The sequence below is a fragment of the Pleurodeles waltl genome, chromosome 5, assembly GCF_031143425.1.
Source record: "Pleurodeles waltl isolate 20211129_DDA chromosome 5, aPleWal1.hap1.20221129, whole genome shotgun sequence".
Taxonomy (NCBI): Eukaryota; Metazoa; Chordata; class Amphibia; order Caudata; family Salamandridae; genus Pleurodeles; species Pleurodeles waltl.
The window spans coordinates 1,583,931,243-1,585,084,675 of record NC_090444.1 but is presented as its reverse complement, the minus strand read 5'-3'; positions in this window follow the sequence as shown (position 1 = coordinate 1,585,084,675).

The window sequence follows — 1,153,433 nt, the reverse complement described above, 5'->3', positions numbered from 1 at the left end:
TCCACCTCTACTGATTTGAACACAGAGCGACGCCGGGCTCCGCTTCCACGACGTCAGTGCTACTTCAATTGAGGAGCGACGCCCCTTTGCCGGGGTCGCACCTCCTCCTCACGACGCTGCGCAGATAGCGTGACGTTGTAATTGCGAGCCAGATCCTCTTGTCAGCCAATGGTTCTTCCCCTGGGGTAAAATTCGTCACCTTACCACCAGCAATCAACACCGGCATACAACTCTCAAATTCTGAAATTGACGGAAACAACACGACACACAGGAGCAATGCTTCTCTTCTGGGCGCTCCAGATTGTGGGATCGTGATCCAGGGAAGAATATCGCAACAACTACCTCAGGCCATGTGCGTAGGCAATGAGGCACTCAGAATCATACCTGACAGACACGAAACACCTCAACTTCACTATACCCAGAAAAGTGCTTCACCTCTGGACGCTTCCCGCCTCGTTACAACGGTCCTTTCCTGTAAATACCACCGAGGGTTGAGCACTGCACAGGAACTGCAACACAGTCTCCAAGGATCACCGTTAGGCTCAGAAGAACGAAGCGCCACACTGGAGTTTCTAGACATCCAGCTGAACGATGAAGGTAATCAGGGGTGAGGAGCTTCACTGCCCCCTGCGCAGGCATCCCATCCTCGTCGCCATCAAAGATGTTGTGTTCCACAAGTAAGTTGATTAAATAATAAAATACCCAGGTAAGATTTAGGTATATGTGCTGTTTAATCGCTAAGCTCCTCATACATCGTTCCTTCAACTCCAACTGCCCCCAGTCCTTCCAACATTCTAAAGCGAGCTCCAGGGCATTCCAATGCCCAACATTCTTAGGAGCTGCTGGACTATACCACTACAAGAACTTAATACAAATAAATGAGTTTTCAACTTATACACGGATATTGTTGTTTATCCATTTTGACAATAACTAATAACTATAATACACGTTAATATGAACACAAGTTATACATAATATGTATGGTTACAACAGATACATTAGCAGAAACCTATTGAGGCCTGTAAAATAAGGTAACTCGAAGATTTTCTGGTAGATGGTTAATAGTGTCAGCTGTTCTTTGAAGCTGCTCTGTATACCCTACATAATGGAAACAAACTGGAACAAACATTTAACAAAACATTTTAGAGGCAAGTATCCAGAGAAAGAGGGGTGCAACAAGTCACCTGGGTATAATTATGGAAGCAAGTTAGCCCCGATCGCTGCAGAACAGATCATAAATCTAAGCCGGCGAGATGGTGCACCCGGCCCGAACGGAATGATCCAAGCCATATATAAGAATGACCTGGAGTTTTGGGAAGAGAAACTGAGCATACTGTTTAATTACAGCTTGCAAGTGGAAATAACCCTGGAAACCTTGCATGCTCGAAAAACAGGCCAATATTCAAAGGTGGAGATAGAACAGACCCAGCAAACTATCAACTGATAGCGCTTGTAGACATTGAAGCTAAACAGTTTGTTACAGTCCTCTTGAAAGTTCTTACCAGCTGGATGGAGGAGAAAAAGCTAATTCCAATAAATCAAAGGTTTTGTAAAGGGTACTGGAACAGCTGTAAATATCATGCTGCTTTCCCTCTTAGTTGATAAAATAAGGGAAACCAGTAGAATTTGCGCCTCTGCTTTGTGGACTGCAAGGCAGTGTTTGATTCGGTAGACAGGAATATCCTCTGGGCCAAACTACATAAGTTTGGCATACCAGATCCGCTATTAAAAGCTATTCAGCTTTTTTATTCAAAGACTTGGATCAGAATAAAACTAGGTGCGAGGGAAAGAATGCCGAGAGCAATTCCAACAATGCAAGGCTTAAAACAGGGCTGAGCTATGGCACCGTATTTGTTTAAACTGTTTATGGCTTATGTCTCACAAGCATTGGACAATGCCATCTCACATTCTCCGAGGTTAAATATATGTTGTATTTCCAATCTAGTCTATGCAGATGACGTAGTTCTAGTCAGCCAAACTAGGACTGAACAGCGAACAGCTTTTAGAAGAACATAGGATGTAGATAAGTTGCACAAAGACATGGGCATTTATTATGACCTTGGCGGGTGGCTTCAGTCGCCCGCCAAGATCTGATCTGGGCGGCCGCCAATGGCGTGTGGTTCAGAAGCGCTTTGTGGCAGAGACGCAATGGTCATTGAGCATGACATTCTAAGAACCTATAGATAGTATTGTCTCTTAAAATATGTTTCAACTACACAGATACGCCTAGAGTTTGGAATCCCAAAATAAGTATTTTCAATATACAGGGCTTAAGGGAAGACCTGCCATCAACTGAAATTGGCCTGTAGTGGAAATGTAAGTGACGCTTTATGATCTGCCATTAATGAGAACCCTTTAAACCCACCAAAGATATACCTGGAGGAAGCTATGAATAGACTCAATCTGCTGGAGCTCTGGGGCTTTTAATTCTCTCAGTCCGCTTTTAAAAATATAGTAAATTTGCTAGTTAAGAAGACCTCTCTCCCTGAAGACAAAGCCACGTTAACCACAAAGTTGCATGCTTGGATGATTATTGATAACTACACCACGCTGAAACCGCAAACTTGTTTTGGTGAAATGCAAAATTGAGATACATGAGATACAGATTTGGGGCCATATTTATACTCTTTGACGCAAAACTGCGCTAACGCAGTTTTGCGTCAAAAAAATTAGCGCCGGCTAGCGCCATTCTGAAGCACCACGCGGGCGGCGTATTTAATCAATGACGTTAGCTGGCGTTAACACCGGCGCTGCCGTTGTGCGTGGAAAAAAACGACGTACACCAGGCAGCGCCGGCGTAGGGGGATATGGGGCTTGGGCGTCAAGAAATGGGGCAAGTCAGGTTGAGGCAATTTTTTCGCCTCAACCCGATTTGCGCCATTTCTTTCGACTCCCAACCCCCATAGAAATGACTCCTGTCTTAGCAAAGACAGGAGTCATGCCCCCTTGCCCAATGGCCATGCCCAGGGGACTTATGTCCCCTGGGCATGGTCATTGGGCATAGTGGCATGTAGGGGGGCACAAATCAGGCCCCCCTATGCCACAAAAAAAAAAAAAAAAACACTTACCTGAACTTACCTTAATGTCCCTGGGATGGCTCCCCCCAGCCTTGGGTGTCCTCCTGGGGTGGGCAAGGGTGACAGGGGGTGTCCCTGGGGGCATGGGAGGGCACCTCTGAGCTCCTTCAGAGCCCACAGGTCCCTTAACGCCTGCCTTTTGCAGGCGCTAAAAAACGGCGCAAAAGCGGCCGTACGTCATTTTTTTTGACCCGCCCACTCCCGGGCGTGAATTTTGCCCGGGAGTATAAATACGACGCACATGCCTCGGAGTCGATTTTTTAGACGTGAACACCTACCTTGCATCTCATTAACGCAAAGTAGGTGTCCACGCAAAAAAATTACGCAAACTCCATGGACTTTGGCGCTAGACGCGTCTAACGCCAAAGTATAAATATGGAGTTAGTTTTGCGTCGGAATTGCGTAAAAAAAAATGACGCAATTCCGGCGCAAACGGAGTATAAATATGCCCCTTGGTGTCTCATTGTTAACTTCACCAACCGGAGAGGGGTCAAAGGCTCCGGCTGAGTGCCGTTCATGCAGGGCAGCACAAGAAGACATTATACACTTTCTTTCTATCTGCCCTGCACAAATGGAGGAGAGAAGGAAGCTCTTGAGAATTCCTTTCCTGGTACGGGGCCTACACTCCTGCCGGCAAGCCATGGTTGCTCGCTTTAAGGTAGAGGACACCGTGCACATCAGTAGGCTTGTTACTTTTCTATCATCTGTGGAGTTCGAAATAAAAACTAGGGTCCTGAAGTTTAAAGCTGTTGATGACAGTATCTCACTTAAATGTACACCACGATGTAATTTTATTAATGGATACATTTTAAGTAATTGAGAATTGCACTTTGATGTTTATATATGATGTAATTGTAGATGTTACATATAATAAGTATTTTTTAGTGTTACCTCCAGTAACTATATAAATTTCTTTGACATTACAAAAACATAGAATTAGAGCTATTTTGTTTTTAGAATCTTCGTTTTAGAATGATTTGTGAGATTATTTGTTATGGCTTTAATCAACTAAACAAAAAAATTAATCTGAATAGAGTTGTATGGCGTAGAGTGGTATAGTGTAGTGTGAAGTGAGTGGAATGGAGTGGCATAGAGTTGCATAGTGTAGCATAAGTGGAGTGGCATAGAGGGGCATAGAAAGGCATAGAGTGGCATAGATTAGAGTGGCCTAGAGTGGAATTGTGTAGAGGGGCATACAGTACAGTGCCATGGAGTGGCATAGAGTAGAATGGATTGGCATAGAGTAGAGTGGCATGGAGTGGAATGGTGTAGAGTAGAGGGGAGTGGCGCAAAGTAGTATGGAATATCATAGAGTGGTGTAGAGTGGATTAGAGTGGCATGGAGTGGCGTGCAGTGGTGTAGAGTGGAATGGAGTGGCATAGAGTGGAGTGGCATAGAGTAAAGTGGCGTCCAGGAGAGTGGAGCTGTGTAAAGTAGAGTGGAGTGGCACAGAGTGGAGTGGCACAGAGTGGAGTGGCACAGAGTGGAGTGGCATAGTGTGGCATAAGTAGAGTGGCATAGAGTGGTGTTGAGTGGAGTAGAGTAGCATGGAGCGGTGGTGCGTACAGTGGCGTGTCCATACCATAGAGTGGTATTGTGTTGTTTTGAGTGACATAGAGTGACATTGTGAGGAGTGGTGTAATGTGGCATAGAGATGAGCTGCATAGAGTGGAGTGGAGTGGCCTGGAGGGTGTAGAATGAAGTGGTGTGGTGTTAAGTGGTATAGAGTTGAGTGGCGTAGAATAGAGTGGTGTGCTGTAGCCAAAAGATGCAGGTGAAGATAGAAAATGTTTGAAAATGCATTTGAAAACAGAATGAATGGAGTAAGCAGCACAAAAACTGAAAACAGAAGAAGTGTCCTGAAATGCATACTTCAATCACAGTGCAATCAGCAGATGGACACTAATTAACTTGAATCAATTTGTGGTTGGTCCATGCTCCACAGAAAGAAAGGGAAGTGACACCTGGCATTCAGTGGCCAATTAAGAAGAAACAAAGAAGAGTAAGAATGAGGCCAACAAATGGTAATCAATGGGTGGGCTCCAAGCCCTCTATTGTAAACAATACCCCTCATACGCGAGAACGCATGCAGCACATGCTCTGCCGCAGGCTGGCTTAAAAAGGAGTACAAGATGAGTACACTGCTTTATGAATAATAATAATAGGTAAGCATTTAAAAGCAAAGTGTTACCCAATCAGTAGTTAGTTGTGGCATTTAGAATAAGGTGAAATTGGTCAATGGATTTCTCAGCAAGTCCTAACTAGGCACTATTAATGTACACAAGTCTGGACAATGCTATGATAGTTTTTACTACTTGAATATGGAACTGAGCATCAATGAAAGGTCAAGTCTGCCAGAGAATTTTCAAATGATAAGAATTTGAGCTTATTGCTGCAGCTACGATTATAGGGGAGTTTCTCCTCCAGGGTAATGCCTCATTTACAGAATGATTCAGCTGGGCAGGGTCAATGGGTCACTGAAACAGGCCAATTGATAACATTGCAATAGGGAGAGGGGATAATACATCCATCTGGAGCACCTTAATGTTACATCTGTTTAGTTTCAGAAAATTACCTTACATCCACCAACATACAGCTGTTAAGCTGGAAGTTGTTATTCTTTTAAGACACAAGTGGAATGCTCTGTTGTTTATGTTCTGCCTTGTAACTGTTTTGAGGATTGAGTTTGTAAATTCTGAACCTGGTCAACTGCTTGCTAGCTAGCAATGAAGGACCATGCTTTGGTCATTTCTTCAATAAAATATCTATTCAACTTGTTTATGCTCCAAAGTATTCACAAATTAATTCTGGGGACAATACTTTGCCAGAAACCAAGTTACATGACCCAGGAGGTGGCCCGAGGAAGAGAACCCACTTAATCCTTCTGCTATCTGAATATGCACTGCAACTGGACTATTGCTTATATGGTTATTATGGAGTCCAGCCAGAAGCTAACCAGTGGGTCCACTACAAGATACTAACTCACACTACGAGATTTGAGTATTTGTATGTGTGTGCCCATCAAAATGCACACTGGCCAGCACAAGGCAAAGTAGTGAGAGAAGGCATAAAGAGACTAAACACAAAGTTAACCATATGTGCTCAGTCTTAAAGGGCATGCTACCTCAAACAGTGAACGGTGACTGCAAGGCATTTCAGTGCAAGAAATGTCTGTGCAACGTTTGTGCACAGAAGAGTATTCACATTACTTAACCTTACACGCTCAGTTTCAGGCAATTCAAAGCACCTTCTGCCCTCATTAGTGAATGAAGACAATTTCATTCTTGGCACATCCCTTTAGAATGTAATCTTTTAACACAGTGCACATCAGCTAGATCACCTAGTGGCTCTGACATCTATCTTGCATTCAAATTGAGTATGTTCCTGCTGCTGTGAATCAGTGTTCCTCCTGTGAGGAAATTAGAGGAACAGTCATTGCCAATGGAATAAAATGTTTCTGGGTGATATCGCAGTTACAGACAGGAATGAGGGAGAAGTGACTGTCTCAATCAAGGCTGCAAATAAACCTAGGAGAGATTGCAATGGTTATAAGCAGGGTAGCAAATTGTGCAGTAGATGTGGTAGGAATTACTATGGGTCAGACTAAAAAAATTGTTATGAGATATGAGTTATAAGAAGTTGTATATGATGGTAGACTCAGGCTAAATATATACCATTGTTCCAATGAAGTGGTATGAAGTTGTACTAATTCCAAAAGATATTAACCACGGAAGGTACCAAGGGAAAGACATTAACATTTTGGATACATGTTACAGAATATCATGTTCCAGGCTGGGGAAGTAGTCTATGTGGTGAAGAAAGGCCACCAATCTTTGGTTGGGTCCATTAATATGTTCTCCACATCATCTTTGACCACAGAGTACTGAACCAAATTAAAGGTATTGAAGAAGTTACAGTTGGCAAAATTGTTAAGGAGGGCAAAGAGGGAAAATCTGTGGGAATTTAAAGGTAATATGCACAGAAATGTGGTGAAACCTAATGCAATACCATTCCAAAAGGGTCCCAAATGTTGTGAGAGAGGGAGTTAAAACATTTCAGAAATATAGTTAAAGAGTGAACTATAGCCAATAGAAACATCCAGTTGTATTTCACCAGTAGTAATTGTAGAAAAGGTGGGAGCAGACCTAGATTCTATATAGACTCATGCAACCTAAATCAAAATATAGCTGTTGACAAGCTTCCCTTGCAAAACATTAATCAGCTTATCTTGTTACTCGGAGGTAGTAAATATTTTCCAAATTATATTTAAAGAATGCATATCACCCAATTTGATTGCACAATGACTCTGAAACTGTCACTTCACACAGAAATATGGAAGGCACTTTCCATTTCACAGGGCTGCCATCTGGTCTGTCCTCTGCAGAAAGTGTATTTCAGAGAATGGTGAGAGAAGTTTTCAGAAGGATTGACAGTATCATCTACTTTTAGGATGACATGCTGATGTTTTTTGTCCCCAAGTGTTGCAGGGATCCATTAACACATTTGAAAATTGTATGGTACAGGAATTTCATAGAATTGATAAGAAAAATAAATATGGACATATACATTTAAAAAAATCAATTAGAAGCTATTAGGGAGTTAAAAAGTAACAAGAATATTGTCATAAAACAATCTGATAAAGGTCGCAATGTAGTGTCTGGCCCTTAGAAAAATATCTACAAGAGGGCATTAGTCAATATGAGGAAACAACTAAACAGACATTTTTAATAGCCAATTAAGAGTATCTAGATAAATTAAGTGCTTGGAAAGATGAGGGATTAATTGAGAAAGATGAGTATTTCTTTTTGAGATGTGATTTTCCTAAATTACCGGTATTATATTTATTTCCAAAGTTGCACAAACATCCAATTAATCCGCCGGGGAGACCTATTGTCTCCTCCAAAGGTAGCCTGTTGGAAAACACTTCTAAATATGTGGATTTGTTCCTCTGACCATTTGTACAGTCTCTACCTTCATACATTCGAGATACAAGTGATTTGTTTAGAAGAATCAATGGCCTTACGTGGGAAAGTCAATATCTATTACTGTGTTTAGATGTAGAAACCACATGATTTAGGCATTTAGGTGCATACCACATGATTTAGGCATTAAAGCTAGTAAACACTTTTTGAGAGCCAGATCAATATATTTTTTACAACATACGGAAATGCTCTTGCAGATGACGTATATTTGTCTGACTAACAATTTCTTTATTTTTGATAGGAAGATCTATAGGCAAACTCAGGGGACAGCGATGGGCACATGTTTCGCCCCCAGCTATGCAGGTCTTTACTTGGGCTGGTGGGAGGAGCAGATAGTGTATAACATCTGTCAGTTTGACGAACACGCTATTCTCTGGGTTCGCTTTATCGATGACATTTTTTGCATTTGGAATGGTAGTGAAACTCAGGCTTTAGATTTTGTTAAATTGCTAAATGACAATCAGTTGAATTTAAGATTTACATCTCATATTCATGCATCTAGCATTGAGTTTCTAGATTTAAAATTAGAAGTCCAAGGCTCTAAATTAGTCAGTTCATTGTTTCGCAAACAAACAGCAGGTAATAGTCTATCACATACAAAGAGTTGTCATCCAAAAAACCTCATAGATAACATTCCATATGGGGAATTGCTTAGAGCTAGAAGGAATTGTAGTGAAGACATGGATTTTGCACAGGAGATGGAGACTATGAGGAGCAGATTTTTGGAAAGAGGTTATTCACATAAAGTCATTGATAGTCCTTGTAACAAGGTAATGTCAATTGATCAAGAAGATGCGTTGATTCCAAATGCAGGAGAACATGTAATGCAATGCAACTAGTTAGGTTCAGCACAACTTTCCATAATCAAGAGTGGGAAGTGAGACTCTGTTTAAATTAAAATTGGGATATATTAAGAACATATGAACACTTAGGTGATTTTATTGGAGATAAACCTCAGATGATTTTTAGAAGATGTCTCTCACTAAAAGATCAATTGTGTGACAGTCTGGTGCAATCTATACAAATGGGCAGACAAACATCTATACAAGGTTTCTTTACATGTGGCTCATGTAAAGCCTGTAAATATAGCACCAGTTGTCGTAAGGTGCAGTTGTCTAAAAAAATGAAACCTTTTATGATAAGGAAACACTTGACTTGCAATACAGAATATAGACGGTCATTCTGACCGCGGCGGTCGGCGGTCCCCGCCCGCCAAGCGGTTCCCGCCGAAAGACCGCTCTGCGGTCAAAAGACCGCGGCGGCCATTCCGGCTTTCCCGCTGGGCCTGCGGGCGACCGCCAGAAGACCGCCGGCCGGCCCAGCGGGACAGCCCCTTCAACAATGAAGCCGGCTCGGAATGGAGCCGGCGGAGCTGAAGGGGTGCGACGGGTGCAGTGGCACCCGTCGCGATTTTCACTGTCTGCACAGCAGACAGTGAAAATCTTTGTGGGGCCCTGTTAGGGGGCCCCTGCACTGCCCATGCCAGTGGCATGGCCAGTGCAGGGGCCCCCAGGGGCCCCACGGCAGCCGTTCCCGCCATCCTGGTTCCGGCGGTGGACACCGCCAGAAACAGGCTGGCGGGAAGGCGCTCGGAATCCCCATGGCGGTGCTGCAAGCAGCGCCGCCATGGCGGATTCCCTGGGCCAGCGATAAACCGGCGGGAAACCGCCGGCTCCCCTTTTCTGACCGCGGCTTTACCGCCGCGGTCAGAATCGCCCAGGAAGCACCGCCAGCCTGTTGGCGGTGCTTCCGCCGCCCTCCGCCATGGCGGTCATGGACCGCCAAGGTCAGAATGACCCCCATAATGTCTATGCATTGTGCTGCCCATGTGAGAAATATTACATTGGCAGCACAGTCCATAAAGCTAAAAAACGAGTACTGGAACACATGAGAGTGGTTAAAAATGAGGATAAACAGTATCCAGTTGCCAGGTATTTTGCAATATACCACCAAAAAAATACCAATTTGCTGAAGTATTGTGTCCTAGACAGTATCCCTATTCATATAAGAGGTAGCAACAGGGAACAGGAATTGATGAGATTGGAATCTAAATTAATCATTAAATACAGAACTCTTCATCCTGGAGGAGTGAATTTGGATGAGGAGCTCTCGGTGCACTTGGGTTGATAAATTGGGAACTGCAAGTATGTTTTCAGGTGCTATGAATAACATTGGTTAGTTGTAATAATTTAGAATTCTTTGCTTTTTTAATATGTGTGAATTGTGAGTAGGAATATGACATCGATGTTGATTTTTGTTTTTCATTATAGGGTGAAGATTTGGTCGGGTTCTAATACATGAATGCAGGAGAGCTATTATATCTGAACCCTTCTGGTTGTTCGGAAGGTGCAACAAAGTGAAGTGAAGTAGAAACTGGGTTATTCCTTTAGTTTTTTTGTTTATTGTTGTCTTAATAATTGATAAATGGGTGTTATATGGTTGACCAATGAATTAATTATACTGTATGATTAGTTTAGAAATTGGCATTGTGGCAGGCTGTGCAGCCATATGGCAGTTTTATCATTCATTGATTTGTTAATTGATATGGATGATTATTTTCAGTATTGAAATTAATTTGTATTCTAATTTATTGTATCAATTTTATTTATTTTTTATGTTTTTCAATTTCTAATTTTATCTGCATATGATAAATACATCTGTTGAGTAATATGCAATTATTAATAATTATTATTTATAATTGAACAGCATTTTTCTACTTAGCAAAGTGTTAATGAAACTTTAATATATAATGAGTTTAAAATAATGAGATAGATCTGTAAAGAAGTCTTTGTACTCCAAGATGGCCGTCACGTTTTTTTTCTATGTTGAAGTATATTTGGTTGTCTTTGTTTTGTGTTAATTACATTGTGGGAGTTCACTGAATAAGTAGGGTATATCGGCAAAGAAATGATTTGAGATGAATCTGTACCCGTGAGCAAGGAACGTTTGCTCCGAAACGCGTAGGGTGTATGCTGTCACCTGTATGGAAATAAAATGCTGTGTTTATTGGAGCCGCCGTACGTTGTCTATATCTGCCAATCTAATTTCGGAGGTAGACGACGCTGCTGTGTTTATGTTTAGGGTTCGCCACCCTACCGTGGGCTCACCCCATGCAAGCAGCTGGAATCTGGCGACACAAAAAGATTTATATATCTATATATATCTATATATCTACATATATATATACATATATGTATATTCATGTGGTTAGCTCAAGTAACTATAGCTCATGCCCTAAGGTAAATATAACTTGCGCCCTCGCCATGCACACTTTTCTCGTCAATAATTTTACTGCAAATGTTACATTGATATTATCAATGATGTTATCAAAGATGTCATGAGTGATGTAAATGTGTGTTAATTAGCAGCGCATGGCGGAGACATGAGTTATGGTTACCTTAGGGCATGATTTATAGTTACTTGAAATAACCAGAACTATAACTGCTGAATTTCTATGGTTTTAAACACGCAAATGTAGATCTATAACATCCCTTTAACCTTTGGTTTCTTAAGAGAATTTCTATGTTTTTTCAAATTCTATTTCAGTACCATAACGACCTTGTAACCTTTGTTTTTTCAGTGAATTTGTATGGTTTTTGTAATGTTAAGTAATTTTAATTACTTCATGTTAATCCAACCACAGAGGTGCACGGCCAACTCTGTGCCCATGGCGGGGGTTGACCGGTTATAAGGGGTAGGCTGTAGGGCCTGGCTGCGGCCACGCTCTGTGCCCAAACCCCTATGACCACCCAGCCTTGCGTCAGGCATGGCCTTTGGCCAAGCGTGGTTAGGATTGTCCAAAGGTGCCTGCCCGTTGTCCAGGCCCTGTGGCCAACCCCCATAACCATCCAACCCCACGCCATGGTCGGCCTTTGCCTGTCCGTGGCAGGGTTTGTCTCTAGGGCCTGGCCTGCATCCAGGCCCTACGACCTACCCCTTATGAACAACCAACCCCACACTACTAATAAAGTGCTTCTTTGTTTGGTGGAGATGTGACCATATTCCTGTGCATCAATAACGCGTCTCCAAAATCAGCGGGAAATGGCTCAAAGGATCCTTCTAGTAAGATGTCCATCATCCTGGGAAAATGGCGGGAAGATGTTGCATACCACTAAAGTATATGGGGTGAGGCCAAAAGGGCTTGGCCTTCTAGGCCCTTTTACATACTTATAGTTTTTATAAGGGAGAAGACGACTTCTGGTCTCAGCAGTACATGGCAAGAAAGAACCCACCCCTCACAGTCACTACATAAGATATTGCACTCGAAAAAAGCAAGGATGCAAACATCTCCATCAAGGATTACTGATAACTTTTCAAGGTGGAAATGCAGAGAAAAAGCACGTGTTTCACCTTGACCATGCATAGGAAATTAGGATTATTATTACTTTACAGAAGTGGAGCTTGAACTTGGGCACCTGCTTTGTTTATATCTGTAATTGCTTCCCGTAGAGGTTTGATTTCTGTCAAATCAGCATCAAGAAGAGGTTGCCATTTTGTGTACAATGTCTACCCAACTAGAGTACTTTCTACTAGCTAATTAGTAAGTGCTACCTCATCGGGTATATATCTATAGTGCATCTCCTACACTACAGCTGTGTAAAAGACGCCGCGGACTGGAGTTGTCACAGCTCCCACCAAGCAAAGGCAAACAGCTATCTCCTGAGGGTGAGCACCTGGGGAGATAGCAGGAGCTGGCCTTGGAGGTGGGGGTCTCCAGGGCCATTAATGGCTCCAGGTTTGGGGGGGCAGGTGCCCCCCTCCTTTCTTTTGCGCGGGCCAGCCCTGGGTAGTTGGATGTCCCTGGGGCCATATATGGAGATAAGAAGGTCACGCCGTTCCCCTCTTCCTTTTAAAAGTAGTTTAATTGGCCATGCAGTACTGTTGGATCCACAGAGGATCAGCGTCCCTAGATACCTATTTTTCTTTTTCCTTTTATATCTCCAAAACTACTGAGGGCCATGTCTGACATGAGGGTACAAGAGCACGATGAGAGTGACCACGACCCGTTGATCCTATTGACTAGAGACCTCTTCCCTTCGCTTGAAGCACCCTACTCCAAGGCTTATGCACAACAGCTTGCCCTAACAAACAATAGACGTAATGTAAAATGGGAGTCTGTTATCACATCCCCTGAACACCTCACAACAATATACAACTTGTTAGCTGATCAAATGGAGTGTATGCTCCTATACAATGAGGATGGTGATGGGCTTTTAGCAGCCCACACTGAACTGTTTAACTCTTTAAAGTATCTCTTTACAAAAGAGATTATTAGTATTCCCAAGAAAAAGTGCTGTGCACGGTGGTTTAGCAACTTATGCAGGGAAGCACAGCTTAATCTATTGAGATCACTAAAAGAAGGCCACGTAGAGCTCATAAGAAAAGCAAGGAAGGATTATAAGCAGGAATGTTCTAAGGTGCGCAGAAGCTGGGAAAAGGCCAGATGGGCTGCTATCTTGGAGACTGCCAAATCTAACGATACCTCCAGGTTCTGGAAATTGATAGCAGATGACTGTAGAGATTCTGCTTCTGTACCTGGCACTTCAATTCTCTCTGCAGTATGAGTTGAGCACTTTGGTCAATTATATGAAGGTCCATCTGAAGTATCTCTTAGGACCCTCGACGATCCCATAATCCATGTGGCTACCCCGATTAAATTCACTTTAGCCGAAACAAGAGCTGCAATAGATTCATTGAATTGGGGAAAGGCCCCTGGCCCTGATAAGATTCCGGGCGATTTATATAAGACAAGACCTGATATATGGGCACCTTATCTTAACCTAATCTGCAATGCAATTGCAGCAGGAGCTCCTGCCCCATCTTCCTGGAAAGGTGCTGAGATAGTTCCCATCTTCAAAAAAGGGAGTCCCAATAATCGTGCCAATTACCGACCGATTTGTCTACTTGAAAACTCCCCAAAAATGTATGCAAAACAACTTTTGTTTCACCTTGATGAATGGATTTCGGAGTCCGAAGCCATATCTAATTTACAAGCGGGGTTCAGACCTGCTGTGAGCACCATAGACCAAGCCCTGAGATTCCTGGCAATTAAATGGAAGACCGTGGACCTGGGGGGGGGGGGGGAATCTGTATGTGGTCTTTATAGACCTTAGAGCTGCATTTGACTTGATCCCCAGGAATATGCTTTGGTTAACACTCTCCAATATGGGGGTTCCATCTGGCCTCTTGAAACTCATTACCCGACTGCATGATAACACCTATGCACAAATTAGATGCGGTAAGGAGGGTGAGCTGACAGACCCTGTAGCCATTAAAAGAGGAGTCAGACAGGGTTGTGTCCTGGCCCCCACTCTTTTCTTGCTTTACATAAATAACTGTATTAATTATCTAGAGAACTGTACAAACGACTCGCCCAAATTGGCTGGAAAGAAAATCCTGTGTCTGCTATACGCGGACGATACAATCTTGCTAGCTAAATCACCAATGGGAATTCAAGATCTGGTCAACCAATTTTGTGTCTTTTATAGAGACTATGGGCTGGACATTAATGTCAAGAAAACAAAACTTATTATATACAGTACCTCAAGGAAATGATCTCGTGCAAGAATAGTAGAGAACTCAATCCCGCTGGAGAAAGTGGAAGAGTTTGATTACCTAGGTATCAGGCTATCGAACACAGGTAATTGGGAGGCAGCTATTGACAAAGGGGCACTTATTATAAGCCAAAGAGGTGGGGCCGTAGTACGCAGGTCTAGAAAGGCTCTGAGTCCCCCCCTGAATACAATCGCAGAGATTTATAATGTCCAAATCCGTGCGGCGGCCCTGTACGGAGCGGAACTTTGGGGTTCACACAGAAAATTGGGCATTTTACAAACCAAAGAAAACCATTTCCTCAGATTGGTTTCCAGGTTAGTGATGGGCACACCAATGACCCCTCTCAGGCTCGACTTAGGTCTAAATAGTATTAAAACTACTGCAGGCCTGAGACCACTCTCTTACTGGATCCGTCTATGGAAAACTGTCGAACTTGAACCATTCAGGGTGGCGATAAGAGAACTCATAGCCTCTCCCCAGGGTCCGGAAAAAATCCTTTGGCTGAAGGAGATGAAATCTGCCTGGGACAAAATAGGATTTCCCCATTAAAGGAAACACCCTGAACTGATCCCTAACAACGCAAGGCAACTTGTCAAAAGGAGATATTGGGAGAAAACCAATGAAGATTTCCTGCACCATAACAGGGCGGGCAGGCTAACAATAGAATTTCTTCAACTCAAACACGAACCCCGGCCCGAGAACTTCATGGATCTCCCTATGCCTGCATATGCCCGTGCCTTATTTCTCCAGCTAAGATATGGCACCCTGCCTATTAACAGCTACACGGCTCGTTGGCCATCAAGCAACTCTTTGACTGACAGATGTAGACTTTGCCACCATTGTAAGGAAACAATTGAGCACATGCTGTTTTTCTTCCCCTTATACAAGAGCCCCAGAGGGAGGTGGATCATTCCCCTCTGCAAAAATGTATTACTGCAGGACAGAGCCAACGCCATCAGAATATGTAAATACGATACATCTACACTGGTAGTTAGCTCAGTCACCAAATATCTATTCGAAGCCTGGTCTATCCGCCGTAGGTATATCTCAGCCAAGGGTCCCGGAGTTGGTTAGGCACCTCTCCTGTCTACAGAAGGAGATTTTAATAAGACATATTTTTCTCTGCTTTTAACTTTTAGATGTGTCATGCAATCTGATATTGATGTGAATTTTATTAAACTTTTATGTGGTCTCTTATATGAGCAGTTGAGATCCTATAAGTTTATAGAGATGAACTTCCACCCAAAATTGCCACAACACTTGATATAACATTTTACATATGACAACAACCTCATTAGTTTATAAATCGGCCAAGATACTGAGTAAAGTTCCATGGAAGGCATGTATTTATCTGTATGATGGACACAAGCTTTTTATTTAAGTTCTTTTTTATCTTATTGTACGTCTCTTTTATTGTATTTTAAGTATGATCATAGCCCTAGTTCTAAGGAACGCACTATCAATATTTATCTGATTGCTGGCTATTGGGTTTTATCAGTACTATGTATGATTGTTATTATGAATTTTAACGGCTCAAATTCATCATGTAAGACTGTTATTTTTTTAATTTTAATGGTCTACATTTTTAGAACAAATGAACATAAATAAAAATACTGAATGGATTTACGCCAAATTACAAAAACCACACTTTCTGGACCGAGAGCTAGCTTTCTGCCAAATTTGGTGTAATTTTGTCCAGCGGTTTTGGCTGTAATCTGGTTCAAAATCCCCATGGAAAAATGCATGGGGGAAACACGTTTTGGGACACCCCTTGCTTTTTCTCAGCCCCCGCTTGACAAATCACCCTGAAATTCTCAAGACAGCAGCTGAACTGACTACTGTATTAGTTTTGAAAATTTGGTGAAGATTTGTAAAACGAAGCCAAAGTTGTTAGCAAAAAAAACTGTTTTCCTATAAAAACTAGGTCCTAACTATAACATACCTACTATATATATATATATATATATATATATAACTATGTATATCTATCTATCTATCTATTAGAAATGGGGGCTGTAGTTGGGAGTCAGTTTGCACCTAGATAACCCCTGCTCACCCCCATGGTAGCTTGGCAAGAGCAGTCAGGCTTACCTCAGAAGCAATGTGTAAAGCATTTGCACGGAATGCTCAGTAATACAGTGAAAACACTATAAAAGGACACCACAGCAGTTTTAGAAAAATAGCCGATATTTATCTGGCAAAACAAGATCAAAACAAGAAAAATCCAACATACAGTAATAAAGATATGAATTTTGCAAGAATTACTTAAAAATAAATTTCCATGAAGTCAATAGCTCCGTCTGGGACTATCACAGCATCGTGAACAATAAAGTCCAACAGTACAGGTCGGCTGCGGCGTCGTGGGTCAGCTACGGTGTTGGGAACACTACCTTGGAAATACAGGGTGTCATGATGCTTGCAAAGAGGTCTGGGCCATATTGTTGCTGGCGCTGCAGGTATTGGTTCCAGAGGTCGGTGCAGGGGCTGTCGGGCCCTTGTCACATGCGTTGCAGATCGAACTATTGGCTGATGACAAAGTTAGGAGCGCTGGGGTTGATGATGTTGGGGCTGCGGTGCGAAGCGGGATGATGCAACGTGCTGTGCCCACAGCTCACGTTGCAGGCAGCAACTCAGTGATGATGTCATACGGTGTGAGACCAGGGCTGCAGTGTGAAACGGGGCAGTGAGGTATGCGGTGTCTCCACGTCACGGTGCAGGCAGTGGCAGCATCATTGTTGAAGTGCTGTCATCGGTAGGCCCAAGGCGTCGATGTGGTGCCCAAGGGTCGTGGTGCAGCCAGGGGTGTCTGTTGACGACACTGGAGTTGATAGCACTAGCGTTGGTGGACCGGAGCTGCAGTGTGGGGTGGGATGGTGCGTGGTGTACCTCACAGGCGGTGTCTGCAGTCCAAGGTGCAGGCAGCAGCGTCGGTGTCAGCGTGGAGCATTGTCATCAGGGATGTCAATGCTGTGGCATGAGCAAGGCGCTGCAGAGTGCAGGGCACCCTGTGCAAGCAGCGGCACAGTGACGGCATCAGGTGGCGGCTTCAGTGAGACCAGTGATGTGATGCTACATGGGGTACGGCTACGTGCGGCAACATCAGGTCACGGTGCAGTCAGCGGCGTCATTGACTGCATCACTGTGGCTTTTCTTCTGTTGCAGCACAAAACACACAGGCCTTAATTACAACATTGGCGGTAAATGGCGTCTACTGCTGCGGCGGGGCCGGCAAAAGACCGTTGCTGAGGCTAACATCGACCCCCCAAAATATGACCACAGCCGGATTTCTGCCACAAGAAATACGGGTGTGGCCATGCTGGCGATTGTGTTAAGATGGCGCTGCTACCACCAGCAGCGCCACGGCAGTAGACCGCTACCAGCCGTATTATGACAAATGATACAGCCTTGAGGTGTTCTGCTGGTGGGCGCTGCTGGTGGTAGCACCGCCCGTTCTGTTCCCTGCCAGAAGACCCTCCGGATGTAGGTAAGTTGGACTTCTGACAGGGGAGGAGGTGGGAGGTGTTGTGTGTGTGTGGGGGGTTGTGTGCATGAATGTGTGAGTGTGTGTGTGGATGGGACTGGGTGTGGAGTGTTGTTTGCGTGGGTGTATGCATGTGTGAGAATACGTGTATGAATGGCAATGTGGATGTGTGTCTGCATGTCAGTGTGAATGTGTGTACAGATGTGTACGAGAATGAATAGATGCATGTGTGAATAAATGTGTGTATGCCTGTGTGAGTGAGTGTGTGTATGTGTTGTGCGTGTATGCGAGTGTGCGGGAATTGAGGGTGGTGTCTGGGTAGTGTTGGAGGGGTGAGTCTCCTACCAGTGACAGGGAAGGAATTCTCTGTCTCTTGTAGGGCCTACCGCCATGGTTTTTGTGGCATTGCGAAGGCTCAAAATGCCACGGGCGGTACAATAGTGGCCGCCGGGCAGGAGATTGTTATCTCCAGCCCGGCGGCTGCTACCACCATGGCGGTAGGCATGGTAAATTGGTGGGTGTGCTGCAGCCAACCCGCCAATGTCATAATGTTGGCGGTACTACCGCCACATTATCACCCACGGCCATAATGACCCCCACAGTTCCCAGTGCTGTAGGCAGGTGAAGATGAAATCTTTGATATCCCTGACACTTCCAACAGAGGGCAAGCTCTACTGCAAGCCCCTAGAGAAACTTCACAAGCAGGATACACAGCAAAATCCAGTCTCCACCCTCTTTAAGGCAGAAGCAGCACTGCAGGCTAACCCAGCAAACACACACACACACACACACACACACAGCAAAGAGGCAGTACTCCTCCTCCGGCTCTTCTCCTTGGCAGAGGTTCCTCTTGATCTCAAAGTGTTCTAAGAGTCTGGGCTTTTGGGCCCACTACTTATACCCGTTTTGGCATTTGAAGTAGGCAAACTTCAAAGGAAAGTCTCTGTTGTTTACAAGATCCTGCCTTGCCCAAGCCTGGCCCCAGACACACTCCAGGGAGTTGGAGACTGCACTGTGTGGGGAGAGGCACAGCCCTTTCAGGTGCAGGTGTCAGCTCCTCCCTCCCCACTGTAGCCCACGAGACTCATCAGGGTATGTGGGCTACACCCCAGATCTCTTTGTGTCACTGTCTAGAGGGAATACACAACCAGCCCAACTGTCAGTCTGGACCAAATGTTGATTCCACAGGCAGACAGAGGCACAGAATGGTTAAGCAAGAACATGCCCACTTTCTAAAAGTGGCATTTGCAAACAGACACTCTAAAAACTAACTAAGTTCAGAGACCCCAAACTCCACATCTCTATTCGCTCCCAATAGGAAACTGCACTTAAAAGATATTTAAGAGCAGTCCCCATGTTAACCTATGTGAGAGATAGGTCTTGCAATAGTGAAAACCAAATTTGGCAGTATTTCGCTATTAGGACATGTGAAACACACCAGTACATGTCCTACCTTTTAAATTCAGTACACCCTGCCCATGGGGCTACCTAGGACCTACCTTACGGGTGACTTACATGTAATAAAAGGAAAGGTTTGGGCCTGCAAATTGGCAGTACAAGCCTTCCCATATAGACACTGCAGTGGCAGGCCTAAGACATGGTTGCAGGGCTACTCATGTGGGTTGCACAATCAGTGCTGCAGGCCCACTAGTAGCATTTTATTTACAGGCCCTGGGCACACATAGTACACTTTACTAGGGACTTACCAGTAAATCATATATGGCAATCATGGATAGAGAAACCAATCACCAATACAATTTACATAGGGGGCACTTGCACTTTAGCACTGATCAGCAGTGGTAAAGTACGCAGAGACAATAACCCAGCATACCATAAAAACAGGAGGTCAGAGGGCAAAAAGACAGGGGAAACATGCAAACAGATGCCAAGTTTAACACTATCTATCTTCAAAAACCAAAGGTTAAAATAATGTTATAGTCAAGTGAGAATGTCAGTGACAACATAACGTTTTAAATTCACTGAAATTCACCAGTTATAGTTAGCTCTGGTAAGTATAACTCATGCCCTAAGATAATTATAGCTCATGCTCAATACACAGTTTTCTCATCAATAATGTAATTGCAGATGTTGCAGTGATATTATTAATGATGTCATAGAAGATGTCATGAGTGATGTAATATGTGGGTAATTAGCACATGGACTAATAAGGCTTGGGGATGGGGGCCATGCGACTTTTCTCCTCTGTAATGACATGCTGCCCAGGGGGTTGTTGTCCTTGGGGCCTAATAAGGCTTGCGAACGTGGGTCTGTGCTTTAATGTCAATGTTAATGCCAACTAATAAAAGGGGAGGGTGATCATGAGGCCCCCCTCCCTGGGCATATTTTGGCCCTGGGGCCCAGCCAATTAATATAAGAGGAGGGGCACGCAACCTCCCACCTCAGGCCGATTTTGGCCCGGGGACCTCATCCTCTGGGGCCCACCCAGTTATTAAAAAGGGGAGTGGGTCATCTGGCTTCCTCCTCTGGCCTAATTTGGCCATGGGGACGACATCCCTGGGCTGTGGCCAATTATTTTAAGGGGAAGGGGGGCATGAGGCTCCCCTCCCTGGGATAATTTTGGCTCCCGGGACCACATCCTCCGGGGCCCAGCCAATTATTAAAATGTGCTCCCCACCCCTGGCTGAATTTGGCCCTGGGGCCCATCCCCCAAGGTCTGGTCAATTGTTTTAAGGAGGAGAGGGCTATGCGGCTCCTATCCAAGTGCCAATTTCGGCCCCAGGGACCCCCTCAAGGCCATTTTTAAAATGATGGCCCCCCTTGCTGGGCTGAATTCAAACCTAGGGACCAATCCCCAGGCCTGGGCAATTATTTTAAGGGGGAGAGGACCATGCGGCCACCCCCCCCAGGTTGATTTTGGCCGCAGGGACCCCACTCCAGAGTCTTGGCCATTTGTACCTGGGTGCCTTGCCCCTACCCAGGGCACCCACTGTGCAGGCTTGAGGACCAAGGCTCCCCACCTCCTGTGGGAGCCTGCATTCGGGCACACAGGGAGCAGCAAAAAATGCTTCTTTCTGCTTGCATGAACAATTTTTTCATCTGTTTCCCTGCCCGCTGTCAAGAGGAAAGTAGATGAAAAGTCTGCTCCCAGTGGGCAGGAGAAGTCATAGCTCCCACCAAGCGACAGCAAACTATTATGTGTTGAGAGTGGGCACCTTGAACATAGGGAGCCACCCTGGGGGTGGTGGTCCCCTGGCAATTAATGGTTCTAGGAGGGGGGCCCCATGGCTCCCCTCCTTTAGTATTACAGGGCCTGCCCCGGGGAGGTGGTGGATTCCATAGGCTGAAAATGGCCCTTTATAGGGGCCATATGACCCACCTCCCTTTTTCAAATTTGGTCAAGCCCCAGGCAGTCGTGGTCCCTGGGGCCATTAAGGACCCCAGAGTGGGGACTGTGTTGTCCCCTTCCCTTCTTAATTTAATTGTCCATGCCTCTGGAAGGTTGCAGTCCCCAGAGCCGTAAGCGGCCTATGGAGGGGGCCACATGGCCCTCCCGTGCAATTATAGTTGGTCTGGCCCCTCGGGCTCATATTGGCCATGGGAAGTGGGGGGCGCATGCGCCTCCTCCTCAGATTATTTATATACCTTTGGGACCTGGGGCTGAACTGTAAATATGCGCTTGTTTTTTTTTTAATTTTATTTTCCTGTGATTGACAGATTCTCCGCAATTTCACAGGAACAATTTAAAAAAAACCTTAATGGCCCTGGAGGGCTCCCTGGGGGATCCTACCACCAGGTATTTCTAACCTGCACCCTTTTATTTATTTTTAACTTTTCTTTTGGGACTTGGCTGAGTCCGTGTCCCAAATTGGCTGCCAAAAAATCCTTGTTGAAATGTTAGCAGCCAATCATATCTCAGCATGAGATCTGTCAGATCCACAGAGGATCCGCATCCCTAGATATCTATATTTTCTTACCTTAAATATCTCACCTACTGAATGGATTTACACCAAATAAGAAAAAGAGATCCTTCTGGACAAAGATATACCTTTCTGCCAAATTTGGTTTAATTCTGTTCAACGATTCGGGCTGTAGTCATGTAGAAATCCCTGTTGGAAATTTCTTGGAAAAAACACGTTTTGGGACCCTCTCTTTTTCTCTGTCCTTGCTTGAAGGATCATCCCAAAACTTTCAGGACAACAGCTGAATGAATTTGCGTCCAAGTTGTGAACGGTTTCTGATGATTCATCAAATGGCGCCAAAGTTATTGGCCTAACTAAAACTTACTAAAACTATCTACTGGTGACCTTAAGTAGTGTATGTGTGTGTGTGTGTGTGTATATGTGTGTATATATATATATATATGAATATATATATATATATATATATATAAACATATCCACACTGCAATTCGTCGCTATGCCTTACGCATCTAATACAAACACAAGTCTCTTCTTATTTCAGAAAAAGACTCCAGGCACTCAGTGTGCGTGTGTAACCAATGTCTATTTCAATACAATGGAAACAACAGAACGTGTTTCGGCAATAATGCCTTTTTCTTCGTTGAAAAAGGCATTATCACCGAAACGCGTTCTGTTGTTGGAATCTTCTTCTGAAACTAGAAGGGACCAGGATATATATATATATATATGTATGTATATATATATATATATATATATATATATATATACACACACATATATATATATATAGTCACAAAAGTGCTGATATTCACCGGGGCTGATTGCGGTGATTCAAGCAGGGCTCCGGCTGCCATTACAATAACAAACACACCTCCAGGAAAGAAATGCTCGAATTGCCTGTATGTGGAAAATTTTATATATTCGGGCCTCTCCTGGCATGTTTCGTTCTCAACCGAGCTTTGTCATGGGTATATATCTTCTTTTCTTCTTTCTTCACTTTATTTGATACAATAGCCTTATTGTTAACATTAGGCAACTATCTTTCCAAAAATTCATAGCAAAAAGAAGTAGGTAAAAGTCAACAATTCTCAGTCTGTATTGTCTCTTATAGTGGTGTTTGTAATATTTGTATGTATGTTGTTATAATGTTTTAGGAGTGGGATGCTGAGTTCATAGCGGAAAAGGGTGGAGAGATTTGTAAATATTTTAATAGGATTTTTTTTGTATAATATGCTTTTTTAATGAAGATAGTTTTTAAAATAGAAATACAATTTTTAAATAAAAGTTTACATTTGTGAAATGATGAGAGATGTTTAAATATTTAATAATTGAATTTTAATTTAAATTTTAATAAATAAATATTCAGGTCAGTAGTTGAATAATTTTATGTATTTTATATACGTTAAAACATCATCGGCGCAAGATGCTGAGTATGGGAGAAAGGGTGGAAAGAGTTTTAATTATGTGAATTATGTGAATATGATCATCTTTCTATAGTCATATTTTTTAATTTAACTTTAGAATTTAACAAATATTTAACTTGTATTGTTTCACATTTATATATTTGCTTATTTTATTCTCACTTGATTTGCTTTTAAAATAATTTTTATAATATTTCTAAAGATTAAACAGAATTATGTATATTTGAAGTTATTGTAATGTTTAAATTATTAATGTTTTACTTATAATATTTAAATATAACAAAAATGAATATTATACTTTAATGTATGTATTTGTGAATGTGTTGGTTATTTATATGAAAAGGTTTATAAATATTTGTAAAATTAAAAAAAATATGTTATTTATTTTATAGGTGTGTTGTATAAGTAACTATTTAAAAAAATATTTTAACATAACTTTTTTTTATTTAATTAGCACATTTGGTGAAATGTATTTTACTTATTTATACATAAAGTTTGTAAATCTTATATATGTGTAATGCGTAGAATACAATTATTTTTAACATATTGTTAAAAACTTTAAATACATTTTGGGGAGGAGCCAAGATTGCGACCGGGAAGGACGCTTAAGAAAGCGCTCCGTCTCGGGCTCGCCACCAAAATAACTGCAGGGCGCCCCGGGGACGCCAACATCCTTGCACAGAAGTGGGACCCGCTCTGAGAACCTCTCTCCCCCCGTCGATGGCTACGGGGGCGCTTGTGCGGCCGAGAAAGGAGGTTCCTGAACGACGACGCCGCCTCGGGAACTGCGGCCGCCATCTTGCCTCGTAGCGAGGCCCGGAGCTCCGTCCCTGAGCCCCGAAGGTGAGGTGGGGGTGCAGCGGCGAGGGGATCCCTTGGCGGGAGGACAGCAGGCCCGCCGCTGGGCCCTGCACCGCTTTGGGCTGCTCCCCTCCCCCCACCCCTACCGCTTGATAACTTTTTCCATTGCTGGCGCGGGGCGGAGCGGCGGTGAAGTTGTGGACGGGGACTCTTGGTGGTTCCCCCCCCCCAGCCCGTGGACCGGCTACGAGGCGTGCCCCCCTCCCCTTGACTGTCTGGGGCGCCTGCGGATCGGGATCGGCGGGGGGGCTTGCTCTCCATGCCCCCTGAACATTACTGGTGGCTCCGGCAACTTTTTTGAACGCTCGGGGGCCAAGTGGGAAGCGCTCACTGCAGTACATTATGTACATCATCATTCCCCTGGCACGAGGATTAGAACCCTGCATGGAAGCCCAAATGAAGGAGCGCGCACATGGCGATCGACGTCGTGAGAATGAGGGGCCCACACCCAGACCCTGAATTGTCCAGGTCGACTGCAGTAACACTAGGGGCGAGCGGGCTTCGCCGACCCCCCCCACCCCACCATCCGTCGCCCTCCCGCCGGTGCCGGTGAAGGGGCCTGGAATTCACATCAAAGAATATTGGGCGGTTGGCAACCTAAAGAACTAAAAGCGTATTCCGGTGTGGATCCGAGCGGATATACAGCCCTTCATACCTGTCCAACCCGGGGACCGTGGGAGTTCGCGTGGGTGCAGAAGGAACAGGGACTCACAAACTGAGACAAAATGGCCGGGAGATCAAAATCAGCGAGGAGTCAAGACCGGGGCACCCATGGACCAGCGCCTGGAGATCAACAACCCATACCCACTTTACAATCACTGGAATCTACACTTTTGGCCCACTCCACACAATTTGAGAAAGTACTCCAAGCAATCATGGAAACTAAAATTTCATTGGAAAATAGAATAGACACGGTATCGCAAGACCTAAATATCCTTAGAGCGGACCACCGCAAACTATCCGACAAAGTGAAGTCAACGGAGGTGGTGCTAAACTAAATGAGCCCCAAAGTAACGGACAACCAAAAACAAATTCTCCGCCTGGATCTAGAAGTAAAAACACTGCAGAGAAGAGCAGAAGAGGCGGAGGGAAGATCACGACGCAATAACATTCGGTTTCTTGGATTTCCGGAAAAATCATTAGATCAAAATTCAGAGATTCTATTGGAACAATGGCTAGCCGAAGTGGTCTTGAATGGAGCCCCATCGAAATTCTTCTCAGTTGAAAGAGCATACAGGACTCACGGGCGCCCCCCAGTACCGGGCCAGCCCCCAAGACCGCTGATAACCAGGTTCCTGAATGTTAGAGACCGGGACGCGATATTGCAACAATTTCGCAGTAAAGGCCCATTTCAGTATGAGGACTCAACTGTTCACGCCTATCCAGACTTCACTCAGGAAGTGCAAAGACAACGCAACTCCTTTGCTCAAATAAAACAACGTCTCCGTGAACATGACATAAAGTATGCTCTGCTATTCCCCGCCAAACTAAGAGTACTAACAGATGAGCGCACCCACGTGTTCACATCTCCGGAGGACGCTTGGACATGGCTGCATGCCAAGGGTTTTGCCCAACCCCGAGAAGCAACCGGAATCAACGAAAGCTGGTCCACAGCGTCCCCACGGAAACGCTCCAAGAGGCGACCCGGGGGTCAACCCACGGTGAAACAGGCTGCGGAAGAGAGAGCCAGGGTCCTGAAGGAAACTCCCCTTCTGACACAAAACTCTTTCGAGGCCCTCAGAGCCCAACAGGTGGAGGGCTCCGAATCGGAGTCAATAAGTTCGGATTCCACACTAACCGGGTCGCTGAAGGGCCCGGAGATTACCCCCCGGTCCGCGGACATACTCTAAACGAGCGCCGCTGACCAGCCACCAGGACGAGATCCGCCGCCATAGAAGGAGAACCGAACTGTACATTGTGTGCTTTGTTGGCAGCAGTTGGACATATCGCTTGACATTATGTATCCTTGTTTTGCTGCTCTGAGAGCCAACTCCTGTACTCAACTTGCGAGTAATTGGTGGCAGCGCGCGGCGGGGGGAGGGATGGTTCGCTGCGACCTGGGGACGCCCTACAATACTTGCAGACTGTGTCTGCAGAAGGATGCGAGCCCCTATTATGAGCCGCACCTGGATAGTATTATTGCTCCCCCGCAGACATCCACATGGACACAGCCTAGTTCGCACCCCAACGGGGTGCGCAGTTTTTTGTTGGTTCACAGTTGGGGATGTGATCCAGTTGGGGAGGGTGGGAGGGTAATTACTAGTTCGTGCACCGTGGATCTGCGCATAACACAGGACACATGGCTGGGGGCGGGGAACAGGGTCGATGAGGTGAGGGGGAGGGAGGAAACTGTTCGGATCCTACCAGGGAGCAGAATGTTAGTTGCACCACTACAAAATAAACATGGCCCAACATACAGCCTATAACGCACGCAAATATGACATAGTCACCTGGAATGTCAGGGGCCTCGGGAATCATAGCAAAAGGACCAGGGTGCATGCAAGACTCAAACGCCAGGGCATACACATTGCAATCCTACAAGAAACCCACCTGCGGGATCCAGACCTACAAGAACGGCGGAACAAATGGGGAGGACAGATTGTAGGTACATCTTATTCAACCTTCGCGAGGGGGGTCCTCATATGGATAGCAGGGAGTGTCCCATTTCTTCAAAAATCATACAGGATAGATCAGGGGGGTAGGTACGTAATAGTGGAGGGTAAATTAGACGGCAAACAACTATCACTTATAGGAATATACGCCCCTAACACTGCGCTACCTGAGTTCCTGAACACGCTTACCCCAGCATTATTGGCGAACCCCGCAACATCCGCAATATGGGGGGGAGATTTTAATAATACGCCGGACCCGACATTGGATAGGTCTAGCCCCCCCACCCACCTAGCGGCTAACAGACACCCCAGGCACCCACTGGCAACATGGGCCAGCAATATGGGCCTCTATGATTTGTGGCGTATGAAGCATCCACACCACAGAGAATATTCATTTTATTCAGTACCACACAAGGTGCACACCAGGATAGATCTACTATGGGGCACCCAGGACATTTGCACAGTAACTAACAGGATTGAATACTTAGCTAAAACACTATCAGACCACTCCCCACTCAAAATAACTCTAGACTGGGGCAGGAGGCGTCAAGCGATCCCAACCTGGAGACTACAAGTGGAAGCACTGCAGGACCCTGCATTCACAGACGCCCTGAAAACAGCGCTCAAACTGTACTGGGAATTGAACGCTGATACCACAAACTTAAGAGCAACGGAATGGGACGCACACAAAGTAGTGACTCGTGGGCATCGTATTTCCACTACATGGGGGGTAGAAAGCACGCTCCATGCAGAAGTTAGAAAGCTGGAGAAGAAATTAAGAGCACTAGAAAATGCAGTGGCCCGCAGCGACACACCATACACGTCATTAAAAGATGCGCGCGCAGAATACGCAGCCGCCGACGCCACACTACGCCTTCATGACTATAAATATCACTTGACCAGATTACAAGCGGAAGGCAACAGATCGGGCAGGCTGCTCGCATGGCTCCTGCGGGAGGAACGGCAATGCCCTCCAATTGGGGCAATAGGGTTAGGCGCAGGCGCACTAGCAACCACACAGGAAGAAATAAATGATGCGTTCAGGGAATACTACACACAACTATACACTTCACGCACATCATGCACCCCCCAACAACTCGAGTCTTTTTTGGCGGACTCCTCCCTGCCCCAACTCACACACGCTGACAAGGAGTCACTGGAGGCCCCTATTACACTAGGCGAACTTAACAAGGCTCTAGAACAACTACCTAGAAACAAAGCTCCAGGGACAGATGGCCTGCCATCAGAATATTACTCTACCTTTGCGTCACACCTTACTGCACGTCTCCTAAAAGTTATTGAAGAAGCGGAGGTTAACGGAATTCTCCCCCCCACAATGAGAGAGGCAATGATAGTGGTCCTCCCGAAACAGGGACGAGACCCCACCGACGTTAGGTCCTACAGACCTCTGTCCCTGCTAAATCTAGATTGCAAACTACTTGGCAAAATACTAGCCAACAGGCTAGCTCCACACATGCACACTTTGATACACGAAGATCAGAATGGATTCATTCCAAAACGTAACACCTTCCTCAACATTCGCAGGTTACTGAGCGTAATGGGCGACACCCCCCCGAGTGCATTTGAGGAAGCAGTGATCTCGCTAGACATCAAAAAAGCATTCGACACACTGGAATGGGACTTCCTGTTTACCACCATGCAGCGAATGGGCATAGGCCCAAAATTTATAAGATGGGTACGCATTCTGTACACGAACCCACAGGCCAGGGTGAAGACAGGGGGTGTCATATCAGAGAGCTTCCTGATTAGCAGGGGAACAAGGCAGGGGTGCCCCCTATCCCCCCTGTTGTTCGCCCTGGCGATGGAACCACTGGTCGCGCGTGTCCGAGCAAAAACGGAAGACTGGGGGGTGGTAAGGAACGGCACCTCCCACGTCATATCATTGTACGCAGACGATGCCTTGATATATATACGCAGCGCAGAGGAGGTGCTCCCTCAACTGATGTCATTGCTGTGCGAGTTTGGAGAGATCTCGGGATTGATAGTGAATTGGGGGAAATCCTGCATATTCCCGTTGGTCGGCTGGTCCCCAGCGCGACGTGAGAATACCCCATCAGGCCAATTAAAATGGTGCTTTGACACATTTAAATATTTAGGGGTCAACGTCTACCATAGTGCGGAAGACCTCAGGGATGGCAACCTGGGGAGAGCGGTGACATCTATGAAGAGCTCATTGCGTTTCTGGAATAAACTACCGCTTTCACCACTGGGAAAGGTAGCCATAGCCAACATGCTAGTACTGCCCAGGCTGCTGTATTACTTTGCTGCCCTGCCGATCACAATCCCTAAAAGCTTTTTCAACAGTTTAAATTCTGCAGTGGTGCAGCTTGTGTGGGGTGATGGCAGAAGGCGGGTCGCACTCAACACACTACACCACCCGGTGGCGGCGGGTGGGCTGGGAGCCCCTAATTTTGAGCTCTATTCTGCAGCAGCACAGCTGCAGTGGATATTAAATTGGATCCATAATCCTGGTGCAGCGGAGGCCACCTGGCTGACAACCCGACTCCGGGGAGTCCCTCTGCTTGAGTTGCTCATGAACAGGCAAACCAAAACCACACGCGCAAACCCACTGATGACAGCAGCTCATGCATACTGGAAGAAGTACATTAAAAAAGAAGCCAAAAAACTTCCCTACTCACCTCTCCTACCACTAGAACGAATCCCCGGATGGGTGACAACTGGATCTCACTCGTCCGCAACCTGGATAGATGCGGGCATAAGCACGGTGGGAGAATGCTTCGAGGAAGGAAAACTAATGTCCTTCGAAGCCATACAGGCCCTCACAGAGATCAGCTCGGGGCAATTTCTGACATACCACGCTATATGCCATGCCATTAGAAACACATGGGGGTCTGGGAACGCTGAGCCAAGCATCTCGGCTAACCTGCACCATATGCTGAGCTACGACGCTCGTGAAAAAGTAGTATCAAACACGTATAAACTTCTGAATAAGCACCCGGAGGCTAGCCTGCAAAAAGCTCGGGAGAGGTGGAATGCCGCACTGCCTGCCCCGATTTCAGAGACAGAATGGCCGAAAGCCCTGAGTCACACACGCGAGGTCTCAAGGAACCCCAGATTCTGATACACACAGTTTAATTACTTACATCAGACATATTTAGCGCCAGCCAGGATAAAACGCATGTTCCCTGGATCGGACCCAACATGCCCCAGATGCAAAACCCCAGCAGCACAGTTTTATCATATGGTCTGGGAGTGCCCGCGGGTGCAGGGGGAGTGGGCCGTGCTGACCACTGTACTGTCGGAAATGACTGGCCTGGGCCTAGACGCGAATCCCAAATCCTGTCTCCTTGGCCTTAGGACAAGAACCAAAAGAAGCAAACACATGGATAGATTCGTAGACCTGGCTTATGCAATGTACAAAAGACTAATAGCCATGAATTGGAAGGCCCCCAAGGCCCCCGATCATGGAGCCTGGCTCACTCTCACGCTTCGCTGGGCACGAGCTGAATATCAAGTACTAAAGAAACTGGCGCGGGGTGGACTGCGACACTCGGGCTGTGAAACCTGGGGTACACTGGCCTCCAAATTAGAAGCAAAGAACGAAGAAAAACCCCCTTGAACCGCAGATAGCCGCGACTATACAGTTAATCATGGGCTTCGCCCTGGCTGTAAAGCAGCAGTAAATCAGGAAAAGCGCACACGCCTACCAACAGCACCTCGGCACTGACATCAATACACCACACCCTTAAGCGCATACAAGACAAATAGCACACACAGACCATCATGCCCTATTAGTAGATACAGGCTCTACAGAGGCTAAGCCAAGCCACCCACCCCCCGTTCCCCTCTCCCCCCCCCTCCTCCCATAGGGGGTGCCCTCATCTAGAACCCTAACCGGCAAGTGAAACCCCACACGAAAGAAAGCTTTAAATGTGCGTGCCGGCATTGCCTGAAAGTCTAGACATAAATGCGCGGATTTAGCGGTGCACGGAAGTTATTCGTTGTTTGTTAAGTTTAATAACAAGCGCCCCTCAAATTACTGTAACTGACAACATCCTTGTATTGCTGTTATCTGAGTGCATTGAAATGTATGATACAATTGAAAAATCAATAAAAATATGTTAAAAAAAAACAAAAAAAACTTTAAATACATTTTACAAATTACATGTATGGTTAATTTTTTATATATTTTTATGTATGTGCCTAAATTATTATTACATGTCATATATGTGTTATAATTGTTATATTTTATTCATATTATACATAGTTTATTTATGTTGATGTTAATTGGTTGATTATTTTTTGGTAATGTGCTATGTAATATAGGAAAAGTATTATTGATAATTATGTTATAAATGTTAAATTGTTTCGAAATTGTTATCAATTAGGTGTTTTAAAATTATTTCATTTTTTATGTATTTTTAATTCAACGGCAATATATTTTATATGTTGTAGAAGTGGCAAAAGTTAGAATCAGCTGTTTAATGTTAAATGTCTTCTTTTATATGCATCATATTAGATTTGGAATAGTAATGTTTCACTATTTATTGTTGAACAATTTGTCCAATATTGTTTCAAGTGGAGAAGGACTGGTACATTACATGTTTTATAGTGTCCATCATGTCACCCAAAATAGTTTAGATTGGAGTGGGAATAGTAAATTGTACCTCTTAGTGTCCAACACTTTCTTCAAAGTGGTTTATATTGGAGTAGGAATAGTAAATATCACCCCTTTTTGGGCACAAAACGTCCCTGAATGTATTTTAGAATGGAGTGGGAATAGTACAAGAAGTCTTTTTAATGTCCAACATTTTTCCAAAAGTCGTTTAAATTGGGTGGGAATAGGAAATGTTACTTCTTTACAGTCCACCACTTTATTTAAAGTGGTTTAATTGGGAGTGGGTATTGTAAATGTCACATATTCACTATTGAAAACTTCTATCAAAGATTTTTGTGTGGAGTGAGAATTGAAAATGTTATCCCTTTAGTGTCTAACAGTTTCCTCAAATAGGTTTAGAATAGAGTCGGGATTGTTAATGTCACCCCTCTAGTGTCCAACAGTTTCCTCAAAGTGCTTTACTTTGGAGTACGAATAGGAAACGTCACCCATTATTTAGTGTGGAAAGTGGTTTAGGTTGGAGTAGGAATGGTAAATCATATTTTTTAGTGACCAACATTTTCCCTAAAGTAGTTTAGGTTGGAGTGGAAGTAATATATGCCACCCCTGTAGTGTCCAACACTTTCTTTAAAGTGGGTTACATTTCAGTCTGTTTTCTATATTTTATATCCATTAAAATATATTTGTTTTTATTTAAAAAAACAATAAATAACAGTTTTTCGATTTTTGTTTTCAGAAACTTCTTGACTTTATGTGTATCAATTAAACATAAAGAAACCATTTTTGTACTTTGCATTAATATATATATATTTTTTAATGTTTCATTATTTTCATATTTTTATATACTGTTTTATGCATAATATAAATGATACTTTTTAGTAGTATTATTTATTAAATACTAAACATAAATTATTTGTTATATGCATACAAATGTATACATTTATACATTTTAAAAAACTTTTTGAAATATGGTTTCATTGTTTTCTATAGGGAGATTATTTTTTGTTTATTTCAGTTCAGCGGCCATTTTTTTACTGCTATCTTCAATTTTGTACTCTGTTATATTTTTAGATTGTTGTTATCCTACTGAGTCATGGAAGGTGCTGCTGCTTGTCGAATAAGGTAAGGCTTTCTTTTAATGTTTTTATAGTGTTTTGGAGGTACGGGTTTAGAGATTTGAGTAGATAATAGTTATAGTGCAGCTTTGAAGTGTTTGGGTGTTTCTGTGTATTTTGTATTATGCTGTAAGAAACTGTTTTGCTTTAAGCCTATGAGAGTTTATTACTATTGAAGTGCTATTTTATATGATTCTATGTTACATTTTGTGTTGTCCATTGTTGTATTGCATTAATTTGAATATAGTGTTTTCTGTGGGTGGGTTTGTGTTTTCTTTGACAGGGTTAAAGAACTGAAGTTATGGTTTAAAGCTTTGGAGACTGCATTTTTAAAGGAAATTACTGTGGTGCCTACTAAACCATTGCTTGTATTTTTAATCTCCTTTGGTATTTCAGGTTTTATGGAACATTTCTTTTTTCAATTTTTCAGGTTTTTTAGTGTTACTTATCACATTGGTTTGGTTAATCGGATTTTAATTGGATGCATTTATTTTTGCACTTTTCAGGACATTGTTCCTGCTTTTTCGTTGTTTTTGTTGGATTTATTTTAACAACACGGATATGGAGGAAGCACAGCAGCTTCAAAATAGAAAGGGCCTTATTGCAAGTGTGGTGGTCTGAGGGCTGCCACACTCGTGTTGATAGTCAGACTGTCCTAACTTTGGCAGTCCGACCACCCAATTACAACCCAGGCGGGTGGGCCTGCCATGGGACCACCATCCCTGCCGGGAACATGGTTCTTGGTGGCATGCTGGCGGTCATGCTTGTAACTAGCCTTTTCCTGGTAGGGACCCTGCCATGAAAAGGCTGGCAGAAAGCCAATGCCAAGGCCACAGGGGGCCCCTGCACTGCCCATGGCCCCCATGCCCAGCACCGTCAGAAAGCACAACATTCTGAGGGTACTGGAGTGTTAGGATATTGGCCTTGGCTCCCTTAAAGCAGCAGAGACCAATATCCTAACCATTCCCGCTGGTCAGCCCGGCGGGAATGCGTAATACAATGTTCCCGCTGGTTATCCCAACAGGAAAATTGTAATATGCTCAGGAGGAATGTCACTGCTATGGCGTCCACCCTGTGAGTTTAGTGGCCCTGTGGTGGGAGCGCCAAACTCATAATGAGGCCTGTAGTTATTTTCCACTTTTACTATGTGTTTAAGGGCCTCATTACGACTTTGGCCATCCTGTGATCGCCAAGTTGGTGGTGGCGGTGAGACCACCAACAGGCTGGTGGAGAGGACCGCCAAAATATGGTTTTGGTGGTGATGCAAACAAAACACAGCCAAAGCACTGCCAGTGCAGTCAGACCGCCGCGGTCAATTGGAACCACCAACAGCCTGGCAGAGACCATGTTTCCGCCTTACTCATTACGAGGTTGCAAACCGCCAACAGTTCAACCCAGGTCTGACCACCATGGAAACCCAGGCAGAAATGGACAGGATAAAAGGAGACACTCACCTTCAGGAAGCTATACTCATATGGAGCCACCATGGAACCACAACTAGACATCATCCTGCTGCTCCTGCTCCCCGAGAGACAACAGAACTATCACTGACGAGGACAACAACATCCGTAAGTACACACACTCACCTGTTGTTTACTGTTACATTTTTTACAGTTACATAACATACCATAGGAAAGGGGGTGTGAGAGCTACACACACACACACTCACGTAACAGTACAGTGACACACACACTCACATACAACAACAAAGACACCCACATATACACAGCAAAAACACGGCAGCCAACGCACACACATACACACAGTTTCGCTCGGCAACACAGCACATGCCCAGCCTAACACAATCCCATACAACATACCAATGCATCACAACAACACCACAACTGCACAAATAGAAACACATGTCAAGCACTCACAACCGACAATGGCCAGGTATCCTTTACACAAAGAGCACAATGTACAACCATTTGTGAACGAACACACACAATTACACAATCATGCAAATTAGCAATTGAAACACACATCACACACATACAACACATCGAATCCTATTATACTATGCACAATACACACAGTCTCGCACAGTCAAAGCAGCCACAGCCACATACCAGAACAACAAACACATTTCAACACAAACACGACACAATACCATGACAACAACATATCCTCTACATACACATGCCCATCACACAACACACACTCTATCCCTGGGGGACCAAATTACTGCACACACCCTCACATACTGCTCAAACAATACATGAAGCACAAGCAGCACACACACACAAATACAGGCACACAATCAATGTCAGCCGGAACAAGTCAAACCTAGGAAAGGAAAAGCAAGACAAAGATGTAACCAGAAAACCAACAACTGGTTGGTCAGAATATATTATAAATATTTAAACAAATATAAAATTTCAAAGCCATTGGCCGGTCCATAACAATGATATGGTGTCGCGCAAAAGGCATATGATGCCCCAACTTGACTCCTGACTGCCATGTAACCTCCACAGGTAGGAATATCAAGGGGGCAGGGAGGCACCTCAGGGAGTCTTGGGAGTGGGGAGGGGGGTTTGGGCTTGGGCTGGGAAGTGTGGAGTTGGGCTTAGGCTTGGGAGGGGTTTGGTTTTGGCTTGGGAGAGGGTTGGGTCTTCTTGGCAGGGGGAGGGATATGGGTACAGGCAGGAATGGTAGTAGAGGCTTTGGAGGTAGAACAGATGTCCTTGGGGAGGGAAACGGATCTCTTAGGGGTGTCACAGGAGAAGAGTAGGGAAAAGGTCAAACTCCGAGAGGAAAGTGTTTTTGCACACACAGGGACGGTCATGACAAAAGGGTTTGAGTGTGCAGGGAGAGGGAATGGTTGTAAGAGGTGTTGGTGTGGATGTCTTGAGTGCATGTTTGTGGGTGGTATGCTTGTAGGTGGTGGGTGTCTGTTGGGTGAGTGAGGATGTTTATGTGTTTTGGGCTGAAGAGGGGTGGAGGTGCTGGGGGATACCATGGTAGGTAGGTGACTGCCTGTTGGGGTGGTGACTGCAGGTATGGGGGATATGCTGCATGTAGTTGTGTCATTGACTGTGATATCTGCAGGTGTGGTGACTGGGATGGATGTCTGAAGGTCTGCTGGGGTTATGTCTGTGGGTAGGATAAGTGAGGTGGATAGACCCGTGAATGTTGGTGTGGTGTCTGCAGGTATGTCAGGTGTTGTGTGTGTGATGCTGAGGGAGGTGGGGGTGTCAGGGCAGGTTGTGACTTGCTGTGTGTATAGGTGTATGTTGCTTGTGTGGATGCGGGTGGTGTGTCTTGTGGTGCTTTGGTTTGTCTGCGCTACCCTTGGATGTTGAGGTGGATGCATGCCTGACATTTTGTGTGCTTTGGCTGGGTCGGGGATGGGGGAATTTGGATTGGGAAGATGAAGGAGGAGGGGAGATTGTAGACAAAGGGTGACTGGCTGCTGTCAGTGTGGAGGCCAGAGCCTGAAAAGATCTCTGTAGGCCAGCCAGTGCACCGTGAATGCTATCCGGGAATGCATTACTCTGTTGGATTTGAGTAGCCAGTCCCTGGATGGCATTCACAATGGTCGACTTACCCACAGAGATCAACCTCAGGAGGTCAATAGCCTCCTCACTGAGGGCGGCAGGGCTAACAGGGGCTTGGGCAGAGGTGCCTGCGGCAAAGGAGACATCCACCCTCTTGGAGTGGTGGGCACAGCCAACTGGAAGGGGAGCTACAGGGAGCGCAGTGATAGAAAGGGGTGTGGCGGACAGAGTTGGTGCTGGGGTGGTCCCAGATGGGTCTGCCACCACTAGGGAGTAGCCACTGTAAGATTCTGAAGAAGATGTCCTTGATCCGATCTTCCCTATGTCACTCCCCTCGCCCTCCAGGCCACTGGGTCCCTCGCTGTCGGTGGTGTCATGACTGGTGGTCCCGTGGCCAGAAGCTTCCCCACTCGGCTGTGCCCTGTCTCCTTAGCCTGTCGATACTGATACTGAAAAACAGAACGGGAGGCATGGTCATCACATTCACTAGATATGACTTCCTTCACAAATTACACATTAGTATCATTACATCCAGTTGACTAAAACCCTCAGGTAGTACCAATTAAGTACCAACATGATGTCACAACAAGATACAATGCATCCCTCTCTTTAAAACATTGTTACACATCAGCTAAGCTACCTAAGTGTTACCTACAATGCCATGATATCAGTAGGCCAATCACACTGAACATTCCATGACAAGATGATTTTTACAGTAGATACAGGTATCCAGTCCACAACAACATTGTCAAGCATCCATCTAGCTATAGTTCAGAAATGTGACTGTGATTTCCACATTTCAAATACACAAACTCAACACATACAGACATTTAACCCTGATGTCATGTACTAGGCAATGAAACATATTGTATAGTGAAGTCAAAGCAGCCTAGTTCACGCAAGCCATATCCACTTCATGTCACATAGCTAAGAACATGCACAATGGATGTAGGCAAACTTGTAACTCCTCTAATTGGCATACTAAACAATTTCAAGGTGAAAGAGTCAGAACACATGTCACACATACATGTACCAATAGTGATATATAAAGGATTGTAAACACATTGTGGACCAAGACGTCTAAGTCATTGTCCTCCAGAAAACAAACTTTATCAGTCATATAAGGTCCAAATAGGCTCAGAGCAGTGTCTCACACACAATAACAAGTTGTCTCTCATTTGTTTCTAGTCAATGCACCACTGTCATGTGCAGAAAGGTGACAATCAGCCTTAACGATTCATCAGAGTATTTCATCAATAGCCTACTGACTGGGTCACAACATCACTATCCACACTGCAGGCATGACTAGCTTTACATCTGTCTGTGATTATATCTGAGAGACAAAGCACATGTAATGCTACCATGACAGGTACACCCACCATGATTCAAGTCAAAAGCCTGATTACACTTAATATACCCATCACTTGTGTATGTGAACTACCACACCTGCTCCACATTGGTGTCAGCCAGGACACAGTAAACATTCCTTCATAGCAGCAGAAAGTATATATATGACTATCTACAATGTAGGAGCATCACAGAACCGTTCACTTGACACATGATGTAAGCAAAAAAACTGTTCAGATTGTAACTGTGAAAAATATACCTTTGCCTTTGTATCATGCCTACAACATTATGCCTAAGGACAGTGCTGTGTAGCCACTTCCTACCTCCAGAACATGAACATGGTACTAACATTCATAGTCCTGACACCAATTTATGTTATCCAATATACCTGTTGCAAAAACTCCATGTATGTTGTCAACTCAGATGAGACATCACAAATTTCTATGTACATCACTCACTGCACAAGGGGGATCACCTCGTAGCAGGTCATAAGAAGTCAAGCTAGTTTGTCATGTGAAATTGTCAGATTGACATCACATCCTCAGATGATGCTTTCACTCATCAGAAACCTTTTGAAAAGTAGGAATGACTTTGAAATCTCTGACTCGATGTTGCACATAGACATTGATCAGGGGACATTGCAATGGAGAGAGAGCAAGGGCCTGGCCCTCTTATCTTCATTATATTGGGAGTATTGACTTGTAGATGGGAATGAACAACCACAAGGGTATGACAAGCTGTATATTGGTACACATATGACACACTCATGTGCATCATTATATACTTTTGCACTTAGGAGACAACATAGATGAGTTACATGTCCCTAAACGCATTAGCATGTGCACACCGGTGTGCCATTGTTGGGTACTGTACATCAGTGTGTTGTCAGGACATCAGTGACACTTTGCGCTTACCACATTGTCAGAGCTAACTATCTGTCACATCAGACACTGACCTGGTAAACGGTTGATATTGAGTAAGGTCTTCCGGGCCCAGCATCTCAGGTGCTCACACTTCCTCCTATAGTGGGTGCTCTGCTGGCTGTGGTCCACAATTTCTTGGCAATGGCATGCCAGATCCCCTTCTTTTGATTGGCGTTGACCTGCATGGATGACACAGACAAGAAAAGAATGTCCTGCCCACATGCACCATACAAAAACACTGTCTTCAACATCCACTCCAATGATAGCTGACCATATGCAGTCAGGCCTTGTGTGAGGTTGAAACTGGCTAACAATATGCATGTCCAGTACCAGGTGTTAGCATCTTACCTATGACCAGACTAGAGTCACATCTGTAAAGTTTAGTTTAGTTTAGTTTACTGGATTTACAGAGCGCATGGTTACCCAGAGGCACCACAGCTCTAATGCAGGACCAGGAAGAACCAAAATTAGACTATGCTGAGAAAAATAAAGTCTTCAGTTTTCCACAAAAAGAGAGTTCAGAGTTGTCTAATTGGAGTTCAAAGGGGAGGGAATTCCATGCATTGGCTGCTCTACAAGCAAAGGATCTGCCTCCTCATCTTGCTTTCTTGTTAATTAGAATATCTGATGAGGATCTAAGTGTCCTCTGAGGGATGTAGGGTGTTATGATTCATCTGAGAAAAGCCGGGCCCTTATTATGAAGGGCTCGGTGCACGTTACACATGGCTTTGAAGTTAATCCGTTGTTGAATAGGAAGCCAGTGGAGGGAAGCTAAGGCTGGCTTAGCAGAAAGATGTCTGGGAATGTCCATGAGTAAGTGGGCAGCTGTGTTTTGTACTACCTGCAATCTCTTTAATGCGTAAGTAGGAGAACTCAGGAATAGAACAATCCCATAGTCTAGACGTGACAGTATAAGGGCCTGAATAATAAGTCTTTTGGCGGGAAAAAGAAGAAGCTTAATAGTTTTCCTACGGGTTCTTAATAGATTAAAGCAGGATACAGTGAGTTTTTTGGAGTGGCATTCCACTGTAAGACGAGAGTTCAGCCAAAAACCTAAACCTTTTATATTTTCTTTTGGTGGGGGGCGGTCTTTTAGTCCTTCCGGGGTTGAAGTAGGGGACTTAAGTAAAGAAAAGTTCCCGACCAACATTACCTCTGTTTTTTCATCGTTAAGTTGAAGCTTGCTGTCTGCCATCCATCTGGCGGCATCTAATAGACAGGAAGATAGAGCTGCCTGTTTGGAGTTAGCATTATTAGAGAAAGAGAAGACCAGCTGAGTGTCATCAGCATAGGATATTAGGGATAGACCATAGGGTTCCACGATCTTTGCCAATGGGGACTTATAAATATTAAAAAGGGTAGGGCTCAGGATAGAGCCTTGAGGAACCCAACAAGTGAGGGGGAAAATATTGGGAAAAAATGACCTATCCAAGACTTAGAAGGACCTCTTTTCCAAATAAGAGGAAAGCCAAAGTAAAATCTTGTGATTCACCATGTCAAATGTGGCGTTCAGATCTAGTAAAATGATTGCTGCATATCCACCTATATCTAGATGTTAACAAGTGTCTTCTGTCACAGCCAAGAGGGCAGTTTCAGTACTATGTTGTGGTCTGAAGCCCATTTGGGTGGGATGAAGAAGCTTATGTTCTTCAAGGAAGCCTGTCTCTTGCTCATTGACTTGTTTTTCAATTATTTTGGATGCTACAGGGAGAAGAGCAATAGGTCTATAATTACTAAGTAGAGATACATCCAGCCTAGGTTTTTTCAGTAAAGGTTTAATAACAGCATGTTTCCAATTTTGCGGTAACTGTCCCGCTGTAAGGGAATCATTAAGAACATTGGTTAAGACAGGCACTACGACATTCGCACCTAAGGCTAGTATAAACGTAGTGGCAGCGTCCAGAGGAGCTCCTGATTTTCTATTGCATAGGTAGTTCCCTACTAGTTCTCCAGTCAGTGGCTGAAAGACTGAGAGAGTGGGTCTGAGACGATGAAATTCATCCTGAAGTGCCAGCCTGACCTCTTGGGAGGAATTATTAGAAAAGGTTGTCTGAATGTCAAGCATTTTCTTTTGAAAGAAACACACCAGATTATTAATGTGTTTCTTAGAGGCTTCTGTTAAATTAGTAAGAGATGGTTCATCAATCATTTCTTGAAAGATTAAAAAGATCTCTTTAGGGTTCTATTCTAGAAGCATAAATTGCTGCCTGCGTGGATTAAATTTCCATATGGTAGGATCTAATCGCTTTCCTATGTTCAATTTTGGAGGCATCGTCATAAGTTTTCCTCCATTTCCTTTCTACCTGCTTACACTCCTTTTTTGAGTGCTGCAGCTGGGGAGAAAACCAGGGTGATTTCTTTTGGCCAGCATTTTTAAGAACAGTCTTAGTTGGTAATATGATGTCCAGAGAGTTAGAGATCCATTTATTGACTCTCTCTACTGGGCAAGGATCAATAAGGAAAGAAGTAGTGCCAGAATGTTCTATAATGTCTATTCAGTCCCTATGTCTCAGTTTTGACCACTTGCACAAAGTCAGCTTACTAAGCAGTTGGTGTATCGGGGCAGAGGATGTAGGGAGCGTGAGCAGGATTACAAAATGATCAGACTAGACTAGGGCGGGGAGGGGGCTGAGCAGATAAATTTAGAAGGTTACTAAACACCAGGTCAATTGTGTGATCTTTGGTATGAGTGGGACCAACAATCAGTTGTGTAAGATCTAAAGCTGCCAGATCCATAAGAAGTGTTTTACCAGCAGTATTATGAGCCTCATCTACACAGATATTAAAGTCACCGAAGATGGTGAAGTTGGGGTGACTGCAGGCAAAATCTGCTGCCAATTCTGGTAAAGCCTGTAGGAACTTCCAAAAGGGGCCAGGAGGACTTTATATCAGTATTCCCGAGATAGTGGAAGTAGCACTAAATGCTAAAGAAAAGAACGGGCTTTCACTGTCAGGGATAGCCAAAGATTGAGTGAGGCAGTTAATCGAGTTTTTATAAATAATTGCATGGTAAACATGGCATTTTAAACATGGCATTCCTGGCAAAGTACAGTATACCACCTTCAGTGAACATGTATTAGTCAGCAGGTGGGTTAGGGAACGTACATCACTCACTCTCCACTATGTCTCAATACCCCAAATCTAGCAAAACACATATGCACGTGCCCATGTACCCACACATATTGCCACAACTTTTGAACCGTCCACATTTTCTGGACATAAACACAAACTTTGTCCATCTACCTTTGCTTTGAATACCAAAGAATAGCTGAGCAAATAAGACACTATGCACATGGTGCAGTTACCTGTTTCTCTGGTGCATCATAGAGCTGTCAATACAGGGGTAGGGCCTCCTCCACCAGCTTCTACAGCTCCTCAAGTGAGAAGGCAGGGGCTCTATCACCTATAGGACATGGCATGATTGCTCCCAGGGGCAGTACACAGCACCTCAGGTTGTGGAGGTCCTGCTGGCAGCAGTGTCAGGAGTCAAGTGAGAGATGAAGTATGAGATGGCTGTCACATCCACGACGTAATACACCATCACTGCGGGCGGATATCGCCATTGGCCCAAGACCACCAAAGGCAGGAATGTGTTACCATGACAATATCCACTGCAGTAGTATCTACCTACTGCCATGACGACTTCCGCTGGCAGACTTAGATAATTTCCTATTGTCCAGTAGAGTAGGTGAGGCAGCTGCCATTTTAAGGTGCATTGATGATTGGAAAAGTTAAAATAATTTTGCGTCACAAGCTGTGACTATCTATGGCATAGTTTTCAATGATGGCTTAGAACAACCATGTATGAATATGCAGGTTTAATATTAATGTTGTAAAATTGATGAGATTAAAGTTATGTATCCTTGGTGGCATAGTCAGCACCATCATTGCAAATTGATAGATAGTATTTTTGACTTTTTAATGTGGAACATGGTATGAATGTTAATATCACAGTGACTTTTAGTGACATGCATATCCGTTTCTAAATCTTTATTGGGGAAGGGGGATGTGATTGCAGTAATAAGCCATTAGTTACCTAGGTATGTGCTGTGCAAAATGTTTCTAGAATATCATATGGCATGTCCATGCATTATGTGTTACATATGCAATTTAACACTTACAATGGAGCTGACTGAGTGATACACATACATTCTTTTTTTATTTCACATAGTTACCCAGGCATGAGAAGAAGGAGAAAACTTCCAGTGTACCGTCCACTGGCAGACCTGCAGGCCATGGAGAATTGACACATCATCCAAATCTTCCACCTGGATAGGCAGCCAATCATGGATCTCTGTTGTCAGTAAGGACTAGATCTGATGCCTGCCATCCATTGTATAAGTTATGTCCCTGGCACAGGATCCTTTCAACATACTGTGGCCCTAAATGTAGGGATGTCTCAACCTATGTTCAGTCTGGGCTTGAAGCTGTTCTGTCTGCTTTGTTGAAACACCTGGACAGCTACACTCGATTTCCAGAACATGAAGTTTTGGCCCATGTGAAGGCGGATTTTCATGCATTGGCACACATCCCATATGTGGTGGGAGCCATTGATGGCACCCATGTTGCCTTAGTTCCCCAAAATGCCAATGAACATGTGTATAGGAACAGGACAAACTTCCACTCCATTAATGTCCAAGTAGTCTGCTTGACAGACCTATACATTTCACAAGTTTGTGCAAGGTATCTAGGGTCAGTCCATGATGCCTTCATCATGCAGAACAGCAATATCCCACTTCTGATGACACAACAGTACACAGAGTGGTTTGGATGCCTAAGAATTATGTTTGCACTCCCATAACTAATCCTTACAGGGGACTCTGGCTACCCAAACCGTCCCTGGTTGTTAACATCTGCGAGGTACCCAACCACACCAGGGGAAGTTCGCTTCATTGAGGCCCATGGAATAACAAGACTTGTCATGGAGCGGGCGTTTGGGCTCCTTACGGCAAGATTCCACAGCATCGATAAGTCTGGTGGAGCCCTCCTCTACTCACCCACCAAAGTATGTCACATTATTGTGGCCTGCTGCATTCTCCACATTCTCGCCCTCTGTCGTCAAATCCCATACATACAAGATGAGTGGAAGCCAGAAGTTCCAGAGGGTGAGAGTGCAGAAATGCCAAGTGAGGATGACTGTGATGAGGATGAAGTTGAAACTTTGGGGCAGATCTCATCAATCGGTACTTCACCTGAGTGCAAGTATGTGATGTCCTGTGATTTCACTGACTCAGTGGGGATAGAGATGCTTGATAAGGGTCTTAGTATGACCATCAGACAGGCCATATGTTGCTTCAATATACATAACTCAGATGTGCATGGCTAACAATACATGGAGTAATGTGCTGTTTTGATCACCACAGTCAAAGTTAGTCATAATGCACAATCAGAGTTACCATTGTTGATAGGACATATCTGTATGACGTTTTTACATTCATTCCTGCCTACACCCGATGTATGACATTTCTGTCTTGTAGTTCACTTCACAAGGTCATCTTCATTTGGCAATATCTGACTATGTCACAAGCAGGTGTGATTCGCAAGCTGACAAGTGAAGTGAGCATGGATTGAATCAGGTACTGTTAGGCATGAGATTTGTGGTGTGTGAGGTCTATGCCAAGACTGTCACAACAGAGAAACAGTAGTGTCCTATTCCACACCATAGACTTGTTTGCCATGGAGGTGGACCAAATGGTGCCATGTGTGTGGTCGTGTGTCTCTGACACATGTCATCATGTGCACCCATAACCTCAACCTTCTATGTGGCTTGATTTTAGTTATACCTTATTTGTATGTAGTTGTCAGTCTGTTCCCTCATTTTCAGGCCACTGTGCATGTGTCTCTAAACTGACATAGGTGAGTAGCATGCCTACTGATACCTCTCCATGGTAAGTGGAAGGTTCCATGACTGGGGGTATTTGTATAGATCTCTGTATGTATCATGGGGTATAGTAATTGGGGAGGTATATTATGGGTATTAGATAAGGCTTTAGCTGATGAAACAGAAAACCAATCTGTTTGCACATTTGGATAGTGAAAGACTGCTATGTCTGTAACTTCTGTCGTCTGTGGGGTGCTAGTTATTCACACCTATGCTGAGTCATTAAAGAGAGCAGCTGTACTTTACTGTTTGCATTTTCCCAACATATATGTAGGAAAGTGCAATGAAAGTGATGATAAGTTTGTCCATCAGTGTCATCAAATGCAAATTGTAACCATAATAAACAGTTCATGTGAGATGGAACTTTAAAATTTTAAAACGTTGGTACATTTGTGCATATCTTTTATGTGCAAGAGGTATTACAGTTAACAGTTACATATAGCTGACTGTAATGGGGTGGCACAATGATGACAATCAGCCCGTGGGCAGATTTTACACATGCAGTCTTTATTTTTGGGTGAAGGGTTATTCTGTGCTAGTAGTACGTTATTCAGCTGCTCTTTCACTGATGTTCACGTTCGACTTCTTCTTTACAGGTGGGCTCCACAGAGGCACATGTGGGAAGAAATGGAGAGAGAAAGGTAAGTGGACTGGTGAGTGCTGTTCTTTTCCTCTCTTTCTACTTTTCTTTTTATTGTCTTCTTTCTTTCTCTCTCGTCTGTTTTCTTCCTGTTTGTCCCCTGCTTTCCCTATAGTTTACCTCCTAGCTGTCTTTCTCTGGGTTTATTTTCTTTCTCTTCCTCTGATGTTCCCCTTGTTTCCTTCCTTTTCTTTCCCTTTTCCTGACTGTAGGGACTATAACAACAAAGAAACACTTTTTACTGTGTGAGGTTCTTAATTATTCCTCTTTTTTTAAATTCAGGGTGTTCCGCTTTCCCTGTTCTGTCTGTACCTTTTCTCTCTCTCTTGTGATCTCATGTGCCATAACACCAAAAATAATGAAAAAATAAAATAAAATAAAGGAATATCACTACCGGCCACGTAGCTTACAAAACAAAACAAAAAATACCTTAGTATGCCAATTTTCTAAGAAGAATAATCCCACTTCTATTCTCCCTCCACCTCCTGCCGACCGGTAAGTCTAGTCCATGCACCTGCAGAGGCCACGCTCTCCCCAGAGCGTGGCCGGAGTCCGGGCACACTGCCTCCTGGCCCTCTGCTGATTCCTCGGTGCTGGTGGTCTCGGGATCTCCCTTGCGTGTCACTGGGAAGAACCTGCATCGAACTGCTGCAGCTGGTCCTTCCGCCGCCGTCTCCTTCTCCGCACTCGTCTCCGCCTTCGCTATACGCCTCGCCGTCCTGATCTCCTCTGCCGCTTTCTTCTTCCACCTCCTTCATCCCGAAGTCGCCTTCACTGTCCTTTCTACCCTGGTAATGGCGCGAAGCGGCTGCTGCTGCCGGTCGTCACCCGGAAGCGTCTGCTGAGTGGTTCCCGCCTGGAGGACATCCGGGTCGGGAATCCCTATGGCGTCGGTGCCCCCGGGGTACGACGGGTCCGACTGAAGCGTCAGCCCGTCACACTGACAAAGGACTCTCACACATGACCTGTGGTTTAGAAGTGTTTATTAAGGAGTACACATTCATATGTGGGAAAAGGATCAAATCAGATGACTATAAACAGTGAACGGTTCAATCATGGTGGATGTAATCATCAAGGTAGCTGCTACAACAGTTGGAGTCTCAAGTCCAGTGTTCTAGTACCATTGGAAAGTGGAGGTTGGTTTTGGAACAGTCAACAGACTTTATCAGTGACACAAGGGGAACCAATCAGTATCAGTTCACTTCCTGGCAGTGTTTGGAGTCTTGGCATCTGCTCCTCCTGGGTGTTTAGGTGGACATCCATTTTGTGGGGGGGGTTCTTCAGCTACAGAGGCAGGGGTGTCTGAGGCATGTCCTACCCCTCACAGAGCCTCCATTCCACTGTCTGCCACAGATGTAGAAGGGGCTGATGTTACATGGCTAGTGGAAGGGGTTTCATGTTGTGGCAGACCCTGCTCATTGTGGTGTTGGTGTCTCTCAGCACCCCTGTTAGGGAGACGATGTTGCAATTGAGGGCCTGCTACTGTTGCATTACTTCCTAGTGGTTGTCCCTCTGCAGCTGCTTTATCTCCCCATCATGGCAAGTACCTGACCCATCATGCATTGGGATTGTTGGTAAGCTCCCACGATTTGAGAGATGGTGTCCCGGCCAGCTGTATCCCTAGGAGCCTCCATTTTCTGGCCCACACCATCCCTCACATGCACCCTACCCCCACGTGTCTGTGCCCTTGGCACAAATTATCCACTCCCACTGGTGCCAGGTCCATCATTGTCTGGGATTTGTAGTGGTGCCTCAGGTACCTTTACTGGGGGGCTCATGATGATTGAAACTATCTTTTGAACATAGGATTCGGGGTGAATGGTTAGCTGAGATGGAGAGACAACAGTGCTGGGAGGAGTAGATGTAGGCTGGGTGAGGCTGACAGTTGTCGACTGACCAGGTGGCATAGATGGGCCAGAGTCGTCCTCAATGTCCACACATGCAGGGGTGTTTTCCTCACTGACAGCTTTGTCCAGAGGGGAAGTGGCTGTCTCTGGTGTCCATTCCATGGTCACAATGGCTAGGTTACCTGTAGGGGAAGTGGAACACACAGTTACTAATAGTATTGCAACAAGTGGTATCAAAATTTGACAGGTAGACACGTTGTGTGCCATACACAGTACATCTAAACTTGATCCCCTGATATGACTTTGACACCTGCTTCTAAATCTGGGGCACAGCTAGATGGGTTGCAGAGATTTTCTCTATCATACACCTTGCTATAGGATGTCTGTGACTCTTGGTGGTTAGACGTCTGTTAATAGACTCAAATCTTGCCTGCTGTGTGATTTTACAATTTTCATGTTACCCCCAAGTTAGGAGTTTAGCATCATTGAGTCAATTAACAGCTGCACAATCTACTATGGTAACAGAGCTGGCCATCAGATTAGGAGTGACCATCATACCTGGGTCTCTGTATGAGTTTAATCCAAGTACATCCAACTTCCTATCTGTGTTCGACCCCCAGGTAAATTTATTTCAGTGGTTGTTTGGAGTTTTAGAGGGCAATTTAGCAGAGCACATAGCTGTAGCTGTGCGTTGAATGGTATTGTACTGGCAGATGCCCATTGCATTGTTGTCATTGCCATGGACTGTACAGTTGTGGAGCATTCAGGTGGGTTGAATTGATTGATAATTTAACAAGCAAGGCAAGTTAAATTGTAGTACACTGTTCTGGTTTTCTAACAGGTGGAGCAGTGCCTGCTGGGAGTTGTAGTGCTCTCAGTCCCTGTACTACACATGCTATACACAAACACTGTGGTCCCAGGTGAGTTTATGTGACATGTGGCATGCCAGAGAGGCATATTTGGACAGTTGGACACAGGGGTGGTGACTGGTTTGCCTGTTAAGATGCCATGAGGAGATCTGTGAGCATGCAAGACAGAACATTAGGGTGACATCATTGGTGCAGTGACTTACCTGACACTACTCCCCCAGGTATTCCTGTCAGTTCCTCAGAATGCAGGATGCCCAAGACCTTCTCCTGTGATGATGTGAAAGTAGGGGAGGAGGTTGGGGTCCACCTCCTGCCTTGTGATCCACCAGCTGGTGCCTGGTGGCTATGGAGTGGACGTTCCCCCTGAGGTATTTCCACCTCTTTCTGATGTCCTCCTTTGTGAATCGATAGCTGCCTATAGAACTCACTCTGTCGACTATTCATTGCCACATCTCCATTTTCCTGGCAATTGATGTTTGCTGGACCTGTGCTCCAAATAGGGGTGGCTCTACCCTGATGATTTCGTCCACCATGACCCTCAATTCATCATCTGTGAAACAGGGATGTTTTTGTGGGGACATGGTAGCGGTGGATAATAATTAAATGTTAAAAAAGGGTAATGAGGTGTCGGTGCCATGATGTGAGTGGGTGACGGTTGGTGTGTAATGTGTGGGGTACTACTTTTTGTACTGGTTGTGCTGTGCAGGTGTGTGATGTGTGCTATGTGAAGTGAGTAGGGTGCCTAATCTATGATTTGGTGTGTGAAGGGATGTGTTTTATATTGCAGTGTGTAGGTGTGTTGGGTGTGTTGATGTGTGTCAGGTATAGGGTTTTTTAATTATCCAGTGTGGAGTATTACTGTGGAGGCCGCCGACCACCACGGTTCGGACCTTCATTGGTCTTCCGCCATGGAAGGACCGCTATTGTGATTTGTGGTTGTATTAGGTTCTGAGATATTTTGGTGGGCTGGAGCTGCTGGTGGTGGGACCGTCTCCTTCCTGCCCTCCAGTATCATAGCGGTTTCAGAATTTCGACGGTCTTCGCTGGGTAGCTCGCAACACAGCAGTAGTATGACTCCCAATATGGCGGTCTTTAGGCGGCTGCCAGCGCAGCAGTCTTACCGTCAGACCGCCAAACTTGTAAAGAGGCCCTAATTGTTATATTAGTGGTAGCTGTTTAATTTTTTACATTTGTTGTTATTTGTGGTTCTGTATTTAGGGCCAGATGTTTGAAGCCAGTTTGCATTTCTTAATGGTCCGAATCTCGCTATTTTGGGCCATTAAGAAATGCAAAATGGGTTGTTCCTATGTACAATACCATTTAAGGAATCGCAAATTGCGATTTCTACCCTGTAGAATTCTCAACTTGTGATTCCCTGAATAGCAAATCACAAATAGGGATTTCCTATTTGCAATTCCTATTCTGATGTACCATGCATTTCCTAAATGCGACTTGGGCATTTAGGAGATGCAATTACCATTGACTTGAAGTTGATGGTAACCAGGTGCAATTTTAACCCCAAAGTGCTATTTTTTCAATTGCAATAAAGCACACACATGGCCCTTTGCCATATGTGTGCTGTACAGGTGTACCCCTATTTTTGGGGTGCTTCAAGGGTGGCCTTTTGCCCATTGCCATCTTTGGTTTTGAATTTCCTAAATAGCAATTTCCTAATAAGTAATCACTATTTGGGAAATGCATAACTGGTCCATAGACTCAAATGCAATGGGATTTCTTAATAGAGATTTACTAATGGTGATTCTTACTTTGTAGGAATCACTATTAGGAAATTGGTATCATTTTGCATTTCTTAAATAGCGATTTCTATGAAGTCGCTATTTAACAAATGCAAAATTGTGTTTTTGTACATCAGGCCGTTAGTGATTGGTGATGTGTCTGTTTTTTTAACTCATTAATAAGCATTTTATTTTAATATAAGTGTTTTGTATTTAAGTTATGTCTTATTGTGACTGATACATAATAATAAGTTGTATATTTTTTTTTAATTAAATATGGTTTAGTTGTGTAGGTTTGCAGTTTGTTTCATCTTAAATTGTTAGTGTTTATATAGATTAGACACTGATTGGATTGTGACATTAGTGTTTTGACTATTGTTTCTAAGTAGTGTAATCCTTTGTTGTTAACAAAGATTTTAACTATAAATTTTATCATGCCGTACATTCTTTCATTTTGTTTGCTAATTGTAGGTTTAATGAAGGTTACTGATTGCTCCATTCTTCGTTGTTGGAACATCTGTTCTTTTTGTAGGGTCTTTATGAATTTATAGAGCATAGGTTGGGCTCTCTCTGTTGTAGATTGGAAGGCATTCTGCCATCCTACTGTGTTAAGTGTTTTGGCTTTTTGGGCCATGGTGCTGTCATAGACATTGAATCATGGTAGCTGAAATTTGGGTTAGTGCCTGTGGCCATAGAGGTGCAGTCTGCCAACCCCTGTGTAGTCCCATTATGGTACTTGGGGCCTCATTAGGAGGCTGGCGGTCTTGAGACCACCAGCCTCGTAGTGGCAGTCAAGACCACCGCTCTGTGGCGGTCCGACTACAACATTAAGACCCTGTCAATCAGACCATGAGGATTCCATTGTCTCCGCCGGGAGCGCTGATCCTGGTGGGTTGACGGCAGGTGCAGATCGGAATGAGCCAGAGCCCTGCTGATTACGACCTTGTTCTCCGCCGGCCGTTTCATGCGCTTTTACCGCCATGAAAAGGCTGGCAGAGAACAGGTGCAGGGGGCCATAGGGGGGCCCCTGCACTGCTATCCATTTGGCACTGTTCAGACAGTGAACATTGCGAGGGTGCTGGTGCTCCATGCATGCAACAGCATTGCTGCCGGCTCGATTACGAGCCAGAGACAATACTGCAGCCACTTTCCCGCTAGGCTGACTGGCGGGAAACTCTTAATGGGTCTAGCGGGGAGGTAGTTAGCGTGGCAGCAACCTCCCTGTCGGAAGTTCTGCAGACTGGTCTTCCTGTCCGCCGAACTCCTAATGAGGCCCTTCATTTATGGTCGTTTTGTTGGTAGAATGGACTTTCTATAAGTAAGCTGGAGTGGTTAGCTAATTCTGATACGGGAAACATAGGCTAATGTCATCAGTTTTTAAATTTCTAAGGCAAAACAACTATTTGTAGCACATTCTACAATTAGTGCAAATTGTGGGAGGTGTCTCCAAATGGTTTGATTAAAATGGCAATATTAGCCCTTTAGTATCTTTTAGGGGCAAGAGGGGTGGCACTGGTAGCGCTTTTAATTTGTGATGTTAAGCGTATTAATGTGGGTATAATTAGTAGCTGGGATGTGATGCGTTCTGGTACTTTGGGCAAGTTATCTTTGAGTATTTTATTTTTGGGCTCTTAGGAACCAGTGCTTACCTCTCTTACGTCTTGAAGTACATGCCTAACTTCAATATTTGTCACATTTGGGAGTGGTGGTTGTGTTCTTCCACATTAATATTATCATTTTTTGTAGTAGTTCTCCTATAACAAGCATCAGAATTACATTTTGTACATTTCAAGTTCACATTCACTGTGTTGTACCTTTCTGAGATGTGATGTGTCTAGCTCTTTCTGTCTTTATAGCTGAAAATAATTTATAAGGCAATAAAAGTACTGATAGTAAATATTGACATTTAGAATTTTTTTAAGGAAAACATTACAGCATTTTTCGATTTATACTTACGTAGTTGGTAGTGGTAGTAATTTTCTGATTTTTAGTTAAGTATAGGAAGGCAATATTTTTGATAACAATATTTACTTTTTAATATTTTTTTAATTAATACTAATTGTGATCAATATTATGTCATTGAGGTCTTTTAGTCTATTGTCAGCTCTTATGCCCCTTCTTTCTTTGTGCAACAGTTGCTGACCCAAAATTCTTCTCATTCCTGCATGGAAGACTCATTTCCTGCAATGATAAAGAAGAAGATATAACTGTTTCCCATTCCAAGAATAGGCAACAATTTTAATAAATTTAGCAGTTTCATATACGCTTCATAATATCACTTCTAACATTAACAGAATCCAAAATGTTTAGCCAAAAAACATTACTTCGAGGCTGATTGTGAGTTTGGCGGTTGGACTGCTAGACTGCTACAGTGGCAGTCCCAAGAAGACCGCTGCATCGGCAGGCTCCTGGGCCACTATAATATGATGCATGCAGGTTGAACCGCTGACTCTCTAGACATGTTGCTGCTTGCCAGCAGCGCTCCGGGCTGCAATGTTGGCAGTGCGTACCCCATCGTCGTCATGACTGCAGCCAACAGCTGAGCTTATTACAAAAACACAGCTGTTATGGTAGACCCCATGCGGCTGTTAGCTGATGGCGGTCAGCTATCGCAGTGCGCTCACAGCAAAATACCAAAAGAGTTCCTATTGGATGAATTAAAAAACAACACAACTGACATCCATGGGCCAAGTGGACACACCTGCAAATCACACTCCAAAACACATCCCATCCCACATCCTCTCCACTGCAGCATGTCAGAGATTAACAATACTTTTTGTAATTTTAGTTACATAAGGCAGCCCTTTATTTTACACCTTTCACATACTTGTTCTATTTTTTTGTTCCCTAATATCACTTGTCTTGTTTAGTTAGTCACTGTCACCACTTTAATTTCAGTCATGTCACGTCCCAAAAATCCATGTTTTTCAGATGATGAGTTGAGAGCCATGGTGGATGAAATAATAAGATTAGAGCCATAATTGTTTGGAGCCCAAGTCCAAAATAATATCTCTCAGTAGGAAAATGGAAATGGGGCAAATGATAGTCGACAGAGTGAATGGTGTAGGGACCACCTTGGGCACAAAGGAGGATATTAGGAAGAGGTGGCATGACCTGAGGGGGAAGTTGCGCTCCCTGGTCTACAGGCAGCTTCTGGAGTCCCTGAAGACTGGTGGTGGTCCTCTCAGCGCCACATTACAAATCCTTCCCTAGGACGAGAAGGTCTTTGCCATCCTGCATTCTGAGGGCTTGATAGGAATAGCTGGGGTAGGGGAATCCGGTAATGCACACCACAAAAACTGTCACAAAACTTCAATGTCCTGTATGCTCACATCTCAACTTTTGCCATTGTGTTCATCTACTTTCATAACCTGCAATACTCAAAGTATCAGAGACAGTAGATTGTCAAAGTGTATTGTTCACTCATCATGGAGTTCACCATTTGTCTAGTGTTGGAAGTCAGAAAGTAACACAACTACAACTACCATGAGGCCCTCTTTCTGCAACTCAAAACAGGGAGCCTTGGTGCACTTGCTCAAAGACAATTAGCCATGTCACAACTGATGTTCACTCATCATGGTGTTCACCGTTTGTTCACCATTTGGTCCAATACCCATGTAACTTCTCTACTGTGTTGCCTTAACTGTTTGATAGATGTCATGTTCATTCCTTAATCCAAAACGCCAGTTATCAGCACATATACTGAGCTGCTCAAGTCTAATAGTTTTTGCAACCTCCATAAATGTCTTGTTAACAACTTCAATACCATGGAAATATATCACAATAGGAAACCCTATCTATTAATGTCATCTTTGGTCTCTACTTACTGTGACACTAAACTTTTGGATGTAGATTCCACACTTCCACCAATAACAATGTACTCTATTTCTCAACAGGTCAAACTGGCACTGCACCTGGGCATACATTGCCCACTGAACAGACTCCAAACCCACCCCTGGATGAAGCCCTCAGGTCAAGTAGACGTGAATGATGAACCCGGCACATATGGTCACCCTGGTCAGACAGTGACAGTAAGTATCACTGTGTCCACATCAACAACTCCCACCCCACTTGCTACAACAACTTAGCCAGCAACACATCCCCAACCTATGTACCTAGCACAGTCAGTACAATTTTGGCCCCCCAGTCCTGGATCCTGAAGTGCAAATCATCACCCCTGACACAGAGGGACCAGGACCCAGTTGGAGTGAGCACCCTGGGCCAAGGGCACAGGCTTGTGGGGTTAGGGTCTATGGGAGGGATGCTATGGGCTGGCAGAGTGAGGCCATTGGGGCTATTCATGACCAGGACACCATCAGTCCCACAGCATCACGGATCTAGTATTAACCAAACTCCGGCAAATCAAGCAGCTGCAGAGGGACATGTACCAACAGATGGAGGCCCATAATTCCAACTTGAGCACCCTAACAGGGGTGCTGAGGAGCATCCATACAAACCTTAGCAGGGCTTTTCCACCACCATCTTCCCTTTCCTGTGGTGCAAGTAAATCAAGGCCATCTACATCTGTGGCAGACACAGGAAGGGAGGCCCTGCTAGAGAAAGAAACACTTTCAGACATCCCTGCCTCTGCAGCAATTGAATAACCCCCCACACTCTCACAAGCGGAGATGTACATGGAAATATTTAGGAGGTGTGGATGGCAAAACACCAACCACAGCCAGCCACAAACATCAACCTTAATGTCCTCCTTTGCGTGTCACACATTCACACTGTTGACTAATTCTAGACACTTTTCCTTTCCTGATAGGAGGAGTAATTTGGCCTTTGCAATTCAGATGATTTGGCATCTACAACTATGGTTTTATTCACCATGACTGACTCCTTCACTTTTTATTTATGTTTGTTTTTCGCACTAAGTATGTCTTCACCTTTACCACTTTAATAAATTCACAAGTCATAAACTCATTGTCTACTGCAGTATATTTCACATTTAGCAATTTAGATACGTAAGATCATGTGAACTATACAATGACAAAACAAGCTGGTTGTGTAAGCATGGATATGTTGCATGTACACGCAGCACTTTGCGTGGAAGGGGTGTGCAATGGGTGTTACTGTGGGCATGCCACAGCATCACCCATTGCATTTTGACGTTCCCCCAGATTTACGAGTTTTCATAAGGTGTGGCGTTAGAGTGGCACAATGAGGAGAAATTCTTTCATTTCTCCTTGTTTTTTGCTCTTTCTATGTGTTCTGCATTACGCTGCACTACGCTGCAAGGGTGGGTGCATTGGTGCACGGCTGTAAATTTAGTGCCGGCACCTAAGGAAACATAGGATCCTTATGTTGTGAAAATGACAATGCACAACGTTGCCAAATGTGGTGCAGAGCGTTCACCATTATTTTCCATTAAATGTGGCCCAAAGAGTACAGGTATGAAACCATATATATGACACACTTCACATAGCAAACGTCTGGAGAATGCAGTCCATGACAAAAATCTGACATAAAGAAAGCAACATTTACTAAATGTGAATGTGTCAAAAGCTTTATCACCCAACACCCTTTGCCAGATTTTTCCAGAACTTAAGCCTCCTAACACATCAAAAAATATACTCCTCACATCATCACAAGAGTTCATTCTATAGTCAAAGTCATGACATCTAATGACAGACTTACACTCATGAGAAGACGCTGTCAATGAGGTCTTGTTGCAAGTCAGCTCCTACCTCTTTACCACTATCATCATCATTTGGCATTTCAGGATCCTCATGTGGTGGCACCTCAGTCTCTCCCTCCTCTGTGATGTAAGGTATGTTCCTTCCCATGGCAATATTATGAAGCATGCAGCAGGTCACGGTGATCTGACACACCTTCCCAGGTGAGTAGAGGAGGGCTCCCCCAGTCTTGTCAAGACAGCAAAATCTGGCTTTCAGGTGCCCAAAATCCTGGTTGCCTGGCCGCCATGTTCTTCCATGAGCCTCATTGAAGAAGACTTCCCCTGGCGTAGTTGGATTCCTCAGCAGTGTTAACAACCAAGGACAGGTGGAATATGCTGAGTCTATTGTTTTTTAATACGACATGAGCTACAATGAGTCACACTCTTCCTGATTATAGCACCTGGCATTGCACACACAAAGTTAGGACAGATGTTATTTACCAACAAGCCAGGCTCTCTCCACTTGCAGTTGTGGCATCAGCTAGGGTGTGATGCTGGTATGCATTACAAAGGAATCATGAGCTGAGCCTGGGAACCAGGCACAGACTCTTGAAATGTACAGATCTGGCAAGCAGATAACTTGTACGTTGATAGAATGGAAGTGCTTCCTGTTTCGATAGACATGTTCACTTGCATGTGGTGGCACTAATGTACTTTGTGTGTCATCAATATCTCCCATCACATGTGGAAGGTGAGGAAATCCATAGAAGCCAAGCTTCGCATTGGCTAAATCTTCATGTCTATGGAACCTGATTAAGCTGTCAATGTGTTTCATCATTGCGGATAGTACATGTTTTAAAACACCACTGAATATATGTTGTGACATACCACTACCTGTAGTCACTATATACTGAAAGGTCCCTGTGGCCAGAAAGTGTAATACTGCCATGAGTCTCACAATGGGTGGCATACATGTTGAATTAGTGTTTCGAGGCATGAGATCTGGCTTGAACTGACAACATAAATCTTGTATAGTTTGCCTATTCAGACCAAACTGTTTTATTATATCCCTTTCTTCCATGGTTGGAAGGTCTGGAAATGAATGGTATACTGGAGGTTGTCATCTCCTCCCTCTCCCAGGGTACCTATGTGTGAAATCCAATAAATAGGTGCATCAGACGCAGTGTCCAGAGCTACGTATATGATGAGTAAGACATAAGTAATGTGGCAAAATATTACTGACTGAAAAACCATCATACACATTTCACATTTCAACTGACTATTCCTCAAGCTCCAGCTATAATTCCCATTGTTGTATACATGTGTCTACAACATATATGTGGACATCATACACCTATATGGTCCTCATTTTAACCTTGTTATAGAAAAGTATGCTTTCTCCTCCCAAAATACCTCACCTGCGGTGTAAACTGCACTGCAGTTGTATGGCATTTATGACCAGTAACACACTACACTGATGGTTCTGTACTAGAAATTACACATCAATATAATATTACTTATGTTTACATGTTACGGCACATTTGTAGTGGTAGTGACACATTTATCAGTCAGCAATACTGTAGTTTTAACTGCTAAAATGTTGGATGCTTGACCTCGTATATTGGACTTTTAGAAGCTGTGGGCAGTGGCAGAAGTCAACCGTGCAGTGGACAGTTTCATTGGTGATGGTTCCAGACATAGGCTAACGTTGTTGACTGTGACAGTCGCGGACCAATGGCTGTGCCTGCCTGTTGTGATGACCATGGCGTATATGTATGCCATGGTTTGAAAAATAGCTTACTTGCCTCCTGACACTGTTGCCATCAACACCTCCGCCACTTCAGCTGCTGTCTGCCGCCTCTGGGAGCAATCATGCCAGGCTAAGCAGGTGAAAGGGTCCCTGCCTTCTCTTCAAAGGAGCTGGAGAAACTTGTTGATAAGGTCCTTCCCCTTTATGGTCAGCTCTATGGCTCATTAGAGAAACAGGTAACTACCTCACATACATATTTGACAATGTTCAACACCATCCTTTCCTTTCCCACAGGCTACAATGTGCCTCTGAGTCCCAGATAGTTTTTTGGATGACTGCAGTTACATTTTCTGGTCCATACATAGGATTACATGCCATGGATTGTGGAGCCCTGTTCTTTGTGTATTTCAAATGACCATTGTGTTGTGTGACATGTGATAAGCCCTAGGTCCTCCATCAGTTACATTCACATGTCTATGCAAGTTAACTTTTCAGGGTAAAAATTATATATATGATGATGGTAAATGAGAAAATAAATGTATTGGCATTACAGCATAAGCTGTGTATGTTTACTGTTAGAAGCAGTGGAGGATGATATTAGCAATGCGTACAGTCCTACATATCACATATCACCGAGATCAGGATTAGCAAACTGTTGTCTCAGAGCTAGCTAAACCTCACTGACCCATTCAGAGTGCCTTACAACTTTGAGTTCACTTACAGGATGACCACAAGATGTACTGTTTTGCATTGAAGTGATGGAAATGTGATGCTCATGTTGGTTCGGTATGCTCAGCCTGCAGAAAGCACGGCGTTTCCAAGGTTTTCCCATTAGGGACTATGGCCCAGGCTGGGGCAGAGTTACTGTGGCAATGCAACTGATGCAGACTGTAAACTCCCTGTTGACCTGCAGATCCTTGCATGTTCCCAAATTGGGTCTTCAGAACCAATAATAAACCTGAATGCTTTTACATTGCCTACATTTTGAATGGTCACTGAGGTAACCCCCTGACCTGCTACATATTTCCATTGACCCCCATTGTCAATTTGTGACATTTACTACTGACAGGCCCCTTACTCCCATAGATGTGTTGGCACTTTTTCCCTAAGTCATGTTTGCACTGTACTGACCTCTTGCACAGGTGACAAACATACAGTGCAGATAGGTGGTTGGTTCTGCAGACATCATAGCATGTGAATCACTAGCTTTGTTACATTTCAGAAACCAAGACAACATCCAGCAGGTGACATGTGCCCTTGGCCCCTGGCAACTGACCAATCAGACCACACATACCTTGGTATGTTGAATGTCATCTCTGTAAGTGTGCCACATATGGTAAAAGGTGTGTCCTATGATACCAGTACATACCACACAAACTCAATCAGATGTAGAATGAAATTCCACTATATAGACCATATGTCCACACATCCACAAGGAAGAAGCTGTCAGTGACATCCATGTCAGTCCTTTCGTGGTGAACTAAGTCTTAGGGGGCAGTCTTGACTATGGTAGTAGCCTGTATGGACCATAAGCAACAAATCAATGTGCCTAGATGTAAAGGTGTCTGTACAGTCATGCACAAGTAGTTTACCCTTCAGAAGGTCACAATGGTGTGTTGGATTTCATAATGGCTCACATCACAGTACAGGTTGGTTAGCCCTGAGCTACATAATGTAGCCCAGGGCCAGTCAGTGTAGGTCATAACCAGGGTTGTTGATAGTCAGCAAATGACTACAAAAGTGTGTATGTATGTCTCTGTGCTTATCAGCATGTTCAATTTCCACATTTAGTGTTAACAAATCAAAAATGCTTGTGCTAGGTATCTAGAAAATGTTTGTTGACCAAACAGATATCTTAAAGTATGCAATTATTATCTCTTCATCCATCTATTGTATCCATACAGGTCAATGACCATCAGAAGCAAGCCACTGGGAAAGGCACCACCCGGAAGGTCCAGATCCTGGTGTTCTATCGCCGACGCAACGTCCATTGTCAGAAAAGGTAGGAGGACCTGAGACGCTGGGCCTGGAAGATCACCGAGGTCCAGCTGGGGGCTGTCCTCCCAATGTGGACGTGGTGTGCACCGGACCATATGTTTGTCCTCTGCCGGTTATAAGTTAGCGCTTATCTTTTCTGTTAACTCGTTACTGTCAATTTGCTTAATGTCTCTTATCCAGCATTTCAGTCTGTGCTGTTGCCCTTTGGGCCTATGTAGAGGTGAGGTAAGGTGGAAAAGGATAATACGGGGGTCAGACCAGTCTACTGGCAGCATGAGCTCGAGTGTCAAAGTGTCTACTTTGGCTATGATTAGGTCTAAAATGGCTCCCGTACCTTGGGCCGTTGTTCGACCTGTCAGTCTTAGCATGGTCTTCCCCCAAACATTTTCCCTACCTACCTGTATTTTTGGTGCTGAAATTAGTTTTGTTGGCCTTAGGACTCTGTGGACTTTGCCACTACTAACCAGTGCTAAAGTGCTTGTGCTCACTCACCTAAACATGGTTTAAATAGCTTTCACCTGATTGGCATATTTAATTTACATATAAGTCCATTGTAGAGCGGTATACCATATACCCAGGGTGTAAATTAAATGCTACTAGTGTTTCTACAGCACTTGTTATGCCACCCACTTAAGCAGCACTTTAAAACATGTCCCAGGTCTGCCATTGAAGCCTGAATGCAGTTTTAAACTGCCAATTTGTCTTGGCAATAAAACCACCTTCCTAAGCCTTGATTCTTCATTTATTGCATATAAGCCACCCCTAAGGTAGGCCCTAGGTAGCCCATGGGGCAGGGGACATTGTAATTTAAAAGGTGGGTACGTACTTTTAGGTTTTACGAGTCCTGGTAGCAAGAAACTCCTAAATGTGTTTTTTACTACTGTGAGTCCTACCAGTCCCTTAGGCCAACATTGAGTTGCTTTATTACAGTTAGTAAGTGCTTACCTTTGATTGGGGCCAGGTACCCAGTACATGTTTGTACCTATGAAATTGTAATGGAAAATGCTCTTTGATGGTAAAGTCGGATTTTTTATTACAATTTTGAAAATGCAATTTTTAGAAAGATGGTGTTTTCCTGCCCTTAGCCCTTTTGTGCCTGTAGCCTGTCTTTGGTCACATGACTGCGTGTAGCTGACATAATTTGTGAATTCTTATCAGAAAATCACACAATAGAGCAGTGGTCTCCAAACTCTTTAATTCCGTGCCCCCCAGTTGAAAAATAAAAATCATTGGGCCCCCCCTAAGAATTTTTCACAAATGTTTTATAAAGATGGTAATGTTTATATATGTCTAGACCTATTTAAACATTGCAGTTAAGTACTGTTACCTTTTTAAAAATGCAATAACATGCTTCTGCTTACAACAAAGGCATGTTATCTGTATAATGCTTCTTTTGGCCAGTGTCTGGCGCCCCCCCCCCCCCGGGATAACTTGAGGCCCCCCCTAGGGGGGCCCGCCCCCCAGTTTGAAGACCTCTGCAATAGAGGGATTAGGTGTGCTTCAATGGGCCATCAGATGGTAGGATGAGGGGGCAGAGCTGAGCACAGCCTCACTTGCAACTGAATAGGCTGTGCTCTCCAATCACACAAAGGACCTAACACCTCCACATTGTCACTGTAGCCAGCTTGGAGTCAGGAGAGGCAGGAAATTCCATGCACTTCGAAGAAACTTTCTAGAAGCTTCTCTCACCTTCCAGTAGAAGTGCAGCAGAGTATAAACATAGGACCTTCAGACCCATACTCAGTTCACTTTTAGACCTGCAAAAGGACTCTCAGAGGACTATCTGATGTTGTGACCTGCTATGCACTCTGCAAGGCTGCTTTGCTGTACCTGGAAGGACTGCTTTACTGCCTGGAGCCTGACTTCTATGCTCACAGGCCAACCCTGCTGTTGCGCTCTGCATCTACACCTGCACCCAGCACTACCAGGAGTGACAAGTGACTCTATGGCCTCCTGTTCAAAGCCTCGGGAATATAACAGGATCCCACCATCTTGAACCCGCACCTCGCCTGAGTGAGTCCTGAACATCCAAGAGGTGTCTCCCCAATCCTGGACCCCTGGATGTGGTGCTAAAGGTGCCCAGATGGCCATCTTCCAGAACTGAGGATTTCAACAAAATGTAGCCAAAAAGTGCGCTGATTATGAGAAGGAGACCGGGACCACCCTGCTGGTTTATCCTCCTGAGGTGCATTGCAAATCGGATTGCACTCAGGGCATCTTGCACATGTTCTTCTCAGCAGCACCAAATACGTTTCAGCAGCCCTTCACCAAAGGGTTATCCGACAATGTGGAACTATCTTCGGTTACATCACTCTGCCTCGTCCCGCTGGAGATTTTTGGCTTCCATTTCAGAAACTAAGTCTGAAGGTAAAAATCTTCACTGCTGCTTCGCTTAACTGCCATCCGATGACGATGCTCCCTCCCCAGACACTCCTGTAGACTTGCCCTCCCAAACGTCTACCTTCTCAGACATTTTTCTTCCAAATTTTTCCCAAGTCTGAAGGTTAGCACTGATTTGGCCCAATCCACTTCTTGTATCTGAACCGTGCTCCATCGCGGTCAGCCTTAATTTTCAACTTTGAGCCGGTCTGGTGCAACTAGATATCCACGGTTGGTGCTTTGACCTTTTAGGTTCTAAATTTCACTCAGAACTTTAAAAGTTCATAGCTCTGGTTGTACTGATTTGATTTTTGTCATTTTGGTGTGAAATACTTTATTAAAAAATACTCTAATTTTGTAAATAGTTTTACGATTTTTCTTGTGTTATGTTTTCACTTTATTACTGTCTGTGTGCTGCATAATACTTCACACATTGCTTCTAAGTTAAGACTGACTGCTTTTTGTGCCAAGCTTCCCAGAGATAAACACAAATTAATTTAATGACTTTTGGTGGTCACTCTGTAAGGGATTGTGGTTGTTGCTTGACCAGGGCTCACACCCCAGTCAACCAACAATCCAATTTATCACAAGCCTCCATCCTCTCTACAGTCAAGAGAGCACTCAGAGTGCTGGGGAGACCTCTGGCTCTAGGGCCTCACCACAAGCCATTGTGGCTAAATTTTTTACATTTCAGAAACCAAGATAACATCCAGCAGGTGACATGTGCCCTTGGCATTTTACGGATTACACAACAGCGGTGCAGTGACATAGGGAAACCTTCATATTGGCTACGTGTCAGTAGAAGTATGTCCTCTTTTTCCCTGTAAAATTGAGGATTTTTGATCGCCATGGCACCCATTTCTTCATGTTGGTATCCAAGGCATGTAACTGACTCAAAACCTGGGGCTACCCACTCCCAGATGCACAGGGCACCGACAAGCCTGGGGAGTGGCAGAGTCAGAAACCATGATGGTCACAACGGTGACCAAAAGTGACCCCTATTAAAGACCAAGAAGAATCAGAGAGGCCCAAGGTCATGGCACATATACAGCTCCAGCAGTCGCAGGCCCCCAACAATGGTGGGTGGTGCTCAAAGATGATACCAAGGCACCCGAGAGCAAGGCAGAGGACTCTGAGGGAGAGCAGGATAGGGGGGCCCGCCAGTGACCACCCCATGACATCCGACACTATCATCTAATGGCCATTGTACAGGCCAGTGGACATTTGTTCAACAGACTATGTGTATATGGCTTAAGTGCAGGGGGGTACAGGAGTTGTCTTTGGTGAATAAATGGTCAGTTGGTGGCGACAGACACCTCGAGCTTTGGGGTGGCATGAAGTTTTTAATCCACTGTGCAAGGTAGTGGGGAGGAGGTTGGGGGACTGGCTGAAGTTGGAGGCTTGCTTGACCAGGTGGGGAAATAAATATTTGATGTCAAAGGGGCAGGGACACAAAATGGCTATGTAGATAATAGTCACTATGCCTCATCATGACCCGACAGGGCAGGCCCTCAAGGTGCTTTGGTTGAACATTAAGGACCTTGGTGACAAGTTGAAATGGGGGGGTTGTCTGAAAATACATGAACGGGCAAAAGCTAGACTTAATATTGCTGCAAGGAGTGCATCTCGTGGGAAGTAGATGCAGGTTCCTAGACTGCGGCAGATACAAGCTACTCGTCCACGCACGGTGCTCTTCCGGGTCAAGAGTGCTGTTAATCCTGGTCCTCAGGACACTCCCACTGTTGGTCATGTAACTTTGCACAGATGCAGTGGGGTGTCAAGCGGCAGTATGTGGTAAATGGCAGGAAGAAGACACTTGTGGTGACGTCCTGGTACTTTTTCTGTACCTGTAGTAGGGCTGCCTCGACAAGTTGGGAAACTTGATCGCCAATGTCTCAGAGGCCCTCTTGATAATAGGTGGAGACATAAACCTCAACTTTGTGGACACATGGAGGGAGAAACACCCCAGGGTGTCACAATATACATTTGTCTATAGTTCAGTGTGCTCCATGTCCTGCTTGGACTAACTCCTGGTACAGAGACACCAGAATGGGAGGCTTGGTGGCCATGTCGGTCTCAATCACACACAGGCACAAGACCTGGGTGTCTCCTTGACCCTTTGGAATTAATGCATTGGAAAAGGAAGAGACTAGTTCACAGACAACTATTTTAAGGAGAATACTGTAACTCTGGAGTCTGGGGCGGACCTTTGGGAGGCCCACAAGACCGTAGCAAGGGGACAGCTCATTTGCTAATATCACTGGAAAGCGTGGGGACAGGGAAAGGGATTGTTAGGTGTTGGAGGAAAGACTGACACAGTGGGAAGCAGACTATGTGGCACACCCTTTGCCTACCCTGGTGCATTGTACAGAACAAGCACAATGCAACCATCTCTCCGTAGGTCAACAGTGAATGAGGACACAATATCGGGCAAGAAAGGGTAGGCTTTAAGAGAGAGGGTCGGGAAACTACTGGCATGGCTGGCTAATAAAGAAGAAGGGCAGTGATGGGTGCACTCGGTGCTCAACGCTAGGGGGTGGATAATGGAAATGCCTGCAGTGATTGTCCAGGCCTTTGTGGCGTACTAGGTACATTAAATCAGGCCAAGGGGGCGGGAGTGCAGGGCGAGCTGGCCGACTTTGTCTGGGACATTCTGCCTCTGAGATGAGGGACGGAAGCCTTGCAGGCCCTATAAGCAAATATTACCGAAGCTAAGTATTTGAAGTCGTAGCCAAGTTAAAAGGGGGGATGCACAGATCCAAGAGCTTGATGGGACTCAAAGACGGAGAATGTGAAATATATCACTATACTCGGATGACATTCTGCTATAGTTGGATGACCCAAACTGCTCTGTCCCAAGGGTTCTGCAGATCCTGGGGATCTTCCGTATGTACTCCTGAATGCGCATTAACTGTTGTAAGTCAGTAGCATTCCCACCAACCAACTGGAGACCCCAGGAGGATTGGTGGTGTCCCCTGAACTAGGAGGAAATTGACTTTCAGTACCTCTGGAACTATGTGACCATGGATAAGGTGCAGTTTCTTAGCAGGAACCTATGATGAATCCTTGAGAGGTATAGGGCAAATGTGGGCCATTGACATACCTGCATAAGTTCCTTTACGTTTCACAAAGATTTCCTGTAAGAGGTCCAAGGATAGTTTTTCAGGTTGGTATACAGGACAACAAGAGTGTTGCTGTGGGACAGAGGCTGGCCCAGGATACTGCTGATCACCTTAACCAGAAAGACTATGGAGAGGGGCATTGCCTTACCAAGCCTGAGCCTTTATTACTGGGTGACGAACCTGCTGATGGCCAATGATTGGCCCTTGTCAGCACAGCAAGAGCCGTTGTTGATGGACGATCGGAGAGCAATGGATCTAGAGGGCTAGGTCAACAGTGTCCATGGGGGAGGGGGTGGACAAAGGCTGCTAGGCCCCATGGCCATGGTGGTCAAGACGTGGAAAAAAAGACACTTAGCTCCTAGGGTAAAAGTTAGGCTTACGATAGAGACCCCACTGTGGGAGGTGGAAGCATGAAGAGGTTGCAAGACATGGAGGGCCATAGGAAATGGGACTTCGTGGTAATCTCTAAGGTGGGGGCCATTTGGCAGGATAGGGTGATTATACCATTTCCAGAGATGCAAGAGTTGTATGAGCTTGCTGGGAGCCAATACCTTTGATACCAACAAGTGAAATACCTATTGTGGAGATACAAATCCCAGTTGAGGGAGCTGGAGGAGGAGACTTTGCTCGAATAAACATTACTGGGGGTCCCATTGACTAGCTTCTTGATATCCCAATAGTCTCCCAGTGCTGGATAAGTTAAGGAACAGGTGGGAACAGGACCTCAGCCGTCTTGAAGATGATGACTAGCGGGAAGCCTACAGATACTGATACTGGCTGGCTTTCAGGTCAAATGACAGATATTCCACATGGCCTACTATATGAGGACCAGCCAGTTCAGCATGAGTAGGTGTGATAATGACATATGCCCGAGGGGCTGCAGGCAGAGGGGTTCTCTGATCCATATATTGTGAGGCTGCCCATGGTGCAGAGTTGCTGGGGTGAAGTGCGCTGTGGGTTGTCAGTGGTGTTGGAAATATCAGTAGTTTTCACTCCACAGCTAGTGTAGCTCAGAATCTGGGGAACAGACTCTGGATAAATATACACTATCTTTCTGTAATGTAGCACTCCTGGTGGCTAGACAAGATATTGTAAGACACTGGTGTGAAGGGGTGCTAGAAAAGTCCCATCCATCCAAGAATGAAAATCCAACATGAACTGGTGCATGAGGGTGGAACAGCTGGTGTATGAGCCAGGGAGAGGGGCCGGAGCATGGAAAGGGGTGGAAGAACTGGTAGAGGGTGATGAGTGAGATCCCTATGGCTGCATGGTGGGGACCCAGGAAGATGTCCAAGAGAAGCTACTGAGAATCTGATGACTGGCGGTGGCATATAATAATACCTGTGGTACCCTGCCTCAGTGTCCTTAAATATGATCTGTATCCTTCTTAGAAGCACATCCGAATTGTAAGTCTCAGGTTTAAAGATTTAAGTTTTAAGTTTATACCTGCTTTTATGTTTGCTACCTGTAGCTCATATCGTAAAAATGTATTATAAAACAAGGTAGATTGAAGGAGTCAGATGGAGGATGGAGTGAGAGTGAAAGAAAGTCCGAGTGAGTGAGTGAGGGAAGGAGGAAGAGCAAAGCAAAGAGATAGAGGAGGAGAGTGAAGTGACAATAGAGGCAGTAAGAGGGTCAGGTAGAGTGATAGAGAGAGGCACAAAGAGAGATAGAGAAAGAGAGAGGGCATATGGTCCAGGGGATAGGTATTTTTTAATACTGAAATATTATGTATTGGCAGTGACTGACTGTGAAAGGAAACTTGATCTGTTTATTATAAGAAGTGAGTTAATAAATGAATTGTGACCAAAAGTCCAGATTTTAAATTAATATTAACTGGGCAGTTAATTGAACCATTACAAATATGGTAGCATGTGCAGTTAAAACATTTTTAACAGTCAGAATTGAATCATGATGTCAATCTTTCTTTTTTCTTTTTTATTTCTTCTTTGTTCCATCTTTCAATCCTTTAAATAGGTATTGATAGGAATCTTTCATCAAAGCCCTGAGAAAGCAGAAGATATAAAATTCCACAAACATGTCACCTGTTGTTTACTCATAAAAAAGATGCTTCCAGTGACATGGTTTTATATATTAAATAGGTTTTTGGAATTGAGCTATCTCTAAAGTAACATACTGCAAAAAAGTTTATCATTTTGTAAAATATTACAAATTTTAGAAATTATTTTCTGATTCCCCAGTGGAATGGTACAGTGTAAATAGTGTTTAAACTGAGGCGTGTCAATCAATCAATCAGGGATTTGTACAGTGTGCCTACTCACCCGTGAGGGTCTCAAGGTGCTGAGGGTGGGTGGGGAGTGCTGAGGATTAGTCGAAGAGCCAGGTCTTGAGGTCCTTCCTGAACTGTGACAGGGTGGGAGATTGCCTGAGGTGGATGGGGAGGGTGTTCTAGGTCTTGGCAGAGACGTGGGAAAAGGATCTTCCTCCAGCTGTGGTTTTGCGGATGTGGGGGACGTTGGCGAGGTCCTGGTCTGCGGAGCGGAGTTGTCTGGCAGGAGTGTAGAAGGAGAGTCTGTGGTTGAGGTAGGCTGGTCTGGGATCGTGTAGGGCCTTGTAGGTGTGGGTCAGGAGCTTGAAGGTGATTCTCTTCGATAGGCAACCAGTGTAAGTCTCTTAGAAGGGCAGAGGTGTGGCTGTGTCGTGGGGCGTTCCTGATGAGATGGGCGAAGGCGTTCTGAATGCGTTGTAGTCTTTTCCGGGTCTTGGCGGTGGTTCCGGCGTAGAGTGCATTGCCATAGTCGAGGCAGCTGCTGACAAGGGCCTGGGTGACTGTCCTTCTGGCTTTGGTGGGGATCCACTTGTAGAATTTTCGAAGCATGCACAGAATGTGGAAGCAACCCGATGAGACTGCGCTCACCTGTCGGTCCATTGAGAGCGATGAGTCTAAGATGACACCGAGGTTGCAGGTATGGTCGGTGGGGGTAGGGGCATTTCCGAGGGCAGTGGGCCACCAGGACTTATTCCAGGCAGAGGGTGTGGAGCCGAGGATGAGGACTTCTGTTTTGTCCGAGTTCAGTTTGAGGCAACTATCTTTCATCCAGGTGGTGACTGCTTTCATTCCTTCATGGAAATTGTTCTTGGCGGTGGTCGGGTTGTTGGTGAGGGAGACTATCAGTTGGGTGTCGTCGGCTTAGGAGACGATGTTGAGTGCGTGGCTTTTGACGATGATGGCCAGTGGGGTCATGTAGAGGTTGAAGAGGGTAGGACTCAGCAAGGATCCTTGAGGGACGCCGCAGCTGATCTTGGTGGCTTCTGAGTGAATGGGGGGGAGTCGGACCTTCTGTGTTCTGCTGGGGAGGAACGAGGAGAGCCATTGCAGTGCTGAGTCTCGGATGCCGGCGTCGTGGAGACGGGTGCGAAGCGTGCCATGGGAGACTGTGCCGAAGGTGGCAGAAAAGTCCAGGAGGATGAGGGCGACGGTCTTGCCTCGGTCGAGGAGGTTGTGAATGTCGTCTGTGGCTGTGAGGAGGGTGGTCTCGGTGCTATGGTTGCTTCTGAACCTTGACTGAGAGAGGTCCAGGATGTTGTTGGCTTCCAGGAAGGAGATTAGTTGTTTGTTGACTGCATTCTTAATGACTTAGGCTGGAAAGGGGAGCAGGGAGATGTGCTGGTAGTTCTTGAGGTCTGTCGGGTCGGTGGTGGGTTTCTTCAGTAGAGGTTTGATCTCGGCGTGCTTCCAACTCTCTGGGAAGGTGGCAGTTTTGAAGGAGCGGTTGATGGTATGCTGGAGTTTGGGTGCGATGATGTCGCTGGCTTTGTTGAAGATGTGGTGAGGGCAGGGGTCGGTGGGTGCTCCTGAGTGGATGGCTGCCATGATGTTGCGGGTCTCATTGTCAGTGATGTTGTTCCAGCGGAGGACAGTGGGGGAAGGGTGGTGACGCTTCGGTCGACAGGCTGGCGGTGAAAGTTGTGTGGGAGCCCTGGGTGATGAAGCTGTTGTAAATGTCTGCGATTTTGAGATGGAAGTAGTTGGTGAGGTTTTTGCAGAGTTCTTGTGACAGGGGAATGTTTGTGGAGTTGGAGTTAGTGAACTCTTTGATGACAGTGAAAATGTCCTTGCTGTTGTTGATGTTTTTATTGATGCGTTGTTGCAGGGCGAGTTTTTTGGTGCTCCTAATGAGCTGGTGCCGGTGTATGACGGCGTTTTTGAAGGTTTCATGATTTGCGGGGGTCTTGTCAGTGCGCCATTTCCTCTCTAGACGTCTGCAGACCTGCTTTGATTCTTTGAGTGCAGGGGTGAACCAGTTTGCTTTCTTGGCTGTGCTTCTGTAGTGGGGTGTCTTGAGGGGGGTGAGGGTGTTGCGCAGTCCATGATGCATTTGTGGAGGTTGTGTGCAGCAGTGTTGACGTCGTCGTCAGCTTGAGGGTGTGTTGCGTTGAGGCTGGCGGTGAGCTGCGCTTCAGTGACCTTGTTCCAATTTCTGCGGGGGAGTTGGGGAGCGTGGTGGCGACCGATGGGTTTATTGAAGGTGAAGTGAATGCAGAGGTGATCAGTACACTGGAGTACGGTGGTGTGGCTGATGGAGACGTGGTTCCTGGCGGAGAAAATGGGGTCTAGTGTATGACCGGCCTAGTGAGTGGGTGTGGTGACGAGTTGCTTGAATCCGAGGCTAGCAAGGTTTTCGACCAGGGTGGTGGAGTTTTGGCGGTTTGGGTTTTCCAGGTGGAAGTTGAGGTCCCCCAGTAGGATGTAGTCCTTGGATGTAAGAGTGTGGGTGGTGGCTAGTCCAGCGATGGTGTCGCAGAAAGGGGGACGGGGGCCCGGCGGCCTGTAGATTAGGGTGCCCCGCAGAGTGGTGTTAGGGTTGGTTCCAATCTGGAATTGGAGGAGTTCCATGTTGGTTGTGAAGTCTTTGGTGCTGGTGGATAGGTGAAGGGACTCTTTGTGGACGATGGAGATGCCTCCCCCAGGGCTGTTCATGCGGTCTTTGCGGATAATCTTGTAGCCGTCTGGGATGGCGATGGCGATGTCTGGAGCCGAGGAGGGGTTAAGCCATGTTTGTGTGAGAAAGGTGACGTCCGGGGATGTGGTGTCGATGAGGTTCCAGAGTTCGATGGCGTGCCTGTGGATGGAGTGAGCGTTGGGGAAATGCAGCAAAGAGTGTGGAGAGTCACAGTAGGTGAGCATGTGATATACACTTCAGAGTTTCTGCAAGAAAGTACTGTTGCTAGGTTATAGTGTCTGACTTCAATTTGTAACTATTATTGATATACTTGTAGTGAAGTTATGGTTATGGGGATTCCACTTCCACCGCCTCAGTTCAATCAAAGTAACATATTTTGAGTCAGGGTGTCTGCTTGAATGCTGCCTAATTTGTTCTACTCTGCCTTTGTACAGGACTCAATTTGCGATGAAAACATCAATCTGACAAGTTCTATTCAACCTATAGAGTCACTGTGTCAGGAGAAAGAGACAGAATACGAACCTTGCTCAACATCTGAATATTGCCTGCGAAGTCCATGTGCATAATCTGAAACGCATTTTACCCATAATAAGGCACCTCTGTTCTGTTCCTATTGTGGGCATTTATTCAGAGATAGTGTGAAGTGGGTGTTGCAGGACTCCACCTTTAGCAGTAAAGCACACCCCTTTTTATTCATGTATATATTTGTTGACTGGTGTACTGCAAACCCCATCGAACTGGGTTTCATAGCACTGAACAGATTAGGTGTGAACGACAGCACACGTTGATCATTCAATTGACTGCAGTGCAAGAATAGACAACTACTACATGTAGTACAGAATTGGTCATAATTTTGCAGAGGAAAGTAACATTGCAGCACACAGAACAGACAGAATTTAGATGTGTGTCATCATCATAGAACACAAATTCGCAGCAGTACATTGGTATAATAAAGAAATAACAGAAAACTCGCGATGTCACAACATAAATCATATATTTATGATATATAGAGTAAAACGAGTGTCACTGAAAGAGTAAGGTTTCTAGGAATAATACTAGAGGAGGTATAAACATGTAATTGGTCAGGAGAGCATAAATAAAGAACACACATTTGGTCAGGGAGAAAGAGGGAAGGAAGGATTATAGATGTGTAAAAGCAAAGAGGCAGGGAGACCGGAGCTGAGAACAGGAAGAGAAGAGTAACAGCTAGAGAAAACAAACATGAAAAATAGCAGGTAGGGAAAGCATTAAATTTGCGGTCCAGATGCAGCAGGACTAAAGAATGTTTCTCTGGTCTCAGTGTCCACAGGCAACCATACCAAGTGACAATATGTTGGGTACTGAGCGACCCAGGAAAGTGGAATGAGGCAAGAAGGAAAACAGAGACAATAGATATGGTCAATTGTATGTGCTGCAATTACGTCTACACAGTTGATATCTAAAGATATCAAGAATATTTTTAATAGCTGCGCACTAAGTTGGACCAGCTATCACTTGCTATAGAAATTATATACTTTAAAATATATTTGTGTTTCTGACTTTCTGTGTTTAGTGGAACGTTGATAATCCTGAAACTGCAGAATATAAATCATATTGGGGTTTTCAATGTTATTCAAGCCTTTGACATACTCTCACTTTCTTGCTGGCAAGGTAACTACTTTACGTTTTATGAGTGCTTGCTCTCTGATGCTGATATGCATTTAAGGCAGTCTTTTTGTAACACTGCACTATAACAGACATTTATCAGAATTATATAACTCATAGTGACAATACTAGATAGATAGACATCCCCTCCCGACATCTTGGGCTTAAAGATTAAGGCACTCAAAAGGCTTTGGGTCAATCTTTATAATATCCACAGTTATTCTCTTTCAAATAATAAAGAATTGCTCACTTTAAAAATACTTGATGACCATTTATTGCATGCCGCTTATCAGCAATAATTCTTGTGGTCGATTTTAATGCCTCCTATGAACCACTAAATTGCATTAGTAATTTAACGCAGTGGGAGGACGGTGTCTTAGGGACTCCAGCTCTGGAGGATAACCCCAATAAAAGCTGTTCAGTTGCAGCACTTAACCTACCTTCACCAACCCTATTCTATGGCCTAAATGCTTGCAATGGAAGGTCTAGCTCAGATAAAGATAGATTACATACCTTTGTCAGAGGAGATCAAAAATGTAGAATCAACGGCTTTATAATTGAAACTAGGCTATGGGGAAGTGTGCTTATCGTAATATTGTGGCAAGGCCAGACAGTAATCATAACACCATTGATCTAACCTTTAATGCAGATGTAATTCAAGATCTATCTGTATCCCTCGCAAATACTTACTTGGAGACTAATATTTCCAATAACAGACGAGGAGTAAATGGTCAAGTGTAAAATCCAACCCAGTCACATTAGCGAGTATCTAGAACACTTTTAGTACTACATTAGCTCATGTTGAAAAACTAATTTAACAGTGATGCATAGATCATTGAAATCTATTCAAAATTGTTTATCCCTTTAAAAAGTATTTTTCCAACCATATTACCTTAGCACCCAAGTGAAAAAAAAAAACTGTGGCATGGTACTGTAGTGATTGTTGAAGGGCAAACTCAAAACTAGTTGAAGTCATTAAATCACACAATCGTACTGCTGTAAGGAATGCCAGATCCTCTTACAGGCATACTTTAATGCATAGAAATGAGACTGTAGTGAGGGCCTCTGGCAGGATCTACTAAAGGCTTCTTGAAATACCAACAACACTGTATTTTGGCATATAATAGCTCATGGCAATTTGGCTGGCAAAAGTCTCACTGACCACTGCATATAATTCAACATTTGGGTCAAACTTTTTTCTGACCTTTAGTCTGATTGTGATTTCAGCATAGTTGAATTATTTGACCCTGGACAGATGCTGGCAGCATGAAAGCAGTGTTAGGATTGCCCGAAGTGCCCTGGCTTGGCGCTTCGAGGCAGAGTGGCTCCCAGTGCGCATGTGTGTTTGGTTGGCTCAAGACGGCTGGTCAAACATACATGCGCACTACTCCTCCGTTCTTGTCATCCCCCATGGCCCCACCCTCCAGAAAAATAAAAACAAAAATAAACATAGTTTATTATTGTTTTTATTTTCCGGTTTGCAGCTGCTGCTGCTGGCGTGGGGCGACACTCCACCATAGCGGAGGAGCCGACACTGTCCATTGATGAGGGACTTCTCTGTTGCTAACCAAATTGTTTTTTCTCTGTCCGACATTATTGGAACAATAGAATCTATTTGCCCAGGGAAAACCCCAGGCCCTGATATGACCCCGGGGACCTATATGGAGCAGAGATCAAAGTTAGGGCTTCCTATATTAACTTATCTAACTTGATTTTAGGCAGAGCGGATCTACCAGGTACCTGGGCTGGGGGACATATCATACCAGTCTTCAAAAAGGGCAATAGGGGAGTCCATGTGAATTATAGACCTATAAACCTCCTTGATAACTTAGAGAACGTTTTCTACTAGTTTTCTAGTTTTGGTATAAGTTGCAGGACTGGATTAGTGATGCTTATATCTTGTCCCCCTTCTAGGTTGGTTTCCGTGCTAAGGTTGGCACTATTAACCAAGCCTTTTGGTTTTCACTCTTAACCTAGAAATACATTACACCGTTCAAACATTGCCTGAATGTGGCCTTCATTGGTCTGAGGGCTCTGTTTGACCTGGTTTCTAGAACCAGGTTATGAGAGACCCTTAGATCAGTTGGTGCGCTTCCTCATATCCTGGACATCTTAATTAGGCTCCATAAGCCCAACTATGCTCAAGTTAGATGGGGTGGCTCGGGAGCATTAACTCGCCCTGTTGCAATCCATAGGGGAGTCCGGCAGGGCTGTGTCCTAGAGCTCACCCTATTTTCTTTGTGTACAAATGATGTCACCTTCAATTGTGACTATTGCATAAATGACTCTCCTAAGTTGAATGACAGAAAAGTCCCAAAGCTTATTTTTGTCGACAACACTCTCCAACTATCCCGAACTCTAGTGGGTTTGCAAAATCTTCTTAATAAGTTTGATGAACTTTGCTACAATGGATGACTGGTATTAAGCATTCAGAAAACAGACATTATGGTCTTTCATCCATACAAAGATTATGAGAGCAAACCACAGCTAGCAAATATATCTCTCAAATGTGTTTGATCCTTTTAATATCTGGGTTTAAGATTCAATAGCTTGTGGTCCACAAATCCAAAAGAAGCTGTCTCTTACTTCAGCATGAACCGGCTGCAGTCTTAAAAATGTACAGTATAGGTACACTCAGTAGAGATCATTCTCATCAGTTTTGCAAGTCTATAAGCTCAAGGCCCAAACTGAAGCATTAATTGGAGCTGAAATTTGGGGCATGACTAAGGTGAGAAGTTTGAGCTCAAATAACAACAACTTTTTAAAATCTTTACTAAATCTCCCTCGAAGTTCCCCAAATCTGCCTCTGATATTTGACTTTGGTATTAAGAGTGTAGACCATCCTGCCTCTTGAGGCCTCTCCTTTTTTGGGTTATAACGAGGTGCCAATATGAGATGAAATCTTACAGAGCTTATTTAAAAAGGCCATTGAACTTGATGAAAACCTAAGTTTGAGGTGGTCACACCATGTGACATCCTGACTTCAGAAATTAGGTGTGCAGACGTTGTGACAAGATCATTTACCTATTAGCAAATCAACCATATCCATCTTAAAAACACTAATTGGAACTTTGTTACGGAGTAATGGCATCGAGCAACTGAGAGAGACAACCTTTATGCTCAGTTTTTGCGCCACAAGCTTTCTCTCAAATTGTAATCTTATTCGGATTATATTTATCCCCTTTACACGAAATGTCTTTATTTTATATTTATACTTGGTATTTTCCCTCTAAAAGCTTTTTCTTCCAAATGGATATCTAGACCAGATGATTCTCTCACTTGCAATTACTGTTTCAATACTACTAAGAACATTGAACATTTCTCATTTTTCTGTCTTGTTTATCTCAATCTTAGGTGCAAATGGATTTGCCTATTATGTTTGAATCTCGGCACTAGACACCATCAAGCTGTGCTAAGAATCTTTACACATGATACTAGCAAACATATTGTATTTGGCCTGAGTACATGTTTGTATTTGCTTGGATTTTGAGGAAGGTTGTAGCTCTTTTGTGAACCTTACAGGAGAGCGTTATAGCTTCATTTTAGGTTTTTTATGATAATGTCCATGTATGGGTTATGCCATTTTAAATTGTTTCTATGTGTATTAAATTGTATTTCTGTTGTATGTTTTATGGCGTTTTACCTTAAAATAAACATTTATGATGATGACACTATTTAATCAGTTCCATAAATACCTATCCCTATCTTAGCTGCAATACATGCTTCATTTTATCAATAGTCTTTACATATGAAGAAGATGCTTTCCGTTTTACCACGTTAACAAGATACAACAATGTGCAGCATGTATTTAGTGCAATAGTGCTCCAAGATATCCGAATCAGTATTTAAAACTATTAAAGATCATCTCAAAACATGACTTAAATCTGTAATATACTTCTCGGTATTCAATCTCCAAATATACTTTCAACTTTCAAGGAAAACAAACAATCTCCAAAGTTTCCACAAGTACTGGTATCGAGGTCCTGGCTACAGAAATAAAGTATCGTGATTGCCTAGCAAAGACTCCGTGAATCAAGAGACACTTATAGCCAATGGCTTCAAAATGTCTCTCGCCATTTCCAAACAATGTGAGAGTTCAGCCTACGTATGGGAAATGTAGTTTGTGTTTGGGCACAAATGCTTAGTAGTACTCCAGAGATGCAAAGCCTTTTGTTAGGTGGCACCGATGTCTCAGCACACCTGTCAGTCTTTCCTTTCCTAGAATAAACTCAGCAGGTGTGAGTTTGAAATTCTGCACTTGTGTGTCCATGATTACTGGAAGATGAGCCACAGATTATGACAAGAGGCAGGAATTAAAAGAAGAAGTATGGGAGGTGTGGTTTGGCCACGATCGAAGATGGCTGCCTGACTCCGGAGCTCTGAGTGAGGACGGGCCCCAGACGGAGGTGGGGGCGGCTAGGGAGCTGCACAGATTTCGTGGGGTGCACCAAGGGACTCTGAGTGTGATGTTTCCCGGCTGGGGGGTCTGAAATGAGGCTAGCCCCCCCTGTTGCAGCTGCCTGACGTGGTAGGTGACGGCGTGGGAGAGGCCTAGACAACGTGAAGACACAGTGGCTTAAAGTACTGATCGAGCGCAGGCAGGAGAAGGCGGGGAGTGCCCTGTGGAGTCGGCGCTTTCACGTAGGCTCAGCCACTGCCTACTTGGAAGCCCGAGTGAAGGCCTGAATGCCCTGAGCCCCAGAGAAGAGGCCCGTTTGTACACATGACAGAGAGGAGGGAGGCCGATTGGTCAATCGCGATGGAGCCCGTGTGTTGAGGTGGATGTAGGGCACTGCGTGGAGAAGGCGCACCTCCCCCCTCTTTTGCTGACACTACAACATAGGACACCACAGAGGCCTCTCCCCAGCTGCTATATTACCTGTTCTAAATAATTTGCCCTCCTGCCTCACCTCACCTGCATCAAGACCTCCACCTTTACTAAGGGGCCCAGGAGAGTGGAGGGGATCTTGGTGCGGCAGCTAAGAGACGGCTGAGCTCACCCTTGTCAAGAGGTGGGAGAGAGGCACGCCGTGGGACTGGTGCCCCCCTCCCTCTCCAGCGGCATCACATACCCAGAGTCATGGGGGTTCCTGGATTAGATACCCCCCTTCTTCTGCATTGTGCTGGGGTACATGGCGAGTGGAGCTCCTTGCCCCTGGAGGGAGCTATAGGAAGTGCTGGCGGCCCAACAATGGAGATGGGACCAGAGTGCCCCCACACTTTGTCATAGATAACGCACCCTTCTCAAGCCAGCCTCACTAAGAACCCAGCACCATATGACAGCCTGAAGCGGATCCTGACCAACGGGCAGACCAGTGGAGAAACCGCCATTCGCCTCAACCATTGCCTACATCAGGAGAACCTGAGCCCAAGCTACCAGAGGCAGAACGCAGAGTAAGAGAGTGCTTGTTCCAGGAGTGGGAGGGCAAAGGGACCTCCCGGAGGAGAAGAAATAGTGCTAGAAGCAACAGACCATATAGGAGGAGATTCTACTAGATTCAAAGGTCCGAGACCGGCAGCAATACCCTCTTCTTCCAGCACTCCTGCCTGAGCGGCCCCAAGGGGTGAAGCAACAATCAAACCACTGCCCCCCTCCACCAACAGTGCAGATCTTGGCCCTCATCTATACGGAAGTGCTGTGTAGTAGGGGCCGGGGCTGCGTCAGTGTGCACACTGGGAAGGATTCTACAATCGAGGAGGCTGGAGGAGCAAATCTCTCCCCTCACCTCCTCAGCCCTCTTTCGTACTGAACATAACCCAGGAGCACAACCCCCCAGGCTTTAGATATGCAGACTCCACGCCGGGAACCTGGCCTAGAGATGCCCAAGAGCAAATCTGCTGGCAAACCCACTAGTAAGCCAGTGAGACAACTTCTCTTCTCCGAAGCCCAACAAAATTTGCGCTCAATGTCCACTACCAAGGGACCACAGCAGGCGGACTCGCCCAGTAACTGACGGTCCAAAGCAGGACGCCACAATGGAGCGTATACTCCAAGAAATCTCAGCTGTGGGCCACAGACTGGAAGGGTTGGACTCCAATATATCCTTGCTAGCAGCGGAGACAAAATCCACACAAGTGGACATAGCAGGTTTCCAAACTGAGTTCTGGGGCTGGAGCAGCAAGTCACGGTGGTGGAGGACCATCTAAACACTTCGCTGAATCTGGACCAAGAAATCAAGCGGAAGGAGCAGACATTCATGCCTTTTTTGTGCACCACCCTCCCCACATTAACAGGCTTAACCTTCGACCCCCAGCTGGAATTCCAGAGAGCACCATCTGGGCCCAAAGAGGCAGGATGCTGCATCCCGATCCCGTCCAATCATTGACTGTCTCCTACAACACAGGCAGGCCCGTCAACTCCTCCTAGCAGCCCACTCTCATGGCCCATTCAGGACCGAGGGTTACGAGGTACGAATCACTGCAGACTTCTCGAAGGAGACCAACAACCGCCGCAAAGCATTCTTATCACTTCGACCCCGAGTTTGCCAACTAAAGGTGAAGTGTGGCTTGTTCGACCCAGCACAGATGTGGATCACTAAAGATGGCAAGTCACAAGATTTTTATGAACCAGAGGACCTACGTCACTATCTGGACGAACTCTTGACCCAGGGAATGGACACAACCCCGTCGGACCTCCACCCAGAACAAACCACGGCCTTACAGGATGTATCGCCCGCACTCACTGTATCAGAAGGCAGAAACTACAGTGACAATGACCTCCATCTTAGAGGTAGGAACTCGGGGAGAACCCACAGTCATAGAGACAATGCTCTACAAGTAGTGGCACACCATACCCAAACATCGGAAAGGGACTAGTCTTGCTTCCCTTTGAAACCATTAATATGTTACCACCGGACACTGTGGTAGCCATTTGGGAAATCAGTGACCAATGAGGTGGTAAAGAATTGCAAGGTCTATGGCCCAGCGACAACAGACAGATGAGTACCCTATAATATGATATTGCGTGATATGACCGAGTAATGATATACTCAGGTTCTAGATGCAGAACAATAGCGGAGTGTACGGAATTGTGCTGCTTTGTACTGACTTGCCTTGTACCTGGACAGCCATTATGCAGCTCAAATCCCCTATGGCTGTGGCGGTCTCTGTCATCCCTATATCTTTCCCTTTTCTCTACTTTTCTGTTTATTCCTCACCTGCTGTCCGGTTGGCGCACAAACTTTATGTTTATATTGTGACAGGATACTGTACAGTATTCTGTGAAATGTAAAATGCAATAAGCAAGGTGTAATAGCAATGCATAGTTAATGGATAAGATGCTCCAATACGTACAAATAATGGACTTGTATCTGCTATACCACACAACCAACGCTTAATGTTACATTTGTTCCATGTTGTTATATTGCTTTAATGGTTACAAGAGATGAGGGACCACTGTTACTGTTACTGTTACCACGACTGCTCAAACCCACTAGTATTGCCAACTGTGGCTATAAGTGTGACATTCATCATGTACCAGTTATTCTTTGCTGGTATTATCTGTCTTGTGTCACTGTGCTTTCCCCCATCCCCTGCACCTAGAGGGGGGAGTGGTGGGAGTAGCAGTAGAAGTAGCCACAGTAGAACTTGGAAACTTGGAGGCATGTGCACTTTGCCCCGCCCACCGCCTCCCCAGTGAGCTTCTGTGGCCCACCCTCCCCTTTCAGCTTGTCCCACTTGGTAGTGGACACCATTTCTTATATGGTAACCGCTTGCCGTGGGCACCCTGCCTCCGGCCAGAGCCTCTCCGACGTGCAGTCCACAGACCCAAACCCTCAGGACTCTGCTCCTGTCCATGTTAGGTAGACCCGCGTCCCTTCCAGTCGCCTACTTCTCCCCTTTCCCTCCTGTCTCCCTCTTCCACCTTCCCTCTCTCCTTCTTTTCTTATCCCCTATTCAGCTTCCCCTCCTCCTCCTTTGTTCTGTTTCTCTCTCCTCTCCCTACTCCCTCTTACTCCTCATCCTCTTAACCCTATTCCATCTTACCTCTAGGAACACCCCAAATGGGCACCCGACATCCCCCCGACTGTCCGAGACCTGAGGGTCATAACGTCATCTAGATTCGAACACTAGGCAAACTATCCTTCCCCCCATATCCCCTCCACTACTGCTGCAAACCTCCCCCACCATCCATTCCATCTGCTATCCCAACCACCGTCACCTCCCCATCAATTCCCCCTCTCCCTTCAGTCTACCACATACATCTGCTACGATCATGAATGGCCGGGACCACCCCCCGTACATCCACTCTAGATCTTGTTCTGGAATGTTAATTGCTTAACCCACTATGTGAAGTGAAATAAGGTTCTATCTTACCTACAATCAAAAAGAGCGGATGTGGCTCTCCTTCAGGAGACACATCTGGATGCAGTAGAATCCAGTAATCTGCACAGGGACTGGGTGGGGAAGGCGATAATCAGTTGCTGTTCTACCCCTAAGGCCACAGGGAAGTGGGGCATCAAGGAAATGTGGAGTGGTGATTTTGATATGTAAGACACTATCTGCTACGCTGACTAAAATGTGGAAGGATCCGGAGGGGAGATATGTAGTTGCAAAACTAAAAATAGGTGTTTCCTCCACATGTGTCGGCTCAGTATACACACCCATAGGTCCCAGTCGTTTGTTCTTTCTCCATATCAACCACATCCTCACTGAGATTGGGGCCACACGCTACATCAAAGGAGGTGACTGAAATTTGACCCGAGATGCAGTGTTTGACAGGACCGGACCTATAGACACGTGCAACAACCAAGACAGAGCCCTTCTTACTGACGTTTCCTCAGACCATAGACTAGTGGACCACTGGAGGTTAATGCACCCTTCCAGAAAGGAATACACATTTTTGTCGTTGACACATGGCACTCAGTCCCGCTTGGACTACTTTCTTGTGACACACAACACAGTGGCCTAGATCCGGGATTCTCATATCTTGGAGTGTGGTCTATCGGATCACTCCCTGGTCCTGTTTCCCTGGGACGCAAACCCTTGCACTTTGCAGTGCATCGATATTGCACTCCTCAGGGCAAAGCACAACTGAAGACCCATGTCTCCACTTACATGCAGGAAAATAAAGGTACAGTCTCCTCCCAAAGGGTCCTATGGGCAGCAGCAAAGGCGACCCTTCGCAGGCAAATGATCCGTGATGCCGCACAGGCCAACAAGCAGTAGATAGCACGCCAAACAGAACTAGAGCATGATATCACATACCTCACCCAACAGTACACAGCACAACCCTCTGTCCCAGCCCGTCAGTGTTTAGAACTGGCCCATACTTCCCTCAACGAACTCTACACGTCCCAGGCCGAATAGGCACTGCAGTGCCTGCAAGGATGACACTATGAACATGGGGAGAAGGCTGGTTGGCTCCTAGCGGTTCACCTGCACCAGAGAGAGGCGGCTCAGGCCATACCCGCTATCATGTCTTCCGCCAGGGAGCTCCTTACCCAAACAAAGGACATCGTTAATGAGTTTGTGGACTTTTATCAACGTCTGTATACCCCAGAAGAGGTTGCAAGCCCAGCGAGGGTGATAGCCTTCTTGGAGAAAACCCGTCTCCCCTGGCTCTCAGCCGAGGGCCAAGCCCTGCTCAATGGGGAGAATAATAAGATTGAAATAGCACAGGCCATCTCCAACCTCCCATATCACCGTGAGGACGGTTTCCCCGTGGAATTTTATAAATGGGCCGGCGTGGAAGCGGTCGACTCTCTGTATGAGGCATTCCGGGAGGCCGACTGAGAAGGCTCACTAGGCGCAATCTCGAACTAGGCAATGGTCGCGGTTATACCCAAACCCGGGCGAGACCCCCTTCAATGCGGCAACTATCACCCCTTTTCTCTTTTAAATGGAGATATCAAAATCCTAGCCAGAGTCTTAGTGGCTCGGCTATTTAAAGTCCTTCCGTCCTTAATACATCACACGCAGGTAGGATTTGTCCCAGGATGCACATCCAGAAACCATCTTCGCACTCTCTCCCATGCCCTTTGGGAAGTGAGAAACATGCCAGAAGAAGCTCTAGCCTTATCCCTCGATCCTGAAAAAGCATTTGATTGCATTGAATGGAGCTACCTATTTGCAACTTTGAGAAAATTCATTGCTAAGCTACGCCTACTGTATGATTGTCCCACAGCATGGGTCAATTGTGGAGGCTTTCTCTCACACCCTTTCCCAATACGCAGAGGGAGACAAGGCTGCCCTCTCTTGCCGCTACTATTCCTCTTGGCCCTGGAACTCCTAGCAGTCACCATCCATCTGTCAATCCCCACTGCTCACTGGAACACCTATAAAAGGAGGGATCTCCAAACTCTATCTATATGCAGATGACATCCTACTTACCTTGGCAGACCTAGACAGTTCCCTCCCAGCCTTGATGGAGATCATTGATAGCTTTACAACCCTATCTGGATACCGGGTGAACTGGGATAAATGTGAAGCGCTACCCCTCTCCCTCATCACCACAAGGGCAGCAATACACGGGTTCCCATCCTGCAGAACGCCGCTCCGCCTTAAGTATCTAGGGATCCTTGTTAACCAAGGATTGGAGTGTATGGTGGTGGATAATTTGGACCCACTCATCGCCCGCATGAAGTTGGACTTTGAGAAATGGTCCCACCTGGGTCTCTCCATGTGTGGCAGGTTACAGGCGGTACGGATGGTCACACTGCCGCTCTTCACTTATGTGTTAGGCATGCTTCCCATCCAAGTGCCGTTATCGATTCTGAGACCAATAGATGCTGCAATTAGGTCATTTGTGTGGGGTACCTCCCACCCCGTCTATCATCAGCAAAACTTATGGCTCACTGCTCCTGTGGTGGCATAAGGTTCCCATCGATAGAACATCATGCCCTAGCTCTCCTCCTATCCCAGTTAGCGTATATGCTTCCCGGGACACCAGACCTGCCGCAATGGGTCACAACAGAACAATTGCTACGCTCACATCTAAGCGGACTTAGCGGTCTATATAATATATGTACCGTGCACTCCGGCTCACATCCCGTCAACCTGATGCTGTGGCTGATAAATGCAGCCTGACGTAGTGTACATCACCTCCTGGGCATAAATCCTCTTTTCCATTCTCGAGCCCCCCTTTGGGGAAATACAGGTCTATGGGTTGGAGGAGAAACCCTCCACTGGACGCAATGGAGCGCAGCTGGCACTGAAACCTGGACCAGCTTATTGAAACTGTTCAAGTGCCTAAAAGAGGAATACGGCCTTCTCCCCAACCAAGAATGGCACTGCCTACAACTTAAGCACCGTTTCCAAAGTAGTATGGGGCCCTCTCCCTGGACCCTCCAGGTCTCCCCTGTTGTAGCCTATCCTAATCTTGGGGTCACTCCAAGGGCGTGATGGCGGGCATATATGATGTTATTACACAACATCTCTATTCGCAGCCCCTCCTTGAAGCACTGTGCTTAAAATGGCAGACATGATTCCAAACAGAATTTGATGAAGAGAACTAGACAGAGATAATGATGGCCCTGGCTAAAGGCACCTAGGAAGCCCGGCTGAAATTTTGCCTTTTTAAAATAATCCATGATTGGTATTGGACCCCTGTGAAACCTCACAGGGTGGGTCTTCTTCCACACGCAGAGTACTGGAAATGCCCGGAGACCCGGTGCGATCTGAACCATATCATCAGTGATTGTCCCTTGGTCTGTCCCCTCTGGGATATGGTGGGTACTACCTCTATGACGCTGTGGACATTGCTCTCCTCTTGTCTCATACTTCTTCACGACATGAAGAACCTCCATAAATTGACCCGTCCGCAATGCCGATTATTACACACTGCCCTAGCAATGTTCAAGATTTGTGTCCTATGCCACTGGAGATCCCCTGCCACCCACCCCGGAGGAATGAATGGTGGCAATGGTTCGGATCGCATCCTATGAACATACCATTTATAAAATGCAAGATCAAGTTGACCTATTTAGACAGACATGGGCACCCTTTCTCACCGATGCCTCATAGGGAGTACACCACCAGCTCATCTCCATGCCTGTTACTATCAACAATACGAAATGCCCTTTGACATATATATGACCTGCTCAGGACACCTGAAGACCTTTAGATTCTGAATGTGCTTCACAGCTGTCAAGAAAGAGGGGCACGCTCTGGAATACTGGTACGCTGAAGATTGGGACTTCACTGTTATTATTCTTACTATCCTTTAGATACTGTATATAGCTCTACACGCCATGTGCCTTTAGGCCCTTTTCAGGTGCCTCAGCACACCCCTTCTTTTTCTCCCTTCTCACCTTTCTATTCTTTCTCATCTCCCCGCTTTAGCCTCCTATCCCCCATCCTTCCTTTCGACCCAGCAGATAAACTTCAAATGTTATTTACATGTTACATAATGATACATTGTTCACTGTATCCCAATACTATTATACTTTGTCAATAACAAATTACAACACTAAAAGAAGAAATTTGTAAATTTACGATTGCACAAAGTGGGATGTTTGATTCAGGGCAGACAAGGAACAGAGAAAAGCAGATGCGAAAATAATGTAATCAACATAAAGTATAGGGTAACTGTTACGCTAAAATCGACAAAAGAAAAATTGACACAAAACGAAGCTATAAAAAGAGAAACATTCTTGAGCGGTACTAACAAGTATAGTAATTGGGTAACCAAATTCTAAGGCCACTGCATACAGTGCCGTCTTGTAAAAGTAACACCACCCAAAAGTGATGCTGGTTTAATGATCAACTTGAAAAGGTTGGTACTTGCGGCACCATCCAAAGTGTTTCATGAATTTCTGAATAAAAGGCTTCATGCTCTTTCTATGAGCTTGACCATTTAATAGTTTGTTCCACTTCAAATTGTTTCGATTTCCTAGTTAAATTTTAAAATTACTTGTTAGGTCATTGTCTTCAGAAAATATTGTTTAGTCTTGTTAAACTTAGCATGTCGTTGCCAACAAGTGTTTCGCGACCAGTCACTTCTGAAGACTTGGGCAAATAAGAACATATATATATATATATATATATAAACAAAAAGGTCAATGTATTCTTTAGGGAAAATGCAAGATACAATCACTTAAATTCAGGACAAAACATACTTATAGATAGCTGTAGTTTACCTGACATTTTTTATTACATATTTCTTAGTATCAACATCAATATTCACAGTATTGCGTATTTGTAATTATGTATTTCATCTTTGTTAATTGTTGTGTTCTTAAGTGCAACCTGCCCTCTATCAGATGTGTTTAGACTATTTACTTTGCATTTATGTAGAATATTAGATATATCCTTAGCGTCAATAACTATTTAATTAAATATTTATGGCTCTTTAGCCTAATCTACACAATAAACTCAAGCATAATTCATGTCATAATAAAAACAAATATTAAAAATAAAACACATTTTGTTCAATTAGTATAACATGCTATTAAACTGCACCTGCTTTAGTCAACCATTTAATTATTTATATGGACAACTTTTAAATTCCTGTATCGCACACCATAATGGGCGTATCCCAGGTCGTAAAGGATATTCCCTGTAATAATTTGACAGGTCTCAATATTCGTTCATCTGTATAAGAAAAGCCACCTAATTAATATATAAGAATACATTTCTTCAATTAAGATGGTTTCATATAGCCATAAAGTAATATTTAAATGTTCAGTGTACAATAATACAGTTCCACATTAGTTGCCCACAAAAAACACGAATAGCCACCTTTCATAGTTCACACACTAGAAGCAATTAAACAACTGGGCAATATTATCAGCTTTCTCAAAGAGGTAAGTGCCCAGTGTAGTTGTATACCTAACTACTGAAAGTAGGAGATAATCTCAGATTTGATGTAACATGTTAAATAATTCCCAGAAGAACAGGCAACACAATCATAACTTTGTTCTGGTTAGCAGTTACATCAATGTGTGCTTTTCATACTGCATAGAGTCTTATTTATATTATGCACGTATATTTCATTGCCCCACAGTATGAGGTGGCAAAGCAGCAATATCTAGGGGCAGATTTACTATTATTTCATGTGACACAATGCACTAAGTTACCTTGCTGTGTTGTATTGTGTGAAAGGGAGAAAGATAAAATAAACCATATCTACTAATAAATAACATGCTTCTACTCTCTCCTAGCGCTGGTACACTGTGTCCTATCTAGTGCCAACGCAGGCACTCTTACACTGTGCTGCAAAGGTGCCTGCATTACAAGTAGCAATTTCCTCTATGTGTGATGCAGAATGTATCACACATAAAAAGAGGGGATAACAAGAAGAAATAAAGATATTTCTCCTCATTGCACCTTTCTGTGGTAGGGACTCCATTTTGGTGCAATAGCAGATTTTCTGCCCTTTGTAAATCTGGGATTGTGTCATATTCCATGGGTGGATGCTCCACCCATGTTACACCCTACCACAATGAAATGTAATGCGATGCAGCACAATCCGCTATGTTGCATTTAATTTCTTTCCAAAGTCACACAAGGTTGCATGACTAACCCCTTGCGTGGCTTTGTAAATCCCACTTAAAGAGTTGCGCTGCCTTGTGATGACTTGCATCACCCAAGGACAACACAAGTCCTTAGTAAATCTGTTCACTGGAGTCTGTGTTTCCTCTATTATCCTGTTCCCTTACAATCTCTTGTGGCTACATGGTAGTGTTCTCACTCACCCAAAGTAATGGCTTTTGGCCCTACAACCTTTTGTTAATGGCAACAAGGTAAACATACTCAGGGAGTGGTTCGCCACACATATTTAAAGCCTGTGAAAAATGTACCCCAGAAGACTGCGGGACTAGAAGAACGTGTCATCATTTCAGTAGTTTGATAATTCTAAAAAGACTAAACTCTAAAAATGTTTATCAAGGAGTTGTAGGAAGCTGGCTATCTATGCAGAGTACCAAATGTAGGGGTACACTATGCAGATAGTACTTGTGACCCTTATTGATTTAAAGGGTTAAAAGTGACAATCGCAGAAGCTCTCTTTTGTGGTAGCATGGGCGAGCAGTTAGACTTATCAGAGGGTAGTGCTAAGAATTTGTTGAACTCACAGAGGCAATAAATGAAACACACACTCAAGAAGGAACTCAAGACTAATTGTTAGAAAAATTATTATTTTTGTTTATATTATGTTTTAACACCAGAATTCTATTATGAGAATACATACTGAGGCACTTTTTAAGAACACAGGCAATATAGATGAAATGTCTCTAATGCGGTAATGCAATCCTGTGGAGAAAAACACATATATTGCATACAGGTACCCAGCAGCGACTTACAGGACCAAGTTTCTGGATTTAAGGTAAGTACGGAACAAGGTCCAAGACAGCACTGACAGGCTGCCTCGGGAGGCTCAGGGGTGTTTTGATGCAGAGGTGTATTTTGGCATCAAGTGCCTGTTGGTTTTAATGGGAAACAGTCCTGGGAAAAAGAGGAAGTGTAGTAGGGACTAGGGCCAGCCCAGCTGAACCAACAATGTGGCTCAGCTCTCACGATGCTCAGGGAAGTAGGAACATCTTTGGTCCTCTTCTCTTCGGGTCAGGGCAGCCGGGTGCAGAGGTGTCCTGAGGTGTCGGGTTTTGGTCACCTGCGGCAGTCGCGGAAGAGTAGACCTACACAAAGAGATTTCAGGCGGCATAGGGGAGTCCACTGTTGGAAAATTCAAGGTGGGCTTTGGCTCTGACCACGCTGGCACTGTTGGGCCAGTTCAACTTGGGCTAGGGGGCATGGGTGCAGTGGTGCTGTCCGGTGTCAGGTTTTGCAAGTCCAGAGTCTTCATGAGTCTTCTTTGGTGCCTGCAGGGTACAGGGAAGAAGCTCTAGTACTCTACGGGAGATCCTGGTTACTTCTCGAAGTGCTAGCAGTCCTCCCAGGCTTTTGGAGGCAGAACAGCTGCAGGACAGCAAACAGGCCGGCGGGGCTGGGGAAACGTCAGTTGCTGCTCTTCAGTTCTTACATTTTGCAGCTGTTTGAGTCCTTCTTCCTCTTTAGTACAGCAAATCTGTTCTTCTGCTGTTAGAGGGTGCCTAAAAACTCAATTATGGGGCATTTAGAGGAGAGTAAGGTAGTAGCCAATGGGCCACTTAACCATGCTTTGCCTATACCCACCCCATGACTATATTCTGTGGGGAGTGGGCATATCCATATTCAAGAAGGCCTAGTTCCAACCAAACATAAGATGGTGGAACCCTTCCTCATGTGTCCACTTCAGGTAGCACACCATGGGGTTTGGCTGGTGCAAATGGGGTACACGCCTACTGACTAACTCATTTTCCAGCTTGTCCTGGTGCCAAATGGGCCTCAGGACAGGGAGTGGCTACACCAGAGGTCTCCAAACTTTTTAATGCCGCGCCCCCCCAGTTGAAAAATAAAAATCATTGGGCCCCCTCAGAATTTTTCACAATTATGCTATAAACATGGCAATGTTTAAGTATGTCGAAAACTATTTAAACATTGCAGTTAAGTACTGTTACCTTTTTATAACTGCAATAACATGCTTCTGCTTAAAACAAAAGCCTGTTATCTGTATAATATTTATTTTGGCCAGAGTCTGGGGCCCCCCTGGGATCACTTCAGGCCCCCCTAGGGGGGCCCGCCCCCCAGTTTGAAGACCTCTGGGCTACACCCAGGGCTGGGGGAGCCAGGAGTTTGCATACTAACTCCGGAGCAGGCTTTGTTTCTGACTTCTGAGAGTGTGGGCTCTCACCTCCAGGGGGTCAGAAACCTGTCTGTGGTGGGAGGGTTGTCGAGAACAGTCAGCCAACACACTCAGAAACTAGTGGCGTTCAGGGAGGCACCTCGAAACATTACAAAAAGAGCAAAGCTTCCAACAGCTACAAATGAAGCAATGTTAGCCAAATTGCACCTAAACTCAGCTGACAAACTAAAAGAATCTATCACGGTAGAACATACTACAATTTGAAGTCAAACTCTTCATAAACAACAAAGGAGTAGAGTTACTTCATCACAAATGTGACAGATATCCTGTCCAGCGCATTACGATCTCATATTAACCAATGGAGATCATAATACGGCTGACTGGATATCTGTCAAGTTTGTGATGGAGTAATCCATCCACCAAACTAGAAATAAGGCCCTAAGTCACATGGGCAACACCTACAACCAAGAAAGTACTAACAGAAAATATAATTTGGAAATGTACCAAACATTCTAATGATTGCTATGGGAGGGCCACAAAAAAGATTATGTAATTCATAATCACTCTCCAAATGAGACAGAAATACAAGTAAGGGGGGTATTGCAGGATATAAGTGAGGCAAGCACTAACTCCCAGGAACCCAAACACCATAGGGTTCAGTGAAGCCATTATGTGACTGGGTCACTCGTGATGACAAATGTCCAGCACATTCCTCAAGGTGACTTTCCTGTTAATTTGCAATGCTCAGCAATGGGGCTGGGCATCACAGGGTCTTATCTGCTTGTGCAGATTGGGCCACACATCACATATAATGCACCCTGCCTTAGGGCTCCAAGGCCTGCTTAGGGGTGACTTACATCTACTTAGATGCAGTGCTTGTGACATGGCACACAATGGGTGTACAGCCCAGCCAGCCAATGGGTGTGCCATGTGATATCTTCACCTGGCTTGCACCAGGACAGCAGGTAGAGGAGTATGCCAATTGTACACATTGTTACCTGTTTTTAGGGTAAGAGCTCTGGCACTGAGGACCTGTTTAGCAGGGACCCAGTGCACCTCAATCAAACAACCTCATTACCAGTGAGCAAAAAGTCGGGGTGACCATGTCAAAAGGGCACCTACCCTGTAGGGAGATGGACAACCTCAACAGTTTAGGATTTTCCCCTTTCATTTGCATTTGCCATCTGAGAGGCCTGTGGTCAGTTTGGACAATGAAGTATGGTCTCAGCCTCTTCAGGGACCAGACCACAGCAAAGGTTTTCCTCTTAATGGCACTGCAACGCTGCTCTCTGGGGAGTAACCTCATGCTAATGAAAGCAACAGGCTGGTCCAGGACATCATCATTGGTCTGGGATAGGACCATTCCTATCCCATGTTTAGAGGCACCTGTCTGCATAATTAACTGTTTGGTATAATTTGGGGCCTTTAGAATGGGTGCTGAACACAGCGCCTCCTTCAGGGTGTCAAAAGCCTTTTGACAACTAACTGTCCAGTTTACCTTCTTTGGTTGCTTCTTGGAGGTGAGTTCTGTGAGGGGTGCTACAATAGTGCTATGCCCCTTCCAGTAGTACTCATTTGAGCCAAGGAATGCCCTGATGTGGGTCTGGGTGGTTGGACCCTCTCAGTCCAGAATTGCCTGGATCTTGGGTTGTAAGCATTGCACTTGGCCTCCTCCTACCAGGTGGCCCAAGTAAACAATTGTGCCCTGCTCTAGTTGCCACTTGCTTGTCTTGATAGTGAGGCCTGCCTGCTACAGAGCCCCAAGGACCTGTCCAAGTTGGATCATGTGATCCTGCTAAGGAGACAGCAATATCATCTTGATATGCTTCACTAAAAAGCTCAAACCCAGGTAGGACTTTGTTCACCAACATTTGGAGGGTGGCAGGGGCATTCGTTAATCCAAAGGACAGCACAGTAAACTGATAGTGCCTGTTAGAAATGGGGTTTTTGGTTGGCAGTCAGGTTGCCCTCTGTCCAAGCAAGAACCCTCACTCTAGTCAGGGTAAGTCACACACAATCCAAAATCACCCTGTGCCCACCCTCTGGTAGCTTGGCACGAGCAGTCAGTCTTAACTTAGAAGGCAATGTGTAAAGTATTTGTGCAATAAATCATACAATACCACCATATAGCACCACAAAAATACACCACACAGCGTTTAGAAAAATATATAATATTTATCAGTATAATTGTAGGTCAAAAAGAATCAAGTTGCAATAGGAAATTGTAGAGATATCACTGAAAAGTGATATAAAGTGTCTTAAGTCTTTAGAATATAAACAAAGTCTCTTTCAAGCACAAGTACCTGGTTTAGAGTGGAAAAATCTCCTCAGAGGGCCACAAAAGGAGAGCTGCGTGGAAAAAGAGTGTGTGCGTCGATTTCTCCCCAGCACACACGGACTTGCGTCGTTATTTTCCACGCGGGGAAGTCGTGCGTCGTTTTCCGGCACGCGGACAGTCTCTTTCTGTGGATCGCGGGGATTACCAGATGTCCCGGGTCTGTGCGTGGATTTTCCTGCTTGTTTTCCGGCTGCGCGTCGTTCTGCGGGGCTGCGTGTCGAAGTTTCGATCTCACGGCAGGCGTCGCGTCGATTTCTCCTGGGGAGTCGGGCGGCGTTGTCCTTGCGAGGCCGTGCGTCAAAGTTTTGATCTCACGGCAGGCGTCGCGTCGATTTCTCCTTGGAAGTCGGGCGCCGTTGTCCTTGCGAGGCCGTGCGTCAAAGTTTTGATCTCACGGCAGGCGTCGCGTCGATTTCTCCCGGGAAGTCGGGCGGCGTTGTCCTTGCGAGGCCGTGCGTCAAAGTTTCGGTCGTCCTGAAGGCGTCGCGTTATTCAGCGTCGGTGTGCGGCATTTTTCTTGCCGCAGAACAAGCTGTGCGTCGAAAATTTCGGCGCACGGAGCGTCCAAGTGGAAAAGAGAAGTCTTTTTGGTCCTGAGACTTCAGGGAACAGGAGGCAAGCTCTATCCAAGCCGTTGGAGAGCACTTTTACAGCCAGACAAGAGTTCAGCAAGGCAGCAGGCCAACAGCAAGGCAGCAGTCCTTTGTAGAAAAGCAGACAGGTGAGTCCTTTGAGCAGCCAGGCAGTTCTTCTTGGCAGGATGTAGTTTCTGGTTCAGGTTTCTTCTCCAGCAGGTGTCTCATGAGGTAGGGCAGAGGCCCTGTTTTATACCCAAATGTGCCTTTGAAGTGGGGGAGACTTCAAAGAGTGGCTAAGAAGTGCACCAGGTCCCCTTTCAGTTCAATCCTGTCTGCCAGGGTCCCAGTAGGGGGTGTGGCAGTCCTTTGTGTGAGAGCAGGCCCTCCACCCTCCCAGCCCAGGAAGACACATTCAAAATGCAGATGTATGCAAGTGAGGCTGAGTACCCTGTGTTTGGGGTGCGTCTGAGTGAATGCACAAGGAGCTGTCAACCAAGCCCAGCCAGACGTGGATTGTAAGGCACAGAAGGATTTAAGTGCAAAGAAATGCTCACTTTCTAAAAGTGGCATTTCTAGAATAGTAATATTAAATCCGACTTCACCAGTCAGCAGGATTTTGTATTACCATTCTGGCCATACTAAATATGACCTTCCTGCTCCGTTCAGATCAGCAGCTGCCACTTCAACAGTGTATGAGGGCAGCCCCAATGTTAGCCTATGAAGGGAGCAGGCCTCACAGTAGTGTAAAAACGAATTTAGGAGTTTTACACTACCAGGACATATAACTACACAGGTACATGTCCTGCCTTTTACCTACACAGCACCATGCTCTAGGGGTTACCTAAGGCACACATTAAGGGTGACTTATATGTAGAAAAAGGGGAGTTCTAGGCTTGGCAAGTACTTTTAAATGCCAAGTCGAGGTGGCAGTGAAACTGCACACACAGGCCTTGCAATGGCAGGCCTGAGACAAGGAAAAGGGGCTACTTAAGTGGGTGGCACAACCAGTGCTGCTGGCCCACTAGTAGCATTTAATTTACCAGCCCTATGCACATAAAGTGCACCTTACTAGGGACTTATAAGTAAATTAATAGTCCAATCAGGTATGATTCAAGGTTACCATGTTTTAAGGGAGAGAGCATATGCACTTTAGCACTGGTTAGCAGTGGTAAAGTGCGCAGAGTCTAAAAACCAGCAAAAATGAGGTCGGAAAAAGAAAAGGAGGAAGGCAAAAAGTTTGGGGATGACCCTATCAAAAAGCCAGGTCCAACATGACCCCCTCCCAGCCTAAAGCCAGGGTAGACTAATCAACACTCTGATGGACTTCCCTGCTTAAGGCGATAGAACATGGACAATGGCCCACTACTGCAGGGGCACTCGCCAGTTCTACGCCTTTCTGAACTCAGTGAGGCTTCTTTGTCTATACTCTCTGGGGCCACTGATCTGGCCCATGGGGAACCCTTCTCATCACCTGAGGACCCCATCTGTACAGCTCCTAACTTTAATTGGCTTACAGATGCATCCCAGTATGCAGACAGTATCACCATGGCCAACAAAGTGATGTGGCCCATTCTATTCCTTGGGTCTGACTTCTGTCCCCAACCCAGGGAAAACTCTGCCCACAAGGACAGAAACCAACAGATGCCACTGACAGCTGTCAGTGTTATGAGCCAGGCCCCTGACCATCCACTGCTAGGTGGAGACCCTGAGGGGGGCCGTTGGCTGAGCTTCTCCTCTAACTGGGGGGCTGGTAGGGAGCTCCCAAGGGATTCCTGTAGCATCCCAGAATGGGGGGTAGTAACCCCAGGGGTCTTGCACCCCTTCTCCACTCTCACCAGGCCAGGGTTGGGTCCCTGATACTGGTCCCTCAGCCCAGGGTCTGTACTCTGAGGCTGAACAGAGGACAGGGGTGAGTCCGTCCTCCCCGTGCCTCCCCATTGGGGCTTACATACCCTCCTCTGGGGAGTGGTACTGCCAGACATCTGAACTGTTAGGGCACCCTTGGGGGTTGGCCCTCTCAGCTCTCCTGACACTAAGGGAAACTCATTCCCCAGAATGCAGTCAATGGGCAGCTGGGGACTAACTATGACCCGCCTCTGGGTCACCTCCCCACCCAACTCTAGGGACACCCGGGCCATGGGGCGGAAGAAATCTTCCCCAATGGCTGGAGTCACTCTACACACCTGTCCGGTGTACTGCTCTGGTGACACTAGTCTCTCCACAATCATGGTAAGACTAGCCCCTGTGTCTCTCAGAGCGGTGACTGGGATCCCATTCACTCCCACCTGGTGGAAGCGACGACTCCCACCCTCAGGGATCACCAGTTTACCCTCTGAGTCCACCTCCCAACTAAAGGAGATGAAGGCATGGTCTACGACCTGCCCCTGGGGACTACATTCCCCTAAGGCCACATGGGCCACCCCTGTAGAGGTCCCAATATTGGGTGAGTTCTTTGGACAGACAGAGTCCCCCTTCCTGTGTCCTATCTGGGAACACTCAAAGCAGCGGGGTTGGGAATGGGATGCTTTGGGCCACTGCCCACCAGAACCCCCACCCTGTTTCTCAGATGAGGTATGGGAACCCTTTCTTCCCTCCTTACTCTGGGACTCGTCTGGGTCATTTCTAACCTCCCCCTCACTTTGTTGGGGGGAACCGGAACTACCCTTCTCGGGGTCACTCCCAGATACCTTTTTGGACACTCTGGTGCTTGCCCAGAGGTCCGCCTCCTCAGCAAGCTTCCTGGGATCAGTCAGCTTACTATCCACTAAGTGCTGGCGCAACTCTGTAAAAGTAGTATTAAGCATATGCTCTCTCAGAATCAAGTCATATAAACCTTTATAATCAGCTACTTTGTTGCCCCGCACCCATCCATTCAGTGCCTTACTGGAGAAGTAAAAGAAATCTACCCATGTTTGTGTGGTTTGTTTGGTGCTGTCCCTGAAACTCTGACGGTATCCCTCAGGGGTCAGCCCAAACTTGGCAAGGAAAGTGGCTTTCTGAAGTGGGTATGTGTTTTGATCAGGTTGATCCAATGTGAGGAGTGTATCCCTCCTCAATGGCGGTACATAACCCCACATAGCTACCCCCCATTGCCCTTCAGGAACCTCATGAGCCCTTAGTGCAACTTCATAAGCAGCTAACCATTTATCTATGTCATCTCCCACCACAAAACTGGGCACCACATTTTTGGGTATACAAACCTTCTTTTCTCCAGCAGGTCCTGTCAGTATGCTGCCACCATTATTGCTGGATTCAGACTGTCTTGGCTTGATCTCCAGCTCCTTGAGACTCAGTTCATGAGCCAACAATAGTTTCTTTTCAGCCAAAGCTCTTTCAGCTTCCACCTGTTTGGCTGCTCTTTCAGCTTCCGCTTGTTTGGCTGCCCTTTCAGCTTCTGCTTGAATCTGTTTGGCTGTTCTTTCAGCCTCAGCTTGTTTGGCTTCTCTCTCTGCCCTTCTCTCCTCCTGTTGAGCCTCAATTTTCAGTTTTGCCATTTGCAATTGGAACTCCCTTTCCTCTCTCCTTTCCTCTGCGGTCACCTTTGCATAGAGACACTGCTCCCTGGTCTGGAAGGGGGCACAATTGCAGTGGTAACACCATCCACAGATAGTGAAAATTCCTCTGAGGTGCCATTTTCTGGCTCCTCTTCCTCATCATCCTCTAAATGGGCTTCTGCCCAGGCCCTCAGCGCCACTTGAAAGTCCTCCTTTCTGGAGGCCCCTTGGGTGGGTACCTTCAATGCCCTGCAGAATCCTCTTAGTTGTTTGACCGTATATGTATCCAACTGGACTAGGTCAAAGTCCCCTGTCTGAGACCCAGTCAGAGACATGTTGAGTGAGGATTTAGGGGGTCATTCTGACCTTGGCGGTCCATGACCGCCATGGTGGAGTGCGGCGGAAGCACCGCCAACAGGCTGGCGGTGCTTCCTGGGTGATTCTGACCGCGGCGGTAAAGCCGCGGTCGGAAAATGGGAGCCGGCGGTTTCCCGCCGGTTTCCCGCTGGCCCAGGGAACCCGCCATGGCGGCGCTGCTTGCAGCACCGCCATGGGGATTCCGACCCCCTTACCGCCAGCCTGTTTCTGGCGGTGTCCACCGCCGGAACCAGGATGGCGGGAACGGGTGCTGTGGGGCCCCTGGGGGCCCCTGCACTGCCCATGCCACTGGCATGGGCAGTGCAGGGGCCCCATAACAGGGCCCCACAAAGATTAAGCAGACAGTGAAAATCGCGACGGGTGCCACTGCACCCGTCGCACCCCTTCAACTCCGCCGGCTCCATTCCGAGCCGGCTTCATTGTTGAAGGGGCTGTCCCGCTGGGCCGGCCGGCGGTCTTCTGGCGGTCGCCCGCCGGCCCAGCGGGAAAGCCGGAATGACCGCCGCGGTCTTTTGACCGCGGTGCGGTCTTTCGGCGGGAACCGCTTGGCGGGCGGCGACCGCCGACCGCCGCGGTCAGAATGACCGCCTTCGTTTTTGACAATTGTCAGGAAAAAAAACGGATTTGCAAAAAGAGATAAAAACCAAGTTGACCTTCAACTGTGGGTAGGTAGTGAAATACTTAGCTACTGTATGTCACTGCACAAATACAAGTCCTATCCTCACCGCTGATCACCAATGTTAGAAATTGAGTTTTTGGTTGGCAGTCAGGTTGCCCTCTGTCCAAGCAAGAACCCTCACTCTAGTCAGGGTAAGTCACACACAATCCAAAATCAGCCTGTGCCCACCCTCTGGTAGCTAGGCACGAGCAGTCAGGCTTAACTTAGAAGGCAATGTGTAAAGAATTTGTGCATTAAATCATACAATACCACCATATAGCACCACAAAAATACACCACACAGCGTTTAGAAAAATATATAATATTTATCAGGATAATTGTAGGTCAAAAAGAATCAAGTTGCAATAGGAAATTGTAGAGATATCACTGAAAAGAGATATAAAGTGTCTTAAGTCTTTAGAATATAAACAAAGTCTCTTTCAAGCACAAGTACCTGGTTTAGAGTGGAAAAATCTCCTCAGAGGGCCACAAAAGGAGAGCTGCGTGGAAAAAGAGTGTGTGTGTCGATTTCTCCCCAGCACACACGGACTTGCGTCGTTATTTTCCACGCGGAGAAGTCGTGCGTCGTTTTCCGGCGCGCGGACAGTCTCTTTCTGTGGATCGCGGGGATTACCAGATGTCCCGGGTCTGTGTGTGGATTTTCCTGCTTGTTTTCTGGCTGCGCGTCGTTCTGCGGGGCTGCGTGTCGAAGTTTCGATCTCACGGCAGGCGTCGCGTCGATTTCTCCTGGGGAGTCGGGCGGCGTTGTCCTTGCGAGGCCGTGCGTCAAAGTTTTGATCTCACGGCAGGCGTCGCGTCGATTTCTCCTTGGAAGTCGGGCGGCGTTGTCCTTGCGAGGCCGTGAGTCAAAGTTTTGATCTCACGGCAGGCGTCGCGTCGATTTCTCCTGGGAAGTCGGGCGGCGTTGTCCTTGCGAGGCCGTGCGTCAAAGTTTTGGTCGTCCCGAAGGCGTCGCGTCGTTCAGCGTCGGTGTGCGGCGTTTTTCTTGCCGCAGAACAAGCTGTGCGTCGAAAATTTCGGCGCACGGAGCGTCCAAGTGGAAGTGAGAAGTCTTTTTGGTCCTGAGACTTCAGGGAACAGGAGGCAAGCTCTATCCAAGCCCCTGGAGTGCACTTTTACAGCCAGACAAGAGTTCAGCAAGGCAGCAGGCCAACAGCAAGGCAGCAGTCCTTTGTAGAAAAGCAGACAGGTGAGTCCTTTGAGCAGCCAGGCAGTTCTTCTTGGCAGGATGTAGTTTCTGGTTCAGGTTTCTTCTCCAGCAAGTGTCTCATGAGGTAGGGCAGAGGCCCTGTTTTATACCCAAATGTGCCTTTGAAGTGGGGGAGACTTCAAAGAGTGGCTAAGAAGTGCACCAGGTCCCCTTTCAGTTCAATCCTGTCTGCCAGGGTCCCAGTAGGGGGTGTGGCAGTCCTTTGTGTGAGAGCAGGCCCTCCACCCTCCCAGCCCAGGAAGACACATTCAAAATGCAGATGTATGCAAGTGAGGCTGAGTACCCTGTGTTTGGGGTGCGTCTGAGTGAATGCACAAGGAGCTGTCAACCAAGCCCAGCCAGACGTGGATTGTAAGGCACAGACGGATTTAAGTGCAAAGAAATGCTCACTTTCTAAAAGTGGCATTTCTAGAATAGTAATATTAAATCCGACTTCACCAGTCAGCAGGATTTTGTATTACCATTCTGGCCATACTAAATATGACCTTCCTGCTCCGTTCAGATCAGCAGCTGCCACTTCAACAGTGTATGAGGGCAGCCCCAATGTTAGCCTATGAAGGGAGCAAGCCTCACAGTAGTGTAAAAACAAATTTAGGAGTTTTACACTACCAGGACATATAACTACACAGGTACATGTCCTGCCTTTTACCTACACAGCACCCTGCTCTAGGGGTTACCTAGGGCACACATTAAGGGTGACTTATATGTAGAAAAAGGGGAGTTCTAGGCTTGCCAAGTACTTTTAAATGCCAAGTCGAGGTGGCAGTGAAACTGCACACACAGGCCTTGCAATGGCAGGCCTGAGACAAGGAAAAGGGGCTACTTAAGTGGGTGGCACAACCAGTGCTGCTGGCCCACTAGTAGCATTTAATTTACCAGCCCTATGCACATAAAGTGCACCTTACTAGGGACTTATAAGTAAATTAATAGTCCAATCAGGTATGATTCAAGGTTACCATGTTTTAAGGGAGAGAGCATATGCACTTTAGCACTGGTTAGCAGTGGTAAAGCGCGCAGAGTCTAAAAACCAGCAAAAATGAGGTCAGAAAAAGAAAAGGAGGAAGGCAAAAAGTTTGGGGATGACCCTGTCAAAAAGCCAGGTCCAACAGTGCCCATCTGGGGTTGAGAATGCTGTTTTCTACTTGGCTCCAGGGGTTAGCTCAATCTGCCAGCACCCTGATGTCAAATGAAATCAAAGGTACTGAGAAACTTGGCTGCACCCTGCCTGTCAATTAATTCATCAGTCCTTGGAATTGGTGAGCATCTGTCTTAGTGATAGCATTGAGGCCCCTATAGTGCACACAAAACCTCAGCTCTGGTTTACCTCCATTGCAATGAGGTTTGGGGACTAAGAACACTGGGCTAGCCCCGGGGCTTTCAGAGGGCTCAATCACCCCATGTTCTAGGATCCACCTTACTTCAGCTCTGATGCTTTCCCTGACTTGATCAGACTGTCTGTAGATTTTGCTTTTTGTTCTCCAGTGTCCATATCATGAGTACACCACGTAGTCTGACCGGGGTCAGAAAAAGGAACCCAGCATACTGTCTCAGGACTTGCCTGCAGTCAAATTGCTGTTGGGCAATGAAGGTGTCTGAAGAAGACCACTCCTTCAACTGACCTATCTTCAAGGTTGTGGTAAAGGAGGTCAGGGAAAGGTTCACTCTCTTCTTCCTGGCCCGCATCAGTGACCATCAACATGGTCACATCAACCCTGTAATAGTAGGGTTCAAGGCAGTGCACATGGATGGCTCTGTGAGGGCTCTTAGGAGTAATATAATATAAACAAAGGTACACTGTTCCAAACTACTCTAACATACTAGGAGACCTGGTGACTTAGGCTCTTAGGACTACCAAGGACCACCAGATAGGTGACTTCCCCTTTCTTTCACAAATAGGGTAGGACCCATTCCATTTGTCCTGGAGGGTTTAGGAGCCTCTGGCTCCAAAACTCATACCGTCTGGTCTGGTTGGTACTCTACCAGTGCAGCTTTTTGGTCAAACCTGAGGCTCTTGGCTTGCCTCAAAGTTTTTGTTGGCTTTTTCCATGTACTCAACCACCCTGCAACGTAGGCCAATCACACATGTGGTCATTATGACCTTGCCGGTCCGGTCCCACCCCACCTGCGGTTGCTGTCAGACCATCGACAGAGTGGTGGTGCAGGACCGCCAAATTATGACAGCGCTAGTGAACTGGCTGCATCACAGCCAGTTCACCACCTGTACCGCCAGAGGGGTGGGTCTGCCTGGCCAAAGGTTGACCACCTTCGACCTGGTGGTCCACCTAACACCACCAACGGTATTTTGAGTATCCTTACCATTAGGGATTCAGTGGTGGCAGCCTGCCATGAAATCACTGTCAGTAAGGATACTGGTGACAGGAATACTCATTCCTGTTGTCACAAAAGGACTCCCCAACTGCCCCCTCAATGTAGGAGCCCCCCCACCCCCTGACCCTATCAGAAGCCCCAAATGGCCCCCAAGCAGCGATGCCCCCCTCCCTGATCCCCTCAATCCCCATCCACGCATGCACACACTACACTTACATAATACACCCACACATCCATGCTCACTCATTCACACATACAAGCACATACGGCAATGACACCCCAATCACCCCCCACATACAGGCATTCACACAAGCACACAGACACTTGCACACACTGTGGGAGGTTGGCCTTGTTTGTAGTGGGTACTAAAGGTACTTACACTATATACCAGGTCCAGTTATCCCTTATTAGTGAAATGTAGTCAGTGTCTGGAAGCCAGGCGGTCTAGGGGGTAGCTGCAGCTGAGCAGCCAATGCTTATCTAGCAGACATGCAAAGCTCCTGCAATACCACTGTAGTCACACCGTACTTACACACATGAAAGAAAATCCTCAGTGTTACAAAAATAAAGGCACTTTATTTTTAGTGACACAATGCCAAAAATACCTTAGAGACTGTACTCCCTTAGGAGGTAAGTAATATACACAGTATATACACTAGAATTCAGAAATAGCTGTAAAAACAGTTAGAAAATAGTGCAAATAGTGAAAATCACAATAGGTTGCAATGGGCCTCGGGGAAACACAAACCATATACTAAACTAGTGGAATGCAAAAGTCGGTTTCCCACCTAGGCAAGTGTAGTGTGTAGAGAGGTGCTGGGAGTGTAAGAAAACACCAAAGGTAAGTAATGTAACCCACCCCAGAGCCCAGGAAAACAGGAGTAAATCACAGTAAGTTTCCTAGAACACACAAGAAGTTGTGATAGAAGATAATGCAAGAAGAGACTGCAAGACACCAACAATGGATTTCTGGACCTGAAGACCTGTGGAAGAAGGGGACCAAGTCCAAGAAGCACTGAAGAGTCCACGGAGAACAGGAGCCCCAGCTAACCCAGATGAAGGTGCAAAAGAAGAACCACCAGTGAAGAAGAACAGTCAGTACTGCACCCAAGAAGACAGATGTGGGTTCCCGGTTGGTGCAGATGATGTCCCACACTGGATGGATGATTGCAGTCTGGTTTGCGTTGCTGGATTCCGCCAACAAGCCTTGGCACACGCAAAGCTCGTGGTTAGCAGAAAATGGTGCTGTCTCGGACCAGGAGGGACCTGGTGGCCTCTACCCAGGAGGGTGAGACAGAGAGGTCTCTCAGCAACTCAGAGAGCCCTCAGAAGACCAGGCAGTGCGTACAAAAGTCCCACAGCATTGGGACACAGACGGTGCAAATGGAGACCCACTCAGCATGACACAAAGGGATCCCATGCCGCCGGAGAACCACTCAGGAAGCTGTGCATCACAGGAAGGAGTGCTGGGGCTGGAGCTGTGCTGTGCATGAAGAAGTTTGTGGAAGGTCACACACAAGCCTTGGCAACTGCAAATCACGTGGTGCATGGGGGTACTGTCTTGCTTGGGGATGCAAGCTTTTACCTCCACCAAAGTTGGACAGTTGGACCTTACGACCGTCGGGACAACTTCAGTCCACCACCCATGTTGCTGGAGCCATGCACTTCATCAGGAGAGGGAACCCACGCTACTGGTCGTCGCTGCAGAGGGGTGCCTGCTGAAGAAGGGAACTGGCTTCTTCACTTCAAGGGAGATTCTTTCATTCTTTTGGCGCAGGCTGAAGACAAACAGTCCTTGGAGGATGCCCAACCTGGAAACAGTTGTAGTTGCTGGCAGGAACTGACTGTTGCAGAAGTCGTATTTGCTTCTTTGTTGCTCCAGATGCAGTTTTGTCCATAGAAGGTGAAGTAAAGGATGCAGAGGATTCCTGCTTGAGTCTTGCAATCCGAATCTTAGGTAACACCCAGTTGAGAGACCCTAAATAGCCTTGAAAGGGGGATTGGCTAGCTACATAGGTAAGGACCTATCAGGAGAGGGCTCTGACTTCACCCACTGGCACTGGCCACTCAGATGCTCCCAGAGTGCCCTACCACCTTGGAACCCAAGATGGCAAAGCCCAGGGACACTCTGGAGGAGCTCTGGGCACCACCCCTCGGGTGGTGATGGACAGGGGAGTGGTCAGTCCCCTTTCCTTTGTCCAGTTTTATGCCAGAGCAGGGACTGGAGGTACCTGTACCGGTGTAGACTGGATCATGCAAGGATGACACCATCTGTGCCCTTCAAAGCATTTCCAGTGCCTCTGGGAGGCTACCCCTCCCATGCCTGTAACACCTATTTCCAAAGGGAGAGGGTGTAACACCCCTCTCCAAAAGGAAATGCTTTATTCTGCCTTCCTTGGCTTGAGCTGCTCAAGCAACAGGAGGGCAGAAACCTATCTGTGAGGTCGCAGCAGCTTGGGCTGGTTGGAAAACCTCGGAAGGCTGTTATGGCAGTACTGGGTGTCCACTGTGGAGCCCCCGGAGTGCATAGAATTGTAAAACCAATACTAGAATCAGTATTGGGGTACAATTCCCAGATGTTAGACACCTTACATGGCCATATTCGGAGTTACCATTGTGAAGCTGGACATCGGTATTTACCTATGTCCAGTGCATGCGCAAAATGGTGTTCCCGCACTCACAAAGTCTGGGAAAATGGTCCTGGATGATGTGGCGGCACCTCTGCTAGTGTATGGGTGCCCTCACACACAGGTGCTTTGCACCCAGCCTTCAGGGTTGGAAAGCCTGACATATAGGTGACTTATAATTGACCTGGTGCAGTGTAAATGGCTGTGAAATGGTGCATGCACCATTTCACACAGGCTGCAATGGCAGTCCTGTAGAAGCCTTTGCATGGGCTCCCTACGTGTGGCAAAAGTAATGCTGCAGCCCATAGGGATCCCCTGGAACCCCAATGCCTTGGGTACCTAAGTACCATATTCTAGGGACTTATAAGGGGGCACCAGTATGTCAATTTGGGATGAAATACTGCGTTACCAGTATGTAGTGACAAATCTGAGGGGAGAGAGAGCAAAAGGACTGGGGTCCTGGTTAGCAGGATCCCAGTGGCACAGTCAAACACACTGACATCAGGCAGAAATTGGGGGCAAGATGCCAAAAAGAGGGTCCTTTCCTACACACATGCATGCAAATACACACCAACCCCTCCATTTACACACACACACACCCATTCATGCACACAACACTCAATGCCCCCCCCCGTTGGACGATCACCTTACCTGGTGGTCTCGTTGTTCTTCCAGGAGGGAACGGGATCCATGGAGCTTGCTCTGCCATCAGCGCCATGCCAACACAACACCACTTCGCCGTTTACAATGTTGTAATACGGCAGGTGGTGTTGTAGTGATGTGGCGGTGGCGACAGAGCAAGCTCCACTAAACTGCCGACTGCCAGTATGGCTGCTGGCGGCTTTCCCACCAAGTAGCGGTGGACAGCACCCAGCAGCCATAATATGGCTGTCTGAAGACCGCCAACACTGGCGGTCATATGGCTGCAGTGACTTTGGTGATCTATGGAATAGACTGCCAAAGCCATAATGAGGGCCATAGTCTACTACGTCTTGTCTGTTCTCCATGAGAGGTCTCTCCCAGCTTTCCCTCACCAGACTAACTGGTCCACTAACAGGATGGCCAAACAAAAGTTCAAAAGGACTAAAGCCCACTCCCTTTCGAGGCACCTATCTGTAGGCAAAAAGCAAGCATGTCAAAAGGACATCCCATCTACTTCTGATTTTTTCATATGGGGTTGTGAACTTATAAGTCACACCACATTCCTTCCACATTGCTTTAAGGTAAGCAGACATGAAGTTTGAACCTCTGTCTGAAACCACCTCCTTAGCAAAGCCTACCCTAGTAAAAATACTGACAAGAGCTCTGGCAGCTGCAGGGGCAATGGCAGTCCTAAGGGGAATTGCCTCGGGGACCTGGAGGCATGATCCACTACCACCAGTATAAATCTGTTCCCTGATGCTGTTGGAGGGTCCATTGGCCAACAATGTTGACCCCTACCCTTTCAAAGGGTACCCCAACCACTGTTAGTGGAATTAAGGGGTTCTTTGGTTTGACACCTGTTTTGTCACTGGCCTGAGAGATGATACAGGAGTTGTAAAACTCATTAACTCTCTGAGACATGCTGGCCAGTAGATGTGGTTCACTAACCTACTCTGAGTTTTGGCTTGCCCAGAAAGCCCAGCTAGGGGGATGTCATGGGCCACAGTGAGTAAGAACTCCCTGTACTGCTTAGGCAATACCATTTTCCTAATGGCACAGGATTTGGGGTCTATGGCCTCAGTGTAAAGGAACCCATCCTCCCAATAGGTCCTATGGGAGCCACTGACCTCTCCTTTTTCCTGGTCACCAGTTCGCTGTCTCAGGTTTTCAAGAGTGGGACAGGTCCTCTGCTCTGGCAAAGATCTTCCCTCAAGGGTTTCCTTCGGCCTAGAAGCTCTACCGTTTAAGGCAGAAGTTCCTGAGGCTCAGTTCCCTCAACAGCGGACAGTTCTTTTCCCTGAGGAGATGGGACCTGAACTTGTACGTCCTCAGAACTTGGTTTCCCAGACTTCATGTCTTTTCTCTTGGAGGGTTGGGCCATTACTGCAGATGTCAAAACCTCTTTTTCACCCCAGGCTTTGCTCTGTGCTCTGGTTTTAACACACACCCACTCAGCTATTCCAAGCACGGCGGCATGGGTTTTCATCTCTCCCTCAGCCCATGCTGAGGTCTTCAGATCATTCCCCAACAGGCACTCTACTGGAATTGTAGAGGACACGACCAACTTCTTTTGGCCAGTAACCCCTCCTCACTCCATGGTCACCATAGCCATGGGATAGACTTTGACAATGTTGTCAGTATTGGTAACTGGATACATTTGTCCAACTATGTATTGGTCTGAGGATATCAGAGTTTTAGTCACCATAGTGACACATGCACTTGTATCCCTCAGTGCTTCAACATCAACCGCGTTGATATGTGGCTTTTGTCTGTATTTCTCTAGGTTACTGGGCCAGACAGCCTGAGTAGCTACATCCATCCCACCATCTGAGACTAAGGCTGCTTCTGTGTATTCTCTAACAAGGTCAGAATCCACCAAGGATCGCATCTGGAGACTCACCACCCCAGCAGTAGCTGGGGTTCACTAGAGAGGGCCTTTTTGAGACACGAAGAGTCCCTGGTTTGGTGTCCATTGGCCTTACAATTGAAACACCAGCTCTTGTTGGGATCCCAGTTCTTACCCTGGTAACCACCCTTTGATTGGAAAAGGTCTCATTGCCCACCCTTCTGAGAAGATTTTTGGGGGCCTTTAGAACACTCTTTGGGTTTTGCCCCTTTGTGCCTACTGTCTTTCATTTGGCGGGATTAGCAACCCCTTTCTTTTGGTTACCCTCACCATGGGTCTTCCTGGACACCCTTGTTTTGACCCAGTGATCTGCCTTCTTTTCCTGATCCTGGGGAGAGAGCAGCCCTAAAAGAAAGAAAAAGTGCAATTTTTCGGAGGTACAGTTACTCAACAGATGCTCCATTAGGGGGAGTGGCCTGCCATGAATGGAGTAGGACGTGAGCCCAAATTCGCTGGTGAGCCAGGCCCAAAACGACCCCATCCTGCTCATAATCGGTCCCCCGAACCTGAAATCCGAGGGGACATAAGCTTTCTAAGACTGCCAAAACACGACGATGGGCTGCTCACGCAAACTGAAAGCAATCCTGGCACTAAAGATGCTGGCCGAGGTGGTATACCTGTAATGACAGCTTAGCGGTTCCTACAATATTAATCGTCTGTGAGAAGGAGTAATCACTGCTCTTACTGGAGGGTTGGCCATGACCCCAGCAGCATCCCTGGAGGATGATCGCCTGGTGCCCCTGTCCTGCGGGGCCGGTCGGGAGAGCAATTCCACAGCAGCTGCGGACCCCCGGAATCGGTGCTGCGCAGGGAGCGAGAGAGGCCCGGCAGCTACATGTGAGAGAGGAAATCACTGCGGGAACGGAAGCGGGCCCCCAAGCTGGGCGTCTCTGCATCTGGACTTATCCTGCTGGTGAGGCGCATGCGGTGTTGCAGTGCACAGCAAATTGATTACCCCACCGGCCTCTCTGTGCATTGGAAACTGCAGACGGCACCAGTGCGGCTTAGGGACCCCCTACACATTGTGGTGAGAGCTGTGTGGAGAGTGGGGGGTGGCCTGATTGCCAGGCTGCTGGAGGGGGTGAGCTGAGACTGCAGTGCAGCCGGGGCAGCCCTCTGGATGGCGGGGGGCTTATGCCCAGATGGCAACTGACACCGTGGTCCATACGGAGCTGTAGCAGGAAGAGAATTGATCACCCACCCCTCTCTGTGCCTCTAAAGCCCTGAAAGACACCTGTGCAACCTGAGATCTGAACGGTTGCTGGGGGCTGTGGTGCAACAGGGCAGAGTGGGGATTGGGAGCCCGGACGGACGATGGCAAAGGGCAGCACTTGCTCCCCAGGGATAAAAGAGAGATTCAGCTACAATACCCTGCCAGGTACTGGGCCTGATCTTCCTCTGGCTTGAGTGGCAGCAGGAACCACAGTAGAGGGGGCAGGAACCCACGCTGCCCCAGCATCACTCGAGGCACCTTGACAGCCACAGGGACACCTGCCCCCCCCTGCAGCGGACCCGCTGATTGACCCCTGCGGGTGGTGTGCGCAGGGGACCCAGAGAGGTGGGAAGACCATGCTTCTTGGACGCTGCTTAGACTTAGCCACTGATACGAGGCCCTGAGGCAGCCACAGAGGATGGAGTGCATGTGCATTTTTTGACTGGCCCCGGGCACCATTACTGGAGAGAGACCTGACCCCACAACTCCCTCCCTAACAGTGCCACAGTCAACCAGAACGACGGTGGAAAACACCAAAGACAGATAGCCCAGGTACCGTCCGAGGTGACTGCCCGGCCCACCTGGGCACCCCCGCTGACCGCAGCCTCACTCCCATGGATAGGATACGCAGCTGTGGTGCATGTTCAGGTGGATGGCTAGCCCACATAGAATCTTTTGGAGCCTTCACTCTACCAGACGGAAAGGGTCCCTGGCGACTGTTTCGGAGACTGGCTGGGGTGAGCTTCTCAAACTATTACCTGAGCCATTGAGGACCGCTGGGATCTCTGACTGCCTAGTTAACCCTCCTCAGATCCTTGCCAGCGCAAAATCAGGGCAAATACTCTCGCAAACGACCACTTGATCTTGGAGAGATGCCCCACAGTGGATAGAACAGCGGAATGCAGCAGGACACAGCCCAGTCTAACTCAGAGAGCTCTGCACTAAACTCAACATTACAGGACATACTGCAAGCCATCATGGCCTTGCGGGAGGCCCTTGAAACTAAAATAGATACTCTAGGCTCAGACTTAGGCCTCCTCTATGATGACCATAAGTATCTTGCCGAACGGATCACTACCACCGAGAGAGAACTGATCGATGTATCTCCACCACTGACCGCTACCAAAGTGCAGCTATCCATGCTAGAATTGGCCTGAAAGCCCTCGAGGCCAAGGCTGATGATGCTGAAAACAGATCTCAGCTGAATAATATTTGAATTGTAGGTCTCTCTGAGTCCCTTGAGGGTAACAACATGAACTCCTTTTTAGAAAATTGGCTGTGCACAGAGGTGGCTCCAGCTGGTCCCTTTGCATTTTTTGCACTGGAACGTGCTCATCAGGGTTCGTCGAGACCTTTGCCACCCGGGACACCACCGAGCCCAGTGGTTGCCCACCTGCTGTATTACAAGGACTGCAACCACTTCCTGACACAAGCCAGGCAGCTGGGTACCATCACTCTTGAAAACACCAAAATAACGATCTTTCCCTGATTTTTCCAGTGAGGGCCAGTGCCAATGATCAGTCTTTGTGGAGGAGTAGAAGCAGCTATGTGAACTTGGTGTGTTGTATTCCATACAGTTCCCAGCACGATTGAGGGTGGTTACTCCTGAGGGCACTCATTTTTTCCAAATTCTCCAGGAGGTCTGGTTGTGGATCAGCTGTGAGCCAGACCCAGCGCGGCACTCCGAGTGGGCTAACTGCAGCATCGCCCTTTGCTCCCACTGGCAGAATCCTCTGAAGAATTTACCATCACCAATGGCTGCAGAAACACAAAGGGAAAGGCAGAAAGTGATGGAGGCAGTGGCTTCCATGAGCGGCTCCAGCACTGGCCCACCCACCCTGTCCCAGCAAGTCAAAGAAATGACTCCGACTCTGATCACGGCTCCTCCGCCTCAGTAATATCAAGTGTCAATCTACCGGTGATAACTCCCAGGACTGCGGACGACTTACTCTAAGTGCAATTCACTCTTAGTAGGGGGCCTGAGTGTGGGAGGGGGTCTTCGGCACTTGGTAAAGTCCAGAGAAGGATAATGTTCGAATCATCCTGCAACCTTCCCCTCCCCTGCCTCCTTTCATCTCTTTCCTTTGCTTTCATGGGTCGGATGGGTGCTTGTATGCCTGCCCTCGGGTACTACTACACCACTTTCACCCACAGACCCACATTCCATACTTTGAACTGTTTTCAAGTTTGAACGGGAGGGGTTTTGCTTCTTATCCTTGGGAGTGGAAGTTGGGCGTTATCATTTCATATGATTGTTAATACACTCATTGTTGCACCTCCTCTGAGTCAGACACCATCACCATGCACACTATCCAAAGGAGCCAAATTAGTTTCCAGAATGACCCTATTATGATCATGCCGACCAATGCAACCTATAAAATGGAATGTCCGGGGCATACATTCAATGTCAAAGCGATATAAAATATTCTCCTACTTAACACAACGGGGTGTCCACATTGCCCGCCTTCAGGAGATACATTTAATGGCTAGAGGGTGCAGCCCTCTGGCAAAAATGAACTGGACATAGGTCTTCTACACCTGCTTTTCCGCCCTTGCTAGAGGAGTATTGGTCTGGATTAGAGCAGCTGTGCCATATCAGCATTACACTTCTATCCTGGACCCCAAGGGCTGGTATTTAGCCAGTGCTGGTAAGCTTAATGGGAAAGACATTATCATAAATGTGTATGGACCTAACACTGATCAACACACATTTTTGGCAAAGCTGTCTGCCCGACTGTCCCCCTTCCTTACGCATGACTCAATTGTTGGTGGAGACTTTAATTATATTGCTGATCCTTCCCTGATCGCTCGTACACCCCGCTGTGTGACTCCTCCACGCATCGCATGGCCTGAACGTTTACAGATTGGCATCTAAACTGCGCCATTGTAGATGCCTGGTGCAACAGATACCCCCAATACTGAGATTATTCCTATTTCTCCTCCAAGCATGAGCTTCATGTACATTTCTACACATTTTTATGCTCCACTACCACACAGGCACTAGTGCAAAATGTTGAATATCTTACCCGCAATCTTTCAGATCACAACCCGGTCCTCTTCCACTTGACCTGGTGCAGGCCATAAAACCTGAGGCATTAGAAGATCCACTATTCCAAGACACCATTATCGAGAAAATACGCACTTACTTTGTGGATAACGCAGGAACAGCATCAACCCCCCAATTACAGGGCCTATATGGAAAAAACCCATGCAGAGGCTGACCAATCCAGTTACCTGTTAGCCTGGTTAGCCAACCCTACTTGAAGGAGCATGCCCATAGTGGAAATACTATCTCCAACGGATGACATTCTGTATGCACAATCGGCCATTAACAACTGTTTTCTACAATACTATCAAGCACTATCAGTGGGCAGGTCCCAACATGATAGCACAACCATACAAGACTTTCTCTCACCCATCCCCCTCCCTGGAATTACAGAAGATGAGGCCTACAACCTAGGGTGGACATTACCACATAGGAAATCTTTGGAGGAATTAAAGGGCTCGCAAAAGATAGAACCCTGGGTTCTGATGGATTTCCTGTGGAATTCTTTGCGGCCTACTCCACAGAACTGGCCCCCTGACTGGTGGCTCTCTCTAAGGCCACCAAACATTCTGGCGGCCTCCCCTAGACCACCAGGGAAGCACTGGTAGTACCGCTCTTAAAACCTGGGAGACCGATGTTAAGGCCTACAGGCCACTATCCATGCTCAATGTAGACTACAAAGTATTGAGCAAAGTCCTAGCCAACCCTTATGGCACAAATCATCCACCCTGACCAATCGGGCTTTATCCCCGGTTGCAAAACTGCTCAGAATATGTGGAGATTACTGTCCCTTTTAGAAGCTTCTACATATGAAAAGGAGAGAGCAGCCATTTTAGCTGTGGACATAGAGAAGGCCTTCCATAGCCTTGAGTGGGACTGCATGTATAGGGTCATGCTCCACATGGGATTAGGGAATGACTTCGTTGCCTGGGCGAGAATTCTATACACAAATCCAACGGCCCGCGTAAAACACAAGTTAGACAATCTCAGACAATATACAGATTGTTACAAACCAAACCAAAACAAACCAAAACACTGGGCTCACTCGACACCCTGCGGGCTCGATGGGAGGAACACCTGGAAATCCCATTATTGAAAGGGACTGGGAAATTATCCTTGAGCAAATACCCAAGTTCTCTAGAAATTCTTGCTTTAAACAGATTGGTTTCTACATATTATATAGGGCCTATCTCACCCCAGAGAAAATTAACAAATATTTTGGAATCACTAACACCTCCTGCCCTTGATGCAGGGAAGTCAGTGCCAATTTTGTCCATATGGCTTGGGCTTGTCCCCTCCTTAGCTCATACTGGGAGGGGGTTACCACAGTGCTGGAAGGGCTTATTGAGAGGGTTGTTCCCACTTCCACAGGCCATTGCCTCCTCCACTGGTTCCCGCATAGTTCCAAAACCAGGGTCACTAGTAAATTTCAAGACTTAGCATTGCTCCTAGCCAAACGTGAGCTCACCCAACACTCCACTAATGTGGAGCAGAGAACTGGAGAGATGGGCTAGTTGTGAAGGAATTCTATTATTGCAGGAGGCATGCAGAGGCGTTGATAAACTGGACAAGCCTGGGCATGGGAAGTGTTAGTCGATAGCCTAAAGCACATAGACCAGCACTCCCACACCAGCACTCCTGTGCCCTCCCCTATGAGAAAGTAGCCTCCTTTTAGCATGGTTACCCCCACTTTTGGCTGCCTGTTTGTGAGAGTGTGTCAGTGTGTTTTTACTGTCTTACTGGGATCCTGCTAGCCAGGACCCCAGTGCTCATAGTTAAAACCCTATTTGTCAGTGTGTTTTGCCTGTCTCACTGGGATCCTGCTAGCCAGGATTCAAGTGATCTTGGTTTGTGGCCTAATGTGTGTGTTGTCAGTAGTGCTTAACTGTGTCACTGAAGTTCTGCTAACCAGAATTTCAGTGCTTATGCTCTCTCTGCTTCCAATTTAGTCTCTATAGTTTAGTGACAACATTTACCAATTCCAATTGGCACACTGGACCACCCTTATAAGTCCCTAGTATATGGTACCTAGGTACCCAGGGCATTGGGGTTCCAGGAGATCCTTATGGGCTGCAGTATTTCTTTTGCCACCCATAAGGAGCTCAGACAAACCCTTTTGCAGGACTTCCACTGCAGCCTGCGTGAAATAGTGCACATACTATTTCACAACCATTTTCACTGCACATAAGTAACTTATAAGTCACCTATATGTCTAACCTTCATTTATTGAAGGCTAGGTGCAAAGTTACTAAGTGTGAGGGCACCTTTGCATTAGGAAAGGTGCTCCCACGCTGTCCAGGGTCAATTCCCCAGACGTTGTGAGTGCAGGGATACCATTACACGCGTGCACTACATATAGGTCAATAACTATATGTAGCTTCACAATGGTAACTCCAAATACGGCCATGTAAGATGTCTAAGATCATAGAATTGTCCCCCATTCCAAATCTGGTATTGGGGGGCCAATCCCATGCATCCTGGGGGCTCCACCATGGACCCCCAATACTGCCAAACTAGCTCTCTGAGGCTTGCACTGCAGCTACAGCTGCTGCCAACTCACAGACATTGTTCTGCCCTCCTGGGGTCTGAGCAGCTCAGTCCCAGGAAGGCAGAAAAAAGCATTTCCTTTGGGAGGAGGATGTTACACCCTCTCCCTTTGGAAATAGGTGTTACAGGCCTGGGAGGGGTAGCCTCCCAGAGCCTCTGGAAATGCTTTGAAGGGCACAGATGGTGCCCTCCTTGCATAAGCCAGTCTACACTGGTTTAGGGATCCCCAGTACCTGCTCTGGCGTGAAACTGGACAAAGAAAAGGGGAGTGGCCACTCCCCTGTCCATCACCACCCCAGGGGTGGTGCCCAGAGCTCCTCCAGTGTGTCCCTGACATTATGCATCTTGTTTTCCAAGGTGGTGGGACACTCTGGAGATCTCTGAGTGGCCAGTGCCAGCAGGTGACGTCAGAGACCCCTCATGATAGGTGCATACCTGGTTAGGTAGCGAATCCCCATCGCAGGGCTATTTAGGGCTATTTAGGGTCTCTCCTATGGGTTCCTCTTCAGATTCAGCTTGCAAGTTTCCACCAGGAATCCTCTGCAACTTCTGCTTCAGCTTCTGACCGTCAGATCAACTGCAGACTGCTCCAGGAACCGCTGTAACTGCAACAAAGTATTCAGAAAGGCTACTGTCACCCTGCAACTTCAACTCCAGCCAGCAACTGCAACAGTTTCCAAGGGTCCACGCTCTGAGGACTCCCTGCCTTCACCCTGCACCAGAAGAACCAAAGGAATCTCCTGTGGAGTGACTGAGTCACTTCCCTGCTCCAGCAGGCACCTTCTAAGACGACAACCGGTTCTCTGGGACTCCACTCCTGGCGACGAGTGTGCTCCCTGGAACATAGGCGGTGGACCCCTTCAACCCAGACTGTCCTAAGGTCCAGCTGTTCAAATTTGACAGAGGTAAGAGCTTGCCTTCCCGGTTTGCATCAGTACCCCTGTGCATCGCATCATCTCTAGCTCCTGAGGCCTCTGTGCACTATTTGCAAGAATCCTTCATGCACAGCGTGGCCCTGGTCCCCAGCACTCCATCCTGTGACGCACAACTCACTGAGTTGTTCTCCAGTGGCGTGGGATCTTCTTTTGTAGTGCTGCAGCAACTGCAATTTGCACCTTCTTTGTCCCCGTGTCCTGGGACTCCTGTGGATGCTGCCTGGTCATCTGTGGGTTCCCTCCAGTGTTGGGAGACCCCTCTGCCTCCTCAGTCTGAGTTGAGGCCCCCAGGTCCCTCCTGGGTTCATGAGGTGCCATTTTGACGCAAACCTTGCTGCAACTTGCCTGCATCCAACATCTCGACATGGGACATCTCTTGCATCAAGCAGGAACCTGCAGCCATCTTCTTTGGTGCTCTTCTGCAGACTTTTTCTAACCAGAGAATCCTCTTTTGCACCATCTTCTAGGTTGGCAGGGGCACCTGTCCTTCCTGGAATCTTCTGCAACTTCTGGACTTGGTCTCCTCTCTTTGCAGGTCATCGGGTCCAGGAATCCTCCATTTGTTGCTTGCAGTCTTGCTTGGTTCTTGCAATAACTCTTATCACGACTTGTAGGAAAGTTGCAGTACTTTACTCCTACTTTCCTGGGCTCTGGGTGGGGTATTTTACTCACCTTTGTGGTTTTCTTACACTCCCAGTGCCCCTCTACACACTAGAGGTGCCTAGGGGGAATTTGTGTTTCTCATTCCACTTTCTGAGTATCTGGTTTGTGTTGCTCCTAGGCCTATTGCATCCTATTGCATTCTATTGTATTTTCTACTGTTTGCACTGTTCTGTGACTGGCCTGGAACGACTCTTTGTGGCCCACCGCCCTGGGCCCCCCACCCATCCCAGCCAGCCATGCACGAAACCTCGGCTTCATCCTCGACTCTGCTCTCACCATGTCCAAACAGGTCAACGCTGTCTCCTCTTACTGTTTTAACACCCTCCGCATGCTCCGCAGGATCTTCAAGTGGATTCCAACAGGAACCAGAAAGATGGTGACCCAAGCCCTCGTCAGTAGCAGACTCGACTACGGCAACGCACTCTACACAGGCATCCCAACAAAAGACATCAAACGACTCCAACGCATCCAGAACGCATCCGCCCGCCTGATCTTCGACATACCCCGCCGATGTCACATCTCCCACCACCTGAAGGACCTCCACTGGCTCCCCGTGGACAAAAGGATCACCTTTAAACTCCTCACCCACGCACACAAGGCACTACACGACACCGGACCCACCTACCTGAACACCAGACTCAACTTCTACGTTCCCTCACGCCAACTACGCTCTGCCAACCTTGCCCTCGCCATCGTCCCCCGAATCCAGCGAAAGACCTCTGGCGGCAGATCCTTCTCCCACCTCGCCGCCAAGACCTGGAACTCACTCCCGACCTCACTACGCCAGACCCAGGACCTCCTCACCTTCAGGAGACTCCTCAAGACATGGCTCTTCGAACGATAGCAGCGAACCCCCAAGCGCCTCGAAACCCTAACGGGTACATAGCGCGCTTTATAAATTTAATGATTGATTGATTGATTGATTTATTTACCTGATTTTGGTCTCTAGTGTAAATATTGTGTATAATACTTACCTCCAGAAAGAGTATTGCCTCTACGATATTTTTGGCCTTATGTCACTAAAATAAAGTACCCTTATTTTTGGTAACACTGAGTATTGTCTTTTATTGTGTATAAGTACTGTGTAACTATAATGGTATTGCAGGAGCTTTGCATGTCTCCTAGGTCAGCCTAAGCTGCTCTGCTACAGCTACCTCTAGACAGCCTAAGCTGCTAGAACACTGACCACATTTCACTAATAAGGGATAACTGGACCTGGTATAAGGTGTAAGTACCTAGGGTACCCACTACAAACCAGGCTAGCCTCTTACATCCCCCCCCCCCCCCCCGGGATGCCTATGTCAAAATTCCCTGACTGGCCTTACCTCGGAAACCCCACCTTCTATGACTGACGGCCTGGCTCCACAAGCCATCACATATACATTCAATACATCCGAGGTTGCCTCTATACACTGCATAGATTTATTAGACTCCACATTTCCAATCCTGATTTGTTGCTGCACGACAGAAATAATCTGACTCAGAGGGTGAGGAGGGGTGGGTTTGGGAAGTGGGGTAAGAATGTTTCATACTGTCACTATTGTTTTTATGCCGACTGCTACAAATGTGTATTACCTCTTACTGTGTCTTTCCACTTGTTTGGGATTGTTATTTCTTCTGAAAATCAATAAAAGGTGTTTATTAAAAATATATGTATCCTTTGTGTGGTCATATGACTCAGCTTCTTCCTCACTCAATGTCAGGAGTCAATCCCTGCACTTGCCTGAGAAAAGCTCCCAAATTAGTTAGCCCCAATGCCTTTGGGGAATCTTTCTCATTTTACAGGCCCTCTGAAAGGTTGTAAACCATTTTGTGATGTCATCAACCTCTGCAAATTTTGGGACAATTTCTTTGGGGATTTTGGGATCAAAGGTTTCCTCTTTTCACCTATTTATTTTGCTGCCATCACTCAAGGGTTCTAACCCCATCTCAGCCCTTTCCTTTTCAATGGCCAAGATCTTGGCTTCAAGGGCTGCCCTTCTGGCAAATGTTTTGAGGATGACCTCCTCATCATCTAGGTCCTCTCTGTGCCTGGAGGAAGATGCCCTATCCTCAGGGCACTCTGGGCACAGTCTTAGTATACAGGTGAGAGGGCCATCACCTTCCATGTACAGTTGTGGGAGGCTACCCCCACCTTCTTGATCACAGTCTACCTTACCCTTTGGTGTAGTTTCGGGATCATCATTTATGAGGTGGGTATCAAATGCTGCAGGTAGCTCCTGGAGCTTGGCCTTGATAGGGTTTGAGCCAGCTTTAATTTTGCTGGCCTTACAGAGGTTCCTTAGCTGCTGCATCAACAGCTGCCGGTAAGGGGTCAGATTGAGTTCAGTGACTCTATCCTCTGTGTCAGACATATTTTTATAATAGTTGGGATCCTTTTAGTAACCTAGAAAAAAATATATTAAGCAGTGTTTACCAGACTAAGGGGGTGATTCTAACCCTGGCGGTCGGTGTTAAAGCGGCGGCCAACCCGCCAACAGGCTGGCGGTAAAAAAAATGGGATTCTGAGCCTGGCGGGAACCGCCAACACAGACAGCCACCTTAACACTCCGACCGCCACGGCGGTACAAACAAACAGCGCGGCGGTCACCGCCAACAGACAGGCGGCAGACAATGTACCGCCCACACTATTACAACTCACCAATACGCCACCTTTTCCGGGGCAGGAGCACCGCCGATAAAAACACGGCGGAAACAGACTACGGACGGGAAAACGCTCACCACTACGCACTCCAGGAGGAAGGAGGACAGCATGGAACCCGAATTAAACATCCTACCTGCTCTCGTCTACCTTCTCATCTACCACGAGTACGAAGTCCGGCGCAGACGACAACGGTGAGTACTGCACCTACGACACACGGGAGGGGGAGGACGAAAGGTTACGGGCACACACATATGCGACCCCCCCCCCCAACTATGTACTCACCAATGCAGAGCACCAAGTCACAGTGACACCACCCAAACACCCCTGAAAAATGCTAGGACATAATCATATTTGGAATAAATATTTATGTACCAAAAAGCTCCAGAAAATTATCGTACAACCATGAAAGATATTCACAACAAAACTAATGACATACACATCAGTGTATAACTGAAGTACCAAGTCCTGCACATCCTACGAATTCAGCATGTCCGTGGGCCAAAGTCTTGAGAAATAAGGGCAAAGCCCACACAGGAGACCTGAGTCCTTTGGAGAGAACACTGCAGGGGCATCAGATGTAAAAATTACAGGCACCTCAGGGGGAAGGGAAGGGGGGGGCACCACAGCCACATGAGTCCACGACGCCAGATCCACGAGGAGCCACCATGCCCACTGGACCATCCTGGGGAGTGCAAAGCCACAGTCTCTCAATGTCTCTACAGTGGGTGGGCTGCCCACTGGACCATCCTGGGGAGTGCAAAGCCAGAGTCTCTCAATGTCTCTACAGTGGGTGGGCTGCCCACTGGACCATCCTGGGGAGTGCAAAGCCACAGTCTCTCAATGTCTCTACAGTGGGTGGGCTGCCCACTGGACCATCCTGGGGAGTGCAAAGCCACAGTCCATCAGGTGGATGACAGTCTCCACTGGTCAAGGAGGAGGCATGGTGGGCACAGTGAACCATAAACGGTGCTTGAGACGGCGGTGCCCAGCGGAGCGGTGCTTGAGACGGCGGTGCCCAGCGGAGCGGTGCTTGAGAGGAAGGGCCCAGCGGAGCGGTGCTTGAGACGCCGGTGCCCAGCGGAGCGGTGCTTGAGACGGCGGTGCCCAGCGGAGCGGTGCTTGAGAGGAAGGGCCCAGCGGAGCGGTGCTTCAGAGGAAGGGCCCAGCGGAGCGGTGCTTGAGACGGCGGTGCCCAGCGGAGCGGTGCTTGAGAGGAAGGGCCCAGCGGAGCGGTGCTTCAGAGGAAGGGCCCAGCGGAGCGGTGCTTGAGACGGCGGTGCCCAGCGGAGCGGTGCTTGAGAGGAAGGGCCCAGCGGAGCAGTGCTTGAGACGCCGGTGCCCAGCGGAGCGGTGCTTGAGACGGCGGTGCCCAGCGGAGCGGTGCTTGAGAGGAAGGGCCCAGCGGAGCGGTGCTTGAGAGGAAGGTCCCAGCGGAGCGGTGCTTGAGAGGAAGGGCCCAGCGGAGCGGTGCTTGAGACGCCGGTGCCCAGCGGAGCGGTGCTTGAGACGGCGGTGCCCAGCGGAGCGGTGCTTGAGAGGAAGGGCCCAGCGGAGCGGTGCTTCAGATGAAGGGCCCAGCGGAGCGGTGCTTGAGACGGCGGTGCCCAGCGGAGCGGTGCTTGAGAGGAAGGGCCCAGCGGAGCGGTGCTTGAGACGGCGGTGCCCAGCGGAGCGGTGCTTGAGAGGAAGGGCCCAGCGGAGCGGTGCTTGAGAGGAAGGGCCCAGCGGAGCGGTGCTTGAGAGGAAGGGCCCAGCGGAGCGGTGCTTGAGACGGCGGTGCCCAGCGGAGCGGTGCTTGAGAGGAAGGGCCCAGCGGAGCGGTGCTTGAGACGGCGGTGCCCAGCGGAGCGGTGCTTGAGACGGCGGGGCCCTGTTCAGCGGTGCTCTTCTGCACCGCGGGCCCTGTTCAGCGGTGCTCTTCTCCACGGCGGGGCCCTGTTCAGCGGTGCCTATCTCCACGGCGGGCCCTGTTCAGCGGTGCTCTTCTCCACGGCGGGGCCCTGTTCAGCGGTGCCTATCTCCACGGCGGGCCCTGTTCAGCGGTGCTCTTCTCCACGGCGGGGCCCTGTTCAGCGGTGCCTATCTCCACGGCGGGGCCCTGTTCAGCGGTGCTCTTCTGCACCGCGGGCCCTGTTCAGCGGTGCTCTTCTCCACGGCGGGGCCCTGTTCAGCGGTGCCTATCTCCACGGCGGGCCCTGTTCAGCGGTGCTCTTCTGCACCGCGGGCCCTGTTCAGCGGTGCTCTTCAGCACCGCGGGCCCTGTTCAGCGGTGCTCTTCTCCACGGCGGGGCCCTGTTCAGCGGTGCTCTTCTGCACCGCGGGCCCTGTTCAGCGGTGCTCTTCTCCACAGCGGGGCCCTGTTCAGCGGTGCCTATCTCTACGGCGGGCCCTGTTCAGCGGTGCTGTTCTGCACCGCGGGCCCTGTTCAGCGGTGCTCTTCTGCACCGCGGGCCCTGTTCAGCGGTGCTCTTCTCCACGGCGGGGCCCTGTTCAGCGGTGCTCTTCTGCACCGCGGGCCCTGTTCAGCGGTGCTCATCCAGCAGGTCAAGGGAGCCAGACCTGGCCTGGACTCCCTGCTCAGTCGCCCTCGGACCGTGACGTTTCTGGACCCTTCGGGGACGGACTCCTGGCCTCCTTAGTGTCCTCCTTCCCAGCTGGGATGTGGCATGTGGGGTCCACCTTCTCCGCGCTCCTGCTGCCCTTCCGCTCCTTTGATGGGGCTCTCGGGCCCTTGCCTCCCCTAGATGGTGTGGGTGGTGAAGTGGCCGCACATTGCTCCTTGGGGGCAGCCCTGTCGGTCCTCGCACGGCGGCCCTTGTTTTTGCGGGTCCTCTTGCCGGGGGGGGGGGCTGGACGAGTCCTTGCTGCTGATCGATGTGTCACTGCTGGCAAAGGGTGGGCTCCAGAACCCAGGCACAACAGTGACACCCGAAGCTGGGCTGGTAGTGGCTGCAGTGCTCTTGGGACTCTTTGAAGATGGATGGGGGAGCTCATCGGGGGGAAAGAGGTTAAGGTTAGCCAGGAAAAGTTTTTTAGGGCCAAGGTAAAGGGTAGGAGAAGTGGAGATGGAAGTGGAGGTAGAGGAGGTGGTTGTAGGAGAGTCAGGTGTGCTGTCATTGGGTGAAGGTGCTGGTGCTGTAGGCTGTCGTGAGGTGGATGGCTGTTGGGTGGGTGTCTGCCTGCGTTTGTGTGTCTTGGAAGAGGGGGTGACAGACACAGTGGAAGAGGACACAGGGGACGTGTAAATGGCAGTGGGGGTGGTGACTGCACGAGTGTGGACTGTCCTGGAGGGTGAGGTGGTGATGGAAGCACTGGCTGATGTTGGGGTGCATGCAGGTGTGAGTGTAGACGTCACAGGGAGGGAGGAGGGAGACGAGGAGGAGGGGGACACAGGGGTGGCAGTGGCTGTTGGCATGTCTGCATCTGGGTGTTGCTTGGGTGAGTGTTTGTGGGATCTGTGGTGCTTGTGTTTGGATGAGCTGCTCTTGGGTGTTGAGGTGTGTGCAGGCTGGTCTGATGGTGTGGATGGGATAGGCTGAGGAACAGGAGACAGAGAAAGGCTGGAGGCAGTAAGAAGAGGGAGGCTGGAAACAGGGACAATGGCTGCCGTCAGTGCTGAGGCCAGAGCAGTCAACGCTCGTTGATGGGCAGCCTGACCCGAATGAATGCCCTCCAGGTACGCATTGCTCTGTTGCACCTCCCTTTGCACACCCTGGATGGCATTCAAAAGGGTCGTCTGCCCAACAATGAGCGTCCTTACCAGGTCAATGAGCTCCGCACTGAGGGCAGCAGGGGCAACAGGGGCAGGGGCTGAGGTGCCTGGGGCGAAGGAGACGCGCGCCTTCCTGGGCGAACCGGCACGGAGCGAAGAGTGAGGGGCTGCTGGGAGGGCGGGGCTGGTGCTCTGGGTGGCGGCTGTACCTGTAGAGGCGGGGGGCATGGATGTTGCCGCCACCCCTAGGGAGCTCCCATCCGAGGACGTGTCGCTTTCGCTGCTCTCACCAGCGGTCCCCGTCGTGGTGCTCCCCTCGCCCTCCGGATCACTGGTGCCCTCGGTGTCTGTTCCTGGGCCCACCGGGGCCTTGTGTCCTGCAGCTCCCTCGTGCTCCGATGCCAAATCTCCTCCGCCTGATCATGCTAATGCACACATGCACAAGAAGATGAAGAGAAAGGGTGGGGGGAGAAAAAAGAAGACCAGGTTGAGTGCATGCAATGTCAACACCGTTGGCGGAGAGGACAGACACAGGTGCCTAATGCACTAAGCCGCGCATTCGGGGTACACTACTCAGTACTACTGACTAAGACAACAGGCCAAGAGACGTCAAACGCGCACATGGGAGATGCTGGACCTTCAATGGCTGTACTTGTCACCCTACCGAGGTGGGGGCCGGGGGCACAGGGCCATGCCTAAGGGAGAGGACTACACTACAGAAAGCGCCCTGGCCTAATGTCACCCACAGCCCTCCTCCCCCACCCAGACGCCTCCACTGCGCAGAAAGATAGGAGAATGTGCTGTTACTCACCCCCTTGTGTCTGCTATGATGTCTTAAAGCGCCCATCCAATTCAGGGTAGGCCACCGCCAGGATCCGGGACATCAGGGGGGTCATGGTGCGACTGGCACCCCTCCTAGGTTGGGAGGCCATCCCCAGCAGTGTTTCTGCGGTCTTCCTTGTTCCGCGGCGGATGTCCTCCCACCTCTTGCGGCAGTGGGTGCCCCGTCTGTTGTGGACCCCCAAGTTCCGGACTTCCTTGGCGATGGCACGCCAAATCTCGATCTTCTGATGGGCGCTGACCTATTTGACATGTACAGGGTGGAAAGGAGGAAATCATCAATGACCTGCATGTTAGATGTAATTGGCCCCCCCCACCCACTTTGCCATATGGCACATGCTCTCATCTGTCGGGCGTTGCACTCCTCATTCGCCCCCCACCCCACAAACTTACATCCACCCCAATCCACACAGGCATAGCCCATTCCATGTGCACCCGGTGTACTCACTTGTTGGTCTGGAGGACCGTAGAGTAGCGCATACTGGGGGAGGACCCCATCCACGAGCTTCTCCAACTCTTCAGACGTGAAGGCAGGGGCCCTTTCCCCAGTCGCAGCAGCCATTGTATCTTCCAGACCGAGGTCACAGCAGCACTTGCAGTATAGGTCCTCTCCTGTGGATGATCAGGTCTCGAGTGATTAAGCAGATAGAAAATGGCGGTCACGCCCGCGGCGGTGCGTACCGCGGCGGTGCGTACCGCGACCGCCGGCGCACTTCGTAATTGGCTCCTGAAACCCATAGGCTTCAATGTTAACCAATGCGGCTTTGCGCCGCGGTCTTCGACCGCCTACCGCCACGGTGTGCCCCGCCAGCGCATTGACCTCACATCCCATTGTCCCACTTCACAGGTCAGGCAGCCGCCATTTCAAGGGCCTACATGGCTTAATTTTGACTGCGACACACAGGCCTAGGCCTTGCATTGCCACACATACACGCCTTTCAACCCATTGCCATTCTTTAACTGTGCAAGCTGTCTGTACGTACCTGTGGTTTGGCTGACTCTGTGCTCCATGTTGTCCTTCCTAGGCACCGTCCGCTGGGACTTGCGATGAGAAGGAGGAATCCTCGCGTGTACCGACCGCTGGTGGACCTGTCGACAATGGAAGAACGCCATATAATACTTCGATACAGACTTGACCGTGCCACTATCCATGAACTGTGTGCCCAGCTGGAGCCAGCCCTGATGTCCCCCATCCGCCAACCCACAGGGATTCCCCCTCTGGTGCAGGTTTTGTCAGTCCTCCATTTTTTGGCCAGTGGGTCATTCCAGACCACAGTGGCCATGTCATCTGGAATGTCTCAGCCTATGTTTTCTAAGATTTTGAGCAGAGTGTTGTCTGCCCTGATGAAACTCATGCGGAGCTACATCATTTTCCCCGAGGAGGGTGACTTGCCTACAGTGAAGGGTGATTTCTATGCCCTTGGACATATCCCCAACATCATTGGTGCCATTGATGGGACCCATGTGGCTTTGGTACCCCCAAAAGACGATGAGCAGGTGTACCGAAACAGAAAAAATTATCATTCGATGAATGTCCAGGTGGTCTGTTTGGCTGACCAGTACATCTCCCATGTAAATGCCAAGTTCCCAGGGTCAGTGCATGACGCGTATGTGATGCGAAATAGCAGCATCCCCTATGTGATGGAGCAGCTACAGAGACAACGTGTGTGGCTAATAGGTGACTCTGGTTACCCCAACCTGCCGTGGCTACTGACCCCAGTGAGGAATCCCCGGACAAGGGCAGAGGAACGCTACAATGAGGCCCATGGGCGTACTAGGAGGGTGATTGAGCGAACCTTTGGCCTCCTGAAGGCCAGGTTTAGGTGCCTGCATATGACAGGTGGATCCCTAATGTACTCACCAAAGAAGGTGTGCCATATCATCGTGGCGTGCTGTATGCTTCACAACCTGGCTTTGCGACGCCAGGTGCCTTTCCTGCAGGAGGATGGTCCAGATGGTGGTGTTGTAGAAGCCGTGGAGCCTGTGGAGAGTGAAGAGGAGGAAGACTCAGAGGACGACACAGACAATAGGGACAGAGTGATACAACAGTATTTCCAGTAACACCCAGGTAAGAATCACCCACGCCATTTCCCAATTGCTTCTAGCCTCCTGCATCTGTACTTTCTGTAGTTCCCACCAGATATTTTTGGGTAATTTTTGATTTTCCCTTCCCTTCTCAGTGCTGTATGACGCAGTGCCTGACTTCTGCTTGGTTTGCCCATGAACTACAGCGTATTGACATTGGTATGTTGTCATCACTAATTGACAGAACAGATATTGAACAGTAATATGTAATACATTTGCTAATAATACAGCATGACTCCAAACTGATTTGTGTGCAATATGTGATTTATTTACAGGGCTAGATATTGGTACATGTGATTATAAGAGTGATGGGTGGGGGTGGAGTAATGTCCATGGCAGAGTCCAGTTCTCAGTCTCACAGGTGCATTGTCCTTTTGCCTGTGGAAGGATGGAGCAGAGGCAGTTCATGGTTGGACAGGGTGGCAATGTGGGACAGTGGGAAGAGTTCAGGGGGTATGTCCTGCTGGCGGGGGTCTTGACATCCTACTCTGTCTTTTTTTTTTATCTCAGGCTCCTCTTACGGGGTGGTTGTTCTTCAGCAGGAGGTGGGGTTCTGGTGGCCTGCCGTGGTGTTGGGGCCTCCTGTCCACTAGCGCCGGCGGAGGTGGTAGGCTGTTCCTGGTCCGGGCTAGTGACAGGGGCCCTGTGTGGTGCCACATGGTCCCGCAACGCGTCTTCTATCCTGTTGAGGGCCAGGACGATGGTCCCCATTGCGGTCCCGATGATTCTCAGCTCCTCCCTGAACCCCATGTAGCGTTCCTCCTGCTGTGCCTGGATCTCCGTGAACCTGGCCAGTACCGTCGCCATCGTCTCTTGGGAGTGGTGGTAGGCCCCCATGATGGTGGTGAGGGCCTCTTGGAGAGTGGGTTCCCTGGGCCTCTCCTCCCCCCCCTGTCGCACAGCAGCCCTCCGAGCTGCCCGGTTTCCCCCGGCCTCTGTCCCCTGGACGGTGTGCCCGCTACCACTGCCCCCAGGTCCCTGTTGTTGTTGGGGTGTTGGGTTAGCCTGGGTGCCCTGTAGTGGCAGACACACCGCTGATTGAGCTGTCCTAGAGACAGAGGCATGGGCCCGCTGGGTGGGAGCTGTGCTGGTGTTGGCAGAGGGGGTCGGGTCTGGTGTGGCCTGTGGCTGCCTGAGGGGAACCGACTGCCCAGAGGTCCCCGATGGTCCGGGCTGGTCATCAGGTTCACTGTCGACAGAGCTGCTATCCTCAGTGTGGGCCTGTTCCGGTGGTGGGATGGACACTTCTGGACCCTCCTGGCTGGTGTGTTGTCGTTCGGGTCCTGCATGGGGTAAGAGAGTTTGGTTATTGTTTCTGTGTGTGCAATAGCGTGCGTGTTATGGGTGCCCTTGTCCCCCAGTGCAGGCATTCCCTTGAGGGAGGTGTTGTGAGGGTAGTTAGTGGGGGGGGGGTTAGTGCAGTGGTCATGCTTAGGTGATGGGTGCCCATGATTTGTGTTGGCATGCAGGAGTTGGTGTTGGGATGGGTGGGTTGTGCTGGTGAGACATTGTCAGGGAGGATGTGTGCTGGGGGGTTGGGGGTGAGGGTGGGGGTGTGGGTTGGCATGCTGGTGGGGTGGGGGGGATATAGTAGTTGAGATGGGACTTACCAGAGTCCATTCCTCCGGCTACTCCAGCGAGGCCCTGAGGATGCAGGATGGTCAAGACCTCTTGCTCCCACGATGTAAATTCGGGAGGGGTGGGGGTCCGCCGCCAGTCTTCTGGACCGCGATGTTGTGCCTGGAGACCATCGATCGGACCTTCCCTTGTAGGTCGTTCCATCTTTTGCGGATGTCCTCCCTATTCCTGGGATGCTGTCCCACCGCGTTGACCCTGTCCACGATCCGCTGCCATAGCTCCGCCTTCCTGGCTATACTGGTGTGCTGCACCTGCGAGCCGAAGAGCTGGGGTTCCACTCTTAGGATTTCCTCCACCATGACCCGGAGTTCTTGGTCCGAAAAGCGTGGGTGCCTTTGGGGTGCCATGGGGTGGTGTATGTGATGAGGAGTATGTTGGTGAGTGGTGCTTTGTGCTACTATGTGGTGTGTGTGATGGTGTAGTGTGCCTCAGTGTGTCTTGCTATGGATTGTCTGCTGTGTCTCTCTCTCCTTCTCTCAGTAATTATGGTCGCAGGGGTTTGTGGGTGATGTGGGTGTGTGTTTTATAGTTGGTTGATTGTGTGGGAGTGGTGTGTGTATGTGTATCAGGTGTGTGTATTTCAAATTGTCCAATGTGGCTGTGTTTTGGTGATGTGTGTGTATTCTGACCGCGGCGGTGTGTAGCGCCAATGGAATACCGCGTTTGAATGACCGCCGTGTGGATTCGTGGGTCGTAATGGCATGGGCGTATTTCTGTTGGCGTGACGGTGGAGGTTTGGTCATCTCCAGTTTATCGCTGCCCGCAGATGTGGCGGGCTGCAGTGGAGGACGGATTTTTGGAGGTTTGGCCGTTGTGGGTCAGAATGACCGTGGCGGTTGACCGCGGCCGCGGCGGTGTTATGGCGGTCTTATGACCGGCGGTAAGGGCATTTTACCGCCGAGGTCAGAATGACCCCCTAAATAACTAGAAAAACATTTATAAACCTTAAATACAGTTGGGGGGACTTAACACAAGGTTCTACAAGTCCGATCAGAAATTTAGAAAAAATCGAAAGGGTTGGAAAAATATTTTTGCAAGCTAAAGTCAATTGAGAGTTTCTTTGTGGAAACACCTATTGACAGTGCAGAATCAGCAAATGCAAAGTCTTCTATCCCACTTCTGCACCAGTAGGAAGCTGGCTATCTATGCAGTGTACCAAATGTAGGGGTACACAATGCAAATAGTACAGGTGACCCTTTTTGGTTTACAGAGTTAAAAGTGACAATCCCAAAAGTTCTCTTTTGTGGTAGTGTGGGTGAGCAGTTAGGCTTATTAGAGGCTAGTGCTAACCATTTGTTGAACTCCCAGAGGCAATAAATGAGACACACACTCAAGAAGGAACTCAAGACCAATTGTAGGAAAAATAGTTACTTTTGTTTATAATATGTTTTTATACCAAGATATCTTAAATGTGGTAATGAAATCCTATGCAGAAAACTACATATCTTGCATGTGGGTACTCAGCAGCGACTTACAGGACCAAACTTCTGGAGTTACGGTAAGTATGGGGCAAGGTGGAAGGGAATGCCAACAGGTCATGTTGGGAGGCTCAGGGGCATCCGGGTGCATAGGTGCTTTTTCGGCGTCGGGTGCCCCACTGGTTTCAATGGGAAATGGTTCTGAAAAAAAAAGCGGCTGCACCTAGGGACTGGGTGGGGGGGCAGTCCGGCTGAACCAAAGGGGGACTTAGCTCTCACGATGCTCGGGATGTAGGGGCACCTTTGGTCTTCTCCTAGGGTCAGGAGACCTTCAGACATACACGCACACATCCATACAGACATACATACAGGCAGACACGCACACATTTCCAAACACACTACACCCCCGCATGCATACATGCACTCACACACCCCCTCTTCATACTCACACGCACACCCCCATGCATGCACACAACACACAACACCCCTCCACCCCCCTCCCCTAACGGACGATCAACTTACCTGGTCCGTTGATCCTCCGAGAGGGGACGGGATCCATGGGGGCTGCTCCACCGCCAGCACCCCGTCAACAGAACACCGCCACGCCGAATCACGTAACGTGATTCGGTGGGCGGTGTTCTGTTGACGAGGAGGTGGATCAACCTCCACTTCCCCGCCGACTGCCAGTATGGCTGCTGGCGGCTCTCCATCCGGAAAATGACGGAGGGCTGCCAGTGGTCATAATTCGCCGAGCGGAAAACCACCACTACTGGCGGTCTTCAGCACGGCGGTCCCTCGGCTGTCTTGTGAAAAGACCGCCGAGGTTGAAATGACCCCCATAAAGTGTCTTTAGTCTTTTAAAAACAATAAATGTCTCTTTCACGCACAAAGTACCTGGTTCGCGTTCAAAATATCAGCAACGAACCGCAGAGGAGGAGATGCGTGGAAAACAGGGAGGTGTCCATCGATTTCTCAGGCCACACATGGCAATGCGTCATTTAGTCTTCATGCAGGAATGGCTGTGCATCGATTTCCGGCGCTCGGTCCTGGATCCTCTTTGGGTTTCGGGGTTTTCGGATGCCCCGGGGACGATGCGTGGATTTCTGGCAGTGACAGGACAAAGTCACAGGGGCTGCATCGATTCGGTGGGCGTTGCGGGGAAATTTCTACTGCATGGCAGGCGCTGTATTGATTCCTCTCTGGAAGTTGGGCTGCGTCGTTCCGGCTCGGCTGTGCGTCGATCCAGTGGACCGTGCATCGAATTTCCAGTCACTGCGCTGGCACTGCATCGATCTTCGGCTGCGTCGTTCCGGTTCAGTGTGTGGTGCATTTTTCATTGTGATGCAGGCTGTGCGTCGTTTCTGGCAGGCTGTGCATGGATTTTCACTGCACAAGGAGTTCTTCTTGTAGAGATAAAGGGGGTCATTCCTACCCTGGCGGTCGTAGACCGCCAGGGTAGGTGACGGAGGAAGCACCGCCAACAGGCTGGCGGTGCTTCCGGGGGCATTCTGACCGCGGCGGTAAAGCCGCGGTCAGAAAAGGGAAGCCGGCGGTTTTCCGCCGGCTTCCCGCTGCCCCAGGGAATCCTCCACGGCGGCGCTGCAAGCAGCGCCGCCATGGGGATTACGACCCCCTTCCCGCCAGCCTGGTTCTGGCGGTTTTCACTGCCAGAACCTGGCTGGCGGGAACGGGTGTCGTGGGGCCCCTGGGGGCCCCTGCAGTGCCCATGCCACTGGCATGGGCACTGCAGGGGCCCCCTAACAGGGCCCCACATTGATTTTCAGTGTTTGCGTGGCAGACACTGAAAATCGCGACGGGTGCAACTGCACCCGTCGCACACCAGCAACTCCGCCGGCTCCATTCGGAGCCGGCTTCCTCGTTGCTGGTGCTTTCCCGCTGGGTGGGCGGGTGGCCTTTTGGCAGTCGCCCGCCCGCCCAGCGGGAAAGTCAGAATCACTGCGGCGGTCATTTGACCGCGCTGCGGTGTTCTGGCGGGGGAACTTTGGCGGGCGACCTCTGCCGCCCGCCGAAGTTAGAATGACCCCCAAAGTCTTTTTGGTCCTAAGACTTCAGGGAACAGGAGGCAAGCTCTATCCAAGCCCTTGGAGAGCACTTCCCAGCACAGCCAGGGAGCAGGAGGGCAACAGCAAGGCAGCAGTCCTTCACAGCAAGCAGTCAGGTGAGTCCTTTGGTCAGTCAGGCAGTTCTTCGTGGCAGGATGCAGGTTCTGGTTCAGGTTCTATTTTCCAGGAAGTGTCTTGTCAAGTAGAGTGTCTACCTCACAAGGTCCCCTTTCAGTTCAATCCTGTCTGTCAGGGTCCCAGTAGGGGGTGTAGTAGTCCATTGTGTGAGGGCAGGCTACTGTCCTTTGACATGTAATTGTCAGGCCCTCCTCCCATCCAGCCCAGGAAGACCCATTGAAAATGAAGATGTATGCAAGTGAGGCTGAGTATCCTGTGTCTGGGGTGTGTCTGAGTGAAACCACAAGGGAGCTGTCAACTAAACCCAGCCAGACGTGGATTGTAAGGCACAGAAGGATTTTAAGTGCAGAGAAATGCTCACTTTCTAAAAGTGGCATTTCTGAAATAGTAATATTAAATCCAACTTCACCAGTCAGCAGGATTTTGTATCACCATTCTGGCCATACTAAATATGACCTTCCTACTCATTTCAGATCAGTAGCTACCACTCAAACAATGTATGAGGGTAGCCCCAATGTTAGCCCATGAAGGGAGCAGGCCTCACAGCAGTGTAAAAACTAATTTAGGAGTTTAACACAACAAGGACATGTAAACTACACAGGTACATGTCCTGCCATTTGCCTACACAGCACCCTGCCGTATGGGTTACCTAGGGCATACCTTAGGGGTGAATTATGGATCAAATCTGTTTATTGACTTTTCAATTATAAAACATCGCATACGCAACACATCAAATTAATACCATTAGGTTCACAGACAGCTTACTTTATGCGCAACGATAAAAAAATCTTGAATACAAAATACAACTTTGTTTCCCCGCAGCTGGCTGACTATACAAAAATCAAACAGTTCCAAGCTCCTTTACATTATAGTACTGGTCCTATGTATACATCCCCCTAAAGGTTCACTCCCTTCACTCAATTCAAATTCAGAACCCTCAAGTAAGTCGGACATGACAATTCTGAGAACTCCCCAGATAAAATTCGTAAGAATGGTTGCCAAAGTTCTTGAAAGTCCCCGCTCCGCTGCTGAGAGGTCAGGGTGAGCTTTTCCATAGCGAGGATAAAACAGAGTTTGTGTAGCCATGAAACTGTTGTCGGGATCTGCTCGGTCCCCCAGACGGATAGCAACAGCTGTATTGCAGCATTTAAAGCTAAGGCCATCTGTCGTCCCTTCAATGATCTCAGGGGAAAAGTGAGAGGGCTGGGAAGGCCCAACAAGATATACGCAGGGAATCTAGGGATCTGAGTGTCAAAAGCCGTGTCAATAGTATCTGTTATGTTCTTCCAGTACCGATGTAATTTGGGACAGTGCCATAATAAATGCACAAGCAACCCCCCTCCACCGCACCCCCTCCAGCAAAGACTAGATTTATCATGATCCCATGCGTGGATCCTTGCTGGGGTGTAATACCAGGAGGAGGCCACTTTGTAGGCTGTCTCTGTGCCTGCAGCATTGTAAGCTGTGTGGTGCGCCCTATAGAAAATACTCTCCCACTCGTCTTCTGATAGCTCTCTCTCCAGTTCCCTCTCCCATCTCAATTGACCCTTAGTCTTGGGCAGGCGGGCGGGCCTCCCCCGCAAGAGAGCATAGAGCTCAGAAACCACGCGCTTATCGCCCTTTTTCATTAGAATCCATTTTTCAAACGGTGTTAACGGCCCGTCTATTAATATCCTGTTGGCTGGAAGCAGGGCCCAGTGTCGTATTTGATAATACATCATCCTATCGGCCTCAGTTAGGCCGTATGTCTCCCTCAGCTGGTCAAAGGAGATAACCCCCTGCTCATCGAATAAATATCCCACCCTTTTACAGCCCCCCTCATACCATCGACGCAATGCCTCAGACTGCAGGCCCGGGCCAAAATCAGGGTTCGCACCAAGGGAGTCATTGGGGACGGGAAGGTCGTCAAGCCCGCCCTGAAAGCCACCCGATCCCACACTCGCATCGTAACCTCCGTGACCGGGGAAACATACAGCCCCCGCGCTCTGTGTCGGCGCCCAAGCCAGGGTTCCTTCCATATGTGGGAGCCAGCCACTGCCTGGTCCATGAAGCACCAATGCTTCTCAGAAGACGGACGGCTCCATTCCAAGAGGAAACGCAATTGTGCTGCTTGGAAGTATCGAAGGAGACAGGGGACCGCCAGCCCGCCCTTCTGCTTAGGGCGATACAGCACCTGTTGCGGTAGCCGCGCCGCCCTCCCTTCCCAAATAAATCTTAGGACCGTCGATTGGAGGGTCGCTATCGTTTGCGGCGGGGGCTCCAGCGGAAGCGCCTGAAACAGATTCGATGTGGTAAAATGGTAATCTTCACTGCCGCCACCCTGCCCAGCCAAGAGAGTTTGAGTCTCCCCAAGTCTCTAAGTCACGCTGCACCTCCCGGATTAGTTTTGCGTAATTCAGCGACGCCGTGCGGGCGGCCGTGGAGCCCAGCTCGATCCCCAAGTACGGAAGCCCAGAGGAAGACCACATGAAGTGGAATCGGGCCTTCAGGTTCCTTTCATGGTCAGCACTGAGGAACTTGCCCATAGCCTGTGATTTTAGCATATTCATCCGGAATCCCGAGACCTGTCCAAACTCCTCTAATACACCCATTAATGCTGGCAAAGAGGTGGTAGGCTCCGCCAAAGTAAGAATGACGTTGTCTGCATATAACGATATGAGATGTTCATCCCCCCCAAACTTCACGCCTGTGATCTGAGAGTTGTCCCGGAGCCTCTGCGCCATAGGCTCCATGTAGAGCGCGAACAAGAGGGGCAAAAGCAGGCACCCCTGCCTGGTCCCCCTTTGGACCGCGAAAGGTAAAGAGAGCGTCCCATTGATTCTAACCGCCGCCCGGGGCACCTGAAAAATACAACGGATCCATGCCATGAAACCAGGACCCAGCCCGAAGCACTCTAGCACCTTAAACAGGTATGGCCAGTGAACTCTATCGAACGCCTTTTCAGCATCAATGGATAGGAAGAGTGCTTCCCTACGAGAGCGTTCGGTTTTATCCAGCAGATGGAGCAGTCGCTTGGTATTATCACTACACTGCCTATGCGGTATAAATCCCGCTTGGTCGGGATCCACAAGCCCCGGCAAATAATAGTTGAGACGATGTGCCAAAATACCAGTAAATAGTTTGGCATCAATATTCAGGAGGGAGATCGGCCTATATGAGGCGCATTCCTCGGGGTTCTTCCCCGGCTTCGGGATAACCACGATAGTAACGTCTAACATGCTAGGAGTGAGGGCGCCGGTTTGACGAAAGGAATTAAAGAGTCGCACCAGGACTGGTACAAGTTCCATACAGAAGGATTTATAAAAGAGCGCCGAAAAACCTGCGGGCCAGGTGACTTCCCGGTATGCAGCCGCGCAATTGCTGATATGACCTCCTCTGCCCTTATAGGTTGATCTAGCGAGGTTGCCTCCCTTTCAGTCAAGGGAGTAAGTGCTATGCCCTCTAAGATAGATTCTGGAGCTACGGAGCCGGGCTCCTCGGCCTGATATAGACCTCTATAGAATTCTGCGAAAGCCTCCGCTATATGATCACTCGTATGTGCTTCTGCTCCTGAGGGCGAGTGAACCATTTTTATCATTGACGCTGCGCGCTGCGCTCTCAACCTGTGCGCCAATAACTTCCCGCACTTGTTACTTCCTGCATAATACTTTTGTTTAAGGCGAACCACCACATATTCTGCCCTGTCCCAGTCCAACCTCCTCAGCTGCTTCCTCACTTTCTCAAGCTCTCTCCAAGTTCTAGGGGCGCCGGTGTGCTTAGGGGTGAATTATATGTAGAAAAAGGGGAGTTTTAGGCTTGGCAAGTACTTTTAAATGCCAAGTCGAATTGGCAGTGAACCTGCACACACAGGCCTTGCAATGGCAGGCCTGAGACAAGGTTAAGGAGATACTTAGTTGGGTGGCACAATCACTGCTGCAGGCCCACTAGAAGCATTTAATCTACAAGCCCTGGGCACTTATAGTGCACTTTACTAGTGATTTATAAGTACATTAAATAATCCAATTGGGTATGATCCAATGTTATCATGTTTTAAAGGGAAAGAGCATATGCACGTTAGCACTGGTTAGCAGTGGTAAAGTGCGCAGAGTCTTAAAACCAGCAAAAACTGTATATAAAAAGTGGAGGGAGGCAGGCAAAAAGTTAAGGCTGTCAGGTCAAACATGTGACCTCTAGCTGAAAGTGGGGAGAGCTACCCAACCTCCTGGGAGCTCTCATCGCTAAGGCGGAAGTATCTGGAGAGACCATAAGCATTGGCGTGGTCAGTTCCCGGCCAATGCTCCACCGTAAAGTCCATCCCCTGTAGGGAAATGGACCACCTCAAGAGTTTAGGATTCTCACCCCTCATCTGCATGAGCCATCTGAGGGGCCTGTGGTCTGTCTGAACCCAGAAGTGAGTCCCCAAACAGGTATGGTCTCAGCTTCTTCAGTGCCCAGACCACAGCAAATGCTTCTCTCTCAATAGCACTCCACCTCTGTTCCCATGGTAATAGTCTTCTGCTAATAAAGACTACTGGTTGGTCTAGGCCCTCCTCATTTAGCTGTGCTAGAACAGCCCCTATGCTATGCTCTGAAGCGTCTGTCTGCACAATAAATTCCTGGGAGTAGTCAGGGGCCTTGAGCACGGGGGCAGTGCACATGGCTTCCTTCAGGGAGTCAAAGGCTTTCTGACAAGCCTCTGTCCAATTCACCAACCTAGGTTGCTTTTTGGAAGTAAGTTCTGTCAAGGGTGTCATAATGGATTCATAGCCCTTGACAAACCTACGGTAGTATACAGTGAGGCCTAAGAAGGCTCTCACTTCTGTCTGTGCTCTAGGTGGTTGCCAGGCTTGATAGTCTCAATCTTGGCCTGGAGTGGCTGTACCTTGCCACCACCTACTAGGTGTCCCAAGTACACCACAGAACATTGCCCAATCTGGCACTTACTAGCCTTGATGGTCAGGCCTGCCTGTTGCAGAGCCTGAAGCACCTCCTTGAGGTAGAGCAGGTGTTCCTCCCAGCTGGAACTATAGACGGCTAAGTCATCTAAGTAGGCTGCGCAGAAGGCATCCTTGCCAGCTAGGACCCAATTGACCAACCGCTGGAAGGTAGCGGGGGCATTTTTCAACCCAAAGGTAGCCTCTTCCTAGCCTTGTTACCCCCACTTTTGGCCTGTTTGTGAGTGTATGTCAGGGTGTTTGTCACTGTTTTCACTGTCTCACTGGGATCCTGATAGCCAGGCCTCAGTGCTCATAGTGAAAACACTATGTTTCAGTATGTTTGTTATGTGTCACTGGGATCCTGCTGGTCAGGACCCCAGTGCTCATAGGTTTGTGGCCTATATGTATGTGTCACTGGGACCCTGTCACACAGGGCCCCAGTGCTCATAGGTGTGCATGTATATGTTCCCTGTGTGGTGCCTAACTGTCTCACTGAGGCTCTGCTAATCAGAACCTCAGTGGTTATGCTCTCTCATTTCTTTCCAAATTGTCACTGACAGGCTAGTGACCATTTTTACCAATTTACATTGGCTTACTGGAACACCCTTATAATTCCCTAGTATATGGTACTGAGGTACCCAGGGTATTGGGGTTCCAGGAGATCCCTATGGGTTGCAGCATTTCTTTTGCCACCCATAGGGAGCTCTGACAATTCTTACACAGGCCTGCCACTGCAGCCTGAGTGAAATAACGTCCACGTTATTTCACAGCCATTTTACACTGCACTTAAGTAACTTATAAGTCACCTATATGTCTAACCTTTACCTGGTAAAGGTTAGGTGCAAAGTTACTTAGTGTGAGGGCACCCTGGCACTAGCCAAGGTGCCCCCACATTGTTCAGAGCCAATTCCCTGAACTTTGTGAGTGCGGGGACACCATTACACGCGTGCACTACATATAGGTCACTACCTATATGTGGCTTCACAATGGTAACTCCGAATATGGCCATGTAACATGTCTATGATCATGGAATTGCCCCCTCTATGCCATCCTGGCATAGTTGGCACAATCCCATGATCCCAGTGGTCTGAAGCACAGACCCTGGTACTGCCAAACTGCCCTTCCTGGGGTTTCACTGCAGCTGCTGCTGCTGCCAACCCCTCAGACAGGCATCTGCCCTCCTGGGGTCCAGCCAGGCCTGGCCCGGGATGGCAGAACAAAGAACTTCCTCTGAGAGAGGGTGTGACACCCTCTCCCTTTGGAAAATGGTGTGAAGGCAGGGGGGGAGTAGCCTCCCCCAGCCTCTGGAAATGCTTTCTTGGGCACAGATGTGCCCAATTCTGCATAAGCCAGTCTACACCGGTTCAGGGGACCCCTTAGCCCTGCTCTGGCGCGAAACTGGACAAAGGAAAGGGGAGTGACCACTCCCCTGACCTGCACCTCCCCTGGGAGGTGTCCAGAGCTCCTCCAGGGTGCTCCAGACCTCTGCCATCTTGGAAACAGAGGTGCTGCTGGCACACTGGACTGCTCTGAGTGGCCAGTGCCACCAGGTGACGTCAGAGACTCCTTGTGATAGGCTCCTTCCGGTGTTAGTAGCCTATCCTCTCTCCTAAGTAGCCAAACCCTCTTTTCTGGCTATTTAGGGTCTCTGTCTCTGGGGAAACTTCAGATAACGAATGCAAGAGCTCATCCGAGTTCCTCTGCATCTCCCTCTTCACCTTCTGATAAGGAATCGACTGCTGACCGCGCTGGAAGCCTGCAAACCTGCAACATAGCAGCAAAGACGACTACTGCAACTCTGTAACGCTGATCCTGCCGCCTTCTCGACTGTTTTCCTGCTTGTGCATGCTGTGGGGGTAGCCTGCCTCCTCTCTGCACCAGAAGCTCCGAAGAAATCTCCCGTGGGTCGATGGAATCTTCCCCCTGCAACCGCAGGCACCAAAAAGCTGCATTACCAGTCCCTTGGGTCTCCTCTCAGCACGACGAGCGAGGTCCCTCGAATCCAGCGACTCTGTCCAAGTGACCCCCACAGTCCAGTGACTCTTCAGTCCAAGTTTGGTGGAGGTAAGTCCTTGCCTCACCTCGCTGGGCTGCATTGCTGGGAACCGCGACTTTGCAGCTACTCCGGCCCCTGTGCACTTCCGGCGGAAATCCTTTGTGCACAGCCAAGCCTGGGTCCACGGCACTCTAACCTGCATTGCACGACTTTCTAAGTTGGTCTCCGGCGACGTGGGACTCCTTTGTGCAACTTCGGCGAGCACCGTTTCACGCATCCTCGTAGTGCCTGTTTCTGGCACTTCTCCGGGTGCTACCGGCTTCAGAGAGGGCTCCTTGTCTTGCTCGACGTCCCCTCTCTCTGCTGGTCCAATTTGCGACCTCCTAGTCCCTCCTGGGCCTCAGCAGCGTCCAAAAACGCTAATCGCACGATTTGCAGCTAGCAAGGCTTGTTGGCGTTCTTCCGGCGGGAAAATACTTCTGCACGACTCTCCAAGGCGAGAGGGATCCATCCACCAAAGGGGAAGTCTCTAGCCCCTTTCGTTCCTGCAGAAACCTCAGCTTCTTCTGTCCAGTAGAAGCTTCTTTGCACCCGCAGCTGGCATTTCCTGGGCATCTGCCCATCTCCGACTTGCTTGTGACTTTTGGACTTGGTCCCCTTGTTCCACAGGTATCCTAAATTGGAAATCCACAGTTGTTGCATTGCTGGTTTGTGTCTTTCCTGCATTATTCCTCTAACACGACTTCTTTGTCCTTAGGGGAACTTTAGTGCACTTTGCACTCACTTTTCAGGGTCTTGGGGAGGGTTATTTTTCTAACTCTCACTATTTTCTAATAGTCCCAGCGACCCTCTACAAGGTCACATAGGTTTGGGGTCCATTCGTGGTTCGCATTCCACTTTTGGAGTATAAGGTTTGTGTTGCCCCTATCCCTATGTTTCCCCATTGCATCCTATTGTAACTATACATTGTTTGCACTGTTTTCTAAGACTATACTGCATATTTTTGCTATTGTGTATATATATCTTGTGTATATTTCCTATCCTCTCACTGAGGGTACACTCTAAGATACTTTGGCATATTGTCATAAAAATAAAGTACCTTTATTTTTAGTATAACTGTGTATTGTGTTTTCTTATGATATTGTGCATATGACACTAAGTGGTACTGTAGTAGCTTCACACGTCTCCTAGTTCAGCCTAAGCTGCTCTGCTAAGCTACCATTATCTATCAGCCTAAGCTGCTAGACACCCTATACACTAATAAGGGATAACTGGGCCTGGTGCAAGGTGCAAGTACCCCTTGGTACTCACTACAAGCCAGTCCAGCCTCCTACATTGGTTGTGCAGTGGTGGGATAAGTGCTTGAGACTACTTACCACTCTTGTCATTGTACTTTTCATAAGAGAAAAATATACAAAACAAGGTCAGTGTATATACACATAGCCAAAAAGTTTTGCATTTCCTCTTTTCACTCTTTTCTAAGTGCTGAAAAGTACTTCTAAAACTTTCTAAAAAGTTCTTAAAAGTTTTAAAAGTTTTTTTCTGTCTTTCCAAAAAGTTCTGAATTTTTTTTTCTCTTTTACTATCACTTTAACTCTCTCTAAAAATGTCTGGCACAGGCCAAAATGTTGATCTGTCCAAACTTGCATATGACAACCTTAGCTGGAAAAGAGCAAGGAGTCTCTGTATAGAGAGAGGTTTGAGTGTAGGGAAAAATCCTTCCTTGGAACTGTTACTTAACATGCTTAGAGAACAGGATAAGGCCATAGGTGCCTCATCTGTTGAAAAAGTACCTAATAGTTCCCAATCTGATTCAGGGACTCCCCCAGGAAAAGATTCAGGAAAGAAACTCCCTAGCCTGCCCATTACTAGACAATCTAGCATAGTTGGTAATGATGATGAGCCACACCATATAAATAGTGTTGTCTCACATCATAGCAAAAGCATTTATTCTCACCATACTGGTAGTAATGTTTCTGTTAACCAAGCTGTTAGGGTGGCTTCTGTAAGGGACAGGTCTACTTCTGTTCATTCCCATCATAGCTCTGTTTCTAGGAATGTCCCTCCCACCAACCCTGATGACAGAATGTTAGAGAGGGAACTCAATAAGTTGAGGGTGGAACAAACTAGACTGAAGCTTAAAAAGCAACAGCTGGATTTGGATAGACAGTCTTTTGAATTAGAGAAGGAAAGACAGAAGTTGGGTTTAGATACCCATGGTGGCAGCAGCAGTATTCCCCATAGTCATCATGCAAAAGAGCATGATTCCAGGAATCTGCACAAGATAGTTCCCCCTTATAAGGAGGGGGATGACATTAACAAGTGGTTTGCTGCACTTGAGAGGGCCTGTGTTGTACAGGATGTCCCTCAAAGGCAGTGGGCTGCTATCCTATGGCTATCATTTAGTGAAAAAGGTAGGGATAGGCTCCTTACTGTGAAAGAAAGTGATGCCAATAATTTTACAGTTCTTAAGAATGCACTCCTGGATGGTTATGGCTTAACCACTGAACAATACAGGATAAAGTTCAGAGAGACCAAAAAGGAGTCTTCACAAGACTGGGTTGATTTCATTGACCATTCTGTGAAGGCCTTGGAGGGGTGGTTACATGGCAGTAAAGTTACTGATTATGACAGCCTGTATAACTTGATCCTGAGAGAGCATATACTTAATAATTGTGTGTCTGATTTGTTGCACCAGTACCTGGTAGACTCTGATCTGACCTCTCCCCAAGAATTGGGAAAGAAGGCAGACAAATGGGTCAGAACAAGGGTGAACAGAAAAGTTCATACAGGGGGTGACAAAGATGGCAATAAGAAGAAAGATGGTGAAAAATCTCAAGATAAGCATGGGGATAAGGGTAAAACCAAAGATCCCACTTCAAATCTTAAACACTCTTCAGAGGGTGGGGATAAAACTAATTCTTCCTCTTCTTCTCAACCTGCACACATTAAAAAGCCTTGGTGCTTTGTGTGTAAAAACAGAGGCCATAGGCCAGGGGATAAGTCCTGTCCAGGTAAACCCCCTGAGCCTACCACCACTAATACATCAAGCTCTAGTGCCCCTAGCAGTAGTGGTACAAGTGGTGGGACTGCTGGCAACAGTCAAGCAAAGGGTGTAGTTGGGTTCACTTATGGGTCCATCATAGAAACTGGGGTAGTCAGTCCCAAGACAGTTTCTGTCACACCTAGTGGCATTGGCCTTGCCACACTGGCTGCTTGTCCCCTTACAATGGATAAGTACAGGCAGACAGTTTCAATAAATGGTGTTGAGGCCTTGGCCTACAGGGACACAGGTGCCAGTATCACTTTGGTGACTGAAAACCTAGTGCACCCTGATCAACACATCATTGGACAACAGTATAAGATTATTGATGTCCATAACTCCACTAAGTTTCTTCCCTTAGCTATAATTCAGTTTAGTTGGGGTGGAGTTACTGGCCCTAAGCAGGTGGTGGTATCACCTAGCTTACCTGTAGACTGTCTCTTAGGTAATGACCTAGAGGCCTCAGGTTGGGCTGATGTAGAGTTTTATGCCCATGCAGCCATGCTGGGCATCCCAGAGGAATTGTTCCCTCTCATTTCTACTGAAATGAAAAAGCAAAGGAGAGAAGGCCTGAAAACTCAAGATCCCTCTCCATCAACAGGTAAAAAGGGTATCACAGTATCCCCTAACCACCCTACCATTCAGGATACCATTCCTGTGGTGGGAGAAACCTCTCCTGGGGTGGCACCTGTTCCAAGGGAATCATCAGCTGGCAAAGCTGGACTCCCTGAGGTAGAAGTACCTCTCTGTGGGATAACTAACATTGGTGACAAAAAGAGCACCATTTTAGTTAACATGGAGCATCCCTCCAACCCTCCCAGAGAAACTTTAGTGCAGAAACCCTGCACTGCCTCACAACACTTAGGACAGCATCCCTGCCCTAGTGTGGAGCTCATAGGACAGCATCCCTGCCCTGCTCCAACTCAAGAGAAACAGCATCCCTGTTCTCTTTTCCAGCCATATGGACAAAGTTTTTGCCCAGCTATGGCTTTTCTGAGACAGCATCCCTGTCTGGCATTTCCATCACTACAAATAGGTTCAGTGGACAATTCCCACTGCTCTAAACTAAAACTTACTGATAGAAACTCTGAAAATACATCTTCACATTGTTGCTTAGCTAAAAAACTTCAAACAGGGTGGTTTACATCCCCACAGGGAAGTAACCATATAGTGGATGATAAAGGGAGTAACCAGTCTATTGCAGAGCTACTCTCTACTTATCACCACTTAGACAATAAAGTCTCAACTGGCCAAGGTTAGCCTTATTGTCCTTCGTTTGGGGGGGGGGTTGTGTGAGAAGGTAGCCTCTTCCTAGCCTTGTTACCCCCACTTTTGGCCTGTTTGTGAGTGTATGTCAGGGTGTTTGTCACTGTTTTCACTGTCTCACTGGGATCCTGATAGCCAGGCCTCAGTGCTCATAGTGAAAACACTATGGGCCTGATTCTAACTTTGGAGGACGGTGTTAAACCGTCCCAAAAGTGGCGGATATACCACCTACCGTATTACGAGTCCATTATATCCTATGGAACTCGTAATACGGTAGGTGGTATATCCGCCACTTTTGGGACGGTTTAACACCGTCCTCCAAAGTTAGAATCAGGCCCTATGTTTCAGTATGTTTGTTATGTGTCACTGGGATCCTGCTGGTCAGGACCCCAGTGCTCATAGGTTTGTGGCCTATATGTATGTGTCACTGGGACCCTGTCACACAGGGCCCCAGTGCTCATAGGTGTGCATGTATATGTTCCCTGTGTGGTGCCTAACTGTCTCACTGAGGCTCTGCTAATCAGAACCTCAGTGGTTATGCTCTCTCATTTCTTTCCAAATTGTCACTGACAGGCTAGTGACCATTTTTACCAATTTACATTGGCTTACTGGAACACCCTTATAATTCCCTAGTATATGGTACTGAGGTACCCAGGGTATTGGGGTTCCAGGAGATCCCTATGGGTTGCAGCATTTCTTTTGCCACCCATAGGGAGCTCTGACAATTCTTACACAGGCCTGCCACTGCAGCCTGAGTGAAATAACGTCCACGTTATTTCACAGCCATTTTACACTGCACTTAAGTAACTTATAAGTCACCTATATGTCTAACCTTTACCTGGTAAAGGTTAGGTGCAAAGTTACTTAGTGTGAGGGCACCCTGGCACTAGCCAAGGTGCCCCCACATTGTTCAGAGCCAATTCCCTGAACTTTGTGAGTGCGGGGACACCATTACACGCGTGCACTACATATAGGTCACTACCTATATGTGGCTTCACAATGGTAACTCCGAATATGGCCATGTAACATGTCTATGATCATGGAATTGCCCCCTCTATGCCATCCTGGCATAGTTGGCACAATCCCATGATCCCAGTGGTCTGAAGCACAGACCCTGGTACTGCCAAACTGCCCTTCCTGGGGTTTCACTGCAGCTGCTGCTGCTGCCAACCCCTCAGACAGGCATCTGCCCTCCTGGGGTCCAGCCAGGCCTGGCCCAGGATGGCAGAACAAAGAACTTCCTCTGAGAGAGGGTGTGACACCCTCTCCCTTTGGAAAATGGTGTGAAGGCAGGGGAGGAGTAGCCTCCCCCAGCCTCTGGAAATGCTTTCTTGGGCACAGATGTGCCCAATTCTGCATAAGCCAGTCTACACCGGTTCAGGGGACCCCTTAGCCCTGCTCTGGCGCGAAACTGGACAAAGGAAAGGGGAGTGACCACTCCCCTGACCTGCACCTCCCCTGGGAGGTGTCCAGAGCTCCTCCAGTGTGCTCCAGACCTCTGCCATCTTGGAAACAGAGGTGCTGCTGGCACACTGGACTGCTCTGAGTGGCCAGTGCCACCAGGTGACGTCAGAGACTCCTTGTGATAGGCTCCTTCAGGTGTTAGTAGCCTATCCTCTCTCCTAAGTAGCCAAACCCTCTTTTCTGGCTATTTAGGGTCTCTGTCTCTGGGGAAACTTCAGATAACGAATGCAAGAGCTCATCCGAGTTCCTCTGCATCTCCCTCTTCACCTTCTGATAAGGAATCGACTGCTGACCGCGCTGGAAGCCTGCAAACCTGCAACATAGTAGCAAAGACGACTACTGCAACTCTGTAACGCTGATCCTGCCGCCTTCTCGACTGTTTTCCTGCTTGTGCATGCTGTGGGGGTAGCCTGCCTCCTCTCTGCACCAGAAGCTCCGAAGAAATCTCCCGTGGGTCGACGGAATCTTCCCCCTGCAACCGCAGGCACCAAAAAGCTGCATTACCGGTCCCTTGGGTCTCCTCTCAGCACGACGAGCGAGGTCCCTCGAATCCAGCGACTCTGTCCAAGTGACCCCCACAGTCCAGTGACTCTTCAGTCCAAGTTTGGTGGAGGTAAGTCCTTGCCTCACCTCGCTGGGCTGCATTGCTGGGAACCGCGACTTTGCAGCTACTCCGGCCCCTGTGCACTTCCGGCGGAAATCCTTTGTGCACAGCCAAGCCTGGGTCCACGGCACTCTAACCTGCATTGCACGACTTTCTAAGTTGGTCTCCGGCGACGTGGGACTCCTTTGTGCAACTTCGGCGAGCACCGTTTCACGCATCCTCGTAGTGCCTGTTTCTGGCACTTCTCCGGGTGCTACCGGCTTCAGAGAGGGCTCCTTGTCTTGCTCGACGTCCCCTCTCTCTGCTGGTCCAATTTGCGACCTCCTAGTCCCTCCTGGGCCTCAGCAGCGTCCAAAAACGCTAACCGCACGATTTGCAGCTAGCAAGGCTTGTTGGCGTTCTTCCGGCGGGAAAACACTTCTGCACGACTCTCCAAGGCGAGAGGGATCCGTCCACCAAAGGGGAAGTCTCTAGCCCCTTTCGTTCCTGCAGAAACCTCAGCTTCTTCTGTCCAGTAGAAGCTTCTTTGCACCCGCAGCTGGCATTTCCTGGGCATCTGCCCATCTCCGACTTGCTTGTGACTTTTGGACTTGGTCCCCTTGTTCCACAGGTACCCTAGATTGGAAATCCACAGTTGTTGCATTGCTGGTTTGTATCTTTCCTGCATTATTCCTCTAACACGACTTCTTTGTCCTTAGGGGAACTTTAGTGCACTTTGCACTCACTTTTCAGGGTCTTGGGGAGGGTTATTTTTCTAACTCTCACTATTTTCTAATAGTCCCAGCGACCCTCTACAAGGTCACATAGGTTTGGGGTCCATTCGTGGTTCGCATTCCACTTTTGGAGTATATGGTTTGTGTTGCCCCTATCCCTATGTTTCCCCATTGCATCCTATTGTAACTATACATTGTTTGCACTGTTTTCTAAGACTATACTGCATATTTTTGCTATTGTGTATATATATCTTGTGTATATTTCCTATCCTCTCACTGAGGGTACACTCTAAGATACTTTGGCATATTGTCATCAAAATAAAGTACCTTTATTTTTAGTATAACTGTGTATTGTGTTTTCTTATGATATTGTGCATATGACACTAAGTGGTACTGTAGTAGCTTCACACGTCTCCTAGTTCAGCCTCAGCTGCTCTGCTAAGCTACCATTATCTATCAGCCTAAGCTGCTAGACACCCTATACACTAATAAGGGATAACTGGGCCTGGTGCAAGGTGCAAGTACCCCTTGGTACTCACTACAAGCCAGTCCAGCCTCCTACACTCCTCAGCTGCTTCCTCACTTTCTCAAGCTCTCTCCAAGTTCTAGGGGCGCCGGTGTGCTTAGGGGTGAATTATATGTAGAAAAAGGGGAGTTTTAGGCTTGGCAAGTACTTTTAAATGCCAAGTCGAATTGGCAGTGAACCTGCACACACAGGCCTTGCAATGGCAGGCCTGAGACAAGGTTAAGGAGATACTTAGTTGGGTGGCACAATCACTGCTGCAGGCCCACTAGAAGCATTTAATCTACAAGCCCTGGGCACTTATAGTGCACTTTACTAGTGATTTATAAGTACATTAAATAATCCAATTGGGTATGATCCAATGTTATCATGTTTTAAAGGGAAAGAGCATATGCACGTTAGCACTGGTTAGCAGTGGTAAAGTGCGCAGAGTCTTAAAACCAGCAAAAAGTGTATATAAAAAGTGGAGGGAGGCAGGCAAAAAGTTAAGGCTGTCAGGTCAAACATGTGACCTCTAGCTGAAAGTGGGGAGAGCTACCCAACCTCCTGGGAGCTCTCATCGCTAAGGCGGAAGTATCTGGAGAGACCATAAGCATTGGCGTGGTCAGTTCCCGGCCAATGCTCCACCGTAAAGTCCATCCCCTGTAGGGAAATGGACCACCTCAAGAGTTTAGGATTCTCACCCCTCATCTGCATGAGCCATCTGAGGGGCCTGTGGTCTGTCTGAACCCAGAAGTGAGTCCCCAAACAGGTATGGTCTCAGCTTCTTCAGTGCCCAGACCACAGCAAATGCTTCTCTCTCAATAGCACTCCACCTCTGTTCCCATGGTAATAGTCTTCTGCTAATAAAGACTACTGGTTGGTCTAGGCCCTCCTCATTTAGCTGTGCTAGAACAACCCCTATGCTATGCTCTGAAGCGTCTGTCTGCACAATAAATTCCTGGGAGTAGTCAGGGGCCTTGAGCACGGGGGCAGTGCACATGGCTTCCTTCAGGGAGTCAAAGGCTTTCTGACAAGCCTCTGTCCAATTCACCAACCTAGGTTGCTTTTTGGAAGTAAGTTCTGTCAAGGGTGTCATAATGGATTCATAGCCCTTGACAAACCTACGGTAGTATACAGTGAGGCCTAAGAAGGCTCTCACTTCTGTCTGTGCTCTAGGTGGTTGCCAGGCTTGATAGTCTCAATCTTGGCCTGGAGTGGCTGTACCTTGCCACCACCTACTAGGTGTCCCAAGTACACCACAGAACATTGCCCAATCTGGCACTTACTAGCCTTGATGGTCAGGCCTGCCTGTTGCAGAGCCTGAAGCACCTCCTTGAGGTAGAGCAGGTGTTCCTCCCAGCTGGAACTATAGACGGCTAAGTCATCTAAGTAGGCTGCGCAGAAGGCATCCTTGCCAGCTAGGACCCAATTGACCAACCGCTGGAAGGTAGTGGGGGCATTTTTCAACCCAAAGGGCATCACCCGGAACTGGTAATGGCCCTCAGATGTGGAAAATGCAGATCTCTCTTTAGCCCCCTCAGTCAAAGCGATCTGCCAGTACCCTGATGTGAGATCAAAAGTAGTGAGGAATTTGGCAGCGCCTAGTCTGTCTACGACCTCATCAGCTCTGGGGATGGGGTGAGCGTCAGTCCGTGTGACTGAGTTGAGACCCTGGTAGTCCACACAGAACCGGAGTTCTGGATTGGCACTGGGTGCAGCAGCCTTGGGTACCAGCACCACAGGGCTGGCCCAGGGACTGCTGGACTTCTCAATAACCCCTAGGGCCAACATCTTAGAAACTTCCTCCTTGATGCTTGCCTTCACCTTATCTGACAACCTTTAAATATTGTTCTTTACAGGGGGACTGTCTCCCGTGTCAATATCATGGACACACAGGTAGGTGAGTCCAGGAATAAGGGACAACAGGGAAAAGAACTGATCCAACAACTCATAGCAGTCTCCTCTCTGATCTAGAGTCAGGGAGTCAGAGAGATTGACACCCTCCACTGACCCATCACCTTCTTTGGCAGAGAGGAGATCAGGGAGAGGTTCACTTTCCTCTTCCATGCCCTCATCTGTCACAAGGAGCATACTGACCTCAGACCTCTCAAAATTAGGCTTGAGTCGGTTGTGGTGGAGAACCCTTACGGGGTGTCTAGGGGTCTTGAGGTCCACTAGGTAAGTGGCCTCCCTCTTCTGCTCCTTGATTTCAAATAGGCCAGACCAGCGGTCCTGGAGAGCTCTAGGCTCTACTGGCTCCATTACCCAAACCTTGTCTCCAGGTGAGAACTCAACCAGAGTGGCCTTCCAGTCATACACTCCTTCATCACCTTTTGACTGGCCTCAAGGATACTCTTGGCCTGCTTCCAGAAGCGTTGGGTTTGGTTGCAGAGGGCCAGCATGTAGCTGACCACATCCTGGGGAGGGGTCTTGGGAGCTCTCTCCCAGCCCTTTTTCACTATGCTTAGCGGTCCCCTGACAGGGTGACCATAGAGAAGCTCAAAGGGGCTGAACCCCACCCCCTTCTGGGGCACCTCCCCATAAGCAAAGAGCAGGCATGGCAAGAGGACGTCCCACTTACGCCTCATGGCCTCAGGTAGGCCATTGATCATACCTTTGCGGGTCTTATCGAATCTCTCAACAAGCCTATTGGATTGAGGATGATAAGGGGTGGTAAACCATTAGCTCACCCCACACTCATCCCACATGGATTTCATGTACGTAGACATGAAGTTTGTGCCTCTGTCAGAGACAACTTCCTTAGGGAATCCCAAATGAGTAAATATTCCCATCAGGGCTCTGGTCACCACAGGTGCAGTCACTGTTCTCAGAGGGATTGCCTCTGGATAGCGGGTGGCATGGTCCACCAAAACCAGGATAAACCTGTTGCCCAAGGCAGTTTTGGGGTCCAAGGGACCAATGTCGTTAATGCCCACCCTTTCAAAGGGAGTGCCAACGACGGGGAGTAGGATTGGGGGGCCGTAAGCCTTTTCCCTGTCTTCCTACTAGCCTGGCAGATGGGGCAGGCCCTGCAGAAAGTATCTGAAGCTACCCACATTCTAGGCCATTGGAAGTGTGTGACAAGCCTGGCAAAGGTCTTGTCTTGGCCCAGATGTCCTTCCAGGGGGATGTCATGAGCCAGACCCAGTAGGAAGGCCCAGTAACACTGGGGGACCACCAGCACACGTTCTGCCCCAGTTGCCGGAGCCTTAGGCTCACTGTAAAGGAGATCATTCTCCCAGTAGATATGGTGGTCACCAGAGGCTTCACGAGCTGCCTAGGCTGCGGCCTGTTGCCTCAGACCCTCAAGGGTGGGGCATTCTTTCTGCACCTTGCAGAATTCTGCCCTTGTTGGCCCACCCTCTACTTGCCAGCCAGCAAGTTCAGACAGGTTGCCCAGGTCAGCAATATCCTCCCTGGTTGGCTCAGGGGCCTCCTCCTCTGGGACCACGTCCACCACCATGGGAATATCTGAGGCGGGTTTCCCACGCCTCTTGCCCTTCCTCTTTGCAGCTGTCTGGGCCATTGTTCCAGGCTCCAGAAACCGTTGACTCCCTTCCCGGGCAGCCATTGACCTTGTGGTCATGCAGACCCACTCAGGCAAACCTAACATCTCCAGGTGGGATCTGGGCTCTACCTCTTTCCAGGTAGTATGCTCTAGATCATTGCTTAACAGACAATCTACAGGCATGGCAAGACTCACAGCTACTTTCAGAGTACCAGAGCCCCCCCCACACTCAAAGGGAACCAGAGCCACCAGTAGGTGACTCTCACGATTGTCAGCAACTATGACCTGGTGGAATGTATTAGGGACTATCTGCTCTGCTGACACCAGCTGACTCTTCACAGTAGTCATACTGGCTCCTGTGTCACGCAGAGCCTCCACCCTTTTGTCCATCAATGGTGACCCACTGCTTATACTTGGAAGTAATGGCAGGCATGTGGGCTTTTGGCACCATCTCCTTATCTCCCAGGGATACTAGGGACACCTCTATCTGTTCCCCAAAGCTAACTGGGACTGGCTCCCCCCGAGCGCTACACTAGCCAACCCAGGTGTCTGCCCTCCAGTGGTGGGCTGTGCTCTCATGGAGTCTCCCTTAGAGTGTCCATGCTCTAAGCATTTGAGGATGAACTTCCCTATCTTCTTATCTTAGTACCCTGGTTTCTTACCAAACTTAGAAGAGGAAGGGTTACCACCGCCCCCCGGCATTGTTTTGGGGGCCTTTTGAGAGTTCCTTATCTTTAAGTTTTTCTCCCCTTCTTTCTTCTGTTGGGAACCCTGACCACCTTTGTGGGTGTCAACCCCAGATATCTTTTTGGACACTCTGGTGCTAACCCAGAGGTCCGCCTCCTCAGCAAGATTCCTGGGATCAGTCAGCAAACTGTCTACTAAGTGCTGGCGCAACTCTGTAAAAGAAATACTGAGCATATTCCATCTCAGAATCAAATCATATAGGGGGTCATTTTGACCTCAGCGTTTTTTTGCAAAGACCGCAGAGGGACCGCCGTGCTGAAGACCGCCAGTGGTGGCGGTTTTCCGCTCGGCTTATTATGACTGCTGGCAGCCCTCCGTCCTTTTTCGGACGGAGAGCCGCCAGCAGCCATACTGACGAGCGGCGGGGAAGTGGAGGTTTCTCCACTTCCACCGCCACGTCAACAGAACACCGCCCACCGAATCACGTCCTGTGATTCGGCATCGCGGTGTTCTGTTGACGGTGTGGTGGTGGCGGACCAGCCCCCATGGATCCCGTCCCCTCCCGGAGGATCAACAGACCAGGTAAGTTGATCGTCCGTTAGGGGAGGGGGGTGAGGGGGAGTTGTGTGTTGTGTGCGTGCATGGGGGTTTGCGTGTGTGTATGTAGAGGGGGGGTGTGAGTACGTGTATGCATGCGGGGTGTTGTGTGTTTGGAAATGAGTGCGTGTATGTCTGTATGAATGTCTGTATGGATGTGTGCGTGTATGTCTGAATGTGGGTGTGTGCGTATGACTGTGTGTGTGGCTGTTGGCATGTATGTTGATGTGTGTGCGGGTATGTGTGTTGATGGTGCCTGCGTGCGTGTCGGGTGTGTATGTGTAAGGTAATGTTGGGGGTCGGGTGGGGAGGGAGGTCCTGCCACCTTTGGGGGTGGCAGGGGTGGTGGGGGGTGTAGGGGAAGGACTCGGGGTGGGGGTGGGGGATGGGGGAGACCCCTATCAGTGCCAGGGAAGGAATTCCCTGGCACTGATAGTGCTTACCGCCATGGATTTCATGGCGGTTTCAAACCCCATGAAATCCATGGCGGTCAGCCGGGTCATGATACCGCTGGCGGTATTGTGATGGCCGCCAGGCTGGAGACCCAAGTCTCCAGCCCAGCGATCGTCTCCGCCCTGGCAGTCGGAATGGAGAAGTGGCGGATGACCATGGCGGTAACCGCCATGGTCATAATTCCAAAGATTTTACCGCCAGCCTGTTGGCGGTAAGACCGCCACTTCTCCACCGACCGCCAGGGTTGTAATAACCCCCATAATCCTTTATAATAATTTACTTTGCTGCCCCACACCCATCCATTCAGTACCTTATTAGAGAAATCAAAACAATCTACCCAAGTCTGTGTGGAAAGTTTGGTGCTGTTCCTAAACCTCTGATGGTATTTTTCAGGGGTCAGCCCAAACTTGGCCAGTAAAGCGGCTTTCATGGGTGCATAGTCATTCTGATCATGTGGATCTAGTGTAAGGAGTGTGTCCCTCCCCACTACTGGTACATAAAACCACAAGGCCGCCCCCCATTGTTCCTCAGAGGTCCCATGAGCCCTTAATGCAACTTCATAGGCAGCCAACCACTTGTCAATGTCATCTCCCACCACATAACTTGGCACCACATTTTTGGCTAAACAAACCTTTTTCTCCCGCACAGGTACTGCATGTATGCTGCCACCATCACTGCTGGACTCAGACTGTCTTGCCTTGATCTCCAGCTCCTTGAGACTCAGTTCATGAGCCAACAAAAGTTTATTTGCAGCCAAGGCTCTCTCAGCTGCTTTTGCTTCTCTCTCTGCCCTCCTTTTTTCCTGTTGAGCTTCAACTTTTAACCTTGCCATTTGCAATTGAAATTCTCTTTCCTCTGTGGTCAGGCCCTGATCAGAGACTCTGCTCCCTGGTTTTGCAGGGGGCACAATTGCAGTGGTAACTTCATCCACTGATGGCAAAATTTCATCTGAGGGGCCATCCTCTGGACCCTCCTCTTCAGCATCTTCCTCTGAATGGGCTTCTGCCCAGGACCTCAGCACCATTTGAAATTCCTCCTTTCTGGAGGCACCTTGGGTGGGTACTCCCATATCCCTGCAGAACCCTTTCAGCTGTTTGACAGTATATGTCTCTAGGTCAAAATCCTCATTTCCAGCTTGAGACCCAGCCAGAGACAACTGAGTGAGGATTTTAGTTTAAAAATGTCAGGTAGAAAACGAAATTGCAGAAAAAGATTAAAAAATCAAGTTGACCTTCAACTGTGGGTAGGTAGTGAACACTTAGCTACTGTATGTCACTGCACTAATACAAGTCCGATTCTCACAGCTGATCACTAAAGTTAGAAATGGGGTCTATGGTTGGCAGTCAGGTTACCCCCTGTCCAAGCAAGGACCCTCACTCTAGTCAGGGTAAGTCACACACAATCCAAATGATCCTGTGCCCACCCTCTGGTAGCTTGGCACTGAGCAGTCAGGATTAACTTAGTTTAGTTTATGGACTTATAAAGCGCATAGTTACCCTAAGGCATCCCAGCGCTGACAAAACATGACTACTACCAGAGACAAGGAAGATCTAGAGAAATTAGCTACAAAAAAGGATAGTTTTTAGTTTCTTCCTAAAAAGCTGCTCTGAGGGTTCATGGCGGAGCTCAGAGGGAAGAGCATTCCAAAGGTGGGCGGCCTTGATGGAAAAGGAGTTGGCTCCCCAGGCTCTCTTGAACCGAGAGACATTAACATGTCGGAAGGAGGAAGATCTCAGACTTCGGGAGGGGGCGTAGATAAGGATCCGTTTTCTAAAGAACATCAGGGCTTTAGAATGAGTGCGCTGCTTAATAGGGAGCCAGTGGAGTATTGAAAGAGCCGGCTTCGCAGACAGATGTCTGGGAAGATCAGTAAGAAGCCTGGCTGCTGCATTCTGCACTGTCTGCAACTTCTTTATCACATAGGGCGGGGAACTGAGAAACAGAGAGTTCCCGTAGTCAAGGCGGGAAAGAATCAGACTCTTCTGGCCGTGGAGGGTAGAAGGATAAAAACCTTCCTAAGGACTCTTAAGATACCAAAACATGTAGAAGAGACTATTTTAGCTTGAAAATCCATAGTCAAGCGAGAATCCAACCAATAGCCAAGGCTTTTTACCTGAGCCTTGGGAGGAGGAAGGTTGTTAAAAACCTCTGAGTACGATGAGAGGGAGGAGGCTGGGGAACCATTACCCAAAACAATAACTTCTGATTTCCCATCATTAAATTTAAGCTTAGATTGAATCATCCAGTCTCCAATGTCCTTCATACAGCAAGAAAGATTGGCCGCGGATGAATCCCCAGAACTAGATAGTGATACCACAAGCTGGGTATCGTCGGCATAGGTGACCAAGGAAAGGTTATAAGGAGCAATCACTTTAGCCAATGGGGATAGATAAACATTGAAAAGAGTCGGACTCAGGGAGGAGCCCTGAGGGACTCCACAAGTCAATGGAAAAATCTCAGAGAAAAAGGCTTGATCCAAAACTTGCCAGGATCTTCCTTTAAGGAAGGCAGAGAGCCAAGACAGGGCTAAACCTCCTATCCCTAATTCAGAGAGCCTGCAGCAGAGAAGATTATGGTCCACCGTATCAAAAGCTGCGCTAAGATCAAGTAGAATGATGGCCATGTAAGCCCCTTGATCCAAAAGTTGACGGGCTGACTCAGTCACCGTAAGGAGAGCTGACTCCGTACTATGATGAGCTCTAAATCCCATTTGAGTAGGGTGGAGGAGCTCATGGCTCTCCAGGTAACTGGTTAATTGATAGTTAACATGTTTCTCCAGGATTTTTGCTGAGATGGGAAGAAGAGCAATAGGTCTATAATTCTCCAATAAAGAAGGATCCAGCTTAGGCTTTTTTAGAAGAGGCTTAGAAGGCAATGTGTAAAATATTTGTGCAATAAATCATGCAATAACACAGTATAGCACCACAGAAATATACCACACAATGTTTAGAAAAATATATAATATGTCTCTGATAAGATGCAGGTCAAAATGATTAAAATGCAAGAAATATAAGTTGAGATATCACTGTAAAAGTGATGTAAAGTGTCTTTAGTCTTTTAAAAACAATAAATGTCTTTTTCAAGCCACCAAGTGCATGGTTTGCGTTCCAAATCTCCACAAAGAGCCGCAGAGGAGGAGATGCGTGAAAAAGAGGTAGGTGTGTGTCGATTTCTCAGGCCACACATGGCGATGTGTCATTTAGTTTTCACGCAGGGATGGCTGTGTGTCGATTTCCGGCACTTAGTCATGGATCCTTTTCAGGTTGCTGGGTTTTCGGACGCCCGGGGACGATGTGTGGATTTCTGGTGCTGACAGGATGAAGTCACAGGGGCTGCGTCGATCCGGTGGGCATCCGAGGATGGCATCAGCCTGGATTTATTAAGACAAGGTGTTTGATATCAAACATTAAAGGTTTCAGTTAAGTCATTATGTAACTGGGTCACTCGTGATGACGAGTGTCCAGCACATTCCTTACGATGGCTTCTCTGTTCACCTGCAATGCTCAGCAATGGGGCTGGGCATCACAGGGTCATACCTGCTTGTGCAGATAGGACCACGTATCAAATATAATGCAGTCTGCCTTAGGACTCCAAGGTTTGCTGTATGGTTGACTAATATATATTTAGATACAGTGATGGGTGTGCCATGTGGTGTTTTTGCCTGGCTTGCACCAGGACGCGCAGACTGCAAAGGCTGCTGTGTGTGACTTATTTTTACGGGATTCTCTAAGGGTGGCACGATATGTGCTGCAGCTCTTAGGGACCCTCTCCCTTACCCGTAACCTGGGTACCAGGGGTACCATTTACTACAGACTTACATAGGTAGAGGAATGTGCCAATTGTACACATTGTTACCTGTTTTTTAGGGAAGGACCACTAGCACTGGGGGTCTGTTTAGCAGGGACCCAGTGCATCTCAGTCGAAAACCCTCTGCACCAGTTAGCAAAATGTGGGGGTGACCATGTCAAAAAGGGCACTTTCCTATAGGAGTGATAACTAATGTCTGCAAAACGGCTAGTGGGTATGACAAAGTACACCCAATACATCAAGGCATCAAAAACACTTGCAAATCCCTAAAGATACCCTGGAAACTGGAAGTGTTCTCATGTTTGTACTACATTATGACTTAAAACCAGTTTGTTTGTAAAGGTCATGGTTTTACCACAGTGAGTAAGAGCTCTTCCCTTTGTCACTTCAAGTTACCTTAAACCCCTCTGAAATGCAAATGTAAGCTTGCATTGCTGCAATTTATGTGATGGCTATAGCAGTTGATTTTCAGAACTATAATATTCAAAAAGATGCAAGATAACACATTTCAACAACTGCAAAATCCCTTTTTGTATCTACATAATATTCTGTGTATTTGGACAAAAGTAAGTACGTTCAACCAAGAAGATCTCAACAGAACGGTGGAACATTTACTTACATATTCAATAATCTGAAGATAAAGGTAGCCTACAGCTGTCATGGCACATCTCGCTGATAGTGAAATCCACAGCGCATAGCAAGTTGCTGTTAGAGGAACCCACAAAAGCAGTGATACAGGTTTAGAAATGGATATGATTAAATATGGGTGTGACACATTTCTACCTAGGAAAACTCCTCTTTAGGATAGTAACACTTCAATGAACCTGAAAATTCTGAAATTATTTAGAAAATAGGACATAATTTAAATTTCTAATCTGGACATCGTCTCGGCTCACACTGGTATGAAATTGTTTAATCAACTATATGTTGATTCTGTGCTTGCAAAGTCTGAAGCATTTAGGGTTTTACAGTTCATGCATGATCTGAAAAAGTATATTAACAGTGGTGACTACATACAAGACAGCTCTACCATAGAAAGTAGAGTATTCTCTGAACTTCTGAGGAAAAATGCAGTTTCCATAATATACAAAACTCTTATTAACAATTCCCAAACATATGGTGGGCCCTTTGAGGTTTAGATGGGATAGGGATTTGGGCCTGGGCCTATTTGGGCCTATTCTGTGACTCAGAAAGGAAAACAGAGCTACTGTCATCCAAATATGTGTCAATACGTTTTGGTTTGTGGTTTCAAAGATTGCTCTAGCAGGAGCATATCACCAAGGTGGATTAGAAAAAGAGTCCAGGCATCTAACAGCTTTCAACGTACCCACTGATACCTTTCTGTTCTGTTATATGCCTTTTGGTTTGGCGTCGGCAGCATCTGCATTTCAAAGAATCATGTTCTATCTATGAAAGGCTACTGAAGGGTATCAGTGGGATTGCTGTATTTTAAGATGACATTTTGATATTTGCAAATGATTTACCTGAACACAATGCAAATCTAAGTATAGTTTTGTGCATCTTTCCTGATCATGGTGTAGTTGTGAAAGGTTTTGCCTTGTAGCGGCTGTAGAGATTGAAAAGATTCAGAATGTACACACCAAAGGTGGGTAGAGGCTTTTCCCCAAGATGTAATCATGAAAAGGTTTATGACATGTGTTCAGAATGGTTGGCCAAGAGAAATGAATATCCATTTGTGTTAGACATGTCAGCCTTTGGGTGGTCTTTCACCATACTTATTGCCTTCACCCTTCTATTTTTCTGAATTGATTTTTGCCGGCTTTAGGACTCTGTGCACTTTACCACTTATTACCAGTACTAAAGTGCTTGTGTTCCCTCCCTTAAACATGGGCAAATTGGCTTACGCCTAGCTGGCATATTTAATTCACTTATAGGTTCCTAGTAAAGTGGTATATCATATACCTAGGGCCTGTAAATGTAATGCTACTAGGGTTTCCCTAGTACTTACTGTGCCACCCACTTAAGTAGCCCCTTAAAACATGTCCGAGGTGTGCCACTGCAGCCTGAATGCTCTTTCAAACTGCCAAATCGACTTAGCAAAATAACTCCCTTGCCAAGCCTTAAACTCTCCTTTTATTACACACCGTAAGGTAGGCACAAGATAGCCCATGGGGCATTATTGCATTGTAATTAAAAGATTGGACATGGACTGTTAAGTTTTACATGTCCTAGTAGGGAGAAACTCATACATTTGTTTTTCACTATTGAGAGGCCTACCCCTCCGATAGGAAAACATTGGGTTGCCTTAGTACGTTTAATAAGGGCTAACGTTCGATTGGGGACAGACAAGCAGTTCACAATAGATGGATTAGGTGTGCCTGGATGAGCCATCACTGGCAGGATGGGGAGGAGCTGGGCATAGCCAAACTTGCAAATCAATAGGCTGTGCCCTACCTTCACACAAATAGCTTCACATTACCTCATTGTTCATGTAGTCAGGCAGGAACCATGGCAGGTGAGGCAGGAAAGTCCAAGCACTTCAAAGGGAAATATATTGAATCTTCTCCTACTTCTCCTACTCCTACAGCAGGTGTAAAATAGGACCCTCAGACCCACTCTTCAGTTCACTTTATGGACCTGTGGAAGGGCTCTCAGAGGACTGCCTGCTGCTGTGGGCTTCTGTGTACTTCAAAAGACTGCTTTGCTGCACAGAAGGACTACTCTGCTGCCTGAAGCCTCCCTTGAACCTACTAGAACGACTCCAAGGGTTAGTTGGCTGGCTTCTTGGTACAGAAGTGGCTCCAACCATCTTGAAACTGCACCTGGACCCAGTCTCAGTCCTAACCGTCCAAGTAGCACCTCTCCAGTCATAGACTCTTGGGAGTGGTGCTAAAGATGCCCAGATAGCCAAAATCCCAAACTTGAGTCTCTAAAAATGTTTCGGTAAAAACTGCTCTGAGAACCGAGAGGAGACCGGGGCCTACCTGCTCGTCGATCCACTGAAAATACATCGCCAGTTGGCCTGACTTTGCAGCAGCTCCCACTATGTTCTCTGCAGCAGCATATCTGGTTCAGCAGCCCTTCACAAAAAAAGTATCTGGCCTCAGGGAACCTTCGTCTGCTATAGCCTCCAACCTCTTCCCAATGGAGATTTTTGACTTTTGAAAAAGAGTCTAAATTTGAATGTGGAAATCTTCACCATGACTTCTTCTAGCAGCTCCCCGATGACAACGCCTCCTCCTTGGACACCACCTCTAGCCTTGCCTCACTGAATTTTACCATCTCAGACAATTTTTGCAGACATGTCTTCTTTGTCTGGAGTTAAACGGCGACTGGGTCCAATCCACTTCTTGTATCTGACCCGTGCTCCATCACGGTCGGCCATCTTTTTTTTACTTTGATCCGGTGCTGCGTGACTAGATGTCCACAATTGGCACTATGATCTTTTAGGTTAGAGGCTCCCAAACCTTGTCACGCAGCACCCTGGTGCACCACCAAAACTAGCCAGAGACGCCACACACCAGCACACAGTTATGGAACCACCGTGAGCTGATTGAGGTCAATGCAAGAACAAAAAAAGCTTACCTGTGTATACATGTTTTGCTCAAAAAGGAAATTACTTTGAATAAAGAACAGGCAGTTTCAACGTCACTTAAGACACATGCTGAACCAGGAAGCATTTACAAACATTCTTTCTGTGTGACATGTGCAGAGCCCGCGTCAAGGCCATGCTCACTGAACTCCTCACTGCAGTAGGCTTCAGTTTATCACCTGCCTGCCGGTGCTGTTCAAGATGCACATAGGTAGGACTGATGGTTTAATGCCACATCTTTTGACTCAAAGATGAAGATATGCTATCTGTGGCAAATAATGGACGATTTCTCAGTCTGTGCACTGAGGTGTGTTATGGGAGATGGGGTGGCATGGCACACAGGTTTTGGAATCTGCTGAAACCGCTAGCTTCTCAGGAAGTGTCTGCGTGTATTTTTTTTTTAGCTTCTGTTTCTCTTCCAGTGAAGGCAGGTGGAACTGCGCGTTAATCTGACTATACATGCCATACATGCCAATATTTCAGAAGAGATAAGAGGAAAGTTTAGAAAAAATCCAGGTGTTTTCTCCGTTGGACTTGTATTGAAGAGGGGGACCTTTTAAGCCCTTTTCAGATTGCTGACGGTAATGCCAGAATCCCAAAGAAAATAAATGTTTAAATTGGCTGCATATGCTGGGTGTGTGTCATATTTGTTGCTGAGGATTGGCAGGGATTTGCATTTGATTTCAATCAGTGATACGAAGAGTATGATGCAACCTGCTGCCATTGAAGAAAATGGTTTCAAGGTGAAAGCGCGTGGGTTAAGGCTTTATTGCCTGGAGTAAAATGTAGAGGAAGTAAAGTGAGTAGTTGTTGCTGGCAAAGGAAGTGCTGGATTGCAGCATCAGTGCCGTGACTCAATAAATGTTACATAAGGCGAAGGGGATATTTGGCATTTGCATGTTTTGTGGCTGGCCTTCCTATGTATCATGGTAAATAAGTAGCATGTTAGACTGCATTGAATACAAAATATTTAATTAACTGTTGTATTGGAATCTAATGTGAAGAAAGTGACTCTGAGTGGGTGGGTTTTCTGAGGATAATGCCCAGTGACAGGATAAGCCACATGAGGGGCTTGGGGAAGAGTGAAAACTAAATGTTTGAACAGTGATAAGCTCTAAATCCACCCTCTGGAAAGGTAGTCTCGCAAATCTCCTTCAACAACATGTGCGTAAACCTCCTCCGATGATTCCAGCATCTGCCACACAAAACAGCTTACCAGCAGCCACAACACGTAGTAACCCTGCATGTAACTTTTAAAATGAAGTATTTTTAGAGGTGTGGCCTAGCGTCAAACATTCCTTAACAGTTCACTTTTCCGAGAACCACGTGTCCCTTCAATGAGTGGTTGACCCTGTATGGGGCCCTGCAGTGGATAGGATCACATCTAGGATTATAATATCTTCATCAGTTTCATCAGAATTATTTTCAGGGTGAAAAATGGAAGTACTCTCAAGATTGGGCTTATACCACCTGACCCGCCAAAACAAAAACCCCCAAAAAAACATACTGGGGAGCCACAGCCAATGGCCAATAGGTTAATGGAGCCGCTGGTCAAAAAAGGTTGGGAACCACTGTTTTAGGTGCTAGGTTTTACCATAAACTTTAAAAATCAGGAATCCCGGATCTACTGATTGTTTTTTTTTCCATTTTAGTGTCAAATAATTTATTAAAGTCTCCTCTATCTTTCTAAATAGGTGTAGGATTTTTCTTGTGTTGTGTTTTCACTTTATTACTGTTTGTGTGCCGCACAGATACTTTACACATTGCCTCTAAGTTAAACCTAACTGCTTTTGTGCCAAGCTATCAGAGGGTTAACCACAAGTTCATTTAGAAACTTTTGTTGTTCACCCTGACGGGGATTGTGGCTGTTGCTTAAGCAGCATTAACACCCAATTCAACCAACAACCTAATTTCTCACAATATGTCTTTACAGCCTTTTGTGAAAATAGCTCTCTCCGAAGAACTCTCAGATGAAGGTGGTGTTCTTGTCGGAAAAGACAGGTTAACACTGCCATTGGGGGTGCGCAGTTTACATTTTGATAATGCCCTTGAAGGTCATTTAGGCACTACTGCGACAAAAAAAGAGTGAGGGTCGTATTTTAGTGGCCTGGAATGGACATGGAAGTAGACAAAGCTCTTAAAGGTTGTGTGGTGTGACTTTTGATGGATTACTATTGTAACTGACCTGAAATAAAGTTTGTTGCTGATCCCAGCTCTAAAAAGGCAGTGTACTTTCCCACAGAAATTTTCAGTAGGAAAGGATATCCCCAAAGTCTCATTTAAGACACTGGGGTTCAGTTTGTAGGTTGGGCTGTGGAAGACTTTCTAAAGAATTTATGAGTCAAGCATTTTAAAAGTTCCTTATATCACCCCCCCAAATTAATGGGTTTGTTGAACCCATGAACTGGGTACTTTCTGAATGTGTGGGTGGGTTAGAACCAATCATTGGCCAATTGATGATGCAGTTTGGGCAATGTTATGGTTCCACTGCACTACTCCCCTCTCAGTCACAAATGCCTCACATTTCAAATTGTTGCATGGAAGAAGATCCAAGTTCAAAATGTGCCCAGTATGGATGTCCAAGTTCTTGTATAACAGTGTACTGTTGGAAGTCATGGATAAATGGGTTCGAGAGAGTCTAACTATCACAGGATAAGCAGAAGAAACCTCTTAACAATAGAACAAGTGTTAAGCTTATTACATATGCAGTAGGTGACAAAGTACATATTAGGAAAGGGTGTACACAATAGGAAAAGGGGTGTTCATTTTGGTGAACGTGTCCTGATTGATAAAGTCTATGGAAGTGCCATCAAGTTCAGGGGTGTCACTGGTGGAATGTGGAAAAAGTGGTCAAGACTACAGAAAGAGAAAATGAAAATAAGTCATCTCTTGTAGAAAGGAATGTTAACTACACAGATTTGCGATAGGCAGAAGTTCTCATGTCAAAAGATTACCATTAAAATTGCAATAAATGCTCTTCTGCATCTAAGCAGTACTTATTTAATTCAGATGATTTTGTTTTGCTGTTTGTGGTCTTCTTTTTTCTTTTGGAATTGTCCTGTCTTGCGGGGGTGGGGTTGTTTTAGTTGAACTGTTGCCCTTTGGTGAAATTGTTTCATTTGCTCTGTTAAAGTCTAAAAATAAAAATAATACATAATATTAAATTGTGTAGCAGCATGTTATCACAGATATTGGACGTTGGTAGCATGAACATTCCAAAGAACATGTCTTGTTTTAAACGTTAAAGTGATCTAAGCTATTGCGACAGTTGGGCCATGGAAGGCCCAAAACCGCCTCCTGTTATATTAATTCTTACCCTATGATTATCGATGGTATGATCATTTAATTCAAAGCTGCAACACAGGTGTAACTAATGGAGTTGTCCAAGCCAACACAGACTCAGATAAGCAGCTAACTAAATACCTAACATGAGTTCTGTCAACAACGAACTTGCCAGGAGAACAAGTAAGTACTTCAACTATTTAGGATCGCCATTAAATCTTAATGAACAGATTGGTACTGGTGGTAGTTCAGGGGACACCCATGGGGCAGTAGTGTCTCCAGTTCAGGGTTCTTTTGCTGTATGGTTTTGTGTGTCCTGGTTAGGGTACATATGGGTCATGGTTTCCAGACTCCACTGGAATAGTAGTTTTTCAATAGCTTGATGTAACAGCCATTCCTTGAAGTTGTTCTTGAAGCTAAGACGATTTCTTCTGTTAGACATTATGCCAGACAGTCAGGGTACACAAAGTTGGAGTATTCTATTTAATATTTTGACAATTTGTAGGAAAATGCCTGAGGCATAAAAAACCTCCAAGCTGAATTGCAGGTGACAGAAGCTCAATAGGTGATGAATCAGTGGATTCATACATGCTTTTAAAGAACAAGACCCAGGTTACAGGTAAGAAGGGACGTATAACAGGACAGGACCGAAAGAAAACAGTGCAGGAACACCTAAAAGAGGAAGAAGGGAAAAGAAACAGAAGAAATAGCAAGATGAACAGAGAACAAAACAATTACCCACCAGTCAAAAGCTACTTGAGAGCATTATGACACAACTAGCAATGGCTTGAAGATGTATATACTTTGTAAAAAGAAAGTGGAAGCATGAATGTCCTGGACAAAATAGACAATTTTGCATTAGGAGAATCCCATACAGCTCTACAAGGAGGTGGCCATGGTAGATTGGGTCCAAAGACACTGTGGCTCTGCCACATGATTGTGCCCCTTTGCTCAAAACATCTGTGCCTAACAGCACACTACTTTCCAGCTGCCACACGTTTCACATGAACAGTTTTTTCATGATGCTTCATCCAGAGGTAACATACAACAGAACCATATCAACTGTCCTCTGATGGCTGCTGCTGTCTAAACAATTTCTACAAAGTTCTCAGACCATCTTCCGATACCCAGCTGAAGGCAACATGCCTCAACCTCCACAGCCCCAGCAGCAATGGACCACCACAAAGTGTTTCCCAAACAGTAAAAATATTGATTTGGCGTGTCAGACATGTATGGATTATAACAAAACTCTTTTAGTTGTGAAAATCATCTTGGTGAATACCTCCTTTGTTGTTAATACATACAAGATCAACGCAAAACACAAAACAAATAATCTGATATGTATATTCATGTTGGTGCTATATTACACACATTTCTTGGATCTTTCTGGGTAGAATATAAATAAGATTAGAGTGACTATGGTGTACACTTTTATCAACACCATATATAATCATCTGCTGTTTATGATAATGATGTACATTTTGGGGAAATTGGGATTAATTGTATTAATTCAGGAAATATGGAGATAAGGTGTATCCAGTTCAGAAGGATTTTCAGGAATGTATGTTTATGTTCAGATTATTTCAATAATGTTGTGTTTATTGTGGTATTTGTAACGACTTCCTGCATTGCAATTTCCTGTGAAAACAATGAGTATGCTGATTACTAGAGCTAGTTACTTGCTGAATGGATCTGAATACATTACCTGTCCATGTTTCTCTTGGTTTCTCAGTCCACCTCTTATAATTCACACAGAAGGGTACTCTAATTGATGAGAGCACAAATAGTATATATATCAAACAAACCTTTCAAAAAATCTTGTTTCCCTATTTTTCAAATTTAGCAGTATCATTATTAATTTGTTTTCCACTTTACAATATCACCGATTTTCTTTTCATCTTCTAATTTTTATTATCAATATCCTAATCTATTAAAATCACAATTCATTAAAATAGTATCATGATTTACTCCATAGGAAACCCCCTATTTTCCACCTATTATCTGCACTCTCCCACACATTCTAAGAAAAGATATCTGGTACAAAGGGGATCTTTTACAGTTAACAGTCTGTGAATTCAAGACTAAGGTATGTTGTGGCCCTGTTCTGAGTCCACCCATGTCAGAACTTTGCAGAGGAGCAACATACAAACTATGTACGGCACTTTTCAGGGGATTCATGACACAAGTCTTTGTACAGAAAAACATATCAGATAGTCCAGAATGGTGGAATGAGGAGCATGAGGACATATCATGATCATACCAGGGTCTTTCAACCAAATTTTATTTTCTTTCCATATCTGTTTTATTGTTTCACATCAACAACAGCAACGGTGAAGCCAACAAAAAATATGTGCAGCACAGAGTTGTATGTAGAATGATCACAGACATCCTGAACACAGTCTTGGTACATGAGAAATAACATTCAACCAGGTAGAGTAGAACGTGTCTGGAGAACAATAGCTTGTGTGGTGAAGGGGGTGAGGTCGCTCGTCAGGTGGCACTGTGGTAGGCTCAGGGGCACAAAGCATTACAAAGATACCCAAGGACTCAAGCAATGGTAAAGAGGGCTCCTAGTACCCTGGCACCACATCCCATGACAGTTGTTTACTCAGCCTCTTCAGTGCAAGAGAGCTGGGAGCCCAATAGGCGGTTCTTTCCAAAAATGGGTAACATCCCTCTCAAGGTGGGCGAGTGTTGTTTTTAGGTTTTTCCTGCACAGTGCTTGTGCTGTGCTTGTGAAATACATTGTTAATATATATCTTTAATAGGGCTTACATCCCGCCCCCTTGCTTTTCATAGGTTATTGTGCTTACCACCTACTTTTCTTCTGTTTCTATTGGCTGTTGCATACTATTTCCTGTTCTCTCCTTGTGTGCTTGCTCTTGTGGGTATCCTGAGGCCCAAGTACTGTTTACATTCGCTTTTGGGGGCCTTTTTGTTATGTTTAGGCTACACAGCTCTTGCACTGTGCTTATTTTGTTTGTCTTTCACTCTTTATGTAATCTCCCTATGGCAGTCTTGTTGCTGACAAAGGTCAGCGTTCTAGTGTGCTTTCTCCCCAGCGTGTGCCTCGTGCTCTTGTTTCTGTCACATTTAGTTATTATTACACAAGGCTTGGAACGCATCGTTCTCCAAGCCTCGCTTTCAGCCCGGAGGCCCGCCCTCCAAACATCCTTCGAGTTATTTGCTACTTTCATTTATTATTACAGGAGGCTTGGAACTCATCATTCTCCAAGCCTATCTTTCAGCCCCGAGCCCCTTCCTTTCAAACATCCTTCGAGTTATTTGCTACTTTCAATTATTATTACACGAGGCTTGGAACTCATCATTCTCCAAGCCTCTCTTTCAGCCCGAGCCCCTCCCTCCACAAAGCCTCCAAGTCATTTGCTATCCCTGCTTGTTAAGTTTTCATAGACTCTTTTACAGCAAATATCTATTCTATTCAGGTGGCATTTCACTAACCTGTTTCAGTCCAATCCATGTGTTTTTTACTTGTCAGCTGGAAATGTTGCACACGGACAAGGTAATTTTCAATTCTTGAGGCAGTGCATGTCATGTGTGATCTTATGACTGAGATAAGCTTTGGAAATGTATTTTTTTGCATCTGAGTACCAGATTGCTGGTGACGTTTTAGTACACAATTCTCTTTCTTTCACATTAGTTGCTTTTGGTCACCTTTTTTTCTAAATTATTTTAAACTTTTCTGAATTCTACATTTACTCATCAGCACCATTAACGAACTGACAGCAGTGAGATAGCTCAGCTTAGCCCGCACTGTCCATATCTCTTCACTAATGCGCAATAATTACGTCTGTCAAATTTAGCTAATCTAAAGTGACCTAACTCCATTCTGCATCTCTGTCGCAACTCAAGCACATCTTTCCTACCCTCCACAAAAATGTACTGCTGACACGTCACGCGCCCTCTTGTCTTTGAAGCCACCCAACTGACTAGGGGTCCGGGCCTCAACTGCGCCGTATAATGTGCAATAGTAATCTCGAAATGTGTCATTAATTTCAACCTGTGTGAAGGCCATGGAGCCATAATCCCATCTGATCGCTCCAATCGGGGTATGCTGTTGATCTTCCTTAGCTAGCCACACCAGTAGCCTACCCGAGCAGTCACCCTCTGCATGTAACATGGCCAACTGCCACCTATAATTGTGTTTATTTATGTGCATCCCAGCCTCCCTGTATATTACCTGCGAAGGACCAGGAGTCTGTAGCCCCCCATCTGCCGAACAGCTGCTGCCCTCTCTAAGGGGTGCAGTTCCTTCTCTGCTGATGTTAGTTTGTTTTTGTAGTGCCTGTCAGACTCCCAAGGTGGCCACTAAACAATGGCCCCATACCACTACCTTATTTGCATCCTACTCAAATTACTGTGTGATGCAGATATATAGTCCCTCACAAAATGGGGGGTCCAGTAGTGCCTCGGTCTGGAGGCGCCAGGTAGGAACTTGCAGTCGTGGTCGTCCCCATTGTAGCACTATCTGCAGCGGGCAATGATCCAGAAGAGTACAGGCCAAGTATTCCGATCTGTGGATCAGCATAACTAGTTGATCTCTCCTAAGGATCAGGACCCTGTTATGAAGATCGTGAACCACTGAGTAATAAGAATACCTCCTGGACCGTTGGATGACCAAGTCACCAGAGATTGTAAAGGCGCCATTGTGTCACCCAGGTACGGAAGTGTTGCGCCGCTCGGGCACCCGCTGCACTGTGCAGAGGGGGATCAGAGCGGTCCCAGTCTATGTCAGGACACAGTTAAAATCCCTGCCCCAAATGCATGATGCTGCTGGATCCCTGAGGAGCACAGCAGTGAGCACATCAAAGAATTCTGATTGATTGGAATTGGGGGCATAAACTTCTATGATTGTCAGTTGGGAGCCATCCAGTTGTCCCTCTAATACACATACCTACCCCCAAAGTCCAAACTATGTTGCTCCACCACATACAAGACCCCGGGGGCTATCAACACCAGTCCCCTACGGGGAAATGCCAAGTAAGAAGTGCCACATACCTGTCCCTGCCATTTTGCCCTCACTTTCTGGAGTACTGTGGCCGTAAAGTGAGTCTCCTACAGCATGGATATGTGTGTGGTGACGCTTAAGATATGCATGAATTCGATAGCGCTTGGTAGGGGTCACCATGCCATGTACGTTCCAGGTCACCACAATCTACTGTGGGGTAGTGTCATCAGTGTGTGTACCCAGAGCGTAAATTCACAGTGTATGTGCCAGACGACAGATGAAATTTCCAAGGTGTTCCCCACCCCCCTGCAGTGTGCATGCAAGTATTGCTGCCATCCCTCCCACCAAAACATTGTTCACCCACATAGAGCTTTACACAAAGGCTTCACATAAGCAAGCATAAAATAACAATCATAACTGCGCAAAAACATTCCCCCCAGGTCAGGTGACAATTAAGTCCCCCACCAAACAGCCCAAAGCAAAAACCAAACAATAGAAAAATCATAAGCTAGGCAAAATTATCCATTTGGACGTCTCTTAGAGGTACGTGGAAGTACCAATGGTCATTACCACCAGGGCAGAGTCCCAGAGCAGATGTAATATCACCCAACCCATCAAAACTATAAACAGCCTTACCTCTGTGGTCCCCAAAAATCTCAGCAGTACAATGCATGGATACATACATGATAGAGCGCATATCGTCCTCAGTGAGAGCTGCCCACCAGTAAGGAGGTGAGCCCAGTCCCAGTGGTCACCAGCCAATGATTATCTAGGAGTCTCCAAAAGCAACCCGGATCCCAGTGAAGTGTGCAGTATAGTGAGGTTCAAGAAAAGCGACTCTATACTGCAAAGGTTCATTGTTTGTATGCACTGTCCCAGGACAAGTACGTCTCTGCTCCTTAAAGCCTGTCCGCCGAGTGTGACTTTTTTTGGACTTTGCTGACTATCCATCGATGAGGTCTCAGAACCTCCTGAATGAGATCCCGCCTCTGAGAGTCCATCAGTTTGCAGCAGCACAAAAAGGTTCATAGTGTGTTGTGAGGCTTCCTGCAGTGCCTTAGCTCTCCCCTCTGCTGCCTGATCCTTAGTGGACCTGGACTGCACGGATTTGCACTTGCGCCGGCACAGTCTGGGTGTCAGCCACTCCTCGGTGTTTGGATTCTCCAGAGAGGGTTGGCATGCAACCAGGCCCATGCATCTTCGGGGTGGAGAAGATATGCCTCGTCTCCCCATCCATTATGGGAAATTTTGCTGGAAACAAGAGGGCATAGCAAAAGTTCCATTCTCTGAGACATTGCTTGACTTTGGCGTATGATCCCCGTTGGCGCTCACCTCGCTGGGAAGTCTAATTATTTTTTGTTATAATAGTGCCATTGTATCTCCAGAGACCCTTTGTTTGGAACTCTTGAAGTATCAGGGCTCTGTTTCTGAAATTAAGGAAGAGAGCAATAATGGGTTGAGGTGTAGCACCCGGGGGTGGGGGGTCTGCCAGATATTTTCGGTGCACCCTTTACACCGAGAGAAATGTAGGTACCTTGTCGGCAAACACTGTGTCCATCAACCATTGTTCAACAAACAGCTCCATGTAGGGGCCTTCCAATCATTCAGGAAATCCAAGGAGGCAAATGTTTTTGTGCCTAAAGCAACCCTCAGCTTCCTCCACCCTGCAATGCAGAGAAGCCACCTTTACACTCAGGGACTTCAGATGATCTTGCACCTCCTGCATGTGGGCAGGAAGGGAGGACTTGATTTCATCTACCTGATTGGATAGTTTGCAATGGTCAGCCTAAAGTAAATTGACATCCAGGGATACTATATCTAGCTTGGCTTCTAGCGACGTTTTAATGTCCAAAATTGCTAGCAAGATCTTCTTGAACTGGCTTGAGTGTGTCGGCAGGATGGCTTCTAGTTGGCTCAGGGCATCACAGGTTTGGTCCATAGTTGTGATAGAAGGCGTTGGATCCACACCGTCTTGCAAGAAAGACTTGGGGACCTTGGGCTTCACCATCTTTATATGGTGCAGTGCGGTGTAGTCGAATTCTCAAAAATAACGAAGTGACACGAATCTGATAACAATTGACTATATTTATAAGCAATACGGCCGTGGGTTCAGTCCAGTTCTGCAACTGAAAACACACTCACCACAGCTCTCACAAACAGCGTCTTTTATAGTTTTAGTCGATGTTTAAGTTCCCCCTCCTTCATAGTACTTACAATTAACAAGGGCAATAATTATTCAATAAACATCTGACTGCTTGTTACAAGAACGCAGCTGTAACATATATAATATAAGTACACATCTTCTAATGTGCACATTGTCCTTCTAAATTATCAGTGGTATGCGGAGTCCAACTTTAACTGCTTTGCCCTGCCCCTGGCCTCTTCCTTCATTCTCCTTCCTGTCCTTGCACTCCAGTCTAATATCATACCCAGATTGAGGCCTGTATTTCTCCCATACAATGTACACTTCTTCACGTTTCCCTTCTAAGTTGTGTTGACCCGAGTCCGCCTTCTTTCATTTTCGCGAGGCCTATTACAGCGGGCTGCAACGAAAGTAAAGAGGAACATCGGTGGGAGTCACAGTTGACCATTACTCACAACAATACTCACAACATCCAGTTGTGTGAGGAGGGAGGGGGAAGTTAGTGACCACCACCTTAAAAGAGACAGGAATGTGATGATCCTCTAGTACAACACAAGCCAACCTCAGTTTTTCCAGCAACAGGGAGCGAGCGAGGCTCCTCCCGGACCCTGGTGGAAATAGGGCTCAGTGACATAGTACCTAGGGCCAAAGTTTATCCACACAATGTCCTTGGCTTATAGTACAGTGTTGAAATCTCACTCCACAAATCCAGGCAGAAGTACTGCATTTGCAAAACACAATGATGAATGGAGAGTTCAAGCATCAATGGTGGTGTCTCTCGCTTCTAAACGCAAGCAAAATGAGCGTGGGCACAGATGGTAGCCAAGCCCACCAGCAGCTTGACACTTACTAGGGCTATAAAGCACAGTCTGCCAACTTAGGTCTCCAGTAATAGTCAACATCCCATAGAATGCAGCCCAGGGGTTGGAAGGGGCTTCGCAGTTGTTATTGTTCCAGGGAGATCATCCAGTGTTTCACCTGAGAGTGGGGAAGTGGTTGCCAAGAGTCTCCCATTTACCACCCTCAGGGGCAGATATTCAGTTATTGGCCCCCACGGCGGTTCCACTGAGGCCTGCGTTCACTTTGGCCCACGTTGCTCCCAGTCACCAAGTCTGCAGGCCCAAGGGTGGCTGCCGACATCCCCAAAATTTCACCCTGGAGCCTCAAGCAAGACCCAGGAAGGCCAGGGGGAACTTGTGGTGAGAATTAAAGGTGCTGCTGTAGTGGCAACAGGCAGCAGTCTCTTAGGGCCCCACCAATGCACACCTGCAGTAGCATGTAAATTGCCTCAATTGCTGCTGCCCCTGTCCTGGTGGCACTGTACGTGTGAAGTGGGGTCTTCTGCGCTCAACTCCCCATTTGGTGCTCCCAGTGGCCACAGTCTAATGTCTGGAGGGGGGCAGAGGGAAATCAGTCACCTGCGCCACTTCACTCATGCACAGCGGTGTTCCTTGGGACCACAATAGGCCTGAAACGCACCTGCATCAGGGAGACAATTGCTTTCCTGAGGGGGCTACGCAGCACAATGGTTACGGGCGCTGGTCTCTAGTGTATGAAGGTGCTCTATCCATTGTCTAGATTGCCCAACAAGAAGAGGTCAGCTTCTCCGGGGTCGCACTCTCTCACCTGGGGCACCCCCAACAGGATACAGTGTCTCAGGGATCTGATGCAGGATAGACTCCTCTCATTGGTCAGAGTGCCACATCCAAGGCCGCACACACACACTGCCCACTGGCGGTCGAATAAAATAAATTGATGTCTCTGCACAGTATGAGGAGCTGGGGCAGCATACACACATGATTTAGATAATGTACGGACTGGCCTCTGAGCTCCTCACACCGCATCCGGTATGACCGCTATCTTGGTCACGCCCAACCATAGAAAGTACTTAAAGTTATTGCAAAAGATGGATTGCTGCTTGCACTGGAGTGTGGTCCTCACAAATGGGACTTAACAGTTGGTTACTAAAGTGTGACTGAAGATGAACTGCTATTTCTGTTAAAAGCAAGAAAAGAAGCTTAAGAGAAGTCAGAATTTCCCTTTCATAAGTTCCTCGTTACAACTTTGACAGGTTGAGTGCTAGGTTAGCACATTTAATGAAAAAGGCATGTTTAATTTTCAGAGAGAGGAATTCTCTGGCTCCTTTGTGATATTCATTAGTCTAAAATGAGTGGAACAAACGTTGTTTTGCCCGGTTCGTAGAAAAATGTACTTTTTAGGTCTGTCTTGAGATTGATTTAGATTTCTTACATATCTAATGCAAATGATGCAGATAGAAACAAAAAACCTTTCCGCAGCTAGGGGTTATTGTGTTATCAATCCATATTCATTAGATACTTTATCTGCAACTGCCTTTCATGACATATTGAGTTTAACACAGAACTATCAGGACCATTTTATTGGTGCAACAGTCGGATATGTCAACATAGGAAGGTGTGTCCTCTTTTTGCACTGTGTTGAACAATTGTTTTGTGCTGCCCCCACCCATCCCCATATAGGTTTGTCTTCAGATTCACAGGGGGCATGTTGAACCCTGGCCCATGACTACCTGTTTCTGTCATAATTTGCTAGGTGATCCATGTTGTTCCTTTAAGAAGGGTTGACCAGCTCTGAATAAAACTTAACTGCATCACTACTAGCATGCAAACCCCCTTTCAACTGCCTAGAGGAACCGCACAGCCCCCAACCAGTGCAGAATTGGACACAGATTATTCGTCCATACTGTTACTAGGCTTTGGTGAACCTTCTCCAGTGCTCCTAATTTTTGCTCCTAATTTTGCTCACCAGAGATGGCAATGATCACTGCTGCAGGAGTCGCAGGGCACCCACCTAGAGTGATTCTCAGTGCTACTATGGAGACATCTCCCAGTAACCTGACGGAGTCTACATGTGGTATATGTGGGAGGCTGAATCAGCTCCAAAATGACTGGCACTTTACCCCCTCTCCCTGTGCTCAAAGGCGGTCGCTGTGACTGTAGTTGTAGGTATAAGACCCTGTTTTCTCTATGAAATTGATTTACGGCATCGGGAACTGCTTTGCACTCCAACAAAAGTTGAGCAGACATATAAGTTCCTCAGACCATGGAGGCCAGAGCCATTGCTATTACTTGCGTATAGACCTTAGCATTCCCTGTTAATGTCATGTCACCCTAAGGTAAAAGGGCAATTAAAGTAGAAGTAACCTATGTGAGACAGGAATTTGCACCCTCTCGTTGGAGAGTTTTGTGGGTTGCACGCCAAAACAAAGTGTACTAGTTCCCTCTTTCGCCCCTCCTCCAAATACTGTGCTCTCACAGATGGAAGTTATTTTCATACTGGTTAGAGTGCAGGAATTAAGGTCGGGCTTATGGAATCATCAGGAATCTCTATCTAAACTACTGCGCATCTCCCGAGACAGGCATTCCCTATATTTAATGTGTTCTGCACATTGCTTTGTTACTCTGGTTTAATATATTCTCTGCTAGAGAATATTTCGGTTATACTGTTTTGCTAGCACTAAATTCCTCCGGTCACTCACTGTTGCATTTACTCAACGTAGTTAGCCATTTATCCATGCATTCACTTGCCCATTAACCTACTCATTCGCCTCTGATGCATACACTCAATCAATCATACATCCATGTGATCCATCATTCTTCCATCAGCAGTAACTCGTGCATTTACTCACACATTTACTTTTGCACGCATTTCCTTATTCATCCACTCATCGATTCCCCAAACTACACAGACTCTCAAATGAAGAGTATATTGACTTATGAAAAAACACAGACCTCTTGGCTTTATCAATGTGTTTTCTAATGAGATACCATTTGTTTAGGCGCTCTATACGGTGTGTACACAACGCTATCATGCACAGACTAATTCGACACATTTCAACTTTCTGCAAATATACCCATCGCATATTTTCCTATATGCATACCTCTAAACCTCAAGGTTGGTAATAAGGGTTAAGTTCCAACCTTGCTCGTTCCAAAAAAAAATCTACCCGTTTTTTTTGTTTTCTCTAACCATACAGCCGTTCGCATCTGCTAGAAAACAATCTATTATTGTAATCAAAGCAGTTCACTGTCGGGTGCACAGGCAGCTAAAGCATTACGAGGAGGAGGGAGAGGGAGGGCAAAGTCCTTTGCAGTTTCCATGTGATGCAATGCGATTTGGAATTCTCAAGGTCCCCTTTCCCCTCCTCCACATCTGGCGCAAAGGGATTTTTTTCTCCCTCCCTTTCTCTTTTTGTTCTCACAGCTGTGTACATTTCACATGACACCCTGAGTGATCCCCCTGACAGGTGATGAATTGGCAGCGGGAAGTTTGCAGAGAGAGAGGAAAGGAGTTAGGCCTTAGCCCTACCAAAGCTCTACAGAGGGTAGAGCCTGGGCGCGAGCCTCCGCCTGAGTAGACTCACTGGCGCCAGTGCCGTGACGTCACCCATTCACAGCAACTCTCCCGCCCCATCCTCGCGGCGCCGCCGAGGCGGCTGTCATAGCGACCGAGGCTGTCAGTCAACGCGCGCGCTCCTCTGCTTCCCACAGCTGATTCAATGGGGCTTCCAGTCTGCTGTTGTTTAGAAGTCCGACAGCTAATTTTTATGTAACTCTTTCACCTTCTCATCCTCTGCAGCGCTGCTGCCGGCGGGTCTCACAAGTTATTTGTTGCCAGATTTCTTATTACACGTTTGCCAACTCTACCCGCTATTGTGTCCCTCCGCCATTCTTTTAACACACTATAATGATTAACGTTCTCTCTAATAAAAAGTCCGTGTACTGTGCACCCAATGGTTACGATTATGGGAATTTATAACTTTTTCCAGCCCTCTTGAACCCGCAGTCTTTTTGGACAAGTGCGTCTGCCGAGTTGAACATTAAAACGCTTGGGACGGAATTATTTTGAATGTTATAACCATAGATGCAAATGCTGAGGATTAAAACATCAGTTTTGTATAAAACATGACAATATCCTTTTTCAACCGCGCCCTTACTGAAGTAAACGTTGTTTCTTTGCTTTGTGGTAAACTAAAAATTCACATACATCAAATGTTTACTAAAGCTCCGTAGTCGGGCTTTTGTTTCCCTTTGAAAACTTTCATCCCTGGTCGGCTACTTTTTTTAAAAAGTTCACTTAGCCACTTTCATTTGCATATCGTACTTTGCCACTCATCATGAGCGTTTTGCAACTAGCCTTTTTAGTATGAGAAGGAGGTCGAAGTGCTTCCAAATGATGTATTTTTGATGACATATGACAGGTATGGGCGTCTTTTAATGGAAACTGAAAGCGGAGTGGGTCGGAACAAGCGGTCTGTTTTTAATGTAAAGCGAGTGAGTGCTGAGCAGGTTCAAGACGGTCGATCTGCATAACTTTAGATACAAAAGAAATGGCTTTAGGTTTATCTTGCGCATTCCCTTGAGTCTTAAGGGCTAATAAGCCAAAATACTTCTGTCCACCATGTACGAGTTCAATTTCTGAGCTGGTATATACCCTGCCTTTCTTGATAGGTTTAATAAGTTCGTACCAGGCGCCTGCTGGAAGTTCGTCAGATAACCAGCGTTACACGAGGAAATAAAAGCTGTGCACATAGGCGGGTTTCCAAAGAGCAGGGCGATGTCACGTGGGCGCTGCCCGGCATTCTGATAGGGTCAGTGCTCACGGGTATAGGTATGATCTTGTCACTACTCATTGCTGTTCGTAGCCAGGTGGCCCCTCCGTTCTTCCCACCGTCACATACCATGTCCTCCTTTCCCCTGCCAGTGATGGACTGCGCGTGATCTGTCACCCTGCTGCTTTCCAGCTGCACACCATTCAGCTGTCTTAATTAGGTCACCTCGTTCACCCTCAGAGTTTCGTCTCCTCGGGGCAAGGAACTACGTATCACCTGCGCGCTGCTCGAGGGGGCTGTGGGTGTCATTAATCAACCCTGCTTGGATTGCATACTATACATAGCCACGCAACCCCACGTACACAGGATATGACATATGCAAATAAATTATACATGTAAAGAAAATGTGTAGTATTTTTTACACATTCCAGACCCGCCGAGAAGTCAGAAGGATTACACATGGGGAGCCGCCTTCACTGATAGACCGCAATTAAAAAAAAAGAAACAAGCATTTGCAATGCAAAGGGTCTCGCGTTTGCACGAGGTAGAGCTATTATAGTTATAAGTTCCTAAATGGACTTTTCTTGCCACAAAAACTGTAAAAAAAAAAAAAAAAACCCTGTTGACATAAGCGAGCCGATAAAGGCTCCGCCTTGAGCGTGAAGAGAGAGACACAAGGAAAAAGAAGTTCGCTGAGGTCAAAGTTATCGACAAAAGTGCAATTATCCATGTAACAGGGTTGATGGCCAAGGCGGTAACAAAACCGCCCCAAGGAGGGACCAGGGCTTAATTTGTGTTTGTTGTTTCCGGTGCTGGCACTTATTTTTGAGGGCCGGGGCTTATTCTTCTGCCTCAAGCAATTGCTGTGAGCAAAAGACATGTGGCAAAGACAGAGGAAGGGAAAAACGAAAAAGCGTCTCAAAGGGCGAAATTAGAAAGTTGCAAGAGTGAGCTGAAGGGGCAGGGACTGTCTTTAAATGGATTAAAGAGGCCTGAGATGGCTTCAGGATTACGCCGCTTCAGTATTCCGAGTTCACACATTTAATTGCAGCCTGCATGTTTAAAAGGAGGGCACTGGGCACCAGAACCTTTTTATTTACAAATTAAGCACTGGGTGGGAAAAACATAAATCATTTAACAATGAAAACAAAGGATTTCTGAAAGGCAAGCCCACGAGTGATAGAGATGGGCGTGCAGTGGGCTTGGTTAAAAGCCCAGATACATACCAACACGTCGGAAAAGCAGCTCTTGCATGCTGCTACGCTCAACCTAACAAACTCTTTCAAGGTAATTTATAGCCTGGGCAGTAACAATGACTTTCAGTTGGCTCTGTGGCTAGGTCATCTTACTACATGACATATGTTTGTGTGCTGTGTGTCACAGAACTGGTCTAATACCCTTTTCCTGAATGTCTTTTAGCCCACTTACTCTGTGTTCCTTAGGGACCAGGAAATATTATGTTTGCTGCCCTGCTACGTTTCCCAGGTCCACGTGTGATGTGCTGTTCCAGTACATTTTTTCTTACTGAATTCTTGGACTTGTACTCTTGTTTATTCTCTTATAAAACAGGACTACAAGTTCCAAAATTCAAAGAAAAAGCCTGGACTGGAACAGCACATCACACATGAATCTGGGAAATTTTGCAGCTATACATTAGTTATGTTTATTCACACAGCACCTGTCTGAGGCTTGGGTTTGAGTTGTAAACCATGTTCCAGTTTCAGAACACTGGACAAGATGACTAGGGTATTTGTATCTGCATATGTAGCTGCTTCTACTAGAGCGAAATGGCATATCTCAAGCACCACACTACACTGATGTGTGAAAAATGCTGCCTTAATAAGAGAGGCACGTTTACAATTAAGTATAACCCTCTCCATTGCCTTAAAGGCCTTACATTAAGGCCTTTCTATATACGGTGTTAGCACGTCTGACCTTATTTGGTTTCTTATCTTTGATTTATAAGGGGGCGCGTTAGAGGTTCAATGGACCTTAAGACTGTGCTTAGAGAAATTCCTACCATAAATTCCCAATACAACTCAATATCATCAATAAACAACAATAGATACCTTTGGAGTCAATAATCTTCACACACCTTGTCACATTTGACCATGAATAAACACACCTTTTTTAGTAAAAGAAAGTTTTATATCCCTATATTTACAATACTAATATCACGGTAATTAATCACAACACAAACTGATAGTCATACAAGAACAGCAATGGTTGACCAAACCTTCTAAAGAATCTCAATCTATCTAGTGCATGGATTACTATGTTTTCAAGAGTTACAGTACAGATCAAAAACAATAACAACTGCACAATAGAGATAACAAACATCTAGGTTCAGCAACTGAGCAACACCACATTTTATCAATGGCAACCTGTTAACATGTTAGGGTTTCCCTAACTAACCTTCTGATTAGAATAGCATGTTTGGGATCATGCTAAACAATTTTAGTCAACATAAATTTGGAAAATATCTAGCTATGGCTGTGTCAAAATAACAATTGGTACCTAGAAACAAAAGACAAACTTACAACAAGAACAATAGCATATTGTTATACCTCTTCTCATATGGATCTGCAAGCTGCGATTATCTTCGTCCGTTGGATATCAGTTTGGTCAGCATCAGCAATGGACCATGAATGGGAATGGTTCAGAAAAGGGGACTCTAAGCTATCTGAACTATTTGGAAAACAATATCTAAGGGATCAACAATCAGAAGTTTAAGCAATAAATTCATATTTTCTTTATTCGGTTAGATAATTCCAACCATAAAACAAATAAATACATATCATATAACAATCAAAGCAAAATAAAAATCACATATTTACAAAACTTAAAATACATCCAAATATAATTTCCTATACAAAATTCAATAAATAAAAACCTGTAGATAAGATTAAAAGGGATTTGTGCTATTCTGCCAGGTTATGGCTCCCTTTTAAGAGGACCCTACCCCCCGGCACACCGACACATCAGAGACCATGTGCAGCCACGAATAGGCTGGGTGGTACTGCACGAAGCCCCTTTCCCTCAACAGGGGTAGGAAAAATTGACACCTAAATGGAGCATAAAAATCACAAAACAGAGTAAAATGGATCAGAGACTGTAGGGATACCCCATCACACGGACAAAATTGTACAGAATTTGGTCAAACTGTCCCAGCGGGAAGCACAAAATTGCTTCTGATTACACCTAGCCAAAATCGCGAGATGAGTGTCCTTCCCCAAACGTTCTGTATCACCAAGAGGTACATCTCTGGACCCACCAAAGTTTTTAACATTTGGAAATCACTCACCGATTTCTTCCTTAATTCCTCTGCATCCCTCTTGGCTCCTAGAATGTTAAGAAGATTCTCCTTTGCCTAACGCTTATCAGAGAGTGTTAGACACTCTGGAGCATTGAACATATCTGGGCGGCCAAGGGATATAGCAGCTTCTCCTATGTATGACAGCCAATATCCAACGCGTGATCACATATTATACAGTCACGCAGGATTTCTCTATTTAAGGAGGCACACTCGTTTGACCAGCTGGAGATCCATAACAACAAGGGAGCAATCTTGATAGAGTCCTCTACAAAATCCAAGTTCAATTCTACATGTGTGCAAAAGGCAGAGGTGTTTTGTCCCACACCTAGCAGCCTTCTACAAAAACGATTTTCCTCTGTCATACGTGCCCTGCTAGCAGAGTAGCCTCAGAGTGATGCCCCATACATTAAGACTGGGAGACATTAACGCCTGTACACCTCCAGCAGGGGCTTTATCAGTTTATTACCCAATCTTGAGGTAAACTCAAAGGTGGCTCCTACCGTGGCATTAAAACGCACACATCTCCCAGAAATACAGGGCTTCTAAGTTCCCTTATCATCAGAAGTTACCCCTAAGTAGGGGAATTCCCGTACATGGCTTAGTAAGTGGTCGTTAATCTTCAGCACACCCACCCTACTCAGAGGTTTGCCACAAACCATAAAATGTGATTTACTACTATTTATCTCTAAGTCTAGGTCAGACATAAAATTTCCATACGCTTTAACCACCTTGCGGAGACCATTCATGGTGCAGGCCATAAGAACCACATCATCTGCATAGAGCAAGACCGGGACACTCTTTCCATTTATTATGGGAACATCCTTACATTTTCCCACTAAAACATCATACAGCCCATTTATGTATAAAAGAAAAAAGGGGGGCAAAACACACCCCTGTCTTACACCCCTGCTGAGCCCAAAAGATTCAGTGCATTCCCCCTTCAACCCACACCTCACAGTTGCATTTGTTCCTAAGTGGAGATAGCGGAGTAAATCCACAAACCCATCAAAGTTAGCTTTTGCCATAACTTGCTTCGATTCACTTTGTCAAAAGCGTAGCTGAGAACCATAACAGCAAGATACAGAGTACCCTTCTTTACCTGCGTATATTTACCAATCAGCATGAGCAAATTTAAACATTGCTTTTGAGTTCCAAGCCCTTCTCTAAAACCATGCTGCACTCTGCTCAGTACCTCATTTTCACTCATCCAATCCTCAATACGCCTTAACACAATTCGCCCAAGAATTTTCACTGAAGAATCAAGGAGTGAGATTGGGCGGCAGGATTTTGGGTCACTATGATTTCCCTTTTTATAGACGGGGACAATACATGCCAATTTCCAGGAAGTAGGGATCCCTGCACTGACTGCTGCATTTAAAACAAACATTCAACAATATAGGTGCCCACAGCTGATGGCAACTTTTATATAAATCAATGGAAATAGCATCAGGGCCCGGTGCCTTGTGGCAAGCACTACCCTGCATAGCCTCCATCACTCATCGAGTGTAAACCTGATAGCCAGATTTGGGGTATGACCATGGATCTCATCCATTTCCTCCCCTTCTGTGCCCCCGAGAAGATCCTATAAAAATGACTCACCCAGACCTCAGGGGCGATATTACAGTCCAACCCTTCTGACGTTTCTGTCTCAAAGGTGCCCCTATTTACAATCTTCCAGAACAGGCCTGGGTCCTTGGTGCGCAACACATGTTCCAAGCCCTCCCAGGCCTGCTCTTTAAGATGCTGTTTCCTTCCCTTAAAAACAGACTTTTAATTCGTTTGCGCTCTACTCACATGGGCCTTATCTCTCGGCTGTACCTTTAGTGCCGTCTTCAGGGATTTCCTTGCATCATAGCAGGGCTTACTAATCCACCCGATGCTTAGCAATGGGCTTTACAACAGTGGTCATATAGTCTTTGATGGCTCCATTAACACTGAGCACAACATCCATTACATCCCCCGGTAGGGGGGATGTGGCCAGGAGGGTCCCTATTGTCAACTTTAAATTTTGGCCCACAACCCTCTCCACTACTTGCAGGATGTTCGCCTGTCTCCATCCAACTCTACTTCCCATCAGAAGTTTAAGCAATAAAGTTTAGGATACAACTAAAGTCATCAGGAACCGTTCAACTCACAAGCAGAATAGAATAAGTGCGCAAATGAGAATGATCAAAACTGGTCTCTTCTTCTCTGTGCAGTTGGGCTAAATTAAAGTCGTCTAAAGGACTTCCCACGTTGCTGCTGGTCAAAGAATCATATGTTTGCAATTTGTCCAATATAAATGAAAGTTTAAATCTAAGATATAACTACTCTGTCTTTCACATGTCGACAATTGGCTCCTCTTCTCCTGTTCCCACCGTCAGGCTCGTCAGGTAACATTTGTGTATCCATCTGTACTCCCGTCAGTGCATCCATTGTTAGCTCCTGGGAACATCACTGTCTCACGCATCAAACTATACATTGTAGCAATAACTAGGACAAGATCTTCTAGCAAACAGTTCTCATGAGAAAATTAAAGACATCTGCTAATGTTTAGTCAACTCAGTAAAAAACAATACATGTATTAATTTCTTCAGGCGTACATTTCTCACGATTTAGTAGAACAGTACAGATTAATTAGTAGAACAGTACAGATTAACGTGAGGCTGTGGAAACTAGGCCCAAAACCTTGCTAACTTAAGGCCTACAATTAATAAAGCAAATACATAATGCGAATTCATGAATACCTCCTACTACTGCATTTTCTTAGTGTAAATACTTCAATCAATATTAATAAGCCTCTAATAAAGACACTTTGGCGGTCATTCTGACCTCGGCGGTTCCCGCCGAAAGACCGCTCCGCGGTCAAAAGACCGCAGCGGCCATTCCGGCTTTCCCGCTGGGCCGGCGGGCAACCACCAGAAGACCGCCGGCCGGCCCAGCGGGACAGCCCCTTCAACAATGAAGCCGGCTCGGAATGGAGCCGGCGGAGTTGAAGGGGTGCGACGGGTGCAGTGGCACCCGTCGCGATTTTCACTGTCTGCACAGCAGACAGTGAAAATCTTTGTGGGGCCCTGTTAGGGGGGCCCTGCACTGCCCATGCCAGTGGCATGGGCAGTGCAGGGGCCCCCAGGGGCCCCACGGCACCCGTTCCCGCCATCCTGGTTCTGGCGGTGGACACCGCCAGAAACAGGCTGGCGGGAAGGCGCTCGGAATCCCCATGGCGGTGCTGCAAGCAGCGCCGCCATGGCGGATTCCCTGGGCCAGCGGGAAACCGGCAGGAAACCGCCGGCTCCCCCTTTCTGACCGCGGCTTTACCGCCGCGGTCAGAATCGCCCAGGAAGCACCGCCAGCCTGTTGGCGGTGCTTCCGCCGCACTCCGCCATGGCGGTCATGGACCGCCAAGGTCAGAATGACCCCCTTTGTGATTAATAACGGCCACTCAAGTGGGCACATTTTCCAAGTCGCACACTAATTTTTTATGTTTAGTCAAATTCTATGCAGATTCATAATTCAAAGAACATGAATATTTATTAGTACAAATTCAGCGTTCACATCGGCAATATATCTAACCAAGGCATACCCCTAGCCCTGATGACCACCATTCAACATTATAAAACACCTCTCAATCAACTTTCCCTCAACCCTTGCAAAAATTATCCTAAGGATTGCACAATCAACCACTATTTCTTGGATAAATCAAGTCAGAAAATCTCCCAGATCCTCACCCCCACCCAACTCCTGAGCTGATCTCTCTACCCAGCAGCATAACAACCTTATTGTGGCCTCAAATCAGTCATCATAACTTTTCACACTCAGGACCTGATCATAATGAACACACTTACAACAATAAATCCCCCTACACTCATGTCACTATGTCACCACGTCAAGTCTTGCACACATTCCTGACGCTACAACTCACTGTTATGAAGGGGTGGGAGGATGGGTCTAACTGCACCTGAGGTAGCTGACCTGTTGCCTACTAGCCTTGAAGAGGGCTTCCCCCATGCCATCTCTCTCTTAACCCACTAGACCCACATTGACTCCCTAAACCAGTAACCCCCCCTGTAGTACTTGGAATGCACCACCCACCTGAGATGCCTGGCAGCAGGGTTCTTTTGTCAACTGACCCCATCCCCTAGCCTCTATTCTCATGTTTCCAGCATTCAATGCTAATGCACATCAACAGCTTCCACCAGTTCATTCAAATGTAACACAAATCAGCCAACATGTCCCCCATAGGGTAATCTATGCCATTCAGCCATGCCCTCTAAAAGGAGCCCAGGAACCAAATACTTCAAAACATCACCAGAACACAGACAGCTATATGAATAATGCAATTGGAATACTCAGATAGCCCCTTTGAGTCTATTAGGGGGAATGGAAAGTGCTATATAAATACCAATTCTAAACAATTTTTATGCTTGTGTTTTCACAGAGCTAATATGCATTCAAGGGACCCTGTTTGGCCGAGCAGATGCAATGAAGTGTAAATAGCTCAGTTTATCAACTTAATTAACAACTGATTATACCTATTTATGTATCACACAGCAGGAAATGATTTGTCTTTAATCGCATGAATGACAGGTGTTACTGTTGGCCGTATTAGTTTGTAAATGACCTTATCAACATTGTAAGGTCAAAATACGAAGGGGCTCATTTAGACTGCCTTAAGGCTAGGGGAGAGGGGCAACACCTGTGCCGGCCCAGTTGTGGCATGCTCCTGTATTTTGAATTTTCTGCTGGCCTAGCTGTTTTTTCCCCCACAGAAACTACTTCTGCTGCTGTGATGAAAAAGGAAAATGCGACTCCTCATGTATGTATGTATGAGTTGAGGTTGTCTTGGACAGGGAACAATAGGTAGAAATATGTCTAGGGGCAACACAAACCATATACTCCAAAAGTGAAATATGAATCACAAATGGACCCCAGACCTATGGGAGATTGTAGAGGGTCACTGGGACTGTGAGAAAACAGTAAGGGTGTCCAAAATACTTCACCCCAAGACCCTGAAAAGTAGGAGTAAAGTTACCCTACTACCCCAGAAAACACAATAGTCGTGATAGGGGATTCTGCAAGAACCACAAGCACCAGCAAAACAGTGAAGACGGATTCCTGGACCTGAGGACCTGTAAAGGAAGGGGACCAAGTCCAAGAGTCACAAAAGTGTCCAGGGGGGGCAGGTGCCCACTAAACCCCGCATGAAGGTGCAAAAGGGCTGCCTCCCGGTGGAAGAAGCCGAAGATTCTGCAACAACGAAAAGGGCTAGGAACTTCTCCTTTGGATGGAAGATGTCCGACGGCGTGCTGGATGTTGCAGAAGTGTTTCCAGGCAGAAATACCGCAAAAAAGCCTTGCTAGCTGCAAGAGTCGCTGTTGAGGATTTTGGGTGCTGCTGGGGACCAGAAAAGACCAGGATGTCGCCCCTTGGAGGAGGAGACAGGGGGTGGCACTCAGCAACTCAGAGAGCCCCCGCAGAAGCAGGCAGCACCTGCAGAAGTACCGGAACAGGCACTTAAAAGATCTGTGAACTCAGAGTCACAAAAGGAGGGTCCCACGAAGTCGGAGTCCAACTCAGCGAGTTGGGCAATGCAGGACAGAGTGCTGGGGTCCCAGGCTCTGCACAAAGGAATCCTTGGAGAAGTGCACAGAAGCCGGAGCAGCTGCAAATCACGCAGTACACAGGTTTGCTGTCTGGCGCGGGGAGGCAAGGACTTACCTCCACCAAATTTGGACAGAAGGGCCACTGGACTGTGGGAGACACTTGGACCCAGCTCCTGTGTTCCAGGGACCACGCTCGTCAGGATCAGAGGGGACCCAGAGGACCGGTGATGCAGAGGTTTGGTGCCTGCGTTGGCAGGGGGAAGATTCCGTCGACCCGCGGGAGATTTCTTCTTGGCATCCAGTGCAGGGTGAAAGCAGACAGCCCTCAGAGCATGCACCACCAGGAAACAGTCGAGAAAGCAGGTAGGATGAGGCGCTACAATGTTGCTGGTAGTCGTCTTGCTACCTTGTTGCGGTTTTGCGGGCGTCCTGGAGCAGTCAGCGGTCGATCCTTGGCAGAAGTCGAAGAGGGAAGTGCAGAGGAACTCTGGTGAGCTCCTGCATTCGTTATCTGAGGAATAGCCCAGAGGAGAGACCCTAAATAGCCAGAAAAGGAGGTTTGGCTACTAAGAAAGGAGGCTTTGCTACTGAAAGAGGTAAGCACCTATCAGGAGGGGTCTCTGACGTCACCTGCTGGCACTGGCCACTCAGAGCTATCCATTGTGCCCCAACACCTCTGAATCCAAGATGGCAGAGGTCTGGGACACACTGGAGGAGCTCTGGGTACCTCCCCTGGGAGGTACTGGTCACGGGAGTGGTCACTCCCCTTTCCTTTGTCCAGTTTCACACCAGAGCAGGGCTGGGGGATCCCTGAACCGGTGTAGACTGGCTTATGCAGAGATGGGCACCATCTGTGCCCATCAAAGCATTTCCAGAGGCTGGGGAAGGCTACTCCTCCCCAGCCCTTCACACCTATTTCCAAAGGGAGAGGGTGTAAGACCCTCTCTCAGAGGAAATCCTTTGTTCTGCCTTCCTGGGCCTGGGCTGCCCAGGCCCCCAGGGGCAAAAACCTGTCTTAGGGGTTGGCAGCAGCAGCAGCTGCACTGGAGACCCCAGAAAGGCAGTTTGGCAGTACCCAGGTTCTGTGCTAGAGACCCGGGGATGCATGGAATTGTCCGCCCAATACCAGAATGGTATTGGGGTGACAATTCCATGATCCTAGACATGTTACATGGCCATGTTCGGAGTTACAATTGTGACACTACATATAGGTAGTGACCTATATGTAGTGCACATGTGTAATGGTGTCCCCGCACTCACAAAGTCCGGGGAATTTGCCCTGAACGATGTGGGAGCACCTTGGATAGTGCCAGGGTGCCCACACACTAAGTAACTTGGCACCTTACCTTCACCAAGTGAGGGTTAGACATATAGGTGAACTATAAGTTACTTATGTGCAGTGAACGTGGACGTTATTTCACTCAGGCTGCAGTGGCAGTCCTGTGTAAGAATTGTCTGAGCTCCCTATGGGTGGCAAAAGAAATGCTGCAGCCCATAGGGATCTCCTGGAACCCCAATACCCTGGGTACCTAGGTACCATATACAAGGGAATTATAAGGGTGTTCCAGTGTGCCAATGAGAATTGGTAAAATTAGTCACTAGCCTGCAGTGACAATTTTAAAGCAGAGAGAGAGCATAAACATTGAGGTTCTGGTTAGCAGAGCCTCAGTGATACAGTTAGGCACCACACAGTGAACACATATAGGCCACAAGCTTATGAGCACTGGGGCCCTGGCTAGCAGGATCCCAGTGACACATATCAAACACACTGACAACATAGGGTTTTCACTATTAGCACTGGGCCCTGTGATCACAGCGAGACAGTAAAAACACCCTGACATACATTCACAAACAGGCCAAAAGTGGGGGTAACAAGGCTAGAAAGAGGCTACCTTCCTACAAGGCCTTACGGGTAATACAATCCATTTTAGAGAAAAAACCCACACCCCACAACATCCCACAGAATTTTTGACATCACTCACCACGTTATGTCTGAAAACCAACTATTTTGCTTTTAATGAAGATCTATGACTTGTAGATAAAGGGGATGGCAATAGGATGCAGGTTTGCTCGAGAAGTAGCTAATCTAGTAATTAATTGCTTTGAAGAGAAGTGGATTTAAAGTAACAAAATCCCATACAGAACAAATATCACACATTGGTTCAGCTATATCGATGATATCTTCATGATATGGAAAGGTGACATGCAGACACCCGCAGCATTTCATGAATGGCTGTACCACATGACAGCTGACATCAAATTTCCTATATCTAGTGACACCTTTTTAGATCTTTGGATTAAGGTAAAGGATAGCGTTTAGGGGTCAGCCTTTACACCAAGCCCACTGACCGGAATACATTGTTACACTTTTCCAGTGGACACCCCGTAATTTAAAGGAAAACCTTTCATATGTAGAATTCCTCAGTATTCAGAGGAATTGTTCCAATAAGACCGACTACTTTGCGAACGCTAATATCTTGGTACAAAAGTTAGTGGATAGGTGATACCCTAACAAACTATTCACAGCAGCAACTAAACGTACTTTGTTTACACCTAGAGAAACATTGCTTGTTCCCAACTTAGAACATGAGGAAATCCCCCCTCACCTGTCTACACTTACAATCCTAAAGCAAGTAAAGAATATCATAGAAAAGAACTGGAAAATATTGTCTCCACTGCATATTCCAAAACCTATGTTTTCATTTCGCAGGTGATGTCACTTACGGGAACATCTGGTCAAGGCTGCCCGTCCAAGACAAAAAAAGATCTTCAAGACATGCTTCATCTGCCAACAGTTACAGGGAATTATAAATGCAATAACTGTGCAGATGGTCAATTTACTAGCAATACACCAATCACAAGGATTAATGGCAAAGTACACAGAAAAGTGAGGTTTTCTAATTGCGATACTAATTATGCAATACATTGTGTACAGTGCCCATGTGATTTCACTTACATAAGCAAGACCATCCAGACTGTAAAGGCACAAATACTACAACACACAGGTCGAGAATCAGCTGTGGAACAGGGGTGCCCCCCTCTTAGAACATTATAAACATTTCAACCATACAGAATGACATTCAATGGTCGGTTCTACTTACAGCAGAAATAAATAACAGAGGGGGAACAATTGAACATATCCTAAATCATACTGAAGCTAGAATGATTGAGAGGTTTGGGACAGCCACCAAGGGACTCAGTTACCTGGATGAGATGTGGGTCCTGATCTAAATGTGACTTGTAACATGGTGTGTCATTACAAAGCTGGCCACGAACCCTGTACAAAACATGATACTATGTGCCAGATCGTATAACGATCTTTGTTCCACCCCATATATATGTCAAATACTTTGTGTCTGCTTACTCCTGGGGTTTCTTTGATATATATGCTTTTATATAATTGTTCAAAACTCTAATAGAATGCTTCAACCCCCTTATGTGCATTACAGTTGTAGGGTTGCGATTCACACACTATTACATGCACGGATAATATAAGTTTGACTATCTTGTTTGATGGAACACACTTACGTGTACTGTTTCCCCAAAAGTTCAGAGGTGTAATGGCCCACATGCAGATAGATGAACACAAAAAATTGTGATGACTTTGGCTGGGCATACGCATAGACATGTATTGTCTTTTCACGCGCTCCACTGGTGATTTCTTTTTACCTTTCTAGGATTGGGCAAACCTTTGTTTTTCATTTTTGAGCTTTCTTAGATGCCTTTTATGTTGGATAATAGATTTTTACACCCCTTCTCTGCCGCAGTAATTTATGCCACCCAACACTCACCATAATGACTTGACCAACTCAATATGACCGACTTGGTCTCGCGATGCATGATGTTACCTTCCCATAGCAATATTACTGGTAGTGCAATGCATAGTGCGTAGGCCTTTACCCTGTGTGTGAGTGTGCTGTGTATGCCAACGGTGGTGTTGGTGCAGCCATTGACCCACTCTATCCTTTGTCTCTCCCCCCTTTTGTTTTGTCACCCTGCACTTATGTGCATTAGCATCATCTGGCAGAGGAGCAGAGGCACCGGCGACGGAGGGAGCTGCATCCCACAGGACCCAGGAGGCAGAGTCCACAGACGGTGAGGGCACCAGTGGGACAGAGGGCGAGGGGAGCACCGCGGCGGAGACTGGAAGGAACAGTTCTGACACAGATACCTCCTCCTATGGAAGCTCCCTTGTGGTGGCGGACACCTCTGTGACCACCCCAGCTACAGGTACAGCCACCCCTGTACCAGCACCGCCCTTCCAGCAGCCCCTCAGCGAGTTGCCTGTGCCCACTCACCCACGAGGGTGGGCATCTCCTTCGCTCCAGGCACCTCAGGCCCTGCCCCAGTGAGCCCTGCTGCCCTGAGTGTGGAGGCTATTGACCTCCTGAGAACCATCTCTGTAGGGCAGTCAACCATTGTGAATGCCATCCAGGGGCTGGCAAACAAGATACAATAGACTAATGCATTCCTAGAGAGCATTCACACTGGCTTGGCGGCCCAACAGAGATCAATCCAGGCTCTGGCCTCCTCTCTGATGGCAGCCATTGTCCCTGTTTCCACCATCCCTCTCCAATTTCCTATTCCCAATCACATTCCCCTCAACCCCAACCTATCCCAAGGACACAGGCAGATGAGCATGTACACAAGACAACACACAAGAGTGGCACAGGCAAACACAAGCACCACACATCATCCCACAGGCACTCACACAAACACCATCCAGATGCAGACATACCCACATCCACAATTTCCATTGTGTCTCCCTCCTCCTCCTCCTCCACCTCCCTCCCAGTTGCGTCTCCACTCACACATACATGCACTACATCCTCATCCACTACCAGCATCACTACCACACCTAGCAGAACACACACCTCTCTGACAGACACCTCCACAACAGCCATGCACCTGTCCCCTGTGTCCTCTCCCAGTGTGTCTGTCCCCCTCCTAAAGTACACAAACGCAAGCACTCAGACACCCAACAGCCATCCACCTCACAACAGCATCCAGCCCATGCACCTGCACCCAAATTCAGCAGACAGAAACCTCCTACAACCATCCCTCTTCCTCCACTCCCGAACCTTCTCCCTCTTCCCACCCCAATGTCCCTAAAAAGCTTTTCCTATCCACCATTGACCTCTTCCCAACCCCATTCCCTACCCTGTCCTGCATGTCTGGCCAGGGTGGCAAAAACCCAACCAAGCGCCTCAGCCACCCATTCCACGGGCCCAGCAGTCACCACACCTATTCGTGGTGGGAAAGGATCCAGGGCACATGTCCTGAGGGTGAAGGAGCCTGCACCAGGCATCCTCAAGGGTAAGGAGCCAGCCCCAGCTGCTGCCCAGAAAAGTAAGGAGCCTGCCACAGCTGCTGCCAGGAAGACCAAGGAACCAGCACCAGCATGCAGGAAGGGAAAGGGGCCTGGGGCAGGAACTCTGATGGAGCCCCCACCACCGACCATGGTTGTGCAGCCATCCGAGGCTGCAGGGGATGGGCTGGAGCCTCCCCCCAGCAGTAGCAGCAGCAGCAGCACCACCACCATCAGTGGGCAGCCATCCCCAGTGGGCAGCCTCGGGCTGGAGCTTCCCCCCAGCAGCAGCAGCAGCAGCAGTACCACAACCACCAGTGGGCAGCCATCTGAGGCTGCAGGGAATGGGCTGAAGCCTCCCCCCACCAGCAGCACCTCCACCAGTGGGCAGCCATCCGAGGCTGCAGGGGATGGGCTGGAGCTTCCCCGACCAGCGGCTGCAGCAGCACCACTTCCACCACTGAGCTGCCGTCACCGCTGGCAGACGGTATGTAGTCCTGCCTCCATGTGCTGCTGTGCGGTCTGCCCCCCTGCAAATCCTGTGGGTATGACACCCATCCTAAGAGATTGTGACCTTGCACTCCCCAGGATCAAGAGCACAGTGCACAATGCCTCCTCCAGAACCAGTTGGTTAGACACCCACCAACCCTAGCCTACCCCCAGGATCAAGAGCACAGGGCACAATGCCCCCCGAACCAGTGGGTTTGACATCCACCAACCCCAGTTTCCCCTGAACCAAGAGCACAGGGCACAATGCCCCCTACAGAGCATGTGGGCAAGTCACCCACTTGAGAGACTGTGGTCTTGCACTCCCCAGGACCAAGCACAGGGCATGTTGCCCCCTGCAGAGCATGTGGGCAAGTCACCCACTTGAGAGACTGTGGCCTTGCACTCCCCAGGACCAAGAGCAAAGGGCATGTTGCCCCCTCCAGAGCACGTGAGCAAGTCACCCACTTGAGAGACTGTGGCCTTGTACTCCCCAGGACCAAGCACAGGGCATGTTGCCCTCTCTAGAGCATGTGAGCAAGTCACGCACTTGAGAGACTGTGGCCTTGCACTTCCCAGGATCAAGCACAGGGCATGTTGCCCCCTCCAGAACCAGTGGTGTTGTTCCATCTCCCGGCTGTGGTGCCCCACCAACCCCTGTCCCCCTGAGGTGTCTGCCTATTTACTAACTGATTCCCCTGCAGTGTTCTCTCCGTGTTAATTCAGGTGACAAGTGGGGTCTTAGACTTTGGCCCGTGGCCATGTGGCCCACGCAAAATGAGGACTGGGCAGTGTCCCTTGAACTGTACAATTGTATATATCTGTTGCATTGCATATTTCTTATTTCTACTGTGTTGATCTTATTACACCCAGTGAATTTTAGTGAATTCCTGTTGTACTTGCATTATTCATCTGAGGTACGGGGTAAATATGTTTTAGTACTACAGCTGTATGTGTGTATGGTGTTGGGTGTGTGTGTGTTGCGGGTGTGTGTGTCACTCTGTTCCCCCCCTTGTGTGCTAGGTGGCTGTACTCACCGTTGTTGTCTTTGCCGTTGTTGGTGTTCGTGGTGGAGCAGCATGTAGAAGAGCAGAAGAGCATGGGAAAGACATGCAGCTCGGGCTCCATAGCGGCATGGTTGCTCCCTGTGTCTCCAATGGTGAGTCCTTTCCCTTCTGAGCTCTGTTTCCGCTAGGCTTATGATGTCATTGGTACCGTCCTGGAAAAGGTGGCAGATTGGCATGTCTTAATACAGTGGGTGGAAGATTGAATTCCGCCTGGCTGTAGGCAGCTACCGTCGTGGTGCCTGTTGTTTCCGCCCTAGCGATCGGTGTAGTAAAGGGGCTGTCTATCTGAGATCTTTCCGCCATGGTCATAATTTGGCGGTAATTACCGCCAGCCTGTTGGCGGTATTACCGCCACTTTTGCACCAACCGCCAGGGTTGTAATTAGGGCCTAAATCCTTTTGGCCCTGAGACTTCAGAAAACAGGAAGCAAGCTCAATCCAAGCCATTGGAGAGCACTTCTCAGCAAAGTCAGAGGGCAGCAGGGCAGCACGGCAACAGCAGGGCAGCAGCCCTTCTCAGCAAAGTAGTTCAGATGAGTCCTTTGGGCAGCCAGGCAGTTCCTCTTGACTGTTGCAGGCTCAGGGCCAGTAGTGTCTGAGTTTGTGGGGTCAGGGACCCAGTTTATATACCCAAAAATGCCTTTGAAGTGGGTGAGACTTCAAAGAGTGGTTTAGAAGTGCACAATGTCCCCTTTCAGTACTGGTCTGTCTGCCAGGGTCCCAGTAGGGGGTTAGGCAGTCCATTGTGTGAGGGCAGGCCACTAGCCTTTGAAATGTAAGTGTCAGGCCCTCCACCCTTCCACCCCAGGAAGACTCATTCAGTATGCAGATGATTGCAGGTGTGACTGAGCATCCTGTGTTTGTGGTTGTTTGGCTGGAATGCACAAAGGAGCTGTCAACCAGCCCAGCCCAGATGTGGAATGGAGACAGGCTGTAAGGCACAAATGGATTTGAAGTGCAGAGAAATGCTCACTTTCTAAAAGTGGCATTTCTAAAATAGTAATATAAAATCCAACCTCAGCAATAAGCGGGATTTTGTATCACCACTCCGGCCATACTAAATGTGACCTGGTTACCCCTTTCTGATCAGAATCTACCACTCAAACAGTATATGAGGGTAGCCCTGATGTTATCCTATGAAAGGAGCAGGCCTCACAATAGTAGAAAATCAGGTTAGGAGTTTTCCAATACCAGGACATATAAACCACCCATGTAAATGTCCTGCCTTTTAACTACACAGCACTCTGCACAATGGGTTACCTAGGGCCTACCTTAGGGGTGACTTATATATGTGGAAAAGGGGGAGTTTAGGGCTTGGCAAGTACTTGTAAATGCCACATCGAAGTGGCAGTGAAACTGCACACACAGGCCTTGCAATGGCAGGTCTGAGACATGGTTAAGGGGCTACTTATGTGGGTGGCACAACCAGTGTTGCAGGCCCACTAGTAGCATTCAATCTACAGGCCCTGGGCACATGTAGTACACTTTACTAGGGACGTACAAGTAGATTAAATATGCCAATTAGGTATGAGCCAATGTAACCATGTTTAAGGGAGAGAGCATAGGCACTTTAGGACTGGCTAGCAGTGGTAAAGGGCACAGAAACCTAAAACCAGCAAAAACAGTGCCAGAAAAATGGAGGGAGGCAGGAAAAAAGTTGGGTGATGACCACCCGAAGGATGTCAGGTCTAACATGTGCCCCCCCCAGCTGAAAGTGGGGAGAGCTACCCAACCTCTTGGGAGCTCTCATCGCTAAGGCAGAGGTATCTGGAGAGACCATCAACATTTGCGTTGTCAGACCCCGGGCGATGCTCCACCATAATGTCCATCCCCTGTAGGGAAATGGACCAACTCTTGAGTTTAGGATTTTCACCCCTCATCTGCAGGAGCCATCTGAGGCCTATGGTCCATGTGAACTCGGAAGTGGGACCCAAATAGTTAGAGTCTCAGCTTCTTCAGTGCCCAGACCACAGCAAATGCTTCTCTTTCTATGGCACTCCACCTCTGTTCCTGTGGTAATAGTCTTCTGCTAATAAAGACTACTGGGTGGTCTAGGCCCTCCTCATTCAGCTTTGCTAGAACTGCCCCTATGCCATGCTCTGAAGCGTCTGTCTGCAGTAGTAGTCCGGCCTGAGCACAGGTGCAGTGTACATGGCTTCCTTTAGAGAATCAAAGGCTTTCTGATAAACCTCTGTCCAGTTCACCAACCTATGTTGTTTCTTAGCTGTGAGTTCTGTTAAGGGGGCCATTATGGTGCATTGCCCTTAACAAATCTGCGATAGTACCCGGTGAGACCCAGGAAGGCCCTCACCTCAGTTTGGTTTCTAGATGGTTGCCAGGCCTTGATTGTCTCAATCTTGGCCTGAAGGGGTTGCACCTTGCCACCACCTACTCGGTGTCCCAAGTACACATAGAATCCTGCACAATCTGGCACTTACTGGCCTTGATGGTCAGGCCTGCCTGCTGCAGAGCCTGAAGCACCTCCTTGATGTGGATCAGGTGTTCCTCCCAGCTGGAACTGTAGACGGCAATGTCGTCTAAATAGGCTGCGCCAAGCATATCCCTGCCAGCTAGGACCCTGTTAACTAACCGTTGGAAGGTAGCGGGGCATTTTTCAATCCAAAGGGCATTACTCTGAACTGGTAATGTCCCCCAGGAGTAGAAAAAGCAGATCTCTCTTTAGGCCCCTCAGTCATGGAGATCTGCCAGTACCCTGATGTGAAATCAAATGTAATGAGGAATTTGGCAGCGCCTAGCCTGTCTACGAGCTCATCAGTTTGGGAGATGGGGTGAGCGTCTGTCTTAGTGACAGAGTTGAGACCCAAGTAGTCCACGCAGAACCTAAGTTCTGGCTTGCTACCGGGAGCAGCAGCCTTGGGAACCAGTACCACTGGGCTGGACCAGGGACTGCTGGTCTTCTCAATCACCCTAAGAGCCAGCATCCTGGCAACTTCCTCCTTGATACTAGTCCTCACTTTTTCTGACAACCTCTAAATGTTGTTCTTTACAGGGGACTGTCTCCTGTGTCAATGTCATGGACACACAAGTGTGTGAGTTCAGGGGTGAGGGAAAACAGGGAGGAGTACTGTTCCAGTAACTGGTAGCAGTCCCCTGTCTGATCCAGGGTCAGGGAGTCAGAGAGATTGACCCTCCTCTGACCCATCACCTTCCGTCGCAGAGGGAAGGTCGGGGAGAGGTTCACTCTCGTCTTCCATACCCTCATCTGTCACCAGAAGCATGCTGACCTCAGACCTCTCAAAAGGAAACTTCAGTCAGCTCTGATGGAGCACCCTTAGGGGGTTTCTAGGGGACTTGAGGTCCAATAGGTAAGTAGCCTCCCCCTTCTGCTCCTTGATTTCAAATGGGCCAGTCCAGCGGTCCTGAAGGGCCCTAGGCTCTACTGGGTTTATTACCCAAACTTTGTCACCTGGGTGTATCTCTACCAGGGTGTCCTTCTGGTCATACCATTGTTTCATAACCTTTTGACTGGACTCGAGGTTGCTCTTGGCCTTCTTCCAGAAGTGCCACATCTGGTTGCTGAGGACAAGCATGTAAATGACCACATTCTGGGGAGATTCCTAGGAGTTTTCTCCCACCCCTCTTTTACTGTGCTTACGGGTCCCCAGAAAGGGTACCCATAGAGAAGTTCAAAGGGGCTCTACCCCACCCCTTTCTGGGGCACCTCTCTATAAGCAAAGAGAAGGCATGGCAAGAGGGTGCCTCACGTACACCTCATGGCCTCAGGGAGGCCTGTGATCATGCTTTTCAAGGTCTTGTTGAATTTCTCCACAAGACCATTGAATTGAGGATGGTACGGGGTGGTGAACCAGTAGGTCACACCACACGCATCCCACATAGACTTCATGTACGCAGACAAGAAGTTTGTGCCTCTGTCAGACACAATGGGGGTCATTACAACCTCAGCGGTCTTTTTACAAGACCGCCGAGGGACCGCCGTGCTGAAGACCACCACTGCAGGCGGTTTTCCGCTCGGCGCATTATGACTGCAGGCAGCCCTCCGTCCTTTTCCGGACGGAGAGCCGCCAGCAGCCATACTGGCGGTAGGCGGGAAAGTGGAGGTTGCTCCACCTCCACCGCCACGTCAACAGAACACCGCCCACTGAATCACGTTCTGTGATTCGGCGTGGTGGTGTTCTGTTGACGGGGTGCTGGCGGTGGAGCAGCCCCCATGGATCCCGTCCCCTCCCGGAGGATCAACAGACCAGGTAAGTTGATTGTCTGTTAGGGGAGCGGGGTAGGAGGTGTTGTGTGTGTATATGGGGGTGTGCGTGTGAGTATGTAGAGGGTGTGTGTGAGTGCGTGTATGGATGCGGGGGTGTTTTGTGTTTGGAAATGTGTGCGTGGCTGTCTGTATGTATGTCTGTATGGATGTGTGCGTGTATGTCTGAATGTGGGTGTGTGTGTATGACTGTGTGTGTGGCTGTTGGCATGTTTGTTGGTGTGTGTGCGGGTATGTGTGTTGGTGGTGCCTGTGTGCATGTCAGGTGTGAATCAGTAATGTGATGTTGGGGGTGGGGCTGGGGAGGGGGGTCCTGCCACCTTTGGGGGGTGGCAGGGCGGTGGGGGGTGTCGGGGAAGGACTCGGGGTGGGGGTGTGGGTGGGGGTGGGGAGTGGGGGAGACCCCTTTCAGTGCCAGGGAAGGAATTCCCTGGCACTGATAGTGCTCTCCGCCATGGATTTCATGGCGGTTCCCAACCCCATGAAATCCATGGCGGTGAGCCGGGTCATGATACCGCCGGCGGTAGTGTGACGGCCGCCGGGCTGGAGACCCAAGTCTTCAGCCCAGCGGTCGTCTCCAACCTGGCGGTCTGATCGGAAAAGTGGTGGATGACCATGGCGGTAACCGCCATGGTCATAATTCCAATTTTTTTACCGCCAGCCTGTTGCCGGTAAAACCGCCACTTCTCCATCAACCGCCAGAATCGTAATGAGGGCCAATGTCTTTTGGGAATCCCACAAAGGTAAATATTCCCATCAGAGCTCTGGTCACCACCGGTGCAGTCACTGTCTTCAGAGAGATTGTCTCTGGGTTGCGGGTGGTGTGGTCTACCAAAACCAGGATAAACCTGTTGCCTAAGGCAGTTTTGGGGTTCAAGGGACCAATGACGTAGATGCCCACCCTTTCAAAGGGGGTGCCAATGATGGTGAGTAGGATCGGGGGGCTTTGAGCCTTTTCCCTCTGTTCCCACTACCCCAGCAGGTTGGGTATGGCCTACAGAATGCACCTGTGGCCACCTGCATTTGGGCCAATAAAAGTGGGTGACAAGCCTAGCGAAGGTCTTGTCTTGCCCCAAATGTCTTTCCAGGGGGATGTCATGAGCCAGACCCAGTAGGAAGGCCCGGTAGCACTGGGGGACCACCAGCACACATACTGCCGTATCCTCCGGCACCTTAGGCTCGCGGTAGAGGAGATCATTCTCCCAATAGATATGGTGATCATCATAGGCTTCACCTGCTGCTTGGGCTAAGGCCTGTTGCCTCAGAATCTCAAGAGTGGGGCATTCCTTCTGTGCCTTGCAGAATTCCTCCCTGGGTCGCCCATCCTCAACTCGACGGCCTGCAAACTCAGGTAGGTTACCCAGAGCAGCATTATCCTCCCCAGTTGGCTCAGGGGACTCCTCCTCAGGGACCCCGTCAACCACCGTGGAAACATCTGGGACCGGTTTCCCGCACACCTTGCCCCTCGCCTTGGCAGCTGTCTGGGCCATTGTTCCAGGCTACAGACGCCTTTGACTCCCTTCTTGGGCAGCCATGGACCTTGGGGTCATGAAGACCCACTCAGGCAAACCTAACATCTCCATAGCTCTACCTCCTTCCAGGTAGTATGCTCAGGGTCGTTGCCTAACAGACAATCTACAGGCATGGCAGGACTCACAGCTACTTTCAGAGTACCAGAGACCCCCCCCCCCACTCAAAGAGAACCAGAGCTACCAGTAGGTGGCTCTCATGATTGTCAGCGACTATGACCTGGTGGAATGTATTGGGGATGACCTGCTCTGCTGATACCAGCTGACCCCTGACAGTAGTCATGCGGGCTCCTGTGTCATGCAGAGCCTCCACCCTTTGGCCATTAATGATGACCAACTGCCTATACTTGGAAGTAATTGCAGGCATGTGGGCTTTTGGCACCATTTCCTCATCTCCCAGGGACACTAGGGTCACCTCTATCTGTTCCCCAAAGCTAACTGGGACTACCTCCTCCCTGAGCGCTACACTAGCCAACCCAGGTGTCTGCCCTCCAGGGGGGGCTGTGTGTTCTTGGGACACTTGGAGTCATCCTTAGAGTGACCATACCTTGGGCACTATATGCATTGGGGTACAAACCTCCCTTTCTTACGGTCAAAGAACCCTGGTTTCTTTACAGAATCAGGTTGGGACTTGGTACCACTATCCCCCCTGGGAATTATTTTGGGGCCTTTTTAGAACTCCTTATTTTTAGGTTTTCTACCCCCAAATAACTTCTTGGACACTCTGGTGCTAGCCCAGAGGTCCACCTCCTCAGCAAGCTTTCAAGGATCAGTAAGCTTACTGTCAATCAGGTGCTGGTATAACTCTGTAAAGCAAATACTGAGCATGTGCTCTCTCAGGATCAAATTATATAACCCCTTATAATCATCTACTGCCCCTAGAAGCATCAAAAAAGTCTATCCAAGTTTGTGTGGAGAGTTTGGTACTGTTCCTGAATTTCTGGCAATACTTTTCAGGGGTCAGTCCAAACTTGTCAATGAAAATGGCTTTCATGAGTGGGTATGTGTTTTGGTCCTTCTCTTCAGTGTGTCCCTTCCAACTGCTGGTACATCTTTCCACAAGCCCGCCCCCTTGCAGTTCAGAAACCCCATCAGCCTTTACTGCAACTTCATAGGCAGCAAACCACCACATAACTTGGCACCATATCTTTGGGTATACAAACCTTTTTGTCTCCAGCAGGTCCTGTATGTATGCTTCCACCATCGCTGCAGGACTCAGACTGCCTAGACTTGAGGTTCAGCTCCTTTAGACTCAGTTCATGAGCCAGAAGTAGTTTCTTTTCAGCCAAGGCCCTTTCAGCCTCTGCTCTCCTTTCCTCTGCCTCTCTCTCTCTGCTCTTCTCTCTTCCAGTTTTAATCTGGCCAATTGCAGTTAGAACTCTTTTGCCTCCCTCCTTTCCTCTGCGGTCAGGCCGTAGCTTGAGACAGTGTTCCCTGGTTTATCAGGGGGCACAAATCCAGGGGTGTCACCCTCCACTGCTATTGGAAAATCCTCTGGGGAGCCATCCTCTGGCCCCTCCACCCCAACATCCTCTTGTGAATGGGCTTCTGCGCAGGCCCTAAGCGCCTTTTGGTACTCCTCCTTCCGCTTGCAGAGCCCCTTCAGCTGGCTGACAGTGTATGTCTCCAGCTTAGCTAGGTCAAATTCCCCAGCCCCTCCTTGAGGCCCAGTCAGAGATATATTGTTTAGGATTTGATTAAAATGTCAAGCAGGAAAAATAGCAGCAGAAGGTAGGTAGTGTACACATAGCTATTGTATGTCACTGCACAAACACAAGTCCTATCCTCATTGCTGATCACCAATGTTAGAAATGGGGTCTTTAGTTGGTTTATAAGATTTAAGACTCTTCTTAATCCTGCAAAAGTGATATTTCAACTTGTGCTTATTTAATCTTTATAGTTTTGAGCAGATAAATATCTTATATTTTTCTAAACCTGTGTGATGTATTTTTGTGGTGTTCTCACTGTGTTACTGTATGATTTATTGCACAAATACTTTATACATTGCCTTCTAAGTCAAGCCTGACTGCTCAGTGCCAAGCTACCAGAGGGTGGGCACAGGATAATTTGGATTGTGTGTGCATACCCTGACTAGAATTGTGGTCCCTATTTGGACAAAGGTGAACACCTCTGCCAACTGGAGACCCCATTTCTAACAGTATCCCTCCCCAACTCAGCACTAAATGTAATCAACAGCCTACAAATAAAACTGAATGTTTCCTAGTAAACACTAGATCATTAGTAAAGCACAAGATCAAACTATAGGAATTAATTTCCAACCATCAGCCTGACTTTCTATTTATAGGGGAACCTGCCTCCATCAGGATGCAGGCTATGACACTCCTGCAGCCATCCCTGAAATCTATCAGATTACAAAAAAGATTGAGAATTGAGACCCGATGGAGGCTTCACCATTGCTTTTAAAGATTGCTGGGCCTGTAATAGATACTATTTAATTCCCCGAAGCTGAAAGCTCATTATGTCTGAATGCCTGTGCTTCACTTAATAGGGCACTAGAATATCCCCTCAGGATCCAGAGCAGATTTCTGGAACAAAAGTTTAGCTTTCTAACTCCTTATGTAATGTCCAATTTTAACTTTCTATTGCTAGGCGATTTTAACATGCACTTCTAATACCACCAATATAGGCCTTCTTGATGCTATATCTGCTTTGGACATGAACCAGCTTGTGAAGGGACCCACACATTCTGCTGGTCAGCTTTCTTAGCATGTATCAATTTATCAAAAAGTAAGGTAAAGGTAACCCTTCACAGAAAAAGATGCCTAAATGTATTTTCTTAGTTAGGATTGGGGCTTGCCCTAGCATGGAAGACCCTGTGAAAGATTCAAGTGAATTGATGTTAGGACCACTCCCTTCACCCCATTTACACAGAGGAAGTAATATTTGGTCCAGGCGTTCAGTGATGTTACATTGGGCACTTAAACTCTTTTCTAGTCGGACATGGATCCAAGTGCTGCCATTATAAAAATTGAAATGGAGGTAGTATGAAACGATGATCAGAGTGAAAAGGCACATGCATGTATTACACAAGAGTGAGATTGTGATTTTTCTTGAGATACCACACACAAAACTGTTTTTTAATTGGATTCAGTTGAATCCTTCCTGATTTGTTGACTCATGTCCTCGGGCTAGGCTTGTCCCAGCATGAAACTGTATGTGAAAGTTACTTGTGAGTTGGTGTTAGGATCACTTCCCAAGATAGCACCATGCACTTAGACACAGAAAGCTTTCATTTACCCATATTAATATTTGGTCCTGATGTTCGGTGATGCTACATTTGTTACTCAAACCTCTTTCTATTACGAGGTGCTGTCAATATAAAAATTAAATGAAGATGGTACAGATCCATGAGACGGATGAAAAGACACATGCATGCATTGTATAAGAGTGAACTCGTTATGCTCCCTCAGCTACCCCATACAAGACTAGCTTCCATTTGGGTTCAGAGGAACTAGTCTTGATTTGTTGAGTTCTGTTCACCAAGAAAGAGCAAATCCATGCTACAGCTTTGTTGGACACTCCTGACCCCTTTAGTTTGTTTGGTAGTGTTAGAAATAGGGTCTTTGGTTAGCAGTCAGGTTACCCCCTGTCCAAGCAAGGACCCTCACTCTAGTCAGGGCAAAGGAGAAACACACCTGGTTAATCCCCATAAGCCCCCTTGGTAGCTTGGCATGAGCAGAAAGGCTTAACCCAGAAGCAATGTGTAAAGTATTTGTACCGACAAACACAGTAATACATTGAAAACACAACAAAATGGACACCACACCAGTTTAGAAAAATAGGCCATATTTATCTAAATCAAAGAAGACCAAAACAGCAAAAGTCCAACATACACAAATCAAGATATGAATTTTCAAAAGAATAAAAGTCTAACTTCATGGAAAACAATGGAAACGTTGATTTTATACAAAGTACCTGGTTTGCGTCAAAAATAAAGACGCGAGGGTGAGCATGTGTCGGAAAAGTCAGCGATGCGTCGATTCCTGACTCACAAGTGGGATTGTGTGTTGTTTTCTTCTCCGGTTGGGAAGGCGATGTGTCGTTTCTCTCCTTCGCAAGAGAGCAATGTTGTGATTTTCAGACAGGGCACCTTGGATCCGTGCAGTTATGCAATGACTTTGCCACCCAGCAAGGATGCATGAGAAGTCCGGTCACGCGGTGATAGAAAACAGTGCTGCATGGGGTTTGCGTTGTTATCAGCATCCGTAAGCAGGTGTTGTGTTGTTTCTCCAGCCTCGATGCGTCGATCTCCCATCCAGGATGCAGGTGGAGCGTCGATTTTAGCTGTGAAGCAGGTAGCGCATCGAAAACTTCCCCTCACAGTGTTCTGTGCATGGATTTCAGTCCTTGTTCTGCCAACTTCACCTCTCAAGGGCCCAGGGACTGGATAGAGCGCCACTTGGCAGGGCAAGAGTCTCAGCAGAGAGTCCAGGTGCTGGCAGAGGAATCCTTCAGAACAGGGGGCAAGCTCAGTCCAAGCCCTTGGAGATTCTTCTCAAGCAGGAATGCACAACAAAGTCCAGGCTTTGTCCCCTTCAGCGGCAGAAGCAGCAACTGCAGGATAGCCCAACAAAGAACAATCACGGGCAGGGGCAGCACTTCTCCTCAGCTCTTCAACTCTTCTCCTTGGCAGAGGTTCCTCTTGAAACCAGAAGTGATCTTGAAGAAATCTAAAGTCTGGGGCTTTGGGTCAACAACCTGGGAAGTAGAGGAAAAAAGTTAGGGGAGACCACGCCAAGGATGCCGGGTCTAACAGGTAGAATGGTTGATCCACACTGGTATACTGAGCAGAGAGAACGAGGAGGATCAAGATGCCGATTAATCTTCATCTAAGCCATGAGGATATCTTCACTGATATTTTTAACACAAATTCTCTTCTCCCCAGCCTGAAGATAGATGATCATGGAGAAGGTGGCTCCAGGCATGGTTGGAGTTTTTTTATGACAACGATTCAAAACGTTGCCTAAGAATAGTAGAATTTAACTCTGTCTGTAATTGGTTAGGACCACAGGGCCTACTGAATGTTTCTTCAGCAGAGGAATGATCCCCATCTGCAACAGGTGGACTGGCTCAGCTCCTCTACTAATCAGGTGTTGATCAGACACATAGCATCAGGGGACAGTTAATAGAGGAACCGTTTGACCCAGCAGACTCAGCATTGATAGACTGAGATGTTTGAGGCCTTGATTTTCATTGCCATAAGTGGAACATGACCTTTGTACATTTGCATAATATTTTTGAACATAATACTTCAAGGCCAAGAGGTCAGGAAGGAAAGATTTAAGCTTATGGTCCATTGATGATAGCAGTGCTAATTTTAGAGATCGTCAGTTTGAAGGACAGGTGCCACTGTAGCTTTACCACAAAGTTACACATGCATTTTTCAAGCTTTCATGGATGAAAAACTCTCTGGATATTTTGAAGAGTTCACAACTTGGGTTTTTGGGCTATGAGTACATGCTGTGGTCAAAATATTTTCTTAGCTTATTTTGCAGCTTTTTCATAGCCCCTGAACTGTATTTTCACATATCAGTCGTAGAGATCTTCACTCTGTGCATTCAAGATTCTGACCAACTCTTTTCAGTTTTACAGTGTGTTTATTGAACAATGATTGGCAACTGTACGTGTGGATTTGAGGTTCATTGGCTAGAGAGGAGAGACTGTTCAGTACTGCTAATGTTAGTGTGAGAGCTGTTTAGCAACTGATCAGATGTGGATGTTTAATTGATGACTATATTACATGGAAAGTATGTTCAAATTCAGAGTAGTTGACCTCCAGATATCATATACATATGATTCCAGTTTCTTAGCTATCCTCAGTTTGCATCACTTTTATTCTAATTCCAGAATTGATTGGAACACCATACTCCTTCATCCCTATCATAGTTCCTATTCTCTGACTGTATTCTATTGTTTGTTGTTTGGAACTCTTTTTGTGTATTGTCTCTTACCAGGTAAGTCTTTGCTTGGACACTTGGAGCTCTTCTTCAGTACTGACTCTCATTCAGCCAATCTTTTGTTCAGCCCTCTGACAGGAGAGCATGAGATGGTCTTATTCTTATAATGAACATTACTTTGAAAATAGATCATCAAAATAGAAGCCACAACTGTTACATATTGTAATTAAGAGCATACTTTTTCCTTGGTACTAAAGCACATGGTTGAAGTGTTTCATGTGCACAAGGTATGTGTAGGAAGCTGGTTATTTATATAGTAGAGAAAAATGATATATACTGTACAAAGAGTCCAGGGGTTTCCTTACTAGTGGACAATGGCTTGCTCTAGCAAACCCAAGGTGCGTTGTTAATAGGTAGTGTGGTCGGGCAGCCTTAGGCTTATCAGAGAGGAGTATTAGACATCTGCAAATACACACACAGTCAATAAACAAGAGTCACCCACCACACAATAAAGAGATCCACACCAATTTACAAAATATATAAGTATCTTTATATATGGTTTGGCACCAGGTATCAATATGATCAGATAAGTATGTTTTGCAAGAAAAATCTTTACAGTTTAGAAAAGTGGACACAGTGCAATTCTTGAAAGCTGCAATGTTATCCTATGGAGGAAAAACAAATACTGCAAACAGGTATGGTACATTAAATTATGGAACCAATCTCCTGGACGTAAGATAAATATTGGGCAAGGGTCAAGGCCACACCAACAGCTCACACTGGGTGGCACTGGGGCGGTCGGGTTCAGAGGTGTGGTACAGCATCAGGTGCCTAATGTTAGTCAATGGGGATTGGTCCAGTTGAAAAAAAGCTGCAGGTTAGGACTGGGAACAGTCAGAGTAAGCCATCAAGTGGGCTCAGGTCTTGTGATGCTTAGGGGTGTAGGGACATCAGTGGTCATCTTCTCATTGGTCGGAGGTGTCTGGCTGCAGAGGGTTCTTGGACTGTCGACTTTCTGTCACTGGTGGCGGGTGCCAACAGAAGCAGGCTGCAGGCATGGGCTGGGGGACCATTCCGGGTGAACCTGTGAATGGGCTCAAATCTCATGAGCCATGGGGATGCAAAGACACCAGTGGTCCTCTTCTGCTTGGTTTGGTGGGTCTGGGTGCAGAGGTGCAGTGGACTGTTAGGTTGTAGTCACTGAAGGTGGTCGCAGTTGAGAGGGGCCTGCACAAAGAGGCTGCAGGCATCAGTGTGAAGGTCGCAGTGGGGGAACCCATGATGGACTTTGTCTAAATGATATTTTGTAAGTTTGCGCCACTTTTGCGTCAAGAAATGACGTAAAGGTGGCGCTAACTTTTCACAAATCAGGCCCTTAAATGGTATGCAGTGAGTGGTTGAGTTTGGTTTGACAAATACAATACAAGTATACATTCTACAACATCCACAAATCATTTGAAACCAGTGTGTGTTCCTTGTAAAAGTCTTGTTTGGGTTCCATTTTAATCATTTAGCTCATAGCTACCAGAAAAAAAGCATTTTATGGCAGTGGGACATTTCTGTAAAGATCAGTGCAGTTTTGGGGCATGCAGAATAAGTGAATGGCTAATCTGGCAATAGCAATATTAGTTTCACTGAGCAGGAGATAAAGAGATATAGAAAACATGAAATTCAACTCCGTACAGTGGGACCTCTTTCACTACAGATGTGGTTGGGCGAAATTGAGGGAAAGAATTTAATGTTTGTCATTATCTGATAGTTGGAAATTCTATAGACAACAATAGTTAGATCGTGACACATTAATGTAATCCCCCAAGAGTGCCCATAGTCATTTAATTAACTCATTACACATGCAGCTCAGGATTGGCAGCTGGCTGAAAAGCTTGTTATTTTCTTTATATCAATCTGTGGTTATAAATTGCCATGTTTTAATCTCACCCTTTAGTAATAGAGATGATGTTGGTCTCCCCAGAATAGTTATAGTTGTTGTAATATGCTTATCTCAAGTTTTCAGTGTTTGTTAGTAATTGGGTCTCTAGTTAGCAGAGGTAAGCACCCTGTCCAAGCAGGGACCACAATCCAAGTCAAGGGTAAGTCAGCTACACTCCCTAAATTAACCTGTGCTCACCCTCTGCTGTCTGGGCACAGAGCAGTTAGGCTTAACTTAAGAGGCAATGTGTAAAGTATTTGTGCAACACTTAAATTACAGTAACACAGTGAAAATGCCATGAAAAGACTCCACACCACTTTAGAAAAATACAGAAGAACAAAACTACAGAACATCCAATAAGTAGAATTTAAGATATACATTTTTAGGGATTTAGCTGCAATGTAGTGTTTAGAAGCATAAACCTTCAACCAAGACTATCTGGTCGCACTAGACAAGGTCAAATCCAAAAGTTCAGGCCGACCGTGATGGAGCACGTGTTGGATACAGTTCCAGGGAAGTCCCTCTGGAGGTTTACCTTCTCAGTTTGGTGCGAAGAGTCCATTCAAGGGCCAAAGAGCCGATGGGTGTCGTCATGGATGGATGGGCTGGAACCTCACGGTTGTGAGTGGAGATGGTGTTTCGTTTGAGGAGGCAAAATTGTTCATGTTCATGCTGATACTTTGTGGGAGCAACGTGGTTCTGGGGTGAACGGTCCTTTTCAGATAAAAAAAAAGCCCAAAAGGTTTATTTGAAGAGCAAAAGCCAGGACTGGCAGGTAGCCTCTTGGGGGTCAGGAGCTGGTTAAAGACATGTCCAGGGTGGCTTGGCCCTGAATCAAGATGGCGGCGAACTCCGCTCTGTCAGCTGGAGTAAATATCGTTCATAAAATCCTGCTTGGCTGCTAGCAATCTACTGGCATCGGGACATGAACAGTCTACCAGCTGTGCTGCACTCACAAGATATGGTCGGAACCCGCCACAGTGCCTGATGAGTGAACCCCAGAGGAAGACCTCCTGTGCTGGGCCTGTATCGCCGGGCCGCCGCCTGTGGTTTCCGGCTCCTTGGGTGCGGTGGCTGTCTGTGCCTGCTGGGGGAGGGGAGGCTGAACTTTCCCTGACAGGGGCCGCCAAAATTGATGTTGGGGCTTCTAGCTGTACTGCGCCTGCAGGGGACTTGTTGGCATACACATGGATTTGAGACCTAGCTTTTGCCTATATCCATACAGTTATCCCGCCAGTTATAGATGAGCTTCATGGATATCACAGCAACAGGGGGCCTGCTATGGCTGATGTTGGCACACGGGGGTGCCCTGCCTGCTCTCCTTCTACTCCTTCAGTCCAGTAAGTACAATCAATCAATCAAAACATTTATATAGCGTGCTACGCACCTGTGAGGGTCTCAAGGCACTTGGGGGGGGCAGGAGGGTCACTGTTCGAACAGCCATGTCTTGAGGTCCTTTCTGAAGAGCAGGAGGTCTTTGGTTTTGCGGAGGTTGGTGGGGAGGGAGTTCCAGGTTTTGGGGGCGAGGTAGGAGAAGGACCTGCCTCCTATGGTGGTGCGTTGGATGCGAGGGACTGTGGCCAGGGCGAGGTTGGCTGATCGGAGGTTGCAGGTGGGAGTGTGAAAGTTCACTCTTTCGTTGAGGTATGTCGGACCAGTGTTGTGGAGGGATTTGTGTGCGTGGATGAGGATCTTGAATGTTATTCTCTTGTATATGGGGAGCCAGTGAAGGGTTTTGAGGTGTGATGAGATTCGTTCATGACAGGGGAGGCCAAGGACGAGCCGCGCGGCTGTGTTCTGGATTCTCTGGAGTTTGTGTGTGAGTTTGAGTGTGGTGCCAGCGTAGAGGGCGTTACCGTAGTCTAGTCTGATGCTGATGAGTGCATGGGTGACTGTCTTCCTGGTCTCAGGGGGAATCCATTTGAAGGATTTTTTTAGAGTGCGGAGTGTGAGGAAGCAGGAGGAGGTAAGAGCATTGATTTGCTGTGTCATGGAGAGGGAGGGGTCCAGGATGATGCCGAGGTTGCGTGCATGGTTTGCGGGGGTGGGTTCGGGTCCTATGGCGGTGGGCCACCAGGAGTCGTCCCATATGGTTTTGTTGGGGCCGAAGATGATGATCTCGGTTTTGTTGGAGTTAAGCTTGAGGTGGTTAGTTGTCATCTAGTTGGCGGTGTTGAGGACAGCTGTGTGTAGGTTGGTTTTGGCGGTGGTGGGGTTGCGGGTGAGGGAGAGGATGAGGTGGGTGTCATCTGCGTAGGAGAGGATAGTGATTCCGTGAGGTCGGAGGATGTTGGATAGGGGGATCATGTAAATGTTGAGTGTGGGGCTGAGAGAGGACCCTTGGGGGACTCCGCAGATGATCTTGGTGGTGGTGGAGTGGAAAGGTGGGAGGCGGACTCTCTGGGTCCGGTTGGTGAGGAAGGAGGTGAGCCAGTCTAAGGCTTTGTGGCAAATTCCTATCTTGTGGAGACGTGTGCGGAGTGTGTGGTGGCAGACAGTGTCAAAAGCTGCGGAGAGGTCTAGAAGGATGAGTGCGCCTTTGTCGACTTTGGTCCTAATGTCGTCAGTGCATGCGATGAGGGCGGTTTCCGTGCTGTGGTTCTTGCGGAACCCGGATTATGAGGGGTCAAGAGTGTTGTTTTCTTCGAGGTAGTGGGATAGGCGGGTGTTGGCTAGTTTCTCGGCGACCTTGGCGGGGAAAGGGAGGAGGGAGATAGGGTGATAGTTGGAGAGGATCTCCGGGACGGCTTTGTTTTTTTTTAGGAGTGCAGTGATTTCCGCGTCTTCCAGGGGTCTGGATAGGTGGCGTAGTCGAAGGAGGAGTTGATTGTGTTGCGGAGTATGGGGGCGATGGTTGGGCTGGCTTTGTTGTAGATGCGATGTGGGCAGGGGTCGGAGGGGGATCCGGAGCAGATGGAGTTCATAGTTTTTTCGGTTTCTTCGTGTGTGGTGGGGGCCCAGGTGGTGAGTGTGGTGGGGGATCATGAGTGGGGGTTGTGTTGGGTGAGTGAGGGGTGTGTGTGGTGGGTGTGTGTGGTATGAAGCTGTTGTGGATGTCCAGGATTTTGTGGTGGAAGTGGTTGGAGAGGGCGTCGCATAGGGGCTGTGTGTGTGAAGGGTCTATGTTGCTGGCTTTGGGTTTGGCTAGTTCATTAATGATGGTGAAGAGTTCTTTGCTGTTTTGAGAGTTGTTGTCAAGGCGTGTCTTGTAGTGGTCTTTTTTGGCAGTGCGTATGAGTTGGTGATGGGTGCGAATGGTGGCTTTGAGGGTGGAGAAGTTGGTTGTGGAGGGTTCTTGTCGCCATATTTTCTCCGCTTGGCGGCAATTGCGCTTGGAGTCTTGGAGTTCGTGGGTGAACCATGCGGTGTTCTTGATGTTGTGGGTGGTGATGTGTTTTCTGAGGGGGGCTAGTGTGTCTGCGCAGGTGGTGATCCATTTTGAGAGGTTGTGGGCTCCTGCGTTGGGGTCGTTGGTGTGGAGGGGGGTTGTGAGCCAGTTGGGAGTTCAGGTGTTCTGTGGGGATCTTGTCCCACATGCGGTAGGGTGTGGTGTGTTGATGGTGGTGTGTGGGGGGTTTGGCGAAGGAGAAGTGGACGCAATGGTGGTCAGTCCAGAGGAGTTCGGTGGTGTGGGTGTAGGCTATGTGTTGGCTTGAGGTGAAAATTGCGTTGAGCGTGTGTCCTGCTGAGTGGCTGGGTGCGGTGACTAGTTGTTTGAGACCGAGGTTGGTGAGGTTGTCTATGAGGGATGATGAGTTGTGGTCTTGTAGGTTCCCCAGGTGAAAGTTGAAATCACTGAGGAGGATGTAGTCTGTGGAGGTGAGGGCATGCAAGCTGATGGTGTCGGCGATGGTGTCGCAGAAGGCGTGGTCCTGGTGGTCTGTAGATTAGTGTACCTCTGAGGGTGGAATTGTTGTTAATGTGGATTAGGAAGTGCATGTGTTCTGTGATGTCAGTAGTGTCTTGGGAGCTGGTGGTGACTTTGATGGTGTCCCTGTGTAGAATGGTGATGCCACCCCCTGGCCTGTTGAGGCGGTCTTTGCGTTGGAGTTTGTATCCCTTGGGGGTGGCGATGGCTTTGTCGGGTTCCAAGGAGGGGTTGGTCCAGGTTTCCGTGAGGAAGGCGATGTCAGGTGAGTGTGATGTGATGAGGTCCCAGAGTTCTATGGCATGTTTGTGAAGCGAGCGGGTGTTGAGGAGCAGGCAGTTGAGGCGGTTGTGGTGGGTGGCGTTGGTGTGGTGCATGAGGGTGTTGTTGCGGGGTGGGTTCTGGTTGTGGGGTGGTGTGCTGCGGGGCTGGTTGGTGGGTGTGGGGGCAGAACAGGTGTGTGTTGCATTGGGGGTGTTGTGTGTGTTGTCAGGGGGGACACTGTGGTTGGTGTGTGGTGTGAGGGAGGAGGAGCAGGAAAAATGACAGGTGTGGCAAGTGAAAGGGCCATGAGTGTGTGTGAGGCTGGAAAGGGTGCAGGTGGGGCGAGGGCCTTGGTTGAGTGAGTGGAGGATGAGGGGGGAATAGGCTTGTCTGCGAGGGGCTGGGGGACTGGCGCTGGGCGTGGTCTTGGCGCGGACGGGCGCAGACGGGCTTGCCTTTGGCGTGCCTGTGGTGCGCCCACTGCGCGTCCGCGCCGCGGCTTCCATAAATGGGGGGAGGGAGGGAAGGAGTGGCAGCTGTGAGGAGGGAGGGCTGGACGAATAGGGGATGGCAGTGGCGGGAAAAAGAAAGAAGTGGAGGTGAGGAGGAGGAGGGGGGGAGGTGGGAGGGGCCGCAGGGGACGCAGCAGCTGGGGAAGCTGGAACGAAGCAAGCAGAGACAAAGGGAATTGAACGGTGAGGTGGTGGCGCTGGGCAGCGGAGCGGGGAGCGACCTGCCTGCAATGGTACAATCATTTCAGTGATTTATGCTGCTCAGTACATGAGGGGCCTTTCTATAGCACCAGTCTTTACGCTTGCTACTTAGACGCTTACAGTGTGTCACCCTACATGCATGCATCTTTCTTATTACCCCCACCAGCATCATGTCTCATGGTGGGTAGTGAGAAGTGACCTTACTAATACCAGCCAAGTGTGAATTGACTGTACCACCTTGGGCCCCTTCAGTTGAGACATATTTGTTGCCCTACTCTGCCTTGCGCAAATTGAATGGCTGACTATCCTCCTCTGACCATGGGCAAACCAGATGCTAAACAACAGTGCCTCACTTTTGAAACTAGGAGGCAGTCCTAGCTGCCTGCATCCACCACTGACCAGCTGCTGGGTGGTGAAAGGGATGTGGGGAGTGATTCTCCCCACAGACGATATTGAAAGGCTCCTTCTGGAGAGGAAAACAAGTCTCACTGCCATTGATTATAAACTGGATTCCCTCACTTGGCGCATGGATGATATGAAGGATCACCATTATAAACAACATACAAGGCTGACAGATGTAGAGCAGCGTATCTCTGATGCAGAAGATATGCATACACAGCAAGCAAAACATTAGAGGAACTAAAAGTAGAACTGCGCAAAGTGCAACTAAGAAGAGTGGAGAAGTGTGGCTCAAGTGGAGAAGTCTGGCTCAATGGTTAGAGCGGCAGACCCTGAAGCAGAGATCTGGCTCAAGACCAGGGTTCAAGTCCCGCTTCGGCAGGTCTTGGGCTCAATTCCCCTTGACCAGATAATTCTCGCCTCGGTGCCTAATCTAATTCATGGGTCCCACTCTGCAACTCTGGGCAATAGCTTGCTTAATCTCCACAATGGCCCCAACAGCACTTGGATGCCTGGCTTCACCCTGGGGGTGCTCAGGAGTGGGCGCCTCACAGGGAAAAGCCAGGAGGGGTTCCATAGCGGTATGAGTACAGCGCCTTGAGACCCTAACGGGTGAGTAGTGCGCTATACAAGTGCTAATTTACATTTTTACATTTACTAAAGAATGATGGAGCGCACAGAAGACAACATAGAAAAGCTACTCCTAACTTTGTTTGGCACTGACTGCTACTCCCAGTCCTTTGTGATTGAGCCAGCTCACTGGTCATTAGCCCCTCGGCTGGTACCAGGAGCACCTCCCATGCCCATCATTGTTAAGTTTTTAAACTACTGAGACAGGGATCAACTGCTTGGCTTGTCTCACGGAGCAAAGGAGAACTGCTATGAGGGAATGTACCTCTCCTTCTTTCCTGATTTTAAGCAAACTGGCAAGATGCTTGCAGGAAGTTCCTTCCAGTTAAAAAGAAACTGAAGGGGCGTGGCATAACATATGCCATGCTCTACCCAGCAAAATTGCGCTTTTCCTGGAAGGGGAAGCAAAGGATCTCCACTGAGTCTGCGACTGCACTGGCCTTTCTGAAAAAGCACTCTCCATCACAGGGAACAACTCCATCTCATGAAATCGCTGATGATGATTCACTTCTTGATGAGGTGGAATGAATGGCTTCATAGGCAACATGTTCCAATATATATAACTTTTACCATGATATGTACTCATTTTCATGCTAGCTAAATAAGTTTGGGTTTTCTGATACGCTTGATGTTATGATAAAATCGGTTGGCTATTGATGATTGTATCATTGAAATGGTTGGTCCTAACTGATATATGCATATTACTGCTGAGTGCTACTGGTCATATCCTGTGAATATGCGATTATTTGGCTGGTTGTTTTTTATCTTACCAGTGCTCTTGCTGCCCCCTGATTTAGGCCTTGCTCTACACTATGATATATGAATGTGGTTATATTCAGTCATTTTATTTTAGATTTGTCTTTTCACTGTGTTCGGGGGTATCACTTGGAGTTTGGGTCTTGGTGTGGGAGGGTAGCGTGGTGGGAGGAAGGGGTGTTCGATATAGCAGCGAAAACAGGCAACGCTCTGGCATGAGTCTGGAATGTCATACATACTAGCCTGAGTTTCTTATATTTAATGGTACACACACCTGATGATAGCAGACATTCAATTCAATTTGTCACCTGGAATGTCCGAGGGCTTAATAACCCTTGTAGATGCTGGCAGATTCTTGCCTTATATATTTTAGCAGGAAATGCACTTATTGCATGGAATGAATCGAGGCTACTCACTAGATGGGGCCCGTACCAATACTTTTTTCTTTCTTACTCCTATTCCAGAGGGGTTGCAATCATTAGAAAGCCAGTACCTTTTTGGCACCTCACGACTTTCATGAACCTTGACGGATGATATTTATTTGTGCAGGGCCTAATTGATTATGTACGTTACACTAGTAAACACATATGGTCCTAACTCTGAGGGCCCTGACTTTTTTCAGTCTGCGCTCAAACACTGCCTGGAAGTTGACCCTGGTACGATTATTTGTGTGTGGGTTAGTTATTGACCTAGACTGTTCGGATTACCACGAGCATCGCCTCACCAAGGCTCGTGCAGCCTTTTTAGATACCATTGTGCAGTGTGACCTGATCAATCTTTGGAGATCGCTACATGGCAGGATTCAGGATTACACCTTCAACCCTTCTGTAGTTAACACTTTATCAAAGCTTGACTTCTGGGTGTGATTGCAGGATGTGGTGGAATAGATGAAAGTATCCAGCATTTATCAATAACATTGTTTGACCATTCCCCTGTGGTGCTACAAATAGCTTTGCCTAATAAATGGGCTTGCATGCCATTGTGGCGACTCAAAACCAAAACTTTACTAGATACTGTAGTTCAGGAAGAAGTTTGAGCTTCCATTGGGGATTATTTTACACCAAATAAGGACTTCGTAAACTCAGTTGCCACCTGTGGCGCAATGCGATTATACTATAGTATGCTGAGATGTTATTGTATTCTAGAGACCACTGCTGGACCTGATTTTTTGTGATTCAACTTGTTCCACTTTTGTGACTTCTAAAATGTTACGTTTTGTACTGTGTATCTGCCCTTGCCATATTACCATGTCTTATCTCATATCACCATGCCATGTCTTGCTTTGCCAAAGTGTTGAACGCACTGTTAATGTCTCATAAAAATGTATAAATAAAAATGTAAAAACAAGACGACAGTCCTGGAGCTCTAGTAGAGTTGAGGGAGAGTCTTTGATGGCCCTGAGACTTCCAGAACAAGAGGCAAGCCAGCATGCCCTTGGAGTCACTTGGTCTGTAGATGATGTAGAGAGCAGAGTCCAGTCATTCTTACTCCCAGGCAAGAGACAACATGCCAACATAGCAATGCAGTTGAGCAGAGTGTCAATCCCCTCCTGTAAAAAGAACAGTTGATGGACGGAATGCTGAACAAATCAAACATTCACCCCCAGTCACAGATCTAGGTTTAATCCATCAGTTTTTTTGTTCACCATGCCATTCCAGTTTGGACCCAGGCATATTCAAATTTGTCTTGACCCTGTTCCCCATGGGAACAATCCAGCCCAAACTGCAAAACCAGATCATCCCTGGACCAGAAACAAGCATTGGGGTCCGGTTTCAAGGTATCACCCTTCTTCAGCCAGGCTAGCTTATATCTGGTGGCATAGTGAACACAGGACCCAAGTCTGGGCATACCCCTCCCACTTGGGGCAACAAATGCAAAAAGAACAGTTGATGGAAGGAATGCTGAATAAATCAAACATTCACTCCCAGTCACAGATCTGGTTTTAATCCATCAGTTGTTTTGCTCACTATGCCACTCCCGTTTGAACCCAGCCATATGCAAATCAGTCTTTACCCTGATCCCCATGGGAACAGTTCAGCCCGAGCTGCCAGACCAGGTCCTCCCTGGACCAGATACAAGCATCCAGGACCGGTTTCAGGGAATCACACCTCTTCAGCCAGACTAGCTTGAATCTGGTGGTATAGTGAGCACCAGACCCACATCTGGGCATACCCTTCCCACTTGGGGCAACAAATGCAAAAAGAACAGTTGATGGACAGAATGCTGAACAAATCAATCATTCACCCCCAGCCACAGATCTGGTTTTAATCCATCAGTTTTTTTGCTCACAATGCCATTCCTGTTTGGGCCCAGCCATATGCAAATCAGTCTTGACTGTGTTCCCCATGGGAATAGTCCAGCCTGAAATGCCAGACCAGGTCCTACCTGGACTAGAAACAAGCATCCTGGGACAGGTTTCGGGGTATCACCCCTCTTCAGCCAGGCTAGCTTGAATCTGGTGGCATAGTGAGCACCGGACCTACGTCTGTGCATGCCCTTCACACTTGGTGCAACAAATGCAAAAAGAACAGTTGATGGACAGAATGCTGGACAAATCAAACATTCGCCCCCAGTCACAGATCTGGTTTTAATCCATCAATTGTTTTGCTCACCATGCCACTCCAGTTTGGACCCAGCCATATGCAAATCAGTCTTGACCCTGTTCCCCATGGGAACAGTTCAGCTCGAGATGCCAGACCAGGTCCTCCCTAGACCAGAAACAAGCATCCTGGCACTGGTTTCCGGGTATCACCCCTCTTCAGCCAGGCTAGCTTGAGTCTGGTGGCATAGTGAGCAGGGGACCTATGTCTGGGCATACCCTTCCAACTTGGGGCAACAAATGCAAAAAGAACAGTTGATGACCGGAATGCTGAACAAATCAAACATTCACCCCTAATCACAGACCTGGTTTTAACCCATCAGTGTTTTTGCTTACCATGCCATTCTAGTTTGGACCCAACCATACGCATATCAGTCTTGACCCTGTTCCCCATGGGAGCAGTCTAGCCCAAAATGCCAGACTAGGTCCTCCCTGAACTAGAAACAAGCATCCTGGAACAGGTTTTGAGATATCACCCCCATCAGCTCCTCAGCCAGGCTAGTTTGAGTCTGGTGGCATAGTGAGCTAGGGACCCACGTCTGGACATACCCTTCCCACTTGGGGCGACAAATGCAAAAAGAACAGTGGATGGACGGAACGCTGAACAAATCAAACATTCACCCCAGGCGCAGATCTGGTTTTAATCCATCAGGTTTTTTGCTCACCATGCCATTCCAGTTTGGACCCAGTCATATGCAAATCAGTCATGACCTTGTTCCCCATTGGAAAAGTCCAACCCGAACTGCCAGACGAGGTCCTGCCTGGACTAGAAACAAGCATCCTGGGACCGGTTTCGGGGTATCACCCCTCTTCAGCCAGGCTAACGTGAATCTGGTGGCATAGTGAGCACGGGACCCACGTCTGGCATACCCTTTTCACTTGGGGCGACAAATCCAAAAAGAACAGTTGAAGGACGGAATGCTGAACAAATCGAACATTCACCCCAGTCACAGATCTTGGTTTAATCCATCAGTTTCCCTCCTTGCCGCATAGCAGTCCTTCTTCCTGGCAGAATGTCCTTCAGATCCAGAAGTGTACTATTGTGGTGGGGTTTGTGGTCCAGTCCTTACGAGCCTTCAAAGTGGGGGAGACTTCAGAGAGAGGCCTTTGAAGTGCACAAGCTCACTGCCCTTCCTTCCATGGCTCCGGAAACTTTAGATGGGGTGATGCAGCCCTTTGTGTGGAGGAGAGGCACATCCCTATTCAGGGGTGTCAGCTCCTCCCTCCCATCAGCGTGGTAATGGGACATCAGGATGCAGATGTCACACCCAGGCTACCTCTACCTTTGTTTGTGACTGTCTAGGGGGGGTGCACAAAGTCCAGCTGTCATTCACCCCAGATGTGTATTCAGAGAAGACAGAGGCACAGAATGGTTAATGTAAGAAAATGCCAACTTTCTAAAAGTGGTATTTTCAGACTTACAATTTAAAATCCAACTTCACCATAAGTTGTCTTTTTAAATAGAGATGTCCAGAGATACCAAACTCCACATTGCTATCTTTTCCCAACTGGAAGTTACACTTAAAGGATGCTTCAAGGTAATCCCCTATGTTACCCTATGGGAGATAGGTCTTGCAGTAGTGGAAAAAGAATTTAGCAGTTTTTCACTACCAGGTCATGTTAAACTCAAAAGCACATGCCCAACCTTCCTTTTAAATATACTGCACTTTGCCCTTGGGGCTTACTAGGGTGTACCTTAGGGTCAACTTATATGTAATAAAAAGGAATGTTTAGGCCTGGCTAGTGGGTACACTTGCCAAGTTGAAATGGAAGTTTAAAACTGCACACACAGGCTCTGCAGTGGCAGGCCAGGGACACTTTTTAAAGGGCTTCTGTAATGGGTGGCACAATCAGTGCTGCAAGCCCACTAGTAGCATTTAATTTACAGGCCGTGGGTACATATAGTGCACTTTAATAGGGACTTACAAGAAAATAAAATGTGCCAATTGTGGATATACCAATATCACCATGGTTAGAGTGCAAAGCACCTGCAGCTTAGCACTGGTCAGCAGGGGTAAGGTGCACAGAATCCTAAAGCCAGCAAAAATGAAGTCAGAAAAACAGGAGGTCAGAGGGCCAAAAGTCAGTGGAAATCACGCCAAGGATGTCAGGACTAACAATGTTGAATTGTGATCATAGATTTCTGGACATAATGCAGAGATGCATTAGTATTTTCAATACAATGTATGGATATACGTATATATTCATAAGTAAGAGTAATATGATTTAAAGCTGTAAATATGCATGCTGAAGATGAAAGTGGTCAACATTTTGACTTTACTCTCATAGTGGTGACCGACTGTTAGGAAGTGTAGTTTCACAGAAGATGAGATTGAATATTATTTATCATGCCAATACCTTCATTCAACATTTTCAATATTAGCACATAGCTGGGAGTTGGAGAAGACTAGCTTGTGGCCAGTAGTAAGGGGTGTAAGGCTAGACACAAAGCAAAATTTTATGTGCAAACTTTCTACACTTTTTGTTGGCCATTCTACATTTTACACTGCAACAAATACAGATTCATGACTCCAGGAGCTTATTGGCTGAAGGTTGTGCATGTTCATCTCTATGAAGAAATGCTCCCTGTGGCCAGGCAGGGTGGACAGTGAGCAAGAGAGCTGGAAGTCCAGGGTGTGGGGGGTCTTTATTGTTTTTTTTCTGCCCCTCGTTACCAGGTTTCTCCTGGCAGTGACATACAATAAAAAAGGACATTTCACTGTATACCCTAAATAAGGCAGGCAATATAATGACCTTCCCTTATGCCCCGTACTCCTTCGGGCTATTGAAGGAAGCTTTCTGATGAAAGGAGCCAACAGGTGCTCTGTAGACAGTAACCTTATGTTCCACCCATCTCTAAATGAGGTGCTTGGACTTAGAGTTTTGGGGACAGGGTACTCTGACCACCTGGAATTATGTCCTTCACAAACCCTACCCATCCGCAACGGACGAGCTCTGTTCTCACATTGCTAAAATGTAATTGCTGCAATGTTGTGTAGGCATGGGGGGCTTTGCTTCCCTGGCTTCTGCCAATTCAGAATATCAACAGCAGCCTCTCAGATTGGACCAGAGACGCTTCTTAAATTTTCTGCTGCTCTGCACTGACTCCACCTCACCTTCAGACTGGACCACATTGGTCCGACCAAGTAGTTATAGCAAGTCTCTACAGAAAAGTAGCCATTAAGGAGCATGGTTGTAATCAATTCAGCAGTAATATTCTTATGTAAATAAGTATTTAAATTTCCCATGATAAAAGGAAGATTTGTTTTTGCAGTTTAAAGATGTTTTAGTAGAAAACAAGATTTGTTCATTAAGTGCGGACTTAAAGAGTCTACTCGTAAATGCCCTTTGTGAATTCCCAAAGTCGTAAACTTAGACGTTTGGTCTCTAAGTTAAGACCAAGGGGGTCATTCTGACCCTGGCGGTCGGTGACCGCCAGGGTCACCGACCACAGGAGCACCGCCAACAGGCTGGCGGTGCTCCTAAGGGCATTCTGACCGCGGCGGTTCTGCCGCGGTCAGATGCGGGAAACCGGCGGTCTCCCGCCGGTTTCCCGCTGGTTTCCCGCTGCCCTGCAGAATCCTCCATGGCGGCGGAGCGCGCTCCGCCGCCATGGGGATTCTGACACCCCCTACCGCCATCCTGTTCCTGGCGGGTCTCCCGCCAGGAACAGGATGGCGGTAGGGGGTGCCGCGGGGCCCCTGGGGGCCCCTGCAGTGCCCATGCAAATGGCATGGGCACTGCAGGGGCCCCCGTAAGAGGGCCCCATTCAGTATTTCAGTGTCTGCTATGCAGACACTGAAATACGCGACGGGTGCAACAGCACCCGTCGCACCTTCCCACTACGCCAGCTCAATTCTGAGCCGGCGTTCTCGTGGGAAGGTTGATTTGCCCTGGGCTGGCGGGTGGCCTTTTGGCGGCCGCCCGCCAGCCCAGGGAAAATCCCAAAATACCCTCCGCGGTCTTTAGACCGCGGAGTGGTATTTTGGTGGGGGAACTTCGGCGGGCGGCCTCCGCCGCCCGTCGAAGTTAGAATGACCCCCCAAATGTCTAAGTTTACCTTCGTGATTTGGGCCCGACGACATTTGCATGTTCCTTTTAAAACACATCTTTCATTAAATACCATTACTGCTTTAGTGAAAACTGTTAATTAACATGATAAACTATAACACAGAAACAAATTCTTCTGTTAAACATAAAACTTTAAGGCTATACCACCTGCCTTTCAACAACCTATTCTACAGTGTATGCACTTTATTATAGCTTTCAGTGCAGCACTTTACAACAAAACTATTAATACATTGATTAAAATGCACAGACTGTCACATATAGGTGATCAAAGTGCCATTAGGGACAATACTAAAATGTCTGCTGCATCAGTACCCCCTCTGATGGTGAATCAGGCCATCACATACATTTTAATCTCTCATTTTCAATGAGACAACTCAAAATTTCAGAGGCCATTCCATGAAAGATCTTTTGGATTCCTCGAACTGCTTGATGTCACTGTAATATAGGCATTGTCTAGTTTCCATCTGTAGGAAAGTACCATCTTTCTTGGCATGTTACCAAATTTTTACCTGTATGTTAGTATGTTTTTTCCTGTCTCAAGGGATCCTGCTGGTCAGGACCCCAGTGCTCATAGTTTGTGGCCTAATGTGTGTGTTGTGAATAGTGCTTAACTGTGTCACTGAGGCTCTGTTAATCAGAATCTCAGTGCTTATGCTTTCTCTGCTTTTAAATTTGTCACTATAGGCTAGTGACTTCATTTACAGATTCAATTGGCACACTGGACCCCCCTTATAAGTCCCTAGTATATGGTACCTAGGTACCCAGGGCATTGGGGTTCCAGGAGAGCCTTATGGGCTACAGCATTTCTTTTGCCACCTATAAGGAGCTCAGACAAACACTTTCAGAGGACTGCCATTGCAGCCTTCATGAAATAGTGCACACATTATTTCACAGCCATTTTCACTGCACTTAAGTAACTTATACGTCACCGATATGTCTAACATTCATTTACTGAAGGCTAGGTGCAAAGTTAGTAAGTGTGAGGGCACCCTTGCACTAGCAAAGGTCCCCCCACACAGTCCAGGGCCAATTCCCTGGACTTTGTGAGTGCGGGGACGCCATTACACATGTGCACTACATATAGGTCAATACCTATATGTAGCTTCACAATGGTAACCCTGAATATGGCCATGTAAGTTGTCTAAGATCATGGAATTGTCCCCCCATTCCAAATCTGGTATTGAGGAGCCAATTCCATGCATCCTGGGGGCTCCACCATAGAACCCCAGTACTGCCAAACCCGCTCTCTGACGCTTGGAATGCAGCTACAGCTGCTGCCACCTCACAGACAGGTTTCTGCCCTCCTGGGGTCTAAGCATCTCAGTCCCAGGAAGGCAGAATGAAGCATTTCCTTTGGGAGGAGGATATTACACCGGCTCCCTTTGGAAATAGGTGTTACAGGCTGGGGAGGGGTAGCCTCCCCCAGCCTCTGGAAATGCTTTGGAGGGCACAGATGGTGCCCTCTTTGCATAAGCCAGTCTGCACCGGTGCAGGGACCCCCAGTCCCTGCTCTGGTGCGAAACTGGACCAACGAAAGGGGAGTGACCACTCCCCTGTCCATCACCACCCCAGGGGTGGTGCCCAAAGCTCCTCCAGTGTGTCCCAGACTTCAGCCATCTTGTATTCCAAGGTGTGGGGGCACTCTGGAGGCCTCTGAGTGGCCATTGCCAGCAGGTGACGTCAGAGACCCCTCCTGATAGGTCCATACCGGATAAAGTAGCCAACCATTCTCTCAGGGTTATTTAGGGTCTCTCCGGTGGGTCTCTCTTCAGATTCTACTTGCAAGTTTCCAGCAGGAATCCTTTGCAACTACTACTTCATCCTCTGACTTCGGATCGACCGCAGACTGTTCCAGGAACCGCTGTAACAGCAACAAAGTATCCAGAAGGACTACCTTCCCTCTGCAACTTCAGCTCCAGCCATCAACTGCAACAGTTTCCACAGCGTGCACACTCTGGGGACTCCCTGTCTTAACCCTGCACCAGAAGGACCGAAGAAATCTCCCGTGGAGTGACGGAGTCACTACCTTGCTCTTGCAGGCAGCTTCTAAGTCGACAACCGGTTCTCTTGGACTCCTTTCCTGGTGACAAGTGTGCTCCTTGGAACACAGGTGGTGGACCCCTTTGACACAGACTGTCCTAAGGTCCTGCTGTCAAAATTTGTAGGAGATAAGAGCTTGCCTTCCCCATTAGCGACAGTACCCCTGTGCACTGCATCATCTTCACCTCCTGGGGCCTCTGTGCACTATTTGCAAGAATCCTTCATGCACATCCTGGCCCAGGTCCCCAGCACTCTATCCTGTGCTGCTCAACTTGCTGAGTTGACCTCCGGCGGCGTGGGACCCTCTTTTGTAGTGCTGCACTAACCGCAATTTGCACCTTCTGTGTCCCTGTGTCCTGGGACCTTTGTGGGTGCTGCCTGGTCATCTGTGGGTTCCCACCAGTGTTGTGAGCCCCTCTGCCTCCTCAGTCTGAGTTGAGGCCCCAAGGTCCCTCCTGGGTCCAGGCAGCGCCACTTTGACACAAAACGTGACTTTGCTTGAACCAAGGCTTGGTGGACGAATCCAGCACCGAAACTCACCTGCATCCAACATCTCTTTGTGGTACATCCATTGTATCATGCAGGAACTCACAGCCATCTTCCTTTGGTGCATTTCTGCAGTCTTTGTCCAACCGGGGATTCTTCTATTGCACCCTCCTCCAGGTTGGCAGGGGCTCCTGTCCTTCCTGGAACTTCTTCTGACTTTTGGACTTTTGGAGGTCTTCAGGTCCAGGAATCCACCAGTTGTTGTTTGCAGTCTTGCTTGGTTCTTGCAATAACTCTAATCACAACTTGTAGTGTGTCTAAGGAAACTTGCAGTACTTTACTCCTACTTTCCTGGCCTCTGGGGTGGGGTATTTTACTCACCTTTGTGGCTTTCTTACTCTCCCAGCGATTCTCTACACACTACACTTGTCAAGGGGAAAGTTGTGGTTCGCATTCCGTTTTCTTAGTATATGGTTTGTGTTGCCCCTAGACCTATTTTCTCCCATTGCATTCTATAGCATTTTCTATTGTTTGCACTACCCTATGTCTAATTACTTACCTTATTTTGGTATCTAGTGTATATATGGTCTATAATACTTACCTCCAGAAGGGGTATTGCCTCTAAGATATTTTTGGCCTTGTGTCACCCAAATAAACTACCTTTATTTTTGGTAACACTCAGTATTATCTTTACTTGTGTATAAGTACTGTGTAGCTATAAGTGGTATTTCAGGAGCTTTGCATGTCTCCCAGTACAGCATAAGCTGCTCTGCTATAGATACCTCTATCAGCCTAAGCTGCTAGAACACTACTACATTTTACTAATAAGGGATAACTGGACCTGGTACAAGGTGTAAGTACCCCAGGTACCCACTACAAACCAGGCCAGCCTCCTACACCATCTCATACTCCTCTCTCCTATATTCTCTCCTTGCTCTCATTCCTTTCTGCTTCTTGGTCAACTTATAAAGGCCAGCAGCAACTAAGGCATGCAAGGCTATTATCATTATAGGTCTCAAGATGATTCCAATAAGTTATTTCCCTATTTTCCCAAACCACCTTCCAGCTGCTGAAAAACCATTGCCTGTTGTTTCCCAGCACCTGTCGCTTTTAGATCCTTCAGGTCCTTTTTCAATACTGTCATGTTCAAAATATACTTTCTCAGTTTCTCAGAAGCAGGAATGTGAGTGCAGCACCCTTTGAACCTGTAATATTTTGCAAACTCAACCCTCTTTTGTGAGAAGGATGTCTAATGCAAGCCAATTTTTGTAAAACCATTGATCTTACGACAACTATTTCTGTGTCAACTAACAAGAATGCACCTGCTGTATCTCTAGATAGCTTATCTACAATCATTGACAATTTCCTTATCTTGTGATCATTCAGGATAACACCCACTGATAGAATTATGCCACCAAAAATATTATCTACAATCTCTGAAGCACCTGCACCTCTCCTAACTGTTGTTTGGTTTCGTACAACAGACACAGTCATTGAAATTTTCCACATGATAAATCTTTGGAAGGACTACTCTGAGGGCACATGAACCCAACCAGATTTTCAGCAGCCTGTAGTAGGTACTTTCCCCACAAATGAAATAAACACCTGGCATGGCCGGGTCTTGTCCAGCTAACAGAAAAGTCCAAACACTTTTAACCCGCTGGGTGCCACGGGCGAGCTGGTCTTGCTCTGGCACACGGTTCCCATGCGCCTGGGACGAGACCAGCTTGTCCAGCACCCGGCCCACATCCCCCAGTTGGTGATGGAAGGGGAATCGTTCCCCTTATACCACCGACCACCGCCCATCCCCCCAGTGAGGTCTGATGACATCACGCGATCCCGGAAGAGAAATGCTCTTGCATTTCTCTTCCGACCAGGAGGTGTGGTGGGAGAGACATGAAAGGAAAGGAAAGACCTTTCCTTTCATGTCTCTTGAAGCATTTCTGCGTGATCGGGCAGCAAAAATGCCCCTAGACACCAGGGATTTTTTAAATGTATTTCAATAAAGAGAGCGGCCCCTTGTGCAAGGGTTGCTCCCTAGGGGGCCACATTATTTTTAGGCCATTTCTGCCAACCCCTAGGCACCAGGGATACATTTTTTGTTGTTGATTTTTTAATGTGTTGGTAGTGACCCCTTAGACAAGGGTCGCCAAATTATTTTTAGGCCATTTTTGCCCCCCTGGGGCAGAAACCACTAGACACCAGGGGCAAGGGCCGCTCCTCAGGGGGCCAAATTATTTTTAGGCCATTTCTGCCCCACCTGAGGGCAGATCGGCCTAATATAATTAGGGCAAGGCCCGCACCCTTGGGGGGGGGGAATATTTTTTAGGCCATTTCTTCCCCCCCGGGGGCAGAAAACCCCTAGACACCAGGGATACATTTTTTTTTAATATGTGGGGAGCGACCTCTTAGGCAAGGGTCACTCCCAGGGGGGGCAAATTATTTCTAGGCCATTTCGATCGGCCTAATATAATTAGGCCGATCTGCCTCCGGGGGGGCAGAAACCTCTAGACACCATGCAAATATATATATTTGCATTTACTTTATGTTTTTATGTATGGGGAGTGACCCCTTAGGCAAGGGTCGTTCTCCTGAGGGGGAAATTGTATTTTGGCCATATCTGCCCCCGTTTTGGGCAGATCGGCCTATTTTTGTTAGGCCAATATGGGGGGGGGGGGGGGGGAATTGTATTTAGGCCACTTCTGCCCCTATTGGGGGCAAATCTGCCTATTTTTGTTAGGCCAATCTGCCCCAAGGGGGGCAGAAACCACTACACACCAGGGATTAGTGTGCATGTATGTGTGTGTTTTGTGTGGGGGGCAGCCCCTTGGGCAAGGGTCGCTCCCCATGGGGGCACATTACTTTTGGCCATATATTCTTGGAAGGCCCGTTTGCCCCCAAGGGGGGCAGAAAGCACACCAGAGACCAGGGAAGATTTTGTGTTTCAAAATAAGAGGGTGGGGGGTATGGCCATATCCCCCACCGCAAATAAATGGGGCCAAAGTTGTTCTGTCCACCAGTGGGCAGATTGGGCAATTACCCCCTACCTACACCCTGGGGGGGCAGAAAGTCTATTAGATGCCAGGGAATAAAAAAATAAAATTGTGGGGTGGTGGCTACCAACCAGTATGGCCCTGGTTATGCCCCCACACCAACTGAAGGGGGTAACAGTCTTTCACCTCTCCCCCGCACACTAAAACATCTTATCCACAGCAAGCAAGAGGACATTTGATTATTTGGGGTTTTGGTTTTACATTTGGGCCATGAGAGCTTGGTAACTCTCAAAATAGTCCCACTTGGAATGGTGAGGGCTGCACTTTCTTCTACTTTGGAACGCTGCCATGTAGAAAAATCAACAAGACCTAGACACATCTGAAAAATAAACATCTGGTTGATTCCAGGGTGGTGTGCTTCACATGCACCCACACCATTTTCTTACCCACAATGCTCTGCAAACCTCCAACTTTGCTGGAAATCACACATTTTTCCACATTTTTGTGATGGAACCTTCTGGAATCTGCAGGAATCCACAAAATTCCTACCACCCAACATTGTCTCATCTATATCGATACAAATTCTGCTGCACTTGTAGCCTAAAAAGGTTTTGTTTCAAACTGCCCTTTTGGCTCTGTTTTGGTTCCCCCTCTATTTCCACATGTATTTGGCTCTTCCCTGTCACAGGCACTTGGCCCACCTACACAAGTGAGGTATCATTTTTACCAGGAGATTGAGGGGAACGTTGGGTGGTAGGAAATTTGTCCCGGTGTGGTGATCCCACACAGAAATGTGGGAAAAATGTGATTTGTTTAGCTAAATGTGAGGTTTGCTGTGGATTCTGGGTAAGAAAACACTGGGGGATACATGCAAGTCACACCTCCCTGGATTCCCTCGGGTGTCTAGTTTTCAGAAATGTCTGGGTTTGGTAGGTTTCCCTAGATGGCTGCTGAGCCTAGGACCAAAAACGCAGGTGCCCCCGCAAAAACAGGTAGTTTTGTATTTGATAATTTTGATGTGTCCAGATAGTGTTTTGGTGCATTTCCTGTTGCGAGCATTAGGCCTCCCCACACAAGTGAGGTATCATTTTTATCAGGAGACTTGGGGGAACACTGGATGGAAGGACATTTTTGGCTCCTCTCAGATTCCCGAACTTTCTATCACCGAAATGTGAGAAAAAAGTTTTTTTTGGCCACATTCTGAGGTTTGCAAAGGATTCTGGGTAACAGAACCTGTTGAGTGCCCCACAAGTCAACCCATCTTGGATTCCCCTAGGTGTCTAGTTTTAAAAAATGCACAGGTTTGTTAGGTTTCTCTAGGTGCCGGCTGAGCTAGAGGCCAAAATCCACAGCTAGGCACTTTGCAAAAAACAGCTCTGTTTTCTTTGGGAAAATGTGATGTGTCCACGTTGTGTTTTGGGGCATTTCCTGTTGCGGGTGCTAGGCCTACCCACACGTGGGGTACCATTTATATCGGGAGACTTGGGGAAACACTGGGTGGAAGGAAATTTGTGGCTCCTCTCAGATTCCAGAACTTTCTGTCACGGAAATGTGAGGAAAAGGTGTTTGTTTGGCCAGATTTTGAGGTTTGGAAGGGAGTTTGAGTAACAGAACCTGGTGAGAGCCCCTCAAGTTACTCCATCTTGGATTCCCCTAGGTGTCTAGTTTTCAAAAATGCGCAGGTTTGCTAGGTTTCCCTAGGTGCCGTCTGAGCTAGAGGCCTAAATCCCCAGCGAGACACTTTGCAAAAAACAGCTGTTTTCTTTAGGAAAATGTGATGTGTCCACGTTGTGTTTTGGGGCATTTCCTGTCATGGGCGCCAGGCCTACCCACACAAGTGAGGTACCATTTTTATTGGGAAATTTGTGGGAACGCTGGGTCGAAGGAAATTTTTGGCTCCTCTCAGATTCCAAAACTTTCTGTCACCGAAATGTGGGGGAAAAGTATTTTTTTGGCCAAATCTTGAGGTTTGCAAAGGATTCTGGGTAACAGAACCTGGTGAGAGCCCCACTAGTCACCCCATCTTGGATTCCCCTAGGTGTCTAGCTTTTAAAAATGTGCATGTTTGGTAGGTGCCGGCTGAGCTAGAGGCCAAAATCTACAGCTAGGCACTTTGCAAAAAACACGTCATATTTCAATGTAAAAATGTGATGTGTCCATGTTGCGTTTCCTGTCGCAAGCATTAGGCCTACCCACGCAAGTGAGGTACCATTTTTATCGGGAGACTTGGGGGAACACAGAATAGCAAAACAAGTGTTATTGCCCCTTGTCTTTCTCTACATTTTTTTCTTCCAAAGGTAAGACAGTGTGTAAAAAAGATGTCTATTTGAGAAATGCCTTGTAATTCACATGGTAATATGGGCACCACAGGATTCAGAGATGTACAAATAACCACTGCTTCTCAACACCTTATCTTGTGCCCATTTTGGAAATACCAAGTTTTTCTTGATACCTATTTTTCACTCTTTATATTTCAGTAAATGAATTGCTGTATACCCGGTATAGAATGAAAACCCATTGCAAGGTGCAGCTCATTTATTGGCTCTGGGTACCTAGAGTTCTTGATGAACATGCAAGCCCTATATATCCTCGCAACCAGAAGAATCCAGCAGACGTGACGGTATATTGCTTTAAAAACCTGACATCGCAGGAGAAAGTTACAGAGTGAAACATGGAGAAAAATGGCTGTTTTTTTCACCTCAATTTCAATATTTTTTTATTTCAGCTGTTATTTTCTATAGGAAGCCCTTGTAGGATCAACACAAATTACCCCTTGCTGAATTCAGAGTTTTGCCTACTTTTCAGAAATGTTTAGCTTTGAAACCCATTTCTGTCACTAACTGTAGAAGGCTGAAAGCACAGAAAATATTAAAAATGGGTGTGGCCCAGTAAATTGCCAAAATTGTGTTGAAAAATTGGGTTTTCTGATTCAAGTCTGCTTGTTCCTGAAAGCTGGGAAGATGGTGATTACCACAAACCCTTTGTTGATGCCATTTTCAGGGAAAAAAAACACAAGCCACTTGCAGTCCTTTTTTCCCTTTTGTTTAAAAAAATTAAATTTTTGCTGTATTTTGGCTAATTTCTTGGTTTCCTTCAGGGGAACCCACAATCTCTGGGTACCTCTAGAATCCCTAGGATGTTGGAAAAAAGGGTGCAAACTTGGTGTGGGTAGCTTATGTGGACAAAAAGTTATGAGGGCCTAAGCATGAACTGCCCCAAATAGCCCAAAAAAGGCCAGGCACCTGAGAGGGAAAAGGCCTGGCAGCGAAGGGGTTAAACAAAAACAAAAATGTCTACATTCACTAGTCCCTACAAAAATTGTGTCAGTTTTCGATTTGGGTCTATTTAATACATAATTTCCCTATGTGTTGCCATTCTAAAGCAAGGGATCCTTGACTCCCTACAAATTAAAGAGTTTTTTCCCTTTTTCAACTAGGTAGCACTAATGCCTTTTCTAATTTAGCTTTCATAGCTCTTATTCTGTCTTCAACTTGTCCAAAGAATACATTCTCTACTGGGGTAAGAATACAGATAAGGTTGTTTCTATGGGCAAAAACTGTTCCAAATGTCAATATAGTTTCAAAGAAACCTACTATGTCAATGTTTTTCGCTTTAGCAATTCTGCTCAAATATTTTATGATTGGGACAATCGAGAACATGAGGTGATAGTTTGAATAATAATATTGATATTATTCCTGCTGATACAAAAATGTTAATATCAGGCTACAGGGATATTATCATAAGTGATTCCCTGACTGACTGATGAAGGCAATTGTGTGTCCATGTAACAATCTTTTACTTGCATGGTGTTTACATTCTTGTTTAGTAATTTGTAATAGACAATGGTAGACAAATCACATTTGGATCCATCTGCATTTAATTCTTTCTCATTAAGCAAAGACTTTTGATTTGCTATTGGGCTTGCACAACTCAGGGCACTTGTGGATTTACCTCTCATAAATCACTACATTTGGGTAAACACAATCCAATGAGAAATAATAATATGATCATTATGACTATCACAACTAACACTCCTACCCATACACATAAGCTTACTCCTTTTGTTTCTAGTAGACTCCGTGACTTCTCTAATTCCGGAAGAAATTTTTTTTTTTTTTTTTTAAATGCAAATGCGGCTGCAAAACATCAACTATCTTTTTCAGTCCTTTTTTCTATTTTGAGCAAATCAAATATTGGAATAAATAGACTCTTTTGCAAAAGCTTGCATTATTTTACAAAAAGTTACCTTGATCTTCTAGAAAGTTCATCAAGCTTTTCTCCAGCAAATATTCAAAAAGCTTATAATCAAAGTTCAAATGTCTCTAATAAAAGCACATTCCTACTCACTAATAGTAACTTCCTAGATATAGGCCCTCATTCTGACCTTGGCGGGCGGCGGAGGCCGCCCGCCAAAGTCCCGCCGTCAGGTTACCGTTCCGCGGTCGAAAGACCGCGGCGGTAATTCTGACTTTCCCGCTGGGCTGGCGGGCGGTCTCGTTCAGACCGCCAGCCAGCCCAGCGGGAAAGACGCTTCCACGATGAAGCCGGCTCGGAATCGAGCCGGCGGAGTGGAAGCTGTGCGACGGGTGCAGTTGCACCCGTCGCGTATTTCACTGTCTGCGCAGCAGACAGTGAAATACATGTAGGGGCCCTCTTACGGGGGCCCCTGCAATGCCCATGCCAGTGGCATGGGCACTGCAGGGGCCCCCAGGGGCCCCGCGACCCCCCCTACCGCCATCCGGATCTCGGCGGTCCGACCGCCGGGATCTGGATGGCGGTAGGGGGGGTCAGAATCCCCGCGGCGGTGCAGCAAGCTGCGCCGCCGCGGAGGATTCAATGGGGCCGCGGTACACTGGCGGGACCCCGCCAGTGGTGCCGGTCCGACCGCGGCTTTACCGCCGCGGTCGGAATCCCCATTGAAGCACCGCCGGCTTGTCGGCGGTGCTCCCGCGGTCCTCCGCCCTGGCGGTCAAAGACCGCCAGGGTCAGAATGAGGGCCATAGTCCCTCATCATGACATTGGCGGTAAAAAACGCTTACCGCCACTCTGGCGGCTGCCAACATACTGCTGTGGTGGGGAATATCCATTTGTTATGTTACAACATACACACCATACTGACAGAATACAGCCACATACACAAGTATGGCAGTCCAAAGGTCAGTGGTAAACTGTTGGTCCCAACACCCATACCATTACGCCAACAGAACAATGTCCACCACATCATGACCCACAAATCACCACTGCAGACATTCAAACAGCGGTAAACCATTGGTGGTACATGCCGCCACACTCAGAATGGACACCGAAATACTAAACTACACGCAACATTGGCCAATTCAAACAACACACACCTGACACCCATACACACACCACACCCACCCACTCACAGCACTATAAAACACACACCCACATTACCCATAACCCTTTACGAATACAAATCATTGCCACCAGGCAGACATCAAGACCACTGCAACAAATACACACACACACCCACACATCCCTCAGACACTCAACTATGCACACCCAATCACACCACCCAACACCCACACACTTACACACATCACACAACACCCATGGCCCCACAAAGGCACCCCCGTTTCACAGATGAGGAGTTGCGGGTCATGGTGGAGGAAATAGTCAGGGTAGAGCCACAACTGTTTGGAGCACAGGTACAGCAGATGTCCATTGCAAGGAAGATGGAGTTATGGCGGAGAATAGTAGACAGGGTGAACGCTGTGGTACAGCATCCAAGAACAAGGGACAACATCAGGAAGAGGTGGAATGACCTACAGGGGAAGGTGTGTTCCATGGCAGCAAGGCACCAGCTCGCCATACAGAGGACTGCCACAGCTCACAGGACATATGACCAACTCCAGTACCCAGCACTGCATGCCATACCAATGCATGGACAGCCCTCCCAGACCTGCATGGACACCCATCACAAAGCATGCACAGCATAGGGGAACTAAGAATCCCACAATACATCACCATACACAATCAAAGGTGGCAGGGCAAAAGCAACCATAGAGGGGAAGATAGGGATGTACAACATGTCACGGGCATGAAGCATAATACATGACTTACATCCCCACCAGTGCCCCAACCAATCTCAGTGGAGAGGAGGTGCCACTACTATCCAGTCGCCCAACAGAATATGCCCCCAGTGATGACAGTAACTCTGGACTCCAGGATCTGGATCAACAACCTGGGCCATCAGGGACCACTGGACAGTCAGTCACCCCAGCCCACTCCCAGTCCACCACAGAGCCCCCCCATCAGTTACCAACACCATAGCACCCACCCAGCGTACCCACACCTCTGTCCCCAGGACACGTCAATTAGCAGTGTTACCACCTGCAAAGGGACCACACCTCATACCCAAGACAATCCGGGACCTGGAGTCAGTGGTAGTGGGCACACCGTTCAGGACTCAGTGGCACAGGACAACAGGGACACTGGGAGGACTGCTGTGCGCCAGGGGGAGGAGAGACCCAGGGAGCCGACTTTCCAGGAGGCACTCACCAATGTCCTGGGTGCCTACCAACAATCCCAGGACACGAGGGGCCAGATCCTGAACAACACGCAGGAGAACAAGCGGCTGCAGGAGGAACACCATCAGGAGATCAGGGAGGACTTGCAGGCCCTCAACACCACCATGCTGTCTATAGCAGGGGTGCTGGCAGACATGGCCCAACATCATGAGGGAATGGACTGCACAGCAGCGGGCCCCTACCACTAGCCAGTCTATTGACCAGCCCTCGACCTCTGCTGCAGCTAGTGGAGAGGAGGCCCCACCATATGACCCACAGGCCACCAGCACCCCTCCCCATGCAGAAGGTGAACCACCCCACCAACGTTCCCTGCAAACCAGACAGAAGCCGGAGACACTTGCCAAGACCAAGACCACCGCCAGGAAATGAGACTCTCCTGATTGTCCCCCTTGTGTCCTACCTTGTCCACTTTGAACTGCCATTGCTCCCCTTCCTATGGCCCCTTGGACACTGAACCTGTGCTACAAACTGACTGGAACAATACGCTGGACTTTTCTCCACCATCACCCCATTCCATTGCACTTTACCCTCAATTTTATAGCACTACAATAAACACCTTTGAATACAATTTGAGTAACACTGTTTTATGTGTCTTAAATGTGTATTTGGGGGAACAGTCATATCGAGTGCAAATGATCTGAACACTGTGATAGCTAACACATAATGATCTGGAACTGTCTGTGGTGATCACATCAGGGCAATGGTGTCATATCACCAACATCTGGAAAATGCCATCATGCCACAGGCACACAGATAAATCAACAGTCAGAGTAATGTTCAGTTCCACTGTCATTGGAAGTATTGTTGTATAACTGATTTTCTGTTGTCCTCATCCTCTGCCTCCTCATCCTCACTGTGCTCAGGGTCCACTGCTGCCACAGGGTCATCTCTAGTCCCCTCCTCCTGCAGAAATGGCACATGTCATCAGAGGGCCAGGTTGTGCAACATGCAGCATGCCACTACAATCTGGCAGACCTTTCCGGGTGAGTAGCACCGGGATCCACCTGTCAGATGGAGGCACCTGAACCTGGCCTTCAGGTGGCCGAAAATTCTATCTATTATTCTCCTGGTTTGCCCATGTGCCTCATTATAACAGTCCTCAGCCCCTGTACTGGCATTCCTCACAGGGGTCAGCAGCCACGATAGGTTTGGGTATCCAGAGTCACCTGCAAGTATTGAGGGACAACATTTAGCCTTCCACAGTCCTATGGGGAGAACACCTGAAGGCATACACTGACATACAGTGGGTGGGGGATCTGGCTCACCTATTAGCTACACCATGTGCCTCTATAGTTGGGCCATCACATTTGGGATGCTGCTATGCCTCAAGATGAAGGCATCATGCACTGACCCAGGATACTTGGCAGTGACGTGGAAGATGTACTGGTCCGCCAGGCAAACCATTTGCACATTCATTGAGTGGAAACTCTTACATTTCCTGAACACCTGTTCATTCTGGCGCGGGGGGACTAACGCAATATGTATACCATCATTCGCACCAATTATATTGGGGATATGGCCCATTGCATAGAATCCTGTCTTTACAGTGGCCAAATCTTACACCTGGGGGAAAGCAATGTAGCTGCGCATGTGTTTCACCAGGGCCAAAATGTCTTTGTTCATCAAGGGGTAATGAGATTTCAAAGTTCTGCTTAACTGCAATCACAAACTCAAGAATGTTGAACTGGATTTATATTGCAAAAGCCAAAGGTTGCAAATTCCTTATCCCATTAATTTGCTGGAAAGTATATCCATTCAAGTGCTGGGTATTTTCTACTGGGTACTCTCCTTCTTTTTGATCTCTGAGCTAGTCGACTTTCAGCATCGCTGTCACCTTGACTTGACTTGTCAGTTACTTCAGCAATCGTTAGGGGCACTTGTACAGCTGGCACAGATTGTTCACTTGGCCAATTGTCTCTGGGCACAACTTTTCTTGTTACAGTATCTGGTCCTTTGTCAGGATCTGAGCTTCCATGAGTCAACTGATTCTGTCTCATCCCTTCTGTACCAACCACTACTGTTGACTCACTCAAACCCTGTCAGACTGCAATTGTGTTGTACTTTCCACTTCTCCAGCCCCAACAGCCTGACTAATCTGATCCCTATCACTCACTGTAATGGACCTTTCAGGAACAGGTGCTGTATTATCTAGGGGACCTGGAACTTTGCGAGTGTGGCTAGTGTGCAACCAGTTAGGGAAACCAGCACACTTTATAGGTGTCGTAGTGACCTACACTACCTGGTGGGCCCCATCCAAAGTAATTCCAAGCAGGATTTCCTCACATGCTTCTTAACTATGACCTAGTCGCCTGGACACAGGTCATGGCAGTGCTCCTGTTGCGATTGTACATAGCTCATTCAACCGGATGAGACACAGAGTGAACCATGTCAGCTAGGCCTTGCAATAATCCAGTACCAAGTCTTCTGTAATATTCACAAGTGCATTCGCAGGCAGAGTTGGAAGTCTCATGGCTTTCACTAAGATGACTTAATGAGGCGACAAACCAGGCTTTCTGTCAGGAGTACTACACATACTCATCAAAACAAGAGGCAATGCGTCTGGCCATTTCAAGGTGGTGGATGGACATACTTTTGCCAGTCTGGACTTCAGAGTTCTGTTAACATGCTTTACCAATCGTGAAGCCTAAGGTCTGTAACTGCAATATAGTCTTTGCTCAGCTTGTAATGGTGCACATAATATTCCTAGGACACCACTGTTGAAGTGTGTCCCTTGGTTTGACTCTAGAGAAGTCAGGGACTGAAAGCGTGGAATCAACTCTCTAACCAACAGCGTTTCTTCTGGTCGGGTAAGTTTCAACCCAATGAGAGAAAACACACACAACAACCAAAATATATACCAGTTCATTGCATACAGGTAGCTCAAGAAAGTCTAACTGTATTCTGTTGAATGGGCTTCCTTATCTACATATGTGACTCAGTGTGACTACTGTACGTTTTCCTACATTTGTCTGATGGCATGTGACACATCTGTGGCACACAGCTTCTGTTTTCAATCTGAGTCTGGGGTTAAACCATATGTGCCTAAAGGTTCTAATCATTGCGTCTAGCCATGGGTGCCAGACTGTACGGTAACACAGCTCTTCCATCACTTAAAACCAAAATATCATCTTCATCTCTTTTGAGACAACCTGCTATAACCCAACTCTGCTGTTCCTCTTCTGTCACTTCTTCCTGCAATCTTTTAACTTCTTCCCAAGTCAACACCAGTTAACAGGATGAAAGAAAGAGCTTCTTTTAACATGGTACCCCCCCACTTTTTGACTGGAAAATGACGGGGGTTTGAAACTGTAAGTGCCCTGGGCCCCTGCTAAACAGGTTCCCAGGGCCAGATCTCTTCCCTCAAAATTGCACTATATTTGCCACTTCAGCCACCTTTGTAAGTCCCTAGTAAATGGTACACCTGCCCTGGTACCTAGGGCATGGGTACTGAAGAGGGTCCCTCAGAGCTGCAAAAACAATTGTGCCACTCTGAGAGGCCCCACACCAGCCTCAGGCAGGCTGCCATTGCAAGTGTATGACAAGGTGCATCCAAAGTTGAAAACTTGACATGGTTCTCACGAAGAGTGCCATATCTACTAACACTGCATGCAATATAGCTAAGTCACCCCTCTGGCAAGCCCTACAGTCCTAAGGCAGGGTGAACTATTATGCATGTGAGGGCATATGTGTACATGAGCAAATATGCCCCTACTGTGTCTTTGCTAATTCTCAGACATAGTAAGTGTACAGGGAAACCATAGCAAATGCATGTCCTGGGCACTGATCATTACGAGTTCCCCAACTACATGATGACCTCTGAACCCTGGGTTGTTTGATATCAAACAACTCAGAATAAAAAACAACACTGATGCCAGTGCTGGATTTATTATAAACTGTACCCCTGGGAACCCCTTCCAAACCTAACCACCCTGGCATGGTTGCTGACTGGTCCTAACCACCGTGCCACCACCAGACATAATTCTGGACTCCTGGGGTGAGAGCCTTTTGCTTTCAGGAACCAGAACACAAAGTTTTTCCTGGGTAGAGGTATTACACCTCTTCTCCCAGGCAGGCGCCCTGCACCAGCTGTCAGCTTCAAAGGCTTTATCGCCTCCTCTGCTGTTAGCAGCATATGCCCACCAAAAGGTTTTTGCCCCCACTTCAGGTGAGAATACTGGTGGGAAACCTAGCAAGGCTAAGAGAAATGGCCATCCCCAGCCTGCACCATCCTTCAGGTGTGGCAGGGGAAGTGACCCCCTTCATTTCACTTTCCTCCATCTTTAGTGGTAGGAAAATAGCAATCAGGGTTAAGGATGTAACCCTTTCTCACAGCAAGTGTACACTTAGTGGGTGTAGCCACCCTAAGGTAGGTGGTGATTTGGCCACTGCCAGCTACTCCCCTTAATATCCCCTAAATGCAATATTTAGAGGCCATCCCTAGACCAAGAGATTAGATTTGATTGACACGAAGAAGACCAGGGCAAAGAATACCCAAGGCACGAGAATGGAAGCCCTGCTGCAGAAACAAAAAGGCACTAAACCCTGCCTGCTGCTCCAAGGACTCGACAATCGCTGCTGAGGTGTCGCCTGGAAGCCTGAAGGACTCTACAAAACCCCAGAGTACCTCCAGCCTTCTAAAAATCACCAAGAACCTAACTTTGATAGAAGGTATCACTCCATGCACTCTGCAGGCAAGGAACCTTTTAGTCCAGAAAAGTGACCAGCTGCTGACCAATGATCTGGGCCCAGCATCCCAACCAAATTCCAAACAACAGCCCTTAAAGACAAGACCTGCCACCATGCAAAGTTTGGTGGCAGGGTGACTCTCCAAAGCTGTGGTGTACCACTATGCCGGACACCCAGAAGCAAAGTCCACTCTGGACTCTCAAAAGCCTTGAAGCAAGCACCAGTCAAGGGACTTTAAGACACCTGAGAACCACCCCCATAGTGGCACTGCTGACCTGCAATCCACCCTCAACGTCACCTGGTCCTGACTCCAAGGACTCCAAAACGCACAACTCCTGGCTGACCTATCTGCACTGCACCTGGCCTCAGTGGCTCCTGCACAGGCCAACCAGCTGTGCTCTAGGGGTCCCTAACCTGTTGCGAACTCCAACCATGAAGGGGACCCACCAGACTTACCTTTAAGTCCAAATTTGCAGTGTGTTTGCAAGTGGTTCCCTTCTCTTTTGAGTGCCAGCTCCAAGGCCTTTGGGAGCTGCTCCTGCTCGAAACTGGAACTGCCTGACATTCTCCGGCTGGCCCATTGGACACTTCAACAACCTCGACCTCAAAATAGAAGGTGACATTTGTGACAGGATTGCCTGATTTTGTATGCATTTTCAAAGTTTTTCTAATTGATTCCTATGGTGCGTAATTATGCATAAAAACAGAACATTTTCTAAACGTATTAAAATCATAACAAAAAAAGTACTTACTGAAAATTGATGATCTTGGTCTTACAAATTTGATAAAAATCTGAAGTATTTTTTGTAAATTGGTTTTGAGTTATTCTTCTGAGTGTGTGTCCACATGTATTGATACTGTGAATAGAACAAGTGCTCATCACATCTCCTGGATTAGCCTAACTGCTTGTCCACACTGCCACAAAAACAGAGCATTAGGTGGCCTGCTTTTTACCTCAGGATACTAAAGTGGGGTTGCTTGGCCTCTTTGCACAATGCATGTCATTTTCATACACTATGTAGAGTGTCAGCTTTATACACAGGACATTTTGATTTGTCTTTTCACTTGATTTGTTACACCACTCTCCGTTAAAGGAAGTGCAGCTTAGGGTGCAATATCTTACCACTTCGTCTGTATTTGTATTTCCCAGTATTACATCAGTGGACTTGTGGTGTGCAGCGCACTTCACAACCTCAATTTCAGAAGGCCACTGTAATGCATTAAAAAAATTGTAGACTTTATCCCCATTCCAAATTAGTGAGCCAGAAGAGGTCATAAAGTCTCTCTTGGACCACAACTGTCCAAAGTTGTAAACAACACCAATGCCGTATTGACTATCAGTGAAAATTGTCACTTTCAGCTTTTCAGAAGCACAGCATGCTCTAGTAATAGGAACTAATTCAGATTCTTGGACAGAAAAGACTCTGAAGCCAGGAAGCCTTAGTCACACCTGAGACTGTGCAAGTTGCATAACAACCTCTCAGGGTACCATCTTTGTCTCTTAAACAGGAACATCAACGAACATGACATAATAATTTTCAGTTAGGGGAACATCTTGAATGTCAGGTCTCGGCTTGGTACATAATTCAGTAACATCAAGACAGTCATGCTTAGTCTCATCAGAACAGTCATTTACATTTTCAGAAGGGGCAGGTAACAAATTTGCAGGATTTAACACAGTGTAATGTCTCAAATTAACATTGGGGGTGGTGAGGATGACCTGTTTATATCTGGTTAACCACGCACTTGTAAGATGCTGGTTTTTGGTTTGGATTCACAATATTTGCACTGAATGGGATACAAAAACATCCATGGGATGACCCATAACAATGCCTTTACACTATTCTATGCTGCCACTCACAGTTGCAACAGCTTTAAGGCTACCAGGTAAAGCTGAAGCCAGCGGATCAAGTGTGGCGGAAAAATAAGTCACAGGTTTGTTTGTATTTCCATGCAACTGAGTCAAAGCTGAGAGAGCTGATCCCTCCCTCTCAAAGCAGTACAAAGAAAGACATTTGTTATAATGAGGAATTCCCAGAGCAGAGGCACAAAAGGGATTGTCTCTCAGCTCTGTGAAGGCACGTTTGCAGTTGTCATCCAAAAGTACTCTATCAGACACACCTTTGTGTGTCAGCCTCTGTAAAGGCTTGGCCAAATGGGAAAGGTTTAGAATCCACTGACGACAGTACCCAACCATTCTCAGGAACATTCTGACTTCTTGATTAATGGTAGGAGAATTCATTTTCAGAATTGCTGAGATTCGTTCTTGCAACACCTTCCTTACACCTTTTTCAATGTGGTGACCTAGATACATAACTTCTTTCTTACAATACTGTAATTTAGTCGGGAATCTTTATGTCATTCTTTCCTAAATGATTCAAAAGGGGAGTTGTGTCTCTCCTACAGGCTTCTTGGGTGTTTGATGCCACAAGTAGGTCATCAATGTACTGGACCAAGACTAAATGATAAGGCATTTTGAGGGACTCCACGTTCTTTTTCAAGATCTGGTTGAAGATCGATAAACTCTCAGTATACCATTGTGGAACTCTGCACCATGTCTAAACATGACGGCCATACCACAACGCGAAGAGTGACTGGCTCTCCTCATGCAACGATATGGAAAAGAATGCTTTGCAAAGCTCACTGTGAACCATTCTGCTTCACATGGAATTGGAAATAAAATCACTGCTATCAAGGGAGTAATTCTTGCAATCCTCTCGGGTGTCATGTTATATGGAGGAATTTTCAGACTCACTGCGTTTGGTTTCACTGTTCTTTCCTTTAATGAGTCCTGCCTCTTTTCCTGAAAAATGCCAAACTTCAGGTGACACAGTGTCTATCAAGTCCTTGGGCAAATCATTACGTGTTAGCATTGGGTACAATGTGACACTCGGGCGAATTTACATGGCACATCCTCATCATTTGTCTGGATCTCTATTCCACGGGGTGTGCAACTAATGGAGCAATTTCATTTATAGAATAGGTCATAGCCTAACAAGTTTAGAGAACATGAATCGCATACCACAAATTGATGCTCATCCTCAAAGGAACCTAATTTACTGGGACACATTCTGTTACTGGGTTGGACCATTGTTTTTTTGCAACTCCTACAACCTGAATTCTTCTTCCTGAAAGAGGTAAATTCAGTACTTCTGCTACTCTGACAGTGGAGAGTGGAGCCCCAGTGTCAACCAAAAATGAGACATGCTGACCCATTACATTGACATCTACATAGGGACCACATTGATATACTTCTAAGGAAACATCTAGCATGCACTCCTCGTCATCTGAGCAATCAAACTGAAGAAATTCTGAAAAATCCTCACCACCCAAGTCCATTTAAGAAAACTGTGATGCCAACTGATTCACATCTACATTTGCAACCTGATTTAAATTCTGTCAGGAAACTTTTATCTGCTGCTGAGCCATCAGAGCTTGTGATATCTGCATCTGCTGTCATTCAGCCACATTTACATTCTGCATTCTGAGACTCTGAACTCTCTGTATTTGAACCTGATTGTTACCTTGTGGCTGCATTACACCTCCATTTTGCATCTGATTAATATTCACGTGAAGGGGCCACTCTCTTCTCCGATGTACTCAATTTCTGCATGTGTGACACAAATTAGTTATTTTCAAAGTCTGAACATCAACAATACCACTATGGTCTACCTGAGCACCATGTCCTCCTCCTCTAGGTTGGGTTCCATGGTGTTGCACTCCTTGCATATCATCAGTGTTCACCACCATCTGTGGACTTTGACCAGCTTTCAGTGCTGCTTTTAATTGCTTAACCATCACCTTTTCTGCTTCAATTCCAATTCATCACTACAATATTTTGCATTCTGCAGAATTTTGTCAACCAGTTTGTTCTGTCAACAAATCAACTGCTGCTGAGTCATTTCACTTATGTCTGGTTTTAATCCTTGCACAAATCTGCACACTAAATGACAGATATCTTTAGCTCCTATGGTTTCAGTACCACTGAAATAATTGAAAGCCTGCAACAACCTCTCATAATATGAATAAATCAATCCTTAGATTCTTGAATGGCCCTGTCAGTCTGTAGCCAATCAATGTCATTGTTGGGATACCTTGTCTTTTAAAAAGCCAATAACCTTGTTATTCTTTTTCATCACCTCTTCAGGTGGCACATCTGTTACTGAATCTCTTGGAGGCTCACTTTCAGGCCAATCAGAAAAAAACCTTGACCGCAGTCCACAAATCACTTGGAACCACAATGTCAAATAGAGAATTCAAATCTTTCCACAGACATTTTGAAAGTTTCACAAACCTTTCTCTCAGTTTATACCATTCCAATGACTTCTCTCTCAATTTCTGGTTATTGTTTGCAAATGACACAATATCACTCCTACTACAAGGTACATGAACATAACCTCCATATGGAATTTCTCTCATAGGAAGCATTTTCACATTAGCCTCGTCTTGATTTAATCCTACTGGAGGCACATCTGGTTTCACTTTCTTCTGATCTCTTTTCTTCACACATCTATCTTCCCACTTATCTAACTCTCTCCATTTCTGGATGTGTGTGATTAATTCCCTAATTTAAAATCTCATTCCAGGAGGTCTCATGTTTGCTATATCCTTGTCACTAAACTCAAATTATCAACTTCTTTTCAAAGGCTTCGATTTCTCTAAACCCACTTCATATTTTTTGGCCACTTCAGATAACGTTTCATAAGTCTGTCCTGCACATTTAGTAATGTCTTTGCACACAAACCACAGTTCGTCCTCTGTGTAAATCTCTAATTGGGTTGTGTCCAGATTGCCTAATATCATTTCATTGAATTCCAGTTTCAATCTGGACACATTCAGTGATGATTCTGTCTCTGGAATGTTGTCTGCTTTTGCACAACAATTTGCTACACCTTTGCACCTTTGCACCTTACAGGACTCAAATTATTAGGTAGTCATTGCATTGCTAACTCACTGAATTATTCTGTGACATTTCTGCTCTGGAAGGACCTGCAATTTGCTGATTCTGTGTACTTTCAATAGGGCATGTCTTCTGGTGGTATTCTTACTTGCGGGGCACTTCAGTTAAAGTTTGGTATCTGCTCTGATGGGCACAAAATAAGGTGAGGATCTCTGAGGAAACCTTGCATCAAGAGTCAATCCTGTCTGATTTGTTATTAAGGTTGGGTCTGAATTCCGGGCAGGAGGTAATGGTCTTGGAAGTGAGCTCGTTCTCGCCATCTCTGAATCATTTCAATACACTGATCTCTGCATACAATTTGGTGTCATCCTATGAGATGTAAAGAGAGTTTCAGGATCTGTTGGGTCTGTAGTGAAGGTGCATTACTTCAAGACATACCTGTAGCGTACAAAGGAACAACTGGACCTTTAGTTACAGGGACCATTAATGCATCTAAACTAATATAATGTATCTTGTTCTGGGGAATTGTCATTCCTAGACTTAGTCCTGACAAAGTAGTACTAAAACGTTGTCCTGTTTGAGTCGGAGAAACATTTGGTATGAGGTAAGGTGGATTGCCCATTTGCACAGGTTGGCTTGAATTAAAACTCAGTGCTGGTGGATTTACATAAGGTGTTTGTTTTGACTGGTTCACGTTAGTATTCAATACAATCTGATTCAAATTAGGACTCTGTATGGGCTGAGCTGTGCTAAGGTTCCGAACTGGATAAATCACACTAGGAATCTGTGTCACTGAACTTGCAAGTGTATCTGGCTCTATCTGATTTGGGGATTGTGCAACTGGAGCATTTGGCACACTAGGGGTTACATTTTGTGCAGCTTTACTTGTTGCTCCTACCTCTACAGAATGATATGGAGGCTGACGATTTAGCAATATCTGATTTATAAATTCATCATCCGAATCACTCTTGTATGTCTCAGTTTTCTTCTTCGTAATATCTGTTGTCTTTTCTGTTAATCCTTTACTCTTTGGTTTAGTGCTTTCTCCTTCTTCAGTAGAAATAGGTGGATACAATCTAGTTCTCTCAATATGTTCTGCTCTCCAAGTTTTCTGCTCATCATCCCATCTTGCTTCTGCAAATGTCTCTGCATTCTCTTCACATACCTATTTTTCAATTTATGATATGGTATGTGTTCCCAAATATTAAATGCTTCAAATTGTGCAGGTCTCAAAGGCGGTTTTATCTCATAAAGCACTAGCCTCAGGTTCTCAAGGATTCTTCTATCAAAAGTCATATAGTGAGGAAATGCTAATGCACCTTTTTTCTCTGTAATTTTGTTCCATTGCTCAAGACACAAACATGCATGAAGACCTTTTCTGGACATAACACAATGACCTGGAGTATCTTCAGGTGGGGATTCTATCCCCTTCCTTACTGGAATAAATTAATATCCTATCCATGTACTTTTTAATGCTTTAAAGAACTTCATTTTCAATCAAATTCAATAATTTGCTTTAGATTTTTCATTCAAATCAGTAAGTAATTTCAATCCTGCAATCCTCTTTTTGATGTTTCCCAACCAATTGCAGCGTGGCACTGTCCACCAATACCAGCGTGGCTTCACACCACCCAACCTATACCAGCATGACACACAATGACGGAAAACTCACTCCTTGCAGCAACTCATTCGCTTTACAATTGCCTCTCACATGATCGCTTTCACATACACCTTTTTTATTATTTTTTTATATTTGGGCAAAACAATGTTACGTTTTTGAAAAAAAACACTGCTACATAATTTACAACAACACTGAGGAAGGAACAAACAGAAAATCGATATCACAGAGCTTACTAGACAGAATGGAGAGAACAAAGGGACAACATAAACCGAAAATAATAGCTATTGACCCCCCTGGCTCATTTGAAGCATTCTTTTGACCATCTGGTCAGGGGTAACCAGATTCGTTCCCCCAGATGACGCCTACTATGACCTTTAAGGTAATATAAGCTCATCTCTATACCATGTATGGCTAACAGTCTTGTCCTCCATGTTTCCAAAGTCAGGGGCTCCTCTTTTAACCATTCAAAAGTGAAACACAAATGGATTACCGCCATTGTCATAAATAAGAAGTGTTGTTCCTTTTTTACCACCTCATTCTCCTCCGGGTCCGTTACTCCTAGGAGCACTAATGTGCGTGAGAGACAAACCTGTCCCTTGATAATGGTACTAAGGAACTGTTCCACTGCCACAAACAGTGGCTTCAATTTGGGGCAGGCAAAAAACATATGAAAAATGTCGGCATCTGCACCCCGCAGCGGGTGCACTTCCCCCCATTTAAAGGTCTTGGCAGGTGTATAATACAGATTGAATAGCGTCATGTAGTGTTGGGACTTTATACTAGCCATGAAGACAATCTATTCTGCCAATTCTAGTGATTCCTCCAGCCATGCCCCTTCTTGACAAAACTACTCTCCCCACTTTTGATTCTGGAAAGAAAGATCATCCTGCAATTTAATCCTGAGCAAGCTATAGAGTACCCCTAGTACCCCTACCCAGTCCCCCCACCTAATAGCTTCTATAATAGAGATTTTATCCATAGAGGGGAGATCCTTTTTTTGACAGAGGAAAAAATCCCGTAGTTGCAAAAACTGCAATAAGTGCTTCCAAGGGACATTATACTGAATTTGTAACTCAGTAAAAGATTTAGGCAGCGAATTAGAGTATAGGTCCCCAGCCTGCTGATCCCATGCCATTCCCAGATATCCAGGATTAGGCAGTAAAAAACTAAGGGGGGAGAATTGGAGCAGAGATTGGAGTATTAAAATTAAACCTACTGATCGGAAACTGACATTTTAACTGCCCCCAAATCGAATATGCTTCTCGCAAGACCTTAAAGCATGTTCGTTTAAAATAACTGAGTTCTCTGCGTCTTGCGAACCACCCTTTGGCCTCTGAGCCCAGAATCATTTCATGAATGGAGGGGGAATCTGCATAGCTACACCCCTCTGTATCTCCGGTTATCAATATATTCACATACTGAAGAAAACATGCATTATAGTGCAGCTTGAAGTGAGGAACTGCCCATCTACTCAGGGATCTTGGTAGGGTCATGAACCTCAGGGTCCTTCTGGGTTTGGCATACCCCCAAAGAAAATTGCTGCCAATTGTCTCTAACTTGGCCAACCAATTCCTGGGGAACTCTAGCAGGATAGATCAAAATACTCTGTGGAGTATATTCATTTTTAATATATTACAGCGTCCCAGAGGGGAAAACTTTAAGCAATGTATTCTCTCTAGATACCTTTATTTTAACCAGCAGGGGGACCATGTTTAATTCTACATGAGGCCAAGACTCTAATAACTAAATAGATAGCTTCTGATACAACCTGCTCGTCAGCCATGTTAACCTGACCTGAGCAAACAACCTGGGTCTTACCCCTATTTAATTTATAGCCAGAATATATACCAAACAGTTTCGCCAGCCTTTCAATTTCCTTGAGGGCTTTCTCTGGATCAGTTGTTAGCACAGCCACATCATTAGCATAAGCACGAACCTTGTAACCCTCTCCATGATGGAAGACAGGGCTGATTCATATACTCTCCTCAAGTTTGCTAAGAAAAGGATCAATAAATAATGCAAACAACAGGGGCGAGCAGGGATAACCCTGGCGAGTTCCTCTAGAGATAGAAATTACGTCTGATTCTGCCCCTCCTAATGGAACCCAGCTTGGGGGATTTGTACATAGCTTTAATAGCTGCCAAGAAACCTCCCCCAAACCCCTTCAATCTCAGGTTCTCCAATAGAAACTCTGAAAGAAACACAGTCAAAAGCCTTGTAGGCATTCAACAATTTCAAGCCAAGCGGTGTTTGATGTACTTCCGCCAGATCAAACAGGGAGACAACCCTTCTGATATGATCGATTGTGCCTCTACCTGGGAAGAAGCCGTGTTGCCTTCTGTGGGCTAATGAGGGAATGACCCTTGTCAGCCTATTGGCTAGGATCTTATCATATATTTTCCCATCACAATTCTACAATGATATTGGTCAACACGAACTTGGTGAACTAGAGGGCTAATCCTTTTTCTTAAAGACTACTATAGAGGCTGCTTCCCAAGATGAAGGAGGCTGGCCCAGCTGGGCCGTTAGAAACGTTAGTAACATATCATACTTCAGGTCTTAGAAAAATGCCTTATAAAATTCCAGAGGGAGCGCACTGGGCCCTGGGACTTTGCCCATGGACAGGGCGCTGAAAGCTTCATATATTTCTTCTAGTGAGATTGGGATTTCTAATAGGAAATTGTAATGGGTTTTGCTCCTCTTGACTAAGCCTGACTGGTTTTAACCCCCCCTAGATATTCCACTGCATCTTTATAGTCACCAGCTCATTGTTCATGTGTGCTGGAATAGAGCTCATCATAAAAATCTCAAAAAATTTACTATACCCCCCTCTGCCGCAATTTGCCGTATCCGTTTCACCAGGATTTTTCCAGTAGATTCCCCATATTCATAGCGCTCTGTTTTAAACATCTGCTATTTGTCTGCTACTACCTTGCTAAAGTATTGATTGACTTTAGCTTTCAATATAGAAACCGCAATCTGAGCTGTGGTAGCCTCTTCCCCTTTACTAATTCAGTAAACCAGTTTACACTCTGCCTCCCTAAGTTGTTGAAATAGGGTCATGATTTCTGCCTTCCTCATCTTCTGCAGGTGTAACCCAATACTCGGCGTCTCTTCTGTAATCCCTGCCTTTCATATACACCTAATGCAAAATATTGCGAGCAAAAGCTAACAACCTGTCTGCTCACTACAGGATAGGACAACCAAACACTTCAAAGCAGTATGGAAACACACTTTCATACTATAGCTTTCACATTTACTCGAGTGAGACTTGACCAGCAAACCTCAATCCGGTTGATACAGATCCTCCCTGTACCCTCTGAATTCACTTAATACCAACCAACCCACATTCACGCAAGAAAAACTATTGATGATGTCTCACGACAAGCACCTCACTACAGAAAATAAAATAACTAAGGGCCAGATGTAGCAAAGGGTTTGCGCCTCGCAAACGGCGAAAATCTCCGTTTGCGAGGCGCAAAAGCCTCTTTGCTATTCAGAAATGCATATTGCTAGTCGGGACCGACTCGCAATATGCATTTCAGAATCGCAAATAGGAAGGGGTGTTCCCTCCTATTTGCGATTCGGAGTGGAATGCAATTCCATTTGCGACCGCATATGCGGTCGCAAATGGAGTCGCAGTTACCATCCACTTGAAGTGGATGGTAACCCACTCGCAAATTGGAAGGGGTCCCCAGGGGACCCCTTCCACTTTGTGAATGGACCCACAAATATTTTTCAGGGCAGGGAGTGGTCCAAGGGACCACTCCCTGCCCTGAAAAAATAGCGAAACTAAAGGTTTCGTTTTTTTTTTAAAGTGCAGCTCGTTTTCCTTTAAGGAAAACGGGCTACACTTAAAAAAAAAAAAACTGCTTTATTTAAAGCAGTCACGAACATGGAGGTCTGCTGACGACAGCAGGCCTCCATGTTTGTGAGTTCCTAGACTCGCTATGGGGCCGCAATTAGCGACCCACCTCATGAATATTAATGAGGTGGGTCATTGCGACCCCATAGCGAGTCGCAGTCGGTGTCTGAGACACCGTACTGCATACCAATTTGCGAGTTGCAAATTGCGAGTCGCAGGGACTCGCAATTTGCAAGTCGCAAATTGGCGTTTTGCTACATCTGGCCCCATGTGTTTTCTACACTTGTGCATTATCCAGGGATCTTAGGCCATGACGGACCCATCAACAACAACAACAACCAAGGGCAATTTTTAGCAACAAGAGCCATAACCACACAATTGCAAAAACTCCGCAAAACACTTCACAATATCATTTAGCTGTTAAATCCTACAATTTAGTAACCTAGGCATGGGGTAACCCTACAAATTAGCAAATCCATATAATTTTTATGCTGGTCCAACGGGTTCAGTAAGAAGGGTAGGATGAATCAGACAGCTGCAGTAGGGTCTGGAGAGGGACTCTCCAAGGGAGAGTAAGGAGAGTGTGCTGCAAATCCAACTGGGAAATGATATATTAAAGTTCATAAGGTCCATCCATCACTACATATGAAACAGAAGTTGAAGTCAACCAATGGAAATCGATCATGCGACACAGACTGCAACATCTGTGTAGATTCTCAGGTTCATCGTGAGAAAAGACTTCCATCTTAACTCATTGATGGGAGTTGAAACAAATGTATACATTTTCAGTTTCACAGTTCCTGATTGTACTGTGCTCAAGGTTAATTTTCCAGACTTGTGTAAAACAATAGAACCTCTATTACCAAGATAGCATTCACATGAGAAAGATGTCTGAAAGAAAAGTACACGTTAGCAAGAATGACTAAATATTTTCTGCACAACCAGGAAACAGGGTCTTGGAGGCCTCACTTAGTCTAAGCAAAGTGAATTAAAATTACACATTCAATTATGCAATTAATACTCATTTGACATTCAAAATTATGAATTCAACGATAATAAGGTTTAACAGTCTTCATGTTATAGTAATTTTAAAATGGAATAACTCTGTTAATCCGTTCATGTAACTATGGCACTAAAGCACAAACTTTGACTCTTGCTTCCTACTTTTAAAATACATCTTTCATAAAAATCACTATTATTTTATTGCAAACTGTTATGTAACATTATAAACTATAAACTATAACATAGAAACAAATCATTCTGTTAAACATAAAGTTTTAAGGCTATACCACATGCTTTTCAATAACCTATTCTACAGTGAATGCAAATTAATATAGCTTTCAGTGAACCACTTTACAACAATACTTTTAATACTTTGATTAACAAAATGCACAGGTTGTCACCTGTATAGATGAGCACTGTGACATTATGAACACTACTAACGTTTCTGCTACATCACATCTTTTTGTCCTGTTTATCAGTGATGATTGCCATCTATATTGTATTGTACTGTAGCATTTATAAAGTGCAAACTATCCGTATGTGGGGCGCTGAATCCCCTAATCACACAGATAGCATGCTACACTCTGGAGAGTGTGTGGCTGGAAGCGTGTTGTTTTTGTTTTGAGACTTGTTGGGAAGTGTTTTCATGTTGTGTGTGGTGACCTCCAAGGTTTGATTATCAAGTAAGGGATACTGTGCCTGGTGGTGTGATGGGTGAGGGTATGTGAGAAATAGATACAAAAATTACAATTATAAAAACGATTCACCAGCTAAGCCACAGGGGCAGCAGGATGTTGTGTGCCTGTACACAAAGAAAAGTTGTAATTAGACAAGGCCCAGTAGTTCATAGGGCTACATGTGCCAGGCAGAGAAGCTGTTGAACAATTAAAAGGATACCCAAAGAGCCTGAATGGGAATTGGTGACACAAGCACTAATCTTTCTATTTTATGTTATTTAAAAAAAAAACAGGGGTACTGTCTACTAATGAATAATTATACCCCATGTAGGAGGAAAGAAGGAGAAGAGCAATCAAGACAGGAAACCTGAATATAAACTACGCAAACTTTAGAAGACCCAGATTCCACCTCCTCCTGCCAGGCCAAAGGAATCCAACAGTTTGAAAAGTGGTTCATACCCCGAGCCCTTATCAAGCTCCTGGTTTCTCTCAAAAGCATACAAGCGTCAGTAGAGCAAGCACTAGTTGGGTCATGACTGAGATCCCACCCCAACTGGCATCGAACGCATGTGAAGGTGAGAGACAAAGCTTTTGTTAGGTTTCTGCCCTGACAGCTCAACAGCCTTCTGTTACCGTGCTATTCTCACCCCTCCATTAAAGTTCAATACTTTTCTTAGATGCTAGACATCATTGTTCTTTCTAGTTTACATAATCAGAAATCCTCCTGACCTTCTAGAATTCCTTTCCAGAACATCTTTCCCTTACGTTATTAGTACTGACTGATATTTTAGAGTTAAAAAAGAGAACATTTTATGAAAGGTGATTCATCCTGCTTCCATTGTTTTGCCTAGGACAGCAGCACAGCACTAAGGTAGTTCTCAAATTGTTCAGTCTTAGCCCAGCTCTTACCTTGTGCCTTGTGAAAAGTATGTTTTATATATGTCCTCACAAGTTAACTTCCTTTCTGATCCCATCCGTCTGCTCCCACTCTCCTCTTTTCTGCCCCTGCACCCCCTTATCGCTACCCTCACCTCTAGCAAGAGGTCTTTACCTAACAATATAGTAGACAAAATGTGTGATTTCCTGTCTTGGACAACTCCTGATTTAACCTCTTTGAATGCTTACTCCAGCCGTCAGAGTCTGTTAATTGAGTCTACTGGATATTTCAGCTTATGCCTGGCTTGGGACAGCAGAGCCTTTGCCTAGCTTGTTCATCCAAGAATTCTGAACTGGGCCATACCTACAGGCACATTGTTAAGGAAAAATAAGACCAATACTTACCTCTTTAATGCTGATTACAACTTCTCAGGCTAGCCTCACTGATTCCTAGCACTTGACCACATCCAGCTTACTCTTCACATTAAAAAGATATGCTCCTCAATCTGCCTTTATGGGCTTTAGAAAATAAAAGGGTGCCGAACTCTCACTGCCTGAAAAGAATTGAACAACCCTCTAAAAAAAATAATATTTGTATTCATTTTTTCAGCCAAAGAATAAGAAAGAAAAGGGGTGGGCACCCAACAGAGACAGAAATGCACCCCTGGCGGGGCAGTATTTTAACACATTTTGCGGCACATACATATGTTGATCTATACACATGGAATGCAAACAGGACAGATGGCAACGCATGTAAGTTGCAGAGGATGATGAACAGTCTATACAGTCAGCATTGAGAGGTTGAAGAGTCATTATGCAGTGAGACGCCTATCTCAAATTGCATCATGTCCTGGGCAGCAAGGCGATTGTGGCCATGGATGTCAGATAACCCAGGATCGTTCAGATTCAGCAGGTAGTCACTTAACGGCTGCCAAATATCTTTCTGGCATGAAGTAATCAAACAACCCTTAGCACTTTAAGGCTGCTCACAGTGTCTCAGGCTAGTCCTGTCCTGCTGACTCTTCCCATTGCAAAGATAGGACCCACAATCTGTCTTTATTGGCATTAGAAAATTAAAATACACTCGGCCCTTCCAGTGAGGAAATATCAGACTAACACCTAAGACATTAAGGCCAGTTGCAATGTGTTGGGCTAGCCTTGCTCATTCCTGTGTGCTTGGTCTGATTCTGTGACCCTTCCCATTGCAAAGGCATGACAACAAATCTAACTGTATCACCATTGAATGATGAAATTATGCTGATCACTGCCCATCCTTCATGATCCAGTAACATTACAACACTATTCTTATGCAGTTGGCTCTCATATGTTCCACTAAAAGATGAACATGACCCCAGAACATCAACCTTAAGCAGTACTCTACTTGACAATTACAGCATGGTTGCACGGTGGAGTTTAATGATTATGCCTTCCAAGAATGGCTACATAAGTTGCATATAGGATTTAAAACCACTAATAATACTAATACCAAACCTACTGCCAAAATCAAACTACAGACCATTATTTCCTGCAAACAGATCAAAAGTGTTATAGATTACATAAAAGGTAACTTTCTAGGCTAAAACGTGGAAGGCATGTTTTTGAGGAAGAAAAGTGATAACCTTAATTACCTACCATTGAATCATGTATCTCCAGAATTTTCGTGAAACTCAGAAAATTAAATTTTCCTGAAACTCAATAACGTTTCTGAATGCACCACAAAATCACAAATTCTCAATCTCTGACAACTAGTATGTTTTAGTCAACTCAATCATCTCCAGCAACAAGCCCACATGCATAGAAGTCACCCTTTACTTAAAATTGGCTTTTGAGACCCAGAATTAAATATCTGTGCGGACATACAAACACTAACTCTGCCTACTCTGGATGTGGTTTCTATACCAGGTCGTGGCCAAAATGGCAATAACTCAAACTCTCGTGTGAAAGCCAACGCAGTAGCCTCGTCCTGTTTCAACACCCTAAGGACGGTGAAGAAAATCTTCAAGTGGCTACCAGACAATACTAGGAAAATGACCACACAAGCCCTCATCAACAGCAGACTAGGCTATGTGAACACCATAAACGCAGGGATTACCAACCAGCTCACAAGAAGACTGCAGACCGTCCAAAATGCAGCAGCCAGACTAACCAAGTGCACATCACACCCCACCTTAGGGAACCCCATTGTCTCCCGATTGACAAGCATGCACACTTCAAGCTCCTCACCCACACCAATAAAGCACTCTACAATATAGGCACATTAATTTTGACCACCCTTCCAGAGCAGGGGGTCGGTCCTTCTCATACCTGGTTCCTAAAGGCCAGGAATGACCTCCAACACAAACACAACAGAACACATCAAACACATCAGAGCCTGTACCTCTGTTCTTGGCATCTGTAAGAAGTTGAAGGCCTAGCTCTTCAAGTAAGTTCTCAAGGGCTGGCCTCACACACTGGGCACATAGTGCCTGGAAACCCTAATGGGTAATATGTACATCATAAGAACACTGATAACATAGCACAACATAACACTGACAATCCAAACTTAACACCCACTTGCTGCATTATCGCCCTGGTGGCCCCAAATCACTATCAATGTCCTAGGCCTCACTCACAAAGCTGTACGCTGTGAATGTACAGAATATCTTAACAGCAAATTCCAGCATTACCCTTTGCAATAAACCCGACTACAGGTTCTTCAAACATACTGCAGTTAGAAAAGAGGCAAACATTTTGTTGCACTTAACCCTAGCTATGTAATTATGGGCCAGATGCACAAAACGGTTGCAAACGGCCCAATTGTGTGGATCAGGCCATTTGTGACTGAAAAAAGCCTTTTTGCGTTATACAAACTTCAAAATGTGATTTAGTAACAAGTTACCAAATCACAATTTTGGTTTGCACTGAAGTTTAAATCGATATTTGGAAGGGGCGTGTTTAGGGTGTCCCTTTCAAGTACTGATTCAAAGTGGTACTTATTAATATTTTACGAGTGAACTCTGGTCACAAAACATTAATCTTTTATGACTACTTAAAGGTAGTAGTAAGACATTCGCAAACAAGAAGGGGTCCCCAAGGGATACTTCTCCCTTTCTGAATATTGAAAAAAAAAAATTAAAAGTAGGCAGTGGTTCCAGGACCCACTGCCTAGGTTTAACAAAGTTAGGGCCAGATGTAGGAAAATTGCAAATTGCAAGTCGCAATTTGCAATGCAGAACGGTGTCTCAGACACCGTCTGCGAGTCGGTATGGGGTCGCAGAGACCCACCTCATTAATATTAATGAGGTGGGTCGCAAATTGCGGCCCCATACCGACTATAGGCACTCGCAAACATGGAGGCCTGCTGTAGTCAGCAGACCTCCATGTTCGTGACTGCTTTTAAATAAAGCAGTTTTTTTTTTTTTAAGTGTAGCCCGTTTTCCTTAAAGGAAAACGAGCTGCACTTAAAAAAAAAAACGAAACCTTTAGTTTCGGTATTTTTTCAGGGCAGGTAGTGGTCCCTTGGACCACTACCTGCCCTGAAAAAAATATTTGCTGTTCATTCACAAAGGGGAAGGGGTCCCATGGGGACCCCTTCCAATTTGCGAGTGGGTTACCATCCACTTCAAGTGGATGGTAACTGCGACACCATTTGCGACCGCATATGCGGTCGCAAATGGTATTGCATAACACTCCGAATCGCAAATAGGAAGGGAACACCCCTTCCTATTTGCGATTCTGAAATGCACTTTGCGAGTCGGTCCCGACTCGCAATATGCATTTCTGAATAGGAAAATGCGATTTGCGAGTCGCAAACGGCAATTTTTGCCATTTGCGACTCGCAAATGCTTTCCTACATCTGTCCCTTAGTTACATACATGTACAGAACAGGTCACTATCCCTGTTGTGGTTGCGATTCCTAGCGGGTCTTAATTTGCAACCTACCTCCATAATAATTATGAGGTAAGTCAAATTACGGCTCGATAGGAATCAGTATTTTGCAAACAGACCTATCAGTGCATAGGTCAGTTTGCAAAAACAGAATGGATTCAGTTAATGTTGGTTTGGTACAACTTTTACTAAATGCATTCTTTGTACAGCTGGCCCTACTTTCTAAGACCATCTGTACTGAAACTATCCACCTTGCAATCACGAAAAAAGAAAATAATATTTTCTAAATTCGCCCTCTTCCCTCCTCTATAATGCAATTAATTAATTTCAACAGATTGGTAACCCAGTCTCTGTCTTCAAGACTCTGTAACTGTGGTTGAATTCATTAGGACACAATTCATTTTAGAAGCTAGTTTGCATGCATTAACTTTATGACATTTTAACTCACAAAATGAACCGAGGTAGGCAGCCATAAAATACGTAGGATTTGCGTTTCTTGGGAGTCTTATTGAAATAATACCTTTAGCGCCACAATGATTTACAGGAACTGCATTGCAACTATTCTCACACTACATAGTAATTTTAGGAGTGCTAAAAATACAGAGACAAGGTGCAAATTTGTTTTGTGTGGATGCTTCAAATGCTTCTTAGTATGTGCACCGCAAGACATCGAAGGTTGGAGCTGCTCTCCCTCATCCTTTTAACTCCCATGCACTCTGTCATCCATGAGTTTCTTCCCCTCCCTTCCATGTTGCACTCACCTTCGTGTACCCCTCCATTGCTTTCCCACCCATGTGCTAGTCCCCTGCTTGTTCACGTTGCTCTCACACTTTTTGCCTCTCCTTCCAAATCCGACTCTACATGTTGCTTCCCCCACCCATGCCCTTCTTTCTCACCTGTTGCTTCGACTCCCCATCCCTGTGTGTTGCTTCCCCCCACGTGTGCCCTCCTTCTCTCTTACCCATTGCTTCTCCTTCCCACCTAGCCATCTGTGTTGCTTTTCCCACCCTGGTCCTCTGTGTTGCTCTCCCACCCCTTCCCGTGCCCTCAGTGTTGCTCCCCTCCTCCCGTGCTTGAAAAAAATGCTTTTGCACTACCAATGTTTTTTTTTACCAATCCAACTCTGTAAATAAACAAATGTACTTGCCTCATTTTATAGGCACACTCATGTGTGGTGTGTGTGCCTACTAAATGATGCAACCGCTTCCTCATAGTGCCTTTTTAATTTAATGGACAGCATGGCTTAAAATTCATTGGCAAAGTCAATAGGTCCCAAATGTGAGATGTACTAGCTTTTCCAATGTGTGTTTCCAACGTGTGTTTATTTAGAAGCATCACAAATGCTTCGGTAACCAACACTTTTTATATTTTTCTCTCTGCTTAGTTTATCAACTCTAGAAATTTAATTTATCTGCCAACTTAAAACAGTCCTATCTTGTTAAGGTTAAGCATTACTCTAGAGAGAGGGAACCTCTTTTTTCTCATAATATTTTTTTTCTTGAAAAAGAAAGACTATCACATATCTTTCCAGTAATCGTTCTACTTCTCTTTCAATACACTGTTCTGTATTTCTCCTTCTTGTATCCTTCTTGCTGCTTCTTCAGTTAGGATTGGTATAGGTGATGATGTTGACTCTCTTCCCAAGGGCACCTTTGTCTAGGGTCAGCAGTTATTTAATAGCCCACAAAAGTGAGCACAAGTGCCTGGAAGTCAAAGAAGGTGGTTGTTTCTAGCTCTAGCCACTGCTCCAATGCTGACATGGACCCTTTGCAGGCTATACGATTCCATTTCTCTCAATTTTGTGTGGTTTATTTTTTTGCAGTGGGTTTTCACTTTACTACTGTTTGAAGCACTGCATAAATACTTTACACATTGCCTTTAAGCTATGCCTGACTGCTTTGTTCCAAACTACCAGAGGGTTGAGCACAGGTTAATCTGGGATTTGTTTGTGTCTCACCCTGACAAGGACAGGGGTTGCTGCTTGAGTAAGGGTATCACCTACCTCAATCAGTAACACCATTTCTCACACTAATCATCCCAGAAGGGACTTATCTGACATTGGTCACAAACCTTTCACCCATAGTTCAACTGCCTGGTTAAGCAGGATGCAGACAAAAAGATTTCAGTCCAACCATTCTGCCCATTTCCATCAAGACCACGATATTTCTTCCCAGTCTTCAACAGGCATTGACTTAGAACAAGCCCTTTCTTGGCAGAGCCATAAGTCATGGAAATCATTAATACAGACAATCCATGTCCAAACCAACTACTGAAGGCATGACCATGCTGTCCCTCCTACTGAGATCACCCAAATTGGGGTTGCCTTTGGACCTCCTAGGGCGGCTAGACAGGAGACATTCCAGAATGGCAGTTAAAATGTTACAGATAATGATGGGCTTTTTCTTCCTGTAACTAATGTTAATGCCTGATGGTTATAAGGTTTCTTTTTTCATTCACGTGTGGATACACTCCGGATAATAGGTACGACCCTTCCCTGTTTCAGACAATAGTTTCTTTAACCCTAGGTAAGAGTGTAGAACACGTACATTTTCTATGTAAAAGTTGAATCTGTATGGCTTTTTATCATCAAATCATGTAGCTAGAACAGGTTACAAGAGTGAAATGATGGCATCACATGTATTCCTCTTTGGTTTTTCTTAGTCTGTGCCTTTGATTGTAGAATTACAGCCAACATGTGTTTTACCACTTTCAGGATGTAGGCCTAGGGTTTTGTCAAGGGTGTCAACAAGTTTTAAGTGAATAAAACTGTTTTACATTCAACCGAAACAATAGTATAAACTGCATTGTTGCTATTTTGGTTAGAAAACACCATGGGGAATTATAGTGAAACAATACAAATCATGGTTTACATCAGAAACGGTATTATGTGTGGCAGGTGCAATTTCCAGTGTGAAGAATCAGTGGCTAAGAGAGATTAAATAAAGGAATCAGCATATTACAGAGTATAAATAATTTATAGTTCTTTGTGGAAAATGTTTTTGTTTCTGTCTTTATTAAAATGATTGATGACCAAATCTGTCATTGTTTTATTCAACCAGTGATATAAGAAGCTATGTCTAAAAACATACTGCAGGATTTATGATCAAAATAAGAGGCTAGTATTGGCGTGCCAAGAACTATTACAAAGCAGTGTTATAGAGACTTAGGGCCAGATGTAGCAAACTGTTTGCGACTTGCAAACGGCGAAAATCGCCGTTTGCGACTCGCAAATGCGTGTTTGCTATGCTGAAATGCATTTTGCGAGTCGGAACCGACTCGCAAAATGCATTTCTGAGTCGCAAATAGGAAGAGGTGTTCCCTTCCTATTTGCGAGTCGCAGTGGTATGCAATTCCATTTGCGACCGCGTATGCGGTCGCAAATGGAGTCGCAGTTACCATCCACTTGAAGTGGATGGTAACCCACTCGCAAACGGGAAGGGGTCCCCATGGGACCCCTTCCTCTTTGTGACTGGACCCAAAATTATTTTTTCAGGGCAGGCAGTGGTCCAAGGGACCACTACCTGCCCTGAAAAAATCCGAAACTAAAGGTTTCGTTTTTTTTTTCTAAGTGCAGCTCGTTTTCCTTTAAGGAAAACGGGCTACACTTGGAAAAAAAAAACTGCTTTATTTAAAAGCAGTCACGGACATGGAGGTCTGCTGTACCCAGCAGGCCTCCATCCCCGTGAGTGCCCAGAGTCGCAATGGGGGCGCAAATTGCGACCCACCTCATTAATATTAATGAGGTGGGTCTTTGCGACCCCATAGCGACTCGCAATTTGCTAGTTTCCTACATCTGGCCCTTAATGGCAGCCCTATCCGAGTCGGTCTTGTGATAATAATGTACACTGTGCCATAATAATTTACCCTATCAGGTAGATATAATGAGAATCACTCAGGAACTACTTTGTGACCTCATGCAGTCCTTTTTTTTAGAAACAGCACGGCCCATTTTCATTTTGTGTTAGTGTGTTAAGGTGGAGGCCGTTTTTGAAGTGCTGTGCTATGACAAAGAGGGGTGATGAAGAACTATTGCTTGGTAAAGTTTTTAGTTATTGAAGTTACTCCCGGCAAAATTGGGAGAAGGGAAAAAGACCCTAGATGTGTGTCATACTAGGAGCATATGTTACACCATGTCACACATTGGCTGTATTTAATGCCACCTAATGCATCTACTGGTAATTGTAATTTAATTGCTTTGTCAGAAAAGTCAGAGTAATCCTTTTATGTATAAAACACACTCAGTTCTTGATATGTGCCTTTTTGGCCAAGGTGGATAGGGGGATTGGTGTGCAGTAGAATTACTTCAGTAGGGGGGGTACCGAGCGTTTGTGTTAATTTGCATCAGGTAGGCACTCTATGGGTAGTGCATGGGTGTTCCTGTGCATCCACCCATACGTTTTGACACAAACCATTATTTACAAACATATGTAAACATGGGTTTGTGACAAAAATGTGCCGCTGCCTGATGCTGGCATAAGGAGGAGAATATCTGCAGCACACATACAAAGAGGAAAACGCCTCCACAGATCCGAAAACACAGTCCCAGGATAAGGATGGGATTCTGAGTTTAAGCCCTGAAGAAGTGGATAATTACCAACACATGTTGGCTGTCGTGGATTTCAATAATGGTGTAAACACTGATTATCATGTGCTGAAGATTGTCACTGTTGTTACAATGAATTATTAGTATCTGTGTTTTCTGATATGTACTGTACACATTGTTTTTATTAATGCCTTCATTTTTGTTACTTGGAAAAGAAATATATATAGACGTTTCAAATAAATTATTGAAAAAGATACATGAATGAAAATTATCAGTGTACTTAATTGAAATAGTACCTTTTGTAATAATTACTCCCCATGTATGTACATATTATGTATTTCCAAAATGTAACTCAGTGGGTTACTCACTTAGTGGGTAGTAGCGCAACTAGTTCCACTGGCATCAGATATCCCAGTGCAAGCATTATAATATTGCTTGACAAGGTATTGATAGGTGCACCTTAGTCATGACGCAGGTCATGTTCTAGCATGGGCATTTATAAACATGAAACTGAAAAAAATGCAATTTAGTAAAACGGAGTTGAACTTTACCACATTAATTTAATAATATGTATTGGGGAGAATCAAACGATTACCTTACATTGGATAGATGTTATCAAATTATATTTTTTGAAGTGTATTAGAATTAAAGATAGACGTTATTCCTAATTCAGCCTTCATGGCAGGGATTTTAATAAGGTGGTGCTTGTTATAATGAACGATTCTTCTTTATAGCTTATAAAAATTAGGCAAATCTCACATTCTCTGGTTTGGTAAAAGATGGGTTTTGAGTGAGTTCAGGCCGTGTTTCATGCTGTCTAAACGGATGATTAATTCCCTTTCTCTTTTGCCTAGTAATAGGTCGCGATTGCAGCGTCTTGAAAGTTTATTAATGTGGACAGGTGCATAAAAGTGAAATGAACTGTGATGTCGGTGAAACGTTGAATAACGATCTGTCAGTGGTTTGCCGGGACTTAATTTGTGTATGTTTCATTAATGTTTCCGAATGCATTGTTTTTGTGTATGGATTGTGTTTCCTACTTATGGATGAATGCATGGATGGGGTATTGTGTGAATTAGGTGCTGGTGCTCTGCAGCCATTCTTTGATTCTGTTTTCCTACTCTTGATAGTCCTTAAAGGTAGCTTTCCTCCTTATTCCTAATTTACAGACAGAGCAGTTGAGAATATGTGAAATTCTGGCGGTCTTGACTGAGTTACTCTGTAAATTTTCTAGTTGATCTTTGTATTTTGATTTTCACAGGTGATCATTTAGATTTTTCGCTCTTATTGAGACCATTTGTGGTAGAGTTCAGACCAGCAGGTCTCGGAAGTGACTGCTCCATGTCATGCCTTACTAAACAGGTCATGTCTGTTAGAGCATTGATTTGTGCCATCTCCATTCCCTCGCTGACCAAGACCTAGGACCGGGGATCCTCCTTCACACAGAAAATGGTTATAGTTTCACTTCTACAGTACCAGCAACCTTTGGGTTTAGTATGTTGTCTTTTCGTCTGGAAATCATCAGAGGAATTTAGGGTGACTGCATATCTCAAAGACTTGAACCTGTTTGTGTGGAATGTGCCTTTGTGGTTGACAGTGCTGCAGTTATTTTCTTTTATTTTGATGCAACTATGTCTCCCTGACCTCGGTTGACCAGCACAATGCATAGCTGTGCACCAGATGCTTCAAACAGGCAGGATTTCAGTTTTTCTTCCTGGACTAATCTCACTTCCAGTTTGCTGCACTACTCTTTGGTATATCATCTCATCCCAATGTCTTTCCAAAAGTATTGGCAACTTATTTAGTTATATTTTTTGAAGGGGGACACGGGTCTTTATGAATTTATAGAATTGGTTGTTTATGCCCCTTCTTAGTAGTCTACCTTGCTGGAAATTTCACTTGCATTTTTCAGAGGTCAGCATTAAGATGGAACCATTTTGCCGGAAAGAGGGTACTCCCTTAACGAGGCAGCATTTCAGCCTCCAAATGTGGGGGATGCAAGCTTTGTTTCCGGTTCTCTGAGCCTTCTTTCTGTCCTTAAAGTTAAGGTCTGACCCCATAGGAATTGGCAATTAGGTTGTAAAGGCCCAACATATGCATTTAGCAGTGGAAATAAGGGTGTGAATAATGGGATACGTATAAGTGAATAAGAATGAATAAAAGGCTTCTGGAGTCATGGCATTCGCCTAACAATGGCATAGTCTGGACTCTTCTGACAAACAGATGACTTCAGTAGCAGACATAATGGTATCATCCCCAATGGCCCAAGTGTGACCTCCTCTCATTCTCTACCACGTACCTGAGTCACTAAAGTCATTGCTCAACCATTTGCAGCAGTAACTGCCATGGAAAAAGTATCCCTACATATGATTCGGATAGAGGATTCTCATTCTGTAAAGAGAAAACATTTTCCTCGCTTTTTAAGAAAATGGGGTAAGAATTGCAAAGTCCAAAAGCTCTCTGTCACAATAAAGGATGTGCCATTTAAGATAGCCAAGTACACCTATATCCCACTGCCTAAGAACACGTGCATATCCACATGATATCATTGAAAAGATGTGGAATGCTATCACTTTGTACTGGAGTATAATATAGATATCAGAATCTGACCCTAAAATATTGTCTGATTTATTTCCAATCTATGACTGCTTTAGACTCTGCGAAAAATAATGAGACAACCATTAAAACTAAAACATATTGGCCCTCATTACAACCCTGGCGGTCGGTGATAATGTGGCGGTAGTACCACCAACAGGCTGGCGGTAAATACCGCCAAATTATGACCATGGCGGAAAGAGCTCAGACAGACAGCCACTTTAACACACTTACTGCCAGGGCGGAACCAACAGGCACCACGGTGGTAGCCGCCTACAGCCAGGTGGAAGTCAATGGTCTGCCCACTGTATTAAAACAACCCAATCGGCCACCTTTTCCGGGGCACTACCAACGACATCATAAGCCTGGCAGAAACACTGCACAGAAGGGAAACAACTCACCTTTGGAGACTCAGGGAAGAACCACCCCGCCATGGAGCCTGAACTGCATATATTCCCAATGCTGTTCTATGTCCTGCTCCACCACAAACACCAACGACGGCGAAGATGACCACAGTGAGTACAGCCGCCTAGCACACAGGGGAGGAGGGGAGAAAAAAGAGAGTGACACACACACACGCAACACACAACACCCCCACTCCCAACACCATACACACAAGCAGATGCAGTAACATAACCTATACACCCCATACCCTACTGGAAAAATTCAAGGACAACATGAATAGGTAAAAGTGAGTGTAATAAGATAAATAAAGTAGTAATATGTGCATCCAATCTAAAAGTATATACATATTTACAAATCAAGGGACACTGACCAGTCCTCAATGTTCGTGGGCCACAGGACCACATCACAAAGTTCAAGGCCACACTTGTCTCCTGCACCAACACGGAGAGAACACTGCAGGGGCATCAGTTGGAAAATAGGCAGGCACCTCAGGGGGACGGGGAATGGGGGGCACCTCAGCCGGGAGATGGAACAACACCACTGGTCCTGGAGGGGCCAACATACCCTGTGCGCTGTCCTGGGGAGTGCATGGCCACAGTCTCTCAAGTGGGTGACTTGCCCACTGGCTCTGGAGGGGGCAACATGCCCTGTGCGCTGTCCTGGGGAGTGCAAGGCCACAGTCTCTCAAGTGGGTGACTTGCCCACTGGCTCTGGAGGGGCAACATGCCCTGTGCTTGGTCCTGGGCAGTGCAAGGCCACAGTCTCTCAAGTGGGTGATTTGCCCACATGCTCTGGAGGAGGCAACATGCACAGTGCACTGTCCTGGGGAGTGCAGGGCCACAGTCTTTCAAGTGGATGACTTGCCCACAGGCTCTGGAGGGGGCAACATGCCCTGTGCTTGGTCCTGGGGAGGCTGGGGTAGGTGGGTGTTTTACTCACTAGTTCTGGAGGAGGCATTGTGCCCTGTGCTTCTGATCCTGGGGAGAAAGGGGTGAGTGGATGGCTTCTCCAGTGTTCTGGAGGGGGCATCGTGCCCTGTGCTTCTGATCCTGGGGAAGATGGGGTGAGTGGATGGCTTCTCCACTGGTTCTGGCGGGGGCATTGTGCCATGTGATGCAGGTCTTGGGGAGTGAAAGGCCACAATCTCTCAGGTGGGTGTCAATCCCACATGATTTGCAGGGGCAACCCGCACAACATCCCATGGATGCAGAACTACACACTGTCGGGCGGAGTTGACGGCTGCTCAGTGGTGGTGATGGTGATGTTGCTTCTGGTTGTGGGGGGAAGCTCCTGTCCATCCACTGCAGCCTCGGACAGCTGCCTACAGCTGGTGGTGGTGCTGGTGCTGCTGCTGCTGGTGGTGGATGTGGGTGGAAGCTCCTGCCCATCCCCTCAAACCTCGAACAGTTGCAGCACCATGGTTGGTGGTGGGGGCTCTGACTGAGTCCCAGCACCAGGCCCCTTGTCCTTTCTTATTGTGGGCACAGGCCCCTTGCCCTTCCTGGCAGCTGCTGGGGATGGCTCATTGCTCCTCTGGGCAGCAGCTGGGGATGGCTCTTTGCTCGTCTTGGCAGCAGCTAGGGATGGCACCTTGACCTTCATGGTAGCAGCTGGGTGTGGCAATCTTTCAGTGGCTGCCTGGTATCCCTTCCCACCACAAGTTGCTGGGGACTACTGGGCTCGTGGACTGGGTGGTTGAGGTGCTTGCCTGGGTTTTACACACCCTGACCAGACGTGAAGGACGGGGGGAGGGGTAGGGAAAAGGTCAATGGTGGAGAGGAAAAGCTTCTTAGGGACATTGGGGTGGGAAGAGGGAGAAGGTCTCGGAGTGGAGGAAGAGAGAGTGGTTGTAGGAGGCATCTGTCTGCTGTGTTTGGGTGCAGGTGCATGGGCTGGATGGTTGTTGGGTGACTGAGTGCTTGCGATTGTGTACTTTGGGAGGAGGGGGCACAGACAAAGTGGCAGAGAGCACAGGGGACGTGTGCATGGCTGTTGGGGTGGTGACTACCAGTAAGTTGTGTGTGTTCTGATAGGTATGCTGGTGATGGAGGTAGTCGATGAGGATGTAGTGCATGCAGGTGTGAGTGTTGACGGAACTGGGAGGGAGGTGGAGGAGGACGAAGAGGGGGATACAGTGGAGGCAGTTGGATGTTGGTATGTCTGCATCTGGATGGTGTTTGTGTGAGTGCCTGTGGGATGATGTGTGGTGCCTGTGTTTGCCAGTGCCACTCTTGTGTGTTGTCTTGTGTGCATGCTCGTCTGCCTGTGTGCTTGGGATAGGTTGGGGTTGAGGGGAATGGGATTGGGTAGAGGAAGTTGGAGGGTGGAAACAAGGACAATGGCTGCCATCAGAGAGGAGGCAAGAGCCTGAATTGATCTCTGTTGGGCCGCCAAGCCAGTATGAATGCCCTCCAGAAATGCATTGGACTGTTGCATCTGGGCTGCCAGCCCCTGGATTGCATTCACAATGGATGACTGCCCAACAGAGATGGATTGCAGGAGTGCAATAGCCTTCTCACTCAGGGCAGCAGGGCTAACTGTGGCAGGGCCTTAGGTGCCTTGGGCGAAGGAGATGCTCACCCTCCTGGGTGAGCGGGCACGGGCTACTCACTGAGGGGCTGCGTGAAGGGCGGTGCTGGTACGGGAGTGGCAGATGTACCTGTAGATGTGGTGGGCACATAGGTGTCTGCCACCACCAGGGTGCTTCCATCAGAGGAGGTATCCGTGTCTGAACTGTCCCCTCCAGTCTCAGCCGTGGTGCTCCCCTCGCCCTCCATCCTACTGGTACCCTCACTGTCGGTGGACTCTGCCTCCTGGGTCCTGTGGGATACAGTGCCCTCCATGGCCGGTGCCTCTGCTCCTCTGCCAGATGATGCTAATGCACATAAGGACAGGATGACAAAACAAGAAAGGGGGTAGAGAGACAAAGGATACACTTGGTCAATAGCTGCACCCACACTACAGTTGGCGTATACAGCACCCTCACACACAGGGAACAGCCCTACGCACTATGCATGGCACTCCCAGTAACAATGCTAGTCACCAGGGCATGTGGAGGGATTCATCCCGCCCACTGCAGCATACTTGGGACCCACACACCCCTGCCCAGTAGTGGATGCCTACTAGCTATGTTGGAGGAATATCACATCAGAACCCTGTCCAACATGGGACCTACACTGCAATGTCAGCCCTGGCCCCGGGGCACCCACAGGCACGCATCCCCAACCCGGATACCACCCCACCAGACGTAAGTAGTAATGATGGGCACTGAACTCACCCCCTTGTTGCTACTGTGATGCCCCCAAGCACCCATCCAGCTCCAGATAGACCACCGCCAGTATGCAGGCCATCAGGGGGGTCAGAGTTTGATGGGCACCCCTTCCTCATTGGGATGCCATCCCCAGCTGGGCCTCCGCCGTCTTCCATGCCCAGCGTCTCAGGTTCTCCCACCATTTCCGACAGTGGGTGCTCCGCCTGCCGTAGATCCCCAGGGTCCGCATGTCCTTCGCGATGGCACGCCATACACCCTTCTTTTGATGGGTGTTGACCTGCAGAGGAAATATACACAGGGAAAGGTATTAGTTAAACCGTGCTGCCTGTTACACTCATGGCACACCATAGCCCTCCCATCCCCTTACGCAGAGACATGGCCCAGAATACATGCTGCACGCTGCCCAGGGCTCATCTACCAACCCCCTACACAAGGCCTTCATACACACCACTCCATGCATTCATGCCCCATGCATTGTGCTCACAGTCACCTGTTGGTCTGGAGGCCCATACAGCAGTCCGTATTGGGGTAGGACCCCATCCGCCAGTCGCTCAAACTCCCGCCGAAGTCAAGGCAGGGGCCCTTTCCCCAGTCACAAGGGCCATGGTAGGTTCCAGACACCGGTCACAGCAGCACATGCAGTGTAGGTCCTCTCCTGTTGAAGGTCAGGTAGCAAGTGAGTGAACAGATAGAAATTGCGGTCATGTCCGCAGCAGTGCATACCGTCACCGCCGGTGTACATCACCATTGGCCACTATAACCCATAGGGCCCAATTATAACCAATGAGGAGTTTCACGGCGGTTCCTGACCGCCTCCCGCAACGGCGCACAACATCAGCCGAATTACCTCACTTCCAGCTGTCCCTCCATACAGGACAGGCGGACGCCATTTCAAGGGGAGGGTGGACCATGGATCCTAACTGCGTCACAGATCAAAATTGTACATTCAAGACATATCCCACTAATACATTAATAAATCACATCATGCATTGAACTGTAGTGGCTGCAATGTACAGATAATGACCGTCTCCTCACTCTTTTGCCCCATAGATTACAACTGCTGCGGATGAATAAGAGATGAAGACATCTCCCGTGTACAGACCCCTGGTGGACTTGGCAAAAATGGAGGACAGGCACATTATACTCACCTACAGACTTGACAGGGCCACAATCACAGAGCTGTGTGCCCCATTGGAGCCTGACCTGATATCTGCTATCCCTCACCCCACTGGTATCCCCTCTCTTGTGCAAGTGCTATCAGTGCTCCATTTCTTGGCAACTGGTTCTTTCCAAGTGAAAGTGGGCTTGGCAGCAGGAATGTCACAGCCAATGTTCTCAATAGTGCTGACCAGAGTGTTGTCTGCCCTGATTAAACACATGTGCAGCTACATTGTTTTCCCCCAAGTGGAGGATTTGGCCACAGTAAAGGCTGACTTCCATGCAATGGGACATATCCCCAACATCATTGGGGCGACTGATGGAACACATGTTACATTTGTCCCCCCTGCCAGAATGAACAGGTCTTCAGAAATCTTTAAAGTGTTCACTCGATGAATGTGCAGATGGTGTGTTTGGCAGACCAGTACATCTCCCATGTCAGTGCTAAGTATCCAGGCTCGGTGCATGATGGTTTTATCCTGAGGAATAGCAGCATCCCAAATGTGATGGCCCAACTCCAGAGGCACAGGTTGTGGCTAATCGGTGAGCCCTGGTTCCCACCCAGTGGCTGTTGGTGTTTGGGTATGGTGTGGGCCATATGGCACAGTGTGTGGCTAACAGTTGTCCCTCGAAATCTGCAGGTGAATCTGGTTACCCCAACCTCTCATGGCTACTGACCCCTGTGAGGAATACCAGGACAAGGGTAGAGGAACGTCACAATGAGACACATGGGTGAACAAGAAGGATAATAGAATGAACCTTCGGCCTCCTGAAGGCCAGGTTTCAGTGCCTTCATCTAACAGGTGGATCCCTGTGCTACTCACCCAAGAAGGTCTGCCAGATAATTGTGGCATGCTGCATGTTGCACAACCTTGCCTTGAGATGCCATGTGCCTTTTCTGTAGCAGGAGGAGACTGGAGATGGCCGTGTGGCAGCAGTGGACAATGTGGACAGTGAAGATGAGGAGGCAGAGGATGAGGATGAGGACAACAGAACTGCAGTGATACGTCAATACTTCCAATGACACACAGGAAAGACAGTGTAATTTCACATTTCATTGACAGTTTTGTGTTTGACATTGTCACTGGCAGGCTGTAACTTCCCAATTCTATGCCCACTCACTGTACCCTTTGGCAACTCTTTTTGCAGATGTTGGTGCCCCACTATGGCTCCTGGTGTGTTCACTGCAGCCAACTACAGGTCTTTCCTATGTATACATTACTGTACAGTTGAATTGCAATGTTTAAACCTTGTTAAACGAATACATACTTAAATCATTTGACATACTCCATACTTGTATTTTTTCAAAGGGTGTTTATTTAAGTGCTATGAAGAAAAGGGGGTAGTGCAATGGGCTGGGATGATGATGGAGGAAAGTCCAGGATAGAGTCCAGTCTATTGGTAGCACAGGTGCATTGTCCAGGGGGACATAGGAAGGGGATCAATGGCATTTCATTGTGGACAGGGTGACAGAGTGGGACACAAGGGTGACATTCAGGAGAGTCTTATCTTCTGGGGGGGTCTTGGCAATAGTCTCTGGCTTCTGCTTGGATCACAGGGAACATTTGCGGGGTGGTTCTCCTTCTGCAGGGGGAGGGGTGTTGGTGGCCTGTTGGTCCTGTGGCGGGGCCTCCCGTCCACTAGCCGCAGCGGAGGTGGAGGGCTGTTCAGATGTTTGGCTAATGGCAGGGGCCCGCTGGTGTGACACTGCCTCCCTCATAATGTTGGCCATGTCTGCCAGCACCCCTGCAATGGAGACCAGGGTGATGTTAATGGCCTTCAAGTCCTCCCTGATCCCCTGGTACTGTCCCTCCTGCAGCCGCATGTTCTCCTGCAACTTGTCCATAATCCGTCCCAGCGTATCCTGGGAATGTTGGTATGCTCCCAGGATCGCTGTGAGTGCCTCCTGGAGAGTCGGTTCCCTGGGCCTGTCCTCCCCCTGGCGCACATTAGACCTCCAAGCTTCCCGTGTTCCCACTGCCACTGTTCCTGATTGTCTTGTTTTGTTTATGGGGGGTGCCCTGGGGCCCCTGTAGTGGTGGACACACTTCTGATCGACGTGTCCTGTGGACAGAGGTATGGGCACGCTGGGTGGGTGCTGTGGTGGTGTTTCCTGAGGGGGGAGGCTCTGTGGTGGTGTGTGACTGTGCCTGGGTTACCGACTGTTCGGAGGTCCCTGATGGGCCAGGTTGGTCATCCAGACCCAGGCGAGCAGAGTCACTGTCATCACTGTGGGCCTCTTCTGTGTGGGAACTGGATGTTGCTGGCACCTCTTCTCCGGTGACATTGGCTGGAATATCTGTGGGGATGTATATGCAGTGTTATTATTTCTGTGTGTGACATATTGTGCATGGGTGGGATGCCTTCTACGGTTGTTATTGCCCTGGCGACTTTGCCTTGTGTGAGTTGTTATATGGTGGGCTAGATGATTCTCCAGTGTGCATGCTTTAGTGATTGGTGTCCATGCAGGGCTGTGAGTGCTGTCCATGCATTGGTGGTGCACGCTGGGCTTGGCATTGGGATGAGTGGGTTGTGATGGTGGGGTGTGTGGGAGGTGGTAGAGTGATGGGAGTGAGGGTGGGGTGGGGATATGTGATGGCATGCAGGTAAGGGGGTGTTAGAAATAGAGAGTTGACTTACCAGAGTCCAGTCCTCCTGCTACTCCTGCCAGGCCGTTAGGATGCATGATTGCCAAGACTTGCTCCTCCCATGTTGTTAGTTGTGGGGGAGGAGGTGGGGGTCCACCGCCAGTCCTCTGTGCCGCGAACTTGTGTCTTGCAGCAATGGAACGTACCTTCCCCCGTAGGTCGTTCCACCTCTTCCTGATGTCATCCCTGGTTCTTGGGTACTGTCCCACGGCATTGACCCTGTCCACGATTCTCCGCCATAGCTCCATCTTCCTAGTAATGGATATCTGCTGCTCCAGTGCTCCAAATAGCTGTGGTTCTACCCTGATGATTTTCTCCCCCAGGACCCTTAGCTCCTCCTCAGGGAATCTGGTGTGTTGTTGTGGTGCCATGGGTGTAGTGTTAGTGGTGTGTGTGAGGGTGTGTAGGGTGATGTGTTGGGGTGTGTGTTGTGAGGTGTGTGGGTGGTATATAGGTGATGGTGGTATGTGGCTCTGGTTGTGTGAGTGGTCTTGCTGTCTCTCTCTCTGGTGCCAATGGTTTGTAGTCGTAAAGGATTGTGTGTAATGTGTTTGTGTGTTTTATAGTGGTGTGGGTGTGTGAGTGTGTTGTGTGTATGTGTGTCATTTGTGTGTAGTTTGAATTGTCCAATGTGGTGTTTTTTTGTTTGAGTGTGTGTATTTTGAGCGCAGCAGTATGTACCACCAAGGGTTTACCGTGGTTAAATGTGGTGATTCGTGGGTCATAATGTGGTGCGCATTGTTCTGTTGGCATAACGGTGTGGGTTTTGATACCGCCAGTTTATTACTGACCTTTGGTGTGGCGGACTTGCGTCTGTGGCTGTATAGTGACAGATTGGTGTGTGTGTCATAATATGGAGAACGGATATCCGCAGCGGCGGCTGTATGTTGGCGGCAGTCAGCAAGGCAGTGAGTGGGATTTCCCACCAATGTCATAATGAGGGCCTTTGTCTGATTTGTGTAATTAGACAATGCGGGTAGGTAGATCTGCAGCATACAAATGATGAGCATAAATAAACTAAAGTGATATACAAAGAGAGTGCAGGTAAACAGTGGCTTGCCAGCAGATTACCTCATTAAATGGGCACCTGCTGAAACCACCAATTAAACAGGCCAGGGACTGCAGTCAAATGAAATGGTGGAGATGTAATGAGGGTAAAATAGCAAGAAAAAGTCTGCCAGAGGTTACTGATTACAGCAGGGTAAAAACACCCCACTGCTTTTGTTTGTGCCAAATAATGTAATAGTAACTCCAAAAGGATTATAGACTACTAACAAAAGTTTGGATTTAGTACACTGACAGCACGCTAATATTACAGATTACTTCCAAGGCAGGTGACATTATTGTATGGTTTAATTCACCAAGTTACCTTGACAAGTATTACAGATTATGCATTAGCAAAGCCAGTGGGTCTGGCTTGCATTTTGAATACTCAGAAAAATATTTAAAACATCCTGCTGTAGTGAAAAACAATATAATTGTTTTCTGTATATGATGCATCTATGACATATGAAGAATTGAATGTTGTGATTTCATGCACTTTGGAGTTGTCAATAGTCCCTCATGCACTACAGTGCAAGATCTTCATAGCACCAAAAATCCAATATCATAAGGCAAGAGAGAAATAGTCCTCGGTGAAAAACCTACTCTATGTATATTTTAAAGAATTATCCACAATCGGTATGCAGACACCTCTTCTATCAAACCAGACAAACAAACTGCATGCAGACAAGAGACTGATTTGCTTGAAAAGATAAGCTAAGTGTATACTGAGTTTTATACTATGTAACAGATCGCTAATCTTGGACCTGGCTCTTTTTACAAGATCATCCCCAAAATTGATGTCTTCCTCCTCCTATTTTTTCTGACCTCTTTTTGTTGGCTCAAGGACTCTGAGCACTTTATCACTGCTGATCAGGACTAAAGTGCCTGGCTCTCCCTTCTAAATTTGGTATGATTGGCTTAGGCCTAAGCATTCATGAAAGTATGATCATCCTGACATGTGCATTCTTGGTGGTAAATACAACCTGACTACTGCTTGTGTTGCAGAATAACCAGTAACCTATATGTTTATCTGACTACTGCTGACTTTTACAGAGTAGTAGTAACCCGTGTGATGTTGTGACAACTGCATGTATATCAGGGTATTACTGATACATCTGGTCTAATTATGTTTTATGCAATACAGTTTAGTTTTATTTAACTGGGTGTTGTGTTTCCTGTGTGGTGTATTTATTGTGTCACATGTGTTGTGTGTGTTGTGCCAACGCTTTACACATTGCCTCTGGGATAAGCCTGGCTGCTCCTGCCAAGCTACCAAGGGGGTGAGCAGGGGTTATCTTGGGTTTGTAAGTCCCTTGCCCTGACTAGCCTGGTGCGTTTTGACTGGCTTAGGTGCATACCCTAGCCAACCAGAAACCCCATTTCCAACGGTGAAAGGTCAGCGGTGAAGGTAGGGCTTGCGCTTGCACAATACCATTGTGACTCACTGTTGCACCACAAGTTGCACTTAGACCATTACATGTTTTTGTCTCCTGATTCCTCTCATTGGTCATTTTGCCTGTTTTCAGCTCCTAGGGCTAGGTATTTTGTTGTTGCACTTGTGTTTAGTGTACCTTGTCAAATGGGACTAATCTTTAACATAGAGGACCTATTGTATAATACTCAGGAGGAATTGAAGGTTTTCTGTAGGGAGAGAGGACTACCAGAGAGTGGGGACCTCATGGGATCTCTATATTGTTTTGAAAGGTTTGTAACATATGCCCAGGACGGGAGTGTTCTTAAGGGGTATCCGGAGAATTCTGACTGTGGTGAGGATTCCCAGTGAGAGGGCTCCCAGACCTCATCCCCAGTGATCAGTGAAGAGACTGACCAGGAAGGAGGGAATGACAGGGCAGGGACGCCAGTTGACAGGGAAGGCCCCACTGAGAGGGATTCCCTTGCTGGGTTCAGTGTTAGGAGCAGTGTCACCTCCCATTCTTTGTCACCTGATGAGCTCAGATTTATGGCTGGCTGTGGAGGAGAGAAGGGCTAAAGTAGAGAAGGCCTTAGTCCAGGAGAGGATGGAAGAGGCAGAGAGGGCCTTTGCCAGAAAGAGACTTGCTGCTGAGTGCAGTCTCAAAGGTCTGGACTCACCAGCGCTGCAGGCGGAGTCCAGTTTTGGCAGCAATGTGCAATGGCAGAGACAATCCCCACATACCCACAGACATGGTACATGGGTTTCAAAAGGGGGAGGACATATACAGTGGTTGATGGAATATGAGTAGGCTCTAGTAGCACGCAGGATCCCTGAGAAGGTTTGAGGGACTGGCCAGGGGAGCTATATTCCTGAGGAGGAGAGGGATGCCCTACTGACCGTTGGAAGGGAGTGACAGGAAGGAGTATCCCCCTTTGAAGGAGGCACTGATAAGAAAGTATGGCTTCACCCCTGAAGAATACAGTTTGAGGCTCAGGGGCAGTAAGAAACTGTCCCACCAGTCTTGGAAGGGGTGTTTGTGGAGGATTGCTGCAGGGCACTGGATGAATGGGTGAAGGGTAGCACAGCAGAAAATATTGAAAGGCTGTTTAATCTGATTGTTAGAGAGCACCCGCTTCATTGTTGTTTTTCAGGGCTAAGCCAACACCTGTTGGAGTGTGAGCTCACTGACCCCAGGGAGCTCGCAAAGGAGGCAGACATCTGGGTGAGTGCCAGAGGGCCTGGTAAGGCATTTGGGGGTGTCCCTGAAGGGCCTGCATGCACAATTTACTGCCACAGGGACCTGGCATTTACATTTACATGCCAGGCCTGGAACTCCCTTTTTACTGCATTTAATTCACCCCTAAGGTAGGCCCTAGCTATCCCTATGAGCAGGGTGCTGTGTGGGTAACAGGCAGGACATGTGCCTGGTTGTGTGGCCTGCCCTCCTGGTAGTGACAAACAGCCTACTTGGTTCCTCACTACGGTGAGTGCTACCTTTCTCATAGGAAATGCCCTAACATATGTCTAGGTCAGTGGTTCTCAACCTTTTGACTCCTGAGGACCCCCACTAAATCATTACTGGAATCTGGAGACCCCCAAGTAATTTGTACAATTTACATTTCAAACATTAAAACAATAATTTGCAAGAAGTACACACCAAACAAAATATGAGAATTACTAAAGATATAATTATTTTGTATTGAAAAAATATGCAAACATTGAAAAATTGTATTGGGAAGGTTGGCGTTGCATCTCGGCGCCTAACTGTTTAATGTTCGGTTTTATTCAGGAAAGCTGAACCCTCAGGTCAGATTCTACATTTCCCAAGCGATTTCTTTTTTTTTTTTTTTTTTTAGGTACATAAGATCTGAGAAAGCTTTTTCACATAAATATGTTGTGGGGAAAGGAAGTAAAACCATAAGAGCCTCTCACCTCTCCATGGCCTTTGGCACATATAATTCATTTATTTTCTAGCACCTCTCATATCAGTGTAGGGTGTTGAAGCACTTTACAGGGGACTACAAGGTGTAGGATTCAGATAGGATTCAGAAGTCATTCACACTGGTAGGCATTTTCTAAGAGTGCTTGGTATGAAGAAGCACAGACCTAGGATTCAGAACATAACATGGTGGTTAGTGTTGTGTTTAATAAGAATGTATTTTTATGTAAGCAGACCTTTTTTAGCAGCATAAGGAAAATGAAAGACTGGGAAACACTTAACTTTTTAATTTGTGTTATGCAGTTTGCATGCAGTTCTTTGATGGCAGTTTATAGCTCACTGTGCTAGGTTACGATAGTAACTTATGAACTGCTCGGGTAACAAAAGAATCTCTATGACAAGCTATACACATAAAATATTGTTCTTTGCATGATACACGTTCTTTGCAGCACCATATTAACCATCTTCACTACCTTAGATGAGTCAAAACTGCCACTAGACAAAACTCCCATCTCTCTCTAGCAGGTACATCAATCACCAGAGTTATCTTGGCACTTTTATTCTTGCCTGAAAGCTGCTGGATGTATCATGAACTTTGCAGTGATTTTAAAGCTGCTGAACAAATGAAGTAGTAAATATAAAAACACACTTTTCTGTCAGAGGCCCCAGCTGGAGAAGTGCCTTCCTGCCAGCACAGGCCTCTGGATCCCCTGTAAATCTGCCATGGACCCCTGGGGGGGGCACAGACCACAGGTTGGGAATCACTGGTCTAGGCGGTATTGTGTAATCTATGAGGGATAGCCTAGGCATGTTTGGTATGGTTGTAATGGTAGTGAGAAATGCTGCTTAATGGTGTAGGTGGATTTTGTAATAGCATTATAGAAATGCCACTTTAAAAAAATGGGCATTTGTCTGTGCTTATGACTCTGGTATTTTGCAGTTTAAGTCCAATCCAAGTCTGGGGCAGAATGACAGCTGGGCTTTGTGCATACCTTTCAGACAGCCTGTACACAGAGAGGGTGGAGGTGTCACAAGAGTGCATCTGCATATTGAATGGTCTTCCTGGGCTGGGAGAGGGAGAGGCGGGGCACACCTGTATTTGCAAAGGCAGTACCCTGACCTCACACAAAGGGCTTGTTTACCTTCCACTGATGTCTGGAGCCAGTGCTGGAGGAGAAAGGGGACACTCCTGGAACCGGTCAGTACTGGTTGGTACCCCTTCTCCCCCTTTTGTGGAGACTGCGCAAAATGAGTCTAAGTACAGGGGCTTTTCGCCCACATTTTTAGACACTAATGGACTGTGAACTGGACACTGGATGCTGCTGGAAGGACTCGCAGGAACTGTCTTGGACTTGCTGCTGTTGAGCTGACCTGTGACCTGCTAGGTCACTGAGAGAGACTGCCACTGCCTGTGAACCCTTGTGCTGGCCTGCTTGCTAGGGCCCTGCAGCCCTGTGCCCCAATTACTGTCTCCAGGGGCTGGGTGGCGTGCCTCTTTCACCCTGCACTCAAGTTCCTACAGCCTGAGGGAAGCAATGTAGTCTTTTCCGTGGTAAAGCGCGTAAAGATCGATTTATGTCCTTGTGCTTCTTGTATCAAAGAGTGCTCCACCCTTTATCTCCACAGTACGATCTGAGCACTTTCCATTTCCCAAGGGGTGGCTGGACCGCTGCGAGTGCCTCCTCTCAGTGCTTCTTTTGCCCTTCCCCATGTGAGCAATAACCGGGGGAGAGGAGGAGACAACAGCCAGACTATTCCCCAATGATGAATCAGCGTGGGCCAGAGTGTAGTCTTCAGCGCCCCTGGGGCACAACTAGACAATGCCTTTGGTGTCAGCATCCCGAGGCAGTGATGCCATGCCCCAGGGTACCCCACATACCTTGTCGGTGTGGACACGGGAGCACTAGGAGCTCGCCAGGCTGGTGGAGTGTGTTTGGTGCGCTCCCCTCAGAGCCAGACAGCCCCCTGCAGAAGCAGAGGAGGATTGTATTCTGCCGGCCGTGGCTCTGCTGCACTCACGGGTAGCCACCCGACCCACTCTGCATGCAGGAATACCGGGAAGAGGTCTCCATGCCAGTTCCCACGGAGTGGAGGGGCCCCCGTCTTTGAGGCTACAGGGGGCATTGAGGTATGGCTCGCCAGGTGGGAGGGAAGACTCTTTTGTTTACCACACTTCTCATAATAGGTGCTCTGGGGCCATTTAAACTACCCTAGTATGGAAGGAGCACAGGAGCTACCGGGCCTGGCATAGTGGATGAAGATCCACCAATTAGTTTACCATAGGAGTGCTATGGCGCACTAGCCTCATAAAATCAGCCGTTAGTGATTTCCCTGTTTGGGGGGCAGGTATCCCATTTTTCCCTCTGTGTGGATGCTGCGTTTCCTGTTGCAAACCCGCCCTAAGGTATATGCCACACTGCCATGATTGGGGGTGAAGTGCATAATTGCAGGACCTGCCTAATACACAGTGGGAGGGTGTGTAATATTTCACAGGATCTACGCCACTGGTAACGTATTATGAGGTGTGCATTCAGGGTGATGTTTGGGCATTCTAGATAATCTGGTGATAATGAAATATGCCCAATGCAACTTCTTTCCTGCCATGTGCATTAGTTTGGGGTGATAATGATAACCTGCCCATTGGGAATGTTTCTCTTAGTATGCATTCATAAGGATGTTTAAGCATTCACAATAGGATGTTCATCCTGACATGTGCATTCTTGGTGGTAAATTCAACCTGACTACTGCTTGTGTTGTAGAATGATCAGTAACCTTTCTGTTTATTGGACTACTGCTGACCTTTGCAGAGTACTAGTAACCTGTGTGAAGTTCTGACAACTGCTTGTGTAGCAGGGTATTACTGATACATGTTGTTTTTGGTCTAATGATGTTTTATGCAATACAGTTTATTTTTATATAACTGGGTGTTGTGTTACCTATGCGGTATATGTATTGTATCACATGTGTTGTGTTTATTGTGCAAACGCTTTACACATTGCCTCTGGGATAAGCCTGTTTGCTTGTGCCAAGCTACCAAGGGGGTGAGCAGGAGTTATCTTGTGTTTGGAACTCCCTCACCCTGACTAGAGTGGTGGGTTCTTCCTGGCTTAGATGTATACCATAGCCAACCAGAAACCCTATTTCTTACAGCTATGCACTAGGAGTGCAGCAATGACTAAGTCGGTTTATTTTGATATGTTCTATGAGGGACAATGTTAAACCGAAGGTAATATGTATTCATTAAAAACCACAAAATAGAGCGCTCTGATGTTGAGCACCACAGTGTCAAAGCATTCATTTGCCTAAAGTTAACTACTCCAGTTTATTTGTGATAGGATGCCATAGTCAACAATTAATTTGAGAAATTTGCATTTGCACTACAAAGACATAAACATGCAGCCAGGCTTTCAGTAAATCATTAATTTGTAAAACTGTATGTCACTAGAGAACATACAATTATAATTTGGTCAGATGGTGTATGGATAGTCTATTGTGGCATCATACTGTGGTGTATTAGTAGGCAGTATGGCTCATATTTATGAAATAGTGGCGCATCAGAGCTGATGTGCCACTTTTTCTGCACCCCCCTACCGGCACCAAATAACACCATGGTTGCGCCGCATTTAGAATGCGGTGCACCATGGTTGTCATTAGCACAATAGTGCAAACTGCAAGAAGGCCCATAGGTTTCTATGGGGGCATCACTAATTTTGCAGTTGTGGAAATCTCCTGAAGCACCATGGGTTAATAGGATGCAAAGGGTCAGAAAGTGGGAGAAGTTGTATGAGGAAAGGGTTGGTACACTTCGAAAATATAGGGCAATTTGGGGTAATGAGAAATAGAGGGGAAAAAAACGGCTGACTTTGATGATGAAGTTCATTCTTTATGTGTATGTAAGTGAATGTACACCAATTAATTTATTTTGCCTACCTGATTATTAAAATAACATTTTTTTTTTTAAAAGACATCAATCTGGGGTAAACATCATTAATGTGATTGGTGGAAACGATTCTGCTTCTGTTGGAAAAAATGAGTTTGGAGACTGCACTATGTTTGAAAATATAGGAAGATGTTTAGGGGTATATGCCATTAATGTCAACTGATATGCTTGTAGGGCCATAAACCTTGCCAGTTCCCAACCACTGCAATCGCGCCTGTGCCTTAGGCTCCAACAGAGGTGAAACACAGGATTATCCAATTGCAGCATGCATGGAGAGTAAAGTGTGTTTCAGCCAGCCATTCCCTCAGTTTATGCCTGACCCAACCGATACAACAGAGGGTCAGCATCCTTATCGGTTTCACTGCATGGGGGCATGTTAACCATAAAAGATTAAAAGGGGAAGCAATATCTGCCTCCATCAACAGATGTGGCACTAAGGAAAGAAGATGAAATCAGTAATGGGCAGATTGTGTCTGGGAACAGTAATGGTTTATTTTGAGATCAGGTGTTCCAGAGCCTCCCATTTCATAAGGCAACATAGGCATTTCCCATTTGGTGCAATGGTGCTTCTTTGACCTTTATGGTCTAATCATGTGTGACCTAAGCAACACAAACCATCAGTAGGTCACTTGGATTAAGATATTGGGTAAACAATACAAAACACTGGGAAGGATCACCATTTTCATTAGTCACACTCTACAAGCTAGATAAAACAGTAGGCTGATCCAGTAGCCTACCTGACAAGCTATCTTTTTTATAGGTAATGCCTACATTGCACCTTATAACCATCACAAACTGCACACCGACAACTAATGATTCACTCCAGTGGATAGTTTAGATGGCATGGGGCAGCAATGGGAGTAAGTGGGTAGATCACTGATTTACTCCAATTAATGGACAGACCTGAAAAGCTCTGAAATCAGAAGATGTTCTGATTGAATGTTTTTGCCATAGTGCAATAACCAGTAACACTATTGCCAATGATATCAAGAAGGGGGGGAAATCTTGTCTTATTATTCTCGATGCAGTACTAGTAGGGAACATGCTCCATTAACCCTCACTCAACCTCTCACCTGTGTGTACAAAAGAGTTTCTATTTGGCAATGAATAGGAGGCCAATTTCAATATATTTATGATCTGAGAAAGAGAAACTCTTTGGAAAAATAGTCCATCCTTGTTGATCAGTTCACCAATCTTTGTTGAATATACGAATTGTGTATATATGTGTGTGTATTGTAACAAACAGTATGTTGGTTCTACAACTAGGAAGTTGAAGAAACGTGGGAAAGAACATATCAGAGCTATCAAAAACAACAATATGAAATATTCCATGGCTGTACATTTTGTCAAAGAACATTCATTGTTAGAATTGGACAAAATTAAATTTGTTGTATTCTAATACATCATCCTGCATAGGAGATGGGGTAATGTGCAGAAATGAGTCAGAGCAAGAGAGAACTTTTTGATTAGAAATTAAAAACTGTTCAACTAGGGCTTAATACAGATAGAAAACTACATACTTTATTTCCCTAGAATGTAAACTTAACACTTGTATAGCACACTACTCACCCATTAGGGTCTCAAGGTGCTGTACACATACTGCTGTGGAACCTCTCCTGTTTTTTCCCTGTGAGGCACCCATTCCTGGGCAACCCCCAGGGTGAAGTCAGGTGTACAAGCACTGTAAGTGATGTTGTGGAGATTAAGCAAGCTATTGCCCAGAGTTACAGAGTGGGAACCATTAATTAGATTAGGAACTGAGTCAAGAATTATCTGGTCCAAGGGAATTAAGCCCAAGACCTACTGAGGCAGGAATTGAACCCTGGTTCCAGACTAGATTTTGGTATCAGGGTCTGCTGCTCTAACCATTGTGCCACACTTCACCACTAAATCATGTTTCAGAATTATATTTATATTCAGAATTACATTTATATTCTATATTGTTTTTTCGTAAACTGGATTGCATAACATGTTTATTTTAGCTTAAACGTCAGACGATTGAATAGCTCAAAGGTAATAACATCTGTGATAGCAGGCTTTTGTAGGGAGGGGTTCTAAGAAGTAAATGTGAGTATTGAGTAGAATGTTGTTAGACAGTTTTATATGCTGCATACCCATTGTCAATCGTCGCCTAGGTGGGACAACATCTTATTATCAAGATTTTAAGAATTTGAGTTTTAATACTAGGTAATTAGTTATTTTTTTAATTGTATTTTTGTTTTATGATCGTATTTAAATGTGAGTCTCAATGACAGTGGAGCCTTTATAAGGTCTTGAGATTTTATAAGATCTTTTCATCTTAGTCTAACACAATCACATAGTATTTGAAATTGTAGAGAATTAGTTGGTGTGGATATTCGTGGTAATTGTAGCATTGAGGATACAAAGTTATATCACTGTTGTTTTGAGGTTTGGGGTTCAAATCTCAGACACTCTGAATTGGACTATTTTGTCTGAGGATTAATTGATTGTGTTTTGAGTATTTTATTTTTTAATTGTTTATTGTGTTTTGTGATTAATTTAGGATAAGGTGATAAATGTTAGCTAGGTAATTAGATTACATGTTTTTAAAGTGCAAAATAGTTTGATGGGATGCAAATACGGTTGGAAACGACTGGAAACAGTACAGGACTTCTTCTAAGGTCAAACAGCGAAGATTGTAATTGGTGGGCAATCTGAATATTTATAAATAGGCATCTTGGCGAGTTTGGTTATTTGGTACTGATCGGATTGGGATCTACCTTTTTACTCTAGGTAAGTGAAGATATTGTTGTGTATTTATATCTTCTGGTTTTGGAGCTATGTTTGTATGGTTAGCATGCCAATATCAATGAGAGATTTGATGTTTTTTAGATTCCCTTATCATGGGGTCAGTGTTTTGATTGCTCAATAGGAAAGAGAAATTAATCATTTGAGTCAAATGAGGTGTTGAGAAATAAAGAGTAATTTTGTTATTGACTCTCTTTTATTCTTATTTTACTAACATCTTAAACTGGAACTTATGTTGGATCAAAGATGGTAAGTTGTGTTAATATTGTGAACATATTTGCTTATAACATCACCCAGCATAATGGTTGTGGTACGTCATCAGCATAAAATATTATTAAGTATGAGGTAGTAATTAATGTTGAAACGTTATGATCGTAATGAATTCTGAAATGTTGCTATAGTTTTTACATATTTGAAAAAATCCTATGAATTGATTGCCAATCAATCAGAGATAATAGTGAATTGGAATTATTTCAGGTCAGTTGATATTTGATAGTTTTGAAACTTGAACATGATTATTGGTGCTAAGGTGTGCATAATGGGATGTGTTTGTTGAAATTACAAATGACATGAGCTATTAGGTTAGATTCTGATTCTATGCCAAGGAAAATTGTGGGTAACTTGTGGGTGAACTCGGGATGTGTTATATCAATAATTACATTTCTGCTTGAATGGGGATTTCTGACAAAATTGTAACAGCTAGTATCAATAATTTGGTGGGCCTCTAAAACAGTTATGAAGAAAGTTGACTTATTTTAGAGTTATTTTGGTCATCATTAATTTCCACTGTATGAAGTATTTTGAATATACAAGGGATTTTGAAGATTTCTTGTGATAGATGTTAGAATTGGGAGCTTTCAATTATGAAATGTCTTAAGTTAATGCTGATGTACTGACTTTGAATTATGAGTGATTTATTGAACACAATTATTTTTTTATTTTGTCTGAATTTTGGATATCTGAGAAAAGGATTGTGTGCTCATAGATATAAAATTCATACAATGATGTATTGTGTATATGTATACCCAGAGAGCATGGTTTTATTTGATAAATTCAAATGGATTGCTTTTTAGTGGATGGTGTTTTTATTGTTCACAATGATGTAATAAATTGAGTTATTTGGTACTTTTTATTTACCAGCTCTAAAGAAGCAGCTGTGTTGTGAAACACATGTTGGCTGCAGTTGTACCAGTAGAACAACATCTTTGTATGTATGGCATCAGCTATGTTTTGGATATGATAATTGATTTTCCTAAGTCAATAAAGATTGGTGAACTGGTCAACAATGTTGGACTATTTTTCCAGAGACTTTCTCTTTCTCAGATTATAAATATTCTATTGCCATATGGGCATAATGCTTTTTCAGTTACCGGTGATCTGAGTACCAAGTGCTGGTCTAATTTATCCTTTTACTCAAATTAATTTGATTGATATCAATATATTTATACTTTAAACAAACAATGCCAAAAATATAAAGATGTATTTTTAAAATTTTGAAATTCTCAAGCAGTGAAGCCTCATAGTACATCAGAATTCGAATGTCCAGTAGATTTAATAGATTTACCCACAGTGGCTAAAGCAATTAGAAGTTCTTGTATGAGAGGTGTTCACTAACTGTGAAGACTCTGGGTGTAGAAAAGGCTATAGATCTTTTATGTACAATAATTGAAGCCAGGCAAGAAGTTGTCACCCCATTCCTATGTGTTTCAGGGTATCAAACGCGAAGACCCACTCAATGAAGTCAAAAGCTTTTCCAGCATCTAAAAACACTGGTGCTGCCTCTAAGTAGGATGTATCTGACAGAGTTGGCCAAAGTAGATACACTGGCTCTGGGATATAGGCTGCCCAGATATCATGCCAGATTGATCAAGTAAGACAATTCCATGCATCATGATTAATAATCATTGGCTACAGATTTACCACCTGTAGTGATAAGAGATGGTAGGTGACAGAACTCGCAGCGAGAGGTGAGTTGTATTAGTTTTGATTTAGGGTACTCTGAGGGCTTCATGCACCAAAGATGGCAGGGTTCCAATGCAGTTTTGCCTGACATATGGGTACAGATTATCCAGGATGTCTTTATAAAATTTCACCATCAGGCTATTGCTAACTTGGGCCCGCCACTCTTTAGCCTCTTAATTGCACAATGGCCTTTAGTTAGTGTGATGGGAGTATGGAGGCACCTGCATTGCTCATTCTTCAGCCTTGCTAACGCAATCATAGCAAAACAGGCCAACATTTAAATATAGGTCATGTTAAAGCAAGAAGTGTACACCTTGGAGTAGAAAGAGGAATGTTCTGATAGTATACTAGTGGTACTGTAAACCCATTCAGCAGTGTCCATTTTTGTACCCATGGTGTCACCTGCTGCCCACAGCTGTCTGATCAGATTTGCAGTGGTCCTACGTGGGGTTCTTCCCTGTGACATACACTAGCAATAGCATGCTTCTCTATACATTTAACCTCTCTGCCTCCTCAACCTACTCCTTGGACTGACACTGCCAATCACAGATGCCTCCCTAGTGTCAGGGTAGCTCACTTCCAGGTCTCACGGCTAGATATTGAACCAACATTACATTTGAAATGTTTCACTGTTGTCTCTCGCATGTTTGTGTGGAATACTGAGCCCTCAGTGATGAAGAGGAATACTGCCAAGTGAGAGATTGCATAGTGGCATCAGGGAGTGCAATCTGGAATTTCACCAGGAAGTGATCTGAAAATGTGCAAGCCAAGTGTACAGTTTTTATCATCCAATTACCTAAATCCTTGATACACTCCCAGAGATCCAGCCTAGATAACATGTTGTGCACTGTTGATTTGTCTGAAAGGTGAATTCCAGATGAGTCAGGTGTCTACTGCACCATACATCTGTTTGTTCATACTGTTCAACCAACTACACAAGTATTTCCACATCTCCAGATGGAATGCTGACGATATCACCATACCAAAACAGTCCAGTATGCATAGAATCAGGGATGTTTAGAATTAATTTGATAAATAAATAGACAAGATGCTTTTCAACGATTCATGTCTGTTCCAATATGGCCACCGCACTTGCAAGTGTTAACAAGTTTATCTTTCTCCGGAATAAAGACGTGTGAAATGTCTTCTGATTGGACACGTTGACCTTTAAATGGATGTGCCGGCTTGGGCTCGTGTTTGCTTAGATGCATGATCAATGTGGTGTGTGATTTCAAACAGTGGCCAGGCGATACAGGTAACAACGCTCAAGAGCGTCCTTTTATTGCTTTTTCCAGTTACTGAATGGTGTTTAAATGCCAAGGCACCAAATGCCAAGGATTTGCTGTATGAGATACTCTAATATAAGTATGGATTAGTTTCAAATACCTTCGAGATGGGATGGATGCACCTATTGTATATTATACTTTATTATTGAAAGAGGTCTGATAGTTGGTGAGAGACCTTCTTATGTAGATAACACATGCATAGATGGGTGTAATGTCGTAGAGATTAGGAAGCATAAGATTTATAGATCATATCGGACTATGTGGACATAATATTGAGACGCAGGGATTATTTGAATTTTGTGTCTGGAGATATCAGAAATTGATTGGAGAAATCTACTTCTGATATTTATGATTTGGTTGATAAATAAATAAATAGAACTGTTAGGAAAATAAATATTAATATTGACAGTATATGTTTCCTAATGCAGACTGGCATTTTTCTGTGATCTATTTTGTTTAGATGTGTAACGATCAAATGGCCTAGGGCATGTTGCCTTGAGACTTTGAAGACTTGGTTATAGAAACATAGAATTGGATTCCTGTCATGTTGGGATCCAGTTGTAATTGATTTGGAGGAAATCTTGAGGTTGGTGTATTCATAGTCCATGGTCACATATTGGATACCATATGTATTTGATAATATGCAGGTTTGTGACAACTCTCCTGTTCTCTTTTCCAGTTTTGTGTTTTTAGACTCATGAAGTATATTGGAATGGAAATAAGGTACCTCTGGCTTATCGGAGTTTTGTTATATGGAACTTTAGGGTCTTTCAATTTTTGATTGTTTCACTTTCGCATGTCCAATTATGGTGTATGGAATAAAACTTGTATTTGGTCTTTTATTTTGAGCACAGTTTTTTTGCTCTGCACGGGTGTATGGGTGTTGGAGAACTTTTGTTTGTATACTTCTGTTTCACAAATTTGAAAGGATTAAGGATTCATGGGACACTGGTTGTCTATCTTTTGGACTAATTTTCATAGTATGTTTTTTGTATCTAGGGATTTTAATGTTAGTATCTTTAGTACATAATCTTGATCTGTTAGACATATGAAAGAAGTTGTTTAAATACTATTTTTCTGTTACTAATTTATCAGCTGTGAAAAAGACCTGGAATAGGACAAAATGTCTATCATAGCTCAACTGTTAGAACTATGAAGATTGTGATACAGCTTTGTATTTCAATATGAAGGAGGATGGGCAACCTGGTAACCCCTCTGAAGCTCGTGTATCTATCATATGACTGCTTACACTTACGCTTGATTATTCGGCTGAGCTTTATGTACTTATAATGACGCTTCCATGTAATTATTCACATAATAAGGCCTTAGTTGTTGCATTCGCTTTGCCCGTATCGGTTTAAGGTGGCATACAACAACTACATTCTTGCATTGCTTTGGTTCATTGTGAAACCCCATTAATATTCATGGTCTTGAGGATGGTCTCACATACTCACGACGTAGGAGACTGAAATGTCGACCCTGTCCCACCTCTCATTTGTTAATGATTGGATCCCTGAATTGATGGATATGGATTAAGGACGGTTCTTAGTTATCAAATCAAGAGAGTGGACATTACATGCATTAACCTATAACTTTGGATAGGAGTTTTTGGTTTGAGTTACAAGATCATTGTATGCTGGGTTTTACTTATCTTATTCTTATTTCAGACTCTGGTATTCTCACAATATTTGAGTTGCTTGCATGTGATCTTGTTTCTAGGGCTACGTTCTTAGCTTTTATAAAATCATGTACATTTTCCTTTTGGAGCATACGTTCATTCCTAGTGGAGGCATCATTTTCAATCGCAAAGATGCAACATTCTCCTATGTCATTTTGCGGTTTTGCTTATCTAGAGCCCTCTTAATGTGATCAGTGCAGATAGTGAAGGATATATATTTTCTCTGTCTATAGGTGACAGACTGTTTTTGCATATTCAATAGTGATGACATCAGGCTCTCAATCTTGGTGATTGTTGCATGTTTCTTTGACATACTTTCTGCAACTGTAGCATCTTGTCTTCTTTTAAATGTGAGCTTGGACTGTCTTGGATCAGCTTTCCCTGTGTTATCAGTAGATATCAGATGATTACAGAGATCATCAGTAGACGAGACCCACTGCAGAATTTCAGTTTCAAATCAAAGTACTCTTTCCCTCCGTCCACTCTTATTGACATTTGCACAGTTGACATTTCGAGAGGGTCAGCACAATATACTAATTCAATACAAGTTATTAGCAATTAATGTTGTTACAGTGAGTAGCCAATCTGGCACCCCTACCACTCTGCGTTTTACTTATGATAATTAGAGGGTCAGAGGCAGTGTAAGGCGATGGTCCCTCACAGACTGCCCTACTTTACCTTGTGCTTAGATTCATTGCAGTAATCACACATATAGTGCAACCTTCTTTATTGTTGCCGTGGGATCAGTTTAAAAGGGTCTCCATTTTCTGCAGAGCTTCACGAACAGCTGTAGTGAACTCCAAATACTGTGTCCATCCTGATTTCATTGCTGCTTTGTCTCATCTGCTTACAGGTTGGTCTTTATAGATTCTGGGGTTTGTATTCACTAGCTCTTCAGAAAAACATTTTGTGTCATACAATCCTTGGATGGGTATTTATAATATATTGTTGCTTGGATGACTGTGTTGCGCTGTACTCATACTCCCCCTGCACTTACTCTATTGACTTAAGCCTTGAACTTCTTGCCCATATCTACCCAGGGAATCTGCCAGAGAAGGACTAAGTACAATGGGGTTTGACTGCTCGTGAACCTAAGCTTTCTCTCCTTTAGACAGTACAGAAATTCTAAAATCATATTGGCCTACTCCCACACGTTGTGCTGCAAAATCGATCTTTTAATTATGCCATCTAGCTCTTTGGTGCCTCTGAAATAGTTGTTGGGCCACACCATCCACTGTGGATGAGGAGAAAAGGGGTAACAACATGCATGTGTAAGGAACATTGCACAGATTCTCCAGATATGGCTACCTGATCAACCGCTATGTCACAATTTATCAGTGCTGAACTCAATGGTGTTACCATCATCTCTTCACCAGTGATCTGTTCTTCCACTGAAGCAGAGCAACAGAAGCCAGTATAAGAACCCTGGTTGTGTGGCATCATGCTAGTTTAATCAATGGAATCACATAAACAGTCAGGCTCTATTGCTGTGAGTTCTCCTCCCTCCCAGTGGTGGGAAAACCAAATTATTATTGTCCGGTAACACAACAGTGCACTCCTCTTTGCACCTTTCTCAGTGTGTTCACATTTATGTGACTCTTTTCTACATCTATAAGAGGGAAGTAGCATCTTCTTTGTCCAGTTCCATCCACATTGGAGCAGGAATTTTTGTGTCCAAAAGCTAACAAACATTTGCTTCAACCCACACTGGAGCAAGACTTTGCCACATGCCTCTCAAGGGAGAGACAGCAGCTACTTTTAGCCCTCAATGCTAGAGCAGGGTGCATCATGAGGCACACTGCTGTGTCCATGACAACGCAAAGACACAACCATCACACCCACCTTTCCACAAACACAAATGACAACACTTTGGAGCCTTAAATCGTGATTCTGGATGCACATCAAACCAGAAACCAGTATTAAATAAATGTTCTAGTACATTTTTTAACTCTTAAGTCTCTGCTCATGACTGGGCTGTTAATATGGGAATAAACACAAAAAGGAGTGATGGTGAGAAAGATAGTGTTTCACTTTGACACCTACCTAAACCCTACGACCTATTAAGATGTTCATCATATTGGATGAAGAAACCTCACACACTCTTTGTGGCATGCTTCATCATTGGCTTCCTCACCATACCGTGGTAAGATGGTACTAAAGGTGCGGACTGAACCACTATGAGACGAGTTCTTAATATAGAAACAACTTCATAAAGGTGAGATCCAGATAAATGGAAAAATAAATTGAGATAAACTTTAAGGAAGTTCCTTTATTAGTAGGTAACCCCAGGGATGGTTAAAATAAATCCTGGATAGTTGTGGGCACAATGGGTACAATGGTCCATTCATGCAGAACAAGTCAACATGTTTTGGTAGATACTAGTGCCAGAAAATGGTCAAGGGCATTTGTCAGGGCTCAACTGATCCCTGCTCCTATAACAATTTTATAGCAAACCGACTTTGGACAAGGAATTTCCTAAGCCCACACTGTATTTGATAACAACTTATGGCAGCGGTTCTTACTCTGTTGTCTAGGGACCCCTGGAGGTGCGCAACACTTACCGAGGGGGCCAATGGCTGCTTAGAAAATTAAATAATATAAACAGATTAATAAAGTGTAAAATAAATAAAGAGGCAAATTGTAAAATTGAAATTGGTACACACAGACTAATTTGTGGAAGCAGTGTAGTGTATTAAACAGAATATTGTGTGGACGATGGGTAGCCTCAAATTAATTTAGACAAGCTCCAATATTCACATTAAAAATAACATTTAGATTTTTTTTACATTTTTTAAATAAATAAACTATTTCATCATGCGTATTTGTTTAATGAATGCTTGTTTCTGTATTCTGTGTATTGTTTTGTGGCTGAAATCATCTAAATGTTTTAGGCCAGGGTCCCCAGATTTCAATGATGACTCAAGGTGGGTCTCTGGATTCCAATAATGATTGAGCGGGAGTCCCTAGATTCCAGTAATGATTAAGTGGGAGTTCACAGAAGTCAAAAAGTTAAGAACTACTGACTTATGGAGTTAAAAATGTAAAGTAGTCTGTGTTGTCTACACAACTGAGTGACACGTTCATGAATTTTCTATTCATAATGGTGCAAAACTATAAAAATGAAACACTTGTGACACTGCGCTGTAAACGCAAAAGCACTGTACATCTGATGGTGAATTACCCTAACTGTAGTTTGATAGTCAGAGGGGGCAGCCTTTGCAGTCACACTCATGTGGGATTCATTTTTGGTAGGAAAGCTGAAGTTAAAAGAAACATTATATCTGTATTCTTTGAGTAACTATCAGTCAAAGGAATTCATTATTTTAGGGTAGCAAATTACAACCACTCTCCCTCCACCTATGATAGTGGTCAAGATACTTGTATATGCCATGATACTTGTATGTGTAATGATCATCCATTGTGCAACTCATTATTAGTAGCCAAAATACTTATATGTGCTATTTCATAATCCATTACACGGACATGTGGACATTCACTGACATTGTCCAATACCCAGACTGTTTGGTGCCACTAATTTTAGCAATTGTAAACATACATACATTTTCACATTTTTGTGCAGCTCTTACTTGCAAGTGAATGGCATCATTTTTCACATTCTGTAGTTAGGATACTATTATCTATTTAGAATCAAGTTTTCATTGCACAGTTTTCAGGCACTTACTGACAACTTCTTACACAAATTGATGCTTCAAGACCTCCCATGCCCCAACCTTTGGGCTAGCAAAACAAACCTGACCTTACAAGTGAGAATCAACTGGGAGATGTAGGAAAATGCCCCTTTTGTCATGGTTATCCCCCCTTTTTGCCTGCTATTGATGCTGACTTGGTTGAGAGTGTGCTGGGATCCTGATAACCAGGCCCCAGCACCAGTTTTCTTTCCCTAAACTGTACCATTGTTCCCACAATTAGCACACTCCTGACACACAGCTAAGTCCCTTGTAAAAAGGACCAGTGGTACCAAGGGCTTTGTGACTAATGAAGGTCTCTAAGGTCTGCAGCATGTATTGTGCCACCCTAAGGGACCCCTCACCAAGCACATGCACACTGCCACTGCAGATTGTGTGTGCTGGTGGGGAGAAAAAGGTAAAGTCGGTATGGCATCCCTCTCAGGATGCCATGCCCACAAATCACTGCCTGTGGCATAGGTAAGTCACCTTCTAGCAGGCTTTATAGCCTTACAGCCCTAAGGTGTGGTGCACTATAGCACAGGTGAGGGTATAGTGCATGAGAAATATGCCCCTACCGTGTCTAAGTCCATTTTTAGACATTGTAAGTGCAGTGTGGCCATATTAAATACATGGGCTGGGAGTTTGTCATTACAAATTCCACAGCTCCATGGTGGCTTCACTGAAGGCTGGGAAGTTGGCTATCAAACCTTTCAGCACAATAAACCCACACTAAAGCCAGTGTTTGATTTCTTGTACAGTGCACCCAGAGGGCATCTTAGAGATGCCCCCTGTATTTTAACCAACCCTTTAGTGTAAGGCTGACCAGTCTGTGCTAGCCTGCCACTAAAAGACAACTTTCTGACCCCATGGGATGATAGCATTTGTGCTCTCTGCAGTCAGAAACAAAGCCTGCTCTGGGTGGAGGTACTTCACACTTGGCAGTGAGCCTCAGGTCTCCTGCTACAGTGCCCCAGGGCACTCCAGCTAGTAGAGATGTCTGCCCACCAGACAAAACCCCACTTTTGGTGGCAAGTCCGGCGGGAAAATTAAAACAAACAGGGAGGAGTGACCACTCCAGCTAGGACCACCCCTAAGGTGTCCAGAGCTGAAATTCCTTCAGAATCCTCTATCTCGGTTTGGAAGACAGGGACCAATAGAGTTAGGAATGTGTCCCCCCAAAGGGAGTGGGCACAGGAAAGGTGTAGCCAGTCTCAGGGACAGTTGTCATTGGCTACTGCCCTCTGACCCCTGTAGCACCCCTAAATCTAGGATTTTAGGGCACCCCTGAACCTAGCTCACCAGATTCCTGGTGACCTCAGCAAGAAGGAACAAGAAGAAAGAAGACAGACTGCTAAGCCTACCCCAGCAGTGAAGACTCCAGCCGACAATTGACTTGGCCACAGACCTACCAGCCTGCCTGCAGTTTCAAGGACCCCTGCTTCAAGAAGGCGACGCATCCTGCAGGACCAGCAACCTCTTCAAAACCCAAGAGGATTGCCTACCCAGCAGATGACCAAGAGCTCCCAATGACAGTGTCCCTGTCCACAAGACACTCCAACAAGAACTCCAGACCCTCAACGAATCTGAGAGTCCTACCCACTCTGCACCCCACAACCACGGCCTGTGTCCAGGTGGCCCACCGGTCCAGAGCTGGTCCCCAGGTGATTCCAACCTTGTGTCCATCCTGGGTTGACCACTCCTGGCCAACACAATGCCTGCAGCCTGAAACCCGAGAAACGCCCTGACCGCGACCCGATCCAATGAAGATTCCAGATGCCTAAAGGTTCCCCTAGCACCCACTGCCCCCAGACTTGGGAGAATCCGACCAATGGTCCAGTGGCATTCAGCAAGCGACCCTCCTCCTTATCCAGCCTGTGGTTTTCCAGATCTGACCCTCTGGACCTAGTCTGAAGCATCTTTTGTGAACCCCAAGGTCCCCTTATTGAAAAGCATTGGGCACCCAGCTTTGTGTTTGCACCCGGCCGCCACTGTACCACTGAGGGTGTGTGTTTGGTGTGATACTGTGGCCACCCTGGTGCTGACCTAAACCCCCCAGGCCTGTGTCCTGGAACCACCTCCAATCCGCTTTCTAACGAGCACCCCTAGTCCTCATAATGATTCCATTGCAAACCTGACGCTAACTTTAACCTCTGCACCCAACCGGCCCTGTGTTGCTGGTGGTGCACGTTTGGGGTCAGCCTAAAATCTGACCTGTGGATATCCTAAAACCTGTTGTTTCTATATTAAGCCTAAACTCTGACCTGTGGATATCCTAAATCCCGAAGACTGGAATCGTAAGTTGTGTACGTACATATGCTTGATGCCTACTTACAACTGTACTTACCAGCAACAAAGTTCTTCTGGTTCTAGTAATAATTTTTTTTAGCAATTACGACAGTGGCGGAAACCGCCAACAAAGACAGCCACTTTAACACTCCTACTGCCACGGCGGTACAAACAAATAGCGCGGCGGTCACCGCCAACAGACAGACGGGAGACAATGTACCGCCCACACTATTATGACAGGCCAATCTGCCACCTTTTCCGGGGCGGATTCTCCGTGGATAAAAACACGGCGGAAACAGGAATCCCGAAGGAAAAACGCTCACCTCTACACACCCGACGAGGAATGAGGACGCCATGGATCTGGAACTCCAAATTCTACCTGCAACAGTCTTCCTGCTCCTCTACCAGGACCACGAACGCCGGCGGCGAAGACCACGTTGAGTACTGCACCTACGACACAGGGGAGGGGGGAGGGAAAAAACAGGGACACGCAACATGCAACACCCCCACCCTCACCCACCACAACACACACACTAATGCATATCAATACATCACAGTTACACCCCCCAAGCCCCCTGGAAGAATGCAAAGACAATAGAAAATGAGTGTAACCATTGTAATATATTAAAAGCAAGTAGGCTGAAACATATATATATATATATATATACACCATGTACAAAATATATACCAAGCATAGTAGTCCAGGTAGTGCTCTAATGAAGTCCGTGGAACACTGGGACCACACGGTATGGGCGAGGCCCACACAAGATCCCCGACCATGACAGAGAGAACACTGCAGGGGCATCAGAGAGCAACTAAACAGGCACCTCAGGGGGAGGGAAAGGGGGGCACCTCAGCCGCTTGAGTGCACAATGCCAAATCCACGAGGGGGCCACATGCCCACTGTTCAATCCTGGGGAGTGCAAAGCCACGGTCTCACAAGTCTCTCCAGCGGGTGGTTTGCCCACTGTTCAATCCTGGGGAGTGCAAAGCCACAGTCTCTCAAGTCTCTACAGTGGGTGGGTTGCCCACTGTTCAATCCTGGGGAGTACAAAGCCACAGTCTCACAAGTCTATACAGTGGGTGGTTTGCCCACTGTTCAATCCTGGGGAGTGCAAAGCCACAGTCTCACAAGTCTCTCCAGTGGGTGGTTTGCCCACTGTTCAATCCTGGGGAGTGCAAAGCCACAGACTCACAAGTCTCTCCAGTGGGTGGTTTGCCCACTGTTCAATCCTGGGGAGTGCAAAGCCACAGTCTCACAAGTCTCTACAGTGGGTGGTTTGCCCACTGATCAATCCTGGGGAGTGCAAAGCCACAGTCTCTCAAGTGGATGACGGTCTCCATTGGTTCTGGAGCGGGCTTTGTGCCCAGAGTGCTTCATCCTGCCAAGGGCAGAGGTAGTGGATGTGATACTCCACTGGTTCTGGAGGGGGCTTTGTGACCAGAGTGCTTCATCCTGCTAAGGACAGAGGTAGTGGATGACAGTCTCCACTGGTTCTGGAGGGGGCATGGTGCCCCGAGTGCTTCATTCTGCTAAGGACAGAGGTAGTGGATGGATCTCTCCACTGGTTCTAGAGGGGGCATGGTGTCCAGAGTGCTTCATTCACCCCGTGACGGACTCAGTAGCGTCAGTGCCCTTGCCACTCATGGGCCACCGGTGCTTGAGACGGCGGAGCCCTGTTCAGCAGTGCTTGAGACGGCGGTGCCCTGTTCAGCGGTGCTTGAGACGGCGGTGCCCTGTTCAGCGGTGCTTGAGACGGCGGTGCCCTGTTCAGCGGTGCTTGAGGTGGCGGTGCCCTGTTCAGTGGTGCTTGAGGTGGCAATCTCCATTGCAGGGACTCAGCTGCTGGCGGTCCTTCAAGGCCCCGCGGGGCTTTTCCTGGCTGTCCTTCATGGCCCAGCGGGGCTTTTGCTGGCGGTCCTTCATGGCCCAGTGGGGCTTTTGCTGGCGGTCCTTCATGGCCCAGCGGGGCTGGTGCTGGCAGTCCTGTCCTGGGCAGGGGGGCTGGTGCTGGCGGTCCCGTCCTGGGCAGCTGGGCTGGTGCTGGCGGTCCTGTCCTGGGTAGCTGGGCTGATGCTGGCGGTCCTGTCCTGGGCAGCTGGGCTGGTGCTGGCGGTCCTGTCCTGGGCAGCTGGGCTGGTGCTGGCGGTCCTGTCCTGGGCAGGTGGGCTGGTGCTGGCGGTCCTGTCCTGGGCAGCGGGGCTTGTGCTGGTGGTCCTGTCCTGGGCAGGTGGGCTGGTGCTGGAGGTGGCCTCCTGGGCAGCGGGGATGATGGCGGTGGCCTCCTGGGCAGCGGGGATGATGGTGGTCTTCTCCGCTGTGCTGCTCTTTTCACGCTTGCCGGGTTTCTTGAGGCCCTTCCCCACCTTGGAAGGTGTCACAGCTGACTCCACACTCCGTGACCCCTGGGAGCAACTTTGGTGGCTGGAGTCTTCCCCCTCTCCCGCCGGGCTCTGCCCAACTTCTGATGCTTGACAGATGGAGGACTGTCTGTGCTGTAGCTCCGTGCCACACTTGCTGCCCTGGTGGCCGGTGCACTCCAGATTCCGGTGACTACAGGTACCACTGGTCCCGGAGATGTTGTGGCTGAGGAGCTAGTTCGGGACCTAGGAGACAGATGGGGTGGGGGAGGTGTGGGAAGGAGGTCAAGGTTGGACAGGAAAAGTTTTTTTGACACACTGGGACGGGTAGCTGGCGGGGGTTTGGGAATGGAGGAAGAGGTGGTGGTTGTAGGCGGTGTTCTTTTGCTGACTTTGGGTGAAGGTGCATGCGCTGGAGGCTGTCGTGAGGTGGATGGCTGTTGGGTGGGTGTGTGCCTGCGTTTGTGTATCTTGGGAGGGGGCATCACAGACACACTGGGAGAGGACACAGGGGACGTGTGAATGGTACTGGGGTGGTGACTGCACGTGAGCGGGGTGTGGTGGTGGGTGTGCTGGTGATGGCAGTAGTGGCTGTAGAGGTAGTGCATGCAGGTGTGAGTGTAGACGAGACAGGGAGGGAGGAGGGAGATGAGGAGGAGGGGGACACAGTAGAGGCAGTGGATGTTGGTGTGTCTGCATGTGTGTGATGCTTGCGTAAGTGCCTGTGGGATGTGTGGTGCTTATGTTTGCCTGAGCTTCCCTTGTGTGTTGACGTGTGTGCATGCTGGTCTGTAGGTGTGTTTGGGATAGGCTGAGGTAGAGGGGATTGGGTCTGGGTGGAGGAAGTTGGAGGGGGGAGGCTAGAGACTGGGACAATGGCTGCCATCAGTGCTGAGGCCAGAGTCTGAAAAGCTTGCTGAAGGGCTGCCTGACCAGAATAAATGCCCTCCAGGAATGCATTTGTTTGTTGCAACTGCCTTTCTACACCCTGGATGGCATTCAAAATGGTAGACTGCCCAACAGTGAGGGACCTGAGGAGGTCAATGGCCTCCTCACTGAGGGCAGCAGGGGTGACTGGGGCAGGGCCTGAGGTGCTTGGGGCGAAGGTGATGCTCACCCTCCCGGGTGAGCGGGCACGGGGCGAAGGCTGAGGGGCTGCTGGGAGGGCGGTGCTGGAAGGGGAGGTGGCGGCTGTACCTGTAGATGGGGGTGGCATAGATGTTGCCACCACCACAAGGGAGCTCCCATCAGAGGATGAGTCTGTGTCACTGGTCTCAGCTCCTGTCCCCGCTGTGGAGCTCCCCTTGCCCTCCGTCCCACTGGTGAAGTCCGAGTCTGTAGTGTGGCCCTCCATGGCCATGTGGGATGCAGCCCCCTGGTGCTCCTGTGCCACTGCTCCTCCGCCTGATGATGCTAATGCACACAAGAACAGGGAGACCACAAAAAGGGGGGGACGACAGAAGAAAGACATGTTGAGTGCATGCATTACCGCTACCGTTGGCGGACACGACAGACACAGAAGCCCCCTGCACTACGCCGCGCTCTTGGGCTCCACTGTTCAATTCTTGGGAAATGGCCTACAAGGCTATGGACGACATCTACACACATAGATGACACAGGGGCATGACTAGGTGTACTTGACACTCTACAGAGGTGGGGTGGGGTGCCACATGGCCTGCCTTACAGAGGGACCTTGCCTATGGACTCACCCTGGCCTAGGGAAACCCAGAGCCCACCTCCCCCACCCAGACCCCTCCACTGTGTGCAAAGTCAGCAGAATGAGAGTGTACTCACCACCTTGTTGCTGCTGTGATGCCCTCAAGAGCCCATCCAACTCCGGGTAGGCCACCACCAAGATCCTGAACATCAGGGGGGTCATGGTGCGACGGGCACCCCTCCCACGTTGGGAGGCCATCCCCAGCTGAGCCTCTGCCGTCTTCTTGCTCCAGCGGCGAATGTCCTCCCATCTTTTCCGGCAGTGGGTGCTCCGTCTGTGGTAGACCCCCAGGGTCTGGACGTCCTTGACGATGGCACGCCAAACATATTTTTTCTGGTGGGTGCTGACCTACATGAATTGTACAGGGAGAAGAGAAAGTTAATACCAACTGCACCGTCAAAGTGATTGACCCCTATCCCTACCTTTGCCATGTGGCACATGCATTCACCGTCGTTTCATGCACGCAGCACTCTCCCCCCTTCCTTCTTACATCCAGCCCTCTCCACACAGGCATAGCCCATACATCATTCTCCCAGTGTACTTACCTGTTTGTCTGGAGGACCGTAGAGTAGCGTGTACTGCGTCACGCATACCCAGGCCTAGCTTCAACACACATACAGGCCACCTTTTGTGTATGAATGGTGTTCTGTGTAAACTGTGGGTATGTACCTCTGAGTTGTTTGACTCTGTGCTCGCTGTTGCCCGTCATAGGCACCGTCCGCTGGGACATGTGAGGAGATGGCGGCATCCTCCGGTGTACCGACCATTGGTGGACCTGTCGACAATGGAGGAGCGACATGTGATTATCACATACAGGCTTGACCGTGCCACAATCCAGGAACTGTGTACCCAGTTTGAGCCTGACCTGATGTCAGCAATCCGCCATCCCACAGGAATCCCCCCTCAAGTGCAGGTGCTGTCAGTGTTCCATTTCCTAGCAAGTGGGTCATTTCAAACAACAGTGGCCATAGCATCAGGGATGTCCCAGCCTATGTTTTCCAACGTGTTGTCTAGAGTGTTGTCTGCCCTTCTGAAACACATGCAGAGCTACATCGTTTTCCCTCAGGTGAAGGATTTGCCTACAGTGAAAGGTGATTTCTATGCCCTGGGACATATCCCCAACATCATAGGTGCCATTGAGGGGACCCATGTGGCTTTGTTCCCCCCCACAGGAGTGAACAGGTGTACAGAAACAGGAAGAGTTATCATTCAATGAATGTATAGGTGGTATGTTTGGCCGACCAGTACATCTCCCATGTGAATGCCATGTTCCCTGGCTCAGTGCATGACGCCTACATCCTGCAAAATAGCAGCATCCCTTATGTGATGGGGCAACTCCAGAGGCACCGTGTGTGGCTATTAGGTGAGCACCTGGGAGCAAGACAGTGGGTATGGTTGTCTGGGTCTGGGGATATCCCTACAGGTTAGTGCATGTCTAACAGTTGTCCCTCGCCATTTGCAGGTGACTCTGGTTACCCCAACCTGTCATGGCTACTGACCCCAGTGAGGAATCCCAGGACAGGAGCAGAGGAACGCTACAATGAGGCCCATGGGCGAACTAGGAGGGTGATCGAGCGGACCTACGGCCTCCTGAAGACCAGGTTCCGGTGCCTCCATATGACAGGTGGATCCCTATTCTACTCACCAAAGAAGGTGTGCCAGATCATAGTGGCCTCCTGTATGCTTCACAACTTGGCTTTGCAACAACAGGTTCCTTTTCTGCAGGAGGATGGTCCAGATGGCGGTGTTGTGGCAACTGTGGAGCCTGTGGACAGTGAAGACGAGGAAGCAGAGGAAGAAGACATGAACAACAGGGACTCAGTGATCCAGCAATATTTCCAGTGAGACACAGGTAAGAGTACAGACCTGCCTACTACATGTACTTTAACACTACTACCTCTCTACTGTCTGCCCTTTTCACCCAGTGTGTTGGCACAGAGTTGTCACTTTCCCTTACGATTTCACAGATGTGGGTCCCACTGTGTGACATCTGCTTAGATTCCTCATGGACTAGAGTTGTGTGACATAGGTATGTTGACATCACAATTGTAAGAGCATTTTGTCACTGTAATTGCTATTACACTATTTCGAAATTACAGACAGACTCCAGATTGTTTTGTACTTTAAGTGTGTTTATTTAAGTGCTCAATATTGGAGGGGGTAGTAAAATGGTGAGGGGTGATGGTGGAGGAATGTCCATGGCAGAGCCCAGTCTATTAGTCTCACAGGTGCATTGCCCATATGGGCATAGGAAGTGGAGCTGGGGCAGATTAGGTATGGACAGAGTGACAAAGAGGGGACAGTAGGATGACAATCAGGGTGGTCTCATTTCTTGGCAGGGGTCTCGGCATTGTGCTCTGTGTTTGTCCTGGATCTCAGGGACCGTTTGCGGGGTGGTTCTCCCTCTGCAGGGGGTGGGGTGCTGGTGTGGGGATCTTGTGGCGGGGCGTCCTGTCCACTAGCGCCGGCAGAGGTGGTGGGCAGTTCATCGTCCATGCTAGTGTCAGGGGCCACTTGTAGTGCCACAGTGTCCCTCCTAGTGTTCACGAGTTCTTTCAGCACCCCTACGATGGTGCCCATGGTGGAGCTGATGGTTCTGAGTTCCTCCCTGAAGCCCATATACTGTTCCTCCTGCAGGCACTGGGTCTCCTGAAGCTTGGCCAGTACCATTGCCATCGTCTCCTGGGAGTGGTGGTAGGCTCCCATGATAGAGGAGAGGGCCTCGTGGAGAGTGGGTTCTCTTGGCCTGTCTGCCCCGGGTCGCATAGCAGCCCTCCCAGTTCCCCTGTGTTCCTGGGCCTCCGTCCCCTGGACCATGTGCCCACTGCCACTGTCCCCAGGTCCCTGTTGTTGTTGGGGTGGTGGGTTAGCCTGGCTTCCCTGTAGTGGTGGACACACTGCTGATTGACTTGTCCTGGGGACGGAGGTATGGGCCCGCTGGGTGGGTGCTGTGCTGGTGTTTCCAGAGGGGGGAAGGTCTGTAGTGGCCTGTGACTGTGTCAGGGGAACCGACTGTCCAGAGGTCCCCGATGGTTCGGGCTGGTCATCTAGATCCAGTTGGACAGAGGTGCTGTCACGACTGTGGGCCTCTTCTGTTGGTGGTGTGGACATGTGTGGACCCTCGTGTCCGGTGATGTTGGGTAGGGGTCCTGCAGGGGTATAAAAGGATGGTTATTGCATCTGTCTGTGCCATGGTGTGCAATGGGTGGGTGACCGTGTACCCCGGTGCTTGCATTCCTGTGTGGGACCTTGTGTGATGATGGTTTAGGGGGTTGTATGGGTATGTGCAGTGGGCATGCTTTAGTGATGGGTGTCCAAGCTTTGTTGTTGCATGCAGGGCTTGGTGTTAGGATGTGTGGTTTGTGATGTAGGGACATTTGTGAGGAGTTAGAGTGATGGGGTGAGGGTGAGGGTGGGGGTATGTGCTGGCATGCAGGTAGGGTGGGGGATGTAATAGTTAAGATTTGACTTACCAGAGTCCATTCCTCCACCTACTCCTGCGAGGCCCTCAGGATGCAGAATCACCAAGACCTGCTCCACCCATGTTGTTAGTTGTGGGGGAGGAGGTGGGGGGCCGCCGCCAGTCCGCTGAACCACCAGGTGGTGTCTTGAGACCACGGAACGCACGTTCCCCCCTAGGTCGTTCCACCTCTTCCTGATGTCCTCCCGATTTCTTGGGTGCTGTCCCACTGCGTTGACCCTGTCCACGATTCTTCGCCATAGCTCCATCTTCCTTTCAATGGAGGTGTGCTGCACCTGTGATCCGAATAGCTGTGGCTCTACCTGGACGATTTCCTCCACCATGACCCTGAGCTCCTCCTCCGAGAATCTGGGGTGTCTTTGCTATGCCATGGGGTGGTGTAGGTGATGTGTTGGGTGGAGTGTGTGGTGATAAGTGTGCTGATATGTAGTGGTGTGTTGTGTGAGGTGCGTGGAAGTTCTGTGGGTGATAGTGTTGTGTGCCTGTGGATGCTGCTGTTCTTGCTGGTGCTGTCTCTCTCTGGCCTTCTTTTGGAATTTTTGGTAGTAGGGGTTTGTGGGTGATGTGGGTGTGTGTTTGATGTTGTATTGGGTGTGTGGGAGTGGTGTGTGTATGTGTATCAGGTCTGTGTATTTGGAATTGTCCAATGTGGCTGTGTTTTGTAAATGTGTGTGTATTTTGAGCGCAGCGGTGTGTACCACCAATGGAATACCGTGGTTGAAAGACCGCTGTGTGGATTCGTGGGTCGTGATAGTGTGGGCGTATTTCTGTTGGCTTGACAGTGGAGGTTTTGTTATCGCCAGTTTATCACTGACGTTTGGTGTGGCGGACTTGTGTGGGTGTCTGAATTTTGGCGGATTCTGAACTGTGGGTCATAATAGCTGTGGCGGAATTCTGTGGCCGCGGCGGTGTGTTGGCGGTCTTCTGCATGGCGGTAAGCGGCTTTTACCGCCAATGTTATAATGAGGGCCTTTATGTGTACAACAAATGCTTTGCACTACCCTCTGATGAGCCTAACTGCTCGACCACGCTACCACAAAAGAGAGCATTAGTATTATCTACTTTAGCCTCTGGGGAACCCCGGAACTCTGTGCACACTATACCTCATTTTGATATGGTATATACAGAGTCAGCTTCCTACATTGGTGGATCAGCAGTGGGGTCTACGACTTTGCATTTGCTGGACTACTCACCAATATCTGATCACATGACTAAGTTCCAAAATTGCCTTTAGATTCAATTGATTTTTGAATTGACAATTTTTCAAAATTTTTAAAACTCCTGCTTGGGCCTTGGTTATGTCCCCTTTAGCATTTCCTTTTCAGATTTAAAAGTTACCATAGTTAGGGGTAAGTAGCTAGAAGTCGTTTTTAGTTCCTAAAAGTAATCCACAGCTATAGCAACAAAATGAGTAGCTCAGAGGACATGGTGGTGGAAATCAACCTCACCCCTTACCTCTATCTTACGATGAAGGTGCTAAGGTCCCTCTGTGGCTTAAGAAAAAATAGTACTGGTTCCAACCTTATCAAGATTCAGCTCCAGGAGGTCTTGGCAGAGTATGCAAAGGAACACCCTACTGAGGAGGAAGACCTCCCCTCAGATGGGGAATATGACAGGACAGGGTCCAAATGCCCCTGAATCCAAGGATAATACTCACAGGGTCTGGGTCTCCCACAGGGAAGTCCAGTTCCTCTGGGTAAATTCAGGGCAGCTTCAATGAAGAGGACCTCATTTTAGCAAGGATGGCCAAAAGATTTGCTCTGGAGTCCCCCTAGCACTGCTCCAGTTAGCACTGGTACAGCCAGTCTCCAGGTGGGATCCACAGTGTGCCCAGAGTAAATCAGGGTCCACATTGAAGCTACTTTAGTTTCTGAGGGTGGGGTAGATGTAGATACTCTTGCTGTCTGCCCCCCTAATATGAATAAATACAGACAGCAGCCCTCGATTAATGGGACAAAGGTAGAAGCCCTGAGGGATACAGGGGCAAGTGTCACCATGGTGACAGAAAAACTGGTTTCCCCAGGACAGTACTTGGCTGGATAATCATATCCAGTTACCAATGCTGACAATGTAAATAAGGTCCATCCCATGGCTATGGTGACCTTACAAAGGGGTGGGGTTACTGGCCTCAAACAGGTAGTGGACTCTTTTGCAATCTGAGTTGAATCTCTGCTAGGGAATGACCTGGACCCCTTGACTTGGGCTGAGGTAGAACACAAAACCCATGCAGCCATGCTGGGAACCCCTGAGATGGTGTGTGTCAAAACAAGAGCACAAAGTCTCTGGAATAAATGCCCATCCTTCCAAGAGAAAGGGCAAGAAGACTCGAGGACCAGCTTCTATACAGCAACAAGCACAAGACTCTTCTTCTCAGGAGAAGTCTGAACATCCTCTGAGGGAACTGAGCCCATGGAGCTTGATCCTTGTCAGGTAGAGCTCTTGGGCCGAGGGGGGCCCTCTTGGGACCAGCTGTGCCAGGGAGAGAGAACGTGTCCCACTTTAGAAGGGTGATGTCAGTGGTTCCCTCAGGGTCTGATGGGAGGAAAGACTCCTTTACACTGGGGCCAGAGACCCCAAACCTGGAGCAACCAGGAGAGTGGTAGTGCCTCAGCAGTTTAGGGAATTCATCCTCACTTTAGCACATGGCATCACCATAGCTGGACTTTTGGGCCAAACTAAAACACAGAATAGGCTTGTCAGACACTTCTACTGCCCAAACATGTCTCAAAAGGTGAAGGAGTTTTGAAGCTCCTGTGTCACCTGCCCAGCCAGTGGTAAGGCAGGTGGCCACCCAAAGTCCCCCCTTCTTCCACTTCCAGTGGTTGGGGTTCCCTTTAAAATGGTTGGTGTGGGCATAGTGGGTCAACTTGAACCACCCACAGCCGCAGGAAACCAATATATACTGGTAGCAGTGGATCATGCTATCAGGTATCCTGAAGTAATTCCCCTTAGGACTACTACAGCTCCTGCAGTAGCCAAAGCCCTTATTGGTATCTTTACCAGGGTAGGGTTTCCTATGTAGGTGATTTCGGACAGGGTTGCCAACTTCATGTTAGTTTACCTAAAACATATGTGGAATGAGTTTGGGGTGACTCACAAGTTCACCACGCCATACCATCCACAAACCAATGGACTTGTTGAAAGTTTCAAAAAGACATTGAAGGGCATGATCATAGGGCTCCATGAAAAACTCAAAAGGAGATAGGATGTCCTCCTGCCATGCTTGCTTTTCATGTACAGAGAGGTGCCTCAGAAGGGAGTAGGGATTTCCCCCTTTGAAGAATACCAAGAATACCAGAATACCAAGAACTCCTGAGGACGGCAGCCCTGTCCACAAGATACTCCAACAAGGACTCCCGAACTGCCCCGATCCACGAGTCCTGCCCACTCTGCACCCGATGCCCACGGCCCGTGTCCAGGTGGCCCACCGGTCCAGAGCAGGTCCCCAGGCGATTCTGACCTTATGTCCACCCTGGGTTGACTCCTCCTGGCCAACACAATGACACCTGCAACCTGAAACCTGAGGATCCCCTGACCGCGAACGGATCTAATGAAGATTCCTGACACCAAAAGGCACCTCTGCACATCAGCCCCCAGGCTTGAAGGGACCTGACCGACAGTCCAGCAATGTTCAGAAGGCAGCCCTCTCTTGTCCAGCCTGTGGTTTTCCAGAACCAACCCCTTGGACTCAGCCTGAGGCATTTTTTGTGACCATAAGGTTCAATAAAATAACAAAATATATTATTGCTATCTAAAAACAATTGGCCTGGAGTTAGTCATTGAGTGTGTGCCTCATTTCTTGACTATGTGTGTTCAACCAATGCTTTGCACTACCCTCTGATAAGCCTAACTGCTCAACCACACTACTACAAAAGAGAGCATTAGTATTATCTACTTTAAATTCTGTTAAGCCTCTAGGGAACCACTGGACTCTGTGCACACTATATTTCATTTTTATATAGTATATACAGAGCCAGCTTCCTACAGGGGACACATGGTGGTTAGATGATCTATGTCATGGGCATTCAGTTCTGGAATTTGCTAAGCTGTGTGTGATGCAATCACCTGTAAAAACAGATGTCTGTGCTGCACAGCACTCCCCTGAGAACAGGACACCCAACCTGAAGTGGGTTAGGAGGCATAAATTGATCTCTAACAATAAACATAGAAGGGGGTGTTTAAGTCGGGGGGAGATTACTTTTCCTGGTTTAGGCAAACTGCTCAATTGAGGGCAGACTATGTAACGCATGGTGTTATGCTGAAATGCAAATAAAAAGGTTTATGAAAAAAGCAATAAACAGACATTGGATTTCTCCAAGAACCTACTCTGTTGTCCCATCTGCTGAACTGCAATTCCCTTGCTCTATTTGGTGCTTGGGAAACATGTGTCCAATGGTGTAGCTTTCGCTGGGTATACCTTTGGAAGTCTTTGCCTGATGGCCTATCCTCCACTGAGCAGTTGGTCAATGTACGACAGAAAGCATCCAGCCTATTGAGGGCAATTGTTTTGTCATACATTTTTTCTCTTTCGGACCGCCATAAAAAACCTGGTGACCTTGAACAGCAAATCAAAGACATGATCCCTATAGACTTGGAGTAAACTCCCAGTGTGTCAGCAACATTCTTTTTTGCTTTTTAATAGCAAAATCTCACTTTAGGAGTTTGTGTTTGATTAAAAAACTTTGCTAAACATGACATCTGCTCAGCAAAGCTGCAGAGCCTTTAGTGGAACAGCAGGGGTGCTGGCAGTGCTGAAGGCTGCACCGCTGACCTGAAGGACCAGCTGCCATGCTATAAATGAGGCCCTAAATCAAGTAAGGAGTCAAAGTCAAGCACACATTATAGATCCAGTGCAGGCAGCCCTGCATCGCAGACAACATGGATCCAGGAATGCCAAGGAATGCCAAGGTCTGGTATTGAGAACAAGCACAGCAGACGGATACGAGCTGCAGACCACTGGAGGTGCCTCTTCCTTGAGGACTCAGTTGTATCCCCTGGGAAGCCCATAAACCCCCCTCCCCCCGCCTACCCCAGTAATTTCTCCCTGAGGGAATTCCTACGTCATTACTCCATGGTGCCCCAGTCGGTTAAAGGGGTAAGAGGTGTGATGATGGTTATTGGGATGTGGGAGGATGACACCCATCTCTCCCCTGTTTGAGCATGATCACCTTAGACTTGTTCTTTGATTGTGAGTCACCTCCTTACATGTAAGCATGACTGGAAGTGTCTACCCACCACTCTCCTGCCTGACCTCCATTTTGTTATCCTAGTGAAGAGGGGATTTTGCTGACTCAAAATGGAGACCTAGTCCAGAATTCAGAACAGCCTCAACTAATCAGACATCCTTTCACTGATACATGATGTGCACAATAATTTTACCACTGCGTCTTTCACTGTCTGTACCTATTTTACAACCAGAACTTGACTCCAGACACCTTACAGGAGACCAACAATCCCTTCCTAGCCCTATATTCATTCCACATCTATCAAGGGGGAGACATAGGTATTCCTAAGCAGACAGTCCACAGAGAGAAGCACCTTCAGGAGAGAGCTTTGATTTACAACCACATAGGGTCTGACATGAGAGTGAGTCCTGAAGAAGCAACAAGACCTGATGTAATTCAATAGAACGTTGAAGCCAATACGCTTCAAATATCACTTTGTCATCTTACTACTGCAGAGACCATCTATCACAAATGTGACTGCTCTTGGAAAGTATATTCCTTACTCTGTATAAGAGCTTCACTGGACATCCATACGTTGATCATCATCGCCCAGTACTCTGGCAGAAGAATGGTAAGATGGTATTAAGCCCTTCGACTTGCCAGTGCGGAGAGGTGGCTTCTTGTCACAAGCCAGTACTAATTAGATAAATCAAGAAATAAAATGTGAAAAGAAGGCAGCTCATCTGTTAGGTTGGCTAATTTGTCGTGTCCAAGTATAAAGTTAAGCTCTGAGGTGTATTTCAACTTACTTTTATTCCAATTTCTATGTTTTAATAAGAATGTTAGGGCTACAAATGAAGCAATGCAATAACACGGATGATTAGTGATCATGACCATGAACAGCTGCTGTTAGATGGTGTACATCCGTTTTCTCTGTGTTAGTGGTTGGGAGCTAACCTTTTCGTCCTATTTGAGCTGAGAGAAGTTGAGATGCTGCATGGATCAGGGCTGCCGGTGACAAGGACATGATGGATGGTGTCTTCAGTTGAAGGCGGGTCAAGGGTATGCTATCTCTAGTCATTATTCCACGCTCAGTATGAATCAGATTGACAGACATGGGAGTGAAGAACAATTATTCATAGCTAGAAAGTATGTCAAGGTTATGAAAAAGGTGCATGCAAGATTTGTGATTAGACCACAGATATGGTTAATAAACAATGCCATTTCTTCTTAAGGCGGTTTTCGATTTACAGAAAACCATGTCTATGCATCTGAAATGCTGTTGTTAATCAATGAGGTAACGCCAAGCATTCACATAAGAAGGCTAAATGAGAGGTAGGTTGAGGAAGTGACCCTCCAGTAAAACAAAGGGGACACTTTATTGTCTATACTCAACGTGGAAACAGTCATTCATGTGCAGTTGCTTCATTTTTTCGCTCACAAAAATACTTCCTCTGCAAAAATCCACAAAAAAGCATACCTGTTGTTCGACACCAGAGGTGACTGTGAGTGAAAATTGGCAGCACGTTTTTAGACCGGCCAACTCACACGCTGCCATCGTGTGACAACTGTATCGCCCCCACCCCCTTCTCATGGTCTCCCGGTGAAGAGCTGACCAGGAAACCGCATCACATTGTGTTCCCAGTTCGTGTTTCAAGCTCTGCACAGCCAATGTCCAATATGGGGTATGACATATCCTCAGGTCACCGAAGGAACATTTAGAGGCTATTGTTTTTGTGTTTTCATTTTTTTAATTAACTTTTTAAGTGAAGGGGCTTGAAGGTGGGTCAAAGTGGCTAAGGCTGTGTGTGCTGCTCTAAACCCCGCCACATCCAAGTATCCCCAGTCACTTAGACCCTCCCTTACACACAGTAAATTGTGTTTGAACTTGGCATGTCTATGTGCTTGACGTTACCAATGATACACAGCAATGCCATAGTATGCAAGAGAAAAAGCTAAACAAGAAGTACAGTCTCGCATACAAAATTATCATAAGTTACAGGTGACAATTTATACTCGTGATAGAAAACTATAGTAGAGGTAATGTACAAAAAGCAGGAATCTATGCGAGTTTTGGGTAGGCCAGTAATCAAGAACGGCATAATAAAAACTTTTAATAGCCCTAGTCATTATGCAGAGGTTAGCAACGAAGGGAGCAGGAACAACCTAAGAAACAAAATGAAGCAGAGAGCCCAGATGTGAATCCGGAGGGGACAGAGATGAAGATGAAATGGTCCGAATGTTGTCCTGAGAGTGGGTTGAGGACGAGAAACTAGGAACATACCCAGTAGGTTGGAAGATGTGGGGCCTGTGTGGGCCATCAGTAAGTTGAACAGGGTGACTGAGCGAGTGGCTAGTGACTGGTACCAGGACCTTCCTCTAGAGTGAGTTAGTGATGGTGTTACAAGTGGAAGCCTAAGTGACAGTTCTACATTTTCTCCACTGGAGCCACTTATTTGGTGCATAAGGCGGTTCTAGGATTTATTTTAGGCCCCAGGCAGAAAGTGAACATGGGATGCTCATTTAATTTGCGTATGATGTGACATCACACTAAAGAACATCTCATGAACTGTCATTAAGTGCATATTAACCTCTGGCATCCTTGAAGCAATTTTGTACGTATTAACTTCACAGGAGTGAATTTCAGTAACACAATAAAAACATAATTAACCCTGACAAAACATACATGCCCTTGTACATGTTCATGTCTCTATCAAACTCATTTCTTGACTCAAATATTAACTAATTGTTTACAGATTAGTGTGATTAAATGTCCACAATATATTGTACCAAACAATAATGCAACATGATGGTTTCCCACATACCTAGAGTCAAGTAATTATGCAGTACAGAACATTTGTAAACCAAAAAGATAGACAAGCAAACAAAACAAAAAATATCCTGCCATCTAATAAAGGCATCGCTCAAATCGCTGTAAAGTTAAGCAATGGGGTCTAGTAAGATAAATGTATGTTCTAATACCTTTGTATTTGAAGGTACTATAAAGAAGAGGCCTCGGAAAAGGAGAGCAGAGTGGTATTATTTAGGGTGTTGGTTAACAGTTATAAAATTTCTTGGATTGCTCATGCTACACTTTAATTGTTAAATGTGAAACTACAATTCCTAGACTGTAATGTCACACAGGCTAAAAGGGCTCAGCTGGGCGTGTTGTGAGCCATGGCTGCAAAGCGGTTCCTTCTGTAGCCTTGAAACCTCGAATGCTAATAGTTATACCTTAAGTCGGCTGCACAGCTCATTTCCTTTATGTAAATTAGCATGACACAAATTCAGTTTATGGTTTTGAGATACATAAATTTACTCTCATCCACATATAGCTGCGCTTTACCCTGGTTTTGAGCACACCTGGATAACACACATTCAGACACTAGTTAATGATGCTGTAAGTTTGCCTTGCTAACTGGCCTTCTCCCTTGGGTACACTAGAGCTGGACTATGGCTGTGAGGCCGTGGGAAAGTGCCATGGTCTCTTGTGCAAGTTACGTAAATTCCCCTCACCCATCCTCTGATTCGATGGTAAAATACTGTCATAATTTGGGTGCATTGACCCTCTAACACCAAAGAAATCCAGTGCCACTGCACTTGCTGATGAATTGATAGCTATGTCCCTGGGACAGGGCCCCGTCTCCTGGGCTGGCAGAACTGGGTGGTGGCTGCGAGGCTGGTGGGGAGAAAAGGGTGAGACTCTGGCCTGTGTCTTGTAGCGCTTGCTCACGGCATTGAGGCCGATGGAAGAAGGGTCAGCAGCAAAGCAATGGTGCCATTGCCCCTACTACAAGCATGAGTAAATGAGCCCCATGTCTGCTGTCCGTACAGTGAAATATAGGCATAATGTGGATGCATTGGGAACTTAACCCCCCTGGCCTGCCCTTGAGAGGGGCCCTTCCAATGGACCTCACAGCCACGGTCCAGTGTTGTGAGGCGGGGCTTGGGCTTTCTCCTGGGTCCTGTAATGCCTATGGGAGGGGGGCTCTTCTTTGCCTAACACCACTGGATCATGGCTACGAGCCCATGGAGGATGGCATGCCGGCAATGCAAAAGGATCATTGTCATGGTGCAAGTAAGTTAAATGGCCCTCAATCTACAGACTACACTGTAAAACAGATCCATAATTTTCATGCATTGAGCCACACTTGGAGGCTATTTCCACTGCAACTGCTGCACTATTGACAATTATGCTTTTTGAAAGGGGCGCACCTTCATCTGGGCCTTGCATCTCTTCTCCTGCCACAAAGGAATTCCAAATGAATCCTGCCACTGTGGTGCACTTCACATAATTTAGGGACGATGGGCGAGGGGTTCAGATGTTGTTTAAAGAAACTCAATTTTTGTATTTTTTATTTTTGCTTCTTTTTTATACTTTGAAATGCCATGTCAAGTTAACTCGCTGGGCTACATATTTATTTATGTTGGTGTATTTCTAAAGCACATTATTGTTTAAGAAGCCTCTTGGTACCATGAAGATTACCATCCAGTTGCATGCAGTGATTGATGGGTAGTTATTTCTGCCAGAATCACAATGACTCTCTCCTTGCAAATTAGGCCGAATTTCAACTGATAATCCTGATTTCCGCTCGCAAAACCATCTGGAAGAACAGCCCCAAGACCCTTTTTAAATGAGAAACTATACATCGAGTAATACTACTTCTGAGAGATAAGCCTGATACCCGTGCTGACTCCTTGTCCCAGCTCTAACTATAAATACTGAATGCCCCTTCAGAGTGTTGACTAGCCCTAACATACAACCAGACATCTGGAATGTTACTTATTTTTGGTTATTTATTTTAGTGATTTTGTATAACGCAGACATAGCCCAGAGGCATTAGACCCCTTCACAACAAAGTCAGGACATATCAATAACAAATAGAAACTATACATGTACACTAGAAGTGGAGTGTTCTCTGCTGCTCCCTGAATAATAAACAAGGTGGGTCTCGCATGCATGGCTGATAATCCGGATAAACATAAGGGCTGATGTCTTTCTTGTTAGTTTTTAGGTCCAGCAAAGCAGTGCTCAAGTGCTGCTCTTCTCAACATGTTGTAATCTAGTCTGTGGGCTTTAACCACGCCCATCTTTCGCCCATCACTTTCATTAGTTCCTGAGACCTGCCTTTCAAAAATCGGTTGATGTCATTGGTGAATGCTTTACGTTTGTCCCACCTTGAGGCTGTTTTGTTACCACCTTGGAGACTGACCCTGTTACATGGATTATTGCACAATCAGCCATGTACCTTAGTGTGGTGTACTATTTTTTCCTTTGGTCTCGCTGGTTCGCGCTCACGGCGGTATGTTGGTTCTTCCTCTTCCTTGTTTTCGGGCATCTTGCTGTTTCTTTTTGTGCAGAACCACTGTTCTTGTGCCCCACTAACACCACCATGTGGGCACCATATCTAAGATATAGTGCACCATGGCGGTTGTTAGGGAACTAGTGTCAAAATTTCTGATACTTGTTTTGAGCTTTGCAGGATTAGCGTGAAAAAAGTTGACGCTAATCCTGCAAAGCCCATTGAGGCCCATTGTAAACAATGGTGTGCCTCATTTTAACGCCTGCTCTGAGCAGGCTTTAAAAATGCCAATAAAAATAACACAAAGAAATCTCCTAGATTTCTTTGTTCCATTTTTTGGTCCCCCTAACAGGGGAACACCCACTTTGCTTACATTATGCCTGTTGCAGGCATAATGTAGGGCAAAGGGTTACAAAGTGGTGCAATGCATGAACTGCACTACTTTGTAAATTTGGCGCAGCGATTTTGGCTTCATTGGGCCACACTAGCGTGAAAAATCATACTACTGTGGCACAAGGGGGCGCTAGGAGCTCTTAAATCTGCCCCTTACTGTTGTTACAGGCAGGAGTAAATCATTTCTCAGTAACAGAATAAGGAGAAACATCCCTAAAATCTGTGGAGTTGTAAAAGATGTGAATTGTCCAACGGGAAAAACATTTTCCCAGTGGAAAATGGGGTAAAAAGTTAGAAAAGGTAAATGTCTTGGTAATCATTGTTTTCTTATTTGAAATTGTTTTCCATGAGCAGTTTTGTATGTGTAGTTGCTTACGATTGTGAGTACTTCTGAAAAGTTGTTATTGTTGAAGGCTTCCAGGATTACTTCAGGAATTCTTTGAGAATGCCACAATCAGAACTGAGAATCTCATCCTTTATTTAAGGTAGGAGGAAACTTAAGACTGTAGGTTTTCTTCGTGAATGTGGCCCCTTGTGTCTGAAAAGAAACATACACACGCGTAGATTATAACTGGAGGAACCATGACTCCAAGCCGGGTGGCAGCCCAATGCCCCCTCCTCCCTGTGAATATTTATGCTACTGTTTCGCTTATGTATTTCTAACTTGCCATTTTAAATTAAGCTGGTGATTTGTGGTCAAACATTCGTTGTTTGCTGCTGTACACAGAAGTTTGGCCTAGTTTGCTAGTTGCATGTCTTTGCATTTTGAAACAGTCATCTGGGACTCAGGCTGGAAAGCCATGGCTGCTTCACAGCTTATTTGTGCTGGGTAACTTTTCACTCCATAAGTCATATCGACCTAAAATACTTTCTTTTAAAATATTTTGAGCACTGGATTTTTCTACTTGCTGGAAATGCTTGCTTTGGGCCTCTGTAATCATTCTCCTCACTCAGAGAGGAGAGACATTGGTGACCTTATGAGCTGATAAAGTGGCCCTTAGAAATGGGCTCTCTAGTTGGCAGAGGTATACACCCTTGTCCAAATAGGGACCACAATCCTAGACAGTTAAGTCACAACAAAATCCAACTCATCCTGTGCTCACCCTCTGGTAGCTTGTCACTGAGAAGTCAGGCTTAACTTAGAAGGTAATGTGTTAAGTATTTCTGCAATAAATCATACAGTAATACAGTGAAAACACCACAAAAATATACCACACAGGCTTAGATAAATCAATAATATTTATCTGAATAAAATAAGGTCGAGACGACAAAACTCTAAAAACCACAAGTTGAAATATCACTTTAAAAGGTTTAAAAAAGTCTCTCAATCTTTAGAAATTAACAGTTGTTTCTTTGTTACACACAGTACCTAGGATGCGTGAAAAATAACGAAGCACGGAGGCCACAGAGGAGGAGATGCATGGAAAAATAAGGTGTTATGTCGGATTTTCCAGCGCAGCACAGACGATGCGTCATTTCTTTCCACGCTGCAAGGGTTTGCGTTGTTTTTTGGCGTGCAGTCTTGGTTCCTCACTGCGATGCGGGGATGTTTCGACACCCAGGAAGGATGTGTTGCTTGACGCACTGGAAGAAGGAGCAGGAGCTGCATCGATCCGATAGCTGATACGTAAAATATTCTGTCGCAAGGCAGGCGCCACGTCGAATTTCTAGTCGGGAAGTGGGTGCTGGGTCATTCCTGTTGGCTGTGCGGCAATTTTTCAGCCACAATGCAGGCTTTGCGTTAATTTCTGGAGGCATTGCATCGATTATCCACGCACAAGTAGTTTCTTGAAGAGGTGAAGTCTTTGGTGGCCCTGAGATTTCAGAAACAGGAGGCAAACTCAATCAAAGCCCTTCAAGAGCACTTCAGGAGGAAGGCAGAGTAATTCCAGCAAAGTCAGAAGCCAGCAGGGCAGCAGGGAAACAAGCAGGGCAGCAGTCCTTATCAGTAAAGCAGTCCAGGTGAGTCCTTTAGGCAGCCAGGTAGTTCCTCTGACAGAGTGCAGGTGTAGGTCCAGAAATGTCTGAGTTTGTGGGGTCAGAGACCCAGTGTATATACCCAAAAATGCTTTTGAAGTGGGGAATACTCCCCTTTCAGCCCAGTCCTGTCTGCCAGGGTCCCTGTGGGGGTTTATCAGTCCTTTGTGTGAAGGCAGGCTACTGGTCTTTGAAATGTAAGTGTAAGGCCCTCCACCCTTCCAGCCCAGGAAGACCCATTCAGTATGCAGATGAATGCAGATGTGACTAAGCGTCCTGTGTTTGTGGTTGTCTGGGCAAAATGCACAAGGGAGCTGTCAACCAGAGCAAATTAGACATGGATTGGAGATAGGCTGTAAAGTACAGATGGTATTACGTGCAGAGAAATGCCCACTTTCTAAAAGAGGCATTTCTAAAATAGTAATATTAAGTCCGACCTCACCAATAAGCAGGATTTTCTATTACTGAGGTCTGTTGCTTCAAGCCCTCAAGAGTGGTGCACTCCTTCTGTGCCTTGCAGAATTCCTCCCTGGTGGGCCCACCCTCACCTTGCCAGCCAGCAAGCTCAGGTAAGTCACCCAGGGTGGCAATGTCCTCCCCGGTTGGCTCAGGGCCCTCCTCCTCAGGGACTCTGTCAACCTCCACTGTTGGAACTTTTAAGACCGGTTTCCTGCGCCCCTTGCCTCTCTCTTTGGCAGCTGTCTGGGCCATTCTTCCAGGCTCCAGACGCCCTTGACTTACCTCCATTGACAGTGTGGTCATGCAGACCCACTCAGGCGATCCCATCATCTCCAAGTGAAACCTGAGCTCTACCTCCCTCCAGGAAGTGTGCTCAAGGTCTTTGCCTAACAGACAATTTACAGGCATGGCAGGACTCCCAGCTACTTTCAGAGTACCAGAGACCCCACCATCCCACTCAAAGGAAACCAGAGCCACTGGTAGATGGCCCTCACGATTGTCGTCGACTATGACTTGTTGGAATGTGTTCGGTAGGACCGGCTCTACTGACACCAGCTGACCCCTGACAGTAGTCATGCTGGATTCTGTGTCACACAGAGCCTCCACCTATTGCCCATTAATGGTGACCCACTGTCTATACTTAGAAGTATTGGCAGACACGTGGGCTTTTGGCACCATTTCTGCATCCCCCAGGGACATCAGGGTTACCTCTCTCTGTCTTTTACCCAAAACTAACTGGGACTACCTGCTCCCTGAGCGCTACACTAGCCAACCCAGGTGTCTGCCCTCCAGTGGGGGCTGTGCCCTCCTGGGACACTTGGAGTCATCCTTAGAGTGACCATACTTGGAGCACTTTGAACATTGGGGTACAAACCTCCATGTCTTATGGTCAAAGAACCTTTTCTTTTTAGAATCAGACTGGGACTGGTTACCACTATTCCCTTGGGAATTATTTTGGGGGCCTTTAAATAACTCCTTATTTTTAAGTTTTTCTCCCCCCTCTTTCTGCTGTTGGGAACCCTGACCACCTTTGTGAGTGTCCCCCCTAGATACCTTTTTGGACACTGTGGTGCTAGCCCAGAGGCCCACCTCCTCAGCAAGTTTCCTTGGATCAGTCAGCTTACTGTCAACTAGGTGCTGGTGCAACTCTGTAAAGCAATTACTGAGCATATGCTCTCTCAGGATTAAATTGTACAACCCACCATAATCAATGACTTTACTGCCCGGCACCCAGCCATTCAGGGGCATATTTATACTTTTTGGTGCAAAACTGCACTATCGCAGTTTTGCATCAAAAAGTTGTGCACTGGCTTGCACCATTCGTGAGCGCCAGACAGGCACCATATTTATGGAATGGTGCAAGCCGTCGCAGAGGGTGGGCTAATGTGAAAAAAAATGACGTTAGCCGGGTGGGGGAGGCGGTATGGGAGAAGGGGGGTTTGCACCCGAAAATTATGTCAGGCAGGTTAGAGTAAAAAAATTGACTCTAACCAGCCTGGCGTCATTTTCTGATGCAAAACCATCCATACCACATGACTCCTGTCATAGGTCCTGTCATGCACACCACCCCAATGGCCAGCATAGGGGACCAGTGTCCCCGAGCATGGCCATTGCACCCAGTACCTTGTAGGGGGGCCCATTTCAGGGCCCCCAATGGCACTTTAAAAAGTAAAATAAAATACTTACCTGTACTTACCTATACTTACCTGGAATGGGGTCCCCCATCCTCCGCTGTCCCTCTGGTGTCAGTGGGGATGTCCCTGGGGCATGGGGAGGGCATCCGTGGGCTTATTGCATGGTGTTCCACACATGGAAATAGGCCCACAGGTCCCCTAATGCCTGTCGTGACCCAGGCGTCAAATAATGGTGCAAAGCAAGCTTTGCACCATTATTTGACCCTTTTCCCCCCATATGTCATTTTAGCACGGGGGATAAATGTGGCGCCTAGGCCACAGAGTCATTTTTTGCACAGGAACGCCTACTTTGCATCTCATTGATGCAAGGTAGGTTCCCATGTCCAAAAAATGACTTTAACTCCATAACTTTGGTGCTAGACAGGTCTAGCGCCAAAGTATAAGTAATGAGTTCGTTTTGCACTGAATTTGCGTAAAGCAAAAAATGACGCAAATTCAGCACAAAACAAGTATAAATATGCCTCTCAGTGCCTTACTGGAAAAATGAATAAAGTCTACCTAGGTTTGGTTGGGGACCTTGCTACTGTCCCTGAATCTTTGGCAATACTTTTCAGGGGTCAGTTCAAATTTGGCAATCAAAGTGGCTTTCATAGGGACATACTTAGGGGGTCATTCTCACTCCCGCCGGGCGCGGTCACCGCGCGCCCGGCGGGAGCCGCCAAAATACCGTACCGCGGTCAGAAGACCGCGGCGGGTATTTTGAGTTTTCCCCTGGGCTGGCGGGCGGCCTCCAAAAGGCCGCCCGCCAGCCCAGGGGAAAACGACCTTCCCACCATGAAGCCGGCTCGTAATCGAGCCGGCGGAGTGGGAAGGTGCGACGGGTGCTACTGCACCCGTCACGTATTTCACTGTCTGCTATGCAGACAGTGAAATACAAGCGGGGCCCTCTTACGGGGGCCCCTGCAGTGCCCATGCCATTGGCATGGGCACTGGAGGGGCCCCCAGGGGCCCCGCGACACCCCCTACCGCCAGGAACAGGATTGCGGTAGGGGGTGTCAGAATCCCCAAGGAGGATTCTGGCGGGCAGCGGAAAACCGGCGGGAGACCACCGGTTTTCCTGCACTGACCGCGGCCAAAGCGCCGCGGTCAGAATGCCCTGCGGGGCACCGCCGGTCTGTCGGCGGTGCTCCCGCCGACCCTGGCCCCGGCGGTCTGAGACCGCCGGGGTCAGAATGACCCCCTTCGTCTGGTCCCCAACCTCTAGTCAAAGAAGTGTGTCCTCCCAAGTATTGGCATGTGTTTCGACAAGCCCACCCACCAGTGCTCTTCAGGAATCCCATGTGCCATCAGTGCAACTTCATAAGCTGAAAACCACTTATCAACGTCATCTCCCACCACATAACTTGGCACCAACTCCTTGGGCATATAAACCTTTTTGTCTCCAGTATATCCAGTAAGTATGCTGCCACCATCACTGCTGGACTCAGACTGCCTAGACTTGAGCTACAGGTCTTTCAGACACAGGTTGTGAGTCAAGATAAGTTTATTTATTTTCTGCTAAGGCTCTTTCAGCCTCAGCTCTCCTCTCCTCTCCTCTGCCTCTATTTCTAACCTTGACAACTATCGCTGGAATTCGCTCTACTCTCTTCTTTCCTCTGTGGTTGGGTGTGACTGGAGACACTGCATTCAGGTCTCATAGGAGGAACAAATCCAGGGGTGTTACCCCCCAAAACTGTTGGTAACTTCTTTGGAGAGCCATCACTTTGCTCCCCCAACTCATCATGCTCTTGTTAGTGGGCTTCTGGCCAGGCCCTCAGTGGTTTTTGGTACTCCTCCTTTTTGGAGGCTCCACGGGTAGGTACCCCCATCCCCTTGCCCTTGCAGAAGACCTTCAGCTGGCTAATGGTGTATCCCTCCAATTTAGCAAGGTCAAACTCTCCAGCTGCACTTGCGTACCAGCCAGAGACATGATGCATAGGAATGATTAAAGAATGTCAAGCAGGGAAATTGTAGCAAAAAGAAAACAAATAAAATTGACCATTAACTGTGGGTAGGCAGTGTACACATAGCTTTTTGTATGGAACTGCACAAACACAAGTCCTATCGTCACCGCTGATCACCAATGTTTGAAATTGGGTCTCTAGTTGGCAGAGGTGTACACCCTTATACAAATAGGGACCACACTCCTAGTCAGGGTAAGTCACAACACAATCCAAAATATGCTGTGCCCACCCTCTAGTAGCTTGCCACTGAGCAGTCAGGCTTAACTTAGAAGGTAATGCTTAAAGTATTTGAGCAATAATCATACAGTAACACAATGAAAACACTACAAAAATACACCACACAGGTTTGAAAAAATAGACAGTATTTTTCAGAATAAAATATGGTAAAAATGACAAGAATCCAATAAGCACAAGTTAAAATATCACTTTTAAAGGTTTAAAAAAGTCTCAATCCTTAGAAATTAACAGTTGTTTCTTTGTTAAACACAGTACATGGGATGCTTCAAGAATAATGATGCACTGAACCCGCAGAGGAGGAGATGCAGGAAAAATAAGGTGTTGGCCAGATTTTCAGGCACAGCACACACCGTCCTTCATTTCTTTCCACGCTGCAAGGGTTTGCATAATTTTTCAGTGCACAGGCTTGGTTCCTAACTGCGATGCGCATATATTTTGATGCCCCTGGACGATGCATTGAAAATCCTTGACATTTTGGAAGAAGGAGCAGGCGCTGCGTCGATCCGGAGGTGATGTGTCATATTTTCTGTTGCAAGGTAGGCACTGAATTTTCAGTTAGGAAGTTGGTGCTGCATTTTTCCGGTTGGCAGTGCAGCAGTTTCTCAGCCGTGATGCAAACATTGTGTTGATTTCTGCAGGCTTGGTGTCGATTTTTGACGCATAAGGAGTTTTTTGAAGAGTTGAAGTCTTTGTTGGCCCTGAGACTTCAGAAACAAGAGGCAAGCTCCATCCAAGCCTTTGGAGAGCACTTCAGAAGGAAGGCAGAGACCTTCCAGCAGAGTCAGAAGCCAGAAGGGCAGCAGGGCATCAAGCAGGGCAGCAGTCCTTCTCAGCAAAGCTGTCGAGATGAGTCCCTTGGGTAGCCAGGCAGTTCCTCTGACAGCGTGCAGGTGGGAGACCAGAAGTGCCTGACTTTGAAGTGGGTGAGTCTTCAAAGAGTGGTTTTGAAGTGCAGAAGTTCCCCTTTCAACCCAGTCCTGTCTGCTAGGGTCCCAGTGGGGGTTATCAGTCCTTTGTGTGAGGGTAGGCCACTGGCCTTTGAAATGTAAGTGTGGGGCCCTCCACCCTTCCAGGCCAGGAAGACCCATTCAGTATGCAGATGAATGCAGATTTGACTGAGAGTCCTGTGTTTGTAGTTGACTGGATGGAATTCACAAGGGGAACTGTCAACGAGCACAGACCAGCCGTGGACTGGACACAGGCTGTACGGCACATATGGTATTAAGTGTAGAGAAATGCCCACTTTCTAAAAGTGGCATTTCTAAAATACTTGTATTAAATACAACCTCACCAATAAGCAAAATGTTCTATTACCATTCTGGCCTTATTAAATATGACCTGGTTACTCATTCCAGATCAGAATCTACTACTCAAAAGTATATGAGGGAAGTCCTAATGCTAGTCTATGAAAGAAGCTGGCCTCACAGTAGTGGAAAACAAATTTATGTGTTTTTCACTACCAGGATATATAAAACATATAAGTACATGCCCTCCCTTTTACTTACATAGGACCCTGCCTTATGGGTTACCTAGGGCCTACCTTAGGGGTGACATGTAGAAACAGGGTATTTTAAAGGCTTGGGTAACAATTATAAATGCCAGGTCAAAGTGGCAGTGAAACTGCACACACAGGCCTTGAAATGGCAGGCCTGAGACATGGCTACTTATGTGGATGGAACAATCAGTGCTGCAGGCCCACTGGTAGCATTTAATTTACAGGCCCTGGGCACATGTAGTGCACTTTACTAGGGACTTACAAGTAAATCAAATATGTCAGTTGGGTATGAACCAATGTTGCCATGTTTAAGGGAGAGAGCAAATGCACTTAGCACTGGTTAGCAGTGGTAAAGTGCGCTGAGTCCTAAAACCAGTGAAAACAGTGCCAGTAACAGTGGCCTATTTATAGAACAGGAGGTGACACAGGAAGCAGTGTACTGCACAGCAACTTTTTTATTTCATTTTTACGTTGAAGTTCTTATGTGCTATATGCATATTATAGGTATATGTTGAGGTTATTAGAACACTTTATTGCATGTCATTATAGAACAAGCATGTCCATTGAAGGAATGGAAAGGTAGGATTCATGCCAGCTTGCAGGCTAAACACTGAGCAAATAGGTTCCATATAAATTATTTTTACGTAATTTATCTTATGTGGGTATCAAGAAACTCTGACATGGTTCTGGACCTACCTTGGATTCCCAAACAAAACATACATTTGAGTCTCACTGGGCACCACTGGTTTAGGTGAAAAAACACTCTATTGTCTAAATCCAGGCATTCTGCTCTACTCTGAGTGGTCCAGATGGCAAGGCTATGACTTGAAAGTTTGAGTAGCCACCCCAACAGAGATAATTCTCACTTCAAAACTATCAGCCAGTGCACAAATGTATGCACCAAAAAGGAACTGTCAAGGCCCAGGAGATTCAGGTACACATATCTGTTCTACAGAGTCCGGTCCTGAGCCGAGGGCTGTCATGAGACTATTAACCAAAGACAGTGCTTTAAATGAATACAGAGTACCAGCCTTACTGTATTTCCATTTAAAAGACTGACCCAAAGTTGCCTCTGGAACCTACACTGTCGGCCCATCTACTACTGAAGCTCTGTTTCACCAATCTGCATACATTTGAAGTCTCCAGTTCAGTTAAGCTGCCTCTTCTGTTATTCTCTTTGTATATAGTCAATTTTTTAAAAGTTAGGCTGGTATTGCTAATATAGAGGAATAATTCCTTTAAAAGTTTAACACACGGAAATATATGGCTGCCCCCTTTTCTTTGCTCCTAACTCTTTTGACCCCCTCATTCTCTGGGTTGAATGCCACAAAGGTGCCTCTTTGTGGCTTGTTTGGTGATATAAAAGTTTAGGTAAACACACTAGAATCAATCAATCAATCAGTCAATTTGTAAAGCGTGCTACATACCCGTGAGGGTTTCAAGGCTCTGGGGGGGGGGGAGGTGCTGCTACTGCTCGAAGAGCCAAGTCTTGAGGAGTTTTCTGAAGGAAAGAAGGTCCTGGGTCTCTCGTAGATCCGGCGGGAGGGTGTTCCAGATCTTGGCGGCGAGGTACGAGAATGATCTGCCGCCGGAAGATTTGCGTCGGATGTGGGGGATGGAGGCGAGGGCGAGGTTAGAGGAGCGGAGATGTCGGATGGGGGTGTAGAAGCTGAGTCTGTTGTTCAGGTATGATGGTCCGGTGTTGTGGAGTGCCTTGTGTGCGTGGGTGAGGAGCCTGAAGGTGATGCTCTTGTTGACGGGGAGCCAGTGAAGGTCTCTTAGGTGGGGGGTGATGTGGCAGTGGCGAGGGATGTTGAGGATGAGTCGGGCGGAGGCGTTTTGGATGCGTTGGAGGCGTTGGAGGAGTTTGGATGAGATACCGGTGTAGAGGGCGTTGCTGTAGTCGAGTCTGCTGCTGACGAGGGCCTGGGTTACTGTTCTCCTTGTTTCTGTTGGGATCCATTTGTAAACTCTGCGAAGCATGCAGAGGGTGTTGTAGCAGGAGGAGGAGATGGCGCTGACCTGTTTTGACATGGAGAGTGAGGAGTCGAGGGTGAAGCTGAGGTTTCGTGCACTGTCTGTGGGTGTCGGAGGGGGACCCAGCGTGGACAGCCACCATGAGTTGACCCAGGTGGAGGGGGTGCGCCCAAGGATGAGGACCTCTGTTTTGTCCGAGTTTAGTTTTAGCCGGCTGTCTCTCATCCAGTCGGCGATGGCTTTTAGTCCCTCGTGGAGGTTGGTTTTGGCGGTGTGCGGGTGCTTGGTGAGGGAGAGGATGAGTTGGGTGTCTTCGGCATAGGAGATGATGTTGAGGTTGTGCTGGCGGGTCAGTTGTGCGAGGGCATAGAAACGATTGCACCTGTAGGATATCACAACCAGTCTGTAGGAATGAGGCAATAACACTCCCAAGATGGTGGCTATGTTGTGTCCTCCCTCCTGCAACAACAAGCCTGTCACCTGCTGTGGCATCTGGTGTACATCCGCTACACTCAAAAAACACATAGGTAAAAGACATGGGGCCTGATTACAACTTTGAAGGAGGTGCTAATCCGTCCCAAAAGTGACGGTAAAGTGACGGATATACCACCAGCCGTATTACGAGTCTGTTATATCCTATGGGACTCGTAATACGGCTGGTGGTATATCCGTCACATTTGGGACGGATTAACACCTCCTCCAAAGTTGTAATCAGGCCCATTGTCATTTACAAAGCCAGTAGCTCTTACTCTCACACATGTGAGACCTATTGCATTGCAAATGCTTGTTATTATTAATCATATGCTGTTGATGGGTGCCATCAGAGAGGCCACACATGTGCTTGAGCATCTCCCTTCCAGACGGAGGTGGGGAGGGCTCCTTCATCCCTGTTGGGGGTCCCTCACCCCTATTTTCAGCTCAGGTTTTAATCAACAACATTCCATCGAGGGGGCAGCAAGCAATACCACCTACTTCAAAATAGCAAAGGGAGCAACCCCTGAAGGATGCCTCATCTTGGTCTCTGTGTTTATAATTAGCTTTTTCCCACCGGACTTGAGATGCTCTGATCAGTAACAACATTCCCGCCATTACCTTTGTTGTAGTCACAAAAGAGAAGAACAAATCCTTCCCAGTAAAGAGAGCGCGAATCTGTAAAACAATGCTGGAAGACTGCAGCGTGTTGTGGGAGCTCTGCAGTCTGGCGTCAGAAAGTCTGTGCCGCCTTCGAATACCACTGCTCCAGCTCTCCGCAGCTGCATGCAGCACAATTAGCTTGTAGAAACAATCGTACCGTAGGCAGGCCCTTGCCTTCAAAGTGCTTTTCTGTCTTGAGACCTCTCATCGAAAAGCTGGAAGTCAGATGACAAGCGGCCACTGTTTGGACAGCTTTGTCTGAGGGAATTAATTTCCATCTATCTCAACAAAGCAACAAGAGATGTTTTGTCCAGAGCGCAGCTACAACTTAATATTTTGATGTAGTCCATATATCAAACTCTGTTCATTGCTTTTGTCCAGTAACAAGTGGCACATTATGCTTTGTGTAGCTGCCAGAACTCAATAGCTTTTGGCAATGACGTTTGTAAAATATGTTTTTTTCACACTTTTAGAGGCAAAAGTACCTAAACGTTGGTCCTCAAGTTTTAGGGCAGAATTGATTGCCAAATATGTTGGGTGGATGCATTACAAACCTAGACACATGGCTGCTCCCACTGTGAAGTCTCACCCTAACGTACATGATGGTGGCCCGAGTCTCACAATGGGCAGAAAAAGAATCATTTTAAAATATTCTCCTTACAAGTGGTGACGGCATTACGCCTAAGAACACAGATGCAGACGGTTTTAACTTGTACTTTTATTTATTTTTGTATGCCAATTTAGTCGATATAAATATATAAAAACAAATTAAAACATTAAAATATTTACTCACATTCCAAATAATTGTAAAAATGCACTCATAACAAAGCATCCTTTTTCATGTTTTCTAAAATATTAAATACATTTCACCAGCTTATATCATAAACTTATATTTTCACAGCATATGACACATGCTGAAAGTTCTGAGACTCTTCATATCTGTAACTTCCTAACATTTTGAAGTAGCAGCGCTGTGATGTTCCTTCCCAACCAGGTCAGTAGCTAGCAGTATAGTTTTAGGGGGGCATGGCTCTCAGCTATGACCAAACATTAAAGTTGTGCTCTATAGGTGTATCTGTTCCCAAATACTAGTTGCACTACTAAATAACGCCCGCCAGAATATTGTATTGTATTGTATTGTATTGTAATAGTATTTTTATAGCGCTTACTACCTCTGACTGTGGTACAAGTATATTGACAGAATGTAGAAAAGTAAGCACATCTAGAGAAGCATAGCTTTACTATTCCTAACTCCACATCTACATACCTTGATGATATGTATATGTATACACACACACACAATTGCACATACACACACACACACATACACACACACACATGCACACACACACACACACATATCTCATAGGTATATATGTGGAGTGAGGAATTGAAAAACTATAGTTGCATGTTGATATTTTGGATTCGAAGTTCTGTCCTCGATATTCTCTGCAATTAATATTCTGGTTCGATATTCAGGGTGCCCACAGTGTGATTCCATGTGAAGGAATATGTGGATTTTTAAGGTACATATTAAAACATACTCAAGCGAGCGGGGACATGTAGATGTTGAAGAGGGTCGGGCTTAATGAGGATCCCTACGGTATGCCACAGCATGTTTGTTTGAGCCCGAAGTGTACAGTGGGAGTCTGACACTTTGGGTTTTTGCGATCAGGAAGGATCAAGTCCATTCCAGTGCTTTGCCATGGATGCCGGCGTCTTGGAGTCTGGTACAGAGGGTGCAGAGGGTGGAGTGGGAGACTGTGTCGAACATGGTGGAGAGGTCGAGGAGGATGAGGGTGGCTGTGTCTCCATGGTCCAGTATGGAGCAGATGTCGTTTGTGGCTGCGAGGAGGGCTGTCATGGTGCTGTGGTTGCTGCTGAATCCAGAGTGTGAGAGATCCAGAATGTGGTTTGATTCGAGAAACTCCATCAGTTGCATTTTGATGGCCTTTTCTGTTACCTTGGCTGGGAAAAGGAACAGCAAGGTTGGTCTGTAGTTTTTCATCTCCCTAGAGTCCGTGGAGGGTTTCTTCAGGAGTGGGTTGATCTCTGTGTGTTTCCAGTCAGATGGGAAGGTGGTGGTTTTGATGTAGCAGTTGATAGTCTCTGGTGTGATGGAGGTGCTGGCTGGGTTGAAGATATGGTGTGGGCACAGGTCCAAAGATGCTCTTTAATAGATGGAGTTCATACATTTCTGGGTGTCTTCTGTGGAGATAGGGGTCCATTGGTTCAGAGTCTACAGTGTGGGGTCCTTGGTTATGCTGGTGGGTGGTGGGGGCATATTTTGGTTCTTGAAAGCTTCGCTTATGTTCTGGATTTTCCAGTGGAAATATGTGGCGAGGTGGTCGCAAAGGTCTTGAGAGGGGGGATGTCTGAGCTATCTGATCCGGGGTTCGTGAATTCCTTGACTATGGTTAATAGCTCCTTGAAGTTGTGTGCGTTGGTGCTGAGACTTTCTTGAAATGCAGCTTTCTTGGAGGCTCTGATGCGCTGGTGGTGCATGGAGACTGCATCTTTGTGGACTGTGCGAACTGCGGTTTCTTTGCTGTTCCTTCATTTTTGTTTCAGTCATCTGCAGTTGTGTTTGGATTCTTGGGGTTCTGTCATGAACCAGTTTGGTTTCCTTCAGTGCTGGTTTCCGGCGGGTTTTCTGAGGAGGCCTATGATGTTGGCACATTCTGTAATCCAGCGGTGCAGGTTGCAAGCTGAGTCATTCATGTTTGTGGCATCCATGGGGGTAGTGGCTAAGGGCATTGGTGAGCTGGAACTTGGTGACTTTGCTCCAATTTCTGCCCAGAAGAGGAGCACGGTGGCGTGCAGTGGCCCTCGTAAAGGTGAAACAGACCCTTCAGTGGTTGGTCCAATGGTGTTCGGAGGTATGAGATGGTGATGTTGTTTCCAGCTGAGAAGGGGTCGAGGGTGTGACCTGCTGAGTGGAAGGGGAGGTTGACTAGTTGCTTGAGATCGAGGGGGCCAAGGTTGTCCAGGAAGGATGAGGTGTTAGGGTTGTTGCGGTTTTCAAGGTGGAAGTTGAGGTCACTAATTAGAATGTAGTCGGTGGAGGCAAGTGCATAGGGGCGATGAGGTCGGCAAAGGTTTCACTGAACTGGGACCGTGGTCTGGGTGATCTGTAGACGAGCATACCACGAAGGGAGGTGTTTAAGTTGGTCTGAATTTGGAAGTGTAGGGGTTTGGTGGTGGTTGGCTGTTTCATTGTCTCAATGGTGGTTAAGAGGCGGAGGGTGATCCTGTTGACTATGGCAACGGCTCCTCCTGGTCGATTGATTCTGTCTTTATGGGCGATTTTGCAGCTGTCGGGAATGACAGTGGTGATGTCCAGGGCTGAAGTGGGGGTGATCCAGGTCTCTGTGAGAAAGGTGACATTAGGGGCGGTCGAGTCAAAGAGGTCCCAGACTTCTATTGCATGTTTGGTGAGGGAGCAGGTGTTGAGGAGTAAGCAGTTGAGGTGTCTGGGCTGTGTGTGGGGCAGTGCGGCATGCGGTGGCAGGTGAGGGAGCAGTAGCAGCAGGAGAAAGGTCCATGAGTGTTCCTTGGATCCGCTTGGTGGCAGGCTGAGGTTCCTCCAGGGTTGACAGTGTGCAGTGTACCAGTGTGTGGTGCGGGAGCCAGGGTCTGTGGTGCTGGGTGCAGATAGGTGCAGACGAGCTTGCCTTTGGTGTGCCTACTGAGTGGCCGCCATTAAGAAGGGGAGGGAGGTGGAAGAGTCCTGTCAGCTGGGAGGCGGGAGGGCAGGAAAGTGCTTCAGAGGGAGGTGGGCGGGCCATTGGGGCAGCAGCAGCATGGACGGTGTATGGGTGAAGAAAAGGCACAAAAACCTTAAAAAATGAGAAAAAGAGACAGGAAGAAAAAAAGATAACAGAAAGCAAAGAGGCACACACAGACAGGTACAGATTGCCACAAGGCCACAAGGTATGAGGCACAGGTGGGCGGCTGCGTGGGATGTGGGCCTCAAATTGAGAGTCAGGCAGGCTCTCAGTCTAATCAGCAGCCTCCTGCGATAACCTCTTTCTTTGATGGTACCTCCCATTTGAATGCTACCATCGTCCACTTCCAGAATTATGGACATTTTCTACTCTCTCACATGCAGTAGCTCCTTGCATAGGACCCTCAAGGTGGCAGCCTACATGTGGCTAACATTGCTTAGACAAGCCTGCACATTGCTGAGTGATGAATGTAGAAAGAATGGACACCTGCAGTGTGTACTAGAAACTGATAATATTTACTTGCAGCAGGATATTTCGTCTTTACCCCAGGTGCAGATAAAAGTCAACCTTCATGTCATGAAACAGGTAAAACTACCATATTTAAATGTAGACTAGAAAGCAGAACCTCTTCATTATTAAAATTTTAAGTTCTCAGCAAGTAGTCTGTACTTTCCAGTGACTACATCAGACGATGTAGACATGGCTGATATGCAATAAAAGATAAGGCATTAGCACTTCTCACCAAGGGCATATAGCCACAAATAACAAGGGAATACCATTGTTAAGCAATTTTACAAAAAGCAATGTGTATCAAGTAACAATGGCTAGACCTTATTATGATTATAAAGACCACTATGCAAGGTGATTATTGAATCTTACACTAAAAGCCAGATGTAGCAAAGGATTGCGAGTCGCAAACGGCTCGCATCGCTATTTGCGATCCCGCAAAATCCTAAATGGGATGTACAAATCCCATTTCTGATCACCAAATAGCGATGCAACTCATTACCGACTCGCTAAATTTGCGACCCGCAATTAGGAACCCACAAATTGCGAGTCGCAAACCGTATGCAAAAGCCAGTCGCAAATTACGACTAGTCGCAAAAAGCCCGTTTTGCACACCCAGATTACCACTGATTCAGAGCAGGTGGTAACCAGAACCAAAGTATAAAAGGAGACCCAGAAGGCATCTGGGCTACTCAAAATGGCTGCACTATACGTGATTGCATGGAGGAGGAGAGTCCAGGCTGGCTGCCAGCAGAGGAGGAGGAGGCAGAGACAGGAGGGGATATACCGAACCAGGCAGACACTATTTCAACAAATTGAGGAGGAGATTTATGACAAATACAGACTGAGCAGTGCTGTTATTTTAGAGAATATTGAACTGCAGAAACCTCAGCTTGAACGATAGAGAATGCGCAGCAGCGCCATCCCCACACATGTGCAAGTGCTATGCTCACTGCACCTCTTGGCCTCGGGTAGCTATCAGGGGGTGATTGCAGTGGCAGGTGGGGTATCCCAAAGTGCACTCTCACAATTCTTCAGACGTCTCCTAGATGCCATACTTGCACACATGTCCAGATATATATACCTACCCAGAAATGAGGCAGAAAGGAACAGCACCAAGTTGGACTTCTACAGAATTGCCAATTTCCCCCATGTAATAGGGTGTGTGGACGGGACACATATACCAATTTGCCCACCAGCAAATCTGGAATCTGTCTTCCGCAATAGGAAATGTATCCACTCACTAAACATCCAGGTGGTATGTGACGCCCATAATGTCATTACTGACATTGTAGCTAAATATCCAGGGAGTACACATGACTCATACATATTCAGGCACAGTGGGATACACCAACGCCTAGAACGTGGGGAGTTTGGAGAAGGATATTTACTAGGTATTGGTGACTACACTCTGAAGCCTTACATACAGATCACTGTGTGCCCTGCTAAATTTGCCTCTGTTGTCAAACAGGTGACACTGCATATGCCCTGAGACCATGGATACTCACGCCATACCTAACAGCTGGCTATCAGAATGAGAGGCGATACAACATTGCACATCAGCGGACCAGAACTGTAGTCGAGGGGACATTTGGCTTGTTAAAGTCAAGATTCTGATGCCTCCACAAAAGTGGAGGAGCACTCCAGTATGCCCCAGAAACAGCATGCAAGATAGTTGCCACCTGTGCCATTCTACACAACACTGCCACCAGACGTGGGCTATATCTCACCCCTGAAGACACAGATATGGAGGATGAGGAGCAAGAGCTACCACACCGACAGTCTGGAGATAGAAGCATCACAATGGAGGGCAGACAGAGACAGAACCACATTGCAACCCACTACTTTGGCAGGTACGTGGCAACTGTGACCACACTCACTAAAGTCAGACACACATAGCCCAGTTACGTAGTCAAACAAACAAAACCTTTTTATTGCAGAACTATAATGTTGATATCATTGTGAACTATGCAACAGTGTGGTAATGAAACAGTCAAATCAGACACATTATGTTCATGTGCCTCTGTACCAGTACGTGTCAGTGGCTCACAGCCTCCTACGACTGCGGCCACCATGGCTCACTCCAGCTTGGTCCCCTAAGCCCTGCTGTGCACTGCTACTCCACAGCACACGTGCATCAGTGGCAGACACACTACTCACTGTTGAGCCTTCCTCACTGTCCTGCGGGGTATCCCCTATGCCCATTGCAGCCTGTCTGGTCTGAAGCAGATCCACCACATGGCTGATGTGGCCAAGTCCATGTGCCACATCTCCTGCAAAATGCCCCAGTTCTAATTGCAGGCTGACAGTGCGCCTTGACAGGCAGGTCGTGTTTGTTGCCAGGCACCCTATGGATGCAGCAAGCCTGTCTAAACGGGCAGCAGTGTTGCGCTCCCTGCGCCGTGCCTGTGCCCTATCAGCCACCAGTTCCCTGACCAAATTGTCAATGGAGGTCGTCAGGTTACCTAGATGTGTGTTCATTGTTGTGAACTGGATGTCCACATTTGCCAGCCCATGTGGGACAGTGGTCTGCAGTCTTGAGAGGTTCCGGTTCATTAACCTTATCTGTCTATTTTGCAGGCACTGACCCTGCAATAAGGATGCCTCAAGTCCCACAAACTCTACATCTGGAACTTCCTCACTGCGCACAGACTGCAATCTGCGGTGGTGTCTACGCACTGCGCCTGATGACGGCTGTGTGTGCCTTTCCGTAGGCATTGGCCCTGGTGTTGCAACGGCTGCCTCCATACCCAGCGCAGGATCGCCCATGGCCTCCTGTGCCAATTCCATGGGTGGTGTTGTCCTGCACTCCCCTGCAGTGTCTGTGGCAGCCTCCTCCTGTGGGTCTGTGCCATGATCCTCTCCCTGCGCAGTGGCACAGATGGGGATGCCTTGTGGGAGACCTGTGGGACATAGGGGATACAGTGTCAGTGTCTCACATATGTTTGATGCCTCAAAATAAACATTTGCCTATATTTGGACTACTGTACTACATTGCCCATAATGCACTATTCTAGAGGTTGCTAGACAGTGACTGGAGCTAGTCTGGAGGTGCCTGCTGATGTGTACTGGGAGTGTGTGTTTGTGGGTGTGAATGCATTTGTGGGTGTGAATTTGTGGGTGTGAATGCATATATTTTGGTACTTACTTTTTGATGTTCCTGGTGCCGAACTGTCTACATCTCCAATGCCCAGTACAGCCTCCGGCTCCAGAGTTGTCTCCACCATGGTTTCTATTGCTGTAGGGGGTAGAACAGTGGATGGGCCTCCTCCAGTGCCATGCATCTCCCTCATGCGCTCCGCCACCCTCTCCTTGGTCCTGGAGCGATGGTCATATTACCTTTTGCGGATTTCATCCAGGGTGCGGTGGCTTACACCAATGGCATTGATCTTGTTATGGATGTCCTGCCATATCTTCTTTTTTTGGGTGTCAGGGACACTCATTGCTGCTTTGCCAAATTATTGTTCATGGTGCAGGCAGCAATCCTCAGTCAGCACCTCCAACTACTTGTCAGAAAACTTGATTTTTCGTTTTCTGCCTCCACTCGGTGTCTCCTTCTCCTGTGTAGCCATTGTTGCTGCTGCTTCTCTCACCTGGGTGTGGCTCTGCAGTTTGGTCTGGGTGGGCTCCTCCCTGTTCCATTTGGTTACTTCCTGGTTCTGATGTCATCACACAGAACCAGGAAGTGGGTATTTCTACTGTTTTGTTCCACCTGCAGGCAATTTGCGAGTCAGTCGTAATTTGCGGCACCGGACCACACCCTTCGTGCAATTTGCGACCTCGCTTTGAGCGAGGTCACAAATTGCGACCTCGCTAAAAACGAGGTCGCAAAATGCGGTGCGACTCCTCTGCGACTCGCTATTTGGAATAGCGATTCTTTTTGGAATTTCGTTTTGCGAGTCGGAAATAGCGATTCGCATGGAGTTGCTATTTCCGAGTCGCAATTTTTTTTCGGACCTATGATCCCTTTAAGGAAATAAAGTGCAAAATTATGCTTTGAAATCACACTGGGCCATATGTATTGGCCAAAACATGATAAGCTATAAATTCTACTTGAAATCTCCAGTTTTAATTTCTCTACATGTACCTAGCTCTCATTTTGCATCTTTAGGAACTATTTTACTTTCTCTACTCACTCCCAATGTCCCAATCTCTGCCCCTGCAGCCTCTCTCAAACTTTTCCCTACTGTCCATTTCTGTTTGCTGTTGCATCTGTCTTCCCATTCCTGTCTCTCCTGTTCTGGTTTGCTTTTTCTAATTACCCTCCTTTCCTTTTCTTTCTCTTTGATCTTCTTTGTACTTTTCCATATTTTTATTATCTCTCTAGCCCTTTTCTCCATATACCATTCATGGCAACCAAAACTTTCTCTTGCTATGCATGGCTATTAGGACCACCTACCAACTTTCTTTGACCACTGTGCTTTTTGCTGCTTCCCAGTCCCAGAAGCCTACCATCTTGGGGACCACCTAGAACTGGAAAAGTCTCCTACACACACAGAAAAAAGAAGTTAACTCAATGTGGCCATCATATCCCTGCGGCGTATTGCCAGTTCTTGTTGGACAGGACATTAGACTGCATGGATTTGGTGGGTATTAACTGCTTTAGGGCAGGTGATGACCCATTGATGTCCACCACACTACTTTTGCAGTGTGATGGATTGCAACGGGTCATCCACAGTACTGGAAAAGAAAATATTTCTGGTAAAAGCACCAGCAACATATCTTTTCCATATATAAAGTCATTATGTGAGGGAAATGCTTCCCACAAGCCTGAAGTTTGATTTTTTGTTTGCACGGACGTTACAGAGCAAAACAAAAGTGAAAGCAGATTGCGCAAACAAATCTGTGGGAAACCACAAGTGTCTACAATTCCCCCAATAACAGTAGTGTGCTATTTGTGTGACTGGGCTATCACCTTGAAAGGATACGCTTCCTAAACTCCCTAGGCCATTAAGAAAGAACAAGATTTTCCCAAGCACATTTGCTAATCATGGCAATGTGGGTAGCTGCGGTATTTAGGCCAGGACTCAGTTGGCACCCAGGTGAATCTTCCAGGCACAGATATTTCTAAATAAAGAGCATCTAGGGAAGTATATGATGGTGCAGTTTGCTTGGATCCCAATAATGTTTCTTACCCAGAGTGTCCTGCAAAGACCAAACTTTGGCTAAATCATTGATTTTCCTTATATTTGTGTGAATTAAAATTCTGGAATCTGAGAGGATACATAGCATTCCTAACACCCAGCGTTCCCATATTACTCCCGATAAAAACACTTCCCCAAATGTTCACCCACTATTATGCATTTGATACATTAATGACATAGAACCTAATAACAGCAATTTATCTGCTTTGAAGATCAATACGTTTCAAAAAGCAGATTCATACTACATAGATCATAAATTTCAATATGTAAAATCAGAAAATGTTAGTCTATGTTCTGTGGAGATGTCTAGATTGGCCATTTATGGTGCAGACACTTCCAGCCTTAGACATTCTGATCATGGTTTCCACAATATTTTGTTGAAGGAGATAAATCCTCCGTATGTTGGCCCTGGCAAGGTTATCTAGCTATTAAACTATTTTTGAAATGTAGCCTGTTACAACAGCCCTTTGTAACATGTAAGACTAGATTGGGTTAGTTCAGATTCACACTACTGCCCGCTACAGCATTGGCACCCCTCTGCAGCAGGCACATCAACCTAACAACAAACAAAATAACGATCTGTAGAACAGATACATTATCTCACCAGGCTGTATTTCACAACAGTCAAGTGTGGGCTGGAGCAATGTTAGTCAAATATAAGTTGTACCTGACTTGTGATAACTCTGCCCTGAGGCAATAGGCTAATCAAAGCACCATTCCATATTGAAATCTGGTGTTTCCTGACTGGACTTTGCATCTGAATGAATTGTAGGTTTGGAGGCCGCCTGCCAAACGTGTGCTGCTGGTAGACCGCCATTGCATTCAGAACACCGCTGGGCCTATTCCGAGTTCACCGCAGGGTTTCCACCCATGTGGTCTGTGGTGAACAGGGCCTTAACATTGACACTGGCTCGTAATTGAGCCGGGGCAAATGTGGCAGTGTGGCGCGTGCAACAGCACCCACCGCACTTTCCACTGCCCGTAATTCAGGCAGTGGAAAGTGCGACAGAGCTGTCCATGGGGGCCCCTGCACTGCACATGCCAAGAGCATGGGCAGTGCTGGGGACCCCATGCCCCCAGCACCCCTTTTCTGCTATTCTTTGCATGACTGGGCTACCGCCATGCAATGGCTGTCAGAAGTGGGACTCGTAATCCCCAGGGCAGCGCTGCAAGCGGTGCCCTGGCGGACTGAGACCGCCAGGCTGTCAGCTGGTGGCAACCTGGCGTGTCGGCGGTCCGACTGTCACGGCTTCGCCACAGTCATAATGTGGCGGTCGGACCGCCACCATGGCAGTGGTCCGACCACCAATGCGGCCCTAGCGGTCCTAGGACTGCCAGGTTCAAAATGGATCCCTACATGTCCTATACAGTTGTGTAATCCCTTCACGCAGCATATTTTTGCTTGACATGGCATATGTGAAAAGTGAGAAGGGAGTTCAATAATGCCCATTGAATCCTTGGCTCCTCATCTGATGATGAGATCTAGTGTTTGTACTACCTTTCATATCAGCTCTTCACACACAGCACAGTGGCATCCCACACGGGTCCATCATATCCCTATCATTCTTCAATATCTACATAGCCCTTCTTACCAAATCTAAATAAATCATTCAGCCTCACCCATTACAACTATGTAGGTGACATCCAAATCATTTGGTCTGAAAGATCTCTACAATTTAAAACTTGATGACTTCCTTCGGGCCATAAACAAATGGATGATGAATAGCCATCGAAAGTTAATGCTGCAAAGATAGATATTATGACCTCGGAACAATGACAAAAAAGCAGCCTACCTCCACATGGTCTAGAGAACATGAGGCCTGTTCAACAATATCAAGAGAAGCCAGAAACCTAGAAGTAACCATGGATTAAGACCTTATTTGATACCACATGTAAACAGCATAAAACAGACAGGCTTCTACACAGTGAAAACACTATATTGCACACTCCCATACCTTAGATACCAAAAGAAGCTGCAAGCCATCTGCACACGTCATCTCCAGGAGTGACTAGGCCAACAGACCACACATTGGCACACCAGCATTCATATTATGCAAAATAAAAGTAATCTAAAATACTGCTGCAAGATTTCTTCTCTACCTTCATCCAAGAGAACTCTAGTCTTGCAATCACTCCAATGGATACATATATCAAGGAGGGCAATGTTCAAGGCACTTTGCATTGTTCAAAGAGCCTCCAAGGAAAAAGAACACTATGGTGGTCATTCTGACCCTGGCGGTCTTTGACCGCCAGGGCGGAGGACCGCGGGAGCACCGCCGACAGGCCGGCGGTGCTCCAATGGGGATTCCGACCGCGGCGGTAAAGCCGCGGTCGGACCGGCACCACTGGCGGGGTCCCGCCAGTGTACCGCGGCCCCATTGAATCCTCCGCGGCGGCGCAGCTTGCTGCACCGCCGCGGGGATTCCGACCCCCCCTACCGCCATCCAGATCCCGGCGGTCGGACCGCCGAGATCCGGATGGCGGTAGGGGGGGTCGCGGGGCCCCTGGGGGCCCCTGCAGTGCCCATGCCACTGGCATGGGCATTGCAGGGGCCCCCGTAAGAGGGCCCCTACATGTATTTCACTGTCTGCTGTGCAGACAGTGAAATACGCGACGGGTGCAACTGCACCTGTCGCACAGCTTCCACTCCGCCGGCTCGATTCCGAGCCGGCTTCATCGTGGAAGCCTCTTTCCCGCTGGGCTGGCTGGCGGTCTGAAGGCGACCGCCCGCCAGCCCAGCGGGAAAGTCAGAATTACCGCCGCGGTCTTTCGACCGCGGAACGGTAACCTGACGGCGGGACTTTGGCGGGCGGCCTCCGCCGCCCGCCAAGGTCAGAATGAGGGCCTATATCTTATCATATACCACTTTACCCTAAGAAATATGTAAGAGGTACTGTTTCCTCAAGCTCTGTAACCAGCATTTAAAGCATCCAGGAGGCAATACATTTTAGAAGGCAAATGAAAATATGGCTAGATCCAAGACAACTATACCACCAAACATCCTATCAACAGACCCTGGAAAGACAGTCACAGCCTCAAGCTCAGTCTTTAGCTTACGATCCACAGATTGGAAGCAACCCAACAAGCAAGTTACTTTCGATAAGTTGGTAAGTTTATGAGAGCTGACCTATGCTTCGCTGAGTATTATATAATTATGTACGTTCATACGTAACATTCATCGCCCACACTAATGCTAATACCATAACACTCAGTGGTTGGCAGCAAACTGCAGCTAACACCTCACATTCAATTAAGGCATATGTGCAATGAGGGTTGTACATCGTCAGTACTGTGTAGTCAACGAACCAGCCATCACTGAATGAACAGACATGGAATAACTGAAGAGATCTGTCACATACTCCTGGTCACTCAAAGGACTTTAATCTCATGAGTGCTTCAGGTCCCAAATATCTTTACACTATGGCTGCATCTTTTCATCTTACAATGGTTTCAGATATGAGATGATAGTAACAATGCACATCCCAGCAGATCTTTCCACCCCTCTCTTCCTTCAACAATGCCAGCTATGGCCAAAAACAATACATTGGAGACAGATTTATTAAGATTTTGGCCCTCATTATGAACACGGCGGTCCCTACCGTGCCGGCAGCGGTAAAAACCGCCAACAGAGGAGTGGTCTGGACCACCAAATAATGAACCAATCGAAACACAGGTATCCAGAAAACCACCCACCGCCATTAGAGTAGTGCGGACGATGACGGCAGAGTCTGCCCACAGGTCGACGGAAAGGCCCAACCCGCCCATCAAATTATGAACCACTAGTCTGCCGCCAGTTCTAGGGCGAGAACCACTGTTACGCAAGTCCACACGGAAATGAATCAAATCCAATGAAACACTCACTGTAGGCCCACACAACGTGCTGAAAGCAGAAATGGATACAGAGCTGCAGATCATGACAGCCCTGCTCCTTGCCATATACCTCCACGACCGAGACAGCCAACGAAGACGACGGCGGTAAGTACCGCAACCTACGAAACACGGGGGAAAGGGCACAGTTACATACCCACCCACTCCACCCACCCAGCAACGCCCCCCAACCCTTCACAGCAGCACAACCCATATACCCGACACAAGGCAAATCCAACTTGACCATAGTAACATAGTACAAATGCCCCACACCCACAAACAATGAAACAAAAGACCAGGGTTCAACAGTGTGCCGCCAAAACACAGGCCACACAAAAATATTTATTAAAGCTCACAGAGCCAACTATTTCCAACAAGGCCAATGGCCAGTCCGTATCGCAAGAAGTCCCATGGGACACAATGGCCCGAACCTGACTCCCAAAAGTGCACAGTGATCCACCTAATGGGGCAACAAAGGGGCATCCAGGCACCTCATGGAACGGGGGCAGGGGGTGGTGGGGGTGGGGATTTGCGACGGGTGGGTCTTGGCACTTGGAAGGGGTGTAGGTTTGTCTTTTGAAGGTGGGGGGTTGTTTCAAGCGGGTGGAGCCAGATGGACTTGGCTCTGCACGGGGCTTCTTCTTCTCTGGGGAAAGGGAACGGGAATGTGAAGGGCGGACAGGTGTGGGCTGTGAAGTGGAAGGAGTGGAAAGGGCAAGGAGGTGTGCACGCTTAGGAACAAGACGGGTTGGATCAGTGGGTTGGAAGAGGTCAGCACGGGAGAGGAAACGTTTTTTCAGAGCAATTGGGGTGGTCCTGGATGAGGGCGTGGGAGTGGAGGCAGAGGGTGTGGACGTATGTGGTGCAGGGGTGTGTGTTGGGTACAGGTGACTGTACAGTATGCTGAGGTGTGGTGGATGTGTGATGGGTGGGTGTCTTGGTGCGTTTGTGTGTTTTTGGAGGAGGGGGGTGGACACAGTGGGAGAAGTCAGGCTGCCAGTGTGGATGTATGTTGTGTGGGTGTCTGCAAGTCTGGTGAGTGTGCTGCATGTGTCAACTACAGTAGTTGTGGTGAGTGCAGGTGTGGTGTCTGGGGTGCATGTATGGATGTCTGCTATTGTGGTGACTGCAGTAAGAGGAGCAGCAACAGTGACTGAAGGTGCAGTACATGAGGGTGTGCATGTAGAGGGGACAGACAGGGAGGCAGAAGAGGTGGGCACACTAGGGGAAGTGGATGTTGCTGTGTGTGCATGTGTATGATGTCTGTGTGAATGCTTGTGGTGGAAGGTGTGGTGCTTGTGTTTAGAAGTGTGCTTCTTGTGTGTTGAGGTGCTTGACTCGATGTCAGATTGTGTGCTTTGGACGGGTGAAGGGAGTGGGGTACTGGAAGGGGTAGAGGAGGTTGGAGCGGGGACGGAATGACCAGGAAAACTGGCCGCGGTCCGAACAGGAGGCCAGAGCCTGAAAAGATCTCTAAAGGCCAGGCACGACACCGTGAATGCCATCCAGATAGGCATTGGTCTGCTGCATCTCTGATGCTAGCCCCTAGATGGCATTTATGATGGTTGTCTGCCCTACAGAGATGGTTCTCAGGAGGTCAACAGCCTCCTCTGTGAGGGCAGCAGGGCTGACTGGGACAGGAGAGGAGGTGCCTGGGGCGAAGGAGACAGCCACCTTTCTGGGTGAGCGGGCACGGGCAACTCGGTGGGGTGCAAAAGGGAGGGTGGTGATGGAATGGGGGTGGCGGAAGATGTCATCGTAGTGGTGTGGCCACTAGGGTCCGCCACCGCTGGGGAGTCCCCATCGGAGGAGGTATAGGAGTCACTACCTCCAATGGTAGTTGCCTCCCCCGTGGTACTCCCCTCACCCTCCCACCACTGGTCCCCTTGGCGTCAGATGACTCTGCCTCCGAGGATCCGTTGGCCGCTGCTTCCCCACTTGCTGGTGCCTCAGCTCCTTTGCCAGATGATGCTGATGTACAAAACAACACAAGAGAACTGGGAAGGGGAGACAAAACAGGAGAGACACTTGTAAATAGCTGAATGGAGGTACATAGTGGCCAGAAATACACCCGCCCAGAAGATACCCCCAAAAGGCAGCACCGTTCACTATGCCCATGCCATGCCCCTGACTACTGACCAGAACCCTGCTCTACACCCATCCCCTGAACTACCTAAGGACCCGATGTGTGGGCGACCTGACCAAGACACCCCTACACTCTACGGGGGCCATCATGTAGATGGACAACAGAGTCCCTGCCTCTAAGCAGCATGAACCCTAATGCACACACACACATCCATCCAGGTTTAAGATTGTGATATGAGTACTCACTCCCTTGTGACTGCTGTGCAGCCTTTAAGCGCCCATCCAGGTCTGGGTACGCCACCACCGCCAGGATGCTTTGCATGAGGGGGGTCAGTGCCCGACGGGCACCCCTTCCACGTTGGGAGGACTTCCCCAGCTGGGCATCACAGATTTTTCATGCCAGCACCACAGGTCATTCCACCTCTTCCTGCAGTGGGTGCTCCGCCGGTTGTAGACCCCCAGGGTCCACACGCTCTTGGTGATGGCATGCCAAAGTGCCGTCTTCTGGTGGGCACTGACCTAAAAGGGTGACACAGAAATGAAACACAGAGGTCAGGCACTTGCGAAATAGGTACAGTAGGCTATTCTTCCACTATGGGAGGGACAGTACTGTCAGACTTACAGGACATACGCACGCAGCATGCCATGAACCATGGCCCATGCAGGATCAGAGGTGCACACATATGTCCTTACAACACCATCCATTACAGCCAAACAGTGCACCCCAAATCCTGACTCACCTGTTCCTCTGGCCGTCCGTAGAGCTTGGCGTACAGGGGCAGGACACCGTCCACTAGCCTCTCCAGTTCCTCCTGGGTGAAGGCCGAGGCCCTTTCCCCTGCAACACGAGCCACTTTCATGACCAGAGGCAGGACACAGCATTACACACAGTGGAGCACCTGTTCGCACGAGATCAGGGAGTCAAGTGAAGTATAGATGACGAATTTGTGTACGTACTGCGGCGGTGTGCACCGTCACCACCGGCGGCGATCATGATACACCAGGATTCCCCATTGGCATCAATGTTAACCAATGACCATGCGAACGGCAGTAAATACCGCCTCATGCTGTTACGTCAACCACTAGCTGTATAAGGTCACTTCCACAACGAGAGGCCTGGATTACAGGGGGCAGACATTTTGGCATTAACTACGCATCTATAAAAAATAATTGTGCACAATGCAGGCCCTATTTTCCACATAAAGCTTCTATGCATGTGACCATTTAAAAAAAAAACACAAATCTAACACACTGTTCCCTCATTGAGGTGTAGATGAAGATCTGTCAAGAACATGTTACTGTTGAGTCCCTACAATCAAGTATGCAGTGCACAATTAATGACAATGTGTGCCTATGTATGTGTGTTCCTCACACTTGTTTGATATCCCTCGTAGGTACCGACCCTTGTGGCGAGGAAGGGCACCATCGGTGTACAGACCACTTGTGGATATGCGGACCATGGTGGAGCATCAGATCATAATCAATTACAGACTCACCTGTGCAACAATTCTTGAACTTTGTGCATTACTGGATCCTGCACTAACTCCGGGAAATCGTAATCAGCATGCCAGCCCGACTGAAGTGCAGGTGCTCTCTGCACTCCATTTCCTGGCCACAGGCTCATTCCAAGTGACAGTGGGCATGGGTGCTTGAATTTCACAGCCAATGTTTCAGCATGGTACTGACAAGATTTCTAAATGCATTTGTATGACAACTGCAGCCCTATGTGAGGTTTCCCTAAAGTACTGACCTCCCTGCCATCAAGTCAGACTTCTATGCCTTTGCCAACATACCCCATGTGATACCCCACATAGCTATCATACCCCCAAGCGTCAGTGAACAGCTGTACAGAAACAGAAATAACTTTCATTCGATGAACATCCAATTGATATGTAAAGCAGACCAGTACATCTCACATGTGAATGCCAAGTTCCCAGGTTCAGTCCATGATTCCTTTGTGCTGAGGAACAGTAGTGTGCCACAGAAGATGGAACAACTCCAAGAGGACAGAGGGTGGATCATAGGTAAGTGTTTCTGTCACTAACTGACATCAGCAGACATCCAGGCTGTCTGACTAAGAGGCTTGACAATGACTACTCTGTATTGCATCTTTTTCTAGGTGATTCTGGATATCCAAACTTGTGTTGGCTCCTGAAACCAGTGAGGAATCGTGGGACGGATGCAGAGAGCAATTACAATGAGGCCCATGGACGTACTAGGAGGGTGCTAGAGCGAACAATAGGTCTCCTGATGGCTAGATTTCGTTGTCTACATATCTTTTGGGGTTCCCTGGCCTATGGGCTTGAAAAGGTGTGTAGAATAGTGGTGGCCTGCTGCATGCTGCACAACGTGGCAGTGAGGAAATTCCATCCCCCTCTTGGAGGTGGAGGGTGATGTATGTCCTGACCAGCTACCTCAGAGAGGTGAGGAGAATGATGGTGATGGTGATGATGAGGAAGGGGAAGATGTCAATTCCAGGACCCAACTGATACAACTCTACTTCCAGTAACTATGTGGGACTAAGGGCTGACATTGGGGTTTGTGATACACACTGTCAGTGTGGTTTGTCATCTAAGGGTGGTTTGAATCTTCTATGTGAAACTGGGTCCAGGTCTGCATGGTACAGAATACAATTTAGTGCATTTAGTTTGGGGCCACATTTAGGCACACATGAGTCCTTTCATGCAACGCATTGACAATAAAGTGGCTATCAGCCAGTTGCATCCATACTTCACTTTGTACACATTTTATGACAGGGGACAGTGTTAAAGTTGTGATATGTGTTTTATTGGTGGCAAGGAGTGAATAGTTCAATTTATAGTGATGGCAAGTGGTCATGGGTGGTTGTCCTCAATGCCAACATGGTGGCAGCCTTGTTGGTAGTATTGATGGGTCCATCAATTCTTACATTAGTTCATATTGCATCTTAGCACTGTGTGGTGGTTGATTGAGTGGATGGTTGCGGTGCAGATTGTTGCTGAGTTATTTCTTGAAGGGGCCTTGTTTTTTGCTGGAGTTCCAGTGCCATATCTTGGCCTGAGGTTACGTTTGGGCGCCTGCTGTTGACCTTGAGGGGATGACATGGTTGGCCCTTGGGTTTCCTCTGAGGGTAGTTCCTGGGATGTTGCTGATGATGGTGTAATTGTCTGGTCTGTGTCCGGTGCTGTAGTGGGGGACTCCTGTCCTGTGTGGGTCTCAGACTTGGTTTGTACCAGCTGCAGCAGTGCTCCTGCTATGCTGGCCATTGTGGCATTGTCCTGTTTCCACTGCTCCATGGCCTGCTGGTGGTGTTCCTGCTGCATCCTCTCACTGTGCTCCAGGGTGGATACTATCTGTGCCAACCTGTCATGGGTATGCTGGTAGGCCCCCAATACCTCAGATATCACGTCCTGGGCTGCTGCATCCATCCTGTGGCCTCCCCCCTGCCCACTGAGGCCCTAGCACTTGCCCTAGCCCCCTGTGCCTGTTTCCCCTGCACAGGTCTGGCGGTACAACTTGTACTGGGGCCCTCGCCGTCTTGCATGTTTGGAGGGGGAAACTGTGGCCTCTGTACCTGCGTTCCACCAGTCTGTGGCCTGGATACACTGGTGTGGGGACGCTTACCCTGGGCTGCTGTTCTCAACTGGGTGGTAGGGGTGTCAGTGGTATCCTGGCTGGGGCTGCTGCATGGTGACAGTCCAGGACTGTGTGAGTGGTCTGCCTGCTCATCAGTGTCCAGGGATCCTTCCCCGGTGTCCTGTGAGGTGCCTCTGTGTCCATGGGGGGCACTGGCACTCCTTGTCCCGCCCGTGAGGGTGGAATGGGTGGCGGTGCCTGTTGGGGGCCATAGACATGTCTGTTACAAATGCATGAACGGTTGGGGTGCACAGGACTGGGCTATTTTGAGCTGGTGTAACTTTCAGAGGCTATCCAGGGTGCCTTTGTGAGGTTTTCACTGCATTTTGCTTAGGATGTGGGGTTGCATTGGGAGGTGTAGTTCCATTGGGAATACTGTCAGGGGTAGGTGGCTGTGCACAGGGGGAGGGAAGGGGCCTGTTGGTGGGTTTGTGGTCATGCAGGGGGTGGATTCAGTGGCTGTTGCCTAGGTGGGGTATTGGTCCTGGTGGGTGTGGGTGGGTTGGGGTGGTGCATGCATTACAGGTATGGTGTATATGGGGGAAATGTAGATGACTTACCCAAATCTATTCCTCCAATGAGTCCAGTGAGTCCCTCAGGGTGCAAGATGGGCAGTACCTTTTCTTCCCAGTCGGTGTATTCGGGTGGTGTTGGTGGCGGTCCTCCCCCAGTCTTCTGGACTGCAATGTGGTGCCTGGAAGCCATAACCCTGACCTTCCCCCGCAGGTCGTTCCATCTCTTCTGGATGTCGTCCCTGGTGCGTGGATGGTGTCCCACTGCATTGACCCTGTTGACAATGGTCTGCCATAGCTCCATCTTCCTTGCGAGGGGTGTTTTCTGCACCTGAGCCCCGAATATTTGTGGCTCCACCTTCAGGATCTTGTCCACCATGGTCCTTAGCTCTCTTTCTGTGAAGCGTGGATGTTTGGGGGGGTGACATGGTTAGTGTGGTGAATGGTGTCGGGCTGGAAACGCGGTGAGGGTGCTCTTCTGTGGGTCGGTGTGCGTCTTGTGTAATTGTCCGTCTTCTTTGGCCTGGTTTCGTTGCAAAGGATTGTGGGGCGTGTCTATGAGTGTTTTATGAGGTTATGGATGTGTGTCAGGTGTGTGGGTTTCAAGCTTATCCAATGTCTGCACTTCTTGCTGTTAAGTCCACTTGCTGCCCGTGGCGGACGGCACCGCCAATGGTCGTCTGGCCTCCACTGTCCGCCAAGGTGATTTGTGCATCATTATTTGGAGGGCGGGATGTGGGTGTGCTCGGCGGTGGCGGGGTGGGGAGGTCCACCATTTCCACCAACAAGGTCTTGGCGGTGACTGGTGGTCTGGTGATATTTGGCAGGGTTGGGATTTTGGTTCATTATATGGTGGGTTTCTATTCACTGCCAATGGCGGTCTTCTGTTCACTGCCACCATGGGCAATCGGCGGAGTTTACTGCCGTATTCATAATGACCGCCTTTGTGTTGGGGGTTGCATCATTTTTGTGGTGCAGCCTACACACAAAGGCCCATATTTATACTTTTTTAGCGCCGCATTTGCATCGTTTTTTACGCAAAATTGGGGCAAACTTACAATATACATTTGTATTTTGCAGCACTAAAAAAGTATTTTGTATGTTTGCGCCGATTTTGCATCAAAAAATGACACAAATGCTGCACTGAAAAAGTATAAATATGGGTCAAAATCATTTTTGGTATTTACTAACTGTTGAACCTGACAGCCTTAGGGTGGTCACCCCTAACTTTTTGCCTGCCTCCCTCCACTTTTTGGACACTGTTTTTGCTGGCTTTTAGACTCTGCGCACTTTACCACTGCTAACCAGTGCTAAAGTGCATATGCTCTCTCCCTTAAAACATGGTAACCTTGAATCATACCTGATTGGACTATTAATTTACTTATAAGTCCCTAGTAATGTGCAGTCTATGTGCATAGGGCCGGTAGATTAAATGCTACTAGTGGGCCTGCAGCACTGGTTGTGCCACCCACTTAAGTAGCCCCTTTTCCTTGTCTCAGGCCTGCCATTGCAAGGCCTGGGTGTGCAGTTTCACTGTCACCTCGACTTGGCATTTAAAAGTACTTGCCAAGCCTAAACCTCCCCTTTCTCCACATATAAGTCACCTCTAATGTGTGCCCTAGGTAACCCCTAGAGCAGGGTGCTGTGTGGGTGAAAGGCAGGACATGTACCTGTGTAGTTTACATGTCCTGGTAGTGTAAAACTCCTAAATTCGATTTTGCACTACTGTGAGGCCTGCTCCCTTCATAGGCTAACATTGGGGCTGCCCTCATACAGTATTGAAGTGGTAGCTGCTGATCTGAAAGGAGTAGGAAGGTCATATTTAGTATGGCCAGAATGTAAATATAAAATCCTGCTGACTGGTGAAGTTGGATTTAATATTACTATTCTAGAAATGCCACTTTTAGAAAGTGAGCATTTCTTTGCACTTAAATCTTTCTGTGCCTTACAATACACGTCTGGCTGGGCTTAGTTGACAGCTCCTTGTGCATTCACTCAGACACACCCCAAACACAGGGTACTCAGCCTCACTTGCATACATCTGCATTTTGAATGGGTCTTCCTGGGCTGAGAGGGTGGAGGGCCTGCTCTCACACAAAGGACTGCCACACCCCCTACTGGGACCCTGGCAGACAGGATTGAACTGAAAGGGGACCTGGTGCACTTCTTAGCCACTCTTTGAAGTCTCCCCCACTTCAAAGGCACATTTGGGTATAAAACAGGGCCTCTGCCCTACCTCATCAGACACTTGCTGGAGAAGAAACCTGAACCAGAAACTACATCCTGCCAAGAAGAACTGCCTGGCTGCTCAAAGGACTCACCTGTCTGCTTTCTACAAAGGACAGCTGCCTTGCTGTTGGCCTGCTGCCTTGCTGAACTCTTGTCTGGCTGTGAAAGTGCTCTCGAAGGGCTTGGATAGAGCTTGCCTCCTGTTCCCTGAAGTCTCAGGACCAAAACGACTTCTCTTTTTCACTTGGACACTCCGTGCGCCGAAAATTTCGACGCACAGCTTGTTCCGCGGCGAGAAAAACGCCGCACACCGACGCTGATCGACGCAACGCCTTCGGGACGACCGGAACTTCGACGCACGGCTTCGCAAGGACAACGCCGCCCAACCTCTAGAGGAGAAATCGGCACGACGCCTGCAGTGAGATCGTAATTTCGACGCGCAGCCCCGCAGAACGACGCGCAGCGGAAGACACGCAGGAAAATCCACGCACAGACCTGGGACATCTGGTAATCCCCGCGATCCACAGAAAGAGACTGTCCGCGCGCGGGAAAACGACGCAAGACTTCCCCGCGTGAAAAATAACGATGCAAGTCCGTGTGTGCTGGGGAGAAATCGACGCACACACCCTTTTTCCACGTATCTCTTCTTCTGTGGCCCTCTGAGGAGATTTTCCACTCCAAACCAGGTACTTTGTGCTTGAAAGAGACTTTGTTTGCTTTTTAAAGACTGAAGACATTTTATATCACTTTCCAGTGATATCTCTACAAATTCACATTGCAACTTTATTCGTTTTCACCTACAATTATCCTGATAAATATTATATATTTTTCTAAACACTGGGTGGTGTATTTTTGTGGTGCTATATGGTGGTATTGTATGATTTATTGCACAAATACTTTACACATTGCCTTCTAAGTTAAGCCTGACTGCTCGTGCCAAGCTACCAGAGGGTGGGCACAGGATAATCTTGGATTGTGTGTGACTTACCCTGACTAGAGTGAGGGCTTTCGCTTGGACAGGGGGTAACCTGAGTGCCAACCAAAAACCCCATTTCTAACACTAACGCATGCATAGTAATGCATAGTTTAGTAAATACAAACTAATGCTACGCAGTGGCTATTGCTGCCTTGCGCTGGGAAGGCATTCCGGGGTGGAGCATGGGTGTTCTCATGCATCCACCAATGGATTTTAGTGAATTCACACATTTACTAAAACTAGTAAACCTAGGAATGTGCCAAAACGCTACACCTTCTCCAGTGAGGTGTAGCAAGGAGAAATATATTTATTTTCTTGTTACTTCCTCATTCTATGCGTGCTGCACTGTGCACACATAGAAAGAGGAATGTGCCTCTAAGAATTGTTTTTGTGTGGGATGTTGTCCATTCCTGCGCAAAAATAATCCTGCCTGTAACGCGGACACTCTTGATCCATGGTGTACGGGTGCTTGTGTTGGCACTAGGCAGCGCACAATGCATAAATTCTAGGAGATAGCGAAAATGCACCATATCTTTTAAATATATCATATTTCAGCTTTCTTCATTTGACGCAACAGAGTTTAACAAGTTTCCTTGTTGTGTTGCGTGAATTGTAAGTAAATAGGCCCCAAAAAGTCTGATTGGTAAATCCAGTTCACTGACCAGTCAAGCAGACTATGATCATAACAAATACCATATTAGGATCCGGGGAGCTGTTCAAAGCTGCCAACTTACTGAAAAAGAATGCACTGCACATTTGCGTCTCTCGCATCTCATCATCCTGCACACGGGTATGCTCTGCATCTCATAACATTAAAACTGTACCTCTGTTGTCATCAAGCAGGACATGGAAACACTTCCCACACTGGATGGCAAAACAAAGGCAACACCATTCTAACCATGCACTACCCTATGTAGCGTAGCTTTCTGTCCATGTAGGCAAGCACTTCGGTGGCAGACAAAGTGATAGTAAGCACTATACAAATGTCAATACAATACAATACAATGTACATCATTTGTGCATCACCAAGATTTGTTTTGATCTTATTAAAATCTTTGTTTTCATCACACTTCTGAATTATATAAAAAAAGTGCTTCAGTTGTGCTTTCATAACTGCTGGTATATGTTGAAATATTTGCACAGTTCATTTACAGGTATTTATTTTTTGTGAATTAATACCAACATTGAAAATTTACCAGTATTTATTTTGCACTCCCTGTACACAAGGCCACTAGATTTATGCAATTCTACGGCTGTGAAATTGTGTGATTCTGTGGCATTTTCCACATAATTATGAATTTGAAAACATTTGCCAAATAATCCATCATCTGCATAATCTGCAGATTTTTTACAAAAACACATTTTGTTTCTAGCTCTAACAGATCAAAATGACTAAAAAAAATGCTCAATTACTTATAGCTGTATTTGGATGTAGAAATGGTACTAATAAAGTGACGCATTTGCAGTGCTAAATGTGCAAAAATTACAAAATAAAGTGATACTATTAAAAAATGTGCTGCATGAAGCCACATCATTTATGTCAACATTGCCTTGTGATTTAGGCCTTCCCTGCTGCCCAATTCCAGTGGCACTGCCAGTCCCACATTGACTATCACATAATTCATTTTACAAAATCCTCTAATTTTGTATTCAAGGGAAGAAAAGTAAACAATATTTCCATACTAGAAGAATAAGCAGCAATTTTTTACAAGACATAGCCTGACATTTAACTTGTCTTGGAACCTACAGCAATGTAACAAGATAAAAACAACACTTAAGACATTTTTATTGCTCATTCACCTTCTGAACTCTTGCACAACTATACTGTGTCTCGATTGTTTGGGGGGCAAACATTATTATTAATTTGCTTATCTGTTCAGCTCTTTTCTGTTTAGCAGTGATGCTTCGCATGGCAAAGTTCACTGACTGTCAAGACCCCCTCATTTGTGAACTAAGATACTCAATTTTATATTATTATTTTCTTGATTTATTTTTATTTTTTAGCATATCATCAACAGGACTTATTTACACAGCACACGGGTTACATACTTGTGCACGCTGGTAATAGAGGCATCAACAGATGCTTAAAAAAGCTTGTGGAGTGAGACAAAAGTGCAAGTAGAAGATGAGTACAAACTAGCACACAGAACAAGAGCCTGAGAGCAGATAGGAAGAACAGGCTAATCTCTGACAGGCGGAGTTAGTAAACGTATGGTTATATTACAGATCTTCCTACTGTTGGAGAAGAAATAAAATATGAAGAAATTTTGCAACATCAGACATGGGTAGAAGACCATATAAAATCATATGTGGTGAAAGAGCGGTGTAGGCCTAGAATCTGTGCTGATGCCAGAGAGATAAAGAGTTCATTTGAAAATAGAATGCATGACAAGTAAGGTCTTAGTTAAAGGAAAATCTGTGTTTGTAAGGCTGAAGGAATTTATGGTTTTAAGCACACAGGCGCATGCTTTGGTGTCTCAGTAAATAAAAAATGTGATTGAAGAATGGGAGTAGGAGTTTGCATTAGTCTAGAGTATGTAAAGACTGATAAGAGGTCTTGGGAGCGGAGTGATGAAGCACACACACAAATACAAATACATACAAGAGGCATGACTATTTGGTAAGCATTTTTAAAACTGCAACAAAGAATGTGTAAGAAATAGGTTAAAGATTTAGGGATACCGGTTATGTGATTTTACAACAAGTATGCAATTGCTCAACTTACTGATTAACCTTTTGTGATAAGCATTGTTCGTATTGCTACATAAGTGTCTGCCTATGAAGCAGCAAATTGAGACCAGCTGTTTATCTGTATGGAGATAGCTACTCTCCCTGCTACAACAGTAAAAAGCTGTATTTGCCTTGCCAGAGGACCCTTGTCTTTTTTTCCATCTTAAGTTTCCCTGCAACATTTGGCAAACTGAGCTAGGAGTCCCTTTTTGCCCTCAGCTGATTGCTGTCACCGGAATACTCCCTATCCCTGCTGCATAGATCTTTGCGCATCTCGGATGTGCGAAGCATAAACCATGTTCTCTCAAAAACTCTGCCTATTCACGGGGTTGGGTAGGACCCAGTAATTGCTGTCTTTTAAGGTGAGAACAGATGCTGACTTCATTCTATATTTTGTATGTATTATATGACTTGTCTCTCTGGCAATGGTAAACACAGATGTAATATAAATAGAAGGATATATGGGAATCACATGCAAGATTGTGTAAATGTGTAGCACAATATTAAGTTAAGGCGCTGTGTTGTCGGAAGAGTGTTTTTCCTAATGTAACAATTGGAAGTGGTCAATGTGGGTGATTCGAAGTTGGGTTTCCGATTTGTGTTCCTTTCCGATATGTGTTCCAATATTTTGACATAGAGGGATGGCTGAAAAGCCCATGTCAAATACAATCTGAACAATCGAATTACGATCCTGGATCTAATGTCCAGAAACCACTCCCTGGTCCATAAGCTGCATGGTTTGAGGGGTATCCTCTCTTGGGGTGTAGAGGGAAGTGAACAGTTGCTACCAACAGTGTTAACCATTTAGTCAGAGCAATTGTGGTTCATAGTTAGAAGTAATTGAAGTGTTCATATTTTTAAAATGTTTATGATTAGTGCCTGTGTATGCGCGTAAATAGAAATGTGACCTCAGAATGGTTGTTAATATTGCACTGAGTGGACAGATAAAAGTTAAATTGCAAAAGTTGTTAGAAATACAGGGGAATTATAGAGGTTTATGGAGACTCCTTTAGACAGTATGCAAAAGACTTTTCCAGGTGACCAGAAAAAATTACAGAAATATTGTCAGGAGCAGTTTAAGGCTACTTAGAAGCATACGTAGCTCTGGCCAAAGGAAGGGACATTTGATGACAAAATATTAGAACACATTGTTACACACTTTAAAAGCAAGCATATCGGAGCTAAATTGTAGAAGTGAAAAGCCACCTTAGCCTTATAGCAAGTTTTTTTGTGAGAAGCCTAAGGACACCTCAAATGTTGACACCGTTGGTACCTTAACTGCTTCTCCACCTCCCTATGACTCAATGAGTACTTCCTCTAAGGTAGCTGATATTTATCCACTGACACAATGACAGGAAGCCACAGTGGGATTTGAGAATCCTGAAATTGAATCCCCTTCCTAAACCCCAAAGGAATCCCCTAATGTTGCCCCACAGATGTCAAAACAAAGATATATATGATTAATCCCAGACATTAAGTAGGGGTGGGGGTAATCAGTTTTCAGGACAATTAGAAGCTCATTTTACACTGCATTTATGTCTTGTATAGTTTGTAAAATCAAGGTGAAGAGCAGGGTCCATGAGACAGTTGCATGTTTCATCAGAAACAAGGAGAGAAGGAGGTTTTTCAGGGCGGATTCAGGGACGTTTTGGGAGGATGGCAAATAGGGTAGAGTCAATACATAGGCATGTAGCTAACATGGGTGAAATACTTTGATCTTCAGTAATTAGGCGTTCTACTTATGATATTAGTGCTCAAGAAAGGCCCTTTATTGATCTTGACCGTATAAAGGCGATGCGATTGCCTAATCGCACTGATACTATAGAGCAAGAGCAGGACATGTTCCCTAGAGCTAGGAAACCTCGAGCGACTGAGCTTGGATGGTTTCAGGGAAGACATCGCCATCCAGGCCATGGTATGGGATCTTGTGAAGCTATAGGAGGATTGACACTATATGATAAACCAATGCAACAGATAAGCATCCAGTCAGTTTTGCGGAGTTGGTACAGTGTTGTACCTTATGTGGATACTTTACCAGGATGTACTGAAGGCTTAGCCCCACAGATGAGTCTGTGGCCACAAGAAGGGTCCTTTGATCCAGGTGACATGGCAAATGCTGAGGATTGTATTCTTTATGGTGAGAGAGATCTGGACTAGACTCATCCCTACATGTTGAAATGTCTGCATGTGTGGCAAAAATATGCATACAGCACAACCCACAATATTCTGTCACTCCTATATATCAGATGCCTCTGATACAGAATCAGCCACCACTCAGATGACTGCAGTGTCTGTGGCATGGGTCCCAAGGAACCCCAAACAAGAGTACACACAATAGCAGACTAAGGTAAGGGCCCAAGGAAGTAGTAGAGGTGGATGAAGAGGAATAGGAAGAGGCAGATTAGGTCCCCAAACGATGGATCAAGCATGCCATTACTGTCACATTTCATTAGAGATTGTAAGGCTAAGAGATGGGGTGAACAAAATGGGAGGACATGTGTTTATAATCAGGAAATACAGTAGTGCAGCCAGATTCAAACTTGCAAATAATAGATGTACCTCAGATGCCACTAACAATTTGCAGCAACCAGCAATGCCTCAGGTGCAATAAATGTCACCACAGCAAACGTACCAAGCACCCCCAATGAAAATTCCTCCCCAAGGTGGACAAGGAGGTGTGATTGTGAGAGGGGGAAATCCTTTTCAGACAAATTATGTGGAAGGATACACGCAATTAAGGTGATTACAGAGTAGTTCTATGTGTCCAGTATTGACAGTGGCACACAGGTCAGATGAGGAACCCACTGTGATGTTAGCTATCAAGGATAAGAGGCATGCATTCCTCATAGATATTGGAGCAAGCCTATATTGTATTAGAGAGGGAGACCTTCTAATTTCTAATAGTTCATTGGGTACACAAGGATTCTCTGGGACAGTAAGGAGGGTTCCATTTAGAAAACCAGTGGAGATGGAAATAGGAGGGAGGTACATTGATGGCTGTTTACTGCTGGAGCATTTTCATCCTTCACAGTAATCAATGCCCATCAAGGTCAGTGGATGTCTACATCCAATAAAGAGTGTGGTAGAACCATTGACACAATTTCAGTACAAACCCATTTCTATTATACACCATCATGATCAATGTGGCCATATAAGGAAAACTACAGTCAGGAATAAATTTAAGGGATTTATTACAAGCTCGAGCTGAAAGTCATGTAGCCAATTTGCAAGACAAAGTTATAAAGATACAGTATCAGCATGGGTTGTCCAAGGCGCCGAAATGAGTTCAGGCAAAATAGCATGAACAAAACTAAGCATTCAAGAAGGATAATACATTTCATTAACAAACACATTTGAGATACAGAAATCAGCCTTTGCTCAGGATTAGCAATTATTCCTCAATTAAATTTAGCAGAGTCATAGGTTAGCTGGGCACAGGGAAACTACCATGAAAGCCGAATCAAGGAAAATCATGTGTGGGGTGGTATACATGCAGGCAAAGACAAAAAGTACAAAACGGGCAAAAAGAATGTAGAAAAAAATAAATCTCTGGCATACTGCTACTAGCTAAAATGGGCAAGAGATAAGTAAGAAGAGAAAGTGTCAGCACGACAGAAGCTCAGTCAAGAGTCTTCTATGAGTATTATAGAGAAACATTTCAAGTCTCAACTGGGCATCTGATGAGGGGAAAGGCAGAGAAGAAGATACTTCTCCAAGGGTACAGCATATGGGGTTTCAGGAAAAGGGCTTGGCATTTCATCTTCAGGCAGCTGAATCTTTGAGAACTGACCAAAATCCAACTAGTCATCAGCATATTAAAGTTCATAAGGCATTCTGATTCGCCAAAGGTGACAGGCCATTCTACATTGAAAGAGAATTATCCAATATAAATCGATCATACAACTCTAGTTTGCAACATCAGTGAATCTTCCCAGTTATGTCATGGGAACATTTTCCATCTATGTGGCTCCACTCAAGTTTGAAACAACTGTGTACAATTTCAGTCTATGATCCACAATTTACTACATTCAAGGACGTTGTTGCACTGCTCTCTACATCTAAAACAATAGGGGTCTATTACCGAAGGTTGTCTTCTCATGGGAATGAAGTCTGAAAGAAAGCTCCTGTTAAGGAATGAATCAGCATTTCCTGCACAATCACAAAATTCAAGCTTAGCAGGCCTTACGTATGCTAACACAAGAGAATTAAATCAATACATTTAATTAATATATTTTAATAAACACATTTAATATGCAAACTTATGAATTCAACATTGATAATTCTTCATTTCAATGCATGTTACATTCACGTTAAACACAAAAAGGTTTCTGTTAATGCATTTCAATAAGCATAACGGGGAACTACATTTCTCTATTTTTGCATGCATATTTAAACATTAATCATTAGAAATTCAATATCGTTTCAAATACACTCTGTTAGACATCAGGTCTTTGGTTGGCAGTCAGGTTACCCCCTGTCCAAACAAGGACCCTCACTCTCGTCAGGGTAAAAGAGAATCCCTCTCAGCTAACCCTCGCTCACCCACTTGGTAGCTTGGCACGAGCAGGCAGGCTTAACTTCAGAGTGCTAGGTGTAAAGTATTTGTACCAACACACACAGTAACTTAATGAAAACACTACAAAATAACACAACACATGTTTAGAATATTTATCTAAACAAAACAAGACCAAAATGACAAAATTCCACCATACACAAGTCAAGTTATTAATTAAAATGCAGAACGAGTCTTCATGTTCTTTTAAACACAACGCTAACACTGTTAGCGTAAAAATGTACCTGGGTCGCGCCAAAATAACCCGCACAGGCAAGTGTGCATCGAAAAATGGAAGCAGTGCGTCAATTTCTCACCGCAAGCGAGGTCGTGTGTTGTTTCTCTTTCTCCGGTCCGATTGGCATGCGTTGTTTCTTTCCCCGCAGGAGAGAGATGCGTGGATCCGGACAAAACACCTTGGGTCCGGGCAGGCTTGAGTTGTTTTCCCGCGCCCAGCGATGTTGCGTCTTTGCAGCCTTCGTCAGCGATGCCGAGCGTCATTTCTCCAGCCACATGTGTTGATTTCAGAGCTGTGCTACAAGCGCTGAGTCTATTTGAGCCGCGGTGCCGGCGGCACGTTGTTTCTTTAGCTGCTCTCAGAGGCTGCGTCAGAAATTTCCCCGCACAGCGATCTGTGCGTGGATTTCTAACCTTGGTCCACCAGCTTCACCTGTCAAGGCCCCAGGAACTGGATAGGGCACCAGTTGGCAGAGCAGGAGTCTCAGCAGAGGCTCCAGGTGCTGGCAGAAAAAAGTCTTTGCTGTCCCTAAGACTTCAACAACAGGAGGCAAGTTCAGTTTCAAGCCCTTCGAGAGTTCTTCACAAGCAGGAAGACACACAAAGTCCAGTCTTTGTCCTCTTGCACAGGCAGACGCAGCGACTGCAGGATAGCTCCACAAAACACAGTCACAGGCAGGGCAGCTTTTCTTCCTCAGCTCTTCAGCTCTTCTCCAGGCAGAGGTTCCTCTTGGTTCCAGACGTGATCTAAAGTCTGTGGTTTTGGGTGCCTTCTTATATCCATATTGCCCTTTGAAGTAGGCTTACTTCAAAGAAAAGTCTCTCTTGTTTGTGAAATCCTGCCTTGCCCAGGCCAGGGCCCAGACACACACCAGGGGGTTGGAGACTACATTGTGTGAGGGCAGGCACAGCACTTTCATGTGTGAGTGACCAGTCCTCCGCCTTCACCTAGCACAGGTGGCTCATCAGGATATGCAGGCTACACCCCAGCTCCCTTTGTGTCACTGTCTAGAAAGAGGTGCAAACAGCCCAACTGTCAAACTGACCCAGACAGGGAATCCACAAACAGGCAGAGTCACAGAATGGTTTCAGCAAATAAATGCTCACTTCCTAAAAGTGGCATTTTCAAACACACAGTCTTAAAATCAACTTCACTAAAGATGTATTTTTAAATTGTGAGCCCAAACTCCACATGTATATCCGCTCCCAAAGGAAATCTACACTTTAATCATATTTAAAGGCAGTTCCCATGTTAAACTGTGAGAGGGATAGGCCTTGGAACAGGGAAAATCAAATTTAGCAGTATTTCACCGTTAGGACATATAAAACACATTAGTATATGTCCTACCTTAAACATACACTGCACCCTGCCCATGGGGCTACCTAGGGCCTACTTTAGGGGTATCCTACATGTAAGAAAATGGAAGGTTTAGGCATGGCAAGTGGGTACACTTGCCAAGTCGAATTGGCAGTTTAAATCTGCACACACAGACACTGTAGTGGCAGGTCTGAGCCATGTTTACAGAGCTACCATGGTTGGTGGCACAACCAGTGCTGCAGGCCCACTAGTAGCATTTGATTTACAGGCCCTGGGAACCTCTAGTGAACTGTACTAGGGACTTACCAGTAAATCAAATATGCCAATCTTGGATGAACCAATTACATACACATTTTATATAGGAGCACTTGCACTTTAGCACTGGTTAGCAGTGGTAAAGTGCCCAGAGTAACAAAAAACAGCAAAAACAGAGTCCAGCACACATCAACAACCTGGGAAACAGAGGCAAAAGGTTAAGGGAGACCACGCCAAGGATGCCAAGTCTAACACACTCTATTAGTCTAGTGTCTAAATGACATCATAAAATTAGTTTAATCCTTCTAATATTTATTTTGATTGAAATACTACCTATTTCGAACGCCACAATATAAACAAATGCACATTAACAGAGACATGTTAGTGCAGCTTCTATATTCAAAACATTACTATTTTGTTTAATATAAGGCATAAACTCTCACATTTTGATGACTTTTGTGACATGAGGGACAGCACTAAAATGTAGACTACATCAGTACCCCCGTTGATGGCAAATCAAGCCATCACAAAATACTCCAAATCTCATTTTCAATGATCAGCTCAAAACTTCAGGTAAGATCATCTGAAAACCTCTAACTGTTTGATGTTAATATAGTATATGCTTCTCCTAGTCTCCATTTCAATGCCCTCTTTTCTTTGTCTACTCTTTGCTCTTTTCTATTTCAGCTTCTTGTATAGTTTGTAAAATCAAACTGCAACTAGGGCACACAAAACCATGATCAATAGGAGTCTCACAATGGTTCCCACAGTACCTCTTCCTAGATTTCCAAACCACCTTCCAATGGCTGAAAAACCACTACCTATTGCTTCCCATGCACCCGTTGCAGTTAAATCTGTCAGGTTCTGTTTCAAGCCAGTTATGTTTAAAATTTACTTTCTTATCTCTTTACCATTGTCAGGTATGTAAGTGCAACATTGTTGCACAAATAACTTTTTGCAAACTGTGCCTTCCTTTGCAAGGAGGATGATTTTGCAAAACCTTATGCAACCATTTCTGTGTCCATTATCAACATGGCCCCTGCAGTGTCTGTAGATAACTTATCTACTATTGTTGACAGCTTTCTTATCTTGAGATCATCTAAGATAACACATACTGATGGCATTATGGCACCAAAAATGTCTGCTACAATATCTGAAGCACTAGCTCCTCTTGTGACTCTGGAGTATGATTTCTCACTACAAACTGGATCATTAAAATGTTCCACATGATAAAACTTTGGAAAAACATTTTCCGTACCAGCCTTTTGGCAGGTTGTAATAGGCCTTTTTCCACATATGAAATAAACACCTGGTGTGGCAAAAATTTGACGATTTAGTTTGAATGTCCAAATACTTTAAAACAAAAATACATGTCTACATTCACTAGTTCCTACAAAATGCGTGTCAGTGCTTGATATAGGTATATATGCACAAAACGTCCCTATGTGTTGCCAATCTATGGCCAGGAATCCATGATTTCCAGCTACTGAATGTGTTGCATCCTTTTCCCAATTTTGTAAAACTGCTCCCTTATCTATCTTTGCTTTCATTGCTCATCTTCTTTCCTCAATTTATCAACTCCTTTTCTACTGGGCTAAGCATGCAGGTCAAATTGTTCTTGTGTGTGTAAACTGTACCAACTGTTAATGTAGGTTCAAAGAAACCTCCCACTGTGTCACTGTTTTTTGTAATGTTACTCACGTTTCATGATAGGGGCAATTGAAAACATCAAATCATAATTAGAACAGAAATATTGATAATTCTCCAGCTGATAAACCAGTGCTAACAGACTACAAGGAATTTGATAGATTAGGGGCAAACTATGATATGTGATTCCCTTACTTACCGATAAAGTCAACTATGTGCAAACATAGAAGTCTCTAGCTTCCATGGTGTCAACATATTCATTCAGAAGTTTGTAATACACATTTGTTGATAAATCACCTCTGCAACCATCAGTGTGTTAGTATTTCTCATCATTGTAAAGTGGATTCTGATCTGCTAAGGAAATTTCTAAATTTGGAACAATAGTGGGTTCAATCCTTTCTGAATCACTTGCTACTTGAAAACTCATTCCAATAAGCATTAATATAATCATAATAACTGCACTACATACAGACATATGCATATGTATTTACAGTTAGTACTTCAAATTCAATTAAACTCCACAAGTTATTTAATTCTAGACCAAAAGTCCAAATTCTAAATAAAAACAAACAAAAATAAAAAAAATGGAAAGCGGCTTTAGTGTATCACTGTCTCTTTTCAGTCCCTTTTATTTGTGAGCAAAGCAAAAATCAAAAATAGCTCATAGTCTTTTAAAAAGAGCAAATTATTCACAAAGTTCCTTGATCTTCCAGAAAGTTCATCAAGAGTGTTCTTTACTTGCAAATGTTCAAAAGCTTTTACCAAAAGTTCAATGTCTCTAACAAAGGCACAGTTCATAATCACTAATAATCAATTCCAAAATGTAAGTCTCTGTTCATCAAGCGACAATGAGATTTCAAAGTTCAGCTCCAACACAATTTCAAACTCAAAATACTGAACTAAATTCAGATTGTTAAAACAAGCTGTGACAAACTCCTGCTCCTAATAATTTGCAGCAAAATATGTCCTTTCAGGTGCTGAGTACTTTCGGCTTGGCACTCTTTTTCACTTTGATCTTCTGTTTACTCTGCCTTCAGAATTACTGCCACTTTGACTCAACTCTTCGGTTTCTTCAGCAATAGTTAAAGGCACTTGTAGAGCTGGCACAGTTTGCTCTTTAGGTCCCTCATCAGCATTCGAACTAGTATGAGTCAACTGATTCCGTCTCGACCCTTCTATACCATTCACTTATGTTGACTTGCTCAGAACCCCATCATACCTTGCTGTAGCAGCCACTTGTCCAGCCCGAACAGCTTGACTAGCCTGATCCCTCTCACTCACTGTAACCGACCCTTCTGGAACAGGTGCTATTTCATATAGGGGACCAGAAACCTTGCAAGTATTGGTTACGTGTACCCAGTTTGGGAGACCTGCACACTTCACATCTGTAGTGGTTACCAAAACCACCTGGTGAGGACCTTTCCAATGCGGTTATAAACATATTTTCCTCACATACTTCTTGATCATGACCCAGTCGCCTAGACACAGGTTATGACACAGCCCCTGTTGCAGCTGTGCTGTAGCTTCTACAACCTGATGAGACAAAGAATGAACCACATCAGCCAGTTCTGTGCAATAATCCAGCACCAAGTCATATGTAATTTTCACAAGCACATTTGCAGGCACTGCTGGCAATGTCATGGCTCTTCCCATGATAATTTTATGAGGAAACAATCCAGTCTTTCTGTCAGGTATACTGTGCATACTCATCAAAACAAGAGGCCATGCGTGAGGCTGTTTCAGGTTTGCGGATGCACATACTTTTGCCAATCTAGATTCAGAGTTCTATTAATATGCTCTACAAGTTCTGAAACCTCAGGTCTGTAGTTGCAATGCAATATTTGCTCAACTTATAATGCGGCACACAACATTTTTAGGACCTCACAGTTGAAATGAGTTCCTTGGCCTGATTTTAGAGAAGTCAGAAAGCAGAAACGTGTTATCAATTCTCTAAGTAACAGCTATGCTACTGTGAGACCATAATTTCTCCTAGTGGGGTAGGCTTTGGCCCAGTGTGAAAAAATACATACAATGACTGAGACATATCTCAGTCCATTGCACACAGGAAGCTCAATGAAATCCAACTGCATCCTGTTGAATGGTCCTCCTGGCCTGCTAGTGTGAGTCAGTTTAACAACTGTGCGTTTCCCTACATTCATCTTTTGACGTGACACATCTGTGGCATGTGATGTCTGCAATTACTCTGAATCTGGGGTTAAACCATGTTTGTCTGAAGGTTCAGATCATTGCGTCTCCACCTATGTGTACTTGTCCATGGTAATATCCTGCCACAGGGGACAGCAAGCTATTAAGCACACTGCTCTTCCATCATTTGAAACCCAAACATCAACTTCATTTCTCTTAATACTTTCTGCTCTGATCCAGCTTTGCTGCTCTTCCTCTGTCACTCCTTCCTGCAATTTCTTAACTTCCTCTCATGTGTCAACAGCAGTTAACAGGACATTTCGACTTGTCTCATCTTGTATATCATTGACGCACTCTCCATTGAAGGACGTACAACTAAGTACACAGTATCTGGTAACTTCATTTGCATAAGTATTTTCTAGGGTTACATTATCAATAGATTTTCAATGAGCTATACATTTTACAACAGCAGTCATTGCAAGCAACTGTAATGCATTCACCAAATTGTAAATCTTGTCATCATTTCAGGTAGGGGATCCAGAGGAGGTCATGAACCCTCCCTGGCACCACAACTGTCCGAAATCATGAAAACCAAAACCATACTGACTATCAGTAAAAAAATATCACTTTAGGCTGTCCAAAAACACAGCATGCTCTGGTAAGAGCAGCCAATTTAGCTAATTGGGCAGAAAAGACTCCTCGAAGCCAGGAGGCTTCAATTACACCTGAGACTGTGCAAACTGCATAACCTGCTGTCAGGATACCATCTTTATCTCTTAAACAGGAGCCATCAACAAACATGACATAGTCATTTTCATCTAAGGGGACATCTTGAATGTTAGGTCTTGGTTTTGTGCACAATTTAGTCACATCAAGACAGTCATGCTGAACCTCATCCTCGCTGTCACTTGCATTTTCAACAGGAGCTGGCATTAGCGTGGTGGGGTTCCAGACTGTACAACGTTTGTGATTCACATGCGAGGAAGCAAGTATAACTTGCTCGTAGCAGGTCAAACATGCACTTTGTCCAATATTGGGTCTTTGCACTGGTCAACAAAATTTCCACTGAGTGGGGAATAAAAACGTTTAGTGGATGGCACATAACAATCCCTTCACACTTCACACTTTGCTTTATAAGGTACTACAGATTATTTTTTAAGATCTGGTTAAAAACGGATGGTGATTTAGTATACCCTTGTGGGATTCGCCACCATGCCAAAACATGACTGCTGATTTAAACACAAAGAGGAATTGGCGTTCCTCATGCAACAGTATAGAGAAGAATACTTGGAAAAGGTCAATCACAGTAAACAATTCTGCTTCACAGGAAATTTGGAATAAAATTACTGCAGGATTCAGAACCACAGGGAAACATGGAATGGTCATCTAATTTACTTTTCTCAGATCTTGAACTATGCAGTACTTTCCATCCGGCTTCCGCCATCCTAAAATATGTAAGTTACATGGGCTTCCTAAAATCTCTTTAAAGATACCTTGTTCAATTAAACTATTAATGAGGGGAGTAAATCTAGAAATTGTCTTGGTGTCATATTATACAGGGGTGTTTTTGGATACACTGCATTTGGCTTCACTGTTACTTTATTGGGCTAAACTCCTTTGATGAGTCCTATTTCTTTTCCTGAAAAATCCCAACCCTCAGGTGTCACGGTTTCCTTTAAATCTTCGACAAGTCATTCCATGCCAGGATTGGGTACAATGTGGCACTCAGGTTACTGCTCTACAATGATATATGACACATCTTCTTCATTTGTCTGAATTGCTATTCCTCGGTGTGCAGCTAATTGACCAGTTTAGCTTGAACAGTACATCACATCCAAGCACAGACCACACATTGGTGTTCATCTTCAAATGAAACTATTTTTACAGGGGCATACTCTATTAAGGGCTGGTCAATTGCCTCCCACAACCTACATTCCCTTTCCTGAAAGAGGTAAGTGTAGCATTTTACTGTTCTGACAGGGGAACTTGTAGTTCCTGTGTCAACCAAGAATGACACATCATGGCCCATAACGTTGGCATTTACATAGGGACCATACTGGTCTACTTCTAATGATGCACCTAGCATGTAATCCTCATCATCAGACCTATCAGTTTGAAGAATCTCTGAAAATTCCACATCACTCAGGTCCATTAGGGGAAAATGTGATGCTGTCTAATTCACATTAGCATTTGTAATTTGATTCATGTTTTGTTGAGGAATAATCATTTGCAGTTGTCTCATCGCAGATTTCAGTATCTGCATCTGCTGTCCTGGGGAAACATTTACATTTTGCACACAGGGTCTTTGAACTCTTTGGACTTGAACTTGATTATTGCCTTGCATCCGAGCAACTCCAACATTCTGCACTTGATTATTCACATTATTTTATGGACACTCCCATCGCCAATTAATAAAATGTCTGCACGCATGACGCAGATTAGTTCTTTTCAAAGCCTGAACATCAATAACACCTCCACTTTGATCTACCTCAACACAACATCCTCTACCTCTAGACTGAACAACATTCAGCACTCGCTGTGGTACTCCTTGCATACCACTAGTGTTGACTATTGTCTGAGGATTAGCTTTCTGTGCAGCTTTCATTTGCATTACCATTGCCTTTTCCTACAATTTCTTCTGCTTCAATTCCAATTCATTACTCCAATATTTTGCGTATCACAGGATTTCATCATTTGGTTTATTCTGCCAACAAATCAGGTGTTACTAAATTATTCCACTTATGTCTGGCTTCAATCCCTGCACAAATCTGAACACAAATTTACCCACAGCTTTTGCTTCTATAATCTCTGTACCACTATGCTGTTTGAAAGTCTGCAACAATCTTTCATAGTAAGCATGAATCAACTATTTAGGCTCCTGAGCTGTTCTGTCAACCGTCTGCCAATCAACATCTTTTGGGTGCACTTTATTTTTCAGGAATTGTAATACTTTTTCATCACCTCTTCAGATGGCGCATCTGTTATTGGGTTTCTTCGAGATTCACTATCCTGCCAATCAACATTCATTTTGCATTCAGTCCACAAGTCAGTAGGAACCACAATATCAAACAATGCATTAAAATCTTCCCACAGACATTTTGAAAGTTTCACTAATCTCTCTGTTTGCTTTTACCAATCCACATGGTTTTCTCTCAATCTCGGGTAGTCATTGGTGAATGACAATATATCACTTCTACTCCAGGGTACATAGACATTACCACCACCTGCTATTTCTCTGATGGGCATCAGTTTACCATTGTTCTCTGTTTGAATTGCTCCTGCCGGAGGAACATTTGGCTTTGCTTTCTTCTGGTCTTGTTTTTTTGCCCATCTACCTTCCCACTTATCTATGGCTCCCCATTTCTGATTGTATGTAATCAGTTCTTTAATGTGGAATTTCATTCTGGGAAATCTCATGTCAACTATATCCTTTGTGCTAAACTCTAATCTATAACTCCTCTTTAGGAGCTTTGATTTTTCTAAATCCACATCATATTTCTCAGCTACTTTAGCTAGTTTGTGATAAGCCTGTCCTGCACGTTGGGTAACATCTATGCTCATGAGCTGTTGTTCATCTTCTTTATGCATTTCCAATTGGGCTGTGTCTAACCTTCCTAAAATCATTTAATTCAATTCTAATTTGAATCTGGATACAGTCACTGATCCATCTCTCTCAGGGGTCTCTTCTGTTCTCGCATTGCAATTTGTTACACCTCTTGCACCTTGTGGACTCAAATTGTTTAACCAATCTGTCAACTGTTGTGCTGTGAACCCTTGCAAACTGATTTTATTTCTCTGTGGTACTTCTGTGTTTACTTCTCATACTTCCTGCTGATTCGGGGTATTGAAGTTTGACATATTCTCTGACAAGCTAAAGGGTACTCCTCCTTGTGGGGTGCTGCAATGTACATTTGGGATCTGGTCGGGTCTGGGCATGAAACAAGGTGGGGTTCCCTGAGGAAATCTTGCATGCTTGATTTAACATTGAGTTAAGTTCTGCAATTCGAGTAGGGGTCAAAGGTCTGATAAGAGAAGCTGTTCTCTCCATTTCTGAATTGTTTGAATGTACTGATCTCTGCATACCAATTGGTGATATCCCATTAGATATAACTGGTATATCAGGAACAATCGCGACATTTATGGCATGAGCATTACTTCCAGATGTACCTGAAGCATACAAGGGAACAACTGGACCTATAGTCATGGGAACTGTAAATGCATCAAGACCCATAAAATGTGTCTGATTCTGAGTAATTGTCATTTCTGTAGTCCGACTTGTTAAGACAGTACTGAAACTTCATCCTTTTTGACTCGGGGTAACATTTGGCATTGACTGAACTGGACTAAAAATTGGCACAGTTTGATTCGGATATAATTTTGCACAGACGGATTCACATAAGGTGACTGCACCATCTGACTCGCATTAGAGTTTGGCACAACTTGATTTGCCACTGTACTCAGTACATGCTGAACCGTATTAGCACATGGAACTGATGGATACACTACGGGAACTTGTTTCATTGAATTTGCAGTTGTGCCTGGCAATGTCTGAATTGGGGTCTGTGAAACTGGAGCAGTCGGCACATTCAGTGTTACATTTTGTGTTGCTTCAGGTGTCGCTCCCACCTCAACTAAGTGATACTGAAGTGGGCAATTTATCAAGAGCTGATTTATAAACTCATCATCTGAATCACTCTCATGTGTCATTGTCTTTTTATCCTCAGCTTCTGTTGCCTGCTCTGCCTATTCTTAATACTCTTAGGTTTTGTGCTTTCACCTTCTTCGTTCGAGATAGTTGGATACATTCTGACTCCCTCAAGTATGTCTGATCTCCACATTTTATGGTCTGCATCCCATCCAGCCTCTGCAAGTGTCTTAATTGCTTTCTGCATCCGATTTGTTTTCCATTTTCTCTCGTGTTACGAGTTCCCAAATACTAATGGTTTCAAATTGTGTGGGTCTTGGATGAGGCTTCATCTCATACAATATACACTTCAAATTGTCTAAAATTCACAGATTAAAGGTTCCATAATGGGAGAATGCTATAGCACCTTCTTTTTTAGCACTTTTGCACCATTGTTCAAGCCACACACATGCCTGAAATCCTTTGACAGGTGACATATCATACCCTGTAGTTCCTGCGGGTAGGGCCTCTATACCTTCTCTAACTGGAATGAACACACTCCTAATGCATTCATTATTGCTTTAAAGAATTTAATTTTTGGTCCATTTCAATAAATCACAATAACTTTCAATTGAATCAGGAAGTACCTGCAATCGCTAAATCCTTTTTTGTCAATGTTTTCAACCAAAAGCATCACAGCACTGTCCACCAGTACCAGCACAGCTTCACACCAACCGACCTATCCCAGCAAAGCACAAAATGACACCACACATTTTTTTCTTTCAGCAGCTGCAGTCACTTCACAATTGTTTCTGACACAATCCCTCACACACATTTCTTCTGAAAAATATTGCAAGCAAAAACCACCAACTTGCCTGAACAATACAGGGTAGGAGTTCAGACATTTCATAGCTGTATGGAGATATGCTTTCCGGTTGTAGCTTTCACAATTATACAACAAATTAATCTTGCCCAGCAATTCTCACTCCGATTGAGACAGATCCTTCATGTACACTCAGGATTCACTCAATACCAACCAGTAACTCACACTTACTCAAGGGAAAACTACTGGCACTGTCAATGACATCTCATGACAAGTACCTCACTCCAGACAATAAATTAACCAAATGTACGTTATCCCAAAATCTAAGGCAATGACAAACCTGTCAACAACAACCGCAACCATTTTTGAGCAACAAGCACCACAATCACTTCGAGTATGATGACTCCGCAAAACACTTCACAACATCACACTTTACCGCAAATTTCAGGCCAAAAGCAATGCAAGCGCAAAACTTTATTAATACTCCCACATCCATCACTTGTACGCAAGTCGCTGGAACTTCATTAATCTTCGGAACGAACCATGGGACAAAATTCGTGGTACACAGTTTTTTAACTGGGCAATCTCCTGGGGCTGATCCTTAACTCCCTAACACTACACTTGAATGGTACTCCCTCCTTATGGGACAAACCATATCACAGCTACCAGATCTCCTGGAACATTTTCATCCTTGCATGAATCAGTGCCCATCAAGGTCAACAGATCTTTGGACCCAGAAAAGTGTGGTAGAACCATTAACACAGTTTCAACAGAAACCCATTTCTATTACACAGCATGACCAATATGGCCATGAAAAGAAAACTCCATTCAGGGATAGAGTTAAGGGAGTTATCAGAAACGCAAACTCAAAGTCATGTAGACAATTTGCAAGCCAAGTTTAGAAAGATACAGTATCACTAAGGGTTGTCCTATGTGATAAAATAAGTTCAGGCAAACTAATATTAACTAAAATAAAACCTAGGGAAGGATAATACATAAAATTAACAAAAATATTTGAGATGCAGAAATCAAGCACTGCTCAGGATTAGCAAATATCAGTCAATTCAATTTAGGAGAGTAATAATTTAGCTGGGCACAGGGATGCAGATTTTTCCCAAGTACCATGTACCTTGTGGACTGAGCATTCCCATGATGTAGGTTTTATTTGTACTGCTAGTCCATTTAGAACTATACTGAAGGAAAATGCTATACTACCTAGTATGAGACAGTATCCTCTTTCTAGAGAAGCAGCTGAGGGCATCACCCTGACTATACTGTACAAGTGATGCTAGAGCAAGGAGTAATTTACCATGTAGTGTCTCTATATAATACTCTCATTTACCTGATGAAATCTAAGGGTAATATTCAGCATATGGTTCAAGACCTGCGAACCGTGAATGATGCAGTAGTACCAGAATGTCCAATTGCCCCTGACCCTTCCATTATTTTGACAAACATTCCTCAGGATGCTAAATATTTCTCTGTTATAGATGTCAAGAAGGCTTGGTTTAGCATCCCTCTTCATGTAGGTAGGCATTATTTGACAGCATTTTCCTATCACAGGACTCAGTATTTGTATTCTCATTTACCTCAAGGATATTGTGAGTCCGTTAGCATTTTCAACAGAGTGATGAAAAATGATCTGTCAAACTTACAGTGTGACAGTATATTGGTGCAGTATGTTAACGACATATTAGTTTGCAGCCCTACAAAACAACAGTGTATAAAAGACACCCTATCTCTTTTAGTTACTCTCGCACAGAGAGGATACAAGGTAGAGAAAGACAAAGTTCAATATTATCAGTAAGAGGTTCATTACATAGGACAATTACTGTCAGCTTCTGGTTGACGAGTCCCTCCTGAAAGAGCAGCATCTATATGTCAATGGCTGAGCCAGACACTGTTTAGGGAATGCAGACGTTTCCTGGTTTCTGGAACAATGTTAGACAATGATTTTCTTATTACAGCACTTTAATAGAATCCTTGCTGGCTTGTGTTAAACAGGCGAAAGGAAGAAATGATGCAATAACATGAACACCAGAATTGAGGGAGACTTTCCTGAAATTGAAGATGGAAATAACAAAGGTCCCAGTTCTGGTTGCAGCTTAGAAGGCAATATGTAAAGCATTTGTGCAATAACTCATACAGTAACACAGTGAAAACACCACAAAAATACGCCACACAGGTTTAGAAAAATAGATAATATTTATCTGAATAAAATAAGGTCAAAAGGATGAACATCCAATGTGAAGTTATGAATTTTTTAAAATTAAATCCCACTAAAGTGCTTAGACACTCAATAGCTCCATCTGGGGCTATCACAGCATCTTTGATGGAGGCATTCCCAAAAATCCGTCCCACAGGTGCCGGTCAATGAGTCTCATGGACTCCCAGACACAGTACCTTTGAAAAAAAGAAACAAAGGCATCGCACAGAGTAGTGGAGGTGAAGCGTCACTGGTGCCGGGGCGGCGTCAGTCCCTTACGGCATCCAGGGAGGTGAGGTGTAGGTTCCGTACTGAGAGGCAAGGCGTTGGTCCCGTCTGGTTGCAGGAGGAGCTGGTGTGGCGTTGGTGGCGAGGTGCCGGTTCCTTGTGACCCGGCAGGGTTGATAAATCCAGTCGGTCAAGATGTGATGAGTCGACTTTGCAGTGTTGCGACCACACTACATGATATTAGTGGCGGTGCGCCAACGTCGGGCTTGTGTTGCAGGCCGCGGTCATTGCGTGCAGCGAGGTCAACTGGGTAGGAGCAGCTGCAGCATTGGTGCTGGTGTTGTTGAAGTCGGAAAACTAGCTCAGAGCTAGCTGGTAAAGTCTTTGTTGGCCCTGAGACTTCAGAACGGGAGGCAAGCTCAAACCAAGCCCTCGGAGAGCACTTTTGGGGAAGGCAGAGTCCTTCCAGCAAAGTAAGAGGCCAGCAAGCAGCAGGGCAACAGCAGGGCGGCAGTCATTCTCAGCAAAGCAGTCCAGACGAGTCCTTTGGGCAGCCAGGCAGTTCTTCTGACAGAGTTCAGGTGTGGATCCCAAAGTGTCTGATTTGGTGGGGTCAGAGACCCAGTTTATATACCCAAAAATGTCTTTGAAGTTGGGAGAACTTCCAAGAGTGGTTTTGAAGTGCAGAAGTTCCCCTTTCAGCCCAGTCCTGTCTGCCAGCATCCCTATGGAGGGTTATCAATCCTTTGTTTGAGGGCAGGCCACTGGCCTTTGAAATGTAAGAGGGAGCCCCTCCACCCTTCCTGCGCAGGGAGACCCCTTCAGTATGCACATGTATGCAGATGTGACTGAGTATCATGCGTTAATGGTTGTCTGGGTAGAATGCACAAGGGGAGCTGTCACCCAGCACAGACCAGACGTGGATTGAAGACAGGCTGAAAGGCACAGACGGTAGTAAGTGCAGAAAAATGCCCACTTTCTAAAAGTGGTATTTCTGAAATAGCAATATTAAATCCAACTTCCACTAGTAAGCAGGATTTCTATTACCATTCTGGCCATACTAAACATGACAGGGCTACTCATTCCAGATCAGAATCTACCACTCAAAAGTATATGAGGGCAGTTCTAATGCTAGTCTATGAGAGGAGCAGGCCTCACAGTAGTGTAAAAAGAATTTATGAGTTTTTCACTGCTCAGGCATTTAAAACACATAAGTACATGTCCTGCCTTTTACCTACATAGCACCCTACCCTATGGGTTAGCTAGGGCCTACTTTAGGGGCGACTTATATGTAGAAAAAGGGAAATGTAAGACTTGGCAAGTAGTTTAGAATGCCAAGTCAAAATGGCAGTGAAACTGCACACACAGGCCTTGCAGTGGCAGGCCTGAGACACGGATAAGGGGCTACTTATGTGGGGGTCACAATCACTGCTACAGACCCACTAGCAGCATGTAATTTACAGACCCTGGGCACAAGTAGTGCACTTTAATAGGGACTTACAGGTAAATTAAATATGCCAATTGGTTAGGAACCAATGTTGCCATGTTTAGGATAAAGAGCATATGCACTTTATCACTAGTTAGCAGTGGTAAAGTGAGCAGAGTCCTACACCCAGTAAAAACAGGATCAGTATAATAAAGAGAGCTAGGCAAAAGGTTGGGGGGTGGCCACCCTAAGGCTGTCAGGTCTAACACCAAGAAATTTCATTTTTGTCATTGCAATGGTCAAGTGATGACAGCTGTCCTTACAGATAAATATCCCTTAGGATACAAAGCCATTGCATATTTTAGTGGACAGTTGGATCCAGTGATGAGAAAACATTATCCTTGCAAGCAAGCTCTCACCACTGCAGCCTCTGCAATGCAGAAGAGCACCCCCATTGTTATAGGGGCACCTTTGATGCTTTATTCAGAACATGCAGTGTTGGCCATCATTCAGAAGGCTAAGACTACCCTAACTGCACAGAGTGTTAGGGTATGAGGAGATACTGTCACGGCCAGTAGGAGACTGGCTCTCTACCTTGGTATCCAGATGTGAAAAGCAGACCACCTACTGCTCTGGTTTTGTGGTAGTATGGATAAGCAGTTAGGCTAATCCAGGAGATGTGCTAAGCATTTGTTGTACTCACAGTATTAATAAATAAAGATACACACTTGGTATAATAACTTGAGACCAATTTACAAAAATAATATAGATTTGTATGAAAATTTGAAGACCAACGTCATTGTTCTACGGTAAGTACATTGTTAGTTATGATTTTTTAAAGTTTATCAACTGTACTGTTTTTGTAATCACACACCGTATGAATCAATGGGAAAAAATTAAAAACGCAAATAAAATCAGGCAATGTTCTCACAAGTGTCACATTCTGTTATTAGATCGAGATCATGGAGAGGTCTAATGGTCCAGCCAGAGAAGTTTGGCCAGTTCCCATTTTGAGCATGAGCAGCGGCTAAAGTTCTTGGAGCTGGCGCACAGAGTAGAAGGAGGCCACTTAGAAGCACACTGCACAAAGGGACTTAAAGGTAAGTCTACCGGGTCCCTTTGGAAGTGGGATGTTGAAAGGGCTTAGGGATCACAAGAGCACAGCTGGTCTGTCAGTGCGGGGCCAGGGAGCCCAACTGCAGCACAGATATTGGACAAGATGGCCACAGCACACAGAATGTATAGTCCAACAGTGTGGCAGGGATAAGTATCCCTGATGGTATGTTGTAGGTCGGAGGAAGTGAGAGGTTGAATAAAGTCTCAATCTTTGTTTGTAAATGGTGTCTTTATTTGTAGGTGCTATAGATCATTGTGCCATCATCGAGATACAGCCAACACGTGTTTCGTCACACAGGTGACTTCATCAAGGCTGCAAAACAGTAATGAAAGCAAAAATTGGCATACAAGCGTGTTTGGAATCGAATGTGAGTTCATGGGTGACCATGTAGGAAAGATGCCAAATCCAGAAACCAGTGATCAGTGTAAGAGCTTGAGTAGGTGAGCATTGAATGAACATGGCAAGCAAAATTCGTGATTGGGACCCAAAATAACAAAACATGAAAGAGAAAGTGAGTCACCGTGACCGTGTGATTCATAGTCACAACCAAAGTATCGGAAGGTATATGTCCAGAGTTTTTAATAGATAAAAACAGCGTAGTCTAGGAATTAGTATACAAAGACTGTAAAGTGAGGTGAGACAAGTAGGAGAGTAGAGAAGGACTGAGAGAGAGACCAGGCAGGTGAGTGATTAAGAACACGACAAGGGAATTAAAAAAACACACTTAGTAGAATAGCGGACAAACAGAAGGGGGGAATGGGCGGGCCGAGTTAGTGACTCATACCTGGGCCGTCCGGCCAGAATGGTAGGTAACGAAGGTAGGTAGCGAGGGTGCCCTGTGATCAGCTGAGTGGGCCTTAGAAGGTGAATTTGATCTGGGAAGAGGGAAAAAATGGCTGTGAGTAGCCAATAGTAGAGCAAAAATATTGAGTGATAGTAGGAACATAAAAGAACAAGCTGTCTAGAGGAGAAGTTATAATAATAAATAGAAAGACTGATGAGAGAAGTAGGTCACTAAGTACATACCTTCTTAGAGTAGACAAGCAGCAGCAGGTGAGTGAGGTATTGAACACGTATGGTAGGACAGGTAAAGGAGGCCCTGATAAGCCTGGAGACAAAACCTATGAAAGTGTCAGATAAGAATGGGAAAAGGAAAGAGACGTAAGTAGGTTTAACCTGGATAAAGGGAACAGTGACATGCAGTTATAATTGGGCAAGAACCAAGCTATGGGGAGTATGGGTATAATATTGTGAATAAAGGCCGGTATTAGGTGTGGTCCTGTAAGGCGGCAAGGTGATGCTGGCGTGGTGAGACGTGGCCAAAAACTAAGAGGACAGAGAACCGGGCAAGTCTGGTAAAGCGTCACCAAGTAATTAAAATGGTAACAAAAGTGAAAGTAAAATACAACGTGAACGGGAAAGCCAGTGAAAACTCCACAGGTAGCAGTATTAACTGCCAAAAGCTAACGCGATCAAAGTGCCAGTAAAAACCATGCGGTAAACACTCGTGTAGGTAGAATTGGCTGTGAGGCGAGAAGACTGAGGTAAAAGGATGAGAGGCATGTCTGGAGTGAAAGTAGAAGCGTGTGGCAAGTCTGTAGAGCGGCACCTATTTCAGAAGGCAGCGCTAGTCAGGAATAAACACACCGCGAACACGAAAATAAGTAAAGACTTAGCCGTTAGTGATAATATAAACTGTATACTAGTGCGAACTGGATGGCAGTGAAAGTGAAACGGTAAAGTACCGTGTAGTTAAAAAAATTATATAATACAGTGTGAGGCGAGGGGACTGTATTCAAAGAGTCGAAGGCATACCTGGAGAGCCGAGTGGAGACGCGCGGCACGCAGTCTTCGGAGCGTGTAATGGTCGGTGAGGACCTGCGCTCCCGTATTGAAAAAGACAGTGGGTTTTGGACGAAAATAGAAAAGGGACTGAAAAATTATATATTAAGCAGTGCGGTGGCCATCTTGAGTGTATGAAAGAGAGGTCTGTAAACCAGAGATCAGACAAGACCAAAATAAGTCAGTGAGCCAGTAAGGAAGCGGCCATCTTGTATTGATACAGGACAAGGGGTAAATGCCTGGGCAATTAGCAACCAGAAATTAAGGTGATAGGGAAAAAGGGGAACCTGCAAGTAGAGGAAAATAAAAGAAAATAAAAGAGAGGGAAAAAGAGGGAAAACAAAAAACATAAAACATAAAGAGACCGCGGCCGGTTGTTGGACAGTAGAAAATGTAAGGTCAGATGAAAACACGCCCTAGCTGAGTGCAAGCTAGAGAGCGTCCCGATGATAAGGTAACCAGTTATGTTGTGCTATTTGAGAAACGGTACAGTGAGCCCAGGTACTGGAAGGCAAGGATAGATATGAAGTGAGAAGAGTGGTTGGTACCGTGGGTGTTGTACTGGAGGAAGGTGATTGTATAAGCTAGTTAGGGAATGCAATAATACACAGTTTGACAAGTACATGGTCGAGTACAACAGTAGAAACGTTAAGTCTAGCATGACAAAAGCAATGGAGCATATAAAAACCGAGACCACGGAACACAGTAATCAAGTGCAACAGTAAGGTTGTTACATAAAGGCATGAAACGGGTAGTGGAACACTTAATCAACCACAGCATTGTGGAAACAAGATAATGATACAGTGTACACTGTTGGACTTAAGCATACAATTGTCCATGAATGTTTAACATAAAAGATCCAATGTGAGGTTGACAGACACAGAAGAGCGGAACAGAACAATCATGTAAGAAAAAATTGTAATTCACGATCTGTGTTCAGGCCTAGCTCAACTGCGCGGAGTTTTAAGATCCATTTGGCCTCGCATCTGCGCAAGTCCCTGGTTCTGTCTCCCCATCTTGGTGAGTTGGAGACCTGAGTAATGCCATGGAATCTAATGTTCAAAAGATCTTTTTCCCCGTGTAAAGTGTTGAAGTGAACAGCAAGGGGAAAGTTGGTGTTGACATTTTTGATGGCTCTGACATGTTCCTGAATAAGTTCCTTCAGTGGGCGTATTGAGCTTCCAATGTAAATCAGACCACATACACAAATCAAGCAGTAAACAGTGTACTTCGTGTTGCAATTCATGAAAGTCTTGATTTGGTATGTGATCCCGGTATTGTAGGTACAGATAGGTCAGTCAGGCATTGTGCATCTTGGAGTCCTTGCGGTCAGGGGAAGGCAGGTTTGAGGTAGATTGCAGGTCAGCAGGGCCACTCAGGGTGTAAATATTGGGTGTCCTGAAGTCCCTCAACTGGTGCTTGCTCTTGTGCTTTTGGCATTCTGGAATGGACTTTGCTTCTCGGTGTCTGACATTGGGGGTCTGGTACCCCGGCTACTGGTAGACCACATCCTGAGAAAGTCCTAGTGCCACCACAATTGGCAGGTCTCATCCTCTGAAGCTATTGTACAGATTTTGGCTGGTCTGCTGGGTCCGAGTTGTTGGTAAGCAGTGGCTCAGTAAAATAAACTTCATGGGTTCCTTGCCTGCAGGGTACAGGAGAGTGATACCTTCACTCAAAGGGAGGTTCTTGGCAATTTTTAGAAGGCAAGAGGAGCTCTGGAGTTTTGTAGAGTCCTTCAGGTTTCCAGGCGACACCTCAGCAGTGATGGTCGAGTTCTTGGAGAAGCAGACGGGCTTTGGCGCCTTTGCCTTTGTGCAGCAGGACTTCATTTCTCGTGCCTTGGGTTTGTTTGTCCTGGACTTCTTGTGTCCATCGAATCTAAAGTTCTTGGTCAGAGGATGCCCTCTAAATACTGCAGCTAGGTGGTATTGGGGGGAGTACCTGGTAGTATTCAATGGGATTCCTACCTTAGAGCGGCTACACCCACTAAGTGACCACGTCCTGTGGGAAGGGGGCACATCCCTTATCCTAATTGGACATTTTTCCTACCATCCAAGATGGAGGAAAATTAAATGGAGAGGTCACCTCGTCTGCCACACCTGAGGGGTGGTGCAGGCTGAGGGTGGCCACTCCTCCTTTCTTGCTAAGTTTCCTGCCAGTTTTCCCACCAAAGTGGGGGTAAAACCATTGGGCTCCCTTCTGCTGCTGGCAGCAGAGGCCAGAGTTCAAATGTGGCAAAGCTTCGAAGCAGACCCCTGGTGCAGGGTGCATGCCTGGGGGGAGGATGTGTTACACCTCTGCCCAGGAAACGCTTTGTCTTCAGGCCCCTGAGCGCACCCCAGGAATCCAGAATCATGTCTGGCAGTGGCAGACTTGTTGACAGCGGCCAACAAACCCTGATGTTTGCTGAGGACATTATCAATACCTTTTTAAACTCTTATGGAAAATAAACAGAACTTCAAGATGAAAAACATGCCTTTGTGAATTATGGACTTTTCTTACACACTTTGTTCAGTATGCTTCGGCACCCTCGAAAATTAGTCTTTCTCTCTTGGTTTCCAGACCGGGCTTGCATTACCCAAGGCGGCAGGGTGACTTGTACCCAAACAGCTCATGATATTTTATGAAGATAGGACATTACGGAAGTCCTTTGTAAAAAAATACTTAACCCCATTACTTATAGCTACAGCTGGGATGTGCAGGCTCTCCAGCAGTGTTACCAATTTGTTGTACATATGTTAGGGTAGTATAGTTTCTAGTTAATGCCACAAAATATGACTCTTCAGCAGACATTTTATACACCATTACAGATAGACAGGACATTAAGGATGAAATAGCACGAATGAAGAAAATAGGTTGTCTGAACACTGCAGAATGGATACAAATGGTCTTAGATTTAGGGTTTTTAGGTGTAAAGCGCCTGCCATCTGAATGTAGTAGTTATATAGTAAATCCTTTACCCCAGGTTGTGTTTGTCAGCCAGGACTGAGAATTACTGGATTAGTTTATGCCCATGCTCAATGACATCCTGCTATTGAATTTGTCAGTAGGGTTATGTCTTTATGGAACGGAATTGCTATTAGTCAAGATGCAGTAAGACAGTGTTCAAATATCTGGGACCTGGGATTTTGGGATCTGGGATGTTGAATGTTACACTTGGATAGATAGTGCAGTAAACCCACAGACAGTCAAGTGATTAACATCTGTTTCTTCATGTTTCAGAGGAAAGGGCACTGTTAATGTAGGCAGGAAAATCATCTTCAGTGCCACAATAGATAACATCGATATGCGGGGGGCACCCCAGCCATATAGACTATTATTGGCAGTGTAGAGAGCCAAAACTGGAATGCCCCATGTACCATGGCCACCTTTCATGCCCCTGTTTTGGTAATTCCTGGAGTAAAATTCTCAGCGCTTCATAAACACTCCATGAGCCGTCCAACAACTTTGTTACATCTTCATGAAAGGAGAAGAACTGCAGAGTATTATGGCACTACCACTTGGAATGATGTTCCCCAAGCATACTGGTTGTTTAGTGATGCACAGTTGTTTTTTGGAAGTGTTCTGCTCTTACATCATACACCGGCAAAGAGAACTCTCTCTATATATCGCTCCCTATAATAACTATACCTGATGCCCTTCCCATGCACAGTTTTCTTATCAATAATGTTATTTCAAAGGTTGCAGTGACATCAAAGATGCCATACAAAATCTCATCAATGACATAATATGTGGAGTAATTTGCTGTCCATGGTGAAGGTGTGAGTTATAGTTACCTTAGGGAGCGAGTTATAGTTACTTGAAGGAACTCTAACTATAACTGCTGAATTTCTATGATTTTGTATGAGTAAATTCTGAACCTAACTATAACGTCCCTGTAACATTTGTTTTTTTCAGTCAATTTCTTTTTTTTTTTTACGTAAAGTAATTTTAATTAACACACATTATTTCAACCCCCAGAGTGCATGGCCATTGGCCGTGCGTGGCGGGGGTTGGTCGCAAGGCCTGAAGCTAAGCCCTTATAACCACCCAACCTCCCGCTATGCATGGCCTTTGGGCGTGCGCAGCGCAGGTTGGGCACAGGGCCTGTCTCTGTCAGGGTATGTGTGAGTGGGTGTGTGAGTGTCTGAGTGGGTCTGAAAGTGTGTGAGTCTATGAGTGGGTCTGAGTGGGTGCTTGAGTGTCTTAGTGGGTGTGTGAGTGGGCGCATGAGCATCTGTGTGCATGTATGAGTGAATGAATTAGTGTATGAATGAGTCTGTGGTTTTTCTTTCAAAGATTTCCATAATTGCAAATATTTTGCAAATCATTTGTGGAAATTTATGAATTGGCACGAATATCATGCGCAGTGAAGCAAAATTGGATTAAACCTATAATTTACCCCTAAAACACACCTATATCACACCACTAGGGTCAGGTTACCTTCACCCTGATCCCTTATGCCACTTTCAATTAAAATTTTCATCCCCAGTGACTGGGTCCTGTAAAATAAAATGGCGGTCGCAACTTTCTAGTCAGGTTGTGGTCAGTCAATTGCAACGCTTTTTTTTGCACGCATATTCACGAAACTTTCACGAATTTCACTATTACTCACAGCCAGAGATGTACAAAATTATTTGCCCTTCAGTATCTCCTAAACTACTTAACAGATTTACATCAAATAACAAAAAGCACAATCTGCGTACCGGCAGTTGACTTTCCGACAAATTTGGTGTAATTTCATCCAGTGGTTCGGGCTGTAGACGTGTTGACAGGTCCTATGAGAATTAACATGGGAAGCGCAATATTTTTTACCCCCTTTTTTCTCGGCCCCCACTTGACAGATCACTCAGAAACTTCCTGTGCGCAACAAGAACCACCAGGTCACTTTTTTTGGGAAAATTTCCTGAAGATTTGTCAAACGGTGGCAGAGATAAAGGCCTGCCCAAAAAATATTTTTTTATGGAAACATGGTCCTAACTATATCTACCCGCTGGCTACTGCCAGTAGTATATATATATATATATATATATATATATGCATATATATATATATATATATATATATATATATATATATATATATATATATAATATAGGCTTTTATATAATGGTAGTTGATATTCTGCAGGCAATATGGCAATATTTTTGGTATTCTTTGAGCAGTTTTGTACCGGTTGGTGTTAACGTTTTGTGAGTTAACACCAATTCTTATGTATATGATTCTGATGACATACCGTATTTTATTATGCAGTGCTTTAATAATTATATATATATATATGTTATATGTTGTATTTCTATAGCGCTTACTACCCCTGACGAGGCGTTGAAGCGCTTTACGGTGAATAGCACACTACTCAGAGCCTAGTTAGTGGTTGGTAAATTGGTTTTGGGGGTTGGTTTGCATGCTGTGTGGGGGCTTGTTTCGTTTGATGTGATTAATAGGGTGGCTAGATGAGGCACAATTACTAGCTGGAATTAATATTGTTATGGTTTCAAAAGGGCTTCAAGGCAGATAGGCATGAGATTTTTAGAGTAACGTTGTTTACAGATGAGGGAGATAGAAGGTAGGTAGAAAGAAGTAGAAGTCGATCTAAAAAACATAAGTGGTAGGAAGGTCAGTTTTAATGCAGGAGTTTAAGGGATGCAACAGGTTGAGACTTTTTGCATGCATATTTGTGGATGTTAACATGTTGAAAGAAACAGTTTGATTTAAACATAATACTCACAGTAAAAAAAGGATGCACAGTGTGACAAATAAGAGCATATTTTTATATACCCACTACACCATATTAAATACTATACTACTATAAAGTATTTGGAGTTCATGCAAATTATATGCACCATAAACAATATATTATAAAAAATGTTTGTAAACATCCACCAACTCGAAAGTATAACAAGGCAATTAATATAGACACATTGCAGTAACCATTAGTATATTCAGTGCCAGGTTTGTCACTCATTCAATGCCTGGTTTGGAAGGGGCCTGATCCTGAAGAGCACCCCAACAGAACAGACACCATGTCCAGCAGAATGGATGTGTCTGTGGTCACCTTCTCCTAGGATGCACCTTGCCTCGTATGTGCATTGCTAACCTGTTGTTATGAAATGGAAAAGATATGCAGTCAAATGTGCAAGAAAAGTGTTCTATTTGTATGTGTATTCCTTATCTCTTTAGAATGCAATGATATTTGATGTTGATTTGGGTGAAGTGTTAGCTTTGGTGTTTGGAAGCAAAGGCTGAGCTGATACCATATCTGCTAATCAACATGTTACTTAGGCTGTGTTCGGCTTCTTCTTGGTAAACAAGCAAGATCACCATGGAAATTAACGATCACTAATGAAATATTGCATGGTGCATATGGTGTGCAGAGTGAGCCTGACTCTTTTCAGTGTTGTATAGCGAATTGTACCTTAATAGTATTTTGAAGTAAATGGTGAGGAACAGTGCAGTACATTGCAAGTTGCCAAGGGCCAGATGTAGCAAAATTGCAAATTGCGACTTGAAATTTGGGAGTCCTTCCGACTCGCAAATTGCAAGTCGCAATTTGCAATGCAGAACGGTGTCTCAGACACCGTCTGCGAGTCGCTATGGGGTCGCAAAGACCCACCTCATTAATATTAATGAGGTGGGTCGCATTTTGCGACCCCATAGCGAATATGGGCACTCGCAAACATGGAGGCCTGCTGTAGTCAGCAGACCTCCATGTTCGTGACTGTTTTTAAATAAAGCAGTTTTTTTTTTTTTAAGTGTAGCCCGTTTTCCTTAAAGGAAAACGAGCTGCACTTAAAAAAAAAACGAAACCTTTAGTTTCGGTATTTTTTCAGGGCAGGTAGTGGTCCCTTGGACCACTACCTGCCCTGAAAAAATTATTTGCTGTCCATTCACAAAGGGGAAGGGGTCCCATGGGGACCCCTTCCAATTTGCGAGTGGGTTACCATCCACTTCAAGTGGATGGTAACTGCGACACCATTTGCGACCGCATATGCGGTCGCAAATGGTATTGCATACCACTGCGAATCGCAAATAGGAAGGGAACACGTTTCCTACATCTGGCCCCAAATCTCTTATCTGGGAGTTCCAAGAAATTGAAAATGCAATTTGGCAAGGCCTACCCTCATTTTACAAAATGTATAAAACACCTTCCTTCGCGTGTAGCTTTCATTTTCTCAATAAGCTATTTAAGAATAGCTAAAATAGCTAAAATAATAGGTCGTCCCAGAACACTACCAAAGCCACAATTGCGAGTGATGAAGTAACTGGGTGCTATACCAATACCTGTCAGGATGTCCACACACAGAATCAGCAAATGTGCCCAGTTGCAAGTATATACTGTGTGCTGTAGAATTGAAAATACGGGGTGTGACTTTTCCACACCTGTTTTTCTGCACACAAACGGTTTTACTGGCCAGTATCCCTGACTGGACAAAGCCACATACGCAGAACCACCTAATTGACATAAAACAACATGAAATATGTCATTTCCGTGTGCTACATCCAATGCTAATGCAAAAGAAAATGCACTTATAGCATCTTTATGACATTTGAGCAACTACCTCAGCCAAAACATTCTTCCAAACAGTTAGCTTAGTTTCTAACACCTGGCAATCATCTTGTGGATTTACAATTCACTGCAATCCACCAATACAAACTTCCCCCCAACCATAGAAGCTGCCAACTTCAAAGCTCGTCCACTGAGTGACTACTGAAATACAAATTCAGTGGCAAAAGAGGCTGCAGATGGAACATTTGGTACCCAAGACCATTGCCACCACCAAAGCAAACATCTATCAGCAAATAAAAGATTAATCCTGTCTCTGTAAACGTCCCCCCACACTGTTGAAGACTACAAGAAAAGGTTTTCGACCTGAAATGTGTAGGGAATTACTTGTCATACACAGACGTGAGAGCCTTGCTAGTTGGGGAGGATCTGCACTGGAGAATCAGCACTAGAGCTGAATTTGACCCTCATAGGAGTATTATCAGCCTCACTAGCATTGGGGAAATAGAAGGTAGAAGCGAAGTCAAAGGAGTCGTGGATCCAGATGAGTGCCAGATACCACTGCACTATGCATGTCTCTGTGTCCATGTTACATATGGGTAAAGATTACATGTGGAATATATCACCACAGTGAATGGCATGAGGGATGGGATCATGGCTATAAATTATTGTACGGCAAGAGGTCATGTATGAAAAATAGGCTAGGCAGGGTCTATGGAAGACAGTTCAGGAAAAATATGAGCATGCCATATCAAGGATATAATGGATGGAAAATGCTCACATATAGTCAAATTGGCAAACGACTCATTGCATTATGATACCGTAGCTGCATGTCCTGAGATGAGATTACCTGATTTTTAAACAGTTTACCACTTGTAGCTTTGCAGATGACACAGCACAGGAGGACTCAGAGTAGTCTTCTACGAGCAAAATACTGCCACCACTGCCACCTGTGACGTAAACAAAGGTCAAGGCATCCCACCAAACTAGTGTAAACAGTGGGCACCTGAAGTAGGTACAGCCTGCAAAGACCACAATTACCGCAACTAGAAGCACTGCCTCTGTCATCTTCAGGCCTGCATCAAATTCACACCCACTCACCCTGTCTCTTGGATTGTCACTATTGCTCCCACATGCTCCACCTCCACAGTATCACAGGACACGAGTGTCTATCTATAGTACACTACATCCATTGTCCAAGCTCTGATCAGGAAAACAATAACTTCCACTGTGGCCATCTCTACACCCTTTTTGGCAGCACCCATTCCACAAAGTTTTAGAGGTGTATCCATGCAGGAAGGGGAGGAGGGGAAATAGAATGTGACACTGCCAGAACAAGTGGCAGACATACACTAGAGCCCACTTTCGGAGAAAGTAGAGGAGCCTGTGGCAGGTGAAGTACATACATCCACCTGTGACCACCAACTACCATCTCCAAGGTCCACACATTGGACCAGTTGGCCTGAAGGTTTACTGCCATGATGGCTGGTCAGCACTGCAGTCACCTGGAGTTGGTGTGTGACATCCGCCAGTTGGTGAGGGTGCAGCAGCAAGAGCACAGATCAGAAAAACACCATCACATTCAAGTGCCACTTGGAATGAGGTCTGCCCAAAAGTAAATTATGGTTGAGCTATGAACTGTATTCATTTTCATGAAGTGCCCCAGATATCACCTGTATGAACGAGTCAGTTTCATTATGTGTCTCATTTGTCATCTTCTAGACCAGCCAATACCATAATCTGTCAGAGGTGCTCTACCCTTAGGCCAGTCATTGCTGTATTGAAACTGAGGTATTCACAAATAGGATGGGAAATGCCATAGTATACACAAGAAATCCTCTAGGTCTGCCAATGCCATGATGCTTTTCAAGGGTCCCTCTAGAGGTCAGAGAAAACCATGATGTACTCTAGCTGTCTCTTAAAGGTCAGTCAAGGCCATGATGTGTTCCAGGACTGGCCACTTAAAACAATCAGTACTATAACGTGTCTTAGGTACCCTTTCATAGGCTAGTCACTGAAATGATGTGCCCCAGAAAGCCACCTTAGAGGCCAATCATATCTGCTGAACTGATGTCTTTCCTATCTATGATCAAAAGTGTGTTTAATTATGAGTATAATACATTAAGGCCCTCAGTACAACCCTGGCAGTCGGTGTTAAAGTGGCGGCAAGATCGCCAACAGGCCGGCGGTAAAAGAAATTGAATCACACCATGGCGGAAACCGCCAACATAGACAGCCACTTTAACACTCCGACCGCCATGGCGGTAGAAACAAACAGCTTTGCGGTCACCGCCAACAGACAGACGGAAGACAATGTACCGCTGTTAGACCTGACAGCCTTAGGGTAGTCACCCCTAACTTTTTGCCTGCCTCCCTCCACTTTGTGGATACTGTTTTTGCTGGTTTTTAGACTCTGCGCACTTTACCACTGCTAACCAGTGCTAAAGTGCATATGCTCTCTCTCTGTAAACATGGTAACTTTGGATCATACCTGATTGAACTATTTAATCTACTTATAAGTCCCCAGTAATGTGCACTCCAGGTGCCTAGGGCCTATAGATTAAATGCTACTAGTGGACCTGCAGCACGGATTGTGCCACCCACTTAAGTAGCCCCTTTTTCTTGTCTCAGGCCTACCATTGCTAGGCCTGTGTGGGCAGTTTCACTGCCACCTCGACTTGGCATTTAAAAGTACCTGCCAAGCATAGAGCTCCCCTTTTTCTACATATAAGTCACCCTTAATGTGTGCCCTGGGTATCCCCTAGAGCAGGGTGCTGTGTAGGTAAAAGGCAGGACATGTACCTGTATAGTTATATGTCCTGGTAGTGTAAAACACCCTCAATTCGTTTTTGCACTGCTGTGAGACCTGCTCCCTTCATAGGCTAACATTGGGGCTGCCCTCATACACTGTTGAAGTGGCAGCTGCTGATCTGAAAGGAGCAGGGAGGTCATATTTAGTATGGCCAGAATGGTAATACAAAATCCTACTGACTGGTGAAGTCGGATTTAATATTACTATTCTAGAAATGCCACTTTTAGAAAGTGAGCATTTCTTTGCACTTAAATCCTTCTGTGCCTTACAATCCACGTCTGGCTAGGTTTAGTTGACAGCTCCTTGTGCATTCACTCAGACACACCCCAAACACAGGGTACTCAGCCTCACTTGCATACATCTGCATTTTGAATGGGTCTTCCTGGGCTGGGAGGGTGGAGGGCCTACCCTCACACAAAGGACTGCCACACCCCCTACTGGGACCCTGGCAGACAGGATTGAACTGAAAGGGGACCTGGTGCACTTCTTAGCCACTCTTTGAAGTCTCCCCCACTTCAAAGGCACATTTGGGTATAAAACAGGGCCTCTGCCCTACCTCATCAGACACTTGCTGGAGAAGAAACCTGAACCAGAAACTACATCCTGCCAAGAAGAACTGCCTGGCTGCTCAAAGGACTCACCTGTCTGCTTTCTACAAAGGACTGCTGTCTTGCTGTTGCCCTGCTGCCTTGCTGAACTCTTGTCTGGCTGTGAAAGTGCTCTCCAAGGGCTTGGATAGAGTTTGCCTCCTGTTCCTTGAAGTCTCAGGACCAAAAAGACTTCTTCCTTTCACTTGGACGCTCCGTGCGCCGAAAATTTCGACGCACAGCTTGTTTCGCGGCGAGAAAAACGCCGCACACCGACGCTGATCAACGCGACGCTCTCGGGACGATCGAGACTTCGACGCACAACCTCGCAAGGACAACGCCGCCCGACTTTCCAGGAGAAATCGACGCGACGCCTACCGTGAACGCGAAACTTTGACGCACGGCCTCGCAAGGACAACGCCGCCCGACTTCCAAGGAGAAATCGACGCGACGCCTGCCGTGAGACCAAGATTTCGACGCACGGCCTCGCAAGGACACCGGTGCCCGACTTCCAAGGAGAAATCGACGCCGACCGTGAGTTCGAAACTTCGACGCGCAGCCCCGCAGAACGACGCGCAGCCGGAAAAACAGCAGGAGAATCCACGCACAGACCCGGGACATCTGGTAATCCCCGCGATCCAGAAAAAGAGACTGTCTGCGCGCCGGAAAACGACGCCCGACTTCCCCGCGTGGAAAAGAACGACGCAAGTCTTTGTGTGCTGAGGAGAAATCGACGCACACACCCTTTTTCCACGCATCTCTCCGCCTGTGGCCCTCTGAGGAGATTTTCCACCAGAAACCAGGTACTTTGTGCTTGAAAGACACTTTATTGCATTCTAAAGACTTAAGACACTTTATATCGCTTCCCTGTGATATTTCTACAATTTTCCATTGCAACTTTATTCTTTTTGACCTACAATTATCCAGATAAATATTATATATTTTTCTAAACACTGTGTGGTGTATTTTTGTGGTGCTATATGGTGGTATTGTATGATTTATTGCACAAATACTTTACACATTGCCTTCTAAGTTAAGCCTGATTGCTCGTGCCAAGCTACCAGAGGGTGGGCACAGGATAATCTTGGATAGTGTGTGACTTACCCTGACTAGAGTGAGGGCTTTTGCTTGGACAGAGGGTAACCTGACTGCCAACCAAAAACCCCATTTCTAACATTGGTGATCAGCGGTGAGGATAGGACTTGTATTTGTGCAGTGACATACAGTAGCTAAGTATTTCACTACCTACCCACAGTTGAAGGTCAACTTGGTTTTTATCTCTTTTTGAAAATCCGTTTTTTCCTGACAATTTTCAAAAACTAAATCCTCACTCAACATGTCTCTGACTGGGTCTCAGACAGGGGACTTTGACCTAGTCCAGTTGGATACATACACGGTCAAACAACTAAGAGGATTCTGCAGGGCATTAAGGGTACCCACCCAAGGGGCCTCCAGAAAGGAGGACTTTCAAGTGGCGCTGAGGGCCTGGGCAGAAGCCCATTTAGAGGATGATGAGGAAGAGGAGCCAGAAAATGGCCCCTCAGAAGGATTTTCACTATCTATGGATGGTGTTACCACTGCAATTGTGCACCCTTCCAGACCAGGGAGCAGTGTCTCCATGCAAAGCCTGACCGCAGAGGAAAGGAGAGAGGAAAGGGAGTTCCAATTGCAAATGGCAAAACTGAAAATTGAGGCGCAACAGGAGGAGAGGAGGGCAGAAAGAGAAGCCAAACAAGCTGAGGCTGAAAGAGCAGCCCAACAGATTGAAGCTGAAAGAACAGCCAAACAAGCAGAAGCTGAAAGAGCAGCCAAACAAGTGGAAGCTGAAAGAGCTTAGGCTGAAAAGAAACTATTGTTGGCTCATGAACTGAGTCTCAAGGAGCTGGAGATCAAGGCAAGACAGTCTGAATCCAGCAATAATGGTGGCAGCATACAGACAGGACCTGCTGGAGAAAAGAAGGTTCGTATACCCAAAAATGTGGTGCCCAGTTTTGTGGTGGGAGATGACATAGATAAATGGTTAGCTGCTTATGAAGTTGCACTAAGGGCTCATGAGGTTCCTGAAGGGCAATGGGGGGTAGCTATGTGGGGTTATGTGCCGCCATTGGGGAGGGACACACTTCTCACATTGGATCCACCGGATCAAAACACCTACCCACTCCAGAAAGCCACTTTACTTGCCAAGTTTGGGCTGACCCCTGAGGGATACCGTCAGAGGTTCAGGGACAGCACCAAACAAACCACACAAACATGGGTAGATTTCTTTGATTTCTCTAGTAAGGCACTGAATGGATGGGTGCGGGGCAACAAAGTAGCAGATTATAAAGGTTTATATGACTTGATCCTGAGAGAGCATATGCTTAATGTTACTTATACAGATTTGCGCCAGCACCTAGTGGATAGTAAGCTGACTGATCCCAGGAAGCTTGCTGAGGAGGCGGACCTCTGGGTTAGTACCAGAGTGTCCAAAAAGGTACCTGGGGGGGACTCCCACAAAGGTGGTCAGGGTTCCCAACAGAAGAAAGAGGGGGGAGATAAACTTACAGATAAGGAACTCTCTAAAGGCCCCCAAAAGAATTCCCAGGGAGGGGGTGGCAACCCTTCCTTTTCCAAATTTGGGAAAAAGCCAGGGACATTTGACAAGTCAGGAAAATCTAGCCCCAAATGCATGGAGTGTTACCAATATGGTCACTACAAAGGCGATCCACAGTGCCCCAAGAGGGCACCGTCCACTACCGGACAGGCACCTGGGTTGACTAGTGTAGCACTCGGGGGGGAGATGGACCCAGATAGCTGTGGGGGACAGGTAGAGATTTCCCTAGTGTCCCTGGGAGAAGGAGAAACGATGTCCAAGGTCCACATGCCTAAAAATACTTCCAAGTACCGGCAGTGGGTCCTCATTGATGGGCAGAAGGTGGAGGCTCTGCGTGACACAGGAGCCAGTATGACTACTATCAAGAGTCAGCTGGTGTCCACAGAGCAGATAATCCCTAATACATTCCACCAGGTCATAGTCCCTGACAATCGCGAGAGTCACCTACCGGTGGCTCGGGTTCCCTTTGAGTGGGGGGGGGTCTCTGGTACTCTGAAAGTAGCTGTGAGTCCTGCCATGCCTGTAGATTGTCTGTTAGGCAATGATCTAGAGCATACTGCTTGGAAAGAAGTAGAGCTCAGATCTCACCTGGAGATGTTAGGGTTACCTGAGTGGGTCTGCATGACCACCCGGTCCATGACTGACCGAGAGGGAAGTCAAGGGCATCTGGAGCCTGGAACGATGGCCCAGAGAGCTGCCAAGAGGAGGGACGAGGGGCGCGGGAAACCGGCCCCAGAAGTTCCCACAGTGGCTGACGGGGCTCCTGAGGAGGAGACTCCCGAGCCAACTGGGGAAGACATTGCCACCCTAGGTGACTTACCTGAGCTTGCTGGCTGGCAAGTTGAGGGTGGACCCACCAGGGAGGAATTCTGCAAGGCGCAGAAAGAGTGTCCCACTCTAGAAGGGTTGAGGAAACAAGCCTTAAACCAGGCAGCAGGTGACGCCTCTGGCAATCACCACCTATATTGGGAGAATGATCTCCTCTACAGTGAGCCTAGGGTTCCGGTCTTTGGGGCAGCACGTGTGCTGGTGGTCCCCCAATGTTACCGAGCCTTCCTACTGGGTCTGGCTCACGACATTCCCCTGGCAGGACATTTGGGACAAGACAAGACCTTCAACAGGCTTGTCACCCACTTTCACTGGCCCAAAATGAGGACACACTCAGACAAATTCTGCAGGGCTTGTCCTACCTGCCAGGCTAGTGGTAAAGCAGGAAAGAGGGTTAAAACCCCCCTGATTCCACTTCCTGTCGTTGGCACCCCCTTTGAAAGGGTGGGCGTCGACATTGTTGGCCCCTTGGACCCCAAAACTGCCTTAGGCAACATGTTTATCCTGGTTTTGGTGGACCATGCCACCCGGTACCCAGAGGCAATCCCTCTGAGGACCGTAACTGCATCGGTGGTAGCCAGAACCCTGATGGGGATATTTACCCGTGTGGGATTCCCCAAGGAGATAGTGTCTGACAGAGGCACTAACTTCATGTCCGCGTACATGAAGCATCTGTGGGATGCGTGTGGTGTAACCTACAAGTTCACCACACCCTATCACCCCCAGTCTAATGGGCTTGTGGAGAGATTCAACAAGACCCTGAAAGGCATGATTGGTGGCCTCCCTGAGGCCATGAGGCGTAAATGGGACGTCCTCTTACCATGCCTTCTCTTTGCTTACAGAGAGGTCCCCCAGAGGGGGGTAGGGTTCAGTCCCTTTGAGCTTCTCTATGGGTACCCCGTCAGGGGACCCTTAAGCATTGTCAAGGAGGGATTGGAGAACGCTCCAAAGACACCCCCTCGGGACGTGGTCAGCTACATGTTGGCCCTCCGCAATCAGATGACCCGCTTCTGGAAAGAGGCCCAAAGTAACCTGGAGGCCAGTCAAGAGGTGATGAAACAATGGTATGACCAGAAGGCCACTCTGGTAGAGTTTCAACCTGGAGACAAAGTGTGGGTAATGGAGCCAGTAGAGCCCAGAGCTCTCCAGGACCGCTGGTCTGGCCCATTTGAAATAAAGGAGCAGAAAGGGGAGGCCACTTACCTAGTGGACCTCCAAACCCCTAGGAACCCCCTAAGGGTGCTCCACGTGAACCGACTAAAAGCTCATTTTGAGAGGTCGGAGATCAACATGCTTCTGGTCACAGATGAAGGAATGGAAGAGGAGAGTGAACCTCTCCCTGACCTCCTCTCTGCCCAAGAAGGTGATGGGTCCGTAAGCGGGGTCATTCTGTCTGACTCCCTGACTCTAAACCAGAAAGGAGACTGCTATGAGCTGTTGGAGCAGTTCTCCCCCCTCTTCTCCCTTACTCCTGGACTGACCCACCTCTGTGTTCATGATATTGACACCGGTGACAGTCTCCCTGTGAAGAACAAAATTTACAGGTTGTCAGATAAGGTGAAGGCCAGCATCAAGGAGGAGGTCTCCAAGATGTTGATGCTAGGGGTTATTGAGAAGTCCAGTAGTCCCTGGGCCAGCCCAGTGGTGTTGGTCCCTAAGGCTACTGCCCCAGGCGCGAAGCCAGAACTCCGGTTCTGCGTGGACTACCGGGGTCTCAACTCAGTCACACGGACTGATGCTCACCCCATCCCCCGAGCTGATGAGCTCGTGGACAGGCTAGGCGCTGCCAAGTTCCTGAGTACGTTTGATTTTACTTCAGGGTACTGGCAGATCGCCCTGACTGAGGGGGCTAAGGAAAGGTCCGCCTTTTCCACCCCTGACGGCCATTACCAGTTCCGGGTGATGCCGTTTGGATTGAAAAATGCCCCCGCTACCTTCCAACGGTTGGTTAACGGGGTCCTGGCTGGCAAGGATGCCTTCTGTGCAGCCTACCTGGATGACATAGCTGTCTACAGTTCCAGCTGGGAGGAACACCTGCTCCACCTCAAGGAGGTGCTTCAGGCCCTGCAACAGGCAGGCCTGACCATCAAGGCTAGTAAGTGCCAGATCGGGCAGGGTTCCGTGGTGTACTTGGGACACCTAGTAGGTGGTGGCAAGGTGCAGCCACTCCAGGCCAAGATCGAAACTATCAAGGCCTGGCAACCACCTCGAACCCAGACTGAGGTGAGAGCCTTTTTAGGCCTCACCGGATACTACCGCAGGTTTGTCAAGGGCTATGGTACCATTGTGTCCCCCTTGACAGAACTCACGTCCAAGAAGCAACCTAGGTTGGTGAATTGGACAGAGGCTTGTCAGAAAGCCTTTGACGCCCTGAAGGAAGCCATGTGCACGGCCCCCGTGCTCAAGGCCCCTGACTACTCCCAGGAATTTATCGTGCAGACAGATGCTTCAGAGCATGGCATAGGGGCAGTTCTAGCACAGCTAAATGAGGAGGGCAGAGATCAACCGGTAGTCTTTATTAGCAGAAGACTATTACCACGGGAACAGAGGTGGAGTGCTATTGAAAGAGAAGCTTTTGCTGTGGTCTGGGCACTGAAGAAGCTGAGACCCTACCTGTTTGGGACTCACTTCCTAGTTCAGACAGACCACAGGCCCCTCAGATGGCTCATGCAGATGAGGGGTGAGAATCCAAAACTCTTGAGGTGGTCCATTTCCCTACAGGGGATGGACTTTACGGTGGAACATCGCCCAGGGGTTGACCACGCCAATGCTGATGGTCTCTCCAGGTACTTCCGCCTTAGCGATGAGAGCTCCCAAGAGGTCGGGTAGCTCTCCCCACTTTCAGCTGGGGGGGACACATGTTAGACCTGACAGCCTTAGGGTAGTCACCCCTAACTTTTTGCCTGCCTCCCTCCACTTTGTGGATACAGTTTTTGCTGGTTTTTAGACTCTGCGCACTTTACCACTGCTAACCAGTGCTAAAGTGCATATGCTCTCTCTCTGTAAACATGGTAACTTTGGATCATACCTGATTGAACTATTTAATCTACTTATAAGTCCCCAGTAATGTGCACTCCAGGTGCCTAGGGCCTATAGATTAAATGCTACTAGTGGACCTGCAGCACGGATTGTGCCACCCACTTAAGTAGCCCCTTTTTCTTGTCTCAGGCCTACCATTGCTAGGCCTGTGTGGGCAGTTTCACTGCCACCTCGACTTGGCATTTAAAAGTACCTGCCAAGCATAGAGCTCCCCTTTTTCTACATATAAGTCACCCTTAATGTGTGCCCTGGGTATCCCCTAGAGCAGGGTGCTGTGTAGGTAAAAGGCAGGACATGTACCTGTATAGTTATATGTCCTGGTAGTGTAAAACACCCTCAATTCGTTTTTGCACTGCTGTGAGACCTGCTCCCTTCATAGGCTAACATTGGGGCTGCCCTCATACACTGTTGAAGTGGCAGCTGCTGATCTGAAAGGAGCAGGGAGGTCATATTTAGTATGGCCAGAATGGTAATACAAAATCCTACTGACTGGTGAAGTCGGATTTAATATTACTATTCTAGAAATGCCACTTTTAGAAAGTGAGCATTTCTTTGCACTTAAATCCTTCTGTGCCTTACAATCCACGTCTGGCTAGGTTTAGTTGACAGCTCCTTGTGCATTCACTCAGACACACCCCAAACCCAGGGTACTCAGCCTCACTTGCATACATCTGCATTTTGAATGGGTCTTCCTGGGCTGGGAGGGTGGAGGGCCTACCCTCACACAAAGGACTGCCACACCCCCTACTGGGACCCTGGCAGACAGGATTGAACTGAAAGGGGACCTGGTGCACTTCTTAGCCACTCTTTGAAGTCTCCCCCACTTCAAAGGCACATTTGGGTATAAAACAGGGCCTCTGCCCTACCTCATCAGACACTTGCTGGAGAAGAAACCTGAACCAGAAACTACATCCTGCCAAGAAGAACTGCCTGGCTGCTCAAAGGACTCACCTGTCTGCTTTCTACAAAGGACTGCTGTCTTGCTGTTGCCCTGCTGCCTTGCTGAACTCTTGTCTGGCTGTGAAAGTGCTCTCCAAGGGCTTGGATAGAGCTTGCCTCCTGTTCCTTGAAGTCTCAGGACCAAAAAGACTTCTTCCTTTCACTTGGACGCTCCGTGCGCCGAAAATTTCGACGCACAGCTTGTTTCGCGGCGAGAAAAACGCCGCACACCGACGCTGATCAACGCGACGCTCTCGGGACGATCGAGACTTCGACGCACAACCTCGCAAGGACAACGCCGCCCGACTTTCCAGGAGAAATCGACGCGACGCCTACCGTGAACGCGAAACTTTGACGCACGGCCTCGCTAGGACAACGCCGCCCGACTTCCAAGGAGAAATCGACGCGACGCCTGCCGTGAGACCAAGATTTCGACGCACGGCCTCGCAAGGACACCGGTGCCCGACTTCCAAGGAGAAATCGACGCGACGCCGACCGTGAGTTCGAAACTTCGACGCGCAGCCCCGCAGAACGACGCGCAGCCGGAAAAACAGCAGGAGAATCCACGCACAGACCCGGGACATCTGGTAATCCCCGCGATCCACAAAAAGAGACTGTCTGCGCGCCGGAAAACGACGCCCGACTTCCCCGCGTGGAAAAGAACGACGCAAGTCTTTGTGTGCTGAGGAGAAATCGACGCACACACCCTTTTTCCACGCATCTCTCCGCCTGTGGCCCTCTGAGGAGATTTTCCACCAGAAACCAGGTACTTTGTGCTTGAAAGACACTTTATTGCATTCTAAAGACTTAAGACACTTTATATCGCTTCCCTGTGATATTTCTACAATTTTCCATTGCAACTTTATTCTTTTTGACCTACAATTATCCAGATAAATATTATATATTTTTCTAAACACTGTGTGGTGTATTTTTGTGGTGCTATATGGTGGTATTGTATGATTTATTGCACAAATACTTTACACATTGCCTTCTAAGTTAAGCCTGATTGCTCGTGCCAAGCTACCAGAGGGTGGGCACGGGATAATCTTGGATAGTGTGTGACTTACCCTGACTAGAGTGAGGGCTTTTGCTTGGACAGAGGGTAACCTGACTGCCAACCAAAAACCCCATTTCTAACAACCGCCCACACTATTATGAGAGGCCAATCCGCCACCTTTTCCGGGGCGGAACCAATGTGAACAAAAACACGGCAGAAACAGGACTTGGAAGGGAAAACACTCACCTCTACACATTCCACGAGGAACCAGGACGCCATGGAGCCAGAACTCCAAATACTCCCTGCAATAGTATTCCTGCTCCTCTACCAGGGGCACGAAAGACGGCGATGACGACCATGGTGAGTACTGCATCTACAACACAGGGGAGGGGTGAGGGAAAAGAGAGTGACACACACACGCAACACGCAAAACCCCTACCCTCACCCACAACAACATACCCACAAATACATGCTGCAACATTACATTTACACCGCCCCATCCCCCTGGAAGAACGCAAGGACAAAAGGAAATTAGTTGAACCATTGTAATAAATAAAATTTCATTAGTCAAAACTTGAAATACAGTATAAACAATTATGTACACCAACTACACAAGTCCGGATAGTGCACCATTCATAGTCCGTGGACCACTGGGCCCAAAATGCATAGGCGAAGCCCACAGTCGATTCCAGACTACAAACGGAGAGAACACTGCAGGGGCATCAAATCGAATTGAAACAGGCACCTCAGGGGGAAGGGAAGGGGGGAACCTCAGCCGGATGAGTGCAGCTCCACAAGGGGGCTCCATGCCCATTGATGTATCCTGGGGAGTGCAAAGCCACAGTCTCTCAAGTCTCTCCAGTGGGTGGTTTGCCCACTGCTCTATCCTGGGGAGTGCAAAGCCACAGTCTCTCAAGTCTCTCCAGTGGGTGGTTTGCCCACTGCTCTATCCTGGGGAGTGCAAAGCCACAGTCTCTCAAGTGGATAACAGTCTCCACTGGTTCTGGAGGGGGCTTTGTGCCCAGAGTGCTTCATTCTGCCAAGGACTGAGGTAGTGGATGCCTTTCTCCACTGGTTCTGGAGGGGGCTTGGTGTGCAGACTGCTTCCTGCCAAGGACTGTGGTAGTGGATGCGATACTCCACTGGTTCTGGAGGGGGCTTGGTGCCCAGAGTGCTTAATACTGCCAAGGACTGAGGTAGTGGATGCCTTTCTCCACTGGTTCTGGAGGGGGCTTGGTGCCCAGAGTGCTTCAACCTGCCAAGGACTGAGCTAGTGTATGTGATACGCCACTTGTTCTGGAGGGGGCTTGGTGCCCAGGGTGCTTCATCCTGCCAAGGACTGAGCTAGTGGATGTGATACTCCACTGACGGTGGTGCAACATGCAAGCTGCCCAGACTCCTGGAACTGACCACCAGCCTTGGATGACTGACCACTGGGGATGGCATCGGTGTTGGCGGCGGTGTCAGTAGCGGCGGTGCTTGTGGCAGGCTTTCTGGCATCGGTGCTGGCGGCGGGCTCTGTGGCATCGGTGCTGGTGGCGGTCTTTGTGGCGGCGGTCTTTGTGGCGGCGGGCTCTGTGGCATCGGTGCTGGTGGCGGGCTCAGTGACTGCAGTGCTGGTGGCGGGCTCAGTGACAGCAGTGCTGGTGGCGGGCTCAGTGACTGCAGTGCTGGTGGCGGTGCAGGTGGCGGTGCTGATGGCGGTCTTGTCCGCCGTGCAGGTTGGCGTCGACGTGGACCTGCCCTTGATTTTCTGGCCCTTCCCCACCTTGGATGGTGGCGCAGCTGTCTTGCCACTATCCACTTTTGTTTTGCCTGAGCCCTTGGTGGCAGGTGTTTTCGCATTCTCCCTCCAGGATGTGTGCAACTTTTTTACTTTTGGAGGTGGCGGAATGTCCTTGCCCTCGCTCTGTGGAACACTGGCAGCCCTGTTGCTTGGCGCACTCCAAAAGCCCGCAGTTGCTGGCACCACTGTGCCCGGTGATGTGGTGGCTGAGGTGCTGGGTTTGGTACCTGGAAAGGCGGGCCCTAGGGGACGGACGGGGGGAAGGTGTAGGGAAGAGGTCAACATTATATAGGAAAAGCTTTTTAGACACACTGGGATGGGTAGATGGAAGGGGTTTGGGAGTGGAGGAAGAGGTAGTGCTTGTAGGAGGTGTACGTTAGCTGACTTTGGGTGAAGGTGCATGGGTTGGAGGCTGTTGTGAGGTGGATGGCTGTTGGGTGGGTGTGTGGTTGCGTTTGTGTACTTTGGGAGGAGGGCTCACAGACACACTGGTAGAGGACACAAGGGATGTGTGAATGGTAGTGGGGGTGGTGAGTGCACGTGAGCGGTGTGTGGTGATGGGCTGGCTGGTGATGGAGGTAGTGGCTGAAGATGTAGTGCATGCAGCTGTGAGTGGAGACGAGACAGGGAGTGAGGAGGACGACGTGGAGGAGGGGGACACAGTGGAGGCAGTGGATGTTGGTATGTGTGCATGGGTATGATGCTTGTGTGAGTGCCGGTGGAATGTGAGGTGCTTATGTTTGCCAGAGCCACCCTTTTGTGTTGAGGTGTGTGCATGCTGGTCTGATGGTGTGCTTGGGATAGGCTGAGGTACAGGGGATTGGGTCTGGGTGGGGGAAGTTGGAGGGTGGAGGCTGGACACAGGGACAGTGGCTGCCATCAGTGCTGAGGCCAGAGCCTGAAATGCTCTCTGTTGGGCTGCCTGGCCAGAATGAATGCCCTCCAGGTATGCATTTGTTTGTTGCAAATGCCTCTCGACACCCTGGATGGCATTCAGAATGGTAGACTGCCCAACAGTGAGGGATCTCAGGAGGTCAATAGCCTACTCACTGAGGGCAGCAGGGCTGACTGGGGCAGGGCCTAAGGTGCCTGGGGCGAAGGAGATGCCCACCCTCCTGGGTGAGCTGCCACGGGACACATGCTGAGGGGCTGCTGGGAGGGCGGTGCTGGTGGGGGGAGTGGCAGCTGTACCTGTTGATGCTGGGGCACAGAGGGGCCCGCCACCACTAGGGAGCTCCCATAAGAGGACGAGTCGCTGATGTCGCCTCCGGTTCCCGCCGTGGAGCTCCCCTCACCCTCCGTCCCACTGGTGAATTCGGAGTCCATAGTCTCGCCCTCCAGGGCCATGTGGGATGCAGCCCCCTTCTGCTCCAGTGCCACTGCTCCTCCGCCTGATGATGCTAATGCACACAAGAACAGGGAGACCACAAAAAAGGGGGGGAGACAGAAGAAAGACATGTTCAGTGCATGCAATACCGCTACCGTTGGCGGACACTACAGACACAGCAGCCCTCTGCACTACGCCATGCCCTTAGAGTTCCCTAATGAATCACAGGGGACATGGGGTACAAGGCCTATGCCCGATTGCTGCACACATGGAAGTCACAGGAGCTTGACTAGGAGTAGTGAAAGAAGAGGGTGGTAAAGTCCCACTGAAGTAAGTTTTTATTTAGAATCCAAGTACCATAAGTTCAGTAAATTCGGATGAACAAGATTATAAGGAATGTCGTTGTTAGTCCAGTTTGACTTGTTTATTATGTTTAGAGAAGGCGAGTGACTCCCAATTGAGATGCATCAGAATAGATCCAGAAAGAGAACACAAGAGACAGCCAACACGTGTTTTGCCCCACAGGCGCGTACGCCAGGGCTTTCTCAAGGCCTTTTGACAAAATTTGGCTTATTAAGACAATCAGTTGTTACATACATGATTGGGTATTTCATAGTCTGAATGGGTAATACAATGAATAAAGAATCGCGTCCGTCTCCATAATTTTTAAACGAGACTAGGAGTAGTTGGCTCTTACCACGGGTGGGTTTGGGCTGCCACATAGCCTGCCTCACGAACGGACCTTGCCTACAAAACTCGCCCTGGCCAAGGGGAACCCACAGCCCACCTACCCCACCCAGACACCTCGTAATGTGCGCAGAGTCAGATGGATGTGACTCCACTCACCCCCTTTTGGCTGCTGCTATGCCCTCAAGCGCCCATCCAACTCCGGATAGGCCACCACCAGGATCCGGAACATCTGGGGGGTCATGGTGCAACGGGCACCCCTCCCACGTTGGGAGGCCATCCACAGCTGGGCCTCCGCCATCTTCTTGTTCCAGCGGCGAATGTCCTCCCATCTTTTACGGCAGTGGGTGCTCCGTCTGTAGTGGACTCCCAGCGTCCGGACGTCCTTGGCGATGGCACGCCAAATATCCTTCTTCTTGTGGGCGCTGACCTAGAGGAATAGTACAGGGGAAAAGGATAAACTTTAACCGTCCGGACCATCACAGTCATTGACCCACATTCCCACCCTTGCCCTGACGCACATACACTCACCGTCCGCTCATGCAGGCCTCAGTCCCCCCCGTATCTTCCATCCACACCACTCCAAACAGGCATTGCCCATACAGCATGCTCACAGTGTACTCAGCTGTTTGTCTGGAGGACCGTAGAGTAGCGTGTACTGGGGAAGGAACTCATCCACTAACTTCTCCAACTCCTCCAAAGCGAAGGCAGGGGCCCTTTCCCCAGACACATGAGCCATCGTCGCTTCCAGACTGAGGTCATAGCAACACTTGCAGTGTAGGTCCTCTCCTGTCGAAGGTCAGGTATCAAGTGAGTGAACAAACAGAAAATGGCGGTCACGTCCGGGGCGGTGCGTACCGTCACCACCGGCGTACATCGTCATTGACTCCTGGGACCCATAGGGCCCAATGTTAACCAATGCAGGATTACGCTGCGGTCTTCGACCGCCTACCGCGACAGTGTAGAACGCCAGTGCAGTCACCTCATATCCCCTTGTCCCACCTTACAGGTCAGGGAGCCGCCATTTCAGGGGGCCACATGGCATACATTTTAAATGCGTCACACCTATCTAGGTCTTGCATAAACACAGTGACAGGCACATTGCGGATTGACAAATATGTGCAATAAATATTTTTTTTAATACCTCAGTGTTGGCTGACTCTCTGCTCGCTGTTCTCGTCCATAGGGCACGTCTGCTGTGGCAGGTGAGGAGATGGCGGCATCCTCGGGTGTACAGACCGCTGGTGGACCTGTTGACAATGGAATAGAGACACGTAATAGTCACCTACAGACTTGATTGTGCAACAATCCATGAACTGTGTGTCCAGTTGGAGCCAGACCTGATGTCAGCTATCCGCCATCCCACAGGAATCCCCCCTCTAGGGCAGGTCCTGTCAGTACTCCATTTCCTGGCAAGTGGGTCTTTTCAAACAACAGTGGCCATTGCATCAGGGATGTCCCAGCCAATGTTCTCAAACATTTTGTCCAGAGTGTTGTCTGCCCTGCTGAAACACATGCGCAGCTACATCGTTTTCCCTCAGGTGGAGGATTTGCCCACAGGGAAAGGTGACTTCTATGCCCTGGGACATATCCCCAACATCATAGGTGCCGTTGATGGGATGCATGAGCCATTGGTACCACCCCGCAGGAGTGAACAGGTGTACAGAAACTGGAAGAGCTACCATTCAATGAATGTGCAGATGGTGTGTTTGGCCGACCAGTACATCTCCCATGTGAATGGCAAGTTTCCTGGTTCAGTGCATGACGCTTACATTTTGAGGAATAGCAGCATCCCTTATGTGATGGGGCAACTCCAGAGGCCCATTGTGTGGCTAATAGGTGAGGACAAGGACCCTATACCGTGTGAATTGTTGTCTGGGTCTGGGGTTGTCCCTAAGGGTTAGTGGGTGTCTAACAGTTGTCCCTCGACATTTGCAGTTGACTCTGGGTACCCCAACCTGTCATGGCTACTGACCCCAGTGAGAAATCCCAGGACAAGGGCAGAGGAACTCTACAAAGAGGCACATGGGTGAACTAGGAGAGTATTCGAAAGGACCTTCGGCCTCCTGAAGGCCAGGTTCTGGTGCCTCCATATGACAGGTGGTTCTCTCTACTACTCACCAAAGAAGGTGTGCCAGATCATCGTGGCCTGCTGTATGCTGCACAACCTGGCTTTGCGATGACAGGTGCCTTTTCTGCAGGAGGATGGTCCAGAAGGAGGTCTTGTGGCAGATGTGGAGCCTGTGGACAGTGAAGAAGAGGAGGCAGGAGAAGAGGATATCGACAACAGAAACAACGCTATCCAGCAATACTTCCAGTGAGACACAGGTAAGAAGATGTCACTGGCTCACACATCTCATACAATTGTTAGACCTATCATATGTCTGTCACTTTCACCCAGTGTATGGACCCTGACTTGTCACTTTGCCTCTCCATTTCACAGATGTGGGTCCCACTGTGTGACCTCTGCTATATTATCTCATGGACTAGAGCTGTGTGATATAGGTATGTTTACAATACAATCGACATTGATATTTTCCTTAGTTATTGAAAATACACATTTGTGAAAGCACAGACTGACTCCAGCTTGTTTTGTGATTCAAGGGTGTTTATTTCAGTGCAAAATAGTGGAGGGGGTTGTAAAATGGGCAGGGGTGATGGTGGAGGATTGTCCATGGCAGAGTCCAGTCTATTTGTTTCACAGGTGCATTGCCCCAAGGGGCATAGGAATTGGAGCTAGGGCAGTTGATGGATGGACAGGGTGACGAAGTGGGACAGAAGGATGACATTCAGGGTGGTCGCATTTCCTGGTGGGGGTCTTGGCATTGTTCTTTATCTTTGTCCTGGATCTCAGGAACTGTTTGCGGCGTGGTTCTCTATCTGCAGGGGGTGGGGTGCTGGTGTCGTGGTCCTGTGGCGGTGCCTCCTGTCCACTAGCGCCGGCGAAGGTGGTGGGCTGTTCATCATCCAGGCTAGTGTCAGGGGCCCCTTGTTGTGCTACTGTGTCCCTCCTGGTGTTCACAAGGTCCTTCAGCACCCCTACAATGGTGACCAGGGTGGTGTTGATGGACTTGAGTTCCTCCCTGATCCCCAAATACTGTTCCTCCTGCAGCCGCTGGGTCTCCTGAAATTTGGCCAGTACGGTTGCCATTGTCTCCTGGGAATGATGGTACGCTCCCATGATGTTGGAGAGGGCCTCGTGGAGAGTGGGTTCCCTGGGCCTGTCCTCCCCTGTTGAACAGCAGTCCTCCCAGTTCCCCTGTTTTCCTGTTCCTCTGTCCCCTGAACCGTGTGCCCACTGCCACTGCTCCCAGGTCCCTGATTTTCTTGGGTTGTTGGGTTTGCCTGGGTTCCCTGTAGTGGTGGACACACTGCTGCTTGACGTGTCCTGGGGACAGAGGGATGGACCCGCTGGGTGGGTGCTGTGCTGGTGTTTCCTGAGGGGGGAGGCTCTGTGGTGGCATGTGCCAGTTTCAGGGGAACCAACTGTCCCGAGGTCCCAGATGGGCCGGGCTGGTCATCTTGATCTAGTTGGACAGAGCTGCTCTCATCACTGTGGGCCTCTTCTGTGGGGGGAGTGGACATGTCTGGAACCTCCTGTCCGGTGACGTTGGGTAGGGATCCTGCAGAGGTGTAAAGACATGATTATTGCATCTGTATGTGCCATTGTGTGCAATGCGTGGGTGACCCTGTACTCCAGTGCATGCATTCTTGTGTAGGACCTTGTGTGCTAATTGGTTTGGGGTCTGTGTGGGTACCTTTAGTGAACATGCTTTGGTGATGGGTAACCATGCTTTGTTGTTGCATGCAGGGCTTGGTATTGGGATGTGTGGGTTGTGATAGTGGGGCATATGTGAGGTGTTGGATTGATGGGGGTGAGGGTGAGGGTGGGGTATGTGATAGCATGCAGGTAGGGTGGGGGATGTAATAGTTAAGATTTGACTTACCAGAGTCCATTCCTCCTGCTACTCCTGCGAGGCCCTCAGGATGCAGTATAGCCAAGACCTGCTCCTCCCATGTTGTTAGTTGTGGGGGAGGAGGTGGGGGTCTGCCGCCAGTCCTCTGAACTGCAATCTGGTGTCTTGAGACCATGGAACGCACCTTCCCCCGTAGGTCGTTCCACCTCTTCCTGATATCATCCTGTGTTCTTGGATGCTGTCCCACTGCGTTGACCCTGTCCACGATTCTGCGCCAGAGCTCCATCTTCCTAGCTATGGAGGTGTGCTGCACCTGTGATCCGAATAGCTGTGGCTCTACCCGGATGATTTCCTTCACCATGACCCTGAGCTCCTCCTCAGAGAACCTGGGGTGTCTTTGCGGGGCATGGTGTGGTGTGGGTGATGTGTGGGGTGGTGTGTGTTGTGAAGTGTGAGGGGATGTGTTTGTGTGTGTTGTCTGAGGCGCGTGAATGTTGTGTGAGTGATGGTGTTGTGTGCCTGTGGATGCTAGTATTGTTGATGGTGGTGTCTCTCTCTGTGCTTCTTTCAGAATTTTTGGTAGTAAGGGTTTGTGGGTGATGTGGGTGTGTGTTTTATATTGGATTGGGTGTGTGGGAGTGGTGTGTGTATGTGTATCAGGTTTGTGTATTTCGAATTGTCCAATGTGGTTGTGTTTTGTATATGTGTGTGTATTTTGAGCGCGGTGGTGTGTAACGCCAATGGAATACCGCGGTTGAAAGACCGCCGCATGGATTCGTGGGTCGTGATAGTGTGGGCGTATTCCTGTTGGCGTGACGGTGGAGGTTTTGGTATCGCATGTTTATCACTGACCTTTGGTGTGGCGGACTTGTGTGGGTGTCTGGATTTTGGCAGATTCCGGCCTGTGCGTCGTAATAGCTGTAGCGGAATTCCTCCGCCGCAGCGGTGTGTTGGCGGTCTTCTGCACGGCGGTAAGCAGGATTTACCGCCAATGTTGTAATGAGGGCCTAAATTTCTAGACCAGGTGTTCAATGTCTTCTTCATGATTGTTCACTAACCTGTGTATGTATTGCTTAAAATGCGCACTTCCCTTGTCAGCACCGTAGCACACTTTTAAATGCATGTACTGGGCACGGACCTGGCAAGCACCCACTCTTATACCTAATAAGCTGCCCATACAGAGCCACAAACTTGCCACTGCCCTCCGGGCTGTGCATTAATGAAAGGCAGACTGGTTGTTTGAAGGAGCCGTTCTGCCTTTCACTTTGTAGTTGTCAACACTGTATACCTTTCAAAGGGGGACTGAAATCCCCCTGCAGGCGAGTGCAGTGAGTGACTGCACCCACTGTCAGGGGGACATCTGGGAGGGGTCCATGTAGTCCCCTTTTCCTCTTTTCAAGAGTTGCCCTCGGGGCTGCCCTGACTCTGCCTCACCTCTTTGTGGCACACAGTCAGTGTGCAGCTTGTAAGTTGTTTTGCCTCTGCACTCGCATCTACAATACAACATGAGTACAAAGATATTGTGTTTTATCATTTGCCTAGGGCCATGCTCACTTGCAAATGTAGGAATGTCTTTTTGAGATTGCACCAGCACTATATGTGCACCACCATGATCAGTAATACAGCAGGTGATGCACAAGCATCTGCAGCTCCTATTGTGCCGCCATCCCTTGGAGGTTGCCACTGGACACAGTTAGGGCCTGATTTAAGGAAAGTGGCACCACACCCAGTGCAGCGCCAATTTCCTTGCGCCTCTTAGCACCCCCCTAACGCCACCATGTGTGTGCCATATCTGAGATATGGCACACCAAGTCGGTAGTTAGGGAAACTAGGTTCAACATTTTTGATGCTAGTTCAGAACTTTTCAGCACTAGCTTCAAAAATGTAGATGCAATCCTGCAAAGCCCATTGAGGCCCATTGAAAACAATGGTGTGCTTCCTTTAACGCCTGCTCTGAACAGGCATTAAAAGTGCCGAAAAAATGATGCAAAGAAACACTCCCTTTGCATACATTATGCCTGGTGCAGGCATAATGTAGGTCAAAGGGTTACAAAGTGGAGCAATGTATGCATTGCACCACTTTGTAAATTTGGCGCAACGGTTTCTGCCTCATTGGGCCACATTAGCGTAAAAGAAAATTATGCAAATGTGGCGCAAGAGGGAGCTAGGGCTCTTAAATCAGCTCCTTAGTCTTAGAAATCCATTTGTTAGGCCGATCACAATAATCTACCTATTCATTTTAGCAAAAACACAATTTCCAAGTCTGTAGCTTCTTCTTTTCTCTCTACAGTTCTGAGGAACTTGTGATCATTGTTTGTCATCCTATGAGTAAGCGTCTGACACTCAGAGTCCCCATCATTCCTCATCTAGCCATAAACATCTCCTGTTGGCATTTGATTTTGATTCTCGACATGAATCCTTTTGTTTTACCTTGCTGTTTTCTCATTAATATTCTTAACCTCCTGCTAGGAGCAGCGTATCTCTGCATCTCAGCATCTTTCCTTTATTTTATCACATTTTATATCTTTCTCCATGTGTGATCATTTATTATTGATAGTTTATATTGTTATGGCACATAAAGTTACAGCACTGAGTGTGTGACATGACTCATCAATTAACATATGCAAACCAAAAAACCTGCACCGCCATCACGGCGTTGTGATATAGAAACTTATTTTATGCTCCAACTCTATGAATGTTTAATGGCATCATATTTAAAGTATTGAACATTTTGTAGATTGAAAATACAGCCTGACCTGGCTAGAAGCATGATGCTGGAAATAGTCTCATACTTATCTTATACCTGCTGTATTACATAGGATTTCACATTATAAAGGGAGCAGCATATAATGTACCTTCAAGAGGTGCTATGTTATCTGTCAATTAATTACGCTGCATGAAACTTCTACTAGTGTGGCATGTTGGCACGTACACGGTTACAGGCTAGCGTGGTAAGACGTGCAGTTTTAGTATTACCTATGTGTGAATAGATGGGTGAGGTACATACATTCCCGACACCCGATTTGCTCATGTGGTAAACACATTGGGCTAGTGTGTATGCAAAGTTTATTGACATATCGGAGAATTCATGCATCAACTTATTTTTTTTTAACCTATTTCCAAAGCAGTAGTATGGTTGGTGCACTGCCCCTTTCTCGTTTGACAGGTGGTGGTGCTCCTGTCGAAGGAAATTAACTTAATAGTGTCAAACCATGTTAGAAATGGGTTATTTGGTTGGCAGTCAGGTTACCCCCCTGTCCAAGCAAGGACCCTCACTCTAGTCAGGATAAAAGAGAATCACCCTCAGCTAACCCCTGCTTACCCCCTTGGTAGCTTGGCACGAGCAGTAGGCTTAACTTCAGAGTGCTAGGTGTAAAGTATTTGTACCCAAACACACAATAACTCCATTAAAACACTACAAAATGACACAACACAGGTTTAGAAAAAGAGAAAATATTTATCCATGACCAAAACGACAAAAATCCACAATACGCAAGTCAAGTTATCACTAAAAATGTAAAAAGAGCCTTCATGTAATTTTAAACACACACTAACACTGTTAGCGTGAAAATGTACCTTGGGTGCATCAAAAAGAACCCAGCGCGGGCAAGTGTGCATAAAAAAGGGCTTGTGATGCGTTGATAAAACTCACGAGCTAGCCCTTGCGTCGTTTCTCCTTTAGTTGGGTCGGCGTGCGTCGTTTCTTCTCGCTGCAGGAGAGCGATGCGTCGATCCGGTCAGCACTCCCGGATCCGGGCAGGCCTTGTGTTGTTTTTATGCGCCCATCTGTGTTTCCGTCAGAAATCCAGCTGCACAATGATCCGAAAACCATGCAGCGCGGGTTGCGATCTCACCATCCTCCGTCAGTGATGCTGTGTGCCGTTTCTTAAGCACTGGGCGTCGATCTTCGGGTGGCGTTTCCGGCAAGCATTGATTTTCAGCCACAAAGCCGGCCGCACGACGATTCTTCAGCCGCAGATCGGAGTTGCGTTGATCTTTTTCCCGCACGGCATTCTGTGCGTGGATTTCTTACTCTTGGGCTGCCAACTTCTCCTTTCAGGGTCCCAGGAACTGGATGGGCACCACTTGGCAGGGTAGGAGTCTCTCCAGAGACTCCAGGTGCTGGCCGAGGTCCGTGAGACTTCAAATAACAGGGGGCAAGCTCTAAATCAAGCCCTTGGAGATCTTCACAAAAAGGAAGATAACACAAAGTCCAGTCTTTGTCCTCTAGCACAGGCAGAAACAGCAACTGCAGGATAGCTTCACAAAGCACAGTCACAGGCAGGGCAGCTCTTCTTCCTCAGCTCTTCAGCTCTTCTCCAGGCAGAGGCTCCTCTTGGTTTCCAGAAGTGTTCTAAAGTCTGCGGTTTTGGGTGCCCTTCTTATACCCATTTTCTCCTTTGAAGTAGGCCTACTTCAAAGCAAAGTCTCTCTTGGTTGTGAAATCCTGCCTTGTCCAGGCCCCAGACACTCACAAGGGGGCTGCATTGTGTGAGGGCAGCCACAGCCCTTTCAGGTGTAAGTGACAACTCCTCCCTTCCCTCCTAGCACAGATGGCGCATCAGGATATGCAGGCTACACCCCAGCTCCCTTTGTGTCACTGTCTAGTGAGAGTTGCAACCAGCCCACCTGTCAAACTGACTCAGACAGGGAATCCACAAACAGGCAGAGTCACAGAAATGGTTTAAACAAGAAAATGCTCACTTTCTAAAAGTGGCATTTTCAAACACACAATCTTAAAATCAACTTTACTAAAAGATGTATTTTTAAATTGGGAGCTCAGAGACCCCAAACTCCACATGTCTATCTGCTCCCAAAGGGAATCTACACTTTAATCACATTTAAAGGTAGCCCCAATGTTAACCTATTAGAGGGACAGGCCTTACAACAGTGAAAAACGAATTTAGCAATATTTCACTGTCAGGACATATAAAACACATTACTATATGTCCTATGTCCTTAACGATACTCTGCACCTTGCCCATGAGGCTACCTAGGGCCTACCTTAGGGATGCCTTACATGTAAGAAAAGGGAAGGTTTAGGCCTGGGAAGTGGGTACACTTGCCACATCGAATTTATAGTTAAAAACTGCACACACAAACACTGCAGTGGCAGGTCTGAGACATGATTACAGAGCTACTTATGTGGGTGGCACAACCAGTGCTGCAGGCCCACTAGTAGCATTTGATTTACAGGCCCTGGGCACTTCTAGTGCACTATACTAGGAACTTACTACTAAATAAAATATGCCAATCATGGATAAGCCATTTACATACACATTTTGTATAGGAGCACTTGCACTTTAGCACTGGTTAGCAGTGGTAAAGTGCCCAGAGTAACAAAACCAGCAAAAACAGAGTCTAGCACACATCAACAACCTGGGAAACAGAGGCAAAAAGTTAAGGGATACCACGCCAAGGATGAAAAGTGTACCAGTTGGTGGACTGCCCCTTTCTCGTTTGACAGGTGGTGGTGCTCCCGACGAAGGAATTTAATTTAATAGCGTCAAACCTGGTGCAGCTCAGACACAATCAAGGAAATCCCTGACCAGGGTCCACTCAGAGGCCCTGAAGAATTTCACAGGCACCTCATTAAAGAGTCTTTTGGGTCCACCCTGAAACGCTGAAAGCACAGCCCAAAGAAATCATTGACCAGGGTATATTCAGAGGTGCAGAAGGCACAACACAAAGACGTCCACATGCATCTCAGTAAAGAATCTATGGCAGCCATTTTAAATCCCTGAAGGCACAGCCTAATGACGAGGGTCAATTCAGAAGTCCTGACAACACAACCCAAGGAGTTCACAGACACCTTATTAAAGATTGCATATTTAGGTGCATAGTCACTGTCGGCTCAACATCAACTGGTGTGTTAAACACTTTCAGTGGCTCAAATCACATTTAGGAATAAAGGTTTAAGTGCAAAATCATCCTCCGTTCAACATCAATAAAAGAAGAGTTACCAGAACACAAAAACACATTTAAATGAGAACACACCTTAAGGTCCAAACACTTTAAGGAGCAAATCCACATTTAAATGAAAAACCACCCTTTGTGCGACATTAGAAGGTGTGCGGACAATCACACTTTGGTGTTCTAACACAGTTAAGTGCTAGGTCAGTAGGCGAGTGAGGTCACATTTAGGTACAAGGTCTCACTACAGAGGACACAATGTGTGTGAAAGGTGTGGCTTCAGGTTTGGATGACTACACTTTCAGGCACATAAGCACCATGAATGCAACATCAGAACGACTGTGTAAAACCTTTAGAAATGCAAACACATCTATGTGCAAATTCACATTTAGTTATTTTAAGTACATCGCCCTTTATATAAAGTAAAGAGCATCGTAATATAAAAATTTTGAGCAGCATATGTTAGATGAAAAATCATCCTTGGTACGGCATCAGCAGGATTGTGGAAACACTTATTAAAGTACAAATCATATTCAAGAGATAAAACAAACTTAAAACGCAAAAATCACATTTAAGTAGAAACACATTCTTAGTGTAGCATAAACGTGCCAATGCCACCTTTTTGGCGCGACACCATGCAATTCTATCACAATAGTAAGATACCCACTGAGGTCTAACAATAAACTTACATCATCCTGTGCCATGCACCTATACCTCAGTACTCATACCACAAACCCACAGAGCTCAAATACTTCACCTCTAGCCTTTTCTGAACACTGCAAGGTCATCACTGTAGTGAGGTTATCACGGAGCTCTCACAAAGCACCTATATTCACCATAATAGTGAGATGTCCAAAGTACTCCATCAGCACGCCTCTATCCTGCTTTGCACTCTCAATGTTATCACACAATTGAGACACCCACAGACCTCTCACAATATACCTTTGTACTCTTCATCTACAGAGCTCTCGCACCTCTATTCTCTTCTTCACCATGTGGACAATGTCACAGTAACAAGATATCCACAAGCTCTCACAATATACTCCATTCCTTCTTTGTAACATGCTGTGATATCTAAATTCTGCGATATCCACGGAGCTCTTCCAATGCACCTCTTCCCTGATCTGCACCGTTACGGTTGTGAAACATCCACAGAGAGCTCACATTGTACCTCTTTCCTTCTGTGTAATGTGCACTGATTTCTCAGAGCTCTCACAAAACACTTCTGTCTGTTGTAGGAAGACATCCACAAAGTTCTTGGTACCTACCTTTATCCCCATGGACGTCATTTAGGGGTCGCAGCTGCGGCCCCTGGCTTGACGCTTGCGACCCTTAGCACTGTCCTTGCGACACCTGACCTCAGAGGTAGTAAGGGCAAAAGACTGAGGAGAAAATAATGAATGGAAAAGCAGGAAGACAAACACAGGGGTGTGGTGCAAAACGACAGAGGTGACAGAAATGGGAGACAGGTGTCAAAGAGCGTGAGCTAGGTGCCAGTGATGGGTGTTAGACGCATTATTATTAAGGCCACTTGTTATAGTGCTGTGACTTACACAGGTGCATCTCTACGCTTCTCTACGCTCCAGGCCTACCAAAATGAATTTAAAACAGCCACTTTTTCAAGAGTCTTAGGAACTTGCCCTACTCTGTACGCAGGCGAATACGCAGAGGAAGCATGTTCCATTATAGCGCCGCGAGATATGAAAAAGATCTGCCCCATATCTTGAAGTGTGAACTCGAAAAATCTTTAGTAGCACTTTATTTGTGGATCTGAACTGTCTGGAGGGGCAATAATAGGAGAGCCTGCTATGTAGATAGATTTAATGCTAATTAGAGATTTATGCATACATAAGACAGCATAACTATAAGATAGCACGGTTTCTAAATGGTAGGCAGTGCAAGGCATTCAGGATGGGTGCTGACGAACAACCATAGGGAAGATTGCAGGCCAGTCAAGCGGCTGTCCTGCACAATCTGTAGCTTGGACATCAACGTGTTATTTTCCACAGTCCAGGCAGCTTGTAATCAAAGCCTGGACTCGAATTTCCTGGAAGTTGACGGAAGCCAGGGAATAAGTTTCCTAAGCAGGCACATAGTGGCAAGGCAAGAGTCGTAGGTAGCGGTGACCTGCACCTTCATAGATAGTGTCCTGTCCAATTTTATGCAGAGGTTTTTCACTACCTGCCTTGGAGATGGGGCCAAACCTAGTTCAGCGGGCCACCAGTCAGCAGACCAGAGCTCCTTACCTTTACGGAACAGGAGACTCGCCTTCTTGTCGCTGTTTAATTATAGACAGTTGCTTGTCATCCGGTTTGCAATTTTTCTCATGCAGTCCGCAAATCAGGATTTGCGCTTATCAAGGTTGTGCTTGAAAGGGATGACAAATTGGGTGTCATTAGCGCAAGATATAATCCCAAAACTGCATGATCTGACAACTTGCGTAATGGGGTCCCAGCAAACATTAAATAATGTATGGTTCAAGAAGTAGCTCTGCACAGCTCATCTATTAACAGACATTGCGCGTGACTTACAGGAGTTGAAAAAAAGTAGTATGTATTAGATTTTCCAGAAACTCTATGAACCAATGTAATGCTTTGCCATAGATGCCCACATTCTACGACCTGCGGATAAGTCTGATGTAAGAAATGGTGTCAAAAGCTGTCGACAAGTCCAACAAGTCCAACAGCACCAACATAAACGATGATGGTGCCTTTGACTGCCAGCAGGGCGGTCTACGTACTGTGTAGTCATCTGAAACCTGATTGTGAAGGCTCCAGGCTCTCGCAGTCCTCCAGAAAAGTGAATAGCTGTATGTTTACCAGGCTCTCTAGAATTTTTCCTAAAAGAGAAATCAACGAGATGGGATGGTAGTTGGAGAGGTTTTCCTGATCAGGATTAGGCTTCTTTAAAATTGAAAAAAACAGCGTAGACTTCCAGACTACAGGAATTTTTGCTGAGTCCAAGGATAGGATATAAAGGCCAAGATGGAGAACGGGATCGAGTTGGACAGACAGGCAGTCATACTGGGAGGGCACAGATCTAAAGGAGAGCCAGATGTAACATGGGCCAGCAGCCCTAGAGTTTGCTAAAGGGTGCAAGGTTGTAACCTCTCTAAAAAAGGAGCTGGCCTTTGGAGGAGGCAAATTGAAATCAACTACTTCCTCTGGCTGGTTCTTAGGGAAGTTCTTATAGATTATATTAATTTTCTCTTCAAAGACGTTTGCCAGTGAGTCACACAAGTCCTGTGATGCTGGGATGGCCGAGTACAAGAGGGAGGTTTTGTAAATTCATTTAGAGTTTTTGCGGGATTGCCAGCTTGATTCATTTTATTTGTTAAGTAAATTTTGAAGGCTAGTTTAATATTTTTGTGGCAGCTATGGAGCAAAGATTTATAGGCTTTTTTATCTGAAAATGATTTAGTCTGACACCATCTCAGTTTGAGCCATTTGCACCAAGCGTTTTCAGTTCTTAATTCGGCTGAGTAAAAGGAGGCTTGGCCTCTGCTTGAAATGGGAGGTGCTAGCTTAAATGGAGCAATCCTGTCAAACATATGCGTAAGGTAGCCATGATAATTGGCCTGAAACATATTCACATCACTGCTTTGTGTAGTCTCTAAGGGTTCATGGACTTTGTGTAGGCAGCTGGCCCTTTATATGGTATGTGAATACCATGTAAAGAGTCCAGGGGTTCCCCAGTGAGTAGACAGGTTTTCCTATGTGTAAGGAAATGCCTCCTTGGCATGGCTACCCCCTGACTTTTTGCCTTTGCTGATGCTAAATTTTGATTTGAAAGTGTGCTGAGGCCTGCTAACCAGGCCCCAGCACCAGTGTTCTTTCCCTAACCTGTACCTTTGTCTCCACAATTGGCACACCCTGGCATCCAGGTAAGTCCCTTGTAACTGGCACCCCTGGTACCAAGGGCCCTGATGCCAGGGAAGGTCTCTAAGGGCTGCAGCATGTCTTATGCCACCCTGGGACCCCTCACTCAGCACAGACACACTGCTTGCCAGCTTGTGTGTGCTAGTGGGGATAAAACGACTACGTCGACATGGCACTCCCCTCAGGGTGCCATGCCAACCTCACACTGCCTATGAAGTATAGATAAGTCACCCCTCTAGTGGGCCTTACAGCCCTAAGGCAGGGTGCACTATACCATAGGGGAGGGCATAAGTGCATGAGCACTATGCCCCTACAGTGTCTAAGCAAAACCTTAGACATTGTAAGTGGAGGGTAGCCATAAGAGTATATGGTCTGGGAGTCTGTCATGCACGAACTCCACAGCAGTTGGTAGCAGTTGGTATCAAACTTCTCAGCACAATAAATGCACACTAATGCCAGTGTACATTTTATTGTAACATACACCACAGAGGGTACCTTAGAGGTGCCCCCTGAAACCTTAACCGACTATCCGTGTAGGCTGACTAGTTTTAGCAGCCTGCCACACACCAGACATGTTGCTGGCCACATGGGGAGAGTGCCTTTGTCACTCTGTGGCTAGTAACAAAGCCTGTACTGGGTGGAGATGCTTATCACCTCCCCCTGCAGGAACTGTAACACCTGGCGGTGAGCCTCAAAGGCTCACCCCCTTTGTTACAGCACCCCAGGGCACTCCAGCTAGTGGAGTTGCCCGCCCCCTCCGGCCACGGCCCCACTTTTGGCGGCAAGGCCGGAGGAGATCACGAGAAAAACAAGGAGGAGTCACTGGCCAATCAGGACAGCCCCTAAGGTGTCCTGAGCTGAGGTGACTCTAACTTTTAGAAACCCCAATAGGATTAGGGATGTGCCCCCCTCCCCTCAGGGAGGAGGCACAAAGAGGGTGTAGCCACCCTCAGGGCTAGTAGCCATTGGCTACTAACCCCCAGACCTAAACACACCCCTAAATTCAGTATTTAGGGGCTCCCCAGAACCTAGGAACTCAGATTCCTGCAACCTAAGGAGAAGGGGACTGCTAAGCTGAAAAACCCTGCAGAGAAGACGGAGACACCAACTGCTTTGGCCCCAGCTCTACCGGCCTGTCTCCCCACTTCTAAAGACGTTGCTCCAGCAAAGCTTTCCACAGGGACCAGCGACCTCTGAAGCCTCAGAGGACTGCCCTGCATCTAGAAGGACCAAGAACTCCCGAGGACAGCGGCTCTGTTCACCAAAGACTGCAACTTTGCAACAAAGAAGCAACTTTGAAACAACACGCGTTTCCCGCTGGAAGCGTGAGACTTGGCACTCTGCACCCGAAGCCCCCGGCTCGACTTGTGGAGAACAATCACTTCAGGGAGGACTCCCCGGCGACTGCGAGACCGTGAGTAGCCAGAGTTGCCCCCCATAACCCCCCACAGCGACGACTGCAGAGGGAATCCAGAGGCTCCCCCTGACCGCGACTGCCTGCTTCTAAGAAGCCGACGCCTGGTAGGGACACTGCACCCGCAGCCCCCAGGACCTCAAGGATCCGACCTCCAGTGCAGGAGCGACCCCCAGGTGGCCCTCTCCCTTGCCCAGGTGGTGGCTACCCCGAGGAGCCCCCCCCTTGCCTGCCTGCATCGCTGAAGAGACCCCTTTGTCTCCCATTGCTTTCTATTGAAAACCCGACGCTTGTTTGCACACTGCACCCGGCCGCCCCCGTGCCGCTGAGGGTGTACTTTCTGTGTGGACTTGTGTCCCCCCCCGGTGCCCTACAAAACCCCCCTGGTTTGCCCTCTGAAGACGTGGGTACTTACCTGCTGGCAGACTGGAACCGGGGCACCCCTTCTCCATTGAAGCCTATGCGTTTTGGGCACCACTTTGACCTCTGCACCTGACCGGCCCTGAGCTGCTGGTGTGGTAACTTTGGGGTTGCTCTGAACCCCCAACGGTGGGCTGCCTTGGACCCAAACTTGAACCCCGTAGGTGGTTTACTTACCTGCAAAAACTAACAAACTCTTACTCCCCCCAGGCACTGTTGACAAATTGCACTGTGTCTAGTTTTAAAATAGCTATATGTAATTTATGTGAAAACTGTATATGCTATTTTGCTAATTCAAAGTTCCTAAAGTACCTACCTGCAATACCTTTCATTTGAAGTATTACATGTAAATCTTGAACCTGTGGTTCTTAAAATAAACTAAGAAGAGATATTTTTTTATACAAACACCTATTGGCCTGGAATTGTCTCTGAGTGTGTGTTCCTCATTTATTGCTTGTGTATGTACAACAAATGCTTAACACTACTCCTTTGACAAGCCTACTGCTCGACCACACTACCACAAAATAGAGCATTAGAATTATCTCTTTTTGCCTCTATCTTACCTTTAAAGGGAACCCTTGGACTCTGTGCATACTATTCCTTACTTTGAAATAGTGCATACAGAGCCAACTTCCTACACTATGCAATCCCAAAACACACCACGTAGGGGTAGTGTGGTTGAGCAGCCATAGGCTTAACACAGAGGAGTGCAAGACATCTAAAAATACACACAATAGTCAATAAATGAGAAACAACTCAAAAAGGAGATGCGCACCAATTTAGAAAAATAGCAAGTATTTTTACATATGTTTAGGCATCAGAGAAAAATTGATCAGGTAAGTACGTTTTTAAATAGGAATTATTTTCACTTTAAAAAGTGGACACAGTGCAATTTCTGAGTTCTGCAATGTTTTCCTATGGGAGGAAAAAAAAGTTCTGCCAATAGGTAGAGTACAGTGACTTATAAGGCCAATCTCCAGGAGTTAAGGTGAGTAGTAGGTAAGGTCCCAGGCAGCACCAGCAGTACACCTTCAGCAGCACGGGGGTGGCTGGGTGCAGACGGTCACTGCGAGTTAGGACTAAGTGTCTGGTTTGGGCGAGCCACCAAGTGTGCTCTGGTCTTGCAATGCTCAGGGATGGAGGGACACTAGTGGCCCTCTTCTTCTCAGTTCGGGGTGGCCGTTTGCAGAGTTCTTAGATTATCGGGTGTCCGTCACTGGTCTCTGTGGAGGTGGGCCCACAGAAACAGGCTGCAGGCAAAGAATTGGGGACCAGTCCGGGTGAACCAACAAGTGGATGTCAGAGACTCCTGTTATAGTAATGAGACTGCTGGATTTTGGGAGTCAGCACCACCGGGTATAGGGGACTGAGTCTGATGCCACACCATGTGACAGCTGTCAGCCTTACCCTTCCGGCTAGCTAGCAGCACCTCACCAATACCAAAGGTAAGAGTGATTTGTGGCAGCGTATTGCATGACACTCAGAGTCTTTGGGAAAATCGTGGTGGAACAGATCGTGGCCCTTTCTCTCAGTGATACAAGTCTCATACATGCAATGACAAGCAGAAGTAGGATTTTGGTTCAATATATATTTTATTGAAACAACTGTGTTCTACCTAAAAAGGCAAGGAATGGGAATATGAGGATGATGAAACAAAGCATTGTTTTGGCTGTGACCAGGAAAGTGAAACACAAGAAGAGTCCCACCATATTGTCACAATAGCCTGTATAACATCCCTACCTACACTATTAATTTTCTACAAGAGAGCAAGTAGCAGTGGGAGCCCTAATCTGCCCTTCTAGTCCCAGGAAGGTATCCCAACTCCTAAACCTGCGTTCAGAGGTGTAGAAGAGGCCTGTTCGTCTGCTTGGAGTCCTCCCATGTAGATGAAAAGGAACCAAAAGGTTTGAGCTGGAACTGCGACGACATGCAGCATGAGATGGCAAGGTGGCTGGAATGTCCCCTCTACCCTGGTGTGGGCAGTGTGATGTTTTATAATAACATATCTGTTATTCTAAGAACTGCCCTGACGTAACAACATGTATTTTTCTGTGTAGAGTAGACAATGTACCTTTTGGGCCAGCGATATCATGTACAGCTTTGGGTGAAGCATAGGATGAAAATGTTGTGCAAAGAAATGAATAACAAATTCTGTGTGGAAGGGCAACTGATAATAGAATGAAAAACATCTCCACTGAAATGAAGCGTTGCTAAAATAATAAAAGGAATAAAAGCAAAATGTAATTAGGAGAGAGGGCACAGACCTCAGGCCAAGGGCTTAATAATGCACCAGTGTAAATTCTAGAATAACCTCATGACAATGTCTCACGAGCCTGGGGGCTGCAGAGAGACCTGTGGTCCCCTTCTTCCCGGTCCGGTGCATCCGTGTGCAGAGGTGCAGTAGACCATCAGGGTTGCCGTCACCGAAGGCGGTCACAGTTGATGGTGGCCTGCACAAAGAGACTGCAGGTGTTGAAGTGAAGGCCACAGTGGGGAAATCCAGGATGAACTTTGTCTCTGGAGAGGCTGTGGACCAGATTGGCACAGTTGGCCCACTTCAACACGGGCTAGGAGGCTTGGATGAAGAGGTGCTGTTCGGCAGTGTTTTTGGCATTCCAGAGTCTTCAGTGGTACTTGGGTGCCTGCGAGGACGCAGGGGAGCAGCTCCACCACTCCACGGGATTTCCCTGGTGTTGCGGTCAAGGCTGACAGTCTTCCTGGGCTTTTGGAAGTTTCAGCAGCTGGAGAAAGAGTCCATCACCAGTCTTCATTTCCTGCTTTTTGCAACTCTGGAGTTTCCTTCTTCTGCAGGTCAGTTAGATCTGCTCCTCTGGTGCCAGGGGTTCCCCTTAATACTGAATTCATGGGTGTTAGGGGCGTGTAGGGTAGTAGCCATTGAGCTACTGACCATTGGAGACACATAGGGCCAGAAGTAGGAAGCCTTTTGTGCGTCGCAAACTGCAAAAAACGCAGTTTGCGACGCGCAAAAGGCTTAACGCGATGCACAACCTCAAATTGCGAGTCGGTACCGATTTGCAATTTGAGGCTGCGACTCGCAAATAGGAAGGGGTGTTCCCTTCCTATTTGTGACCGCATCGCCATGCTGAGTTGGTTTGTGACCGCGAATGCGGTCGCAAACCAACTCGCAGTTACCATCCACTTGAAGTGGATGGTAACACATTCGCAAAAGGGTTTGTGAATGCCAAAAAACATATTTTTTCAGAGCAGGCAGTGGTCCTATGGACCACTGCCTGCTCTGAAAAAAACTAAACCAAATGGTTTCGGTAGTTTTTCGTTTTGCAGCTCGTTTTCCTTTAAGGAAAACGGGCTACAAAAAGAAAAAAATAAACTGCTTTATTTACAAGCAGTCACAGACATGGTGGTCTGCTATCTCCAGCAGGCCACCATCCCTGTGAGTGCATTGACTCGCTATGGGGTCGCAAACTGCGACCCACCTCATTAATATTCATGAGGTGGGTCTTTGCGACCCCATAGCGAGTCGCAGAAGGTGTCTGAGACACCTTTCTGCATAATATTTTGCGAGTTGCAAATTGCGAGTCGCTGTGACTCGCAATTTGCAAGTCGCAAAATATTTTTTTGCTACATCTGGCCCTATGGCTCTCATTTCAACATTGGCGGCGGCAGAAGCCGCCCGCCAATATTGAACCTCCAGCCTGTTGGCGGTACTACCCTCAGGGTTGAAATGAGGGCCTATGTCCCTTATATGACCACTTCCTATAGGAAGTGGGCATAACCCTGTCCCAGAAATCCTAGGTAAGCCATCACCCAGAATAGCTACCTCTGAACATTTGTGCCTACCTCGCAGGAGCCCACCTTAAGGCTGGCACTAGGCTGGGGGTGGCCGCCTACCTTGACCAGCTAATATCCTGACCTGTCCAGGTGCTAAGTGGGTTCTGGGCAGGGGGGTGACTTCTTCTCCTGTGAGGGGAGCCAGATTTGCATTTCAAAGGCAGCAGCCCTTTGAGGCTTGCCACCTTAGGAAGGTTGATTAGAGGGTCATCCTGTGGGAGGGGGTATTGCACCCTCTTCCTGGACTGACCTTTGCTCTGGGCCTCCTGAGAGCAGAAGGCTCTCACAGTAAGGGCCAGAACCATGTCTTGGGTTGCTGGCTGGCAGAACCTAGTCAGCAAGCACACCAGAGGCTGGTAGGGTTTCAGGACGCACCTCTAGGGTGCCCTGTGGGTACATGTATTGGTACATCCAACACTGGCATCAGTGTGGGTTCACCAATCAGAGATGTTTGATAGCAAACATCCCTATCTTCAGTGATGCCGTCATGTAGCTGGGGAACTCGTATTGACCGGTGTCCAGCACATGCATTTAAAATGGCTTCCCTGGTCACTTACTATGTCTGAGAATTGACAAAGTCATAGCAGGGACATATCTGCTTGGACAGATATGCCCTAACATGTAATATGATGCACCCTGCTTTACGACTGTAAGACCTGCTAGAGTGGTGACTTACATATATTGCATGCAGTGTTAGGGGACATAGAACACGGGCTGTGTGCTATGTTGTGTTTTCACTTTTGTCTGCACCAAGACATGCAGCCTGCAATGGCAGCCTGTCATGTGCTTGGTGAGGGGTCCCTTATCGTGGCACAATTCATGTTGCATCCCTCAGGGACCTCCTCTAGTACACAAGGCACCATTTACTATGGACTTACGTAAGGTGCTGGAGGTCTTGGCAACTTGGGAACCAACAGTGCAGTTTTGGGAAAGAGTTCTGGTACTGGAGACCTGGTTAGCAGGAACCCAGTGCACTTTCAGTCGAAATCACATCATGTACCTGGCAAAAAGTGTGGGGGGGGCATGTCAAAAAGAGGCATTTCCTGACACTTTGGAAAATGAATCAAGTGAAACTGACTTCACTTGTCTTCTTTCTCTGTCAGTCACTCAAATGGGCTTAACAGACTGATTGTCTTTAGAAATTTGCAGCTTAATCAGATAGTGGTCGGACCACGTGAGGGGTAGAGGCGTTCAACTCTTTACCTCCTGGCAGTCTGTGAAAATAAGATCTCAGGTGTGACCTGCCTTATGAGTGAGGCCCATTGCTGTCTATTAGAGGCCCAACATATCCATATCCAACATGAGTTGGCTAACCCCTGTGTTCGTGGTGTTTTCACCATGAAAACTGAAGTTGTCCAGAAGCAAAAAGTTGTTGAAGGTTAATACATGTGGCACAATGTAATCCGTTAGCAGATGGCTAAATTCCTTTTTTGCACCCAGGGGCGGTAAAGAAGCACCCCTTTTCTAATGATTTGTTGCTGAAATCTGAATTATAAAAATCAACAGTTCCATCCAATCCGTTGAAGGGTGAAATTGAGTGTTACAATGACAGTGTCTCAAAATAGAATTGCAATGCCGTCTCCCTGTTTTAACTCTGCACTCTGGAAGTTTCCATGAAAAAGCAAACATTTGCAGAAGAGGAACTCATAAGATTCATATTTCAATAGAGTGTTTTACCATGGATCTAATATTGCATAATAGGCCATTAAGGTCCTGGGGCGTCCCTAAAAGAGTACAACTAGTAGCCAGCCTGCAAGCTGCCCAAGACATTTAGCTTTTTCTGTCGGTAAAAGTGGTGGACGAAACAGTCATCTCGGTGCCCTTCATTGTTGAGTAAGTATAGGGCCAGGAGAATCTACAGCCATTACATGAGACTGGACCTTGTAAATTGGAGGGGAAAGCAGCTGGTATGCTGTTGGACTGAGTGACGAGGTTAATAACTCTGTGACTGGGGGTGAATGTTTGATTTGCTCTGCATTCCGTCCATCATCTGTTGTTTTTGCATTTGTCGCCCCAAGTGGGAAGGGTATGCCCAGACGTGGGTCCCGTGCTTGCTATGCCATCAGATTTAAGCTAGCCTGGTTGAAGAAGGGTGATACCGTGAAACCGGTCCCAGAATGCTTTTTTCTGGTACAGGTAAGACCTGGCCTGTTCGGGCCGGGCTATTCCCATTGGGAACAGGGTCAAGACTGATTTGCATATGGTTGGGTCCAAACTGGAATGGCATGGCAAGCAACAAGCAAAACAACTGATGGATTAAACCCAGATCTGTGACTGGGGTGAATGTTTGATTGGCTCTGCATTCCGTCCATCATCTGTTGTTTTTGCCTTTGAGATTAGTAACTCTGGCATTAATTTGATGGAGCTCTAGAAGTGAGTAGCTTATGCTTACCTTATCAGTAGCTTCATTATCCAGAGAGGCAGAGGTTGTGGTGCCTGGTGATGTTTGAGTGTGGATGGCCACAGACAGGCTTTCCGTTAGAGCACTGGGGCACGCCCTCATACTCATCGGGCTTAAATAGGCATCTCCACGTAGGAGCAAATGCCCGGATGGCTAACTTCTCAAGATTGCGAGGAAAAGTGTCAACCAAGAAATGGGGCAGCAGTATGAGCTTTCTCTGCAACTGTCAGCAGTGCTGAAGCAGACTGAAGAGTGTAAGAGTGGAAGATCAGCCCATTAAAACCCCTCTTGAGGAGATTGATGCAAAACTCAACAAATGTCAATTTATAACACAAAATAAAATAACAGTTAAAAAAGCATTGTGTGCGGAGCAGCAGCTTTCCTGGTGATTAGCTGCACATCTGTGCACTCATGGGGCCTACATAGAGATCTCCAACTAGAAGCAAACATCTAGATGGCTAACTACGCAAGATGGCAGTGAAAAATGTCAACCAGGTAGTGAAGCAGTATTGGTGGTAAAGAGACAGCTGGCAGTGAGAGAAGTTGACTATGTAAAACTTCTGACATAGGTAAATTGATAGATAAAAGAGGCAGAAACAGAGCAATAGACAGATGTGAGAAAAGTGATAATGAGACAACTGGCGATAGACAACTGAGAGGCAAAGGCAAACAGAGAGTGAAAGTGGTCATTAGAAAAAGAGACAGGTTAGAAAATAACAGAAGGAGAGGTGAAATATGGAGATGTAATTGAGAGAGAGAGAAACAAGGGAGTAGGAGTTGGGAGAAAGGTGGTAGGTGAAAAGCAGATCTAGTGAGAAATTCAGGTGAGAGAGGGAAAAATAAGATCAGTGAGAACAACCGTTGCGAGAGTAAGAGAAAGTTGGGATGAGAAATAGACAACAACAGGTGAGAAAGAGTTAAGAAACAGAGAGAGCTAAAAATACTGACAGTTGGGAAACAGACAGCTGAGGAGAAGGAGACAATGGATCAAAGGCCATTTGACTTCCCTTCCTGTGATGTAATTTGGGTCAAATGACGTGATGTCACGCCCCTGGCATTTTGTTGAATCGACATCCACGTTTGTCCCATTCCTGAATCTTGTTCATGGAGAAATTGATTTATTCATAGTTACTGAAACATGCTGATAAAAATGGGCTAATTGATCGGTTCTGGGGGCTTTCAACTAGGAGAAAGCACTTACACCCACATTACATCTTTGGCGGTAAGTACTGCCTACCACTGCGGCGACGGCCACCAAAAGACAGTCGCCTCAGCTAGCATCCGTCCACCATTATATGACCACAGCTGGATTTCCGCCACAAGAAGTGTGGAAATCTGGCTGTGGCCATGCCTGCGGATGGTGTTAAGGTGGCGCTGCTACCACCAGCAGCACCACGCCAGTAGACCGCCGCCAGCCGTATTATGACAAATAATACGGCCTGGCGGTGTTCTGCTGGTGGGCGCTGCTGGCGGTAGCAGCACCCCACCCCGTCCCCTGACGGAAGACCCCCTGGATTAAGGTAAATCAGGTTTCCAGCGGGGGTGGAAGGTGTTGTGTGTGGGGGTGTGTGCATGAATGTGTGAGTGTGTGCGCGCATGTGAATGAGTGTGTAGTGTTGCTTGCATATTTGTGTGCATGTGTGAGAATGCATGTATGAATGCAAATTTGAATGTGTGTCTGCGTGTAAGTTTGGATGTGTGTACAGATGTGTGCGTGAATGAATGGATGCATGCATGTATGAATTTGTGTATGCCTGTGTGAGTGAGTGTGTGAATGTGTGGTGTGTGCCTGAGAGTGTGCGTGTATGGGGGGAGGATTGGGAGAGGAAGTGTGGATGGAGGTTGTCTGGGGAGTGTTGTGGGGGTGGGCCTCCTACCAGTGACAGGGAAGGAATTCCCTGTTACTGGTAGGGCCTACCGCCATGGTTTTCGTGGCATAGGCAGGGTCATAATGCCACCACGGGGACAGTAGCGGCTGCCGGGTTGGAGATTGTTATCTCCAACCCGGCGGCTTCTACCGCCATGGCGGTCAGTGTGGTACATTGGCGGGTTGCCTGAAGCCAACCTGACAATTTCATAATGTGGCGATATGTACCACCAGCCTGTTGGCGGTACTACCGCCACATTTCCACCGACTGCCAGGGTCATAATGAACCCCTTAGATTGGTTCTGTTACTGGTGTTGGATAATCTCAGGAAACTGGTGGATAAAGGTCGGGGGCTGGTATTTCTTGTTCAATCTGTGGTGTTCTTAACCTTTCAATCTCTTTATCAGACTGTCCAGTTTGTAGTAGAAAGGAAAAATATGGTTGCTCTTTCCCTGTGCAAATCTGAGTCTGGAGTGATCAGCTACATCATCCTGCAAGGGTGTATATTGCTATTGTTATTAATTAACATCTACATGGGACTATTTGCTAAGCTTTGCGATCATGCAGGAGCACCCTGCTATTTATACTTTAGGGACACATTGTTAATCTTTGTGTTTGCATATTTGCATATGATGAAGGGCATGCATGATAAATCTGTTTAACAACTGCTTGTGTTTTATATGCTAGTGGCTGACTGCCATTTTCTTGAAGCTAAATCTCACCAAGGAGAAGTTCACCACTCCAGGTGCTCCCATTGTTGATTGGCCCAATTGATGGACCCAGTGCCCACGTCATTCAACCCTGTCTGTAGTTTAGGCATTTACATTGAATCAACTCTCTGTGTGCCCAGTAGACCAAGACTTTCAGTTCCTTTATATTGCAGATAAAAACACATTTATAGAGTGCTGCTCTTCTTTCAACCCCATTTTCATGTATAAGTAGTGAATACCCTGAAGCAGTCCCGGCTGCACTATGGTGATTCAATTTGCCTTGCTTTGCCTGCGACACTCTTGTATAGGTCGCAAATGGTAAATACTGTTATTGCATGTTTGATCACTAGTCCTTTTACGTGGCATCACAAGTCTCTGATTGTGTGGTTCCTGCACTGGCCATTCTTCCAAAGCACCGTTCTTTTTATGGCCCTCACCGACATGTATAGAATAATTTACCAAAATATCCCTAACCTTTTTTTCAGTTAAACTCAGAAGGTACAATGTGGGGTTCGACCTTTGGTTGGGCCATTAAGCTTTACTTTATGTGGTAAAATGTGAACTTTAGCTTGGGGTACACTTTATGCACTAGGAGAAGGATCAAACTCATGGTGCTGAAATTATTCAAAGCTCATCTGAAAACAATCTATAAAATAGGTTAATCGTTTTATTTAGAATATCACATGAATCTATCCTAGCCCTGTTATTAGTCAACCTCTACTTTGAACCTTTGATTGAGATCTTCTCCAATAAACTTATGGACTTCCACTAGTTTGCGAATGTTATGTACCGTACCTCCAAATTGATGATATAGATGACATTGACATACATGGATGTTTATCTAGCAAAAGCTCATAAATGTCATTAGTGAAAATTAAATTGAACAGCTCTGCAGGAGTTCCCTCCAGACCGTATTGTATTAAACATATTCTCTAAGATTGTATAATTGGTCAAATCCTTCGGCTTTATGATGGATAGATCTTTGGTGTTCACACTACATATCAAAGTCAGAACATCAAGGGTATTAAATATTGAGGATAAAATATCAAAAAATACATAAATGATATAGTAAATTTAGATTTTCTATCCCTATCTCCACATTTATGTGCCTACACAGCACATATATCTTCAAGTTACACAGATGTGAAGGTAGGAATAGTACATCTATAACTTCCCTATGTGCACCTACTTTTTGATATTTTGTCCTCAATATTCTTGCATTTCTATATTCTTTGTCGTTATTCCATAGTACAATTTATATTTTCTAATCTTGACCACAGTAAGAAATTGCGTTGTTGGTTGACTGGGGTGTGAGCTGTGGTCAAGCGGCAACCACAGACCGGTGCGGGTGAGGCACACACCAACCCTAAACTAACCTGTTCTCAGCCTTCTGGTTGCTTGGCACAGAGCAGTCAGTCTTAACTTGGAGGCAATGAGTTAAGTATTTGTACAACACATTTTAAACAGTAATAAAGTGGAAATACCATACAGAAAGGATCCTGCACTAAGTTAGAAAAATATAGCCATTTTTAATAAATACAACAAAGACCAAAACAACAAAAAGCCAATCGGTAAAACCGGAGATGTGTAGTTTTGAAGATTTCAGTAAAAATAGTGCCAAAAATCACAAAGCACCAACTGTAGATATCTGGTTGCCCCGATCCGGGACAAAGTAACAATTTCAGGATGATCACAATGGGTACAGGGACCCAGTTAGGCCTGCTGAACAAAGTACCCTAAATCAAGGTTTGCAGACAGCTGCGAGAATCTGTGTCAAAGATATGTTGTGCAGCTGAATCAATGCATCGCTTCCAAGATGCAGCAAGGCTGCAATGCGAGGTCCTGCATCATCATCGAGGATACTGTCAGCGAAGGCTTGCGATGTGAATTCCAGCGTTAAGGATGAATTGCGCAGTCAAGCCGATGCGCCGATTCAGGGGAGCTGAGAGGCTGCAACCCAGAGTCTAGGGTTGTTGTCAAAGCTGCCGTTGATGAAGGATACGAGGTCCTGTGCCAAGGATGCATCACACAGCATCAGTTCCAATGGGGGTGACAAACTGTGATGTGATGCAGGTCTTTGCGGTGGTACTGATCCATGCAGCAGCTGCAATACATCAGTTCTTCTGGAGTTATGCCGTGCAGCAGAGGCGATGCGTCAGTTCCGCTGGACCCACAGAGGCTGGCACAGCACCTTAGGCCTACTTCCAAGGGCCCAGGCCTGGAATGACATCACTCAGCAGGGTGGACTATAAGATGTCAGAGTACAAGGGCTGGAGGTGAGGTTGTTGGAGCCTTCTGTTCCTTAGGCTGAAGTCAGTTCACCAGCCAGCTAGCCCTTGGAGTCACTCTGGAAGTCCTGGGTTCAACAAAGGCAGGTCCAGTCTTTCTCACCCATGCAAGAAGGCAGCAGGCAGCAGGTCAGCACAGCAGGACAGCAGTCCTTCAGAGCAGCAGTCCAGCAGAGTGGCAGTCCTTTCACCAGCACAGCAGTCCTTCTTCCTGACAGAGTATCCACAGGTCCAGACGTGTCTTGAAGAGTTGGTGTCTAAGGTACAGTATTTATACTCAGTTGAAGTGGGGAGAAGCTTCTAGAAGCATGTCTTTGAAGTGCACAGGTTACCTGCCTTCCTTGCCCTGGCCTCAGGTGTAAGTGTGACTGTGTATAGCTCCTCCCTCCTATCCTGTCACTGAAGGGCCACCCAGGCACTCACACCTAAGGTCCCTATTATGTATGGCTGTCTAAGAGGAATACAAGAAGCCCAATTGTCAACTACACCCAGTCATGTTACCCAGAGACGGGCTGCAGGCACTAAATGGCTAAGGCAAGAAAATGCCAACTTTCTAAACGTGGCATTTTCAAAATTGTAATTTTAAATCTGATTTTTGCACATTAGAATTTTTCATAACAATTCCGGAGACACCAATAAAAACTGATAACCTGTTCCCATTTTGAAGTAACATCTTATTAAATGTAATAAGGCAACTCCAATGTTCTCCTATGGGAGAGGTAGGCCTCGCAATAGTGAAAAACAAATTTAAGAGTTTTTTATTACCAGGATGTGTAAAACTAATCAGTACATGTACCACTTTTTAAATACACTCCACCACGCCCTCTGGGCTGTCCAGTGACTGACCTACAGGTGACTTCTATGTATTAAAAAGGAAAGTTTGGACCTGCCTAAAGGTTTATTTTGCCAGGTCAGCACATGGCAGTTTAAAACTGCACACACAGACTGCAATTGCAGGCCTGAGACATGTTTAAAGTGTGGCTTAAGTGTGTGGCAAAATCAGTGCTGCAGGCCCACTAGTAGCATGTAATTTACAGACCCTGGGCACAGGCAGTACCAGGTTACGAGGGACTTACAAGTAAATTAAATATGCCAAATAGGCATGAGCAGATTCTATAATGTTTTAAGGAGAGGGCACAAGAAATTTAGCACTGGCTAGCAGTGCTAAAATGCACAGAGTCCCCAAAGCCAGCAAAAATGGGATCTGAAAACAGGAGGGTGAAGGCAAAAGAATTGAGGATAACCCTGCAGAAAAGGCTAAGTCCAACAACCTCCATATGAAAGAAGGCACTAAGCGTGCCATATTTCAATTGAAACTACTCCTTAACATCAAATCCATTGCCATCAAGCATAACATCAAAGCCTATTTACAGGCACTGATAGCTTGCATAGAATGTAGGAATGATACCAAAACTCATTCAACACCACCTACATCTTGTCAGCACTACCATCTCACTCTGTAGCTAGGCTGGCTACACGCTCACTCCCATTCTGAACACACTGAAATGGCTAATGCCTTTAAATTTCCCAGTTTTCAAGTCATTACCACAATATTACAAGCTATAGATACATATCTTAGACTGAGAATGACTTAACTGAAAGGTGTCATTTTTACAGTGTTCCATTCATTTTTACGAATCCGTTAACTTATTGGTTTTCTCATTCTAGTATATTCTGTTTATTGTTTTCCACAGGTAAAATGAAAAGTTAAACAAACAAATTATTAACGTAATTAAAATTTCAAGGGACTGGGTGGTCTAGCTAGGTATTTTTTGCATATTTGTCACTTTTCCTTTCCACTGCTCCTATCTATTTGAGAGGGAGGAGGTTTTAGTGGGGATGCTCCTTTTTCCCTTAGAAGGGGCATCATGTAACTGCCATTCATATTTCATATTTAAGTTTAGTTCATGGGGGCAACGTTTATATATCTACCTCGCCCATTTACATGTTCAGCTTTCCTTCTATACATTCTACCATTTCAATGTTTTTAGAGCGCCATGCTCTAGCATATCCTTGTTTTCCTATTCCCTTTTTAACTTTATAAAATTTCAATTTTAGTACATTCTTTCTCAATAAACTCAAGTTTGGTTACCATCTATTTTTGTAGGCTAACACTTTTTTCCTTTTGGCTAGTATTAGTGCTGGGGCTACCCGTTTACTGATAATGCTATTCTTCTTGGGCTTAGGGTGACCACCCTTCCGTAATTGTCACGGACTGTCTGTGAATTTACTTTAATATCCGTTGTCCATGAAGGAATTTTACACAGATGGCTTTTGTCCGTAATTTTAGCCTTCATGCCAAAGGACCTATAGTTGAGATGGCTCAGCTGAAGTACAAGGGAGAGGGTCTCCTGTGCAGTGATTCAGAGGGAGAGGCAGACAGCTAAATTAACAAGCATTTGCAATGCAACGGGTCTCGCGTTTGCTCATGTTAGAGCTGATCGCGTTGTAAACGCCTAACCCGACTTTTCATCTATCGGCAAAAGTGCTTTTATGTACGTAACCCGAAAAAGTGAAATTAACTGTGTAAAGCGCTCGACTTCTGCCAAGCGAAATCGTGCTAGGAAAATAGAGAAAAAAGTAGTCCACGATCTGACAGAAAACAGCGAGCCTCGCATGTTTTCTGTACTTGGCCGCTGCGCTCGAGGAGGGGTAGCCACCGGAAAAGGCATGACGTGTACATGCCTTCCACTAATGAAAGCAAGCAGATTTTACTAGGCAAGCTCACGAACCAATGAAACACACTGACGTGACGTCGCAACGCAGGCTCGACCCTAAAAATGATGCTTCTTTCCAGGGTGCCGGCTGCCTAAAAGACATGTAAATGTGTGCTACTGGTCAATCTGCCCATGTAAAGGCTGCTTGTATAGGTGATAATTGATAGAGTTCACTTTAAGCTCTCCGGAGTGAAAGATTTCTTCTTTTTGAAAGGCATTGTTAGGGTGTTACAAGCTGAGCTGTGAAGTGTGTGTTCTTAATGGACACTTGTAAAACAGTTTGCACTAGGTGTAATCTGCATATTACTATAATTTACGCTTTGAAAACACTTTTTTGTCTTTAATCTAAAGGTATTTCTGCATTTTGTGGCAGCCATATTATATTGTGTGTAATGCAAATTTAAAATAGTGACTTACCCATACACAGTGCTTTCTCAGAGGGGCAGGGACCTCTTAGCACAAAAAATAGACAAGTAACTATTCTCTGCTAACCAAACGATTCAGTTCCATATGCCTCTGTAGCCCACACATACATCGGCAGTGATCAAATTAATCAACAGAGGTTTCATAACATAAAATAGTGTATTTGTTTCTCATTTAAGGTGTAAATTATTTTATATGCAATTACTTGATGGTGATCGGCCAACAAAATAGTCACCAAATATTTTGTTCTTTTCAGCCACACCTATGATTCCACCTTCACTGACCCTGTCCCAATTCCACTGAGGATCAGAGTATCCATACTTTCTTTCTCTTAATGCACTTCGACCACTGCGTTGACTAGCTTTGTAAAGTCTGAGGAAGCCAGTGATGTTATCATATGGTTTCTCATAGCCCCTCACCTACACTATGTACACTTTTTTATATTCTGCCAAATGAACCTGTGATCTTTGCAGGCTATTATTCATTTAACAGAATTGTACAAAGCAACTGTTTTCTGGTGCTAAAGGAGATTGAGAAAAAGAAAGTAGTCTAGTCAATTGATTTGGGCCTCATTACGAGTTTGGGGGAGGGGATTATTCCTTCACAAACGTGATGGATATCCCGTCCACAGTATTACAAGTTCCATAGGATATAATAGAACTTGTAATACAGCGGGAGAGTTATCTTTCACAATTGTGATGGAGTAATCCCCTCTGCCAAACTTGTAATGAGGCCCTTTATGTTACTAGGAAGCCTGCATTCAAATCCGAGCCCGCCAAGATGACTTAATTGTGTGATTTAAGTCAAATCAACTTACTTCATTTGAGAGCACTTTCAGTTGATTCAGTTCAAGATGGATTCTATACAAAAATCTCACTTGTACATGCTTTAATGGTCTGTGATGATCCACGAGCCACACAAAGTATATTGGCCATGATATAGGGCACACCAGACAATTGGTTCACCTTGTTCACTCATGGCTTTGTCACAAGTGAGCATTAATATATGATTTAAGGTTCATGTTTAGGAACTTCCACTTCAAACAAATATCAATGTAATGTTGTGATCGAATATACTAAATTGAGACACTTTCATGTGTAAAGAAACACTTTCTACATTTTAAAGTCTTTAAAACATTCCTGTAGTTTGTTATGCAATTTGTATCCCAAATATTCTTCAGATTCTACATGTTCTTTGGCTCTTAGGGATGAGCCAGACCTTTGATTTGGGGTTGACTTAACTGCAGAGCCATTTCAAGACATGGAAAGAGTGGACAATTGCTCAGGGCTCACATTTCCAAGGGGCCCATGGCCTGCCTGCATCCAGAAGCACCACAAATGGACCATCACACCACTCGAGTTTGCCAGGTTGGGTGGGCGCTACTTATTCTGCTACTTGGGAGTGGGTCTTCTGTTACTGGATGCTCTGCTAAGACTGTGCTCCATATACACAATACTTTCCGATACTCAGGGAGGGCCCATTTAATTTTAAGAATTGTCCTGTATTGTTCTTTTCTCCCTTTTTGTCCAGTTCTTAACAATGACCCTCTGATTCAGTCACTATGAATCTCCCATCGTATCTTGATTTCATCCTGCTCTTTAATTCTCTATCTGGTGATCAGACTCCCAGTTCTGTGATAAAAGTCCCTGATGCACACCCTAATGTAGCAGCTGGGTCTTGATGGTACTCTGAGAGTAGAGACAAGTTGCAGGTACCTCACATCCTGACATTAGGTGTGAGACTGTCACCCACACCATCTGCTCTGCCTCATTAATTTGTTTGGGTTTGATGGCTAGTGTCAGAGAGGTGAGCAGTAGGTGAAAACGTACTTAGGGTAACGCTTCCCAAACTGATTGCCATGGGTAATGAAATGTTTAGAAGCATAATGAAAATGTTGCTGTTGCTTTCTCCCCAAGAAAGATTGGGTAGGGGTGATGCCCTGGGCACCATGCCAAAGGGCATCAATTTACTGTTGAACAATGACATAATGCACCTTCTGAATGTAGCTACCTAAAGGCAATCTCATATAGCACAGTGCATAAAAATAGTAAATAAGTACAATTGGCCTGGAATTGTCTCTGAGTGTGTGTTCCTCATTTATTGCTTGTGTATGTACAACAAATGCTTAACACTACTCCTTTGACAAGCCTACTGCTCGACCACACTACCACAAAATAGAGCATTAGAATTATCTCTTTTTGCCACTATCTTACCTCTAAAGGGAACCCTTGGACTCTGTGCATACTATTCCTTACTTTGAAATAGTGCATACAGAGCCAACTTCCTACACTATGCAATCCCAAAACACACCACGTAGGGGTAGTGTGGTTGAGCAGCCATAGGCTTAACACAGAGGAGTGCAAGACATCTAAAAATACACACAATAGTCAATAAATGAGAAACAACTCAAAAAGGAGATGCGCACCAATTTAGAAAAATAGCAAGTATTTTTACATATGTTTAGGCATCAGAGAAAAATTGATCAGGTAAGTACGTTTTTAAATAGGAATTATTTTCACTTTAAAAAGTGGACACAGTGCAATTTCTGAGTTCTGCAATGTTTTCCTATGGGAGGAAAAAAAAGTTCTGCCAATAGGTAGAGTACAGTGACTTATAAGGCCAATCTCCAGGAGTTAAGGTGAGTAGTAGGTAAGGTCCCAGGCAGCACCAGCAGTACACCTTCAGCAGCACGGGGGTGGCTGGGTGCAGACGGTCACTGCGAGTTAGGACTAAGTGTCTGGTTTGGGCGAGCCACCAAGTGTGCTCTGGTCTTGCAATGCTCAGGGATGGAGGGACACTAGTGGCCCTCTTCTTCTCAGTTCGGGGTGGCCGTTTGCAGAGTTCTTAGATTATCGGGTGTCCGTCACTGGTCTCTGTGGAGGTGGGCCCACAGAAACAGGCTGCAGGCAAAGAATTGGGGACCAGTCCGGGTGAACCAACAAGTGGATGTCAGAGACTCCTGTTATAGTAATGAGACTGCTGGATTTTGGGAGTCAGCACCACCGGGTATAGGGGACTGAGTCTGATGCCACACCATGTGACAGCTGTCAGCCTTACCCTTCCGGCTAGCTAGCAGCACCTCACCAATACCAAAGGTAAGAGTGATTTGTGGCAGCCTATTGCATGACACTCAGAGTCTTTGGGAAAATCGTGGTGGAACAGATCGTGGCCCTTTCTCTCAGTGATACAAGTCTCATACATGCAATGACAAGCAGAAGTAGGATTTTGGTTCAATATATATTTTATTGAAACAACTGTGTTCTACCTAAAAAGGCAAGGAATGGGAATATGAGGATGATGAAACAAAGCATTGTTTTGGCTGTGACCAGGAAAGTGAAACACAAGAAGAGTCCCACCATATTGTCACAATAGCCTGTATAACATCCCTACCTACACTATTAATTTTCTACAAGAGAGCAAGTAGCAGTGGGAGCCCTAATCTGCCCTTCTAGTCCCAGGAAGGTATCCCAACTCCTGAACCTGCGTTCAGAGGTGTAGAAGAGGCCTGTTCGTCTGCTTGGAGTCCTCCCATGTAGATGAAAAGGAACCAAAAGGTTTGAGCTGGAACTGCGACGACATGCAGCATGAGATGGCAAGGTGGCTGGAATGTCCCCTCTACCCTGGTGTGGGCAGTGTGATGTTTTATAATAACATATCTGTTATTCTAAGAACTGCCCTGACGTAACAACATGTATTTTTCTGTGTAGAGTAGACAATGTACCTTTTGGGCCAGCGATATCATGTACAGCTTTGGGTGAAGCATAGGATGAAAATGTTGTGCAAAGAAATGAATAACAAATTCTGTGTGGAAGGGCAACTGATAATAGAATGAAAAACATCTCCACTGAAATGAAGCGTTGCTAAAATAATAAAAGGAATAAAAGCAAAATGTAATTAGGAGAGAGGGCACAGACCTCAGGCCAAGGGCTTAATAATGCACCAGTGTAAATTCTAGAATAACCTCATGACAATGTCTCACGAGCCTGGGGGCTGCAGAGAGACCTGTGGTCCCCTTCTTCCCGGTCCGGTGCATCCGTGTGCAGAGGTGCAGTAGACCATCAGGGTTGCCGTCACCGAAGGCGGTCACAGTTGATGGTGGCCTGCACAAAGAGACTGCAGGTGTTGAAGTGAAGGCCACAGTGGGGAAATCCAGGATGAACTTTGTCTCTGGAGAGGCTGTGGACCAGATTGGCACAGTTGGCCCACTTCAACACGGGCTAGGAGGCTTGGATGAAGAGGTGCTGTTCGGCAGTGTTTTTGGCATTCCAGAGTCTTCAGTGGTACTTGGGTGCCTGCGAGGACGCAGGGGAGCAGCTCCACCACTCCACGGGATTTCCCTGGTGTTGCGGTCAAGGCTGACAGTCTTCCTGGGCTTTTGGAAGTTTCAGCAGCTGGAGAAAGAGTCCATCACCAGTCTTCATTTCCTGCTTTTTGCAACTCTGGAGTTTCCTTCTTCTGCAGGTCAGTTAGATCTGCTCCTCTGGTGCCAGGGGTTCCCCTTAATACTGAATTCATGGGTGTTAGGGGCGTGTAGGGTAGTAGCCATTGAGCTACTGACCATTGGAGACACATAGGGCCAGAAGTAGGAAGCCTTTTGTGCGTCGCAAACTGCAAAAAACGCAGTTTGCGACGCGCAAAAGGCTTAACGCGATGCACAACCTCAAATTGCGAGTCGGTACCGATTTGCAATTTGAGGCTGCGACTCGCAAATAGGAAGGGGTGTTCCCTTCCTATTTGTGACCGCATCGCCATGCTGAGTTGGTTTGTGACCGCGAATGCGGTCGCAAACCAACTCGCAGTTACCATCCACTTGAAGTGGATGGTAACACATTCGCAAAAGGGTTTGTGAATGCCAAAAAACATATTTTTTCAGAGCAGGCAGTGGTCCTATGGACCACTGCCTGCTCTGAAAAAAACTAAACCAAATGGTTTCGGTAGTTTTTCGTTTTGCAGCTCGTTTTCCTTTAAGGAAAACGGGCTACAAAAAGAAAAAAATAAACTGCTTTATTTACAAGCAGTCACAGACATGGTGGTCTGCTATCTCCAGCAGGCCACCATCCCTGTGAGTGCATTGACTCGCTATGGGGTCGCAAACTGCGACCCACCTCATTAATATTCATGAGGTGGGTCTTTGCGACCCCATAGCGAGTCGCAGAAGGTGTCTGAGACACCTTTCTGCATAATATTTTGCGAGTTGCAAATTGCGAGTCGCTGTGACTCGCAATTTGCAAGTCGCAAAATATTTTTTTGCTACATCTGGCCCTATGGCTCTCATTTCAACATTGGCGGCGGCAGAAGCCGCCCGCCAATATTGAACCTCCAGCCTGTTGGCGGTACTACCCTCAGGGTTGAAATGAGGGCCTATGTCCCTTATATGACCACTTCCTATAGGAAGTGGGCATAACCCTGTCCCAGAAATCCTAGGTAAGCCATCACCCAGAATAGCTACCTCTGAACATTTGTGCCTACCTCGCAGGAGCCCACCTTAAGGCTGGCACTAGGCTGGGGGTGGCCGCCTACCTTGACCAGCTAATATCCTGACCTGTCCAGGTGCTAAGTGGGTTCTGGGCAGGGGGGTGACTTCTTCTCCTGTGAGGGGAGCCAGATTTGCATTTCAAAGGCAGCAGCCCTTTGAGGCTTGCCACCTTAGGAAGGTTGATTAGAGGGTCATCCTGTGGGAGGGGGTATTGCACCCTCTTCCTGGACTGACCTTTGCTCTGGGCCTCCTGAGAGCAGAAGGCTCTCACAGTAAGGGCCAGAACCATGTCTTGGGTTGCTGGCTGGCAGAACCTAGTCAGCAAGCACACCAGAGGCTGGTAGGGTTTCAGGACGCACCTCTAGGGTGCCCTGTGGGTACATGTATTGGTACATCCAACACTGGCATCAGTGTGGGTTCACCAATCAGAGATGTTTGATAGCAAACATCCCTATCTTCAGTGATGCCGTCATGTAGCTGGGGAACTCGTATTGACCGGTGTCCAGCACATGCATTTAAAATGGCTTCCCTGGTCACTTACTATGTCTGAGAATTGACAAAGTCATAGCAGGGACATATCTGCTTGGACAGATATGCCCTAACATGTAATATGATGCACCCTGCTTTACGACTGTAAGACCTGCTAGAGTGGTGACTTACATATATTGCATGCAGTGTTAGGGGACATAGAACACGGGCTGTGTGCTATGTTGTGTTTTCACTTTTGTCTGCACCAAGACATGCAGCCTGCAATGGCAGCCTGTCATGTGCTTGGTGAGGGGTCCCTTATCGTGGCACAATTCATGTTGCATCCCTCAGGGACCTCCTCTAGTACACAAGGCACCATTTACTATGGACTTACATAAGGTGCTGGAGGTCTTGGCAACTTGGGAACCAACAGTGCAGTTTTGGGAAAGAGTTCTGGTACTGGAGACCTGGTTAGCAGGAACCCAGTGCACTTTCAGTCGAAATCACATCATGTACCTGGCAAAAAGTGTGGGGGGGGCATGTCAAAAAGAGGCATTTCCTGACACTTTGGAAAATGAATCAAGTGAAACTGACTTCACTTGTCTTCTTTCTCTGTCAGTCACTCAAATGGGCTTAACAGACTGATTGTCTTTAGAAATTTGCAGCTTAATCAGATAGTGGTCGGACCACGTGAGGGGTAGAGGCGTTCAACTCTTTACCTCCTGGCAGTCTGTGAAAATAAGATCTCAGGTGTGACCTGCCTTATGAGTGAGGCCCGTTGCTGTCTATTAGAGGCCCAACATATCCATATCCAACATGAGTTGGCTAACCCCTGTGTTCGTGGTGTTTTCACCATGAAAACTGAAGTTGTCCAGAAGCAAAAAGTTGTTGAAGGTTAATACATGTGGCACAATGTAATCCGTTAGCAGATGGCTAAATTCCTTTTTTGCACCCAGGGGCGGTAAAGAAGCACCCCTTTTCTAATGATTTGTTGCTGAAATCTGAATTATAAAAATCAACAGTTCCATCCAATCCGTTGAAGGGTGAAATTGAGTGTTACAATGACAGTGTCTCAAAATAGAATTGCAATGCCGTCTCCCTGTTTTAACTCTGCACTCTGGAAGTTTCCATGAAAAAGCAAACATTTGCAGAAGAGGAACTCATAAGATTCATATTTCAATAGAGTGTTTTACCATGGATCTAATATTGCATAATAGGCCATTAAGGTCCTGGGGCGTCCCTAAAAGAGTACAACTAGTAGCCAGCCTGCAAGCTGCCCAAGACATTTAGCTTTTTCTGTCGGTAAAAGTGGTGGACGAAACAGTCATCTCGGTGCCCTTCATTGTTGAGTAAGTATAGGGCCAGGAGAATCTACAGCCATTACATGAGACTGGACCTTGTAAATTGGAGGGGAAAGCAGCTGGTATGCTGTTGGACTGAGTGACGAGGTTAATAACTCTGTGACTGGGGGTGAATGTTTGATTTGCTCTGCATTCCGTCCATCATCTGTTGTTTTTGCATTTGTCGCCCCAAGTGGGAAGGGTATGCCCAGACGTGGGTCCCGTGCTTGCTATGCCATCAGATTTAAGCTAGCCTGGTTGAAGAAGGGTGATACCGTGAAACCGGTCCCAGAATGCTTTTTTTGGTACAGGTAAGACCTGGCCTGTTCGGGCCGGGCTATTCCCATGGGGAACAGGGTCAAGACTGATTTGCATATGGTTGGGTCCAAACTGGAATGGCATGGCAAGCAACAAGCAAAACAACTGATGGATTAAACCCAGATCTGTGACTGGGGTGAATGTTTGATTGGCTCTGCATTCCGTCCATCATCTGTTGTTTTTGCATTTGAGATTAGTAACTCTGGCATTAATTTGATGGAGCTCTAGAAGTGAGTAGCTTATGCTTACCTTATCAGTAGCTTCATTATCCAGAGAGGCAGAGGTTGTGGTGCCTGGTGATGTTTGAGTGTGGACGGCCACAGACAGGCTTTCCGTTAGAGCACTGGGGCACGCCCTCATACTCATCGGGCTTAAATAGGCATCTCCACATAGGAGCAAATGCCCGGATGGCTAACTTCTCAAGATTGCGAGGAAAAGTGTCAACCAAGAAATGGGGCAGCAGTATGAGCTTTCTCTGCAACTGTCAGCAGTGCTGAAGCAGACTGAAGAGTGTAAGAGTGGAAGATCAGCCCATTAAAACCCCTCTTGAGGAGATTGATGCAAAACTCAACAAATGTCAATTTATAACACAAAATAAAATAACAGTTAAAAAAGCATTGTGTGCGGAGCAGCAGCTTTCCTGGTGATTAGCTGCACATCTGTGCACTCATGGGGCCTACATAGAGATCTCCAACTAGAAGCAAACATCTAGATGGCTAACTACGCAAGATGGCAGTGAAAAATGTCAACCAGGTAGTGAAGCAGTATTGGTGGTAAAGAGACAGCTGGCAGTGAGAGAAGTTGACTATGTAAAACTTCTGACATAGGTAAAGTGATAGATAAAAGAGGCAGAAACAGAGCAATAGACAGATGTGAGAAAAGTGATAATGAGACAACTGGCGATAGACAACTGAGAGGCAAAGGCAAACAGAGAGTGAAAGTGGTCATTAGAAAAAGAGACAGGTTAGAAAATAACAGAAGGAGAGGTGAAATATGGAGATGTAATTGAGAGAGAGAGAAACAAGGGAGTAGGAGTCGGGAGAAAGGTGGTAGGTGAAAAGCAGATCTAGTGAGAAATTCAGGTGAGAGAGGGAAAAATAAGATCAGTGAGAACGACCGTTGCGAGAGTAAGAGAAAGTTGGGATGAGAAATAGACAACAACAGGTGAGAAAGAGTTAAGAAACAGAGAGAGCTAAAAATACTGACAGTTGGGAAACAGACAGCTGAGGAGAAGGAGACAATGGATCAAAGGCCATTTGACTTCCCTTCCTGTGATGTAATTTGGGTCAAATGACGTGATGTCACGCCCCTGGCATTTTGTTGAATCGACATCCACGTTTGTCCCATTCCTGAATCTTGTTCATGGAGAAATTGATTTATTCATAGTTACTGAAACATGCTGATAAAAATGGGCTAATTGATCGGTTCTGGGGGCTTTCAACTAGGAGAAAGCACTTACACCCACATTACATCTTTGGCGGTAAGTACTGCCTACCACTGCGGCGACGGCCACCAAAAGACAGTCGCCTCAGCTAGCATCCGTCCACCATTATATGACCACAGCTGGATTTCCGCCACAAGAAGTGTGGAAATCTGGCTGTGGCCATGCCTGCGGATGGTGTTAAGGTGGCGCTGCTACCACCAGCAGCACCACGCCAGTAGACCGCCGCCAGCCGGATTATGACAAATAATACGGCCTGGCGGTGTTCTGCTGGTGGGTGCTGCTGGCGGTAGCAGCACCCCACCCCGTCCCCTGACGGAAGACCCCCTGGATTAAGGTAAGTCAGGTTTCCAGCGGGGGTGGAAGGTGTTGTGTGTGGGGGTGTGTGCATGAATGTGTGAGTGTGTGCGCGCATGTGAATGAGTGTGTAGTGTTGCTTGCATATTTGTGTGCATGTGTGAGAATGCATGTATGAATGCAAATTTGAATGTGTGTCTGCGTGTAAGTTTGGATGTGTGTACAGATGTGTGCGTGAATGAATGGATGCATGCATGTATGAATTTGTGTATGCCTGTGTGAGTGAGTGTGTGAATGCGTGGTGTGTGCCTGAGAGTGTGCGTGTATGGGGGGAGGATTGGGAGAGGAAGTGTGGATGGAGGTTGTCTGGGGAGTGTTGTGGGGGTGGGCCTCCTACCAGTGACAGGGAAGGAATTCCCTGTTACTGGTAGGGCCTACCGCCATGGTTTTCGTGGCATAGGCAGGGTCATAATGCCACCACGGGGACAGTAGCGGCTGCCGGGTTGGAGATTGTTATCTCCAACCCGGCGGCTTCTACCGCCATGGCGGTCAGTGTGGTACATTGGCGGGTTGCCTGAAGCCAACCTGACAATTTCATAATGTGGCGATATGTACCACCAGCCTGTTGGCGGTACTACCGCCACATTTCCACCGACTGCCAGGGTCATAATGAACCCCTTAGATTGGTTCTGTTACTGGTGTTGGATAATCTCAGGAAACTGGTGGATAAAGGTCGGGGGCTAGTATTTCTTGTTCAATCTGTGGTGTTCTTAACCTTTCAATCTCTTTATCAGACTGTCCAGTTTGTAGTAGAAAGGAAAAATATGGTTGCTTTTTCCCTGTGCAAATCTGAGTCTGGAGTGATCAGCTACATCATCCTGCAAGGGTGTATATTGCTATTGTTATTAATTAACATCTACATGGGACTATTTGCTAAGCTTTGCGATCATGCAGGAGCACCCTGCTATTTATACTTTAGGGACACATTGTTAATCTTTGTGTTTGCATATTTGCATATGATGAAGGGCATGCATGATAAATCTGTTTAACAACTGCTTGTGTTTTATATGCTAGTGGCTGACTGCCATTTTCTTGAAGCTAAATCTCACCAAGGAGAAGTTCACCACTCCAGGTGCTCCCATTGTTGATTGGCCCAATTGATGGACCCAGTGCCCACGTCATTCAACCCTGTCTGTAGTTTAGGCATTTACATTGAATCAACTCTCTGTGTGCCCAGTAGACCAAGACTTTCAGTTCCTTTATATTGCAGATAAAAACACATTTATAGAGTGCTGCTCTTCTTTCAACCCCATTTTCATGTATAAGTAGTGAATGCCCTGAAGCAGTCCCGGCTGCACTATGGTGATTCAATTTGCCTTGCTTTGCCTGCGACACTCTTGTATAGGTTGCAAATGGTAAATACTGTTATTGCATGTTTGATCACTAGTCTCTGATTGTGTGGTTCCTGCACTGGCCATTCTTTCAAAGCACCGTTCTTTTTATGGCCCTCACCGACATGTATAGAATAATTTACCAAAATATCCCTAACCTTTTTTTCAGTTAAACTCAGAAGGTACAATGTGGGGTTCGACCTTTGGTTGGGCCATTAAGCTTTACTTTATGTGGTAAAATGTGAACTTTAGCTTGGGGTACACTTTATGCACTAGGAGAAGGATCAAACTCATGGTGCTGAAATTATTCAAAGCTCATCTGAAAACAATCTATAAAATAGGTTAATCGTTTTATTTAGAATATCACATGAATCTATCCTAGCCCTGTTATTAGTCAACCTCTACTTTGAACCTTTGATTGAGATCTTCTCCAATAAACTTATGGACTTCCACTAGTTTGCGAATGTTATGTACCGTACCTCCAAATTGATGATATAGATGACATTGACATACATGGATGTTTATCTAGCAAAAGCTCATAAATGTCATTAGTGAAAATTAAATTGAAGAGCTCTGCGGGAGTTCCCTCCAGACCGTATTGTATTAAACATATTCTCTAAGATTGTATAATTGGTCAAATCCTTCGGCTTTATGATGGATAGATGATGGATAGATCTTTGGTGTTCACACTACATATCAAAGTCAGAACATCAAGGGTATTAAACATTGAGGATAAAATATCAAAAAATACATAAATGATATAGTAAATTTAGATTTTCTATCCCTATCTCCACATTTATGTGCCTACACAGTACATATATCTTCAAGTTACACAGATGTGAAGGTAGGAATAGTACATCTATAACTTCCCTATGTGCACCTACTTTTTGATATTTTGTCCTCAATATTCTTGCATTTCTATATTCTTTGTCGTTATTCCATAGTACAATTTATATTTTCTAATCTTGACCACAGTAAGAAATTGCGTTGTTGGTTGACTGGGGTGTGAGCTGTGGTCAAGCGGCAACCACAGACCGGTGCGGGTGAGGCACACACCAACCCTAAACTAACCTGTTCTCAGCCTTCTGGTTGCTTGGCACAGAGCAGTCAGTCTTAACTTGGAGGCAATGAGTTAAGTATTTGTACAACACATTTTAAACAGTAATAAAGTGGAAATACCATACAGAAAGGATCCTGCACTAAGTTAGAAAAATATAGCCATTTTTAATAAATACAACAAAGACCAAAACAACAAAAAGCCAATCGGTAAAACCGGAGATGTGTAGTTTTGAAGATTTCAGTAAAAATAGTGCCAAAAATCACAAAGCACCAACTGTAGATATCTGGTTGCCCCGATCTGGGACAAAGTAACAATTTCAGGATGATCACAATGGGTACAGGGACCCAGTTAGGCCTGCTGAACAAAGTACCCTAAATCAAGGTTTGCAGACAGCTGCGAGAATCTGTGTCAAAGATATGTTGTGCAGCTGAATCAATGCATCGCTTCCAAGATGCAGCAAGGCTGCAATGCGAGGTCCTGCATCATCATCGAGGATACTGTCAGCGAAGGCTTGCGATGTGAATTCCAGCGTTAAGGATGAATTGCGCAGTCAAGCCGATGCGCCGATTCAGGGGAGCTGAGAGGCTGCAACCCAGAGTCTAGGGTTGTTGTCAAAGCTGCCGTTGATGAAGGATACGAGGTCCTGTGCCAAGGATGCATCACACAGCATCAGTTCCAATGGGGGTGACAAACTGTGATGTGATGCAGGTCTTTGCGGTGGTACTGATCCATGCAGCAGCTGCAATACATCAGTTCTTCTGGAGTTATGCCGTGCAGCAGAGGCGATGCGTCAGTTCCGCTGGACCCACAGAGGCTGGCACAGCACCTTAGGCCTACTTCCAAGGGCCCAGGCCTGGAATGACATCACTCAGCAGGGTGGACTATAAGATGTCAGAGTACAAGGGCTGGAGGTGAGGTTGTTGGAGCCTTCTGTTCCTTAGGCTGAAGTCAGTTCACCAGCCAGCTAGCCCTTGGAGTCACTCTGGAAGTCCTGGGTTCAACAAAGGCAGGTCCTGTCTTTCTCACCCATGCAAGAAGGCAGCAGGCAGCAGGTCAGCACAGCAGGACAGCAGTCCTTCAGAGCAGCAGTCCAGCAGAGTGGCAGTCCTTTTACCAGCACAGCAGTCCTTCTTCCTGACAGAGTATCCACAGGTCCAGACGTGTCTTGAAGAGTTGGTGTCTAAGGTACAGTATTTATACTCAGTTGAAGTGGGGAGAAGCTTCTAGAAGCATGTCTTTGAAGTGCACAGGTTACCTGCCTTCCTTGCCCTGGCCTCAGGTGTAAGTGTGACTGTGTATAGCTCCTCCCTCCTATCCTGTCACTGAAGGGCCACCCAGGCACTCACACCTAAGGTCCCTATTATGTATGGCTGTCTAAGAGGAATACAAGAAGCCCAATTGTCAACTACACCCAGTCATGTTACCCAGAGATGGGCTGCAGGCACTAAATGGCTAAGGCAAGAAAATGCCAACTTTCTAAACGTGGCATTTTCAAAATTGTAATTTTAAATCTGATTTTTGCACATTAGAATTTTTCATAACAATTCCGGAGACACCAATAAAAACTGATTACCTGTTCCCATTTTGAAGTAACATCTTATTAAATGTAATAAGGCAACTCCAATGTTCTCCTATGGGAGAGGTAGGCCTCGCAATAGTGAAAAACAAATTTAAGAGTTTTTTATTACCAGGATGTGTAAAACTAATCAGTACATGTACCACTTTTTAAATACACTCCACCACGCCCTCTGGGCTGTCCAGTGACTGACCTACAGGTGACTTCTATGTATTAAAAAGGAAAGTTTGGACCTGCCTAAAGGTTTATTTTGCCAGGTCAGCACATGGCAGTTTAAAACTGCACACACAGACTGCAATTGCAGGCCTGAGACATGTTTAAAGTGTGGCTTAAGTGTGTGGCAAAATCAGTGCTGCAGGCCCACTAGTAGCATTTAATTTACAGACCCTGGGCACAGGCAGTACCAGTTTACGAGGGACTTACAAGTAAATTAAATATGCCAAATAGGCATGAGCAGATTCTATAATGTTTTAAGGAGAGGGCACAAGAAATTTAGCACTGGCTAGCAGTGCTAAAATGCACAGAGTCCCCAAAGCCAGCAAAAATGGGATCTGAAAACAGGAGGGTGAAGGCAAAAGAATTGAGGATAACCCTGCAGAAAAGGCTAAGTCCAACAACCTCCATATGAAAGAAGGCACTAAGCGTGCCATATTTCAATTGAAACTACTCCTTAACATCAAATCCATTGCCATCAAGCATAACATCAAAGCCTATCTACAGGCACTGATAGCTTGCATAGAATGTAGGAATGATACCAAAACTCATTCAACACCACCTACATCTTGTCAGCACTACCATCTCACTCTGTAGCTAGGCTGGCTACACGCTCACTCCCATTCTGAACACACTGAAATGGCTAATGCCTTTAAATTTCCCAGTTTTCAAGTCATTACCACAATATTACAAGCTATAGATACATATCTTAGACTGAGAATGATTTAACTGAAAGGTGTCATTTTTACAGTGTTCCATTCATTTTTACGAATCCGTTAACTTATTGGTTTTCTCATTCTAGTATATTCTGTTTATTGTTTTCCACAGGTAAAATGAAAAGTTAAACAAACAAATTATTAACGTAATTAAAATTTCAAGGGACTGGGTGGTCTAGCTAGGTATTTTTTGCATATTTGTCACTTTTCCTTTCCACTGCTCCTATCTATTTGAGAGGGAGGAGGTTTTAGTGGGGAGGCTCTTTTTTCCCTTAGAAGGGGCATCATGTAACTGCCATTCATATTTCATATTTAAGTTTAGTTCATGGGGGCAACGTTTATATATCTACCTCGCCCATTTACATGTTCAGCTTTCCTTCTATACATTCTACCATTTCAATGTTTTTAGAGCGCCATGCTCTAGCATATCCTTGTTTTCCTATTCCCTTTTTAACTTTATAAAATTTCAATTTTAGTACATTCTTTCTCAATAAACTCAAGTTTGGTTACCATCTATTTTTGTAGGCTAACACTTTTTTCCTTTTGGCTAGTATTAGTGCTGGGGCTACCCGTTTACTGATAATGCTATTCTTCTTGGGCTTAGGGTGACCACCCTTCCGTAATTGTCACGGACTGTCTGTGAATTTACTTTAATATCCGTTGTCCATGAAGGAATTTTACACAGATGGCTTTTGTCCTTAATTTTAGCCTTCATGCCAAAGGACCTATAGTTGAGATGGCTCAGCTGAAGTACAAGGGAGAGGGTCTCCTGTGCAGTGATTCAGAGGGAGAGGCAGACAGCTAAACTAACAAGCATTTGCAATGCAACGGGTCTCGCGTTTGCTCATGTTAGAGCTGATCGCGTTGTAAACGCCTAACCCGACTTTTCATCTATCGGCAAAAGTGCTTTTATGTACGTAACCCGAAAAAGTGAAATTAACTGTGTAAAGCGCTCGACTTCTGCCAAGCGAAATCGTGCTAGGAAAATAGAGAAAAAAGTAGTCCACGATCTGACAGAAAACAGCGAGCCTCGCATGTTTTCTGTACTTGGTCGCTGCGCTCGAGGAGGGCTAGCCACCGGAAAAGGCATGACATGTACATGCCTTCCACTAATGAAAGCAAGCAGATTTTACTAGGCAAGCTCACGAACCAATGAAACACACTGACGTGACGTCGCAACGCAGGCTCGACCCTAAAAATGATGCTTCTTTCCAGGGTGCCGGCTGCCTAAAAGACATGTAAATGTGTGCTACTGGTCAATCTGCCCATGTAAAGGCTGCTTGTATAGGTGATAATTGATAGAGTTCACTTTAAGCTCTCCGGAGTGAAAGATTTCTTCTTTTTGAAAGGCATTGTTAGGGTGTTACAAGCTGAGCTGTGAAGTGTGTGTTCTTAATGGACACTTGTAAAACAGTTTGCACTAGGTGTAATCTGCATATTACTATAATTTACGCTTTGAAAACACTTTTTTGTCTTTAATCTAAAGGTATTTCTGCATTTTGTGGCAGCCATATTATATTGTGTGTAATGCAAATTTAAAATAGTGACTTACCCATACACAGTGCTTTCTCAGAGGGGCAGGGACCTCTTAGCACAAAAAATAGACAAGTAACTATTCTCTGCTAACCAAACGATTCAGTTCCATATGCCTCTGTAGCCCACACATACATCGGCAGTGATCAAATTAATCAACAGAGGTTTCATAACATAAAATAGTGTATTTGTTTCTCATTTAAGGTGTAAATTATTTTATATGCAATTACTTGATGGTGATCGGCCAACAAAATAGTCACCAAATATTTTGTTCTTTTCAGCCACACCTATGATTCCACCTTCACGCTCACTGACCCTGTCCCAATTCCACTGAGGATCAGAGTATCCATACTTTCTTTCTCTTAATGCACTTCGACCACTGCGTTGACTAGCTTTGTAAAGTCTGAGGAAGCCAGTGATGTTATCATATGGTTTCTCATAGCCCCTCACCTACACTATGTACACTTTTTTATATTCTGCCAAATGAACCTGTGATCTTTGCAGGCTATTATTCATTTAACAGAATTGTACAAAGCAACTGTTTTCTGGTGCTAAAGGAGATTGAGAAAAAGAAAGTAGTCTAGTCAATTGATTTGGGCCTCATTACGAGTTTGGGGGAGGGGATTATTCCTTCACAAACGTGATGGATATCCCGTCCACAGTATTACAAGTTCCATAGGATATAATAGAACTTGTAATACAGCGGGAGAGTTATCTTTCACAATTGTGATGGAGTAATCCCCTCTGCCAAACTTGTAATGAGGCCCTTTATGTTACTAGGAAGCCTGAGTTCAAATCCGAGCCCGCCAAGATGACTTAATTGTGTGATTTAAGTCAAATCAACTTACTTCATTTGAGAGCACTTTCAGTTGATTCAGTTCAAGATGGATTCTATACAAAAATCTCACTTGTACATGCTTTAATGGTCTGTGATGATCCACGAGCCACACAAAGTATATTGGCCATGATATAGGGCACACCAGACAATTGGTTCACCTTGTTCACTCATGGCTTTGTCACAAGTGAGCATTAATATATGATTTAAGGTTCATGTTTAGGAACTTCCACTTCAAACAAATATCAATGTAATGTTGTGATCGAATATACTAAATTGAGACACTTTCATGTGTAAAGAAACACTTTCTACATTTTAAAGTCTTTAAAACATTCCTGTAGTTTGTTATGCAATTTGTATCCCAAATATTCTTCAGATTCTACATGTTCTTTGGCTCTTAGGGATGAGCCAGACCTTTGATTTGGGGTTGGCTTAACTGCAGAGCCATTTCAAGACATGGAAAGAGTGGACAATTGCTCAGGGCTCACATTTCCAAGGGGCCCATGGCCTGCCTGCATCCAGAAGCACCACAAATGGACCATCACACCACTCGAGTTTGCCAGGTTGGGTGGGCGCTACTTATTCTGCTACTTGGGAGTGGATCTTCTGTTACTGGATGCTCTGCTAAGACTGTGCTCCATATACACAATACTTTCCGATACTCAGGGAGGGCCCATTTAATTTTAAGAATTGTCCTGTATTGTTCTTTTCTCCCTTTTTGTCCAGTTCTTAACAATGACCCTCTGATTCAGTCACTATGAATCTCCCATCGTATCTTGATTTCATCCTGCTCTTTAATTCTCTATCTGGTGATCAGACTCCCAGTTCTGTGATAAAAGTCCCTGATGCACACCCTAATGTAGCAGCTGGGTCTTGATGGTACTCTGAGAGTAGAGACAAGTTGCAGGTACCTCACATCCTGACATTAGGTGTGAGACTGTCATCCACACCATCTGCTCTGCCTCATTAATTTGTTTGGGTTTGATGGCTAGTGTCAGAGAGGTGAGCAGTAGGTGAAAACGTACTTAGGGTAACGCTTCCCAAACTGATTGCCATGGGTAATGAAATGTTTAGAAGCATAATGAAAATGTTGCTGTTGCTTTCTCCCCAAGAAAGATTGGGTAGGGGTGATGCCCTGGGCACCATACCAAAGGGCATCAATTTACTGTTGAACAATGACATAATGCACCTTCTGAATGTAGCATACCTAAAGGCAATCTCATATAGCACAGTGCATAAAAATAGTAAATAAGTACAATATAGAAAATAGTAAACACATCCATTGATAACGTAGTAGGGTATTGGCGCTTCTCTGTAGCTTCTGTAAAATGTACCTTTTGCCCTGAATTTTTGTCCTGATTTTTGACCCTTTGTCCTGAATATTTAACAGTCCTGTCCTGAATTTGCATCCTACCAGGTAGTCACCCTACTTGGGCTGTGAAAAAGGTCCCTTTAGGCATACTTCTGGCACCTGTACCATGTTTCTACCAGTCATTGCGTTCATGTCAATCACAGCCCCTCCAAAATAAGCTATCAGCTTTTGACACCACCAAAACATCAGAGGAGGATCAGTATCTGGTTTCTTGCATCTAGGGCATCTGGCCCATGCTGCCTTGTAGTATTGGTTATTCCGTTAGGGGATAATATAAACTGTAGCTACAGTTATAGTACATTAATTTAAATAGAGCGTTTCTAGACATACCCAGTGCACTACTTGGTATCAATTCTTTATCGCTGATTGGTTTGGCTATTTCTTCTCCTCATTTCTCTCTTAATTGATCTACTCTGAACTTAGGTACAGTTGGGTTACTTATTTTTCCCTACAAATGGTCTGCAATCCTTTATTTTTTGGCAATCTAGTTTTCTGTGTCTTCCAGAAATGGCTAGCATTTGAATCTTGTTCACCTTATAAAACAACGTATCCCACATACAAGCAACACACATAATTTCCTACCTTTAACTGATAAACAAATGTAAATGTCCAGGAAACACAGGAATCCAAGAACCAAATTTATATTACTTCTTAAAACAGCTTTTTTCAACGAATAGCCACTATTGAGCGGACCTTCACACGAGTGCTCTTATTGTCTGGAATGCCATTTCTGCCCATATAAGACTTATTTCTTCACAACTACTCTTAAAAAGCAAACTAAAGGATCATCTGGTAAACCTGCCTTAACATCATATTACTTGTTCATGTCAATAAACTTGCTGTGCTGATGATGTAGACCTCCTGTTGTTGCATTACCAGTGTACTGGTGGTGACTTCAAATGTATATAGCTTGTCAGTTGCATCCCAACTAGACACAATATGTGAAATCCTTATTCACATTCAGAGGTTTGGGCAAATTCCATGCCTCCAACATTTTCTAGCTATACCCCATCCTTATTCTCACAATTAGTTTATATGTGTATATGTGATAACACATCCCAATCTAGATAATTTATTCACTCTGGGACTCGTTTTAGGCCGATGAATCTTTTGACCCTGATTGAAGACACCTTAAGACGAGATCGCTAATCAACATATCATTCAATAGGTCAATAACCTCATCAATATTCACAATGGCAAATCAATCAAATTAATCAATGACATTGATAAGAATTAAACCACACTATTACCTTTCAGTCATGAATAACCACACGAAATTAGTAAGATTTATGATATTTATTCCCTATTGGTTACACTCTACTAGTAAGGTTATTAGTCTCAATACCAGAAAACACATCAGCAATGTAACAATATGACAACTCAAATAAGATTTCATCAAAGCAAAGATCATAAACATTAGAACAAAGCACGACGTCAACATGCATTAATCGTAGCAGAGTATCATTAGCGCATTATTCAACAAAGCATAGATTCAGTCATTTGTCTATTTACGTCCTTCTTAGTGAACTCCTTAACTACCCTCGAATTGGCATTAGCATGTTGGGCTTCATGCAAAACAATTTAGCAACACAAATTTGGAAAACATCTAACTATGGTCTATATCAAAAGGAAGCAGTTGGTACCTAGAAAGAAAAGGCAAACAGACAATTACAATTTCATCATCATATAGTTACCCTCCGTAATGGGTCAGCATTCAGAGTCAGTCTTCGTCCTCAGGACATCAGTGATTCGCCATCAGCCAGGAAACACAGCAAATGTCAGCAAGATAGGTAATGAGGGACACTTCACTCATAAGGAGGAAAAGTATAAATCAGGCAAGACCAAGGTGAGGATGGTTTGAAGGGTCAAACAGCAAAAGTCTTTAAGACAGAATAACAAGTGGCTAGGTAACAGCAAAGATGGCACGTAATGGCTAGGCAATGGCTAAGAATGGCAGAGAATGGCTGATTTCTCCTTGTGACACGAGGGTATATCAATCTTGTTGCACAGTCCCCTAATTTCCAATTGGGCAAATGTTGGTGCATCATTATCTCTATCCAATAATCTGTGGATCACGCCATTAGGATTTCACTTTAGAACAGTTCTCACGTAATTTATTGGCTCCTGTAATTGACGTCTCCTACGGGTAGAATATCAGGTACAAACTCTTGTTCTCGCGGTCCCAGTCAGTAGTTCCATTGTCTTTACCAGTTCAGGCGACCTTGTACCTGTTGCAAGTTTACACTGTTGCATTCAGCAAGAATGTCTCCTTGAGCAAGTCAGGTCTCATGAGAAAGAATTTACTACGGTTACACACATCTTCTAGCTTCTGGAAAAGTACGGCTACATGTCCTTCAGCAAGTCAGCACATTGCACGTTAGAAAAACTCATTTAATATGAGACCGGGCAGCTAGGCCCAACTCATGCTAACTAAGGCCTAGTGATTAATTTAGCAAAACCTTAACATATAACTCTTAATGCTAATACAGAATCATAAATTTGTACATTAATAATTCATTATTAGTCAATTTCATTTATCATCGTATAAATTGGTGGCCACTCCCTGTGGGCACATTTCATACACGTTTAGTAAAAGCACAGCAATACATTTTCTAGGCAGCATCATTATACATTAATTCTCAAAAAATGTTCATGTTAAATTTTGATTATAACAACTACACTCCAACAATCCCTCCTTGATGACACTTGTCATCACACAAATTCAGTCTTTAACAACCTTTTCATTTGTTCATTTCCCTCATCTCAATTTCCTCTTTTTGCTTTGCCTTTTCATATTTTGCTCTGAACATTTTCTCCCTTTTCCTTTCTTCCCTCCACGCTTTATGTTTTGCCCATTTTTTTTTTATTTTTTTTTTAAATCTGTTTATTAAACTTAACATGAACAAGGTTTTGGAAATGGCAGTACATTACATATGCTTTGGTGATTACTCACCTATCTTCTAGCAATTGTACATTACATTGCACAGCATAACTTTATTACAATGCCCCGGCTTTCCATAAACATTCCACAACATTTAACATTTGACATAATGATTGATATTATTAGATATGTATTTTGGCGTCCATGATGGTGAGGGAAGCGTAGAGCGATATTTATCTCAAGGGTTGTGCTTCCGCATGTGTTCTTTAGTGTAGAGGTGTCGTTGTATCATGGGTCATTCAAAGGGTAAATGTGATATGTACTAGGCCTAGCAATGTTAAAGTTTGGATCTATTTTTGGCAGCCGCAATTAATGTGTATGTTTTTAGGTAATCTAAAAATTATTAAGCGGCGTACCTCAAGGTGGATATTTGTCATCCCTAGCTTCAATCCTGACTACAAAAAGATCCCAATTTTCAATCCCATCTCTTGATTGACTTCCATACTGTGATTGCTTCAGGGTTTGAGATTCCGCTAGTGCATAATCATGTAGGTCACGTAACCAAAGTGAATGGGGAGGAGCGCCAGGGGCCTTCCAATGTGTAGCTATCAGGCGTTTATATGTCACGAATGCTAGATCTGCAAACTTGTGTATATGCTTGTCTTTTTTTGCGCGGTATCGTATGTTAAGCAAGCAGGATTCTGGAGTCTGGATAAGCGGATGTCCTGTTAGGTCTATAGTTGTATTTACAATTTGGTTCCAGCCTGTATTGATCGTGCTGCATTCCCAGACCATGTGATAGAAGGTTGCCGCAGGAGCGGCACATCTTGGACATATGGAGTTAGCTCCCATGTATATTTTCTGAATGCGGGCTGGAGAAAGATAAGCCTGGTGCACATAATTAAATTGCGTATATCTTAGTCTAAAATTGCGAGATACGGATTTAATCGACGTGAGGGCTGTGTCCCAGGTTTTTTGTGCTAATGGTGTAGTAAGAGCGGAGTCCCAGCGAAGTTTGACCTGTGTTAGGGTTTTACTATTTCTTGTCAGGAGAATTTTGTACAATTTAGTAACAGTATGTTTTGCCTCCCCCATAGATAGAATTGCAGAAAGTAGGAGGGATTCATTTGGTTCATTTTGCCCGCAACCCCATATGTTGCGTAGGAGACTATTGATGGCATTGAATGTCAAAAAAGCTTGTGGTTGCATTACCCCTGTCGCCGTCAAATCTGCAAACGAAATGGCTTTGGTTTCGTTATATAGGTCCCCTGTATTCAGAGTATTAACCATTCGTGTGTCATGATAGAGGGATAGGGAGTGAAAGCCCGGGAGCTGTAATATTGGAATTAAGGGAGAATAGGGAGGAGGTAGCAGTTTTCCTTGTACATATCTCTTCCAGCAATGTCTGGCCGCTTTAAGCAGGGGAGTATTGTGTCGTTGTTGAGGAAGACCTGTTAATAGCCATGACAATATCTGTGTGGGTTTTATGTAGTCCATTATTGCTGTAGCCTCTGTGTTAGACGGTTCAGTGAGCCATTTAGTGACCCACTGAAGTTGGGCTGCTGCATAATAGAGCTCGAGGTTCGGCATGCCCAGGCCTCCCTCTTCTTGTGGATATTGCGTGATGTTTAGGGCTACCCTGCGTCTGTCTCGGCCCCAGAGTAAGTCAGTTAGGAGGGAATGTACTTTATGAAAAAAAGAACGTGGCAAGGCCAACGGGAGTGCTGAGAAGTAATACAAGAATCTCGGCAGTATTAGCATCTTGGCTATTGCTATCCGGCCCATGGGTGATAATGGCAAGGAGCTCCAAAATTCCAGGGAGCCTCGGGTGGAGCGGAGCAATCTGTCTAGGTTACCTTCCCTTAGGTCTGCCATAGAATGATACACCTGTACACCCAAATACTTGAAGGTTTGGTACGACCAAGGTAAATGGTCTATAGAGGGAGGTGCTTGTTGCTCAGGGGGCAAACAAGTAAGGGGGAAGATACAGGATTTAGTCCAGTTCACTCGTAGGCCAGATATAAGAGCGAACCTATCTAATATATGCATTATCTTGGGTAATGAGTCAGATTGGTTGCGTAAGTATATCAGGGCGTCATCTGCATACAAGGAAATTATATGATATGTATCGAACTCCCTTATGCCCCATTTATGTGCATATTTCCTAAGCTTAATGGCAAGTGGTTCCATAGCTATTGCAAATAGCAATGGCGATAGCGGGCATCCTTGTCTGGTTCCTCTATTCACAGGAAAGGCTTCTGATACTACCCGACCTGTTTTAACTCGGGCTGTTGGTTTGGAGTATAATGTGGTAATCCAACTGATGAAGCCATTCCGAAATCCGAACGTTTTGAGTGCGCTAAATAGGTATTTCCAGCCCAGCGTATCAAACGCCTTCTCGATATCAAGTGATACAGTCACACTCTCTGGATCAGTGGTGTTATGCATGATGCGGATTAGGCGTCTTATATTAATAAAAGTGTTTCTACCCGGGATAAATCCCGACTGATCGGGATGTATCAAGCTTGCTACATGGGGGAGCAACCTATTTGCTAGGATTTTTCCCAAAAGTTTGCAATCAGTATTCAACAAGGAGAGCGCTCTATATGATCTAACGTCCGTAGGGTCTCGCCCCGGTTTTGGTAGCACCACTATTAATGCTTCCCTCATAGAGTCTGGTAACTGTTCTCTATTCCGCGCTTCATTAAACACCTCTACCAAGGGTTGTAGCAGGTGAGTGCTATGCGAGTTATAATATTCTGGTGGTAAGCCATCAGTGCCTGGGGTCTTACTTCGCGCCATTTGAGATAGAGCTAAACGAAGCTCTTCAATAGTAATAGGGCCGTCTAGAATATCAGCATTGTTGACAATGTTCGAATTTTGGGGAATCTGTGTGAGAAATTCAGCCAGTTGCTGTTCTGTGGGAGAAGTAGAGGATTGATATAGCGCATTATAGTATGTATAGAATGCCTTATTGATGTCGGCCTGAGTATTGACTACTATTCCTGTTTGTAACTTGATGGCCCCTATCGGCGATGATTCCGGTGTTTGTCGTACCAACCATGCCAATAGTCTGCCCGATCTGTCTCCCTCTGCGTGTTGTCTTGTTTTAAAGTGCCTATAGTCATGTCTGCCAAGACTGTTGTCTGCTTCTCTATACTTAGCTTTCAATGATACAAGTGTTTCTGACGGTGTTTTATTTATTGAGGCCTCTATCTCCGCCTTGCGTATTTTGGCTTCCAGTTTTAATAATTCTGAGGACAGCATTTTCTTAATGCCCACTGATGCTGCCAGACAATGTCCTCTGACTACTACTTTATGGGCATCCCATTCAGTAGCTCGAGTTACCGTTGTATTCTTATTAAGAGAGAAATAGGTCGACAGGCATGATGCTAATTCTGTATTAAAAGGGGGGTCAGTCAAGGCGTCTGTCTGTAAGCGCCACGTTGGAATGCGAGCATGAGTATAACCCCAGATCAGCGTTAAGTAATGTGGATTGTGATCTGATATAGTGCGGGCTAAGTACCCAGATGTAGTCACCTTTGGGATTATGTTAGACGTAGTGAAAAACATATCTAGCCTAGTGTAGAGTTTGTGTACTGGTGAATAGAACGAGTATTCGCGTGAAGTGGGATGAGAGGTTCTCCATATTTCAGTTAACCTGTTATTGGCAGCCCATTCCATCAAATCAAGCGATGCTCGCTTAGCAGGGGCTTGTTCAAGTGGGGGGGTGGAGCGATCTTTTAGGATATCAATAACACCGTTGAAATCTCCGCCCCATATGGTATCGATTGCAGGATCCCTGAGCAGGCTGCTGCCCATTGTCCTAAGAAACTCACGTTGGTTTGTATTAGGGGAGTATAAGGTTATCAGGGCTAATGGGTCGCCATCTAACGCGCCCTCTAAAATTACGTACCGCCCATTTGGGTCGCACTGTATACGGAGCACAACATATGGGACCCCTGGGGCTATCCAGATTCCAGCCCCTCTGGCATATGACGAAAAGGTAGTTCCATGTAATTGACCCTTCCACTTTGTTTTAGTTAGTGCAAGCAAGGATTTATCCAAATGGGTCTCTTGCAACATGGCCATATGTATTTGGTGCCGCCTAAGGTATGTATAAATCCGTTGTCTTTTATTTGCGGAAGCCATGCCCTTTACATTCCATGTTAAGATTTTATATTGAGTAGCATAGCTCTTATTTTGGGATGACATGGAATTTGAGTTAGATATTTGGTGGGGTTACCACCTGTGGTTATGTATGCCCAAATTTTCTTTGTGCTTTGATATCTATACCCTACAACTAGCTTCCCGGCTCCTGAGATATGTGACTTATTTTTGTAGTTTACATTATGGTGTGACGCTCTGTAATTAATACATGTCAATACGAATAACAATAAAACTGAACGTTCTGCTACAACTACAAGATCCGCTATATTTAACAACAGTAGCGGATATGATATGAACAAGGGGGTGACAGAACTTGTCATCTTGGGGTAACAGTCCTTATAGTGCGGAGGGTGTTCCATGGCTACGGGTAGTTGAATGATGTAGAACCGGCCTATTTTACGTATGTTATAAACGTTGCCAGATCTAAGCAGCGGCGGGGCGGGCACACATTTCCCCGGGAGGGTTTATTCTATTTCAAACAACGACAGTGCCCAACCAAGGACAGCAGGTTGTATAGTATCCTGTATCTGGTAGCAAGTTTTTAACAAATGTCATCAGCTGCGCGTGGAGTGAGGACTGGACCCCGGTCAGTTTCCGTGGAGTCTGAATTTAACTCTAGATCAGGTTCGGCTTCTGATTGCTCAGAGTAATGTGTCGGTGACACATTGGCAAAGCGTTGCGCGGATTGTAACAGATGCGATCTCTCAGCTCGAGATTGTTCAGGGGAAGGTCTGCCGCCTTGTTTACTGCGAGGTTTGTGCTTATTTCTCTGGGGTAGACTTTTATCAATAGGAGATGGAGGGTCAGCTAGGCCTTTTGCATGAAGCCATGTCCATGCATCTTCAGGAGTAGTAAAGAATAAAGTACGGGAGGCATCTTGTATTCGGAGTTTAGCTGGGAACAGCAGAGAATATTTAATATTGTGTTCTCTGAGACGCTCCTTGATCCGGTAGAATGAGTTACGTTTCTTTTGTACCTCCATTGTGAAGTCCGGGTAAGCGGTTATTTGTGTGTTCTCAAAGTGCATTGGGTTAAATTTACGAAATAGTTGTAATATAAGGTCTCTATCACGATAGTTCAATAATTTTGCTATTAGGGGGCGTGGAGAGGCACCTGGTGGCGGGGGTCTGCCTGGTATCCTGTGGGCGCGCTCCACCGAAAAGAACTTCGGAACATCCTTCTTGAACACCGTTTCAGTCAGCCACTTTTCAATAAAGAGTTCTGTGTTTGGGCCTTCGGCTCGTTCTGGGAATCCAACGAATCGGATGTTATTCCGGCGCGATCTGCTTTCAGCTTCTTCGGCTCTTCGCTTGAGTGTCTCGACTTCTGTTGTTATAACACTTAATTGGGATTTAACTGTTGACATGTCTGGTGTGAGGTGTGACGTATCTTTTTCAAGCTCGGCGAGCTTTTCCGCCAGCACCTGTTGATCCGCCCGAAGCAAGTTAACATCTTCTGCGATTGAGCCAATTTTCGCTTCCAGAGTTGTTTTGGTATCCAGTATAGCTTGCAACACTTTTTCAAATTGTGTTGAGTGCTTTTGCAGTGTCTCTTTTAGATCTTGAAGGGTTTGGTGCGTGACTGTGGTCTCAGATGATGGAGGCATTTTAGTTGGGTCCATGTTTTCAGGTGGCACACGTGGGGTCTTTGGCTTTCCCATCAGGTGATTCGCGTTTAAAGTTATTGTTGAACTCTGAATTCAGCTCAGCATTGTTTGATTGTGACACAGAGATTATCGACAGTTTATCTCTGGCGCTGAGTAGGCCCAATGCCTGTAGACGTCAGGTAGTTTACTTTCCTCCTCTCACCGCACACTCACCGTACGGCACTACCAAGGACCGACTTTATTACTGTTTATTTCTGCGCTATTATAGCAACGGAGCTTCTGCAAACTGCCTAGTAGGTACTATTTTTCTTTCCATGCCTTAATTACTTTGATCCATCACTTTCTCACACTGCTATCGCCTATTCAGGATCCAACACGTCCTCTTTACGCTCTTTTAAAATCTATGCTTCTATGTGTGCAGAGGCATTCCGAGCATTGGTCTACCGTCTAGAGGTCTACCTATCCTTTTTAGGGATCCAGCAAGACTGTGGGGTACGCTGCTCAGGCCGTTCAGTATCCCTCTAGTGTGAGCACGGCAAAACGGGGCTCCTCGAGATTCGAGCCTATTGTTTCCCAGCCATTTTTGTTATTCGAGGTTAAATCAGTCAACTGTTATTTTTTTTTTTTAAGGTCATCAGCACCCTGGTGCCTCCCTGCGCGAACAATCGACCTGGTGTCACGCTGCAGTCCACATTCAGGTTTGAATTGCGGCATATGTCCCAATCAGACCCCCCGGGGCCGCGCGCCCACTCGCCTCTGTCTCACCAGTATTACAGTCAGGGACGGATGGCCCTCACTCTCGTAGCGGGACGTCTTTACATGCGAGTCTCTTACTCACGATCTTCCTAGGGCACCGCGATTCGTAGCCAGCCCGGCTCCGGCTGCCTCTGGCCTTCAGCCCGGGTCCGCCCAGGCGCCTCTCCGAGCGGCCACGTGTTTCGCAGTCAGCGCGACTCAAGCCGCCTCCAATTTTCAGCCCGGGGCCGCCCCGGCTCTTCTTCGAGCAGCTACACGATCCGCATACCAGCGCGGCTCCAGCCGCCTCCGATCCCCAGCCTGGAATCGCTCGGGCGTCTCCTCGAGCGGCCGCGCAGCAGCGCGGCCGAGAGCGGCAATGCTAGGATCCCTCGGGTCGCACTGGACAGCCCGGTCAGCTCCTCCGGGTCCGTGCACGCCCTCGCCACCGCCACGCTGGCTTCCAAACCGGGTAGGGATCGTTTTCACCCACCCGGCGTTGTTTTTTCAGGATTTTAGTTGTAGGCCGGGTCGGAGCTGCAGCTTATGCGTCCGACCCGGTCGCCATCTTGGACACGCCCCTCTTGCCCATTTTGTTTTAACCCTTTTACTACATTTACTCAATAACCATAGTCCAAATAAGCAAGCCAAAACAATTACTATCCCCTGTATTAATTTTCCCAAAAACCCATGCCAAAGACCACTAAACCAACTTCCCACATGCGCAAACCCCTCTCCAACCTTTTCCCAGACTCCTGGTTCTTTCAGTTCTTTAAAATCTGCACTATCTCTTGTTAGGTTAATAAGCATACTTCTAATCTCATTACTATTATCCGGAATATAGGCACAACAGTGATGCTCATTAAGCATCTTACAGACTCCGCCACTTTTCGCTAAAAGAATGTCTAAAGCAAGCCAGTTTTGAAGAGTCATAGCCCTCTCCGCAGGAAGTTCAGTATCCATCAGGAGTATAGCCCCTGTGAAGTTTGTGAGCATGTTATCCACAATAGTAGACAACTTTCAAATCTTTATGGAGGTCAAAACAACTCCCACTGAAAGAATTATTGCTCCAAATATGTATCCTACTTCACCAGCAGCAGTTTCTCTCTTTTGTCTAGCACGAAGTAATTCCGTCACTTTCGGAATTTCTTTAAATCCTCTAGTTGGTAGATCTTTGGGAAAACTATTCCCAAATAACATGTCCCATACCATCCCTTTGGAAGACGGTAATAAGCACTAAGTCCACAAATATAATAGACCCCTGGGATCGCTTGATCCATTCCATTATCATGAACATCCATTTATTCTGAAACAAAAACACATGCTTACACTCACTCGTTCCCACAAACACATTGTCATAGTATGACTTCGGCCGTGTAATGTAAAGCTTACCTACATGTTTCGCATCTAAAGCTAGTTTCCCTTGTTCCCTAACCCCATTATTGCTATTACTAAGGAATGATCATTGCTGCAAGCCCCTCTCTAATTTCCCCTTTAAAACCCTCCTTCTATCTTCAGTGTGATCTAGAAGCTCTTTACTACAGGTGTAAGCAAGCATGTCAAATTATTGCAGTGCGCATATGAAGTACTAATTGTCATTCTATGCTCAAAGAATCCTTTAATCAACTTTATGGCATAATATTTAGCTACACTATTCAAATCTTCTATGATAGGCACATAAGAGAACACTAAATCATAGTTAGAGTAAAAATATTGCACTTCTTCCTAATTATAAAAACGCGTTAGTAGCAAACTACAACTAATCCCATATGTTAATGGCAAGCTGTGATATGTAACTCCCTCTTGGACTGAAAGAGGAATTTGTGTGCACACATAACAAGCCTTCGGATCCATAGTGTCAACATACCCACTCAGCAAGCGATAGAAAACATTAGTAGACAGCTCCCCTTTCGTATTAGTTTCGTCATGCAAATACTTTGTATCCTGCTCAAACCTATCCCACGGTGTTAGTGTAGCAGTCTCGGAAACTGTAGCTTTGTTAGCTTCACTCTCATCCACCAAACGCATTTCCACAAATATAGCTATAATGAATATCACACACACAATACCCAAAGCAATACCCAAATATTTACAGCACTTATTTCCCTCAACGTCATCTCCCGACCTGGGCATGATCTGTAAAGAATCAGAAAGTAAAGTACTATAAGTGTAAACAACTAAAGTAAGGATTGTTAATAACTCTCTTTTTTTTCAGCAAAGATAGGCAAAAAGTCCTTCTTCAGCAAGTATTTACAGCTTTCTCATTCACTCTGAGGGTCTTGTCAAATCAGGTTAGCAGCTTGCCACAATCGGTTTTCAAATTCAATTCAGGTTAACAGTGTCACATCTGGTAATTTTCATTAGTCTCTTTTCTCGGGTTTCCCTTTATTCAATTTCAGCTTAACACAGTCTCTTCTTTGTAGCCAACTTCAAGTACCATAATATTGGCCAGGAACTTCACGATCAAAACAGAATGCCAAGAACTCTTGTTGCCACTCAGCTGTCGTTGCATAAGCCCATTCAGGATCCGCATATCTTCTGTTTGCTATTCTCTTTCTTTTCAACTTGCGGTCACCCTGCAACTCTCCTTCACTCAGGTCTTCTTTCCTTGTGGTATCGAGCTCTTCTTCTATTGTTTCATTGATGACCACTTTCCCTTTTTCAGCTTGTGACTCTGGCCACTTATCTCCTCTCAGTGTCCTTTTACAGTTCGGCTTTTCATGTTGCTGTTCAATTCCCTCCTCTTGTGCTATGGTGTTTTCTCTTGCTGGACCTGCAAGTGGCGCAGGAGGAGTCTGAACACTTTGACTTTCTTACGCCTCAACTCCTTCGCCTTCTGGGTCTGTCAGGGGCTCAACCTCAAACCTGTATCCGTCTGCTTCTGGGAGGACCTCTCTTTGGGTCGGTCCTACTGGTGCCTCAGTTGAGATAGGCTCACCGTCACCCTTCTGGATCCCGTTTGCTTTTTGAGTGACCAAGCCGTCCTCAACGGGCTCTCCTTCAGTCTCAGTTTCCCTTTGATTACTCTCCGGCCCTGAGACTTCCTTTTCTGTAGCTGTTATTTTCGACAACTCAAGTTCCCACATCAGTTTGACACGTCACCTTCTTTGTGTGACTGGCATGGATCCAGTTTGGAATTCCCGCACATTTCACAGCAGTAGTAGTTGTCAGTATTACTTGATACGGCCCCTTCCAACGTGGCTCCAAACATGACTTCCTCAAGTGTTTCTTGACAGCAACCCAGTCACCAGCTTTCAGATTGTGACATGGATCATTAATCAGTGGCAGTGTGGTTGCTTCCACCTGGTGAGAGAAAGAGCAAACCACGTCAGCCAGACCCTTGCAGTAGTCCAACACCATATCATCCGTGATATTCACAAGAGCATTTGCAGCCACTGCGGGCAGTCTCATAGCTCAGCTCATAAGAATTTCATGAGGCGATAGTCCTGTTTTCTTGTTGGGTGTATTTCTCATTGACATTAGCACTAAGGGCAATGCATCTAGCCATTTCAAATTCGTAGCTGAGCACATTTTCGCAATTCTCGACTTCAATGCACCATTCATCTGCTCCACTAATCCTGAGGCTTCAGGAAGGTAGCTACAATGCACCTTCTGTTCAATGTTCAATGCTGCACACAAGAGCTTAACCACCTCATTGTTGAAGTGACTTCCTCTATCTGACTCGAAAGAGATCAGGAACCCGAAACGTTGTATCAACTCCCTAAGCAGCGACTTCGCTACTGTGAGACTGTCATTCCTACGGGTGGGGTATGCTTCAATCCAGTGACTAAAGATACACACAATCACCAACACGTATTTCAGACCTCCACACACAGACATCTCAATAAAATCCAATTGCATTCTGCTAAATGGACCTCCTGCTCTCCCAATATGGTTCAAATTCACCACAGTCCCTTTACCCGCATTCATCTGCTGACAGATGATGCACATGTGACAGATTACTTCTGCAGCTTGTCTGAATTTCGGATTGAACCAATCAATTTTGAACAATATGATCATTGCGTCTCTCCCAATATGTGCTTGACCATGGTAAAACCTTGCAAACTGTAACAAGAGACTGTTTGGAAACAAAATGATCCCCTCATCTGAAACCCACAAATCATCTGGTCTTTGTACACATTGCATTTTAAGCCAAGAACGTTTCTCTTCTCTGCTGGCACGTCCCTGCAAAATGTTAGTTCTTCCATTGTGTCAACCACCCCCAATGCGTAACCTGTGCATGTCTCATTTTCAGTTTCAGGTAACAATTCCCACTGATCTTTGAACAATTTACAGTTCAATGCACAAAACCTTGCAACTTGATCCGCATATCCGTTTCCCATTGACACAAAGTCTTGTGTTTTCACATGAGGGCTGCATTTCACCACGGCAATTTCAAGAGGTAACTGAATCGTGTGCAACAATTTCTTAATCCTTTCGCCATTTTTCACTGGAGAACCAGAAGAGGTCATGAAACCCCTCTGTTACCATAGCTGGCCAAAATCATGGACAATTCAAAATCCGTATCTGCTGTCAGTATAGACAGTGACCTTTAATTTGTCCGCGGCATGGCATGCCCTAGTAAGAGCAACCAATTCAGCCACTTGAGCAGAGTACACTCTTTCGAGCCAAGATGCTTCTAGGATACCAGTGATTGTACACACAGCGTATGCAGCTCTCAGTACTCCCACTGAGTCTCTCAGACATGAACCATTGATAAAGATAATGTAATCATTTTCTTCCAATTGAGTATCTTCAATGTCAGGTCTCGGTTTGGTGCACAGTTCTGTTACCTCAAGACAATCATGTTCTACTTCCTCAGTATCATCAACATCTGTATTCTCATTAGGAAGCAAAGTTGCCAGGTTTAACACAGTACAGCATTTCAAAGACACATTAGGTGACCCCAATATGATTGTTTCTTTCGTATTTTGTTAGGCGGGCATTTGTCATATGCTGCGTCTTTGTTCGGGTGAGTAGTATCTCGACTGAGTGTGGGACCATTACTGTTAAGGGATGTCCTATCACTATGCCTTCACACTGAGTAAGGCTTTGACCAACTGCTGCAACTGCACGCAGACAACCCGGTAATTCTGCTGAAACTGGGTCCAAAGTAGCTGAAACATATGCTGCTGGGCGGTTTGCACCTCCATGGACCTGTGTCAGGACAGACAAAGAACAAGCATCACGTTCATGACAAAACAGGACAAAAGGCTTTGTGTAGTCAGGCATAACTAAAGCTGGAGCCCTGCACATACAATCTCTCAGCTCAATGAATGCCCTCATCTCTTTCTCAGACATAGTTAGGGTATCCGGCCATCCTTAACCTCCTTAGCGGTCAACCTTACCAATGGCTTAGAGATAATTGAGAAGTTTGGAATCCACTGGCGACAGTAGCCCACCATTCCCAAAAACATCCTAACCTCTCTCTTGGATGTCGGGGGATTAATCTGTAGTATGGCTGTCACTCTCTCTTTCAATATTCTCCTTGACCCTTTCTCAATCAGGTGGCCTAAGTACGTCTCCTCTCTCTGACAGTACTGCAGCTTCTTTGGGGACACTTTGGGGGTCATTTCGACCTCGGCGGTCTTTTCACAAGACCACCGAGGGACCGCCGTGCTGAAGACCACCAGTAGTGGCGGTTTTCCGCTCGGCGTATTATGACTGCTGGCAGCCCTCCGTCCTTTTCCGGACAGAGAGCCGCCAGCAGCCATACTGGCGGGCGGCGGGGAAGTGAAGGTTGCTCTACGTTCTGTGATTCGGCGTGGCGGTGTTCTGTTGACGGTGTGCTGGCGGCGGAGCAGCTCCCATGGATCCTGTCCCCTCCCGGAAGATGAACGGACAAGGTAAGTTGATCGTCCTTTAGGGGAGGGGGATGGGGGGTGTTGTGTGATGTGTGGGTGCATGGGGGTGTGCGTGTGAGTATGTAGAGGGGGTGTGTGAGTGCGTGTATGCATGCAGGGGTGTAGTGTGAATGGAAATGTGTGCATGTCTGTCTGTATGTATATCTGTATGGATGTGTGCGTGTATGTCTGAATGAGGGTGTGCGTGTATGACTGTGTGTGTGTCTGTTGGCATGTTTGTTTGTGTGTGTGCGGGAATGTGTGTTGGTGGTGTCTGCATGCTTGTCGGGTGTGTGTCTGTGTTGTGATGTTGGGGGTAGGGGTGGGGCGGGGGGTCCTGCCACCTTTGGGGTGTGGCAGGGGGGTGGGGGGTGTTGGGGACGGACTCGGGGGAGGGGGTGGGGTTTGGCGTAGACCCCTATCAGTGCCAGGGAAGGAATTTCCTGGCACTGATAGTGCTTACCGCCATGGATTTCATGGCGGTTCCAAACCCCATGAACTCCATGGCGGTAAGCCGGGTCATGATACTGGCGGCGGTCTTGTGACGGCCGCCGGGCTGGAGACCCAAGTCTCCAGCCCAGCGGGCGTCTCCGCCATGGCGGTCTGATCGGAGAAGTGGTGGATGACCATGGCGGTAACTGCCATGGTCATAATTCAAATGTTTTACCGCCAGCCTGTTGGCGGTAAAACCGCCACTTCTCCGTCAACCGCCAGGGTCATAATGACCCCCTTTATGTCCATTCTTTCCCAAGTGATTCAGCAAGGCAATAGTATCATACCTGCAGTCATTTTTTGTTTTGGACGCAATCAACAAATCATCAATATACTGCACTAGAGTCGAATTAAAAGGCAGTTCCAATGATTCCAAATCCTTCTTCAATATCTGATTGAAGATGGAAGGCGAGTCCGAAAACCCTTGGGGAATTCGACACTAACTGTAAACCTTGTCCAAGAACTTGAAACTGAAGAGAAATTGGCTATCCTCATGAAGAGGCACCGAAAAGAACGCTTGAGACAAGTCCACGACTGTGAACCATTCTGCATCACATGGGACCTGGAACATGATCACAGCTGGATTTGGCACTATCGGGCAACATTTTACCACTATGTCATTAATTTTCCTCAGGTCTTGGACAATTCAGACCCTCCCACATGGCTTTCTCAATCCCATTATTGGTGAATTAAATGGGCTGCTCATCACCTCTTTCAGGACCCCTTGTTTTACAAAGTCTGCAATTATCTGCGTCACCTGTATAAGGACATCTTGTGCCATGTGGTACTGTGGTACCTGGGGAAACATGGCATTTGGCTTCACATCTACTTTGACTGGCTCTACTCCTTTTATCAGTCCCACTTCCTTTCCTGTCAAGTCCCACACCTTCTCTGTCACTGTTCCCTGTAATTCTGCTGGCAAATCGGTCACTGTGAACATTGGGAAGAAGCTTCTCAAAGGGTACTCCTCATCTGTGGTCTCCATCTCAGGCTCTGAGATCTGACCATCATCCCCTTCATCATCACTGTTTGTCTGCACCTCAATTCCTTCACTGGAACAGGTGATTGAACACCTCGTCTTACACAGCAAGTCTCTTCCCAGTAGGGACACGGGACTTGAATCATAGAATACAAATCTGTGCAATCCCTGGAAGGTACCAATCTCAACTTGGACCGGATCTGTAATCGGATTTGTCAGGAGCTGAATTGCTACTCCTACCACCTTTATTGTACGCCCTGACTGTAGAGCGTGTAGCTCCCGTATCAACCAGGAATGAAACCTTGTGACCCATAACCTTTCCCTGTACATAAGGTCCCCTCTGATCTACTTCTAGGGATGCTACAAGCCTACACTCCTCACTATCTGAACAGTCATCCGACCATTCATCGTTTATTCCATTCCCACCATGCAATGGGAACTGTTGTACTGCATTATTTTGACTCATTGTTTGGCCTGTGACCTGTTGAGGAAGCATCACCTGTTGCTGTCCCATTGGAGCTAAAGGCAACTGCATTTGCTGTCTAGGTACCACGGGAATCTGCTGTTGAACCTGCTGCACCTACACTTGTTGCATACGTGGCATTTGCATTTGTTGCATGGGCTGGAGACCCTTCATCTGAACCATGTTATTCAGAAAATTTGGATTTTGACCCCTTATTCTTGGACTCCTTACATTTTGAAATGCACCGACATCACTGCTTTGTTGAACAACACCATCCTGTACCATCATCAGGCATTCCCGCTTCCAGTGTCCCACGCCACCGCACGCTTGGCATGGTGACATCCTTTTCATCCCTTGCACGTCATTTTGAACCACAACAGTATTCAAATCTGGACCGCGGTTCAGAAAACCTCCTCGACGTCGGCCTCTCGTTTGTGTCTGAAACATTACGTTTCCTTGCGGTTGCTGCAGCATCTGCTGTACTCCATTTCCCTACATCCCTGCTTGAGCTGCCTTAATTTGCATCACCATCACTTTCTCCTTCAGCTTTCTCTGCTTCAATTCAACGTCATCACTACAGTATTTTGCATACTGTAACACGTCATCAATTGGCTTCGCTTGCCAACAGATCAAATGATTCTTAATCTTCTGACTAATCTCTGGCCTCAATCCTTCAACAAACCTGAACACAAGGTTATTCATGTCTTTCGGTTCTATGACCTCTGTGCCACTGTAGTGCTTGAACGCCTTTAACAATCTCTCATAGTAAGTATGTATCGACTCTTTGCCTTCTTGTGCCATTCGATCAATCTTCTGCCAATCAGTAACTTTCGGCGACACCTTCTGTTTTAAAAACCCAATCACCTTAAAGTAGTACTTCATCACCTCAGGAGACGGTGCTCCTGTAGCCCTGTCCCTTGGCGGTTCCGCTGTCGGCAAATCCACACTCCTCTTGCACTCAAGCCACAAATCAGCTGGAACTTTAATCTCAAACAGGGTATTCAAATCTTCCCAAAGACATTTCGCAAGCTTCACAAACCTGTCCGTCTGCTGATACCACTCTATTGGCTTTTCCCTCAACCTGGGGTAGTCATTGGTGAATTACAAAATGTCTCCTCTAGATCATGGTACATGAACTAGAACGCCTCCAGCTGTTTCTCTCATTGGTAACATCTTTATTGTTCCCGTATCTGCCACAGCTTTCGCCTGCTGCTGCTCCAGGCAGTCACTTTTCCTCTTATCTCTCTTCTTTGCCCATCTGCCTTCCCACTTTTCTAACGCTCCCCAAACTTGAGCACTCTGTAGTATTTCTTTAAGGTGTGCCTTCATTCCAGTAGACCTCATGTGATCAAAATCTTTAGGCTCGAAGTCTAACCTGTAACTCCTCTTCAGATGCTTAGTATTGTCTAAGTCTATGCCATATTTGTCTGCCAGGTTTGCTAACCTCTGGTGCACCTTACTCACTTTCTTGGTTATTTTCGGGCACAAATACCTCAGTTCTGCTTCAGTGTATGATTCTAACCTGTTCACTTCCATGCTTCCTTCAACTAACTCAGCTGCTTCCACACCCAATCTCACAAAATTCAGGTATTCCTCTCTCTCTGACCGCTCTGCTGTAGCAGGAGTAGTTTGTGGAGTGCTAAGCTTGTCTAACCATTCATTCAATTGTTGCACCGTCAAACCTTGCAACGAAACATTTCCAGCTTGCACCATCGGTGTCTGTGACGTATTTGCACTCAGTACCTGTGGAGTCAACAGACCCAAACCTGCTTGTCTCAGGGTCTCTAAAGGAACCCCAATCGGACTGAAGTCCAACAAGGATCTAGATCTCTCAGCTGCCTGTTCTCCCAGTGTCATCCCTTGGGAGCTTCCTGTGAACCCTCCTCTTATCACCTCTTGAGTCATTACTCCTTGGTCACATACACTAGGCTTTGCCTGCGCATAAAGCGGTACTGGCGGACCAACGGTAATTGGCAAAGATATAGCAGCTGGTGCCTGTCCATTTCCCAGGCTTGATTCATTACAGGTGTTGTAACTGACTGCGGTCCTGTGACTGAAGTGTAATTCAGAACCACCTGTTGCTGCGACTGGGGCAGCAAATGTGGAGTTGGCTCAATCTGCACTAATTTTGATCCCGTGTATACTGATTCAGGCGGCACCATCAAATTCGTAGTCGTCTCTAATACTGGGACATCGGGGTAGAGCCTCTGAACGGGCGGTGGCTGCAACTGTATCTGCATCTCGGGTGCAGTGGATACACTAGCACCATTCTGTATCGGAACTGATGTGGTAACATTATTTGCCTGCGCTGTATTCGTGGTCTCCTGATTCTGTGCCGCATTTACTGGACCTGCACTAGTACTCGGTCTATTGTCACTTATGGCATATGGTGGTGGTCGATCATGTAACAACTGATTAAGGAATTCATCATCATCTGAATCATCTGCATCTGCCCAAGACTTCTGAGTCTCCTTTTGCTTGCTAGAGCCCTTGTCTGTTCTACAAGTGGCCTTTCGTCCTTGTGTTTCGGCCTCTTGAGTTATTGCCGGAAACATCCTAACTCCGTCGATTATTTCCCTTCTCCACATCCTGGTCTCACTATCCCATCTAGCCTCCGCTAGAGTCTTTTCTGCTTTCCTTATTCTCCTCTCGAATTTCTGCTGCCTCTGTCGTATGGCCATCAATTCCCAAATCGCTAACTCCTCAAACTGAGCTGGTCTCGGAGGAGGCTTTTGCTCATTTAGCGCTTTCCGCAAATTCTCTAGAACCCCTATGTTAAAGGTTCCATTCTCTGGAAACGCCAAACACCCATCTTTCTCTGTCAATTTGCACCATTGCTTTAGCCAAAGACATGGCGCGACTCCCTTCTCCTCCATTACGGCATAAGCCGGAGTATCCTCTGGCGGTGTAAGTTCCCCCACACTCATTGTAATGTACACATCTCCCCTCAAAGCACTCTTTAAAGCCTTGAAAAACGTCATTTTTGCGTCTTTTATTTCGTTTTAGAATCTAATCAGGAAGTTACTTTAGTTCCCAAAACACTCTTCACCTACCTTCTCAACCAATTGCCTCTCACTGACGGCTGTCAATCCGCGTGCGACCCTTCTCACTAGCTGACCTACCCCAGCGCAGTTCCAATGACGTCACACTCACACATACTGCGGCTTGTCTTCCTCACTCTGGATCCACGCAAACTAATGCAATTTATTAGGAGCACTTCAACAACAAAACCCAAATTTGCCGGTTTACTACAGGAAGGGTAACACAATCGCTTGAGAACTTTACAGAGATTTCACTTGAAGGCTCGGCCGCTACTCTCTCCTTCTCAGATCCCGCACTCGCAAGCAAAATTTGACCCACAAATTCTACTCTCGACTTGTCAATGGCTCGTCCTAGTGCACTTTAGAACTTGCCAAATCTCCATCGAAGGTTTCACTCGTACACTTTGACTCAAACTCGACTCTTCAACCACGCCTGATTGACCTATTAAACCGGGCAAATTATAACATAAACCAAGTGTCGCATACACTTATCAATATACTCCGGAGTCTTAGACCAAGCCGGGTCTGTAATTCACCAACAACCACGAGGACAATGTTTTAGCACAAAGCGCCACATTCACATGAAGTTCGCTGACTTCCCTACTCTCATACTGCGGAGTACGCCCACTCCTACTAAAACATTACCTGGCCTAAATTCTCACAAACCTTCACAATTCACCTGCGGTATGCATAAGCTGAGCAAGCGCAAATGCTACGGCACGCATACTTATCACTAGAACGCCGAGAACATACCCAACTCACTTAGGCAAGCTCCGAGATTCCGGGAAAGTCATTTGGGACTTAGTGGCACATCATACCTCCAATTTGCATTATCTCAAAAAAATACTTCTAAAACAGTGGTCCCTCGTCCTAGGGCCCCAAAGGGCCTAAACCGTCCTCCGCTACCAGAACTAATAATGCGTCCCAATCTAGATAATTTATTCACTCTGGGACTTGTTTTAGGCCGATGAATCTTTTGACCCTGATTGAAGACACCTTAAAACGAGATTGCTAATCAACATATCATTCAATAGGTCAATAACCTCATCAATATTCACAATGGCAAATCAATCAAATTAATCAATGACATTGATAAGAATTAAACCACACTATGACCTTTCATTCATGAATAACCACACAAAATTTAGTAAGATTTATGATATTTATTCCCTATTGGTTGCACTCTACTAGTAAGGTTATTAGTCTCAATACCAGAAAACACATCAGCAATGTAACAATATGACAGCTCGAATAAGATTTCATCAAAGCAAAGATCATAAACATTAGAACAAAGCACGACGTCAACATGGATTAATCTTAGCAGAGTATCATTAGCGCATTATTCAACAAAGCATAGATTCAGTCATTTGTCTATTTGCGTCCTTCTTAGTGAACTCCTTAACTACCCTTGAATTGGCATTAGCATGTTGGGCTTCATGCAAAACAATTTAGCAACGAAAACATCTAATATCGTCTCTATCAAAAGGAAGCAAGAGGTACCTAGAAAGAAAAGGAAAACAGACAATTACAATTTCATCATCATATAGTTACCCTCCGTAATGGGTCAGCATTCAGAGTCAGTCTTCGTCCTCAGGACATAAGTGATTTGCCATCAGCCAGGAAACACAGCAAAGTTCAGCAAGATAGGTAATAAGGGACACTTACCTCATAAGGAGGAAAAGTATGAATCAGGCAAGACCAAGGTGAGGATGGTTTCAAGGGTCAAACAGCAAAAGTCTTTAAGACAGAGTGACAAGAGGCTAGGTAACAGCAAAGACGGCACGTAATGGCTAGGCAATGGCTAAGAATGGCAGAGAATGGCTGATTTCTCCTTGTGACACGAGGGTATATCAATCTTGTTGCATAGTCCCCTAATTTCCAATTGGGCAAATTTTGGTGCATCATTATCTCTATCCAATAATCTGTGGATCACCCCATTAGGATTTCACTTTAGAACAGTTCTCACGTAATTTATTGGCTCCTGTAATTGACGTCTCCAACGGGTAGGATATCAGGTACAAACTCTTGTTCTCGCTGTCCCAGTCATTAGTTCCATTGTCTTTACCAGTTCAGGCGACCTTGTACCTGTTGCAAGTTTACACTGTTGCATTCAGCAAGAATGTCTCCTTGAGCAAGTCGGGTCTCATGAGAAAGAATTTACTACACACATCTTCTAGCTTCTGGAAAAGTATGGCTACATGTCCTTCAGCAAGTCAGCACATTGCACATTAGAAAAACTCATTTAATAAGACAGGGCAGCTAGGCCCTGACTCATGCTAACTAAGGCCTAGTGATTAATTTAGCAAAACCTTAACATATAACTCTTAATGCTAATACAGAATCATAAATTTGTACATTAATAATTCATTATTAGTCAATTTCATTTATCATCGTATATATTGGTGGCCACTCCCCGTGGGCACATTTCATACACGTTTAGTAAAAGCACAGAAATACATTTTCTAGGCAGCATCATTATACATTAATTCGCAAACATTTTCATGTTAAATTTTGATTATTAAAAACTACACTCCAACATATGTGCACTACTTATGTACTGATCCTTCAGGTGATCAATTGCTATTGATTTTAAATGTGTATATCTCCCCTGCTTTTGTACTGATGCTGACCACAATGTATATAGCTCTCACTTCTGTACATATTGGGCTTGATTCAGAAAGATAAACGTACACTTTTGTGTAAGTTTACTACTTTTCAGCATTCAGAAACTACGTGCAAATGTTTACGACCATGCACCCCCTATACTTACGTGTGTTGAGTTATCCGCACCCGGAGACTCTGCAATCAGGGCTGAGAACTCCAAACACATAAATATAGGGAATGCAGAATCGTAAAACGCACCTGAATACAAAATTGAGGTAAACTTACACAAAATCCCAAGTTTACCTTTGTCAATCAGGCCCTCGCAATGTATATTCATCACTTGCAGGTGCTGTGTAAGTTCTCTCAATTAAGCTTGGTTCTCAAACACTGGGGCCCAAATTTTATATTTGTGATGCAAGGCAGAACAGCTATATAGTTGTTGCACTGCTTTGCATTAAAGAAAGAGAGAAAACAAATGCCATATCTAATAAGATATGCCAGAATTGCCCCCATCAGGGCTGGTGAACTTTTACGCCAAGGTGCAAGAGTGTGTGTCTTCTTTGAAGCATAGGTTTTGGACTGGAAGTAGTCTCATCAGTACAAAAACGCTTTTGTGTGTAGTACAATGCAGCACGCATCCAAACTTAGAAAAACAAGCATGGGCAAAGTCACTAGGTTTTGCTTACGCAAATTCTATTGACTTTGACAATGTTTTTTTTACAAATTGCAGAGCAGTTGAGCTGCTGTGTAATATAACTTAAAGTTAAAAAAGTACCATGATATGGACAGTAGGCGAAATCTTTTGGCTCCGCCAGTGCTTGTTTTAAACCCAGTAGATTTCACAAGCACTGCTCAATCGCTCTGTAGGCGAAACCTAACAAGCACAAAGCAAGCAAAGGGGTGGAAACATTAGCAACATACCACATGGACTCCCAGTTCTTTGTTAACCCCTTGGATGCGGGCGTCGGCCACTGGCCGACACCCGCACTACCTCCCTGGTGCGGGTCACGACCAGTGGCCGACACCAGGGAGGGGGTTAATAAATCCTCGGGTGCATTACACCCAAGGATTTTATTTTTTTATTCCCCTGGGAGACACGGAAGCTTTTCTGTGTCTCCCCTCGCCTCCCACCCACCCCTTTGTGACGTCAGCGCGTCACGAGGCGCGCTGACGTCACTTTGTGGATTTTTGTGGATCCACTTTGTGGATTTCCCCATCGGAGCAGGAAGCTTCCTGCTCCAATGGGGAAAACGGCCACAAATGGCCTTCCCCACGTTCGGGAAGGCCTCGTAAGAAAGGGGAGGCTCTCCCCTTTCTTAGGAGGCCTTCCGGAAAGTGTTTCCTTGCCCCCAACCGCAGCACAGCTGCAATCAGGGGCCAGGAAACACCACTAGGCACCAGGGATTTCACTTGGGGGGGTCGGCCCCCTCGGAAAACGGGCCGCCCCCCATCCCGGGGTCATATTTAAAAAAAAAAAGGTAGGTGTCCCCCTGGGGGGTGGGGGGGGGGGGGGTGATTGTGCCACCCCAGGGGCTACATTTTATTTAAAAAAAAAAGAAAAAGAAATGGACGGGGGGTTGCCCGTGGGCAGGGCGAACCCCTGTGGGGGCAATATTTTTTTTTGTTGTTGTAGGGTTTCCCAAGGAAACCATACAACAACTAAAAAAAATATATATCTATATATATATATATCTATATAGATCTATATATATAGATATATCTATGTAGATATATCTATCTACATGGATATATCTATAGATAGGTCTATAGATATATGTATATATATATATATATATATATATATATATATATATATATATATATATCAATCTCTTTTGTCAAGACGTGTGTGGTTTCCCTGGGGGCTGCGATCGGCCCCCAGGAAAACCAGACCCACATATAAAAGTGATATATATATATATATATATATATATATATATATATATATATATATATATATATATATATATTTGCCACCAGTTGTCTTGCAGTTGCAGCTTGCGTCTTCAAAGCAATGCACATACTTCGATAGACACATTTCAACTGTAGCTTTTAGGCAGCAATAAAAAAGTCAAGTAAGTATTGTGATTATGTTTCTGCTACAAAAGGGTCAGACTTGTCTAGTGGCAGTTTTAGTGCCATAAAGAAGCACAGAAGGTTTATATGCCTACTGCAAAGAGCAAATCTGTATTTTTTGTAAAAGGCTGAGTACATTAGTAAAGTCAGCCATTACCTGCGCTATAATACAAATGAAATGTATGTGCGGGTGGAGGGCGGGTATGGAGAGAGGAAGGGCACTTTTGCTGGGTGGTAATGAGGGAATCCGAGGAGGAGGGGGTGGGAGTACCAATAATGATTGTTGGACTGGGCGCAGGAGGTGCTAAAGACTGTGACGAATGGTATGTGACAAGGTGTTTTTTGAGTGTCTTGAAAGAATGTGCTGATTAAGAGAAGTAGCGCAGGTAAGGTGGCCTCTACTGTTGCACGTATCTCACACACACCATCGATTTTGTGACTGTCTACGTAGGCTAGTGTTTTCGAGAAACAGTTTAGCCAATAGCAGAGATGGCATCTTGATGGATGGCTGCTGCCGTCACTCGGGTTATAGAGTACAGCTCTTACATAGGATCAGAGACTGAGACATCAGATACTGAGACAGCATATGAGGGATAGGACAATGGCGCAGACTCTGGGAGTGATTTTTCAGTCGGAGGAGTCCCATTCGATAACTCCTCTTCCAGTAAATTATGAGGGAGGTGATGAGGACAGTCCAGCTGTCCCTTCGCAAGCACAGTCTGTGCAACGGGGTAATAGTGGGTTAGCCCAACCCAGAGAGCAGGTAAATGCAGCGGCAAGCAGAGAGAGAGAGTGCTCTCTTGGGAGCTCCCCAATTTAGTTCAGCCCCAAATTCCACCGCCCAAATCGTAATGTGGAGACATCAAAACTATCTATCGCAAAACAAACTGGTTTTGTAAGGCAGGCACCTGTGTTTTTGGTCCTGGGTTCGGCGGCCATATAGAGAAACACACTAAACCCAAACATTTCTGGAAACTAGGCACTCGGGGGAGTCCACAGAGGTGTGACTTGTGTGGATTCCCCAAAGTTTTCTTACCCAGAATACCCTGCAAAGCTGAAATGTTGAATAAAAACTCTATTTTTCTCGCATTTCTGTCACACAAACTACAGGAATGTGCTGGGATCCACAAAAGTCCTACCACCCAGTGATTCCTCACCTGTCCTGATAAAAACACTACCCCACTTGAGTGCCTACACCTAGTGCCTGCGTCAGGAATGGATCACCCCTGGGTCAACAGCTGCCTCATGTAAGGACCAACATTGACCATTGTGTGATCTATTCCTGTCGCGGGCACCAGGCCTACCCACACAAGTGAGGTACCATTCTTATCGGGAGACTTAGGGGAAAGCTGGGTGGGAGGAAATTTGTGGCTCCTCTCCAGAACTTTCTGTCACCGAAATGTGAGGAAAATTTGTTTTTTTAGCAAAATTTTGAGGCTTGCAAAGTATTCTGGGTAACAGAACCTGGTCAGAGCCCCACAATTCACCCCATCTTGGATTCCCCTAGGTCTCTAGTTTTCAAAAATGCACAGGTTTGGAAGGTATCCCTAGGTGCCGGCTGAGCTAGAGGCCAAAATCTACAGGTAGGCACTTTGCAAAAAACACCTCTGTTTTCTGTCAAAAAATGGGATGTGTCCACGTTGTGTTTTGGGGCATTTCCTGTCGCGGGCGCTAGGCCTACCCACACAAGTGAGGTATCAGTTTTATCGGGAGACTTGGGGGAAAGCTGGGTGGGAGGAAATGTGTGGCTCCTCTCAGATTCCAGAACTTTCTGTCACCGAAATGTGAGGAAAATGTGTTTTTTTAGCCACATTTTGAGGGTTGCAAAGGATTCTGGGTAACAGAACCTGGTCAGAGCCCCACAAATCACCCCATCTTGGAGTCCCCTACATCTCTAGTTTTAAAAAATGCACAGGTTTGGTAGGTTTCCCTAGGTGCCGGCTGAGCTAGAGGCCAAAATCTAGAGGTAGGCACTTTGCAAAAAACACCTCTGTTTTCTGTAAAAAAAATGGGATGTGTTCACGTTGCGTTTTGGGGCATTTTCTGTCGCGGGCGCTAGGCCTACCCACACAAGTGAGGTGTAAATTTTATCGGGAGACTTGGGGGAACGCTGGGTGGAAGGAAATTTGTGGCTCCTCTCAGATTCCAGAACTTTCTGTCACCGAAATGTGAGGAAAATGTGTTTTTTTAGCCAAATATTGAGGTTTGCAAATTATTCTGGGTAACAGAACCTGGTCAGAGCCCCAAAAGTCACCTCATCTTGGATTCCCCTAGGTGTCTAGTTTTGGAAAATGCCAAGGTTTACCAGGTTTCCCTATGTGCCGGCTGAACTAGAGGCCAAAATCTACAGGTAGGCACTTTGCAAAAAACACGTCAGATTTCAATGTAAAAATGTGATGTGTCCATGTTGCGTTTCCTGTCGCGAGCATTAGGCCTACCCATGCAAGTGAGGTACCATTTGTATCGGGAGACTTGGGGGAACACAGAATAGCAAAACAAGTGTTATTGCCCCTTGTCTTTCTCTACATTTTTTCCTTCCAAATGTAAGACAGTGTGTAAAAAAGACATCTATTTGAGAAATGGCCTGTAATTCACATGCTAGTATGGGCACCCCGGAATTCAGAGATGTGCAAATAACCACTGCTTCTCAACACCTTATCTCATGCCCATTTTGGAAATACAAAGGTTTTCTTGATACCTATTTTTCACTCTTTATATTTCAGCAAATGAATTGCTGTATACCCGGTATAGAATGAAAACCCATTGCAAGGTGCAGCTCATTTATTGGCTCTGGGTACCTAGGTATCTTGATGACCTACAAGCAACCGCAAGAGTCCAGCACACGTAACGGTATATTGCTTTAAAAAATCTGACATTGCAGGAAAAAGGTCCAGAGTAAAACGTGGAGAAACATGGCTGTTTTTTTCAGCTCACTTTCAATATTTTTTTATTTCAGCTGTTATTTTCTGTAGGAAAACTTTGTAGGATCTACACAAATGACCCCTTGCTGAATTCAGAATTTTGTCTACATTTCAGAAATGTTTAGCTGTCCAGGATCCAGCACTGGTTTCACACCCATTCCTGTCACTAACTGGAAGGAGGCTGAAAGCACCAAAAATAGTAAAAATGGGGTATGTCCCAGTAAAATGCCAAAATTGTGTTGAAAAATTTGGTTTTCTGATTCAAGTCTGCCCGTTCCTGAAAGGTGGGAAGATGGTGATTTTAGCACCAGAAACCCTTTGTTGATGCCATTTTCAGGGAAAAAACCACAAGCCTTCTTCGGCAGCCCTTTTTTCCAATTTTTTTAAAAAAAACGAAATTTTCACTGTATTTTGGCTAATTTCTTGGTCTCCTCCAGGGGAAACCACAAACTCTGGGTACCATTAGAATTTCTAGGATGTTGGAAAATAAGGACATAATTTTGGCGTGGATAGCTTATGTGGACAAAAAGTTATGAAGGCCTAAGCGCAAACTACCCCAAATAGCCAAAAAAGTGCTCAGCACTCGGCGGGGGGGGGGGGAAGGCCCAGCAGCTAAGAGGTTAATCACTGTGCAGGTCAAGCATTAAAACAACTCCGTTACTGCTCAGCAAGCTGAACTGTTTTGTTGAATCCTCAGAAAGCATGGTACTAAAATGCCTAAGTAATGTATACAGTCCACTAAAGCTGTGTCTTCAAGCTCAACACGTTGCATTGCATCCAACAAGAGCAAAAATGCAGAACTCTAAAGCATTTGCTGCTTCTTAAAAGCATGAAAGTGTTGAAATAAAAAGACAAATATCCTTTAAAGAATGCACCATGTGGAGGCAAACAAACGTACAGAAAAAACAGCGATGCGCAGATAAAACTCATAGGCTAAACCAAGAAGAGCATCCTGAAACTTGCATTCCCTGCAATATTGATCCCCAAATCCATCCATGTAAGAAATATACTCGGGCCGCTGCCTCCTGGTGCACAGTGTCCATGTATAATGCAACTGGCGGTCATGCAAAGTGCTCTGATACTTTCAGGTCAACTTCATGCTGTAAAAAAAGGCAAACCAAATAAAAAAAGAACGGAGAGGGTGGTAAACAAACAAAGGAGTGTGGGTAAAGGAGGGGACAAGAGGAGAAAGTAAGTATGAGGTGTATGTCTCAAAGTAAAAACACAGCAGAGAGTGGGAGGAGGCCAGGTGTGCCGATAGCATAATCGTTCAGTAAATAATAAAAAATGTACCTGCAGCTTGAAGTAACCAGCGGAAGGAAGGACTACTTGGTCCTGGCTCCACACAATGGTATGCACGACAAAGCAGAGAGCAGGAAAGTAGACGGTGTTCTGGCCAATCAGAGGTACGTAAATTAGAAAGACTTTGGAGCATGCCAATGGTAAGTTCAGATAATCAAGGAGTGGGTTTTAAGACCCTTTTAAGATTTGTTTTAACTCACAAGAAGATTTTGCAAGCACTCAAGCACAGTGCGCAAGTGAGGGTGCAGATGAAACCTAACAAGGAGAAATGAAAACATTTCTTCTCGTTATCCCTTCCCTGAAGAAGTGTAAGATTTTGTAAAAATTCCTGTCTAGCAAGGTTTGTAGACAGGAATTTACTTCCAAACCCATGGATGGTTGCTTTGGAATGCCCATGAACCACCCATGGAATGCCGGCTTGATTCAAAGTAAAATAAACGAACGCATATCGCAACTTTGTATTACTTTGGAATACTATCCAACACAAGTCCTGATCCTAACACTTTATGCTGGGTTCTGCCTCACAAAGTGATGCAAACCAGGTGCAAACCATTATTAAATTTGGGCCTTTATCACCTATAGGGGTCTAGCAGCGCACTATCAGTGAGTAAATAAATACAACAACAGGGCCTTGACTGTCCTAGCATTTGGAAGCTGGAATACTTACCACCTGGATTATACCCTTAATCATGCCTATTCAGATTCAAACAGTTGAACAGTCAGACTTTTCTTTGCTCTGTTTTTATTTCTTGGTAAAATATTGATTGTTTTACATAGTGCTATGAAGATCTGCATATGTGCACTCAATAAATATTAATTACATGGTATAACATAGCCATAAATTGACACAAATCACACAGTGCACTTCTCTCTTATTCTGAACCATGATCGTACTCAGAATGGTGAGATATCCACAGAATTCTCTCAACGTACCCCTAACCACCCACGTGCCTGCACTGATATCTCAGTACTTGTACATTCACAGAGCTCTCACAATGAAACTATATTCTGATTTGCAACTATCACAATCCTTATAGTAGTGAGATACTACAACATATTCTTCTATCACTCCATGTAGCACCACTGATATCCCAGTCCTGAGGCACACACATTTCATAACATTCTTCGGAACTGTCCTGCCCCGCGCGCTGTTATAACAGTAATGATGCTTCCTCAGAGCTGGAATGTGATGTGATGAGATGGCGGCCAGTCATTAGAAGTGAGGGTTTTCAGGGGTGCTTGATAATGTTTGAGTCGTTACGATGTTGTGGCTGGAATCTCAGTGGCACAACCCCAGGTCATTTTATGATATGTCACTGGAACTTCTAATGTGGAAATATAACGTCTTAATGTATATTTGATTAATTGCCCCATTGACACCCTTTAGACAATCAGCTTAGCACTTCTCAGACAGCAAGGCCATGTTGCATTGTATAGCTTTGAGTGAATGCGACCGAATGTATAAAACTGAAAATAAGACATAATAAGGGGTTAAACACTTTTCTCAAACACCCAAGTACTTACGTTTATTTAATCACAATTCATCTTATTTACACATATGCATTAAGCATAAATGTATCAGTCAGAATCGCGTGTTTCATAATGCATCCATCCCCCGGCACTGAGTGGTTTCTGGGTAGAAGATGGAAGGGCTCCAGAGGAACAGACCCCGTCCTCTTCTATCTTTAGTTGGTGGGAAATAAGGTCCCTCTGAGAGATACTTTCCTCTGATTAACTGAAGCAGATTACTTTTTATACATCGTAAATACTTCTATGGCTATCTCTGTGAGACACACGTTTTCCCAGAACGGAGTTTGTTTGGGCTCATAATGGTTGATTTATACTCTTGGTGATATCATACCAGTCTCAACAATACTTGCTCAACACTTTCATTTTTTTTAAAATATTTACTTGTCAGGCAGTTGTATAAATAGATCTTAGTGCTATTGGGAATAAGCATTGCCAAAACAGGGCCTGCAAGAAAACTGCTGGAAGCATGCGAATAAATGTCAAGATTGGAGTACAAAAGTAGGATTTAGAATTTAGAAAATGTATATTTACAGCAAGAATACTTGATATTTTGTAGTTTCAGATTAACCCCGTACTGAGTCCCCATAAATACTGAAAAGAATGGTTTGAAACATATACAACCTTTGACAGAAAAACAGAATTTTAAGCAATACTGACATTTATGTTGTTCTGTTGAATAGTTAACCGCAAAAACAATTTTTTACTCATGCAACTTTAAAATTATTTTCTTGAACTATGATTCCTGGGTAAATTGAAAGAAAGCAATGAGATCCAGTGTGCCATGTTGCTCCCCGAGGTCAATAGCGACGGACGTTGCTTTTTATTGAGTCTTTGGTCCCAATGAGCGGTCGAAGTGCATTAAAAAAGTATAAGAACTGTGATGTATGTATTGGGGCAGGGGCAGTGAGCACGAGGGCGGGGTCAACGGTGCAGCTGAAAAAACAAAGGGGTATATTTACAAAGAACTGCCGCAGTGTGGTGCTGCGCCAAAATTGGCAGCGCCAGTTCTGAAACTCAGGGATGCGCCGTATTTACGAAAATATTGCACATCCCTGTGTTGCCCCCTGCAACAGCGCTAAATTAGCTGCCTCGCACCAACACAGGCACTGTTGCGCCATGGTGCAAAGATGGCTGCATAGCTGGGGAAATTGTTTTTGTGCAGGGAGGTGTCAATAGCAAATCTTCAATGGCAATTTGCTCTTTCTATGTGTGCTGCAAAATGCAGCACACAGTGAAAGAGCAAAAAACGAGGAGAAATGAAAGTATTTCTCCTTGTTGTGCCATGCTAATGCCACCCCCTGGGATTGTGTTAGATTTTGGTGATGCTACAAATTTACAATTTCTTGTGAATCGGGGCAGTGTCAAAATGCAATGGGTTTTGCTATGGAATGCCCACAACAACACCTATTGCAAGCCCTTTCCAAGCAAAATGCTGCGTGTGATGGGGCCATATTTACAAGGCGGCGTTAAGCCATAGAATGTGGCTGAACGCCACCTTGTAAATAAGGCACAGTGCACAGTACCACAACAGCGTCACAAAAAGTGACGCTCTGGTTGCGCTGAGGGTTTGTGAATATGCCCTAAAATATTCTGTACGTTTTTTGCTCCTTGCACTGTCAGATAGCGACATATAAAATCATGTGCAGCTTAAATGAAAAAATAAATAAAAACGTTGTTAGTGGGAGATGCACTACAGTAGATTGTAAAACCTCTCTTAGCTAATGCACTACAGTGGTCTATGTGTAACCAGAAAGCCACAAACTTAAATCGAGGGTGGTCCACAGGAGAGTAGTGGTGTGTATTGTTAGTGCTGCAAGATCACAGCCTGTGACAGAAAGCACTGTGAATACGTAAGTCATTATTTTAAGCTTACATTACCCACAGTATAACTATAAGATAGATTATTACAAAATGTGCAAAAAGGTTTAAGATAAAATGGTGCTTCCAACATATAGATTTTAGTAATACCCAGACTGTATGTAATGCATTTTTTTTACAGTACTGTCTCTTCAAAACTTCCAGAGGTTGTAGCAGGCCCTTCACAGCTCAGTTGTTAACTCTTTGCTCTACCACTCAAACATATGAATTATTTTTATCATAAAGCCTCGATCAATTAAAGCCAGTACCGGCTCTAAGCATCCGTTACATTTGCAAAGTACCCTTCACATTTGCAGAGTAACTCGTAGCACACATTTGCATTTCTTTCAGGCAAGCAGGCACCCTGACAGGAAGGCTTGTTTAGTTGTCTGCTCGGCTTCAGTTTCACAGCACAGGAGACTCACTGAATGACAATTCAGTTGAAGCATTTAAACTATCAGATTTAACTCTCTCTGGAAGGTTGACTTTTTACAAAAAGTAGGGGACTGATTTTCCATAAATCAAAAGAGTATGGACACGTCGTGCCCCACTTACTTCGACCTCTGGTCCAAATACATAAAAATAAACACATGCATTGTTTTGCAGTAAGATTTACATAGCATTGAAATAGCGTTTTCTTATTGTTAGCCGAAGCACTGTTTGAATGAACGAGTATCATCTCCTTAGGCTGTGTTTTGTTACAAGAGTATTGGTGTGGTCTAAGAGTGGCATGTTTCAGTGAGGCTTGGAAGATGTGCTCTGAAGCAGGCATGTTCTGTAAGAATGTTCGAGACAGACTCACAGCTTGCGTATACTGACCATTAGTTCTTGCCAGTTAAGGCCAGGTAAAGTAGGGTACGGCAAGGTCTTTGTCACTTTTCAGAATTCTGGTTAATTGTTAATTATTGGCATTTTCTTTTGAAGGCTCTTCCAGAGGCTGCATGCTTTTATTGAGAAGCAGCTCACAACCAATCAGGTTCTTTTAAAAGGGGAAAATGTCAGAAGCACACCGTTCCTGGATATACTTTGAGAGTAAAGCTTATGTTTATTTTGTAGGAAATGGCTTCTTTCCCATTCAGTCTCCAGGTGGATGATGTAGAGAGTTGAATGAGATTCTTTATGTGACGAGAAGACAGAGGAGGAACCTGAGGGTAGGAGTAATGTGGTCACATAATGCCAAGGTACATATCTACCTGTCACATTCTATATTGTTTGCAGTTTGCCGATTAGTTTCTGGGGCCCAATGTAGAGACCATTTGCCTGGTCAAGACGTTATAGAGCTAGACTTCCTGAAATTTTGATCCTGTGACAAAGTCCCAGGAAAGAGAAGATCCAGCTGAGTATTCTCATGGCATAGAATGCTCTTTTGGTTAAACTGAAAAAGTTTAGAGTCCAGTTTCATTATGCCAGGTCATTCTTTTTAGTCTTGAAAGCTGAGGATATCTGTGTTTTAGAAGTATAGCTTTCATTCTGTAGAACAGGCACAGATTGAGGGCCTGATTACAAGTTTGGTGGTCTGTGGACTGCCATAGTAGCAACCGCGGTCTGACCGCTGTTGTGTTTGTGGTCAGACCACCATATTACAATGCCTGAGGATCCATAAATGAAAGACCTCCGCAGTCCCGCTGGCAGTGAAGACTGCTGTGGCCGGGAGGTAGGTCAATTAGGCTGTTGGATGACGGACCTCTAGTGTTTCCGCTGGACATAATATGATGTTTTTTTCTGCCGATGTCACTGTGGTGGTCCAACCACCACGTCTAAGCTGACGGAAACGGAGGCATTTAAGGTAGGAAGCCACCTGTAAGCAGCTCCTTACATCCTGTGCTGCCATCGAGTCAATCCTTCATGTCCTGCTGCTGCAGCTGATAGAAGGAGCCCAAAATAAACACTGCCGTGGACGCAACTGATGGTAAGACAAAACACCTATCTGTGTCCCCAAACTTAACACAAATCAATGGGCCGCCATCAGCCTTCTATGGGGGCTATGCACTGTGGGCCAAGTATAAATGTGTGTGCCCTGGCTCAGAGTAATACACACCATATGACCCAAACACAGCCCCATGACGCCCCCTGTGGGCAGGTCAGTGACACACTGCACCGCCTCACTCCATAAAACCACATGTCTGCACATCCCTGTTTCAGAGACAATTAAGTCTACATAACCTTGTGTCACACAACAGCAACACCACATCAATATCACACATGATGGCGGCATCAGGGGGACACCAGGAAGAATGCTGCCATTGGACACATTTCACTTTGCACATGCCTCTAAACCACAATTTGCACTGTGACTGGGGCTCAATGTATCTCAGGGACAAATAATAGTATAACCAAGTGCCATGCATGTGTACCAAATGTGTAAGTGCAAGTCAAGAAAGCAAATACAACAGCAATAGTAGCTGGAAGGTACACACATGAAAATGGACATACGGGTGGTCATTCCAACATTGGCGGTAAAAGGTGCATACCGCTGTCAGAAGGCCGCCAACATACCGCCGCGGCCGCGGTAAACCGCCACGGTCATTCTGACCCACAACACGGAAACCGCCAAAATACAGACACCCACAAAAGTCCGCCACACCAAAGGCCAGCGAGAAACTGGCAATAACCAAATCGACACCGTCACGCCAACAGAAATACGCCCACACTATCACGACCCACGGTCTTTCAAACGCGGTATTCCATTGGCGGTACACACCGCCGCGCTCAAAATACACACACACTTACAAAACACAGCCACATTGGACAATTCCAAATACACACACCTGATACACATACGCACACCACTCCCACACACCCAATTAAATATAAAACACACACCCACATCACCCACAAACCCCCACTCCTAAAAAATCGGGACCACGCACAAAGAAATAGAGAACCGAGCACCCAGACGTGCATATTACCATCACCCAGCACTATTACCACGCACTTCACACAACACACCAATACACATCACACACTTAGCACCACACAATCCACCCCACACATCACCTACACCACCCCATGGCACCGCAAAGACACCCCAGGTTTTCTGAGGAGGAACTCAGGGTCATGGTGGAGGAAATCATCCGGGTAGAGCCACAGCTATTCGGAACACAGGTGCAGCAGACGTCCATTGCCAGGAAGATGGAGCTATGGAGCAGAATAGTCGACAGGGTCAACGCTGTGGGACAGCACCCAAGAAATCGGGATGACATCAGGAAGCGGTGGAACGACCTACGGGGGAAGGTGCGTTCTGTGGTATCCAGACACCGCCTTGCAGTGCAGAGGACTGGCGGCGGACCCCCACCTCCTCCCCCAGAATTTACAACATGGGAGGAGCAGGTCTTGGCGATCCTGCATCCTGAGGGCCTCGGCGGAGTATCTGGAGGAATGGACTCTGGTAAGTCTCATCTTCACTACTTCATCCCCCCCACCCCACCAGCATGCCAACTCATACCCCCACCCTCACCCTCATCCCCATCACTCCTACTCCTTGCAAATGTCTCACCATCACAACCCACCCATCCCAACACCAAGCCCTGCATGCGACCACAAAGCATGGACACCCATCACCAAAGCATGCCCACTGCACATACCCATCCCCCCCCAAACCACCGTCACAAAAGCCCCCACACAGGAATACAAGCACTGGGGTACACGGGCACCCACCCATTGCACACCATGGCACACACAGATGCAATAACCATGGTTTTATACCCCTGCAGGACCCCAACGCAACGTCACCGTGCAGGAGGGTCCACAAATGTCCACTCCACCCCCAGAAGAGGCCCACAGTGATGACAGCAGCTCTGTCGACCTGGATCTAGATGACCAGCCCGGCCCATCGGGGACCTCTGGACAGTCGGTTCCCCTCAGACAGCCACAGGCCACAGCAGACCTTCCCCCCTCTGGGAACACCAGCACAGCACCCACCCAGCGGGCCCATACCTCTGTCCCCAGGACACGTCAATCAGCGGTGTGTCCACCACTACAGGGCACCCAGGTTAACCCACCACCCCAACAACAACAGGGACCTGGGGGCAGTGGGCACACGGTCCAGGGGACAGAGGCCAGGGAAACAGGGGAACTGGGAGGGCTGCTGTGCGACAGGGGGGGGACAGGCCCAGGGAACCCACTCTCCATGAGGCCCTCTCCAACATCATGGGAGCGTACCATCATTCCCAGGAGACGATGGCGACGGTACTGGCCAGGTTTCAGGAGACCCAGCGCCTGCAGGAGGACCAGTATTTGGGGTTCAGGGAGGAACTACGAACCATCAGTTCCGCCCTGGGCACCATCGTAGGGGTTCTGAATCTGGTAGTCACCACATTGCGGGACACTGTGGCACCACAAAGGGCCCCTGACACTAGCATGGACCAAGAACTGCCTACCACCTCCGCCGGCGCTAGTGGACAGGAGCCCCCGCCACAGGACCAACAGGCCACCAGCACCCCACCCCCTGCAGAAGGAGAACCACCCCGCAAGCGGTCCCTGAGATCCAGGACGAAGACAGAGTAAGATGCCAAGACCCCCGCCAGGAAAGGATACCACCCTGATTGTCATCCCACTGTCCCACATTGTCACCCTGTCCATCCTTAAACTGCCCCAGCTCCACTTTCCACAGGCATTTGGACAATGCACCTGTGATACTAATAGTCTGGACTCTGCCATGGACATTCCTCCACCATCACCCCTCACCAATTTGCAACCACCCACCAATATAGAGCACTTTAATAAACACAGTTATTGCACAAAACAATCAGGAGTCTGGCTGTGATTTTGAATAAATGTATTAGACATTACCGTGCCAAAATGCTTATTTACATTGTGATGCCAACATAGCAATGTCACACAGCTGTAGTCCATGGGGAAATAAAGCAGATGTCACACAGTGGGGCCCAGATCTCTGAAATCGGAAGGGAAAGTCACAACTCAGTTACCATACACTGGGTGAAAACGACAGACAGTAGAGAGGTAGTAGTGTTTAAGGACATGTAGTATGCCGGTGTGTATTCTTACCTGTGTGTCATTGGAAATATTGCTGTATTACTGTGTTCCTGTTGTCTATGTCGTCTTCTTCGGCTTCCTCGTCTTCACTCTCCACAGGCTCCACAGCTGCTACAACACCACCATCTGGACCATCCTCCTGCAGAAAAGGCACCGTTCGTCGCAAAGCCAGGTTGTGAAGCATACAGCAGGCCACGATGATCTGGCACACCATCTTTGGTGAGTAGAGTAGGGATCCACCTGTCATATGGAGGCAGCGGAACCTGGCTTTCAGGAGGCCGAAGGTCTGCTCGATCACCCTCCTAGTTCGCCCATGGGCCTCATTGTAGTGTTCCTTTGCCCTTGTCCTGGGATTCCTCACTGGGGTCAGTAGCCATGACAGGTTGGGGTAACCAGAGTCACCAATTAGCCACACACGGTGCCTCTGGAGTTGGCCCATCACGTAAGGGATGCTGCTATTCCGCATGATATACGCGTCATGCACTGAGCCAGGGAACTTGGCATTAACATGGGAGATGTACTGGTCTGCCAAACATACCATCTGGACATTCATGGAATGATAACTCTTCCGGTTTCTGTACACCTGTTCACTCATGTGGGGGGGGGGGACCAAAGCCACATGGGTCCCATCAATGGCACCTATGATGTTGCGGATATGTCCAAGGGCATAGAAATCACCCTTCACTGTAGGCAAATCCCCCACCTCAGGGAAAACGATGTGGCTCCGCATGTGTTTCAGCAGGGCAGACAACACTCTGGACAACACCTTGGAAAACATAGGCTGGGACATCCCTGATGATATGGCCACTGTTGTTTGAAATGACCCACTTGCTAGGAAATGGAACACTGACAGCACCTGCACTTGAGGGGGGATTCCTGTGGGTTGGCGGATAGCTGACATCAGGTCTGGCTCCAGCTGGGCACACAGTTCCTGAATAGTGGCACGGTCAAGCCTGTATGTCAGTATGACATGTCTCTCCTCCATTGTCGACAGGCCCACCAGCGGTCTGTACACCGGAGGATGCCTCCATCTCCTCCCATGTCCCAGCAGACGGTGCCTATGAAGGACAACAGCGAGCACAGAGTCAATCAACCCACAGGTACGTAACCACAGCTTGCACAGAACACGATTCTTAATCCATACAATGGCTTGTATTTTTTTTTTTTAAATCTGTTTATTGAACACAAACTTCACACAACAATACAATAGCTGTACGTTATTTTGCAATACATTTACACACTTGTATAGTTTTACACAGCATTGCTACACCGAGAGGTGTCAAAAAGAAAGGAGGGGAAGGGGGAATGGGAAGAGGAAGGCAAGGATAGCTGGAAGGGGAAACCTTTACAACTAATCCTAATAATGCGAGAGAGTTAAGGGCTTGGTAAAAGAAGAATGCGGTGACATTTAGCATGCGAGCTATTGTGAGGGCCGATTGCAGCTTAAGGGGTCTGGCCAATCACTGACGGTATCCGTAACTAATGTAGAAATCACTTCAAGGATGTAAAGAGTATCTGTGGTGTTGACAGGTTCAGGGGCAGGAATATTTTACATATTATGATTGTATGTTACATGCATGTATGAGCGTGTGGGGAGTAATTGGGCACAGCTAAGAAATGTCCTTTGAGGAAGAAGAAGGATATTAGGGATGAGTGCATTTAAGGACAATCAGAGTTGATTTTGTGCGGCTAAGGTGTTAGCAGTGTCAGCACAGGCTGTGGTGTACGTGAGTTGAAACCCGTTCATGGGGGATACATGTCGTCTCTGGCCTCCATTGCTACCACGAATGTGTCCCAGACCTCCGGCCCAGCAAGGATGAGACCTCTGTGTTGTAGCAAGTGAAGTGTCTGGGCTTCAGCTTGAGATCGGCTATGTAAATCATGTAGCCATGTCGCGTGGGAGGGAGCATGTGGAGCTTTCCAATGTATTGCTATCAAGCGTTTATGCGCTACAAATACCAGGTCGATAAACCTGTACGTATATTTGTCCGCTTTAGTGCGATGTCTTATGCCGAGTAAGCAGGAGTCAGGAGTGGGCACTAGGGTGTGAGATGAGATCTCACAATGGCTTGTATGAGTGTTGATGCAAGGCCTAGGTATGTGTGACGCAGTAAAAAGTAAGCCATGTGGGCCCATGAAATGACGGCTGCCTGACCTGTAAAGTGCGACAATGGGATGTGAGGTAACTGCGCTGGCGTTGCTCACCGTGGCGGTAGGCGGTCGAAGACCGCTGCACAATGCAGCATTGGTTAACATTGAACCCTATGGGTCTCAGGAGCCAATGACGATGTGCGCCGGCGGTCGCGGTACGCACCGCCGCGGACGTGACCGCCATTTTATATCTGCTTAATCACTCGAAACCTGATCTTCGACAGGAGAAGACCTACACTGCAAGTGCTGCTGTGACCTCGGTCTGGAAGAGACAATGGCTCATGCGACTGGGGAAAGGGCACCTGCCTTCACTGCGGAGGAGTTGGATAAACTTGTGGATGGGGTCCTCCCCCAGTACGCACTACTCTACGGTCCTCCAGACAAACAGGTAAATACACTGGGAGCATGCTGTATGGGCTATGCCTGTGTTGAGTGGGGTGGATGAAAGATGGGGGGGAGGGGAGCGATTGAGGCATGCATCAAACGACGGTGAGAGCATGTGCCACATGGCAAGGGTAGGGATGGGGGGGCCACTCACATTGAGGGTGCAGAAGGTAATGACTATTCTTCTCCCCCTGTACATTTCATATAGGTCAGCGCCCACCAGAAGATCGATATTTGGCGTGCCATCGCCAAGGACGTCCGGACCCTGGGGGTCCACCACAGACGGGGCACCCACTGCCGGAAGAGATGGGAGGAAATCCGCCGCTGGAGCAGGAAGACGGTGGAGGCTCAGCTGGGGATGGCCTCCCAACGTGGGAGGGGTGCCAGTCGGACTTTCACCCCCCTGATGTCCCGGATCCTGGCGGTGGCCTACCCCGATTTGGCTGGGCGCGTGAGGGCATCACAGCAGACACAAGGGGGTGAGTACACTCTCATTCTGCTGACTTTGCGCGCAGTGGAGGTGTCTGGGTGGGGGAGGAGGGATGTGGGTATCCCTAGGCCAGGGCGATTTCTGTAGGCTAGGCCCCTCTGTAAGGCATGGCCCTGTGCTCCCGCCCCCCACCTCTGTAGGGTGCCAAGTACAGCTATTCATGGCCCTGTGTCATCTATGTGTGCAGATGTCGTCCATAGGCTTGTAGGCCATGTCCCAGGGATTGAGTAGTCGACCCCAAGTGTGCGGCGTAGTGCAGGGGGCTTCTGTGTCTGTCCTGTCCGCCAACGGTGTCGCCAATGCATGCACTCAACATGTCTATATTCTGTTTCCCCCCCCTTTTTTGTGGTCTTCCTGTTCATGTGTGCATTAGCATCATCAGGCGGAGGAGAAGTGGCATCGGAGCACGAGGGAGCTGCATCCCACATGGCCATGGTGGGCCACACAACGGACTCCGAATTCACCAGTGGGACGGAGGGCGAGGGGAGCTCCACAGCGGGGACTCGGGCAGACATCAGTGACACCCACTCGTCCTCTGAAGGGAGCTCCCTTGTGGTGGCGGCAACATCTGTGCCCCCGCAACAACAGGTACAGCCGCCATCCACCGCACCAGCACCACCCTCCCAGCAGCCCCTCAGCGTTTGGCCCGTGCCCGCTCACCCAGGAAGGTGGGCATCTCCTTCGCCCCAGGCACCTCAGGCCCTGCCCCAGTCACCCCTGCTGCCCTCAGTGAGGAGGTCATAGACCTCCTGAGGACGCTTACTGTTGGGCAGTCTACCATTTTGAATGCCATCCAGGGTGTAGAAAGGGAGGTGCACCAGAGTAATGCATACCTGGAGGGCATTCATTCTGGTCAGGCGGCCCTTCAGCGATCATTCCAGACTCTGGCCTCGGCACTGATGCCAGCCATTGTCCCTGTCTCTAGCCTCCCCTCTCCAACTTCCTCCACCCATACCCTATCACCTGTACCTCTGCCTATCCCAGACACACCATCAGACCAGCCTGCACACACCTCAACACCCAAGGGAAGCTCAGCCAGACATAAGCAACACACATCCCACAGGCAGTCACACAAGCAACATCCACATACAGACATACCAACACCCACTGCCTCCACTGTGTCCCCCTCCTCCACGTCTCCCTCCTCCCTCCCTGTCACCTCTCCGTTCACACCTGCATGCACAACATCTTCAGCCACTACGTCCCTCAGCAGCACACACACCAGAACACCCCGCACACGTGCAGTCACCACCCCACTGCCATTTACACGTCCCCTGTGTCCTCTCCCAGTGTGTCTGTGCCCCCCCTTCCAAGATACACAAACGCAGGCAGCCACCCACCCAACAGCCATCCACCTCACGACAGCCTCCAGCCCAAGCACCTGCACCCAAAGACACCAGACTTACAACTCCTACAACCACAACCTCTTCCTCCACTCCCATACCCACTACACCTACCCGTCCCACTGCTCCAAAAAAGTTTTTCCTGTCAAAACTCAACCTCTTTCCACCAACTCCCCCACCCCATCCATGTCAAAGGACTACAGTCAGCACCTCAGCCACGACAAAATCGCCCCCTGTCATCACAGTCTGCCATGGACAGTGGAGTGCCCCACCCACCAGGGCAGCCAGTTTGGTGCGAAGCCAAGGCACGGGCAGCCCATCCCCGGAGAAACATCCCAAGATAGGCAGTGGCCGACGGGAGAGGGTGAAAACACCAGGGACTAAAACCCCTACCAGGGCTCCGGCAGGGAGTGTGGAGACAGCTGACACACCGCCCAAGGTGGGGAAGGGCCACAGGCGATCAGGGAAGTCTGGGAAGGGCAGCACGCCCGACAACACCGCCATCAGCCCAGCTGGCCAGGAGGGCCCCGCCAGCCCCATCCCAGGTGGGCAGGAGGCCACCAACAGCCCCGGCACAGCTGCCCAGGAGGCACCGCTGCACTGGGCCCTTCATCTCAAGCACCGCTGAACTGGGCACCGCCGTCTCAAGCACCGCTGCACTGGGCCCTTCATCTCAAGCACCGCTGAACTGGGCACTCCATCTCAAGCACCGCTGAACTGGGCCCTTCATCTCAAGCACCGCTGAACTGGGCACCGCTGTCTCAAGCAGCGCTGCACTGGGCCCTTCATCTAAAGCACCGCTGAACTGGGCACTCCATCTCAAGCACCGCTGCACTGGGCCCTTCATCTCAAGCACCGCTGAACTGGGCACCGCCATCTCAAGCACCGCTGCACTGGGCCCTTCATCTCAAGCACAGCTGAACTGGGCACCGCCGTCTCAAGCACCGCTGCACTGGGCCCTTCATCTCAAGCACCGCTGAACTGGGCACTCCATCTCAAGCACCGCTGCACTGGGCCCTTCATCTCAAGCACCGCTGAACTGGGCACCGCCGTCTCAAGCACCGCTGCACTGGGGCCTTCATCTCAAGCACCGCTGAACTGGGCACTCCATCTCAAGCACCGCTGCACTGGGCCCTTCATCTCAAGCACCGCTGAACTGGGCACCGCCGTCTCAAGCACCGCTGCACTGGGCCCTTCATCTCAAGCACCGCTGAACTGGGCACCGCCATCTCAAGCACCGCGGCACTGGGCCCTTCATCTCAAGCACCGCTGAACTGGGCAGTCCATCTCAAGCACCGCTGAACTGGGCCCTTCATCTCAAGCACCGCTGAACTGGGCACTCCATCTCAAGCACCGCTGCACTGGGCCCTTCATCTCAAGCACCGCTGAACTGGGCACCGCCGTCTCAAGCACCGCTGCACTGGGCCCTTCATCTCAAGCACCGCTGAACTGGGCACTCCATCTCAAGCACCGCTGCACTGGGCCCTTCATCTCAAGCACCGCTGAACTGGGCACCGCCGTCTCAAGCACCGCTGCACTGGGCCCTTCATCTCAAGCACCGCTGAACTGGGCACCGCCGTCTCAAGCACCGCTGAACTGGGCCCTTCATCTCAAGCACCGCTGAACTGGGCACCGCCGTCTCAAGCACAGCTGAACTGGGCCCTTCATCTCAAGCACCGCTGAACTGGGCACCGCCGTCTCAAGCACCGCTGCACTGGGCCCTTCATCTCAAGCACCGCTGAACTGGGCACTCCATCTCAAGCACCGCTGCACTGGGCCCTGCATCTCAAGCACCGCTGAACTGGCCACTCCATCGCAGGCACCGCTGGCCCATGAGCGGCAGGGGCTGGGCCGCATCTGTGTCGGGCAGGGCTGCACGAGGCACTCTGGGCACCAGGCCCCCTCCAGAACCAGTGGAGACTGTTATCCACTTGTGAGACTGTGGCTTTGCACTCCCCAGGATTGAGCAGTGGGCAGCCCACCCACTGTATAGACTTGTGAGACTGTGGCTTTGCACTCCCCAGGATTAAACAGTGGGCATCCCACCCACTGTCTGGACTTGTGAGACTGTGGATTTGCACTCCCCAGGATTGAACAGTGGGCATGGAGGCCCCTCGTGGATCTGGCGTCGTGCACTCATCTGGCTGAGGTGCCCCCCCTTCCCTTCCCCCTGAGGTGCCTGTAGTTTTGCTATCTGATGCCCCTGCAGTGTTTTCTCCGTTAGAGTCAGGTATCCTGTGTGGGCTTTGCCCATGTGATTTGGGCCCAGTGGTCCATGGACAATGCCTGCTACAATGCTCGGACTTGTACATTTCTGTATATAAGAGTGTTTGATGTGTATATATATTTTTTGGCAGTATTGCAATATATTTCAATGTTTGAAATCATTTCCTTTTGTCTTTGCATTCTTCCGGAGGGTTTGGGGGGTGTAACTGTGATGTATTGCTATGCATTGATGTGTGTGTTGTACTGGGTGAGGGTGGGGGTGGGTGTGTCATGTATGTGTGTCCCCGTAATTTTTTCCCTCCCCCCTCCCCTGTGTCATAGGTGCAGGACTCACTGTTGTCTTCTGCGCCGGCGTTCGTGCTCCTGGTAGAGGAGCAGGAAGACTATCGCTGGGAGCATGTGGAGTTCGGGTTCCATGCTGTCCTGATTCCTCGTGGGGTGTATGGAGGTGAGCGTTTTCCCTTCGAAATGGCTGTTTCCGCCGTGTTTTTATCGGCGGGGCTACCGCCCCGGAAAAGGTGGCGGATTGGTAGGTTGTGATACTGTGGGCGGTACATTGACTCCCGCCTGTCTGTTGGCGGTGATTGCGGCGCTGTTTGTTTGTACCGCCGTGGCGGTCGGTGTGTTAAAGTGGCGGTCTCTGTTGGCGGTTACCGCCTCGGTCGGAATTCAATTTTTTTTACCGCCAGCCTGTTGGCGGTTTTACCACCGCTTTAACACCGACCGCCAGGGTTGTAATGACCGCCATGGTCTTCCAAATGTATAAGAAGGTAGCTCAATTGAACAACCTCATTGTGTGGGCAAACAAAACTGTATCTTGCACTCATGATACAAATTTCCATTCAACACCAGGGGGACAAATTTAACCCAATAGATGTTGACATTGGGCAAGCCAAAATGACATAGTTACTATATCAAACAACACACAACGCAATGACACCGCGGTTGAAATACCACCAACATATTCATCCATTGAATATCTCCCCTTTTCCTGAAAAGACCAATGACCAGGCCACATATCTTAGTCCACAGGACAGTCACTGCGATAGGAACCTCCACAGGAAGGGGCATCAAGTCGGCATGACACTCACCTCAGTGATCACCCTTGGGTGGGGTGGGGTCTGATGCAGGATGGTGGGGTTTAGTTTTGGGGGGGTGGGCCTAACTTTAGGAGGGGTAGGCTTCTTCTTGAGGGGGTGGGAGGGGCATGGTTGGTTTCAGGGGCGGGGCAGGTGTGACAGGGGAGAACTTGGACATGGAAAGTATGGGTTAGGATGTGGGTGGGGTCCTTTTGGTTTTGGGATGGGATTCACCGAGGTAAGGGGAAGATCAGACAGGAAACTTTCTTTGTGAAAACAGGTAGGGCCTGTTGAAGGGATTAGGGGTTGGGAGGTTGAGGAAGTGTTTATGTCGGTTGTGGGTGTTGTTGGTGCTGGTGTGTGTGTCTGAGGTATGCTTGTATGTGAGTGGTGTGTTTTGCTTGTGTGAGGGAGGGCGTTTGCATCTCTTGGGGGCTGTGGGGTGGAGGTGATGGCTATGGTGGGTGTGATGGCTGTGTCTGAAGGTGCTGGGATGCTCTCTGTGGGTATGGTATTTGGTAACTGTGTCTGTGGGTGTTTGTGTGGTATCTGGGGATATGGTGTGTGTGGTGGCTGTGTCTGTGGGTGTTGGCATGGTGTCTGCGGGTAGGGTGTGTTGGTCTGTGGATGTTGGGGTGGTGTGTAGGGATGCTGTGTGTGGTGTGTGGGGGTGGGGGTGTTGGGGTGGTGTCTGAGGCTATGGTATGTGTGGGTCTGTGGGGGTGGGGCAGTGTTTGGGGGTATGGTGTGTGTGTTGTGTGTGGGTCTGTGAATGTTGGGGTGGTGTCTATAGAAGTGGCGTGTGGTGGTTTGTGTGAGTGACTATTGAGTGCTTGTGTGCCAGTGTGTCTTGTGGTGCTTGTGCTTATGCGTGCTGCTTTTGTATGTCAAGGTGGGTGTGTGCGTATGCTTGGGACAGGTATGGGAAGAGGGAGATTGGATGGGGTAGAGGTAGGTGGTGGTGGAAAGGATTGTGGGGGTGGAAGGCTGCCATCAGTGAGGGGGCCAGAGCCCGAAGAGGTCTCTGTAGGCCAGACATGGCCTTGCAAGGTATGTAACCACCTGCAGAAGCTGGCTGCCTTGCACCTGGATGGCATTTAGAATGGCAGTCTGACCCACAGAGATACTCCTCAGGAGGTCAATAGCCTCCTCATTCAGGATAGCGGGGGTAACGAGGGCAGGGGTGTGAGGTGCCTGGTGTGAAGCAGACACCCACCCACTTGGGTGAGTGGGAACAGCCAACTGGGTAGGAAGCAACAGGGAGGGTGGAGATGGAACTGGAGGTGAAAGTGGTGGACAAGGATGGAATAGGTACAGGTACTGATGGGTCCACCACCACTAGGGAGTTGCCACCAGAGGAAAGAATCCGAAGATGAAGATGTTGATCCTGCATCCTCCATGCCACTCCCCTCACCCTCCAGACACTGTGTCCACTGGCGGTACTATGGTCAGTTGCTTCCCCACTGGTTTCAGCCCTGTCTCCTCCACTTGCCTGTACTGATGCTGAAATTACAATGACAAATAGGGTCACTACATGTGTCCTATCACACCTGAACAACAGCTTTGGTCACCAAACATTATCATAATGTATAGTAGCCGCCATCCACAAGCTTCAGCAAAGTGGTTCCAACATTTGATACACCATATGCATGTGTGCTACGTGAACTGTTGACAGTTGGCCACAGGAAAATCAGAATCACAGACAACTCCAATTGCATGGGTAAAGTTGTGCAATATCCATGGAGCAAGGAGGAACCCTTATCACCTTGAATGATTTGGCTTATTGTTGCATCCCTCTGTAACCTGTTGTCACAAAATCCCACACAAGGCCATGCATCCAGCTAATCTTCATATACCCAATACCACATAATGATGAAATGATGGACAAATAACCCATCCATGTTGCAGCAAGAAGTACAATAGCCGGAAGAAAGTAACATGGAAACACCCATGTCAAACTGTAACAAATCCCCAATGGTAGCTTCACAATATGTCCATTGACTTAATAGACTCACAGAAGTTGTTCTTATGTTGCTCTGGTAGATAACACATTGCACAGAAAAGTACACTGGAGACAATTTGTCCAAAATGTCTGGGAGATTTGTCTAAAAGTATCCACACCACAATGAATCAGCTAGCCTTAGGGAAATCACCTGTCTTGATTAGTACTGCTGGGAATAGCCTACCCAGATTGCATAACTGCAGGGAGGCAGCTGCTTCCATCGCCTTTTGTCTCTCTTTCAGTATTTCCAAAGGGGATGGGCTACCCATTCTGCTGGCCTTGCTGTGTCTTCTTTTTCTCTTTCGATCCGAGTAAAGGTTCTCAGGTCTGCATTCACCCTCCTCTGTTGTCTGCATGTCGATCCATCACCAGGTCTCCTCTGCCGTGCTGAAAAATTGTGTTCCAGTTTTGGTCACCACTCTCAACTTGGCCGGGAACATCATTCCATATTGGATCCTCATCTTGTGAAGTTTTTGTTTAGCATCCCTAAAAGATGCTCTCTGCTTCTGCACTTCTTTGGAGAAGTCGGGAAAGATACGGATCACATGATTATCAAGCATGCAGCCTCCTCTCTTCCTGCTTTGACTTAGCAGATAGTCTCTATCTCTATAGTGAAGCAGCTTGGCTATTATTGGTGTGGGGGGGGGGCCCAGAGGGGGAGGGCGAGCCGGGACCCTGTGGGCTCTTTCAATAGCAAAGAAAGGGGATAGTCCGCCCTCTGCCACATCTTCTCTCAGCCAGCGCTCAGGGAACTCCACTAGGTTGGACTTTTCAGTTCGTTCTGGTAGTCCAATCACTCGGATATTATTTCGCCGCAATCTATTTTCGGCATCTACTGCTCGCAGTTCTAGTTCTCTAATCCGCTTTTCCATTTGTTGTGCCAACTTAGTATTGTCTTTTATTTCAGGCCGTAGTTCCTCCAATTGTTTGTCTATGGCGGTCACTCTTTCAGCCAGACGGCGGTGGTCATCCCTGAGCACTGTATAGTCCGTGGCCAGTGCGTCAATTTTCCCCTCTAGCGCTACCCGGGAGGCCGTTATGGCCAGGAGCACATCCTGAAGGGTAGGATCGCTTCTCCCCCCCTCCTGGGCGGAGACCGTGGTGTTCCCCAGTTTGGCCATCTCTTTTGTGGAGGGCCCAGTTTTGTGATCCGCGTCCCGCCTTCGGCCAGTTTTGCCCATTCTGTGCGTCTAGGAATGCATTCGCCATAGGTGGTTTCACCTCTGCTCACTGGGATCCGCTCAGGTGGTGGGTTAAGATGAGGTGCGGAAGGGTCAAACCCCCTTCCCTCGACCAGTCTCTCCTCTTCATACAAGTCTGGAAGTCCACCAACCGGACCCCTGGTCGCCTCTCACTCACCGGCTGTTTGTGCTTCACTGTTCACGCCATCTAATACCGATAATGCCCTCGGCTAGCCCGGCGCCATCTCCGTCCCCATCTCCAGGGTAGAATCATCATCCAATGAAGGAAGAAGAGACGGAGGCTCCTCCACCGACAGCCACAACCCCAATCCGAGGATGAGCCCCCAAGGCCAGAGGGGCCACCCTAGGGTCTTCAGGCGATCATGTGTGGGCAATGATTCCTCCCACTGGGTGCAGTTGCGGGGCTATGGCCTCCCAAGGGGTCGAGCCAGTCTTGCAGTCTTCTGCTGCCTCCCAGGGCCAAGGACGTATACTCTGCTGCCCTGGGGCCTCTCACCTCAGCATCGCAGAGATGCTGACGTGCCTGCAGTGCATCTGGCAGCACGTATTTTGCACTCGGGGCAGCGGTCCCCGGGCCCGATCAGCCACGGCTCCTTGTCACACGGCCTTGCCGAACCAGCCCCAGCCGCGGGGAAGAGACCGCAGGCGATCCGATCCCCCGCCCCCGGCCACCTCACTCCGATGCCTCGTTGGGGGGGCCAGAGACCGGTGCAGACTCCCTCATCACGGCGCCACCGATCCAGCCAGGTCCTCCCCGGCGTCCCGGCTGCCCCGCGGCAAGGAGCCGACCTCCGCATCCCGCATCTCCACTGGCACTCACAGCGGTGCCCGATCAGGAAGGCGTCATCGCACGCTGTCAGAAGGGCGCCAGTGCTGTGGCCAAGATGGCAGCCGCCATCTTGGGATTCTCCGCGGCTCTGAGCCGACCGGATTCGGCGCTTCTGGTGATGACCACAGGGACTAGGATCGGTGTAGGTGCGATTGCTGGACTCCACTCACCTTCCGCCCCACAGTTGTTTAATGTGTGGGGCTACTAGGGTTCAGGAAACCCAGAGACGGGGAGACTAGAACGGGAGCCTCACGGAGAGGCTGCAACCGTCATGGTGTCCGGACACGCCCCTCCACCAGGCACTAAATGTTGTAGTGAAGTACACATGCTGATAAGTACAGGGACAGAAATACACACTTTTGGAATCATCTGCAGACTAACCCACTACCCTGCTCATGGCCTACACTGACTAAGGAAGCCCACTGACATCAGGTAGCCCAGGCTCAAGCAACATGTACTGTTATGTAACTCACAATGAAACACAACACACCGCTGTGACCTTTTGAAGGGTAAACTCCTTGGGCCTGACTGTGAGGTACTGGGTTTTTCAGAACCGGTACTGATCCGGTAACCCAGTGGTGCCAGGGTACACCCAAAGACCTCGGGTACTTTCCTGATTCAGACCACAGAAACTCAGAGTCTTCTAGGTGAAGTCAAAGATCGAATTTATTGGCTGCAACCAAGTAACAAGCGTCGTAGAAGTACAACAGCACGGTTTGTATGTTCTCAGGAGACTGTGTGTCAATGCAAAGTCAGGTTTCCTTATATACAGTTTTTTAAGCTTCAGGCAAACATTCTTGACATTTTGGTTGGTCATTCACATGTTTTCACTACAAAGGAAAAAACAGTGTCATGATGAAACCTCATATTTCATGTCATCCAACCCATAATAAATTACCCGGCAAGGCCTAGTATTTTACATCAGATAAGTGTGGACCCCCAATAAAAACGGGCACCTCCCCCTTGTAAAGTAAGAAGAAGAAAAGAGCAGGTGCAGGTGTGAGCAAGATTAGGCAGGGTGTGTGAGCGATAATAAGGGTTTTATGGCATGGTGTGCCTTGATGCTATCTGATTCGGCCACTGGGAGAGGGACTGACCAAACAGGTTTGGCCTGAGGCAATGGTTCCAGCTTGCCCAGGTCAGAGAAAAGTCAATCAAGGTGTACGTGTCCTTGGAATCAAATCTGACTGTATTATAAGCCTATGTGAGGGCAACTTTTAAAAATGGCTGCCGTGTATAAAATGGAAGCCACGAGTGCAGGACGAAAATGGCGATTTCGAGGTGAAAACGCTGCTGGAATTGAGCGAAAATGCTCATGCTTAGTGTACTAGTCATTATCGGTCTTTTGATACTAAAATCGTACTGCTGTGGCAAAGTAAATTACATGGGTCCAGAATTTTTAGAACCACAAACCCTCCTTTTGCCCTTACATAGGCAATAAACCTATTCTCATGCTAATCTGAGTCCAGGTCTATGTTTCTAAAGTCGTTGAGATGTTGCTGTAACATCATCCTAGTATTTAGCTCGTCTCTTGGTGCAGGTTTCCTTATGCATGATGTAACACAGAGGCCACATATCGCAGGAGCACACTGCACGCATAGACAGAACAGGAAAAGAATGGCCAAGATCATCCCAATGACCATCAGTATCTTCCATCCCCATGCTGATATCAGTTCCCAGAACCATCCCATTAATGACCAATCTCCTCTATCTAAATGAATAGATTTGGAAATTCTATGCAGTTTGGAGATGGCCTGGTATACTGTTGGAGCGTTATCTGGGACAAAAACACAGCAACTCGATTAGATCAATGTACATACTCCACCCCGGTCTGCAAGTATGACATCTAGGCCCGCATTTATACCCTTCCAGTGCTGCATTTGCGTCGCTCCCCGACGCAAAAACGGCGCAAACCTGCAAAATGCCATTGTACCCTGTAGGTTTGCGCCGCTTTGCGTCAAAAAGGGGCGCAAATGCGGCGCTAAAAAAAGTACAAATACGGGCCCTAATGCGACCCTGTTCTGAAGGGTCATAAGACGATCCGACTGGAGCTCAGCAGTCAAGTTACCAAGGGCACCAGCGGTTTCAGCCACGGTGGATTCAACCACTATCAATTGCCTTATGCTCCTGCTGTTACCTATTTGTCCCCAGAACGGCAGAAAACCCTTTACGAAGTCCCCAAATTCTTGTCCTGCAGTGTCTTCTTCACTGAAGACGCCTCTAACTATCCTTGTCTTGTGGTAATCTGCCGCTGCTGTGTAGGTAGGGGGCAACAGGAACGAAACAAAGCATGTGCCCGAAAAGTCAGGCGGCAACCATGTAAAGGCTCTATCATGGCAGATGAAATAGGTACCCTTAGCTGCCAAGAGCGGAGGGGAGGTCTGAGATGCGAAGACATATGTCTCAGTGCAGACGCTTTCCCCTAGCTGAGCTCTGGGATTCTTGCCAGTACCTTGCAGACACAGGTGACCCTGATGGGGTACAACCCAAATCAGGGAAGATATCTTAGCTTGCTGTTTCTCACTCATTGTGGCTTCATATCCGGTCATGTTCCATCCTATATATGCTATTGTCTCATCTCTGGGGATAGTCTCGTAGAAGATATTGTCCTTCATCATGTCTATGATACCTTTAACTAAAGCATTTTTCTTAGGGTTGTCTTCCGCGAAACGTAGGGGGTAGTGTGCATAGATGAATATCGTTCTGAATGCCCACACAGAACCATTGTGGCTGAAAGGCAGGATCAGATAAGGGATACCTTTATCTGCTGTGTGAGGCATAAGGCCACACACCCAACAGTTAGTTGTATTTATCACTAGTTGGTGTTGGTGCAAAAGCTGGATGAAGGAGTTATTAATGAACTCTAGTCTCCTAGCAGATTCATGTTTAGGGAGGAGTTGAAAAGAATGTGGGGAAACAGTGGAAGGAGGAGGTGTAGACGAGGTAGTGGGTGCCAATATCACGTTAAAACAGAATAAAACATATCCTATAAAAAAACATAAGTATACTAAATAACATAAAAATGTACAGCAGCAAAAACCGTTTCCTGGTTATCGTTTCACATATTCTCTTCTTGAAACTCAGTCTTTCAACATGTTCTCCATTTTGGAAAGATTCCATCCTCTAACCGTTGCCGTTCGTGGCGGTTGGTTTACTTCACTTAGGAGTGTTCTGAATGTTCCAGGCCGCCCTAGAACAAACCAGACCTGTAGACCTTGTGTCCACAGGCTACCCCCCTAAGTCTTTTCAGCCACGATCCTACAGCTGAACCCGGTTGGAGGTTCGAAAAACACAAAAAAAACAAAAAGTCATTAAAAAATAATTTTCCATATTGGAGAACTTTGCTAAAGGGAAGAAAAGTAAACTGTTTTATTTGTCCTTTATTCTTGGTCGTAGATTATAACGGTTAGTCCCAGGTATCGTGTGGTCCTGAAAAAGGAGTTCAGGTTCTGTAGTGTCCAATCGAACTGACGGTGATACTGCTGATTGTAAAATGTCATCACTTTCTTTCTCAGTGAGTGTTCCTTTTATTCGTGCATCGCTGAAAGGCAGAAAACGTGGCACGGTTTCAGTCTCTGAGTCAGCGACACCTTCCTGAACCCACCGGTCATATGGCAGAGGTAGGGGTACCCTTTTGCAACAATGGGTCCCATGGATCCAGTGTTTCTTCCCTTCTACTCGAACAGCTGATCTTGTGGAGAGAAGAACGAGGTGCGGTCCGGTCCACCTGGGCTGCTCGTTTTTGGTTCGCTGAAAGTTCTTTATTAAAACCCAGGATCCAGGCTCAATGGGATGACCTGGAGATTCAGAGACCGGAGGCAGGATTTCGTGGACCTGTTGATGTAAAACACGCAATTTAGCCGTCAATTCATACAGATAGTCAAGCAAAACAGGATGCTCTATCTCGCTAAACTTCTTGGGCCTGGGCACTCCCCATATATTGGCCGGGCGGCCAAAGACTATTTCATAAGGACTAAGTTTCACTCGTGAATGCACAGTCATTCTGGTTGATAGGAGTGCTAAGGGTAGAGCGTCAGGCCATTTAAGACCAGAGCTCGCTTGTATCTTGGCCAATTTTAGCTTTAGAGTGCCATTATAGCACTCCACTAATCCAGCTGATTGGGGGTGATTTGCAGCGTGAAACTTTTGGTTTATGCCTAGCCCTTCGCATACTTTCTTCATCACTTGACCCACAAATTCACTTCCATTGTCACTCCAGATCATTCTCAGCATTCCGAATCTAGGGAAGAACTCTTTCACAAGGGCTTTGGCTGTGGATAGCGCAGTATTGTCTTTTAGGGGATAGGCTTCCACCCATCTTGAAAAGGCACAAACAACAACGAGTACGTATTTTAAGTTGTTGCACCTCTCCATGTGGATGAAATCTAGCTGCAAAACCTCAAACGGATACGTAGGAGGTGCAAAATGACCAGCTGGAGTTGGGGTTCCTCTACCAGGGTTGTGTTTCAGGCATACCATGAAATTTTTAACCACATTTTCTGCGCACTTGGGAATTCCTGCATTTTGCCATACTGGGGCCAACAACTTACAAATCCCTTTCACACTGATGTGAGCCATTCCATGAGCCATTGTAACTACTGCAAGCACATACGCATCGGGTAGCAACCATCTTTGATGTTCTGACAACTCGACCCACCAACCATTCGCATCCAATTTACCCGTACTTTCTCTCCACACACTCAATTCTCTCTCTGTGGCTTCAGCTTGAATCGATTTCACGCTTTCTATCGTGTCTTCACACATTCCAACATCACCAATCCATCTTGCAGGTCCCGCGACATACATTCGGCTCATCACATTCCTTGCCGTTTCTTTTGCGACCTCGTCAGCAAATGCATTCCCACGACCAACATCATCAGTCACCTTTTTATGTGCGCTACACTTCACAATCGCAACTTGCAACGGTAAAGTAAGTGAATCAAGGAGCTCATTTACCAACTGACCATGCTGTATTTTAGTTCCATGTGAGGTCAGGAACCCACGTTCCTTCCACAAACGCCCAAAACTATGGGCCACACCAAACGCATATTGGCTATCGGTATAGATAGTCACTTTCATTCCTTTTGATACTGTACATGCTCTTGTTAGGGCTATTAATTCAGCTGCTTGGGCTGAATTGTGTGGGATACATGCAGCTTCAACAATCGTACACAAAGTTGTCACAGCATACGCCGCAGTCGTGTCACCATTCGTGAGCTTAAGGCATGAACCATCCACCCACAAAGTACCATCACTCTTTGCAAGGGGAGTGTCCAGAAGGTCTATTCTCCCTTTCGTTTCTTCTTCTGTTGTATGGAGACAATCATGTTGTTCAGAAGTATCTAACTTCGTCACAATTGGCAATAACGTAGCTGGGTTAAGTGTAGTGCATCTTTTTATATGTACATGGCTTGCTAACAATGTCAACTCGTAACCTGACAATCGAGCACTAGTTAAATGCTGTGTCTTGGTTCTGTTTAACAACGTGTCCACTGCATGTGGAACCATTACGATTAATGTGTTATTCATCACTAAACCAGCAGACTGTCGGATAAAAACAGCAGTTGCCGCTGCCGCTCTTAAGCAGCTTGGTAGTGCCTTAGCTACTGGGTCTAAGGTTGAAGAGAAATAGGCCCATGGACGCTCCCTGTCTCCAAACTGTTGTGTCAAAACTGCTAGCGCACAACCTTCTTTCTCATGGACATACAATGTAAAAGGCTTGCTGTAGTTGGGGGTACCCAACACAGGAGCTGAACATAATGCATCACGTAATTCGACAAAACTTTTCTGAGAATCTTCAGACCATGGGACGGGATTTGGTGTATCTTTACAAGTTAATGCCACCAAGGGTTTGGCTATTAACGAAAAATTAGGTATCCATTGTCTGCAATATGATGTAATACCCAAGAAAGCACGCACTTCTCTCTGTGTTCTTGGCACACTCATTGCTGCAACAGCCCTGATTCTCTCTGGGGTCAGTTGCCTTTCCTCCTTCGAAAAGAGATGACCTAAATAGGTCACTTCTTTTTGACAATACTGTAACTTTGAAAGGGACACTTTGTGGTGTAAATCAGACAAATGACGCAATAATGACAATGTTGCTTCTTTGCAGATCTCCTTAGTATCTGCAGCAACTAGCAAATCATCGACATATTGAATGAGAGTGGAGCCATCAGGTAACATAAGAGTGTCAAGTTGTGCTTTCAAAGCCTGACTATAGATAGATGGACTTTCACAATAGCCTTGAGGAGCTCTCTTAAATCTGAAGCTTCGTCCTCCCAAATTGAAGCCAAAAATTTCCCTGCTCTCTTCTGCAATAGGGATGCTGAAGAAAGCATTTTTCAGGTCTATCACTGAAAACCAAGTGGCTGAAGCTGGAATCATTGTCAACAATGCAGTGATATCGGGGACGACTGGAAACTGTGGCACGACTATTTTGTTCACCTCTCTAAGATCAATTACAAACCTATAAACATGTGGCTGAGTAGGGTCAGTATGCTTCAAGACAGGCAAAACAGGACTATTGCAAACGTTGCCTCTTCTCTCTTCAATTACATCCTTCTCAATCAGATCACAAATAATTGCTAACAACGCTTTTTCCCCTTCACTAGAGATCTTGTATTGGGGAATACGTGGCATTTTAACATTGGCTTTTAATGTTATCACATATGGCTGAATTTCCAAAAGACCTACATCATTAGGTCCAGTAGCCCAAAGAGTATTAGGAAGAGACGAAAATTCTGGTGGAAATCTGTCCTTTGACAAATACATTGGTGAAACCACTTTCTTACCCAATGTGAGTTGCACTCCAGAAGGAGAGCAATACAATGTCGCATACAATCTCTTTAACAGATCTAATCCTAACAAGTTCTCGCCACAACATGTCGTCAAAATAAGGGGTGTTTCAAATTTACAAGGTCCAACAGAAAGAGATATAGGGTTAGAAATCGGATTTCTAACTGGGGCGCCGGAAAACCCTACTGATACATTTGTTTCGCCAGACAAAGGTGCGCCAGGGAGTTTTGAGTGCATAATAGAACTCTTGGTAGCACCAGTATCCAACAGAAAAGGTTCTGACACACCTGATGCAATCATCTTAACATAAGGCCCACTCTGATCTACTGGAACTGAAACAACTCCCTCTCTTTGTCTATGGCTGTCCTAGCAATCATTACTGTCCAAATGCTCATCCTCTGTATAGTAATCATCAGTATAGTACTGAGCCGTCCTACCAGATGCATTAACCTGTTGATCAAATCTGTTCATTGAGTTTTGAGGGAGGAATGGGCGCGTGCTCTGGGGAACATATCCACGTCCTCTTCCTCTAGGTGCTTGTGGAACACCTCGACCTCTTAAACCAGAAGTACCATTTGCGCGCTGTAGCAAAGCAGGGCAACTATACATGAAATGACCCTCTTCCTTGCAATATGAACACTGATTGGGACCTACTGGGATACGTGGTTGAGCATACTCGGCTCTTTGCGAGAAACGGTTGGGGCTGCCCAAGAACTTTCTGAATCTTTTAACTTTTTACACAACTCAGGAAGCAGATTATGCACAAATTTATCGACGAACAAATGTTGACCACCTTCCATGCTCATATCTTGACCACTGTGGTCCACAAACGTTTCTTCAAACCTGGTGAAGAAATCTGATACCGTTTCTTCTTTCTTTTGCTTACATGCAGACAATTTATCCCAGTTTACAGGCATTGCAGGCATTATAGTTTTCATGTAATCAATAATCCTACCAGGAAGCTCTGTCACTAAAGGCTAAGGTTTAGCACCACCAATTTGTCGGGCATCTGCAGCAGCAATATTAGCCCATGTGTCACCTAACTCTTGAGCATGGTCTGTATGGCGAATCTGTCCCCATAAAGGCTGTGGAACAACATTCCCAAACAACATGTCTATGTCAGCTAAATTCATAATGCAAGACCCCGCAGTCTGTGACAATTCCTTGTAATACCCTGTGGGATTCTTACGGGGATCAGGCAATGTCTGCTTAAGTGCTAAAACTTCAGCTCGCTTCCATGGAACGTGTACCCATACACGCTGGAAATGAGGCAGGACAGGTGGATTAGCATTTGGGTCCCCTTCCCTCCATTGTGGGGGAACTTCTCTCATGGGGTACTGTTTCCCTTTCTTTTTAGCAGAAGAATCATATTTAAACAATAACCTGGAAACACCTTCAGTCCTAAACGACAATAACATCGCAACTGCTTTCTCGATATCTGAACCCACAATCAAACCTGTCGCAAAATCGAACCGTACACGACACAACTTAGGCAGATTGGGCTCCAAACCATTTTCCCCTAAATCCTCAGAAAGAAAAGTACACATTTTCTCAAAAACGTATCTCTGTTTCGGTTCTTCCCACTGATGGAAGACATCCATAACAGACTCTAGTTCATATCTCGCTGGTTCAGTAACCCATTTATGCGCCAAATAATTCAGTGTCTCTTTCTCCCTACCATCAGGCAATTGGCTACGCAATTGTTTACGCTCTGAAACTGGTGTTGTAGCTAATGACCCAAAGAGAGGGGATAAAAGTCTAGTCACAGTGTTTGTCATTCTCTGACGGATAGAGGGAGAGGTTGACAAATGAACAGGAGGAAAAACAGAATGAGACAAGGCAGAGACAGAAGCAGTGTCAGAAACAATACCAGGAGTGGTAGTCGCTATAGTAGTCAAAGTTGTAGGAAGTAAAGGCAGAGCAGATGTCAAAGCCGGTGGCCCTTGAGGAGGCTGCACCGGAGGAATAGGAACCAACTGAAGAATAGCTGGTGGGTGCTGTGGAGGAGCAGGAGGCAATGCAACCACTGGTTGTGCAACTAGAGGTTGCGGAGGTGCCGTGGCATTCTGCACATAGGGTGGTGGCGAACTTAGCAAATGCGACATTAGGGGATCTTTTTCAGAGTCTTTTGCTGCATCTTGCTGAAGAGGCGGCAAAACTGGATAGCATTTATCTACTGTCATTTTATGTCGCCTATGCAACTGCTCATTCAACTGTTCTACTTCGTTATCTTTAAACTGTATAGCAGCTTGCATAATCGAAATACCTTTTTCTCTCTTATTTTTCTTAGCTAATTTAATTTCCTTTTGCTTGGCTTCCTTACGCCATAAGCGGAAAGAATCAAACATTGCCGGCCGGGCTTTCTTCTTAAAAAGTCTAACTTCGAGGTTATCTAAGATTTCTGTGTCAAAGCTATCATTTTGGGGCCATTTTAAAACACCATCTTTTCTGGTGTAACGGATCCATACTTCATTATATGTGATGGGGCCTACTCCGTGCTTCACATATAGTTCATAGGTTGGAGTTCCAATCGGAGGAACCGGACATGAGTCCTCCAACCGGGAGTCCCTTTTACAACCAAGACAAAACAAATTTCCAAGTCTGCTAAGACCAGGCATCTTCGCTCACTAGTCTAGCTTCAAACTTCAAAGGATTATCGTTTACGATAGTCTCGTGAATACACGAGTCCTTCGGCTTTGGTACTTGCAAGTTCCAAATCAAAGTGATCCCGAAGGGATACCAAACCAAATGTCCAACTAAGGACCAAACCAAGTGTCCAACTAAGGACTGGGAGACGCTCCACTTATACTTAACTGAAAATATCGATGACGTCACCAGAAGACTCGTCTTATCGTTTCGCTCTACCAAACATCAAGGGTCCAAATCAGGGCGATAGCCACGGCAGCAGTCCTTCGTAGCCGTCGGGAAGCGGGGAACCTCGCAGCAAAGACTTTCGGACCACGTCGACATGCAGGGGTCGATGAAGTGGCGGCCTTCCTCCAGAATTTTCACACGAAGCTCCTCACGGACCTCAGGCTTGGACCGGTACCGCTGGTATCGCCCCACGTTGGGCGCCAACTGAGGTACTGGGTTTTTCAGAACCGGTACTGATCCGGTAACCCAGTGGTGCCAGGGTACACCCAAAGACCTCGGGTACTTTCCTGATTCAGACCACAGAAACTCAGAGTCTTCTAGGTGAAGTCAAAGATCGAATTTATTGGCTGCAACCAAGTAACAAGCGTCCTAGAAGTACAACAGCACGGTTTGTATGTTCTCAGGAGACTGTGTGTCAATGCAAAGTCAGGTTTCCTTATATACAGTTTTTTAAGCTTCAGGCAAACATTCTTGACATTTTGGTTGGTCATTCACCTGTTTTCACTACAAAGGAAAAAACAGTGTCATGATGAAACCTCATACTTCATGTCATCCAACCCATAATAAATTACCCGGCAAGGCCTAGTATTTTACATCAGATAAGTGTGGACCCCCAATAAAAACGGGCACCTCCCCCTCGTAAAGTAAGAAGAAGAAAAGAGCAGGTGCAGGTGTGAGCAAGATTAGGCAGGGTGTGTGAGCGATAATAAGGGTTTTATGGCATGGTGTGCCTTGATGCTATCTGATTCGGCCACTGGGAGAGGGACTGACCAAACAGGTTTGGCCTGAGGCAATGGTTCCAGCTTGCCCAGGTCAGAGAAAAGTCAATCAAGGTGTACGTGTCCTTGGAATCAAATCTGACTGTATTATAAGCCTATGTGAGGGCAACTTTTAAAAATGGCTGCCGTGTATAAAATGGGAGCCACGAGTGCAGGACGAAAATGGCGATTTCGAGGTGAAAACGCTGCTGGAATTGAGCGAAAATGCTCATGCTTAGTGTACTAGTCATTATCGGTCTTTTGATACTAAAATCGTACTGCTGTGGCAAAGTAAATTACATGGGTCCAGAATTTTTAGAACCACAACTGGACAGACACATTTACATCCAGCCACTTTGACTCAATGCATACAGTTGACAGACAACTACCGTAGCACAGACTACACCCTAAAATTTAAGTGAAAATGAAAGGGCTGCCATGGGTGGCACGGAAAGTCTCTTCCCTGGGCATGTGTGAACATGTCACCTACCCAATGTATTCTCATACCACTTCAGAGTGAGTTTGTGTGGTATGTACTTGCAGCTCTGAGCACACCTTTTACCATATGTGGCAATCCTATAGGGATGGCATCCAACATTCTAAGATATGTTTGGCCTGATTAGTTGCATGTAACCAAGCTAATGAGTCACATGTCATGCCCTCCCCTGAATTAACCAACTATCTGCAATGTAGGTTTGTCACTTGTGCAATACACATGTACTGTACAAATGTGACTCCTGTAAAGGTGACAACAAGGCTGTGGGGGAACTGACCTGTCATATGCCAATGGCACACATTGCTAATGAGGATCAATGCAAATATGTACTATGTCAGGTTATTACCTCAGTGCCCATTCCTAATGTAGTCAAAGTACAAAGTCCTTCAGGCCAAGTCTTGCCACTGAAGATTCATTTTGGCCACATCCAAGGATCTGCAGATTTACAGGGAGTGGGACTGGTGCCACAGTTGCTTAGCCACAGTAACTCTACTCCAGCCTCGTCTATATCCCATACTGGGAGAAACATTTGACAAGCCTTGGCCTCTGCATGATGAGCATACAGAACCTACTTGACACCCACATTTTCATCACTTCCATGTATGACAATACATCCTGTGCCCGTGCTCTATATGGGTTCAGGGTTGTGTAGCACTCTGAAGGGCACAGTGAGTCTTACTTGGGTCTCATACAACAATTTGGCAGGGCCAGGTGTGGGCTGAGTGATCTGTGGGAATATATATTCGTAGTGAGATCCTAAAATGACTCAAACAGTATACATACACAGCTTATGCTGTAATGCACATAATGCACATACATATTGTTTTACATTTACAAATATCATATCCAAAGAGATGCCATCATATGGCTGTGACGTCTCCTTGCCTACATATATGAATGCAACAGAAGGAGGATCTAGGGCACATCACACAGCACAATGGTAATGTGAAATATATAAAGTACTTGTATCCACTACCAGCACCATGTACATCCAATGTATGCAACACGAAATGTGACAACAGGCACCCACAAAGTCTCACTAGCACTCAAAGGTACATTGGAGCCTATGCGGAAGAAAGCATGGTGCCAAACAGAGTCAAGTATGCCTATGAGGTTCTTACCTGCTTCTCTGGTAAGCCATAGAACTGACCATACGGTGAAGGACCTCCTCAACGAGCCTCTCTAGCTTCTCAGGAGAGAAGGCAGGGGCCCATTCACCTGCTTGTCCTGGCATGATTGCTCCCAGAGGCAGCACACAGCAGCTAAAGTGGTGGAGGTGTTGATGGCAGCCGTGTCAGCAGTCAAGTGAGTGATTTAGGAAAATGCTGCATACATGTACGCCACAAACGCAGTCATCGCTGCAGAGGGCCACGGCCATTGGCCTGCGACTATCACAGTCACCAACATTAGCCTATTGCTGTGTCGCTGTTAAAACCACTGATTGCACAGTCAACTTCCACATGATGTTGGTCCTATTTATCATGTATGTTGGTGTGGACACAGTGACTAATGCTCCAACTCATTTAATTTCACAAATAGCTATCCTGGGAGAGGGAGGAGGTGACAAATTCTAGTGTACCATCTTTTGCCTGACCTTCAAACAATGGAAGAAAGTCACATCATCAAAAAGTTCTGTCTGAATAGGCAAACTATTGTAGATTTACGTCATCAGTTGGAGCCAGATCTGATGCCTGAAAACAAAAATCCAACATGCATACCACCCATTGTTAAACTTATGGCAGTATTGCACTTCCTGGCTACATGGTCCTTCCAATATACAGTGGCCATATCTGGTGGTATGTCCAGACCCATGTTCAGTGCGGTGTTGTGATGTGCTATCAGCAAAGATGAAACACATTGACAGCTCTGTCATGTTCCCCAGATGTGAGTATTTAGCCAATGTGAAGGCTGACTTCTGTGTTTTTGGTTGCCTAGTGGTGGGAGCCTTTGAAGGCCAGTGAGCAATTCTATCACAAAAGGAAGCACTTCCATTTGAGCAACATGCAAGTTGTCTGCTTGTCAGATCTCTACATCTCAAACACCTGTGTCCGGTTTCCAGGTACAGCCCATAATTCCATTGTAACGCAGAACAGCACCATACCTCAGTTGATGTCTCAACTGCAACCAGAGAGGGCCTGGCTGGTTAGTAAGTGACATGTGTCCTGATTTTGTGTGTGCATTGTCAGGTGCTACAGTCATGAAGTGAGTGACTCATTGTGGCCCTTATGCCTCATTCCAAAACAGGAGACTCAGCATATCCAAACCATCTTTGGTTTTGTCACCGCTGAGAAATCCAGGGGAAGTCTACTTCAATGAAGCCTGATGAAGAATACAGTAGGCAGTGGATTGGGCTTTTGGGTTTCTGAAGGCCAGATTTTACTGTCTGGACAAGACTGGGGGAGCCCTCCTGTACTCACCCAGGAAGGTGTGTCAGATCACTGTGTCATGCTGCATGCTCCATAATATCACCTTGCAGAGGAATATCTCTTACATCCCAGAGGAGAGGAAGCCTGTGGTGCCAACTGGTGAGGATCCTGCATTGCCAAAGTATGTAATGAGATGTCATGACTTTGAATGCACAATGAACTGTAGATGTGATAATGTGTGGAGTGTATTTTTAGAAATAGTTAATGAGTTAATACTCAGGCAAAATCTGCGAAGGGTGTTTGATGAGGAAGCTTTTGACACATTCACATTTTGATGATGTTGCTTTATTTGTGTCAGATTGCTGTAATGGATGTTGTTCTACAGATGTTTGCTATGTGACGTGTGTCATATATATGGTTTCATAACTATTCTCCTTATTTTGTTTTTTGTTCTGGTACCTTCACCATGAGATCTTCATTTGGGCATTTCAGAGTTGTAACATTGGCAGGTATATCCTACTGTTTGGACATACAAAGGGTGCATGGATTGTTCCTGGGAATGCATTTCACAGACTTTGGGTGTAGAACATCTGTGTTAAGACAGCTTGCATAGTGATAGATTGGAAGTGCTGAATACTTGTTTGTTGTTATATGGTGGCCATGATGCATAATGTGTGTCATGTGGTCAGTAAAAACGTTGTTGTAGGCCAAATTCATTTCAATTCCCCTTTACATTGGCTAAACACTCTTTTTGGCTGAACTGTTTGAAGCTGTTAATGTGTTTTATCATTGTAGGCCAAAGTTCCTGTGGCACATCATTGACATTTGTGTCATACCACCAGGTACAGTAGCACTGGATTGCATTGCCATCTGTCTGGGTGCTGCATTGTATGAGATGGGCTTCCTTTTGAGAGCTAGAAGATATGGCTCCAGCTAATGACATCAACCATATCAATTTTTCCCTATTTAACAGAACAATGTCTGAAATGTCAATTCCTACAATGTAGAGAGTAGAGCCACAATTCTTTGGAGCACAAGTCCAGCATGCTCCTCTCAGTAGGAAAATGGAACTGTGGCAAAGGATTGTCGGCAGAGTGAATGTTTTAGGCACCACTCTGCGCACAAAGGAGGACATTAAAAAGAGGTGGAATGACCTGAGGGGCAAGGTGCATTCCCTGGCCTCTAAGCAACAGATGGATGTCAACAAGGCTAGCAGGGACCTCCCAGTGCCCCATTACATCTTGGCTATCCTTCACCCTGAGGGCTTTACAGGAATACATGGGGTTGTGGAGTCTGGTAAGTAACAAAACTAAAATGTCACTAAAATGCTATGTCATGCATGCCCACAGCTCACCTTTTGCCACGGTTACTGTCACTCAACTCACCAGCCCAGTTTCCTCCAGTCCAGAGACCTCTTTTTAGCACTCATACTTGAAGTGTACTCACTTGGGGAGATGACATTTGTATAGTGTGTGTAGTACGGGAACTGACATGACTACAACTCCCAGCAGGCCCTGTATCTGTAAATCCAAAGAGCATCACAGTATTCTCTTGTCCCTGGACCTCTGTGTCTTAACTCTCAACTGCAGTGCACTTACCTGGGAGGATGATATTTGTATAGTGTGTGTAGTACAGGGACTGACATTACTGAAACTCCTAAGAGGCCCTGTTTAAGTAACTGCAACTACAAGCCCAGTGTTCTTTTGTCCAAAGACCACTGTTTGTCAATTCCCAAATGAAGTTTACTCACTTGGGAGGGGTGGTGGGTGGATACCATTTATCAAGTATTGGGGAGTAGTGAGAGTGATCTGACTGCAACTCCCAGGAGGCACTGTTTTTCTTACTCCAAACACCAGACCAGTGTTCTCTTCTTCAAAGACCCCTGTGTCTTAACTCTCAATTGAAGCGTACTCACCTGGGAGGATGATATTCGTATAGTGGGTGTAGTACATGGAGTTACATGACTGCAACTCCCAGCAGGCCCTATATCTGTAACTCCAAACATCAGCACTGTGTTCTCTTGACCAAGGACACCCGTCTACAGTAACTCCCAATTGAAGTGTGCTTACCTGGGAAGAAACCATTTATATAGTTAATGTTATATATGGAGTTACATGACTGCAAGTACCAGGAGGCTCTCTTACTGCCCCTCCAACCACCAGTCCAGTGTCCTCTTTTCCAAAGACCATTGTTTGGAAAATTACACATGAAGTGCACTTACCTGGGGGATGACACTTATCAAGTGTATGAAGTAGAGGGTATGAAATGACTGCCAAGGCTAGGAAGGTCTGTCTCTCCAACTCCGAACAAGCCCAGCGTTCTCATACCCAATACCCCTGTGTCTTAACTCTCAATTGAAGTATACTCACTTGGGAGGGACCAAGAAAAAGATCATGCTCAACTCTGACATGTGTCTGGCCACCCACCTAGCTCCATCTTCCTCAGCTAGCCCAAGATGAAACTATTGAAGACAGGAAGGACAGCTTACCCAGTGTGCAAAACAATGATCCCAATGAGGCCTCAAGGTGCATCGGTATAGGGAGCAGACACATTCACAATCCACTGACCACATGACGACTCCAGTCACATATACAACAAAATCCTGGGTCTGCCTGCATAACAATCAACTAGGCCTCAAAATGGCCAAAGACATATCCTGCAGAGCCATTCTTTTGCCTGCACTGTCCAGTCTACCTCAACAGACGACTAACCTTCTACACCCCACACCGCCAGCTCCGCTCAGCCTCCCTCGCCCTTGCCTCCGTCCCTCGCATCTGAAGAGCGACCACCGGAGGCAGATCCTTCTCCTGCCTTGCCGCCAAGACCTAGAACACCCTCCCATTGCTCCTACAAGAGACCAAAGAGCTGCTGACATTCAGGAGGCTTCTCAAAACCTTGCTGTTCGAGCAGTAGCAGCACCCCACCCTCCCCTCACCACCTTGAGACCCTCACGGGTGTGTAGCGTGCTCTACAAGTGTACTGATTGATTGATTGATGGAACGGAGGGTTTTGTCAGACATTGTCCTGTAGAATAGGCAAACATTAAAGTGGATGATGTCAGCTGCTTGACCCTTATCACATACCACATCAAAGTAGTCCAACATCACATAATCCAAGATGCAGACAGATAGCAGTACAACAGTCCCTGATCACATGCCCATCATTATCCACTGATCATACATCTGGTGGTATGACACAAACATGTCCGTGTTGTGGCACAGGTACTGTGGCCTGCAATGATGAAACACATCTACAGCTAGCTACATACAGGTCATACAATAAGAATGTTTAGCCAATGTGAAAGTTGAATGCCTTGCTTGCAATTGATGACTACATATTTCATGTCCACATGATGACACACATGATGCAGTTGGCCCAACACATTCAAGTCATCCTCACTTGGCATTTCAGGGGGCTCATCCGGTGGCACTGCAGGCTCCCCCTCCTCTGGGATGTATGGGATATTCTTTTGCAGGGCGGTGTTGTGGAGCATGCAACATGCCACAGTGATACAACACACTTTTCCGGGTGAGTAGAGGATGGCTCCACCAGTCCGATCCAGACACCTAAATGGCCTTCAGGAGCCCAAAAGCCCGGTCCTCTACCCTCCTTGTTCTTCCATGGGCCTCATACAAGTGGACTTCCCCTGGCGTAGTAGGATTCCTTATTGGCGTCAACAACCAAGGATGGTTTGGATATGTGGAGTCTCCTGTTATGTAATGGGACATTTGTGCAACAATTGGTCACTTTGTGATTGCAGCACCAGACATTGCGCACACACAAACAGGTCAGGCCCTCTCTGAGTACAGTTGTGACATCAGCTAGGGTATGGTGCTGTTCTGCATAAAGAAGGTATCACGGGCTGAACCTGGATAACGGGCACACACCCATGAAATGTAGAGATCTGCCAAACAGACAACTTGCACGTTGACGGAATGGAAGTTCTTTCTGTTGCAGTATACTTGTTCATTAGTCTGTGGTGGGACCAAGCCTACATGTGTGCCATCAATGCCCCCCACCACTTGTGGGCTGCGTGCAAAACCATAAAAGTCAGACTTCATATGGGCTAAATCGTCTCAGTGGGGAAACTGCATATAGCTGTCCAGGTGTTTCAACATTACTGAGAGGACATCCTTCAACCCCAGACTGAACATATGTTGGAATATGCCAGCAGATAGGACCACTGTATGTTGGAAGGACCCTGTGGCTAGGAAGTGCAATACTGACATGACTTGTACAATGGGTGGTATGCTGGTTGGATGACTAACAGCTGGCATCTGATCCGGCCCCAACTGACATCATAAGTCCAGTATTGCCTATTCAGATAGTACAGCAGGATGATGTGTCGTTCTTCCATGGTCTGAAGGTCTGGTAATGGACAGTAGACAGGAGGTTGTTGCTTCCTTCCTCTCCCTGGGTACTTATGTATAACAAGACATGATTTCTAACATTAGTCAGTGTGTCCACAACACCATACATGATGCATGTCAATGATATCATGTGACTGGGCATTTTTGAATAAGTAGACATGGCAATAAGTACACATCACAGCTGCAGAGAACACAATGGTCACATATGGCCACCGTGGTTTTCCACACATGTGGTCACATCATGTATGTGGACCAAGCTCAAAGATGTGCAACACAATTGGCTCTCAAAATGTGACTGGATATCTCTACCGCCAAAATGACTGTCGGCGGTGGTGGACTGTGCACCACTGTTAAATTCCATCTGTTCCCTGCAACATACTGCAATGGTATTTGAATAGTAGGACCTACATGACAAGACAGGATAAGCATGTTTGTGAGGTTAAAAAAAATCCATTTTCGTGTGTGTGACACAATTTACATAGCCCAATACAGCATTTCAGGCCACCAAAATGGCAGCTGCATGACCTACTCCACCGGACATTAGGAACCGCCCGCGACTGCCGGCGGAAGTCATCATGGTGGCAGGTGGTTGCAAACGCGGTGGACACAGCTGTAGGCTAACATTGTTGCCAGTGGCGGTCATGGGCTAATGGCTGTGTCTGCTGGAGATTGACATCAGTGTCTGTGGTGGTTGTGACGCCATGTTCAGCAGATGGACTCACTTGGCTCCCAACACTACTGCTAGCAAAACCTCCACGACCTGAGCTGCTGTTTTCCACCACTGGGACCAATCATGCAACGTCCAACAGGTGATAGGGCCCCTGCCTTCTCTCCAGAGGAGTTGAAGAGGCTAGTTACTGAGGTCCGACCCCTATATGGACAGCTCTATGGCTCATCAGAGGAGCAGGTTAGTCCCTCAAGTGCATAATTTTCTCTGTATTTCACCATCCTTTATCTCCTCACAGGCTAGAATGTGACCATGTGTGCCAGTTTGACTAATTGTGTGCCTGTTGTTGCAGTCTGTGTGGCATCAATGAGATGGACAATGTGCAGGTATTGGTGGCCAGTGCCAAATGATAAGTTCAGTCACATTGTGTTGTGTGAGGTTTTTGAGGTCCTAGATCCTCCTTGTTCTGGATGCACATAACTAGGTAAGGAGACATTACTGCCATCCACTGATATCTCTTTCCTCATGATTGTTGTAAATGTGAGACAACATGTATGTGCATGACAGACTGAGCTGTGTATGCATGTTGTTTAAGTCAGTTGAGAGTCATGTGAGCAATATGTATAGTGACACAGATCTTTCAAACCACACCTATCCTTGCTAAACTGTTGTGTGGAAGGCATTACATAATTCACTCTTCCCTTCAGGTAGCCATACACACCACATGCCAAATTGTTGATGGCTACATGAAGTTCTGTCATGCATGGAAGGGATGGGAATGGAGTGTCATGTAGGTTCTGTCAGTGCAGCCTGCAGAGACCAGGGCCTGTCAAATGTATCTCCCAATATGGGACCTAGTCTAGGCTGTGGGAGAGTCACTGTGGCTATGGAACTGTGGCACTGTGCCCACTCCCTGTACACCAGCAGATCCTGTCATGTGGCCAATGTGAGGCTCTGGTGGCAAAACCTACCCTGAATATCTCAGTCCTTTGACTAGATTAGGAATGGGTACAGAGGTAAATCATTCATATAGTCCATATGTGCACTTATCATCGTCAGTGTGTGTCTTACACTCCTGACAGGCCCCTTACTTCCACAGCTCTGTTGTCACCTTCCCACAGGTCATATTTGTCCTGTACAGGTGTATTGAATAACTGACAGTCCCACTATGTAGACAGTGTGTTGATTCCTGGGAGGCCATGATATGTGAGTCAGTACTTGGTTACATAGCGGAAACTGAGCAAAGCATGCCTTTGTTTGTTGGATGCCATCTCTGTAGGATGGACACATATGTTCAGAGGAGTGTTCTGTGGTACAGGTACATACCATAGAACCCCACCCCCTGAAGTGGCATGAGTCTGCAATTGTTAGTCCACATGGTCATACATAGACATGGAAGAAGCTTTCTGTACCCACCACGCCAGGCCCTTCATTGTTACTCATGTGTAATGTTGCAGTCTGTACTTTGGCAGCTGCTTGTAGGGACTACATGCAGTGAGCCATTCTCACAGAGTCTGGATGTGTTGGTCCATTCATGCCCAAGAAGTTTACCTTTCAGAAGCTACTGCGGTGTGCAGTGTTTCATTGTGGCTCACACCACAGTACAGGTTGCTAGAGCATGGGCTATCAGATGTCAGTAAGCTTACTTAGTCATTGTAGGCCCTTAGCAGCGTAGTGAGTTAGTCTGCAGATGGAAATATATATGTCTGTAGTACTCGTCCTTGTACTTATTGGCTTGCGTGGGTCACAAATTGTTAAATAGAAAAGTCATTGCTTGATGTTACTGATATATATGTGACTTAACCATTTGTTATTAAACTTTTGATTATGATCTCTTGATTTGTCTTTTGCATCCATGCAGGTCAACTCCCATCAAAAGAATGCATTATGGAGAGTCATTGCCCGGAAAGCTGTGGACCCTGGGGAGCCACAGCCGGGGGAATGCCCACTGAGGGAAAAGGTGGGAGGACCTGAGGTGCTAGGCCTATAAAATTATAGAGGTCCAGCTGGGGGCTGTCCTCCCAATGTGGGTGGGGTGCCCGTGGGACCATGACTCCCCTAATGGCATGCACTGGTGTGGCGATGGCCTACCCACAACTTAATAGGTGTCAGAGGACAGCACAGCAGCCACAAGGGGGTGAGTACAGGGCATATTGCTGCCTGTCACATTGCCAAGTGAATGAGTTAGGTTCTGACAGCTTCTCCTGACAATTAGGGATGAGCCATGTGTCACACAGTAGATGATTGATTGTTTGTGTAGACATGTCATGTTTTGTATACTGATGTGCTTTGCCTATTGGCCCAGAGACCTAGGACACAACTGTGAATCCACAAACCATTTGCTCTCCAGGGACGACATACGGCTGTGTATAGTGATCAACCAAGTACTGTATGTTGTCGTGTGTGTAAATTCTATGCAACAGACCACTACTCCTCAATGTTACAGGCCAGAAGTCAGTAAGTGATGGATGCCTGTCCTCAGCCACGTGTCTGGGTAAATGAGTATATTGGCATCTGCCACCTAGAGGCTAGTTATCTGCAGTGCATGACGAGTGCTGGTGCCTCACTGCAGTCTGTAATGTCAAGATGGCCATCATACATTTGACAGAGCTTACACGATACTTTGGTGCAGCTACAGATCAATACTTTCCCTTGGTAAGTGTGGGAATGTCCATTAACATGATTTATGTGCCATCACTGTTGACAACATTCCTTGTGCCTACATGTCAGCATGTATCCCTTTCTCATTAGCAAAACAATTGTAACCTGCTGTTTCATGCATGGTCTACCTGTATTGATGGGATGATGTCTGTATTCTCTCACATATATGTGCATGGCAACCTGTGGGTGGAATAAGCCATTTACAATGGGGGTACATTTCATGTTGTGCCTCATACAGGAGTGTGCCGCCATTGTTTATTGGCTGGCACATTCCCTCATGCATCATAGCATGTCATTTGGTATGTACAACTGCAGCAGCAATGACGGATATGACAGGTGGGCCTAGTGTTTTGAGCCACAATGTGCATTTCTATGCCTTTGATGTGGCAGCATGTAGCAAAGTGCACTGCACATGTGTAATGGGTAAGGTTTGTGACCTGACTGTTGGCATCCATCATAGAGTGACTTGCAGTTATGTTGAAATCACATGTGTTTGGGTACAAGCATTCATCCACAGGCAGACATCTAGGTCTGCATGACCATAATGGAGACAATGATGTAACTTCCAATTGGGCAACATGTTGATGGCCTTCAGCAAGTATTGCAAATCTCAGGGCCTCTCCAACATCCAAGGGACTAATGGCGTCTACTGATGCACTCAGAGTACGTCATTGTAAGGGGTGCCAGAATTTAGTGGTGATTACTCTGGGACTTGTTGGTTCATAGTGGTGTGGATTTTGGGTCTCTCTGTCTCGCTGACATATTGCACCTGATGTCTACAGTGTCCATTTCCATGCCACATGTGTGGCCTATCTGAGCATAATTAGTACTACCCCCATCACTCTATTGGGACAAATATCACTTGGTGAAGTGTGCATAATGGAACACTAGTGTGACATGAGTATTTCCATGTCACCTTCTGCATGCTATTGCACTTTTGTCATCAACATGGCAGGATTTTGGAGCATCATTTCTCATTGTTGGGTCATTATGTAGGTGACAAATAAATGTGAGCATGACCTTGTGTGGCATTGGCCTACTATTGTATGACAACAGGTAACTGAGGTCTGCTCCATGGGCCAAAGGTGTGAGGGTGATGAGGTCTCCTACTTGTTGAATGGTTACTGTGATTGCATAAGTTTAACCATGCATTTGTAGTTGTCTGAGATCCTGAGTTTCCTGTGGGCAGCTGTTGACAGCTCAGATGGCATGCATGCATATGGTATGGCACATTTATGGACCACTTAGGTGCAGTTTTTTGCTGGGGACTATTTGATATCATGGTAATGTTTGCTAATCAGAGCTGTTGTTCAAGTGTGATCGTGAACATGTCCCTATTTCTCTTTGTATTTGCAGCATCAGCACTGGCAAGTGAAGGAGACAGGGTACAGGTGAGTGGGGACGCATCTGCCCATGGGACCTTGGGTCAAGACACCATGGACTCAGAGGGACCCAGTGACCCAGAGGGCGAGGGGAGTGTCATGCGGGAGACCGGATCATCCTCTTCATCATCATATTCTTCCTTCAGTGGACTCTCCCTATTGGTGATGGACCCATCGGGACATTCCCCTGTGCCATCTTTGTCTGCCACCCCCGTTCTTTCACTGCCCTCCCTGTTGCTCCCCTCCCAGTTGGCCGTGCTTGCTCACCCAAGAGTGGGTCAGACAGCCATTCTGAGTGCCATCCAGAGATTGGCAACCCAACTCAATCAGACAAGTGCATTCATGGAAGGCATTGATGGTACAATATCTGGCCTACAGAGATCATTTCAGGCTCTGGCCTCCACAGTAATGGCAACCATTCACCCCCCACCTTCCTTCCACCTCCACTTCCATCTTCCCAGTCCAAATCCTCCCTTCCTCTACCTTCCTAAAGCACACAGACTGATTAGCATGCACCCACCTCAACACACAAGAACAGCACACACAGACACAAGTAGCACAAAACACAAAGGCACACAAGCAAACAACTGACACCCAGAGACACATCAGTCACCACTTCCCCAGATACCACCCCCAGTGTAACACACACAACATCAAGCATACCCACAGGCACTGCCAGAACAGTCAGTGAAACACCAACTGTAGCCAGCATACCAGCAGACACTACCCCAGCAGACACACAGACAGCCACAACTACCAACATACCCGCAGACACCACCTCAACAGACACACACACATCCACCACTCCATCCCCAGCCCTCAAGACACACAAACACACTCACTCACCCATGCAACAGACACCACACAAACACAAGCATACCTCCTACATTCACGTACCCAGGACATCCACACCGACACAGCAGACAACCACTCCTCGACCTCCAAATCCCCACCCTCTTCTGCTGTCCATCCCCGTGTACCTAAGAAATTTTGGTTGTTGGACCTTAACCTTTCCTCTGTTCCCTCCAACCCCCTCCCAAACCACAGTCCTCGACCCACCTCCCAACCCCTCCCTTCCAGCTCCAGGTCCTCCCCTGTCACACCTGCCCCCACATGCACCTATACCCCTCTCCCTAAAAGAAGCCAACCTCTCCCAAGTAGCAGTCTACCCCTCCCAAACCCAAGACCAAACCCACCTCTCCCAAATCTGACCTCCTCCCCCCAAAGATGATCCCTGAGGTGCCTGACTACCCACTGATGCCCCTTTCTTTGGAGGTACCGTGGCAGTTAGGAGTCAAGTGAGAGCACAGTGATGTGCATTCCTATTGACTATGGACTGTCCAATGGCCTTGGACATTTTGCCTTCAAAGTTAATAAACCCAAACAGTTGTTTTGTTGGGTACACATTTGTCCTGCAATTCATTTTCTATCTTAATGTTGTTCTTGAGTAACTTGTGTTGCCTGCCTACAGTTGTGTGTGTTTCAGCCTGCTTGCTGATCGATTTGCTTTTTTTTGCAGTATCCAACTTTGTGGGCAGTGCTGGTGACCCCCATGACAAGGGTATATGGATATGTGGGTGCAAATGCAATGGTGGAGTTACGGCATTGTGTACTGTTTGTGGGGGTACGTAATTAATCTTGTGTTGTCCAACCTGAACATGTATGTTATTAGACTTGTCCCCCTGACATGGATCGTGGATTCATCCAATATGTGACAGCTTGAGTTTGGTTTGTGCAGACATGGAGTGTGTTCAGTTGCGCTAGGTTTGTTTGCATTTGAGTATGCATGTGTCCATTCAACTCTGTGTACCTTGCAGGTACTTCATGTAGAGGTATGTCCCATGCAGTTGGAGTTTATGTGCTTTGTTGACTTGCAATTCCACATTGTGCAGAAAGGCATATCACTTGGCTCTAACATTCTTTGCCCCTGAGATACATCTAGGGGCCTTTCCTGTGCAAATGTTGCTTGAGGGGCATATGCAAAGTGATATGTGTCGCAGTGCAGCCTTCTTCCCAAATGGCCCCATCCTTATTGTGCAGGTATTGTTTGCATAGGGATTTTTGTATATTTATCTCCTTGTCTATTGTGCATCCCACTGACCTTCAATTGTGCTGCAATGTGGGTGATGTGAGGGGGCTGCTTATTGTGAGTGTTGTTTGTGCTCCATGCATCACCCATACATATGTGTGTTGAATGAGATGACAGTCCATGGCATGTGAGGAATGTGAGTGTGTGAGTTGTATTTGTAGATGTGATGTTAGTGTGTTGTGTGAGACAACGTTGTGCACACTTCACTGCCCCTGTGCCAGAGATGACCATACATGTATCTTTGTGTAGTGTTGTGGTGCAGTGTGAGTGACCTGCCAACAGGGGGCATTTTGTGACAGTGTATGTGTCCTTCTTTGTGTCTGAGTAGGACTGTGTACACAATGACTTTGTGTGGTCCCCATATGATGTGGCTGACAGCACGACGATGTGCTAATGACACAGGTAGGGGTGTGCACTTACAGTTGGTTACGCCCACAGCAGTGTGGAATTTGTGCTCCATCAATGATCATCAGCAGCGGCAGGATGTGTGTGATGAGCTCCATGGTGGCACCGGACATGTGAGTCTGCCTGCAGGTGAGTGTCTCTCTTTATAGTCCCTGTTTCTGCCTGCTGAGACATGGTGGTGGGACCACGGTCATATTAGCGGTGTGCAACCTTGTGATGTGGCCGACAGAAACACGGTCTCCACCGACCTGTTTGTGCAGCCTTGTGACTGTGGCAGTCTGTGCTGCCTGGTTGTGCTGATAGTACCATGGTGTTCTTTGCTTCATAGGCCAGCATGACTCATAATTCAACGGTTCGACCGCCAACCTGAAAGCGGTTGGACCACCTGTGCCGCCATGGCAGTCCTCAGACCGCCAAACTCCTAATGAGACCCTTTGGCTTGGCAGGTGGTGGTTGTGCCTGTAAACATTGTAATACGGCGGTCTGGGGACCACTGCCACATCAGTCTTTTTGGGATCACCGCCTTGGCCGTCTGGAGGTGTGACCACCAAACTCATAATCAGGCCCTGAGTCCTCACTTGCCCATGTCAGTAGGTTTTTTCTAGTTTCATTATGCTAGGTCATTGTTTTTCAGGCTCAAAAGTTGAGGACTTCTGTGCTTTAGAATAAGAGCTTTAATTCTGTAGAAGAGGCACAAATTGAGTCATCATTTGCCCACGACAGTGGGTTTTTCTATGTTTAGGATGTATCATCATATGAGTTATGGCAGGTGACTTGAATGAAGTGACAGGAGTACAGACTAATATAGATTAGAGAGCAGAAGGGCAATTCTTGACCCTTGAAAGAGGCCTACACCATAAGTGACAGACGGTGAGCAGAAAGGCGGGAGTGTGGCAATTTGGGATGTATCTGCAAAGTAAGACTTTACTCAAAAAGTCACCACCTTGAAGTCCTGTGTTTTTGTCTTTGGAGTAGTTGTTGGTAAGCAACTAAGTCAAAATCTGAGTAGAGTCAAGTAGGAAGAAGGATGCAACTTTGCTAGAAGAAACAGTTTTCTTGAGGTGGGGAGTCTGAATCTATGTGGAACAAAAGATTAATAATAGACGTAAGTCTGTATGGTAAATTGTTTACCACTGTTTTAGTTTCCTTGGGACTCGTTGACTCGTTGTGTGGCAATTTCCATTTTTTGTACTTTGTTATTTGTTTGTTCTTGTGCTTTGTATCACAGTGGTCTCTTTGAATGCAGGGGGAGTTTTGGTCTTTCATGCTTTCTTAGTTATTAAAGGGAAAATATATGAGGTGTTTCTGTAATGGCAAGTAAAAGGTTTATGAAAGATTTATGAGTTTCCAGTATTAGCAGCTGTCACTGCATGTCTTCTCAGCAGTCCACCATCTTTCAGCAATAAACAAGACAAGACACTCCACTTAGGTTGTCAGCGGTGCCGGAACCTGGCGATCAAACAGGAACTTGCAAGGTAGTAACAGCAAGGGTGTAAAAATAAATACACAGCCACAATAGAAAAGGATCTAGCAAAGACTGTAAATAGTGCAGATTTAGTACTTCCTCTTGGTTTGATACCTTTCTGCCTATCTGAGAGGTGGTTGTTTTGTTCAAGGAAATGTGAGATTGGAGTAAACACATATTTGTCAATGAGCTTCCCCAGGAATGTTTCATTTGGTATAAGCAAGGTATGGCTGCTCAAGTCCTTGATTTGTTAGTATTGGCTCGAGCAGAATGCCTTAGTGCCTTCAGGGAAATCTCCAGTTGAAAGAGAAAAATAATAACTGCTCTGGATATATGACAGCAGAATATGCTAGTATGTTTTTAAAAATAGGCATTGATCAGCTGGGGATCCAATGGTGCTTTTTAGAATTGATGAGTTCATTGGGTTTCTTTATGAACAGCACATATAGGGGGTGATTATGACCTTGGCGGACGGCAGAGGCCGTCCGCCAAGGTACTGCCGCCAAATGACCACACCGCGGTCAAAAGACCGCGGCGGCCATTCAGACATTTCCTCTGGGCCGGCGGGCGCTCTCCAAAAGAGCGCCCGCCGGCCCAGAGGAAATGCCCCTGCAACGAGGACGCCGGCTCAGAATTGAGCCGGCGTAGTTGCAGGGGTACGACGGGTGCAGTTTGCACCCGTCGCGTATTTCAGTGTCTGCATTGCAGACACTGAAATACACAGTGGGGCCCTCTTACGGGGGCCCATGCAGTGCCCATGCCATTGGCATGGGCACTGCATGGGCCCCCAGGGGCCCCGCGGCACCCCCTACCGCCATCCTGTTCCTGGCGGGAGACCCGCCAGGAACAGGATGGCGGTAGGGGGTGTCAGAATCCCCATGGCGGCGGAGCGCGCTCCGCCGCCATGGAGGATTCCCCCGAGCAGTGGGAAGTCGGCGGGAGACCGCCGACTTTCCGCTTCTGACCGCGGCTGAACCGCCGCGGTCAGAATGCTCGTGGGAGCACCGCCAGCCTGTTGGCGGTGCTCCCGTGGTCGGGTCAGAATGACCCCCTAAATGAGCCGAACTTTGGTTATGGGATGGTGATTGTTGGATTCAGAGTGGCTGGCAAGGGGCTACAGTCACAGGTTGCCTTCTATTGAAAGTGAGTCTCAAGGTTTTAGCTTTTTCATTGAAATTATGTACCAGTGTATCACAGAGGTCTAGGGGCTAATTGGTAACATTAGAGAGGTGCTATGAGGGTTATGGAATTCAGAAATAACTTTCAATAATTATTTGGTTGAACGCAATGGGGCTTATTCACAAACTACATTTTGTAGCATGTTTGTTAGTAATACAATAGTACTACTAAACATACTACAAAATGCTATTCAAAACTTACAAGTGTAAATCTCCACCTCTCCTATCTTTTCTATGAGTAGATCGTCACACATGTAAGTTTACTACTTAGGCCCTGTGTCAGAACCCTTTTCTGAGGGCGAGGGGCTTAACAGGAGTTACCCGGCCCAACCGTAATGCTGAGGCCTTTTACTCCTTATGTCTCAAGGCTCAACCTACTATGAATCCTGCTCAGCTGGGCCAAGTAACCCTTCTGCACCTGACTCTTAATTCAGGTAGCTTTGGACGAGCAGTCACTGCTTCTTCAGAGGTGTGGTGGGGAGTGCAGATCAGCGAACATGGCTCATAACTCAACATGCAGGCAGTAAGAACAATAAATAAATTTCATGTCAAATACTTTTTCTAATTCTGCACTTGCAAAGGGAAACGACATTCAAAAGCAATAACAAAATCCCCCTTGTGGTTAGAGCTCCACTTTTCTACTAACTTTAATGCAACTGGTTCGAAGTTATTCCCCATTCACTGATGACCACATTAGGCTATACTCAAGAGTTCTTCCTCCCAACTCATTTAAGAAGTTCAATCACAAGAGTCAATGGGGCGGCCGCAGTGATGACAGTATGTACCCCTGGCCCTAACAGCCCAGTTCATGGCTTACCCACTACGGCAGTATATAATCCTTCCGCAGCACAGCGAAGTTCTGCTCCAAATCAACAAAGTCAGACTGTGCACAGTCACCTGCTGCAACACCCAACAGATGCAGGCTCTCTCCTCCGAGCCACAATACCAGCTGGTTATAGTGATCAGGGTTGTTCCCGCTCCAGAGATTGTACTCTAAGTCACACTTCCCTTCTTAGGGGGGGCAGGAGGTTGATCTCCTTGCTATGACGGGGCTCCAATGATGACCTTTGATCCTCAGGCATCCTTCGGTGCAGTTTGCAGTATGTGGGCTGGACCGGCTGCATTGGTCACAGCAACAGTATCTCGGTCCCAGACAACAGCCCAAACCCTTGGCCTCAGCATTACAGGCAGCCCCTCCCTGCATACAAGGTCACCGCCATGGCACTCACAAGTCCGGTCACCCTTACCTGGTGTTGATGTTCAGGATGTCCCCCCCTTCTGTCACACAAGGCCTCGCACTATAAGGTCCTGCAGGCCTGGTGCCCTCCAAACAATCCTCTCACCACAGCTCAGTCCACGGCAGCCACTCTGGCACATGGGAGTTGCCGAAACAATCCAGCACTCGTCTACAACCCAGTCGGTGTGAGTGAATTCTCCACACATCGCACAGGGAGCCCTCACAATATGGCTTCCCAGGACCCTGCTCCTTCCTAACAGGGCACAATACTTTTGACAAGCAGTCGAGAGCTGGTGCTCGAGGGCAAGTGATCTTGATTTCGCTTGGTGATGTTCCCTTACTCAGCAAGAAGACTAGCAGGCCTGGACCCCCATTCCTGGTCACAGACAGAAGTCTTGCAGAACTTTCCCTCCTCACACAGCCCATCTGACTGCTTGTCAAATGACAAAGTTTTGGGTCTCAAACCCCCTACTTTTAGTCCTATTCCAGACCCAAAATATAATTTAGTGTCTAAGTCTTTGAAGTTTTATGTTGGGATTATGCTACTTTGAAGTGGACATGTTTCCCCTTTCTTCTTCCTCCTGAAGGATGTCTGTCACAGGCAGGACTTCGAAGTTGATTAACCCAGAACAAGAATCATGGGAGTGATCAGAGTTCATACCTGGATGTCAGATGCAGCAATATGTGCATCAAAGGTTTGATCCTGGGCTCCCAGCCATAATTTATATGATTTCCTTTTCAGCCCCATCTTTCTGTTCCTGAGATGTGACAAGTCCCTTCCTTGTGATTTATCACTGGATCAAAGAGTCTTTTGAAATTCACACAGCGACCCTGGCTCTCCCATCCTCCAGTGCATGTCACTACCAGCTTACAGAAATGCAGAAATACACAAATCTGTCGGAGGGGATTCCTCTAGCCCTCATGTTTTCACCAGGCAGTCCTAGGCTTCCCGTAAAGGAACCCACGGTCCTCCATGTAATGTACCAATGCAGGCACACTTGCACATATTGTTCTTCCACAGCACATTTTATGCACAGCACTTCTATGCTCATGTATTATGCCACTACAAGCATAACTACATGCAGCAAACACATTCAGTCAGCACACACTGTTCAGTACTGCACCCTTTCTGTATTGTACCAGTGTGTGTTATTTTATAAACACATGCTGGCAGTATACACACATTTACCATGTATGCACTGTACCACACTTCACCCTTTATGTATTGTACGTCATGCGAGCACACATACACTCAGCACAGATTTCCATCACGCATGCACTCCTATATCTACCTGATGTAGGCCAGGGGTGAGCTAAGCACACACCAGCAGAAGGTGAGTGAAGCTGTAGGCCTCACGCCAGTGATAGAGAGTAAAAAGAACCTGTTCAGTACTACTAATCACCACATGGTAGGCTCCCGTCATTGTGCTTGTGCTGCTTAACACCTAGTAAAGGCAGTAGTCTTCCACCACTATTAGGACAGTGCTTTGGGCATCCCTTCTGGTCCAACAAGACTGTAATCATAGCTCACACACATGATCCGTGTTCACCTGTGACAAAGAAATCAACTTTAAGGATCCAGACAACAGTACAGTTGGGCACTCAGGGCAGGGGTACACATCCTTTACCATGCAGAGAATGTTTCCTTCTCAACATCCTGATTATGCGTCATGCAGTAAGTGGTTACCACATGACTCGCATTTTTCCTAGTCCCTCTGGGGCATCAGTTTGATTACGAGTGTTTCTGATGCATTATTTAGCACACAAGTTAAATAATCACATATGATGTCTATCACATGGTGTAAATACAGATAGGTGTAAATTTCATTATGTGTTGAAATACGCATACGTTAGTTTAAGAAGTAATTAAAACATTAAACAACTGAGTTATTTAACACCTAAAATGACCACCTGCCTAAAGTAGGTGGTAAAGACTTGTAATGGTTACACAAACCATGAAGAAAGTGTTTGCATGTTCTTAATGGTATTTATTTAAAGGAAAAAACAAAAACGACATATATTTTAAAAAGAAAAAAGTAAACAACTTTCAGCTGAAAGGAGACACCCCTAGATTAAGAAAAGGTGTGTAAGGAACATGGCCTTTTGAGTAGCTAGCATTCATACGCTAGTGATTTCACCGTGGATGCAGCTCTGGTTGGTCACTCTATTCACCCGTGGCAAATCCCTGTGCTACTACAGCATCCAGTACAAGATGCATAAAATCAGGCAGCATCATGTCATAGACAATGGATAGTCACAAGATGGCTGAAAAGGTCAATATTAGAAAGCATCAGGTTAGAGACACTAAACCTGACTGAAATAGAAATTTTAAAAACTTATAGGCTGGACGTGAGGACTATACAAGACACCCAAACATCACTAGTTGGTGTGGTAGAGACTAATATAACCACCCACATAGCCATACCTTCGCTCCTTAAAATCTTTCATGTGTTAGAAGTTTTAGATTTTGGCTCCACTCAGCACACGTGGGTTTGGTTCATGGTATAGCACAACCAACCTTTTATAAAATCTTCAAGCAAGTCATTGATGCTTTGATCAATATTAGCCATCAGCACATTATTATTCCAGAAGACAATCAATTCCACCAAGTTAAAGTTTGTTCTTTATCTAGTTTTCCTAATGTGATAGTTTCCATAGACTGCACCCATGTTTCCTAAGTGGCTTCCCTCGCCCAAGAACACATGTATAGACAATGCAAGAGGCAGCAGACCATAAATGTGCAAATGGCATACATTGCAAATCTTTGTTTTACACATTGCTGTGCCCAGCATCCTGTTTCAATGCATAACTCAATAATATTCAAGAAAAGCTACATACCCCATAACCTCAGAGAATATGGCTACTTGGTAAGTGTGAACAACCCCTTCTTTTTTTAAAGCTTATTCCATTGTATGACATTAAAATATTGCAAAAATGCATTGTAGTGTACCTGTCTTCTTGTCATACAGGTGATGCTGGTTACTTCTTGAAACTTTGGCTCATGACCCCACTGTGTAACCAGGGGTGTAGTTTCAGGAAGGGTGTTTGGGGTGTTATACTTCCCTAACAAACGTACATTCTGGTAGAAAGTTGGGTACAGGTGCTTTCGGTCAGAGATGGAGAGGTGTCTGTTGGATTTCACTGGGAATTTTTACATAAACACAGGCAAAAACGTACGCACACTCTATTCCTCCCTGCTTTGAAAGTCCTAAATATGTTGGTTATTCTACAGAATATTGTGTTTTCTCTCACTTAGCATCCCTATGAATCTGCATTTGTCTCCCTTTCCACTGCCTCCTTAGCCACTCTCATCTGCCCTGCTTGTATTTGCAATTGTATTTATATATCGCTTACTACCCCTGACGAGGAGTTGAAACATTTTTTGGCAAGTAGCACGCTACTCCGGAACCCAAAGGATTAGTGGTGGATTAGTATAGGGGAAATATGAGTATAGTACTAGTATTAGTATAGGGAAATATGAGTTAATTTGAGTGGTGGACATGTGAGTCTGTTAGTTAGATTGAATAGAATAATGGTAATGGAGGGATAGAAAAGGGAAGAATCCAGAAAGTGTTAATTTGGAGATCATAATAATAGGTTGAGGTTTGGTATGAGAGATGGGAGGGAAGAGTCTGTAGACAGTGATTAGGGAGATCATAGAGTAAAATGAGGTTTTGGATGACTCAAAAGAGGTACATGAAAGAGAATTTAGTAGGGTTGATTGGGAAATCATAGTCGTAAACTGAGGTTTGGAGTGAGTCAGGAGGGACAGAGGATGGAGAAGTCTAGGAAGGGTTATTTTGGAGATCATAGTAGTAGAATGATGTTTTTGATGAGTCAGAGAGTGGAGATAGAAGATAGATTGATAGAGGTATAGGGTGAAACAGAGCAGTGCTTTGGAGATAATTAGTTTTTTTACCTTTTTTTCTCTTGTACAGTAGGACTAAGTTAATGAATATATAGATAAATGATTACATAGAAAGGGAATATACGTATAAGGAAGATAATATGGAGAGATTTAAAGTTGTATCCTATATACACAGACTTTCAAGTGTTGCAGTATTTGAAGTTAATTTATTTGTATCCTTTTTATAACATTATTTTTATCTTTTCTCAATATTTCAATAGTGAAATGCTTGCAGATAAATAGATATGCTAATATTTACCTATTGTGATAGATCAATAAAACAGAGACTCATATGCATCTGTTGTGTAACCATTTTAGCTATAGCTCCATGCACGTTATTTTAACACACTAGGCCAAGCCGCTGTGCACCTTAACCTAGATATATTTTATTCAGCTTTATTTTACTATTGTTATAATAGCCACTTTTAGGGTCTTGTTTTATTTTCTATTTATCTAACTGTTTTTCCCTAGGCCAGCACTCTGTTCTCAAACAAGACATTCTTGCTCACTCTGTGCTTCTTCCAAGGCTACAGCACAGTACACTGCCGGTGAACGTGGTAGAAGTTTAGTCTCCAACATTTGTAGAAAACACACATCCTTGCGTAGGAACATTTTCTCAGAACATCAACTGTGTTGTTATAAAAACACTTCCTTGTCCCTTACACATTAGAGGGAGATTCCAGCCAGAGAACCACAACTGTATGCTGATTGCCGAATGCTTCGCTACATATGCTAACGCAGACCGCATGCCTTTGCTCAGGTATGGGGGATAATACTTTCCCAGGGGAACCTGAAGATCAGAATTAGATCTTAACATGCTGTGCTCTATTATAGCCTAGGTAGGAGTTAGTCTATTGACCATTGTGACAATATGATAGTGTTATTTCTATGCTTCACTCTCCTGGTCACAATTTTAATATTATTATGTTGTGTCGTCCTGGTTATTGCAGCTCACTCTTTGCTATCTAAGATGCAGTCATTTTATTAAAACCATTATTGAAACATATACTGCCTCTGTTTGTCATTCATATATGAAACTAAGGTAACTGAGAGAAACGGATGAGACCTGAGTGACCACAGCTTCCCAGAGAAAGCAAGTATGTAATGCGCTCGGCTGCCCAGTCATCCCTATCCTTGGGTAGAGATGAGGCACTGCTAGTTAGCCAGAGCAAAACCCGGATTGGAGCGACAGGTGTCATCCGCAGTGGGTTAGACTTAGGCGGTCATTCTGACCGCGGCGGGCGGCGGTTGCCGCCCGCCATGCGGTTACCGCCGAATGACCGCCCCGCGGTCAAAAGACCGCAGCGGCCATTCCAACTTTCCCGCTGGGCCGGTGGGCGACCGCCAAAAGGCCGCCCGCCGGCCCAGCGGGAAAGCCCCTGCAACGAGGAAGCCGGCTCCGAATGGAGCCGGCGGAGTTGCAGGGGAGCGACGGGTGCAGTGGCACCCGTAGCGATTTTCACTGTCTGCTAGGCAGACAGTGAAAATCTGTATGGGGCCCTGTGAGGGGGCCCCACGACACCCGTTCCCGCCATCCTGCTTCTGGCGGTGACAACCGCCAGAAACAGGCTGGCGGGAAGGGGGTCGGAATCCCCGTGGCGGTGCTGCAAGCAGCGCCGCCATGGCGGATTCCCTGGCCCAGGGGAAAACCGGCGGGAAACCGCCGGTTCCCCTTTTCTGACCGCGGCTTTACCGCCGCGGTCAGAATAGCCCAGGAAGCACCGCCAGCCTGTTGGCGGAGCTTCCGCTGCCCTCCGCCATGGCGGTCATGGACCGCCAGGGTCGGAATGACCCCCTTAGTCTCCCACACCGCGGGCGATTCTGCCACTCAAGATCCAGTAGTCTTATTAGAATAATGAGAGCCTATGCGACACATCTAATCAAACAACTTGCATAGAAACTATGACCTATGAACATTCTAAACGTAGAATAAGATATATATATATATATATATATATATACATATATATATATATACACACACATGCACATTCACACACACACACATATATACATATATATACCCACACATTTACATATATATTTAACCATAAGTAACATGTATATTTGTTAAGCAAACCTAAAGATTATGGGGGTCATTCCGACCCTGGCGGGCGGCGGCCGCCGCCCGCCGGGCGGAGACCGCCAGAAGACAGCACCGCGGTCAAATGACCGCAGCGGTCATTCTGACTTTCCCGCTGGGCCGGCGGGCGACCGCCAAAAGGCCGCCCGCCGGCCCAGCGGGAAAGACCCAGCAACGATGAAGCCGGCTCCGAATGGAGCCGGCGGAGTTGCAGGGATGCGACGGGTGCAGTGGCACCCGTCGCGATTTTCACTGTCTGCTAAGCAGACAGTGAAAATCTGTATGGGGCCCTGTGAGGGGGCCCCTGCACTGCCCATGCCAGTGGCATGGGCAGTGCAGGGGCCCCCAGGGGCCCCACAACACCCGTTCCCGCCATCCTGCTTCTGCCAGTGGCATGGGCAGTGCAGGGGCCCCCAGGGGCCCCACGACACCCGTTCCCGCCATCCTGTTCCTGGCGGTAACAACCGGCAGGAACAGGGTGGCGGGAAGGGGGTCGGAATCCCCATGCGGCTTTACCGCCGCGGTCAGAATGGCCCAGGAAGCACTGCCAGCCTGTTGGCGGTGCTTCCGCGGTCGTTGGCCCTGGCGGTCGGTGACCGCCAGGGTCAGAATGACCCCCTATGTATATATTTGAAGAAAAACACATAGTTATTATACATATTTGTACAAAGAAATAGACATATCTAGATATATACATATAATCAAATTATAAATGTTTACATAGACAGGTACATGCAGTACATTTCTGTTTGAGTATGGTGGTTATGTAGGAAAGAGCTAACGCTTGAGTAGTCTTCTGAAAATAAGATTGTTAGATTGTTCGATATATTTGGGGGTTATGAATTCCATAGTTCGGCTGCTTGAACCGAGAAAGATGTACCACCTATTGTCTTTTTCTTGTATAGTGAGGTTTTGAGGCGAGGTGCCAATCTTAAGCAGAGGTTCCTTTGTTAAATGTACTTGGTGATTTTATTTTTGATGAAAAGCTGTCCTGTTCCATGAATTGCTTTGTGGGTGATACAAAGAAGCTCGAAGGTGGATCTTCTGGCAACCAGTATTCAAGGTAGGACACAGAGAATATGTGTACTTGTGGCTTTACATGAAGGAGTAGTCTGGCAGCAGAGTTCAGAATCAGTTGTAGTTTTTTCATAGTAGATAGAGATGATACATGGTAGAGGCCATGGGCGTAATCCAGTTTAGACAGTACAAGAGAGATAGTAACCCGGACCTTGTGCAGAAATCCCAGGTGGGGGAAGTTGCGTTGCTGAGTTTTCATGGTGCTGAAGCTAATTTGTCTTCTTGGGCATTCATTTTTAACTGGGAGTCCTTGGTAATTCCAAGGTTTCTTACTTCTTTAGGTACTTTAGGAACTGGTCCCAGATCGTCAGACCAGGAGCAGAGTAGGTCATAATTTTTCCAATCGGCACATGTGAGTATTTTTGTTTTGGAGGCGTTCAGTTTGAGATGGTGCCATGTCATCCACTGATCTACAGCTCTGGGGCAGCTGAAGATTTGCGAGCTTCCAATGTTTTTTGCGCATTCCAGTTGAAAAAGTATTTGTGTGTCATCTGCATAGTTGTAGTGTGTAAGCTCAAATTAATTGATCATTTCCAGTAATGACTTCATGTAGATGGTGAAAACCATGGGTGAGATGATTGAGCCTTGAAAGATCCCTGCTTTTGTGAGGTACTGTTTGGATGAGAAAGGGGGAGTGTGGATGACATTTTTTCTATTTTAGAGGTTAGGATGTGATCCAGTCAAGAGCAGTCCCCTCTATGCAATCTTTGTAGAGTCTTTGTATTAGGGTGTCATGGTCAACTGTGTCAAAGGCAGTTGAGAAGTCCAAGAAAAGTAGTGCAGAAACTCCATTGTGGTGTACTGTGTTTTTAAGGTTGTCCCAGATGGCGATGAGTGCAGGTTCTGTGCCTCTTCAAGGGCGGAATCCAGTTTGGTAGTCTGAAAGTATGGAGTTATCTTCAATGAATTGTGCCATCTGGGCAAATGCTGCTCTTTTTTATCAGTTTGCCCAAGAAATGTCCATTTGTAATTGTTCTGTTGTTGATGGGGTGATGCAGGTTGTTTTCTTTAATAATGGATGCATGTGTGCCTCTTTTAGGTCTTCTCAAAAGATTCTTGTAGTTAAAGAATTATTGATGATTGTTCTTAATGGTGAGGCAGCAGGGGTAGATAAAATAATGTTCTTGAAAATGTGTGGTAGACAAGGTTCAGAAGGGCAGCCGGAAAACTTGCTTGCTTTGACCAGATCCATAAATTCACTTTGTGATATTTGTTTGAAGGAATGTAAAGGCTGGATTGGCTTACTCTTGGATGGGATATTTGGAAATGGGTGGTGCTAGTAGCTTTCTTTCGTTTTAAATACGAGCCCAATGTGTCTGCCTTGGTTGTGTAATAATTTGCCAGTTTGTCTGTGAATTGTTGAGTAATGGGATACGTTCCTTCCATGCATTCAGGTTTCCGAAATTTGGTGACAATTTTATAAAATTCTTTATTTGCATATTTTGCATTTTGAATTCTGTCTGAATAGAACCTTTTTTAGCTTTCTTGATTGTTGACTTGTATATTCTGTTAAGTTTCCGTGGTGAAGTTTGTCTTGGTTGCTGTTTGTTTTGAGCCAGGTTCATTGCAGCCTTCCGATTTGTTATTATGAGGCTCCTTACTAGTTTGGTGGTCTTTCGGGAAGACCGCTGTGGTGGCGGCCACCAAAAGACAGCCTTGCTGGTGGTATTCCCACTGCCGTATTAAGAGCTACATTGTGAAGTCCGCCAAATACAGCCAACCATCCGAAACCACCAGGACAACGGAGGACAAAAAAGTGGTTGTCCCACCACCAGCACCTCCATCCCAACAAAAATCGCCCCATCATATTACGATCCACAAATCATGACAGCAGTTCTTCCATGGCGGAAAACCATTGGCAGTGCGGACCGCGGCGGTCTCAACTTACATAACATTGAAAACAGCATCCCATTGGATAGTTTGAATATCTCACACCTGACACACATCCACACACTTGACACACCTACACACTCCTCTATATAACATACCCCTACATAACCCACAATCCTTTGCAACCAGAACACCACACACAGCCACAGAGGAGAAAACCATTACAGATTTACTATAACTGTTGCTACCTACACACATTTCAACTCGCATATATCACACACCTGCACAGCATACACAACACACAATTCACTTTCACATACAACACACATCAACAGTCACCTGCTCACATCACAGCACCTATACCTCGTCACTTACTTCTTGTACAATTTTCTACTTTTTTAATACTACGTCACAATCTTTACCACTATTCCATGTCCCCACAAAAACACCCACATTTCACTGATGATGAGTTTAGGGTCATGGTGGACGAAATTGTCAGTATAGAGCCACACCTGTTCGGAACACAGGTTCAGCAAACATCAATAGCCAGGAAAATAAAGTTTTGGCAAAGAAGAGTTGACACGGTCAATGCTGTAGGCACCTATCATGCACAAGGGAGGACATCAGGAAGAGATGGAACGACCTCAGGGGGAAGGTATGGTCCATGGCATGCAGGCATCAGCTGGTGGTCTTCAAGACTGGCAGTGGACTCCCACCTCTCTCCCTATTTTCACATCTTAGGAGGAAAGTGTCTTGAATATCCTGTAGCCAGAGGGCCTGACATGAATACCTGGGGAAGTGGAGTCAGGTAAGTCCCCACAACGTCCATGTCACCCAATTGTTTTGTCCTGCATGCTCCCTCACCACCTTATCCCACCACAATAAACAAACCATCCACCATCCTTCTGTCTACATGCCCCAATATCCCTCCCTAGCATTCCACATGTCCACTAAACTCACCTGGCTTCACAGCCCTTGGGAATGGCATGTGAAGTACTGGGAACTGATAGCACTACAATTCCCAGAAGGCAATATTCCACCATAATGAAAACCTGAACAATGCACCAAATGTGAGATGTCATGCATGTGAAAATAACTACCAATGTAACCCATCAAGAATGTTCCACTGTGAAACAGTATGTAGCAATGACAGCAACGCAATGGCCCACTCCCACTATCGTTACAAGCAAAACACAGCTACATCTGAGTGCCCTTACACAAACAATGCCAAGAATGGAATTGACTTACCTAGGGGGAAAATATAGATGCCAAGTGGATGCACATGGAGTACATTCACATAGAGGTCAATGTCAATTGCTTACTACCATACTGTATCCCTACTCTGACACTATTGTGCATTGTGCAGCTTTTTGTACCATGTATCATGCCAGACACTTCACTAGGCAACATAGGTTAACACCCATGTCAATAGTCAGACAGCATAAGAGGGTATCAGCAGTCTGATAGCTACCAATATAGTTTAACATCTTTGAGCATGGTGTATGGTATGGACATTTCAGAGTTTCATGCTGTACTAAGTGAGATTTGCCTGCAGCTGTCACTGCCATTTATGGGGATCATGTTAAGGCACTGTGTGCATCTCACACAACTTCACTAATACTCAAACTGAAACATCACTTGTTGTATCACTTTCAGCAATACTGCATTCCACTTCTCCCAGAGGTAACCTTGCCATTGTCACCATGGAGAGGATACCAGAGACTGCCACTGCCCCTCTGGATGAAGGCCCCAGTGAGGACAACACCCCTGGATGTTTGGACACTGGCAACAAAGCTGGCTCATCAGGGACACCTGATCAGTCCACAACTGTCAGCCTCAGCCTGCCCACATCCACTACTCCCAGCCATGTTGTATCCACATCATAGGCAACCATTTCTCCCCAAACCTCTGTCCCAAGGACTGTGTCTAATATTGTGTGCCCTGCAGTACAGGTACCTGAGTCTCCTCTTGTCACCCATGACAATGATGGCCCTGCCACCAGTGGGAGTGGGCACACTGTGCCAGGGGCACAGGCATGTGGAGATAGGGTGTGGGGGAGGGATGGTGTGGGTCAGAGAATGAGCCAGGTAGTCACTATGATGGGGAAAACCCAACAGCTGCAGAGGGACAACCACCAAGAAGTCATGCAGCAGTGTCAGGCACAAAATGCCATCCTGGTTTCCATTGCTGGGGTGCTGATGGACATCAACACTACCTGGAGTAGGTCTTCCCAACAACATCAGGCCTCTTCCACTAGTAATTAGTCATCTGGCTCTTCTACATCTGTGGCAGCTAGTGGATTGGAAGCCCTGTCAGGAGAAGGACATGCCACAAACACCACACTCTCTGTATTAGAGGAACCCCCCGCAAACATGGACGACCACGCAGATATCCAGGAGGAGAAGATGCCAAGACCAAACCCACTGCCAGGAAGTGAACACTTGTGTGCCACAGATACGCCCTGTTGACTGTCCTGAAACATAAGTCCATTTTCCTATGGCACAAGTACACTGGACTTGTGTTTCCAAATGGTGTACCAGCTACCCTGATGATTTCTGCCACCATGACTGAACCATTCACTGTTTGCTTTCTGCTATTTCTATTTCAATTCACACATATTGTTTTGCACTCCACAATACATACAACTTAAACACAGGTTCTGTGTAAGTGTTATTTATCAACCATGTACTGTTGTCAAGTATGACAACTCTATTATCAGTATGTCCCTCTGTATTGTACAACCTTTTTTATGGGCATCACATGTGTACTGTATCACCAGGAGACTCATTACATTGGTACTGTAACATTGATATAAGCCAAAACAGCTGTATTGGACAGCTCCACACATTTATTTCTAGATTTGCTAACAGCAAATAGAGTAGTTTTGGTAGTGAAATCGGATTACCTGCTTAGATGTCATACTATACCAACCCTCAGGATACAGAAGTTAGTGCCATGTCACTCTTCCTACAAGCCTGGAGCCTTGCAGACTGGTCCTTTGTATCACCAGGAAAAGCATTATCACATACCCATACCTTAGCTCACTAATAATCATTCCTCATGATACAGACAGAGACCAATTCAGATGGCCACAGTCCTTGAACCTTTCACTTACCATAGTCCCGTACCTGTAGGTTTACCACTCACCTATGTCAGTCCACAGAGACATGTACATTGGTCTGCAAAGTAGGAACACACTGACAGCTATGTTCAAGGTAGGACACAGACAACAGAAACCATTCTGATGATAGAGGCTATGGTTCAACATTTTCACAAGTGCAAACCACATATGGACGTACACATGACACCATTTGACCACCTACAGTACCAAACAGGTCTCCTTGGTGTGAAAACACACTTCCACCTTAGCCTCCTGACTGTCTGGCCATATTAGTAACACTCCACAAATTCATGTAAATCTGTACCTGGTTTCATCCATGTTCACATATCATGCCTGCCTCCAATTCCCAGCTGCCTCTGACACTGTCTGTGACTTGCAAATGATGAATAGCCAAACAGAATCTCAGCAAATCTGTGATTGACAGAGATAAAGGATAGGACATATCTGTAAACAAACATAAATTCTGACAAGCCATTTGCACAAGTGTGACTTTGCTTGTGCAGTAACATCTCAGGACACTGTAGCCCACAATGTACTGTACACAAAACTAACTTACATCCTGTATGCATACCTGACTCATTGGCATTGGAGCCAACTGAGACCTCACAAATGATGGTAAATAGGAGGTGACATGTCAGCAAGCAATTGTAGGTTACAACATGAAGTCACATACCTTGAGTCAGTTGAAGTACTGATTGATTAGATCTGCTCTGAAGTCTCCAGCTTCCTCCTCCACTGACTCATCATCACTTGGCAAATCTGCATTTCCACCCACAGATTCTGCAGACTCCCCCTCATCTGATATGAATGGTACCTGACATCTCCGGGCAAGGTTGTGGAGCATGCAGCAGGCAACAATGATTTTACATACCTTGTTGGATAAGTAGAGGAGGGCTCCACCAGATATGTCCAGGCAGTAAAATATTGCCTTCAGGACACCAGAAGTCCACTCCATGACACACCTTGCCCTTCTGTGGGCCTCATTGCAGCGGACTTCCCCTGGTGTGGTTGGGTACCTTACTGGTGTTAACAAGCAAGGAAGGTTTGGGTAGCCAGAGTTCCCTGTAAGGAATAGTTACACCATAAACATATATCTTGGACATGTACATTTGGGGTGACACAAGATAAACTTAGCAAACACACATCAATTGTGACTTACCTACCAGTCAGGCCCTCTCTTGCAGATTTGTGTCATCAGCAGTGGGATATTGCTGTCCACATGATGAAGGAATCATGGACTGATCCAGGAAACTTTGCACAGACTTGAGAAATGTGCTGGTCTGCCAAACACACCACATGAACGTTGATTGAGTGGTAGTTTTTCCTGTTCCTGTATACCTGTTCATTGGCACTGGGAGGAACCAAGGCTACACGGGTGCCATCTATGACCCCAACCACATGTGGACTGTGTCCCAAAGTATATAATTATGCCTTCAGACAGGCCAATTCCAGACGTTGGGGAAACCTGATGTAGCTGTCCAGGTGTTTCAACAATGCAGACAGTACAGCCTTCAAAAACAGACTGAACATGGGCTGAGAAATCCCTGCAGATAGGGCCACTGTATTCTGAAAGGACCCAGTGGCCAAGAAGTGTAGCACTGACATAACATGAATGATGGGAGTTATGCTATTGGGATTGAGAATGGCAGGCATCAGATCTGGCTCAAACTGATCACAGAGATCCATGATTGTATGCCTTTTCAGACAATAGATCTAAATTATGGCCCTCATTACAACCCTGGCGGTCGGTGATATAGTGGCGGTAATACAGCAAAACAGGCTGGTGGTAAAAACTATGAAATTATGACCACAGTGGAAACCGCTCAGACAGACAGACACTTTTACACACTGACCGCCAGGGCGAAATCAATAGGCACCACGGCGGTAACCTCCTAAAGCCAGGCGGAAGACAATGTTCCGCCCACCGTATTATGATAGTCCAATCCGACACCTTTTCCGGAGTGGTACCAATGATATCAAAAGCCTGGCAGAAACACTGCAAAGAAGGGAAAAGACTTACCTCTGGACACTCAATGAAGAACCATACCACCATGGAGCCCGAGTTGCATGTGTTCCACATGCTCTTCTACGTTCTGCTCCACTACGAACACCAACACCGGCGAAGACAACCAAGGTGAGTACTGCCGCCTAGCACACAAGGGAGGGGGGAGGAAAAAAAGAGTGACACACACACACACGCAACATGCAACACCCCCACCCCCAACACCATACACACAAGCAGATGCACTAACATAACATATTCACCCAGTACCTCTCAGGAATAATGCAAGGACAAAAGGAACTGATTAAAGTGAGTGTAGTAAGAAAAATAGTATAAATACGTGCATCCAAATCAACAAGTTAATACATATTTACAAATGTAGGGACACTACCCAGTCCTCAATGTCCGTGGGCCACAGGGCTACATCACAAAGTCCAAGGTCCCACCATACTCCTGCAACAACACGGAGAGAACACTGCAGGGGTATCAGGTCGAAAAAAGGCAGGCACCTCAGGGGGAAGGGGAACGGGCAGCACCTCAGCCTGAAGATGGTACAACGCCACTGGTCCTGGAGGGGGCAAAATGCCCTGTGCTCTGTCCTGGGGAGTGCAAGGCCACAGTCTCTCAAGTGGGTGATATGCCCTGTGTTTGGTCCTGGGGAGTGATAGGCCACAGTCTCTCAAGTGGATGGCTTCTCCACTGGTTCTGGATGGGGCATTGTGCCCAATGATCTTCATCCTGTAGAGGATGGGGTGAGTGGATGGCTTCTCCACTGGTTCCGGAGGGGGCATTGTGCCCAGTGATGCAGATCTTGGGGAGTGCAAGGTCACAGTCTCTCACCTGAGTGTCAGACCCACAGGATTTGTATGATCTAGGCCGCACAACAGCCCATGTACGCAGGACTACACACTGTCCGCCAGCGGTGACGGCTGCTCTGTGGTGGCAGTGGTGCCGCTAATGGTGGAGCTGGCAGTGGTGGGGGGAGGCTCCAGCCCATCCCCTGCAGCCTCGGGTGGCTGCCCACTGGGGCTGCTGCTGGTGGCGGTGCTGGCAGTGGTGGTGGAGGCTCCAGCTCATCCCCTGCAGCCTGGGACAGCTGCCCACTAGGGCTAATGCTGGTGGTGGCTGTGCTGGCAGTGGTGGGGGGAGGCTCTAGCCCATCCCCTGCAGCCTGGGACGGCTGCCCACTGGGGCTGCTGCTTGTGGCGGTGCTGGCAATGGTGGAGGGAGGCTCCAGCCCATCCCCTGCAGCTTTGGATGGCTGCACCACCATGGTTGGTTTATGGGGGCTCTGACTGAGTCCCTGCACAAGACCCTTTGTCTCTACTGCCTGCTGTTGCAGGCCCCTTGCCCCTCTTTCCTGCAGCTGGGGCTGCCTCCTTGCCCTTCCTTCCTGCAGCTGGGGCTGCCTCTTTGCCCTTCCTTGACGCACTTGGGGCTGGCACCCTGTCCGTCTGGCTGGCTGGTGGCTGGGATCCTTTCCCACCTGGAGTAGTTCGGGACACTACAGTGCCTGTGGACTGGGTAACTGAGGTGCTTGGCTGGGTTGTGACAACCCTGGCCTGACGTGAGGGACGGGGTGAAGGGCTAGGGAAGAGGCCAATGTTGGCGAGGAAAAGCTTCTTAGGGTCATTGGGGCGGGAAGAAGGAGATGGTTTGGGAGTGGAGAATGAGGGAGTGGTGGTAGAAGATGTCAGTCTGCTGTGTTTGGGTGCAGGTGCATGGGCTGGATGCTGTTGTGAGGTGGATGGCTGTTGGGTGTCTGAGTGCTTGTGTTTGTGTACTTCGGGAGGAGGGAGCACAGACACAGTGGGAGAGGACACAGGGGGTGTGTGCATGGATGTGGGGGTGGTGACTGGCAGTGAGGGGTGTGTACTGATAAGTGTGCTGGTGAAGGTGGTAATGGATGAGAATGTAGTGCATGCAGGTGTGAGTATAGATGCAACTGGGAGCGAGGTGGATGAGGAGGAGGAGGGGCCACAGTGGAGGCAGCGGATGTTGGTACGTCTGATTCTGGATGTTGTGTAAGTGCCTGTTTGATGAAGTGTGGTGCTTGTGTTTGCCATGTCCACTCTTGTGTGTTGTCCTGGGTGCCTGCTCAACTGACTGTGTGCTTGGGATAGGTTGAGGTTCAGGGGAATGGGATTGGGAAGAGAAAGTTGGAGGGGGAGGGTGGAAACAGGGACAATGGCTGCCATCAGAGAGGAGGCCAGAGCCTGGATTGATCTCTGTTGGGCCGCCAAGCCAGTGTGAATGCTCTCCAGGAAGGCATTTGTCTGTTGCATTTGGGCTGCCAGCCCCTGGATGGCATTCACAATGGTTGACTGCTCAACAGAGATGGATCGCAGGAGGTCAATAGCCTCCTCATTCAGGGCAGCAGGGCTAACTGGGGCAGGGCCTGAGGTGCCTGGGGCGAAGGAGATGCCCACCCTCCTGGGTGAGCGGGCACGGGAAACTCACTGAGGGGCTGCTGGGAGGGCGATGCTGCTATGGGGGTGGCGGCTGTACCTGTAGCTGGGGTGGGCATAGAGCTGTCTGCCACCACCAGGGAGGTCCCATCGTAGGAGGTATCTGTGTTCAAACTATTCCCTCCTGTGTCCACACTGGTGCTCCCCTCACCCTCCATCCCACTGGTGCCCTCACCGTGGGTGGATTCGGCCTCCTGGGTCCTGTGGGATGCAGCTCCCTCCGTCACCGGTGCCTCTGCTCCAATGCCAGATGATGATAATGCACATAGGGACAGGGTGACAAAACAAAAAGGGGGGGGAAGAGACAAAGAATACACTTGGTCGATGGCGCCAACAACACTACCATTGGCATACACAACACACTCACACACAGGGAACAGCCTTATGCACTAGGCAATGCACTACCAGTCACAATGCTAGTCACCAGGCCATGGATAGGGACATCTAATGCCAATTGCACATACCTGAGACCCATAGACCCCTACTCAGTAGTGGATGCCTACTAGCTTGGTTAGAGTACTTTCACATCAGAACCCTGCCCAACATGGGACCTACTCTGCAATTCCAGGCCTGTGCTAGGAGCACAAACAGGGCCCACCGGGCTCACCCCCCCCACCCGGATACCACCCCACCAGGCATAAGTTGTATATTAGGGGACTGTACTCACCCCTTTGTGGCTGCTGTGATGACCCCAAGCGCCCATCTAGCTCCGGATAGGCCACCACCAGTATGCAGGCCATCATGGGGCCAGGGTTCAATGGGCCCCCCTTCCTCTTTGGGAGGCCATACCCAGCTGGGTCTCCGCCATCTTCCATGCCCAGCGTCTCAGGTCCTTCCACCGTTTGCAACAGTGGGTGCTCCGTCTACCGTAGACCCCCAGGGTCCGCACATCCTTGGCCATGGCACGCCATATACCCTTCTTTTGATGGGCAATGTCCTGCAGGGAAATGGACACAGGAAAAGGTATTAGTTTGACCGTCCTGCCTGTTACACTCATTGCCCCCCATGCCCATTCCCATTCCCATTAGCACACACATGGCCCACCATACATGCTGTACGCTGACCAGGGCCCATCCACCAACAACCCCCACATGTGGCTTTCACACACAGCACTCCATGCATTCAGGCCCCATGCATCGTACTCATGGTGTACTCACCTGTTGGTCTGGAGGCCCATACAGGAGTCAGTACAGGGGTAGGACCCCATCCACCAGTCGCTCCAATTCTGCTGAGGTGAAGGCAGGGGCCCTTTCCCCAGTAACACGAGCCATGTCGGTTCCAGACAGAAGTCACAGCAGCACATGCAGTGTAGGTTCTCTCCTGTTGAAGGTCAGGTAGCAAATGAGTGCACAGATAGAAAATGGCAGTCACGTCTGCAGAGGTGCATACCATCACCACCGGCATACATCACCATTGGCCACTGTACCCCATAAGGCCCAATGTTAACCAATGAGGAGTTGCATGGCGGTTCTCGACCGCCTCTCGCAACGGCGCACAATGTCAGCAGAATGATCTCATTTCCACCTGTCCCTCCATACAGGACAGGAAGACGCCATTTCAGGGGGGGTGCAGGGCATGGCTCCTAACTGCGTCACAGTACCCAAATGCACCAGTTGGACATCACCAACCAAATACTGTTACAATCACAACATGCATTGAACTGCAGTGGTTGGAATGTAGAGATATTGACCAGCTGCTTACTCTTTTGGCCCATAGATTGCAACCGCTGCGGATGAATAGAAGATGGAGGCATCCTCCTGTGTACAGACCCCTGGTGGACTTGGAAACAATGGAGGACAGGCACATGATCCTCACCTATAGACTTGACATGGCCACAATCACTGAGCAGTGTGTCAAATTGGAGCCTGACTTAATATCTGCTATCCATCAACCCACCGGGATCCCCCCTCTTGAGCAAGTGCTATCAGTGCTCCATTTACTGGCAACTGGCTCTTTCCAAGTGACAGCGGGCTTGGCAGCAGGAATGTCACAGCCAATGTTCTCAATAGTGCTGACCAGAGTGTTGTCTGCCCTGATTAAACACATGTGCAGCTACAGTGTGTACTGATAGGTGTGCTGGTGATGGTGGTAATGGATGAGAATGTAGTGCATGCAGGTGTGAGTATAGATGCAACTGGGAGCGCGGTGGACGAGGAGGAGGAGGGGCCACAGTGGAGGCAGCGGATGTTGGTACGTCTGATTCTGGATGTTGTGTGAGTGCCTGTTTGATGAAGTGTGTGGTGCTTATGTTTGCCATGTCCACTCTTGTGTATTGTCCTGGGTGCCTGCTCAAATGACTGTGTGCTTGGGATAGGTTGGGGTTCAGGGGAATGGGATTGGGAAGAGAAAGATGGAGGGGGAGGGTGGAAACAGGGACAATGGCTGCCATCAGAGAGGAGGCCAGAGCCTGGATTTATCTCTGTTGGGCCGCCAAGCCAGTGTGAATGCTCTCCAGGAATGCATTTGTCTGTTGCATTTGGGCTGCCAGCCCCTGGATGGCATTCACAATGGTTGACTGCTCAACAGAGATGGATCGCAGGAGGTCAATAGCCTCCTCATTCAGGGCAGCAGGGCTAACTGGGGCAGGGCCTGAGGTGCCTGGGGCGAAGGAGATGCCCACCCTCCTGGGTGAGCGGGCACGGGAAACTCACTGAGGGGCTGCTGGGAGGGCGATGCTGCTATGGGGGTGGCGGCTGTACCTGTAGCTGGGGTGGGCATAGAGCTGTCTGCCACCACCAGGGAGCTCCCATCGGAGGAGGTAACTGTGTTCAAACTATCCCCTCCTGTGTCCACCCTGGTGCTCCCCTCGCCATCCATCCCACTGGTGCCCTCACAGTGGGTGGATTCGGCCTCCTGGGTCCGGTGGGATGCAGCTCCCTCCGTCACCGTTGCCTCTGCTCCTCTGCCAGATGATGATAATGCACATAGGGACAGGGTGACAAAACAAAAAGGGGGGGGAAGAGACAAAGGATACACTTGGTCGATGGCGCCAACAACACTACCATTGGCGTACACAACACACTCACACACAGGGAACAGCCTTATGCACTAGGCAATGCACTACCAGTCACAATGCTAGTCACCAGGCCATGGATAGGAACATCTAGGCCCTCATTACAACATTGGCGGTAAAAGACGCTTACCGCCGTGCAGAAGACCGCCAACACACCGCCGTGGCTGTGGAAATCCGCCACAGCTATTATGACCCACATCTCGGAATCCGCCAAAATTCAGACACCCACACAAGTCCGCCACACCAAAGGTCAGTGATAAACTGGTGAAAACAAAACCGACACCGTCACGCCAACAGAAACACGCCCATGCTATCACGACCCACGAATCCACGTCTCCAAAACACCGCCACATTGGACAATTCGAATTACACACACCTGATACACATACAAACACCACTCCCACACACCCAACACAATATAAAACACACACCCACATCACCCACAAACCCCTACGACCAACAATTATTGACGAAGGCAAGAGAGAGAGCACAGAATAGACAACCCCACCACACAGAGGCACACAACACCATCACCCACACAACATCCACGCACAAAACACCACACACCACTACACATCACCACACTCATCACCACATACAACACCCCACACATCACCTACACCACCCCATGGCACGCCAAAGACACCCCAGGTTCTCCGAGGAGGAGCTCAGGGTCATGGTGGAAGAAATCGTACGGGTAGAGCCACATCTAATTGGAGCACAGGTGCAGCACACCTCTATAGGTAGGAAGATGGAGCTATGGCGAAGAATAGTCGACAGGGTCAACACAGTGGGACAGCACCCAAGAAATCGGGACGACATCAGGAAGAGGTGGAACGACCTACGGGGGAAGGTGCGTTCCGTGGTCTCCAGGCACAACATCGCGGTACAGCGGACTGGCGGCGGAACCCCACCTCCTCCCCCACAACTAACAACATGGGAGGAGCAGGTCTTGACCATTATGCATCCTGAGGGCCTTGGAGGAGTTGGTGGAGGAATGGACACTGGTAAGTCAAATCTTAACTATCATATCCCCCACCCTACCTGCATGCTATCACACACCCCCACCCTCACCCCCTCCCCTATCACTCCAACTCCTCACTAATGTACTAATAACACAAACCACACATCCCAACACCAAGCCCTGCATGACACAACAAAGCATGGACACCCCTCACTAAAGCATACCCATAACACCCCCCCAACCATCATCACACAAGCCCCCACACAGGAATGCTAGCACTGGGGTACATGCTCACCCACCCATTGCACACCATGACACACACATGCAATAATCATACTTTTACACCCCTGCAGGACCACTACCTAAAGTCACCAGACAGGAGGGTCCAGACATCTCTACCCCACCCACAGAAGAGGCCCACAGTGATGACAGCAGCTCTGGCCAACTGGATCCAGATGACCAGCCCGGACCATTGTGTTAGGGTTTGTGCACAGCAAAGAGCATGTCCCCTCTCACTGCACTAGTGGGTTCTGTAATAGCTCCCTTTTAAAACTTACTATTGAAAGCCTTTCTTGTTATCTCACCTTCCCCCCCCCCCTTAGGCTTCTGTGTATGTTGTTTAATGTGCTGTTTTGTTTACACATTGGGCCTTGCTTTTACCAAGGCTTCTTTAAAACACTCCTCTCTAGGCCATGTGTTAATTTAACTCATTTGCATAATAACTGAAACTCTGCACACCTTTCAAGAACATGTGCAGCATGTGAGGACCACACCCAGCCCTGTCTATAAAAGGCAGCCCCCGAGCCTCACCCAGTGCTTGTGCTTGTCTACCTCCCGCTTACCTGAGGACCGATACCTCGGCGCTGGCACTCCTGCTCTCTACAGACTTTCATTGGCTTTAATGGGCGCAGCTGCTGGCTCTTCCTTCTTCCGGTTTCCGGTTTCTCCTTGCCTAAGCCTCTCTCCTACAAGCAACCTGCAAAAGAGAAAGAAGACAAGGTTAGACTGATCAGTATCTCTTGCCAGCAACAAGTAAGTGCAAAACTTTTATTACCTGAAAGAACTTTGACTACAATTTCTGGATTCGTGTATAGACAATTTGAAACAAGATACCTTCCACGAACATTGTGATTCAAACTCTTTGTTACAACAATACTTTGCGGAACTTTGTGAAGCAAACATTTTTTTATGGAACTTTTAAGAATCGAACCGTGGAAACCATTAACAACAAGGCAAACAGTAAATCAAGGACTTGCACAAATTACATGCTGTATTTTGACGTAAAAGTACAGTATTTGTTTTATAAAAGATTCTGGAAATATGGGAAAAGTGAGTCTGCTATTGGCAATTTAGGCTTTAGTTATATTAAGATGAATGTTTGATATTGATAATTCTGATAACCGTATTTGTTTAATGTTTTAGAAGCTTTAGAGTAATAGAAAGCACATCCCAGAGCAGGTACACATTCCAAACCTGGAAACTAGAGACCAGGATCCAAGAGGTACTTTTAGAAGAAAATTTCTAATAAATAAAGGGATAGTCAGGAACCCAGTTAGGAATAGGATGTACTTATCTGTTCTTTGTTTATGTTTCATTAGGCACCAGTTTCTACAGAAGTCAGAGAGGGCGGCAGATTTGTGCAGCACTTCAACAGTGGAAACGCAAGAACGCTGTTGTCTCTTTATTTTATTTTATCCACTTTCCCCCTTCCCTTGAGCTTCTGTTCTTAGTGCACTGTTTTAAAAACTAGTGTGCTGGAACAAGCAGTTTCAGGGTGGGGTCGGATTGTCTTCAACCTCCATCAGAACTGAACAAGGACTCAGGTGAGCTGGACTTTGACAGAAGCACAAGCCTTAAATAAAACAAAAAAAAATCAGTTCTGGTGGACGATGAATATCGGGGAAGAAATAGAGGGCATTGACGTCACGGATATGGCGCAGGCCCTAAATGAGGACTTGGCTCATAATGAATCAGTGTCTGGCATCTTGCAACATATGCAAGAGGAAATAGAGAGATTAAAGATGGAGAATACCTCTTTAAAACAGGATTTAAGCAGGTATAAATTTAGGGTATCTCAGTGGAACACAGCTTTTACGCCTTTGTTTAAAACCTCCTCAGAGACAGGGGCGCCATCAAAACATACAACTTTGCCTCCCCCAGTTGAGGTCACTGTTAATGTTCCTAATGCTGTGCCCTTAGCAGCACCTGAACGTTTTCATGGAGATAGTAACAAATTCCATGTTTTTATCAATCAATGTCAATTACACTTCGTTTGTAAGCCACAACAGTTCCCTACTGATGCTACGAAAGTGGCATTCGTCTTGTCTTATTTGGGTGGCACAGCAGCCAATTGGTCAATTCCTTTCATGGAGAGAGACGATCCCATCCTCCATAATTGGAATCAATTTAAACGTACCATGACCAGCCTTTTTGCAAAACACACTTTCATGCAGGCAAGTGATAATGAGCTTTTAAATCTTAAACAAGGTAACAAGGATTTATTGACCTATCTCACTAGTTTTAATCGTTTACTCACCGAGACACACTGGCCAGAAGAAAAGCGTGTCTCCCTTTTCTACAAAGGTTTGAGAGACGAGTTAAAAGACGCGCTGGCTCATATCGTTGATTTGCCAGAAGACTATTCGGACTTTGTAGATTTAGTTGTGAAATTAGAACATAGACTAGGAGAAAGAAAGGGAGAAAAATACAAACTGGAATCACGGTTAACTTTTATTAGACACGAGAAGAAAGACCCAGATAATAAACTCCCTGAACCTGAGCCTATGCAAATAGGGACACTCAGAGGTTCACTCACATCAGAGGAAAAAGAAAGAAGGAGAAAACTTCAATTATGTTTATATTGTGGAAGGGCAGGTCACTTTGCCAGAGAATGTCCAGTAAAGCCTAAAAATCCACGAAAGGGTGCTGTTTCCTCCACCTCCTCAACTGAATCGGGAAACGATTAAGCTCGACAAGGGGAGAGGTTACTTGTTCAAGAAAACATCTTAATCAAACCTCTAATGCTGCAGCCTTCATGGTACCGCACATACCTAGACATTTCATAATTCAGGTTGTTTTAATTGTTACTACCCAAGTGAGGCATTCTCTCCCTGTCCTACTGGACTCAGGTGCGACAGGAAATTTTGTGGATAATAAGTTAGCTGAAAACTTAGGACTTCCTATGTGCCTAAAGCCTTGTCCAGAAGCAGTATGTGCAGTGGATGGGTCAGAATTGACCTCTGGATTAATCACAAAACAAACAAGTCCACTTGTTATGGTCTGTCAGAACGGGCACACAGAGGTGATTAGCTTTGATCTGATAGATACTCCTAATTTTGGTTTGATTCTCGGGGTACCCTGGTTAACAACTCATAACCCAAAAATTGATTGGGTGAATAGAAATGTTACTTTGGATTCCTCTTTCTGTAGAACCAATTGCTATCAAGAAGCAGGTACAGAACAGAGCACAGTATTACACTGTGCTAGTGTTATACAAGATGAACCAAGTCTCCCTCCTGAATATTCTGACTTTTTAGACGTCTTTGATCCAGTAAAGGCTAGTGTGCTGCCCCCACATAGGTCTTAGGACTGTCGTATAGATCTTATCCCAGGGGCCCCTTTACCTAATAACAGAGTATATGCTTTGACTGACGAAGAAACCAAATACTTAAGAACCTACCTAGATGACCTACTACAGTCTGGGTTCATCCGTCATTCCACATCTCCGGTGTCATCTCCACTCTTTTTTATCCCGAAGCCGGATAAATCCCTGCGCGCGTGTATCGATTATAGAGGACTAAATAAGGCTACAATAAAGAATAAATATCCTCTTCCTCTAATACCTGTGTTGTTGGATCAGTTAAGACATTCTACTGTATACACTAAACTAGATCTGCGGGGAGCTTACCACCTGGTCCGAGTAAAAGAGGGGGATGAGTGGAAGACAGCTTTCAAGACAAAGTTTGGTTTATTTGAGTACACAGTAATGCCCTTTGGGTTATGTAATGCCCCTGCGGCCTTTCAGTTCTTTATAAATGAGGTCCTACACGAATTCCTGGACGTTTGTGTCATAGTATACATAGACGACATCCTCATTTACTCTAAGAACTCAGAAGAACATACCCAACATGTTCGTGCAGTATTATCAAAGTTAAAAGAAAATCATCTTTTTGCTAAGTTAGAAAAGTGTACTTTTAATGTCAGCAAGGTGGACTTTTTAGGATACTGCCTGTCACCTCAAGGAATAACTATGGATGTAAAGAAAATCAGTGCTATTGCTGATTGGCCAGAACCATCCTCTGTAAAAGATATTCAGAAATTTCTGGGTTTCGCCAATTTTTATAGGAGGTTTATTGCACATTTTGCAGACATTGCGGCCCCAATAACTACCTTGTTGCGGAAAGGGCAACGATTTCTTTGGACTGATGAGGAGGCACACGCCTTTCAACTCCTAAAACAAAAGTTCACTTCAGCCCCAATTCTGAAACATCCTGATCCTGACTTGCCTTTTTTTGTTGAAGCGGATGCTTCACAAGTAGCTTTAGGAGGAGTTCTCTCTCAACGAGATGCAGTAGATGGCCAGTTACATCCTATAGCCTTCTATTCCAAAAAGTTATTACAAGCTGAACAAAATTACACTGTGGCTGAAAGGGAACTACTAGCTATCAAAGTAGCCTTTTCAGAATGGAGGCACCATTTAATGGGAGCCAAGTACCCAGTTACAATCTTTTCTGACCATAGGAACCTACAGTTTTTTGGATCACTTAAAGCACTAACACCACGTCAGATGCGCTGGTTAATTTTTTTTAGCACATTTGACTTTGTAATAACCTATAGACCAGGTGCACAACAAATTCAATCTGATGTGTTATCTAGATACGGAGATACTTCAGACATGAAACAAGATAAAATAGGAGAACCCATTATTCCTCACCAAAAGTTTTTGGCACCAGTACAACAGAAGGATTTCATCACAGATCTATATAATGCACTCATGCAAATAGCACCTCAGGATTGGTTAAAGGATTCCCATAACACAATACAACGAGGTTTATTGTATCACGACAACATGCTGTTAGTGCCCACCTCTGAATTACAAACACAGGTGATAATTTGGCATCACGCCTCACCGTTGGCAGGTCATCCTGGTTGGGTAAAAACCCTGGAAAATGTGCAAAAACACTTTTGGTGGGACACTATAAGAAAGGACATTAAGCAATTTGTCACTACCTGTCCAATTTGTGCAAGACATAAATCTTCTCATAAGGCCCCTGACGGTTTGTTAATACCAATGCCAACACCCAAGCAACCTTGGCACACTGTGAGCGTAGACTTTATTGTAGGTTTACCACCTGTAAAGTCTTTCACAACAGTGTTGGTTATAGTGGATTTTTTATCTAAAATGGCACATTTTGTACCATTACGGAAATTACCCACGGCGGCAGAATTTGCCGATATTTTTATAAGGGAAATTGTGCGTTTACATGGTTTGCCAAGCAAAGTGGTGTCAGACCGAGGGAGCCAGTTCAACTCTAAATTTTGGACAAAATTATGTAAAAAACTGAAAATAGATGTGCCATTATCCACTGCTTTCCACCCAGAGACAGATGGACAGACTGAACGACTGAACCAAACCTTACTTCAAACGCTACGTTGTTTATTGGCTGATTATTCTAGTGAATGGTTGGAAGCTCTCCCTGTAGCGGAGTTTGTTTATAATAATACTGAGCATTCAGCTCTACTTTGCTCACCATTCTATTTCGTGCAGGGGTATCATCCAAGAGCTATACCCATTTTGTTAGAAGATTCTCTGTTACCTACAGTAAACGATAGACTAACAAGGTTAGGTGACATACAAGACAAAGCCAGGAAACATTTATTAAAGTACAAGGAAAGCATGAAAAGACAAGCAGACAAACACAGATCTGAGGCCCCAATGTATAAAATCAGTGACAAGGTATGGCTCTCCACAAAGAACCTAAACATAGAGGGATCCCGAAAGCTGCAACCACGTTTCATTGGACCCTTTAGTATAACTGCCATAGTAAACCCGGTAACAGTAAAATTAGATTTACCAAAAGAATATCCAGTACATACTACATTCCATGTGTCCTTGCTTAAGCCGTACAATCCAAAAACCCGACCTGAACCACCACCTCCACCCATACCAATTAAGGGAAATCTAGAATATGAAGTGAAAAACATAAAAGACTCAAAAAGAATTAGTGGACGTCTGTTTTATTTAGTAGAATGGAAAGGATATGATGAATCTGAGAATTCATGGGAACCAGCATCATATGTACATGCCCCACAGCTGATTAGACGGTTTTATTTAAAAAATCCAGGAAAACCCCGTCCTGTAGGAGGGCCTTTGAGGGGGGCAACTGTTAGGGTTTGTGCACAGCAAAGAGCATGTCCCCTCTCACTGCACTAGTGGGTTCTGTAATAGCTCCCTTTTAAAACTTACTATTGAAAGCCTTTCTTGTTATCTCACCTTCCCCCCCCCCTTAGGCTTCTGTGTATGTTGTTTAATGTGCTGTTTTGTTTACACATTGGGCCTTGCTTTTACCAAGGCTTCTTTAAAACACTCCTCTCTAGGCCATGTGTTAATTTAACTCATTTGCATAATAACTGAAACTCTGCACACCTTTCAAGAACATGTGCAGCATGTGAGGACCACACCCAGCTCTTCAAACCACACCCAGCTCTGCATACCTTTCAAGAACATGTGCAGCATGTGAGGACCACACCCAGCCCTGTCTATAAAAGGCAGCCCCCGAGCCTCACCCAGTGCTTGTGCTCGTCTACCTCCTGCTTACCTGAGGACCGATCCCTCGGCGCTGGCACTCCTGCTCTCTACAGACTTTCATTGGCTTTAATGGGCGCAGCTGCTGGCTCTTCCTTCTTCCGGTTTCCGGTTCCTCCTTGCCTAAGCCTCTCTCCTACAAGCAACCTGCAAAAGAGAAAGAAGACAAGGTTAGACTGATCAGTATCTCTTGCCAGCAACAAGTAAGTGCAAAACTTTTATTACCTGAAAGAACTTTGACTACAATTTCTGGATTCGTGTATAGACAATTTGAAACAAGATACCTTCCACGAACATTGTGATTCAAACTCTTTGTTACAACAATACTTTGCGGAACTTTGTGAAGCAAACATTTTTTTATGGAACTTTTAAGAATCGAACCGTGGAAACCATTAACAACAAGGCAAACAGTAAATCAAGGACTTGCACAAATTACATGCTGTATTTTGACGTAAAAGTACAGTATTTGTTTTATAAAAGATTCTGGAAATATGGGAAAAGTGAGTCTGCTATTGGCAATTTAGGCTTTAGTTATATTAAGATGAATGTTTGATATTGATAATTCTGTTAACCGTATTTGTTTAATGTTTTAGAAGCTTTAGAGTAATAGAAAGCACATCCCAGAGCAGTAACACATTCCAAACCTGGAAACTAGAGACCAGGATCCAAGAGGTACTTTTAGAAGAAAATTTCTAATAAATAAAGGGATAGTCAGGAACCCAGTTAGGAATAGGATGTACTTATCTGTTCTTTGTTTATGTTTCATTAGGCACCAGTTTCTACAGAAGTCAGAGAGGGCCGCAGATTTGTGCAGCACTTCAACAGTGGAAACGCAAGAACGCTGTTGTCTCTTTATTTTATTTTATCCACTTCCCCCCTTCCCTTGAGCTTCTGTTCTTAGTGCACTGTTTTAAAAACTAGTGTGCTGGAACAAGCAGTTTCAGGGTGGGGTCGTATTGTCTTCAACCTCCATCAGAACTGAACAAGGACTCAGGTGAGCTGGGCTTTGACACATTGTGGGCCTTGGGACAGTCGGTTCCCCTCACACAGGCACAGCCCAACACAGACCTTCCCCCCTCTGGAAATACCAGCACAGTACCCACCCAGCGGGCCCATACCTCTGTCCCCAGCACACGTCAATCAGCTGTGTGTCCACCACTACAGGGAACCCAGGATAACCCACCACCCCAACAACAACAGGGACCTGAGGACAGTGGTAGTGGGCACACGGTCCAGGGGACGAAGGCACAGGAACACAGGGAAACTGGGAGGGCTGCCGTGCGACAGGGGGCGGACAGGCCAAGGGAACCCACTCTCCCCGAGGCCCTCTCCTCCATCATGGGAGCATACCACCACTCCCAGAAGACGATGGCAACCGTCCTGGCCAAGTTTCAGGAGACCCAGCGCCTGCAGGAGGAACAGTATTTGGGGTTCAGGGAGGAACTCAGAACCATCAGCTCCGCCCTGGTCACCATCGTAGGGGTGCTGAAGGACATACAGAACACCATGAGGGACACTGTGGCACTCCAAGGGGCCCCTGACACTAGCATGGACGATGAACTGCCCACCACCTCAGCCGGCGCTAGTGAACAGTACGCCCCGCCACAGGACCACCACACCAGCACCCCACCCCCTGCAGACGGAGAACCACCCCACAAGCGGTCCCTGAGATCCAGGAACAGGACAGAGCACGATGGCAAGAACCCCGCCAAGAAATGAGACCACCCTGATTGTCATCCCACTGTCCCAGTTTATAACCCTGTCCATATTGGAACTGCCCCAGCTCCACTTCCTATGCCCATATGGGCAATGCACCTGTGAGACTCATAGACTGGACTCTGCCATGGACATTCCTCCACCATCACCCCTCACCATTTTACCACCCCATCCAATATTTAGCACTTCAATAAACACCCTTGAACCACAAAACAATCTGGAGTCAGTCTGTGATTTCGAAAATGTGTATTAGCAATTACAGTGACAAAATCCGTTCTCAATAGTAATGTCAACATACCTATGTCACACATCACAAGTCCATGAAGGATGCAAGCAGATGACACACGTTGGTAACCACACCTGTGAAACCGTAAGGGAAATGTACAACTCAGTTACCAAATACTGCTTGAAATTGACAGACAGGATAGAGGTAGAAGTGTGAAAGTACTTGTAGTAGTCAAGAAAGTGTTCTCACCTGTGTGTCACTGGAAATATTGCTGTATGACTGAGTCCCTGTTGTCAATGTCTTTTTCCTCTGCTTCCTCCTCATCACTGTCCACAGGCTCCACAGCTGCCACAACACCGTCATCTGGACCATCCTCCTGCAGAAAAGGCACCTGGCGTCGCAAAGCAAGATTGTGAAGCATACAACAGGCGATGATGATCTGGCACACCTTCCTTGGTGAGTAGAATAGGGAACCACCTGTCATATGGAGGCACCTGAACCTGGCCTTCAGGAGGCCGAAGGTGCGTTCGATCACCCTCCTAGTCCGCCCATGGGCCTCATTGTAGCGTTCCTCTGCCCTGGTCCTGGGATTCCTCACTGGGGTCAGTAGCCATGACAGGTTGGGGTAACCAGAGTCCCCTAATAGCCACACCCGGTGCCTCTGGAGTTGACCCATCACATAAGGGATGCTGCTATTCCACAGGATGTAGGCGTCATGCACAGAGCCAGGGAACATAGCATTTACCTGGGAGATGTACTAGTCTGCCAAACATACCGTCTGTACATTCATCGAATGATAACTCTTCCGGTTCCTGTACACCTGTTCACTCCTGTGGGGGGGGACCAGAGCTACATGGGTCCCATCAATGGCACCTATGATGTTGGGGATATGTCCAAGGGCATAGAAGTCACCTTTAACTGTAGCCAAATCCTCCACCTGAGGGAAAACGATGTAGCTCCTCATGTGTTTCAGCAGGACAGACAACACTCTGGACAACACGTTGGAAAACATGGGCAGGGACATCCCTGATGCCATGGCCACTGTTGTCTGAAATGACCCACTTGCAAGGAAATGGAGCACTGATAGCACCTGCACTTGAGGGGGGATTCCTGTGGGATGGCGGATTGCTGACATCAGGTCTGGCTCCAACTGGGTACACAGTTCCTGGATTGTGGCACAGTCAAACCTGTAGGTGATGATTAAATGTCGCTCCTCAATTGTCAACAGGTCCACCAGCGGTCGGTAGACCGGAGGATTCCACCATCTCCTCACATGTCCCAGCTGACGGTGCCTAGGAAGGACAAAAGCGACCACAGAGTCAAGCAACTCAGAGGTATGTACCCACAGCTACACAGAACACGAAACATAATCCAAAAAGTTGTCTGGAGGAGTGTTGAGTGCAGGCCTAGGTATGTGTGACGCAGTTGAAAATGAAGCCATGTGGGCCCCTGAAATGGCGGCTGCCTGACCTCTAAACTGGGACAATGGGATGTGAGGTAACTGCGCTGCACCATCGCGGTAGGCGGTCGAAGACCGCGGCGCAATGCTGCATTGGTTAACATTGGACCCTATGGGTCCCAGGAGCCAATGAGGAAGTGCGCCGGCAGTGATGATACGCACCGCCGCGGACGTGACCACCACGGACGTGACCGCCATTTTCTATCTGTTGAACCACTCGATACCTGATCTTCGACAGGAGAGGACCTATACTGCAAGTGCTGCTGTGACCTCGGTCTGGAAGAGACAATGGCACGTGCGTCTGGGGAAAGGGCCCTGCCTTCACTGCACAGGAGTTGGAGAAGCTCGTGGACGGGGTCCTCCCCCAGTACACGCTACTCTACGGTCCTCCAGACCAACAGGTGAGTACATAGGGTGCAAGTAGTATGTGCTATGCCTGGCTGGAGAGGGCTGGTCATAAGAAGGAAGGGGGCAGAGTTCTGTGAGCATGAAGGACTGTGAATGAATGTGCCACATGGCAAGGGCAGGGATGTGGGCCACTCATTTTGACGGTGCAGTTGGTAATGACTTCTCTTCTTCCCCTGTCCATGTCATGTAGGTCAGCGCCCACCAGAAGAAGGATATTTGGCGTGCCATCGCCAAGGACGTCCGGACCCTGGGGGTCCACTAGAGACGGACCACCCACTGCCGGAAAAGATGGGAGGACATTCGCCGCTGGAGCAAGAAGACGGCAGACGCTCAGCTGGGGATGGCCTCCCAACGTGGGAGGGGTGCCCATCGCACCATGACCCCCCTGATGTTCAGGATTCTGGCGGTGGCCTACCCTGAGTTGGATGGGCGCTTGAGGGCATCACAGCAGACACAAGGGGGTGAGTACACTCTCATTCAGCTGACTCTGCGCGCAGTGGAGGGGTCTGGGTGGGGGAGGAGGGCTGTGGGTTTCCCTAGGCCAGGGCGAGTTACGTAGGCTAGGCCCCTCCGTAATGCAGGCCATGTGCCACTCCACCCCACCTCTGTAGAGTGCCAAGTACAGGTGTACATGCCCCTGTGTCATCTATGTGTGTAGATGTCCACCATAGCCATGTAGGCCATATCCCAGGAACTGCATCTGTAGAGCCCAACAGCACGGCGTAGTGCAGGGGGCTGCTGTGTCTGTATTGTCCACCAACGGTAGCGGTAAGCCATGCACTCAACCTGTCTTTCTTCTGGTCCCCCCACCCCCTTTTTGTGCTCTCACTGTTCTTTTCTGCATCAGCATCATCAGGCGGAGGTACAGTGGCACCGGAGCACGAGGGGGCTGCATCCCACATGGCCATGGAGGGCCACACCACGGACTCCGAATACACCAGTGGGACGGAGGGCGAGGGGAGCTTCACGTCGGTCACCGGATCAGCAACCAGAGACACGGACTCGTCCTCCGATGGGAGCTCCCTTGTGGTGGCAGCAACATCTGTGCCCCCCACTTCTACAGGTACAGCCGCCACCCCCCTACCAGCACCGCCCTCCCAGCAGTCCCTCAGCCTGTGCCCTGTGCCCGCTCACCCAGGAGGGTGGGCATCACCTTCGCCCCAGGCACCTCAGCCCCTGCCCCTGCCACCTCTCCTGCCCTCGGTGAGGAGGCCATTGACCTCCTCAGGTCACTCACTGTTGGGCAGTCTACCATTGTGAATGCCATCCAGGGTGTAGAAAGGGAGTTGCAACACACTAATGCATTCCTGGAGGGCATTCATTCTGGTCAGGCTGCCCATCATCGAACCCTGCAATCTCTGGCCTCAGCACTGATGGCAGCCATTGTCCCTGTGTCTAGCCTCCCCCCTCCAACTTCCTCCACCCAGACCCAATCCCCTGTACCTCTGCCTATCCCAAGCACACCATCAGACCAGCCTGCACACACGTCAACACACAAGGGAAGCTCAGGCAAACATAGGCACCACACATCCCACAGGCACTCACACAAGCATCACCCACATACAGACACAGCAACATCCACTGCCTCCACTGTGTCCCCCTCCTCGTCGTCTCCCTCCTCCCTCCCAGTGTTGTCTACACTCTCACCTGCATGCACTACCACTACAGCCACTAGGACTCGCACCAGCACACCCCGCTCACCTGCACTCACCACCCCCACTACCATTTACACGTCCCCTGTGTCCTCTCCCAGTGTGTCTGTGACACCCCCTCCCAAAGTACACAAACGCGGGCACACACACACCCAACATCCATCCACCTCACGACAGCCTCCAGAACATGCACCTGCACCCAAATCATCCAAAGTTACACCTCCTACAACCACCTCCTCTTCCTCCACTCCCAGACCCCCTCCAGCTACCCGTCCCAGTGTTCGTCAGAAACTTTTCCTGAGCAACGTTGACCTCTTTCCCACCACCACCCCCCCTCCAATTCATAGGTCCCGTACTAGCACCTCAGCCAACAAATCTCCGGTACCAGTGGTGCCTGTTATAGGTATGTGGAGTACACCGGGCACCAGGGCAGCCAGTGTGACACGGAGCCAAAGCACAGCCAGTCCCCCCCCTGTGAAGCACCAGAAGTTGGACAGTGCCCGACGGGATAGGGGGAAGACTCCAGCCGGCAAAGCCGCTCATAAGGGTCCCGGTAGGGGGGAGGGTCGACTCGCCTGTGACTCCTCCCAAGGTGGGGAAGGGGCAGAAGAAAGCGCCAAAGTCTGGGAAGAGCAGCACGGCGGAGCAGGCCGCCATCATCCCGCTGCCCAGGAGGCCTCCGCCAGCCCCATCGTCAGTGGTCAGGAGAACACCGCCAGAGTCAGTGTCCAGGAGGGCAGTCCCATCGTCAGTGGTCAGGAGACCACCACCAGAGTCAGTGCCCAGGAGGGCAGTCCCATCGTCACTGGTCAGGAGACCACCGCCAGAGTCAGTGCCCAGGAGGGCCCCGGCAGCCACAGCCCCGCTGGGCAATGAGGGACCGCCATGGCAAACACCGCTGCACAGGTCAGAAACTGCAAAGTTAAGCACCGCTGAACAGGGCAAGCACCGCTGAACAGGGCAAAGACCGCCATGGCAAGCACCGCTGAACAGGGCAAAGACCGCCATAGCAAGCACCGCTGAACAGGTCAGAAACTGCAAAGTCAAGCAACGCTGAACAGGGCAAAGACCGCCATGGCAAGCACCGCTGAACAGGGCAAGCACCGCTGAACAGGGCAAAGACCGCCATGGCAAGCACCGCTGAACAGGGCAAGCAACGCCAACTCAAGCACCGCTAGCCCATGTGCGGCAGGGGCATTGACGGAACAGGGACCGTCACGGGGACAGTGATGCACTCTGGGCACCAGTCCCCCTCCAGAACCAGTGGAGACATGCATCCACTCAGTCTGTCCTTAACAGGATGAAGCACTCTGGGCACCAAGCCCCCTCCAGAACCAGTGGAAACTGTTATCGACTTGAGAAAACGTGGCTTTGCACTCCCCAGGATGGTACAGTGGGCAAACCACCCACTGAAAAGACTTGTGAGACTGTGGCTTTGCACTCCCCAGGATGGTACAGTGGGCAAACCACCCACTGAAAAGACTTGTGAGACTGTGGCTTTGCACTCCCCAGGATGGTACAGTGGGCAAACCACCCACTGTAGAGACTTGTGAGACTGTGGCTTTGCACTCCCCAGGATGGTACAGTGGGCAAACCACCCACTGAAAAGACTTGTGAGACTGTGGCTTTGCACTCCCCAGGATGGTACAGTGGGCAAACCACCCAATGAAAAGACTTGTGAGACTGTGGCTTTGCACTCCCCAGGATGGTACAGTGGGCAAACCACCCACTGAAAAGACTTGTGAGACTGTGGCTTTGCACTCCCCAGGACACATCAATGTTCATGGACCCCCCTCGTGGATCTGGCGTGGTGCTGTCATCCGGCTGAGGTGCCCCCCCTACCCTTCCCCCTGAGGTGCCTGTTGTATTTCTATCTGATGCCCCAGCAGTGTTCTCTCTGTTTTGCTCAGGTATCTAGTGTGGGCCTCGCCCATGCATTTTGGGGTCAGTGGTCCACGGACATTGAATGGTGCATACCTGCACTACTAATCGTGATGTATATTTTGTAGAATGTGTATATATATCTGTATATATTAGCTTACTGTTTTTTTATACATTACAATGGTTGCACTCATTTCCTTTTGTCTCTGCATTCTTCCGTAGGGGTTGGGGGTTGTTACTGTGTTGTTTGGCTATGCATTGGTATGTGTGTTGTAGTAGGTGAGGGTGGGGGTGGGGGTGTTGCGTGTGTGTTTCCCTGACTTTTGGCACCCCCCTCCCCTATGTCGTAGGTGCAGTACTCACTGTTGTCTTCGGCGCCGCCGTTGATGTTCATCGTACAGGAGCAGGAAGACTATCACAGAGAGTATTTGGAGTTCCGGCTCCATGGTGCCCTCCTTCCTCGTGGAGTGTTTGAGGTGAGCGTTTTGCCTTTGAAATGGCTGTTTCCGCCGTGTTTTTATCCACGGTGAATCCGCCCCGGAAAAGGTGGCGGATTGGTAGGTTGTGATACTGTGGGCGGTACTTTGTCTCCTGCCTGTCTGTTGGCGGTGACCGCCGCGCTGCTTGTCTGTACCGCCGTGGTGGTCGGAGTGTTAAAGTGGCTGTCTTTGTTTGGTGGCCCACCCCCCCACCCGGATACCACCCCACCAGGCATAAGTTGTATATTAGGGGACTGTACTCACCCCCTTGTGGCTGCTGTGATGACCCCAAGCGCCCATCTAGCTCTGGATAGGCCACCGCCAGTATGCAGGCCATCATGGGGCCAGGGTTCAATGGGCCCCCCTTCCTCTTTGGGAGGCCATACCCAGCTGGGTCTCCGCCATCTTCCATGCCCAGCGTCTCAGGTCCTCCCACCGTTTGCAACAGTGGGTGCTCTGTCTACCGTAGACCCCCAGGGTCCGCACGTCCTTGGCCATGGCATGCCATATACCCTTCTTTTGATGGGCGCTGTCCTGCAGGAAATGGACACAGGAAAAGGTATTAGTTTGACCGTCCTGCCTGTTACACTTATTGCCCCTCATGCCCATTCCCATTCCCATTAGCACACACATGGCCCACCATACATGCTGTACGCTGACCAGGGCCCATCCACCAACAACCCCGACGTGGCTTTCACACACAGCACTCCATGCATTCACGCCCCATGCATCATACTCATGGTTTACTCACCTGTTGGTCTGGAGGCCCATACAGGAGTCAGTACAGGGGTAGGACCCCATCCACCAGTCGCTACAATTCTGCTGAGGTGAAGGCAGGGGCCCTTTGCCCAGTAACACGAGCCATGGTCGGTTCCAGACAGAAGTCACAGCAGCACATGCAGTGTAGGTTCTCTCCTGTTGAAAGTCAGGTAGCAAATGAGTGCACAGATAGAAAATGGCGTTCACGTCTGCGGAGGTGCGTATCGTCACCGCCGGCATACATCACCATTGGCCACTGTACCCCATAAGGCCCAATGTTAACCAATGAGGAGTTGCATGGCGCACAACGTCAGCAGAATGACCTCATTTCCACCTGTCCCTCCATACAGGACAGGCAGACGCCATTTCAGGGGGGGTGCAGGGCATGGCTCCTAACTGCATCACAGTACCCAAATGCACCAGTTGGACATCACCAACCAAATACTGTCACAATCACAACATGTATTGAACTGTTGTGGTTGGAATGTAGAGATGTTGACCAGCTGCTTACTCTTTTGGCCCATAGATTGTAACCGCTGCGGATGAATAGAAGATGGAGGCATCCCCCTGTGTACAGACCCCTGGTGGACTTGGAAACAATGGAGGACAGGCACATTATCCTCACCTATAGACTTGACATGGCCACAATCAATGAGCAGTGTGTCAAATTGGAGCCTGACTTAATATTTGCTATCCGTCACCCCACCGGGATTCCCCCCTCTTGTGCAAGTGCTATCAGTGCTCCATTTCCTGGCAACTGGCTCTTTCCAAGTGACAGCGGGCTTGGCAGCAGGAATGTCACAGCCAATGTTCTCAATAGTGCTGACCAGAGTGTTGTCTGCCCTGATTAAACACATGTGCAGCTACATCGTTTTCCCGCAGGTGGAGAATTTGGCCACAGTGAAAGCTGACTTCTATGCCGTGGGACATATCCCCTACATTATTGGGGCTATTGATGGAACACATATTGCATTTGTCCCCGTCCGACGAAATGAACAGGTGTTCAGAAATCAAAAGAGTTTTCATTCCATGAATGTGCAGATGGTGTGCCTAGCGGACCAGTACATCTCCCACGTCAATGCAAAGCATCCTGGGTCTGTGCATGATGCCTTTATCCTGAGGAATAGCAGCATCCCAAATGTGATTGGCTAACTACAGAGGCACAGGGTGTGGCTAATAGGTGAGCCCTGGTTCACACCCAGTATATGTTGGTGTATGGGTAAGGGTTAGTGTGTGGCTAACAGTTGTACCTCGATATTTGCTGGTGACTCTGGTTACCCCAACCTCTCATGGTTACTGACCCCTGTGAGGAATGCAAGGACAAGGGCAGAGGAACGTTACAATGAGGCACATGGGCGAACAAAAAGGATTATAGAGAGGACCTTTGGCCTACTGAAGGCCATGTTTTGTTGCCTCCATCTAACAGGTGGAGGCCTGTGCTGCACACAGTTGAATTGCATTGTTTGAAAACATCTGACATACGCCAAAGTCTGTTTATTGCAGTGCACTGAAGAAGAGGGGGTAGTGCAATGGGCTGGGGTGATGATGGAGGAACGTCCAGGGAAGAGCCCAGTCTATTTGTATCACAGGTGCATTGTCCAAGGGGGCGTAGGAAGTGGAGCAAAGGCAGTTCAAGGTGGACAGGGTGACAGGGTGGGACACAAGGGTGACAATCAGGAGAGTCTTATTTCCTGGCGGGGGTCTTGGCAACAGTCTCTGGCTTCTGCCTGGATCGCAGGGAACGATTTTGGGGTGGTGCTCCTTCTGCAGGGGGAGAGGTGCTGGTGGCCTGTTGTTCCTGTGGCAGGGCCTCCTTCCACTAGCGGCAGCTGAGGTGGAGGGCTGTTCGGTGGTTTGGCTAGTGTCAGGGGCCCGGTGGTGTGCCACTGCCTCCCTCATACTGTTGGCCATGTCTGCCAGCACCCCTGCAGTGGAGACCTGGGTGGTGTTGATGTCCTTCAGGTCCTCCCTGATCTCCAGGTACTGTCCCTCCTGCAGCCGCATGTTCTTCTGCAACTTGTCCAGTATCTGGCCCAGTGTATCCTGGGAATGTTGGTATGCTCCCAGGATCACTGTTAGTGCCTCCTGGAGAGTCGGTTACCTGGGCCTGTTCTCCCCCCTGGTGCACAACAGTCCTCCCAGCTTCCCTGTTGTCCTGTGCCTCTGTCCCCTGAACCGTGTGCCCACTGCCACTGACCCCAGGTCCCTGATTGTTTTGGGTGTGTGGGGTGGCCTGGGGTCCCAGTAGTGGTGGACATACTGCTGATTGACGTGTCCTGGGGACAGAGGTATGGGCCCGCTGGGTGGGTGCTGTGGTAGTGTTTCCTGAGGGGGGAGGCTCTGTGGTGGTGTGAGATCTGTGATGGGCCAGGTTGGTCATCCAGATCCAGGTGAGCAGAGCTGCTGTCATCACTGTGAGCCTCTTCTGTGGGGGGACTGGATGTTGCTGGCACCTCTTCGCCGGTGACATTAGGTGGGTTACCTGTGGGGATGTAAATGCAGTGTTATTGTTTCTGCATGTGACATATTGTGCATGGGTGTGTAGCCCTCTATGGTTGGTATTGCCATGGCCTTGTGTGACTTGTTATTTGGTGGGCTAGGTGATTCTCTCTAGTGTGCATGCTGCAGTGATAGGTGTCCATGCAGGTCTGTGAGGGGTGTCCACGCATTGGGGTTGCATGCAGGGCTTGGTATTGGGATGAGAGGGTTGTGATGGTGGGGTGTGTGGGAGGTGGTGGAGTGATGGAAGTAATGGTGGGGGTATGTGATGGCATGCATGTCGGGGGTGATAGTAATAGATAATTGACTTACCTTAGTCCGGACCTTCTCCTACTCTGGCCAGGCCCTCAGGATGTATGATTGCCAAGACTTGCTCCTCCCATGTTGTAAGTTGTGGGGGAGGAGGTGGAGGTCAACCGCCAGTCCTCTGTACTGCGAGCTGGTGTCTTGCTGCGATGGATCATACCTTCCCCCGTAGGTCATTCCACCTCTTCCTGAAGTCATCCCTTGTTCTTGGGTGCTGCCCCACGGCGTTGACCCTGTCCACGATTCTCCGCCATAGCTCCATCTTCCTAGCAATGGATATCTGCTGCATCTGTGATCCAAATAGCTGTGGCTCTACCCAGATGATTTCTTCCTCCATGACCCTTAGCTCCTCCTCAGAGAACTTGGGGTGTTGTTGTGGTGCCATGAGTGTGGTGTGGGTGGTATGGGTGGGGGGGTGTAAGGTGATGTGTTGGGGTGTGTGTTGTGAGGTGCGTGTGTGGAGTATAGGTGATGGTATTATGTGGCTCTGGTTGTGTGGGTGCTCTTGCTGTCTCTCTCTCTCTCTCTGTTGGCAATGGTTTGTATTCGTAAAGGGTTGTGGGTAATGTGCGTGTGTGTTTTATAGTGGTGTGGGTGTGTTTTGTTAGGTTATGCATATTTTGAGCACAGCGGTATGTACTGCCAATGGTTTACCACCATTGAATGTCCGCCGAAGTGATTCATGGGTCATAATGTTGTGGGCGTAGTTCTGTTGGCGTAACGGTGTGGGTTTTGCTACTGCCAGTTTATCACTGACCTTTGGGCTGGCGGACTTGTGTCTGTGGCTGTAATTGGTATGTGTGTGTCATAATATGGTTGGCGGTTATCTGCTGGGGCGGCGTTATGTTGGCGGCAGTCGGGATGGCAGTAAGTGGGATTTACCGCCAATGTCATAATGAGGGCCTATGTGTCTTTCCTCCCTGGTGTCCAGGTCCAATAGTGGGCGGTACACTGGAGGTTGTCTTCCTCTCCTCATGCCAGGGTAACTATGTGGAATAATTTGGATTTTAGGTGATTTTTTCAATGTACACATAAAGGATATGTTCAAATAGAAGCCACACCTACCTCCACATGATGCCAGATGCAACATTTTACATTAGAAGTACATTATCTTGCTAGGCATCCAATGGCAGGTCCCCTTGGTTCACATTCTATGAATCCTCTGATGTACTGTACAAGCATACTTATCTGTGACTGTCAGTGTTTGATTGCCCAACCTAGTTTACATGTGAAACATTTGTTGCACCTATACTCCATTGTTGTCTCACATAGGATGTTGAGAATAGGTTATTGTTTCCATTACCACCAATTCCTCTGTTACCCAGCTTTTAAAACTCACATACACAGTTAGACTACTAAACATGAAGGCAGCACTTACTAATCGTTCGTACAATATAGATTTTTGTCAATAACTGAGGAAATGGGAACGTGACCTAACTCTGCCGGTGGATGTCGTTATGGTGGTAGGGGGTCACAACCGCTGTACACATTGCCATTGGAACACATTGCTACCTTTGATGGACCTAGGCCAATGGCGATGTTCGCCGGCGGTGACGGTCATGTACGTGGCAGACAAGACTGCCATTTTCTGTTGTAATGGCCACTTGACTCCTGACACTGCTGCATCAAGACCTTCACTACCTGAGCTGCTGTGTACTGCCTCTGGGAGCTATCATGCCACGTCCTGCAGGTGATAGTGCCCCGGCCTTCACTCCAGAGCTGAACAAGCTCATGGATGAGGTCCTACCCCTTTATGAACAGCTATATGGTGCACCAGAGGAGCAGGGGAGTCCAATGGTATGCCAATGTGTGAAAGGTGGAGTGTATGATGGTGTACATGAAATGTAAGGTAGTGAGGGAATGGGTAATCATGTCTGGGTGTATGGAAATGTGTACATGTGCATAGGCAGATATACATTAGTGATACTTGGTAGCGAGTGTGTAATCTTGCTTCCTTTCTACACAACATGGATTGCAGCATGTACAATAATGGTTTGAGAAATGTTCATAGAGACATACTATGTTATGGATAATCACGTGGCCTGGTCATATGTGTCTAGTCAGTACCAGCTACTAGTTATGCATGTTGTATGGGAGAGACCACTTCACACCTGGGCTGGCTGCAGACGGTAAATTGTGAATGAGTGAGGACTGAGAGGAACGGCATTTTGGCCAATTTACTTTGACTGAAGTGTTTGGAACACTTGTGTTTGGATGGTGCATGTGGACTTAAGTTTCTCCTTTTGTCTGTGGCATCCATGCAGGTCAACGCCCATCAAAAGAAGGGAATCTGATGTGCCATCGCCAAGCAAGTGCAGAACCTGGGCATCCACAGCCGGCAGAGCACCCACTGTAGGAAGTGCTGGGAGGATCTGAGACGCTGGGTGCAGAAGACTGCAAAGGCCCAGCTGCGGATGTCCTCCCAGCGAGAGAGGGGTGCCCGTTGGACCTTGACCCCCACCAATGGTCCGAATTGAGGCGGTGGCCTACCCTAAATTGGATGGGCGTTTAAGGGGAGCACAGCAGCCATAAGTGGATAAGTACTGACTACACACATGTGCATCCCTATGCCAGTTCAGTGACAATGTGGTAACTGCTAAAGGCAAATGGTTCCCTATGTACACTTTGGTGTACAGGTTATAACATTGACATACAGGTGTACAACTTCTAGTGTGTATGGGGACATTAAACTTACCAATTTAAACCATATTGTATTGAAGCATGTGGTGCTGCACATGTGACAACGTCAAATGTTACCACTATACTGCTCTATAGTGCTCTACTGCTCTATACTGCCACCAACATCCCCTCATCACAAGACCTCTGTGACAAACTGGCCACTTTCTTACACCGCAGGATTAAGGACATCTATGACAACGTCCTCCTACAGAACCCACCCAGTATAAGAACCTACAACTGACCCAGCCCCCCAGAACCCACCCAAACCATCCACAGCTGGTCCACACTCACCACAGAGGAGACTGAAATCATCATGAACATCATTCACACCGGAGCTCCAACAGACCCCTTTCCTCACCACATCTACAACAGAGCCAGTGCATCCATCGCCCCCGAAATCCACAAGACGCTGAACCCCTCCATCACAACAGCTACCTTCCCCGAAGATTGGAAACATGCACCCTCCTGAGGAAACCCACAGCTGACCCATCAGAGCTCAAGAACCTCTGACCCATCTTGCTGCTACCCTACACAGCCAAAGTCCTGGAAAAAGCCATAAGCTTGCAACTGCAACAGTTCCTTGAGGACAACAACTCTCTGGATACCTCTCAGTCTGGATTCCACAGCAACCACAGCACAGAGACAGCTCTTGTTGCAGCCACCAATGATATTCGCACACTCCTCGACTGCAGACACACCTCAGCACTCATACTCCTCGACCTCTAAGCAGCCTTTGACACGGTCTTCCACAGCACCTTATGCACTAGACTCCACCGCGCAGGAATCTGTGGAAAAGCCCTGCAATGGAACCACTCCTTCCTCACCAGAAAAACACAGAGAGTCAGGCTCCCATCCTTCATATCCAATCCAACAGAAGTTAGCTGCGGATTTCCTCAGGGATCCTCCCTGAGTCCAACGCTCTTCTACATATACATGGGCCCACTTGCAGCCATCATGAGAGACCACAAAATTAACATTGTGTCATACACCGATGACACACAACTCATCATATCCCTCACTGACCGAGCTCACCATCTTTGCAACTCCACCTCAGCCTGGGACGACTTCTTGTGGCCCACATCGCTCAGTGCACCACCTACTCTGACTGACCACGCCCGCAACCTAGGAATCATCCTCAACTCCTACCTATTAATGACCTGACAGGTAAACGCAGTCACCTCCTCCTGCTGACACACCCTCCGCCAACTCTGCAAAAAACTTGAAAATGGATCTCGACTGACTGTCGCAAAACAAACACCCACGCCCTAGTCACTAGGAAGCTTGACTATGACAACACACTCTACACTAGCACCTCAACAAGGAACATCGGGAAATTACAACGCATCCAAAATGCCGCCGCAAGACTCGTCCTCAACCTCCTGCGCCAAGAACACATCTGCCAAAACCTGAAGACCCTCCATTTGCTCCCAGTAGAGAAACAAATCAACTTCAAACTACTCACCCACACCTACAAGGCCCTGCACATCATTGGACCGGCCTACCTGACCCATCGTATCTCCTTCCATATTCCCACCAGACCACTCTGCTCTGCCAAGCAAGCACTAGCTACCGTCCCACGCATCCGGAAAATCACCGCCGGAGGAAGAACTTTCGCTTAGCTCGCAGCCAAGAGCTGGAACAACCTGCCCAAGCACTCAAACAAAGCCCGTCTCTCACCATTTTGAGGAAGAACCTCAAAAAATGGGTCTTCGAATGAGGCCCAGACCCATCACCAGTGCCTTGAGACCCTCAAGGATGAGTAGTTGCGCTTTACAAAAACTGATTGATTGATTGCTCTACATATAACTTGCTGGATCATCCTTCCCACCTACTGATCCATACTCCAGGTATCCTGTTGGTAAGTTGTTCAGGACTTCCATCTCTGTCCATTCCTATTGCACGGGATCTAGCTCTATGTGCAATATAGGGTCTGACAGGTGAGTAACAGGCCAATTAATCATGAGGTGTGAACTAGGTGTAAAATGCATGTGAGGATGTTTTCACAATCTGAAATTTCACATGCCATATTTGCTACACTTACTTGGAGGTGTGAGGAGGTGTCCCCATTGTTGACTGAGGACTGCACCTTGGAAAACTTTGATGTCTAATCAGGATGGACACCCTACATGATGAATACCATGGTGGTATTTCACCAATTCTAGTACAAAACATGGTGATGTGAAGGTAAGTGCTTAGCAAGCTATTGCATTAGCCAATGTTTAGTGCGCATGCTACATCATGTGTACATTGGTAATCCTGCAATTTTAAAGATTTCAGATCCAAGTGTGTCATACTTACTGTAGCAATTCTGAATCTGTTTAGATGGATGTTAGTATGCCTAAGCTCGATTTGCACTGACTTCATTGTGTTGTTGGTTTTGTGGTTGACATTCACTTGTTGGTTGAATAGCATATGTTATCAGTCAATGTGCTGCACTCTAGGTGAATGTCTCAAACATGGTTACTTACAAGCTTGTTTCTGTCAGTGTAACTTTAGTCCAAAGATGTTAGGTTACTCATGTCTGAAGTGCTGATAGTCATGTTGTGATTTGGATAATGTTGATGTGAGTTTAATGATCAACAGGTGTCCATTGTATTGAAGGTGTTGGTATGGTTCCTGGGGTTGTCTGTGGGTAAATCCTGTGTGCTGGGTAGGCCCCTACTGCTGTACTTGACTTTGTCTACTATGTGATCATTGCTAAGATGAGTAGGTCCACAAAGTCTGTATCAAGCTTAGTAAAAACACTATTGACACATGTATTGTTGAAATGCACATGAAATATATTATACACCAACTTTGGATATGCCAAATGGAGTAGGTGCATGTGTGTTTTTTTAATTTGTTATTGTAATAGACAGAGTTACAAGTTATTTATGTAATTGCCAAGCAACATGCTGTGTTATAATTGGAATGTGATGAGATAACTTTCATTGGACATGACATCTGTGAATGGACTGAGCGAGTGTAGATTTGGAGTATGTATGAATATGATATCACAGTCAACACTAATTCCCATTTATGGATAATAGTTTCACAGTGATGCTGTGTATAGGGACACACCTATAATGTTGCCAAATCATCTTGTGCTGGTATAGGGTTTTGTTATAGCTGTATTGATAGGATGGTGATTGTTAGAAATGGGGTCTTTGATTGGCAGTCAGATTACCCCCTGTCCAAGCAAGGACCCTCACTCTATTCAGGGTAAAGGAGAATCACCCTCAGTTAACCCCAGCTCACTCCCTTGGTAGCTTGGCACAAGCAGGCAGGCTTAACTTCAGAAGCAATGTGTAAAGTATTTGTACCAACACACAGTAATACAGTGAAAACACTACAAAATGGACACCACGCCAAATTAGAAAAATAGGTAATATTTATCTAAGTCAAACAAGATATTAGTTTAAAAAAGAATAAGGCCATCATTATGACATTGGTGGTGACTGTTCAAGTGGCGGTAATACCGCCAACAGGCTGGCGGTAATTAAAGCCAAATTATGACCATGGCGGGTATCCCTCCCATAGACAGCCAATGTACCACACCAAACGCCAGGGCGTTAACACCACTGACCAACCAGGCGGAAGACAAGGTACCGCCCACCATATTATGACACAGCAAACCGCCACTATTTTTGAGGCTGTACCAACGCCATCAAAAGCCTGGCGGAAATACAGTACAGAAAACAAAAGACTCACCAACAGGTACACAGAGGACTCAGCCACCGCCATAGAACCAGAACTTCAAGTCTTTCTGATGCTCTTCTACGACATGGTACACCTTGAACACCTACGCCGACGAAGACGATGACGGTGAGTACAGCCACCTAGCACGCAAGGGATGGAGGGAGGAAAGGAGAGTGACACACTCACGCACAACCCACACCATTCACACACACACCATACACACAACCAGCTGCAGAGTAAAACCAATGTCACAGGACCCACATCTAAATAAAACAAGGACCATATTGAGGTTTAAGTGACACTGTTATTTGATGCCAACAGCCACCATATTGTCCATGCGAAAACAAAAGCATCCACCAATGTTCAGAAAGGACCAATGGCCAGTCCAAAGTACAAAAGGCCCACATGGCTACAGGGCACAGTCCGAGGCCTAACTTGACTCCTAACTATCCGGACTCCACTGTGCAGGGGCATCATGTTGGAAATGGGCAGGCACCTCAGGGAGAAGGAGAGGTGGGAGCACCTCAGCTGAAGTGGGTAACATTCCCACTGGTTCTGGAGGGGGCTCCATGCCCAATTGTCCCTGGTGGGGAGTGCAAGGCCACAGTCTCTGAAGTGGGGAACCGGCCCACTGGTTCTGGAGGGGGCTCCATACCCAATTGTCCCTGGTGGGGAGTGAAAGGCTACAGTCTCAGAAGTGGAGAACATGCACATTGGTTCTGAAAGGGGCTCCATGCCCAACTGTGTCTGGTGGGTGGCCTACATGCCCTCTGCTGGAGGTGAGGGCACCTTGCCCACTGCTGGTGGAGGTGTTACCCTGGCTGCCTCTGCTGGAGATGAGGGCTACTTGCCCACTGCTGGGGGGTGTAACCCTAGCTACCTCTGCTGGAGGTGAGGACTCCTTGCCCACTGCTGGTGCAGGTGTTACCCTGGCGGCCTCTGCTGGACGTGGGGGCTCCTTGCCCTCTGCTGGTGGAGGGGGCCTCTTTCATCTCTTTGCTGGTGGAGTGGGACCCTTCCCTTTCTTGGGTGGTGGCGTGGGAACATTCCCTTTCTTTCCTTTCCTTTGGTTGACAGTCAGATTACCCCCTGTCCAAGCAAGGACCCTCACTCTAGTCAGGTTAAAGGAGAATCACCCTTAGATAAACCCCGCTCACCCCTTGGTAGCTTGGCATGAGCAGGCAGGCTTAACTTCAGAAGCAATGTGTAAAGTATTTGTACCAACACACACAGTAATACAGTGAAAACACTACAAAATGGACACCACACTGTCAGGAATAGAACCATGCGCGGTCCAGGTCCCTGCCGATACTCCACTGAGTGGCTCTGCGGCGCTTTCTGCGCAACACTTGTCATCCCCTCTTGCTCCAAAGGTGGTCATCAACATCGTCTGCCCTGTGGCAAAGCTCATAGAGCTGCAGGTTCAGGTCACAGGTGGACAAGATGCACTTATCAGTGCTATTCCATGAAGGGACTAACATTACCATGTTTTTAGAGGCAGCAACCATCTTGGGGTGTGGCAGGCCTATAAAGCCCAGCCATACCCAAGCACATTGCTCACTATTTTGAAGACTTCAATGCAGCCAGACCTCGTGGAGGTTTCTCTGGAGAAGAGCAGAGTTCCTGAATGGCAGAGTGTCGTCCAACCAAAGTATCCTTGTTTCCATAGTGCATTCAAAAACGAGTAGGTCGTACTCGTAGCGGTAAGGCCTTGCTGAATCCAAGTTTGAAGGAAGTTGTTACTTCCAGAAGGTAAAGCGTCCTTTAGCATAACGAGCAAAGCGTTTCAGGCCACTCTGTTAAAGCGCCCCGGGCAGGACATTTACAGCGCTTTAGTTCACAGGAGTAAAGCGTAGTTGGCATGGTATTCAAAGCGCTTCAGTTCACAGGAGTAAAGCGCACTTGGCATGACATTCAAAGTGCTTCAGTTCACAGGAAATAAAGCGCCCTTCGCACAGCAATCAAATCGCTTTAGTTTACAGGAGTAAAGCACACTTGACACGACATTCAAAGCGCTTCAGTTCATAGGAAGTAAAGCGCCCTTCGCATAGCAATCAAGGCACTTCCTTTTGCATGAGTAAAGCGCACTTGGCATGGTATTCAACGCGCTTCAGTTCACAGGAGTAAAGGGCACTTGGCATGACATTCAAAGAGCTACAGTTCACAGGAAGTAAAGCCCCCTTCGCTCAGCAATCCAAGCGCTTCAGTTCACAGGAGTAAAGCACCCTTGGCACAGCAATCGAGGCGCTTCAGTTCACAGGAGTAAGGCGCCCTTGGCACAGCATTCAAAGCGCTTCAGTTCACAGGAGTGAAGCGTCCTTGCTCCAATAATCAAGATGCTTCAGTTTACATGAGTAAAACTTTCAGGCCTAGGTGGCAATGTGAAAACATTTCAAAGATAAGCAAATCATAGTTTCATTGTTTTTGCAAGCACGATATGTGAGATACATATTCAAGTCTTTGATGATATGTGAGATACATATTTAACTCTTTGCGAATTTCTAGGCTGAGACCAAATGTTTTATGTTTATGAATGCATAGTAGTTGCATGATTGAGGTTCAAGGTTCCATGGTCCAAGCTCTTGCATTCTCAAGGTTCAGAGGTCTCAGTTCGTTCTTGTTCCATGATTCAGAGAAGGGCCAGGCCCCGTTTTGTCTAAAGTTCATGACATTTGGAAGTATCATGATTTTAACTAATTGTGTCTTCTTCCATGATTCAGAAAAGGGCCACGCCTTCTGTTTTGTCTAAAGTTCATGACATTCTGAAGTATCATGCTTTTACTTATTGTTTCTTGTTCCATGGCTCAGAAAAGGGCCACACCCAGTTTTGTCTAAAGTTCTTGACATTCTGAAGTATCATGATTCTATCAATTGTTCTTGCTCCATGATTCAGAGAATGGCCACGCCCAGTTTTGTTTAATGCTCATGGCATCATGAAGTATCATGATTCTACCAATTGTTCTTGTTCCATGATTCAGAGAAGGGCCACGCCCAGTTTTGTCTAATGCTCATGACATCCTGAAGTATCATTATTCTTCCAACACTTGCATCCACGGAGACGCCTTTGTCTATTCCATAAGGGTCTCAACGCTTGCATCCACGGAGACGCCTTTGTCTATTGCATAAGGGTCTCAACTCTTGCATTCACGGAGACACCTTTGTCTATTCCATAAGTGTCTCAACACTTGCACCCACAGAGACGCCGTTGTCTATTCCATAAGGGTCTCGACACTTGCATCCACTGAGATGCCTTTGTCTGTTCAATAAGGGTCTCAACACTTGCATCCACGGAGACGCCTTTGTCTGTTCCATAAGGGTCTCAACACTTGCACCCACGGAGACGCCTTTGTCTATTCAATAAGGGTCTCAACACTTGCATCCACGGAGACGCTTTTGTCTATTCCATAAGGGTCTCAACACTTGCACCCACGGAGACGCCTTTGGTTATTCCATAAAGGTCTCAACACTTGCATCCACGGAGACACCTTTGTTTATTCCATGAGGGTCTCAACACTTGCATCCACGGAGACGCCTTTATTTATTCTATAAGGGTCTCAACTCTTGCACCCACGGAGACGCCTTTGTCTATTCCATGAGGGTCTCAACTCTTGCACCCACAGAGACGCCTTTATCTATTCCATAAGGGTCTCAACTCTTGCATCCACGGAGACGCCTTTGTTTATTCCATAAGGGTCTCAACACTTGCATCCATGGAGACGCCTTTGTTTATTCCATAAGGGTCTCAACACTTGCATTCACGGAGACTTCTTTGTCTAAGTGTATGATTGAATGTTAATTCTGTTATGAACAAGTATATACATACATGCTTAACCATTTTGCCTTTTCAGATCTCTCTCCCTGCTGTTCCCTACCCTAATTCCCTTCCCCCCTGCTGGCTTCACCATAACTCAGTGCTACGATAGCTTTCTGAGTTGTTGACGCCAGAAGGTGGGCCTTTTGTTCGGCGGCGTGCAGATCCCGAGGAAAGGACGCTGTGACAGAATAGTGAGCCCACGAGTTTATACTTTCCTCTCGGTCTGTACGTCAGCTGATCAAGATGGCCACCTCAAAATACCCTCATACAGGTAATTAATCAAGTGCAAAGTGATCTAACTGAATCAAAAAACATTTTTTTTAGACAATTTGGTTGCTAAGGTTCAGTGTTTCCTCACACAGGTGAAATCAGAAAGTACCCTTTTGTATCATTGGCGTCTGTTTGTCGAAGACTTTGAAAAAATATTTGACAGACATTCAATTACCATATCCGAGGACAAAGAGTTACTAGGATTATGTCAAGGACACAAAGACTTGATAACGTGTTTATCACATTTCATTCGGTTAGTGGTGGGACCCACTTGGCCAGAGGAAACACTAAAGAGCCCAAGAAAAAACGAAGGGGATCTCTTGGGCAAATTGACAATCCCTTCAGTCTGTTCTTGCACAAATCGCCATGCCAAATATTTTCAAATCCTAGAACAATAAACTGTACAGGTTTTAATAGAATCAGGGACAATCAAAATTTTGTGGATCAACAAACAGCACTAAATTCACAGATACCCAGTATAAAGGAAAAGATTCAAGCTGTAGCAGAGCTGGCTCACAACAACTCCCACCATTCTTCTATAGACTCAACTCCTTTCTATGGCTCATGTCGACGTTGTCCCCACATTTTACCTGTCAGGCTGCCTGCTTTTGCCCAAACCACACCAGACGTTTTGGTCAAGAGTGAAAATATGTTCCATTCAAAATTCATAGGGGCCTATGAAGTGCTTCGACAGGTGAACCCTGTAACATACAAACTAAAGTAGCCATCGTCCTTAAAAATTCATCAGGTGTTTCACACTTCACTTCTGAAACCTGCTTCGTCTTCAAGTGTCGTACAGCCTGCTCCTCCATTAGGGCATGGTCATTGGGAGTATGAGGTACGATCTATCCTAAACTCCGGATATCGTGGGTCTTCCCTTTGGTATTTAGTGCCCTGGAAGGAATACGGACCGGAAAACGACTCATGGGACCCTGTGAAAAATGTCCATGCATCACGTTTGGTGTGACGATTTCACCTCCTCCATCCTGGTAAACCGGGCCCTGGACTGCGGTTGGGAGAGGGGTGCAATGTCAGGAATAGAACCATGCACGGTCCAGGTCCCGCCCGATACTCTGCTGCGCGGCTCTGTGGCGCTTTCTGCGCACCACTTGTCATCCACTCTTGCTCCAAAGGTGGCCATCAACGTCGTCTGGCCTATGGCAAAGCTCATAGAGCTGCAGGTTCAGGTCATTGGTGGACAAGATGCACTTATCAGTGCTATTCCATGAAGGGACTACAATTCCCATGTTTTTAGAGGCAGCAGCCATATTGGGGTGTGGGAGGCCTATAAAGCTCAGCCACACCCAAGCACGTTGCTCACTATTTTGAAGACTTCGATGCAGCCAGACCTCGTGGGGGTTTCTCTGGAGAAGAGCAGAGTTCCTGAATGGCAGAGTGTCATCCAACCAAAGTATCCTTGTTTCAATAGTGCATTCAAAAACGAGTAGGTCGTACTCGTAGCAGTAAGGCCTTGCTGAATCCAAGTTTGAAAGAAGTTGTTACTTCCAGAAGGTAAAGCGCCCTTTAGCATAACGAGCAAAGCGTTTCAGGCCACACTTTTAAAGCGCCCAGGGCACGACATTTAAAGCGCTTTCGTTCACAGGAGTAAAGCGCACTTGGCATGGTATTCAAAGCGCTTCACTTCACAGGAGTAAAGCGCAATTGGCACGACATTCAAAGCGCTTCAGTTCACAGGAAGTAAAGCGCCCTTCGCACAGCAATCAAAGCACTTTAGTTTACAGGAGTAAAGCACACTTGACACGACATTCAAAGCGCTTCAGTTCACAGGAAGTAAAGCTCCCTTCGCACAGCAATCAAATCGCTTCCGTTCACAGGAGTAAAGCGCACTTGCCATGGTATTCAACGCGCTTCACTTCACAGGAGTGAAGCGCACTTGGCACGACATTCAAAGGGCTTCAGTTCACAGGAAGTAAAGCGCCCTTCGCATAGCAATCAAAGCTCTTCAGTTCACAGGAGTAAAGCGCACTTGGCACGGCATTCAAAGCGCTTCAGTTCACAGGAGTAAAGCGCCCTAGGCAAAGCAATCGAGGTGCTTCAGTTCACAGGAGTAAGGTGCCCATGGCACATCATTCAAAGCGCTTCAGTTCACAGGAGTTAAGCGCCCTTGGTCCAATAATCAAGGCGCTTCAGTTTACATGAGTAAAACTTTCAGGCCTAGGTGGCAAATGTGAAAACATTTCAAAGATAAGCAAATCATAGTTTCATTGTTTTTGGAAGCATAATATGTGAGATACATATTTAAGTCTTTGATGATATGTGAGATACATATTTAAATCTTTGCAAATTTCTAGGCTGAGACGAAACGTTTTTATGTTTATGAATGCATAGTAGTTGCATGATTGATGTTCAGAGTATGTCCATTGTCCAAGCTCTTGCATTCTCAAGGTTCAGAGGTCTCAGTTCGTTCTTGTTCCATGATTCAGAGAAGGGCCACGCCCCGTTTTGTCTAAAGTTCATGACATTCTGAAGTATCATGATTTTACTAATTGTTTCTTGTTCCATGATTCAGAAAAGGGCCACGCCCAGTTTTGTCTAAAGTTCATGACATTCTGAAGTATCATGATTTTACTAATTGTTTCTTGTTCCATTATTCAGAAAAGGGCCGCGCCCAGTTTTGTCTAAAGTTCATGACATTCTGAAGTATCATGATTCTACCAATTGTTCTTGTTCCATGATTCAGAGAAGAGCCATACCCAGTTTTGTTTAATGCTCATGACATCCTAAAGTATCATGATTCTACCAATTGTTCTTGTTCCATGATTCAGAGAAAGGCCACGCCCAGTTTTGTCTAATGCTCATGACATCCTGAAGCATCATGATTCTTCCAACACTTGCCACCACGGAGACGCCTTTGTCTATTCCATGAGGGTCTCAACACTTGCACCCACGGAGACGCCTTTGTCTATTCCTTAAGGGTCTCAACACTTGCATCAACACTTGCATCCACGGAGACGCCTTTGTCTATTCCATAAGGGTCTCAACACTTGCATCCACGGTGACCTCTTTGTCTATTCCATAAGGTTCTCAACACTTGCCCCCACGTAGACGCCTTTGTCTATTCCATAAGGGTCTCAACACTTGCATCCACGGAGACGCCTTTGTCTATTCAATAAGGGTCTCAACACTTGCATCCACGGAGACGCCTTTGTCTATTCAATAAGGGTCTCAACACTTGCATCCGCGGAGACGCCTTTGTCTATTCTATAAGGGTCTCAACTCTTGCATCCATGGAGACGCCTTTGTCTGTTCCATAAGGGTCTCAACACTTGCATCCACGGAGACGCCTTTGTCTTATCCATAAGGGTCTCAACTCTTGCATCCACAGAGACGCCTTTGTCTGTTCCATAAGGGTCTCAACTCTTGTATCCACGGAGACGCCTTTGTCTGTTCCATAAGGGTCTCAACTCTTCCACCCACGGAGACGCCTTAGTCTGTTCCATAAGGGTCTCAACTCTTGCATCCACGGAGACGCCTTTGTCTGTTCCATAAGGGTCTCAACACTTGCATCCACGGAGACGCCTTTGTCTATTCCATGAGGGTCTCAACACTTGCATCCACGGAGACGCCTTTGTCTATTCCATAAGGGTCTCAACACTTGCACCCACAGAGACACCTTTGTTTATTCCATAAGGCTCTCAACACTTGCAGCCACGGAGATGCCTTTTTCTATTCCATAAGGGTCTCAACACTTGCACCCACGGAGACGCCTTTGTCTATTCTATAAGGGTCTCATCTCTTGCATCCATGGAGACGCCTTTGTCTGTTCCATAAGGGTCTCAACACTTGCATCCACGGAGACGCCTTTGTCTTATCCATAAGGGTCTCAACTCTTGCATCCACAGAGACGCCTTTGTCTGTTCCATAAGGGTCTCAACTCTTGTATCCACGGAGACGCCTTTGTCTGTTCCATAAGGGTCTCAACTCTTCCACCCACGGAGACGCCTTAGTCTGTTCCATAAGGGTCTCAACTCTTGCATCCACGGAGACGCCTTTGTCTGTTCCATAAGGGTCTCAACACTTGCATCCACGGAGACGCCGTTGTCTATTCCATGAGGGTCTCAACACTTGCATCCACGCAGACGCCTTTGTCTATTCCATAAGGGTCTCAACACTTGCACCCACAGAGACGCCTTTGTTTATTCCATAAGGCTCTCAACACTTGCAGCCACGGAGATGCCTTTTTCTATTCCATAAGGGTCTCAACACTTGCACCCACGGAGACGCCTTTGTCTATTCCATAAGGGTCTCAACTCTTGCATCCACGGAGGCGCCTTTGTTTATTCCATAAGTGTCTCAACACTTGCATTCACGGAGACGCCTTTGTCTAAGTGTATAATTGAATGTTAATGCTGTTATGAACAAGTATATACAAATATGCTTAACCATTTTTCCTTTTCAGATCTCTCTTCCTGCTGTTCCCTACCCTAATTCCCTTCCCCCCCGACTGGCTTCACCATAACTCAGTGCTATGATAGCTTTCTGAGTTGGTGACGCCGGAAGGTGAGCCTTTTGTGCAGGCGGTGTGCAGATCCTGAGGAAAGGACACTGTGACACACACCAGTTTAGAAAAATAGGTAATATTTATCTAAATCAAACAAGATATACATTTTAAATAGAATAAGGCCATCATTATGACATTGGCAGTGACTGTTCAAGTGGTGGTAATACCGCCACAAGGCTGGTGGTAATTACCGCCAAATTATGACCATGGCAGGTATACCTCCCATAGACAGACAATGTACCATACCAAACGCCAGGGCGTTAACACCACTGACCACAGGGGTAGCCATCAATAGCCAGGCGGAAGATGAGGTACCGCCCACCATATTATGACACAGCAAACCGTCACTATTTCTGGGGCAGTACCAACGCCATCAAAAGACTGGCAGAAACCAGTACAGAAAATGAAAGACTCACCAACAGGTACACAGAGGACTCAGCCGCCACCATGGAACCGGAACTTCAAGTCTTCCTGATGCTCTTCTATGCCATGGTCCATCTGGAACACCAACGCCGACGAAGACGACGACGGTGAGTACAGTCGCCTAGCACACAAGGGATGGAGGGAGGAAAGGAGAGTGACACACTCACGCACAACACACACCATTCACACACACACCATACACACAACCAGCTGCAGAGTAAAACCAATGTCACAGGACCCACCTCTAATTAAAACAAGGACCATATTGAGGTTTAAGTGACACTGTTATTTGATGCCAACAGCCACCATATTGTCCATGCGAAAACAAAAGCATCCACAAATGTTCTGAAAGGACCAATAGCCAGTACAAAGTACAAAAGGCCCACATGGCCACAGGGCACAGTCCAAGGCCTAACTTGACTCCTAACTATCCGGACTCCACTGTGCAGGGGCATCATGTTTGGAAATGGGCAGGTACCTCAGGGGGAAGGGGAGGTGGGAGCACCTCAACTGAAGTGGGTAACATGCCCACTGGTTCTGGAGGGAGCTCCATGCCCAATTGTCCCTTGTGGGGAGTGCAAGGCCACAGTCTCTGAAGTGGGGAACGTGCCAACTGGTTCTGGAGGGGGCTCCAAGCCCAATTGTCCCTGGTGGGGAGGGCAAGGCCACAGTCTCTGAAGTGGGGAACATGCCCACTGGTTCTGGAGGGGACTCCATATCAAATTGTCCCTGGTGGGGAATGAAAGGCCCCAGTCTCTGAAGTGGGGAACATGCCCACTAGTTCTAGAGGGGGCTCCATGCCCAACTGTGTCTAGTGGCTGGCCTACATGCCCTCTGCTGGAGATGAGAGCTCCTTGCCCACTGCTGATGGGGGTGTAACCCTAGCTACCTCTGCTGGAGGTGAGGGCTCCTTGCCCACTGCTGGTAGAGGTGTTACCCTGGCTGCCTCTTCTTGAGGTGGGGGCTCCTTGCCCTCTGCTGGCGGGGGGGCCTCTTGCCTCTCTTTGCTGGTGGAGTGGGACCCTTCCCTTTCTTGGATGGTAGAATGGGAACATTCCCTTTCTTGCCTCCAGTACTAGGAGGTGCCTCCACTGTCCCTATTTCCTGTCCCTTGGTTTTCACCACCCTAGTCCTCCCTTTCTGAGGTGGCGGTGTGCTCACAGTAGGAGTGGCAGCCGTCACACTATGGGGCCCCTTTGTGCCAGAAGCTGAGGATTTGGTGGGAGAAGTGGCAGACTGTTTGGCTCAGGTGCTGTGCTGGGTCGTTGGGACCCTGCTACTACGGACAGGACGATGGGGGTGGAGGGGGAGGAAAGAGGTCAAGATGGTCAAGGAAAAGCTTTGTTGGTATGTTTGGGTGGGATGTGGAAGGAGGAAAGGGAGTGGAGGTTGAGGGAGTGGTTGTCGGAGGTGTACGTCTGCTGGACTTGGGTGCAGGTGTATGGACAGTGTGCGTGTGTGAGGTGGATGGCTGTTGGGTGTCTGAGTGCATGTGTTTGTGTCTCTTAGGAGGGGGGTAGACAGGGTGGGAGAGGACAAAAGGGACGCGTGGATGGATGTTGTGGAGGTGTCTGCAAGTGAAGTGTGTGTGCTGCATGATGTGGTGATGGTGGTGGTGGCTGTTGATGCAGTGCGTGCAGGTGTGAGTGGGGATGTGACTGTGAGGGAGGAGGGGGAGATAGTGGAGGCAGTGGATGTGGTTGTGTGTGCAACTGTCTATTATTTGTGTGAGTGCTTGTGACCTGAAGTGTGCTGCCTGTGTTTGACTGTGCTACTCTTGCCTGATGTTTTGTGTGCATGCTTGTCTGTATGTGTGCATGGGATAGGTTGAGGTTGAGGAGACTGGGACTGGGAAGTGGTAGTTGGAGGGGGGGCGGTAGGAACAGGCCTTGCCCTCCGTCCCACTGGTTTCCTCAGCGTCGGTGGACTCTGCCTCCTGGGTCCTATGGGATGCAGCTCCCTTACTCGCCGGTGCCCCTGCTCCTCTGCCAGATGATGCTAATGCACACATAGACAGGATGAAAGAAGAAAATATGGGGGGGATACAGAAAGGAAGCACTGGGTCAATTACAGCCCCAACACCACAGGTGATATACACATTAGCATCACACACAGGGATTGCGATTGGGTACTGTGCTTTGCACTGGCATTCCATTGGCTAGGTACCACAGCAAGATGAGAGCCACCCACCGCCAACTGCACCCCTCCTGGGACCCACTAAGCCCTGTCTGACCTGGAATGCCACCTTGCTGGGATACACGATTTTGCTATACACCCTTTTACCTTGTGCTGGACAACACAGCAATGTCTGAGCTGGCATTAAGAGGCACCCACTTACTGAAACCCACCACCAGGATCCCATGCCAGCCAACAAAAATGGTTGTCATGCTCACTGTACTCACCCCCTTGTGGCTGCTGGGCTGCCCTAAAGCGCGCATCCAACTCTGGGTAGACCACTGCCAGTATGTGGGCCATCAGGGGGGTCAAGTTCCGACGGATACCCTGCCCTCGTTGGAAGGTCATCCCCAGCTGGGCCTCTGCGGTCTTCTAGGCCCAGTGTCTCAGGTCCTCCCACCTTTTTCTGCAGTGGGTGCTCCGCCTGCTATAGAACCCCAGTGTCTGCATGTCCTTGACGATGGCACGCCACAATCCCTTCTTTGGATGGGTGCTGGCCTGCAGAGGTAATACAGACAGGAGGACACCATTAACCATACAATCTGGCCTGTCACACATATGGCCCACAAATTACATTTCCATCTCCATTGGCGCACATCACCCGAGCCCTGCATGTACACTACAACCAGACATACCCCACACCTTGTCGCATGCATCGTCCCCATGGTGTACTCACCTGTTGGTCTGGAGGACCATGTAGCTGTTCATACAGGGGTAGGACCCCATCCACCAGGTGCTCTAACTCCTCCAAAGTGAAGGCAGGGGCCCTTTCCCCGGTCACACGGGTCATGGCAGGATCCAGACACAGGTCACAGCAGCACACGCAGTGTAGGTGTTGTCCTGTGGAAAGTCATGAATCAACTGAGGTAGAAAATGGCGGTCATGCCTGTGGCAGTGTATACCGTCACTGCCGCCAGTGATCCTTATTGGATGCTGTATTCATAGAGCCCAATGTTAGCCAATGAGGAATAGCACGGTGGTGCAAGACCGTCTTCCGCCATGACGTCCAACGCCAGCGGAGTTACATCATTTCCACCTGTCCATACTTACAGGACAAGCGATTGCCATTTCATGGTGGTGGACAACAATCAGAAATTTGAAACTGCATCATTGCTGTGAATTGTACATACATTGCCAGTCACATCATCAAATTACATACATGCCCAGTTGCCCTGGGGTGGTGGTTCCATTGTTCAGTTTGTGACACCCTTCTCACTCTTGTGTCCCTTAGATACCTACCACTGCAGAGTAATAGGAGGAGAAGGAGGCAAGCCCCCGTGTACAGACTCCTTGTGGACTTGGCTACACTGGAGGAGAGGCATATAATACTGACCTATAGACTGGACAGGGCCACAATCACAGAGCTGTGTAGTTAATTGGAGCCTGATCTGCTATCAGCTATCCGTCATACCACTGGGGACCCCCTCTTGTGCAAGTTCTATCAGTGCTCCATTTCCTGGCAACTGGTTCTTTCCAAGTGACAGTGGGCTTGGCAGCAGAAATGTCAAAGTCAATGTTCTCTATAGTACTGGCAAGGGTTTTGTCTGCCGTGGTCAAACACATGTGCAGCTACATCTCTTTCCCCCAAGTGGAAGATTTGGCCACTGTGAAGGCTGGATTCTATGCAATGGGACATATTCCTAATACTATTGGGGCAATTGACAGTACACATATTGCATTTGTCCCCCCTCCCGCCACAATGAACAGGTGTTCAGGAATCAAAGAGTTCCCCTCACTCAATGTGCTAATGGTGTGCCTGGGGGACCAGTATATCTCTCACGTCACTGCCAAGTATCCTGGGTCAGTGCATGACGCCTTCGCCCTGAGGAATAACAGCATCCCAAATGTGATGGTACAATTACAGAAGCACAGGGTGTGGCTGATAGGCGAGCCTGAGTCCTCACCCAAGATAAGTCAGTGTATGCCTTCCAGAGTTATCCCCAATACCATTGTGTAAGGCTAATGTTTGTCCCTCAATTCTTGCAGGTGACTCTGGCTACCCAAACCTGTCTTGGCTCCTGACCTCTGTGAGGAATGCCAGGATAGGGGCTGAGAATCGGTATAAAGATTCACATGGGTGAACTATGCGAATTATGGAATGTACCTTCAGCCTCCTGGTGGCCAGGTCCAGATGCCTCCATCTGACAGTTGGATCCCTGTGCTATTCTCCTGAGAAGGTCTGCCAGATAGTTGTAGTATGCTGCATGTTGCACAACCTGGCCCTCAGACGACATGTGCCTTATCTGTAGGAGGAGGAGATTGGAAATGCCCCTGTGGCAGCAGTGGACCCCGAGGACTGTAAGGATGAGTAGGCAGAGGATGAGGATGTGGACAACAGAACATCAGTAATACAGCAGTACTTCCAATGACTCACAGGTGAGACAGTGGAACTGACCCTTCCTCTAATTATTTATGTTTTCAGTGTGGCTGTAGCAGGATGGCATTCACTTCCTTTGCATCTCAACAGACTGTCACCCTATGCCTTCTCTATTTGCAGATATTGGTGTTATCACTACTGTGCACGGATGTCATGACTACAGACAGCTACAGCTCATCATTTGTATACGATACCAAAGTACATGTCAATTGCACACGATGCAACTGTTAACATTAGTGCACATTTTCATCACATAAAGCACTATCGCTCAAGTTGTGTCCAAGGCTGTTTATTGTAGTGCAATTAATAGAAGGAATAGTGCAATGGAATGGGGTGATGTCCAGGGTATTAGTCCAGTCTGTTTGTAGCACAGGTCCAGTGTCCAAGGGGCCATAGGAAGGGGAGCAATGGTAGTTCAAAGTGGACAAGGTGACAGAGTGGAACACAAGGTGGACATTAAGGAGGGTCTCATTTCCTGGCGGTGGTCTTGGTCTTGGCAAGTGTCTTTGGCATCTGTCTGGGTTGTAGGGAACGTTTGCGGGGTGGTTCACCTTCTGCAGGGGGAGGGGTGCTGGTGGCCTGTGGGTCCTGTGGCCAGGCCTCCTGTCCATTAGCTGTAGCAGATGTGATGGGCAGTTCAGTTGATTGGCTAGGGGAAGGGGCCCGCTGGTGTGCTGAACATTCCCTCATGATGTTGGCCATATCAGCCAGTACCCCTGCTATGGAGACCATGGTGGTGTTGATGGCCTGCAAATCTTCCCTGATCTCCTGATGGTGTACCTCCTGCAGCCGCTTGTTCTCCTGCATGTTGTTAAGTATCTAGCCCATCTTGTCTTGGGATTGTTGGTAAGCCCCCAGGGCATTAGTGAGTGCTTTCTGGAGAGTCGGTTCCCTGGGCCTGTCCTCCCCCTGGCGCACAGCTGTCCTTTGAGTGTCCCTGTCCCACTGTGCCTGTGTCCCCTGAATGGTTTGCCTGCTGCCACTGACCCCAGGACCCTGATTGTCTTGGCTGTGAGATGTGGACCGGGGTCCCTGCACAGGTGGGCACACTGCTGATTGAGTGTCCTTGGGACAGAGGTGTGGGGACGTTGGGTGGGTGCTGTGGTATTGGATACTGAGTGGGGGGAGGCTCTGGGGTGGACAGGGAGTGGGCTGGGGTGGCCGACTGACCAGAAGTCCAGATTTGCTGTCATCACTGGAGGCATCTTCTGTTGGAGGACTGGATAGTCGTAGCGCCTCCTCCCCGCTGGGATTGGCTGGGGCACCTGTGGGGATGTAAGTGATGTATTATGCTTCATGTCTGTGACATAATGTACATCCCTAGTTTCCCCTATATCGTTGCTGTTGCCCTGTCACCTGTGTTTGTGTATAATGATGTTTTGTGGGATTGTTAGTTCTCCATGCTGTGCATGCTTTGTTGTTGGGTGTACATGTAGGGCTGGGAGATCTGTACATGCATTTGGTATGGCATGCAGGGCTTGGCATTGGAGTTAGTCACATGTGTAGGTGCACTGTGTGGGATGGAGTGGAGTGATGGGAGTCATGGTGAGGGGGTAGAATGGCATGCAGGTATGGGGGGTGATAAGTAGTAGATATTGACTCACCAGTATCCAGTCCTCCAGCTACTCCAGTGAGTCCCTCAGGATGCAGGATTGCCATGACTTGCTCCTCCCATGCTGTGAGCTGCGGGGGAGGAGGTGGGGGTCCACCGTCAGTCCTCTGGGTGGCGAGCTGGTGCCTTGCTGCCACAGAATGTACCTTTCCCTATAGGTCGTTCCACCTCTTCCTGATGTCGTCCCTTGTTCTTGGATGCTATCCAACGGCGTTCACCCTGTCAACGATTCTCCACCATAGCCCCATCTTCCTAGCAATGGATATTTGCTGTACCTGTGCTCCAAAGAGCTGTGGCTCTACCCTGACTATTTGCTCCACCATGACCCGCAACTCCTCATCTGTGAAACGGGGGTGTCTTAGTGGGGACATGGGTGTTGTGTGTTGTGTCTGAGGGAGTTGAGAAACGTAGTGGGGTGTGAGATGTGGAGAGCGTGACGGATGTATGGGTGGTTGTGGTGTGTGTGTATAGTTGTCTCTGTGATTTGGGTGGCTTGCTATAGCAGTCTTTTGGTGTTAGCAAAGGGTTATGTGTAATGTGGTGTCTGTTTTATAGTGCTGCTGTTGTGATTCGTTGGTCATAATGTGGTGGGTGTTATTTTGTTGGTGTAACGGTATGGGAGTCCGAATCCAACACTTTAACACTGACCTTTGGTCTGACTGATTTGTGTTTGTGGCAGTATTCTGTTGGTTTAGTGTGTATGTGTCATAATATGGCGAATGGATGTTTGCATCTGCGATGGAATGTTGGCGGCCGTCACCGCAGTGGTAAGCAGCATTTACTGCCAATGTCATAATGACCACCTAAGTAGCTTAATCCTTAGAAAAGAGTGAGAATGCTGTTGTTACACAAAGTACCTGGTTAACGTAAAAAATAAAGCCGCATGGGCAAGCGTGCATCCAAAAAGGCCAGTGATGCGTTGATTTCTCACTCGCAAGCAAGACCGCACGTCGTACCTTCTCCGGTCTGGTCGGCGTGCGTCATTTCCTCTCTACCACAAAGAGTGATGCATTGGCTCCCCGGCGGGCACCTTGGGTCCGGGCAGGCTTTGAGTTGATTTTTCACCCCCAGCGTTGTTGAGTTTGAAATCCGGTAGCACGGTGTCAGGAAACTGGCTTGCGTCGTTATCAGCAGCTGTTAGTGCGTGTTGCATGTAGTTTCTCCAGTTGCAATGAGTCAATATCCCAGCTGCGATGCAGATGGAGTGTCGATTTTAGCCGCGAGGCCGGCGGCGCTTCGTTTATCAGCCGCGTTGCGGATGGTGCGTTGAAAGTTTCCCGCACGGTGATCTGGGCGTGGATTTCTGTCCTTTTCGACCAGCTTCACCTTTCAAGGGCCCAGTGACAGGTTAGTGCACCACTTGGCAGGGCAGGAGTCTCAGCAGAAAGTCCAGGTGCTGGCAGAGAGAAGTCTTTGATGACCCTGAGACTTCAACAATAGGAGGCAAGCTCAGTTCAAGCCTTTGGAGATTGTACAAGGGTAGTAGCGGTGAAGATGCTGCACCTCCGTGTCGTAACAACTCGTATTAAGCAACAAAGTCAATGAGGTAAGAAACTGGTGCCAATTGGTCGGGTGCCCTACTACCCTAATGGGCACAAAGAGTTGTGTACCAAGATACACAATGACAATAAATGCAAAAATTACCAGGGCACACAGAGGTATAAAGTCCAGAAACGTTTTGGGAGAGAAGTATCCCTGGTAGTATGAATCCAGAAGCGGAGAGAAAAACGCTGATTCCCGGTTGGTGTTGAACAGTGTCTTTATTCATAGACAAGGTTTGTCGTAGGTTAGTATCGTCTTGCAGAAAACAGCCAACACGTGTTTCGTCACACAAGTGACTTTATCAAGGCTGCAAAACAGTAATCAATACAGACTGGTATGTACAGTTGTCTGAAGGAAATAAGCCTACGCTGTGTCTACAAAAGATGTGAAATATAATGTGCCCGTGATCCGCTTCAGATAAGTGCTTTATCATGCACACGCAAGCGAGTGGAGAATAGAAGGCATGGCAAGATAAAGTGATACCGTCTAGTCCCAATTGGTTGTGTAGTGAAAGAAAAAAAGGATATGACAAGTGAGTAAAAGACCGGAGAACGTCTAGTAGTGGGCATATAGTAGTTACAGTGGTACTCTATGTGCATAAAGAGTGAAAACCGTAGAGCATATGCACTACAGTGCAGAAGTGCACAAACACGAGATAGTAGAGAAAAGAAATGCCCAACAGAGGACTCCAGTCAAGGGAGAGACCCGCTATGTAGGGTGGAGAAAGAAGCGTGATAAAGGGGAATAATCCCAAGAACATACCTGGGCCCGTCCTTTGGAGATTCTTCACCAGTGGGAAGACACACAAAATTCAGTCTTTGTCCTCTTTCAGGCAAAAACAGCTACTGCAGGCCAACCCAGAAAGGCACAGCCACAGGCAAAGGAGCAGTACTTCTCCTCCAGCTCTCCAGCTCTTCTCCTTGGCAGAGGTTCCTCTTGGTTCCAGAAGTAATCTTATTTTCAGGGTGTTTGGGTCCAATACTTATACCCCTTTCTGCCTTTGAAGTAGGTCTACTTCAAAGGAAATTCCCTATTATTCACACGATCCTGCCTTCCCCAGGCCAGAAACCCAAACTTACACCAGGGGGTTGGAGACTGCATTGTGAGAGGGCAGGCCCAGCGCACTCAGGTGTGAGTGACCACTCCTCCTTCCACTCTAGCACAGATGGCTCATCTGCATATGCAGGCTTCACCTCCGCTACCGATGTGTCACTGTCTATAGGAGAGGTGCAAATAGTCCAGCTGGCAAACTGACCCAGGCAGGGAATACACAACAGGCAGAGTCACAGAATAGTTTAAATAGTAAAATGCCTACTGTCTAAAAGTGGCATTTTCAAACTAACAATCTAAAAACCAACTTCATTAAAATATGTATTTTTAAATTGTGGGTTCAAAGACTCTACACTCCATATTTCTATCTGCTCTCAAAGGGAATGTGCACTTTAATAATATTTAAAGGCAGCCCCCATGTTTACCTATGAGAGATATAGGTCTTGCAAAAATGAAGACTGAATTTAGCAGTATATCACTGTTAGGACATGTAACACATATCAGTACCTGTCCCACCTTTAACATACACTGCACCCTGCCCGTGGGTCTACCTAGGGCCTACCTTAGGGGTGCTTTACATGTATAAAAAGGGAATGGTTAGGCCTGGTATGTGGGTACACTTGCCAAGTCGAATTGGCAGTTTAAAACTGCAGACATAGACACTGCAGTGGCAGGTCTGAGCCATGTTGACAGGGCTACTTATGTGTGGTGGCACAACCAGTGCTGCAGGCCCACTAGTAGCATTTGATTTACAGGCCCTGGGCACCTCTAGTTCACTTTACTAGGGACTTATTAGTAAATCAAATATGCTAATCATGAATAAGCCAATTACACATACATTTTACATAGGAACACTTGCACTTTAGCACTGGTTAGCAGTGGTAAAGTGCCCAGAGTATCAAAAACAGTAAAAACAGAGTCCAGCACACATCAACAACCTGGGAAACAGAGGCAAAAAGTTAGGGGAGACCTCGCCAATGATGCCAAGTCTAACAGTGATGTAGTGTTCAGATATGTTGTGTGTGACATTCTTGTCATATAGGGTAGTGAAATTATGTTGTTGTGACATGATGTTGGCTCAAAATGTTTCCTACCTTGGGGTGTTTTCCACATATATGTGATGTTACTGTTTCGTATAGTGTTATATATGTGTATGTAAAGAATGTGGTGACCCTACCTCTTCCTCTGTTTCTCAGCATCTGCATCAGCAGGCAAAGAAGACAGGGTAATGCTGAATGGGGAAGCTACCAACAGTCATGAAGTCATGATACCATCAACACTGAGGGAACCAGAGGGCGAGGGGAGTACCACAGGGGAGACAGGATCCTGTTCTTCATCTTCAGAATCCTCCTCCGGTGGATACTTCTTGGTGGTGGTGGACCTATCTGGGACCACCCCAGCACCACCTAAGTCTGCCACCCCCCTTACTACCACCTACCTCCCTGTGGCTCCCTACCCAGTTGGCAGTGCCCGCTGGCCCAAGAGGGTGGGCGTCTCCTTTGCCGCAGGCACCTCTGCCCCTGCCCCTGTCAGCCCTGCTGCCCTCAGTGAGGAGGCTATTGACCTCCTGAGGTCCATCTCTGTGGGTCCGTCGACCATTGTGAATGCCATCCAAGGACTGGCAACTCAGATACAACAAAGTAATGCATTCCTGGAGGGCATTCACGACGCACTGGCTGGCCTACAGAGATCCTTTCAGGCTCTGACCTCCACACTGATGACAGCCAGTCACTCTTTGTCTCCTATCCCCCCGCTCCTTCCTCTTCCCCGACCCAGCCAAAGCACACAGACAGACAGGCATGCATCCACCTCAATAGCCAAGGATAGGTCAGACAAACACAAGTACCACAAGACACACCACCGGCATGCACATAAGCAACATACACCTTCACACACCACAACAGTCATTACCTGCCCTGACACCCCCCAACGCCCAGCATCACTGACAGCACACCTGACACACCTGCAGATACTACACCAGCATTCACAGATTGAGCCACCACACCAGTCCTACCCACAGAGAGCACCACAGCAGACCCTGAGATATCTACTCTAGTCACCATACCCACAGACATCACAACCACTGACACTCCTACATGCAGCACATCCACCATACCTGCAGTCACCACCCCAACAGACACTCACCCACCCACCACGGCATCCACCAGCACCTCCACCACCCCTCAGTCCTGCACACATAATTGCCCTCACTCACCCATCCAACAGACACCCACAAGCATACCTCCCACACAAGCGCACCCACAACACCCACACCAACACATCAGACAACCACTCCCCACCGTCCACTTCCTTCCTCATCTTCTGATGACCGTCCCTGTTTGTCTAAAAAGTATTCCTTTCATGTTTTGACCTTTTCCCTATTCCTCTACCCCGGTGAGATCCCTAAATGCTCAGTTACCCTCCCCAGGCCTATCCCTTCTACCTCCAAGGCCTCCCCTACCGCCTGCAAGTACCCATGCCCCTCTCCCTGCCAAGAAGTGTACCCCTCCCAAAAGAACCCAACCCTCCCCTAAGCCCAGACCTAAACCCCCCTCCCAAGCCTAATCCCAAAGGACCCCCCTCCAAAGCGTAAGATCACACACCCTTCTCCCCCACACGATAATCCTTGAGGTACTTGCCTGTCCCCTTGATGCCCCTACCTGTGGAGGTTACATGGCAGTCAGGAGTCACGTTCAGGGAACACAGAGATGCATCTAGAGCATTTTGCATTATTTCTATTTGGATTGGCCTATGTCCTTGGATATTTTCATATTTATTATCACTTTCAATACATAATTGCACCAACCAGTTGTTGGTTTTTTACTTTACATTTTTGTCCTGCATTTCTTTTCTTAGGGCATATTTGGGAATGGATGACATTGTGTGTGAGTATTAGTGTGTAAGTGGTGCTGTGCTTATGTGGGCAGCATGTGAGGTAGTGTGCATTGCATTTGTCCCCAGTAATGAGTGTGTGTTGTGTGATGGCCATGTGTATGTTGTGGACATGTTGTTGTCATGGTATTGAGTGGTGTTTTTGTTGACATGTGTTTGTTTCAGTATTGTGTGGCTTTGTGTGCTTTGACTGTGTGCGTGTGCATGTTTGTGCATGGCATATCAAATATGTTTTGATGTGGTTTTACTGTGTATATTGAATGCTGCGTTGTATGGTTGCGTGATTGTGTGTGTTTGCTATCTGTTAGTGGTACATTGTGTTGTATGTGTGATTTGTCACTGGGTATTGTCTATTGTCGGCGCTTGTCAATACATTGATGGTGTTGCGGTTGTGGTGTTGTAGTAACGTTTTGTGGTATTGTGTGTTGTTGTGTGTGACTGTGCTGGTGCTGTGTTTCCAGGAGTTGGTGTGTGTGATGGTCGTAGTGTGGGTACTATGTATGTGCGTGTGTGTATGTGGCTGTATGTGGCTGTCTGTGAGTGTGCATGTCAGTGTCAGGTTACGTGTGTGTGTCGCCCTCTCCACCTGTTCCCGATTGCTATGTTGTGTGAGGGCACAAACTTTTGCAATTTACAACAGTGAAAGGTAATTGTGTGTACTCGCGGTTGCTGTCATTGCTTCCAGCGTTGATTGCGGAGTCTCTGGGTGAATAGGAGCAGCGGGATGATGTGAAGTTCTGGTTCTATGGCAGCTCCGGACGAGTATGGTTTTCTGAAGGTGAGTGCCTTCTTTTATGCAGTTTGTTTCCACCTGGGGTCCTGTGGTGGTGCGACCACGGCAGAAACCTTGGCAGTGTGAACCTCATAATCTGTCCAGCAGAAACATGGTCTCCGCCGGCCTACAGGTGGCTACCGTCGTCCAAGGCAGCCAGACCGCAGTGGCGGTGCTGGCGGTGCTTTGGTTGTATTCTGTACTGAATACCACCAATGTCTTAGTATGGCGGTCTTCTCCGCCAGCCTGTTGGTGATCGGACCGCCACCCCCAAAATGGAGGTCCTGAGACCGCCAAACTTGTAATTGTTTAGTTCTGTATTTCCCCAAGGTGCTTGTTTTCTTTTGTCATATTTTGTTGTTCTGAGTGGTATTCGGATATTGAAAGCTTCCTGTAGCCACTCATACATTTTTTTAACAGAATGCATTGTGTCTAAGTGTTTAGAATTGATGTTGTCCCATAGTTGATAGGTGGTGCATGTAATGTGGTTTTGGGTGTGCTGGTTTATGGTGTTTTATGTTGGAAAGCTACCAATGGTGGTCAGGACATGTAACTGGCATGATCCTTTGAGAGGTAACTAATTCTGGGTTTGCAAAAATGACATCTAGGACGTGTCCACAGATGTGTGTGGGATTGTGTACAATCTGATGTAGGTTCTATGTGACTAGGCCGGTGGTTGTAGTTTTTGGATGGGGTATATTTGGTTTGTCAAACCAAATGTTTAGGTCCCTAAGAATGCATATATTGGAGTATAGCATTATAAGGTTTGAACCTGTGTGAAGCAATGTGTCTGGGAATGTTGCATTGTTAGGTGGTGGTCTGTAAAGGAGGAGGAATACAGGAGGAAGATAGTGTAGGGTTGCATCTGGTAATCAGGGCCTTACAACCTTGTATGGAAACGTTGTCTGTTTTGCTGAGATTTATTGTTCGCTTGAATATAACAGCTGGTCCACCTCCTGTTTTTCCGATACAGTTTTGTGTGATAGTCTCAAAGCCTGGAGGGAAGTCTTCATGCAACACTGGCACCATGCCATCCCCAAAACCATGATTCAGTTATAGAGAGTAAGTCAGGTTGTGTGTCAGAGAGTAGATAGTAGGTGTGGTGCTTGCTTTCAGAGAGAGATTGAACATTTATTCGTAGACAGTTTAGAGATTGTGTTTTGTGGTGGTGTACTTTGTTTTATAGAAGAGTGAGCAGTAGTTTTTGAACTTGTGGCAGGTGTGTCATTAGTGCTGGTATTAATGGTAAGAGGGTTGTAATAATGTTGTTTTCCTATATCCTGTTCCTTGTCCAGAAGGCTTAGAAGGCATTTTGTTGGGTCTGCTTGTGTTGGTGGTGAAGATGGTGGTTGAGAGTGGCATGGTGAGTTGTGTTGTTTTTGTACAGTAGCCTTGTTGTGTAATAGACATGAGATGCAAAGTTGTGAAGAGTCGCATGTTGTTTCTTTTGTTTCTGTCTGTTTAGGGTGGAAGGAACATAGGTTAGGAGAGTGGTGGAGCATATTGGTCATACTCTAAAGCTCTAAATTGTGCAATGGATGAGAGGCGGGTGAATGATAGTTGTTGGGTTCGTGATTTTTTTTTTGTGTTGGTGACAATAGAAAATTTGTGAGTAAAGATTGATTAGTATGTGTTTTATTTTTGTAGTCACAAGGGAGGGAGTGGGTATATGTTTCTAATTTGTGACAGAAAGTATTATGAAAGAGTGTTTGATTTTGATGTGCTGGTATGTGTGTTTTGTTTTGTTTTGTTTTTGTGGAGTGGTGGGAGGAGAAATCAATGTAGTAGTTTTCTGAGATGGAATTGTATGTAAAGTGCTGCTGGTGGGTGGTATTTGAATTGTACAGGGGTGGTGATGTGTTTTGTAGAAGAGTGTATGTGGTGTATAAGAGGGAATGTACAATAGTTATGAGTAGGTTTGATCACTAGAAGTTATGTATAATGGAGCTTTGTGTTGTGTTGGTGATGTGTGGCTTTGTTAGTGGTATCGGATAGCGTTGTGTTTTGTATGAGAATGGAGGTACCATAGTGTTGTAGTTGGTGTAGAAGGGTGAATAGGTGTCGTTGGTGGGTTTTGTAGTAGTTGTTGAGACATTGAAATCAGTATGAGGTTTGTTTGTGGTACATGAGTAGAATGCCTTTGCTGATAATCAGTTTGGATGTTTGCAGATTTGGAAGGTTTAAGGTGATTGCTAGTAACAGACAAATTGGGCAGCATCTCTGGCCCTAGGCCCGACCCGGCCCAAACAGGCACAAACAGACAATTGCCCGTGTCCTCTCCTCTCTTAGCCTCGATGCTCAGGCTGAGACACCCTGAGCCTTATTGATAAATAGCCCTATTGGCTAATGGAACCCTAGCTCTAACTCTAACCAATCAGTAAACTAACTCTAAACCTTAGAGCCAATGGGAGACCTGCCCCTTAACCAATCACAGCCCTAGCCCTTTCTAGCCAATCAAAATACAACCCCTAAACCTTCAGCCCAATAGAAAGCCTACCCCTAACAGCCAATCAGAACTTAAACCTTAAACCTCTAGTCCAGTAGAAACCCTAGCCCTATCAGCAACCAGAAACCCTAGCAAAACACAGCCAATCAGAACGTAAACCTTAAGCCATTAGATCATTAGAAATACTAGCCCTAGCAGCCAATCAAAACTCAAACCGTAAACCCTTAGTCCACTAGAAACCCTAGCCCTGTCAACCAATCAAAAACCCTAGCCCAAACAACCAATCAGAACTCAAACCCTAAGGCCTTTTTCCCATAGAATCCCTAGCTCCAGCAACCAATCAGAGCACAAGATAAAACAACCAGTAACATCTTATATCAGGGGCAGGAGGCCTTAAACACAGGCTGCTGGTGCAGGGGGTGGAGAGGTATAGCTTTATTCAGAATCTCTTTGAATACAGACAAGCTCAATCCACACTTTCTAGCTTCTTGATTTACCTCTTCAGGTAAGGACCAATTCTGAAGCCAGTGAGATTCAAGCAGGCAGAAACAAAACAGCAGTTTTAAAATATGAAATTTGCAGAAACCAAGAGGTAAATTTAAACAGTCATAGGTAGGAGAAAAAACACTTTTTACAAAAACAGGACTACACAGAAAGTCTATGTTTTCACCACCTTATTTGGCTCTTGCTTACTTGGCTGTATTTTAATGTAATGTATTTTAACACTATATAACAGTGTGATTTTAGAAAATCTGAAGCTCACACTCCCCAATCTTACTGACCAGGCTACACCCCTATTTGTAACCCAGTGACTGCACAAGGCCAGATTCCAGTGTCTGCACTGAAGTGGTGGTTCCTTGGAATACCAGCCTGACAAATGTTATATTACTGTAGTGTGCACCATGCTGCACAACGTTGCTGTTAGATGGCATGTACCTATGCCTGAGAATGACGAGGAGAATGTTAAAAGATAGTAATGAGGAGGATGAGCCACCAGCAGCAAACCAGAGGCTATAAAATGATGTGACTACTAGTGCCACAAGACACTATCATTACTTTGAAAAAGCTAATTATGTTAGAAATATTTGCATTTGTAAGAAGACACACGTAGAAAAAATGTGCTTGCTTAATGTTTATTGAAACAAGTATTTAAAGGCAATGACCAAATGAACAGTAACTTTCATTGAAGTAATAAATTACTATAACAAATCATTATTTTATGTATCTTTCTTCAACTTCTGAAGCCAAATTAAATTAGCAATTCTAGTAGATATTCTAGTTTCTTTTTAGGGAATGCCTAGGTGTATGTGTTTACAAAGAATAATGAAAAATACAGTGCAATACAAAAATCACATTGCAGGAATATTGTGATTAAAAAAATATTGTGGACATAAATATTGAAGCTAAGTATATTGCTTTTAGGGCCTCATTATGAGTTTGGCGGTACATGCACTGCCATGGTGGTGGCCCAACTGTCATCAGCTTGGTGGTTGGACAACTGAATTACAATGCTGACATACCAATAGAGTAAAAACTGCAGCTGTCCTGCCGGCAACGCCAGGCAGCGCAGACCACGGCAGGGGCGAGGCAGGCCAAACAGGCCGACGGCACCAGTGTTTCTCTCGGACACATTATGATGTTGCACTCCGCCAACATGACCGTGGCGATCCAACCAACACATCACAGCTGGCGGAAACGGAGAGCATAAAGAAAGCAATTCAGCTGCAGGCAGCGTCACACGTCCTGTGCCACCATGGAGCCCATCACACATGTCCTGCCGCTGCTGCTACCCAAATCGATACCGCTGTGGATGCAACCAATGGTAAGAACACACACCTACCTGTGTCATTAAGCTCAACAACAGATTGTTGCACCTTCATCCACATGACATGAGGCTCATTGTCATCATGTCTACAGTTTGAGTCATTCACAACAAATTACACATTTGCAGCTATCGAGTACCCCTTTTGGGAAGGTCACTGACACTGCACCGCCACATTCCACAAAAATACATGTCTGCCCAGCTCAGGCACAGGGACGGTGAAGTGTTCAGAAAATTGTGTCCCACAACAGCAACACCACAGCAACATAACACATGCTAATGCAACTGACATCCTAACATTCCTCACATTATTTGGTCTGTCATCAGATTGAAGACATATATCTATGGATGTGACATGGAACACAAATACCCCTTCCATGAAACATCCCTGTAATGGACCCGCACATCACCCATATTGAAAAAACAATGGAAGGTCAAAGGAATGCACAATAGTTTGTGAAACAAATATCCAAAACTCACAATGCAAACAATACCTGCACAATGGCACAATAGGGATGATGGCATCAGGAGCACTCATGGAAGGATCCTGCCCTGGGACACATTTCACTTTGCACACCCCACTAAAACACCATTTACACAGGAACAGACCCTTCATGTATCTCAGGGACAAACAATAGAAGATGGCAAGTGCCATTTCTATCTTCATAATGTGCAAGTGCAAGTCACAAAAGCACATACAACAACAACAACAACATGGCCATACACCTAGATGAAGTAACTGCAATGTACACCCATCAAAATGGACACATGGTCAGTCAAATGCAAAGAAAGCTAGCACAATTGAACACCCTCCATGTGTGGAAAAACAAAACTCTAGTTTGCACACATTAGGCAAATGTGGCACATGCTGACATTAGCAAACACAAAATGAAAGACTTACCATAGCAAACATAACACAATGCACTGACACCCTAATTATATTACCACCCACATATCCATAGAATGAACATCTACCCTTGTCTTGGGTGACACCAGCACTGCCCACAAAGTCAGATATTGCAAACAACAGCAAATGGATCAACAATCAGGGTGAAACATACACAACTGTAGGCATACAACACAAGTTACTCAGGAACAACATAAAGGTAGAAAAGTAATAGCAATGCAAATGTGTACAAAAATAACAACTTGGGTCCATTGAATTCAAATGCTCAAGAGCAAAGGCCATAGGCTAGTCCAATTGAGTACATGCACATTACTGTGCCCAACCTTGACTCCAATCAATGCCTGAGAACCTCCACAGGAAGTGGTATCAAGTGGCGAGGTAGGCACTTCAGGGATCATCCTTGGGCAGGGTGGGGCTGGATTTGGTATGGGGAGGTTAGGGTTTGGGAGTGGGGCTTTTTCTTTGGAGGGGTGGGCTTCTTCTTGGGGGGAGGGTTATGGGTGCTTGCAGGGGGGCAGGTGTGAAAGTGAACAACTTCAATGTGGAAGGGACAGGTAGGATTTGGGTCGGACCCTCTTGGGTTTGGGAGGGGGGTTGGAGGAAACAGGGGAAAGTGCAAGCTCCAAAAGGAAACTCTCATGGGGAAAACGTGTAGGGTCATAAGGAGGGGTTATGGATTTGGAGGTTGAGAGAGTGGGGGGCAAGTCTGTGTGTGTAGATGCCTTGGGTGTATACATGTGTGAGGTATGCTTGTGTTTGGATGATGTCTGTTGCATGTGTGAGTATCGGTGTTTGCATGTCTTGGGGGCTGGGAGGTGGATGTGCTGGGTGATGTGAGAGTGGTGGATGTGTGTGTGTGTCTGTTGGGTGGCCTGTTGGTATGGTGGATGTTGTGGATATGTCTGTGTATGTTGAGGTGATGTCTGCTGGTATTTTGTTGATGTGGTGGATGTGTCTGTGGGTGTTGTGCTAGTGACTGGGGATATGGTGTCTGAGGTGTGTGGGCCCATGGGTTGTGAGCTGTTGTCTGGGTGTATGGTGGGTGTGGTGGATGTCACTGAGTGTTGAGGTGGTGTCTGTGGATATGGTGGATGTGGTGTGTGGGTCAGTAGGGGTGATGGGATGTCTGGTAGAATGGTGGCTGATGTGGTGTCTGGGTGAATATTGTGTCCCTGCCTGCTGGTGTGTTGCTGACAGCAGTACAGTAGCCTGAAGAAGGTTAGATGGAAATACTCATGTCATGCTAAAAACATATCAAAAATGCACACTTCACCATGTGTGATTTGTTCTCATGGACTCATGGACATAGTTCCAATGTTGCTCAAATATACTACAAATTTGGCATAGTAATATACACTGTCGACAAAATGTGCAAATTGTCAGGGAGATATGTCTCTAAAATCCACAACACAAGGAATCAGCTAGCCCCAGGGATATCACCACGACTGTATGGCACCCCTTACAGTGACATACTCTGATTGCATCAGTAGAAGCCTTTAGTCCTTCGTATGTTGGACAGACCAAGGGATTTGTAAGTACTTGTAGAAGGCACTCAACATGTTGCCCAATGGTAAGCTACATCACTGTCTCCATTTTAGCCCTGCAAACCCTCTGCCCGTGGATGAACGGTTGTACCCAACCAAATGAGATTCTAACCTAACTGCTGTGATGCATGCTAACAGTCAGGTAACGGACTTTCCCTAATTCACTTGTGCAGTGCACTTTGCCACATGATGCCACATCAATGGCATGTAAATGCACATTGTGTGTAAGAACTCTAGTCCTACCTGCCATGTCCCTCATAGCTACTGCAGTTCAGTTGTACATGCCAAATGAACTGCATGGATGAGTGATGGTAATTGTGAGCCAACAACCAATGGTGACACACTCCTTTCTATGGTACCACATGAAATGTAACCCCATTGCATATGTCCAATTATAAACACAGGTTGGCATGCACATATATGTAAGGGAAATCAGAAATCATGAACACAGGTAGACCAAGCATGAAACAGCAGTGTACACATTTTGTAAAAAGGGAAAGGGACACATGCTAACATGTAGGTACAAGGGTTGTTGGCGACAGTGATGGCACATAAATCATGTCAATGGACATTCCTCACTTACCAATGGTAAGTGTTGATCTGTAGGTGCACCCAAAAAACAATGTATGCCATGTCACATGTATGATGGCCACCTTCACATGACAGACAGTGCTGAGGAACCAGCACTCACCACACACTGAAGACAAGTGGCCTCTGGGGGGGAAGGTACCAACTTACTTACTTGACCAGACACATGGCTGAGGACAGTGATCCATAACCACTGCTTCTTTCACTGTAACACCGAAAAGTAATGGTCTGTTGTGTAGAATTTCCACCCACTACAACAACAAAGATTACTTGATTGATCAATATACACAGCCATGTGTTGTCCCTGGAGAGCAATTTTATGTGGATTGTGTTAAGTATTTGTACACACACACACACACACACACACACACACACATTAAAACTGTGAAAAAAACACAACATTACTCCACACCAGTTTAGAAAAATAGCCACTATTTTTCTGAATAAAATAAGAACAAAACAACAAAAATCCAACATACACAAGCACAGATACAAATTTGTAAAGACTAAGGGGGTCATTCTGACCCTGGCGGTCGGCGGTGAAGCGGCGGTAAGACCGCCAACAGGCTGGCGGTCTTTTTTCATGTATTCTGACCATGGCGGTTACCGCCATGGTCAGCCGCCGCTTCACCGTTCTGACCGCCACGGCGGTAACGACCGCCGGGCTGGAGACCTGGGTCTCCAGCCCGGCGGTCGTCACATACCGCCGGCGGTATTCCAACCCGCCTGACCCCGGCTCACCGCCATGGATTTCATGCGGTTGGGGACCGCCATTCAATCCATGGCGGTAAGCACGATCAGTGCCAGGGAATGCCTTCCCTGGCACTGATAGGGGTCTCCCCCACCCCCAACCCCCACCCCGACTCCCTCCCCTACCCCCCCCCACCACCCCTGCCACCCCCAATAGGTTGCAGGACCCCCGTACCCCACCCAGATCCCCAACATATACACACACATACACACATACAGGCACGCATTCATGCACATACACACATACCCCCGCATTCATGCACGCATTCATGCACATACACACACACCCCCGCATTCATGCACGCATTCATGCACATACACACACCCCCCGCATTCATGCACGCATTCACACGCCCCCTCAATATACACACACCCCCATGCACGCACACAACTCACAACACCCCACCACCCCCCTTCCCTAGCGGACGATCACCTTACCTGTTCCTGGTGATCCTCCGGGAGGGAACGGGCAGCTCCGCCGACGCCAACAGAACACCGCCACAGCGAATCACAGGTCGTGATTCGCTGGGCGGTGTTCTGTTGGCGTGGCGGTGGAGGTGGAGCTACCTCCACTTCCCCGCCTGCCGCCAGTATGGCTGTTGGCGGCTCTTCGTCCGGAAACGGGCGGAGCGCTGCCAACAGTCAGAATGGCCCATGCGGAAGACCGCCAGCACTGGCGGTATTCCGTACGGCGGTCCCTCGGCGGTCTATTGAAAAGACCGCCGAGGTCGGAATGACCCCCTGAGGCCCTTATTTATGGAAAATGACGCACAACTGTGCTAATGCAGTTGTGTGTCAAAATTTCTAACGTGAGCTACCATCATTCCCTAGCTCCATCTGTGCGCCATATTTAAAAAATGATGCACAATGGCGCTAAGGAACGGTTAGCGTAGAAACAAATGATGCTAACCATTGCGACATGCCGTAAGGAAAAATTATGCTAATGCTGCAAATGTGGTGCTAGACTGTTTTTGCGGCACGTATTTATCACACAAAACGGGTTAGCGCTATTTTTTACCACATTAGCGTAAAACTAAAATGCACAAGGAAGAAAAAAAACAAATTGAAAGACAAGATGGGGATTGCAGGCCAGGAGAGACCCCAGAGAGACCTCAGTCAACCAAGTACCAGCCAGGAGGTTCCAGCAAAGTCCCAGGAGAAGGAGAAGAGGAAGCGCAAGTGTCACTTTAGTGAGGAGGAGCATGACATCCTCGTCAGAAAGGTGACTGAGCACCAATACCAGCTCTTCGTCACCTCCAAATTGCCAGTCGGTGGAAGAGACACAATATGGCAGGCAATAGTAGACGAAGTCAACAGCGTGGCAGAGGTGAGGAGGACTGTCACCGTTTGCAAGAAGCGTTGGCACGATTGCAAGTGCAGAACTATGGAGAAACTGGCCAGGATCCAAAAGCCAGCACTGTGGACTGGAGGTGGAAGGCTGCAACACAGGAGGACCTGGATGAGCTGGAGGAGATGGTCGCAGCGGTCATCCCAAAGGAGCTGGTCACTGGAATCACAGGAAATCGCAGACTACCAAGAACTACCACAAGTGTAAGTTGAAGGGGGAGAATATCTTGAATTCCTCAAATGGCAGAAGGGAGGGCACATATGACACACTCAATGCATGCTTAAGGTTAGCATCGAGACACATAGGCCCTGAATCAAAACGCTCCATTGGCACCCAAGCCGCACATGTACTGAAGCTTTGGTTTTGCAATGCACTCCAACATATACACAACGTGGTCATAAGCAATTCACTATGCCTATACTCCATCATGTAAATATGCAGCACATTGCCTGGAAGTGACGTGCAACTAGTGTGGCTGTGTTCGACAACACCCATTGCATATTGTCATAGCCCCTGATGCTACACAACATGTACATCAGAGACTAGGACTGAAGTCAATACCACCCCAGAGGTTGTGTCAGGGTAGTGTAACAGATCAAAATGCTTCCCTTCTTCCTTATATCATTGCTCTTCTCATGTGTGCTGCATCTTGCAGCACACATTGAAATGCCACCTTAGCAAAAATAGCTTGTACATGTGCAGGAAGGGACACCTCCCTGCACATAAACAATTTATCCCCTCAAGGCAAGCACCCCTTCACCATGATGCAACAATGCCTGCGTTGGTGCAGGGATAACAAATCTATGCAGGCGCATGGGGAATTGCAGGGGTATAGTGTATTCCAGTAAACATGGCACATCCCTGTGTTTCTAAACTGGTGCAGCGTCGTGCAACACATATTGCTGCTGCACTAAGCTGTGCCACTTGAGAAAAAATCAGGCCTAAAGTATGCAACCTGTGGAACGCAAACCACACAGGATGAACCCACAACAACTCACACACAACTCAATGCGCCATATGAGAATGGCCGCAAAATTAAACACATACAACACACGGAGCATGTCTGTGAACATCATGTGTGCAGCTGTACAAGTAGCTCCAATCTCACCATCCGACAAGATAGAGGCCCTCATTACAACCCTGGCGGTAAATCCCGCTTACCGCCGTGCAGAAGACCACCAACATACCGCTGCGGCCGTGGAATTCCGCTACAGGTATTACGACCTACAACTCGGAATCCGCCACAATACAGACACCCACACAAGTCTGCCACACCAAAGGTCAGTGATAAACTGGCGATAACAAAACAGACACCGTCATGCCAACAAGAATACGCCCACACTATCACGACCCACGAATCAACGCAGCGGTCTTTCAACCGTGGTAATCCATTGGCGGTACACACCGCAGCGCTCAAAATACACACACATATACAAAACACTACCACATTGGACAAATCAAAATACACACACCTGATACACGTACAAACACCACTCCCACACACCCAATCCAATATAAAACAACCACCCACATTACCCACAAACCCTTACACCCAGAAATTTAAAGGAGGCCAGAGAGATACACTACATTAAACAACAGCAGCATCCACAGACACACAACACCATCACTTACACAACATCCACGCACCTCAAACAACACACAACACATCCCCTTACACATCACAACACACACCACCTCACGCATCACCCACACCACATCATGGCACCTCAACGACACCTCTGAGGAGGAGCTCAGGGTCATGATGGAGGAAATTGTCCAGGTAGAGCCACAGCTATTCTGCTCACAGGTGCGGCACACCTCCATTGCAAGGAAGATGGAGCTATGGCGAAGAATTGTCGACAGGCTCAACGCAGTGGGACAGCATCCAAGAACACGCAATGACATCAGGAAGAGGTGGAACGACCTACGGGGGAAGGTGCGTTCCGTGGTCTCCAGACACCAGATTGCAGTACAGAGGACGAGCAGTGGACCCCCACCTCCTCCCCCACAACTAACAACATGGGAGGAGCAAGTCTTGGCAATACTGCATCCTGAGGGCCTCGCAGGAGTAGCAGGATGACTGGACTCTGGTAAGTCAAATCTTTACTACCTTATCCCCCACCCTACCTGCATGCCATCACATACCCCACCCTTACCCTCACACCCATCACCCCAACAACCCACAGATACTCCACCAACACAACCCACACATCCCAAAAACAAGCCCTGCATGTAACACCAATGCATGGACACCCATCACCAAAGCACGTCCAGTACAGATACCCACACAGACCCCAAACCAACTATCACACAAGGACAAGGCCAAGAATGCAAGCACTGGAGTAGAGGGTCACTCACCCATTGCACACGATGGCACACACAGATGCAATAATTATGCTTTTACACCCCTACAGGACCTCTACCCAACGTCACCGGACAGGAGGTGCCAGACATATCCAGTCCCCCCACAGAAGAGACCCACAGTGATGACAGCAGCTCTGCACGCCTGGATCAAGATGACCAGCCCGGCCCATCTGGGACCTCGGGACAATTGGTTCCCATGACACAGTCACAAGCCACCACATAGCCTCCCCCCTCAGGAAACACCACCACAGCACCCACCCAGCGGGCCCATCCCTCTGTCTCCAGGACACGTCAATCAGCAGTGTGTCTACGACTACAGGGAACCCAGGCAACCCCACTAACAAAGGACGATCAGGGACCTGGGGGCAGTGGGCACACGGTTCAGTGGACAGAGGCACAGGACAACAGGGAAGCTGGGAGGACTGCTGTGCGACGGGGGAGGACAGGCCCAGGGAACCCACTCTCCACGAGGCCCTCTCCAACATCATGGGAGCTTGCCATCATTCACAGGAGACAATGGCAACGGTACTTGCCAAGTTTCAGGAGACCCAGCGGCTGCAAGAGGAACACTACCATGGGATCAGGGAGGACTTGAAGTCCATTAACAACACCTTGGTCACCATTGCAGGGGTGCTGCAAGACCTTGTCAACACCAGGAGGGACACGGTGGCACAACAAGGGGCCCCTGACACTAGCCTGGACCATGAACAGCCCTCCACCTCCGCCGGCACTAGTGGACAGGAGGCACCGCCACAGGAACACGACACCAGCACCCCACCCCTTGCAGATGGAGAACCACCCCACAAATGGTCCCTGAGATTCAGGAACAAGACAGAGAACATTGCCAAGACCCCCGCCAGGAAATGAGACCCCCCTGAATGTCACCCTTCTGTCCCACTTTGTCACCCTGTCCATCCTTAAACTGCCATTGCACCGCTTCCAATGCCGCTTTGGACAATGCACCTGTGAAACAAATAGACTGGACGCTGCCATGGACATTCCTCCACCATCACCCCAGCCCATTTTACAACCCCCTCCACTTATTAGCACAGAAAAAACACACTTCAATCACAAAACAATCTGGAGTCAGTCTGTGCTTTCACAAATGTGTAATTGCAATAAGCATGGAATATAGCAACGTCAATTTAGTTGTGCACATACCAATGTAACACAGCTGTAGGCCAAGAGAAAACATAGCAGAGGGCACAAAGTGGGACCCACATCTGTGAAATGGAAAGGCAAAGTGACAAGTCAGGGTCCATACACAGAGTGAAAATGACAGACTTATGCTATCTCCAACAATAGTATGAGATGTGGGAGGCAGTGACATCTTCTTACCTGTGTCTCACTGGAAGTATTGCATGATTATGTTGTTTCGGTTGTCGATATCCTCTTCTTCTGCCTCCTCTCCTTCACTGTCCACAGGCTCCACATCTGCCAAAAGACCACCCTCTGCCCCATCCTCCTGCAGAAAAGGCACCTGCCATCGCAAAGCCAGGTTGTGCAGCATACAGCAGGCTACGATGATCTGGCACACCTTCTTTGGTGCGTAGTATAGGGAACCACCTCTCATATGGAGGCACCGGAATCTGCCCTTCAGGAGGCCGAAGGTGTGTTCGATCACCCTCCTGGTTCGCCCATGTGCCTCATTGTAGCGTTCCTCTGGCCTTGTCCTGGGATTCCTCACTGGGGTCAGTAGCCATGACAGGTTGGGGTAACCAGAGTCACCTACAAATATCGAGGGACAACTGTTAGATACACAGTAACCCTTAGGGACAACCCCAGACACCTATTCACAATGTATTGGGTCCTTGGCCTCACCTATTAGCCACACACAGTGCCTCTGGAGTTGCCCCATCACATAAGGGATGCTGCTATTCCTCAAAATGTAAGCATCCTGCACTGAGGCAGGAAACTTGGCATTCACATGGGAGATGCACTGGTATGCCAAACACACCATCTGCACATTCATCGAATGGTAGCTCTTCCGGTTTCTGTACACCTGTTCACTCCTGTGTGGGGGTACTAATGCCACATGTGTCCCATCAATGGCACCAATGATGTTGGGGATATGTCCCAGGGCATAGAAGTCACCTTTCACTGTGGGCAAATCCTCCACCTGAGGGAACACGATGTAGCTGCTCATGTGTTTCAGCAGGGCAGACAACACTCTGGACAACACGTTAGAGAACATTGGCTGGGACATCCCTGATGCAATGGCCACTGTTGTTTGAAAGGAACCACTTGCCAGGAAATAGAGTACTGACAGGACCTGCACTAGAGGGGGTATCCCTGTGGGATGGCGGATAGCTGACATCAGGTCTGGCTCCAACTGGGCACACAGTTCCTGGATTGTTGCACAATCAAGTCTGTATGTGACTATGATGTGTCTCTCTCTTCCATTGTCGATAGCTCCACCAGGAGGATGCCGCCATCTCATCACCTGCCCCAGAAGGCTGCCCTATGGAGGAGACCATCGAGCAGAGAGTCAGGCAACACTGAGGTATTACAAAATGTTATTTGCTGAAAATGTATCAATCCGCAATGTGCCTGTAAGTGTGTGTATTCCAGGCCTAGATAGGTGTGACGAAGTTATTATAAATGCCATGTGGCCCCCTGAAATGGCGGCTGCCTGACCTGTAAGATGGGACAAGGGGATATGAGGTAACTGTGCTGGCGTTGTACACCGTTGCGGTGGGCGGTCGAAGACCGCTGCGCAATTCAGCATTAGTTAACATTGGGCCCTATGGGTCAGAGGAGCCAATGACGATGTATGCCAGCGGTGACATTACGCACCGCCGCGGACGTGACCGCTATTTTCTGTCTGTTTACTCACTTGATACCTGACCTTCAACAGGAGAGGGCCTACACTGCAAGTGCTGCTGTGACCTGTGTCTGGAAGCGACAATGGCTACAGTGTCTGGGGAAAGGGCCCCTGCCTTCACTTCGGAGGAGTTGGAGAAACTAGTGGATTGGGTCCTCCCCCAGTACATGCAACTGTACGGTCCTCCAGACAAACAGGTGAGTACACTGTGAGCATGCTGAATGGCAATGCCTGCTTTGAGTGGTGTGGCTGGAAGAAAAATGGGGGGTGCTGAGGCATACATGTGCGGATGGTGAGTGTATGTGCATCATGGCATGGGTGGGAACTGGTGGGCAATGAGTATGACGGTCCGGCCAGGTGAGTAATGTCCTTTCCCCCTGTACCATTCCTCTAGGTCAGCGCCCATCAGAAGAAGGCTATTTGGCGTGCCATCGCCAAGGACGTCCGAACCCTGGGGGTCTACCACAGACGGAGCACCCACTGCCGTATAAGATGGGAGGACCTGCGCTGCTGGAGCAAGAAGACGGCGGAGGCCCAGCTGGGGTTGGCCTCCCAACGTGGAAGGGGTGCCCATTGCACCATGACCCCCCTGATGTTCCAGATTCTGGCGGTGGTCTATCTGGAGTTGGGTGGGCGCTTGAGGGCATCCCAGCAGCCACAAGGGGGTAAGTACACTCTCATTCAGCTGACTCTGCGCGCATTACGAGGTGTCTGGGCGGGGGAGGTGGGCAGTGGGTTCCCCTAGGCCAGGGCGATCTTGGTAGGCAAGGTCCCTTGTGAGGCAGGCTATGTAGCATCCCAACCACACCAGTGGTAAGAGCCATCTACACCTAGTCAGGCTCCTGTTACTTCCAGGTGTGCAGCAATTGGGTTCAGGCCTCGTACCCCATGGGCATGTGAAAAATCTAGGAACTATAAACGCATGGCGTAGTGCAGAGGGCTGCTCACTGTCTGTTGTGTCCGCCAATGGTATTGGTGTTGCATGCACTGAACCTGTCTTTCTTCTGTCTTTCCCCCCCTTTTTGTGGTCTCCCTGTTCTTTTGTGCAATAGCATCATCAGGTGGAGGAGCATTGGCACCGGAGCTGGAGGGAGCTGCATCCCACTTGGCCCTGGAGGGTGAAGCAACTGAGTCTGAAGCCACCAGTGGGACGGAGGGCGAGGGGAGCTCCACAACGGGGACAGGAGCAGAGACCAGCGACACCAACTCCTCCTCTGATGGGAGCTCCCTTGCGGTGGCGGGCCCCTCTGTGCCCACCGCATCAACAGGTACAGCCGCCACCCCCTACCAGCACTGCCCTCCCAGCAGCCCCTCAGCGCCTGTCCCGTGCCCGCTCACCCAGGAGGGTGGGCATCTCTTTCACCCCAGGCACCTCAGGCCCTGCCCCAGTCAGCCCTGCTCCCCTCAGTGAGGAGGCTATTGACCTCCTGAGATCCCTCACTGTTGGGCAGTCTACCATTGTGAATTCCATCCAGGGTGTTGAGAGGCATTTGCAACAAACAAATGCATACCTGGAGGGCATTCATTCTGGCCAGGCAGCCCAACAGAGAGCACTTCAGGCTCTGGCCTCAGCACTGATGGCAGCCATTGTCCCTGTGTCCAGCCTCCCCCCTCCAACCTCCTCCACCCAGACCCAATCCCTTGTACCTCAGCCTATCCCAAGCACACCATCAGACCAGCATGCACACACATCAACACACAAGAGTGGCTCAGGCAAACATAAGCACCACACACCCCACAGGCACTCACACAAGCACCCTAGCCATGCACACATACCAACATCCACTTCCTCCACTGTGTCTCCAACCTTCACATCTCCTTCCTCCCTCCCAGTCTCGTCTCCACTCACACCTGCATGCACTACATCCTCATCCACTACCTCCATCACCAGAATGCCAATCACCACACACCGCTCACATGCAATCACCACCCCCACTACCATTCACACATCCCCAGTGTCCTCTACCAGTGTGTCTGTGAGCCCTCCTCCCAAAGTCCACAAACGCAGGCACACACCCACCCAACAGCCATCCATCTCACAACAGCCTCCAGCCCATGCACCTTCACCCAAATTCAGCAGACGTACACCTCCTACAACCACTACCTCTTCCTCCACTCCCAAACCCCCTCCATCTACCCGTCCCAGTGTGTCTAAAAAACCTTTCCTGTCTAACATTGACCTCTTCCCTACACATCCCCCCCTTGTCCTTCCCCTAGGGCAAGGCTTTCCAGGTCCCAGCCCAGCACCTCAGCCACCACATCCCCAGGCACAGTAGTGCCAGCAACTGCGGGGTCATGGAGTGCGCCACCCATCAGGGCTGCCAGTGTGCCACGTAGCGAGGGCAAGGACATTTCGCCACCTGCCAAGGTGAAAAAGGTGCCCACATCCCGGAGGGAGAAGCCGAAACTACCAGCCACCAAGGGTTCAGCGAAAACGAAAGGGGATAGTGGGAAGACAACTACGCCACAATCAAAGGTGGGGAAGGGCCAAAAACAGAGGGAGAGGGCATGCTGGCACTGACTGAGGGACCAGTGTCACACCTTCTGTCCACATCCACGCCAACATGTACGGCGGCGAACACTGCTAGCTGCACCGCCTCCTGCACCGCCACCTGCACCACCTCTGGCACGTCTACAGCCGCTGCGACAGTCCCCAGCCTCTTCCACGGTGGGCAGCCGTCTGGGGCTGCAGGAGACATCCTGCTTTCTCCCTCAGCAGGTGCAAACCCATCCAGCACCGCCACCACAGACACCGAAGCAAGCCCCACCACCACAAACACCGCCGTAAGCACCGCCAGCGGCCCTGCGACGTCCTCGGACAGTGGCACCACCGCTGACATGCCTACCATCCCCAGTGGTCAGTCGTCCGAGGTTGGAGGAGAGTTCCAGGACCCTGGGCAGCTTCCATGAAGCATTACTGTCATCACTGTTGACACCTGCAAGTGGAAGGCGAAGCTGCAGCAGTGTGGGGTATGTCGCTGCCTCCATGGCGTATCATGCTACCTGTACCTCGTCAATGTCGTGCCACGCACACCCAGGTGAGTTCACCTGGGTGTGCGTGGCACGACATTGGCGAGGTACAGGCCACACTGCACGTGGAGCACTCTGGGTACCATGCCCCTTCCAGAACCAGTGGAGAGATACATCCACTACCTCAGTCCTTGGCAGGATGAAGCACTCTGGGCACGAGGCCTCCTCCAGAACTAGTGGAGAGATACATCCACTTCCTCAGTGCTTGGCAGGATGAAGCACTCTGGGCACCAGGCCCCCTCCAGAACCAGTGGAGAGATACATCCACTACCTCAGTCTTTGGCAGGATGAAGCACTCTGGGCACCAGGCCCCCTCCAGAACCAGTGGAGAGATACATCCACTACCTCAGTCCTTGGCAGGATGAGGCACTATGGGCACCATGCCCCCTCCAGAACCAGTGGAGTATCACATCCACTACCTCAGTCCTTGGCAGGATGAAGCACACTGGGCACGATGCCCCCTCCAGAACCAGTCGAGTATCACATCCACTACCTCAGTCCGTGGCAGGATGAAGCACTCTGGGCACCAGGCCCCCTCCAGAACCAGTGGTGACTGTTATCCACTTGAGAGACTGTGGCTTTGCACTCCCCAGGATGCAGCAGTGGGCAAACCACCCACTAAAGAGCCTTGAGAGACTGTGGCTTTGCACTCCCCAGGATAAAGCAGTGGGCAAACCACCCACTGGAGAGACTTGAGAGACTGTGGCTTTGCACTCCCCAGGATGCAGCAGTGGGCAAACCACCCACTGGAGAGACTTGAGAGACTGTTGCTTTCCACTCACCAGGATAGAGCAATGGGCATGGAGCCCCCTCGTGCAGCAGTGGCGTTGTGCGTTCATCTGGCTGAGGTGCTACCCCTCACCCTGCAGTGCCTGATTCATTTCGATCTGATGTCCCTGCAGTGTTCTCTCCGTTTCCAGTCAGGAATCTAGTGTGGGCTTCGCCCATGCATTTTGGGCCCAGTGGCCCACGGACAATTATTGGTGCACTATCCGGACTATCTGTGCTATGCTGCACTAGTCCCATCATTCATGGTGCCTATGCATCATTACACCAAAGGAGTGACAACACACATTACACTACTGTGGCATTGTCCACCATGGTGGATAGGAAGGCTAATTACATGCCACAATGGTGTCAGTGGCAGGGACAAGGAGCCTGCAAGGAAGTAAGTGGTGTGGGATAAAATCACAAAGGCTCAGATGTAAAAGGACATGATGGTGTGCCACTCTACCCCGAATTTGGCAGCGTTGCGCATCATCATTTAAAAAACTCTTTGATGGCCAGTATTCAATAGAATATGGGCCATCCCTGTGTCACTCTAAATTAGCTGCCGTTGGCCAACTCAGCAAGCCTTGCACCATAGTGCAAGGATGGCTGAGTTGAGAGGGAGATTGTTTTTGTGCAGGAAGGAACACCTTTTTGCACAAAAACATTCTTAAAAGGCCATTAGCTCTGTCTATGTGTGTTGCTAAATGCAGCACACATGGAACAAGTCCAAAATGAGCAGAAGTTATGGCACATAACTCCATTGCGCCATGCCAATGCCACCCCTGGGGTGGTGTGATACTTGGCAAGGTCTCTGTTTACAAAAACCTGTCAATCTGAGGCACTTTCAAAAAGCAATGGGAGTTGCTGTGGCACGCCCACAGCAACACCTAGTGCACGCCCCTACCACGCAAAGTGCTGCATGTGAAGGGGCCCTTCTTAAATGATGGCCCTAAGCCACAATAAGTTACTTAGCGCCACTTTGTAAAACTGGCACAGGGCATTGCGCCACCCAAGTGTCACAAAAAGTAACACTCAGGTGGCACTAGGGGCACCCAACTATGCCCCAGAACACCTTGTGATCTTGAGCCATGTCTGATGCACAATGCTACGCATAATATACAACTACAACCTTGTATCTGTAACAAGTCACTGAGCATCCAGTAGCAAGGAAATCCAAGATTGACATTTCACTATCTCATTGCAGAGGATGATGCCTTACCTCCTGCGGACCTGCCTGTCCTGGATTTTACAGATGGCATTGATGACCAGCTGCCGACCCCTATAGACCCATTTCCCTCTTAAACCTGAGTTGTAAAATATATGCAAAGGTCTTAACAACTAGACTGGAAAGAATACTTCCATTTCTCATCCACAGATCATAAACCGGGTTTGTTAAAGATAGACATGGTTTGGATAACGTTAGACGTTTTTGCCACATACTCGAAAAAGCTAAATCTTTAACTTTTTCCTACAATGGCCATGGCCTTAGATGCAGAGAAGCCTTTGTTAAAGTCTCCTGGCCTTTTCTTCATGCTGTCGTATGCAAAGTTAACCTTGGGGAAACTTTTACATGTCAGACATTCACACTCTACTTTTAACCCTCTGCCCCCATAGGAGGTAATGGGCTCTTTTCTGACAAAATAAACCTAACAGATGGAACTAGACAAGGCTGTCCTCTCTCTCCTTTCCTTCACCTCCTAGCCATCGAAACCCTTCTTGTCTCAATCAGATCCAACACACTTATTACAGGCATAACCATAGGGAACACTCCCAACAAAGTCACCGCTTATGCTGACGACGTACTCATCTTCTCTCAAAAGGCCGTAGGTCGGATGCTTAGAGTGTATAAAAATGATGATTGCCCTGCAAATAAACAATATTTCTTCTTGCTCCCCATATAATTCTCAAATAACTTTTTCAATAACATTGATGCTATGATTACCGAATTCCTTCGGAAAAAGAAAAGAGCCAAAATTGCTACCAAGAAATTACTACTAAGTAAAAGCCTTGGAGCAATTTCTGTCCCCAAATTTCTGTAAGTACCAAATTGCCTTTCTAATGAAACAAGCCACATAGTAGGTCTATCCTGAAAGCCCTGACAAGCCACTATGGATGCATACTGAGCAAGAACTGGTAGAACCATATGCTTTAATTTTACTTTTAACTATGAAAGCAATCCCACTAAAACACTCCCACATAAATATCAAGGACACCATCTCGGCCCTAAAATCATTAAATAAATTGATCCAGCTTAAAATCCAAAACTCAGACTATGCCTCCCTCTGGAATAATGCCAAAATCAGGATTGGTGGTATATCCCCATCATGGCCATCTGAGGCATCAAACAATATTCTATGCCTCAATGACCTAGGTCAGCCGACACATCCTAAAACATTTGTAGACTTACGGAATGTACACAAACTTACTAATATTGGGCCTCATTATGAGTTTGATAGTCATGAAACAACCAAACTTGTGATGTTGGTCAGACCTCTGCAGCTTTGGAGGTCCGACTGCCAAATTCTGACTTTGGTGGCCGGACCACAGTCCACAACGGGAACATGGTTTCTGAAGGCATGATGGCAGTCGAGCCATGGTGGTGCTGAACTCAGCGCCGCCTGGCTGATTACAACCCCTCTTTCCACCAGCCTTTTCATGGCAGCGAGCCCGCCATGAAAGGTCTGGCAGAAAGGAAGTGCTGGAGGCCACAGGGGTCCCCTTGCACCTCCCACAACCATTTTGTGGGCAGTGCTGCCCCCCCACCGCCCAGCACCGTCAGAATGTGCACTGTTCCCACTGGTCAGCACAGTGGGAACGCATATTACAATGTTCCCTCTGGTCAGCCCGGCAGGAACATTTTAATACACTCAGGGAGCACGTCACTGCTATGGTGGTGGCATCCTCCCTGTGAGTTTGGCAGCCCTGTAGTGGGACTTTCAAACTCGTAATAAGGCCCATTGAATTTTACAATTTCCTTAAATTAAAGGCTGTGGTAAGAAAACAATCCCATGCCACACAACTCTGACTTGATTCCCCTTCTCCTTAATCTATCAAAAATGTCGCACACAGCATCTACAATCTATAAAATGTTGAACTCCACCAGTTCCAACTAGAAAATCTTTCCCAAAATCCAATCCAAGTGGACTCAATCTGCCCCCAAATCTAATTTTTTAAACAAAAAAGATGCAACATGGAAAAAGATTTGGACATTTGCTCCTAAAACCCAAAGGCCTCATTATAAGTTTGTCAGTTTCAACACGTGACCGCAAAACTCACGGGGAGTATGCCACCGCCATTGTGGTGAATTACCCAACGTGCATATTGCAATGTTCCTGCCGAGCTGGCCAGCGGGAACATTGTAATACTCATTCCTGCTGGTGAGTCTGGCATGATCCATGCTACGATATAGGGCCCACAACACTCACTTTCTGCCAGCCTTTCTATGGTGGCGCCCCTGCCCCCGCCATGAAAAGGCTGGCTGAAAGTGTCATTGTAATCAGGCAGGTGGTGCTGAGTTAAGCGCCGCCATGGCTGATTTCAAGCCTGACCACTGTCACAGATACCGACGGGGATAGTGGTCTATTGTCAGGTCTGCTGCCTAAGTCGTAATTAGGCGGTCGGACCGCCCAGAGTGCGGCGGTCCGACCGTCAACGCAAGTGTGGTGGTCTAAGGACCGTCACACTCATAATGAGGCCCAAACTCTTCCACACTTTCTCGCACTGCAAATACTGGATAATACACAGAACACACTGAGTCTCAAAGAAAATGTTAAAACTTGGACTTACAGAATCAGATACCTGTTGGAACTGTCAAAACTACTCTGGCACCCTTGACCATATGATGGTTCACTGTGACAAGCTTCATCACTTCTAAAACGGAATTAAAAAAAACCTTAAAAACTATATTCAACATCAATATATCCTTACATTTTCACATAGCTACCTGGGGCCCATGGGTTCACTCCCTCACCTTCAAACCTAACCAACCAGACATGCGCCTCATTGTTAGACTTGGCATCATTGGTGTGGTCTCCCCTAACGTGTTGCCTCTGTTTTCCAGGTTGTTGATGTATGCTGGACTCTGTTTTTGCTGGTTTTGTTACTCTGGGCACTTTACCACTGGTATCCAGTGCTAATGTGCAAGTGCTCCTATGTAAAATGTATGTGTAATTGACTTTCCATGACTGGCATTTTTGATTTACTAGTAAGTCTCTATTACAGTGCACTAGAGGTGCTCAGGGCCTGTAAATCAAATGCTACTAGTGGGCCTGCAACACTGGTTGTGCCACCCACATAGGTAGCCCTGTAAACATGGCTCAGACCTGCCACTGCAGTGCCTGCGTGTGCAGTTTTAAACTGCCAATTCGACTTGGCAAATGAACCCATTTACCAGGCCTAAACCTTCCTTTTTTATACATGTAAGGCACCCCTAAGGTAGGCCCTAGGTTAGCCCATGTGCAGGGTGCAGTGTATGTTAAAGGTGGGACATGTACTTATGTGGTTTACATGTCCTAACAGAGAAATACTGCCAAATTCATTTTTCACTGTTGCAAGGCCTATCTCTCTCATAGGTTAACAGGGGCTGCCTTTAAATATTATTAAAGTGCAGATTCCCTTTGAGCGCAGATAGACATAAGCAGTTTGGAGTCTCTGAATTCATAATGTTAAAATACATCTTTTAGTGTAATTGGTTTTTAGATTTCGTGTTTGAAAAAACTTTTAGAAAGTATGCATTACCTTGCTTAAACCATTCTCTGACTCTGCCTATTTGTGGATTCCCTGTCTCGGTCAGTTTGACAGCTGGGCTGTTTGCACCTCTCTCTAGACAGTGACACAAAGGGAGCTGGGGTGTAGCCTGCATATCCTGATAAGCCGTCTGTGCTAGGAGGGAGAGGAGGAGTGGTCACTTACACCTGCAGTCTCCAACCCCGTGGTGTGTGTCTGGGGCCTGGCATGGGAAGAGCTGAGGAGAACTGCTGCCCCTGCCTATGACTGCAACTTGTTGGGCAGTTGCTGCTTTTGCCTGTGAAAGGGGACAAAGATTGGAATTTGTTGTGCATTCCTGCTTGAGAAGAATGTCCAAGAGCTTGAACGCAACATCGCTAGGTGCGGAAAATCAACTCATAGCCTGCCCCGACCCAAGGTGCCTGTCCGGATTGATGCATTACTGTTGTGGGAGTGAAGAAATGTCTCACGCCAACCTGACCGGAGGAGGAATGATGCACGGTCTCGCTTGCGAGTGAGAAATCAACACATCACTGGTCTTTTTCAACACACACTTGCCCATGCGGCTTTATTTTGACGCTACCCAGGTACTTTTGTGAAATAACAACATTCTCACTGTTTTCTGAGGATTAAGACTCTTATTCTTTTGAAAATTTATATCTTGACTTGTGTATGTTGGATTTTTGTTGTTTTGCTTGGATAAACATTACCTATTTTTCTAAAACTTTATTGTGTCATTTTGTAGTGTTTTCCCTGAGTTACTGTGTGTGCTGGTAGAAATACTTTACACATTGTACACATTCCTTCTGAAGTTAAACCTGCCTGCTCATGCTAAGCTACCTAGGGGGTGAGCGGGGGTTACCTGTGGGTGATTCTCCTTTACCCTGACTAGACTGAGGGTCCGTTCATGGCCAGGGGGTAACCTGACTGCCAACCAAAGATCCACTTTTTAACACTCATGGACCTCCTTTTATCAATAGGAATTAGGAACATTCTATGTGAATAGAAATCACTCCAAAACCTACTGTATCACACTTGATGGGCATGGGTTTGCATCATGAGAAGTGCAGATAATGCTATCTCTAGCAACAATTATAACCACAGACATTTCTCAAACTATGGAGCAGATTAGACTTATATTTGCAAAAAATTAAACCTCCCTAAGGAAACAACACTCATTCATCATTGCAGAAATGCCAAACTACCTTTCCATTATAGGTGTTTAAGAACAGATACTCACCTTCAAACTTCCATCACTTCCACTCCCCTCTCTCTTTCTATTCATTTGTTCCTCCTCTTCTTCTATTTCCTTGGGGCTCCCTGACATTTCCCCCTCCCCCTCTACCCTCTCAACATCCCCCTACTCTCTCATTCAGGGTATATCAACATCCCTTACAATAACCATTTCTATGTGAAAAAGATCTAATATCAGACCGATTGTAATATGTCTTATACTTGGATATGCTCATATATTACAAATATTGAGGGGTGTTGATTGATCAACACCCCTCATACTATTTTCTTCTTATTTTACTTTTCTCTTTTATATCCCCTAAAACTAATAAAATATTTTGACATCAGAAAAATATCTTCTATCCCCTTGGTTTAAATTACAAATGTAGCACAGGACCACCCCCTTCTTGCTAGAGAATAAAGGGGTAATTACGAGTTTGGCAGTGTCATGACCGCCATGTTGGCAGTGGTCGTTGTACTGCTAACAGGCTGACGGAGAAGATCACCAAATTATGACCATGGTGGTCTTACCAACAGAACACAGCCAATCCACCCTGGCACCCCCAGTGTGGTCAGGCCACCATGGACGAGGGCAGCGACCTTCAGGCCGGCAGAGACCATGTTTTCACTGGACAGATTACGAGGCTGCACACCACCAAGGTTTCCGCTGTTGTCGCATACCAGTCTGGACCAACCATAGAACCTGAACTGCACGTCTTCCCGCTGCTCCTGCTCGCCCGATTACAGGACAAGCGACAACGATAGTGACAACACCAACCATAAATACACCCACCTACCTGTCACCATTGGGAAATGCCAATGTACCTACCCACACACAACATACTCAACCGGGAGGGGTGGCGAGGGCGACACACACATGTAACCTCACACTAACATGCACACACACACACACACACACACACAGCCAACTACACATATGAACATACACAGTATACACACAATATGGCCATCACACACACAAACACACGCCCAAAACACACACTGACCCTTAGATACACAGCACAATCACACACAATACACACCACCACCAAATGACACAACTACATCACAACCGCAAGACCACAAAACACTGTTAAGCACCCATAATATACACTGTCACTTGACAAATCATACATACAACACAACGTAATAACACCAGAGAACGACCACACACAATCACATATCCAAACAAGGAGCCATACCACATACCCCACAAACACTCATCACAATGGATCTGACATACCAATCTGCACACACACTCATGCACACAGTACAACCACACAAAGGCACACAACACAGCAAATAGCACATGTCAACACAAACACCACTCAATACCAACACTACAACATGTCCCTAACATACACATGTCCATCACACAACACACCCATCACTGGGGAACAAATTCCATGCACACAACCACACATTCAGCCCACACACAACTGGTAGCACAACCACCACTCACACATAAATGCTTACACACAAACAATGACAGGCAAGACCAAGACAAAAAAAAGTAAAGAAATCCAGGATAATGATGGAACCTTGAAACCAACAACAGGTTGGTCCTGTGATATATTAAATATAGATATAGTCAAATAAATGTCCAAAGCCAGAGGTCAGTCTAATATGTAAGAGTGAAACATGTACAATATGCACATGTGTGTGCCTCAACCTGACTCCTGACTGCCATGTAATCTCCACAGGTTGGGGCATCAAAGGGGCAGGCAGGCACCTCAGGGTTTGGGGGAGATGGAGAGGGGGATTGGGCTTAGACTTCAGTGGTAATTCTTTGGGCTTGGGTTTGGGGTGGGCTTAGGTCGAGGCTGAGGGAAGGGCTGGGACCTCTGCAGAGGGGTCAACTTCTTGGGAGGGAAGGGGCATGGGAACTTGCAGGGGTGACAGTGGAGTTTTTGGAGGTGAAAGGGCCCGACTTGGGGAGGGACACAGTCCATCTAGGGGCATCACAGGGTGGGAGAGGAGTAGGGAAAAGGTACAATTCTGAGAGGAAAAACATCTTACTCACATGGGGATGGTCTTGTCAAAAGGGTTTGGGAGTGGAGGGAGAGGTATTGTTTGTAGAAGTGTCTTGGTGGATGTCTTGGGTGCATGTGTGTGCAAGGTATGCTTGTGGGTGATGGGTGTCTGTTGAGTGGGTGAGTGTGGGCGTTTCTTGGGAGAAGGGGGGATGGAGGTGCTAGGAGATGCCACGTGAATGGGTGACTGTCTGTTGGGGTGGTGACTGCAGGCCTGGTCGATGTGCTGCATGTAGGTGTGTCGATAGTTGTGGTGGCTGTGGATGTGGTGACTGGGGTGAATGTCTGAGGGTCTGGTGTTGTGATGACTGTGGGTAAGATAGGTGTTGTGGCTGTATCGGTGAATGTTGGTGTGGTGACTGCAGGTATGTCAGATGTAGTGTCTGTGGTGCTAGGGATGGTCAGGGTGTCAGGGCAGGTAGTGACTGTTTATGTGCATGCCCGGGGTGGGTCTTGTGGTGCTTGTGTTTGACAGCGCTACCCTTGAATGTTGATGTGGATGCATGCTTGTCTGTCTGTGTGCTTTGGCTGGGTTAGAGAAGAGGGGTTTGGGTTTGAGAAAGGAAGATGGAGGGGGGACAGAAGACAAAGGATGACTGACTGCCGTCAGTGTGGATGCCCGAACCGTAAAGGATCTCTGTTGGCCAGCCAGTGCACCTTGGATGCCCTCCAGGAATGCATTACTCTGCTGGACTTGATTTGCCAGTCCGTGGATGGTATTCACAACTGTCGACAGAGATGGACCTCAGGAGGTCAAAAGGGTCCTCACTGAGGGCAGCAGGGCTGAAAGGGGCAGAGGTGCCTGTGGCGAAGGAGACACCCACCCTCCTGTGTGAGCGGGCACGGAGAACTGGGTGGGGAGCTAAAGGGAGGGCGGTGGTAGAAAGGGGGGTGGCGGACAAAGATGGTGCTGGGGTGGTGCAGAAGGGTCCACCACCGCCAGAGAGTGTCCAATGGAGGAGGCTTCCGAAGATGATAAGTGGAAGATCCGGCCTCCCCGTGGCCCTCTCCTTGCCCTCCAGGCCACTGGGCCCCTCGCTGTTGGTGGTCTCAGCACTCCAGGTCCCGTGGCTGGTAGTGTCCCCACTCGCCTGTCCCCCATCTGCTCCACCTGCTGATGCTGATACACATAAATAGAGAGAGAGGTGGAGGGAGAGATAGAAAGGGAGAGAGAGGGTCATCACATTCTTCACATACACACATGAAAACATGCACAGTTGTAGGTATACATCTCCTGGCTAGAGAATTGCATATGGAACACCACATATCCTACTTCATGTCACAGCATGTCACCTCTATCCATCCCTTCATGCCATATCTCTCAGCGACATCATAATCCATGTAAGTTACCACAACTGAAGCCTTCCATCAATTCACTTGCAAACCTATGTCAGCATGCACATCATGCCCTTGCTAAAACTGAAAATACATCCTAGTCCTGGTCATATATCTCCTATCAAGATTAGGAACAGCAGTTGATAGATAACACCATATCATGCATGTTCACATTCAACTCCTGACCTGTGCATGTCCGTGGCTGGGTGGAGTCACACATGTGGCACTGTCAGTTGTAAATCTCCACATGCACACATAGATCTATCTTGAGACAGGTGACCTAAACATGCACATGCAATAGCCTAGGGCCAGATCTTCATCTCTTAGTCAGGCAATTAGAGTACTATGTAATCCCGTAAACATACATGTGGCACCTCCTACTTTGTCACAGCTGCTAAGGTGTGACAGCAAGCACCAAACTATCTGAGTAAAATGCACGGTTTCTCTAAGTACTTACCCCCTTGTGGCTGCTGTGCTGCCCTCAAATGCCTATCCACGTCAGAGTAGGCCACTGCCAAAATGCGGGCCATTAGGGGGGTCAGATGGGCACCCCTCCCTCATTGGGAGGACATCCCGAGCTGGGCCTCCGCAGTCTTCCGGGCTCAGAGTCTCAGGTCCTCACACCGCTTTCTGCAATGGGTGCTCTGCCGGATATGGACCCCCAAGGGTCCGCACTTGTTTGTCGATTGCACACCAGATCTCCTTCTTCTGATGAGCGTTCACCTGCATGGATGAAACAGACAAAAGGAGAAACTCATGTACATTGGCACCATACCAATAGTAGTGATCAGTTCACACCATTCACAGCAAGTTGGCACACATACCCATCCTCTCAGCACACACACCTACACATCATGCCATCTGTATGAATCTACACCCACACTAGTATACGTGCCCGATGGAACGTCACGCACATCTATCACACATGGCTAAGGCATAGGACTTACCTGCTTCTCTGGTGCTCTGTATAACTGTCCACACAGCGGTAGGACCTTCTCCACCAGCCTCTCAAGTTCTTCTGAGGTGAAAGCAGGGGCCCTATCACCTACAGGACTTGGCATGATGGCTCCCAGAGGCAGTACACAGCAGCTCATGTAGTGGAGGTCTTGCTAGCAACAGTGTCAGGATTCAAGTGACCAATACTGCAGAAAATGATGGTCACGGCCACCACGTACAGGACCGTCAGTGCCGGCAGTAATCGCCATTGGCCCAGGTCTGCGAAAGGCAGCAATGCCGCCCAATGGCAAGTTGCACAGCGGTTGCAACTGCTTACTGCCATGACGACTTCTGCAGGGGGATTTAGGTCACTTCCAACTGTCCAGTACAGTAGGTCAGACGCCTGCCATTTTGGGCACATGTCATCTAAGGATGTGTTTATTGATCTGCATCATTCACCTATTTCACCAAAAAAGCTGTAGATAAGTATGTAGTGCCATCATGTATGTGCAACATAATACTCATATATTTACCACATGAAGTGATGAGGGACCATATGTGGTGAGAACTATGTAAAGCTACTCTGAGATACATAAGAATGGGTAGATATTGGTAGGTTACAAGGCATATATGTGATTAGTGCAGGACAGTTAAACCTTACACACATGTACACAAACATTAGTTTCATATGTACATTCTAATTTACATGTTAGCCAACGTGCAGAGGTGATGCTGGAATCGGTGCATATCTATAGGCTGTACTGTATATGTCAGAAGTGCCTCACAGATGTTAGGTGTCAGGTACTATACTGTTGTGTAGCCATTTTAGTTATAGCTCCATGCACGCTAATTTAACACAGTAGGCCGCTGTGCACTTTAACCTAGATATATTTTATTCAGCTTTGCATTGTTATTTTTACAATAACCAGTTTTACGGTCTTGTTTTATTTCTATCTATCTAACTGTTTTTGCTTAGCCCAGCACTGTGTTCTCAAACAAGACATTCTTGATCCCTCTGTGCTTCATTCAAGGCTACAGTTGGGTACATTGACGGTGAACGTGGTAGAAATTTAGTCTCCAACATTCGTAGAAAATACACATCCTTACTTAGGGACATTTTCTCAGAACATCAGCTGTGTTAATATAAAAACACTTCCTAGTCCCATTACACGTTAAGAGGGAGATTCCAGCCAGGGAACCACGACTGTATGCTGATTGCTGAATGCTTTGCTGCAGATGCTAATGCAGACTACAGGCCTTTGCTTAGGTATGAGGGTTGATGTCCTTCCAGGGGAACCTGAAAGGCAGAATTAGAGTTTAACATGCTGTGCTCAGATTATGATTTAGATAGGAAATAGTCCATCAATCCGAGTGACAATATGATAGCGTTATTCTTACGCTTCACTCTCCTCATCACCATTTTAATACTGTCATGTTGTGTCGTCCTGGTTATTGCAGCTCGCGCTTTGCTATCTAAAATGCAGTCGTTTTATTAAACCAGTCATTGAAACTTATACTGCTTCTGCTTGTCATTTATATATGAGACTGGACTATGAATGAGAGAACCGGATGCGACCTGAGTGACCACGACTTCCCTGAGAAGCCTAATATGTCATGCGCTCGGCTGCCCAATCATCCCTATCCTCTGGTAGAGATGAGGGACTGCTAGTTAGCTGGAGCAAAACCTTGATTTAGAGCGACAGGTGTCACCCACAGTGGGTCAGACCCAGTCTCCCACACTGTGGACGATCTTGCTGCTCAAAATCCAGTAGTCTCATTAGAATGATGCGAGCCTACGTGACATAGCGCAGCCAACGTTCGGACAGGCTCTAATCTTCGGGTCCTCCGGAGCATCTCTGTCTCATTATATATAATGACACCTCAATGCCGTATGCAGAGGATTTCCACCACAGCTGTGTAGGTAATCCTACTACAACTGGCGGTTGTTCAAGCTTGAACTTTAAAAGGAAAAAAAAAACATTTTGGTGTGCCTTCTCTGAACTCATAGTGTGACTATCATGGCGAATCCCCAACAGGTACAAATAGAGGTTAACATGAGACAGCCTCTAACAGCACATTTATTAGCGAATGGCCTAAAAGCCCAGGAGGGTCCAGTCACATTTGTGGTGGACGCTCATGCAGCTTATAGAACAGAACTCTTTTACTCTTGGGTCACATTTCTAGCAGGTGAGGGGAACACAAATACATTTCACCAATATACACCTGCGAATGCGCCTGGACAATACAGAGCATACACATATTTAAAGATACCTCTATCTTATCAAGAACATAATAATTGGCTTGACGGTGCCCTACCCCACACAATATTACCATTAAGGTTAGGTCCACTAAGTAATGACGGTCCTACCTGGCCTTTATTGGCCACCTATACACCACATCCTGCGGTTGCAAATTTAGCAGTAGCTGAGGTTCGTCGCTTATATATTGAATTAATGGCGATATATAGACGATTAGTACAATTTGTGATGCAAACACTAAATACAAACCCAGCACGTGCTGCTCCAGCACATCCACATGCAGCAACGCCAGGTATAAATCCTGCAACTGTACATTTATTATGGGTAAAGTACCCGCCAAATGAGAGGAAACTCCGTTTTGGTTAGCACAGAAAATTAACAAGCTGGTGGAAGTATTTCCCCATACGGGACCTCAGGATAAACATAGAATATTAACAAAGTGCTTGCCTCTTGGGATGGTCCCTACAGTAGAAAACTGTAATACTTGGGGCACGGTATTTGCCGCGCTCTATATAACCGCACACGGTACACCAACACTTGCCAACTTACCTGAAGTGTTGAAACAAATTCAAGATGAATATGGGGCTATCCCGGCCCTAGATTAGGGGATGCAATTGATGGGCAATTTTGCCACGGCATCCTCAATCATTTTATGTAACCTTAAAGGGGAAGCGGTCGCACTTGCAGTGTGCATGCGGCTCCGTGACGTTCCACAGCAGGATCAGGAACGAGAGCTGCCTAAAATAATAGCAGAGACCTATTCAAGTAATGGTCGAGATAGCTTAGGGGCCAGACCACAAAAAACACAATTTCAGGGTAAATCAAACAAAGATACCCCCAAGCAAGCACCTGAGGGTAATAAGAAATGCTGGGATAAAAAGCAACAAACTCCTAAGAAAGAGAGGGGAGAATCTCCACGAATGGAGACCCCACAGAATAGGTATAATCTCAGAAATAGAGATAATATCAAAACGCCTACTAGATACCAATATACTGATACACGCCAATCTCGTTCCTTTCAGGACTCATCGGAAAGAAGCAATGAGAGAGGTGGGCGATAAGAGCAAAGAACAGAGTACGTGAGCCGAGACAGGAATCACAGCGCTCTTTCTGAGGTTTCTGTTAAAAAGGAAGAGAAACCCGCCCAACAAAAACAACAATTTAAAAAGAAAAAGGTGGCAGCAGTCGGAGTCCGACATGCCACACAGGAAGAGGGTCCTCTTGAAGAACAAGAATTGGGCTCTAGCCTTGCTAGACAGTGCGTCAGAGGCCACAATAGTTCACCGGAATCTTCTAGAGCATCTGGAGGTGAAAGCAACCGATGACTTTATACAAGTAGAAACTGCATGCGTGCCTCAACACCTGATAGGATTTACAAAGTAACGTTACAGTTAGAAGGAGACATTGAACGCACAAAAGACGCAATCTTTTGGGATCGCATAGTAAAAGCATATGATGTCTTGTTGGCCGAACAAGATTGGCCACCTGACTTTGCCTGTACCTGCCCATATGAAGAAGAAGTCATTAAGCCTTCTTTCTCGCCCCTTGTTCCAGAGGAACTCGCTGAATCCTATTCCATTGAATGGGCTTTCGCACCAGCACCTGCATTATACAGAAATCACGTGGGATGGGATAAAGAATCCCCCTACCATGTAATTCCAATTAAAAGTGAACCTCAGCCACAACCACAGTATCCAATAAAACATGAAGCAAAAGAACCAGTGAGAGAAATACTCACGCAATTAGAGTACCAGGGTGTGATTGAACCCTGTGTCTCGCCAATGAATAACCCATTATTCCCCGTAGCTAAACTAGACCATTCATACAGAATAGTCTTAGACTACAGACATTTAAACAGTCATACACGTACCTATGCTATCCAAAACTTGCATAGCACAGCACTAATGAGCAACATAGTGCGTAAAAAATACAAAACAACACTAGATATTTCCAATGGGTTTTTGTGCCAGAATATAGCGCCTGAGAGTAGAGACTTAACAAGTTTCAGCGCACTAGGCTCAGAAAAAAATATTTTGTTTACCTCAGGGGTATAAGAACAGCCCAGGACTGTTTGCAGCTCGTGTCACTGCTACTTTACACAAGATTGACCCTGAAGCATTGTCCTATGTAGATGATATCTATCTCATGGATGATGAATTACTACAACATTTAAGACGGGTATCCCGCATTGTTGTAGGGTTTGCTGAATTTGGCTGCAAATTTAACTTCAAAAAACAAAAATAGCCTTCCTCACCGTCCTGTTCCTAGGATATGAGCTGTCAAGTGAATGCGCACAGTTACAACCATCGAATACGATTAAAAAACTCATCATTGGGTTTCCTAAATTTTGGCAGAACCTACATTCCAGATTATGCTACACACATAAAACCTTTAAATTACCTTATATTTCCCGATTTTTCAAGTAAGTTCTGGACAATTGAACATACATGCATACTTCGAGAGTTGCAGACAGATATGCTTGCAGCACAACACCTACATACGAGGGACAACAAAACACATTTAGTTATCAGAGTAATAGCTGGGGCCATTGGTTTCACCCATGTGACGTTTAATGAAGGTGAGACAGTCCTGATTGCTTACAAATCGCACTTGTACTAAGCAGCAGAACAACGCTTTGCTCCCACTGAGAAAATTCTCACTGCTGTGCAGATGGCTGTCATTAAAGAAAGACCTCTTGCCCAAGGAAAATGCATTATTGTCGTTTCTCTAATCCCAGCCCTAGAGGCTATTACAAAAGCTAGCTTTCCAAACGCAAAAGCATTACATCCACATTGGATACAATGGGCTACGTCTCTGACAGCCACTTATGTAGATTACATTTTTGACCCCAAAGTACAAACTCAGGAATTTTTTAAATATGCAGTAGAATATCCAGTTCCAGCAAACACTTTATCTATTGAGCAGTATCATAGAGTCATGTACATTGATGGCTCTGCACAACCTGCAATTGGAACTAAACATCAATATTCTGCTGCTTGCGCAGTCATAAGTGGCTATATGGAGGGCGATAAATGTTGTTCTCTACATACCTTTACACAGACCCTAGGGGATTGTACAGCACAATTGGCAGAGCTAAAAGCTTTGCTGATGGCACTGGAACACACAGATCCTGCACAGCTTTCGCTGATTGTTTGTGATTCATATTATTGTGTCCAGTCCTTTAATGAATACCTGCATTGCTGGCGCCAGAATGGGTTCAGAGATTCCAAAGGCAACACCATTAAACACAGACTACTGTGGGGGAAAGTAGCTTACCTGAAAGAGACGCTACCGAATGTCCATGTTGGGCACACACTTGGACACCAGTGCGTTGGAATACATGTTGCTGGAAATACACTGGCTGATGAAGCCGCAAATTCAGTGGTTGCAGTTGCCACTGTAGCTGCAGTGACTCACATGAGTTCCAAACCGGACGCAGACATTTGGGCTGCCGTGACAGCTACAGCTGATGGTACGCCCTATCCTAAAGGATTTCCTAACAAATATCGCTATCGTATGGAAAGTATGCTGAACGCTGAAGTTAAGATACCAGGCGTAGGTGTACGAGACATCCCCAACAAAGACATAAAATCACAATTGATTAAAGCAGCGCATGAAGGGGTGGCATCTGCCCATGCTGTTGTGGCGGCCACAATTTCGATCTTGCAGGCCCGTTATTGGTGGCCAGGTCTCTATAAAGAGACTAAGCAGTATGTTCTTTGTTGTGACAATTGTCGACAAATCAAAGTTTTCAATGCCAAGCGCCCTCCGCAGACACCCCTCTTAATTTCAAACAAACCATTACAATGTGTATACTTGGACCACTGTGGTCCCTTATCACCTGATAGTGCATACAAATATATTTTAGTCGCTGTTGATTCATGCTCTAGATTTGTATGGGTGTGGCCACAACACTCAGCTGACGCTCGGACAGTTATTAAAGATTTGCGAGTCTTTATAGGTACATATGAAGTTGCGGCTTTCCATTCGGACCAGGGCCCTGCTTTAGCCTCAAGGGCATTCAGGGACTCCATGGCTTCAATGGGGGTCCAACTCCAGTACTCTTCTCCATTTCATCCCGAGGGAAATAGTGTTGTGGAGCGATTAAACCGTGATTTAAAGCAATCCTTAACAGCCAGAGTCTTAGGTACGGGTCGTAGTTGGCTGAACCACCTGTATGGAGTCCAGAGAGCACTAAATAATCTGCCTAGAAGGTCCCTGGGGGGGTCATACTTCATATGAGTGCCTGTTCTGAACTCAAATGTATGTTCCGCATCTTGATGGTCCTGGCGTGGAGGCAGCAGAAACACCTTTTGACATAAATGAACGTGTCACTATCTTGCAGGAATTGCAACCGTTCCGTGATGATAATTCTTCCAAAAGTGCGGCCTCCACAGGAATTAAGGATGTGCCTGTAACATCTACCGGCTGGATTCCCAGAGTTGGGGATCTTGTATGTGAGAAAATCGCTGTGAAAAAGGAATTTGGCCCTTCTTATCGAGCACCAGTCCCTGTACTAGGGATACATGGTACCAGCACTGTTATTTTACCACCGCTGGCCGGTGCCAAAGAAAATCGTTTTGTCTACATTGACAATGTCAAACTACACCATGTGGGCGATCCTGCACAGCCGACCAAGAGGAACATCCAGTAGTTCCCGAATCCCTCTCACTACTGGCGAAGAAGTTCCTCTACAAGTTGTTTATACCAACACCATCACCTCTCCGAGCTTGGGGAGGGTGGAAGATGATCTTGCAATAATTCCACTAACGTCAACTAATTTAGAAACATTTGACCAAGTCTACTCGACTCCAACACAAACAGATGGTGCTATCTGTAGTGTGCCACCGCAGGAAACACCAACTCCACCACTGACAACGGCTCCGCCATTTGCACGAACTGCCTCTGGCTATTTTGCCGACTTCAACAATTATTTCTCAGACTCATTCGCCTCTTCGACAGCTGATTTGTCAAGTACACGTAAGCTAACAAACTGGCTTAAAGAAACTTATTTTATTTTTCCATGGAATTATCTATGGCTCTCTTTGACTGTCCTAGCCTTTCTACTTTGGATTGGTTTTGTCATTACCTTTTTCTTGTTAATACATGGTCATTTTTTACCTGAAAGATCGACAGATGAACTGGTGGAGGAGGTTTTGAAACCACATTTTTCTTCACATAAAGTCTGAAGGGACTTATCCTTTGTAAACATTTCCGCAGTGCCAATTCCTGATGGGATTGTCTAGGACAAAGTTATGTTTGACATATATGGTCTCACAGAAGTTATTCAAATACCGTACGTGTTCAAATTATTAATGAATGATATAGTAATACCAGGCATTGTTTCTGATGATTGGGATGTGAAAACAGTTGATTCCATGATGACTGAATTGCAATATTATACTGGCTTTGGAAACAAAGATGTCTACCAATTTAAAGAAAATTATGGTGATATGTTTTGTTATAAGTATTATGGGCACCATTTCATACATACAGCGAGCAGTCCCAAAACTGTTTTTAATTACACGCAATGGGAACATTGCCCGACTCCGCCGCAAGGGAGTTCCAAAACATATTCTGAAAATGTTGCATATTTTTCTGGGCATATTCAAAAGAAAGCTGAGTCATATTATTTTAAAGTACCACCTACTAAGGATATACATATGTTATTGACCAATACGAAAGTTATATATTCAGAATCCTTTGTTTCCCGGTTATCGATAGAAGGCTATGAATATTGGTTCAAATCTATTGATCTGAAAAGTGTGTGGGGAACAAAAAATTGGCAAATTAAGGGAAAGGAAACATTGTTTAGAGCATGCCTTATTCCTGTACAAATGATCTTTTTGAATGAAATAGTAGAACAAACAAGTTGTTTGGGCTTAGCTAAAATTAGGGAATTAAACATGTCCAGTATACCTGCCCCCGCAAAGTTTTATAAATGGCAAAAATACACGAATGCAACTGAAAATGAGCTCGATGAGTGGGTCCGGAATGGTACATTTAATGCTTCACTGACACATCCAGGTGGGTGGTTATTGTGGACAATAGATACCAATGTGTGTCATCAACGTTTTATTAACTCCTCAGGGGGTTTTTAGGACGAGAGGCCAGACCCTCGCTATACATCACCAGAGCATGTGGATATAATTACAACATATAGGCCCTCATTCCTACTTTGGCGGGCGGCGGTCACCGCCCGCCAAGCGGGAACCGCCAGAAGACCGTACCGCGGTCAAAAGACCGCGGCGGTCATTCTGACTTTCCCGCTGGGCTGGCGGGCGACCGGCAAAAGGCCGCCCGCCCGCCAAGCGGGAAAGCACCAGCAACGAGGAAGCCGGCTCCGAATGGAGCCGGCGGAGTTGCTGGTGTGCGACGGGTGCAGTTGCACCCGTCACGATTTTCAGTGTCTGCCAAGCAGACACTGAATATCAATGTGGGGCCCTGTTAGGGGGCCCTTGCAGTGCCCATGCCAGTGGCATGGGCACTGCAGGGGCACCCAGGGGCCCCACGACACCCGTTCCCGCCAGCCTGGTTCTGGCGGTGCAAACCGCCAGAACCAGGCTGGCGGGAAGGGGGTCGGAATCCCCATGGCGGCGCAGCTTGCAGCGCCGCCGTGGAGGATTCACAGGGGCAGCGGGAAACCGGAGGGAAACCACCTGCTTCCCTTTTCTGACCGCGGCTTTACCGCCGCGGTCAGAATAGCCCCAGAAGCACCGCCGGCCTGTTGGCGGTGCTTCCTCCGTCCCCTACCCTGGCGGTCTCGGACCACCAGGGTAGGAATGACCCCCATAGTGTGGGAAAATTATGCCAGCAGTAGCTAAAATCATCCTCACTAGATGCAGTTAGAGAACACCTCAGTCTCCTGTCTAACTCCACAGACGTGCAAGATTTCTTGTCAGGCCCTAGAACACCACGTAGGAAGCGTTTCCTATATGCAGTATAGAAAGAGATTTGGAAACTTTCCCAACAAGATGCTGACGCTATTAAGGCAAATAGACCAGGAAACTGTAAAAAAGGCATTAGCTGTTGTGGATAATGGGATTAACACTTTGTCCGACCGGATATGAACCATTAATAATATTGGCACTCATTACAACATTGGTGGTAAATGGAGATTACTGCCGTGCAGAAGACCGCCAATACACCGCTGCGGCGGTGGAATTCTGCTACAGCTATTACGACCCACATGCCGGAATCCGCCAAAATCCAGACACCCACACAAGTCCGCCACACCAAAGGTCAGTGATAAACTGGCGATAACAAAACCGACACCCTCACGCCAACAGGAATACACCCACACTATCACGACCCATGAATCCACGTGGCGGTCTTTCAACCGCGGTATTCCATTGACAGTACACACTGCCGCGCTCAAAATACACACACATTTACAAAACACAACCACATTGGACAATTCAAAATACACACACCTGATACACATACACACACCACTCCCACACACCCAATACAATATAAAACACACACCCACATCACTCACAAACCCCTATGACAAAATTTGAGAAAGAAGCACACAGAGAGACACCACTATCAACAATACTTGCATCCACAGGCACACACCATCATCAGTCATACAACATCCACGCACCTCAGACAACACACACAAACACATCCCCTCACACATCACAACACACACCACCCTACACATCACCCACCCCACATCATGGCACCGCAAAGACACACCAGGTTCTCTGAGGAGGAGCTCAGGGTCATGGTGGAGGAAATCGTCCGGGTAGATCCACAGCTATTCAGATCACAGGTGCAGCCCACCTCCATAGCTAGGAAGATGGAGCTATGGTGCAGAATCGTAGACAAGGTCAACACAGTGGGACAGCACCCAAGAACATGGGATGACATCAGGAAGAGGTGGAACGACCTACGGGGGAAGGTGCGTTCCGTGGTCTCAAGACACCAGATTGCAGTACAGACGACTGGCGGCGGACCCCCACCTCCTCCCCCACAACTAACAACATGGGAGGAGCAGGTCTTGGCTAAACTGCATCCTGAGGGCCTCACAGGAGTAGCAGGAAGAATGGACTCTGGTAAGTCAAATCTTAACTATTACATCCCCCACCCTACCTGCATGCTATCACATACCCCACCCTCACCCTCACCCCCATCACTCCAACACCTCACATATGCCCCACTATCACAACCCACACATCCCAATACCAAGCCCTGCATGCAACAACAAAGCATGGACACCCATCACCAAAGCATGTCCACTACAGATACCCACACAGACCCCAAACCAAGTATCACACAAGGTCCTAGACAAGAATGCAAGCACTGGAGTACAGGGTCACTCACCCATTGCACACGATGGCACACACAGATGCAATACTCATGCCTTTACTCCCCTGCAGGACCCCTACCCAACGTCATTGGACAGGAGGTTCCAGACATGTCCATTCCGCCCACAGAAGAGGCCCACAGTGATGACAGCAGCTCTGTCCAACTGGATCAAGATGACAAGCCTGGCCCATCTGTGACCTCGGGACAGTCGGTTCCCCTCACACTTGCACATGCCACCAAAGAGCCTCCCCCCTCAGGAAACACCAGCACAGCACCCTCCCAACAGGCCCATCCCTCAGTCCCCAGGACACGTCAAGCAGCAGTGTGTCCACCACTACAGGGAACCCAGGCAAACCCACCAACCCAAGAAAATCAGGGACCTGGGGGCAGTGGCAGTGAGCACACGGTTCAGGGGACAGAGGCACAGGATAACAGGGGAACTGGGAGGACAGCTGTGCGACAGGGGGAGGACAGGCCCAGGGAACCCACTCTCCACGAGGCCCTCTCCAACATCATGGGAGCGTACCATCATTCCCAGGAGATGATGGCAACGGTACTGGCCAACTTTCAGGAGACCCAGCGGCTGCAGGAGGAACAGTATCTGGGGATCAGGGAGGAACTTAAGTCCATCAACACCACCCTGGTCAGCATTGTAGGGGTGCTGAAGGACCTTGTGGACACCAGGTGGGACACTGTGGCACAACAAGGGGCCCCTGACACTAGCCTGGATGATGAACAGCCCGCCACCTCTGCCGGCGCTAGTGGACAGGAGGCACCGCCACAGGACCACGACACCAGCACCCCACCCCCTGCAGATGGAGAACCACCCCGCACACGGTCCCTGAGATCCAGGACAAAGACAGAGAACAATGCCAAGACCCCCGCCAGGAAATGAGACCATCCTGAATGTCACTCCTTCTGTCCCACTTCATCACCCTGTCCATCCATCAACTGCCCTTGCTCCACTTCCTATGCCACTTTGGACAATGGACCTGTGAAACAAATAGACTGGACTCTGCCATGGACAATCCTCCACCATCACCCCTGCCCATTTTACAACCCCCTCCACTATTTTGCACTGAAATAAACACCCTTGAATCACAAAACAATCTGGAGTCAGTCTGTGCTTTCACAAATGTGTATTTGCAATAACTAAGGAGAATAGCAATGTCGATTGTATTGTCAACATACCTATGTCACACAGCTCTAGTCCATGAGGTAATATAGCAGAGGTCACACAGTGGGACCCACATGTGTGAAATGGAAAGGCAAAGTGACAAGTCAGGGTCCATGCACTGGGTGAAAGTGACAGCTTATGATAGGTCTAACAATTGTATGAGATGTGTGAGCCAGTGACATCTTCTTACCTGTGTCTCACTGGAAGTATTGCTGGATAACATTGTTTCTGTTGTCGATATCCTCTTCTTCTGCTTCCTCTTCTTCACTGTCCACAGGCTCCACAGCTGCCACAAGACCTCCTTCTGGACCATCCTCCTGCAGAAAAGGCACCTATCGTCGCAAAGCCAGGTTGTGCAGCATACAGCAGGCCACGATGATCTAGCACACCTTCTTTGGTGAGTAGTAGGGAGAACCACCTGTCATATGGAGGCACCGAAACCTGGCCTTCATGAGGCCGAAGGTCCTTTGTTTCACTCTCCTAGTTCGCCCATGTGCCTCATTGTAGCGGTCCTCTGCCCTTGTCCTGGGATTTCTCACTGGGGTCAGTAGCCATGACAGGTTGGGGTAATCAGAGTCACCTGAAAATATTGAGGGACAACTGTTAGACACACACTAACCCTTAGGGCCAACCCCAGACCCAGACAACTATTCACAGGGTATAGTCACCTATTAGCCACACATGGTGCCTCTGGAGTTGCCCCATCACATAAGGGATGCTGCTATTCCTCAAAATGTAAGCGTCATGCACTGAGCCTGGAAACTTGGCATTCACATGGGAGATGTACTGGTCGGCCAAACACACCATCTGCTCATTCATTGAATGGTAGCTCTTCCGGTTTCTGTACACCTGTTCACTCCTGCGGGGGTACCAAGGCCACATGTGTCCCATCAGTGGCACCTATGATGATGGGGATATGTCCCAGTGCATAGAAGTCACCTTTCACTGTGGGTAAATCCTCCACCTGAGGAAAAACAATGTAGTTGCACATGTGTTTCAGCAGGGCAGAAAATACTCTGGACAACACGTTTGAGGACATAGACTGGGACATCCCTGATGCAATGGCCACTGTAGTTTGAAAAGACCCACTTGCCAGGAAATGGAGTACTGACAGGACCTGCACTAGAGGGGGGATTCCTGTGGGATAGCGGATAGCTGACATCAGGTCTGGCTCCAACTGGGCACACAGTTAATGGATTGTTGCACAATCAAGTCTGTAGGTGACTATTACGTGCCTCTCTTCCATTGTCGACAGGTCCACGAGCGGTCTGTACACCGGAGGATGCATCCATCTCCTCACCTGCCCCAGCGGACATGCCCTATGGACGAGGACAGCGAGCCAATGATGATGTACGCCGGCGGTGACGGTACGCACCGCTGCGTACGTGACCGCCATTTTCTGTCTGTTCACTCACTTGATACCTGACCTTCGACAGGAGAGGACCTACACTGCAAGTGCTGCTGTGACCTGTGTCTGGAAGCGACAATGGCTCATGTGTCTGGGGAAAGGGCCCCTGCCTTCACTTCGGAGGAGTTGGAGAAGTTAGTGGATGGGGTCCTCCCCCAGTACACGCTAATCTCAACCAGGTGAGTACACTGTGAGCATGCTGTATCGGCAATGCCTGTTTGGCGTGGTGTGGATGGAAGATAAGGGGGGCGACTGAGGCCTGCATGAGCGGTTGGTGAGTGTATGTGCGTCAGGGAAAGGGTGGGAACGTGGGTCAATGACTGTGACGGTCCAAGAGGTTAAAGAGTTTCCTTTTTCCCCTGTACTATTCCTCTAGGTCAGCGCCCACCAGAAGAAGCATATTTGGCGTGCCATCGCCAAGGACGTCCGGACTATGGGGGTCCACCACAGACGGAGCACCCACTGCTGGAAAAGATGGGAGGACATTCGCCGCTGGAGCAAGAAGATGACGGAGGCCCAGCTGGGGATGGCCTCCCAATGTGGGAGGGGTGCCCGTCGCACCATGACCCCCCTGATGTACCGGGTCCTGGCTGTGGCCTATCCGGAGTTGGATGGGTGCTTAAGGGCGTCACAGCAGCCACAAGGGGGTGAGTACAGTCACATCCATATGACTCTGCGCGCATTAAGAGATGTCTGGGTGGGTGAGGTGGGCTGTGGGTTCCCATAGGTCAGGGCGAGTTTTGTAGGCAAGGTCCCTTTGTGAGGCAGGCTATGTGGCACCCCAACCCCACCAGTGGTAAGAGCCAACTACACCTAGTCAGGCTCCTGTGACTTCCATGTCTGCAGCAATCGGGCATAGGCCTTGTACCCCATGTCCCTGTGATCAATTAGGGAACTCTAAGTGCATGGCGTAGTGCAGAGTGCTGCTGTGTCTGTAGTGTGCGCCAACGGTAGTGGTATTGCATGCACTAAATATGTCTTCCTTCTGTCTTTCCCCCACCCTTTTTGTGGTCTCCCTGTTCTTGTGTGCATTAGCATCATCAGGCCGAGGAGCAGTGGCACCGGAGCAGGAGGGAGCTGCATCCCACATGGCCCTGGAGGGTGAGACAACGGACTCTGAAGCCACCAGTGGGACGGAGGGCGAGGGGAGCTCCACGACGGGGATCAGAGGTGACATCAGCGACTCTTCCTCTGATGGGAGCTCCCTTGCGGTGGCGGGCCCCTCTGTGACCCCCGCATCAACAGGTACAGCCGCCACCCCCCCTACCAGCACCGCCCTCCCAGCTGCCCCTCAGCGTGTGTCCCGTGGCCGCTCACCCAGGAGGGTGGGCATCTCCTTCGCCCCAGGCACCTCAGGCCCCTCCCCAGTCAGCCCTGCTGCCCTCAGTGAGGAGGCTATTGACCTCCTGAGATCCCTTACTGTTGGGCAGTCAACCATTCTGGATGACATCCAGGGTGTAGAGAGGCATTTGCAACAAACAAATGCATACCTGGAGGGCATTCATTCTGGCCAGGCAGCCCAACAGAGAGCATTTCAGGCTCTGGCTTCAGCACTAATGGCAGCCATTGTCCCTGTGTCCAGCCTCCCCCCTCTAACATCCTCCACCCAGACCCAATCCCCTGTACCTCAGCCTATCCCAAGCACACCATCAGACCAGCATGCACACACCTCAACACACAAGAGTGGCTCAGGCAAACATAAGCACCACACATCCCACAGGCACTCACACAAGCATCATACCCATGCACACATACCTACATCCACTGCCTCCACTGTGTCCCCCTCCTTCACATCTCCCTCCTCCCTCCCTGTCTCGTCTCCACTCACACCTGCATGCACTTATGTTCAGCCACTACCTCCATCACCAGCACGCCCATCACCACACACCGCTCATGTGCACTCACTACTCCCACTACCATTCACACATTCCCTGTGTCCTCTCCAGGTGTGTCTGTGAGTCCTCCTCCCAAAGTACACAAACGCAGCCACACACCCACCCAACAGCCATCCACCTCACAACAGCCTCCAGCCCATGCACCTTCACCAACATTCAGCAGACGTACACCTCCTACAACCAATATCTCTTCCTCCACTCCCAAACCCACTCCATCTACCCGTCCCAGTGTGTCTAAAAGCTTTTCCTGTCTACTATTGACCTCTTCCCTACACCTCCACCCCCGTCCGTCCCCTAGGGCCCGCCTTTCCAGGTCCCAACCCAGCACCTCAGCCACCACATCACCAGGCACAGTGGTGCCAGCAACTGCGGGCTTTTGGAGTGCTCCAAGCATCAGGGCTGCCAGTGTTCCACGGAGCGAGGGCAAGGACAGTCCGCCATCTCCAAAAGTCAAAAAGTTGCCCACATCCCGGAGGGAGAAGGCGAACACAACCGCCACAAAGGGCTCAGACAAAACAAAAGGAGATAGTGGAAAGACAGCTGCGCCACCATCCAAGGTGGGGAAGGGCCAGAAAATCAAGGGCAGGTCCACGTCGACGCCAACCTGCACGGCGGACAAGACCGCCACCAGCACCGCCACCAGCACTGCAGTCACTGAGCCCGCCACCAGCACCGCAGTCACTGAGCCCGCCACCAGCACCGCCGCCACAAAGACTGGCACCAGCACCGCCTCCACAAAGACCGACACCAGCACTGCCACCACAAAGACCGCTGCCAGCACAGATGCCACAGGGCCCGCCGCCAGCACCGATGCCACAGAGCCCGCTGCCAGCACCGATGCCACAGAGCCCGCCACCAGCACCAATGCCACTGAGACCGCCGCCAGCACCACCGATGCCACTGACACCGCCGCCAGCACCGATGCCACTGACACCACCACCAGCACCACCAGCACCGTCAGCGGCCCCGCAACATCCTGAGCCAGTGGCACCAACGCAGACATGGTTGCCATCCCCAATGGTCAGTCGTACGAGGCTGGTGGTCAGTTCCAGGAGTCTGGGCAGCTTGCATGTTGCACCACCGTCAGTTGAGGATCACATCCACTACCTCAGTCCTTGGCAAGATGAAGCACTCTGGGCACAAAGCCCTCTCCAGAACCAGTGGAGAAAGGCATCCGCTACCTCAGTCCTTGGCAGGATGAAGCACTCTGGGCACCATGCCCCCTCCAGAACCAGTGGAGGATCACATCCACTACCTCAGTCCTTGGCAGGATGAAGCACTCTGGGCGCAAAGCCCCCACCAGAACCAGTGGAGTATCACATCCACTACCTCAGTCCTTGGCAGGATGAAGCACTTTGGGCACAAAGCCCCCTCCAGAACCGGAGGAGAAAGGCATCCACTACCTCAGTCCTTGGCAGGATGAAGCACTCTGGGCACAAAGCCCCCTCCAGAACCAGAGGCGTATCACATCCACTACCTCAGTCCTTGGCAGGATGAAGCACTCTGGGCCCAAAGCCCCCTCCAGAACCAGTGGAGAAAGGCATCCACTTGAGATACTGTGGCTTTGCACTCCCCAGGATAAAGCAGTGGGCAAACCACCCACTGTAAAGACTTGTGAGACTGTGGCTTTGCACTCCCTAGGATAGAGCAGTGGGCAAACCACCCACTGGAGAGACTTGTGAGACTGTGGCTTTGCACTCCCTATGATACAACAGTGGGCAAACCACCCACTGTAAAGACTTGTGAGACTGTTGCTTTGTACTCCCCAGGATACAGCAGTGGGCAACCCACCCACTGTAAAGACTTGTGAGACTGTGGCTTTGCACTCCCCAGGATACAGCAGTGGGCATGGAGCCTCCTCGTGGAGCTGGCGTCGTGCCCTCATCTGGCTGAGGTGCCCCCCCTTCCCTTCCCCCTGAGATGCCTGTTTCATTTCGATCTGATGCCCCTGCAGTGTTCTCTCCATTTGAAGTCTGGTATTGAGTGTGGGCCTTGCCCATGCTTTTTGGGCCCAGTGGTCCACGGACTATGAATGGTGCACTATCCGGACTTGTGTAGTTGGTGTACATAATTGTATATACTGTATTTAAAGTTTTGACTAATGGATTTTTATTTATTACACTCGTTCAACTCATTTCTTTTTGTCCTTGCGTTCTTCCAGGGGGGCGGGGGTGTAAATGTAATCATGCAGCATGTATTTGTGTGTATGTTGTTGTGGGTGAGGATGGGGGTTTTGCGTGTTGCGTGTGTGTGTCACTCTCTTTTCCCTCCCCCCTCCCATGTGTTGTAGGTGCAGTACTCACTGTGGTTGTCGCCACCGTCTTTCGTGCTCCTGGTAGAGGAGCAGGAATACCGTAGCAGGGAGTCTTTGGAGTATGGAGAGGTGAGTGTTTTCCCTTCCAAGTCCTGTTTCCGCTGTGGTTTTGTTCGCGTTGGTTCCGCCCCGGAAAAGGTGGCAGATTGGCCTCTCATAATAGTGTGGACGGTACATTGTCTTCGACCTGTCTGTTGGCGGTGACCGCCAAGCTGCTTGTTTGTACCGCCGTGGCGGTCGGAGTGTTAAAGTGGCTGTCTATGTTGGCGGTTTCCGCCATGGTCATGATTCCATTTTTTTTACGGCCGGCCTGTTGGCTGTCTTATCGCCGCTTTAACACCGACCGCCAGGGTTGTAATGGGGGCCATTGACTCCTCTGCTATAGACATTATACAATTAGAAATGTTTTCTTTACACCATGGACAGAGTCAGATCAGGTCGATTATGCAGTTGGGTTGGACGCTTCAAACATTGAAGGCGGGTCGCGTCCCATGGCAGCATGTCAGTGCAAGGGAGATATTTTCTTCTTTTAATCTAACGCGACAACAACAACGAATGGCTAAGAAGGAAGCGACTTATGCCATGCTTAACATCGAGAAGTTAGAAAAGTTGCCTTTTACCGTGGCCAAAATACCATCGGCTGAGTGGTTAATACATGGGGTTATTAATCTGCCTATATCCACACTACAATTCACCTCCTGTTTAAAACACATTCTGGTAGGCAGATATGAAAAACTGGGAGATAGTTACATCCATGAGGTGTTGGAGCTTCCCTTCTCATACAAATGCTTCAATGGCATAAAAGAGGTCTTTCTTAGCGGTAGTGAATGCGAGACTTCAGTCAGCCATTCGATGATTTGTAAACAGCTGTCCTTGCATGGGGCGTGTAACGCCTCAGCTGCAAACTTGGCTTGTTATCTGAAGGGAGTCCCAGTCCCTTTGATTAGACCTACGTTCCAGGTGCTTTCAAACGACAGCTACGTCCTTCTCAATAGTGAAGGCTGTTGTGGCATGCGGGCTGGAATAGTTTACGTTGTTTCGGTCTCTAAGGTCGTTACATGCTGCGGGAACGTACTGTTTCCCCCCACTAAATTTAGGGAGGTAGCTGATATTTGGCCTTACATTGCTACTTCAAACGTGAATTTTGACAAGTGAAGTAGACTCAAGGCTTTATTGTTTCAAAAGCATGTGGCCCTTACATCTGCACGCAAGACCTACGCCCTTCAAGTGGTAAGGTCATCAGCAGAAATACAGTCCCTTTTAAACACAAACTTTCCGAGACACTTTGGTGAACTCTTGGAACGAATATTTAAGGCGTCCAGTACAACTGGAATCGCACATTTTTTCAAAGCTGTTGGTTCTGGTTTCATTCACACCTTCTCCTCCATATTCAGTTTGATACCTTCAGCTATCCACTCAATTTTCAGTAGTATTTTTGGGGGATTTCCAATAACTTTGGCTTTATTAGCTGGCATCCTGCTGTTGCTGTTGTGTATGCGCAATGGCTGAATCGCCGCAAAGAGGAGAAATGACGGCCCTCCCATCAGCGCAGCTGTGTCGTGAGCGAATGATGCAGTACTTTGGAGCAACACTCCTGGAGCAATTGGAATGTGACTGGTCTTTGTCATTCAGACCAGTTCTATATTGTGTGCAGCTCGTGTTTCGGTGCCTCTGGTACTCTTTCGAATATGCGCTGGAAGTCTGTCTTTCACAGCAGTGCTTGCCTGCAGTAGATGCTAATCTATTATTGTTCTTGCTGAGGGTTCATTACCAGACATGCGCATTGAGGTTGCGTTTGTTGCGTGAAGCTAATTATGAGTTACCCTCCCTGGAGGAAGTTGTCGACAACTCATCAATGCGCACTCCACGGGATGCCGCCTTGTTTGACACTGGGGCTACGGAACACACTTGCTCCTTGATCCTTTTTGGTTAGGACTTTCCGGTTTTGACATCTGCCGAAGTGGAAGATCTCCTGTTCTCCATGACTCGTACCTAGTTTGGAACTTTTCTAAATTGACGTGCCTTTTGAATTCGGTTATAAGTCACATGCTCATGTTTTAAATTGCCACGTAGTATGCTTGTGTGTCCTTTTGACCTGTCCAAATTGACCTGGCTTTTATATATCTTAGGTTGAGCTTTTAGCAATGAAATTTTAGTTTTGGCTTTGAACCACTTTCAACCGACAAGGGGAGGGTGTTGTGTAGCCATTTTAGTTCTAGCTCCATGCACGTTAGTTTAACACATTAGGCCGCTGTGCACTTTAACCTAGATATATTTTATTCAGCTTCGCATTGTTGTTTTTACAATAACCAGTTTTACGGTCTTGTCTTATTTCTATCTATCTAACTGTTTTTGCTTAGCCCAGCACTGTTTTCTCAAACAAGACATTCTTGATCACTCTGTGCTTCATTCAAGGCTACAGTTGGGTACATTGCCGGTGAACGTGGTAGAAGTTTAGTCTCCAACATTCGTAGAAAATACACATCCTTACCTAGGGAAATTTTCTTAAAACATCAGCTGTGTTATTATAGAAACACTTCCTAGTCCTATTACACGTTAAGAGGGAGATTCCAGCCAGGGAACCACGACTGTATGCTGATTGCTGAATGCTTTGCTGCAGATGCTAACGCAGACTACAGGCCTTTGCTCAGGTATCAGGGTTGATGTCCTCCCGGGGGAACCCGAAAGGCAGAATTACAGTTTAACATGATGTGCTCAGATTATGACTTAGATAGGAAATAGTCCCTCAATCCTAGTGACAATATGATAGCGTTATTCTTATGCTTCACTCTCCTCGTCACCATTTTAATACTGTCATGTTGTGTCGTCCTGTTTATTGCAGCTCACGCTTTGCTATCTAAAATGCAGTTGTTTTATTAAACCAGTCATTGAAACTTATACTGCTTCTGTTTGTCATTTATATATGAGACTGGATTATGAATGAGAGAACTGGATGCGACCTGAGTGACCACGACTTCCCTGAGAAGCCTAATATGTCATGTGCTCGGCTGCCCAATCATCCCTATTCTCTGGTAGAGATGAGGTACTGCTAGTTAGCCGGAGCAAAATCCAGATTTAGAGCGACAAGTGTCACCCACAGTGGATCAGACCCAGTCTCCCACACCGTGGACGATCTTGCTGCTCAAAATCCAGTAGTCTCATTAGAATAATGAGAGCCTACGCAATAATACAATGTGTAAATGATGTGTACACACTGCATAACTCATAGTATATTCAATTCTCTCTCTACATACTAATGCTGCCATGAGGAGAGTGAGACAACCACCAGTGTACCGTCCACTAGTAGACCCGGAAACCATGGAGGATAGGCATGTCATCCAGACATATCGTCTGAATCGTCATACCATCATGGATCTCTGTACTCCATTGGGGCCAGATCTGATGCCTTTCATTCGCAATCCCTATGGCATACCTCCCATCATTCAAGTCTTGTCAGTGCTACACATCCTGGCCACAGGGTCCTTCCAGAATACTTTCACCTTAACAGCACGGATATTTCAGACCATGTTCAGTCTGGTGATGAGGGGTGTACTATGTGCATTGTTGAAACAGCTGGACAGCTACATCAGGTTCCCCCAATGTGCGGATTTGGCCTACGAGAAGGCAGACTTCCCTCCCAGTGCTATGAACAGGCGTATAGGAACAGGAAGAACTACCACTCTATCAACGTGCTGGCACAGGCGGTGTGTCTGGCAGACCAGTACATCTCACAAGTCACAGCCAAGTTTGTAGGATCTGTGCTTGATTTGTGCATCATGTGGAACAGCAATATCCCTTATCTAATGGCATGACAGAGAGGGCCTGGCTACTTGGTAAGTTTGCATTGTACTGTGTGTCTGTGAGTTATGTCTCCTGTCATCACCATCAAGCCAGTCCCACATTCAACATTTGAGTAGTTTCACCATTGCATACACAGGTGACTCTGGCTATCCAAATCATCCTTGGCTGTTGACACCAGTGAGGTACCCAACCACGCCAGGGGAACTCCATTACAATGAGGCCCATGGGAGGACATGGGATATAATCAAATGAAAATTTAGGCTCCTGAAGGCAAGATTCAGGTGCCTGGACATATCAAGAGGAGCCCTCCTCTACTCGCCCCAAAAGGTATGCCGAATAATCATTGCTTGTTGCATGCTCCACAATCTAGCCCGAGACGTCAGATACCATTGATAGAAGATGAGGGGGAGACATCAGGGCCTGTGGCTGGAAATGCTGATATGGCAAGTGATGAAGAGCCAGAGGAAGAAGGAGCAGGTGACTCTAGGGCAGATCTCATCAATCAGTACTTCAACTGACATACATGTATGTGAAGTGGACCTCTTAATGTGTTGAATGTGCACAACTTGATGCAGATGGCTGACATTATACCTCCTGACTTGCTTCATCAGTGGGGAAGTCGTGAGCTCCAATGCCTAAGTGTGAATTGTGGATGCAGACTGATAGATTGTAGAGTGTACATTACACTATGTTCTGCTTTGTCATGTACAGTTACATCAGATCCTAACATACACTTTTGTGATGGACTACTCAGCTATGTTTCCTGCATTTTCAGATCCTCTTTTCCTTCCACTCACTGATATAGCCATTTCCTGTTTGGCTGTGCAAACTAGGCTTGAGGTATTCATTGTCATTAGGCAATGGTACTTGCTGACAGCCATGAGAGGTGTACCAAACATATAGCTGATTATATTGATGTAAGTGCAGTGGGTGGCACCTTGTTTGTACTTCCTCCATACAAGTGAGGTTGTGACTGCTTAATCCTTTCCTATTACCAGTGGGGTTGGGGAGATGTGAAATGGTCTATGATATGTCAGTTGTAGTTAGTGGCCCAAGTATGATGTTTGCATCAATGCCTGAGGCTTCACAATTGGTGGCGTTCTTAGTGATAAGATTGGGACCTAGCTGTTTTTGAATACTGATGTTGCTAAAAACCTGTTGCTGAAGGTGCAGGTAACTGTATACTGAGAAAGGTGAATGACAGTCCTACAGGTGTGTGGCCTATGTAAGTGTATGGTAAAGTACTGTGTTCCTCTGTGATGATCTTTGTGTGTTGCATGGGATATGTGAATATGTAGCTATGGTACGGTTATGTGAAGAGCCAGTACCTGGTGATATATAGGTCCAATCTAGGTGACCCTGCTTTGTAGTCAGCCTACCATGGGCATCCCTTACATCCTGATGGTACTCTCTGTCCCACTCTAATTGCACATTGGAATACTGACTATACCCCGGTGTTTCTCTGGATTTCAACCTTTCTGACATCTGTCTTATGATGTTTCTGTTGTCATGTGTGTCCTGCTGAGGGAGCCTCCATCTGATGGCCATTACACAGCATGTTCGATTCAGGGGGGCATTACCAGACCACAGTTGGCAAGCATGACAATTGTTGTTGTGTCATTAAAGACACATATACAGTAGCTGTGTCCAAATGTGATTTATTATGTATTTCAGAATAGAAAAGAATCAAATTAAATGTGAATAAATAAACAAAAAAGTGATGAGTGAAGTCATGTAGCTACTATAACGGGTTGTTACTGAGGTCCTGTGTCCTTGTACCATGAAAATAGAGTTATGTCTCAGAACAGTCAGCAGGGTGTCTCAGTGGCACAAAAGGGTGACAAAGCAGGAGAGTTTCACTTACTGGCAGTGGGTTTGGTCTTAGCATCTGCTCCAGCCGGAGGTGTGCCTGGACGTCCATGTTTACAGGGTAGTTCTTCAGCTACAGAGGGAGGGGTGTCTGAGGCATGTGGTTTCCCTGGCAGGGCCTCCATTGCCACTGATGTAGATAGGGCAGATGTTACATTGCTAGTGGAAGGGGCCTGATGATGTATTGAGAAACCACGCAGGGTGGTGTTGATGTCCCTCAGCACCTCTGCAATGGAAGCCATGTGGACATTTTGGGTCTGTCACTTCTGCATGACTTCCTGGTGGTATTCCCTCTGCAGGCTTTGATTTTCCCCCAGCATGGTGATAATTTGGCCCATCCTGCCTTGGGAACTTTGGTATGCTCCCAAGACGTGGGAGATGGTTTCCTGGTTAGTGGAGTCCCTTGGATGCCCCATCCTCTGGTCCACAGCATCCCTCCCTCGCACCATGCCCCCAGGACCTGTGCCCACTCCCAGTGGTAGCAGGACCATCACTGTCTGGGGTGTCAAGTTCGACTGAGGTCCCTGTACTGTGGGGCACACAATTGATTGAACCGTCCTTGGGACAATGGTTTGGGGGCTGTGATGTGGATGCCCCAGGGGTGGGAGGGGTTGATGTGTTTGGTTGGCTGTGATGTGGATGCCCCAGGGGTGGGAGGGGTTGATGTGGACAAGGTGAGGTAGGGAGGTGGTTGACCAGGTGTCTCAGATGGGCCAGGTTGTTTGTCAGTATCCAGATATCCAGGCATGTTCTCCTCACTGGGGCCTTCATCCTGAGGGGGACTGGCAGTCTCTGGTATCCTCTCCATGATGGCAATGGCAGGGTTACCTGTAGAGGGAGTGAGACTCAGAGTTCAGGTTAGCAAGTGTGGTTGGTCACCTCTTTGTAAGATGCAGACAGTGGCTTAACATGATTCCCTGTAATGACTGACAGATGTTGCACAGCATTCCTTTGTTGTACATACAACTCTGTGACTTGATTTCCATACTCCATGTTGGGACTTGTCCTTCAAGTTTGGTACATGTTGCACTGCGGACGAGTTCTGGTCTTGTCTGATACTTGACATGATTGTTTAGCTCTGTTATCTAGTGAATATTCAGGCTTGCTAAATGTCACACATAATAGCTGCACATTGCACAATGGTGTCCTAGTGGGACAACAGTATGTGAGTATGCAAGGGTAATAGTCCTGTCTCTGGATGTGCATAGGGTCTGCCATCTTATTTTCCAACCCAGGTCAGCCTATTTCAGGCTTGGGGTTATGCATATGTGACCATTAGGAATAGTCACTGAGCTGTAGCTGTGTTTTTTCTTTGGTTGCTATTGTGAGTGCCATTGCATTGCTGTCTCTGCCATGTACTGTCGTCACCAGAACAATCTAGATGGTGTGGCTCGTACTTTAGTTATACATGCATTACATGTGATGTATTGTGCACATGCCAGGATTTCACATTGATGGGTTAGTGGATTCTGAGAGTCGTAGTGATATGATTAGTCAGAAGTTGAAGTCCCTTTGCCAAGGGCAGTGTGGGCAGTTGGGCTGAGTGTGGGGGTATCTTGCAGGAGAGGGGCATTAGGTGATTGGGTGGTCGTGTAGTGGGACACTCAGTTAATTAGGGAGTATTTGGGTGGTGAGGACGCTTGCAGGACAAGACAAACGTGTGACATGGGTGTTGTGGGTACTTTCCAGACGCCAGTCCCCCAGGTATTCTAGTCAGGCCCTCTGGATGCAGTATGTCTAAGACCTTCTCCTCCCAAGATGTGAACTGTGGGGGGAGGAGGTGGGGCTCATGGCCAGTCTTCTGCACTGCGATCTGGTGGCGTGGTGTCATGGAGCGCACCTTCCCCCTGAGGTCGTTCCACCTTTTTCTTATGTCATCCCTTGTGCGTGAATTACTGTCTACAGAATTTACCCTGTTGACTATCCTTTGCCGCAACTCTATTTTCCTGGCAATCAATGTTTCTTGGACCTGTGCTCCAAAGAGTTGTGGCTCTACCCTGACAATTTCATCCACCATGACCCGCAACTCATCGTCGGTGAAACTTGGGTGTTTTTGTGGGGAGATGGTAGTGGGTATGTAGACAGTGTGTGAGGGTGTTTTGAGTGTAAAGGTGCAGTGTTGGGTGATTGGTGACGTATGAATTCTGCATTGTGAGGGTGAGACGGTTGTCGTGGATTGTGTGTTCTCGTTATGTGTATAATGTGCTAGTTGTGCTGGTATGTGGTGGTGCTGAGTGTGATATGTATGTGTGCCTATAGTGTGAGGGTGCTATCGTAATATTATTGCCTGCTTTTTGTGTCTCTGAATGGTGTTTTTGTTGCAAAGGATTGTGGGTTGTGTGGTGGTGTGTTATATAGTGCAGTGAGAAAGTGTGTGGGAGGTGTGGAAGTGTGTCTGGTGTGAGATATTCTAATTATCCAATGTGGTGTTGTGTTCAGACAGTAGTGAGTTGTGACCATGGCGGTTCGCACTGCCAATGGTTTTCTGCCATGGAAGGACCGCTGTGGATATATGTGGCTTGTAATCTGGTCAATGGATTTTTGTTGGGCTGGCGGTGCTGGTGGAGGAACCGCCTCTTTCTCTCCTTCCAGTGTCCTGCCAGTTTCGGATTTATGGCTGTTTTTTGGCAGTCTTCACGATTTGACTCTGAATACCGTGGTCAGATTACAGTCAACATGGTGGTCTTTTGGCAGCTGCCACCACGGCAGTCTTCCCAAAAGACCACCAAACTCATAATGAGGCCCTAAATGTGGTGCTTGGTACAGAATTCACACATTGTTCACTTCTGATCACGGTATATTTTCAGCACACATTCCACATCTCTAGGGTATAAATGTACATTACCTTTTATTGGTGTTAGCTCCCTCGCTAAGTCCTAGTTTTAAGACTTTTTTCATCATTAAATGACTTATTAACCCGTCATGGTTTTTACTACCTCCTCTGGTGCCACCTCTAATTCTGGGTCAGAAAACCTAAATTTTCTTATTTTACTGGCAGCCATGATGGGATATGTGTCATTGTGTGGAATTTCACTGTCAGGAAGGAGAAGGATGGCAGTTGATTGAATAACTTCTTACAAAAATAAGAAAATAGGCAAAATCAAAAATTGTTGCCTCCTTATGAAGGCTTATGAAACAAGAAATTACTGTTATGAGGGCCAGTCCTCAGGCAGCTAAATAGATACCCCAATAATTTAGAGAAAGTTGCAAATGTGATTGTAAGCAGGGTCAAAGACACTGCTTCCCTTCAAATGCACAGGCACATCTTAAAAAACAAGCACTAAATAATCCATACTCTAAATAGAGCATATGATAAACAGCCCACATTTTGAATGCATAAACTATGTATGTATGTGAAATTTAATGAACATTGGCAAATAATGATTTTGTGTGGTCTGCAAAAATTCACAATCTGTTGATACTAACTCCGCAGAATCATTATTAATGATGCAAGTATGGTGCAATATTAAGTACCATGCTCGTAATCAGGGCCCTTGCAGCAAATGCGTGAGTGACTAGGTTGAGCAGCTGGGAAAAGGGGCCTATTTAGGGTTTAGGTTTAGGGGATTAGTAAAGAGCGAGGGATAGTTAGGGAGAGCTTTAGGGAGAAGCATACACCCATTTACTTCAGGTGGGAATGTATTTTTTAATTCAAATTTTAGCAGAATAATTTGTATACAAATCAATATATTTACATTAATCAAGGGTATAATTCAAACTTAAGTTGATAGGGCTATTTAATTTTTAATCTACATTTGAAATAAGTACATATATAATATTACATTATTATTTACAAAACAAATATTAACTATTGTTTTAAAGTTAAATAAACTTTTCTTTTAAACTTTTCCCTATCCTTTATCTTGGGTGACTTCACAGTCATTCAGAGATCTCTGACTTGGAAAAAGTTAGTAAAAATATTTTTTATGAAAACTATAAATATCCTTCATTGTGTACATTATTTTAAATATAGAATATATGAAAAAAAGTTTCAGCAGTATTAACCACTGATGATGGGTTGAGGGTCATGGTGGCCAAAATAGTCAGGGTAGAGCCATACCTTTCTGGAGTCATACTTTTTTGACACACAGGTCCAGCAAACATCAATAGCCAAGAAAATGGAGATAGTCGACTAGGTGAATTCTTTAGGCAGCTATCCATGCACAAGAGAGGACATCAGGAAGTGGTGGAACGACCTCAGGAGGAAGGTACATTCCATGGCCGCCAGGTACCAGCTAGCAGTCCTCAAGACTGGCGGTGGGCTCCCACCTCTTCCCACTACTTTCTCATCTTGGGAGGAAGAGGTCTTGGACATCCTGCATGCTGAGGGCCTGACAGGAATACCTGGGGGAGAGTAGTCGGGTAAGTCACCACAACATTCATGTCGCCAAACAGTTTTGTCTTGCATGCTCACTGATCATCTTTCTCCACCTCAATGACCAAACAACCTACCACCCCTCTGTCCAAATGTCCAAGTACCCCTCTCTGGCATGCCACATGTCTACTAAACTAATCTGGGGCCACCGTCCTTGGAAATGGCATATGAAGTACTGGAAGCTGATAGCACTACAACTCCCAGAAGGCACTATTTCCCATAAAGAAAACCAGAACAGTGCACTAAATTTAAGATGTATTGCATGTGAAACTAACAATCAAAGTAACCCATCCTAAATGCTCTAATATGTAATGGTGTATGGTAATGACAGCAATGCAATTGCCCACCACTATTCCCTATTACAAGCAAAACACAGCTCAGGTTGTGTCCCCAGCTGAACTGGCATTTGAGAACAGCTTCCTAAGAATGCCATATACTCACATGGGGTGGGTGGGGGCGACTAAATGCCAAACTGGATGCACTTGCAGTACATAAAGGCAGATGCCCAGATTGAATGGTAACGCCTACACTGTGTGCCCGCTCTGAAACCACTGTGCATGGTTCAGCTTTTAGTTGGCTCTATGATGCCATACACATTACTAGGCAAATATGTACTTACTCATGTCATTACTCAGGCAAGATATGAGGGTGTCAGTAGCCATCTAAATACTAACCTACTGAACAAGCTTGGAGCATGGTGTATGGAGTTGAAAATATTTGTGTCTCACTTTGTTTAAACTAAGATTTGGAAGCAGCTGTCATTGTCATATCAGGGGATCATGTGAAGGCATTGTGTGCATGTCACATAGCATGTCTTGTGGTCAAAGTTAAACATCACTTGTTGCATCACTTACAGCAACTGTGTGTTCCACTTTTCCTACAGATAACCTTGCTATTTGTAACATGGAGAGGACACCAGAGACTGCCACTACCCCTCTGGATGAAGTCCTCATCGAGGAAAACAGCCCATGATGTTTGGACGATGAGGACTAAGCTGGCCCATCAGGGACACCTGGTCAGTCTACAACTGCCAACCTCAGCCTGTCCACATCGACACCTCCTAGCCCTCTTGCATCTACATCACAGGCAACCATTTAGACCCAAACCTGTTTCCCAAGGTCAGTCTCTTCCGTTGTTTGCCTCCCAATACAGGTACCTGAGTCTCCTCTTGTCACCCATGACAATGAAAGTCCTACCACCAGTGGGAGTGGGCACACTGTGCCAGGGGCACAGGCATGTGGGGGTAGGGTACATGGGGGGGATAACGTGGGCCAAAAGATGGGAGCTCCAAGGGACACAACTGACCACAAAACTATCTCCCAAGTCTTGGGAGCCTACCAAAATTCCCAAGGCATGATGGGCCAGGTACTGATTATGATGGGGGAAATCCAACAGCTGCAGAGGGACAACCACCAGGAAGCCATACAGCAGTAGCAGTCCCAAAATGCCATCCTGGATTCCTTTGCTGGGGTGCTGACGAACATGAACACTACATTGAGTAGGTTTTGCACCCAACATCAGGCCTCTTCCACTAGTAATGATTCATCAGGCCCTTCGACATCTGTGGCTGCTAGTGGAATTGAGGCCCTGCCAGGGAAAGGGAATACCTTAGACATCCCAATCTCTGTTGCTGAAAAACCTCCTGCCTCAAATGTGGACAGACATCCAGGAGGAGCAGTTGCCAAGACCAAGCCCACTGCCAGGAAGTGAACCTCTACTGATTGGTTCCTCTTGTGTGCCACAGATACACCCTGTTGACTGTTCTGAAACCTACCTCCATTTTCCACTGGTGCAAGGACACTGGACTTGTGTCTCCAAATGGTGTAGCAGCTACCCTGATGATTTCATCCACCATAACTGAACCCTTCACTGTTTTCTTTTTTTATCTGTGTTTCAAATCACTCATATTGTTGTGTCCTCCCCAATATATACAACTTAACCACAGGTCCTGTGTAAACCTGATGTATCAACCATATACAACTGTCATGTATGACAACTATTGTAGCAGAATGTTCCTCTTTAATGTAAAACCTTTGCTATGCTCATCACACATGTACTGTATAACCAGGATACATATTGCATTGGGATTGTGACATAGACATGACACGGATCACCTGTATTGCATATCTCCACATGTATATTTGGAGAATAGCAATCAGCACATAGAGAAATACTGCTGTGGACTTCAGCGTTTCAGCTTAGGTGTCATTCACTACCAACCCACAGAATACTGAAGTTGGGGACATGTTGTTCTTTCCACATCCCTAGAGGCAAAGAGTTGGCTCAATGTATCATTAGCTAAAACCTTAGCACATACCCATACATTAGCTTCCAAATAACCATACCCCATGATACAGACAGAGATGAGTACTGATGCCCCCAGTCCTGGAACCTTCCACTTATCATGGTCAGGTAGCTGTAGGCTTGCCAATCACCCATGTCAGTCTTCAGACACATTGGTCTGAAAAGTAGAAACAGAATGACAGCTATGTACAAGGTAGTTCACATACAACACAAACCATTTTGATGGTAGAGGGTCTGTATCCCACATTATGACATGTGTTTTACACAAATGGACACACACATGGCACCATTTGAACACCTCCAATACCAAACAAGTCTGGTGAAAAAGGACACTCCCATCCCTCTTTCTTGACAGTCTGGGCATTGAAATTACATTCCACAAATCTCATGCTAGCCAGTACCTGGTTTAATCTATGTCCACTTCTCATGTCAGCCTGCAAATCCCATCTACCTGTGACACTGTCCAGAGATTTCCAAATGAGAATGAGGCAAACAGAAAATCTGCTAATCTGTGATTGACAAAGTTATGGAATAGGACAGAGTTAAACACATGCACCACATTGCCAATTCACAAGTACAAATGTGACATTGCTTGTGCACATACATGCCATTAAACTAGACACATAACAGTTCTGTTCACAATTCCAAGTAACAATCAGCATGCATATCTGAATCACTGGCATTTGAGCCACTTAAGACCTCACTGATGGTGGTAAATAGAACATGATATGCCAGGCATAACCTCAACAATACCCAGAGGAATTTCAATTGTAACATGAAAACACATACCTTGAGTCAGTTCAAGTACTGATTGATGAGATCTGCCCTGATGTCTCCAGCCTCATCTTCATAATGCTCATCCTCACTTGGCAAATCTGCATTTCCACCCACAGGATCTGCCGGCTCCCCCTCATCTGGTATGAATGGTATCTGACGTCTCAGGGCAAGGTTGTGGAGCATGCAGCAGGTGACAATAATTTGACATACCTTGTTGGGTTAAGTAGAGGAGGGCTCCTCCAGATTTGTCGATGCTGCAAAATATTGCCTTCAGGAGCCCAAAAGTCTGCTCCACAACACACCCTATCCTTCTGTGGGCCTCATTGAAGTGGACTTCCACTGGCGTGGTTGGGTACCTCACTGGTGTCAACAACAAAGGCTGGTTTGGATAGCCAGAGACACCTGTAAGGAATAGGTAGAACAAGCCAAACATAAATCTTGGACACCCACATATCTGGTAGCATGAAAAAAGTTACAGACACACATGACATTTATGATTTACCAACCAGCCAGGCCCTCTTTGTAGACAGTTATATCATCAGCAGTGGGATATTGCTGTTCCGCATGATGAAAGAATCATGGACTGATACAGGATACTTTGCACATACTTGTGAAATGTACAGGTCAGCCAAACAGACCACTTTGACGTTGATGGAGTGGAAGTTTTTCCTGTTCCTATATACCTGTTCATTGATACTTGGGGGAGGCAAGGCTACATGGGTGCCATCTATGGCTCCAACCACATGTGGAATGTGTCCCAAAGCATAAAAATCTGCCTTCACATGGGCAAAATCATCACATTGGGGAAATCTGATGTAGCTGTCCAGGTGTGTTAACAATGCAAACAGTATAGTCTTCAAAACCAGACTGAATATCAGCTGAGACATCCCTGCAGTTAGGGCCACTGTATTCTGAAAGGACCAAGTGGCCAGGAAGTGTAGCACTGACATGACTTGAACAATGGGAAGTATGCTATGGGGATTGCAAATGGCAGGCATCAGATCTGGCTTCAACTGACCATGATTGTATGCCTATCCAGGCAAAATATTTGGAGAATGTCTCTCCTCCATGGTTTGCAGGTCTGCTAGTGGGAGGTACGTTGGAGGTTGTCTTGCTCTCCTTATGCTGGGTAACTATGTGGCACAACAACAGAATGTATCAATCTATACATCATTGCTATGATCACATAAACGTCACTCATATTTCAATATCATGTCACATGAAACATACAATTTGGTTTGCAGCAGATAACTATGCAAAATATGACTGTTTACTTGATTCAGATCCCCTAAATACTCAGATGTTTTGCACATGGAGAAATATGTCTTCTACTATATTTAGTTGACATTAGAATGTTGACAATACATTTTCATGTCCATAACCCTCATTACCTCTTTTTCACATCCTGGTCATATGTTTCTAGCCAACGCCTGGTACTGCTCATGCATGTTGTATGGCTGACTTCACTTCACATATGGCCTGACTGTAGATTATAACTTGACAATGAGTTTGAAGTGTGATGAAGGGTATGTTTTGTACTTCCACTAACTGTAGTTGTATCCCTACTTGTTTTGGGATGCTGCATATGGACATGACTTTCTCCTCTTGTCTGTGTCATCCATGCAGGTCAACACTCATCAGAAAAAGGGGATCTGGTGTGCCATCACCAAGAAAGTGCAGATCCTGGGGGTCCACAGCCAGCAGAGGACCCATTGTAGAAAGTGGTGGGAGGACCTGAGACGCTGGGCCCGGAAGACTGCAGAGGCCCAGCTGGGGATATCCTACCAAGGAAGACAGGATGCCCTTCAGACCGTGACCCCCCTAATGGCCCGCATATTGAGGGCAGCACAGCAGCCATACAGGGGTAAGTACTGACTAGATTTACATCCCTCCGGCAGGTCAGTGTATGATGTGTAAGAATCTAAGCTGTGACAATGTTGTTAGTGCAAAAGGTAAAGCGTCTCCTAGGAACACCTAGCTGTACAGATGATAACATTGCTACACAGGTGTGCACATTCTATTGTGTATTGGGACATATTACTCACCTTTGTGAAACCCTTTTGTAGAAAGGCAGATGGTGATGCACATGTGACTGTGTCATTTGTGAATCCCCATACTATTCTGTGTACCCTGCTGGCTGATCCTTGCCACCTACTGATCCATAGACCCAATATTCTGATGGTAAGTTGCGCAGTTCTTTGGCCTCTGTCAATTCCAATGCCCCTTGATCAAGCTCTGTTTGCAACATAGAGTCTGACAGGTTAAAACAGTCCTACTATTCCTGAGATGTGAAACGAAAATTTACTTAATGTGAGGCTATGATCTCAATCTGACACTTCACATGTCTTACTTGCTACACTTTCTCAGAGCTGTTAGGAGGTGTACCCATTGGCAAGTGAGGACAATACATTGGCACTTGCAATGGTTCATCAGAATGGACATCCTACATGTTAGAAAGCATGGTGGTATCAACCCATATCATTGACATGGTTCAGAATATTAGTACCACGTACATGTTATTTGAAAGGTATGTGGCTACCCAGCAATTCCCTTAGCCAATGTGCTGTGGGCATGCTAAATAGGATATCTTCTACGTAGGTACATTATACACTGGTTTTAGCCAACATCATTTGTACATTGGTAATGTGGATATGTTTTGAAGGCCTTTAGTAGTGCAACCCTTAATTTGCACTGACGTAATTGTGTTGAATGTGTGGTAGTTAACATTCACATGTTGGTGGAATTTATGTGTTGTCACTCATTTGGCTTGCCTCAATGTGTATGTCTCTGTCATGGTTACCTTGGAAGTGAGATATGTCAGTGTAAATGTACTCAACAGATTTCAGGTTACTCATGCCTGAAGTGTGGATAGTGATGCTGGCACTTAAATAATGTAATTTTGATGTTGTCACTCATCATAAGAAGGTGAACTTTATGTGGCATTATGCACATGACAGGGGTCCTTGTATTTAAGATGTTAGTATGCTACCTAGGATTGTCTGCGGGTAAATCCTGTGTGCTAAGTAGGCTCCTATTAGTGGACATGACTTTTTTTTAGGTGGAGAATGACTAAGATGAGTAGGTCCACAAAGTTTGTATCATTCTTTTCTATAACACAATTGATACATGTGTTGGTGATATAGGTTTAGACTCTATCATACTTCAAATTTGGATATGCTAAATGGAGTAGGTGCATCTGAGCTATTTTCTATTGTGAAGGTTATGAACACAGTGACATGTAGGCCCGTATTTATACTTTTTTTGCGCCGCATTTGCGTCGTTTTTTGACGCAAAAACGGCGCAAACTTGCAAAATGCCATTGTATTTTGTAGGTTTGCGCCGTTTAGCGTCAAAAAGCGGCGCAAATGCGGCGCTAAAAAAAGTATAAATACGGGCCGTAATGTTTTTGATTTGTTAGCAATATGCTGTCTTGTGGTTGGCATTTGATGAGGTTCCTTTCCTGGAACATGACATATGGTAATGCACAGAGCATATGTAGATTTGGAGTATGTGTTATGTGGAAATCAATGTTAACACTAATTGCCATTGCTGGTTTGACAATGGTGCTGTGGATAGGGACCCAATTTCATGTTGGCAAGTCATCTTGTGCTGGAATTGTGATTGCTGTACTGATAGGATGGTAATGTTGTTGTGAGATAGTTGGCTTATGTGGTGGGTGACATTGTTGTCATATAGGGTTGTGGAATGTATGCTGTTGTGACATAATGTTAGCTCAAAACGGTTTCTACCTGGTGGTGTATTACACATAGTTGACATGTTAATGTTGTGTATAGTGAGATGTATGTGTATAAAAAGAATGTGATGGCCCTACCTCTCTCTCCGTTTCTCAGCATCAGTTTTGGCCGGCTAAGGAGATGGGGCACAGCCGAGTGGGGAAGCTACTGGCCACGGGACTCAAAGTCATGATAACACAGACACAGAGGGAACCAGTGGCCCAAAGGGTGAGGGGATTGCCACGGGGGAGACAGGATCAACATCTTCATTTTTTAAATCCTCCTCCAGTGGACACTCCCTGGTGGTGGCTGGACCATCTGAGACCACCCCAGCACCATCTCTGTCCGCCACCCCTTACTACCACCTGACTCCCTGTAGCTCCCCAACCAGTTGGCCATGCTCACTCAACCAAGAGGGTGGGTGTCTCCTTTGCAGCAGCAACTTTGCCCCAGACCCTGTTATCCCTGCTGCCTTCAGTGAGGTCCAACTCTGTGGGTCAGTCGACCATCATGAATGCCATCCGAGGACTGGCAATTCAGATCCAACAGAGTAATGCGTTACTGGAGGGCATTCATGGTGCACTGGCTGGCCTACAGAGATCCTTTCAGGCTCTGGCCTCCACACTGATGGCAGCCAGTCACCCTTTGTCTCCTATCCCACCTCCACCTTCTTCTTCCCAAACCCCTCTTCCCAGACCCAGCTAAAGCACACAAACAGACAGGCATGCATCCACCTCAACATTCAAGGGTAGCTCAGATAAACATAAGCACCACAGAACACACCACTGGCATGCACACAAGCAACATTCAGATGCACACACAGCAACAGTCACAACCTGCTCTGACACCCCCATCACTTTCAGCATCACAGACAGAACACCTGACACACCTGCAGACACCACACCAACATTCACAGATCCAGCCTCTACACCTATCCTACCCACAGGCAGCACCACAGCAGACCCTCAGACATCCACCCCAGTCACCACACCTGCAAACACCACAACCACTGACAATCCTACATGCAGCACATCCTCCATAACAGCAGTCACCACCCCAACAGACAGTCACCCACCCACCACGGCATCCCCCAGCAGTTCCACCCCCCCTCAGCCCAAGACACATAAACACCCTCACTCACCCACCCAACAGACACCCACCACCTACAAGCATACCTCCCACAAACATACACCCAAGACATCCACACCAACACCTCAGACAGCCACTCCCTCTCTGTGTGTAAAAAAGCTTTCCTTTTGGAGTTTGCCCTTTTCCCTACTTCTCTCCCCTTATGAAACCCCTAAATGTTCAGTGTTCCTTCTCAAGTCCCTCCCTTCCACTTCCAAGGCCTCCCCTGCCCCCTGCCAGTACCCATGGTCCTCCCCCTGCAAAGAAGTCTACCCCTCCCATGAAGACCCAAGCCTCCCCAAGCCTAAACCTAAACCCACCCCAAGTCAAATCCCAAAGAACCCCCTCCCAAGCCTAAGCCCAAACACACCCCTGCCACCTCCTCTAATAATTCCTGAGGTGCTTAAATCTAACACAAACCCCCCCAAAGGCAAATCCCAAAGGCCCCTCTCCCAAGCCTAAGCCCAAATTCCCCTCTCCCACACCCCTCTGATAATCCCTGAGGCGCCTGACTGCCCCCCTTGATGCCCTACCTGTGAAGGTTACATGGCAGTCAGGAGTCAAGTTCTGGGCACACATATGTGCATTATGTGCACACTAATGCCACATTTGTACTGGCCTACGGCCTTAGACTTTTACATTGTTTACAACCAAATACAATATAGCCAACCAGTTGCTGATTTGAGGTTACATCTTTATTCTACATTTCTTTTCATAGGGTTGGAGTTTTTCCTGGCTGACAATGTTAGTGTGTATTTGTGTGTATGTGTGGTGCTTGTACTTCCTGTGTTGTTTGTGCAGTATGTGTGTGTGTGTGTGCAGTGCTTTTGACCCCCAGTGATAGGGTGTGTGTTGTGTGATGGGCATGTGAATGTTGGAAACATGTTATTGTCATGGTATTGTCTGGTGTTTGGTTTGATGGATACGATGTGGTGTGTGTGTGATGTGGGTGTCGATTAGTAAGTTGTCTGGTTGTGTGATTGTGTGTGTTTGTTCCCTGTTGGTTGTACATTGTGTTGTATGTTTGATATGTCCCTGGGTAGTGTCAATTGTGAGTGTTTGCCAATGTATTGGCGATAGTACAGTTGTGGTGATTCTTGTGACATGTTGTGGTGTTGTGTGAGACTGGGCCTGTGCTGTGATCCCAAACATACCTGTGTGTATTTGTGATGTGTGTGCGTGAAGTGGCTGTAGCGTATGTCATGTGTATGTGCGTGTGTGTGTGGCTGTATGTGAGTGTGCGTGTCAGTGTACTGTTGCGTGTGAGTGTCACCCTCGCAACCCCTTCCTGATTGTATGTTGTGTGAGTGTACATAAATTGACAATATACAACAATAATAGGTGAGTGTGCATACTTACGGTTGCTGTAGTCGGCAGAGTGAGGATTCTGAAGTCTTTGAGCTAGCAGGCCCAGCAGGATGATGTCTCGTTCTGGTTCCGGACTAGTATGGATTCCTGAAGGTAGGTGTCTCCTTTTATGCAGTTTGTTTCTGTCTGGGTTTCCGTGGTGGTGAGAATGCTGCGGAAACCTGGGTGGTGTGCAACCTCGTAATCTGTCCAGCGGAAAAATGATCTCCGCCGGCCTGCAGGTGCCTTCTGCCATCTGTGGTGACTTGACCGCAGTAGCGGTGCTGGCGGTGTTTTAGTTGTATTCTGTTGGGAATACCGCCATGGTCATAATTTGGTGGTCTTCTCAGGCAGCCTGTTGGTGGTACGACCGCCACCGCCAAAATGGCAGTCCTGAGACTGCCAAAGACTGCCAAAGTCGTAATGAGGCCCATTGTCTGATTTGGAGCATTTTAGCAACCGGCATCCAGTAATCACTTATGATTCCTTAACCTCTACAAGAGTTTACCTTAAATTCTATGCATAAGCATTTCCTATTGAGTGTTTTTCCTGCAGCACATGCTGTCGCTAAGGGATTCTACGTAGGGATAAGGTAAAACCTGGAATAAAAAGGGACAATACCAAAAACATGGTGTACCATTCAACATGCTTGTTGGGCACCAACGGGCAGGGGAAGGAGCAACTATTCATCATTCAGCCAGGTCTGAGTGACAAATGTCTTCTGTAGTGTGCTAAATAACTCATTGGCCCTGATTAATGTATGTGAGTCTAATAAGTTTTTTTAAACAAATTTTATTGAGGTTTTTCAACAATACAAACAGCATTTTCAGGATAAGTTGGTGAGCTGTCCAACGTATCTGACTTGCCCGATTCATTGGACAATAGCAAATAAACTTTGTGTTAATATGAAATGTGATACATCAAGGCATGTCATCGAATATTGAAAATAACCCTCCCTCATTCAAACAGAAGCCCCTCCGCCACCGCAAATGCCACTCATCTTGTATTGCACGCATAATGACAATGTCAGTAATAACACATCCCTGCTGCCCACCACCCTCCCCTCAATAAAATTTTCTATAAATCTCCACGCCTGCCTTCAATCTTTCAACATCAGGCTCATCTCATCTTGTCACACATCCAATTCACTTTAAGTCCACGGGGAAAAATAAGGGGTGTCAGCTTCAGGTGTTTTGAGACAATCGACCAGGTGATCCCATGCTATGGCCGTATCTATCCCACTGTGCCCTCCGTGCGCCTCCTGATACAGAATCCACTCTCATATCCTGCCCAGCTGGTGAGCTTCTCCCTCCATTTAGTCAGCATGAGGCCCCTTCGGGCTGTTCAATTCATAGTAATGTCTCTTTTCACCAGGACCAAGGCCGGATCCACAAACCTGGTAGTGATCTTACATTTAGTTGGATGAGGGAACCCTTCTAGTATGTAGTCCAAAGGTGTACATGGAATGGACCTCAGTGTGTTCTCAATAATACAGTCTGTCACACCTTCCCAATATTCGACCAGGGGGAGACAAGACCATATTATGTGTATGAACCCAGCACCCAGCTCATCAGTTCAGAAAAGCTCAATGATCTTGCCGGGAGTGAGGTATGCTCTGTGTAAAAAGTAAAAGTTAATTGATTTAAATCTAGCTTTTGGGGATACCTTATAAGTGGTAGTCAGTATCGTCACACAGGCTGCTTCTGTGATCAAAACTGTTAAGTCCTCCTTCCACTTCTCCCTGAGGTCCACCAGTAGTGTAATAATGTGGGAACATATGGCCTGATACAGGCATGTCACCGCTCCAATTTGGCCATTCGCAGTTCAGAGCATCTGACAACAGGTGTTGGGGGCTGCTCGGCCGCCCCAGCCCTCCAATGTTTGCATAATGTCGCCACTACCACTCTGTGGAGAAGAAAATGGCCTGCAGGTATCCCGAAGGTGGAGGAGAAATCCTCAAAGGACATAAATACTCCATTCCTGTAAAGATCTCCCACCCGTGACACTTCATTATGGGACCATCCTGCCAGCCCTGTCAATGCCTGTCTTGGATCTTTGTCCCAACAGCGGAAGGTCAGATGAGAAGAACATGTTAGTACGGATGCATTGTAGGGTTCGTCGCCAACAATGTTGAACCACCTGCAAGTCAGTGGGGATGTCCTGTGGCAGCCGCTTGGGGTTCAGTAGTATCTGAAAAAGTGAAGGGGTATTCGGAAATGCTCCCTTTTCCTCCCCATCTGGGTGCAGATATGACAAAATACATTGATTGAACCCCTGCAGATGTGCCACTGGATAGGAAGTCTCAAAAGCTGGAGCCACTAGGCCCCACCCATCTCTTGGGTGTTGCAATTTGGTAAGCGCAACCAGGCACCAGCATGATCCCCAGACAAGTTCAACTAATAATTGATCCAAATCTCAAACAAGTCAGTGGGGAATTATGATGGGCAATGTGTTAAAAAGGTGCAATAATCAAGGATGCGCCACCATCGCTATTCTCCCTGCCACAGACATTGATAGAATTTTTCCAAAAATCTACACTGACCAGGAAGCCCCTGGGGGCTGCTCCTACATTCTATTCCAGCAGGTATTCCGAATCATGGTAAACCTTGACCCCCAAATATTTCAGGCAGGACTCTTCCCATGTCAGCCCTTGCAGTTCCTGTGGTGGGGGGTATCCCCTTGCTAAGTGAGAATAAACGTGATTTCTGCCAGTTAATTTGGAGGCCCGAAGCGCTCTCAAAATGCTCCAATAGTGATATTGCTCCGGGTAGCTCTTCAGTCACATCTTGCAGAAACAAGAGCATTCCATCTGCATAAATAGCAGCGTGATGTAACCTGCCACGTATGTCTAGTCCCTAGATTGCTCACAATTAGCAAGTGGTTCAACTACTATGGCAAATAATAACGGGGAGAGTGGACATCCTTGTCCCGTGCCTCTCTGCACAACATAGATATCCAATATATACCCTGTAGTCTCAACCTGGGCCATAGGCGCTGCATACAGCAAGTTGGCCCAGCTGATGAATTCCCCTCCCAAGCCCATCTTCAACATTACCTGGTATGGAAAGTACCAACGGAGGCTGTCAAAAGCTTTCTCTTTATCTATTCCTACCACTGGTGCTCTCTGCTTTTCTGGGAATCTACTTCCAATAATGAGAGAAGCCTACAGATGTACAACACAGTACTTCTACTAGGTATGAACCCCGCTTGGTCAGGGTTGTATCAGTCTGGTCATAAGTGGGAGGAGACAAGTGGCCAATACACAGCTAAGAAGTTTATAGTCCATGTTTAACATGGACAGGGAGTGGTTGGACTTAGCATCTTGAGAGGGGCGGCCTGGCTTTAGGAACAGTAAAAGGAGGCAGGCCTCCCAGTTCATGGGCCGCTGTGTAGAGAGTGACTAACTTAGGAGCCAATGCGTCAGCATACACTGAATAGAACTCCACTGGGAGCCCATCAGTTCCAGGGATCTTACCTTGGGCCAAAGATTTTGCAGTGGGATTTACTTCCTGCAGTGTGATGGCCCATCCTAGGACCTCCACCCTCTCCAGCATGAGAGTCGGGAGTGCCAGGGGTCTCAGAAAGCCATCCACCATTTGACAGGTTTGCTCTGGCAGGGGGTGCATATAGTCACAAACAGCAGCATGCAAACCTACCATTTATCCCTTGTTGGGTGTACAGGTGGTCACCTGACTCCACTGCTATCTCCAATATCATGGAGCCCCGGCTCATGGGGTTACCCAGCCAGGCCAAAATAGTTCCCACCTTGTCTTGTTCTGCATGTGCGTGTAATATACATTCTCGTTAATCGACATAGATACTTGATTTTACGTATCATCCCATATACTCCTGAGGAGCAAAGGAAGGTATCAAAACTCATGTTATGTTAGTGCATGGCAGAATAAAAAGAAAAGTCTCTGATCCCAGGCTGCAGTTGTCTTCATGAGTCCACTAATCCCCACCCCTACTGCCAAGTCAGGAAAGTCCATGCTAGGTGGTGGACAGGGGAGTCACCTAGTGGCATGTGGGATCTATCAATGTTCGGATCCCCGCCCAGTAGTATGTTCCACGTTATTGCAGAACCAAGGGCCAGCTGTACTAAAAAGAATTCTGTGAGCAAACGGTCCAATTTGCAGAATAGGGCGTTTGCCATTAGAACAAAGTATTTTGGGATCTACAAATGCTATTTTGCGATACGGTGGTCTATTAACAAATCTCTAAATAGTTTTGCAAGTCGGTATTAAGAAGGGTGTTGGACCTGGCTTTTTGACAGGGACATCCCCAAACTTTTTGCCTCCTTCCTCCTATTTTTTCTGACCTGTTGTTGTTGGCTTTTGACCTCTGAGCACTTTACCACTGCTAACCAGTGCTAAAGTGCATATGCTCTCTGTGTAAATTGTACTATTGATTGGTTTATCCATGATTGACTATTTAATTTACCTGTAAGTCCCTATTAGAGTGCACTACATGTGCCTAGGGCATGTAGATTAAATGCTACTAGTGGGCCTGCAGCACTGGTTGTGCCACCCACCTCAGTAGCCCCTTAACCTTGTCTCAGGCCTGCCATTGCAAGGCCTGTGTGTGCAGTTTCACTGCCACTTCGACTTGGCATTTAAAAGTACTTGCCAAGCCTAGAACTCCCCTTTTTCTACATATAAGTCATCCCTAATGTGTGCCCTAGGTAACCCCTAGAGCAGGGTGCTGTGTAGGTAAAAGGCAGGACATGTACCTGTGTAGTTATATGTCCTGGTAGTGTAAAACTCCTAAATTCGTTTTTACACTACTGTGAGGCCTGCTCCCTTCATAGGCTAACATTGGGGCTGCCCTCATACACTGTTGAAGTGGCAGCTGCTGATCTGAAAGGAGCAGGAAGGTCATATTTAGTATGGCCAGAATGGTAATCTAAAATCCTGCTGACTGGTGAAGTCGGATTTAATATTACTATTCTAGAAATGCCACTTTTAGAAAGTGAGCATTTCTTTGCACTAAAAACTTGTTGTGCCCTTCAATCCACGTCTGGCTAGGTTTAGTTGACAGCTCCTTGTGCATTCACTCAGACACACCCCAAACACAGGGTACTCAGCCTCACTTGCATACATCTGCATTTTGAATGGGTCTTCCTGGGCTGGGAGGGTGGAGGGCCTGCCCTCACACAAAGGACTGCCACACCCCCTACTGGGACTCTGGCAGACAGGATTGAGCTGAAAGGGAACTTGGTGCATTTCTTAGAGACTCTTTGAAATCACCCCCACTTCAAAGGCACAACTTAGTATAAAACAGGGCCTCTGCCCTACCTCATCAGACACTTGCTGGAGAAGAAACCTGAACCAGAAACTACATCCTGCCAAGAAGAACTGCCTGGCTGCTCAAAGGACTCACCTGTCTGCTTTTCTACAAAGGACTGCTGCCTTGCTGTTGGCCTGCTGCCTTGCTGAACTGCCTGGCTGCTCAAAGGACTCACCTGTCTGCTTTTCTACAAAGGACTGCTGCCTTGCTGTTGGCCTGCTGCCTTGCTGAACTCTTGTCTGGCTGTAAAAGTGCTCTCCAAGGGCTTGGATAGAGCTTGCCTCCTGTTCCTTGAAGTCTCAGGACCAAAAAGACTTCTGCCTTTCACGTGGACGCTCCGTGCGCCGAAAATTTCGACGCACAGCTTGTTTCGCGGCGAGAAAAACGCCGCACACCGACGCTGATCAACGCGACGCCCTCGGGACGATCGAGACTTCGACGCACAACCTCGCAAGGACAAAGCCGCCCGACTTCCAAGGAGAAATCGACGCGACGCCTACCGTGAGTGCGAAACTTTGACGCACGGCCTCGCAAGGACAACGCCGCCCGACTTCGAAGGAGAAATCGACGCGACGCCTGCCGTGAGACCAAAATTTCGACGCACGGCCTCGCAAGGAAAACGACGCCCGACTTCCAAGGAGAAATCGACGCGACGCCTACCGTGAGATCGAAACTTCGACGCGCAGCCCCGCAGAACGACGCGCAGCCGGAAAACAAGCAGGAGAATCCACGCACAGACCCGGGACATCTGGTAATCCCCGCGATCCACAAAAAGAGACTGTCTGCGCGCCGGAAAACGACGCCCGACTTCCCCGCGTGGAAAAGAACGACGCAAGTCTGTGTGTGCTGAGCGGAAAACGACGCACACACCCCTTTTTCCACGCATCTCTTCTCCTGTGGCCCTCTGAGGAGATTTCCCACCAGAAACCAGTTACTCTGTGCTTGAAAGACACTTTATTGCTTTTTAAAGACTTAAAGACTCTTAATATCACTTTTCAGTGATATCTTTACAAAATTCGTATTGCAACTTTGATCGTTTTGACCTACAATTATCCAGATAAATATTCTATATTTTTCTAAACACTGTGTGGTGTATTTTTGTGGTGTTATACTATGGTGTTGTATGATTTATTGCACAAATGCTTTACACATTGCCTTCTAAGTTAAGCCTGACTGCTCGTGCCAAGCTACCGGAGGGTGAGCACAGGCTGATTTTGGATTGTGTGTGACTTACCCTGACTAGAGTGAGGGTTCTTGCTTGGACAGAGGACAACCTAACTGCCAACCAAAAACCCCATTTCTAACATTGGTGATCAGCGGTGAGGATAGGACTTGTGTTTGTGCAGTGACATACAGTAGCTAAGTATTTCACTACCTACCCACAGTTGAAGGTCAACTTGATTTTTTATCTCTTTTTTGACTTTTGGTCTCTGATGTCCTCCTGGATATACTATTGATATTTTGGACTTTGGATTTTGGTTTTTGCTGGTAAGATCCTATCAGAATGGGATCGCTTACCTACTTATTCTTTTTGCCTACTGACCACCTCAATAAGGCTGACCTAAGGAAGCTTTGCAGAGAATGTGGCCTTCCTGTAGCAAAGAGATCTACTAAAGCAGAGATGCTACGTGCCTACATAGTCTGGGAGGAAGACAGATGGGCAGAGAGAGAGGCAGCAAGAAACCAAATGACTAAGTACCCCTCAGAGGAGGAGGAGGACGACTCAGATGAGGAAAGAGACCCAGTGAAAAAAGAATGGCTCATGGCTCAAGCACGGTGGATGGAAGAGCTAGATGAGTTTATTGAAAGGGCTGAGGCAGCAAGTCTCTTAGCCCTGGAAGAAGAAAAGATTGCAGCTCAAGAGCTGAGCTGTAAAGAGCTGAAACTGGAGGCCGGAAGGGCTGAGTCCAGTTCAGATGGTGGCAGCAAAAATCTTGCATCTAGTACTGCTGAAGAAGGGCACAAGCCCAGAGATGTGGTACCCAACTTGAAGAAGAGAGTTGACACACCCCAGGCGGTTCAAGGGTATGAGGTAGTTCCCGTTATGCACAGGGTCCCTGAGAAGGATTGGGGAACTGGCACAGGGAGTCATATTCCTACTGGGGGGAGGGACACTTTACTGACTCTAGCAGAGAGTGACAGAGAAAAGGGTTCCCCCCTGGTGGACGTCCTGGATATAGAGTGTAGAGACATCCCAGAAGAGTTTGGGTTGAGTGTCAGGGACAGTCAGATACTGTCTCACCAGTCTCAGGAGGGTGAAGTAGAGTGCTTTTCCAAGGTTGAGTTACTAGGTGGTTGGGTGAAGGGTACTGTGGTTAATACATGTGAAGGGCAGAGTGATGTAATTGCTGGAGAGCATATGTCTGGTCCTTATTTTCCAGAGCTACGCCAACACCAGGTGGAGTGTGAGTTCTCTGACCCCAGGGAACTTACAGTGGAGGCAGACTTTTGGGTGAGTACCAGAGAGTCTGAAGAGGCATTTGGGGGTGCTCCTGAAGGGAGTGGTCTAGGTGGTTCCCGACCAAGTGAGGTGGGAAAGGATTGTAGTGTCCCAGGTAGGTCTCAGAGCCTAACCTGTACCGTAGGGCCACCTTTTGAGGGAAGCCCCGCAGTGGCAGAAGAACTTGGGGGGATGACTGTAGACAGCATCCCAACAGTTCTGGTGTCTGGCAGTACCACTCCTAGTGAGGGGGTGCAGAAGTCCAGACATAGGGTTGAGAGGGGGTGGCAGACCCCAGTGGAGGATCTTGAAAGTCAGGGGTCAGCTCTGAGAGCAGAGCCCCCCAGGAATGACCCAGGTGAGACCGTTTCTGGTTTGGGGGAAACCCAGACTCTGCCGGATGGGCAGAGGTCGGGAGACCTGCGCCAACCAGACTCTTGTGTGGCCCTTGGGGACGGCGTGTCCCTTGTGGGGGGTGAGAGTGCCCCCCAGGAAGTCCTGGCATGCCAGGCAAGGATTCAACCTCAGGGTGGTGACTCTGGGTTGGATAACCGGGTTCAGAGGTTAAACTTTGACCTGGTGGGGGGTAGATGTGCCCCCCAGAAAGTCCTGGAATGCCAGGCAATGGCTCAACCTCAGGGTGGTGACTCTGGGTTGGCTTACCAGGTGAAGAGGTCAAACTCTGACCTGGTGGGGGGTAGGTGTGCCCCCCAGAAAGTCCTGGCGTGCCAGGCAGTCGTCCAACCTCAGGGTGTCGACTCTGGGTTGGATGGCCAGGTTCAGAGGTTAAACTCTGACCTGGTGGGAGGTAGGTGTGCCTCCCAGAAAGTCCTGGGGTGCCAGGCAATTGCCCAACCTCAGGGTGGTGACTCTGGGTTGGCTAACCCGGTTCAGAGGTCAAACTCTGACCTGGTGGGGGGTAGGGGTGCCCCCCAGAAAGTCCTGGTATACCAGGCAATGGTTCAACCTCAGGGTGGTGACCCTGGGTTGGAGAACCAGGCTCAGAGGTTAAACTCTGACCTGGTGGGAGGTAGGTGTGCCTCCCTGAAAGTCCTGGCCTGCCAGGCAATGGTTCAACCTCAGGGTGGTGACTCTGGGTTGGATATCCAGGTTCAGAGGTTAACCTCTGACCTGGTGGGGGGTAGGTGTGCCCCCCAGAAAGCCCTGGTGTACCAGGCAGTTGTCCAACCTCAGGATAGTGACCCTAGGTTGGAGAACCAGGTTCAGAGGTTAAACTCTGACCTGGTGGAGGGTCAGTGTGCCCTCCAGGAAGTCCTGGCGTGCCAGGCGATTGTTCTACTTCAGGGTGGTAACTCTGAGTTGAATGGCCCAGTTCAGAGGTTAAACTCTGACCTGGTGGAGGGTCAGTGTGCCCTCCAGAAAGTCCTGGCGTGCCAGGCAATTGTTCAACCTCAGAGTGCTGACTCTGGGTTGGATACCCAGGTTCAGAGGTTAAACTCTGACCTGGTGGGAGGTAGGTGTGCCTCCCAAGAAGCCCTGCTGTGCCAGGCAATTGTCCAACCTCAGGGTGTTGACTCTGGGTTGGATGACCAGGTTCAGAGGTTAAACTCTGACCTGGTGGGGGGTAGGTGTGCCCCCCAGAAAGTCCTGGCGTGCCAGGCAATTGCCCAACCTCAGGGTGGTGACCCTGGGTAGGGGAACCAGGCTCAGAGGTTAAACTCTGACCTGGTGGGAGGTAGGTGTGCCTCCCAGAAAGTCCTGGTGCGCCAGGCAACTGTTCAACTTCAGGGTGGTGACTCTGAGTTGAATGGTCAGGTGCAGAGGTTAAACTCTGACCTGGTGGAGGGTCAGTGTGCCCTCCAGGAAGTCCTGGTGTGCCAGGCAATTGTTCAACTTCAGGGTGGTGACTCTGAGTTGAATGGTCAGGTGCAGAGGTTAAACTCTGACCTGGTGGAGGGTCAGTGTGCCCTCCAGGAAGTCCTGGCGTGCCAGGCAATTGTTCAACTTCAGGGTGGTGACTCTGAGTTGAATGGGCAGGTGCAGAGGTTAAACTCTGACCTGGTGGGGGGTAGGCGTGCCCCCCAGGAAGTCCCGGTTTGCCAGGCGGTGATCCAGTCTGAGGGTACAGACCCTGGGCTGGAAGACCAGGTTCAGGGTGTCCCCCCGGACCTGGAGGGAGGGGCTACTGATAACAGTGCCCCTACCATGTTGTCTTCTGAGGAGGCCACTCCTAGTTGGAGGGTGCTGGACCCCAGAAGGGAGGGCAGGGGGAGGGAAGCCTCACCCCGGGCCCTAGTCCAACCTGAAGGTACAGACCCCAGGTTGGAGGGCCAGTGGCAGGTTAACAGCCCTGCACTGGTGGAGGAATGGTACAGGGCGACTTCTGTAAGCCCCCTGGCCATGTTGGACTCTGGGGGTACCGCTCCAGGAAGGAGGGTACAAAGCCCCAGAGGGGAGGACCAGGTTCAGGCTGTCATCCCTGACCTGGTGGAAGGGAGAGTGGTTAAAGGGTGCCCAGCACCTGGGGCTACCGCCCCCCACTCTCCACAGCCACAGTGGTTGGAGAGCTTTGAGAGGCCTGGGGCCTGGCTCTCATCCCTGGCAGCTGTCAGTAATCACTGTGGCTTGCTGTCCGGGTGGACAGAGTTATCCCTGGGGAGGGGACAAGTGTCACACCCCAGGGGTAGAGTGGGCAACACCACTATGTTGGTCATGGGGGTACTATCCTGCTCCTGGGATACATCTGTGAGCAAAGTAAGGTTAGGTGCTGCACAGATGGGATCCGCAGGAAAGGAGAAAGGTTCCCCATGGATGGGCTTAGTGGGCCCTGAGAGTATGGACAGAGGGATCCAATTGGAGTCAGGAAGGCGAAGAACTGGAGCATGCCCCTGCTGTTGTGGGCCTGGGTCCTTGTTCTGTCGCCTCAAACAGGGAAGTACATCAGGATAGTGATTGTTCTCCCCTGGCTTTAGGCTGGTGGGGGGTCATGTTGGACCTGGCTTTTTGACAGGGACATCCCCAAACTTTTTGCCTCCTTCCTCCTATTTTTTCTGACCTGTTGTTGTTGGCTTTTGACCTCTGAGCACTTTACCACTGCTAACCAGTGCTAAAGTGCATATGCTCTCTGTGTAAATTGTACTATTGATTGGTTTATCCATGATTGACTATTTAATTTACCTGTAAGTCCCTATTAGAGTGCACTACATGTGCCTAGGGCATGTAGATTAAATGCTACTAGTGGGCCTGCAGCACTGGTTGTGCCACCCACCTCAGTAGCCCCTTAACCTTGTCTCAGGCCTGCCATTGCAAGGCCTGTGTGTGCAGTTTCACTGCCACTTCGACTTGGCATTTAAAAGTACTTGCCAAGCCTAGAACTCCCCTTTTTCTACATATAAGTCATCCCTAATGTGTGCCCTAGGTAACCCCTAGAGCAGGGTGCTGTGTAGGTAAAAGGCAGGACATGTACCTGTGTAGTTATATGTCCTGGTAGTGTAAAACTCCTAAATTCGTTTTTACACTACTGTGAGGCCTGCTCCCTTCATAGGCTAACATTGGGGCTGCCCTCATACACTGTTGAAGTGGCAGCTGCTGATCTGAAAGGAGCAGGAAGGTCATATTTAGTATGGCCAGAATGGTAATCTAAAATCCTGCTGACTGGTGAAGTCGGATTTAATATTACTATTCTAGAAATGCCACTTTTAGAAAGTGAGCATTTCTTTGCACTAAAAACTTGTTGTGCCCTTCAATCCACGTCTGGCTAGGTTTAGTTGACAGCTCCTTGTGCATTCACTCAGACACACCCCAAACACAGGGTACTCAGCCTCACTTGCATACATCTGCATTTTGAATGGGTCTTCCTGGGCTGGGAGGGTGGAGGGCCTGCCCTCACACAAAGGACTGCCACACCCCCTACTGGGACTCTGGCAGACAGGATTGAGCTGAAAGGGAACTTGGTGCATTTCTTAGAGACTCTTTGAAATCACCCCCACTTCAAAGGCACAACTTAGTATAAAACAGGGCCTCTGCCCTACCTCATCAGACACTTGCTGGAGAAGAAACCTGAACCAGAAACTACATCCTGCCAAGAAGAACTGCCTGGCTGCTCAAAGGACTCACCTGTCTGCTTTTCTACAAAGGACTGCTGCCTTGCTGTTGGCCTGCTGCCTTGCTGAACTGCCTGGCTGCTCAAAGGACTCACCTGTCTGCTTTTCTACAAAGGACTGCTGCCTTGCTGTTGGCCTGCTGCCTTGCTGAACTCTTGTCTGGCTGTAAAAGTGCTCTCCAAGGGCTTGGATAGAGCTTGCCTCCTGTTCCTTGAAGTCTCAGGACCAAAAAGACTTCTGCCTTTCACGTGGACGCTCCGTGCGCCGAAAATTTCGACGCACAGCTTGTTTCGCGGCGAGAAAAACGGCGCACACCGACGCTGATCAACGCGACGCCCTCGGGACGATCGAGACTTCGACGCACAACCTCGCAAGGACAAAGCCGCCCGACTTCCAAGGAGAAATCGACGCGACGCCTACCGTGAGTGCGAAACTTTGACGCACGGCCTCGCAAGGACAACGCCGCCCGACTTCCAAGGAGAAATCGACGCGACGCCTGCCGTGAGACCAAAATTTCGACGCACGGCCTCGCAAGGAAAACGACGCCCGACTTCCAAGGAGAAATCGACGCGACGCCTACCGTGAGATCGAAACTTCGACGCGCAGCCCCGCAGAACGACGCGCAGCCGGAAAACAAGCAGGAGAATCCACGCACAGACCCGGGACATCTGGTAATCCCCGCGATCCACAAAAAGAGACTGTCTGCGCGCCGGAAAACGACGCCCGACTTCCCCGCGTGGAAAAGAACGACGCAAGTCTGTGTGTGCTGAGCGGAAAACGACGCACACACCCCTTTTTCCACGCATCTCTTCTCCTGTGGCCCTCTGAGGAGATTTCCCACCAGAAACCAGGTACTCTGTGCTTGAAAGACACTTTATTGCTTTTTAAAGACTTAAAGACTCTTAATATCACTTTTCAGTGATATCTTTACAAAATTCGTATTGCAACTTTGATCGTTTTGACCTACAATTATCCAGATAAATATTCTATATTTTTCTAAACACTGTGTGGTGTATTTTTGTGGTGTTATACTATGGTGTTGTATGATTTATTGCACAAATGCTTTACACATTGCCTTCTAAGTTAAGCCTGACTGCTCGTGCCAAGCTACCGGAGGGTGAGCACAGGCTGATTTTGGATTGTGTGTGACTTACCCTGACTAGAGTGAGGGTTCTTGCTTGGACAGAGGACAACCTAACTGCCAACCAAAAACCCCATTTCTAACAAAGGGGCATGTCAAAGACGTACCTTCCTAATAGTGAGTCACAGGGGGATGTAAGAAAGTTTTACGACCGAGAATGAGGTTGCAAAACATTCACTGTTATCACCAACTTCATGTTGGTGTTAACCCGTTCCCAAACAGGAAGAGGTCCACCTATGGGACCCCTTCCCCTCTGCGAATGGGGGTGCAAACATTTTTAAGAGCAGACAGTGGTGCCACAAACCATTGCTTACTCTTAAAAAATGAAAAGACATTTTTTCAGTTTTCTTTTTGCAATGCAGCCCATTTTCCTGTAAGGAAAACAGGCTGCATTACAAAAAAAGAAAATGCTTTATTTAATAAGCAATTACAGACCTGGTAATCTGCTGACCCCAGCAGGCAACCATCCGTGTGATTCTAGCCATTCAGAGTGGGTCGCAAATTGCAACCTGTCTAAATATTTATAAGGCAGTTTCATTTGCGACCACTGAAAATCACTAACCACACTGTTGTACATTGCACTTTGTGATTTCCTAATAGCAAATCGCTAAAATTTGCTATCAGGAAATCATAAACCCCCAAAGTGCCCAGTCACCACTATGTATATCCCATCTCTTCTGGGTCAATCAAGTCTTGTGTCTTGTGGAATGGTACCCCTGGACGAATACAAACAGAACTCCCTAGTAATGGCAGAGTGAGATGTTGCATATACCCCATCTTTTGCAAATTGCATTTCTTTCAGTGGTGGTGACGTGGGTCTCCTGTAGGAGAGCTATATGGGCCCCTCCTTCTTAAATAGGTGTATATTTAATAACTTTCGGAAATGTTTTTAAGCCTCCTGACATGTGGGCCTAATAAGTTGAAGATATTTGTGCTTTAGGAGAGAGATGGTGTACAGAAACAAGCACAACTCTTGGAAATTACTGACTTGAAACAAGTGTAACTGTGTGTTAAACACAAAGGAAACACAGAGAAATTAGTGAGCCTTGTATCAAACCATGATCTTTACCTGTCACTCATCCTTGGAGGATGCTTCCTTCAGCTCTTTGTCTTGTACTCTATGACGATGTTCATTGTCTTGTATTCTTTGAATATGGATAGTCTCACTTTTGTCTTTATTTGTCGACTGGCTCTGCCACAGACCCTCATTTAAGTGTGCGTCCAGTTTTGGGGACTCCTGATTACACTAAGGAGTTTAATCTCTTTGGTCATTGCAATGGCCAAGTGATGACAGCTGTCCTTATGCAAAAATACCTTCTAGGACATTAACCCATTACATACTTTAGTGGACATTTGGATTCAGTGATGAGAGAGAATTATCCCTGTGAGGATGGTCTCACCACTACAGCCTTTGCAGTACAAAAGAGTACCCCCATTATCATGGGGGAACCTTTGATGCTTTATGGAGAACATGCAGTGTTTGCTATTATTCAGAAGGCTAAGACTACTTTAACTACCCAGACAGTATCTGGATACTAAGAGATACTGTCACTACCATCCTTGAAGGTTATGGAGTGTCATACGGTGAATCGTACAATATTTTTTGCTCAACCCATATTAGATTGTGAGGATGATGTGAATGACTGTGCAACTTATCCTCATAATGAATCTAGTCAACCAACCGAGGATCCTATTCCCAGCAGTATTGTGTAGTTCAGTAATTTGCAACCTTCTGACTTCTGTGGACACTCACTTTATCATTATTGGAACCCAGGGACCCCCACTGAATCATTATTGGAATCCAGAGATCCCCACTGAGTCATTATTGGAAGCCAGGGGACCAGGCCTGTACATTGTTGATGATTTGAACCTCAAAACAATACAAAAGAAATACAGAAACAAGCATTACATCAAATACATACACAAATGATTACACATTTTATTTAATTTGCAAACAAATAAAATGAAAACAAATTAATAGGAAGGGTGGAGCTTTCAAAATTCATGCGAAGCCACATATCGTCCATACTACATTCTGTTTGATGCACCTCCATTGCTCCCACTATTCAATTTGAGGATATTAATTTAGTTTTTAGCCTCCAATTCATTTCCTTGGGTTTTACAGTACATTTTAAAAATTTCAATTGTACAGTTAGCCAATTTATTTATATAAATTCTATTAATATTAGTTAATTTTCTAAGCAGTCAAGGACCCCATAAGCAGGATTTGTGGACCCCCGGGGGTCCCCGGTCACCAGGTTGGGAACCATTAATCTAGCTTGTTGATGGTTCCTCTACCATTGATCAGGATACAGAAGTCAGACACACAGGTGCAGCAGTAGCCAGGGCACAACAGCATGATTCTTCAAACACACTCCACATAGTGGAGCAGATAACACTAGCAGCACATTCTTCTGCACAAGCAGCAGAACTGATAGCCATGATAGCAGCTCTTAAGCAAGGAATGGGAAAAGTCATTATAATCTATACAGATTTGGCTCATTTAACTACAATTGAACATTCAAGCATTATTAGATGGAGAAGGAGAGGCTTTCTAAAGTTAGACGGGAGTCCTGTTATGCATAGGAATCTCTTTGAGGCTTTAATAGAGGCACTTCCTTTAACACAGGCAGTGGCAGTTGTGAAATGTGTGGCACATACAAATGGACAGGAGTTTCTGTCATGGGGAAATGTATTAGCAGACTGAGCAGCTAAAGATGCAGCTAGGCACACATCTCCATCTGTACCGCCAGATTCACAATATGTCCCTGTTTTAGTGGCTCAGACTGCCTTGCCATCGGAGTCTGAATCAAACGCTACCATAGATACTGTTACATCTCATTATGCTGAGACACCACATTTACATCTTCGAGAGTTACAAGAAGCTGCTCCATCGCATAAGAAACAGTTATGGGAGATTAGAGGATGCTCCCAGTCAGAGGACGATGTAATCTATAGGCAAATATCTACCGGTAAATCAGTGATGCCTCAGGCTTTACTTGTGATAGCTCTTGATCAATTGCACTTACCAGCCAATATCATGACAGATCATTTGCCTATGCAAAAACAACAAGATTGGTTCATTCCCAGCTTGTTTGATATGCCTACCAAGTACATTCATAACTGTATTGTTTGTCAACAGTTCTCTCCAAATCCCACATGGAAGATGATAAATTATCCCATACTATGACCACAAGGTCATTTTAAGGCTCTCCATATCAACTTTGTGACATGATAGACAAGTGCTACAACTATTGGTATCTCTTATTTGTCCTTTTTCTCAATGCATTAAAGCAGGACCATGCCTTCACTGTGATGCTAACTCAGCCGCTACCTTTCTAATTCTTGATGCGATCCCCCGCTCGGGAATTCCAGAAGGGATAAGATCTGAAAATGGCATGCAGTTTGTTAATGCGATTTTCACACATCTCACCACAATGTTAGGGTTAAAGCATTAACTATCTTCTGTTTATCATCTACAGAGCAATGGCATTGTTAAACGTCTAAATGGCTTAATGAAGAATAAGATCAGCAAGCTACGTGCCACGTTGCATAAAAAATGGTTGTATTGTCTACCATTAGCAGTATTCTCCCTTAGGAACACACTTATTTCTGATCATCACCTGACACCCCATCAGACAGTAACAGGAAGAGTTATGAAAATGCAAATACCTGCCACTAGAAGTAGGATACAGGGAGAAAGTACAGATTAAATTTTGAATGATGAAATGCATGTTTATCTCACTGAGCTAATGAAAGCTGTACAGTTAATTTCTAAACAGGTAATCAAAGGAAAGGAAAAGCTTGCCACTTCTGAGGTCAACCTCCTGGTTGTGCACATAGGCAACAAGGTGTATGTGAGGAACTTTGTCCAGAATCAGACAGATCAGAAATTTGACTGTCCGTTCACCATAATGATGGCCACTCCCACTGCCCTCAAGGTAGACGGCAGGGAACCATGGATCCATTTATTAGACGTTCAGATGAACCCTGTATCACACCAAGCATCACCAGCAATGTGAATGGAACAAAAGGGGAGAAGAAGATTGTGATTGCAAAAACACTCCCCTCTACCTCTGCTTATGGACGATATTTTGAACCAGCAAAACAAAAATTATGTATTTTCGTTTTCTTTTTCCTCTTTTGTCTTTTGACACTCTCATTTCTGCTATTGCTTCTTTATAGTAAAGTATATTTTAGTTCTAATATATCACACTTGCAAAAAGAACTGTCTATTCATACAAATATGTCTCATAGTATTCATACTAGATTGATAGATAATGTGGTATCAACATATGTCAAACATAGGATTAGAAAGTACCAATGAATCGTGTTTTGTGTGCTCATTAATTCCTCATGCCACAGTATCAGAAAGGTTACACTTAGCTAAAGATGTACCCTCAGACACAACTTTATTTCTTTTATGTCTCTAGCTGTGTGAGATTAAGGTCCGAATGCAGCAACACATTTTAGGATAGTAAAACTTCTAGTTAATGCCACAAAATATGACTCCTTAGCAAACGTTTTAAACATCCTCGCAGACAGGCAGGACAGTAAGGATGAGATAGCACGAATGAAGAAAAAAGGTTGTCCTAACGCTGCAGAATGGATACAAATGGTTTTAGGTTTAAAATTTTATAGCAGTAACACACCTGCCCACCGAGTGTAATAGTTATTTAGTAAATCCTTTACCCCAGATTGTGTTCGTAGGCCAGGATTTAGAGTCACGGATTCAGTTTATGTCCTTGATCAATGGCATTCTGATATTTAATTTTCCTGTAAGGTCATGTCTTTATTAAATGGAACTGATAATAGTCAGGATGCAGTTAAAAGTATGCATACGTAGAGGATGATAATGTTGCATGATACACCTGGATGGATACTACAGTAAGTCCTCAGATAGCAATGATACTGGTGTCTGTTTCTTTATGTGTCAGAGGAAATGGCACTGTTAATGTAGGACAGAATATCAACTGTAGTGCCACAATAGATAAGGCTGACCTGCAGGGGTGCACCTCCAGCCTCAGGGACTATTATTGGCAGTGTGGAGAACTATTGTATGGTCAGTTCCGCTGAACTGGAGAGGCCTCTGTTCACTAGTGACTTTGCACACCCCTGTCTTGGTAATTCTGGAAGTCAATCTTTCTATGCTACATGAACACACTGTGAGCTATACAAAGATTTTGTTACATCATCACCGAAGGAGAAGAGCGGACGATGGAACTTTACAAACTTTGCATAATCTACAGCAGAAAATGGTACATGAAGAAGGTGCCCCAGAAAATTGGTTCAGCAGATGGTTTGCTTTACTACCATCCTGGATGTCGGGACTGTTAAAAGCTTTATTGCCAGCCTTTGTGACACTGTTGTTGATATGTTGTGGTATTCAATTAATTATAGCATGGCATGTTGTAGAAGGATCTGTACAAAGGCGGGAGGAAAGTTTACAGTTAGGACACCTATGTGAGTAGTTGATGCTTAGGGCAATACATATCATCTAGTGCCAAGTGCATACTTAGGATTACAACCAGTAGTTGAAATATCAACTTGAGGGGGGAATGTTAGAAAGGAATTGAAATATGAAGAAGTTGCATCACAGACATTAATAGAGAGTGTTACAGAGGTATACATGGTGAAAGAGCAGTATAGGACTACGTTTTACAATGATGCAAGACAGGTGAAGCGTTCAATGGAAAACAGAGTGCATAAACAGTAAGAGTAAAACGTGTTTGCAAGCTTGGAGGAATTTAGGGTCATGGCACACAAGCACGTATTCTTTGTTATTGGTAAATTGAAAACATGAATGCAAGAATGTGAGCAGGTGATAGGGTTAACCAAGTACACACAGAAACTGATAAGAAGTCTTGGGAGCAGAGCAAAAAAACACACATGCATATGAAAGAAGCAAATTATGTTTTTTAAGCATTGCCAAGAGGAGACCAGTTTTTAATTATTTCAGTTTCCCTGCAACTTCAGCTTTCACACCCAAAAGTGTGTTGCAGGGCTTGGCCCTCAGTCCCAATCTCTTTAATAGTTATATGGATCCTTTAGCCGCCTTGATTTGCACCTTTGATATGAGTTTGTTCTTTTCTACAGATGAGACTCAGCTCATCTTACACCTTAAGGAGAACAAGGTTTGCTTTCAAGCCCATTTTAATGATTTCATGCATGCTGTTGCTGACTGGATGGATGCTAATTCTGTGCAATTAACCCTTGCTAAGATGGAAATTCTGGTCTCCAGTATTCCTCTGGTTGCTCTGAAATGTAATTCCTTATTGCACTAGGAACAAAGCTTGCATACACTCACTTTCTCTTAATAAAGATTTAAAGAAATGCTGGCCATTCCTTCCCTTTAATTTTGGAAAACAGTGGTCCATTCCCTGATTTAATCTTGGCTAGACCACTGCAATTCTTTGGATGTGTGTTTACCCCAATAACCTGTCTTCAAGTCATTCAGAACTCAGCAGCCTGTCTTGTCCACAGACTCAGCGAGTACTGTTGGCTTGCTAATGATCTAAAGGCCATTTAGTGAGGGCCTGTTAGGAAACCATTTTTTTTTTTTTTAAATTCCTTCGGTCATCAGTCTCTTTATTATTCTACTGTTTTGTATATTCAAGCTCTCTTAATCTGCTCTTGTCTGTCCAGATGTTTGTGCTATGAATCTGCCCATCTTCTCTACGTTCCTAATACCCAGAAATCCAGGATGGGGAAAGAGCTTTCTCTTATGTTACAGCCATATCAAAGAACTATCTTTCTATTTCTTTGTACTACTGCTGATGTTTTCACCCTCAACTTAACAGCTAACAAGGTGACAGTTTTCTACACCCTGGGACTTTTTTGCAATTGTGCCAGGGCTCCTGGTTTCTGGGTATATTTTTATCAGTCATGTAGCCCCTTTCTTCCTCCCAAGAAGGTGCTATTCCTTTTTGAGACCTTCTGCTCGTGTTCATGATTCTACGGGATTCTCTTTTCAAACCTTTGGAAGCTATTCTTGTTGCTCTGTTTTCTTACATGGTGGTAATTTTGGTTGTTGCAATGCCCCGAAAGCATCTGAGGGATTTGGACTCTCAGGTTTGCTCCGCATACTTTCTTCGGGTCTTTCCTTCTTTTTTTGGTCCTATGGTCTGAATCTTCCTTTCTTCCTAAAGTACTGTCTTTGTTAAATTTATACCGCAAGATGGTGCTGTCTGTTGTTCCAGGTGTCAGTCTGGTGGCATGAGAGGCCTTTATATCCCCTAGGCTGTCTGACTGAGGTTCTGGCACTGTGTTTCCCTATTTGCTACATTTGATGCTGGTAGGTGGAGACTTAAGAGGTATAGTTTGCACTTTCACTGTGATTGGATCTTCCTCCATTGCTTCAGGGTCACTACATGAGGGAGTAGCGGCTTCCTGAGGCTCAGCTCCTGGTGTTCTTCTCTTTGATGGACCACTCCCTTATCGTTGTGGTTCATTACCATTTGTTGATCCTTGGAGACTGTGGGCCTTATTACGACCTTGACAGAGGAGTTTCCTTCATCACAAATGTGACGGATATCCCGTCCGCTGTATTACGATCTTCTTTCAATATAATGGGATCCTAATACAGCAGACGGGATATCCGCCACATTTGTGGTGGAGGAAACCCCCGTCAAGGTCGTAATAAGGCCCTCTGTCTTGATTGTTGGGAATCCAATTTGCCAACTATTTTATTTTACGTTTATCTTACTGGTTTCAGACTGCACAGTTTTCACTATTGCACCTAACTTGCTGTGGTGCATTTTTCTGTCTAGGCCTTGTACTTAAGCATGGAAACTTTGGTATGGCCTCATAATTGTATGATTGGTACAGGAAAAGAGACAACAGGCAGTAATATTTTGATTTCTTGTGGTGCTCATTACTATGTTTCCTGCCGTGCGCAATTGTTCCTTTCCTTCCTACCATTTTGGTTGTGGGACAAAAGACATTCAGGTGCTTTGTATCTTCAGGATTGGCTGGATGCTTTTACCCTTTTTACCAGTCCTCCCACAAAGGGCAGGGGCCTGAAAGGAGGCTATATGGAAGTATTTTTAGTGAAGCCAGAAACCAGGTCCTTTACAAGTTTAGTGGAAGGCAAATTCTCATGATCTAGTGAACAGTACAAGAAAGGGAAGGGAGAGAGTGTAATAGAGATTAATAAAAATATTGAAACATTCAAAAGTATTTGAGGAAAAAGTTCATATCTACCAGAGTGTCCAGCAATTTAAAAAATATTGGTGGCTTTGTTGCACACTAGGTTAAAGTCAGACCCACAGAGTCACTGAGCCTTAAACATGATGGTCTGAGCCATTTGCCATTAGTGTCCTAGGGTCCTTCCAGGTGTGGCTCAGAAAACTGGGCCAAGTACACCATATCTGCACTTGGCTTTCAGGGTAGTAAAAGCAAGCAATGAAAGGCTTCTCATAGAGAGAACCTCGGGGCTATAGTCTCAGACAATAAGCAATAAACAGACACAATACATCTTCGGCCCAGTGCTTGTCTTTTTTAGAAAAGAAAGTACATCTACTATTGCATCTGTATCAAATACTACACAATTATAGAGGTATCAGATTTAAGGTTAAACAATCTCACATCTGGGCTTATTCTGAACTGCTAAACCTTCCTCATTGTCCAGATCCCAGCTCTGCGTTGTCTCCTCTTGGTATCTAGGGTTGTCACTCCCAGTAAGTCAGGCTTAGGCAAAATTAGGCACAGGTGCACATTTTACTGAAAGGTTGCTCCTGGACAACTGGTTTATCAGTTCAATAATTTCAGATAGCTCTTTTGATTAAAACAGACTTACTGATTAGGATAAATACTTATCACACGTTCACATTGCACATGTTTGCAGTGCTTATCTCTCAGTCTTTGGAGGTCATTACTCACTCATAGCTGCTTTGTGAAAGAAGCAGAATGGCGTGTGTAAGGGTCAACGTACGCTGATTGGTATCTGTTCATCAGCAGCAGTGCCATCACTTCACTTTCCCTCTTGTGGGCTTCTTCAGGTGCCACCTACGCACATGGCTTTGGTGAGAGCTGATATTGGGTGATGTGGTCTCCAGGCCAGTCACCAGTGCATGGTATGGCCTCAAGCTAGGCATCCTTGGCAGGTGCAACCTATGGGCTCAGATGGGCTTCCTACTTTGGCAGCAACTGGTCTCCCATTGTTGGGCCGCACACCAGCCATGGCAGCACCAGTCCCCTGACAGTATAAGTGATAGTTAGCATGGGAACATGCAGTTGCATGTATTTATGCAGCTTCCCTTTGGAACTGTGCTCTGGGAGGCCAGACAACCTTTTGCCGGTCAGTTCGATCCAGACAATACTACTATTGGATAATCATCTATTTCTGGGTGTTGTGTCACACACACTGGGGGCACAGCTGAGCTTCTCCTCTTTGTCAGCTTCTTCTTCTGGCACTCTCCTTCCTTCTCTGATCGTGCAAGCAGACAGGCTTCTAGGCACTAGGAAGACCCACTGCTTCGCTTCTCCAACCAGTTGCTGACTTTAGATGATGTTCCCTCACCTCAGGGAATCTGGCTGTACCTCAGACACCAGTTCAGGTCTCAGAACAGCCCTTCATGTAATTTGTGGAACCCTCCCTTCCTCGGTTAAGAAGAACTTGGAACGGGATCAAAGTGGGGTGACTTAAGTCCCACATTTATGCTGATTTTCTAGACTGAAAACCTGAATCCGATATCTATGGTCCTGCAACAGATTTGAGGTGATGCCCTTTCAAATATCAGTTTCATAGCTGAACCACTGACACAGCCGTAGTGCAAGGCTCTCATAGCAGGTCATGATGATGCTGGTCCCAAGCAGGAGTATCCAAAAAAAGGCACCATAGAGTGTGAAGATTTTGCACATGGCCATCATCAGCCTTCCTGAAGTAACAACCAGAAAAAGACAAAAGGACATGCTCTGCCAAGAACCTTCCCCACCTTTAACAATAGAATCTGTTGACTCTTCTCCTCTCCACAACTATCTACCAAAAGGAATTGGTCATGAAAATGTAATCAGCAATGTCTTGTTCAAAAGTCTTCAAAGAATTTCTAACAGTAGTCCACTTTTCAGTGCTTTGGTCTCCAGACTCTGACTTCAGGAATGCAAGCAATAGGTTTGAGTTGCCCGGGAGAAGCTGCATCTGTCCTCCTTCTTGTGCCATGCTAAAATGTAAAAGTATACAAAGGTGTGATGGATGGAATGCTTGAATTAATCTCGCCCACTGATAAGTACTCAGGGCTGTATCCCAGTCCATTGTTAATTTGCACACCATGGCACTTCCGTTTGGACATAGGTTTGTTTGTTTGTTTGATGTAATGCCCTAAGTGGCCAAAGGTGTACCGACATGTGGGTCCCATGCTGACTGTGCCACAGGAACCAAGCTACACCCTACTGATCAGCCCCAATCAGGGCATAACTGATCTTAGGTTGCTGGAGTTTTAGTTCAGAAAGGCCCTGGCTTGGCAGTTCGTGCTAGACTGTTCGTATTGGAGCAGAACCAAGACTGATTTGCATATGGATGGGTCTTTTTTGTGAGGTGGCATGGTGGGCAAAAGAACAATGGATTGGAATGCTACCCCAAATGCTTGCCAGTTGTTAGACTTATTGCAAGCATTCCTCCCTTCACCTTTTGGGTGTTTTCTGTAACTCCCTAAGTGGCCAAGTGAATGCCCAGACATGGATCCCGTGCCACTAGAACCAAGCTACACCTGACTGACTAGCTCCATTCAGGGTGAAACCGGTCTTGGTTTGCTTGTGTCCTGGTTCAGAGAGAACCTGCTTTCACAATTTAGGCTGAGTTGTTTCTATTGGAGCTGGACCAGGACTGATTTGCATATGGCTGGGTCTATTCTTAGGTGGCATGGTAGGCAAAAGAATGATGGGTTGGAATTCTACCCCAAGTGATTGCTAGGCATTCCTTCTATCACCCTTTGTGTGTTTGATGCCTACCCACAGTCATATAAAATGGATCCCTCTGGTCCATGCAAATATATCCACATTTCATACACTCCCACTGTCATGTATTTGCCACACATATACGTGGTACACACCCACTCAACATGCATACTAGATGTCAGCACAAGAGTTTGGCCTTTATACTTAAGTGGAACCTCTAATTGAGAGGGGCCAAGTGGCCATGCACCTTTCTGATACAGGCAAAAGGTCTGGTCAGGACTATAACTCACAAACATCTGTACTCTGCCACCACATCTTCAGGTCAACAAATCAGGACCTGGACAGTAATGCCTAGTCAGTAAAAACAGAGGGAACTCGTGGTGCACCTTTCAAGGTCACTAAACCATTTCTGGGCCTTGGCATTTGCAGGGTGATGCCTAGGTCAAGGCATCTGTGCACATGCTAGATAACTCACATTCAGTTGGTTAACTCAGGGCAGGGGTACATGCTTGTGTATCATGGTGGAGACATTTCTGATACGATGGCTGATAATCTACTTTTCTTTTCTTTTTTTTTTGCTTTTCTTTTAGGCTCTCTGTATGTCCGTATATGTACATTTACATAGCCAAGCAGAGAATTATTTATTTTTATCTTGCTTGATGTTTAATAACTATATGTTCTTTAAGGTTGTTGCTTCCAAAAGGTTTAATGGCTGCCTCATTACAAATACCATCTTAAATAACCGCTTAAACTACACTCCAATGTTACAGATACCGTTGGTAGCGGTTCAGTGGGAGGAGTTAACCTGAGATTAGGAGAGGGACATTCAAGTTCAACAAAATAGAGAAATAAAATAACTTCTAAGGGAATCAGTTATCATTTATCATGAATGTGATAAATCCATGGTATATTGTAACTGGAGGTAGATCAATGAATCTTCACTAAAACTCAGGGTTCAAAGTACTTCCCAGTATACATAAACACTTTTCTTTTTGTGCCAAAAAGCAGTAGATGTGCTGTTCAACCTATTAAAATTTTGTACGCCATCTATGCACTTTGAATAGGGCAGATGGGTCATTTGTCGCTTTTTGGTTGATGTCTTTCATCCACAAAACTCCAAATGGGGTGTTTTACAAAGAAATGGTGCAATGCAGCGCATCAAGTAAAGTTGCTGCATTGCGTTGCTTCAGTGGGAGAGAGCAGAACGGTGCCATACAGACTAAGATGTGGTCCTGTTCTGCTCTCTTCCTTCACTGGTGTTCTTTTGGCTGCCATGCATGACCGCAGACACACCTGCACCATAGTGCAAGGCTGTCTGCGTTGTGGTCAAAACAGTTTTTGTGCTGCACGGGGTCCGTCCTGTACAAAACTATGCTTTAAGGAATTTTCCTTTTTGTATGTGTGCTGTAGAATACAGTTCATGTACAAAGAGGAAAAAAAATAGGAGAAATTAAAATATTTCTGCTTATATACGTTCCTGGATTTATGTTCTAGACGTCCCCATTGCTGTGGTTGGGGCTCCTTTGGTAGCACTGGAACTTTTTGATGTTGTGTGTCAGCCGGCATCCCTTGGGTGCTTCGGTGCCAAGGCTTGGGGCCCTAGATATAGGCTGGAACGTTGTTACATTGCCAATGTTTTTCTGTTCATTGGGCTTGTCTTCTGTTGGTTTTTATTGTATGTTTTCATATAATACTCAATAAATAAAAAAAATATTTAAAAAAAAAAACTCTGCTTATATGCCTATCTCAGGAAGGTACTGGATTTGGTCACAAATCTCTGTCTACAATTCAATTATTGTACATAGAGATTTGTGTAAAAAACAACGGGTTGTTGCAAAGTCTTTGTAAATCTGGAACCTAGGGCCTGAATTAGAGTTTGGCAGCAGGGGTTACCCATCACAAACATGACAGATATACTGTCCGCCGTATTACAATTCTATTAGAGCCTATGGAACTTGTAATACAGTGGATGGGATATCAGTCACGTTTGAGATGGAGTAATCCCTCTGCCAAACTGTAAATCAGGCCCTTAGGGCCTCAATACATGTTTGGAGGTCTTGCTGTACTTGCTTGAGTGAAAACTAGAATGCGTGTATGGCAGATGCTGAGCCAGCAGATATATTGGCCTGTTTGCAGAAAGTGCCAATAGAAAAAGGGAAAGAGCTTAGCATGTTAGGCCGAAGAGGCTGGATCCTCTTATATGCTCATTGTAAAATGCATGGAAAATGTGCTTAGTTAGAGCAGGAACATATTCAGATGGAAAAGCAGTTGGTAAAATCAAAAAATATATCTACGATGTTCTCATGTCAAAATAAACTGTTACCTACCAGACAGTGGCTGAGAGATCTGCGGTGCGAGTGGCGCAGTACAAATATAGGAAGAGAAGGGAAAAGTTTAATAAAAGGAAGGTTCATCTAACGATTGCCAAGGCAGGGATAGACTGGAATGGAGTGGGATGGTAACATCTTGGATTCTTCAGAATTTTGGGATTCTGGGGAAAAGTGTTGCCAAAATCATGGCCAGGGTGAGTCGTAAGCCAGAAGGTCATCCGTGCACAGCCCATATACAGATGGAAGATATAAGTAGGCCCAGAATATCCAGGGGGGGTCATGATGCACTCCCTGGAAGATTACGCTCAGCAAGAGATTAATGACATTATGGATAGTTTTCAGCAAAGACCTCGTGAAATGTTGCTTATGTGGATGGTGCGATTGTTTGATAAAGGAGGCTCTGGAGTGATGCTGGATCAAGGAGATGCAGCAACATTCTATACACTTAGCACTGACTCCACTGTACAGGAGCAGTTTAGGTGTTATCTGGATGGCAATCAAACCACTCTGTTACAATTAGCAGTTATGGGGTGTAATCATAAGTATCTTACAGAAGCAGAGTGACCACAAAATGATAAACCCTGGTTTATATTGAGAGAATCTATGCAGAGAATTAAAGAATTAAGGACGAAGGTATGAAAACCGTCATTTTTCTGGGTGAGGGTCTGCTCTGTCTTTTGGACAGCATTGAGAAACAAAATATTTTGGTTAGTTCCCCCAGCCAACAAAACATGTAATGACTGATCAATCAGACAAGTAATCCGTTGATGCAGATAATTGAGGCAGTCTGTGAGTTGGGAGAATTAGGAGAATGGATAAAACCCAAAAGAGCCTCCCAGCCCGAGGTCCGCAAGGACAACAATAGGGTGTCCCTGAGGGATATGTTCATGGCATTGTTGAAGTATGGAGTGAGGAAATAACAGATAGCGGAATAGATACCAAGAGTATGTGGGAAATGTATCAGAAGTGAGGGCTGGATAGGAAAGAGGGAAGCAGGAAAGTGACTAAACAGTTAGATACCAAGAGTATGTGAGAAATATATCAGAAGTGAAAGCTGGACAGAAAAGAGGGGAGCAGGAAAGTGACTAAACAGTGATTAAAAGGACAATAAGCAAAGGAATCAAGGCAAGCCAGAGGTGAAGGAGGAAGAGAAAGACAGAGAGAGAGAGAAGACTTGGACAGTGATTGGTTGACTGAGGTAAAAAAAAAGGGGGAAGAGGAGTTTCCTCACAGGTATGAAAACATACATCTGGATTTAACCTGGAGGAAAGCCAATAGGTTGAAATCAGACTAAAAAATAGGTCTTAGAAATAGGGTCTTTGGTTGGTAGTCAGGTTAACCCCTGTCCAAGCAAGGACCCCCACCCTAGTCATGGTAAATCAAACACAATCCAAATTATCCCTTGACTACCCTCTGGTAGCTTGGCACTGAGCAGTCAGGCTTAACTTAGAAGGCAATGTATAAAGTATTTGTGCAATAAATCATGCAATAACACCACAAAAATACACCACACAGTGTTTAGAAAAATATAGAATTTATCTGGGTAAATGCAGGTCAAAACAATCAAGATTTGATAAGTACACGTTGAAATATCACTTAGAAAATGATAAAAAGAGTCTTTAGTCTTGAAAAAGCAACAAGTGCCTCTTGCAAGCACAAAGTACCTGGTTTGCGTTCATATTTTCCACAAGGGACCGCAGAAGAGGAGATGAGTGGAAAACGGGGAGGTGTGCGTCGGTTTCTAAGGCACACACAGACGATGTGTTGATAAGTTTCCACGCAGGGAAGGCTTTGCGTCGATATCCGGCACACTGTCTTGGATCCTCTTCGAGTTGCGGGGTATTCGGACGCCCCTGGGATGATGCAGAGAAATCCTGGGCATGCAAGATGAAGTCAGCTGGGCAATCCGGTGGGCCATGTCAGGAAATTTCAGTCGCATGGCAGGCTCCGCGTCGATTCTTCTCGCAGGAAGTCAGGCTGCATCGTTCCGGCTAGGCTATGCGTCCATCCAGTGGGCCGTGTGTTGAAGTTCCAGTCGCAATGCTGGCGCTGTGTCAATCTCCTCTCGGGGAGCCGGGCTGCGATGTTCTGGTTCGAAGTGCAGTTATTTACTCACCACGATGCAGGCTGTGCTTCGTTTCTGGCAGGCTGTGTGTCAAATTTTCGCTGCACAAGGAGTTCTTTGCAGGATGAAGTATTTTTGGCCCTGAGACTTCAAGTTACAGGAGGCAAGCTCTATCCAATCCTTGGAGAGCACTTCTCAGCAGAGCTAGAGGGTAGCAAGGCAGCAGGGCAACAGCAGGGCAGCAGTCCTTTGCAGAAAAGCAGTCAGGTGAGTCCTTTGGGCAGCTAGGCAGTTCCTCTGAGCAGGTTGCAGGTTCTGGTTCAGATTTTCTTCATCAGTGGTATCTTGTTTAGAAGTGTCTGAGTTGGTAGGGTCAGAGGCCCTGTTTTAATACCCAAATGTGCCTTTGAAGGGGGGGAAACTTCAAGAGTGGCTTAGAAGTGCACAAGGTCCCCTTTCAATTCGATCCTGTCTGCCAGGATCCCAGTAGGGGGTTTGGCAGTCCATTGTGTGAGGGCAGGCCACTGTCCTTTCAAATGTAAGTGTCAGGCCCTCCACCCTCCCAGCCCAGGAAGACCCATTCAGTACGCAGATGTGTGCAGGTGTGAATGAGCATCCTATATTTTGGGTTGTCTGAGTGAAATGCACAAGGGAGCTGTCAAGTCACCCAGCCAGACGTGGATTGTGAGGCACAGAAGGATTTAAGTGCAGAGAAATGCTCACTTTCTAAAAGTGGCATTTCTAAAATAGTAATATTAAATCCAACTTCACCAGTCAGCAGGATTTTGTATTATCATTCTGGCCATACTCAATATGACCTTGTTACTCCTTTCAGATCAGAATCTACCACTCAAACAGTATATGAGGGTAGCCCTAATGTTAGCCTATGAAAGGAGCAGGCCTCACAGCAGTTTAAAACAAATTTAGGAGTTCTACACTACCAAGACATATAAACTACACAGGTACATGTCCTGCATTTTACCTGCATAGCACCCTGCCCTATGGGTTGCCTAGGGCCTACCTTTGGGGTGACTTAGATGTAGAAACAGGTGAGTTTAAATCTTGGCAAGTACGTTTAAATGCCAAGTCGAAGTGGCAGTGAAACTGCACACACAGGCCTTGCAATGGCAGGCCTGATTAAGAGGCTACTTATGTGGGTGGCACAATCAGTGCTGCAGGGCCACTAGTAGCATTTAATCTACAGGCCCTGGGCACATGTAGTGCACTTTACTGGGGACTTACAAGTAGAGTAAATAAGCTAATTGGGTATGAACCAATGTCACCATGTTTTAAGGGAGAGAGAATATGCACTTTAGCACTGGTTAGCAGTGGTAAAGTGTGCAGAGTCCTAAAACCAGGAAAAACAGTGTCCAAAAAGTGGAGAGAGGCAGGCAAAAAGTTAGAGGTGACCACCTTAGGGCTGTCAGGTCTAACAGTAGGCCAAACTCCAGTGCAGGGACATGCTTGAAAGGATAATAGGCCCCATGTTGATGTAGACATTCATTGGAAAAACAGGAATGTCCAAAAGGTGCCCTGGTAGATACCAGAGCAGAGGCCTCCTTGATATATAGAAACTCAAAAAAGGTCAAGGGACAACATTTCACCATTTCAGGGTTGGGCAGAAAAGAAACATCCACTCTGCAAACCAAGGTCCAAATGAAAATAGGAAGAATGCCAAAAAGAGTACACTGTCATGATAGTGCCCCTCTTTGAATACACCATTTTAATTGATGTTCTGAAGGAAATTACTCTATATTTCGAGGATGGGTGCTATTAATTTCGAGGATGGATGCTATTAATTTGGAGAGAAAAGATACATCTCAGCTGTGGCAGTGAGGGTGGGTCATTTAAAAATATCTCTGGGAAGGGTTCCCCCACCCTCTAAGGTGGTTCATCTAAAGCAGTACCGAATCCCGGGAGGGCAAGAGGAGATAAGTAAAACCATACAGGACTTGGTAGAGGCAGAGGTGGTGGCCCCGGTCACCACTGCTTGGAACAATGGTGTGTGGCCCGAGACATAAAGGGACCTGGTATGCAACGATTGACATTGCTAATGCCTTTATCACTATACCAATAGCCCTTGAGAATCAAAAGCAATTAGCATTTTCCTGGCAGCAGAGACAGCACACTTTTTTAAGACTCCTAATGGTCCGCTAGCTGGTGGCATAACACTCGGATGAGGTACCCGTCATTCCAGGGGTGCAGCTTTTCTATTATACTGATGATCTGATGATTTGAGGAGAAACACAAGAACAAGTGCAGATTCAGTTAGACAGGCTTGTGGAACATTTGCAGTGCAAAGGTTAGGAGATAAATAGTTCAGGGACCCTCCCAAAGTGTGAAATTCTTAGAAATTCAATTCCATCAGGATATAGGGAGGTATTGCTGCAGGTGAAACAGAAGATACAGGAGTTCACCACTGTAGGAAAGTACCATCTTGCCTGGCATGTTACCCCCGTATTTCACTGTATGTATGTTGTTTTAGTCCTTGTGTCACTGGGACCCTGCCAGGCAGGGCCCCAGTGCTCATAGTATGTGCCCTGTATGTGTTCCTTGTGTGGTGCCTAACTGACTCACTGAGGCTCTGCTAACCAGAACCTCAGTGGTTATGCTCTCTCTGCTTTCCAAATTTGTCACTAACAGCCTAGTGACTAAATTTACCAATTCACATTGGCATATTGGTACACCCATATAATTCCCTTGTATATGGTACTGAGGTACCCAGGGTATTGGGGTTCCAGGAGATCCCTATGGGCTGCAGCATTTCTTTTGCCACCCATAGGGAGCTCTGACAATTCTTACACAGGCCTGCCACTTCAGCCTGCGTGAAATAACGTCCACGTTATTTCACAGCCATTTACCACTGCACATAAGTAACTTATAAGTCACCTAGATGTCTAACCTTTACCTGGTGAAGGTTGGGTGCCAAGTTACTTAGTGTGTGGGCACCCTGATACTAGCCAAGGTGCACCCACATCGTTCAGGGCAAATTCCCCGGACTGTGAGTACAGGGACACCATTACACACGTGCACTATACATAGGTCACTACCTGTGTATAGCGTCACAATGGTAACTCCGAACATGGCCATGTAACATGTCTAAGATCATGGAATTGTCACCCCAATACCATCCTGGTATTGGGGTGACAATTCCATGATCCCCCGGGTCTCCAACACAGAAACCGGGTACTGCCAAACTGCCTTTCCGGGGTCTCCACTGCAGCTGCTGCTGCTGCCAACCCCTCAGACAGGTTTCTGCCCTCCTGGGGTACAGGCAGCCCTGGCCCAGGAAGGCAGAACAAAGGATTTCCTCTGAGAGAGGGTGTTACACCCTCTCCCTTTGGAAATAGGTGTGAAGGGCTGGGGAGGAGTAGCCTCTCCCAGCCTCTGGAAATGCTTTGATGGGCACAGATGGTGCCCATCTCTGCATAAGCCAGTCTACACCGGTTCAGGGATCCCCCTAGCCCTGCTCTGGTGCGAAACTGGACAAAGGAAAGGGGAGTGACCACTCCCCTGACCAGTTCCTCCCAGGGGAGGTGCCCAAAGCTCCTCCAGTGTGTCCCAGACCTCTGCCATCTTGGAAACAGAGGTGTTGGGGGCACACTGGACTGCTCTGAGTGGCCAGTGCCAGCAGGTGACGTCAGAGGCTCCTTCTGATAGACTCTTACCTCTCTTGGTAGCCAATCCTCCTATCTTGGTGGCCAAACCTCCTTTTCTGGCTATTTAGGGTCTCTGCTTTGGGGAATTCTTCAGATAATGAATGCAAGAGCTCACCAGAGTTTCTCTGCATCTCCCTCTTCGCCTTCTACCAAGGATCGACCGCTGACTGCTCCAGGATGCCTGCAAAACCGCAACAAAGTAGCAAGACGACTACCAGCAACATTGTAGTGCCTAATCCTGTTGGCTTTCTCGACTGTTTCCAGGTGGTGCATGCTCTGGGGGTAGCCTGCCTTGACCCTGCACCAGAAGCTCAGAAGAAATCTCCTGTGGGTCGACGGAATCTTCCCCCTGCTAACGCAGGCACCAAAAGACCCCTCTCATCCTGACGAGCGTGGTCCCTGGAACACAGCAACTCTGTCCAAGTGACTCCCACAGTCCAGTGACTCTTCAGTCCAAGTTTGGTGGAGGTAAGTCCTTGCCTCCCCACACTAGACTGCAAAGCTGTGTACTGTGTGATTTGCAGCTGCTCCGGCTCCTGTGCACTCTTCCAGGATTTCCTTCGTGCACAGCCTAGCCTGGGTCCCCAGCACTCCGTCTGCAGTGCACAACCCTCTGAGCTGGCCTCCGACATCGTGGGACCTTCTTTTGTAACTTCGTGTGGACTCCAATTCACTAATCTTCTAAGTGCCTGTTGGGGTACTTCTGTGGGTGCTGCCTGCTTTTGTGAGGGCTCTCTGAGTTGCTGAGCACCCCCTCTGTCCCCTCCTCCAAGTGGCGATCTCCAGGTCCTTCCTGGTCCTCAGCAGCACCCAAAAACCTCTACCACAACCCTTGCAGCTAGCAAGGCTTGTTTGTGGTATTTCTGCGTGGGAACACCTCTGCAAGCTTCATCGCGACGTGGGACATCTGTCTTCCAAAGGAAAAGTCCCTAGTCCTCTTCTTTCTTGCAGAATTCCAAGCTCCTTCCATCCAGAGGCAGCTTCCTTGCACTTTCATCCGGGGTTTCCTGGGCTCCTGCCCCCCGGACACTGTCGCGACTATTGGACTTGGTCCCCTTGCCTTGCAGGTCCTCAGGTCCGGAAATCCGTTGTCAGTGCACTGCTGGTGTTTGTTGTTCTTGCAGAATCCCCCTATCACGACTATTGTGCTCTTTTGGGGTAGTAGGTGTACTTTACTCCTACTTTTCAGGGTCTTGGGGTGGGGTAACTTGGACACCCTGACTGTTTTCTTACAGTCCCAGTGACCCTCTACAAGCTCACTTAGGTTTGGGGTCCATTCGTGATTCGCATTCCACTTTTGGAGTATATGGTTTGTGTTGCCCCTATGCCTATGTTCTCCTATTGCAACCTATTGTAATTCTACACTGTTTGCATTACTTTTCTGACTCTTACTTACCTATTTTTCATTTGTGTACATATAACTTGTGTATATTACTTACCTTCTTACTGAGGGTACTCACTGAGATACTTGTGGCATATTGTCATAAAAATAAAGTATCTTTATTTTTAGTAACTCTGAGTATTGTATTTTCTTATGATATTGTGCATATGATATATGTAGTATAGTAGGAGCTTTGCATGTCTCCTAGTTCAGCCTAAGCTGCTTTGCCATAGCTACCTTTTATCAGCCTAAGCTGCTAGAAACACCTCTATTCTACTAATAAGCGATAACTGGACATGGCACAAGGTGTAAGTGCCTTTGGTACCCACTACAAGCCAGGCCAGCCTCCTACAACCACAACCCGTAATAGGCAGGAAGTCCAGCCATTCATCGGACTGTTCGGCTTCTGGAGGCAGCATATCCCTCAACTGAGTCAGATTTTCTCCCCCTTGTACGAGGTAACTCAGACGAAACATGAGTTCGAGTGGGGAGAGCAGCAGCAATGTGCTTTTGCGTTAGCAAAATAGGCTATACAACATGCTTTAGATTTGTGGCCAATACAGGAAGGAGACATTGAGTTGAATGTCACAGTCCAGGAGCAGTATGAAAATTGGAGTCTGTGACAAAAACAGCTACTGGTGTGTTATTGGGCTCTGGTGGATACCGAACAGATGACAATAGGGCATAAGGTGATTTTGAGGCCTGAGATCCTGATAATGCAGTGTGTGATGAGTTTACCTAAAACCCACCGAATAGGGCATGCATAAAAAAGCAAGTGCCATTTACTGGAAATGGCAGAGCTTGCGCGGGACCAATGGGAACTGCGGCCCTACATGAAAAGGTGACACAGGCCCTGGTAGAAGATAAAAAGGTGTTACAGGAGGTGCTGAAGGTAAAACAATCACCTGTGAAGTGGGGTGAGTGATTATGCAATGTCCTCTTTGTCAACACACTTAGCAGAGATCAGTCCCACAGATGGCCAGGGGTCAACTAGCAAGAGGAAAGTTGCTGGGCCAGATATGACAGATTGATTACATGCTGATTAGTGGAGGATGTCAATATGTGTGCACATTGGTGGATACTTATTCTAGCTATTTGATAGAGTATCCATGCAAACGTGCTACCCAGTTCAATACAATTAAAAAACTAGATGTGTTGATTTTGTACTATGGAATTCAACTCCAGATCTAAAGTAATAACTGATCCCATTTTAAAGGTAAATTGGTACAAGACTATTGTTCGCATATTCCATATTACCCACAAGCTGTGGGGTTGATTGAGGGAATGAATGGATTGTTGAAATTGTGAAAATTGTCAGATGGGTCGTTGAAAAATTGGAGAGATCATTTGAATAAAGTGTTACAATGATTGAATAATAGACCTTTTATAAATGCAAAGACTCCTTCAATTTGAATGCTAACCCCAGCCTTCCAAATACAACCTCATGTGGCAACTAATATGATCATCTATTTGGAGACGACGGCTGGAGCTTTAACTCCGTACCGCACCACACCAGAGGCTGCAAGTCTTGATTTGCATGCTTTGAACATGTACAGCCTGCAACTAAGAGATTCTGTACTCATTGAGACAAGGGTTGGGATACAAATTACCCCAGAGCACTTCGGATTGACAGCTCCCCGATCTGGGCTGGTACTTAAAGGCATTCCAGTCTTGGGAGTAACTGATGCAGACTATCAAGGAGAGATACAAGTGGTATTACTGAACAGCAGAGACCCTGATTTGGTCATACAAGCTGGAGACAGAATTGCCCAAATTGTGTTTATTCCAGTATATGGAGGAACAGTCAGAAAGGGGACAGTCCCAGCCCTTCTCACCAGTGAGGGGAAGGAGGCTTTGGCTCCACCTATAAGAATCCAGGTGCCAAGGTGTGGGTAGAATCCCTGAATTGTCCCCCCCCCTTGAACTGGCAGAACTCATAGCGACAGGAAAAGACAACATTCTGTTAGTCATGAAACCAGGACAAGAAAAGTGGGAGCATGTGCCAGCTGAAAAATGTGACTTGCAAGAATAATCATACATGTCTCTTTTCTAGCGCCTAATGCGAAGTGTTGTTGTACTGGGTTTGGTTCTTGGAGTGTGTTTGGTTCTGTCCGAATGGGGCCGAGTGGGACCAGGAGCCCCCAACCTCGAAGTGATCGACTGACATCACAGGGCAAAGCCTCTGCTGAATCGACCTGAAAACATGTGGGCCGATCTGGCACAAACTGTCATCAACAGGTCGGACTTTTGCATGCCGAGTATGAAAAGTACCATGGATTTAATTTCCGCCTGGCTATTTGCTATACTTACTCCCGCCAATATTTTGCTGCAGGTATTTAATGCCACAAACGCAGATGGTGTGATGGAAGAAAGTGATGTACGGACCCATATGTCTTTGTATGAATACTGTAGGTTCTGTCAAGAGACCACCGATGATAGGTTGAAAAAATTAAATCATTTGATAACTCACAATGTCACCACAGGTGACATTTGTTATAATTTAACCTGTGAGGCAACCAGTATTGGTAAATGTGCTCAAATGCAACTCTAAGCGACATTCCTCCCTCAAGAGATTACGTGGGAACAAAAGACTCTATGCACAAAATGTAATGACAGGTGTAAAAATGTAAATAATACCATGTCCTGTAGGAATGTTGTATCTGCTGCTAGTCATATTAAGCATGTTAAATTGCCCATTGGATTGGTATTTTCTTGTGGTAATGTTGCATAAACACTCATTCCATCAAATATAACAAGAGGATTGTGTGCTTTCATGCAGTTGGGGCTTATGATGTTTCCATTACACTCAGCATTACATACCTGGAAAATGAGAGAAACAGTTTAACTGGGTGAACATTGTGACTCTGAAATCCATTTATTATCTAAAACAGAGTATATAAACTTAGGTGCTTCCATAGTAGGGGTGCCAAAATTTGTCATTTAGAACACTCAGGTTATTAATAAAATAGCGTGTTTAATGGTCAAGAATATTATTCACACATCTGTTGCTTTGGCATAATTATTGTTGGATGTGCAGAGAACAAGGAGAGTCGCTTTGCAAAATAGAGTAGCAATTGATTATTTGCTTTTAAAAAATTATCATGAATGTTCAAAATGTGAAGGAATGTATTGTTTTAATCTGTCGGACCACTCTAAATCAATCCATTCTCACATTTGAATCTTGAATGAACTGGTCAAGAGAGTGAAACAAGATGTAGATAAAGGGTGGGGGAACTGGCTATTTGGATGGTTATCTGATTTTGGTCAGCTTCGTTCTATTTTAGGTGGGATAATTATGGTAATTTGTGTCATAATAATGCTATGTAGCTGTGTACAAAGCGTGCCTAATTTAATATCCAAGTTTTAACCTAAGAGTGTTGATTTCAAGTCCACCTGTTATGAGAGTCAATGGCCAAAGGGTGGACTGTGATGCTATGTGAATCAAGCAGGTGACCATTGACTCCATTTTGTATGAGTGACTATATTTTGTGTCCTGCGACCGCTGCAAGGCACAGGTGTTTTTCTTCACAGAGCTGTTTTTCTCTCTTCACAAGTACAGAGCGGGATGGTGTCTGGAACATGGTAAATGGGATGCACATTTGATAACGTGCACAAGGTTGAGTTTGTGTTTTTCCAGAGGAGTGTATGGCCCTGCTTTGGAGCAAACACGGGAGCCTGGCCAGCTCCTGTGAGTGATTTTGACACAGACGAGTACAGCCAGCATTAATTTCAGAACATAAGAGAAGGGTCGATTCTTGAACTCTCTCCTTGAGTTTTTTAAGGTATAAAAGATGGGGAGACTTGGCGCTCGGACAGGAGCTCACATGTGGAATGGACGCTTTGCCCAGGGGTCTTTTGTTGGTCCTGATCGAGACTCCCTGTATGACTGCTGAGGGCTCCCCAGTCTCTGGCGAGGATGTTGTCTGCAACTGAATCTGTGATGTATTTTAAGTATTGATAATTTGGTTCATGTAAATATGTTCTGTTGATATATCGCACATTTCCTCTGCTGGGATATCTTAAATCACTTGATTTATATCCTTATTCTTGTATGTTTATGTCTTTCATTTGATGTTTGGGAAGTGCCTTAATGAATACACTACTACATATTAAGAGTACTGAGTTCCTTTAGCATTATGTCCTATTGTTTCAAGTGTGAAGCAATACAGCGGGTCCCCGCCATGAAAAGGCTGGTGGGAAGGCTGAGTTGGAGACCTCGGGGGCCACTGCCAGCACCCTCAGAAAGAGCAAAGTCTGCTTTGGTATTCCAAGGGGGCTGTGCACGACGTCATAGGCCTCATCTCCCTCAGGGAGCCAAGGCCCATGCTGCTACACTGTTTCCACCAGCCTGACCAGTGGAAACGCTGTAAACATTGTAATACAGCGTTTCTGCTGGTCAGCCCAGTGGAAGCATTATAATGCGACGGTGGTGAGGCCACTGCCTTGATGGCCACTTCACCACTGCCGTAATGGAGTTGTTGAGGGTCAACACCCAACTCGTAATCAGGCCCTTAGTCTTTTCCTAGTCCTCACCTGTCAATATATTGTTGATTGGCTTTTATACCATAGCTCCCATCACCAGATGCAATAAGAGGTGGGAGCAATCATAGTAGGCCGTGTGGAGCTGGCTGCCTGGACTTCCAGTCTTCTGGAAGACCAAGTGTAAACGCTGTGGCCATATTTAAAAGAAAAAATAAGAGCGTAACACTACTCCCAAATTGGCAGTGCCGCTCTCCATCATTTTCACAACTCAGGAATGCACTGTATTTAATTGAATATGACACACCCCTGTGTTGTCCCCTGCATTGGTGCTAAATTGAGCTGCTTAGCGCCAACTTAGGCATCTTGCAACATCGTGCAAGGATGTCCGTGTTGAGAGGTTTGGTTGTTCATGTGCTGGAAGGTGTCCCTCCCTGAACATAAGCAATCACTAATGGCGATTTGGCCCTTCTGTGTGTGCTGCAAGATGCAGCACTCACAGAAGTGCCAAAGCATCATTTTGAATTGGTTGTTTATGTGCAGCAAGGGACAATCATGTCTGACATTTTGCTCTTTCTATGTGCGCTGCAGAACACGAAGAGGAATAAAAGTATTCCTCCTCATTGCACCTTGCAAATGCCACCCCTGGGGTGGCATTAGATTTTGGTGCTGCCGCAGGTTTACGAAAACTCGTACATCTGAGGCAGCGTCAAAATGCAATGGCTGTTGCAGTGGCATGGCCACAGTAACACCCATTGCACCCCTTTCCACACAAAGGGCTGTGTGTGAAGGGGCCATATGTACAAGGTGGAGTTACAAAAAGTGGCTTACCTTGTAAATACGGCACATGGCTTTGCGCCAACGGAGCGTCACGAAAAGTGATGCTCCACTGGCGCTAGGGGCTCATAAATATGCCTCTGTATATCTCTGGATTATGTGCTGCTCAGGGTAGGACTGGATTCTAGGAAAATTTGAAGGTTTCCTGCCTGGCTGGCATTTCTGAAACATTAGCACGCATGCATACACATCAACTATTCATGTTATTATATTTTACATTTCACGTATTGACGGCCTAAGTTTCTCACACTAGAGAATAAATAACATAAACGCTGAAAAGGGATTCAAATGATTGAGAAAAAGGGAGATTTTGTGGTAGAAAACAGGTCCTTAGAAGTATTCGAAAACATGTGAGACTGCTTTTTGCACTTTAAATGGACTGGGTAGGAGATCCAGGTTATGGCACCAGGCTCCGAGAGGGCCTTGTTACCAAATCTGACGTTTGTTTTTATGCACTACGAGAAGTGAACGATTAGCCGAAAGTAGGGAATTGCAAGCGAAGCACCAGATAAACTTGAAAGAAATAAAGCTAGGGAACTGCGAGTCAATGAAGGAAGCAGGACACACATTATTAATATCATCTGAGCGTGACTGGAAACATGTATTTGTGACTGAAATGGCTAGATGATTGTTAATGAAAGGCAGAATCTGTTTCAGAAATTTAAGCTGGGGAAAGCATGAGCTCCCTTTGTAAGCCACTGGGACGTTTAATGATAGATATTGATCCGTTTGGGTGCCTAAGTTCATTCAAAAGTCAAATTATTCTTTGTTGATGGGCTGAATCCAGACAATGTACTTTTCTCTACATATATTTTGGCACCAATAATTCTACCATCCCCACAAAAGAATAGTGCTCAATGACCCATTCTTTTTGGAACAAAATACAAAGAAGCTGAACCCATAGGTAACCAAAATCTCACCACTCCCCAATGGCGGTCTTCTTCACAAGAGGCATGAATCAGTTCACAAACCACACATACATCTTAAGTGCGTCTACCTTTTGTTTCATCTTCAATTTTTAGAAGTAGAACAAATAAAACAGAATACTAGTCCTGAGGAGTAAAATATTGCTTTCCAACTACTTTTGTTATGCTATCCTGAAATCGTTCTAATTTGGGACTACAATCAGTTTTGTTCAAGAATGGCCATCTGTTGTCTGTCCGGGGCAGACTTATCAACACTTTGTGACTGCGCAAAGAGACCAAAAGTGATCCAAATGGAGCAAAGTGTTGATTTGTTGTTTACTTTCTAGTGAAAACCTTTTTTGTGCTAGAAAGTGTTGCAGCAGATATGCTAATATGAGAATATGCTAATGAGTTGCGGATATTGACTAATGAGAAAATTTGACATTTGATTAATAGTAATTGAAAATAACATGTATTGTGCAAAATGTGCCCATGGGGAGTGGTCACCATCTGTGTTAACAGTACTAAAATAATGTGAAATGCTTAATATTTTGTATTATTATGCTATAATGAAGGATATAGATTTATAATTATGGTGTTACATATTCTTAGATTAGCTATTCCAGAGGCCTAGTCAGCGCTGGGCCTTGTCTGCTTAAACGTGGAGACGCGATGAGCTGCCGCAGACTGGAACTGGAGAAAAGGACCTTGAACTGTACAGAGTTCATCATTGGTACACTGCTAGAAAAATCTGCAAATTCACAAGCGGACAGGAGATGATCAGAACAAATTGATACAATTATGTGTAGAGTAGGCTAAATGTACTTTCCCAGGACTTGAACAATGGAGCTACAGACTAAGAGCTGGGGGCAACAATTTTGTTACCTGAAGAGCCGGATGATGTCCTCATCGACTAAAGGACCAATCATGTTCACGGAACTTGATTCTCAAAATAACGTAGACAAGTGGTAAACAAAAATTATAGGTTAGAGTCATAACCCCTGATAAGGTTTACCAATGGGTAAATTGTGGGACGGACTGAGAGACTCTAATAAAAAGTCATGACATGAGAGGAAAAATCAGAACGGAGAGGCGAATGTTGATGACATCAGGAGACGCTGTCCAAAGTGCTGAAATTTGGGCTTGCTCCTTGTAAGCCTGAGCCTAACTGATGACTGGTGACCTGGAGACGAAGACTGACTTGCTGCTGATCTATCTTGGATAGGTAGCTATAACTCAACTGACTATCGTGTGCTTTTTCTTCTAGGTACCAACTGCGCTGTGTTAAAAAAACATTTCTCTTTTAGTTAGATTTTTTCCAAATTATTAATTTTTGACTAAATTGTTTTCGCATGAGGACCCACATGCCGATGCTAATTTGAGATAGGTAGGCTGTCGAGGGCGACTAAAGGTGACTTGGACTAAGACTGACTGACTCATATTGCTGAATTATTCAATGTTCATGAATCGCTATGCTTGATTAATGTTGGTTGCATATTAATAAAAATTCGGATAATTCATTGCTTGTGTTGCTAACAACGTTTGGTAATTATGGTTCAGCGGATTAAAGGTTTTTGATCAGAGTTGTAACTAATAGGGAATAAAACAAACTAACTTCTTATGAGTGATGGTATTTTCTTTTAGGTTGGTCTTCGGTATTATGTGTTGATTTATAAATTGTTTAGAGTGGATGTTTTCCTTCTCACAATACTGGACTAGGATACCCTATGCGATCCAAAAGATTCATCGACCTATACGCGTCCCCTTGTAAGTTTACTTACTAAGGACAAGGCGCGCTAGCAGTTGTTATTTAGCAGCTTGATGGTTAGTTTCCTTAGGGAACTAGTTAAGTGGTGAGTAAAGGTTATGGTGGTAGTTTAAAATTGAGTACAATTGTTCAGATTTATGAGGTTTGAATTTTGTTTTTGAAATGATAATGGTAGTAAAGATGATGTTCCCTTAAGCCCAGAAATGACTTTCCCAGATCCTGGATCCCGTGAGTGAGGTTGGGTATGTTCCCGACGTATTTGAGATAGTATGAGAGTGGTAGTATTACGCTTAAGCTTAAGCAGACCGCAGGTGAATTGTGATGTATGTGAGGTAAAGTGTAGGGAGTTAACATACTCCAGTTTAGAGTTAGTAGGAGTGTGCGTACTCCTAAATGGTGTGCAAGTAAGAAAGTTGTCGAACTTCACATGTGTGTAGCGCTTTGTGCTAAAAAATTGTCCACGTGGTTGTTGGTGATGTACGGACCCTGTGTGGTCTAAGACTCCGGAGTATATTGACAAGTTTAGGAGACACTTGGGTATATGTTGTAATCTGTCTGGTTTAGTAGGTTGATTGGGTGTGGTCAACAAGTCTGAATGAATGTATGTTGAGTAAAAGAAGCTTTGACTGAAATTTAGCGAGTCCTATGTGCACCAGGACAGACCCAAAGGTCAGTTGAGAGTTAAGTTTGCGGGTCGAATTTTACTTGCGGACGTGGGGGACTGAGAAAGAAGAATAGCTAATGTCCCAGCTAGTGCCTTTTAGTGGAAATCTGTAAGGCCCCTGAAGCGAATGTGTCCTTTCCTGTAGTAAACCAGCGGATTTGTTTTAGTTATTATTTGATGAAGACGCTCGCAATATAATTGCATTAGTTGAATGAATTTGAGCCGAGGGAGGCGAAGCCGCAAGACTTTGTCAGCTGCTGTGTGTTAGTGTGACATCAGTGTGAGCCGCGCTGGGATAGGTCGGTTACTGAGAAAAGCCGCAACCAGATTGGCAGCCGTCCGTGAGAGGCAATTGGGTGAGCGGACGGGAGAAGGGAATCTTGGGAGTAAAAGTCATTTCATTTATTGAATTGTAATACATAACACAGGCAAAATGAAGTTTTTCAAGGCATTTAGGAGTGTGATGAAGGGTGAATCAGACATTAAGGCTTCAGTGGGGGAACCAACTCCCCCGGAGGATAGTCCAGCACATCTCGTAATGACAGAAAAGGGCATAGCTTCTTGTCTTTGGTTAAAGCAATAGAGCGCATTGACTAAGAATCGAGGAACCCTAGCATTTCCAGAGCATGGAACGTTTAATTTAAGGATTCTAGACCAATTGCGATTGTCATTGTATGACATGAGACAGTTACCGAGACCACACAGTTTGAGGCTTTAGCAGTTTGGGAGCTAGTGGCCAGACAGCAGCATGAGCTGAAAACTAATAGAAGGATAAAAAAGATAGAGAAGTCACTAGCCGAAGCTAGGTGGGATTGGGAACAAAAGAGATGGAGAATGGCAACCATGAAGGAGATTAAGATGTTCCCTGCAATCACAGAAGATGACGATTCAGACAAAGGAGATGATAACAAGGAAAGGGAGAGCGAGGAAAAGAAGAAAAGGAAAAAGTCCTATGTAGATGATGACGATTCTGATGTTGAGGATTACATTACGCAGTTACTAAGAGATAGACCTCTGCCTATGACGACTTATGCAGGGGGTACAGGGAATATTGCTACAGCCGCTCCTGCTACTCCTGGAACATCCCAGGGAGCCGCGGGTACTGTACAAACAGAAGGAGGACAGATACCAGGGTTAGTGCAGAGTACACCAGTTGCAGGAATGAGAGCCAAAGCTCAAGTGCAGGTGCCTACTCCTTCTGCACCAGGAATTTACCCGAATATACCCACTCTTGAGACTGTTTCAAATATTGGGTGCCGAGGGAGCAGGTGCATCCGCAACCAATGCTAGTTCAGACTGACTCGACTCCAATGTTACTGCCGCCAGCACAGATACAGAATATGCCAAGGCCTAATCAGTTAACTGGGACATCAGTAGCTCTCGCACCAGTTATGAATCAGGCAATGAGAGTACCACTTACACAAAGTGCAGGTTCCAGTGCAGCTCCAGATGCAATATCGCTACCGATTACTGTTGGTCCAGCGGTACCCTTATATGCTCAGATGAAATCAGAGGCAGGGGACAAATTGAGATATCACAGAACTTAGGGAGAAGGGGAGTGGGAGACTCAGCACCGACGACATCATCTTCAAGTACTTGTCTGGGTGAGCTTAAATCTCCTGTGGGATTTAGTCCTCTTGTGGCATTACCATATGCGAATCAGAGTATGAGACTTTTGACACCACAAGCTGTGGGGACAGGGGTACAACAGTTGCCAGCGGTTAATGCGAGTAACATTCCATTACAAGGGTTAACAGCACAGCAGTTAACTAGTTGGATGGATAGTCTAAGCTCATCGCAAGGTGCCTCAAAAGGGGAAAAGCAACTGAATCGAGTGGGACTAAATATTGAGGCAAACTAATTAGTTGAGAGAACAATGGTATTGAATAGGTTAGAATCCTATACAGAAGAGGAGCTGAGGTATTTGTGTCCGAGGATTACAAAGGAAGTGGGAAAAATACATCAGAAATTAGCAGAAGTAGCAGAGAAGCATGCCATTGATCTTAAGACAACAAAGCATTTGAGACGAAGTTACAGATTGGACTTCAAGGCAAAGGATTTTGAACACATAAGGTCGGCAGGAATGAAAGCACATTTAAGAGACTTACTGCAGAGTGCGCAGATTTGGGGGGCACTAGAGAAGTGGGAAGGCAGATGGGCAAAGAGAAAAGATAAACAAAAACGAGATTCAGAAGGGGATACAGAGGGAACAGAGAAGGGAGAAGCAGTCAAAATGCTACCAATGAGGTAAATTCCAGGAGTGCAATTTGTTCATGTTCCTTGGCATTGAAGTGAGATACTGTCTTTTACCAATGATTATCCTAAATTGAGAGAGAAGCCAGTTGAATGGTATCAACAAACTGACAGGTTTGTGAAACTCCAAGTGTTTGTGGGAAGACTTGAACACTTTGTTTGAGATAGTTGTACCAGCTGACTTATGGGTTGAGTGTAAAAGGGCAGTAGATTGGCCAACAAGCGAACCTGAGAGGCATAAAATTACAGGCGCCCCGTCACCGGAGGTAATGAAAAATTATTGTAAGGTGATTGAGTTTCTCAAAACTAGGGTTTCTCCAAAAAACATTGATTGGCAGAGGATTGACATGACAGTTCAGAAAACCAAAGTGTCTATACATACCTATAATGAAAGATTGCTAAAGGCTTTCAGGGAGTACAGTGGTAAGGAAGCAGTCGAACCGAAGGACATGTTGCATTTCGTGTTTAGATTTGTTGAAGGGTTGAGACCTGAAGTAGGGCAGATGATTAAGAATCATTTGATTTGTTGGCAGGCAAAGCCGATTGATGAGGTGTTTCAGTATGCAAAATATTGTAGTGATGAGATTGAATGAAAAAAAAAGAAATTGAAAGAAAAGGCAATGGTGATGCAGATTAAGGCAGCACAATCAGGAGTGCAAGGAGCTTTAGTGCTGCCGATGCTGCCGCAACAGAGAGCTATTGCGTTTCAGCCTCAAGTGAGGGGAGAGGACGTGGTATGGACGTGATGCGTGGTCCGGATTTGAACACGTGGTTATTCAGAATGACATACAGTGCATGAAAAGGATGTTGCCATGTCACCTGTGCGGAAACGTGGGACACTGGAAGCGGGAGTGTCCGCTGATGGTGCAGGAAGGAATGGTTCAGAAAGGTGATGTCAGTACAGAGTGAGGGGCCAAGTCACGAATGTCCAAAATAGAGGTCAAAACTTTTTGCCAGTACAACAGGTGCAGGTGCCACGAGCACAATATACTCCTTTAGCACCGGTACAGCAACAGATTTCTATGGTGCCTAGACAGCAAATGCACATACATCAAGCCCCGATGGAGCAGCAACAAGTTATGCTTACTCAGCAGGTCAATGGTCAGAGATCAGATAACAGTAACAATACAGTACACCAATTCCCATTTCACAGTGAGGATGAAATAAACGAAGAATGGATGAGTGACAGTTCGGATGAAGGAGCCTGTATTCTTGCTGCATCCCTAGAGGTAGATCAGAGAGGGCCTCTTGTGAAGGGAAAGGTAATGGGACATAAAGTGTCATTCTTGGTTGACACTGGAGCCACGCGCTCCACAGTAAGGAGTGTAGAAGTACTAGACTTCCCCCTTTCCGGAAGAACAGTGCAGCTTGTGGGAGTGGAGAATAGGCAATTAACACATCCTATCACACAACCAGTACAAATTGAAATTGGGAACCATACAGGACTGCATAGATTTGTGGTGTGCGACTCAAGTCCCATATCTTTGTTAGGCAGAGACTTATTGTGCAAAACCAAGTGCTCCATAAATTGTACAGATGCAGGAATAGAAGTCCAGACAAATAGTGATGATGAGGAAGAGCAGGCATCAGCCATGGTTCTTAATGAAGCATTTGAAGAGTCCCCTTTGATTAAGAGTTTCCCAATGTTCACGTGGAAGGAATTGCATGCAGATTTACAGGGAACAGTTAAGGAGAAAGTCTGGGATTTGACAGGAAAAGAAGTAGGTTTGATCAAAGGGAAGGAGCCAATTAAAATCACCCTGAAGCCGAATGCTGAGTTTCCAAAACTTCCACAGTACAATATGCCACAAGATGTGTTGATGAAAGTGGCACAAATAATTGGGGATTTCTTGAAGCTGGGTGTTTTAAAAGAAGCGTTGAGCAGTCCATGTAATTCACCCATAATGGGATTGAAAAAGCCTTGTAGAAAAGTGCGAATTGTGCAGGATTTGCGAAAAGTGAATGACATGGTGGTTAAGTGTTGCCCTATTGTGTCTAATCCAGCAGTGATACTGTTTCAGATTCCATGCGAGGCAGAGTGGTTCACAGTAGTCTATCTGTCACAGGCTTTCTTTTCAGTACCACTTCACGAGGATAGCCAGTTTCTTTTCAGTTTCAAATTCCTAGATTAAGTCTACAGCTGGTGCAGGCTTCCACAAGGGTACACGGAGTCACCGTCCTTGTTTAACCAGATTCTGAAAAGGAATTTGGAGTCATTGGTATTACCTTCCCAATCGACTCTTGTACAGTACATTGATGACTTATTGATTGCATCCAGGACAAGGGACGAGTGTAAACATGATTTGATTGTCCTACTTAATCATCTGGGAGACTTTGGTCACAAGGCCTCACCTGCAAAGCTGTAGTACTGTCAAAAGTCCATCAAATGCTTGGGTCATCAGATTGATAAAGGGTTGAGGAGAATTTCCCAAGAAAGGATTACAATGATTTTGCAGAGAAGTCCACCAACTTATCAGAAGGATGTACGCATGTTTCTGGGAATGGTAGGATACTGTAGACAATGGATCCCGAATGTTGCAGAGATTGCCAAACCTTTACAACGATTGACCCAGAAGGGGGTTATAGACCCCATTACTCTAGATGAAGATCAGATAAGTGCTTTCATTGAATTGAGAGAGAGTTTGTGCAGAGCTCCAGCGTTGGGAATGCCTGATTACACAAAGCCTTCACACTGTTTTGTCATGAACGTGATGCTTGTTCTTTGTCTGTCTTGACACAGGTCCACGGAGGTGCTTATCGCCCAGTAGCCTATTTTTCAGCTACCTTGGACCCGGTTGCAGCAGCTTTACCAGGTTGTCTGTGAGCAGTAGCTGCAGTTGGTCAAAGTCTTTCCCAATGTGAAGGGGTAGTCATGGGATACCCAGTGACAGTAATGGTGCCACATTCAGTTGAAATTTCGCTGACAAGAACAAAAACCCAACATTTGACAGGGGCCCGACTGACAAGGTATGAGACAAGTATATTGGGAGCTCCGAAAGTTACTTTGAAAAGATGTACAGAGTTGAATCCAGCAACATTACTGCCAAGTGATACTGTTGAAGTCGAAAAAGAGGAAGACATAGAGCATGATTGTCTTAAAGTTACAGATCTCTGTACAAAGCCTAGACCTGATCTTAGAGACCCTCGACTGGAAGAAAATGATCAAATTGTTTTTGTTGATTGTTCATGCCTTAGAGATGGTGTAAAGATGCAGAGACCCAGGAAATAAACTTGTAGGTTCTTTATTAAAAGCATCCTATCCACAAATGTAGAAAAACACCTTCTGTCTATCAGCTCTCCTCCTGTCCAACCGCTCTCCTCTAAGATCCAACACAGAACTTTCACTCCTAACACTCTAATCTGATGTCAGAGTGACATCAGCCCCAGCCATACATTCTACCATCTACCACACACCTTTCCCCCTTAGAATGACAAAACATTACATCAAAGCAAACCTTAGAATAAATAGAACAAAACTTACAAAAGAGTAAATCCGAACATTTAGACACATTAATTTTTCTTTGAAACTACCACCCTATTGAGATTCCATACTCTCCCATCTCTGATCTTCACAGCATTTCTAAACAATTTTATGACTTCAAACGGACCCATAAATCTACTTCCACTCTTACACAACGTTGGTTGCTTAATTAAAACTTTGTCCCCCACTTTCACAATAATTTCACACGTGTTCTTTTTATCATCATAATATTCCTTCCTCCTCTGCACACATTTCCTTTCATGCTCATCCTTCTCTCTCATGTCATCCCACAACACGCAGTCATCCTTTCCCCAACTTACCCAACCTGGTGCTAACAAAGTATTGGCTTTGCGTCCTCTAAACAATTCAAAAGGAACTTTACCAGTCGTAGTGTGGGGAGAAAACCTATATGCACGCAGGAAACTTTTAAGACCCTCCTTCCAATTCCTGTTTGCCGCAACCTCCAATTGTATGCACTCCTTTACACATTTGTTAAATCTGTCGACCGTACCATTTCCTTCAGGATGATAAGGGAACACTTCTTATGTCTAATTCCTCTTTCTTTAAGATAAGATTCCATTTCCCTTGACACAAAGTGTGGGCCATTATCCGTCACAATAGCATTAGGATAATCTTCACGATTGAAAATCTCGCTTAGAAAATCAAGTATTTTTTTTGTTTCCATACTACAGCCGATGCATAATTCAGCCCATCTAGAAAATTGATCGACTAACACCAAAATATAGTTACATCCACCCCTCACATGAATGGGTCCAACCACGTCAAGAGCCACAACCTCCCATGGTTTGTGCGACGATTCTCTAACTCCCATAGGCGGTACTCTAGTTCTGTAGACTTTGTCACTATTGCAACAATCTGGACAATCTCTAATTCTTCTTTCAATCATAAGATCCATGCCTGGCCACCAGTAATTGAGACGGATTCTGGCTTTGGTTTTGCCCATTCCCTGGTGCCCTTCATGTCCTAAATCCATTATCTTCTCCCTCAATCTAGCAGGAGCTACCAATCTGGAACCTCGCAACAGTACACCACCATCTACAGATAACTCCTCTTTCACTTTTCCAAATCCTTCTAATTCCTTCTCATGTTTGGCATCCAAACTCCATCCCTCACTGACAGTTTGGCAGAGGGAATTGATCACTGACTACGCACCTGTTTAAATTTCTTAAATCCACACACAACCTAATTTCTCCTGTTTGTTTGCGTGCCACAACAATGGGAAAACCCACTCGGATGATTCCACTGGTTCAATTATATCTTCATTACACAATCTCCGTATTTCTCTTTCAACAACATCCTTCATCGAGATGGGGATCTGACGTACTTTTGCCACCACTGGTACTGATCCTTCTTTAATCTTAATATGATGAACACATTTTTTCAAACAACCTAAATTGTCACTGAACACTTCACTGAACTCTTTGACAAATCCAGGTGGCTCTTCTACACTTCCACCCTCGATAGAAACTGCACAAACCTTTTGACATTTTGCAATGAACTCTTCTTTAATCATAACTGGTGTGGAAGGATTGGGATCTAGAATAAAATTTAGATCCCTTTGGTGTGGCCAGCTCACTACACTATCTCCTTTAACAGGAACATACATTTTTCCAAACACAGTGTTCGTTTTAAATGTGATTTCCGATTCGAAATATCCTCTCAAATCTATACTCTGACGACCGTAGGCACCCGGAATGACACCCGGCTCCTTTAAGTCAACTTTGTGCCTGAAATGTTCGTCAAATAACTCACTTGATACTAAAGTTAACCACGCTCCAGAGTCAAATAATACTTCACTGTTCACTCCTAAAATGGTAACTTTGTCCTTTGGGTAACTTTTTTTCTGAGCGTTGGAAGAGACAGACAGCACACAATCCTCAACTACCTTCACTGACGTTTGACTTTTAGTTGATTTACAACACTTAGCGAAATATCCCTTTTTGTTACACAGTCTACAGGTCACATTTATGGCAGGACATTTCTTATAGGATGCATAATGCCCATTGTTGCCACAATGAAAACACCTTACATCCTTGAATTTGGACCATTGTTCTTGAGTGGCTCTGTCGTCTCCCTTGTCACAATCACCTTCTTCCTTTACATTTTCTTTTCTTGCAGTAATCTTATTTATCGATAAATTTGTCCCTCTTTCCAATTCTTCAACACAAGTTAGGGTGTGTTCCACACTTTTAGCTAGCATGATAACTTCATGCAAAGGTGGGTAATCCTTACTCCACAATTCCTGTCTCACTTTATCACTCAAACATAAACTGGTCTCTGATGCGCTCATCGATCGTACTTCCAAATTTACATATAGAAGCTAATTTCCTTAAAGCTGTGATATATTCTTCAATAGTTTCCCCTGGTTTTTGTTCTCTCATGCCTAAATGGTACCGCTCCAATATGGTGCTGACTTTGGGCAGGAAATGCAGGTCTAACTTCTTTAAACATATTTCAAATTCATTTAAATCAGTACCTTCATCTCCTGGATCTGGTAAAGTCTCAAAAATTTCCTGTCCTTCACAACCTAAACAGTGCATAAGTAAGGCTGTTTTCCTTTCATTGGATAAGTTGGTGCCACAAACTCTAGAATAATGAAGAAACGTCTTTTTCCATTTGGACCACTTGATAGGTGGTTCCCCTGGTACAGTAAGGAAAAACGGTGGAGGAGAAATATTCTGCATACTGTGTATGTTCTAGGAATCTCCTGTATATTAGTAAATTAGCTTCAATAACTCTAAAGTGTGGAACGGTTATATGTTCAGTATGTGGACCGATAAAAGTTTCACTTTAGTAGTTTCTCCACGTCGTTATCCATACAATACACTTTCAGGTTGTTTTCTTTAGGAAAGACCCCTTGTTTCACTATTTTTATTTTTTTTATTTTTTTATTACAGCATTCGAGGCTTGAATATAGCAAGTAGAGAGGCTCAAAAGAAGACGACACAGCCGGGAAAATCAACTTAGATTAGAGGTAAGCCGGTAAATAAACTATTTATAGAAATCGAAAGCTGTGGGAAATACGCGTGCTATTTAGATGTTATTACATTAGCGCATTTGGTTTGAAAACTGCAGGGGCACGCGATCCTTGTGTTAGTGCACCGGCGAAAAGACAGTACGCACGCAGGGGCACGCGATCCTTAGTGCACCGGCGAGAAGACAGTACGCATGCAGGGGCATGCGATCCTTTAATCAGTTCCACTTGACTCGCGCTGTCTCTTGGGCGTTTACTTTCAAACCACAGGAACACGCGAGTCACCGCGCGCGGTAATGAAACTTTAAAGGATAGCTTCCAAAATGGATGAATTTGAAAATAATTAACGATCTCACCAGTCTACGCGCACAGTTCCGATTAGAATAAAAGGCAGTTCTTGAACGAAGCAAGCAGGAAATTCAGTACCAGGAGACAGGAATCATGAATGTTGATGAGGTCCATCCAGTAGACACTTCACTGTTCTTGTGCTAGGATACTCCAACGTGGTCTCCCTCGTCACCAAATGTAAAGATGCAGGGACCCAGGAAATAAACATGTAGGTTCTTTATTAAAAGTATCCTATCCACAAATGTAGGAAAACATCTTCTGCCTATCAGCTCTCCTCCTGTCCAACCGCTCTCCTCCAAGATCCAACACAGAACTTTCACTCCTAACACTGTAATCTGATGTCAGAGTGATATCAGCCCCAGCCATACATTCTACCATCTACCACAGATGGGACAGGCACATGGAGAGCAGGGTATGCTGTTTGTACAATTACAGGAACTCTTTAAGCATTTTGGCTTCCTGGTGTATATTCAGCACAAGTGGCAGAATTGGTGGCTCTCACTAGGGCATGTTATGTTTCTACCAGGCTGAGAGTGACAATATACACAGATAGCCAATACAGATTTGGAATTGTTCATGATTTTGGTCAATTGTGGTCACAAAGAGGGTTCATGACCTCCAGTGGAACCCCAGTACGAAATGGTGACAGGATAAAAGAGTTATTGTACGCAATACAGTTACTTGAAGAAATTGCTGTAGTAAAATGCAGTGCACATCAGAAATCACCAGACTACATTTCCTTGGGAAATGGATATGCGGATCAGGTAGCAAGATTTTGCACCCTGAATTGTATATCGTTCAAGGATAAGTGGGAACGAATGCAAGAAGAAGAGACCAGTTGTGCAAATTTTGCTCTAAAAGTAATTGACACCTTAGAGAAATTGAAAACTTTGCAAGAAAATGCAGAAAAGGAAGAGAAAAAGTTGTGGACAAAGTTGAAGTATATGCAAAGACCAGATGAAATCTGGGTATCTGAGGAGGGCCAGATGGTGCTACCGAATTGTCTGTTGTCTCAGATGGCTCGATATTACCATGGTCAGGCACACATTGGAAGGGATGCCATGATTAGGTTGTTCAAGGTTGACTGGTTCAATCCCAAATTAGACAAGCAGCTGAGGCAGTGTGCCATAGATGTGTGATTTGCCAACAGTTGAACGTGGGGAAAGGGACATTGGTAAATTTGAGCCACATTGGAAGAGCAGGAGGACCATTCAGCCGAATGCAATTAAATTTCATTGAGATGCCTGCATGTGGTGGACTGAAGTACGTGTTGGTGATTGTATGTGTGTTTAGTCATTGGATTGAAGCATACCCCACACGTATGTGCAGCACTGAATATTGAACAGAAGCTACATTGCAGCTATCAACCAGAGGCATCAGGATTGGTAGAACAAATGAATGGTACCCTGAAATCAAGAATCGCCAAAATGTGCGCAGCCACAAATTTGAAATGGCCAGATGCATTGCCTTTAGTGTTAATGTCAATGAGAAATGTACCTGACAGGAAGACAGGATTGTCCCCCCACGAGATTCTCATGGGAAGAGCAATAAGACTGCCAGCAATACCAGCCAATGCTCTAGTGAATATTACAGATGATATGGTGTTAGACTACTGCAAGGGTCTAGCTGATGTGGTTCGATCTTTTTCTCAGCAGGTACAAGCCGTTACCCTGCCATCTATCCATGACCCAGGTCACACCCTGAGAGCCGGAGATTGGGTCATGATCAAAAAGCATGTGCAGAAAACCTTCCTAGATCTACGTTGGAGAGGTCCATATCAAGTGGTGTTGACGACTACCACAGCTGTAAAGTGTGCAGGGTTGCCCAATTGGATACATGCAAGCCATACGACAAAGGTGGTGAGTCTCCAGGATCATGAAGAAGTGTTGCTGAGAACACCAGCAGCAGCGAAGCAAGTAAGTCTGCCTGAACCAGAACAAGTTGAGCCAGAAGTGGACCCAGAACTGACAGAAGAAGGATCTATCACCTCAGTAAGAGACGAGGGTGCGGAAAATCAAGAAGCTGAACCTGCAGACAATACAGAAAAGACGTTAAGTGATCCATGCACAGGAGAAGTGCTAACGCAAACAAAAGGGACTGAAAAACAAGGAGACTCAGTGCCAGAGACTGAGGCGGAAAGCGTTGAGCCAAGTCAAAGCAAAAGTGATCGGACTCCTCCTGAACCCGTTGCAGGCCCATCAAAAGAGGGCACTTCAGACAAAGTAAAGGAGAAAAGTCCTATCTTGAAGAGTTTGCTGACAGAAGGTGTAAGAAAAAGGGATAATTGGCCTGAATCTCAAGTAGGCAAGAAGAAAGACTTGGTAATAAATTAAACAATAGAGGAAGAACAAGACACCACAAAGAAAGATGAACTGAGTGATGGAGAACTAACAGGGGAAAGGAGGTTGAAAAGAAAGAGAGTGGCAAGTCGAAAATACGCAGGACCGGAGTGGGTATATTCCACAACAAGTGACTGGCAAAACGAGTTTATGTCCTTTTGTTTTGACAGAGAAGTTCCAAATCAGTACTTTGATGCAACTTGAAGGAGAGAAAAAACAGACAGTGTTGCTGAACGAGAAAGAAAAAAAAAGAGAAAGAAAAAGATTGAGGTTACTGATTTACCGGAAAAGTCATTGACAGCCTGATATGACACTTACAACCTGGAGTTGACCAGCTGCTAACCGATTTTGACAAAGGGAGAAGGGGTCTTGTCGTGTGAAGATAAAAGTGTGAAGAAAGAAGTATGTTTTTGATTTTTGATTTTTGTGTTGCATATTAATTAGGAGTTGAAAACTCTGCTTTCTGATTCTTTACAGATCATGGCTAATTTAGATAATAACGTGAGGCATATTAAGAATTGTAGATATTTGAGTGTAGGAATGGCAATTGTGTGTGCAATATTGTTTGTAATAATGATTGTGGGTATGTCAATTCATGAGATGAAAGAAGTAAGAGTTACATTTGCGCATGAAACTACTACACTAACAGCTATAGAGAAGTTTAAATTGGAGGAGCAATACTTGCATGATTATGCAAACGCAAAGGGAGAATTATCTTCTAACGTCTTTTATTGTCTATTGAGTGAGTATGTGGAAACCATGGATGCAAAAGATTGTCTTGTGTGTACACAAATACCTTCCTCTGTGGAAGAAGGGGTTACTTATCATAGTCTACCACTGACTTACGGTATAACTTGCAGTCTGTTACTAACACGCTCAGTACTTTTATTCAAATTATGATTTAGTATTTTCCTTTGTTCCTATAATTAGATACTTGAGTAAGATAGCTAAGGATCACGATATAGTACTAGTTAGAGGATTTTTCGAGTCTACTCTAACATTTGGTATGGCTCATGCGCATTGTAACAATTTGACTTGCTTATTAACTCCCATGGAAAAGAGCTTTATAGGGCATACTGAAGATAGGAGAAAAGCATTGAAGGAATACTAGAAAAAGGATTAGAGAAAAGGACTTACAAAAATGATTATGCTTACACTGCTATTAAAACACAAGGAAAGTTAGCTTTAGACGCATTACATGTAGGGAAGCTTTGTATATACAGGCCAAAATCACAAACTGACACTTTATTTGTGGGAACGAGTGAATGTAGGCATGTGTTTTTGTTTCAGAATAAATGGACGTTCATGTTTAATTGTGCTGACCCTGTGATTCCTGGAATCTATCATATTTGTGGACTCAATGCTTATTACCGTCTCCCTAAGGGATGGCTTGGGACATGGTATTTGGGAATAGTATCCCCTAAGATCTATCAAATAGATGATTTGAAGAAAATACCAAAAATGAATGAGTTACACCGGATGAGACAAAGAAGAGAAACAGCCTCTGCAATAGTAGGGGATATTTTTGGTGCAGTAATTCCTTCAGTAGGAGTTATATTAATTGCAAACAAGATACGAAAGTTGTCAACTATAGTAGATAATATGTTAACTAACTTTACAGGAGCTATATTAATACTAAACACTGAGTTAGCTGCAAATAGAATTGTGACGCTTCAAAACAGGCTTGCTTCAGACATAATATTAACAAAAGACGGAGGAGTCTGCAAGATGATTAATGAAAAGCACTGTTGCTCGTAAATTCCTGCAAATGAGAAAGAAGTAAAAGAATTGCTTACTAACTTAACTAATGCAAGTAAGGATTTGAAGGAGCTGAAAGAACCAGGAGTGTGGGAAAAAGTGGGAAATGAATTTGCGACATTAGGAAATTGGTTCAGTCGAATTTGGGGTGGGATATTGTGGAAAATCGTTCAAGGGATATTAATTGTGATCACTATTATATTAGGATTATGGGGGGCATGCAAATTATGGCACAAAATTCAATTAAAAAGAGCAAAGAATAATCAGAGGGGGGGAAGAACCACTTAGAAGAAGAATCTATATGGAAAATAGAAACAGAAGAGATCAAATTGTAACTGAAAGTAACTTGTAATGTTTGACAAAGAAAGGTGTGATGATATATTTAGGGGGTCATTCTGACCCTGACGGGCGGCGGAGGCCGCCCGCCAGAGTTCCCCCCTCCAGAACACCGCTCCGCGGTCATAAGACCGCTGCGGTGATTCTGGCTTTTGCACTGGGCTGGCGGGCGGCCGCCAAAAGGCCGCCCGCCAGCCCAGTGCAAAAGGGCCTTCCCACGAGGACGCCGGCTCAGAATTGAGCCGGCGGAGTGGGAAGGTGCGACGGGTGCAGTGGCACCCGTCGCGTATTTCAGTGTCTGCAATGCAGACACTGAAATACAATGTGGGGCCCTCTTACGGGGGCCCCTGCAGTGCCCATGCCATTGGCATGGGCACTGCAGGGGTCCCCAGGGGCCCCGCGGCAACCCCTACCGCCATCCTGTTCCTGGCGGGAGACCCACCAGGAACAGGATGGCGGTAGGGGGTGTCAGAATCCCCATGGCGGCGGAGCGCACTCCGCCGCCATGGAGGATTCTCAAGGGCAGCGGAAAACCGGCGGGAGACCGCCGGTTTTCCAAATCTGACCGCGGCCAAAGCGCCGCGGTCAGAATGCCCTGCGGGGCACCGCCGGCCTGTCGGCGGTGCTCCCGCCGACCCTGGCCGTCAGAATCAGGGCCTTAGTCATCAGAGGAGGGACTGTTGCAGGAGATATGCTAATATGAGAATATGCTAATGAGTTGCGTATATTGACTAATGAGAAAATTGGACATTTGAGTAACAGTAATTGAAAATAACGTGTATTGTGCAAAATGTGCCCACGGGGAGTGGTCACCATCTGTGTTAACAGTACTAAAATAATGTGAAATGCTTAATATTTTGTATTAATATGCTATAATGAAGGATATAGATTCCTAATTATGGTGTTACATATTCTTAAATTAGCTATTCCAGAGTCCTAGTCAGCGCTGGGCCTTGTCTGCTTAAACGTGGAGACGTGATGAGCTGCCGCAGACTGGAACTGGAGAAAAGGACCTTGAACTGTACAGAGTTCACCATTGAACACTGCTAGAAAAATCTGCAAACTCACCAGCGGACAGGAGACAATCAGAACAAATTGATACAATTATGTGTAGAGTAGGCTAAATGTACTTTCCCAGGACTTGAACAATGGAGCTACGGACTAGGAGCTGGGGGCAACAATTTTGTTACCTAAACAGCCGGATGACGTCCTCATCGACTAATGGACCAATCATGTTAATGGAACTTGATTCTCAAAATAACGTAGACAAGTGGTAAACAAAAATTATAGGTTAGAGTCATAACCCCTGATAAGGTTGACCAATGGGCAAATTGTGAGACGGACTGAGAGACCCTAATAAAAAGCCATGACAGAGGAAAAATCAGAACGGAGAGGCGAATGTTGATAACGTCAGGAGACGCTGTCCGAAGTGCTGAAATTTGGGCTTGCTCCTTGTGAGTCTGAGCCTAACTGATGACTGATGACCTGGAGACGAAGACTGACTTGCTGCTGATCTATCTTGGATAGGTAGCTATAACTCAACTGACTAAGGTGTGCTTTTTCTTCTAGGTACCAACTGAGCTGTGTTAAAAATATTTTTCTCTTTTAGTTAGATTTTTTTCCAAATTATTGTTTTTTGACTGAATTGTTTTTGCATGAGGACCCACATGCCGATGCTAATTTGAGATAGTTAGGCTGTCAAGGGCGACTCAAGGTGACTTGGACTAAGACTGACTGACTCATATTGCTGAATTATTCAATGTTCATGAAATGCTATGCTTGATTAATGTTGGTTGCATCTTAATAAAAATTCTGATAATTCATTGCTTGTGTTGCTAACAAAGTTTGGTAATTATGATTCCGTGGAATAAAGGTTTTTGATTAGAGTTGTAACTAATAGGGAATAAAACAAACTAACTTCTTATGAGTGATGGTATTTTCTTTTAGATTGGTCTTCGGTATTATGTGTTGATTTATAAATTGTTTAGAGTGGATGTTTTCTTACTCACAATACTTGACTAGGATACCCTACGCGATCCAAAAGATTAATCGACCTTTACGCGTGCCCTTGTAAGATTACTTACTAAGGACAAGGTGTGCAAGCAAAAGTTGCCTATAATTAATACAAAGTAGCTCTTGCATTGCTTTGTGTAACTTTGCTTTACTTTGTATAAAGGGGGTGTCCCATGAAAGGGAGAAACGACTTTGCACCACAAAACATCACCTCTTCAGGTGGGTGTTAACTGGGAGAAATATTTTATTTCTTCAAACTTTTGTACATTGTACTGCACTGTACAGCACACATAAAATGTGAGGAACGTTTAAAATTAGCCTAAGCATAGTATTTTGTACTGGAAGGGTACCCTTGAAGTACTAAACCTATGTTAAACATAACTCACACCCCTGGAAAGGTGTATGTATGGCTCAAGACAGCCTGTTTGAGTTCCAAAGCAGGGGATGACAGCAGCATATCGTTGTGTATGTGGCTATGCACTGTTTTTTTACTGTGCACAACACAATACAGCACAGCAACTTTCATTGCAGTGCTGTGTTGCACAAAGTGTTAATAAATCTGCTCCTTCTTTTCATCATGCATGTGCTAATTATCCCACAATGGGTTTCCATCAAATCTCCAGTTCTTTCCAACCAGTCCCTTCCAGATCATAATCAATCTGTAGCTCAAATATATTCATGTTATCTTAAGCAAAAGACATGCTCAGGCTGTCAGCTCTTGCTATCAATATCTTCATTTTTACAAACCATGGCTCGCAGTAACTAAGGGCCAGACGAACAACGTGATTTTCTAGTTGCAAAAGGCGAAAATTGCTATTTGCGACTGCAAATCCCTGTTCGGTATCCAGTTATCAACTCGCAAAATAGGGATTGTGACTCACAATTCAGAAGGGACATCCCAAGGGTGTCCCTTCCTAATTTCAACTCGCATTGGGATGTATGATTGTTTTGTGACTGTGAGTGCTGTCGCCAAACAATCACAGATAACACCAATTTCAAATTGGGACCCCTCCCCCTTTCTGAATGGTAGCAAAAATGTTTTTTCAGAGCAGACAGTGGTTCTTGGAGCACTGCCTATTTTGAAAAAATGGAAATAAAACTTTTACTTTTAATTTTAGAAATGCATCCCATTTTTGTTTAAGGAAAACGGACTGCATTTTTTTTTTTAAACTGCTTTATTGAAAAGCAGTCACAGACATGGTGGTCTGCTGACCCCAGCAGGCAACCATCCCGGTGAGTGCAACCATTCCCAAATGGATCGCAAATTGCGACCTGCCTCATGAATATTCATGAAGCAGGTCCCTTGGGAGTCATAAACAGTGTGATTAGCACTGTTGTATGTATTGTTTTGGAACTCGCAATTTGCGGCAATAATTGCAAGTCACAAAACAAAAGGTTGTTTATCTGGCACCAAATCTACTTCAGTAACCGATTGTGAACAAACTAATCTTGTGAGTACATCCCTACCTAGGCACATTTGTACCAATAATGATGTAGGAAAGGATAATCATACTTGTGGACCAAGCCCTCTAAGTCATTATCTTCCTGAAAACAAAGTACAGCACTCATATAAGGGCCTAATAAGCTCAGAGCATTTACTCACACACAGACACAGGTAGTACATCTACTTTTTTAAGTCATTGAACACCTGTCATGTGCATGAAAGTGACATACATTTCAATGTATCATGCAATTATTCCATCAATAGCCCAATGACTAAGTGGCAACATCACTATCCACATATCCGACATGACTAGCCTTATATCTATTTGGGAAAAAATCAGAGAGACAAACCACGTCTGAGGCTAGCATTAGAGGTACACACACCGTGATGCAAGCCAAATGACTGAATATACATACCATACCACTCACATGTATACGTGAACTACCACATTGGTGTCAGTGCAAACAATAGGTTTCCATACAACAAGGACTCAAAACATATCCAAATTAGCAACAAAAAGTATGTTAATAACTCATGACAATGTGCATTCATAACAGAACCTTTCAATGTACACATGATGTTGGCAAGAACTAGTTAAGATTGTAACTGTGAATAAGATGTCTTGGCCTACTAATCATGCCTACAACACTATGGCTCAGGAAATAGCTGTGTAGCTAGTTCCCATGTAAGGAACATAAACATGGTACTAACATTCATAGCTCTGACACCCATGTATGGGATTCAATACGACTCTATCAATACCTCCATAGTTACCAACATGTAGGATGACCAATCAGATGACAAATAAAGAGGCCTATTTACTTTCCTCACTTACTAACGGCATGCACCTTGTAACAGGTAGAAATACATTCTGCATGTATGGCATGTGGGATGTCAGATGGACATCACAGCCTCACATGATGATGTGACTCATCAGAAATCATTTGAAAAGTAGGATTGACTTCAAATTATCAGACCCTATGTTGCACATAGACATGGTTCAAGGGACACTGGAATGGACAGAGGGCAAAGACCTGGACAACTTACCATCATGATATTGAAAGCATAGACCTGCAGGTGTAAAGGAACAACCAGCAGGGTGTGAAAAGCTGTTTAGTGGTACACAGATGACACAGTCACATGTGCATTAGCATATGCGTCTGTACAGAGGGGACAACATAGGAGAGTAATTTGTCCCTATACAAATTAGGATGTGCACACCTGTGTACCAATGTTGGGCTGTACATCAACGTGTTCCTTGGAGATCTTTGACCCTTTGCACTTACCACATTGTCGTAGCTTAGAATCTTGCACATCATACACAATCCTGGTAAAGGGATGAAAATGTGTTAAGCCTGTACTTACCCCCTTGTGGCTCCTGTGCTGCCCTCAAACGCCCATCCAATTCCAGGCAGGCCACCGCCAAGAAGCGTGCCATTAGAGGGGGGATTAAGGTCCGACGGGCACTTCGTCCTCCTCGGGATGACATCCCCAGCTAGGCCTCTGTGGTCTTCTGTGCCCAGCGTCTCAGGTCCTCCCATTGCTTCCTACAGTGCGTGCTCCGCCAGGTGTGGACTCCCAAGGTCCACACATTACTTGGCAATGGCACACCAAAACTCCCCTATTCTGATGGGTGTTGACCTGCATGAATGACACAGACAAGAAGAGAATGTCATGCCCACATACACAATACCAAAACAAGCAGGATGAAAATACAAGTTAGTGCAATTAGCCATTCACAGATTGCCTTCACCATCCCCTTCAATGAGGGATGACCATCTGCAGTTAGGCCATATGTGATGTTGCAACAGGCATACAACATGCATACCCAGCACCAGGTGTCAGCTTGTCACATGTGACCAGACCACAAGCATATCTCTAAACATGGTATATCTGTCTTAATATTTTCCACACCACCTTCAATGATCATGTATTACAGTCTGCAGGTAGCAGGGTACATATATCACACACTCTCTACCATGTCTAAGGACTCAAAATCTATCTGTACACATATGCACATGCCCATCTACCCACACATATTACCACAATCCTTCATTCCACTACATTTCATAGATATCATCATAAACCCTTAAAACATTGCAATTGCATTGCAATTACCTGTTCCTTTGGTGCACCATAGAACTGTACATGCAGGGGTAGGACCTCCTGGAGAAGCTTATAAAGCTCCTCTGGGGCAAAGGCAGGGTCCCTGTCACCTTTAGGATGTGGCATTATTCCTCCCAGAGGCAGTAGAGAGCAGCTCAGGTCGTAGAACTCTTGCTTGCAGCAGTGTCAGAAGTCAAGTGAGAGATGAAGTATGAGATGGCGATCACATTGCCATTGGCGCAAGACCACCAAAGGCAGCAGTATGTCCCAATGGCAATGTCCACTGCTGTTGTATCCGCCTACTGCCATGACCACTTCCGCCGAAGGAATGAGATCACTTCCTAATGTCCAGTACAGTAGGTCAGGCACCTGCCATTTTAAGGCTCATACATGAACGAAAAAGTCATTTAAAAGTTGTGTCACAAGCTGGGAAACATGTCTACAACATTGCATTCACTGCTGGCTTTGAGCAAACATGCAGAAATGTGCATGAATTATGTACAGGATGTGTTTTAAGTAATATAAATGTAGTCGCATAGTCAGCAGAGCAATGTCAATCTGACCTGGATAGGCAAACAATCATGGACCTCTGTTGTCATTTGGAGCCAGATCTGATGCCTGCCATTCGTGATCCCCATAGCATACCGCCCATGGTACAACAAGTTATGTCAGTACTGCATTTCCTGGCCACAGGCTCCTTTCAAAATACTGTGGCCTTAACTGCAGGGATGTCTCAGCCTATGTCCAGTCTGGTCTTGAGGGCTGTACTGTCTGCATTGTTGAAGCACCTGGACAGCTACATCAGATTTCCACAATGTGAAGATTTGGCCCATATGAAGGCTGATTTGTATGCTTTGGGACACATTCCACATGTTGTTGGAGCCATAGATGGCATCCATGTAGTATTGGATCCCCCAAATGACAATGAACTGGGTATAGAAACAGAAAAAACGTCCCCTCCAATAATGTCCAAGTGGTCTGTTTGGCTGACCTCAACATTTCACAAATTGTGCACGGCACCCAGGGTCAGTCCATGATTTCTTCTTCATGCGCAACAGCAATAGCCCATTGCTGATGACACGACAGTACACTGAGAGGGTCTGGCTGGTTGGTAAGTCAATATGTCATATGTGTCTGTAACTTTTATCTGCTAAGAAATGTGTGGATGTCCATTTTCTTTTGACTTTCTAAACTTTTATTTACAGGGGACTCAGTTTACCCAAACTGTCCCTGGTTGTTGACATTAGTGAGGTACCCAACCACGCCAAGGAAAGTCCGCTTCAATGAGGCCCACAGAAGAACAAGGCGTGTCATGGATTTGACTTTTGGACTCCAGAAGGAAAGATTCTGTACGGTGGAGCCCTCCTCTCTTCACCCTCCAAATATGTCAAATTATTGTTGCATGCTGCATGCTCCACAACCTCGCCCTGAGATGTCAAATCCCTTTTATACCAGATGAGGGGGAGCCAGCAGGTCCAGTGGGTGAGAATGCAGATTTGCCAAGTGAGGATGAGTATTATCAGGATGAAGCTGGAGACATCAGGGTAGATCTCATCAATCAGTACTTCACCTGACTTTCGGTATGTGATATTTTGTAATTTAAGTAATTCAGTGGGGTATTGGTGAGGATAGGAATGCTTGATAAGGGTCTTAGTATGACTATCAGAGAGGTCATATGTAGCTTCAAAGCCCAGAACTCGCATGTGCATGCAGAATATTACATGGAGTAGTGTGCAGCTTTTTGATCACCATAGCCTAAGTTTATCACAATGCACAGTCAGTGTTACTATTGTCTATAGGAACTGGCTGTATAATGTTTTTGATTCAATGCGGCCTATACCTTATGTTTTACATTTATATTTTGCAGATTACTTCACAAGGTCAACCATTATTTGGCAATATCAGACAGTGTCACAGGCAGGTGGGATTTGCAGACTGACAAGTGAGGTGAAGATGGGTTGAACCAGGACCTGTCAGGCATGAGATTTATGGTTCTGTGCCCAGACCATCAGGACAGTGGGATGGTAGTGTCCTATTCCACTCAATAGGCCTGTTTGGCATTGGAGGTTGGTTCAATGGTGCCATGTGTGTGTTCATTTGCCTCTGACACGTCGTCCTTTGCTATCCATATCCTCAACCATCAGAATGTTTTATATTGGTAATAACTAACTTGTATGTAGCTGTCACTGTGTTTCCTCACTGCAGGACACTGTGCATGTGTATCTTGACTGACACAGGTGAGTAGCATGCCTACTGATACCTGACCGTAGTAAGTGGAAGGCTCCATAACTGGGGGCATTTGTACTGACGTCTGTCTGTATCATGGGGAGTAGTCATTTGGGAGCTATGCTAGGGGTATGTGATAATGCTTTATCTGATGATAAATTGAACCAATATGTTGGCCTATTTGGATAGTGAAAGACTGACATGTCCCTAACTTCAGTAGTCTGTGGGATGGTAGTGATTGACACGTATGCCAGTTGTATTCCTAGGCACCTCCATCCTCTGGCCCACACCATCCCTCCCACCCACCCTACCCCCACGTGCCTGTGCCTCTGGCACAGTTTACCCACTCCCACTGGTGCCAGATCCATCATTGTCTGGGCTTACGACAGGAGACTCAGGTACCTGTACTTCGTGCAGAAGAAGGTAGACAACGTTCTTTGGAACACTGGTTTAGGGGCGAACAGTTGCCTGTGATGTTGAAGCAACAGGGCTGGCAGGAGTAGACATGGGCAGGGTGAGGCTCACAGTTGTTAACAGACCAGGGCCCGTATTTATACTCCGTTTGCGCCGAATTAGCGTCGTTTTTTTCGACGCAAATTCGGCGCAAAACTAACGCCATATTTATACTTTGGCGTTAGACGCGTCTAGCGCCAAAGTATGGGCAAATAGCGTCATTTTTTTGCGTGAACGCCTTCCTTGCGTTAATGAGATGCAAGGAAGGCGTTCCCGTCTAAAAAAATGACGGCGACGCAAATGCGTCGTATTTATACTCCCGGGCAAAAATCACGCCCGGGAGGTGGCGGGTCAAAAAACCCCGCATTTGCGCCACTATTTAACGCCTGGGTCAGGGTAGGCGTTAAGGGGCCTGTGTGCTCAAAATGAGCCCACAGGTGCCCTCCCCTGCCCCCAGGGACCCCCCATGCCACCCCTGCCCACCCCAGGAGGACACCCAAGGATGGAGGGACCCACCCCAGGGACATTCAGGTAAGTTCAGGTAAGTATAATTTTTTATATTTTGTAATTTTTTTTGGGTGGCATGGGGGGCCTTATTTGTGCCCCCCTACATGCCACTATGCCCAATGACCATGCCCAGGGGACATAAGTCCCCTGGGCATGGCCATTGGGCAAGGGGGCATGACTCCTGTCTTTACTAAGACAGGAGTCATTTAAATGGCGTCTGGGCGTCGAAAATAATGGCGCAAATCGGGTTGAGGCGATTTTTTTGCCTCAACCTGACTTGCCCCATTTTAAGACGCCCTAACGCCATTTTCCCCCTACGCCGGCGCTGCCTGGTGTACGTGGTTTTTTTCCACGCACACCAGGCAGCGCCGGTCTGCTAGCGCCGGCTAACGCCATTCCATAAATACGGCGCCCGCATGGCGCTTCAGAATGGCGTTAGACGGCGCTAAATTTTTTGACGCTAAACTGCGTTAGCGCAGTTTAGCGTCAAAAAGTATAAATATGGGCCTAGGTGTCCCAAATGAGCCAGCTTTGTCTTCAATGTCCACACATCCAGGGATGTATTCCTCACTGAGGGCTTCATTCAGAGGGGTAGTGGCAGTCTCTGGTGTCCTTTCCATAGTGACAATGGCTACGTTACATATAGGAGAAGTGGAACACAAAGCTACTGAAAGTAATGCAACAAGTGATATCAAGGTTTGACCGCTAGAATTACTATGTGACATGCACACAAAGCTTTACTTGATCCCCTGAAATGACAATGACACCTGCTTTCACATCTGGCTTAGAGCTATATGGGGCACATTCCAATTTCATACACGTTGCTACTAGATTTTGGAGTATCTTGGTGGTTAGATGACTGTTCTTTGACTCATATCATGTCTGATTATTGATGACATTTTAAAGTGATCTCCAAGTTGGGTGTATAGCGTCATTGAGTCAATTAGCAGCTGCACAATGCACTATGGTAACAGAGCTGGCCAGCATTATAGGTGTAACCGTTATACCTGGGCCTCTGTGTGGGTGTTCTCCAAGTACATCCAGCTTCCTGTATTGGTCCCCCCCCAGGTGAGTACATTAAATTTTTTGGATGGTGATTTAAAGACCAGTTTAGTAGGGAACACAGCTGTAGTTGTGTGTTGCTTGGAACAGTACTGGCAGATGGCCATAGCATTGATGTCATTGCCATTGACTGTATAATAGTGGAGGAGTCAGGTTGGTTGAATTGATTGTTAGTTTAGAATGCAATGCTATTTAACTTGTAGTACACTGTTCTGGTTTTCTTACAGGTGGAACAATGCATGCCGGGAGTTGTAATGCTGTCGGTCCCCATACTAACCATGCCATACACAGACAGTGTGCCCCCCAGTGAGTTTAGTTGATGTGTGTGATGCCGGAAATGGGTATTTGGACATTTGGACACACAGGGGCATATTTATACTCTGTTTGCGCCAAATGTGCGTCAAACATTTTGACGCACATTCGGCTCAAACCTTGGCCCATATTTAAACTCTGACGCCTGACCCGCGGACGTCAAAATTCCACTGTGTGCGTCATTGTTTGGAGGCGGGAAACTGCCTTGCTTTAATGATATGCAAGGTAGGCGTTCCCGCCCAAAAAATGACTTTAAGGCCTGTGCGCCTTATTTATACACCAGCGTCATTTTGACGCACAGGAGGGGGTGGGCCCTAAAAAATGGCGCACAGCCTGATGTGCGCCGTTTTTTAACGCCTGGGTGAGGGCAGGCGTTAAGGGACCTGTGGGCTCGGAAGGAGTCCAGAGGTACCCTTCCCTACACCCAGGGACACCCTCTGCCACCCTCGCCCACCCCTGGAGGACACCCATGGATGGGTAAGTTGAGGTAAGTATTTATTTTTATTTTTTTAAAGTGGCATAGGGGGTCTAATTTGGGAACCCCTACATGCCACTGTGCCCAATGACCATGCCCAGGGGACAGAAGGCCCCTGGACATGGCCATTGGGCAAGGGGGCATGACTCCTGTCTTTGCTAAGACAGGAGTCATTTCAATGGGGGTTGTGCGACAAAAAATGGCGCAAGTCCAGTTTGAGGCATGATTTTTGCCTCAGACCTGACTTGCACCATTTTTTTATGCACAACCCCCATTTTCCCCTACGCCGGCGGTGCCTGGTTTGAGCCATTTTTTTTTACTCAGACCAGTCCGCAGCACTGGCTAACATCATTCCTTAAATAAGGTGTCCGCATGGCGCGTTGGAATGGCGTTAGCTGGCGGTAAAAAATTTTACGCAAACCAGCCCCGGTGCTGGTTTGCATCAAAAAGTATAAATATGGCCCACAGTGGGTTGGCTGTTAAGGTGACAAAAGGTGATCAGTGAGCATGCAGAACATTGCAGTTTGGTGACATGTTTGTTTAGTGACTTATCAGACTCCACTCCCCCAGGTATTCCTGTCAAGCCCTCATGATACAGGATGTCCAACACCTTCTACTCCCATGATGTGAAAGTTGGGGGCCCACCGCCAGTCTTGAGGACTGGCAGCCTGTGCCTGGCAATCTTGAAAGTACCTTCCCCCTGAGGTCGTTCCACCTCTTCCTGATGCCCTCCCTTGTGCGTGGATAGGTGCCTGCAGCATTCACCCTGTCGACTATTATTTACCACACCTCCATTTTCCTGGCCATAGATGTTTGCTGGACTTGGGCTCCAAATAGTTGAGACTCTATTCCTATGATTTCATCCACCATGACTCTCAATTCATCATCTGTGAAACAGGGATAATTTTGTGGTGACATGATAGTGGTTGACGAGACGGTGAGGAAGAAAAAAGAAAAAAAAAAAATCAATTGGTGATGAGGTGTGAGTGCTGTGATGTGAGTTGTTGACCGGTGGTGTTGAATGTGTGGGGTACTAATGTATGTGTTGGATATGTTCTGGAGGCGTGGGATGAGTGCTATGTGAAGTGGGTAGAGGTGGCCATTCCATGGTTAGTAATTTTGTTTGTGCGGCCTATATCTAGCAGTATATGGCATTCTGCTTGCAAAGGATTGTGGGGTGTGCAGTATGTAAGTGAGTTGGGTGTGTAGATGTGTATCAGGTGTGGGCTTTTCAAACTATCAAATGTGGTGTATTACTGATGTAACCACAGACCACTGCGGTTGTCCAACAATTGTTCTTCTGCCATTGAAGAACCGCTATCATGATTTGTGGGTTTTAATAGGATCTGAGTTTTTTTCGATGGAAGGTGGTTCTGATGATGGGACTGCCTCCTTCCTGCCCTTGCGTTTTTTGAATTTTGGCTGGATTTTGGCGGACTTCACTGCGTGAGTCGTAATACATCAGTCGGATTACCGACAACATGCCAATCTTTGGCACTCGCCGCCACGCCAAACCCCTAATGAGGCCCTTTGTATGTAAACTACCAAAATATTGAGTCCAAAATGTTGTGGAACAGAATATTATAAAACAAAGTAAGTAAATAATTTAGAGAAAAATCCACAAAGTCATATTCATGAAATATCATAACCAATGATATCGATTACATTGGTAATCGTTATCACGGGTTTATGATATTCCATGAACTTGTTTTATATATTTTTGTGTGTGTGTGTATACAGTCTCAAAAATATAAAAACAATAATTCAAAAAAATTTGAACAACATTAAAAAAATATTTTAAACTTTATATTAAAATATTAACAATAACTTAAAAGTAAAGATTAACAAACCAAATATGTACATGTAATGAAACATAAAACAAGTCATTAAAAAAAACAAAATATATATATTGTAAAAATAATTTCAATTAATAGTATGAACTAAATATATAAAGCACGTATATATTATATACATATACTTTATAAAATATAAAAACTAAATTAAAACAAAAAAACATTTAATTACAAATTTATTTACAGTTACAATTAACAATCATATTGATAAAAAAACATTACAATTAATTAAAAAAATAAATTAAGATAAAATAAATTAAAAGTTACAAGTGTTTTAAAAAAAAATCATATAAACATTAGAAAATATAATTAAAAAATAACAACAATCAAGAATAAACAGCACTAACAAATGTCTGGGCTTCAGAAGAGTCACATATAATATTCTTACTCCAACGTTAAGTAAATGTAAATACAGTGATATACTTTGGAGGAGATAGGTTCACTATTCTCAATGCATGGTAAATAAAATCAGAAAAAGTGTTGGATTGTGGAAGGGTTAGATTTCCTATTGTCACTTTGATGTAAGTAAAATCAGGGAAGGTGTTGGACTTTGGAAGAGTTTGATTTTCTATTCTAACCTCAATTTAAGCAAAATCAGGGAAAGTATTAGATTATGTAGGGGTTAGATTAGGGCCTCATTGTGTCCTTGGCGGAGGGGATTACTCCGACATAAATGTGACGCATATCCCGTCGACCGTATTACAAGTTCCATTGGATATAATGAAACTTGTAATACGGCGGGCAGGATATCGATCACGTTTGTGATGGAGTAATCTCCTCTGCCAAGGTTTTAATCAGGCCCTTAGTGTTCACACTCCAATCTAAGTAATTACATTAAAAGTGTTGGACTTTGGTGGGATTAAAGTTCCTATTACCTCTCAAATCTCAGCAAAAGTATGGAAAGAATCAGCCTTTTGACTGGTTAGGTTCATTATTCACTCTCCAACAGAAGCAAAATCATGGAAAGTGTTGAGGTGTGAAGGGATTCGATTTACTATTCAGACTCCAATCTAAGTACAGTAGAGGAAGAAAGTGGTGGATTTGGGAAAAGGTTAGCTATACCATTCCAATTCCTAGTCATTTAAACAAATATTCAATATACAATAACATAAATATTCAAATATATTAAACATAAAATGTGTGCATTATAAACAAATAAAATTAAATGTAATAAAAAATCAACGTAACAATGCAAAAAAAAGTTAAAGAACAAAAAAAAAAATTAAATATATTTAAAATAAATACACTTCCCTCCTTACTACCAGACAACAAAAACCTTAACAATAAACAATACATAAAACAATAATGTTATTAAATTAGCTATTGTAAAAAGCAAATAAAATGAAAACAAATAATAAATATATAATTAATTTGATAAAGTTCATTATGAAAGACGCTTATCAATGAATTAACAACTAATTGATATACAATAAATAAATGACAGAAGAGAATGTATTCTTTAACCTGAGTTGCAACTACCTGCCTAGAAACCAGGTCATTGAGCGGCATCATTGAGACATCATATGGGATCCTGGTATTACATTCCCATTCCGCTTGCTAAATTGCATATTACTGGTGCGTGGCCTGAAAGTGTTCAGACCCCATGTTCAGCCCCCAGCAGATGGCTGCCATAATTGTGGTCTTTCATTAGCACGTTCCTTTATATATGTTCTGAGTGCTGCTAAGTAGTGTGAGTACTCTAGTTCTCTAGAGTGCAAGTAAATCTATAAAGGCTAACTCTGCAAGCCCCCATTTGCCTCTCCTCCTATAGCAACATAGAACATTAAACATTTCATAATTTTCAAACCTTCAATCCTTTTAGTACATTTAATTACGCACACACAAAATATATTTTATTAGACACTTGTTTTATTATTACTTCAAAAAAAATCAATTAAATAATTTACAAAATGAATTATCAAAATGAATATTTATTTAACATAAATATTAATTTAAATATATATTGTTTAAATAACTTCCCACTATTAACCCAACAAACTGCTACTGAATTATAACTTGGTAATAAAAATTTTGACAATTATAATGACACATTAAGAAATCATAAAATACATTTAAATGATCAAAATATATTTTTTTGCAACTGTATTTTATTAGGTTTTTTGCATGACAAACAATAAAATGAATAAAATGATAAAATACATAAGTAACCATACAGTGCAAGAGTTCCAGGTTCACAAAATATACCCTCAGAAAATAATAGGTGCAACACACCACACGTCAGGGTAAGCATAATTTGAAAAGGCCACACTATTGCAATTATACAACAATACATGAACCAAACCAGGTATCCAAATCTTAATGTTGTGTACATAACATTTGCACATCTTGTTGTCACATTATTCATGAAGAAATGATAGGGTCATGCAAGTCAGCCTTTATCATCTGTGCTAACATTAGAACCGGAGTCTCCCTCATTATTAAATTTATCAAGGAGATGTTCCCAAGCCATTATCTCTTCTGCTGTCCCCTCATCTGAGTGTGCCAGATGCATACGTTGCTCCTCTGCCACACCCCACTCAATTAAGCCTCTAAGCCACTGGTCTAGCAGTGGTTTCCTGGTCCCCAACCACCCTATTTTCACTCTTAGTTTAGCCAAAAGAAGAGCGAGCTGTGTGAGTTTAAAAGGAATATTCAGACCTCTGGGTCTCGCTACCACACCCAATAGGCAATCTATGTGAGTCAGAGGAATCACTAACCCAATGGTCTCCTCACTCTAGCGTACCACTTCCTTCCAACAATTCTGCACCCTAGCACACAGCCAAGCCAAATGTAAAAAAGTAGCATCTTCCTCGCCACAGTGCATGCATCGAGCTCCCCTGGAAGGAACCATTCTGTTTAATTTTTGAGGAGTCACGTAGGAGTGATGCAAAAACTTGAAATGTAACAGTTGAAATCTGTTATTGCAAGATACAGTGCTTACCAGTTCTAAGGAAAGTGTCCAGTTTGTATAAGAGATCGTGTCCTCCAGTTCCAGCTCCCAAGCTCGGCGTGCTGCACATGGTTTTTTCAACATGCCCCCTCTGAGAGCTTTATCAAACAGGGTAATTAAGTGCTGCCCCACTCCCCACTGAAGAAGGTCACCCAGCACCTCTGACGGGTGTTGCGTAGCCAGAAAGTTACACCACACCTTCCTTGCACCACTTTCCAGTTTAGCATAGTGCAGAAAGTGACCTGGTCCCATTCCGAAGGTCTCTTTAGCTTCCTGAAATGTAAGGAATAGCTCCCCAGGATACAGATTGCCTGCCGCCTGACAGCCCTCCATTCTCCATTGCTGTATGGACATGCTGTCAGCAATAGCCCGAAATGGTGCAAGGTCCAAAAGTCGCAATGCCCTGAGTAAGGGAGCACTGTAGAGCACCCTGCACACCGCTTTTTCTCAGAATTCCAAATTAGTTCTAATCAAATCTGCGACCAGGTTTTCCAATCGTCCCCACATCTTTAACAGTTGAGCTAACGTGTCCTCCCCGAGCATGCCCCTTAAGAGCCTTTTCTCACAGCCATATGACTCGCCCAGCAACCTTGTGGCATGCTGCAAATGCTCTGCATAATAGTACAACTGCATGTCCGGATCTGCCAATTGCCTCTCCTCCACATCCCTCAGAGCCTACATAACGACACTGTGCTGCGGCGACCAGTCCAATTCAAAGAGACCAACAGGCTGTTCAGTCTGCGAAAGAGATGAGGTTCAAGCAGAAATAACAAATAGATTCTGGACAAGATACTGACAACACAGGAGAAAAAACACTTTTGCGATGGCTGCCCTATCCATCACCAAAAGATTGTGGCCCTGATTCTGACCCCGGCGGTCTGAGACCGCCGGGGCCAGGGTCGGCGGGAGCACCGCCGACAGGCCGGCGGTGCCCCGCAGGGCATTCTGACCGCGGCGCTTTGGCCGCGGTCAGATTTGGAAAACCGGCGGTCTCCCGCCGGTTTTCCGCTGCCCTTGAGAATCCTCCATGGCGGCGGAGCGCGCTCCGCCGCCATGGGGATTCTGACACCCCCTACCGCCATCCTGTTCCTGGCGGGTCTCCCGCCAGGAACAGGATGGCGGTAGGGGGTGCCGCGGGGCCCCTGGGAACCCCTGCAGTGCCCATGCCAATGGCATGGGCACTGCAGGGGCCCCCGTAAGAGGGCCCCACATAGTATTTCAGTGTCTGCTATGCAGACACTGAAATACGCGACGGGTGCCACTGCACCCGTCGCACCTTCCCACTCCGCCGGCTCAATTCTGAGCCGGCGTCCTCGTGGGAAGGATGATTTGCCCTGGGCTGGCGGGCGGCCTTTTGGCGGTCGCCCGCCAGCCCAGGGCAAATCCCAAAATACCCTCAGCGGTCTTTCGACCGCGGAGCGGTATTTTGGTGGGGGAACTCTGGCGGGCAGCCTCCGCCGCCCGTCAGGGTCAGAATGACCCCCTGAGTCTGTTTCAGAACAGAACTAAGGGGGTCATTCTGACCCTGACGGGCGGCGGAGGCCGCCCGCCAGAGTTCCCCCACCAAAATACCGCTCCGCGGTTGAAAGACCGCTGAGGGTATTTTGGGATTTGCCCTGGGCTGGCGGGCGACCGCCAAAAGGCCGCCCGCCAGCCCAGGGCAAATCAACCTTCCGAAGAGGACGCCGGCTCAGAATAGAGCCGGCGGAGTGGGAAGGTGCGACGGGTGCAGTGGCACCCGTCGCGTATTTCAGTGTCTGCAATGCAGACACTGAAATACAATGTGGGGCCCTCTTACGGGGGCCCCTGCAGTGCCCATGCCATTGGCATGGGCACTGCAGGGGCCCCCAGGGGCCCCGCGGCACCCCCTACCGCCATCCTGTTCCTGGCGGGAGACCCGCCAGGAACAGGATGGCGGTAGGGGGTGTCAGAATCCCCATGGCGGCGGAGCGCGCTCCGCCGCCATGGAGGATTCTCAAGGGCAGCGGAAAACCGGCGGGAGACCGCCGGTTTTCCAAATCTGACCGCGGCCAAAGCGCCGCGGTCAGAATGCCCTGCGGGGCACCGCCGGCCTGTCGGCGGTGCTCCCGCCGACCCTGGCCCCGGCGGTCTCAGACCGCCGGGGTCAGAATCAGGGCCTAAGTCCTCAAGGCCTTCACCACCCTGTCCACATTTAGGCACTTATGAGCTGCCTCAGTATGAGTAATCCAAATGCCCAGATATCAAAACCCCCCATTTCCCAGAGAAGACCCTACATCCTGGAGTAGATCCAATAATATCCTGGAGAGCCCCCCTCCAAGGGGAACATGAGCAATTACTGAGTATTGATCTTGACATCAGAGGTATCCCCAAAGGATGTTAAGAAGCACATCAACAAGGGTATCAACTCACCAGGGGACTTGAGATACACCAATGGATCATCAGCATATGTTAGACCTGGTTTCCTGGCCACCAGGGCACTCAGGGAATACTATGCTCTAATCACATCAACTGGAGTGTTCCCCACTGGTGTCCTGGGGCCTCAGTACTAATGGACCCAAAACTGGATAACCAAGTACTCCTCCATAGCACTTGACCCTCTCAGAGCAGCGAGACAGAGCAGTCCAAAGCTTACTTAAGGAGGTGAAGTGGGTTTAGACATTTCGAATACAGTACACATCTTACACCAGCTAATAAGATCAGTGTTCAGTCAGTGCATTACTTTTAAAAAAGAAAAGTATTTTAATACACATAAGTGAAATATACTACATATAAAACTGGGATAAACAGTGAACCCCAGATGTCTCTACAACCCTCTGGGCAAGAGTTGTGATCCCAAATAGTATTGTAGCGCCTAGACACTAAGCACTATGAAAACAGTTAACATGTAGACACACATTTAGCATTGCATATTATAGACTATTTTGTACAGGGTTGCTCTCTTTTGCATTCAAATATTGTGGTTTCAGCAAATGATGTGAAGTCAAGAGTTACGGATCAGCCCCAGAATCCACTCCCCAAGAACAGAAGTGCCTTCCTGTAATTAGTGAGGACACACCTTAGTGGCATTAAGGTACTGATCCCAGGTGCTTCATGTCTTGACTCAATTTGCTGGAGCCCCACTAGTTCAGTAGCCATTGGCTAACTCCAAGAGGATAGTTGCTGGCCAGAGTGCCAGTATATCCTGATACCCCTGAAAGTCACAAAGAAAAGGTGGGGGTCTGTACCACAGGACACTCTTCACCAGCTGCAGATTGTAACGGAAAGTATTACACAGGCGCCCACACCATAGGTGAGAGGTCTGGGCAAAGTGATATCACCTTCAAGGACCGGGATTAAGTTTCATTGTCTCCCTCCCACCCTGTTGATGTGCAGCAAGCTTCCTTATCTTGAGCAGCTGTCTGCTATTTCCTTGTGTTCTATGGGGATGCTCCACAAGATTCACATGATAGCTGCTTCTCTGCATCCAGGCTGCTGACCGATAGCCTTGCTCCTCGTCAAACTGGCAAATTCCTTTGCAGGAGAATCCATCCATCACAGAGAAAACTCTCTTATGTTCTACTATCGAGGGCCTTGCAGATATGGTGAGCAAGCCTCTTTTGTATTTACACCATGAGCCTCAGGTGACTTCTGTAGATGCTTGTCCGAATAGGAGACCAGTCTTTAACAACAACTGACCACTAAAGCCAGGCTTTTACCACCTCTGATCGATGGGCTGATCCAATCAGTGTGTCTGTTACTTTTGAATCCTGGGTGCCCCTCCAATCATGAGGCTCGTGTCATGTTGACTGCATGTCCAAGGCATGCAGAGGATGACTTACAGCCATTTATGGCAGGCTTGGTACCAGCCTGGGCTATACCCCAGAGAGGAATTTTAATTTACTCCAGACCAAGAGGCACTGACTATCACCCAACAGAAAGTGGGGAGAGTCCCTAGTTAGTCCAGCTAGACACAGATAAGAGCAAGTGTATTCCCCCAGCCCACCAGGCTTCTCCAAGGAATAGGGAAGGTTACAGGGAGCTAGAATGTCAAGCAGAACAGCTTGGATCACATTAAACACAATGGCTCAGCTCACCATTCTCCCCTAGGGTACCTACTGGCTGTCAACCACACATCCTAGGTAGACAAAGGCAACAGGACCACAGGTGAGGGAGACTGCACAGACTTGATCAGGAGAGTGACTAGTAGCCCATCCCCTCCTCTGGTGCAGAGATAAAGGCACCTCTGACTATAGATTCTTTGCTGCCACCATTGTCAGTCTACCACAGCCTGGGTAGAGAGGGTACTAGCCACTATCTGTGAAATAGGGGTGCACTCTGTATGCCCCACTCAACCTCAGTGCTGAGCTCTTGGTCTCAGTCCATGTAAACAGGGGGGCCCATAGTGGACATGCATGATTGTCATGTTCACTGAGGTAGGATCTAGAAACCATACAGTAACTTTTAAGTGACTTGCCTGGAGATCCACGTAAGGCAGGGGAAGCACGCTCTCCATAGACATGCAGAAGGCTTACCGTCCCAACAGCATATAAGGAAACAATGTGCGTAGAGGCTCCCACCTGAATTCCTTGGCGTTCCATTTCCTAACATAGCAACAGGATGAGGGGCTCAATCGCCAACGTGAAAAAGAGTAGTGATAGGGGACACCTCTTGTCTGGTCCTCCTACCAAACACCCATTCCTCAAGAAGCTCTCCACCCACCTTAACATGAATGGAGAGGTCAGTATACAAGAACCATACCCAGGTACAAAATTTAGGTCCAAATCCCATACCCTTCAACATTGCCATTAGATAACACCATTTAACAGTACTTAAAGCCTTTTCAAGATCTAGGGAGACCAGCGCCAATCCACTCACATCTTCTGAGGTCTCATGTAGAACATGAGCGAGTCAACATAGTTTAAAAGTCATGCTGTGCACCAGGATAAAGCCTCATTGGTCTTCTTGGACGAGGTCACTTGTAAAACCCCTGAGTCTAGTGGCCAGGATTTTACATAAAATTCTTGATATCGGCGTTAAGCATAGTGAGTGGCCTATACAAATTGGAATCCGTGGAGTCCCCCCAGGCTTAAGAATAAGACAGACAATACCCTGATGCATAGTCTCCGGTAATACACCTTTCTCCCATGCCTTGAGGAATACTTTCAATAACTTCTCCCTAAGCACAGCAGAGTATGATTGATAGAACTCTAGAGAGAATCCATCCCCACCTGGAGATTCAGACCTACTGTATTGAGAGTTCTTATGCCATCACCCAATTCCTCCAAAAGATATGTCCTCCTACAGTTTGCATAAGGTCAGGCCCCAATTGAGGTAGCTCTACCTTCTGCAAAAAATCATCTAACACTCCATCTCGGTACACCGAGCCAGCCTGATAGATACAGTTCAGAGTGATCCAACAAGGTTGAGAGGATATACTCCCAGCTGGTGACCACCATGGTAGCAGCATTCCCAAGGTGTAATATGGGAGGAGGTTGCCCCTCCTGTCGGAGTATCCAAGCTAATAGCTGGCCCGACGTATCTCCCTCCCAGTGCAACCACTGGTAGCTCTACCTTCTGCAAAAAATCATCTAACACTCCATCTCGGTCCACCGAGCCAGCCTGATAGATACAGTTCAGAGTGATCCAACAAGGTGGGGAGGATATACTCCCAGCTGGTGACCACCATGGTAGCAGCATTCCCAAGGTGTAATATGGGAGGAGGTTGCCCCTCCTGTCGGAGTATCCAAGCTAATAGCTGGCCCGACGTATCTCCCTCCCAGTGCAACCACTGATGGTATGTCTTAAAAGTCATCTTGTCAAGCACCTCCCAAAGTCTACAAATCTCTATGCAGTCTCATAAGTTCCAAATGCTCCTCGACCGAGCATGCCTCCTTTTTTTGCATGGCAGCCAACCCTCTTTCCATCTCTTTAAGCAATGTGTCCATTTGTCTGCAAACTCCAAAGGTGGTCCCTATGCACTTCCCTCTGACAACGCCTACAGCGCCTCCCACTCAACTGCCCTAGTATCCATAGTACTCCAATTCACCTCCAAATAATCTGTCAGAGAGGTTGTCAATGCTTCACGGCATGACACGTCAGTCAAAACATCAGAAGGCATGCACCAAGATTGGGCCCTGCCCTGTACAGTCCTCCAACACAGCTTAACAAGGACAAGAGCATGATCACAGAGGAAACTTTCCTAGGTGTGTTGCTGTAACCATTTGTGAGTGTTCCAGACCTCCCAGCACAAAGCAGTCCAGTTGACTATTTGTATCATGTGTTTTAGAGTGGCATGTATACTTATGCCCCTCCAGGTTCAGTGCCCTGCAGCCACCAAAATGCTCCAGATGGCGCATGGTGAAGGAGCCCACCGTTAAAGGCTTAGGCCTATATTTATACTTTTTTACGCAAATGAAAAGTTTACCGCCGGCTAAAGCCATTCCAATGCACCAGCCAGGCGCCTTATTTATGCAATAACGTTAGCCGGTGCTGCAGCCTGGTTAGCGTAAAAATAAATGACAGTAACCGGGCAGTGGAGGCGAAGGTAAGATAGGTGGTTGTGCGCTAAAGAATGGTGCAAGTCAGGTTAGAGTAAAAAATAATGCCTCTAACCTGACTAGCGCCATTTTTTGATGCACAACCCCCATGGAAATGACTCCTGTCTTAGCAAAGACAGGAGTCATGCCCCCCTGCCCAATGGCCATGCCCAGGGGACATAGTGGCATGTAGGGGGGCCCAAGTTAGGCCCCCCTATGCCACTTAATAAAAAAATAAAATTATACTTACCTGCTTACCTGCACTCATCATGGATGGGTCGCCCCATCCATGGGTGTCCTCCAGGGGTGGGCGAGGGTGGCAGGGGATGTCCCTGGGTGCAGGGAAGGGCACCTGTGGACTGCTTCCATGGTCTCCCACCATGAAAATTAGCCCACCGGTCCCCTAACGCCTGCCCTGACGCAGGCGTTAAAAAACGGCGCAAATCCTGCTGGGCCCCATGTTTTAAGGACCGCCTCCTCCTGTACATCATTTTGACGCCGGAGGATAAATAAGGCGCACATGCCTTAGATTCATTTTTTGCACGGGAACGCCTACCTTGCATGTTATTAGCACAAAGTAAGTTTTCACGTACAAAAAAACGACTCAAACTCCATAATTTTGGCGCTAGACGAGTCTGGCACCAAAGTATAAATATGGAGTTAAGTTTGCGCCGAATTTGCACCAGAATAAATGACGTAAATCCGAAGTATAAATATGGGCTTTGGTGCCTTCGTAGGTGGGTGGCGATCACTGTCCCTATCAAGTACACAGTTAAAAGTTAAAATTCTCTGCCCAGATAATGGGAGGATGCACACCAATCTCCAGTGACTCTAGCATTTTATAATAGACAAAACGCTCATCAGTATTAGGCGCATACGTGTTCAGGATTCTCATCCAGTGTACCGTGAAGAAGGGAATAACACCCTTCCACATCTGCTTTGCTGTAGGTATGTTCAAAGGGGAACCCCAGAATGACCTAGATGGCTACCCCCTCACGCATGAAGAGTAAGATGCAGAAAAAAGCTGCCCTTGGCTTTTCTTCCCCAATTTCTGGGACTCCCCATCCACCAGATGTGTCTCCTGTAAGCAGACTAGCTGCACTTTCTGTTGCCTAAGAAAGGAGTGAACTCTATAGCATGTAGTATAGCTTTTGAGCCCCCTGACATTCTACAAAACAATATTTATATGCACAGCCATGTGTCTCAGTGTCCCACCTGCAACAGCGACCACCAATCCGTATCCTCAAGCATCCATTTGTGCAACCTCCAGTGAGGCCCACCAGTGACCCCAACTCTCATGTGCACTGTAATAGGAACCAAACGTAGGAGGCATGTAACCTTCAAACTGTCCCAGTCTCCCACCGCAGATAAGAAGTGAAACAACAAAAAGGAATGCTGCAGATCCAATATTGTGCTTGCTTTCTGGACCCTAGTCTAAACCCACAATCTACAATCACTGCCTACCACTGTCATGGAGAGGCTCTCCTAGACCCCAGCATACTACATTGCCATATTGAACAACATCATTGAAGTTACAAAAAACACTCCTCAGTGCACCACTAGGAGTTCTTGAAAACAACTTTTCTGTGCTCAACTATCATTCCCATGCCACAAAAACCCACAAAGCCTGATTCAATTTTGCCCAGAATACATTAACATATGAAGCAACCGAGTCACTTATCACCAAGGCCCTCTTGTGAGCAAGCGACCCCACTTCCAGTTCCAACTTCTGGGCAGCTCCTGCCAGTGCCGTGGTGCCATACCCTTGGATGACAACTCTAGTCGGGCTGGTGGCAGTGAGGAATTGACCCTCCCCGCAGTCTCTTTGTACAGCCTCCAGTTGGGCCCACAAGCCCCTCCAGAATCCCGGGCACCAGATTTCCATTGGGCATCTTGTCCCACACCTCCAACCACCACCACACATCATCCAGAGAGTCAAATAATGGGATTTGCCCCTCAGGAGCACCCACAGCCTAGCAGGGTGCAGGAGCAGATAGCGGAGACCCATCGATTGAAGCTTGGCCTTGGCCTCCAGGAAGGTGTTTCGTTATCCTTGAACCTTCTTAGTGTAGTGAAGATAAATTGAGATTCTCTGGTTTTCGAAGCAAGCATGATCTGTTTCCCTGGCCACACGTAAGATGCAGTCCAGGTCTTTATTGTTCAATATGTGAGCTGTAATAATAAGTGGCGGTGTGCCTGGCCTTGGGGTGCCATGAATGCTCAATGCACCCTCTCGGTGGCAAACGGGGAGATAATCCACATGGTTTTAAGGTGTTGAGGATCCAGCACTCAATAAAGCTCTCAGTAGAGGCCCCCCTCAGCCTGTTCCGGGAACCCCAGGAGTCTCACATTGTTATGGTGGGATCTCCGCACTTGGTCTTCCACCCGTGCTTCTAGGGCCCCAGTTTTGGATATGACCATAGCCACCTGTTCCCGTAAAGCCTCTTAAGCTTGGAGCTCTGCAGTAGATCCCTCGACCACTCATACCTTATCAGAGACTTTTCAAAGATCTATCCAAAGGAAGGTCCCCTCAATCCCCACAGTTTCAATTCTCCACTCCAAAGCTTCAATAGAACCCTGAATGGCGGCAAGCACTTCCGTCCATGTAAGGGGGAAAAAGTATGAAATCCCAGTCAAAACAACCCTGGGTAAGTAATCCCCAAAGGCCTAAGGCTGCACTTTCAGGAGCAGTCAGGGGAATTAAGTGTTGCCTAGTGAGGTCAGAAGGATGTGTGTCTCAGAGATAGTGGCTACTCTCCACCACAGCCATCAACTCAGCCACATGGGGGGGCAGCTCAGGTGGCCCGACCCACCTCCGCACTCCTCCGCTCTGACAGCGAGGCCCAAATTACCTCAGCAGAGCCCTGCTATCTGCATCAAAGGGCGCTCCAGTGCCGGCCATATCACCCAGGTGCAGCTGCCATGTTGTCATCCTTAGTAGGTGTGCTGCACTGGCTCAGCACGGGGCATACCAACAAGTCAGCTGGACACCGGCACCAGAGTCCATCGGCCATAGCTCCCCAGAGACTTTCCGGCCTGCAGAGGGGCAACTTCGCATGGCCGCAGCACCCCCAGCAGCCCTTTGAGTCTCTACGCAGATCGGGGACTAGCCGCAACTATCCTCAAACCTGCCAAAGGCTGCATCGATCATCAGGTTGACCGTGCTCCTCTGCGACTTGAACCTCGGTGTCTGAGTGTTTGGGATCTAAGTAATAATGCACGCAGGACCAGCAGACCTCGGCGGCAGCCGATATGGCAGGATTACAGAGGATAATGTAGGGGTTGACAGGGAACCTCTTAAGAGTGTGCCCTGCCAGTCATTTGCGTAGGCAATACAAAAGGATGATGGACAGAGTCCTTAAACTTTTCAAACATTCACCCCACTCGAACTGCCCTAAGTGGCCAGGGTATGTCCAGATGTGGATCCCTTGCTCAATGGGCCACTGGATTCAAGCTAGCCTGATTGAAGAGGGCTGATACCCTGAAACTGGTCCCAGGATGCTTGTTTCCAGTTCAGGGAGGACCTGGCATGGCAGTTCAGGCTGGACTGTTCCCATGGGGAACAGGGTCAAGACTGATTTACATATGGCTGGGTCCAAACTGGGATGACATAGTGAGCAAAAGAACGATGAATTAAACTCAGGTCTGTGACTGGGGGTAAGTGTTTGAAAAGTTTCAGCACTCCGTTCATCATACTTTTGTATTGCTATATTGACCATGATATGCCCAGACATAGGTCCCTTGCTCACTGTACCACTGGGTTGAAGCTAGCCTAGCTGAAGAGGAGTGATACCCGAAACTGGTCCCAGAATGCTTATTTCTGGTCCAGAAAGGACCTGGCATCGCAGTTCGGTCTGGACTGTTCCCATGGGGAACAGGGTCAAGACTGACTTGCAAATGGCTGTGTCCAAACTGGAATGGCATGGTGAGTAAAAGAACAATGGATTAAACCCAGATCTGTGTCTGTGGGTGAGTGTTTGAAAAGTTTCAGCTTTTGTGGAGTCATCTTGTGTAAGCCATGCCCACAATAAATTAATCAATTACATACTTCACATAGTTAATTACCAATTAAGTATGTAATTATTATCAAAAGTTTTAAATAAAAAACAATAATTTAGAATTTAAATAGCTTTTTCACACTATTCCCCTGCAACCTACTAAATTGTAAATTACTAATTACCCATTAAAACCTACAAACTATATACAAAAATAAAGCAATTATTATAGTATTACTAGTGCCTACATTTAATAGAATAACTAATATATATGTAAATAATGTAAAAGCCATATTAAAGTAAATTATATTATATACAAAAATATTTAAAAGATATTATATACATAAAAAAACGAAATTCTTACATTCAGTGTTCTATTTCTTAATATTTTTGACGTGATTATATTTTTGACACAATGTGCTTGCAACTCGATATTTTTTAAAAGATATTTGGGTCATTCACCTACTGGAGTCAACTGCTAACAAATAGAAATGTTTTTATTTCTCCTAACTTTGCACATATTGCATGTGTGCTACACTGTGCAGCACACATACAATATGAGAAAAGCTGAAAATGTGTCTAGTAATTGTATTTCGTACCAGAAGGGCACTCTTACAGTCAAAAACTAATGCCATAGCAAGATTCGAGCCAGAGTCCTGACTCTGGCTCAGCTTGTGGTCCTTTTGGACCCTAGAGCCCAAAACGAGCCAAGCTTTAACCCCTTAGCTGCTGGGCCTTTTCCCCCCCAGTGCTGAGCCCTTTTTTGGCTATTTGGGGTAGTTCGCGCTTAGGGCTTCATAACATTTTGTCCACATAAGCTAACCACGCCAAATTTGCGTCCTTTTTTTCCAACATCCTAGGGATTCTAATGGTACCCAGAGTTTGTGGTTTACCCTGGAGGAGACCAAGAAAATAGCCAAAATACAGTGAAAATTTAGTTTTTTCCAAAAAAATGGGAAAAAAGGGCCGCCGAAGAAGGCTTGTGGTTTTTTCCCTGAAAATGCCATCAACAAAGGGTTTCTGGTGCTGAAATCACTATCTTCCCACCTTTCAGGAACGGGCAGACTTGAATCAGAAAACCACATTTTCCAACACAAATTTGGCATTTTACTGGGACATACCCCATTTTTACTATTTTTGGTGCTTTCAACCTCCTTCCAGTTAGTGACAGGAATGGGTGTGAAACCAATGCTGGATCCCGGAAAGCTAAACATTTCTGAAAACTAGACAAAATTCTGAATTCAGCAAGGGGTCATTTGTGTAGATCCTACAAGGTTTTCCTACAGAAAATAACAGCTGAAATAAAAAAATATTGAAATTGAGCTGAAAACAACAGCCATTTTTCTTTATGTTTTACTCTGTAACTTTTTCCTGCGATGTCAGATTTCTGAAAGCAATATACCGTTTTGTCTGCTGGACTCTTCTGGTTGTGGGGATATAAAGGGCTTATAGGTTCATCAAGAACCCTAGGTACCCAGAGCCAATAAATGAGGTGCACCCTGCAGTTGGTTTTCATTCTATACTGGGTATACAGCAATTCATTTGCTGAAATATGAGGAGTGAAAAAGAGGTATCAAGAAAACCTTTGCATTTCCAAAATGGGATCAAGATAAGGTTTTGAGGAGCAGTGGTTATTTGCACATCTTTGAATTCCGAGGTGCCCATACTAGCATGTGAATTGCAGGGCATTTCTCAAATAGACGTCTTTTTTACACACTCTCTTATATTTGGAAGGAAAAAATGTAGAGAAAGATAAGGGGCAATAACACTTGTTTTGCTATTCTATGTTCCCCCAAGTCTCCCGATAAAAATGATACCTCACTTGTGTGGGTAGGCCTAGCGCCCGCGACAGGAAATGCCCCAAAACACAACATGGACACATCACAGAAAACAGAGCTGTTTTTTGCAAAGTGCCTACCTGTAGATTTTGGCCTCTAGCTCAGCCGGCACCTAGGGAAACCTACCAAACCTGTACATTTTTGAAAACTAGAGACCTAGGGGAATCCAAGATGGGGTGACTCGCGGGGCTCTGACCAGGTTCTGTTACCCAGAATCCTTTGCAAACCTCAAAAAGTGGCTAAAAAAACAAGTTTTCCTCACATTTCGGTGACAGAAAGTTCTGGAATCGGAGAGGAGCCTCAAATTTCCTTCCACCCAGCGTCCCCCCAAGTCTCCCGATAAAAATGATACCTCACTTGTGTGGGTAGGCCTAGCGCCCGCAACAGGAAATGCCCCAAAACACAACGTGGACACATCACAGAAAACAGAGCTGTTTTTTGCAAAGTGCCTACCTGTAGATTTTGGCCTCTAGCTCAGCCGGCACCTAGGGAAACCTACCAAACCTGTACATTTTTGAAAACTAGAGACCTAGGGGAATCCAAGATGGGGTGACTCGCGGGGCTCTGACCAGGTTCTGTTACCCAGAATCCTTTGCAAACCTCAAAAAGTGGCTACAAAAACAAGTTTTCCTCACATTTCGGTGACAGAAAGTTCTGGAATCGGAGAGGAGCCTCAAATTTCCTTCCACCCAGCGTCCCCCCAAGTCTCCCGATAAAAATGATACCTCACTTGTGTGGGTAGGCCTAGCGCCCGCGACAGGAAATGCCCCAAAACACAACGTGGACACATCACAGAAAACAGAGCTGTTTTTTGCAAAGTGCCTACCTGTAGATTTTGGCCTCTAGCTCAGCCGGCACCTAGGGAAACCTACCAAACCTGTGCATTTCTGAAAACTAGAGACCTAGGGGAATCCAAGGAGGGGTGACTTGCGGGGCTCGGACCAGGTTCTGTTACCCAGAATCCTTTGCAAACCTCAAAAAGTGGCTAAAAAAACAAGTTTTCCTCACATTTCGGTGACAGAAAGTTCTGGAATCTGAGAGGAGCCACAAATTTCCTTCCACCCAGCGTTCCCCCAAGCCTCCCGATAAAAATGATACCTCAATTGTGTGGTTAGGCCTGGTGCCTGCGACAGGAATAGATCACACAACGGTCAATGTTGGTCCTTACGTGAGGCAGCTGTTGACCCTGGGGTGATCCATTCCTGACACAGACACTAGGTGTAGGCACTCAAGTGGGTAGTGTTTTTATCAGGACAGGTGAGGAGTCACTGGGTGGTAGGAATATTGTGGATCCCAGCATATTCCTGTAGTTTGTGTGACAGAAATGCGAGAAAAATTGAGTTTTTTTTCAACATTTCAGCTTTGCAGGGTATTCTGGGTAAGAAAACTTTGGGGAAGCCACACAAGTCACACCTCTGTGGACTCCCCCGAATGTCTAGTTTCCAGAAATGTTTGGGTTTAGTGTGTTTCTCTATATGGCCGCCGAATCCAGGACCAAAAACACAGGTGCCTGCCTTACAAAACCAGTTTGTTTTGCCATGGATAATTTTGATGTCTCCACAATATGATTTGGGTGGTGGAATTTGGGGCTGAACTAAATTGGGGAGCTCCCAAGAGAGCACTCTCTCTCTGCTTGCCGCCGCATTCACCTGCTCTCTGGGTTGGCCTAACCCACTATTACCCAGTTGCACAAACAGCTTGCGAAGGGACAGCAGGACTGTCCTCATCACCTCCCTCATAATGTACTGGAAGAGGAGTTATCGAATGGGACTCCTCTGACTGAAAAATCACTCCCAGAGTCTGCGCCATTGTCCTATCCCTCAGATGCTGTCTCAGTATCTGATGTCTCAGTCTCTGATCCTATGTCAGAGCGGTCCTCTATAACCCGAGTGCAGGCAGCAGTCATCCATCAAGATGCCATCTCTGCTATTGGCCAAAGTGTTGCTCTAAAACACTAGCCTACGTAGACAGTCACAAAATCGATGGTGTGTGAGATACGTGCAACAGTAGAGGCCACCTTACCTGCGCTTCTTCCCTCAATCAGCACGTACTTTCAAGACACTCAAAAAACACCTTGTCACATACCATTCGTCACAGTCTTTAGCACCTCCTGCGCCTAGTCCAACAATCATTATTGGTGCTCCCACTCCCTCCTCCTCGGATTCCCTCATTACCACCCAGCAAAAGTGCCCTTCATCTCTCCATAGACTTTGCTAATGTTCTCAGCTATTTACATAAAATACAGATTTGCTCTTTGCAGTAGGCATATAAGCCTTCTGCGCTTCTTTATGGCACTAAAACTGCCACTAGACAAGTCGGACCCTTTTCCCCCCAGGGAAACCACACACATATTGACAAAAGTGATATATATATGACAGCCAATCACCTGAAACTCAACTCAAGCAAAACCGAAATAATCCTCTTTGGCCCACACAAAAACACCTGGGACCCCTCATGGTGGCCCACCACGCTAGGCCCTGCACCCACCCCCGCCAACCACGCACGCAACCTCAGCATCATCCTAGACTCCTCCCTCTCGATGACCCAACAAATCAACGCTCTCACCTCCTCATGCTTCAACACACTCCGTATACTGAAAAACATTCAAATGGATCCCTACAGAGACCAGAAAAACCGTCACTCATGCACACATCAGCAGCAGGCTTGATTACGGAAACGCCCTCTACGCCGGCACCACTCTAAAACTCAAGCGCAAACTACACGCATCTAGAACTCAGCAGCACGACTCATCCTCGACCTCCGCCGACACGAACACATCTCTCCACACCTCAAATCCCTCCACTGGCTCCCCATTGACAAAAGGATCACCTTCAAGATCCTCATCCTCGCACACAAATCACTCCACAACACAGGCCCTGCCTACCTCAACGAGAGTCACCTTCCACACCCCCACACGAAACGTCCGCTCAGCTGACCTCTCTCTCGCCTCTGTCCCCCGCATCAAACACACCACCACCGGGGGCAGATCCTTCTCCTACCTTGCACCCAAAACCTGGAACGCCCTCACAACCCACCTTCGCAAGACCCAAAACCTACTTCTTTTCAGGAAGGGCCTCAAAACCTGGCTTTTCGAACAGTGAACCTCCCAGCCCCTTTCCCTCCCCCCACCCCCCCCGCAAGTGCCTTGAGACCCTCACAGGTGAGTAGCACACTTTATAAATCTCTTTGGTATATATAGATCTACCTCTATATATATATATATATCTATGTACATAGATATATCTATAGATATATCCATGTACATAGATATATCTATCTACATAGATATATAAATATAGATCTATATATAGATCTATTTTTTTTAGTTGTTGTATGGTTTCCTTGGGGGCCAAAATGGCCCCCAGGGAAACCCTACAACATCTAAAAAAAAAATTGCCCCCACAGGGGTCACCCTGCCCACGGGCGACCCCCTGTCATTTTATTTATTTTTTATTTTTTTTATTTTTTTTAAAAAACAATCCCCTGGGGGGGGGGGCGCGATCGGGGGCCAGGAAACACTTTGAGAAGGCCTCGTAAGAAAGGGGAGACTCTCCCCTTTCTTACGAGGCCTTTTCAAAGTGTTTCCTGGCCCCCCGATCGCAGCTGTGCTGCGATCGGGGGGCCAGGAAACCTGAAAGTGTTTCCTGGCCCCCGATCGCAGCACAGCTGCGACCGGGGGCCAGGAAACACTTTCAGGAAGGCCTCGTAAGAAAGGGGAGTGTCTCCCCTTTCTTACGAGGCCTTCCCGGACGTGGGAAAGGCCGTTTTCCCCATCAAAGCAGGAAGCGGCCGCAAGGCTGCTTCCTGCTTTGATGGGGAAAACACCTTTGCCGCGAGGCGCGCTGACGTCACAAAGGGGCGGGTGGGGGGGGGGGAGACACGGAAGCTTCCGTGTCTCCCGGGGGGGGTTTAAAAAAAATAATAAATCCTCCGGTGCGACGCACCGGAGGATTTATTGATACCCTTCATGGTGTCGGCCACTGGTCGTGACCCGCACCAGGGAGGGTGTGTGGGCGTCGGCCAGTGGCCGACGCCCGCAACAAAGAGGTTAATGTGGCTTCTATCTACAACTTATGCTCTAACCTCATACATCAAGTATTAAAAACAATGTAGAAACCTTTAGTGTTTAAAATTAGAGAAAGAAGTAGAAATTTAATGGGTTAGTTACATAATGTGAAACCACAAAACTGGGACCTATCCTGCCTTATATAAACCACAAGAAGTGCAGAAAATAATGTATTTCTATACTGATTTAGGAATAGGGAGACTATGGTGGTCATTACAACCCTGGCGGACGGTGTTAAAGCGGCGGTAAGACTGCCAACAGGCCTGCGGTAAAAAAATTGGAATTACGACCGTGGCGGAAACCGCCAACAAAGACAGACACTTTAACACTCCGACCGCCATGGCGGTACAGACAAACAGCTTGGCAGTCACCGCCAACAGACAGGCGGAAGACAAAGTACCACCCACAGTATCACAACCTACCAATCCGCCACCTTTTCCGGGGCGGATTCACCGCAGACAAAAACACGGCGGAAACAGGACTTTGAAGGGAAAACGCTCACCTCTACACACCCCACGAGGAATCCGGACGCCATGGAACCAGAGCTGCACATCTTGCCAGCCCTCATCTTCTTGCTCCTCTACCAGGAGCACGAACGCCGGCGGCGAAGACAATGGTGAGTACTGCACCTACACACAGGGGAGGGAAAAAACAGGGACACCCCCACGCAACACCCCCACCCTCACCCACTACAACACACACACTAATACATATTTATACATTATAGTTACACCCCCCGACCCCCCCCGGAAGAATGCAAAGACAAAAGGAAATGAGTGTAACCATTGTAATATATTAAAATCAAGTACACAAAATTATATATATACACCATAAACAAAATATACACCAAGCTTAGTAGTCCAGGTAGTGCTCCAATGAACAATGAAGTCCGTGGAACACTGGGCCCACACGGTATGGGCGAGGCCCACACAAGATCCCCGACCATGACGGAGAGATGACTGCAGGGGCATCAGAGCAAGAAAACAGGCACCTCAGGGGGAGGGAAAGGGGGGGCACCTCAGCCGGTTGAGTGCATGACGCTAAATCCACGAGGGGGCCACATGCCCACTGTTCCATCCTGGGGAGTGCAAAGCCACAGTCTCTCAAGTCTCTCCAGTGGGTGGGTTGCCCACTGTTCCATCCTGGGGAGTGCAAAGCCACAGTCTCTCAAGTCTCTACAGTGGGTGGGTTGCCCACTGTTCCATCCTGGGGAATGCAAAGCCACAGTTTCTCAAGTCTCTCCAGTGGGTGGGTTGCCGACTGTTCCATCCTGGGGAGTGCAAAGCCACAGTCTCTCAAGTCTCTACACTGGTTCTGGAGGGGGGATGGGGCCAGATGTATCATCTGATTTGGCACTCGCAAACAGCGAAATCGGCCGTTTGCGAGTGCAAAATCAGGGTCTGCAATGCATCAAATGCATTCGCAGACCAAAAACAGAAAATCGCAAAAATTGCGATTTTCTGCGTTGCAACCTGGATTTTGCGAATCGCAATTTGCGATTCGCAAAATCCAGGTCGCAATGCAATTCTGCAAAAAATTGCAAATTGCGATTTTTCGCAGAATGGTATTTTGCAAGTGCAAAATACCATAACCTGCAACCAGGTGGTAACCTGGTGCAAAATGTAAAAATGCAGTAAAACTGCATTTTTAAATTTGATATGTAAAGCACACATGCCCTTTTGGCATGTGTGTACTTTACATGTGGGAAAAAAAAAATGGGGTGCAGGAGAGGGGGCCTTAGGCCCCCAGCACCCTGGCCCTTTGATTTTCACAAATTGCGATTTCTGTCTCAGAAATCGCAATTTGCGAAAATGCAAAAAATTTGCAGCTCTGGGCCAACAGGCCCATAGCTGCGAATGGGGCCAGTATCGCAATTTGCGATTCGGTAATTGCATTTGCGATTTTTAAGAAATCGCAATTACCGAATCGCAAATGTGACACATGTCCCTTTGCGATTCGGTAATTGCGATTTCTTAAAAATCGCAATTACCCAATCGCACTGGGCCAGATTCATACATCTGGCCCACCTCCTCCCCCACAACTAACAACATGGGAGGAGCAAGTCTTGGCAATACTGCATCCTGAGGGCCTCGCAGGAGTAGCAGGAGGAATGGACTCTGGTAAGTCAACTCTTTAACTATTATATCCCCCACCCTACTTGCATGCTATCACATACCCCCACCCTCACCCTCCCCCATCACTCCAACACCTCACATATGTCCCACTATCACAACCCACTCATCCCTATACCAAGCCCTGCATGCAACACCAAAGCAGGGACACCCATCACCAAAGCATGTCCACTACAGATACCCACACAGACCCCAAACCAAATATCACACAAGGACCTTGACAATAATGCAAGCACTTGGGTACAGGGTCACCCACCCATTGCACATGATGGCATACAGATGCAATAATCATGCCTTTACACCCCTGCAGGAACCCTACCCAACGTCACCGGACAGGAGGTTCCAGGCATATCCAGTCCCCCCACAGAAGAGGCCCACAGTGATGACAGCATATCTGCACAACTGGATCAAGTTGACCAGCCTGGCCCATCTGGGACATCAGGACAGTCGGTGGTTCCCCTGACACTGGCACAAGCCACCACAGAGCCTCCCCCATCAGGAAACACCAGCCCAGCACCCACACAGCGGGCCCATCCCTCTGTCCCCAGGACACATCAAGCAGCAGTGTGCCCACCACTACAGGGAACCCAGGCAAACCCACCACCCCAAGAAAATCAGGGACCTGGGGGCAGTGGGCACACGGTTCAGGGGACAGAGGAACAGGAAAACAGGGGAACTGGGAGGACAGCTGTGCGACAGGGGGAGGACAGGCCCAGGGAACCCACTCTCCACAAGGCCATCTCCAACATCATGGGAGCGTACCATCATTCCCAGGAGACAATGGCAACGGTACTGGCCAAGTTCCAGGAGACCCAACGGCTACAGGAGGAACACTATCTAGGGATCAGGGAGGAACTGAAGTCCATTAACACCACCTTGGTCACCATTGTAGGGGTGCTGAAGGACCTTGTCAGCACCAGGAGGGACACTGTGGCACAACAAGGGGCCCCTGACACTAGCCTGGATGATGAACAGCCCTCTACCTCCGCCGTCGCTAGTGGACAGGAGGCACCGCCACAGGACCACGACACCAGCACCCACCCCCTGTAGATGGAGAGCTACCCCATAAATGGTCCCTGAGATCCAGAAACAAGACAGAAAACATTGCCAAGACCCACGCCAGGAAATGAGACCCCCCTGAATGTCACCCTTCTGTCCCACTTTGTCACCCTGTCCATCCATCAACTGTCCTTGCTCCACTTCCTGTGCCCCTTTGGACAATGCACCTCTGAAACAAATAGACTGGACTCTGCCATGGACATTCCTCCACCATCACCCCTGCCCATTTTACACCCCCCTCCACTTATTTGCACAGAAACAAACACACATCAAGCACAAAACAATCTGGAGTCAGTCTGTGCTTTCACTAATGTGTAATTGCAATAACTATGGAATGTAGCAATGTCAATTTAATTGTCCACATACCGATGAAACACAGCTGTAGGTCTTGAGGAAATATAGCAGAGGGCACAAAGTGGAACCCACATCTGTTAAATGGAAAGTCAAAGTGACAAGTAAGGGTCCATACACTGGGTGAAAATGACAGACTTCTGATAGCTCAAACAATAGTATGAGTTGTGTGAGGCAGTGACATCTTCTTATCTGTGTCTCACTGGAAGTATTGCTGGATAACGTTGTTTCTGTTGTCGATATCCTCTTCTTCTGCCTCCTCTTCTTCATTGTCCACAGGCTCCACAGCTGCCACAAGACCTTCAGCTGGACCATCCTCCTGCAGAAAAGGCAACTGTCGTCGCAAAGCCAGGTTGTGCAGCATACAGCAGGCCACGATGACCTGGCACACCTTCTTTGGTGAGTAGTAGAGAGAACCACCTGCTATATGGAGGCACCGGAACCTGGCCTTCAGGAGGCCAGAGGTCCGTTCGATCACCCACCTAGTTCGCCCATGTGACTCATTGTAGCATTCCTCTGCCCTTCTCCTGGGATTTCTCACTGGGGTCAGTAGCCATGACAGGTTAGGGTACCCATAGTCACCTGCAAATTTCGAGGGACAACTGTTAGACACACACTAACCCATAGGGACATCCCCACACCCAGACACCTATTCACACTGTATAGGGTCCTTGTCCTCACCTATTAGCCACACACGGTGCCTCTGGAGTTGCCCCATCACATAAGGGATGTTGCTATTCCTCAGAATGTAAGGGTCATGCACTGAGCCAGGAAATTTGGCATTCACATGGGAGATGTACTGGTCGGCCAAACACACCATCTGCACATTCATCGAATGATAGCTTTTCCGGTTTCTGTACACCTGTTCACTCCTGCATGGGGGTACCAATGCCACATGTGTCCCATCAATGGCACCTATGATGTTGGGGATATGTCCCAGGGCATAGAAGTCACCTTTCACTGTAGACAAATCCTCCACCTGAGGGAAAGCGATGTAGCTGCGCATGTGTTTCAGCAGGGCAGACAACACTCTGGACAGCACGTTAGAGAACATTGGCTGGGACATCCCTGATGTAATGGCCACTGTTGTTTGAAAAGACCCACTTGCCAGGAAATAGAGTACTGACAGGACCTGCACTAGAGGGGGGATCCCTGTGGGATGGCGGATAGCTGACATCAGGTCTGGCTCCAACTGTGCACACAATTCATGGAGTGTTGCACGATCAAGTCTGTAGGTGACTTTTACGTGTCTCTCTTCCATTGTTGACAGGTCCACCAACAGTCTGTACACCGGAGGATGCAGCCATCTCATCACCTGCCCCAGCGGACGTGCCCTATGGAGGAGAACAGCGAGCAGAGAGTCAGCCTACACTGAGGTATCACAAAATGTCATTTTCACACATTTATTAATCCGCAATGTGTCTGTTACTGTGTGTATGCAAGGACTAGATAGGTGTGACGCAGTTATTATTAATGCCATGTGGCCCCCTGAAATGGCGGCTGCCTGACCCGTAAGGTGGGACAAGGGGATATGAGGTAACTGCTCTGGCGTTCTACACCATCACGGTAGGCGGTCGAAGACCGCGGCGCAATCCTGCATTGGTTAACATTGGACCCTATGGGTCAGAGGAGCCAATGACGATGTACGCCGGCGGTGACGGTACGCACCGCCGTGGACGTGATCGCCATTTTCTGTCACTCACTTGATACCTGACCTTCAACAGGAGAGGACCTACACTGCAAGTGCTGCTGTGACCTCAGTCTGGAAGCGACGATGGCTCATGTGTCTGGGGAAAGGGCCCCTGCCTTCACTTCGGAGGAATTGGAGAAATTAGTGGATGGGGTCCTCCCCCAGTACACACAACTTTATGGTCCTCCAGACAAACAGATGAGTACACTGTGACCATGCTGCATGGGCAATGCCTGTTTGGAGTGGTGTGGATGGAAGATACATGCGGGGGGGGACTGAGGCCTGCATGAGCGGATGGTGAGTGTATGTGCGTCAGGGCAAGGGTAGGAACGTGGGCCAATGAGTGTGACGGTCCGGACGGTTAAAGATCTTCCTTTTCCCCTGTACTATTCCTCTAGGTCAGCGCCCACCAGAAGAAGGATATTTGGCATGCCATCGCCAAGGACGTCCGGACCCTGGGGGTCCACCACAGATGGAGCACCCACTGCCGTAAAAGGTGGGAGGATATTAGCCGCTGGAGCGAGAAGACGGCGGAGGCCCAGCTGGGGATGGCCTCCCAACGTCAGAGGGGTGCCCGTCGCACCATGACCCCCCTGATGTTCCGGATCCTGGCGGTTGCACATCTGGAGTTGGATGGGCGCTTGAGGGCATCACAGCAGCCACAAGGGGGTGAGTACAGTCACATTCATCTGACTCTGCGTGTATTACGAGGTGTCTGGGTGGGGGAGGTGGGCAGTGGGTTCCCCTAGGCCAGGGCGAGCTTGGTAGGCAAGGTCCCTTGAGAGGCAGGTTCAGTGGAACCCCAACCCCACTAGTGGTTAGTGACATCTACACCTACTCAGGCTCCTGTGACTTCCATGTGTGCAGCAGTCGGGCTTAGGCCTAGTACCCCATGGGCATGTGAATAATCTAGGAACAATAAGTGCATGGCGTAGTGCAGAGGGCTACTGTGTCTGTAGTGTCCGCCAACGGTAGTGGTGTTGCATGCACTGAACATGTCTTTCTTCTGTCTTCCCCCACCCTTTTTGTGGTCTCCCTGTTCTTGTGTGCAATAGCATCATCAGACAGAGGAGCAGTGGCACCGGAGCAGGAGGGAGCTGCATCCCACTTGGCCCTGGAGGGCACAACAATGGGGTCAGAAGCCACCACTGGAATGGAGGGCGAGGGGAGCTCCACGGCGGGGACACAAGGTGACTACAGTGACAGCGACTCCTCCTCTGATGGGAGCTCCCTTGCGGTGGTGGGCCCCTCTCTGCCCCCCGCATCAACAGGTACAGCCGCCACCCCCCCTACCAGCACCTCCCTCTCAGCAGCCCCTCAGCGTGTGTCCCGTCCCCGCTCACCCAGGAGGGTGGGCATCTCCTTTGCCCCAGGCACCTCAGGCCCTGCCTCAGTCAGCCCTGCTGCCCTCAGTGAGGAGGCTATTGACCTCCTGAGATCCCTCACTGTTGGGCAGTCTACCATTCTGAATGCCATCCAGGGTGTTGAGAGGCATTTGCAACAAACAAATGCATACCTGGAGGGCATTCATTCTGGCCAGGCGGCCCAACAGAGAGCATTTCAGGCTCTGGCCTCAGCACTGATGGCAGCCATTGTCCCTGTGTCCAGCCTCCCCCCTCCAACTTCCTCCACCCAGACCCAATCCCCTGTACCTCAGCCTATCCCAAGCACACCATCAGACCAGCATGCTCACACCTCAACACACAAAAGTGTCTCAGGTAAACATAAGCAGCACACATCCCACAGGCATTCACACAAGCATCATACCCATGCACACATACCAACAATCACTGCCTCCACTGTGTCCCCCTCCTCCACGTCTCCCTCCTCCCTCCCAGTCTCGTCTCCACTCACACCTGCATGTACTACATCTTCAGCCACTACCTCCATCACCAGCACGCCCATCACCACACACTGCTCACGTGCACTCACCAACCCCACTACCATTCACACATCCCCTATGTCCTCTCCCAGTGTGTCAGTGAGCCCTCCTCCCAAAGTACACAAATGCAGGCACACACCCACCCAACAGCCATTGACCTCAAAACAGCCTCCAGTCCATGAACCTTCACCCAAATTCAGCAGACATACACCTCCTACAACCACTACCTCTTCCTCCACTCCCAAACCCCCTCCATCTACCTGTCCCAGTGTGCCTAAAAAACATTTCCTGGCTAATATTGACCTCTTCCCTATACCTCTCCCCGTCTGTCCCCTAGGGCCAGGCTTTCCAGGTCCCAACCCAGCACCTTAGCCACCACATCCCCAGGCACAGTGGTGCCAGCAACTGCGGGCTATTGGAGTGCGCCAAACATCAGGGCTGCCAGTGTGCCACGGAGTGAGGGCAAGGACATTCTGCCACTTGCCAAGCTAAAAAAGTTGCCCACATCACGGAGGGAGAAGCAGAAAACACCTGCCATCAAGGAGTCAGGGAAAACGAAAGGGGATAGTGGCAAGACAGCTGCGCCATCATCAAAGGTGGGGAAGGGCCAGAAACTGAAGGGCAGGTCAGGAGAAGGCATGGTGGCACCGACTGAGGGACCAGTGTCACACTTTCTTTCCACGTCGACGCCAACTTGTACAGCGGAGAAGACCGCCCCCCTGCACCGCCACCTGCACTGCCGCCAGCACCGCTGCCACAGAGCCCGCCGCCAAAGAGCCCGCAACCAGCACCGCCGCCACAGAGCCCGCAACCAGCACCGCCGCCACAGAGCCCGCAACCAGCACCATCGCCACAGAGCCCTCCTCCAGCACCGCTGCCACAGAGCCTGCCGCCAGTACCGCTGCCACAGAGCCCACTGCAAGCACCGCTGCCACAGAGCCCGCCGCAAGCACCGCCGCAACTGACACCGCCGCAAGCACCGCCAGCAGCCCCGCAACATCCTGAGCCCGTGTCACCACTGCAGACATGGCTGCCATCCCCAGTGGTCAGTCGTCCAAGGCTAGTGTTGAGCTCCAGGAGCCTGGGCAGCTTCCATGAAGCATCACTTTCAGTGGAGAAGGGCATCCACTACCTCAGTCCTTGGCAGGATGAAGCACTCTGGGCATAAAGCCCCCTCCAGAACCAGTGGAGTATCACATCCACTACCTCAGTCCTCGGCAGGATGAAGCACTCTGGGCACAAAGCCCCCTCCAGAACCAGTGGAGAAAGGCATACACTACCTCAGTCCTTGGCAGGATGAAACACTCTGGGCACAAAGCCCCCTCCAGAACCAGTGGAGTATCACATCCACTACCTCAGTCCTTGGCAGGATGAAGCACTCTGGGCACAAAGCCCCCTCCAGAACCAGTGGAGAAAGGCATCCACTACCTCAGTCCTTGGCAGGATGAAGCACTTTGGGCACAAAGCCCCCTCCAGAACCAGTGGAGACTGTTCTGCACTTGTGAGACTGTGGCTTTGCACTCCCCAGGATAAAGCAGTGGGCAACCCACCCACTGAAAAGACTTGAGAAACTGTGGCTTTGCACTCCACAGGATAAAGCAGTGGGCAACCCACCCACTGAAAAGACTGTGGTCATCGCCGCTGTTGTTGGAGCTCCTGATAGAGGAGCAGGAAGACCATAGCCGGAAGGATCTGCAGTTCTGGCTCCATGGCGTCCTGGTTCCTCGTGGAGTGTGGAGAGGTGAGTGATTTTCCTTTCTGTGTACTGTTTCTGACGTGTTTTTATTCACGTTGGTTCCGCCCCGGAAAAGGTGGCGGATTGCCGGGTTGTGACAGGGTGGGCGGTACATTGTCTTCCTCCTGTCTGTTGGCGGTTACCGCCACGCTGTTTGTTTGTACTGTCATGGCGGTCGGAGTGTTAAAGTGGCTGTCTATGTTGGCGGTTTCTGCCGTGGTTGTGATTCCATTTTTTTTCCCACCGGCCTGTTGGCGTTATTACCGCCGCTTTAACACCGGCCGCCAGGGTTGTAATGAGAGCCGATGGGATTTTGATTTTGGCGGATGGGTTATCCATCACAGTTGCACTGGAGTAACCCTCCGCCAATATCTAAATCAGGTGCTAATTCTTTGGCACCATGAAGCTTTCAGCAGGGCATCTTGAATTTTGCAGTAGGATAGGACCAAATTATATGGCAGGGGTGAGTAAATTATACAGCAAGAAAAGGTAAAATATGCAACGTAATGAAGCACATTTTGTGGCTAGTATTATTTCATTATTTTGTCATTTTTACTCATGGTAACGTTGTCAGAAAAAAATATTTCACCTTATTAGTACCAGTTCAACACCAAAATACAGCAATAAGCAACTGAAAGATGACCACTGACCTTTTGTGAAGGGCTTTCCACTGCTCCGGAAGACATCACCAGGTTTTACTAACTTTTCATCCATTTGAGCTAGAATCAGATCTATTTCTTCTTTTACTCTCTGCACTACCACCTCAACCTTCTCTGTCAGACAGAGGCACCTCAAAGTTAGAATTAGCTGTTCATGGGCGGTTGTTTTTGTAAGAAGTAGGTTCATGAGGTGGTAGGGAAGAGGCTAGCACAAATGCATTCAGGTGCAGAACCCTGATCCTCTCGGTCCATGGGGCTTCAGAGTAATTGGCTAGGGCAAAGAGGAAAGGAGCAAATTTCCTGGGCATTGTCAAAGAGATGGCCCAGAAGAGGGAGCACTGTGTGTGGGCTCTTTTTTTTGTTTACAAATCACCAGAGACAGCTTTTTCAGGGAGATATCCCAAGGAAGGAGATGACATAAGGGTGCTTTTAAAAAGAAAAAAAGAAAAAAAAAAAAAAAGGGCCATCCATTTGTGCAGCAGGTACTGGTGCCAAGTTTGTAAATTGTCACTACTGCTCAATTATATGACTGTCTTACCATGAACAAAAGGAATGAGAGCCCATTTTTCTTGCTAGCATTAGAGCCCAGGTCACCCTTGCTACTTTTTAACACAAAGGTAGAAAATATCAGGTGCTGCAGGTAGAGTGGCTCCAGGGTTCAGTGGTATGAAGATCCAACTAAACCCCGTTATGACTGTTTTATCATCCTTTCTTGTTTGCATTAGGGCCCAGTGCATACCTGCTGAGCCATTGTTATTTTGGGCCTTGGAGCAGAGGCCCACAAGAGGGGAAAATTAAAGCAGAAAATACACTTTTGTTTGCCTCAGAGGGATGGCAGAGAGGGGCATATAGCAAGATGGGAGGCCATATTTTTAACAAAGGGAACATGAGACTGCACTCTGTGTAAGGCAGTAGCTATCATTAGGGAAGCAGCACTGGGGCCAGGAGTCTAAGGGGCCCAATTCATCACAAACAGTTACCACTGTTTCACTTTAAAAAGGAGCATGATTTATTATTTTCCTTTCTAGGGTAGAGTTCCTGGTTTTATGGTGTTTGTTTTTTCAACATTTCTGTCTATATTTATCTGTATTTATTTTTGGGCTATTGTATTGGTATTTATCCATATTTATTTCATGTTTTGAAAATAAATGGAGTTGTAAAATGGTATGAGTCTATATTTAGTTAACTGATAAATATGCATTCATACTTTGATGCCTGTCGCATTTTAGCAAATTAAACAGCCATATAGAACAAAACACTACACGGACAGGTGCATACAAGCATTTTATACAAATATATGTTGACACATGCCTGTATACAAGGGACTCTCATCCTGTTTCTAAATCCCCATGGTGTCCAAGGGCCAGATGTAGCAAAATAACATTTTGCGACTTGCAAATAGCGAGTCATTGCGACTCGCTGTTTGCAAGTCGCAAAATGTTATGCAGAACAGTGTCTCAGACACCGTCTGCAAGTCGGTATGGGGTCGCAATGACCCACCTCATGAATATTCATGAGGTGGGTCGCAAATTGTGGCCCCATACCGACTACGGGCACTCGCAAACATGGAGGCCTGCTGTAGTCAGCAGACCTCCGTGTTCGTGACTGCTTTAAATAAAGCAGTTTTTTTTTTTTTAAGTGTAGCCCGTTTTCCTTAAAGGAAAACGAGCTGCACTTAAAAAAAAAAACGAAACCTTTAGTTTTGGTATTTTTTCAGGGCAGGGAGTGGTCCCTTGGACCACTCCCTGCCCTGAAAAAATGTTTCTGGGTCCAGTCACAAACTGGAAGGGGTCCCATGGGGACCCCTTCCAATTTGCGAGTGGGTTACCATCCACTTGAAGTGGATGGTAACTGCAACACCATTTGCGACCGCATATGCGGTCGCAAATGGTGTTGCATACCACTAGGAATCGCAAATAGGAAGGGAACACCCCTTCCTATTTGCGATTCTGAAATGCATTTTGCGAGTCGGTCCGACTCGCAGAATGCATTTCTGCATAGGAAAATGTGATTTGCAACTCGCAAACGGCAGTTTTTGCCGTTTGCGAGTTGCAATTCCTTTCCTACATCTGGCCCCAAGTGCTTAGCAGTTGGACTGGAATTCATAAAGAACAAGGACTCACTCACAAGAAGCACAATTTTCTGTATGTTTTGCTTTTTTTAAATAACTATATATACAGACCAGAAATAGTTTTTTTCTTTATGTACTTACATGTAAAAACCACTAAAAACTGAAAACTGGAAGCCTTATTCTAGCATTAGGCCTGAGGGCACCCTTTCAGAAAAAAGGGCTATAATATGTGGGAGCTATTTTTTTTAAAGCAATAGAGAACGTGTTTCATGGTTGAAGTGATGGTTAGGCATGGTGAGGGGAAGGGGTGAAAGAGGCCAGAGGAGATAGCTTGCTTCTCAGGACTGCAGCGATTATTAGTGCAGCAGGTGCAGTTGCATTGGGGTGCAGGAGTGTGCGGGCATCACAGCACCCCAATTATGGAGAGCAGTATTTTGGGGTCAATAACTGTTTTATTAGACTATTTATTAGCTATGGAAAAAGTACTCAGGATATGAGCTCATAAGCCCCACCCCACGCTCAGCCCTATCCCTCCCCCTCCCCCAATCCTTGACATAAAGTTTTGGACGGGAGCCAGACCTTGAAGTATTTTGATTAGGGGGCTCTCAGAGCAAAAACGTTTGAAGACTTCTGGAGTGAGTAGCTTTGTTCTGTTGTGAAGATTGTAATGCCCTTGGGCTGGTTCTTTTAAAAAGGAAAAGCACTATTTGGATCGTGTTCATCTCACCAGAGCCATCCACTATGGTGCACACTCATTCACCACATCCTCCAGTGCCATTCACACCTCACATCATGGGGCAAGATACTGGGAACAACTCAGGATTTAATAGTATCATTGTCATAAGGGGTGAACATTCATCCCACAAGGAACACATTTGTAATGGCGTTAAAACATGACTTCGCTTTTGGGAGGTTCGAATCCTTGCCTGGACCCGACTCTCATGAGTGTGCCATGTATTTATTTTTAGAACCACGTTCATCGTTAATATTTTAGGCCAGGCTGCATGTCACTAAATCTGTTAATTTCCTGGGAGAAATGTGCTTTTTAAGGTCGAACACTTGATTACAAACCGTGAAAACGTAGTGCACAACAGGACTGTTCAGCTAAGTGGGGCACTTATATTTTGACACTGAACCAAATAGAATTGGTCGCACGGACATAACGGCTGAAGTAAAATCTGGGACTGCATGGGCAGGCGGTTAGAAGCTAATTAGACCCAACAGGCGCATGACCTGCCTGAAAAGTAACTACGGAAGAACGGCATTCGATGATTTGGAAGTCAATTGTTCGGTTGATTTTTTTTCTGTGCTCCTGTGGGATCTCTTGTCTCACTCCTGTTAAAAGTGTGTGAGGCATGGCAGCGCAATAAAACATGGCAGGCACCCACAAGCTAAAACACAGTTCACAGATGTTGTAATGTTCTGAGGTAATTTTAGGGACAGAAAAGGTTGAAAGGCCCCTGTTTGTCCGCGCTGGGGATACCTATAGTGGGCCTTTCTGTGAGCAGTACCGTGACTTCATTACCATGCTAATTCTGGGAAAAGGACCCACACAGCAGTTGGCTGCATCCATATGGGCCTGATGAACCTCTGACTGCTGCGTGAATGAGAAAACTGCTGGAATCGGCCTTGCTCTTTGTTCCCCGGGTGACCGGTGTAAAAGACCTAAGGGCCAGATGTAGGAAGGAAGCAATTTGCGAGTTGCAAATTGAGAGTCCTTCCGACTCGCAATTTGCAACTCGCAAATTGCTATGCAGTACGGTGTCTCAGACACCGACTGCAACTCGCTATGGGGTCGCAATGACCCCCCTCATGAATATTCATGAGGTGGGTCGCAAATTGCGGCCCCATAGCGAGTATAGGCACTCACTAACATGGAGGCCTGCTGTAGTCAGCAGGCCTCCATGTTAGCGACCTGCTTTTCAATAAAACATTTTTTTTTTTTTTTTTAATGTATCCCGTTTTCCCTAAGGGAAAACGAGCTGCATTTCAAAAAATCCGAAACCTTTTGTTTCGGTTTTTTCAGGGCAGGGAGTGGTCCTTTGGACCACTCCCTGCCCTGAAAAAATATTTTGGGGTCCATTCACAAAGGGGAAGGGGTCCCATGGGGACCCCTTCCCGTTTGCGAATGGGTTACCATCCACTTCAAGTGGATGGTAACTGCAACTCCATTTGCGACCGCATAAGCGGTCACAAATGGAATTGCATACCATTACGAATCGCAAATAGGAAGGGAACACCCCTTCCTATTTGCGATTCGGAAATGCATTTTGCGAGTCGGTAACGACTCGCAAAATGCATTTCTGCATAGGAAACACGCATTTGCGAGTCGCAAACGGCAAATTTTGCCGTTTGCGACTCGCAAAGTGCTTCCTACATCTGGCCCTAAGAGCGGTGCTGCACAGATGGTGGAAAGTGGTAGGGAAACAGCAGGGTTGCTGTTTTGTGAGTTTATCTCTATTTTCACAAGGTCTGTTCGCCCTTCTGTTATGTTTTCGTGTCCACTTTTTGAAGCGCACGCCAGTCCTTCCAAGCTGGGTAACTGCCTTCTGTTCACAGGATGAAAAATACCTGCACGGCTAGTATTCCAACGACGCATGCCAATTAGAAGTTTACAATTTTCAACTCAAATTCTTCAGCTGACATCCTCAATTTGGGTGACCTACACACATGTTGAATTTTGGGGGATATTTGAAAGTAGGATTTAAGCAAGTAAAGTATACGAAAAAGATATGCTGTTGTGTCCTCGTGCATTGGCCCTATGAGGTTTTCTAGTATGCTAGGCTTTATAACTTTTTTTCCTGCGGCCAGTGTCAGACTAGCCTACAAGACAATTTGGCAATTCCTGAGGGGCTAGCATGACAGGGCAGTGTGTGGGCCGTTATGGTTTGTCTGTCTGTTTCTCAGCCTGTTTTATGATCTGGTCGGTCTGTTTTTACTTGATTTTCACAAGCACTGACTGCAGCAAGGACAAATACGTGCAGTCTCCCGCAATTTTTAAGCCCCTCTGTACAAGTTCAAAAAATGGGGAAACGTCCTAAACAACACGTTGCCAACAACGCGGCAAGTGGAACAATGCATGCCTTTTTCTCTGCCTTAACCACTCGTGCCAAACTAAAAATATGCGTGTTTAAGGCAGAGAAAAAGGAAGAGAGCTCCGGAGAGGAAGCAGTGAAGTAAGTGGAGCTGGGGCAAGGTTGGAGGGTAGTTTTTAGCGGTGGGGTGGATTAAGGGTTTAGGGTGGGTGGCGGGGTGTCAGACTTTTTTTAGGGGGGGTTGGGGCGTTTGGGGAAATTTCGTTTTTAGGGCTAAGGGTAGGCAGAGGGGCTGGGTAGTTTATTTTTTAGGGGCACGGGTGGGGTATTTTTCTTTAGGGCGTAGGGTGGGTGGAGATTCGAGGTAGTATAGTTATTGGGGGGTGTCTGGGTAGTTTACTTAGTAGGGGAGGGGGTAGTTTTGGGCCTCCTCAGGGTGAGTGGGGAAGGGGTTGTATAACAGATCCACGCATGCTGTTTCTGCATATGCCGTTACTAAGCATGCTTTCACAATATAATTTGTTGTAAAGACATGTGTGGTAAAGGCATGCATGGAAAAGGCGCGGTCATTGTTCCAACCAGATTGTTGGGGCATGCGTTGTTCCGGTATGCATGGTTCTGTCATACAACCCAAAACTGCCCCTATTTGTACACATGGGCCACTTTTTAGCTATCTGATTCACTAATGGGGGCCACTAATATTTTGGTGCCCAGGCCTATTTTCTCTCCCACTCCCACCCTGACTGTAGCATCATATAATATTTTTTGTCAATCTTCTCCAGTGAAACACTGAGCAGAGAAGTATGCTGCCACAAATAAGCCCTGTTGGTGTGAAGCTTATTTCATTGCAAAAACGAAATGCTATTGAAAATGTCCACTTTACCAAAACAAAGAAGTATTTGGAACTACTTAAATACGTTTGTATGGAGTAACTGGTTCTCAATATATTGGTGGGGATACTATTGGCCAATGAAGGAGCTGGCATCTGAATTGAATTATAACATACAAATATACAATAACGTAATGTAACACATCACAAAGTAACACATCCCACCGCTTCCCTTACCATACCATAGCATTTCGCAAAGTAGTCATTCCATACCCGAGTTAAGTGATTTAGGTCTCGAAAGGGGAATGGAAACTGTTGTAATGGTACAGATGGGAAACCAGTACTATAGAATCATCGTATGCCATACATACCATGACCATACTAACCCTTACCATACCAACCCATGCCATACCATAACCTTACAGAAAAATATTCAACTGCTTAATACATCCTACAGAATCATGCTACAATCCTAGCGCAGCTTAACCATACCATACCAAGAAAATGCAAAACAATTCATGTATGGAAAGTTAGGAGACACGTTGAGCCTCGCTCCTCGCTGTGGGAACAAGAAGATTTTGGCACTTACACATTCACGCATGTCCCCTATGGTTACGTTCCTTCTAGTTGGTGGCATCATCACAGGCGCCGCTACGGTAAATCGAAGGGCTCCTTGGCAATATCTGCCTTCCTTTCTTGCTCTAAGAGTCAGAACAGATGTCACAAGAGAACACTAACTGGATTTCGGCCACCGAGAAGCTTTTCTTGCCGCTGTTAAAAGGGGACTCCTTGAAATGCTAATGTACACAGTCTGTGTTGCCGGGTTTGCGTGGAGATGGTGGGAAACAGCTCTCATCCCAACAAAACCTTTTGTTATTAATCAAGAAAATCTGTTCTTCTGAAACAGCAGCGAGCTCGGGACGGGGGTGGAGGCTTGCAGTGCCAAAGATCTCTATAGCAATCTCGAGCCAGCAAAAAAGGCAATAAACAGATGAATAGTTGTACAAGATATGTCACATGTAGCAATTTATTTTCATTGCTTTCTGCACAATTTACTTCCCCTTTCATTACAGACTGTGTTTCCAGTGGGCGATCAATTTCCCATTTTCAATCTATATTCCGTACATAATATCTTGATTTGTCGGACGGAAAGAAAACATCTGTATTTTGTAGTGTGATATTGTAAGGGCAGGTCATGAGTACCGGTCTATTATTTGAGGACACCAGATCACTTGTATGGAGTTTCATACATAACTTGCTCTTAAGTCTATGGAACAAGACGTGACACTCTTGCAGAACATTTTGGAAACGTTTAAGGTATCTTATCCAGACAGCTTTAGCTGTCTATTATCAGATGACCTGTTAGTGTCATCTTAAGGATTTGGAGGGGCCCGGGCAATACCTATTTCAGAGGCCCCTGTCCAGAACAGCTTTGTGTTTTATTACCCATGTTCCTCCAACTCAAACGTCATGATGAAAAACAATATTGAATACTACATTGAAGGTTGAGATGGAGAAAGAGACATGTGGAATAGAGAGAAAGTTCAGTTTCCCAAAGGCCCTTTGGAAGGTGCGGGCCCTGGAAAATTTTCCACTTTGCCCAAGCCTTAAAATGTCTCTGAGATCTATTGTGGACAATATAATACTTATAAAGTGGGTGTTGTGTCAGCCCATTGCTTATCAGTGGCTGGCTTTCTTGTCAGTCTCATTTGGTCGCTTCATATTCAAAGACATTCCTTTCTCTTCTTGTGCTTGTACCTCCACTGGAGCATAGCTTCTTTGCTATTCTTTTGATTAGATGACTCGTATCCTTCCACTGTGTACATTCAGGGAACTACTTTTTCTTGTGAGTGCATGTTTTGTTGCTCTAACCCTCTCTTGCCTGTCTGATGTCCACTGCAACCCGCTTCCACTGTCCACATGGCTGTCTCATTCCCCAGTCTATTTGCTTTCCTTCCTCATTTCACCAGTTTTTTAAAGTAAAGCACTCTATTGCTTCCAGCACTTCCTTGCTCACTGTTGCGGCTCGTTGGTGGCATATGCTGGATCCCTCACGCTCCCTGCTATTCCATTGCACGTCCACTGATCCACATGGTGTTTTTATAAAATTAATTTCTTAAGCTTTTTAGGAGGTGAGACTTATTGATTTACCAATGTTTGTTTTCCTTTGTCAGGTGCTGGGTGCACACTGTCAGCGATGGCACCACCCCACTCCTCAACTCAGTGGGATCCGTGCTGTGAGAAGAGATTGTTAGTGGGTTTCTCTGAAGAGAAATATGGTTTCTTGCCCTCTCCTTGACTTCAGCCAGAATTAAATAGGCCTAAGGAACAAGATTGCTAGTGTATATCGAAACTCACTCAAAGACCGCTTCTGAAGTCCCTTGGGTGTGGTTACAGTACTGGCAAGACAAGCAGGTTAGTATGCCGTGGCTGTTTCCCCTATGGAAAACAGACTTGGTCAGCTTGGGGTTGATGTGTGACCATGTGTCAGTGAGATGAGTACAGGTAAGGGAGAACTTTGGGATTTTTTTTTCAAGCAGGACTGCTTTGAAAGGGTGGGAGGGTATATTCCTCAATTCTCTTTGAATAATGCTGCTTGATAATTCGATTTGTTCAAATGGCTACATCGATCTGTTACAATATTTGCTTTGATCGTAGGCTTCAAGACATGTTCCCTGCTGTGTGGGTGTTCAACCAGGGTATTTTTGGTAAGTATTTAGGTCGAGAAGGGAATGGTATGCCTTTCCTGTTTTGAAGCAGGATGGAACTTTATAGAGTGTAAATGCTGAAAGTTAGCACTTATATAATGGAGCCTTCTCCTCATCATGCATGTCCCAATCTACAATTAAGACAGCTGGAGACTGCATATTCACAGAGGGGATTCCACCTTTCTTTCAGGTCCCCATCCAGATTTCTCAGTAGCTTTAAATAAATACTGTAAATATTTTCAAGGGTCTCATAGTTTGTCACCTCTACTCAAGGCTTAGGCTCAGATGGTTGTATTGATGAAGGAGACTGTGTGAACAGTTCTTGCTTATGACAGGGCTACAAAAAAGGCAATGGAGTATAAGAAGGAACTTGTTATGTTGTAGACATACTCACTATACTTAAGTATTCAACGTTTATCTCGTTTCTCAATTTCAGAGGTTGAAATACTCTTTTGACACTCTTGCAAGCTGCTCCCTTATAGGCCTGCTGCACTCCTTTTAAGGTCCTGTATGGATCCAAATGTTCAAGTAAGTCCTTTTTAAATTCTATTCAAACTTGTATTTTTATGAACTATCATCTTATGGTTTCAACAGTTGCATGTTCAGTACATTTGGGGGCACATTTACTAGGAACTGGTGTAGGGCTGCACCACAAGCCTTTATGCTGTGCTATGGCAATTTGAAAGGGCATAAATGCACCGTATTTACAAGATACAGTGCATGTCTGTTCATTCCCCCTGCACTGGCATACAAATTGCTGCCTAGTGTCACCACAAGCAACCATTGCACTATGGTGCAAGGGTGTCTGCTTTTTGGCAGGATTGTTTTTGTACCGGAAGGGGCACCTTCCTGCATAAAAACAATCCAGAGAGCCATTTTCCTCTTTCTATGTGTGCTGCAGAATTCAGATTTGTCAATCGGGGCCAAAAAAAAGGGGAGGGGGGAATCCCAAAATGCATTTTCCCCAGGGATTTTAGATACAACAACAGTCCGAACCGTTGAACGGCATTATACCAAATTTTGGCAGAAAGTGTAGTGAATCCTAGTTCGTTTTAATGGGATAGCAGGAGTTAGCTTAGCCGCTGGCTTGTAGGCTCGTGCCCCCGTCACATAGTGACTTTTAACCTACTTAGCTTGTCTTAGCCCATTTAATTATTTATTTCTTCTAAGATGGCTGCCTTGTTTATAGTTAGGCCACTTGTTATGAGTTACATTATCAGTGTCACCGTGCCAAGGCGTCAAGATCAAGCACCAAAGACAAACAAACAGTAGGTGTTCACACTTAGGGATTTTCCCTCTCTATACTTTCGAGGGATTGTTGATATTAATTGCCGTCCCAAGCATGCCTGTTATCTATTGTTTTGGAATACACCTACGTCAGGGGACCTTGTAGATCTGTATGAATACATCACACTTTAGACAGCTAATCAGAAGGATTCCGACCAGAGGGCATCGCCACCATCGCTGATACCGATGCTGCAATCATCTTGACGCTGACCCAATCTTCGGGTCCCTACGGAGTCTGAGATAGAGACCTCATTCCAAGGTAACGAGGGTTGGGGGCTCCTCTCATGGACACGGCTTTGGCAGATTAGGTTTAGCAAACCCAGCTCTCCTTTAGTTAGGAGGTTAGGCCTATTCACATGAGGGTAATAGGGCATTTTCCATCTTATATATCTTTTTCATGCATTGCAAAATGGTGGGGTCTTCATAACAATGACTCTCTTCTTCACAATACTGTTACTTGCTATATTCATTATTCTAATCATTGCAGTTCATGCAATTTATCGCAAATTACAATTATGTAAATAAAAGCTATTATAACTTTACTGCATCTGTGTCATTGCCTGTGTTTGTATGAGACATAATATATCTGTGAGAAAAGGGTAATCTCTGTTTAACCACGACATACCCTGAGATATCTTACTTTGAGTCCATGCGTAAGCGACTGCCATAAATCCCCTTTTACTGTTGTGTTTCTGGTGAGGTACTGCTAGTAAGCTGGTAAGGTTGGGACAACAGTTACGACTTGTGGTAGGAAAGACTCAGTTGCCTACAAACAAAAGCACTGTTATCCCTAAACCAGCAGTTTTGCTCAGAGCAAGAGACCAAACTACGACAAAAGCTAGATCTTGGCCAAGAAAGAGTCCTTTTTAGGTTGAGCATAAGCGTACAGCGTCTTGTACATTTTTAAGTATACTTCTTCTGTTGGCTTCCAGCTATTTCTTTTGTTACTTTCAGTGTCATTTAAAAATCCTTACTTGCTAGTGATGAGTCATGCCTCTTTGTCCCTCCTTCTTCTGTGTGGGAGCAGGGACCAACCATGTATAATTACGCTTTGTCCTGTTTGTCTAGTATGTAGGGAACTTTTTTTATTTTGTTTCCTGCTCCTGTCGAGGGAAGCTTTCCTTTTAATTTGCAGAGCATTCTTGCTCTGGGCTTAGCTGTAAACAAGGCTATATGGCAGGTTGTTATCTTGGTCACATTTGGTCTTTGTGGGCTCTCTGCACCCTCTCTCACTTGCCTGGCTCACACCCTTCCTTGGCTTGGATTTTATTGACCAATTCTACCAGAGCTAAGCAGTCCATAAAGACAGTGCCCACTTTTGCTTTATACTGAGATCCCACTTGCAGCTCCATCAGTGCACCTCAGTTCACACACTCCAAGCCCTCAGCCATGCCAGTACCAGGAACCCCACACATGCTGTCTGCCTGAGCACCTCAGTTCTCGGGTTCACACACTTCAAGCCCTCAGTCGTGTCCATGTCAGGTGCTCCAAACACGCTGTCTGCCAGAGCACCTCACTTTTTGCAGTCATGACACTCTGCTGCTCCATTACTGGGACCTCGGGCTCAGTGCCATCAATTCATCACAGTTTACACACTCCAAGCCCTCAGCTGTGCCAGGAACCCCACACACGCTGTCTGCCAGAGCACCTCACTTCTTGCAGTCAGTACACTCTGCTGCTCCAGTACTGGGACCTTGGGCACAGCACCATCAGTGCACCTCAGTTTACACACTCCAAGTCCTCAGCAGTGCCCATGCCAGGAACCACACACACGCTGTCTGCCAGAGCACCTCACTTCTTACAGTCAGTACACTATGCTGCTCCAGTACTGGGACCTCGGGCGCAGCTCCATCAGTGCACAGCAGTTCACACACTCCAAGCCCTTGGCTGTGCCAGTGCCAGGAACCCCACACATGCTGTCTGCCAGGGCACCTCAGTTCTTTCAGTCAGTACACTCTGCTGCTCAAAGTACTGGGACCTGGAGCACAACTCCATCAGTGCACCTCAGTACACACACTCCAAGCCTTCAGCCGTGCCAGTGCCAGGAACCCCAATCACTCTGTCTGCCAGAGAACCTCACTTCTTGCAGTCAGTACACAGCACTGCTCCAGTTCTGGGACCTCGGGCACAGCATCATCAGTGCACCTCAGTTCACACACTTCAACCCCTCAGTCATGTCCATGCCAGGAGCTCCAAACACGTTGCCTGCCAGAGCACCTCACATTTTGCAGTCAGGACACTCTGCTGCTCCAGTACTGGGACCTTGGGTGGAAGCGTCATCAGTTCACACACTCCAAGCCCTCAGCTGTGCCAGGAACCCCACACACGCTGTCTGCCAGAGCACCTCTCTTCTTGCAGTCAGTACACTCTGCTGCTCCAGTACTGGGACCTTGGGCACAGCACCATCAGTGCACCTCAGTTCACACACTCCAAGTCCTCAGCCGTGCCCATGCCAGGAACCACACACATGCTGTCTGCCAGAGCACTTCACTTCTTACAGTCAGTACACTCTGCTGTTCCAGTACTGGGACCTCGGGTGCAGCGCCATCAGTGCACTTCAATTTACACACTCCAGGCCCTCAGCTGTGCCAGTACCATGAATCCCATCCATGCTGTCTGCCAGAGCACCTCAGTTCTTCCAGTCAGAACACTCTGCTGTTCCAGTACTGGGACCTCCGGCGCAGCTCCATCAGTGCACCTCAGTTCACACACTCCGAGCCCTTGGATGTGCCAGTGCCAGGAACCCCACACATACTGTCTGCCAGGGAACCTCAATTCTTCCAGTCAGTACACTCTGCTGCTCCAGTACTGGGACCTCAGGTGAAGCTCCATCAGTGCACTTCAGTTCACACACTCCAAGCCCTCAGCCGGGCCAGGAAACCCACATACACTGTCTACCAGATCCCCTCCGTTTTTCCAGTCAGTACTCTCTGCTGCTCCAGTACTGGGACCTCAGGCACAACTCCTTCAGTGCACCTCAGTACACACACTCCAAGCCCTCAGCTGTGCCAGTGCCAGGAACGTCAATCACACTGTCTGCCAGAGAATCTCACTTCTTGCAGTCAGTACACTGCGCTGCTCCAGTTCTGGGACCGCAGGCACAGCGTCATCAGTGCACCTCCGTTCACACACTTCAAGCCCTCAGTTGTGTCCATGCCAGGTGCTCCAAACACGCTGTCTGCCAGAGCACCTCACTTTTTGCAGTCATGACACTCTTCTGCTCCATTACTGGGACCTCGGGCTCAGTGCCATCAATTCATCTCAGTTCACACACTCCAAGCCCTCAGCTGTGCCAGGAACCCCACACACTGTCTGCCAGAGCACGTCACTTCTTGCAGTCAGTACACTCTGCTGCTCCAGTACTGGGACACCGGATGCAGCGTCATCAGTTCACCTCAGTTCACACAGTCCAAGCCCTCAGCCGTGCCAGGAACCCCACACACGCTGTCTGCCAGGGTACCCTACTTCTTGCAGTCAGTACACTCTGCTGCTCCAGTACTGGGACCTTGGGCACAGCACCATCAGTGCACCTCAGTTCACACACTCCAAGTCCTCAGCAGTGCCCATGCCAGGAACCACACACACGCTGTCTGCAAGAGCACCTCACTTCTTACAGTCAGTACACTATGCTGCTCCAGTACTGGGACCTCGGGCGCAGCTCCATCAGTGCACAGCAGTTCACACACTCCAAGCCCTTGGCTGTGCCAGTGCCAGGAACCCCACACATGCTGTCTGCCAGGGCACCTCAGTTCTTCCAGTCAGTACACTCTGCTGCTCCAGTACTGGGACCTGGAGCACAACTCCATCAGTGCGCCTCAGTACACACACTCCAAGCCTTCTGCCGTGCCAGTGCCAGGAACCCCAATCACTCTGTCTGCCAGAGAACCTCACTTCTTGCAGTCAGTACACGGCACTGCTCCAGTTCTGGGACCTCAGGCACAGCATCATCAGTGCACCTCAGTTCACACACTTCAAGCCCTCAGTTGTGCCCATGCCAGGAGCTCCAAACATGTTGCCTGCCAGAGCACCTCACTTTTTGCAGTCAGGACACTCTGCTGCTCCAGTACTGGGACCTTGGGTGCAGCGCCATCAATTCACCTCAGTTCACACACTCCAAACAGAGCCGTGCCAGGAACCCCACACACGCTGTCTGCCAGAACACCTCACTTCTTGCAGTCAGTACACTCTGCTGCTCCAGTACTGGGACCTTGGGCACAGCACCATCAGCACACCTTAGTTCACACACTCCAAGTCCTCAGCTTTGCCCATGCCAGGAACCACACACACGCTGTCTGCCAGAGCACCTCAGTTCTTACAGTCAGTACACTATGCTGTTCCAGGTCTGGGACTTCGGGCACAGCTCCATCAGTGCACCTTAGTTCTACCCCAGCAAGGTCACTTAGTTTCCTATACTGGGACCCTGCTCACATACAGTTCCATTACAGCAGCTCAATTCCAATATTCATTCCCACTACCAAGCCAATACTAGACACAAAAAAGTAAAACACAGCTCAGCCAGTCCACCTCAAGTCTAACATCCAGCACCACTGTTGATGGGAGCCACCACAGCTCTGCCAGAATCCATCAATTCCAACATTCAGTGCACATTTCTTCTCATTACTAAGGCACACAAACACATCCTTCAGGACTGCTCACTTCTGTGGTTCAGTAGCAATGCCACTCCCATGTTGGGCCCCACTCGCAGCTTCACGAGGGCACCTCCAGACTAACACTCGGCACCACTGGCACGCCAAAGCCAAGTTCCACACATAGCTGTATTAACATATCTTACTTCTGAACTTATGTGCCCTATATTGTTCCAGTACCACAGCCCACCAACAACTGTGTCAGTGCACCTGAACCCTAATCTGCAGTGCCCCATTATTCCAATACCAGCAATTACACGTCGCTATGTTTCTCATTCCTCACCCGCTGCCTTTCTGTTATTCCAGCAGTGGGCCAGGACACAGCTCTCTCTATACCCCCAATCCAATCCAAGTGCCCCAATATTTCTGTATTGGGTTCACATACAACTCTGCTAATATACCTCCTTCTGTTCTGCAGTGCCCCTGCTGTTCCACACTCTGACTTCTGTTTGGGGAAGTAGGGGAGCCAATTAAAGCTATTCTTAGCTGCCATCTTTGTTTGGGAGGGTCTGTTTCACCTATCTCACTCCGTTCTTTCCTTTACTTTGTTTACTCTCAATGTTTTCTTTCTCCTCCACTTTTCTCTTTCCAGCTCCTAAAATCCACATGTTAACAGTTTCGCACTTTTTTTCAACTGTTTAGTTCCACTCCTCTCCCTTTTTTCCCCCCTCTTCCTCTTGCTACCGCCTCTTTCAAACTCGCAAATACTTGGTTATTTCTTTCCTTGGTTCATTCCTCTCTTTTTTCTTCATCAGACGTTCATTCTTTCACAATTTTTTTCTCTCCCCTTCATTCTTTCTTTGTCTTTTTTATTTCCTCTTTCCTTTGACACTGTATGCGTCCTTTCACTTTTTTTTTTAGATCTTTCTTCCTTCCTTTCTCAGGTGTTTTTTCTTATCTTCATCTGTCAATGCTATAAATCCCTCTTTTTCCCATCTGTATGTGGGAGCTACAAGTTACTTGTCCGGACCTGAAGTGTCAAAGTGGTTTTCCATTCTGTGTCTCTCGGAAATGTTTCAGTACATACATGCCCTTTTTCTTTCATTGCTTGTTTCTCTCACCATCTTTCTTTTTTTTCTCTAATGTTCATTTTTCTCTCTCTTTTCACACTTATTTCATTCTTTTTTCCTCTTCATCTTTCGTTCGCTAGCTTCCTTCCCGTTTTTTTTTTGTCTCAAATGTTTGCTCTATTTCTTCTCTCAGTTGTGCTCTCGTTTGTTCTTTCCCTTCTTTCTTTATTTCTTTGCGACCCCTTTGCTTTCTTCCTTTTGTCTGTTGTATTCCTTTTGCTTCTCTTTTTCTGCCCCATCCACTTTCTCTGCTGAAGGCCTAGTTATCAATGGAGCAACAGTTGCACTGGCACCGTGGCCCAGAGACCTACAGACCTCATTCAACTCTAATTACTACTCTGTTTTCCTACCAAAATTCCAGTCAACCATTTTCCTTTCTTACTCCAGGGCCCATGACTTCGTTACGAGACCATTTATCCTCTCCATCTTTACTCCTGACTCCCTCTTTCCTTTCACGCTCCAATCTATCCCAAATTATATATTTGTTATGTTGTTTTGAGCATTACACTCTAATGCCAAAAGTTGATTTCTGATAAAGGTTTTTATGATAATTGTATATGTTTTAAGATAGAAGAAGGAGGTAAATGGAAGTGCTTTATTTAAATGCTGGGCCACTGGAATTATATGGTAGAAAAAGACAAAATTATGAGGCAGGGTTGACCAATGTATGTGGCAAGGAAAGTCCAGTTATGAATTTACAATGCCAATATCTCTAACTCAAGAAAATTTGAGACCTATTGCATTGTAAATCCTTGTTTAATTTGATGTAAATCTGTTCAGTAGTTTAAGAGTTATTAAAGAAAAAATATTTATGGATATCTAGCGACTTGGACGCTTTGCGGAACCAATAGATCTCATGGTGAGAGTCCTGAGAAAAAAACATTAAAAAAGACAATGGGACAAGGTAGGAATACTCTGACTCTGACCCCCTAGGCCTGTGGGACCCTGCCTGGGGCCAAAAACTTGTTTTTTTTAAAACGTTCCGAGGAAGTTGCAGAGGATCCGCGGGTATGTTTTAAAAAACAAAACACAAGCACTGTTTTCTGCACTTGTGTTTTGCTAGCCCCCCTGGTGGGCTAGTTGTGTAAATTTAAGCATCAATTTCTTTGTTCAGCATTTGACACGACATTCTGCCTGGTAGTGTGTAGTCAAGTTACATTATGCACACTGCAAAGGGTATGTCTTGGATTTAGAAAGAGTTTTCATAGGGTGAGCAGCCCGCAGAACAGCACCTTCTTGGAGATGGAGAGAGCGGGGGCTTGGGTGCGTTCTTTTCTTTGACAGTCAAGGACGTAGCTTGGCTAGTAGGTTTGGCGGAGTGTGAGTTTCAGATTTTCCAACAATCACACTGCCATAAAATGTCAAAATACATTATATTAAATGCAAGTCAATGGTAAGGGAGACGAATGCAGATTGGTAGAGGGGCCAAGTGAGAGAAAACACAATATTTTGCAAAATAACCAAAATTTTTAAGACTTTCAAAGCAGAGAGAGTGTGAGTGCATTTTTCTTGGTGTTCCAATAGACATCCCACCATACCCAACTGAAGGTTCCTGCACCCAACTTTTTTCCAGAAAATACATTTATTGGGGGGGGGGGGTGGGTGGTGCAACTCCCCAAAGATCCCCTCAAAGCTAGGTACCTGCTGACAGTCCAGAATGAACGTGTAGCACTGTCCAATCGCTACTTTTTCTTACAAATACACACTGAAAGTGCACTTTAGTTTTATACCTCACCTCCGTGACAAGTGTTTACTTGGGTTGTAAACAGGAGAAACTTTGTAAAAGCATGTAGTGCTCCCTACATAAGATGAGAGGCTTAGCCAACCTCACGCATGTGACTGGTATGGTGCACTTTACAGGGCTAATACATATACAGAATACGGTTTATGACCCGCCAGTGTTGTGATGATGATAATACTCCTTGGAGGGGTAGACAGAACACATCTGAAGTGTATTAGTATAACGGGATTTGTACATTGCAAGCTCATAGAGAAACTAGAGATGAGGCACAGAGGAGTGAGAGAAAGATATGAAGATGGGAGGGAGGGAGAGATGAGAGTGGAATAGCTAGCTCAACAGAATACAGACAGACTGTCAGAGTGAGAGATGTACAGATAGAAGTACATAAGTGTTTCTCATGATTGCATCAGGTTCCGCTTTCCAGTCAAAGATTCTTACCACCACAGTCCAGTTCACACATGAGATGCACAGACCATTAGTGACTGGGTCATCAGTATCAAGCGTTACCATTGTCTCCTCACTATGAGATGTGCTGTGAAACAGGGAGATGCATTTTGCCAAAGAACCCATCCGTCTGTCTCAAACTATCAGAGTCAGCTCAAGATTGTTCCAAAAGTCCCCCCAGTAACCCAAAACCTGTGGTTGTAGTGCGGGTTGTAGTGCGGGTAGAAGAACCTGTGGGAGCAAATGTAATGTTACAATCTTGGGTTGTATGATAAGTAGAACATTTGTGTGGCCTGGAGGGCAAGAAGTGCAATTAATGGATTATAGTGTAGGCAAAACCTCTTGAGGTTTTTAGATTTAATGTAACACAGTCATTGATGATTGTAGCATTAAGAGAACAGACTACCCCATGTATAAATTAGCAAAGGATGCTGAAAATGTTGATATCATTGCTACACACTGAGAGTGTAAGAACCATTCGCCATTTTGTACAAAGCCATTGTTGTCCAACACCAGAGTTATCATCTCAATAAGCATGTTGGTATTATCAATTAATGTGGCATCTCTTGATGAAAGAAAATCTTGTATGGCTACTAGATCTTTGTCCTTGGGAACACAGGCGTAAGTGAACAAACATCTAGTGTTGCGAACATTGATTCCTTTGTCCAATTAAAGTCAACAAGTTTGTTTAAGAGGTATTTCGTGCCTTGATGTAAGAAGGAAGATTGCATACAAAATTTTGTAAGTACCTATTACATATTCTGAGATGTGCTCCATTGGGATACCTATTCCTGAAATGATAGGTCTACCAGGTGGAAATCCCCCTTATTTATGAATTTTCAGGAGAACATAAATTCAAGAAGCAATGGGGTGGGGACTTTATGTGTTTTGCTCCTAATTAAAAAAAAAACTTGCCTATTTTGGAATCTTATTTTGCAAGACTGATCAATGTAGCTATTTACACAGTGTCCTGGCATGTGCTTTGGTGTCAGAATGTAATGGTGCCAGGTAAGCACTGCATAGGTGTGCTGTGATAATTTGATATATTTTACATCATCACTTTGCACTGACATTACAACTTTGGATGTGTCATGATGTAAATCACTCCTACCAATTAATGTGCTGTTGTGTGTATTTATATATATCCTTCTTTTCCAAGTGCTGTCAGTTCTCCCTCTACTGCCGTGTGGCAGCATTCAATTAGGAATCCTCAATCAAAAGGAAGCCGAAAGTAGTTTTTTCAATGTGTAAGAATGTATTTTAAATTTACAGCATTCAGTTGCCAGTAAGTATCTATCTATCTATCTATCTATCTATCTATCTATCTATCTATCTATCTATCTATCTATCTATCTATCTATCTATCTATCTATCTATCTATCTATCATCAATGTGAATTGAAATTGCAATATAATTCATTAAAATCAAATTTAAAACATGCATTACTAAAATTAATTTTACTTAAAAAAAGTTAAAAAATAAAAATATAAACTCACAATACAATATAACATATACTGAGAAATAAAATCACAAAAATACCTGAAAACTAAAAAAGCAAGAAAAAAAATAAAACAAAAACATAACTAGAAGCTAGATGCATGAATATTGTATTTGCTAAAAGTGACTGTAATTTGTGCAAACTTGAAGCAAATCCAATGGTATTTTGCGACCCAACCTATGTACCAATAGTATGCATTGCAAAATGCTGATCATAGTGCATCACCATTTGACCTATCTATTACATATCAATGAGGTAGGTCACAAACTATGACCCACCACAATTTCCTGCCATCACAGGGAAGGTGGCCTGCTGGTGTCAGCAGATCGTCATATCTGTGAAAATGCAATGTTCTTTTTAACACAGACCATTTTCCTTGAAGGAAACATGATACGTTACACAAAAATAATTTAGAAAATGTTTTTAACGCTAGGCATTGGAAGACTACTTACTCCTAAAAATATAGGGAGGGACTACTTTGGTGACCCCTCTTAAATATGGGTACTAAGATGGCTGATCACCATTAGGATGGAACACAATTAATAGTTAGGGATGAATTGAATACATTTATAAGGACTCTAGTCCATATTTGGGGATCCTCCTAGTAGATATCAGTGGGCACTAGGGGCCAGATGTAGGAAGGAAGCAATTTGCGAGTTGCAAATTGCGAGTCCTTCCGACTCGCAATTTGCAACTCGCAAATTGCTATGCAGTACGGTGTCTCAGACACCGACTGCAACTCGCTATGGGGTCGCAATGACCCACCTCATGAATATTCATGAGGTGGGTCGCAAATTGCGGCCCCATAGCGAGTATAGGCACTCGCTAACATGGAGGCCTGCTGTAGTCAGCAGGCCTCCATGTTAGCGACCTGCTTTTCAATAAAGCAGTTTTTTTTTTTTTTTAAATGTAGCCCGTTTTCCCTAAGGGAAAAACGAGCTGCATTTCAAAAAATCCGAAACCTTTTGTTTCGTTTTTTTCAGGGCAGGGAGTGGTCCCTTGGACCACTCCCTGCCCTGAAAAAATATTTTGGGGTCCATTCACAAAGGGGAAGGGGTCCCATGGGGACCCCTTCCCGTTTGCGAATGGGTTACCATCCACTTCAAGTGGATGGTAACTGCGACTCCATTTGCGACCGCATAAGCGGTCACAAATGGAATTGCATACCATTGCGAATCGCAAATAGGAAGGGAACACCCCTTCCTATTTGCGATTCGGAAATGCATTTTGCGAGTCGGTAACGACTCGCAAAATGCATTTCTGCATAGGAAACACGCATTTGCGAGTCGCAAACGGCAAATTTTGCCGTTTGCGACTCGCAAAGTGCTTCCTACATCTGGCCCCAGATCTCTGCCTGGTGATTTATGTTTTTTCATTCTTCTCAGTGCCTCCTCTACTTCAGTCAGTCATATACAGAATACTAAAGTGCTTGACCCAGGCCTCGGACCAATATGACAGTCTGTGTATTGGGTGCCCCCTTCTCTACATGGGTGACATTTTCCCAATACCTTTTGCTATTTTTCATGGAGGAGCACTCTCTCAACTCAGCCCATAGGGTATTTTATAGTGCCAGTTACTCACGTTCAAGATTGCAAATATGCTTTGCTCTGTAGATTATGACGACGGAGCATCACAGTTTCTGAGACAACACTCTTCATGAAATAGGCACTCAGCATCGTACCAGCTATACCTGCTGCTGCACCTTCTACGAATGGGTTAGGCTGCCTTAACCTCTGTTAGCTTTGACCACAGCAGATTTATCTCTTTGATCATGGAATCATAAGCTACCTGTATATTGTCACTACTAGTAAATGGCCATTCAAAATTGTGATGCCATATTTTACCATTATAGCTTCCACAATCAGTGTTTCATTCTGGTATTTCTTTATATTGCGCTCTCTTTGGGCTAGTTGGAATGGTCTAAAGGCCATAATTCCACTTGCTATATAAGCCGTTATGAGAGTGGTGTGCAGCGCTCAGGTTCATACTTAATACCACAGGGTCGTGGTTGCTTTCAACTTTTTTAGTGACAATCATGTCAAGGATGCTCTCCCGGTGTTCGTTATTGATTATAATATAATCTCTTAATGACGTACTTCTGCCATTATCAATGGTCTCTTTGGAAAGACAATCTGAAGGGGTACGATCATTGATAAACCATAGGTGGAGATTTACCAGGAATGATGAAAAGGCTTCACCCTTCTCATTTGGCTTGGAGGAACCAATATCTGGCTTAGGAATACCTGAGCAGTGGTCTTTGGTCGGTACCTCTCTATTGACAACAGTGGCGGATGGTTGTGGGTTGAAATCCCCACATCAATATCAAAGCTTACCCCTACTAACTTCCCTGAGCCATTTTCGGGCATCAACTTCCTTTCTAATGTAATCAGTGCATCTGACAAAGTTCCCCCAAACTGCCTGAACATGCAGGGACCACCCAGGCAGGATGTAAACAATAAGAATAAGAATGTAAACAGGATGTAAACAATAAGAATATCATCCATGTCAGATTCTAAACCTGTGATAGAGACCCTCACATGCAAAACAATGGAAGAGAGCGGTACCATACCAAATTACTTTATCTTTCAGTTAAGCTTACAGGACACCCATATGGAGAAGCCCCCTGCTGAGTGCCCTTTTCCAGAGTGTTTTGCTGATATGCTTATTTCGAAGTAACCATTTACCTTACATTCAGATAAAGCCCATGTTTTCTGAAAACAGCACATATCATTTTGAGGTTTGCATGTTTGCCAATTCTCGTCCTCTAGTTTACTGGCCAAACCTGCTATATTCCAGGATTAAATACACAAACAATCCTTTCTAATGCAGCTCCCTTCATTATCTCAGGGTGCCCCATAGGTGTCTTTAACAGTTGCTGGTGATAATTGACCCTCAAGTAATCAGTTAGGTTCCCCTTTTATCATAGTTTAGTTTAGTTTAGTTTATACATTTTTATAGAGCGCATAGCTACCCTAGGGCATCCCAGCGCTAAAGGCACAGAGAAATCCAGGAAACATGAAAAGACACAACTAATGACTAGTTAGAATCATACTTCTGTTATTAGTAGCCAATGCTACTGCTATCAATGACCAATCTTGCCAGTCTGTTCTGGCCACCCCTTCACCAGAACTTGGGAGTTTGATTACCTTGAGTAGTCACTTGTGGTGATGCAAAGGTTTTTATAGATAACCTCAGTGGATCCCAGCTGGTTGTTCTTTCCAGTGCTCCTTAGGAGGAGAGGGGGAGGGTGGGGTCAGTGGATACTGGGGCTTAATAATCACGGAACCTCTTTCAGGGGCTGGTTTTGCCTCAGTGAGGCTTTTCCTCCATGAAGTGGGGGTGGGGAGGCATGGAAGAACATCAACTTCCATTACATGGAAATGGTCAAAATGATTTTGCACTAATTTAGTTATACTTGGTGCTGCAAACTCCACTTTGGATGTTAAGACATTCCTCAGTCCCGACCCAGCTTGTTGGCTAACCAGTAGGCCCCGTTTTATGTCCCTTGATGACACCACCCTTAACTCAGGAACCACATAAAAGAAGGGAAGAATCTTGATACTTGATCTATTTAGGGGTTTCTTAGACCCTGCATTTGGGAAAAGATCAATGAATTCCAAGGTGCTGGTAATTGCTTTTTGATCATTTATGGCATCCTTACCCACACTTGATCTGGTGCTCCTTGGTATGTCCTTGGCTTTTCTTCCCATAACTAGGAATGAAAGAGCTAGTGGATTTAGTCCTTGCACAGTCCATGTTACATCAAGGACCCTAGCATCAGGACCCTCATTCTGGTTTGCTTCAGAACCTTCATTTAGAGGGATCGCATCACGGGACTCTGTAGTGATTCCTTCTTCAGGATCCCTACTCCTAAAACTGCTTTGCATCCTCAGTGTCCTTTTCTTGGACAATGCTGTTTTTTTATTAGTTCTTTGTATTGGTATAAGCCCACTTTGCTATCTCACTCTGCAGTTACAGATCTCTTTATATCCTTTAAGCAGAAGATGTAATTGGTGTATGTTGATGCTTAACATCAGTGCTCTCTGTGGCATCAGATCTTGTAATGCTCTTTGGTACCTATTCTGTCTTTGCACAAGTTGGGGCCAGAAAATAGCCATTTTAGTGAGTAGACAGGGTATTTTGACTACTTCCTTTGCTTAATCCTCTGTTCTCCCCTCTTCCCTGTCTTATGCTTCCACCAATTCCTCAGTACAATGTCCAGGCTCTTCATGCATTTCTGTTTTAGTGGACCTCTGATTAGACTTGGTATTGCTTTCACTGCTACCAGTTTTTACCCTTTGACTATTGGTGCAAGAGTGGCTACTGCCCATGGTGCTTGTTTTCCCCCAATTTGATTTGTTTCCAGTGGGCAGCACTTAGTTTGCTGTACTTTCATCAAGTGGTTTGGTAGGGGCTGCATTCACGGCCTCCTAATCCCCTGTGTCATATCTGCCACCTGTCTGGGAAACTGCATCAGTATTTTATCCTGTTGCTACTAAAACATGCAGTATTGAGGTCAGTAACAATGCTATATGCTCCGACTCCCCTAGGGATTTCTCCGGTAGCAGGAGTATAGATGATAAAGCCTTGTGCAGGGCATCTATAGTTCTGAGATTATACATTATTGAGGATTTTTAGACTTAATACTCTCCACTTAGTTGTTGCCCTGAGTATTGAGGAAAATTGAATCATTGGATTGTGTTCTCTCGATGGAAGTTCGGCTGCTCTCTGCAAGGAATTTATCTGGCTCACCAGGCCCATCAATACCATCAGGCGCTGTGCCTCCTTCTATATTACTGGTCTTTGCATTAATCACTTCTCCAGGATTGATCATATTTGTAGGTAAGTCTGGGAGAGTATAGCCAAGGAAGGTTAGGGAGCCAGCACTCAGGGATTCACTTTCTTTGTGTCTATGAACTGCATGGGCTTCACTTTCTTTGTGTCTATGAACTGCATGGGCTTCAATTCTCTTGTGAGTTTCACACTTCGAAATTGTGCACTTTGCAGGGCTAGTGCTGAAAAGCTCATTTCCAATAAAAGTCTTCTTTGAAGCATGAAGCAATAACATAACAGTTGGCTAGCTCTGCTTGTTCAGCCGCTTGGGCGGTGGGGGGTTGACGGAATCCAGATAGTGCTTCTTGGTCCCCTGATCCCTTTTATCATTCTCTTTACCTTTGTTGATAGTATTCTTTTTCTCATCTCCATCTACACCGCTATCCGGGGGAATGCCTTTATTTTGTAGCGCCCTTGCTTTACAAGGTAGGCTTCTGCCCAGCTTTGGATCAACCAAGTTGGTATTCATATTGAGGGTGGACGCTGCTTCCTTACTGATTGTCTCGAAGAAGCTTATTATAAGGGTAGAAGTAGCATTGGACACTACTGAGGATTCAACTATAGACTCTTGGGGATCCGTAGGTAGAGTAACTGTCTCTGTCTGGGGTATCCTTTTTCATTTTGAAAGAGTTGTGATCAACTAATTGTACACTCTCTGGTAGTGTCTCAGTATCACCTTATTCCCTTTGGTGTGTCTCCTCCTGATCATCATTGCACCTCACAGTTTGGACGATGTAGGCTATCCCTTGCCCACTAGGTCAAGTATTTGTACAGGGCTGGCCTCCTGTCTCCCTACTGAGGTTCTTAGCACAATGAGGTATAAGAGGTGCTTAAGTATAGGCAGACACATCCAGAATAACAAGGAGTAAGTTGAAGCGCTGCCTATCCTTCCCTTAGGCACTATGCATCATAGCTTTAAGTCATGCACAGGAAAGTGACACAATCACGCTAGTACCAGCAAACTGCTCCTTAGCCAGTACTTCAGACACTTATGGGTGCAAGAAGCCTTTGAGCAATAGAGGTAATTGTGGCACTCCAGGTCCTCAACGGAGTTTCAACACCACTCACTGGTTATAGCAAATCTGAGGTTTCTTCTTTAAGTCTGCTTCACCCCTTTTTTTATCTAAGAAGGGGGATTGGTAGAACTGGGAAGGCGATTAGTTACAGGGTAACAAGGCACTCAGCTGACAGTAGGGTGTTGATGGTGCATTCAAAAACCATAAAAAGCATTGAAACAATCGCCCAATGGAACAAGTGGAGGAGGAGAGGAGCTCATACAACCTGTAGGTGTCCCTGAGCAAGCAAGGCACACTGGCCTAACGCAAGCCACCTCTGCTTGTAGAGATGGCCTGTCTAGTGCCTCTGTACTCAGCTGTTCTGTCCGCTCACTCTCTCAATTTTCTCTCTCACAGCTCTCACAGCCTCCTATGACTTTTAGCCTCCTTCTGCAGCCTGTGTAGCTGGGGTTGCAGGGACCAGGGCGTGGTGGGTAGAGTGACCACCTGTCCGTAATTTTCACGACTGCCTGTAATTTTGCCCTGCCGTCCGTTGTACGTGATGAAAGGCTGAATGGACGGCATTTATCCATAATTTTAGCCTTTCACCTAAAGGACAAAATGTAATTAGAACAGATCAGTTTCTCCAACTGGATTGAAAGACAGGGAGTCGACTGTGCTCTGAGGGAGTGAGGGGCAGACAGATAAGAAAAGGCCTTCTTGCCAGGGTCTCTTCCCCCTAAAGAAATGCAAATGTGAGCAATTGGGAAATCTGCAAATGTAAAGGAGCTTGGAAACCTCCATTGACTTTAATCAAAGGAGTAACTTGAAGCTTTCTGATGATAAAGATATTTTCTTTTAAAGAGGTACTGTAAGGGTGTTCCAAGGTGAACTGTGGAGTGTGTGGTTTTATTAGACTGTTATAAAAAAAATGTTAGTACTAGGTATAAATTGTATAATATTCAAATCTGTATTTTAAAAGGACTTTTTTTATTTAACCAAAAGGTATTTGCGCATTTTGTAGCAGCCTATATTATAATGTGTGTAATTAATGCTTGAAATAAGGACTTACACATTTACAGTTCTTTCAGGGACCTCCGTACCTCATAGTACTAACAAACATTGGCAAAGCCAAAAGGTCTTGTCTACGCAAGAGTTTTTGGCTCTGTCAATGTGTTTTAGCCAGAGTGTCTGGTGTTCAGCATGGCTAAAAGTTAGTGGCATAGTGGTGTAGAGTGGAGTAGAGTGGCATAGGAGCAGTGGCATAGAGAACAGTAGTGCAGAGTAGAGTGCAGTGGGATACAGTGCAGTTGTTTAGAGTGCATTGATGTGGAGTGTAGTGATTTAGAGTGCAGTGGCATGGAGTGGCGTGGGACAGAGTAGAGTGCCATAGGGTGCAGTGGAGTAGAGTGGCATACACTAGAGTGGCAGAGAGTGCAGTAATATACAGTGGTGCAGTGGCTTAGAGTCCAGAGTAGACTTGTGTGGCATAGAGTGCAGTGGCATAGAGTGGTGCACAGTTGAGAAGTGAAGAGTGGTGCAATGCAGACTGGAGGATAGTGCTGTAGAGTACAGTGGCATCGTGTGATGCAGAGTAGTGGCATACAGTGCAGTGGCATAGAGTGTAGTGGTGGAGAATGCAGTAGTACAGAATAGAGTGGTGTAGAGTACAGTGGCGGAGAGTGCAATGTTGCAGAGTAGAGTGTCAGAGACCAGTGGCATAGAGTACAGTGGTGCAAAGTAGAAGGCAGTGGCGTATAGTGCAGTTTAGAGTGCATTGGTGTAGAGTGCAGTGGCATAGAGTGGCATGGGGCAGAGTAGAGTGGCATAGAGTGCAGTGGAGTACAGTAGCATATGATAGAGGGTCAAAGAGTGTAGTAGTGCAGAGTGGTGCAGTGACATAGAGTGCATTGTAGACTTGCGTGGCATAGAGTGCAGTGGTGTAGAGTGGTGCAGAGTGGAGTAGTGTAGAGTGGTGCAGTGCAGATTATAGTGCTGTAGAGTGCAGCAGCCTAGAATGCAGTAGTACAGAGTAGAGAGGTGTAGAGTACAGTGGCACAGAGTGCAATATTGCAGAGTAGAGTGTCAGTGCAGTGGTGGAGAGTGGTACAGAGAGCAATGGCGTAGAGTACAGTGGTGCAGAGTAAAGGGCAGTAGCATACAGTCCAGTTGTTTAGAGTGCATTGGCATAGAGTGCAGTAGCATAGAGTGGCATGGGGTAGAGTAGAGTGGCATAGAGTGCAGTGGAGTAGAGTGGCATACAATAGAGTGGCAGAGAGTGCAGTAGTGTAGAGTGGTGCAGTGGCATAGAGTACAGAGTAGACTTGAGTGACATAGATTGGGTGGCATAGAGTGGTGCAGGGTGGAGTAGTGTAGTGTGGTAGAGTGCAGAGTATAGTGCTGTAAAGCACAGTGACGTGGAGTGGAGTTATGCAGAGTAGTGTGGTATAGAGTACAGTGGAATAGAGTGTATTGGTGCATAATGCAGTAGTACAGAGTAGAGTGGTGTAGAGTATAGTGGTGGCCAGTGCAGTGTTGCAGAGTAGAGTGTCAAAACAATGAGCAGTGCAGCAAGCCATCCTTAAAAGTCTTTACAGATAAATCCCATCTCATGCAGGGGGGTGGGAAGGAAGCCAGTGAGCAACCCATTGGACCTGTGCAGCTGAATAATAGTGATTTAAGTCCAGAAGGCCTAATCCACCCGCAGTCACAGATAGCTTTAGAGTGGAAAGAGCTACCCAACACCACCCCAGCGTCCAAATCATATGTGTGGCATGTCTGAAGAAGGAAAGAAGGACGAGCAGGTAAAGGTTTGCAAAATAATACTATCATTGGGGTAGCACACTATCTTCACTAGTGCCAAGTGGCCCACTACAGAAAGCAGAAGAGAAGACAAAAAAGCAAACTGGGTTCGGCGGGACCGTGACGTGATTTCCATCCTGCAAATCAGTGGGAGAATGGTAAATATTAATCACTAGGTATCGAAAGGTAAGTGGTTCCTAGTTCAATCTGAGGTCTAATTGTATATAAAGGGGAAAACAGTGCCATATGTTAAAGAAACACAAATTATTATATTTTAAAATGTTTGCATTTTGTTTGCGCAATTTACATCCCAAATATTTTGTAGTTTCAATGTGTACTTGACACGTAGAAATAACCTAGATCACTAGTTTGGCTTTTGTTCAATTTCAAACCCATTTTAAGACATGTCCAAAATGGGCAATTGCCTTGCACAACCTTGCAAGCGGTGTGGCCCCTGCTGACCCGTTTGACAAGGTGGGGTAGGTGCTGCTTGTTCAAACCCTTGACGGTGCCTCTTCTGTTTCTCTCCTGTCTGCAGAGACAACTACCCAGATACCCAATACCTTCCAATAGTCTTGGTGGACCATCTTGTTGGATTTTAGGAACTGTCCCACCTTGTTCTCCTCTTCCTTATTTATCTGGTTCTTAGCAACAACCTCCCATTTGATCTCTATTTCATCCTCCTCTTTTATTCTCTTTGATTGGCAGCCTGGGCTCCCAGTTCTGAGATAAATGTAGAGTCCCAGGCATACACTCTATTGCTGTGATACTATGGATAAGTTGTGGTTACCTAACATCCTGACATTAGTTGTGAGACTGTCGCTTACACCATCTGCCCTGCCTCAGTAATTGTCTTTTTTTAAGTTGAAAGTGCATGGACGCTTGGGGTGAGCCAGATGTTTTTGTTCAATTTGTTTAAACTAGCATAAGGTTAATTACCTTAATGTTTCCCAAACTGTTTGCCAGGGGTTTCAAAATTTTCAGAAACATAATCAAAATGTTGTTGTTACTTTCTCTTTAAGAAAGATTGGGTAGATATGGCCTTGACACAGTGCTGAAGGGCATTAACTTACTACTGAACAAGGACTTAGGGACATACCGTATAGCGTATACCTGTTTTACGCTGAATTTGCGTTATTCTTTTGACTCAAGTTCAGTGCAAAACTAACTCCATATTTATACTTTGGCGCTAGACCCGTCTAGCGCCAAAGTTATGGAGTTATGGAGTTAAAGTCATTTTTGGACGTGGAAATCTACTTTGCGTCAATGAGATGCAAAGTAGGCGTTCCTGTACAAAAAATTACTCTATGGCCTTAGAGCCATATTTACACCATGCTAAAATCACGCACCGGGGATCAAATAATGGCGCAAAGCTTGCTTTGCACCATTATTTAACGCCTGGGTCAGGGCAGGCGTTAGGGGACCTGTGGGCCTATTTTCATGGTGGAACACCATGGAAGAAGCCCACAGTTACCCTCCCCAGGCCCCAGGGACACCTCCACCCACACCAGAGGGACAGCGGAGGATGGGGGACCCCATCCCAGGTAACTATAGGTAAGTACAAGTAAGTATTTTTTTTAAGTGCCATTGGGGGCTCTGAAATGGGCCCCCATACGTGGCACAGGGTGCAATGGCCATGCCCAGGGGACCCTGGTCCCCTGTGCCGGCCACTGGGGTGGTGGGCATGACTCCTGTCTTTTCTAAAACAGGAGTCATGTGATATGGATGGTTTTGCGTCAGAGAATGACGCTAGGCAGGTTAGAGTCATTTTACTCTAACCTGCCTAACGTCATTTTTTTGGTGCAAAACCCCCCTCTTCCATACCGCCAGCCCCACCCGGCTAACTTAATTTTTTGGGAAGCTAGCCTACCCTTTGCACCGGCTTGCACCATTCCATAAATATGGTGCCCGGCTGGTGCTCAGAAATGGTGCAAGCTGGTGCTAAAGACTACAGTGAATAAATAGTGCTATGTTAAAAAAGAGTAAATAAATGCACTGATAACGTAAAGGGGTATGGCCTCTTTTGGGTGTGTCTGTAAAACAGACGTTTGTCCTTGAATTTGACCATTTGTTCTGAATTTTTTACAGCCTTGTCCAAAATTTGTCTCAATGCCAGGTGGTCACCCTAGTGGTGGGCCACAGGCAGACACGCAGCAGCGGCTCCGATATCACTAAGCACAGATGTAAATTGTTCCTGACCGTGATGCGGCGTGCGTGAAGATTGGAAAGCTTGCTCAATTCACCGCAGCTCCGGCCTCACACACGTCCTTGTCCTCCACATCACATACTTGTCCTCTGCAACATATCCTCTCTGTTCCTATCAGTAGTCCCCTCTGTAGCTGTTGCTTCCTTAGGGCTTGCTTTTTCCTCACGGCAGCGTCCAGTCTTGGAAAACACACCGTGAAAAACAGAGACAAGCAAACCCACCGTCTCTCTTCTGAGCAACACTTTACTTCTTCGGCATTTTCAACAATACAGTTCCCTTCTTCTTTCTCCGAAGTGCAGACCGCACTGATGCTCACTTAAAACCACGATATTCTAACCTGCGATATTCTACTACGCGATATTCTCGATATCACTATTATTTTGATGATATGTGTTTCAGATGATATATTTTACACAATATTAGGTCATGCATCGCGATTTTCCATGAGCAATCTGGAGCTTACCCCTATAGCAGTTGCTCGAAGGGACAGCGTTCTCTCTGAGAAGATGCCTGTAAATACTTCAGCAGCACCAAAACAACATTTAAGTCAATGAATATCGAAATCAGTTCACTAAAGTTGAATAAAGTGTAATGAGTAAAGTTACATCAAAATGATAACAATTGGTAGAGGGCTTTAAGATTTTAGAATTTTTGTATGAAAAAGCACAAAGGATCTGTAGAAAACAAAGATGATGGTCAAAGTCAATGGTAGTCAATGAGCCAGAGGTTACCAGGTCCTAGTAGTATTTTCAGATTGATAGTGATGAAGCCTGTGTCAGGCAAAGCCTAGCAGTTCACCCCAGTCAACAGTTTTACCTTTTGTCGTTTTTAGTGCTCCACAGGGGAGGATACATAAAATCGGGTCCTGCTACATCCTTGAGTTATGGGTCCAAAGGCTAAAAGCTGTCTGACAGGCCTATCCCAATGACTCTGCTGATTTCTTCTTCCAAGTTGCCCCTCCTGCCGGAAGTCCCCTGCGGACCACAGGAAACCAGCTTAACTGAACCTTAGAAAATCACTTCCAGAGCTTGGATACAATGGTGCACAGCATCCTTAGCCTCAGTACTGTACCAAGCAGGAAGCAAGTACGTCATTTCTCTTTCTTCTCCTTGACTGCTCAAAGTCCAGTAGAGTTCTGAGTCCCAGGTGGTGTGAGCTCCAAGATATAATAGAAATGCAATTGTGGTTGGTGGAGGGACCTTAGCCTAACCAGTAATTTCATATACTGAGCCCCTCTCAGCCTATAGCAGTTCTTCTGACTTATGGCTGAAACAATCCCAGAAAGCCCTATTCCAGGTGACTGGGAAGATTGTCCACTTAGATGAGGCGCCCCTTCTCCCATCTGTGGAAAACCTACCCGCATTGGTCCTGTACTTCAGCAGCCTTTCAATGAGGAGGGGAGCCAGTCTCGCTGGGAACAGGCCAAGTTCCTTATGTAGGTTCACACTATGGGGGTCATTTTGACCCTGGCGGTAAAAGGCAGTTACCGCCGGTCAGAAGACCGCCATAACACCGCCGCGGCCGCGGTAACCTGCCAGGGTCATTCTGACCCACAAATGCCAAACCGCCAAAAACCCGACCTCCACTGAAGGCCGCCACATCAGCGGTCAGCGATAAACTGGAGATGACCAAACCTCCACCGTCACGGCAACAGAAATACGCCCATGCCATTACGACCCACGAATCCACGCGGCGGTCTTTCAACCGCGGTATCCCATTGGCGGTACACACCGCTGCACTCAAAATACACCCACATCTACAAAACACTGCCACATTGGACAATTGCAAATACACACACCTGATACACATACAAACACCACTCCCACACAATCAATACGATATAAAACACACACCCACATCACCCACAAACCCCCACAAATCGAAATTCAGAGACAAGGCGCAATACACAGAGAGAGAGCACAGGGAACGCAAACCACAACACACACAGGAACCCAACATCATCCCCCACACTACATCTACGCACAAAACACCACACACCACTACACTCATCACCACAAACACCATCCCACACCTCATCCACACCACCCCATGGCACCCCAAAGACACCCCAGGTTCTCGGACCAAGAACTCAGGGTCATGGTGGAGGAAATAATTAGGGTAGAGCGCCAGCTCTTCGGTACACAGGTGCAGCACACCACAATAGCCAGGAAGGAGGAGCTATGGCAAAGGATCGTCGACAGGGTCAACGCTGTGGGACAGCATCCCAGAAATCGGGAAGACATCCGAAAGCGCTGGAACGACCTACGGGGGAAGGTGCGAACGATGGTGTCAAGACACAACATCGCTGTGCAGAAGACTGGCGGCGGACCCCCACCCACTCCACCCGAATTCACAGCATGGGAGCAAGAGGTCTTGAACATCCTGCATCCTGAGGGCCTCGCTGGAGTAGGCGGAGGAATGGACTCTGGTAAGTCTAATCTCAACTACTTCACCCCCCCCAACCACCAGCATGCCAACCCACACCCCCACCCTCACCCCCAACCCCCCAGCACATATCCTCCCTGCTAATGTCTCACCAGCACAACCCACCCAAACCAACACCAACCCCTGAATGCCAACACAAACCATGGACACCCATCACCTAAGCATGACCACTGCACATACCCATCCCCCCCCCCAAACCACCCTCACAACTCCTCCCACAAGGGAATGCCAGCACTGGGGGACAAGGGCACCCACAAATCGCACGCCATGGCACACACAGAAGCAATAACCATACTCTTTTACCCCTGCAGGGCCCGAACGCCAACACACAGGCCCGGAGGGTCCAGAAATGTCCATCCCACCCCCAGAACAGGCCCCCAGTGATGACAGCAGCTCTGTCGACCTAGAACCTGATGACCAGCCCGGACCATCGGGGACCTCTAGACAGTCGGTTCCCCTCAGGCAGCCACAGGCTACAGCAGACCTACCCCCCTCCGGAAACCCCAGCACAGCACCCACCCAGCGTGCCCATGCCTCTGTCTCCAGGACAGGTCAAGCAGCGGTGTGTCTACCACTACAGGGCACCCAGGGCAACCCACCACCCCAACAACAACAGGGACCTGGGGGCAGTGGTAGTGGGCACACCGTCCAGGGGACAGAGGCCCAGGAACAAAGGGGAACTGGGAGGGCTGCTGTGCGACAGAGGGAGGACAGGCCTAGGGAACCCACTGTCCAAGAGGCCCTCACCACCATCATGGGAGCGTACCACCACTCCCAAGAGACGATGGCGATGGTCCTGGCCAGGTTCCAGGAGATCCAGGCCATGCAGGAGGGCCAGTACATGGGGTTCCGGGAAGAACTGCGCAGAATCAGTTCCGCAATGGGTACAATCGTGGTGGCACTCAACCAGATTGTCACCACATTGCGGGACCATGTGGCCTCCCAAAGGGCCCCTGCCACTAGCATGGAGGAAGAACAGCCCACCACCTCCTCCGGCGCTAGTGGTCAGGAGGCCCCGACACAACAGCAACGGGCCACCCGGACCCCACCCCCTGCAGAACATGAACCACCCCGCAAGAAAGGCCTGAGATCTAGGAAGAAGACAGAGTAGGATGTCAAGACCCCCGCCATGCACGGATCCCCCCGGATGTCATCCCACTGTCCCACTTGTTCACCCTGTCCAACCTTGAACTGCCCCTGCTCCACCTTCCACAGGCATATGGACAATGCACCTGTGCGAACGAGAGTCTGGACTCTGCCATGGACATGCCTCCACCATCACCCATCACCCTTTTTGAACTATACACCAATTTTTGCACTTCAATAAACACAATTATTGCACAAAAACCATCTGGAGTCTGCTATTTATTTTTTTAAACCAAATGTATTCGATATAACCAACCAAAAATGTCCAATTACATTGTGATGACAACATACCAGTGTCACACAGCGGTAGTCGATGGGGAAATCAACCAGAGGGCACTCCGTGGGGACCAGATCACTGAAATAGGAAGGCAAATTCACAACTAAGTTACCATACATTGGGGTGAAAGGTCAGACAGCAGAGAGCCAGTACTGTTACAGATATAATAAAATGCAGGAGTAGATTCTTACCTGTGTGTTACTGGAAATACTGCAGTATCACTCTGTCCCTGTTGTCTGTGTCGTCCTCTTCGTCTTCCTCCTCTTCACTCTCCGCAGGCTCCACAGCGGCCACAACACCACCATCTGGACCATCCTCCTGCAGGAAAGGCACCTGGCGTCGCAAAGCCAGGTTGTGAAGCATGCAGCAGGCCACGATGATATGACACACCTTCTTTGGTGAGTACATTAGGGATCCACCTGTCATATGCAGGCACCTAAACCTGGCCTTCAGGAGGCCGAAGGTCCGCTCGATCACCCTCCTAGTACGCCCATGGGCCTCATTGTACCGTTCCTCTGCCCTTGCCCTGGGATTCCTCACTGGGGTCAATAGCCAAGGCAGATTGGGGTAACCAGAGTCACCAATTAGCCACACACGCTGTCTCTGTAGCTGTTCCATCACATAAGGGATGCTGCTATTTCGCATGACGTACGCGTCATGCACTGACCCTGGGAACTTGGCATTTAAATGGGAGATGTACTGGTCAGCCAAACAGACCACCTGGACATTCATCGAATGATAACTTTTTCGGTTCCTGTACACCTGTTCATTGTCTTTTGGGGGGACCAAAGCCACATGGGTACCATCAATGGCACCAATGATATTGGGAATGTGTCCAAGGGCATAGAAATCACCCTTCACTGTAGGCAAGTCACCCACCTCAGGGAAAATGATGTAGCTCCGCATGTATTTCATCAGGGCAGACAACACTCTGGACAATACCCTTGAAAACATAGGGTGAGACATCCCAGATGAAATGGCCACTGTAGTTTGAAATGATCCACTAGCCAAAAAATGGAGTACTGACAGCACCTGCACTAGAGGCGGAATCCCTGTGGGTTGGCGGATGGGTGACATCAGGTCTGGCTCCAGCTGGGCACACAGTTCCTGTATAGTGGCACTGTTGAGTCTGTAGGTGAGTATGACATGTCGTTCTTCCATTGTCGACAGGTCCACCAGCGGTCTGTACACGGGAACATTCCTCCGTCTCCTCGCAAGTCCCAGCGGACGGTGCCTAGGAAGGACAACATGGAGCACAGAGTCAATCAACCCACAGGTAAGTTCCCACAGCCTGCACAGTACACGAATCTCTCTGGATTGAATGGCTTAGCCATGTGTGACGCAGTAGGAATTAAGCCATGTGGGCCCTTGAAATGGCGGCTGCCTGACCTGTGAAGTGTGACAATGTGAAGTGAGGTCATTGCGCTGGCGTGGCACGCCGTGGCGGTAGGCGGTCGAAGACCGCGGCGCAAAGCAGCATTGGTTAACATTGAACCCTATGGGTTTCAGGAGCCAATGACGATGTGCGCCGGCGGTCGCGCTACGCACCGCCGCGGGCGTGACCGCCATTTTCTCTCTGCTTAATCACACGAGACCTGAGCATCCACAGGAGAGGACCTATACTGCAAGTGCTGCTGTGACCTCGGTCTGGAAGTGACAATGGCTGCTGCGACTGGGGAAAGGGCCCCCGCCTTCAGTTCTGAAGAGTTGGAGAAGCTTGTGGACGGGGTCCTCCCCCAGTATGCACTACTCTACGGTCCTCCAGACCAACAGGTGAGTACACGGGGGCCAATGCATAGTGGGCAATGCCTGTGATGAGTGGGGTGGATGTACGATGGAGGGGAGGGGAGCGAATTACGAATGCATGGCACGACAGATGAGAGCATGTGCCACATGGCAAGTTTGGGGAGGGGGGCCACTCACATCGAGCATGCAGAAAAGTGATGATGTTTCTTTTCCCCCCCTGTACATGTCACATAGGTCAGCGCCCATCAGAAGATCGATATTTGGCGTGCCATCGCCAAGGACGTCCGGGCCCTGGGGGTCCACAACAGACGGGGCACCCACTGCCGCAAGAGGTGGGAGGACATCCGCCGCGGGAGCAGGAAGATCGCCGAGGCTCTGCTGGGGATGGCCTCCCAACCTAGGAGGGGTGCCAGTCGTACCTTGACCCCCCTGATGTCCCGGATCCTGGCTGTGGCCTACCCCGATCTAGATGGGCGCTTGAGGACATCATAGCAGACACAAGGGGGTGAGTACCAGCACATTCAGCTATATTTGCGCGCAGTGGAGGTGCCTGAGTGGGGGAGGAGGGCTGTGGGTATCCCTAGGCCAGGGCGATTTCTGTAGGCTAGGCCCCTCCATGAGGTATGGTCCTGTGCCCCCGCCCCCCACCTCTGTAGGGTGCCTAGTAACGCTATTCATGGACCTGTGTATTCTGTGTGGGCAGTTGTCGCCCATAGGCTTGTAGGGCATGTCCCAGTGAATGAGTAGTGTACCCCAAGTGCGCAGCGTAGTGCAGGGGGCTTCTGTGTCTGTCCTCTCCGCCACCGGTGTCCCCAATGCATGCACTCAACTTGTCTTTATTTCTCCACCCCCCCCCATTTTCTTTGTTTTTCTGTGAATGTGTGCATTAGCATCATCAGGCGGAGGAGAAGTGGCATCGGCGCAAGAGGGAGCTGCATCTCACATGGCCCCGGAGGGCCATGCAACGGACTCCGACATGACCAGTGAGACAGAGGGCGAGGGGGGCTCCACCACGGGGACCCGTGCAGACGTCAGTGACACCGACACGTCCTCGGATGGGAGCTCCCTTGTGGTGGCAGCAACATCCGTGCCCACCGATACTACAGGTACAGCCGCCACCCAGCGCACCAGCTCTGCCCTCCCAGCAGCCCCTCGGCCTTCGGCCCGTGCCCGCACGGCAAGGAAGGCGGCCATCTCCTTCGCCCCAGGCACCTCAGGCCCTGCCCCAGTCACCCCTGCTGCCCTCAGTGAGGAGGTCATTGACCTCCTGAGGACCATCATTGTTGGGCAGTCTACCCTTTTGAATGCCATCCAGGGTGTGGAGAGGGAGGTGCATCAAAGCAATGCATACCTGGAGGGCCTTCATTCGGGTCAGGCTGCCCAGCAGCGATCATTCAACTCTCTGGCCTCAGCACTGACGGCAGCGATTGTCCCTGTCTCCAGCCTCCCTCTTCTAACTCCCTCCACCCAGTCCCACTCCCCTGTTCCTCTGCCTATCCCATCCACACCTACAGACCAGCCTGCACACTCCTCAACACCCGAGGGAAGCTCTTCCAGACATAAGCACCACAGAACACACAAGCATTCACACAAGCAACATACAGATGCAGACATGCCAACAGCCACTACCTCCTCTGTGTCCCCCACCTCCTCGTCTCCCTCCTCCCTCCCTGTGACATCTACACTCACACCTGCATGCACACCACCATCAGCCAGTACACCCATCACCAGCACACCCTCCAGACCAGTCCGCACACGTGCAGTCACCACCCCCACTGCCATGTACACGTCCCCTGTGTCCTCTCCCAGTGTGTCTGTCACCCCCGCTTCCAAACCACACAAACGCAGGCAGGCACCCAACCAACAGCCATCCACCTCACGTCAGCCTCCAGCCCAAGCACCTGCACCCAAAGACACCAGACTTGACTCTCCTACAACCACATCCTCTTCCTCCACTCCCATACCCACTCCAGCTACCCTTTCCATTGCTCCTAAAAAACTATTCCTCTCTAAACTGGACCTCTTTTCCTCACCTGACCCACCCCCTCCATCTCGTAAGAGTTCCAAAAACACCTCAACCACCACCAGCATAGCAACTCCCAAGAACGTCGTGCCTGGTTTTTGGAGTCCGCCCTTTCCTTGGGCAGGGACATCGGCCAGCAGCAAAGGCACAGCCAGCCTCCCCCCCCCAGGGAAGAGGAGCAAAAAACTGAAGGGCAGACGCGACAGTCCTGATACGCCTGCCCCCAAGGAGGGTAGCCTTGCACCGTCACCTGCCATATCGGGTAAGGGAGCCAAGGGCCACGGAGAGTCTGCCAAGGAGGGCAAGGGCAACAAAGCGCAAAAGGCAGGGAGCAGCCGACCTGGCCATGAGGGCCCCACCAGCCCCAATCCGGGAGTATCGGAGGAGACCCAGGGCCCCAGGACTCCATCACAGGAGGGCCCCGCAACGGAAAGGTCCAAAGCTGACTGAGCGGGAAATATTGGCCAGGTGTGGTTCAATCGAAACACAAGACAGGCACCGCTGAACAGGGCCCCGCCGTGAGGAGCACCGCTGAACAGGGCCCCGCCAAGACAGGCACCGCTGAACAGGGCCCCACCGTGAGAAGCACCGCTGAACAGGGCCCCGCCAAGACAGGCACTGCTGAACAGGGTCCCGCCGTGAGAAGCACCGCTGAACAGGGCCCCGCCAAGACAGGCACCGCTGAACAGGGCCCCGCCGTGAGGAGCACCGCTGAACAGGGCCCCGCCGTGAGAAGCACCGCTGAACAGGGCCCCTCCAAGACAGGCACCGCTGAACAGGGCCCCGCCGTGAGAAGCACCGCTGAACAGGGCCCCGCCAAGACAGGCACCGCTGAACAGGGCCCCGCCGTGAGGAGCACCGCTGAACAAGGCCCCGCCGTGAGAAGCACCGCTGAACAGGGCCCCACCAAGACAGGCACCTCTGAACAGGGCCCCGCCGTGAGAAGCACCGCTGAACAGGGCCCCGCCAAGACAGGCACCACTGAACAGGGCCCTCCTGTCAAGCGCCGCTCCGCTGGGCCCTCATCTCAAACACCGCTCCGCTGGGCCCTCCTGTCAAGCACCGCTCCGCTAGGCCCTCCTGTCAAGCACCGCTCCGCCCTCATCTCAAGCACCGCTCCGCTGGGCCCTCCTGTCAAGCACCGCTCCGCTGGGCCCTCATCTCAAGCACCGCTCCGCTGGGCCCTCCTGTCAAGCACCGCTCCGCTGGGCCCTCATCTCAAGCACCGCTCTGCTGGGCCCTCCTGTCAAGCACCGCTGGCCCATTGGCAGGCCCGGTTCTGTGTCGGGCAGGGCTTCACGAGGCACTCTGCCCACCATGCCTCCTCCATGACCAGTGGACTCTGTAATCCACCTGATGGACTGTGGCTTTGCACCCCCCAGGATGGCACGGTGGGCAATCCACCCACTGTAGAGACTTGAGAGACTGTGGCTTTGCACTCCCCAGGATGGAACAGTGGGCAATCCACCCACTGTAGAGACTTGAGAGACTGTGGCTTTGCACTCCCCAGGATGGCACAGTGGGCAATCCACCCACTGTAGAGACTTGAGAGACTGTGGCTTTGCACTCCCCAGGATGGCACAGTGGGCAATCCACCCACTGTAGAAACTTGAGAGACTGTGGCTTTGCACTCCCCAGGATGGCACAGTGGGCATGGAGGCCCTTCGTGGATCTGGCGTCGTGGACTCATGTGGCTGAGGTGCCCCCCCTTCCCTTCCCCCTGAGGTGCCAGTATTTTATTTTTGTGATGCCCCAGCAGTGTTCTCTCCAATGGACTCGATCTCGTGTGTGGGCTTTGCCCATGTGTTGCTGCACATTGGCCCACGGACATTTGAACTTTGCAAAACTGTGCCGGACTTTTGCTACTTGTATATATATAGTTCTAGATGTGTAATAATTCTTTATATATTGCTAAGTTCGCTATACTTAATTATTGCTATAATATAGTTCTATTTTTACAATCATTGCCTTTTGTCTTTGCATTTTTGTTTTGGGGGTTTGGGGGTGTCACTCTGACTTTTTAATCTGCATTGGTGTGTAGGTATTTCGGTGGGGGTGAGGGTGGGGGTCGGTGTGTGGCGTATGTGTGTGCCCGTAACCTTTCCTCCTCCCCCCTCCCCTGTGTCGTAGGTGCAGTACTCACCGTTGTCGTCTGCGGCGACGTTCGTGATCCTGGAAGAAGAGCAGGAAGGCAATGGCTGGGAGGATGTGGAGTTCCGGTTCCATGCTGTCCCGATTCCGCGTGGAGTGTGTCGAGGTGAGCGTTTTCCATTGGAAATGTCTGTTTCCGCCGTGTTTTTATCGGCGGGGCTCCCGCCCCGGAAAAGGTGGCGGATTGGTGAGTCGTGATAGGGTGGGCGGTACATTGTCTGCCGCCTGGCTGCTGGCGGTGACCGCCGCGCTGTTTGTTTGTGCCGCCGTGGTGGTCGGAGTGTTAAAGCGGCGGCCTGTGTTGGCGGTTCCCGCCAGGGTCAGAATTCCATTTTTTGGACCGGCAGCCTGTTGGCGGGTTGGCCGCCGCTTTAACACTGACCGCCAGGGTCAGAATGACCCCCTATATCTTTGTTTTAACATGAATAAAAAAACATCCACTGTTTCTGCCTGTGTCTTGTGTGGCCATTTGGCATCATCTTCTCTCTTTGCTTCTCACTTTCTTTAGCTGGGTGTCAATTGAAATTGCTTTAAACATATCCTGTCTTTCTGCTAGGAATCATCCAGTGAAATGGATGCACACAGAGGCCATTTTTTCACCAGTAAGCCTTAATGAGGGTCATTTACACCTAATCCGTGTCAGCTAATTACAGTCACAGCATGACAGAAAAGTCTGGTGGTGCTGCTATAAATCATGGAAAGATGAAAAACTTTTCTGAAAACCATCTTCGTGACATTAATACTAAACATTTAAATACCGCAATTAATTACATTTTTAATAACTAACAAAATGCCACATATTTGAATTTGTTTACTGTGCAGTCATGTGGTGTTTATTCTTATGTTCTCAATTTTACTGCAAGGTGTATTTGACAGGTGGAATATTCTGCCCACTGTGTTCTATGCTTTACTCTGCCTATCTGGAGATTGCAAATGAGTCAACTGGAGCTGAGTTAAAGATATCTCACAGGCTGTTGCTGAGGTGGTGAGAATAAAGATGAAACCAAAACACTTATTCTTAGAATATTGGTTCCTCATTGTGAGGAAACAGGGCTGATTGCAGAGGCCCTCTAACGTTTTGCCCCCATTTTTTACTTTTGCTGTTTTTTCCCTGACTCTGATGGTGCCCTGGGTACTGCTAACCAGTCCCAGGGCCTGTGCTCTGTATAAAATGAGTATGCAAGTTAGGCTAATTATAATTGGCTAAGTCAACCTACCTATAAGTCCCTAGAATATGGTAGGGCATGTAGGTTTAGGGACCCCGGCATAGGTTGTGCACACATATGTACACTGCTGCGGTGCCCAGTGTCATTTTAAAGGCAGGCCTGCCTTGCTGGCTGGTTTTAAATTAAAGTTACATGCAAATTTGACTTTGGAATTAAAAATACTTCCAAAGACGTAAACTATTTTTACATATAAGTCACCTCCTAAGGTGTGCTCTATGTGCCCCTAGGGCCGGGTGCCATGGAACTATAAGCAGGGACCTTCTAAAAATGGTTTTATAGGTCCTGGTGAGGTAAAACAGCCAAATTCGTTTTTCCCTCATTGTAGTGAATGGCCTCCATAGGCTAAAATGGGGAGATTTTATTTTAATTTATGAAGTCCCCTTAAGTGTCAGATACCATAGGTTTGGTATCAAATTAATTGTTATAATAAATCCCACAACTTACAATTGTTGGATTTAATATAACTTGTTCCGATAAAGAGTTTCAAACTCAACCTAAAAAGTTGCCAACTTCAGCCCTGTAGTGCTCTGCTCTGATTGGCCAGCCTCTGGCAGCCTAGCCAAGCTGCATTGATGAGGTGTGAACTAGCCGGGGCTGAACACAAAGAGATGTGCCTGGGGGAGGAGTACTTCCCTCAGCAGATGGAAAAGCAGGAAGGGGGAGGGTTGCCAAACTGGTCTTCAAAGGCAGGGAAGGACATTTGGAGTAGCCCAGCACCTCCCTCACATCCTGCAAACCCAGACAATTATGTGCCCCCCTGATTAGATTAGTAGAGGGCAGGAGGAGGGTGTGTTTAATATTTTTAGCCACACCAGTGCGTGGGCTCAGCCAGATGTAACCTCCAAAAATCACTTTCAGCCATGATGGATTTTTGAGGAATGTTGCTCCCTGGGATGGATTTTTGCCACACTTCCCAGGAAGTGGCCATCACAGGGGGAAGGACCCTGCACCTGTTTTTCACCCAGAAGCAAGGATTAAACTGGCAGACCTGCACCCACACCTCAGATCCCTACCAGATTCCAACAAGGAAGAACTACAGGAGAAGAAGGCCTGCTCTGCTGGACCCCTGACTTGCACCTGGACACTGCACTCCGGAGGACTGCACCAGCTGCACACTTGGACTTCACCAGAAGAAGGACTGTGCCTGTCTTCTACTGCTGCAAGAAGAGACTTCCTGTTTGCTACAGGTACAAAGGAGCTGCACAGAGTCCCCTGCATCAAGTCCTGTAAGCAGAGCCCAGATGACCAGCGTCCAGTGGCCATTTGAGGATTCCAAATAGATGCACTCTAGGAATTGTAGTCCCATCTCCCAAGGAGCAATCCAGAGCTTCTGGATCTGTGGATCAAGTTGTGGACACTTCAAGGACCCAAAAAGGACCTCTGGAAGAACATCCAGAAGTTTGGAGACATTTGGAAAAACTTAATAAGTTGAAGAGGTGCATTGTGGGAGCTGTAGTCCCAGACAGCAAGAAGCAAACCAGAGCCTCTGAACCCTTGGCTGGTGCTGTGAACCACTGATAACGCGTCCCAACTTTGATAATTTAACTTACATGGGGACTCGTTTTAGGCCAATGAACCTTTTGACCCTGATTGGAGACTTCCCAGGACGAGGCATCTATTTATCATTGCAATTAACAGATCAATAACCTCATCAATAATCACAATAGCTAATGAATAAAACTAATCAATAACATTTAATAAGAATCAAACACACCATGACCTTTCAGCCATGAATAACCACACAAATCTAATAAGAGTTAGGATATTTATTCCCTATTAGTTACAATCTAATAGCATATTTATTAGTCTCAATACCAGTAAGCACATCAAAACCACTACTATATGGCAACTTGAGTAAGACTTTATCAGAGCATAGATCATGAACATTAGAACAAAGCACAACGTTAACATGAATCAACTGTAACAAAGTATCATTATCACATTATTCAACAAAGCAAGAATTCAGTCATTTGTCTCTTTGCATCCGATTGTAGTGAACTCCTTAACTAACCTCGAATTAGCATCAGCATGTTGGGCTTCATGCAAAACAATTTAGCAACATGAATTTAGAAAGCATCTAACTATGGCCTCTATCAAAAGAGCAGTTGGTACCTAGAAAGAAAAGGCAAACAGACAATTACTGTCAGAGTCACCAGATCCTCGGGGTCTGTGCACGTTCCCAACACTTCCACCACAAGACAGCTCCAATAGTCTGATTAGAATTGTCACAGAGTCTATGAGAGTCCAAGTAGGGAAAAGGGGATTAGGAAGGGAACAGCTGGGAAGGAGATCTGTAGGAAGCAAAAAGATTCAAACACACAATAGCAAGATTATATCATATGAATCAATACTAAGCTATGACTCTCAGCATTGTCATTCTGAAAACATGGACAACCCAAGCATAGGCTTAAAATGACTAGGCTTCAAGGTGACTGGATACCTGTGAGGGAATCAAGAAAGGTTAAATGCAACTTTCAAATTCAAGTATTATCTTTTGCATGAGGATCAGGAAATAATCTGAATGGTGTCTAAACCATCATATGAATCATGTTTGAGAAACATATTATGTACACACAACATTACATCTAGAACTCTAGCTTTTTTGTTCTCTCAAATTGCCGGAACATGAATTGCGCACATTGCAGATTTTTCCATAGGTTGTAAATACCATAGAATGATTGTGCACCATGAATAACACAAATTAGACTCGAGAAATAAATCATGCGTCTTGCCAACTAGAAAGCCACTAAGTAAATGCCTCAAAATGGTAGCGCATAATGAACACCGTGATATTAAACACAGAAAAGGAATCGCACGGCTTGCCGATTCGAATGTCACCATACGAATGTCAGGAAATGGTAACGTACAATGAATAACATGAATTACACACAGGAAATTAATTGCGTGTCTTGCCGATTCGAATGCCACCATGTAACTGCCAAGAAATGGTAGCGCACAATGAATATTAAGAGTTAAAGCACGAGAAAAGAATTGCGCGTCCTGCCGATTCGAGTGCCACCATGTAACTGCCAAGGAATGGTAGCGCACCATGAATATCAAGGGTTAAAGCACGAGAAACGAATCGCGCATCCTGCCGAATCGAATGCCACCATGTAACTGCCAAGAAATGGTAGTGCACAATGAATATCAAGGGTTAAAGCACGAGAAACGAATCGCATGTCTTGCTGAATCGAATGCCACCATGTAACTGCCAAGGAATAGTAGCGCACAATGAATAACATGAATTAAACACAAGAAATGAATTGCGCGTCTTGCCGATTCGAATGCTACCTTGTAAATGCCATAAAATGGTAGCGCACAATGAATATCAAGAGTTACACACAAGCAAAGAATCGCGCGTCTTGCCGGTTCGAGTATCAGCATGTAAATGCCATGAAAAAACCAAGCGCACATTCACACGCACAAGAATAAAACATTTTTAGCATGCAAAATTAGGCCCAAGAACTCGAAAGCCTTCGATAACGGGATCGGGGGCCCAGCCTGACCTCCGTCTTACCGCCCTGATCAAGGATCACCAACTAAGTGAAAAGGGCAAGGCTTGGAGGATCAAAGTAGGCCACCAGAACCGGAGCTCAGGAAGTTGCTTCTGCTCTGCACCGGGACCTCTGAATAGTAAGCAGGTGGAGCTGGGCTGACTCCCTTATATAGAGTCTTGGGCCAGCCCACAAACCACACCCAGGCATGCTGCAGGGAAAGCTTCTAGAAGGCCCTGGAAGGGGACCACACCCTGACACAGTCTGAAAGCCTGCAGCAGTACATTACATGTGAACAGTATTTATATGCATGCTGAACATAAGTCTTCCAGATTAAACTCTACAAGGTTAGACAACATCATAACAGCACAATGCATAAATTATGTTAGCTTGAAATAGTTAGGTTTTTGCATTCTAGTCGCCCGTAGAGCGCGCACTGCCCTGATGTTGACAATTACAATATATCATCATATAGTTACCCCTCCAAATGGGTCAGCATACAGCGTCAGTCTTCGTCCTGAGGACCTCAGTCGATTCGCAATCAGCCAGGATAAAACAGCTAAGTCTCAGCAGGGCATAGCAAGAAGGAACTCTTCCCTCATAAGGAGGAGAAGTAAGTATCGGGCAAGGAATAAGGTGAGGATGGTTTAAGGTTCAAACAGCTGAAGACAAAGTCTCTCAGAATAGCAATTAAGAATAATGGCTTCAGGAGTGGCAGGGTAAAGGCAAGTAGTGGCTCGGTAATGGCAAAGAATGGTAAAGAATGGCTGATTTCTCCTTGTGTCAGGTCGTTATAGCAAAGTTGTCGAACAAGTGTCTAATTTCCCATTGGGCAATATTTGGTGCATCGTTATCTTTGTCCAATAATCCATCACACACCTTACTAGAATTTTCACTTAACACAGTTCTCACGTAGTTTATTGGTTCCTGTGATTGACGTCTTCATTGGTTAGAATGTCAGGTAAGAAAAGTTACACTTGTCACTCCCGTCAGTAGTCCCATTGTCTTCTCCTAGTCCAGGCGACCTTGCACCTGTTGCGAATTACACTGTTGCATTCGGCAAGAATGTCTCCTTGAGCAAGTCGTGTCCCATGAGAAAGAATTTACTACAGTTACACACATATGTCTAGCTTCTGGAAAAGTACAGCTTCATGTCCTTCAGGAAGACAGCACATTGCACGTTAAGTAAAACACAATTTAATATGAGACCGGGCAGCTAGGCCCAGACCCTTGCTAACTGAGACCTAGTGATTAATTTAGCAAAACCTTAATACATAACTCTTTATGCTAATACAAAGTCACACATTAGTACATTATTAATTCATCATTAGTCAGTTTCATTAATCATCGTATACATTGGTGGCCACTCCCCGTGGGCACATTTCAAACGCGTGCATTAGTACTATTTTAACACGTTTTCTATGCGGCTTCATTACACATTATATTGCAGCATTTCATGTTAATACTGATTATAAAGGTTACACTCCAACACCACTTTCCTTAATCAACAAACACTTCTGAAAGTAAGTGTGACAGTGTTACCTCATGGGTGGCCTGAACTCTGGACTTTGTTCCTTTCCAGGGTGATTTTTTTTTTAACCTTTGAGCGCTAATTGCCCCTATGCGCTAGAAAGCATTAATTCTTTAAAAATACAAATCTCCGGTTCCTCTTAACCGATTTTAATCGTTTTGGTGTCATTTTAAAGATAAAAATATAATCTATTTTATAAATTGCTGTTAGATTTTTATTATGTTTTGTGTTTTACTTATTTACTGTTTCATGATTTTTAAATGCTTTACACATTTGTCTCCTAGGTTAAGCCTTGTTGCTATCAAGGGTTGAGCTGGGTTTAATTCATTGAGACCTAAATGGACCTAAGTGGAGGATAGTGGCCTATTGCTATGTGTAGGTACCTACCTGCCTTTACCAATAACCCATTTTCCAACATTTTTGGTGCGCAGTGGTGGGATCCAGTACTTTTGTTTAATATCACACTACAGTTTTAAGTGAAATAAGTTGAACATCCTCTAAATTGACCTAGAGCAAATGTTTTTTTGATTTTTCAAATTTGGACAAATTTTTTAATTACTTCAATCTTGATTTTTCTAAATTGTTCTGATCAATTGGTGCCAACGTTTTTATTATAAGTGACACAATACTTAAGGGAGACCATGGAGCTTGATCTGGCTAGCCTACCCACATAGTGCAGCTGAGCTTAGGGTGTTGTGCAGAAAGAGGGGATTACCTCCTGCTAACATCCTTAGGAAGGCTGTGATGGTGAAGCCCCTTGAAGCCTGGGTAGCATAGAAAGAAACAGAGGAAGCTTCAGAGGTAGGAAGGGAGAGGGAAGATGTCCTCTCCAACCTCCAGGAGGAGGAGGATGATTGCCTCACTGTAATCTCAACAGCCAGGGCTCCATCAAGAGCTAGTGGGAGGGGAGGGTCTCTGGCATCAGACCAAGAGGAAGCAGAGCTGGACCTCAGGAGGCAGAGAAGTTGGCCCTAGAGAAGGAGAAGTGGGCAAGAATTGAACAGAGAGATAGTGGCAGCAAGAGAGAAGTTGAGGTGTCCATTGGTGGGGGGTGGTTTGTCCCAGACTACCCAAGGGGGTGGTTTCTGCTTATGTAGATGTTGATGACATAGACAAGTGGCTGTGAGCCTTTGAGAGGGCCCTCCAGATGAGAAGAGCTAGGTCTCAATACTGGGGTTCACTTCTATCAATCAATCAATCATTTGTAAAGCACGCTACTCACCCGCTAGGGTCTCACGGCGCTGGGGGGGGGGGGGAGATTGCTACTGCTCGACTAACCAGGTCTTGAGGCGTTTCCTGAAGGTCAGGAGGTCCTGGGTCTGTCGTAGGTGGACGGGGAGGGAGTTCCAGGTCATGGCGGCGAGGTAGGAAAAGGATCTGCTGCCGGCTGTAGTTCGGTGGAGGCGAGGGACGGTGCCGAGGGCGAGGTTGGCAGAGTAGAGTTGGCAGATGGGAGTGTGGAAGGTGAGTCACTCGTTGAGGTAGGCAGGGCCAGCGTTGTGGAGAGCTTTGTGGGCGTGGATGAGGAGCTTGAAGGTGATCCTCTTGTTGACGGGGAGCCAGTGTAGGTCTCTGAGGTGGGCTGAGATGTGGTTGCGGCGTGGGATGTCGAGGATGAGGAGTGTGGAGGCATTCTGTATATGTTGCAATTTCTTCTGGAGCTTGGCCGTGGTTCCAGCGTAGAGAGCGTTGCCGCAGTCCAGTCTGCTGCTGACGAGGGCGTGGGTGGCCGTCCTTCTGGTTTCGGTGGGGATCCATCTGAAGATCTTGCGGAGCATGCAGAGGGTATTGAAGCAGAAAGATGAGACGGCATTGACATGCTGGGTCATGGTGAGCAATGAGTCTAGGATGAAACCTAGATTGCGCGCGTGGTTGGTGGGCGTTGGTGTGGTTCCTAGGGTAGCTGGCCACCAGGAGTTGTCCAATGAGGAGCGGTTAGAGCCGAGGATGAGGATGTCTGTCTTGCCCGAGTTCAGTTTAAGGCGGCTCTTCTCCATCCAGTTGGTGATGGCATGTAGTCCGTCGTGGAGGTTGGTTTTTTGGGAGTTGGTCACCAACTCTGTGAGGGATAGGCTTCTGACCTTAAGTGGGGAGGAGGCAGATTCCTAACCTAGTATGAAGAGGTGCTTAATCAAGAAGTTTGGTCTGACCTCAGGGCAGTATAGGATGACGTTCAGGGACACCCAGAAGGTCAATACCCAGTCTTGGGCTGACTTTGTAGACACCTCACTTAAGGCATTAGAGGGCTGGATACATGGTAGAAAAGTAAATACTTCTGAGGTGTTATACAATTTGATCATGAGACAGCACATCTTGACCAATTGTATCCAAGAGAGGTTACGTCAGCATCTAGTGGACTCTAAGCTGACCAATCCCAGAGAGCTGGGGGAGGCACCTGATGAGTGGTTGAGAACCCGGGTGGTTATCAGGTCCCAGGGGGGAGACTCCAAGAAGGGGGAGGTCATGTCCCCAACAACCCAAGGAGGGAAATGGTAAGCTCACTGCAGAGTCTCATTCTGTACCCCAGAACCCCAAGAAGGAGAGGAGTAAATCCCACTCCCCTCTGACAAGCATAGGCAGGAAGACCTAGGGTTGAAAAAAGCTCTTGGACAGGAAGGCTTGCTTTCACTCTCAGCAGACAGGTCCGTTCAGGGGAGATGCTGCCTGTCCAAGGTAAGTGGTTAGCACTGGGCTGTCCAGTGTAGCCATGGAGGAGGACTCCTCAGATGATGAAGTCCTCATAGCATTGGGCTGGGAGACAGGACGAGATGGTAAGCTGATGCTCCCTGAGGGTGAGAATAGGCACTTTCACCCCATTCATGTGAATAGGATCCCTACCACTGGCCTGAGAGACACCTGTGCCAGTCACACTATGGTGAGTGACCGGTTGGTGGTCCCAGACATGTGTATCCCAGGTGAGACCAAGAAAGTCAGGATAGCCACAGGGGAGGTCACCTCCAAACCTGTAGCCATAGTGCCCCTAGAGAGGGAGGGTATCCTTGTCTGGTTAGGGTGGTTGTCAGTCCTGACCTCCCCCTAGATTGTATGCTGGGCAATGACCTCCCAGAGGGGAGTCTGGTCCCAGATGGGGCGGTAACTCAGGGCACACCCTCACCCAAAGTCCTGGGGAGCTAGTCTTTACAGTTAGAAGACAGGGGTCCCCAAGAAAAGGAAAGAAGAAAAGGAAGGGTAGGCCACTCTTAAAGAGAGTTCCAGGGAGCCAAAGGCCTTCTGCCCCAGTAGGGGGGATTCCAGAGTTGGCACTGGTGAGACCTCACCTGCCCCCAATGACGTCCTGAGTAGTCAGGGAGCTCTCCAGCTGCAGGGTGTTTCCCCTGCACTGACAGAAGGGAGAGTGGAAGGAGGGTGTCTGTCACAGGAGGTGGTAGTCCCCCACTCTAGACAGAAAGAGGTGTGCCAGGACTCCACAGTTGCCCGTAAAGCAGCTCAGCCACCTGTTAGTGGAGAGCTTAGGGTGTGGTTCTGGGTTCTGACAGCTGTCGGTAGCTTCTGCTGAGTGTTGGCTTTCATGGCAGCACTGCATTTGACCTGGGAGGCAGACCCCAGAGCCAACAGCAAAGTAGGCCCCTTGACCCTGCTGTTCATGGTGGGGTTGCTCAAGTGTTGGGCGACCTCTTTCGGTAAGCTAGATGTTGCCCTAGCAAAGTTAGAGATAGGGGAGGTGGGCACCTCTCTACCCAAGTTGGCAGAGAGAGAGGAGGAATACCCCCCTAGAGGGAAGTTTCTGTTTAAGATGTGTCCTTTCACTGTGGGGATGGGTTCACTACCTAGAGGGAGTGACCATGACAGGATGCAAGGCGGAGTAGGCCCTGCAAAAGGACAGACAATTTTCTTCACTGTCTTCCTCACTGACAAGCCAGGAAGACTCTCCCAGGGTTGAACTGAGTCTTCTGGGCGTGTGGGCTTAGGGGTGCTTGTGTGAGGAAACAGGGCTGATTGCAAAGGCCCCCTAACTTTTTGCCCCCATTTTTTACTTTTGCTGGTGTTTTCCTGACTCTGATGGTGCCCGGGGTACTGCTAACTAGTCTCAGGGCCTGTGCTCTGTATAAAATAAGTATGCAAATTAGGCTAATTATAATTCGCTAAGTCAAGCTACCTATAAGTCCCTAGAATATGGTAAGGCATGTAGGTTTAGGGACCCCAGCATAGGTGGTGCACCCATACGTGCACTACTAAGGTGCCCAGTGTCATTTTAAAGGCAGGCCTGCCTTGCTGGCTGCTTTTAAATTACAGTTACATGCAAATTCGACTTTGGAATTAAAAATACTTCCAAAGTCTTAAACTACCTTATTTTTACAAATAAGTCACCCCTAAGGTGTGCCCTATGTGCCTCTAAGGATAAGTGCCATGTAACTATAAGCAGGGACCTTCTAAAATGGTTTTATAAGCCCTGGTGAGGTAAAATAGCCAAATTCATCTTCCCTTATTGTAGTGAATGGCCTCCGTAGCCTAAAATGGGTAGAATTTATTCTAATTTATAAAGTCCCCTTAAGTGTCAGATACCATACGTTTGGTATCAAATTAATTGTTATAATAAATCCCACAACTTACAATTGTTGGATTTAATACAACTTGTTCTGGTAAAGAGTTTCAAACTCTACCTAAAAAGTTGCCAACTTCAGCCCTGTAGTGCTCTGCTCTGATTGGCCTTGCTGCCTTGATAAGGTGTGAACTAGCCTGGGCTGAACACAAAGAGATGTGCCTGGGGAGGAGTACTTCCCTCAGCAGATGGAAAAGCAGAAAGGGGGAAGGTTGCCAAACTGGTCTTCAAAGGCAGGGAAGGACATTTGGAGTAGCCCGAGTACCTCCCTCACATCCTGCAAACCCAGACAATTAGGTGCCCCCCTAATTAGATTAGGAGAGGGCAGGAGGAGGGTGTGTTTAACATTTTTAGGCACACCAGTGGGTGGGCTCAGCCAGATGTAACCTCCAAAAATCACTTTCATCCATGGTGAATTTTTGAGAAATGTTGCTCCCTGGGATTGATTTTTGCCACAGTTCCCAGAAAGTGGTCATCACAGGGGGAAGGACCCCGCACCTGATTGGAGAACTAGGACCCCCTGTTTTTCACCCCGGAGCAAGGATAAAACTAAAAGACCTGCACCCACACCTCAGATCCCTACCAGATTCCAACAAGGAAGAAGGACTGCCCTGCTGGACCCCTGACCTGCACCTGGACACTGCACTCTGGAGAACTGCACCAGCTGCACACTTGGGCTTCAGGGACTCCCTGTTTGCTACAGGTACAAAGGAGCTTCCCAGAGTCCCCTGCATCAAGTCCTGCAAGCAGAGCCCAGCTGACCAGCGTCCAGTGGCCATTTGAGGATTCTGAACAGGTGCACTCTGGGAATTGAAGTCCCAACTTCCAAGGAGCAACTCAGAGCTTCTGGAACCTTGAATCAAGTTGTGGACACTTCAAGGACCCAAAAGTGACCTCTGGAAGAAGATCCAGAAGTTTGGAGACGTTTGGAGCAACTCCATAAGTTGAAGAGGTGTATTGTGGGAGTTGTAGCCCCAGACCCCAAGAGGCAATCCAGAGCCTCTGAACCCTTGGCTGGTGCTGTGAACCACTTTCCTTAATCAACAAACACTTCTGAAAGTAAATGTGACAGTGTTACCTCGTGGGTGGCCTGAACTCTGGACCTTGTTCCTTTCCAGTGTGACCTTTTTATAACCCTTTGAGTGCTAGTTACTTCTATGCGCTAGAAAGCATTAACTCCTTAAAAATTCATATCTCCGTTTCCTCTTATCCGATTTTAGTCATTCTGGTGTCATTTCAAAGATAAAAATATAATCTATTTTTATAAATTGGTGTTGGATTTTTATTGTGTTTTGTGTTTTACTTATTTACTGTTTTGTGATTTTTAAATGCTTTACACATTTGTCTCCTAAGTTAAGCCTTGTCACTCATTGCCAAGCTACCAAGGGTTGAGCTGGGTTTAATTTATTGAGACCTAGCTGGCCCTAAATGGAGTTTAATGGCCTATTGCTAAGTGTACATACCTACGTGCCCTTACCAGTAACTCAGTTTCCAACACTTATTATCACAGTGGTGATGAGTGGGCAACCGGCACCTCAACATGCTAAAACAGTTTTCTACAGTGCTAACAAAAGCGTAATCATTTATTGAATAACTGCCTGTCAAGGCGAATAGCGCAGTTCCTAATGACTTAGGGGGTCATTACAACCCTGGTGGTCAAAGACCGCCAGGGCTGTTGTGGCGATTGCACCGCCAACCGGCTGGCGTTGCAATCCAGGGAATTTTGACCGCGGCGGAAGCGCTGCGGTCGCACCGCCGGGGCCAGCGGTTTCCCGCCACATTTGCCCCGGCGGTGATAATCCGCCTGGGCAGCCCTGCTTGCAGCGCTGCCCAGGGGATTACGAGTCCCCGACCGCCAGCCTTTTCCTGGTGGTTTGAACCGACAGGAAAAGGCTGGCGGTACGGGGAGTCGCGGGGCCCCTGCACTGCCCATGCCACTGGCACTGGCATGGGCAGTGCAGGGGCCCCCTGACAGGGCCCCGTGCAGCTTTTTACTGTCTGCATAGCAGACAGTGAAAAGCACGACGGGTGCAACTGCACCCGTCGCACGGCCGCAACACAGCTGGCTCCATTTGGAGCCGGCTCCTGTGTTGCGGCTGAGATCCCCACTGGGCCGGCCGGCGGAAACCAGCGGGGATCTCATAATGACTGCGGCGGGAGTGCGGCCGCATTGGCGGCCGCCTGGCGGTCAGATCTTGGCGGGAGGCTGAAGCCGCCCACTTAGGTCATAATGAGGGCCTTAGTCTACTGTTTAATCACCCTCAAAAGGTACACTTTTGAATTCTGTGCACCCACCATCTGGTAAATTTGCCAATTATTTAAAGGCAGTGTAACTTCAACCACCTCAGGCCCATCTGCTGATCTCTGGCATGAGGTGGCATTGAGGTATTGCAGTGTGAGTCCCTCTTGTGAGTGCTGGAGCATAGATTCGAGTGTAGATTCCACCCCTAGAAGAAATCCATCGTTCTCGCCTCCTTCTCATTATATTCCATCTTGAGAAGCCAATGTAGCATTGTCACATGAGTCCATCTTGTTGAAGACTGGAGTGTGACCCCACGTCTTGAGGAAATGCTTTGACACATTGTGCGTGTGTCACTACTATCATCTTGTGAGTTTCCATTACAGAGAACTAAACCGCAAACCACTCACCACTTGTCAAAACTCAGGGATTCATTAGGTAAAAGTCCTGCATCTACATCAACCAAGTTATTGTTACATTGAAATTGCTGCAAATAAAGCTCATTGAATGGTGACAGTCTTGTTTCCATTATTTGTATGGAGTATTGAGATAAATGTTGTTCAAGAGGTTTTTTTTTCAGAAAAATAAGATAGGGACAATATTGTCTTGGAATGTGCATTTTCTGTTTCATTTGTTCTATTTTACTACTGTGTTTTCTTTATGGGGACTTTACAGAATTTTATAGCACCACCATTTTTCCTTGCATCTGTGGGTGAACCACCTATGAAATGGACCAAATGGAAGAAAAATCTTAGACACTTTGCAAAGGTATGTGATCTAAATCTAATTATAGAAAGGAAAACCTTGTTACTTATGTACTGTTTGGAAGTTGAGGATGAAGAGAGATTTCAAAACATACAGGACGTGGAGGATGAGGAAGTGGAGGATTCAAATAAATTTGAATTTTGCATGAAAAGTAGATTTTCACTAATTACCTATGGTTAGTACTGTACTAGAAAGGTACCAATTTGTATGAGAGATCAGAGGTACAGAGAAAGTGTAGAAGACTACATGACTGCATTAAAGAAGTTGGCATTTTCTTGTGGATTTGGGTGCACCTTGGAGGAACACATAAGGTACAAAGATATGCTTAAATGCCAGCTGGACTAAGCCATACAAGGGGTATGGTTGAAAGGTGATCCAACACTGACTGAAGTATAAACAATTGGCAAGCAAATTGAACATTCAGTAGTGTGTGTAGAAGAGCTTGCCAGAAATAGTAAACCCTCTGCTAGTAAGATTGAGACAAAAGATGAAGGGCCTGATTTAGAGTTTGGCGGACGGGTTACTCCATCCCAAACGTGACAGATATCATGTCCACTGTATTATGATCTCCTTAGGCTACAATTCATTTATTCATAGTACTTGTAGAGTGTGACTGTCAGCAAATTTGTCTCCTGGCGCTAGCGGACATATAAAACTGACTTATTGAGAGAGATTACTTTGGGCCTTTCTAAATTGTAGTAACTCTGTTGATGCCCTAAGTGAGTGGGGTAGCTCATTCCACATCTGAGCTGCCTTAGCTGAGAAGGCCTGCCCCACCATTGTCTAGACTTCCGATATGTATGGATGAAGACAAGGTTTGCTGTACTTGAACAAAGGTGTCCTACCGAGATGTATCTTTTGAATCTGTGTTGTAGTGGCACCGGGCCTGACTGCTGTAAGGCCTTAAACACAATGCACATAGCTTAGAACGTGATCCTCTGCTTTATAGGAAGCCAGTGCAATTCCTTCAAGGCGTCCTGCTCAGAGGACCTATGGGATCTGTTTAGTGCTAGCTTTGCCACTGCAACTTGCACTCTGTACAGATGTTAAATCAGATAATCAGGTGTTCCAAGTAATAACTCTTTAAAATAGTCTAGCCTACTGAGTATGACACTCCACACCACTCGAGATTTTGAGTGGAAAGGTAGCACTGGGAGCACTTTCCTTAGCCCACAAAGTATGTGCCTGCCTGCTACTTTTCTCGCGTAGCTTTCCAGGGACAATTTATTGTCAAATATAACCTCAAGATTGCGAACTGTATCTAGTGGCTGTTGTGCCTCAATTGAAAGAGGTCCGAAATTTTTAGGCAGGGTCATCGGGATCTTGCCTATTGAACAGCATAATAACTCAGTTTTGTCTTCATTTAGTTTTAAGGAGTTAATATTCACCCACTGATCGATTTCTAACATTTGAAAAGCCATGAGTGTCTCATCCTGTCTGTTAGTAAGGGATAGTATCAGTTGTGTGTTTGCCGCATAATTAACCAACCTCAGGCCATTTTTTATGAGTGTTATAAGGGGCTTCATATAGACATTAAATAGCAACGAACTGAGTGCTGATCCCTGCAGGACTCCCTGACTCAGGTGCTTATATTTAGATCTGATTGGCGGTAAAGTTATGGCCGGACTCTGATCCTCCAGATATGATTCGATCCATTTCAGCACTAAGGGGCATGTTTATAGGCCCCTAGCGCCACCTTGACATTAACATCATTTATTCTGACGTTAATGTGACCCAACGTGGCCTAAATCCCCATGCCTTATTTACAGGGTGGCACAATACCTGCATTGTGCCACCCTGTATCACTTCGCATTACATTATGCCTGAGCCAGGCTTAATGTATGCAAAGGGGGCATTCCCCCATTAGGGGAGCCAGAAAACTGGCATAAGGAAATCTATGAGATTTCCTTACGCTGTTTTTTATGGCACTTTTAACACCTCAAGAGCAGGCATTAAAAGGGGCCTTCCATTCTTTAGAATGGGGACCTATGGACTCTGCAGGAGTAGAGCCAACATTTTGGTGCGTCTCCTGCAGAGTACATGAATAGCATCATGAAAGATGACGCTATTGCCCCCTACCTTGCGCCATGTGCACTTTTTTTTAAATACGGTACATACATGATGGCAGTAGGGGGCTGCTAAGGGGCGCAGGGAAAGTGGTGCTGCACTCGGTGCAGCAGCACTTTCCATAAATCTGGCCCTAAGTCCCCTACTCCAATTGCTGCAAATCTATCCAAAAGTATTGAATGACTGACTGTGTCGAAAGCAGCCAAGTCCAGTATAATCAAGACTGTCGACTGACCTGCACCCACCCACATCCGGAGGTCATCCAGTACAGTGACTAGGTCCGACTCGGTGCCATGTCCCGGTCGGAACCCAAACTGTAATCCTCCAGGAAGGAGTGGGTCTCTAGGGAGTGAGATAGCTTACCGCTCACATATTGCTCTAAGATTTTAACTGGTAAAGGAAGGAGCAATATGGGTCTATAGTTATTCAGGCTCAAAGGGTCCGCTGAAGGTTTCTTCAACAGAGGAGTAACTCTTGCCTTCTTCCAGACAGATGGTACAATCCCTGACTCCAAGGACTGATTGCACAGTTGCAGAGTAGGAGGCACCAACTCATCTTCCAGCTCTTTCCACACCCTAGAAGGGAGGGGATCTAGTGGAGATCCAGAGATGGTAGATCTTGTGATAGATTGAAGATGCTCCATTGAGATAGGTTCAAAAAAATCAAGCCTGTTAGCATGGCCTTCTGGTACCACTGAATTGTTATGGGCCATGTTGGACGTGATTTGAGTAGAGATACTAATATCTTCCAGAATCTTGCTAATCTTGTTATTGAAGAAATCTGCCAGACTAACAAAAAACTCCTGTAAAGGAGTGACTGTCTTTTTAGTGCAGTCAGGATTCAATAATTCAAGAATGATCTCGAAAACCTTTCTTGTGCCATTTGAGGCAGCCAGGATTTAGTTAGCAAAATAATCTGCTTTTGTTTAACTGACTTCTCTTTTGTAATTGTCTAAGGCAGTCTTTAGGCACTTCTTGTCAATGTCAGGTAATTTCTCCACCATTTACTTTCCAGCTACTCACATACTAGTTTAAGCTTTTTTAAGGACTCGTTATACCAGGGCTTGGAGGGTCTGCACTGAAGTTTAAAGCTAGTGACTGGGATTGTTTTATCCAAGGTTTCGAGAATTCCCTGCTCATACATAGTGCAGTTAACCTCTGCAGAGCTCTCGGGGTTGAGATTGAGGGGAGATCAAAAAGGGATACCCCATCTATCCTCCTCAGTGTGTGCCATGCCCTTCTTGTTGGCAAAGGGTCTGGTTTGGGGAGACATGGGCCCTTATTTATACTTTTTGGTGCAAAACTGCACTAAAGCAGTTTTGCACCAAAATGTTTAGCACCGGCTTGCACCATTTCTGTGCACCAGCCGGGCACCATATTTTTGGAATGGTGCAAGCCAGTGCAAAGGGTAGGTTAGAGTAAAAAGAAAAATGACTTTAGTCAGGTGGGGCTGGCGGTATAGAAGAAAGGGGTTTAGCACCAAAAAATGACTTTAGGCAGGTTAGAGTAAAAAAAAAAGACTCTAACCAGATTAGCTTCATTTTATGGTGCTAAACCTACCATGCCACATGACTCCTGCCTTAGAAAAGGTAGAAGTCATGCCCACCACCCCAATGGCCAACACAGGGGACAAGGGTCCCCTGGGCATGGCCATTGCACCCTGTGCCATGTATGGGGGCCCATTACAGGGCCCCCTATTGCACTTTAAAAAATAAAATGCAATACTTACCTGTACTTATCTGTACTTACCTGGGATGTGGTCCCCCATCCTCTGCAGTTTCTCTTGTGTGTGTGTGGGTGCCCCTGGGGCCTAGTGAGGACACCTGCGGGCTTATTCCATGGTGTTCCACCATGGAAATAGGCCCACGGGTCCCCTAATGCCTGCCCTGACCCAGGAATTAAAAAATGGGGCAAAGGAAGCTTTGCACCATTTTTTGACCCCCTCCCTTGCACCTTTTTTGCCCGGGAGTATAAATATGGCGTTAAGGCCATAGAGTCATTTTTTGCACGATAACGCCTACCTTGCATCTCATTAAGGCAAGGTAGGTTTCCACTTCCAAAAAATGACTTTAACTCCATAAATTTGGTGCTAGGCGGGTCTAGCACCAAAGTATAAATATGGAGTTAGTTTTGCACCGAATTAGGGTAAAAAAAAAATTACACTAATTTGGTGCAAACAGAGTATAAATATGCCCCATGGTTCCTTCCCACCTATCTGGAAAGAGATCAGGGCATGATCCATCCAACATAGTGGCAGGATCTCATTTACTGAGATCAGACCATCTGAGACAAAAATAAGATATCATAATACGACAGATGGGATATCCTTCACAAGTGTGACAGAGTAACCCTCTCCGCCAAACACTAAATCAAGCCCAAAGTTTTAAATGGAAGGAGTCAAAAATCTACAGTTTGTAACTTCAATGGTGCTTGCTATAGTGAGGTGTTGTAGGCCACATATAAGAAATGCCCTGCCCTTAATATTGCATACAAACTATGTAACATGAAAGGCCACTTGGCCAAGTGTTGTTTAGGTAAAACTAATGTTAAAGTCAACGAAGTAGACTGAGAATCATACAGAGATTTGGAGGATTGCATTTTGATGGTTTCTGAAGGAGGAAAAAACATAATCTCAAAGATGCGATTATTGTCAGAACCTTAATACTTATGTGGGAACAGAATGCAATACCTCGCTGCCCCAAATTTGAAGTGGTAACCACAAGATAGTTTTAAATGACAGACCACTTCAAGCCTTAAAAGGGAGCGAGTTAGGATGGTAATACCAGGGGGAATATCATGGTGAGACGAAAGTTGCCTTATTGTTCTGTTTATCCCTTCCCAAAATTCCAATGGGAAATTGCATAGAAAATGCATATTTTGTGACCTCTCTTTTTTTCGACCCTTCCTTGACTGATCATCCCAAAACTTTCCAGGACAGAGATGAGATAGATGTATGTTTCTCTTGGGAAAGTTTAGTGAAAATATGTCAAACAAAGCCAAAGTTATGAGCACAATATAAAAGGTTCTCCCTATGGAACCGTCACCCTAACTATAACTATACAGTGGCAGGCGCCACTGTATAATATATATACATTAACAGCAGAGGCGCAATTTAAAGGTACTTCCAATCTACTGATGGCAATGCAATAAGCCCCAATGTAAAATAATGCAAAGTCTGAAAATCACCCTGGGCGAGGGTCTGAAGAATAGTTGGATTTCAACGAGGTAGTAGCAAGTGAGAGGCAATCAATGGTACACAAAATAAAGGAGGGTAATTTATTTAGAATGGGAACCTTGTTAACATGAGTAGTGGGTTTAACAAAGGCCAAAAGCATTTCCAGTGGTAGATAACTTCCTCTGGAAAATAGAGCCAAAGACAGTCACGGAGACTGAAAAGGGCTGAAGCAAGGTTGGGGCATGGGGGTGGTTGATCAAATCATGAATAACTTTAAACATCATTATTGGGTGTAACTGGCTTTTACATTTTTATTGAATAAAAATATTGCCAGTGAGTTAAACTTAGGCCCCTAGAGATGAGTAATATAGCTGTGTAATGGAGTGTTGCATCAGGTTGGTAATTACAGTCCCATGAGCACTTCATCAAGTTCATGCTCTGAACTGAACAAGGGCAGCAGCTTAGTGTGACCATGTCTGGTTATGCTATTCATGGGTCAAGAAAATCAATGGTTTTAGACAAGGCACAAATCAGGGGTCCACATGGGTAGATGGCTTCCACCCACTGTGCCACAGCGTGGAGCCCTTCCAACCTTACTAGATGTTGGGCCCCACCAAAAAATGCATGTTGAATTCGTCCCTGTGTTGGTTTCAGACACTGGAACACCTTCAGCAATGCCTGCACATTGTCTGCTTTCATTTCTTATTTTAAATTCCAGCTGACCAAAAGCAAAGGCCAAAGTTAAGGGGCTAACAGGCCCTATTGTTCGATTATCATGGGTGGGAGCTAACTGAAGCCTCACTCCTAAATGCAATGGAAGAGAACCAAAGGCAGACAGCTTATCACTTCACAGGTACTCAAGAGAGACATGCTTTTGACTTTATTTATGTAAAACAATAGGTGATGGACGGAATCCAGAACAATGCAAATATTCACCCCCAGTCACAAAGATCTGGGTTTGATCCATCGTTTTTTTGCTCACCACACCAACCCAGTTTGGACCCAGCTATATGCTAATCAGTCTTGACCCTGTTCCCCATGGAAGCAGTCCAGCCCGAACTGAAAAAAGCCAGATCCTCTGTGGACTGGAAACAAGCATCCTGGGACTAGTTTCAGGGTATCACCCTTCATCAGCCAGGCTAGCGTAAATACAGTGGTGCAGTGAGCACGGGACCCACGTCTGGGCATACCCTTCCCACTTGGGGGGACAAATGCAAAAAGAACAGATGATGGACGGAATGCTGCGGAATGCAAACATTCACCCCCAGTCACAAAGATCTGGGTTTAATCCATCATTTTTCTGCTCACTACACCACCGCGGTTTGGACCCAGCCATATGCAAATCAGTCTTGACCCTATTCCCCATGGGAACAGTCCAGCCCAAACTGCCAACCCAGATCCTTCCTAGATCAGAAACAAGCATCCTGGGATTGGTTTCAGGGTATCACTCTTCATCAGCCAGAGACCATGAAAATACCCCACAGGTGCCCTTCCCTGGCCCTAAGGGCACCCCCATCCTCACCAGAGGGGCACCACAGGATGTAGGACCCATCCCAGATAAGTCCTGGTAGGTATATATATTTTGTTTTATTTATTTCACACCCGGGGGCCCTGACTTGGGGATCCCTGCATGGAGCTGGCCCCAAAGGCCATGCCCAGGGGACGTTCGTCCCGTGGGCATGGCCATTGGGGTGGTGTGCATGGCTCCTGTCTTTACTAAGACAGGAGCCATGTCCATGGGGGTGTGCACCAGAAAATGGCGCTATACTGCTTAGAGGCATTTATTTGCCTCTAAACAGTGTAGCGCCAAAATTCAGCGCCCAAGCTCCAGTTTTCCCTATGCCTCCCCCACCCTTTTTGCATCCTTTACAAGGACGCTAACAGGGCAGTAGCGCCGGCTAGCGTAATTCCATAAATATGGCACCCGGCTGGCGTCTTGGAATGGTGCTAAACGGCGCTATGCTTTTTCTGGACGGGAACGCCTACCTTGCATCTCATTGACGCAAAGTAGGTTTTCACGTCTAGAAAATGACGATAACTCAATTACTTTGGCGTTAGACGTGTCTTGCCCCAAAGTATAAATATGGAGTTAGGTTTGCGCTGAATTAGCGTAAAAAAAAAAATTACGCTAATTCAGCGCAAACAGAGTATAAATATGGGCCTAAGTGGGCATCAGGGCCTGATTTATCAGTTTTTAATGCCGCATTTGCGTCATTTTTTGACGCAAAAGCGGTGCAAACTTACAAACTATAATTGTATGGCACGCAAATGCCGAGCCGAGCCGAGGCCAATGCTGTCGCACAACAGCACCCTTGGAATGAATACTGTCTGCAGAGCAGGCAGTGCGCATTCTGACGGTGCTGACAGGCAAGCCCCTTCACTGCCCATGCCATGGGCATGGAGAGTGCAGGGGCCCTCCTGTGGCCCCCAGCACTGGCTTTCTACAGCTTTTCCATGGCAGTGTAACTGCCATGGAAAGGCTGGGGGAAAGTGGACTCGTGATCGGCAGGGTAGTGCACTGCCATGTCTGACTACGACTCCGACCACCGCCACCCCCTCTGGATCCGTGATCCTGGCGGTGGCAGCGGTCCCTTGGTGGTCTGGCTGCCAGGTTTGTAATCTAGCAGTTGGACCGCCACTGCAAGTTTTCCAGACTTAAAACCACCAAACTCGTAATTAGGCCCTTGGTTAATTGAGAAAAAAAGGACTGAACTTACGGTGAAGCGCCAGTTTTGGCAAGAAAATTTATGGTTGATTTTTTGGGATCACACTTATCAGTACGGTAATCCAAAATTTGATCAGATAGTGCTCAGGCCACAACACATGGGAGGAAGAGACCTGAATTAATAAAGAACCATGGGCACCTACAGCACAGAGAAACATGTTACAAGATATTTAAATAAATAATTGTAAATTCTAAATATTACAATACAATTACTCATTTACAATACCAACAATACTGAATTGCAATAGTTGCTAGTTAGGTGTGCAAGTGAACAAATTGTAATAGTACTTTAAAAATAAATAACTGTTAATTTTTGTGCTAGACGCAAATGTTTTTCATATTTTTCTCAATAAGCACATTCTGTATCTGAGTTAACCGACACAGGATAATTAAGCTGGTCGGAAGAAAAATGACTGCAAAGCTTTATTTTAGGCTGTAGCAAACCATGGTTTTTCCTTGTTCCTTAAATTGCTCTGGGAACCAGGCCAGTTATGATTCTCACTTAAGAGCTGTTCTTACAAGAGGTTTAAAAGTAGTTTCTTTCAGGTTTAAAAAAAAGAGAAGTTGCGAAGAAGATAAGGGGAAGATGTCACATATGCAGATGGTGTGTGACCATAAACATTCATACTGTTAGAAAATTGTACCGTAAGTGTGCGTAAAAGAAGTGAAGCTTGTTTCTTAAACATAGGTAAAATAGTTCCCCTTTACAGTTCCACTTTCAAAGATCCAGGGCTAGAAAGCACCTCTTTGGAAGAAGGTGAATTCTAGTGGTGATAGCACAGGTAGTTCTACTTCATTTACTTGTTGGTTTCACATCCCCACTCACCACACAGAACAAGCAGCATTGGGTTACACACAATGATAATTAGGAGATACACTCTGCACCCATTGTGTTACTCTGTCCTTTTATGTGTGATGTATTTATATACTGCACAGTTCATTTCCAAACTCCCATAAACTACTATGAAAGATTGCCTAAGTTCATGCTGGGGCCTTGGTGATCCTGAATTCGTGATAGCTGTCAATGATACTAATGACCTCTAAAGCTCCCTGAAGCATGTAATTTTAGGTCAAGTTTGAGGTCATTGGTTACACTTGTTTGAACTAATCTCTTCTTTTGTCTCTTGATGCTAGCTCCAGCACCTCCCCATAGGGTTGTGTAATTCTGGCAGTGCTCATTCAGTAGAATCATTCTGATGACATCGCACCACTATGTCAACACCCCAATGCAGGTCTTCTATGCTGGTATGAGGCATAGGGGGCCACCATGACCTCCCACCATGTTGGGTTTGCTCTAATCAGGCTCCTCTCTTTCTCTGCCCCACTTTCAATCATTGTGCTGTGATCTTCTTTAATGTTTCTTCCTTTGGCACCATTTGCTTTCCTCACCTCCTCCTTCATCTTTGACAATCTGTGCTGCACTCTCATCTTTGCCTGCTTCCTGTCCTCCTTCTCTTAGTACATAGGTCCCTTCTCCAATATTTAAAAAGACCTGCATCATCCCTGATCTGCTCCTGAGCTGCCACGCTCACTCCACATCCTTCCCCTTGACAGTCTCACCTCTTAGCTACTACACATATGAACAGTCTCATTTCTGCAGTCCACTGCTACCTACTCCTACACAGGTGGGCACAAGCACCTTAGCTGTGGCATGCATTTACTGCTGCAAGGGGTTGCACAATTAGCTGATAGCTTTGAAACAGAAGTCATACAACTTTGTGGCTACAGAAAGGTATACAGGTAAGAGGCATGAATGCACATAAACTCTAGGGCAGTTCAGTGGCACAACAGAACATGAGGGGCCCTCCTGCATGATATGATGAGGCGGCCCCCCACACTCCCATCAGTAGGGGCTGGGTATGGGTAAGTCTGCCCCCCCCAACTACATGGGGGCTGTGAGAGCCTCTGTTACGCCCCTGGGCAGTTGGCATCCAGTAGTCTCTGTTTGTCAAAAAGGGTGGCCAGTTTTATGTAGTATCTTCAATTTTCCACACTGTGACAAAAGAGGAGGAAGCTTGCACTCTGGCTCTCAGATCTGGTGCAGCAAGGTTTTGATTGTGGAACCGGAGACCAGTTTTTATTTGGTCTGAGTCCTCGGGAACTGTCTAGAGGTCTCATTATGGGTTGGGTGAGTGGAGTTCCATCAGTGAGGGAGCCGAAAGACAGAATGTATGCCAACCTGATGGATTGCTGCTGGCAGGTTATGGGATTGCTGTAGACCCTGCAATGATCTCTGTGCCTTCACAGGAGGCACCACTATAACTGCTCCTGTGAAGGCAGAGAAAGTTTTATGAGCGTCTGCCATGTTTCAGGTGGCAACTTACAAAACTTTTTTGTAGTGCAAAAACGAATCCCAAAGTAAATGTTTGTTTATTGAATAAATAAATACTAATGATCCTTACACACTGGGTGGTTAGTATTTTTTTCTGTTCAGGATCATCAGATTTTCCTTGGGGGTCCCAAGCGCAAAAAAATCAGAGCGTCCTCTCTAAATAGGGATGACTGGCTGATGCTCTAAGACTGACAGCCCTAGGTCATCGGTGAAAGGTTTCCAACAGCAGAGCCTGCAGGGGCACTGCCACTGGAAATTTGATCCTCCACCAAACTCAAAATAGAGTGGGTGGACTGACGCCTTGACGAACAGAGTACTCTGCCATGTTTGTGGCAGAATGTACTATTCGCCAACCTTAGTCTGCCCATCAATTGATTTTGTAGGCATTCAGCTAGCGATTCCAGCTCTATGTGATTAGGACATTAATACCTTTTCCCCTAAAAGAATTAGAGAGATTATCCCTCCCAAATATTTTTGAAACTGGTAGGGGCGCCGCTACTGACTATGAAACCCTGTGAAATCATCCTGTGTTATCTTGATCAGTGCACACATTCTTTATTACTTACCCGATGTTGCCCTATCAGAACACTAAGGCCCTCATTACAACCCTGGCGGTCAGTGATGAAGTGGCAGTAATCCCACCAACAGGCTGGCGGTAACTACCGCCAAATTATGACCATGGCGGTGAGAACTCAGATAGACAGCCACTTTACCACACCGACCGCCAAGGCGGAAACAACAGCCACCACGGCGGTAGCCGTCTATAGCCAGACGGAAGCCAATGTTCTGCCCGCCATATTAAGACACCGGAAAATGCCACCTTTTCCGGGGCGGTACCAATGACATCAAAAGCCTGGCAGAAACACTGCACAGAAAGGAAAGGACTCACCTTTGGAGACACAGAGAACAACCACGCCACCATAGTGCCCGAGCTGTAAATATTCCCAATGATTTTCTACGTCCTGCTCCACCATGAACACCAACGATGGCGAAGACGACCATGGTGAGTACAGCTGCCTAGCACACAGGGGAGGGGGGAGGAAAAAGAGGGACACACACACGCAACACACACCCCCACCCCCAACACCATACACACATACAGCTGCAGTAATAAAACATATTTACCCCATACCCCTGATGAATAGTGCAAGGACAACAGGAATGTGCTAAAGTGAGTGTAATAAGATCAACACAGTAGAAATAAGAAAATGCAATGTAACTGTTATATACATATGTACAGTTCAAGGGACACTGCCCAGTCCTCATTGAGCATGGGCCACAGGACCACAGGCCAAAGTCCAAGGCCCCATCTGTCACCTGCAGCAACACGGAGAGAACATTGCAGGGGCATCAGCTGGAAAATAGGCAGGCACCTCAGGGGGACGGGGAACGGGGGGCACCTCAGCCAGCAGATGAAAGAAGACCACTGGTTCTGGTGGGGGCAACATGCCCATTGCTCTGTCCTGGGGAGTGCAAGGCCACAGTCTCCCAAGTGGGTGACTTCTCCACTGGTTCTGGAGGGGACATCGTGCCCTGTGCTCTTGATCCTGGGGAGGCTGGGGTTGGTGGGTGTCTTACCCACTGAATCTGGAGGGGGCATCGTGCCCTGTGCTCTTGATCCTGGGGAGTGCAAGGTCACAGTTCAGGTGGGTGTCATACCCACTGGATTTGCAAGGGGCAGGCCGCACAGCAGCCCATGGAGGCAGGACTACATACCGTCCCCCGGCGGTGACGGCTGCTCAGTAGTGGTAGTGGTGCTGCTGCCGCTGTTGGTGTGGGAAGGCTCCAGCCCATCCCCTGAAGCCTCGGATGGCTGCCCACTGGTGGTGGTGCTGCTGCTGCTGGTGGGGGGAGGCTCCAGCCCATCCCCTGCAGCCTTGGACAGCTGCACAACCATGGTTGGTGGTGGGGGCTCCGTCTGAGTCCCTGCACCAGGCCCCTTGTCCTTCCTGCCTGCTGGTGCTGGCTCCTTACCTTCCTGGCAGCAGCCGGTGCTGGCTCCTTGCCCTTCCTGGCAGCAGCTGGTGAAGGCTCCTTGGCCTTCCTGGCAGCAGCTGGGGCTGGCTCCTTGCCCTTCCTGGCACCAGCTGGGGCTGGCTCCTTGGTCTTCTGGCAAGCACCTGGGGCAGGCACCTTTTCCTATAGGCTGCCTGGTGCAGGCTACTTCAACTTCTGGACATATGCCCTGAATCCTTTCCCACCATGAGTGGGTGTGGAGACTACTGGGCCCGTGGACTGGTTTGCTGAGGTGCTTGCCTGGGTTTTTGCCCCCCTGGCCAGACGTGAAGGACATGGGGGGAGGGGTAGGGAAGAGGTCAATGGTAGAGAGGAAACACTTTTTAGGGACATTGGGGCGGGAAGAGGGAGAAGGTTTGGGAGTGAAGGAAGAGGGAGTGGTTGTAGGAGGTGTCTGCTGTGTTTGGGTGCAGGTGCATGGGCTGGATGCTGTTGTGAGGTGGATGGCTGTTGGGTGTCTGAGTGCTTGCCTTTGTGTACCTTGGAAGGAGTGGGACAGACACAGTGGGAGAGGACACAGGGGACGTGTGCATGGCTGTTGTGTAGGTGTCTGCCAGTGAGGTGTGTGTTCTGCTAGATGTGGTGGTGATGCTGGTAGTGGATGAGGATGTAGTGCATGCAGGTGTAAGTGTAGACGGAACTGGGAGGGAGGTGGAGGAGGAGGAGGAGGGGGACACAGTGGAAATTGCGGATGTTGGTATGTCTGCATCTGGATGGTGTTTGTGTGAGTGCCTGTGGGATGATGTGTGTTGCTTTTGTTTGCCTGTGCCACTCTTGAGTGTTGTCTTGTGTGCATGCTCGTCTGCCTGTGTGCTTGGGATAGGTTGGGGTTGAGGGGTATGGGATAGGGAAGAGGAAGTTGGAGGGTGGAAACAGGGACAATGGCTGCCATTAGAGAGGACGCCAGAGCCTCGATTGATCTCTGTTGGGCCACCAAGACAGTGTGAATGCCCTCCTGGAATGCATTAGTCTGTTGCATCTGGGCTGCCAGCTCCTGGATGGCATTCACAATGGTTGACTGCCCTACAGAGATGGATCTCAGGAGGTCAATAGCATCCTCACTCAGGGCAACAGGGCTAACTCGGGCAGGGCCTGAGGTGCCTGGGGTGAAGGAGATGCCCACCCTCCTGGGTGAGAGGGCACGGGCAACTCGCTGAGGGGCTGCTGAGAGGGCGGTGCTGGTACAGGAGGTAGCTGGGGGGGGCACAGAGGTGTTCGCCACCACCAGGGAGCTTCCATCGGAGGAGGTATCTGTGTCCGAACTGTCCCCTCCAGTCTCTGCCGTGGTGCTCCCCTCACGCTCTGTCCCACTGGTGCCCTCACCGTCAGTGGACTCTGCCTCCTGGGTCCCGTGGGATGCAGCTCCCTCCGTCGCTGGTACCTCTGCTCCTCTGCCAAATTATGCTAATGCACATAAGGACAGGGTGACAAAACAAAAAGGGGGGAAGAGACAAAGGATACACTTGGTCAATGGCTGCACCAACACCACCGTTGGCATACACACCACCCTCACACACAGGGAACATCTTATGTACTATGCATTGCACTACCAGTTATAATGCTAGTCACCATGCATGGGGAGCGGCACACACCCCCAAATACAGCACACCTGGGACCCACCCAGCACTGAGCAGTTGTGGATACCTACGAGCTAGGTAGCAGGATTATCACTTCAGAACTCTGCCCACCATGGGACCTACTCTGCAATGTCAGGCCTAGCCTGGCACCCACTGACACACATCCCCACCTGGATACCACCCTACCATGTGTAAGTTGTTATGATGGGCACTGTACTCATCCCCTTGTGGCTGCTGTGATGGCCTCAAGCACCCATCCAGCTCTGGATAGGCCACAGGCTTTATGCAGGCCATCAGGGGGTCAGGGTTCAACGGGCACCCCTTCCTCATTGGGAGGACATCCCCAGCTGGGCCTCCGCCGTCTTCCGTGCCCAGCGTCTCAAGTCCTCCCACCGTTTCCAACAGTGGGTGCTCTGCCTGCCGTAGGCCCCCAGGGTCCGCACGTCCTTGGCGATGGCACGCCCTATATCCTTCTTTTGATGGGCACTGACCTAAAGAAGACATACACACAGGAAATAGTAGCAGTCAGTGCCTGTTACACTTTTGGCCCACCATACCCCTTCACATCACCATTAACACACACATGGCCCAGCACACAACCTGTATGCCGCCCAGGGGACTTCCAAATACCCACCCACCCTACACGAGGCCTTCACACACACCACTCCATGCATTCATGCCACATGCATCGTACCCACAGTGTACTAACCTGTTGGTCTGGAGGTCCATACAGCAGTCCATACTGGGGTAGGCCCCCTTCCACCAGTCACTCCAACTCCACCGAGGTGAAGGCAGGGACCCTTTCCCCAGTCACACGGGCCATGGTAGGTTCCAGACAGAGATCACAGCAGCGCATGTAGTGTAGGTCCTCTCCTGTTGAAGGTCAGGCAGCAAGTGAGTGATCAGATAGAAAACGGCGGTCACGTCTGCGGCTGTGCATACCATCACCGCCAGCATACATCACCATTGGCCACTGTACCCCATAGGGCCCACTTTTAACCAATGAGGAGTTGCACGGCGGTTCCCGACCGCCTACCACAACAGGGCACAATGTCAGCGGAATTACCTTACTCCCACCTGTCCATCCACACAGGGCAGGCGGACGCCATTTCAGGGGGGGCAGGCCCTGGATAATAACTGTGTCACAGTTAAAAATTAGACATATAGGACAAATTCCACTTACCCATTACATATTGACATAATGCACTGTACTGTTGTGGCTCCAATGTTCAGTTTGTGACCGTCTCCTCAGTCTTTTGTCCCTTAGACTGCAACCGCTGTGGATGAATAGGAAATGGAGACATACCCCCGTGTACAGACCCCTGGTGGACTTGGCAAAAATGGAGGACAGGCACATTATCCTCACCTATAGACTTGGCAGGGCCACAATCACAGAGCTGTGTGCCCAACTGGAGCCTGACCTGATATCTGCTATCCCTCACCCCACTATGATCCCCCATCTTGTGCAAGTCTTATCTGTGCTCCACTTCCTGGCAACTGGTTCTTTCCAAGTGACAGTGTGCTTGGCAGCAGGAATGCCACAGCCAATATTCTCAATAGTGCTGACCAGAGTGTTGTCTGCCCTGATTAAACACATTGTTTTTCCACAAGTGGAGGATTTGGCCACACTGAATTCTGCCTTGTATGCAATGGGACATATCCCCAACATAATTGGGGCGATTGATGGAACTCAGATTGCATTTGTCCCCCCCACTGCCAGAATAGCCAGGTGTTCAAAAATCGTAATAGTTTCCACTCCATGATTGTCCAGATGGTGTGCTTGGCGGACCAGTACATCTCCCATGTCAATGCACGGTATCCTGGGTCTGTGTGTGGTGCCTTTATCCTGAGGGATAGCAGCATCCCAAATGTGATGTCCCAACTACAGAGGCACCGAGTGTGGCTAATAGGTGAGCCCTGGTTCCCACCCAGTATATGTTGGTGTATGGGTATGGTGTGGGCCATAAAGGATTGTGTGTGGTTAAATGTTGTACCTCGATATTTGCAGGTGACTCAGGTTACCCCAACCTATCATGGCTACTGACCCCTGTGAGGAATGCCAAGACAAGGGCAGAAGAACGTTACAATAAGGCACATGGGCGACCAAGAAGGATAATTGAAAGAACCTTTGGCCTCCTGAAGGCCAGGTTCAGGTGCCTCCATCTAACTGGTGGATCCCTGTGCTACTAACCCAAGAAGGTCTGCCAGATAATCATGGCATGCTGCATGTTGCACAACGTTGCCTTGAAACGCCATGTACCTTTTCTACAGGAGGAGGAGGCTGGAGATAGCCGTGTGGCAGCAGTGGACCCTGTGGACGGTGAGGATGAGGAGGCAGAGGACAAGGATGAGGACGACATAACAGTGGTGATGCGACAATACTTCCAATAACACACAGGTAAGACAGTGTTACCTCACATTTCATTGTCATTATTTAGATTATCTTTGGCACTGGCATGCTGTTATTTCCCACTTCTATGTCCACTCACTGTACCATTTTGCAGATGTTGGTGCCCCACTATAGCTCCTGGTGATCACTGCAGGAAACTACAGGTCTTTCCTATGTGAACATTACTGTACAGTTGAATTGCAATGTTTGAACCTGGATAAACAAATACATACTTAAAAAATGTTTCATACTCCATAGTTGTATTTTTTCAAAGGGTGTTTATTGAAGTGCTAAGAAGAAGAGGGGCAAGTGCATTGGGATGGGGTGATGATGGAGGAAAGTCCAGGGTATTGTTCCAGTCTATTTGTAGCAAAGGTGCAGTGTCCAAAGGGACATAGAAAGGGGAGCAATGGCAGTTCAAGGTGGACAGGGTGACAGAGTGGGACACAAGGGGGACAATCAGGAGAGTCTCATTTCCTGGTGGGGGTCTTGGCAATAGTCTTTGGCTTCTGCCTGGATCGCAGGGAACGTTTGCGGGGTGGTTCTACTTCTGCAGGGGGAGGGGTACTGGTGGCCTGTTGGTCCTGTGATGGGGCCTCCTGTCCACTAGCGGCAGTGGAGGTGGAAGGCAGTTCAGATGACTGGCTAGTGGCAGGGGCCCGCTGTTGTGAGACTGCCTCCCTCATAATGTTGGCCATGTCTGCCAGCACCCCTGCAATGAAGATCAGGGTGGTGTTGATGGCTTGCAAGTCCTTCCTGATCCCCTGGTACTGTCCCTCCTTGCAGCCGCCTGTTCTCCTGCACGTTCTCCAGGATCTGGCCTATCGTATCCTGGGAATGTTGGTAGGTTCCCAGGATCTCGGTGAGTGCTTCCTGAGGAGTCAGTTCCCTGGGCCTGTTCTCCCCCTAGCGCACAGCAGTCCTCCCAGTTTTCCTGCAGTCCTGTGCCTCTGTCTCCTTAACTGTGTGCCCATTGCCACTGACCCCAGGTCCCTGATTGTCTTGGGTATGAGGTGTGCCCTGGGGTCCCTGTAGAGGTGGACAAACTGCTGATTGACGTGCCCTGGGGACAGAGGTATGGGTACGCTGGGTGGGTGCTGTGGTGGTGTTTCCAGATGGGGAAGCTCTGCGGTTGTCTATGACTGGGCCTGGGTAACCGACTGTCCAGAGGTCCCTGATGGTCCAGTTGGTCATCCAGATCCAGGCGACCAGAGTTACTGTCATCACTGTGGGCCTCTTCAGTTGGGGGACTGGATAGTGCTGGCACCTCTTCTCCAATGACATTGACTGGGATACCTGTGCATATGTAACTGCTGTGTTATTGTTTCTGTGTGTGACATTTTGTGCATTGGTGGTTTGCCCTATTTGTTTGTATTTGCCCTGGCAGCTTTAACTTGTGTAGGTTGGTATGTGGTGGGCTGGCTGATTCTCTCTAGTGTGCATGCTTTGGTGATAGTTGTCCATGTAGGGCTGTGAGTGATGTCCATGCATTGGTGGTGCATGCAGGGATTGCCATTGTGATGGGTGGGATGTGATGGTGGGGTGTGTGGGAGGTGGTGGAGTGATGGGAGTGAGGGTGAGGGTGGGGGTATGTGATGGCATGCAGGTAGTGGAGGTGATATTAATATAGAGTTGACTTACCAGAGTCCAGTCCTCCTCCTACTCTGGCCAGGCCCTCAGGATGCATGATTGCCAAGACTTGCTCTTCCCATGTTGTTAGTTGCAGGGGAGGAGGTGGGAGTCCACCGTCAGTCCTCTGGAGTCTTGCTGCTATGGAACACACCTTCCCCGTAGGTCGTTCCACCTCTTCCTGATGTCGTCCCTTGTTCTGGGGTGCTGTCCTACGGAGTTGACCCTGTCCACGATCCTCCACCGTAGATCCATCTTCCTAGCAATGGATATCTGCTGCACCTGTGCTCCAAATAGCGGATTCTCTACCATGATGATTTCCTCCACCATGACCCTCAGCTCCTCCTCTGAAAATCTGGGGTGTCTTTGTGGTGCCATGGGTGTTGTGTGAGTTGTGTAGGTGAGGGTGTGTAGGGTGATGTGTTGGGGTGTGTGATGTGGGGTGCGTGGGTGGTGTATAGGTGTAGGTGGTGTGTGGCTCTGGTTTGTCTCTGGTTGTGTTGTCTGTCTCATGCCAATGGTTTGTAGTCGTAAGGGGTTGTGGGTAATGTGGGTGTGTGTCTTATAGTGGTGTGGGTGTATGGGTGTGGTGTGTGTATGGGTGTCAAGTGTGTGTTATTTAAATTGACCAATGTAGTGTTGTTTTGTGTGTGTGTGTGTGTTTTGAGCGCAGCAGTATGTACCGCCAATGGTTTACTGCCATTGAATGTCCGCCATGGTGATTCGTGGGTCATAAAGTGGTGGACGTAGTTCTGTTGGCGTAACGGTGTGGGTTTTGATACCGCCAGTTTATCACTGACCTTTGGTGTAGCTGACTTGTGTGTGTGGCTGAATAGTGATGGATTGGTGTGTGTGTCATAATATGGTGAACAGATATCCGCGGCAGCTGCGGTATGTTGGCGGCAGTCAGCGTGGCTGTAAGTGGGATTTATCACCAATATCATAATGAGGGCCTAAATATTTAGGAAAGTGTAGATTTAATGCGGTTCAATGAGCTGTAGTGGAAAGTGAGTAGTGGCATCTGAATGGTATGTCCTCTGAACAGCTTTAGTCATGCCCCAGCTGTGGTGGGTGTGGAGAGGGCAGCTGTGGTTTGCCCACAGGATTCATTGGGTGTTGAGCCTGGGGACAGCTTTGCACGTCACACTTGCCACCTTCTGAACTATCAGAATAATAGAGTAGAGAGGGATTTATTATCTATGCCCTATGTTGTTTCAGTGCCTCACTCTTGTGCTGCAAAAGGTATTTAATGTTTTTGAAGGGCGCAGTGCAGGAGTGTGAGAAGCAGCAGTTCTACAGTTAACACTTGGAATGGAGGCTGGTAACAGTTCAAAATGATGGAGCGTAACAGTTGTGGATGAATTTTACGAAGTGAGAGAGTCCAGTAGACAGAAGGGTGTTCCGTCTATGCATCATTCACTCAATCCTCCCCCCATTAATTCATCCATGTTTTCATCATCCACTACATTCATCTGTTCAGTCATACACCCATTGGCCCTTCTAGAGACTCTCCCTTTCAATCATCCACCCACCCATGCATCTATGTATCCATTCGTTAAAAAATAATCTATTGATTTGTCAAGTCATATGGAACATTCATCCCTTCATTCATGTATACACCCATACTTTTGGACACACTGTCCTGTAACTTTGTCTCCCACCCCTCCATCTATGTATCTATTCACCACTGGTGAATCACCAGAGCATTCAGCCATCCCCAGACGATCCCCCATCTATCCATGCATCTGTCCGTTCATGCATCCATCTTTCCACACACCAATCCAGGAAGATTCAATTAATTTACACATGCTCTCCCATCAAACCATCTACTAAGCGTACTATATCAAAACGATCGAGGCTTCGAATTGTCTTACCATTCAGACATTTTCTTAATTTTTATGAGGTCACAAGAAGTTTGCAGTTTGAAGACCATCAATTGAAAACAACCCCACATGAGGTGCAGACATTGCATGCACGGTATTCTTATATTAAAATAAAGTAATGGCTGTCGTAAGTCAAGGAAGCGTTTAAAAAACAAAATTGTAATAAATGCAGGCAAATTAGCCATTTTCTCCCCATACCAGTTGTACAAAAGCAGGCCTTTAGTATACACAGCACATTTGCCTGACTCCCGACCAGCAGAGGGGGAGTTATAGCACTGTAATGCCGGCGGTGACTGAAATGGCCAAATACAGTTATCTCCCAAATAGTCAATAATGTAATAGCTGGATTCAAAAAAATACTCTTCATTGGCACAACTGTACTTTCAAAATGTGCCTTTTTTATCCACTGCTCATAGACGGCAAACGAACCCCAGAGCTAAAATAAACATTTAGGAAGAGCACCAACACTGTACAAAAATCTCCCTCATTTCCTTGCTTGAGCTGCGAAGCGAAGACATAAATTAAAATTACCTAAATCAGACCACACTGGATGGATGTTGGAACCGGCGCGCCACCGATTCCCAAAGTGCATGCATCGACCGGATTCACTCAAGGACCAGACTCCCTCAACCACCAGGCTTGAGAGTAGGGCAGTAGTAAAAGTGAAAACATAGGAGATGCCTACTGTTACCTACTTTCCTTATGCAAAATACTGTCACTGGTACTGTGCATGAGGGGAAAAGCGTACCATTGCCTCACCCTGTAATAAACATTACCAATTACTGTGTGGCATTAAAATAAACCCACAGAGTGATTGGTCATGTCTTTAGTGATCCCACCTCCACGCTGCCTTTGAAGCGTGGGCCGCAGGCACAGCATCACCTTTCCCAAACCAAACCAGGTTTTGCTTTCGTGCTTTTTATACTTAAATCTGCATTAGAGCATAGCAAAGATTGGTTGGGACAGGTGAACCAAGCGCTCCAAAGGAGAGCAGGGAGGGTTGTGCTGTGTAGTCCTCAGCTCCACAACAGAGTGCTGGTTCAAGGACTGAAGTGCACATTTCAGGTTGACCACAATTCGAGACCTGTCCAACCTGACATGCGCACTGGATTTCTGCTGTCAGCATTGCCAATCACCCACATTGGCCATCCCTTTCTGGCTTGTTACACCGCCCCGCAGGCTGCAAGACTGACTTACGGAGTGAGCAGCCAGGCACCCAGTACTTAGAAAGGACTTATTTCTTAAATTAGCCACAGAGCACTTCAAACGGGGTGAGCAAGACACCCCGACCCTGAAGATGAACTGCCTCTGAACACTTGTCACCTTCATGGATACCTGGGGTGGGACTCTTGATCCGGGCCCAATGCACAAAGGCAGCATTCCGCACTGACACAAGGAACAGTGAGAAGGTGGAAGTGGGAGGAGACAAGATGGGAAGGAGAGTGATTCATGAGGTAATGCAAATGGGTGCTGGCAGTTGGATTACAGTCAGACTTAAACTGCCTTAGTAAAGAGTCCACGTACCAGTACAGTCTCCTGCACATGGATCAACATGGTCTTTTAACGGCCTCCTGCCAGGTTCACTGAGATTGACTGTCAACCTCCAAAAAGAGAGAGCCCACCCCCTTACAGAATATGGACACACGGTCTTCCAGAACACTAGAGCCAATCAAAAACTGCAAATCTCAAAACCAATGAGAAACCAGGCCTTAAATAGACAGTCCCATAACAAGCATTCAACTAATATTCCTGTCCAAAAAACATGACCAATCCAACGCCCTCACACTTTTCTATAACTTAAGCAAGGTGCTACGACCTGTGCAATTGTGACATGGGCTAGGAGTGTTAATTGTGGGTCAAAATGCCGAAATATTTTAGGTAACTAGCTGTGAGTTATTGACTTTCTCTTGAAGTACCAGAAATAAGGCATACCTATTTATGGAGGAAATTGGCATGGAAATGAGTTAAAGTAGACCTAGGGTATCAATTAACTGAATGGTCACAGCAAGAGACATCTGCGACAATTCTTGAGGCTCAAGCTGAAACACACATTCCGCAAACCAGAAATGTAAATCTTAGGACATAACTGGGTACATCGTGATAGCTCACATCTGTCTCTACATCTTTGCCTGTTTCTCACTGTTTCTTGTACTGCCTCACCCATCTCTCTCTATCCCTGTCTTTTTGTCTCTTATTCTCTCAGCCTCACTTTCTTTTCCCAGGTGCTCTTCCTATGTCCTTCTCTGGCTTTCATTGACTCTGTCTCTCCATGGTTTTGTCTGTATTCCTGTCTTCTCCTGTCTCTCTGTTTCTCATCACTCCCTGGTCGTCTGTCTTTCTCTTCCTCTCTTTGGGACACTGCCACTCTCCTTCTTCCAACTCTCCTTGTCTTTTTCTATCATTCTTTAGCTTTCTCTCTCCGTGTCTCCCTCTCCCTCTCCCCCCCTTTGTCTCCATCTTCAGCTCTCCCAATCTCTCAATCTGTCGTTCTCTTTCCCCTTACTCATGGGGACAGAAGTTTGTTTTGGTTGCAACATCTCCCTATATATTAGGGGACAGAACTGTGTTGTAGACACATTTCTTCCCTGCATTTGTAATGACAGGATTGCGTGTGTGCCTATTTTTTCCCAGAATCTGCCGGCACAGTCCGTGGCCTTATTCTGTTCCGGAACCTGCAGGAAACGTAGTTTCAGCCTAGCTGCAAACCTGTATAATTGAGAATAGCTCTATGAAGTAAACTTATGGCTACAAGTGTTGCTCAAATCAATACATTGGCATTTTTTGTAAAGTAGAAGCAGTGAGAGAGTTTGAGTGATATTCATACCAATATACATTCAAGATGCCTTTTTTTGAATTGTTTGTACGCTTAATTAACATGCCTGCTCCTTCTGACCCTCTTGCCAGCTGAAAACCGGACTTTAGGCTCCACAGTCATCTCTGGCCTACCCTGATGGACCTTTTTAACTTGACATGAAGCATGAAAGGGAGTTAACAACAATAATACATTTCAAATCTTGTGAAGCCACTTTGACTCCACAATAAGGACCAGGAATCAGTGACTGAAGTTTGAAAAATTTGAAAGATTTCTTTCAAAATATTAATCAGCCCAGTGCACAGACACACCAATAATACATTCAGAAGATAGAATAATACAGCTGGCAAGCTAAAATGTCATAATAGGTTATGTCAAAACAGTAAAAGCCACTGCAATACAGAAAATGAGAATTAGAAATAGGTGTTCCATAATGAAATTCCGTTCCCTCTCATAATTCTAATAATTCTAAAGTCATCTTATCTGGGCTGTAAATTAAGAATAAAGACGGTTTGTAGAATGAGCTCTCAGGAACGTTAGAGGCTGTTTTCTACTAGATCTAGAGGGAAACTCTTAATAGGCCCGGTGGGTAGGTAGCCAGTATGATGGCAACCTTCCCGTTGGAAGTTCGGCGGATGGTGCAAACCATCCGCCGAACTGTGCATTTCGAATACATGGTTATACATGTACACATATGTCTTTCAGAATAAAAGCTACATGAATAAAAGAATGAAAGTTTACTTCTGGAAATACAAGTTGCGTTATAAATATAAAACGTGAATAATGAATGCATGTGAGCAGTGTAAATGAACATTAGTACACATGTTTATAAAACTTCAGTTTCTCAGTGGTTACATTTCATTAAGAAGCGGCCTGGCTCCGGCATGTAGGTACCCCCCATGGTATTCCCTTTGGAGTGAGTGTGACTACAAGGGAAAACCCCTCCCCGGCATTTGCCAGACCAGAGGCATATCGCCCCCTACCCCCTGACCTACCCCACCGTGAACTACCCGTTCAGGTAGGCCATTCATTATCCACTTTGAGCACCCCACTTTTTGCGTGTGCTCCGACCCTGACGAATGCCCCTGACCTACCAGCACCTAGTGAGGGCAGAAACATGTTGGTCATCCACTTTTGATTTTAGACTCCACGAGACATTACCCTCCAACGAGCCTCTTCCCCTTGCTTTTAGTCTTACCAGCATGCACCTATATTAAAACTAGCAGCAACTATCAGTGACATGCTTGGTAATTTTATTACTCACCTCATCTGGATCTAAGTAACTATCCAGTAAGTTTAATTTCAGTACTCCCTCTGGTTCTTTTAACCAAGAGGTTGAGTCCGCCCAAGCAGTATCATCTTGCTTGGGTGGGGCTAGGTGGCCATATGATGAAGCATGACACTATTATGTGTGTGAGACCACCTAGTCCGTAAGGGAGACTCCCCCTTCCCCTGTGGGACTACACAGCAACAAAACCCCCCCCTGTCTGGATATTCTCCAACAATGATTCCCTCGCGTTAGGATCCAAAGCGACCTAACCAACACCGATTTAAGACTGACCCAGTCTTACTTTCGGTTCCCTACTACCCCACACCTTTAGTGATTATAGATTTCTTTAGGGAGGCGGTGTGGGCTAGCAACACTCCCAGTGCTCTACTTTTGTGTATTTGTACATTTCATTAATACATTTAAATGTTTCATACACGTTAATATTGTTAAAGAACACTGAATATAATGTCAAATGTAAATCCATAGTTGCGCAATGATGGTGTGTACAGGATAGAGTCTACACTGCGCTAGCTACTCCAGTGACAGGGTCTAATATGCCTCACATTAACCAATATACCAAACCATTTGTTTTGCAATTTTATACAGGCCAAACTCTGCCCTTGGGCATTTGAGCACTTTACATGAGCACCAATTACATTACACAAGGTCTGTTTTTTTTGCCACAGGGAGATTAAGTAACTTTCTGAGAATCATAGGTTGTTGAGCCAATACCTTGGACTCAAACTTTGTTCCCCAGTTCCAAAGTGGGAAAGTTGCAGCTCTGGTCATATTACACATCCTGTCCTCAACCATTATTCTCAGTTTAAGCATTATTCTGGCATATGCTAACAAGCCCCAGATAAAAACTTAATTGGGTTCCAAACATTCTGAACAAGGATTGCTAGATACCTACACATGAAATACTTGGCCATTTATAGGCCTTATGTTTATCTGAACCCTTCACATACAAGTGGGAGGTGACCTACTAGACTCATCGTAGACCCATCAGGTTGACACATAAACCTCATGTGCTTTAGAACCCTGAGCACTGCATACTGTTTAAGGCTTCGTTAGCGACAAATGAGGGCCCCAGGGAGCATGGCAGTTCAATATGTAGATCGGTGAGGATGCAGGTTCTTGCAGTTTAATCCCAGTGGCCAATAAATATTGCTATGGTGGATGCATCATGTCTTATAACCTCTGGTGAAACTATTATGCCTCTGATTTTGAGTCAGGTGTAGCGGAATTACGGTGTGGAACACCACTTGAAACAAAGTGGGCTAATGTCCTCGCACCCTGTTTTCTTGGACCTGATTTTTCCAGCTGATAATTTTGCCTAAACAGTTACATGAGATTTTGACTGCAGAAGAAGCAGTCAAACCTCATTCCCCATTTTTTCTGCTAGAGGGGAGCATATGATTGTCAGTGTCAGAACATCTCCACTTTCCCTTCCGTACTCTCCACAGCACCCCCTTCCCACAACCCACTTTGAGAGCAGAAGACATTAGCTGTGTGATCACAGCTGCTTGTCATTAAGCATTTTTTATGGATGCACATAACTTCTGCCCAATCAAAACATGTACTCCTCACTCCCCAAATGTAGGTGGAGCCAGAGCACGTCTCGTGATGATTCTCACATAATTGTTGTTTGTCGACAGCTGCGCTATCAAGTCAGACCATGAAAAGGAATTATACTTACGAGCGAGCATCCACTAGTGAAGGTTGCTGTGCGTACCAATGCTACTCCCAAACTGTTCTGGTTCCTTTTATAGCCACATCCAGAGGCCTGTACAATGGGAGGTTGTGGGAGCAGTGCTCCTCTACATCTGCGGTGTCTGTGCCAAGGTTCTCCCGCTGCTACCATCTGCCTATGGTGCTGCCCAGGACGACCCAGATACTAGAAAGACACCGCGGACGACCTATGCCAGGGTCTGGAGCAGGAGAGATGGCAAGGAACACCTAATCCACCAGCTTGAACAGTAAACAACACAGACTACCTACACCAAAACATGGTACATGAGAGACAGATATCACCTATTCCAAAGTCTACCACAAGGGATTTGACTTTGAGATCAGTTGTGCACATTACAAATAAGAATTTTGCAGTCATTATATTAGGGTCCTCAGCATGAATATTTCTGAGCATTCACTTAGGCACAGAAGGAAGTTGTGCGCCTTTTTTCCTCGGAATTAGTAACTCAGTAACACTAGAGGTTAGCACAGCACAACTCGGAAACAATAAGCAGTGGGTAAATCTCAGTGTGTTCAAGTTCTGTTCTCTGCAGTTGAATACTACTCATGTAGGTATGGTTGGTTTGGAAAAAATACAGTTTTCATGTTTAGCTGAATTTGCATTTTGGTATGCAATGGTTAGAACAATTTGCACGTAGCTATTTCAGAAAATGAAGAACAGGCTCAAATTTATTAAACTTTAGGCTGGTGCTTGTGAGATACAAAGCAATGTAATGCTCTGCACGTGGCTCTTTACAACGGTGAGCAGGCTCTATTGTGTTGTGCCGACAAGCTTTAGTAAATGTCAGCCTAAATGTGATGGCGTTCTTTTTCGTGCCCGAGGGCGGGCATCTCACACTTTTGATTTATTCATTGTGCTTTAATCATTGCAGAGTAGAAAAGGTCTGCTTGTACCTGTGAGGTTTATCTAATGTTCACCACAAAGGGTCATCCTATGGAGGGGTCCATTGTTTAAACTAAGTATTTTTGTATGGTATGGCCATTACCAAGGTGAACTTGTCTTGAAGCCATTCGGCTACGAGTTCATGTTGTTTCTGATGTTGGTGGACTTTAAAGCCTGATGACGCAGAAACGAAGGTTTTACATTTATTAGCGCATAAACGTAGTGCTGCAATAATCAAGTGTGACTTTAACCGAACTAATAAAGATTGTACGGGGACAAATGTGCCCTCAGAGTAGTTCGCCAACATTTATAAGCGTGCTTTATATAACGTGATGTATTAGAATTGTACTAATCTGACATAACCGTAAACGTGTGCCATGATTTGCTTGTTTGAAATGTTTTAACTTAGCATAACTTTAGTGGAGGCTTCGGCCTAGTTGCCTTGTCTCACGGTTTAGATGCTCGTGTTTTTCTAATGTGCTAATAAAACGTGTATTCCTGCTTGAAGCTGTACTTTTCCAGTGAGATCGGTTCACATGCTTATCTTTAAGGTTTCGTGCCAGCCTAGCATCTTCTTCTTTGCTCCAAGGTCAATCTGCAGGTGCAGACAATGGAAGCTCTGAAAGTGAGTTAATTGGTAAAATATGTTGCAACTTACGTTCCCGACTCCAAGGAAAATGTATGCCTAGGTAGAAGCTTGTAAATTGTTGTTTTTGATTGGACAATTTGAAGCCAACCTATGAACCCTCCAATGGAAGACCCTACTGGATTTGAACTGTTGTTTATAAAAACCTGGTGCAGAAGAAGAAATTGGCCATTACCCATTGCACCCATTGAGGACATTAGACATTGCAGACATTATGGCCCATCTTGCCGACCTCGTCATTTTGCCATCTTCTACGATGCCAATTGATGTTCGATGCCATTTTGAATGAGACTTTGATGCTTTCTCTAATCGAGAGAAAGAGACTTTAAGTAATTCTCGCCCTAGAGACTTTAACTTTGATCCGCCCCTTTGCATAAAGTAGTAGTTTTGTCCTTTTATCTTGCCGCTGTGAGGCAATTGCCCCGTCCACCCTGCCCCCTTTGCCCCCGTCCCATGCTGATCGAAACCGGTACCTGTGAGACGAAGACTTCCTTGAATGCTGATTGAATTTGGTAAATATGAAAGGAAAATGTACAATTGCATTGTGTTTCTTTTTAGGTAACCAACTGCTGATTTTTGATAAGAGCCCTAGTTAGGAGTTTTTCAAATCAATGTTGCTAAATTGTTTTTGCATGAAGTCCCACATGCAGATGCTAATTTGAGGTTAGATGAGGATTCATTTGTTGCACGATGCAATTTGAGACCTTGTTATGCTGACTAATGTATGCAATTAGCCCATTACAGATTATAGTTTTAGTGGTTTGCGTTGCTATTATCGAATGCATTGTTATTCAAATGCTGCATAGATTGCATCTTTTTCGCCGTTATGGACAGCTATTAATGTTCATTTACATATATCATTTGGTGTTGAGACACATTTATATCGTGCTAGCTTTGTTAATATAGGGAAATAAATTCATTAACTTTGAATGAACTGGTGTGGTTATTCATGGCCGAAAGGTCATGGTTCGCCGAAATGTTTTCTGGATTAATTGTGAAGTGTTATGTTGATCAGGGCATTGCTTATGTTCGTTATTGATTATTGATTTGATTAAATTGACTAATCTCGGGTGAAGAGAGCCCCACTTGGTCAAAAGATTAATCGACCCAAGAGCGTCCAAATACAGGTAATTTATTAGGACGGAACGCTCTATCAGTAGATGGTAGCAGAGGACGGTTTCGCCCTTTGGGACCCCACTCGAGAGGTAACGGTTTCGCCCTTTGGGACCCCACTCGAGAGGTAACGGTTTCGCCCTTTGGGACCCCGCTCGAGAGGTAACGGTTGCGCTCTTTGAGACCCCACTCGAGAGGTATATGGTGTTGAATTAGATTTTTCTTGGGTAAAACAGATTGAGAGAATGAGGATGCCCTAAGTCCCCCGCGACTTTCCCGGGATCTCGGAGCTTGCGAAGGGAGAGAATGGAGGTGTGAAATCGGCGTTGGCGGTACTAGTGACGGTATGAGTGAAGTCAGGGTTTTGCACTTGCACAGCTTATTGCCGCAGATTGTTTGAAAAGGTTGCGAGGATTTTAGAGAATAGCGGAGGTGCGACTCCGAGTGTGAGAGTAGGGAAGTCGTCGAACTTCATGTGCATGTGGCGCTTTGTGCAGAAAAAGGTCCACGTGGTTGTTGTTGTTGAGACGGGCCCTGCGAGGTCAAGAGACTCCGGAGTATGTTGAAAAGTGTATGAGACACTTGTTTTATGTTGTGGTCTGGTCGGTTTAATAGGTTGACCGGGCGTGGTCAACGAGTCGGTACGTGTGTTAAGGGAGTGAAAGAAAACTTCGACTTCGGGCTTTGACAAATTCTAAGTGCACTAGAATAGATCATTGACAAGTTGAGAGCAGAGTCTGCGGGTCAGATTTGCTTGCGAAAGTGGGGACCGAGAAAGATGGAAGAACTGCCGAGGCTAGTGAAAAATCCCTAAGGTCCTGAAGCGATTGTGTTACCCTTCCTGTAGTAAACCGACAGATCTGTTTTATTATTATTTGGTTGCTCGCGATACATGCCAGAAGTTGTTACGAGAGGAGCTGAGTGAAGGAGGACAAGCCGCAAGGCTTTGTCAGCCGCAGTGTGTGTGAGTGTGACGTCACTAGGAGCCGCGCTGGGATAGGTTGGTTGCAAAGAAGGGCCGCGCACGGATTGGACGCAGTCCGTGGGGCTAGATTGGAAGGGTAAAGGCAAGCGAAGAGTATTCCGGGAATTAAAGTCACTTATTGATTACAAACTTTGTGAAATAAAAGACGAGAAAATGAAATTTTTTAAAGCATTAAAGAGTGCGATGAAGGGGGAGTCTTACATTAAAGCGAGCGTAGGAGAGGAGACGCCACCCGAAGGTACACCAGCTTACATTGTAATGGAGGAAAGGGGGGTAGCTCCGTGCCTTTGGCTAAAGCAATGGCACAAGCTGACAGAGAGACATGGGAGCGTAGCGTTCCCGATCCATGGGACATTCAATATAAGGATCCTAGAGAATTTGAGATTTGCGATGTACGACATGAAGGTACCTCCAAGGCCAGCACAGTTTGAGGCTCTAGCGATTTGGGAACTAATGGCTAGACAGCAACAGCAAAAGAAGTTCGAGGCCAGGATAAGAAAGGTAGAAAAGACACTAGCGGACGCTAGGTGGGATAATGCACAGAAGGTGTGGAGGTCAGATATATTGCGGGGGATAAAATTGTTTCCCGCAATTGCTAAGGAAGAAGAGGCGACAGGCAAGAAAGCTACCTGTAAGACAAACAGGAGGTGTTCCAAAGATAGAGGACGAGGAAAAGTTAAGGAGAGAAGACGAGTCAGAGGATGAGGAGTTCATCATGCAATTGCTGAACGACCGTCCACCACCTTATGCAGAGAGTGAACAAGGTCCAAGTACCAGTTCTGCCCCTCCGGCACCGGTACAGAATAATGAAACTCCGAGTTCAGAAACACCATCGGGATCTAAGGACCCGAGTTTACTGTTCACCCCGCAGATACCGCAGGTTAGGAGAATATATCCAGATGTGCCTACATTGAAAACAGCAGAAAATTATCAGCCGCAGGTCCCAAGGTACTACAGCAGTGACAACAGTACGGGAATGATTCTAGATCCAACCGTAATGGGAGTACAGAATGGTCGCAACCCAACATTGGCACAAGCTGAATCAACCCAGTTTTTGATGCCTCAAAAGCAGATGCAGGGGGGAACCGCACATGCTCAGATGACGGGGAGTCAGACGGGCATGCCGGCAATGATGACCCATAGTGTGGGAATGAACATGCCTCAGAACCTGGGGAATGGACAGAACCCAGATGCGATATCCCTACCCATTACTGTAGGTCCACCGGTACCTTTGTACATTCAGCCTAACTCAGGTATGAGCGGTCAAGGATCAGTGGTGCAGAGTGGGACGGAAAGGAGGTGCATAGAAAACACTCCAGAGACAACTCCGATAGCGGGTCTGCCAACTGGATCTGGGTCCTTGATGGAGTTTAGTCCCATATGTGCTCAGTCAACAGTGGTGAGGTCGAGTCCCCCACTGATGATACCGCTATCATCGAACACTGAAAAGTTGCCGTAACCATCAATGGCAGTCGATGTGAATGCTACACTGATGGGGTTGAATGCGCAACAGCTGACACAGTGGTTCAACAGTCTGAATTCCACACAAAGCTCAGCCAGTGGGAAGGGAGAAGACTATCTGAATAAGGTCAGGTTGAACATGGAAGCAGAAGAATTGGTGGAAGGGACTATGGGTTTGAATAGGTTAGAGTCCTACTCGGAAGAAGAGCTGAGGTATCTATGTCCTAGGATTACGAGAGAAGTGAACAAGGTACATAGAAGGTTGCAAGAAATAGCTGACAAAAACGGGGTTGAGATAGACAAGACAAAACACTTGAGCAGGAGCTATAGATTGGATTTCAGGACCACAGACTTTGAACACATGAGGTCAGCAGGCATGAAAACGCACCTTAGAGAATTGCTGCAGAGTGCACAAGTGTGGAGGTGCTTAGACAAATGGGAAAGCAGATGGGCAAAGAAAAAGGAAAAGAGGAAAGACAGTGTCCCAGAGCACAACGAGAAAAGATCACAGAGTAGTGATGCAATAACCATGTTACCAATGAGGGAGACAGCGGGGGGAAAATTAATACATGTACCGTGGCACCGAAGCGACATTCAGTCTTTTACGGATGATTTTCCCAAACTGAGAGAGAAACCGATTGAATGGTATCAACAGACTGATAGGTTTGTGAAGCTTGCAAAATGTCTTTGGGAAGACCTGAACACCCTCTTTGAGATTGTGGTTCCGGCAGATTTGTGGGAAGACTGCAAAAGGGCTGTAGGTTGGCCGACAAGTGAACCAGAGAGAGACAGGGATACGGGTGCACCATCACCTATGGTAATGAGCTTGTACTATAAGGTGATTGAGCATTTGAAGACGAAGGTTGCCGCGAAAAATGTGGATTGGCAGAAGATTGATCGAACTGCCCAAGAGGCCAAAGAGTCGATTCATGGTTACTATGAGAGGTTGTTGAAGGCGTTCAAGAACTACAGTGGCACGGAAACAATAGAGGCGAAGGACATGCTTCATTTTGTGTTTAGATTTGTGGAAGGGCTGAGACCAGAGATAAGTCAGATGATAAAGACGCATTTGATTTGTTGGCAGTCGAAACCTATTGATGAGGTGTTGAATTATGCGAAATACTGTAGCGACGAAATTGAAGTGAAACAGAAAAGGTTGAAAGAGAAAGTGATGGTGATGCAACTTAAAGCAGCTCAGACAGGTCTGCAAGGGTTGCAAGGGTTCCAACAGCAGATACCGCAGCCGCAGCCGCAGGGAAATATGGTGTTTCAGCCACAGGCGAGAGGCAGAGGCAGAGGAGGCTTTGGGAGTAATGGTCCGGATTTGAACACTGTTGCAATTCCGAATGGTGTGCAGGCAATGAAAAGGGTGATGCCGTGTCACGTGTGCGGAATCGTCGGACATTGGAAACGCGAGTGCCCGATGGTGATGCAGGAAGGTGCAGGTGTTGGTCAGCAAAACAATGATGTCAATGCATTCCAGACAATGAGGGGACCGAAAATGAGAGGTCCAAACCCAAATTTTCAGACCATAAATCAGCTGCAGGGATTACAGCCCATGCAGCCGCAGCAGATGCAGATGCCCCGTATGCAGATGACGCAAATGCAGCCAATGCAACAGCAGTTTCCCATGGTACCTAATCAGCAAATGCAAATACCTTTGGCACCAGTGAGTCAGCAGCAAGTGATGGTTCCTCCACAGGTCTTGGGTCAGGTGATGAATACAAATGGCACCGTACAACAGTTCCCATTACACAGTGAGAATGGAATAAACAATGTATGGGAGAGTGAAAGTTCAGATGAGGAGGGAAATTGTGTGCTTGCAGCATCCTTGGAAGTTGATCAAAAGGGTCCATATGTGGAGGGAAGAGTTATGGGTCATCGTGTTTCATTCTTGGTTGACACAGGAGCCACACGTTCAACTGTTAGGAGCATTGAAGTACCAAATTTGCCACTCTCAGGGAGAACAGTTCAAGTAGTGGGAGTAGCAAACAGGCACCTGCCGAACCCAATCACAGATCCAGTACAAGTCAGAATTGGTAACTATCAAGGGGTTACATAATTTTGTGGTATGTGACTCAAGCCTGATAGCACTGTTAGGGAGAGACCTATTGTGCAAATTGGGATGTTCGATTATGTGTTCGAACGATGGAATTAGAATTCAGACGAGCAGTGATGGGGAAGAAGAGGACAGTGTAGAAGGGGATGAGATGGAAACTGTTGATGAAGAATATCCTCTGATTAACCTTTTTCCGATGATAACTGAAGAAGATATTCCAGCTGAATTACGGGAAACAGTCGGAAAGGAAGTGTGGGATATGACAGGAAAAGAGGTGGGATTGGTGAAAGGAGTGGAACCAGTGAAAGTGACCGTAAAACCCAATGTAACCTTTCCCCAGACCCCACAATACCACATGGCACAAGACACCCTCATGAAAGTCGCCCAACTCATTGACGAGTTTGTAAAACAGGGAGTACTGAAAGAAGTGTTAAGCAGTCCATGTAATTCACCAATCATGGGACTAATAAAGCCGAGTGGAAAGGTCCGAATTGTGCAGGACTTGAGGAAAATAAATGACATCATAATTAAATGCTGCCCTGTAGTACCGAATCCAGCTGTGATAATGTTTCAAGTCCCTTGCGAGGCCGAGTGGTTCTCAGTCATTGACTTGTCACAAGCATTCTTTTCGGTGCCTCTTCATGAGGACAGCCAATTTCTCTTTTGTTTCAAATTCTTAGACAGAGTTTACAGTTGGTGTCGAATTCCTCAAGGGTTTTCGGAGTCACCGTCAATTTTCAATCAGATTCTAAAGAAAGACTTGGAAGCGTTAGAATTGCCATTCGAGTCAACCCTAGTACAGTACATCAATGACTTACTGATTGCACCTAAGACAGAAAGTGGCTGCACAGCCGACACCATTGCTCTACTGAACCATTTGGGAAGGAATGGACACAAGGTGTCTCCTTCAAAGTTGCAGTTCTGTCAGAAGAAAGTAAAATACTTGGGTCATCAAATAGAGAAAGGGTCACGGAGAATAATGAAGGAAAGAATAACAAGTGTACTTCAAATGAGTCCACCAAAGACGAGGAGGGAGGTGAGGAAGTTTTTGGGGATGGTGAGCTACTGTCGCCAGTGGATTCCCAACTTTTCAACTCTAGCAAAGCCTTTACTGAAACTGACCCAGAAGGATGCCTTGGATGAAATTGAGCTGAAAGGAGATGAGATGGATGCTTTTATTGAATTGAAGGAATGCATGTGCAGGGCTCCAGCTTTAGGTATGCCTGATTACACAAAGCCTTTCACATTGTTTTGTCATGAACGTGATGCATGTTCTTTGTCTGTCTTGACCCAAGCCCATGGTGGCATAAACAGACCAGTAGCGTATTTTTCAGCTACTTTGGATCCGGTCGCAGCAGCACTGCCAGGGTGTTTGCGCGCCGTAGCAGCAGTTGGTATCAGCCTCACTCAGAGTGAAGGAATAGTGATGGGACACCCATTAACAGTCATGGTCCCTCACTCAGTTGAGATACTTTTGACCCGCTCCCGAACGCAACACATGACTGGAGCAAGACTCACAAGGTATGAAACAATAATTCTGGGCTCACCGAATGTGCAGCTGAAAAGGTGCACTACGTTGAATCCAGCAACCTTGCTTCCCGGTGAAAATGCTGAAGTTGAGAACGCTGAAGACGTCGAGCACGACTGCCTTCAGGTGACTGAATTTTGCACAAAACCCCGACCTGACATTAAGGATACTAAGCTTGATGAAAATGACCAAATTGTTTTTGTTGATGGGTCATGTTTAAGAGATGGATTGGGAATTTTGAAAGCAGGATATGCTGTATGTACTGTAACAGGTGTCTTGGAAGCGTCCTGGCTTCAAGGAGTCTATTCCGCACAAGTAGCAGAGCTTGTAGCCCTTACAAGAGCATGCCAACTGTCTACATTGATGAAGGTTACCATTTACACTGACAGTCAGTACGGGTTTGGAATTGTGCACGACTTTGGGCAACTATGGTCACAGAGAGGTTTCCTGACCTCTTCAGGGTCCCCAGTGAAAATCGGGGAGAGAATAAGGGAATTGTTACACGCCATTCAGATGCCAGCCGAAATTGCAGTGGTAAAGTGTAGTGCTCATACAAAAGGACAGGACTATGTTTCCCTGGGAAATGCATATGCGGATCAAGTCGCAAGATTTTGTGCCTTGAACTGTATATTGCTCAGGGATGAATGGAATTTGATAAGTGAGCCAGAGCTCGAACCAGCTGAAGCATTTGCCTTGAAGGTCGTGGATACAATGGATGAACTAAAAGCATTACAGAATAGCGTCAGGGAGGATGAAAGAGTTTCCTGGATTAAGTCACAATGTACAAGGAGACCAGATGAGTTATGGGTTTCAAATGAAGGAAAATTTGTTTTACCAAATAGTCTCTTATCGCAGCTAGCGCGGTTCTATCATGGGCAGGCTCACCTAGGGAGAGATGCCATGATAAGATTGTTCAAAACTGATTGGTTTAACCCCAGATTCCGTCAAGTTGCAGAAGCAGTTTGCCATCGTTGTGTCATTTGTCAGCAGATGAACCCAGGAAAGGGAACGGTTGTGAACGTGAGCCACATTGGCAGGGCGGGTGGCCCGTTCAGCAGAATGCAGATGGACTTTATTGAGATGCCTGTGCATGGAGGTCTGAAGTATGTGTTGGTGATTGTGTGCATTTTTAGTCACTGGATTGAAGCATACCCCACACGTAGAAATGACAGCCTTACAGTTGCAAAACTATTGTTGAGGGAGTTGATACCACGTTTCGGATTCCCGATCTCTTTAGAATCAGATAGAGGAAGTCACTTCAATAACGAGGTGATAAAGTTACTTTGCGCAGCGCTGAACATTGAGCAAAAACTGCATTGTAGCTATCGCCCTGAAGCCTCAGGACTGGTGGAACAGATGAATGGTACACTGAAATCAAGAATGGCGAAAATATGTGCATCGACAAATTTGAAATGGCCTGACGCATTGCCTTTGGTGTTAATGTCAATGAGAAACACCCCTGACAGAAAGACTGGATTGTCCCCGCACGAAATTCTCATGGGCAGGGCCATGAGACTTCCTGCAGTTCCCGCAAACGCGCTTTTGAATATTACAGATGATAAGGTGTTAGACTACTGCAAAGGTCTGGCTGACGTGGTTCGCTCTTTCTCTCACCAGGTGGAAGCAACCACCTTGTCACCGATCCAAGGTCCAGGACACACACTGAAAGCAGGTGACTGGGTCGTGATAAAGAAGCACGTGAGGAAGTCGTGTCTGGAACCCCGTTGGAAAGGCCCTTTCCAAGTGATCCTGACGACCACTACCGCTGTGAAGTGTGCGGGAGTTCCCAACTGGATTCACGCCAGTCATACAAAGAAGGTGTTGTGTCCCACAGATGAGGAAGTTGAAGCGCTGAAACTGCCAGTACCTGATAACAAAGTGCCGAGCGCTGAGACAGAACAAAACAGAACTAGAAGCGAACAGGCAGAAATAGAAGAGAGAGAAATATTCTCTGAGGACGAAACAACCGATTCACTTGGGGAAGACCAAGGAGAAACCTCAGACAGCGACGAAGCAGCTGAAGGTAACAAAGAGCCTGAAGCAGCTGAAGGTAACAAAGAGCCTGAAGCAGCTGAAGGTAACAAAGAGCCTGAAGAAAGTAACGGTGACAAAGGGCTCGAAAGAGGTGAAGAAGCTGGAGAGCCTGATCAGAGGAGGGCTTTCCCAGAAGCAGACGGTACAGAAAAAGAAAAGGAAAACCTGATTGACTCCCCAGAAGGAGGGGACAAGGCAGAACAGAACGAAACTGTTCAAACTTCCTCAGAAGAGATCGCAGGTCCATCAAGTGGACACAGTGCAAAGAGAAGACCAAGTATATCACCAGTAAAACTAAGAACTAGAGAAACGTTGAACGACAGTGAAGGGCCAAGAGTGAAAGAGAAAAGAAAGGAAGTGTCTGTCGTGGTACCAACATCAAGTGAAGAAAAAGACTTGGCCAAAGAGGAAAGTACCAGTGAGGCAGAATTGAAGAGAGATGCAAAATTGAAAAGGAAAAGGATACCAAACAGGAGATATTCCGGTCCAGAATAGGCATATGTAGTCAATGACGATTGGACCGACGAATTTGTATCTCTTAGCCTCGAGAACGAAGAATAAGAGATACCAATAGAAAAGAAAAGTTTTATGGACACTATTGATTGAAAGGGTGATAAATGACATTGCTTGCTATAATCTAACGTGATACAACCAGCTGAGACATTGCTAAACCGGATGAGACATTTGCTAACTTGATAAGACTTTGATAACCTGATTGACTCTTAAACCCGATTTGAGACAATGTTGCTAACTGATAAAAGACTGAGTTATTGCCGAATTGAGACAAATGCTGCTAACCGATAAGTGACTGGGCTCCTGAAGAAAACTGTGTGAACATTGCGCTCGTTCAGCTTTGTGACTAATTGCTAAATCGTTTCTTTATAAGTGCTTCTAGCTCTCTGATTCTATACAGATCATGACTAAGTACGCTACACAAAACAGTAGAGTGAAATATTGTAAATATGCGTGTATAGGCTCGATAACTGCATGTGTACTAATAATAATGGCAATAGTGCTTGCAACGCGTGGTAAGGGTGAGAATGAGAAAATTGATGCTTCTACTTCTGCTCCTGTTACTGTCACTGAACTAACCGCATTGAAAAGACTAGAATTAGATGAGAGACACTTGCATGATAAGAAGGAACTTTCGTATAATGTTTTCTATCGCCTACTAACAGAATATGTTGAGACTATGGATGCGAAAGATTGTTATGTGTGTACACAGATACCGACATCGGTAACGGAAGGGGTGACTTATCACCACATGCCTCTTACATATGGGATTACATGTAGTTTAGTAACTTCTAGATTTTATGGTCAAACTAACATACAGTATTTTTATTCAAATTATGATGTTACCTTTGCATATGTTCCTATAATAACGCAACTAAGCCAGATTGCTAAAGATTGGGATGCTAAAATAATGAGGGAATTTTTCGAGCCAATGCAACCTTTTGAAACAGCTCACGCTCATAGGGAAAACCTTACCTGCTCGCTCTCTGCAGTAGAAATAAGCTTTTTAGATTGCACAGATGATAGAAGGGCACAAATGAATGCGAAATTAGAAAAAGAGCTAAGTAAGAGGACTTCAGTAGATAATTATGCTTTTGCCGCAATAAAAACACAAGGAAAAATAGCTTTAGACGCTTGGCATGTAGGGAAATTTTGTATATATCGTGGTGAATCTTATTATGATAGCATTTTCGTGGGAGCGAGTGAATGTAAACATACGTTTATCTTTAAGGCCAAATGGACATTCATGCTGAACGGACTTGACCCTGTCATACCTGGTGTATATTACATTTGTGGGCATAATGCCTATTATCGTCTTCCAAAGGGATGGTGGGGGAGATGTTATTTGGGTATAGTGTTCCCAAAGGTTTATCAACTGGATGACCTATCGGTGATTCCAAAGACGCCTGGATCTCATCGTATCCAGAAAAGAGAGACCGCAGCTGCTGTGGTAGGAGATATATTTGGAGCCATGATTCCTTCATTGGGAGTTGTGTTGAATTCCATCAAAATAAGAAAGTTGTCTACTATAGTGGATAACATGTTGACAAAGTTTTCAGGTGCTATAATCCTGATGGATGCTGAACTTGCAGCAGAAAGAGCTATGACTCTTCAAAACAGGCTTGCCCTAGACATTCTTTTAGCAAAGGATGGCGGCGTTTGCAAAATGCTTGGTGTGCGTCACTGTTGCACGTATATACCAGACAACAGTGTAAAGATTAAAACAATGCTTGCAAATCTAACAAAAGAGAGTGCAGACTTGAAGGAATTGAAAGAACCAGGAGTTTGGGAGAAGGTTGGAAAGGGAGTTGCTTCAGTGGGAAGTTGGCTTGGTGGCATTTGGAATGGAATATTACTAAAAATAATACAGGGAATACTAATAGCACTAATTTGCATCTTTGGGATTTGGGGAATAAAGAGGGGAATACTAATGATCATGGCAAGAATTAAAAGAAGGAAGGAAGAGAAAATGATGAAAAGAATGGCAGAAGAATACAAGGCAAGAACAAGGGGAACTAAAAGGCAAAGAGAACTGACAGAATTTTAATGGAATAAAATTTGTGGGAATAGTTTTGTGTGACGACAAATAGTCATCAGAGGAGGGATTGATAACGCAGAAAGGAAGGTTTTACATTTATTAGCGCATAAACGTAGTGCTGCAATAATCAAGTGTGACTTTAACCGAACTAATAAAGATTGTACGGGGACAAATGTGCCCTCAGAGTAGTTCGCCAACATTTATAAGCGTGCTTTATATAACGTGATGTATTAGAATTGTACTAATCTGACATAACCGTAAACGTGTGCCATGATTTGCTTGTTTGAAATGTTTTAACTTAGCATAACTTTAGTGGAGGCTTCGGCCTAGTTGCCTTGTCTCACGGTTTAGATGCTCGTGTTTTTCTAATGTGCTAATAAAACGTGTATTCCTGCTTGAAGCTGTACTTTTCCAGTGAGATCGGTTCACATGCTTATCTTTAAGGTTTCGTGCCAGCCTGGCATCTTCTTCTTTGCTCCAAGGTCAATCTGCAGGTGCAGACAATGGAAGCTCTGAAAGTGAGTTAGTTGGTAAAATATGTTGCAACTTACGTTCCCGACTCCAAGGATAATGTATGCCTAGGTAGAAGCTTGTAAATTGTTGTTTTTGATTGGACAATTTGAAGCCAACCTATGAACCCTCCAATGGAAGACCCTACTGGATTTGAACTGTTGTTTATAAAAACCTGGTGCAGAAGAAGAAATTGGCCATTACCCATTGCACCCATTGAGGACATTAGACATTGCAGACATTATGGCCCATCTTGCCGACCTCGTCATTTTGCCATCTTCTACGATGCCAATTGATGTTCGACACCATTTTGAATGAGACTTTGATGCTTTCTCTAATCGAGAGAAAGAAACTTTAAGTAATTCTCGCCCTAGAGACTTTAACTTTGATCTGCCCCTTTGCATAAAGTAGTAGTTTTGTCCTTTTATCTTGCCGCTGTGAGGCAATTGCCCCGTCCACCCTGCCCTCTTTGCCCCCGTCCCATGCTGATCAAAACCGGTACCTGTGAGACGAAGACTTCCTTGAATGCTGATTGAATTTTGTAAATATGAAAGGAAAATGTACAATTGCATTGTGTTTCTTTTTAGGTGACCAACTGCTGATTTTTGATAAGAGCCCTAGTTAGGAGTTTTTCAAATCAATGTTGCTAAATTGTTTTTGCATGAAGTCCCACATGCAGATGCTAATTCGAGGTTAGATGAGGATTCATTTGTTGCACGATGCAATTTGAGACCTTGTTATGCTGACTAATGTATGCAATTAGCCCATTACAGATTATAGTTTTAGTGGTTTGCGTTGCTATTATCGAATGCATTGTTATTCAAATGCTGCATAGATTGCATCTTTTTCGCCGTTATGGACAGCTATTAATGTTCATTTACATATATCATTTGGTGTTGAGACACATTTATATCGTGCTAGCTTTGTTAATATAGGGAAATAAATTCATTAACTTTGAATGAACTGGTGTGGTTATTCATGGCCGAAAGGTCATGGTTCGCCGAAATGTTTTCTGGATTAATTGTGAAGTGTTATGTTCATCAGGGCATTGCTTATGTTCGTTATTGATTATTGATTTGATTAAATTGACTAATCTCGGGTGAAGAGAGCCCCACTTGGTCAAAAGATTCATCGACCCAAGAGCGTCCAAATACAGGTAATTTATTAGGACGGAACGCTCTATCAAGCCTTATCTGGCTCACACCTGGATTGGGTTCCTGTGTGCTCAAGCATCACTTAATAAAGATGTAAGCACATAGGTCACTGCGTAGCGCTCTCCCTTTTCTCAAAAGGAGAAATGAGCTGCCGAGCATTTACACCAATTCTCATTTGAGTGCAAAAGCAAGTTGACTCTCAGTGTCGGCCAAAGCTGGGGCAGTACACTAGATAAGCCAATGCTCTGAAGTGTCCTAGTTGTGGTCCGAGGTATGCCGGGGCACATAAAAACATGCACGCTTCTGTATCATCAGGTGCACATTGTGCAAAAGGATCTTTAGGAGTTCCTAACATAAGGCATGCTTTGGCGCAAAGCTGTATGCCACTTTATACAGGTGAACAGTACCGGCCTACAATAATTTCCAGTCCACTACATTGACCTACTACTACATTGTAAGGAAAGTATAAGTGGAACTAAGAATAGTGCCTTACAATGTAGATTGACGTGCAGTATATTGTATGTGATATAATGACCTCTTCTATCATTGAACAATAATGAGATATTTTGGCACACTGAAAAGAAGGACTGGAGGAACGCTAATGCGGGAGACATTCTAGCAGATTTTTGCACATTGATAAAAAATAATTGGATGTACTGGCAAAAATGTTACATAATGGCAGAATATTCTAGTACAATTAGAAGAGCCACACTTTAATGAGGAAAACTGCCGTGTTCATTAATACTATTAAATTAAGCAGAAATGTTGCTGTTATTCAAGATGTTAGCTCAAATTCTCTCATCCCTAGATTAAACAATTGAAAAAGCATTTTAATTCTCATTTTGATTGTTTTTCGGATGGGTATGTCCGAGCTTCTGAAGTCAAAATAATGCAAGTGATGCAAATGCAGTTAGTTTCACATACCAAATGGCGTCTTATCAGAACTCCTGGTCTCCTGCCATGAGACAATGGATAACTCAACGGCCTACAGAGGCAAGCATTGACACAGCCAATAGGTCTCCCGTATGCAAGAGCTATTGGCTTTGCCAATGTGTTTTAGCTATGTGGTACACCAGTGTGGTTGCTGTTCAGCACGGCTAAAAGCTAGTGGCCTAGACGAGAGTCACCTGGAGAGTGGAATGGCGAAGAGTGGAGTAGAGTGTTGTACAGTGATGAGGCAGAGAGTATCATGAATTGGAGTTGCATAGTGTGGAGTAGCGCAGAGTGGCATACACTGGAGTGGTATAGAGTAGAGTGTACTGGTGTAGAGTGCTTTGGCCTAGAGTGTTGCAGAATATAGTGGCAAAGAGTGCAGTGATATTGAATTCAGCGGCATACAATGTAGATCCTCAAAATGCAGTAGTGTAGATTAGAGTGATGCATTGTAGAGTGCAGTGGTGCAGAGTAGACTGGTGCAGAGTGGAGCAGTGCAGAGTGCAGTGGCATGGAGGAGTGTGGCGCAGAGTAGAGTGGCGCAGAGTAGAGTGGTGTAGAGTGCAGTGGCACAGAGTGGTGAAGAGTTGAGTGATGCAAAGGGCAGTAGCGCAGAATAGAAGCAAGTGGCATAAAGTGCAGTGGCATAGAGTGATGCAGAGTAGAGTAGCACAGAATGGTGCAGGGTAGAGTATAGTATCATGGAGGGCAGTGGCATGGAGTGCAGGGGCGTGGAGTAGTGTAGAGTAGAGTGGCATATAGTTCAGTGGTGGAGAGTGCAGTGTTGTGAGGTAGAGTGTCAGAGTGCAGTGGTGTAAAGTGAAGAAGAGTGGTATAGAGAGGCATATAGTACAGTGATGCAGAGTAGAGTGTAGTGGCATAGAATGTAGTGACATACTGCATTTGTGTACAGTGCAGTGGTAGAGTGGCATAGGGTGAAGTGGCACAGAGTGGAGTAGAGTGACACAGAGTACAGAGGCATAGAGTCATTTGTTTCAGAGTTGAGTGAAGTGGCGTGGAGTGGAGTGGTCGAGGGTAGAGTGCAGTTGCATAGAGTGTAACAGCATATAGTAAAGTGGTGGAGAGTGCAGTGGCGTAGAGTGCAGTGGTGCGGAGTAGATTAACGTGGCATACAGTGGAGTGGCATAGAGTGCAGGAGCATAGAGTTTGGTGTTACAGAGTAAAGTGCATTGGCGTAGAGTGTATTGGCATAGAGTGCAGTGGTGCAGAGTGCGGTGTTGCAAAGTGGCATGGAGTACAGTGGCGTAGAGTGGAGTTGCACAGAGTAGATTGCTGTGGCCTGGACTGAAGTGGTGTAGAGCGCAGTAGGTAAGAGTGCAGTGGCATAGAGTAGAGTGCCAAAGAGTACATTAGCATAGAGTAGAGTGATGTAGGGTGGAGTATAGAGGCATACCTTGAAGTGGCATAGAGTGCAATGGCGTACAGTGGAGTGGTGCAGAGTGCAGTGGTGTGGAGTGGTGGAAAGTGGAGGTGTGCAGAGTAAAGTGCAGGGGTGTGGAGTGGTGCAGAGCAGAGTGGAGAGGCGTAGAGTGGAGCATGCATGTTATGGTAGCACACTGCCATTACAAACAACACCTTTTCATTTAAAATGACCGTTACATTTGCATAGGCATAAAGTTTTACTAATAAAACTATACAGCGCATAATCAAAAATAAGTTCAAATTGCATCATCTAGTATAATGATTTGGTCTGATCATATTAAAGTATTTGTTTTCAACACACATCAGAAATAACAACAATTATGCTCCATTTGTATTCCTAATTCTGATATAGTCTGAAATGCTTACACAGTTCATTTAAATGGTTTTGTATGCTACACAAAACGGATTTCCTACCTCCAGTACCTAGCAAGATTGTCACATAAATCCTCTCACTTTGAAGTTAGACAAATAAAAGTAAATGAGCGCCCTTGAAGACAATAGCTGACATTTGACCTCGGTCATTGAATGCACTGCAGATGTGACAAGATAAGAACAAGATTTAAAGGGCTGTTTACAGAAAGGGTGTTCATGGAACAATACAGTAAACATGGGTTAGGCAACAGGAGGGACAAACTGAACCTGGAGAGCCTAAAGAAAATAAAGCCAGCAAAAAGAAAGCCAGAAAATGTGAGTTACAAACCACAAAGCCTATGGTAATCAATGGGTGGAATGCATTTGTAGGTCAGCTTTCTGAAAGCCCCCAAGATGTCTTTTGCAAACCAGACAGCCGCACTGTCTGGTAGGCTGTGACCTAAAAATGGAAGATAACAGCAAACAACAAACAAACTGTCTCTCCTCAGAATGGCAAGAATGGGCAACATTTTGCGCCTCTTTTGATCTATTCTACAGTCAAGAGACAATTTAGTAACCCATTAGATGGGAATGTGTCATTAGCTGTGACTAACCTAGAAGAATGGTGCAATGTCAACATGGTGAACAAGTGCACTTAAATGGGCCGCAGATGTTCTCAGGAAAAATCATGCACAGTCTATTCGGTGTATTGGGCCACTTGAAAAAGTAGTGTGTCTTAATATAGAGGACAAAAATATTAGGCTGCCAAAATATTGTGGACACAATATTGACTACAACTATATTGTAAAGCTATGTTAAGCAATAGAGATTTACTATTTTTAACTCACTTCTACTTAGCTCGAAGTTATAAATGTGTAAACGTATATTGAGAATTTGTATGTAAGTGGATATAAGGATAGTTAATCTATGATTAGCTGTATAGTCTTACTTCTCAATATTGTGGTAGTTAATATTTTGTCACCATATTTAAGCAAGCTGATGTTAAAATCTTAATATTCTGGTAGGAAACCCTTTAGAACCCCTATTACCCCTTATGTCGGAATAGCACTCATCCATTTGTCACATTACTCTTCTACCTAATTAGAAGTCAGGTGGAGCAGCGTGGCATATTTTCCATACATGTTAAATATCATTACTCCAGGTTGTGGAATTTACCATTTGTGGTAAGTACCTGCTATTGCAAGTTTTAAAAATGAAAATGAGGCATAACATGCAGGATCATTTGTAACACACTGAAATCTGCATGTAATTCAATTTTTCTGATCATTTTCCACCAATACATTTTGAGTTTTTTGATTAATTGGAATCTATCTGCAAGGGTGTTAGACCTGACAGCCTTAGGGTGGTCATCCCCCAACTTTTTGCCTGCCTCCCTCCACTTTTCTGACACTGTTATTGCGGGTTTTAGGACTCTGCACACCCAACCACTGCTAACAAGTGCTGAAGTGCATATGCTCTCTTCCCTACACATGGTAACATTGGTTAATTCCCAATTGGCATATTTGATTTACTTGTAAGTCCCTAGTAAAGTGCACTACATGTGCCCGGGGCCTGTAAATTGAATGCTACTTGTGGGCTTGCAGCACCTACATAAGTAGCCCCTTAACCATGTCTCAGGCCCACCATTGCAAGGCCTGTGTGTGCAGTTTCACTGCCACTTCGACTTGGCTTTTAAAAGTACTTGCTAAGCCTTAAATTCCCCTTTTTTACATATAAGTCACCCCTAAGGTAGGCCCCAGGAAACCCAGAGGACAGGGTGCTATGTGGGTAAAAGGCAGGACAGGTACATTTGTGTTTTATATGTCCTGGTAGTGGAAAGCTCCTAAATTCGTTTTCCACTGCTGCGAGACCTGCTCCTTTCATAAGATATCATTAGGGCTACCCTCATATACTGTTTGAGTGGTAGATTCTGATCAGAGAGGGGTAACTAGGTCATATTTAGTATGGCCAGAATGGTAATAGAACATCCTACTTATTGGTGAGCTTGGATATTATATTACTATTTTAAAAATGCCACTTTTAGAAAGTGATCATTTCTCTGCACTTAAAATCTGCCTGTCTCCAATCCACGTCTGGGCTGGGCTAGTTGACAGCTCCTTGTGCATTTCACCCAGACAACCGCAAACACCGCATACTCAGTCACACCTGCACTCATCTGCATACTGAATGGGTCTTCCTGGGCTGGAAGGGTGGAGGGCCTGACACTTACATTTCAAAGGCTAGTGGCCTGCCCTCACACAATAGAAAACCACACCCCCTACTGGGACCCTGACAGACAGACCTGTACTGAAAAGGGAACTTGTGCACTTCAAAACCACTCTTTGAAGTCTCCCCCACTTCAAATGCATCTTTGGGTATATAAACTGGGTCCCTGACCCCACCAACTCAGACACCTCTGGACCTGAACCTGCAACTTGTCAAGTGGAACTGCCTGGCTGCCCAAAGGACTCATCTGGACTGCTTTGATGAGAAGGACTGCTGCCCTGCTGCCCTCTGATTTTTCTGAGAAGTGGTCTCCTAGGGCTTGGATTGAGCTTGTCTCCTGTTTTCTTAAGCCTCAGGGCCACAAATTCCTTCATCAATTCAAGGAACTCTTTGTGCGCTGAAAATCGACGCACAGTCTGTCAGAAACGACGCAGAGCTGTGGTGCGACTGAGCAATTGCTGCATAGCCGAACCAGAATAATGCAGCCTGACTTCCAGAGTGAAGAATCCATGCAGCGCCTGCGTTGTGACCGGAAATTCGATGCATTGCCCTACCGGATTGATGCTCAGCCGAACCGGAATGACGCAGCCTGACTTCCCAAGTGAAGAATCGACGCAGCATCTGCTGTGAGACAAAAAATTAGACACATCGGCTACTGGATCAATAAAACGCCTGTGACTTCATCCTGTACGCCCAGGATTTCCACGCATCATCCCTGGGTATCAAAAAGATCCCTGCATCGCAGTGAGGAACCAAGACTGCACTCCAGAAATCAAAGCAAAGCCCCCTGCAGCGTGGAAAGAAACAACACATCATCTGTGCCGCTTCGGAAAATCTGACGCACGCTCTATCTTTCCACGCATCACCTCCTCTGCGGTATTCGTGTGTGTTATTTTTGATGCAAACCAGGTACTTTGTGAAATCAAGAGTCAACTGTTGATTTCTAAGATTTAAGACTCTTTTTAAACTTGCAAAAGTGATAATTCAACTTGGGCTGATTGAACCTTTATCGTATGACCTCAATTTAACCAGATAAATATCCTGTATTTTTCTAAACCTGTGTGGTGTATTTTTGTGGTGTTTTCACTGTGTTACTATATGATTTATTGCACAAATACTTTACACATTGCCTTCTCAGTTAAGCCTGTTTGCTCAATGCCAAGCTACCAGAGGGTGGGCACGGGATAAATTGGATTGTGTGTGACTTACCCTGACTAGGATTGTGGTCCCTATTTGGACAAACGTGTATTCCTCTGCCAACTAGAGACCTCATTTCTAACAAAGGGTGTGACTATTATAAAACAACTAGTAATTCCGAACCCTGCTTAATCTCTTGTTTGCACAGGTATAGGAATTTACCCTATCATCTGTAATGTGGGCCTGTTTCATTACATTGAAGTCTTCTACTTTTGTGAGCCAGGAAGAGACATGCTGACACTTCCCAGCAGGACTAAAGTGTGGGTAATTTATGATTCCCTTGTTTGAAATGAATGCTGTAGTGTATAACGTGCATTGACATGAATGCAGGTTCTGCACCATGGATCTATCAGAGTTAGAAGGTGGTATTGTGTTGACTTCAGTACAAAGATTCAACATTTGAAGTTCTGCAGATTCCTGGTGTAGCGCAGCTTTGAAAGGACAATATTTCTCATGAGTGAATTGCCCAGGACAAACTTTGAAAGTTTACCTCCGACCAGAGTGTAGAAATAGTTATATCCTACTAAGAAAAAGTATTTTTCTTATTAGGAGATAGGCTTCCCCAGATATGTGTCTTGGTAATGTTTGCATCACATAAAAACAGGCATATTAGTACAATACACAGTCACAGGATATCTTGGCGCTATTGACTGATAGAATATGTTAAGGTCTATTCCAATCAATGGTACCAGTTTTATCTACCTCAGAAGATTGACAGGCTTAGTGCAGCCGCTAAGACCTGAACCTGTGTCCATGGAAACAAGCACAGATTTCGGTAGTGGATTCATTAGTCTCCTGAGCTATCAGAACATTATCACCCAAATGTGTACATCACAAGAGGGACAGTGCTACCCAGAGAGGTGCATGGTGTGTATGTGGAATTGATTCTTTAGGGACAGACAGTTCCAGAGAAGGTCTCCTAACTGGAAACAGATGAAGAGGTGGCTTCTTGTTGTGTGCCTATCAGTGGCAAATCTCAAAATGATGTGGCCCCCGAATCAGAATGGTGGTCCATGAGTCTCCCACATTTGCACAGATATTCGTTGACCTTTGACTGAACTGGAGCGCACAGGAGAATATGGGGTCTCTGCAGGAGCCTGTGTTATGCCCGTAGTCCTTGTAGGGAAATAGACAAGTGTGGTCAGTCTTCTATGACCAAAGGATGGTCTAACTTCATAGTACATCAATAGAGAACAGTTATATTAGAAATCAAAAATTCTGGTGGTTAAAATGCAAAAAAGGCATGTCAATGCGGGTAGTGTGCTCAGATGCCTGCCATAAAAAGTTTAATCTGTCCTGGATAGTTCCTAATTCTTTTGTTGATTGTACCCTTAGATTCTGACCTCTACTGTGGACTGATACTTGCTAACCTGGCCTCAGCCACAGTACACTCTGCACTTCCATTATTTAGCACTGCAGTACCTAATTTTGCAGTCCTTTCCTCATAAAAACCCAGGATACGGAGCAGGGTGAAACATAAATGACTATCATAATTTAGGGTTTATGACCAGTTAGTTATTCTGAGATGCAACGTTTAATATTCACTCAGTGATTTACAGTGTCAAATATCAGGCCTGAGAACTGGTAACAGTGTTCTCCTATATGTTAAATGCTAAATTAGGAATTTGTTTTAATCAAAAAGACTCTTTATAATACATAGGTTTCTATAATCATCCCTGTATAAACAGCAGTCTCTAATTTCTTTATAATACATAGGATTCTGTCCTCCCTGAATATTTGCCTGTCTCTGATTTCTTTGTAACGGTGATTTGTAATGCAATCAGTCACCAATTATAGAGAAAAGACATCAGAACTTGACTATTATAAGTTACTACTCTTGAGTTCACAATGCCTGCTGCCGGAGCCAACAGCTGAAGGGAAGGGGGTGTCAAGCCACATACATAATTGAAACAACTGTTTAAAGCAAGGAAATGGAACGTTGCTTTTCTTCTTCTGCTCTATTTTGTAGCTTACAATGACAAGCAGTGATAATATGTTTATTTTTTGCACTCCTTAGATAGAGAAAAGCTAGAATCTTTCTGCATATTTCTACACGTTCCAAGCTAGTATATATATATTTTTAAACGCACTTGTATTGAACTGTTTCTAATATCTGTTTGCAGCAAATATCTAATAGGTTTTTGATGTGTTTCATTTTCCATTATAGTTTTTATTTTTATTCTTCATGTTTACAAACATACTTGTTCTTTCATATAAAAGAGCTATGAACCAAGATTTTAAGTGGTTTGTGGGAAAGGTGATTGTGGGATCATGTATAATATGGGATAAAGTACCCCCTGACATACCCCACACCTGATAAGGATATTGCATGACACCTCAGAGTTCCATAACTTTATAAAGGATTCAGCCTTTGGCCTCATGCCTGTATTGTGTTATGGAACTCCTCAGTGACTTGCAATATCCTTATACTGTACGACAGAGGTTACTTTATCTTTTATATAATCAGCTACTTGAGACGCACCTAGTCGCCGGTTGTAAAGAAAAGACATAAGAATTCGACTTCTGACGAGTTCTGACGCCACTACACCTGCTGTCAGAGCCAACAGCCCAGGTGAAAGGCAGATCAAGTCACGGAGTATATATGAAGCAGCTGTTTAAAGCAACAAAAACAGGACTTTGCTTTTCTTTCTTCTTCTCAGTTTTAGTAGCTTACAATGACAAGCAGAGTGAATATTTTTTTTTCTGCACACCCTAGAGGAAGCTAGAATCTTTCTGCATGTTTCTCCACCTCCCGAGCTACATTTTAGTTAACTGACTTGCTATGAAATGTTTCTAATATTTGTATGCAACAAATATGTAACAAGTTTTTAAAATGTTTAATTTTGCACTAGAGGTTTTATTTTTATTCTTCATGTTTGCAAACATACTCATACTTGCATGTGAAAGAGTTACACACCAAGATTTTCAATGGTTTGTGGAAAAGGTGATGGTGAAAGCATATATTATATAGAATAAAAAATCCATAGGCAAACATGATATTGTAAGTCACTGCGACGTTTCATAACCTTATAAAGGGACTTGGCCTTCGGCCTTGTTCCTCTGTATGTTTAAGCAACTCCTCTGTGATTTGTAATATCCTTAAAGTGTAAGGCAGAGAGTACTTTATTCCTTTTATAATACACATTTTAAATTTCTGGTTTATATTTAATGTTTTGTAGCCATTTTATTCTGATTGCCTTGCATTGATGTTCATCAATTCTGTTTATTTGCAACTTGTCCTAAACTTAGGTCTTCATCTAGAGTTTGGCAAAGCTTATTCAGGTTATGACAACCGTCACTTATTTTCCCTGCCTGTGTCCACCATGGCAGTCTGCCCGCTCAGCAAACCTTCAGTGCAATAAATGAAGGCAACACAGTGTCATATCCCTTCCAAACACAGATATGTCCTTTATGAAAGAATAGTCCTTTGGCAGGGTGGGAAGGCCATGGCCTCTGCCCACTAGTGGATGGCCATCCTTTAGGGTCTTAATAATACTCTTAGTGTGAACAATAAAAGATCTTTTATTTTTTGCTGTGTTTGGTTGGTTATTGACACGTTCATGAATTTTCTCTGAGGAATGTCTTGGGGTCATGCTAAGCTAATCTGTTTGAGCCAATGCTGTGCTAATAAACACTGGGATACCTTTGAGAGATTATCTAAGCAGCATGGGTGGCTTAGTCCATATGAGGACTGCAAACCTTTCTTCTCCATAGCCTGGCATGCCTGTTTCTTAGATTTGCTATCTCTAATTTTGTCTTGTGGGTAACTAGAGAGCCACTCAGATTGGCTGTGATGGCGTACTCTCTATAATGCCTTTGCAGACCTGGGAGCAACTCAGTTTGAACAAAGAAGGAATAGAAACTGCAGTGATATCCTGAGCTGTACTGCGGGTAAGCATATGGGAAGTCTGAACTCTTTAAGGCTAAAGAACAAATGTGTGTATGACTAGCATAAAATGTATTTTTGGAAGGAGAATGTGGTTTTAGAGGTCCTTTAGATAACAGTGCCTACAGTACTTTTATAGTGTGGGAATTAATAAATTGAAACCAGCCAGAGTCTTTTTCCATTATTGTATATATTCAATGTACAGAAAAGGATGGAAATAAAACAGAGATGGAAAAATTAGCTATCTTCTTGCTGGATACTTTGTATAGGATTATAGGACCAAGCAGATGGAAGATCAATTACTTTGAAATACTGTTCACCTCAATTTTTGGAAATAAATATGTACTTTGGTCACCTAGCTTAAAGTGAATTAAAGATGTCTGTGATGTCTGTGCATATATGAAGCAGAGTCAGTCAAGCTTTATGTAGCTCATGCATGGTATACAGGAAAAATTACTATATCTACACATGCAGTCTAGCTTAAAAAGTTTAAGGGATATTTTAGATATCAGTGTGGCAGAGGTTTTTCAGACAGTCTGCCAGTCCTTCACTGCTGGGTTGATCAGCTTGAAAGAGTCAGTGCTTGCACAAAGTTTTTGGGGCCTGTCAAGGCCAGAGGAAAAAAATAATACATGCTGGCCCATCTGGCAGGGCCAAACTGCCCAAAAAGCCAGTCCAAAACTAGCTATTGTCTACCCATTGCCCCTTGTATCTTAAACTGAGATTTATTTTTTATGAGAAGTACAACACAAAGACAACACAGGGACAAGGATTCCCTTTGAACCCATGTTTAGGCCCAGCCATAATGGCTATCACTTAGAATCCTTTAAGGACGGCTGTGAACTGTGTAGAAACACACATCCTAGACAGCCTACTACATTATGAGAACATATTCATGGAATGTGTGTGCTGAACAAAATCTTTGCTTTGTGTTTCAATTCGTTTATCAATTTGTTGTGACTGGTTCAGCAGTTTACAACAAAAATACAGGTAAGTGTCACATTTAGAGGCATTGCAATTAACAATAATCAACAAGAGGGTAAAGCATAATGCAGACCTCACTTCAGCTATCACACCATGCCCCTACAGTGGACCCAACAGTGATAAAAGACATGCTAATGAACAATGAGGGTGAATCTCACAAAGGGCCAGATGTATCAAAGGGTTTTACCCATTCTGTGTCTATGGGAAAATGCGTTGGTACACAAGGCCCAAAATGTAGTAAGTGTAGTAAGAGACAATGTTTGAGATTTGAATGGGAAAAGGCAGATTATGGAGAGAGACTCCAGTGGGGACGGTGTTGCCCCCCTCAACGTGAACTTTTTTTGGTTAATGATTAATGTTCATATTAAGAGTTTTATATTTGTTGTAAATTAATAGGGTTATTCAAATATGGTATGTGTTTGAAGTGAAGTATTTTCCTTACTGTTGCATAGACTGGAGTGGGAAAAATAAATTTAACCCCTCCAAAATCCAATGCTTTACTTACTGTTGCACAGCCTGGATTGGGAATAGTAAATCTTATCTCTTTAAAGTCCAATGCTTTCCATAGTGTTGCACAGACTGGACAGGAAATAGTTGATTTAACCTCTCTGAAAGTCTATGCTTTCACTACTGTTGTATAAACTGGAGTGGTGGAGCAGGAATAATACATCTAATATTCCCAGACTTGAATATGTTTCTTAATATTGTTTAAATATCTATATTATTATTATTTGTTTAATTTTATATTATTTGTGCGTGTGTGTGTGTATATATATATATATCTAAATATATATATATGTATTCCAACAAAACAGTCCTAATTGCAGCAGACATTTTCCACTGGTGCACATCTCAATCTTCAAAACAAAGAATTGAAAACAATTGTAACGGTGCACTCCAGGAGAGTTTATTTGCTTTAATCCAATAGTGTACTCCACCAAACACCATCACCTACGCGTTTTGACCACACGGTTTTGCTCACAGTTTGTGAGTATTTTTTCAATGTCTTTCTTTTATAGTCTATTCACTCTACCATCTAAGTGCATTATGGGACATGTAGTGTTGATTAAAACATTTCACCCTAAAAAGCAGTAATTAATCTTAATTCCACAGGATATTACACAAGTATATTCATTCAAGACTACTGTGTATAATAAATGGAAAATCAATATAATAATAAGTATGCTTATGAGCGTTAAGAGGAGTCTTTACAAAAGGCGACATTGGTATTATTCTTATTAATTATACTTCCATAGGGAATTCATCCATTTGTTCTTAATTGCATAACTCATTGGTATCTTGAATATACCACCTATGAACGCTCTCATTTCCATGTTGTTATGATAAGTACTGTCTATTGTATTGTCCATCAACATGTTCTATTTCCACTCCAGAAACTCCCTTTAATTTCACATATATCTTATATGGTAAATTTAGTCTAGCAGTTCTCCTTTTATAAATGATAGTGGAGTTCTTCATCCCCATTAAGACACCTAGGGGTCTTTGTTTTAAGCTGTATTATTAGCCGTGATTCCAAGCGCCTTAATTTCAGTTCTCGATCTCCTCGTCTCTCACTTTTATCAATACTCGTGATTCCAAAGAACTTCATGTTCGTCCAGTTTTCACCATCATGTGTTTTAAAATGTCTCGCCATGGCATAATTCAGATCTTTATTTTGTACAGCTCTTATATGCTCTAAAATTCGTTTTTTAGGGGACATATTGTACTCCCCACATAGCGTAATCCACAGAAACATTCAATTAAATACACTACGTAGGTAGTATTACATGTAATCCTTTTGTTAATCTTCACTTGATTTCCTTTATGATCTTGGTATTCCTTCATGTTTACCCCTATACGGCAGGCTTTGCATTTTCCACAGCATATAGAGCCATTTGGCTGAGCTTTTAGCCAGTTTGGCGGTTCATTCATTTGAAAATGACTGCTTACCAAGAGATCATGCAGAGATGGTACTTTCTTATATGTAATCATCATTCTAGCTCCAACCAATTTACCAACATCTGGGTCCTTCTTTATAACATCCCAATATTTATTAAGAGCATTCAGAATCAAATGGTTTTCTTTACTGCATGTTAGAATCATTCTTATTGTAGACTCTTTTTTGTTTCATTCATCATTGGTCTATTTAATATATCCTCTCTTGTTTGAGATCTTGCTTTTTGTTCACCAGATCTTATCTCTTTTTGCTTGTATTTTCTCTGAATGAATCTTTGTCTAGTGTCTATGAACTTTTGTTCCATTTCCAGTTCCATGGAGCAATTTTGTTTAATCCTGATGAATTCTCCGTATGGTATACTTATGTTAAGCGATGTTGGGTGAAAACTATCACCATGCAGTATACTATTTGCTGACGTTGCCTTCCGATACAGAGTGGTTTCAATTTTATTATTCTCTATATATACTTGAACATCCAAGAATTGGACAGAGTTGGTACTCATATTGTATGTAAATTGTAAACCCATCTCATTCTTATTTAACTTAATATATTGCACAAATTCTCTTTCTGTTCCATTCCAAACAAGAAAAAACCAGAATCACCAATAACTGAGGAGAAAGAGAAAATAACAAACTCGCAGGGGACTAGGAACTCACAGAGCAATAACGAGCATTTTGGAACTAAGAGACCCTATAATAATAGGATTATTTAAAACATAGCTATTATAAAAGTTACCAATTGAGTTACTGACCTGATTATTCCACAAATACAAGAGAGTATTGTAAGAAAAGAGATTAGGCTTTCAACAATCACACCAAAGGCCGCTTGCTGATCATCTAACACATGGTTCGATAAAGTCCAGAAACAAAATGTTGAGTATCATTACTCAGGCAAGCATACCTCAATGCTAATGAAATATGCTCAAGCAGACAATAGATATCCTTCTTCTAGAGTCCTCGAGATGGGAGGTCAGACACTGCAAAGTAGTGGCTCAACATGTGAGGAAGAACACACATAGATGCACAATGCAAGTAACAACACCACACAAACTGAAGAAACTATCAAACTCTTCTTCTACCCAGAATATCAGTCTAGGTGAAGAGGCAACAACTTAAACAGGGGTAACCTGAAAAAAGGTCTTTAAAACTCTTCTAAACACACAACATAAAGAATCGAAGGATATAGCTACTATCACCTTTAAAGTCTGAATAAAAAGAATGAATCAAAGGAAGGATTGAAAATAATAAATCAGAGGAGATTCCGTGTGTTAACAAGGAGGTCAGAAGATTAACAAAGGAGCAATATAAACAACTGCTGCACTGGGATCTCAGAGTGCAAATACCACAAAAAGAGATATATTCTCATATCGCGGGTGCCAATCCCCTACAAAATATGCCATCCTCACAAACAGCTCCATCTAAGCAACAGAAAACATTAAAAGGCAGTACAACAGTCTTAAGTGGTGTGAAGGGCTCAGAGATAGAGAGAGAGTCCAACATATATGACAGTAAACAATAAAATAACAGTAAAAATAACTTGGACAGTAAAGGTAGAAGAGTTTGCATAAGCAAAGTTTAAGAAGAAGACGAATTGTTATGGCTTCCTACAGCCTTAAATTGGCACTCCTGAAGGGAGTACATCACACACACAGTGGCTCCCCAGCAGTCTGCTCCAGAAACATAAGAGGATCTCACTCAATGACATCTAATTGGAAAATATGAAAACACAAAAATCATCTGACATCATCTGCCTCTAGGAAACATGGGCCTTGACTGCATGTCTCTTGCCTAACTACTGTGAATTTTGTAGTTCAGCCACAAAAATCCTTCTAGCAGGTCAGGCCTCAGGTGGCCTAACCTCAAAGGTTGAGTGTATTGGACGGTCCATCTTGTGCCAGGTGGGGGATTTGGAGCATGCAAGCTCTCGTCACAGACACCTGTAAGGGCCAATGAGGTAGGGACAACACCCTAGGAAAGAGAACATTATGCACACCGTCCCAGATAACCAAACTCCTCAGGTATTGCTAATTTCACCCATGCTTTGGCCTGCAGTCCAGGATGAGAGTCACTGTAGCTGCACAGCTAGAAAGTAGGCCTCAAAGGAGAGAGCACTGAGCCCACCAGGCCCTACTGGTAGTTGCAATTTTTTAAGTGAAATGCAGGTGAGAATCTACTTTGGTGAAGTATGGCTGTAGAAAATGACAGGAAGGTTGGTGAAATAGTATAATAGTTGTGATAAGATTACTGTTAGAAATGGGGTCTTTGGTTGGCAGTCAGGTTACCCCCTGTCCAAGCAAGGACCCTCACTCTAGTCAGGGTAAGTCACACACAATCTAAATTATCCTGTGCCCACTTCTGGTGGCTTGGCACTGAGCAGTCCGGCTGAACTCAGAAGCCAATGTGTAAAGTATTTGTGCAATAAATCATGCAATAACAAAGTAGAACACCACACATATCATTTTTATCTGGGTAAATGCAGGTCAAAACGATTAAGATGCAATAAGTATATGTTGAAAATATCACTGTAGAAATGATATAAAGTGTCTTTAGTCTCTTAAAAGCAATCAATGTCGCTTGCAAGCTCAAAGTACCTGGTTTGCATTAAAAATCTCCGCAAGGAACCGCAGAGGAGGGGATGCGTGGAAAACCGGAAGGTGTGCATTGATTTCTCGGGCCGCACACTGCGATGTGTCGTTTATTTTTCACGCAGGGAAGGTTTTGCATCGATTTCCCACACTCGGTCTTGGATCCTTTTCAGGTTGTGGGGTTTTCGGACGCTTTTCAGACGGTGAAAATCGCGAGAGGTGCTGGTGCACCCTACACACTACAGCATTGCTGCCGGCTCGATTACGAGCCAGCGACAATGTTGTAGTGCATTTCCTGTTGGGCCAGCAGCCGGAAATTCAGTCTGCGCCCACTGACCCTGTGGGAAACTCATAATGGGGCCCATAGGGAGGCAGCCACACTGGCGGCAACCTGCCATCGGGACTTCGGCAGATGGTGTGAACCGTCTGACGAAGTCATAATGACCCCTTATGTGCCTGACCTTAGAGGGGAGTCCCCATGTTTGGCCCTCCTTGTGAAATTGTATATCTAAGGACTCCATTGTTAACAGAAAGAGCAAGGGGGAGAGTGGGCACCCTTGACAAGTGCCTCGGCCCACTGGGAATGAGTCCAAGATATGGGGGCCCAACCATATCCGCAATGTAGGGTTTCTATACAGTAGTCAGATGTCTGTAATAAATGCTTTTCCACACCCATTCGGGCAAGTACAGCAAAGAGGTAGTCCCAGGATATTGAACACTCGTTCTAGATTTAGTATAAGGCATGCGGCATTGGGGAAACAGCCCTGTACCTGGCCTAGATTGTGAAAATGGCAGCGTATGTTTTGCGAAGTGTTTCTGCCTGGGACAAACATGTTGTGGTCTATATGTATAAGCTGTGGGACCAGTTGAGAGTATCTATTGGCCAAGATTTTACCTTAGATTTTATAGTCAGTTCGTAGGATCACTATGGGCCTATCGGAGCCAGGAGTGTGGGGTCTTGATCAGGTTTTGAAATGGAAATCTGGAGCGATTCATGAAGCGACTAGGGGAGTTCTCCAGAATGGAGGACTGAGTTGAACCTTTCTGTGAGCCGGGGCTCGAGAAGAGAGGAGAAAGGAACATAATTTTCCGAAGGAAGCCCATCTAAACCCGGAGCCCCATTATGTGCTAGGTCTTGAATAGCTTGCATGTGTGACCTCAGTGGTCCTGATCAAGGTGTCTAAGGTCACGCCTGTGGCTGTGGAGATGAGTGGAAGGGTCAGGTTCATGAGCAAGGCTCTTGTCATGACCATTGTAGCATCCGGGGAGACCTGGTAAATGGAGGTGTAGTAATTCTGGAATTCTCATAGGATCCTGGCTTGGGAATGCTGACTTACCCTTGGGCATGGATGGATTTCCGTGATAGGGCTTCTAAAGGTGTCCTGTCTGATAAGCCAGGTGAGGAAGTGCCCCAGATTTGTCTTCTTCAGTGTGTCATTGGCTGCATGGACTGTAAAATTAAAGCATCAAAGACGCTCCAATAGGGTAGCATAGGTGGTTTTCACCTCTTGGTGGATTGTGAAAAGTGTATGGTTGTGGTTATTCTTTCTTCCCAGTTCAGCCAGGTGTTCTTCGGCTTACACAATTTCCCTTTCTAGAGTCCTGTGCACCCCTACTATCTTTTGTATACAAGCACCTATGACCACTACTTTAACAGCATCAACAGTAGGGTAAGAAAAACAATCTAAGTTAGCAGACACGTTGTGAGGGATGGAGTGGAATGAGTAAAGTCTTCCTTTGGGGTGCACAGTGCAACAGGGGTCCACTAGGGACTAATGAGCCTTCTAGTGTCGGAATCAGGATGCCTGTAAGGAAGGAGGGGATTGTGGCAGTGGAAGGTGGGAGCTGTCTATGGCGGGATCCAGTTATAGTCACTACCAAGGATCCAAGGTACTTGGGTTTTGCAGGCTAATGATGTGGACAGGATGTCTCAGAAATTCTCCTGCTCTGAGTTGGGTGCATAAATACTACAAATGAGTACTGAGAAGCCATCCAGGAGGCTCTCCAGTAGCACATATCTGGCCTTCCTCTCCACAGTAACATTGATTTCTTGAAACAGGACTCCGGGTCTCCCTCATACTAGGCAGTCCCGGGCATATGTTGAGTAAGAGGTAACATGAATAATGACCCAACACCGCTTACAGAGCCTAGCCAGTTCTTCAAGTGTAATGTGGGATTCCTGGAGGAGAATCACTTGTGCATGCTGGTGTTTAATGTATGAGTATACTGCATATTGTTTTCTAACTGTATACATCCAGTGCACATTGAGGGTAAAGAATCTGATGTGGGAATCTTGTTGATGGCGATAAGGGTGGCAGGGGAAGCCCTGGGGGTGGGGAGAGGAGAGGAGGCACACTCTCTGCTGCATGTGATATGTGAGCAGAAGCATGTTCCCAAGCTAAACCACAGGAAGGGAAGTGCACAGGGTACCCCCGTGTCCACCCAATGGCTCCTGGGGTACAGTACAGTATGTCATGTTGGTGCCAGGAGGTGCAGCGGGGTGTGTCAAATGCAAGGGTGGAGAAATTGGTGAAACCCCTAGTGGAGCTGCTCATGGTGTAATGTATATTGCGTCCTTAATGTAATACAAGGGTTAGGTGTGTTGAAGAAAAAGAGATTTAAGAAATAAAATGTATATCAAGACATAAAATAAACCATGTTTAGAAAAACATTGAGTAATCAAACCAAGCAATTTGCAGACTGTAGGGTCATCAAGGAAAGCGTATGGGAGCCTTGGTTTGTGTCCAAGAGGCACTGGAGTAATCTTCGGAACTAAAGATGTGTGTGCTAGTTTCATCGTCTGTGAACATTTCACTCATGCCCAGATTGGCTGCTGCTGTAGTGCTTTTTTGCGGTCTGCGATTATCTGCTCAAGATCAGGGGAGGCAGAAAGGGAGGGACAAGGAGGTTAAGTGAACATTTTTGACCTGCCCATTGGACACAGTTGTGGGCATGACGTGTTTGGAAAGAATTTGGGATGTTGGGTGTGGGGGTCTCCAGTGTTTTGCTCTGCGCTCTCCCAGGCGTCTTTAGAGTCTGTAAAAAAGTGGTGGTTCCATTGAAGATGACCTTCAGTTGGGCAGGAAACAACAGAGAATACTAGATCTCCATCTGACAGAGGCTTCGCTTGACTTCCGTAAAAGAGGTTTGTGTTGTTGCACTGCTCATGTATAGTCAGGGAAGAACATGACAATTTTGACCTCAAAATGCAGTGGGCCAGTTTGTCTGGCTGCCGGCAGGATGGCGTCCCAGTCCCTGAATTGTAATAACTTGGCTATCATAGGATGTGGGGTAGCATTGAAGTGGGAAGACGCCAGGCTGGGACCCTGTGGGCTCTCTCCAGAGTGTGAAAGGGTGTGAGGTCAGACGCTGGGGTAAAGAATTTAAAACAGTTTTTAAGATATGAAAGAGGATCTTGTCCCTCAGTCATTTCTGGCAGACCCAAAATGTGAACATTGCTTCTGGGGGAACGCCCTTCACTGTTCTCCAGGTGCCAAACTCTTCCCTGCAAGTCTTCAATTGCCACCTGATTTCCAGATACCGTTGGTTATATGGCAGCTAGAGTCTTCTCGTCTTCGATAACTGTGTCAACAAGTCTGCAGTGATCATCACACAAAAAAAGTGAGTTTACTGGTCAATGTGCCAAATCAGAGTTCCATTGTGAATCTGGAGTTTTTAACAGCTGCTTACAGTTGTTTCAGTTTGTCAGACATGGATGGGGTGGAGAGGTTCCTGGCATGAGAGTATCAGGAATAGTGGATGGAGGAAGAGTCAAGGTGGTACTTGTGTTGCGAAGTGTAGGTGTCCCATCATGTCTGTTGTAATGAGGGCACCAAAAGCAGTACGCAGTCTAGTTGAGGGAAAGCAGTAGACTGGACGAGGGAGGGTGGAAGATGTAGGCACTGCCTTGGAAGTCAGTAGAGTTTTAATAACTATCCTGGAGCTACAAGTGTGTTGAGATAGGCCACCTTTAGGGGGGGCACTCAACCAGGGGTCGTATGGACCTCGTCCCCCACATGTGCAGCCAGTGCTGTTGTACAGAGAAGGACAAAGTGAGCTCCAAGACTGTAGAGGGTTGCCTGTGGAAGGGGGATGAGGGCTTGAGGTGAGGCTCAATGGTGGGTTGTGGTCCTCGAGACTATGACCCGCGCACTTCTGGACAACGAGTAATGTTCGGTCAGGCACTTCTGTGTGTCTAATGATGTATCATAGGCAACGCACTGTACAGTGTCCAAGTAATTGTGGTCCCCCTGGCAAGTGGGCACAGGCAACGGTGACAAGGGCAGCCATGCGAGTAAGGTCTATGAAGTACGATGGAGGGTAAAACTTCTAGGCCAGCACCTGTGATCTTCAGGGTTCCCTTACCACTCAAGCTGCAGTTAAAGACTGTATATACCAACACAGCAAACTTCGAATGCTGAGTTAGAGTGCTGGAAAAGCTGGTCCAGGGGCCATGGATGGAGACAAGGGGGAAACGGCCGAGGTACAGGATATGTGCCCCACCTCCCCACTTGGTGATCCAGCTCAAAGTCCTTGTGAGGAGCAGCAGACATTGTTCAGAGATGGAGGTCAGAAGGCCACTCTGAGCTTATCACAGTCTTGGGCCACCCCATTTCTCAACAGGGGCCAGCATCAGTGTCCAGGTCCCTCCTCCCCTTCAGCAGCACAGGGGGAGGTCTCAGGTCCCTGTCGAGGGTGTATCACTGACCATGTGCACCGTTGGGCCACTGAAGGCCGGGGGAGTATTGTTGCCTGTGGAACAGCCATCTAGGTAGGCCACAAGTCCCCACTGGGGCATGTCACCCCCTCTAATTCAGTGGCACCGGTGCTAGCGCAGGTGTTTTAATAAGGCAATATTAATGAGTGTTCTTGTACTATGAGTAACAAATTTGTGTAGAAAATGTAATAACATAGAATGATAATGCACACATTTGAAAATGTGATCACGATGAGTGGCTTCCAATGTTCACTAAGTGTACTTATTAATAGTTTATTAATATGAAATGTTAAGCATATGTTAGATTAATGTAGTAATATGTCATATTAAGGGTTATGCATTACGTATTAGCTTTATTAATTGTAGGCATTTAACTTAGCGAAGGTCTTGGCCTAGTTGCCCGGCCTCATGTCAAACTGTATTTCTTAATGTTTAATGAGATAGGTGTTTAGAGAATAAACTGTGATTTTCCATTGTACTGTCTAAATGTGCTTGTAGCTAAAAGTTTTCTCATGAGAACCAATTGCTAGAAGATGCTGTTCTTGCTAAATGTAACATTATGAGTGTAATGTGTGTAAGGCTGACTTTCTCAGGAAAACAATGGAGACTCAGACTGGAGTAAGCTGCAACAATATTGTTACTTGATGAGCCGGATGACGAGGACATTGCAGGAGAAGCCAATCAGCGACATGTGACTGGAGTAGTGGTAGAATTAATAGATTTTAAGTTTTAGTTTTATTGGACAAATTGTGAACATGTGATCCCTTGACCAACAGGGACTTGGGAAATAGTTTTAGGGAATTTAACTTAACAGGACTGCACCAAGAGAAGACAAGCTTTTCTCTCTGTTCTTCTTGCAGGTTTACCTCTATTCTTTTGAGTTGCTTAAAGACCTTGGGCCAGATGTATGGAATTATTTTGCACTCGCAAACGGTAAAATCGGCCGTTTGCGAGTGCAAAACCGTGGTCTGCGATGCATGTAATGCATTTGCAGACCACAACTAAGAAATCGCTAAAATAGTGTTTTCTTGCATTGCGACCTGGAAATTGCGAGTCACAATTTGCGAGTCGCAATTTCCAGGTCGCAAGGCTATTCTGGAAAAAATCGCAAATTGCGATTTTTCCTAAAATGGCATTTTGCACTTGCAAAATACCATGCTTTGCAACCAGGTGGTAACCTGGTGCAAAATTTAAAAATGCAGTTAAACTGCATTTTTAAATTAAACATGTAAAGCACACATGCCCTTTTGGCATGTGTGTACCTTACATGTTGAAAAAACAGTTTTTGGGGTGCAGGAGAGGGGGCCTTAGGCCCCCAGCACCCTGGCCTTTTGCATTTCCAAAATTGCGATTTCTGGTTCAGAAATCGCAATTTTGGAAATGCAAAATATTCGCAGCTATGGGCCAACAGGCCCATAGCTGCGAATGGGGCTGGTATCGCAATTTGCGATTCGGTAATAGCATTTGTGATTTTTAAGAAATCACTATTACCGATTCGCAAATGTGATACATGGCCCTTTGCGAGTCGGTAATAGCGATTTCTTAAAAATCGCTATTACCGAATCGCAATGGCCCGTGATGGTACATCTGGGCCTTTGCCTTTTCTGAACTTTGATGCGGAATCCTGATGCCTTGCTGACCGAACTGATGTCCTGATGACGAAGACTATCGTAGCTTGTCGATCCAATTGAGGAGAGGTATTCTTGCACCCATGTGTTTGTTATGCCTATTTGCTTTTTCTTTCTAGGTACCAACAGCACTGTTTTGATAGAGCCATAGTTAAATGTTTTCCAATTTTTGTTTACTAAATTGTTTTGCAAAAAGCCCGATATGCTGATGCTAATCTGGTGTTAGTTAAGGATTCTTACTAATGAAAGTCTGTGATAGGGAATAACGTTGATGTATTGCTTTGCTGAATCTAAATGCACTGTAACCTTAAAATGTGTAGTAGTTTCAGCTTTGATTAGATTGCGCTTCTTTGGGCGCTTTGGACAGCCAATGTTGTTTCTGTATGTTTATCATTTGATTTTGAGATTAATTTACGTGGCTTTAGCATTGTTAATCTAGGGAAATAAATATTTCTAACTTTTACTAAAGGTGCGGTTATTCATGACTGAAAGGTCATGGTGTGTGACAATTACTGACTCCATTGATTATTAATGTCATTGATTATCATTGATTATTGATGTTATTGATTGATTATTGATTATTGATCTGCATGCACTGGAGTTATGGTGGGAACATCTTAATTGTGAGTCAAAAGGTTCATCAACCTATTTGCATCCCCCTGTAAGTTTACTTACTAAGGTCAGACGCGCTAACACCGGGGGCCTCAAGAGCAGATAGGCAGATGGCGTTCGTGGTTCCGTGTCCCCCAGGGCTGACCCAGTGCCATTTGTGTATCCTCCGCTAGGTGGGCTGCAGAAGGACACATCCCAGGAGCAGGTGTGGTGAACAGGGAGGCTGGGGGTCCCTCGACACTGCAGCTCCCAGTGGCCAGGATAGTTGACTCAGCGGTCCGGATGGTAGTCGGAGGATAATCAGCTGGCTCTCAAAGCAGTAGGCCGATCAGCATAGGATGTTAGCCGCCACAGTGAAGTTGTTGTGGCCGTAGGTGGACCCTGACTTTGATGATTTCAGATTGCTGTGGCTGGTGGACAGGCGCTCTCAAAAAGTGTGCGCCATCTTAGCCGTATTGACAACACACCCTGCCTATACCCAATATGTACATCCAAACAGCTTATTAAACAAAAAGAGAAATCCCTGAAACCATAGCTATGGAGTAATCATCTGAATGCACATTGGAACACCATGTAGCAAGTGATTTCAATTTGAATTTCTTCCTGAAACAAGAGAATCAAGATTGTCAAATAGAGAAGGTCTATAATTGGGATGTTCTCTCCATTGTGGCTCAGGCACACAGAAAAGACAGCACTGAAAGGCCTGATATTCTGACTACTAAATAGAAGGTTTTAAACGGTCTGAGCACCCGATTATAGCCATACTCCTAACCAAAGACACGCAACATTTAAATATACTCTGGTTCCAGTGGGATTCTTCCACTTAATAAACGGTTATAGGATCGTTCTGATTTTAAGCAGTGACTGTTATCTTTAAATGAGGAATGACACACTGTCTGACATAAAGAGGGTGCTAGAGCGTCAGAACCTTGATGAGTAAACTAACAAGGAGACACGCCTAGGCTGATGAACCTTTTGATCACGTTCGGAGACTTCTCAGTACGAGGTATCTTTCTGGCATCACAAAATCAATAAATCAATAACCCAATCGGTATTCTTAGTAATCAATCAACAAGATAATCAATAACAGGAATAACCACACAAATCTAGTTAAGTGTCAGGATATTTATTCCCTATTGGTTACAATCTAATAGTTATCTCCGTTACTCTCATTAGCAATCAATCTCATTAGTAACTCTTCAGATTTAGTAATTAGAACACACATTAATCAATGCATAGAGAATATTCATCAAACATTAACACATCAGTAATAAGAACAACTTAGCAGAGTCTCAGAGTGCAAGATTCAACAAAGCAAGAACTCAGTCATTTGTCTATTTGCACCAGGTATTTGTGAACACCTTAACTAACCTCGAATTAGCATCAGCATGTTGGACTTCATGCAAAACAATTTTGCAAACACAAATTTGGAAAACATCTAACTATGGCCTGTGTCAAAAGAACAGTTGGTACCTAGAAAGAAAAGGCAAACAGACAATTACAATTTTCATCAGATAGTTACACCTCCAACTGAATCAGAAAACAGCGTCAGTCTTCGTCCTCAGGACATCAGTCGATTCACCATCAGCAAAGATAGAACAGGGCAAAGTCTCAGTATGGCATAGCTAAAGAATAAGACTCTTCCCTCTTATGGAGGAGAAGTAAGCATCAGTAAGGACTTAGATAGAGGATGGTTTAAAGTATCAGGAAGAATAAACAGCAAAGGCTCAAAAGAGCAATGGCAAAGTATGTCTTAAGGCAGAATGTCAGAATAATGGCCAATAATGTCTGAATAATTGGCTGATTTCTCCTCGGGTCGTGCGGTTATATCAAAACTGTCGAACTAGCCCTTAATTCCCCATTGGATAATATTTGGTGCATCATTATCTCTGTCCAATAATTCTTCACACACCTCACTAGAATTTTCCACAGAACATAGTTCCCATGCCGTTGATTGCCCTCTGTTATTGACGTCTTCATCGGGTGGAATGTCAGGTAAGAAAAGTTACACTTTACGCTCCAGTCAGTAGTCCCATTGTTTTCTGCTATTCCAGGCAGCCTTGCACCTGTTACGAATTACACTGTTGCATTCAGCAAGAATGTCTCATTGAGCAAGTCGGGTCCCATGAGAAAATAATTTACTACGGCTACACATACATCTCTAGCTTCTGGAAAAGTACAGCTTCGTATCCTTCAGGAAGACAGCACATTGCATGTTAGGAAAAACACAGTTTAATATGAGACAAAAGCAGCTAGGCCCAGACCCTCGCTAATTAAGGCCTAGTAATTTAGTTAACAAATCCCTAATATATGACTCTAATTATAAAATGACGATACAAATTCATAACATTAGTAATCCATCATTATTAAGTTTCATTAGTCTTCGTATATATTGTTGGCCACTCCCTGTGGGCACATTTCAAATGCGTACTTTATTTTTCTACGTTAACGCATTCTCTATGCAGCTTCATTACACAATATATTGCAAGCTTTTCATGTTAATAATAATTTTAAAAGACACAATCCAACAATCCCTCCTCTGATGACTCTTGTCATCATACAAAACCTTTCCCCTGAAATTTTACATTCTAAAATTCCTTCATTTCAAGATCTTCTCTTAACCTTTCCCCCTGTGATTTTACCATGAATAATTTTTCCCTTTGTTTTTCTTCCCTGCTCTTATTATTTTTCGCCATCTTCAATTTTATTCTTTTACTTAATTTACACGCCACCCATAGTCCAAATAAGCAAGCTATAACAATCAATATCCCCTGTATTATTTTAGCCAATATCCCATGCCAAATATTACTAAATCAATTTCCCACTGAAGCAAATCCTTTCCCAACCTTTTCCCAAACACCTGTTCAGTTCCTTCAAATCTGTACTATCCCTAGTTAAGTTAGTAAGCATACTTCTAATCTCATTACTATTGTCTGGTATGTAAGCACAGCAGTGACGCTCATTAAGCATCTTACAGACTCCGCCATTTTTTGCTGAAAGAATGTCTAAAGCAAGCCTGTTTTGTAGAGTCATAGCCCCCTCCGCAGCGAGTTCAGTATCCATTGGGAGTATAGCCCCTGTAAAATTTGTCAGCATGTTATCCACAATAGTAGACAACTTTCGAATCTTTATGGAGTTTAGGATAACTCCCACTGAAGGAATTGTCGCCCCAAATATGTCTCCTACTACACCAGCAGCAGTCTCTCTCTTTTGTCTAGTAGGATGTAATTCAGACAATTTTGGAAACTTTTTCAAATCGTCAAGTTGATATATCTTTGGGAAAACTATCCCTAAATAACATGTCCCATACCATCCCTTTGGAAGACGGTAATAAGCATTAAGCCCACATATATAATAGATCCCAGGGATTGCTGGATCCTGTCCATTTAACATGAACGTCCACTTACTCTGAAACAAAAACACATGCTTACATTCACTCATTCCCACAAACACATTGTCATAATATGATTTCGGCCTAGATATGCACAGCTTACCTACGTGTAGTGCATCTAATGCTAGCTTCCCGTGTTCCCTAATTGCACTATAACCCTCACTACTAGCAAAAGCTCGCTGCTGCAATCCTTTCTCTAATTTACCCTTCAATGCCCTTCTTCTATCTTCCGTGTGATCTTAAAAGCTTTTCTCTACAGGGGTAAGCAAACATGTCAAATTATTGTGGTGTGCATAAGATGTACTAATTGTTAATGTCACCTCACAGAACCCCTTTACTAATTTTATACAATAGTACTTAGTTACACTACTCAAATCCTCTAGGATAGGCACATAAGAAAACAGAAGATCATGGTTCAAATAAAAATACTGGATCTCTTCTTGGTTATAGAATCTTGTTAGTAACAGACTACAGCTTATCCCATATGTTAAAGGTAGACTATGATAGGTAACCCCCTCTTGCACTGAAACAGGAATCTCTGTGCACACAAAGCAATCCTTTGCATCCATTGTATCAACATACTCACTCAGCAAGCGATAGAAAACATTAGTGGATAGTTCCCCTTTTGCGTTAGTTCCCTCATGCAAATATTTTGTATCCTGCTCAAACCTCTCACAAGCTGTTAGTGCAGTGGTAGGCTCAGAAACTGTAGCATTGTTAGTCCCACTCTTATCCATTAGTGGCATACCCACAATCACAACTATGATGAATATCACACGCACGGCACCCAAACCAACACCCAAATATTTACAACGCCTACTCCCTCTATTATCCTCTCTAGTGTTAGCCATGATCTGTAAAGAATCAGAAAGTGAAGGAAGGTTAATATAAACAACAACAGAGGACAGTTAGAAAATTTTCTTCTTCTTCTCTTTTTTTTTCTCTCGCAGCAAAGTCAAAACAAGCAAGTATTTACAGCTCTCAGTTTCACTCCCAGGATCCTTGTCAATTCAGGTTAGCAGCTTGTCAAAATCGGATTTTTCAAATGTCAGTGTCTCATCCGGTAAGTTATCAGTCTCTCTTTCTCAATAATTTTCTTTAATTCAGTTCTTATGCCAACTCAGTCTCTTTGGCCAGACTCAGGTACCAAAGTACTGAGCTGGGATCTCTCTATCAAAGCAAAACACCAAGAAATCTTGTTGCCATTTAGCTGACGTTGCATACACCCATTCAGGGCCCGCGTATCTTCTGTTCGCTACTCTCTTTCTTTTCAACTTGCGATCACCTTGCAACTCTCCTTCACTTAGATCTTCTCTCCTTGTTGTATCAACCTCTTCCTCTATTGCATCTTCGACAACCACTGTTCCCTTTTTCACTTGCAACTCTGGCCACTTATCTCCTTTTAGTGTCTCTTTGGTCCTTGATCTTTCCTGTGGCAACCCTTCGCCCTCCTCTGATTCTATAGTGTTTTCTCTTGATGGACCTGCAATTTGCTCAGGAGGAGTTTGGACACTCTGACTTCCTTCTGACTCAACTCCTTCACCTTCTGGGTCTTTCAGGGGCGTTAGCTCATTTCCATATTCGTCTGCTTCTGGGAGAACCTCCCTCTGATTTGGCTCTCCTGGTGCCTTAGTTGAGATAGGCTCACCGTCACCCCTCTGGGTCTCCTCTCCTTTGTCTCTTACTGGAGTGACCAAGCCGTCCACAATGGGCTCTCCTTCTGTCTCAGTTCCCCTTCGATCACTCTCTGGCCCTGAGACATCCTTCTCAGTTGTTGGTACTTTCAACAACTCAACTTCCTCATCAGTTGGACACATCACCTTTTTCGTGTGACTGGCATGGATCCAATTCGGAATTCCCGTGCACTTCACAGCAGCAGTGGTTTTTAGTATTACTTGATATGGCCCCTTCCAACGTGGCTCCAAACACGACTTCCTTACGTGTTTCTTGATGACAACCCAGTCACCAGCTTTCAGATTGTGTCCTGGATCATTTATCGGTGGCAGGGTGGTAGCTTCCACCTGGTGTGAAAAAGAGTGGACCACGTCAGCCAGACCCTTGCAGTAGTCCAACACCATATCATCCGTGATATTCACAAGAGCATTTGCAGGCACTGCGGGCAGGCTCATAGCTCAGCCCATGAGAATCTCATGAGGAGACAGTCCTGCCTTCTTGTTAGGTGTATTTCTCATGGACATTAACACCAAAGGTAATGCATCGGGCCATTTCAGATTCGTGGCTTCACACATTTTTGCCATTCTCGACTTCAGGGTACCATTCATCTGTTCCACTAGTCCTGATGCTTCAGGGCGGTAACTACAATGCAACTTCTGTTCAATGTCCAATGCTGCACACAATAGCTTAACCACCTCGTTGTTGAAGTGACTTCCCCTATCTGATTCTAAAGAGATCGGAAACCCGAAACGTGGTATCAATTCCCTAAGCAGCAGCTTCGCTACTGTGAGACTGTCATTCCTATGTGTAAGGTATGCTTCAATCCAGTGGCTAAAGATACACACAATCACCAACACATATCTCAATCCTCCACACATGGGCATCTCAATAAAATCCATTTGCATTCTGCTAAATGGACCTCCTGCTCTCCCAATGTGGATCAAATTTGCCACTGTTCCTTTCCCCGCATTCATCTGCTGACAGATGATACACCTATGACAGATCACTTCTGCAGCTTGTCTGAATTTCGGATTAAACCAGTCAATTTTGAACAACCTGATCATGGCATCCCTCCCAATATGTGCTTGACCATGATAAAACTTTGCAAACTGTGACAGGAGACTGTTCGGCAAAACCATTTTCCCCTCATCTGAAACCCACAAGTCATCTGGTCTTTGTACACATTGCATTTTAACCCAAGAACGCTTCTCATATTTGCTGGCACGTCCCTGTAACAATCTCAATTCTTCTACGGTGTCAATCACCCTTAATGCGTAACCTGTGCATGTCTCATTTTCTGTTTCAGGTAACAATCCCCACTGGTCCTTAAACGATATACAGCTAAATGCGCAAAACCTTGCGACTTGATCCGCATATCCATTTCCCATTGAAACAAAGGGGGTCATTCTAACTCTGGCGGGCGGCGGAGGCCGCCCGCCAGAGTTCCCCCCTCCAGAATACCGCACCGCGGTCAGAAGACCGCTGCGTTCATTCTGTGTTTCCCGCTGGGCTGGCGGGCGACCGCCAGAAGGCCGCCCGCCAGCCCGCGGGAAACCCCCTTCCCACGAGGAAGCCGGCTCCGAATGGAGCCGGCGGAGTGGGAAGGTGTGACGGGTGCAGTTGCACCCGTCTCGAATTTCAGTGTCTGCTGAGCAGACACTGAAATTCTTTGTGGGGCCCTCTTACGGGGGCCCCTGCAGTGCCCATGCCATTGGCATGGGCACTGCAGGGGCCCCCAGGGGCCCCACAACACCCCATACCGCCATCCTGTTCCTGGCGGGCGAACCGCCAGGAACAGGATGGCGGTATGGGGTGTCTGAATCCCCATGGCGGCGCAGCAAGCTGCGCCGCCATGGAGGATTCAGCAGGGCAGCAGAAAACCGGCGGGAGACCGCCGGTTTTCCTGTTCTGACCGCGGCCAAACCACCGCGGTCAGAATGCCCTGCGGGGCACCGCCAGTCTGTTGGCGGTGCTCCCGCCGACCCTGGCCCGGCGGTCAAGGACCGCCGGGGTCAGAATGACCCCCAAAGTCTTGTGATTTCAAATGAGCATTGCATTTCACCACAGCAATTTCATGAGGTAACTGAATCGCGTGCAACAACTCCTTAATTCTTTCAGCATTTTTCACTGGAGAACTAGAAGAGGTCAGAAAACCCCTCTGTGACCATAGTTGGCCAAAATCATGGACAATTCCAAATCTCTATCTGCTATCAGTATAGATAGTCACTCTCAACTGGGCAGCGGCATGGCAAGCTCTAGTAAGAGAAACCAATTCAGCCACTTGAGCAGAATATACTCTTCTAAGCCAAGACGCTTCCAGGATACCAGAGATTGTACATACAGCATATCCGGCTCTCAACACTCCTACTCAGTCTCTTAAACATGAGCCATCTACAAAGATAATTTGATAATTTTCTTCCAATTGGGTATCTTTAATATCAGGCCTCGGTTTGGTGCACATTTCTGTTACCTCAAGACAATCATGTTCTACATCTTCAACATCTTTGACTTCCGTGTTTTCGTTTGGAAGTAAAGTTGCCGGGTTCAACACTGTACATCTTTTCAACGTTACATTTGGTGACCCCAATATAATCGTTTCATATTTTGTCAACCTTGCATTTGTCATGTGTTGCGTTTTGGTACGGGTCAACAGGATCTCAACTGAGTGAGGGGCCATGACTATTAAAGGATGTCCCATCACTATGCCCTCACACTGTATGAGGCTTTGACCAACTGCTGCTACTGCACGCAGACAACCTGGTAAGGCTGCTGCAACTGGGTCCAAAGTAGCTGAAAAATATGCTACTGGTCGGTTTACACCTCCATGGACCTGTGTCAGGACAGACAAAGAACATGCATCACGTTTGTGACAAAACAGAACAAAAGGCTTTGCGTAGTCAGGCATACCTAAAGCTGGAGCCCTGCACATGCTCTCCCTTAGCTCAGTAAACGTCTTCATTTCTTTCTCTGTCAGCACTATGATATCTGACCCTTCCTTGACCGTCAGACTCACCAATGGCTTGGAGATAACTAAAAAATTCGGGATCCACTGACGAAAGTAGCCCACCATTCCCAAAAACATCCTAACATCTCTTCGTGTAGTGGGGGATTCATCTGTAACAATGCAGTCACTCTTTCCCTGGACAACTTCCTCGACCCTTTCCCAATTTGATGACCCAAATACTTCACCTCTTTCTGGCAATATTGCAGCTTCTTTGGGGACACCTTATGTCCGTTCTTTCCCAAGTGGTTCAGTAAAGCAATCGAATCATACTTGCACTCATCCCTCGTTTTGGATGCGATCAACAGATCATCAATGTACTGCACTAGAGTTGATTGAAAAGGCAATTCCAATGACTCCAAATCCTTCTTCAGTATTTGATTGAATATGGAAGGTGATTCCGAAAACCCTTGAGGAATTCAACACCAATTGTAAACCTTATCCAGGAATTTGAAACTGAAGAGAAATTGGCTGTCCTCATGAAGAGGCACCGAAAAGAACGCTTGGGACAAATCAATTACTGTGAACCACTCTGCATCACATGGAACCTGGAACATAATCACAGCTGGATTTGGCACCACTGGGCAGCATTTCACCACTATGTCAATGATCTTTCTCAAGTCTTGGACAATTCGAACTTTCCCACAAGGCTTTCTCAGTCCCATTATTGGTGAATTGCATGGACTGCTCATCACTTCCTTCAAGACTCCCTGTTTCACAAAGTCTGCAATTAATTGCGCAACCTTTATAAGGACATCTTGCACCATGTGGTACTGCGGTACCTGGGGAAACACAGCATTTGGCTTCACACTGACTTTAACTGGTTCTACTCCTTTTATCAGTCCAACTTCTTTCCCTGTCAAGTCCCACACCTTCTCTTGGACTGTTCCCTGCAAGTCTGCTGGAAGATCAGCCACTGTGAACATTGGGAAGAAGTTAATCAGAGGATATTCCTCGTCTGTGGTCTCCGTTTCAGGCTCTGAAATCTGCTCTTCATCTCCTTCATCGTCACTGTTTGTCTGAACCTCAATTTCCTCATTGGAACAGGTGATCGAACACCTTGTCTTGCACAGCAAGTCTCTTCCCAGTAGGGACACGGGACTCGACTCGCAAACCACAAACCTGTGTAATCCCTTTAAGGTGCCAAGTACAACCTGCACCGGTCTGTGATCGGGTTAGTCAGGAGCTGGTTTGCCACTCCTACTACCTTGACTGTACGTCCTGAAAGAGGAAGCTTCGGATCCTCTGCACTTCTGACTGTAGAGTGTGTAGCTCCTGTGTCAAACAAGAATGAAACCTTGTGACCCATTACCTTCCCCTGAACATAGGGCCCTTTCTGATCTACCTCTAAGGACGCTGCAAGCCTACACTCCTCACTATCTGAACTCTCGTCCGACCATTCATCGTTTATTCCATTCTCACCAAGCAATGGAACTGATGTACTTTGTTATTTTGACTCATTCTTTGACCTGTGACCTGTGACCTGTTGAGGAAGCATCACCTGTTGCTGTTCCATCGGTGCTAAGGGCACTTGCATTTGCTGTCTAGGTACCATAGGAACCTGCTGCTGCATTTGCTGCATCTGCATCAGTTGTATACGTGGCATCTGCACCTGCTGCGTGGGTGAAAAACCCTGCAACTGATTCATATTATTTTGGAAGTTTGGATTAGGACCTCTCAGCCTCGGTCCTATCACATTTTGAAATGCACCAACCTCTTTGCTTTGTTGAACAACACCCTCCTGCGCCATCATCGGGCACTCCCGCTTCCAATGTCCAACGCCCCCGCAAGCATGACAAGGTAACATCTTCTTCATTCCCTGCACATCATTTTGAACTACTATAGTGTTCAAGTCTGTGCTTCTGATCACAAAACCTCCTTGACCTCTGCCTCTCAATTGCGCCTGAAACATCCAGTTTCCTTGCGTTTGTTGCACCATCGGTTGTAGACAACCTCCCTGCATCCCTGATTGTGCTGCCTTAATTTGCATCACCATCGCTTTCTCCTTCAGCTTTCTCTGCTTTAACTCAATCTCGTCACTACAGTACTTCGCATACTGCAACACCTCGTCAATCGGCTTTGCTTGCCAACAAATCAAGTGGTTCTTAATCATCTGACTAATCTCAGGTCTCAACCGTTCAATAAATCTAAACACAAGGTGATTCATGTCCTTCGCTTCAACAACCTCTGTACCACTGTAGTGCTTGAACGCCTTCAACAACCTCTCATAATAGGCATGTATCGACTCCTTGGCTTCCTGTGCTGTCTGATCAATCTTTTGCCAATCAATATTCTTCATCAAAACCCTCTGCTTCAAGAACTCAATCACCTTATAGTAGTACTTCATCACCTCAGGAGACGGTGCTCCTGTGACTCTATCCCTTGCCGGTTCCGCGGTTGGCCAATCCACACTTCTCTTGCATTTAAGCCATAAATCAGCCGGAACTATGATCTCAAAAAGAGTATTCAGGTCTTCCAAGAGACATTTCACAAGCTTCACAAACCTGTCCGTCTGCTGATACCACTCTATTGGCTTCTCCCACCGCCTGAGAAAGTCATTTGTAAATGTCAGAATATCACCTCTAGTCCACGGCACATGGACAAGAACTCTTCCGGCTGTTTCTCTCATTTGTAACATCTTTACCGCACCAGCATCCTGTGAGGTTTTAGCTGGCGGCTCTATGCAGTCGCTCTTTTTTTCTTATCTCTTTTCTTCGCCCATCTGCCTTCCCATTTCTCTAAAGCTCCCCAAACTTGTGCACTCTACAGTATCTCTTTAAGGTGTGCCTTCATCCCAGTAGACCTCATGTGTTCAAAATCCTTAGGCTCAAAGTCTAACCTGTAATTCCTCTTCAAATGTTTGGTATTCTCTAAGTCTATTCCATATTTATCTGCCAAATTTGCCAGCCTCTGGTGCACTCTGCTCACTTCTTTGGTTATCTTTGGACACAAGTATCTCAATTCTGCTTCCGTGTATGACTCTAACCTGTTCACTCCCATGCTCCCTTCAACAAGTTCATTTGCCTCCATTCCCAACCTCACGAAATTCAGGTACTCTTCTCCTCCTGACCTCCCTGCTGCTGCAGGAGTAGACTGTGGTGAATTCAACTTATCTAACCAGTCATTCAGCTGTTGGGCTGTCAAACCTTGTAATGAGAAATTCCCAGCCAGTGCTATGGGTGTCTGCGGCATGTTCGCACTTGAGATCTGCGGTGTCAGCAGTCCCAAACCTGATTGTCTCATAGCATCTGGGGGAGCCCCAATTGGGCTAAAGTCTAACAGGGACCTAGATCTCTCGAATGTCGGTTCCACTGAAGTCATCCCTTGAGAGTTCCCTACGAACACTCCTCTTGTCATCTCTTGGGTACTTATCCCCTGATCGCATACACTAGGTTTCGCCTGTGTATACAATGGTACTGGAGGACCAACCGTAATGGGCAAGGATATGGCAGCTGGTGTCTGCCTGCTTCCCAAAGCCTGTGGAGCATTAACTCCCATATTCTGGTTTATTACTGGTGCGATGGCTGACTGCGGTCCTGTGACCGAAGTGAAATTCGGAATCATCTGCTGCTGCACCTGGGGCAGTAAAGGTGGAGTTGGATCAGTCTAAATCAGCTTTGGTTTCGTATATGCCGGCTCTGACGGCACCATCAAATTCGTTGTGGTCTCTAAGATTGTGACATCAGGGTAAAGTCTCTGAACCTGCGGTGGCTGCAGCTGAGATTGCATACTTGAAGCAGCGGCCCACTAATACTACTCTGCACTGGAACTGGTGTGGAGACTGGACTAACCTGTACCGTATTCATTGTCCCCTTATTTTGAGTCGAACTTACAGGACATGTACTAGTACTCGGTCTATTGTCATCTATCGCATATGCCAGTGGTCGGTCGTTCAGTAACTGATTAAGGAACTCATCATCGTCTGAGTCATCTATCTCTGACCAGGGCTTCTTAGCCTCTTTGTCTTTAGAAGGACTTTTGTCGGTCTTACAAGCGGCTTTTCCTCCTTTGTCCTCACCTTCTTGATCTATTGCTGGAAACATCCTAATTCCATCTATTGTCTCTCTCCTCCAAACTCTCTGTGCACTATCCCACCTAGCCTCTGCTAGCGTCTTTTCTGCTTTCCTCATTCTCCTCTCAAATTTCTGTTGCTGTTGTCGTATTGCCATCAGTTCCCAAATTGCTAACGCCTCAAACTGTGCTGGCCTCGGAGGTGGCTTTAGCTCATTTAGCACTAGCCGCAAATTTTCTAAAACCCTTATGTTGAATGTTCTGTGTTCCGGAAACACCAAACACCCTTCTTTCTCTGTCGCTTTGCACCACTGTTTTAGCCAAAGACATGGCGCGACACCCCTTTCCTCCATTACAGCATACGCTGGTGTATCTTCTGGCGGTGTAACCTCCCCTACACTCGCAGTAATATATGCATCTCCCCTCAAGGCACTCTTTAAAGCCTTGAAAAATTTCATTTCCGCGTATTTTATTTTGTTTACAATGAAATCAGGAAGTGACTTTAATTCACAGAACTCGCTTCGCCTACCTTCTCAACCAATTGCCTCTCACGGATGGCTACCAATCCGTGTGCGACCCTTCTTACTAACCAGCCTATCCCTGCGCGGCTCCAATGACGTCACACTCACACACACTGCTGCTGACAAAGTCTTGCGGCTTGTCTTCCTCACTTTCGAAAAACTAATGCAATATATTGCAAGCACCGACAAAAACTCAAATTTGCCGGTTTACTATAAGAAAGGGTAACACAATCGCTTCAGAACTTTACAGAGACTTTGCTTAGCCACGGCCGCTACTCTCTCCTTCTCAAATCCTGCACTCGCAAGCAAAATTTGACCCGGAAATTTTACTCTTGACTTGTCAATGGGTTGTTCTAGAGCACGTTAGAACTCACCAAATCTCCATCGAAGTTTTCATTCACTCACATTGACTCAAACTCGACTCACCGATTTCACCATTGACCTATTAAACCGTGCAAATTACAACATAAACCAAGTGTCTCATACACTTATCAATATACTCTGGAGTCTTAGACTACACAGGGTCCGTACATCACCAACAACCACGTGGGCAATTTTTTTTAGCACAAAGCGCCACACTCACATGAAGTTCGCCGACTTCCCTACTCTCATACTGCGGAGTATGCACACTCCTACTAAAACATTATCATTTGGCCTAGAATCCTCACAAACTTCACAATTCACCTGCGGTATGCATAAGCTGTGCAAGCGCAACCCCTACTTCATTCACACTATCACTAGAATGCCGAGAACACACTCAAACTCCATTCAGAAAGCTCAGAGATTCCGGGAAAGTCATTTGGGACTTAGGGGCACATAATTTCTCCAATTAGCATCATTGGAAAAGAACAATTTTCCCAAAACCCAATTTTCCGATACACCATGCTTACTTCCAAACTTTGCTCATCAATTTCTACCAGACATTCAGAGCTTTCGAGTCAACAGTCTTATCAAACAGTAGTCCCTCGTCCAGGGACCCCAAAGGGCCAAACCATTACCTCTGCTACCAAAAACTGCTACCGCGTCAGAACCTTGATAAGTAAACTTACAAGGAGACACGTCTAGGCCGATGAACCTTTTGACCACGTTCGGAGACTTCCCAGTACGAGGTATCTTTCTGGCATCACAAAATCAAAAAATCAATAACCCAATCTGTATTCTTAGTAACCAATCAACAAGATAATCAATAACATTTAATGAGAATCAATAAGTGAAAAGCACCATGACCTTTCAGTCAGGAATAACCACACAAATCTAGTTAAGTGTTAGGATATTTATTCCCTATTGGTTACAATCTTATAGTCATCTCCGTTAATCTCATTAGCAATCAATCTCATTAGTAACTCTTCAGATTTTGTAATTAGAACACACATTAATCAATTGCATAGAGAATATTCATCAAACATTAACACATCAGTAATAAGAACAGCTTAGCAAAGTCTCAGAGTGCAAGATTCAACAGAGCAAGAACTCAGTCATTTGTCTATTTGCGTCAGGTATTTGTGAACACCTTAAGTAACCTCGAATTAGCATCAGCATGTTGGACTTCGTGCAAAACAATTTAGCAAACACAAATTTGGAAAACATCTAACTATGGCATCTGTCAAAAGAGCAGTTGGTACCTAGAAAGAAAAGGCAAACAGACAATTACAATTTTCATCAGATAGTTACCCGTCCAAATGAATCAGCAAACAGCATCAGGCTTCGTCCTCAGGACATCAGTCGATTCATCATCAGCAAAAATAGGACAGGGCAAAGTCTCAGTATGGCATAGCTAAAGAATAAGATTCTTCCCTCATGTGGAGGAGAAGTAAGCATCAGTAAGGACTTAGATAGAAGATGGTTTAAAGTATCAGGAAGAATAAACAGCAAAGGCTCAAAAGAGCAATGGCAAAGTATGGCTTAAGGCAGAATGTCAGAATAATGGCCAATAATGTCCGAATTATCCTGGCTGATTTCTCCTTGGGTCGTGTGGTTATATCAAAACTGTCGAACTAGCCCTTAATTCTCCATTGGATAATATTTGGTGCTTCATTATCTCTGTCCAATAATTCTTCACACACCTCACTAGAATTTTCCACAGAACATAGTTCTCATGCCGTTGATTGGCCCCTGTTATTGACGTCTTCCTCAGGTGGAATGTCAGGTAAGTAAAGTTACACTTTACGCTCCAGTCAGTAGTCCCATTGTTTTCTCCTACTCAAGGCAGCCTTGCACCTGTTACGAATTACACTGTTGCATTCAGCAAGAATGTCTCCTTGAGCAAGTGGGGTCCCATGAGAAAATAATTTACTATGGCTACACACACATCTCTAGCTTCTGGAAAAGTACAGCTTCGTATCTTTCAGGAAGACAGCACATTGCACGTTAGGAAAAACACAGTTTAATATGAGACCAGGCTGCTAGGCCCAGACCTGCGCTAACTAAGGCCTAGTAATTTAGTTAACAAACCCCTAATATCTGACTCTAATTACAAAATGCTGATACAAATTCATAACATTAGTACATAATTAATCCATCATTAATATGTTTTATTAGTCTTTGTATACATTGGTGGCCACTCCCCGTGGGCACATTTCAAACGTGTACATTATTTTTCGACGTTAACGCATTCTCTATGCAGCTTCATTACACAACATATTGCAAGCTTTTCATGTTAATATTAATTTTAAAAGACACACTCCAACAAGGGCAGCTGACAAAAAGCCAATATAACAACTAAAATGGGAAGGAAGAAAAAATAATGTTTTAGTAGACCAATTGATGTGCATGGTAGAATCGATCGTCATTATGAGAATTCACAGGGCCTGGTCATTGTTCAACCCTAGCCAATCATAGCTTTGACTCTTATGGAATGGCGAAATAGCGCATAAGATAATGTTGGGATGGAGCGTGGAAAAGGCTGACATCGCCAACGGGAATAAGGCACTTAAAAATAAACTAAACAGTGTGCTGTAAAAAAATGAACAAATACCTTGATCTAAAAAATGAAGCATGACAATTCATGTCAAAATACAGGACAAAGCTTTCGGAAGCAAATAAAAACGAGCAGCAAAGTTGGGTGAACTTGTACATCAAATTACGAACATTTTTGAAAACTAGAAAACAAAGAAATTTCCGATGGCAGGAAGGGTCGACTAAATCGTATTCCTCTTGCTGAATGGTCCACTTATCAAACAACTATTTGTGCCAATGACCCTTCGGAATTTAAACTGATGGAAGAGGAACACAATTTAAGCGAGTTCAAAATAATTAAATAACAGAGGTCAATATAACATTGAAGGCTGGGCGCAGCAAGGGCGCACTTGTCCAAACGGGGTCCCAGTGGCAAGCTATAACAAGCATTTGCAACGCAACCGGTCTCGTATTTGCACGAGTTAGAGCTATTAGCGTTGTAAACTTCTAACTGGACTTTTCTTGCCACACAAATTACAAGAAAAAAAACACAGCATGATCGTGCTATGTAAAATGCAGCTCAATAGCGCTGAAATTGAAAACGGGAAAACCGAGCGCAATTGCGCTATGTAAACCCCAGCGCAATCGTGCCGCGTGGAAAATAAAAAGATGAAGTCCGGAAACCATGCTGAAAACATCAAGCCTCAAATGGTTTCAGTAGTTTACCATTGCAGTGTAGGTGGGCTTAACACCAGAAAAGGCATGAGTATGCATGCCTTTCACAAATGAAAGCAACAGAATTTTAAAAGGAAAGCCCCGAACCAATGAAAGTGACTTACGTGACATAGGTGTGATTAGAAGCCCAAAGAGAGATTGCAGCATGAGACGGAGCGCTTTGCGCTCGCCCATTAAAAAACGGTTATGGTCACAGATTCTCTTCCCGCTGAATAACATCCTACACAGCCAATAAGGCAGTCACCTGCAGCTGTAGTGGTTCGCTGCTCATGTTTGTTCATAAAAATTGCAAAAATTTGCAGACTTAGCAAACTGTGGCGGTCATTCTGACCGCCCGCCAAAGCAGACAGTGAAAATCTGTATGGGGCCCTGTTAGGGGGCCCCTGCACTGCCCATGCCAGTGGCATGGGCAGTGCAGGGGCCCCCAAGGGCCCCACGACACCCGTTCCCGCCATCCTGGTTCTGGCGGTGACAACCGCCAGAAACAGGCTGGCGGGAAGGGGGTCGGAATCCCCATGGCGGCGCTGCAAGCAGCGCCGCCATGGAGGATTCCCTGGGCCAGGGGAAAACCGGCGGGAAACCGCTGGTTCCCCTTTTCTGACCGCAGCTTTACCGCCGCGGTCAGAATAGCCCAGGAAGCACCGCCAGCCTGTTTGCGGTGCTTCCGCTGCCCTCTGCCCTGGCGGTCAGAGACCGCCAGGGTCGGAATGAGGCCCTGTGTGTTTGCATTGCTCAACATAGAGGACAAAATAAATATTTTAGCAATCTATAATCAATGACGAGAGGTCCTGGCGTACTTACTTGCAAGGAGCTCCGAAATGTTAGCAATTTGAGGAGATATGGAACAAAGAGCTGTCAAACTGCCAGACAGGAAAATTGATAAGAAAGCAAGCCAAGCTATTGTCCTTCTATGACAATAGGGCAAGCTGTGAACCAAGGCGTCATATTTGCATGGTTGAATAAACATGAAATGTTGACAAAATAAATATTTGGATTTGCTTTTCTTTATAACACAGAAGAGTGATTTGAAAAGACTGGCACAACATGTTAGTATGTCTTCCCCATAGGTTGCTCGGGTGAACCATTAAGGCCCAGATTTAAGAAGCTCTAGCACCACACTGGCGTTATTGTTGTGACGCTAATGTGGCGTTAGGCTTCAAATATCACAGCTTCAAATTTACAAAGGGGTGCAATGCATGCATTGTGCTAATTTGTAACCCCTTGCGCCACATTATGCATGCGCCAGGCAAGGGGGGCGTTCCCCTGTTAGGGGGGGCTGAAAAACTGGTGCAAAGAAATCATTACTTATAATGGGCCTCAATGTGCTTTGCAGGATCAGCATCAACATTTTCTACACTAATCCCTGCAGAGAGCCAAACTAGCATCAAAACTTTTGATGCTATTTCCCTAACTACTGCGATGGTGTGCTGTATCTTAAATATAGCACACACATAGTGGTGTTAGGGAGGCACTAAGGGACACAAGCAAAGTGTCCCTTAAGTCAGTAAAGGAGAACTTGGCTCAGACCAATGTTTGTACAACTGAATATAAGAAAACGCCAAGATGCAATTTAAGCTTAATTAAAGGGATCTTGTTCATACTTAACTGGTTGTTTTCGTAAGTACGAGATTATTTTTTATAACTCTTTTTTATTGATTTATTGCATCAGAATAAAACATTACATGAACATGTGCCATAAGCAAATGAATTCCATCCCAAATACCAAGTACCTTTGCAATCGACATTTCTGTACATAGTAATACAATTCCACCTGTCATAAGGAATGGTACACATTTTACAGGCTTATCCTAAGGCTGCGTTGGCCTGTGATTGTTTTTAAAATTGTTTTGATGCCCACTTTATAAATGGGATCTTAATGTGATAACTTTAATGACTATTTGGTTAAAATAAGGTTATCAAGACTGTATTTTTGTAATGATTTTGATTCATTGTACAATAAACTAATTAATTAATTGACTCATGCCAGTCCTTGCCACTTGCACAGGAAGCACAGATCTGCACTGACTCAGGTGAACTTTTGTTCCACTCGGACCAAGTTTTAGTACCATAAACGTGAAAGAGGCCTTTCAGATACACACAGTGGTGAACCACTGATCAGTTCTTCCTTCTGCTTGTTGCTTTCAATGTACCTCACTCCCACAGAAACACGTTGAATTGTTTAAGATTTAACATATAGCCCTTTACAACTAATGTAATTAAGTATTATTAACGCCTTAACATTACCATTGCAAAGAAAACATTTTGTGACTACAGCAGGTGACAAAGCAGAACAGGATGCAAAGACGGAGGTATGTAGTAGCTGAGGGGATTAAAACGGAACTGAAAACAACACCATTGATGACCACTGACCTACAGTTTGTAGTCAGAACTTCCTCAGTGGTCAAAATGAAACTGCAATAAATAGTGCACAGAAGATGTCATCAGTTGTGGCGAAGGCCCAAGTGGATAAGGCGCACATCAGTTGTGAAAATTAATTTAATGTGTGGGTCTGTAAGGCTATATATATAAATATATATATATATATATATATATATATATATATATTTTTTAATGTATATAAAACCTACTGGTGGTTGCCAGTAGGTAGTTAGAGTTAGAACCTAGGGCCTGATTTAGATGTTTGCAGATGGGTTACTCTGTCACAACGGTGAAGGATATCTTGTTTGCTGGAGTCTAAATCTCACAGGAAATAATCGCACTCAGATTTCGGCAGATGGGACACCCGCCACTGTTGTGACAGAGTAATCCGTCCGCCAACATGTAAATCAAGCCCTAGGTTTCCATAGGAAAAGCATTTTTTGTTTTGCCAATAACTTTGGCGCCGTTTGAAGAAGCTTCATAAAAATTGCAAAACTAGTTTGCCACCCACTTCAGCTGCTATCTTGAAAGTTTTGGGGTAATTCGTCAAGTTGGGGCAGAGAAAAAGGGGTTCCTGAAACAAGTTTTTTCCATGCATTTTCCAATAGGGTCTTTAGATATGACTACAGCCCAACTCGTTGAACGGAATTACACCAAATTTAGCAAGAAGCTCGATCTTGGTGCACAGATTATGATTTTTGTTATTTGGTGTAAATCCATTCAGGAGATTTAGAGTATTTAAAGGAAAACCAAATTTGTATATCTAGGAAGGCAAAGGCTCCGTGGATCCTAAAGCTCTCATGCTGAGATCTGCTTGGCTGCCAACACTTCAACCAAGAAGTATTGGCTGCCATTTTAGGGTTCGGCTCCAGGGGGCAGGGTAGGAATACCATGACCCCCTAGCCTTGGTGCTGGTGTCACTCTGGGGCCCCACCAGGGCAAAATAACATTTTTTTTTTTTGTTGCCAAAAATCATGGACGGTCTGGGAATCTGGCAAAAATTACAAATAAAAACCAAGCACATTCTCCACGCTTCTTCACACTTTAGCCCCCAGGTGGGTAAGGTCCCAGGGCCATGCATGTCGCCTTTTTGTACTCTGCTGAGTGATAGGGAAAGGGCAGGAATGTGACTTGTTTAACACAATACAGCACATTCCTGTCTTTTTCCTGCATTAGTGTTCAATGTGCTGCCTAGTGCCAATACAGGCACCTTTGCACCATGGTGCAAGAGTGTCTGCGTTGTAATCAGGATTGTTTTTGAGCAGGAAAGAACACCTTCCTTCACAAAAATAATCCTCTGAGGCATTTTCATCTTTCTATGTGTGATGCAAAATCCACTAAACATAGAAAGAATAAGTAATGAGGAGAAATAAAGAGATTTATCTCCTGTTATGCCTCACCAGGAGAGGCGTAGCATTTTGACAGATTCCCAGGTCTACTAGTAATGGCAAATCTGGAAATGCACCAAAATCCATATCCCTAGGTGGATGCGTGGGAACACCCAAGCTCCACCCATGGAATGCCTTCCAAGGGCAGGGTAACGTGATTTGCTCAGCATTGCGTTATTGTAGACTTATCAAGCCACATAAGGCCACACAAGGTGGCCTGGCATGGCATGATAAATCTAACTTAAGAGTTGTATCCCTCCTGCATCCCATTACGTCATGCAAGTGTGATACAACTCTGTTTTTTTTGCAAATTTCTAAATTGTTATAAAGTCAATATTCGTTTACAACGTGTTCGGAGCAGTTGTCGGGTATACAGCAAAAAGCCACCTGAAGTATTGATAACACTTTCTGTTGTTCTACCTTCTTTCTTTTTTTAACTTTCTTATTCTTAAACCAACATTCTAAGACCTGTTAAACCCAAAACCACAAGTACAAGTCAAGCTAAGAATGCTGCAGGATGTCTTTGTTTACTGCCTATGTCTGCCGGTATTGAGTGTGATACCTGTCATGCATCCCCTCGTCCTCTTACGTGTATGGCACTTATTATTTATTAATAGACTTGATACGGGACATTTTATATGGATCACATAGGTAGTCTCAAAACCCAACCGGGGCCAACCATGGAGTGGTCCCGCATTTGCGGGTCAAGGTGTATTAGTATTTGGGTCATGGCCATCCACGCTTTTAGTACCTCCTCCGCCCCTCCTGGTTTTTCTCATGTGTGACTCTTCCGCCTGGCCCATTGCAATAAATCTTTTCTCCTTTCACTGAGTTTCAGCGGGGTGAGGGCTAACCTATTGTATGCCAGTTCGACGCTTTGCGATCTGTAAGCCTAAGATTGTGTATCGTCTAGTGATTTTTCTTTTGGGGTTGAATGGTAAGTGCCCTAATATGTAGGCCCTCATTATGAACACAGTGGTAAACACCGTTGATCGCCGTGGCGACTGCGAACAGAAGCCCGCCATTGGCGGTGAACAGAAACCTGCCATTTTATGATGCAAAAATCAGAAACTGCCAAAAATCTCCCTGCCACCTGTCACCGCCAGGACCTTGTCGGCGGAAATGCTGGACCTCCCACACTGCCACCGCCGAGCACACAAACACCCCACCCTCCAAATAATGAAGCACAAATCACTGCAGCGGTTAGTGGAAGCTGAACGACCATTGGCGGTACAGACCCCCACGGGCGGCAAGTGGACCCAACAGTAAGAAGTGCATACATTGGTAAGTTTGAAAGCCACACACCTGACATACATCCACAACACCATAAAACACACACAGACACACTCCACAATCGTTTGCAACAAAATTAGGTCAACCAATACAGAGAACTCCAGAAGCAGACACCAAGGGGGTTATTACAACTTTGGAGGTGTTAATCCGTCCCAAATGTGACGGATATACCACCAGCCGTATTACGAGTTCCATAGGATATAATGGACTCTTAATACGGCTGGTGGTATATCCGTCACTTTACCGTCACTTTTGGGACGGATTAACACCTCCTCCAAAGTTGTAATAACCCCCCAAATGCCACAATCCACGATACAGACACCCAACCACAGAAGAGCACCCTCACCTAGATCCACAAAAGACATTATTCACAACACTCACCATGGCACCCCCCAAACACCCACGCGTCACAGAAAGGGTGCTAAGGACCATGGTACATGAGATCCTGAAGGTGGAGCCACAATTATTCGGGGCACAGGTCCAGCACACACCCATCGCCAGGATGATGGAGCTATGGCAGCAGATAGTCAACAGGGTGAATGCAGTGAGACACCATCCACGCACCAGGGACGACATCCGCAAGAGATGGAACGACCTGCGTGGGAAGGTCAGGTCCATGGCTTCTATGCACCACATTGCAGTCCAGAAGACTTGGGGAGGACCTCCATCAACACCACCCGACTACACTGACTGGGAGGAAAAGGTACTCGCCATCCGGGACCCTGAGGGACTCACTGGACTCACTGGAGGAATGGACTCGGGTAAGTAATCTACAGTTACCCCATATCCATCACACCTGGAATGCATGCACCACCTCACCCCTCCAACTACCACCAGGACCACTACCCCACCCAGGCCACAATCACTACATCCAGTCCCCCTACATGCCCACAAACTCACCAACAGGCCCACATCCCTCCCCCTGTGCACAGCCACCCACCCCTGCAAGGAATCACTATGGCCTACAGCACCCACAATGCACCTCGACATCCTAAGCTAAAAAGCAATGCTAACCTCAATAAAGCAACCTGCATGGCCCCAAAGTATGAAACCTGCACAAACACGCCCAGTCCTATGCACCCCATCTGATACTGCTAATGTAACAGACACGTCCATTACTCCCAACAGGCACCACCACCCTTGCCACCCTGACGGACAGGACAAGGAGTGGCAGTGGCCCACAGGGAGACAGAGGCACCTCCCAGGACACTGGGGATGGAACCCTGGACACAGACGATCACCCTGGCCCCTCACACAGTCCTGGACTGTCACCATCCAGTAGCCCCACCCAGGGTACCACTGACATCCCTACCACCCAGTCAACAACATCAGCCGTGGCCAACCGTCCCCACACCTGTGTATCCAGGCCACAGACTGGTGGAACACAAGTACAGAGGCCACAGTCACCCCCTACCAACAGTTAGGAAGATGATGACCCCAGTACAAGTGGTACTACCAGACATGTGCAGGGGACACAGGCACAGGGGGCTAGGCCCAGTGGGAGGGCATCAGTGGCCCAGGGGGGACGCCACAGGATGGATGCTGCAGCCCATGATGTGATCTCTGAGGTCCTGGGAGCATACCACCATACCCAGGCCAGATTGGCCCAGATAGCATCCACCCTGGAGCAGAGTCAAAGGATGCAGCTAGCACACCACCAAGAGGCCATGGAGCAGTGGAAACTGCACAATGCCACAATGGCCAGCATAGCAGGTGCATTGCTGCACCTTGTCCCAACACAGCCTGAGGCCCACACAGACCAGGAAGCCCCTACTACAGGCCAGGATGCAGACCGGACAACAACAGCATCAGCAGCAACTGCACATGTACCACCCTCTCAGGACACACAGGGGACATCCATCTCAACCTGTACCGGCCAACACCAGGCGCCCAAATGGACCCTCAGGCCCAGATATGGCACAGGAACACCTGCCAAAAAGAAGGCCCCCTCAAAGAAGTGACTCTGGCAAGAACTGTCCTCCAAGTGTCCCACTGAATCAACCACCAAACCGTGTGAAAACAACAACAAACTCCTGAAAACATTGATGGACCTACCACTACTGCCAACATTGCTGCAACCATGTTGCCATATTGTTCAACAACCAGAAGGCCACTCCCATCAATGTAATCTGCACGATTTTATGCCTGCACCAAATAAAACACCTTTTCACATGTTACAATGTCCCCTGTCATTAAGTTGAAACAAAGTATGGATGCAACTGTATGATAACTCTTTTATTGTTATCTGATTAGCAGGAAATGCACCACACGCCTTACATGTTGTTGTGCCTACAGATGTGTTGTAATTTTATACTATATTGTAATCTGTCCTATGAAGACCTGGTCCCAGTGGCAATGAGTATTGACCCAATACCCCCATATATGACAAGGCACACTGACAGTATGATGCACAAACAGCAATCTCATCCAAGTGCCCCAAAACGTTACTGGAAGTAGAGTTGTATCAGTTGTGTTCTGGTCTGTACATCTTTCCCTGCTCATCATCACCATCACTCTCATCCCCTCTCTGAGGAAGCTGGTCTGGATATACAGCACTCTCCTCCTCCAAGAGGGGGATAGAATTTCTCACAGCCACGTTGTGCCGCTTGCAGCAGGCCACCACTATTCTACACACCTTTTCAGGCCCATAGGCCAGGGAACCACCAGAGATATGTAGGCAACAAAATCTAGCATTCAGGAGACCTATTATGTGCTCTATCACCCTCCTAGTATGTCCATGGGCCTCATTGTAATTCCTCTCTGCATATGTTCCAGGATTCATCACTGGTGTCAGGAGCCAACGCAAGTTGGGATAGCCAGAATCACCTAGAAAAAGGTGCAAAACAGGACTGTCATTGACAACCCTCAGAGGCAGACAGCCTGGCTGTCTGATATGTGGCAATAAGTGTCAGAAACACCTACCTATGATCCACCCTCAAGCCTCTTGCAGTTATTCCATCTTGTGTGGCACACTATTGTTCCTCAGCACAAAGGAATCATCGACTGATCCAGGGAACATGGCATTCACATGTGAGATGTACTGGTCTGCAGTACACACCAATTGAATGTTCATGGAATGAAAGTGCTTCCTGTTTCTGTACACCTGTTCACTGACTCTTGGGGGGATGATAGTTATGTGGGTGCCATCAATGGCACCTATCACATGGGGTATGTTGGCAAAGGCATAGAAGTCCGACTTGATTGCAGGGAGGTCAGCACTTTGGGGAAACCTCACATAGGACTGTAGGTGTCGTACAAATGCATTCAGGAATCTGGACAGTATTATGCTAAACAATGGCTGTGAAAAAACCTGCCCACTGTCACTTGAAATGAGCCCGTGGCCAGGAAATGGAATGCAGAGAGCACCTGCACTTCAGTAGGAATGGCATGCTGATTACGATTTGCCGGTGTCAGTGCTGGATCCAGTAATGCACAAAGTTCATGAATAGTTGCATGAGTCAGTCTGTAAATAATAATGATGTGACGCTTCACCATGGTCTGCAAATCAACAAGTGGTCTGTACACCAATGGGGCCCTTCCTCGCCACAAGGGTCTGTACCTAGGAGGAGTTTAAAACACATGTGAGGAACACACATACACCTGCACACATTGTTTTTCATTCAGCACAGCTGGCATGATTGTAGACGACACTAATGCTTAGTGTGTGTGATATTACAGCAACATGACCAGAATGATATATCAGGACTGGTAAGGTGAGGTAATGTTACATTCCTATGGGTGTTTAGGGGACAATGGGGCGTGCATTGTGCAGATTAAGGTTTTATAACTGCGTGGTTAAGGCCAAAATGTCTGCCCCCTGTAATCCAGACGTTTTGTGGTGAAAGTGACCTCATACCGCTAGTGGTTGACATAATAGCGTAAGGCGGTGTTTACCACTGTGCGCAAATTCATTGGTTAACATGGTTGTCAATGGGCAATCTTAGCGTATCATGATCACCGCCGGCGGTGAAGGTGCACACCGCCACGGTGAGTACACAAACTCGTCACCCCAACTTCACTGGACTCCCTGATCTCGTGAATGCAGATACTCCACTGTGTGTACTGCTGTGTCCTGCCTCTGGTCATGGAAATGGCACGTGTTGCAGGGGTAAGGGCCCCGGCCTTCACCAACTGCATCCTTTATGTGCTGTACCAATTGTAGACACACATGCACCCAGAACATTAATTTCTCATACAAGCACTGCTCAGTACTGCATGTAATGTTACCTTTCCAGGCACACACACATACACCCAGTGCAGATACACCACTCATGAGCTGCGTAGCACTACACCCCAAACCAATGTAGGCCAAGGGTGACTTAAACACATACAAGGCTGGCTTTAGGGGGATATGACCGGTGTGGCCTAGCTATAACATCATTTTAACCTTTGGCTTTTTCAGTGACTTTCTAGGGTTAGTTTTAAACGTAAGCTAAATTCCTATTACAAGACCTAACTATAACTTCACTTTAACCTTTTTTTTGGCAGTGAATCTATATATAATGATATGTTTTCTCCAATCTGACAGGAGCATTTTTAAATCTCCCACCAAACAGGAGCAAACACTAAGGGGGTTATTACAACTTTGGAGGAGGTCTTAATCCGTCCCAAAAGTGACGGTAAAGTGACGGATATAACACCAGCTGTATTACGAGTTCATTATGGGGGTCATTACAACATTGGCGGGCGGCGGTATAACAGCCGTGCGGCCGCCAATGCAGCCGCACTCACGTGGTCCCCGTTACAACATCCCCGCTGGGCCAGCGGGTGCAAACCTAGATTACGCCCGCCGGCCCAGCGGGGATGCAGCCGCAACATAGGAGCCGGCTCCTAATGGAGCCGGCAGTGTTGCGGCCGTGCGACGGGTGCAGTAGCACCCGTCGCGCTTTTCACTGTGTGCTATGCAGACAGTGAAAAGCTGCACGGGGCCCTGTTAGGGGGCCCCTGCACTGCCCATGCCAGTGGCATGGGCAGTGCAGGGGCCCCCAGGGGCCCCAGGACTCCCCATACCGCCAGCCTCTTCCTGGCGGTGCAAACCGCCAGAAACAGGCTGGCGGTAGGGGAGTCATAATCCCCAGGGCAGCGCTGCTTGCCGGGGCTAAAATGGCGGGAAACTGCTGGCCCCGGCGGTGCGACCGCGGCGCTACCACCGCGGTCAAAATACGCCGGGAGGCACCGCCAGCCTGTTGGCGGTGCTCCCGTCGTTTTGGCCCTGCGGTTGTAATACCGCCAGGGTTATAATGACCACCTATATCCTATGGAACTCGTAATATGGCTGGTGGTATATCCGTCACATTTGGGACGGATTAACACCTCCTCCAAAGTTGTAATAACCCCCTAAGTGGCTTATCTATAAGCCCCCATGGCGCAGGGTGGTGCAGCAAATGTCTTGCTGCACCACCCTGCACCACCAGGAAAGGACAGAAATGTACCATATTTTAAAATTTAAAACTCCTGGGGAGACACAGAAGAGCTTCTGGGGGTCATTACAACATTGGCGGTAAAAGGCGCTTACCGCCGTTCAGAAGACCGCCAATACACCGCCGCGGCGGCGGTAGTCTGCCACAGCTATTATGATACACATCTCGGAATCTGCCGAAATACAGACACCCACACAACTCCGCCACACCAAAGGTCAGTGTTAAAGTGGCGAATACAAAACCTCCACCTCCACGCCAACAGAAACACGCCCATGCTATTACGACCCACGAATCCACGCGGCGGTCTTTCAACCGTGGTATTCCATTGGCGCTCAAAATACACACACATCTCCAAAACACCGCCACATTGGACAATTCCAAATACACACACCTGATACACATACAAACACCACTCCCACACACCCAATACAATATAAAACACACACCCACATCACCCACAAACCCCTATGACCACAATTCACGGACGAAGGCCAGAGAGACAGCACAGCCAAGACAACACCACCATAAAGAGGCACACAACACCATCACCCACACCATATCCACGCACAAAACACCACACACCACTACACATCACCACACACATCAACACTCACACCGCCCCACACATCACACACACCACCCCATGTCACGCCAAAGACACCCCGCTTCTCCGAGGAGGAGCTCTGGGTCATGGTGGAGGAAATCATCTGGGTAGAGCCACAGCTATTTGGCTCACAGGTACAGCACACCTCCATAGCCAGGAAGATGGAGCTATGGCGCAGAATCGTGGACAGGGTCAACGCTGTGGGACAGCACCCAAGAAATAGGGAGGACATCAGGAAGAGGTGGAACGACCTACGGGGGAAGGTGCGTTCAACGGTCTCCAGACACAACATTGCGGTTCAGTGGACTGGCGGCGGACCCCCACCTCCTCCACCACAACTAACAACATGGGAGGAGCAAGTCTTGACCATCATGCATCCAGAGGGCCTCGGAGGAGTCGGTGGTGGATGGGACACTGGTAAGTCAAATCTTAACTATCATATCCCCCACCCTACCTGCATGCTATAACACACCCCCACCCTCACCCCCTCCCCTATCACTCCAACTCCTCACTAATGTACTAATAACACAAACCACACATCCCAACACCAAGCCCTGCATGACACAACTAAGCATGGTCACCCCTCACTAAAGCATGCCCACTGCACATACCCAGAACACCCCCCTCAACCATCATCACACAAGCCCCCACACAGGAATGCCTGCACTGGGGTACACAGACACCCACCCATTGCACACCATCACACACACAAATGCATTAATTATGCTCTTATGCCCCTGCAGGAACCCGAAGGACCGTCACCACACCAGAGGGTCCAGACAACACCACTCCACCCCCAGAAGAGGCCCACAGTGACGATAGCAGCTCTGCCCTACTGGATCCAGATGACCAGCCCGGACCATCGTGGGCCTCGGGACAGTCGGTTCCCCTTGCACAGGCACAGCCCAACACTGACCTTCCACCCTCTGGTAACACCAGCACAGCACCCACCCAGCGGGCCCATACCTCCCTACCCAGGACAGGTCAATCAGTGGTGTGTCCACCACTACAGGGAACACAGGAGAACCCACCACCCCAACAACAACAGTGACCTGGGGGCAGTGGTAGTGGGCACACGGTCCAGGGGACGGAGGCACAGGAACACAGGGGAACTGGGAGGGCTGCTGTTCGACAGGGGACGGACAGGCCAAGGGAACCCACTCTCCACGAGGCCCTCACCTCCATCATGGGAGCATACCACCACTCCCAGGAGACGATGGCCACGGTCCTGGCCAAGTTTCAGGAGACCCAGCGCCTGAAGGAGGAACAGTATTTGGGGGTCAGGGAGGAGCTCAGGACCATCAGCTCCGCCCTGGGCACCATCGTAGGGGTGCTGAAGGACATACAGAACACCTTGAGGGACACCGTTGCACTCCAAGGGGCCCCTGACACTAGCATGGACGATGAACTGCCCACCACCTCCGCCGGCGTTAGTGGACAGGACGCCCCGCCACAGGACCACCACACCAGCATCCCACCCCCTGCAGATGGACAACCACCACGCAAGCGGTCCCTGAGAGCCAGGAACAGGACAGAGCAAGATGGCAAGACCCCCACCAGGAAATGAGACCACCTTGATTGTCCCCCCACTGACCCACTTTGTTACCCTGTCCATACTTGAACTCCCTCAGCTCCACTTCCTATGCCCAGATGGGCAGTGCACCTGTGAGACTAATAGACTGGACTCTGCCATGGACATTCCTCCGCCATCACCCATCCTCATATTACAACCCCCTCCCATTTCTGAGCACTTCAATAAACACCCTTGAAACAAAAAACAATCTGGAGTCAGTCTGTGAGATTGTAAATATGTATTATCAATGACAGAGTCATAATGCGTTTCCCATTGTAAAGCCAACATACCTATGTCACACATCACAAGTCCTTGAAGGATGCAAGCAGATGACACACGTTGGTAACCACACCTGTGAAACCGTAATGGAAAGGTACAACTCAGTTACCAAATACTGCTTGAAATCGACAGACAGGATAGAGGTAGACGTGTGAAAGTTAATGTAATGGTAAAAATTAAAATGTTCTCACCTGTGTCTCACTGGAAATATTGCTGTATGACTGACTCCCTGTTGTCGTTGTCTTCTTCCTCAGCTTCCTCCTCATCACTGTCCACAGGCTCCACAGCTGCCACAACACCGTCATCTGGACCATCCTCCTGCAGAAAAGGCACCCGGCGTCGCAAAGCCAAATTATGAAGCATTGAGCAGGCGATGATGATCTCGCACACCTTCTTCGGTGAGTAGAATAGGGAACCACCTGTCATATGGAGGCACCTGAACCTGGCCTTCATGAGGCCGAAGGTGCGTTCGATCACCCTCCTAGTCTGCCCATGGCCTCATTGTAGCGTTCCTCTGCCCTGGTCCTGGGATTCCTCACTGGGGTCAATAGCCATGACAGGTTGGGGTAACCAGAGTCCCCCAGTAGCCACACACCGTGCCTCTGGAGTTGAGCCATCATATCAGGGATGCTGCTATTCCACAGGATGTAGGCGTCATGCACTGAGCCAGGGAACATAGCATTTGCCTGCGAGATGTACTGGTCTGACAAACATACCATCTGTACATTCATGGAATGATAACTCTTCCGGTTCCTGTACACCTGTTCACTCCTGTGGGGGGGACCAGAGCTACATGGGTCCCATCAATGGCACCTATGACGTTGGGGATATGTCCAAGGGCATAGAAGTCACCTTTAACTGTAGGCAAATCTTCCAACTCAGGGAAAATGATGTATCTCCTTACGTGTTTCAGCAGGGCAGACAACAGTCTGGACAAAACATTGGAAAACATAGGCTGGGACATCCCTGATGCCATGGCCACTGTTGTCTGGAATGACCCACTTGCAAGGAAATGGAGCACTGACAGCACCTGCACGTCAGTGAGATTCCAGTCGGATGGCGGATTGGTGACATCAGGTCTGGCTCCAACTGGGTACATAGTTCCTGAATTGTGGCACGGTCAAACCTGTAGGTGACGATTAAATGTCGCTCTTCCATTGTCAACAGGTCCACCAGCGGTCGGTACACCGGAGGATTCCGCCATCTTCTCACATGTCCCATCTGACGGTGCCTACGAATGACAACAGCGACGAATCAGTCATTTTTCATCCAGGTATGTACCCACAGTTACACACAAGACTACACCAATCACAAAACCCTTCCTGTATGTGTGTTGAGTGTAGGCCTAGCTATGTGTGACGAAGAGGTAAATGAAGCCATGTGGGCCCCTGAAATGGCGGCTGCCTGACCTCTAAACTGGGACAATGGGATTGTGGGGTAACAGCGCTGGCGTTGCGCACAGTGGCGGTAGGCGGTCGTAGACCGCGGCGCAATGCTGCATTGGGTAACATTGGACCCTATGGGTCCCAGGAGCCAATGAACAGGTGCGCCGGCGGTGGTGATGCGCACCGCCGCGGACGTCACCGCGGTGGATGTCACCGCCATTTTCTATCAGTTCAATCACTAGATACCTGACCTTCGACAGGAGAGGACCTACACTGCAAGTGCTGCTGTGACCTCGGTCTGGAAGCGACGATGGCTGCTGCGTCTGGGGAAAGGGCCCCTGCCTTCACTGCTCAGGAGTTGGAGAAACTGGTAGACGGGGTCCTCCCCCAGTACACGCTACTCTACGGCCCTCCAGACCAACAGGTTAGTACACAGGAAGCACGTTGTATGGGCTAGGCCTGGGTGGAGAGGGCTGGTTGGAAGAGGGAAGGGGGCAGAGTTCATAGAACATTAATGCATGTGAATGAATGGGCCACATGGCCAGAGTAGGGAGGGAGCCACTCACATCGACGGTGCAGTTGGTAATGACTGTTCCTCTTCCCTTTGTGCATGTCATGTAGGTCAGCCCCCACCAGAAGAGGGACATTTGGCGTGCCATCGCCAAGGAGGTCCGGACCCTGGGGGCCCACCAGAGACGGGGCACCCACTGCCGGAAAATATGGGAGGACATTCGCCGCTGCAGCAAGAAGACGGCGGAGGCTCAGCTAGGGATGGCCTCCCAACGTGGGAGGGTTGCCCGTCGCACCATGACCCCCCAGATGTTCTGGATCCTGGCGGTGGCCTACCCGGAGTTGGATGGGCGCTTGAGGGCATCACAGCAGACACAAGGGGGTGAGTACAACCTCATTCTGCGGAGTTTGCGCGCAGTAGAGGGGTCTGGGTGGGGGAGGAGGCCTGTGGGTGTACCTAGGCCAGCCAGAAACACGAAGACTAGGCCCCTCTGTAATGCAGGCCATGTGGCACTCTACCCCACCTCAGTAGAGTGCCAAATCGAGGTATAGTTGCCCCTGTGGCATCCATGTGTGCAGATGTCCACCATTGCCATGTAGGCCATATCCCAGAAATTGCATATGCAGAGGCCAGGAGCAAGGCGTAATGCAGGGGGCTGCTGTGTCTGTCTTGTCAGCCAACGGTAGCGGTATGCCATGCACTCAACCTGTCTTTCTTCTGTCCTCACCCCCCTTTTTCTGCTCTCCCTGTTCTTTTGTGCATCAGCATCATCAGGTGGAGGTACAGTGGCACCGGAGCACGAGGGAGCTGCATCCCACATGGCCATGGAGGGCCACACCACGGACTCAGAATGCACCAGTGGGACGGAGGGCGAGGGGAGGTTCACGTCGGCCACCGGATCACCAAGCAGTGACACGGACTCGTCCGCCGATGGGGACTCCCTTGTGGTGGCGGCACCATCTGTGCGCCCCACTTCTACAGGTACAGCCGCCACCTCCCCTACCAGCACCGCCCTCCCAGCAGCCCCACAGCGTTCGCCCCGTGCCCGCTCACCCAGGAGGGTGGGCATCACCTTCGCCCCAGGCACCTCAGGCCCTGCCCCAGTCACCCCTGCTGCCCTCAGTGAGGAGGCCATTGACCTCCTCAGGTCACTCACTGTTGGGCAGTCTACCATTGTGAATGCCATCCAGGGTGTAGAACGAGAGTTGCAACACAATAATGCATTCCTGGAGGGCATTCATTCTGGTCAGGCTGTCCTTCAGCGAACCCTGCAATCTCTGGCCTCAGCACTGATGGCAGCCATTGTCCTTGTGTTTAGCCTCCCCCCTCCAACCTCCTCCACCCAGACCCAATCCCCTGTATCCCAGCCCATCCCAAGCACACCTACGGACCAGCATGCACACAAGTCAGCACACACAAGTAGCTCAAGCAAACATAGGCACCACACAACCCACAGGCACTCACGCAAGCCTTACCCACATACAGACACAGCAACATCCACTGCCTCCACTGTGTCCCCCTCCTCCTCTTCTCCCTCCTCCCTCCCAGTCTCGTCTACACACACACCTGCATGCACCACATCTACAGGCACCAGGAATCGCACGAGGACACCCAGCACCACAAGCCGCTCACCTGCACTCACCACCTCCACTGCCATTTACACGTCCCCTGTGTCCTCTCCCAGTGTGTCGGTGACGCCCCCTCCCAAAGTACACAAACGCCGGCAATCACACACCCAACATCCATCCACCTCACAACAGCCTCCAGTACCTGCACCCAAAACACCTAAAGTGACACCTCCTACAACCACCTCCTCTTCCTCCACTCCCAGGCCCCCTCCAACTACCCATCCCAGTGTTCGTCAGAAACTGTCCCTCTGTAAAGTTGACCTTTTTGCCCCCACCCCTCCTCCAATTCATCAGTCCCATCGTAGCGCCTCAGCCAAAAAGCCTCCAATGCAAGTGGTGCCTGTTCAAGGTATGTGGAGTGCACCGGCCACCAGGGCAGGCAGTGTGACCCGGAGCCAAGGCACTGGCAGCCCACCCCCTGTAAAGGCTCTGAAATTGGGGAGTGGACGACGGGACCGTGTGAAGACTCCTGGTGGGAAAACAACTCACATGGGTTCCAAGGGGATTGGAGAGTCAGCTGTGAATCCACCAAAGGTGGGGAAGGGCCAGAGGAAGTCTGCCCAGCCTGTTGTTAGTATCACAGCAGAGAAGGTCGAGACCCAACCGCCAGCACCGTCGTCACTGGTCAGAAGACCACCGCCACCGCCGGAGTCAGTGACCAGGAGGGCCCAAGTATCGTCACTGGTCAGGAGACCACCGCCGGAGTCATAGCCCAGGAGGGCCCAAGTATCGTCACTGGTCAGGAGACCACCGCCACCGCCGGAGTCAGTGCCCAGGAGGGCCCAAGTATCGTCACTGGTCAGGAGACCACCGCCGGAGTCATAACCCAGGAGGGCCCAAGTATCGTCACTAGTCAGGAGACCACCGCCGGAGTCAGTACCCAGGAGGGCCCCGGCTGCCACAGCCCAGGTGGGCTATGAGGGAACGTCATGCCACACACCAATGCCCAGTCTAGGGAACGTCATGCCACACACCAAAGTCCGTACCAGAACCGCCATGGCAAAACACCGCTGAACAGGGCAATGACCGCCATGGTGAAGACCGCTGAACAGTCCAGAACTGCCATGGCAAAGCACCGCTGAACAGTCCCGAATCGCCATGGTGAAGACCGCTGAACAGGGCAAGCACCGCCATTGCAAAGCACAGCTGAACAGGGCAATGACCGCCATGGTGAAGACCGCTGAACAGGGCATGCACCGGGTAAGAATGAATAGACCGCCACATCAAGCATCCTTATCCCATGTGCATCTGGGACACTGACGGGACAGGAACTTTCACGGGGAGACTAATCCAGTCTGGGCACCAGTCCCCCTCACGAGCCACTGGCGGATGTTATCTACTTGCGAAATTGAGGCTTTGCACTCCCCAGGATGGCACAGTGGGCAAGCCACCCACTGAAGAGACTTGAGAGACTGTGGCTTTGCACTCCCCAGGATGGCACAGTGGGCAACCCACCCACTGTAGAGACTTGAGGGACTGTGGCTTTGCACTCCCCAGGATTGAACAGTGGGCATGGAGCCCTGTCATGGATCTGGCTTTGCAGTCATCCGGCTGAGGTGCCCCCCCTTCCCTTCCCCCTGAGGTGCCTGTAGTATTTCTATCTGATGCCCCGGCAGTGTTCTCTCCGATTGTGGTCAGGTATCTTTTGTGGGCCTCGCCCACGCATTTTTGGACTAGTGGTGCACGGACATTGATATGTACATATCTGCACTACTTCTCGTACTGTATATATTTCTGCCAGATTTTCGTATATATCTGTATATTTTTGTAAGACTTGTTTATTGCAACATTACAATGTTTGAACGGATTTCGCTTTGTCTTTGCATTCTTCCGGGGGGATTGTGGGTTGTTACTGTGATGTGTGGAAATGCATTGGTGTGTATGTTGTAATATGCGAGGGTGGGGGTGGGGGTGTTTCGTGGGTGTCCCCCTAACTTTTGCCTCCACCCTCCCCCATGCCGTAGGTGCAGTACTCACTGTTGTCTTCGGCGCCTACGTAGATGGTGGTCGTAGAGGAGCAGAAAGACAAGCGCAGGGAGTATTTGTAGTTCTGGCTCCATGGAGTCCTCGTTCCTCGTGGGATGTGTTCAGGTGAGCGTTTTCCCATTGCAGCAACTGTTTCCGCCGTGTTTTTATCCACGGTAAATCCGCCCCAGAAAAGGTGGCGGATTGGCGGGTTGTAATACTATGGGCGGTACATTGTCTTCCGCCTGTCTGTTGGCGGTGACCGCCGCGCTGCTTGTCTGTAACGCCGTGGCGGGCGGTGTGTTAAAGTGTCTGTCTTTGTTGGCGGTTTCCGCCAGGGTCATGATTCCCTTTTTTTGTCCGCTGGCCTGTTTGCGGTATTACCACTGCTTTAACACCGTCCGCCAGGGTTGCAATGACCCCCTCTGTGTCTACCCGCCTATCTGTGACTTCAGCGTGCAGCAATGTGTGCTGCCGTCACAGTTGTTTTCCCCACCAGAGCAGGAAGCAGCAGGTAAGGCCGCTTTCTACTCTGATGGGGAAAAAGGCCCAAAAAGGGCTCCCCAGCTTTCAGGAAGGCTTCGTTTGAGAGGGGAGACTCTCGTCCTTCAAACAAGGCCTTCCTTAAAGGGTTTCCTGGCCGTGGATCGCAGCCACACTGTGATCCATGGCCAGGAAACATCACCAGACACTCCAGGGTTTTACTCTAGTGGGGTCAGACCTTGTAGGATTAGGCAGCCCCGCCCAGGGGGAAATAAAAAAAAAGTTTATTTACCCCTGGGAAGGAGGGGGGCACGATGCCCCCCCCCCGGGATAAAAATTAAAAATAATATTACAAAAAAAATGAAATTAACAGGGGTTCACCCGTGAGCAGGGCTGACTCCATGTGGGGGCAAAGTTTTTTTTAATACATGTGTGGTTTCTCTGGGGACCATGATCACCCTTCCCCAAGAATATCACACATCTATAAAAAAAGATATTTGTATATATGTATATATGTATATATATATATATATATATATATATATATATATATATAGAGAGAGAGAGAGAGAGAGACTCTATGGAAGGAGATGAATCTCTCTCTCTCATATGTATATATTTTTTATACATGTGTGTTTGTAAATATATATATATATATATATATATATATATATATATATATATATATATATATATGTATATATATATATATATATATATGTTTAGAGAGATCACTTTTGTACATGCATGCGATCAGCCCCCAGGGAAACCACACACACACACATATATAGTGATCTCTTTACATATGCATATGGAGAGAGAGACACACTCTCTCAGTATATCTGTCTATCTATCTATCTATCTATCTATCTATCTATCTATCTATCTATCTATCTAATATATATATATATATACATATATATATATACATCTTAATTATATAGCTTTTAGGCAGCAATAACAATGAAAAATGTCAAGATAAATCTTGGGATTATGTTCCTGCTAGAGAACGAGAGCAGAGTTTTGTCTATTGGCAATTTTGATGCCATAAAGTAGCACAGGTTTATATGCCTGCTGCAAAGAACAGATCTGTATTTTATGAGAATAGCTGTGTGGATTAGTAAAGCTATCTGTTACCTGTGCTTCAAAACAAATGAAATGTATCTGCGACGGGAACTACGGAGAGATAAAGGGCACTTTTGCTGGGTGGTAGCGAGGGAATCTGAGGAGGAGGTCATGGGAGTAGGATCACCAAAAATGATTGTCGGACTGGGTGCCACCAGCGCTAAAGGACGTGATGATGGGTATGTGGCAAGGTGAAGTAATAGTGTGTCTTTTTGTTTTTTTCAGTGTCTTCAGAGAACTGCACACACACATTCATCAGCAATTTTGTGACCACATCTGCCTTCTATGTAGGCTATTATTTTAGAGGGACAGTTTAGCCAGTTCCAGAAATGGGGTCTCGTTGGATGACTGCTGCTCAAGCCATAACTCGGTTTATGAGGCAGGATAAGAGACTAAAGGGTCATTACAACCCTGGCGGTCGGTGTTGAAGCGGCGGTAAAACTGACAACAGGCCGGCCACAAAAAAAATTGAATCACGTCCATTGGGGAAACCACCAACATAGACAGCCACGTTAACACTCCGACCGCCACGGCGGTAGAAACAAACACCGCGGCGGTAACCGCCAACAGACAGGTCGGAAGACAATGTACCGCCCACAGTATTACAACAGGCCAATCCGCCACCTTTTCCGGGGCGGATTCACCGCGAACAAAAACATGGTGGAAACAGGACTTGGAAGAGAAAACGTTCACCTCTACACACCCCACGAGGAACCAGGACGCCATGGAGCCAGAACTCCATATTCTCCCTGCCTTTGTCTTCCTACTCCTCTACCAGGAGCACGAACGCCGGCTGCGAAGACCACGTGAGTACTGCACCTACGACACAGGGGAGGGGGGAGGGAAAAGAGAGTGACACACACATGCAACACCCCCACCCCCACCCTCACCCACCACAACACACACACTAATACATGTTGATACATTACAGTTTCACCCCCAACCCCCCTAGAAGAATGCAAAGACAAAAGGAAATGATTGTAACCATTGTAATCTATTAAAATCCAGTACTCAAAAATATATATACACTATAAACAAATATATACACCAAGAATACAAGTCCAGGTATTGCACCATTTAAGTCTGTGGACCACTGGGCCCAAAATGCATGGGCGAGGCCCACACTCAATACCCGCTCAAAACGGAGAGAACACTGCAGGGGCATCAGATAGAAATACAACAGGCAACTCAGGGGAATGGGAAGGGGGGGCACCTCAGCCGGATGGGTGCACGATGCCAGATCCACAAGGGAGCTCCATGCCCACTGCTGTATCCTGGGGAGTGCAAAGCCACAGTCTCTCAAGTCTTTCCAGTGGGTGGGTTGCCCACTGCTTTATCCTGGGGAGTGCAAAGTCACAGTCTCTCAAGTCTTTCCAGTGGGTGTTTTGCCCACTGCTTTATCCTGGGGAGTGCAAAGCCACAGTCTCTCAAGTCTCTCCAGTGGGTGGTTTGCCCACTGCTTTATCCTGGGGAGTGTAAACCCACAGTCTATCAAGTGGATAGTAGTCTCCACTGTTTCTGGAGGGGGCTTTGTGCCCAGAGTGCTTCATCCTGCCAAGGACTGAGGTAGTGGATGCCTTTCTCCACTGGTTCTGGAGGGGGCTTTGCGCCCAGAGTGCTTCATCCTGCCAAGGACAGAGGTAGTGGATGTGAATCTCCACTGGTTCTGGAGGGGGCTTTGTGCCCAGAGTGCTTCATCCTGCCAAGGACAGAGGTAGTGGATGTGAATCTCCACTGGTTCTGCAGGAGGCTTTGTGCCCAGGGTGCTTCATCCTGCCAAGGACAGAGGTAGTGGATGTCTTTCTCCACTGGTTCTGGAGGGGGCTTTGTGCCCAGAGTGCTTTATCCTTCCAAGGACAGAGGTAGTGGATGTGAATCTCCACTGGTTCTGGAGGGGGCTTTGTGCCCAGAGTGCTTCATCCTGCTCATGGTGGCCTCAGTAGCAGCGGTGCTTGTGTCGCTCATGGGCCTGCGGTGCTGGTGGGTGGCTCAGTGAGTGGTCTGCTGGCAGCAGTGTCCTTGGCAGCGGTGCTGGTGGCGGCGGTGTCCTGGGCAGCGGTGCTGCTGGTGACAGTGTCCTGGGCAGCGGTGCTGGTGGCAGCGGTGTCCTTGTCAGCGGTGCTGATGGCGGCGGTGTCCTTGGCAGTTGTGCTGCTGGCGGCGGTGTCCTTGGCAGCGGTGCTGGTGGCGGCGGAGTCCTTGGCAGCGGTGCTGGTGGCGGCGGTGTCCTGGGCAGCGGTGCTGGTAGCGGTCTTGTCCACCGTGCAGTTTGCCGGCAACTTCCCTTTCTTTCTGTGCCCCTCCCCACCTTGGATGGTGGTGCAGCTTTCTTCCCACTCCCAACTGTAGTCCTGGGAGGGCCCTTGGTGGCAGGTGTTTTACCCTTCTCCCTCCGGGCAGTGGCCAACTTCTTATGCTTCTGAGGTGGGGGACTATCCGTGGTCTGGCTCCTTGGCACACTGGCTGCCCTGCTGCTTGGCGCACTCCAGAAGCCGGTTACTGCTGGCACCACTGTTCCTGCTGAAGTGGTGGCTGAGGTGCTGGGTTGGGACCTGGAAAGGCGTGCCCTAGATGACTGAAGGGGTGGGGGAGGTAAGGGGAAGAGGTCAAGGTTGGACAGGAAAAGTTTTTGGGACACACTGGGACGGGTAGATGGAGGGGGTTTGGGAGTGGACGAAGAGGTAGTCGTTGTAGGAGGTGTACGTTTGCTGACTTTGGGTGAAGGTGCCTGGACTGGAGGCTGTTGTGAGGTGGATGGCTGTTGGGTAAGTGTGTGGCTGTGTTTGTGTACCTTGGGAGGTGGGCTCACAGACACACTGTGAGAGGAAACAGGGGATGTGTGAATGGTAGTGGGGGAGGTGAGTGCATGTGAGCAGGGTGTGGTGATGGGCGTGAAGGTGATGGAGGCAGTGTCTGAGGATGTAGTGCATGCAGGTGTGAGTGGAGACGAGACAGGGAGAGAGGAGGAGGATGTGGAGGAAGGGTGGGGACACAGTGGAGGCAGTGGCTGTTGGTATGTCTGCATGGGTATGATGCTTGTGTGAGTGCCTGTGGGATGTGTGGTGCTTATGTTTGCCAGAGCTTCCCTTGTGTGTTGAGGTGTGTGCATGCTGGTCTGATGGTGTGCTTGGGATAGGCTGAGGTACAGGGGTTTGGGTCTGGGTGGAGGAAGTTGGAGGGGGGAGGCTGGACACAGGGACAATGGCTGCCATCAGTGCTGAGGCCAGAGTCTGAAAAGCTCTCTGTTGGGCTGTCTGACCAGAATGAATGCCCTCCAGCTATGCATTGGTCTGTTGCAACTGCCTCTCTACACCCTGGATGGCATTCAGAATGGTAGACTGCCCAACAGTGAGGGATCTGAGGAGGTCAATGGCCTCCTCACTGAGGGCAGCAGGGCTGACAGGGGCAGGGTCTGAGGTGACTGGGGCGAAGGAGATGCCCACCCTCCTGAGTAAGCGGCCACAGGGCACACGCTGAGGGGCTGCTGGGAGGGCGGTGCTGGTAGGGGGGTTGGTGGCTGTACCTGTAGATGTGGGGGCACAGTGGGGCCCGCTACTGCAAGGGAGCTCACATCAGAGGAGGAGTCCGTGTCGCTGGTCTCAGCTCCTGTCCCTGCTGTGGAGCTCCCCTCGCCCTCCGTGTCACTGGTGGCTTCAGACTTCATTGTCTCGCCCTCCAGAGCCATGTGGGATGCAGCTCCCTCCTGCTCCGGTGCCACTGCTCCTCCGCCTGATGATGCTATTGCACACAAGAACAGGGAGACCCAAAAAGGGGGGGGAGACAGAAGAAAGACATGTTGAGTGCATGCAATACCGCTTCCGTTGGCGGACACTACAGACACAGAAGACCTCTGCACTATGCAGTGCACTTAGATTTCCCTAATTATTCACAGGGACATGGGGTACAAAGCCTATGCCCGATTGATGCACACATGGATGTCACACGAGCCTCACTAGGTGTAGTTGGTTCTGAACACTGGTGGGGTGGGGTGCCACATGGCCTGCCTTACGAAGGGATCTTGCCTACTAAACTCACCCTGGCCTAGGGGATCCCACAGCCCACCTCCCCCACCCAGACACCTCATAATGTGCGCAGATTCAGCTGAATGAGAGTTCAGTACGCTTACATTCTGAGGAATAGCAGCATCCCTTATGTGATGGGACAACTCCAGAGGCACTGTGTGTGGCTATTAGGTGAGGACATGGACCCTATACAGTGTGAATAGTTGTCTGGGTCTGGGGTTGTCCCTAAGGGTTAGTGTGTGTCTAACAGTTGTCCCTCGACATTTGCAGGTGACTCACGATGTGGGTCCCAGTGTGTGACATCTGCTTTGTTTCCTCATGGACTAGAGCTGTGTGACATAGGTATGTTGACAATACAATGGATATTGCATTTTTCCTCAGTTATTGCAAATACACATCTTCAAAAGCACAGACTGACTCCAGATAGTTTTGTGATTTAAGGGTGTTTATTTAAGTGCTAAATAGTGGAGGGGGTTGTAAAATGGTAAGGGGTGATGGTGGAGGAATGTCCATGGCAGAGTACAGTCTATTAGTCTCTCAGTTGCATTGTCCAGAGGGGCATAGGAAGTGGAGCTGGGGCAGTTGATGGATGGACAGGGTGACAAAGTGGGGCAAAAGGATGACAATCAGGGTGGTCTCATTTCTTGGCGGGGGTCTTGGCATTGTTCTCTGTCTTTGTCCAGGATGTCAGGGACTGCTTGCGGGGTGGTTCTCCATCTGCAGGGGGTGGGGTGCTGGTGTCGTGGTCCTGTGGCGGTGCCTCCTGTTCACTAGTGCCGGTGGAGGTGATGGGCAGTTCATCGTCCAGGCTAGTGTCAGGGGCCCCTTCTTGTGCCACATTGTCCCTCCTGGTGTTGACGAGTTCCTTCAGCACCCCTACAATGGTGCCCCGGGTGGAATTGATGGCTTTGAGTTCCTCCCTGAACTCCAAATACTGTTCCTCCTGCAGCCACTGGGTCTCCTGAAAATTGGCCATTACCGTTGCCATCGTCTCCTGGGAATGGTGGTAGGCTCCCATGATGTTGGAAAGGGCCTCGTGGAGAGTGGGTTCCCTGGGCCTGTCCTCCCCCTGTCGCACAGCAGCCCTCCCAGTTCCCCTGTGTTCCTGGGCCTCTGTCCCCTGAACCGTATGCCCACTGCCACTGCCCCCAGGTTCCTGCTGTTGTTGGGGTGGTGAGTTAAGCTGGTTTCCCTGTAGTGGTGGACACACTGCTGCTTGACGTGTCCTGGGGACAGAGGTATCGGCCCGCTGGGTGGGTGCTGTGCTGGTGTTTTCAGAGGGGGAAGGCTCTGTTGTGGCTTGCGCCAGTGTGAGGGGAACCGACTGTCCCGAGGTCCCAGATGGGCCGAGCTGGTCATCTAGATCCAGATGGACAGAACTGCTGTAATCACTGTGGGCCTCTTCTGTGGGGGAATGGACATGTCTGAAACCTCCTGTCCGGTGACGTTGGGTAGGGGTCCTGCAGGGGTGTAAAGGCATAATTATTGCATCTGTGTGTGCCATGGTGTGCAATGGGTGGGTGACCCTGTACACCAGTGCTAGCACACTTGTGTAGGACCTTGTGTGATAATTGGTTTGGGGTCTGTGTGGGTATGTGTAGTGGCCATGCATTGGTGATGGGTGTCCATACTTTGTTGTTGCATGCAGGGCTTGGTGTTGGGATGTGTGGGTTGTGATAGTGGGACATATGTGAGGAGTTGGAGTGATGGGGGTGACGGCGAGGGTGGGGGTATCTGATAGCATGCAGGTAGGGTGGCGGATGAAGTAGTGAAAGATTTGCCTTACCAGAGTCCATTACTCCTGCAAGGCCCTCAGGATGCAGTATAGCCAAGACCTGGTCCTCCCATGTTGTTAGTTGTGAGGTAGGAGGTGGGGGTCCACCGCCAGTCCTCTGCACCACGATGTTATGTCTTGAGACCACGGAACGTACCTTCCCCGTAGGTCGTTCCACCTCTTCCTGATGTCATCCCTAGTTCTTAGGTGCTGTCCCACTGCGTTGACCCTGTCCACGATTCTGCACCATAGCTCCATCTTCCTAGCTATGGTGGTGTGCTGCACCTGTGATCTGAATAGCTGTGTCTCTACCCGGATGATTTCCTCCACCATGACCCAGAGCTCCTCCTCAGAAAACCTGGGGTGTCTTTGGGATGCCATGGGGTGGTGTGGGTGATGTGTGAGGTAGTGTGTGTTGTGATGTGTGAGGGGATGTGTTTGTGTGTGTTGTGTGAGGTGCGTAGATGTTGTGTGAGTAATGGTGTTGAGTACCTGTAGATGCTAGTTTGTTGATGGTGGAGTCTCTCTCTGGCCTTCTGTCGTAATTGTGGTCGGAGGGGTTTGTGGGTGATGTGGGTGTGTGTTTTATATTGTATTGAGTGTGTGGGAATGGTGTGTGTATGTGTATCAGGTGTGTGCATTTCGATTTGTCCAATGTGGTAGTGTTTTGTAAATGTGTGTGTATTTTGAGCACGGCGGTGTGTACCACCAATGGAATACCGCGGTTGAAAGGCCGCCACGTGGATTCGTGGGTCGTGATAGTGTGGGTGTATTCCTGTTGGCGTGACGGTGTCGGTTTTGTTATCGCCAGTTTATCACTGACCTTTGGTGTGGCAGACTTGTGTGGGTGTCTGGATTTTGGCGGATTCCGAGCTGCGGGTTGTAATAGCTGTGGCGGTATTCTGCTGCTGCGGCGGTGTGTTGGCGGTCTTCTGCACGGCGGTAAGCGGCCTTTACTGGCAATGTTGTAATGAGGGCCTAAGACAGCAGATACTGACACAGCATCTGAGGGAGAGTACAATGGAGCAGAATCTTGAAATGATTTTTCCGTTCGCAGAATCCCATCCAACGACTCCTCTTCCAGTGATTCTGAGGGCGATGGTGAGGACAGTCATGCTGTCCCTTCACAAGCACAGTCTGTGCAGCGGGACAACCGTGTGGCAGCAAGCACAGATAGAATGCTCTTTTGGCAGCCCCCCAATTTAGTTCAGCCCCAAATTCCACCTTTTACTGGTGACGCTGGATGTAAAGTAGATACGGCCAGCTTTTTGCCAATTGACTATTTTCATCTAATTTTGGATGTTGATTTCCTATAGGAAATTGTGCAGCAAACAAATTTGCATGCCAAACAATTTCTGAAATAGCTTGGAGGCACTCTAGGCCCCCGTTCTAGGCCATGCCAGTGGACTCCCACTTCGCTGGCAGAGTTAAACATATTTTGAGCCTTACGCTCAAAATGGGGTTAGTGCAGGAACCCACCTTGCAGTTTTACGGGTCGACTCACATGGTTTGGGTAACCCCCATCTTCTCACAGGGCTGCAACAGGGAAGGGCGCAAATCATATTGTGGAAGCATCAATCTTATCTGTCACTGAACAACCTGGTTTGTAAGGCGGGCACCTGCGTTTTTGGTCCTGGGCTCGGCAGCCATATGGGGAAACCTAACACCCGGGGAAGTCCAAGGAGGTGTGGCTTGTGTGGATTCCCCAAAGTTTTCTTACACAGAATACCCTGCAAACGTTTAATAAAAACTCTATTTTTCATTGCATTTCTGTCACACAAACTAAAAGAATATACAGGGACCACAAAATTTCTACCACCCAGGGTTTCCCCACTTGCCTTGATAAAAAAGCTACCCCAGTCTTATGAGTGCGCCTTGTGCCTGCATCAGGAATGGATCACCCCAGGGTCAACAGTAGCACTCTTGTAAAGACTGCCATTGATCGTTGTGTGATTCATTGCTGTCAGGGGCACTAAACCCAGGCACACCAGTGGGGTAGTGTTTTTACTGGGACAAGCTGAGGAACGCTGGGTGGTAAGCAGTTTGTGGATCCCTGTAAATTCCTGTAGTTTACGTCACAGAAATGCAAGGAAAAATAGTGCTTTTATTCAAGGCATTCAGGGCATTCTGGGGGAAAAAATCTTTGGGAAATCCTCAAAAGTGAAACCTCCCTGGGCTCCCCTTGATGTCTACTTTTCAGAAACGTCTGGGTTTTCATAGGTTTCCCTAAATGGTTCCCATCCCAGGACTAATTATCGCACTCACCTTAGTTATCATTATTGTTGCAAAACCTTTTGGGACCTTCCCTGTCGACGCCACTTGGCCTACCCACACAAGTGAGGTAACATTTTGTATCGGGGGACCTCAGAGAATGCTGGGTTGAAGAAAGTTTGTGGCTCCTCTCAGATTCCAGAACTTTGCAGCACCAAAATGTGAGAAAAATGTGTTTTGTAGCCTCATTTTGAAGTTTGCAAAGGATTCTGGGTGACAGAACCTGGTAAAAGCCCCACAAGTCACCCTATCCTGGATTCCCCTATGTGTCTAGTTTTCATAAATGTACAGGTTTGCTGGTTTCCCAAAGTGTCGGCTGAGCTAGAGCCCAAAATCCACAGCTAGGCACTTTGCAAAAAACACATCTCTTTTCAATGTAAAAATGTTATGTGTTCACGTTACGTTTTGGGGTGTTTCCTGTCATGGGAACTAGGCCTTCCCACACAAGTGAGGTACCATTTTAATTCTTGGGGGAATTCTAGATGGAAAGAAGTTTGTGGTTCCCCTCAGATTCCATAGCTTTGCAGCACCAAAATGTGAGAAAAATCTGTGTTTTAGACAAAATTTTAAGTTTGGAAAGGATTCTGGGTCATTTCCTGTAGAAGGCACTAGGCCTACAGACACAAGTGAGGAACCATTTTTATCGAGAGACTTGGGGTAACACAGAATAGTAGAACAAGTGTTATTACCAATTGTCCATCTGTGCATGTTCACCTTTCATATTTAAGACAGTGTGTAAAAAATAAGTCATTTTTAGAAATGCCCTGTAATACACATTGGAACCCCCTAATTCAGAAATGTGCAGATACCCACTGCTCTAAACTTGATATCTGGTGCCCATTCTGGAAATGTTTAGGTTTCCTTGTTATCTATTTTTCATTCTTTATATTTTACCAAATTAATTGCTGTACACCCTGTACACAATGAAAAAACCATTGCAAGGTGCAGCTCATTGATTAGCTCTGGGTACCTTGGGTTCTTTTTGAACCTAGAAGCCCCTTATATTCCCACAACCAGAAGTGTCCAGTGGGCATAACGGTATATTGCTTTTGAAAATCTGCCATAGATGGAAAAAGTTACAGATGAAAACGTAGACAGAAACGGCTGTTTTTTTCAACTCAATTTCAATATTTTTTTATTTCAACTATTACTTTCTATAGGAAAGCCTAGAAGGATCTACACAAATTACCCCTTGCTAAATTCAGAATGTTGTCTACTTTTCGGAAATGTTTAGCTGTCTGGGATCCACCATTAGTTTTACACCCATTTCTGTCACTAACTGAAGGAGGCTGGAAGCACAAAAAATAGTAAAAATGGGGTATGTCCCGGTAAAATGCCTGTTTGTGAAAGCTGGGAAGATGCTAATTTTAGCACTAGAAAGCCTTTGTTGATGCCATTTACCGGAGCAATAAACAGATACTTTCTCCTGCAGCACTTGTTTCTCATTTTTCCCCAAAACACCCAAATTCTAGCTGTATCTTGCCTAATTTCTTGGTCCCAAGCAGGGAAATCCATAATCCCTGGGTACATTTAGAATCCTCAGGATGTTGGAAAACAAGGACGCAAATTTGGCATGGATAGCTTATGTGGAAAAAATGTTATGAAACCTTAAGTGTGAAACACCACAAACAGCCAAAAAAGGGCTCAGCACTGGGGGGAAAGGCCCAGCAGCTAAGGGGTTAAGGGTGTTTTGCTTTTCCTATGTGTTTTGCAGAATGCAGCACGTATAGAAAAAGCAAAAATGAGGAGAAATAAAATTATTTCTCCTCGTTGTGCCACTTTAACACCACCACTGGGATGGCATTAGTTTTCGTCACTACCTCAGGTTTACGATTTCTCATAAATCTTGGGCAGTGTCAGAAGCATTGGGTGTTGCGTGTAAACCCCTACAGCAACACTCATTGCACGCCAGGTAAATGTGGAATTGGTCACAGCCCCACTGGAACATCGCTGAATGTGACGTTCTGGTGGTGCTCGGGGCTTGTAACTAAGCCCCTAAGTCCACTGGCTGGGAGCAGATTTGTGTTTTGTTTCTCTGCCCACACTGATGCAGGCAGAACACATATTGCCGCCACCCAGAGGGAACAGGCATAAATAGCAGCTCTCTTCAAGGTGATAGCAATGCCACCTTCCTCACCATGTCAAGAGCTGACTGGGGGCCATGGGTACCCTTGGGCTCCACCCACAGCTGCAGTATATGGTATATGGGTGTCCAAGTTGGGCACCACGGCAACCACCTCTGGCCCTGGGCAATGAGGTCCCTGGGGCCTGAGAATGCCTTAGCAGGGGAGCTGCACAGCCCCCTCCCCTTTTACAAGGGTGCAAGTTATTGTCAGCCTTGCTAACTTTAACTGGTGAATTTCTGTGTTTTTTTTTGTCAAAATGTTAATGCTGTCACTGAGATATTCACCTAACTATAGCCTCACCTTAACGTTTGGTTTCTCAGTGAATACATATATCTCTATAGCTATATATCTATATTCAAATCTATATATACATATATATATATATCTATATATATATAGACATACATACATTTAGATGTATCTATGAACATACATATATAAATAATTTATCTTTTAACGTTAACATTAACACTGTACAGAAGAACTTAATCAAATACAGTTTTTTTCAGATGCTTTGTGGCAAATGTGGATGACCATATGTAAGACCTTACAGATGAATGAGTATAAGAGAGTATTTTGTGTACTGAGGATTTTAGCTGTATTGGTTCAGGCTTTAAATCTAACCCTGTGTGCATTCCGGCATGCTGCTCAACCTGTGTTAAAAGCAGGAAAGTGGAAAACTTCATATAAGAAAATTAAATACATGTAGATTTGTGGGGAGTTAAAGATCGTCTTTGACTCTAGATCTGCTACTTCCAGGCCCTTGGCTATCACAAAGAGCGAGTGTAGCTGTGAGTGAAGGACGCTCAATATTGAATGCATGATCGTACATCACAAAATGTTAATTCTTAGATTTACAATGCCAGTTGCCTGCTAACAAGACAAGCATTTCCAATGGGTCTTGCGTTTGCTCGAGTTAGAACTATTAGCGTTGTAAATTCCTAACTGGTCGTTTCTTGACACTTAAATTGAAAATGAAAAGTAAAACAGTTGACATAAACCGGCTGATTCAAAGTGCCAGGGCCGCAATGAGCATGAGGGCGAAGGAGAGACACAAAAGGAAAAAGAAGTTCGATTGCAGTCAAATCTATCAGCAAAAATGCAATTATCCATGTAACAGGGTCGATGGCCAAGGCAGTAACAAAACTGTCCCAAGGAGGGACAAACGTAAAGCATTTACCAATGATAACAAAGGATTTTTGAAAGGTACGCCCACGAATGAGTGATGGAGAATAGCGTGTGGTGGACTTGTTTAAAAATGAGATATTACAACAGGTCAAAGCGCTTGCGCGCTCTACCTAAAAATCAACAGGACATTTTTCTTGCATTGTGCGTGCTTTTTTTTAAGCCCCCTTCAAATCGCTAAACAGTACTTGTATGTTTGTGATTTCAACAAACTGATGGCGTTCTGCATTCTTTTATGTGCGATGCAATGTGTGCAGAGGAATGCTTGAGAGAGAGAATCCTTTGTTTCCTCATGGAACATGTTGTCAAACAATTGTTCAGATATGGTCTTTAAAGTAGTGGAGATGGGATGACTCACGGACAACAAAGCCGTTTTGAAAAGGTGACCACTTCCTTCCTTTTTTATTATTATCTCCAGTGAGTAGGCTGCAGCTGACCACGGCACACGCTTCTGACAAATCCGAGAGAGGGACTTTCATTCAGTGACCTTTCCATAATGTCTTGTAAAATACCATCTGCCATTCTTACTTGCGCAAGGTCACGTCATTGGGGACCAGATGCCTGGAGTCAGATTGTTCCACAGTCGCACACTTCATTATTGTTGTCAAGCTTGCACCATGTTAGAATTTAATAGACTGCTTTTTAAATGGCATATTTCAAAATTATGAATACATGAGAAAACAACCCTTGTATGTATTCTGTTTGCATAGTATTTAAACCAATAGATGTGGGAGTGCCTGATAAAAAAAACAATAAAAAACAGGTTTTTGAATGTATTTATTCCTATGGAAAATAATTGCCTTGTTTTATCTACAGCTAAAAGAAGGCACCAGTGAGGGTAAGGCGAGATTGCTGGCTTTACGACCACGTCTGATGTTTTCTTTGATGCCTTGCTAATAATAAAACCCCAAACGTCACAAACAAGCATTTCAGGTAGTGACAGACAGTTACGCATGTACCACATTGCCTTAATAGTGAGTATCAAAAATCTTCCATGTGCCAATTATGTTTATTTTTATATGAGACTCAAGGCCTCATTGACAACGTTTTGGCGCAGGGCAGCGCCACAAGCCTTCTTGCTGCACTGCCCCGAGTCAAAAGAAAAGGGCAGGAATGCACCGTATCTACAAGACATGGGAAGTTCCTGTCCTTTTTCCATGCTCTGGCGCACAAATTGCTGCCACGTGCCAACGCTGCCACCCTTGCACCATGGGCAATGATAAGCTAGTTTCAGTGGAATAGGGTCCCATCTAACTGCTCACAGTGTTCTACAATGTTCACTAAACTCGTAGCATAGGACCTGTGCAATGACTGAACCCTACAGCAGATCCATCGCACTGAAACAAACTGTGCCCATGTATAACATAATCTAAGCAACAGGGTGGCTGACCTATGGTTGTTCCACCCAAACCATCTGTGTCTCGAGCTCAACTTGTGAGCTCCATTTGACAGATATGTACGGAATACCAGAACTAAGCTTCACATGTTCTCTGCCAAACATCACGTTGACTCATCAAATGACACCAATGTGATTAGAAAAGCAGAACCGTTTAATTTTCCCCATTGCTTCAGAGCAGGCTCAGGAATTCGACACAGTTGCCAGAAGCCAAATGCAATGCTGACCTGATATGTTATGCACTGTCAAAGGCAATGATCAGCTCGTTTCAGTGGAATAGGGTCACTACACATATCAAAAGGCTGTGAGTATATAATTTGAATTGGAGTGTGCTGCTCCTGGCTGAAGGCCAGGGGCATCATGTTTGAGTCTGATGTGGCCCGAAGTCAGTTACTGGCTATAGATCAAGCCATGTGTACATAGACTGATATGCATGACCAATGCATTGGGTGGGCGCTTCTCTCACACCCCACCCACTTGTGGGGAGAACATCTAGATAGATTTCCCCTAGCCTCTAAAGTTATGGATATAGCCAGGCAAACATATAGGTTACTCACATTCCTCCCAGTGACTGCACCTATTTGTAAGTGAGGAATTTGGATGAAAACCAACCTGCCAGGTGACTTTCAGTCAATAAGAGAATCCTGCCCATTTTCAGACCCCCAAATCAGTACACACACATCTAAGAGGCAATTCAGTGAGGATTGTAGAAAATATGCATTACTTCCTTCGTGATTATTATACCAACGGAGGCAAAGGCTAAATAACTTAGAGAAAAAGGATACAAACCACACATTATTGTTTAATAGTGAGAATCCTAACCTACGTTTATTATCCGATCATCCAAACTATGTAAAACTTTCCTAAATGCCTTGGTGTGGCCCACATGACTGGACCAATTGCTTAACAGCAGGAAACGGCCCTGGGACAGGCATAACTCTCAAACGTGTAGATGTCTGTCCCCCACGATCATTTACTTTTGCATTGATACACGGTGGTTGCCTGGTAAGAATGGCTTAGTAAATCATTGCTTTGTGTTGGTACATATTATCCTGTTGTTGAGGACTGCACTTGGTAACCTGTTTCTGGGCTCTGAGCAAGCTAAGTTGGCAAACAGTCATCATAGAGGGTTCTCACAAGAACTCAGCATAGACGCTGGCGGTAACATAGTTATTATTATTATTGCTGTGCAAAATTTGAGTGGCCATATTTATTTGTGCAGCAAATACTTTATTTCGGCTTTGAAGCCATAAAAGTGCATATCATAATAAATAAATAAAATACATTAATATCTTGTTCACACTAAGATCAATTAAAATTTGTACTATTTGCCAGGTCGAATATTTGCAGAAGTCAAACCACAATAAATTCAACAATCACTTGGGATACTATACCAAAGTTGTACATAGGTTGTGTCTATTTGGGCCTGCATAAGTAGTGGGTCTTTTGAGTACTAGTTCCGTCTCAATTTCCAATACCAGTGCAAATAACGAGAAACTGCAGATCATGCACATACTAAAGTCATTTCAAATTAATACCCATTACCATGTCGAATATTTACATCAGGCGACCCATAATAAGTTCAACATTCAAATAAAATGCTATACCAGAGTCATAATTAGATTGTATCTGTTTGGGTCCACGTGGTTACTGGGTCTTTTAAGTAGTAATTCTAAGTCTCATTCTCCAAGCCCAGTGCAAATAGCGAGAAACTGAAAACACAATTGTTTCTTGGGTTTCACTTTTTAGGATTCATAACATTATCTTCTATTGTCTCACACCCATTAATTTGCATAGTGGAATTATCAATTTTTTCCGCGCCTGGGCGTATTGAAGACAAAAAAAGAAAAACTGAGCCTCAGATTCATTAAGCACTGAGCAGTGTTGGCAGGAAGATTGATCGCTGAATTCTTTTCCCCCAACTTGCAGTGAAGGACTTTAGGGGAAGAACCCCACATCTGAACAACATATATAGTTGTTTTGCTTGGAGTGGAGTGATTCTGTCAACATATGGTTCAAATTTGGGAATACACTTATGTAACAAATATTGTGCAGTTATACTCCCATTTTTCTGATCAACCCAGGCTCTTACTTAACACAATGTGATCTCAATATTCTTTTATCAATTTCTGCGCAGTGTCTTTCCCCATTGACCAAGGCCTGCTCCACAATTCCTCAATTTTTAACATATCCGTTAATTGTGTTAATTAACCGGCGGTGGTCGGTGTTAATGTGGCAGTAAGTACCGCCAGCAGGCTGGCGGTACTTACTGCCATATTATGACATTGGCGGGTTGGCTGAGGTCAACCCGCCAATGTTCCACTCCTACTGCCATGGCGGTAACAGCCGCCAGGCTTGAGGGATCCATCTCCAGCCTGGCGGCCGCCTTGTTCCGTCTGTGGGATTATGACCCCGCCTACCGCCATGGGGGGGTTCCATGGCATTCGTAACACCACGAAAACCATGGCGGTAGGCCATATCACTGACAGGGAATTCCTTCCCTGTTACTGATAGGGTCTCCCCCTCCTTCCTTTCCAGTAACCCCCCCCCACACTCCCTACCGCTCCAGACCCCCCTCAACCCCCCAACATTCATGCCCCCTTCACACACACGCATACACACATCCATTTCCACATGCTTACACGCATGCATACAACCATTCACACACACATCCGCACACACTTTCAAACACACATGCAGACACGCATTCACATAACACAACATACATGCACTCACACCTCCATACATGCACACATGCATTCAACACGCAATACACACCCGCATTCACGCACACGTAAACATTCACACAACCCCCCACACGCACATAACACCCCCCTCCCCTGTCGGAGACCTGACTTACCTGGATCCAGGGGGTCCTCTGGCAGGGAACATGACAGGGCGCTGATACAACCAGCAGCACCCACCAGCAGAACACCACCAGGCCGTATCATTGGTCATAATATGGCTGGTGGTGGTCTACTGGACCAGCAGCGGCAACTTACCACCATCTGCCAACATGGACACAGCCGGATTTCCTTCATTCTTGTGGTGGAAATCCAGCTGTGGTCATAATATGGCAGACGGCTGGTAGCCGCGACGACGGTCTTTTGGCGGCCGTCGCTGCGGCGGTAAGCAGTTTTTAACGCCAATGTTAAAGTGAGGGCCTCAGTCTTGCCCATCTTCAGGGCATATGTGTATTACAGTCTCCTGCTATAATGTTTACTGCTCCCTTGTGTAGTTTATCATGCATGTCAAAAAGTTGGTCAACCGTGGTAGAAAAACAGCTTGATAAAACATATCTTACATATATGTTCATTATGCCCACATATACTTAAAGCCTTGCTTGGCAGATATACATATTTCTATGCCTGGGAGATCACTACTCTTCAAGCGAACAACCTTTACTAAGGGGAAAAGGTCCAGCCATAACCAGATCATGAGGTCCCTTGAGGCCTTTCATGTGGTCGAGGAGATGGCATTTTTGGAAAAGGTCATAAGGCCAGCCCTATGGACTTGATCGGTAGCCCATGTCTCCTGTAGGAGTATTATATGATGTGAATCTATAAAGTGACCCCATTCAGGATCTGAAAGCTTAGCCTTTATCCCAGCAACATTCCAGGACAGTAGTCTTATGCAATCGGCTTCTACCATGGGCATTGCCTTATCGTCAGCAGCTTTATCTTTTACAAGTTCTGGTTCTACAAGTGCAAGTTACTAGGCTGATCTGTTTGAAGACTTGGGATAATCTCTGGGGGAATTTCACCCTGACTTAGGGTCTTCAAGCTTACCATACTTCCCTGCTCTCTTCCCAAGATTTCCCTGTGCAGGCCCTACCTCTTGTCTATCAACTTCCTGTTGTCCATCAATCCAGCCTTTTGCAAGATTGGTGGCATATAGGGGCCTAATTTCATGTGAGTCACTAAGTTTGAGTCTTATTTGTGACATTTTTGGTGTCCGGAATCTCAATTCAAGCTCGATTAGTCCCTCCACCAAATACTGGGACTTTAGTTTTATCCCTATTGTGTCATGGGAACTATTTGTATTGTTAAGGTGCCTTGCATACAGAATGTCTTCTCTGACAACAGACCTGCAGCCTCTAGAATGTCCTATCCAGTGGATCACTTTGTTGGGAAGCGATTCTTGTGATTCCCTCCCTTCCGGTGGCAATTTGGGAACATTAATCATATGAATATTATATTGATCATTAAGTTAATTATTTCCCTAATCCTCTGTTGGAAATGTGGATAATTCCGGAGTAAGTTTTTCTCTGGTCAAGCTGTGGGTTGCTTTTTTTTTGCAAATCTTCTTTGCCTGTGCTACTGTGATCAACATGATGAGCCAAGTTCTCATGTTGGTAGGATCTAGTGTGTGGGGGTTGTTTGTAAATATTTGTCCCATCCCATCCCACAGATCTTTCCTTGGCTTATTTGTTTTCCTGACCAGTGTTGTAAATGTATTCAATATACTAGTTAAATTGTCAGCCAATCGACTTCTGCAATCCCTAAACTGCGTAATTTTGCTCTTTAGGGATTGCTACTGATTGATGAGAGGGATACTATCTCTATTGGGGGGATGCCTAAACGCCGTAGTTTCTACCTCAATGGGCTCCGCAGTATCAATACCGCGCATCTATTGGAGCATTCAACTTTGTTAATTTTAGATGATAAAGTTTGGATTTCCTCAGATACGCAGTCCAAGTCTATCATTTCAGGGGATGTTGAGTTGGGCACATGGGGAGAGATATTCCTACTTGATGTATCCTTACTGTTAGGACTGGGGGACCGCACCTTTTTAGTTTGTTGGAGAAAGGGCCTAATTCCCTTGTGGAGTAACCCTTTGGATGTAACCTTAGGAGCAGACCCATTACCTAACTTGCCATGGAGTTTGTCTTTATGAACAAGTAACCCCTCCACCTTCTCAATTAACTCATCAATCTCTGTACAATTCTATGCCGCGTGTCTAGGGATTTTCTTCACTCTCCTTTGCCCCAAGGGTCCATCCATCGCTTTCCGTTTTACCATGGTAATATCTTTCTATTTTGCCTCTGCACTCTAGTTATCGGTATGGCATACACAACTGAATACAGATAAAGTCTTGATTTGAATATATGAATATGTGCAATAGAGTTCTAGGTACCGGTACAAGATCTAAACAGCACGCTGAGCTATTGCATTACCTTATTTCAATTGCACTGGACACTCCAGACCACTGGTAAGAACTTTAAATTATATGTCAGACTGGGCATGTAATTCCAGTGTGATAAGGACAGAGGGATTGGCTAGCGTGAAAAATAGGGGCCTGGGATCGTGCAGCCCCCAAACCTCAGGTAGGGCCTCCTGGGGCACCAACCAACGAAGGGGGTGGCCCTGGCCTGGGTTTTCCTGGCTCCGATGGATGCAGGACGGGCCCACCCTTAGCCTGGGCTTTGCCTGGGGGATTAGCTCGTGCGCGTCCTGTGCTGCGGGAGTGAAGAGCTTGCTATAAAGCACCAGTAACCCAACACAGGTGAGGTGGGGCTTTGGGCCACCTCCAGGGACCCAAGAAGGATGTTGGGACCTGTAGTCCTCCTGTCTACCGATGTCTCACTGCCTCACTGTCCCACCTTGCAGGAGTGAAGAGCTTGCTATAAAGCACCAGTAACCCAGCACAGGTGAGGTGGAGCTTTGGGCTGCCTCCAGGGAACCAAGAAGAATCCTGGGACCTGTAGTCCTTTTGCCTCCCGATGTCTCACTGTCTCGCTGTCCCACGCTGCAGAAGTGAAGAGCTTGCTATAAAGCACCAGTAACCCAGCACAGATGAGGTGGAGCTTCGGGCCACCTCCAGGGACCCAAGAAAAATGCTGGGACCTGTAGTCCTCCTGCCTCCCAATGTCTCACTGTCTGACTGTCCCACGCTGCAGGAGTGAATAGCTTGCTATAAAGCACTAGTATCCCAGCACAGGTGAGGTGGAGCTTTGGGCCACCTCCAGGGACCCAAAAAACCTTTGTGAAAACACTATATTGTTCACATTTCTTATGATAGTATTTAAACAACAAATATTAAGTCTAATGTGCTTATGATTGAGATGGCATTATTAAGGGTAATTAATAAGGTGCTATTCACCACACTGTAGGTGTTCCTGTTTCAAGTGTGGATGGTGCAGTGAATGAGGCAGTGAGCAAAGAAATCTTTCCTGTGGTAGTTAAAACCACATCATACCTTGTTGGCTGCTTTAATAGGTAGAGGGCTAGGAGCAGGGCACGGTCACTGGCCATATCCTGCACCCAGAGGTCGGGGTGCATGGGCTTAGAGCCTGGACACAGAATAGGCCCTGCTCCCATAGCCTTGTGTGCACTTCTGAACTGTATGTGAAGCTGGTTTGAGGGAGGTGGAGCTGGTTGCATTAAACACACCAAAGATTCACAGAAAATACTTTTTTGAGGAGAGTTGGAGTTTCATCTGAGGAAAATTATTCACCTTCTCTTAGTAAAGGTTGGAGCACTACTCAAAATTCTTATCCTTAAACATTAATGCCTCTTTAGTTTGCCACCTGAATATCTTGAATCGGAACATTCCTTGGAATCTCACACATTGTCACTTTGATTAGAAAATGTGTCCCTTATTGCCCATAATTGTAAGCCTCAAATTGTTGAAAATTAAATAAATACATAAACAAAATACACTGAAGACTAAGAAACCGCTGAATACAGAAATCCCCCCGAAGACATAATTTGAAAGGACATTATGGTTACAATTTTCAATCCAAAAATATGAAAATTCAAGCCAATTGTGATGTAATTTGTGATGTCACCAGTCATTCATTAAAGGTGAAATATCTAATGTCAACGCAGAAATGATGATCTACTTGCAGTGTTACCAATATATATAACTCTGCTGTGTTTCCGTACATGCCACTGCTCATAAAACCTTAAAGATCTCATGAGAAGCCAAGATTCTAAGGGTGATGGATGTTGCTGGCAGAGCTGTTTGGTGGCTGATGGTCTTTATTTGTCCTCTTGAACTGGAATAACTTTCACCTACCTGCCTTCCTGTATATTTTGAGCACATAGTACTGGTAACAAAGATTCCCTGGAAGATCTGGGTGAAAGAGAAAGACCACCAGATAACTATGGAACTGCAGGCACCTCGTTGGTACAACTGATAATCCACTGACTTATGAGACTCTTTGCCTTAAGAGCACTTGCAGTTTTTCATAGGCTGTGAAGGACAACTCCATATTTCAAGGTGAGAGGCTCTTGCATTTGATATGCACCTGGTTCTGCCTTGAAATCAACAGGACATTTTGTGCCATGTGCGACTCAACATGATGCTGTGGGAGGAAGCCACAATTGAGGCACTCAACACTCATCTTGCCTGCCAAGGAACCAGCAGCATTTAGAGGGAAGAAAGAAGGCAATTGCATGACACGTAACTCATGAAGTGTGAAGGCGTGTGCATGACGCATAAAGCATGAACGCAACGTATGAGGCAATTTTATATTGGGCCTCTAGTCCTTCTTCAGTATTGTGTGTGATGTGTTACATATCTGTGATGTAACATATTTTTACATTGGTGGCCATTTTGAGTTGGGCCATCAGGTAACACATAATTGATCACAAACTAAAGTGATGGAAAGCAGTTTCTGATGAAGTACTGATATGCAGACAGCCTTCGGGGTACAGGATAGAGTACAGAAATTCGATTCACTTCATTTATTTGAGAATCTTTTGAGGTGAGGCTGGAATTAACCTCTGTGTCTTCTTAACCTATTCAAAATCATTGGACAACATCAAAAGCCAACTGATCATGTTCTAACTGCTTCAGAGTAAATATGGCAACAGTTGGTATGACACAACCTCCACAGTTTCTATCAGAAAAAGGTGACCCATTGTTGACCTAGAAGCACTGGAAGAAGCTATTTGGTTGATATATTCAGGCTATTGATGGAGAGAGGTTTTCAGCTGTGAGGAAACAGGCTATAGTCTTTCACAATTTTGGTGCAGAAGGAAGGAACAATTATGAGAGCCTGAGGAGATACCTGTAGAAAGGGGTGAAGATAAACCAGTGTTTGTGTATGATGTGTGAAGAGTAATCATAGAAGAGAGTACATGGAAAACAGCTGTCAAATTTCACTCTGGGAGCCACAGGATAAGCAGGGCCTTCTGGGCCTCAACCTTGGTGGCTGAAGTAATTTGCCTCTGACATCCTGGGGTCTGCCCTACTATGGCTCTGAAAACTGAGCAAAGTACAACTCTTTCAGCTCTTAAAATTCAGTGGAGCCACCGGCTTGTCAGGGAGGTATTGTGGGGTGCTCAAGCTCAGCACTCAACAAACACAGTATAATAAATGATTATCTAACCCAGTGCTTCACTTTAGGAAAAAAAGTACTTTAATGCCCACTAACACTTAATACTACACCTAAACAAAATATACATTGTGCAGTTTAGTGTCCTGGCACTAGAGAAGATTGGTGTTTCTTCCTGGTATTGATCCCAGTCTCTCCTTAGGGTCCAGGTGGTTCCCTCTGTGGGTCTTGTTCTAGTGTGAGCAAGCTCAGGTGCAGATTACTCTGATTCTCATGTATTGGGAGTCTTTTTTACTCAGTTTACTTGTCTCTTTCAGTTTCGTGAAAGCACTTGTGTGTTTTGGCCGCTGCCATCCTCCTCTGATGTTCACTTGCACACCCTCTTCTGGGATGAGTGCAAACCTGCAGTTCCGCTTGGCCTCCTCAGGGGTTGTGTCTGAGTGATTTGACTGAGGTTGGGGATGGATGCTTTTGGGAGTGCTGGATCAAGTCCTGGATCGTCTCACAGCTATTGCAGTGGGTGCTTGGTGGAGCCTGCTGTGGTGGGTAATTGATGCAGCCCTTCGTGGGCTGTTCAGAGCCAGTTCAGTGCTGCTATGCATGGCTTGGCTTGAGCATATGGTGAGGCTTGCACAGGCCTTGCTGTTTGGATGGTGGACCATGACTTCAGTATGTTGAGGTCTCAAGGAGCGTGGCAGCTCAGGATCATGCTGTCAGTGGTGCAGGGGCAGTGATTTTGGACCAGCCTCTGGTTTCACATTTCAGATGCAGTGGTTCAGGTCACACTACAATTTTAGAGACTGAACTCAGCAGTTCAGGTCATGTCACAGCTTCACAGATTGAGAACCATAAATCAGGTCACACTAAAACTCACAATTCCTGACATGAATTGCACTAGAGAGTCTGGGACCTTTTGACACAAGGGAACAGAGATCTCTCTTCGCATTTGTCTGCCTCTGCAGACACAATGCACTTGGGTCATGCTGCACTTTGCTCCTCCTGGACAGTCACTCCTCCAGCTGGGTTGTCAGACTCCTAAACAGGCAGGCTGGCATTTAAGCACTTCAGGATAGGTAATAAATTCTTGCAGCAAGAGGTGAACTTAGGTGATGTCCCCTCATCTTTGGGAAGCCGACTATCAGGCAGACACCCGTTTCACAGCAGTCCTCTGAGTACTGTGAAGAGCACACCTTTTCTTGCTTGGGCACAGAAAATGTGAAACTTGAACAACAAGTTGGTCAGTGAGTCCCCCTGAATAGAGTAAAAGCAGACAGGAGTTGTGGGCCCATTATCTGCAATTTCAGAACCTGTTTGGGATGGTTCTTCTTCCAGGTGTCCTCTCTAAGGTAGTCTCCAGATTCAAACTTTATGTAGAGTGATGATTCCCACTGCATGGTAGATTCCAGCTGAGAGCATCCGCAGCAGAGGCACAAAGAGGTGTGAGCTGTCTGTACCTGGCTGTTATGAGCCACACTTAAGATAGAAAGACAAGAAATCTGGTCTCACCTAAGGGTTCCCTTTCACCTTGAAATACAAATTAAATCAAATCAAATCATTAACATTTATAAAGCGCGCTACTCACCCGTGCGGGTCTCAAGGCACTAGGGGAAAGGGGGGGTTACTGCTGCTCGAATAGCCAGGTTTTTAGGAGTCTCTGGAAAGCGGGGTGGTCCTGGGTGGTCCTGAGGCTGGTGGGGAGGGAGTTCCAGGTCTTGGCCGCCAGGAAGGAAAAAGATCTCCCACCCGCCGTGGAGCGGCGGATGCGAGGGACGGCAGCGAGTGCGAGACCAGAGGAACGGAGGAGGCGGGTGGGGACGTAGAAGCTGAGGCGTCGGTTGAGGTATTCCGGTCCCTTGTTGTGGAGGGCTTTGTGTGCGTGGGTGAGAAGTCGAAAGGTGATCCTTTTGCTGACTGGGAGCCAATGCAGGTGTCTCAGGTGTGCGGAGATGTGGCTGTTGCGGGGTACGTCGAGGATGAGGCGTGCCGATGTGTTTTGAATGCGTTGCAGGCGATTTTGGAGTTTGGCTGTGGTCCCGGCGTAGAGGGTGTTGCCGTAGTCCAGGCGGCTCGTGACGAGGGTGTGGGTCACGGTTTTTCTAGTGTCGGCGGGGATCTTGCGGAGCATGCGGAGGGTGAGGAAGCAGGCGGAGGACACGCCGTTGACTTGCTTGGTCATGGTGAGAAGAGGGTCCAAGATGAAGCCGAGGTTGCGGGCGTGGTCTGTGGGGGTCAGTGCGGTGCCGAGGGCCGTGTGCGACCAGGAGTCGTCCCAGGCGGACGGGGTGTTGCCGAGGATGAGGACTTCAGTTTTTTCAGAGTTCAGCTTTAGGCGGCTGAGCCTCATCCAATCTGCGACATCCTTCATACCCTCTTGTAGGTTGGTCTTGGCGCTGGCGGGGTCCTTGGTGAGGGAGAGTATAAGTTGGCTGTCGTCGGCGTAGGAGGTGATGATGATGTCGTGCTTGCGAACGATGTTGGCGAGGGGGCTCATGTAGACATTGAAGAGTGTCGGGCTGAGCGATGAGCCTTGAGGTACGCCGCAGATGATCTCGGTGGGTTCTGAGCGAAACGGAGGGAGGTAAACTCGTTGGGAACGGTTTGAGAGGAAGGAGGCGATCCAGTCCAGGGCCTGGCCTTGGATCCCGGTGGAGCGGAGGCGGGTGATTAGGGTGCGGTGACAGACGGTGTCGAAGGCAGCCGAGAGGTCGAGGAGAATGAGGGCGACTGTTTCACCGTTGTCCATCAGGGTTCTGATGTCGTCAGTGACTGAGATGAGGGCGGTTTCCGTGCTGTGGTTGGTTCGGAATCCGGTTTGTGAAGGGTCGAGCAGGTTGTTGTTTTCCAGGAAGGTGGTCAGATGTTTGTTGACGGTCTTCTCTATTACCTTGGCTGGGAAAGGCAGAAGAGAGATGGGGCGGAAGTTTTTCAGGTCGCTCGGGTCAGCCGTAGGTTTCTTTAGTAGGGCGTTGACTTCGGTGTGTTTCCAGCATTCGGGAGAAGGTAGCAGAAGAAAAAGAAGAGTTGATGACGGTCTGGGGGTGCGGGGCGATGATGTCGTCGGCTTTGTTAAAGATGAAGTGAGGGCAGGGGTCCGAAGGGGCGCCGGAGTGGATAGAGTTCATGATGGATTTGGTTTCTTCAGTGTTGATGTGGGTCCAGTTGTTGAGGGTAATGGCCGGGGGTGCGTGTTCGTGGTGTTATGTTGGGTCTGTTGTCCGAAGCTGTCGTGGAGGTCGCTGATCTTGCGATGGAAGAAAGTGTCGAGGGATTCGCACAAATCCTGTGAGGGCGTGACGGCGTTGGCGTTGGCTATGGGGTTGGAGAACTCCTTGACGATGCTGAAGAGTTCTCTGCTGTTGTGGCTGTTTTTGTCCAGTCTGTCGGTGAAAAAGTTCTTTTTAGAAGCGCGGATCAGGCGGTGGTGTTCGCGGGTAGCGTTCTTGAGGGCGGTCATGTTGTCAGCGGTGTGGTCCTTGCGCCAGGCCTTCTCAAGGGCGCGACAAGTTTTCTTTGATTCTTTGAGGGTGTCAGAGAACCAGAGAGGTTTTTTGGTGTTTGTAAAGAAATGGCTCCCTGTTGCAGTTACCCCCCACTTTTTGCCTGATACTGATGCTGACTTGACTGAGAAGTGTGCTGGGACCCTGCTAACCAGGCCCCAGCACCAGTGTTCCTTCACCTAAAATGTACCATTGTATCCACAATTGGCACACCCTGGCATTCAGATAAGTCCCTTGTAGCTGGTACTTCTAGTACCAAGGGCCCTGATGCCAAGGAAGGTCTCTAAGGGCTGCAGCATGTCTTATGCCACCCTAGAGACCCCTCACTCAGCACAGACACACTGCTTGCCAGCTTGTGTGTGCTGGTGAGAACAAAATGAGTAAGTCGACATGGCACTCCCCTCAGGGTGCCATGCCAGCCTCTCACTGCCTATGCATGTATAGATCAGTCACCCCTCTAGCAGGCCTTACAGCCCTAAGGCAGGGTGCACTATACCATAGGTGAGGGTACCAGTGCATGAGCATGGCACCCCTACAGTGTCTAAGCCAAACCTTAGACATTGTAAGTGCAGGGTAGCCATAAGAGTATATGGTCTGGGAGTTTGTCAAACACGAACTCCACAGCACCATAATGGCTACACTGAAAACTGTGAAGTTTGGTATCAAACTTCTCAGCACAATAAATGCACACTGATGCCAGTGTACATTTTATTGTAAAATACACCACAGAGGGCACCTTAGAGGTGCCCCCTGAAACTTAACCGACTATCTGTGTAGGCTGACTAGTTTTAGCAGCCTGCCACAAACCGAGACATGTTGCTGGCCCCATGGGGAGAGTGCCTTTGTCACTCTGAGGCCAGTAACAAAGCCTGCACTGGGTGGAGATGCTTACACCTCTCCCAGGCAGGAATTGTCACACCTGGCGGTGAGCCTCAAAGGCCCACCTCCTTTGTGCCAACCCAGCAGGACACTCCAGCTAGTGGAGTTGCCCGCCCCCTCCGGCCAGGCCCCACTTTTGGCGGCAAGGCCGGAGAAAATAATGAGAAAAACAAGGAGGAGTCACTGGCCAGTCAGGACAGCCCCTAAGGTGTCCTGAGCTGAGGTGACTCTGACTTTTAGAAATCCTCCATCTTGCAGATGGAGGATTCCCCCAATAGGGTTAGGATTGTGACCCCCTCCCCTTGGGAGGAGGCACAAAGAGGGTGTACCCACCCTCAGGGCTAGTAGCCATTGGCTACTAACCCCCCAGACCTAAACACGCCCTTAAATTTAGTATTTAAGGGCTACCCTGAACCCTAGAAAATTAGATTCCTGCAACTACAAGAAGAAGGACTGCCTAGCTGAAACCCCTGCAGCGGAAGACCAGAAGACGACAACTGCCTTGGCTCCAGAAACTCACCGGCCTGTCTCCTGCCTTCCAAAGATCCTGCTCCAGCGACGCCTTCCAAAGGGACCAGCGACCTCGACATCCTCTGAGGACTGCCCCTGCTTCGAAAAGACAAGAAACTCCCGAGGACAGCGGACCTGCTCCAAGAAAAGCTGCAACTTTGTTTCCAGCAGCTTTAAAGAACCCTGCAAGCTCCCCGCAAGAAGCGTGAGACTTGCAACACTGCACCCGGCGACCCCGACTCGACTGGTGGAGATCCGACACCTCAGGAGGGACCCCAGGACTACTCTGATACTGTGAGTACCAAAACCTGTCCCCCCTGAGCCCCCACAGCGCCGCCTGCAGAGGGAATCCCGAGGCTTCCCCTGACCGCGACTCTTTGAACCTAAAGTCCCGACGCCTGGGAGAGACCCTGCACCCGCAGCCCCCAGGACCTGAAGGACCGGACTTTCACTGGAGAAGTGACCTCCAGGAGTCCCTCTCCCTTGCCCAAGTGGAGGTTTCCCCGAGGAATCCCCCCCTTGCCTGCCTGCAGCGCTGAAGAGATCCCGAGATCTCTCATAAACTAACATTGCGAACCCGACGCTTGTTTCTACACTGCACCCGGCCGCCCCCGCGCCGCTGAGGGTGAAATTTCTGTGTGGACCTGTGTCCCCCCCGGTGCCCTACAAAACCCCCCTGGTCTGCCCTCCGAAGACGCGGGTACTTACCTGCAAGCAGACCGGAACCGGGGCACCCCCTTCTCTCCATTCTAGCCTATGTGTTTTGGGCACCACTTTGAACTCTGCACCTGACCGGCCCTGAGCTGCTGGTGTGGTGACTTTGGGGTTGCTCTGAACCCCCAACGGTGGGCTACCTTGGACCAAGAACTAAACCCTGTAAGTGTCTTACTTACCTGGTGAAACTAACAAAAACTTACCTCCCCCAGGAACTGTGAAAATTGCACTAAGTGTCCACTTTTAAAACAGCTATTTGTCAATAACTTGAAAAGTATACATGCAATTTTGATGATTTGAAGTTCCTAAAGTACTTACCTGCAATACCTTTCGAATGAGCTATTACATGTAGAATTTGAACCTGTGGTTCTTAAAATAAACTAAGAAAAGATATTTTTCTATACAAAAACCTATTGGCTGGATTTGTCTCTGAGTGTGTGTACCTCATTTATTGTCTATGTGTATGTACAACAAATGCTTAACACTACTCCTTGGATAAGCCTACTGCTCGACCACACTACCACAAAATAGAGCATTAGTATTATCTATTTTTACCACTATTTTACCTCTAAGGGGAACCCTTGGACTCTGTGCATGCTATTCCTTACTTTGAAATAGCACATACAGAGCCAACTTCCTACATTGGTGGATCAGCGGTGGGGTACAAGACTTTGCATTTGCTGGACTACTCAGCCAATACCTGATCACACGACAAATTCCAAAATTGTCATTAGAAATTGATTTTTGCAATTTGAAAAGTTTTCTAAATTCTTAAAAGACCTGCTAGGGCCTTGTGTTAGATCCTGTTTAGCATTTCTTTTAGAGTTTAAAAGTTTGTTAAAAGTTTGAATTAGATTCTAGAACCAGTTGTAGATTCTTAAAAAGTATTCCAACTTTTAGAAGCAAAATGTCTAGCACAGATGTGACTGTGGTGGAACTCGACACCACACCTTACCTCCATCTTAAGATGAGGGAGCTAAGGTCACTCTGTAAAATAAAGAAAATAACAATGGGCCCCAAACCTACCAAAATACAGCTCCAGGAGCTTTTGGCAGAGTTTGAAAAGGCCAACCCCTCTGAGGGTGGCAACTCAGAGGAAGAGGATAGTGACTTGGAGGAAAATTCCCCCCTACCAGTCCTATCTAGGGAGAACAGGGTCCCTCAAACCCTGACTCCTAAAATAATAGTCAGAGATGCTGGCTCCCTCACAGGAGAGACCAACACCTCTGAAATCACTGAGGATAGCCCCAGTGAAGAGGACATCCAGTTAGCCAGGATGGCCAAAAGATTGGCTTTGGAAAGACAGATCCTAGCCATAGAGAGGGAAAGACAAGAGATGGGCCTAGGACCCATCAATGGTGGCAGCAACATAAATAGGGTCAGAGATTCTCCTGACATGTTGAAAATCCCTAAAGGGATTGTAACTAAATATGAAGATGGTGATGACATCACCAAATGGTTCACAGCTTTTGAGAGGGCTTGTGTAACCAGAAAAGTGAACAGATCTCACTGGGGTGCTCTCCTTTGGGAAATGTTCACTGGAAAGTGTAGGGATAGACTCCTCACACTCTCTGGAAAAGATGCAGAATCTTATGACCTCATGAAGGGTACCCTGATTGAGGGCTTTGGATTCTCCACTGAGGAGTATAGAATTAGATTCAGGGGGGCTCAAAAATCCTCGAGCCAGACCTGGGTTGATTTTGTAGACTACTCAGTAAAAACACTAGATGGTTGGTTAACTGGAAATGAAGTGTGTGACTATGTTGGGCTTTATAATTTGTTTATGAAAGAACACATTTTAAGTAACTGCTTCAATGAAAAGTTGCATCAGTATCTGGTAGACCTAGGGCCAATTTCTCCCCAAGAATTGGGAAAGAAGGCAGACCACTGGGTCAAGACTAGGGTAACCAAAACTTCCACTGGGGGTGACCAAAAGAAAGGGGTTACAAAAACTCCCCAGGAGAAAGTGGGTGACACTAGAAACAAAGAAAAAGAGTCCTCTGTAGGCCCCCAAAAACCAGAACAGGTGGGTGGGCCCCAAGACACAACCCAAAACAAAGGTGGGTACCAGGGTAAGAACTGGGATGCCACTAAGGCATGGTGCCACCACTGTAAACAGTCTGGGCACCACACCAAGGACACTTCTTGTCCCAAAAACAAACCCCAGAACAAAATTCCAGGGGTAACCAGTGTAGCCATGGGAGATGACTCCTCAGATGAGGAGGTCTTCATAGCCTTCAACTGGAAACAGGGCCCAACAGGTGAGTTGGAGATTCCAGAGGGAAGTAGACACTTCCACCACCTACTGGTGAATGGAATCCCAACCACTGCCCTGAGAGACACTTGTGCCAGTCACACTATTGTGCATGACAGGCTGGTGCTCTCAAACCAGTACATCCCAGGTGAGACTGCCAGGGTAAGAGTTAGCCTAGACAGGGTCACTAAGAGGCCTGTGGCTTTAGTGCCCATAGAAGTGGGTGGCACTCTTAGCTGGAGAAGGGTAGTAGTCAGTACAGACCTCCCCCTTGATTGTCTCCTTGGAAATGACTACCCAGAGGTTAGTCAGAGCCCAAGAGAGGAACTGGTCCCGTGCCAGTCCTCTCCCAAGGATTCTGGAAGTCCTGCCTCTGCAGTAAATGCAAGCAGGCCCCAGAAGAAGAAGAAAAGAAAACAGAGTAGGAAGGGTGGACAACCTTTAGCCAAGGTTACAGCAAGCCAAGGAGATTCTGCTCCAGTAGGGGAGAACTCCAAAAATGGCCCTGATAAAGTCCAACCTGACCCACAAGAAGTCCTGGCTAGTCAGGCAACTGTTAAACCTGAGTGGGTGGCTCCTCAGCTAACAGAAGAAAGAGTGGAAGAAGGGTGTTTACTACAAGATGTGGTAACCCCCCACTCTAATACAGCAGACAGGCAACCTGAACCCAAAGAAGCCTGTAACTTAGCCCCTTCCCTTTTAGGTGAAGAGCTAAAGGTGTGGTTCTGGGCACTGACAGCTGTCAGTGGCCTCTGCTGGGTGTTAGCCTTTATGGCTGCACTATCCTTAGCATGGTGGTCTGACCCCATGCCAAATAGCAAGTTAGGCCCCCTGACCCTATTGGTCATGGTGGGGTTACTCCAGCTCTGGGTAACCTCTTTGGGTAAGCTAGGGGTAACCCTGGCCAAGATAAGGTTAGCAGAGGTGGATACCTCTAAGACCAAAATAGAAAAAATGGGTGGAGACATTGAAGAGGCAGACAAGAGGCAATTCAGACTAGGTCCTATCACTGTGGAAGTGGGTCAGTTCCCCAAAGGGAATGACCTGAACAGAAGGATGTAAGGCAGAGTAGGCCCTGCAACTAACCAGCCTATTTCTCCTACTCTTCCTCGCCTGACAGACTAGGAAGACTCTCCCAGCTTGGGCTGAGTCTCCTGGCCTGTGGGCTGGGGGGGGCTTGTGTAAAGAAATGGCTCCCTGTTGCAGTTACCCCCCACTTTTTGCCTGATACTGATGCTGACTTGACTGAGAAGTGTGCTGGGACCCTGCTAACCAGGCCCCAGCACCAGTGTTCCTTCACCTAAAATGTACCATTGTATCCACAATTGGCACACCCTGGCATTCAGATAAGTCCCTTGTAGCTGGTACTTCTAGTACCAAGGGCCCTGATGCCAAGGAAGGTCTCTAAGGGCTGCAGCATGTCTTATGCCACCCTAGAGACCCCTCACTCAGCACAGACACACTGCTTGCCAGCTTGTGTGTGCTGGTGAGAACAAAATGAGTAAGTCGACATGGCACTCCCCTCAGGGTGCCATGCCAGCCTCTCACTGCCTATGCATGTATAGATCAGTCACCCCTCTAGCAGGCCTTACAGCCCTAAGGCAGGGTGCACTATACCATAGGTGAGGGTACCAGTGCATGAGCATGGCACCCCTACAGTGTCTAAGCCAAACCTTAGACATTGTAAGTGCAGGGTAGCCATAAGAGTATATGGTCTGGGAGTTTGTCAAACACGAACTCCACAGCACCATAATGGCTACACTGAAAACTGTGAAGTTTGGTATCAAACTTCTCAGCACAATAAATGCACACTGATGCCAGTGTACATTTTATTGTAAAATACACCACAGAGGGCACCTTAGAGGTGCCCCCTGAAACTTAACCGACTATCTGTGTAGGCTGACTAGTTTTAGCAGCCTGCCACAAACCGAGACATGTTGCTGGCCCCATGGGGAGAGTGCCTTTGTCACTCTGAGGCCAGTAACAAAGCCTGCACTGGGTGGAGATGCTTACACCTCTCCCAGGCAGGAATTGTCACACCTGGCGGTGAGCCTCAAAGGCCCACCTCCTTTGTGCCAACCCAGCAGGACACTCCAGCTAGTGGAGTTGCCCGCCCCCTCCGGCCAGGCCCCACTTTTGGCGGCAAGGCCGGAGAAAATAATGAGAAAAACAAGGAGGAGTCACTGGCCAGTCAGGACAGCCCCTAAGGTGTCCTGAGCTGAGGTGACTCTGACTTTTAGAAATCCTCCATCTTGCAGATGGAGGATTCCCCCAATAGGGTTAGGATTGTGACCCCCTCCCCTTGGGAGGAGGCACAAAGAGGGTGTACCCACCCTCAGGGCTAGTAGCCATTGGCTACTAACCCCCCAGACCTAAACACGCCCTTAAATTTAGTATTTAAGGGCTACCCTGAACCCTAGAAAATTAGATTCCTGCAACTACAAGAAGAAGGACTGCCTAGCTGAAACCCCTGCAGCGGAAGACCAGAAGACGACAACTGCCTTGGCTCCAGAAACTCACCGGCCTGTCTCCTGCCTTCCAAAGATCCTGCTCCAGCGACGCCTTCCAAAGGGACCAGCGACCTCGACATCCTCTGAGGACTGCCCCTGCTTCGAAAAGACAAGAAACTCCCGAGGACAGCGGACCTGCTCCAAGAAAAGCTGCAACTTTGTTTCCAGCAGCTTTAAAGAACCCTGCAAGCTCCCCGCAAGAAGCGTGAGACTTGCAACACTGCACCCGGCGACCCCGACTCGACTGGTGGAGATCCGACACCTCAGGAGGGACCCCAGGACTACTCTGATACTGTGAGTACCAAAACCTGTCCCCCCTGAGCCCCCACAGCGCCGCCTGCAGAGGGAATCCCGAGGCTTCCCCTGACCGCGACTCTTTGAACCTAAAGTCCCGACGCCTGGGAGAGACCCTGCACCCGCAGCCCCCAGGACCTGAAGGACCGGACTTTCACTGGAGAAGTGACCTCCAGGAGTCCCTCTCCCTTGCCCAAGTGGAGGTTTCCCCGAGGAATCCCCCCCTTGCCTGCCTGCAGCGCTGAAGAGATCCCGAGATCTCTCATAAACTAACATTGCGAACCCGACGCTTGTTTCTACACTGCACCCGGCCGCCCCCGCGCCGCTGAGGGTGAAATTTCTGTGTGGACCTGTGTCCCCCCCGGTGCCCTACAAAACCCCCCTGGTCTGCCCTCCGAAGACGCGGGTACTTACCTGCAAGCAGACCGGAACCGGGGCACCCCCTTCTCTCCATTCTAGCCTATGTGTTTTGGGCACCACTTTGAACTCTGCACCTGACCGGCCCTGAGCTGCTGGTGTGGTGACTTTGGGGTTGCTCTGAACCCCCAACGGTGGGCTACCTTGGACCAAGAACTAAACCCTGTAAGTGTCTTACTTACCTGGTGAAACTAACAAAAACTTACCTCCCCCAGGAACTGTGAAAATTGCACTAAGTGTCCACTTTTAAAACAGCTATTTGTCAATAACTTGAAAAGTATACATGCAATTTTGATGATTTGAAGTTCCTAAAGTACTTACCTGCAATACCTTTCGAATGAGCTATTACATGTAGAATTTGAACCTGTGGTTCTTAAAATAAACTAAGAAAAGATATTTTTCTATACAAAAACCTATTTGGCTGGATTTGTCTCTGAGTGTGTGTACCTCATTTATTGTCTATGTGTATGTACAACAAATGCTTAACACTACTCCTTGGATAAGCCTACTGCTCGACCACACTACCACAAAATAGAGCATTAGTATTATCTATTTTTACCACTATTTTACCTCTAAGGGGAACCCTTGGACTCTGTGCATGCTATTCCTTACTTTGAAATAGCACATACAGAGCCAACTTCCTACAGTGTTGTTCTGTCGATGCGTGCGTTTGAGGGGAGCAAGGTTGTCTGCGCAGTTGGAGATCCAGTTTGTGAGGCTGAGTTGCTCTTCGGGGATCTTGTTCCACTGTCGACGAGGGATGGGTTGAGTGCGGAGGTGGCGGGTCTCGCGTCGGAATGTGAAGTGGACACAGCTGTGGTCGGTCCAGTGTAGAGCGGAGGTGTGGCTGAAGAAGACGTGTTTGCTGGCGGAGAAGATAGGGTCAAGCGTGTGTCCGGCGATGTGGGTGGCGGTGTTCACCAGTTGTTTGAGGCCGAGGTTGTCGAGGTTGTCGAGCAGGGTGGTGGTGTTGGGGTCGTTGTTTTGTTCCAGATGGAAGTTGAGTTCGCCTAGGACGATGTAGTCCGGTGAGGCGAGGGCGTGCGGGGAGATGAAGTCGGCTATGGCGTCGCTGAAGGGGGCGCGCGGTCTGGGAGGACGGTAGACGAGGGATCCTCTGAGGGTGGTCCTCGGGTCGGTGCGAATCTGAAAATGCAGGTGTTCAGCGGCGAGAGGGGTGTCTTCGGTGGAGGTGGTGACGCTGATGGAGTCTTTGAAGACGATGGCGATACCTCCTCCTACTTGGTTGGTGCGGTCTTTTCTGGAGATCTTGTAGCCTTTGGGGATGGCGGTGGCGATGTCTGGAGCAGAGGAGGCGTTCATCCAGGTCTCTGTGATGAAGGCGACGTCTGGTGCTGTGGAGTCCAGGGGGTCCCAGAGTTCAACGGCGTGCTTGTGGACGGATCGAGCGTTGACCAGGATGCACTTGAGGTGGTTGATGGCGCGTGGGCTTGTGGTCGTGGTAGTTGCGTGGTGGAAGATGCGTTTGCAGGAGTTGCAGGCGAAGGGTCCTTGGGTGCGTTTGGGGTGAGCTTGGAAGCAGGTGTTGGAGCGTCCTGGGTTGAGGGCGAGGAGGGTGGTGGGGTCGTAGCGGATCAGCGGGGTTTGGGAGAGCTGGGGACCAGGGGTCGTGGCGCTGGGCGCGGGCCAGGCGCGGACGGGTGCAGACAGGCTTGCCTCTGGCGCACCTCTGGCGCGCCAGAGGCGCGCCCGCTGTGCAATCGCGCAGCGGCCGCCATATGAGGTAGGAGGGGGGGAGGGGTCAGCTGGGGGCGAATGGGAGCTGGGGGGGCGGGGGCGTGCAGGAGGTCGCAGCGGGAAAGCGCGAGGGAGGGGGGGACAGGTAGAGTGAGAAGAGCTGGGGGAAGGGGGTTTAAGGGTGGAGGGGGGAGAGTGTTAGGAGGTTTGGGAGATTAGGAAGAGAGATAGGAGTAGGGTTGTGAAGATAGGGGAGGGGGGGTTGTAGAGGTGGGTGAGGGTGAGAGGTAGAGTGAGAGGATAGGAAGAATAGGTAATAGAGGGGGTGGTGGGAAGGGGGGAGAGATAGAGAAATAGATAGAGAAAATGGATAGCTAGAGAAATAGATAGATAGAGAGATAGGTAGATAGGAGGAGGTGCAGAGTGAGGGAGTTAGATAGTGAGATAGAGAGATAGAGAGATAGGTGGATAGGAGGAGAGAGGGAGGTAGATAGCGAATGGGTTAGATAGGGGTGATAGAGAGGGGGAGGCGAGTGAGGGAGGGGGATGAGGCAGGAGCAGGAGGGCAGGCGCGGGGAGAAGAAGACGGAGGGGGCAGAGGAGCCGAAGACAGAAGATAGAAGACAGAAGAACAGAAGACCGGAAGAACAGAAGAACAGAAGACCGGAAGAACAGAAGAACAGAAGAACAGGAGAACAGAAGAACAGGAGTCCAGAAGAACTCAGAAGAGCAGAAGTTCACAGAAGAGCAGAAGATCACAGATGAAGATACGAAGAACAGAAGGCAGAAGACAGGCAGAAGACCTCAGAAGAAGATGAAGAAGAAAAGAAGCGACGGGAGAGGCAGAGAAGCACACAGAAGAAGAGAGAAGACGGGGAGAAGAAGAGTACAGAAGAAGATTACAGGCGAGGAGCGAGGAGGAAGAACAGAGAAGAAGAAAAGAAGCAGGAGCAGGAGAGAGGGTGAGTAGCGCGGGGCAGGGCGAGGGGCTGGGAGGTGGGGGGTACTTACTGTGAGGTGGGTCTCAGGAACTCAGGAACCTGGAGGAGCTGGAGGAGCTGCAGCGGCAGGGGGAGCGACCTACCCTTGGGTCAAGGGTCGCTACCAATGTCGCGCAGCTGCCGCCATATGAGGTAGGAGGGGGGAGGGGTCAGCTGGGGGCGAATGGGAGCTGGGGGGGCGGGGGCGTGCAGGAGGTCGCAGCGGGAAAGCGCGAGGGGGGGGGGGACAGGTAGAGTGAGAAGAGCTGGGGGAGGGGGGTTTAAGGGTGGAGGGTGGAGAGTGTTAGGAGGTTTGGGAGATTAGGAAGAGAGATAGGAGTAGGGTTGTGAATATAGGGGAGGGGGGTTTTTAGAGGTGGGTGAGGGTGAGAGGTAGAGTAAGAGGATAGGAAGAATAGGTAATAGAGGGGGTGGCGGAAGGGGGGGAGAGATAGAGAAATAGATAGAGAAAATTGATAGATAGAGAAATGGATAGATAGAGAAATAGATAGATAGAGAGATAGGTAGATAGGAGGAGGTGGAGAGTGAGGGAGTTAGATAGTGAGATAGAGAGATAGAGAGATAGGTGGATAGGAGGAGAGAGGGAGGTAGATAGCGAATGGGTTAGATATGGGCGATAGAGAGGGGGAGGTGAGTGAGGGAGGGGGATGAGGCAGGAGCAGGAGGGCAGGCGCGGGGAGAAGAAGACGGAGGGGGCAGAGGAGCCGAAGACAGAAGACAGAAGACAGAAGAACAGAAGACCGGAAGAACAGAAGAACAGAAGACCGGAAGAACAGAAGAACAGAAGACCGGAAGAACAGAAGAACAGAAGAACAGGAGAACAGAAGAACAGGAGTCCAGAAGAACTCAGAAGAGCAGAAGTTCACAGAAGAGCAGAAGATCACAGATGAAGATACGAAAAACAGAAGGCAGAAGACAGGCAGAAGACCTCAGAAGAAGATGACGAAGAAGAGAGGCGACGGGAGAGGCAGAGAAGCACACAGAAGAAGAGAGAAGACGGGGAGAAGAAGAGTACAGAAGAAGATTACAGGCGAGGAGCGAGGAGGAAGAACAGAGAAGAAGAAAAGAAGAAAAGAAGCAGGAGCAGGAGAGAGGGTGAGTAGCACGGGGCAGGGCGAGGGGTTGGGAGGTGGGGGGTACTTACTGTGAGGTGGGTCTCAGGAACCTGGAGGAGCTGGAGTAGCTGCAGCGGCAGGGGGAGCGACCTACCCTTGGGTCAAGGGTCGCTACCACTGTCGCGCAGCGGGCGCCATATGAGGTAGGAGGGGGGGGAGGGGTCAGCTGGGGGCGAATGGGAGCTGGGGGGGTGGGGGCGTGCAGGAGGTCGCGGCGGGAAAGCGCGAGGGAGGGGGGGACAGGTAGAGTGAGAAGAGCTGGGGGAGGGGGGTTTAAGGGTGGAGGGGGGAGAGTGTTAGGAGGTTTGGGAGATTAGGAAGAGAGATAGGAGTCGGGTTGTGAAGATAGGGGAGGGGGGTTGTAGAGGTGGGTGAGGGTGAGAGGTAGAGTGAGAGGATAGGAAGAATAGGTAATAGAGGGGGTGGCGGGAAGGGGGGGAGAGATAGAGAAATAGATAGAGAAAATGGATAGATAGAGAAATGGATAGATAGAGAAATAGATAGATAGAGAGATAGGTATGTAGGAGGAGGTGGAGAGTGAGGGAGTTAGATAGTGAGATAGAGAGATAGAGAGATAGGTGGATAGGAGGAGAGAGGGAGGTAGATAGCGAATGGGTTAGATAGGGGTGATAGAGAGGGGGAAGCGAATGAGGGAGGGGGATGAGGCAGGAGCAGGAGGGCAGGCGCGGGGAGAAGAAGACGGAGGGGGCAGAGGAGCCGAAGACAGAAGATAGAAGACAGAAGAACAGAAGACCGGAAGAACAGAAGAACAGAAGACCGGAAGAACAGAAGAACAGAAGACCGGAAGAACAGAAGAACAGAAGAACAGGAGAACAGAAGAACAGGAGTACAGAAGAACTCAGAAGAGCAGAAGTTCACAGAAGAGCAGAAGATCACAGATGAAGATACGAAGAACAGAGGGCAGAAGACAGGCAGAAGACCTCAGAAGAAGATGAAGAAGAAGAGAGGCGACGGGAGAGGCAGAGAAGCACACAGAAGAAGAGAAAAGACGGGGAGAAGAAGAATACAGAAGAAGATTACAGGCGAGGAGCGAGGAGGAAGAACAGAGAAGAAGAAAAGAAGAAAAGAAGCAGGAGCAGGAGAGAGGGTGAGTAGCGCGGGGCAGGGCGAGGGGCTGGGAGGTGGGGGGTACTTACTGTGAGGTGGGTCTCAGGAACTCAGGAACCTGGAGGAGCTGGAGGAGCTGCAGCGGCAGGGGGAGCGACCTACCCTTGGGTCAAGGGTTGCTACCACTGTCGCGCAGTGGCCGCCATATGAGGTAGGAGGGGGGGGAGGGGTCAGCTGGGGGCGAATGGGAGCTGGGGGGGCAGGGGCGTCCACGATGTCGCGGCGGGAAAGCGCGAGGGAGGGGGGGACAGGTAGAGTGAGAAGAGCTTGGGGAGGGGGGTTTAAGGGTGGAGGGGGGAGAGTGTTAGGAGGTTTGGGAGATTAGGAAGAGAGATAGGATTAGGGTTGTGAAGATAGGGGAGGGGGGTTGTAGAGGTGGGTGAGGGTGAGAGGTAGAGTGAGAGGATAGGAAGTATAGGTAATAGAGGGGGTGGCGGGAAGGGGGGGAGAGATAGAGAAATAGATAGAGAAAATGGATAGATAGAGAAATCGATAGATAGAGAAATAGATAGATAGAGAGATAGGTAGATAGGAGGAGGTGGAGAGTGAGGGAGTTAGATAGTGAGATAGAGAGATAGGTGGATAGGAGGAGAGAGGGAGGTAGATAGCGAATGGGTTAGATAGGGGTGATAGAGAGGGGGAGGCGAGTGAGGGAGGGGGATGAGGCAGGAGCAGGAGGGCAGGCGCAGGGAGAAGAAGACGGAGGGGGCAGAGGAGCCGAAGACAGAAGATAGAATATAGAAGAACAGAAGACCGGAAGAACAGAAGAACAGAAGACCGGAAGAACAGAAGAACAGAAGAACAGGAGAACAGAAGAACAGGAGTCCAGAAGAACTCAGAAGAGCAGAAGTTCACAGAAGAGCAGAAGATCACAGATGAAGATACGAAGAACAGAAGGCAGAAGAAAGGCAGAAGACCTCAGAAGAAGACGGAGAAGAAGAGAGGCGACGGGAGAGGCAGAGAAGCACAAAGAAGAAGAGAGAAGACGGGGAGAAGAAGAGTACAGAAGAAGATTACAGGCGAGGAGCGAGGAGGAAGAACAGAGAAGAAGAAAAGAAGCAGGAGCAGGAGAGAGGGTGAGTAGCGCGGGGCAGGGCGAGGGGCTGGGAGGTGGGGGGTACTTACTGTGAGGTGGGTCTCAGGAACTCAGGAACCTGGAGGAGCTGGAGGAGCTGCAGCGGCAGGGGGAGCGACCTACCCTTGGGTCAAGGGTCGCTACCACTGTCGCGCCGCGGCCGCCATATGAGGTAGGAGGGAGGGGGAGGGGTCAGCTGGGGGCGAATGGGAGCTGGGGGGGCGGGGGCGTGCAGGAGGTCGCGGCGGGAAAGCACGAGGGAGGGGGGGACAGGTAGAGTGAGAAGAGCTTGGGGAGGGGGGTTTAAGGGTGGAGGGGGGAGAGTGTTAGGAGGTTTGGGAGATTAGGAAGAGAGATAGGAGTAGGGTTGTGAATATAGGGGAGGGGGGGTTTTAGAGGTGGGTGAGGGTGAGAGGTAGAGTGAGAGGATAGTAAGAATAGGTAATAGAGGGGGTGGCGGGAAGGGGGGGAGAGATAGAGAAATAGATAAAGAAAATGGATAGTTAGAGAAATGGATAGATAGAGAAATAGATAGAAAGAGAGATAGGTAGATAGGAGGAGGTGGAGAGTGAGGGAGTTAGATAGTGAGATAGAGAGATAGAGAGATAGGTGGATAGGAGGAGAGAGGGAGGTAGATAGCGAATGGGTTAGATAGGGGTGATAGAGAGGGGGAGGCGAGTGAGGGAGGGGGATGAGGCAGGGGCAGGAGGGTAGGCGCGGGGAGAAGAAGACGGAGGGGGCAGAGGAGCCGAAGACAGAAGATAGAAGACAGAAGAACAGAAGACCGGAAGAACAGAAGAACAGAAGACCGGAAGAACAGAAGAACAGAAGACCGGAAGAACAGAAGAACAGAAGAACAGGAGAACAGAAGAATAGGAGTCCAGAAGAACTCAGAAGAGCAGAAGTTCACAGAAGAGCAGAAGATCACAGATGAAGACACGAAGAACAGAAGGCAGAAGACAGGCAGAAGACCTCAGAAGAAGATGACGAAGAAGAGAGGCGACGGGAGAGGCAGAGAAGCACACAGAAGAAGAGAGAAGACGGGGAGAAGAAGAGTACAGAAGAAGATTACAGGCGAGGAGCGAGGAGGAAGAACAGAGAAGAAGAAAAGAAGAAAAGAAGCAGGAGCAGGAGAGAGGGTGAGTAGCGCTGGGCAGGGCGAGGGGTTGGGAGGTGGGGGGTACTTACTGTGAGGTGGGTCTCAGGAATCTGGAGGAGCTGGAGGAGCTGCAGCGGCAGGGGGAGCGACCTACCCTTGGGCCAAGGGTCGCTACCACTGTCGCGCAGCGGCCGCCATATGAGGTAGGAGGGGGGGAGGGGTCAGCTGGGGGCGAATGGGAGCTGGGGGGGCGTGCAGGAGGTCGCGGCGGGAAAGCGCGAGGGAGGGGGGGGACAGGTAGAGTGAGAAGAGCTGGGCGAGGGGGGTTTAAGGGTGGAGGGGGGAGAGTGTTAGGAGGTTTGGGAGATTAGGAAGAGAGATAGGAGTAGGGTTGTGAAGATAGGGGAGGGGGGGTTGTAGAGGTGGGTGAGGGTGAGAGGTAGAGTGAGAGGATAGGAAGAATAGGTAATAGAGGGGGTGGCGGGAAGGGGGGGAGAGATAGAGAAATAGATAGAGAAAATGGATAGATAGAGAAATGGATAGATAGAGAAATAGATGGAGAGATAGGTAGATAGGAGGAGGTGGAGAGTGAGGGAGTTAGATAGTGAGATAGAGAGATAGAGAGATAGGTGGGTAGGAGGAGAGAGGGAGGTAGATAGCGAATGGGTTAGATAGGGGTGATAGAGAGGGGGAGGCGAGTGAGGGAGGGGGATGAGGCAGGAGCAGGAGGGCAGGCGCGGGGAGAAGAAGACGGAGGGGGCAGAGGAGCCGAAGACAGAAGATAGAAGACAGAAGAACAGAAGACCGGAAGAACAGAAGAACAGAAGACCGGAAGAACAGAAGAACAGAAGACCGGAAGAACAGAAGAACAGAAGAACAGGAGAACAGAAGAACAGGAGTACAGAAGAACTCAGAAGAGCAGAAGTTCACAGAAGAGCAGAAGATCACAGATGAAGATACGAAGAACAGAAGGCAGAAGACAGGCAGAAGACCTCAGAAGAAGATGAAGAAGAAGAGAGGCGACGGGAGAGGCAGAGAAGCACACAGAAGAAGAGAAAAGACGGGGAGAAGAAGAGTACAGAAGAAGATTACAGGCGAGGAGCGAGGAGGAAGAACAGAGAAGAAGAAAAGATGAAAAGAAGCAGGAGAGAGGGTGAGTAGCGCGGGGCAGGGCGAGGGGCTGGGAGGTGGGGGGTACTTACTGTGAGGTGGGTCTCAGGAACTCAGGAACCTGGAGGAGCTGGAGGAGCTGCAGCGGCAGGGGGAGCGACCTACCCTTGGGTCAAGGGTCGCTACCACTGTCGCGCAGCGGCCGCCATATGATGTAGGAGGGGGGGGAGGGGTCAGCTGGGGGCGAATGGGAGCTGGGGGGGCGGGGGCGTGCACGAGGTCGCGGGGGGAAAGCGCAAGGGAGGGGGGGACAGGTAGAGTGAGAAGAGCTTGGGGAGTGGGGTTTAAGGGTGGAGGGGGGAGAGTGTTAGGAGGTTTGGGAGATTAGGAAGAGAGATAGGATTAGGGTTGTGAAGATAGGGGAGGGGGGTTGTAGAGGTGGGTGAGGGTGAGAGGTAGAGTGAGAGGATAGGAAGTATAGGTAATAGAGGGGGTGGCGGGAAGGGGGGGAGAGATAGAGAAATAGATAGAGAAAATGGATAGATAGAGAAATCGATAGATAGAGAAATAGATAGATAGAGAGATAGGTAGATAGGAGGAGGTGGAGAGTGAGGGAGTTAGATAGTGAGATAGAGAGATAGGTGGATAGGAGGAGAGAGGGAGGTAGATAGCGAATGGGTTAGATAGGGGTGATAGAGAGGGGGAGGCGAGTGAGGGAGGGGGATGAGGCAGGAGCAGGAGGGCAGGCGCGGGGAGAAGAAGACGGAGGGGGCAGAGGAGCCGAAGACAGAAGATAGAATATAGAAGAACAGAAGACCGGAAGAACAGAAGAACAGAAGACCGGAAGAACAGAAGAACAGAAGAACAGGAGAACAGAAGAACAGGAGTCCAGAAGAACTCAGAAGAGCAGAAGTTCACAGAAGAGCAGAAGATCACAGATGAAGATACGAAGAACAGAAGGCAGAAGAAAGGCAGAAGACCTCAGAAGAAGACGGAGAAGAAGAGAGGCGACGGGAGAGGCAGAGAAGCACAAAGAAGAAGAGAGAAGACGGGGAGAAGAAGAGTACAGAAGAAGATTACAGGCGAGGAGCGAGGAGGAAGAACAGAGAAGGAGAAAAGAAGCAGGAGCAGGAGAGAGGGTGAGTAGCGCGGGGCAGGGCGAGGGGCTGGGAGGTGGGGGGTACTTACTGTGAGGTGGGTCTCAGGAACTCAGGAACCTGGAGGAGCTGGAGGAGCTGCAGCGGCAGGGGGAGCGACCTACCCTTGGGTCAAGGGTCGCTACCACTGTCGCGCAGCGGCCGCCATATGAGGTAGGAGGGGGGGAGGGGTCAGCTGGGGGCGAATGGGAGCTGGGGGGGCGGGGGCGTGCAGGAGGTCGCGGCGGGAAAGCGCAAGGGAGGGGGGGACAGGTAGAGTGAGAAGAGCTTGGGGAGGGGGGTTTAAGGGTGGAGGGGGGAGAGTGTTAGGAGGTTTGGGAGATTAGGAAGAGAGATAGGAGTAGGGTTGTGAAGATAAGGGAGGGGGGGTTTTAGAGGTGGGTGAGGGTGAGAGGTAGAGTGAGAGGATAGGAAGAATAGGTAATAGAGGGGGTGGCGGGAAGGGGGGGAGAGATAGAGAAATAGATAGAGAAAATGGATAGATAGAGAAATGGATAGATAGAGAAATAGATAGAGAGATAGGTAGATAGGAGGAGGTGGAGAGTGAGGGAGTTAGATAGTGAGATAGAGAGATAGAGAGATAGGTGGATAGGAGGAGAGAGGGAGGTAGATAGCGAATGGGTTAGATAGGGGTGATAGAGAGGGGGAGGCGAGTGAGGGAGGGGGATGAGGCAGGAGCAGGAGGGCAGGCGCGGGGAGAAGAAGACGGAGGGGGCAGAGGAGCCGAAGACAGAAGATAGAAGACAGAAGAACAGAAGACCGGAAGAACAGAAGAACAGAAGACCGGAAGAACAGAAGAACAGAAGACCGGAAGAACAGAAGAACAGAAGAACAGGAAAACAGAAGAACAGGAGTCCAGAAGAACTCAGAAGAGCAGAAGTTCACAGAAGAGCAGAAGATCACAGATGAAGATACGAAGAACAGAAGGCAGAAGACAGGCAGAAGACCTCAGAAGAAGATGAAGAAGAAGAGAGGCGACGGGAGAGGCAGAGAAGCACACAGAAGAAGAGAGAAGACGGGGAGAAGAAGAGTACAGAAGAAGATTACAGGCGAGGAGCGAGGAGGAAGAACAGAGAAGAAGAAAAGAAGAAAAGAAGCAGGAGCAGGAGAGAGGGTGAGTAGCGCAGGGCAGGGCGAGGGGCTGGGAGGTGGGGGGTACTTACTGTGAGGTGGGTCTCAGGAACTCAGGAACCTGGAGGAGCTGGAGGAGCTGCAGCGGCTGGGGGAGCGACCTACCCTTGGGTCAAGGGTCGCTACCACTGTCGCGCAGCGGGCGCCATATGAGGTAGGAGGGGGGAGGGGTCAGCTGGGGGCGAATGGGAGCTGGGGGGGTGGGGGCGTGCACGAGGTCACGGTGGGAAAGCGCGAGGGAGTGGGGGACAGGTAGAGTGAGAAGAGCTTGGGGAGGGGGGTTTAAGGGTGGAGGGGGGAGAGTGTTAGGAGGCTTGGGAGATTAGGAAGAGAGATAGGAGTAGGATTGTGAAGATAGGGGAGGGGGGGTTGTAGAGGTGGGTGAGGGTGAGAGGTAGAGTGAGAGGATAGGAAGTATAGGTAATAGAGGGGGTGGCGGGAAGGGGGGAGAGATAGAGAAATAGATAGAGAAAATGGATAGATAGAGAAATCGATAGATAGAGAAATAGATAGATAGAGAGATAGGTAGATAGGAGGAGGTGGAGAGTGAGGGAGTTAGATAGTGAGATAGAGAGATAGAGAGATAGGTGGATAGGAGGAGAGAGGGAGGTAGATAGCGAATGGGTTAGATAGGGGTGATAGAGAGGGGGAGGCGAGTGAGGGAGGGGGATGAGGCAGGAGCAGGAGGGCAGGCGCGGGGAGAAGAAGACGGAGGGGGCAGAGGAGCCGAAGACAGAAGATAGAAGACAGAAGAACAGAAGACCGGAAGAACAGAAGAACAGAAGACCGGAAGAACAGAAGAACAGAAGACCGGAAGAACAGAAGAACAGAAGAACAGAAGAACAGGAGAACAGAAGAACAGGAGTTCAGAAGAACTCAGAAGAGCAGAAGTTCACAGAAGAGCAGAAGATCACAGATGAAGATACGAAGAAGAGAAGGCAGAAGACAGGCAGAAGACCTCAGAAGAAGATGAAGAAGAAGAGAGGCGACGGGAGAGGCAGAGAAGCACACAGAAGAAGAGAGAAGACGGGGAGAAGAAGAGTACAGAAGAAGATTACAGGCGAGGAGAGAGGAGGAAGAACAGAGAAGAAGAAAAGAAGAAAAGAAGCAGGAGCAGGAGAGAGGGTGAGTAGCGCGGGGCAGGGCGATGGGCTGGGAGGTGGGGGGTACTTACTGTGAGGTGGGTCTCAGGAACTCAGGAACCTGGAGTAGCTGGAGGAGCTGCAGCGGCAGGGGCAGCGACCTACCCTTGGGTAGGTTGCCCCCCTTTGGTAAATACATGGACTTCAGTACCACCCTTCACCTCCACCAGCTACCAAATTGAAATGTCTCAGGAAGGCTAATCAGCAGCTCCTCTCAGCAAAAGGCCTAACTGAATTTCAAAAGGAGTCTTATCTCCTCTTTCCCCACATCAGTGTCTAGGTCTCCTGTGTCCAGCTTAAGGAATGTCAACAATACAGTTCCACTGCATCAGAAAGACACCAGTTCCAGTTTCACAGCAGGCTTCTGACAACTGTGAAGAGTACTCCTTTCCTTGCTTGGACACAGAGAATGTGAAACTGGAACAACGGTGGGTCAGTGAGTCCCCCTGTATAGAATCAAAGCAGACAAGAGATGTGGACCCATTTTCTGCACTTTCAGAACCTGTTTGGGAGGGTTCTTCCTTCAGGTGTCCTCTCTAAGCTGTTCTCCAGACACAGCCTTTATGTAGAGTGATGATTCTCACTTGTGGGTAGATTCCAGCTGAGAGCACCCACAGCAGAGGCACAAAGAGGTGTGAGCTTTCTGTACCCGGCTGTTATCAGCCACACTGAAGATGACAAGATGCAAATCTGGTCTCAACTAAGGGGTCCCTTTCACTTTGAAATACATAGACTGCAGTCCCACCCTTCATCTCCACCAGCTACCAAATGAAAATGCTCCAGGAAGACTAATCAGTAGCTCCTCTCAGCCAAAGGCCTAATTGAATATCTACAGGAGCCTTGTCTTATCTCTTTCCCCACATCAGTGTCTTTGTCTCCTGTCTCCAGTGTAAGAAGTGTCACCAATACAGTTCCACTATCCAGGAAAACAATCTCACCTCCACATCCTGTGCACCAGGCCAGGATCTCACAGTTGCCCATCACTCTGGTTCACTCATAAATACCATACATTTACCACATAGGCCACAGACATGCACATTAAACACTTGGAATGGGATTTCGGTTATTGCAGAGACACAGAATTTTCCATGAGAGGGCCAGTAGACCTTCACTTATGTGACAGAGATAAAAAGGTCTGGTCACAACTATGAATTCACCAAACATGGTATGCTGCTACCATGTACTAGATCTATGACAAGAACAGAAGTCCACTGTCTGTAAACTGAGGGCATGCTTGGTTCACCTTTCAGGTCATAGGACAGGTGCAGGACCTCACTTGTCCAGGGACAGGTCTAGGCATTTGTGCATACCCAGGTTAGTCTGATGCTACTGCCAAAATTAACTAGGATACCAGATACATGCAGTCATGCAGTCAGTCTCTCACAGCAGGGGAACACAACTTTTCACCATGCAGGGCACATTCCCATCCCAAAAACACTTTGGGGGTCATTCTGACCCTGGCGGTCGGTGATAAAGCGGCGGCCAACCCGCCAACAGGCCGGCGGACAAAAAAATGCAATTCTGACCCTGGCGGGAACCGCCACCACAGCCCGCCGCATTAACACTCCGACCGCCACGGCGGAACAAACAAACAGCGCGGCGGTCACCGCCAACAGCCAGGCGGCAGACAATGTACCGCCCACCCTATCACGACCCACCAATCCGCCACCTTTTCCGGGGCGGGAGCCCCGCCGATAAAAACACGGCGGAAACAGACATTTCCAATGGAAAACGCTCACCTCGAGACACTCCACGCGGAATCCGGACAGCATGGAACCCGAATTGAACATCATACCTGCTCTCGTCTACCTGCTCATCTACCACGAGTACGAACTCCGGCGCAGACGTCAACGGTGAGTACTGCACCTACGACACACGGGAGGGGGGAGGAAGAAAGGTTACGGGCATACACATATGCGACCCCCCCACCCCCCCAATATGTACACACCAATGCAGAGCAGGAAGTCACAGTGACACCACACAAAGACCCTTTAAAAATAAAATGACACAACCAAATTTGGAATAAATTTTCATGTACAAAAAAAGCACCTGGAAATAATTGAGCAACCGTGAAAAATATTTACAAAAACCAAAAAGATATACACATCAGTGTATCACTGAAGTAACAAGTCCTGCACATCCTACGAATCTAACATGTCCGTGGGCCAAGGTTCTGCGAAACAAGGGCAAAGCCCACACACGAGACCTGAGTCCTTTGGAGAGAACACTGCAGGGGCATCTGATGTCAAAACTACAGGCACCTCAGGGGGAAGGGAAGGGGGGGGCCACCACAACCACATGAGTCCACGACGCCAGATCCACGAGGAGCCACCATGCCCACTGTACCATCCTGGGGAGTGCAAAGCCACAGTCTCTCAAGTCTCTGCAGTGGGTGGGTTGCCCACTGGACCATCCTGGGGAGTGCAAAGCCACAGTCTCTCAATGTCTCTACAGTGGGTGGGTTGCCCACTGTACCATCCTGGGGAGTGCAAAGCCACAGTCTCTCAATGTCTCTACAGTGGGTGGGTTGCCCACTCTACCATCCTGGGGAGTGCAAAGCCACAGTCTCTCAATGTCTCTACAGTGGGTGGATTGCCCACTGGACCATCCTGGGGAGTGCAAAGCCACAGTCTCTCAAGTCTCTACAGTGGGTGGATTGCCCACTGTGCCATCCTGGGGAGTGCAAAGCCACAGTCTCTCAGGTGGATTACAGAGTCCACTGGTCAAGGAGGAGGCATGGTGGGCACAGTGAACCATAAACAGTGCCTGAGACGGCGGGACCCAGCGCAGCGGTGCATGACATGGCGATGTCCAGCGGAGCGGTGCTTGAGAGGAAGGGCCCAGCGGAGCGGTGCTTGACAGGAAGGGCCCAGCGGAGCGGTGCTTGAGACGGCGGGGCCCTGTTCCGCGGTACCTGTCTTCACGGCGGGGCCCTATTCAGCGGTGCTCTTCTGCACGGCGGGGCCCTGTTCAGCGGTACCTGTCTTCACGGCGGGGCCCTGTTCAGCGGTACCTGTCTTCACGGCGGGGTCCTGTTCAGCGGTACCTGTCTTCACGGCGGGGCCCTGTTCAGCGGTACCTGTCTTCACGGCGGTACCTGTCTTCACGGCGGGGCCCTGTTCAGCGGTACCTGTCTTCACGGCGGGGCCCTGTTCAGCGGTACCTGTCTTCACGGCTCAGCGGTACCTGTCTTCACGGCGGGGTCCTGTTCAGCGGTACCTGTCTTCACGGCGGGGCCCTGTTCAGCGGTACCTGTCTTCACGGCGGGGCCCTGTTCAGCGGTACCTGTCTTCACGGCGGGGCCCTGTTCAGCGGTACCTGTCTTCACGGCGGGGCCCTGTTCAGCGGTACCTGTCTTCACGGCGGGCCCTGTTCAGCGGTGCTCTTCTGCACGGCGGGGCCCTGTTCAGCGGTACCTGTCTTCACGGCGGGGCCCTGTTCAGCTGTGCTCTTCTGCACGGCGGGGCCCTGTTCAGCGGTACCTGTCTTCACGGCGGGGCCCTGTTCAGCTGTACCTGTCTTCACGGCGGGGCCCTGTTCAGCGGTACCTGTCTTCACGGCGGGGCCCTGTTCAGCGGTACCTGTCTTCACGGCGGGGCCCTGTTCAGCGGTACCTGTCTTCACGGCGGGGCCCTGTTCAGCGATGCTCTTCTGCACGGCGGGGCCCTGTTCAGCGGTACCTGTCTTCACGGCGGGGCCCTGTTCAGCGGTACCTGTCTTCACGGCGGGGCCCTGTTCAGCGGTACCTGTCTTCACGGCAGGGCCCTGTTCAGCGGTACCTGTCTTCACGGCGGGGCCCTGTTCAGCGGTACCTGTCTTCACGGCGGGGCCCTGTTCAGCGGTGCTCTTGCAGTATGTCAAGGGAGTCATACCTGGCCTGGACACCCTGCTCACTCGCCCTCCGACCGTGCTGTGTCAGGCCCCTTCGGGGAGTGAGTCCTGGGCCCTTTGGTGTCGTCCCTTGCAGCCGGGATGGGGCTTGTGGGGCCCTCCTGCTCCGCGCTCCTGGTGGTTGTCCTCTCCGCCCTGCTGTCCTTCCGCTCCTTAGATGGGGCTCTCGGGCCCTTGCCTCCCCTGGCTGCTGTGGCCGGTGAAGTGGCCGGAGTCACCTCCTTGGGGGCAGCCGTCTCTGTCCGCTCACGGTGGCCCTTCAATTTCCGGGTCCTCTTGCCTGGGGGGGGGATGGCTGTCCCCTTGCTGCTCACCGAAGTGTTACTGCCGCCAAAGGGTGGACTCCACATGCCATGCACCACTTGCACTGTAGAAGTTGGGCTGGTGGTGGCTGAGGTGCCCTTGGGACTTTTCCCAGTTGGAGGGGGTGGGTCGGGGGAGGGAAAGAGGTCAAAACTGGAGAGGTAATTTTTCTTGGGACCAAGGTAAGGGGTAGGAGTAGTAGTGAGAGAAGTGGAGGAAGAGGATGTGGTTGTATGAGAGCCAGGTGTGCTGTCCTTGGGTGCAGGTGACTGGGACGTAGGCTGTGGTGAGGTGGTTGGCTGTTGTTTGGGTGTCTGCCTGCGTTTATGTGTCTTGGAAGAGGGGGTGACAGACACAGTGGGAGAGGACACAGGGGACGTGTAAATGCCAGTGGGGGTGGTGACTGCAGGTGTGCGGACTGTAGTGGAGGGTTTGCTGGTGGTGGAAGAACTGGCTGATGTTGGGGTGCATGCAGGTGTGAGTGTAGACGTCACAGGGAGGGAGGAGGGAGACGAGGAGGACGGGGACACAGAGGTGGTAGTGACTGTTGATATGTCTGCATCTGTGTGTTGCTTGGGTGAATGCTTGTGTTTTCTGTGGTGCTTATGTTTGGATGAGCTGGCCTTGGGTGTTGAGGTGTGTGCAGGCTGGTCTGATGGTGTGGATGGGATAGGTTGAGGTACAGGAGACAGAGAAAGGGTGGAGGCAGATAGAAGAGGGAGACTGGAGACAGGGACAATGGCTGCCGTCAGTGCTGAGGCCAGAGCAGTGAACGCTCGTTGATGGGCAGCCTGACCCGAATGAATGCCCTCCAGGTAGGCATTGCTCCGATGCACCTCCCTTTCCACCCCCTGGATGGCATTCAGAAGGGTAGTCTGCCCAACAATGACCGTCCTCACCAGGTCAATGAGCTCCGCACTGAGGGCAGCAGGGGTAACAGAGGCAGGGGCTGAGGTGCCTGGGGCGAAGGAGACGCGCGCCTTCCTGGCCGAGCGGTCACGGAGCGAAGATTGAGGGGCTGCTGGGAGGGCGGTGCTGGTGCGCTGGGTGGCGGCTGTACCTGTTGTTGCGGGGGGCACAGATGGTGCCGCCACCGCTAGGGAGCTCCCAAACGAGGATGTGTCCGTGTCGCTGGTGTCTCCACCGGCCCCCGTTGTGGTGCTCCCCTCGCCCTCCGGATCACTGGTGCCCTCGGTGTCTGTATCAGTGCCCACCGGGGCCTGGTGACCTGCAGCTCCCTCCTGCTCCGACGCCAAATCTCCTCCGCCTGATGATGCTAAAACACAAGAAGACAAAGATTTAGGGTGGGGGGAGAAATGAAACAAAGTTGAGTGCATGCCTTAGCAATACCCTTTGCGGAGAGGACAGACACAGGTGCCTTGTGCACTAAGTCGCGAACTTGGGGTACACTACTCAGTACTTCTGACTAGGCAAACAGGTCTAGGGACAACACACGCGCACATGTGTGATGCTGGAGCATGGGTAGCTGCACTTGGCACCCTACAGAGGTGGGGGGCGGGGCACAGGGCCATGCCTAAGGGAGCGGACTACACTACAGAGAGTGCCCTGGCCTAATGTCACCCACAGCCCTCCTCCCCCACCCAGACGCCTCCAATGCGCATACAGATAGGAGAATGTGCGGATACTCACCCCCTTGTGTCTGCTGTGCTGTCCTCAAGCACCCATCCAAATTAGGGTAGGCCACCGCCAGGATCCGGGACATCAGGGGGGTCATGGTGCGACTGGCACCCCTCCTAGGTCGGGAGGCCATCCCCAGCAGTGTTTCTGCGGTCTTCCTCGTTCCGCGGCGGATGTCCTCCCACCTCTTGCGGCAGTGGGTGCCCCGTCTGTTGTAGACCCCCAAGTTCCGGACTTCCTTGGCGATGGCACGCCAAATATCGATTTTCTGGTGGGCGCTCACCTGTTTGACATGTACAGGGTGGGAAAGAGAAACCGTCACATATCTGCATGTTTGGATTACATGCCCCCCCCTCCCCAACCTTGTCATGGTTCCCATTCTCTCATCTGTCGTGCGTTGCACTCCTCATTCCCTCCACACCCCACCAACTTACATCCCCCCCCCTCCACACAGGCATAACCCATTCAATGTGCACTGAGTGTACTCACCTGTTGGTCTGGAGGACCGTAGAGTAGCGCATACTGGGGGAGGACCCCATCCACAAGCTTCTCCAACTCTTCTGAACTGAAGGCGGGGGCCCTTTCACCAGTAGCAGCAGCCATTGTCACTTCCAGACCGAGTTCACAGCAGCACTTGCAGTATAGGTCCTCTCCTGTGGATGATCAGGTCTCGAATGATTGAGCAGATAGAAAATGGCGGTCACGCCCGCGGCGGTGCGTCCTGCGACCGCCGGCGCACATCGTCATTGGCTCCTGAAACCCATAGGCTTCAATGTTAACCAATGCGTCTTCGCACAGCGGTCTTCGACCGCCTACCGCCACGGTGTGCCCCGCCAGCGCAGTGACTTCACATCCCATTGTCCCACTTCACAGGTCAGGCATCGGCCATTTCAAGGGCCCACATGGCTTAATTTCTAATGCGTCACACAGGCCTAGGCCTTGCAATGGCACACATACAAACATATCAAACCATACATTTACCTGTACTGTGCAAGCTGTGTTGTACGTACCTGGGAGTGGATTGACTCTGTACTCCATATTCTCCTTCCTAGGCACCGTCCGCTGGGACTAGCGATGAGAAGGAGGAATCCTCGCGTGTACCGGCCGCTGGTGGACCTGTCCACAATGGAAGAACGCAACATAATACTACGATACCGACTTGACCGAGCCTCCATCCATGAACTGTGTGCCCAGCTGGAGCCAGCCCTGATGTCCCCCATCCGCCAACCCACAGGAATTCCCCCTCTAGTGCAGGTTCTGTCTGTCCTCCATTTCTTTGCAACTGGCTCATTCCAGACAACAGTGGCCATGTCATCTGGGATGTCTCAGCCTATGTTTTCCAAGATCTTATCCAGAGTGTTGTCTGCCCTGATGAAACTCATGCGGAGCTACATCATTTTCCCAGAGGAGGGTGATTTGCCTACAGTGAAAGCTGATTTCTATGCCCTTGGACACATCCCCAACATCATTGGTGCAATTGATGGGACCCATGTGGCTTTAGTCCCCCCAAATGACGATGAACAGGTGTACAGGAACAGGAAGAATTACCATTCAATGAATATCCAGGTGGTCTGTTTGGCTGACCAGTACATCTCCCATGTAAATGCCAAGTTCCCAGGGTCAGTGCATGACGCGTATGTTATGCGAAATAGCAGCATTCCCTATGTGATGGAACAGCTACAGAGACAGCGTGTGTGGCTAATAGGTGACTCTGGTTACCCCAACCTGCCGTGGCTATTGACCCCAGTGAGGAATCCCAGGACCAGGGCAGAGGAACGGTACAATGAGGCCCATGGGCGTACTAGGAGGGTGATTGAGCGAACCTTTGGGCTCCTGAAGGCCAGGTTTAGGTGCCTGCATATGACAGGTGGATCCCTAATGTACTCACCAAAGAAGGTGTGCCATATCATCGTGGCGTGCTGTATGCTCCACAACCTGGCTTTGCGATGCCAGTTGCCTTTCCTGCAGGAGGATGGTCCAGATGGTGGTGTTGTAGAAGCCGTGGAGCCTGTGGAGAGTGAAGAGGAGGAAGACTCTGAGGACGACACAGACAATAGGGACAGAGTGATACAACAGTATTTCCAATAACACACAGGTAAGAATCACCCACGCCATTTCACAATTGCTTATAGCCTCCTGCATCTGTACTTTCTGTAGTTCCCCACAGATGTTTTTCATTAATTTTTGCCTTTCCCTTCCCTTCTCAGTGCTGTCTGACTCAGTACCTGACTTCTGCTTGGTTCGCCCATGAAATACAGCGTATTGACATTGGTATGTTGTCATGACTAATTGACAGAACAGAAATTGAACAGTAATATGTAATACATTTGTTAATAATACAGCATGACTCAAAACAGATTTGTGTGCAAAATGTGATTTATTTACAGTGCTAGATATCGGTACATGTGATTCTAAGGGTGATGGGTGGGGGTGGAGGAATATCCATGGCAGAGTCCAGTTCTCAGTCTCACAGGTGCATTGTCCTTTTGCCTGTGGAAGGATGGAGCATAGGCAGTTCATGGTTGGACAGGGTGGCAATGTGGGACAGTGGGAAGACTTGAGGGGGTATGTCCTGCTGGCGGGGGTCTTGACATCCTACTCTGTCTTTTTTTTTGGTCTCAGGCTCCTCTTACGGGGTGGTTGTTCTTCAGCAGGAGGTGGGGTTCTGGGGGGCTGTCGAGGTGTTGGGACCTCCTGTCCACTAGCGCTGGCGGAGGTGGTAGGCTGTTCCTGGTCCGGGCTAGTGACAGGGGCCCTGTGTGGTGCACCATGGTCCTGCAACGCGCCCTCTATCCTGTGGAGGGCCAGGACGATGGTCCCCATTGCGGTCCCGATGATTCTCAGCTCCTCCCTGAACCCCATGTAGCGTTCCTCCTGCTGTGCCTGGATCTTAGTGAACCTGGCCAGTACCGTCGCCATCGTTTCTTGGGAGTGGTGGTATGCCCCCATGAGGGTGGTGAGGGCCTCTTGGAGAGTGGGTTCCCTGGGCCTCTCCTCCCCCCCCTGTCGCACAGCAGCCCTCCGAGCTGCCCGGTTTCCCCCGGCCTCTGTCCCCTGGACGGTGTGCCCGCTACCACTGCCCCCAGGTCCCTGTTGTTGTTGGGGTGTTGGGTTAGCCTGGGTGCCCTGTAGTGGCAGACACACCGCTGATTGAGCTGTCCTAGAGACAGAGGCATGGGCCCGCTGGGTGGGAGCTGTGCAGGTGTTGGCAGAGGGGGTCGGGTCTGGTGTGGCCTGTGGCTGCCTGAGGGGAACCGACTGCCCAGAGGTCCCCGATGGTCCGGGCTGGTCATCAGGTTCACTGTCGACAGAGCTGCTATCCTCAGTGTGGGCCTGTTCCGGTGGTGGGATGGACACTTCTGGACCCTCCTGGCTGGTGTGTTGTCGTTCGGGTCCTGCATGGGGTAAGAGAGTTTGGTTATTGTTTCTGTGTGTGCAATAGCGTGCGTGTTATGGGTGCCCTTGTCCCCCAGTGCAGGCATTCCCTTGAGGGAGGTGTTGTGAGGGTAGTTAGTGGGGGGGGGGGGTTAGTGCAGTGGTCATGCTTAGGTGATGGGTGCCCATGATTTGTGTTGGCATGCAGGAGTTGGTGTTGGGATGGGTGGGTTGTGCTGGTGAGACATTGTCAGGGAGGATGTGTGCTGGGGGGTTGGGGTGAGGGTGGGGGTGTGGGTTGGCATCCTGGTGGGGTGGGGAGGATATAGTAATTGAGATTGGACTTACCAGAGTCCATTCCTCCGGCTACTCCTGCGAGGCCCTGAGGATGCAAGATGTTCAAGACCTCTTGCTCCCACAATGTGAATTCGGGAGGGTTGGGTGGGGGTCCGCCGCCAGTCTTCTGGACCGCGATGTTGTGCCTGGAGACCATCGATCGGACCTTACCCCGTAGGTCGTTCCATCTTTTGCGGATGTCCTCCCTATTCCTGGGATGCTGTCCCACCGCGTTGACCCTGTCCACGATCCGCTGCCATAGCTCCGCCTTCCTAGCTATACTGGTGTGCTGCACCTGCGAGCCGAAGAGCTGGGGTTCCACTCTTAGGATTTCCTCCACCATGACCCGGAGTTCTTGGTCCGAAAAGCGTGGGTGCCTTTGGGGTGCCATGGTGTGTTGTGTGGGTGAGGTGTGGGGTGGTGTATGTGATGATAAGTATGTTGGTGAGTGGTGCTTTGTGCTACTATGTGGTGTGTGATGGTGTAGTGTGCCTCAGTGTGTCTTGCTATGGATTGTCTGCTGTGTCTCTCTCTCCTTCTCTCAGTAATTATGGTCGCAGGGGTTTGTGGGTGATGTGGGTGTGTGTTTTATAGTTGGTTGATTGTGTGGGAGTGGTGTGTGTATGTGTATCAGGTGTGTGTATTTCAAATTGTCCAATGTGGCTGTGTTTTGGTGCTGTGTGTGTATTCTGACCGCGGCGGTGTGTAGCGCCAATGGAATACCACGTTTGAATGACCGCCGTGTGGATTCGTGGGTCGTAATGGCATGGGCGTATTTCTGTTGGCGTGACGGTGGAGGTTTGGTCATCTCCAGTTTCTCGCTGCCCGCTGATGTGGCGGGCTGCAGCGGAGGACGGATTTTTGGAGGTTTGGCCGTTGTGGGTCAGAATGACCGTGGCAGTTAACCGCGGCCGCGGCGGTGTTATGGCGGTCTTCTGACCGGCGGTAAGGGCCTTTTACCGCCGAGGTCAGAATGACCCCCTTTGTCATTAATAGTTAGAAATGAGAGACAGATTTCAGACTTTGCTTTCTACTGTCCACCCAAGAGCAAACTGAGGAATATTGCATGGTGTGCACTGGTTATAGGTGACCAGGGTAAATTAACATTGGTCCACTCAGCAGCAACAGAGGAGACATTCATGCACAAACCAGTCACAGGCCGCTCGGATAATTGCCCCATACTGTCACGCAGGAGTGACAAAGGAGCAACCAATGTATATACTGGTTAGAGGAAGGCTCCATAAATGCCTAAAGGGTAAAGATATTTGCAAATAAAGGACAGCACAGGTTGTGCATTGGTTAGAGGCAGCCAGGTTAAATAAATACAGGGTCCACCGAAGAGTGACAGCGGGACTGTTCATATGCACAAATAGCTTCTTGCAGGTCTTTGTGTGTGCTTGGTCCACAGTGTATGTAAACAAAATGTTTCCTCTACTTGTCCATACCCTAGAGTCTCAAATTATTAAAGATTAAGTTAGTCTGTACTGATAGAGGTTGATGCTTGATTTGACTTCCAATATAAACGACAAAGGTGACTTTAATAACACATTAAACTGAAGATCATATTTTAAGAGCATTAAGTAAGCCTTCGACAAACTCTGCTTTTCTTCTCTCCATCACTTTCCTCCCTCCCAACTTCAACAGTCAGGTAGCACTAAACAAGCTACTGTGACTCTCACACCTACGATGGGCTCACAGACCCTGCGGACATTAAACTACCAGGAAGCAGCTTGAGTTAGTGGAATATATGCATGTGTTCTCACTGAACCTGAGAAAATCACACCTCCACTTTGTTAAAAAAAAATCTGTTTGTGCCACTCCAATAATCACTTCATAACTGGTGGGATAGCAGACCATATGTCTGTGAAGCGACATAATACTGAAACCTTCCTCTCATCTTTTTTTAAAACATACCTTTTCAAAGTGTCATCTGTAAAATCATTTCCCAGGGGTATCTGTTAAAAAACAACACTACTAAAATGCTAATCGTATTTAAATTGTGCTCTGAAGAGCTACGGAAACCGTAATCTCAATGGAAGACTGGATCAGTCAATCTACAGACGCATAAATGTACATATGGATTTATTAAGAATATATGTCTGTTCATCAGTCCGTCTCTCGGTCATTCAGTGCGCCTGAGGAAGCGCCTGTCAGTCTGCCTGTGGGTTCATCTGTCCAACACCTGTCCCTCCTTCTACCTAAATTGCAAGAGGTTTACATTATCAACGAGTTTAATGTTCTGTCCCGATTGTTAACTCCCTCACTCCTCCAAAACCTGTGTCACAAATATTGTATGCAGCACACTTGCTGTAAAACAGTAAGAGAAGATAACGGGATTTGACTCGAGTTACAAAAAACGAAGTGAATTGTGAAAAATAGTAATAGAAAAGGTTCTTGCTGCCAAGAAATGTCTTTAAAACACATTTTAGCGTCTGTCTTGTCCTCGAGTTACAATTTCTAAGGAAATCAAAGGCTGGATCAATGTATAAAATGTTCAAATGTAGCCAAACATTAACTTTAAAAACTCTCTTCTAAGTGGTGTTGGCACTCATGCCTCGGTGGTGACAGTGTGGGGCTCTGTGCCGTGATTTCATACCAAGGCAGCCATTTTGAATGGTACAGTAGTGATGTCACTAGGGAGCCGGCACATTGGTAATTTAAAGCAGTTTCAAAATTAGGCAAATGGAGAATTTTTTGGGGGTTTACTGGCCCTTAACTGATTCACCCAATCACTCTTTTTGCATATTCATAACCGTGTTGCTTTTATTCATACGTACTCGCATGCATTTTCCAGGGACCAAAAAGTATGATCTGTGGTGTTAACAAGGGCTTTACTGATAGCAGAGCAGGGGTTGGGGTGTGTAAGTAGAGGGACGCATAGCATGTATATGCTATGTACAGTGAGTCATGGAGGTATTTTGAGGGTTTCATTCCATACTGCCATCTAAATTAAGCCCCTTGTTGCTAGAAGGGTCATAGATTTGACAATACTGTGTCTATATCAGTGCTATAACCTAGTTGCTATCCTTCAACTGCAATCTGGGGTAAGATGTCTGTGCTTGCTATCACTAGCTTTGGCAAGTTAAGTTTTCAAAGGAAGTAACTTGATTATTGAATTGTAATGAAGTAGAATCTCAGATCTCACAATCTCCTGAAGCCTCTAGTCTCTTTTCTGCAAACATAAGGGGTGCTGAGAAACAGGCTCAGTTAAGGTAGCAAGTGCTATAAAAAATCCTGGAAAACATTGGTGTTTAATTGAGCAAACAATAGTTGGGATAAAAGTATGGAAAATACTGTAGCTATGTAAACAACATCTCCCCTGGTGTGTTCACTTCAGGCATAAGAGCTACACCGGAGGCTTGGGACCGAGTCTCTGATTCAAGGGAATGGCCCTCTCATCCCTTGCTGCTCACTCCCATTATCGACAACCCGACCATTACCTCAAAGCTAACCTCAAAAGAATAGGAGGCCTACATGACCACAATGAGCTGATGAACTTGAGCAAGTCAAAGCTAACTATGGGGTACCTGAGACGGAGAGATGGTGATACATCCTCATTAGACATTGGGCAATCCATTCCAAGATCTACCCTCCAGTTAGTAGGCCTGATGCAAATTTGCCCTTCCTGCATGCTCATCCATGATTTATTTGCTTTTTTGCTGTACCCTATTTTTTCTGGCTATAGAACTTTGGGCACTTTACATCTTCTAACTAGATTGTGCAAACTGATTGGTTTATTTAATGTGCCTATAAGTCCCTAGTATATGGTTTGACCTATTGGAATTTATCAGGGTGAGAGTGTGATTGTTCTCACACAAATCAAAATCATAATTCCAATCCCTGTGCAAAAACTCATTTGCACAGGGATCAAAATTTAGCCCAGACCGTGTAATGAAGGCCTAAGTAGATACACAAGACCACAAGAGCTACTCAGTATGAACCCATGAACAAGACAATACATGGGTGACTACAAAACACTGGGGGTTTACAGTCCACAAGACAAATCAATCAGATGGTATCATGATGACAGGCTGCGAAATACCTCTTTGCAACTTTCACTAGTATGGACATCAGACATCACCAATTCTAATCGGTGAGCGAATGCATTTCTGTGATGAATGCTTTCCCAGTATATTAATCATGTCAGTGGTGAGTGCCACTGAAACGTCAGACAATACTGTAATGCATGTATTGTTCCCAGTATGTTGTGAGGGTCTGTGAAGTTAACATCTAGCACTTAAAAAGACAATTTGCCATGGGTTATATATAGTATTTTATACATTTTCAAATATGAAACAGAAGTCAAGGGCCAAACAACACCAAGATGATATTTATAGTTGTATATGTGTTAATTTATAGTTAGCTTTACTTGCAAGTAACATAAAATGAAAAACACCTACAAATGAATATTGCCAATATTAACATAAATAAGATAGTTGAAATTCCAAAGAGAAAATTGACTTAGTTTATTATAACAGTATGACTCCAATTTAGAATCAATATTATCTCATACCATGCACATTAAGGCACTCATTACAACCCTGGCGGTCGGTGATAAAGGAGCGGTAATACCGCCAACAGGCCGGAGGTAAAAAAAATGGAATCACGACCATGGTGGAAACCGCCAACACAGACAGCCACTTTAACACTCCGACCGCCACAGCGGTAGAAACAAACAGCGCGGCGGTAACCGCCAACAGACAGGCGGAAGACAATGTACCGCCCACACTATTACAAGGCACCAATCTGCCAGCTTTTCTGGGGCGGTACCAACGCCATCAAAAGCACGGCGGAAACAGTACACAGAAGGGAAACCACTCACCTCTCGATACCCAATGAGTAACCCGAGTTACAGGTCCTGCCCATGTTGGTTTACCTCCTCATCTACCTGGAACATAAAAAACGGCGGCGACGACGACGGTGAGTACTGCACCTAGTACACAGGGGAGGCGGGGAGGAAAAAGAGAGTGACCCACACACGCAACACGCAACACCTCCATCCACAACAACATACACACACACATCCAATTACATTACAGATACACCCGCCAGCCCCTGGAAGAACGCAAGGACCAAATGAAATGAGTTTAACGAGTGTAATAATCAAACAATCAGATAGCCCAAAATAACTTTAAATCATCAGTATATACAAATATTTACAGCAAGTACACAAGTCCGTACACTGTCCCATTAAATGTCCGTGGACCAGTGGTCCCAAAAAGCATGGGCGAAGCCCACACATGACACCTGCCTCAAAATGGAGAGAACACTGCAGGGGCATCAGGTGAAAAAAATCCAGGTACCTCAGGGGGAAGGGGAGGGGGGGCACCTCAGCCAGATAATGATGGGACGACGCCACTGCTCTTCGAGGGGGCTCCATGCCCACTGCCTGGTCCTGGGGAGTGAAAAGCCAGAGTCTCTCAAGTCACTCAAGTGGGTTCACTGCCCACTGCTTGATCCTGGGGAGTGCCAAGCCACAGTCTCTCAAGTGGGTGGGTTGCCCACTGCTCGGTCCTGGGGAGTGCAAAGCCACAGTCTCTCAAGTCACTCAAGTGGAATCACTGCCCACTGCTTGGTCCTAGGGAGTGCAAAGCCACAGTCTCTCAAGTGGGTGGGTTGCCCACTGCTTGGTCCTGGGGAGTGCAAAGCCACAGTCTCTCAAGTGGGTGGGTTGCCCACTGCTTGGTCCTGGGGAGTGCAAAGTCACTGTCTCACAAGTGGATGCTGTTCTCCACTGGTTCTGGAGGGGGCCTGGTGCCCAGACTGCTTCATCCTGCCAAGGACTGGGGTAGTGGATGCTGTTCTCCACTGGTTCTGGAGGGGGCTTGGTGCCCAGAGTGCTTCATCCTGCCAAGGACTGGGTGAGTGGATGCTGTTCTTCACTGGTTCTGGAGGGGGCCTGGTGCCCAGAGTGCTTCATCCTGCCAAGGACTGGGGTAGTGGATGCTGTTCTCCACTGGTTCTGGAGGGGGCCTGGTGCCCAGAGTGCTTCATCCTGCCAATGACTTGGGTACTGGATGCTGTTCTCCACTGGTTCTGGAGGGGGCCTGGTGCCCAGAGTGCTTCATCCTGCCAAGGACTGGGTGAGTGGATGCTGTTCTCCACTGGTTCTGGAGGGGACTTGGTGCCCAGTGCTACTGCACCAGGGGTGTGACAGTTCCCATTTCCTCACATGGGTGTCTGAGCCACAAGATTTACCAGTAACAGGTAGCATGATACTCCATGGAAGCAGAGCCACACTCCTCCTTGAGACGACCGAGGCTGCAAACTGCTGGTAGTGCCAGTACTGGTGGTGGTGCCTCATGTAGTGTGTGCAGGGTCCAGGACGTCTCCTGCAGCCTCGGACGGCTGCCCACTGTGGATGATGCTGATGTCCGCTGTAGTGGCACTGGCTGGGCACATCACAGGGCAGGTGGCAGTGTCTGCGGCGGAGATGCTGGTGGTGGTGCAGGTGTCTGCACTTGTGGAGGGAGACACCAGGCCGTCTCCTGCAGCCTCGGAAGGCTGCCCACTGGGATGATGCTGGTGACTGTAGTTGAGGCAGCTGCCGTGCAGGTGGCGGTGCAGATGGCGGTGCAGGTGCCGGTCGTTGCGGCGGTGCTCACCGCGGTACAGGTTGCTGGGCTGTCTTGCAAAAGGGGGGACACCAGTCCCTCACCCGGAGGCTCCGTGCCCTGAGGTGACTTCCCTTTGCTCTTGTGTCCCTTCCCCACCTTGGAAGTCGCTGCTGGGACCTTGGCACTGTCCTCTTTGGTTCTGGATGAGGCCTTGCTGGGTTGTGGGTGCGACTTTTCTCTTCTGCATGCTGCCCCTTTCTTTACCTTGTTCCTTGCCACCGACAGGATCCAGAACATCAGGGAGGTCATGATGTGACGGGCACCCCTTTTACATTGGGAGGCCATCCCCAGCTGGGCCTCCACCGTCTTCTTGCTCCAGCGGCGCAGGTCCTCCCATCTCCTGTGGCAGTGGGTGCTCCATCTATGATAGACCCCCAGAGTCCGCACTTTCTTGGCGATGGCACGCCAAATACCCTTCTTCTGGTGGGCGCTGACCTAGAGGAAAGGTAAAGTAAGAATGGAACTTACTCCCCCGTCCGGTTCTTCATACTCATTGGCCACCAGTTCCCACCCATGCCCTGAAACACATACACTGACCATCCTCACATGCAGGCCTCAGCCCCCCCCCCACAGCATGTATCTTCCATCCAGACCACTCCATACATTCATATTCCATGCATCATGCTCACAATTTACTCACCTTTTTGTCTGGAGGACCGTAGAGTAGCGTGTACTGGGGGAAGACCCCATCCACTAGTCTCTCCAACTCCTCCGAAGTGAAGGCAGGGCCCTTTCCCCAGACACTTGAGTCATTGTCGCTTCCAGACTGAGGTCACAGCACCACTTGCATTGTAGGTCCTCTCCTGTTGAAGGTCAGGTGTCAAGTGAGTGAACAGCTAGAAAATGGCAGTCACGTCCGCGGTGGTGCGTACCGTCACCGCCGGCGTACATCGTCATTGGCTCCTGGAACCCATAGGGCCCAATGATAACCAATGCTGAATTGCGCGGCAGTCTTCGACCGCCTACCACAACGCTGCACTACACCAGTGCGGTTACCTCATTTCCCCTTATCCTTCCTCACAGGTCAGGCAGCCGCCATTTCAGGGGGGCACATGGCAGGGTACCTAACTGTGTCACAGCACATTTGGGCAGGAATACGGACAGACAGCGTTACACACTGATTAAATCACATTAGTGCAAAACACCCTTGTGCAACCTATGTGCTACATGACCCTCTGCTCACCATTCTCCTCCATAGGGCACATCCGCTGCGGCAGATGATGAGATGGCGTCATCCTCCGGTGTACAGACCCCTGGTGGACCTGTTGACAATGGAAGATAGACACATCATTATCACCTACAGACTTGATCGTGCCACAATCTAAGAACTGTGTCCCCGATTGGAGCCAGACCTGATGTCAGATATCTGCCATCCCACAGGTATCCCCCCTCTAGTGCAGGTCCTGTCAGTGCTCCATTTCCTGGCCAGTGGTTCCTTTCAAACAACAGTGGCCATGGCATCAGGGATGTCAAAGCCAATGTTCTCTAACGTGTTGTCCAGAGTGTCATCTGCCCTGCTGAAACACGTGCGCAGCTACTTCGTTTTCCCTCAAGTGGAGGATTTGGCTACAGTGAAAGCGGACTTCTATGCCCTGGGACTTATCCCCAACATCATTGGTGCCATTGATGGTACACATGTGGCATTTGCCCCCCCCCGCAGGAATGATCAGGTGTACAGAAATTGCAAAAGCTACCATTCAATGAGTGTGCAGATGGTGTGTTTGGCAGACCAGTACATCTCTCATGTGAATGCCAAGTATCCTGGCTCTGTGCATGATGCTTACATTTTGAGGAATAGCAGCATCCCTTATGTGATGGGGCAACTCCAGAGGCACCGTGTGTGGATAATAAGTGAGCCCAAGGTCCCCACACAGTATTAATAGGTGTCTGGGTATGGGATAGTCCCTAAGGGTTGGTGTATGTCTAACAGATATCCCTCGACATTTGCAGGTGACTCTGGTTACCACAACCTGTCATGGCTACTGACCCCAGTGAGTAATGCCAGGACAAGGGCAGAGGAACACTGCAATGAGGCACATGGGCGAACTAGGAGGATTATAGAGTGGACTTTTGGCCTCCTGAAGGCCAGATTCCGGTGCCTCCATCTAACAGATGGCTCCCTATACTACTCACCGAAGAAGGTGTGCCAGATCATCGTGGCATGCTGTATGTTGCACAACCTGGCTTTGCGACGCCAGGTGACTTTTCTGCAGGAGGATGGGCCTGATGTTCGTCTTGTGGCAACTGTGGAGCCTGTGGACAGTGAGGAAGAGAAGGCAGAAGAAGAAGATATTGACAACAGAAACAACATCATCATGCAGTACTTTCAGTGACACACAGGTAAGAGACTGGCACTGCTCATCTCATATCAGACTACTGTAGGACATTGTATAAGTCTGCCTTATTACCTCTGTGCATGGACCCTGACAGTTCACTTTGGATTTCCTTTTCACAGATCTGGGTACCACATTCTGCCTTCTGCTATGTTCACTGCTGCCGAACAACTGTCATACTTTGGTATGTGCAAATGAACATTTACTATATTATTTGTCAAAGAGGTTGTAATAACATATTTGTGAAAGTACAGACTGACTCCAGATTGTTTTGTGATTCAAGGGTGTTTATTTAAGTGCTAATAAGTGGAGGGGGATGTGCAATGGGCTGGGGTGATGGTGGAGGAATATCCATGGTAGAGTCCAGTCTGTTTGGATCACAGGTGCATTGTCCAATGGGGCATAGAAAGTGGAGCAATGGCAGTTCAAGGGGGTCAGGGTGACATAGTGGAACAGAAGGGTGACAATCAGGAGAGTCTTATTTCCTGGAGGGGGTCTTGGCAATGTTCTCTGTCTTGTGCCTGGATCGCAGGGACCGTTTGCGGGGTGGTTCTCCTTCTGCAGGGGGTGGGGTGTTGGGGGTTTGTTGGTCCTGTGGCGGGACCTCCTGTCCACTAGTGCTGGTGGACGTGGAGGGCTGTTCATCGTTTGGGCTGGTGTCAGTGGCCTGGTGGTATGCCACTGTCTCCCTCATGGTGTTGGCCATGTCTGCCAGCACCCCTGTAATGGTGACCAGGGTGGTGTTAATGGACTTCAAGTCCTCTCTGATCCCCAGGTACTGTTCCTCCTGCAGCCGCTGGATCTCCTGAAACTTGGCCAGTACTATGCCCATGGTCTCCTGGGAATGGTGGTATGTTCCCATGATGTTGGAGAGTGCCTCGTAGAGAGTGGATTCCCTGGGCCTGTCCTCCCCGTCGCACAGCAGTCCTCCCAGCTTCCCTATTGTCCTGTGCCTCTGTCCCCTGAACCGTGTGCCCACTGCCACTGACCCCAGGTCCCTGATCATTCTGGGTTAGTGGGTTTGCCTGGGGTCCCTGTAGTGGTGGACACGCTGCTGATTGACGTGTCCTGGGGACAGTGGTATGGGCCTGCTGAGTGGGTGCTGTGGTGGCGTTTCCTGAGGGGGAGGTTCAGTGGTGGTTTGGGACTGTGGCAGGGGAACCGACTGTCCAGAGGTCCCTGATGGGCCGGGCTGGTCATCTTGATCCAGGCCAGCAGGGCTGCGGTCGTCACTGTGGGCCTCTTCTGTGGGGGGACTGGATATGGCTGGCACCTCCTGTCCGGTGACGTTGGATAGGGGTCCTGTTGGGGTGTAAATGCATAGTTATTGTATCTGTGTGTGCCATCTTGTGCAATGGGTGAGTTTCCCTCTACTTCTGTGCTTGCATTATCGCCTTGGCCCTTGTGTGAGTGGTGATTGTGTGCCCTGGCTGAGTCTCTCTACTGGACATGCTTTGGTGGTGGGTGTCCATGCAGGTCTGTGATGGTTGTCCATGCATTGTTGTCACATGCAGGGCTTGGGATTGGGATGTGTGGGTTGTGACAGTGGGGTATCTGTGAGGTGTTGGGGTGATGGGTGTGAGGGTAGGGGTAGAGGTTTGTGATGGCATGCAGGTAGGGTGGGGGGATATAATAGTAAAGAGTCGACTTACCAGAGTCCAGTCCTCTTGCTACTCCTGCGAGGCCCTCAGGATGCATGATCGCCAGACTTGCTCCTTCCATGTTTTTAGTTGTGGGGGAGGAGGTGGGGGTCCACCACCAGTCCTGTGTACAGCCACCTGGTGTCTGGATACCACGGAACGTACCTTCCCCTGTAGGTCGTTCCACCTCTTCCTGAAGTCATCCTGTGTTCTTGGATGCTGTCCCACTGTGTTGACCCTGTCGACAATTCTCTGCCATAGTTCCATCTTCCTGGCAATGGACGTCTGCTGCACCTGTGATCCGAATTGCTGTGGCTCTACCCGGATGATTTCCTCCACCATGACCCTGAGCTCCTCCTCAGAAAACCTGGGGTGTCTTTGAGGTGCCATGATGTGGTGTGGGTGATGTGTGAGGTGATGGTTGATGTGATGTGTAGTGTGATGTATTGGGGTGTGTTCTTTGATGTGCGTGGATGGTGTATGAGTGATATTTTTGTGTGCCTCTGGATGCTGGTGTTGTCATAGCTTTTCTGTCTCTCTGCTTCTTCCAAAAATGTCGTTGTAAGGGGTTGTGGGTAATGTGGGTGTGTGTTTTATAGTGGTGTGAGTGTGTGGGTGTGGTGTGTGTATGTGTATCAGGTGTGTGTATTTTGAATTGTCCAATGTGGTTGTGTTTTGTAAGTGTGTGTGTATTTTGAGCACGGCGGTGTGTACCGCCAATGGATTACCGCTGTTGAATGACCGCGCGTTGATTCGTGGGTAGGGATAGTGTGGGGTATTCCTGTTAGCGTAACGGTGTGGATTTTGCTATCGCCAGTTTATCACTGACCTTTGGTGTGGCGGACTTGTGTGGGTGTCTGTATTGTGGAGGATTTCTAAGTGTAGGTCATAATACCTGTAGCGGATTTCCGCCGCTAGCACGGTATGTTGGCGGCCGTCAACGGCCTTTATCGCCAGGGTTGTAATGAGGGCCTAAGTTCTACGTATGATCAATCTAGCGGCATGAGGACATTTTTTAACATGGCATGCATCATGCCACACATGATGCACCCATTTGTTTCTTTTGTTGAGTACTTTTGTGGTGTTTCTGTTGCCTCTTGGAATCAATCTGGACCTTTGCCTTTTATGCACTCTCATTGTTGTTGCGTTTGCATCTTTACTTGCAGATTGCAATAATGACTGATAGTGCTTCTTCTTCTGCTTGGTCTGTCAATAGACCCATTGTTTGAAAACCTTTTGCAACTATTTCAGTATAAAGCAACATATGTTCCACTGCATGCTGCCTTGAGCCTTCATCGCCATGAACTGTTTATATAACAAGAGAATTTGTAACCGTACATTTTGATAATATATTTTTAAGGTGAAAAAATTGTATTCCTGCATGCATCTCACGTCAGAACAAAAAATCTAAATCATCACAGCACATTAACGTACCCTCAACCACATTATAAAAAGCACAAACTTCAAGGGAAGAGAAGGAAAGCAGAGGGACAAAGAAACAAGCATTAATTAAAACAGAAGATAAACGCTATATTTTCGACTGCCCTTCTCCATGGGCCTTTGCAGACCATAACTAAAGCAAACATGCCCCAATTATCCTAGGAGCCTGAGAACCTGTCCACCTAAATATGATTTCCCAGCCAAAATAGTTTATCTAAGTAGGTCTGCATTGATTACACGTGTGAGAATGAATAGTACTTCCCCTCCAGCTCTACTCCGAGAGACAATAGGTGTTTTCCTGATGCAAACAGGACCTTTGTCCCCTTTCCGTGCTAGTGATTCAGGATTCAGCATGCACCTCCTTCATTTTAATTGCTTCTTTCAGGATTTAGTCTTGGCAATCCCCAGAAGCGAGTGCAGCCATGACAGTGCTTCCCAGTGCAGACTCATCACTTTGTTTCCTGGATGACAGATGATAAACTGTGCAGATCACCTATTGCATACCATCCCCCCCAGGCCCAGGACATCCAACAGCATCTTCGGTATCTTGGCTGATAATAACTCTGCCCAAAGTAGTGCTGGTACACCTAGGAATCATAGAACTGTCGCTCTGTCGTTTTCAATGCGATTGGCCTTCCTATTCATTTTGACAGTTCCCTCAGTTGCATTGTCTCTGAAGGTCTGGAAGTCTTACACCTTAGTGGTCAGTGCTATAGTGCATACCTTTAGGGGCATATTTATACTCCGTTTGCACCGAATGTGCGTCAAAAATTTTGACGCACTTTCAGCGCAAACGTTGCCCCATATTTAAACCCTGACGCCCGATCCGGCGCACAAGGAAAATGGCGCTATGTGCGCCAGTTTTTGGAAGCGGCACCCCGCCCTGCGTTAATGACATGCAGGGTAGGCGTTCCCATCCAAAAACCGACGCACACAGAGGTGCGTCGTATTTATGCTTCCGGGCAAAAATCACTCCCGCGCGGAAGGCGGCGCAAAAAAATCACTCAAAGCACGAATATCGTGAAATTTTAACGCCTGGGTCAGGGCAGGCGTTAAAATGGTGCAAACACACATGTACTTAATCAGAACACACAGAACAAACAACAGAGCAGCAGAGCAGCAGAGCAGCAACAGGGAGACATGGAGGTGCTTTTTCTTCAGCGTGCACATAGACGCAGAGCCCTGCAGCAACAACAGCAGCTACAACAACAACAGCAGGGACCCCAAAGACAGCGCAGAAGGCAGGAGAGGATATTCCGCCCAAGAACAACCCTGCATGGCCTCAGGGAACGAGACATCATCCAGAGGTACCGGTTGAACTGGCAGGCCATTCAGCAGCTGCTGACAAATATTGAACAGCAATTGGCCCCCACTTTAGTGACTCCACGCACTATCCCAACAGAAACAAAGCTGCTTGCCGTACTTCACATGCTGGCAAGTGGCTCCTTTCAGACAACTGGTGCCCTGGTTGGTGGAATATCACAACCATCTTTCTCCGCATTCCTGCCTAAAGTACTGGATGCCATCATTGGACTGACACCCCGCCACATCTGCTTCCCTAACACACTGCAGAAGCAGCAGGAAACCAAACAGGGGTTCTACACCATCAGTGGCTTCCCGCACGTCCTTGGTGCAATCGACTGCACACACGTACGCCTTGTGCCACCTGCTGCGAGTGAACACCTCTACCGCAACAGGAAGCACACACATTCCATCAACGTGCAGGCCATAGTCGATCACCAAGGACTGATCAGCAACATCGTGGCTAAATATCCTGGGAGTGTACATGACGCATTCATCTTCCGTCACTGCACCATCAACCAACACTTCCAGGATGGACGGTATGGCAATGGACTACTTGTTGGTAAGGACAAAAATCTACTTATATACTCACTGCACAGAAACCCTCTAGGATAAACAACCCATACACCACAATAGCAACACCTAGACAGGAACACACTGAGGTACTCACATCACTAGCCATGTTTCACAAGTCACCATTGAACCTCTCACACATTGGAATTTACTCTACAGCTTAGTGTGAAGACATTAATGACTGTGGTTGCCTAAATGTCACCTTGCAAATTTGAAGGCTCACAATAACCTGTACAGTAATACAATGCATAAGTTCTAAGGGATGGGATGGCCTGGGTATGTTCATATGAACGTTTCTAATACACTTTCATGTTTCAACTCTGCATGGAACTATCATCACACCCCCAGTGAGGACACACGGACACCTGTGTCACAAGTCACAATGCAAGGAAGGGCACACTGTACTTGAGAAACCAATACATCCTGCTGACAAACAGTTAGCCAACAAACACTTGCTCAGCCAAGGAAAAAAAACAATGCCAAAGTTTTCACCAACAACCATAGGTTGTCACATTAGTACACAAAATAGTCACAGACAACACAACACAACTACTGCCATCAAAGATACGTACAACAGTGCCTCCTATATCTAATTGATACCATTCTGTGTTTCTCTTTCAGCTGATCAGGGGTATGGCATCCAGCCTTGGATAATGACACCATATGGGAACCCAAATACTGCTGCTGAGCGGGCATACAATGACGTCCACAAGAGGACACGCAGCATTGTGGAGCGGACCTTTGGGATCCTAAAGTCAAGGTTCCGCTGCCTTGACATCACTGGCGGTAGCCTACTATACTCCCCAGAGATGGTGTGTAAGATCATACTCACTTGTGCCATATTACACAATATTTGTGTGAAAAGGAACATTCCCCTCCTTGAACCGGACCCAGACATGCCTGAGGATGACGATGAGGAGGATGCTGGCCTGCAACAGGAGGGGGAACAACCTAACACGGCAGCAGGAGTGCGTAGGCGCCAACAGATTGTCAACAATTTTTTTACTTAAGTTATTATAATCACTTGTATTCCACACTTGTAAATAAACACAGATAACAAACACCACATCATGCTTTGGCCTATTCATTTCAGACCACCTTTAGTTTGAAATTGCTGAAGATGAATGTCGTCTCATTGAGCAAGAATGCTATAACATTCATCACACCAAAAATAAACATCACAAATGTATGCACAGAGGGTAGGATGTGACATGATACATTACCATACAGAGCCCAACAAGAGTACAAATGTGACAATTACAGATGCCGGATCCAAACAACTGAAACAGTCTCTCATCCAGCCCAAAATTGGAGATCATTTGAAAGTCACATCACACGTGTTCAGAGACAGGGTGGGACCATCCATGTGTACGTGACCATGTCATCAATGGCTTCTCTCAAGTGTGTGATATGAGCAATACACAATTGGTACAACATCAGCTGCCACTAACTCAGCCGGAGACCTTGAAGTTACAGTGACAACATACACCCAGACAGGTGATAGTGGATCCACATTCCCACACACATGTACACATATGTCATACAATCAACCTAATATTTGAAAGTAGACCATCACAGTTGTGTCCCAGTTTGAACCTAGCAGGAAGATTGTAACATGACACTAAACCAGTTTATGCAGAAAGGGACACAGACAACCAAACAATTATTCTCATTATCACATCGGGAACGCTGAGAGTCTTGCAAACATAGTCGTAGGAAAATGGTATGCAAGTTAGCTCCAATTCATCATTACTGCAAATGTCAAATGGGCTAATGAGATGAATGAATGGTCACCAGTCATTCATACCATATGGCCTTACATTAGCCTGCTGCTGCAGGTTTGCCATGATATAATAAATATACTCCATGGATACAGTAGCTATTCTGGATGGTCAAATCCTAGGGTGCTGGGGGCCTAAGTCCACCTCTACCGCCCCCAAAACATACAAGAATCATGTACTTGTGAACTAAACACATGCATAAGGCACATGTGTGGCCTCCATGTCATAAGTCCAACACAAATCTGAAACACAAAATCATAATGGGACATGGTTAGCCCCATAAAAACTGTAAGTGACTCTTCCACTCCCTGTTAGGACTACAGATAAAAGCATCACCATCATAAATGTGGACACATTTTGGAGACGGAATACATAATGGTATCCCATCCATCATTTCAAAATAGCCATCAGCAATTACACCAAATATGTCGTCAAATATGGTCAATACATTAGTCAACGTATCCCAAACATTACAGTGTGAATGCCTTCTATACAGAAAACAACGGACATGTGTCATATCCAAACACAAATGTGTATCACATCGCACCGTTTGACCATGACAAATCACCTTTCCAAAGGTAAAAACATGAAGACATAAGGACAAATTTGCTCCATATTCTACGCATACAGCATGGGCGTCATATTTTGTTCACGTACATGAGTGCACACAATGCAGAGTCAAATACAAATGTATCCAAAAGTGTCTTAATATTTCGCCTTCAAAGTATATTTTACATCCACAATATTTTTGACTCTGCATCATGTGCACTACTGTACGTGTAAAAAAATTGACGCCCATGATGTATGCGTGGTAAAATTGACGCTACATGGACAATATGTTGGTCATCTCATGTACATTAAAAATTATTAATATTCATATCATATTTTTTCACTCCGCATCATGTGCACTACTGTATGTGTAAAAAAATTGACGCCCATGATGTATGCGTGGTAAAATTAACGCTACATGGACAATATGTTGGTCATCTCATGTACATTAAAAATTATTAATATTCATATCATATTTTTTCACTCCGCATCATGTGCACTACTGTACGTGTAAAGAAATTGACGCCCATGATGTATGCGTGGTAAAATTGACGCTACATGGACAATATGTTGGTCATCTCATGTACATAAAAAATTATTAATATTCATATCATATTTTTTCACTCCGCATCATGTGCACTACTGTACATGTAAAAAAATTGACGCCCATGATGTATGCGTGGTAAAATTGACGCTACATGGACAATATGTTGGTCATCTCATGTACATTAAAAACTTATTAATATTCATATCATATTTTTTCACTCCGCATCATGTGCACTACTGTACGTGTAAAAAAATTGACGCCCATGATGTATGCGTGGTAAAATTAACGCTACATGGACAATATGTTGGTCATCTCATGTACATTCAAAATTATTAATATTCATATCATATTTTTTCACTCCGCATCATGTGCACTGTAATGCGTCAAAAAAAAATTACGCACAACTGCGTATGAGTGAAAATATGACGCATAACGGCAAAATAAAAACAGCGGCCATTTTATGCAGGAAGTGATGTAATAGGATATCCTGTTTACCAAATCTGTACTGGGAGTTAACTTTCACTTTCACTTTGCAGTCTCAGATTTATCTAGACTGTGTGGTTGTGTGAAAGGTGTTGTCCTGTGTTTTACTGCTTTAGTGTCCTGTGTGCCTTGTATTTTGTCTTAGTGTCAATCTATTATTGTTGTATAACATTGTCTCAGTCTGTTTAGTCTTGTTTTGTCTATACCTGTGATAGTTTGTATTGTCTGTGGGAGTCTGTTGTGGGTAGCATAGTTTGGGGGGTTAGTTGGGCTATTTTTCTCCTTCTTCTTTTTCTTTCACACCTCTACCTTTCCCCATTTCCCACTTTTACTTTCATATTTCATTTGTCCATTTTTAGACCTCTCAATATGTCAGGTAGACCTCGCCTGTCCAGGATGGGTGAAGACGAATTGGGGGGGTTCATATGGCTAGTAAGCCATTTCCTCCCACTGATGCTGGAGGCTGGGGGCCGTGTGATACAGGGGTATCACACGGAGGCGAGGAAAATCCGGTGGGAGAAGGTGCGCCATCACCTGGTCCGGGTCTACGGGAGTCTGCGAAATGTCCATCAACTCAAGCACCGCTGGGCAGATCTGATCACCAGGGAACAGGACCTGCTGGACCACCTGGGACTCCGGATTGGTGGCCATGTTGGTGAGTACAAATCAATTACATGGGAATAATAGAAATCTGTGTGTGAACATGTGATGATTGTTAGCCAATCTGCAAAATAAATAACTGACTGTGTGTAATGCTAGGGAAACCTAGGCCCATGGTCATACACATAAATCCCCATTTTTGCAACACATGTACACGCAATAACAGCAGTAAAATCCAACATCTATTTGTATTTTGCTAAGTAGCCCCCTCTCTGCGTCACAAAATGATGCAAATGCTGCGATACAAAGTTATACATATGTGTCCTAATGTGTATTTGTTGCAGAATGTGTATGAAGACCTATGCTACCAGTCCGATGGCTCATTTTTGCAACACATACCAGATGCCTGTAGCTGCATGTAATGTAGTGTTGCATTTGTGTCAGAAAAGCAACACGTGAACTGCTCTATTTGTACTCTACTGGTCATAATGGCCAGTGAGTACGTCATGTAGAAACAACATACCTACATATGTAGACGCCATAGCTAGACAGAAAATTGGAAACACATGATGATGCTATACATGTGTGTTGCCTTCACGTCACATGAAGTTAGTCATGTTATCCACACATATGTCACATGTGTGTCTGGTTGCTGTGTGTTGAACCTGTCCACATAGCCTGTTTGATTGTGAGTGGTCATGCAGTCCTCATGGAACCAGTTTTGGAATGTCTCTCTGGGATGCACATGCTGAGATGTATGGATAACATTATTGTTGGGGCATACTAATGGAGGATTAACTTGGACGACACATGACTGTCCTGGCCACTGCATGAGTGTAGTAGGGTGTGTCACTGGAGCAGGAGACTCATCCAATGATAATGTTGAATACAAAGTCATCCATGCAGGATGAGCATGTGTGAAAGTGTATCATTACCATGTCATATTCACACAGTGTCATTGTAACAGAAATTATTTGTCCGTTCACCCAGTCTGAGTATATTCTTCCTTTCATGCTTTACAGGTGGACCAGCCCCGTACACCGTGGGAGAGGTGGCCCATTTTGACGACCCCGATACCTACAGTGAGTGTCGCCTGATTGCTATTTTCATTGTTTGGTAATGAAGCATGATGGATTACTGTGTGTTCAAGAGAATTCATGATTTGATGTGCTGGCCGTTCATTGGCTTGGTTGTTTTAGTGTGATATCAAATAGGAATAATGTTTCTGTAAAGCAATACCTAGTCATCTCTCAGATTGAGGGGCTGTAGGTCATTCAATTAGGGTGGCAATTGGGAATGGTATGACTCATTTGGAATACACTGCTCAATGTTAGACTTGGTCAGGGACTTGCCATTAACTGAGTCTGCATATCAGACTGACAGTCTCCCAGATAGCTTAGGCACATGGCTTTGATGACAAGTGCTTCTTCCTAGTTGAGGATGGACTGTGTACACTGTAGGTCGGATCTTCCGGGGGCATGTACTTCCACAAGGTGAACTCGAAGTGTGTGTGACTTGAGTGCAATGGCCTAGGTGTTCTGTCGAATCATGAGAATGGGTGTTCTACCTCCTCTGTGTGTGTTGTAAAACATGCCTCACTAATAGTATGTTATGTTGGGCTAAGTCATATCATTTTGACATGTGTGGACCTGGGATGTGACAAGGTTGGGCTGACTACAACGTGTTGCTAGCCCTTCATAGGTGTTGTGTGTGAAGGCACATACTTGTTGAACTTTCTGTACCCTCCTGGGTGTGCATTGAACATGGGATTGTTGGTTGTTCTTCCCACACCACCCACAAAGACTGGGATGTTACTGTGAAACAGGGTACCTAGGACTGTAGCAACCAGTATGTTACACATATTTAACACCTTTTGTGACTTGAGTTAGTACCTAGGGCCAGATGTAGCAAAATGTCTACACGTTGCAAATGGCATAAATTTCTGTTTGTGAGTTGCAAACGTCTGTTTCCTATTACAAAATGTATTTGGTGGTCATGTACATATTAGCAAAATGCTTTTCAAAATGCAAATAATAAAGGGGTTTACCAGAACTACTTGCAACTCACAGTGGTAGGCAATCCCATTTGCAACCGAGTACGTGGTTGCAAAGTGAGTAGCTGTTATCATCCTCTTGAAGTGGATGGTAACCAACTTGCTGACTGGAAGGGGTCCTTATTGTAAAACTTCACCTTTGTGAGTGGACCAAAATAATCCTGCGCAAAACAGCCAGTGGTCTAAGGGACCAATAATTACCGTGAAAATTTCCAAGTTGAATTGTTGTGATTTTTAACTAATTGCAGCTCATTTTCCTTTCAGGTAAACGGCCTACACTTGGGGAAAAAAAACTTGCTTTATTTAAAAGCAGTCACGTCTATGGAGTTCTGCTGTTCCCAGCAGGCCTCCATCCCCGTGAGTGCCCATAGTTGCTAAGGTGGGGCAACTTGGAACCCACATCATTGATGTTCATGAGGTGGGTTTTAGGGACCCCATAGCGACTCGCAGACGGTGTCAGAGACACCGTTCTGCTTTGCAAATTGCTAGTTGATTTTTCAAAATTCCTACATCTGGCCCCTAGTGTGGACATATGATTCTGGGCCAGGGGTTCAATCTTAGCACACAACTAATTCCAAATGCCATTGAGTGAGGAGTGTGATTGTTATCACATAGAATGACATATGTAGTGAAGTCAGTATGCGGAAGAGCTGGTGCCATAATGTCTAATGCCTTAGGTATGATTTGGATGAGTAGTTTAGGGTGATGTCATCCATCATGTAGAGACATGGATATGCTATGTGTGATATGCCCTTATGTATGCATGATTCACATGTACTTCCTCTGAGCCTTTCCGTGAACTATGTTGTAACAATTGCTGCAACCAATACATTTCTAGTAATGGACAAATGACCCATTGTGGTATTCAACCCACTGTAAATTTAAAGCTCAATATTTCCCTTTTCTCTTCACAGCTGCAAACCTGAGTGCCGCAGATCACGACCATTTTGAGCGCCGTGCGATGAGGTACAGGCACATCCTGCAGGTGCAGTGTGGGTATCGGAGGATGGCCCGCAGATATCATTCGGATCGGGCCTCCGGGGCGTGGTATGCCACACCACAGGCTCCCCCAATGGTGCCACCAACAACCACCGCCACTACATCCATCAGGTCTGCCCAAGTGGACCCAGCAACGGACCAAGCATCTTCCTCCAGACCTGGACCCAGCCGTGTGGTGGGAGCAGGGCTGTCCCGTGGCCACACAACTCCAGCAACAACATCCACCTCCACCGGCACGCAAACCAGCACTGACCCTCCTATCGACCCTGCGGCCTTCCAGGCATTGTCCCGAAAATTGGACAGGTTGATTCGAAAGGGTGACAACCTGACGGAGGACATGGATGAGGTCAAGAAGAAGGTGCGCTCCATCCGGCGCACACTACGGAGGGCAAATCAGTAGTCATTTTGCCCTCCTGAACTTTTACCCCTCACCTCTTTCCTATTTCATACTGTTAGTTGGGTTTGGGGGGTTAGTTATAGGATAAGTATAGGAAATTAGCTTAGTTAGTGTTAGGTAAGAGGGTGGGGGGTCCTTATTCTTTCTATCTTATATTTTTGTGTGGGTTGGTGGGTGGGGGGCAATGTTGGGATTCCTGTTTAAAAAAAAATATATATAAAAAAAAAATATATATATATATATATTCAAAAAAATATATGTTTGTTTAGGATAGTATAGTATGTGTGTAGGTTAGTAAGTGTTGTCCTGCATGTGTCTTGTTTCATAATGGTGGGTGGGGGGTTGATGTTTAGATCGTTTCGTTACATGTGTAGAGTAAGTTTAACTTAGGTTAGTTAGGGACAGTTGTGGGTTAGTAGTAGTCAGGTTAGATTAGTGTAGGTTTACCTTTCCCTTAGTTGCCTCTTTTATTACTACTTTGAAATAAAAAATTTGTTAACCCTTTACATGATGCGTTAGGTGCTACCTTTTCATGGCCTTGACATCAGTGTAGCAGAAAGTTTTAGTATGACATTTGTGTCCTATGCTCGCTATCCCCAGGCTATTGAGGTTTAACATGCCAGCTACCGGTGCTAACTTGGTAAGTATCCACCATGTGGGAGAGCCACCATTGGTAGTGTGCATTGATCATCAAGGTTTGGGGTTGGTATGTATCCTACTTCACAAAGAGTGCTTCCAGACTTGTTATTGTAGGTAAATAGATAGGTCGGACAGCAGTGTGAAGTTCAGGGAGATCTTTGTAGATGAGGATTTGTTCACACTCTTGTCTTGTTGCTGTCATTGCTGACCTACATCATGTGTGTACTGATTCAGCATGACTTTCCTTCATGGAAGTATACGCCGTAAGGGTGATTGATGCTGTGTAATTTGTTTATCATTCCTTTCATTTTACAGCATAATTTCGAATTTTAGTATTGCATGGTGCCTACATTTCTCAGCCACCATTAGTTGTCTAGAATAGCTATAGATGGTGCATCATTCTGTCCAACACAGCATGATTGTGTGTGCTTAGTCCCTTCATCAGTTATTTTCCTCAGTATAGTAAAGCTATGATGCAATCCTGGCCACTGCACAGATGTTTCAGTATACATGACATCAGGACAGTAGTATAGAGAATCGACATGGTTGCCACACAGCCACTTTGGAGTTATGTACTGCACAGTTGAAGTGTGAAATAACACAGAGACACAATAGGTGTGCAAGTGATATTTATTTTTAGGTGGTGTAGTGCAAAATGTCCATTCACAATGTTAGCTGAGTCCGTTCTGGTGCATTCTTACATGATGATCCTACAGACGGGGTGTGGATGATGCTCCTGACATGCTGGGGTGATGTCACAGACAGTGCAGAGGAACAGGAATTGCCAAATAGTAGGAGAGGAACATTCACTGCCAATGGGGACAAGTCATACAGTGGATTGCCGAACAGTCATTGAGGGTAGTTGTAGTGAGACTGGCATGTGTCAAAACGTAGGACCTTGGTCAGAGTAGGCCATGGTGCAGGGACTAGGGCTTCCGGGTACTCTTGCGTGTGAATGTTATCTGTTCCATGTCTTCTTCTTCTCATGTGTGTGTTGCCTGGTGTATCCTTGTTGTTGTTGGTTGTGAAGGGGCAACACACACCTCAGTGTTAGAAGACATGGAGGCAGACATCCCGGGGGCTGATCCCTGTCGAGTAATGAAGGGCAGTACTGCAGCAAGGAGGGCCTGCTGGTTTTTCAGAATGGCAGCCACATCCCGATGGTAGGCAGCCAGGTCGGCCCTGAGGGGTTCTATGTTGCATTCGTGCACACGTTGACTGGCTTGCAGTTGAAGTTGTTGTGTCAACTGGATGACAGCTGTGCAGATTTCCTTCTGTGTTTTTAAAAGTTCCTCCAAGAGCGATGTTCTGGCTTGCATTGCAGCTGCCTGATCAGCAGTTGACAACATGCAAGAACGCACCCCCTCAAGGCTGGCTGCCATAGTTTGCATCCCCACCCGCACCTCCTTGGCCAGCTCCCGCTGGACCCCAACGACTGTTCTTTCGAAGCTGGTCCCAGTGTCGTCAGAGTCCTCAGCTGTGTTGGAGCTGGCAGGTCTTACAATTGGGGTGGCGGGTGGTTCTACTGTGGTGGCTGCTTCTTCTGTGCTCCTCCTTGTGACTGAAGGTGGGGTTTGGAGGCTTTCAAGGACCATGTCAATGGTCTCTTGTGGGAGGTTGATGGTCTCGTCATCCATGTCATCAGGGAACTCATGGACAGGCATATCGGCAGGAGATCCGTGTTCCTCTGCAATGAAACAGGGTACAATTAGTGTGTCTGTGTTGTGACAATTTTGCACTAAGAGACAAGCCTTTGGATGCCTTAACTTTGTACTCTGTGTTTGTCTTGGTATCTGCTGTCCGTCATAGGGCATTGTTGTAGGCCTATGGCCCACCTGTGTGTCACATGTATGATATGGAGCTATCAGACATGTCTGCCAGGTCGCCTCTAGGTGTTGCTTTGTAATTATTTAGGAATAGGCGTGTTTTTGTCCTACTCCTCCCTCGGTGTTTCACTATTGTTATGGAGGGACATTTTGTTGGGTGGGCTCTCATTATCCTACATGTGATTCTTAGCTTTCTAGGCAGCAGGATAGCTAATGGTGTGGGGGACTAAGTTTGACCCACTTGTAAATAACTCTGTCACCCAGATATTCAATTTAGCTCAGACAGACTAGCAGTGCCTCTGGTCTCCCACATCAAAGGAATGTTTAGACATCCGAGCGCATGACATCTTTGGAACTTCTCAGGGAAGTGGTGGTCACTCAGATCCTACACAATTCGATCTTTTCCGGTATGTTCCCATACACAAATGACAAAGACAGTATTTGTTTAATATGAAGTTTCATTGTACAACTGAGTTGTAGAAATTTAGGTGTGAGCCCCAATAACCCAAACAATACACACTGTTAGAATTGAAATAGTCCGCAGGAGAGTAATACATTAGTACACAGCTATCATGGTGCCTAACAGTTTCTACTCTCCCTCTGCTTGTTCTATGTATAGTACAGCATGTTAAGTTTGGAGCTTGCCTGTCTGAATCACAGGGGAGACATCATCCCTCATATCAGAGGAATGGGCTGGGATCTGGTTGTGCATCAGCAGCAAGGCAGGCAGCATCTAGTTGTGATTTTCTGTTTGGAAACTCCCCCATGCGTGTCTTGGGACGAGGAAGTGAATTTACAAGACATATGTCATGGTGATGACAAAGTTTCCCTACGCAGGAATGCCAAACCTTATGCCCTACCACATCTATCAGCAATGTACCAGACGGTATCCTTGACTGGGGCACAGAGTGAATATGTTCTGGCAAACTCCAGTGCAGAAGTAGGCAAAACAGTGTGATTTGACTAATTGACAACACCTTAGGACTGACTATTTGATACATTAACTGATAGGAAGGGCAATGAGATTCATTTAGTGCAAAGTGCTCTGAGGCTCTTAGATGTGAGCAAATGAGTATAAGTACATTCAGGGTAAGATGCACAAAGGCCTCCAGGCTGAGGCTAATGCGCAAGTATACGTTTCACTTGCCACACTACACTTTGACTGACTGTGGGTGTTGTGACTGCCTTGCCAGCACACTTGCCTCTCAGGCCCTGCCCCATACACTTTTTATTCACATTGCATGATCTGTACATGTTACGTGGCATTACCTATGCATGTCAATGTTAGGATGTGGTATGGATGTAAACATTGTTGAGGTTTGAATATGATGGGGTATCATGTGTGTCTTACTGGATTGGCCTGTTTATCGTATGAATGTCCTATTTGTTTGTCAGACTGTGCAGATGTGTTTCAGTGACCAGTTGCCTGTGTCCCCTCCTCAATGTTGTTGTCTGAGCAGTATGACATTAGTGATGTAGCCTTGTTAGCCAGGCACATGAGGGACCCTGACGTATGCAGCATGTGTGTGTCGTTGGTGCTGTGTGGCTCCTATTGCTGTTTCCTTAGGCTTATGTATGTGTCAGTTATGGACATTCGGCATTTGAGTGTACTGGTACCTTTGTCTTATTTCTAGGAGTAGTTGCAGATGTCATCCTCACCCCCTAATTTAGGTATGTATGTTCCAGGGTGGGGTTCCTGCATTTGGTACTATAGCTGCACAGAGATGAGAGCTGTTATTGTCAACTGTTGTGGCAGTTACATTGCAGTTGTTGTATTTGCTATTGCATTACAGGTAGGGACCTAGTTGATGTAGAATAGATTTTGCAATACAAGTGCCTGGATGTGGATTTGAGGTAGTGTCCTTCCCACCTGTCACTGCTTTCCCTTGGCTCTCTTGTTGTAATTACAGGATGTCCCCGTGGGACTGTTGTTGTTGCTGTATTTTGTCGTGCCCCAGCTTCGGTCAGTACTGGGCATGCCCCCCTGCCGTGCCCCTTTCCCCATGCCACTTTATATATGTGCTAAGTTACATGCATTGTGTAGTAGGTATCCCCCCCCCTGCTTACAGTCCCCATTATTGCATTTGAATTCCCCATGCGACTTACCCTGCATGTGCGTTGTGTCGTGGTAGTCTGCGCTGTCCAGTCCTTGAATCCCTGTGACGATCTCCTCCGGGATGACGGCTGCGACCATCTCCTCCATGTGGTCCAGGGCCTCCTGTTGTGCTGGACTCCCCCCTCCAGTCTGCATTGCTGCCTTCCTGTTCCTGGCCATTTTCTCTTTGGTCCTACGTTTGCAGTCATGCCAGCGTTTCTTACACTCGGTGACTGTCCGGCGTTCTCCAGCCACACTGTTAATCTTGTCCACAATTTGTTTCCAGATGGCCTCTCTCCTACTGAGTGGCAATTTTGAGGAGATGAAAAGTTGGTGCTGGTGTTCCGTCACCTCTTTCACCAGGATTTCCTGTTCCTCTGCACTGAAGCGACACTTTCTTTTTTTAAAAAAAAATTCCTGGTTCCTGTATGGATCCTCCTGGCTGGTTCCTGGTCTGCTCTCATCCTCCTGGGGTCTGTTGGGGCATCTAGGATCCATTTTGGCTCTCCTCTGCTGAAAGGGCAGTTTTCGCGCAGAAATTAAACGCAATAGCGTGAAAAAAAACGGCGTTTTCACGATTGCGCTGTCGTAAATCGACCCACAGTGATGTGCGTCGCATTTACGTTGGTTTCCTTTACGACAGACGGACGCTGTGTGCGTCACAAAATAATGACTCCCACCTGTTGGTTGCGCCGCCGTACGTCAAAGTATAAATTTGACGCCCGCATGGCGCATCAAAATGGCGTTAGACGGCGCAAATTTTTTTGACGCAAAACTGCGTTAGCGCAGTTTTGCGTCAAAAAGTATAAATATGGCCCTTAGTATCTGGCATTTATCATCCATTGGTTTCTGTTCCATCTCCGCACTTAGCAGTGGGTCAGTGTAGAAGCGTTTTTAAATGTCATGAAAATAATCCAATAAAAAGCAGAATTAACTTGTAGGCCTTAAAAGAAAATATGTCTTTAAATGCAAAGAAAAGCAATAGGCAGTCATATTTGCATGTACTATGCTTGAATAGCTAAAACATCATCTACTGAAAATCTGACCTGGTTCGAGAATGTGAAGTATTATTTTTCTGACCTTAACATAGATATATTTTTTCATGATGTACAATAGTTGAATAAAACATTTTCGTTTAACTCTGAAAATGTTTCTACTTAAACAAGGAACACTGCAAAATAATGAATAGGCAATCTATCTTTTAGTGAGGTAATGTAGAATCTTATACTTTAAAATCAATTTCCTAAAGGCAAATTAATTGTGAGAACGAGCAGAAGCCTATACAATGTATTTGATAAAACTGTTTTACTGGACATTGCTGTCTGTGGACTATTGTATTCCTGGTGAGAAGACGGGTGTGTGTTTACGCACCCCTGAAGACATTGAAAGCTGATAATAATAATGCACATTCCTAGAGTGGACTACCTCATTACCACTCATTGCTCCTTATACTCACAGACCCTTTCCACTTTACCATACAATACTCATGCTGAGACTCTGTCGAGTTTCTTGATTCTCTCTTTGTGGGAAGTTCTGCTTTGATTGCTTATTGGATCTAAACTGGTATTTAATGTCAAAGCTTTATGCTTATTGATCTCTCTAATTGGGGCGCTTTATGGGTGCTGACTGACACCTTTTCTCTAACCATCCTCACTTTTAGAATAGGGATTCGTCCTTTTATGAACATGCTTTATTGATTATGATTTATTGATCGATTATTTTTGATAATTGACAAAGACTAATGATGGATATTGATGAATTTAAATAACGGTTCAATAAAGATGAGCTACTGAATGATGTGATTAATAAAGCATTTAAACTCACACCAACTCAACTCTCATTAATGACTGAAGATATTATTGAGATTTTGATGCTGAATTAATTGATGTACCGGTCCTAATTATTCTTATTTAATTGCAAAGAACCATAAGCCCAGGGTTGATAACAGCAGGGATCTCTCCTTAATGAGCTGGTAAGCCTTATCTCATAAACTGATATTTAAACAAAGATTCCTATGGGGCAGCGTAATTTTGGCTCCGCCCATAATGTCACAAAATGCAATCTCTAGGTGCATGTAGCATTACATATAATAGTTTTGAAAAGTTATTAATGTTCCACATTTCAACATTACCTTGTAGTTCTCAGTTGCCTTTATATGGAGTCAATATAACTTTATTCAGTTGTTTCCAACCATAAAGTGCATAGATTAGACAAAACATGCAAATAAAGTTACAATTTTTCCCAACATAAAGTGCATTAATTAAACATAAACCACATTAAAATTCATGATTGCAATGAAAAATGGGCTGCGTTCAACCATAATCAACCATGAATAAACTTTAAATCACCTTTTATTACCCACGTTAAAATGCATATGATAAATAGCAAAAAACGCTTAAAATTACCATTTAAAACTTCCTATTCATTAAAATTATGAAACAGTCGTACAAGATAACCTGAGTACATTAAAATCTTAGTTATTGGCAGTTATTGTCGACCGACGACTTTCAGTTCTTGGTTTCTTGGCTTACCTCTTTGTTTGTGTTGACTGTGCACGTGCCAGTAGAGTGTGTTGCCAAGGATGTACTAAGGAAGCTTTTTGGAGGAGGTTATTTACAGTGGTGACAAATTTTACCCCTCGGCACACCAGTGGGATTGATGAGCTGGCAAGCCAGGTAATAACAAGTGTGTATGTTCAGCTCCAAAAAAGTTGGTTCCAAAAGTTGCTTTCTGTTGGGCACGTGCACATTAAATGACAGAGTGATTCAAGTTTGTAGCCCTATAAGTGGCAATACGGCTCTGTCATCTTGACAGAAGCTCCTTAGAGTTAAAAAAAAAAGCCAAATCAAAAAAACATAAATAGCTGTTTTGTGGCGTGATGGAAGTGCATAGCAATGTAAGTTTGAGGTTTCAACCTGGTGTGAGAGTTCAGCACATGCCGCCTCTTTGGAAGTGTGTTTCCATCCAAAATGAATGACTACTTCTTTGATGAGAGGTTTCCACTTTTAGCAAATGCGGCGTGTCCCATCTTGCTGACCAATGCATCTTGTAGCTCTAGTTCTAGCAGAGCTTTCTCAAGGTAGGCGCCCTATGAGTTTGCTTGTTTATCTCCATTTAGGCTTCTTTCTTGGCCAACATAAACTATTTAATGTTCCACTTTCTGTGGCACGAAATTGCAGCACTGTCTCACAAAGGAGTTTAATTGCTGGAATTTTTAATGTTGGAGGCCAAATTCCAACCGTACCTGTGCAGGAGATGAACCGGACATTTTTTTATTTTCAAATTCTGGAAGGCAAATATTAGAGACTGTGCTTTGTCAAGTAGAGAAGTGTGGTGAATAGCAAACAACAGTAGTCGGCCAACAATATCTCCAGATATTTATATGAGTGAGCAGATTCAACCTGCTGGCCTTTAATGAACCACCTATATGCTTTGTATTCGAAGTCCCTCAACCTCACTACTTTTGTATTCCGCAAGTTCAGCTCTAATCCTTGCTGCTCAATATAACTTGTGAGGTCATTGATCAGTCTTTGCAGGCTATTTGGAGTTTGACTTCATATGACTATGTCGTCTGCATATTGTAAGCACACTATCGTTTCATTTGCCAAGGTGGGAGGGTGCCAATCTACTGCTGTCAAATGGGTATTCAAATCGGCTAAGTATAAATGAAATAGGCACGGGGCCAGGACTCACCCTTGTTTCAGGCCTCTTCTGGTAAACATTTTTGAGGTGACTCTGCCTCAGTCTCAAATTTTTACCTGGGCCCACGTGTAACTACATAAGCCACTGATTGAGTTGAGCATTTTCCCTGGCATGCCCCATGCTTCCAGTGTCCTCTACAGGTGATCACGTGCCACTCGGTCGATTGTCGATTTGAGGTCAATGAAACAGGTAAACAAACTTGCTTTATTCTTCATGGCATTTTCTGTCATTAGGCCCAAGGCTACCAAGTTGATTATTGTTCCATTGTCAGCCCTAAACCCTGTTTGATTTTTCAGAATAAGACATTTATTCTGCAACCAGGCTAAAAGATCTTGTAGGATACAGGACATGCACATTTTTGCTTCCACGCCTGTTAAGGCTATTAGCCTGTAGTTGCTTGGTAAGGTGTGGCTTCTGTTTTTATATATTGGGTTGACATTGCTCCCCTTCCAGGACATTGGAAAGCTATTCCGAGAGTAGATGAAATTGAAGAGGGGTACTAGTTATCTTGCCCAAAAGAACTCATATTGCTTAAACAGAGCATTAGGTAGACCTCTAGGTCCTGCTGCTACTTCTCGCTTCAGTTTGTGTTATTTTTTTCCAGTGTTCTCTCTGTTGATGGGCAAGGCGTACATATCTCTCATGTACACTAACCAAGTCTCCTCTCCAATCCATGCATTTTGGTGACTTCCCTGACCCTTCTTTAATTCATTAAGTATTCCCTTAGAAGATTCTGCTATTGGGCTGTTTGCGGGACCAAAGCAGTTTTACCCACAAGTCCTCAATATACCTGCTTTTTCCCCCCAGCAATCTTTTTATATATTCTTTCCTTGTTGCTGTCAGATAAGTTATATCTATTTTGTTATCTTTCTTTACCTCTGTTGTCAACCTTCTTATCTCCCCAGCTATTTTCTAGTTGATTTCCCCAATTCCCTGTTGAACCAGGGTTCGCTACCTTTTGCCAAAAAAATGACATAAAGAAATCTAAAATATTTCTTTGCACTATTTATTTCTGCATTTTTAACCCCTGCTCAAGACAGGAGTTAAAAGGGGGCACACAATTGGTTACAATGGGCCCCTATGTACTGTTCAGGGTTAGCACCCAAATGTTGGTGCAAATCCTGAACAGTTCATCAATAGCGTCAAAAATTCTGATGCTATTGCCCCCTACCCTGTGCCATGGTGCACCGTATTTTAAATAGGGTGCACACATGGTGACGGTAGGGGACGCTAAGGGGAGCAAGGAAAGTGGCGCTGGTTTGGGTGCAGCGCCACTTTTCTTAAATCTGCCCCTTAGTTTGTAAAATCTTGATTAGAGCAGAGTGTCCTCTTTTTTTCCCCTGTGCTTATTTATATGCTCATGCATCATATCCATGATTGGTCCATATTGACTCCTCGCCATCTTAGTCTGTTTAGATTATGGCTTTCTGGTCTTTTGATCAGGTTGGCTGTTTTAAAGGTTTCTTGCGACTTTAGGTTGATATTTAAAACTTGCGGAAGGCGGTAGCTTTCGTGACGTGAGTGGATTTGAAAATTGTTCACTAGAGGGAATGTATCCGCACTTACAAGAGTATAATCTACGGCTGATTGCTGCTTTCCAATTAGATATGTTATTGCTGCTGGACAATCGTCACCTATCTTATCATTCAGGATTGTGAGCCCTTGGGCTCCCAGATGTTTTAATAGTTTGACAGCTGCGGGGTCCTCTTGAGTCTTCCCATTCTTCAAGGCGTTTCCAGACAGATTAATGTGAAAATCCCCTGAAAGTAAGATTAGCTCTTGCTGATACAAAATCTCGCTGTCCTTTCTTGTTTTTTTGCTCTTTTAGGGTGGATATACGTGTTTATTATTAGCAGGCTGACGCTTGCTGTTAGTTCCGTTCCACTTTCAAGTTTTATGACTTAGATCAAATTCTCACCTGAATTGATTTCTTCCAAAAACACTTATACTTTGTTGAAATGTAAGTGGACATTACCCTCCTAGGATGACCATAGTTTGAGGTCCTTTCTGCTGGTTGGTTGTATTCCTGAAAACCTACTAAGGATATTGGCATTGTGGACCACGTTTCTTGTAATAGAAGTAAGTCAAAATTTTAAAGGAAGGATATTGTCTCATTATCATGTGACATCACTCCAAATTCGTGGAGGTTCCATGAGCAAATGTTAACCTGCTCATTTTTTACTGTTGTCCATGGTGAGTCTATAGCAAAGTTGTCATCTTTTTCCAGTATGATGACATCAGGAATGGCGAGAGCCCAAGAACTTTGGTATCCAGGTCCATTCCTGCATGACTTCTGCTTCGGAATTCTGCTGGGCTTGTCTGCGCCCATTTTTGGCTGGAGATAGAGCCATTGTTATTGGTGGTTCGGGTGGAAAACCACTTGCTTCCCGGAAAAATGATTTGAGTTTTTTTCTGAATTAGCTGAGGGCAAGGGTGACCCCATCCTTTGTAACAAGGGGTATAGATATTAGGGTGGTTGATGTATTTTTAAAGGGATTCCCCAGGTTTCATATAGTGGGGTAAATGTACAGATCAGGTCCACTATCTTATTTGATTTTAATGTTGTAAGGGTTGACTCTGTCTGTTGTCAAAATTCCACAGTTAGCAAATCTGATGATTTGATTCCTCTATATTCTGGATCACCCTAAAGAGTCTCAGAAGATTGCCTCTGTTCAAAGTATCATGACTGCCTTGGGGAGAGTACTCTTGCAGGAAGGAGAGCTTTGAATGACTGTCCTTAACGGGGCTGGTTGAGTCAGTACAAGGGCTAGATCCTAAATGTTGCTGTTTACAGAAGGGCAGAGTGCCCCCAAGTGTAAGTCATTTTCAAGACGCTGTGTTTGCTTCCTGCCTGTAACCTTTTGTTTGTGGTATTGATTTACATGCTGATGCTTCCAGACTGAATGCTTTTCAATTGGTGCCGCTAAGTCTATTATTTTCCGTTCATGACCTTCTAGGGTTATGGATTTAGGATTTCATTTGTGAGTACTAGGATTAGTTGTGTTCCCTGGTTACTCTCAAATATTGGCAGACAATCTTAGTCTGAGAAAGGTTTTATGGTTGATCTAGGGCATTTGGTCTGATTTATGGCAGGATTGGCTGTATTTTCTACAGGCTTAACATGCTTGTGTGTCACACCCTCACTTTCTTTTGATGGTCCTGGCTTTACAACATTTTTCCGAGATGAACTATCTCCTGTTTGTGAAGTCTCCACTTGTGTGTATCTCTGGGGAGTTTTGCTGTTTGTTGTGCATGTGCAATTGTCTGGTTTATCTGAGATTGTTATTTTGTATGACTGTTGAGATGTTTTTGACAGTACTGACTTGGATGATGCTAAAAATCCTGATGTGTTTGTGCTATCAAGTGAAACATTAATTAGAGTGTTATCAGTGTGTGGATTGCTTTGTTTTACAAAGATTGGGTAGATTGTTTGGCACCATTCACCGTAGATTTGGGGTGGTTGTGCCTCCGCTTCCTTGCCCACTTTTGTTGCCATTTAGTGAATTTGCTGGGTGTGGGGTTAGAGGAAGATGGTAATGTGTTATCTTTCTGGTTAGTTACTATTGTGGCTACTAAATCAGTCCTTACTGCTTTCCCTGATTCATGATTTTTTCAGTGTTCCTCCAGCAGCAGCAAATCCACACCTGGTTGTTCTATTGCCAATCCTCTGTTAATTGAAGGAGCATGGCTTGGAAGGTCTCTGCCTGTTTGCATAAATGTGGACAGGATTTATGGAAGCACAGGCAGTTTGTCAATTATTAGGCCACATGTAGAAGTTTTAGGGGCTCTTAGTGAAGAGTGCACAGCTTGCACCCTAGTAATTAATGCTGTTACATTTCCATCTTTTGGTGGATTCCCACTATGCATGCTGCCATCAAATTCATTAGGTCTACCTGGACATCAAGTTTGTTTGATTGAAAGTTCAACACTTCAATTGATTGTTGTAATGTATTTAGCAGTGTTCCCCCCACTGAATGAGATGGTGCATATGAATGCCTACTGGCGAAGGAGATTCAATTTTGTTTGTTGATGATATTGTGATGTGTAAGTGAAGGTGCTAGCATCTGAATGGGGTTAGACCTTTTGCTTCCATTCTCATGACCTGACATATAGATAACTACTGAGGTTAGTTTGGGGAAAATTGTTTGGCTTACGTTTTTTGCTGGGGTCATGGCGGCTCCAGTGTTCTTCATTTCTTTGTTCTCATATCTGCTCTGCCATGGGGTTGCGGGTACAGCTTCCTATCCTCTGGTGTGGCCAGGGCATTGGAGACTTGTTGTTTTGAATTCCAAAGCATGTAATAGATCTGAACTATTTGAGCGAGCAAGACCAGGAGCCATCTTTTTGGGTTTCTTGATCTCTGCTGTTTGGATTGCTATCTGTTTCTATTTCTCCAATTGTTTGCTCTTCCTTAAATTCATCTCCTCTGCTCCCCTCTCTGGCTCTTGGAGCCCTGTCCTTTTCTGCAAGATTATTTGTACTTTGTGTCAGTTTGCATGTGTTCACCTGAGTGGTCATCTGTATTAGTTTTCCAAATATGATGGGATCCTCAGGGATGGAAGTGCCTGCTTTATCATCTTCCCCAGGCAGCAGCAGTTGGGGCCTACTTACCCCAGAGAGCCCTAACTAGGTTTGTCCATTCAAATGGCCTAGTTCAAGACAGCCTGCATTGTTCACATTTTTCTGTGCCATAATTGGCCAATGGGTCTTTAAGGAAAGTGAATTTCTGGTGAGGATTTAATTCGCCAAAATAGGAGACCAGCGCTTCTGGAGGTGGAGGGGCAACAAGCTTTATTTTTGTATCTGTTTCCTTTTTTTACAAGAAGAAGAATCTGAATCTTTCGGTGAGCCTTGCTTACGTGACTTGCAAGTTGGTGGCTGCTGGGACTTCCCTGATCTAATTTTTCCCAATATGCAGGGGTTCATGTTACCTTCTTGTGCTGCTATGGTTTATGGCCCCGATTCTCTCGTTCCCCAATTCTTTTGGTGGTAAGGAAATTATCTGTTTGTCTTCATGGTCCATTTTTAAGAATTTGGCAGAGTTGATTGATCTGGTCTGTGCCTCTTTTCCTTTTTTCTCTTTTGTTAGAACTAGGGTCTTTGGTTGGCAGTCAGGTTACCCCCTGTCCAAGCAAGGACCCTCACTCTAGTCAGGGTAAAGGAGAATCACCCTCAGTTAACCCCCACTCATCCCCTTGGTAGCTTGGCACAAGCAGGCAGGCTTAACTTCAGGGTCTAGGTGTAAAGTATTTGTACCAACACACACAGTAACTCAGTGAAAACACTACAAAATGACACAATACAGGTTTAGAAGAATAGATAATATTTATCTAAACATAACAAGAGCAAAATGACAAAAATCCACCATACACAAGTGAAGTTATGAATTAATAAGCAAAAAGAGTCTTAAATCCTTAGAAAACAGTGTTAATGCTGTTATTATGAAAAAGTACCTGGGTTGCGTCAAACTAACACTGCACAGGCGAGTGTGCATCGGAAAAGGCCAGTGATGCGTCGATTTCTCACTCGCAAGCGAGACCCTGCGTCATTTCCCTCCGGTAGGGTTGGCATGCGTAATTTTTCCTCTCCACAGGAGAGCGGCACGTCGATCTGGACAGAGTCCGGGCAGGCTTTGTGTTGTTTTTCCGTGCCCAGTGAGGTTTGGCTTGACAATCCTGCCGCACAGTGTCATAAAAACCGCGCTATGTGGGTTACGACATTATCAGCCTCCGTCAGCGGGTGTTGTGCGTCATTTCTCCAGCCACCTGCGTTGATCTTCCATCCACGATGCAGGTGGAGCGTAGATTTCAGCTGCGAAGCAGGGGCGGCATCTCGTTTCTCAGCCACGTCTTGGAAGGTGCGTTGAAATCTTCCCCGCATGGTGGTCTGTGCACAGATTTTCAATCTTGGTCTGCCAGCTTCACCTTTCAAAGCCCCAGGAACTGAATAGGGCACCACTTGGCAGAGCAGGAGTCTCAGCAGAGAGTCCAGGTGCTGGAAGGGAAAGTCTTTGATGGCCCTGAAATTTCAACAACAGGAGGCAAGCTCAAGACAAGCCCTTGGAGATTTCTTCACAAGCAGGAATGCACAACAAAGTTCAGTCTTTGTCCCCTTGCACAGACAGAAGCAGCAACTGCAGGATAGCTTCACAAATCACAGTTAGGCAGGGCAGCACTTCACCTCAGCTTTTCAGCTCTTCTCCAGGCAGTGTTTTCTCTTGATTTCAAGAAGTGATCTAATTTTCAGGAGTTTGGGTGCCCTTCTTATACACAGTTCTGCCTTTGAAGTAGACCTACTTCAAAGGAAAGTCTCTCTTGTTTGTGAAATCCTGCCTTGCACAGGCCAGGCCCCAGACACACACAAGGGGGCAGGCACATCCCTTTCAGGTGTGAGTGGCCAGTCCTCCACTCACTCCTAGCACCGATGGCTCATCAGGACTTAATGGAAATCCAATTACACATACATTTTACATAGGAGCACTTGCACTTTAGCACTGGATTGCAGTAGTAAAGTGCCCCGAGTAACAACAACAGGAAAACAGAGTCCAGCACACATCAACAACCTGGGAAACAGAGGCAAAAAGGTTGGGGAGACCACACCAAGGATGCCAAGTCTAACTCTTTATTATGGTAGCTGTGCAAACGACTGAGCTGCTACACCTCCTCTTAGCTGACAAACACAAGGGAGGGGCACCAGCACACTGTGGCAGTTGTCTTCCAAGTCAGTTAATTAGGAATTTGGCAGAAATGGGTAATGTGGTCTTTAGTTCTTTTCTTTTTTGTGAATACTGTGCCACTAACTGTGCAGCCACACCTCCTACACCTCCTCTTGGCTAGCCACTACAGGGGAGGGGCATGAAAACGCAGTGGTAGTTGATTGCTGATTAAAAAGATTTAGAAGATTGTGGCTCAGGCAGGCGTTGTGAGGGGCAATCAGGAACCATGGTCATGGAGCTCACCCGCCTCCACAAGCTACATTCAAATCTAGCGGGGCTGCTTTCGTGGACCCCTAGCTTTATCCAGCAGAAACAAACTGCTGCAACCTCTGCCTGTGCGATGGACTCTTTCCCTGCTTATCCTTGCTTGTCTCACTTGTCCGAGACTTGGCCTGGGCATGGATTGATTTTGGCTCGGTTGAATTTACACTATGCTTAGTCAAGTAAACTTTCAGTGAAGGATACTGCCCCAACTGTCCTGTGGAGCTGGTGAAGTTCCACCTGTCAGAGCCACAAACCACGAACTACTAGAGCAGCCACTAATGTTGCGTCTGCCTCAAGCCCCAGCTCCTGAGCTGCATACTCCTCTGTGCTCTGACCTCTGTGCTCTATCCTCTGTGCACTATAACAATGCTTGGTGCTTCTCTTTGGGGCTCCCCCATATTGATCCGCCAAGGGTGGCGTGCTCCTGCCTCTAAGCACTGTGAAACTTCTTACTTGGCTGCTTATTTCTCAGTCTTGTCCACATGCACCTCAGATGAGGCCTCAATCCTGCACCGGGCCCACCTGGCCCGTCTATCCCGCTTCAAGCGAGTTTAGCCTTGGGCTGCGTCCAGCTTCCTCCGGTGAGCCGGGCTGCAACGGTTGCTCCGGCTAACCTCGCATCCGGTTGAGGACGGCGGTGTATGCAGGTAGTTGTGCGACACGGTACACAGAACGCGAGATGTGAGTCATGGCAGCTTCCATGGCTTCAGCTACCTCTCCACTCCATCAGCAGCGTCAACAGCATCTCATTGGCAGCACTTCTCGTCAAATCGAGTTGCCTTTATATTCCTGTGTTCAAAAGTTGCAATGCATTTACATTAACTGTAACATGAAACTACTTGAGTTTGTGTAACTGACATTTTCATTTATTTGAAGTTAATATGAGCACAGATGACACAAATTAAATGTGCCCCAGTGAATAATACATTTAACTTGATAGACTACGCCTGCATGTCTTTCAGTATGAGAAATTGTTTTCCATTTCTGCTGGATGTTTTTACAGGTGCATTCACATGAATTATTAGCTTGAGAATAGACACACTATTGTATTAGTCATAGAGAGTCTGAGAAGAGGACCTTGAAGAAGAACATTGAGAGCCAGATCGTTAACTGACAGTCCCTCATTCAGTAATGTAACAAAGAGTTTCAGGTGTCCAAGACAACATTTTTCTCAGGACTGGTCTGGGAGAATCTGTAAATGGAACTTCTTATGGCATGATGAGGGGAGTTGCCCAGTTGAATCATGTGGTATTAACTAGTGTTTTCAGAGGTTGAATTTGGACACAATCATTTAGACTTTGAGAAGTGCAGACCTCTAAGTTTTTCCTTTGTTCTTTTCTACATTTTCCGACACTGAGTGTGGCTTAGGCTAACATTTGATTTTCCCTTGAAGACTCTTTACAGAGCTTTTGAAACGCTGACACCTTTTGTATATGAATGCGCATAAATGTTCTCCTTTTTGAACATTTCCCACTTTTTTAGATTTATTTTTGCCCCTTGATTGATTTAAATACATGACTTTAGATATTACCCATGTATAGGAGAGAAGATCAAAGGCATTTCTCTGAGCATCAGATTTTGTTGCTAATATTCTGTAAATTATTGGTTCGCCTTATGCTTATTTGTCTATTCTTCAGGACGTTTGGTTACCCTGTTATTATCTTGTATCTTTACAGCATGTTTTTGAGACTTATTTATATTAACCTGACTGTTAACTTGTAACAAACTCCTTAACTTTATTTTTGACTTCTGGTCCTTTTTGTGTGCCCAATCAGGAAATGCTGTAAATTATGATTTCCTTTGCTGAATAGTAATTTCCTTCACCTCTCCTTTAGAAATAAAAGCGATTTGTTGTACGATTTGTGGAAGATGGCCTAGCACTCCATCTTCTCTCCCGCAAAGTTAGTAGGGAGAGGATGGGTTACATTGTGAGAAAAAGGAGGTGTAATTGATTTCCCTGACTTAGAGAGATGCCCATGTCCCAAAGCCTGAATTTTGAAGATTAACGGAGTGTGGTTTCAAAGGCAATTATAGAATTGGAGGTGTGAGCATCAATAGAGTCCTGAGATTTTGTTCAAGTATTGGTGTATGTGTTCAATGAAGTGGTGATGCATTTGTGTATATTGTAAAGACGTTATTGGACCAAGAAGTTGTCTAAGATCCTGGGATAGATAAAGATAACTTAGAGCTGTTTTATGGTTTTCTTGATTGCTAAAGTTTTGTGGAGAGGGTCATGAGGTACCCTTCACTGCTCAATTGAGATAGGGACTATTACACATGTGTTGTGATTGTTCCAATATTGATTACTATTAGTGGAAATTATTGTGCAAAGGTGAAGCTGTATTGATTAGGGTGGTTTACTGCTGGTCAAGATTTACTTTGCACGTGTGAAAAATCTTTTTCAATGAGAAAAGTCGGAGTGTGTAAAAACTTAAATATTTCAGTTGTTGAACTGTGTTTTTGTTTTCTTTAGAGGAGCAGACAAAGATTCTATATTTTGTGTTTGCTTAGAGTTGTAGAATTGTGTGTATGAGAAAATTGTAAAGGAGGGTGAACTGGTGCAAGGAGTGAGTAGTTGCGTCATATTGTGCCACGCTGGGATTGCCTGGTTAGTGTGAAATGCATCACAGTGATTTGCTGGTTTGTGTGCAGAACTGCGCTGAGACTGGAGGAAGGCCTTGCTAAGAAACTGACATATCTAAGGAAAAGAATCAGAACATTGGAGCTTTGAATTACATTGTTTTCCATTTGTTGAATTAATCTGAAATCATGAAATGTTTCAAAGCTTTTAGAAGTATTGTGAGGAGTGATGCGACAATTCCAGTATGGGAAGGCCAAGAGGCACCTCCCAAGGATACACCAGCACAATATATGACAACAAATATAAGGTTTCCTACATGTTTGTGTCTTCATCAGTTGTGCAAGATCACTGAAAATGAAGGTCCTTTGAGCTTTCTTATGTATGGTACATTTGAATTAGGATTATTGAGATGTTGAGAGAAAAGCTTTAGGAAATGAAGCCACCACCTAGACTTACACAATACAAAATGTTAAATGCTTGGAAAAAAGCCACATATGTTAAAGAAAGGAAAACAGAATAAGCCAAAGAGAGCAGTGCTTAATTATGCAGATGCTCAATGGAATGAACAACAGCAGAGATGTGAGAAAGCTACAGTTGAGAAAGCTAGATTGAACCCAGAAATTACTAATGAGAAATCTGAGAAACCGAAAAAGACAAAAGCCCAGGGAGATAAAGATGAAAAAGATGAAAATAAATTAGACACCGAAAGTGATTCAGGGGATGAAATTCTGGATACATTGTGAGCTGTGCTTTCACCACATTATGTGGCCCCTGCTATAAATACTGAGAGTGCTCCAACACCTAATGTGACAGTGGCTACAGCCCTATTGACTAAATGAGATTCCAACAGAAAGACAGCCGTGGCTCGCTAGGGTTACAGGGTGCGAGGCAGTGCGGGGGAATATTAATAAATTAAAAAATGAATTTTAAAAAAAGTACCTGCATGCCGCGCTGCCGCTCCTCCGTCTCCTCAGCAACAGGCAGGCACAGGCTCCCAGCCTGCCCTAGTGCCAATCCTGATGCTGTTCAGAGCGGCGTTCGGATTGTCTGGGAGTGCCCAGACAGGGTGCTCCCAGGCAGACTAGGAGACTGTGCAGCACAGTGCCCAAGACGGCCGGCCAACAAACATGTACACTGAGTGGATGGCACAGTGCACTCCACTCAATGCTCATCATTCCTAATACCCCCTCCTTTTAAAACGAAAGGATAATAAACAAAGTAAACGGATTTGCAGCAGTTGCTGCTTGGGGGGGCGACGCTCCTCCGCCAAAGCGGATGAGCTACCACTGCCACCACTGCCGAAAGACCATTACAAATGACACAGCCTGTTATAACACTGCCTTTGGTACGACCTATTTTTACACACACTGTGCCTGCATGAATTGAGACTTTTCCAGCAGGAATGCCTCCAGGTGTTACTGCTTCAATTGTGACTGTACCAGCACCTGTTACTAGGGTCATAGTAGCACAGCCATTAGAGATTTGCACTGCAACTGCTCCAATTAATGTTGTCCCAAATACTATAGTTCAAGCCGCTGTTTGAGGAGCACCTGCGACTGGGTTAATTCCGACATCGCAGAATTCAAAGATTGTTGCTTGGACAACACCATAAACTGTTCAGGAATTGAGAGAAGGGAGAAGGATTGTCTTTAAGACACCAATAGCGCAAAGGGAGACAAATGTATTTGAAGATAGGATTTTTTTCCATGGGTTGAAGAAGCTGAAGACAATAAAAAGGCAGAGAAGGAAGAAAGACAAATTACACGGGAGACAGAGAAGGAAAGACCAATAAATGTCGCAAGATTAAAAATAGAGTTAGAAAAAATAATTAGACGATGTGTAGCTACTGAACATGTGAATCAACTCCAAAAAAAAGAGCTGATCTATTTGAGCAGAGATAACTACGCGTGCAGCTGCTATACATGACAAATTGACTGAAATTGGCCAGAAAATATGAAGTTGAAAAAATATCCCATTGCAGAAACGTTTAGGGCACAATTGGATGATGAAGCTATTGAGACAAAGTGTTCTTGAGGAGTGTGATTACGCATTACTGAAATAGAAAAATACATTAAAAATTGAGGAATTTTGAGAAATTGGATAGCAAATGGGCAAAGAAACGTGAAAAGAAAAAGAAACAATCAGAGGCGGCTGAAGTAAATGTTAAGCCACCATGATGTCCCCAAGATGAAGAAGCTTCAGCTTATCCTAGGAGAGAGATACCAGGTGGAGGGTTTGTTCAAGTGCCATGGAGTAGAGGAGATCTTGCAGCATTTACGAATAATTTTCCAAAGCTGAGCAAGAGTCCTATGAAGTGGTACAAACAAGTCAATAGATTTGTGAAGGCTTCAAAAGTGTTGTGGGCTGATTGGAATATGTTCTTGGATATTGTATTTCTAAGTAATAGAAAACTTGCCCTTTGTGAAGGGCGGGCTGAGTGTAAAATTGCTGTACAGTGTTTGTGAACAGAGCCACCAAAAGATCCATGCATTAATACACCATCTCCAATAGTAATTAACAAATACAATGAGGTGATTACTTTCCTGAAAGTCAAGGTTCCCTGAAAGGATTTTGGTTATTTGAAAATAGCCAGAATATCACTAGAGCCAAAAGAGTCAGTGCATGAATACTATGAGTATTTCAGGCATTTCAGCAACATAGTGATCAGTCACATCTTGATCAAGGTGATTTAGGATCTTTTGTGTCACAGTTTGTTCTTGGGTTAAGACCAGAGATCAGTATGCATATACAGCAGAGTTTGTTTTGCTGGCAGACAAAAAGGTTGAATGAGATCCTGAGATATGCGAAATATTGTAGTGATAAACAGGAAATGAGGCAGACGAAATTTAAGAAGAAGTTCATGTTGACTCAAACAAAGTTGTTGCAGAAAGGGTTTCAGAATCAGTTGTTTGCAGGGAATTATGGTGGAATGCATGTGGTTGGTTTTCAAGCTGGAATCCAAGGTGCTCTGGGAGGTAATTTGGTTCCACAGGATAGAGCTCGAGGAGTTCCCGTTGATCTGAAGTATTGTGTAGATGTTGCAATGGTGAAGAAACAACTGTAATTTTTAGAACAAAATCAGGTATTGGAAGGGGGAGTATAGGCTGAATCTAGGTAGAATTAGTGGAAATAATCCACTGCACGGAGGAAATCAAATGCAGATGCAGAATGTACCTGTTTAGCAAATGCAAGTGCCAGTGCAGACAGAGGTTCTAATGATGCAGGTCCTACAACCCCTAATGGCTTCACAGAAAATGGGTAACCTCAGATTTAACATTAATCAGATGCCCAGGGCAAAAGCAAACCCATTCCAGAATCAGAATCAGAACCAATTTCAACAGTTCCCTCTATTGGACAGTGAAAGCTTTGGCTCTGAAATTCTCAATGAAGGTGTCTGAGTGTGAGGTAGATTGCATACTTAGCGCAGTCTTGGAGGTAGACCAGATGGACCATTTGGAGAAGGTGAGGTAAATGGCCACCAAATATAATTTCTATTTGACAAAGGAGCTACCTATTCCACTGTTAGAATAGCAGTGGCCCCAGACCTACCCCTGTCTGGAAAGAAGATCTATGTTGTAGGAGCTACAAATAACCAGATCACAAATCCAGTTTCAGAAGAAGTCCCAATTAAAATAGGTTCATTTTAAGAGAAACACCTATTCATGATGTGTTATTTGAGTCCTGCAAACCTGCTAGGAGGAGATTTGTTGTGCAAGTTAAATTGCACAATTTACTGTACACCGAATGGTGTTAAATTTGAAACACATTTAGAGGACATAATGTTTAAATTGACCCAATAAAAAGCTATGGGATTTTATCCAGTTAGAATAGTAGATGAGTTACCCCCTTATTCAAGAGAGCCTGTGAACCCAGAAGTATAGGATGTTACAGGGAAACAATGTTGGACTAATAAAATGTGTTGAACCAGTCCGCATTACAGTGAAGCCAAATGTAATTTTTCTGAGAACCCTACTATTCAATTTGACTCCAGAGACATTGGCAGGAATAACACCAATAACTGAAGGCATTTTGAGAAAAGGAATTTTGAGAGAGATCATTTGGAGCCCTTGCAATTCTCATACTATGGGCTTGCAGAAACCAAACAGAAAATAGAGAATAGGAAGATTAATTACATTGTTGTTCTATGTTATCATGTGGTAGTGAGACCAGCCACCATCCTTTTCCAAATTCTGCGCAATGCAGAATGGTTTACCTTTGTAGATCTTTGCCAAGCTTTTTTCTCCATCCCATTGAATTAAGACTGCCAGTTCTTGTTCGCTTTTTTGTTTTGAGAGGAAATTTTGAACAAGTTATGAGTTCCAAAAGGGTATAGTGAGGTTCCTTCTATTTTTAATCAGATCTTGAAGAAAAATCTTGAGTCAGTCCACGCAGATGCCTTGTGATTCAGTTTTGATGCAGTGCCTAAATGACCTACTTGTAGCCTCGAGCACAAGAGAAGCATGAAAACAGGATACTATTGCTTTGTTGAACCACCTAGCTGATAATAGGCATAAAGGGCCTGATTTAGATCTTGGCTGAAGCTGTCCTGCTGTCAACTTTTCGACTGAAAACCTGCCTGCTGTCATGATGGTCTGCCCGTCGTATTTAGATGATGGTGGTCCCATAGACGAAACCCCGCATTGGAACCGATGTCTCTGCCATGAAACATCGCCTGCGTTGATGGCAGGAGAGGGAAAACTGGATGTTGGTGGGGACCTAGACACCCTTTCTGCCATGCAGATATGGATGTCTCTCACCACCAAGCTAAAAGTGGCAGTTTACTTCAATGTCTAAATTTCCACTCCCTTCATCTTCAACTGGACACGACTGGACTACGCCTGCCATCTCTGCTGCCAACAACCCGCCCAGAAAACACTACCCTCCCCACCGCTGGACTCGAAGGTACGGATGCCGCATTGCCAGGGTATGTTAGGTGGGCACTGCATGGAGGTCGGGACCACTGCCGCCATATACATGTCACAGTAATTTTTATTAATTACTCTGACATGCATATGTGAGGTATACAATGCCATCACACATGGCTGAGAACACACTTGCATAACACGCATATCGCACACATACACAACTGTCATTGTGGTGTCAAAATTCATTACAAAATGAATGCTGACACCACAATAATGGTACACTCATACTGGACAACAGTGTCCATGTGTGCTCATTGCACGGGGACCTGTACGGTTAGATTTGTGCCATCTGTTGTGTAGGTGAGTGAGTGCATGTATGTGTATGTGTATTGGCTGGTTGAGGTGGAGGGCATTGGAGTGGGTAATGCGATTGTGTCTGTATGTGTGTCACTTGCATGTGAGACTGATGTTGTTGTGTATGTTGTATTGCCGTGTGACACGTTAAGGTGAGTGTTGTGTGGCAGACATCGTTGTGATGTGTGTAGTTGTGCATGTGTGAAAGTGTGTTTGTTTAGCTGAGTGTATAGTTGTGTTGGTTGTTGTAGTTGTGTTGTGTATGGGTGCAGTTTCAATGGTGTGTGTATGGTTTGTCATGGATGTATGTCAATGTGTGTTTTCGGTTTGCACAGGTTGTGTTGTGTTGGAATGGCAATGGGTTACTTTGTGAATGTGATGTGTTTTAAAGTATGTAGTGAAGGGGTATCACATATGGCGAAGGTAGAGCATGTGTGAGTCACTTACCTCAATTCCATAGCCCCTGCCATTGTATGAAGTTTATTGGGTCCCGCCACCATCTCCCTTCGTCAGCAATCCGTTGTCAGTCAATCAGCTTGCAGAGCTGTAACATATAAATATAGTGGGTGGAACACCCTCACCTTGCCAGTCTTCTTGGGTCCGTGGCCAATGCGGCTTGGTGGTACAACTGCCAAGATCCTAATCAGGCCAAAAGGGTCTTCAAGTAAACTGCAATACTGTCAAAAAGAAGAGCAATATTTAAGACATATCATTATAAAGGGAACAAGAAAGGTGTCACAAGAGGGAATTGAAACGATTTTGAGAATGAGTCCACCCAAAACACATCAAAAGTCAGAATATTGTTGGGAATGGTTGGCTACTGAAGACAATGGATACCAAACATTTCCCTAGTGGCTAAGCCTTTACTTAGACTGATGCACAAATATGTGACTGATCTACTTCCTTGGGAAAACAAAGGCTTGAAAGTTTTCCTAAAGGTGGTAGAAAGTCTCTGTGTTTGCCCCGGTGCTAGGAATTCTAGATTACAGTAAGATGTTTCCAGTGAAAGGCTGCTCTCTCTCAGTGCTTACTACTATGCAGGAAGATTCTCAAAGACCTTTGGCTTATTTTTTAATCATCTTTGACCCCGTAGCCACAGGGGTGCCTGTCGGCCTTAGTGCAATTGTGATGATTGGTACATAAAGAGATGTGAAAACATAGTGATGGGACATCCTTTAAGTGTTATGGTCCCTCACTGCATGGAGATTCTGATTTCCAGAACAAAAACACAATATCTAACAAAATAACTGACTTACCAAATACAAACAACAGACATTGGGAGCAGATAATGTCACCTTGAAAAGATGTCAGACTTTGAACCCGTCTACCTTGCTGCCATTGTCTGAAAATGATGTCAATAACGGGGAATTTGAACATGATTATCTGGATGGTATGTATTTATGTGCCAAGGTCAGACATAAAGGATGAACTTTTGAGTGAACCTGATTATGTAATTTCTGTGGATGGCTCATGTCTGAGAACCAATAATGATGTTTTGGATCAGTTTATGCTATCTGTACAATTCAAGAAGTTGCAGAATCTTCATGGCTTTGAGGTGTTACCTTAACACAAGTTGCAAAACTGATTGCTCTTCTAAGAACTTGTTGTCTATCAGCCCAAATGATTGACTATATTTGCAGATAGTCAGAATGGCTTTGGTGTGGTCCTTGATTTTGGACAGTTATGATCACAGAGGGGTTTCATGACCTCATCTAAAAATCACATCTGTTTTGGGGAGCATGTGTAAGATTGTTGGATACTCTGCAGCTACCAGCTGAAGTGGTAGTTGTTAAATGTGTGGCTCACAGAAGTGGCAATCTATACTTCACATTTGGAAACAGATTTTCTGATGAAGTTGCAAGGAATTGTGCACTTGTGGCTTGCACATTTAATGGGGTTTACACAAATGAATCTGAAGAGTACACTACTTTTTTAAAGCTGTTGTCAACAGCTGATACATCGGAAGAGCTCAAGAGACTACAGGAGGATGTTCCAGAAGCAGCACAGCAGGGATGGATCAGAGCAGGATGTGAAAAAAACACAAATGACATTCAGGTTTCAGCAGATGGAAGACCAGGTTTGCCCGACAGTTTGTTGTTTCCTATACCACAACATTTTCACAGCCTAACACTTTTAGGGAAGGATCCAATAGTGAGGTTGTTCAGACAGAGTTGGTTTAACCCCAGAATGAGAATGCTTGCAGGATTGTGCCACCGCTGTGTAACATGCCAATCAATGAATGTGGGGAAAAGAACTCCTGTCGCACTAAGCCATGTAGGAATATCAAGTGGTCCTCTTAACAGAATGCAGATGGAATTTATCAAGATGCCTATAGTGGGCTAAAATACATTGTGGTTATAGTGTGCATTTTCTCTCAATAGGTGGAAGCCTACCAAACACGGAGAAGTGACAGTCTCACTGTAGCTAAACTTCTTTTGAGAGAGTTAATACTAAGGTACGGACTGCCACTTTCTCTGGTGTCAGATCATGGAACTCATTTTAATAATGAAGTCCTGAGTATGCTGTGTGCAACATTGCAAGTGGGACAGAGATTACACTGTAGTCATCACCTAGAAGCATCTGGGATTGTTGAACAGCTCAATGACACCATAAAGTCCCATTGCCAAAGGGCTGTGCATCCTCTTCACTTAAATGACTTGATGCTTTGCTTTTGGTGTAGATGAGTCTTCAAAGTACACTTGACAGGAAGACAGATTATCGCTGCATGAAATCCTTATGGGGCATGCATTGCGATTGCCTGCAGTACCTGCAGATGCACTGTGAACATCACAGATGACATGACACTCGATTACTGCAAAGGATTGGCTGATGTGGTGCGTTCTGTTTCTTGACAGGCTGAAGCTGTCACTGCAAATCCAAATCAAGAGCAGTGTCTTGACTTTACTCCCAGGGATTCGGTGTTGGTCAAGAAATATGTAAGGAAGTACTCACCAAGTAATTTTAATAACAAATTTTGATGTTAAGTGTACCGGAGTACCAAACTGTCTGCATGCATCTCATACCCAGAGAACAAGGAATCTGTATGAAGAAATAGTGTTCTTTAAAGCAAAACCAAAAGCACTGGTGGCAATATTGCTGCAAACTGTACAACTCCAAGGAGCAGTACCTCAAGAGGCACAACAGTTGGTGAGAGAAAGAGTTGAAGAACTGCAGACAGTCACACCAATCCAGATTCAAGCGATTTCACATAGTGGCATTGAAGCTTCTGGTGAACGCAAAGAAGAAGAAACAACCTGAAGAAACAGTTGAGACCTCATCAGAACAATCAGAAGATCCAGAATGAAGGGGCAAGTATTGGATCAATAAGAGTTCCTTACAATGCTGAATGGCCCTAAAGCTATGGTTTGAAGAGATTGAGATCAAGTGTGTCAGCTGAACGCATACTGCCAACTGTTGCTGAGGAAACAGAATCAAGTGGTATAATTGACACAGAAGAGGAGATCAACAGGCATCAAGGAGATAAAAAAGAGTGAGAGTGCCATGTTGGAGGTACTCTGCACCTGAATGGACTTAGTAGGTAAATCAAGTGCTAAACGTCCCAATATCAGATTTGCTTGATTCAGGCAGAAAACTGTTTGAACCCCCATGAAGTCACACTAAAAAGAGCATTGGGAAAAAGCTGCTAAAGAAGATTTCAGAAAGACAGCTTGGCTTTATTTTAGACCATTTCTTTGCAGAGACACCATTAAGGCATATGAAAACAATTTGACCTGTCAGATGAGAAAATTAGAGAAAACATTTGTCATGATTTTAGAAGAAAGGCACACATTTCACACAGTACAAAGAGAGAGGAAGATGTTTTGAAAACTATTAGGAAGAAGGAGGAAGTTGCTTTCAGAAAGACAATTATGTAACCTACATTCAAATTAGACAGAAAAGAAAAGGGTAAGATATGTGTTTTCTGAAGGAGAAACCAACTTAGAAAGAGACCATAGTAACTGTGAACACACATTTGAATTATCAGGAGGCTCATGTCAATTTTTCAAAGAGTTTCAACAGTCGTACTTGGAGTTTGTTTTGTTTGTGGACAGGATGCTTCTTTCAAATTACCAGCTAATTGGGAGGACATTTGCTATTTAGCTTTGTTGTTTCCAAAGATATATCACATAAAAGTACAGATGATTCGACAATGTCACAATCACACAAACATGTGGTGTAAGTGATGGAACTCAGTTAGTTTGAGACCTTTTTGGAGTGATCATCCCATCTGTGGAAGTAGTCATATACGACAAAAAGATTAGAAAACTTTCAACAGTACTAGACAAACTGGCAACTAATACTTCTAGATCTTTATTAGTTGTTAGATCAATGGTTTTACAAACTCACTTAGCATTAGATATTTTACTTGCAGAGAAAGGTAGAGTCTGCAAGATGCTGAAAGCTTAGCTTTCCTGTATATACATTCCTGAGTAATAAAAAATTAAAATACACAAAGAACATTTCTGATCTGAAACCTGATCTAGAATCATTAGAAACCACTATTGTTTTAGAATGCGGTAGAGGGGTGTCTGCAATTGGCAACTGGTTTACAACAAATGGAGGAGGGGTTGTCAAAGCAATACTAGTGGCTATGCTAGTTTTTGGTGTTTGTTTCCTGACCTCATTGGGATTTTACAAAGGTATCTAATGGTATCTTGAAAAGAGAAGGAGTAGAGAGAGAAACAAAGAAAGAGAGAATTAGAATTAAATGAACACATCAATTGAGAATATAAGAGGCTGAAAGAATCTGAGAGTTTGAAAAGAAAGAGAAAAGGCTCAACTGAAGATATTCTTTTGTGAACAATTTATGATGGCTGATAACCATTAGAGGGGGGAATTGTACAAGCGTTTATATATGTCAAGAAAATAATACAATAAAATGCAGAATTAACATGTAGGTCCTAAAGGAAAACCAGTGATTTTAAATGTAAAGAAATGTAGTAGGCAGGTACTTCCAAATGTATTCTTACTAGGACTTGGACATGGGGTGCAACTGCTTTCTTTCTGTGATAGGATATTTTGCCAAAAGTCAAATTTATTTTCTTATTCTCGAATGAGGAGATTAACTGATTTGGTCAAAATCACAGGGATGTTGTGCCGAGATCTAAGAAGGATTGGCAAAGCCAATCGGTCTCACCTTTGAGACAACTGGCTCTGCCATTGCCTGTTTTCATGGTTTACAGCCAGGGTATTGACAACTTTGCCAATGATGTATAGTCATGCTGTATAGCAGTGTGGCTGCCGGGAGGCATTACTAAAAAAAAAAAACTAAGAAAAGGACTTTGATGCATCCAGTACGAATTACCTTTTTTACTAAAAAAAACACATTATCCCTGACTGCGTCATAGCGCTTTTTAAAATTAACTTTAGCCACACTGCAAAGAATCTTTTTTGCTGTACAGCATGGCTACAAAACATTGTTAAAACTAATAACATTCATAGGTGAGAACTATTGGCTATTATCAAGGCTTGTTTTAAGTGGTTTTATGATCCAAGGGGAGCCAGGGCAGTCCCTGTGCTCCTGTGGGGCTCTCATGGGAGCAGGAGATTACTGTTGGCTCCAGTGGGAATCCTGCAGGTTTGCAACAACCCGAAAACATATTTTTAAAGATTTGGCCCATGCATCTGTCCTGAAATGGCAACCACAACATTTCTGATGATGTTGTAGCCAGCCAGTCTGAGTGCGAGCTCCCGTGGGACTGGAGTGAGATGTCCGACAGAAAAAGAGGCCCTCTTGACCAATCAGATTGCTGTATTTTTCAAAGTTGCGTGCCAGAGAGAGACCCAACTGTACAGATTTGCATACATTTTGAACCTGAATTTCTCAAAAACTACTTAACAGATTTACACCAAATTGCAAAATACACGCTTTTGGGGTAATGATCGAGCTTTCTGCCCAATTTGGTGTAATTCCGTTTAGCCATTTGGTCTGTATTGCTGTTCAAAAATCCTTAGGTAAATTGCATGGAGAAATTGCATTTTGGGACCCACGTTTTTCTTGGACCCCACTTGATGAATCACCCCAAAACTTTCACTGTACCTATGGTAACTAGGTCCTAACTATTACTGCACAGCAGCAATATATATATATATATATTTTAATGAAAGACAAATATTAAAGCTTAGTTATAGTTAGGAAAACGTATTTTCCCTATACAAACCAAGTTTAAGCTACTCAAAGTAAAAAAAAAAATAAGGTATACATTTAATTCACAATTTAACCACCACTCTCGTTACTATAAGTAGCAGACCTTGTTATATGCTCTTTTCAGCTTGCTGACCAGACAACACTAATTATAACTCGTCACTGTACCATGCACTGTGTTGTGACAAATAATGCAATATGAGAATGTAATTATGCTGTTATGAATGCTATGAGCTCACATGCTGTAAGTGATGGAGCATGCAATAGTATAAACAGAACATAGAAAAGGCATGAATTATAGTCAATATATTGTGGTGAGTGAGGTGGTAAGACTGTGCTCAGAGGTGCGCCACTTACAGTAATTTTAAAGTGGTGCATAAGCTATAAATGTAAGTTATTATAACTTTACAATTTTTTATGTTTGTGTATTTTAAGTTGGGTTTGTATAGAAAGAATACATTATGGCCCTCATTATAACCCTGGCGTTCGGTGACCGCCAGGGCTATAGTGGCGTTAGTACCGCCAACAGGCTGGCGGTACTAGTCACCTTATTTGGACTGTGACGGTTCTGCCACGGTAACACCGCTGGGACCGGCAGTATACCGTCCTGGCGGTCCTGACGGTCATAATCCGCCAGGGCAGCGCTGAATTTCGACTTTAAAGGCTGGCGATAAGGGGACTCAGGGCGCACCTGCACGGCCCACAGGCATAGCCCCATCGTGCATTTCACTGCCCGAATTTCGGGCAGTGAAATGCACAACAGGTGCTACTGCACCCGCTGCACATCAGCATTGCTGCCAGCTCTATTACGAGCCGGCAGCAACGTTGATGTGACTTTTCCGCTGGCCCAGCGGAAAAGTTGGAATAGGGAGCCAGACATACCGCCAGCAATGGTGGTATTCTGGGGCCCGCAGCCTCGGCGGTCTTTCAGATAGACCGCCGAGGTTGTAATGAGGGCCTATGTATTTCTAACTATAAATTATCCTTAACCTTTGTTTTTTCATTGTATGCTAATGGTTTTTATTTTTCAATGAATATGTGGTACAAATCGCAGTGTGGCTTGTCATTGATTTAGAGTTTCATAATGTGGAGTAGTACAGTACAGTGAAGGGCAGTGTTGTAGAGTCTAGTGCCATAGAGTGGAGTATTGTAAAGTGGAATAAAGTGAAGTGGAATAGAGCATAGACAAAAGTGGTATACAGTGGAGTGGCTTAGACTGTAATAGCATAATGTGTAGTAGCGTACACTGGATTGGCATAAGGTGTTATAGCATCTAGTGTAGTAGCGTACAATGGTTTGGCATACAGTGGAGTGTGTTTCGACTGGGGTGGTGTATTGTGGTTTGGGGTAGAGTGTAAAAGCGTACAGTACTGTGGAGTACCGCGGAGGCGGGTAGAGTGAAACACCAAACAGTAGAGCAGCAAAGATTGAAGTTGTGTAGAGTGTAACTCTGTAAAGTGGAGTGGCGTACAGTGGAATAGCATAGAGTGAGGTTCAATGGAGTGGCATAGAACAGAATAGTATAGAGTGGAGTGTCATACAGTAAAGTGGTGTAGACTGGAGCAGGGTACAGTGGAGTGGGGTAGGGTGAAATAGCATATAATAGAGTGGGGTAGAGTGGCGTGGTGTCCAATAGACTAGCGCGGAATGTAGTGGTGCTGAGTGGAGTGGCGTAGAGTAGAGTAGCGTATAGTTGAGTGACATACAGTGAAATAGCGTACAGTGGAGAGGTGTACAGTAGAGTGACATAGACTGGAATAGTGTATAGTGGAGTAACGTGGAGTAGAGTAGAGTAGCATACAGAGGAGTGGCATACAATTGAAAAGCATAGAGTGGAGTGGCTTACAGTGGACTGGTGTAGAGTGGAATAGCATATTCTAGAGTAGTATATAGAGGAGTGGCATACAGTAAAGTGGCATACACTGAAGAGGCATAGAAAGGAGTTGCATACAGTTAAATAGCATAGAGTGGACTGGTATAGAATGGAGTTGTGTGCAGTTTAATAGTATGGAGAGGAGTGGAGTGGTGTAGAGTAGATTGTTGTACAGTGGAGTGGTGTGTAGTGTAATAATGTATAGTGGAGGGTGGCATATTGGAGTATGTAGACTGGAGTGGCATAGAGTGTCATGGGGTAGAGTGTAATAACATGCAGTGGTGTGGCATACAATGGAGTGGGGTCTAATTGAATAGCACAGAAATTAGTGGCGTAGAGTGCCGTGACATACACTAGAGTGGCATACAGTGGAGTAGCAGCAGTGGAGTCGCATACAGTGGGATAACATACAGTAGAGTATTGTAGAGTGGAGGGGCATGCAGTAGAACGCGGTAGATTGGATTGGCATACAGCCCAATGGCATAGAGTGTAATAACATATAGTGCAGTTGCATCCAGTGGAGTTGTGTACAGTGGAGTGACATAGACTGGTGTGGTGTACAGTGGTGTTGCATACAGTGTGATACCATACATTGGAGTGGCATAGAGTGGAAGAGCATATAGTAGAATGACTGCAGTGGCGTGGCGTATGGATGTGTGTGAAATTTAGCAGCAATGTAAATTATGATGTGCAGAGTAACACACAGTAGCAAATTGCACTGCCTTGCTTTTCTCCATATTTATCAATCAACCCAGGGCCACCCATCGTGGTCTTGCATTCCTTTGTAAATTTGTTATTTATTGCATTGTGGTACGATGAGTTACGCAAGGGTACCGCAATCCAATAATACAGCTAGCCCTTAGTTATATTTTGGGCCATGGGATACCATGGTAACTTTGCAGTATACCATGGTATATGTCTATGGCAAGCAAGTATATAATTGGGTAATGGCTGTTTTTTTAGAATGAAAAGGCAGCCATATTGTTTTTACTACACTTTGGCCGTGCGCAGTGTTAGGACCTTAGCTATAGATAAGTAGGAGGTCCCTATCAGTCACCACTTTAGGGAGGGAAATGTATTTATTTTTATATATATTTTTAAATAAGTGTACAGCCGTATACTGTGGTCATTTCACAAACTTTTGTGAAATTCTGTGAAAGTACCACAGTGACTGGTGTACTAAGTTTAAATGCCTTATAACTTAAAGATTACTTATTGTACTTAACTACAGTACCCAAAAAGCATCATTTCTGCAGCATAATGTATAACCCTGTCAAATTTCATGTGAATTCGTTCAGCTGTTTTCGCACTACAACACATGCAATAGTCTATGGAAAATGCATTGGTTGAAAACTGCATGTGGGACCCCCTTTTATCTTTGCACCCCCCTTAATGATTCACTACAAAAATGTAAATCATGTCAAAATGGTGAAAATGCTCCTAAAGGTCTGCAATGTTCTGTGGTGATTCGTGAAATGGGTGGAAAGATATTAGGGAGGTAATATCTGAGGAATTCCTATGTTTGGGCAATCAGGCTTAATGCGATTTCTTTCTTTTTATCTATCATATTTATTTTGCATTTGTTTACTTAATCATGTGACCATAAATATGTCTTTTAGTTGTTCATGTAATAATTCTAAAACTTTACATTGGCAGCCTAGTTTATTTTTGGAGCTTCCTTGCTACTTTTAGTACGATTGTGCTACATATGAACCCAAAGCAAATGAAAGCCGATCGTTGTTGTCATAAAAATTAAGATTATTATTTTTTTCCTAATGGACAATTATCATGCCCTCGGTATAGTCGTTTGTGTAACTCACTCGCAAGTCACTTACCATTTTGTTGCACAGGAGTACACAAGAAAGATGGTTTTTGTTTGGCTTGGGCACAGTTTTAGTTTTTGTGCGAGACAGCGTGCAAAGAGAATGTATGTAGATTAAGATGTATTCTATTTGTTATGTATTTGTTTATATGTTTCAATTTGCATGTGACCACAAAGAGGTCTTTCAGTTGCCCATGTAGTAAATCTGAAACCTTACATATGCAGTCTAGTTTAAATCTTGGGTTTCTTTGCTACTGTTACTAGGATTGTGCTATATTTGCAAGCCACAGTGAATGAAAGGCAATCATTGTTATTGTTATGAAAATTGAGATTATTATTTGTTCCCTAGTGGTCAATTATCATGCCCCCCAAATAGTAGTTTGTGTGGCTCACTGGTAGGTAATTTTTTTCACTTTTGTTACACAGGGGTGCATAAGAAAGATGGTTCTTGTTTGGCTTGTTGGGCCCGTTTTATTTTGTGAGCTAGGGAGCATGCAAAGAAAATGTATACATATTAAAATGTATTCTAGTTGTTATGTATTTCTTTATAGGTTTCCATTGGCATGTGACCATAAATTGGTCTTTCAGTTGCCCATGTAGTAAATCTGAAACCTTACATATGCAGTCTAGTTTATTTTTAGAACTTCCTTGCTACTGTTAATAACATTGTGTTACAAGAGATCACTAACTTCAAAAACCTCATAGCTTTATTTGTATTTCATCTACTTACCTGCGGTACCCCCACATAATCATCTGTGCCCCTAACATGTAGTACTGCCCAATTTCATAAAAATCCAGGGGACGGCTTTTGCACTATACGAAATACAAACATGCATGGAAAATGCATTTGATTTGAAGCCTGTTTTGGGACCCCTCTTTTTTCTCTGCACCCCCTTGACCAAACCCTGCAAAGCTTTTGGTCCTCCCAAAATGAAACAGGGGCCGCAGGTCTGCAAAGTGTCATGCACCTTTGCCAAACGGTTGCAAAGTTATAAAGGGAGAAACATCTGAAAAAACCCTATGTCTGGTCACTATAACTAGAGTGGCAATATATTACCTACTGGCGGTCATTAATATGTAGCTAGCTATAGTTAGGACCTAAGTTCCATAGGAAAAATGTTTTTTGCTTTGCCAATTTGGCAATAACTTTGACGCTGTTTAACAAATCTTCACAACATTTTCAAAACTAGTACTCCTCTCACTCCAGCTGCTGTTTTGAAAGTGTTGGGGTGATTCATTAAATGGGGGCCAAGAAAAATGGGGGTCCCAAAATGCATTTTCTCTGTGTAATTTCCAATAGGGGCTTTAGACACAACTACAGCCCAAACTACTGGACGGAATTACATCTAATTTGGCAGGAAGCTAGATCTTGGTCTAGAAAGAACCCTTTTTGTAATTTGGTGTAAATCCATTCATTAGTTTTCAAGTGATTAAAGAAAAATCTAAATTGTATATCTAGGGATGCGACCCTCCGCAGATCTGACAGATCTCAGGCTGAGATCTGATTGTTTGCCAACACTTCAACCAGGAAGTGTTGTCAGCCATTTTGGGGCTCAGATTTAGCAGAGTCTCAAAAAAAAGTAATAAAAAGAGAAAGGGGCAGGGTAGGAATGCCCTGACCCCCTAAGCCTAGCGGTGGGTTCCCCCAGGGATCCTGCCAGGTTCAAAAAGCTTTTTTTTAAAACGTTTTCCAGCGAAATTGCTGAGGATCAACAGATAATAGGAATTTTTTTTACATTTTTTAAAAAACCAAGCACAGTCTCCTGCTCTTTTTAAAGTTGAGCCCCTGGGTGGGCCAGGGGCCAGAGATGTATATAATTATATGTTTTTAGCAGGGGGCCCATGCGGCCCCATGCCTGATCTTGACATCGGACATCACCTTCTCCCCAGGACAGGCCAAAGGTACATTTTATTGGAGCGGGCAGTGCGGCCTCCCTCCCCAGGCCCTTAACAGCCTGGGGACTGCCACCTCCCAGAAGCTTTGCCACGAAATATGAGGGGGACCACGCAGACCATCCTCCTTTGCCCAATAGTGCCCTGTGGACCAACACCTTCCTAGGATCACGATTATCAAGTAAAGGGGAAGGGAGGCCACAGATTCCCCCTTCCAGGCCATAATCAGCCCTGGGGACCTCCACCTCCCCGGGGCTTGGCCAACGTCTGAAAAGGGAGAACTGGCCATCGAAAAAACGAAAGGAGGGCCCCCCCAGAGCTAGTAATGGCTCTGGGTAATACCACCCACGTTGCCCCCATCCTCCTTTTTCTTTTTTTGGATTGGCCAGGGCCCTGGGGATCAGGTCCCAGGGGTCAAGTTTGACCTGGGAATGGGGGGGACATGGCTCCACCCCTTGCACAAAGTGACTGGTCCCCAGGGGATGTGGTCACCAGGGCCAAATTTAATATTACTTAATGTTAAAAAAAAAAAAAACTAGAAATTCACTGAAAAAAGCAAAAGTTACAGGGACATTATAGTTAGGAAATAGAATTAGAAAAACCTTAGAAATTAACTAAAAAACAAAGGTAAGAGGGATGTTATAGCTAGGTTCAGATTTTACACGCACAAACCCATAGAAATTCAACAGTTATAGTTATACTTACCTCAAGAAACTATGGGCCTGATTCAGACCCTGGCGGCCGGTGACCGCCAGGGTCACCGGCCACGGGAGCACCGCCGACAGACCGGCGGTGCTCCAAAGGGCATTCTGACCGCGGCGGTTCTGCCGCGGCCAGAAAGGGTAAACCGGCGGTCTCCCGCCGGTTTACCGCTGCCCTTGGAATCCCCCATGGCGGCGAAGCTTGCTGCGCCGCCATGGGGGATTCTGACACCCCCTACCGCCATCCTGTTCCTGGCGGTTCGCCCGCCAGGAACAGGATGGCGGTAGGGGGTGCAGCGGGGCCCCTGGGGGCCCCTGCCGTGCCCATGCCAATGGCATGGGCACGCCAGGGGCCCCCGTAAGAGGGCCCCACTGTGTATTTCAGTGTCTGCCTAGCAGACACTGAAATACGCGACGGGTGCAAACTGCACCCGTCGTACATGCCCACTCCGCCGGCTCCATTCGGAGCCGGCTTCCTCGTGGGGAGGGGTTTCCCGCTGGGCTGGCGGGCGGCCTTCTGGCGGTCACCCGCCAGCCCAGCGGGAAAGCCAGAATGGCCTCCGCGGTCTTTCGACCGCGGAGCGGCCATATGGCGGTTCCCTCCAGGCGGGCGGCGACCGCCGCCCGCCGGGGTCAAAATTACCCCCAATAACTTGTGCTCTAAAGTAACTATAACTTGTGCCCTTGTCATGCACTGCAACTTAGCCCACGTTTTACATCAGTAATGACATCTTCTATGACATCATTTATAATATAACCACAGCATTTGTAATAAAATTATTAATCATAAAAATATGCATGGACTGACTCATGTCCTGGTGTTTGTTGCACCCCCTCCAATTTACAGGGCGAGAGGGCCTGGGATTAAAAACAAGCAAGGGATAAAAGCAATAAATGTTACACATTTTTAAGAAGAATCTACAGATTTCTACTACTATATTAAGCTCATATGGGTAAATTTAAAATTTTGTGAGCTTGGGCCTGTATGTCTTTCTATGTGGATTTATTTTGGCATTTTGGGGGTCATTACAACATTGGCGGTTAAAGCCGCTTACCGCCGTGCAGAAGAAGGCCAACATACCGCCGCGGCCGCGGAATTCCGCCACAGCTATTATGACCCACATCTCAGAAACCGCCGAAATTCAGACACCCACACAAGTCCGCCACACCAAAGGTCAGTGATAAACTGGCGAAAACAAAACCTCCACCGTCACGCCAACAGAAACACGCCCATGCTATTACGACCCACGAATCCACGCGGCGGTCTTTCAACCGCGGTATTCCATTGGTGGTACACACCGCCGCGCTCAAAATACACACACAGATCCAAAACACCGCCACATTGGATATTTCGAAAGACACACACCTGATACACATACAAACACCACTCCCACACACCCAACACAATATAAAACCCACATCACCCACAAACCCCTACGATCAAAAATTTGAGACGAAGGCCAGAGAGTGAGCACAGCAATAGACAACCCCACCACACAGAGGCACACAACACCACACACCACTACACATCACCACACTCATCACTACATACACCACCCCACACATCACCCACACCACCCAATGGCACGCCAAAGACACCCCAGCTTTTCGGAGGAGGAGCTCAGGGTCATGGTGGAGCAAATCGTATGGGTAGAGCCAAAGATATTTGGATCACAGGTGCAGCACACCTCTATAGCTAGGAAGATGGAGCTATGGCGAAGAATAGTCGACAGGGTCAACGCAGTGGGACAACGCCCAAGAAATCGGGACGATATCAGGAAAAGGTGGAACGACCTACAGGGGAAGGTGCGTTCCGTGGTGTCCAGGCACAACATTGCGGTTCAGCGGACTGGCGGCAGACTCCCACCTCCTCCCCCACAACTAACAACATGGGAGGAGCAGGTCTTGACCATTATGCATCCTGAGGGCCTCGGAGGAGTCGCTGGAGGAATGGACACTGGTAAGTCAAATCTTAACTATCATATCCCCCACCCTATCTACATGATATCACACACCCCCACCCTCGCCCCATCCCCTATCACTCCAACTCCTCACTAATGTACTAATAACACAAACCACCCATCCCAACACCAAGCCCTGCATGACACAACAAAGCATGGACACCCATCACTAAAGCATGCCCACTGCACATACCCATAACAACCCCTAACCATCATCACACAAGCCCCCACACAGGAATGCTAGCACTGGGGTACACGCTCACCCACCCAATGCACACCAGGACACACACAGATGCAATAATCATGCTTTTATACCCCTGCAGGACCACTACCTAATGTCACCAGACAGGAGGGTCCAGACATCTCTACCCCACCCACAGAAGAGGCCCACAGTGATGACAGCAGCTCTGGCCAACTGGAACCTGATGACCATCCTGGATCATCATGGGCCTCGGGACAGTCGGTTCCCCTCGCACAGGCACAGCCCAACACTGACCTTCCACCCTCTGGAAACACCAGTACAGCACCCACCCAGCGGGCCCATACCTCCGTACCCAGGACACGTCAATCAGCTGTGTGTCCACCACTACAGGGAACCCAGGATAACCCACCACCCCAACAACAACAGGGACCTGGGGGCAGTGGTAGAGGGCACACAGTCCAGGGGAGGGTGGCACAGGAACACAGGGGAACTGGGAGGGCTGCTGTGCGACAGGGGGCGGACAGGCCAAGGGAACCCACTCCCAGGAGACGATGGCTACGGTACTGGCCAAGTTTCAGGAGACCCAGCGCCTGCAGGAGGAACAGTATTTGGGCTTCAGGGAGGAACTCACAACCATCAGCTCCGCCCTGGGCACCATCGTAGGGGTAATGAAGGACATACAGAACACCATGAGGGACACCGTGGCACTCCAAGGGGCCCCTGACACTAGCATGGACGATGAACTGCCCACCACCTCCGCCGGCGCTAGTGGACAGGACGCCCCACCACAGGACAACCACACCAGCACCCCACCCCCTGCAGAGGGAAAACCACCTCGCAAACGGTCCCTGAGATCCAGAAACAGGACAGAGCACGATGGCAAGACCCCCGCTAAGAAATGACACCACCCTGATTGTCATCCCACTGTCCCACTTTGTAACCCTGTCCATATTGGACCTGCCCCAGCTCCACTTCCTATGGCCATATGGGCAATGCACCTGTGAGACTAATAGACTGGACTCTGCCATGGACATTCCTCCACCATCACCCATCACCATTTTACCACCCCCTCCAATAATCAGCACTTCAATAAACACCCTTGAACCACAAAACAATCTGGAGTCAATCTGTGATATTGAAAATGTGTATTAGCAATTACAGTGACAAAATCCGTTCTCAATAGTAATGTCAACATACCTATGTCACACATCACAAGTCCATGAAGGATGCAAGCAGATGACACACGTTGGTAACCACACCTGTGAAACCGTAATGGAAATGTACAACTCAGTTACCAAATACTGCTTGAAATTGACAGACAGGATAGAGGTAGACGTGTGAAAGTAAAAGTATTAGTAAAGAAAGTGTTCTCACCTGTGTGTCACTGGAAATATTGCTGTATGACTGAGTCCCTGTTGTCAATGTCTTCTTCCTCTGCTTCCTCCTCATCACTGTCCACAGGCTCCACAGCTGCCACAACACCGTCATCTGGACCATCCTCCTGCAGAAAAGGCACCTGGCGTTGCAAAGCAAGATTGTGAAGCATAGAGCAGGCGATTATGATCTGGCACACCTTCCTTGGTGAGTAGAATAGGGAACCACCTGTCATATGGAGGCACCTGAACCTGGCCTTCAGGAGGCCGAAGGTGCGTTCGATCACCCTCCTAGTCCGCCCATGGGCCTCATTGTAGCGTTCCTCTGCCCTGGTCCTGGGATTCCTCACTGGGGTCAGTAGCCATGACAGGTTGGGGTAACCAGAGTCCCCTAATAGCCACACACGGTGCCTCTGGAGTTGACCCATCACATAAGGGATGCTGCTATTCCGCAGGATGTAGGCGTCATGCACTGAGCCAGGGAACATAGCATTTACCTGCGAGATGTACTGTCTGCCAAACATACCATCTGTACATTCATGGAATGATAACTCTTCCGGTTCCTGTACACATGTTCACTCCTGTGGGGGGGGGGACCAGAGCTACATGGTTCCCATCAATGGCACCTATGATGTTAGGGATATGTCCCAGGGCATAGATGTCACCTTTAACTGTAGCCAAATCCTCCACCTGAGGGAAAACGATGTAGCTCCTCATGTGTTTCAGCAGGGCAGACAAGACTCTGGACAATACGTTGGAAAACATAGGCTGGGACATCCCTGATGCCTTGGCCACTGTTGTTTGAAATGACCCACTTGCTAGGAAATGGAGCACTGATAGCACCTGCACTTGAGGGGGGATTCCTGTGGGATGGCGGATTGGTGACATAAGGTCTGGCTCCAACTGGGTACACAGTTCCTGGATTGTGGCACGATCAAACCTGTAGGTGATGATCAAATGTCGCTCCTCCATTGTCAACAGGTCAACCAGCGGTCGGTACACCGGAGGATTCCGCCATCTCCTCACATGTCCCAGTTGACGGTGCCTAGGAAGGACAACAGCGACCACAGAGTCAAGCAATTCAGAGGTATGTACCCACAGCTACACAGAACACAAAACAAATTCCACAAGAGTTGTCTTTATGTGTGTTGAGTCCAGGCCTCGGTATGTGTGACGCAGTTGAAAATGAAGCCATGTGGGCCCCTGAAATGGCGGATGCCTGACCTCTAAACTGGGACAATGGGATGTGAGGTAACTGCGCTGGCGTTGTACACCGTCGCGGTAGGCGGACGTAGACCGCGGCGCAATGCTGCATTGGTTAACATTGGACCCTATGGGTCCCAGGAGCCAATGACGAAGTGCGCCAGCGGTGATGATACGGGCCGCCGCGGACGTCACCGCTGCGGACGTGACCGCTATTTTCGATCTGTTGAATCACTCGATACCTGATCTTCGACAGGAGAGGACCTATACTGCAAGTGCTGCTGTGACCTCGGTCTGGAAGAGACAATGGCACGTGCGTCTGGGGAAAGGGCCCCTGCCTTCACTGCAGAGGAGTTGGAGAAGCTCGTGGATGGGGTCCTCCCCCAGTACACGCTACTCTACGGTCCTCCAGACCAACAGGTGAGTACATAGGGTGCAAGTTGTATGGGCTATGCCTGGGTGGAGAGGGCTGGATGTAAGAAGGAAGGGGGCACATTTCTGCGAGTATGAATGAGTGTGAATGCATGTGCCACATGGCAAGGGCAGGGATGTGGGGCACTCACTTCGACGGTGCAGTTGTTAATGACTTCTCTTCTTCCCCTGTACATGTCATGTAGGTCAGCGCCCACCAGAAGAAGGATATTTGGCGTGCCATCGCCAAGGACGTCCGGACCCTGGGGGTCCACCAGAGACGGAGCACCCACTGCCGGAAAAGATGGGAGGACATTCGCCGCTGGAGCAAGAAGACGGTGGAGGCTCAGCTGGGGATGGCCTCCCAACGTGGGAGGGGTGCCCGTCGCACCATGACCCCCCTGATGTTCCGGATCCTGGTGGTGGCCTACCCTGAGTTGGATGGGTGCTTGAGGACATCACAGCAGACACAAGGGGGTGAGTACACTCTCATTCTGCTGACTTTGCGCGCAGTGGAGGTGTCTGGGTGGGGGAGGAGGGCTGTGGATTTCCCTAGGCCAGGGCGTGTTCCGTAGGCTAGGCCCCTCTGTAATGCAGGCCATGTGGCACCCCACCCCACCTCTGTAGAGTGCCAAGTACAGGTATTCATGCCCCTGTGTCATCTATGGGTGCAGATGTCGGCCTTAGCCATGTAGGCCATTTCCCAGGAACTGCATCTGTAGAGGCCAAGAGCGCGGCGTAGTGCAGGGGGCTGCTGTTTCTGTATTGTCCGCCAACGGTAGCGGTAAGCCATGCACTCAACCTGTCTTTCTTCTGTCGTTCCCCCCCCCCCCTTTTTGTGCTCTCCCTGTTCTTTTGTGCATCAGCATCATCAGGCGGAGGTACAGTGGCACCGGAGCACGAGGGGGCTGCATCCCACATGGCCATGGAGGGCCACACCACGGACTCTGAGTACACCAGTGGGACGGAGGGCAAGGGGAGCTTCACGGCGGTCACCGGATAAGCAAACAACGACACAGACTCGTCCTCCGATGGGAGCTCCCTTGTGGGGGCGGCACCATCTGTGCCCCCCACTTCCACAGGTACAGCCACCACCCACCCTACCAGTCCCGCTCTCCCAGCAGCCCCTCAGCCTTCGCCCCGTGCCCACTCACCCAGAAGGGTGGGCATCACCTTCGCCCCAGGCACCTCAGCCCCTGCCCCTGTCACCTCTGCTGCCCTCAGTGAGGAGGCCATTGACCTCCTCAGGTCACTCACTGTTGGGCAGTCTACCATTGTGAATGCCATCCAGGGTGTAGAAAGGGAGTTGCAACACACTAAGGCATTCCTGGAGGGCATTCATTCTGGTCAGGCTGCCCATCATCGAACCCTGCAATCTCTGGCCTCAGCACTGATGGCAGCCATTGTCCCTGTGTCTAGCCTCCCCCCTCCAACTTCCTCCACCCAGACCCAATCCCCTGTACCTCAGCCTATCCCAAGCACACCATCAGACCAGCCTGCACACACCTCAACACACAAGGGCAGCTCAGGCAAACATAGGCACCACACATCCCACAGGCACTCACACAAGCATCACCCACATACAGACACAGCAACATCCACTGGCTCCACTGTGTCACCCTCCTCGTCGTCTCCCTCCTCCCTCCCAGTGTCGTCTACACTCTCACCAGCATGCACTACCACTACAGCCACTAGGACTCGCACCAGAACACCCAGCACCACACCCCGCTCACCTGCACTCACCACCCCCACTACCATTTACACGTCCCCTGTATCCTCTCCCATTGTGTCTGTGACGCCCCCTCCCAAAGTACACAAACGCGGGCACACACACACACCCAACATCCATCCACCTCACGACAGCCTCCAGAACATGCACCTGCACCCAAATCACCTAAAGTTACACCTCCTACAACCACCTCCTCTTCCTCCACTCCCAGTCCCCCTCCAGCTACCCGTCCCAGTGTTCGTCAGAAACTTTTCCTGAGCAACATTGAACTCTTTCCCACCACCCCCCCTCCAATTCATAGGTCCCGTAGTAGCACCTCAGCCCAAAAAAGTCTGGTACCAGTGGTGCCTGTTAGAGATATGTGGAGTGCACCAGACACCAGGCCAGCCAGTGTGACACGGAGCTAAAGCACAGCCAGTCCCCCCCTGTGAAGCACCAGAAGTTGGACAGTGCCCGGCGGGAGAGGGTGAAGACTCCTGCCGGCAAAGCCGCTCACAAGGGTCCCGGGGGGAGTGTCGAGTCAGCTGTGACTCCTCCCAAGGTGGGGAAGGGGCAGAAGAAAGCGCCAAAGTCTGGGAAGAGCAGCACAGCGGAGAAGGCCGCCATCCTCCCCGCTGCCCAGGACGCCACCGCCAGCCCGATTGTCACTGGTCAGGAGACCACCGCCAGAGTCAGTGCCCTGGAGGGCAGCACAATCGTCACTGGTCAGAAGACCACCGCCAGAGTTAGTGCCCTGGAGGGCAGCACAATCGTCACTGGTCAGGAGACCACCGCCAGAGTCAGTGCCCTGGAGGGCAGCACTATCGTCACTGGTCAGGAGACCACCGCCAGAGTCAGTGCCCTGGAGGGCCCCGGCAGCCACAGCCCCGCTGGGCAATGAGGGACCGCCATGGCACACACCGCTGCACAGGTCAGAGACAGCAAAGTGAAGCACCGCTGAACAGGGCAGAAACCCCCATGGCAAGCACCGCTGAACATGGCAAGCACCGCTGAACAGGGCAAGCACCGCTGAACAGGGCAAAGACCGCCATGGCAAGCACCGCTGAACAGGGCAAAGACCGCCATGGCAAGCACCGCTGAACAGGGGAAGCACCGCTGAACAGGGCAAGCACCGCCAACTCAAGCATCGCTAGCCCATGTGTGGCAATGGCAGTGACGGAACTGGGACCGTCACGGGGAGAGTGATGCACTCTGGGCACCAGTCCCCCTCCAGAACCAGTGGAGACTGTTTTCGACTTGAGAGTCTATGGCTTTGCACTCCCCAAGATGGTCCAGTGGGCAAACCACCCACTGTTGAGACTTGAGAGTCTATGGCTTTGCACTCCCCAGGATGGTCCAGTGGGCAGACCACCCACTGTAGAGACTTGAGAGAATGTGGCTTTGCACTCCCCAGGATGGTACAGTGGGCAAACCACCCACTGCAAAGACTTGAGAGACTGTGGCTTTGCACTCCCCAGGATGGTACAGTGGGCAACCCACCCACTGTAGAGACTTGAGAGACTGTGGCTTTGCACTCCCCAGGATGGTACAGTGGGCAAACCACCCACTGTAGAGATTTGAGAGACTGTGGCTTTGCACTCCCCAGGTTACATCAATGGGCATGGAGCCCCGTCGTGGATCTGGCGTGGTGCTGTCATCTGGCTGAGGTGCCCCGCCTTCCCTTCCCCCTGAGGTGCCTGTTGTATTTCTATCTGATGCCCCTGCAGTGTTCTCTCCGTTTCTGGACAGGTATCGTGTGTCGGCCTCGCCCATGCATTTTGGGCCCAGTGGTCCACGGACGTTGGAGGGTGCATACCTGCACTACTGATCGTGATGTATATATTTTGGAATTTGTATATATTTCTGTATATATTAGCTTACTGTATTGTGATACATTACAATGGTTGTACTCATTTCCTTTTGTCTTTGCAGTCTTCCGGGGGGGTTGGGGGTTGTTACTGTGATGTTTGGAAATGCATTGTTGTGTTGTAGTGTGCGAGGGTCGGGGTGGGGATGGAGGTGTTGCGTGTGTGTGTCCCTGACTTTTGACTCCCCCCTCCCCTATGTCGTAGGTGCAGTACTCACCGTTGTCTTCGGCGCCGCCGTTGCTGATGTTCGTAGAGGAGCAGAAACACTATCGCAGGGAGTATCTGGAGTTCCGGCTCCATGGTGCCCTCCTTCCTCGTGGAGTGTGTTAAGGTGAGCGTTTTCCCATTGAAATGGCTGTTTCCGCCGTGTTTTTATCCACGGTGAATCCGCCCCGGAAAAGGTGGCGGATTGGTAGGTTGTAATACTGTGGGAGGTACTTTGTCTCCCGTCTGTCTGTTGGTGGTGACCGCGCGCTGTTTATCTGTACCGCCGTGGAGGTCGGAGTGTTAAAGTGGCTGTCTTTGTTGGCGGTTTCCACCATGGTCATAATTCCCTTTTTTTTTCGCCGGCCTGTTTGCGGTCTTACCGCCGCTTTAACGCCATCCGCCAGGGTTGTAATGACCCCCTTTGTGTGTTAAAGCGTGAAAATGGCTGTTTGACTTCCCTGTGTGTCTGTGTGCACACGTCTGTCTGTGTGTGTGTGATGACCCTTTCCTTTTTTCTGTCACGTGATCCTTTTTCGAATAAAACGTATATACACACATCTTCCTTTTAGGGTGGAAATAGAAAGAGGAGGCAGTGTAGGGAGCTGTGTACTGTGCAGAACGTTGATTGCAGTATACTGTTTCTATTTATAAGAATGGTACCAAGACTGATAAACTGGAGTAGAAATGAGTTGCCACCAAATGAGTACAGTGCTGGGGCTGGTGACATTGATATACTTTCATTCATACATTCCTCTGCCTGGTTTATCAGCTCTCGGGATTTGCTCTAATTGGCCGTTTACTCTGCCAGAGCCCCTGAGAGAGTTAGCATTGTGTTGACACCTATGGCTCTCTGTTAGTGTCCAAAACCAAACCAATGCCCCTTACCATGAGCACCGTAACATTTCATTTAGACACCTCAGCAGTGCTGGAGGGGCAAGATGGTTGCAGAAATGGCTGTAGAAGAACAACTGGCTGCCAGCACAGACCTCTGTGAACAGACATGTTGAAGAATGATAGCACCACTGTGCCCCCTCCTGTGAGAGGAGCGACCGATGCAGGCAGCTTCCAAAACCAAGTCAACTTCAGGGCACCATCTGCACTTCCACCCGACCTACACAACAGTTCAAAAGTAGAAATATAAATAATTGAAGGCTGTGTGTAGTATAGCTAATGCTGTGGCCATTTTGAACAAGCTCATCTTGTAGTTTACTATGATGTATATTAAATAAAAGTGAAATATTTGGAAGTCACCATGAACGGAAAGACTCCTCAACATAGTATTGGTAAACCCATATTGCCAATAACGAGTCCATAACTTCACATCAAAATTCTTGTTATTGAATTAGCATGTCCAGCCAGGTTAGTGATTCAATAAAAGTTTATTTCCAGGTACATGGATGAAAGACAGAGCATCACTAGGGCACACATGGATGAGAGACAAGCGCCAACAAGTGTTTCGCCCCCATAGTGGTTCATAAACCTGGGGCTTTCTCAATTTTTGAAATTAATTCTATGAAGCTTCATGATCACACTACGTCAAGGAACAGGTCAAGTGAAGAGCGTCCCGTATTTTGTGAAGTCACAGGATAAATCCCTGCATTTAAATGAACCCACCTTTTAGTCTAACATTTCATTTAGACACCTCAGCAGTGCTGGAAGGACAAGAGGGTTGCAGAAATGGCTGTAGAAGAAGAACAACTGGCTGCCAGCACAGACTGCTGGGATCAGACATGTTGAAGAATGATAGCACCACTGTGCCGCCTCCTGTGAGAGGAGTGACCGATGCGGACAGCTTCCAAAACCAAGCTCTCTTCAGGGCATCATCTGCACTTCCACCCGACCTACACAACAGTTCAAAAGTAGAAATATAAATAATTGAAGGCTGTGTCTAGTATAGCTATTGCTGTGGCCATCTTGGACAAGCTCAACTTGTAGTTTACTATGATACATGTTAAACAAAAGGTAAATATTTGAAAGGCGCCATGAATGGAAAGACTATTTAAAAATATTTGTAAGATCTACATTTTCCTGAAAATGCTTGCTCTTACATTTTGAACTGTGGCAGATATTTTAGATGTGCTTTGTTGGCTAGTCTGCCACAGTAATGCTAAAATAATACTTTGAATGTAATAGCCGTGCTATAGATTAGCATAAACTGTCCCGTACATTGACAAATCCAAAACTCACAGACGCCGGGTTAACCTTTTCTCAGGAAGCTGATCTCGTGGCACAAATGTATGGTGGCTATTTAACGAAGGTCCATCAATGCAACTGAAACATGCATTCCTATTAAAACAATCTGAATAAAATAGTTTTGCACTACATTAAAATTACTGTGGAGTTTTTCATATTTGATATATACATATATTGATCCTGTAATCCCAAACAAACAATGAGCAGCCCCGCACGTACTGAAAGCATACCGATCGTGCTTCTCCTTGAATGATCTAGCCTCGGGCAAGCTGCTCAGCATGCTTCAAAAGATAAAAACCAGCATTGTGCAGATGAATCGTGAGCCATCAAAGGCCACTGATTACAATGAATCGCAGGACATCAGCAGCCTGAAATATAGAGGGAGGAGATGCATGGGCATGGAATATGAGAAAAAGAAAAACGGCGCTCAACACTAATGAGAACAGCAGCGCTCCTGAAGAGGGCTGGTAAACAAAACAAGAAGTTCTCAAAATGACTATAAATTGAGGGATAGTGGAGGGATACTGTACTGGATTGCTGCTCTTGGGAAGGGGAAAAGGCAGGAAGTGGCATGACAAATGCATGCAACGTACAAGTGGGGAGAGAGAATGAAAGAGCGACGATGGTGCCAGCAAGTGGGAAGACTGGGGGCAGGCTGAAGTCTACCAAGAAGATACAGCATGTCTTGGTTTGAGATAGCGCATGCGTGCCATCTAGAGCTGAGACCTAAAAACGACAAGGCATTGTACAATGCGCAGTCTCATTGAATCAACTTCATAGGAAGCTTTGTTCAATGCAAGTTTTTTTCCGGTACCTAGGTTGATAATCACCTATCTGAGTAAAAAAAAAATATGTATTTCTGGTTGTTTCTCCAATATGTACTTGTTGGAGTGTATCTTTTATTATCAAAATTAACATGAACTGCTTTCAAATTAAGGAACAATCAAGCAGCATAGAAAATGCATTAAGGGGGTCTTTTCGACCTCGGCAGTCTTTTCACAAGACCGCCGAGGGACCGCCATGCTGGAGACCACCAGTGGTGGCAGTTTTCCGCTCGGCGTATTATGACTTCTGACAGCCCTTCGTCCTTTTCCGGACGGAGAGCCGCCAGCAGCCATACTGGCGGGTGGCGGGGAAGTGGAGGTTGCCACGTCAACAGAACACCGCCCACGGAATCAAGTTCTGTGATTCGGTGTGGCGGTGTTCTGTTGACGGTGTGCTGGCGGCGGAGCAGCCCCATGGATCCCGTCCCCTCCCGGAAGATCAACGGACAAGGTAAATTGATCTTCCGTTAGGGGAGGGGAGTGGTGGGGTGTTGTGTGATGTGTGGGTGCATGGGGGTGTGCGTGTGAGTATGTAGAGGGGGTGTGTGAGTGCGTGTATCCATGTGGGGGTGTAGTGTGAATGGAAATGTGTGCGTGTCTGTCTGTATGTATGTCTGTATGGATGTGTGCGTGTATGTCTGAATGAGGGTGTGCGTGTATGACTGTGTGTGTGTCTGTTGGCATGTTTGTTCGTGTGTGTGCGGGAATGTGTGTTGGTGGTGTCTGCATTCGTGTTGGGTGTGTGTCTGTGTTGTGATGTTGGGGGTAGGGGTGGGGAGGGGGGTCCTGCCACCTTTGGGGGTTGGCAGGGGGGTGGGGGGTGTTGGGGACGGACTCGGGGGAGGGGGCGGGGGGTGGCGGAGACCCATATCAGTGCCAGGGAAGGAATTTCCTGGCACTGATAGCGCTTACCGCCATGGATTTCATTGCGGTTCCAAACCCCATGAACTCCATGGCGGTAAGCCGGGTCATGATACCGCCAGCGGTCTTGTGACGGCCGCCGGGCTGGAGTCCCAAGTCTCCAGCCCAGCGGTCGTCTCCGCCATGGCGGTCTGATCGGAGAACTGGCGGATGACCATGGCGGTAACCGTCATAGTCATAATTAAAAAAAAATTCCGCCAGCCTGTTGGCGGTAAAACCGCCACTTCTCCGTCAACCGCTAGGGTCGTAATGACCCCCTAAATGTTTCTAACGTACGCATTTGAGATGTGCCCACGGGAAGTGGCCACCAATGTATACAATGATTAATGAAATTGACTAATAATGAATTATTAATTAACTAATGTATGATTCTGTTTTAGCATTAATAGTTATATGTTAAGGTTTTGTTGAATAAATCATTAGGCCTTAGTTAGCAAGAGTCTGGGCCTAGCTGCCTGGTATCATATTAAATGTGTTTTTCTAACGTGCACTGTGCTGTCTTCCTGAAGGACATAAAGCTGTACTTTTCCAGAAGCTAGAGATGTGTGTAACCGTAGTAAATTCTTTCTCATGAGAACCGACTTGCTCAAGGAGACATTCTTGCTGAATGCAACAGTGTTATTCGCAACAGGTGCAAGGTCGCCCAAACTGGTAAAGACAACGGAGATACTGACTAAAGCAAGGAGAGTTACTTTTTCTACCTGACATTCTACCCATTGAAGACGTAAATCACAGGAGCCAATAAACTGCATGAGAACTGTCTTAAGTGAAAATTTTAGTGAGGCGATCAACGGATCATTGGATAGAGATGATGCACCAAATACTAACCAATGGGAAATTAGAGACTTCTCTGGCAAATTCAATTTAACGATGTGTCACAAGGAGAAATCAGCCATTTGTCATTGCGTGCCTTTATCCTGCCACTCTCACTCAGCCATTTTCGTGTCTCTTACTGAGACATTAGAGGGACACTCTTAGTGTTGCTCTGATATTCTGACTTAGGGGGTTATTCTAACTTTGGAGGAGTGTTAATCCGTCCCAAAAGTGACGGTAAAGTGACGGATATACCACCAGCCGTATTACGAGTTCCATAGGATATAATGGACTCGTAATACGGCTGGTGGTAAATCCGTCACTTTTCCGTCACTTTTGGGACGGATTAACACCTCCTCCAAAGTTAGAATAACCCCCTTAGTCCTTATTATTGATGCTTTAGACCATCCTCACTTTGTCCTGCCCAACATTTGCTTCTTCTCCTTATGAGGGAAGTATTCCTACTTACCCTATTCTGCCGAGACTTTGCTGTTCTATCCTGGCTGATGGTGGATCGACTGCTGTCCTGAGGACGAAGACTGATTCTGTATGCTGACCCATTACGGAGGGTAACTATATGATGATGAATTGTAAATGTCTGTTTGCCTTTCCTTTCTAGGTACCAGCTGCTCTTTTGACAGAGACCATAGTTAGATGTTTTCTAAATTTGTGTTACCAAATTGTTTTGCATGAAGCCCAACATGCTGATGCTAATTAGAGATTAGTTAAGGAAGTTCACAACTAAAATTGAGTGCAAATAGACAAATGACTGAATCTTTGCTGTGTTGAATAAATGCGCTAATGATACTCTGCTAAAGTTGATTCATGTTGACGTCGTGCTTCGTTCTAATGTTTGTGATCTTTGCTTTGATGAAGTCTTATTCGAGTTGCCTTATTGTGACATTATTAATGTGTTATCTGGTATTGAGACTAATAAACTTACTAGTAGAGTGTAACAAATAGGGAATAAATATTGTAAACCTTACTAAATTCCGTGTGGTTATTCATGGCTGAAAGGTCATGGGGAGTTTTGATTCTTATTAAAGTCATTAACTAATTTGATTAATTTGCTGTTGTGAATATTGATGAGACTATTGACCAATCGATTGATATGCTGATTAGTTATCTCGTCTTAAGGTGTCTCCAATCAGGGTCAAAAGGTTCATCAGCCTAAAACGAGTCCCCGTGCAAGTAAAGTACCTAGGTAGGGACGCGTTAACAGTTCTGGTAGCAGCGGACGGTTATGGCCCTTTGGGGCCCTAAGACGAAGAACCGTTGTTTAGGATTGTTTTTGAAATGATGCAAAGTGGAGAGATGATGTTCCCCAAAGCCCCAAATGACTCTTCCGGGACCCCGGAGCTTGCCGAAGTGAGTTGGGTATGTTCTCGGTGTTCTAGTGATGGTATAAGTAGGATTTGCGCTTACACAGCTTATGCATACCGCAGGTGAATTGTGAGGTCTGTGAGAATTTTAGGCCAGGTGATGTTTAGTGGGAGGGGGCGTACTCCGTAGTATGAGAGTAGGGAAGTCGGCGAACTTCATGTGAGTGTGGCGCTTTGTGCTCAAAAAAATTGTCCACGTGGTTGTTGGTGATGTGCGGACCCTGCGTGGTCTAAGACTCCGGCGTATATTGATAAGTGTATGAGACACTTTGTTTATGTTGTAATTTGCGCGGTTTAAATAGGTCAATCGGGTGTGGCTGACGAGTCGAGTTTGAGTCAAAGTGTGTGAGTGAAAACCTTCGATGGAGATTTGGTAAGTTCTAAAGTGCACTAGGACGAGCCATTGACAAGTCGAGAGTGAAATTGGCGGGTCAAATTTTGCTTGCGAGTGCGGGATCTGAGAAGGAGAGAGTAGCGGCCGAGGCTTCAAGTGAAATCTCTGTAAAGTTCTGAAGCGATTGTGTTACCGTTCCTGTAGTAAACCGGCAAATTTGAGTTTTGTTGTTAAAGTGCTCGCAATATATTGCATTTGTTTTGCATGAATAGAGAGTGAGGAAGACAATCCTCACAACTTTGTCAGCCGCAGTGTATGTGAGTGTAACATCATTGGATCTGCGCTGGGATAGGTCAGTTAGTGAGGAGGGTCGCGCACGGATTGGCAGCCGTCCGTGAGAGGCAGTGGGTTGAGGAGGTAGGCGAAGGGTGTTCTGGGAATTGAAGTCACTTCCTGATTCAGTTATAAACGAAATAAGAGACTACTAACTCCACAGATACCCATTACGAACATGTCGCAACCACCAATGATGCAGACTGGAAATATCTTGTTGCAAGGTTTGACTGCGCAACAGCTGAATGAATGGCTAGGCAAGCTGAGTTCACCGCAGACTACCCCTGCGACAGCAGAGCGGTCAGAGAGAGAGGAATACTTGAATTTTGTGAGGTTGGGTGTGGAAGCAGCCGAGTTAGTTGAAGGGAGCATGGGAGTGAATAGGCTAGAGTCATACACTGAAGCAGAATTGAGGTATCTGTGTCCAAAAATAACTAAAGAAGTGAGCAAGGTGCATCAAAGGTTGGCGAATCTAGCAGACAAATATGGCATAGACTTAGACAATACTAAGCATCTAAAGAGGAGTTATAGATTAGACTTCGAACCCAAAGATTTTGATCACATGAGGTCTACTGGGATGAAGGCACACCTTAAAGAAATTCTACAGAGCGAGCAGGTTTGGGGAGCCTTAGAGAAATGGGAAGGCAGATGGGCAGAGAAAAGAGATAAAAAGAAAATTGACTGCTTAGAGCAGCAGCAGGCAAAACCAGCGCCGGATACCGGTACCATAAAAATGCTACCCATGAGAGAGACAGCTGGATGGGTTCTTGACCATGTACCATGGTCCAGAGGTGAAATTTTGTCATTCACAAATGACTTCCCAGGCTGAGGAAAAAGCCGATAGAATGGTACCAGCAGACAGACAGGTTTGTGAAGCTCGCAAAGTGTCTTTGGGAAGACTTGAATACATTGTTTGAGATCATAGTTCCTGCCGACTTGTGGCTCGAGTGCAAGAGAAGTGTTAACTGGCCGACTGCAGAACCGGCAAGGGATCGGGTTACCGGAGCACCCTCACTGGAGGTAATGAAGTGTTACTTTAAGGTAATTGAGTATTTGAAGCAGAAAGTGTTGCCGCAGAATATTGATTGGCAAAAGATTGATCAAACGGCACAAGAAGGCAAAGAGTCGATACATGCTTACTATGAGAGGTTGTTGAAAGCATTCAAGCATTACAGTGGTACGGAGGTCATAGAGCCGAAAGATATGAATCACCTTGTGTTCAGGTTCGTTGAAGGGCTGAGACCAGAAGTTAGCCAGATGATTAAGAATCATTTGATCTGTTGGCAAGCGAAGCCCATTGATGAGGTGTTGCAGTATGCAAAATACTGTAGTGACGAGACTGAGTTGAAGCAGAGAAAGCTGTAAGAGAAGGTGATGGTGAGGCAAATTAAGGCAGCGTCAAGCAGGGATGCAGGGAAACGGAATACAACAGATGGTGCAACAGCCGCAGGGTAACGGAATGTTTCAGACGCAAATGAGAGGCAGAGGTCGGGGAGGTTTTGTGCACCGTGGGCCAGGTTTGAATACAGTAGCAGTTCAGAATGATGTACAAGGGATGAAGAAGGTGTTGCCCTGTCATGCGTGCGGGGGCGTGGGACACTGGAAGCGGGAATGTCCGATGATGGTGGAGGAGGGAGCGGTTCAACAAAGCAATGATGTTGGTGCATTTCAAAATGTTAAAGGACCAAGAATGAGGGGTCCTAATCCAAATTTCCAGAATAATGTGGTTTAGATGCAGGGTCTTCAGCCCATGCAACAAGTGCAGATGCCACGTATGCAACCAGTGCAGATGCAGCAGGTGCAAAAGCAGATTCCAGTGGTGCCAAGACAGCAAATGCAGTTGCCCTTAGCGCCAATGGGACAGCAACAGGCGATGCTTCCTCAACAGGTCACAAGTCAAGGAATGGGTCAAAATAATACAGTACAACAGTTCCCATTGCGTGGTGAGAATGGAATAAACGATGAATGGTCAGATGACAGTTCAGATAGTGAGGAGTGCAGGCTTGCAGCGTTCCTAGAAGTAGATCAGAGGGGACCCTATGTGCAAGGGAAGGTGATGGGTCACAAGGTCTCATTTTTGGTTGACACAGGAGCTACACGCTCTATAGTCAGGAGTGCAGAGGTTCCGAAGTTGCCCCTTTCAGTACGCACAATAAAAGTAGTGGGAGTGGCAAACCAACTCCTAACCAACCCGCTCATGGATCCGGTTCAAGTCGAGATTGGTACCTTTCAGGGATTACACAGGTTTGTGGTTTGTGACTCAAGTCCCGTGTCCCTACTGGGAAGAGACTTGCTGTTTAAGACGAGGTGTTCTATCACCTGTTCTAATGAGGGAATTGAGGTGCAGACAAACAGTGATGATGAAAGGGATGATGGTCAGATCTCAGAGCCTGAGACAGAGACCACAGATGAAGAGTACCCTTTGATAAGCTTTTTTCCGATGTTCACAATGACTGATTTGCCCGCCGACCTGCAGGGGACAGTCACAGAAAAAGTGTGGGACTTGACAGGAAAGGAAGTGGGATTGATAAGAGGAGTAGAACCAGTCAAAGTCGATGTGAAGCCAAATGCCGTGTTTCCCCAGGTACTGCAGTACCACATGGCACAAGATGTCCTCATACAGGTGACGCAGATAATTGCAGACTTTGTGAAGCAGGGAGTTCTGAAAGAAGTGATGAGCAGCCCATGTAACTCACCTATAATGGGACTGAGAAAGCCCTGTGGGAAAGTTTGAATTGTTCAAGACTTAAGAAAGATTAATGACATAGTGGTGAAGTGTTGCCCAATAGTGCCAAATCCAGCTGTAATTATGTTTCAAGTTCCATGCTACGCAGAATGGTTCTCAGTCGTTGACTTGTCCAAAGCGTTCTTTACTGTGCCTCTTCACGAGGACAGCCAATTTCTTTTCAGTTTTAAATTCCTGGACAAGGTTTACAGTTGGTGTTGAATCTCTCAGGGGTTTTCGGAGTCACCGTCTATCTTCAACTAAATTTTGAAGAAGGATTTGGAGTCATTGGAGCTGGCTTTCCAATCGACTCTAGTGCAGTACATTGACGATTTGTTCATTGCTTCCAAAACAAGAGATGACTGCAAGTACGATACTATTGCCCTATTGAATCACTTGGGAAAGAATGGGCATAAGGTGTCCCTAAAGAAGCTGCAGTAATGTCAGAGAGAGGTGAAATATCTAGGCCATTTGATTGAGAAGGGGTCGAGGAAAATATCCAAGGAAATAGTGACTGCCATATTACAGATGAATCCCCCGACATCTAGGAGAGGTGTCAGAATGTTTCTGGGAATGGTGGGCTACTGTCGTCAGTGGATCCCGAATTTCTCAGTTATCTCCAAGCCCTTGGTCAGACTAACAGTTAAGGAGGTTAAGGATGGCCCAGATACCCTAACTATGTCACAGAAAGAGATGAGGGCTTTCACTGATCTGGATGAGTGTATGTGCAGGGCTCCAGCTTTAGGTATGCCTGATTACACAAAGCCTTTTGTCCTGTTTTGTCATGAAAGTGATGCCTGTTCTTTGTCTGTCCTGACACAGGTCCATGGAGGTGCAAACCGACCAGTAGCATATTTTTCAGCTACTTTGGACCCAGTCGCAGCAGCCTTACCGGGTTGTCTGCTTGCAGTTGCAGCAGTTGGTCAAAGTCTCACTCAGTGTGAAGGCATAGTGATGGGACATCCCTTAACAGTAATGGTCCCACATTCAGTTGAAATACTATTGACCCAAACTAAAACCCAGCACATGACAAATGCCAGACTGACCAAGTACGAAACAATTACATCGGGGTCACCAAACGTGTCACTGAAACGATGTACTGTATTAAACCCGGCAACTTTGCTTCCCAACAAAAATACAGATGTTGATGATGCTGAGGAGGTAGAACATGATTGTCTTGAGATAACAGAACTGTGCACCAAACCGAGACCTGACATTAAGGATACCCAACTGGAAGAAAAGGATTATACTATCTTTGTTGATGGCTCCTGTCTGACAGACTCAGTAGGAGTACTGAGACCCGGATGTGCTGTATGTACAATCACTGGTATTCTAGAAGCATCTTGGCTTGAAAGAGTATACTCTGCTCAAGTGGCTGAATTGATTACTCTTACTAGGGCATTGTAGGAGGCTGGCCTGGCTTGTAGTGGGTACCAAGGGGTACTTACACTCTGTACCAGGTCCAGTTATCCCTTATCAGTGTAGAAGAGGTGTTTCTAGCAGCTTAGGCTGATAGAAGGTAGCCATAGAAGAGCAGCTTAGGCTGAACTAGGAGACATGCAAAGCTCCTACTATACCACTGGTGTCTTATGCACAATATCATAAGAAAACACAATACACAGATATACTAAAAATAAAGGTACTTTATTTTTATGACAATATGCCAAAAGTATCTCAGTGAGTACCCTCAGTATGAGGATGCCCAATATGACCTATGTATAGTGCACGCGTGAAATGGTGTCCCCGCACTCACAAAGTCCGGGGAATTTGCCCTGAACGATGTGGGGGCACCTTGGCTAGTGCCAGGGTGCCCACACAGTAAGTAACTTTGCACCCAACCTTCACCAGGTGAAGGTTAGACATATAGGTGACTTATAAGTTACTTAAGTGCAGTGGTAAGTGGCTGTGAAATAACGTGGACGTTATTTCACTCAGGCTGCAGTGGCAGGCCTGTGTAAGAATTGTCAGAGCTCCCTATGGGTGGCAAAAGAAATGCTGCAGCCCATAGGGATCTCCTGGAACCCCAATACCTGGGTACCTCAGTACCATATACTAGGGCATTATAAGGGTGTTCCAGTATGCCAATGTGAATTGGTGAAATTGGTCACTAGCCTGTTAGTGACAATTTAGAAAGTAGAGAGAGCATAACCACTGAAGTTCTGGTTAGCAGAGCCTCAGTGAGACAGTTAGTCATCACACAGGGAACACATACAGGGCACACTTATGAGCACTGGGGCCCTGGCTGGCAGGGTCCCAGTGACACATACACTAAAACAACATATATACAGTGAAATATGGGGGTAACATGCCAGGCAAGATGGTACTTTCCTACACAACCCCCCCCCCCAAACGAAGGACAATAAGACTGGCCATGACCTGGTGAGTCTTCATTGTCTAAGTGGAAATATCTGGAGAGTCCATCTGCATTGGAGTGGGTCCTCCCAGGTCTATGTTCCACTGTATAGTCCATTCCCTGTAGAGATATGGACCACCTCAACAATTTAGGGTCTTCACCTTTCATTTGTTTTAGCCAAAGTAGAGGTTGGTGGTCTGTCTGAACAATGAAGTGAGTGCCAAACAGGTATGGCCTCAACTTCTTCAGTGCCCAGACCACAGCAAAGGCCTCCCTCTCTATGGCAGACCAACGCTTTTCTCTAGGGGTCAACCTCCTGCTCATAAAAGCAACAGGTTCATCCTGGCCCTCAGAATTGAGTTGTGATAAGACTGCCCCTACCCCTAATTCAGATGCATCAGTTTGGACAATGAATTTCTTGGAGTAACATGGACTTTTTAGGACAGGTGCAGTGCACATGGCCTGTTTCAGCTCCTCAAAAGCTTTCTGACAGCTAGCTGTCCACAATACCTTTTTAGGCATTTTCTTGGAAGTGAGATCATTAAGTGGGGCTGCAATGGAGCCATAGTTCTTAATTAATCTCCTGTAATACCCAGTGAGGCCTAGGAAGGCTCTCACCTGGGTCTGAGTTGAAGGGGGAACCTAATCTATGATAGTTTGGATTTTCCCCTGAAGTGGTGCAATCTGTTCTCCACCTACTAGGTGTCCCAGATAAACCACCTTCGCCTGCCCTATCTGGCATTTTGAGCCTTGATAGTGAGGCCTGCCTTCTGCAGGGCCCCCAAAACTTTCCACAGGTGGACTAGGTGATCATCCCAGGTAGAGCTAAAGACAGCTATATCGTCCCGATATGCTGCACTAAAAGCCTCCAACCCCTGCAGGACTGTATTCACCAACCTCTGAAAATTGGCAGGTGCATTTTTCAAACCAAAGGGCATTACTGTGAATTGGTAGTGCCCTCCATTAGTTGAAAATGCAGTTTTTGCTTTAGCATCCTCTGATAACTTGATCTGCCAATACCCTGCAGTCAAATCAAAGGTGCTTAGATACTTGCCAGATGCCAGTGTATCTATGAGCTCATCTGCCCTGGGTATAGGGTGAGCATCAGTTTTTGTTACCTGGTTGAGACCTCTGTAATCTACACAAAACCTCATTTCCCTTTTTCCATCTTTGGAGTGAGGCTTTGGTACAAGCACCACAGGAGAGGCCAATGGGCTTTCGGAGTGTTCAAGCACTCCCAGTTCAAGCATTATCTGAACTTCTTGTTTTATGCAGTCCCTGACATGGTCAGGCTGCCTATAGATCTTACTTTTGACAGGCATGCTGTCTCCAGTATCTATAGTGTGCTCATACCAAGAAGTGGTGCCTGGCTCAGTAGAAAAGAGTTCTGAAAACTGACCTAGGAGATTTATGCAGTTGTCTTTCTGCTCAGCAGTAAGACAGTCTGCCAACACTACACCTTCCACTAGAGCATCTTGTTCTGTGGAAGAGAAGAGATCAGGGAGAGGGTCACTCTCTTCTTCCTGTCCTTCATCTGTTGCCATGAGCAGGGTGAGATCAGCCCTGTCATAGTAGGGTTTTAGGCGATTGACATGGAGCACCCTAAGGGGACTCCTGGCAGTGCCCAAGTCAACCAAATAGGTGACCTCTCCCTTCTTTTCAACAATGAGATGGGGTCCACTCCATTTGTCTTGGAGTGCTCTTGGGGCCACAGGCTCCAATACCCACACCTTCTGTCCTGGTTGGTACTGAATCAGAACAGCCTTCTGGTCATGCCATTGCTTTTGGAGCTCTTGGCTGGCCTGAAGGTTTTTACTGCCCTTTTTCATGTACTCAGCCATTCTGGATCTTAGGCCAAGTACATAGTCCACTATATCTTGCTTAGGAGCTTTTAAAGGTTGTTCCCAACCCTCCTTCACAAGTGTTAGAGGACCTCTGACAGGGTCGTCAAATAGGAGTTCAAAGGGGCTGAAGCCCACTCCTTTCTGGGGTACCTCCCTGTAAGCAAAAAGGAGGCAAGGTAACAGGACATCCCATCTCTTCCTGAGTTTTTCAGGGAGTCCCATTATCATTCCTTTGAGAGTTTTATTAAACCTCTCTACCAGTCCATTTGTTTGTGGATGATAAGGTGTGGTGAATTTGTATGTTATACCACATTCCTTCCACATGGCCTTTAAGTATGCAGACATAAAGTTGTTACCCCTGTCTGATACCACCTCTTTTGGGAAACCCACCCTGGAAAAGATTCCCAGGAGGGCCTTTGCCACTGCAGGAGCTGTAGTGGTCCTTAGAGGAATTGCTTCAGGATATCTTGTGGCATGGTCCACTACCACCAAGATAAACCTATTGCCTGAAGCAGTAGGAGGGTCAAGGGGGCCAACTATGTCAACCCCTACCCTTTCAAAGGGAACCCCAACCACAGGCAGTGGAGTAAGGGGTGCCTTTGGAGTGCAACCAGTCTTGCCACTGGCTTGGCAGGTCACACAGGACTTACAAAAGTCTTTTGTGTCCTCTGACATCCTAGGCCAGTGAAACAGGGGGACAAGCCTTTCCCATGTTTTAATCTGACCCAAATGTCCAGCCAAGGGAATGTCGTGTGCCAGAGTTAGGAGGAACTCTCTGTACTGCAGGGGAATGACCAATCTCCTGGCTGCTCCAGGTTTTGGATCCCTTGCCTCTGTGTACAAGAGGTTGTCCTCCCAGTAAACTCTATGTGAGTCACTGACATCCCCATGTTGCTGTTTGACAGCTTGCTGTCTTAGACCCTCTAATGTGGGACAGGATTGCTGTGCCACACTCAGCTCCTCCCTGGCAGGCCCCCCTCTACCCAAAAGCTCAGCAGTGTCTGCTCCCAGCTCCTCTGGAGAAGGTTCTGCACAGGGGGAAAATTCTTCTTCCTCAGAAGTTGAATCATCTGTAGAGGGAGGGATAGTGGGTTGGGATTTACCCTTACTAACTCTAGCTTTAGGGAGCACTTGGTCCATTGTTCCAGGATCCAAGTCACCCTGTCCTTTTTGCTTTTTGGCTTGAGCCCTGGTTAAAGCAAAAATATGCCCAGGAATGCCCAGCATTGCTGCATGAGCCTCCAACTCCACTTCTGCCCAAGCTGATGTCTCTAAATCATTCCCTAGTAGACAGTCTACAGATAAATCTGAGGCAACCACAACTTTCTTTGGACCAGTAACCCCCCCCCCCCAGTTGAGATTCACAACAGCCATGGGGTGGCTAAGAGTGTTGTTATGAGCGTCAGTCACTTGGTACTGGTGACCAAGTAGGTGTTGTTCAGGGTGTACCAGTTTCTCTATTACCATGGTAACACTGGCACCTGTGTCCCTGTAGGCCTGAACCTCAACACCATTGATTAGGGGAAGTTGCTTGTACTTATCCATATTAAGAGGACAAGCAACCAAGGTGGCCAAATCAATGGCACCTTCAGAGACTAGCACAGCCTCTGTGGTCTCCCTAACAAGACCAACCCCAACTAAATTACCAAAAGTGAGCCCAGCTACTCCCTTGGATTGGCTATTAGTAGGTTTGCTCCCACCACCACTGCTATTACTAGGGGTACTAGAGGTTGCAGTAGGGGTTGTGGTAGTGGGAGGCTTGGTGCTTTTCTTTGGACAACTGGCATCAGTTGTCCAATGGCCTTTTACTTTACATAAATAGCACCATGGTTTTTTTACTTGATTAGAAGAGAATTTGGACCCACCACCCCCACCAGAGTGTTTTTTTGGGCATGATGAAGACTCATTTTTAGATTTGTCCCCACCCTTGTCTGAAGACTTACCATCCTTCTTCTTGCCATCCTTGTCACCCCCTGTATGAACTTTTCTGTTCACTCTTGTTCTGACCCATTTGTCTGCCTTCTTTCCCAATTCTTGGGGAGAGGTCAGATCTGAGTCCACTAGACATTGGTGTAACAAATCAGACACACAATTATTCAGAATATGCTCTCTCAAGATTAGATTGTACAGGCTTTCAGAGTCAGAAACGTTACTGCCATGTAACCACCCTTCCAAGGCCTTCACTGAATAGTCAACAAAGTCTACCCATTCTTGTGAGGACTCTTTTCTGGTTTCTCTGAACTTAATCCTGTATTGTTCAGTGGTTAAGCCAAATCCATCCAAGAGTGCATTCTTCAAAACTGTAAAATTATTGGCATCACTTTCCTTCACAGTAAGGAGCCTATCCCTACCCTTTCCACTGAAAGATAGCCATAGGATAGCAGCCAACTGCCTTTGAAGGACCCCCTGTACCATACAGGCCCTCTCAAGTGCAGCAAACCACGTGGCCGAGCGGTCAAAGGCACTGGATTGAGGCTCCAGTCTCTTCGGAGGCGTGGGTTTGAATCCCACCGCTGCCACCAATGTAGGAGGCTGGCCTGGCTTGTAGTGGGTACCAAGGGGTACTTAAACTCTGTACCAGGTCCAGTTATCCCTTATTAGTGTAGAAGAGGTGTTTCTAGCAGCTTAGACTGATAGAAGGTAGCTATAGCAGAGTAGCTTAGGCTGAACTAGGAGACATGCAAAGCTCCTACTACACCACTGGTGTCATATGAACAATATCATAAGAAAACACAATACACAGATATACTAAAAATAAAGATACTTTATTTTTATGACAATATGCCAAAAGTATCTCAGTGAGTACCCTCAGTATGAGGATGGCCAATATACACAAGATATATGTACACAATACCAAAAATATGCAGTAATAGCAAAAGGAAGTAATGCAAGCAATGTAAAGTTACAGTAGATTGCAATAGGAGCACATAGGTATAGGGGCAACACAAACCATATACTCCAAAAGTGGAATGCGAACCACAAATGGACCCCAAACCTATGTGAGCTTGTAGAGGGTCGCTGGGACTGTAAGAAAACAGTGAGGGTTAGAAAATTAGCCCACCCCAAGACCCTGAAAAGTAGGTGTAAATTGCACCTATATTCCCCAGAGAGCACAGAAGTCGTGATAGGGGAATTCTGCAAGGAAGACCAACACCAGCAATGCAACCAAAGTGGATTTCCAGACCTGAGTACCTGTGAAACAAGGGAACCAAGTCCAAGAGTCGCGACAATGTCGAGGGTGGGCAGATGCCCAGGAAATGCCAGCTGAGGGTGCAAAGAAGCTGCCACCGGATGGTAGAAGCTGTTAAATCTGCAAGAACGAAGAGGACTAGGAACTTCCCCTTTGGAGGATGGATGTCCCACGTCGTGAAGAAGCTTTCAGAGGTGTTCCCACGCAGAAAGACCGCAAACAAGCCTTGCTAGCTGCAAGGGTCGTGCTTAGGGTTTTTGGATGCTTGCTGTGGCCCAGGAGGGACCAGGATTTCGCCACTTGGATGAGGAGACAGAGGGGGCACCCAGCAAGTCAGGGAGCCCTCACAGAAGCAGGCAGCACCCGCAGAAGTACCAGAACAGGCACTTGGAAGAGGAGTGAACTGGAGTCCACCCGAAGTCAGAAAAGGGAGTCCCACAGGCCGGAGGACAACTCAGAAGGTTGTGCACTGCAGGTTAGAGTGTTGGGGATCCAGGCTTGGCTGTGCACAAAGTAAATCCTGGAAGAGTGCACAGGAGCCGGAGCAGCTGCAAATCACGCAGTATCCAGCAATGCAGTCTAGCGTGGGGAGGCAAGGACTTACCTCCACCAAACTTGGACTGAAGAGTCGCTGGACTGTGGGAGTCACTTGGACAGAGTTGCTGATTTCCAGGGACCACGCTCATCGTGCTGAGAGGGGACCCAGAGGACCGGTGATGCAGTCTTTTGTTGCCTGTGGTTGTAGGGGGAAGATTCCGTCGACCCACAGGAGATTTCTTCAGAGCTCCTGGTGCAGAAAGGAGGCAGGCTACCCCCAGAGCATGCACCACCAGGAAACAGGCAAGAAAGCGGCAGGATCAGCGATACAAGGTTGCAGTAGTCGTCTTAGCTACTTTGCTGCGGTTTTGCAGGCGTCCTGAGCAGTCAGCGGTCGATCCTTTGGCAGAAGGTGAAGAGAGAAGTGCAGAGGAACTCTGGTGAGCTCTTGCATTCGGTATCTGAAGAATTCCTCAAAGCAGAGACCCTAAATAGCCAGAAAAGGAGGTTTGGCTACCTAGGAAGGAGGATAGGCTAGTAACACAGGAAAGAGCCTATCAGAAGGAGTCTCTAACGTCACATGCTGGCCCTGGCCACTCAGAGCAGTCCAGTGTGCCAGCACACCTCTGAATCCAAGATGACAGAGGTCTGGGGCACGCTGGAGGAGCTCTGGGCACCTCCCCTGGGAGGTGCAGGTCAGGGGAGTGGTCACTCCCCTTTCCTTTGTCCAGTTTCGCGCCAGAGCAGGGCTGGGGGATCCCTGAACCAGTGTAGACTGGCTTATGCAGAGATGGGCACCATCTGTGCCCATCAAAGCATTTCCAGAGGCTGGGGGAGGCTACTCCTCCCCAGCCCTGACACCTTTTTCCAAAGGGAGAGGGTGTAACACCCTCTCTCTGAGGAAGTCCTTTGTTCTGCCTTCCTGGGCCAGGCCTGTCTGGACCCCAGGAGGGCAGAAACCTTGTCTGTGGGGTTGGCAGCAGCAGCAGCTGCAGTGAAACCCCGGGAAAGGTAGTTTGGCAGTACCCGGGTCTGTGCTAGAGACTCGGGGGATCATGGAATTGTCTCCCCAATGCCAGAATGGCATTGGGGTGACAATTCCATGATCTTAGACATGTTACATGGCCATGTTCGGAGTTACCATTGTGACGCTATACATAGGTAATGACCTATGTATAGTGCACGCGTGAAATGGTGTCCCTGCACTCACAAAGTCCGGGGAGTTTGCCCTGAACGATGTGGGGGCACCTTGGCTAGTGCCAGGGTGCCCACACACTAAGTAACTTTGCACCCAACCTTCACCAGGTGAAGGTTAGATATATAGGTGACTTATAAGTTACTTAAGTGCAGTGGTAAGTGGCTGTGAAATAACGTGGACGTTATTTCACTCAGGCTGCAGTGGCAGGCCTGTGTAAGAATTGTCAGAGCTCCCTATGGGTGGCAAAAGAAATGCTGCAGCCCATAGGGATCTCCTGGAACCCCAATACCCTGGGTACCTCAGTACCATATACTAGGGAATTATAAGGGTGTTCCAGTATGCCAATGTGAATTGGTGAAATTGGTCACTAGCCTGTTAGTGACAATTTAGAAAGTAGAGAGAGCATAACCACAGAGGTTCTGGTTAGCAGAGCCTCAGTGAGACAGTTAGTCATCACACAGGAAACACATACAGGGCACACTTATGAGCACTGTGGCCCTGGCTGGCAGGGTCCCAGTGACACATACACTAAAACAACATATATACAGTGAAATGTGGGGGTAACATGCCAGGCAAGATGGTACTTTCCTACAGGCATGCCATGCCGCTGACAAATTGAAAGTGACTATCTATACTGATAGCAGATATGGATTTGGAATTGTCCATGGTTTTGGCCAGCTATGGTCCCAGAGGGGTTTCATGACCTCTTCTGGTTCTCCAGTGAAAAATGGCAAAAGAATTAAGGAGTTGTTGCATGCGATTCAGTTACCTCTTTAAATTGCCGTGGTGAAATGTAGCGCTCATGTGAAATCACAAGATTTTGTGTCAATGGGAAATGGATATGCAGATCAAGTCACAAGGTTTTCTGCATTGAACTGTATATCATTCAAGGATTAGTGGGAATTGTTACCTGAAACAGAAAATGAGACATGCACAGGTTACGCATTGAGGGTGGTTGACACAATGGAAGATTTAAAATTGTTACAGGGTTGTGCCAGCAGGGAGGAGAAACGCTCTTGGCTCAAAATGCAGTGTGTGCAAAGACCAGATGATTTGTGGGTTTCAGATGAGGGGAAAATGGTTTTGTCGAACAGCCTTTTGTCACAATTTACAAGGTTCTGCCATGGGCAGCCACATATTGGGAGAGACGCCATGATCAGGTTGTTCAAAATTGAGTGGTTCAATCCAAAATTCAGACAAGCCGCAGAAGTGATCTGTCATCGGTGCTTCATCTGTCAGCAGATGAATGCGGGAAAAGGGACAGTGGTGAATTTGAGCCACATTGGGAGAGCTGGAGGTCCATTTAGCAGGATGCAATTGGATTTTATCGAGATGCCTGTGTGTGGAGGTCTGATATATGTGTTGGTGATTGTGTGCATCTTTAGTCACTGGATTGAAGCTTACCCTACACGTAGGAATGACAGTCTCACAGTAGCGAAGTTGCTGCTTAGGGAATTGATACCACGTTTCGGGTTTCCGATCTCATTAGAATCAGATAGAGGAAGTCACTTCAACAATGAGGTGGTTAAGCTCTTGTGTGCTGCGCTGAACATTGAACAGAAGTTGCATTGCAGATACCGCCCTGAAGCATCAGGACTAGTGGAACAAATGAATGGTACTCTGAAGTCTAGAATGGCAAAAATTTGTGCAGCTACAAATTTGAAATGGCCGGATGCATTGCCCTTAGTGTTGATGTCAATGAGAAACACACCCAACAAGAAAACAGGACTGTCTCCTCATGAAATTCTCCTGGGCCGAGCTATGCGATTGCCCGCAGTACCTGCAAATGCTCTTGTGAATATCACAGATGATATGGTGTTGGACTACTGCAAGGGTCTGGCTGATGTGGTCCGCTCTTTCTCTCACCAGGTGGAAGCAACCACACTGCCACCGATAAATGATCCAGGTCACAACCTGAAAGCTGGTGACTGGGTTGTTGTCAAGAAACATGTGAGGAAGTCGTGTTTGGAGCCACGTTGGAAGGGGCTGTATCAAGTGATACTAACAACTATCACTGCTGTGAAGTGACAGTGGGCCTATCTCAGCTGAGGCACCAGGAGAACCGACCCAGAGAGAGGTTCTCCCAGAAGCAGACAGATACGGGTTTGAAGTCGAACCCTTGACAGATCCAGAAGGCGAAGGAGTTGAGACAGAAGGAAGTCCGAGTATCCAGACTCCTCCTGAGCCACTTGCAGGTCCAGCAAGAGAAAACACCATAGCACAAGAGGAGGGTATTGAACAGCCACCAGAAAGGCCGAACGATAAAGGGACACTTACAGGAGATAAGTGGCCAGAGTTGCGAGTAGCAAAAGGAAAAGTGGTTATTGATGAAACAATTGAGGAAGAGGTAGATACAACAAGGAAAGAAGATCTGAGTGAAGGAGAATTACAAGGGGACTGCAAATTGAAAAGAAAGAGAATAGCAAACAGAAGATAAGCAGGTCCTGAATGGGCATATGCAACTTCAGCAGAGTGGCAACAAGAGTTCCTAGCATTTTGCTTTGATCGAGAAGTTCCAGGTCAGTACTGTGGTACCTGAGTTCAGCCACGGGATAAAGAGACTGTGTTAAGCTGAAATTGAATTAAAGAAACTTGAAACAGAGACTAATAAATTACTGGATGTGTTGCAATTAACCTGAAGTGACTTTTGAAAACTGACTGTGACAAGCTGCTAACCGGATTCACAAAGGACCCTGGGAGCGAATGAAGAAGCTGTAAATACTTGCTAAAGAGAGACTTTGTTTAGCCTTGCTGTAAAAGAGAAGAGAAAAAAAAAGGGAAAAGAGAAAAAAAGCTTTTAGCCATCCTCTGTTGATTGTCGTTTACATTTGCAGTACTTCACTTCTGATTCTTTACAGATCATGCCTCGTAGGTGAGATGATAGTGAGGGGAGTAAGCATTGTAAATATTTGGGTGTTGCTTTGGGTGTTGTGTGCGTGATATTCATTATAGTTTTGTTTGTGGAGATGCAATTGGTGGATGAGAATGAAGCTAACAATGTTTCTGAGACCGCTACACTAACACCGTGGGAGAAATTTGAGCATGACGAAACTAATGCAAAAGGGGAACTGTCTACTAATGTTTTCTATCGCTTGCTGAGTGAGTATGTTGACACTAAGGATGCGAAAGCTTGTTATGTGTGTACACAAATTCCTCTTTCAGTCCAAGAGGCAGTTACATATCACAGGTTGCCACTAACCTATGGGATTAGTTGTAGTCGGCTACTAACACGCGTCTATAACCAAGAAGAAGTGCAATATTTTTACTCTAACTATGACCTTGTATTCTCTTACGTGCCTATCATAGAAGATCTGAATAGTGTAGTTAAATATTATGCCATAAAATTAATTAAAGGGTTCTTTGAACCGAGAGTGGCGATCAGTACATCATATGCACACCTCAATAATTTGACATGCTTGCTTACACCTGTAGAGAAGAGTTTTCTAGATCACACTGAAGATAGAAGGAGGGTTTTAAAAGGGAAATTAGAAAAGGGCTTGCAGCAACGATCCTTTCTTAGTAATAGCAACAATGGAATTAGGGAAGCTAGCTTTAGATGCAAAACATGTAGGTAGGCTTTGCATAACTCAGCCGAAGTCATATTATGACAATGTGTTTGTGGGAACGAGTGAGTGTAAGCATGTGTTTTTGTTTCAGAATAAATGGACGTTCATGCTAAATGGAATGGATCAAGCGATCCCAGGGGTTCACTATATTTGAGGACTTAATGCTTATTACCGTCTTCCAAAGGGATGGTATGGGACATGTTACTTGGGGATAGTTTTCCCAAAGATTTACCAGCTGGAAGATTGAAAGAAATTCACGAAAGTGACTGAATTGCTTCATGCTAGACAAAAGAGAGAAACTGCTGCTGGTGTAGTAGGAGACATATTTGGAGCGATAATTCCTTCAGTAGGGGTTGTTTTAAAATCCATAAAGATTCGAAAGTTGTCTACTATTGTGGATAACACGCTTACAAACTTCACAGGGGCTATACTTCTGATGGATACTGAACTGGCTGCGGAGAGGGCTATGACTCTTCAGAACAGGCTTGCTTTACACATTCTTTTAGCGAAGAGTGGCAGGGTCTGTAAGATGCTTAATGAGCGTCACTGCTGTGTCTACATACCTGACAATTGTAATGAGATTAGAAGTATGCTTACTAACCTAACAAGAGATAGTGCAGATTTGAAGGAACTGAAGAAACCAGGAGTTTGGGAAAAGGTTGGAAAAGGACTTGCTAATGTGGGAAGTTGGTTTAGTAGTATTTGGCATGGGATATTGGGAAAATTAATACAGGGAATAGTGATTATTCTGGCTTGTTTATTTGGACTGTGGTTATCATGCAAAATTAGCAAAAGGATTAAAGCAAAATTGGCAAAACATAAAGAGAGGAGGGAAGAAAACAAAAGGGAGAAAATGTTCAGAGCAAAATATGAAAAGGCGAAATTGAGATGAAAGAGATCCAGAAGTGATAAAGTCGTTAAAGGAAGGATTTGTGATGACAAGAGACATCAGAGGAGGGATTGTTGGAGTGTAGCTTTTATAATAAAAATTAACATGAACTGCTTGCAAATTAAGGAACAATGAAGCCGCATAGAAAACGCATTAAATGTTTCTAACGTACGCATTTGGATGTGCCCATGGGGAGTGGCCACCAATGTATATGATGATTAATGAAATTGACTAATAATTAATTATTAATGTACTAATGTATGATTCTGTTTTAGCATTAAGAGTTATATGTTAAGGTTTTGTTGAGTAAATCATTAGGCCTTAGTTAGCAAGAGTCTGGGCCTAGCTTCCTGGTCTCATATTAAATGTGTTTTTCTAACGTGCACTGTGCTGTCTTCCTGAAGGACATAAAGCTGTACTTTTCCAGAAGCTAGAGATGTGTGTAACCGTAGTAAATTCTTTCTCATGAGACCTGACTTGTTCAAGGAGACATTCTTGCTGAATGCAACAGTGTAATTCGCAACGTGTGCAAGGTCACCCAAAATGGTAAAGACAATGGAGCTACTGACTAAAAGCAAGGAGAGTTACTTTTTCTACCTGACATTCTACCCGTTGAAGACGTAAATCACAGGAGCCAATAAACTGCATGAGAACTGTCTTAAGTGAAAATGTTAGTGAGGCGATCAACGGATCATTGGATAGAGATAATGATGAACCAAATACTGACCAATTGGAAATTAGAAACTTTTCTAGCAAATTCAATTTAACGACGTGTCACAAGGAGAAATCAGCCATTTGCCATTGCGTGCCTTTATCCTGCCACTCTTACTCAGCCATTTTCTTGTCTCTTACTGAGACATTAGAGGGACACTCTTAGTGTTGCTCTGATATTCTGACTTAGTCCTTACTGTTGATGCTTTAGACCATCCTCACTTCCTCCTGCCTGACATTTGCTTATTCTCCTTATGAAGGAATTATTCCTACTTACCCTATTCTCCCGAGACTTTGCTGTTCTACCCTGGCTGATGGTGAATCGACTGCTGCCCTGAGGACGAAGACTGATTCTGTATGCTGACCCATTACGGAGGGTAACTATATTATTATGAATTGTAATTGTCTGTTTGCCTTTCCTTTATAGGTACCAGCTGCTCTTTTGACAGAGACCATAGTTAGATGTTTTCTAAATTTGTGTTACCAAATTGTTTTGCATGAAGCCCAACATGCTGATGCTAATTAGAGGTTAGTTAGGGAAGTTCACGACAAAAATTTAGTGCAAATAGACAAAGGACTGAATCTTTGCTGTGTTGAATAAATGCGCTAATGATACTCTGCTAAAGTTGATTCATGTTGACGTTGTGCTTCGTTCTAATGTTTGTGATCTTTGCTTTGACGAAGTGTTATTCAAGTTGCCATATTGTGACATTATTAATGTGTTTTCTGGTATTGAGACTAATAAACTTACTAGTAGAGTGTAACAAATAGGGAATAAATATTGTAAACCTTACTAAATTCTGTGTGGTTATTCATGGCTGAAAGGTCATGGAGAGTTTTGATTCTTAGTAATATCATTAACTAATTTGATTAATTTGCTGTTGTGAATATTGATGAGATTATTGACCCATGGATTGATATGCTGATTAGTTATCTCGTCCAATCAGGTTCAAAAGGTTCATCAGCCTAAAACGAGTCCCCGTGCAAGTAAAGTACCTAGGTCCGGACGCGTTATCATACGCAAGTCAACCTGATGAATGTCCTCTCATGGTACAGTCCTTGAGTTTGTCTCTTGGGTTTTTCCAGTACCTTGGCCAGAGGATCCACAGAGATTCAGATAGTTATCTGATGCAAAAGCTGAAAAATATAACAACAAATCCCGATAGAGCTTCAGTGCCTTCTCTTAGTTTTCTCTGGGCTGTACACTACAAATCCATTTCGCCGTCATCCCTAATACATAATGCATAAAGCCTGTCAGAAACCAGGCACACTTTAGAATTCAAATTTTGTGTAGGGTATTTGTTGAAGGCAACCCTAACCTCAGAGATAGTGGGGCCCTGTACATAGCAAGAAGGTAAACAGTGGTATTAGTGAGGTGGACAGATATTATAAACCCTACGATAGTTACAGCAGTTTATAGTTTAGTTGTTAATTATTGAAAACTGTTTGGGACAAAAGTTGTTGTAAGGGTGATGATTTATGGTATCAAGGGAGAATATGGGAATCAGCTCATAACTGACAGTGGACATTGGGAGAGGGTTTATGTACATAAGCTGTTGGAGCTGGATTGTGTGCTCAATAATAATGTGAGTTAACTTCTGGCATTCGCAAAGATTCTCGTTATTGATCACTCATGCGATACTGAAGATGGAGGGATGAGGTGCTTGAAGAAATAAGCCAGTGTCTGCTGTAAATAGTCAGACTGACCTCTGAAGAAGATTTTTCGTGGCAAGGTGTAAAGGTCAGAGCAGGATACGACATTATGTGCTAAATTTCTTTTCAGTACACATATTCTCACATTTTCCAAGAATTACAAACTGAGGTGTCTATATATTTCAGCTACAGAAATGAATCATTATAAAAGGGGTTTCACAGTTGGATGTTTATGACAGTTTGTGGAGAAGGTGCTTATTTTAGGTCACGCAAGGTAAGTGCCAGATGTTGTTCTCTCTATGGCATTTCCATTAGAGGTGCATTAAAAGGTTGCCAATTATAATGTTGTAGGTGTGAGAAAACCTTTTGAACGCAGACAGAGTGTACATTTTTTTCTTCACACATTTAATGAGCTTCTATAGCTGCATTTTAGGTCTGCCCATGAGACTGATTTAAATGGTTCACTAACCTCATGTAAAAAGTAATTAATTAAAAAAAACACCTTTCCTATGTGCAAAAATGGGAAGGCTTCGAGTGAGGCATCTTCAGCCTTTGGGTTCTTCAACTGCCACTCACATTTTGTTTACAGAATAGGTTATAGGTTATTCCACTTCAGCCAGTGCCTCTTATTTGTTTGACAACATGTGCATCTGCTGAAGAAAGTTCACTTTACTTCCTGGGGTAGTTGGTACATACTTTACTAAGGCTTTTTTCTTTCCAACTAGCTGTTATATACAAGCAAACAATAAATCTCTGCAAAACAGCCGGAATTTCCATATAAGGTTGTGAGGCCCTCTTCACCAGATGCAACCCTACACCAACTTCCTCCTGTAACTTCCTCCTCCTTTACAGACCACCACGTAGCAATGCAACATTCCCAGACATGTTTCTAGACACAGTTTCAAACCTTATAACGCTATACTACAAGCTATGCATTCTTGGAGACCTAAACATTTGGGTTAGCATTTGGTTTTACAAACTCAACATGCCCCATCCAAAAACTATCATCACTGGTCATACTGAACCTACATCAGATTGTGCACGATCCCACACAGAGCGCGGGACACATTGTAGATGTCATTTTTGCAAATGCAGAACTAGTTACCTTTCAAGGGATTATTCCAGTCACATGGTGAGGCCACCATTTGGCAGATTGCCAACATAAAACACCACAAATCAACACTCCCAAGACCACTTTATATGCATCCACCTATTAACCTTGGAACAAACTCAATTTTGAATACTTAGAAAAACAATTGACAGCCAACACCGATCTAGACACAATAAATTATTTTCAAAAACTTTATGAGTGGCTACATGAAGATTTCAATATTCTAATACCACTAAGAACAACAAAACACCGCAAAGGAAAACCAGCACATTAAAGAAAAACAGAACTAAAAAAGCCAAAACAACAAATCAGAAAGCTCAACAAACCTGAGTCAAAACAAATGGCAATCAAGATAAACTTCACCTATGCACACTTAACAGAATATACAAATAAACAATCACAATAGCTAAAAAGGTACTATTCAGACATAATTCAAAATGCTAAATCTACAAGTAAAGCATTTTATAAAATCGAACTGAATTTGGTAAACCTAGATGCACAGAAGGAACTCATTCCATTACTCAAGCATTCACAGACAAACTGGCAAATCATTATACAACCAAAGCAGACATATTGGACTCCTATTTAAAACAAAAGAAAACCACCAGCACCAACCCATTTCCAAATACCATGTCCAACAGTAGACCAACCCAGTCTCTGCATTTCTTTGAACAAATATCACAAAGTGAATTTCTGGATATAGTCAAAGCAAGCATACTTTCCAGCTGTCCTTCTGACCCTTGCCCACCACACATTTTCAAGAACATTCTTTTATCTACCTCCGCTGCCACAGCTGTAAGAATAATCATCAATAATTCTTCAACTATGGGAATCTTTTCAGAAGACTTAAAAAAGGCATGCATATGGCCATTATTAAAGAAAACAACCTGGACCCGCATGGCCCCAACATCTACAGACCAATTACAAATGAACCTTTCCCAGACAAACTGATAGAAAGAACAGCATTCACCCAATTCACTAAAGATAACTTCAAACTTTGTAGACTACCAAACTGTATTCTGCCCAGGAAGAGGCACAGAATCTGCCCTCATCCCCATCTGGGATGACCCTAAAACACAGTAGAATGCAATAGAATAGCTGAACTACTTCTCATGGACCTCTCAGCTGCCTTTGACACAGTTGACCATGACACCCTAAAACAAAGACTCTACAAAGCTGGCATAGAGGGGACTGGCCACAACTAGATCACATTCTACCTTCAAAACAGAACAAATGTCATCCATACTTCCCCTGTATCATCCAAAATGTACTTCACAAAAGCAGGGGTCTCTCAAGTCTCAATTATCTCACCCATGCTTATATATATATATATATATATATATATATATATATATATATATATATATATATATATATATATATATATAGTCATTACTGGCAATGATCAATGAATTTCGCTCACATGGTACAACTATCCAGATGAGACACAAATACTCCTTAACCTGGAATGCCCCAAAGAGTTTGGAAACTCACAGATCTTCAGTTGCCTCAGAGCCGTTGATCAGTGGATGAAATGGAGCCATCTCAAACTGAATGCTTCCAAAATGGACCTACTCACATGTGGCAAGTGGAAAAATTATGGCCCACTCTGAGCCTGGCCATCTGGAACCACCTCCTAAAGTCTCTAAGGAAGTAAGAAACCTTGGAATTACCATGGACTCCAAGTTAACAATGAATACCCAAGTTGACAAATTAGCAAGATCAAGCTTCATCACCAAGAAAGCTCTGCAACACATCTTTCCCCACCTGGGATTTCCACACAAGGCCCAGGCTACTATCTCTCTTGTACTATCTAAACTGGATTACGCCAATGGCATCTACCATGGATCATCTCTATCTACTATGAAAAGACTAAACCTGATTCAGAACTCTGCTGTCAGACTACTCCTACCTGTAAAGCCACAAGCTCACATCTCCCCTGCCTTGAAGGCCCTACATTGGTTCACGGTTGCCAGATGATACACCTTCAACCTGCTTTCTATCACACGCAAAGCAATACTTGGAACAGGACCGCTTTTCATCAGAATAAAATCACCAAATACCTTCAACAAAGAAAACTTTGCTCAAGATTGCCACCTTGCCTCAAAAACCCAACATACAACAAAAAGACATGATCCATAGATAACTATCTTATCTTCAGAGGTATACTCAAGTGTTGGCTCTTTCCTACATAACCACCATACTGAAAACACCAATGTACTGTATATTCCTGTAAACATTTGTAATTTGAATATATGTATATATAAAGACGGGTATTTCTTTGAACAAATATGTATAATAACTATGTTTTTTTTTCTCTTAAAATATATAGGTACTCTTAAGGTCTGCTTAACAAATGAATATATCACTTCCGGTTTACAAGTGCCGCTTTCAAAACCAGAAGTGTTTGCTGTGGCTTGGCTGCAGCTACAGAGCTGCAGCCAAGCCACAGCAAACAGCTATGTCCCAGGAGTGGGCACCCTGGGACATAGTTGGAGCCGACACTGGGGTGTGGTGATCCCCAGGGTCCTCTGTGGCTCCAACGGGGGGGGCTGTGTGGCCCCCCTCCAATGAGGAGATAGACCTGGGTGGTCCCCAAGCCTTGAGGGTCCCTTAAGGACCCACTTTCTTTTTTTAAATATTCATCCCTGTGGGTAGTGGTACCCGGGGGAAGGACGGGGGGTGGGCACCCCCACCGCTCCAAATACAGTGTAGCCCCAGGGGGTGGTGGTCCCCAGGGTAGGAGGGGCCATGCCCCCTCCAAATACAGTGTAGCACTGGGATGGTGGTCCTCTGGGCACGGGGGGCCACAGGCCCCGCATTAATTACATTCATCGCCTGGGGTGGTGGTGGCGCCGGGGCCAGCGGGGTCCATGTGGCCCCCCATTGCACATAAATGAGAAGCCCAGGGAAGGTGGCATTCCCCAGGGCAGTGGGAGGGGGCCAGGAGGGCACCCCCCACATTTTCACAGAAAAGCCCCCGGGACTTGGCGCACCTGGGGGCATTTTTTTTAAAGTGTGGGAGCCAGAGCTTAATTTTTTTAAACATTTTACTTCCGATTCACAGATCCACTGCGACTCCTTTAGTAAAATAAAACAAAAATGCTTTTTAGCCCTGGGGAGTCCATTTGGGACCCCACCACCAGAGCTAAACGGTCAGGGTATTCGTATCCTTACTCCTTTTCTTTATTTTTTACTTTTTTGGGGGACTCAGCTTCAGCCGAGTCCCAAGATGGCTGACAACACTTCAACAACTTCTGTTATTGAAGTGTCATCAGCCAATCAGATCTCTACACGAGATCGGAAGGGGTTGCGAATCCTTTGCTTCCCTTGATATACAAATTTGGATTTTCTGTTAGTTCTCTAAAAATTACTGAATGGAATTACACCAAAACAAAAGAGCAATCTTTCCGGGCCAAGACCTACCTTCCTGCCAATTTCGGTGTAATTCTGTTCAGTAGTTTTTGCGCTATTGCTGTTCAAAATCCCTATTGAAAAATGAATGGAGAAAACGTGTTTTGGCACATCCCGTTTTCTCGGGCCCCCTGAATGGATCACCCTGAAACTTTCCAGGCAGTAGCTGACAGGACTGGCAAATGTTTTAGGAAAGTTTAGTGAAGATTCATCAAGCGGCACCAAAGATATAGGCAAGTTAAAAAAAACGCTTTTTATATAGAAACTAGTTCCTAACTATTACTATCTGGTGGCGACTATACATATATAATCTTATGCTGAACATATTCACAGGTCATTGCATAGTTGCTATATAAGCTGTTTTGATTAGATGCTTATGAGTCTCTGATTTATTTATCTATTACAATAGGTAAATATTACCTTGACTATTTATCTACAAGCACTTCACTATTGAAATTTTGAGGAAAATATAAAAATAAAAATGATGTTATAAACAGTAGACAAATAAATTACTTTCAAATACCGCAACAATAGACAGTCTGGTGTTTATACAATACAACTTTAAGTCTCAATATATTATCTTCCTTAAACATATATTCCCTTTCTATGTAATTATGTATGTATACATTTATTACTTTAGCTCTACAGGATAAGAGAAAAAAAAGACTCTCTCCAATGCACCCTAAACCCCTCTGTCCTCTATCTCCACTGTCTGGCGCATCCTAAACCTATTCTACTACTATGATCTTCAAAATAAACCTTCCTAGACTTTTCCCTCCTCTATCCCTCCTGACTCACCCCAAACCTCAGTTTACTACTATGATCTCCCAAACAACCCTACTAAATGTTCCCTTGTGTATCTCTCCTTTGACTCATCCCAAACCTAACTACTATTTACCAAACTTTACAAACTAATACTTTACTTATATTTCCCTATACTAATCCACCACTAATCTTTTTGGGTTTCAGAGCAGTGTGCTACTCTCTGAAAAGCACTTTGATGCCTTGTCAGGAGTTGTAAGCGCTATATAAATTCAATTACAAATACAAGTGATGTCTGGCTACAATCAGGAGTTATTTTTTTCAAATGTAACTAGTGTAAATTTTGTAGATATGGATGTAACTGGAATTCTCTGGGAAAAGAGTGGAAGATAAATATGCATATGACGTGAAAAAACAAGTTTGCAGTTTATATGCTTAAGCATCCTTGTGACCGAATGTATATAGGAAGCACAGTTTTGCAAGCCCGCAAATGGGTGTTACAGCATATAAAGGCTATCAAGAATAGGGATAATACCTACTTAGTGGCACAACACTTCTGTATATCACAAGCAGGGGACGTAAATAAATCGGAGTACTCGCTTATAGATACTATGCCGATAGGCCCAAGACGAGGAAATAAGGAGAAACCACTAAGACAATTGGAAGCAAGGTACATCCTGAAGTTTGACACTTGGGGACTGTGTGGTTTAAATGTTGATTCAGAATTACATATGTTTATATAGGAAAATGACATTCTGTGTTGCTCAGCAGTGCTGAAGTATAAATAGAGTTTTGGCTGCATTTTTTAATGATTTGTGATGAGCAACTGCTAAACTGCATCTTATCTGGAAAAGTAGTTCTTCTTTAGAGTTCTACTTCTCCACTTAAAAACTTTCAGTCTCTGAAACTTTGCTGCACGATCAGCTGTGTGGATGGGTTGTGAACAGCTGACTGCGCTGAAGAAGATGGAAGCATAGCTTCTATGTGCTGCACAAGTTGGTCACGAAGTGGAAGCTAAACTGAAACAGATTCTTGCTTACGTTTTTTCCAGTCGGTGTCTTTTTTTATTTTGATCGAATGTGACATGACATTTTATTCGTGTCTAAATAATGATATTCTGGTCCCCGTTTGCAAATAGTTTGTCAGTTGTGTCTATTATTTATTCATCATTTGCTTCCAATGAACAATGCACTTCTTCAGCCAAACAATGGATTGTGTTCATGTCACTCTGACTCAATTAAATTATAGGATAGCTGCAGAGCATTGGGAGTTTATGCAAAATTATGGAATGAGCGAATTTCAGCTGTAGGATTCCAGGGCAGTGACTGGGGTTTCAGTCCAGCTGCTCCTGGACCATAACAACTGTTTATTATACTCTCCAACTTCCCAGCTCTTAAATTATGAATGCTGTGTTCTGCTGCTCTTCATTCCTTCTGTCAAATTGGGCAACAAAGGCAAAACCACCCAGGCAGAAACTGCTACATTGCATTTTGTGTTGAAAATATGTGGGAATACGAAGAAAAAGCTTAAACTATGTTCTTTTACTCAAACTAATTGAACAGCCTTTTTATTGTACAGAGTTGAAACTGGTTGCAGAATTGGCGTATTGAAAGACAACAATGGAAGATAGGAAATGCAGAATGCCCACGATCACAGTGCGGATCAGGAGTCTCCATGTTGTATAAAACAATCTTAAATTGATTTCTCCTGCTCTCGCTAGGCTGTTCAACTTCACTATTTAGAAAAAACACCCACAATGCAGTGTTTGACAGTAAACTATTGAGGGACACTAAGGTTTGAAAAAATGTAGTTTCAAAGGCTAAATACGTATTGAAATCTCCTGTTACATTGAGTTTTGAATTTTAAACCAGAAAGTGAATGTATAGTGAACTCTTAAATTGAAATGTCAAACTCAGTATAATTGTGAATCTTGGATAATGAAACAAATTGCCTCAAAGGAATATTGATTATAGATGTGAGATTGAGGTTTCGGCTGGGAACGTTTATAATTACAGGTTTTGAACAAATCCTGGTACGTCCTGGTTTTCCTCATTATCAATTTCCTCCAAGAAACATCTGAAGAAAATACAGTTGCATAAACTTGGTTAGCAGGGTATTCCCCATTCCCCGTTGCACAGTGCAAATTTTAGACTCTAGTGCAGAAAATAACAGTATATCACTCAGAGACTTTTGTGCCTAACTATTAGAAGAAAACACCTCAAACTTCCCCTCTGACACCTGCCACACCCATACCCTTGGACTGATCTGAGCACGACAACATCACTTCCACTATCATATACAACTGAAAATCACATGAGGTCCAACCCAAGCCCGTCAAAGTCACGACTCTCTTATGTAACCACTTTCCCAAGGAGGAACTGTATTGTTCTCTCCCCTCACTACAAACCTCCTCACTATAATCTGTCAAATTTCAGGACAGCAACTCATTTGTTGAACTATTCAATGCTTTATTATGCTATACCACTTACACACATGCATCCATAAATATGAAAACCTCAAAGCCAAACTCTCACCTTCCAGATACTAACAGGAGCTGCTATGGTCAGGACTGATGGCCTTCCAGTAGAGCTGTATGCCACCTATGGAGGACTTAGCTCTTTGAACTGGTAAACCTTTTAAACATGACCAAGAATGAAGGCCTGCTGCCGCCATCCACCCATGAAGCCCTAATAGTCCCTCTACTGAAACCTGTGAAGTCTGCACATGAAAGGGGAGAATATCCCTCTATGCTGAATGCAGATTATAAGATACTTAGTAGGATACTTGCTGCTAGGCTCCTTCCTCACATGCCTACACTAGTACAAGCAGATCAGGCAGGTTTCATCCCAGGACAGATCGCTGTGACTAATATACGGTGACTGCTCGCAATACTTGAAAATGCCACATATGTCATGCACCGACTGCAATATTTGTGGTAGACATAGAAAAGGCCTTTGAAAGTCTGGAGTGGGCCTATCTCAATGCAGTCATGCAACACTTCCAACTAATGATAGCTTCATAACCTGGACCAGACTCCTGTATACGGACCCTACTGCTAGGGTGCACATGGGGGAATATGTCTCGAAGAGTTATTGAGTGGGCAAGGAGACCAGGCCGGATTGCCCCCTCTTACCCTTGCTGTTTGCTTTGGCAATGGAACCGATGGCCCCCTGTGCTAGGAAGGAGAACACCTATTGGGGTATCGACAATGGGAGGCATACACATCATTTCGTCTTATATGCTGATGACCTCTTCATGTTCTTATGAGGTACAGTAATAGCACTCACTGGTGCCCACAAACACCTAGCCCGGTACAGACAGCACTCAGGGCTGAGGGTAAATTGGCATAAATCACGGTTTCGAACCAAGGCAGAACGTGGCCCACCACCGGATGTGCTGGGACTACAGTGGGAAACAAGATGCTTTGAATATCTAGGCATCTAAGTTAGCCATGACTGTACGCATCTGCTGCAAGGCAATAAAGATAAAGCAATTCGGGACTTAAAAAAGCACTGAGTTCTGGGGAACACTCCCCCTTTCAGTAGCAGGTAAGGTTGCACTGTAGAAAATGATAGCGCTCCTGCGTCTTCTTTATTTCTTTGTTGTGTTGCCAAAACGGATGCCCTGAGCCATGTTTCGGGATATAGAACCCATACCAGTAGCTTTTCTATGCCGTGTCACATTATGCACCCTACAGAGACCAGGGCTGAAGGAGCTCTAGCAGCACCAGACTGCGAGACTTACTATTTGGCAGCGCAGCTTTAGCGGCTGAAGTAGTAGCTGGTGAGTAAATTAGTACCTGGACAGGCCACCGGACCTGCCGCACTGGATGCCTGCACATTCCTTAAGGCGCTTATCAAAATTAGGCACTCAACTGCAAGAGACTCAATGGAGTTTTCGTGTACTGCAAGAAATATTGGGCTCATTGTTTGCAAAAGACCAAAACAAAAACTTCATATGCACCAAACATTCCTATGACGTACTTGAACATGCTGACTCATGGTGGCCTGGCAGAATGGTTAGAGGCAGGTGCAACCAGGCTGGGCGACCTAGTTGAGAATGAAACACTCCTCCCCTTCGAAGAATTCAGAACAATATATAATTTGCCCAGAGGACATTTTTTATTGCATAGGGCGGTAACAAAGACGATAAGTAAGCACTAGGGGGCATGACTTACAGAGTCAGAGCAACGCAACCATTTCAAGTTGATAAACATTTAGGTATTCCACAGGGCATACTTGACCCTGGGACATATTAATCAATACTTTGCCACCATGACTGCCAGCTGACCACGATGTGGGGAGCGAAGAGCTGACTTTACACATGTTCTGATCTTGCATGACAATCATGCCCTACTGAGCGACCATACAACTACACTCACTGATCTTATTGAAAGAGAGGTTCTGTGTATCCCAGAGCAATGCCTCCTTGGCTAGTTCCCACATACAGCTAAATATAAAGCCACACGCAGATTCCAAGACCTGGCATTGCTGTTAGCAAAACGAGAACTTGCATGTAACTGGAAGGGTCAGAGAAGCCCCCGAGTGGAGATATGGCAGAAGGAACTTGAGGAGTGGGTTGACTATGAGGGGGAGCTACTGATGAGAGAAGCCAAGCTTTGCCAAGTCTCTATGGAATTAGCTAGAGCATGGGGAACAATAGTAGATAGTATAAAGCATCCAGACCCCTCACCTCTGGGAACCCCGACTGCGGACTCCTAATAGCAGATACCTATACCGGTGATCATACACCCCAATTCATATAGAAGAGGCTCGCCCCCATGCATAAACTATCTCCTAGCTATAGATAGTGATCCTTGGTGGTTTTCCAAGTGAATACAACACATCGGTCTGCACCTAATATATACTTCCATTGGGATTGATACTGGGGGGAACAAAAGGGAAGTATGGTTGGGACATTTGAGATGGGTTAGTGTGGTTGTAGCAATGATGCTAATTGAAACTGTAAATGTATAATAATGCTCTTCTAAAATGCCAGATGTGCTGATTGTTTTTTGTTGCTAAAAATCAATAAAATCCGTTTAAAAAAAACCAAAAAGAAACAGTAGGTAATACTCAACAGAATGTCATACACAATGAAAGATCCTCATTTCAGCTTTTTGAACCGGCGTCCAATGTGGTTAGTGCAGTAGACAGTACATCGAATTCCTGTAGGAGATCACATTTCCGAGCTGGCGAAATCACTTTAAAATACAACAAAATTCCTAAAACAAGTTTAGAACTCATAATTTACAACTGATATAGTGCTTAAAAGCCATTATCGCCTGTTGAATCATGTGCTGTCATGATTGTGATCTGCAAAAACAATCACCCCCTCCAATCCATCCATTTTAATAGGAAGTTCATGTTGCTCCTGGAGAAAGCATCCACAACCTAATCAATGCTGCTTAGTTATCCTTCTTGGAACCTTATAGCTGAATAATATCAGAAGTATTTGAGAGTAGCCAACACCTCCATTAGTAGTCCTGTGACTCTGGAATAACCTGCACAGACATTTCTATCCTCTCAAACACTGATGGAGCTCAGATTGAGAACTCAATGCCCCTGTTCTAAACTCAGGGTCCAGGCATTCACCTCTGCCCCTCAGGAGGCCCCCACATATTTGTTGTCAATAGTTCTCAGCAGTATATTGTATAAAATCCAATATATTTATGCCATTCTTGTATGATGCATTCTATGCCTCACAAAAGCCTATTAGACAATGTCACTGTAAAAGTGACTGCCAAGTTACGGCACAACATGATCTGAACTATGTAACCTACGTAATTATGTACCTAAATGATCTAACGCCTGTAACTAAGTATATATGTATTATGGCCCTGAACTATATAACCTTCATGTGACAAACCCATTTACCATGCTAATGCTAAAATCGCCCAATACAATGGTTGTTGTGTGTGTACAGAATCAACTAATGTCCGCCAAGAAGCTAATATATTTCGGATTGTGTGCTATAAATGTAAAATAAAAATTAACCTTCTCCTGCCACATTCATCATGCCATTGTGATTCGGCTGCAAGCTGGCAGTCTGATCTTATTTAATACAAATTGTAGTTGCCTACCTGCAATTACCTGGTCCATTAATTATTTCTTTCTGTATTCCAGTGGATTAAACTTTCTTTACTGGCATGGAGTATCTGCTGCTATTGAGTTCCTACAACGTTTCTGCCAACCTGCCATGCCCTCCTCCTCCTAGGACTTTTTGCTGCCGATTCCGGGTCCTAGTAAGCTGCCTACAAGCTCCTCAGATTGCCACTAATGTTGCCACCAGACTACTTTTGATACGTTCCCACATTTTCCATGCATAGCCAGGACAGTACCCATTAACAATCCTATTCCTGCCTTAACAATCCTATTCATGGTATTGTTTCCGTTACGCTGGAGAGCGCAGCCCTGATACCACCCTTCCATCTCTGCAGTACATGCAGAGGCACTGGGAACAGGGTGTGGGACAAAGCCTATGACCCATGATCTCAGTGCCTGCACGGTGGATGCCCTTTGGCCGTGCCCTGCAGATACTCGACAAAGAGCATGGCCTTTGGCAATGCAGTGTGCCAATCACCCCTGCTCTTAGTGCCTATGGTGAATGACCTAGGGTGCCTCCTATCTGCAATACCAGTGTCTGCAGCAGTCAAGTCAATTCAATAAATAATTTGTTTGATTTATAAAAACCATAAAAGTTGACATCATTACAATTCATAAAAATATATGAAATGTCATCATTAAAAAAGGAAAAATGGTCAACTTAAGGGTTTAGGGCGAGAAAGAAGCCTAACAGCAGGTTTAAAATAACTACCAGCATCTGAACATACACGAATCTTTGGTCGCATCTGTAAAAACAATAAAGCAGTCTTAAATCTTCCAAAATCACCGTATTTGAGTAAATTAATCAAAAAAACTATGGGGGTGATTTTAACCTTGGCGGACGGCGGAGGCCGTCCGCCAAGGTACCGCCGTGAAATGACCGCACCGCGGTCAAAAGACCGCGGCGGCCATTTAAACATTTCCGCTGGGCCAGCGGGCGCTCTCCGAAAGAGCGCCCGCCGGCCCAGCAGAAATGCCCCTGCAACGAGGACGCCGGCTCACAATTGAGCCGGCGTAGTTGCAGGGGTGCGACGGGTGCAGTTGCACCCGTCGCGTATTTCAGTGTCTGCAAAGCAGACACTGAAATACTTTGCGGGGCCCTCTTACGGGGGCCCCTGCAGTGCCCATGCCATTGGCATGGGCACTGCAGGGGCCCCCAGGGGCCCCACGGCACCCCCTACCGCCATCCTGTTCATGGCGGGTTTCCCGCCATGAACAGGATGGCGGTAGGGGGTGTATGAATCCCCATGGCGGCGGAGCGCGCTCCGCCGCCATGGAGGATTCAATGGGGCAGCGGTAAACCGGCGGGAGACTGCCGGTTTACCCTTTCTGACCGCGGCTGAACCGCCGCGGTCAGAATGCCCTCGGGAGCACCGCCAGCCTGTTGGCGGTGCTCCCGTGGTCGGTGACCCTGGCGGTCACCGGCCACCAGGGTCAGAATGACCCTCTACGTCTTATTGATTCATAAAATTCACAAAATAGCCTAAAATGTATTAAGAATTGTAAGGATGACTTTTCAGAAAGACAACACACGTTATTAGAATTGGGCCAGCCCTTCGGAAAAAAACAGGTAGTGAATAATACATATTCAAAAGCCAGTATTAAAATACTGTTCCGAGATGTAATTAACAGTGGGCAAATATGGTTCCACATGGGGAAGGAATTCTTCAAAGAAAATGAGCCCTAACAGAAGGCTTTAAAAGCTCCACAAACTCCCTCCGTGAGTGCCGAGAGTTATAAAATGAATTATTTCTCCAGTTTCAATCACTTTAGATGTGCTATCAGGGTATGAAAATAAGAGGCCCGTGCCCAGCTACAGACACAACTTCATGACAGATCTGAACCAGAGAATATTCAGGTGATCATCCTTTGTAATGCAATTAGTGATGTTATCTCTGTTCATCTTCATGACAGGATTAGCCCAAACTGAACGCTACAACAATAAGGGTGTGATTTTTATAATATATTCAGTATAACTCATGCCCAATTTCTCATGGCATGAAAAGGGAAGAAGACCCAAGAGGGCCGACAGAACCTGCTTTCCTTTATGTGTTACCTGTCAATGTTAGCAGATCTGCGGATCTCAGCTATACACAACAGCTAGAAATTTTCTTTTGAGCACACAATTTATGGTAATGGAGCCTAATCTGGATGCAAAGTTAAAGACAATACCCTGGGAGAATGTAAAAAGTTTCTTTTAAATTGATAATAAATTAGGCTAGTATCCAGAAAAGACTAAATTTGCACCTAATTAGACAAAGGAATTGAATTTGTCTGTCCTGTTTTTGAAAGTCTTAGGCCGTGTTTTAGGTGAGCTAGGGCCACAGATCATAACATAAGTCTGGGAAAGGTTAGCATCAAGGTAAAGATCATCCATTTAAAAGATGAAGGCTTCTGTAAGTCTCTTTAAGCCATTAGCAGTATGTAACATTAAAACTGCATCATTAGCATAAAGCAGGGCAGGTATCGATCTGGGTCCGCCTGGGCATATCCTGGCCATATATAACTAGAACGTATTTTTGTCGAACCCTTCCTGCTACCTTAAATGAATCAGTGCTTTCACCATTGGGACTATTTCTAGTTTTAGTGTTGAAACTGGTGTGCAGATGAATGTATAAAAAATCAGTAATGCAGGATATGCCCCCTGAAAAGGTCAGAATGGGTCAGAGTTTTGATCTGCTGTCTCAATGAAATGGAGAGCTCAGGTCCATGAAGGCTAAGTCTAATGAGGCACATATAAATAAAGCACTGCTCTATAGTGTTGAAGCCAGCCCTGAAATCATATTGGACGCCTGCAAGGGTCCCATTGTTCGAGACTCAGGACAATGATCTGTCTATGATGACCATGCCAGCTGCTTTAACTAAGAGTCAATCAGAGGAATAGGTCAATATCGTCGTGGCTCACTTCTGTTACCTTTTTTTAAAAACAGTCACAATAATAGATTGAACCCAAGAAGAAGGTAAATCTGAGGAACCACCAGGGTATGCAATATTAGTGACTAGCCTGCGGTACCCACTAGGGACGGTCTGCTGCAATACCCCCCACGTACAGGCCTTCGATCATGCTATATACCCCCAAGGGATTCATAGCATTTGCATAACCACACAAATTGCACTTGTGGACCACAGTTGTTTGGTTAAGGAACACTTTGTTCAAAGATTGTCTTTTCTTTCTAAATGTTATTCTGAATCCCTCTGCACGACCCTTTGTTTCCCTTCCCTCCTTCGCCCTAGCAAAATCATCTTCTGTGGTAGAACATCGTAGTAAATGTCAGACTTAAACTTTAAGCTTCAGGAAACCAATTTGATGACCAACTCGGAGTCTAATTTTAAGCCGCCAGTCCCAGTTGCAATATATTTATACTTGTTGCATTAGTTGTAGGAGGATTAAGATGCAAGGTGTGATTAATTCCACCAAACGTGTTTCCCTGTGGCAAAAAATCTGTTGAACTGGGAAAGTTATTTTGGGAATCTCATACAACTCTCCTCCCTTGATCACCTGCGCAGAATTTGATAAACATTGACTGTAGGCACACAAATCTATTTTTTGCTGTAAAGGCTCTTGCCAATCACTCAAATGGGGCCAACATTATAAAGCGCAAAACCCTGCTGGACTAAACAACTCAGCCATAGCTGCTGGTTTGCCAGAAATCGGATCTCACGTTCCACTCCAGAGACAAATATTGATGGATATCTATTCTTTAAAAAGTAACAACACTAACCTGGTTCCAAGTCTCTCTGTCCTAATTCACAGTTCTTAAATTTACATATCTTCAAGATGAATTGACATATTTTCTAAACATCCGTGTTTGAGTCTTTCGCTTTTACTCGGTCAGAGTGTGTTTACAAAGGTGATGTTTTGATTCCTGTCACATACCGGAGAGGATGCTTCCATTTTAATTCATTTCCCTAGCACAATACCATTAGGATGCAGCAGGTGTAAGATCAAGTAATTAGTGATGAGCGCTCCCTAGGGCGCCTTCTCACTGGCTTCTTTGAAAGAAGTGTTCAGCTTTGTTTCCACTTCTTGTTTTTCGATCGCGACAGCTAACCTGCATTTCGTGGCCCCGCTGAGCTGCTGCCCTCCGCACACATCTGTGACTGGCTGTCCACAGGTTGTGGGGCCAGGGTGTGAGGGGCGAGCTGGGGCTGCCGGGCCGCCACACTCGGATGTGAGGAACACCAGCAAACATCCTTAGAGAAAATCATAAATTGGTTAGTTTTGGGTCTGTTGACAAAAGGAGACACTAATTAGTGATATGATAATTAGCCCCTCACTAACAAGCATCCCCCAGGGCTTTATGTCTTCGTGGGTTATTTTTGGGCTACTAACCCTTCAAAGTGAAAAGTGAGTAATCACCTGCCACAGAAACAGAATTATGCACTCGGAAATCATTATTGCTGTCTCAGTAGTGGGAAAGAGTGAATGCTGCAGAGGTCTGAGGGAGGGAGTTATCTCCAGATGTCTCCACGATAAAGTTTGGAGCATACACTTGGTTCTTCTAGTTGACAAGAATTCTAAGGCAAGTTAAACAATATGTGTGTGATTTACAACAACAAAAAGTTACAATTTTATGACAAGACCGGAGGCTCTATTATGCGTTCTTTTCTCACTTTAATTTCAATAGCAGCAGTCAAGAAACTACAACTCCCAAGAGGATTAGCTGTGGGCTAACCAATGGGAGTAAAACAGATAGTAGTAGTGAACCAATCGGAACAGGACATAAACCATAGAGAGTACCCTTGACTGCAAGCAGCCCTCTTTTCTTGCTGCTCGCAGTCAAGATAAGTACTACTCTTGCCTCGCTTCGCATTTAATGTTTTACTTTCATGTTAATTATGATGTTTTGTTATGATAGCTTAGTTTCAGCGTTAATTTGATGGTCTATTTATAATTTTGCTGTCGCCGCACCGCGGTTGTAATATTTCGGCCCCCCCGCCCCCTCTCTTTTTCTGCGCACGCCGTTATCGTCTCGCGCTCCTCTGAGCGTTCTAATATGCACTCCGTTTCCCCGCTCGACAGCGCGCGCTGCTTCTAATGCACGTCGGTCGGGAAACGCTTACCGCTCCTCTCAGACGGCTCCGTTCCTACTTTTACGGCCTCACAGTCTTCCGTGTTCTCACGGAAGTCAGCGCGTGTTGCGGACTCCGCCTTCGCCTTCTCGGCTTTCAGTAAATCCTGAACCCCGCCTCGGGGAGGAGCTTTGGCCACCAGTTGGGGAGCGTTTTGCTCCAATTTAACCCTTCGCATTCCACAGTGGTTTTGCTTGGCTTCAGTGACTATTTTTCTGCCTTTCGTTTCTTTTACATATTTTACCATTATGGATATGGGAAGTTCTCCCTCAAGATCTGCCTCTGAGGAGGAGGATGTTATTTTTCGCCAAGATTTAAATAAATTTATCCAGTCCTTAGTGAAACATGCTATGAAAGCATCAATGGACAAAATGTCAAAAAATATTGAAAATTCAGTTATGTCCATGGTGTCCAAGTCTATGGCCCATTCTGCGGGGGAAGGCAGAAAACGGAAATTATTTTCCTCTAAAACACGTCAAGGCGCACAGACAGAAAGTGAGCTTGCCTCACGCCAGACCGAGGACTTAGTTCCTCCCAGGCCTCCTTCTAAGGAGGGGAATTGCACCAAGAATACGACATCCCAATCAAAATGCAAATCAAAATTAAAACATTTAGATGCGCCAAAAAAGATTGTAATTTCGAAAATATTGGACACAGATGAGGAGGACTTGGATGATTTATCCCAATCTGACAACCCTGACGATATTTTTTCCCCATCTTCTCCTAAACGTTTCAAAATGGCGTCAGGTGGCCCCTCTACCACTGTGGTTGACTCTGAAGGGGTTCCAATGTTCGATCCATCCTTAATCCATCATCCTAACTCCACAGAGTGGCTTCCTCTGGAGCACGTAGGTGATTATATCGCTTCCCGTCTTCGGCTTCCTCTAGATAAGCAGACGAGAGCCAAATTGAAGTCTGAATGTCCCAGGCCGTCGTTGGAATCCAATATTACGGTTACTCCTACAATTGATGACTCACTCATCACTTTCTTTACTAAATTTGGTAAGGATCCCCGTAAGGGAGTTGACAAAGCCTGGACCACGTGCCAGGACAAACTCCTAGACATGGTGGGTCCCCTGGCAAGGATTTTTGATATAGCCGAATCAGCCAGATTGGATGAATCACCTATTGATCCCCTGGATCTTTCCCTTTGGACCCAGAGAGCCTTCTGTCTATTGGGCAACGCGAATTCTGCCATTATCCATGAGAGACGCAAAGGCCTCCTACTTAGAATGGATCCTAAACTGGCTAACTTGGCCACTCGGGACCCCGGCATCCATGCCGATGGCAAGCTGTTTGGCGATAATTTCATCAAGGATGTTAGTCGATTCGTCTCAACCTTTTCCTCTCTAGATAAGGCACAACAAAACCTGAAAAAAGTATTCAACCAACGTGTTTTTTCCAGGGCCGGTAGAGGTAGAAGCCGCTTTACCGGCCGCACATACAGAAATCAAGGCTCAAGAGGTTATTCCAACTCCTTCAATGCCTATTCCCAGGAATTCAAACCCCACTTCTACCCTCAAAGAGCAAGGGGTTTCCGCAACCGTGGCCAGCGTTTCTCCAGAACGCCAAATAATCAAGGTAAGCCAACCTTCTGGCCCTCCCGTGGGAGGTCGCCTTCGTTTCTTTCTACAAAAGTGGAAGTCAATCTCAACAGACCCTTGGGTTCTTTCCACTGTTCAGGGTTATCGTATCGAACTTCTTGCCGCTCCCCACCAATACTGTCTTCCTCCTCTTCCAATTTTTTCTCTCGAAATGTCCTCTCTAATTTCCTTAGAGGTTCAATCTCTGTTAAGAAAGAATGCCATCCATCTTTGCTCTCCAGACCCTTCCGGATTCATAAGCTCTATCTTCCTTGTCCACAAGAAGAACAAAAAGCTGAGACCGGTAATCAATCTCAAATCTTTCAACCAATTTGTCATCTATCGCCATTTCAAGATGGAAACCATTATCCATCTCAGGAATATTTTACTCCAATTCGATTGGCTAGTCAGACTGGACTTACAGGACGCATACCTGACCATTCCTATTCATCAGTCTCACAGAAAGTTTTTACAATTTCTTTGGGATTCAAAAACGTATCATTTTTCCTCCCTTCCTTTCGGCCTATCCTCTGCACCCTGGTGCTTCACAAAACTTTTGAAACCAGTCGTCACATACCTTCGATCCTTGGGCATCAGACTAATAATCTATCTCGACGACATTTTGATGATGCACCAGAACAAAACCTCTTTACTGACGCATCTCCAAATAACAACCTCTCTCCTCACTTATCTCGGTTTCCTGATAAACCTCGAAAAGTCTGCTCTTCTCCCTTCCCAACAGGTAGAATTTCTAGGTTTCCAAATAGATTCCGTTTTGGCCGCTTTATTTCTCCCTCGTTCCAAGGTTTCCGCAATCAAAAAAGAACTTATCCATACTCTTCAAAAGGGCTCTATATCTCTCAGAACACTCGCAAGGGTGGTCGGCCTTCTATCTTCTTCGATCCAGGCCATCTTCCCAGGACCTCTTCACTACCGTGCCCTCCAGCGTCTCAAAATCCTTCATCTTCGTCGGGGCTTAGCATTTTCCGATCTCGTCTCCTTGGACCAGGAATCCGTAATGGAAATCCAGTGGTGGATATCCCATTTAGAGGCCTGGAACGGCAGATCCATCTTCCCCTCTGTGCCCGATCTTGTATTAGAATCAGATGCAAGTCTCACAGGCTGGGGCGCCCGCTGTGGTTCGATATCGACTGGCGGTACATGGTCCGCAGAGGAGTCCAGATTGCACATAAATTGTTTAGAGCTTCTTGCAGGTTCCTTTGCAATCAGAAGCTTCACAAAAAACAGAGCAAGATGCTCCATTCTGCTTCGCATGGACAATATTTCAGCGGTGCGTTACATCAACCACTTAGGAGGCACCAGATCCAGACCTCTGGCCCTGCTGGCCAAGAGTCTCTGGGATTTTTGTCTATCCCACAATTTCTCCCTCATAGCCGAGTATCTTCCGGGGTCGCTGAACTCCAATGCAGACTGGTATTCACGCCATCTCTCGGACTCCAGCGATTGGAAATTGCACCAGTCAGTTTTTTGCCAGATAGAACGGAAGTGGGGTCCGTTTCAAATAGACCTTTTTGCGTCCAGGCTCAACACCCAGCTTCCCAACTTCTTCAGCTGGCGTCCGGATCCGTTAGCCCTAGCTACAGACGCTTTCCTACAAGACTGGTCCAGATCTCTCAATTACGCCTTCCCTCCCTTTATACTAATCAACAGGGTCCTAAACCAAGTCAGACGTCAGAAGGCGTCTCTGGTCCTTTTGACTCCCTTCTGGCAATCCCAAGTTTGGTTTCCACCCCTCCTCGAACTAGCAGTGGATTTCCCTATCTTACTCCCGACCTTTCCATCTCTCATCCTGGATCCTCTGGGTCAGCCCCACAATCTGATTCACAACCAATCCTTAACCCTCTCAGCTTGGCTCATTTCCGGTCTTCCCAACAGTCCTGGGCTATTTCGTCAGAAGCTTCAGAACTCATTAATAATGCTTGGGCACCCGGTACAAGACGGGCCTACAAATCAGAATGGGCTCTTTGGTCAAGCTGGTGTCTGGGAAAATGTTCCAATCCCTTTTCAGCAGATCTAAATTTAATTATTAATTTTCTAGCCGCTCAGGCGGGCTTGGGCAAGTCATACCGCACAATAAATCTTTACAGATCTGCTATATCCCTGAATCACTCAAATATCAACGGCAATCCTATTGGGTCCCATCCTTTGATTTGCCGTCTCCTGAAAGGCGTCAAGCTCTCTAGACCCCCTGCCGCCAAATATTCTCACATCTGGGATGTTTCTCTGGTACTGAATCTTTTTCTTTCCTGGCCAGATAATTCTTGCCTTTCCCTCAAAATGCTTTCCGCCAAGCTCACTATGTTGCTATGTTTAATTTCTATCAAAAGGACTTCAGACGTTAAGTCCTTAGATGTTTCTGCATGCCAGTTCTTACCTTCAGGTGTTTTATTCCACATTTCCAAACGCACCAAAACTAATTAACATTCCGTTTTTTACCCTTTTTTTCCTGACAGACCAAAACTGTGTGTGGGCCTTTGTTTAAAAGAATACGAAAAAAGAACTGTTAACCTGAGAACGTCCTCTTCCAATCAATTGTTGATCTCCTTTCGCAAACCCCACAAGCCAGTGACTTCAGCATCTTTAGCCCGCTGGATCAAATGGGTTATGTCCTTAGCAGGAATTGATACTTCTGTATTTGGGGCACATTCTTCCAGGGGGGCCATGGCATCTAAGGCTTTCGCCCTTGGGTCCAGGTTAGAGGACATTCTCAGGTCGGCAGATTGGTCAAATGATAATGTGTTTAAACTTTTTATTGCAAACCTGTTAGAACGGCTTCTTCTCTGGTTATTGACAAGCTTTGAACGCGCATAATAGAGCCTCCGGTCTTGTCATAAAATGTAGATTTTCCTAGTAATTTATGACGGAAAGTCTTAATTTTATTAAAGACACGGAGGCGAATATTATCCCACCTCAGTACTTTTATTAATATGTACTTTCTCTTTCCCTCCCAGCGACTCCAGCACTGCCTCCAGCTTCCGGATACCGCCGTTGGCTCAATCAGTTCCTTCTTCATGAAGAATCCTTTGGAAGCGTCTTCACAACCCGCTCCAGAGCACCTTCCTCCTCCATTGCCATCTCGGTTTTTCGCCGTCGTTCAAGAATTGTGTGCCATTTCTTTGTCTTTCGCAATTGTTGGACTTACTTACCCTTTGTTTTATAATCCCACTTGACTGTCTCGTTCAAGAAAAGAGGGCTGCTTGCAGTCAAGGGTACTCTCTATGGTTTATGTCCTGTTCCGATTGGTTCACTACTACTATCTGTTTTACTCCCATTGGTTAGCCCACAGCTAATCCTCTTGGGAGTTGTAGTTTCTTGACTGCTGCTATTGAAATTAAAGTGAGAAAAGAACGCATAATATTTGCCTCCGTGTCTTTAATAAAATTAAGACTTTCCGTCATAAATTACTAGGAAAATCTACATTGTCCTCCATAGCACAACTGCAGTCTGACTTTCCAGCATCACCAAAACTACCAAATCAAGGCTGCACCACAGTCTGAGATTAGGCCACACTTGTACACCAGTCCCAAGAGTGTGCAAGCAGGGACTTCACCATATGCAACACCACTCAACCTGTATTCTTTATGGGGAAATCATGGTGCCAAGGTGTTCATAACATCCAACCTGTCCTACTTTTTGATCGCAGTGTGGCAAGTTCTCAACGAATTCGCTTGTAGACTTTCAATCCCTTGACAAACTGCTGGAGATTCAGTCAGTCTTCTCCATCTCCTCCAAGGTCATTCCATAATCCATAGACGAGTGATGAAAGTGAGACCTCAATATAAGACAAGGACCACTCAAACAGAATACAGATAATGCAAAGTAGTTGCATATTCTGTACCATTTTATCAACAGAAGTACCACTGCTACATCCCAAACTCTTTCTGTACAAAAAATCCCCAGCATTGCGTATCGAATTCCTGCTAGGGAATTCCCATGCACCAGTAGACCAACATCGACATACTGAGGAAAGTGCAATACACACTTACAGTGATGTGGAAGGGAAGTTTCACTAATGCACCGTTCAATCTTCACTCACAGTGCATGTATTTTTTTCATAAGCGTGTTAAGTTCCCACTGATTTTAAAACCTAGTGTTTGTTAAACACAGATGAATATGATTGTGGCATATTGCTGTTTTTATTGGATACTGTAATACTTAATATAGTGCCTGAGGGACCTGTTTATATGTAACTTCATGCAATACTTTGTTCTGGACACCTTGAGACCTCGAGAACTTGAGGAAGATTTCAGGTCTTCTCCACTCTTCTAATGGTGGATGAAAGGTTGTATGATGTAACCTGTTCGGTTAAGGATGTCAGTGATGTTCGTTGGATGAGTGTTTCAGCCATATTTATGCAATGAATATGTCTACTTTATGTGTGTTGATTACAGAGACAAATTTCAGGAGTCTGACTTACTTCTAACCACGCATTAAAGAGCCCATGAAAGATGGGCAATGCCATGAATCTTATTGACAGGAGTTGAGGCTTGGTGACCTCTATAGTAGTCCTAAAAGTACACTAAAACCATTTCCAATTATACAATATGTTGAGAGTTATCTCAGAATCATGACTAAATGCTCGATATCTATCTCCCCCCCCACACCTAAGCACTTTCTCTAGTATTCTGTTCCGGGATTATCCCTGACTGCACAGTTTTGCTACTTCAAGTCTTGATGCATTGTTTCATACAGAGGAGGTCTCTAATAACAATTGTTATTCGGAAAACTCGTCAGCACATCAGGAGCACCACAGTGAGGCATTAACAAATTCATTGAGTGTGTTGGAAATTAAGATAAATTAATGTTTTCTGTGTTTCTTTCTAAATTATCCTGCCCTTTTCAATTCATGCTGCAAAAGAATTCTTGCAATATGATGTTCCTTAAGTGCTATAATTCGTTTTTCTTTTTAATCAGGCACAATTCATATTTTAATATAGAACACTTCAAGCCTTTAGTTACATTGCACAAATACAATTGCACTAAGTATTATGCATGCTTTGCTTTATTCTTTGTTGGCATTTCAGATAGAAAGTTCTGGAAATAAGCCAAAAGCATGCTTTGACTTTGTAAAATTGCTGTTACAACTTAATGGAGCTCGGGAATATTTATGCACCTAAGATTGAACTATTGAAAAGAAGAAGTCTGGCGTGCACATGCTGCACTGCAAACGGTTTAAGAATTTAAAACCTCCAAACGGGTAGGAAGAAACAAAGAAGATACATACGATGATAGAAAATCTTGCAAGTAAACATTTCAGTACAAGGTTTCACAGTGCGCTAGAAATTATTATACTTTTAACAAATAACTAGTGTGAAGAAAACATCTTCTTATAAAATTATCTCATGGAAGATTTTTAAAGAAATTAAGTAAGTGCTTTACCGTGATTAGGAATAAAATTATTTCTCAATTTCCATCAGGTTTGACTATTTCTTCAAGGTGGAGAGGTATGTCAACTGTATGCATCTCCTGGGCACTGGGCAGTGAATGCTTGAGTGAATAGTGGAGTGCTCTTCAAATACCGACATAATATTTGAGCACTCTTACCCAAAATGTCCTGGAACAATGCTCTGGGGAAGCGGGATTAAAACCTAAATTATCTGTCCATCATTGCTTCTCTTAATTAAAAGTAGTTTAAGCATCTGAACTGGAAAGTAAGACCAGTCAGCAGGGTAGGCGTTCAAACATAGAATTTCCCCATTCCTGTTCTACTCTTATCAGTGTCACTTTAAGTATTTTCAAGAAAAAAATTCGGAGCCTCTGTTTGAAACAGCTGAATTTTATTACCCATATTTTTTTCTAATTCAAGACCTAAGTTGCTTGACAATATTGAATTACAAATTGAAGGTTACGATACTAAATACACAGCTGGAAAGAAAGTACACTTTTCCTGTGGGCACTTTGTAAGATGAGGCCCGGGGCAATTTCCCACTGTGCCCAAACCTTAAAAAGTCTCTGTTTCTCGCAGTGGGAATGCAGAGCTGACAGGCTGGGGAGAAAATAAGGCTTCTTACAAGGGTACAGATTTACCATTCAACCATTTGCAGCAGCTTGGTGGATGAGACACTGCAGGATACATTTTCATCCATGCCAGCATAAACCTAAGGCAGAGGACTCTCCATTTTATTTTACCCCAAAAAACATTATTGTACCTTCCCAGCATGTTTGAAGCCCTGTGTTTAAAGCATATCAACTGAGATTTGCTAAAGATTGCATTGCTTGGTTATTTATCTCAGCTCAGTTGAAGCACTGAAGTAACTTTTCCTAAGTGAAATTGCTTTTATACATGTCCTTTGCGTGCTGTAATCAGCTCTGTTTAGTGTCAGGGCCACAGAAACGCAGCACGTTTTGTAGCACAAAGCAGCAGTGTGCCTGAAGAAGCTTGGCTGATGGGTTGGCAGCGTGAGGCTTTCCACGATGTGTGTCACATGCCAAAGATGGGTGAGTTGAAAGGTTGTGATAAGGGTGGATTTTCCCAAACATAGAAGGCTTCTAGGGTGCTGCAAAATACCTAATGCGTTTAAAGCCTATGTGACAGGCCACCGAGAGCAAGTGCAAGTGGGGATATGCCTAGCAAAGTGCAAGTGGGGATATGCCTAGCAAAGTGCAAGTGGGGATATGCCAAGCAGTTCAACCTTGACTGTTTCTTTTGCAGCAGGGCCAAGGGTAATTTGCCCCTTATGTAATTGCTCAGAAGGCTGAGAAACAATGGTACGAAATGCACCCAAAATAATTACCAGTGGTCCAAATCAATTCAATCAGTATAACTCAGCACTCTTTTTTCTTAGTGCTAGAATAAAACTGGTATATGTTCTCTGAATATGAGGTGGAGTAGCAGTCATGTTGCTGCATTGTATAACCTTTGCAACAGATGCACACATTATTTAAGTAGCTCTCCTAGTATGTATTATTTTTGTAGTCGAATTGCACAGGACCAGCAAGGACATAATATATTTTTAATTAATTTGAAGCTGTAAGCCTGCTTAAATTGCTGCTGCTATCTGTTGTTACAACTAGTGGCATGTATTAAATAGAACTCGTACGATTTTACCGCAAACATGAAAGCAGCTAATTCCCATTGTTCTTTTAACCAGATGTCATTAACTCACACAGTATGATGAGTTCTCCACTACCGGTTTGGAAGACGGAGATTTGATGTGACTCATTTTGTTAGACCCGCTATTGTCCATTGACATAATTGAATATCAAATTTTAATTTAATTTTGCTGTATTGGGATGTGTGATTCTTAAATCCATCCTCTGCAAGAGTTTCCAAATCATTAGAATCATCCCATTCGGGGTAGACACACATGAGATGAGAACCTGAAAGCTCAGCCTTTCCTTTGTTACTGAATTACCTGCCTCGCTTGTCCTCCGCATCCCAGTCTTAAGAAACAAGACAGGGCACAGTTTTCACCCATATTGAAAAAAATGAATGCTCCAGCCCTAACCAATATGGCCATTTAAAAATACTTTCCTGGACATAATCCATAAACTTTTAGCTGAATCTCAGCACTTCCTTCTTTTTTTTCTGGTGTGTATCACGTGTTACTTTTACCTGTCAAAGTAATTGTCATTTGTTTACTAGCGATATGGGCCTGATCTTTTCTAGCAACCTGCCAAAATATTCTTATTATAATAAAATGAGGGCCTCCTTCTTGGCCTAGCCTTTGATTCCCCTCCCAACTTCGTGAGACCATATACACCAAACTACCAACTAGTTCTCATAAATTTAACAAGCTTGTTTGCAGTCATGGCTTGCTGCGCTCACAAGGGGCGGGGTGGATGCAGCACGTGGTTGGGGGTAACATTTAATAACAAAATTAAAAAATAAAAATACAAACTTACCAGATGCTCCTCTTGTTTCCAGCCTGCCCTGCTGACAATCCTGATGCTGCTCCTGGCTGGGAGCGCCCAGCAAGGGCACTCCCAGGCAGACTGGGAGCCTGTGCCTGCTCTCTCCAGCCCAGCAACACAGTGCTGGGCTGGAGAGAGCACACCGCGCATGTGTGTTTGACTGGCCCAAGACGGCTGGCCAAACACACGTGCACTCTGAGGGGAGTGCACAGTGCACTCCCCTCGCTCCCGTCATCCCCCAATGCCTCGCCCCTTTCATAACTAAAGGATAATAAACAGTTTATTATCCTTTCGTTGTGAAAGGTTTTGCAGCTTCTGCTGGTGGCGGGTTAGTGGGGGGCGACTTTCCTCTGCCCTAATAGAGGAGCCGCCACTACTCGTTTGTTGTTTTTTTAAAAGAAGGTCTCTCCAATTCTAATTTTCACTCTTCTTCCTCATTCTTTCCCGTCTTCACACCTCCGAGGTAGTCCTTCAAATGCTCAGGCTCCACCCACTGGTTGCTCCCACGTAGTAAGAGAAACTAAATATTAGTGTCTAATCTGTAACCTTGTTTTGCTTTTCTATCCTTGTTCTCTGCCTCTTGCCTGTCGTCTTCTATCCTGTACTGAGAAGAGTTTGTTTCTCTGTCTCTGCCCTGGCAAGTTTTCAAGCCTCTAGGTCTCCCAAGTGGTTGTTTGTGCTCCTGGTTATGCCTTGTATCATCAGAATTAGTAGGATCTTGACAAAATAATCCTCCTTAATTTCCAAGATATCCTGCCCCAATCACTGGTTTTCCAGATTCTTCTGTTACACATGTCCTGGGCCCCTTTGAATGTTCGCACCACTCTTGACGCTCCCACCACCCACTTGAATAATCACAATTCTCCTTGGAATGGTTGCGTAATAGGGTCAACCCACTTATATCTTGCCACCTGGTCTTTGGGCGCCTTCAACCTTAGCTGGTTCTGTCAGAACCAGAGGCTTTGGATTATGCTGCTCCTTCTTTGCTGTTTATTAACACAATTCTTACAGCACCCAATCAAAATTAGACTTTTGCATAGACTACATTTCCCATAAAACTCAACATTACCTCACAGATCATGCATCAATCACCATGTTACTGTTCATATAAGGCAAGGAGCTGTCATCTTACTAGGGTATTTCTTTGCTGCTTTGCATGCAAGATGTTGTTCTTTATTCTTTCCTTATGTTTAAATGGCATTTATCATTGTAAATCCTTGTGTATCACTGTTATCGAATGACATCAGCCCAAAGGGGGTGCCGGTGGCAGGGAGTCAGCACGCTATAGTGTGGCCAGGTTTTCTGTACTCTTTCAATCTCACTTTCCAGGCACAGCTCTTGTGCAGTGAGTACTCTGACTTGTGTCAGGCGAGCGAGCGGATGCATGACTCTGCAAGAGAGAGCTCTACTTTTGCGAACCACTTTTCAGTGCACAGAATCTAATCAGATCACCTCCCCCCATGCCCACATGCCAGGGCAAGTTATTTGCTATAAGGACGTCCTGAGGGCCGGAGACTATGCCTCACACAGGCACCATCTTCCAAAACATTGCATTCCCTTCTTACATGGCCAACTCAGAGTTGCCCCCCCACATATCAGCACCATCTCCAACATCGCCTCACATGGCTACTCCTTAATAAGTCAGTTACCCCACAGTGGGAGAATGCAGGGAGGCTCCAGAAGTGCTCGATGACCTGGATGAGGAGCTCAGGTTGGAAGACAGCATTGTGGAAGCCTTGCATGCTTCTGTAACCCAGTCCGTCATTAAAAAAACAAAAAACCTTGGCAGTGGTTCTCCCACCGTTCACCCATCACCCTAAGAGGTATGTTATATCCATGCCACTATTGGATCCAGCCCCTGCCACAACACCCTCTCCCTGACAGATCACTGCTCCAACTAAGCGCAAAGTTTGGCCTCACACAACGATGATGACTCGCATGTCACAAGCCCTACCTGACGACCATGCTTACTCTGCCGACGATCTTTGAGCTAGTGGTTTCTCCACCACCCACATACCCCCACTCAACGACACAGACAAATCTAATATGCCTTCTTCTGACTTGGATGACACCTCCACCCAATTTCACAAACAACACTGCTGGGAGTCTCATGACCAGCCCCCTTCTAGAGCCTCGTACCCCCCATCTGACTCAGTCACTTCCCTTGACTTCAACTCTGATGCTAGTATCCAAACCGGCTCTTCCAACTGGACACCCCTCCTTGTTGTTACTGACTATATCCATGACCACCTCAGAAAGAACTTTGACAGGAATATCCTTTAACAGAATCTGCTTCGAATGACCCAGGCCGGTCGTTCCTGACAAGGCAGAGAGACTGCTGAACTGGACCCCAATTTGGCTACCTTTCTAAAACTCTCCACCAAAGACCCTAAGAAGGGGGTTACCAGGTCCTGGAAGACAAACTTTTAGACCTGCCCAGTGTACTGTGTAAAATACTCGAGATGGCCGTCCTCGTAAAAGAAACAGAAGCTCCAGTGGACCCTGACGTCCTGGCAGAATGGCCCCAACAGGCATTTTGTCTACCGGCTAAAATCAATTGTGCACTGTCCGTGGAACACCAATGGTCGGTTTTGATCTGCATTGACCCTTAACTGATGGAACTCGCTATGGCAGAGGCATGCTATTTGAGGACAAATTCGCTCACATCTTTAAGACTCTTGACAAAGCCCAATCCTCCCTAAACAAGGCTGGCCGTTACAGAGTGGGATCTTCTGGCTGAGTCAATACAGGAAGCCCTAACAATGCCACTCCATTTAAGGGCCTCGGCTATTCCCCCCAGCCCAGAGATACCTTTTACCCCACCAGAGCACGAGGATGGGGATACTGCTAAGGGAGAGGCTCCTTCCAGTCCTAGGACACCTATGACACCAACTCAAATTCACAAGGTAAGGGTTATTCACCTTTCCTCAGTGGTAGTGACCGCAGGACGCAGTATTTTCTCATCAACTGGACCTCTCTGGCGTCTGACCCTTGGTACTGGAGATGGTCTCAGGTTATAACGTCACATTTTACGGGGTGCCTTTCCAGCTTCCCCTCCCTGGCCCATCCATTTTCCCCAACAAACAGAAGTATCTCAATTGTTGTGCAAGGATGCCATTTGCCATTGTCAACCCAGCCCCTCAGGCTTCTGCAGCAACATATTTGTGGTGACCAAAAAAGATGGGGGCTCTCGTCTCCTCATCAATCTAAAAGAATTCAGTGGGTGGATTCTTTTCCGCCATTTCAAAATGGAGGTATTCACCTTCTATGAGATCTTCTCAGAGAACAGTACTGGATGGTACATCTCTATTTGAAAGATGCCTACTTCTTCATCCCGATCTCTTCTCCTCATTGGAAGTTCCTTTAGTTTGTCTGGGATGACCAGTGGTATCAGTTCAAGGTACTCCCCTTCAGAATCTCTTCTGCTTGGCTCCCAATGGTAGAACATCTTCGGTTCAGGGGTGTGAGTCTGGTTATCTGCCTTAACAATATTTTCCTGATGGCCCAGGACAAATCCTTGCTATTGCAACATTGGACACTCCAACTGCTCCAAGATCTGGGTTTCCTTGTGAACGAGAAGAAATCTATCCTCATTCCTTCATAGCGTGTAGACTTTCTGGGATTTCAGATCAACTCCCAGACAACTTAATTGTCTCTTACCACTCAGAAACTGAAGGGAGTTCAAAAAGAGATTTGCTGCACTTTTCACAAATACAAGATATCCTTGCAAGTTCTGGTCAAAATAGTGGGCCTTCTGACTTCTTCCATTTAGGCCATTTTTCCCGTCCCACTCTATGACAGAGCCCTTCAATGATTAAAGATTCATCATCTCCAAAGGAGGTTCAACTACTCAGAATTAGTGAACTTCACCCCAGGGACCAGAACAGAGTTGCAATGGTAGTTGGACTACTTGACCGCCTGGCACAGCAGGGCCATCTTCGGTTCTCGACCAGGCATTACCATAGAGTCTGACACCAGCTTATGGGGCTGAGGTGCCAAATGCATAAATTTTTCTACTTCAGGGTGTTGGCTTGCTGAGGATGCTGGCCTCCACATAAACTGTCTGGAACTCTTAGGAGGTTCCTTTGCTATAAAGACTCTAGCCCCTCGCACAGCCAGCTGTTGCATCCTGCTGAGAATGAACAACATCTTAGTGGTCTTCTACAAAAACAAACTGGGAGGGATGAGATTTTGAAAACCTTTTGGTACTACTGCTTTCAACACTGCATTTCCGTGACAGCAGAGTGTCTCTGTGGCCATCTGGAACGGGAGATATTTCTGTGACTCCAGAGAATGAAAACATTTGTCAATCTTTCACTCTCTACAGGATAGTTGGAGTCTGTGCCACACAGGTCCTGTCTGTCCACTCAACTGGAGTGTTTTTTCTCTTGGTGTCTGGGTCCGATGGTGAAATCCATGGATGCCTTTCCTCCTTACCTCTTGATTCTGAGCCATCCAACAAGCGAAATTGATTCTAGTAACTCCCCAATAGAAAGCACAACCTTGGTTCCCTATCTTGCTAGAGATGTCATGCGATTTCTCAGTCCAGCTTTCTCTGTTTCTGGATCTCCTAATGGATCCAGCAGGCTTACAACATCCGCTCCTTTTCCAGGGTCGTCTATGTCTCATGGCCTGGAGCATTTCAGGAAATCATGGTTCCTGCAAGGCCTTGCGGACCAAGCTGTCTCATTCATATCCAATTCTTGGTCTGAGTCTACCCACAAACATCATTCCTCCGCTTAGCGGAGATGGTTGGATTGGTGCAAAGAACAGGGTTTGGATCCCTTGGGGCCCTCATTACTTGTATCATCAATTTTGTAGCAGACATGGCCTCTTCTGACTAACATATTTTTCAGTGAACAGCTATCAGTTCACAATCTTGACAGGCCACTCCTCAGAGAGGGGAAATCAATCGGTGAACAACCTCTTATGAGCACATTCATGAGAGACATCTGTCTTGTGAATCCTCCTCACCCAAAATATTTGGTCCTTTGGGATGCTAATATTATTCTTAAATTCTTACAGAAATGGCTAGACAATTCAGATCTCTTGAGGAAACAACTTTCAGCAAAACTGACCATTTTCTTATGCCTGGTCTCTTGCAGAATGTCAAAGTTCTGCATCTTACAGGTGGAGTGTCACCTAACGGGGTATCCTTTACACTGTCAAGGAGAACTAAGATAATTTCTCAACAGATTACGTATCCCAGTTTTCTTGCTGGTGCCAGTGCAGTGTCTGAAAGAGTACAAAGCTTGTATAGATGTCTGCAAATTTGGAGCTCACACTGTAAAAGGAGCCATGGCATCAAAGTCATACGCCCTAGGTTCACATCTTCAAGACATAGTTAGAGCAGCAGATTGGTCAGCTGATTTAACTTCCAAAACCTTTTACCACAAGCCAATCCTAGATGTAGCTTTGATAGTCTTTGAACAAGCATTACCCTGAAATAGAATACATTTTTGTCTAGCTTTCACATCAAGAATTTTCAATTCTATTAAGGACTAGAATGTTAGGAGTATCCCACCTTAAATTCACTTATGAGAATATCTCATACACTTAAGTGCTAAAAATATGATATGTGATATCCCACCCTTATGCACTATTGTATTCTTAAGTTTGAGTTTCCTATATATAGCTCGGGTTTTACATACAGGCTTTCTTTGTTTTTCTCTAGATGCTGACCAGAAGCATAACTGGGCGACTACAAAAGACCTTCCAGGTTTACAGTTCTCCAAGGTCCAGTTGGTTCTGTGGATGAGTCCAGTTCTAGAGGCTCAATGAACAACACACAGTTGTTGTGACAAACAGTGGACCATAAGGATCGATTCCTGTTACAGAGTTTAACGAAAGACATTCTGTGGTTATATTGCATCAGATCCATGGTATGGTGCATGGTTGGTGAGGTTGTGTTGAGATTTGAGGGAAATGTAGTCTATGCAAAAGGTAAATTTTGACTAGCTTCTTTAACAATTGTGTTAATAAACAGTAAAGAAGGATAAGCATAATCCTTGCCTCAGAGTCCTTAATAGAATTGAAAATTCTTGACGCATTAGCTAGACAATTTTATATTTCCTGCTTCTGGGTTCCTGGCGTACAGGACATCTTGTTGATTCTCTTGTCAGTGGGGCAGGTCAAGTCCCCAGAATGACTTGCTTTCCTATATCTTCCTCCTCCTTGGTGTTTTCTTGGTGGCCTGAGTGCTGATTCCCTCAGCGGGCAGTCAAAATGCAGAGTGACTCTCCTTGCTTTCTTTCCATTCATTCTGCCACTTGTGAATCTGTCTTATATGTTTGCTTTCCGTGCCATCAGTCTGCTTTCTATTTTAATTTGTTTTCCTCCATTTAGTTTTTCAGGGTCCTGTGGAATGAATTTTTAGTGAGGTAAGTGTTCTTTCTTTTTGTTTCTCCCTTCACACTGCTCTACTAGCCTCATTTATTGTTAGAGACTATCATTTTATTATTAAAAGCCTGTCCAAGTGTCTTTGTGTTCATGGCCCATACCACTCCAAGTGAGAGTATTGCAATATCTATGGCACCACCTCGCTGAATGATTCATGGAGCTGCATCAGCTCACTCTGGTTTGTTTTGGGCATAATGTTTTTGCATTGTAGGACACATCTGTTTCTGTAATGGTACTGGTCCTGCAATGTTTCAATCTCTTACTTTGAGATTGGGTTGTTATAGCAACTAAGAAGTAGGAAGTTATCACTATTCTTTAGCAACCCAATTTCGAAGAACTGTTACTCTGTTGCACACTGGTGAGTCTTGCTGCTTGCTCTTGAGAAGATTTCCAGACCTGTCTTCAGACAATGAAGCATGGAAAATGTCTGAGTAAAAGGAGGCAACGAGGCGTGTGCAGGTTGATTTCTCCCGGGTCAGAAGGTCCCCATAATTCTAGAAATACAAATGAACAAACTATCCTGCCTCTAGAACATCTCCAGGCCTTGGTTATTAAGGCTGTTGAGGCTTCTTTTTGTCCAGAGAGGGGCTCCTGATATAATAATTCTAAATTAGATTCCCCCCAATATCTGGATCCAGACTCTGATCCTTTTGAGGAAGAGATGGGTCACTGGGGTGATATATTCAGAGGAATCAACTACCCCAAGTAGTTCATTAACTTAGAAAATATTTATGTATTCCAGATTCTACAGTACAGGTGGAAGTATGTTTTCATGCAGTACAGATGCAAGGCACCTGAATCCCTTTCAGTGTTTAAAGCATTGGGGGTGGTTCTTGTGAATGGTCAGTGTTAGAAATGGGCTCTCTAGTTGACTTAGGTATGCACCCTTGTCCAAGCAGGGACCACAATCCTAGTCAGGGTAAGTCACACACAATCCAAACTATCCTGTGCCCACCCTCTGGTAGCTTGGCACTAAGCAGTCAGGGTTAACTTAGAAGGCAATGCATAAAGTATTTGTGCAATAAATCATACAGTAACACTGTGAAAACACCACAAAAATTACACCACACAGGCTAAGGAAAATAGATAATATTTATGTGAATAAAATAAGGTCAAAACAACAAAGATCCAATGAGCACAAGTTGAAATATCACTTTTAGAAGGTTTAAAAGTCTCAATGCTTAGAAATAAGCAGTTGTCTCTTTGTTACACACAGTACCTGATATGCATCAAAATAACGATGCACGGAGACAGCAGAAGAGGAGGTGTGTGGAAAAATAGGGTGTTGCATCCAATTTTCTGACAAAGCACAGACAATGCGTTGTTTCTTTCTACGCTGCAAGGGGTTTATATCATTTTTCGGTGCACAGTCTTGTTTCCTCCCTTCGGTGCAGGGACTTAGACACCATGACAGACCAAAAGCATGATAGGCCCCAACAAATGAACACCCAAGATGCAGTGGGGAAATGGATACAATAGATGATGCTCCGTAAGACCTGTTATGAGTATGCCAAGCCCATACAATAATTGTATGCCTTCTTTATTGTTAATTTTACTTGGAAACAGCGGAAAACTGTACCAGAGATCTAAGCATATAAGTACCTGTTTTTAAGATGTGTTGATTGTTAGCTGTGTAACTCACTTTAAGCAAATTATTTAATAAATAACAATAAGAAAAGAGAGTGGAGGATGCTTTTAAGAGATTCCATGCATTATCCAATTATTCTTAAGTGCGGGAATGTACATTTCCTAACTTATAAAATCCCTTTTATAAGGCTGTTAGACATTAGTATTGATATGTAGCCAGTAAAATGTTTTCAACTTTCCATGTTGAAAGACCTGGCTATTCGAGCAGTAGCAGTCCATCCTCTCCTCCTCCCCCCCTCAGCACCTTAAGACCCTAGCGGGTGAGTAGCGCACTCTACAAATGTTTGATTGATTGATTGATTGATTAGGTAATGAGTCATATTTTCCATCGCAATGCTGGCAATGTGTCAAAATTACAGGTGGGAAGTCAGGGCTGAGTTGCTCCGGTCAGCTGTGCGGCGATTTCTCGATCGCAATACAAGCTTCGGGCGATTTTGGCAGGGGGTGTGTTGATTTACCATGCACAAGTAGTTTCCTGAAGAGGTGAAGTTTTCTTGGCCCTGAGGCTTCAGAAAACAGGAGGCAAACTCAATTCAAGCCTTTGGAGAGCACTTTTGGAGAAGGTAGAGTCCTTCTCAGCCAAGTCAGAGGCCAGCAGGGCAGCAGGGCAGCAGCAGGGCAGCAGTCCTTCTCAGCAAAGTAGTCCAGATGAATCCTTTGGGCAGCCAGGCAGCTCCTATGACAGGGTGCAGGTGTAGGTCCAGAAGTATTTGGTTTGGTGGGGGTCAGAGACCCAGTTTATATACCCAAAAAGGCCTTTGAAGTGGGGGAGACTTCAAATGGTGGTTTGGAAGTGCACGTTCCCCTTTCAGTTCAGTCCTGTCTGCCAGGGTCCCAGTAGGGGGGTTTAGCAGTCCATTGTGTGAGGGCAGGCCACTGGCCCTCCACCCTTCCAGCCGAGGAAGACCCATTCAATATGCAGATGAATTCAGGTGTGGCTGAGTGTCCTGTGTTTGTGGTTGTCTGGGTGAAATGCACAAGGGAGGTGTCAACCAGCACAGACCAAAAGTTGATTGGAGACAGGCTGTAAGGCACTGATGGTTTTAAGTGCAGAGAAATGCTCACTTTCTAAAAGTGGCATTTCTAAAATAGTAATATAAAATACAACCTCAGCAATAAGCAGGATTTTCCATTACCATTCTGGCCATACTAAATATGACCTGGCTACCACTTTCAGATCAGAATCTACCACTCAAACAGTAAATGAGGGCAGTCCTAATACGAGTCTATGAATGAGCAGCCCTCACAGTAGTGGAAAACAAATTTAGGAGTTTTTCACTACCAGGACATATAAAACACATAAGTACATATCCTGCCTTTAACATACATATCACCCTGCCCTATGGGTCACCTAGAGCCTACCTTAGGGGTGACATATGTAGAAAAAGGGGAGTTTAAGGCTTGGCAAGTACTTTTTAAATGCTGCCAAGTCAAAGTGGCAGTGAAACTGCACACACAGGCCTTGCAGTAGCAGGCCTGAGACATGGTTAAGGGGCTACTTATGTGAGTGGCACAATCAGTGCTACAGCCCACTAGTAGCATTTAATTTACAGGCCCAGGGCACATGAAGTGCACTTTACTATGTACTTACAAGTACATTAAATATGCCAATTGGGTATTAGCCATGGTTTTAGGGAGAGAGCACATTCACTGGATAGCTTTGGTAAAGTGTCCAAAGTCCTAAAGCAAGCAAAATGAGGTGAGAAAAAGAAGAGAAGGAAAGCAAAATGTTTTGGGTGACCCTTCAGAGAAAAGCAGAACAGAACAGCAGGAAGTGACCTGCTAACCAGTAAAAAGTCCGACGTTGGACCACGCAAGTGCTGGGTGGCTCGCGGCTGCACGGAGAGGAGCGGAGCGAGCAGGACGTGAGAGGAAAGGAGAGGAGAGGTGCGGGTGTAGGGACGGTCGGGCAGCTGGGAGGTGTTCCGACCGGCGTACGGCCTAACGCCCTTGTCCCCCAGACTAGACCCTGCTCATAGGGCACCTTGCCAGCCTACAGCCATCAGCCATCGGTAGGTGTACCTCCTGCCCCCCACCCTGTAAATTGAAAACTGTTTGATTTCAGTCGCCTGTGCAGTGGGCGGGGGCCTCCCTGCGTAGGGCTTGTGGGCATTTAGAAGGATTGTAACCTGCGAAGAGAGGAGTGAGGCAAGCCTGACCTCTGAGGTACGGAGCCTACGAGGGCACTCTGCGAGGGCACCCAGGAGACCCAGGAGACCTCCTGTATGCCCGGTAATAAGGTATTAAGCCCTGGGTTTTGAGGATTTGAGGCGCAGCTTCCCACTGCTCCTTGCTGCTTTCTGCGTGGAGGACCGGGAACGTCCTCTCGGTCCCCGAGTGCCCCTCCGTGCTGCACACCCTCGCACCCTCGCTCCACTGTTCTTCGCAGCTTTACTTTGCAATTGGCTGTGGCTAGTAGCATCTGGTCGTGACTGGATAAGCTTGTGCTGGCACGCGGAGTGCGCGTGAAAGCAGGACAGAGTTTTTACTGCGTCACCGGGAATCTCCCTGCAGGAATTTCGGTAGATGTGTCAGTTGGAAGGGCCTGCATTGTTTGAAGGCCTGTTTGGTGTTGCTCTTCTGTGGACTTAGTAAAGAGTTCAGGAGATTGTTTTCTATAGCACCCTATATCTCAATAACGACAACTCCCTTGACAACTCCTCATTCCTGAGGAGCTCAACTCTTCAGGTGTCGCCAGCAGGTGCATCATCTTACCTACCAACATTTGGCAGGAGGCTTTGGGCCAAGGATCCATCCATCTCCCTGCAGCCAGGGTGAGCGCAGCAGTCTTAGTAAACTGCAGCAGAGAGAGTGCACCGGGGCCACACGGAAGCGGCCCTGCCAGGTTCGGGTGCGGCTTGTGAGAGTCCCGGGTGCCCCGCTCACCGAGCATCTCAGGTCATCAACGCTAGTCCATCAAGTCCTGAGGAGTTCAACTCTTCAGGTGTCGCCAGCAGCTGCATCACCTTACCTACCAACATTTGGCAGGAGGCTTTGGGCTAAGGATCCATCCATCTCCCTCCAGCCAGGGTGAGTGCAGCAGCCTTAGTAAACTGCAGCAGAGAGAGTGCACCGGGGCCACACGGAAGCGGCCCTGCCAGGTCCGGGGGCGGCTTGTGAGAGTCGCGGGTGCCCCGCTCACCGTGCATCTCAGCTCATCAACGCTAGTCCATCAGTCTAAAGCAAATTCAGTTACTCCCGCAGAAATCTGGGCTAAGAGAACGCAGCCATGAGATCAGGACGCCTCAGGCTGCCAACAAAGGGTAAAGTCAAAACTTCAAGACCTCAAAGGGGGGCGCAAAGGAAGGTAAATTGCTCTGTACAGAGCCCGCAAGGTAGTAGGTTGGATCAGCAGGCACCGGCCCTTACTCCCTTGCAGGTCTACCTCAAGAAAACAGGCTTTTTCAACAAGTCTACCTTTCTAAAAGATCAAGCCACAGCCTTCTTCTCAAATCTTGACACCGACGTGGGCCTGCCAACCCCTTTGGTTCCACAACCAATGGCCACTGGGCAGTTGAGGCTCGAGGTACCAACAAATCCCACTCAACATTTAGGGGCCGATTTACCCGTCCAGGAAGCCTCAAAGCGTCTGGCTCCCGAAGTACATAATGACCGCACATCTCACGAATGACTAAACATCTCCAGGGTCACTAGCAGCCCAACAGTGTGTAAAAATCTGCAGGCGGGCAGTATTGTGACCACGGCCCAGGTTCATGTTCAAGAGAGGGAATCTTCTCAAAGTGACTAACAGCAGGGCGCATCTATTAATCCTAGTAACACAGAGCTTCTTCTCTCCACAAGTATCTCGAAAGAAGTACACATTGACATCGTGCATGAGGGAATGCACCAACAATCGACCCCCATCTCGCGGTCAAATCTTAATACCCAGGGGAGCAATGAGAGATTGGATATGGGCTTTGAAGCAGCTACAGGAAAAATGGAAGAGTCTTGGTTGCAGTCACTCTCAATAACAAACAATAAAGATCTAGGTGAAGCATTGGACCTAAAAACCCTTGACCTAATGAATCCTAAAGATCAGTATTTAAACAAACCGCTACTGGTGGGTAGCACTGAATACAGTTCCTTTATACCGCAACAAGAAAGACCGCTTAACTCAATTATGGAAATTTCGTGTGGTATAAGCAAACCACAACATGACGTCGTAGCAATGGCAAGAAGTATCCTGACCATTTCTCCCCCGGAGACCATCAATAGAGAAGGCAAAAAAATGTCCTCCAAAAGTTCCTCTCAAGCAGGTTACCCGAGCAGCGAAATGGAAGATTTCACTCGACTACATGCCTCACTGTTAAATGCTCTACACACTTTGACGACGGCTCTTAACATGCAATCGGATAAGCTTGACTTACAAATGGACCTAATGAATGTTATGGCAATACACATCGCCGACATCATTCGCAAGCTGGATCTGCTGGCCACTCGGCCATTGGAGCATATATCTAGTCAACAGCAAGTCTTTTGCAACTGTGGCCCAGTAATAGACAAACTAAGCATGTTACCAACTATTTTAACAGAGATACTGCAGAAAGTTAAAACAAGCAATATCGATGAAGCAACTTTCAATAATACAAACCATGATTCAGGTTATAAAGTCATACTTTCAAAGACACCAGGCTTGGCGGCAAGTAGTCCTACAAAAAATGAGGCAAATACCCAGGGTATATACTCAATTAGTACGGATGAATCGTCACAGCTGAAATAAATAGTGCCCACTAATTCTGAGTGTACAAACGAGCGCCCAGCTCGCAAACCGAAATCCCTAACTAAGAGACAAAAAAAGCGAGCCAGGAAGGCAAGGAAACAAACAAGTGCCAAAGCAGTTAATGATAATCTTTACCCAATATTTTCGGTGGTCCAGAAACCACCAACCCAAGGCTCTGGGTCTTCAGGGAATCAGAAGGCCCCAAATCATGGGAAAGCCACAAGGGATGGGGCAGACAATGGTTTAGGTCCGTCACCAACTGCCGCTTCACCAAAGTCAGCTGTACACAAAATGTCCCAGTCGACAGTACAATTTCAGTTTAACCCGCACGCCTCGGAGTTTAGGGTGAGGGAAGTTCTGGACCAGGCACCCCGTCGGAGGTGTCCAAGGGAAAAAACACACACGAGCAGCGAAAAATCTCCAAACCAAGCAGACGCTCCAAAACCGATAAAGGATCAACTATGGTCAACAACAGATGGAATATTAAGATCAAAGAATGTCCCACACGCAGCGGCATCAGCCGCCACTCTATTCGGTAAGAACAAGAAGCAACTTGTGCCTCAAGTATCACCTTGCCAAGCCACCACTTCGCACGCAGCTGCCACACAATTCGCAGCAACCTCCCTGGGTACCACAGCAGGCAACATGTCGAGCCTCAAGTTACACCCATGGAAAGGATCTAGCACCCAAGCTGGTGCTATGCAAGTCATAGAAATTTCCCCAGATACAATGTTGGGCAATCGATCAAATTACAACCCACTTTCAAGAAAAATAACCGATGAGGCAAAAGCACGGTCCATAAATCAGCCTCATAAATTCTCACTCTCAGCACATGGCTCGCAATCCGGCATTAGTAAAATCAGCAGTGAAGAGCTCCAGACAACAAGCCCAAGTCACAGCCACCCCTCTAGGGTGGTTACAATCACAAACAATCAAGGGCTAATAAAAACGATAGTTACGTTTCATAATAGACAAACTTTGACAACCAATTTCTTAAACAAAGTTTCCTCAATCAAACAAACACCCACGTTAGATAGGGTACCACATAGTAGCCAGTCGAAGGGGGGCCAGTTAAGAAGGCCATCGACACAGAGAAATACCGATCACCCCCACCAACTACAATCCACTCAGGCCACCGAGAATGATCGGGAATTAAGGCAGATCCTTTTTACCCCGCAATATAAATCACGAGGCCATCAAGACAGTTTAAATAGGGGTAACATTCTGAGGCTTCTCGCCGAGTTCCCATCAACTAAGAAAATTGTATCTGCAGACTTGTCATCGGTGAAATTCCTCCCTGGCAGCGCTCAGAGAGGGCTGGAGCAAACTCTAAGAAAGTGGAGAACAAGTGATATTGCTACATTACTTATGGCAGTCAAACAGCAATTCGAAATTTGGGGCATACGGTTATCAGAACCATCCAGTCAACGCTATCCCTTTCCCCTATTGTTAAATTCTAGAGAAAAATTGCCAACGGCCAATGAATTCGTAGGGGACCTGGAATCCGGGGAACTGGAACAAAGGCAGTTTAAATGGAAGGTACCCGACTTAAAAACCAACAGTGGCCCCCCAACTGTACTGAAGGGAGAGCGAGACGAATGGAGATGGGTGGCTTAAACTTTAAATTTGAGGAAAAACAATTGACCTAGCACATTAAATGCAGTAAACACAGATCAAAGTTTGGCTGTCACCATAATGTCCTGGAACATCGCCGGTGCAAAAACTATCATAGCAGACGGGTTCACAGCAATAACTAGTTGCAATTAATCTATAATCCTGCTTCAAGAAACGTGGCTGGAGGACCCAATCGAATTAGGAGGCTACTCGCTACACCACATTAATTCCAAAAAATCAAAGAAATCAGGTAGGCCAAATGGTGGTCTAGCCACATACATTTCAACGGCACTACTTGTATCAACAAAGCAGTTGGCTTTCTCAAAGACCGGCTTACAGGCCATTAAAATCACCTTTAGTAATAATCAGCACGCCCGCTAATCATTTTTTATGTCTATGCCCATCCGCGGAAAAATCGGAAAGTACTGCTCTATGATGAATTATTGAATAGGGTGGAAGAGATGAGATGCGCTAATCCAGCATGGGACATATTAGTGACAGGCGACTTTAATGCTAACTTAATGCACACTCCAGAACCAGATGAGCAACTGGCAGCTGAAAATGCCATATGGTCAGTGCCGCTGCAAACACTGCCAGCGCAGAAAAGACTGGACACAAGGGGTAAACAACTGGTAGAGGCACTAGAGCACATGAGTATGAGGGTACTAAATGGCAGAATCAACGATGACGTCCCGCCAAGCTTTACTCATCATAGCGCAAAGTCCCCGACAATAATAGACTATACAGCCGTGTCACTTCCTTTGCTCGCTCACGTTAGCAAAATTAAAATTAAATCTACTCTCCATAGTGACCACTCATTTCAGCACATAGAACTCGTTTGGAGCGCTCTGTGCCTTCTTCCAGCTATAAAGGAACTAGGAACAATAACATCTATCAACCTAAACCGCCTGATCTGGTCGGAGTCTTCATTACCAAGGCTGTGTAAAAACATAACATCTTTGCTTCATTTGGCAATATGCCAGGGCCTACAAACAATGAAAGCGTGGGCCACTCTTCTTCAGTCAGTACCCTCTCTTGGCCTCGCCTTGACGCCACATAATAATCAGGCAAGGTCTTCAAACCTACTAGTAAAAATTCTAGAACTAAGGAAGCAACTGAGGCGCAACCTTAGACTAATAAAAGATAGTTCTCCCACAGCAACCCAATGCGCCCAAATAAAAACCCAACGGAAAAATTACAAGAGTCAGGTATGGCAAATGCGAACCAAAAAGGAGGACGACGTCTGGCTCAAATTACTTCATAATTCAAGGAAGGCTAATTCAAGGGCCTTTTGGACAACAGTGAATGGAATCGGCTGGCAGGTGAGAACAATAAACTTCACATCAGTCCCAGAAGGAAAATGGTTGGAATACCTTGCCAACATTTTCTTCAAACCATCCTCATCTGAAGTAAATCAGCCTCTGAAGGAGTCAATAAAACTCACAGACGTCAGTCAGAGCGGGACAGCGTTTAGCGCCAAGAACGTCGCCCTAGCCATCAGGAAGGGTTGCAGGGACGAGGCCCCTGGTCCTAATGGTCTCCCGCAAGCTGTCTTTAAGGCTGACCCTGAATATTGGTCAACAACACTGTCAATCCTGTATACTGAAGTTCAGTGTAACACAGTCATTCCAGAAAGTTGAGAGGATCCATCATTAACCCAATATTCAAAGGGGGCTGTAGAGCAAACCCAGCCAGTTACAGATTGATAGCGTTAATTGACAGCGAGGCCAAATACTTCGCCACCTTAGTCCTGGCCGACCTGCTCAATTGGTCAAGCTCAAATAACCTGGTTCCTTTTAATCAAACTGGTTTTAGGAAGGGATATGGCACAGTGATTAACATCCTTACACTAGGAGACGTTGCCAACGGAGCAAAATGCTTAAAGAAAAAACTATATTTATGTTTCGTGGACTTCAAAAGTGCTTTTGACCGTGTCGATAGAGCACTTCTTTGGAGCAAATTGCGAAGGTGGGGCCTGCAAGAGCGAACTCTTAGATGCATAGAAATGCTATACGATAAAACTTGGGTGCAGGTCAAGGTAGCAGATGGCTCAAAAATTTCTAGGAGGATACGGACAAATATAGGATTAAAACAGGGTTGTGTTTTGGCCCGCACCTCTTCAACCTTTTCACGGCAGATCTCTCCTTGAAGCTGGATGCAACCAACTCGCACTCTCCAAGGATGGGAAGTTTGACCCTATCACACCTTTCATACACTGACGATATTGTTCTGTTAAGCCACACGAAAATAGGGCTGCAACGGTTGGTCACTACTTTAGGTGAATACGCAAAGACAAACAAATTAGAAGTTAACACCTCAAAGACCAAAACCATGTCCATGGGATGTTCTTTGAATCTAGCCAACAATATAAAGTTGAATGGCATTACCCTTGAAACAACTCACTGCTATAAATACCTTGGCATCATTATTGATTATAAAGCCAATTTCGCGCCGCAGAAGCGCTACATTGCACAGAAGTGCAAAGCCTTAATGTTTGCTTTCTGTACCCTAGCAAAAAGATTAAATGGCCCATCGTATAAGCCGTTACTGTCTGTTATGTCGGCCAAATTCCTCCCACCCACTAAATACGGAAGCAAGGCTTTATATGTGAAAGACGCCCCGCTACTGGCTAGAATTTGGCCTAATACAACAGCAGTTGGGCAGGAAAGCGCATACAATAAAGTCCTAGTACAAAAGAAGAAAAAATACGACCAGCCCCCTAGTCATGGCTTTATGGTATTCAGTGAGCAACAATCCAAAATCAGTATATAAAAGGTATCTGTACAATTCTCTGCAAGAGACAGAAATGATGCATCTGTGGGACTCCAACATCTCATATCCACTGTTGTGTTGAGCGTTAAAAAAGGAAATGGGATTGCAGTCCTTTCTAGCTGATAAATCTAAATTTGCACAACACTCGCACGCCTGGTTTCTTATGCACACTTACACCACCTTGGCGCCATCACAATATTTGATTTCAACTTTCGCACTACATATCAAGCGTCATTTTCTGGCTCTTCGTCTAGGCGTTCTACCATCCAGAGTGGACCAACCATCTTGGAAGAATGGAGGAGAATCTTCCTGTAGGTTATGTAAAGGTCCCAAGGAAGACATGGTCCATCTGATTTGTATTTGCCCGGCCTTAAAGGAAGCACGACGACAACTGTTAAAACCAGTCTTCGAGAGGAATGGGACTCGTTCCTGTCAGCCAGCAGTTATGTCAATGTTTGACCCTCCCGATCCGCAGTCAATCTGCAGATTCATCAACTTTTTTGACTGTCCACACCGGAAGCATAAACTTATTATTTAGGACACACCCTAGCTGATCCGCGCGCGAGGCGATGACCAAGATGGCCGCCTGATAACGGAGCTCCTCGCATCATCGGACAAATTTCTACCGCCGGAGCCGTTTTTTTTCTTCTTTCTTTAATGTCGTTCCCCTAAAAACAACCATGGGATGTTTTGGTGAGCATTTTCATCGTTTTTTTGGCTGCCTAGCATATTTCCTGGCTCTTTAATTACGTTTTCTCATTTCTCCTCATGAATGCGGCCATTTTGACTAGCTTTGCTCACCATTACATTATACTTTTTTGAATATTTGACTTTCTTTTTTGCGCAAGCCTGGTTTTGTATTTTTTGCTGTTTCGCTAATATATTTTTGGAGTTCCTGTGTCACTTGCCTCCTTATTGAAGGCTTTTTATTTTTATATGGCCAAACTAAAGAAAATAAAAGCTCTGTCGCATCAGTCCTCCTCAGCTGACAAACTTTCGCACTTTTTTCAATTGGACACTTCTGCTGCAGCGTCTTCTTCTTCCATCTCAAAGATGTCTTCCTCATCTTTTTCTTCGCCTAAAGTTCCTTAGCATATTTCTGCATCCACTCATAAGAGGGTCAAACAGGACCCACCTTCACCAGTAAAATCTCCCTCGCCGATCTCTCTTGAACTTGTGCTTGACGAAATACGTGCATTGCGTCCTTTTATTGATGAAACTAATTCTCGGATACAAAATCTTGATTCTAAGTGGTCTCAAATGGAAGTGAGAGTCTCTGCTTTGGAACAAAGAGTCAGCGACGTGCAGGATGACACACATAAAATTATTAGTTTGGAGAAGGAAGTGGCAACCTTGAAGACTCTTACGGAGGATTTGGAAAACAGAAATAGACGCAATAGTCTTCGCCTTTATTGATTACCGGAGGGTCTTGAAGGGAGTGACCCAATTTCATTTTTCACCTCATTCTTTCCACAGTTGGTGGGTCTACCATCTTCTACAGTATTGAACATCCAAAGGGCGCACCGCATTGGTCATCGTTCTTCGCATTCCTCCACATCTAAACCAAGAGGCGTGATTATTTCCTTTCTTGAATTTACTGACTTATTGAGAATTCTTAACGCTGTGAAAACCAAAAAACAAATTTCTTGGCAGGGAAGTAAAATCTTCATTTCACAGGATGTGTCCAAAGCTACAGCAGACAGGAGGAAAGAGTTTTTGGATCTTCGTCCACAGCTTCGTGACTTGGGAGCTCGTTTTGGATTATTCCATCCATGTTTGTTCAAAGTGACATATCAAAACAAGACCACTTCATTTACCTCTCCTGCAGTTCTTCGTGATTTTCTACGACTACACTCTACAAATTTGATGGAAACAGCTGGTCCTTCTACACGTTGACTATATACGTTTCTTAATTTATTATGCCCTTTTACTATTATTGTGATAGAATTGATGGTCCTTTATATGCAGTTTATACAGCATATGTTGTTGACGTGACTACAGACCCTTTTTTGTTAATGTATTGTTTTCTTTTCACAGGTTCCTGGTGTTGTATAATCATTATTTTTGCTCGTAACCTTTGTCCGTTGATGCGTTCCGTTCCCTTGCTGTGCCGTCTTCAGTCTGTGCTGTCACCACCTCTCCCCTATTGTTCATTCATCTCAGGTATGTTTTTGCAGTCGTCTTTATTTGACATGTACTGTCTCTTCTTTTTTTCTTGACTACTTTCCATCCTTTTTCCTGCTGTTTTCCCTTTACTCTTCTCTCCTTTTGTATTTTCTGTTTTCGTTTCCCTTATATGTATTTTCAGTTATTTATAGTACAAGGCCTTTCGTGTGTATATATATGGTTATGTGACGTAAATTCAGGGTTGTTTCTTGGAATGTCAAAGGTTTTATTAATCCAATCAAAAGGCAGAGAATTTTATCCCACTTATCTAAATATAACCCAGACTTGGTTCTTCTACAGGAGACCCATTTGACAGACTCTGAAGCTCTGAAACTTAAAAAACGCTGGGTGGGCAATGTTTTTACTTCACCTTCATCTACAAAGAAAAATGGTGTAATTGTGCTTTGCCATAAAAAGTTATCAGTTAATGTTATTTCGCAAGACTCGGATTCTGACGGTAGGTGGCTCTTTGTGAGGCTCAGTATTAATGGGATTACAATGACTATAGTTAGTATTTATGGTCCAAATAATTCAGATTATTTTTTCTGGCCCACTATTACTAAACAATGTTTGCATTATAATGATGATTTTCTTCTTATTGAAGGGGATTGTAATCAAATTCTTGATCCCTTTATAGATAGGCAATCTGTAATTAAATTTTCTCCCCATAAAATGCATAAACAATTTAAGGCATTTTTCTTACAATGTAATTTAATTGACTCATGGAGAACTTGCAATCCTGATGATAGGGATTTTTCGTTTTATTCTCTACCACATGGCTCCTTATCTAGACTTGACCATATTTTTGTTTCTAAATCATTATCCCAAAATCTTATTAATGCCTCCATTGAACCTATGGTAATATCTGATCATGCCCCAGTCATTACAGATTTTGACTTGCTCCTGTTGCATCCCAAGTCCAATAGGTGGCGATTTAATAACTCTTTATCACTTGACTCTAAATTTTCCACTTCCTTTGTTGCCTTTGCGGATGAATTTTTTCGATTTAATGAAGATTCTCATGTTTCTCCACAATTGTTATGGGATTCGTTTAAGGCTGCGGCTCGTAGTCATATAATAAATTTTGTCTCTAATAAAAAAAAATCTTTCAATGCCCAGCATCAAGCACTGCTTCTCAAAATTAAACGCTTAGAACATCAGTACTATTCTTCCTCCTCCAATTTTAATATACAAGAACTTATTCAGGCAAAACTGCAATTTAACAAAATCTCAACGGATAATGCTTCCTCTTTTCTTCTACGTAGTAGTGCTCGTTATTATGGAGGTCGAAATAGAGCGGGGAAGCTTCTGGCTAATTATTTAAAAGTTCGAAAGCAACGCCATAATGTGAAGTCTATAGTTTTAGATACTGGTGAGTCCCTTTTTAAGGATGAAGATATTTTAGATGAATTTGTTAATTATTACTAGACACTTTATACTCCTGAGTCAGTCCCGACCCCCTTACAGATTGATGATTATTTAAAGAATATTCCAAACCCTAATTAGACACTGATTGATGCTACTTCACTTGAAGCAGATATTACTTCGTTAGAAATTTTTAAAACCCTTCAATCTCTAAAAAAGGGAAAACTCCTGGTCCGGATGGATTTTCAGTGGAATTTGTTTTACATTTTTCTGACCTGTTACTTCCTAAACTTTTTCAACTTTTCCAATTCTTCATAGATTCTGGTTTTACAGGGGGCACATTTCAGGAAGCTTCGATTTGCCTAATTCCAAGGGACGGTAAGGATCATACTTTTTGTAAAAACGTTAGACCAATCTGTCTTCTTAATACAGATTATAAAATCTTTGCTAAATTATTAGCCCTACATCTTGATACCCTTTTACCTGCGATGATAACTAAGGAACAAACGGGTTTTGTCAAAGGTAGACTTGCTTCTGACAATTCTAGAACATTCTTTAATGTACTCAGCAAGGCTCCCGCTCTGTCGTATTCTCTAGCGGCAATTTCCATAGATGCTGAGAAAGCAGTCGACCGGTTAGATTGGTCTTTTCTATTAAAAGCTTTAGCCTGGCATGGTTTAAGGCCTCATTTCATTTCATTTATCTCTTTGCTTTATCAATCTCCAATGGCATCGATATCAGTAAATGGGAAATTGTCTAGATATTTTGTATTACGCCGAAGTGTACGTCAAGGGTGTCCGCTCTCTCCACTCCTATTTATTCTAGCTCTTGAGCCCTTTCAATCCAGTATTAGAAATAACATTAAAATTGAAGGTTTCCAGTATGGCGCGAAACATTTAAAATTAATTGCATATGCAGATGATATACTTTTATATATCTCAAACCCTGAGCTCTCGATTGCATCTCTACTTTGGGAAATTGAGGATTTTTTCTTGATTTCAGGTTATAAGATAAATTCGTATAAAACTGAAATCCTCCCTTTAACAAAATGTTGTTTTAAAGCATCGTTTGATATCACTGGTTTTCACTGGAATTCTTCCAAGATTAAATATTTAGGTATTTGGTTCACTTCATCCATTAAAAAGTCCATTGAAGTAAATATTTCAGAGGCTTTAGAGAAAGTTGATAGATCGATTCTGGCTTGGAATCCTTTATTTTTATCTTGGTGGGGTCGTCTTGATTCCATTAAAATGATGATTTCTCCTAACATATTATATATCCTATCCATGATTCTGCTTCCTTTACCTGGTACCTTTTTTACACAATTGGACTCCAAATTGTCTAAATTCCTCTGGAACAATAAGAAATCTAGACTTTCTCTTAGTCATCTTCGCCATTCTAAACAGGAGGGAGGGGTCACTTTTCCTGATTTTAGATTGTATCACAAATCCTTTTGTTTGCACCAAGCTTCTTGGTGGGTCTCCCTGTCAGACTCTAGGTTTACTCCATTATGGTTGGATATTGAGTGTTCTTTTCTTTTGCCTTTTTCCCCTAGTGAGGTGGTATCATTTTCCGATAATATTTCACTTATCTCCTCTCTGCTTCTTAAACATACTTGCTCTCTTCTGCGTTCTCACTATTTACCTCCTTCGGTTTCTCATTCCTATTTTCTGAATTCCCCTATTTGGCATAATTGTCTTATCACTATTAATAAAAAAACCTTATTTTGGAAATCCTGGTGACAGAGAAATATAGTTTGGGTCAAGGATTTATTCTCCAATAATACTCCACTTTCTTTTTCACAAATCCAACTTCTATTTCATTGTCCCAATTCATTTATGCCTAAATATCTTCTTCTTATTAATATTATTCTTGATGTACTTTTTTCCTTGCCTTCCCCTTCTTCTTCTTCGGAATTAGTCTTTTCTTTGTCCTCCTTTCTTATCTCATATCCTAAGGCATCAAATATCTATAAACTTTTTCAGTCTCCTGTTTTGACGCGTCCTAAATCTAAAATTGAATCTCAATGGGAATTGGATTTGGGATGTACCTGGACTGTTTCCTTTTGGAATAAGGTGTGGCATCGATCTTATAAAATATCCAGATCAGCTTCCACCACACAGTCACTTTTCTTTCTTTATCACAGACTTTATTTTACCCCTTCTACTATAGCAACATTTTCTGTATCCTCCACTCCAAGTTGCTGGTCCTGCGATAGCCCAAAGGGAGATCTTATGCATATCCTTTTTGAATGTCCTCCTACTGTCTCTTTTTGGAGAAAAGTTTGGCGTCAGCTTACCTGCATTTTTCATTTGCAATCCCAATTATCTCCGCTGGTGCTTCTTTTAGGTAGTCTCTCTGCTGACATTGTTTCAGATTATGATAATTTAAAATTGTTGGATCTCATGTTAGCTTTGGCCTTTCAACAAGTTAGTCTCAATTGGAAAATTCATCCAATATTTCCTATAAAGCTTGGTGGAATAATGTTTGTCACTACCATAGACTAGATATTGCTTTTACCTCTTTATGCTGCCCTTCCATAAATAGAGATTTGTACTGGTTACCTTTGACTGATTATCTTAATGCTGTTGCTTGTAATTCTACTAATTGTACATTATCTGAGAATTTTAAGCCACCATGAATTCTTTATTTTCTCTGTTCTTGAGTGAATTTTAACTTAGCTTACATTTATGCTTTTTTGAATATTACTTTTTTTTTCTTTCTTACATTTAACCTTTGAAGTTCCAATGCATTTTTCGCATTGTAAATGGTCTTGTCCCGTTTTCCTTGTTTCCTCCCCTTTTTTATACTTTAATATGTTAAACAGCTTTTACAACTCGTTTTAAAATTATATCATTATCATTATGACAGATATCTTGTATTGTTAGTATATAACCCATATGTATTTTGATTTTAATAAAGCTGATTTACCTTAAAGGACACACCCTAGCTGACAGTTGGCTCACTTTTAAGTGTTCATCTATTTTATTAGTCGCGCATTAAAGTTTTAACAATGTTATAGCATGTGGAAGGACACATTTTAAGATAACTCAGTTAAAAGGCAAAAGAAAAGCCCGTAGGCGCAACAGCAGGTTCTCAGTCTGTACACATTGAGTTAGCATGTAACATCAACCGCACCACGGGCATCAAGTGTCTGCAAAGTTAGTTTTATGGTCACCCCGCCCCTCGACTGCTCTAGAATTGCAAATGTATTATTATTATTTTTTTTCTCAAAAACTTTATAGAATTTTCTCCTTTTGTTTGTCCTTTCTTTTATAGAATTTTATATATTGTATACAATGCATTGATTGTTATGGTTCTTATTAACTAAACAATAAAGATTCACATCAGTCAAAAAAGAGAGGTCATTTTCCAACAGTGAGAACAGACAGTTGGAAATCCAGTTTCCCAAGGTTCCTTTTAAAAAGGAATCCTTTGGAGGAATTTCCGAAAGAATTTCTTGAATCAGTTAAAGTTGATTCTCGAATGACAGACCTTTCTTTTGCAAGGTCCAATCATATTATTCTATATTATAGACAGAGGGCAGTATGTAAGTTAGCATACCTGTCATTTCCAGTAGAACCTTCTCAATCCATGATGCTAACAATGCAGCCAGCATGAACATTGATTTGGCATGTGGTAACATGATTATATAATTCTGTACAAGAGGAAAACCAAGTCACACATGCTAATTCACATCGTACATGCTGCTTTGTGGAGACAGGATTATTACCACCCAGCAGTAGGCTAAGTATAATCCACTTTAAGGTTTTACACAGTGTCTACTATGCCTGTAAATTTAGCATAGCCATCTCTCAACAATTAAGAGGTACTGGCTCTCAGTACTAGAACTGCTGCATGCCCGGTGCCGGAGGAACCAGTGCTGTGCTTAGCAGGAATGGCCAGACAACTACATGCCACAGTGAGGAAATTCACAGCACTGGCCCTACTACTACTGAAAAAGTGCCAGGTAGCACGTCGCTGGGCCTGTGGTCCGGCGTCCACATCCACATCCATGTCCAAATTATTGTTTATAAAAATGGTGTATTGTCAGTGCAATGTGAGACATACTGAAACCCTGCAATCCTCGTCACAGCCCAAAGGTATTTGTTTCCTACTACAGGACTACCTAGTAGAAGACTCAAGCTAGGCAGACTTAGACACCATGACAGACCAAAAGCATGAAAGGCCCTAACAAATGAACACCCAAGATGCTCCGTACAGACCTGTTATGAGTGTACCAAGCCTATACAATAATTAAATGCCTTCTTTATTGTTAATTGTACTTGGAAACAGTGGAAAACTGTACCAGAGACCTAAGCATATAAGTACCTGTTTTCAAGATGTGTTTATTGTTACCTGTGCAACTCACTGTAAGCAAATAATTTAATAAATAACATTAAGAAAAGAGAGTGGCGGATGCTTTTAAGAGATCCTATGCATTATCCAATTATTCCTAAGTGCGGGAACTTACACTTCCTAACCTATACAATCTCTTTTATAAGACTGTTAGACATTAGTATTGATATCTAGAGAGTAAAATGTTTTCAACTTTCCATGTTGTAACAGCAAGCGAGGTTCCTTTCAAGTGCCCCGTTTCATGATTTATGTGCAGCAGCTTTAGCAGCGGAATCATAGATTGCGAGGGGGCCGCTTGACGCCGCCAAAGATGGGGGCTCTTTGTTAGAGCTCCGAGGATAGCGGTGAGGCAGTGGACCATTCACTACATCCCCGATTGCCTCCACCTTACATCAATGTCGGATTCTTTCACCTGAATTACTGGGGCACCTTTAATCATTTGAATTTTCATCCATAGCTGCATCAATCGTCATAAATCTTGATTGTTTGAAAAGGGCGGTGTTTAATGCCGAGGAAGATAGGGGCTGATTGTTGCAACTATAGAAACGAAAATGAGACTGCAAAATGTCTATTTACTTCCCCCCTTTGCCGGGTCTCACACGGAATCAGGATTTTTCTAATCATAGTAACAATACTCCTGCAATAAACTGTTTTATTATCTATTGCCACGGTTATTGTGATCTTCAGCTGTGTCGGAATTAAACGGACAGGGAGGCTCTAGGAAATTGCAGGGGAGCGTAGCTGGATATCGTGCATAATGACAGTTCTTTGTTAGGACCCTGCAGACAGAGTTGAAACCACGGACTAGCTACACCACTCTACTTGCCTGACCCCATGCTCATGTCAGACTTGGAAAACTTTAAGGAGCTGAATTTTCACCCAAGACTGCCTCATTCACTATGAATCATGGCCGTTGGAGGATCGTGGTGTTTAACATCCTAGAAGATGGCGAACCAGTGATGGAAGCTCATAATCAACGGTGAGAATGTGGATTGTTTCTTTTCTCCCCGTTTTGCCTCATTTTACCCAGAAATAGGCTTCTACCAACAATGTTAACACAACTTTTATAATAAACTTCTTACTTAATTAATACCATAGATAGCATGATCCTCAATTGTATCGGAGTTATACGGGCTGGTAGGCCCTAGAAAATGACGATCACTCATCACAACTTTAGGAGAAGAGACACAATTGCGGATTACTTTAACGATCTTTAACAGTACCTGAAATATTTCTATTGGAATGACTATTGAACAGACTTATCATAAATGAGGATACAAAAATAAAAAGGAAGTTCAACTATTTGTCTATGATATAGCTTACAAACTATTGTTATTATACCACTTTGGGCGTTTTATGTGGGACAAATTGTGTTTTCCTCCCTGAACTAATGTGACATTTGTTCATGCTCTATTTGCATTTAAGTTCCCATCAACCTTGATCTGCTGAATATTATGTTCTTGAGAAACATTTTTTCTTCATCAGTACTAAAATAAAGATTTGTTCTTATGATTATCTAGCGCAGGAATATAATTTATTTTGCTATCAGTCATTTACTCCAGTTTTTACTTGCTTATCTTGTCTGCCGTTGTTTGCATATCTAAATTTAGACATATTAAACAATTATCATAAAGTGAGGCTTTAATGTCTACTCCTATAAATAATAATCCTATGAACATTATGGCAAGTTCCCCAGCTATACCTACACCAGCAATGGAAACTTTACTCAAAGAATTACTAGACATTAAAAAATCGATTTAATTTGTAAACACAGCTGTATCTGCAAACACAGATTCAATCTTGTTATCTGATCTATCTTATCTCCTTTTATTATTATTCCTTTTCTTCTCTTTCTCCTTATTTACCCTTTTTTAGGTTGAGTATAGCAGCGCGCAAGCGCTGCTTTTCCGATGTGTTGGTATGTATCTGGGCTTTTAACCATGCCTACCACATGCCCATCACTATCACTCATTCATGGGCTTGCCTTTCAAAAATCCTTTGTTTTCGTTGGTAACTGCTTTACGTTTGTCCCTCCTTTGGGCGGTTTTGTTACTGCCTTGGCCATCGACCCTGTTACATGGATAATTGCACTTTTGCCAATAACTTTGACTGCGAACAAACTTCTTTTTCTTTTGTCTCTCTCTTTGCGCTCACAGTGGCATTTTGAATCGGCTTGCTTATGTCAACTGTTTTACTTTTTATTTTCAGTTTGCGTAGCAAGAAATGTCCAGTTAGGAATTTACAACACTAATAACCCTACCTTGAGCAAACGCGAGACCCGTTGCATTGCATTTCTTTCTTTCCTATTGATTGTATGTTATTTCATGCAACCCTCTCATATGAAACCACTAAAGATTGTATCTTTTAATGTTCATGGTCTTACACATTTTATCAAGAGAAAAGAATACTTACTTATCATGGCTGAAACAAACCTGACACAGCATTACTTCAAGGAACCCATCTCACTGTAATAGAAAGTGACAAACTGAGAAGAGATTGGGTTGGTCATATTATAAACGCATGCATCACTTCTGATAAGACATCTACATATTCCACCCCTACACGAAAATGTGGTGTTACTATACATTTTAACAAAAATCTACCTTACAAGATTTTACTAACCTGGGGAGATCTGACCGGAAGATACATTTTTGTTAAAATACATTTCTGCAACACTTTTTTGATTGTAGGATCAATATATGCCCCTACTGACTCTAAACCTCTCATCATTTCCCAATTTAGTAGATTGTTATAATCTTTTGGATCCACTCTAGTCTTATTAGAAAGAGACTGGAATGTTAATATTGACCAATTTATTGACAGATAAGGGAAACCCGATACTTATCTTACTAGCGAAGGATCTATTCTACATGACTTAATCAAAGATTATCCACTTCAGGAACCATGGAGATTACTACATTGAGATAATCATGACTACACTTTCACATCTTGTGCACACTCAATCCGAATAAGAATTGATTCTTTTTAATCTTCTCCTTAAATATTACAATTAATAACAAATACAAATATTACCCCTTGCAGTCTCTCCAACCAGGATCTCATATGATATTGGTCTGTCTCAACCTCTGAAATTCTTCTTACAAAACACGTCAAGAAAATGTCAAATTGTGCGTCCATGTTGAACAATTTTTAAAGGATAATGAGAACTTGGGCCCTCATTTTGACTTCGGCGGTCTTTTTTCCAGACTGCCAAAGCCAAACCCGCAAGCAGGCCACCAGTGCTGGCGGCCTGCAGACCACCATATCACGAGTGCTGGCAGCCTTCTGCCATGTTACTGGTTGAAAGTCGCCAGAAGTTGTGCTGGCGGTCGGTAGTGCAGAGGCGGGTGCATTATCAGCACCACCACACCAGCAGGACTCTGTCTGCCATATTACGAGCCGTAATAGGCATTTCCTTACAGCCCATAAGGAGGAAGACACATTTTTCACAAAACTCAATCTCACTAAATTATTCAAGAACAAAGAAAGAATTTGGAAAGGGAAACTACAACAGATGAGATAATTAAGGCTATTGATTGTTTGGCTACCAATAAAGCTTCAGGGGAAGATAGATTTTGGAATTTTATAAAATTACCAAAATATACATAAGCCCTCATTATGAGATTGGTGGTCAGCGTACCGCTGCCGTGGAGTGGTTGGGCGCACCGCTGCAGGCCCGGCAGTGAAGACCACCATTTTACAATTCCTGGAAAGGTACCTGCAGAAAACAGCCAAGTCACCGTTTGGGCTGCCACAGCGGAAGGGCTAGCGCGCTAGCCATCTCCAGCCCGGCAATCAGGCAGTATCCCCTGACCATAATATGAGGTTGCACACCGCCAGGATTTCCGGGGCGGAAACACTGCCACCAAAAGCCTGGTGAAAACAAACAATATTATGGGATCATCACCTTCAGGAACACAGGCATGTCCGTAGGGGCCATGGCACGCAAATTGCAATTCCTTCCAATCTTGTACCTGGACCCACAGCTCCCGGACCAGCGACGGCGACCACAACACCACCCGTAAGTACATCAGCCTAGGGAACAACATTAGTATGCACACACAACATGGGAATCCATGCCGACCCCCACATGCAAACACCTGTACCAACACACAGACACACCAATACCCACAATCACCACACATACACAGTGAATGAAAGCCAGGACTAGGTAGGTAACAACGACACCAATGGTGTAGTGCCGCATGAATACTATATATTGCAAAAAAGTGCAATAACACATGTTCATACAGGCCCAAGGGCCAGTCCAAAATCCATAGTGCCCGAGCACACTGGGCACAAGATGACGCCCCAACTTGACTCCTGACTGCAAAGTGCAGACCTCCACAGGGCAAAGGGCATCTATGGGGAATGCAGGCACCTCAGGGGTGAGGGGGCTAGGGGTGAAGGGGTCCTTGGTCTTTGAGGGGGGCCCTTCCATCTGGGCCTGGAGGGGGCCCCTTAGGGGTGCCCCTGGATGGTTGGTCCCTGGGCTTGCCCTTGGATGGGGGCTTAGAAAGGGGAGGGTTGGGCTTGCCCTTGGATGAGGGGGCTTTGCAAGGGGGGTTGGGCTTGCCCTTGGATGGGGAGCTTAGCAAGGGGGGGGGTTGGGCTTGGCCTTGGAAGTGGAAGGAGTGGGCTTGGCCTGGGAAGAGGAGGGAGTGGGCTTAGGCTTGGGTTTGGCAGCAGGAGCAGTGGACGTGACAGGGGTGGAAGTGATAGGTGGTGGAGGGGCAGGGCTAGTGGCAGACTGGGATGCAAAAGGCTGGGGCAGAGGACAGGTAGCAGGGCACTTGGGGGAACAGGGACTGGGTCAGTGGTGGGGAACAGGGAAAACTCACAGAGGAACTGTTTTTTGGGAACACATGGGAGGTCCCTGGAAAGACGTTTGGAAGTGAAGGGAGTGGGTATGGTTGTGAGGTGTGTACATGGATGTGCCATGGGTGCAGGTGCATGGGTGGATGAAGTGTGTATACTGGGGGACTGTTGGGTGGGTGAGTGTGTGTGTTGAGATGTACTGGGAAGAGGTGAGGAGGAGATGCAGGGAGATGGCAGGGGGGACGTGTGAGTGTATGTTGGGGTGGTGTCTGCAGGAAGGGTGGATGTGCTGCATGGGGGTGTGTTAATAGTTGTGGTGTCTGCACCAGTGGTGTATGGGGTGCATGAATGGGGGTCAAAAGATGTGGTGATGGTGGCAATGAGGGCACATGTGGCAGGAACAGTGACTGATGCGATACTGACTGCAGGTGTGAGTGTTGTGTTGACTGTGAGGGGTAGATGGCTGGGCAGTCGGTGAAGTGTGTGGATGTTGACAAATCTGCATATGTGTGTTGAGTGTGTGCATGGTGGTGGTGGTGGCGCCTGTGGTGCTTATGTTTGTCCTTGCATACCATGTCTGTTGATGTGGATGCATGTGGGTCAGAAGGTGTGCCTTGGATGGGTGCGAGGAGAGGGATGTGGGATTGGGAACAGGTAGCTGGAGGGGGTACAGGTGAAGAAGGGACACTGGCTGCCATCAAGGAGGAGGCCAGAGCCTATAACAATCTCTGTAGGCCAGACAAGGCACAGCGAATAGCTTCCGGGAACACATTGCACTGTTGCATGTGGGATGCCAGTTCCTGGATGGCATTCACAATAGTTGTCTGCTCCACAGAGATGGACCTCAGGAGGTCAATAGCCTCCTCATTGAGGGCATCAGGGCTGACTGGGGTAGGTGCCTGCGGTGAAGAAGATTCCCACCCTCTTGGGTGAGCGGGCACGGACAACTGGGTGGAGAGCTACAGGGATGGAGGTGCTGGTAAGGGGGGTGGTGGAAAAAGATGGTGCTGCCACAGGTGCACCAGTCCAGATGGGTCTGCCACCGCCAGGGAGCCTCCATCGAAGGAGGAATCTGAAGATGTAGTGGTCGATCCAGTCTCCCGGTGACACTCCCCTCGCCCTCTGGCCCACTGGTCCCCTCAGCTCTGCTGATGTCAGCATCCTGGGTCCCGTGGGCTGCAGCTTCCCCACTCACTGGTGCCACTTCTCCTTCACCAGATGATGCTGATGCACACAAAGAAAGAGGAGGACAGGGAGAGAGAGAGAGAGAGAGAGAGAGAGAGAGAGACAGACAGAGATAAGGTACAATAAGTCAATGCCAGCACAACAGTCACACAGGGTAGTACAGCTGCATTTGATACCATGCCATGATACCTTATGGCCACCTCTGAACATCCTACAACTTGGGAACACCATGGGGGAAACCACAACAATGCACATGTCAACCGCTGATGGTTTGACTGATGCAAACATCTACATGAGGAGTGTCATACCTGTCACACCTGTCCAGTACCTGCACACTACCCATGGCTGTTGAGACAAGCACCGACCCCACCATACATGCAGTGCCTGCCAGCTGATTGAGGTCATGGGTATGCCCCTGGCACAGTAGTTGGCCAGGATCAATCTCAATGCCCTGACACCCCAGCTCTGAAAAAACACTTACCATGTGTTGGCAAGCAGATCTATCAAGTAGGTGGCCACACAGTTTCTCATTGAAGGAGTCTGCCACGCTACCACTGACTGCATCGCATTACTTACACCTGTGATGTCAATCCTGCCCAGATGGAGACAACCCATATTGGACATCAGGGTACCTAGCATCCAAGGTACAGCTACCCACTGGTGCCCACCCAGAGTCACTGTGTCAACACATGTCACAAGTGAGAGTGAGTACTTACCCCTATGTAGCTGATGTGCTGCCCTCAAGTGCCTATCTGCCTCAGGGTAGGCCACCGCCAATATGTGGGCCATTAGGGGGGTCGGGTCCGATGGGCATTCCTCCCTTGTTGGGTGGACGTCCCCAGCTGGGCCTCCGCGGTCTTCTGGGCCCAGCTTCTTACGTCATCCCACCGCTCTCTGCAGTGAGTGCTCCACCGGGCATGGACCCCCAGGCTCCACACTTGCTTGGCAATGGCACGCCAAATCCCCTTCTTCTGATGGGCACTGACCAGCATGGGTGACACAGACAGAAGAACACATTCATGTAGGGTGGCATTCCTGGGACAGTAGTGGACAGCACACATCACACTTCCACACCCACATGTCATCAGCCAATGTAGCCATCGGTCCCTCACCCATGTCCATGCTCCATTCACACTGCCACCTATCATGGCCCCCATAACCATGCTCACAACTCACATACAGGACTATGGCAATGAACTCACCTGCTGCTCTGGTGCCCCATACAACTGTCCATACAGGGGCAGGACCCCGTCCACAAGCCGCTCCAACTCTTCCTGGGTGAAGGCTGGGGCCCTGTCTCCTGCAGGATGCGGCATCTTGGCTACGAGAGTCAGTACACAGCAGCACACACAGTGGAGGTCTTCAGTGCATGGGGTTTAGGAGTCAAGTGAGCATGAGCACATGAAATGGAGGTCACGGCCTCTATGGACATCACTGTCACTGTCGGCGACCATCATTGGCTCCTGCCTCCCATTGGGAACAGTGTGAGTCAATGGTGAGTAGGAAGGCGGTCGTGACCGCCTACCGCCTTGACGTGTTATGCAGGTGGGATGATCTCACTTTCACCTGTCCCATGCATGCAGACAGGCGGCAACCATTTTACATTTAGAATGTGTGATGTGTGTGAAATTTAATGCGTCATACGTCTATGCTGCATAAAATGTTACCACCTCTCCCTTGATCCCAGGTAATATGCACCGGTGTACAGGCCCCTAGTGGACCTTGCCACCCTGGAGAAGTGTCACATCATCCAGACCTATCGCCTGAACCGTGTGACCATAATGGAACTAGTGGCCCAGTTGGAGCCGGATCTGTTGCCTGCCATTCGCAATCCCAATGCCATCCCTCCCACAGTGCAGATGTTGTCATACCTCCGGTACCTTGCCTCAGGCTCCTTCCAGGTCACAGTGGGCCTCGCAAGTGAAATGTTGCAGCCCATGCTCAGCAACATCCAGAGGGATGTACTGTGGGCCCTGAAGAAACATATGGGAAGAAACATCCGGTTCCCTCCGACGTGGAGATTTGCCCACTGTCAAGGCTGCTTTCTTTCTTCGCTGTGGGACACATCGCACGTCATGGGGGCCATTGACGGCACCCACATTACCCTGGTGCCACCCAGGAGGAATGAACAGGTGTACAGAAACCACAAAAACTTTCATTAGGTCAATGTGCAGGTGGTTTGTCTCGCGGACCAGTACATCTCCCAGGTAACGGCGAAGTACCCAGGCTCTCAGCATGATTCCCACACCCTGCGGAACAGCAGCGTCCCACACATGATGGCACCACTCCAGAGGGCCCGGGCCTGGCTGATCGGTATGTACCCCTGCATATTTGTGTTCTCAGCTCACTGCACCCTTGTGTCCCTGCTCTATTGCCCCCCTGGTCTTGACATGCCTTTTCCTCTATGCACACAGGTGACTCTGGCTATCCCACCCTGCCCTGGCTCCTGACACCCTTGAGGTGTCCAACCTCAGCTGCAGAGGACCGTTACAATGAGGCCCACGGTCATACCAGACGAGTCATTGAGAGATGCTTCGACCTGCTGAAGACCAGGTTCCGGTGTTTGCCTGCTCTACAAGCCACAGAAGGTGTGCCAGATCATTGTGACCTGCTGCATTTTGCACAATCTGGCCCTGAGGCATCACATCCTATTGCTGGATTCAGAGGAGGGGGTAGCTGTGCCAGTGGCTGATGAAGGGGACCTGGGGAGTGATGAAGAGGAGGATGATTAGGATGTAGCTGACTCCAGGGCAGATTTGGTTCGACATTACTTTGACTGAGATTCAAGTATGTGCAAATTGTGTGGTATGTGTCCTCTACAACTGTCTGCCTTGTCCCTGATGCCACCTGTTGTCTGTGACCACTAATGGTATTGGTTGAAGCTCTGACTCTGGGTAGGTTGGGGGGTGTCACATGTGCCCATGTCTGAGGTAGTCACAGTGTACAGGTCAGGCCTATGGTCAGGCAGGTGTTGTGCTGGTGCACTAGTGCCATCAATGTGTATGTAGAATGTTCCCTGAGTTGCCTGTTCAAGTGCTATGTGTGTGCCACACAGGGTTGTTGTATCTGTGCAGCATCCATCCTGGGAGTCGACATTGGGTGGCAGTGCAATATTGTTGTTGGTGGCAGCGGGTATGGGGCCAGGGCTGGCGCTGTGCGCTGTGAGGGTGGGACCATTGGGTTAGTATGTGTTGTGTGTGTGTTGGTACTGGCCATATGGTTGTGGACCTGCCTGGCATATCTGCCCTGGATACCGGTTCCTACATTTAATTTGTGTGGAGATGGCATCTGTGACTCCTACAGTGATTGTTGTCCCTGTTTTGCTCTCCTTTCAGGACAATGTTGTGGTGTTCAGTGCTCCCTGCCCAGGCTGTTGCCTCCATTGACACATATGTCCAGCCACTGCCAGCTCTACGATCGACTGTAGGAGGCTGGCTTGGCTTATAGTGGGTACCTGATGGTACTTGCACCTTGTGCCAGGTCCAGTTATCCCTTATTAGTAGATTAGTAGTGTTCTAGCACCTTAGGCTGATAGAGGTAGCTATAGCAAAGCAGCTTAGGCTGAACTAGGAGACATGAAAAGCTTCTACCATACCACTTATATCAGATAGCACTATATCATAAGAAAACACAATACTCAGAGTTACTAAAAATAAAGGTACTTTATTTTAGTGACAATATGCCAAAAGTATCTCAGAGGATATACTCCCTTAGGAGGTAAGTAATATACACAAAATATACACACAAACCAAAATCAGGTAAGTAAACACTTAGAAAAGTAGTGCAAACACTGTAGAACACAATAAAATGAAATAGGAGACAATAGGCCTAGGGGCAACACAAACCATATACTCCAAAAGTGGAATGCGAACCACAAATGGACCCCAGGCCTAGTGTAGTGTGTAGAGGGTCGCTGGGAGTGTAAGAAAACACTAAGGGTGTCCATGATACCCCACCCCAAGACCATGAAAAGTAGGAGTAAAGTTACGCTACTACCCCAGAAAGACAGTAAAGTCGCAATAGGGGATTCTGCAAAGACCACATCTGACTGCAAAGCACTGAAGACGGATTCATGGACCAGAGTGCAGTGTAAAATGGCTGTGAAATAACATGGCATTATTTCACTCAGGCTGCAGTGGCAGTCCTGTGTAAGAATTGTCTGAGCTCCCTATGGGTGGCAAAAGAAATGCTGCAGCCCATAGGGATCTCCTGGAACCCCAATACCATGGGTACCTAGGTACCATATACTAGGGGGTTATAAGGGTGTTCCAGCGTGCCAATCAGAATTGGTAAAATTAGTCGCTAGCCTGCAGTGACAATTTTAAAAACAGAGAGAGCATAAACACTGAGGTTCTGGTTAGCAGAGCATCAGTGATACTGTTAGGCACCACACAGGGAACACATACAGGGCACATTTTATGAGCACTGTTGTCCTGGCTAGCAGGATCCCAGTGACACAGGTAAAAACAAACATACATACAAGTAAAAAATGGGGGTAACATGCCAGGCAAGATGGTACTTTCCTTCATCGACCTCCCGGCATTTTGCTCCCCCGCTGTCACCCCCCCCATTAATGTGCTGGGTGATGGGTTGCCACTTGTACATGTATTGGCCGTTCCATACATACTCATGGCAAGTAAACACCTAGACATGGACTGTGCTCAAATGTCATTTATTTGTGATGTACAAGTGTAGGGGGGATGAGTGGGGTCCTGGCAGCGGAGGTCATCAGACTGGTAAAGACAGCTGTAGGCAGTCCAGGTACAGTCTGCTGGCCATGGCTAGATGGAGATATGGGAGTGGACAGGGTGTCACACACAAGGGAAAATATTCAGGAGAGGGTCACTTCCTGGCGGTCCTCGTGGTCTGGGCATCATGTCTGGCTGGATGTCTACTTGGATGTCCTCGCTTGCCTGGGGGGTTCCTCAGCTACAGGGGTAGGGGTGCTGATGTCCTGTGAGACCTATGGCGGGGTCTCAATGTCGCTGATGTGGTGGGCTGTGATGGGATGTGGCCAGTGGTAGCGGCCTGCTGGTGGGTGGTAGACTCACGCATGACAGTGGTCAGGTCCTTGAGCTACCCTACTATGGAGGCCATGGTGGTATTGCGGGCCTGCCACAATTGCATGGACTCTTGATGGGATTGCCCTGCAGCTGCAGAGTTTCCTGCATGGTGGTGAGGATCTGGCCCACTGTGTCCTGGGTGTGCTGGTATACACACATGACTTGGTTGAGGCCCTCCTCGGATGGTGTGGCTGTCCCGACCCTTGGGCCACAGTTCCCCTCCCTTTACACCTGGTCCCCTTCTGCCTGTGCTCCTGCCACAGTGTGCTAACACCCAGTAGCAGAAGGGCCGTCATTGCCTGTGGTGGATGCCCTTGTCTCTGGCCGCTGTGCATCTCTGATTGATGGGTCCCTGGGGCACAGGTTTGGGGTTCTGGGTCTGGCTGTGGTGTTGTTGCCACATGGGTGGGGTCTTCCGGTGTGTCTAGGGTGGGTGAGCCGTTGGTGGACTGCTCAGTGGCCCCAGATGGCCCAGGCAAGTTGTCCTCATCCAGACATCCAGTGTGGCCTTCATCCTGGGAGGGCTGTCTGAGCCTGGCATCCTCTGCAAGGTGTCAGTGGCATGGGTACCTGTGGATGGATATGGTAGATGCTAGTTGTATGACTGTTGTTGTTGTGTCCCTGTTGTGCTGCCTGCAGTGGCTCAACTTGCCTCCCAGTGATAGCAATGACAGCTGCTGCACTTCAGACATTGGTTTGGATTGGACTGTGGGAGCTGTGTTTTTTCACATTGTGGTTGACATCCGTGCATTTGGGGTGTGTGAGTGGGGTGGCGTGATATGCAGAGGAGGGGTGTGGGTTGTTTGGGATGGGGTCAGTTGGGTGGGTTGCAGTGGGTTGGAGAGTGGTGGGGAGCCATGCTGGGCATGGGTGGTTGGTGCTTGGGAGTTTTGCTGACTTACCAGTGTCAAGCCCTCCGCTAATGCCAGTCAGGCCCTCGGGATACATGATGTCCAGGACCTTCTCCTCCCAGGTTGTTAGCTAGTGGGGAGTATGTGGGGTCCACCGCCAGTCCTATTACTGGCTATTCTCTGCGGGCCGCCATGGAATGGACCGTCCCTCTGAGGTAATTCCTCCTCTTTCTGATGTCTTCCCTTGTGCGTGGGTATGTGCCAACTGCATTGACCCTGTTGACGATCCTCTGCCATAATTCTGTCTTTTTGGCTATTGTTTGCTGTACCTGGACTCCCATGAGCTGTGGCTTTACTCTGATGATCTCGTCCACCATGACCTGCAAATCACTGTCGGTGAACGGTGGGTGCTTCTGGCATAACATGTTGTGGGGTGGGTATGTGCTGTGCGTGTCGGATGAAGTGCGGGGTGTGTAGTGATGTGGGGGTGTTTGGCTGTGTGTGCTGGTGAGCTGCGGTGTTGATTTGTGCAATGTGTGCTGTGTGATATTTTTTTGCTGTGTTTGAGGTGTGCTTAGCCTTGAGTGTGGCTGTGGCTGCTCGTATTTGTCGCAACGACTGGTTGGAGGGTTATATGGTGGTGTAGTCAGGTGTGTTTGCTGTGTGTATGGTTATCAGGTGTGGGATATTTGAAATAGCCAATGTGGTGTTAGCTACTTTCCGTGGTGCCTTTTTATTCTGTGGCAGTGCGAACCACCTACGGTGTCTGCTGTGCATGTTCCGCCATGGTGGAGGTTGATTCATAATATCACGGTCGGAATGGTGTCAGTGTGGTGGGCCGGCGATTGATCAGTCACTCTTTCACCATGGGTTGGCCTGGCGGTGTTTTTTTTGTGTCTGTATTTTGTTGGTTTGTGTTTAGTGACTCATAATCCAGCGGTCGCTATACTGCCACTGCTGCCGGTATGGTGGAGCCATTTTGCACAGCGGTCTTGCCTGAAGACTGCCAAACTCATAGTGAGGGCCATAGTCACAATTGTGAGATCTGTCTTTAATGAAGCGCTACAATTGGGACATTTAAGTTCTGATTTCTTACGTCTCATATTACAGTAATTCCCAAACCTGGTAAAGATACTTTAGTCCAATTTCATTATTAAATTCAGATATCAAAATATTGCCCAAAATGTTGTCTTCCAGTCTTTATTCAGTTATCACTTCTCTCATCCACCCTTCTCAAGTTGGTTTTGTTCCAGGCTACTCATCCACTAATCATCTTCGTACCATTTATTATTGTAATAATACAGAGGAGAAAGTCTTTCTTTCCTTAGATGTGGGAAAAGCTTTTGATAGGGTGGAATGGGGGTATTTGTTTTGCACTATGAAAAGGATGGGATTTGGAAAATATTTTATTACCCTAAATAAAGGCATGTATTACTCATCTACTGCAGGTTTACATGCAATGGTTTTACATCCCCATACTTCAATATTTCCTGTGGCACAAGACAAGGTTGCCAGTTATCTGCATTGTTATTCCTCATAGCCCTGGAACCATAAGCTATTGCTATTTAACAAAATATGTATATTAAAGGTATCAAAACTCCTGCTGGTGAAATTAAAGCCTTCTATTATGCAGATGATAATTCTTTGACTCTCTCAGACCCAAAATTCCCAGATACTTCTTTGATTTCACTTATAACCACTTTTCATCCTTCTCAGGTTATAAAATTAACTGGTCTAAATGAAAAGCTCCACCAATGACTACCATTACTACTTTTGCTTCTATTGGTGACCTCCCATTTAAATGGATACACTCCAAGCTAAAATATCTTCAAATATTTCTTTATCCTGGCCTATAAATATGATAATGGATAATCTAAATCCTATCATTGATCAGGTTAAAAAAGATCTTCAATGATGGTCTCTTTTAAACCTATCACTTTGGGGTAGAATACAAATTATTAAAATGATTATGATCCCTAAATTTAATTATATTTTTAGAATGATTTCTTTACCCACACTATGTTCGTCTTCTACTATCTTTCATTTTGTATGGGGCTGTAAAAGACCTTGCCTGAGTGGTACAAAATTGTATTCTTCCTCAATGAAAGTTGGTTTATTCCTTCCCCATTTAGAATACTACTGGATAGCGCAACAATTGGCTCACTCTAGTTATATACTTTCGACATATAGAAACATTCGACTTTGGATTATACTTGAACAGTCGCTACTCAAAACCAATACCCCACTTGCCATTTATTATGCTAAATGTCCATGTTTTACAAAATCTTCCAATCCCATTGTTTACTCCTCTCAGTTAGCATGGCAAAAAGCACACAATATTACAAAAACTCATGTTTGATTAAATTTTCAGGCCCCATTAAGAAATAATGCAGACATTAAGTTCATGGAGAAAGAACTCAACTGGCATAGGTGGATGAAACATAAAATAAATACAGCCTCCGATACATTTTCACAGCAAAACTCTTTTAAGATCTTTTGCAAATCTGCAGGAGGAGTACAATCTTCCATCATCAAAATCTAATGATTATGCTCAATTAATGTCTGCCCTTAATTCTAACCTGGCCAAATCACAGGAAACTACTGATTATGACTTTGGAACTTCCGACGGGGAGGTTGCTGCCATAGTGGCTGCCTCCCGCCGGCCCCAATAAAAGTTTCCCACTAGATCAGTGGGCGGAAGCAGACAGTGAAAATTGCAAGGGTGCTGGCGAGGCATGGCACTGCTTGGCATGAGCAGTGCAGGGGTCCCCCAGAGCCCCTTGCATCCATTCTCCACCAGCATTTTCATGGCAGTGGTACCGCCATGAAACCACTGGCGGAGAAGGGGGCGTAATCCCCAGGGCAGCGCTGCCCAGGTAGATTAGAACTGCCACCACCAGGAGCTGACGGTTCCCTGGCAGCCCAACCACCAGGGTTGTAATGTGGCAGTTGGACTGCTGCATTGGTGGCGGTCCGACCACCATCAGCGAGTCTGGTCATCTAGTGACAACCAGACTCATAATGAAACCCTATATCTCACTCACCAATTGCCCATTATATGCATACTTGGAAAAATTTCAAAGGTACTGTCTCAGGTATATGCTATTTTAATTGAACATTTTCTTTTCTATTCTCTATTGAAACATCCAATAATTTGAGATCTTGGTGGTCTTCCCATTTGAACATGACATTTTCAGACAAAGAATGGGCATTTTGGGAAAATTATAACAAAGGTCTTAGAGACTCATGCCTCAAATTTAACTACATTAACATATTACACCAATGGCACTGGTTTCCTGCTAAACTCTACGCTGCAAAACTCAGTCCTAACTCCCAGTGCTGGAGATGCCAAGAATCTGATTGTGATATAGAACATAAATTATGGGACTGTTGAAAAATGCATCGTTTTTGGTCACAAGATGAAAACTACCTGAGGAAATATTCACTGATTCAACTCTCTTTTACATTATGGTTATCATTATTACATGATATAACAGGTTTGACGTCATTTCCACTCATACTTTTAAGTGGCTTTCTACAGTACTCAGTTTAGTCAAAATTAATATTTTACTTTTCTGGAAGATGGATACAGTCCCACACTTAATTTTTGGTTGAAAGGCATGTTTGATGTGTCTCAATTTGAGGAAATGATTTATAAGTTGAATGATGATCTACAACATTTTGATTATATATGAGACCCTTTTCTTGAAAATTAATTTTTACATAGGTTTTCAAGTGGTATATTATCAGATTTTCACTTCTCAAAGCTACTTATACAAGCTAAAGCTGACAACTACTGCAATATTTAACTATGTTGACTATTTTTTTTTATTATATTACATATGTAGAAGCAACTCTTGAGTCAAACATTACTTTTTGTTTCTTGTTTTGTTGACATATATTTATGGTTATTGCTGTGCATTTTGTATCTTTTTCAACATCTTATTATGTACACTTTAAGTATATGTAATAGTGTGAGTGTATATATCTATATCTATATATATATATATATATATATATATATATATATATATATATATAACCTAGTGGCAGTCACAACTAGGTAGTTATAGGTAGGGCCTAGTTTTTATAGAAAAGGCTGCTTTTTGCTTACCTATATCTTTAGCGTCCCTTAAAAAATCTTCACGAAATTTTCCCCAAAAAATTCAACGGTCACATGAGCTGCTGTCTGGAAAATTTCAGGTTGTTCCGTCAAGTGGGGAGCAAGATAAAGGTGTGGTGAAATGCAGGGCTTTTCCAATGGTAATTCAACGTGTGCCACACATGGCCAAAGGCCTGTGTACAGCATGGGGTTGAGTGGTTAGGGGGAGTTGGCTGCAGGGTCTGGCTGCAGGCCAGGTCTTACAGGCAACCTCCCCTGTCTGCGACAAAAAAATGTGTACGGTGCAAATTTGGGTGCTTATCAGGGGTAGGGAGGGGGGTGCACGGCAATTGTTGGATTAACATAAAGTAATGAAAATTACTTTCCTTAAAAAAAACATAGAAATTCACTGAAAAACACAAAGGTTACAGGACGTTGTAGTTAGGAAATAGATTTAAAAAAAAACAGAGAAATTCACTTAAAAAACAAAACGTTAGAGGGACATTATAGTTAGCCTCACATTTCAAGCGTACAAAACCATAGAAATTCAGCAGTTATAGTTAGAGCCACCTCAAGTAACTGTAACTTGTGCCCTAAGGTAACTAAAACTCGCGCCCTCACCATTTACTGCTAATTCCCCACAAATTATGGTACCCATGACATCTTTGATAACATGCTTGATAATATCAATGTAAAATTTGCAGAAACATTTTTAAGAAAAAACAGTGCATGGCAGGGGCGCGAGTTATAGTTACCTTGGGGCACCCCTTTTGAGTCAGGAGTCATGGATGAGGCGCCTGCCTTTCTGACAAATCCCCACGGCAAACCATAATTTCTCCCTCTGCTCCCACAGCTGTTTCAAAATCTTGGCCATACCTAAGAAGGCAGGAGGCAGGCCTTTGACATTTTTAAAATCTAACAGGCCACACATTTGGAGTCTAGTTTTCTACAAATAGTAGAAAGAGATTATTGGACCGACTCCATCTCCTTGCTCCTCTTTTAGATAAAAAAGGAAGACTTGTTGGACAAAGGAGCAGCTGTACAAGCCCTGGAGGAAGAAAATAATTTGAGCTGCTGCTCCCTACGTTTTCTAGTATAAAAAGCTTCAGGGAAGGTTTGACCTGTCCTAGATTGAAAGATGGTGAATTCCTTCATTTCTTATGTCAAGTCTCTTTAGAACGTCATTCTCTTGGAGACACCTGGAATGTTTCTCTCCTCTCTAAATCATTTAGACACTTAGCTGCACATTACTCCAATGAGTCAAGACTCAGTTTAAAAAAAAGCCAAATTCAAATTTGCATTGTGGTCTTAATCTGCATTTTGAGTGAGGCATTTCATAAAAGTGACTCTTGACTCAACAGAGTGTGGAGACAAGGAAACTGCACCTCATCGTCACAGCTTTTGAATGGTATTGCTAATTATCTGATCAATTAATGAGTGAGGGGGAGTGTAAATCTTAAATAGGGTTCTGAGTACAGATGGTCATATCACATAAAGTGAGCAGTTGGAGTGATAATTTACAAAAGGTCTCTGCAACAGTTTTGGGTTTAGCTGGCACCTAAATAGATGAAGAGCTATACAGTGCCAAATAGTTGCTTGTCACAAGATCATTAAATGCGCTTTCTGCTTTTGATTGGAAATGTAGCAGCATTTTTTGACATCTCTAAAGTAAACAACTAAACATAACACAATATCAGATACAAAACAACAATCAATTGAAACAGAATGACACAACATAATAGCCAAAGCAGAATACAAACCAAAAAACACAATGTAGCACAACATCACATTGCAATAATGCAGCACAAAAGCACAGCAGCATAAAACGTACCAGAACACAACACCACTACAACAAAATGCTATATAACAAGTATGCACAAACATTCTGATCACACATTGTCACCTATGGGGCCCTGCTTTTATAATACCTTGACAAAAGGTGTTTGCACCGAACACTATCCACCAAGGACAAAAATAGGGCCAGTCAAAAACGTTTTGTGATCCAGTTTGGATGTTTTGGGGGAAAATCCAGAATACGGAATACATATTGTTTGAACCCTCTTGTGGAGGAAGGATTTTTTCAGCCAAGGAGCCTTGTCTCAAAGTCCTTTTCAGTAAAATTAGGAGACTAAAGCATGACAGTCAATTGTGTCAATTGCCAAGACATGTAAGCAAATGAGCAGTGATTCAATTTCTTTACCAAGTTTGAAACTTAATTTATTGAGAAACACAAGTGATACATGATATGAGCACAGATAAACTCTGTGACTATGGGGGTGATTCTAAGTCTGGCGGGCGGCGGAGGCCGCCCGCCAGACTTCCCCCCTCCAGAATACCGCACCGCGGTCGGAAGACCGCTGCGGTTATTCTGTGTTTTACACTGGGCTGGCGGGCGACCGCCAAAAGGCCGCCTGCCAGCCCAGTGTAAAACTACCTTCCCACGAGGATGCCGGCTCAGAATTGAGCCGGCGGAGTGGGAAGGTGCGACGGGTGCAGTTGCACCCGTCGCGAATTTCAGTGTCTGCAAAGCAGACACTGAAATTCTTTTGGGGCCCTCTTACGAGGGCCCCTGCAGTGCCCATGCCATTGGCATGGGCACTGCAGGGGCCCCCAGGGGCCCCGCGACACCCCATACCACCATCCTGTTCCTGGCGGGAGAACCGCCAGGAACAGGATGGCGGTATGGGGTGTCAGAATCCTCATGGAGGATTCATTTGGGCAGTGGAAAACCGGCGGGGGACCGCCGGTTTTCCACTTCTGACCGCGGCCGAACCGCCGCGGTCAGAATGCCCAGCGGGGCACCACCAGCCTGTTGGCGGTGCCCCCGTCATTTTAGCCCTGGCGGTCTTGGACCGCCAGGGTTAGAATGACCCCCTATGTTCATATGAACAAAACATGACCAAAGCAGAGAAAACCAAAGATCATGACATCATGATGTAGGAACCAACGGAAGGGCCGCAGGGTAAATAGGGGGTAGGAGTCCAACAAATGGGGCCCATTCCCATGTCTAGGGTAAGCAGTGAATGCAGAATGAACGCAGGGGGGCATCAGTCCTGTGGGCTTCCAGCACAGCTGGAATGGTCAGTGGAGGAGGGCGAGGATGGGAGGCAGGGTAGAAAGGGGGTAGAAGTTAAGTCACAGCCACATCCAGAAATGAGCGGGTGGAAGAGAGGGTGAAGGGGAAGGAGGTGCATGTGAAAGAGAGAGGGGCCATGCCAATGGTACTTCAGCATATCTCTGGTAGAAGGAATGCCTGCCTTAAGGGAGATGTGTAGGGGCACTGGCAGGCCTTTGTGGAGCAAATCCAAATGGCATATGCAAGAGAGGAGAAGACAGGAAGCCCAATCAAGGTGTCTGTCACAATCAGGGGCAGCACTCCTGACACCCCCAGGGAAGTGTAGAAGGGAATATGATGAATAGGAGTGAAGCTAAAGAAGTGGCAAATGTAGGAGGGAGACAGACAAGCTGAGGAGCCGAGTAGTAGATGGTGTGAGACTGTGGGGAGCAACAAGAAACAAGGCAAGGCAGATCAAGTAGGAGAGGGAGATAAACAGCTGGGTAGATGTGTGCCAGTCAGGGATCATGCAGAAAGGGCCTGTGACCCACATTGTACATGGCTGAGAACTCCAAGATGGCTGCGATATGAACACGGGAGTAGGGAGATATAGTGCACCAGTTATTCTGACCCATGTCACAGGAGCGCTGGCCTGCGCTCCTATGAAAAATGTGCTGGCCCCAGAGTCTGCATCATATACATCCACACGGAGGAGGAAGGTGTCAGCATGAACGCTGAAGACGCAAGGACATCGAGAAGCCAGGAAAAGGAGAGCGAGGTGGGAGGAGGTGTGACGGACAGCAATCAAGAAAAGGCTGAGAATTGCCCGGAGAGGAGAGAGAGAGAGAGAGAGGAAGGAGAGACCAGGAGAATACCCGGGCAAACACCACCACAGCAATCCATTGAGCTCCACCGGTCCCAGTGAGGAGGTGGAAGCTGTTGTTCTGTTCGCCACAACCCTGGAGGGCCTCAGCCACAGGGAAGTTAGTCTCTTTTCCATAAGGAGATGGTGGGCTGGGAAACGGTCTTCACAATGGGCCACTTGGGAGAGGGAGAGCACTAATTAATAGAAACAGCATCTCTGAATCACAGGTGTGCTGAAAACATGGTGGCCAGGATATCTGCAAAGCTACTGGCTGGTTTATTTACATTGTCTTCTATTTCACTGGATTCTGATGGTTATGACACACCTCATCGCAGGACCACAGTGAGGACCAGAGTTGGAGGAACTAACAGACCTCATTTGAAGTTCCCAGACGTGCTGGGGAGAAGAAGGAATTTGAAAGGGGAGTAACACCTGAGGCCGAAAACCCTCATTGGTGACAGTATTTGAGACCAGGACACTTGATAGAAACCCACAACAACACAATAAAAGTTGTCTTTATGACTGGAAACTGTTTGGATGGGGAAGGCGGGGTGACTACAGTGGTGTGAGAAGTGGGATCACTGTGCTAGAGCCAATAATGACACAACCCATAACAATAGAGTTCACACAGTTGGCGGAGGGCCAACCTCATTTGCAAATGGATCTGAAACAACAGGCTGAAAATGCACAGAAAGAGAGAGGCATTCCAGACAGCCTTAAAGGAGCAGGCAGCCCTATTGACCTCTAATCAACAGGTCAAAGATACAGCTATACTGTAGTTCACAGATGCAATCTTGAGTGCCTGAGTTCATCCTAATGCACCAGGGACATTATTGCAAAAATTCCAGAAGGGAGATGACTGGGATTACTTCTTCGTGAACTTCAAAAGGGTTGTGTCCATGGTGGCCTGCCCACAGGAGAGGTGGGGCCAGTACATATCTCTTCTCTTCTCAGGAGAACTGCAGGCGGCATAACAAAAAGCCAACCCTGCCAGTGTAACACCTTATGCTGACATAAAAAAGACTATTTTGGAATGACTAGGGTTCAACCAGGAATTTTACAGAAATTGTTACCACAAAGAGAAATGTGGACATCTGGGAATAATCCAAGGGCCCTGTACTGTAAAATAAGGATCTAGGATATCGATAAATACAGCCCACTATGTCCTCCGTAGAAGAAATAACTGAGAGGGTATATCTTTAAGAGTACCTAGAAGCATTACCTGTTAATACCAGGTCCTGGGTGAAGTTACACCCCAACCTCACAATTCAATCAGTAGTAGAACTAGTCTGTGCTTACCTTTACTCCCCAGAATTCCGAACACACCCACCAAGACCCCCTTTTGGTCCTCTCAAATCAATACCAAGGGGTGGTGGCCAGGGAGGAGAGAGCCGGATACTTGTTACCCTGAGACCATGAAGAAAACCATCCATGGGGGGGATCAGGACAGCATCAGGGTCCCCATTGTTTCCTTTGTGCACAATGGGGGCACATACCTTGGAATTGTCCCCTTTAAACAGACACTAGTGAACCGATGGAGGTAGGGTATGCCAGGGGTAGGATTCTAGTTATCAGGGAAGGAAGGGAACGGTACAAAAAGAAAATTCATTAGAATGGTAGACCAATTGATGCCATTTTGGATACCGGATGTCATCATATGATTGTAAGCAAGGATTTAGTTCCTATGGCCCAAATCAAGAATGGGGAAACTGTGCAGGTGTATTCAGGAGTCCAAAATGTCCCTTTATGCCCTCTCCCCATAATTGAGGTTCCATTGCAACATGTTGGGGTGGATTTGGTGGGTCCCCTAACACCATCTGTGCAAGGGCACCAGTATATACTGGTTCTTGTTGATTATGCAACCTGTTATCTAACCAGTATGACCACTATATCGGTCGCACAGGCTATGTTCTCCTATTCCTCCCGAGTGGGGTTTCCTCCAGCGGTGTTGATGAACCAAGGTACTCCTTTCTGTCCTGTTTAATGAGGCAAGTCTGCAAACACTTGGGTGTCCAACAGATCTCTACAGCCATATATCACCCCCAAACCGACGGACTAGTAGAAAGGTATAAAAGGACCATCAAAACAATGCTAAAAAAACTCATCAATGATACAGGGAAAGATTGGGATAGAAAATTATTCCTAGCTCTGTTTGCCATATGCACCCATGAACAGGAATCAACTGGTTTCTCCCTTTTTTAACTGTTGATCAGGAGAAAACCCCATACTCTCCTCAATATGGCTGCTGAGCAATGGACCAAAGAAGAGGATGAAGGAAAACCCTTACTGGGCTACAGTACCACCCAAAAGAAACACTACCCACATTATGGGAAGACGTACATAAAAATGGAAAAAGCACAGCAGAAACAAAAAGAAGCATATGATAAGGGAACCAGACTGAGAGAATTTTCTGTTGGTAACAAGGTTTTAATCCTCTTACTCACCACAGAAAATAAACATCTAGCTACTTGGCAGAGACCTTACCAAATAATGGAGAAAGTACACATCATGTACATTCGCTAAAAAATGGGAGGGACCTTCAAGCCCTCCCGTAGACCCAATGGTGTCAGTGGGACATGTGAACCTCACTAAACCCCTAGATGTTCTCTTTCAGCCTTATTTAGACGCTACAGCGGAGTCTGTTAATATGAGCAACATGCTGACCCTGGGACAAAAACAACAGCTGACCACTTTGTTAGACCAGTATCCTGGCCTCATATCTAGTAACCCTGGATGAACATCACTAGTAGCATATGACATTGTCACTGAGAGTGGACGGGTTGTCAAACTGAAGCTCTGTCAAATCCCTGCTTACAGACGACAGGCTGTGAGTGGACATAATAGAATCAGCCCAGAGTGGAGAAGGAAGGCATGGGTGTGAATGCAGCCGACTCAAGCACATCGAGAAGACCGGAGAAGGAGAGCGAGGCGAGACGAGGCACGACGGACGGTGATCAGATCGAGTCTGAGGATGGTCCAGACAGAAAAGGGAGGAAGTAGAGACCAGGAGTACACCAGAGAGAACACCACCAAATCAATTTATTGAGGTCCAGCACTCCCATTGAGAAGGTGGACACTGCCTTGGTTTATATACATTGTCTCCTGTTTGAATTGATCCTGGGGGTCACGACACACCTCACCACACCTGAGGCCCAAAACCCTCATTGGCGGCAATATTTGGGACCAGGACACAATATAAACCTACAACAACACAATAAAAGCTGTTAAGAAACACCTTTATAGCTGGACATCATTTGTGTGAGGAAAGCAGAATGACTACAGGACCCCCACATGTCCAGAAAACAATCATCATGGTCAGTGAGTCGAGCAATAAGCCGCTTATTGGGAGCTCTCTGGAACAACTCAGATAAAAAGTTCTCTGGAATTGGGAAGGTGGGTGTCCTCCAAAGCTTCAGGATGAATATCTTAGTGGTGGCCAGGGCCAAGGCCAGACACATGGATTGCTCGTTCGTGATGGCTGGGCATTGGGAAAAGTCATGCAGCAAGTTAGTCTGGGCCTTCAGTGCCCTGGTAAACAGCACTGTCCATCTGATGGAGGTGGTAATAGAAGACCAATAGGCCATCACTGCAGGGTATGGGATATGAGTGATGTTGCCTTTTCATGGAGCCACATCTTCAGCACGTGGCAGACAGAAGAAGAGAAAACTTATGAAGCTGGAGCAGTGACCAGTGCTAGTGCTGCAGAACTTTAAAGTAACTGAATTTAAGGCAGGCCTCCCTGAGGTATCAGGTATGGTCTGCAAGCATGTCACCCCAGTTTGTCTTTAAGTATTGAAGTTGTAGTTTGGCTGTCCACCACTCCTGAGGGGAATGGGACAGCAGATTGGAGCAAAAGCAGTCCACCAGAATTCGGTATACCCTGAAAGCAGCCCCCTTATAGGTGCCTCATTTTCATTTATAGCCTAGTAGGATGAGGAAGGCATTTCCAGAGAGAGGGGGGCAGGGCCTGGCAAAGGGAATGCTGCAGGCATTGGTAGTCCCAGAAATGTTCAGAAAGGAGGCCGTATTTCTCCTGGGCTTCAGCAAGGAACTTGTAGTCTCCGTCCTTGACTCTGTGAGTGATGGTGTAACCCCCTGGCCAATGGGGTTCAAAACCCCTGATCCGAAGAGAGGCATTACACCTCAGAGAGGCCTGAGAATGAATGATGGAATGAACCTTTATCAGCAGGTAGCCTCTCACCAAGCTTGGAGGGTGGTTGTCAGGATAGAGTGGGATGCCAGAGATTTAGGGAGGGCCCTCATATGTAGTAGGTACAGCCCCTGGAGATGGTCCAGAAGAGAGGATTCAAGGTGCACCCAGCTGGGTGATACAAAGGTGGTGTGGAGAACGTATCTGTTATGTACCAAATGGGATGCCAACCAGTGACACTGGAGGTTTGGCAGGCAAAGGCACCCTGTTCAGTAGCCGTGTAAAGCTTGTCCAGTTTTAGCCATGGCTTCCGGCTGCCCCATAGATAGGTTTTTAAGGTTTTCTCCATAATGTCCATAGTGTCCATCAGGCGAGCCAGGATGCAGAGTGGGACCATGCGAAACACATCCTTCAATTGGGGCACCACATTAATTTTCAGAACTTGTGTGGCCCCCCAGAGGGAGTGAACCAGTTGTGACCAGTGACCCATGTCGGCTTCGATGCTCCTATGTAGAGGCTCTAGGTTACATTAAACCATATGACAGAGATCTAGTATGACCTCTATGCCAACTTAACGATTGGAGGAGGGAGACCATTTGAATGAAAAGTTAGCCAGGACCATTCGGAGTGTGTGTGCTGTGAGAGAAAGGGCTTCACTCTTGCCCCAATTAATCTTGCAGAGAAGTGTGAAATGAGGGTGATGAGAGCCCAGAGTGAAGTGGTGGTGCGAGTGAGCATGACCAGAATGTTGCCTGCATACAAAGTCCATTTGCATTCCCTGTTAGGTAGGGGTATGCTGCTAAGGTTAGGGTGGTGTAGATTGTGAAGAGCCAAAGGTTTCAGGATAAAGAGAAGTGGGGAAAGAAGGCAGCCCTGTCTAGTGCCCCTATAGAATTCAAAGGGAGCACAGGCATGACCATGGCATGTGACAACAGCCATGAGGCAGTATTACAGCTCTAGAGTTAGTTTAGAAACACTGGGCCCAACCAACAATGATGTGACACCTGGAAGAGGTAATCTCACTAAAATCTGTTGAAAGACGTTTTGGCATTAAGGTATACTGTCAGCTTTTTTATCATTTGTCCAGTCCAACTCTACAGAGGATATTTAAGAGAAGCTGAATGTGGGGAAATGAGGTGCGTGGGGAACAAACCCAACCTGGTCCTTAAAGACCGAGGAGGGTATCACCCTCGAGTCTATTGGTCAACACCTTTGCGAACACCTTCGTGCCCACATTCCACACAGAAATCAGGCAGTAGCCAGATGTCCATCAGATTACCGGTATGCTGACTGAAGCTTCCTGTTGCTATAACTGCATTGCCAGGAGGCATCCTGCCTTCTCCTCACGCTTGTAATGCACTGCTCAATAACTCGTGCTTTTGCTGGGAGGTGTTGTGCATTAGGTAACCTCTAGCCGTGACCTTTCCCACCACCCTCAGGGTACCTGGTGAATCAATTACATCTTTTTTGCATCATCAAAAGAATAGAGATGCAAGCGCAATCGCTCCTTGCATACAGTGGAGTTGCAGCATAAAATGTTGAGGAGCCAGTTCAAGGGGGTAGGCAGATGGCATCCAAGTCAAGACGAAGTTTGATAACATCATGGTCTCACACCCCAAGAGGGATTATTGTTGCGCCGGCCAAGTGGCCGACCACAGCCGCACTGAAAAGAGAGTCTATTTTGGACTAGGTGCTTTGTACCCCGTAAGTGTAGGTGTAGTCCAACTTGGCAGGGTAGAGCAGTCTCCACAGGTCAGTCAAGGAAAGATTCTACACCAGGCCACGCTGGAGGCCTCGTCTGCGGTTTTGCGGTGTAAAGGCTGTTTGGATTTGTCCAGAAAGAGGTCTGGAACCGTATTCCAGTCCACATCTAAGAGACTTTTTTGCCTCGGATGTTGGATGAGTCTCAGTCAAGACAGCATAGGTAGCTTTCTTAGAATGGATCGAGCATACACAAAACCGAAAGGGAGGAGGGCCTGATCATAGAGGGAAACCTTAATAAGTACAAAGTGGGCGTGATAGTTGCGCCAAGTCTGGAGGGTCTTGGCCGGCAGGTGTTTGGCTAGCAATATGGTGACACCGCCCTTGTGGTAAAGTTTGATGGAGGGGGCCTCTCTGACCTGTGGCAGGACCTTGCATGCATGGTACTCCCGGCCCACCCAGCCACAGGTGAGTTTCTGACTCCTTGCATCAAAAATGTGAGTCTCTTGGAGAAAAGCAATGTTGGACCTAAGGGAGCGGGTGTAACTAAAGCTCTTCCGGCTCTTCATATAATGGGTGAAGCCATTCATGTTCGTGAAAATCACTATAAAGGGGTGAGGAGAGGACATATACCCACCAGGCTCCAAGGTAACAAGACAAAAGGGCTTATGGGGAGGGTCCAAGGGCTCGAGAGGATTGGGAAGGAAAGTGGGAGGGAGTAAGGAATATAAAGGGGGAAAACAGGTGAGCATTCTCTGACCCACCTTTGGAAAGTAGTAAGCCTACTTTGAATGGGCCAGAGAGAAGGGCCTGGGTGCTGAAGGTCAGTAGTCAGGGCTTCACTAAAGTGTAGAGTATGGGCCACAAGGTGGGTAAGGAGTGGGGAACCGTTGTATTGCTGAGCATAGGTAGGGGATGCCGAAGAGGAAGCAACTAGCAGTAGGCAGCCGATAGGCAACCATGGGGTGCTGCAACTAACAGGGTATACATGGTGGAGGTGTGGTGGGTTGCAAATTCAATTGACCTAACCCATGGGGGCTCAGGAGCAGGAAGCCCCATTAGCAGAGGCAGCAGCTTTAAGGGGGACTGTGATTTTTCCCTGGGATGTGAATCCTTGCAAGGGAATGGTGGCTTCAGTCTGCCAGACTACTGTCTTGCAATGCCATCCAGACAAAGGCCATGGGAGGCACAGGTCCATGTCAGCTTGTATGTCTGCCTCCAGATACCCCTCCAACTGAGGAATTCCATTGTCTTATTACCATAAGTGATCAACATGACTGCAGGGTCCAGGAGGCCATAGCAGATGCCAAGTTGCTGAAGTGAGGTCATAGTTAGAAAAGGCACCTATGGAGGGCTTGAGTCTCTGGGGAAAAGACCTGGGACAGGAAGATCTTGTGTCAATCATGTTGAGAAGAGCTGCATTTCTTAGCTGCCTGGATCACTTGGCGGGCCTGCTGGTGTCCTAAGAAGCAGGCAATGATCCACCTCGGACCTTCTTTGAGTGGTGGGAATTTTGGCGAATCATGTGGGCCCTTTGGAACTCCAAGGGAGGATTAAAGGACATGCCCATCAGGGCAGGGAGGAATGAAGCCAGGAAGCCTTTAATGTCATCTCCTTCTTGTTGTTCTTCTACCCTTCAAATCCGAACATTGTCCCTGTGGGAGTGGTCCTCCAACTCCACAATTTCCCTCTGGAGCCGCCAGTGATCCTGCTGCTAGTCGATGGAAGCCACAATTTTGTCTTCAATTTGGTCCAATGAGGATTCAGCCAAAATCAACCTGGTGTTGAAAGATGCATTATCCTGATGGATGCTCTGCATGTCGGCCGAAGTCTTGGAGGCATTGTCCGCCATTTCAGGCAGCATGGTTTTGGGCGTTCCCAGCTCCCTCATTATGATATCCAGGGCAGACTCGGAGGAGGGATCCACATCTTTCCCATCCTTTGACTGTTTCCCCATCACTGCCTCTATGAAGTGGAGCTGTCTAGTAGATTTTGACATGATGAATGGGAGGCCAGAGTGAACCTATGGACACCAGGAGTAGCTCTTATCAAGGAGGGAGCCTTGGGATGGGCCACTGAAAGCAACCAGAACGGCAGCCGGATGAGGCATAAGTGTGGCGATGTCAGGAGTCCAAAGTTAGGCTGCCAGGCAGAGTCACCCAGAGGCGGCTTAGAGAAAGGGTGGACAAAAACATCACGAGGCCTGGAGCAGTATTGCAGCCCCCCTCTAGTCACAGTATAGGCCGGTCCCTTCAAACCCTTGTGCATTGGTACATCAAGCGTGTCTCTGGGCCAGGGATGACCTCTGAGTCTCCCCAGGGGAGTGACTCAGCCTTGGTGAGGAAAAAGGAGGCAGTCCATATCTCACATCACTCCTTCAGACAAAAAGAGGGTTGGAGGTGGGGAGGGTGCCTGTAGACCCAGTGGGCCAGGCCTGTCTAGCATGGAGATGAGGAGGGACATTAAGGCTACCCTAGGGCTAGAAATGTCAGACAGGGCCCCTTTACCCCTAGTAGATGAAACTCAAAAGGAAGTAGGCCACAATTTGATGAAGACCTTCCCCTGGTGAGGTCTGAAGGTGGACAAAGGACTCAGTCCCTTCCAGCCCAAGGTGGTGGTTTATGGCGGCTGACGATGAGGGCACGGTAGTATGTGCTGGCAACGTTGTAGGGAAAGCTGCAGCCAATGATCAAAGAAATACGGCCCTCCTTCTGCCCAGGACATCAGACGTTCGTTGAGCACGATGCGGGCGTCCTCCCAGTACAGCGGGGGACTCCACGTTGCCCCTAACAGATAAAGTCTGGGCAGATGGTCTGGCCAGCAGGGGCCCCCGGAGTGGGGAAGTTGCAGCACTGGAAGCCCCCAAGTGTCTAGTGTTGTGGCAAAACTGCAGCGTTGCACCAGTCTGTTCTGGCCTAGGCCTCACTGGGCTTCAGGTGGCCCCATCAGCCGGTGGTTGGGGCCCTTGAAGACAGGTGCGACCTCCTGGGGTGGGAAGAAACCCCTCTCATGGTGGCGACTCCCCTAGATGGTATTAGGAGGAGGCCCGTAAGCCATGCACCGTTGGGAGCTTGCTCAGAGTGCAGCCATCTTGACCGGGCACTTGGCCCGCCCCCTGTGATTCCATAGTTTCAACTGGTGTAATTTAGTCTGAGTGAGTCACAGAAATTAGTCTAAAAGGGTCATACTACAGTTCACTGCCAGAGTTTTGTTAGCAAGGCCATATTTCACATTGAACTGTAGTTAGCAAAGTACTTGGTCCTCAGTTGAGCTTTTATTGTATTGAGGAAAGATAGACCTGTTCTTTCTTTTTATGTGGGGAGTTCCCTGCCATGGCTGCGGTGTCTCTGCAGTGGTAAACCTACTATTAACTCGTAGTTTGTGAATAGCAAAAAAATTTTAAACTTACACAAAAGTGTAAGTTTACTTTTGTGAATCAGGCCCATTGTACACTTAGGGATACGTGTGGCGTTTCAACTTTATTTAAATTAAGAAAAAGAGGAATCTGCATTTCTAGAGTGTTTTTACAAGCTACATTGGTAGGACCATAGGATCTTTTTCTGAGTCGGTCTTAAGAACGTGGTCAAGATGGTCCATCAGTAATTTTTTGCTGGGTTTTCAGGGCAGCTTATTCAGCTGAAAAGTTAACACCCTTTCTATAACTGTCCAGAATTAAGGAAGTGACATTCACACACAAAACACCACATTAGCAAGGATATCCCGAAAATAGGAGTGTCATTTTAGATTTTGCACTTTGTATGTCTCTGTGGCCAACACTATGTGCGTGTTCAGAGGTTGTTTGACATTCACTTGAAAACAAATTATAAACTCTTTAAATAATGCTCCTGATAACCTTTTTAAATGATATAAATAAAATATTATTTACATAATGTTCACTACATCTGGCGTATTATTTGCATTTATGTAACTAATAGATTATCTTGATATTACTGGGCTTCTTTCTCTATTTTTCTTTTTTATTAACATTTTCAACATTGTGCAGGTGCATTACCCAGTAAGGACAAAGTACGCTCGAATGTTTAACCAACACAGACAGACAGACACACACACACCAAATTTGTTATTTCCAAAGGAAAACCACTAACCACTACGCTCTTGAAAGTGTGTTGAGTTCACATGCTTCTACATGCATTACCTTTTTTTTTCCTCCCCTTTGATGCTATTTCAACAGAGTGTATGCTCCCTAATCGTTTCTACACAATGAAAACAGAAGCGCCATATACTTTCTGCTACTTCCACTAATAACAGGCATTGGTAAAGCCATTTAGTCTTGCCTTTGAGACTTTGGGGCATATTTATACTCCATTTGCACCAAATGTGCGTCATTTTTTTAAAGCAAGTTTGGTGCAAAACTAACTCCATATTTATATTTTGACGTTAGACCTGTCTGATGTCAAAATATTGGAGTTTGCACCGTTGTTTGGATGTGTGAACCTACCTTGCATCAATGAGATGCAAGGTAGGCGTTCCCATCTCAAAAATTGTGCTAACTCCCTTGCCCAATATTTATCCCCCTGTGCTAAAATGACGCATGGGTGGGAGGAGGGGTTCAACATTATTTAACGCTTGGGTCAGACCAAGTGTTAGGGGACCTGTAGATCCATTTCCATGGTTAAACACCATGGAATGGGTCCACAGGTGTCCTCCACAAGCCGCAGGAACACCCAAACCCACACCAGAGGGACACCGGAGGATTGGGGACCCCATCCCCGGTAAGTATAGGTAAGTATTATTATTTTTTAAATTAAAGTGCCATGGGGGGCCCAACTTGGGGCTCCCTGCATGGCACAGGGTGCAATGGCCATGCCCAGGGGACACTGGTCCCCTGTGCTGGCCATTGCATTGGTGGGCATGACTCCTTTTCTAAGACAAGAGTCATGTGTAAGGATGGTTTTGCATCAGAAAATGACACTATAATGGTTAGAGGCATTTTGTTTCACCCTAACCAGCCTAACGTCATTTTTTGGTGCAAACCCCCCTTCTCCCATATCGCCACCCCAACTGGCTAACGTCACTTTTTTTTAATACTAGCCCACTCTTTGCACCGTCTTGCACCATTCCATAAATATGGCACCCAGCTGGCGCTCAGGAACGATGCAAGCCGGTGCTAAACCTTTTGGTGCAAAACTGCTTTAGTGCAGTTTTGCATCAAAATGTATTCCCCTCACTGTCTCTGCCAAAGACTTTTGTGCGTGCCGTAGAGCATCAGCAAAAATGTCGATGCTGTATGTCATAAACAAAAGGAGAAAAAGGTACAATGACAAAGACATGTCTTCTTGTAATTGTAGCCCTGGCATTTTGTAGGCACACACATGCATCATGATGCATGCTTGTGATGCAGTGTTAGGCTTTTCATCCTTGGCGTGGTCTCCCTTAACTTTTTGCCTCTGTTTCCCAGGTTGTTGATGTGTGCTGGACTCTGTTTTTGCTGTTTTTGCTACTCTGGGCACTTTACCACTGCTAACCAGTGCTAAAGTGCAAGTGCTCCCATGCAAAATGTATATGTAAGTGGTTCATCCATGACTGACATATTTGATTTACTGGTAAGTCCCTAGTACGGTGCACTAGAGGTGCCCAGGGCCTGTAAATCAAATGCTACTAATGGGCCTGCAGCACTAGTTGTGCCATCCACAATAGTAGCTCTGTGAACATGGCTCAGGCCTGCCACTGCAGTGTCTGTGTGTGCAGTTTCAAACTGCCAATTCGACTCGGCAAGTGTACCCACTTGCCAGGCCAAACCTTCCCTTTTCTTACATATAAGACACCCCTAAGGTAGGCCATAGTTAGCCCTATGGGCGAGGTGCAGTGTATGTTTAAGGTAGGACATATACTAATATGTTTTATATGTCCTAACATTGAAATACTGCTAAATTCGGTTTTACTGTTGCAAGGCCTATCCCTCTCATAGGTTAACATGGGGGCTGCCTTTAAATATGATTAAAGTGTAGATTCCCTTTGGGAGCAAATAGACATGTGGAATTTGGGGTCTCTGGGCTCACAATTTAAAAATGCATCTTTTAATAAAGTTGATTTTAAGATTTTGTGTGTGAAAATTCCACTTTTAAAAAGTGAGCATTTTCTTGCTTAAACCATTCTGTGACTGTGCCTGTTTGTGGATTCCCTGTCTGGGTCAGTTTGACAGTTGGGCTGTTTGCACCTCACACAATAGACAGTGACACAAAGGGAGCTGGGGTGTAGCCCGCACATCCTGATGAGCCATCTGTGCTAGTAGAGAGGGGAGGAGTGGTCACTCACACCTAAAAGGGCTGGGCCTGCCCTCACACAATGCAGTCTTCAACCCCCTGGTGAGTGTCTGGGGCCTAAAAACCACAGACTTTAGATCACTTCGGGAAACCAAGAGGAACCTCTGCCTGGAGAAGAGCTGAAGAGCTGAGGAAGAAGAGCTGCCCTGCCTGTGACTGTGCTTTGTGGAGCTTTCCTGCAGTTGCTGCTTCTGCCTGTGCAAGAGGACAAAGACTGGACTTTGTGTGCCTTCCTGCTTGTGAAGGACTCTCCAAGGGCTTGAAACTGAGCTTGCCTCCTGTTAAAGTCTCAGGGACAGCAAAGATTTCTCTCTGCTAGCACCTGGAGCCTCTGCTGAGACTCCTGCCCTGCCAAATGGTGCCCTATCCAGTTCCTGGGGGCTTGTCATGTGAAGCCAGTGGACCAAGGTTGGAAATTCCCGCATAGATCGCTGGGAAATTGCATAGATCGCTGGGAAATTTCTGACGCAAGCTCCAAGAGCGACTAAAATAAAACGACCCGCCGCCGGCTCTGTGGCTGAAAGCGACGCAGCGCTTGCAGCGCGGCTGTGAAATCGACGTACGCGGCTGGAGAAACAACGCTCAGCATTACTGATGGAGGCTGCAACAACGCAACATCGCTGGGCACGGAAAAACAACGCAAGTCTGCCCGGACCTGAGGTGCTTTATCTGGATCGACGCATCGCCCTTCTGCTGGGAAAGAGAAGACACACGTGGATCGGACCAGAGAAGGCGAAACAACGCATGACCTCGCTTGCGGGTGAGAAGTCGAAGCACAGCTTACCTTTTTCGATGCAAACTCGCCCGTGCGGGTAATTTTGACGCAACCCAGGTACATTTTCACGCTAACAGCGTTAGCGTTGTGTTTAAAAGGACATGAAGACTCTTTTTGCTTTTTCATTAATAACTTGACTTGTGTATTGTGGATTTTTGTCGTTTTGGTCTTGTTTTGTTCAGATAAATATTCTCTATTGTTCTAAACCTGTGTTGTGTAATTTTGTAGTATTTTCATTAGGTTACTGAGTGTGTTGGTACAAATACTTTACACCTAGCACTCTGAAGTTAAGCCTGCCTGCTCGTGCCAAGCTTCCAAGGGGGTGAGCAGGGGTTAGCTGAGGGTGATTCCCTTTTACCCTAACTAGAGTGAGGGTCCTTGCTTGGGCAGGGGGTAAGCTGACTGCCAACCAAAGACTCCATTTCTAACACGCAGGTTGATTTTTTTTATTTACGGATCCATGATTGATCAGAATATATGAATGAGATAGAGCAACAGAGGGTGCAGGGGAGAAAAGCACCCAAGGAAGACAGCTGGAAAATGTATGTACTCTCAAGAAGTGGTTAAGAAAAGTAGTTCCCTAAAGGTGAGCAGTGGAAGAACATAAATAAAGAGTGCATGCTGTAGGGGAGGGACAAACACAAGATTGACAAGACAAGCTATCGTATAAGAACCAAACAAACAAGAGTGACAATAAGGCAAACTAAAGGTAAGCAATGGCTTTAGGCTCACTTTAAATATTTGACTGACAGTAGGTCTTTTGCAGGTAGGTAGGCTTGACTTAAAAAGGGGCTGGCTTCTCAGCTAGCTTTCTGTGCGGCACCTTAGATCTTATTCCTGTCCTTCAAACAGGATGTGATTCTCAAAACCACAGTGAAATGTCTGACTCATAGTCTTACAGTTACAATTTGACATGATTTCAGTCCATTTGCAGGGAGTAAACATAATTCATATTTGGGTGCAACTATTTGTTTTTCAATCCAATTGGAAGATATTTCAACAGATGGCTAAATATGTTCTTTTAACCCTCAGAAATTATGATAGTGGTTGGATGCTTTTACCATTCAATGTACACACTTATTTCAACTTCTTTGATCTTTTAGGGGTTGGTGTGCATATTGAGTGTGAAAATCTTTGGGAAGGCTTGTCAAAACCTATAAAGTTAAAACTGTGGGTTGTTCTCTACCTTCTCAACTATCCACCTCATGACCCTCCCGTAGGCACACTCATATTGAAGGTACTCAACCTAAGTTCCGTGACTGCTGAAAATCCACTCTCCTTGTGGATGTTCAGCAGCAGTACGTTTAAGAACGTTTAAGCAGCAATTTTACCCTAAATGTAACAGAAACTCTGAGTTACACTTCTCCCACAGTTAACCTTGCCAATGTCACCGTGGCCAGGATACCAGAGACTGCCACAACCCCTCTGGATGAAGGCCTCATTGAGGACAACACCCCTGGATGTGTGGACACTGAAGAGGAAGCTGGCCCATCAGGGACACCTGGTCAGTGAACAAATGTCAGCCTTACCCTGTCCACATCGACTCCTCCCAGCCCTGTTGCATCTACATCACAGGAAACCATTTGCCCCCAAACCTGTGTTCCAAGGACTGTTTCATCCATTGTGTGATCCACAGTAGAGGTACCCGAGTCTCCTCTTGACACCCCTGACCATGATGGACCTGCCACCACTGGGAGTGGGCACAATGTGCCAGGGGCACATGCACGTGGGAGTAGGGTGCATGGGAGGGATGCTGTGGGACAGCAGATAGGGGCTCCAAGGGACAATACTGACCAGGAAATCATCTCCCAAGTTTTGGGAGCGTACCAAAATTCCCAAGGCATGATGGACCAGGTAATCACCATGATGGGAGAAATCCAACAGCTGCAGAGGGCGCACCACCAGGAAGTCATGCAGCAGTGGCAGGCACAAAATGCCTGCCTGGTTTCCATTGCTGGGTGCTCAAGGATGTCAACACTACCCTGAGTATGACTGCAGCACAACATCAGGCCTCTTCCACTAGCAATGAGTCTTCAAGCCATTCTACAACTGTGGCTGCTAGTGGAATTGAGGCCCTGCAAGGGGAAGAACATGCCTCAGACACTCCACTATCACTAGCATGGGAACCCTCACCCTGCAAACATGGACATCCACCCAGGCATCCAGGAGGAGCAGATGCCAAGACCAAAGCCAATGCCAGGAAGTGAACCTCTCCTGACTTGTTCCACTTGTATGCCACACCCTGTTGACTGTTCTCAAAGCAAACTCAATGTTTCCATGGTACAAGGACACTGGACTAGTGTATCTAAATGGTGTGGCAGCTAGTCTGATGATTCCAGCCACCATGACTGAACCCTTCAATGTTTATATTGTGTCATTTTTCAACCATGTGCAACTGTGATACATGCCAACTCTGCTATCAATATGTCCCTCTGTATTGTACCATCTATGTTATGGACATCACACATGGACCCTATCAGCATAAAGCTCATTACATTAGGAGCCAAACATGGACAGATTAAAAAACTGTTGCATACTACATCTACACATATTTATTGGTAGACATGTAAACAACACAGAGTATAACTGATAGTAACATCAAGATGTTTGCTAAGGTAGCAGACAATGCAAATCCACAGGATTCAGAAGTTAGGGACATATCAGTCTTCCTACAAGCCAGAAGGCATACAGATTGGTCCTTCGTATCAGCTGGGAAAGCCTTTTCACATGACCATACCTTAGCCTCCTAATATATATACCTCATGGTACAGACAGATATGAGTACTGATGTCCCCAGTCCAGGGATCTTTAACTTACATTCGTCACATACTTGTAGGCTTGCCATTCAACTATGCCAATCCACAGAGGCAGGCACATTGGTCTGCAAAGTAGAAAGACACTGACAGCCAGGTCCGAGGTAGGTTACATACAGCCAATACCACTGAGATGGTAGAAGCTATGTTTCCATATTTTCACATGTGCCAAACACATATGGACACACCAAATGCACCATTTGACCACCTCCAGTACCTTGCAGGTAATCTTGATGGGTGAACACAATTCCACCTCGGTGTCCTGACAGTCTGGCCATGTTACTTACACTTCACACTCACTGCATTCATTACCTGGTTTCAGCCATATCCACTTCTCATGTGTGCCTGCAATTCCCACCTGTTTTGACACTGTCTGTGACTTGCGAACGATGAAGAGTCAAACTGGAACTTGACAAGTCTGTGATTGACATAAATGACAGACAGGACATAGCTGAAAACATTCCTCAATTCAGACAAGTCATGTTCATAAGAGTGACTTTGCGTGCGCAATAACAATACATGACACTATATACCAGTTTGTTGCATGCACAACTCGCTCATAGCCATTTCAGCTACCTAATACCTCATAGCTGATGGTAAAGAGTAGGTGGCATGCTACACATCAACCCTGGTTTAATATTTAAAATCACTGCATCAGGAATACATCACATACCTTGAGTCAGTTAAAGTACTGATTGATGAGATCTGCCTTGGAGCCTCCTGCTTCATCCTCGTCTGGCTCATCATCACTTGTCAAATCAGCATTTCCACCCACAGGTACTCCTGGCTCCCGCTCATCTGGTAGGAATGGTATCTGACGTCTCAAGGCACGATTGTGAAGCATGCAGCAGGCAACAATCATTTGACATACTTTGTTGGATGAGTAAAGGAGGGCTCCTCCGGATCTGTCCAGTCAGCAAAATCTTGCCTTCAGTAGCCCAAAAGTCCACTCCATGACATGCCTTGTCCTTCCGTGGGCCTCATTGTAGTGGACTTTCCCTGGCGTGGTTGGGTATCTCACTGGTGTCAACAACCAAGGATGGTTAGGCTAGCCAGAGTCACCTGTAAGCAAGTACGTAGGAATAGACAAATATATATTGAGAACTTGCACCATTCTGATAGCAGGAGATAAGTTTGGAAAAAACACTTGTCAAATCAGACTTAGCAACCAGCCAGGCCCTGTCCGTGTTGATTTGTGTCATTAGCAGTGGGATATTGCTGTTCCGCATGATGAAGGAATCATGGACTGATCCTGGAAACTTTGCACTGACTTGTGAAATGTACTTGTCTGCCAAACACACAACTTGAATGTTGATGGAGTGATAGCTTCTCATGTTCCTATATACATGTACATTGACCGTGGGGGGAACCAAGGCTACATGGGTGCCATCTATGGCTCCAAACACATCTGGAATGTGTCCCATTGCATAAAACTCTGCCTTCACATAGGCCACATTTGCACCTTGGGGAAACCTGATGTAGCTTTCCAGGTGTTTCAACAATGCTGACAGAACATCATTCAAAACCAGAATGAACATTGGCTGTGACATCCCTGCAGTTAGGACCTCTGTATCTGAAATGATGCAGTGGCCAGGAAGTGTAGCTTTGATATTGCTTGAAGGTTGGGAGGTGTGCTATAGGGATTGCGAATGACAGGTATCAGATCAGGCTCCAACTGATCACAAAGATCCATGATTGTATGCCTACTCAGCCGAAATGACTGGATAGTATGTCTCTCTTCCATGGTCTGCAGGTCTACTAGTGGGTGGTACACTTGAGGTTGTCTTCCTCCCCTCATGCCAGGGTAACTATGTGGAAACATGTGAAATTTGTATGTAAAATGAACAATGCACGCATAATGAACATCATATCTGCAATTGAGTTTTGTTACAATAGCTGCCATTTACAGGACCACGAATTGCTATGCATCCTATGACACTCCCCTTGGTGCACATTCTCCCTATTATCTAACATAATGTACATGCATATCAATCTGTGTTTGTTAGTCTAACCGACTTATTACTTGAAACATACTTTTCGTACATTATCTACATTAGCAACGTACATAGGGGGTCATTACAACCCTGGCGGTCAAAGACCGCCAGGGTTGTTTTGGCGGATTTCACCACCAGCAGGCTGGCGGTGAAATCCCTGCTATTACGACTGCCCAGGAGCAATCCTCCAGGGCAGCGCTGCTTGCAGCGCTGCCCAGGGATTACGAGTCTCCCTCCCGCCAGCCTTTTCATGGCGGTTTGCACCGCCATGAAAAGGCTGGCGGAAATGGGAGTCGCGGGGCCCCTGGGGGCCCCTGCCACGGCTCCATGCAGCTTTTCACTGTCTGCTATGCAGACAGTGAAAAGCGCGACGAGTGCAACTGCACCCGTCGCACGGGCCGCAACACCGCCGGCTCCATTTGGAGCCGGCTTCTGTGTTGCGGACGAGATCCCCGCTGGGCCAGGCGGGCGGAAACCAGGTTTCCGCCCGCCGGCCCAGCGGGGATCTCCTGATGGCCGCGACGGGAGTGAGGCCGCATTGGCGGGAGTGCGGCCGCATTGGCGGCCGCCCGCCAAGGTCGTAATGAGGGCCAATGTATGTTGAGAATAGGTGTACATTTATATCAGAATATATCCCTATGTTACACTGATTTAACTACTCACATTCACAAATAGACGAAGAAACCTGAAGATATTACTTACTGATAATTGGCACAATGTAGGGATTTGTTAATGGCGCTGTTGGAAATGGGGTCTTTGGTTGACAGTCAGGTTACCCCCTGTTCAGGCATGAACCCTCACTCTAGTCAGAGTAAAAGAGAATCACCCTCAGCTAACCCCGCTTACCCCCTTAGTAGCTTGGCAGAGCAGTAGGCTTAACTTCAGAGTGCTAGGTGTAAAGTATTTGTACCAAAACACACACAGTAGCTTAATGAAAACACTACAAAATGACACAGCACAGGTTTAGACAAATGGGAAATATTTATCTAACCAAAATCCACAATACACAAGTAAAGTTATCAATAAAAATGCAAAAAGTGTCTTTAAGTAGTTTTAAACACACACTAACACTGTCAGTGTGAAAAAGTACCTTGGGTGCGTAAAAAATAACCCCGCACGGGCGGTGCGCGTCAAAAAGGGCTTGCAATGCGTTGATTCCACTCACGAGCAGGACCTTGCGTTGTTTCTCCTTTCGCCGGGTCGGGTGTGTCATTTCTTCTCTCCGCAGGAGAGCAATGAGTCGATCTGGTCAGCACTCTTGGGTCCGGGCAGGCCTTGCGTTGTTTTTACACGCCCAGCGGTACTTGAGTCGGAAATCCAGCCACACGATGATCCGAAAACCCCGCACCGCTGGTTGTGATCTCCCAGCCTCCGTCAGGCATGCTGCACGTTTCCTGCGAGCGCCGATTCTAAGCTGCGGAACCGGCGGCACGTTGTTTCTTCAGCCGCAGATCGGAGTTGGGTCTATCTTTTCCCCGCACAGCGTTCTGTGCGTGGATTTCCTTGGCTTTAGGCTGCCAGCTTCTCCTTTCAGGTTCCCAGGAACTGGCTGGGCACCACAGGGAAGAGTAGGAGTCACTCCAGAGACTCCAAGTGCTGGCAGAGAGAAGTCTTTGCTGTCCCTGAGACTTCAAACAACAGGAGGCAAGCTCTAAATCAAGCCCTTGGAGATTTCTTCTCAAGATGGAAGGCACACAAAGTCCAGTCTTTGCCCTCTTACTCTGGCAGAAGCAGCAACTGCAGGGTAGCTCCACAAATCACAGTCACAGGCAGGGCAGCTCTTCTTCCTCAGCTCTTCTCCAGACAGAGGTTCCTCTTGTTTCCAGAAATGTTTCTAAAGTCTGTAGTTTGGGTGCCTTTCTTATACCCAATTTCTCCTTTGAAGTAGGCCTACTTCAAAGTAAAGTGGCTTTTGAATGTGAAATCCTGCCTTGCCCAAGCCAGGCCTCAGACACTCACCAGGGGGTTGGAGACTGCATTGTGTGAGGGCAGGCACAGCCCTTTCAGGTGTGAGTGACCACTCCTCCCCTCGCTACTAGCACAGACGGCTCATCAGGATATGCAGGCTACACCCCAGCTCCCTTTGTGTCACTGTCTAGTGTGAGGTGCAACCAGCCCAAATGTCAAACTGACCCAGACAGGGAATGCACAAACAGGCAGAGTCACAGAAATGGTATGAGCAAGAAAATGCTCACTTTCTAAAAGTGGCTTTTTCAAACACACAATGTTAAAATCAACTTTATTAAAAGATGTATTTATAAATCGTGAGCTCAGAGACCCCAAACTCCACATGTCCATCCGCTCCCAAAGGGAATATACACTTTAATCAGATTTAAAGGTAGCCCCCCATGTTATCCTATGAGTGGGACAGGCCTTGCAACAGTGAAAACGAATTTAGCAATATTTCACTGTCAGGATATGTAAACCACATTACTATATGTCCTACCTTAACCATACACTGCACAATGCCCTTGGGGGCTACCTAGAGCCTACCTTAGGGGTGTTTGACATGTAAGAAAAGGGAAGGTTTAGGCCTAGCAAGTGGGTACACTTGCCAAGTCGAATTTACAGTTAGAATTGCACACACAGACACTGCAGTGGCAGGTCTGAGACATGATTACAGAGCTACTTATGTGGGTGGCACAACTAGTGCTGCAGGCCCACTAGTAGCATTTTATTTACAGGCCCTGGCACCTCTAGTGCACTTTACTAGGAACTTACTAGTAAACCAAATATATCAATCATGCATAAGCCAATTACATACACATTTTGCAAAGGAGCACTTACACTTTAGCACTGGTTAGCAGTGGCAAAGTGCCCAGAGTAACAAAAATAGCAAAATCAGAGTCCAGCACACATCAACAACCTGGAGAACAGAGGCAAAAGTTAAGGGAGACCAAGCCAAGGATGAAAAGTCTAACACGTGCAGATTCAAAAGCTTATCCATACATCAAATGTGCTCAAAGTGGCACCCGCCTGACCTACTGTACTGGACATGTGCAAGTGACCTAACTCAACCAACGGATGCCATCATGGTGGTAGACGATTACAACCGCCATGTAAATTGCCACTGGAACACATTGCTGGTGGTGGCAGACTTGGGCCAATGGCGATGTCTGCCAGTCGTGACGGTCCTGTATGTGGCAGACGTGACCTCCATCTTCTGCAGCATTGCTCACTTTACTCCTGCCAGTGCTGCCAGCAAGACCTCCACTACCTGAGCTGTTGTGTACTGCTCTGGGAGCTATCATGCCACGTCCTGTAGGTGATAGGGCACCAGCCTTCACCCATGAAGAGCTGGACAAGCTTGTGGATGGACAGCTATATGGTGCACCAGAGAAGCAGGTGAGTCCAATGGTATACCAATGTGTGTGAATTGGGGTGTATGATGGTGTACCTGAAATGCGAAGTTGTGTCGGTGTTGATGCATGCAGATAATCAATTGTGCATGATTGTGAACTGAGAGGATGGGAATATTTGCCTACTCACAGCCGGCGGAGCACCCACTGTTGAAAGTGGTGGTAGGATCTGAGACGCTGGGCCCAGAAGACCGCGAAGGTCCAGTTGGGGATGTCCTCCCAATGAGGGAGGGATGCCCATCAGACCTTGACCTCCTCTAATAGCCGGTATATTGGCGGAGGACTACCCTGAGGTGGATGGGCATTTGAGGGCAGCACAGCAGCCACAAAGGAGTAAGTACTGACTTAACACATGTTTCTTCCTATGCTAGTTAGGTTATGATGTCTGAGTAGCTCAGCTGCGACAATGTGGTGAGCGGTACAGGTAAAGAGCCACCTAGGGAGACATAGGGGGTCATTCTGACCTTGGCGGTCCATGACTGCCATGGCGGAGTGCGGCGGAAGCACCGCCAACAGGCTGGCGGTGCTTCCTGGGCGATTCTGACCCCAGCGGTAAAGCCGCGGTCAGAAAAGGGGAGCCGGCGGTTTCCCGCTGGCCCAGGGAATCTGCCATGGCGGCGCTGCTTGCAGCACCACCATGGGGATTCCGAGCGCCTTCCCGCCAGCCTGTTTCTGGCGGTGTCCACCGCCAGAACCAGGATGGCGGGAATGGGTGCCGTGGGGCCCCTGGGGGCCCCTGCACTGCCCATGCCACTGGCATGGGCAGTGCAGGGGCCCCCTAACAGGGCCCCACAAAGATTTTCACTGTCTGCTGTGCAGACAGTGAAAATCACGACGGGTGCCACTGCACCCGTCGCACCCCTTCAACTCCGCCGGCTCCATTCCGAGCCGGCTTCATTGTTGAAGGGGCTGTCCCGCTGGGCCGGCCGGCGGTCTTCTGGCGGTCGCCCGCCGGCCCAGCGGGAAAGCCGGAAGGTCTTTTGACCGCGGAGCGGTCTTTCGGCGGGAACCGCTTGGCGGGCGGCGACCGCCGACCGCCGCGGTCAGAATGACCGCCATAGTTCTACAGTTGCCAACTTTGATACACAGATGTAGACAAAGTATTGTGTATAGGGACAGGTTACAGACCAATGTCAACCACATAGTATGAAAGCATGTGTTGATGCACATTTGATATTGTCATATGTGTACCTCTGCACTGCTGTACATATGTGTGACCTGCAGTATCTTCCTTCCCACCTACTGTTCCACAGTCCATATACCCAATTAGTAGATTGTCCAGCTCTTTGGTTTCTGACCAGTCTTTTTATATTGTCTCTAGCTCTATGTACAACATAGGGTCTGATAGATGAGTAACAGGGCCAAGTTATCCTGTGTCCTGATATCATTGGGAACTTCATGTGAGGCTGTCACCCCAAACAGGATTGTCACATTATATACTTACTTCACTACCTCTGAGGTGTAAGGAGGTGTCCCTGTTGTTATGTCGGAACTATACATTGGCAATTGTGATTGTTGATCAGGGTGGACATCCTCCATCATGAAAAACATGGTGGTAATTAAGCAGTAACAGTAGCAGACATATCATTGACATGTGTTTGCAAACAATTTGTACCATGCATGTGGTGTAGAAAAGGTAAGCGGCTAGCCTGCTGATCCCTTAGCCATGTATTTTGTCCATGCTACATATGGCTGAACCATACCTATATCGGTGCAATATACACTGTTTTGTGCCTACATCAAGTGTCGTTTGGAACTTCTTGCCTATTTTGATGTTGAGGCTTCTACTTTGCCAGACTTACCTTTGCTAATCTGAGGTAGTTGAGACAGATTTTGTAATTGATCAGCTAATTTCTGCCTCACTTTATAGTGTAGCTGAGGTTCCATCTGACAAATGCAATCGATGCAATGGAATATGCTGTCAGTCAATTTGCTGCACTCTAGGTGTATGTGTAAATCATGGTTACATTTGTAATGGATTATGTCAGTGTTACTTCAGTCCTGAGGTATTAGGTTGCACATGTCTGTGCATTTGTTAGTGATGCAGGTATTGTGATGTATTCATGTTAAAGTTGTATTCATGTTAAAGTTTATACACATCATGAATATAGGAATAGTATGTGTCTTTTATGCACATGATTAGTGTTCGTTGCATAGAAGGTGTTGGCATGCTCCCTGTGGTTATCTGTGGGTGTATCCTGTGTGCTAAGTAGGCCCCAATTGCTGGACATGTCATTTTTGTCTATGTGTCAATGAGTATCATTAGTGTGTTGCCAAATTCTTCACAACCCTTTTAAAGTAACTTTTGATAGATGTTTGTATGACATGCTATGCTATATTCTAAGGCTCACAATGTTGGTATGCCACATGTAGTGAATTCATCTGAGGTATTTGACATTGTGAATGGTATGGATAGTGCCACATGTTTGGTATCTGATTGCAAAGCTACATGATGTGTAGGGTTAGAAGTGAGATGAGTTTACTTTCATGTGCCATGACTACTAGTGATGGACTAGGCAAGTGTGGATGAGGGCAAGGCATGATATTGTTTTCATTTAGCAGCATTTTCTAAGGGTGATTTGTTGATACACAGTGAGGATCTGTATAGGGAGAGACTTTTGATGTAGCCAATTCATTTTGTGCAAGAATAGTATGTGTTACCACTGATTTGATGGGATGATGATGTAGCGGTCAGATAGTTGCCTTATGTTGTGTGTTACTGATGTCATATGGGATAGTTGGAGGGAAGTAGGTGTGACATGATACAGGCTCAAATTGTTTCCTAACTGGGGATTTTTTAGAAATATATGTCTTGTGAATGTTGTGTATTGTTTAACGTATGTGTATGTTAAGAATGTGATGACCCCCTCTCTCTCTTTGTCTGCATTAGCATTGGCAGGGGAAGGAGATGGGGCACAGCTGAGTGGGGAAGCTGCTGCCCAAGGGACCCGGAGTGCTGATACCACTAACAGGGGGGGGGGACTCAGTGGCCCAGAGGGCGAGTAGAGTGCCACAAGGGAGACAGGATCAACATCTTCATCTTAGGAATCCTCCTCCAGTGGGCATTCCCTGGTGGTGGCGTACCCATCGGACACCACCTCAGCACTATCTCTGTCAGCCCCCCCTTACTATCACCACCCTCCCTGTAGCTCCCCACCCAGTTGGTAGTGCCCACTCACCCAAGAGGGTGTGCGTCTATTTTGCTGCAGGCACCTCTGCCCTAGCCCCTGTCAGCCCTGCTGCCCTCAGTGAGGAGGCTATTGATCTCCTGAGGTCGATCTCTGTGGGTCAGTCAACCATCGTGAATGCCATCCAGGGACTAGCAACTCAGATCCAACAGAGTAAAACATTCCTGGAGGGAATTCACTGTGCACTGGCTGGCCTTCAGAGATCCTTTCAGACTCTGGTCTCCACACTGATGGCAGCCAGTCACCCTTTGTCTACTGTCCCCCCTCCAACTTTCTCTTCCCAATTCCAAAGCCCTCTTACCCGACCCAGCAAAAGCACACAGACAAGTATGCATTCACCTCAACATCCAAGGGTAGTTCAGACAAACACAAGCACCACAAGACACACCACTGGCATGCACACAAGCAACATACACCTACCCACACAGCAACAGTGACAATCTGCCCTGACACCCTCACCATCTCTAGCATCACAGACAGCACACCTGATAGACCTGTACACACCACACCATCATTCACAGATCCAGCCACTACACCTATCCTACCCACAGGCAGCACCACAACAGAACCTCAGACATCCACCCCAGTCACCACACCCTCCGACACCACAACCACACACACGCCTACATGCAGCACATCCACCATACCTGCATTCACCACCCTAACAGACATTCACCCACCCTCTGTGGCATCCCCAGCACCTCCACCCCCACCTCCCAAGACCCATAAACACCCTTACTCATCCACCCAACAGACACCCTCCACCCACAAACATACCTCACACAAACATGCACCCAAGACATCCACAACAACACCTCTTACAACCACTCCCTCTCCCTCCACACCCAAACCCTTTTGCTGTGACCATCCCCGTGTGCCTAAGAAAGCTTTCCTTTCAGAGTTTGCCTTTTTTCCCTACTAATCTCCCACCCTGTGATACCCCTAAATGGGCTGTGTCCCTCTCCAAGTCCAGCCCTTCCACCTCCAAGTCCTCCCCTGCCCCTCCCCCGCAGGTTCCCATGCCCTTCCCCCTGCAAAGAAGTCTACCACTCCACCTAAAACTAAACCCTTCCCTAAACCTCCACCTGCCTGCAGGTGGCAAACGTCATCTGTGGCAGCCAGACCACAGTGGTTAGTGCCAGCGGTGTCTTGGCTGTATTCTGTTGTGAATATTGCCATTGTCATAATCTGGCGGTTTTCTCCGCCAGCCTTTTGGCGGTCTGACTGCCGCCGCCAACATGAAAGTCACAGAACCGCCAACCTCATAATGAGGCCATATGTCTGCCTAAATGGAGCACACAACATATATTAGAAAAAAGTACTATTGAGATTACCTGTACATTATACTCAGGTCAGATATGGTTTTGTGCAAGAAGTAAGAAGTAGCCATATGACAAAATGACTATCAAAAAGAAGAAATTGTATTTCCAATGGAGATGTAATATAACATAACATATATATTTATAAAGCACACTTTCACCCCACACTATTGTTGGATATCTGTGCACAAGTAATATTTATGCAATGTCTATTGGACAAAAAAATGATAGGTTTGATTGTGTTCCTATGTACATTCTGATGTTCTTGCGTTTCACACAAGAAACTCTTGTTCTTTTATAAACATGTGTAGTCCTGGTCCCTCTATACCCATAGGGGTTCTCTTGCTTTATGTAAACACACATTCATCTCTAGGAGCACCTTGGAGCTGAGTAACAAGTGTTTTTCCTTTACTGAAAGCAATGGTTCACATTTTATGAGCATCAGAGGGATGAAAGGTTGAGTGAACCTGCAGGGATGTGAACTTGTGCCCATGAGGAAAAGAATAGATTCTTGGGGTTGTTGCATTACTTTGTATTGTTCTGTAGTATTGGTATAATGCTTACTACTTGTATGTGGGATGCTGAAGTGCTTACCCACTTTAGTGCCAGGCTACATGAGGGATCTTTTGCCTTTGTATAGAGCTATTTGAGAAGTGTTTTTGTGTCATGTGTGAGTGATCAGAAAGGTGCAAATATCTTGCTTTACGATGCTGCACTTAGGGCCAGATTTATATTGTTTGACGCGGGCTAACACCATTTCTTAGCGCCACCCATGCGTCAAATTTATACTTTGACGCACGGTGATGCTAAGAAGAGGTTACAGTAATTTTTTTACGCTAGCCATTGCTTCTTGTCGTAAGGCAAAATGACATTAACGCAGGAAAAATTACTCTAATCCAGTTTGCGACATGGAAAATGTCGCAAAATGGATATGCACCATTTTTCACTGCAATAGCATCAAAAAGCGATGCAAACGCAGAAAACAGTGCTAAGGAGCCCCACGATGGATCCCAGAAGCCCAGAGAGACCCCAGGGATACCTCAATCTACCAGGAACCAGCAAGGAAGACACAGACAAGACCCAGGGGAGAGACAAGAAAAAAAGGAAGTGTCGCTTCAGTGCAGAAGAGCATGAAATACTAGTCAGAGAGGTGACGGAGCACCATCATCAATTATTTATCACCTCTAAATTGCCAACTGGAAGGAGAGAGGCAATTTGGCAACAAATTGTGGACAAGATTAACAGTGTGGCAGAGGTCAGGAGAACTGTCACCGAGTGTAAGAGACGCTGGCATGACTGCAAGTGCAGGACAAAGGAGAAAATGGCAAGGAACAGGAAGGCAGCACTGCACACCGGAGGTGGGAGCCCAACACTGCAGGAGACCCTGGACAAGATGGTTGCAGCCGTCATCCTGGAGGAGATCGTCACAGGAATCGCAGGACAAGACAGCGCAGAATTCCAGGAAACTACATTTATGCGGAGTAAGTTCGATGGAGGACAAAAGTTCCTTAATGGCATGTGCAAGAAGGGGGAGGTACACACCTACTACACAATGCATTTCAGCCCTGGAAATAAGGCAGTGGAAAGAGCAAAGGGGCACAGCACGGGTGCATGGGCTGTGCAGGGTCATCCAGGGGCACAGCACAACACAACACCAAAACCTTTTCATGGGGGTACACCGCCATGCCAACGTTGCTGGAAATGCTGTAGCAGACCAGGAGGGTAGGGTAGAACGTAAAACTGGGCTGCTGTCACAGGACAGCTGGTATTGTCAGAATATAAACTAGAGGACAATGCCCAGTCTCAGGCCATTGGCTCAAGCGGCATTTACCATTGACAACACTTGCCACTACTACCTGTGCTGTGTGTGCTGGTCAATTAGGAAATGGCAGTTAGGTGCCCATAGCATAAACACACTCAAAATGAGGGTTCAGTGTGACTACGTGATCAGTCCTCTTCAATCCTTATCCAAGTGCATCTCCTGTCAATTGCTCATGTCCATAGACTCAATAAACATCAGGCACTGTCACATACAGTGTGAAGTACACATCAGTAATCTCATACCCATGCACCACAATCCAGGGTCTACCCCTGTGCCTGTGTCACAATTGCTGCAATGCCATCATGCAACATCTCAAGTGTCATAGTGCTGAGACAACAGCGTTGAGTGAGAGGATATATGTGTGTAGCTAGTGAAACACACTCGCACAGTCATAAGAGGAAATGGAACTCTGCCAGGCCCATCAGTGCAATGCGATGTAGCACACATACGCAAACATCAGCATGAGAAACTACTAATGCTGACACCGGTATCGTGTCATGCCAATGCAATACATGGTATGGTGCTAGGTCTCAGCACTGTATAGGTGTATGTGAAAAATGATAGACTGGGGCAGGGCCATATTGTTATGTGTGGTGCATATGGCATCAGCACACCAACAAGCATTGCAAGGCCTCACCATGCAAATGGAAACAGAGGGAGGGTTGATTAGGACAAGAATGTGGCAAGCAACAATTTGGACAGAACCTACACCTAGAGTATGTGACACAGACAATTCCCCAAACTGCCCACACTACATGTGACATGCAGATGGGGCACACGCCTGAGAGAATGCAAACATTAATGACAGGAACAATGAACGGGAACCCAGATTACAATGTTCCACCAATAGGAAGTCAGAGACGTCACATTACAACTGCCACAACAAAGACACACTAATTGTACAATATCTAATTGCAGAGGACGGTGGCTCTCCTGTGGATCTGCCTGTCCTGGACAACCCTGATGACATGGATGACGAGCTGACAACCATCAGCCAGGAACCCCTCCAAGATGTCCTGGGAACCCTCCAGACACCACCTCAAGTCACAAGGAAGAGCACACATGTAGCAGCCATCCCAAAGGACCCACCCACCACCCCAATAGTACAACCTGCCAGCTCAAACACAGCTGAGGACTCTGATGACACTGGGACCACCTTTGAGAGGGCAGTTGTGGGAGTACAGCGGGAGCTGACCAAGGAGGTGTGGATGGGGATGCAAACTATGGCAGCCAGTCTTGAGGGGATGCGCATGTGCATGATGACATCCGCAGAACAATCAGCAGCCATGCAAATCCAACAATCACTACTGAAAGGACTCCAACAGTGTGTGAGGGACCTCAGCACTGCAGTGAGGGAGTTGCCACAACACCTGGCCTCCCAATCTTGCAGCTGCATGCATGACAACAAGCTGGACTCCCTCTGGGCAGACATGGCTGCCTACCACAGGGATGTTGCTGCTATACTCAATAACCACCAGCTCCTCCTTGCTGCAGTTATGCCCTACAGAGTTCCAGAGTTGGCAGCTGCCGGGAATTCGGAGTCCACTTTTCCAACCACTGAAGTGTGTCTTGTCCCCTCAAACCCACCACCACTGCCATCAAGGCCAGAGGAGACGACACACACATCAGAGGATGAAGATGTGGAACAGATCACCTTCACCCGTAGGAGTACCCAGTAGCACCAGCCTATGCCACATGGGCACTGATTTTCCTTTGTCCTGTGCTTGACAACATGCCAGTCTTGCTACAGTTGGTGACATGCACTCTTCTCTGACACACTGTTAACCTTACCACTATGGACTGCAATTGTCTCTCACTACCCAATTGGCAATTAATGTTCCTCTGCACTGAATTACACTCCATCTCAGCATGTCCAATGACATGTCCCTCAACCCTGCACTTGTGTTGTGTCACAATAGAATGCTTCACACTAATGGACTCACAAACCTGGACTATGTAAACTTTGCACTACAACACTTTGAAATAAGCAGCACCTACACACCCACTTTGTCTCTGTCTAATGTGACACATCTACTTTGCTGGAAATTTGTGATGCATGTAACATGTCAGTGGTCACAGAGTGTCAATATAGGAGTGCAGAAATTATGTGGACAGATATTTATGCACAAGGGTCTGGATTTTTAAATCATCTGTGCTGCCTGTGGCTCAATTCTGAAGTAAAAGCAGCACAAACTTAAAAAATATAATTGTAATTTGTAAGTTTGTGCTGCTGTTGGGTTCAAAGAAGAGGCAAATGCTGTGTAAAAATAGTATATATCAGGCCCAAGGTATCTACAAGATTGAATTCAATGCTGGCCACATTCCCTACAAGACAATCATTGTGTATGTGACTTTTGACCCAAAACATACGTGCCACACCCACAGCATACAGCAGGAATGGCTGTGTAAGAGTGTTCGGCCAATAACATCACCGGGGAGTACAATTTAAACCCATAGGCGTGCATTTTGTATACTTAACCTCATAAGAAATTGACACCACTCAGTTTATCAGGGTTCACATGAACATCAGGCTGCAGGCAGATGTCCCACAGTGCCTGTGATTCCAACACAGGACCCAAACGATGACATCTTTAAAATCATACCTACCTGTCCAATACATTGGACACCTTGAGTGGTGGGTACAATGGATGGCAGATGTATAGAGATGTAGCTTTGTTGTAGCTGCCAATGTGACAGCTCAGTTGGAAGTGGGAATTAACATGTCAATAGTGGGATGTGGATGCAGGACGGAATACACAGGCCAACACAAATTTGGCACTCTACACTCATACAAAGGCCCAGATCCCCAAGCATATGACACATGGCGTAAAGGAGTACGTAAAACTTTAATAACTATGTTTAAAGGAGAACTAAAAACTGTGTCACACACCTGTACTGACCTAACCTATCCTAACTATACATTACCCACAACTGGCCCTAACTACACTATGCTAAACTTAATTACCACATTTAACTAAACACTCTAAACATTTACCACTCACCCCCCTTATATGACGGGACACATGTAGGACAACATATACTAACCTAAACAGATACTAACTAATACTAAACAAATATATATTTGTTGGACTTTTTTGCTTATGCAGGGTCATCCCCAATCTTTTCTGCCTCCTGCCTCCTATTTTTCCTGACCTATTACTGTTGGCTTTTGAACTCTGAGAACTTTACCACTGCTAACCAGTGCTAAAGTGCATATGCTCTCTGTGTAAATTGTATGTAATTGGTTTATCATGATTGGCATATTTGATTTACTAGTAAGTCCCTAGTAAGGTGCACTAGAGGTGCCAGGGCCTGTAAATCAATCAAATGCTACTAGTGGGCCTGCAGCACTGGTTGCGTCACCTACATAAGTAACTCTGTAATCATGTCTTAGACCTGCCATTGCAGTGTCTGTGTGTGCAGTTCTGACTGTAAATTCGACTTGGCAAGTGTACCTACTTGTCAGGCCTAAACCTTCCATTTTCTTACATGTAAGACACCCCTAAGGTAGGCCCTAGGTAGCCCCAAGGGCAGGGTGAAGTGTATGGTTAAGGTCAGACATATAGTAATGTGTTTTATATGTCCTGACAGTGAAATATTGCTAATTTTGTTTTTCAAGGTTGCAAGGCCTGTCCCTCTCATAGGTTAACATGGGGGCTACCTTTAAATCTGATTAAAGTGTAGATTCCCTTTGGGAGCGGATCGACATATAGAGTTTGGGGTCTCTGAGCTCACAAGTTAAAAATTCCTCTTTTCGTAAAGGTAATTTTAAGATTGTGTGTATGAAAATGCCACTTTTAGAAAGTGAGCATTTTCTTGCTTATACCATTTCTGTGACTCTGCCTGTTTGTGGGTTTCATGTCTGGGTCAGTTTGACAGTTGGGCTGGTTGAACCTCACAATAGACAGTGACACAAAGGGAGCTGGGGTGTAGCCTGCATATCCTGATGAGCCATCTGTGCTACGGGGGAGGGGAGGAGTGGTCACTCACACCTGACAGGTCTGTGCCTAACCTCACACAATGCAGTCTCCAACCCCCTGGTGAGTGTCTGGGGCCTGGCCTGGGTAAGGTAGGATTTCACATTCAAAAGAGGCTTTACTTTGAAGTAGGCCTACTTCAAAGGAGAAATTGGGTATGAGAAGGGCACCCAAACTACAGACTTTAGAAACACTTCTGGAAACAAGAGGAACCTCTGCCTGGAAAAGAGCTGAAGAGCTGAGGAAGAAGAGCTGCCCTGCCTGTGACTGTGCTTTGTGGAGCTATCCTGCAGTTGCTGTTTCTGCCAGAGTAAGAGGGCAAAGACTGGACTTTGTGTGCCTTCCATCTTGAGAAGAAATCTCCAAGGGCTTGATTTAGAGCTTGCCTCCTTTTGTTTGAAGTCCCAGGGACAGCAAAGACTTCTCTCTGCCAGCACCTGAAGTCACTGGAGAGACTCCTGCTCTGCCCTGTGGTGCCCATCCAGTTCCTGGGAACCTGAAAGGAGAAGCTGGCAGCCTAAGAGGAAGAAATCCACACACAGAGTGCCGTGCGGGGATAAGATCGACACGGCTGAAGAAACGACGCACCGCCGGCTCCGCAGCTAAGAATCGACACTTGCAGGAAACGCGACCGAAGAATCGCCACACGGAGTGGGAGAAATGGCGCGCACCATCGCTGACGGAGGCTGGGAGATCACAACCTACGCTGCGGGGTTTTCGGGTCATCGTGCGGCTGGATTTCCGGCTCAAGTATCACTGGGCGTGGAAAAACAACGCAAGGCCTGTCCGAGAGTGCTGACCGGATCGACGCAACGCTCTCCTGCGGAGAAAAGAAATGACACGCCCGACCTGGCGAAAGGAGAAACGACGCAAGGTCCCGCTCTGGAGTGGAATCAACGCATCGCAAGCCCTTTTTGACGTGCACTCGCCCGTACGGGATTATTTTTGACGCATCCAAGATACTTTTTCACGCTAACGGCGTTAGTGTGTGTTTGAAACTACTTAAAGACTCTTTTTGCATTTTTATTGATAACTTGACTTGTGTATTGTGGATTTTTGTCGTTTTGGTCTTGTTTTGTTTAGATAAATATTTCCTATTGTTGTAAACCTGTGTTGTGTAATTTTGTAGTGTTTTCATTAACTTACTGTGTGTGTTGATACAAATACCTTTCACCTAGCACTCTAAGGTTAAGCCTACTTCTCTGCCAAGCTACCAAGGGGGTAAGCCGGGGTTAGCTATGGGTGATTCTCTTTTACCCTGACTGGGGTGAGGGTCCTTGCTTGAACAGGGGGCAACCTGACTGTCAACCAAAGACCCCATTTCTAACAATATTCTTTTGTATTTTTTAAATTTTTATATATTTGTTTTTATTATAGAATACACAAAAGCTCCAACATCAACAAACAAACTAACATGTAATAATATAACCCCCCTCCACCTCCAACCTACTTATCCTATCTAAACTACTGCCTACTCTAACCTATCACTAAACCCCCTAAACCCACTAACAAACAGGATAAGGAAAGAGGAGGGAGGGGAGGGAATTAGGGGTGATGCAAGTGGTTTTCCCTCCTCAGAGGTTTTTAATGGATTTTAGCCTCTGGGTATTCCTATTAACGTCCCGCTGGATACTGTCAATTTTCCTTAGGACCTTCTGCATGTCCCTCTGTAGCTGCCTGATTGGGACCATGTCCAAAGCAGCTGCTGTGGTGGTCTGTGTCCCTGATGTTGTCGCAACTGCAGGTGCCGTGGTCAGGGGTGCTGGAAGTGACAGTGAAGCAGGTGCTGGGGCTGTAGCTCCAGAGGTTGAGGGTACAGCAGGTGGGGCTGATATACTGGTGGCCACTGTGTCACATCCTGCAGTCGTGGTGGTGGCGACACCTGTTGTGGCCAATTCCCGGCCCCCTTGGCTAAAAGCCCGCCATGTCCTTGTGGCTCTCTCCCGGCGATAGCATCTTGCCATCATTCTAAAGCCAGACTCCACAATCCAGTATATGCCTGTATCAACCTGCCTGCCTCTGGAACTCTATCTAATATCTGCGGCATTCATGTTGGCAGCTGTAAAAAAGAGACAGGCAAACATTAGTGTCATCATTGTGTGATGCATATACAGATGATAATCTAACACTCTCTCTCAAATTGCACATGCAGTCCAAATCACAGTACAGATGATACATTGTCCCTGAGGAATGACATGCCAACGCGGCCTACCCACCAAGTATTTCACAGCACAGCAAAGCACAACAAGGTGTGTAACAAATAAAGTGATCTGTGCATTTATGTAGCACAATGTGTCACAATGCTAATGCAGCAAGTACTTAACATGGGCCAGGCCAATTAATCCCCATCATCTGGATCAACTTCAAGGCACACAAGACCTGTGATTTGTATATGTAAATGGCAGGATGGTATGAAGTTGCTAATCATAAGGGGTCAGTGTTGTTTGGACACAAGCATTCTTGAATTAGATGTCTGTCATCTACACTGTGAGCATCACACCTACCTACATATATGTTCTCCCCCTACCCCTGTGCCTCAGTAGGGATGGATATGCAATACATCATCACAACCATCAAGGACAATCACAAAGCCATGTCCAGCTGAACATGGATTTAGTGAGTGGTACCCATGTGAGGAGGCCTGCCAATTAGGAGTGAGGTATCCATTGGTCAATCACATCTACATTCATGTTTCAATTTGTGGATAACCATCAACATATGATCTACCAACACATTTCCAAAATCTCCCACATTGATGAAAGCACACATCTGGCCTTGACCTGCATGCACGCCTATGACATACCACATAAGTGCCACGTAAATGGAGTACAACATTTGGGGCTAGATGCTGGGGGACAGTCACCCATACAGTCCTACATGTACATTACAATACAGGGATGCACAATTTTGCGTGGAAAACTGATGCATCACTGCCTAGTGTAAATTAGGGTATGACTTGCTAGCACAAGACTCCCAAGATATTACTCTCTGCCATTGAATGTCTAACCCTCGCATGGAACGCTATGTCAATCTCCAGTCAAGTCATATATCAGATCACGTGCCAGCTCATCATATCTTGCAATGAGTCCAACACACAAGAGTCAATCACACAACAGCTGCAATCACAACACAGGACAGATATTTTCACACTTACTAGATATGATTGGGTCCTCGAATCGAGCCACTTCCCCGACGGTATAGGGGGCCGGCCCATCTGTAAGACATGGAAAGGAGATATATGCTCAATGTCTGATCACTGTACAAACGTGGGAACAACTTATCACAGTGTGTGACATTTTATATGATTGAGCTGCAGATCAGGCATGTAGACACTCCAACAGACATACCACTGCAAACTTGCATTGACACTGACACCCCAGTGAGTGATAAATACACATATGCACACATGCAATGGCCCTAACAATCATGTGGTGCTAAACCTGACTAAAACGTTTTGTGGCTAATCCATTTCAGATGGTACTCCATGTCATGATTTGTAATTTGGTGACAATTGCAATGGCACTTCCTTGGTGCACTGCAATACAAGTGGCTCATGTATTGTGGCATGTGCATCAAGGGACAATGATTAACTGTGTGATGGACATGGGAGTCAATTTTCTGTCAGCAATTATCATGCATTCAGTGCTCCATAACAGATGTGGCCCAGTGTGGTTCTAAAAATTCTGGACCCATGTAATTTACTTTGCCACAGCAGTACGATTTTAGTATCAAAAGACCGATAATGACTAGTACACTAAGCATGAGCATTTTCGCTCAATTCCAGCAGCGTTTTCACCTCGAAATCGCCATTTTCGTCCTGCACTCGTGGCTCCCATTTTATACACGGCAGCCATTTTTAAAAGTTGCCCTCACATAGGCTTATAATACAGTCAGATTTGATTCCAAGGACACGTACACCTTGATTGACTTTTTTCTGACCTGGGCAAGCTGGAACCATTGCCTCAGGCCAAACCTGTTTGGTCAGTCCCTCTCCCAGTGGCCGAATCAGATAGCATCAAGGCACACCAGGCCATAAAACCCTTATTATCGCTCACACACCCTGCCTAACTTGCTCACACCCGCACCTGCTCTTTTCTTCTTCTTACTTTACGAGGGGGAGGTGCCCGTTTTTATTGGGGGTCCACACTTATCTGATGTGAAATTCTAGGCCTTGCCGGGTAATTTATTATGGGCTGGATGACATGAAATATGAGGTTTCATCATGACACTGGTTTTTCCTTTGTAGTGAAAACATGTGAATGACCAACCAAAATGTCAAGAATGTTTGCCTGAAGCTTAAAAAACTGTATATAAGGAAACCTGATTTTGCATTGACACACAGTCTCCTGAGAACATACAAATCGTGCTGTTGTACTTCTAGGACACTTGTCAATTGGTTGCAGCCAATAAATTCGATCTTTGACTTCACCTAGAAGACTCTGAGTTTCTGTAGTCTGAATCAGGAAAGTACCCGAGGTCTTTGGGTGTACCCTGGCACCGCTGGGTTACCGGATCAGTACCGGTTCTGAAAAACCCAGTACCTCAGTTGGCGCCCAACGTGGGGCGATACCAGCGGTACCGGTCCAAGCCTGAGGTCCGTGGGGAGCTTCGTGTGAAAATTCTGGAGGAAGGCCGCCACTTCATCGACCCCTGCATGTCGACGTGGTCCAAAAGTCTTTGTTGCGAGGTTCCCCGCTTCCCGACGGCTATGAAGGACTGCTGCCCTGGCTATCGCCCTGATTTGGACCCTTGATTTTTGGTAGAGCGAAACGATAAGACGAGTCTTCTGGTGATGTCATTGATATTTTCAGTTAAGTATAAGTGGAGCGTCTCCCAGTCCTTAGTTGGACACTTGGTTTGGTCCTTAGTTGGACACTTGGTTTGGTCCTTAGTTGGACATTTGGTTTGGTATCCCTTTGGGATCACTTTGATTTGGAACTTGCAAGTACCAAAGCCGAAGGACTCGTGTATTCACGAGACTATCGTAAACGATAATCCTTTGAAGTTTGAAGCTAGACTAGTGAGCGAAGATGCCTGGTCTTAGCAGACTTGGAAATTTGTTTTGTCTTGGTTGTAAAAGGGACTCCCGGTTGGAGGACTCATGTCCGGTTCCTCCGATTGGAACTCCAACCTATGAACTATATGTGAAGCACGGAGTGGGCCCCATCACGTTTAATAAAGTATGGGTCCGCTATTCTTGGAAATAATTGAGAAAAGTTTTCATTTTTTTTTTCTTGTAAATATGACTTACAACTAGGATCTGCAAACGGTTCTGTAAGTAAATTGTGACGGCGCTATTTATGAAAAATGGCTAAAGCGCGCGGTATTATGTGTACTGAATGTTTTCTGTTTATATCTGAAATGAGCTCAATGTGTGTTTGTGGGTCTTCTTGATGTTTACAGTTTGTTAAGTAAAATGTTTGTTAATTAATATTAAGTAGAAACTTAGAAAAAATCCAGAAATGAACCATGTGATGTGCTAACATATCTATATGTTGCTCTTTAATTTATAGAATGAGCAATTGTGCACATATACAAAACTGCCGTTAAATGCTTAATAAATTAGAAAACACATTCAATAGATATAAATAGGGCCCCCCCCAAAAAAAAAAAAAAAAAATTTTATCTATTTTCAATTCAGCCAGCACTTTCCCAGTTAAAGATGGGTGGAATTTTGCATAACCTTCCTTTTAAATGAAAGTGGCGCAAAAATGTGACGCATTTCAAGTTAGGCTTATGCGCTTAGGCTTGTGAGTTAATATATCCCAAATAATAGGCAAGGGATGCAGCTTGCTTTTATATGTGGAATTATCACAAAAAAAATAATAATTGGGTTTTTATTTTTTTTTAAAGAAAATTATTAATTATGGAAAAATTATTTAAAAAAATAAGTGCCTTTCAAAATCGTTTTTTAATATTTATAAAGCTTAATACCTATACTATGACCTCCTAACATTAAAATTTAATTCAAGTTATGTTGCACCACTAAAATGACATTTGTATGTGCAATTTTCCCTTGGCGCAGGAGCAAACAAGCTCATTTCTATAAAGTATAAGTTAATATTTTCAATGGCTGACTCATGGGTTGTGTAATAGACATTCTGGTAATGCATATTATGCAAGAAAATTGTAGGATATTGATTTTTTAATGCCTAAAATATCAAAGTCGATTTTGGGCAAAAGCACTGTTTAAACTGCATTTTCTTTCATTCAGAGTACTTTTTAAAGTGTCTCAGGCTTCAGTAAATGCATACATTTAGGTTTGATATATATTTGCAGGTTGTGCCTTCTTATGATTCAATGAGTCAATGTGCCAGTACAAAGGCTTGTTTTAATATCAAGGTTGAAGGTTCTAACTTCAGCTGGGCCTACTGAGACGTTCATTCATTCGAGGTTGATGAAATATGTACCATTGCATGGGATTGCAACAAGCATTTATTCTAACAACAGGTATGTGTGTTATTAAGGTGTGTGAATTATTCACAGTATATGTAGTTTAATAATCTGGAAATAGAGATGATTTTTTTTTACAGTGGAAATTGTAGGTGCCAAATTAATATGGAGTGTCAGTGTAACAATTTTTACTTTTAGAAAGGTAAAACTAAGGTGGCTTGATGTTGCGAAGTAACTGACAAGAGGGTAACAGTTAAGTAATGGAAATTTATTTTCATGTATTTGGTCCTATCATGAATTGTTCTTGCTGGTCCTGTATGTTAGACGAGAAACAGTAAAGTTATATTTGACAGCAGATTTCCATTGCCTGGTGATCTACTGTCAAAAGGAGGGTAAGGATTTTAAACCTGACAAATTAAACAGGCCCAAATATTGGGTTTTGGGCTGCAGGTTTACAGTGCATAAAGTACATGACATGGTATTGTGTGCCACCGCTTATTCACACATGCTATTGTTTTGTCTATGCTTTTTGTGCTTGATACACAGCAAGTATATCTGATGGCTTGACGTTTTGTGCGTTTTTATTATTTTTTATTTGTTTTTTGCATGTTTGTTGCTGCTTTTGATACTATTACAAGCTCCCCTGTGTTGTGAGGGGATGGTCATGACGATGCCCATCGCTACGCAACAGTTGGTTGAATTTGTTCTGGTTACTAAATTCCACAGATAATGATATTTCATGCTGTGAACATAAAAGACAACACTTCACCAGTGAATGTCTATTTGGCTATAATGGTATTGAAGGAAAATAAAAAGAGATATACAGGATCAAAGTGTGTCACCTGCAGTTAGTCACGTTACTGCCCCTTCCCTTAAAGGAACAGGCAGCCCTACATTTATGTATCCTTGATTGGACCTAAGGATGAAATTATAGATCTGTGACTCAAGGTGGCCTAATTTCTATATTACATTAGTTAACGATGTTGTGTTTCCTAAGTAGCATATGGCTTTCGTTCCTTAAGAGAAAACCAGGTTTTCATTTTTTCCTGAAGAAGGAACTGAAACATTAGCTAGGAGTACCGTATATGTTGTAGTCGCCAACGGTAGAGTTAAAATTTGTGTAACTTTGGCCTTTGTGTATCACCCGTACTCTCGGTGTTGTGTCACATGCCTGACTATCACCCAAATAATTTTTTTTTGTTCTTCCTATAGATTTTTTCTTTTGTTACTTCCCCTGACCAATGTCGCATCATGCTTAGTTATTGAGATTTTAGCTATGTCCTAGTCCCATTTCTCTTTTTCAAATTCCTTTCACCAGTCAGCCCTTTTATTATTATTGATGTATTGTTCAGGTTCACATTTCCAGACTGCAGTGATATACCAGGGACCCCCATGTTATGTATAATTCCCTTTGGTATGACCAGACTGGTTTTCAAGAATTTGCCTTAGGCCTGCTTCAATGTTTTCCAGCCTGACTGTCAGGGTAGCGATAGACTGGTTAACTGACTCAATATTATAGTAAGACAAGTTTTCCATCTCAATAGGAGATATCTTATGTTTACCTTTTTGAACATGACGAATTTTCAATGTCTATTTTAATTTGGTTTTCGGTTCCCTTCTGTTCCTGCTACTTTAATTTTTGGTGGGATCAGATGTGTCCTAATCATGCAAATATCAGGACCCTCTAGTTCTTGTCTTTTTGTTTGCACATTTGACTATTAGCCTGTGTATTGCATAGTGCACCTGATGCACAGTTTTTAAAGGAAGGTTTCTACATGTCCCTGATAATCGGTATCATGTGATTTCTCTATTGAGATGTTCTAAGGTAAGGAGGAACACCTAGACTTAATCATTGAGGCAAATATGTGTTTACCCCATTAGACAATGCCACTGTGTGAGGAAATCCATTCAGATAGAATTCTCATGTAGCTATAGATGGCAGAGAATAATGGAGAGAACCCAATTAAAGATGCTAGAGACCCTGTTTTGCCCTTCTGCCTTTGTCTTTGTATTTTATGCCCATGGTGTATGGCTACTCCTTTGAAGATTGCAGACCACCTGCTTGCAGTCCCCTTGTTAAAAACCATGAACTGTTTTTGTACTAAATTGAAGGAAACTAACAGCTGTGGCACACTTCCTACGTCACTAGATTCTGCAGGTATCAAGTCATAATAACCTGCAGGACATTGATTTAAGCCTAATTCCCATCAGTGACAGCTACAGATGAAAGACGGACGTCTTGGCCCTACAGTCTCAGCACCCAGAAAGTAGCAAAGCTGGACAGCGATCGCCAGCGCATGGTATCGTACTTGCTCCATCAGACGGCGTTGGACATCACAAAACCAAAGTTTCAGTGTAAAAGAGCTAAAGAGAAGGATTCCTGTTGTTGATGGCAGAGCTGTTTTGAGGTTTCATTTCTCTACCTGTCATGTGCTGGTAACCTCTGACAGTGTGCAATCCCTTGAGCCCCTTGGCCTGAGTTTTGGCCACACACCCCCTTTTCTTTGCTCCAACGGAAGAAGGGCAGTGCACCGGAGATTTCAAGTTTGGAAAAAGGCACTATATTTTGGTGCCCATGAAAGAGCAGCTTGAGCGTCCTCTGACACTAAATAATGAGTGTTGGAGTCTGAAAGTGCTGCTGAGCTTGAGCTATTTCCCAATTAATGGTGCTTGGGTCTGCACGAGATGATTTGTGCCCTTGATCAATGAAGAGCACATTGTTTGTAGTATCTGCCACAGAGGAGAGACACTGGTGCATTGCTTTAAGACATTGAGACTTTCGAGTGAGCTGTGGGTGTTTGCCAGGAGGGCACTCCAACTAAGCAGTACTTTTCTCACGAAGAGGCCTGAATTGAGAGGCCCATGCGAAAGAAAACAACAAAAGAGAATTTGATGGACAATAGAAGCCTGCCAGAGAGGCTTTTTGAACGGACTCTGGGCATAGTTGGTTTCACAAGAGGTTTCCGTGTGATTGTATAGACTAGGTGTTAGGAGACTGATTGTTTTGCTGGCATTGTTTTAAAGTACTATTCTGTTTAGTAAAAGCAGAATAAAGTCCATTTTCTGTGGAAAGAGTACCCCCTTTTCACCTTAGAGCATTGATGAGAGTCACCACTGTTCCACCTGAACATACAAAAATTACTGAAATGCAGAGGAGCCCTAAAAATGTTACTAGATAATTTTAGGATTTGCTTTTTGGTTAGGGTTGTGAAAAATTATTATTTCATAGTGGTCACTACTTTCTCCCGTTGTCTATATGTTCTTAATAACGTGTTTTCTAGTGTCTTTTAAACATGACGTTGTCATTTATGGGTAGGATTGTTTTTCTCTACTCAATTGACTTCTGCACCCACTTCCCAACCTATGTCTTTTCCTACTATTGTTTCTTTGCACTCTTTTCACCCTTTTCCTGAACATGAGCAGGTTAGAAGATCAGAATTCGTAAGCAATTCTTTTGTACAGCTTCTGCATCAACACTAGTTAGTAGTGAACATCACTAATTGTTGGGTGTGTGATCTTATGCCACCTACTGCAGATAGAGGTATTCCTTATTTTGTCCTGCCATATGTGGCCTTTTGTGCTACTTCATGTTCAAGGAGACCTGTCCAGAGAGAGTTACCAAGTACTAGAATTTTGCTCCAGCAACATCTCCATGGCCTTATAAACATAGACCTGGACTCAGATTAGCATGAGAATAGGTTTATTGCCTATGTAAGGGCAAAAGGAGGGTTTGTGGTTCTAAAAATTCTGGACCCATGTAATTTACTTTGCCACAGCAGTACGATTTTAGTATCAAAAGACCGATAATGACTAGTACACTAAGCATGAGCATTTTCGCTCAATTCCAGCAGCGTTTTCACCTCGAAATCGCCATTTTCGTCCTGCACTCGTGGCTCCCATTTTATACACGGCAGCCATTTTTAAAAGTTGCCCTCACATAGGCTTATAATACAGTCAGATTTGATTCCAAGGACACGTACACCTTGATTGACTTTTTTCTGACCTGGGCAAGCTGGAACCATTGCCTCAGGCCAAACCTGTTTGGTCAGTCCCTCTCCCAGTGGCCGAATCAGATAGCATCAAGGCACACCAGGCCATAAAACCCTTATTATCGCTCACACACCCTGCCTAACTTGCTCACACCTGCACCTGCTCTTTTCTTCTTCTTACTTTACGAGGGGGAGGTGCCCGTTTTTATTGGGTGTCCACACTTATCTGATGTGAAATTCTAGGCCTTGCCGGGTAATTTATTATGGGCTGGATGACATGAAATATGAGGTTTCATCATGACACTGGTTTTTCCTTTGTAGTGAAAACATGTGAATGACCAACCAAAATGTCAAGAATGTTTGCCTGAAGCTTAAAAAACTGTATATAAGGAAACCTGATTTTGCATTGACACACAGTCTCCTGAGAACATACAAATCGTGCTGTTGTACTTCTAGGACACTTGTCAATTGGTTGCAGCCAATAAATTCGATCTTTGACTTCACCTAGAAGACTCTGAGTTTCTGTAGTCTGAATCAGGAAAGTACCCGAGGTCTTTGGGTGTACCCTGGCACCGCTGGGTTACCGGATCAGTACCGGTTCTGAAAAACCCAGTACCTCACCAGTTATATGTAGGTAACAAATGCCCCATTGGCAGTGTCCCCTAAGCCGTATATGCCCCCTATGCCAACATGATGGCAGGGATCATGTGTGTGTAATGATGACAATGTAGTGCTAAACATGTTGCCCGCTTTGCCGTCCCAAAAATGTGGAATATGGTATGCTGACAGTGTCTTAGCTGATTATCATTGACAGAATGCATGGGCGCAGGTGTAGTCATTGCACCTGAAATGTGTCACTGAGGGCCATATGTACCTTTATCAGGTTTTGTGATTCACACATTGCGAGACTTAGCAACTAGCAATTAGCAAGTTGGATAATCAGAGGTAGAACACTCGAAATGACACTGATTCCAATTCAAAAATGTTGTAGCAAATGACCTACCTCTTGAATAATGATGAAGTAGATCTCATTTTGCAAACCCCTTGGGAATGGTGGCACTCACGGGGATGCTACCCTGCTGGGCTCAATAGACCACCATGTCTGTGACTGTGTTCATATTGGGACATAAATATTCATTTAATTACAGCCTTATTTCAGCAGGGGTGAACAGAAACTATTTTAAAAACCTATTTTATAACTGAAAGAAATTTCTGGAAGCAGTCAGTGGTCTGTGGCACAAATTCATGCTCAGAAAATGTTTTCGGCCATGCATTCACAAAGAGGAAGGGATCCCATCGGGACCCCTCCCCTTTTGCAAATGGGTTAACACCAGCTTGAAACAGATGGTAACTGCAATTGTGTAGTGCCAGCATTTGTGCCCAAGAAAAAAACAAATAGCCGCCTGCGACTCAATGATAGGATAGGAACACCTATTCATAAATGCCACTAGAAGACCCTGTTTTGTGATTGTGCAATGTGATAGCAGAATGGCAAATTTTGGTTTGAGCATTTGAATGAATATTTGTCCTGACGTAAGTAAAATAATTCAGTAAACTAAGCTGTTTGTGAAAGTTATGAATAGCTTGGTACATATGGCCCTGAAGAATAGTCGGACATGGCTCAACTAAAGTCTGGACTGCATTGTTGACATGTATTAGCATGTGTAATACATCTCAGTATTGGTACACTAACAGTTTGTTCAACTTGCATTCCACATGGCCACAAACATTGCATGCAGCATGTCAAACATCTGCAACTGTCACTCAGGAGCATTCTACTGTACACATTTGTCAATGTGATACTAACCAACAGGGCCACTGATCACCACACCCAGGTGGTCCAGCAAGTCCTGTTCTTGGGCCACCAGGTCAGACCAGATGCTTCAGCTGGTGCTCATTCCAGGAGGTGTTGAAGACGTGTTTAAGGTGGAAGAACACCTTCGCCCAAATCAGCCATCTTGCCTCCATGTGATACCTCTGTATCAACTGGCCTCCTGCCTCCAGCATCATTGGAAGGACATGGCACACCAGCCACACAAATGCCCCAAGCTCCTCCTCACACATGCGCCCCAGCCCCGCCCTTCCCGACATGGTACAGTACAGTATATTAACAAAAAAAAGAGAAAAAAGGACAAGAAAGTAGAAAAAAGGAAACTTACACACCCAAATGACAGACCTCAACTCCCCCAACTAATCTAACCCACAAACAAACACCCAACAGTACAAATACAATTCAGACAACAATAAAAAACACAAAAACACTTCCACAGGTACAAAATACAATAAGGATACACCAAAAGGCAAAAGATGGACCACACAAAAGACAATATACACAATCCACAAGAGAGCAACACCAACACACAGCCAACAAAAATGACAGACTGCAAAGTTACAGTGAAAGTACACCCACTGTACCATGTCTGTAAACAGGATTTCCTATTACATCACTTCCTGTCCCCTTTGCGCCCTGTTTTCCATCTTGTGTGTATTTTCTTTACGCATACGTAGTTAGCGTGAATATTTTCGCGCCTACCTACATGTGCGGCAAAATCCCACGCATTACCGGGAAACTAATATTTTTATGGCTATCCGCATGGGTGGGGTGCACTGGTGGAATTAACGCTAGGGACCCATTGATGTTTAGTATGCGTTTGCGTGTTTTTTCGACTCATTTGCATCAACATTTCTGACTCAAATGGTGTTTGCATGATTTTTCATTATTTAACATGCATGCGGCCTGTATCTAGACGAAGATAGGATGGTATGGACTGCAGTGTGTGTTCTAGTGTTGGCCACATGTGGTAGACCATACAACTGCGGCCCACATTTCTACTATCTTTGCGCAGGATTTCCCTTTTTTTTCTGACGCAAAAGCAGCGCAAAGTTAGGAAATTTAAATGGAATTTGTAAGCTTGCGCTGATTTTGTGTCAATAACTGACGACAAGGCTGCGCTACAAAAGTATAAATCATGGCCTGTGTGTTTTGTGTGTGAATTGATTGTTCTAATTATATGTGTGCTTCTGATAGAATGGAATGCAATACATTTGAAGTAATGCTTATGTTTGAATGTGTTACAAATGGGTATCAACATCATATGGCAATCAGGGAGGTACAACATCATGATATGTGTTGGTTCATTTGCTGTGTGTAGTTGTTTGACTTTGGGGACATTACATTTCCCACGACAAACAATACACAGGGAAGATCGAGGATAGATGATGAGGGCTATGTCAGATATGTCACCCCTCACGTCATTAATTGTTGCCTACGACTTCATGGTGACTTGTGTGTAAACTACGCATAAGTCAGGCATTTAAACATGTTTGGTAGGTACAGTGTTTGCGACACAGAGCCTCAATTCCAATCATAAAATTGTTATATACACGTCAGTTTGTCTAATGTAAATTCCCTATGCTCCTCCTGTGGCTGTGGTAGACCAGCAGCCCTTGCTGCATGTGTTCACATATTTTCAGATGTGCATTGCACAAAAGTGTCCAGTTCAAGTGTGTGGGCATGTGTACCCTGTGTCAGTATTGGGCTCCATGGTGTTATGGTTTCGTGCAGGTCTAGTCAGGAGTCTTTCAAAGCAGATTTGTCCTAAAGCGGAAGAACAGGTAAAGGCATACAAGGGGATAGGGCAGCTATGGTAGGGAAGATAATACAGAAGAGTAAGGACAGAGCAACCTTAGTGTGAACAAATTTGTAACGGATCAGTAATGGACAAACATGCAGGGCTCATCTCTACGTTTGTACACAGGGTAGGGCTCAGAACTTCCCACAGCAACAGGGAACGTCAGTGTCTCTGTGCAGAATGAGCTCACAGCTAGTCACCAAGCAAGCCCATTTGAAAGGTGGCGGCAGAAGTGAATATGTGTCTGGACCCTCAGGTCAGGGCACAAACATTGATTGTCCTCACATACATGAGACTAACCCTTGTTTGTTGGGCTGGAAACACAGTAATAAATCCAGGAATACAGCCATGGCACACTGTCACTGTTAGGCACTAATGAAAACATGCAAAACTAGACAAAGGATGGGGGCTGTATTAGCCTTCTGGAAAGCATGTGCCAGTACAAATACAAAACTAAACAATTCTATACAGTTGAGGACTGATAGTACACTTACCAGACACAATACTCCAAAAGGAAACAGAGGGCAAGGGAACCAACTAAGAGGCAAATGCAGGCACAGGAAACAGGCTCTGGTTGACGCAAAGACTGGAACAGGTCTGGCTAACAGGAAGCAGGCTCTGTCAGGAACCAACATGAACAAGGCTGAAAAACAGGGAGCAAAGTCTGACTGGAACAAGCAGGAACAATACTGTGGAAACAGAGAGCAGTTTCAGGCGTAATCAGGACTGTCACACAATACAACAAGGGCTCTGGTACACAAATTAATTGTACTCCAATGCACGACGAGGAGCTTCAGGGAATGGCAGCTTCTAAGCAGTTCCAGGCAGCAGCAAGCCCAGGGCAGAGTCACTTGTCTGGGCTGCACGAGAGAGCTCACAGGTGTGTGCAGCTTCAGTCTCTCACAGGTTTTGGAGGAGAGAATCCTGTATAAGTGGACTACCAGACTTTTCCCATGGGAAGCTATGGACAAACGATTACAGGTCTTACCAACTACCATGCAGAGCATTATGGGACCTGAAGTCCATGCAGGCTAATGTAGTTCTTCTATGGCATTCCTTATAGAAAAAGGAAGCAAACAGGAGTCAGAATGGGAGTCTGGGTGAGTGTTAATGATGATTCCCAGGGTACAGATAGTCCATTTACAGTGCCCCCTAGCAAAGGGAGGGCAGAGACTTAAAACATGGCAGTGGCAGGACTTATTACCAGGGATGGACTGTGCAGGGCATGTGTTGTGAACATTGCTTGTCGTACCTGGGACACTCATGCTATCCATTTTCAGGATTGATGTACCTCTTGTCACACAAGCTCCTTGCAGAGATGGCAAATGGCACACTTACTAATGTCAGGGGTCTGCTCATACATTCCTGTTACCAATGATATATCACAACCACTGCCTCATGTGTGATGCGCTTATTTACCTTCTGATTGAAGATGTCATAGTTGTGTGTCATGTGCTACAGTAGACCATGTTGGCAACGTGGGTGTCTGTCATATGCTGTGGTCCTATGATTTTGCCATTCATATGTGACATAGAAAAGATGTTTTTGTTACAAACTGTGTGATGTTTGCTGTACAATCATACGCATCACATGTGATGTGGCATCAGAAGTAGTCAGATTTGTCTATGTGACATGCTCCCTGAGGTAATACTCACATTCCTAACGAACATGTGATGCATTGTAAGTACCCAGGGCATGATTGGGTGATAAAGTGTTTAATTCCATATCGTAACAATGTGTTTATAGTGACTATTGTTGAAAAAAGTTTTGAACTATCTGCTATCTGCGATGCATTCCTGCAGCTGTGTTTGGATGTTCCCCCTCATTTTCCCAGGTACCATCTGCCTCCTTCTCCTCCTCAGGCAGCTCTTGTTCGGGTTCATATAGGGGGATGTTCCTCCTAACACAAACGTTGTACAGGATGGCACAAGTCAATATGATCTTGCAAACCATTTCTCTGGAATATAGGAGTCTGTCTCGGGTGATGTCCAGGCACCTGAATCTGGACTTAAGGATGTCAAAGGTCTGTTCAACAATGGTGCGTGTCCTGCGATGTGCCTCATTATAGGCACACTCTGCTGCTATGCTTGGGTTGGGGAATGGGGTCATGATCCAAGGCTGGATCCCGTAACCTTGATCAGCTGAAAAAGAAATTAGGAGTAAGTATTTTGTTGTTGCTTGCACCAGGAATGTCATGTAGCATGGCAGTTGATATTTTATGTCATCTGTGACTCATATGAGTTTGTGGAATTGTGTGAGAACCTGGGCTTCTGTGAGGTTCTTTCTGCATTGGGTTGTTTTACTTGACAACTTGTGTTTGGCTCATTGACCTGATATCTATGGTTTAGTTTCCAAAATGCAGTTCAGTGTGTATCTCCCATGCATTTGGTAGTGAGCTACATATTTTTAGAGTGCGTTCACTGAAGGGGACATGATACTTCCACACACACAATAGATTCCAATGTGGTGGTAACATGGTTGTATTATATGGCCTGGACATCCCATCCTCTTGGACATATATCATTGCAGATGAA